Source organism: Dendrobates tinctorius, unplaced genomic scaffold (genome assembly GCF_039654945.1).
Source record: "Dendrobates tinctorius isolate UK_male_01 unplaced genomic scaffold, ASM3965494v1 ptg000030l, whole genome shotgun sequence".
Classification (NCBI taxonomy): domain Eukaryota; kingdom Metazoa; phylum Chordata; class Amphibia; order Anura; family Dendrobatidae; genus Dendrobates; species Dendrobates tinctorius.
The window spans coordinates 18,856,772-19,788,462 of NW_027361698.1; the positions used below are offsets into that span (position 1 = coordinate 18,856,772).

The 931,691-nt window shown below is 44.5% G+C and overlaps 2 protein-coding genes and 1 long non-coding RNA gene across 37 annotated transcripts; 1 reads left to right on the top strand and 2 right to left on the bottom strand.

Annotated features, from left to right (window-relative positions):
* Positions 1–45,645: 45,645 nt before the first annotated feature.
* Positions 45,646–818,513, bottom strand: ANK2 (ankyrin 2). 34 transcript variants are annotated; one of them, XM_073571913.1, is made up of 50 exons: positions 719,690–719,798; positions 632,437–632,494; positions 311,057–311,158; positions 271,979–272,077; positions 271,556–271,654; positions 250,031–250,129; positions 249,201–249,386; positions 243,923–243,946; positions 239,758–239,856; positions 238,549–238,647; positions 227,688–227,786; positions 227,161–227,358; positions 224,515–224,613; positions 224,221–224,319; positions 218,822–218,920; positions 218,047–218,244; positions 206,368–206,466; positions 206,050–206,148; positions 204,717–204,914; positions 197,922–198,020; positions 196,898–196,996; positions 192,459–192,557; positions 191,067–191,165; positions 176,840–176,912; positions 174,250–174,394; positions 159,245–159,347; positions 158,601–158,701; positions 156,297–156,332; positions 143,534–143,758; positions 141,790–141,888; positions 141,072–141,226; positions 140,607–140,818; positions 133,820–134,024; positions 133,364–133,460; positions 131,644–131,872; positions 131,142–131,267; positions 130,791–130,913; positions 126,521–126,553; positions 121,098–121,119; positions 112,900–118,077; positions 105,960–106,034; positions 103,455–103,586; positions 99,520–99,666; positions 94,630–94,876; positions 92,398–92,701; positions 66,766–66,858; positions 66,219–66,302; positions 61,402–61,566; positions 54,098–54,274; positions 49,680–49,871 (listed from the first exon to the last, which is right to left on the bottom strand). In XM_073571913.1, the coding sequence occupies exons 2-50, from the start codon at positions 632,446–632,448 to the stop codon at positions 49,752–49,754; spliced, it is 11,109 nt and encodes a 3,702-aa protein (XP_073428014.1). In that variant the 5' UTR covers positions 632,449–632,494; positions 719,690–719,798; the 3' UTR covers positions 49,680–49,751. The 34 variants fall into 34 exon arrangements, with proteins under 34 accessions (XP_073428008.1, XP_073428015.1, XP_073428014.1 ...); XM_073571900.1 differs by lacking the exons at positions 632,437–632,494; positions 719,690–719,798 and adding exons at positions 160,840–160,854; positions 472,622–473,027 and having other exon boundaries at positions 159,245–159,332; XM_073571907.1 differs by lacking the exons at positions 49,680–49,871; positions 632,437–632,494; positions 719,690–719,798 and adding exons at positions 45,646–45,809; positions 472,622–473,026.
* On the top strand, positions 817,798–842,914 carry LOC141086146 (outer dynein arm-docking complex subunit 3-like). 2 transcript variants are annotated; one of them, XR_012231522.1, is made up of 2 exons: positions 817,798–817,891; positions 842,073–842,202. XR_012231522.1 is itself a non-coding variant. In XM_073571939.1 (2 exons), exons 1-2 carry the CDS (start codon positions 837,315–837,317, stop codon positions 842,694–842,696), a joined length of 1,689 nt encoding a protein of 562 aa, XP_073428040.1. In that variant the 5' UTR covers positions 837,250–837,314; the 3' UTR covers positions 842,697–842,914. The 2 variants fall into 2 exon arrangements, 1 of the variants encoding a protein (XP_073428040.1); XM_073571939.1 differs by lacking the exon at positions 817,798–817,891 and adding an exon at positions 837,250–838,379 and having other exon boundaries at positions 842,073–842,914.
* A 43,359-nt stretch (positions 842,915–886,273) lies between these two features.
* On the bottom strand, positions 886,274–887,175 carry LOC141086044 (uncharacterized). Its single transcript, XR_012231481.1, has 2 exons — positions 887,081–887,175; positions 886,274–886,716 (listed from the first exon to the last, which is right to left on the bottom strand). It is a non-coding gene; the product is annotated as an uncharacterized lncRNA (long non-coding RNA).
* Between the last annotated feature and the right edge of the window lie 44,516 nt (positions 887,176–931,691).

Here is a 931,691-nt window from a genome sequence, read left to right on the forward strand (position 1 = left end):
CCCAGAGAATGACATACTTTAACACATGGCCGTAACAGTTTACAGTGGTTTGCAAAAGTTTCCCCTTCACTCTCCCCTTGGCATTTTTTGTATTTTGCTACCTCAGAACCTGAAGTTTCACTGTTTTTTTAAGGGTTTGCATCTTCATGTAAAGAGCGTGACTACAAATGTGAACCTGTGGTTTTCTTTTTTATTGTGAAGCAAACAACAAATATGACACAATAATTGAAAACTTCAGTTTGCATAACCATTCACCCCTTCTAAAGTCAGTACTTTGTAAAGCCAAGTTTGGCAGGAATTACAGCTGCAAGTTGCTTTGGATAAGTCTTCATGAGCTTTCCACATCTTGCCACTGAGTTTTTTTGCCCATTCCTCAAGGTAAAACTGCAGCTTCTTCATGTTAGGCTAGTTTCACACTAGCGTATGGAGGAGCTGTGGAGGGATGCAGACTTCCTCCGTGAAGCTCTGCCCACTGCCGCGCCTCCTCCGTTCAGCTCCGCCTCAGTCGGCATGCGGCCTGTGGACCCTATCTTTAGCATTGAGTACACAGGCTGTGCCGATGTATACAGATGCCTCTGCATGCGTCTTTTTGACGGTGCGGCGACTGCAACAAAATGCAACACGTTGCGTTCGGCGCAGTCGCCTCACCGTCAAAAAGACGCATGCGGAGGCATCCGCATACATCGGCATGGCCTGTGTACTCAATGCTAAAGATTGGGTACGCAGGCCGCATGCCGACAGGGGCAGAGCTGAACAGAGGAGGCGCGACAGTGGGTGGAGCTTCACAGAGGAAGTCTGCATCCCTCCACAGCTCCTCCATACGCTAGTGTGAAACTAGCCTTAGATGGTTTCCTCTGGTGAACAGCAATCTTCAGCTCTGATCACAGGTTCTCAATTGGTTTAAGGTCTAGGATTTTACTAGGCCACTCCAAAACATTTACATGTTTCCCCTTAAACCACCCGAGTGCTGGTTTAACAGTATGCTTTAAGTCATTGTCTTGTTGGAAGGTAAACCTCTGTCCGAGTCTCAAATCACTGATAGACTGAACCAGGTTTTGCTCAACAATATCCCTGTATTTTGAAGCATCCAACTTCCCCTCTGACCATGTTCCGTGTCCCTGCTGCCAAAAAACATCTCCACAGCATGATGCTGCCACCACGTTTCACTGTGGGGATGGTGATCTTGGAGTGATGAGCTGTGCTGGTTTGGCCCCAGGTAGTGTTTACCTTGGTTGCCAAAAAGTTCAGTTTAGGTCTTATGTGTTCACAGAACCTTCTTCCATACATTTAAACATTTAGGGAGTATCTCACATGTCTTTTGGCAAACTTAAAACGAGCCTTACAACTATGGTAAATAAAGGCTTTTTTCTGCCCACTCTTCCATAAAGGCCACCTCTATGGAGTGTACAGCATATTGTGGTTGTATGGACAGATACTCCAGTCTCTGCTTGGGAACTCTGCAGCTCCTTCAGGGTTACGTTTGATCTCTGTACTGCCTCTCTGAATAATGTCCTCCTTGCCCGAGCTGAGAGTTTTAGTAGCATCCCTCTCTTGGGTAGGTTTGTTGTTGTACCATGTTCTTTCCTTTTGATGATAATGGATTTGATGGTGCTCCAGGGCATCCTCAGAGACTGAGATTTTTTTTTATTACCCAACTCTGACTTCTAGTTCTCAGCAGCTTTGTCCCTGACTTGTTTGTAGATCTCCTTGGTCTTCATGATGCTGTTTGCTTAGTGATGCCTTTTGTTGCAGCCTCTGTGGCCTTTCAGAAAAGGTGTGTATATACTGACAGACTATGTGACACTTAGATTGCACACAGGTGGACTTCCTTTTACTAAGCATGTGACTTATGAAGGGAATTGCTTGCACCTGAAATTTTTAGGGGCTTCATTGCAAAAAGGGTGAAGACATATGAACATGCCAATTTTTAGTTATTGAATCCCATACATTTAATTTATGACTATATTTTTCTCACTTTACCACCTATCAGACTATTTACTTCACGCACAAATCATATTACAAAAATATTTATACACAGCATGTTTTGTAACAAAAATAGGTAAAATGCCAAGCCACTGTATTTCAGTTTAACGCCATGTTCACTCGTTCAGTATTTTACCCCAGTATTTGTAAGCCAAAATCAGGAGTGGGACAATCAGAGGAAAAGTATAATAGAAACACGTCACCACTTCTGTATTTATCAACCACTCCTGGTTTTGGCTTACAAATACTGATGTAAACTACTATGAGATACTGAACGTGTGAATGTGGCCTACTATTAAGAAGTTTAAAGGGACTGACTATTTTTTTTCCTCCACCTAATACGAGAACAGCCTATTGTAGAAACACAGATCCTGATTCCAGCTATGTGTTACATATTGGGCTTATTGCTGTAGTTTTGATAAAAGCCCTGTTATATCATCAGGAGAATATCACTAGTAAACCTGCTACCATGTTGTCCTCAATACTCATGAGCTCCTTATAACCTCACAACTGATTGTTAGCTTTCTGCCTATGCACAGTGTACACAGAAATCTGTCAATCAGTGATGTGAGCGGGATTATAAAGCATTCTGCAGCAGATGAAACACTGATTTTATCAATACTGCAGCAAGCAGCCCAGTGATACATTGCTGCTACATCATTCTGCTCTCAGATGGGGAAGCATAATTTGGTGACAGACTATTTAATTTTTGTTTTATAAGATGCGATGGACGAGATTTTTAGGAAATAAAATGCTATTTGATAGTATAAATTGCAGTACAAAAAAAAAAATCACGGTCTAGGATTTCATGTGCTTTACATCAGCCACAGACGTTGTAAACAGCTTTTGTCTGCACCTTAAATATTTGATTTCAGTGCTGTGCTGCTCAAATCTCTTTTCTGTGACCTTCTGCTCAGGCACCCCGCGATTCCATTATGTGTGGCCAGAAATAGAGATGGTATTCCCTGTTATTCTCCTGCTTCTCATGTGACATTACTCTAGAAGAAAAATCCTCAGTGGAATGTAAAATGTTGTGGAAATGAAGCTGGGTCTGTGCCTAGGAATCCTCAAGGAATAAAGGCAATCAAACAAATAAACAAGCAGAAGCAAAGAATCCAGATCAATAAGACGTGGAGTTAAAGTGATTTGGCTTGTACACAGAACGGGATTGTTGGTTAGATTGGCACTGGTTGCACATAAATATACCACAAATTTTAATTTCCATACACAAACATCATTATAAATCGACTTTTGTACTATGATGGTGGCATTGGCAATGGCAGAGAGTGTACAGGTATATTAGATTACTCTGACCAGGGCCATACACAGAAATCATGGGGTCCCATAGCAGAAATCCTAGTTGGGCCCCCCCCAAAAAAAAAAAAATTTGGTAGGATCACAGAGGAGAATGTCTCACAACTTTTCAGTCCTTACAAAGTAATTATGCTTCTATGGAAGTCCTAGATTCCTCTTTCATTTAACCCATAAAGTATAATGCCAACAAAAGTGCCCCCAAACACAGTATGATACCTCTCAGTGAATTCCTCCACACGCACAGTATGATGGACCCTACTGTATTCCACCTCAAATCTGCCAGCAAAGTATGGTGACCCCCAACAAAGTATAACCCCCCCAACTGTTACCCCGACACAATCCTCAATGCAGCCCTACAACTCACCACACTGTATAATGGCCCCCACTAGCCCTCTAAATAGTAAAATGCCCCTCACACTGCCCTCCACACAGTATTATGGATCCCTCACAAACATTCACACTGTATAATTTCTTGCATACAGTATAAAGCCCTCCAAATATTATAATGGCCCCCACATAGCTCCCCAAATGTTATAGCCCCTTCATAACGCTACATATAGTATAATGGGCCTCATATAGGATTTAGATTTCTGGATCACGGAGTGAATTACCTATACGATGGACTACTTGCTAGAGATGGGGTGCACCTTACGAAGACTGGAAAGCATGTATTTGGAAGTCGCCTTGCTACACTCATCAGGAGCGCTTTAAACTAAAACAATACGGGAAGGGAAGCAAAAAGCCAGAAAAAGCCATACACATGACAAATGCTATTGAGAACTCTGCTATTAGAAGTGGAAAGGAAGAACAAAGACAAAAGAATCTAAATAATAAAAATATTGGAGAAAGAGAAACCAATCACAAACTTAAATGTTTGTATACTAATGCATAAAGCATGGGCAACAAACAAGGAGAATTGGAACTACTAACACAGGAAAAGAAATATGATGTCACTGGCATCACTGAAACTTGGTGGGACAATACACATGATTGGAATACAAGACTAGAAGGATACAACTTATTTGCTAGAAACAGACTTGATAAACGAGGAGGAGGTGTCGCATTGTATGTTAGAAACGCGTATATCTGCACAGAGATTGAAGCTTCAGAGACTGGGAGTTCTGTGGAAACTGTTTGGGTAAGAATACAAGGAGAGAACAATGGAAAGGACACCATTGTAGACATTTACTACAGGCCGTCTGTGCAAGCTGAAGATATGGATGAACTCTTTGTGCATCAAATGACCAAGTTCTCCAAAAAATATGACATAGTGGCCATGGGAGATTTCAACTATCCAGACATTTGTTGGGAATCTCTCTCAGGCAAAACTAACAGGTCAAGGAAATTCTTATCCTCTCTTGCTGACAACTTTATCTTCCAAAAGGTAGGGGAGAAGACAAGGGGATCTGCTACCTTGGATCTAATCCTTATAAACAGGGAGGAAATGGTTGAGGAGGTAAAAGTGGCTGGGACCCTAGGAGGTAGCGACCATGCTATTTTAGAATTTTGGATAACTAGAGGAGGAAGACCTGTGAAGACTCAGATGTCAAGGTTAGATTGCAGAAAAGCAGATTTTATGGGATTCAGAAAGAGAATTGGAGGGATCCAATGGCTGGATATCCTTAAAGACAAAAATTGTCCAGGAAGGATGGGAAATCTTGAAAAATGAAATTCTCAAAGCACAATTGTTAACAATTCCGAAAAGAGGGAAGAATAGGAAGCATTTAAGGAAACCAGGATGGATGAACACAGAACTTAAGCACATGCTAAAAAGGAAGAAAGAAATGTTTATAAAATGGAAAGAGGGAGGCATATCTAAAGAAGAATATAATGCTGTCTGCAGAACCTGCAGGGCACGAATCAGATTAACTAAAGCTGACAATGAATTGAGGCTTGCAAGAGATGTCAAAAGCAATAATAAAGGATTTGGAGTATATGTCAAAAGTAAAAGAAAAGCAAAGATGCTATAGGATTTTTACAGGATGAAAATGATGAAATGGTAAGACAGGATGTTGAGAAGGCCAAACTTTTAAATTCCTATTTTGCATCTGTTTTCTCTCAGAAAGGAAATGTAACATCAACTGTTCTTCACTGTCCTATTAATGGAATAGAAGAATTTAGGATATCTATAAAAAGAAAGATAGTGAGGAAACACTTAGCTCACCTAAATGAATCCAAGTCCAGATGAATTACACCCCAGAGTACTGAAGGAGATAGCAGAATAAATTTTTGAACCCCTCTCCATAATCTTTGAAAATTCTTGGAGAACAGGAGAAGTCCCAGAAGACTGGAGAAGAGCAAATGTTGTTCCTATCTTCAAAAAGGGGAAGAAGGTGGACCCAGGCAAGTATAGGCCTGTGAGTCTGACTTCTATACCAGGAAAGATCTTTGAACAAATTATTAAACAACATGTATGTAAGTACCTGGACAAGAATGAAGTGATTAAACAGAGTCAGCATTGGTTTGTAACTAATAAGTCATGTCAGACTAACTTAATTTCCTTCTATGACAGAATCACTGATTGGGTGGATCAGGGAAATGCTGTAGATATAGTATATCTTGACTTCAGCAAAGCATTTGACAAAGTATCTCACACAATCCTTATTGAAAAAATGGCTAAGTATGGAATGGACAAGGCAACTGTTAGGTGAATTCATAACTGGCTTAGTGATTGGACCCAAAGAGTGGTCGTAAATGGCTGCACATCCAGTTGGAAGAATGTCTCAAGTGGGGTACCACAGGGCTCTGTTCTGGGCCCTGTATTGTTCAACATCTTTATCAATGATTTAGATGAAGGAATTGAGGGTAAACTGACTAAATTTGCTGATGACACAAAGCTAGGAGGGATAGCTAATACTAGAGAAGAGAGAGAGGATTCAAAAAGATACAAATAAACTGGAGCAGTGGGCAGCAACTAACAGAATGGTTTTTAACAGGAAAAAATGCAAAGTACTACATCTGGGCAATAAAAATGAAAAGAGCATATACAGAATGGGAGGAATAGGGCTAAGCAACAGCACATGTGAAAAAGACTTGGGTATACTAATAGATCACAGACTGAATATGAGTCAACAGTGTGATGCAGCAGCAAAAAAGGCAAATGCAATTCTAGGATGTATTAACAGAAGCATACAGTCTAGACCACGTGAAGTCATTATTGCCCTCTACTCCTCTTTGGTCAGACCTCATCTGGAATACTGTGCCAGTTTTGGGCGCCACATTTTAAAAAAGACATCAAAAAACTGGAGCAAGTTCAGAAAAGAGCGACCAGAATGGTGACCAGTCTGCAAACCCTGTCTTATGAGGAAAGGTTGCAGGATTTGGGAATGTTTAGCTTGCAGAAGACTGAGAGGAGACTTAATAGCTGCCTACAAATATCTCAAGGACTATCACATTGTAGAAGGATCATCTTTATTCTCATTTGCACAAGGAAAGACTAGAAGCAATGGGATGAAACTGAATGGGAGGAGACACAGATTAGATATTAGAAAAACTTTTTGACAGTTAGCGTGATCAATGAGTGGAACAGGCTGTCACAAGAGGTGGTGAGTTCTCCTTCAATAGAAGTCTTCAAACAGAGTCTGGACGGACATCTGTCTGGGATGATTTAGCGAATCCTGCTTTGAACAGGGGGTTGGACCAGATGGCCCAGGAGGTCCCTTCCAACTCTACGATTCTATGATTCTATGATTCATAATCCTCCATATTGTATACCACACCTGATAGGCCTCCATATAGTATAATGCACTCCACCCCCTAGTCCTGCATATAGTATAATGCACTCCCTATAGGTATCCATAAAGCATAGTGCACCCCATAGTCCTCCATACAGCAAAATATACTCCCCATAGTCCTCCATATAGTATAATGCTCTCCCCATAGTCCTGCACACAATATAATGTACTCCGCATAGTTCTGCATACTGTATAATGCTCTCCCCATAGTTCTCCATACAGTATAATGCACTCCACATAGATCTTCAAACAGTATAATGCACCCTATAGCCCTCCATATAGCATAATGAACCCATAGTCCTCCATAGAGTACAATGCACCCTCCAGTCTTTCATACAATATAGTGCACCCAAAAGTTCTCCATATATTATAATGCACGCTCCATAGTCATGCATACAGTATAATGCACCCCATAGTCCTCCATATAGTATAATGAACACAGTCTTCCATATAGTACAATGCACACTGTCATGTCCGCCATGTCTGTCATGTCTGCCATGTCTGTCATGCCGCAAGATGCCTGGAGCAGTGTGCACATGTGCCTTACCTCATGGCTGCACATGTTGCTGGGTAACCATCCGTCTCTGTCTGACTCTGCAATACGCTGTATTCCTGGAAACCCCTGATCATGTGACCCTTCCTATGTTCCAGTCCTGCTCTGATTCTGCAATCCGCTGTATTCCTGGAAACCCCTGATCACGAGACCCTTCCTATGTTCCAGTCCTGCGCTGATTCTGCAATCCGCTGTATTCCTGGAAACCCCTGATCATGTGACCTTTCCTATGTTCCAGCCCTGCTCTGATTCTGCAATCTGCTATATTCCTGTAAACCCCTGATCATGTGACCTCCTCTATGGTTCTGAACGCAAAGTCCCTCCCTGGTCCTGACCCGGATGTACTGGTGCTATGGTGCTATATCAGACCGCCCCTCCCTATCGTCAGGGCCTGAGTATCGTGTTGCTTCCCTGCATGGCTGCTTGGTCTGCTCGGTCGCTCTCTGTATTCTGTGCCCTTGCACTCTGCCCTGTCGTGCGTCTCTGCACACGCTCTGTGCTTGTACTCTGCCTCTTGTCTCGTGCCATGTCTTGTGTTGTCTCTCACGCCATGTTTGTCCTTGCCTTGCTTTGCCTTGTAGTACTTCCGCTGATCTCTGCCTTTGCCTATTTCGCCAAGTCTGGTCTTTGCTATTCTGAGCCTTGTAGTGCTTCTCATGTTTCTTGTTTCTGCCTGGTTTTCTGTTCTCTGCCCTATGGTGCTCTCTTGCACATTTCCATGTCTAGTTTCAAGGCTCTGCCTTGACCCGGCTCTGGGCTTCGGCCTATGCTCTGCTGCTAGACTCTGTCCTATCGTGCTCTCTTGCACATTTCTACGCTAGTCTTAAGGTTCTCCCTTGACCCGGCTCTGGGCTTCTGCCTGTGGTCCGCTGCTAGCTCTGTTCTCGCACTGACCTGGCTCTGTGTTTCTGCCTATGAACCGCTCTGTGTTCCGCTCCCTGTTTTGCTCTGCCTTGTTTCTTGTCTTGCCTTGCTTTGTTGCTTCGTGTGCTCTTTGCATGCGCCTGGCCTTCCTAGCCTCCTGCTTGTGCCTCAGCCGAGCCCGCCTGCTTGTGCCTCAGCCGTGCTCGTCGGTCAGTGATAGCTGTGTCGCCTGCTTTGCCCCAGCCGGGTTCGCTTTAGTCTTGCCCGCCTGTTTGTGCTGCAGCCCGTCCAGCTAGCCAGTGCCCCAGCCGTGCTCTCTGTGCTTCCTTGCACCTCATGCTGTTACTGCACTGTGCTCTACGTGCTCTCTAAAGCACGCGCAGGCCCTCGCCTGCTCCTTGGCATACTTCCCCGTGCTTCTGTAAAAGTACGCGCAGGTTTTGCCATGTAACCTGTCGTGCCCTTTTGCACGCACAGGCCCTATCCTTTACCCTGGCGTGTCCCTTGCATACGCAGGTTCTTTCCTTAGTCTGAACCCTGGCGTGTCTCTTAGCACGCGCAGAACTCTGCCTTGAACCTGACCCTGGCATGCCCCTCGGCATGCGCAGGACTCTGCCTTGAACTCTGAACTTGGCGTGTCTCTATACACGCACCTTGATTGTATGTTGAACCTGTCCCTGGCGTGCCTTCTGCACGCGCAGGCCTCTGTCCTTGTACCTGTCCCTGGCGTGTCCCTATACATGCGCAGGCCTCCGTCCTTGTACCTGTCCCTGGCGTGTCCCTCTACACGCGCAGGCCTCCATCCTTGTACCTGTCCCTGGCGTGCCCACTGCACGCGCAGGCCTCCATCCTTGAACCTGACCCTGGCGTGTCTCCTAGCACGCACCCTGCCTCGTATCCTGGTTTGTCTGCCGGATTCCCGAAGCCTGCCGATCGCTGCCAGAGGTCCGGAACCAGATGACTACATCCTGATGCCTGGATCCTGTCAGTCCTTGCCAGTTTTTCGGAGTCCGATGCCTTCGCACCTGCCTTGGACCCTGGCGTGTCTTCTAGCATGCACCCTGCCTTGGACTCTGGCGTGTCTCCTAGCGCGCACCTTGTCTTGGACTCTGGCATGCCCTAGCAGGCATCCTTACTAGGAACTCTGGTGTGACCCCTAACACGTACCATGCCCTGGACCCTGGTATGTTTTCTAGCACGTGTTATCTCTGGATCGTGTTTCACTGTTTGTGCCCTGCACCTGATTCTCTGTTTATGCCTTGCACCTGATTAAAGTGTGAAACCACGTTTGTTGAAGAAACCCTGTGACTTCGCTTTATGTTTCGTATCCTGTTCGTCCTGTTGCCTGACAATAGTGTCTTCCTGAGTGAGCCGGCCGTCTGGTCCAGCTGCCGTGGTGGCTCACCCCCTTGGTCTTGCCCCAACACTCCCTGTACAGGGGGTGGGTTCTCACTAGGTTCGCTCGTCCTAGGTGGGTGGGTGCCACGGCCCAGAGGGTACACTCTAAAAGGAAAAACGACTCAGCATAAGCTGACGCTCGTCACACACTCCCATAGTCTTCCATACAATATAATGCACCCCGTAGTCATCCATATAGTATACCGTATCCCATAGTCTCCATATAGTATAATGCACCTCATAGTTCTCCATATAGTAGCTAACATGGGGAACCCCATGAATTGGATATATAAGATAAAATATAACTTTTACTACAATAAATTAAAAGGACAAAAGACAACAACAAACACCATACACATGAAAACATGCTCTCTAAGTATACTCTATGATAGGCAGGTACTGAGACAAGGGAATCTATCAGCGGATGTTGGCACCCTAGATTTATATACGAGTGATGGCACCCCCGCTCCTTGGCTGTTGTCCCTGAATGTCCTAGAAATCCCTTTTATAGTGAGTCACACACACACTCAAGCTCACCAGGTGTGAAGGGTAGGAATGTCAGGACAACTGGACATAGAATCATAGAATTGTAGAGTTGGAAGGGACCTCCTGGGCCATCTGGTCCAACCCCCTGCTCAAAGCAGGATTCGCTAAATCATCCCAGTCAGATGTCTGTCCAGCCTCTGTTTGAAGACTTCCATTGAAGGAGAATTCACCACTTCTCGTGGCAGCTTGTTCCACTCATTGATCACTCTAACTGTCAAAAAGTTTTTTCTAAAATCTAATCTGTGTCTCCTCCCATTCAGTTTCATCCCATTGCTTCTAATCTTTCCTTGTGCAAATGAGAATAAAGTTGATCCTTCTACAATGTGACAGCCCTTTAGATATTTGTAGACAGCTATTAAGTCTCCTCTCAGTCTTCTCTTTTGCAAACTAAACAATCCCAAATACTGCAACCTTTCCTCATAAGACAGGGTTTGCAGACCGGTCACCATTCTGGTTGCCCTTTTCTGAACTTGCTCCAGTTTGTTGATGTCTTTTTTAAAATGTGGTGCCCAAAACTGGACACAATATTCCAGATGAGGTCTGACCAAAGAGGAGTAGAGGGAAATAATGACTTCACGTGATCTAGACTGTATGCTTCTGTTAATACATCCTAGAATTGCATTTTCCTTTTTTGCTGCTGCATCACACTGTTGACTCATATTCAGTCTGTGATCTATTAGTATACCCAAGTCTTTTTCACATGTGCTGTTGCTTAGGCCTATTCCTCCCATTCTGTATATGCTCTTTTCATTTTTATTGCCCAGATGTAGTACTTTGCATTTTTCCCTGTTAAAAACGATTCTGTTAGTTGCTGCCCACTTCTCCAGTTGATTTATATCTTTTTGAATCCTCTCTCTCTCTTCTCTAGTATTAGCTATCCCTCCTAGCTTTGTGTCATCAGCAAATTTAATCAGTTTACCCTCAATTCCTACATCTAAATCGTTGATAAAGATGTTGAACAATACAGGGCCCAGTACAGAGCCCTGTGGTACCCCACTTGAGACATTCTTCCAACTGGATGTGCAGCCATTTATGACCACTCTTTGGGTCCAATCACTAAGCCAGTTATGAATCCACCTAACAGTTGCCTTGTCCATTCCATACTTAGCCATTTTTTCAATAAGGATTGTGTGAGATACTTTGTCAAATGCTTTGCTGAAGTCAAGATATACTATATCTACAGCATTTCCCTGATCCACCCAATCAGTGATTCTGTCATAGAAGGAAATTAAGTTAGTCTGACATGACTTATTAGTTACAAACCCATGCTGACTCTGTTTAATCACTTCATTCTTGTCCCGGTACTTACATACATGTTGTTTAATAATTTGTTCAAAGATCTTTCCTGGTATAGAAGTCAGACTCACAGGCCTATACTTGCCTGGGTCCACCTTCTTCCCCTTTTTGAAGATAGGAACAACATTTGCTCTTCTCCAGTCTTCTGGGACTTCTCCTGTTCTCCAAGAATTTTCAAAGATTATGGAAAGGGGTTCAAAAATTTCTTCTGCTATCTCCTTCAGTACTCTGGGGTGTAATTCATCTGGACCTGGAGACTTGAATTCATTTAGGTAAGCTAAGTGTTTCCTCACTATCTTTCTGTTTATAGATATTCTGGATTCTTCTATTCCCTTAATAGGACAGTGAAGAACAGTTGATGTTACATTTCCTTTCTGAGAGAAAACAGATGCAAAATAGGAATTTAAAAGTTCGACCTTCTCAACATCCTGTCTTACCATTTCATCATTTTCATCCTGTAAAAATCCTATAGCATCTTTGACTTTTCTTTTACTTTTGACATATCCCCAAAATCCTTTATTATTGCTTTTGACATCTCTTGCAAGCCTCAATTCATTGTCAGCTTTAAATAATCTGATTTGTGCCCTGCAGGTTCTGCAGACAGCATTATATTCTTCTTTAGATATGCCTCCCTCTTTCCATTTTATAAACATTTTTTTCTTCCTTTTTAGCATGTGCTTAAGTTCTGTGTTCATCCATTCTGGCTTCCTTAAATGCTTCCTATTCTTCCCTCTTTTCGGAACTGTTAACAATTGTGCTTGGAGAATTTCATTTTTCAAGATTTCCCATCCTTCCTGGACAATTTTGTCTTTAAGGATATCCAGCCATTGGATCCCTCCAATTCTCTTTCTGAATCCCTTAAAATCTGCCTTTCTGAAATCTAACCTTGACGTCTGAGTCTTCACAGGTCTTCCTCCTCTAGTTATCCAAAATTCTAAAAAAGCATGGTCGCTACCTCCTAGGGTCCCAGCCACTTTTACCTCCTCAACCATTTTCTCCCTGTTTATAAGGATTAGATCCAAGGTAGCAGTTCCCCTTGTTTTCTCCCCTACCTTTTGGAAGATAAAGTTGTCAGCAAGAGAGGATAAGAATTTCCTTGACCTGTTAGTTTTGCCTGAGAGAGATTCCCAACAAATGTCTGGATAGTTGAAATCTCCCATGACCACTCTGTCATATTTTTTGGAGAACTTGGCCATTTGATGCATAAAGAGTTCATCCATATCTTCAGTTTTGCACAGGCGGCCTGTAGTAAATGCCTACAATGGTGTCCTTTCCATTGTTCTGTCCTTGTATTCTTACCCAAACAGTTTCCACAGAACTCCCAGTCTCTGAAGCTTCAATCTCTGTGCAGATATACGCGTTTCTAACATACAATGCGACACCTCCTCCTCATTTATCAAGTCTGTTTCTTGAAAATAAGTTGTATCCTTCTAGCCTTGTATTCCAATCATGTGTATTGTCCCACCAAGTTTCAGTGATTCCAATGACATCATATTTCTTTTCCTGTGTTAGTAGTTCCAATTCTACTTGTTTGTTGCCCATGCTTTGTGCATTAGTATAGAAACATTTTAGTTTGTGATTGGTTTCTCTTTCTCCAATATTTTTATTAATTAGATTCTTTTGTCTTTGTTTTTCCTTTCCACTTCTAATAGCAGAGTTCTCAATAGCATTTGTCAAGTGAATGGCTTTTTCTGGTCTTTTGCTTCCCTTCCCATGTTGTTCTAGTTTAAAGCTCTCCTTACAAGTGTAGCAAGGCGACTTCCAAATACATGTTTTCCAGTCTTCGTAAGGTGCACCCCATCTCTAGCAAGTAGTCCATCGTAAAGGTAATTCACTCCGTGATCCAGAAATCCAAATCGTTGCTGACGGCACCATCGATGTAGCCAGTTGTTCATCTGCAGAATCTTATTCCACCTCCTTGTTCCATGGCCATCCACTGGGAGGATGGAAGAGAAGACCACCTGCGCTCCCAGTTCTTTCACTTTCTTGCCTAAGTCTTCAAAGTCTCTGCAGATGGTTTCCAGGTCGTTTCTTGCGGTGTCATTTGTTCCCACATGTAGTAGCAGGAATGAGTAGTCATCTTTAGGTCTGAACAGTCCTGATATCCTGTCAGACACATCTTTAATTTTTGCACCTGGAAGACAGCACATTTCTCTTGAAGTTATATCCGGTCTGCAGATAATGACTTCTGTTCCTCTCAACAGGGAATCCCCCATGACCACCACTCTCCGTTTCTTCTTCACAACATTTTTCTTTCTCCATCCAGGAGGACTCTGAGGGCGTACAAGGTTGCTGTTTGTGGGCAAAGTCTTATCCTGATGTTTTTATTCATCGTTTTCCTGCCTGAGAGCCTGGTACTGGTTCCTGAGAAGTATGGGTGCTGACTGCCTCCTGCTTCTCTGGGTCACATGTCTTCATTCCTCTGTTTCTTCAGGTGCACTTCGAATTTCTTCTCTTTCTGCAACATGAAGAGATAATTCTGCTCTGTCTAAGAACTCTTCACCTTCCTTAATGATCTTCAACGTAGCTAACCTCTCTTCGAGACTTTGCAACTTTTCCTCCAACAAGGACACAAGCTTGCATTTTTGGCATGTGAAGTTTGGCTTTTCCACTGGTAAGTCTGTGAACATGTAGCAAGAAATGCAGCTCACCAAATGGCTCCTGGCCTCTTCCATATTGAGATTTCTTAAAAACGATTTCCTCTTTTCAGCTGCAACGGCCAAAACCCAGTGATCGTTGAGCTCGCGGAGACTCTTCACTTATCCCAGAAGGCACTGGGAATATGCAAATGATCTCCTCAAGACTCTTCCCCTGGAGATATGGGCAGGCAAGTGGCAGAGAGATAAAGAAGGGCGAGTGAACTGACCGGCATCAATAAGATAAAATTAGATAATTAATAGTATACTGACAGTACCTCACTAAGCTGTTCCCTGACAGTAAAATCCTCTCTGCCAGCAGAGGATAGCACCCTACATTTCAGAGAATATAGCGCCCCCCGCTCCATGGTGGCTGACCCTGGGAGTCCCTAGGATATATGTACATGCGTCCCCCATGATGATGAAAGATAACCATGTAATACATGGTACATAACATGACAACAGCATAAGGGGGTACTTATGATTAGTAGCTTGTAACCTGGCAGTTTCACTGGCATTCCTACCCTTCACACCTAGTGAGCATGAGGGTGTGCATGACTCACTATAATTGGGATTTCTAGTACATTCAGGGACAGCAGCCGAGGAACGGGCTCACAATCACTTGAATATATATCTAGGGTGCCAACCTCTGCTAATAGGCAGGTACTGAGACAAGGGAATCTGTCATAGAGTGTACTTAGAGAGCACGTTTTCATGTGTATGGTGTTTGTTGTTGGTATTTGTTGTTGTCTTTTATCCTTTTAATTAATTGTATCAAAAGTTATATTTTATCTTATATATCCAATTCACGGGGTTCCCCATGTTAGCCACCTTTTGATTTGCAACCCCTATAGGCCAAACTTTTCCTAAATTTCCTCCATATAGTACAATGCACTCCCCAATAGTCCTCCATACAGTATAATGAACCCAAGAGTCTTCTATATAGTTTACTGCACCCTATAGTCTTACTGCGGTATAATGCACCTCATAGTCATACATATAGTATAATGAACTCCCCATAGTCCTCCATTTATTGTAATGCACTCCCTATTGTCCCACATATAGTATAATGCACCCCATATTCCTCCAAAATGCATAATGCACTTCCCATAGTGTTCCATATAGTATTATAGCCTCCACAATCTACTCACTAATTTAAAAAAAAACAACACTCACCTCTCCTCCTCCTTCCCACACTGCTCCGGTTCCTGCAGTGAACGTTCTGATGCAATGAACATCTTAGGGCAGAGGGCAATATGCAGTTATGTCATCGTGCTCGCTGTGCTGACACGCCAGACAGCGAGGGGATGCCAATACAGTTGAATGTGTGATGACAGTCAGGGGGACCGGAGCCGGCGCAGGCACCAGGGTCCCCTGGCTCATGAGACCTATATAGGCTGCATGGCCTGCCACCATTGGCGGTATGCACTGACTATGTGATTTCCATGACTATATAACCGCATATAAGTGGATTACTAGTAATACATAAGATAAAATCTTTTTATTGTTGCTTTAATTTTAGCTCAAAATAATAATACACATGAAAGCAAGCAACTTTGCAATATATCTTATTAGATACTTTTACATATAATCTTATCACTAGTAACAGCCATCTTCTATCTCAGTAATATAAAAATATGTCTTCACTGAATACAGATTTGACCCATGATTTGAGTCCAGGAGGAGAATATATTACATAGTTGCTTATTACAAAGTTGCTTATTTTCAGGAGTATTATTGATTTATGAAATATAAATTAAAATTAATGCCACTATATAAAAATGCCACTATATAAAAAAACAAGTGTTCAAATTTAAAAAAATTCTTGATAATGTGCAAGTAAATTCTGCCTTTGCAGCAGTTGTTGGCAACCGTGTACCTTGAAAGTGCGTTTTAAATTATAAAAAAAACTATCTGTTGACCGTTAGTGTTCTTATTGTTCTTTACATTTATGACATATCCGGAAGATATGCCATTACGGTATGATGGCACAAAAAAAAACTGACCAGCACCTCTCTGAACACAATAAAGCAAGTGTGAACAGGTGCAAGCTGCTATGTCTGCTTAATATACAAATAAAAGCATATGGCAGCACACTGCAAGCACTAAAATGTATGCAAACAATGAGTATATGAAATTTGAACTTCATTACGGCTATTTGGAATATAATTATAACAATTAAGGTACAGTTCTTGGCACATAAATTGGCCAATTCATGAGTCTATCAATCATGGTGAGGTGACCTGTCTTTGAAGGGACCCTAAACTTATTTATCAAACATGACTCTCCCAGGCTAAAAGCCTACACATTTGAAGATCAGGAAGGATCCAGCACTAATTAAAAATGTACCTTAGGCTCATCGGAGGAGTCCTCAGTCAGAAAAGGAGACAGTCAATGCTTCCAATAGTGTACTACAAAAATAACTGGCTAGCACCTCCAAACAGAATAAAGTAAAAATGTGAACAGGTGCAAGCTGCTATGACTGCACAATATGCTGTACAAACAAAATACTACAGCAACACATGTATGTATGATAGGTAGAGGTCCCACTTCTGAGATCCACAAATAACTCAAGAAATTGTGCCAATAAAGATTCCAGTAATGGAACCTGTATATATTATGTGTTTATGGTATATCCTTTGAATTTGCTATAAATGTAAAAGATCAGAAAAACTCTTGAAATCTTTTGAACACCTTTGATAAGGAAAAAAATTATTTTTACATGTTAGTGGTTAATAAAATTGCACAGTGTTTCAGTCTGTAATCTTCATTGTTTTACCCATTCTCAGACCCCGTATATATGCAGTTTTCAGATTGTTCCAAGGTTCTTAAATTATCAATAGCTGATATATCACAGTGCAATTTCCTCATGTGGTTTCTTTCTTTTCAATTGTCTATTCTCTTTGCCCTCCTTGAGTCCCTTCCCTTTTCTCCATGCTGTGGAGATTTGTGTAGAACTTACCTCTCCTGCTAAGTCTAATAATGAGAGAAGGGACATTCATTTTCCTTCTTCTTCTTCCAAGAGCTATAGATTTTTTCTTCCCCGTCAAAATAGCCATGTGAGGACAGGTCTTCTGCAGAACAAGTTGTAGTTTTGAATTACACTGTACATTTCACCATAATAATAATAATCTTTGTTTTTTATATAGCGCTAACATATTCTGCAGCACTTTACAGTTTTCACAGTCCCCTATGGGGCTCACAATCTAAATTCCCTATCAGTATGTCTTTGGAGTGTGGGAAGAAACCGGAGTGCCCGGAGGAAACCCACGCAAACGCGGGGAGAACATACAAACTACTTGCAGGTGTTGTCCTTGGTGGGATTCGAACCCAGGACTCCAGCGCTGCAACGCTAACCACTGAGCAACCGTGCTGAATGTACTAGAAAATGGGGGAAAATGCTATGGAATAGCTACAAAATTCAATTCTGACAATGTTCTTTTTTTTTACGGCATTCATTGTACTAGCAAAACTGACCTAGAAACATGATTCATTGGGTCAGTACAATTATGACAATGCCAAATTACAATGTTGTAAAGTTTTCTTTTTTTAAGTGGTGAAATAAAATTCCTGAAATTTGGAGAGAAAAAAAGGTTTTCTCTTTATGGTATTAATGTATGGGTTAATTATTTTCATTTTGGTATATCAGTTTTTTTTACGGTTAAGGCAATACTGGATATGTTCATTTTTTTATTCTGTATTTTTAAAGGGGAAAAGAGAGGGATTCAAATGTTTGTTTTTAAAAATATATGTTTATTTTTTACTTCACATTTTAATCCTCTTGATGATTTGAACCTATCTGACCACTTGTTCTATTTATTCCAATACTACACTACTGCAGCATATAACTATAACAGGCTGTGGCTGACCTTCACAGGAGTACTGACATGGCAACCCTGTCACCCCGCGATGGAAGAAATGCAAGAATCTACATCTGGGCAAGAAAAACAAAAATTACATCTACAAAATGGGAGGAATAGAACTAAGCAACAGCACATGTGAAAAAGACTTGGGTATACTAATAGATCACAGACTGCATATGAGACAACAGTGTGATGTAGCAGCAAAAAAGGCAAACACACAGTTCTATGATGTATTAAGAGAAGCATAGAGTCTAGATCACATGAAGTAATTATCACCCTCTACTCCTTCTTGGTCAGGCCTAATCCTGAATACTGAGTCCAGTTCTGGGCACCACATTTTAAAAAAGACATTGGAAAACAAGTTCAGAGAAGAGCTACCAGGATGGTGAGCGGAATGCAATGTCCTACAAGGAACAGTTAAAGAGAATCTGTCACACCCCCCAGGCGTTTTTAAGTAAAAGAGCCACCTTGTGCAGCACTAATTCTGTCAAGGTGGCTCTTTTATTTGGCATCCCTTCCACTCCATAAATAAGTGTTTTTTAAATTTGTCTGACATACCACACTCGTCACACCACACTTGGTGTATTGTGTGCAATTTTGGACGCCGGTGCTCAAGAAAGACATTACTGAACTTGAAAGGGTTCAAAGGCGGGCTACTAAAATGATAAATGGAGTTGGTGCACTACAATACCCAGAAAGGTTATCAAAATTAGTTCTATTTACTCTAGAAAAGAGAAGACTTAGGGGAGACTTAATATATATGTACAAGTATATCAGAGGGCAATACAGAGATCTCTCCAATGAACTGTTTGTACCAAGGACTGTGACAAGAACAAGGGGGCATTCTCTTCGTTTGGAGGAAAGACAATTTCTGCACCAGCATAGAAGAGGGTTCTTCACGGTAAGAGCAGTGAGGCTCTGGAATTCTCTTCCTGAGGAAGTGGTGATGGCCAACTCACTGAATGAATTTAAGAAAGGAATGGATGCTTTTCTTGTGAGTAACAGTATAGAAGGTTACAGATAACAGAATATTATAGGTAGATGGTTGACCCAGCTTAGGGGAAGGAATTTTTTTCCCTATGGAGAAAATTGGCTTCTACTCTGTGGGTTTTTTGCCTTCCCCAGGATCAACAATTTAATGTTCTGCACTAAAAACAGGCTGAACTAGATGGACATAAGGTCCTTCCTTCAGCCTTCAAAATTATGTTATACCAGAAGTTTGACCGGGGGGCAGGTCTTTCCCCCTTGGACACAGACGCCTCACATCCATCAGTCATGTCCTGCTTTTGAATATGGCGCCGCCTCCTCGGCGTTCATTTCAATTCCTTGGGCCTGTACTGTAATATCTTTTCTTGGGCATGGGCAGTTAGCGCTGCCCATCCTCTGATATCACATGATGTCTGAGCTATCGCGCCTGCGTGGATGCGTGGCCAGAGATCCTGCCCCGCAGTCTATTCTGATTTATTCACACTGCGGGGCTGGCAATCTTGGGCATGCGCAGTAGTTCTGTGCGGCTCTCCCTCAAATCCCTCCACCTCTTTCCTACTGTGCAGCATCATAGGAGGAATCGTCAATTAGGGATGAACTGACGATTCTTCCTATGACGCTGCACAGTAGGAAAGAGGTGGAGGGATTTGATGGAGAGCCGCAGAGAACTACTGCGCATGCCCAAGATTCCCAGCCCTGCAGTGTGAATAAATCAGAAGAGACTGCGGGGCAGGATCTCTGGCCACGCGTCCACGCAGGCGCGATAGCTCAGACATCATGTGATGTCAGAGGACGGGCAGCGCTAACTGGGCATGCTCAAGAAAAGATATTACAGCGCAGGCCCAAGGAATTGAAATGAACGCTGAGGATGGGGTGCCAAATTCAAAAGGAGGACATGACTGATGGATGTGAGGCGTCTGTGTCCGAGGGGGAAAGACCTGCCCCCCGGTCAAACTTCTGGTATGCTAGACAAATTTTAAAAACGCTTATTTTTGCAGTGGAAGGGACTCCAAATAAAAGAGCCACCTTGACAGAATGCAGCATTAGTGCTGCCCAAGGTGGCTCTTTCACTTAAAAATGCCTGGGGGGTGACAGGTTCCCTTTAAAGGATCTGGGAATGTTTAGCTTGGAAAAAAGAAGGCTAAGAGGAGACTTAATAGCTGTCTACAAATATCTGAAGGGGTGTCACAGTGTAGAAAGATCATCCTTATTCTCATTTGCACATGGAAACACGAGACGCAACGGAATAAAACTGAAAGGGAGAAGATAGAGATTAGATATTAGAAAAAAAAATTAACAGTGAGGGTGATCAATGAGTGGAAAAGGCTGCCATAAGAGGTGGTGAGTTCTCCTTCAATGGAAGTCTTCAAACAGAGGCTGGACAGACATCTGTCTGAGATGGTTTAGTGAATCCTGCTTTGAGCAGGGAGTTGGGCACAGTGACCCTTGAGGTCCCTTACAACTCTAACATTCTATGATTCTATGATTATTTTCAGGGGGGATGTTGTTAGGTGTATGTAATGGGGTGCCTCCAGACCATGCATCTTAAATGCTGCAGTCATTGATGGGCAGTGACATTTAAAGAGTTAACTGCAGCAATGCTAGTTGTGTAACACAGGCACCCAACAATGGGCATACTGGTAAGAAGTTAAATAAAATTATCCTACATATATGTTACAAATACATGTGAATAAGGCTTTACAGATTTATTAAAGGGAATCTGTCACCACATTTCACCTAGCTAAACTATTAATATGGGCATACAGGTTATAGACTGCTGAAAAAAGTCCTACATGTGTGTCTCATCAGATGCCTTGTTGTTGAGAAATCACCTTTTATCACTTTAATAACTCTGCCTCCAGAGCTAATCTTACATGAAGGGGAGTTTCCAGTTAGATAAGTAATTTACACAGAACAGGATAAATTAAATTTGTCTTCTTGCAAGCACATTTTTTGCTTCTGTCTGAGATTTGCTGTATTGTAACAATATTTAAACTCTGTCTATGAGATGAAAGCTGAGAGGAACCTGCAAATGTGTCAGGTATAATTACACACAGCTCTGCAGTGAGATCAGGAAAGCAGAGAGCGGCCATTACACATCACACTGGTAACATTACACATCATACTGGTAAGCATTACACATCACGGTGGTAACTATTACACATCACACTGGTAACTCTCTTTTCATGTAAAACAAGCTCTGGAGGCAGAGTTATCTTCCAGGCAACGTACTCCCCAGTTGAAACTAGAAGTTTACATACACTATATAAAAAGACACATATGCATGTTTTTCTCAATATCTGAAAAGATATCAGAATAAACCTTTCCCATTTTAGGTCAATTAAGATTACCATAACTATTAATATTTGCCAAACGCCAGAATAATGTTAGAGAGAATGTTTTAAGGCATTTTTATTACTTACTGCAAAGTCAAAAGTTTACATACATTTCATTAGTATTTGGTACCATTGTACTAAAACGGAATGATTTGGGTCAAATGTTTGTGATCCTTCCACAAGCTTCTCACAATAGTTGGTCAGAATTTGGGCCCATTCCTCCTGACAAATCTTTTGTAACTGATCCAGGTTTGTAGGTTGCCTTGCTCACACCTGCCTTTATAGTTTTGCCCATAAATTTTCAATAAGATTGAGATCAGGGCTTTGTGATGGTCACTACAAAACATTGACTTTGTTATCCTTAAGCCATTTTGTTACCATTTTGGCAGTAAGCTTCAGGTCATTGTCCATTTGGAAGACGCATTTCCGTCCAAGCTTTAACTTCCTGGCTGATGTCTTGAGATGTTGCTTCAGTATTGCCTCATAATCTTCTTTTCTCACGATGCCATCTATTTTGTGAAGTGCAGGAAAACATCCCCACAACATGATGCTGCCACCCCCATGTTTCACAGTTTGGATTAAGTTCTTAGGTTTCCAAGCTTCACCCTTTTTCCTCCACACGTAAGGATGGTCATTATGCCCAAAAAGTTCAATTTTAGTTTCATCAGACCACAGGATGTCTCCAAAAAATTAAGGTCTTTGTTCCTGTGCGCAATTGCAAACATTAATCTGGCCTTTTTGTTTCTTTTGGAGTAATGGCTTCTTCCTGGTAGAGTGGCCTCTCAGCCCATGTTGATACAGTACTCGTTTCACTGTGGATATTGACACAATCTTACCAGCTTCTGCCATCATCTTCACAAGGACTTTTGCTTTTGGGCTGATATGCACGTGTTGGACCAAAGTACGTTCATCTCTGGGACACAGATTCTTTCTTTTTCCGTAGTGATATGATGGCTGGACTTTCCCATCCGGTTTGTACTTGCGTATAATTGTTTGTACAGATGAACGATGCACCTTCAGATATCTTGAAATTGTACCCAAGGATGAGCCAGACTTGTGAAAGTCCACAATTCTCTTCCTGATATATTGGCTACTTTCTTTACTTTCCCATGATGCTACACAGAGAAGCAGTGTGTTTCAGGTGTGCATTAAAATGCATCCACATTTGTGTCTCTAATTAACTCAGATGTTGCCAAAAAACTGCCAAAAATCAGAAGCTTTCAAAGACATGACATAATCATATGGGCAGTCCAGAATTGTTTAAAGGGAATCTGTCACCCCTTTTTTGAGATATCATATAATGATATCATTCAATTGTGTGTCACATAAGGATTCCCTTAGTACTTTTGCTTCCCCCTGACCCCGCACCTTTCATGCCTAAATACCTTTTTTATATCGGTTCAAATGTATGTAAACTGCCGCTGTCCGGTCCGCTGGGCGGGGCTTATTCAACCTTCCCCCCTCCCTGTCTTGCTCTACACAAGAAGAAATGCGTAGAGCAAGAGAGGGGGGGGAGCAGGTGAATAAGCCCCGCCCAGCGGCCCGGACAGCAGCAGTTTACATACATCTGAACCGATATAAAAAAGGTATTTATGCATGAAAGGTGCGGGGTCAGGGGGAAGCAAAAGAACTAAGAGAATCCTTATGTGACACACAATTGAATGATACATTATATGATATCTCAAAAAAGGGGTGACAGATTCCCTTTAAAGGCATTGTAATCTTAGTGTATGTAAACTTTTGACTTTGCGGTAATAAATTATGCCTTAAAACATTCTCTCATTATTTTGGCATTTGGAAAATATGACTAATTATGGTAATGCTAATTAACCTAAAACGGGAAAATTTTATTCTGATTTCATGTCAGATATTGAGAAAAACATACTATATAAAAAGACACATGTGCATATGTAAACTTCTGGTTTCAACTGTACATAAAGTGATAAAAGATGATTTCACAGCAAGGCATCTGATATGAGGCCATCAGGTAGGATTTTTTCCAGCTGTCTATAACAACCACGAGAGCAAAAAGAATTTGACCCTAAAAATTAACTTTTATTCCAATATTAAAAACCTGGATAGTACCAATATAGGGAGCAGGGTACATAATATTTTGAACATACAAAATGTGCAATATATCAGGGCACTACATTTGTGGTGACCCTGCCTTCCTATCTCAGGGATACTATGGATCTTCTCAACAAAATAGAGGGGATTGTAGTTGACCCGGGTACCATTCTTGCATCTATTGATGTTGAGGCATTGTACAGCAGTATCAGGCATGTGGAGGGCCTGAAGGCGGTCAACTATTTCCTGAGAGGTAGGGGGGTACATTTGGGTGCACACAATAAGTTTTTGTTGCAGTTGTTGGAGTTTGTACTTTGCCATAATTATTTTTTGTTTGATGGCAGGTACTACCACCAGCTCAGGGGCACTGCGATGGGGAGCCCTTGTGCCCCCACGTATGCAAACTTGCTCCTGGGCTGGTGGGAGGACACTGTGGTCTTCAGTGACGAGGATGTCGTCTGGTCCCCGAATATTTTATTTTGGGGACGTTATATTGACGACATCCTCGTCCTGTGGACGGGTAATGGAGAATCGTTTAAATCCTTTGTGGATCATCTGAATACTAACGAGATGGGCCTGTTTTTCACATATGAGATCGGTGGAGAAAGTATTACTTTCTTGGACACTACGATATCAATTGCAAAAGATGGGTCATTGACAACATCTCTGTACCGGAAACCCACTTCTACAAACAGTCTTCTTAGATGGGAGAGTCATCATCCTCTCCCCCTGAGACGTGGTATCCCCAGGGGGCAGTTTCTCAGACTTAGGAGAAACTGCTCCGAGTGGGGTGACTTTCAGGCCCAGTCTAGGGACCTGTGTGATAGGTTTAAGGATAGGGGCTATCCCACCAATGTCATTCAACCTGCCTTGAAATTGGCCAGACAGACTAGGAGATCTTCACTACTAAATCCCAGAGAGAAGAAAGATAAGGAAAATCTGACTAGATTAATAGGTACCTTTGACGATCAGTCAAAGAGAGTAATGGGGATTTTGAGGAAACACTGGGATATACTCAGGACTGACCAAGATATTAGGGGGATAATCTCTCCCAAACCCTCAGTGACCTATAGGAAGGGAAAATCTATAAGAGATCTAGTGGTTAAGAGCCATCTGGAACCACATAAGAAGGAGGAGACTTGGCTACAAAACAGGCAGGTTGGGACGTTTAGATGTGGACACTGTAGTTTTTGCAAGCATGTGGTACCATCAAAAACGTTTAGTAGTGCCCACACGAAAAGAACATATAAAATGAACTCATTTGCTAATTGCAAAACTGCAGGAGTTGTTTATCTGTGCACATGTTCTTGTCCGTTGGATTATGTGGGCAAAACGAAGCGGGAACTGCGGATACGGATTGGGGAACATCTGGGAGACATTAGACATAAAAGAGAGACCCCATTAGCACGTCATGTTAATTTGGTCCATGGCGGTGATGAGAAACAGATTGGATTTTGTGTTATTGAAAGGGTTCAACCCACAGTGAGGCAGGGTGATTGGGATAAGAAGATCCTTCAACGGGAAACACGTTGGATTTTTTGGCTAGAATCACAAAGCCCTAAAGGCCTTAATGAAAATTTGAATTTTACTAGTTTCTTGTAGTTAGTGGACCTGACGGATCCACCATGCTATTTTTTCATGCTTTTTAAGCAAAGAAATTTTTCTTAGATATTTATCATTCTATGTTTGGACCATTTGATTAGCTGGGATACATAGAGCTGTCTCCTGGAGGGGTTAATAATAACACTGTCTTATTATGTGCGAATATATAGTTTGTCTACCCCTGGATAAATGCTGCCTTCGGGCTATGTGCCTCCTCTGCTATAATTCATTTCCTTTGTTAATTACACAGGCTGCGACCTACTGTGGTTTCCTCCCCATTGTGGTTCTGGAGGGATTGGCGGTCACGTGGGGAGATGATGTGATATGCGCCGAGAGGGACACGTGATCGGGGTATGTCACCGGAAGTGACGTTTAGGGTCACATGATGTGGCGGTGGGACTATACTTCAGTGTACTGATCTCTAGTGATGCGCGTAATTAGGATGCGCTACCGGAAGTGATGATTTTGGCCACATGACATGGGGGCGCGTCCCACAATGATCACAAGCACGGCGTCATACCGGAAGTGACGTCGTAGTCTGAACGCGGTAAATATGAGCCGGCGGGAGACAGAAAACACGCCGCACACTGCATTGATCATTCGGCTGGGGTGATGAGACCCCTTGCGCTCTTTTGCCCCTGATGAACCCTCAACATCTAAGAGGGGGAAACGCGTCGGGCTGGGCTCGTTATCATCTGATGGCTGATAAGTATTTTCTGATTTTTTTATGCTGACAGACTGATGGATGGCAATTTGTTTATTGGGTAATTGGGTCATCCCATGAATGAATTTAATGGTGCTTTTTGCCATACTTGTTTAAAAGAGATTATTGTGTCTATTGTGATTTTTGAGGACTATTATGTCCCTTGGACACGCTAGATCAGCAAATATGTTTTCCTGATGAACTCCTGTTGGATTTAATCTATGCATTATTGCTATGTGTAAACGCTTTTTTAGAAAGCTACAGTCTGTCATCTATGCAGCATTTGGCATTTTTTCCTACGAGATAAGGTTCTAATTGAGCTGCAACCATAAGCATTTTTTACTACGAGATATTAGGGTGGATATATACCCTCCACTCTGTGTTAAGATTAGGTGTACTCCTAGAGACAGTACATGGTCTCTCCACTAGGGGTCATTTTTTCGGGATTTGTGTGTGTTTGTGTTTTTTGTGTATCCTCTTCGTTGACTAGGGTTGTACAGGGTGCTATTAGGGTCACCGACGTTGAGCGGGGGCGCCATATCGCATATATTAGGGTGCCAACCTCCGCGGCAAGGAAGGGACGCACTAGGGCCTATCAGGGCGAGTGTAGTGCCCTGATATATTGCACATTTTGTATGTTCAAAATATTATGTACCCTGCTCCCTATATTGGTACTATCCAGGTTTTTAATATTGGAATAAAAGTTAATTTTTAGGGTCAAATTCTTTTTGCTCTCGTGGTTGTTTCAGAATATTTGATCCAATAATCGTTTGAGTTTTTTTCCAGCTGTCTATAGCCTGTATGCCCATATTAATAGTTTAGAAAGGTTGTGTGGTGACAGATTCCCTTTATATCTGTCATGTGCAGATTGTTATAAATTGTAGTGTACTTATTAGGCTTTTTATGTGCTTTATGATATTGTTCCAGATGCACAGTTAGTCACGAGGTGCAGTGGATGTTATAGCAGCAAATATTTGAATTCCTTCTATTTTAATAAGGTATTGGCATATTGTAAAGTAAGTGTAAAAATGATCACAGTGACTAATTTATTATGCCACTAATTCACTCTTTGCTTAGGTATAACCACTCACTTATCCATGATATCATAATCAAGCAGGAGCACAGACCTGGACAAGGTGATGGACTGCGTGTTCCCCCTCACCCCAATGCATGTTTCCGTTTCGCCTCTGGCTTCTTGATGTCCCTATGATCATATCATCATGATATCATGATCATACATATTTAGGATACTGTCTTACTATTTTGGGAGTTTATCCTTTACCACTTAGGGTTTCTGTTAGCAATTGCTAGATAGGGTGTGCATCCCTTTACCCATACATGAGTTGTCGGGCTATACTTATATGCATGGAAGGGATCTCTAGGTTGCTATACCTTACTATATTGATCTAATTATTCTATTGATCTTTTACTTGTGGTCACTGGACCTTAATTATTGCTCTAGATCCTATATATATATATATACATAACTTTTTTACTATTATATTGTAATACATTCTATATACCTTGGACAGGATGTGATTGTGGTTCCCCTACTAGGCACTCTGAGATTTTTTTTACACTGTTTTATAATATTTTAAATTATTGAAATAAATATGTTTTTATCACTTCATGGGTCTCTTCTTTTTTGCAAACTGTAATGTAAACTTGAACTTTGGTTTACAATACCAAAGAACTTTGTATTTATTGTGCAGCAGGATATATCTGCAGATTTCAAGCTGTTAGGTAAACTACAGCAACAGTCCTCAAAGAAAAAAAAATTATGGAGAGTAAGGGAGTAAAATATATGTGGTGTGTGGAAATTAAGCGTTGTCGTCATAGGTCACTTTTTCCTATCACGACCCATTTGTCATATACTAGGACTCATTGCACCAAAGCCATGATAAGTATGTAAAAATCAACATTGACAAACACCAGGGTTTAATCAAGCTGTTACTGCATATTTTTCTGCCTGTATGGTGTCTGCCCTCCCTCCACAATCCAGGAAAAAATGTCAGTTTCACAAGAAGGCAGCCCAAGGCCATTGTATCTGTTTCAATATTGGTATACTGATTTCATACTCTTACCCAAAGTAGACACATAGGAGTATGTATTTGTCCGTGTAGACCTCTTTTCAGGATGGCCTGAGAACTGGCCTTGTGAAAAAGCGACCACATATGGGGTTCCGAAGGTAATATTAAGTGACAGGGGAACACATTTCACAGGAGACTTACTGGGGAAACTGTTTGAGGAATTATAAATACAAATGGCATTGCATACTTCATAACATCCACAAAGCAGTTTAAAAGTTAAAAAACTGATTGTGACACAGGTTAAAAATGAAGAAAATAATTGCACAAACAAGGAAGCCTTACAATGAATGTCTGCCAGAAGCGTCATATTCAGTCAGAACCAGTCCCAGCAGAAAGTCAGGGCTTTCTCCTTATATGATTGTTTCAGAGTCCTGCTAAAACAAGCTATTATTTCCCTCAGAAGTTACAGCATCCACATGTGGACCTGACAGTGTGGCTGTGAAGAAGTATGTGAGGAAAAGTTTGGAAGCTCGATTGGAACGATCAGACTGTGGAGACCAGTGTGTTGTCCTAGTGTTAGGTGTTGGATTTCTGCGTTTACTCCTCAGGGATCCAGACCCTCACATTCTGCAATCTCCTGCTGTTTATCTACTGGCAGAGGAGATTGCCTTGCAGCAAATCTCTCCTGAGGCTAACTCCTTCTGTCCTCCTACTGATCATGCTCATGGGACGATCTCCCATTGGAGATTGGGAGTCATGTGCTCAGGTCTCGCTCCAGATCTCATTGGTCCATCTCAGAGATCTGGAGGCTTGCGGAAGGTCCCAGCTGCTATAAAAGGGGCGCATGGCTGTTCTGCCATGCGCTAGTATAGACTTACTTGTTGCTGTGTGTATGAGGACGGATGTATGATTCTCGTGAATGACTCACTATAAAACCCCTTCCCTATAATATTACGTATGTGGTTAGGGACTGAGTTAGAATCGGCGCCAGCGCTCCTCTGCTGCAACATCCACAGCTGCTAACGTCCGACATTGTGCTTGCGTCATAGCTTTGTCGTTTAGCGGCAGTGTCCACGCCGCGCTGCAGTAGCAGCTCTCCTTAGCGTCCGCACCTAAGCAGTGCCTTCACCCCCCTTCCCACCAATCCCACAAAGAATACACAGCCAGACATGGATGGGTTGAACAGGTTGGTCAGTTTATTAATTACCTAGAGAAGGGAAATTACATTTCGTAACGGGAGGCTCGTGACTGTGATCCTGTCCGCGATCGACAGGCGATTTGGCCAACGAGCGGTCACGAACCTTTGCTCTCCTATACTTCTTCCGCCACAGAGGATCCTGTGTATGACCTACACATGAATCCGACCCCCACCCATTAACATCAGGGCCTGTTCAACTCCATCCTGCAAGCCGGACAAAAATATATCGAGGCCAATGTCCGTGAGGTGAACGCCATCCGATCTTAATAATCCCGTGTTGTTTTCTTCCAGCTGGTGATGACGAGCCACAATACCACATTTTCCCCTCACAAATTTTGCCATCCGCGCGTTGAACTTTTTTCTTACTCGCTCTATGACTTTTTCATTTCTTGCACCCCGCAAGATGGCTCGTGGTATAATTTGTGACCACACCAATACCATATTTGTGAATAAACATGTGAAACGTTCGATGTCTGTTGTCATCCACTTGTAAAGATCAGCGATTTTACGCTTGCCAAGATCATTGCCTCCAACGTGTAACACAATTATCAACGGGCGTTTTGCCTTCCTGGAGATGTCAACCATCTCTTGGAACACTTGGTGCTATTGGATGTCTCTTATCCCTCTCCAGTGGACTTCTAGACCCCGGAAGCCTAGACTCTTTCCACCAGGCCTTAGCTCGGCCCTCTTTGCCGTGCAATAGATGTATGAATGTCCTAAAACCAAAACATCCACTCCTGTAAGAGATAAAATGTGTTATTTCAACAAATCAGGTCTTACAGTATGTATCTAGCGAAGCATGCGGATTTCCATCGACTCATTCTCTGCACCTCAGCCTCCGATACTCCAGACCTAGCTGCTTCTGTGGCTGCCCCAATTCGGAAAGAAGGCGTCCCGTATTCCTTCAGATTAGCGCCGGATTTTTCTAAGCATAACGTGAAAATTGCCTGAAATTGATATTTGGTAAGAGTCTGTATGAGAGAGAAAAAAATCTGTTTTCGTGTCTTATTACCGCATAACCTTTGACTATTTTAAGTGGGCATACTGGGCCAGTTGCTGATTTAACTAGCACCCATGTGTCCCTCCCAGTTAGGTCACACTTGGATTTTCGCACTCTTATGCGCAGAGCGTCGCTGCATATGACTATGTCCTCATTAATTAAACCGCCTTCTGCAGCGCTTTTTGATCGAGGTAACAATTCGCTAATGCACAATGCACCGAAAAAGGCGATGGCGAAGGCTGCTGATATGAGGGTCACCTCATACGTATTGTGATTTGCAGACTGAAATGGGGCGGCGACATTCTTGGCTTGGTTGAAGCCGTTTCCATCCTTTAATGGCTTGTTTGATGAAAAAGAGTTTTGTTACATCGGCCCACCCCATTAGTTAAAAGAAGAAAGCTAATCCCGATAATTTCCACTGCACCATTTTATCCGACGCCCCTCCTTCCTAACCGAAAATTCTGTCGTCACTACACCTCTTGCTCGGTCGCATTTGTCTACTGGCCTACCCTGAATTAATGAGCACCATTCCTCCCAAGCCTGATCATAAACCTGCCATGTAGCTGGCGAAACTGAGGTGTGGATTAAGGGCATCAGTGATTGGCCACTGAGACCCATAGGGATGGCGGACACTGAATGTCCAAAGGTTGCACAATGGGAAGCTGGATTCTGAAGGCCTGCCAATCGGAAGATAAAAGTGGGTTAATGAGTGTTATCGCTGGCGGAACGCACCAAATTATAAAATAGTAGTAGGTGCATTCGCAGCCCGGGGTCCACCGTGCAGAGGTTGTACACTGCTGCTAGATAATGGCGGAAGAAATAAGCGGTGTGAAAACAGTCACACGTGGGTTACGTCACCCAATGTGAACAGGAGCGAACTGTTAATTCACAGAGCCGCACAACCGCTGAACGTAGATGCCGGAGCCTGTTTAGCTCACAGAGCCCGGACAAAAGAACGCACAGTGTGCGGCCACAGAACTCTACCCCAAGGACACGGGGTTAGAGTCCCTCTAGGCCCACTGAGCGCGCGACGTCGCTGCCGCGAGCGCCTCTATAGACGCTGGCTATGGAGTGTGGAGCATGTGCACTGAGGCGTGCCGAGTCACTGGTGAGGACTGATGCCTGACTCAACCTCTGACCTACCTACGCCTAAGCCTGGGCGCTAGCAGGCTAGGCTGTACAACACATGCGTACCGAGGATAGGGGTTTCTTAATGAGTCATTCACCAGAGACATTCATACGTGCATACATCACTCACTCCTCATAGTCTGAAAATACTGTCTATCCTAGCGCATGGCCGAGCGGCCATGCAAACCTTTTATAGCCGCGAGTGTTCGGGACCTTCCTGACTTCTCGGATGGGCCAATCAGAACACAAGCAGGACATGAGCACGTGACCTTCGATCTCCAATGAGAGAGCACTCCACGGGCAAACTCAGTAGCCCGACATGAGGACATAGTCCCTGGAGAATCTCGCTGCTGAGCAGCATGCATTGCCATAGCTGTGCCAGAGGTGGCAGCAGCAAGCAAACCCACGGAGCTGGTCTGGGCAGAGCGCCGGGACCAACGAGTTTGCTGAGCAACCTCCTCTGCAGCTGGAAAGGAATGGGAGACCGCCAGAAGCAAGGCTCGGGATTCTCGCTGTGCAGCGACAGAAATCCGACGCCTAACATTACCCCCCCTCCTAGGGCCCCCTCCTCTCTGAGCCTCACTCCGCTCAAATTCTGCAATGAGAAGAGGAGCATAGATGTTCTCCACCGGCTCCCAGGTCCGAGCCTCTGGACCATGACCCTTCCAATCCACCAAGTAAAACTTTTAGCCCCGCATCACCTTGCATCCCACGATGGCATTGACCTCAAACTCGTCAGACGACAGGTCTGATGTCCCGGCAGATGGCTCAGAAAACCGGGACATGTGAACCGGCTTAAGGAGAGACACATGAAACGTGTCCAAGATAGCCAAGTGTGGTGGAAGGGCCAGACGGTAGACCACAGGGTTAATCTGCTCGAGGACCTTGAAAGGGCCAATATAGCACAGTGCGAACTTAGCGGATTCCACCCGCAGCCTGATGTTTCGAGCGGAGAGCCACACTAAGTCGCCAGGGGCGAAGGTCAGAGCAGGGCGCCGGCGAGCATCAGCGGAGGACCTCATTCTCTCCTTGGAGGCCCAGATAGCATCCTGCGTGCGATCCCAAATGTCACATGCCTCCACCGCCCAGTCTGCCACCCTAGAGTCGGTGGACGTCACGGGCATGGGCACGGGGATGCGCGGATGCTGACCGTAATTTAAGAGGAATGGGGTCTGACCGGTGGAGCTGACCACAGCGTTGTTCAAGGCGAACTCCGCCCACGGCAGCAAGGATGCCCAATCATCCTGCCTGGCCGAGACAAAATGTCGCAGATATGTCACCAGGGTCTGGTTGGCTCTCTCAACCAACCCATTCGTCTCGGGATGATAGGCCGAGGAGAGATTTAGCTCAGTGCTGAGCATAGAACAGTGCTCTCTCCAGAACTGAGATGCAAACTGAGGACCCCGATCGCTGACAATCTTATCCGGCATGCAGTGTAGGCAGAAAACATGTTTAATAAACAACGCTGCCAGGCCCCATGCCGAAGGTAGCTGAGAAAGTGGTACCAGATGCACCATCTTGGAGAAATGATCGGTGACCACCAAAATGACGGTGCTGCCACTGGAATTGGGCAGACCCACCACAAAGTCCATACCGACCATCTCCCAGGGCCTGTCCGCAACCGGCAGAGGATAGAGTAACCCAGCGGGCCGCTGCCGAGAGGACCAATTCTGGGCGCAAGAGACGCGCGCCTGAATACAGTCCCTGACGTCACGGGCCATATGCGGTCACCAGTACGTCCTCGTCAGGAGTTCAGAGGTCCGTTTGATCCCGAAATGGCCACCCACTCTGGACGAATGAGCCCAAGAGAGGACCTCCGGTCGCAGATGGGCAGGGGCAAAAGTCTTGCCTGGAGGTACAGACTCAAGAGCAACCGGAGCCACGGTCCTCAGGCTCTCCGATGGGACTATCAGTCGAGGCTCCTCCTCCGATGACACCACGGAGCGAGAAAGAGCATCGGCCCGGACGTTTTTCTCCCCGGAGAGAAAATGCAGTGTGAAATGGAATCGGGAGAAGAACAAGGACCATCTGGCCTGGCGAGAATTCAGCCGCTGGGCTGTCTGTAAATAGACCAAATTTTTGTGGTCGGTGAACACCGGAAATGGGTGGCGAGCTCCCTCCAGGAGGTGTCTCCACTCTGAGAAGGCCAGCTTCAATGCTAGCAACTCCCTATCCCCGATGGAATAATTCCTCTCCGCCGGTGTGGTCTTAGAGAAGAAGCATGGGTGCTTCCGACCTTGCGAGTCCTTCTGAAAAAGGACCGCTCCAGCACCGACGGAGGAGGCATCCACCTCCAGAATGAAGGGCTTATCTACATCAGGGCGATGTAGAATGGGAGCGCTAGCGAAGTGGGACTTAATGGAGGCGAAGGCCTTGGAGACAGTCTCCGACGACAGTTTGGGATTTGCACCCTTCTTGGTGAGGGCTACCAAGGGCGCTACCAAAGTTGAGAAATGGGGAATGAATTGGCGATAGTAATTTATGAACCCCATAAAGCGCTGCACCGCTTTGAGAGAATGGGGTTCCTGCCAATCCATCACCGCCTGTAGCTTGGCAGGATCCATGGCCAAACCCTGGGCTGAGATGATGTAGCCCAGGAAAGGCAAGGACTCCTGCGCAAACACACATTTCTCCAACTTGGCATAAAGAGAGTTGGCCTGCAGGAGATCGAAAACTTTGCTAATATCTCTCCGGTGGGAGTCAATGTCTGGAGAGTAAATGAGAATATCGCCCAGATAGACTACTACCGAGGTGATAAGCATATCCTGGAAGATATATCGTTCACAAAGTCTTGGAAGATGGCTGGAGCGTTACATAACCCGAAGGGCATCACCAGGTATTCATAATGCCCGTCTCTGGTGTTAAAAGCTGTCTTCCATTTGTCCCCCCCACGGATGTGAATCAAGTTATAGGCTCCCCGCAGATCAAGCTTAGTAAACACTCTCGCTCCCTGTAGCCTATCAAACAGTTCCGATATCAGGGGCAGAGGATACTTGTTCTTAACGGTTATGGCGTTAAGGCCCCTGTAATCGATGCACGGACGTAATTCTCCATTTTTCTTTTGGACAAAGAAGAATCCCGCTCCCGCCGGGGACACTGACTTCCTAATGAATCCTCTTGCCAGATTCTCCCTGATGTACTGAGACATGGCCTCTGTCTCTGGGAGAGATAGGGGATATACTCGACCCCGGGGAGGCTAAGCGCCGGGCAAGAGGTCAATAGGACAGTCGTAAGGGCGGTGCGGCGGAAGGGTCTCTGCCGCCTTCTTGGAGAAAACGTCTGCATACTGCTGATATGGCTTGGGAAGCGAGGAGAGATCCGCAGGAACCTCAGAAGTAGCGAACTGTATGCAGTCCCTCAGACACCTACCCTCGCAGAATTTGCTCCAACCGAGGATTTTTCCCGAAGACCACTCTATGTGGGGAGCGTGGGATCGTAACCAAGGAACCCCTAGGAGGACCTGGTCGATACCTTTGGACATCACAAGGACAGAACAGCATCTCCTGATGAGGAGACAGTGAGAGTCTCAGTGGAGCCGTCTGGTGGGTGATTTGGGACGGGAGTGTCGCCCCATTCACCACCCTGATGGTGACTGGTTGAGGTAGCAAGACCAGGGGATTGCGTGTTGTTGGGCGAAGGCAGATGACATGAAATTGCCCTCCGCCCCAGAGTCCACGCAAACCACCACAATCAGAGTGGAAGCATTAAACTCTAATGCTCCTTTAAACGGGAGCTTGGAGGAGAAAGTCACGGTGTCTAGTAGGCCCCCTCCGATAACCACTAGACGGGAGTGTTTCCCGACCGCTGTGGGCACTGGATAGCAAGGTGTCCAGTCTGCCGACAGCGGAAGTAGACTGGAGGTACTCGCGCGGGCCGAACCCTGGACCCCGTGCGGGACACCTCCATGGCCTCTGGAGGCTTGGGAGACTGACCGGGAGGTTCCAGCGGTTTAGCGAAATTTGGAGCCAACTTATATCGTTGGCGGGACCTGGAGTGCTCCAACCTTCGCTCAGTGAAGCGAATGTCAATTCGGGTGGAAACCGTAATGAGCTCCTTTAAAGTGATGGGCACCTCCCTGGAGGCCAGGGCGTCTTTGACATGAACAGCCAGGCCTCTCGAGAATATAGGCATGAGAACCTTATCTGGCCACTCCAGCTCTGAGGCCAGAGTTCTGAAGAGGATGGCATACTGGCTGACGAACCCTGGGTTAGGGCCAGCAACTGAAGTGCGGTATCGTGCGTGACCCGAGGTCCCAGGAACACCTGCTTCAGAGTGACCAGAAAATGGGTGGCACTCTGTACCAGGGGATCCCTGCGCTCCCACAACGGGGTGGCCCACTCCAAGGCCCCTCCCGACAGGAGGGAGATGATAAATCCCACCTTGGTCCGCTCAGAGGGAAACCGTGTAGCCAGCAACTCCAGGTGAATGGAGCACTGACTCACGAAACCCCTGCATGAAGCACTATCACCCGAGAACTTCTTGGGCAGCGGGAGGCGGGACAAGGTCGGGGCAGGACTGGCCGTGGAGATACGGGCGACAGCCTCTGTAGCTGCTTGAACGGCGACCGAGGTAACATCCGCAGCTGAGGTGGAACGCTCTAGCGCTGCCAACCTACCCTCCAGCTTCTGGATGTACCTATGCAGTCGTTGTTCATACGCCATTACTAGCCAGACCCTGGTGCTAGGATAATGTTAGGGCTGGCGGAACGCACCAAATGATAAAATAGTAGTAGGTGCGTTCGCAGCCCGGGGTCCACCGTGCAGAGGTGGTACACTGCTGCTAGAAAATGGCGGAAGAAATAAGCGGTGTGAAAACAGTCACACGTGGTTTACGTCACCCAATGTGAACAGGAGCGAACTTTGTTAATTCACAGAGCCGCACAACCACCGAACGTAGATGCCAGAGCCTGTTTAGCTCAGAGCCCGGCCAAAAGAGCGCAGTGTACGGCCACAGAACTCTACCCCAAGGACACGGGGTTAGAGTCCCTCTAGGCCCACTGAGCGCGCGGTGTCACTGCCGCGAGCGCCGCTATAGATGCTGGCTATGGAGTGTGGAGCACGTGCACTGAGGCGTGCCGAGTCACTGGTGAGGACTGATGCCTGACTCAACCTCTGACCTACCTATGCCTAAGCCTGGGCGCTAGCAGGCTAGGCTGTACAACACATGCGTACCGAGGGTAGGGGTTTCTTAATGAGTCATTCACCAGAGACATTCATACGTGCATACATCACTCACTCCTCATAGTCTGAAAATACAGTCTATCTAGCGCATGGCCGATCGGCCATGCGAACCTTTTATAGCCGCGAGCGTCAGGGACGTTCCTGGCTTCTCGGATGGGCTAATCCAAACACGAGCAGGACCTGAGCACGTGACCTTCGATCTCCAATGAGAGGGCACTCCACGGGCATGCTCAGTAGCCCGACATGAGGACTTAGTCCCTGGAGAATCTCGCTGCTGAGCAGCATGCATTGCCATAGCTGTGCCAGAGGTGGCAGCAGCAAGCAAACCCATGGAGCTGGTCTGGGCAGAGCGCCGGGACCGACGAGTTTGCTGAGCAACCTCCTCTGCGGCTGGAGAGGAATGGGAGACCGCCGGAAGCAAGGCTCGGGATTCTCGCTGTGCAACGACAGAAAACCGACGCCTAGCAATGAGATTACCATCTATCTCTGCCACTACTGTGGCCCAGCACCAGATATTGTTTTCAAAGCATAGCAGTGCTAAACGGCGTAAAAGAGCGAGTTTGAGCAAAGATGCAGATGTCATATGGTTCAAGCTATTTGCGGTTGTCAAGTTTTTTGTTTGTAAGCGAAGTTCAAGGTTCTCAACTGCTTGGCCCATATCTCGACAGATGCAACTATTGAGAAAATTTCCAACAGGGCTGGATCGCGTCCCCAGCTAGATGTGGTTCATAACTCTGGCCAGTTGCTTTTGCACCATTGGTCATTGTAGATTACTGCAAAACCGTGTTTTTTCATCCACCCTATTTCGAGCCCTATGTCTTTGCTTGATGTTTCGTTAGCCATGACACATGTATGACCATTGTATGATTGCAGGATAGTTTTCCACACAACCAAGTCAGCTTTTAACGAGCAGGTAAGCCTAATTCTATGGCCTGGCTGGGAAATGCCCTTTGTTGCGAAAGATAATCTGCGAGAGAATGCTCTACCGACCGACATTACGCGGCTGGCGAATGTCAGTAGGCCCAGCAAGGCCTGCATCTGCTGGAGGGTGACATTTTTAAATGTACAAAAACCTTCCAGCATCTGTAGAGTTTTCTGAATTTATTCTGTAGGTAACCGAAAGGCCATCGAAATTGGTGTCTATTTCGATGCCCAAGAAAGGCAGCACATTACATGGTTTTTCGGGTGATAGCGGGATGCCGAAATGACGTGCTATAAATATAAACTTAGCTAAAGGAGGGAGCAGAGTTTAGAATTTTTGGGACAAACAAAAAATCGTTGAGGTAGTGAATCAGAGAATTGCTGCCTGTTTCATAACGGACTACCCAATCTAGGAACGTACTGAATAACTCGAAATAGTGACACGAAATGGAGCATCCCATCGGCAGACACATATCAAAATAATAGTACTGGTCCATCTTGCATCCTAATAGGTGGTAACATTCTGGATGCACGGGTAAAAGGCGGAATGACGATTCTGATCGTCTGATTTTGCTAGCAGGGCGCCGGGCCCGGCTGCCCGGACTAATTCTACAGCCCTGTCAAAAGATGCGTATGTGACAGAAGCTTCCTCTGGGGGGATAGCATCGTTAACCAATTCGCCCTTTGGGTGAGACAGATGATGGATTAAACGATATTTACCAGGCTCCTTTTTGGTATAATGCCAAGAGGAGATATTTTGATATTTTTGAAGGGCAGCGACTGAAAGGGGCCTGCCATTCTGCCTAGCTCAACTACCTTTTCTATTTTTTGGTTTAGGATTTCGGGGAATTCTCGAGCTGATTTTAGGTTATTGGCTAGTGTTGGGGTTCTAGTAAACTTTAAGGGGATAAAGAAACCGTCTGTAAAGCCTGAGTGTAATAGCCATGCTGCTTCTTTATTGGGGTAGAGGTCTAGCCAGGGGGCCATCGCGGTTACTCTCACAGGGGTTTTGCCTTGTAGCTCTGCTTGACGAGTACACCTTCCTGCTGGGTCTAAACCTACATAGCGCTTGGAAGCGGCAGCTTCCCTCGTTAAATAGCCAGCAGGCCCCTGGTTTACGTACCACCACTGAGTGTTCACCTGAGGAGTGATCGCAGATGAAAAGGGGGCCTGCTTCTGCGACAGTATCAGTCGCAGCCACACATCTGTTGCTTTCACCCCTCATCCTAGATCTGGCTGTAGGGCCAGCTGCCTACGGAACTCATCATACCGCCGCCAGGCAGAACCGCCATGGTATTTATACGAATTATATATCAGATCCTGATATATAAATAATTCGGAGCAACGTTCCAGATGCTTCTGGCCCATAATACAGCCCAGTACTGCGAACGCTTTTTGCCAATTATTCATGGTTTGTACTACTCTCAATCTATTTCTATCGTATACCCATTCGTTTGTTCTCCTTTCTCTATCCACTGTCTGTTGGTCGACTGACAATAGATACCATATGTTGACGTAGTAATTATTACATATTTTTTGTCTCATCTCTTGGTCTATGTGTGCGCCTAGCAGGCTGATCCCGTAGAAAAGGGCGTCCTTGCATAAACTTGCTGACTGAAATGTTGCGTTGTTTTCAAAACCGCTTGGAAGCGTTAAGTGTTGTATTAGCTCCTTAATCGCTGAGGCTAGCTCATTCTCCCTTGTGATCACCCCGTTCACCATTAATTCATCATTGACCCTAGAACACTCACCACTGTGTGACGCAGGAGTGGCAATAGACTGGTTAATGCAGTGGCTGGAAGGGCTGGGGAATTGAAAGGCGTCTTCCCGACTGAGAGCCACATTTTGAGCGTGTGACTGAATGTCGTGCGCTAGAGCCTGAGTGAAGCCAAGTGATGGCGGAACTCTAGCTCCGTGTTGGGCAGTGATCTGGTGGTCATGATGGCTGTGAGCCCTGGGGGATGGGTATCCCCAGCTGATAGCCCCCAAATTAATCTCCGAATTATGCCGTTCGCTGTGCGTCCGATGTTGCCTATCGGGACTCAGTGACGGCTCAGACCCTTCTGATGTGGATGTAGATTGAGATGTCCAGTATCTACGTCGGCTGGTATGTGACCTCTGCCTGCGATCATAACCGGAAGGGCATCTCTTAGAGGGGTAGTGTGAATTAACGCGGGAATCGTAGGAGGATCGTGACGAGTGGCATCTACGCCTTCGTCCATTGTGGCTATGGGGGGGTATTAGGGGCATGTAATTCCTCGGCAAGGGGTGGGTTACTAGCCATAATCGTTAACGTTGTGCAGCGGTGGAAGGGTTAAATATCTGGGATGAGGGGGCGGGGGTTAATATACATTATTAGTTGTTTGGGCTATTGAGGTTGATGTAACTGTGGCGATTATGTTTGTGTTTGGTGTGACTACAGTAGTATTATACAGTTGCAGAGCGCTTTGATCGGTCATGCCTGACCAAACAGAGCGGTCTGCAGCTCCGTTATGGGGTCTCCCAGTCTCCAGCCATTCCAGTGCAGGTGTTTGATCAGCGCCTGCAGGAGACAGCATGGAGACCGGTCCATGTGGGCTCAGACTGATCTCCTGACATCTCCATGCAGGAACTGTGTGAGCACCTGCAGGGGACAGCGTGGAGATCCCTTCAAGCCTGTCTTGGCATTGTTCTGGCTGAGACAGGAAGTGAAGAGCTGGAGGGGGCGGGGCCACGCTATGCAGAGCAGGAAGCCGGGTAGCAGGAAGCCGGGCAGGGATTTCATGCACCTGTGCCCGGCGTGTTCTGTCCTGCTGCCCGTGACTGCGTCTGGACAGAAGGGGCCTCGTCGATGGCTCCATCTGCAGCCGCTCCAGATGGCGGGTGCCCCGCCAGGACCGGCGGCCTACCCACGCCGGAGCGTCTACATCAGGAGTGGGTGCAGCCAACACCGCAGGCAGAGGACCGGATCCCGAGGCCCCCACGGTACCAGGGGTCTGTGGGGGGCTGGAGGCAGCGCTAGGGGCTGGAGGCGCCGCCGCGGAGACTGCAGGGGGAGACTGCACCAGGGGGCCCTGGGGGAGGAGATGGAGGCCCGGATGCAGGCTCTAATGGTATGTGAAGAGGAGGCCCGGATGCAGGCACTTTCGCGGGGTGAGGAGAGGGCACGACGCGGGCACTAACGGGGAGTCAGGAGAGGAGACAGGGAAATGAGCAAGGAGGGTGCTAATAAAAGTTGGAATCCAGTGCTCACCTTCCTGTGCCGCTCTCAGCTGCAGGGCCTTCAGATCGTCCGACATGGCTACCAGACAAAAGCTTTCAAGTGACCGCCGGAGGGAAAAGGAAGTTCTGACCTGGGTAGCTGGATTTAACCCCTGTAGGTGTGGCCATAGATACCTTCCCCTTTAAGGACCATTGGACAGCAGGGCATCCCAATTAGTACATCACCGAGGGGAGTGGTGTGAGGGGGGGTGAATTGGGCACTGTCCGTATTTTATTAGCTTTGTCCATGGTGCTCCACAGTCAGAGGCACATTCCTTAAGCAGTACTGTGCCTGCCTTTCCAAGTCCAAATAAACACCTCAAGCTCAGATAAACTGGAAGCAAAGAAACCTTGGATACAAGCCTCTCATTGTAAAAAGGTTTCAATAATGATCAATAGTCAGACCACATCATGCATGTGATTAGTATTTTGTATTAGGTCTAATGACAGTTGAGGCTATACACAAGTATATCCAGAATGAGCAGTATAATACATTAATAAAATACCATTGGCTGGCTAATAATAATATAATCCACAAGGAAATATAAACAGAACTTTAGGTGTCAAGTGCTTAAATACATAGATTGGGTACAGAAAGTATTCAGACCCCTTTTAATATTTCACTCTTTGTTTCATTGCAGCCATTTGGTAAATTCAAAAAAGTTCATTTTTTTTCTCATTAATGTATACACTCTGCACCCCATCTTGACTGAAGAAAAAACAAATGTAAAATTTTTTGCAAATTTATTAAAAAAGAAAAACTGAAATATCACACCGCCATAAGTATTCAGACCCTTTTCTCAGACACTCATATTTAAGTCACATGCTGTCCATTTCCTTGTGATCCTACTTGAGATGGTTCCACTCCTTCATTGGAGTCCAGCTGTGTTTATTTAAACTGATAGGACTTGATGTGTAAAGGCACACACCTGTCTATATAAGACCTCACAGCTCACACACAGTGCATGTCAGACCAAATGAGAATCATGAGATCAAAGGAACTGGCCAAGGAGCTCAGAGACAGAATTGTGGCAAGGCATAGATCTGGACAAGGTTACAAAAGAATTTCTGCTGTACTCAAGATTCCCAAGAACAGAGTGGCCTCCATAATCCTTAAATGGAAGAAGTTTGGGACCACCAGAAGCCATCCAACCAAACTGAGCAATCGTGGGAGAAGAGCCTTGGTGAGAGAGGTAAAGAAGAACCCCAACATCACTGTGGCTGAGCTCCAGAGATGCAGTAGGGAGATGGGAGAAAGTTCCACAAAGTCAACTATCACTGCAGCCCTGCACCAGTCAGGTCTTTATGGCAGAGTGGCCCGACGGAAGCCTCTCCTCAGTGCAAGACATGAAAGCCCGCATAGGGTTTGCTAAAAAACACATGAAGGACTCCCACCCTATGAGAAATAAGATTCTCTGGTCTGATAAGACGAAGGTAGAACTTTTTGGTGATAATTCTAAGCGGTATGTGTGAAGAAAACCAGGCACTGCTCATCACCTGCCAAATATATTACCAACATTGAAACCTGGTGGTGGCAGCGTCATTCTATGGGGTTATTTTTCAGCTGCAGGGACAGCAGGGACAGGACGACTGGTTGCAATTGAAGGAAACATGAATGCGGCCAAGTACAGAGATATCCTGGATGAAAACCTCTTCCAGAGTGCTCTGGACCGCAGACATGGCCGAAGGTTCACCTCCCAACAAGACAATGACCCTAAGCACACAGCTAAAATAACAAAGGAGTGGCTTCAGAACAACTCTGTGACCATTTTTGACTGCCCAGCCAGAGCCCTGACCTAAACTCATTTGAGCGTCTCTGGAGAGACCTGAAAATGGCTGTCCACCAACGTTCACCATCCAAACTGACAGAACTGTAGAGGATCTGCAAGGAAGAATGGTAGAGGATCCCCAAATCCAGGTGAAAAACTTGTTGCAGCATTCCCAAGAAGGCTCATGGCTGTACTAGCTCAAAAGGGTGCTTCTACTCAATACTGAGCAAAGGGTCTGAATACTTATCGCCATGTGATATTTCAGTTTTTCTTTTTTAATAAATTTGCAAAAATTCCTACATCTGTTTTTTTTCAGTCAAGATGAGGTGCAGAGTGTACATTAATGAGAAAAAATGAACTTTTTTGAATTTACCAAATGGCTGCAATGAAACAAAGAGTGAAAAATTTTAAGGGGTTTGAATACTTTCTGTTCCAACTGTAGAATACCATACAAAAGATGGAAGAATATACAAGGATATATGTGCGAAATGGTGACTCAGTAATAAATCATTACATATGGATCATGTTTGACCTCAAAACCAGGGCACAAAAGACTCACAGATAGGCAGATAGAGTGTGTAATAATTACCAGATCTGCATATGGTCCATAGTCCCTCATGTGATATTTCAATAAAGATTAATGTCTGACATTGTGGTGTTCCTGATGAAGAAGTCGTGTACTTTGAAATGTATTGAATAAATCCACAATTGAATGGCTACATGTTTTGGACCTTGAATCATTCAGCAGCGCTGATTAAATCCACAATCTACTAATTTTTTCATCTTCGGTTGGTCACTAGTGGACTGGTGGATATGCTGCAGCGGATATCTCTACAAGCCTGTTTTGTGGCTCAATCTGGTGTGTACAATACTATCATTTTAATCATTTGTTTCTCAGATAAGACCCTATTGCGCTATTTTCTCCAGCAGCATACATTGGATTTTGCTATGGTAGTAATATTTATGGGGTTATATATGTCTCCAAGCTTTACATCACCAAGCACATGAGTGGTTTAAATCACACCACCATTGGACTTGAGAGCAGCAGAAACATTCCACTCATTCTCAAATGTACCTATATGTCTAAATAATAATAAGCTAGGTAGTATGGTTAATGAATGATGAGATGCTGCTTTTACAGAGTAAATCAAGTGAATTATGCCTAGTACTATCCATATAGTGGTGTTGGGGGCCCAGATCTGCACAGGGGTCCACCGGGGGATTCCCCTGTTACCCTGTGGGCCAGGCCGAGCCTGCAGCCCAATATATATGTAGCATCCTTATTGAGTGTGGCATTATTGCTTGCATCCTACGTACTGCATGAAATTTCTAAATTTTAAATTGAGAATATTGATGTGGATGCACTTCAGATAACCAGAGAAGAGAGAGTCAGTCATTTGTACATTGAACACTTTATTTAATTAAATCAGCCATTGTACACATTGCAGCTATGTATTGTTAGTGTGATTTATTTTTGCCATTTTTAACTAAGACATGCCCTGATAGATATATTAAATTAGTGTTATCACCATGGGAACAAGATGCTGAATCATCAACTTAAATGCCACTTCTCACAGTAGTAAAACTTGGCTTTATAACAGAGCAGAAATAAAAGGGAACCAGAACCCATAAAAGTGAGGAACAATTTATGATGTTACACAGACTTCATCTGCAATGCAAATAGCACAACCGACTTGTTTCTTTAGACCTTGTCACACAATGGACATGATAGCCCCAAATGACAACAGCTGCAAGACTCCCATCCCAACTTCATGGTAAGTGACCTGACTTTTCCACTGAGAAAGGCATTTAGCAATGTTTTGGACAGAAAGAAATGAAGCTACACAGTAGGTGTTTTAATTAAACAACCTCAAGGACCCTATTGAATTGGTAAGAGATTAAATGAAACCCTAATAATTTACAACTGACATTCGTCTCTCTCGGTGGGTCATTTTCCCGCATAAATTGTGAAGCGCAAAAGCCGAATTTAGTTTATTTTTTTTTTTTACATTTTTTCCTTATATTATTTATAAATTAGCGTGATCATGATTAATGCAATGTTTTGTTCTTTTCGATTCCCAATCTCTACTTACATTAAATAAATTGGGTTTAAAAGGTATAGTGCTTATAAGTATTTTTATATATATATTTGTACGTTAAAAGGCTACATAGTTTAAACCACGAGAAGAATAAGGTACAGAAGACAAAAAATATTTCCATTTTCTTTATAATCCCTTCTTTTAAAAAAAAAAAAGTGCATAAATGCTAGAATCAATTTCAAGGATTATTCTCGACGTAAAAACATAAAAAATAGAAGAACTGAAACCTGCATTGTGTCTTTAGCTTTTGACATAAAAATAAAATACAGAAATAGAAGAGGACACATTTGTGAAATCTGCTTGCTCAGTGCTAAGAGGGTTAACAAGTTCCACACATGATTACAGGAGTTTAATCTTTGTTTAATGCCACATGCATGTGCCATAGGAAATCCTGATAAACAAGGTGACTTATGTATTAGTAGATTTGCTTAACTGGGGAATTATCTCGCCCATCTCATTATTTACAGTGCCACAATCAGCAGCTTTTTTTCTCTAGTTATAGGACTATATGGTATGCTATAGCATTGACGTGAACACACGTGCCAAAGTGTAGGTGTGGACTAGCATGTGCCCACTTTACAATATCAGAATATTTTGAATGCCTGCTTTATTATAAGCAGTAGCTTGATTATGTATTTGATTATTCCATCTCCATAACTGCAGAGAAGAGATCTTAGATCCAGGGATACTAGAATAACTTGGAGCTTTAATGACTTGGAATTCTGATCTAAATGCAGAAATCATCATCAAGTCTTTTGCATTAACTACTTTGCTTTCTTCTACGCAAAGTATAAAAAAGGCCGAACGTAGTATCTGGTATCATCAAAACCATCAAGCACATTCACTCTGTGTAAGTAATATGGTATGGTCCATCCTTCTTAACAACCTGTGCAGGCGCCATGAAGAGGCCTGTGGACGGAGCTGACATGTAGGAGGAAGGGGACTGAGTGAGAAAATATGGATAAACCATCCAAGAGGAAAGGATGCTATCTTTGGTCACAAAATTATCTTTGCATTTACAAACGAAACTGATCATATTCTTTATGACATTTGCAGGACAGGAGTGTCAGTGTTACCCAGTGCGCGTGGTACCCATGGCCCTTGGTGCATGGACTAGAATGTATCTTTTGCATACTGACTACAGATATGTGTTGTAAGTATGAAGCAGCAGCAGCCTCTCATTTGGCCTTTTTCTCCCAGTCCTCTCCACAGAAGCGGTTGAGAAGTTGCTGAAGGTCAGTCTGGAGGTCATCCTTATGTAGCACTTCAGGAACATCCTCCAGCTGCTCAACGAAAACATGTTTCCCATGCTGGTCCTTCACCACAGTCCTCTTCTGTGCGCAGGCTTTATTCATCGTTGTTCTGCAGTGCATAAAACATATAATATGTTACATTTACTTTATATAACATGGGATTTCCTCATTTCCCTGCAGATGTCAGCATGGAATTTCAATGAATGAGTTATCATAAAAAGAATAGCAGTTTTATAGTTAGTCAGCACATTCCAATTCAGTGGTTATCAATCAATGCCGTATTACGGTAACACCCAGAGAATTATTTGATCATAAAAGAAAATAAGTGAGTAAAAAAATATATGTCATTCTCCAATGCCAGCCACATCATGGTTACAATCTCCACTGACCACACTGCTAGGGGAGAATGTGGACCCTAATGGACCATAAGGAGACACACAGCATTTAGAGCTTCTTCATAAAACAAACACTAATTAGCCATGTACAGAAGTCCTTATATCTACCCTATATTCCTTTATCTTATGCACACCTTATGTTAAGAATTTTATGTCAGAAAATTCACTCCAGAACTAATGACAATACTTTTTTAGCTCAGTCTTTTCTGAGTTGTGATTCCTGTGTATAGCGCTCAGCACAGACACATCTATTTAGCTTGTTAATTTATAAACCAATATCTCCACTGTTTACTATGCCGGCCTGAGTGCTTTTCCAGATGGCTGCTATTACGCAGACTTTAGAGATAAATTTTAAGTAGGATTTTACAAAGAATTAATAGTTTAAAAGTTGATGATGATAACTTGGCAATGGGCATTCTGAGTGCTGCCAAATAACATGGGCAATGTATTTTCTCTGCCATTACAGAAGATTTAGTCCTTACTGATAAAGTACGATTTTATGTAGCCATATATCCACTCAGTACATCAGTACATAGTTATACAGCAGGCTTAATGAGTATTTATTTGTACACAATATTCTAATTGGGGCAATAAATACAGTAGTTAATTGATTGAAAAGTATGAGCCAAAAACATGGGAGCTATAGTACAGTATAAAACTGATAAAAATAAAACTATAGACTGTTTCTTCCAAGTATTCCTAATCTGACAGCCATTCTACTGTATATACACCAACAACAGTGGAAGGTAATGAAAAGCATGCAGAACATTTATCGTTTTGTCACAATTTTTCTAGTTCCAGTTTCAAACCCACGTTTTTTTTAGCAATTGCAACTGAACAGGGCTTCCTAAAAGTCAAAAGAAAAACACAAGGACAGATTTACTACTTTCTAAGGATGGATTCACAAGCAATTTGTAGTACTTTTTATTATAAATGTATTTATTTATTAAGGGAAAAAGAAATCCAAACCTTCAGGGCCCTGTGTGGAAAAGTGATTTCCCCCCCTCCCCTCAAAACATAAATTAACTGTGGTTTATTACATCTTTGGGAAGCTGAGTTTAATTTCTATAGCCACACTTAGGCATGATCGTTGCCACATCTGTTATCAATGAATAAATCACTTAAATAGGACCTGCGTAACAAAGTGATGTAGACCAAAAGATCCTCAAAAGCTACACATCATGTCACAATCCAAAGAAATTATGAAACAAATGAGAAACAAATCAATTGAGATCTATCAGTCTGGATAAGGTTATAAAGCAACTTCTGAATCTTTGGGGTTCCAGCAAAACACATTGTGCCATTATCCAGAAATGCCAAAAACATGGAACAGTGGTATCTTTCCTGGGAGTGGCCAGCCGACCAAAATTATCCCAAGGGCGCAGCAATGACTCATCAAAGAGGTCACAAAAGACCCCACAACAACATCCAAAGAACTGTAATCCTCACTTTCCTCAGTTAAGGTCAGTGTTCATGACTCCAATATAGGAAAGAGACTGGGCCAAAATGGCTTGCATGGCAGAGTTCAAAGAAAAACAAAACATTGCTGAGCAATAAGAACATAAAGGCTTGTCTCAGGGTTTCCAGAAAACAGCTTGATGATCCCCAGGACTTTTGGAAGTATACTCTGTGGACTGACAAGACAAAAGTTCAACTTTTTAAAAGGTGTATGTCCCATTACATCTGGCGTAGAAGTAGCACAGCATTTTCAAAAAGGAACTTCATACCAACAGTAAAATATCAATCCTGAAGGAGAATATCAAGTCATCTGTCCATGACCTCAAGATGAAGCGCACTTGGGTTATGCAGCAGGACAATGATACAGAAAACACCAGCAACTCCACCTCTAAATGGCTTAAGAAAAGCAAAATTAAGACTTTGGAGTGGACTAGTCAAAGCCCTGACCCTGAGATGTTGTGTCATGACCTTAAAAAGGCGGTTCATGCTTGGAAACCCTCCAATGTGGCTGAATTACAACAATTCTGCAAAGATTAGTGGACCAAAATTCCTCTAGAACGTTGTAAAAGACTCATTACCAGTTAATGCAAATGCTTGATTGCAGTTGTTGCTGCTAAGGGTGGCCCAACCAGTTATTAGGTTTAAAGGCAATCACTTTTTCACACAGGCCCCTGTAGGATAGGATTTCTTTTTCCCTTAATAATAAAGACCTTCATTTATAAATTACATTTTGAGTTTACTTTATTATCTTTGTCTAATATTTAAATTTGTTTGGTGATCTTAAACATTTAAGTGTGATGAACATGCAAAAGAATAGGAAATCAGGAAGGGGGCAAACACTTTTTCACACCACTGTATGTGACTTCAGCCTAAAGATGAACTACCAAAACTACCGACTAATGTAATATCTAATATTGAGAATACACAGTACAAATGGTCAAGGCATATCAGTGTTGTCCACCTCGTGGAACAATTTTCATTATAAAGCTTGAAAATTGTCTCTTTAGAGAGGAAGAGGACTAGAACTCTAGTGCCACCTGTTGGGAGTAGCAATCCTAATTGCTACTTCCAATAGGTGGCACTAGAGTTCTATTCTTCATCCTCTCGGAAGACAAAATTTGCATATTTGCCAGAGTAGCATTGCAAGGCTTGAAAGTCTCCTCATCTTGGCATGTCACTCTCCATAAAGAGGAACGTTATCCCTTGGATCCCATTATAAATCTTGAAACGGTTTGACTTCTAAAGCCTCTGTTGTGCTGACTGCAGAAAAATTAACTGAGAGTCTGTCAGTGAGCCAGCTATAACTCTTTTATTTATTTTTCTGAGCCCCTCTAAGATGATTTGTGAACATAGACCACATCAAACTTGAATTTACAGAGAATCAGCAGCCTATGGAAGTCAAACACTGCAAACATTAAAATGTAAAAATGATTTAACTAAAATAAAAAATGCCTCTTTAAGTATAAATGTAAGTGGGAAATTAAGACAGATCATTTTGCACAATAAACATACTAGCAGCTAAATTGAATGTGTATTTGTGCCTATATTACTCTGACACCAAGTACCACTACAACTGAAAGCTGTGGACTGATCAGATCATCGGTACCTCTGAAACCACCAGGGATCTGGGTTACATCCGTCACAGGACAAGACACTGCCAAACCCTGTAACAAAGGGGAGCTCAGGGTCCGCAATGAACAGACCAAGGACAATTTCACAATTCTAATATTCATGGTCCAAATATGACCTGCTATGTCTGGCCTGGACACCGGTCTACTGACCCAAACTCAAGTATATGTGAGGCTGATTACGTTGTGTCACAAATCCAGCAGTGGTGGATGCTTTCTTGGACTATAAATGTCGGAAGTGTGAAAACAATCTTTACACTGTGAATTGTACAGCATGAATTTGTCTGTTACATGGAAGGGTGACACGCAATCCAATCTGTCAGCGACACACAGTGGAGGCTGGGGATTTGTCCAGATACCCCTAATGACAAACCTCAGTGAGTCAGCCCATAATGTAGTTTAACTATATTGGAGAGCAGTATGTCATTTTTCTATGTATTTTATACAGATGATCTCTGTATCTCATCAAGGATGGTGCTTCATCCAAAACTGCCCTCCTCTATGTATTTCTGGGTAACAGATAGTCATTGAGTGACGAGTGACCACTGTTGTTAGTTTCACTGCAATCTGTTAATGTTGGCGCCATGCTAGTCCAAACCTTTTAATAACAGATCCATCCTCTTTGGTAATTTCTGATTCCACTAAATTTGGCAGGTGAACTCTTAAATCTCCACCCACATAGCTTAAAGCCTAGAAAATGAGAAAAATCTCAATGCTGAGCGATTTTATGTGTTTTGTTTTTTAAGCAATGAATAATGCAACTAAAGACAGGCAGCAGATATATTCACTTGAGAGAATTTTAGATGTGCACATAACACTTAGACATAAAAAATAACTGTGCAATGTTCTTCTGATCTGCCAACAACAGCAACCGCCTACTCCACTATTATCTACAAGTATACAGTAGATGTGCTCATCAGGATGTAACAGTCAGCCTTAGATACTCTATTATTAAGGGTCTCCTGACATGACATAAGCAACATGCTGTACATCTATCTGTTCTATAATGATTGATCAATTATCCAAGAATCTATTTAAGTTTTCATCTATCTATCTATCTATAGTGTGGAAAATAAGTATTTGATACACTGGCGATTTTGTAAGTTTTCCTACCTGCAAAGAATGAAGAGGTCTATCATTTCTATAGCAGGTACACTTCAACTGCGAGAGACAGATTATTAACAAAATCCAGAAAATTCACATTGTATGTCTTTTACATACAGTATTTTTCCGATTATAAGACACACTTTTGTTCCCCCAAATTTTGGGGGAAAGTGGGGTGTGTGTCTTATAATCAGAATCTGTTTGCAGCTGTGTTATAGAGTAGGGGGGGGCAGCTCTGGCATGGTGTCCGGGGGCTGGGGTGGGCTGGCTGCGGGCTGCAGAGACAGCCGGTGGTCATGTGCTCCTGCTCATTAGGCTCATGTAATATTCACTGCACCCGCTGTCCATCACCTCGTTGCTGAAGCTGCGCCGAGTTGGTAGACAGGGGAGCAGCGCATATTGCATGTGCCTTCACTCTCCCCCCGCCCCGTCACTATACTCACCTTCCGATGATGGCTCCTGCTCCCAGCTCCCCCTGTGTCTGTGCTGACATCCTCCTGCGAGGGCGTGCGGCAGGAGCTGCTCATTCAGGCAGTTCATATTAGCTTCAGGACCTTCCGTCACGTGACCAATAGGACCTGCAGTCACGTGACTCCCAGTGTGCACTGCGAGTCACGTGACCGCAGGTCCTATTGGTCACGTGACGGAAGGTCCTGAAGCTACAATGAAGTGCCTGAATGAGCAGCTGCTGCGGCGCGCCCTCGCAGGAGGATGTCAGCACAGACACAGGAAGAGCCACGGGGATGCTGGAAGCAGGAGCCATCATCGGAAGGTGAGTTAAGTGTTTGTTATTTTATCATGCGCTTGCCAGCAGGGGGGAATATAGGGACGGGGGGGCGTGTGCATGCCAGCAGGGGGGAATATAAGGACGGGGGGGCCATGTTCATGTCAGCAGGGGGGAATACAGGGACGGGGGGCCCGTGTGCATGCCATCAGGGGGGAATATAGGGACGGGGAGGCCCGTGTGCATGACAGCAGGAAGGAATATAGGGACGAGGGGGGGGCTGTGTGAATGCCAGCAGGGGGGAATATAGGGACAGGGGGACCGTGTGCATGCCAGCAGGGGGGCATATAGAGAGAGGGGGGGCATGTGAGTGCCAACCGGGTATTGCATATAGTGACTGGGGAGCCATATCCAGGATGGGATGGGGGGCTATGTGCCAGCACAAAGGGGCAATGTGCCAGGATGGGGTTATATAGATACAAGGATGAGGGACATATAAATGATTTGAAAGACGGGCACTAGCATTATAAGACACACCTCCAGTTAACATTAAAAAAAAAAATTATTTTTCTTTACCAAATTTGGGGATGCATCTTATAATCAGGTGCGTCTTATAAAGCGAAAAATACGGTAACTTGCATTATATTGCATGAAATAAGTATTTGATACAATAGAAAAACAGAACTTAATATTTGGTACAGAAGCCTTTGTTTGCAATTAAAGAAGTCAGATGTGTCCTGTAGTTTGCACACACTGCAGCAGCGATTTTGACACACTCCTTCATACAGATTTTCTCCATATCTTTCAGATTTCGAGGCTGTCGCTGGGAAACAGAGTTTCAGCTCCCTCCAAAGATTTTCTATTGGGTTCAGGTCTGGAGACTGGTAAGACCACTCCCAGACTTTGAAAAGCTTCTTACGGACCCACTCCTTATTTGCCATGGCTGCGTGTTTCAGGGTTTTGTCATGCTGGAACACCCAGCCACAACCCATCTTCAATGCTCTTACTGAGGGAAGGAGTTTGTTGGCCAAAATCTGTCGATAAAGGACGCCATCCATCCTCCCTTCAATACAGTGCAGTCGTCCTGTTCCCTTTGCAGAAAAACACCCCCAAAGTATGATGTTTCTCCATCATGCTTCATGTTTGGGATGGTGTTCTTGGAGTTGTACTCATCCTTCTTCCTTCAAACATGGCGAGAGGAGCTGATACCAAAAAGTTATATTTTGGTCTCACCTGACAACATGACCTTCTCCCATGCCTCCTCTGGATCATCCAGATGGTCACTGGCAAACTTCAAACAGGCCTGGAAATGTGCTGACATGAGCAGGAGGACCTTGTTTGTCCTGTAGGATTTTAATCCTTGACAACCTAGTGTGTTACTAACAGTAATGTTTGAGACTGTGATTCCAGCTCTCTTCAGGTCATTGACCAGGTTCTCCCATGTCATTTTGGGCTGATTCATGACTTTTCTTAGAATCAGCCTTACCCCACGAGGCGAGATCTTGCAGGGAGCCAGGGAACGAGGAAGATTGTGCGTCTTCCATTTTCTAATAATTGTGCCAAGAGTTGTTGCCTTTTCACCAAGCTGCTTGCTAATTGTCCTGTAGCCCATCCAAGCCTTGTGCAGATCTACAATTTTGTCCCTGTTGTCCTTAGACAGCTCTTTAGTCTTGGCCATGGAGGAGAGGTTGGAGTGTGATTGATTAAGTGTGTGGATAGGTGTTGATTTCAAACAGGTGCAATTAATACAAGTAATGAGTGCAGATTAGGAGGGCTTCTTAGAGAAAAACTCCATTCTTTGTAGGTGGGAAAACTTGCAAAATCGGCAGTGTATCAAATACTTATTTTTCTATTTTCCCCACTCTATCTACCATTGTAACTTTGAACTTACATAAATCTATCTATGCCAGTGGCCTCTTGACAGGAATATATTCATGGAATATATTCCCTATTTTTGACCCACTATTTGATAGATGAATGGCCTTTTTTGGATGGTTAGCTTGTCTGGTTCACTGGCGAAAGAATTTTGAATCCTGCACCGCATGAATTGGATTTTGCATTGCCTTCTGTTTTTCTTTTTGTATCTATCTATATATCTTTTCTTTATGATATCTACTTATGGTATATGTCCATCTATAATTCAAGAAAAAAAGGCAGTGAATTCTGGAGGTATGAATCTACGATTCCATAATTCTCTGCGTAATTGTCTTATGGCATGCTCCCACATTGCTTTATACCAATGCTGCTTTAATTCTTATGTGATTATCTATCTACCTATCTATCCATTTCTCAATGACTGTGTTTATGCGCTGTAAAAACAAGCTCCAATAGACTATGCGGCTGACAGGTTTCTGCCTGGATTCCCTAGCTTCCCAATGTTCTTCTCCACATCCCTGGAGGACCATAATTCTGTAATATGATGTTCTAGTTGTGCGCATTAGCTGAGAGATATTTGCATATACTAACATGTTTACAAACAGTGTATCCCACTGGACGTTGTTAGATTAATTAACAGATTATAGACGAGGATTTACCATGTTTTTTCAGCTCTTCAATCATCCATTTTATTGAAGACACTGAATGATTTTGTGAGCGACAATGTTCAAAGGGAATTGAAAGAATTGACGGAATGAAGTACGGGGCACTTAGGCAGTGCACGGGGATCTTTTATATGGTTTGTTAGGCATAGAGCTGAATTTCTCACTTTATAGTTTTTTTGGAGCATTTTGACAAGTTATGTTAAGATAGCTTAGCTGGTTTTCCTGCAGTCCTATGAAAAACACACAGATAAAGTAGTGTGAAATCACATAGGGAGGTTCATTGAAAATGAAGCTACGTACTTCAAATTGTTGTGCCACTGATCAATCAATAGCGACTATCATTGCTACTGTTGTCTTTTATATCAGTTGTAATAAATGTCCCTCAAGAAGTTATGACTTGGCTCTGCGACATGAATAATTGATTTAGTTAAGTGTATAGACTTCAATGTACTAGCTTCTACAGAATTAAAAACAGTAGCAACAAAAGCTATTCTACGAGTACATTATATGGTGACCTCTGGCCAAATCCTCCGCTGCCACCTCGTTACCTGCTCAAAGTCATCCGTGGCTGATGGCAAATCAGATGCTAAACTAGAGTCTCCAATACATTTCTCTGTCCTTTCACCATGGACCATGGTGGTCTTCACAACTTTGCTGACCTTACGTCCTTCCACAGGTTCAACTTCAAAGTCTGATGACATAACTCTTGGCTCAGAGAATGAGATCTGGTGACACAATTGTATTTTTTTTTTAATTCTTAGGGAATTTATTTGTTCTGCCCTGGGCAGATATAAAGTACCTTTAGACTCAGTTCACACTAGGTGTTTTTCAGCTGCGTTTTACAGTACCAGCAAAGCCTATGAGATTTTAAGTGCACAAACATTTTTTTTTATTTTTTGCTTTGCACGTTTTTTGTTTTTTTTTTTAAACATAGCGCATGTTCCTTCTTTCAGCATTTTTTACCCATTCACTTGAAAACATGCTGAAAAAATGCATGTATCATGTTTTGATGTTTGCAAGCGACAAACCTAGCAAGCCAAAACCTGCCGCAAAACGCACAAACACACATAAAAAATTCCACAAAAAGTGCAAGAAAACCCAAGGAAAACATGCTTTTTTCTGCAGTGTCTTTCCTGCCAAGAGATCAGGTTTTGCTGCAGAAAAAAACGCCTAGTGTGAACTTACCCATAACAAGACATACAAACTACAGCATCTCAGAAAAACACAAGAATGACATACGATGCAATAATAAACAATAATGTGATAAGATCTATTACAATTAAACTAAAGGGTTTTATCAGGACTTAGATATAGATGTCATATCCTTTAGGTAGGTAATCAACGTTAGATTGTGGGGGTCGCCACTCCCACTGATTAGCTATTACCATGTAATGTGATCACCAGAAGCCTGAACACCTCCGCTCTATGCACTGTGTAGTGGCCGTTCTCGGGTACTGGGTCTCTGCTCCCATTTTAGCGACACAATAGTTGATCCAATGCCTTTCTATTTTCTCATCCATCATTATCTATACATTTTACTATCCACTTGTTAGGCACTATATCACCTCTGCATCATTATGGCAAATTTTCATGAGGCAATTTTGTTAATTGCTAGAGGAATTTTATTGAGTGCGCAAAGACTAAATGTAACTTAACTGGTTTAATAGGCATTAATAATGCGGGATTCAAGAAAGTGTATTATATGAACTTTACTACTGATTTGCATGCACAGTTATGCTCATTAACATGTATATTTATTAATAAATTACTTTGACATTAATTTCAATTGTCTATAGGTTGATTACAAGATTTAGCACAAATGTTAATATTTACAACATTATTGGGAATTCTGAGTATTAAAGGGAATGGGTTTTAATAAAATGGCCTCTTGTTTAAATCAGGTTCTTGTATTACAAGGTTTTTCAGTAGTTTCATTATCATCATAGGCATTGTTACAATAACAGGTAACACTTCTATACACAATTGATAACACAAGATCCTCAAACACAATAGGTGATTTCACAGCTGACCCTGCTCCCACTCCCTTCACAATGAAATTTGTACAGGCACACTAGATGCGTCAATACAAAAGATAGGGACTGAAGGTCTAATACCTCTCCTTGTGTAGATGCATGTCACTCTTCACAAGGAGAGACATTACCCCTCTTAGTTACCCCCAGTTACCCTCCAGTCAGAGGCCTCTCATACAGCTAAATCAGATCTCAAGCATTGCACTGAAGAGGGGAAACACCCAGAAACTTGAGTCTGCAAATTGAGATTCTGGTTTGGCTTTTATTCAGAGTCATATGGCAAGGCCCATTAAAAGGTCGATGTTGACTTTTAGGTGGCACTAGAGTTTAAGTCCTCCTCCTCTCTTTAGCGACAATTTGCAATACAAAAGATAGTATCACAGTGTGCTCATTGTGGCTAATGTACCTATATCATTTACTGAAACAACAGGAAGTATGGAGTCTACCCCAGTGATCAGTGTGAAAATTGCATGAGCTCATATTTTTTATTTTTACTACAGTTATGATATGGGGAAAAAAAACTATCAACATTTCAAAAAAAAAATTAATTTAACACAAAAAACTATTAAACAATAGGTCTTTTTCCAATCACACTTTTTTAAAAGAATTTTCTCTAGTAAAATTAAAAAAATATTTTTTTACCAATTATTAATGTAAAGAATGTTTGCATATAGTCAGAGTTGCCAAGCAAAGAGCAGAAAACTATTAGACTCCTAAGTCTATAAAAAAAGAGGATTAACAGGGCTTTCCAGTCTCATTATAAATTTCAGTAACCACTCTACCCTACTACAGACTTCTGGAATCCTGGCAGTGTGCAACTTTCACACAGTCAGGATTCCCCTCTAGTGCCAGCTGGAGCAGACGATTTGCATATCGTAATTGTGGTCACATACCAACTACTGTATCTTCTCACAATGTTCTATTGTGCTGAATAGCTTCTCATCTGCTCAATGTTCTATTGTGCTGAATAGCTTCTCATCTGCTTCTCTCGTTGGAATGTGACTGCAAGTTTACAAACCACCCGTTTGAGCTGGAACAGAGGGGGATCCTGACAGTGTGCATATTGCATACAGCAGTTAACTATTGGGAGTAACAGAGTGAATACAGAAATTTATTTTGAGCCCAGAAAAACCCTTATATAAATGAACCTGCATTATACAGCTTATATACACAGTTATAAAAAGAGAGAAGCCAGCGCTGCTGGTGGTCAGAACGCATAACATGAAGTGCAATGCACATATTAACATCTAACTGTATTCAATATGAGACATTTGGCAAAATATTGATCAATAAATTGAGCCACCCCGCCGCGCCAAGGCAATCTCAACCTGAGATGTCTGTGTTCAGACCTGGTTGGCCTTTATCTGCACTTGCTTCATCTGGCTGCACGGGAGCGATCCAGACATGTTTCAGGTACATTTGTAATAGATATGGTCTTGCTTTTAAAATATTCAGGAGGCCGTAATGGCACAGTGAGTAATAAAAAATGTAGAGTAGGACCCCCCACATGAGATTACCTTGGCGCGGTGGGGTGGCTCAATGTATTGATCAATATTTTGCCAAATGTCTCATTTTGATTACAGTTAGATGTCAATATGTGCATTGCACTTCATGTTATGCATTCTGACCATGACTTGCCCGTGCAATAAAATCTACGTCGGACTCACATCTCGGGAGTTAAAAGACCGTGTACGAGAACATGTAAGGGATGTGATGGCGGCCAAAGATATCCAGGATGTCTCTACACTAAAAACTCTTCCAAAGCATTTTAAGTTATTTCATAATGCTAACCCAAAGGGTTTGATGGTCCGTGGAATTGATAGATTTGACTGTGGTGTCCGTGGGGGTAATGTCAAGAAGATCCTCGCGCAACATGAATGTAGATGGATTGTGACATTAGATACTATGGCACCTGCTGGGTTGAATGAAACTAACAGCTTTGTGCCTTTTCTGTAAATAGGGGGTTGAATTGGTGGGACATGTATAGTGTTATGGCAATTTTAGGTGACCCCCTTTGTTTTTTTCCCCCTTCTTGCCCCGTTTCTATACATCTTGGGTTTCATCTTATCTTGTTCTATTGTTCCGTGCGCAATATTTTTGTGCTTGGGTGTTTTGTGCTGTGATTTTAATTTGTCTTTTGTGTTTGTCCTTTGCAGTTATCATACATTTATATTTCTTCTCATACTCATATTTTTATATGAGTTGATTCCTCGGTGCTTTTTATAGCTGGCTGGGATCAGCGCCTGTAGCCTGCTGTGGACGTTAATTTCTATTAAAAAAATGGCGAAAAACCTGGATACCAATATATTGGATGCATTCTGATGGACTAGCGATGCCTTGGATATCTAGAGACATTGATGAGTGGAATATTTCCAATTTTTCTTGTTACATCACCAATTATGGAATGAAGAAAAGCATCATGAGTGGGTGGGAGTGTGGGTTATTTTGCGGGTAAAATGAATGAACATACTAATGATGTATTGCTGTGTAGTGACCACTGTGACCGTTAGGGGGCGCGGTGTTGGTGTCCCAGGACAGGCGTATAAGCATTTCCAGTGTCCTGATAGGAGTAGGATGCTGAATGATCGTAATGTATCTCAAGGTGGGTGGCCTTGAGATGAAGGCTTGCTTATGTGCTGATCAGCAGAGCTGATCTTTCGCTCCAATGTGTCAGGGAGAAGTCTTCAGGTAGCTGGAGAGACGGGCGGAACCAGCTACCTACAAATCCACCCAGGGGTGTGTCTAGAACGCCATACTAAAGAATGTATGAATGCTTGTAGGACCTGTGATGAGGTCATAGCCATGTGACCCGGTGGGCGTGGCTACGGACCATATAAGGTGGCCAGGGTAGGTCACATGAGTGAATGCTGGGACCCGGTTGGTCCGTTATGGAAGGTCCCACTGGGAGATGGGGATTCCTGCCTGACAGCACGTGAATGCTGTGAGTAATGGCTGCAAGCGTCTGACAGTTCCCAGGGAGAGGGAATGAACGTCTGGAGTCTGAAGCAACCATGAGGTAACCCTGACGGGGTGAGATATCTGTGAGGCTGAAGAGCCTGAGTACTGGACATTGCGTAACCTGTGTGACCACAGGGATAACAGAGGGAAGCTCTGTCATGAACGCTATGCTGATTATATGAACTTTATGCTGCTGCTGTGGGTTTATGATGCCTGAATAAACCGCATGGATTGTTATGGTTTTATGGAAAACCCATGCCGGACGTGATTATTTGGCTGCCAAGCGAGTATCCCCTACCTGAATGACAGCGCTACCTTACAGTATTTATAAGCAAAATTATACATTTTAATATGCTTTTTGTCAGATTGTAGATATATTTATTCTCGTTTGGTCATATTTTCCGCTTTCCCTCCCCCTTCCCTTTCCTCTCCTTTTTCTTCCTTTCACCTCTTTTTTCCATCTGATGCACAGCACCTTTAGATCTTAGGACCGTAGCATGAACTAGTTATGCTAATTACATGGAGGTTTATTTATTTATGGTTGCAAATTGTACTGATGCTGCGGGTATACCCTACTGTGTACTCATGTCTTGATTTTTTGAGGTTTTTACTTCTATAATGCGTATTTCAATATGATCTAGTGTGGAATCGCAAGCCGATGGACACCACTATTATGGCTTCCCCCAGCAGGTCTTCACAAAAATGGCGCTGATTCTGTGCGCGTGCGCAGTGTGTCCGGCTTCGGTACGCAATGTTACGGCCATCAAATATGAGTCGCACGCATTCTGAGGACGTCGAACTGGTGTGTTCACCACACATGCGTGCGACCCTATGATGGTGATGTGTTATGATTACCGGCACCGGGGACGCTGCACTTATATATGGGCGGGTGACGCCAGACACTTCCCCTTGAGAAAGCCGTGGCGAAACGCGCGTCGGGGTAGAGCGAGGTGCCCCCCCCTTATTTTGTACTTCCAGCATGGGTAAGTGACAACAGCACTTTAAAGACTATGGGTATTGTCCCAGTATATGACTTGGGTTACTTTGAGCAGCACATTGCCGCAGATTCTGATACTGTTTCTATGTAGCACCTTGGTGTTGTGTGTACGGATACAGCTCGGGCATGTTATAATATATTACACACCAGGGGCGGCTCTGCAGTGATATTTAGGAATGTGGTGCTCTTTTTCCCCATCTGTCCTGCCTCTTATTTACAGGGGAGATTTCTCGCTTTGTTTCTGGAACGCTTCTCCTAATCACCTCATACATATTTATAAATGTTTGATAATTTTTTTAAAATAGCACAATAAAGATTTGTCTTTTATATATTATATATTTTCTCTTTTGTGGTTTATGGCTACTCCAATTTTCCTGTGTTTTGTGTGAAGGAAACATGCTGTCAAAGGAGCTCTCCATGCAGGTGAAACAAGCCATCCTTAAGCTGCAAAAACAGAAAAAACCCATCCGAGAAATTGCTACAACATTAGGAGTGGCAAAATCTACAGTTTGGCACATCCTGAGAAAGAAAGAAAGCACTGGTGAACTCATCAATGCAAAAAGACCTGGACGCCCACGGAAGACAACAGTGGTGGATGATCGCAGAATAGTCTCCATGGTGAAGAGAAACCCCTTCACAACAGCCAACCAAGTGAACAACACTCTCCAGGAGGTAGGCGTATCAATATCCAAATCTACCATAAAGAGAAGACTGCATGAAAGTAAATACAGAGGGTTCACTGCACAGTGCAAGCCACTCATAGGCATCAAGAATCAAAAGGCTAGACTGGACTTTGCTAAAAAACATCTAAAAAAGCCAGCACAGTTCTGGAAGAACATTCTTTGGACAGATGAAACCAAGATCAACCTCTACCAGAATGATGGAAAGAGAAAAGTATGGCGAAGGCGTGGTACAGCTCATGATCCAAAGCATACCACATCATCTGTAAAACACGGCGGAGGCAGTGTGATGACTTGGGCTTGCATGGATGCCAGTGGCACTGGGTCACTACTGTTTATTGATGATGTGACACAGGACAGAAGCAGCCAAAGGAATTCTGAGGTATTCAGAGCCATACTGTGTGCTCAGATCCAGCCAAATGCAGCCAAACTGACTGGTCGTCGTTTCATACTATAGATGGACAATGACCCAAAACATAAAGCCAAAGCAACCCAGGAGTTTATTAAAGCAAAGAAGTGGAATATTCTTGAATGGCCAAGTCAGTCACCTGATCTCAACCCAATTGAGCATGCATTTCACTTGTTAAAGACTAAACTTCAGACAGAAAGGCCCACAAACAAACAGCAACTGAAAATCACAGCAGTGAAGGCCTGCAAAAAGAAGGAAACACAGCGTCTGGTGATGTCCATAAGTTCAAGATTTCAGGCAGTCATTGCCAACAAAGGATTTTCAACCAAGTACTAGAAATGAACATTCTATTTCCAATTATTTAATCTGTGTAATTACTTTTGGTCCCTTTAAAAACAGGGTGGCACATGTTAAGGAGCTGAAACTCCTAAACCCTTCATCCAATTTTAATGTGGATACCCTCAAATGAAAGCTGAAAGTCTGAACTTCAACTGCATCTGAATCGTTTTGTTTAAAATTCATTGTGGTAATGTCTAGAACCAAAATTAGAAAAATGTTGTCTCTGTCCAAATATATATGGACCTAACTGTACATAAAAACACTAGGGATGTCAATGACTAAGATGCAAGTTTTACTGAAATCTTTCAATTTGAGGTGCTCCTCCTGCTCTACAACATCATGCTTGTAGATCAGATAATATTTTCAACATGGTAGGTTCCTTTTAAGTATGCATTATTATTCATTTTCTTTACAACTCATTCTATTTAGTTGAGCTCACCTCGGACTGCTCGCTGTCACTTTTGAGTATGGTGCGTTTCATAACTTTAGATACAGAGTCTCCATCTTCTACAGTCACTGGTTCTTGTGATCCCCCCTGTGCCACAACTTCTTCTTTTTCTGTACCATCAGGCAATACAAATCTTCTAATAATTTTCCTTGTCACCTGGAGTAATAAAACGAAAAGTCATTTTTACTTGCATGCAGTTTTATGTGTTAGATAAGTAGAAACCACACTTAATACACAGAACAGTAAAGATTGGATATGTAAACTCTAGAGCAGAGCTTCTTAAGCTTTTTCTGCTGGGACCTCATCATACAGGCCAAGATAATACATGGGCGTCAATGGATAAACTAAAATGATGTTGGTGACTCACTGCTAGGATCCCAGCACTAGGACAAAAATGTCTAAGAATGGGTCTATGAATCACAGGAATCAAGCTTAGCAGAACTCTGTCCTAATTGGGGCAGAGGTGTATATTCTCAAACTCTGCTCCATGCATTGTCTATAGAACAGACGAAAATAACACAGCGCTGTACTCGCCTTTTTTTGGCAGTCCATAGACAATGAATGGAGATGAGGTCAAGCATGCGTTACTTTCACCCCATTCAAAGAAGGCTCTGCAGAGCCAGTTTGTTGTGATGCAGAGCCCCCCCAGCGATCAGTAAGTTACTTCATATCTTATGAATTATGATTGAATTGTTAGATCTCATTGAACATTTATTCACATAGGTGTATATCACTGGAAAACTGTTGACTAGTGGGAAAACGGTCTTTAAATAAAAAATAACTTTTTTAATAAATTTCTTTAAATATTATATGTTAAAACCATTGAATCCACATACAGCCAATTGAGGATGTATAAGGGCCACAGCTACAGGAGTTGTGATGTAATTATCACAGCTGTGACCTGCTAGGTCCCGATTATAGTGCTAGGATGTACCGATATTTTATGTATATTTAATAGGATTCCTGACCTTTGTCCCTTTTAAATTATTGGTCAGGTTAATTAACATCTGCAGTAATTGTATATTTGGTCAAGGATTTTTAGAACCAAATAGGAGTTATCAAATGACTGCCTGTATCACTACGTAAACTAGGAGTAATAACCTATTAACATCAAGAAGTCTATTAACACTGCTATATGTTGCCAGCCAAAATAAAATTGATATCATCCAATTTAATAAAATGAATGCGTCGTGTCCGATCTATACACGGCTGGTATAGGATGTATGATGTATAATTGATCAAAGGCAGTGTAATCTGCTGCTCCTATAAAAGCAAGCACGCCGCAAAGTTGATCTAACATACAGGTCGCATCCAGTGTATGTGCGGCTAATATAGGAGACCGCATGTAAGTATAAGCAGTGATATAAGGCAATGTAGCTACACCACTGCTCGGATAGCAGACATACCATTGCACTTAATGATCTAACACACAAGCCACATCCAATGTGTGCATCTGGTGTGAATGACCACATGTAAGTATAGCAGGTAGGCACGTTCTCCCTGGGTCAGTGACCACACAGACGTTTAGAAGTAGTCAGCGCACCCTAGTAGACAAACTATCGGTTTGTCTGCAGCTTGTTACACCATGCTCCTGTAGCACCGGACATAGACATCTTAATTGATCATCCCTATCTTGGTTGCTTTATAGCAGACACTATCTATTATCTACTGCCTAGCATAAAGGCCCCGTCACACACAGCGATCTCGCCAGCGAGATCACTGTGTGTGACGGGGATCAGCGACCGACCCCCCCTGCCGGGTATCGCTTATCGTGCTCGATCGTCCTGGGACATTTTTTTTTTATCGCTGGTCTCCCGCTGGCCAGCACGCATCGCTGCGTGTGGCAGCGAGAGACCAGCAATCAGCGACGCTGGTTTCTAATGTAAACAGCGGGTATCCAGGAGCCTCACGGCTCTTAGATACCCGATGTTTACCTTGGAAACCAGCGTGTACGTCAGTTTCCAAGGTAAACAGCGGGTATCCAAGAGCCGCGGCTCCTGGATACCCGATGTTTACATTAGAAACCAGCTTGCTTGCTGGTTCTGATCGCTGGAGGGGCTGTCTATGTGACAGCTCACCAGCGATCCCATCCATGTCGGATCGTTGGTGGGAATGCTGGGACATCATTATGTGTAACGGGGCCTTAAGACCGGGGCATATGTCCCTGATGTGCGTTTAGCCAGGATACCAGCTTTTTCTAAGTAAAACCAAGATAGAGCTAATCAATTAAGATGTCTACATGTGCTGCTACAAATATTTAGTATTAAATATACATAAAATATCTCTACATCCTAGCACTATAATTGGGAAATAGTGCATAACTCCTGTAGCTGTGACCCAATATACATCCTCAAATGAATGTATGTGGATTCAATGGTTTTAACCTATAATAATTAAAGAAATAAAAGTTATTTTTTATTCACACATTCTCTTCCCCTTTCCCAATAGTCTATCTTATAAATTCTAAGAATACCCTTTAAAAGTGTTAGCTTTCAGCTATTTCAATATCCGGTGTGTGGTACTGAGAGTTTTGAGTTGCAGAGCTGTGACGGTACAACCCAGTCATGCCCATTCCTATGCTGGTGACGAAAAGAAGCGGGGGGCTGACTTGCTAAGCTCATTAGCAAAGTCTGCCCCCTTTCCATTACTGCAGACACAGGCAAAAGTTGGTGTGGTCTTCAAGGAGTGGGCATAGTCAACAAGGCATGGCAATTAGAGATTTGATTTTCTGATTATCAGACAGTCCCAAATGGGACAAATTTAATAAATAGTATGCAGCTTTGAATAAATTTGGCAAAAATTACACCAAAACATCAGAACTAAAGCACCACTCCAGTGTTAGATTTTTTGCAGCACTGGAGTGGTGCTGCTAATCTAAGTTCCCTGCTCTTAGTTTCATTCTTACCAGCCACTGTCTTCATCTTCAATTTGCACCTCTCCGGTCGTCTTCAGTAGCTTGTGACCTGTCAGATCACTACAGTTTTTGCTGAAGTGAGCTGGAGGTCACAGATCAAAGTAAGTCTAAGAGAGCCAGAATTAATGAGGGCAGAACTTACATTGATACCTTGCAATTGTTACTTCTGACTTCCTGTCAGTCAGAATTTGCGGTCACAAGATGCCAGTGTGGGACCAAAATGGCGTTATGAAGAGCTGAAGATGTTGGCTGGTGAGTGTAATACTAGGGTTCAATAGCACCAGTCCAGGGCTGAAAAAAAACAGCTGGAGAGGTGCTTTAAATGTGGGCATTAATAGTTTTGAACAAAAATGCATTAGCAATCCAATGGGAAAAGGAGCTTATCTTTACTATACTCAATTGTTCACCCACCTCACGATGAGAAACAATTGAAATTTATGATACAAATGGGAGGAGGAGATGGGATTTGATTTGCCACTAGAGGATCTTGTTGTGATATGTTGTCCAAGGGAAGTCACCAATCATCCATTGTGGAGACTTCACCGAAGGTTCTCCACAGGACATATCTCGTTCCAACTAAACTTCACAGCACAAACCCAAATATCTCAGCTCTGTGTTATCAGGGCTGTGGTCTACCAGGGGATATGAAATACATCTGGTGGACTTGTCTGGCGGTCTTGGACCACTGGCATAGAGTGAAACTCATAGTAGATCAATTGACAGGCCGGAAAATTCCTCTAGAACCTCCGGTTTTTCTTCTTGGGGCAAAGCACCCGTCTCTTCCTAGAGGTCTCCATAGATTGGTAAACTTCCTTTTCAAGGCTACCAAAATTCATATAGCAGCAAAATCGAAAAAATACTAAAGTTACTATAATGTACACTGTGGATTTAATGTTCCTTTTCCCTACTGTTTTATCCTCTTGTAATTGTCTTGTCTTTCCCTCTATAGGTTATATGTTTATCATGATAAGTTAAAAATTCCCCTGTGAGGGAATATGTTTCTAAGTATACTGTTTTCTAAAGTTATAAATTTCAATAAACCATTTTGAAATTAAATATGGGCATTAAAAGCTACAGCGACCAAAAACATTTGGGTAACCTGCTGACAACCTGGTGGCTTTACACAGCTGTGATTTTGCAGTAAAAAGAATAGACAAATTACAGACAAGTCGCATGCAAGTCACAATGCAACTTGCATTAAAGCCTGTGGCAAGTGAGTCACATTTGACTTGCTAGTGACAGAAAGTCAACCACATTTGGAAACATTTGTGACTCTGTATTGCAGCCTCAGTGGGTCGCAGGATGCAATGCAACATTATAGGATATCGCAGTGCGACACTATGATCTCAATATTACACTACGGCCCTGGCCTTAAAGGGAACCTGTCAGCCGATTCAAGCTACCCAAACCATGGACAGCATGAATAAGAGCCTGGCTGCACAACTGAAGCAATGTGTTTCCGAGAAAACATACCGGTAGTTTAAAGATACGTCAAGGACCATAATAAGAGTCTAGTCCGTTGCCGTCCCCGGCTGGCTTCTCTCCACACCGATCTAGTTATGGAAAGGTCTCTCTCATGACAAAGAGAGACACCTGTCAATAACGTGGATCAGTGCAGGTAAAGGCTGGCCGGGTACAGCACCGGACTAGTCTGATATCTCCCTGTGATCCAGTGCGGATCTTCAAACCAAGTTTTCTCCGAAAAGCGACATTTTGTGCCCATGGTTTAGGCAGCATGAATTAACTGGTAGAGTCTGTTCTTAGTTAACTTATTTGCATTTTATTTAAGAAAGGATAATGTACGTATTTTATAGCATTAACAGTACTGATACCAATAGTCCTAACAGCAGAAACTATACAAATGCCTTTATTTCATATTAATGGCACATGATACCTTTTTTACAACAATATGGCCATGCTCATCTGTGTACTGCTCTTCTGTCACTGTTTCAGGTAGGATGTCTGCCATATTGTCGGCCTAAAGAATAAAAAAAGAGCTGACATTCACTAAATTAATCCAGTATTTTTTTAACCACATCCACATTAGTAGGTGCATGAAACTATTTTTTTTTTCTAAAATTAGCAACACAATTCTAAAAACAAATCTGAAAAAAAAAAGTGTTAGGTTCATGCATGGGACCTTGGTCAAAAGTGCAGTAGTCGACCCTGCATTGCAGAAAGCTCTATGATCAGGATTAGGTTGGTCTTCTACCTGAACTTTTGAAGGTGAGGTGAAGAAGCTAACAATCCACTTTCTCTACTGGTATTGGTGGGGGTGCTGCTTACTCACAGAACTGGGCATGCATTAGTTGGGAATCATGCAGACAGCCATGTTAATCAGTACATAATTGCATTGCACGGCCATCAAAGACTCCTTGCAATTGTAACCAGGACTTAGTAACCACTGGCTGAGGGACGTGCAGGAGTTAAACGCTGTGTACCTGGATAATCACACGGCGACGTACGACCCTGGTAGTTACCATCTCGTCCTCATCTGAGTGGGTCTCTAGCTCACCTAGCTCCTCTGCTAGCTCCTGGTGGAGGCATGGAAGCAGTACTCTTTTACAATACTACATCTTAGGCTTCCATAAAGAGGACCTGTTTATCACCAGGTCAAAAGAGTCATTGCTCATATTTTATTCCCATTGCTCCCCTGAGCGTTCCGTTTTTTATGTATTTCTCTAAGTTCACCAGATGCTTCCAGGGATACAGGTCTTTTCATAAAATGTAATTTTTGTGGTATTCACCAAGGGGGTGTATCTCACAGGGTAACTATGCAAATCAACCTAAAGGCACACTCCGGAGATTCCTGTGACAAGGCCTGTTGATAAACACCATAAAATCAGAAATAAAAATAAATAGGCCCATTAAAAAAGGCAAATGTAAAATAAATAAGTAAATGGAATAATCAGGGGAGCAGTAGGAATAAAATAAGAGTAAAAATTTTCCAATTTTGACCAGGTGACAAGTTCTCTTTAAATTCTATGTAAAATTGTAATTTACCAACTTACAGTAAATCAGAGATGAGAAAAATACATTTTTGCCAATAAAAAGGTACGGCAAACAGTTTATACCATTGTAATTACACACATACTGCACTTTTTTTTAATAGAAAAGAGATAGTGTGACCAGGCTAAAAGAAAAGGAAACAAACCGTTTCTTCTGAAAATGTAAAATACTTGCAGAAACTTGTTTCCATAATGCAAAATATGGAATTCAAGTAACATAGTTTTGAACATAGTAACATAGTTTTGAAGGCTGAAGGAAGGACCTTATGTCCATCTAGTTCAGCCTATTTTTAGTGCAGCTGTTCTGCATTGTTGATCCTGGGGAAGGCAAAAAACCCACAGAGTAGAAGCCAATTTTCTCCATAATGAAAAAAAATTCTTTCCCCTAAGCAGGGTCAACCATCTACCTATAATATTCTGTTATTCGTAACCTTCTATACTGTTACTCACAAGAAAAGCATCCATTCCTTTCTTAAATTCATTCAGTGAGTTGGCCATCACCACTTCCTCAGGAGTAGGAAGTAGAGGCTTAAAAACTTATTTCAAGCATCCTTCCAGAGTACTTCATATTCGTTTGGTCATAGGTGGAAATATTACAAGGAATGATTTAGATAAACAAATTATCTTATTGTTAATTACCCCCTTCGCCACTAGCCACTGCTGTATGTGACTGTGCACCCCTACCTCACTCCACATACACTCTACAGAGAAGTTGGGGTCACAATGTTTGAGTAATGTGGGGGAAGTACAGGCTTAGTAGCTATGACCATACTGTTCTTAAAACAAGTGTGAAAAGTTAAAAAAGAAACCTTTTAATTTAAAAGCGTACATATTCTACTAAAAAGATCACTTATGGTCAAAGAAAAATAAAGTATGCCAGATATTTTCAGATATATTGATTACTTGCCGTGAACAGTAGTTATATAACTGAACAGAAAAGAAATGGTGACTTTGTTGTGAAAGCTATATTAGGACCAGGCCTAAGTATATAAATACACATGTGGTTCCAATTGTTGGTACCCCTCGTTTAAATGACAGAAAAACCCACAATGGTCACAGAAATAACTTGAATCTGGCAAAAGTAATAATAAATAAAAAATCTAAGAAAATAAACAAATGAAAGTCAGACATTGCTTTTTAACCACGCTTCCACAGAATTAAAAAATAAAATAAAAAAACTCATGAAATAGGCCTGGACAGAAATGATGGTAACCTTAACTTAATATTTTGTTGCACAACCATTTGAGACAATCACTGCAATCAAACAATTCCTGTAACTGTCAATGAGACTTCTGCACCTCTCGACAGGTATTTTGACCCACTCATCAAGAGCAAACTGCTCGATTTGTCTCATGTTTGAAGGTTGCCTTTTCCAGACGGCATGTTTCAGCTCTTTCCAAAGATGCTCAATAGGATTTAGGTCAGGGATCATAGAAGGCCACTTCAGAATAGTCGAATAGTTTCCTCTTAGCCATTTTTGGGTGTTTTTAGCTGTGTTTTGGATCATTATCCTGTTGCAAGACCCATGACCTGCGACTGAGACTAATCTTTCTGATACTGGGTAGCACATTTCTCTGCACAGATCTGCACAAATTCTAGACACCCTGTGCCAGATGCAGCAAAGCAGCCCCAAAACATAACAGAGCCTCCTCCATGTTTCACAGTAGGGACAGTGTTCTTTTCTTGATATGCTTCATTTTTCCGTGTGTGAACACAGAGCTGATGTGTGTGATACCTATGTGATATGTATGGTGTGTGCATGAAGAAGATAGGTATCCAGATTCCAGATTAGGTGATCACGAGTCTTATTGTTCACTTTTTGCATTTAATTCAGCACAAGTTTAGAAGAGCTGAACTTGACCGATATATGACCTGTTAGGAACACGGTGGTTTCAGTGAAAAACAACCACAATGCGCCTGCGTAACACGAGCTGGCCACGAGCTCAAAGATTAACCACGCAGGCGCCAAGCATGAACGTGTTATATAAGCATTATTTGCAGAAAGTACTGCGCATGGTTGAACTGATATCTGATTATAAACAATATAAAACAAAGGGGACTTTCACTGGTAGGGAGGGACGTTTCCAGAAGGCTTTATGGACGCATAACTTCTGTGATGTTGTGTTAACTGGATGTTGCCTCTTTACCCGTCGAGTCCCCCGAGGGAGGAGTGATGCTACAATATCCGGTAAAAAACGAATTGATGCTTACTTTTCTCTATTTTATAGATGATGATGATGATCAATGTAATGCTAGACTAGTGCTGCTATAATTCATGTGCCTATAACACACATATCAAAGTGTTACCTAAGTCATTACTTGCTTAAATATTTTTTCTGTTATCTCATTATTAATAAAATATAAATTGTTTTACCGAAATAAAGACCTAGCAGTCTTTTTGCCTAATTAGTATATTAGTGAGCGCTACGTAAGTAAGGGGCTTGCCCCTCTCAAAGTGAAAATTCGGTAAGACATAAATTGGCGTAGTCGGCAGGATCTTTTTCAATATGTTTAAGAAACGAAAGGAAAAGCAGGAGGATGTAGTGGATGTGCCCGGTTGGACTGAGGCACCGTATAATATATTGGCACATGAGTTGAGCAGTTCTGGACTGGCGGAACAGTGGTCTAGTAAGCTTAAAGGTAGTGAACCCACTGATGTTGTTAAAGTACTCAGGGGTGATGTAGAGTCTTTAGGACGGCGTATGTGGATTTGTTTTCCCTGCGAAGGCAGGTGATGCAGTTAACCCATGATGTTGTTGGTTTACTCATGGGGATCCCTGCAAAGGCAGGTGATGCAGATAACCTCTCGATGTTGTTTAGTTACTCGAGGTTTTCCCTGCAAAGGCAGGTGATGCAGTCAACCCGGGATGTTGTTAATGTACTCAGGGGTGTCCCCGCCAAGGCGGGTGATGTTGTGTCGCTTGGGCGACGAACTTGGATTCTGCTCAGTGCATATCGCGCGATGCATGAGCGGAATCAACAAATGCAGAGGAAGTGCTCTCAATTGGAACAAAAAGTTGCAGAGCTAGGAGGGCAGAAAGTGGTGCTGGATTGCAATACCCGTCTGCTCAAAGATAAGTTGGAACATTACCAGAGTGTAGCAGAGAAAGCTGCTATCATAGTTGCTCAAAATAAATATCGCAAGAGAAGAGGAAAAATTGATAAAGAAAAAGTATTCCCACAAAATTCAAAGGTCCAAAAATTAAAATTGCTGGAGTAGGAGGACAGGTAATCACCGGAGTACAAACACAAGTTGCTTTGAAAATAGGAAATCTACCGATAAGAAATTACCGTGTTTTAGTAGTACCCATTCCGGAATATATATTGGGAATTGATGTTTTAAAAGGAATGACTTTAAATTTATCGGCTGGCAAATTCTCCTTTGGAGTAAAAAGGGTAGAAATACAAATGAGACCTGTAACGGTAGGAAAAGTAAAAATGCCCCCTGTACATATCCCTCCTTCTACCAAAATGGTGGCAATGAAACAGTATCGAATACCAGGGGGACACAAAGAGATTACTGAAACAATTAAAAATCTGGTGGATGCAGGAGTCATGCGTACCACTACTACTGCGTGGAATAATCCAGTCTGGCCAGTTAAAAAGAGTGATGGCTCCTGGCGTATGACAGTGGATTACAGGGAACTGAACAAATGTACCCCTCCATTAACAGCTGCAGTGCCAGATACTATCACTATAATAGAAAATATACAGAGTCATAATGGAACTTGGTATGCAGTGATTGATTTGGCTAATGCCTTCTTTACAATTCCAATAGAGGAAAAGGCACAGGATCAATTTGCTTTTACCTGGTTAGGTCGACAGTATACCATGACCAGATTGCCTCAAGGATGGCTTCATAGCCCTACTATTTGTCACCGGACGGTGGCAGAACATCTAGATCAGTTCTCCTTGCCCTCAGATATGCAAATTTCACACTATATTGATGATATAATGATACAAGGAAATGAGGAGCAGGCAGTGAAATCACAATTGGAAAAACTTTTGGTGCATATGAGGAGCAAAGGATGGGAAATAAATGAAGCAAAGGTCCAAGGACCGGCTCAAGTTGTAAAATTTCTTGGAATACAATGGAATAAAGGACATAGGGAAATTTTTACCAAAAGTAAAACAGAAGATTATTAATTTCCCTACTCTCAAGTCTAAGCAAGAGACTCAATCTTATATTGGGCTATTTGGATTTTGGAGACAGCATATACCTCATTTAGGACAGATGCTGTCCCCTTTGTATAAAGTTACGAGGAAGAAATATGAATTTCATTGGGGGGAAGATCAACAAACCGCCTTTGAAATGGTAAAAGAGGCCATACAGCAAGCTGTAGATTTATGGCCAATGACAGCGGGGAGTGTAGAATTGCATGTATCAGTACAAAATATGTATGCAAATTGGTCATGGCAAAAACAAGGGGGAAAAAGAGTCCCCTTAGGATTTTGGAATCGAAAACTCCCTGATGCTGGAGAAAAGTATACTCCATTGGAACAACAATTGCTAGCTTGTTATTGGGCATTGGTAGAAACAGAACAGCTAACTTTAGGACATGAAGTCTTATTAAGACCAGCAATACCTATAATGCAATGGGTATTGTCTAACCCTAAAACCAGTAGGGTAGGATATGCATAGGAACAAAGTATCATAAAATGGAAATGGTACATTTCTGAAAGAGCAAAGAAAGGAGAAGGCGGGATCGCCTCCCTCCATGAGAAAATAGCCGAAATAGGGGAAGAAATCAAATCCCCTGTGAAACCAACTGTCCGGGAAGAGTCCCCTGTAAAATGGGGAAAATCTTATGAAGATTTAACAGAACAACAACAGCAACATGCTTGGTTCACTGATGGGTCAGCTCGATATGTCAATGGAAAGCGACACTGGAAGGGTGTGGCTTATAACCCGAAACTAGAAAAACATTTGGTTATGGAAGGTCACGGTAAAAGTAGCCAATATGCAGAATTATATGCTATCTTTCTGGCATTGAGTTTTGAACAAGGGAAGGAGTGTCACCTTTTCACAGACTCGTGGTCTGTGGCTAATGGTCTTGCAACTTGGATGATGGGATGGAAGAAATATGGTTGGTTAATACATGGTAAGGAAGTGTGGGGAAAAGAGGTGTGGGAATTTATAGAAGAAATGGTTCAAATCACACTTACTACTGTTTTTCATGTTGATGCACATATGCCTGCTGACTCACTTGATCGTTTGTTTAATTCTGAAGCAGATAAAGCCGCCGCTATTAGACAGACTTCTGAGGTTGATCAAGAAAAAGAAAAATGGCTGCAAGGTACAGCTGTTTGGGCGCACAACAAGAGTGGACACCTTGGAGAAAAAGCCACTTACAGGTGGGCCCAAGAAAGAGGTGTTCCACTAACCATGGACATTATAAAACAAGTCATTGCACAGTGTCCAGTATGTCAACATTCACAAAGAAGGAAAGTTCCACATACAGTAATGGGACACATAGCTCGAGGGCAATTACCAGCTCAAATTTGGCAAATGGATTTTATTGGTCCACTTACTGAGAGTAGGGGATGTAAATATGTCTGCACAGTGGTAGACACCTACTCAGGACTCATGATAGGATTCCCTTGCAAAGCTGCCACACAATGGAGCACATTACGTACACTGGAGATTATCACACAATACTATGGTGTTCCACTGCAGATACAGACTGACAATGGGTCACACTTCACTGGTCAACAGATAAAGGATTATGCTAATGAGCATAATGTCCAATGGGTATATCATATGCCTTACTTATCCCCAAGTTGCAGGGTTAGTGGAAAGGATCAATGGACTCTTGAAGTCTACTCTGAAAAAGATACACAATATGGAAGGAGGATATGGCCAGTGGAGAGATAATCTAAGTGAGGCTTTACAAATTATCAACAATAGGCCAATTACTGATTCCATGACACCATTGATGAGAATGCTGACACCCAACCTTACCATACACGAAACTCATATTGTACATACAATTACTTGGTGGAAGATGAATCAAGAGGCTAAAATTCCTGAAAGAGCAACTCCCCTATCTGCGGGATTGGATCTCAGTGCAATAGAAGTGACTATTGTACCTCCAGGTAAGACTGTTCCTATACTAACAGGATTGGGATATCAAATGCCTAAAGGACATTATGGTCAGTTGGCAACTCGGTCTAGTTTTGCTTTAAGAGGGGCCATAGTGGTGGGAGGAGTAATTGATGCTGATTATCAAGGAGAAATTAAAGTTATTATGTCCAATCTAAGACAGAGAGCCGCTAGTTATCTCTAAAGGACAGAAGATGGCTCAAATGTTGGTAATACCTATTAGTTTAGATCAAGCCATCGAAGGACAAGCTCCACTAGAACTCTCCTTACGGGGGGATAAAGCATTCGGGTCATCAGATGTGACCAATGTAGGAGCTAGAATTTGGGTACAGAGTCCTCAAGGACCGCCATCGGCGGCTGAAGTCATTGCTGTGGGCAAGGATCGTACTTTGCTAATCATGAGACCAGGAGTGGAGAAATGGGAATATGTTCCCCAGGAAAAAAAAAAATGTTATTTGCGTGAATAAAATCATGCTTTGTTTTTTTTTTTTTTCCCTAACAGATATTTCTGGGAATATGTGGAATTATTGGAATCCTTGGATGCGAGTGTTTGGTGAAAGTTGAAGGATGAACACCGGGTACTCAAATCCAAAGTCAAAACACCAGTCGGATAAGGTGGTTGTGGAAGAAAAGCACAAAAGAACGAAAACAAGAGGATTTTATTTGCCCAGAAGGACAGAACTGTAACATAGCTAATGTAACAGTGGAAGGATATGTATGGATAGGCCCCCGTGGGACCACCTCATTTCAAGTAGCATATATGTTACACAATATGCACGGAACTGTAAATATTACCGCTAAGGTGAACTTAACATGTTGTAACGCCGGTGGGGGTTTTGAGTCTTTGTCTTCAACTCAACAAACACGGATCTATAAGAACTGCACCCCCACCATTGGAAGTGGAACAGAATTAGTATTCAATATTAGTGTCCTACAGACTTTACTTTGTCATAATGCTACTAGTATAACAAATAGAAGTACTTGGGCACAAAGTATAACGTTTGTTAATATGAATTCGTCAACAACGGATCCGGGACATATGAAGAGGATCCCCTCGTCCTGTGTAAAGACTGGAACTCAATCACAAAAGACTGTAGTAACAGCTATAGTGACATTTCCATCTAATGTTCTCTGCCCTATAAGACAAAAAAGGGCATGGTATGATACGTTGCTGGGGGGAGTGGGAACTGTTACTGGGACTTTGAATTCTTTTGATATTGAAACTCTAGCAAATCGCATGAGTAAAGCAGGTGCAGGAATACAAGATGTTTTAACTTTACAAGGTAAATGGATGCCTACAATATGGCACCCACTGACACAAGCTTGGCAAGCAGATAAATTTTTACTATATATGCAGAATATTTCAAATTCTTTTATATTCACGGAAGGATCAAATATTAGTGCGATTCTTAATTGGACTATGTGTACAATGCAGGCTATTTATCAGATGCAGCAGAGGGCAACAATGCAGACTCGTCTTATGACAGGAAATGAATGGGTACGGAGGACTATGTTTAATAACACAATCCCTGGAGTTTCATGGTTTAAAATTGAAGCTCCCAAAATGGTTTTCAATGACACAGTATGTCAAGGGATATTGAATATATATAATGTAACCAACCACCAAGTAATGTGTAGATATGTAGTTTTACCACTATTATTGGGACCCCTAGGGGATCAATGGTTGTGGATGCCTAAAATGAATGGTTTATACATTGATGACAATAATCGCACGCATGATTTAAGCTTATGTGAAGACACATTAGAAGGTAAAATTTGTAGGTTGCATTCTGCTGTATATGAACCATGTTTGCTACAAGAGACTGTGAATATTTGTGAGTTCACCATTCTACCAATATCCTACAAGATGTTGGTGGAGATAGGTTCCCTATTGTTCCTGGGATGAAAGTTCCTTATGTGGGGTGTTTACAGAATGTTTCCGCTTTACAGTGGGAAGACCAAACCGTCCTTCTCACTCATGACTGGGAGGTACAGGAAAAAGTGCAGTGGCAACCGACCAAGTTGCAGGTAAACAACTGGGAATTGAATATGACCCGGCTCAGGAATATTATGGAGACATCTGAAGAAGGGAGTAGAATAATTCAAATGTTGAATAAAACAATACAATATCATGTTGTTAGTACCACCATAGTGGCAGGGAAAATTGTTAAAATGGGTTCGGCAATTGCTGATGCCACTTCTCATCATTGGTATGATATTTTCATGGGTCATTCTCCTTCGGCTCAAAGGAGGTTAAATTGGATCATTCACCCAGTGTTGGTGCTTGTCCTTGTAGTAATACTTCTATCTATATGGAATTGCTACATGGCATACAAAATCTTCTGTAGGCGACCAAAAGTGCTGATGGTGACCTAAAGAAGTGGAAAATAATTCCCGTGATCAAGGACCGATTGTGATACCTATGTGATATGTATGGTGTGTGCATGAAGAAGATAGGTATCCAGATTCCAGATTAGGTGATCACGAGTCTTATTGTTCACTTTTTGCATTTAATTCAGCACAAGTTTAGAAGAGCTGAACTTGACCGATATATGACCTGTTAGGAACACGGTGGTTTCAGTGAAAAACAACCACAATGCGCCTGCGTAACACGAGCTGGCCACGAGCTCAAAGATTAACCACGCAGGCGCCAAGCATGAACGTGTTATATAAGCATTACTTGCAGAAAGTACTGCGCATGGTTGAACTGATATCTGATTATAAACAATATAAAACAAAGGGGACTTTCACTGGTAGGGAGGGACGTTTCCAGAAGGCTTTATGGACACATAACTTCTGTGATGTTGTGTTAACTGGATGTTGCCTCTTTACCCGTCGAGTCCCCCGAGGGAGGAGTGATGCTACAATATCCGGTAAAAAACGAATTGATGCTTACTTTTCTCTATTTTATAGATGATGATGATGATCAATGTAATGCTAGACTAGTGCTGCTATAATTCATGTGCCTATAACACACATATCAAAGTGTTACCTAAGTCATTACTTGCTTAAATATTTTTTCTGTTATCTCATTATTAATAAAATATAAATTGTTTTACCGAAATAAAGACCTAGCAGTCTTTTTGCCTAATTAGTATATTAGTGAGCGCTACGTAAGTAAGGGGCTTGCCCCTCTCAAAGTGTGCCGTGCCAAAAAGTTCAATTTTTATCTCATCTGTCCATAGGACATTCTCCCAGATGCTTTGTGGCTTGTCAACATGTAGTTTGGCAAATTCCAGTCTGGCTTTTTTATGACTTTTTTTTCAAAAATGGTGTCCTCCTTGGTAGTCTCCCATGAAGCTCCATGGGACTGTAGCCAAGCTCCCTGGACATGGCCGCAGGAGGAAAATTTATGACAAATCAAAGAGATGGATCATACGAATGGTAAAAAAAGAACCCAGAAAAGCAAACTTCTAAACAAATTAAAGGTGAACTTCAAGCTCAAGGAACATCAGTGTCAGATCGCACCAACCGTCACTGTATGAGCCAAAGTGGACTTCAAGGGAGACTACCAAGGAGGACACCATTGTTGACAAAAATCATAAAAAAGCCAGACTGTAATTTGCCAAACTGCATATTGACAAGCCACATAGCTTCTGGGAGAATGTCCTATGGACAGATGAGACAAAAATGGAACTTTTTGGCAAGGCACATCAGCTCTATGTTCACAGACGGAAAAATGAAGCATATCAAGAAAAGAACTTTGTCCCTACTGTGAAACATGGAAGAGGCTCTGTTATGTTCTGGAGCTGCTTTGCTGCATCTGGCGCGGTGTCTAGAATCTGTGCAGGGTACAATGAAATCTCAATGCTATCAAGGGATTCTAGAGGGAAAAGTGCAGCCCAGTGTCAGAAAGATTGGTCTCAGTCGCAGGTTATGGGTCTTGCAATAGGATAATGACCTAAAACACACAGCTAAAATCACCCAAGAATGGCTAAGAGGAAAACAATGGACTATTCTGAAGTGGCCTTCTATGAGCCCTGACCTAAATCCTATTGAGCGTCTTTGGAAAGAGCTGAAATATGCCATCTAGAAAAGGGAACCTTCAAACACGAGACAACTGGAGCAGTTTGCTTTGGAGGAGTGGGCCAAAATACCAGTCGAGAGGTGCAGAAGTCTCATTGACAGTTACAGGAATCGTTTGATTGCAGTGATTGCCTCAAAAGATTGTAAAACAAAATATTAGGTTAAGGGTACCATAATTTCTGTCCAGACCTATTTCATGAGTTTTATTTTTTTTAAATTCTGTGGAAGCATGGTTGAAAAGCAAAGTCTGACTTTCATTTGTTCATTTTCAGAGATGTTTTATTTATTATTACTTTTGTCAGATTCAAGATATTTCTGTGACCATTGTGGGTTTTTCTGTCATTAAACGAGGGGTTCCAACAATTTTGAAGTTTCACTTTACAATTTTTCTAGAATTAAGCAAATAAATACTCAAGACCATGGTCCAGCAGCAGTTTGTGGCTGCTGTACCAGAGCCTTGCAAACCTCCTCCTACCTTCTGGCATCCCCATAGACTCTTCTGGAACAACATCATTATTGCGGCGTCACACACACATTACGTCACACGAGGTCTACTAGTTAGAAGAGTCCACAGGGATGCTGGCAGGTAGCAAGGAGGCTATCATCCAGAGGCCACAGACATCAAATATAGCTGCTAGATCTGGGTCCTGAGAATCTTTTTTGATCAACGCTATTACTTTAAATTTCCTCTTTTCTATGGTTGATGTCTTCTATAAGAATTGCTATGAATTATTTATTATAGGGTAGCATAAGGACAAATATTCTTTTTATCTAGCATAACCATTCCATTCTACTGCATACCTGCATACTACTGAACTTAAAGCCCCGTCGGCCTCTTCCTGTTGGCACCGACGAGCGACGCGTGGACGCGGGCGGGAGGACGTCTTCATCGCCGCATCTGACAGGTAAGTAACGACCACCGACCATTGCTACGTCGCTGGTGAGATCTGCCATTGCAACCATTTAGCAATGCACCAGCGATCCTGACCGGGTCGTATTGTTGTCGGGATCGCTGGTGCATCGCTAAATGTGACGGTACCCTTACATTGCCTGTAGTATTGATTACTAGTGATGATTACCTAAGCAACATAATTGCTGAGACTACAGAATATAACAGTTGGACATCCTACACTTCAGAGGACAAGGGAATTGTCAATTTTCAAGGCTGCAACTTCTTCCAAATGAACCAGAACCAATTCCCAGCAAAGCTGATTCTTCTTCTAAAGTGTACAAGAACTGCAATGAATTTTAGAAGAGTTTGCCACATCACATATCTAATAAATGGCCATTAATATGTTACACACTGCAACATTGCCTTGTGACTAGCTGGGATGATATTATGTATTACTATATGATGAACTGAAAATCACTGGATACATTGTAGCTCTTCAGTGTATATATATATATATATATATATATATATTGCTCAAACATAAAGGAAACACTTAAACAACACAATGTAACTCCAAGTCAATCCCTCTTCTGTGAAATCAACCTGTCCAGTTATGAAGCAACATTGTGAATCAATTTCTCCTGCTGTTGTGCAAATGGAAGAGACATCAGTTGGAAATGATAGGTAATTAGCACTCCTATAAAGGAATGGTTCTGCATGTGGTTGCCACAGACCATTTCTCTGTTATCCTTTTTGGCTGTTGTTTTGGTCACTTTTGCATTTCGTCATTGCTCTCGCACCTAGAGGCTCAGTAGCATGTGGCAGTGTCTACAATACAATCCACAGAAGTTGCTCAGGTAGTGCAGCTCATCCAGCTGTGGCAAGAAGGGTAGTTATGTCTGTCAGCACAGTGTCCAGAGCATGGAACACATACCAGGAGACAGGCCAGTACACCAGGAGGAACAGGAGCAGGGCCAGAATCTGCAAAATCACCTCAAGCAGACTACTAACATCCATGTGTCTGCTCAAACCGTGAGAAACAGACTCCATGAGGGTGATATGAGGGCCCGACACCAACAAGTGGGTGTTGTGTTTACAGCCCAACACCATGCAGGGCGATTGGGATTTGCCCGTGAGCAAAAAGATTGGCAGATTCGACATTGGCGCCCAGTGCTCTTCATGGATGAGAGCAGGTTCACACTGAGCACATGAGACAGATGTGACAGAGTCTGGAGACACCGTGGAGAACGTTCTGCTGCCTGCAACATCCTCCAGCATGACTTGTTTGACAGTGGGTCAGTAATGGTGTGGGGAGGCATCTCTTTGGAGGGCCACACAGCCCTCCATGTGCTATCCATAGGTACCCTGACCGCCATTAGGTACCAGGATGAGATCATCAGACCTATTGCGATACTATATGAAGATGCACTGGGCCCTGGGTTCCTTCTGATCATGACAATGCAAAGCCTCATGTGGCCGAAGCGTGACAGCAGTTCCTGTATGATGAAGGCATTGATGCTATGGACTGGTCTGCCCATTCTCCAGACCTGAACCCAATCGAGCACATTTGGGACATGATGTCTCAATACATCCACCAACACCATGTTGAACCACAGACTGTACAGGAGGTGACTGATGCTTTAATCCAGGTCTGGGAGGAGATCCCTCAGGAGAACATCCGCCACCTTATCAGGACCATGCCCAAGTGTTGTAGCGAGGTCATACAGGCACGTGGAGGCCACATACAATTCTGAGCATCATTTCCTTGTCTTGAGGCATTTCGACCGAAGTTGGATTAGCCTGTAGTTTGATTTTCCACTTTGATTTGGAATATCATTCCAAATCCATATTAATATTGATTTACATTGATCATTTTTATGTTTTATTGTTCTCAACACATTCCACTATGCAATGAATAAACATTTGCAACTGGAATATTTCACTCAGTGATATCTATGATGTGGTATTTTAGTGTTCCCTTTATTATTTTGAGCAGTATATATGTATACACACAGAGAGAGAAAGAGAAAGAAAGTGTTAGAGAGAAAGCTATGGCTACAACATATCTGTCTATCTATCTATCTATGTAGATATAGTTATATACATAAGTGTATGTATATATTGATGGCCAAAAGTGTTGGCACCGTTGAAATTGTTCCAGAAAACCACCATGGTTACTTACCGGTAGCCGTTTTTTCCAGAAGACATGACAGCACACCTGAGAGAGGGATCCGCCCCGCCAGGACAGGAACCTACTGAAATATAAGGGGCGGCACCTCTCCCCGGCTTTAGTTGGTTACAGAGCATTGAGAGGACTTCCCGGTTAGTCACATGTTTATCCAACACCACATCACACAAAATACACCCTACTAACGTGCACACCCATACGGTGAAAAGGGGGGGGAATATACAGGCGCTGTCATGGGTTCCGGAAAAACCGGCTACCGGTAAGTAACCATGGTGGTTTTCCCTTCACTCATGACAGCACACCTGAGAGATTTTTGGAGACTTCGAACCACCTTAGGGAGGGACCACCGCTTGCAGCACCCTTCTACCAAAGGTTAAGTCAGCAGAGGAGGATAGATTTTATCTATAGTGCTTAAAAAAGGTTGCCAGTGAGGCCCAGGTAGCGGCCTTACAGATTTGCTCAATTGATACCTCTGCCTTTTCAGCCCAGGAGGTCTCCACAGCTCTGGTGAAATGAGCCTTAATGCCGTCAGGAATCGGAACACCACTAGCTGAGTAGGCTACACTAATGGCCTCCCTAATCCATCTGGCAATAGTCCCTTTTGATACTCCATAGTCCTTCCTGGCACCCTGGAAGGCTACAAATAGGGACTGGGACCTCCTCAACTGGCTAGTCACTGATATATATTCTAACAGGGCCCTTTTAACGTCTAGTTTGTGGAATTTCTCCTCCCCTGGGTTTTTGGGATTCTCACAAAAGGAGGGGAGGACAATCTCCTGGCTACGGTGGAAATCTGATACCACTTTCGGTATATAAGCAGGGTCTGTTTTTAGGACGACCCTGTCCTGGTACACCTGGGTATAAGGTGTATTCACCGAGAGGGCCTGCAAGTCACTTACTCTACGGGCCGATGTAAGGGCCACTAAAATAATGGTCTTCAGGGTAAGATATTTTACCGGCAGTTGTTGAACTGGTTCAAACGGCTCTTTCGTAAGCGCTTCTAACACCAGGTTTAAATCCCACGGGGCTATTCTTGGTAATGGGATCGGTCTAGACCTATGGCAGGATTTAATGAATCTAGCTACCCATCTGTTTGCCGCTATGTTGCAGTTATATACAGCACCCAGTGCGGACCAGGGCCGCCATCAGGGCATTACTGCCCTGACTGGCGTAAGAGGCCCGGTGGGCAGAGGGGGCCCACATCGGGCCCGGTCTCCTCTGCTCACTGGGCCCCTACCGGCAGGTATCCGGGCCCTTGGCGCTGCGGCAGTTAAACGCCACTGACATGCGGGCCCGGCGGCCCGCACGTCAATAGTTAACAGCCGCCAGCCAATCGGAGGCTGGCAGTTGACGTCACCACAGCGCGCACCTCGCCGGCGTCTGACATTAGTGTCAGTCACCGGCTAGAGCATGCTGCAGCGTGGAGGGAGCACGAGCGACGCCCGCCACTGGAATGCGGCCAGGTAAGGCGAAATTGGGGGTTTTTTTGACAGCGGTGATCCGGTGGGCCCGGGGGCAGAATGCTAGAGACTGGGGCAGAATGCTGAACATGGGGCAGAATGCTGGACTGGGGCAGAATGCTGAACATGGGGGCAGAATGCTGAACATGGGGGCAGAATGCTGGACATGGGGGCAGAATGCTGGACATGGGGGCAGAATGCTGGACATGGGGGCAGAATGCTGGACATGGGGGCAGAATGCTGGACATGGGGGCAGAATGCTAGAGACTGGGGCAGAATGCTAGAGACTGGGGCAGAATGCTAGAGACTGGGGCAGAATGCTGGAGACTAGGGGCAGAATGCTGGAGACTAGGGGCAGAATGCTGGAGACTAGGGGCAGAATGCTGAACATGGGGCAGAATGCTGGACTAGGGCAGAATTCTAGACTGGGGCAGAATGCTAGAGACTGGGGCAGAATGCTAGAGGCTAGGGCAGAATGCTAGAGACTAGGGCAGAATGCTAGAGACTAGGGCAGAATACTGAACATGGGGCAGAATGCTAGAGACAGGGGCAGAATGCTAGAGACTGGGGCAGAAAGCTAGAGACTGTGGCAGAATGCTAGAGACTGGGGCAGAATGCTAGAGACTGGGGCAGAATGCTGGACATGGGGGCAGAATGCGAGACACTGGGCAGAATGGAGATTCGGGGCATGATTGGAGACAGATGGGGCAGGGTTGGAGACAGATCGCACAGGATCATGGGGCAGGATGGATACGATGGAGATCATATGGGGCAGAATGGATACTCATGAGGGCGGGATGGGAGAACATATGGCTAAAGCCAGGAATGAGACACATGGGGGCCAGGATGGGGGATATGATTACCATAGGGGCTAATTAAGGGATATTATTACTGCAGTGATGTATTTAATTTTTTGAGTATACTGTTTTAAATGAGAAGGGCGGTCCTGTTACTGTGCAGAGCGACACTATGTCGCCGTTTTTTCTTTATGTGGTATAATGTAGAAGTTGGGAAAAAATAAGTAATGTGTTCTGCAAGCGGAGCTCTAGATAACTGTGTTATTTCCTGCAGAGACGAGCCCTGGCTGGAAGACGTGATGGCGATCTGTGCTGGATGAATGAAAAGCAAGGATGAAGGACTTCACCTAGAGACGTCACTGGTGAGTTAGTGTGTTACCTGTACACTAACACTTTATATTGCATACTATATACAGAGGTCCTGTGTGTATAATGTCACCAGTGATCACTGTGTTATCTGTACATTATATACAGAGCTCCTGTGTATAATGTCCTTCATCACTATATTACCTGTACAGACACTGCATACTAAGTACAGATCTCCTGTGTATAATGCCACTTATGGTGATAGTATTATGTTTTTTATTAATGATCAGTATTGTAGCATTCAGTCACCATGTGGTGGTAATATGTGGTCTGGGCATGGTGTGGCGGTATTTGTCCCTTGTATGTGCAATTATTTGGTCATTTTGTGGTGGTAATATGTGGTCTGGTCATGGTGCGGTGGTATTTGTTCCTTGTATGTGATATTATGCAGTCACTATGGTAGTAATATGTGGTCTGGTCATGGTGTGGCAGTATTTGTTCCTTGTATGTGGTATTATAGGTCACTATGTGGTGGTAATATGTGGTCTAGGCATGGTGTAGTGGTATTTGTTCCTTGTATATGATATTATTGGTCATTTTAAAAATTGAAAAATAAATAAAAATATACCTAAAGTGTATTGCATATTTTAACAAATATTTAATAGGTTACAGTAGAGTAGAGCCTGGCCAAAAGTGTCTACCCTGTTATGATGGTGGTTTGAAAAAATCTTTTGTCCAAAGCAAAAGCTGCCGGCTATATGTGTGATCTGGTGATGGGAACTGTTAATGTGTGATAGGTGAGAAGTGGAGTTTTTCCAAGAGAGAGCGGTGGGACTGTGGACAGTTTGAGGGGTGGAGGCGGGGCTGGGGTGGAGCCTGGGCAGAGTCTCAAGGGGGCCCCGAAAATTTTGCCAGTATGGGGCCCCGAAATTCCTAGTGGCAGCCCTGGTGCGGACACCTGCACTTTAAGGGTATTATCCCGCTAGACCTAGCTGTAATCCTGCCTGTAAGAATTCCAAGATGACCTTAATCGGGGTTTTTGGTCTAACGGCTTCCCCAGGAACTGAAGAAACTTATTCCACGTTCTACCGTATATGTTAGTTATTACTGGCTTCCTACTTTTCATCAGTATAGCCACCAACCCAGGAAAGAACCCTCTATCTCTTAAAAGTGACCTTTCAAACTCCACGCTGTCAGATGGAACCCTTTGACTTGCGTGTGGATTGGACCCTGAGCTAGCAGGTCTGGAATCTCTGGTAGTACCCAAAGATCCAAGAGGGAAATCATTTGCAGTAGCGAGAACCAGGGCCTTTTTGGCCAGAACGGGGCTATTAAGATCACTCTGGCTTGATCTTCTCTTATTTTCTTCACCACTGCTGGGATTAGAGCTACTGGAGGAAATGCGTAACCCAGTTTGAAATTCCACGGAATTTGCAATGCGTCCACCGCCCATGGTTTTTCTTTTGGGTTTAACGAGCAAAATCTCTCTACCTGTCTGTTGCTTTTGTTGGCAAAGAGGTCTACTACCGGTTCCCCCCAGAGTTGTACTATCTTCTGGAACACTAGGTGATTTAGGGTCCATTCTCCTTGCCTCAGTATATTGCGGCTTAGGAAGTCGGCTTGTACATTTTCTGCCCCCCTTACATGTAGTGCCGTTAGGGAGAGTAGCTGTTGTTCTGCTCTGTAAAAAATCCCGTTGGCCGCGTTCATTAAGGAGTGTGACATTGTTCCTCCCTGGTGGTTGATATACGCCACTGTCACTTTGTTGTCCGACATGATCCGGACATTGCGGCCTTCTAGACTGGGAATAAAGATTTTTAAGGCTTTGTTTACTGCTCGTAGTTCTCTTAGGTTGGAGGATGTGTTTTGCTCTTGGGGCCCCCAGGATCCCTGGGCTGCCTGTCCCCTTAGGTGCGCCCCCCACCCCAAGGAACTTTCTTGTTCTTGGAATGTTCTTGCGTCCGTCAGGATTACGTTGGACACTGGTGTGTGCCATAACATTCCTGCTACTAGGTTTGTCCTGTCTAACCACCTTCTGAGAGAGTTTTTGACCTTTAAGGAAAGCTCCAGCCTTCCTTCCAAACACCCTCTTAGCGATTTCTGTGCTGATAGGATTTCTGCCTGAAGTTGATGGGTATGAAATTGTGCCCATCTGACCGCTGGAATACAAGCTGTCAGGGTGCCTAGTAAGGACATCGCGCCTCTCAGGGTCGTGTGAGGCTGGCCTAGGGCTACCAAAGTCATATTCCTCACCTTTTCCACCTTGGCCTCTGGTAACAGAGAAGTTTGTTGTTCCGAGTCCAGGATGAACCCTAGAAATATCTGCCTCTTTAGGGGATGTAGTCTTGATTTCTTGATATTTACCATCCACCCGATTCTCTGTGCAGTGATGTTCCGAGTTGCCCACTATTAGAAAATCGTCCAGGTAGGGTATTATAATTGTGTTGTGAATTTGGAGGAAGGCTGTCATCTCCGCTACGACTTTCGTAAACACTCTGGGGGCTATGGATATGCCGAATGGAAGGGCTCTGAATTGAAAATGCCTGAGATTGCCCTGGATGTAGAGAGCTACTCTTAAGTATTTTTGATACTCTGGATGGATCGGAATGTGATAATAGGCATCCTTTAGATCGACTACGGCCATAAAACAATTGTGGTGTAATACCTTTATGGCCGAAGTTACCGACTCCATTTTGAAGGTCTGGTTTTCTATCCATTGATTGAGGCCTCTGAGGTTTATAATCGTCTTGAATGACTGGTCCGGTTTTTTTATTAGGAAGAGGGGTGAGTAGAACCCCGTTCTCTCCAGTCCGCTTGGGACTTCGGTCAGAACGTGTTTGTCTAGCAGACTGAAGATTTCTGACTCCAGGGCTAATTGTTCCTCTATCCCCTTCCTGACGGGGGTCACCACAAATGATGCTCTCAGCCGCTGAAAAAATGGGATTTTGAGGCCTTTTCTTATAATGTTTAAGATCCAGGCATTGGAAGAGATACCTTCCCAGGCCTGAAAAAAGAGCATCAGTCTCCCCCCTACCCGGATATCGGCGTCATTGTGGGGATTTTTTTGCGGATGAGGTGGCTCCGCCGAACATGAATCCAGACTCCTTCTTCCTTTTGTCCTCCCATTTTTTCCTATCACCCGGAGGACGGCCCCTGTTGAATTTTCCTCTCCGAAAGGACGGCCTTAACTGATCTCCTGGAAATCTGGGGAAGCCCTTCTTTCTATCACTAGCTTTTTCCAGGATGTCATCTAGATTTTTTCCAAATAAAAATTGTCCATCACATGGAAGAGAGCACAACTTGGCTTTAGATTGTAGATCTCCGGGACAACCTTTAAGCCATAATGCGCGCCTTGCGGCGTTTGATAATCCTGCTGCCCTCGCCGTCAGTCTCATGGAATCGGCAGAAGTGTCGGCCAAAAAAGCTGCTGCTCCATGTAGAAGATACATATCCGCCAGAATTTTTTCCCTCGAGACCTTGGATGCGAGTTTCTCTTCCAGCTGCTGTAGCCAAATCATTAAGGATCGTGCTGTGCAGGTGCCGGCTATTGCTGGTTTCAATCCTGCTGCTGCTTCCCACGTATGTCTTAGGTAGGAGTCCGCTTTTTTTTATCTAGCGGGTCTCTCAGTACACCTGAGTCTTCCAGGGGCAGGGCCAATTTTTTGGACGACCTAGACACTGCCGCGTCAATCTTTGGGACCTTGTCCCATATTTCCGCGTCTTTATGCTCAAAAGGGGTATCTCCTTTTAGAGGAGGAAGGAAGGGCTCCTGATCTTTCAGGCTTCTTCCATTCTCTTTCAATGAGTGCTTGGACTTTCTCATTGACTGGAAAGGTGCGCTTTTTCCTTTCCTGTAGCCCCTCGAACATGACGTCTTCTAGAGACTTAGTCGTTTTTTCCTCCTGTAGGCCCATGGTTGTCCTAATGGCTTTGAGGAGAGCATCTGTGTCCTCTACCGGAAAACACGGCTTGCCCCCGTGTCCCTGTCCGAGGAGGAGGAGGACAGGTGTTCGGCCTGATATTCAGCCGAGGAGGAGTCTGATAACGAACTAGGGGAGTCCTTCCTACTCTTTTTCTTTAATAACACTTTAAGTGAGCCTTCCACCTCAGACCTGATGACTGATCTGAGGTTAGTTGCAAAGTACGGTACCCCCTCCACCATGGTTCGCTTGATAAAGCTGGCGCAAAGGTCCTTCTGCCAATCTCTCGCTAGGGGGCTCTCACATATGGCACAATCCCTATTATTTCTATTGCTCACTGCTTCTTGGCTTTTCCTTAAGGAAAAATAATACACAAGAAGGACCCTATTAACATCATTCTAGCATTCACGGAGATCACTCACCACCCATAAAGTCGGGTACCGGACTCGGAGGCTGTGGTGGAGCACGTGGCCTGTGCTCTCTGGACCTCGAGGAATCTCTCGATCTGTGGCTCGGGCGACTGCTGCTTTTGCCACTTGAACGGCTGCCATGCTTACGAGCGGAGGTTTGCGATGGGGGCAGATACAGTGGAGACGGTGAACGTTCCTGCAGTGACCCCATTGTATTATCTGGTCGCACTGCCGCCCTTCCTCCTTTACATAGGTTCGTCCGATGAGCACTTTCTCCTCCCCTCCCCCCCTGTGACCGCCGGCCACCGCCATTCTTCTTAATGCGGCCGGCGTCGCACCAGGTGCCAGCGTGCCATCGCGTCTGTGACATCAGCTGGCGCGCTCCCAGGGTGCCCCGCACCGCTGACGCCGGATGCCGGAAAACGCCCCCGGCTCTCCCTGTCGTGTCCAGAGGGAGATGGGTTGGACGCGCGCGAGGGGAGGGAGGCACGGAGGAGTGCCCCAACTACAGAGGCTGCCTAGCCGCACCCGCACGAACCCAGAGTTTGCAGGAGGACCCCGTGGACTGCGCTTCCAGGAGACTGACGGCCGGCGCTGCAGGTAAGCTGACCTGCTCTTCCCGTGCTGGGACGGCCCTGGGTTCACTTCATCCATGACAGGCACCGCCGCTGTCAGACTGGGATTCCGTTCCAGGACAGGAACCCAACTGAAGCGGGGGAGAGGTGCCGCCCCCTATTTCAGTAGGTTCCAGTCCTGGCGGGGTGGATCCCTCTCTCAGGTGTGCTGTCATGGGTGAAGGGAAAATATAGTATTTCTCCCTGAAAGATATTGCAATGACTTGTTTTGTTATACACAGTTTCCTTTGTGTATTGGAACAACCCAAAAAAAAAATAGGAAAAAAGCAAATTGAACATATTTTCACGCAAAACCCCCAAAATGGGCAAGGCAAAATAGTTGGCATCTTTCCAAAAATGTGGGTAAACAACTTTGTTTCAAGCATGTGATGGTTGTTCAAACGCACTTGTGGCAAGCAACACGATGTGGGCAACATGAAAATCACACTTGAAACTAAATAAAAAGGGGAAAAGTTGACTCAATCTTTGCATTGTCTGTGTGTGTGCCAAATTAAGCATGGAGAACAGAAAGAGGAGAAGAGCTGTCTGAAGACTTGAAAACCAAAATTGTTGATAAATATCAACAATTTCAAGGTTACAAGTCCGTCTCCAGAGATTTTGATGTTCATTTGTCCATGATGTGCTACACAATCAAGAAGATTACAATCCACGGAAATGTAGTCAATCTCCCTGGATGTGGACAGCAGAGACAAATTGATGAAAGCCTGCAACACAGGATAGTGTGGACAGTGGATAAGCACCCCCAATCAAGTTCCAAAGAAATTCAAGCTGTCCTACAGGCTCAAGGTGTCAGTGTCGGAACAAACTATCCGTCGACATTTGAATGAAAGGAGACCCAGGAGGATCCCACTGCTGATATGGAGACATAAGAAAGACTGCAGTTGGCTAAAATGTACATCAGAAAGCCAAAATCCTTCAGGGAAAGTGTCTTGTGGACAGATGAGACCAAGGTAGAGATTTTTAGTAAAGCACATCAGTCTACTGCTTATCGAAAATGGAATGAGGCCCACAAAGAAAAGAACACAGTACCTACAGTCAAATATGGTGGAGGTTCAAAGATATTTTAGGGTTGCTTTGTTGCCTCTGGCACTGGGTGCCTTGACTGTGTAGAAGGCATCATGAAATCTGAAGATTACCAAAGATTTAGGGTCACAATGTTGTACCCAATATCAAAAAGCTGGGTTTGCACCATAGGTCATGGGTCTTCTAGCAGGACAATGACTTAAAACATACTTAAAGAAAAACTCAGAAATGTGTGAAAACAAAGTGCCTGAGAGATCTGAAGTGGCAGCAATGAGTCCGGATCTAAATCCCATTGAACACATGTGGAGAGGTCTTAAAATTGCTGTTAGGAGAAGGCACCCTTCAAATATGAGAGACCTAGGGCAGTTTCAAAAAGTGAGTGAGTGATCCAAAATTCCAGTTGATAGGTGTAAGAAGCTTGTTTATGGGCTAGGATTTTGTACTTACTTAGCTGCTGTTGAGGTAGGCACAAGAAGCGGTTTCATTAAAATGTCCAGTCCGGTTTATGAGAACTTCATAAACCGCTCAACTTAAGCAAACAAAATACAGCCTTTTTGTGGCACAAAGTGAAAAAAAAAACAACAAAAAAGTAAACAGTCCATTTAGTAGTGCAGGTTCGCCCGCTCAGGTCAGTGTCCTTCATCAAACACACTGGAGGCCTCCACACCTCCAGTAACAGACAATGAATAAGACACTTGGTCTCCATTTTATCTACCAAACCATGCCCCCAGGGTGGGGATATGTTATCAAACAGTCCAACCCATCTCTTTGACTGCTCGTAAAACCCGTCCCTGATAATCCCTATTAAATCTCTCAGCACTATACTGTATGTGCTGAAGCTGGCTTTCCCAGGCGTACATCACCGATGCTACCAACCTCGATGATAAATATCTCCCCTCAAGGACCTGTCCAGTGGCCATCTTATAATGGTTATAGGAAGTGATTGATTGCAATTATTTATTCCAAAGGGGTTGTCATGATTCCAGGGCAGGTTTTTGAGCTGCACACCGGGGGTTAATGTCTGGAGCTCTGTGCAGGTTTTGACCTGCACACTTGGGGTTAATGATTGTGGCCTCTTTCTGGTTCTGGGAGAGCTTCATAAACCTCTGGGTAGCTTCAATCCCTGCCAGTTATACTTTTACCTTTGGCCTAGTGTGCTGACCCCCGTGTGCCTGTATATTGCTATAGCTTGTTTATATGGTTCTGACCCGATTCTGTTTCCCGTTGTGAGTTTACCTGTTGATTTTGTACTGCGTTATTATCTGTGTATGACTCATTGCCTGTGATCTGACTACTCTCTGCTCGCCCCTCTTGTACCCTGCAGCTATCTCTGTGTATGACTCATTGGCTACGTCCTGACTATTCTCCCTGTCTATGCCCCTTGGTAACTTTGTCTCGCAGTTACTCTGCTAGGAATTGTCTTGCAGCTCCTAGCTCTGTGGAGTTTAGGCCACGCCTCTAGCAGTCACGTGCTTCAGGTCCTGTGGGTCTGAAGTACACATCTATTCGGTTGCTGCCCGCTCCACAGGTATCTATGAGCACGCTTTCGCTTTACTCAGGGCACGCGCACTGGCTCAGTGAGCAAGTTCAGTGCGGTGTCTCTGACAGGGGTGCAACAAAATATTAAGTGGAGGGTGCCAACAATTTCGTCCTGCCTTTTTGGGGATTTTGTGTGAACCTACGTCCAATTTGCCTTTTTTTCCTTAGTTTTTTTGCGTTGTTCCAAAACACACACATGAAATAAATATGTGTATAACAAAACATAAGTAATTGCAATAATTTTCTGGGAGAAATACTTCATTTTCTAGAACAATTTCAAGGGTGTCAACACTTTCAAGGGTGTGTACAGAATATATGTATATAAATACACTGCAGCTTTAACAACAGCAAGTATACTTGATATGCATTACCATTGTCTGATCGTTTACTAAAATGTTTTGCTAGTAATATCTGATCTAGACCTAAAGGTACGAAGTGACACATGCCTCAACATAATTACTTTCTCAGTGAATAATATACATCCTGGAGCGTAAACAGAGTGTCTCCTGAAGACATGAATGCATATTGTGCAATACATCTTGTTCACAATTTGGATATGTTACTAGCAATACAGCCGTATGCCTGAGTGCAATGTGAGGGTGGCAGCTGTATGTAGAATGTATATTATATATTACATTAATGCTAACAATTTGGGCATTTATACATTTATATTTTCTGAAAAAAATGTGACTAAGAGCAATCATGACATTTTTCAGATGACTATAAATCCTTCCAGGTTAGAGGCAAGCACACAGCTACATTAAGGCTTCATGATATGGCATGTGAAATCTATGGGTCCATATTGGACCTCTGTGTATGTTCCAATGTATTCTAAGCTATGGAGGCTCTCTTTTCCAGAAGCAGTGCCCGTGGCTGCATAACACAGGACTGTGCTATTGTTCAAGTAGAAAACTTATTTATATGTGATGCAATGAAAGTGACTGTTGTAGGGGTAGCTGAAAGAAACTGACATACTGTAAAGACAATGCCACCCCCAATATGCTTCATATTTTAAATATGAAACCTGTTTCAATGAAAAACTATTTGCATTACAAAATGTCTCACCGCTTTTTAAGGAAATAGTAAACCGTGACCAAAAAAAAAGTAAATCATGAAAATTAAAGACCTATTCGCATGTGGCAGATTCATTCTGGAAATTTCTGTGCATGAAATTCAGGTGAATAAGGCTCATTTTTCAGTCGAAAAAAAAAAAATTGCAACAAACCTGCCATATGTGAATATGCCCTAAGAACTTATTCGTAAAAGACATATTTGCAGTGGATTTGCTATCTGGAATATTCAGGCAGCATTTTATAGTACTACCATGGTTGATAGTAGATAGTAGATTTTTATGAAATCTCTTCCAAGCACTGTGGAAAAAAAACACGCATGGCATAAAATGACCAGCTGCAGATTTGATGGCTGAAGAAAGTAAATTTATACTTTGCGTACTTAAAGGATGATGGTGACAAATATCAGCATCATTTTCGTGCTGGTGAGTACATCAACATTGACACAATTTAGTGTCACTGTAGAATTTCGAAAGCAAAAATTCTACAACAAATACTTCACACGTGAACATACCCTAAGTGTATCCAGCGGGTAGGCTTTCCTGCTTTTAGTACCATAAACAAAGCCATTGTTATAAAAGTGTCTAGATCAGTAGTATCAATCAATAGATGTATGGCCTTAGGACACGAAACCAGGAGACCTTGTTGTATAGCCCTCAGTATTTGGATGTCAAACAGATCTTAGTAGAGCTTTACCTTTTCGAATGAGCCGAGTGATCTGTATTCAGAGACTCTATCCAACTTGTCTGCTTGCTCGTCCGATGATTCCACTATGCAGAGGTCATTTTTATTTGCTCCATGCTCATCCTTCTCCAGAAGATCATCTGGTTCTTGAACAATAGGAGAATCACTATGCCGGTCAGACACAAGAGTCTCCAAAGAGGGCCTACCTAAATCTTTAGACACTCCAAGCGGAGACTGTGGAATTTCTTTACAATTCATGGTGTCTTCAGTTTCATCAGTATCTGGCAGCTTTTTCTCTAGATCAGGGGATGCAACACTAGGAGGAATAAGATAACATATAGTGACTTCTTTAATAGACTACAATCTCCTACCCATATCATGGGCTTGGTCCTCCCATCTGCACAGGCAGATGTCTATACAAGTTTGCTTTTTTAAGAATTTATCAGATTTTTTACTGTGTGTGTTTTGGGTGCATGGGGCCTAGTGCAAGTAAAACCTAGATAGTGGTAGTTTGCTTTCCTTTATGATGCTTACTTCCATGGTTCACTGGATTTAGATAAATTATGAACACTTGCTGTCTAACAGATATCGGTTTAGAAGTGTCCAGGTGATCAGATACCAATTAGCCACCTTCAAAATATTCACTATCTAGTTAAAATTTAAAAAAGAACGCGAAAAAGGTAGTCCATTTAGCTTCTATCAGACCAACGTGTCCTCATACATGCAGCCCAGTTTGGGCTGGCTCCATTCATTGTTCCTAATGGATGGTGAGAAATTGTTCAGGACTCCACAAGTTACTGATCAAAAAAGTAGTGGCATTTAGACAAAAAGTAGGAGGCATTTAGTCGCAAAGATGCTGATTCATCAAAGCTTTTACGTCAGAAAACTGGTGTAAACTGCTGTGAAAAATTGCAAAGTTTATGTAACTTTTGATGTTTTTATAACAATTTGGATTAGCTTTGCAAAACTGTCCGGAGCTGGAGAGGAGCCAGGGCAGGATGAGGCATGATTACGAATGCCCATCTTATGACAGAAATGCTACTCCAGTTTCTGGCAAGATGCACGCCATAGAGAAAATGCCCCCAAATTCATTAAGCGGCGTTCATTCTTAATGAATTTGGCACATTTTACTCCAGTGCACCCTTCTTTAAGACTGGGGTATGTAATTCCAGTCTTAATGAATTGGCCCATATATTTTCTTTCGTGACCCACTCTGATTTTGAAACACTTATGTTAGACTACATTTCATTCTGCAGACAATGTTGGATTATGGTACCTTTTTACAAGTTATAAGTTACAAGGACTGTGCAGATGTAATAAAGTGGATACACAACTATCCTTAGGTAGATGGTATTTTCATCTATGGGATCAAATTCAATTTCCCATTTATACTCTGTACTATGTGGCACTTGAGGAAAAAAACAGATTGCTTTACATTCTGTTGATAAATACCCACGCCCCAATACCACCCTTAACGAATGGTGTATAGAGGAAATACACACAAGCAACAAGTTGAATGTACACACCTGTCAACAGTGTGGAAATGGAATTAGAAATTAGGCCAGGTTCACACTTACGAGAAACTTGCACGGGTCTCACGTCTCAATACCCAGCACTGCCGCCAGCACTCGGACTGGCGCTTACAGCTGCATAGAAATACATGCAGCCGCACACTCCAGTCCTGAGTGCCAGCAGCAGTGCTGGGTATTGAGACAGGAGACTCCTGCGAGTTTCTCGCAAGTGCGACCCCGGCCTTAGATGAGAAATGAATGATAAACCATTGTGCTAAAATGCTGTTTAAGCAACACGCTGATACAGGAATAGGAAATAAGACTGTGAATCAAATGAATCTGTAATGACTGTAATTGTACGTACTTGGTGTAATCACTGATAACAGCAATAGTTACAGAAACAAATGTAGGCTGAAAATATTCAGCATAAATAACAAGTAGAAACTTCTTCAAGGCAGGACTACAAAAACCAGGGGTCTGGAGCAAAGAAAAAGCCCAACAATGCAGATGTAAAAATATGAACAATTAAAATAATATAATAATGAATATGTTGCACAGATGCACAAAAAGCTGTGATGAAACGAGCCACCAGACACCCTAAAGAAATCTATATAAATGTCAAATAAAGAATATAAAAGTAACAGCCACGTATAATTGATTAATTAGCTACATTCTTACTAAAATATAAAAACTGTCAGTTTTTTTTCCCATTTTCCAACTGATGAAAACTTACACATATTTTAGTTTAGAAGACAAGGATTCCTCTATTTTCTCTTTCTGTAGTTGACGAATTATTTCTGCAACCGACTTGTCATCGTCAGCCCTGCCAGAGCTTTCATGGAAGGGTGAATAACTGATTGAAACGTCCTCCTCAGACACAAGGGGAGGATGTTCACCCTTCTCAACGCCTCGTGATTCTGAATGATCAATATTGATCTGCTTTTGAGGGCTGGAAAACTCATCCTGAAGAGCTGAAAAGCCTGCGAATATAAATGAAGTATTCACTACAAGCAATTACTACTGAAAGTAGAAGCCACAATACTGTGCAAGGAATACCAACTAACTAGAACATGGATATTTCTATCGCTTTTGGTGCACAAAGATGCCGGTAGATTGACTTTCTATGGAATTGGTAATAGAAGGAAGGAATTTACCTATGCCTGAAACAGAGAGATTACATCAGATAGTGAGTCCCAGTAAGGAAACAAATGAGGTGAGTACTTACATGTAAAAAAATGACAATATTTAAACAGCCAGACAAAAATAAAATACTATTATTTACTAAGGTTTACTATTTTTTTTTATATATGTATAGCAATGACAGCTATATTAGATAATGTGGAAACAATGTGGCAAGAATACACAAATTGAATAATACTTGGATCCATACTGAATCCAAAAGAACAAACCTCGATATGAGCACATGGAAGTATAATAGGACTACATAGACTTCTATGGGCACAGCATTACGGTGCCTTCAAAACTCAGAAGTAGTATACAGTTGTGGTCAAAAGTATTGAGACCGATGGAAATTTTGGTTTTCACAAAGCTTGCCCCTTCAGTATTTTTAGATCTTTTTGAAACATGTCTTTGAGGTAACTGACATACCGTTATCAGAATTTCATGTTTTTAGACTTTTAGTGACAAATATCTAAGTTTATGCAAATACTCAATATTTAGTGCTAAGATTGCTGTAAAAGAGAAATAGCGCATTAGGGCATTATCCCGTGTGCAGATAACAATTGCAAGTAATACACTCACCAAATGGAGTTTTGAAACAGGCAATGGAGGATTCGCTGCTGCAGAACCACAGACCCATGAGGGACCAACATAGAAGATTCAGGATAGGAAAAATGTGGTCAGACAATCCGCGCTGCGCATCACTAAAAACTCGAATTATTAATACAGTGTTATTTATACTACGCGTTTCAGAGTCTCACAGAACTCCTTCCCCAGGTAAAACCACCAGATGTTTTTTTTCTGAGGAAGGAGTTCTGTGAGACTCTGAAACGCGTAGAATAAGGCAAACCTTTACTGTTCCACCACCCCAACTACTCCACATACCAGACCTCTGCCCTTCCCTAATAACCTCCCTCGTTCCACCACCCCAACTACTCCACATACCAGACCTCTGCCCTTCCCTAATAACCTCCCTCTCCAACATCACTGAAGGAGAGCTTACTCATCTCCTTTCCAAATCACACCTCACCACCTGTGCACTTTACACCATCCCTTCCCACCTGCTCCCCAACCTCACTAACATGATCATTCCAGCCTTAACTCATCTCTTCAACCTATCCCTATCTTCTGGTACCTTCCCCTCTGCCTTCAAACATGCCACCATAACACCCATCCTCAAAAAAAAATCAAACCTTGACCCAACTGCTATGCCCAGCTATCGCCCCATATCACTGCTCCCGTTTGATTCCAAACTCCTTGAACAGCATGTCCATGCTCAACTTTCCTCCCACCTCTCATCTAACTCCCTCGTTGACCTCCTCCAATCTGGCTTCTGCCCCCACCATTCCACTGAAACTGCCCTGACCAAAATTACTAATGACTTACTCACAGCCAAAGCTAACAGACAGTTCTCCATCCTCCTCCTTCTCGACCTGTCCTCTGCCTTTGACACAGTCAACCACTGCCTAGTACTACAAATTCTTTCTTCCCTTGGCATCAAAGACCTTGCCCTGTCCTGGATTGCCTCATACCTTTCTGACCGCACATTCAGCGTTTCCCACACCCAAACTCCCTCCTCATCTCGCCCTCTATCTGTTGGAGTCCCCCAAGGCTCTGTCCTGGGGCCCCTACCTCTTTACATCTATACTCTTGGCCTAAGACAACTCAAAGTCCCATGGCTTCTAGTACCACCTGTATGCAGACGAAACTCAGATCTACCTCTCTGGCCCAGATGTCACCTCTCTGCTGTCCAGAATCCCGGAGTGTCTATCAGCCATATCCTCCTTTTTCACCTCTCGCTTCCTAAAACTCAATGTAGACAAAACTGAACTCATTATCTTTCCTCCATCTCACATACCTTCCCTACCCGATCTATCTATTATGGTAAACGGCATCACGCTCTCTCCCGCACCTGAAATCCGCTGTCTCGGAGTAACTCTCAACTCTGCCCTGTCCTTCAAACCACACGTCCAAACTCTTGCCACCTCCTGTCGCCTCCAACTCAAAAATATTTCCAGAATCCGTCCCTTCTTCTGCCCTCAGTCTACTAAAACTCTTGTACATGCCCTCATTATTTCCCGCCTTGACTACTGCAACACTCTCCTCTGTGGCCTCCCTGCTAATTCTCTTGCACCACTCCAGTCTGTCCTCAACTCTGCTGCCCAACTAATCCACCTCTCTCCTCGCGACTCCCCTGTCTCTGCCCTCTGCAAATCCCTCCACTGGCTCCCAATTCACCAACGCATCCAGTTCAAACTACTAACACTGACCTACAAAGCCATCCACAACCTATCCCCTCCCTATATCTCTGAACTAATCTCCCAATATCTTCCCTCACATAATCTTTGATCCTCCCAAGACCTCCTACTCTCCTCCACACTTATTCGTTCCTCACACAACCGCCTCCAAGATTTCTCCCAAATATCCCCTATCCTCTGGAATTCCATGCCTCAACACGTCCGATTATCCACCACCCTCACATCCTTCAAACGGAACCTGAAAACCCATCTTTTCAGGAAAACCACCAGAGCTGCTGCACCCCAACCTTCTGTCTCTTCCCCACTATCCCATAGAATGTAAGTCCGCAAGGACAGGGTCCTCTCCCCTCTCTACCAGCCTATCATTGTAAATTTGTTTACTGTTAACGATATCTATAACTTTGTATAACCCCCCTTCTCATGTACAGCACCATGGAATTAATGGCGTCATATAAATAGATAATAATAATAAAGACCACTGTATTAATAATCCGAGTTTTTAGTGATTTGCAGCGCGGATTATCAGACCACATTTTTCCTATCCTGAATCATCAATATTTAGTGCTGACACTTATTTTTCAAGATTTCTGCAAATCACTTTGCTATGCTGGATATCATCTTCTGGGCCAAATCCTGAGGGATGACAACCCATCCTTGTCTAATCAGATTATTGGAGTTTATTCCAATTTCTGTGTTTTTGTTTGTCCACATGCTTATTGAGAATTGAACACAGGTTCTCAATGAGATGGAGATCTGGGGAGTTTCCTAACCACAGTCCCAAAATTTCAAAGCTTTGCTAATTGAGGCACTTAGTTTACACTTTTACCTTGTGACATGGTCTCTATCATATAGGAAAAAGAACTGTTCATTACCAAATTATTCCTGGATTGTTGTTGAGACGTTGCTCTTGGAGGATATTTAGATGCTAACACCCTCGCACCTCTCCAGTCCATCCTTAAGTCTGCTGCCCGACTAATTCATCTCTCTCCTCGCTACTCCTCCGCTTCTCCCCTCTGCAAATCTCTTCACTGGATTCCATTCCCTCAGCGTATCCAGTTCAAATTACTAATACTGACCTACAAGGCCATCTATAACCTGTCTCCTCCATATATCTCTGAATTAATCTCCCGATATCTTCCCTCACGTAATCTCCGATCCTCCCAAGACCTCTTTCTCTCCTCCACACTTATTCGCTCCTCACCCAACCGCCTCCAAGACTTCTCCCGAATAGCCCCCATCCTCTGGAATTCTTTGCCCCAACACGTCCGGCTATCAACCACACTCGGATCCTTCAGACGGAACCTGAAAACCCATCTCTTCAGGAAAGCCTACAGCCTGCAATGATCCCCGCTTCCCCCTCACCACTACTGGAGCTACCGCCTCACCATCACTGGAGCTGCTGCAAGCCCCCAACCTACTGTCTCCTACCCCACCATCCTGTAGAATGTAAGCCCGAAAGGGCAGGGTCCTCTCTCCCCTCCATATCAGTCTGTGATTGTTAGTTTGTTTACTGTAAGCGAAATCTGTAATTTGTATGTAACCCCTTCTCTTGTACAGCACCATGGAATCAATGGCGCTATATAAATAAACATAAATAACAATAATACAATTCTTTATTCATGACAATGTTCTTAGGCAAAATTATGATTGAGCCTTTGGATGAAAAGCAACATGAATGCTGTCAGGATGCCTTACTGGATCTTTTTACACTGTGCTGTTTTTCCTGTGTCAGTTCTATTATTGAAAACTGAAAATGAATTGATATTTGCATTGATAGATATGAAAATGTTGCGAATGATTCTATTACAAGGATAGGTTTCCATCAGTCAGGATTTGGCCAAGAAGCTGATATCCAGCTGCCAGGGAGCAATTTCAGAACTCTTGAAAAACAACACAAAATTGATGTATTTGTCTATAAAAGTTTAAAACATATGAAATCCTTAAAATTATAACCATAGAAACATCTGACTAACAGATCTAAAAACACAAACAGCAAATTTTTTGAAAACCAAAACTTTGTGTCAGTGTTTTGGACACGACATTGATTACATGGTAGTATCCATCCTCATTCGGATACTCCATACTGAACCGTTTCTTAGAATGCCACCAATGAAAGATCATAACATAACAGCCACCTCTAGATAGGTCCCGTCCCCATTTACTGCAGGTTTGTAGCATTTTACCACCTTCACTATGATCCAGGGTAATTGTCTGCTCTATATCGGCATATGTGCGATTGGCATGGCGTAGCATTGGCTCTTTCATGTACGATTCCATGAGGTGGACAATATCCATTCGGTTGATCTTGGTGAGGCACTGGTTTAGACTGGAATCTAAATTAAAAAAAGGAACATGATGAGCAATGACTGAAATGAGATATAAATATATTTTTATCCGACTACCAGCAGTCTCTGCAAGGTTTGGAGAATGAACGACAATTGAGTTATTCTGTAAGTATATAAGAGCAAAGCAAAGGATGCAGAGCTATCACAGTAAGAGGGAAGCAGAGCTTCAAAAGTAAGAGGGATGCAGAGCTACATCAGTAAGAGGGATGCAAAGCTACATCAGTAAAAGGGATGCAAAGTTACATCAGTAAGAGAGATGCAGATATACATCAGTAAGAGGGATGCAGAGCTATAATAGTAAGAGGGATGCAGAGCTACATCAGTAAGAGGGATGCAGAGCTACATCAGTAAAAGGGATGCAGAGCTACATCAGTAAGAGGGATGCAGAGCTACATCAGTAAGAGGGATGCAGAGCTACAATAGTAAGAGGGATGTAGAACTACATCAGTAAGAGGGATGCAGAGCTACAACAGTAAGAGGGATGCAGAGCTACATCAGTAAGAAGGATGCAGAGCTACAACAGTAAGAGGGATGCAGAGCTACAACAGTAACAGGGATGAAGAGCTATAAAATTAAGAGATGCAGAGCTACAATAAGAGGGATGTGGAGCAATACCAGTAAAAAGAATGAAGAGCTACAACAGTAAGAGGGATGCAGAGCTACAACAGTAAGAATGATGTGGAGCTTCAAAAGTAAGAGGGATGAAGGACTTCAACAGAAAGAGGGATGCAGAGCAATACCAGTAAAAAGGATGAAGAGCTACAACAGTAAGACAGGTACAGAGCTACAACAGTAAGAGGAATGCAGAGCAATACACGTAAAAAGGATGAAGAGCTACAACAGTAAGAGGTGTGCAGAGCTACAACAGTAAGAGGGATGTGGAGCAATACCAGTAAAATAATGAAGGGCTACAACAGTAAGAAGGATGCAGATCTACAACAGTAACATGGATGAAGAGCTACAACAGTAACAGGGATGAAGAGCTACAACAGTAAGAGAGATGTTGAGCAATACCAGTAAAAGGGATGTAGAGCTTCAACAGTAAGTGGGATAAAGAGCTCCAACATTAAGAGGGATGAAGAGCTGCAGCGGTAAGAGGGATGCAGAGCTACAACAGTAAGAGGGATGCAGAGCTACAACAGTAAGAGGGATGCAGCGCTACAACAGTAAAAGGGATGCAGAGCTACAACAGTAAGAGAGATGCAAAGCTACAACACTAAGAGAGATGCAGAGCAACTACAGTAAGAAGGATAAAAAGCTACAATAAATGTTTTAGGAAGTATTGGGGGCATGGTACAGATAAATTCACACTTGGATGTACCATTACTATAATCTTAATACACTTAGAATACTTAGTGAATTAGGGACCCTATACCATGCTACAGTAAGTTTGCATCTACAAAACATTCAAGTCCTTAGACCTTGTTGGCTATTCTGATTTATTTGTTCCCATCATTTTCCACTAAGTGGAAACATATGCAGATCCATGTGGCTTTCATGTACTCTATCTTCTAGTCTGAAGTTTGTGAATGACATCGCTAAGGGTACCGTTACACCTAGCGACTCACCAGCGATCCCGACCAGCGATATGACGCGGTTAGGATCGTTGGTGAATCGCTGGGTGGTCGCTATTGAGCTGCCACACAGGCAGATCTCACTAGCGACATCGCAGGGGACGGGGATCGCTACTTACCTGTCAGACGGGGCGATCCTGCGTCCTCCCGCCCGGCTCCACACGTCGCTCGTCGTCACAGCAGGAAGCGCCGCAGGAAGTGGACGACGAGGAATGGTCCAGCAGCTTCTCGCGCGATCAGCGATAACCAGCGGGGGAGCCGGTCGGAGGTAAGTATCACATGCAGCGATATCGCTAGTAATATCGCTGTAACGTCACAAAATCAGTGACTTTACAGCGATATTGCTAGCGATATCGCAGTGTGTAACGGGGGCTTAATATAATGACATGTAGCTTTCAGACACATTTCCAATAAACAGAAGTTACATAGAGCAATCTTAAAATTTAAAAACTTAAACTATTGTTTAGCATGTATTTTTTTTTAACACTTAAAGGGATTGTCTGGGCATATATCTGCACATGAAAGTGGCTGATATACAGTTTATTTGCTATTGACCATGTCATCTGTAGTGATAAACAGTGTGAGGAGGCTTATTCAAACAATTTTATTGTCAAATCCAATATCAAGACTAATAAAATTATTATATATTTTTAATGTGTGTTTTTTTTAATTGTTTTACAACATGTTACTCCGCAAAAGTATAAAAAAGACCAACAAATATTGTACATAGTATCACTGGAAATGTAACGACCCATATAATAAGAGTTAACACTTTGTAATTGTACATCAATTGGTGTACACTAAGAAATGTAAAAAGTAATATGTACCCCAGAAATAGTTCTATTAAATGACAAGCTTTGCAAAAGACAAAGCCTGAGAAATACTGTAGAATACATACACACAAAAAATGAAAACAACCATGGCTTTTGGAATACTTGGGCTATTGTTGAGCAAAACTATATTGCTGTCAAATTAAACATAACACAAAAACTAAGAATAAGTCATATGTACCCCAACATAGGGCCCTTGAAAAAAAATAAAAATAACTCATTACATAAAAAAAAGACCATGACTACAAAAACAGAAAAATGTGAAATTTAGGAAAAAGGAAGTTGTAACCACTGGGTGGGTTGCAATGTTAAGATATCAATACATTTTGCAACTTAAAGAACACAGTGGTTGCAAATTTCTTTGCCTTGGATCAAATAACACACATTTTTTTGTTTTCTCAATAAACTTTTTTTATTTCAGTTTTTCCCTACATTTTTATATTTGATATTGATTAATACTTTGTTTTGCTTTCTATCTGGATTCAGTTCACAGTTGAAAAGCACCACGTCCCCTCTTCTCAGCACTTCTTGAGAGATGAGCATTACATGGATGTAGGGAAGGTGACCTGACGGACGGACTTGTCAGCAAGTAGGAAGGAGGGTTTGCACATTTTAGGCAGATTTCAGTTATGACAGTGGGGAAACAGCTAGGAAAGTGTAGGTGACGTGCAGTACCTGGGGTTGACCACAAGATGGCAGGAAGGAGTGTGAGTTCAGGACTTAACAGCAGCTTAGGGCTTTAGAAACAGTTGGTCATGGGGGGCGGAGTTACAGGGAACCGGGAAAGTTATAAATTTGACAGGAGGGTTCCAGAAAGTTCCAGTCCCTGGGAGGAGCTCAAGAGGAGAGGAGCCTGTGGCAAAGTGGGTGTTGGGAGGAAAGCTCAACCAGGGGACTGAAGAGAGAAGAAGTCAGGGGGGTGGTCCTGGCACAAAGTACCGCAGTACAGACGAGGTCCCGAGGGAAAGCATACCGAATTTGATGACGACAGCTGACCAGTAAAATTACTGTTGGTGTACAGGCCTAAGGCGGCCACAGTGACCAAACTGGCAGGAACGTCACTAAGCTGAGAAAGGGACGGTGTGTGTATCTACGTCCGAAGTGAAAGTACGGTGTGTGTACCGGGGCCTGGAAATGGAGGGCCGTGAAGAAATTGCGGTGTGTTGTCAGAGCCGTCAGTCGGACAGCGGTAAATAAACTTAGACCTGTTGCACCCGAAAACTGCCTCAATCTTGTGTCTGTACGTTACTGCGCGGTATACAGAGGGACCACCCCCCAGTCCGGCCCACCGACCCTACATGGACATAGTCAATATTACGGGATGTCAGATGTAATGTATGACCCTCTCTTTGGTTATGGGTTCATCACTTACCTGTTGCATGTTTTCCATCTCTATCAAGCCAATATTTAAGCAATGCATGGCTCTGATCCTGTAAGGAATTTGGATTTTCCACTCGTATTTGGTGAATTTGTTCTTCTGTGAAGTCCAGCTCTCTAGCTAGTTCTGAAAAAAATCAGAAAAGCCCTATTGTTAGCAGTCTGCAGACAAAGACAAATCCAGCTGTGTCGAGATTATGCCACCTAGTGGACGATGGAGATATCATTTTAGCACAAATAAATAGGTTCATTTTTATATGTCTTTTTTTTAATTGTACTTTGTAGTCCCCTTAAAGAACAGAAACCTGCGGTTGTCCAATTGCTTGTACTATATACTTCAGCACAAATGAATTGCAGTGTATAGTAAAAATCACGGTCAACACACTGGCCAGCATAGGAGCATAGTCATGGCCGGCACATGGGTCTTCATGGCAGTGCTAAGAATGGTAACTGTTGCAGTTAGAGCAGTGACATATAACAGGCTAACAACAGCGAGCAGCTGCACCCGCGGCTGTTAGAGACAGATGAAGGCGGAGTAACACAGCCACCATAAGCCTGCAATAAAGTCGGCTCAAAAGGCTACTTCAAAAAAGGGAATTTGAGACAAGATCTAATAGTGCATCATATATTAGGAAAGTGTTAAAAGGGTTTTCCCACAAATAACAATCTCGCTTCACTGGGTGCACCGCTGATTGCTAGAAATGGTGTGCTATGTGCCAGACTCCACCATCACTCCATTCGAACTCCTCCTCCTTGTGATCAGCCAGAAAAGAGGAGTCATAGACATCAGGTTTTTACTAAGTAATCTGACAGCACCATAATGTAAAAGCAGAGCCCTGATTTCAGCTACGCTGTGTTTTGATGGCAGTGGCATAGCAACTGTTTGTGGCGCCCGGGGCGGTCGAAGAATTTGCCGCCCCATTGGTCGTTGATAATCCGGAAGCATCCGAAGAGCCCACACTACACTCAAAGATCTAATTTTTTGTCTGCTACTAACTCTGCTGTTACTATTTCAACATTTCTAGACTAGTCTCTACGGCCTGTGTGGCAGAACTGGATGCCGGCACATGCACATCGTGACTGCACCACCGAGTATGGAGCTCTGTGCTGGCTCTGATGGCCCACAACCACGCTCAGGGTCAGCGCATGCACACCACGGCGTGGACCACTGTGGATGTGCCAGCACTTAGCGCTTCCTCAATCAGTAGACCAGTGGCAGCCTGACAGGACAATCAGAAGGGGCACACCCCAGAGACAGCTCACCGCCTCTGGGGTCACTGCTGCTGATGGGAAATTAATCGGGACCCAGTCATTTACAAACCAGTGATCATCATTATCTGGGAGAAAAAGGTCCTCCTGACCTCTATCCTGCACCATCATGTGAGAGGTGCAGATATCAGGAGGAGGGAAGCACTGCATGGTGCAGCAGGTAAATGTGAGTGGAGGAAAGGCCATCTCTAGGGTCAGCGGTATAGCGCGGTCATGTGACCCACCCACGGTGCCACAGCGCACGGGAGTGCAGGGATACGCACCTGTCAGGTAGAAGCTTCTCTCACTCGTCGCTTATTTTGTCTTCCTCCTGGAGACTTTGGACTATTTTTTATTTACGGCCACACCCACTCAGCTGCTCTGTCCGTGATTGGACTCTGTGTCCCGTCACTCCCTGAGAAGCCCCGCCCCAGCAGTAGGTGCCGCCCCTCGACCCTGGGACACACCCAGGTTATCTGTACCGCAGTGTGAGTGAGCATTAACCTCTCCCTTCCCGTGGATGGAGAGGTAGTCGTCACCCAGCAGCGTGTTTCTGGCTCACAGGGCCGGGCTGTCGGGTGATGACACAGCAGTAACTGCCGCTTATGCTCGCATTGTACCTGACCTGTCATGTCATTACAGCTGCTGCACTGTGCCTCCATGGCGCGCTTCTCCCACAGAGGAGAGGAATTGCTGCTGCTGCCGTGCTGCCCCCACACACGTGCCGCCTGGGGCGGACCGCCCCCCCCACGCTACGCCACTGTTTGATGGTTCAATGCAATCAGTGTTTTATCAGCATGAGATTATCAACTACAGGACAACTGGCCTCATACATACTAGTACAGCCACGCACCAAACATTGATTAGCAGCTTTTTGTCACTATACAATGTGCACAGAAGGCTGCGATGTTGGCGAGGTTATACACTGCTAAATATCTCCTAGAACTGCAGCAGAGAAAACTGTCATTTTATCATAACTACTGCACCTAGTAAACTAAGTGATACATCGCTGGAATTAGGGTCTCTGTCCCTGCTTACATAGCAAAACTCTGCTGACAGATTCCCTTTTATACACAAACAGTAAATGTACTTGCATAGATTTTTCTTGTGATTTTGACCATAAAATAAAAACACAAAGCAGTATGCAAATACAAGTATCTGACAGCTTTCCATAGCAGCGATACTGCTGTCAGAGGCATGCACCCATGTGACAATTCAAAATAATAAATGATATTTCGATTTAAAACATTACCGGTCCAGCTAAAGCCCAGATGATCAGCAATATGAGCAAGTCTCTGCTCTGTCCTCTCTTGGTCCTCCTCAAAATCTATAGAATATAAACCAAAACAATGGAATATGTCACCAGTGTGTAATTGTTTTGTGAAAGAGATAAAAAAAATGACTGCAGAAGTTGCAAGTGATGCGATCTCACTTTATCTTGATATGGTAATAATATAATCTGGGAGCGTTTTTAGAGTGAAAAGAAACAGAATAAGAAAAGAGCAAAATTTCTACAAAACAAAAATATAAAAAACCTAATAGATCAAATTATTGTGAGGTCTGCAAAGAGTGATGTTCATTACATATTCATTTATCGAGAAATATAGGACAGCAGCTTAGTTTCATACAGTTCAATAAGATGTGAATGAAGCGCCTGCGCGTGTCCAGCGTATTTCTTAGGGTATGTGCACAGTCACGTTGCGGATTCTACTGCGGATCGATCCGCAGCAGCTGCGTACAGTACCATTAAAGTAAAGCTAAAATGAAAAACGCTGTGCACATGCTGTGGAAAAATCCGCATCATAAACTCTGCGGGTTCATTTCCGCAGGATGTCAATTCTTTGTGTGGATCCACAGCATTTTAACAAATGCTCCATTATAGGAATCTGCAGGTGTCTAAACGCAAAAGAAATCTGCACAAAATCTGTACTAAGGCTGGTTTCACATTTGCGTTTTTTTTCTGCGGTATTTTAGCGCTAAATAGCGCATGCGTTTTTTTTTCCTATACTTTGCATGGGATGCGCTTATGTGCGCATACACATGCGTTTGTACGCGTTTTACCGTGCATGCGTTTTTTTGCGGTATGCGCTCGGGCGCACAAAATGCAACCTGTTGCATTTTTTGAGAGTCCGACTTGCCTCAAAAAAACGCATGCGCGCGCAATGCGTTTTTTTACAGCAAGACACCCATTATAAGTCTATGGTGAGCATATGTGCGCATTGGCATGCTTATGTATGCGTTTTTTTGCACATGCGTTTTTTTTTTTTACCATTAGTTTAGACAATGGAATTTAGGGGTTTGGGTTAGAGTTAGGGTTAGTTAAGGGGGTTTAGGGTTAGGGTCAGGGTTAGGGTTAGGATCAGGGTATGGTTTGGTTAAGGGTTAGGGTCAGGGTTAGGGTTAGGATCAGGGTATGGTTTGGTTAAGGGTTAGGGTTAGGGTCAGGGTTAGTTAGGGTTTAGGGTTTGGGTTAGGGTTAAGTATGGTTTGGTTAAGGGTTAGGGTCAGGGTTAGGGTTAGGGTCAGGGTTAGGGTTAGTAAAGTCATGGTTTGGGTTAGTGTGAGGGGCCACCTAATGTTGGAAAAAAACGCAAACGCGGTAAAAACGCACTAAAAACGCATACAAACGCATAAAAACGCTGCGTTTTTTTCATGCATGCTCATAAAAATGCTTGAAAAAAACCCAGCAGTTGTATGCTTTTGTATGCGTTTTTTCAATGCGTTTTTTTGCGGGAAAAACGCGCTGCAAAAAAAAGCAATTGTGAAACTAGCCTAAATCCGCAGGTAAAACGCAGGTCATTTTGCCTGCAGATTTAGCCAAATCCGCACGGCAATATCCGCAGGGTAATCCGCAACGTGTGCACATACCCTTAGGGTAGACTGATGTACGGCACATGTCATCAGCAAGTCCAAAGCAAAGCTGCACATGCAGATGATTCACCACAGCCAAATCCATTACGGAAAAATGTTCCATTTATGAGTGGCCCTATGGTGCTCTGCACTGGCACTTTATTATGGGGTAAGTTCCAGCAATGATGATGGATATATGCATATGCACTTTGCAAATACTGCATTATCACTGATAACCAATATTATCTGAAAAGCTAGAGGAAGATAATAATCATGATCAACGTATGGGTCCCCTATTTAGAATCATCATTGTTTACACACCGACACGGGTTACTATAAGAGATCTATATAGCGGAGCTACTAGAATTGAAATGTAAATGAAGTATATGGTATATCTTTTTCCCTCTATGAATGCTTCTCAGCAGTTGGTAATTCTTACCCAATATTACTGCTCTCAGGGTGATACTACCGTGTTTCCCCGAAAGTAAGACCCTGTCTTACATTAATTTTACCCCAAAAAGTCCCACCCTGTCTTACTTTCGGGGGAGGTCTTACATTAGCCGAAAAAAAATGACAATTTCTTTTTAACCAATAAATTAACATTTATTAACATGCTGTTATACCCCATAACAGTGCCGTATCCCACTGCACACAGCCCCACACCCCATAACAGTGCCGTATCCCACTGCACACAGCCCCACACCCCATAACAGTGCCGTATCCCACTGCACACAGCCCCACACCCCATAACAGTGCCGTATCCCACTGCACACAGCCCCACACCCCATAACAGTGCCGTATCCCACTGCACACAGCCCCATACCCTATACAGTACATGTTTCCCTACTTGGTTTTTAAATGCTGGACGTTTTCCTCTGCGGTGCGGCTGTGGGTGCGGAAGGCCTGTGTTGCAGGGAACGCTGTGCCAATCAGCAGGGAAACAGCGGTGACGTGGGGCTGGGGCGGCCAATTACAGCCCAAGCTGCTGGACCAATCAGTGCTCGAGCCGGGGGCCGGCGGTGACGTGGGGAACAGGGGCGGCCAATGAGCTGTTGAGCTGGGCGGATTGCGGGGTTAACACGGCGAGTTAACCCCATGAGCGCTGGACCCGCCCAGCTGCACCTGAGGACACCTCTGGAGCCTGGGGACCCAATGGGGGACAGGGGCGGCCCAAAGGTAAGGGCCTTACATTTCACAGCGGCCCCCAACCCTGCCTTACATTCGGGGGAGGCCTTACATTGAAGGACCCCCCCGTAACCCCCACCCTGTCTTACTTTCGGGGGGGTCCTACTTTCGGGGAAACAGGGTATGTCTTCTCTTTGATCACCTCATTGTTTGATTATTTTTGATTTGTATAGGTTTGTAATTGAATTTTTGCATAATTAAATAATTCTTTTCCCTTTATATAAAGTCTTACTGTTTTTTTTTTATTTATATATATCCTCTTTTGTTTTTACTAATAACTGAATTTGTTATTTCTGAAAATTTAGTACTTCGTAAAGTTTTCTCTATGAGTGAACAACATTAAACTACAATCTTTGGTAGCTTCCGCTTTATGAAATAGATCTCTAATTATCTTTAATAATATACATGTTATGTATTGTTTTTAAATGTTTTTTTTACTATCTTATAAAGTGATACCATATCACTAGGATATGCCATTACCTTATAATCAGTTGGACATAACATTTATATAACTTCCTGCTTGCGGTGTATCCATTCAAGACCAAGTCCTGCTCAGCCCTTATTCACATTGACACATGGTAAAGTTTTAATGCTAGAGGTTAAGACCATCCCCACTGTGGTACATCTTGACTCTGGTGGGATGGCTTTCACATTTTTTTTTAATTGGAAATGGTGTTTAGGAAGTACCCAGACTTATTTATATGCGCTATTGCTTTTTACTTACTTACTGCAAGGGTATATGTTCCTATATTCAAGTGTCAACATGCTCCTGTTTTTGCATGTATACCAACGTATACTCCAGTTCATTTTTTTATTTTTTTCACGGTTAGATCATGAAAAAAAAAAGGATTGGAACTACAATTTTAACAGCCTGATCAGTCTCTTCCACAACTTCATCTGTCAAAGAAGATCTAGAAGATTACCATACTTATCAGATGGTCGTCCAGCCTCCCAAAATAGTTGGGGCCAGAAATTTTTCATTGAATGCGTATGGTGACCTAAAAGAGGACCTGTCACAAGATCAAAAGTGGACAACGTTTGATCATATCTTATTCTGGCTGCTTATATATATATATATATATATATATATATATGTGTGTGTGTGTGGGGGGGGGCGTAACTTTAGGATGTTCGCCATTATTACCCCATGAGCGACGCCCTTTTCGTAAAGACTATTAAGAGTTCGCATTAGAAGAAAAGTCCCATATCTCCGGAACAGTTTAGCAGATTTAAGCAGGAATAAAGCAGCAGGAATAAAATATTAGCAAAAAAGTGGTCACTTTTGATTGGCAGAGCACCAGTGTGCGTCGTGTCTGATGAGGTTGAATTCAGCACACGTCCTTTGGTGTTTCAGTAAATCGACAAACTTTATGAATCAAATGCTAAAATTCATTCCATATAGTTAACAGGACACCCTGAATTAAATGTTAACCACTGGCCTTTGTGTTTCTGATCTATTTATATGCAATGTCCTTAATCCAACCATGAGTAAGGACCACGAGTACAAATGGGTCTAAAAACAAGCATACCGGAGGATCCCATGTATTTCAGGATGCCTTGTATTAACTTTATGGAGTAAATGTTAACCTTGGATTTATTAAGTATGGTATGTTGTTTTAAAGACTTGCCAAAGGATGATCAGTTTAAAGGAATGTTAGATGATATTTTCTGGAATCACCCTCATCATGGACCAAATGCACCTAAGGCTGACACAGCTTTTCTCTCCTTGCACCCAGAAAACATTCAGATAATATGGAACTAAAATGACTTAACCCCTTAATGTCCAATGACGGACACAGTCCGTCATCAGACATTTCCCCTGCTTTGATGAGGGCTCCGGCGCTGAGCCCACATCAAAGCCGGGACATGTCAGCTGTTATGAACAGCTGACATGTGCCCGCAATAGGCGCGAGCGGAATCGCCGTCCGCCCGCGCCTATTAACTAGTTAAATGCCGCTGTCAAAGCTGACAGCGGGCATTTAAATAGAATTTCCGGCCGTCGGGCCGGAAATGACATCATCGCCGACCCCCGTCACGTGATCGGGGGTCGGCGTCACGTTGCCTGGACAACCAGAGGTCTCTATGAGACCTCTATGGTTGTTCCAGGCATAAGCCTATGGAGGTTATTGAAGCATGCCAAAAGTAAAAAAAAAAAAATGTTTAAAAATAAAAAAAAATTAAAAAAAACCTAAAAGTTCAAATCACCCCCCTTTCGCCCCAATCAAAATAAAACAGTAAAAAAAAAATCCCACATACACATATTAGGTATCGCCGCGTTCAGAATCGCCCGATCTATCAATAAAAAAAAAAGCATTAACCCGATCGCTAAACGGCGTAGCGAGAAAAAAATTCAAAACGCCAGAATTACGTTTTTTTGGTCACCAAGACATTGCATTAAAATGCAATAACGGGCGATCAAAAGAACTATCTGCACAAAAGTGGTGTCATTAAAAACGTCAGTCCGGCACGGAAAAAATAAGCCCTCACCCGACCCCAGATCATGAAAAATGGAGACGCTACGGGTCTCGGAAAATTGCGCAAATTTTTTTTTTTTTTTTTTTAGCAAACTTTGGAATTTTTGTTCACCACTTAGATAAAAGAGGACATAGACATGTTTGGTGTCTATGAACTCGAAATGACCTGGAGAATCATAATGGTAGGTCAGATTTAGCATCTAGTGAACCTAACAAAAAAGCCAAGCAAAAAACAAGTGTGGGATTGCACTTTTTTTTGCAATTTCACCGCACTTGGAATTTTTTTCCCGTTTTCGAGTACACGATATGGTAAAACCAATGATGTCATTTAAAAGTACAACTCGTCCCGCAAAAAATAAGTCCTCACATGGCCATATAAACGGAAAATTAAAAAAGTTATGGCTCTGGAAAGAAGGGGAGGGAAAAATGAAAATGTAAAACCAAAAATACCCCTGGTCGTTAAGGGGTTAAAAGAGACATGAGTTGAAATGTTTTTTTTCCGTTAGTATTGTCCACTGTTCATTCTCAGGATCTGTGTGGAATAAATATTAAAGCAACTATGGTAACAGCCTTAAATAAAAATATCCTAGTATTTTGTGTGCACAGCTCCTCTGCAAACCGATAAATCGCCATGGTTACAGCCTTCTAACAATCGTAGCGTTGTCTGATTTTGCTCTCCGTCTCTGCCTTTATTTTGCTAACCTATAGCATAAGATCAAGCAGAGCTTCATTGTAGGCTGATAGAGCTATTCAGATCTGAATAGGTACACAGGAACTATTTGCAAAGTGTTTTTTTTTTCAGCTGTAAGTTTAGCTGTATGAATGAAGAATAAGGATTTTGAAGGCCGACACGATCGTCATGATCATTGTTCCCGGGAATCATTCTTGATATTTATATACTTTTATTGATATAATAACTTTTTTTTACTGTAATTCAAACTTTGAATGAAATAGACAACCAAACGGCTTGTGAATATGTCTATATAGCGTATGCAATTTCTGCAACTCCTCGCTCTACTTGTAGATTGTAAGGTCTTTCAGGCAGGGTCGTCATTATCTTTGCTTTAATTATTGTAATATTTTTGACGTTGTTACTTATGACTTTTATATGAACTGTTGAATTGTAAAGCGCTGCTGAATATGTTGGCGCTATATAAATAAAGATTTATTATTATCTACTTATTTTTATTTTTGAAACAGAAAAAAGTCGGACACTATGTCAGATGCAAAGATTGTTATGTTTATATATTAGATAATCTAATGTGTGTTATGTGACATTTCAGTGTAAAATCATAAACCTAGGGCAAAAGCCAAGGGAATTAACAATAGATGAGAAGTGTATAATGAGAACCACCACTGCAGAAAAAGCACCACATAAACTTATTATTTTACTCAAGGAAGTCCATGTTTGTTACAAAAAGATCAGTCTTTGCAAACCTTCACACTGACCTAAATGATCCTTCATATTATGGGTTACTATTATAGCTTTATTAAGCCTTCACAATGTCCAATCTTGAGATTTGTGTCACAAACAGTTATGACTTTTTGCAACATAAAAAACAGACACGACATGCACCAACAAAAACAATCACCACAAAACAAAATGTTCACAAAACACAGAAAATGAATTAAAAATCTATGACATGCATAACAGAGGAAAATCCCAATTTCTTTGGCAAATACCTTGTGCAATGTCATGGCTATGGTCATCTGGAATACGTTCAATTTGAGTTTCTACTGACTCATCCCAAATAGGTCTTGTATCAAAGATGTCTTCTGGAACAGATGGCTGGGTTCCAGACATTGGAAGATTTTCAATGACTGAAATATCAAAGGCACTGCTCTCATCGTCAGATAGTGGCTCTTGTTCCTTTTCAGCCTGGGTAAGCCTGTCCACTAATTTTGATGCCTCATCACTAATCTCTTCAAAGAAATCAATAGAGTTCCTGTACATTTCAAAGAAACGTTCCTGCTCTGTTGTTGCTGATGATGATGTTGATTGGGCAGGTGACAAACTCTTAGCTTTCACTGGAAGTTTGGATGATTTTTGTTTAGTTACCTCAAGACTTTCTCCCTTAACTACCTGGCTAGATCTTTCAGAAATCTCACAATGAGATTCTGTGCAACTTTTGGTTTTAATGGTTGTTTTTATTTTAGAATCTGATGTGCGAGCATCAGACTCCGATTTAGTTCTATTATCTTGTTTCACAGGTATTTTGCTACTAGATCTATCTGGAAATGTGAAGGATTGTTCAGTTTTAGTTAAAGTTGTTTTAACAGGGATCTTGGACTTTGGCTTTTGATCTTCCCCCATTGTAAGGCCATCATTTGTTAAGTAGCTTTCATTATTAGCAGATATAAAACTTTGTGGACTTTCTATGTCTGCAGTTGGGATTTCAATTACAGACTTCTGTTCTTCTGGTGAAGAATCTGGGGATTCATCACGTTCAGAAGCCACAAACTTTGGGATGGTAGCAAAATCTATTTGCATATCTACTGTACAATAATCAGGAGATGGTGACCAAGAGTCTAGTGAACTATCATAGCCCTCCTGAGTATTTGATACATTTGCTAAATTTTCCTCTGCAGAAATCACTTCAGCATCCTTTTTAGATGTTTTTGAAGAAGCAGAAATACCCATTTTAATTCTTAACTTTTGCTCTGTTTTATTAGCATCTATTTCAATATCATCAGCATCCACTTCAGATTCACCAATCGACTGACTATCAAACGGGGATTCTGTTGTATCTTGTAATTCACTTTCTGTTACGTCAGTTTCTACAGCAGAAAATGGATCTGATAAACTTTCATGATTTGGTGACTCTTCTTCTCCACTCTCTTCTTTGATGTCCTCTTGTACACCTTCTGCACACTCCTGTCCTATTTGAAAAAAGTGAAAGCTTTCATCGGCATAGTTTCTTTTGGTCATATCTATAGCTCCACTGCGGGTCATCTCAAAAAGTTTTCCTTCTTGAAACATAAAGGGATTTTGCTCACTGGATGGGGTACCCTCTTCAGTGGGTGTACGTGCTGGAGTAGTGTCAGGTGTAGTTCCCTGTGACTGTTTATCTACCATCAACCCAAATATTTTTTGCTCTTCTTCTTTAACACGTGCTTCAAAAGCTTCATCATCTTCTCTGATGGAACTCCAGGAGTCTGGTTCAGCTTCAGATTTAGTTATAATAATGTGTTCACTTTGATGTTCTGTGGTTTCACTTATTAAGGCATCTCTTTTATCAGTTGAGGAAAACCTGGGTGCACCTTTTTCCTGCTGGAAGGTATGTTCATCTTCACTGTGTGATAGGCTTTGAATCATACTTCTGTCATGTGCAGATTCTTGAGTTAGATCATGACTAGTAAAAAAGTGCTCTATTGGGACATTTTCATAAGGACTTGTGATTTCAGGCACTGAGACAGTATGTTCATGCTCTATAGTGTCATTTTGTGATTGTGAAGATACAGATGTTTGACAGAAATCATTCTGAATCACTAATGATGATGAAGCAAATGATTTACATGCACTGCTATCATCAAAAAGAGATGTATCACTCTGAATTGGATATGTTACATTGTTATACACTGATGTGAGCTCTGAACAATGAGAAACATAGGGCTCCTTGACAGATACATCAAAAGAAGCTATATGATCTTTTTCTACATTGATTATCTCTTTAAATTCAGATGCACTTTCAGGAGCATCTTTAAAATTATCTCTAAGATTATGTGCTATTGACTGATCTGTACTAATATTATCATGTGCATGCGTTTTTAATGATGATGATGAAATACAGGTCTCTTTAATATCAGCTTCAACTGTCGAAACTTTTCCTTCAGTAAAAGTGGTAATTTCATGACGACAGTGTTCTTTTTGTTCTGTTTTTTCGCTGCTAATGTCATCTGCCTGGACCTCCTCTGTCTTGAATGAGTCTTTAATTGGTTGAAAAGCTGTGTCCTCAGGGCTTGAACTAGAATCTAAGCTTGGTGGTAGTGGAGATGGAGGTTGAACTCTTATTACAGGGTCTAGCAATAAACCGGAGTCTGCTCCTTTTTTCAACTGAGTTAATTCTGGTTCACTTTCTGAAGATGAACTACTTTTTCTGCTTTCTACAGACTTGACTACAATCTGAACATCTTCATCCGGCACTAATTTAATACCATTCTCTTCAATGTCATCATCATTTGACGTTTTTGAGTCACTTCCTGATATATATTCTTCTGATTTGGATTCTTTTTTATATTCTCTTTTCTGCTTTGCTTCTTGCTCCAGCTCATCAAACATTTTTATCTTTGCTACCATTTTGAACATTTCTTCTTCAGGTGTAAATCTTTTTTTTGGCTCATTTTCTGAATCTTCTTCTTGCTCTTCAGAAACTTCTGGAATTATACCTGGCTTTGGAAGGGTAGAGAATGCCTGTAAGTCTTGTATTTTGGGTGTAACTTCATAACTTATCTCTTCAGAACTGGGAGTATCAGGGGAAAGTGGACTTTTGCCAGAGCTTTCCATGAGCGAAGTCTGTTCTATGCTATCATCCTCAGCACTTCCATCTGGATCTCTAAGAATTCTAGAACGAAGAGCCAACTCTGATGCCAGGTCCGATTTCAAACTTGCATGAAGAGCTGAGCCTATAAAGATACTAGACTTAATTTTTTGCTCAACTGGGCTGCTCTCAAGTGAGTCATGACATGGTGATTCTTTTGAAGGACTTGGTTCTAATGAATCTGGAGTTTTATGTGAAGAATTGTCTTCTAACACTGGGCTTGCTTCCAATGAATCCTGATGACTAATTGCTACCGAGTCATCAGCCACAGGGCTGCTGACCTCATCATCTTGAACATTTTTAGTAGGGAAAATTAATTCTAGTCCTTGAGGGCTTTTTAAACTTCCATGACGTTCACCTTTAGCTAAAGAATCTTTACAGTCTAATGGACATTCTTCAGTTTCATGAGATTTTTCATCACTGTGAACTTGGTTTATGTGTGGGATATTGTTGTCTACTTCAGTCAATTTGCTATCCTTATTTTTTGTTTTAGTAACAGATTTAGTGTCATGTGCATCCTCTTTTTCTGTTTTAAGTTGATCATCACTCTGTTCTTCGGATTTCTTTGGTGAAACTGATAGGCTTTCAGGGCTTGTTCCTGGAGTCTCTGCTAAACCTTCATGTTTGTAGCTGTCTTCGGAACTCATATGAGGTGTTCCTTCCAATAAGCTACCACTTGGTGAGTCGGCAACCCCTTCATGCTTAAGACTATCTGAGCTATCATCATATGCACCACCTTGTAAATGTAAATCAGGTAGAAAGTCATCTGTTCCATATTCAGAAGGAAAGGTTATATTAAATGGGCTAATGAGTACTTGATCTAAATTTAACTGAACACCTTCAATTTCTGGGAGATGTTTAAATTGTAAATAACTGTCATTATCTTCAAGCTCTTCTTTAATAACGTCTGAAAAGTCAGTGGATGTTTTCCTGTCAGGGCTAATTTGTGGATCAACATCTTGGTCACTGCTGCTAACTCTTAATCTTATAGTTGATGGTTCGTTATAGATTTCCTCATCATTAATTGAATGAACAGGTTCATCTGTTGTATGGATCTGAGTCACTACCTCTTTAATATCAATAGGGGGCAATGTTGGACTTCCCTTGTATTCTTTTTGGTCATCGTAGATTACCTTAAACTTTACATGGTCTTTGAGGGATTTCTGCTCACTTTCACTACAAGCTAAATGTTCTGTCACTGTATCATCTATAAATTTATTACTATCAGAAGTTGGAACTGTACTACCTGCTAATTTGCTTTCTACAGAGCCTTGCTTTTGTACGGATTTTATTGTTTTATACTCAAAAAGTCCAGATCTCTCCTTAGATGGATCATGACCTGACTGAAATGCTTTCATTAATTCGCGAACGGACATAGTTTCTTCCAACTTTTCAGTTTTAGAAGAGGGCGAAACTGGTGGCTTCACCACAGACACTGCACTTGGTTGCTTGGCAGGCTCAGAAACAACCTCCTTTACCTGTACTTTGCTTGAAAGTCCCATTTGTTCTTCTTCAACTCGTTTCTGAAGGGCTTTCACTTTGTCTTTAATTGACCCAATTGGTGTTTCTTCAATCACTGGTGAAACTTCTTTTACAGTTGGAGCAGATGCTATAGTAAGCCCAATTTCATCATCTAATGACTCTTCTGAACTAAATGTTGTTGGGCCTGATGAGTCACTTGTACCATACAGCTCTTCTTGCCTCCTTCTTTCTCTAAGTTTCCTGCGAATTGGTTTCTTAATTTCTAGTGGAAGTTTACGTTGTTCTGTTTTCTGTATTTCAATTCCACTAGAGGTCGTAGAATCAGTTGAGTAAGAATTTAGGTCATTCGTAAGATAATTAACCATGTCATGAATGTCCGCTTTTATTCTAGGTTTCTCCCCTCGGTCTATACGGATTTCTACACATGGTACTTCAGAATCTTGCTGGAGGGCTCTTAGTTTGGCTTCTGCTATTTCTTCAGCTCCTACAACAACCCACTCTTCATCTTTGTTATATGCTCTGGAAGAGTGAGCTTCTTCATGTTTTCCTCTGGAGTAGGTTCCAGTTCTGAGAATTTCATTCACTTTTTCCAAATCTTCTTTTACCTTTCCAACTATTTCAAACGGTTCTCCTGGATCTTCTTCGGTTCTTTCAAGTTCTTTATTTTTAGAGGAAAATGGCTTTTGAGTAGCATCAATAGTTAGAATTGCACTCATTTTTATCAAGTCTTGCTTCATTTCACACACTTCAGACAGCAAATCTGGACTTGCTAAAACTGGCTCATCATTGACAAGATGGCTTTTCAGGATGGAAGTTTCCGTGGATTCCGTTTCTTCGTCATCTTTGAGGTGAATGAGAAATATTAACATAAAATGGCAATAAATAAATAGTGATTGAATAATGTAATCATGAAGGAAATAATCACAGCTCTGGCTGAGGTGGGGGTGTGAATGCAATGAACTGACGTGGTTGGTGGATCCAAGCGGCCTTGAACATCATGCTAAAGGAAAAAGGTAATTGGGAAGGAAAATGGGCAGGAAATAACTTGCTTAGAATGCATACTACGCCACACTCTCACATACAACAGAATGACAACACAAATTCTGAGACAAAACAGCAAATGAATAAATAAATTACAAGAAGAAAACAAAATCACAGTGAATTTGAACAAAGGCATCTCAAGATTGTTTTGATGCTATACAACCAATTGAAAAAAAATAGAAAGAGCTACAATTGTTGACTGTCGATTGCCTCAAAGAGAAAGCCAGTGGTACTTAGCTGCCAGAAAAACAGGTTAGAGGAGCTCGTACAGGAATGTCATATTTAATATGATATCATCACATATAAAGAGAGTAATATATTAGCGTGCCAATCTATTGTAGTGTAACTCTTGCTGCCAGAGAGGTCTGTAGTAATATATATTGATTAATTCAATTTATTATTTGATGTTTTTCAAGTACCTGAGATTTACCGTAGATGATGCAAAACGAATGTCTGAAAAATACTGACCTATTAACTAATTAAATGCCAAATTTAGAATAGCAAAAATGTCTTTAAAATGATAAATTCTACTCAGCAGCATAATCCTTTTTGCTATATCCTCCAGCAAGAAATGAAGGAAATGACAAAGTCGTTCAAAACTTTCTCCATAAAAGATGAAGAAACCATATTTTTTCCACGACGTTCTCTGATTAGCTGCCCCAGAGGTAAAGGGCAGGGACAGATAATCAAAGTCCAGAGTGGTAGGGGTCATTATGGCATTATTTTCATCTCTTGAAGATATAAATAGTAGAGAAATTTGCATCAAAGAAGAGTTTGAAGATTTAAACTTATCTTAGTTTCCTCATTGAGAGTTATTTTATGTAAGGTATATGTAAATTTTCTTGCTAATTTGAGAAAAAATAAAATACAATCATTATTATGTTGGCAAAAGTCTATATTTGACCATGAGTGCATGTTAGCCATATTTTGAAAATTGATCCTCTAGTGTTACAAAAATGTTTTAAAACCCTCTCTTGCAGCAGAAGAGCTGGTAAAAATAGTTATCTGAACCAGCTGCAAACCGGCATTTCATCTAGGAAGAAATCTTGTGAAAGATGATTGTTTAACTCAATGTTATGCAATGTTGAAATAAAGTGAATGTATGATCCTATCATTGGCGTATCCTCATACTGAAGGACACATAAGGTGAGGTCTGAACCACAAAATCATAGGAAAAAAAGGAGTTTTCATGGATCAACGTAAAATGAATTGAAATACAAGATGTTATGCACAGCAAACAAAAGGTAAATACATCCACACAAAACACGCACACGCACTGTATATGTAAGTCAAGTTATTTCCATGCAAAGCAAAGGTGCTACGGGAACAGGCCTGGTTGGCCCTCAAAGTAAAAGGAAGAATCTGCAACATACTGTGGTGAAGTACAGCAACAATTTATTTTTTTCTTACTCTAGTAAGAGGCCAATAATGCAGCAAGTGTTACCTACTCTCATACTGATAATGCCAGTAAAAAAGTCAAAGGAAAGATCCTATCTACTGTATAAGGACCAAGAGGTTCTACCTTTCATAAAGTGTCATATTAGTTTTGTTACAAGTAGAGATTACTGAATGGTAGAGGTTGGCGGTTATAGTATCTACTATGTTACCTGCCTATTCGGCTCATCATAGTGCTGTTCACATGGCTGGAACATACTTCAGGACTGAAAGCTCCTAAATACTGGTGAATAGGTAAGTCAAATATTTAAGATAATATGAATACATGGCCTAAAGCTACTGCTTTTGCAGAATTATACTTTAACATTAAATTGGAATATTTATTTCAAAAATTGTAAAATTGTAATATTTTGCTATGAATTTCATTTTTTAACTATACAAAATTTTACTACTAATAAGTATCACTGACTTTTGTAACGGTTACATAGATTTCAGACTGAAAAGGCACAGGTTGCACCAAAGCTCCACCTGGCCTGCAATAACTTTTGTGGTTGGTTACTTAAAGGAATTTTATCTAATGAAGACAACACCTTTTTGATTCAAGATGTCAAATCATTTTGGCAAGAAAAATTAGCCTTCAGCAGCCATTCAAATTAATGCATTGCATGGGCAACCTGTTTCTGCCAAAGCAGGAGCTACCATTGTACGCTCATAGTAGAAGTCAAGAATGGGATATCTTTGAAATCACTGTGCCTGTAGAGAATATGGATGAGGTTCTCTACATTAGACCCGTCCTTGAGAAGCCTGATTACCCATAACAGAACATTTTTTTTTAATTTTTATCTCAGATCTATATTTGGTATTGTTTTAATATACTGACACTACTAAAAACATAATCTGCTTGTTTAGTGAAGATGAAACTATTGACACTTCACCACAGTAATGTTGGCGGCCATCTAAAGCATTAGGACAGTATCTGTTTGGACCAAGCAACACATTATTTGTACTGCAAGAAGTAAGCTGGTGTTAAGTTTGCAGAAAACCTAATGTGGATATTGCTTGGTGCCCACAAAACTGATACCGTCTTTAGCCAGTTAATGAGATGACAATGTCATGTCAACAGATGCAGGCAAAAAAAACAGAAAATGGAATGGGCTTTGTAGGAGGGTTAAAGGGGAAGGTCACAGGAAAAGTCAGTAGCAGGGAAAAGGGTTAGTTTAGGAGTTTAATCCTTAGGTTGTAGCTTAGATCCCTACCAAATGTTATATGAACAATGCTAGTATAATATGAATGCTAGTATAATATGTGTATTATCTTTATTTAAATCAGTGTTAGTATCAGTTTAGTTGAAATTGTTAGCATGGCTTACATGCTTAGCTCAATTTAATCATTCAAGGCTTAATTTATACATACTAGACCACTTACTTTTTTCAGATGTTAGATTTCCCTGGAAAAAAGGACAAAGAAGCAATTAAAATTAAAATATTTATGAAGATTTTGATATTGTAGTAAGATAAGTGCATAAAGGGACTGTCACCCCCAAAATGCATATTTATCTTCTTAAACATTTATATAGGGGACTTAGCCCCTATAAAAATCGTACCAGTCATATACATTTTTTGAGTTGTAGTTATAGATAAATTTACTTTGAATCTATGTGCAAAAGATTTAGCTTTGGTGCAAAATTGGTGTTGCAAATATCTTAAGGCACTCTTAAGGGCCCGTCACACTAAGCGAGATCGCTAAAGCGTCACCGATTTTGTGACGCAGCAGCGATATTGCTAGCGATATCGCTATGTGTGATACTTACCTCCGACCGGCTCCCCCGCTGGTTATCGCTGATCGCGCGAGAACGTCCTGGGCCGTTTCGAGGACACGGGCGGGAGGACATCTTCATCACCGCTTCTGACAGGTAAGTAATGACCTCCGACCGCTGCTATGTCGCTGGTGAGATCTGCCTGTTTGGAAGCTCACTAGCGACCATTTAGCGATGCACCAGCGATCCTGACATGCACATTAATTTACTTTTTCTGCTCAGACCCAGTTTCTCGGGTTATATCATTGTCGGGATCGCTGGTGCATCGCTAAATGTGATGGTACCTTTACGCCATCACCTCCAATTTGCATCTACCACTGTCCCTAATCTTGATTGACAGGGATGAGTTTCTCACAGAGAGCATTCTCTAGACTAAAATCCCTGGTCTTGCTAGTGTGCACTGACATTGGTGGAGCCCTGCAGCGGGTTTACAGTGTCATGATGGTTAGTGTGGGTGCAGGCACACTCTGTTCTCTGCCACTCACTAAATTTAGCAAACGTGCTGCGTCAGAGAGGAACCAGACATCAAAGTGTGCCCATACCCACACTGTGTGCACACTGCCCTGTTCAAGTGAGTGTGCTGCTGGGCTCCTCCAATGTCAGTGCAAATGTGCAGGAACAGGAATCTACATTTAGGGAGCGTTCATGGTGAGAATCCCAGTGCTGTCAATCAAGATCAGGGACAGTGCTGGAAATATACATAGGAAGGCGAAAGGTGATCAGATATTAGCCACATCAAGGGTGCACCAAAGAGTCCTCATTTGCATATATATTAAAAGTGAATTTATGTGCAACTACAATTCTAAAATATATATTACTGGTATTGATTTGGCTAAGACACCTATATAAGTGCTTTAATAGCTGAATTTGCAATTTAGGGGTAATAGACTTCCTTTAAAGAAAGTGGTTAATGCTTTACTTGTCTGAACTCAAGTTGGCTATATTTACTAAAGTGCATTTATCAACTTATCTTATTAAGTGAAGAAATATGTGACAGGTTTCCATTACATTATTTGCATTTAGTTTATTTACAATGAAAGTGCAGTGTACCATGCATGTTCAGTCTGCAATAACGTCTCCTACTGTTCGTCCATGACGTACTAATTTTCCTTGACTTATCCTAGCAGAAACATGGATAACTCTCTCTGATGCTACTTTCTTGGCAGCACTTCCTCGTAGCATTCTCCAATTTACTTTCATTCCCCATCCTAGCAGCAAACATGACGGAGTCAGCCTTCTCTTATCAGATCTGCTATCTGCTACTACAACATAATTCCACCTCTTCCCTTCTTATCAAATACACTCTGTCTGTATTTGCTCTCCCTGTATAATCCAAGCAGCTGTCATCTATCAACCACTAGGTTACTACATTTCTTCTTAAAAGCCATCCCACCATCATTATGGATGACTTCAAGATACTCCAAGCTCCTGGCACTTTCATTCTCCTTTGATCGCCCACCACAGCCACTCACAAAGTTAGCCCTAATCCTTACCCACATCTGCTCCCTATTTAACCTTTCCAACTCACCTCTTCCTCACTCTGACCACAATTTTACTTTCTCTTCCTTTTTTCTCTATTGCCCTCTCAGTTCAGAAAATACCACAACCTTACAGGAACCTTACACATTTTGATAATTACAGGCTCCTCGACTATCTTCTATCACTTTATACTTTCACATAAAAACATAAAAGCAGCCATTGCTTTCTGTAACATTACAATCACTTTAGCTATAAACTATCACTTGACTCACACACAATCAAACCCGAGAAATCAATAAGCAGTGGTGGTACAGCCAACCATAAAAAAAAGAAGCCAGCTTCCAGGGCTACAGAGGTCCGGTGGAAGGAAAAACACTCCAACGAACACATTATCACTTAGAATCAATCGCCATCGTCAAGTCTAGCCTAATCTCTCACAGACTATTCCTCTAGTGTCATATCTTCTGTGTCCCAAAACAATTAATTATTCAACACTTTTAACTCCACCCTCTTTCCCACAGGGCAGTCTCCGATATCTCCCGATTCAGCTTCCCACTCCTCTCCCACTAACTGTTTTTTCTTTCTCCACCACTTCAGATTAAAAGCTTTCCACCATGTTCTCACCACCTGTCCCACTTAATTATATCCTGTTTTATCTTATCCCTAACCTTTGTACAGTGTTTATCCCAGCCCTGACCCTCTACCTTGTCCTATTAACAACTAGCATTTTCCCTTCATTAAACATGCAGAGATCACACACATAGCTTATGTGGTTGTCCTGCCCAGTGCAAATTTTGGCTCTCTCTTTGAGCGGTCATCTGTTAACGACTTGTATACTTCCAGCTAGTCAGCACATGACTGCAAAAAAGCAAATCACATACTTGCGGTTACAGCTTGACCACTTGCACCAACAAGCATGTTAAACACTGTTAGGCTACGTATTAATGACCAGTGTTAGCTGCGTTTTTGATGCTGTAGAATTTCTGCTCCTTAGTTAGCTTGCTTTTTGTTTCATTGCATTTTTGTGTGTGTTTTTTGATTCTGCATTTTTTTCACGTTTTTGACATTGAATTCTTTGTCTCTGTTGGGTGTGTCATGTTTTAAATAAAGCTGTTTTGTTTTTGAAACTTCCTGGTATTGAGATTCTTAGGTGCAGATAACAAACGTTTATGATGCATTTAGGTCCGTTTTTATCTGCGGATTTTCCGCATCAAATTCAAGTCTATGGGAAAATTCTGCACTTAAAACTCAGCGTTCCGGCAAGAGAAATTGACATGCTGAAATTGGAAAACGCACCGCAGGTGAGTTTATGCAGCGTAAAAAAGAAGCACAGTGGACATGAGTTTTGTATAAAACCCATCCACTTTGCTGGTACTGTAAAACGTGGCATATTTCCCACAACAAAAATACGTGGCATGAAAAATGAGATAAAAACTCATCGTGGGCATGTAGCCATAGGATTCGTCAACCTGCAATTCTTGTTGAAAATTTGCACTAGACTGGACAATCCCTTTACAAAACCATCACTCGGGCCCTCCTCTTTGTTCAGTTATTACTTCATCTCTTTATTCCCATTTTATAAACTCATTAAACATCATGTCCATCTTGAACTTTCTTCCGCCTCGCTATTTGACAAGCTGGCTTACCACCACAAAACGCTACTGAAGTTGCTTACAACCTACTAACTGCCAATGCCAAACAACATTACTCTGTACTCCTCTGCCTTTGACATTGTCAACCACTCCCTCCTACTACAGATCCTCTCCAAAAGCTATGACATCACAGCCCCCTCTCTGTTGTCCAGAATTACAGAGTGTCTATTAGCCATATCCATGCTCTACTCTTCCTACTTTCTTAACCTCAACATAGACAAAACTAAATTAATTATGTTTCCACAAACTAACTTAAATCCCCACTAGACTTAACAATCACTGATAATGGCAACAGGTTTTCCCCAAACTCCCAAGTCTAGTGCTTTTGGGTAACCTTTTGATACTGCTCTGTCCTTCAAATCTCACATTTATACACCTACTACCTCTTGATGCCACCATTTCAAAATATTTCTCAAACAGGATCTTTTCTGAACTTTGAATCATCAAAACTATTAGCATACACTCTTATCATGCCATATCCCGCTGGATCCGTCTTTTTTCCCATAGACTTGAATTGCCGACGGATTGCGAAAGATGGCCATCCGTTTCGTCGTTCGTGTGACGGATCCGTTGGAAAGTCGGTGACCGTCGGCTGGAAAAAACGTCCATAGGAACGTTTTTTGTCTCAGTCGAAAAGTTGGACAGCGACGGATCCGTCTGCCATAATGGTCGCCTATGGGCGACGGATCCATCGCCGTCCGTCACATGACGGAATCCAGCGACAGATTCCGTTTTTTTAAACTGAGCATGCTCCAAATATTATTAAAAGATAGGGCAGTCGGATCCAGCGAAAAAACGGATCCGTCGCATCAGTTTTGTCACAATCTGCGACGGATCCTTTTTTTTTTTAAATGCTGGATTGTGACTGATGCAAAAAGACTGAAGTGTGAAACAGGCCTTACTGTCAATCCTCAGCTGTGGTCACTAGATGGTGGAGCGGGTCTGGAGCAGCTCAAGACAGCAGCTGGTAAGTGTATTAGCATATTTTTCGGACTATAAGACGCACCAGACCATAATATGAACCCCAAATTTTCAGAAGGAAAATAGGGAAAAAAATTAATGTGTCAAATGGGGGGTCTGTTGTTACAGTCCGAATTCAGCTGGTGGAGCATGGTAACAGGGGGTGTTTGGTGGTCCGGCAATATGACTCCCATCCAAGATTGGTGCAGCAGGTTCGGCGGTGCTAAAGGTGCGAGGACTCTGAAGACATTTTCTGAAAGCCCAGAGCCGCCACACATCCATTGCTGTGATGCGGTGGCCTCTGGGATATCCCATCCTTAGGCCGGGGTCAGCCTTGTGAGTGCGATGTGAGAAACTTGCGCGAATCTCTCGCATCAACACCAGGCACTGCAGCCAGCACTTGGGACCGGAGCGCTCAGCTGCATAGTAATACATGCATCCGCACACTCCAGTCCCAAGTTCCGGTGGCAGTGTCGGGTATTGATGCGAGTTTCTCGCATCACACTCGCAAGTCTGACCCCGGCTTTATAGTCTGAAAAATACGGTACGAGGGTCAGGGAACTTACATTACTGGCACCACTTAAGCACTGAAATGAAAAAAAAAAAAACTATGGAGAAGTGCATTAACTGCCTCTTCCTTCTGCAAAATTAATCCACTGGCACCTCACTGCCCAGCAAGTACAGTTCAAAAATAAACCACGGCTTACAAGGCTGAACTATTTTCTGTATAAGGCTTTCTGTGTAAAAAGGTTTAACATGCAGCAACTTTTGAAACTTGAGCCAACAGGCCGACAGGACAGTATGCAATATAATACACTGGATGCCTTACATTTTGCATATTACAGTAAAGGATTTTCCTGGCGCATAAGCTGATTGTACACTAAAAATATACTGAGCTATACTATCAAGTCTTTATTGTACATCTGAATTATTGAAATTACCTCATCTTCATATTCTTGATCCGATTCGGATTCCTTTGAATTTCAGGGTGCCAGACATAAGAAAAAAATAATACAAAGAATACAAATGATTTCATGCTTTTTAAACCTGGCTATTGGTTTAAAAAATAGCATAAAAAAATAACATCAAATCACAGAGTTAATTTATGCCTAAAGACAAAATGAACCAATATGCCACATGAACAGTTCTGGAAGCAGTGGTGCAATTTCTACTGCCAGTTGCAATGAAAAATAAAAGTTAGAATATATTGTGAAATGGTTTTTCTTTTAACCCCTTAGTGACCGGGCCAAATTTTTCAAATCTGACCAGTGTCACTTTAAGTGACAGTAACCCTAGAACACTTCAACAGATCTCAGTGATTTTGAGACTTTTTTCCTGACATATAGTATATTATGTTATTTTAAAAAATATCAGAAATTTGTAAACAAAAATAAAAAATAGCTATTTTCAAACATTAAATGATTATCCCTTTAATCCAGACAATCACACTACATAAAATAGTCATTAAACAACATTTCCCTCATGTCTGCTTTACATCAAAACCATTTTTAAAGTATCCTTTATCTCGTTAGAATGTTAGAAGATTTAAAATTGTAGCAGCAATTTTTCAAGGAAATTAACAAAACTTACCGTACTTTTTTAGAGACCTATTCAGATTTGAAGGGACTTTAGCAGACCTATATGTTGTAAAATCCCCAAAAGTGAGAGCATTTTAAAAACAGCTCCCCTCAACGTATTCAAAACTGTTGTCAGGTAGTTTATTAACCATTCAAGTGCTTTTCTTCAGGAGTTAATGCAAAGTGGCATGACAGGAAGGAAAAAATGTTATTTTTACCACCTAAATGTGATGGAGCCCCCAACACTCTGTTGCCCATTTAGATGCCGTAATCACTATTGACAGCAGCCAAAACCAATCAAGGCTCATACAGCAAGGTATCAGCTATAGTGTACAGTCTACAGCTGCTGCATTTTCATCAGTGGGAGGATGCTATTGTCTGATATCTGTGGTCAGTAAAAAGACGTATTGGTGGTCACTAAAGCGTTATGAGCACATATCACCTCCTGGAAAACCTTGTGAATTAAAAGGAGACTTAAAACTTTTCTTAAATACATACAATGAGATAAGGCTACTTTCACACTTGCGTTTTTTTTGTGCTGCGTTTTTGCGCATAAATGCACATGCATTTTTTTCCCTATACTTAACATGGGTGCGCATTGTCATGCATTTGTATGCGCACGCGTTTTTTTTGTAGTGTGCGCCCGGGCTCACAAAATGCATCCTGTTGCATTTTTTGTGCGTCCGACCTGTCTAAAAAAAAAACCGCATGCACACGCAATGCGCACAAAATTCACCCAAAAACCCATTAAAGTCTATGGGAGCAAACGCATGCTTTTTTTGCAAAAACCATGCGCAAAAAACACGAAAACGCATAAAATACACATCATGTGTTTTTTATGCATGTTCGCACTGCACACGCAGCGCAGCGCAAAAAACGCAAGTGTGAAAGTAGCCTAAGAAAGGGAAACTGGATTAGTCTGGGGCAGGTTCTTTATGCAGTGGTGAAGCCTCATTATTTTGTCAGATTTGTAAGACTTTCTACTTCTGAGCTGGAAGATACCACTGTGAGGGAAGAGACTGTGTACAACATATAGAGGCCAAGGGTGTGCTGATGTCTTACTTCATGTAGTTATATCAGCAATTAAGTATGAATATCTGCATTTTGTGATGTAATGTGGAAGGAGGTTGAGAAGGCTAGAAGCAGCAACTTCGGGGATAAACCATAAAGTCTTCTTCTTATATTTGATTGGTGGTTGCTGGCTATGTATGCATGTAGTGAGGGACTTAAATTAGCCCTATAAGAACATCTATGCCCTCCTTTAATAGATTAACCCTCTAGAAGCTGTTAGGTCCTACTCTAGTAAAATAACCGTTTAGAAGCTGCTATGTCCTTCTCCTTTAGTTTAGTTAAAAAGTGCCAAAAAGCACACAATAGGGCATGACACGGGTAATAAAAATAAAATAGTATGGTATTGCTCACCTGACTGGGTTGCGTCAGGCACAATTCCTATGCAGATATAGATACCAGCTACTGCTTCTCCATATGCTGGAATAAAACCAGCAGTAAATGCAATAGTAGAATGGAATATATGGATAAATCTGCTGTCAAGAAGATATCCAATGTGGATTAGGGTGTTGAACAATGAGCAGTTTCAGAGTTGAACAAACACCTTCATCAGGGAAAAAAAAAACTAAAATGCTCGTTGAATTTTTTTCCTGATGAAGAAGTTTGTTCAACTCTGAAAAAATGAAGATTAATAAAACTTCTTTGTTCAACACCATCATCGCCAATGGATATTTTCCTGACCAGCATCGCAGCAGATTTATCCATATATCTCTTTCTACTATTGCTTCTCCTTTAGTTTGGTTGCATAATAAACATCAATTCTTCCACCATATTCCATGGACTAGTGAGTTAATTAACAGCGAAACAGAAAAATTGATTGGCTCACCCCAAACACTGCTAGATCTGAGGACATAGCTCTATTTATTATTTAGGTGTGGTGTAGAATCATATTCTTTCCCTCCATAGTTAGTTTCTCCAAAAAGAGTAGAGAATTTTACAAGCTTTTGAGCTCATTCTGCTATGGTAAATGTAAAATCTGCTTGGCTGAAATATTGAAGGAAATTGTCTAAATAGCTATTGATATGTATTTATGGAACGTTTTCTAATTTCATCTACTGCTACTTTTTATGTTTTTGTCACAATGAACATGTCCTTCTTAAAGACTCTTAGTTATTTACGGCAGTTATTGATCAGCCTTTGCAAATTTATGAACCTTTGTACCATACTCCACTACATTATTTAGCCATTTTCTCTCTCAAACTCCATGCTGACAATGTTCTTTTTGCTATCTAGCTCATGCTCTTTTACAAGCAGCCTTGAATTGCAGCTTTAGCCTACCAAGAAACCATACTCAAACACTATTTCCAAACACTTTTGTTATTTGAGCTCCTGGGCTCTCCTTCCCTGTGCTTATGCAGTTGAAAGTGTTTGTAAATAGCAGCTGCATATAAATTCTTGCTAGAGTAGCAATTCAAAGTAGATTATAAAAGAGCATGAACTAGACAGTTAAAACAGAACTGCTATAATTCTACAATGCTGTGCAAATTAATTGGGACAAAGCATTTTTTTAAGTAAAATCGTAAGTTGGTTACCAGTCAGTGATTCAAACCAGTTTTAACTGCTTTGAACAGGTGTGAGTGCCTGTTCAAATCAGTTAAAACTGGTTTGAATCACTGACTGGTAACCAACGTACGATTTTATTTAAAAAAATGCTTTGTCCCAATTAATTTGCACAGCATTGTATTTGAGAGAAAAGGAAGCAAAATAAGGTAATGGCTTATATGAAAAATATTTATTACCTTGCAAAGGCTAATAACAAAAAAAAAAGTTTAGATACTCTTTAAAGCCCGTTTGTTTTTGAAGCACCAGCCAAAGTCATTCCTCAGGATCTATTTTACATTTCCATCAGGCAGATCCTTGTACCACTGTTGCTAAGTGAGAATCACAGGCAAGGTAGCAATGTCTTTTGTAATTGTACATGTTGCAAAGGCCTAACAGTAAAACAGAGTTTCCTAGGCATTTAGCTTTTGTCACTGTGCCTACCGTTGCATGCTACAAAACTCTCTACGTCAATACTAAGAATTACGCAAAAGACAAAAAACTCTAGCTATGGTGCTAATCCAAATGCAAAATGCAGAAGGCTTGAAAAGAATATACCCAATAACAAATGTATGCTAGGGTAATAAACAATATTGGGTCAAATATAAACACGATCATTAAAGGTTTCAGTCACTGACTTTCCCACGTCCTCAATATGTTGCACACAGGAAATTGTAATACTGCAGAGTGATGCTTTCCACATAAAATAATAAAGATGTTTTTAGCCTCCATTTTCCTGAACTACTGATTTTTACAGTTTTGCTTATTACTACTGCATGATGAATCCTTCTAGTCTGAACAAATGTATGCTCCATAGTCATCCCCTTCAGGTATGCATCTTCACAAATAAGCCAAGAGCAATAATGAGCCTTCAATAGGAAGACCCACTCCATGATCCTCCAGCCTAACTATCCCTCTACTTCACCGTAATGACCTTTGTGCCTATCACAATCAACTGTGTGACACTAAACTACTCTAGTATTATGTAGTCCGTTACAAAAAATGTATGCCTTAAAATAAATCTTACCTTATTATAAAGTGGTAAAGTGAAATTTAGATTGCAAATGGCTTGATGCACAAGGCCTCTAGAGGATTTTGGCTCCTTCATGAAAGAAAGGCGTCCACAGGGTTCCTGGGTTGTATCTCGCACCTGTTATTGAAACATTATATGTCACATTCCTTTGGTGGTGGTTTAGATAAGAAATTCAAAATATTCAAAATACCATAACAGTGTGATCATTGGTCATAAACCAATGACAGATCAACTGGAAAAATAAGAATTGATTGCATTTTAGCTAATTATGAGAAAATGTATCCAAAAGCTAGAAAGAACCCAGCTGATTACAATCATATGCCTTGAATTTGGTATGAATGTTACCTTGACAAAAAATGGAAGTCTATTTTCTTTAAAGGCGTAGAAACTAAATATGTGATGTTGACCACTCTTTATTAAGGGTATTAAGTTCCCAAAGCAGTCCACATAGATTGGCTTTCCTTCCAGGACCTAAAAGAACATTTCAGATTATTATAATTTATTATTATAGCTCCATTTATTCCATGGCGTTTACATGTGAAAAGGGTTATATATAATAAAAAACAAGTACAGTAATCTTAAACAATACAGACCACGATTGGTACAGGAGGAGAGAGAACCCCGCCCGCGAGGGCTCACAATCTACAGGGGATGGGTGAGGATACAGTAGGTGAGGGTTACTACTCGTGCAGTGGTTTGGTGGATCAGATAAACCTATTACATTACAATACATAATAAAACAAAAATATGATTTTTCTACCAATTTAAATATCTATTTTTTATCCCAGATTAATTACAAATATCTTGCTATGCAAGGTTACTATATTTGTTACAGGGAAACACTAACCTCTACATCTCTACTCCTTGCAACTTCTGCAAAGTTTTCTTGCTGCTCCAGTGTCTTGTCTACTTTGTCATCAGTCATGCAGAAACATCTCAGACGTGCTTCAATGGGGTCATGGGATTTGGCAAACACAACAAATTTGGCCATATAAGGTACACAAATAATTTCTCTGTACACTTGGCTGGCAAAAGTAACAGACTCTTGGATCTGTCGGCAGTCTATTAACCAGAACCTGCAAATTAAAACACATTTTGATTGGCTCAAGGATAGAAAATAAAAAGGCATTAAATATAAAACTGTCTGAAATTTAGAAAAAAGAATGAAATATAAATGAAGGAAATAATAATATACAAGTTTCAATATAAGACTAAGTGCATTTGATTCAGACATGACTTTACCAGCTCACAACCAGTAGTAAATGCTAGTGTAAAAAGGCAGAAAACTAGTCATACAGAAAAAAGGAATAGAAAAGTAGTAAGAACTAAAACCGGTATATATGAAATCACTTAAAAATATTGACTTTTGGTTGCCAAAAAAATGAGGTGTGAAATGTGTTTTAAGGCATGGTTCCTAAAAATGTAGGGGTTGAACAGGTTTGACAAGAAAGTCTTCAATAACTTTATGTGACTGGAGACCTCTGTATCCTCACATTATGCACAGCGTGCATTGTCAGGACTCTGCTGCTGACGGCGTGATTGGACCATTATGCTGACTGCAAGTATGTGATATGCATACTACTGACAACATTCCAACTAGACAAGAGAGGTCTTGCTGAATTCATTGGCATTGAGCGAGGCCATGCAGGTCTAGTCAGAATGTGGCGGGGGTATGCCTATCGCATACTTGCAGTGACATGACCGACCGCTCCCAGAGCTGGAATTGTGGTAGAACGTACTCTAAGGATTCACAAGTCTGCAGTCACACAGAGTGACTGCAGATTTTCGGCCTAAACATGAACAACCCATTTAAAGTAAGGCATGTTCTTTCAAAGTTTAACAGAAAGAAATTAAGAGCATGTACATATTTGATAAAAAAAGGTTTATTGCAGGTACCAAGTCACTTTTTTTTCCGTGTGTTGTTTCAACCCAAATCCTCAGAAATAGCCTCTTCGGATCACTTCTGGGTGGTGCATGTATAAAGAACATGTATTATATCAGAAAAAGTAACAAGGAGAACATGAAAATGGTTACATTGATATTTGCAGAGGTGCAGGTGTTAGGTGAGTTTTTTCATGAGTAGTGAGACCTGCCGGACTACTGCCATTTCACACCTTTTTGGCGCTTCTACGGGTCCATAAAACGTAGAAATGGCTGTAGTCCGGCAGGTCTCACTACTCATGAAAAAACTCCCATGACACTTGCACCTCCACAAATATCAATGTAACCATTTTCATGGATTAAAACCACAGCTTGAAAGAAGGATCGGGTGAGTGCTGTTTTTCTTGTTACTTTATCCGATATGTACAGGTTTGACTTTTGCTTTCAATTCTTGTATATGCGAAAGGGTAGACTTCCAGTTTTGAACATAAGACAATGAGCAATTCACAATGTGTTCTTTAAAAAGTTAACTAAAACCAAATATTTTGGAAGAATGGTAAAGAGATATCAGTAAGCTCTTAAATTAGTTCTAAAGAATATCCCCAAAATATTTGAGCTCCTGGTGGAAAAGAACAAATGTCCCCAAATCTTTAACCAATCATGTATATCCTAATGTGGTACTTTACCTAGCAGATACATTAGTAGTAAAAGAGACACATTCATTAACGAATGTAAGTGGTGTGGTCCCGGTGATGTCTTCCCATTGTGCGGGAGTTGTACCACCTAAAGGCAAGCATATAGTTTATAAATATTCAATATCAAGAATTTAATATTAAGATATATCAACAATTAAATTGAAAGGACATCATTTCATGTGATAAATGATTTTTAAACAGCTCACAAGTCACCAGCGAAGGATTTTAATGAATTGTAGACAACTACTGCTTGATATTTTTTTGTTAACTATTTATAATTTTATTTTTTATTATTTTATTATATTTAGCATTTGACAAAAATGGCTAATAAAAGGTTACTATAAAAAAAATTATACAAAAATGCAAAGATATTCAGGTTCAAGAAATGTCAAATCTATATCAATATAGTGTAATATAGTAAAAATACTGCAATTCCAAAATACTTACCGGTTATACTGCATAGTAAGCGTAGCGTAGGAGTCTCACCACCGTATCCATTCAGCATTGCATCGCTAGAGGCCTTGGGAACTGGGATAGTCATTGTTATAGGCTTGTGGAATTTCCTTCTTCTTGGCTCTAATGTTACAATAGGACTGAATGTTGCCTTATTGCCTAGTATCTTCTTCACTAGTTCTGGGTGCATTGGCTGGGCCTATAGTATGAATAGAAGGACACTGGTCTCAATCTATTTCTGCACACTATACATCTTTATTTAAACAGTTCTACTTTGCTTGTACATGAACGTAGCTCAATTAGTCTTTCTCATCACTCAGTATTATTAATTACTGACAGCAAAAAAACACAGTCTACATAAATCTATACTATGATCAATATGGGTATTATAATGCTACTGAATCGTATACATGTATGGCCCAATCAGACAATAATAATTTATTCTACAGAGACTTTCCTAAAGTCATTAATAGAATACACTTAAAGAGTAATTGTCATTTTAATTTATTATTCATAAATAAATCATACATGTGAAAATAAAGACATCAACTTCTGCTAATCTATTCTCAAAAGTTTTAATTTACAGGTAAAATCTGTATTCAGTGAAGACAGATTTTCCCATTACAGAAAGGGGAGATTGCAGCTTGTGCTCATTAAATTCTGTTTGTTTTTTACTTTTTATGACCACAAAAAAAATGAACACTCTGTTCCCATTTTATGATGTGAGACCAGCAACAGTGATTTTGATTGAGAGCGGCATTTTTATTTATTTACTTATCACCTGCGATTATTTATGTATTTACCGCAATTTATTTTTAATTTTTTCCTTGGCGCCATTTCAATATTTAACCCCTATATTAATGACCAGGCCATTTTATGCAATTCTGACCAGTGTCCCTTTATGAGGTAATAACTCAGGAACGCTTCAACGGATTGTAGCGATTCTTGTTTTTCCGTGACATATTGGGCTTCATGTTAGTGGTAAATTTAGGTCCATAATTTTTGCTTTTATTTGTGAAAAAAACGGAAGTTTGGAGAAAATTTTTAAAATTTTGCAATTTTCAAATTTTGAATTTTTATTCTGTTAAACAAGAGAGTTATGTGACACAAAATAGTTAATACATACCGTAACATTTCCCACATATCTACTTTACATCAGCACAATTTTGTAAACAAATTTTTTTTTGTTAGGAAGTTATAAGGGTTAAAATTTGACCAGCTATTTCTCATTTTTACAACAAAATTTACAAAACCATTTTTTTTAGGGACCACTTCACATTTGAAGTCACGTTGAGGGGTCTATATGGCAGAAAATACCCAAAAGTGACACCATTCTAAAAACTGCACCTCTCAAGCTACTCAAAACTACATTCAAGAAGATTATTAACCCTTCAGGTGCTTCACAGGAACTAAAACAACGTGGAAGGAAAAAATGGACATTTTAATTTTTACAAAAATTTTCTTTTAGCATCAATTTTTTCATTTTCACATGGGTAACAGGATAAAATGGATCCTAAAATTTATTGGGTAATTTCTTCTGAGTACACTGATACCTCATATGTGGTCATAAACCACTGTTTGGGTGCATGGCAGGGCTCAGAAGGGAAGGAGCGCCATGTGACTTTTTGAATGGAAAATATGCTGGAATATTTAGCAGTTGCCATGTCGCGTTTGGAGAGCCCCTCTGTGCCTAAACATTAGAGCTCCCCCACAAGTGACCCCATTTTGGAAACTAGACCCTCCAACGAACTTATCTCGATGCATAGTGAGCATTTTGAACCCCTAGGTGCTTCACAAATTGATCCGTAAAAAAAAGTACTTTTTTCACAAAAATTTTCTTTTAGCCTCAGTTTTTTTCATTTTCACATGGGCAACAGGATAAAATAGACCCTAAAATTTGTTGGGCAATTTCTCCTGAGTACACCAATACCTCATATGTGGTCATAAACCATTGTTTGGGCGCACGGCAGGGCCCGTAAGGGAAGGAGCGCCATTTGACTTTTTGAATGGAAAATTAGCTCCAATCGTTAGCGGACACCATGTCGTGTTTGGAGAGCCCCTGTGTGCCTAAACATTGGAGCTCCCCCACAAGTGACCCCATTTTGGAAACTAGACCCCCCCGAAGGAACTTATCTAGATGTGTGGTGAGCACTTTGAACCCCCAATTGCTTCACAGAAGTTTATAACGCAGAGCAATGAAAATAAAAAAATCATTTTTTTCCTCAAAAAATGATATTTTAGCACGCAATTTTTTATTTTCACAAGGGTAACAGGAGAAATTGGACCCAAAAAGTTGTTGTACAGTTTGTCCCGAGTACGCTGGTACCCCATATGTGGGGGGGACCACTGTTTGGGCACACGTCGGGGCTTGGAAGGGAAGTAGTGACGTTTTGAAATGTCGACTTGATGGAATGGTCTGCGGGCGTCATGTTATGTTTGCAGAGCCCCTGATGTGCCTAAACAGTGGAAATCCCCCACAAGTGACCCCATTTTGGAAACTAGACCGCCCAAGGAACTTATCTAAATGTGTGGTGAGCACTTTGAACCCCCAAGTACTTCACAGAAGTTTATAACGCAGAGACGTGAAAATAAAAAAATCACTTTTTTTCCACAAAAATATTTTTTTTTAGCCCCCAATTTATTATTTTCCCAAGTGTAACATGAGAAATTAGACCCACAAAGTTGTTGTGCAATTTTTCCTGAATACGCTGATACCCCATATGTGGGGGTAAACCACTGTTTGGGCACACGTCAGGGTTCGGAATGGAGGGAGCACTGTTTGACTTTTTGAACGCAAAATTGGCTGCAATAAATGGTGGCATCATGTCGCGTTTGGAGACCCCGTGATGTGCCTAAACAGGGGAGACCCCTCAATTCTAACTCCAACCCTAACCCCAACACACCCCTAACCCTAATCCCAACTCTAACCCTACCACAAGCCTAACCCTAATCCCAACCCACCCCTAACCCTAATCTTAACCCTAATTCCAACCCTAACCCTAATTCCAACCCTAACCCTAATTCCAACCCTAATCCTATTTCTAACCCTAACCCTATTTCTAAACCTAATTCTAACCCTAATGGAAAAATAAAAATATTTTCTTTATTTTATTATTTGTGCCTGCCTATGGGGGTGATAAGGGGGGGCGGTGATTTACTTTTTTTTTTTATTTTGATCACTGTGAGGGTCTATCACAGTGATCAAAATATATGAATGAATCTGCAGCCGGCAGATTCTAGGGGGCGCACTGCGCATGCGCCCGCCATATTCCAAGATGGCGCGCCCATGATCCGGAACGGCGGGACACCGGGACGGCCAGAGGGACGTCGGAGGCACCGTGGAGGGTGAGGGGGGGTGATCAGAAGGCGGGAGGGAATGGAGGGAAGGGGAGGGGGAGCAGATTATGACAGCGGCGGCTGATCGGCGCCGTCAGTCGGTGGCGGATCGGCGCCGTCAGTCAGTGGGGGGGTCGGATCGGTGTCTCCAGCCATGGCAGATGCTATTGCAGCATCGGCCATGGCTGGATTGTAATATTTCACCAAATTTCATTGCAGTCCACTAGCAGCATAGCAAAGCTATCTAGATTTCCTATAACCCAGCTTCTCCTGCTCTCTCCCTATACATATCCATCACATGATCGCCACATATGGAGGAGGAAGCGCCATCAGCATACATAACGCTTCTTAAGCAATGTGTATACAGTCATATAGTAATAAATCGTCTGTGCCTTCACCATGGGGACTCCCTGACTGGGCCGGGACAAGATATTTTGGTGGCCTAGGTAGATGATGCTCATGGTGCCGGTTCCCTTCCCCTATATATGAGGCCTCAGTCCCCAAGTAAAGGAATGTGTCAGAGACTAAAGTAACAGGTCCCCTGACGTCCCCCTCCTCCCGCTCTGATGACTACTTCCACTAGACATGTTACCTTATTTTTGGGGTGAGGCTCAACAATCAGTGTGTATTTAAAGTTAGATATAGAATTATTCATTGTTTGCGGACCATTTACACAATACGAGGGTCATATAGTGATATTCATCGCTTGCGTCCTTTATTTAAAAGTCAGACCCAAGGATGGTCATGGAAACTATTATAGCTTAAATATAATATAATATAATGGGGGCTGCTTGATTCAATTAAGGTGTTCAGCATTTGGTGAATATCCTAATGAAAACTAAACAGACCCCATTATAGATAAAGGGATAAGTCTGATGGTTTTTATGTACGTCATGTGACAAATACAGTTTACAAGTGCAACAAAATTGATGGTTGTTTTGGTGACTTATTCATGTACGGATGGTGGTTCTTTTGAAGTGTTCATGTGGTGATGGTTGTTCTGGTGATGTATTAATCACAAAAACCATCATCAGTAAACGAATACAAAACCAAAATCATCATCACTACATAAATGGAACTTTATATATAGCCAACAATAGTACATACAGTACTAGAACCATCATCAGTAAATAAATAAGTCACTAGAACCATCATCAGTACATAAATACATCTCCAAAAAAACCATCAGTACATGGAAACATCACCAAGCTTAGTTCAGCAGTTGTATTGTCATGTCAGACCCATATACATTTGTATCTCAAGCTGTTGTCATAAGTCATTATCAGACTGCGGACCACACAGGAATCACAGTACTGATGAGAAGTAGTCAGTGTCAACAAGTAAACATTTATATCCAGGTATGTAATAGGTGACATTTTTTCCGATTGAGTTGTTTCTTTCTTTTCGTTTCCATCTTATCCTGATGCCATGATGACTTTTCAAATCCACAGCTCTTCTCTGCAGACTCCCCTCTTCTCTGTTCTTCTGCAGCAAATCCCAACACGGTGCCCTTAAAAAAAAGTGTTATTAAAATGTCCTCTGTATAAAAAATATCTGTCCGTACTACCCCCTAAATAAGCCTTCTATGTATATGACCTCCACACTATCCGCCTTAATGATCTATAATAACCACACTGTCCGTCCTTATGAGCTATAATAACCACCAAACTGTCAGCCATTATCAGCTCTAACTGACAAACCGTCCAGTCCATCCTTATGAATCACGACCTATACAAAGGCTGTCCCCACTCTACTATTTTCCCTTATACTCATTATATCCACCCTGTCCCCTGCCCTGCTAACTTCTCTCCATACTGTGCCCACATTTCATGCTGCCCCCTCTCCATATCCATTCTAAGCCCTTTCAGACACTATGCCCTCATACTGCCCATAACGTTGCATTCTCCAAACTGTATCTGTCCCTCACAGTGTCCCTTTACATGGCATGATGGTCACCACAGCAGCCCAAACAGTATATCCACAACAGCCCCCAAATATACAATACAATGTTCACCACAGCCCCCTATGCAGTATGATGTCCACCACAGCTCCCGATTATGTAGTATGGTCACCACCACAGCCCCTCAAAGTCCACAAATTCAGCCCCTGAATGTCCCCACATTCAGCCCCTCTAATGTCCCCAAAGCCAGCTCTCCCGTATTATATCAACAGCAAGCACTCCATGTCCCCACAGCCAGCTTAAGTATACAGTCCTCACAGTCAGCTCCCCCATATTGTCCCCACAGCCAGCCCCTCAATGTCGCCACAGCCAACTCCACCATATTGTCCCCACAGCCAGCTCCTCAATGTCCCCACAGCAAATTCCCCCATATTGTCCCCACAGCCAGCTCCTCAATGTCCCTATTGCTACATTGTCCCCACATTCAGCCCCCCCTAATGTCCCCATAGTCAACTCCCTCATATTGGCCAGACAGATAACTCCTCAATGTCTTCACATCCAGCCCTTCAATGTCCCCACAGCCAGCTCCCATACTATCCCCACAAACAGCCCCTTTATGTCCCCACAGCCAGCGTACCTATATTGCCCCCACAGCCAGCTCCCCAATATTGTCCCCACATTCAGCCCCCCAATGTCCCCACAGTCAGTCTCTATTGTTATAGCCACTATTCATTGGCAAAGTAAAAACTCGGCTCTCCATCCTCGTCTCCTATGCCATGAAGTACAGCAGTGCAGCAGTGGCGCTGGATGGCGCGATGACGTCACTGTATAGCTCCATCCGACATCCCCTAAGTGTGCTGTCTCAAACAGGGCAGAGGCCGGAAGTGGTCTGCAATCTGAAGGAGCTCCCAGCAGGGCAGGGAGCTGATAACAGCTCCTCTGCTCCAATCCCGGGCGCCGCCGATATCAATTATATGTACGTCTGCCAGACATGAATACAATTGAGTGCAGGGAGTGAGCGACAGCTGAGGCTAAGGCAGAGAGAGGGGTGAGCGGTGTCAGTGACTGACACTGCTCCACTGTGTGTCCGCATCCCGGCCATCACTTTGCTGAATGCCTGCGGCCAGAGAAAGGTGCAGGGCGGCTGCAGGAATTCAGCAGTGGCAGGGTTTTTTTTTGCAACCTCATCGGGGAGGCAGGAGGTAGCACACTAGGCAGGTGCCTACCCTGCATACCACTTGTCCTGGCCATGCCTCCTACTCCCACAGCTACAAGATCACATTTTTCTTCACTACTATGAAGTTACATTTTAGAAGGTAACAGCAGAGTAGGAGCCAGACTGCCGGAACAATAAAATGTGCAAAAAATGGTTCTGACATTTTTTTCATGCTAATGAATTTTCATTTAAAGTTACAGGCCCAAACTCTAAAACTACTCCACTCTGGATAAATATACTGTAGTTGGCAACATGTGCCTTTGGCATTTTTGGTCTGTTTAGTCCTGACCCTGTACAATGACCAATTATTCTTGCTAGTCTGTTGATACCTGAAGGCCAACACGGATTCTCTTTGTAAGTGCACCTTCTGGGAAGACAGCTTGGACTTGAGGGACCACAGTGCTGCTAAGAATTCCTCCCTCGGGTCCAATCAAGTTGTTGTCCTGTTTCACACGAGAAACCACTGCAAAATACTGTGGAAAGTCTCGAGTGATAATACGACAAATGCGCTTTCTTTCCAGTTCTTCTGGTGGGTCCAGAACTACAAAAAAATGAGAAAAATAAAAGCGTGAAATTAAATAAAATCCATAAAACACAATAAAAGATATAAATATGTCTGCCATGGTGCTAACATAGAGGAAGCATGATACCAGTGTGAACAGAGCTTTCTACAAGTAAAAAAAAGTAAGTCAAGTAAAGTAAAATAAATTCTATTCTATTACTACTTAGAAATTCCTTACTATAGAAGATAATAGTCATGGTATCTGGCTGACAAAGATTAATGACAATAATACCTTCATCCATGCCATTAAGTATCTCATTGAGTTCATCCTCTGTGAATTCACAAAAGTGTTCTTTCCAGTTGTCACCAGTCTCACTGCGCAGTATGACCAGCTCCCGCTCTTTTCCACGCAGTGCCGCAAAATGAGGGATCTCCACAATCACTGGCCTGATTAACAATATACCATATTGAGAGATTAGAGGGGAAAAAAAGTGACTTAATGCTGGGACAAAGAAACCTGGGATTTTTAGTTGGCAAGCACACACACAACACAGGGTGAAGGCAACGATTCACTGCATTGGGAACTGGAGTATATAAAGGTCATACTGGACCTTGTACCATCTAGACATCAAGTCTAGAATTTGGATTATTTTTTAATCAAATTTAGTAGTTGCTGAATTTTCAGGAATACTATTGTAAAAGTCAATGAGCATGCTGTTTAAATAAATGATCCAGGTTGCTCTGACGCCAATCACTATGAAAAAAGAAAATCACATGCTCAACCAAAAGAATAAACAGCACTAAACAATAGTACACAGAGGGGAGTAACAACACATACAGTACCACTAAAACCATAAACACACAGATTAAAATGCTTTATCAGACCGCAGTCGATAGTGACATTTTCAAATTAAAGTACACTAACAAAACCACTGACAAAAATTAAATAATACTGAAGAACAACGGGGACGAGGCCGGCATCCATCAACTAGATCTTAAGTCTATCCTACCCAAGGAATTTGGTCCCAGGAGGTCCCAGTTGAAGGATTCGGCTGACCAAGCTTTCTCCCTCATTTAGAGGGGGAGGAGCCGTAGGAAGGTGTAGTTTACTGAGTACATCCAAAGCAGCAGTGGGAGAAAGAACATAGGTAAGAGGAATTTCAGCTTATCTTAGAGGTGAAAAAGGGAATTTGGAAAAAACAACTGTCTGCAAAGGGCTACATGCCAGATAGAATAAGACTTTTCACTTGGGCATTGGTATCAATTCAAATCAGTGTTTCACGTTCTTGAAATGTTTTTGAATATGGAAGGGGTTCAAGTAAATGTGAAAACAGCTTTCATACAACAGATAGATTAGAATAGAAATTCCTTACATTTTCATGTGTATGTTACCGGCAATGTACGAAATGAGAACTGTTTAGGATTATAGAGCTCAAAGTATTTTACAGAATGCCTAAAACTTGTAGACAGTATATAAAATAAATTCATCTGAACACATTTTCTAGTTATTCTATGGTATAAAATAAATGAATCTGTACAAATATGATAACTTAATCTCTGCACATTTCCAAACCTCAATCCCAACCCTAATATTTACACATCTCCTGACCTTAAGACCGCATTACACATTACATGGCTGTTGGTCCAATGGTCCTATGTTTTCTATGTGAGAAACCCCACCAAATGTATGTGATGGTGGCCTATCTCTGGGAGAACAAAAGGACCAGCAGTTGGAAATTGAACATACCGTATCTTTAAACTTCCCTGACAATCAATTGCCCAGCACCCCATACATATTAGACTGTCAGCTGAACATGTCCATGTCGGCGGGTTCAGCCAACATTAGTCTAATGTTAATGTTAATTTTTACACTTCTCCCAACCCTTCAAACCAAATCTGTCCCTCTCCCTAACCCTAAAAGACTGAAATGATGTACTATTACCGTAGATAACAGTTCATTAATAAATAAAAATGTCATCTCTGCATCTCTATTGTTATTCTAGCTGTCCTTAACTAGGTTGTATTGGTTTCAATTTGGCAATAAAGTGTCCTCTTCAGTTGTCTATTATTTTATTAAAAAAGCAACCCATCTTTTCTATAGAATACCTCTATACAATACCATCTTTTCACACAGTGCCCTGTATCATATGAATTTTTAATAACACACCGTACCTCTTTCTGTACAAGTGTCAACCAGCTCAACTTGAGGTTCCTCTGGCCAAAAAGAGTTTTAACATGGCCCCCACCTACCATGTGCATGTGACATCAATAAGACTGGTGTGTTCTTTAGTGGTTCAGGGGTCCCATCAGACACTTTGGTGGGAGTTCAACTGACATCTGTGCGCCCATTTTAGCTACACCCACACTAAAAATAGTGTATGCAATTGAAAACATCTCAATGGGTTTCCATGAGTGCTGTATTCTGGTTCTGTACAACCAAAAATTTTCAAAAATTCTTAATAGGGCCAAGAGATTTTATTCTGTTGAAAAAGGGGTTCTAAATTGTTTATGTGCCTCGTAGTCTGAATGATATTTTTTTACTGAGTTTTTTTTTTTTAAACATGTCTGCTTGTAATCATGAAGAGCATCTTATAGTCCATAAAATCTGGGCGTTTTAGAAGTAGTGAAAATAGAGAGAGATGCAAACAGAGTTCAAATATGTGCACAATTAGCAGGAACTGTCATGCTTCCCATTTAGTTCCAGATAGCTTGATAATCTTAACAGCTGCAGATGTATTATATATTATAACTTACCCAAGGAACTGAGCTCCTGAAGGCCCAACTTCAATAAGCCGACTGGCAAGACCTTCCCCTTCTACCATGGGAGGCATAGTAGCCAACCGATGACGCTTAACTAGGCGGCAGGTCACTCTTGTAGGGGCTGTGCATTTCCGAGGAGGAATGATGATTCTTAATCCATTATGCCTGCAACCTCTCATGGCGCCTCCACGAGCATCCACCATGAAGCTAACTAGGAAGCTAAGGGGAAATAAACATACAAAATAGTCAAAGCATTCACTAGATAAAGACCAAAATTATGAGTGGATACACAGCTCTGAGCAGTTTAGGTGCATATGTGGATACATAAAACGTGAAAATATAATGCGACTGATATGCCTTGTAATAAGAAGGCGGCATTGTATACATCGGAGAGCCTTGATGAGTTATGTCCGTCTTTCCAACATGGATAGGCTACATTACACGCAAAGGCCTCCTGTATAGCAGAATGATGTCATGTGAATTACTATGAGAATGGGGGGAAACTAGAGGAAAAGCTATTTGACTCCTTGGAGCTTTTTATGTGCAAACAGTATTAATCTGTTAAACTGTGTGCCAAACAAACTATTGAAGAAAATGCAAACTGTAGAACAAAACAGTCACATACACACATGTGCAAGGCAAAATAGATCCCACATGCTTCTGATCAGAGTGAGAATAAACAAGTCAGTACACATAGTGGTAGAAAAGCAAAATGCAACTTCTGTCAAAGAAACAGCATGCACCCATAATGCATGTGAATGGTGTAGGAATTTTGAACATGCATATATGTATATATTTACATCTATATACATAGATAGATACACACATACATTATATATACATATCTAAACTTACATAGTCATGGACGTTTTGTAATACACATGTTTATTTCTTTTTATATGTATTGGAATAACACATAAAAACAGAGAAAAAGGCAAATTGGACATAATTTCCAACAAAACCCCAAAAATGGGCCAGATTAAATTATTGGCACCCTCAACTTAATCTTTGATTGCACACCCTTTGGAATAAATAACTGCAATCCTATAAGCATCAACAAGCTTCTCCACCTCTCAACTGGAATTTTGGACCACTCTTCTTCTACAAACAACTCCAGGTCTCTCATATTTGAAGGTGCCTTCTCCCATCAACAATTTTAAGATCTCTCCACAGGTATTCAATGGGATTTAGATCCAGACTCATTGCTGGCCACTTCAGAACTCTTCTGTGCTTTGTTTCCATCCATATCTGTGTGCTTCTTCGAGTGTGTTTAGGTTCACTGTCCTGCTGGAAGACCCATGACCTAGGATGCAAACCTAAAATCTGTTGGTAATCTTCAGATTTAATGATACCTTGCACCTAGTGCCAGAGGCAGCAAAACAACTGTAAAACATCTTCAAATTTCCAACATTTTTGACTATAGATATTGTGTTCTTTTCTTTGTAAGTCTCATTCTATTTTTGGTAAACAGTAGAATGATGTGCTTTACCAAAAAGTTCTATCTTGGTCTCATCTGTCCACAAGTTGCTTTCCCAGAAGGATTTTGGCTTACTTATGTACATTTGGCAAACTGCAGTCTAGCTTTTTTATGTCTCTATATCAGCAGTGGGGTCCTCCTGGATCGCCTGCCAAAGCGTTTCATTTCATTCAAATGTTGACAGATAATTTGTGCTGACACTGATGCACCCTGAGCCTGCAGGACAGCTTGAATTTCATTGGAACTTGATTGATGCTTATCCACTATCCGGACTATCCTGCATTGAAACATTTTAGCAATTTTTCTCTGCTGCCACGTCCAGGGAGATTAGCTACAGTGCCATGGGTTGTAATCTTCTTGATTATGTTGCACTCTGAGGACAAAGGAACATCAAGAACTCTGGAGATACACTTGTAACCTTGAGATTGTTGATATTGCTCAACAATTTTTATTCTCAAATCCTCTGACAGTTCTCTTCTCCTCTTTTTCTTCTCCATGCTTAGTGTGGCACACACAGGCAATGCAAAGATTGAGTCAACTTCTCTTCTTTTTATCTGGTTTCAAGTGTGATTTTCATATTGTCCACAACGGTTATTAGACACAGATGACTTTGGGCTCTTACAGCACGGGGTGTTCAGTGTCTCCCATTCTGGTATGTGTGTAGTTACTCTGGTTTGGACTATTTTGTGTCCTGGGCAGCTGAGCGGTCGGGGATGATACCCTTAACCTCTTATTGACTGGCTGGCTCTCCACTGTGTGTTCTTTATATGTCTGCTAGGACTATTGAAACTTACATATCTTCCAGACATTATCTTTCTCACTACCAGATGTGATGTTTTAGATAAATCTGACTGAGCTTATGTTACGGACACTGTGCACGTTCCGTTTCTGTTATCTTTTATGCCACTTTTGTTGTGCCACTGTGCCTTTTTAACTTGTGTCCCTAATAATGATTTGTGATTTTTCAACCTACCTCTGGACATTTATGCACTGGTTCTCTCTCCTCGGCTTTTTGGATATGTATATCTACAGTGTGTCCCACACTGATTGGCTATGGGCTGATTAAGGCTTCTTTATGATATATATTAAATATAATCTTGATACCTGATGTTATTTAATTTCAGCCCTTTGCCCTGTCATTTATGCTCATTATGCTTGAAACAAAGTTGTTTCGCTGTTGTTTTTTTTAATTGTTCCAATACACACAAAGGAAATAATAATGTGTATAACAAAATGTGAAATTGCAATAATTTTCTGGAGCAATTTCAAGGGTGCAAACACTTTCGGCCATGACCATGAAATATATATATATATACACATAAATATATATGTGTTTGTAAACATAATGCATGGTATATACGTATAGATATTGTATATATCAATCACAGTCCAACACCACAATACATATTTTTTTTAAAAGTTTCTACAATTATAAATGAGGTAGGAAAATTAGGCTAAAGTAAAAATTGGTTGATACTATGTATCATTTTGATTAAAGATTATACATTTGTTCTACAACCCTTATAGCATGCCCTGCTAATTGACAGGAGAAGTAGCAGACTCAGTAAAGCTGTATATCGAACAGATCTCGCTAGACACTAGATAACAGTTAATAATATAGTATAGACCTCAAAGGGCTGTCCACTTCAAGAAATGATTTCCACAAATGTTCTGACCTTCAGTTGTCAGTAGAGCCCTGGATCCTGGCAGTACCACTTCCAGTCCAGTACTTGCACAGCCAGTCAACAATTCTGCACATGAAGTGGGCTGGCTTGCTCACTTCAATCGCTAAGCCAGCCACCTTGTCTCTCTGCTGGTTTATACACAGAGTAGGGGGGTTGCATAGCCAATGATGATATCCCATCACTAGAAACACTCTTCTATGTAGAACAAGTCAGACGTAGACCTGCTATTACTCGGAACACTGATGATGGATGGAGACCAGGACAGTTTTAGAACTTAAAGCAAATTATTAAATCCTAACTTTGAAAGCTATCACCTGTCCACAGGATAAGTAATACATTTCTGATTAAGGGGAGGCGACCAACTGTGGTGACCTTCACTAGTCCTGAAGATGAGGTCCTGAAAGGTGCTTTCTGTGGGGAAGTTTTAGCTGTTATCATACTTATATTGCAATAGAGCTGAGGCCATGCATGTGAGCCAATACTCCATTCGTTCTTTATGGGACTGCCAGTGCATGGTGTATGCTGTACTCGGCAATCTCCAGCAGTCCCAGAAAGAATTAATACACCTTTCATAGCCCTATTCTCAGGATCAGTGGTCCTAGTGGTCAGATCCACACCAATCAGAAAGTGATCACCTATCATATGTGTATGTGATAACTTTCAGTTTTGAGAATAGCCCTTTAAAAGGAGTCTGACAGTATAAAATGACTGTTCAAACCAAGCACATGTGTTTGGCGCACCCTTGGCATGGCTGAGTAAAATATTTAGTGCACCTTCCCACTCACCTGTTTTACTTACATCTCCACCTTCCTCTGTCTCCTGTAAGGTCAGAGCTATGAAAGATGAGGGGGCACAGAAAGACACAAAACAAGTAGATGGAAGGTGCACTGAACTGCTCAATGACACCAAGGGTTCACCTAGTGGCTGTGCTTTGTTTGAATAGTCATCTTGGTCTTACAGATTCTCATTAAAGGTACCGTAATTGTTTTGCAGTGGGACGCACTTTTAAGGGTTACATGAGCCATAAGACACTTATTGTTTCATAAGAAGGTGATCCCATAGTATTATAAGAGCTACTTGTAACAAAATTTCCTTATTTTATCTATAAAATAGCAAAATAGAAATATACAGTAGTAACTGTGACAATTATACAGTGCCTTGCGAAAATATTCGGCTCCCTGGAACTTTTAAACCTTTTTCCACATATCATGCTTCAAACATAAAGATACCAAATGTAAATTTTTGGTGAAGAATCAACAACAAGTGGGACACAATTGTGACGTTGAATTAAATTTATTGGTTATTTTAAATTTTTGTGGAAATTCAAAAACTGAAAAGTGGGGCGTGAAATATTATTCGGCCCCTTTAACTTAATACTTTGTTGCGCCATCTTTTGCTGCGATTACAGCTGCAAGTTGCTTGGGGTATGTCTCTATCAGTTTTGTACATTGAGAGACTGAAATTCTTGCCCATTCTTCCTTGGCAAACAGCTCGAGCTCAATGACGTTTGATGGAGATTGTTTGTGAACAGCAGTTGTCAGCTCTTTCCACAGATTCTCGATTGGATTCAGGTCTGGACTTTGACTTGGCCATTCTAACACCTGGATACATTTATTTGTGAACCATTCCATTGTAGATTTTGCTTTATGTTTGTGATCATTGTATTGTTGGAAGACAAATCTCCGTCCCAGTCTCAGGTCTTTTGCAGACTCCAACAGGTTTTCTTCAAGAATGGTCCTGTATTTGGCTCAATCTATCTTCCCATCAATTTTAACCATCTTCCCTGTCCCTGCTGAAAAAAACAGGCCCAAACCATGATGCTGCCACCACCATGTTTGACAGTGGGAATGGTGTGTTCAGGGTGATGAGCTGTGTTGCCTTTACGCCAAACAAATCGTTTGACATTGTTGCCAAAAAGTTTTATTTTGGTATCATCTGACCAGAGCACCTTCTTGCACGTTTGGTGTGTCTCCCTGGTGGCTTGTTGCAAACTTTAAACGACACTTTTTATGGATATCTTTGAGAAATGGCTTTCTTCTTGCCACTCTTCCATAAAGGTCAGATTTGTGCAGTGTACGACTGATTGTTGTCCTATGGACAGACTGTCCCACCTCAGCTGTAGACCTCTGCAGCTCATCCAGAGTGATCATGGGCCTCTTGGCTGCATCTCTGATCAGTCTTCTCCTTGTTTGAGATGAAAGTTGAGAGGGACAACCGGGTCTTGGTAAATTTGCAGTGGTATGATACTCCTTCCATTTCAATATGATCGCTTGCACAGTGCTCCTTGGGATGTTTAAAGTTTTGGAAATCATTTTGTATCCAATTCCGGCTTTAAACTTCTCCACAACAGTATCACAGACCTGCCTGTTGTGTTCCTTGGTCTTCATGATGCTCTCTGTGCTTCAAACAGAACCCTGACACTATCACAGAGCAGGTGCATTTATAAGGAGACTTGACTACACACAGGTGAATTATATTTATCATCATTAGTCATTTAGGACAACATTGGATCATTCAGAGATCCCCAATGAACTTCTGGAGTGAGTTTGTTGCACTGAAAGTAAAGGGGCCGAATAATATTGCACGCCCCACTTTTCAGTTTTTGCATTTCCACAAAAATTTAAAATAACCAGTAAATTTCGTTCAACTTCACAATTGTGTTCCACTTGTTGTTGATTCTTCACCAAAAAGTCTTAGTTACTCACTGGTTAACGGTATTTTTCGGAGTCCATGACAGCACCACCTGAGAGAGGGGATCCGCCCTTCAGGAACAGGAAACCTACAGATACAAAAGGGCGGCACCTCTCCCACGCATCAGTTGGATTACAGAGCACAGAGGACCACAATGGTTAATAGCATAACTTATATACAATACTATACACAACTATTTAAATTACCCGTGTACGTATAAGAGGAAGAAGTGCACACCCAAACTAAAGGGAGGGAATATACGGGTGCTGTCATGGACTCCGAAAAATACCGTTAACCGGTGAGTAACTAAGACTTTATCGGTCGTCCATGACAGCACCACCTGAGAGAATTACAGAGAGTAATAACTATTTAGGGAGGGACTACAGCCTGCAGTACCCTTATCCCAAAAGAGAGGTCTGTGGAAGCACCCAGGTCTAGTCTATAATGACTATAAAAGGTGCTCGGAGAGGACCAAGTAGCCGCCTTACATATCTGGTCGATGGAGACTTCTGATCTCTCGGCCCACGAGGTCGCCATGGCTCTGGTGGAATGTGCCCTCAGTTTCCCAGGTGGCGACCTGCCTTTTGAAGTGTATGCTACAGAAATTGCTTCTCTAATCCACCTGGCTAGTGTGTTTTTTGACACTCTACAACCTTTCCTAGGGCCTTGGTGGGAAATAATTAGGGTATTATCTTTCTTCCAAGGATCGGTAGCTGCCAGATACTCTATGAGGCATTTCCTAACCTCCAGGGTATGTAGTTTTTCTTCCTTCTCATTAGCTGGATTAGGGAGGAAGGATGGAAGGACTATTTCCTGAGTCCTATGAAAGTTAGAAACCACTTAAGGTAAGTACGCCGGATCAGGTCTGAGTATTACCCTATCGTCCTTAACCTGTATATAAGGAGGACGCCTAGATAATGCCTGGATGTCGCTTACTCTGCGAGCTGAGGTTAGAGCTACCAGGAAGGCTACTTTGAGGGACAGATTTTTAATGGAAGCTGATGAAACAGGTTCGAATGGAGCTTCCGTCATGGCCGTAAGGACTAGATTCAAGTCCCATGGCATGAATCTATCCTTCACTACTGGCCTGGACCTACCTGCTGCCTTAATTAACCTACTGATCCAGTAATTACCTGCGATGTTGCAGCTAAAGAGAGCCCCCAAAGCTGATACTTGTACTTTAAGAGTACTAGTGGAAAGTCCCATATCCAGACCTTTCTGAAGAAACTCTAAGATCTGATTTATTGGAGTTGAACCCCCAGCAACTATTTCAGAGCGCTGCAGGAACTTCTTCCAAATTCTAGCATAGATCTTGGTAGTAATGGCCTTCCTACTCTTAAGTAGGGTGTTAATCAAGTCTGGGGAGAAGCCTTTTTCTTTTAAGAGTGCCCGCACAAACTCCACGCCGTCAGATGTAGGCCAGCCACCCGAGGATGGAAGACTGGGCCCTGGGATAGGAGATCCGGGATGTCCGGAAGAACCCAAGGATCGGACACCGACATGGTCCTGAGGCATGAGAACCATGCCCTCCTGGGCCAAAATGGAGCAATGACTATGACCCTTGCTCTGTCTCTCTTGATTTTCCTCAACACCAAGGGTAGTAGCGATAGGGGAGGGAAGGCGTATGCTAGCCTGAAGTCCCACTTTATCAGGAAGGCATCTACCGCCAGGGGGTTCTCTCTGGGATTTAGGGAGCAGAATAGTCTTAATTTCCTGTTTTCCTTGGTGGCGAAGAGATCTACCTCTGGCTGTCCCCATTTTTGTATAATCAGGTCGAAGATCGAATTGTTTAGGGACCATTCTCCTTGTTTTAGTAGGTTGCGGCTTAAGAAATCTGCCATCATATTTTCTTTCCCTTTTATGTGTAGTGCTGTCAAAGATAGAAAATGCTGCTCTGCTAGTTGGAACAACCGTTCTGCCACATTCATCAGGGGTTGGGAACGAGTACCACCTTGGTGGTTGATATAAGCCACGGTGACCTGATTGTCGGAGAACACTCGCACATTATGGCCCTGCAGATACATAAGTAACTTCTTAGGTGCCTGCTCTACTGCTGTCAGTTCTTTCAAATTAGATGACATTTTTATCTGGTGATGGTCCCATAGGCCCTGGACTAGGACTTCACCCATATGAGCCCCCCAACCGAAAGGGCTAGCATCCGTAGTGACTATGGGGGATATGTCACACTCCCAGGGATCCTCTCTGGACAAATTATCCTTTTCTAGCCACCACTCTAGGGACTCCCTTGTGCTTCGGGACAAGGTTAGCTGGCCCTCCAAGTAACCCCCAAGGATTTTTTGATGCAGTAAGACCTCGCCCTGTAGTATTCTTAAATGAAACTGGGCCCAATGGACCGCCGGGATACAGGAGGAAAGGGAACCCAGAAGGGACATGGCTTTCCTGAGGGACATGGTGGGGTTATTGGCAGCGTTTAGGATCTGATAGTGTAGGCGAACAAGCTTCTCCAGAGGCAGACGGCATTCCTGTTTCTCAGAATCTAGAATCAGGCCTAAAAATTGCTGAATTCTCATCGGCTGTAACCGAGATTTTTTGATATTAAGCAGCCAACCTAACCGCTCTAGGGCCGACATTGCCCTCTGTAGCTGTTCCTTACAATGTTTTGCCGTTTTTCCTATAATCAGGAAGTCATCTAAGTAGGGGACTACTAGAATGTTAGATTCACGTAGATGGCCATAACTTCCGCCACCACTTTAGTAAACACCCGGGGAGTGACTGCCACCCCAAAGGGGAGGGCCGCATATTGGAAATGTTCAACTGACCCATTTAACTGAACCGCCACTCTGAGGAAGCGCTGATGGGCTGTATGAATGGGTATATGGTAGTATGCATCTTTTAAATCTAACACCACCATAAAGCAGTTTTGAAACAACAACTTTATTGTTGAATTGATTGTTTCCATTTTGAACGGCCGTATAACCAAGAAATCGTTGAGGGACTTGAGATTAATTATAGTCCTAAAGGAGCCGTCTGGCTTGCGGACCAGGAACAGAGGGGAGTAGAAACCTTTCCCCCTTTCTCCCTCTGGAACCATAGTCAGGACTTTCTTGTGGCAAAGCTCATGAACCTCGGCCTCCAGGGCAGCTTGTTCTGATGTGGAAGATCTGAGAGGGGTGACCTTAAATCGATCTAGGGGAACCCGGGTGAACTCTAGTCGTAAAACTGCAGCTATCACCCCCAGTATCCAGTTGCTACTAGAGATCAGCCACCAGGCTGGGTAGAAGGCAGCTAGTCTCCCCCCACCGGAGCATCTAGTCATTGGGGCGGTTTTTTAGTGTCACGTGATGGACCTTCCTGGCGCCCCCCTCCTCCGAACATGAAACCTGTACCTCTCCTTCTTTTGTCGTCCCATCTGCCCTGATCTCTGGACGGCCTTCTACGGAAATATCCTTTCCTGGTGAAGGGGCGTCTATAAGAAGGATTCGGGAGGTTGGGGAACTTCTTTTTATCGTCCCCGGCTTTCTCTAAAAGTTCCTCCAGGACGGGGCCAAACAGATTTTCCCCCTCACATGGAATGGAGCAGAGTCGTGACCTGGCCTGGATATCTCCTGGCCAGCATTTTAACCAGAGGGCCCTTCGAGCTGCGTTTGATAACCCAGCTGATCTAGCCGCCATCCTTGCAGAGTCTGCTGAGGCATCAGCCAAGAAAGCCGCAGCACTCTGGATGATCGGTAGAGTTTTCCGAATGGATGCTCTTGGGGCTCCGCCCTTCAGATGGGAATCTAGTTGATCTAGCCAGACCATCACGGATCTGGCTATACAAGTGGCAGCTATCGCTGGTCTTAGGGCGCCTGCTGACATCTCCCATGTTCCCTTTAGAAAGGAATCCGCTTTTTTATCCAGCGGGTCTTTTAAGGAGGCCAAATCATCGAACGGTATGGAGGACTTTTTGGAGGCTTTGGCTACTGCCGCGTCCAGCTTAGGGGCCTTATCCCATCTGTTTACCACTGGGTCATCAAATGGGTACCTCCGTTTGAAGGCAGGTGGTAAGGAGCCCCTTTTTTCGGGTCTCTTCCATTCCCTTTCTATCAGGCTCTGGACATTATCATTTAATGGAAAAACTTTGTGTTTCCTGGGATCTAGACCTCCGAACATTACCTGTGCCGAAAGCTCTGGCTTTGAGTCTGCTACTCCCATGGTGGACCTTATTGCTTTAACTAGCTTGTCCATCTGGTCTAACGGGAAGCAGAATCGGCTTGAGTCTTCATCCGAAGAGGATGAAGTGGAGGCCGGGGAATCCGAGGAGTCATTGTTCCTAGGGGCAGCTGAGGACTCCTGACCCTGAGAAACTAAATTCTCTCCCCCAAGAAGAGTCCCTTTTAGATAGGGCTTTCATCTCTGTCCTGATTATTTCCTGTAAGGACGGGGGAGAGTGTAAGGGCCTGTCAGTCTATCCCTGGGCCCCCGTCCCCTTCCAACCCCTACCGTCTGTCGCACACATGGCTGACATAGTCTTTTGGGGTGGCCTTCTGGTAAGGGGCAACTACAGAGGGCACATTCCCTGTGCTTCTGTTTTACCATAGCTTTCCTCCCCTGCGAAACAAGCATAAGGGAACACTGCATCAGGGTACATTCACGGAGATCTCTTACCCATGCAGATGAGGCAGGTACCGGATCATGGAGGGAGGCAGGGGGAATCCTTTAGACTGGAGGAACTTCTGCGGCTCTGCTCACTCGTCCGCTTTCTCTTCTGCTGGCCACTCGTATGAGGCTTCACCGAGGACTCCTTCTGTGGGCGCTCCTGCACGTCCTGCTGCTCTATGGGGGCTTCTGTCGTATCAATTGCTGGGCCTTCAGAAGCACCCCGGCAGCATCACCTCCTGCCCTTTAAGGCCTCCCAGTATCCGGTCAGCAGGGCTCTGGTGCGGCACCTCCCCCAGGAACTCTCCCGCGACCTTCCCCCACATGCTCCGTCCCCCCCCCCACCGCCTCAGGTACGCGCGTCCCCCCGGATCGCCGCGCACATTAGGAAGCCGTCCGGCACCCGACTTCCGGTTTCGGCGTTCCCGGCCCCACCCCTTCCGCCGCGTCACTTCCGCCGCGCGTCAGAGGCCGCGGGAGCGCGCGGGAAGGAGCCGGCACGGCGCCCCCGGCTCCGGTATGCCCGCCGCCTCCATGCGCGCCAGCCTGCGCTTGCCGACTGGACGCAACCGCCGACCCGGCCGGAGGGGGTTTGAGACCGGACCCCGGGGGGGAGACGCATCAGGAGGGGCCTGCATACATACCTGGTGCCCGCATTCTGGAGACAGCTGTCCACCGGACCCTTTGCTCCGCCTGCTCTAACCACTGCCGTGGCGACCTACCCGGCCCCACCGTGGCGCTTCCAGGTACCCCGAGCTTGACCGAGGTAGGAGATCCCCCCCGCTACCTGAGTCGGTCAGCCGGCCTGGGAATCCCTCGACGACTCCATGATGGACGATCTGAAGGAAGTCCCGTCCTCTAGGAACAGGAAACCAACTGATGCGTAGGAGAGGTGCCGCCCTTTTGTATCTGTAGGTTTCCTGTTCCTGAAGGGCGGATCCCCTCTCTCAGGTGGTGCTGTCATGGACGACCGATAAATTTAAATTTGGTATCTTTATGTTTGAAGCATGATATGTGGGAAAAGGTTGAAAAGTTCCAGGGAGCCGAATACTTTCCCAACGCACTGCACATACTGCAAAACTGAATAAAAAAAGGACAATAGCGTGCCAAAAACACACTTTCCCACAGCAGAGTTGACATGAGTTTTCATGAAATTACATCCATTTTGCCTGAACTGTTAAAAGGAAGCAGATTTTCTTCACAAAAAAAGCAGCAGAGGAAAAAAGCAGCGTTTATGCTAAATGGGAACATGACCTTAAAATCCACACTGCTGATCAATTTACCATGTTTTTTCTCTGCAGCATGTTGATGACATTTAGTAAAATCTTACATTGCAGCTACTGTAATATGTGATTTTTGATCTGAAATCTAGATGAAAAGTCTATAGCATATCTGTCATGTGTGAACTTGGCCTTTTAGTCTAACATCAGGTTCCTTCATATTTAGTGGCAAAATATCTGAACATGTTAATTGAATAACTCCCTTCATGGGCTCACACATTCATTCAGTCTTAGGGTAGGGTCACATGCCCAATGTCTCTATATGGCCAATTTCACACATTCAGTATTTGGTCAGTATTTTACATTAGCATTAGTAAGCCAAAATCTGGCGTGGAACAGAGGAAAAGTATTATAGAAACACATCACTTCTTGATTTTTTACCCACTCCTGGTTTTGGCTTACAAATACTGATGTGAAATACTGACCAAATACTGAATGCGTGAATGTGGCCTATACGTGAAAAACAGACCGATTATTCTGATCTTACGTTGATCAGAGTTTCATCAGAATGGCATCAGATTTTCTCATACGTGGAGAGAGAAAAAAAATTTCTCCACCTTGTCCTTTATGTCATCCAAGTGTAGTCTGATTTTTTCTCACGGACTCATTGACTTAAATTGCCAGTTTTGATCCAATCCCTCCCTCTGAGGAGTTGCTCAAAAATTTTGTTACTCTTCAAATCGATTTTGGCATAACCACTTTGATGAATGGGGGCCATAGTTTCTGAATTGAACCTTCTCATTAAGCTGTAGATTGCTTTCACATTTTAGATCTTCCATATTAAACACTCCTGTAATGGTTGAGCTGAAAAAGCATTCCATGAGTGGCTGGATTGGGTGTTATCTGTGACTAGAAAAGAGGTAACTTTTGGCGGGAATGTTTTTAGAAGAAGCACATTCTGAAAATTTGTCCAATGCATGCAGTCGTGCCAATCATTAGACGTCAAAACACTAAAGCATTCTGATGTGAATTATTGGCACACAAGGTGGAAATAAAGCAATCACATATTGAACACAAAGGATCACCTGCTGTGGTCTCGGTCAAGACAAGGAGACATGCGGCTGCAACAGAACAGATTAGTCATGAGAAATGAAAGGACAGAAAAAGAGACAGCGGTGAGAAAAGTAGCAGAGGTACAGCCATAATCACGTCACTTACAGAGAACTAGCGCATGTGTGAAATCCTAAGGGGAAGAATAGACCAGTTTATTTGGTCTTTAACCACGCAGACTCACAACCTCTTTTCACTCCGTATATTAAACTTGTTACTTCGATAATTCAATTGTCACACAAGAGCGATTGTCAATTGTCAAAGCAAAGTCATCATGAGCATATAAAGACTTCGCTGGATGGTAATACACTTATCAAATCTGGCATACAGCCATACTGATATCGTTCCTGCTCCATTCTATAGCCACGTGTGGAAGTTGATGTGGAAAATCAGTGTACTTTAGTCATAGAGACAAAAAAAAAAGGGCTGCTTCACACGTCCGTGCAAATTGCTCCGAGCTTGTACCCCAATACAAGAACTGGCTATGCTCTCCTGACTCGAGCTTCACAGCCTCATACACATGTAAAAACCCGTCACTTTCGTGTTGGGAGACCTGGGGCCAGTCCGTGCATTGTGGTCCATGCTCGGACCAATTTACAAGCAGCCTTTAGATGACCCCAATTTCTCTGCTACTTAATTAAAGGTAAAGACAATATTAAAAATATATGTGACTTTTTGACCACATAAAACACATGCAGCATTTCCCCAGAAATATCTAATGAAAACTTTATTTCCTATAATAACGTATGCACACAAATGTAGTATATGTATGTAGGATTCGGCATTACTTTATGCCACACCGGACATTGTGATTGATGAGCATGCCCCTTCTTACCTTATTTGTAAAATATACCAATACATGCCATAAAGGTAAGCTCTCAATACTAGAAATACTACACTACTGCGAGTGGGAATATTATAAATGTAGATATGATTATTGCAAGAGTTGGCCATACCATTAGAGCATTTGGGAATCCTAAAGGAAGGTGCACGACTCAATTACGTATAGTAAGGAGTGATTCTCAGAAGTATGACTACCGCTCCAGCAAGCTCGGAATCACCAAATGTTATGTAAGTGACCACTGTGCAATAATCCGCGTCACGTCAGGCAGAGTAGGATTAAGTGTTGGCAGGGCACCAGAGGGCAGCCCACAGCAGGACACTCAGCAAGCCTAGAGGGCAGCTGTACGGGTACTGAAAGAGGATTATGGTGGTAGGGATGCACATACCATTGGTGTTACCTGTGCGGCCACACAAAGGCCCAAGAGGTGGGGGGGCCCATTTCCAACTCAAAAGCAGTAAGCAGCCATTGTCACAGACACAAGGAGAGGACCATATTCTGTTCTTGTGCATGAGCCCTCCTACCCTGACCCCCATTATTTGCTAGAATACTGAATGTTTACTCCATTTGGTTTTATCCTGGCTCCATTTAAAGCCACAGATGGCCTAGATGACAAGGAGGGTGGGCACTGAATATACAGTGTCCAGGAGGTGGTGCACGTGTGTATATTTCAGCCATAAGAATGTATGGCAGTGATGTAGTCTGCACTCCCCGAGGATACCATAAATGTCTAATGTGATGGGAACCTGTTCTTACAATCTTGAAACCTTCCCATGAATAGAGCACCACTTCCAGTCGAACAGGATTTTATGGGTAAGCGGCAGTTGTACCCACAACCCCACATAATCAACAACCTGCATTCATTTAAAAACCATGCTAATTCCCTGTAAAATCACACATCCACTCTGCATGGCCTTGCCCTAATGCTATAGCTGCGGACTGGGGGGACCAATCTATGCCCATGGTGACAGAAAAGCTGGCTACGTCTCTGCAATTTACATTTTAGACTTTTTGTTGTAACATAATTGCTGTAAGATGTAGATTTTGCCATGATTTCCCAGTGAGTTTTCCTAGGCCTACCTCTCCCTTAACAGTAAGAGGCATTTAGTGTGATCCTACAATCCAGTGAAGAAAGCAGAGATAACAACTCCCACTTATGTCACCAAAATAATTCCCCGAACAACATGAACATGATAAAAGCAGCTCTGAATGACAACATAAGATGTTTTCTACACATTAATACTGAGCTTGACTACTGTATCATAAATGTACTGTGATTGTAAAATAGCCGTCATTTTACACATACGTCAGTGCACTGACTCTGCCGGGTACATAGCGGCTTTCTCATCTTTCAATGATGGCCACAAACCCTTTCTTTTTATGTAAGATTCAGACAAGAAATGCTTACAATATTTTTCTGTAGAACATCTTTACTCACCCAGAATGGATGGGGCTGGAGGAGAGTGCCACATTGTCCAGGTTGTCGTTCCCCCAGCTTAGACGATATGAGTTTTGTTCTGACTTTGTTAAATACGAGACCTAGACAGTTAAGCAGAAGTAAGTTACTATGTACAATATAGTACAGCTAAAGACACTGAAGAAGGAATACAGTGGTAGTGTGCTACTGCAGAACCTGTGTGGCCATGTGTGGCCAAAGATGGGCAGTCTGGGTAGACTCTACAGCTGTAATACGTACCGTAGTTCTGTATGAACTGTATGGTGCCTTTCTCCTCCCGAATAGCTTCTAGGTAAGGATAGCTACAAACATGCTGAGTGTCACTCCAAACAGATGCATATGGTAGCCATAGTCCCTGTAGGATGGAGCAGTCCAGGGCAATGTGTGCCACCATTTAGCCTCCATGCCATGTGTATGACACTTACGGAGTTTTGATGGGCAGCTTCACATTTTTTATAGGCTCAATTATTTTTCTAATATCATAACTCTGATAAGTAACCTTATTTCTCCTGGAGGAATTGAGAATGGTTGCTAGAAGTAAAAAATGCCATTTTTGGCACAGCATTTGGGAGACGTATTACATACACATACCGAGCTGCTGTATAGAGAGTACAAGAATCACCCACCTGGTCATGAGGAATGATGACGGAGTCCTCTATGATGGCACTGCCCCTAGGATAGTTGTGGTGGCTCATCGTGTGGGACCTGTCTGAACTGAAGGATCGCAGGCTGGTCGGTTGACACATACAAATCACCAGAAATGTGAGGGTGAAATGGAAAAGGTGAATGGAAAAATTAGCAATTAGCGCCTGGTGCAGCTTCCAGGGGAAAAAGTGAATTTTTGCAAAGACCACATTTTAAATACAAAAAGTTTCATGCTTGCATAAAATGTAAAATATTGTGATGCAGGTTTCCGAAATCTAAGGCTCGGTGCACACTAGAATCTCTTTTAATGTTGTTTGGACATATGTTTATAAGTGCAGTCAAAAGACCCCAAACATTGTGTGATCGCAGCCTTAGTACAAAGTTTACAGAATTGCTTTGTGGTCTATTTGACTCAGTCTCTGTGTCTTAATTGTAACATTACATGTAAATGCCTTTTTAGTAACTGCTTTACTGGGTGGTGAAAAATAAGGAAAATTACATTTATTGGAGATTAGTGCATATCCCCTGGAAGATACTGCTTTTGTGGGTGCACTGAGGAGCTACATGACACTGACACAAACCGACATAGCACAAGCAGCCTGGGACAACAAAAGAGCATTTGATTTGACAACAGGAAACAGACACATAAAAATATAACAACAAATAACACTCCAATAAGTAACAGGACATTTTCGAATTTGGACTCCGTATAGGATCTCACAGATTCGCTGCAGATTCATAATATGGACCTATGAACACTCCAAGTGTCACTTTATGGTAATCCCCTGCAGAACACCTTTATAATCAAGCATGGCACAATTAAATAGTAACCTTCATTTTATTTTATTCATAAATCAGTAATACCCGAGAAAATAAGAAACTTTGTAATATAGCTCATCAGAGACATCTGCTTCTTTCGTCTCCAAGACTGATCATTCATTCTAAAGATTCTCAATTCACAGGTAATAATCTGTTTGTAGTGAAAACAGATGTTCACATTACTAGGATAGGAGATAACAGTTGGTACTCTTAATGTTCTATGGAGTCTTTGTCTGTTTTTAGCTCCCTCTCCTAAGAATACTAAAAGCATCTCTCAGTAATGTGAAAATTGGTCTTCACTACAAACAGATTTTATAGCTATTACGTGTGAATTGAGAATGAAAGATCAATCCAGGAGGAGAAAGAAGCAGATTTCTCTGATAAGATATATTACAAAGTTTCTTATTTTGATGTGTACTATTGATTTACAAAATAAAAATAAAAATTACGGTAGTACGTAAAATGGTAATAAGCAATATGTCTAAATTAAATGGAGAGTATGGGTCCATTGCACTGCACTAAGGATCCATAGTACACAGATTTGTAATATGGTCCTAATTGGTAAAACTTCACAGTCGAATTGCTTACTTTATAGCGGCATACACCGTTACAGCCAGGATGTATAGCGGAGTCACTGATCTTATCTACAGCAGACAAGCAGTTAAGTGGAGAGTACTTGAGACAATCATGGATGAGTATCTGTGGTGGAGGGTTAGCACATGAATGACATAATGGTGCCATGCAATGTAATACCTACCTAGGCATGGTGCTGCTGGTAGCATCCATACAAATGAAAGGGAAAGAAAAAAAATGAAAGGGAAATAGTTATGAAGTAACGCTGGTCTCTGCATTAGTAAGAAATAAAAGGGTATCCAGGAGAAAGATCATGTTGTTAGTCATGTACCACGTGTATACAGTGGGTTCGGAAAGTATTCAGACCCCTTTAAATTTTTCACTCTTTGTTTCATTGCAGCCATTTGGTAAATTCAAAATAGTTCATTTTTTTCTCATTAATGTACACTCTGCACCCCATCTTCACTGAAAAGAAAACAGAAATGTAGGAATATTTGCAAATTTATTAAAAAACAAAAACTGAAATATCAAATGGTCATAAGTATTCAGACCCTTTGCTCAGACACATATTTAAATCACATGCTGTCCATTTCCATGTGATTCTACAAAATCAACTATCACTGCAGCCCTCCACCAGTTGGGCCTTTATGACAGAGTGGCCCAACGGAAGCTTCTTCTCAGTGCAAGACATATGAAAGCCTGCATAGAGTTTCCTAAAAACACATGAAGGACTCCCAGACTATGAGAAATAAGATTCTCTGGTCTAATGAGATGAAGATAGAACTTTTTGGTGATAATTCTAAGTGGTATGTGTGGAGAAAACCAGGCACTGCTCATCACCTGATCAATACAATCCCAACAGTGAAACATGGTGGTGGCAGCATCATGCTATGGGGGTGTTTTTCAGCTGCAGGGACAGGACGACTGGTTGCAATTGAAGGAAACATGAATGCGGCCAAGCACAGAGATATCCTGGATGAAAACCTCTTACAGAGTGCTCGGGACCTCAGACTTGGCCAAAGGTTCACCTTCCAATAAAGACAATGATCCTAAGCACACAGCTAAAATAACAAAGGAGTGGCTTCAGAACACCTCTGTGACCATTCTTGACTGGCCCAGCCACAGCCCTGACCTAAACCCAATTGAGCATCTTTGGAGAAACCTGAAAATGGCTGTCCACCAACGTTCACCATCCAACCTGACGGAACTGGAGAGGATCTGCAAGGAAGAATGGCAGAGGATCCCCAAATCCAGGTGTGAAAAACTTCCCAAGAAGACTCATGGCTGTACTAGCTCAAAAGGGTGCTTCTACTCAATACTGCGCAAAGGGTCGGAATACTTATGACCATGTGATATTTCAGTTTTTCTTTTTTAATAAACTAGCTTGGCCCGTGCAAAATTTTTGCACATTGGTCGTCGGGGGTGCAGGCAATTTCAGCAAAAGCAAGCTGGTCAAATGTAAATGTATTTCATGAGATGATGTACACAGACAGGTATTTATATATGTAGATTGGTAATACAATAAATTGCATTGATAAGTAGAGGCTAAAAAATGTTTTCCGGTTGAGGTGCCACCTGCAGGTCATTCTGTCTTTCTGTAGGTTTACGAAAATGAATGTTTAAACTGTATTTAGTGGCGTGGCCTGGACCTCATGTAGGGAGGACGTGGAGTGAGAGAGCTCCTGCCCGGATCCGACAATAAATCCTGATTACCGGCACTGCTGACGAGTCCCACTGACCTGGAGGGCTGCAATATCTCCCTGGGCGTTTAGACAGCGGAGGATCCTTGGGCCATGTCGAACCGCAGCAGTAAAAAAGATAAGGAGACGCCGGGGCGCGCCTCTGCTACATCCAGGATGGCACCAGCAAACAACAAGTCGGCTGGTAGTGGAGCGATGGGAGCTGCTGGCAGGCTGGAACGATATGCAAGGGTGCCTCCTGCTGCTGCTCGATCGCCCAGTGCACAGACTGAGGCAGACGCTGGATGCAGCGTGGAGCTGGAGGATCATCTCTCCAGGGAGGGAACAGTGAGTAAACTGGGCCCCCCTTCAGCCCAACATGTGCAGACACAGGGGCCTGTGCTGGAGGAGGAAGGAGTGGGGGATGGGGAGCAGCCGGAGTCTGTGACTGCTGAGCCCACACTGGGAGAAATCCTCGCAGCAATTAACTCCTGCAATACCACACTGGCCACTCTAAGTAATCAAATGGAGATTGTCACCAAGGACATGGCCTGTATTAAACAAGAGCTGCGAGGGGTGACTGCCAGGGTGGGGGAACTGGAGGAGCGTGTTGGTGCGACGGAGGATAAATTGCCACCAATAACACGGGAGCTGGGAAAAGCCACGCAAAATATTACAATACTGCTGAACAAGGTGGATGATTTAGAGAACCGCTCCCGTAGAAGTAATCTGCGACTGGTGGGGGTTCCGGAGAGGACGGAGGGGACTGACTCACTTGGCTTTTTTGAAAAATGGCTAATGGACACCTTTGGTAAAGATGTTTTGTCCCCATTCTTTACTATTGAGAGAGCACACAGGGTCCCTACGCGTGCCCCCCCGCCGGGAGCACCCCCGCGTCCCATCTTGCTTAAGCTCCTACACTTTAAAGATAGAGATGCTATCCTGCGCAGATCCAGAGACATTAAGGAACTTGCTATTAATGGGAGGAAAGTCTCCATTTTCCCTGATTTTTCCCTGGAGGTGCAGCGTAAAAGGGCGCAATTTATTGAGATTAAAAAACGCCTACGTGACTTACAGGTGACATATTCCATGATGTACCCTGCTAGACTGCGGATTGATGTGAATGGAGAAACGCACTTTTTTGATACGGCGGGAATGGCGCTGTCCTGGCTGGATATTAATGAGAGGTCCATGAGGAGGAAGAATACTTGAAGTTCTCCCTTTTTTCGCCACCAGGTGTTGTTACTCCTTTTTGTCTAGGACGCTATGCTGGTATAATTACTACTGTTCATTCCATTTCGGATTCAGGGCGGGAGCTGACCGGATTGCTGTGGACACTCGTTACAGTGACAAGCTGTGGACCCTTCTCCCTGCATGGACTCTGGGCGAGTTTTCTAGCCCTGATTCTCTCTATTTGAGAGAAATGTGCAAGTTACACTTGTGTTTGGGGGTAGGGGCGCTGTGCACTGGTGTGCAGTGCTCCCTCTCCCTCCTTTGTTTTTTTCGTTTGTTGTTGTATTCCCTAATTGTTCTGTGGGATGTGATGTGCGTCAGCCGTGTCGCCCAATTCATTGTACTGAGGGATGGTGGAGATTGCCTCTCTCCCTCGGGAGTGGAGTATGTTCCGATTTCTCATTTTTTAGTCTGCTCTTATGGCGATATCACTTAATATTGTAGCGTGGAATGTTAGGGGGCTCGGGGATGCAAATAAGAGATGTGCTATATTTACTAATATGCAGAAATTTCTCCCGGCTATCCTGTGTATGTCTGAGACCCACATGGTGAAAGATAATATTCATTGGCTAAGAAAGGGATGGGTTTCACATGAATATCATTCCACGTACTCGACCCATGCGCGGGGTGTCAGTGTGCTGGTGCACAGGTCCATCCCCTTCTCATGTACTAAATCAGTGGTTGACCCTGGGGGCAGATTTGTATGTTTGCTTTGCACGTTATACGGTATACAATTTATTTTGGTTGCCATATACATCCCCCCGCCCTATTCAGTCGAACCAGTAAAAAGAATCTTGTCTATTTTGTGTTCCTTTCCCCCTGCGCCGACTCTTCTAATAGGAGATTTTAATACATATTTGCATCCCTATTTGGATAAGTTGCATTCGGGAAACATATCAGAGGATGCAGCCTCAACCTCATTTGCTAGAACGTTAGTGGAGCTGGGTATGGTAGATCTTTGGCGTGTCCAAAACCCCACAGCCAGACAGTTTTCCTGCTACTCTAGCTCCCACCACGCTATGTCACGGATAGACCTGGCCATTGGCAATACACTCATGACCCCATATGTACGAGGGGTGGCCTACCTGCCTAGAAGTGTATCTGATCACTCGCCGCTACATGTCACACTTTCATGGGGACACCCCCTCACCCTATCTAGACCTATCTGGAAGCTTAATCCCTTCTGGATCCAGCTTATAGGGGGATCTTTGCATGATGCCATTCTAGAATATTTTCAACTTAATGAGTACTCTGCATCATCACACATAGTCTGGGATTCCATGAAAGCCTATGTCAGGGGCTTATATATTAGAGAAATATGCACACGGAAAAGCCAAAATAGACGCTACACCCAGAGTCTGATCCAGGAGGTGTCTGTTGCGGAGGCTGCGGTGATACTCAACCCGACAGAGGAAACTAAAAAAGCTTTGGAGAAGGCACAGGGGTCGCTCAGGGAAAACCTCATGTCGGCGGCAGCAAATAAACGTTATTTCCTCAAACAAAAATATTTTATAGAGGGGGAGGGAGTAGGACATTTATTGGCCACGGTCATTAGAGCACAGGACGGATCTTCATATATCAATAGGCTAAAAACGGACTCGGGTGGTCCTGTGACAGACAGTGCGGACATAGTGAGTGAGATAAGGAGGTATTATATGCGACTATACACATCAGATTGCAGTCTCACGGAGACTGAGATTGAGCAGTACCTGGATGCTCTCTCTCTCCCCCTGCATTGGCTGATAGCGATAGGGATTCATTGGATCGGGACATCCTGTTGGAGGAGTTGGAGGAGGCGCTTGGTCAGATGCAAAATGAAAAGGCTCCAGGAATGGATGGCCTGCCTGGCGAGTTTTACAAAACCTATGCACCCTTACTGCTACCTAAGCTACTTAAGGTATTTGAAGAGGCTGAAAGGCAGAGGGTCCTCCCGCCATCTATGAGGGAAGCTTTGATAGTTTTAATATTAAAGCCCGGAAAGGATCCAGAGGTTCCGGATTCATATCGCCCGATTTCCCTATTATCAACAGATGTTAAATTATTGGCCAAGGTACTCGCCAATAGGATGTCCCGAGTTATCTCATCTGTTATACAGAAGGATCAGACGGGATTTATCCCAGGCAGAGCCACATCTATGAACCTTAGGAAACTATACTTGGGGATTCAACATAGTTCTGGGGAGTTGGGGGGAAGAGCAATTTTGTCCTTAGACGCCGCTAAGGCGTTCGATAGTTTGGAGTGGGGTTTTTTGTGGGCGGTACTTCGGAAAATGGGCTTTGGACACAGATTTATAAATTGGGTGAGGCTGTTGTATGGCTCGCCGGTGGCGAAGGTTGGGGCTAATGGCAGGGTCTCTGAGTCTTTTCCTCTTGGGAGAGGTACTAGACAGGGGTGCCCGCTCTCGCCCTTGCTATTTGCTACTGCGGTGGAGCCATTGGCAGTTGCAATTCGGAAGTCCAGAGAAATAATGGGATTCAGATGTGGAACTGTGGAGTTGAGGATATCATTGTACGCGGATGATTTACTTCTATATTTAGATAAGGTACATTCCTCGATTTTGCCGGCAATGGAGGTCATTCGAGAATTTGGGCTGAGGTCTGGTCTTCGGATTAATTGGTCCAAATCAGCTTTAATGCCGATAGACCCTCTCCCGGCGGATTTCTCAGATTTGCAGATACCGGTCCCTGTAGTTCGGAGGTTTAGGTATCTGGGTATAATTGTTAGTCCTGCCCCGAAGGATTTTCGGGCTCTGAATCTGGAGCCCCTGTTGCAGCGATTTAGAGCAAAAGTACATACTTGGTGTCAACTGCCGTTGTCGAATATTGGTAGATCTAACTTAATCAAAATGGTAATGATGCCACAATTATTATATTTGATACATAATTCTCCGGTGTGGATCTGTAGGGACTTTTTTGCAAAAATAAATACATTATTCCGGGAATTAATTTGGAAGAAAAAACAGGCTAGGATTCGCTTGGAGATACTGCAGCGAGGGAAGGAGGAGGGAGGATTGGCGGTGCCAAACCCATTCATATACTTTATAGCCTCCCAGATGCAACATCTTAAGGGTTGGGGTAGAGACGGGGCGTGTGACAATGGTGGTGATATTGTGAGGGAAGGATCGGTATGGAAATATCCAGGGTGCCGGTTGGAGGTGGGAAGACGGCAGATAAATGGGGCACGATACCCCACGTTGGCTATGATTTTCAAGGTGTGGGATAGGGGTAAGTCTCTTTTGAAGATAAATGGGCCTACGGAATTGTGGCCATTGTGGCGAAATCCGGATTTGCAAGAGATCAAAAAGCTGGTGGGGTTCGGAAGATGGGAAGATAAAGGGATTTATCTGGTGTCACAAATTTTGCAAAATAATACTCTTAAGAGTTTTGAACAATTGAGAACAGAATTTCACCTCCCGCACGTCTTCTTTTATCAGTACTTACAGCTAAGACATGCATTGGAAAAACAGAGAAGGACAAATCCGGTGATAGTGACACATAATCAAACACTACATATGCTACTTACATCTGAGTCTTCTAGGGGACTTATCTCTGAATTATATAAAAGATTATTACCTGCCCATCTGGAGACATATCCACTGACTGCTGCTAAGAATAAGTGGGAACGGGACGTTGGCCCCCTGACGGAGGACCAGTGGTCCGATATTCTAGAACAGGTCCCTAAAATGGCGGTTTCTGAGTGCCAGCGGCTTTCGCAAATATATCTCATTCACAGGGTATATAAAACACCCAGCTTATTATTTAAAATGGGACTTAGGCCCAATACACAATGTGTTAGGTGTGGGCAGGATGATGCCCACTTGATGCATGTTATGTGGGAGTGCGGGCACATTGGGGATTTCTGGAGGCAGACCCTGGGACTCATAGCCCAAGTATACCATATCACAATACGACCGTCACCTCGTCTATGTTTGTTGAATTTGTGGGAGGAGGGGGTTGACCCGGACTCTGCAGTGGCCCTGGGAATAGCACGCATCCTGTATCAGGCAAGAAAGATACTTGCATATCATTGGTTGGATCCTATGCCACCAACATTGTCAGAGCTTAAAAATAAACTAAATAATGTCATCAGATTGGAAAGGGGGGCTTATTTAAAAAGAAATGCATTAAGAAAGTTTTACAAAATTTGGCAGCCATGGATGGAGTCACCGGGTCTCCCCTCGGGCGCACTGGTACGGGATGCGATGTTGGACCAGTTGCTGTTGTGCTTGCGATGAGGGGATGCTTGGGGGGTGAAAATAAAGTCTAGTGCCCTTTGTGGCGAAGTAGATTTTGAGTGGCGCGGTGGGAGGGAGCTGGGGTGGATTGGACCTGATATCCGTGGGGGGCGGGGGGGGGGGCGAAATATGATGCGGAGTGGCGCGGCTGGCGGGGATGGTTTTCCCGCTGAAATGAGGCACTGATGTATAATTTTGATTTTTGTTTATTTGTGGAGCCATGTTGTTTATAGGCTCAATTTTATGCAAATATCTGTGTTTTGAGATTTCTTCTTTTTATTTATTCTTACACAGGAAGAGTTTTACCCTTTAAATAATATTTGCTCTCAATGTAAATTTTACTAGCTATATAAGATGTCATATTCTTTCTGTATTGATTCCTGAATGTTTAATAAAAAAGATCTGATTAAAAAAAAAAAAAACTGTATTTAGTGATAAAATCGTGAATGTGTGGTTTGTTTGGCTGTTTTCTTGCTGAAGGGAGCAAGTTTACCTTTCAAATAGTGTATCATGTGTGTGTGTGGGGTGAAGTAATGAGCGAAAAAGCAGTGCATGTTTACAAATGTGTTGGTAGGGTGCTTTGGGGTACCGTGGTGCCACCTGCAGGTCATTTTTCCTTACTGCAGGTTTATGAAAATTAATGTTTAAATTGTATTTTGTGATCAAATCGTGGATGTGTGGTTTGTTTGTCTATTTTCTGGCTGAAGGGGGCAAGTTTACCTTTCAAATGTTGCATCATTTGTGTGTGTGGATGCAGTATGAATGGGGATACAAAGGAATCACCGAAAAACAGTGTTTAGAAATAATAGAATAAATTTGCAAAAATTTCTACATTTCTGTTTTTTTTCAGTCAAGATGGGGTGCAGAGTGTACATTAATGAGAAAAAAGTGAACTTTTTTGAATGTACCAAATCGCTGTAATGAAACAAAGAGTGGAAAATTTAAAGGGGTCTGAATACTTTTCAAACTCACTGTATATGGAAGGGATGTTTGCCTGATGTTAGTAATAATGGCAGCTTTTACAAGGTGTTTGTTTTCGGTTACACATCAGTACTAAAATTCGGGCCACTCATGCCTGCAAATTGCAGCCACCACTGAGCGGCTCTGAGTGAAGAACTGGCCACAATGAATGTGGGTGCTCTCCGTGTATAATACACTTGTGTGAACAAGCCCTTGTGGACACATATATGTCCAGATAATTACACTGTATAGAAATAATGGAGTTTTCCTTTTACAATTAAAGGGAACCTGTCAGCTCATTCATGCTGCCCAAACCACAGGCTTCATAAATCAGACACTGGCAGCATGATTGTGTTGTTATCAATCACCTGAGGCGGGTGCCATATCTTATAACTATATACTTGTATAGCCAGGTTCTGATTGTTGCCTGTGGCTTGGCAGCACGAAACTGATGGCAGATTCCCTTTACACAATTGTATCACAAATGGGTACACTGAAGCTTGTGGGAACCATGGTGTACAAAAGCATTAAAGGGACTCTGTCAGCAGGTTTTTGCTATATAATCTTAGAACAGCATGATGTAGGTGCAGAGAGCCTGATTCCAGTGATGTGTCACTTGCTAGGCTATGAGCTGGTGATTGAATAAAATCGGTGTTGTCTCAGCAGGAGATTACCATTACAAGACAAGGTGTCTCTTCCCTCCTAGTTAACTGCTCCTTGTAACCCTGCCCTTACCACTGATTAGCAGCTTTCTGCTTATGCACAGTGCACAGAGAAAGCTGTCAATCAGTGGTGTGGGCAGGGCTATATAGAGCTCAGCATTCACAGATCTGCTATATCCACAGCAAATAAAACACTGATTGCACCAAAATAACAGCATGCAGACAGCAGCAATTGACACATCGCTTGAATTAGGGTGTCTGTCCATATACCATGCTGCTCACAGATTTACGTAGCAAAAGCCTGGTCACAGATTCCCTTCAAAAGGGGCTTTATGGGGTTACAATACCAGGAGCAACCAATGGGCAAGAGTGGCACGATTTCCGGAAAACAATTATTATCCAATCCCTTTTAGTCCCTACCACTGAACATGGCAGAGATGTCATGGTGAATTCCCCACCATATTGCATGTGACATGGCAAACTTCTCAGGAAACTTATATGCCTCCATCTAGCATCTGAAATCTCTGTAGGATGGTTTTCTAAAAAAAAAAACAAAAAAAAAAAACCCTGCTTTGTAGTAAATTAAGTAATTCTAGATGTCTTTGCTGGAACAATCTAGAACGGAAAATCTAATGCAACATCAGACTGGTGAAATAGGGAACGTTATTTTTAGAAGCCACGTAGGATTGTTCAAATTTGCCTCCGTTGTGGGGATAATCATGGTTATCTTCTCTGAATTTGAAGTAGCAATTTTGCTAAACTGGAAGTTAATTGTAGTAAAGCTCTGGGAATGCACCATGCTGGGGAAGCAGAAATGAGCTCATCACGAAGCAAACCTGTGTATGATCCATTTACAGCTCAGCAGTGACAACTCTGCCATTCTATCTGAAATCACTTTTAATCTTTCATCATACATTAATAGATGTGTTTTAAAAGTACAGTATGCCTCACAATCTTATGCTGCTAAATAAGCTTGCTTGCATAATTAACAGATAATTTTGAGAAAATTAGAAGATCTGATTCAAACAACGTAAAGGACACCATTGAATATTATAGAATCATAGAGTTGGAAGGGACCTCCTGGGCCATCTGGTCCAACCCCCTGCTCAAAGCAGGATTCGCTAAATCATCCCAGTCAGACGTCTGTCCAGCCTCTGTTTGAAGACTTCCATTGAAGGAGAACGCACCACTTCTCGTGGCAGCCTGTTCCACTCATTGATCACTCTGTCAAAAAGTTTTTTCTAATATCTAATCTGTGTCTCCTCCCATTCAGTTTCATCCCATTGCTTCTAGTCTTTCCTTGTGCAAATGAGAATAAAGTTGATCCTTCTACAATGTGACAGCCCTTTAGATATTTGTATACAGCTATTAAGTCTCCTCTCAGTCTTCTCTTTTGCAAACTAAACATTCCCAAATCCTGCAACCTTTCCTCATAAGACAGGGTTTGCAGACCGGTCACCATTCTGGTCACTCTTTTCTGAACTTGCTCCAGTTTGTTGATGTCTTTTTTAAAATGTGGTGCCCAAAACTGGACACAATATTCCAGATGAGGTCTGACCAAAGAGGAGTAGAGGGAAATAATGACTTCACGTGATCTAGACTGTATGCTTCTGTTAATACATCCTAGAATTGCATTTGCCTTTTTTGCTGCTGCATCACACTGTTGACTCATATTCAGTCTGTGATCTATTAGTATACCCAAGTCTTTTTCACATGTGCTGTCACTTAGCCCTATTCCTCCCATTCTGTATATGCTTTTTTCATTTTTATTGCCCAGATGTAGTACTTTGCATTTCTCCCTGTTAAAAACCATTCTGTTAGTTGCTGCCCACTGCTCCAGTTTATTTATATCTTTTTGAATCCTCTCTCTCTCTTCTCTAGTATTAGCTATCCAGCTTTGTGTCATCAGCAAATTTAATCAGTTTACCCTCAATTCCTTCATCTAAATCGTTGATAAAGATGTTGAACAATACAGGGCCCAGGACAGAGCCCTGTGGTACCCCACTTGAGACATTCTTCCAACTGGATGTGCAGCCATTTACGACCACTCTTTGGGTCCGATCACTAAGCCAGTTATGAATCCACCTAACTGTTGCCTTGTCCATTCCATACTTAGTCATTTTTTCAATAAGGATTGTATGAGAGACTTTGTCAAATGCTTTGCTGAAGTCAAGATATATATACTATGAAAGTTATAGCATAGAAAAGTCTACATGATGCACTGTCAGGGCTGGTTCACATACACAGTCATGGCCGCAAGTGCTGGAACCCTTGAAATTGTTCCAGAAAATGAAGTAATTCTCAAAGAAAATTATTGCAGTTACACTGTTTTGTGATAGAAATGTTTATTTCCTCTGTGCGGATTGAAAAAAACAAATAAAAAAGCAGACAAAAAAATGCAAATTGGACATAATTTCACACAAAACCCCCAAAATTGGCTGGACAAAATAGCATTTTTCTTAAAAAATTGGGGAAACAACTTTGTTGCAGGCATGTAATGCTCATTCAAACTCACCTGTGGCAAGTAATATGAAAATCACACATGAAACCAGACAAAAAAGGGGAGAAGTTAACTCAATCTTTGCATTGTGTGTCTATGTGTGCTTAGCATGGAGAACAGAAAGAGGAGAAGAGAACTGTCTGAGGACTTGACATCCAAAAATGTTGAAAAATATTACCAATCTCAAAGTTACAAGTCCATCTCCAGAGATCTTGATGTTGCTTTGTCTATGGTGCACAACATTATCAAGAAGTTTACATTGCTAACCAATCTGAACAGCAGAGAAGAATTGATTAAAAGTTGCAGCAACGCAGGATAGTCCGGATGGTGGACAAACAGCCCTAGTAAAGTTCCAAAGAAATTCAAGCTGTCCTGCAGGCTCAGGGTCCATCAGTGTCAGCGCAAATTATCTGTAGACATTTGAATGAAATTAAATGCTATGGTAGGAGACCCAGGATGACCTCACTGCTGACACAGACATAAAAAAGCTAGACTGCAGTTTGCCAAAATCTACATGCGTAAACGAAAATCCTTCTGGGAAAGCGTCTAGTGGACAGATAAGACCAAGATAGAGCTTTTTGGTAAAGCACATAATTCTATTGTTTACCGAAATTGGAATGAGGCCTACAAAGAAAAGAACAAATTACCTACAGTCAAATATGGTGGCGGTTCAAAGATGTTAAGGGGTTGTTTTGCTGATACTGCGACTGGGTGCCTTGACTGTGTGCAAGGCATCATGAAATTTAAGCTTACCAAAGGATTTTGGGTCGCAATGTAGTGCAAAAAATATCAAAAAGCTTGTTTTGCATCATAAGTCATGGGTCTTCCAGCAGGACAATGACCCCAATCATATTTCACGGAGCACCCAGAAATAGATGGAAACAAAGCACTGGAGAGTTCTGAAGTGATCAGCAATGTATCCAGATCTAAATCCCATTGAACACCAGTGGAGAGATCTTAAAATTGCTGTTGGGAGAAGGCACCCTACAAATATGAGAGACCTGGAGCAATCTGCATAAAAATAGTGATCAAAAATTCCAGTGAGAGGTGTAAGAATGTTGTTGATGGTTATACGAAGAGATTGATTGCAGTTATTTATTCCAAAGGGTGTGCAACTAAATATCAAGTTGAGGGTGACAACAATTTTGTTTGAAATGATGTCCAATTTGCCTTTTTTTCCTCTGTTCTTTTGTGTTGTTCCAATACACACAAAGGAAATAAACATGTGTATAATAAAACATGTGTAAAATACTTAATTTTCTGGAACATTTTCATGGGTGCCAACACTTTCGGCCATGACTGTATTTAGCTCTGCAGTCTTTTTTACCCTTTGTTGTAATACAAAAATGCTCAAAAGGAACTGATGACCAAACTGAAGCCACAGTTTTTGATGGGATCACTGATTCAGATGGAAAAGCTCTGTATGCATAGATGGGTGTATGGATTCCAGAAAGTTGCACAAAGTACAAAACTTTGTTATCAATTATGCAAAAAAAAATATCTGGAATTGCCATTTATGAAATCTGCCATCCTGATGTCCAGGTTAATCCAAGGTGAACCAACACTTCAGTAAATTAAAGATCTTTTATTTGGAAGACAAGCTCTTATTTGGACAAGCTCTTCAGTCGTGTCTGCTTTAGTAAATGCGTCCCCATTAGAGGGTTGGTCCACTACTCAGACAACCCCTTCTTAAGTAAGATATTCCTTCTTCAAAAAAATAACACCTTATACTCACCCCTGAACCGGAGCAGTTCCAGTGATGTTGGCTAAGGTTTTCCAGAGGATCGTGTGATGTTGCGTCATGTGAGCCCTGCAACCAAAGGCCACTAATGGGCTGCAGTGCTCAAACCTCCTCTGGATGTCCAAGGGGCGTCCGAAGGAAGCAAGAGCATGGCAGCTCGATAGCACGAGCTGATTGGCTGTAGGGCTCAAGTGGCATAGCAATGCAGGCAAGCCTCAGGAGAACGCAATGGCTCCAGTACAGAAAGTGAGTAATGGATAATTTTATTTTTCAATGGGAAATAAACTATTTAAGACCGGTTGTCCTAGTAGTGGTAAAATCCATAAATAACGCTTCTGGAGCATTTTTTCTTAAAATTCTGCATTGTGTTGATTCTCTGTTATTATTCTGGGAGGTGTATGAAATAGTATATTACTCCATGGAGTATTGACAGATCCAATTAATTTCATGAAACATGAATGGCTAAATAACGGCTCACAAATGACAACATTCTCCTATTATATTAAAGGACTAGTAGCTTCTTGGAAGACGAGATACATGCTTTTCTTGTAGATAAAGTAACTACCTAGGCTACATTGGGCATACCTTTCTGAGCGTCCACCTTCCAAGCTGTACCTCAGGTAACTCATTCCATCCAGAAAATGACTGCTAGGCAGTGAGTCGTCTCCTAGCTCCTTTAAATCTTCAGGTCGCAAGTATTCTCCTCCGTCTCCAGTCATTGTATCATCTCCTTGTAAAAGTCAGTATAGAAGCTTTAGGCGCGTCTCATATCGCACAAACATTACGTATAACGTCGCACAATTACATATAATAAGTGACGATATATAAAGTATCAGACCTGAAGCTTTAGACTACGCTACCGAGAGATTCTTCTTATTCTTCTGACTTATGTCAGGTGCATTGTTACTGAGACTGTATGGATCCAAGGCACCAGTATTCTAATCCCCCAAATACATACACATAAGTCATTATACAGGCTAGATGGGGTGCAGACCTTAGTGAATTTGTCATTTTTACGTGTGATTCTATTGTAACGCAACATAGAAATATTAGTAACAAAGAATACTAGGACTATATGAATATAAAACCTCTTGTGAGAAGCTGTACTATGTTTTTCTGTTTTCACTAGTACATATCAGAAGGGGCCAGGATGAGTAGCAGACTGAAGGAACTGTTCCAGCTCCATGAGTTAAAGGGTAACCGTACTTTCAAGTAAGTTTTCATAGTAAGCTGTCCTTATGTGTACATGGGAAATAATGCTATTTCAGGACACTATTTGACTTGAATACTGTATTTTGACCACTTTTTCCCTTTCAAGGTTCTAACTCTTAAATTGTAGTTGACTCTGAGCTGCGAAGATGAGACTATCTGCAATGATCTCTCCTATAACAGAGTGCAGCATTCCTGCTCTTTTTTTTTCCATTTTTTAGGACAAAAAGATAATTACCACCAGCAGCAGCATGGAGGACATTATACATCAGCAATTAGCTATTTGGAAGTGAATCGAGCTCTGGTTGAAGCAAAAGACTTGTTAGAGAGCTCAGCAAAAGCTTTGGGTCGCCCACCATTGAAGTTTATGAGAAACAGACCATAATGAGAATAGATGATAATCTGTTATGTCGTCCATTATCGCATATGTTTTTTAGCCCTATGCATGCCCATAACACTACAAATGTTCAGAAGAAAAATGCATCCATTACAAACAGAACTAAGCCGGATGCAGAACCAAAACCAAATTGTCAGTTTGTAGTTGTATCCATTTTTTTTTTTAAGACCCGGATCTATGCAAAAATAGAAACTTGGATTGTCATTTTGCATCGGTTTTTGATCCGTTTGTAACAGATCCATTTTTTTTTATACTGGATCCCGCACAAATGGATGAAAACTGGACACGTGAACAGAGGCTTAATCTTAATATTTTCAGAGGGTAAAACAAGCAGTAACAAAGAAAACAATGCAGTATTTGTTTTGTCTGTACTGTAAATTGGGTTTCCACTTGTTTTATTGCTTACAGCATTATTAGATGACAACTTACACTGGCACTTTATTTTCTTGATCAAATTGGTATTTGCAAAACCTCAGGTCATGCAATAAGAACACCAGCTATTTTAGAGTTAAAATAACAGTAATCTAGACAACTCAATAAATAAGGAACTGAAAAGTGGACAAGAAATCTCACTGCAAGTCACACTGAATCCACACCATTCTCCAATATTATGCATACACCAATACCTTGTATACTTAGAAGTTCTTCATCGGACATGAAGTCACCAGCAACTAGTCTAAAAGCTGCATAAAGCACATTTTAGTTTGTAAAGGTAATATAAAAGATTTTCTGATATAGAACTCTGCTGGTATCTAAGCTGCTACCTTATCTTACATAGTCATGTGTACTAGAATGTCTTTAGGCATAAAAAGTTGGAATGTTCCAGTATATAAAATGAATATATTCACCGTGGCTACAGAAAACATTCTTCTACAGGTACCACTAGACCTGTGATCATACATATTGTGGCATATGGATTCATATTGGCAGTTCAGGTTTGTACGATGTATACAATAAAACTCAAAGAGAATCTGTCTTCAGGTTTTTCCTACCTCATCTGAAAGCAGCATGATGTTGGGGCACAGACCCCGATTCCAGTGATGTATCAGTTTTGGGGCTACTTGCGACAGTTTTGATAACATCACTGTTTTATCGGCTTCAGATCTACAGTACTAGTTTTCTGAAAGCTGAGCTCTGTATAACCCCGCTCAGACTACTGATTGACAGCTTTCTGCCTATGCAGAGTAAACAAATAAAGCTGCCAATCAGTGGTGGTTTGTTATACAGAGCTTATAAATATGGAGGACTATATGGCAGCAGGTTTACTCATCATTTAGTGATAATCTTCTGCTGACAAAATATTGATTTTTCTCAAAACTACAGCAAGGAGCCCAGTAAGTGACACATCACTGGAATCAGGATCTCTGTCTCTACATTATGCAGTTCTAAGATTAGGTAGCAAAAACCTGGTGAAATATTCCCTTTAAAATATATTAACAAAAATGAAGTAACTACAGGCTTTAACAAATTAATACCTTTCATAATAGAGAAACTGCAAAAACGTTCTTTCCCTGTATTTTTCACATTGTCAGTCTTATGTCAATTCTAGGACACATATCTGAAACTCACCTTCCTCATCAGAGACATCCAAAACTTCAGTCATAGTCTCGGGCACATTCAGCTTATGCTTCTCTGTTACAGTCTGCAGACACAAGACCAGTTTCAATAAAAAATAACAGACTTCTGTTCATTGTCATTATATTGTACAGCCTCTTATAACAAGGTGAATCATCACATATTTCATTACACCCAACGGCCGAAACACAACCACGTCTGGAAAGAAATCATGTGTTTGCTCTCTTTTCAGAACGTACTACATTCTAGTAGCAAAAAGCAGTCTTCCATATGGTTAAATTACAATAATTATCTAGATAATAATAACATGCTGTGTCTTATTATAAACTACTGTATATTGTGTAAAGAAAACACTAAAGAACAGACATAGGGTCCCATTAAAATTGAAAACTTTATTAGTACAAAAATGTAAAAACGGGTAAGGTACAACGATAGGGGCAAGGAATTTTACACACACCAAGTGGTCACACAAGAAATGGACATCCGGACCGAAAACCTCTGTAGTTAACACATATATACCATTTGTATTACACAATGATGTAGGCTGAATATAAACGGAAGACAAATAGTCATAAGATATAGAAAGACTTGGCTGACATCAAAAACAACCATCTGACAAGGTTATAGTGGGGTCACCTATATAGATAAAGTGTGAGCAAGTGCCCATGTGTATAGATTCATAGTCGAATACATATTACAAGGACTACTGTCCATAATAAAAGGACATACACATGAGGTAACACCCAGCCATACAAGATGCTACAAACAGGTTGCTAACACACAGTAATTACAACTGTAACACAAGGTGACATACTTAGAATGGCCAAACATCATGCAAAATCCATTATTACCTTGATTAGTAGCAGGTGTATTGCAGAGGGACAGGACTGTCAGCCCTCCCCGACGCGCGTTTCGGAGCCAACAAGCTCCTTCCTCACGCTCCCTGAGGAAGGAGTTTGTTGGCTCCGAAACGCGTGTCGGGGAGGGCTGACGGTCCTGTCCCGCTGCAATACACCTCCTACTAATCAAGGTAATAATGGATTTTGCATGATGTTTGGCCATTCTAAGTATTAGTCACCTTGTGTTACAGTTGTAATTACTTTGTGTTAGCAACATGTTTGTTACATCTTGTATGGCTGGGTGTTACCTCATGTGTATGTCCTTTTATTATGGACAGTAGTCCTTGAAATATGTATTCGACTATGAATCTATACACATGGGCACTTGCTCACACTTTATATAGGTGACCCCACTATAACCTTGTCAGATGGTTGTTTTTGATGTCAGCAAAGTCTTTCTATATCTTATGACTATTTGTCTTCAGTTTATATTCAGCCCACATCATTGTGTAATACAAATGGTATATATGTGTTAACTGCAGAAGTTTTCGGTCCGGATGCCCATTTCTTGTGTGACCACTTGGTGTGTGTAAAATTCCCTGCCCCTAACGTTGTACCTTACCCGTTTTTACATTTTTGTACTAATAAAGTTTTCAATTTTAATGGGACCCTATGACTGTTCTTTAGTGTTTTCTTAGCATGCTTTCTGCAGTTGGTCCTAGACCTATCCATTAAATATACACGTTTGAGTGGCAGGTGGCTATCTGCCCTATAATTATTGTTATTATTTCCCTCACACATGTGTGATGTTCACCACTATTTTCTTATAGTATATTGTGTAACTAGCCGTGTTTAGCGATGGTCGCGCAACACAGCTTCTGGCATGCAGAAGAAGAATAAGCGAATATACTAATGCCACAGGCAGGGACTCTTTCAGCTGCTTCTTTGTGTAGGTAATATATTTCCCACCCTGTCTGTTTTATTACAGGAGTGAGTGTATCTGTTGTTTCACTGGTCCGGTGAGCATTTTTTCGACAGAGGCTTTAAAAGGCTCGCTGTGGTAAAAAAGAAGAGGAATCCACTTCAAACTTAACACTATCAAAGTCAAAAGGCTGCAAAACACCATGTGGCAAAAATGCTTAAGTGTACACGACATTATTTAGACATTTAGATGCTGGTGTACCAACATAGTTTTTGAAGCAGAGAACGCTTCAGGATAATGCCGTGTTTCTTTTCTGACATCTTTTTTAGTTGTTTTTAAGGTGGATTCCAGACAGAATTTGCCTGAGAAAGACTTTGTGTGCACATACTATACCCCTAAAACCACTTCAAGGGAATAAAAACATCTATTTATATAATTGCCTTGTAATGTTTTAATTTCCTGTTCTGTCCAGATGTCACCGTGTCACAGAAATCAAAGCGGAGAAAGCTCACCGACTGCCATATTGGGACACCCAAGTGATGGGTGTCTCAATATGGAAACTGCTGCTGGTACCAACCTATTGCGCGATACCACCAGTGGAACACCGTCGCACCACACACACTCTATACGCCGTACGTACCACACACACACATTCCCACACACACTCACACACTCTATACGCCGTACGCACCACACACACACGCAGCCTCTTGCGCGGTTCTACCAGCGGAACACTGTCGCACTGCGCCTGCGCGAATTCTGTGCAGGCGCAGTGAATCATTCGGCTGATCTTGGGGGCAGATGCGTGATGTGTCTACAGGCAGAGGATGCCGGTCACACTAAAGGGGTGTTCCCACGAACAAAAGTTCATTTTAAAAATTGTCTGTGTCTGACCGTGTACGGAGCATACCACATCTCCTGGGCAGGGGAGGAAGCAAAAGACAATACTGACATTACAGCAGGGGATCACAGAGGATTCATTTGTAAGGTAGAATATTTCACTCACTGTTTTTAAACAATATTTTACCTCACAAAATGTATCCTCTGCAATCTCCTGCTGTAATGTCAGTATTGTCTTTTGCTTCCTCCCCTGCCCAGGAGCTGTGGTATGTTGTGTACACGGTCAGACACAGGGGTGAGAGAGACAGAGCACAGGGGGGAGACAGCTCAAACGGGACAGCACATGAGGGGAGAACACAGCACAGAGAGACAGCAGACAAGGGGGATAGCACATGGGGTAGACAGGTCAAAGAAGAGAGCACAGACAGGAGAAGTCAGCATATGAGGAAAGAGAGAGTGGATAGGTGGGTGAGCACATGGGGGGGAGAGATTTTCAACGCTGCAAAGCCTGCCCCCCATCGTTACATTACCACCCTCCAGATGCGATAGCATCAGGCCTCCATCTAGTCTCCAAATAATAACAAAACAAAATTAAAAACAGAGTTGCCTGGAGTGGATTCCTCTTCAAAAACTTGACACATTTTTCCTCCTCAAAAAAAAAAACTCTGTGTGAACATGCCCGTGGGTTATGTTGACACATTGCATTTTTGTCCTATTTGCCGTGTTTTTGCCACAAAAAAACTCATTATATTGTCACAGCAAAGTGAATGAGATTTGCTTATTTTTTCCTTGCAGATTAGAATCTCCAAAGTGTTTTATCAAATCTGCAGCACATCATTTCAGTGTTTCTGCAGCGTTTTTCACCCATTCTAATGAATTGGAAAAAAACATTAAAACAAACATTGCAAACAAGGGCAAAAATGTAAATTTTTGATACAGAGATGCCTGCAGCAAATACTTAACGTGTGCACATACCCTTGGGTTGTTAATGAGTTAAAATGTGTTTATGTCTTTTTCACAAATCTGTGACAGATTTTCATAGACAAAGATAGCAGAGATATAACAGCAGGCAGGTGGGCAGCAATGAAGTTGGTGTAAGGGAGGGGGAAGTAGGGATTCATACATATAGTACCGATTATGTCGTGTATGAAGGCCAAGCATGCCCGGAGAGTGTGCAAGAATGTTTCAAACTTGGGAAAAGTTAGTTTGGAACTCAATCCAGCCACTTATGTAAAGCACAAAGACTAAGATTTTGACAGCCATATAATTATGCAGCTTCTGTGCCAAGATTTCCTTTGAAAGGCATTTTGAAAAGTGACAATTTGCCGACTTCTTTACATTACATTAGACACCCCTTAAAAAGAAATCTTACATAACATATAGATGATATAGTCTGTAAGGAAACATAGTAGTATACAAATATATTCTGCAACATGTTATAACACCCAAAGGCAGTGTCATCATCGGGGCGCAAGTGCCGCGCTCTATACACATCATATGGTACTATAGTCTTCTGTCACTTCAGGGTCACTATAATATACTACTAGGCTGTAAATGTATATTTACAAGGATGGATAGCGAGAAGAAGGTTAAGTCACTAATACCGCATCACTGAGGGTCAATACTGAAGATTAGGGTAATCGGTCAGCAGGTTTATGCTATGTAATCTGAGGGCAGCATAAGGTAGGAAGTGAGACATAGATATCAGGGATGTGTCACTTAATTAGGCTGTGTGCTATTGCTTCAATACAATGAATGTTTTATTACCAGGAGATTATCACTGCCTGGACTACAGCTCCTGTGAGCCCAAAAGACCTGTGGTGTAGGAAAAGATTAGCTTTCTGAGCTCTGCCGCATGCCACATCTAAGCGCTCATTCAGATATTTGTGATTTTTCAACAGTATTTGTATGCCAAAACCAGGAATGGAGCTTACAGAGAAAACCTATAATTGAAAGATTGACACTTGTTCTGTGCTTTGGAGACATTCCTAAATTTGACATACAAATACTGATGAAAAATCACTGATGTCCGAATGAGCTCTACAATCTCTGATACACCACGGCTGCATCCAGTAAACTTAGTGATACAACATTGTAATCAGGGTCTCTTTTCCTACATTATGCTGCTCTTAGTTGAGGTAGCAAAAACAAGCTGCATAGTGTAGAGACAGAGATCCTGTTTCTAGTGATGTGATGTTTCAGCTCCCTACTGTAGTTTTGAGAAAAATCAATATTTTGCCATTAGAAGATTATCACTAAATGACTAGTAAACCTTTTGCCATGTAGTCCTCCATATGTATAAAACTCTGTATAACCAATCCACCACCACTGATTGACAGTTTGTTGTGTGCATTCTGTCAATTAGTAGTTTGGATGGTGTTATACAGAGCTCAGCATTCAGAGAGCTGATAGATCAGCTGCAGATAAAACAACGATTTTATCAAAACTGCTGTAAATCGCCACATAACTGATACAACACTGGAATCAGGGTCTCTTTCCTACATTATCCTACCCTCAGATGATGTAGCAAAAACCTAGTGACAGTCTCCCTTTAAAAGGTGTTGTCTCCCTTTAAAAGGTGTTGTCTCCCTTTGAGGAGAATTTTTCTTTAACTAAAATACTTGTAATTGGAACAAAAATGTTGCACCGTTTGCTTTATATAGCCTCTGTGTTGCACTGTCTATCGATGACTGCAGAATGAATTAACAAAGAATCTGTCAGTGAGCTCGTTATATGGCTATAACCAAACCTAAATCTGGGAATAGTTGACACAACTGGGTCGTAGTATCTTACACAATCAGGATATTGAGAACTGTTGGGGATAACACTAACATATATCGGCAATATTTGAAATGGTTTTAAATCTGGAAAACTCTTCTCATCGCTGTAAGGCTGTGTGCACACGCTGCGGATTATGTGCGGATTCATCCGCGCGGATTTTGTAAAATCCGCAGGTGAAACCGCAGGTCAAAAGACCTGCGGTTTTACCTGCGGATTGCTCTGCGGTTTTGCCCTGCGGTTTTTCATCTCCTCAATGGAGGAGATGGCAAACCGCAGGAGAATCCGCAGAAAGAATTGACATGTCAATTCTTTCTGCGGATTGAAAACCGCAGATAATCCGCGCGGAAAATTCCGCACCGTCTGCACTGCGGTTTTTGATTCCCATAGGGAATCATGGTACTGTACACCGCAGCAAAAACTGCTGCGGGTCCGCAGCGGCCAAAACCGCTGCGGAACTGCAGCAAAATCCGCAGCGTGTGCACACAGCCTAAGTGTGCATTCCCTGCATTTATGTGTATTACTGCTCGTTAATCTGTATGATCTTAAGGCTAAGCGATTAACAATCAGCCAGATAATAAAGCAATGCAGTTGCAATCAAAGAATCAAATTTCCATCAGGCAGATCTGGATGCTGCAGACACATAGGACCTTATTTATCAAAACTACCTTAACCCCCAAGGGTGGTTTGCACGTTCATGACCGGGCCAATTTTTACAATTCTGACCACTGTACCTTTATGAGGTAATAACTCTGAAACACTTCCATGCATCCTGGTGATTCTGACATTGTTTTCTCGTGACATATTGTACTTCATGTTGGTGGTAAAATTTCATTCAAATAACTTGCGTTTATTTGTGAAAAAAACGGAAATTTGGCGAAAATGTTTAAAATTTCGCAATTTTCCAACTTTGAATTTTTATGCCCTTAAATCACAGAGATATGGCACACAAAAAACTTAATAAATAACATTTCCCACATGTTTACTTTACATCAGCACAATTTTGGAACCAAAATTTTTTTTTATTAGGAAGTTATAAGGGTTAAAAGTTGACCAGCGATTTCTCATTTTTGCAACACCATTTTATTTTTATGGACCACATCACATTTGAAGCCACTTTGAGGGGTCTATATGATAGAAAATACCCCAAAGTGACACCATTCAAAAAACTGCACCCCTTAAGGTGCTCAAAACCACATTCAAGAAGTTTATTAACCCTTCAGGTGCGTCACAGGATTTTTTTGAATATTTAAAAAAAATGAACATTTAACTTTCTCACAAAAAAAATACTTCAGGTCCAATTTTTTTTTATTTTACCAAGGGTAACTGGAGAAATTGGACTGCAAAAGTTATTGTGCAGTTTGTCCTGAGTATACTGATACCTGTTATGTGGGGGTATACCACTGTTTTGGCGCATGGCAGAGCTCAGAAGGGAAGGAGCGCCGTTTTACTTTTTCAATGCAAAATTGGCTGGAATTCAGATCGGACGCCATGTCACGTTTGAAGAGCCCCTGATGTACCTAAACAGTGGAAACTCCTCACAAGTGACCCCATTTTGGAAACGAGACCCCCAAGGAACTTATCTAGATATGTGGTGAGAACTTTAAACCCACAAGGGCTTCACAGAAGTTTATAATGTACAGCGGTACAATTAAAAAATCATATTTTTTCCACAAAAATGATCTTTTCACCCCCAATTTGTATTTTTCCAAGGGTAACAGGACCCTAAAAGTTATTGTGCAATTTGTCCTGAGTACGCTGATACCCCACATGTGGGGGTAAACCACTATTTGGGCGCATGCCAGAGCTCGGAAGGGAAGCAGCGCCATTTGACGTTTTTGGCAGGAATTGAGATCGGACACCATGTCGCGTTTGGAAAGCCCTTGATGTACCAAAACAGTGGAAACCCCCAACAAATGACACCATTTTGGAAACTAGACCCCCCAAGGAACTTATCTAGATGTGTGGTGAGCACTTTGAACCCCTACCCCCCGTGCTTCATAGAAGTTTATAACGCCCAGGAGTGAAAATAAAAAAATCGTATTTTTTCCACAGGCATGATCATTTAGTCCCCAATTTTTTTATTTTCCCAAGGGTAACAGGAGAATTTGGACCCCAAAAGTTGTTGTCCAATTTGTCCTGAGTACGCTGATACCTCATATGTGGGAGAAAACTACTGTATGGGCACACGTCGGGGCTCGGATGGGAAGTAGTGACGTTTTGGAATGCAGACTTTGATAGAATGGTCTGCGGGTGTCGAGCGTTTGGAGAGCCCCTGATGTACCTAAACTATTAAAACTCCCCACAAGTGACTCCATTTTGGAATCTAGACCCCCCCACGGAACTTATCTAGATGTGTGGTGAGCACTTTGAGTGCTTCACAGAAGTTTATAACGCGTGAAAATAAAAAAATCATTTTTTTCCACAAAAATGATATTTTTGCCCCCATTTTTTTATTTTCCTAAGGGTAACAGGAGAAATTGGACCCCAAAAGTTGTTTTGCAATTTGTCCTGAGTATGCTGATACCCCATATGTGGGGGTAAAACACTGTTTGGGCGCATGGCAGAGCTTGGAAGGGAAGGAGCACCATTTGACTTTTTCAACACAGAATTGGCTAGAATTGAGATCAGACGCCATGTTGCATTTGGAGAGCACCTGATGTGCCCAAACAGTGGAAACCCCCCAATTATAACTCCAACACACCCCTAACCCTAATCTCAGCCCTAACCCTAATGGGAAAATGGAAATAAATACATTTTCTTTTAATTTTATTATTTTTCCCTAACTAAGGGGGTGATAACGGGGGGTTTGATTTACTATTTATGGCGGTTTTTATGTTTGGCAGCTGTCACACGCTAAAAGACGCTTTTTATTGTAAAAATAATTTTTGCATCACCACATATTGAGAGCTATAATTTTTTCATATTTCGACCCACCGAGTCATGTGAGGTCTTATTTTTTGCGGGACGAGTTGACGTTTTTATTGGTTATCATTTTCGGGCACGTGACATCTTTTGATCGCTTTTTATTCCGATTTTTGGGACGCAGAATGAACAAAAACCAGCATTTCATGAATTTCTTTTGGGGGGTGCGTTTACACCGTTCCTCTTGCGGTAAAATTGATAAAGCCCTTTTATTCTTCGGGTCAGTACGGTTACAGCGATACCTCATTTAGGTCTTTTTTTATGTTTTGGCGCTTTTATGCAATGAAAACAATTTTATATAAAAAATAATTCTTTTTGCATCGCTTTATTCTGTGAGCTATAACTTTTTTTTTTTTTGCTGATGATGCTATATGGCGGCTCGTTTTTTGCGGGACAAGATGACGTTTTCAGCAGTACCATGGATACTTATATGCAACTTTTTGATCGCGCGTTATTGCAATTTTTGTTTGGCAGTATGATAATAAATCATTATTTTTTGCTTAGTTTTTTATTTTTATTTTTAAAGGGGTTCACTAAAGGGGTTAACTAGTGGGACAGTTTTATAGGTCAGGTCGTTACGGACGCGGCGATACCAAATATGTGTACTTTTATTGTTTTTTTTTTATTTCCAAAAAATGAATTAGGGAATTTTTTTTTTTTTTTTTAAACTTATTTAGCGATTTTTTAAAAATTATTTTTACACTTTTAAAAAATTTTTTTTTAACTTTATTACATTGTCCCAGGGGGGACATACCTGTCATGTGACAGATCGCTGATCTGTCACATCACAGATCACTGTGACAGATCAGCGATCTGTCACAGGCACTGCACAGGCTTTCCTCATGCCTGCGCTTTGCAGGCACTGAGGAAGCCAGCTCCCTGCAGGCCCCCGAAAGTGCCGGTCGCCATCCTGGATTCAGGGACCTGCAGGGATGGAGCCCCCCCGCAGCAGCGCTGCACATTGCGCTGCTGTGGGGGGGCTCAGGGAAGCACGGAGGGAGCCCCCACCCTGCCGATGCTTCCCTTTAACCCCCGGTACACCGTGTTTGATCGCGGTAAGCAAGGGGTCAATGTGTCGGGGGGCGGTCCGTGACCGCCCCTGACACATTGTGCCGGGTGTCAGCTGTGATAATCAGCTGACACCCGACCACGATCAGCGGCGCTCACCACGTGGGCGCCGCTGATCGCTGTGACGTACTATCCCGTCCCTGGGAATTAAGTCCCAGGGCACATGGACAGGATAGTATGTCACATGACAGAAAGGGGTTAAAGCCCATCTTTGAGTAGACTCAAGCCTCCTAAGACATCTATATGGACATGCAGGTCATAGCTGAATAAAATGATACCTTGATATCTGTGATGAGATGTCTTCATAGAATCATAGAATCGTAGAGTTGGAAGGGACCTCCTGGGCCATCTGGTCCAACCCCCTGCTCAAAGCAGGATTCGCTAAATCATCCCAGTCAGATGTCTGTCCAGCCTCTGTTTGAAGACTTCCATTGAAGGAGAACTCACCACTTCTCGTGGCAGCCTGTTCCACTCATTGATCACTCTAACTGTCAAAAAGTTTTTTCTAATATCTAATCTGTGTCTCCTCCCATTCAGTTTCATCCCATTGCTTCTAGTCTTTCCTTGTGCAAATGAGAATAAAGTTGATCCTTCTACAATGTGACAGCCCTTTAGATATTTGTAGACAGCTATTAAGTCTCCTCTCAGTCTTCTCTTTTGCAAACTAAACATTCCCAAATCCTGCAACCTTTCCTCATAAGACAGGGTTTGCAGACCGGTCATCATTCTGGTCGCTCTTTTCTGAACTTGCTCCAGTTTGTTGATGTCTTTTTTAAAATGTGGTGCCCAAAACTGGACACAATATTCCAGATGAGGTCTGACCAAAGAGGAGTAGAGGGAAATAATGACTTCACGTGATCTAGACTGTATGCTTCTGTTAATACATCCTAGAATTGCATTTGTCTTTTTTGCTGCTGCATCACACTGTTGACTCATATTCAGTCTGTGATCTGTTAGTATACCCAAGTCTTTTTCACATGTGCTGTCACTTAGCCCTATTCCTCCCATTCTGTATATGCTTTTTTCATTTTTATTGCCCAGATGTAGTACTTTGCATTTCTCCCTGTTAAAAATCATTCTGTTAGTTGCTGCCCACTTCTCCAGTTTATTTATATCTTTTTGAATCCTCTCTCTCTCTTCTCTAGTATTAGCTATCCCTCCTAGCTTTGTGTCATCAGCAAATTTAATCAGTTTACTCTCAATTCCTTCATCTAAATCGTTGATAAAGATGTTGAACAATACAGGGCCCAGGACAGAGCCCTGTGGTACCCCACTTGAGACATTCTTCCAACTGGATGTGCAGCCATTTACGACCACTCTTTGGGTCCGATCACTAAGCCAGTTATGAATCCACCTAACAGTTGCCTTGTCCATTCCATACTTAGTCATTTTTTCAATAAGGATTGTGTGAGAGACTTTGTCAAATGCTTTGCTGAAGTCAAGATATACTATATCTACAGCATTTCCCTGATCCACCCAATCAGTGATTCCGTCATAGAAGGAAATTAAGTTAGTCTGACATGACTTATTAGTTACAAACCCATGCTGACTCTGTTTAATCACTTCATTCTTATCCAGGTACTGACATACATGTTGTTTAATAATTTGTTCAAAGATCTTTCCTGGTATAGAAGTCAGACTCACCGGCCTATAGTTGCCTGGGTCCACCTTCTTCCCCTTTTTGAAGATAGGAACAACATTTGCTCTTCTCCAGTCTTCTGGCACTTCTCCTGTTCTCCAAGAATTTTCAAAGATTATGGAGAGGGGTTCAAAAATTTCTTCTGCTATCTCCTTCAGTACTCTGGGGTGTAATTCATCTGGACCTGGAGACTTGAATTAATTTAGGTTAGCTAAGTGTTTCCTCACTATCTTTCTGTTTATAGATATCCTGGATTCTTCTATTCCCTTAATAGGACAGTGAAGAACAGTTGATGTTACATTTCCTTTCTGAGAGAAAACAGATGCAAAATAGGAATTTAAAAGTTCAGCCTTCTCAACATTCTGTCTTACCATTTCATCATTTTCATCCTGTAAAAATCCTATAGCATCTTTGACTTTTCTTTTACTTTTGACATATCCCCAAAATCCTTTATTATTGCTTTTGACGTCTCTTGCAAGCCTCAATTCATTTTCAGCTTTAGATAATCTGATTTGTGCCCTGCAGGTTCTGCAGACAGCATTACATTCTTCTTTAGATATGCCTCCCTCTTTCCATTTTATAAACATTTTTTTCTTCCTTTTTAGCATGTGCTTAAGTTCTGTGTTCATCCATCCTGGTTTCCTTAAATGCTTCCTATTCTTCCCTCTTTTCGGAATTGTTAACAACTGTGCTTTAAGAATTTCATTTTTCAAGATTTCCCATCCTTCCTGGACATTTTTGTCTTTAAGGATATCCAGCCATTGGATCCCTCCAATTCTCTTTCTGAATCCCTTAAAATCTGCCTTTCTGAAATCTAACCTTGACGTCTGAGTCTTCACAGGTCTTCCTCCTCTAGTTATCCAAAATTCTAAAATAGCATGGTCGCTACCTCCTAGGGTCCCAGCCACTTTTACCTCCTCAACCATTTCCTCCCTGTTTATAAGGATTAGATCCAAGGTAACAGTTCCCCTTGTTTTCTCCCCTACCTTCTGGAAGATAAAGTTGTCAGCAAGAGAGGATAAGAATTTCCTTGACCTGTTAGTTTTGCCTGAGAGAGATTCCCAACAAATGTCTGGATAGTTGAAATCTCCCATGACAACTATGTCATATTTTTTGGCGAGCTTGGCCATTTGATGCATAAAGAGTTCATCCATATCTTCAGCTTGCACAGGCGGCCTGTAGTAAATGCCTACAATGGTGTCCTTTCCATTGTTCTGTCCTTGTATTCTTACCCAAACAGTTTCCACAGAACTCCCAGTCTCTGAAGCTTCAATATCTGTGCAGATATACGCGTTTCTAACATACAATGCGACACCTCCTCCTCGTTTATCAAGTCTGTTTCTTGCAAATAAGTTGTATCCTTCTAGTCTTGTATTCCAATCATGTGTATCGTCCCACCAAGTTTCAGTGATTCCAATGACATCATATTTCTTGTCCTGTGTTAGTAGTTCCAATTCTCCTTGTTTGTTGCCCATGCTTTGTGCATTAGTATAGAAACATTTTAGTTTGTGATTGGTTTCTCTTTCTCCAATATTTTTATTAATTAGATTTTTTTGTCTTTGTTCTTCCTTTTCACTTCTAATAGCAGAGTTCTCAATAGCATTTGTCAGGTGTATGGCTTTTTCTGGTCTTTTGCTTCCCTTCCCATGTTGTCTTAATCCATAGAAATCCACATTTTTCTTAATATGTAAATGAGCTGTTAGGATCTATGGGCTAGACATAGATCTCCTTAAGAATCTACCTTCAGAGCCTTTTAAATAACAGGGGGCATTATCTGTGTGAGACACATATGTAGATCAGGAGAGCAGACAGTCAGCCATTACATGTCTCACACTGGTAACGACCCCTTTCATTGAAAATAAACTCTGGAGGCAGAATCTTGAGGAGATCTATGTTCCGTCCGTAGATCTTAATAGCTCATTTAAATATAAGGAAATGTGTTTCTCTTAAAAAAGACATCTGATCGCAGATATCAAGGTATCATTTTATTCAATTTTCTATGATCTGAAAGCTCATATAGGCGGCTTTGGAGGGTAGATTCTAATGACAGATTCCCTTTAAATAAAAAGTGTGTTTTACTGCCAGTAACAACCAATCAGAGCTGAGCTTTCAATTTTAATCAGCTCTGAAACCTGCAATTTAATTGATTGCTATTAATGACAAGGACAGGGTTTTTTAAAAAACTTATCTTAAATCTGTCCCAAAATTGATAATGCTTTACTTTACCAAATCCATTGTTAACAATTTAACAATATGTAAGGGCACCATAATGGGCTATCCTTATGTACTTTTTTTCCTGGTGAGTAAAGGGAGTATTACATAGCATTCATTCAAATAAATTGCCAGGTTCAGTAGTGAAGGAGACACTTTTTGGAGCTGCTTTCCTCTTCTACTAGTAAAAGGGGTTCCAGAGATGAATATATACCGAGCAAAAGCATACTTATAATGGTTGCCAACAGTAACAAGTGATTCTATAGTGTAGTAAACAGGAGTTATTCCTGTAGCTCTCCAATGCTGCACACTGCTTCCGCGTTAACAGAACATTATGAAAAGTGATTTATTCGTACATGAACCAAACTGACACAAAGGATGAATCACATTGTATAGAAGTCACACGCTATTAATTATTAGTAGGTTTAGAGCCTTTGTGCTGCATTGTTGCTGTTACATCTGATAATATGAGGCTGTCTGTGACAGATCTGGAGAAATTTAACCCATGAAGATATAATAAATGAAGTCAATTACAAAACTCTAGAAAATGTCTATAAGTCAGATACATCCATTGAAGTGGAAAATGTAAAATACTCTAAATCTGGTCAACTTTCTAGAAGTTTTGAGTATAATACATGGTGTCATGTACTTAAATATATCCCTAAGGGAAAGGAGGATGTCAAAGAGTAAGAGACTGTGTGCTTATTCTGTATGGCAGAAGAAGAGAAGAAATACACAACTCTACTCATTGAGACACTGGCTTGTGTCATTGTGATTTTTACATAGGACACAGTCTATCGAGTTATTTTAACCCAGGGAAATGTCCTTACTCACACACAATGCAGCCATAAAAAGTTATGCCACACATTCAGCTCTGCTATACCAGTTATTCCATATGAAGCAATCCAGGAGGACAACTCCTAGCACGTCGTGAAGTCATGATTACGGTCCTGACACAAGCCTTACTGACATATTGGGAAAAGTTGCAGTGATACTCACAGTGGTTGTGGTGATGATCTCCTCTGTGACAACCTTCAGCGTATCCACCACAGAGATGTATCCCAGCCGCCTGGCAATCGCGAGGGCAGTGTTACCATTCTGCAGGGGAAGATGAAATGGTGAAGAGAGCGATACAAAGACAGCCAATGAGATCACACAGCGCACAGCGAGCCAGCCAGCCTTTCCATCCCAAGCAGGCGCCAAACCCAGGAAAAAGCGCTAACAGTAATGTGGAGTTCACTTCTGAAGGCTTCTTCTGCAGCTTCAATCCCCATAGCAACACAACACACTGACATCTGCCAGCTTCCCCGCAGAAAAATCTGCTGTCTGCTGTAAGGCTGTCACGCACCAGCAGAAATTTGCCTTAAATACCAGCTACTTAAAATGCCTTCACATGCAGGATTAGCTGAAGATGCCCCCAAACACTGGACATGGAGTGATGAGAATATTCAGAAACATATTTTCAAAGTGATTCCTTCTCTAGCGCCCATTATGGCACAAGGACCAAGCAGACGCGAACATTTGGATTCATCTGAACTCTGTGCTCCCTTAAAAAAACAACACTCCATAAACACATCTGACAGTCATTTCGGGGCCGTGCTAGTCATTTCCACAGAGGAAAGTCTGAGTCTGCTAGCTAAACAGAGGAAATTATAGGTCAGGACAGCATACAGTGTAATGGCACATGTAAGGCATATAATATCTGCACCACACAACTAATCTGCCCCTATAAGAGATACATTCTCCAGGGGATCTGTATTTCACGACAATAAAAGGAGTCGGTCATTACAAAATGACTGATCAAACCAAGCAGCACAGGCAGTCGGTGCATCCTTGGCAAGGACAAACAGTTAATTTCCCCATTCGTCACCCATCTATCTCCACCCTCCTCTTCCTTGATACACAGCTCTGGCATTACAGGACCCAGAGGAAGGTGGAAATAGATGGAAAACATGTAGGTGAGAAGGTGAAGCGTCCTGCCTGGCCACATAGAGGAGGCGATGACTGCCCGCACTTGGTTTGATTGGTTGCTTTGTGCTGACAGAATCCCTTTCAGTAAATTTTTTGTCATTTAAGCTTTTCAACATTTGGTAATTTTGCCTCTATGAGAACTTCGGAAAGCCTTCCCTGTAGAAGGCTGACAGCGCCGATCCTCCATGATCCTATAAGGGACGCTATAGGGAAAATAAGGCAGGCACCGGTATATTCTGTAAGCACTAATGGCCAGCTCCACTACAGGACATCGCCATAGGCAGTCTATAGGCCATACAGAGTATAGCAGAGTATAGTATCATTAGGGGCACAACATGGCAGGCACCAGGGAAACTTCTGTAGGCACTATGACTTGTACAGCATATAGAGTATTTTCCTACTCTTATTCTGTGAGCTTACCGCCGTAGTAGCATTGGGCTTTGCACCATTTTGCAGCAGAACATTTATAATATGCGTATGGCCTTGCTGAGCAGCTTGATGTAAAGGTGTGTAGCCATTCTGTAATACAAAAAATACAAGAATTTCAACCATTAAACCTAAAATGCATGGCTAAAATAATGAATTAGTCAATTGAGAAGCCTCAGGATGAAATAACACAATATATTCTACTAAAATAAATCTGATGAACAGGCAAAGCTGATCAAATAAGGTGACCTAATACTTAAGGAGTATTTTAGTTTCACCAATTTTCTGCCCACAAGCTTAGTCATGTTAAAATAACGATCTTGAGCCCTACTTAACCTCCCTGGGTCATGTGCTGCCTCTCCACCACTGCCCCAGTCTCTGAAAACAGCTGCAGTGAGGTAATATTGACAGCACTGCAGCCAGTCATTGAGCTCAGTGGCTTGTGCTGTATAGATCAGCCGATTCGCTGAGCCCAGTCAATAGATTAGCAATGTTGATGTAACGTCAGCACTGCAACTGTTCAACACAGACTGGGGCAAAGCCCGAGAAGACCTGGGGATGGTTAGAGAGGATGTCTAGGACTTTTTTTTTTACTATGTGTCTCAAATCTAACAAGCAGGTTGCTAACAGAGTCAACAACCAGCCTGTTGTACCCGGTGGTGGCACAGACCGCTCCAGCCAGCGATTCAGCTGCTGCACATCAACAGAGACACTCTTCTTTTTTCGGGCTGCTCTATCTATGAGGCATGACTGCAGCTGGATACTGGGGAGCCAGCTGTCTATCACCATGACGTTGGGAGTCACACCCCATCAGCAGAGCAGAGAGAAAGAAGCTTCTCTGTAAACGTGACTTTATCGGAAGCCGCTGAATAGTTGGCAGGAGTGGTTTGTAACTGCTCTGTGATGAGAGAGACCGGTGTGAGGCACAACAGCCTGGAAGTTAGCAACTACCTGCCTGATAGTTCCTAGGCATATTGTAAAAAAAAAAATAGTCTCAGACATCCCCTTTAAATTAAGTAAAGCTCAGTTTCTTATTTTATGCATCAATGACCTGTGAGATAAAAATAGGTAAAAGTGGACAATCAATTAAATCAAGATATCATCCATTCACGGGGTCAGGTGATAACTGTAACCACGATATGGGTCCCACTGCTTGTGGCCAAAAGGCATTGAACGGCACAGATAGTCTCATATAAATCCTGCTACTCTATATGAAGTCCATGATACGAAGAGAATCGAATGCTGTGAAGTGTCCAGCTATCTTTGTCAATGCCGTGGATCTGAAATTGTATTGGCCACTATTTTGTAGCCAGTGAATCAGTGTAGACATAGGTCCACTGGATAGGTCTAACCTCGTTTAGACTGGAATACACTGTTAAAGGGTTTTTGAGGATTATAATATTTATTACCTATCCTTAGGACTGCTGGCACCCTGACATCCACTACACGATGTATGAAATGTGCCACTTCCGCTGTGCCACAGCACATTCAGTCAGCTGATCAGATGGGGAGATGGACCCCAACAATCTAATACTGATGACCAATCTCTTTAAACTTAATTACAACCCTGAACATTATGTTGATTTTTTTTAACCCACGCTGACTTATTCTATAATACACAGTTATAGAGGTTGGAGCTTTGTATTTCTAGTACTAAGTTTGAAATCCCCTACATATAGTTATCATGATTAATGGCTGGTTACCTAGACAGAGCTGTCATAAGCTCAATTACAACCTTAATTTTTTGGAGAATATTCTCCTCCCTCGTTTAGAGGCCTATGTGGTAAAGATTTGCATTGTGCATACTTCCAATATTGACCATCTAACTATTTTGTACCGTTGTTTGTGGTTTACTGTTACCTAATTGATAGGCTGCTTACCTAGATCAGTTATGGAGAATTTATATTGATGTTTTTTATTGATGCGTTAGTGATTTTTTTCAGGGTTTATATAATTTGTAAATGGAGTTTCATTGAGGAACTCGCCTAAGATTTTGTTTTCACATGAGATATTCAATGGGTAAATTGTTGTGGGTTGCAAATGTAATAGGGTAACTTGATTTCAACATTTCGCTTGAATATGACTGCTACGTATAGGATTTATGCTTAGTATTAAGAAAGTTATTTTATTTTATTCCAATGCCGGAGTGATATCACTAATGCATATTCCCTGATCCTAGTAATACACTTACCACCAACACTCTTCTTTTATAGGCGCTATTTAGTTAGTTTTCTGCAGTTTGTGACCTGCCAGATCACCACAGTGTTTGCTGGATGAGCCGGAAGTCATTACTCAATGTGTCTATGAGAGCCAGAACAAGGCCAGAACAAGGCTCTCATAGACATACACTGAGAATTTGTGACAGTTAGCCTTGGCTTCTGGTCAGTCAACAGCTGCAGTTACAAGATCAGACCAGGACCAGAGCAGCGCCGGGAAGAGCAGAAGACGGTATATTGCTGGTATATTACTAGGAAGTGGGAGCAAGGATTAGTGATATCACTATGGCACTGAAATTAAAAAATACAGGAGCGGTGATTTAATAAATTTAGTATATAAACAGTATACAATGAGCTCCTAAGCGCCCTCTTGTGGTGGGTGTAGGTACCCAGGTGTAGATCTTGTAAAGGAGTACTCCAGCATTTTTTTATATTGCTGCTTCTGTTAACAATCACGAGTGTGTGTGTAGTAAGTGTATAAACATACTTACCCATCGACCTCTACTGCCATTTCCAACGTAGCTCCAATCCTCTCCAGTATCATGTGACCGCATTTGTGACCTGCCAGCTAACACAGCATCTTCTGTGTACACCAGGGGTCACTTTCTCAATATAATCCTATGAGACTCAAAACCAGGCAGAGTGCTCCTCTACAGGAACTCTGTCATCCCCCAATACTGCATTTAATGAGGACAACTTAATACAGTGACAGACACTCTAATTTCAATATCGTGATAGTTGTATTTCTCTGTGAAATTTCCACTTTGTTAGATACCCCATTGAGCTGTAGGCCAGGACCCCATGGTAATCATACTCCTGGCACTGATTACTAGTCAGCAGATGTTATGTGGATATATTTATGACTAGTAAGTCAACCTAATTGATCCACAGGAAAACCAACAACTTACACAGTTATTTTAAAGCCTAAAGGTCTAATCATAGAGAAATATTATTCAGACCTAGAGTTAAATATTATTATAGAGACTAAAATAATTTAGGAGCTCTATGCAAACATAACAAGGGTACTGCCATGGGCACCCATTTATTATGCAGCAGCACGGTGACTCAATGATTAGCACTGTAGATTAGCAGTTTTGGGGACCTGGGGTCATATCCCACCAAGGACATCTGTATGGAAATTGTATGTTATCCCCATGTTTGTGTGGGTTTCCTCTGGGTTCTTCATTTTCATCCAACACTCCACAGAGATACTGATAGGGAATTTATATAGTGAGCCCCATTGGGGACAGGGATGATGATGACTAGAGAGTGCAATACATTGAGGCTGTTTAAGTAAGCATAGTAAATAAAACATGCTTACAGATTTCACTAATCGCCTCCAGAAACACGATCTACCAGCAGATGTGGGGGTTATCAGAAGGGGGTATAGTGTTTAAGGAACAGCAGCTGCAAGGAGAAAATGGAGTTATGTTCTCCTTACAGCCACTCACCTCCATTCATCTGGCCAATGCAGATGGCTGTTGCAGTCATCACTCACGTCGTTGTAAGCGCACTGTAATCACACCCCTTCACTTTAATTGACAGCCTGCTCTTCCAGAGTGTCTGTGCAGTGTCTGCGTAGTGTGTGTACAGAAAGTAGCTGTTAATCAAAGTGCCCGGAAGTGATTATAATGCACTCACTATGTAGTAAGTGTAATATCGCTGCCTGAACTACCCCGATGACTGGAAACGAGTGACTGAAGAGAGAATATAACTTCATTTTCTCACTGTAGGCCCTGCTAGAAGATGTAAACACTATTACCTGCAGATTACATTTACTATATATCTGCAGGTAAATAGTGTTTTTTAGCGGTGACAGGTTCCCTTTAAGAAAGTTGCAGAACATTCAGTTACTCTACAACTATCTCCTAAAAGTCCATGTACACTGCACCCTGCAGATGAACAACATGCCGTCTTCATTATGGCACATTCCTTTATTCTAGGAGGACGTGCTAAGTGTTACAGACCTCCAACAGTTATAAAATGTGGTATGGGAGCCAATGTTAATTGACTTATCATTTACGGATTATAGAGTATTTCTGCTGAGGACAGCACTACCGCACGCGCTAATGGAAAACACATGTAAGGCTGATAATCAGAAATATCATGATTGACGGATCGTAGCATTCTGGTATAAGAGACGCATGTGTGGACCATCAATGCATGCTCATATCAGACATGTGTGAGATATGGACGAGGGCAAAGACGTGGCGTTACCTTTGTTTTAGCTGTGACGCCTGCTCCATGAGACAGAAGAAAGTTCACCATCTTGATGTTTCCATAATGACAGGCTACAATCAGTGGTGTGTAGCCCAGCTGGAAAAAAGAGATTCATTTACTGAACAGCAGAGCCCCCAACACCAGCTCATGCAGATAATGAAAGGAAAGGCAAGAATATGGCTAGTATCTAGAATAAAGATAATTTCCAAAAATGATAATACAACTCAGCTTTATATACAGACACTATATAAAAAAACCTTGCTATTTACGGACCCAAATATTAACAGAAAACTATATACTAGCAATGAAATTATTGTAAGCGATAAGATACTTTTTATCTGTTCATATAATTACATTTACTGAAAACACAACACATTTTTAATAACAATTGGCTCCCTATTACCTAATTAGTGTCCGCAACTGCTACTATGGAAGTATGCGTAAACAGTTCCTTTATTCTGATAAGGCATTCTACGTGCCGTACTAATGTTGATGTTTTCATTCTGCAGCTCTGCTTCTGCCAATGAGGAAGAGCAAATGCAAAGGGGCATCCCTTCCCCAAGTCTATTCTTGCCTAGATCCTCTAATCAAGACAGACAGCCGCCATTCAATCCTCGTCACGGTCGGACAGTTGGAAATCCTGTGTGACGTGCTGACGGTTCTCCCATAGTGGGGATTGTATATAGAATGTCAGTTATGCCCAGGGAGTGTGTATGACAACGTAGCTCCAACATCTGATCAAATACAGAAGATTAATCTGCATGCATGACATCATGGAGATAAATGTTCCATCTGTCCCTTAGAAATGAATGGCCGCTGGCACGCTACCGCTACATTTAGACAAGGGACTTTGGATCTCATTTTTTTGTCAAACATGAGGTTTCCAGTTGCCCTCCGGCAGTCACACATTTATCACCTAGTTTATGGATAAATGCATTTATTGGGATAAAACCCCAGTGGTCCTATAGTTCCATAAATGCACCCTATGATTGATCAAGCAATAATGTTGGTGCATAGTTACCTTGGTTTGAGCATCCAGATTTGCCCCCTGCTTTGCTAATATTTCAGCTACGTTCACTTTGTCCTCCTGGGCTGCAAGGTGCAATGGAGTCAGTCCATTCTATATGTAATAGAACAAAAATAATACACAGTAATAAGAACATATCGTATGGGCCAATCCCATATACATATCAAATTTAGGAATAAACAAAGGAATATATAAACATACTTAGTGAACATGTATTCCCTTCTACTTCTTTAATAGCATAAATTTTAAAAAAATTTTTTAAAAAAGTCACCTGTTCCCGTGAAAAGGATTAAAAAAAAATTCCCTCAAATATAATTAAATATGGAAGACCATAGAAAAGCTCTACAAAGGAACTACGATAATCCTATCTAAACACCTTCCTTACCGTGGAGGTTGGCACCCTAGAAGAAAACGATTTTTTGGCGCCCCCACTCAGCGTAGACTGACCCTTTCTCCCCAAACTCACTCTAAATGAAAGGTGGGAAAACAATAATTGATAGGAAGGGAATGAAGGAAGAGGAAGGAAGGTATTACCAGCAGTCTTTTGCAGAGAACTATAAATCACAAACAAAAAAAGAGATGCAAATTTTTCACACATGTAAGAAAAAAAGACTTAGCATAATTTCAAGCTAACCAGATAGTCTAGCCTGTAAATGCTCCATAAATAGATAAATAGCAAACATGCATGGATCACATCACACTATAAAAAAAGTTATCATATTGGATAACATTCATAGTACTATTAATGCATGACCAAACAGTGGTATAATATGCATACAGGTGGCCCAAAAGATTTCTGGGTCCACTATGAGGTTGCTGAATAAATAAGTACCAAGAGACGGTTACTTATTAGATATGGAAACCTCTACCAGTGCTATAATAAAGTATAACTATGGACCAAAAAATGAGTCCAATAAAAAATGAATTAAGCAACTGGAAAAAAAAAAATACCACATAGTGGTTACTTATCATATAAGGACGCCTCGACGCGTTTCCCCGGTAATTCGGTTCATCAGGAGGCCTGTATACTTAGTACCGCAGCTAACAGATAAAGTTCATGATGCTGGATACCATGATGAAAAAGGCATAACAGCGGTCTCAAGTGGGCGGACTTAAATAACCCCACAGATAATGCATGCAATCAATATGCCAGAGTGCCCAATCAGCATCTCTAAACACTGAAACAGTCACAGGAAAAATACAGCCTGGCTGCTGCAGGCTGTATACCAAATAGACATGCTCACACATACACTGCACCAAATCTGCTGCTGTGTGAAGACATCAGTGACACAGAGCTGTCTCATTCACACAGCAGAGGCTGTGTCACAGAACAGATTACATCAGTGACTGCCATCCCCTGTGCAGATTAGAAGCTGCAGACCCCCATCACTGGCCATCACACAGTCTGTTCTCACTGCTGCCAGCAGCCGAGCCCCATCACTGCCAGCCCGTGCCCCATCACTGCCAGCAGCCTGGGACAGTGAGGGAAGGAATCACTGATAATTAGTGAGTTATGTATTGTACTCATGGAGTGGCCCAGAATACAGGACGATTTTCCCTCCTCACTAGATTCACTTTCCATAGAACACTGATCTGTTATGAATGAGTCACCGTAGGAGGCAAAAACAGAAATGCTAGCTAAGTCCAGAAAACCAGAGAAGTTGGCAGCTATCGGATTGCAGACCCCTGAACCTATCAACAACAACTAGCAGTAGCCGTGGGGGGTTCCTACGATGCCCTAGACCCCTCGATCACAGCCGGAGAACTGCCTAGCCTAAAGACAGAAAGGGAAATCTAAACTGCCCCAGAGCAGACCCCAAAGCAATAGGCAGCCCCCAACATATAATGACGGTGAAGCAAGAAGAAAAAACACTAACACAGATAGAAAGATAGACTGAGCAAATGATGGGGCCCAAGCTAACTAGATAGGACAGGATAGGAAAGCTGCTGTCTGCAATCCGCGAAAAACCCTATAAAAATAAGAGCCAACAGACTGACAGGGAAAAAGGTCCTGAAGACGCTAGGCTTCAAAAAGACTATGTCAGTACTCAGATATTTTCTGAAGACAGAGCAAACCGACAAAAAAGGAATTCAGCTCACCCCAGCAGGGAATGGCAGAATCCAGAAAAGCAAGGCAAACTAAAATTAAAACACAAATGCAAAAAGGCAAAGCAGAAAACTTAGCTTTTGAGGAGCAGGAATCAGACTGGTCTCCTAGAATTCCACAGAGAAATCACCAGCGAGGCAGAAGGGCGTCGGCTGCCTTATATCCAGTCAGAGATCCCCGTCGCCCAGTCATCCTCTCCCAGCTCAGGTGCTTGGTAATCAGCCTCACTACCTTCCTTCACCAGAAGAGGGAGTTCATCAGACCGCAATGGTGAAGTGGAAAATGAACTCATAACACTGTTCATTGTGTGTCTGGGGGAGGAGCAGCTCTCTGCTCTCTGCACTGAGGCTGCTGGAGGGGAAGAATTCGTTACTGTGTAATGAGGGCTGCTTCATGTGGACGGGGAGGGCCTGTAGCTATGGAGGGTGGGGTTGTTGCTATAGAGGGCATGTTTGGAGTAGAGTAGGAGGTTACGACTAATTCTCCTTTCAATGCCAGAACACCCCCCCCTTGGACGTTCTGATCAGAAGCAAGAGAGTGATATCTAAAAACCCTGCAAACTGGTGACAGAAGGTAAATTACTTATTGTCACCATTCTGCAGCCCAGATATGCACTGAGATTATGTGAAAAGCCCGGACAACCCTTTTAAGCTTTGATACTTAGTCTTTTGGGTTGATTGAGAACTTATTTGTTGTTCACTAATAAGAAGAATCCTCTCAAATACAACTTGCCTAATAATTCTGCACACAGTGTATAATATTATTATTATTATTATTATTATTATTATTATTAAGCATTTATATAGCGCCATTTATTCCATGGCACGTTAAATGTGAAAAAGGGAAATATAGACAAGTATAGTAAACATGTGTAAGACAAGGGACACACAAGTACATAAGGAGAGGGGACCCTGCCCGCGAGGGCTCACAGTCTACAGGGATGGGTGAGGATACAGTAAGAGAGGGTAGAGCAGGTCGTGCTGTGGTTCAGTAGACCGAGGATCATTGCAGGCTGTAGGCTTGTCGGAACAGGTGAGTCTTCAGGTTCTTCTTGAAGGTTTCCGTTGATTGTGAGAGTCTGATGTGTTGCGGCAGGGAGTTCCAGAGTATGGGGGAAGCATGGGAGAAGTCTTGTATGCGGTTGTGGGAAGAAGAGATAAGGGGGGAGTAGAGAAGGAGATCTTGAGATGATTGAAGGTTGCGTGCGGGTAGGTACCTAGAGACCATGTCACAGATGTATGGAGGAGACAGGTTGTGGATGGCTTTGTATGTCATGGTTAGGGTTTTGAATTGGAGCCTCTGGGCGATAGGAAGCCAGTGAAGGGCCTGGCATAGAGGGGAGGCTGGGGAATAGCGGGGAGACAGGTGGATTAGTCGGGCAGCAGAGTGTAGGATGGACTGGAGCGGAGCCAGAGTGCTAGAGGGGAGACCAGAGAGTAGGAGGTTGCAGTAGTCAAGGCGGGAGATAAGAGCATGCACTAGTGTTTTTGTGGTTTCGTGGTTGAGGAATGAGCAGATCCTGGAAATATTTTTAAGTTTGAGGCGGCAGGAGGAGGTGAGGGCTTGGATATGAGGTTTGAAAGAGAGCGCAGAGTCGAGGATCACCCCAAGGCACTGAGCGTACGGGACCAGGGAAAGAGAGCAGCCGTTGACATTGATGGATAGGTCTGGTGGAGGGTTTGAGTGAGATGGGGGAAAGATAATGAATTCTGTTTTGTCCATGTTCAGTTTGAGAAAGCGAGCAGAGAAGAAGGCTGAGATAGCAGACAGACATTGTGGGATTTCATTCAGTAAGGAAGCGAGGTCGGGTCCAGATAGGTAGATCTGTGTGTCATCGGCATAGAGGTGATACTGCAAACCGTGGGATTCTATGAGCTGTCCCAAGCCGAAGGTATAGATGGAGAATAGTAGGGGTCCTAGGACAGAGCCTTGGGGAACACCGACAGACAGGGGGCGAAGTGAGGAGGTGGTGTGTGAGAGGGAGACACTAAATGTTCGGTTTGTTAGGTATGATGAGATCCAGGATAGGGCCAGGTCTGTGATGCCAAGAGATGAGAGAGTCTGTAGCAGGAGGAAATGGTCTACGGTGTCGAAGGCAGAGGACAGGTCCAGGAGAAGGAGGACAGAGTAGTGTCGCTTGCTCTTGGCGGTTAGTAAGTCGTTAGTGACTTTAGTTAGGGCAGTTTCAGTTGAGTGATGCGGTCGGAAGCCAGATTGTAACCGGTCAAAGAGGGAACAGGAGGAGAGGTGGGAGGACAGTTCAAGATATACATGCTGTTCCAGTAGTTTTGAGGCGTAAGGGAGAAGAGATATTGGGCGATAGTTAGACACAGAGGATTGGTCAAGGGAGGGCTTTTTGAGGATGGGTGTGATTGAGGCATGTTTGAAGGATGAGGGAAAGACACCATTTGTAAGTGAAAGGTTGAAAAGGTGTGTTAGAGATGGGATGAGGACTGTGGCCAAGTTAGGGATGAGGTGAGACGGGAGTGGGTCGAGGGCACAAGTGGTGAGGTGTGATCTTGACAGAAGGGTGGAGAGCTGATCTTCTGTCATGGTGGAGAAGCTGGCTTTTTCAGAACAGGACTGAGCGGCTAAGAGGGGCATTGGGGGCTGCGGGCCAAAGTTTTGTCTGATCGTGTCGATCTTCTGCTTAAAGAAGGAGGCAAAGTCTTCGGCAGAAATGAGAGGAAGGGGAGGAGGTGCTGTGGGATGGAGTAGAGAATTGAAAGTGTTGAAGAGTTGTTTAGGGTTGTGAGACGGACGATATGAGAGATGCGAAGTAAGTTTGTTTTGCGGCAGAGAGCTGGCAAGGGACTGCTTGTATGCGTTGAAGTGCTCAGAAGAATGGGTTCTCTTCCATCTCCGCTCAGCGGCCCTGAAAACCCGTCTCAGTTCTTTGGTCAGGCTGGTCAGCCAGGGCTGCCTGTTGATTGTTCGAGTTTTGCTCTGCGTGAGGGGGGCAGCCGAATCAAGCGTATACCGTAAACATTTATTATTCCCAAAAAGCTATTTCTAATAATACTAAACATGTCAAAAGGAAGCTGCAAAAAGGTGATTGGTGAACAGTGCAAACAAAAAGAAATTATTTAATCAATTCCCTCCAATAGTAAATATTAAAGGGGTTGTCCAATCATGTGATATTGATGACTTATGCTTAAGCTACCAATATCACATAAGTGGGTGGCACACTGTACAGCTCCATTTAATGTTTAGTAGTCACTGCCGAATATAGCACATCAGATCCTATTCAAGAGAGCAACAGCTGATCAGTAGGGGTGCTGGGTGTCGGACCCTTGTCTGATAATGACGACCTATCTACATTCTGAATATTATATACATTTAAGCGGAAACTGAAACTTAGGTATACAGTCATTATATACATTTTTTATATATTCTACATTACTCTTTTTATAGCTTTGCATGCCGCTATACATTTAGCTATTGGTTCATCACAATACATATTTGGATACTTGGATATAGCCATAGTTATGCCAGTTTTGGAACCCTGCCTAGAACATAGCTGATGACATGGTGGGGCAGATTTTTTAAAAGTTTTTATTTTTGAGATAGCGTAAACTTAGACTAGACAGTCCAAAATTTATCAGGCAAAATTTATAACAGCGTCTTTAAACTATGTTATATACAGGTGCTTCTTACAAAATTAGAATATCATCAAAAAGTTAATTTATTTCAGTTCTTCAATACAAAAAGTGAAACTCATTATATAAAGTCATTACAAACAGAGTGATCTATGTTTATTTCTGTTAATGTTGATGACTATGGCTTACAGCCAATGAAAACACAAAAGTCATTATCTCAGTAAATTAGAATACTTTATAACACCAGTTTGAAAATTATTTTAAAATCACAAAAATGTTGTCCTACTGAAATGTATGCATCAATTACTGAATCAACGCGGCGTGGCATGGAGGCCATCATCCTGTGACACTGCTTAGGTGTTATGAAGCCAAGGTTGCTTTAATAGCAGCCTTCAGCTCGTCTGCATTGTTAGGTCTGGTGTCTCTCATCTTTCTCTTGACAATAACCCATAGATTCTCTATGGGGTTAAGGTCAGGCGAGTTTGCTGGCCAATCAAGCACAGTGATACTGTTGTTTTTACAGCCCAGATATGCACTGAGATTATGTGAAAAGCCCGAACAACCCCTTTAAGCATATTTTATCTTACACCTAAATGAGGTCAGTAACAATGCAAGTATATGGCAATTGCAGCAAAGATTACACCGCTGTATGACCGATACATATTAACAAGAACATTCTCTTTTGCTTTACACTGCAGCACTGCTTGTCTACATTGGCTGATTGTGTGTCACTGGATGTCAAGTGTATGACAATATGTTTGCATCCCCGGGGCTGTTTGAAAGCCGCAACACAAGCAGGGATTGGCTGTTTGTTAGGCATCCCTGCATGTGTTGCAGCAAGACATGCAAGCGCAGGGATTCAAACATATTTTTCGAGCATTCCGAAGTCACTCGGTTAGCACCTGATTGCTCGGGTAACACCTTATCTCAGCACGTTCACTCATCAGTAATCATTATCCCTTAACCTTAGCAATCTGCTTTAATTTTCAATGATACTTTTCAATTTTCTTCTATTTTCATACATTCATGTCTTGACACTTGACAGCTAAAGTCTTTGATGACTTTATATTAAGCAAATCTTACCTTAGTGCCCACATGAATATTAGCTTCTTTGTTCAGCAAAAGAGTGACCATGTCTGTGTGCCCCTCCTGGGCGGCCAGGTGAAGCGGGGTGACTCCTTGCTTGGTGAGGATGTTGGTCTCTGCTCCGTAGTTTAGTAATGTCGTGGCAATCTGCATTTGATTCTTTTTGGCAGCAATATGAAGGGGTGTATAACCGTTCTACAATAGTAAAAAGATCATATTAAGTAATACACTTTAATGTTCGTATGGCAAGCCTAAACTGATATCACCTACTTCACCATGCTATACCATGAACAGTCATTTTCTAGTATGTGTGTAATACCAGATCCTTTAATGTGCAATGAAAGGCATGCACAAGGCTGGGATGAGCAACATTACCAAGGAATTATGGAGGACCGAGGTCAGGAGAAAAAGGGCTGACTCCTAGTTGAGGCTTAAATAATATACTGTATATGTTGGAAGAATACCCAAAATCTATAATGGGATATGTGCAGGGATGGGGATCTAAAGCCATACCAGGGGAAATTCACTATATATAGGGAGAAGGGTTTACTTCACTATTTGGGAATGGATCCCAAAGGGAAAGTGATCTTTAACTTCACTAACTTGTTGGATGTAATCCCAGTTTCACCCCAAAAGACATATACATATAAACCATACTGCAATATATGCTCTCAAGTATATGTAAATAATAAAGATATTCACTATAAGCAAAACACACTATTAGGCCATGTTCACACACAGCATTTTTGCTCTAAAAGCAGGGACAAATGCTGAATTCAAGACATCCATTTTTCAGCGTTTTTTATGCCTATTTTTGCAGCGTTTTTGGGTGCAGATTACATGTGTGCTTTGTCGATAATACATGTTTAGTGAAGCCAGTTTTATTCAACAAAAAAGCTTGAAAACGCAGCGACAAACGGCGCTACATTTTTTGCAGCTTTTTTCACTTTCCAATTGCTTTCTAGGGGGTGAAAAAATGCTGCAAAAACGCTGAAAGAATGACATGCTGCAAATTTCAAAATCTGAAGATCTCAAATTTTGTCAGGAATAAAAAACAAGCGTGCGCATGAGATTTCTTAAATCTCATAGCTTTTGCTGGTACTGTGAAAAGAAGCTTTAAATTTGAATAAAAAAAGCAGCAAAATATACAGCTGCAAAAAACACCACATGTGAATATAGCCTAAAACAACAAACACCCAAGAAATTGCAATATACACCCCTCACCATATCCCTTTTGTGAATGATACACTAACCAGTATAAATAAATGTATCAAACAGCAGATGCAACTGTCTATAAAAAAAAAAAAAAACTCCGATATAAAACTCTCACCTTGGCTGTGACATGGGGAGAAGCTCCCTTTTCCAGTAGCAACATCGCCACCTTCTGGTTGTCATAGTGAGCAGCAACATGGAGTGGTGTGAGCCCATTCTGCAAAGGGCGTGTTTGTTATGGGGGTTAAACCAGTTAGTGAAGAAGCTCTAGACATATACACTGTAGAAAATACTAACATAAATGGCATATTAAAGTCATTATGTAATTACATGATTGTGATGTAGCAGTGAGAACGTAACATGTGAACACTTAACGTAAAACAGAGAACAAATACATGAGAGTCTAATCATATAACGACTAACCACGATGATTTACCTTGCCGGCAGAATCTGGCGGTGCACGCCGCTGTAGGAGGAGTTTGGCCACATCTAGGCTTCCATACTTAGCAGCTACATGCAATGGTGTAAATCCCTTCTGCAGAAATAAAGACAAAAAATGGATTTAATATAAAAACTATAAATATAGCCGTTTTAGAAGCTAGAGGAACATAAATATTCTGAGACTTTAGGTTAAGATCCCATAATGAGTTTTTGGTTAGTTTTTGATGCTGAGAACTTTCATTGCATAAAAAAATGCAAGGGTTAATACACTGAATTACCTTTCTCAAGCTGGTCAAAGCCAAAACGTTGCTACACCATACAGGCTAATAAAGTCCACTTTCATCATTTATTGAAGCGCTGCTTCCTTTTCTATTATTTATTCAAATGGCCTTTTGTTTGAAGGGCACCCTGAATTCATCTATACAGTGCTGTTCCATTTTTTCTGCTAGATAAATAGATATCCATAAGATATATAATTTGTTGCTTGCATGTGTAGCTTATTGTATAGCTTTCGGGTTAACCTAATAAATAATGAAAAAAATAACGAGATCCCCCCAATTTTGGTAACCAGCAAAGGTAAAGCAGACAGCTGAAAGCTGATATCTGGCTGGGTAGGTCCACGGTTATTGGGCCCTTCCCAGCCTAAAAATACCAGCCCCCAGCTGCCCCAGAAGTGGAGAATCTCATGAGATGCTCCAATTCTGGCCCTTCGCCTCAGCTCTTCCTGATGCCCCGATGCAAATCCAACGAAGTCCAGAGAATCTGCCGTACAAAGCCTATTGCACCTCGTTCTGGCGTGAGCCCTTGCAACTCTGAAGCACGGTAACTTCAGTTACTGTATCGCTCTTCGCGACTGACCAGGAACATCTGAAGGGGGAACATCACTCAGATGTGGTTGCTTGCAGAGCCTATGGAGTGTCAGAACCAGCCTCCATAGTCTTTATACGTTGGATTCGCTGGACTTTGTTGGAATTCCTGGCCTATGTCGGACCTGTGTGGGATTCTTTTTCTTTTTTAATAAAGGGGTGAACCAAGGAAAGTGTGAGGGAGTGTTCATTTCAATAAAGTACTTTTTGTGAGATATCTTTTTTTCTGCATTAATAATGGGGAATTCTGACAGACAACTATCTATTACTAATACCAGGATTTGATGTCAGCTGTGTTTTTGGACACTTCACAGCTGACATCAACCCCAAGCACCATTACCTCGATTGCCAAAGCACCAAAACAATTGGAAACAGCCAAGTAGAAGTGCCGGAACTGGAGCATTTCATGTGATGCTACACTTCTGGGGCAGCTGTGGGTTGGTATTTTTAGGCTGGGAAGGGCCCAATAACCAAGGACCTTTCCAGCCTGATAATATCAGCTCTTAGCTGTCTGCTTCACCTTTGCTGATTACCAAAAATATGGGGACCCTACGTCAATTATTTCATGTATTTATTTTTTAGATTAATAGAAAGCTATACAATAAGCTACACATGCAAGGAACAAATTATGTATCTGACTGATATCTATTATCTTAGCACATCTTTTTTTTTTTTTTTAAATTCGTTTATTGAACTTCAGGACATAAAAAAAAATGTACAACATACAATTGGCCCATGTTAACAAACATTTTCCACAGAGCATACATGTTTCCATCCATTATTAAAATATAAAACCAAGAAATTACACACTATTTTTTAAAAGAACACAGTAGTATTGTACATAACCTTCCCAGTATGCGCAAAGGACAGTTGGTTATATATCATAAAACATGTATAATCGAACAAATCACATAAGCCTTTTAACATATTATTCAGATAAGGAAATCTAATCAGAAATTCCTAAACTAAACTACGACTACCACTACATCAACCTATATCCACTATTTCGCAGCCTAGTATCCTACAGCATACTATCTCGTATGTGATGTCTCAACCTTGCAGAGTAATATGAGAGGAGTTCCACCTCCCCAAATCTTTTCAAATTTACCCGGGCATCCCCTATTTTGATATAATGTGCGCTCGTATGGAACAATCGAGTTCACCAAGTCAATCCAAATTCTAAGAGGGGGGACAAAGTTCCCATCTACCGTAATGCCAGTACCTTCCGTGCCATAAATAACGTCTCACGCAGAAGACCCCATCATATCGATCCCAGATCTCCTCATCCCATACCCCAAACAAGCAGACCAGTGGCTCCAGAGGAACCGGGGCTTTTACTAGGGATGACAGTAATGATGTCACCTCTCTCCAGTAACGCAGGACAGTGGGATATTGCCATACCATATGAATAAAATCTGCGCCTGTAGAGTGGCACCGTAAACATTCTGATGACTGGTATCGGCCCATCCTAAAAAGTCATGTCGGAGTCAAGTACGACTGATTAATTATATATAATTGTATCATTCTGTTGTTAATAGATGGTGATACTCCAATCGGAGATTCCAAAACCTCCTCCCACTCCTCGTCCTGTGTATTAGGGATGAGCCGTTCCCACTTTCTCTTGATAGAACTTATGGCAGATTCTGCTCCCGCTGACAGCATGTATGTGTATAAAGAGGTGATGAGACCCTGAGGGCCCTATGATTTAAGGATACCTATTATAGGTAGAGATGAAATAGTACGGCCTACACCCTTACATCTTACATGCGATTGAAGAGCTGATCTCAGTTGTAAATAGCGGAAAAATTGGGATCTTGGGATATCATGCGCGACCCGTAATTGCTCAAAAGACTTCAAGGTCCCCCGATCATATAAGTCCCCCATCGAAAAAACGTCATGCTGAATCCAAAATTCAGTGGACGGGTGGTTTAGCAATATTGGAAAATAATTATTATTCCACAGGGGCATTTCAGCTATAAAATCTTTAAACCCAGACACTTTCTTGATTTGCCTCCATGTTAATCTTGCCAATCGGAGCAAGGGCAGCAGACGAGGGGCATTAGTTCTTTCTACCTCAAGGAAACCCAGTGGGCAATCAGTCTGTGCAGCATGAAGCAGGTGACTTTCAGAGTTGGGAATGTAGCTACCCGGCATCCAGTTACTTAAAGCTTTAGATTGCCCAGCCAAATAATACAGGAAAAAATTTGGTAGCGCAGCTCCACCTCCCCTTTTTGGTCTTTGTAAGGTGGCCAATTTAAATTTGGGCCTAGTTTTCCCCCATATAAAAGACGTGATCTGGGAGTTAAGACTCACAAAGAAAGATCTGGGCACCATCACAGCACTGTGCTGAAGGGAGTAGCTAAGCTTGGGAAGCAATATCATTTTAATCAAGTTAATGCGCCCGGCTACAGACAACGGAAGTTTGCTCCAGGATGCAAATTTAAATTTAACTAGTTCCAGCAGTGGGTGGACATTAAGTTGTAAATCAAACGCACTATCACGGGATATATAGACACCCAGATATTTAAAATTAGATACAATAGACAGTGAGGAGAGAGCCTCTAGCTGCGGCATCGGGGCATGAGAAAGGGGTAACAGAGCCGACTTCTCCCAATTTATATATAAGCCTGAATATTTGCTAAATCTGTCTATTAGGGCTATCACTTGCGGCAAAGTTTCTTCCGCTTCATCCATGAATACCACCATATCATCAGCATATAGACCTATAGTGTTCACCCGACCCGCTACATCGATTCCCTTAATGTCAGGGGAAGACCTTATACGTATTGCCAGTGCCTCAATTGCAAGAGCGAAGAGGGCAGGGGAGAGAGGGCAGCCCTGACGAGTCCCCCTATGTAATAGAAAAGACTCAGATATAGAGTTATTTACTATGATACGGGCCTTGGGATTCATATATAGTATTTTGATCCATTTTATAAATTTATCACCAAAGCCATATCTTTGCAAGCACGCGGAGAGCACAGGCCACTCAAGAGAGTCAAAAGCCTTAGCGGCATCTAACGACACCAATGCCCATTTGTTGTCGGGTATTAGGGAGCTATATTGGACTATTGACTGAACCCGTCTGATATTAATGGAAGTGCTCTTACCAGGCATGAAACCCGTTTGATCAGGATGTACAAGGTTCAATATAATTGAGTTCAGCCTGGTAGCTAGGATCTTAGTAAAGATTTTATAGTCCACATTCACTAATGAAATAGGACGGTAAGATCCACATTCCAAGGGGTCCTTTCCTTCCTTCCTAAGCATCATGATATTAGCCTCATAAAAAGAATCAGCCATAGACTTCCCTTCCCAAATTCCCCAAAATACCTTCACCAGAAGTGGCACCAGTATATCCCGGTGTTTCCTATACAATTCAATGGGGAACTCATCTTGTCCAGGGGCCCTTCCAGAAGCCATGTCCGCTATAGCATTTTCTATCTCTTCCGCGGTGAATGCAGCGTCCATAAGGGTTCGCTGTTCATGATCTAATGTAGTGAATGCCACATCTGATAAATAGTCCAGGCATCCCAAATTATCAAAGTCACTTTTAGATTCATATAGTGACCTGTAATAGTCGTAAAAACAGCCAAATACAGTTGTGGCCAAAAGTATTGACACCCCTGCAATTCTGTCAGATAATACTCAGTTTCTTCCTGAAAATGATTGCAATCACAAATTCTTTGGTATTATTATCTTCATTTAATTTGTCTTAAATGAAAAAACACAAAAGAGAAAGAAGCAAAAAGCAAAACATTGATCATTTCACACAAAATTCCAAAAATGGGCCAGACAAAAGTATTGGCACCCTCAGCCTAATACTTGGTTGCACAACCTTTAGCCAAAATAACTGCGACCAACCGCTTCCGGTAACCATCAATGAGTTTCTTACAATGCTCTGCTGGAATTTTAGACCATTCTTCTTTGGCAAACTGCTCCAGGTCCCTGATATTTGAAGGGTGCCTTCTCCAAACTGCCATTTTTAGATCTCTCCACAGGTGTTCTATGGGATTCAGGTCTGGACTCATTGCTGGCCACCTTAGAAGTCTCCAGTGCTTTCTCTCAAACTATTTTCTAGTGCTTTTTGAAGTGTGTTTTGGGTCATTGTCCTGATGGAAGACCCATGACCTCTGAGGGAGACCCAGCTTTCTCACACTGGGCCTTACATTATGCTGCAAATTTTGTTGGTAGTCTTCAGACTTCATAAGCCATGCACACGGTCAAGCAGTCCAGTGCCAGAGGCAGCAAAGCAACCCCAAAACATCAGGGAACCTCCGCCATGTTTGACTGTAGGGACCGTGTTCTTTTCTTTGAATGCCTCTTTTTTTCTCCTGTAAACTCTATGTTGATGCCTTTGCCCAAAAAGTTCTACTTTTGTCTCATCTGACCAGAGAACATTCCTCCAAAACGTTTTAGTTTTTTTCAGGTAAGTTTTGGCAAACTCCAGCCTGGCTTTTTTATGTCTCGGGGTAAGAAGTGGGGTCTTCCTGGGTCTCCTACCATGCAGTCCCTTTTCATTCAGACGCCGACGGATAGTACGGGTTGACACTGTCGTACCCTCGGACTGCAGGGCAGCTTGAACTTGTTTGGATGTTAGTCGAGGTTCTTTATCCAACATCCGCACAATCTTGCGTTGAAATCTCTTGTCAATTTTTCTTTTCCGTCCATATCTAGGGAGGTTAGCCACAGTGCCTTGGGCTTTAAACTTTTTGATGACACTGCGCACGGTAGACACAGGAACATTCAGGTCTTTGGAGATGGACTTGTAGCCTTGAAATTGCTCATGCTTCCTCACAATTTGGTTTCTCAAGTCCTCAGACAGTTCTTTGGTCTACTTTCTTTTCTCCATGCTCAATGTGGTACACACAAGGACACAGGACAGAGGTTGAGTCAACTTTAATCCATGTCAACTGGCTGCAAGTGTGATTTAGTTATTGCCAACACCTGTTAGGTGCCACAGGTAAGTTACAGGTGCTGTTATTTACACAAATTAGAGAAGCATCACATGATTTTTCAAACAGTGCCAATACTTTTGTCCACCCTCTTTTTTATGCTTGGTGTGGAATTATATCCAATTTGGCTTTAGGACAATTCTTTTTGTGTTTTTTCATTTAAGACAATTTAAATGAAGATAATAACATAGAATTTGTGTTTGCAATCATTTTCAGGAAGAAACTGAGTATTATCTGACCGAATTGCAGGGTTTCAATACTTTTGGCCACAACTGTATCTCCTCGGTCGAAGACACCAGTAAACTATCCGCCATACGAATCTGCAGTATTGTATTGGAGGTATTGTGTTGGCTCACCAAATAGGCCAAAAACTTACTTGCCTGGTTTCCCAGTTCAAAATAAGATTGACGGGTGAAGAATAGTTTACACTTAGATTTAGTGTCTATGTGCTGGGTGCACAACCTCTGCGCAGCCAACCACTCAATCTTATTGCCACTAGTTTGATTAGATATATACAGTCATATGTAAAAGTTTGGGCACCCCTATTAATGTTAACCTTTTTTCTTTATAACAATTTTGGTTTTTGCAACAGCTATTTCAGTTTCATATATCTAATAACTGATGGACTCAGTTATATTTCTGGATTCAAATCAGGTTTATTGTACTAACAGAAAATGTGCAATCTGCATTTAAACAAAATTTGACCGGTGCAAAAGTATGGGCACCCTTATCATTTTCTTGATTTGAACACTCCTAACTACTTTTTACTGACTTCCTGAAGCACTAAATTGGTTTTGTAACCTCATTGAGCTTTGAACTTCAAAGCCAGGTATATAAAATCATGAGAAAAGGTATTTAAAGTGGCCACTTGCAAGTAGTTCTCCTATTTGATTCTCCTATAGAGTGGCATCATGGGCTCCTCAAATCAACTCTCAAATGATCTGAAAACAAAGATTATTCAACATAGCTTTTCAGGGGAAGGATACAAAAAGTTGTCTCAGTAATTTAACCTGTCAGTTTCCACTGTGAGGAACATAGTTAGGAAATGGAAGAACACAGGTACAGTTCTTGTTAAGCCCAGAAGTGGCAGGCCAAGAAAAATGTCAGAAAGGCAGAGAAGAAGAATGGTGAGAACAGTCAAGGACAATCCACAGACCACCTCCAAAGACCTGCAGCATCATCTTGCTGCAGATGGTGTCACTGTGCATCGGTCAACAATACAGCGCATGCATAACGCCTTTTTGTATGACCAAACAACTCAATCTTTGTTTCATCAGTCCACAGGACCTTCTTCCAAAATGTAACTGGCTTGTCCAAATGTGCTTTTGCATACCTCAGGCGACTCTGTTTGTGGCGTGCTTGCAGAAACGGCTTCTTTCGCATCACTCTCCCATACAGCTTCTCCTTGTGCAAAGTGCGCTGTATTGTTGACCGATGCACAGTGACACCATCTGCAGCAAGATGATGCTGCAGGTCTTTGGAGGTGGTCTGTGGATTGTCCTCGACTGTTCTCACCATTCTTCTTCTCTGCCTTTCTGATATTTTTCTTGGCCTGCCACTTCTGGGCTTAACAAGAACTGTACCTGTGTTCTTCCATTTCCTTACTATGTTCCTCACAGTGGAAACTGACAGGTTAAATCTCTGAGACAACTTTTTGTATCCTTCCCCTGAAAAGCTATGTTGAATAATCTTTGTTTTCAGATCATTTGAGAGTTGTTTTGAGGAGCCCATGATGCCACTCTTCATAGGAGAATCAAATAGGAGAACTACTTGCAAGTGGCCACTTTAAATACCTTTTCTCATGATTTGATACACCTGGCTATGAAGTTCAAAGCTTAATGAGGATACAAAACCAATTTAGTGCTTCAGGAAGTCAGTAAAAAGTAGTTAGGAGTGTTCAAATCAAGAAAATGATAAGGGTGCCCATACTTTTGCACCGGTCAAATTTTGTTTAAATGCAGATTGCACATTTTCTGTTAGTACAATAAACCTGATTTGAATCCAGAAATATAACTGAGTCCATCAGTTATTAGATATATGAAACTGAAATAGCTGTTGCAAAAACCAAAATTGTTATAAAGAAAAAAGGTTAACATTAATAGGGGTGCCCAAACTTTTACATATGACTGTATGTAGCCTCTGAGTCTTTCAATCATCGCTCCATTTCCTCATCCTCCTTTGAGGTTACCCGCTTAATATAAGAGATTGTGGAGGACAGGCAACCCCTCAAGTATGCCTTAATGGCATCCCAAAATAAATTAATGTCTTGAGGTTCCGGATGAGACTCGATGAAACAATGCAATTGACTGATCGTTCTATCGGGGGACACTTAACTTCAACCAGAAAGGATTCAACTTCCAAACTATCCCTTTGTTTAATTGTCCATATTTAAGCTTAAGGATAACCGGGCTATGATCTGAGATCCCCCTAGTGCCATGCTCTTTGTTATCCACCCACATCACCAGACCGCTGGAACCAAATATGTAATCTATGTGCGACAGAGAGCGTTTAGTGGACGAGTGACAGGTATATTCTCTTAACTCAGGGTGACGCATCCTCCACAGATCCAGCCACCCGCCCTTCCCCATAAACAGTGACAGCGAAGTTGTAGTCAGCGAAGAGGCCCCCCCAGTCGTTCCATCATCCAGTCTCAATTTATCAAGGCAGTTGTTCATAACCATACTGAAATCCCCCATACAGATAACATGCGCATCTGGGTAATCCAGGGCAAAACTCATTGCCCTCTGAAGAGACATACTAGCCGGAGGGGGGTTATAGACACATAGGATTACATATTCCCTGGCATTTATCAGTGCATGCACAAAAACAAAAGTAACCCTCAGGATCCCTCCGAGTCTCCCTGGCCTCCCATCTAACGTCTCTATGTACCAACAATGAAACCCCTCTCTAGCTGGTATGGAATGAGTGAACAGACCATTGAACCCAAGGCTTCTGCACACACCGAACAGTATCCCTGGTCAGGTGCGTCTCCACCAAGGCCACAATGTGAGGGTGGTAATGTCTGACCTGCAAGAAGACCTTAATCTTTTTCCGAGGAGTTTTTATACCCCTCATATTCCATGTCATACAGATCAACTCAGACCCCACGGTTTATTCCGCTAAATATGTGGCACATCATTACCCAGGTAAAATTTAGAGACATCTCCTAAAAATGAAAAGTGTCGTTGGCTGCGAATCTTACCTAAAAAACCTATAAAACCACAACAAAGAAAAAACAAAGTAAATAAACAGCAAACAGTATGGGAGCAGAGTTCTGTACTCCCGTCATGAAGCGAACTAGGGGATACCATCACTGAGCACAGTGTCTGGTATGGTTGGTTATTGGATACTGGCGGATAGAACTCCAATCAGACCATTGATGCAAAGGTATTGACTAGCAATATATGCACTAGGATTCCTTTGCAGCAGACCCCCCGTGGGATCGTAGCCACTCAGTCGCCTCCACCGGATCCGTGAAAAACTGAGTGGAACCCTCATAAACCACTCGAAGCCGGGCCAGATAAATCATGGAGTACATAACATTCCTCGCCCGAAGGCTCTTTTTGACCTCCATGAACTGTGCCCGTTGAAGTTCCATGGAGAAGTCTGGGAAAATCGAGATCGTGGCATTGTTGAACTTAATGGGGCCTTTCTGCCATGCCAAACACAGAGCCACATCCCTGTCCCTGCAGTTAAGGAGACGTGCCAGAAAAGGTCTAGGTGGGGCTCCAGGAGGAAGAGGCCTAGTGGAGACTCTGTGGGCCCGCTCCACCGCAAATGTTGGAGAGAATTCGTCTCCCAAAGTAGTTTTGAGCCAGAAATTGCTCCGGGTGTTGACCGTCCGAACGTTCCGGGAGCCCAATAATTCTGATATTATTCCGACGCATTCTGTTCTCCAGGTCGCCTGCTTTTTGCCTCCATGCATTCATAGAGCCTGCTACCCTCGTCAACTTGGCTTCCATGGGCGTGATGGTGTCCTCTACCTGGGATACCCGTGTCTCCACCTCCGTAATGCGGCCCCTCATGGCTTGCATATCTTGTCGGAGGCATCCCACCTCAGTGTGCACGTCCTCGATCTTCTCAGTTAGAGATGTCCTGGTTAAGGAGATGGCCTGCATCAGTTGTTCAGACGCCTGTTTAAGGGTTAACTCCTCTTGCTCACTCTCCTCCTTGCCTCCAGAAGGGCGGCTTTTACGCTGACCCTGTGAGGGGTTATTTTTAAGGGGTCTTGAGACGTCAGAATGATCTATTCTAGCATATTCTTTCAGCTGCTCCTCTCTCCTTAGAGCAGGGCACTCATACAGTGGCAGCAGAGCCCCAAAGGTAACGCAGATCTGTAAGGCCACGCAGGGAAATAATGTCCGGCTCCAAGAAGCAAACGAGGGCCCTTATAACCCGGGGAGGACCACAGCGCCCCACAAGACAGCAGCCAGGAAGGGACCCAGGCCCTTAAAGTAATAGCACCAGCAGGCTAGGTGACGTAGCGAAGAGGAGGAACGCGGGGCCCAATCTTTCAGGGCACTCACCGCTTGTCCTCCACAGTCCATGAAGGATATGTGCTCACCCGACCGTAAGCGCTGCAGCTATGGGGACCACCACCGCGTCTCACAGGAAGCGCGTGAGCTTCAAAAATGGCTGCCGCCTCTGCAGGCTCAGCCGGCTGGCCGGCCCAGCCTACAACCACCGCCAGCACACGGGAGTCCAGCAGCGCTCTCCCACGGGGGGGCCGAAGAGTGCCCGGCACAAACACCAGGGGGGTTGTTAAGACGCCAGTGAGGGAGCACGGGGCTCACGCTCCAGAGCTCTCACCGCGTCTCCCCTTCCCGCGGCTTCCGAGAAAAGATGCGCCGCTCCAGCGGCTCCACGGGGCTAGAAACTGCAAGTCTGTGCCTCCTTTCTGTCGGAGCGCACAGTTAAGATGGCCGCCGTCTCCCACAGGTCCCGCGTCCTCGCCGGCGTTTCCAGAGCTCGGCTCACCGAGGCTGACGATCCCGTCTCCCCGGGCACCGGATGACTCCTGGGCTCCAGGAGAGTAAGTTGTCTGCAGCTAAGTGCCAGTAAGATTGCTGGATTAGCAGGTTAATTACAGGGTACGAGGAGCTCCGTCTCAGCGCGTCTTCCTGGCTCACTACATCGCCACGCCCCCATCTTAGCACATCTTTAACACATAAAAAATCTGTGATTTCTTGAATGCACTTTATTCCTGTACGTATCATACGAATGAAACAGGGATGGCACACGAATGGTATACACGTACACATGGATGACCAACAGAAAACCATACAGATAGTAAAAACAGACTGTCTCAGGCATACTTTGTGAAGGGGGCCTTAGTCTGATCATTTAAGACATTAGAAATGCCCTTGCTTGTGCTGCATGATGGTTAAGAAATTAAGAGATGCACCTGAAAGTTTTGGACAAGAAGCGGACAGTAGCCACAAAGAAAACTTGCTCTGAGGTTGGGAGTTAGGAAAAGCTCAACTTTAAGCAGAACTTCTGCACCAGGGCCTATGACCCTTCAACTCCACCCCTATTTGGCAAATTAAAAGACTAACATTACGGTTCAGTTATTTAGAAACCATATCGGGTTCCAAGAGACTGATCTGCAAGAAAGAACACCCCTCACTATATCAAGCCCATATGACTTACAGTATCTTACTTGATTATCTTGAGGTCAGTATAAGAGCCTGTCCACATAAATGTTGTAAGCCTCCATAAATGAAACTTTGATCATCTCTTCATACAGAATGTTAGATATTTAATGGGTAATAATAATTTGTTGCTTTTAATTATACAATTGTCCATACTAAAACTAGAAATATTAGCAACTACTGAATGTAAACCAGCTCTCACCTTGGTCGGCATGGAGTGGGAAGCCCCAGCTTCAATAAGGACTGATGCCACATCCACCTGTCCCTCCCGGGCTGAGATATGCAGTGGGGTATATCCATTCGTGGTGGCAGCGTCTGGATGAGCCATGTGTTGCAGTAAAAGCTGAACAATTTCCGTTTTGCCCAGACGAGAGGCAATGTGGAGAGGTGTCTGCTCCTCCTGCACAATAGAATAGCGCCTGTAATAAATCTGCATAGATGATAAAGGTGATGCATATTATATAAATACAGTTGTGTGAAAAAGTGTTTGCCCCCTTCCAGATATCCTATTCTTTTGCATGTTTGTCACACTTAAATGTTTCAGATCACCAGACAAAATTAAATATTAAAGATAACAGAATTCAGTTTTTAAATGAAGGTATTTATTATTATTATTATTATTATTATTATTGAAAGAAGAAATCCAAACCTACATGTTCCTGTGTGAAAAATATGAAAAGGTCATTCATAAAATGAATGCAATCTATCTTACTGCTAGGAAGCTACTGACAAGGACAGGGTCTGTTCTCTATATAAATGATACATGGCACAAGAGACTGAGGATAGTTCCAGCATATCCAAATAATGCCAATGTTATTCACAGGATACAACTTACGAAGGAACAGTATATAAGATGCCATTCATTACCTTGTAGTTTTACCATAACATGTAAATTATTCTCTTGTGCGGATCTTATCCTGCAATTTAGTATACTGTATATCACAAATGTGCAGAATACATACATATAATAAACCTACCCTAGCTCTGGCATCCACCAGTGCGCCATTTCGTAGAAGGCAACGGACCACTTCAACCTGCCCTGCGCGAGCAGCCATATGTAATGCTGTCTCTCCTCGCTGAAATTACATAGATAAAAAATAAACGCATTGATTGATTTCAGTGTTAATCCAGTATCTTTGCTGTAAAGGTAATAATTGTTATTTTCATCAATATCTTCTTCCTCTTACCAATGTAGACCACTAGGTAACCAGAGAGAATGTCATGCCTATATGATGATGTCGTGTAACATTGGTAATACATTTAGCTTTTGATTTAATTACTGTTATAAAGATCTTACTTGCAATTAATGTAAGACTCTGATGAGCTTGGTATTAGACATTGGGGAAACCTCTCAATATATACAATGGAGGATTCATGGCGCAACGGACAGATCACTGCTTTATGATGATCTGCCTCCTTTGGCTTAAAACTCAGGCAGGACACGTCATTGTTGGGGCAAGGGATGCAAACCTCAATTTGTCAGCTCAATGACGTAATTCGGAAGTTATTATATGTGCCCGGCGCCGGCAATGAAGGTGCCTGCCAGAGATTTCAGCAAGAGGAAGGTCACCTATTAGTCATAAACCGGAGGTATGTGGGGGTGCAAATAACACTCAGACAGGCAAGAGACAGGCAGTGTCCAGCCCCCTGCACTCGCACCTGATTAGCATAAAACTTCTCACCGATTACAGAAATACAATAAAACAGATATCTCAATAAAAGCATGGTCTTAAACATCTTTACGTGCCCTTAAAGCCAAATCTTTAGTTAAGTGTCCAAACTCTTGCTCTTCTCCTCTACAGGCATGCACACCTTTCTTGGCCAAATATGAATGATTTTTTTTCCACGGGAAAGAGGAAAATAAGGGGGTGTCATACTCCTTAAAGGGGATTTGACAACTTTTTGCTTCCTCATATTAGACCAGTATGATGTAGGGACAGAGACCCTGATTCCAGTGATAAATCTCTTGCAGGGTTGGATGCTGTCATTTTGATAAAATCACTGTTTTATCTGCTGCAGATATACCAGTTTTCTGGATGCTGAGCTCTATATAACGCCGCACACATCACTGATTGACAGCTTGCCATATACACTGTGCATAAGTAGAAAGCAACAGTGGGGCTTGGGTTATAAAGAGCTCTTAAAAATGGAGGAACACATGGCAGCAGGTTTACTAGTCCTCTAGTTATAAATTGCTGATGCTAAAACAGTAATTTTATCCAATTTACAGAAAACAGCCCAGTAAGTGACACGTTGCATGAATCAGGGTCTCTGTCTCTACATGATGCTGCTCTCAGATTTGGTGGCAAAAACCTGGTGACAGATTCCCTTTAAAAGATCAAGTATATCAAAAATAATTTCCCCTGTACTGCCTTTCCCCGCATTTGCCATGAGGGAGAGTGTACCATGACTCCTTTGTACAGATAGGGCAAGGAGGAAAGCTGTGACCATATAAAAATGGCAGAGATCCTGTGTTATCAACAGTATATATAGGTGTAACCTTTCACTAATAAGGCTAGGGTCACACCATCCGACAGAATCAGGTCGATTATGCTGATCACACTCTAATCAGAGTGTGAGCACAATGTGATCCAATTCTCTTGAATGCAAATGGGAAAAATGTCTCCATTTCCTCCATTCTGTCAGTTTGTGAAAATCAGACTGAACTCAGATGTCATCCGAGTGCAGTCTGATGTTTTCCATGGACTTACTGACTTGCATGGCTGAGTGCAAACTGATAATCAGATCGAACTTGGGCATGCTGCAACTGTGCCAGTCCAAGGAAAAGAAAAAAGCACAAGTGCACAGCCCTATAGAATAACATTGATCCGAGTGCAATCTGAGGTTTTGTCGGATCACACTTGGACAAAAAATAAAGTCATGTGCACGAGCCGTAATCCTGATAAAAGCTGCCAAGTGATACCTACATAATTGGGACTACATGTCGGACTACAATGAGGCTTAGCTGCCAGAGAAAAATGCGAAATTTTAGAATTATTTGGAAATATAGTTAGCAATGGGAAAAATGAAAAATAGTTTTTATTGTGGGGATTTTTTTTACATATATCAGGGGAAAAAGGGGAAGACATAATTAACATACATAATGAGCAATACGAATTAACATTAATAACAATGTAAAATGTCATTACATTAATCAAGGGGGGAGGAAAAAAAAGGACAAAAGTCAGGATTAAAGAGGAAGGAAAAAAGGGGAGAGAGAGGAAAAAAAAGAGAGCACGGAAATGGGAAAGGAGGAAGGAAAGGGGAAAGGAAAGAACAAGGAAAAGAAGGGAGGAAGAAAAATAAAATGGAAAAGAGGGAGATGGAAAAGAAAAGGAAAAATAGGGTTAAGATGTATCTGAAAACAACAGTACAAAACATACCTCACATAGAAAGATTGGAATATGTATTTAACAAAAAAATTGATCACACTGTCTACCAAGCAAGTTTTATTAAGAACACGGTAATCCGCATTTGAAGGAAAAGAAAGGTTCCGTGAAGACGATGTGCCCTCATACTGGAAAGAGAGTTATTTTTAAGAGCAAACGCTCACTCAGGAACGGAACAGATGCATAACTGAAGCAAAGTGGGAAGGTGCATAATAATACAGGACTTTTTCTTTCTTTTGTAAGGTCACATGCAGTTTTTTTAGGAGATTTTGGAGCAGAAACTGATTGGATACTCTCGAAATCCTCATAAAAATGCCAAACTCCTTAAAGAACTTGGAGTTTCCGCTGAGCTTTTACTCCGAAAACTCAAAAAAAAGACCCTGAGCACAAGCCTTAAGAAGGGCAAATAATGGAACCCAGGTGGACCTTATAATCCTCAATGGGGTCCTCCGTTTCCATCTGTATCAGTTATGCAATGGATCCGCTTGGATGTTACTTCCATTTATCCGTTCCCAAAAACAGAACAGGAACAGATGAAAGGAATTTACAAACACAAGTGCAATAGTATTTCCAATTCACCATTGGATATGCGTGGGCAAAACCCCCCACTATATTGCCCAGCCAGTAAAGGAGGATGCACAAATGCACAATATTTGCAAAGTTACTCCACATTACATTAAGATTTAAAGTACACGTCCACTTTTGAGGGTACAAATGAGTCAGTCATTACCTGTGGGTAATTTGGTTGGTGGCATTCCCGCACCGCACAATTAGCACACGCATTGTATCAGTGACTCCTCGGAAGCACTCACCAAGGCTCAGCCTGCCACTCTACCTATACCCCATGAGTTTACCCTGCAGAGCCACATGTTCAGCTGGCACAAGCACATCACAAGCTCGCCACGACTGACACATGGACAGCTGCTTTCTACAGCAGCAGCAAAAGAATTATTCTAAACTGCGAGCCGGAACCAAATGGAAAAATAAAAGATTTTCAGACAGCTGTCACATTAATATAGTGAGCGGCAGTAACGGTCAGATTACACGGGCAGATATCTGTCCACTGCAAGTGACATGACCGGTTGATCATTACTGACAACTTACAAGGGCTGATGCTACATGTATATGGATGGCGGATAGATGACATAATTTGGGCCCATTGCAGTTTACATATAGTTAGCAGTACATTGTCCGTTCACACCAGCACATGTGCTGCCGACATCAATTACATTTCAGGTCATTCATTGACTGATCACTGCCATGATTACATGTGACAATGATTCAAGAAGCATCCAAACCCTGATTTATCTGATTATTGGCCCATAGTAGGGCGCTTCAGGCCAATCCTGGGGATCTGCTTTGAAATGGTATTCTCATCTGAAGCATTTGAGGCATGTTGACATGATATTCTATATATGATGAAGTTCCCAAACCTAGAAACTCAAACTTTTGGAAGAATTGGACCTTTAACCTCAATTTATAGTTATAAAGTGGTGGCCAGATGCTGAAGAGGAGACCACACTTGCACATGACATCACCCATGTAAAAATGGTCCTTTACAGCCTCTTTGAGTAGGATGGCGAAAAGGAACATGCGATCATGAATTGAAGCATAACCTTGGATATGCCATATATACTTCATATAGGAATACCAGCTTAGGGTGGTTTCACATTAGCGTTTCAGGGCGCAGCGATGGCCTGCGCACGGCCGCCACTAAGCCCTGCCCCCTGCCGCGCCTCCTCCGGTAGCTCCGCCTACGGGCGCATGACGCTGCATGCATCCTGAGTCCCCTATCTTTGTCACTGGGGACGCAGGCCGTGCGCAGTATGCGTTTGGCGGCGCATGCGTCCTTTTGACGGTGCGCCGAGCGCAACCAAATTGCAACAGGTTGCGTTTGGCGCTGGTCGGCGCACCGTCAAAAGGACGCATGCGCCGCCAAACACATACTGCGCACAGCCTGCGTCCCCAGTGATAAAGATAGGGGACGCAGGACACATGCAGCGTCATGCGCCCATAGGCGGAGCTACCGGAGGAGGTGTGGCAGGGGCGGGGCTTAGCAGCGGCCGTGCGCAGGCCGTCGCTGAGCCCTGAAATGCTAATGTGAAACCACCCTTAGATATTGCGATAATGTCCTGCTATGCTACGAAGACAGAATGTTTCAATGAATTACTGAAAGCACACAAGACAGCAACATGTAACTATCACACATGAGTACACTACTGACTCCTTCAGTGAGTAACAGAGAGATGCGTGCTGTGAGATTATCTGCTTTCTGTGAAGATTTAAGACCATTTATTATATAAGCCAATCTGCAGGTTTATTATTAACTATTATTATCTGTTTTCACTGGGATGCTTCTATGTCACCATTCAACATGACCTATTTGAAAGGAATCTGTCATGAGGTTTTTGCTCCGTCATATGAGATCAGCATGATGTAGGGAGACAGACCCTGATTCCAGCGATGTGTCACTTACTGGGCATTTTACTGCAGTTTTGATAAAATCTGTTTCTTTCTGCTGCAGATCTAGCAGTTCTCTGAATGCTGAGCCCTGTATAACTCCTCCCACATCACTGGTTGGCAGATTTTGTGTACACTGTACATAGGCAGAAAGAAGCCAATCAGTGGTGGGGGTGGGATTACACAAAGCTCATGAATATGGAGGACTTCATGGCAGCAGGTTTACTAGTCCACTAGTAATAAGCTCCTGCTGATATAATAGTGATTTTTACAGCATACAGTCCAGTAGATGACCCATCGCCGGAATCAGGATCTCTGCCTGTACATTAAATGGGTCGCAAAGACCTGGTGACAGATTCCCTAGCACTATTAGCATTTTCTCTGCACACTAGAATAAAGCTAATGACATGCACATCGACAAGTTAGCCAGTTTTATTGCATACACAAACTGAGTGAAATGATAGAATTATCAAACAGGTTGCATAATGTACAGTAAATCCGGTTATTTTATTTCAAGACATACTCACAATGTTAGTGACATCTGGAGAGGCTCCATTCTGCAGCAGAAGGAGGACTATGTTCAAGTGGCCCATGAAAGCAGCCACATGTATTGGAGTGAGACCAGACTGTGAAACAAACCAACAGGCATTTTACTCCCCTGCACGAGACTAATGGGGCGTCCACAGTTACAAGGCAGCAGATGTGGGAGAGGATAGAGAGAGGTGACAGTGAAGATCTCATGGCAGAGGAAACACAGAGACAGGACCAGGGGAAGCAGGAAATGGCTAGATGGATTGGAAAGCTAAGAAAACCTGTTCTACCTCTGTAATAGCCTGGATTGAGGCCCCATATTTCACTAGCAGTTCCATTACTTTGATACGGTTTTTCTTGCAGGCAATGTGCAATGGAGTAAAACCATTCTGTTCAGAGAAACAACTTGTTAGCGAGACTCATGCACGGATCGAAGCCTGCAAATCATGCAACCCATGCACACGACCCAACTGCTGTCACTCATGTCAGAGCTAAGGAATGAGCACACGCTGACCACACAATGGGGCACACAAATCATACAAAATACACCAAAAATAGGCATACTGTCCGTAGGATAAAAAGGGTGATTATGAAAGATGTGCACCATTTCTCATCTTGTACCGTGCCATGTAACAGATTTACACGAGGTGTCACCAATATAAATACTCAATGACAAATGTGTTCATCATCCAAGGTAAAATATTAAGAAGATCGTATGTTTTATTATTTATACTCACTAATGTCAAAATAAATTAAAGAAAATCTGCCACATAAATGACTTAGATTTCCATTCAGAGATGGCCTTTTTTTACCACTTTTGTAATTTTTTACAGTATTTTTCAATCATGATCATGTTATTTTATGTGACCAAGTGTTACTTGCAGGTACATAATGAATTTATTATTAAATACATTACATACTGACTGCTTTTCATGTCCTTTAGGTTGTTACATTTGACTGATTTTATTGTTTTTTACCCATATCGCATTATGTTCCAGGTAATGGTCATTTTCAAAAAAATTTCCTTTGGCTCTTCATATGATGCATGTTTTAAAAAGTTCTAATATAATACTTGCTAAGACACTTTTGGTGAGTGTGAAACATCAGACTGTACTCAGATGTCATCCGAGTGCAGTCTGATTTACACGGACTCACAGAATGGAGAAGATAGAGAAATTAAGTTCTCCATCTTCTCCGCACCTGTGATAAGATTTTCAATGCGAGAGAATCAAATCACATTAAGGGAACACTTGGATCAAACTCTGTCAGGGTTTGATCTGAGTGACTTTAGTAAAATCGAGCCGATACTCTCATATGAGAGAATATAGGCTCATGTGATCCTGGCCTAAGTGTAAAGGCTGGAGCGCCAGAATTAGCTTGTCCAATGACCTTGTGGATGGGATTGAGTGTGAAGTGTAAGGCCATGTGCACACGATGCAGATTTGCAGCGGTTCCGCAGCGGATTTTACCGCGCAGAAACGTTGCATATCCGCATTGTGATGTACAGTAGCTTTAAAATGAATGTAAAAAAAAAACCGCTGTGCAGACGCTGTGGATTTTTCCGCGGTACAAAATTCGCAGCATGTTACTTCTTTTGTGCGGTTTTCCATCTCCCCTGTCACCAAATCCGCAGGGGGAAAACCGCAATGGAAAACCGCACAAAAACCACATGAAAACCGCGTGAAAAATGGAAGAAATCCGCAGGAAAAATGCAGGTCATTTGACCTGCGGTTTTCTTCCATTCTGCACGGAAAAATCCGCAGGGCTCAAAACTCCGTCTGCACTCAGCCTTAGTCTTTGCTGACACCAATCTATGTAGGATACTAAAATCTGACCTTGACAGTACAATACTGGATAAGATGGCTGAATGGGCAAACACTTAGCAAATGAGGTTTAATGAAGAGTAATGCACCTAGGACAGAGTAATCCTATTGCTGCATATACATTAAATGGGACCATACTTGGGACTACAGAACAGGAGAAGAACTTGGGTATTCTGGTTACAAGTAAGCTGAGCAGCAGTACTCAATGTCAAGCAGCAGCTGCAAAAGAAAACAAAATATTAGGGTGTATAAAAAAAAGAAAATCCTGTGATCCCAACGTCTTGTTATCCCTTTATAAATGACTGGTGATCCAGTTTTGGGCTCCACATTTAAAAAAAGGACATTGAGAAATTAAGAGTCAGTTCACAGTTGGGCAACTAGATTATTACAATGGATGGAAGGCCTCTCATATGATGAGAGGTTGGAAAAGTTGGGCTTGTATAGCTTAGAAAAAAGAAGTCTTAGAGATGTAATTTACATGTATAAATATGTGTTGTCAATACAAAGAACTGGTACATGACTTATTCCTTTTAGAGCAGTCTGTGGAATGCCGACCATAAGAGGTAGTATGGCAGATACTATAACAGCTTTTAAAAAAGGACTGGATGATTACCTCAGTACACATAACATTGCGGGTTATAGATAATTTAGTGACAAAATGAACAATTGATGGAGAACGGTTGATCTTGATGGTCCTAGGTGTTTTTTCAACCTCTGTAACTATGTAATTGTTGTAGAGAAGTGAATGGAAGCTTACATAGAAGCCAATCAGCTGTCAATTAGTAGAAGATGCTGCTGAATATTTATTCCACAAGTCAAACAACAATTAATTTTCATAATTTGGAAAGTGTCCTGGAATATGTTGGCACTACAGAAATAAAATTGTTATTTTATTATTATGAGCAGCACATTGATAACATTACACAGATTAAATTTACAAGAGCATTTTGGTGACAGATGTTCTTTAATAAATTGGTTCAAAGATGCAGATATCAAGAATTAAAAAAAAAAAAACAAATCCGAGTCTCTCCAACTTTAGTTTATTTTACTCAACTGGAATATTTGATGTAAACTTTATTTTCTTTGATGTAGAACAAAGTAATGAGATCTTACCAGGGCACGGGCATTAGGGTTGGCCCTCTTGTCAAGAAGAAGTTTAGTTACTTTGTAATGTCCACAATGGGCTGCAACATGTAACGCTGTCAGGTAGTCCAGGGTGACATCGTCTACAGGGGCCTTGTGTTGTAGCAGGTGCTTTACACATTCCACGTGGTCTCCTTGGGCGGCCATGTGAAGTGGAGACAGTCCATTCTACAGCAAATCAACAAAGTGAGCCTTTAATTGTTTAAGAAAAGCCCTCGATGCCAAGAAAAACCTTCATTCTTACAGTTACTCCAACCTAATAATTCTTTATGACAAGATAAACTGTGATCCTAGAATTATTAGGTTTTTACCAAGATACTTTACCAGCCAACATACCTGTGCTGTTCCGTATCACAACAATATACCCAAAATGGGTAATAAGCCAAAAACTAAGGAGCGTCATTTGCCTAATAAACCCGATTCTCTCGGATGACAAAAGCTACAGCCGTCGGCCCCTGCCCTAATAGTCAGACATAGTAAATAAAGTAGTCACTTGCCTTGGTCCTTGCAAGCAGTGGTGCTCCTCTCTCTAGAAGCAGCTCAACCGCAGTGTCATGTCCACTACGTGCTGCACAGTGGAGTGGTGTAAGTCCATCCTGTGACAAAACAACAAGCCAGAACCTTTTAGGCATTTAATAATAAATATTAGCATACCTGACATTTTGAAAACACTAGCTACAATGTGCATAATTTGCAAAAATTAAAAAACAGCTATTTTATCATTATATAAGTTGTCATTAGCTAGGAGGTCATGTTTCACCATTTGGAGATTGGCAGACTGTAGCCAAGGTACAATCCCCTGGGAAAAGGTATGCAAAGAAGCCCAGCCAAGAGGAAGAAAGCTCTTTATCGCCACCTATTGGAGGTACATTAACTACCTAATCTTTCGACCTTCTGGAGAAGAGCTAATTTGCATACATTGGAAGTACAAATTCTATGGTGCTTCAATACCTTTAAATATATTTTATAAGTTTAATAGTAATGTTCCTTTTACACTCAACGATCCAAGATATGAATTGAACGCCAATCATCTAAAAACAAGTGCTCATCTTTTCACAGTGTGGAACACTATATAGTGCCACCTTTATGCTGATGACACTCAGATCTACCTCTCTGGCCCAGACGTCACCTCTTTGCTGTCCAGAATCCCAGAGTGTCTATCAGCCATATCCTCATTCTCCTCTCCCTTCCTCAAACTCAATGTAGACAAATCTGAACTCATCATCTTTCCCTCATCGCACAGATCTTCCTTACATGACCTATCTATCACATTTAACGACATCACGCTTTCCCCCTACCAGAAATCCGCTGCCTCGGAGTAACCCTCGACTTTGCCCTGTCCTTCAAACCGCACATTCAAACTCTCTCAACCTCCTGTCGCCTCCAGCTCAAAAAGATTTCCAGAATCCGTCCTTTCTTCAACCCTCAATCTACTAAAATGCTTGTGCATGCCCTCATCATCTCCCGCCTCGACTACTGCAACATCCTTTACTGTGGCCTCCCTGCTAACACCCTCGCACCTCTCCAGTCCATCCTTAACTCTGCTGCCCGACTAATTCATCTCTCTCCTCGCTACTCCTCTGCTTCTCCCCTCTGCAAATCTCTTCACTGGCTCCCATTCTCTCAGCGTATTCAGTTCAAATTACTAATACTGACCCACAAAGCCATCCATAACCTGCCTCCTCCATATGTCTCTGAACTAATCTCCCGATATCTTCCCTCACGTAATCTACAGTCCTCCCAAGACCTCCTTCTCTCCTCCACACTTATTCACTCCTCACCCAACTGCCTCCAAGATTTCTCCCGAATAGCCCCCATCCTCTGGAATTCTTTGCCCCAACATGCCCGGCTATCAACCACATTCGAATCCTTCAGACGGAACCTGAAAACCCATCTCTTCAGGAAAGCCTACAGCCTGCAATGACCCCGCTGTCTCCTCACCAATATCGGAGCTACCACCTCACCAACACTGGAGTTGATGCAACTCCCCAACCTACTGTCTCCTTCCCCACCATCCTGTAGAATGTAAGCCCGCTAGAGCAGGATCCTCTCCCCTCTGTACCAGTCTGTCATTGTTAGTTTGTTTACTGTAAGTGATATCTGTAATTTGTATGTAACCCTTCTCATGTACAGCACCATGGAATCAATGGTGCTATATAAACAAATAATAATATGTAATTTTCAGTAGTTATTTAGTTATCCACTAATATAATCCTATCATCTTGCAGAACAGGGAAATCACAATGCTAACCAGGACCAGACAAGATACATAATACTTTATCATTTCCTTTCAATGTTAGCAAATATCTTAATTGTCTCCTAAGGCCAAAATTCCCACATCCGTCTGTCACCATCAGTCAAAATCCGCAGTTTTGCAAAAAAAAAACAGATCCGCCATTTTTCTTGGCGGATCCGTTTTTTTTTCCCATTGACTTGCATTATCGGCGGATCTTGACGAATGGTCATCCGTTGGATCCGGTTTTTTACGGATCCGCCAAAATTTTGGCGTACGCACACATTCTCTCTCGGCACGGGTTCCTTTAAATTTCTGCCTTCCCCGGATCCGTCAAAGCAACGGTCCGGTAGCACACGTTGCTTTCAAAACAGTTGCGGATCCATGTCCCGCCATTTTCGCGGATTGCAACTGATGAAAAAGTTGTATGTGTGAAACAGGCCTTAGCTACTGACTTTTATACCGTATTGACTGAAATCACAATATAAGTGTGACATCCATATCCGATCTCGCCCTTCCTACGTATGCAGCTGCGGACGACACAAGCCGATAGTGGAACAGGTGAAAGGGTCCCTGCAGTATATTGTACACTTGCCAAGTTATGGATCAAAGGAAAAAATCTTGGGTTTTGTCTAGTAACATCAATGCTGACAACCATTAGTGATTTACTAATAAACTTGGTCTTAAGGGTCCGGAGGTCCTTTTTAGGAGAGGGAGGGAGGACTGTTATATCCATATCCAAACTAGCTCCTTCTACTTCTGCTGCTAGGTGGTGGTGCACTTTCATTGCGCATGATGTGTGGCGGCACTGGGGCAGTTCCCTTTATAGTTCTTGTCATGCTGTCCAGGAAGGGAGCTTGTGGGTTAATTACTGGACATTGTGGCTTTATTAGCTCCTTGCTGAGATCTGTGGGAGGGGTTTACACACTATTTTAGGCCCTACCAGTCTATTTCCAGTTGGCAGTTATAGATGACTAGATGTGTGCCCGATGCTATCCCATCGGGAGGGCAGTAACATCACGATGGGGGCAGCTTTGTGGCGCTGGGGGTGGCGGCCCACCCACTTCCGTGCAGTGACATCCGGCAGGAAAGATGGTGTTTTGCGGCCTGTGCTGGAGATGGTGTGCGGCGCCACCAGAGGGTGGCCGCACCCAATCTCCAGCACAGGTCTCAAGCCGCGTTCTTTCCTGCGGGCAGTGACTGCACGGAGGTGGGTGGGCAGGCAGCAGCGGGATACGGAGCGTGTAGTCAGGCCGGTGGGTCCTGGCGGGGGTATCCCTCTCATTACACCCTCTCATTATACCCTCTTCATTACACCCCTCTCGTTATACCCCCTCTTTACACGTGTTCGCAGCGGTGGCATGGATCCGAGCGGCGGCTGGGATCCAAGCAGTGACCAGGACCCCAGCGGTGGTCGGGATCGCAGCAGCGTTCGGGATCGCAGCGGCAACCTGGATCCAAGCAGCAGCTGGGATCCCAGCGGCGGTTGGGATCGCAGCGGTGGCCTGGATCCGAGTGGCAACTGGGATCCGAGCAGCGGCTGGGATCGTGGTCGAGATCGCAGTAGCACTTGGGATCGCAGGGGCGGCCTGGATTGAAATCGCAGCAGCGTCCTGGATCCGAGCGGCATCACTTGGATGTTCCAAAATGGTGGTTGGCGTACTTCCTGTGCGGCGCGGTGGATTGTGGGATTCGGGGACATCCAGATGGAAGTGGATGACAGACAATTTAAGGCAATTATATATATATATATATATATATATATATATATATATATATATATATATATATATATATATATATGGATACTTGCTCTGGTTCTCTCTCCTGTTGCACAACTCTGACTGAGCCAATTAATTCTATCCTTGACCTCGGAGATTGCGGTGACATAAGGAGCAGTCATGGAAAGGAATACTAATACTATGCAGAATGTCAAAACGTATTGGATTGACCATGACTGAAAAGCTAGAGCTGCCCCTATGACAAACAGAAGGTATGTGTGGCAACATCAAAGCATAAAAAGTGATTTTTGCGCTAAATACTGGGACGTTTTGCTTGAGACAAACATGTTAGTGATACAATGTGCATCACTAAGATGACATTGGGAGCAGTTTAATAGCACTAAGGGCCGTGACAGATTCTTTTTAAATTAAGCCAGCAATAAGGATTACTATGGCACTTAAAGGAATCTATCACCAGGTTTTGACACCTAATCTGAGAGCAGCATAATGTAGATACCAGAGACCCTGATTCAAGGGAAATGTCCATTACTAGGCTTCCTGCTGTAGTTTTGATAAAATCACTGCTTTATCAGACTGTCACTAGAGGACTAGTAAATCTGTTACCATTTAGTCCTCTATATTTATGAGATCTGTATATCCCTGCACCAATATTTTCAGCTTTCTGCCTATGCACAGTGTACACAGGAAGCTGTCAATCAGTGGTATGTGCGGGGTTATACAGAGCTCAGCATTCAGAGAACTGCTAGATCTGCAGCAGATAAAACTGTGATTTTATTAAAACTGCAACAAACAGCCCAGTAAGTGATACATAACTGTAATCAGGATCTCTTCCCTTACATCAAGCTGCTCTCTGATGGGTTAGCAAAAGCCTGGTGACAGTTTCTCTTTAAAAGGGTTCTCCAGAACCAAAGGTGAATAAAATACTAAATATCTATCTGTTAAATTGAATAATCTAATCACTTTCCTAATATTTTTCATTAACAACTGCCTACCATTCCTTCTATTCTAACTTCCTGTCTGTGTTTTTTTTTTTTTTTTTATTTCCAATAATGTTTAATTTGAGTATTAAGAAATCGATATCACCACCCTGAAACAGGACTTCATCAATGACGTCTGTTTCTGAGACTGGGTCGGTCGCTGATTTCCCAGCTTGACACATTCTCTACTTTTCAATGTGTACTGACAATGCGCTCTCTTGCCAGCTCGTCACTGCTCCTTGGCAAGGGAGAGAAATGTCAGTGTGCATTCAAAGAAAAATAGCACTGTGAACGGCGAGAATGCATACTGAGCATGCATCAAAACTTACAAATTCACAAGTAGCGCATGCTCAGTAGAGCAGGGACTAGCACAGCCCCTGATACAGATGTCACAGCTGATGCTTCGTTTCAGGTGGGGGGGACAACAGCTGCACCAGCCACCAGTGATCGCTGCCCTGACCCCCTGATGACATCCGGTTTGAGAATCCCCAGAGCATGCTGTGATAAACAAACTGTCATCGGACGAAAAAAAAATAAATAAAAAACAGACAAGAAGTGGCAAGAGTATAGATATATAGACATTTAGTATGACATTCACCTTTGGTCATGGACCATCCTTTAACAATTCTACGTCATTAAACAAGAAACACAGATCCAGACATAAAACTAAATTATTTAAAGATTCCTGATTTTCAAAAGAATGGATGCAACGTTATCATTTATAATTAATTGCTCAGCAGATTTATATCTTCATTATGTTCTGAATTATTTAGAGACCTCCAAATCTCTAAATGCTTCGATTATTCATTCACCATTAAGCTAAGAGGCGAAAACTCAGGAGGCATCTAAGGCACTGTATGTACTTCAATGTGTCTAAACCAAAGCTATAAAAAGGAATATGTCAGTGGAATCAACCCTATGCCATCCATATGGGAATGCCGGTCAAAGAAAATTGAATTAAATGATGATGATATCTGTAATCCAATGTCATATTACAGGGTAATCCATGTTTTTCTTAATAGGTAAATGAGGATTTAAGATCTATGGGCTGGACATAGATCTTCCTGAGAATCTGCCTCCAGAGCTTATTTTAAATGATAGTGTGTTTTACCAGTGTGTAGATCAGGAGAGCAGACTGTCAGACATTATATGTCTCACAATGGAACTGCACCATTTCATTCAAATAAGATCTGGAGGCAGATTGTCAGGGAGATCTACACTACCGTTCAAAAGTTTGGGGTCACCCAGACAATTTTGTGTTTTCCAAGAAAACTAATACTTTTATTAATCAAATGAGTTACCAAATGAATTTAAAATCTAGTCCAGACATTGACAAGGTTAAAAAAAAGATTTTTATTTGAATTAATAATTTTCTCCTTCAAACTTTGCTTTTGTCAAAGAATGCCCCCTTTGCAGCAATTATAGCATTGCAGACCTTTGGCATTCTAGCAGTTAATTTGCTGAGGTAATCTGGAGAAATTTCACCCCATGCTTCCAGAAGCCCCTCCCACAAGTTGGTTTGGCTTGATGGGCACTTTTTGCGTACCATACGGTCAAGCTGCTCCCACAGCAGCTCAATGGGGTTGAGATCTGGTGACTGCGCTGGCCACTCCATTACAGATAGATTACCAGCTGCCTGCTTCTTCCCTAAATAGTTCTTGCATAATTTGGAGGTGTCCTTTGCGTCATTGTCCTGTTGTATGATGAAATTGGCTCCAATCAAGCGCTGTCCACAGGGTATGGCACGGCATTGCAAAATGGAGTGATAGCCTTCCTTATTCAAAATCCCTTTTACCTTGTACAAATCTTCCACTTTACCAGCATCAAAGCAACTCCAGACCATCACATTACCTCCACCATGCTTGACAGATGGCGTCAGGCACTCTTCCAGCATCTTTTTAGTTGTTCTGCGTCTCACAAATGTTCGTCTGTGTGATCCAAACACGTCAATCTTTGATTAGTCTGTCCATAAAACTTTTTACCAATCTTCCTCTGTCCAATGTCTGTGTTCTTTTGCCCATATTAATATTTTCCTTTTATTAGCCAGTCTCAGATATGGCTTTTTCTTTGCCACTCTGCCCTGAAGACCAGCATCCCGAAGTCGCCTCTTCCCTGTAGACGTTGACAATGGCGCTTTGCGTGTGCTATTTAATGAAGCTGCCAGTTGAGGACCTGTGAGGCGTCGATTTCTCAAACTACAGACTCTAATGTACTTGTCTTGTTGCTCAGTTGTGCAGCTGGGCCTCCCACTTCTCTTTTCAACAAACTGGAGCAAGTTCAGAAAAGAGCGACCAGAATGGTGACCGGTCTGCAAACCATGTCTTATGAGGAAAGGTTGCAGGATTTGGGAATGTTTAGCTTGCAGAAGAGAAGACTGAGAGGAGACTTAATAGCTGTCTACAAATATCTCAAGGGCTGTCACATTGTAGAAGGATCATCTTTATTCTCATTTGCACAAGGAAAGACTAGAAGCAATGGCATGGAACTGAATGGGAGGAGACACAGATTAGATATTAGAAAAACTTTTTGACAGTTAGACTGATCTATGAGTGGAACAGGCTGCTACGAGAGGTGGTGAGTTCTCCTTCAATAAAAGTCTTCAAACAGAGGCTGGATAGACATCTGTCTGGGATGATTTAGCGAATCTTGCTTTGAACAGGGGGTTGGACCAGATGGCCCAGGAGGTCCCTTCCAACTCTACAATTCGATGATTCTATGATTCTACTCTGGTTAGAGCCTGTTTCTGCTCTCCTCTGAAGGGAGTAGTACACACTGTTGTAGGAAATCTTCAGTTTCTCTGCAATTTCTCGCATGGAAAAGCCTTCATTTCTAAGAACAAGAATAGACTGTCGAGTTTCACATGAAAGTTCTTTTTTCTGGCCATTTTGAGAGTTTAATGGAACAAACAAATGTAATGCTCCAGATTCTCAAATAGCTCAAAGGAAGGGCACGTTTATATCGTCTCTAATCAGCCAAACTGTTTTCAGCTGTGCCAACATACTTGCACAATGGTTTCCAAAGCTATTCTAACCATCCTTTAGCCTTCTTACACAGTTAGCAAACACAAAGTACCATAAGAACACTGGAGTGATGGTTGTTGGAAATGGGCCTCTATACACCTATGATGATATTGCATTACAAACCAGATGTTTGCAGCTAGAACAGTCATTTACCACATTAACAATGTATAGAGTGTATTTCTGAATCATTTAATGCTAGCTTCATTGGAAAAAAACTGTGCTTTTTTTCAAAAATAAGGACATTTCTTAGGCTAGTTTCACACTTGCGTTTTTTTGCGCTGCGTTTTTGCGCAAACATGTGCATGCGTTTTTTCCCCTATATTTAACATGGGTGCACATTGTCATGCGTTTGTACGCGTTTGTATGCGCATGCGTTTTTTTGTGCGTCCGACTGGTCTCAAAAAAACGCATGCGCACGGAATTCACCCCAAAACACATTCAAGTCTATGGGAGCGCTGACGTGCGCATGGTCATGCGCACGTCAGCATTTAAAAACGCATGCGTTTTTAGGTAAAAACCATGCGCAAAAAACAAGAAAACGCATGATGCGTTTTTTATGCGCGTTTGCACAGCGCACGCAGTGCAGTGTAAAAAAACGCAAGGTGAAAGTAGCCTAAGTGACCCTAAACTTTTGAACGGTAGTGTATGTAAAGCCTATAGATCTTAAAAGATCATTTACATATTAAGAAAATAGTGGATTTCTTTTGAATAAGACATTGGATCGCAGATATCAAGATATCATTTTATTCAACCTTCTATGACCTGCATGATCATATAGACGGCTTAGGAGGGTGAAACTACTGACAGATCCCCTTTAAACAGTAATCATTAGGATACACAACTGCAAAAATAAAATGTATACTAATAGATAAATACTTACAAGAGTGAAAGTTTAAAAAGGTTTCCCAACTACCGGGATGAGATCCTCAGATCCATTGTGAGACCACATGAAGGTGCAGAGTGCCCTGGGTTCCTCCTGATGCGTGACAATATTAGGCCTCATGTGGCTGAAGTGTGTAAGCAGTTCTTGCATGATGAAAGCATTGATCCTTTGGACTGGCCTGCCTGTTCCCCAGACCTGAATCCAACCGAGCACACCTGGGACATTATGTCTCGTTCCATCCTGTAGAATGTAAGCCTACAAGGGCAGGGTCCCCTCTGTATCAGTCTGTTATTGTAGTTTATTTACTGTAAGTGATATCTGTAATTTGTATGCAACCCCTTCTCATGTACAGCACCATGGAATCAATGGTGCTATATAAATAAATAATAATAATAATCCACCAACGCCACATTACACCACAGACTGTCCAGGAGTTGACTGATCTTTAATTCAGGTCTGGGAGGAGATCACTCCAGAGAGCATCCACTGCATCATCAGGACCATGCCCACTAACTGTAGGGATGTCATAGAGGCACGTGGAGGCCACACACTACTGAGCATCATTTCCTTGTCTTGAACCATTGAAATTGGATCAGCCTGTAATTTGATTGTCCACTTTGATTTAGAGTATCATTCAAAATCCAGACCTCCATGCGATATTAATTTTGATTTACATTGATAATTTTTATGTTTGATTTTTCTCAACGCATTTCAATATGTAATGAATGAAGATTTGAAACTAGAATATTTCATTCAGTTTTATCTAGGATGTGGTATTTTAGTGTTCCTTTATTTTTTTGAGCAGTAAATATGCAGTGGGTATGGAAAGTATACAGACCCCTTTACATTTTTCTCTTTTTGTTTCATTGCAGCCATTTGGTAAATTCAAAAAAGTTCATTTTTTTCATTAATGTACACTCTGCACCCCATCGACTGGAAAAAAAAAATAGAAATGTGGACATTTTTGCAAATTTATTAAAAAAGAAATACTGAAATATCACATGGTCATAAGTATTCAGACCCTTTGCTCAGTTTTGAGTAGAAGCACCCTTTTGAGCTAGTACAGCCATGAGTCTTCTTGGGAATGATGCAACAAGTTTTTCACACTTGGATTTGTGGATCCTCTGCCATTCTTCCTTGCAGATCCTCTCCAGTTCTGTCAGGTTGGATGGTGAATGTTGGTGGACAACCATTTCATTTTCAGGTCTCTCCAGAGATGCTCAACTGGGTTTAGATCAGGGCTCTGGCTGGGCCAGTCAAGAATGGTCACTGAGTTGTTCTGAAGCCACTCCTTTGTTATTTTAGCTGTGTGCTTAGGGTCAATGTCTTGTTGGAATGTGAACCTTCGGCCAAGTCTGAGGTCCAGAGCACTCTGGAAGAGGTTTTCATAAAGGATATCTCTGTATTTGGCCGCATTCATGTTTCCTTCAATTGCAACCAGTCGTCCTGTCCCTGCAGCTGAAAAACACCCCATAGCACAATGCTACCACCACCATGTTTCACTGTTGGGATTGTATTGGGCAGGTGATGAGCAGTGCCTGGTTTTCTCCACACATACCGCTTAGAATTATCACCAAAAAGTTCTATCTTCATCTCATCAGACTAAAGAATCTTATTTCTCATAGTCTAGGAGTCCTTCATGTGTTTTTTAGCAAACTCTATGAGGTATTTCATATGTCTTGCACTGAGGAGAGGCTTCCATCAGGCCACTCTGCAGTGCTGGTTGACTTTGTGGAACTTTCTCCCATCTCCCTACTGCATCTCTGGAGCTCAGCCACAGTGATATTGGGGTTCTTCTTTACCTCTCTCACTAAGGCTCTTCTCCCAATTTGGCAGGACGGCCAGGTCTAGGAAGACTTCTTCCAAACTTCTTCCGTTTAAGGATTATGGAGGCCACTGTGCTCTTAGGAACCTTGAGTACTGCAGAAATTCTTTTGTAACCTTGGCCAGATCTGTGCCTTGCCACAATTCTGTGTCTGAGCTCCTTGCGAAGTTCCTTTGACCTCATGATTCGCATTTGGTCTGACATGCACTGTGAGCTGTGAGGTTTTATATAGACAGGTGTGTGCCTTTACAAATCAAGTCCTATCAGTTTAATTAAACACAACTAAACTCCAACGAAGGAGCAGAACCATCTCAAGGAGGATCAGAAGGAAATGGACAGCGTGTGACTTTATGAGTGTCTGAGCAAAGAGTCTGAATGCTTATGTGATATTTCAGTTTTTCTTTTTTTAACAAATTTGCAAAAATTTCTACATTTCTGTTTTTTTCTCTCAAGATGGGGTGCAAAGTGTACATTAATGAGAAAAAAATGAACTTTTTTGAATTTACAAAATGGCTGCAATGAAACAAAGAGTGAAAAATTTAAAGGGGTCTGAATACTTTCCGTACCCACTGTATATCATTCCACTCAAATAGTTCAAATAATTTGTCAAAAGGCATTTACAAAGTGAAAAAGTTCAAGCATACATATGCTGCAGACAGGAAGTTGGTTACGTCTTACCCTAGTTTTGGCATCAATTTGTCCTCCTCGGTCAAGCAACAATTTCACCATATTGGTATTTCCTCTTTTGGAAGCCACATGTAATGGGGTAATTCCATTCTGCGTGGTAAAATTAAAAGTATTCAACAATACTGTGGGAATCTGTCTGTGAATCCGTTGGGAAAAGGGACATTATGCTATTCACGCAAATGGGAAAATGTGTTTTTATAAAGTAAACAAAATGTGTTCTTCTATGTGTGAAATTCAAGTGGCTTACATCTGTTCAAGCTGAAATAATTCAATTAATCAAGGCACGAAAAAAAGAACATCATAAAATAAGTTCACCACTGAAGACCATTAGGTAAGATGTAAAGTGAACAAGTATGATATGTCATACGTGCCACTTTTCATTTGGCACAAGCCAAGGCACGGCTCCACAAGCTTGTGGCTCAGAGCACCATGTTTAGATGTGGTGGAAATGTGGTACACACCGAAAATCTGCAGCAGTTTATAGCATTCAACACATGGATGGTTTAAGAGATATGCTGACAAGGGCCCTTTAAACTCAATCTGACACTAATATTAGGAGTTAGCAAATATTAATTTAGATTGTTTTTTCTTTTGTGGCCAGATTCCTTTTATGTGAACAAGCAAAGAACATGCGCGCTCACGAGGGATCAAAAGATAGGACAACGATAGTTAAGAATAGTAATATATTTACACATGTTACATAAGAAATCAGGACAATGTATTCAAGAAAAATTTTGCTGGGACTTCTTCTTTAAGAGGACCACTAATGAATATCCCTTAGCAAGCATTGTGCTAAGATATATAAATAATATTCAAGACGTTACAGTATAAATTAGTGGGAGAAAATCCCGTCCAGAAGTGCAGAATATATTTATCATATAATTATGATGATTGCACGGTATTCATGATTTATCTGTTCCTTCATCACACAGCCAGGGCCAGGAACACCATACTTTTAAGATGTGAAGCTGTACACGAGACTATAGGACACCAGGGGGCGCCATAACAAGAATGTAACAGCAATTTTTGGACGAAAGTGCATTTTGATAATTCTAATTGAAAAAGTATTGTTTTGTGTGATCTAATATAGAACTGAGAGAGTTCAGAGTGGCACACCATTTTAAAAAATTGTTGTAAGTCACTGAAAATAAACACATAAATAAATAGAATTTGGCTTTAAACAATTCTTAATATACTTACCCTTGCTGTGAAGTCTACGGCGGCTCCTCTGTTCAGCAAAAGTGTTGCCACATTGACGTTTCCATAATGAGCAGCGATGTGTAAAGGTGTAAAACCACTCTGCAAAATCCAAGAAAACAAGAAGGTAAAGCATAAGCGACAGCTTTTCCCACTACATTGTGTGAGGAAGCATTAGCCGGCAGTAAGAAACGTCAGGGCGCGGATGGAGGTCCATGAAGGGTCAGTACATAAGAGAAACATGTTAGGCAGCAGGAAGCCAAATTATAACTTTAGCAACAATTGGACTTCATTAGTAGAAGGTATATTCTGGGGTACATCAGGGTAAAAAGGTACATAAAGAAAATACTCAGATTACACACCGCGGGCGAAATAAGTATTGAACACGCCACCAACTTTCTAAGTGCATTAAATTGTAAAGGTGCTATTGACATGAAATTCTCACCAGATGTCGGTAACAACCCATCCAATCTACACAGACAAAAATCAAACTTGGTCACGTGTTCAATACTATTTTCACCTGCTGTAAGGACGCATTGAATGTTTAAAAACGGTGGATATCATGTGCGTGTTGTCTGGCGAATCCTGCACTCATTTGCTGATATGCATGTTTAGAGGGGTCATCCAGGACAAACATTTTGTATAGGCAGTGGTCACCCGGTCCCTGTCATCTGCAGTCTACCTGCACAACCGCTGCAGTCAATCACTGGCCTCTGTGGTCTCAAGCCACACACAGAGGTGTTTGTGAATGGCAGCAGCATTCACATAGTGTTAGGCGTCGGGTTCCGGGCACTGAAAAGCAGGAATCCCGAGCCTTGCCGTCGGCAGTCTCCCATTCCCCTCCAGCCACAGTGGAGCCAGCTCAGCAGACTCCACGATCCCGGCGTTCTGCCCACATCAGCATTGTGGGTTCGGTTGCTGCTGCCACCTCTGTTCCAGTTATGGTAATGCAACCTGTCCAGCAGCAGAAGACTCCAGAGTCTAAGTCCTTCCTTCAGTCCACTGATTATGCTCATGAGACGATCTCCCATTGGGGATCAGGAGTCACATGCTCATGTCCTTCTCCAGTTCTGATTGGTCTATCTGGAGGATGAGGAAGGTCCTGGGAGGGCACGGCTATGAAAGACTTGCATGGAGGCCCCGCCATGCGCTATCATAGACTCTGAGGCTAATGCATTTAGTGTATGTATGATGGTGGATGAATGAGCCTGGTGACTGACGCATTATAATTCCCCCCTTCTTGGATATTACGCATGAGTTAGGGTTAGGAATTAGAGTCAGCACATTAGCTCTAACACTGCATAGCGCCGCAGTGTTGCTCCTTATCTACCGCTAGCGCCTAAGGCGTCGGCCAGTATAGGCCTCCTTGGCCACTGCTACCGCAGCGTCCGCTACAGTAGCGCTGTGCGCTGTGTGTGCGCTTGCCAGCACCATTGTTTGGCTGGTTAGTGGCGTCCGTCAGGGCGGACACTGCACACGTTGCAAGCAGTGGTTCACACCACCGTGACCTGTGACGCTAACAGGTGGTACGTTTTACGTGAAGTAACGGAGCTCGTGCCTGCTAGCACCGGCTCAGTGGTTACCCACTGGTGTCCGGCTTTCCTCCTACACGCCTTTCCCTCATTGTTCAGCAGCAGTTGGTCACCTTTGCACGGTGGGCCCGGGCTGCAAACGCAACTCTTCTATTATTTCATCTTTATTTATTGGGTGCGTTCCGCCAGCCCGTAACACATAGGTGGATGGTATATGGTCTGCACAGAATTAGAGAGAGGTGGGGATCACTATACCATTGGTAAGGAGATTACAAAAGGCAAGTAATAATGGTTTATTTCCTGGACATTGCCTAAAATTATATTAAAAAAAAGTTTAATGTTTAAGGATGAATAAATAGATTATATCCATTGGAAAAAATATCTAACAAGATCATGTTTAATTACTGTATTTTCATAAAGGAATGCCAATAATATGACTGCATAGATTGAGTGATATTTTAATGTCCGGGGGTTACTGCCGGTTTGTCAGCATTGTACTGTTGTAATGTGCAGTTTGATGGCCTGCAAGGGAAGGCTCCCAGCAGAAATGACGGTGTGAGCAGAACTTGTGCTCCTCCACCTCCCTGCAATGCAGCACTAGAAAGTGTTTATTTCAGCAGCCATTAATGGACACAGCATCTGCACTGAATGCTATGGGTTAGTTATGATAAGCAATTACACACTCACTACAGATTGCCGTACGGACATTATATCATAGTGCATATTGTGTTTTGTATGGTATATACTATGTTGCAAATCTGCATTGTGAAAAGCCTCTGAATGTCAGACGATGCTGGTACATGGCATTATGTCTGCCAATGATTACATTGTTCAGAGACAATCAATCTGAATGTATAGGGAGGACGGGGCTTTATTGACATCTGCTGCAGTTTGGTTCCGAAGGTCATGTATGAGGCAATGTGTGGACATGGTTTCTTCATATAGATAAATACCCTCAGAATGGAGATACCCTTTAGAAGCAAATGTCAATTACTAATATCTGCTCTGTAAGAGCATCTAGGCATCATAGAGGGAAGTCTCCATCTTGGTACCTGCCTCCAAGAGCCAGGATGGAGAGCTAGTACATAAGATCAGCTCCGGCTCTGGTGGTCCATACCCATCCATGCATTACAAGGAAAAATGTGTCAAGAACTAAACCAGTGGTGATCAGCTGATTTCAAGGCTTCTAATTGTTGAGCAAGACTTTTAGTCCAGCCTGCAAGCTCTATACTTCTTTAATTTGTACATGGCACTCCACAAACAGTAAAAAAACTCCTGAGGCTCCATGAGTTCTTACTCACGGCAAATGGTGCTGATTACCAAGACGGCTTTCATTAAAAAAAATACTGTACGTAATTGTAATTTTGATTAAAGATTTTTTTTTTGCGGACACACAGTCAGCAAAAAACACAGATGTTTGAAGAAGCACCATAGACTTTAATGTGTGTGTTCTATCCGTGAAAAAAACATGAAGACGATTCCTGAACGTATGAATGAGGTCTTTGTAGGTTGTCTATTGTCATGATTTAGTAATTTAAATATCTTTAGCCTGAGGTCTCACATAGCTGTCAGCACACATGCCGAGGTGCTGTTGTGATGTCTCATAAAAGTCGCTGTCAGATATAATATTAGAAATTCATTGATAGTTTGATCTTAATGGCTGCCCAGTAATGTAGAGACCCGAGCTCTTTAGCAATAAGCAATTTGCACTGAATTTCCAATACTTTACTGAAAACCGCTGCGACTTTCCTTGTATCACAGTTGTACCTAGGCCGTGCAGTAGCTGCATTCTGACCACATTGTGAGACCCCATTGTTCAGTCTGAGAAGAAAGAGCTTTCAGCATTTTCAGATTTCTCATTAGTAGAGAACGCAAAATCTCTGTGTTATACCCTGGCCAACAAAGTTACATTTAGAAGTTCTATAAATGTATGAACTAATAAGGAGCAAGGAAGAAATACAATAGATTTGGGTGGTAAAAGAGCTTTCTGCCAAATCATTAGTTTAGCTTCATTATTATTTTCCATTCTTGAGCGTTGATTTCCGTGACCACAGCTACATCGGGGAGATTATTTATACAGTGTATACTCTATGATAATGGCACTGTATACTACATATATAGACTGACATTTTGCAGGTTTAGAGCAACTAAACCTCATCCACTCTGGATATAATGTTCTCTCACTTCCTGCCGATATCCGAGGTTCGTCCTAAGGAATTGAGAGAACAGCAGCTCGACTGCTGTCATACGAGTCTCAAGATGGCGCTGCTACGGGAGGGGAGTATAGGGTCTTTTTATTTTACCTTGGCTTGTCCTAGTAGTGGACAATTCCTTTAGCATTTAAGAAGGATTACTAATTTAGAGTCACATGTCTGACATCTCGGACTTTCCACTCATACCATGTTTTATAGATTATGCTACCTCTTTCTTTCCTCCTGTGTAATCTCCCACGTTCCCTCTGTCACACATTTACATTCAGGAGAATTACATTGAAAGCTGATACTATTCACTACAGTGGAAAAAAAGTCGTAATCTGTGTACAAATGGGAAAAGGCAGAAAATACAACAATAGCATACTCGATGACAGCGAAGATGCATGCAACATATCAACAAGAAGGAATATATTAGAGATATACCTCTGTCGTCCTATTCACCATCATCTGAAGTTGCATAATTTGGAAAAAGAGCACATATTAGATGCAATGGACAAGTCATCACATTCAACAATTTATTTTTTTATTGCCACTGGCTGTAGGAACTGCCATAAACATTTGTCTGCACTGTAACATACAACTAAGCTAAAAGCAATACTACTATATATGACACTGTTTGCCCCTAGTCTCTTAAAGACTAGATACTATACGCTCTTCTCTATGATCCACTCCTTGGGAAGTTTTAAAAGATCAGCCTAAGACCCCCCAATAGGTGGCACTAGAGAGGCAGCTTTATTTGTTCTGAAGGGGATCTAATTTGCAGATCTTTTTTTCCAGGGAACATTGCCTGGGTTATACTGCTCCCTCCATTAGTTTGGCTAACCCCATCGATGTGGCTAACTGATGTTTTGGGCAGACACAGAAAGTATATTGCCTTGGTTCTTTTGATTGAAAGAAGACAGAAGTCCATTGAGCACAACCTATAATCTGTCGTGTAGATCCAGAAGAGACGCTAGTTTGATTTATATTCTTAGTCACGATGCAACGTTAGTTAAAAACTTGACCAGGGTGGTTACAATATGTAGGTTTTCTTAACAACCTTCCCGACATCTGCTGTACATGTATGGCGCAGCGGACAAGACATTTCCGCAAACCGCTGAAAACATGCAGGGTGATCAAAAACGTTATGTAGTCCAAAATGGTAGCAATAAAAACTTGAATTCATGCCAAAAAAACATGCCCCTACTCAGAACTGTTGCTTGTTAATGTAAAATTAGAGACTTTCCACATTACTAGTAACTCAAAGGCACTGGAATAGCGACATGAAAAACCATCCAGTAAAATTCATGCAGCCAATGTGCCCAAACCGCAGGTAGCCTCATCGTGTATGGCATAGCTGCAGTGGGGAGAACTTAACTTTGAGTTTTACCAATATAAAAATTGTGGGGGCCTCACACCCGACATATCCACCGATCAGCTTCGAATTGCTCGGACACCTATCGGAACAAAGCAATCTACAGACAGAAGACAACAGCCCCGTTCACTGTTTAGTGGCCACTGCCAAGTTCTGTACTTTAGCTACCATGGAAGTGAAGGCACTGCAGTCCTTTGCAGCAGCTACTAAACAACACACGGTTCTGCAGTGTTCCACTCATACACAGCTAAGATCTGGCATCTGCTGGAGGATTTTTCAGCTGATTACTGGGAAGTCGGATCCCCTTAAATCTCATACTGAGGTATGTCATCAATTGTTAAGTCCTGGCCAACTTATGGGTGCAAAAGCTGCTCACTTGTAGTTCCCGAAATGGGGTCATTTAGTGGGTTTTCTGCAGTTTTGGCACCACAGGGCTTTGCAAGTTGCACCTTCAAACTATGTAAGCAGCAAAAAAAAAAATAGTGTTTCTTGCCTTCCAAGCCCAGCCATGTTACACAAACAGAAGTATCTGACCACATATTGGGAATTGCTGCATTCAGGAGACATTGTGTTACAAGGCTTGTAGTCTGTTTTATCCAACAACACCTTAGGAAAATCAAGAATTTGAGGCCAAAACATAATTTTAGGAGAAAAAATGAAATTTTTAATTTTCATGTCACAGCATTATAAAATTCTATGAAGAAGCTATAAGTTCAAAATGCGGTGCAAGAGCAGAAAAGTCCTGATGATGTTGAGAGATTTGGATCAGTGCTTACACTGCCCCATCTGAGGAGATGACCCCAGACAATGAGGGCACTTGCGTGAAATATCGAGCAGGTGAGGCAGGTCTCTGAAGCAAGGGCGACCTGTCAGTCAGAAACCAGAAGCAGGCGGTGAGCGGGCAATAGGAAGAGAAGCAGGAGAGCTACGTGCCTTCTCCCACACACTGCACTGGTAACTCATTAGCATAACATTTAAATGATGAATTTCTCTAAACTGATAAAGTAAAATTCTACAAGCAAAGTAAGGATTTAATCAGCATTAACACACCTTTACACACATGCTATTATTTAGGACTGGGATATACTGATGAGAGGTACCCTTTAGCAGGTTATTTTTATCAACTAACAAAATGCAACGTGAATGAACAAAAGAGAAAAATAAATCAAACTTTGCCTTCAAAGCAGGATAAATTCTTCAAGGCGCACTTGCAAACTGAAGGAACTAAGCAGGGAGGATGTTCCAAACATCTCTGGAGAACCAACCACAGATATTCTGTATTTTGTATTTGCAAAAATTCTTCCACTGAAGTAACCCCAGACAAACACGAAGATGATGAGATTAGAGCTCTGGGAGGCCATAACATCACTTCCAGGACTCCTTGTTTTTCTTTATGGTAAATATAGTACTTAATTAATTAGCTCTGTTTGGGGTTGTTGTCCTGCTGCACTATAAATTTGAAGCCAATCAGATGCCTCCCCGATGGTATTGCATAATGGGGATAAGTATCATCTGGTATTGCTCAGCTTTGTTGGTATCATTACTCCCACCCAAATCACATATTCCATTTGCTGAAATGCAGCCCTAAACCTGCAAAGAGCCTCCACCATGCTTCACTGTTGCCTGCAGACTCCCATTATTTTGCCGCTCTCCAGTCCTTCAGGGAACAAACTGCCTTCATTTACAGCTAAATATTTCAAATTTTGATCAGTCTAAAGCACCTGCTGCCATTTTTCTGCACCCCAGTTCCTATGTTTTAGTGCATAGTTGAGATACTTGGCTTTGATGCCACGATAAAGGTATGGCTTTTTGACTGCAATTCTTCCATGAGGACAACTCCTGGCCAAACTTTTCCAAACGTACGTGTCTTTCATCTGCTGCACTAACTTTTTCCTAGGACGACCAATTCTTCTAAAATTCCTGAAAGTTGCCCATATCTTAATGCTTTGTCAAATGAATTTGAACATAACTTCTTGAATTCCCAGTCTAGAGATTACTGATGCAATATGATTATCTTGCTGCAGTGCTACGTTTTATCGTGGTGTATGACCTGTGATTTCCACAACCTCACCTTTGTAGCAGAGTTTGGTTGTTCCTCACCCAGTTTTAAAGGTACCGTATATACTCGAATATAAGTCGAGATTTTCAGCCCAAAAAATTGGGCTGAAAGTCCCCCTCTCGTCTTATATTCGAGTCATATACAAAGGGGGTCAGAGGGGGAGGGGGGGCGGGGGTGTCAGGTCATACTTACCCGTCCTGACGCTGTGTCTTGAGCCCCCAGCTTCTCCCCGTGCTCTCTCTTCCTGCCTTCAGCGGTCACGTGGTGCCGCTCATTAAAACTCATGAATATGCGCATATTAATGAGCGGTATCACAAGACCGCTGAATGCAGGAAGAGAGAGCGCGGAGAAGCTGGGGACTCAAGCGACAGCGTCAGGACGGGTAAGTATAGCGATACTCACCTGTCCTGCGTCCATGGCTGCTTGCTGCTGTCTGTCATCGGTCAGTGACTTCAGACAGCAGAGGGCGCGGTGACGTGGTTAGTGCGCGCCGCGCCCCCTGCAGTCTGAACGTCACTGACTGATGACGAGCAGATAGCGGTGAGCAGCCATGGACGCAGGACAGGTGAGAATCTGACACCCAGCGACGGAGAGGTGAGTATGTCATTTTTTTTTATTTTTACATGCAGCAGCAGCATGGGGGCAGCATATGGGGGAACAACCTATGGAGCTATTATGGGGGCAGCATATGGGGGAACAACCTATGGAGCTATTTATGGGGGCAGCATATGGGGGAACAACCTATGGAGCTATTTAAGGGGCAGCATATAAGGGAACAATCTATGGAGCTATTTATGGGGGCAGCATATGAGGGAATAATCTATGGAGCTTCTTGTGGGGCAGCATATGGGGGAACAATCTATGGAGCTTCTTCTGAGGACACCATATGGGGGAATAATCTATGGAGCATTTCCCACTCTAGACTTATACTCGAGTCAATAAGTTCTCCCAGTTTTTTGTGGCAAAATTAGGGGGGTCGACTTATACTCGGATCGACTTATACTCGAGTATATACGGTATTCGGGCAGCACGGTGGCTCAGTGGTTAGCGCTGCAGCCTTGCAGCGCTGGGGTCCTGGGTTCGAATCCCATCAAGGACAACATCTGCAAGGAGTTTGTATGTTCTCCCTGTGTTTGCGTGGGTTTCCTCCGGGTACTCCGGTTTCCTCCCACACTCCAAAGACATACTTATAGGGAATTTAGATTGTGAGCAGTGAAAATGTGTGAAAACTGTAAAGCGCTGCGGAATATGTTAGCGCTATATAAAAATAAAGATTATTATTATTATTCTCAAGTTATTAAAATGCTTTAATTAGCTAGACACCATGAACATACGCAAGTTTACATTTGACTTGCTTTTTCTATCTCCTGTCATTCTCCTACAATGAGAGTTTTCATTTTACATCATGCACAGCTGATTTCCATAGAACTTGGCCACCAAAGATTAACTGAGTGTATGCAACAGGTACATTCCAGGGGAGGAGTTAACTCCTAACATGCTAGTCATCTTTCCCCATTCATTTATATACAGCAGTTACCTGCTCACCTTCCTCTGCCTCCCTCTCAGCTCCTAACCACAATCTCCCCGACATGCAGCAGCATCACGGCTCTCACTTTCCTGAGCAGTGTGATTGTTCAAATGCACTTTTATCTCTATATACAAACACAGATATAGTAATGTAGACTTAAGAAAAAAATACTGACAGCAGAATGTGTTTCAGCACAAATTGTGCTGAGGTTTATAGTGCTACTAATAGTAATGCAGTTCTGCTACTTACCAGAACTGTCACTCAAGGAGTGCCTGTCCTGCCAGAAACAAGGAAATAAGGAGAATGCAGAGTTGTGAGCTGCTCAAGAGACAACTTGAGAACACCCCTTTAAGCCTCTTATACACCTGTTTCTGTTTCAGTTGATTCCAGTTTCATCCTACATATGAAAATGATTATTATCCCCGGTTGGGTATAATTGGTTACCAATAAACCTGACTATAATTCTACAAAATCCTTGACTTTGTGCGATTGTACCTAGAAGAAATGATGTTATTTTGTAGGAAAAGGATGGTCGGGTAACACCAACTATTGATTTAATTTACTTTTTTTTTTGTTCATTCACTTTGCATTTTGCATTAATTGATACAAAGACTAATAACCTATATGAAAGCATTCTTTGCAGCATTTTTTGCACACCTGTCTAATACTTTTGTACAGTACTGTACATTAATCCATGGCATCATTTTAATAACACAGGCAACATATAGGTGTCATCTAATGTGCATGTTTGATAACTTACCTTAGACTGTACATCAGCATTATGGTCATTTTGAAGCAAGAGGGCTGCAGACTTAGTGTCATCCTTCCTGGCTGCAATGTGCAAAGCTGGAAGTCTAACCTTCCCCTTTGTATCATTCTCCAAAAGAATAGCAACCACCATGTTGTGTCCTTGCTGCAGAGCAACAGCCAGCGGAGTGAAGCCATCCTGTTGGGAAACACAATTAACACCCACACGTTATAGCTATGATGTATAAAAGCTTTGCAATGTGATATTACAAAGTTAATACTTTCATACTTTATGCATTTTAATAACATTGATAGTAATATGCTTTTTTTGGTTTCAAAATGCAGAAAAACATACAGAAATAAGAAAAAAAAATAGAATATATCACTACCCTAGTTATGTCAAAGCGGCATCAATATAATATATGAGCACACAGTTATTCAGTGCTGTCACACACTACTTCTAATGTTTCTTCACAATTTGTAATTTTTCTCTATATACAGTATCTCTAAGCTGCGATGTTCTCTCACTGTTCAGATTTAGTACAAAGCAGCTACTGCATTCCCTGCCTCAGATTTTATACAGGCTGATAGTCCCTTCCAATTGGCTGTGCTGTGATAACTTCAAGGCATTATGGGTAAGAGTGCTCGGTTGTGCCTGAGATTATATGATATTTCTGCTTTGGAAAATGAAAATCGATTCACTAGTTCAAATTTGCTGGGTCCAGTGAATTTCCAAAAAATGAACACAAATTCAATTTGCATTGAATCGATTTGCTTATCTCTGTTTGTGAATGTAATCAGTAAATGGCAATATTCAGGTGCCAAAGGTGATGTTACACTTACCTCTGTGGCAGTGCTCTGATTGGCCCCATTTTCCAGCAAATATTTCACAACGTCAAGATGGTTCTCTTGGGCAGCCATGTATAGAGGGGTGAATCCATTCTGTAAGTAAAGGCAAATGTAACATTATATTTGTCTTTCTCTAAATATGCTGTTCGTGATACAATGAATTACTAGTTTAACAATTTAGGTTTTATAAAACTTTATTTGTACATGTCAAAATGAAAGTTAGATACGAGCAAACAGACAGTTGTAAGTTAGTTACATGAGATAATTAATAAATGTATTAAGTGTCCATAGGATACAATGGACAAAAAAAGATGAGAATCTGGATGAACAGGTATAAAGAGAAGCTGGAAAGTTATAACACAAAACATTTACCCTATGTGCTAATTCGGACCAACTGCAAATTTTAGCAAGAACATACTAAGCAATACAAAATTGCATTTTTAACATCACCATCTACAAGTGATGTAGAGCAAGTACTCGGTTGTGTTAAAGGCCAAAGAAGCAAAATATATTATTACTCCATATAGGGTTTCCTAATAAAGTACCTGTGGGATTTTTTTTATTCTTTTTACAGTGACAAACTCCATTATGGTATTGGGTATATTGGGGGTTGAAAAGAGGCATTTTTGGTACAAAGTAGGATTGCTTTGTCTATCTCATCATTAAGGAACGTTCTCAATTGTTCATAGAAAGGAAAAACTTCAAAACTAGGTGGGAAAAGGTGAGTCCATTCACTTGGGACATTCGTTCACATAGTCCAGCCAGAACCAATGAAATCTTGGGGCGGTATAGTATATCGAGAGATGAATACATGTCTGGCTAAAGGGCTCGTTTGGTTTAGAGATAATAGGTGTCCCACTCCTTTGCTGCCAGCCAGTCCAAATCTTTGTCCCGTTTTGCGCAAATAGGTAATATTGTTGTTTCTCTAATTTTGTGTGAAAATAAGCCAGAAAGAAAAAAAAAACAGAAATCTTGAAGAGAGATTGTGAATACATTTTGGGGAAAGAATTCTACAAATGAAGCTTCTCTACTACCAAACTGGGTGACCGATGGCACATCTGGTTTAGGTAGTTGAGGATGTGATGTGTAAAGGGATAATTCAGTTTGTGTTAGGCGTCAGATTCCCGGCACTGCACAGCGGGAGTCCAGAGCCAGACATCCTGTGGTCTCCCATTCTTCCTCGATTGCTCCGGGTGTTGCTCAGCAAACACGGCGAGCCAGGCTTGCTGCTCAGACTCGCTCTGACAGCCTGGATGTTGCTGCCACCTCTGGCGCAGCTATAGCAGCGTAACCTGCTCTGCAGGGAACTGCTCCTGAGGCTAAGTCCTCATGCCGTGCTACTGGGCATGCCCGCAACTTGACCTCTCACTGGAGAGCAGGGGTCACATGCTCAGGCCCTACGTCGGATCTGATTGGTCCTTCCCAAGCTAATGGAAGGTCCCGGAAGCGCATCGCTATAAAAAGCCCGCATGGCGGCTCGGCGATGCGCTAGTGTAGCATATTATGCTGTGTGTGTATGGTGACGGATGTGTGGACTGGTGACTGACGCATTATGAAACCCCTTCCCTCGGATATTACAAATGGTGACAGAGAGTTAGATAGTCAGTCTAAGCTTGTGGCAAGCTACACGCCACGTGATCCGCGCCTACACTAGCGTCCGTCGGCGCCCGTGTCTCAGCGCCGACGTCTGCGGCTATACCTGCCGCTGCGCTGCACTAACCGCAGCTACCCTTAGTCGCTGTTGCGACGCCGCACGCAGGTCTCTGTGACATTAACAGAGCCGTGTCTCAGCATCACATTGCCTCTTGCGACTCTGTGCCAGAACAGAGCCGTCCTTAGCGTTCGGGTGACGTTAACCCGATCGCAGTACCTCATTGATTAGGTGCATCTGCCATTGTTCAGCAGCGGTCTTGTCACCTACCGCACGGTGGACTCCGGGCGGCGAACGCACCTCCTGTTATTTTATATTTGGTGCGTTCCGCTGTCCTAACAGTTTGGAGGTCTGAGAAAGCTTTAGTGCCAGTGCCTGCATTAAATTCTTGTACCAAATTCCCTGCTTTCACCAATCCAAATTCCAAACAATGAGTTATTTCATTCAACTAAATATGGTATTAGGCTTATCTTCTCAGAAGTCAAGTTCTATTGCTTTAATTATTTCTTACATTTCATTCATTTCATGGGGTTGTTTTCTGGATAGGATACTCATTTTGAATCAGCAACCATGCCAATTTAGGCATGCCCCAATACCCAATATTGAAAGTGTCTAAAAATGCTGTAATTTACTGAGCTTCCGTATATGTGACAATCGTTAGTAAGTACGGTTGTTGTGCCAGTAGTCTTTGGGGCATGTTGGATTGACCCTATGACTGCATAAAGATATGATTTGCAGTTCTTTGATATATGACTATGATGGGAAGTTTTGGAATATTGCTGTAGTGTCAAATATCTCCTTAATACCGCCATACGCAAAGTGTCTCAAAAATCTTTAGTTTTGCCTAAGCACCTGAATTTGAGACCACAGAAACATGATACCCCAAAGGCAGACAGTTTGAACCTCAGTCCGTTTTAACATTTAAAGGAGGATAGTCTTGCTGCAATCTAAGAACAGAAATATTTATATGCCTCCAGGATCAGATTTTGTCATAAATATCATTCTTGCATCTAAACGCTGTATTATCAAGTATAATAGTGGTTTCATCTTGCTCCAATCCATAAAATAAAATTCCATCCCCCTCATAGTCTCTTTATGAAACATGCCTGACCTTTGTTACTTGCTGAATTCTAATTAATGCTTATCAGTCAGAGCAGAGTTGCTGTATCCTATCATTATTTCTCCCCGACACAGGGTTGCCCATTTGTATGAAGATTTTGTAAAGCAATTCTGCAGTTTTCATAAATTTCATAAGTCACTTTAAATTGTCAGGGATAGTACACTATAAAGACATAGTGGCAGGATAATACGGTCATGCGAATTTCCCTAATAATATGCAGTATGGAAATAACATTCACTTAACAGAAATCTTCAGGTTTTTCCCATCTAAAAGTGGCATAATGTAGAGACAGGGTCACTGATTCCAGCAAAGTGTCACCGGGCTGCTTACTCTAGTTTTGATAAAATCACTTGTTTTATCAGCAGGAGATTATCACTAGAGGACTAATAAACCTGCTACCATCTAGTTCTCTATATTTATGACCTCTGTAGAACCCCCCAATAATGACCGACAGCTTGTATTCACTGTGCATATGCAGAAAGCTGCCAATCAGTGGCGTGGACGGGGTTATATAGAGCTCAACATTCAGAAAAATTGTACATCTGAAACAATGATTTTATTAAAAAAAATACAACATGCAGAGATACATGTCTGGAATCAGGGCCTTTTCCATATTCATCATGCTCTTAGATGGGATAACAAAAACCTGAGGACAGATATATTTTCAACAGCCCCCAGATTATTGCCACATACTTCCACCTAATCAAGTAATTTTTGTTTCATTGCAGCCATTTGGTAAATTCAAATAAGTTCATTTTTTTTCTCATTAATGTACACTCTGCACCCCATCTTGACTGAAAAAAAAAACAAATGTAGAAATTTTTGCAAATTTATTTAAAAATGAAATACTGAAATATCACATGGTCATAAGCATTCAGACCCTTTGCTCAGTATTGAGTAGAAGCACCCTTTTGAGCTAGTACAGCCATGAGTCTTCTTGGGAATGATGCAACAAGTTTTTCACACTTGGATTTGGGGATCCTCTGTCATTCTTCCTTGCAGATCCTCTCCAGTTACGTCAGGTTGGATGGTGAACGTTGGTGGACAGCCATTTTCAGGTCTCTCCAGGTATGCTCAATTGGGTTTAGGTCAGGGCTCTGGCTGGGCCAGTCAAGAATGGTCAGAATTGTTCTGAAGCCAATCATTTGTTATTTTAGCTGTGTGCTTAGGGTCATTGTCTTGTTGGAAGGTGAACCTTGGGCCAAGTCTGAGGTCCAGAGCACTATGGAAGAGGTTTTCATCCAGGATATCTCTGTACTTGGCCGCATTCATGTTTCCTTCAATTGCAACCAGTCGTCCTGTCCCTGCAGCTGAAAAACACCCCCATAGCAATGATGCTGCCACCACCATGTTTCACTGTTGGGATTGTATTGGGCAGGTGATTAGCAGTGGGTGGTTTTCTCCACACATACCGCTTAGAATTATCCCCAAAAAGTTCTATCTTCATCTCTTCAGACCAGAGAATTTTATTTCTCATAGTTTAGGAGTCCTTCATGTGTTTTTTAGCAAACTCTATGAGGTATTTCATATGTCTTGCACTGAGGAGAGGCTTCCATCAGGCCACTCTGCCATAAAGGCCTGACTGGTTGAGAGCTTCAGTGATAGTTGACTCTGTGGAACTTTCTCCCATCTCCCTACTGTATCTGCGGAGCTCAGCCACAGTGATGGGGTTCTTCTTTACCTCTCTCACCAAGGCTCTTCTGCCACGATTGCTCAGTTTGGCAAGATGGCCAGGTCTAGGAAGATTTCTGGTGGTCCCAAACTTCTTCCCTTTAAGGATTATGGAGGCCACTGTGCTCTTAGGAACCTTGAGTACTGCAGAAATTCTTTTGTAACCTTGGCCAGATCTGTGCCTTGCTACAATTCTATTTCTGAGCTCCTTGGCCAGTTCCTTTGACCTCATGATTCTCATTTGGTCTGACATGCACTGTGAGCTGTGAGGTCTTATATAGTCAGGTGTGTGCCTTTACAAATTAAGTCCTATCAGTTTATTTAAACACAGCTGGACTCCAATAAAGGAGTAGAACCATATCAAGGAGGATCACAAGGAAATGGACAGCACGTGACTTAAATATGAGTGTCTGAGCAAAGGGTCTGAATACTTATGACAATGTGGATTTTCAGTTTTTCTTTTTTAATACATTTGCAAAAGTTTCTACATTTCTGTTTTCTTTTCTGTGAAGATGGGGTGCAGAGTGTACATTAATGAGAAAAAAAATGAACTTTTTTGAATTTACCAAATGGCTGCAATGAAACAAAGAGTGAAAAATTTAAAGGGGTCTGAATACTTTCCGTACCCACTGTATGATGGTGCAGAAGGCGATAATATACTGTATGCTGTGTCGTTCTCAAGACAAATACTCTAGCTATTTATCTAACGCAAACTCAATGTTCCCTTAGAATAAGTGTCCTTAGACTGAGAATGCAAGGCGTGTGCAGCTGTGATCAAATGTACTGACCAGACCGCTCTTTTCTGCTATGCGGAGATGGAATTACCAGCCACTAAGTGCTTAGTTACCAGTACACAAACTATTCCTGTGACATGTTGGGTACAATGTTAAAAATGTTTCATGCTAATGTGACATCTAAAGAATGAAATGATAGAGCAGCCGAATATGCATCAAATAATGTATTCTACTTTGCGATCCCCACTGACTGCAATTTACTGAGGAACCACTCAATAACAAAAAATATATATTCTCAGGTAATCTATAACCGTAGAAAGTTAAATGAAATCTTAACAAAACAGTAATTTAGATTATTAATTCTGGTAAATACTCTGTGCAAAACAGAGGTTAGTCTATAGAACTCCTGGAGAAAGCCAATGACAGCTATTTCCAGCAGTCTCACTGACTGACAGCATGGCCGGCTGTCAGTTAGTCCCGGGGGGCACGGTTATAGCCACCGCTCTCTATACACAGAGCGTTGACTGAATCAGCGCCGGTGTCGCTCCCGTGACTGAAACCCAAATGTTACCGGTTGGATTAAAGTTCATTTCCTCCCGGCAGCCCGGGTCTAAGTGAAGGCGGCAGGTAGGTTCACATATTAACCTACGTATTAACCCCATATCTTCAGATTAATAGCATTTTTCACGTGACAGTTTCCCTCTAAGGATATGATATCACTTATTCATTGCTGGAGGTTTGAATGCTAAGACTCCCTTGGTCTGGGAAAAAGGGACACTGCAGGGACCCATCTGAATAAAGCGGAGGCTAAGCATGCACAACTCTGCTCCATTCACTGTCTATTGGACCGAAAAAAAGTTAATTAACACTATAGGCTACTATCCTTGACAGTCCCATATAGAATGAATGAAGTAGAGGTGTGATTACTAGAATCACAGTATCTGATGATCCTGTGCTCACGATTAGTGGAGATCCAAGTATCGAATCCACAGCGATCAGAACGTTATCCTTTATGCTATGGATAGGACATACCATTCAATCTTGGGAAACCCCTTTCAATACAATCACAAAGCAAAATTGTATCGTGAGGTGTCAAGTTTAAGTGGGTTTCACACAAAGCAGCCATGTCCCCAGTATAACAGAATAATCAGCAACCCAACTTTTACAGCTTAATAACTACGTGCCAACTGCAATCATTCAGCAATGAATCACAATGGATGCAAGATCATTGGCCTTAGCTCATAAACAAGTAACTACGAACAATTTATAGCCAAGACAGATTTAGAAATTGTATTTCAGCAGCTCCTTTGCACTGTTGCTAGTGAACAATATTGAAGAGTTCTTACTTTTATAATCTATGAATGTATTTATGTGTAGCATGTCATCTTTTACAGCAGGGATGGCAAACTCAAATAAATACACAGACGGCCAAAATTAAAAGCTTGGACAAACTCTGGGGCCAATCTTCATATTTATATAAAATGTCTACAAATGAGGAAGTTTTATCTTATCAAATACAATGATGAAGTTTTTCACATGCATACAAACTTAAAGGGGTTGTCCCACCAACAATACATTTTAATTAATAGATCTTAGAATAAAATATTGATATAATATTACATGTTCTGTAAAAGCAGTAAAAAGCATATGGCTTAAATTAAACATGTAATAACAAAGAATAAAAAACCTTGAGTAATAAAGATATTAAAGTATGATCCAAACAAAAGTGCCCTCAAACACAGCATAATACTGCCACAGTGCCCTCCACACGCACAGTATGACGACCCTACTGTACCCCCCTCTCTCAAACCCCCCGACAAAGAATGGTGACCCCATCACAGTCGGATACAGCAACTGTACTTCCCAAACAGCCCTCCATACAATATAACTACCACAATAAGTGCTCCATACAGTATAGTGGGCCCCATATAATCCTCAAAACAGTATAATGGTCCCAAATAGTGCTTAGAGTATAAAGGCCCCACATGGTGATCCATAGAGTATAATGGCTGCACATGGTGCTCCATAGAGTATAATGGCCCCACATAATGCTCCATAAAGCATAATGACCCCACATAGTGCTCCATAGAGTATAATGGCCGCACATGGTGCTCCATAGAGTATAATGGCCCCACATAATACTCCACAGAGTATAGTGTCCCCCCACATACTGCTCCATAGAGTACAATGGCCTCATATAGTGCTCCATACAGTATAATGGCCGCACATAATGCTCCATCGAATATAATGGCCTCACATAGTGCCCAATAGAGTATAATGACCACACATGGTGCTCCATAGAGTACAATGGAGATACACAGTGCTCCATAGAGTATAATGGCCGCACATATTGCTCCATAGAATATAATGGCCCCACATGGTGCTCCATAGAGTATAATGGCCCCACATGGTGCTCCATAGAGTATAATGGCCGCACATATTGCTCCATAGAATATAATGGCCCCACATGGTGCTCCATAGAGTATAATGGCCCCACATGGTGCTCCATACAGTATAATGGCCCCACATAGTGCTACATAGCATATAATGACCCCACATAGTGCTCCATAGAGTATAATGGCTGCACATGGTGCTCCAGAGAGTATAATGGCCGCACATAATGCTCCATAGAGTATAATGGCCCCACAAAATACTCCACAGAGTATAATGTCCCCCCACATACTGCTCCATAGAGTACAATGGCCCCATATAGTGCTCCATACAGTATAATGGCTGCACATAATGCTCCATACAATATAATGGACTCACATAGTGCCCCATAGAGTATAACGACCACACATGGTGCTCCATAGAGTACAATGGAGATACACAGTGCTCCATAGAGTATAATGGCCGCACATATTGCTCCATAGAATATAATGGCCCCACATGGTGCTCCATAGAGTATAATGGCCCCACATGGTGCTCCATAGAGTATAATGGCCGCACATATTGCTCCATAGAATATAATGGCCCCACATGGTGCTCCATAGAGTATAATGGCCCCACATGGTGCTCCATAGAGTATAATGGCCGCACATATTGCTCCATAGATTATAATGGCCCCACATGGTGCTCCATAGAGTATAATGGCCCCACATGGTGCTCCATACAGTATAATGGCCCCACATAGTGCTACATAGCATATAATGACCCCACATAGTGCTCCATAGAGTATAATGGCTGCACATGGTGCTCCAGAGAGTATAATGGCCGCACATAATGCTCCATAGAGTATAATGGCCCCACAAAATACTCCACAGAGTATAATGTCCCCCCACATACTGCTCCATAGAGTACAATGGCCCCATATAGTGCTCCATACAGTATAATGGCTGCACATAATGCTCCATCGAATATAATGGCCTCACATAGTGCCCAATAGAGTATAATGACCACACATGGTGCTCCATAGAGTACAATGGAGATACACAGTGCTCCATAGAGTATAATGGCTGCACATATTGCTCCATAGAATATAATGGCCCCACATGGTGCTCCATAGAGTATAATGGCCCCACATGGTGCTCCATAGAGTATAATGGCCGGACATATTGCTCCATAGAATATAATGGCCCCACATGGTGCTCCATAGAGTATAATGGCCCCACATGGTGCTCCATACAGTATAATGGCCCCACATAGTGCTACATAGCATATAATGACCCCACATAGTGCTCCATAGAGTATAATGGCTGCACATGGTGCTCCAGGGAGTATAATGGCCGCACATAATGCTCCATAGAGTATAATGGCCCCACAAAATACTCCACAGAGTATAATGTCCCCCCACATACTGCTCCATAGAGTACAATGGCCCCATATAGTGCTCCATACAGTATAATGGCTGCACATAATGCTCCATACAATATAATGGACTCACATAGTGCCCCATAGAGTATAATGACCACACATGGTGCTCCATAGAATACAATGGAGATAAACAGTGCTCCATACAGTATAATGGCTGCACATAGTGCTCCATAGAATATAATGACCCCACATAGTGCTCTATAGAGTATAATGGCTGCACATGGTGCTCCAGAGAGTATAATGGCCGCACATAATGCTCCAGAGTATAATGTCCCCCACATACTGCTCCATAGAGTGTAATGGCCCCACATAGTGCTCCATACAGTATAATAACCCCACATAGTGCTCCATGAAGTTTAATGGTCCCCACATTAAAAAAAAAAACCTCTGCTTGTTTCCCCATTGCTCTTCATGACTTCGCCAGATCACAGATAACCCCTTTAAGTATCTCTTTTTTTAAGCAATTTATAATTGTGGTTTCTTGCCACGTGTCAGAGAGACTTTAAGTCCCCTCAGACATAAGTGCCATTGCTCCATAGGAATCCCTTATAACAATGCCTCTGTCACTACAGTATCTCTGCACTATCTCTGTATATTTCTGTCTATTTCTCTATCTCTATTTCATGTGTGATCTACCCTTCCACACTTACACAGCATGAATATTTTTTTCCGCTCTATAAGCTCACCCTGCATAACTTTCCTCATTTTTGCACTTCAGTCCATAGATCAGACATGTCCGCATTGCTCACTGTGACCTCATTGGCAGAAGATTGTCCGATGTCCTCTGATAAACTATAAAACATCCCTGGCAGTGTTCCATATTAATCCAATGCAAATCCCCTGTGGCTAGGTTATCCGTCACATTATAAAGAATCCTCCTGCTATATAACCGTGGTCATGATCATGTCGATTCTAAACTGTAAATCCAGCAATGACAATCATTTTAATCCAGCTCATGCTGCAAAGTAAAACTGTAGGAAGCCTTGCCAACGCATGCCTTAGTGACTTACATAATGTCAAGAGCAATTTAGGTGAAAAAAATTGTAGACTCTCATTGCCATGTGATTATTTTGCAGATGACAACAGGACAATTGAGTATAGCAGTCTCCCACAGAGCCCGCATGCAAGGATCCCTGTCTATAAAGCAATGAAAGAATCTCACGTGAAGACGGGTCTCCTGCTGCCAGGTTTTACACGAACATGTTCATAAATTATCAACTCCATACTTTTTATAACTTTCAGAAACTAAAACAGTGCTGAGGGATGATAAAAAGTGTAGAAATTCTAATTCGCCACGTTCGACAATTTTTTAATGAAAATTTGATTATGCAATTCTCAGGTACTAATAGTAGAGGGATGATTCATTATAAGGCTGTGCCTAGAATCGGATCAAATCTAAACCAACCGCTCTATGTCTGGACAGGCTCTTACCCATGATGTAATGCAGAGGATGACGCGCGTCTCGCGTTTAGATTTGATCCGATTCTCAGCACAGCTTTATAATGAAGCATCCTTACTCCCCCACTATCCCTAAGTATGTCTTAGGTTTACACAAGCACAAGCACTATGCACTTTCTTACTGAGGTTAAATAAAACCTTAGATGTAAAGACGGCTGTACATGCCTCACTCTACCTGATCTTTTCTTTGAATTTTCTCTGGAACTGATTTATTTGTTGCCTAGATGTATTGATATACAGGGGTTGTATAAGTAATGGAAACACCTGGAAACATCAACATAAGTTAGTTTAATATGGTGTAGGTCCACCTTTTGCGGCAATTACAGCCTCAATTCTCCGAGGTATGGATTCATACAAGGTGTGAATTGTTTCCAAAGCAATTGTAGCCCATTCTTCAGTTAAAACACTCTCCAGTTCTTTGAGCGACGATGGCGGCGGACATCCACGTCTAACTTGAATCTCTAAAACCGACCATAAATGCTCAATAATGTTGAGGTCTGGGGATTGTGGGGGCCAGATGAGATGCTCAACTTCATTACAATGTTCCTCGTGCCATGCTTTAACGATTCTAGCTGTATGAATTGGTGCATTATCATCCTGAAAGATGGCGTTCCCCTCCGGGAACAGTGCTTGAACCATATGATGCACTTGGTCGCCCAAAATGCCTAAATAATCGCGGCTGTTAATTCTTCCATGAAGGGATATCATTGGCCCGGCGTATCTCCATGAAATAGCACCCCAAATCATCACAGAACCTCCGCCATGTTTTATGGTTGGGAGAAGGCAGTCTGGATGGAATGCTTCTTTCAGCTGTCTCCAAACGTACACTCGGCCGGAGGTCGGAAATAGGGTAAACGATGAATCGTCTGAGAATATCACGTTTCCACTGCTTGAGGGACCAATTCTGGAAGTTTCTACACCACTCTAAACGCTTGGAAACATTTGTCATTGAGAGCAGCGGTTTTCTAATTGCAGCTCTTCCATGGAATCCAGATTTGAGCAGCTCCCGACGAACAGTTTTCGTGGAAACTGGGTTCTGTAGGTGTTCATTGAGCTCAGCAGTGATTTTCGGAGCCGTGGTATTGCGATCCTCTCTCACAATTCGCTTTAGAGTCCGACGGTTTCTCTCAGTCAACTTCGACTTTCGGCCGGACCTGTGCTTTGCTACGGACGTTTTTCCTTCTTTTTCAAACGCAGTCATTACTTTGGAGACAGTACTCTTGACACGCCAAGCATTCGGGCACTTTATTACATTAGCGCCGGCCATACGAGCACCAACAATTTGGCCTCTTTGAAAATCCGAGAGGTCTGCCATTGGTATCAGGTTCTCATCAATGTTCTTACAATTCTGCAAAACAAACAGTTCATTTACATACACATATCACATAACACAAATAATCAACTACAAAACATTACCATATGTCACGGTTTACATGTTTATAACATGTTCGAAGATTATGATGCCAAAACATTAGGTGTTTCCATTATTTTGTCCAACCGCTGTATGTTTTCTGTCATGAAAAATGGATTACGGAAGCATATCGCCATAAAATACTAATTTTATTCAATCAATTACAAAAGACACAAAGATAAAAACATGTATAGAATAAGATAAAAGGAGATGAGTATCCAATATAACAACAGAGTACATATGCACTATATTAATAAAATGCTCAGTGCTAACACTATGTGCATTACCTGTGAACAATTAAGCAGCAAGAATACACAGACTGATAAGTGATACAGTCAAAAAGACCCCAATGTATAGCCCTCTTAGTAAAATATAAAATAATTCCACCAAACAGTAGGTGGACAGAGCTAACAATAGGGTCACAACAACTGAAGCACAAGTGAAATACTTATTACTGCCATGCATAACTGCCTAGATAATGGTTGATCTTAGAGAAGGTCTCTTATCTAATAATTGCACCAATCCACAGACAATGTCCCTAGATGGTGTACAGACACTTCCATGAGGGAACAAAAACCTACTACTATATGAAACTGTCAAATGACAGCTGGGTGTAGAAAGCGTGAATTAAGAGATAAATGGTTGCATGCATATTCAACTAATATCTGCAGAGTAGATTGCACATAAGCGTAACGGTAGAAAACCCAGAGGGGTGAAATAGAGCATATGACCGGTGAGGATGATGGTCCCTGACGCGCGTTTCGTGTGAGCTTCGTCCAAGGGGGTAAGTGTGTTTGGTTGCAGTAGTTGACTATCGCTTAGGCCGCGTTCTGTCTGACAGGTCCAGGTCGCCTCCCCCTCGTGGGGCGCTGGATGGTGGGAGTGGCCGGATGTTGGATGGAGTGGGGCGTGATTGATAATGGGGTCACACGCTGGAAGCCTCGGCCCCGTTTATGCACAGATGTATCGGATGGTGACATTAGGGACCTTATTTAAGGTTAGTCTGTTTCTGCAACCAGACACACTTACCCCCTTGGACGAAGCTCACGTGAAACGCGCGTCGGGGACCATCATCCTCACAGGTCATATGTTCTATTTCATCCCTCTGGGTTTTCTACCGTTACGCTTATGTGCAATCTACTCTGCAGATATTAGTTGAATATGCATGCAGCCATTTATCTCTTAATCCACGCTTTCTACACCCAGCTGTCATTTGACAGTTTAATATAGTAGTAGGTTTTTGTTCCCTCATGGAAGTGTCTGTACACCGTCTAGGGACATTGTCTGTGGATTGGTGCAATTATTAGGTAAGAGACCTTCTCTAAGATCAACCATTATCTAGGCAGTTATGCATGGCAGTAATAAGTAGTATTTCACTTGTGCTTGAGTTGTTGTGACCCTATTGTTAGCTCTGTCCACCTACTGTTTGGTGGAATTATTTTATATTTTACTAAGAGGGCTATACATTGGGGTCTTTTTGACTGTATCATTTATCACTCTGTGTATTCTTGCTGCTTAATTGTTCACAGGTGATGCACATAGTGTTAGCACTGAGCATTTTATTAATATAGTGCATATGTACTCTGTGTATATTGGATACTCATCTCCTTTTATCTTATTCTATACATGTTTTTGTCTTTGTGTCTTTTGTAATTGATTGCATAAAATTAGTATTTTATGGCGATATGCTTCCGTAATCCATTTTTGATGACAGTTATGTTGGAAGAGCCATTTTTCTAGGCCTAATTGTTCTGATTAACCCTGTATGTTTTCTGTTTACTAAATAAATTGATACTTTTTATACATCATACTCTGGAAATATTGCTCCAATTTTTTCACTGTGATGTCTATGCCTTAGCCCCATATCTGTGATGTCTATGCCACAGTCCCATGTCTTCTGTGAGATCTATACCGGAGCCCCATATCTCATGTGATGTCTATGCCCCAGCCCCATCTCTGTGATGTCTGTGCCACAGCCCTATGTCTCCTGTGATGTCTATGCCCCAGCCCCATGTCTCCTTTGATGTCTATGCCCCAGCCGCATGTCTTCTGTGATGTGTATACCACAGCCCCATATCTCTTGTGATGCCTACGTATAACACAGACCCATGTCTACTGTAATGTTTATTCTGCAGCCCCATGTCTCCTGTGATGTATATGTCCCTGAACCATGTTTCCTGTGGTGTATATATCGCAGCCCCATGTCTCCTGTGATGTATATGCCCCAGCACCATCTTCTGTGATGCCTTTACCACAGCCTCATGTCTCCTGTGTTGCCTATGCCGCAACCACATGTCTACTGTGATGTCTATACCGCAACCCCATGTCTCCTGTGACGTCTATTCCGCAGCCCCATGTCTCCTGTGATGTCTATGCCCCAGCACCATGTCTCCTGGTATGTATACATAGCAGCCCCATGTCTCCAATGAAGTCTATACTGCAGCCCCATGTTGCCTGTGATGTCTTTAACACAGCCCCAAGTGTTCTGTGATGTCTATGCCGCTGTCACGGGGTTACAACGACAGTGTGGAGCCAGAAGACTGCAGCGTCTGATTGCTCCTGCTCCAAAGCTGCAAAGAAGCACTTCTCATTCATTTTAATGGTGTCTATTCCTTCTGCAGAACAGGGGTTAATCGGCCATATTGGAAATCTCTGTGCTCACAGCTGAGCTCAGTTAGCCACTCCTTTCCCCTTTATAATCTGGGCTCTATTGCAAATCCTTGTCAGAGCTAGTACTTGCTGCATAGCTTCTGGAGGGAGAGGTGTTCATATGAGGAGAGTTGGAGGAGTTATCTGTGACTGTTGCTTGGTTTGTATGTGTGATAATTCCTTATCCTTCTCTATTTTGGTATTCCCCTACCTCCATGCTCCGATGCATTCCTTTGTTATATGTGAGTGATAATTTTGTAAGCCTGGAGTTTTCTGTTAACCCTTGTTTGTGTTGCCTTGTTTGTCGAGTTGGTGTACTACGGTGCACAGTAGCGCCCTCTTCTCTGGGTGGGAGAAGAGAACAGAGGGAGGGCTGACTCAGGAGATAAGGCAAGGGTGGAGGCCACGGCATCTTCACCTTCAGAAGTATCCCGGGGAATAGGGTGAGCTAGGGCGCTCCCTAGTTTTAGGGACAGGGAAGGAGCCCCTGATCCCGGGTCACCCGACACCTGTGTCGTAACAGCTGCAGTCCCATGTATTCTGTGATGTCTATGCCCCAGCCCCATGTCTCTTGTGATGTTGTCTATGCCTCAGCCCCATGTCTCCTGTGATGCATATACTGCAGCCCCATGTTTCCGGTGATGTCTATACCGCAGCCCTATATCTTTTGTGATATTTATACTGCAGCACCATGTAACCTGTGATGTCTATGGTGCAGCCCCATGTCTCCTGTGCTGTCTATACTGCAGCTCCAAGTCTCCTGTGAGGTCTATGCCGCAGTACCATTGTCACGGTCACGTGTGTAGGGACGCAGATGATTCCGCAAGGCGGACCCATAACACACGTGACCCTGGATACACCGCCTCCAGTGGGGCGCATTTTAATAATAAAACGTGCAGGTGGATACGCCGCCTCCACCTGGCGAATTTAGGTATTACACGTTATACAATAAATCAAATGATAAAGGGGGAACCTGGGAAACTTTAACAATGATGGGCCCTGCGATAGGGAATGTGGACATGGAGACCTCCTAAGCTCCCCTGAGCCAGTGTCCCTGCACTCCTTACATTCCATAAACAGGCTCTGCACCTGTCGCCGCACGCGTACCTTAACGCCCTTGCTCACCCTGACCCTAAACCCTCACTAGGGAATGGGTCGGTGCGGAGACTAATCCCACCACTGCACTAATAACACACATGAGGAAAGAGACAATACAGGGGAAACACCACTTAGCTTTGCTCTGTTGCGTGCGCTCCTAGCAACAGAGCCCACCACCTGCGTGCGTCTTCTCCTCCACCCGGATCCATCACCATAACAGGACCCTTCACCTTAGTGCAGCCTTGGAGCAGAGTCCAAAACCAGTTGCAGCTGCTTAGTACCAGAGTCCCAAGGAAGTGTTCAGCTTCTGCCACGAAGTCAAGCATGCTTGAGTCCAGCTCAGCGGCCAAGTCCCACATGGTGAGTGCCACTCTCCATAGTAGCCACTCCACCAGACCATGCAGACACTTCCCGCTGACTCCATCACTGCGACCCCACCATGCCATGCCAGCCCTTCATCCAGACACCATAGCTGCAACACGTCCCCCCTGGCTAAGCTGCGCAGGACTCCTCACCAGCTCCATCCTTCCTCCAGGCTCTCCAAAAACAGAGTGAACACAAACTCACAATATCACAGGCAGTGATTGCACACCTCTAGCACACCTTTATAGGGTGTCACACCTGATACCTAATTAAGTGCACAAAAACCCAAAGTGCAATACCACAACCACCACCGGGGACAGTCAAAACACCTTTGAACTTAACCAAAGTAAAAAAAGTTCACTTTGTGCTTTTAATACCGCCAGATCCAACACTGGATCATGACAACCATGTCTCCTGTGATGTCTATGCAGCATCTCCATGTCTCCTGTTATGCATATACTACTGTCCAATGTCACCTGTCACGTACAGTTGTGTGAAAAAGTACTTGCCCCCTTCCTGATTTCCTATTATTTTGCATGTTTGTCACATGTCACACTTAAATGTTTCAGATCACCAAACAAATTTCAATATTAGACAAAGATAACATAAGTAAACAAAAAATGCCGGCCGAAATACGCAGCACTCTGTGACCAGCAAGTACCTTTTACAATGAAAGCCTATGGAGTGCCAGAACAAGACCCCATAGGCTTTCATTGAGCTTAGAGTAGAATAGACTTTTGGCTCATGCATACAGCATATAGTAGAACGAGACGGCTACTCAGAATTGCGGTGACGTCACAGAGAAGCAGAGAAGAACGGCGCTGGACACCGGAGAAAGCCGCAGTAGGGGAGTATATTAATACACTCACACTACATTACATGCATGTACACAGACAATTAATAAATAAAAAAGGTAGTGAGAGGGATTCTTAAGGATAGGAAGGAAAATTATATCAGTATTTCCACCATTTTTATCTGTGAAGTCTTATCAATTAAATAAAAACAATAATTTTCTGGTATGTAAAAAATGTCGCTTGAATTAACATCAAGAAGTGATATTATTCTTAAAATGCATTTATTGAGATTGAAAGATGGGCTAAAAACCTATTAGTCTCAAAACCTGCTAAATATACTCTTTCTTACTGCAAGGTGAACGTAACATACACCTTTCCACTGAGTAAACATGCCATCTGCTATGTGCTTACCGAGAAGCAATGAATACATAGCTTGTGCTGAAGGCAAATTCTGTCTCTTAGATACATGTCAGCGGAGTGAGAGCTACCATGCTCTACCTCCAGACATCACAACAGGAGCCACTTGCTAAAGGTCATTTAGTGTAATGCTTGCAGTTTAGATGTTCTCCAACTGGAAAATCCATCCTTTAAGTTGCTCAATCATCTGAGTACAAAATGCCCCATATCTGAGATCTCCCATTTTCAAAACCAATATACCCCCTTAAAAGAGTATCCCTCTATCTACAAGCCATTAAGACTGCTCAGCTGTTGATATTAATACGCTGTAAAATGCAGCCCTAAAAAAATTGCCCAAAATAAGTCATAAGTCATTCAAAACTTATAGTCAATGTCAATACACAACATTTTAGATAAATAAGTAAAATATTATCCTGACAAATGCGACTTATTTGGAAAACTAAAGTCATCATACAAGTAAAGTTTCGGTGAATGTTGACTGTGATGGGTATGTAACCTTTGATTGGATTCTAACATTATCGTCACTGTTCTACAAATACCTATTATGGAGGGTCTGAATCAGACCCAGTGAGAAGAACTTTTGCACTCACCTAAAAGAATATACCTATTGCATCATTGTTCAGTCTCTTGCCATTAATAACATAAAGACCTTCTGCATCAGTAGCCAAGACTTGGTTCGCTTATCATGGTTTCCGAATATAGCAGCAATCACAAAGCATTGTTGGACCCACTGAACAATAACGCTGGTGCCCACCACATCCCCCTGACTTAATGCCCATTGGATTCCATACTTTTGACAGGAAGAATAGAACTAAATACAGTGTTATTCTTTCTACCAAAACTACTTCTATATGAGGCTACAAGAGTGAACATGTCAGTAGTGTCCATAGAGACTAACCTCTTGCTATTTGGAAGTAAAGTGACCATTTGTTAGTTTTTAAGAAGCTGGAAAATGTATCTCAACAAAATAACAAGCACATATAGATTACATGTTCTGTTCACAAGTGCAGTTGTCATCCGTTTGTAAAGGACGCGTCCTTCAGCATTCATATTGATGAGTCCTTTGCTGGATCATTTTATTTCCCAAAAAGAAAAATAACTACCAGACACGTGGACGCAGCCTTATACATTGATTGTACATTGTGGCTTACCATGGGATAAGATTAGGTCATTTATAACTTTATATAATAATTAAGAGCTCCGACCCACTGAAGGGTGGATGTATACAATCTCTTTAAAAGCAAAGCCAAAAGCAATGCAAATCATTGCAGCTATAGAACGTCAATTGTATTAACAAGGAACCTTACAAAAATGTAGATATAGAATATAAAAGCTAAACCTTTATTAAAGCCTTAATTAAAGACAAAACAACCACACAAATACACAAACAACCTTGTCACCTACTGAAACCCTACAAAGGGGTCCTGATATCAAACTGCCTAACAGCAGAGCTTGGCACCCTAAACATGATCGAGATTGGCGCCCCTGCTCAACGACGGCTGTACCCTATAGCTCCTAAATGACCCTGGATAGGTGCAGCATGCGGTCACTCAATTAACCAGGAAAGGAGTGTATAGGGGTTGCCAAAAAGGTAGTTGGGTAGGCAACAAAAGAAAAAGTGCAAAAACAGTGCAATTGACAAAGACATTAAAGTGACATGTGCAAAACAGATGAGTACCTAACTAACTGTTCCCTGTGACTGTATACCTTCCTATAAGCGGAGGTTGGCACCCTACTGGTCAGCGGAATTGCTCCCCCGCTCCACGAAGGCTCACCCTGCATCTAAGTATCTACCTCTTGATGATCCTGTTAGGAGAAACGCGTAGAGGTTCTGCCTATCCATCATCAAAACTTGAGTACCTTTTTCTACTGTTATCAATATGTTTTGAAAATCTTTAATTATATTGTGGATTATGCTATGAATTATGCCTTCCAGAGATATTGATATGTTACCCTAGTGTCTCATCATTAGCCATATCAGGGCTTTGTGAGGGTGAGCCGTCGTGGAGCGGGGGCGCCATTCCGCTGACCAGTAGGGTGCCAACCTCCGCTTATAGGAAGGTATACAGTCACAGGGAACAGTTAGTTAGGTACTCATCTGTTTTGCACATGTCACTTTAATGTCTTTGCCAACCTCCGCTGATAGGAAGGTATACAGTCATAGGGAACAGTTAGTTAGGTACTCGTCTGTTTTGCACATGTCACTTTAATGTCTTTGTCAATTGCACTGTTTTTGCACTTTTTCTATTGTTGCCTACCCAACTACCTTTTTTGCAACCCCTATACACTCCTTTCCTGGTTAATTGAGTGACCGCATGCCGCACCTATCCAGGGTCATTTAGGAGCTATAGGGTACAGCCGGCATTGAGCGGGGGCGCCAATCTCGATCATGTTTAGGGTGCCAAGCTCCGCTGTTAGGCAGTTTGATATCGGGACCCCTTTGTAGGGATTCAGTAGGTGACACGGTTGTTTGTGTATTTGTGTGGTTGTTTTGTCTTTAATTAAGGCTTTAATAAAGGTTTAGCTTTTATATTCTATATCTACATTTTGTAAGGTTCCTTGTTAATACAATGGAAGTTTTTGACCTTACTGGTTTATATACTTTCAAGAATTTCAGCTATAGAACATGAAAGAATGTGATATCCTCAAGTTGGCAGGGATTTAAGATTAAAGGAGTTGTCTCATAATCAACATATATCTGCTAGTTAGGTGCTAAATGTATGGTCTCTGTGAGAGTGGGGATCCCGATGTCCCCTGTGTACTGTATATGAAGCATTAGTGAGCAGGTACAACCACCTCTCCTATTGATAGTTGTTAATGGAGCAGTGGTCATAAATGCTTAATATTGCTTCTTTCACATAGGGGACTTTGGGCTCCCTCTTCTCATGGTCACGAAGGTCACAGCAGCCAGACTACCAGCAATAATACATTTACCTATCCTGTGGACAGGTGAAAAGTGTTACTTATGGGACAATCCTTTAAGCTCTGCTGCCAGTCGCTAAATCCCCCACATTAAAATAATGTTGGCTGAACCAAACACAATCAATGAGATTGGCCAACATTCTAATGTGTATGGGCTCCACAAATAATTGATCTTCAGTGGAGTTAAGGATCTGGCATGTCCAAATTCAGACTGCCAATCCTTTTGTTGTCCCGAGATAAGCCTGTGGCTTTCTTATAGAGTACACAAGAGTGCTCATGTGTGAGATAGTCGGCTGAGAGGACTGTGGCCAAACAACACTATTCTATTGTGTATGGTGGGCGTAAGTCATCCAAATATGTAACTACAGCTACCTGGATGACCAGTTTATCTATATCCATCCTGTGTAAACATCTGTAATGTGCTACTGCTGTCACGGTCCTGTTAGGGTCGGCGTGCAGTCACCGCTGAACCAGGACTCACCCACACTGCATAGGGGCCCGGAGTCAGACACGGCCCGATAGTTCAGGCAAACAGGACCTGGGGACGCTGAAGTCAGTGAGCAGTGAAGGACCTACGGTCATGTGACTGCAAGGGGGTGGGGCTTAGCGTCCTGCTGCCAGAGATAGGTAAAATACTATACAGGAATACTCAAAGTCAGACAAACCGGGTCATACACAGAGATAACAGTAAAGTACCAGGGATGAGACAGAACGGATAGTCGGGGACAGGCAGTGGTCAAAGCCAAACAGACATAGAAGGTACCAAGCAGAATCCAACAAGCAATATCCAGAGAACAGGCAGAGTCGTACACCAAGTTATCAGGCAAACAAGAAAACAGCACAAACACACTCAGGGGTCAACACACTCTGCCAAGGGCAAAAGTATAACTGACGGGGATAGGAGCTTCCTGAGGCCATAAGAAGCCTTCCCAGAACCAGGGAGAGGCCACAATAATGAGCCCCAGGTGTGCAGGTAAGCCTGGGATCATAACCTTTAACTCCGGAAGTGCCAGTCATCAGCACTGGTTCCAGACATTAACCCCACATGTGCGAGTCAAACCCGCACTGAGATCATGACAACTGTATCCTGGAAAGCTATGAAAAAGAAATACACAAATAAGAATGAGGAAAAAAGTGTTATCACTTTACTGTGCAGATGGTCACTACACCACAGGTCAGCACAGGTTCTGGTTGTTCTGTGAGGCTGGCATTCCTGGTGGGTTCACCAAGGAAAACAAAATTGGATTACCTACATAGTAAGCACCATTAAAGTAATGTTTTTCGTAGAGCATTGTCAATGTTTTAGAGACTTGTTTTTACTGATGAAATTGTACGTATTCTGCATCACGATTTTTTAACAAATGCCATACATGCTCAGAATTACACCGGAGTTATTGAATCATATTGCTTTACAATACCTGAGACTGGGCATTAATATTGGCTCCTTGCTTGATGAGAGTCTTGACGACGTCTAACTGCCCAGCGAGTGATGCAATGTGCAGTGCTGTGTTCCCTTTCTGAAAAAGAATACACAAAAACGAAAGCAGCATCACTATTACTCTTTATTACAATATATCTTACTCTCCTCCTTGTATATTTCCTGCACCATCAGCCTATTCTATATCTAGCTACGTTCAACATTAATTCAATCATTTCTACCCATTACTTCCCTTTTCTTACTGTCATCAGTCTTCACAGACGTGGTGCAGGTAGGGCTCTATGACTATATGGTGAAGCTTGTAACTAGTGGTACATTTACACTCCCCTACAAGAAATAACTGAATTCCAACCCCGTCCTTTACAGTAGGATATTAGTGTATTATATACCAGACTGTTCATACCTTGGTTGCAGAGTCCACTGAAGATCCTCTTTCCAGGAGCTCTTGCACAAGATACAGATGACCCTCTTTGGCAGCAAGGTGTAAAGCATTGAGTCCATTCTGTAACAGGATAAAGCACATGACTATACAAAGAAAAATACAGAGTTATGGAAAGATGTGATGGAGATGAAGTCATTAGAGAGACATGATCTATCGCACTGTGCATTGGTGTATTGGATAAAAATATATCTTCATCATGGCATTTTGTCTAGGACATGTCACTTATGGATAAAGAACCACAAAAAAGTTCAGAACTTCTAGGAGTTTGTAAACACAATAAGCTGCAAGCCATAACTACCAACATCTAAAGATTTAGGCTTTGTCAAGGCATGGTTTATCTGATGAGGTATGTTATCGGGCACGGTATATTGGGTAGGACTTCTTTTGAGGCAGAGCTTATCAGGAGATGGTTTGTGTCTGCAAAAAGGAAAGGAAAAAAACAAACAAAGATTTATTAAGAGTGATGTACGCCAGCCAGTAGCTGTTGCAATGTTCCCCAGTTTTTCTAAATCATGATGAATTTGTTGGCATGACCACATCCTGTCTCACCCCACAGCTCCATCAACATTTAAAAAAATTGATAGAGCTGACCGGGAATGGTATAATATGCTAATGACCCGATTAATCAAGGCCAGCGATGATGAGGGGGCGTCTGGGAATCAGATGCTCATGGTTCATGAATAGGTGCATGCCTCCGTACGCCATGCCAGAAATCTTGCTCCAGACCCAGGCGTATGGAGATTTCTGGCGTAGAGAATGCTACAGCTGATCATGAATTAGATGAGCTGTTGCATCAGAACCCCCGCAGTGCATCTGCTTCACAACAGTGCTGCTCACTTTGGCAGAGCTGGGATAAAGTAGCAAACTTTTGCACAGAAATTTTGCAATTTTTCAAAGCAATTTACAGTGGATTGTTGAATTGGGGCATATGTGACTCTACATTTTTGCACAAAAATTTGCACTATTTCAAGCAGTTTTACACTAGAAATCTTGAAGTGCTTGTCATATGTACAGTTGTGATGGCATAGGCTTAGGAGTGGAGCCCACTTGTAGCAGGTGTCAGTTGTGTATTGCAGCTGATACTGTGCGGCAAACGTATGTCCTAAAGCAGTCACTTCACCCCTTAAATGCAGCGATTATGCAGTGATTAGAGCATCTAAGTAAGTGTCATAGAAAGAGGGCTGTGCCTGACTCCCAAGTGCCCCTGAAACACGATCAAGAGGTGCCGATAAGTAGCTATAGCAGACTGGGGACTAACAATAGCAAAGCCAAGCTTAAGTTCCCACAAAGAGTATTTGGTGAGTTTTTGTCATGCCGCATTTCTGCACCAAATCGCTAAATTGCGTTTTTTCCTTGAGTTTTTACATGTGTTTATCACTGGGCAATTCTAGACAGGGAAGAGAAGACCTCAGTGTACAGGCCAGCCGCTGTACACTGCAATCTAATTAGGAGAAAACGTCAAATGCTGATTAAAGAATAAAGCGGATTTCTTCACCAAAGGTATCAATGTAATGAGCATTACAGCACCATTATGCCTTGCACCACCACAGGTAACATCTTTTCACGTTAATTTTGCGCAGTTGGTTTTTTATCACACCCCACAGTGGGGTTATATATTCAAGCACATCGGTCTGGGGTTATTTGGTTAATGAGAATGTGTGTGTGTGTGTGTATATATATATATATATATATATATATATATATATATATATATATATATATATATATATATATATATATATATATATATATATATACACACACACATATATACACACACACACATACACACACACTTTTGGTAGGCGTATTGATGTTTATATTTGCACTTTTTTATTTATATATATCTTATCATATCAAATCATGGTTTAATACATATATATGCATCAGATTTGTTCATTTTATGAATTTAGGGGATTTGATTGTGGAATCATGATTTATTAAAACCATTGTGCTGCTCATAATTTATTCACTTTTTTATTTTATCATCAATGTGTTGTTGGTATAGCATTTACAGATTTATGTCAGATATTTATTTATGCATATATTTTATTATATTGAATTATATTTGATTATCTATATAATTGTGATTTGTTTGGTAGTCCCTATATACATTTGGAACTGATTTTTAATGATTTGGTGTGCTGTATAGGCACTTTTTCCATTTCGTCCCTCCGGACAGCACCATGGAGGTAGTCCTCCCTTGACCTATAGCGGGACAGGATCACAGAGAGGTTAAAAGGCCCCTCCCACCTCCACCCTCCAGTGTTTTTCCTGCCCCAAAGGGGACGGTTGTATGAGAGGTTGCTCCATGAGGAGTGAAGATAGAAGGTGAATGTTTGACGGGGCCCAGGGGGATCGGGCGGCTGGTCCAAACCTTCCCCCTGTCAAGTAGCCCGGGGCTGAAACCCTCCTGGGTGGGGGTCCCTCAACCACAGAGACCAGGGCCAGGGTGATCGGGCGGCTGGTCCAAACCTTCCCCCTGTCAAGTAGCCCGGGGATGAAACCCTCCTGGGTGGGGGTCCCTCAGCCACAGATACCAGGGTGCGGATGAGGCCCCTGGGTAGAGCCGCTTCCTCTCGCAGTGGAGGCTTTCGGCTCCGACGCCGGCCTGCAAGCCACCACTACTTATGGAAATCGTGTGGCAGAGAAGATCGTCGCTCCGCCGGTGATGCCAGAGCAGGTCGACGTGCGTTCCACGGTAGAACACAGAAGTGCAGAACGAGACAGGCAACAGGCTGGTTTCCTGGATCTCGTGGGGCACAGGAGAGGAAATCATTGGTAGTAATGCAGCATTCCTGACGGGACGCCGCTTCCCTCTATGGTGGGCTCTCGGCGTTACCAGCTCCCCCTGGTTTTCTAGGAGGTATGGAGCCAGCACAGGTAAGTGCACGGTGGAATGCTGTGTTGATGGCCTAGGCCTCTGGGCTGATGCTAGTCTCATGCCTTTGTGCCGAAGCTGCTCATGTGTTGAGGTATATTTTCACATATATGCAGCTAAGCCTTGTACCTCTGGGCTGTAATAAGGCCATATGTCCAGGTTACATCCCATGATTCTACTTAACTACTCCATCCATAGGAGGACACATGGAGTTAATGCAGGACAGTGTCTCCATGAAGACGGCCCTCCAGCTGCAGCTCAGTAATTACCTCCTTCGGGTGGGGTCAGTCTGACAAGTGAGATGTTCCATTCAGAGCGAAGGTTTATACAGAACCCTGAGAGATTGCTCTCTTGCATGTAACTGGAGGCCTGGTCTCTTGTTTGGCACCTTCAAGCAGAGCCGTAGTCTGTCTGTGCCTCTGCACTTCATATTGCATCATATTGCTCCTATGCATTATATTGAGTGCCTCTATGCTTCATATTGCATTATAGTGCTGCTATGCTTTATTTTGAGTGCCTCTGTGCATCATATTGCATCATAGTGCCTCTATGCATTACATTGAGTGTCACAGTGCATCAGATAGCTTTTATGCATTATATTGAGTGCCTCTATGCTTCATATTGCATTATAGTGCTGCTATGCTTTATATTGAGTGCCTCTGTGCATCATAGTGCCTCTATGCATTACATTGAGTGTCTCAGTGCATTATATTGCCTCTATGCATTATATTGAGTGCCTCTATGCTTCATATAGCATTATAGTGCTTATATGCTGTATGTTGAGTGCCTTTATGCATCATATTGCTGCTTCATATGGCATTATAGTGCTTCTATGCTTTATGTTGAGTGCCTTTATGCTTCATATTGCTTCATGGTGCCTCTGCATCATATTGCATCATAGTGCTTCTATGCTTTATATTGAGTGCCTCTATGGATCAGATTGCTTCATGGTGCCTCTGCATTATATTGCATCATAGTGCATCATATGGCATCCATAGTGCCTTGGGGCATCATAGGGCAGCATAGTGCCTCTGTACATCATATTGCATCAAAGTGCATCTATGCATTATATTGAGTGCATCACGTTGCATCATATTGCAGCATAGTTCCTCTATGCATCATATTGCATCAAAGGGCTACATAGTGCCTTTGTGCATAATAATGCTTCATGGTGCCTCTCTGCATCATATTGCATCATAGTGCGTCACAGTGCCTCTGCATCATATCGCCTCATAGTACATCATATTGCATCAGAGTGCCTCTAGGCATTATATTGAGTGCATCAGGTTGCACCATATGGCTTCATATCACTATTGCATCATAGTGCCTCTCTGCATCATATTGCATCATAGTGCTTCACAGTGCCTCTGCATCATATTGCATCATAGTACATCAGATTGCATCATAGTGCCTCTAGGCATTATATTGAGTGCATCAGGTTGCACCATATGGCGTCATAGTGCCTCTATGCATCAGATGGCATCATATTGCATCATAGGGCCTCTGCATATTGAATCATAGTACTTCACAGTGCCTCGGCATCATATTGTGTCAGAGTGCTTCACAGTGACGCTGCATCATATCGCATCATATTGCATCATAGTTTCTTTGTGAATCATATTGCACCATAGTGTTTCACAGTGCCTCTGCACCATATTGCATCATAGTGCTTCATAATGCCTCTGTGCATATTTCAATCATAGTGCTTCACAGTGCCTCCGTATCATATTGCATCATAGTGCTTCACAATGCCACTGCATCAGTGCTTCACAGTGCCTCTGCATCATAGTGCTTCACAGTGCCTCTGCATCATATTGCATCATATTGCATCATAGTACCTTCGTGCATCATATTCCATCAGAGTGCTTCATCGAGCCTTTGTGCATCATATTGCATCGGTGTGCTTCCTATTGGTTTTATGCATCATAGCGCTTCATAAGTGCCTTTTTTGCTTCATATGGCATCATAGTGCTTCATAGCGTCTCTATGCATCAGATTGAGTCATAATGCTTCGGTGCATCAGATGGCATCATAGTGCTTTGGTGCCCCTGTGCCTCATGGTGTATCATTAGTGTTTCATAGTGCTTCATAGTACATCATGGTGTCTCATTGCTTCATAGTACTTCGGGCGTTGTGGCTTTGTGCCTCTGGCTGGGGCCTCTGGCTTGGACCATCTGACTTGTGCCTTGTTGCGTGGCCGCACCCTGTATTGTTGGCCTACCACTTTACATTTTGTCTCTGGCCCAGAGTCCTTGAGTTTTGGACCCAGATCCAACTTCTGTTGCTTCATTCTTGGCATCCGGGATAGCCAAAAAAAAAACAACCCACCTATGCTTGAATTGGCCTAGTATAATAGCAATTCTTCCCTCTGGAACAAAGCTACTGCCTTGAGTGCTAAAGGCAAGTCTCTTTCATGATTAGCTTTAAAGGGAGACATACATCTTTGGGTTCATCCTACAAGGAACATACTACTGTCCTGGGAGCAGTAAATCCCAGGAGGGGGAAGGACAGAATCCTTCCCAGCTCCACATACAGCAATCAGAGTAGTTGCCTTGATCAACATCCAGTGGACAGATTCTTGTCACAAGTCTGTTGTATTATGTTTACCAGGGACTGCATCACTGCCTTTGTACCTTGTGGCGAAACAGCAGCACTGCGTCAGGTAGCAGATGATCCCACACCCACTGTTCTTACAGCAGTCAGGGCTCCGGAGAAAAAGAATCGGTAACCAGGACTCTTACAGTCCATAGTCCCATTGCCTCACAGTAGGTAATCACCCTCTGTGATGGGGAGAAAACTACTCTCTCTAGCTATAGGGTATGGTTACTCCCACCATGGCAGTCTGGGTGTATAAATATCACTGAGAAGATTGCCTTTTAGGCTATGCAGGTATATATGTGTGTTGATAGATAGATAGATAGATAGATAGATAGATAGATAAAGTTGACTTATATATAACATCTGGACTAATGACTCGTATAGAGGCAGTTCGAAATAATCTCTCGTATCAGAGGATTTTAACCAACAACCCCCCACCAACACCACTTTCATCGATTCCAGAGTCCAGACTCCCTGTGCCTAACATACTGTAGGTAAAACAGGAGTGATGATTCACGTTTCCCTTTCCGTGCTTCTAATGAGAAGCCCGATGTTGGTAATGGCAGGAGATATTACCTGCCAGCGTATTTCCTTAGTTTCTATAATATATAAAACCCTTACTTGGGGTTTAGACATCAAAGGATTCGGAATAGACGTGATCTCCTGGATGAGTAATGCATGTGCATCCCAATGCTCTGCCATTATCCATGTACTGTTACTGGTTTGATCTTGCCGCAGTCCAGGGTCTGTCTTGCAGGTTTCCTTGTACTATGGAAAGCTGATCTCTAACCAGGGTTTAAACTGAGCCCAGGAGGACCGATGAAGGAACAGTCTTTTGTTGTTAACCACATGCAGCGGATTACTGGTCTGTACAGTCCTCATGGTGTTGTGGCTGTGGCTATCAACATACTTTGCTGGGCAATAAGGTTTTTAAACCTATTCTGTGGTGGCGGTGTTTATAAGTATCTGTCACAACAACTATAATTCACTGCGGTTCATTATTGGTATTGGGATACAAGGGGTGTGTTTCACTCTGTTTCTGCTGCATACCTTGTTTACCATATTCATACTGAAATTGGCCATTATAGACATAGATCAGACACTCACTACGGTGTTTATCTTTGCGGATTTCTTTAGATATCTATATTTCTTTTGATCTTTCAGATCATTTCTATATCTGGCCTGGTTCTTGCCTGGGACTTTGGTCCTTGGGTTTCTGTACCCACCCTGGGATCTTTCCTTTGGTATTCTCCATGGTGCTGTCCGGAGGGATGAAATGGAAAAAGGGAATTAGACCTACCGGTAATTCTGTTTCCAGTAGTCTCTCAGGACAGCACCCTTAATTATCTCCCTTATGTTTGTCTTTAGGCTGTGGGCCCACGTAGCGTTTTAAAACGCTCACTAAAAACCGGACTCCTTCCCAGAAATCGCGCGGTTTTTTCCGCGCGATTTCACCGCTATTTTACCGCGATTATGATCACGATTTTGCCGCGATTTTCGCGTGCGATATTTAAGCACTTTCAAGCACTTTCCAAGCGATTTGAAGCATCGCTTGGAAAGTGATTGACAGGTTGGTCACACTCGTCAAACATATTGTTTGACAAATGTGACCAGGTTTTTACTATTGAGGCCGCCTATGCGGCCTCAATAGTAAAAGATAGGATGTTAAAATGCTAAAAAAAATAAAAAAATCGGGGTATATTTACCTTCCGGCGTCCCGCGCTGCATTCCCGGGCCTCAGCGTTCCCAGTAATGCCTTGCGAGACCTGTGATGACGTAGTCTCGCTAGAGTCACGCGAGACTACGTCATTACAGGGCCTTGCCGCAAGGCATTACTGGGAACGCTAGGCCGGGAATGCAGCGCGGGACATCGGAAGGTAAATATACCCCGATTTTTTATTTTTTTATTCTTTTTTTTTTACAGGGGTATGGTGCCCAGGGCCTGGAGGACAGTCTCCTCTCCTCCACACCGTGTGTACCAACCGCACATGAGACGCTTAACTTCCCGCATGGTGGGCATAGCCACATGCGGGAAGTAAGCGATTCTCATGCATTCCTATGGGTGCGGAATCGCGGCAATTCTTTGCAATTCCGCACAAAAGACTGAGCATGCTGCGATTTTTTCCGCGATGCGATTCCGCCGCGGAAAAAAGCGCAGCATTAGCACAGCATGTGCAGAATGCCATAGGAATGCATGAGGGGCGTTCTGTACACGATTTTTAAGCGTTTTCGCGCCGAAAATCGCGGCAAAAATGCTTAAAAATCGCTATGTGGGCACATAGCCTTAGGCTTGCACGGTATTAATCTTCCGGCAGATGGTTCGTCCGTCATGTCGCCATGGCTCGAGACTAAGATGAAGCTGTTAAATGGTCTCTAATATACGCGTTTGTAAGGGCGTGTGTAGACCATTTCCATCCATCCTCGGTGGTACTTTGAAAAAAACACTGGAGGATGAAGGTGGGAGGGGTCTTTTAACCTCTCTGTGATCCTGTCCCGCTATAGGTCAAGGGAGGACTACCTCCATGGTGCTGTCCTGAGGGACTACTGGAAACAGAATTACCGGTAGGTCTAATTCCCTTTTTCCTTTGCACATTTTTATCAAAAAATTCTTTTGCCACTTGAATTCAATAAAGGCTTTTTATAATACTGAGGCATCCCTGTTTTATTATTTTTTATTTTTTTAATCTGGGTTCCAATATAGTGGTTTGTATAAAGTGTAGCACCATTATAGCCATGGCTTTACTTTACAAAATCGTACTGACAAGTTCTCTTTAATGCAACAGAGAAGGCTGCAAAAGAACATTGGAAGAACTGATGTTTTCTTTATTCCGAATCCATAAAAAGTAAATCAAAAGTTGGAAACATTAAAAAATGTAAGGCTCTCAAAATATGGAAATACAAAGGAACTTTTTAAAAAGTTTTTCATTGGGCAAAAGTAAAAAAAATGACTCGTCCAGCAATACCGGCTATGGTTCTCAGGGAACAGGGATACAAAAAATAAAGGCCAGCCTCAAGTGAATGATAACCTTTTAGACTCATTTTGTGTGAACTGTACAAATACCCAAGGATACATTCAGATGGATGTACTTTTGATCAGTGTGCCAGCGTCCATGTTTACAACAGACAGCATACACTGACCAATGCAAGTCAATGGCACCATGAATGCAGCAAATGGATCCTCTCTGTCCCAATCCTGGACAGATCAGAGCACACAGCTCCATTTCACCATTTAAGGCCTCATTCAAAAACTTGTGTTTGTGCTTGCACGCAAAAAAAAAGTACAAGTGTCATCAGTATTTTAGATCTGAGTTTCAGTGTGTCACTTTTTAGTATCAGTGTTTCCAAGTATAAAACAATAAATTAATAATTTACAAAGCTTCAATCCCAGACAGCACACAGTTGGCACAATAATGCCCATAGACTTGTATAGGTACTTTTCATCCGTGAAAAACAGACATGTCGCTATGATTTTTGCACGGACACACAGGTCTGCAAAAAAAACGGACATGTGAACAGCCCCATAGACTATAATATGCATGAGTCGTATCCGTGAAAAGCAAGCACGTATGTGAAAAATGAAAGTCTGAATGAGGCCTTTAATTATTTATGCTGGAAGTGTTATTTGCAGATTTGTAGCACATTTTGTAAGTTTTGCATGTCTGTCACATGTGCATATAGCCTTAGCGCTCATTCAGACTTCAGTTTTTCTCATTCAAGTGCTATTCCTGTTTTTTTGCGAACAGCACTCATACTTATGATACTCTATGGGGTAGTTCACATGTTCAGTTTGTATCTTGGATGAAGTGATCTGCACAAATGCACGTAGACTTGTCTGATATAGATCTGAGTGTCGGAAAATTTGCCAATGCAAAACAGACAGCACTCAGATGACATCCGCACGAAAATTCACAGTCTGCAAAAACAAGTTTTATTTTCTGACGACCACAGGGTGTATTTAATAATTTTTGTACTGTTCATGTGTCAAAGGCTGACCTGTACAATACAAACACAGCCAGGGAGAGCTGAATGTAGGGAGAAGCAAGGCTTGGATGAGCTTCATCTGCAGACACTACTCTTCTTTCCTGCTCTGACTGCATGCACACACTGCTAGTCATCTTCAGATTCCCTGAGAAGAAGCAGTAGTGGTGGATGAGTGTCTGTGCAGGAGTCACTTCAACTCCTCCAGAGTTTGACAGATAGATTTGAGATATGGTCTCAGGAGGAGCATGGAGGACCATAGTCAGTGGCGTAACTACAAAGTTATGGGCCCTGGAATGAACTTTCAAATGGGGACCCCCCATGCCAAAATATATAGAATCAGAAATGGCAACACGCGCAAACATTATCTGCGTTAGTAATACATGCACCATTACAGAATTAGTTGTAGGCTGGTTTCACAAGAGTGAAGTTCACATTCTGTATATAGACCACAACCTCCAGCCTCGCGGAGGGCATCCCGATCCGAACTCACACCCTCGTGTGTCTTTGGCAATACGCTCCTGTAAACCCAGCCTTACAGGGACGACCCCTTATAAATGGAAGTGTGCCCATCTAACCCCTGCAATCACCTGATGGGGAAAGTCACATCCTGACTAGTGATGAGTGAGTATACTCGTTGCTCGGGTCTCCCTGAGCACACTCGGATGGTCTGCGAGTATTTTGGCTTGCTTGGAGATTTAGTTTTTGTCACCTCAGCTGCATGATTTTCAACTGCTAGACAGCTTGAATACATGTGTGGAATGTCTGTTTGTTAGTGAATTCTCACATGTATTCAGCCTGTCTACAAGTCGCAAATCATGCAGCTGAGACAACGAAAACTAACTCTCCGAGCATGCAAAAATACTCAGAGATCACCCGAGCAACGATGCTACTCGCCATCACTATTCCTGACAAGTAATACTGCCAATTCTCCAACCATAAGTTGTGCATTTCCAGAGCTAGGAAATGGGAGTTCAATACTACAACATGTCAACATGTCAACATCCCGCCTCAAGGAAGTATGGCAGACAGGTGTGATAAGACTATTAGAAAAACTCCAGCCAAACACACTGCTGTACATACTGGCGGAAGAGTGAGGGCATTATTGCCTGTGTATGGACATGTCAGAGGCTAGAGAGAAGAAAGCTTGGTCCCCCTTAGCTTCTGGCAATGTTTTACCTCAGCTCACATTTGGGCCATACCATTGTAAAAGAGGTAGACACATTTGCCCACTGACCTTTCTATTCATAAGGAACTGCTGTCTACAGTTTAGTTGCCCACTGTATATAGTCAGTGTGGGGATGTGGGCTACAGAACAACACAGGGGGATTACACTGCTACCTGAACTCTTCAGCTGCCGTACAATATGCAGGGAGTAAAACCAGTACAAAGTATGGCAGTCTCCCTGCAGAGCTGTCCCACACACCACACATATCCACTCACCAAGCTCTGGCTCACCTCACACAGCGAGCAGGGACTAGGAGAACCCATGTATCGGTTGCCTCACATCTGCCCGCTGTATGCTCCCGCCTGCAGTCACCGGCTCGGCTGCTCGTTATGTTCCGCCCTCAGCTTCCTGTTCCTGCTGCACACAGTGTGCACTGCGCCGCCCCACACCGACCACAACAACACAGGGCCAGACAGCATGGCTTCCTCTTCCTGCTCACTGCTCCAATAACAGCGCCTGCTGACTCAGGACGCCCGTTTCACTACACAGACAGGAGCCGGCTGCTTCTTTGCTCGACTGGGTGGGCCCCAAAGCACTCCGGGCCCCATCGCAGCTGCGATCCCTGCGACCTCGGTAGTTACACCCCTGACCATAGTCTGTCCTCAGTGCTCCAGAGTCATCCATCATAACTATCAAATCAACTATGGCATGTGCAGCCATAATACACACATCATGATCTCGACTACTCTACTACTCAAGAATCAGAGTGTAGTAGTGCGTGTCACTTTCAGATCCTGCTCTTATTCTGTATACTGTATGTGACCACTGCACAATACCACTTCTCCTGTCCTGTCTACTGGGTGCAATTCTCAGTAATTGCTCTTATATTGTATATGTGGACAATGCACAGTACCACTTAAGGTCCATTTAGACAGCTAATATTAGCCCATTAAAATGCCGTTGAATGGCAAGTCAATTGGTGCTCATTTTCCGGCCTGTTCACAGAATCATGGGAGCAGAATGATCAGTAATAGATTGTTCTATCCCCATAGAGTATCATGTTATCGGCCGCACATCTTCAGTTTACAGAAGACTGTGGTGCTGATAACGATAACTTTTATGTCGGCATAAATGAACCAATCATCAGCCTAGCGTTTTGCTTGTTCGACAGAAGACATATTTGCCGATAGACAGGAACAAGAATTATCACACTTGTTGAATTAATGTTGGCTCATCTAGATGTGCCATTACTGTATCCTGTCCTATATGCTGGGTGTAATTCTCTGCTCTTATTCTACACGTAGGGACTTTGCACAATTGGCCTGCCAACGGTGCCTACATTTTCAGACAGTCACTTTTTTTTTTCTTAACCCCTTCACTACCAAGGGTGGATTGCACGTTAACTCCCGGGCCAATTTTTACAATTCTGACCACTGTCCGTTTAAGAGGGAATAACTGAAACGCTTCCATGGATCCCACTGATTCTGACATTGTTTTCTCATGACACATTGTACTTTATGTTAGTGGTAAAATTTCATTCAAATAACTTGCGTTTTTTTGTGAAAAAAATGGAAGTTTGGCAAAAAATTTGAAAATTTCGCAATTTTCCAACTTTGAATTTTTATGCCCTTAAATCACAGAGATACAGCACACATAAAACTTAATAAGTAACATTTCCCACATGTTTACTTTACATCAGCACAATTTTGGAACCAAAATTTTTTTTTTGTTAGGAAGTTATAAGGGTTAAAAATTGACCAGCGATTTCTCATTTTTGCAACACCATTTTATTTTTACGGACCACATCACATTTGAAGCCACTTTGCGTGGTCTATATAATAGAAAATACCCAAAAGTGACACCATTCTAAAAATTGCACCCATTAAGGTGCTCACAACCACATTCAAGAAGTTTATTAACCCTTTAGGTGCGTCACAGGAATTTTTTGAATATTTAAAAAAAAAAAATGAACATTTAACTTTTTTTCACAAAAAAAACCTTCAGGTTCAATTTTTTTTATTTTACCAAGGGTAACAGGAGAAATTGGACTGCAAAAGTTATTGTGCAATTTGTCCTGAGTACGCTGATACCTGATATGGGGGGGAACCACTGTTTCGGCGCATGGCAGAGCTCAGAAGGAAAGGAGCGCCGTTTGACTTTTTCAATGCAAAATTGGCTGGAATTCTGATCGGACGCCATGTCGTGTTTGGAGAGGCCCTGATGTACCTAAACAGTGGAAACCCCCCACAAGTAACCCCATTTTGGAAACTAGACCCCCCAAGGAACTTATCTAGATATGTGGTGAGAACTTTGAACCCACAAGGGCTTCAGAGAAGTTTATAACGTACAGCGGTACAATTTAAAAATCATATTTTTTTCCACAAAAATGATCTTTTCACCCCCAATTTTTATTTTCCAAGGGTAACAGGACCCTAAAAGTTATTGTGCAATTTGTCCTGAGTATGCTGATACCCCACATGTGGGGGTAAATCACTATTTGGGCGCAAGGCAGAGCTCGGAAGGGAAGCAGCGCCATTTGACGTTTTTGGCTGGAATTTAGATCGGACACCATGTCGCGATTGGAAAACCCCTGATGTACCAAAACAGTGGAAACCCCCCACAAATGACACCATTTTGGAAACTAGACCCCCCCCAAGGAACTTATCTAGATGTGTGGTGAAAACTTTGAACCCCCAAGGGCTTCACAGAAGTTTATAATACCTGGGTGTGAAAATAAAAAAATCGTATTTATTCCACAAACATGATCATTTAGTCACCAATTTTTTTTATTTTCCCAATGGTACCAGGAGAAATTGGACCCCAAAAGTTGTTGTCCAATTTGTCCTGAGTACGCGGATACCTCATATGTGGGAGAAAACTACTGTATGGGCACACATCGGGGCTCAGAAGGGAAGTAGTGACGTTTTGGAATGCAGACTTTGATGGAATGGTCTGCGGGTGTCATGTTGCTTTTGGAGAGCCCATGATGTACCTAAAGAGTGGAAACACCCCACAAGTGACCCCATTTTGGAAACTAGATCCCCTAAGGAATTTATCTAGATGTGTGGTGAGCACTTTGAACCCCCAAGTGATTCACAGAAGTTTATAATGCCAGGGCATGAAAATAAAAAAATCCATAAAAATGATATTTTTGCCCCCAATTTTTTATTTTCCTAAGGGTAACAGGAGAAATTGGACCCCAAAAGTTGTTTTGCAATTTGTCCTGAGTAGGCTGATACCCTATATGTGGGGGTAGAACACTGTTTGGACGCATGGCAGAGCTTGGAAGGGAAGGAGCACCATTTGACTTTTTCAACGCAGAATTGGCCGGAATTGAGATCCGACGCCATGTTGCATTTGGAGAGCACCTGATGTGCCCAAACAGTGGCAACCCCCAATTCTAACTCCAACCCTAACCCCAACACACCCCTAACCCTAATCTCAGCCCTAACCCTAGCCCTAACCCTAATGGGAAAATGGAAATAAATACATTTTCTTTTAATTTTATTATTTTTCCCTAACTAAGGGGGTGATAACGGGGGGGGGTTTGATTTACTATTTATGGCGGGTTTTTATGTTTGGCAGCTGTCGCACGCTAAAAGACGCTTTTTATTGTAAAAATAGTTTTTGCATCACCACATATTGAGAGCTATAATTTTTCCGTATTTTGACCCACTGAGTCATGTGAGGTCTTATTTTTTGCGGGACGAGTCGACGTTTTTATTAGTATCATTTTCGGGCACGTAACATTCTTTGATCGCTTTTTATTCCGATTTTTGGAACGCAGAATGAACAAAAACCAGCGTTTCATGAATTTCTTTTGGGGGGTGCGTTTACACCATTCCGCGTGCGGTAAAATTGATAAAGCGGTTTTATTCTTCGGGTCGGGTGGTTACAGCGATACCTTATTTATGTCGTTTTTTTATGTTTTGGCGGTTTTATGCAATGAAAACTATCTTATATAAAAAATTATTATTTGTGCATCGCTTTATTCTGCGAGCTATAACTTTTTTATTTTTTCGCTATTGACGCTGTATGGCGGCTCCTTTTTTGCGGGACAAGATGACGTTTTCAGCGGTAACATGGCTATTTATATGCGTCTTTTTGATCGCGCGTTATTGCACTTTTTGTTCGGCGGTATGATAATAAATCATTATTTTTTGCTTCGTTTTTTATTTTTAATTTTTAAGGGGTTCGCTAAAGGGGTTAACTAATGGGACGGTTTTATAGGGCAGGTCGTTACGGACGCGGAGATACCAAATATGTGTACTTTTATTGTTTTTCTTTTTATTTCCAAAAAATGAATTTATTTGGGAATATTTTTTTTTTCTAATTTATTTAGCGATTTTTTAAAAATTATTTTTACACTTTTTTTTTTTTTTTTTTTTTAACTTTATTAGGTTGTCCCAGGGGGGACATCACTGTCCTGTGACAGATCGCTGATCTGTTGTCACATCACAGATCACTGTGACAGATCAGCAATCTGTCACAGGCATAGACGCAGACTTCCTCATGCCTGCGCTTTGCAGGCACTGAGGAAGTCAGCTCCTACAGGCCCCCGAAGGTCCCCGTCTCCATCTTGGATCCAGGGACCTGTAGGGAAAGAGACCCCCGCAGCAGCACTGCACATTCCGCTGCTGTGGGGGGGCTCAGGGAAGGACGGAGGGAGCCCCCTCCCTGCTGATGCTTCCCTTTAACCCCCGGTACACTGCGATCGTATTTGATCGCGGTGTGCAAGGGGTTAACGTGTCGGGGCGGTCCGTGACCGCCCCTGACACATTGTGCCGGGTGTCAGCTCTGATAATCAGCTGACACCAGGCCGCGATCAGCGGTGCTCACCACGTGGGTGCCGCTAATCGCTGTGACGTAATATTCCGTCCATGGGAATTAGGTCCAGGGTAACATGGACGGAATATTACGTCCAATGTAGGTAAGGGGTTAAAGGGGTTGTCCGGGCTTTTCGCATAATCTCAGTGCATATCTGGGCTGCAGAATGCTAACAATAAGTAATTTACCTTCTGTGGCCAGTTTCCAGGGTTTGCTAGATATCATCTCTTGCTTGTAAGAAAAACGTCCGGGGGGGGTGTTCTGGCATTGAAATGAGAACTGGTCGTTTCCTCCTCACTAGTTTCACTTTCCATAGAACACTGTTCAGCGTGTGTCTGGGGGAGGAGCAACTGGGTGGTTCTGCTCTCTGCACTGAGGCTGCTAGAGGGGAAGGATTTGTTACTGTGTGAGGAGGGATAGGCTTGTTCATGTGGTCGGGGAGGGCCTGTAGCTATGGAGGGTGGGGTTGTTGCTACAGACGGCATGTGGTCGGCGCTCATAGCAAGTGAGCACTTCTGCTACACACAGGCGATCTGATCATCACCTCTGTGCAGCAGAGGCGATCAAAGTATTGCAGCTTCTAGTCTCCCATGGAGACTATTTAAGCATGTAAAAAGGTAAGTCAGCTCAGCGCTCAAAAAATAAGTCCATACCCAGCCCCAGATCATGAAAAATGGAGACGCTACAGGTCTCAGAAAATCATAGAATCGTAGAGTTGGAAGGGACCTCCTGGGCCATCTGGTCCAACCCCCTGCTCAAAGCAGGATTCGCTAAATCATCCCAGACAGATGTCTGTCCAGACTCTGTTTGAAGACTTCCATTGAAGGAGAACTCACCACTTCTCATGGCAGCCTGTTCCACTCATTGATCACTCTGTCAAAAACTTATTTCTAATACCTAATCTGTGTCTCGTCCCATTCAGTTCCATCCCATTGCTTCTAGTCTTTCCTTGTGCAAATGAGAATAAAGATGATCCTTCTACAATATGACAGCCCTTGAGATATTTGTAGACAGCTATTAAGTCTCCCCTCAGTCTTCTCTTTTGCAAGCTAAACATTCCCAAATTATGCAACCTTTCCTCATAAGACAGGGTTTGCAGACCGGTCACCATTCTGGTCGCTCTTTTCTGAACTTGCTCCAATTTGTTGATGTTTTTTTAAAATGTGGCGCCCAAAACTGGACACAGTATTCCAGATAAGGTCTGACCAAAGAGGAGTAGAGGGCAATGATGACTGTATGGTGATCTAGACTGTATGCTTCTGTTAATACATCCTAGAATTGCATTTACCTTTCTTGCTGCTGCATCACACTGTTGACTCATATTCAGTCTGTGATCTATTAGTATACCCAAGTCCTTTTCACATGTGCTGTTGCTTAGCCCTATTCCTCCCATTCTGTATATGCTTTTTTCATTTTTATTGCCCAGATGTAGTACTTTGCATTTTTCCCTGTTAAAAACCATTCTGTTAGTTGCTGCCCACTGCTCCAGTTTATTTATATCTTTTTGAATCCTCTCTCTCTCTTCTCTAGTATTAGCTAGAAAAGAGGGAAGAATAGGAAGCATTTAAGGAAACCAGGATGGATGGCATGGTCGCTACCTCCTAGGGTCCCAGCCACTTTACTTCCTCAACCATTTCCTCCCTGTTTATAAGGATTAGATCCAATGTAGCAGATCCCCTTGTTTTCTCCCCTACCTTATGGAAGATAAAGTTGTCAGCAAGAGAGGATAAGAATTTCCTTCACCTGTTAGCTTGGCCATTTGATGCATAAAGAGTTCATCCATATCGTCAGCTTGCACAGGCGGCCTGTAGTAAATGCCTACAATGGTGTCCTTTCCATTGTTCTGTCCTTGTATTCTTACCCAAACAGTTTCCACAGAACTCCCAGTCTCTGAAGCTTCAATCTCTGTGCAGATATAACATACAGTACAATGCAACACCTCCTCCTCGTTTATCAAGCCTGTTTCTAGAAAATAAGTTGTATCCTTCTAGCCTTGTGTTCCAATCATGTGTATCGTCCCACCAAGTTTCATTGATTCCAATGACATCATATTTCTTTTCCTTGTGTTAGTAGTTCCAGTTCTCCTTGTTTGCTGCCCATGCTTTGTGCATTAGTATAGAAACATTTTAGTTTGTGATTGGTTTCTCTTTCTCCAATATTTTTATTATTTAGATTGTTTTGTCTTTGTTCTTCCTTTCCACTTCTAATAGCAGAGTTTTCAATAGCATTTGTCAGGTGCATGGCTTTTCTGGCCTTTTGCTTTCCTTCCCACATTGTTCTAGTTTAAAGCTCTCCTGATGAGTGTAGCAAGACGACTTCCAAATACATGTTTTCCAGTCTTCATAAGGTGCACCTTTTTTTTTCTTTTTTTTTTTTTTAACTAATTTTGGATTTTTTTTTTCACCACTAAAATAAAAAGAACCTAGACATGTTTGGTGTCTGTGAACTCGTAAGTACATGATATGTTAAAACTAATGATGGTGCTCAAAATTACAAAAAAAACAAGCCCTCACATGGCAATGATGACCAAAAAATACAAAAAATTATGGCCCTGGGAAGAAGGGGAGCACCCTGAAGACCAAGGAGATCTCCAAACAAGTCAGGGACAAAGTTGTTGAGAAGAACAAGTCAGGGTTGGGTTATAAGAAAAAAAAACACTGATGACCCCCCAGAGCACCATCAAATCCATTATCATCAAATGGAAAGAACATGGTACCATAACAAGCCTGTACAGAGAGGGCCGCCCACTAAAACTCTCAGCTTAAGCAAAGAGGGCATTAATAAGAGGCAAAACGGAGACCAAACGTAACCCTGAAGGAGCTGCAGAGTTCCCAAGCAGAGACTGGAGTATCTGTCCATATGACCACAATAAGCCGTACACTCCATACAGGTGGTCTTTACGTAAGAGTGGGAACAATAAAGACTTTACTTACACACAAAAACTGTAAGGCTCGTTTTGAGTTTGCCAAAAGACATGTGAGAAACTCCAAATGCACGGACAAAGGTGTTGTGGTCAGATGAGACCAAACTTTAACTTTTTGGAAACCAAGGTAAACGCTATGTCTGGCGCCAAACCAACACAGCTCATCACCCTAATAACACCAGCCCCACAGTGAAACATGCTTGTGGCAGCATCATGCTGTGAGGATGTGATTCTGCAGCAGGCACAGAGAAAATGGTCTGAGTCAAGGGGAAGATGGATGATGTGAAAAACAGGGATATTCTTGATCAAACCAGCTTCAGTCTGTCAGTGATTTGAGACTGGGATGAGGGTTCACCTTCCAATAAGACAATGACCAAAGCATACTGCTGAAGCAACACTTGAATGGAGTGGTGTAAGGGGAAACATGTAAATGTTTTGGAGTGACTAATCAGAGCCCAGACCTTAATCCAATTGAGAATCTGTGGTGTGGTAGATTGGTTCACTTGGTTGCACATAGAGGTAGACACAGGAATGCTGTCTCTTTAAATCTTCCACTGGTTTGCATAAACCAGCACAGTGACGGCAAATGTGTATTTATCCTCTGGACTTCACCCACTCTACATCTGTTCACTCAATGTAGCCCTAAACATGGCCGATTAACCTTTCTCAGCACTTCGTGTGCTGGCGCATTTTTCTATGTTCATGTAACTGAAGCTAACAACCGCTGTGAAACATATCTTCCCACTAGTACTTTGCCAGTGACTTTGTCGCAGTGGTCAGACATGAAGATTGCTGTTCACCAGAGGAAACCCTCTAACTTGAAGGAGCTGGAGCAGTTTTGCCTTGAGAAATGGACAAAAATCTCAGTGGCAAATTGTGGAAAGCTCAGAGAGTTATACAAAGTGACTTGCAGATGTAATTGCCGCAAAAGGAGGCTCTACAAAGTACTGACTTTAAGGGGTGAATAGATATGCACACTGAAGTTTTCGGTTATTTTGTCCTATTTGTTGTTTGCTTCACAATAAAAACAAAAACAAATATTCACAGTTGTAGGCATGTTCTTCATATGAACTGATGTAAACCCTAAAAATGCCAAGGGGGGGGGGGGGGTTTGGGGTGAATACTTTCATAAACCACTGTACATAGGGACAAAGGGCCCTATTCATCAAGACCTACTTCAATCCCTGCTGGAGTAAAATTTGTGGTGCAACGAAAGTATCTGCTTGTCATTAGTTTGTCAATCGGTGGTCACCACACTTCCACCCACTTTGTTGGAGCTGGGAGAAAATAGGGTGAATTCGCCAAACGTGTACAAAGCTTCTCACACCAAACTGTATAAGCTCTGATGAATCAGGCGCAAATTGTAAGCTTTAAAGATACTCTTTCACCAGTTTGACCATCTTAATCTGGCCACATTCAATAATGGCTGCAAAGTTGAATAAAACTTAATTTTATTTTTTAATAGCTTGTAAAGTTTAGCTTTAAAGTTTAATTTTCACTAAGACCAACGGAGTGTTGCACGTTAGCAGAGATTCGACTCTGGGGACGTTGAGAACCACCACCAGCCCCCCAGAGAACGCTAGATTTCATTTTCTCTGTGTATGACATATAATAACACAGCCCTGTTCTCACTGCCAGCATTTACTGTGATCAGAAGCACCGAATGGGAGGAGAACGGAGCCGTGTCAAAGTCTTCTTACAGTTCTCATTCCACAGGACTACGAGTGTGGTGGGAGAAGGAGTAGAGCAGAGCTGACAGTGCTGTGGGATTAGAGCTGTAAATGTTGTTTGTAATGCTCTACTTCCCCTTCTCCCACACTGACAATGCCATGGGTTGAGAGCTTCAGATACAGAGGTGTTTGCATTGACACATAGCTCTGCTCTCCTCATCTCCTCCCCTTGTAATCACAGTAGATGCCTATTGTGAGATAATGATGAAATAGTGAAATAATAGTGTCTCTGAGGTTGCATTCTTTTTTTTTCCCTTCATTTCATTGTACTGTTCATTTTAATTAGAGGAAATCATTACCTCTTGTTTTCATTATGTTCCTTTTTCATTGGCAATAAATTGCATCATATGTCTAACTTGTATAATCCAAATTGCTCACTGTTATTGCCTACACCTTCATGCATAACAACGTAATAACTAAAAAAAGCTAAAAAGAGCGCTTGTGTTTCAATATTGCTATGATATACATGTGCTTTTCACAAAATTAGAATATCAAAAAGTTACTGTAATTTATTTCAGTTCTTCAATAAAAAAAGTGAAACTCATATTATATGGAATCTTTACAAACAGAGTGATCTATTTCAAGTGTTTATTTCTGTTAATGTTGATTATGGCTTATAGCCAATGAAAACCCAAAAGTCAATATCTCAGTAAATTAGAATACTTTATAACACCAGCTTGAAAAATTATTTTAAAATCCGAAATGTTGGCCTACCGAAAAGTATGTTCAGTTAATGCACTCAAAACTTGGTCAGTGCTCCTTTTGCACCAATTACTGCATCAGTGGGGTGTGGCATGGAGGCGATCAGCCTGTGCCACTGCTGAGGTTTTATGGAAGCCCAGGTTGCTTTGATGGCAGCCTTCAGTTCATCTGCATTGTTGGGTCTGTTGTCTCTCATTTTCCTCTTGACAATACCCCATAGATTCTCTATTTTGTTAAGGTCAGGAGAGAGTGCTGGTTAATCAAGCACAGTACAGGTACTTTTGGCAGTGTGGACAAGTGCCAAGTCCTGCCGGAGAATGAAATTTCCATCTCCTAAAAGCTTGTCGGCAGAGGAAAGCATAAAGTGCTCTAAAAGTTCCTGGTAGATGGCTGCGCTGCTTTTGGTCTTGATTAAACACAGTGGACCTACACCAGCAGATGACATGGCTGCCCAAACCATCACTGATGGTGGAAACTTCACACTAGACCTCAAGCAGCTTGGATTGTGTGCCTCCCCACTCTTGATTTCCAAATGAAATGCAAAATATACTTTCATCTGACAACACCACATTGGACCACTGAGCAACAGTCCAGTTCTTTTTCTCCTAGGCTCAGGTAAGACGCTTCTGGCAGTGTCTATTGGTCATGAGTGGCTTGACACAAGGAATGCGACACTTGGAGCCCATGTCCTGGATATGTCTGTGTGAGGTGGCTTTTGAAGCAATAACTCTAGCAGCAGTTCACTCCTTGTGACTCTCCCCCAAATTTTTGAATGGCCTTTTCTTAACAATCCTTACAAGGCTGTGGTTATCCCGTTGCTTGTGCACCTTTTTCGACCACACTTTTTTCCTTACACTCAACTTTCCATTATATGAGCAAATAGTGGCAAATATAACACATGTATGAGGGAAATAATAACAATACTTATAAGGCAAATTGCCACCTGACACTCAAACATGTGTATATTAATGGATACGTATAGGACCAACTGCAAAAAGCATGCTAAGAAAACACTGAAAAGCAGTCATAAGGTCCCATTAAAATTCAATACTTTATAAAATACAGAAATGTAAAAACGGATACGGTACAACGGTAAGGGTAAATGTAGCCCTCATCACTTTACACTTCAAATGTAACACATGTGTAGTTGCAGAGGTGTCTGGTCCGGATGACCATATTTCTTGTGTGACCACTTGGTATGTGCAATATTCCCTACCCTTACCGTTGTACTGTATCCGTTTTTAAATTTCTGTATTTTATAAAGTATTGAATTTTAATGGGACCTTATGACTGCTTTTCAGTGTTTTCTTAGCATGCTTTTTGCAGTTGGCCCTATACGTATCCATTAATATACACATGTTTGAGTGGCAGGTGGCAATTTGCCGTATAAGTATTGTTATTATTTCCCTCATACATGTGTTATGTTTGCCACTATTTGCTCATATTTTGTGATTTTTACTGTGTTATGCACAGGTTACCCTTCTGTGGTAAAGATGGACTTCCGAGCGAGGGACAAAACCTGGCTCAACCATCTGGACCAGGTCTTCGGAGCTGGGGGGGTACTGCGCAACAAGCGGGTGATCAAAGTTGGGATGAGAAATTCCTACACATTAAAGTCCTTACTTATCAAGCGATCGAAATTATGGTGGAACAGACTGTTTTTGGAAAAGTACATCACCAATAAGATGATTCCTAGGGGACTGAGGGTTAAAGTTATTCCCACGTTCCCGGTGGATGATGAGCAGTTCATCAACAAGTGGGAGGAGGCGTGTAGCATGTGCTTGTCTGTTTTTTTGCAACTTCTCGTTAATATGAATACCACGAATATTGCCGAGTTGGATAAATCTATAGCTATTGCTCAAGCGGAGATACTGTACGTAAAGATTGTCCCGCTGATAAAGTCAAACTTTCGAAACTGAACTGGATAAAGTAATGGACCAGCTGGTCAAAAAAATTCAGAACAATCAGGAGACCAAGTATAAGGGTATGTGCACACGCTGCGGATTCCGCTGCGGTTCCGCAGCGGTTTTGGTCGCTGCGGACCTGCAGCAGTTTTTGCTGCGGTGTACAGTACCATTCAAATGAATGGTAAACAAAAACCGCTGTGTAGACGGTGCGGAAAAATCTGCGCGGATTTCCTGCGGTTTTGAAACCGCAGAAAGAATTGACATGTCAATTCTTTCTGCGGAATCCGCAGCGGGTTCCTATCTCCACCATTGTGGAGATGGTGAATCCGCAGGACCAAACCGCAGATAATCCGCAGGTCTTTTGACCTGCGGTTTATCTGCAGTTTTTGCAAAATCCGTGCGGATTAATCCGCAGCGGATTCCGCAGCGTCTGCACACACCCTAATAGAGATTTACGCGATTATGAGACTAAGAGGGTGTATCTTTGGAGAAGCAAAAATAACACTAATCTACACAGAGCATCTTCTAGTGTCTCTGTTTCTTCCCTAAGCGGTCAGTCGGATGCCTCTTCCGCTTTAGTCATCCGTAACGAAGACGAGTTTAATTCATCGGAAAATAATCGAAGGGACAATAAGGTGATCAACTTGAGCAACCACATACTCACTGATGTGGATCTTTCTTTGTTGGGCAGGGGTCTGTCTTTTTCTCCCACACCGGGGTATGATACCTTCACCGCAGTGAAGGACTTGCATATTTTTGCTAGATCATTATTGTTCAGTAGGCATTTCTTTAATCATGATCTTGCACGTCTTTTCCCCACAGAGGAGGAACAAGAGGCAGTGAGAACCCTGGAGGAGCTGGCACTTGAGCACAACAGTGAAGGAGGTAAGATCCCTTCGTCCATACGTCCGCGCTCGGTTAAGTTCCCCCCTTTTACCACCTGTCCCAGTATCGATTTGTTTGTTCGGGTGGTGACTGAGGAATTTCTAAAGATTCCCAGATTTGGTGGAGGTGACAATTTGACCAAAGAGGAAAGAAATCGTCTTAGATTCCTTCAGAATCTAACCGATGTGGTGTTGAAGCCGGCGGATAAAAGTGGCAATGTCATCATCTGGCCCAAGGTAATGTATGAGAGGGAGGCTTTCTGCCAACTTAACAACTCTACATGCTATAGGAAGCTCACTTAAAATCACCTCTCTGCCTTCAATGCCAAATTAGAATCCATCTTAAAGAGGGCCTTAGATGGCGGCATTGTCACCAAAGAGCTGGCTTCGGCACTAATAGTAAAAGAACCTACCATTTCCACACTATACCTCCTACCAAAAGTCCATAAGGACATAACGTCACGCCCGGCAGACCTATCGTGTCTGGGAGGGGGAACTTCCTCGAGCGTGTGAACAGATGGATTGATCACTATTTACAACCGCTCGTATCCAGTCTTCCTTCTTACCTCAAAGACACTGGGGATTTACTGCGCAGGGTCTATGGACTGTGTTTAGAGAGTGATACGCTATTAGCTTCAGTTGATGTTGAGTCCCTCTATACCAGTATACGACATCAAGATGGTATTAGAGCCGTACAGTTCTTTTTGGATACATCTACCGTACCCATGGGGTTGAGGGACCTCATCCTGGAGCTCTTAGAGTTCACTCTCACTCATAATTTTTTTGTCTTCAAAGGATCCTTCTACCTGCAGCTTCAGGGGACTGCCATGGGGGCGGCCTTCGCACCCTCTATGCCAACCTCTTCCTGGGGCTGTGGGAGAGGGATCTTTTCCTGTCAGACAAACAGGGGTTGATTGATCGCGTTCCTTTTTGGACACGTTATATCTTCTTTGTCTGGCAGGGCACCTCCGTCGACCTTGTGCAATTTGTTTCCGTCCTGAACACTAATGATCTGAATATACGCCTTACCCAGGTGTGGGACCAGGAAAGAATTAATTTCTTGGATGTTACTATCCAAAGGGACAGATTCTGCCTGATTCAGACGGATATTTTTCGCAAGGAGACTGCGACGAATACGTTGCATCATGCCTCCTCCTGCCATCCTCGTCACGTGATTAAGGCCATTCCGGTAGGCCAATTCCTACGCCTGCGCCGCATCTGTTCCACAGAGGAGGACTTTAAGATGCGTGCGGATGAACTTAAATCACGGTTCTTGGCTCGTGGCTACAGTGGACGGTCAATTAAAAAAGCATACCACCGGGCCAAACATTCCACTCGAAATAATCTCTTGTATAAGAGTACAGGTCGCAAGCCTAGAACCGGGAATGCGGTGAGATTTATCACGTCTTACCATCTCCAACATGAAAGGATGCGATCGGCCATCAAGAGCGCTTGTCCCATATTGAGGGACAATCCTATTATTCAAAAATTCCTTCTGGATAATCCGTCTATTACTTTCAGGCGGGCCAGGAACTTGGGTGACCAACTTACTCATAGCCACTATACCGGTCAATCTCCACTAACTTTCCTTGATGAAATCCCAGGCAGGGGTTGTTGTGTGCCGTGCGGCAGATGCGTTGCCTGCCCCAACATTAAGTGGAGTACCACGTTTTCCAATTCGGATGGCTCTGAGTGCTTCCCAATTAAACAACGTATCACTTGCATCACGAGGTACGTGATATACTACGCCACTTGCCCATGTGGCCTAGTTTATGTAGGACTAACTACTAGACAATTTAAAGTCCGTGTTAGAGAGCACGTGTTGGGGATTCAGGCAGCATCTGCCTGCACAGACATTTCCACCCTCAAGACTCTGCCACGACATTTTAGAGAATTCCATCAGTGTGATGGCTCTCTATTAAGGGTACGAGGTATTGACTCCCTGAATATAAACATTAGGGGGGGTGGATTATCTAGGCGCCTGGCCCAGCTCGAAACTAGGTGGATTTGGACACTTAAGACCATCCACCCGAATGGACTTAATGAGAATATGTCCTTCGTCCCGTTCTTGTGATCCCTATTTGTTTGCGCATTGTGCACATTGTGTGAACACACATTGGTTTTATGTGTTTTTAATTATTTTTTATCTTTTCAGTTTGGTTGATAATTGCTCATGTATGTTGATAACCTTGAAGAGTGACATTGGAATACGGAATAGAACATGGAGAAAGTCCTGGATTGTTCAAGTTGTTTACCCCTACAACACTCTCTACTATAATGGGACTCTATTTAAATCACTGCTTTTTTAGCATAGGGACATAGAAGAAAGTATATCATACTTTATACACTTTGTGTATTTAGATATGACTATGTGGATATACTTTTCTCTTAAATATATTTCAATTTGTAGTATATGCCCTATTGTTTTCTAGTCTGGAATGACCAGTTATGTTGTAATTATCTCTTTAATAAGCTTGTGAAATGTACTTAGGTTCTATTATGTATATTTGCACTACAGCCATTTGGGCTTATAAGTACTTGGTGGGGGAATATGAGTATAAAATATGTTGAAAAATGTACATTTACCTATACAGGTTGATTAGTATGGCCGTAATAGGTTTAGCTGTGCAGCCTGTTTGCTTTTCTGTATATTTATCGGTAATTGACTGCCCTTCTTTATGCTCTCTTTCATAATGACTGCTTGTCATTGCAGTTTTTACTGCGCATGCGCCGCTTCTCTCATTGTGGCTGGTGTCACTCCCCCTGCCGTCTGACTACAGGTCACGTGGGGCCCTGCGTGCTTCCTGTGTCAGCGTCTGGGGGAGGTGTTCACGGTGTCACTGTGTGCGGGCTGCGCGGCATTACAAGGGCACTTCCGGTTAGTACCATATGTAGATATGGTGGTCTGCGTCTATCTCCACGCCCCCTGAGGAAGGAGCTTGTTTGCTCCGAAACGCGCGTCGGAGAAGGGCTGACGGTCCCGCTCCTCTGCCAACACCTCCTGTTATATTCGGGTAATAGTATTTCATTGATGATGCTTGGCTGCTTGAAGCGTTAGTAACCTTGCTTGTGTCGCACCTGCAACTGCTGGTAGTCACTATAGCATATATGTACTCTTTCTATGGACGGCTGTCCCTGTAATATAATGCATTTCGTTATATGAGCACTTGCTCTTACTATAGTACAGTTTGCATATGTGTCCTCAACACTATTATGATAGATGGTTGCTTTTGGTGCCAATTAGATCTTTTTGTACCATATGATTATTTATTTGCATGTAAATGTAGCCCGCATCACTTTACACTTCAAATGTAATACATGTGTAGTTGCAGAGGTGTCTGGTCCGGATGCCCATATTTCTTGTGTGACCACTTGGTGTGTGCAATATTCCCTGCCCTTACCGTTGTACCGTATCCGTTTTTACATTTCTGTATTTAATAAAGTATTGAATTTTAATGGGACCTTATGACTGTTTTTCAGTGTTTTCTCAACTTTCCATTAGTATGCTTGGATACAGCACTCTGTGAACAGCTGTCTTCTTTAGCAATGACCGTTTGTGGCTTACCCTCCTTGTGGAGTGTGTCAATGACTGCCTTCTGGACATCTGTCAAGTCAGCAGTCTTCCCCATGATTGTGGATCCTAGTGAAACAGACTAAGGAACCTTTTAAAACACCTAAGAAGCCTTTGCAGGTGTTTTTTTTTTAATTATTCTAACTTACTGAGATAATGACTTTTGGATTTTCATTGGCTATAAGCCATAATCATCAACAATAACAGAAATAAACAATTGAAACAGATCACTATGTAATGACTCTATATAATATATGTTTCATTTTTTGTATTGAAGAACTGAAATAAATTAACTTTTAGATGACATTCTAATTTTGTGAGAAGCACATGTATACTATTTTATACCATTTTCACATAAATTGAGACTTTTGCATAAGCAAAATCCTAAAGTTATGAATTTGTTGATGAAAACATAAGATATTCTGCCAGCTTTGCAAAGCCTGACATAAATGTGCTTAAACAAGCAATTAGAAAAATCCCTAAAACAAGTTAATTAAAGCAAATTAAGTTCATGAACATTTCTGAAGAACATAGAAGTACTATTAATGTCATTACTCAGTGATCTCTTGCCTGCCCCAAAGGATCAAAATAGCACTTAATGAATGAATATTTTTAGCATCTGCAGTAAATTTCACAGGATCATTCATTCTCCCGGAATAAAATAGGATAAGTGAAAAAAAACCAAAACAGCAACACCCCAATGGCTTTGAATGTAGGATTAGGGATCAAATAATAAGAAATAGGCTTATTTCACATCTCATGCCACGTAACAGATCTGGCAATGTAAAAGCATTCTCGTATTCCAAAATATTAATTCACTTTATGTCCAATACCTCTTTCCCTCCTCCATTGCCTCCACATCTTTTCCATAGTTGTTGGGTCAATTTTTTGTTCCTTACCATTGCAGTTTTACTTTAAAGGAGTTGTTTAGGACTTGTACATGTTCCCACTGCCCAATAGTGCTCTTTAAGATACATTTTTCCTGCCTTTTCAAAAAAGGTTTTCAGCTGGCTCTTTATCATCACAGGCAGAATTACAATGATAGGTAACACCTCTATGCACAGCTGATAACACAGATCCACCTTTCACAATAGGCAATGTCACAGCTTACCCTGCTCCCAATCCCTCCATATGACGTTTCCACATGTTTAGTAGATGATTCAATATAAAAGATGGGGTATCTGTTCTTTGCTGCTAAGGTACATTTGGATTTCATGAAACAATAAAAAGTTAGAGTCTAAAAAAAATCCTAAGTGGATAAGTGTGAACATTACAAGATTTTTTATTTTTAACTAGATGGAGGCAGTAATGTCACGATGGGGGCAGGCTTTGCAGCGTTGAGAATCTCTCCCCCCCATGTGCTCACCCACCTATCCACTCTTTCCCCATGTGCTGACTCCTCCCGTCTGTGCTCTCTTCTTTGACCTGACTACCCTATGTGCTATCCCCCTTGTCTGCTGTCTCTCTCCTTCCTGTGCTGTGTTCTCCCCTCATGTGCTGTCCCGTTTGAGCTGTCTCCCCCCTGTGCTCTGTCTCACTCACCCCTGTGTCTGACCGTGTACACAACATACCACAGCTCCTGGGCAGGGGAGGAAGCAAAAGACAATACTGACATTACAGCAGGAGATCACAGAGGATACATTTTGTGAGGTAAAATATTGTATAAAAACAGTCAGTGAAATATTTTACCTCACAAAATGAATCCTCTGTGATCCCCTGCTGTAATGTCACTATTGTCTTTTGCTTCCTCTCCTGCCCAGGAGATGTGGTTTGCTCCGTACACGGTCAGACACAGACAATTTGTAAAATGAACTTTTGTTCGTGGGAAAACCCCTTTAATGTGATCGGCTTCCTCTGCCTGTCGACACGTCGCGCATCTGCCGCCGGGATCAGCCAAATGATTCACTGCGCCAGTGCGAAATTTCCGCAGGCGCAGTGCGACGGTGCTCCGCTGGTGGTACCACGCAAGAGGCTGCATGAGTGTCATGATCCATGCGGGATCATGTCAGATAAGAGCACTGGTAACCTTTTTTTTCCTCTCTCTAAGCTTTGTGCTTAGAGATAATTTTGCCCCCGGTGGCCAGTATGGTCAATGCACTGGTGTTTTTAGAGATAGTTTTGCCCCCGGTGGCGGTTAGTGTAATTGCACGGGAATCACTAACAGGTGTGTTTACTCAAAAAAGGTGTGTCAGTTGTGCTCACTCTCGTTGGTGATATTATTGGTCTTTTCCAACCATCCTGGGTGAAGGAGGGAGCTGGGGAGAGTCCAGGGCAGCTCAGTCGGAGTCCTGGAGTGGCAGCTATGGTGTCAGCGAGGAGTTCGTGTAAAGCATGGTGGAGTGGCAGCTATGGTGTCAGTGAAGAATTCTTGCAAAGCTTGGTGGAGTGGCAGCTATAGTGTAGAGCTGCACTCAGTTGTTGGACTCTGTTGCTGGAAGCTGCACTCAGGTGCTGGTCTCCGTTGCTGGACAGTTGCACTCAGGTGCTGGACACTGTTTCTGGAAAGCTGCACTCAGGTGCTGGACTCCGTTGCTGGACAGTTGCACTCAGGTGCTGGACACTGTTGCTGGACAGCTGCGCTCAGGTGCTGGACTCTGCTGCTCCAAGGCGGCACTCGGGTGCTGGACGCTGTTGCTGTAAAGCTGCACCCAGGTGTTGGACACAGTGGGAGGATGATGCACTCAGGTGTTGGACTCTGTTGCCAGGAGCAAGTGCATCAGAGCAAAGCTAAGTGTTTCCCTGTTTGTCACCTTTCCTCATGTTGGTGTTAGTACACCGGTGGGGTCAGTGCCTGCACCACCCAGCTCCCTAGTAAGGAATAGGTGTAGGGTGTGCTAGGGTGACAAGTATCCTGATCGGCGACAGGTGAGGAGCCTGTATAGGGAACGTTAGGAGTGTTAGGGACACTGACTCAGAGAGTGCAGGAGGTCTCCACGTTCCCCCGATCCCTATCGCAGGGCCCACCGTTGTAAATGTTTCCCTATCCCCTGTGTCTTGTTGTATTAGTTACCGGCCTGCGGGCCGTGTCACACTGGACAATTACACGTGCCATATCATGTTGTATTAGTTACTGGCCTGCTGGCCGTGTAACACAGGACGGGGCACGTGACAGTGAGTGTTTGAGTGTGAGTGTGTGAGTGTATGTGTAGTGCGTACGGCGTATAGAGTGTGTTTCTGTGTATGGTGCGACGGTGTTTCGCTGGTGGTACCGCGCAATAGGTTGGTACCAGCAGGAGATTCCATATTGAGATACCCATCTCTTGGGTGTCCCAATATGGCGGTCGGTGAACTTCGTCAGCTTGGAATTCTGGGATACGGTGACATCTGGACAGAACAGGAAATGAAAACATTACAAGGCAATTATATAAATAAAGTTTTCGATATGGACAAAAAACATTGTCAAAGTAAAAAAAAATACAATAACACAAAAAAATGATTTAAGCAATATGTACTGTATTGATCAGGCTATAAGATGCACTTTTTAGTTAGAAAAACTGCTAAAGAGAGTGTGCATCATATAGCCTGCAGGCAGCTTAATGTGATGGAGGAGAATACTGACACCGTGTCCTCCCCGATCATAGAGAGAGCTGCACTCTACTCCTGTCCGATCTATGGGATCAATGCAGAGCTGAAGAGGAAGCTACCAGGACCTGAACGGAGACTGCCAAAGCTGAGTAGTTGGAGGACCTTCCAGCCAATTAATTCAAAGATCTTTCCGGTCATGTGCAACTCTTGCAGCATCTTTTCAGGTCTCAATCAAGAACTGAAAGATGTGGTAATGTATAGTATGAGTGTGACCAGGGCCGGCTCCAGGTTTTCTTGGGCCCCGTGTGAGAGTCTTAGAGGGCCCCTTTAACACATACCACAATTCATGATGCACAGATACGGCATAGTAATAAAGGTATAATACAATGCCAAAGATTTCACTTACTTCTTATATTACATGAATGATATCAATAGCTCAGAAACCAGATAGTATAGGCCTCCATAGAGTATTATGGGCACCACATAGTGCTCCATACAGTATAATGAGCCCTATATATTGCTCCACACAGTAATATGGACACCACATAGTGCTCTATACAGTATAATGAGCCCTATATATGGCTCCATACAGAATGAGCCCTATATGTTGCTCCATACAGTATAATGAGCCCCATATATTGCTCAATACTGTATAATGGGCCCCATATATTGCTCCATACTGTATAATGGGCCCCATACATTGCACCAAAAAGAATGAGCCCTGTATATTGCTCCATACATAACTGGTCTCATATAATGCTCCATACAGTATATGATGGGCTCCATATAATGCTCAAGTATATGATGGGCCCCATATATTGTTCCATACAGAATGGCCACATATAATGCTCCATACAGAATGGCCACATATAATGCTCCATTCACTATAGGCCCCATGTAATGATCCATATATAATGGGCCTAATATTATGCTCCATATAGTATGGGCCCCATATATGATGCTCCACGGTATGATGGCCTCATATAATGCTCCCTATATAATGAATCCCATATACGATGCTCCAGTGTATAATGGGCCCAATATATGATGCTCCAGTGTATAATGGGCCCCATATATGATGCTCCAGTGTATGATGGGCTCATATCCAGTGCATAATGGGCCCCATACATGATACTCCAGTGCATAATGGGCCCCATGTATGATGCTCCAGTGCATAATGGGCCCATATATGATGCTCCAGTGTATAATGGGCCTCATATATGATGCTCCAGTGCATAATGGGCCCCATGTATGATGCTTCAGTGCATAATGGTCCCATATATGATGTTCCGGAGTATAATGGGCCCATATATGATGCTCTAGTATATAATGGGTCCTATATATCATGCTCGAGTATATGATGGTCCCCATATACTGTATATTGCTCCAAACATAAAAAAATAAATACTCACCTCTGCTCGCTGGCCGCTGCTCTGCTCTGGACTCTTCCAGTTCCACCACGTCGTTGTTTTCCGGCTCTCTGCACTGTGACTGTTCAGGCAGAGGGCGCACAGAGGTGACATCATCGCGCCCTCTGACCTGAATGCCACAACCAGGAGACACGGAAGACGCCACAGCGGTGGAGAGGGGAGAGGTAATTATCGCAAGTGCCGGGACCCTGATCAAGCTGGAGGGTCCACTCGCGGGCGCCGCCACTAGCACAGACACCAGGTCACCATAGCGCGTTGGTGCCCCCCACCTGCTCAGGGCCCCGACACTGGCCCGGGTGCTGACGCCGGCCCTGATTGTGAGTATCTGTGGGAGTGTGTGCATCTCCCTGTAGCAAAGTTGTGTATATGCAAATGTGCATGTAGCACAGTTGCAGAGAGACACTGTGGTTGCTGCAATTTTGCCAAAAAACATAATAGGAATCAATCAAAACATATTGTTTGCTCCAAAATAGTATCAATACAAAAGTCAGCTTGCCATGCATAAAACAAGTTCTCTCAGCTGCATCGAAGCTATATTGAGAATCATGTTGCCAGGTCATTTTTATAGCCAAGTGAATGGTGTAAAATTAAAACCCAAAAACCAGTTGTGGAAATGTGTTTTTTTTTTCCCCAATTTCACTGCATTTATATTTTTTGCCATTTCTCAGTACATTATATGGTAAAATGAACGATGTCTGATATGGTAAAAAAAACTACAAATTGTCTTGCAAAAAATCCTCGTACACCTATGAAGACAGAAAAATAATGTCTCTGATGAAAGGAAGGAAGAAATGAAAGGTGCAAAAATTGAACATTGCCCATTTAGGAAAGGGTTAAGCTGTGTACTGGGTCAATTTTTCGCATACAATGCTGACATCCAGACTGCTGCAGTGCTAATTTCAGTTCATCATTGGGAGTAATGGATGTTGGATCACAAACTATCTCATAATGATGACATATTTCAAGTATACGTCATCAATTGTAAAGTCACAACCAGGGTCGGACTGGCTCACTGTAGAATCGGAGGATTTTCCAATGGGACCAAGCACTGACACCTGCTGGCATATTGGCCAGCAGCTGCCTAGGGCCCCCACTGCTCCAGGGGCCCCAGCCAGTGGCGTGTTGCTAATAGCAGCACACCCAACTGCTATGGGGCCCCTGAGTCAAGGGGGCCCTCCCAGTGCCAGCGGAGCAGCAGCTGGAGATAGGAGCCAGTCCTCGCTGCTAAAAAGAAATGGATATTCACGCTTCCTCACGCCCCCATGGGCGTGGAGAGGAGTGAATACCATTTCACATTAATAGCGGGTAGTGATAGCCACAGGCTGAAGCTAACAATGCCAGCATGAAAGGCCGGTGCTGCTAAAGGGCGGCAAACCCTGATTGCAATCTCTGCAGCTTGGGGCCGAACCCTGATTACCATCCTGCTTCCTGCCCGATACTTTCTATCTGACACAGCGCGGCTGGATGATGTCATAATTCAACGTGTGGTTGTTTCTTGAGGAAGCTCCCTGGGATGTGCTGCGGCTGCAGGGAACGTGCGGAGAGGTGAGTGCTGTGTGTGTGTCTGCCTGCCTGGGTGTGTGTGTTTATGTGGTGCTTTGTGTGTGTGTGTTTGTGGTGCCTTGCTTTGTGTGTGTGTGTGTGTGTGTGTGTGTGTGTGTGTGTGTGTGTGTGTGTGTGTGTGTGTGTGTGTGTGAGAGAGAGAGAGAGAGGTGCGGTGCTGTCTGTGTGTGGTGCTGTGTGTGTGTGATATTGGCGCTGTGTGTGTGTATTGGAGATTGGCAGTGATGTGGTTGATGGAGAGAGCAGTGATGGGGTGGTGCGGGAGAAGGCAATGTTGTTGGTGGTGGAAAGGACGATGGGGTGGTGGGGAGAGGCAATGATGGAGGTGGTGGAATGGGCAATAATGGGGTGGAGGAGGAGAAGGCAATGATGGCTGTGGTGGAAAGGACAATGATGGCGGTGGGGGAGGCAATGATGGAGGTGTTGGAATGGGCAATGATGGGGGTGGTGAGGGAGAAAGCAAAAATGGTTGTGGCGTAAACTACAATGATGGTAGTGGTGGAAAGGACAATGGTGGTGGGGAGGAGGCAGTGATGGAGGTGGTGGGATGGGCAATGATTTAGGTGGTGATGAGGACAATGATGGGGGTGGATGAGGAGAAAAATGATGGAGGTGGAGAGGGGCTGCAATATACCCTATGGGGGGGCTACATTATATTCTGTGGGGAGGCTGCATTATAATCTGTGTGGGGCTGCATTATTCTCTCAGGGGCTACATCATACTGTATGAGGGGAGCTGCATTATGCCCTCTGAGGGGGCTACAGTATATTCTATGGGGGGCTGCCTTATGAGGTGGTTGCATTATACTCTGAGGGGCTACATTATATTCTGTGGAGGGGCTGCATTATACTATATGAGGGGGGGCTGCATTATGCCATATGAGGGTGCTACATTATATTCTATGGGTGGGCTGCATTATACCTTATGAGTGGGTTGCATTATATTTTGTGGGGTTCTGTATTATACCCTATGAGGGGAGCTGCATTATATTCTATGAGGGGGCTGCATTATATTTTATGAGGGGGGCTGTATTATATTACATGAGGGAGGCTACATTATATTCTATGAGGGGGGTTACTTTATATTCTGTGAGGGGGCTACCCCAACCCCTGCTACATAATTAAGACGTGTACTACCTTATATTAAACCCTGATATTAGCGCGTTTTACCACACAATTGGTGGTCTTGTATTTATTTCTATGTAGCTACATAGTGGGCCCCAAGAATGATTTTCTCTGGTGGGCCCAAGGTGCTCCAGACCGACGCTGGTTACAACCAACCCCTTTAAAAGGGATGATCTCTAATCAGGTCAACAATTCTGAGTGGGGCCCTAAACAGAGAACCTCAACAGATGACCGCACTGTTGCCAAAAATAATAATAATAATAATAAACTTTATATAGCGCTAACCTATTCCGCAGCACTTTACAGTTTGCACACATTATCATCACTGTCCCTGATGGGGCTCACAATCTAAATTCCCTATAAGTATGTCTTTTGAATGTGGGAGGAAACCGGAGTACCCGGAGGATATCCACGCAAACACGGGGAGAACATACAAACTCCTTGCAGATTTTGTCCTTTGTGGGATTCGAACCCAGGACTCCAGCGCTGCAAGGCTGCAGTGCTATCCACTGAGCCACCGTGCTGCCCATATTATATATATATATATATATATATATATACACATACATATATATATATATATATATATATATATATATATATATACACACATTCACATACACACACACACACACACACATATATACATATATATATTCCATTATTGCGGCGTCAGCGCGGCCCCCCAGTGCGCCACAATAATGGAAGAGAGAGCATCACATGACGCTCCCTCTCCCATCATTACCCTCTTCCTCTGACACACAGTGGGTGCGCAATGACGTCACTTCATCGCGTCCCCACAGTGTGCCCGTCTGACTGCAGTACAGCTCCTGACATCAGAGCAGAGCCGCCGCAGCCAAAATCAGCGTGGGAGCGAGGAGAAGAGGCGAGTAGAGTTTTTTTTTATTATTATTTATATAGGGAGTCCTGGTTGCATGGTTATGATACCCCGTATGGGGGGGGCGGCAGCATCATACCAGTATGAGGGGGCAGCATGATATACCCCGCATGAGGGGGCAGCATGATACCCCATATAAGGGATTGGCAGCATGATACCCTATGAGGGGGGCTGCATTATATTCTGAAGGAGTTACTGTTATGAATGGGTCACCGAGATGGAGAGCAGGTCCAGGCTAAGCCAAAGAAAACCAGAGAGGTTGGTACCTAAGCGGATTGCAGATCCTTGATCCTATCCACACAACTAGCGGTAGCCGTGGAGCGTACCTACAATGATCCTAGACGCCTCGGCACAGCCAGAGAGCTAACTAAGCCTAAATCAAGAAAGGGGAAATCTAAACTGCCCCAGAGCAGAACCCAAAGGAATAGTTAGCCCCCAAACATATATTGTCGGTGAGACAAGATGAAAACACAAACACAGGCAGGAAAATAGACTGAGCAAATGATGGGGCCCATAATGACTAGACAGGACAGGAAAGGAAAGACACTGATAGCAATCACGCAAAACACCCTGCAAAAAGTCCAACAGGTCTGAAGCAAAAAACACTGAAGTCACACGACTTCGCCCCCCACTATATCAGCACTCTGGTATATTCTGAAAGCAGAGCAAAAAGAGACCAATCTAACAGGGGATAAAACAAACTGGCACAAGCAGTAACATATGGGTGGTGATTCAGCACAGACCCAGCCGGAGCTGGCTGACCCGCACCAAGAAGAGATAGACAAAACCAGATCAAATGCAAACAGAATAGCAAATAAACCACTTAGCTGAACATGCAGGGACAGAGCTGGAGAAATCAGACCTCAGGAGGAATAGGAAGCAAATCAACAGCAGGGATGGAGTGAGTCGGCTGTCTTAAATCCCAATCTGAAACCCCAGATCTCCAATCGTCATCATCATTATCAGGTGGCAAGCCTCTGTCAATCAGATCAGCTCCATTACCTCCAGTAACCACCAGAGGGAGCCCAGAAAGAGAACTCGCAACCCCTCTGTCGATCTGACCAGCTCCACTACCTTCAGTAATAACCAGAGGGAGGCCAGAAAGCGAATTCACAACAGGCTACATTATATTCTTTTGGGGGGCTGTATTATACCATATGAAGGGGGTCTACATTATAGAGAAAGAAAGAACAGAGAGAGAAAGAGAGGAAAGAAAGAACAGAGAGAGAGAGAAAAAAGAAAGAACAGAGAGAAAGAAAGAAAGAAAGAACAGAGAGAAAGAAATAAGAGAGAGAGAAAGAACAGAGAGAGAAAGATTAGAGAGAAAGAGGGGAAAGAAAGAAAGAACAGAGCAAAAGAACAGAGAGAGAGAGAGAAAGGAAAAGGGGAAAGAAAGAAACAGAGAGAAAGAAAGAACAGAGAGAGAAAGAAAAAAAAGATTAGAGAGAGGAAGAAAGAACAGTGAGAGAAAGAAAGAAAGAGAGAGAAAGACTGATTCTATAAAGATACTATAGCAGCCCGGCTCCCATTGTAGTGTGCACCTGAGCCTCCCGGAGCAGGACATATCATGATCCGCTCACATGGCCGACATCCCCGAGTCCAAGGCGATCCAACTGTCCGCGCTGTCGTCGGAGACAGTGATGGATCTGAAGCATTCCTTGAAGTGCCTCCATGGTTCCGTCACAATCTCCTCCCGAAATTACCTAATTTCTGGTCAGCTTCCAGCACGTCACTTCCGGTGGAACGTCACGTGCGAATTTTATAGTGCTCTCCGGGGCTCTGCTGTGTACTCCTGTGTCCGCGGGAAAAGTAAGCTCCCGCCCGGGGCAGACTCTCTCTCAAAATCAAGACGGTTCGGAGGTATGAATGCTCCCCACCATACACCTTGTACACACGCACCTCCGCTCCGTACACCTCTTACACACGCGGCTCGTACACAAGCGGCTCCGCTCCGTACACCTTGTACACACGTGGCTCTGCTCCATACACACGCGGCTCCGCTCCGTACACCTCGTACACACATGGCTCGGCTCCGTACACCTCATACACATGCGGCTCCGCTCCGTACACCTCGTACACAGGCGGCTCCGGTCCGTGCACATCGCACACACGTTGCTCGTACACCTTGTACACAGGCGGCTCCGCTCCGCACAACTCGTACACATGCAGCTCCGCTCCATACACCTCGTACACAGACGGCTCCGCTTCGTACACACGCAGCTCCGCTCCGTACACCTCGAACCCACACAGCTCCACTCCGTACACACACGGCTCCACTCGGTACACGCACGGCTCCGCTCTGTCCACCTCATACACACACGGCTCTGCTACATGCACCTTGTAAACCCATCCTTACCCCACACAAACTTCTCATCCAGCGCACCATGACAACCAGCACACTAGCGCAGCAGAGTCCTGCATACTGCATACAGTCAGTGAGACCCCTGATCATGTGACCTCGACTCCTGTGGCCGAGAAGAGAACATAGCGGCAGAGAGCAGGGAGATGATCGATTCTCCCTGCTCTGCCGCAGATACAGTTTACAGTAGCGTAAATCCGAGTGGGGCCCCTCAGAGTGTGGTGCTCGGGGCCACCGCCCCCTCTGCCCCCCCGGTAGCTATGCTACTGATGGACGCCTTTGCATTGTCATCCCCTAATAGGCTTATAATAACTTGAAGGGGTTTCACAATTAGTGCATTCAATTTACTTCTATTAATTTTTCCACAACTAAACTGATATCTCATACTACTACAATATAAAAGAAGGAAAGAAAGCGCAACATAATATGCTCGATTGAAGAAGGAGCAGAAACTGCTCCGAAAAGCGTAGCAAATAAAGTTTTTAAAATCTACTTTTCTCGGTCGGGACTGGATGTTCGTGGGCAGCGTTGTAAGATCACTTCAAATAGAAACCTCCCTCTTCAACATACTCCTACAGTAGGGAACATGTTTTCTAAGCTACTCCTCCATGTGAGCAGGAATAGCTACAGTATATGTATGCTCATATCCATACTGCCCCAGCGTAGAAGAATTCTGCATCCCTACAGAGTCTCTGCATCCCTACATCCCCTATAGGCCAGACGAAGGGAAGCATGACTTCTCAGCTATCTACAGCAGCAATTCTGTAGCATTCTATCAAGTAACAGTAAAAGCTGCAGCCGTTTATAGGGTTTAGCATTACATAATTGCTATGATCATAGTCGGATTCACATAGGACGACTTGTGGTGTTGACGACAAAGAAGAAACCCAAAGAGTCCCGAGATCCTCCCAGGCATAAATGTAGACAAAACTTGTATGTGAACATGAGAAACATATTATAATTCATTGTACCTGATTACATGTGTTGATGTCTACTCCTCCTTTTAGGTATTCCAGTACCTTGTCCAAATTGCCTGATCGAGCAGCTTTGAGAAAGCTAGTATTGCTGTCCGACTGTTGAAATAAAAAAGTAAATTGGTCACATAGAATATTAGGAGAATTTTCAACCAACAATACCAGCGACAGCATGTATCTACAACACAACAACTACAGCTCTGTGAACTCCTTCACTCCTGCATGTGAATTCATGTGGGGTTGGATTCATTGCATGATAGGTCCAAACGACACCAAAATAATTCTATCGACTTTAATGGGATCTGCCTGGTTTCCATTATGGAGTCTAAATTTTACCAGAAAAGAGTGTAGCACCACAAAAGAAACCATAAGACCCCCATTATAGTCAATATTGTCCTCCCAATGCCACTTGCATCTGTTATCTGCATGAATTCCTAGAAAGGAACAGAAATATGACCCTAAGGCCTCTTTCACACTTCAGTTTTTTTGCATCAGTCTGGAAAAGGAGAGAGAGAGAAAGAGAGAGAAAGAGAGAGAGAAAGAGAGAGAGAGAGAGAAAGAAAGAGAGAGAGAAAGAGAGAGAGAAAGAGAGAGAGAAAGAGAGAGAGAAAGAGAGAGAGAGAAAGAGAGAGAGAAAGAGAGAATTTTTTTTTGTCCGGCAGCCAAAAAGAATTTCGGGTTAAATGAGTGTCTGGAGGATCCGCCAGAGAAAAAAACGTTGCAAGCTCCGTTTTCAAATCTTTGAGGATGGTGACGGACAGCAACTTTTGGCGGATCCTCAAAAAAAACGGATGCAACGGCCGGCAATCCGTCACAATCCGCCACTAATGGAAGTCAATGGGGAAAAAAACGGATCCTCAAAAGAAAATTGAGGATCCGTTTTTATTCAAAACCTGGCGGATTGTGACTGATTGCAAAAAACTGAAGTGTGAAAGAGGCCTAAGGGGTCACACTTCCACCTGCAATGTGAGAAACTTCCGCGAGTCTCTCGCATCAATACCTGACACTGTCGCTGGCACTCGAGACAGGAGCATTCAGCTACATAGAAATACATACAGCCGCACACTCCGGTCCCGAGTACCGGCAGCCGGGTATTGAGTCGCGAGTTTCTCGCATTGCATTTGCAAGTGTGACCCTGGCCTAACAGAGTAACTGTCCTTAATAACCCTCGCTATAAGCATAAAAGCCTGGAAGAGATACCTCAGCTATTCTATACTGCTTCGTCCATATAGCAAAGTGTCCATGATTACCTATATCTACTATATAATCGTCTAATTCTGTCTCTCTGTCTGAAACGGAAATCTCGCGTCGCTGATTGGTTGCACCCGGCCAGCCGCGACCAATCAGCGACAGACCACAGTGCCACATAATTCAGTCACATTTACTGGACAAGTTCTGTCAGTCACAGTGCCACATAGTTCAGGTACGTTTACTGGACAAGTTCTGTTAGCCACAGTGCTACATAGTTCAGTCACGTTTACTGGACAAGTTCTGTTAGCCACAGTGCCACATAGTTCAGTCACGTTTACTAAACAAGTTCTGTGAGCCACAGTGCCACATAGTTCAGTCACGTTTACTGGACAAGTTCTGTCAGTCACAGTGCCACATAGTTCAGTCACGTTTACTGAACAAGTTCTGTTAGCCACAGTGCCACATAGTTCAGTCACGTTTACTGGACAAGTTCTGTCAGTCACAGTGCTACATAGTTCAGTCACGTTTACTGGACAAGTTCTGCTAGCCACAGTGCCACATAGTTCAGTCACGTTTACTAAACAAGTTCTGTGAGCCACAGTGCCACATAGTTCAGTCACGTTTACTGGACAAGTTCTGTTAGCCACAGTGCCACATAATTCAGTCACGTTTACTGAACAAGTTCTGTTAGCCACAGTGCCACATAGTTCAGTCACGTTTACTGGACAAGTTCTGTCAGTCACAGTGCTACATAGTTCAGTCACGTTTACTGGACAAGTTCTGCTAGCCACAGTGCCACATAGTTCAGTCACGTTTACTGGACAAGTTCTGTGAGCCACAGTGCCACATAGTTCAGTCACGTTTACTGGACAAGTTCTGTCAGTCACAGTGCTACATAGTTCAGTCACGTTTACTGGACAAGTTCTGCTAGCCACAGTGCCACATAGTTCAGTCACGTTTACTAAACAAGTTCTGTGAGCCACAGTGCCACATAGTTCAGTCACGTTTACTGGACAAGTTCTGTCAGTCACAGTGCTACATAGTTCAGTCACGTTTACTGGACAAGTTCTGCTAGCCACAGTGCCACATAATTCAGTCACATTTACTGGACAAGTTCTGTCAGTCACAGTGCCACATAGTTCAGTCACGTTTACTGGACAAGTTCTGTGAGCCACAGTGCCACATAGTTCAGTCACGTTTACTGGACAAGTTCTGTCAGTCAGTAAGAGTGCCACATAGTTCAGTCACGTTTACTGGACAAGTTCTGTTAGCCACAGTGCCACATAGTTCAGTCACGTTTACTAAACAAGTTCTGTCAGTCACAGTGCTACATAGTTCAGTCACGTTTACTGGACAAGTTCTGCTAGCCACAGTGCCACATAGTTCAGTCACGTTTACTGGACAAGTTCTGTGAGCCACAGTGCTACATAGTTCAGTCACGTTTACTGGACAAGTTCTGTTAGCCACAGTGCCACATAGTTCAGTCACATTTACTGGACAAGTTCTGTTAGCCACAGTGCCACATAGTTCAGTCACGTTTACTAAACAAGTTCTGTCATAGTGCCACATAGTTCAGTCACGTTTACTGGACAAGTTCTGTTAGCCACAGTGCCACATAGTTCAGTCACGTTTACTGGACAAGTTCTGTTAGCCACAGTGCTACATAGTTCAGTCACGTTTACTGGACAAGTTCTGTTAGCCACAGTGCTACATAGTTCAGTCACGTTTACTGGACAAGTTCTGTGAGCCACAGTGCCACATAGTTCAGTCACGTTTACTAAACAAGTTCTGTGAGCCACAGTGCCACATAGTTCAGTCACGTTTACTGGACAAGTTCTGTCAGTCACAGTGCCACATAGTTCAGTCACATTTACTGAACAAGTTCTGTTAGCCACAGTGCCACATAGTTCAGTCACGTTTACTGGACAAGTTCTGTCAGTCACAGTGCTACATAGTTCAGTCACGTTTACTGGACAAGTTCTGCTAGCCACAGTGCCACATAGTTCAGTCACGTTTACTAAACAAGTTCTGTTAGCCACAGTGCCACATAGTTCAGTCACGTTTACTGGACAAGTTCTGTTAGCCACAGTGCCACATAATTCAGTCACGTTTACTGAACAAGTTCTGTTAGCCACAGTGCCACACAGTTCAGTCACGTTTACTGGACAAGTTCTGTCAGTCACAGTGCTACATAGTTCAGTCACGTTTACTGGACAAGTTCTGCTAGCCACAGTGCCACATAGTTCAGTCACGTTTACTGGACAAGTTCTGTCAGTCACAGTGCTACATAGTTCAGTCACGTTTACTGGACAAGTTCTGCTAGCCACAGTGCCACATAGTTCAGTCACGTTTACTAAACAAGTTCTGTGAGCCACAGTGCCACATAGTTCAGTCACGTTTACTGGACAAGTTCTGCTAGCCACAGTGCCACATAATTCAGTCACATTTACTGGACAAGTTCTGTCAGTCATAGTGCCATGTAGTTCAGTCACGTTTACTGGACAAGTTCTGTCAGTCATAGTGCCACATAGTTCAGTCACATTTACTGGACAAGTTCAGTCAGTAAGAGTGCCACGTAGTTCAGTCACGTTTACTGGACAAGTTCTGTTAGCCACAGTGCTACATAGTTCAGTCACGTTTACTAAACAAGTTCTGTTAGCCACAGTGCCACATAGTTCAGTCACGTTTACTGGACAAGTTCTGTCAGTCATAGTGCCACATAGTTCAGTCACGTTTACTGGACAAGTTCTGTCATAGTGCCACGTAGTTTAGTCACGTTAATTGAACAAGTTCTGTTAGCCACAGTGCCACATAGTTCAGTCACATTTACTGAAGACGTTCTGTCAGTCATAGTGGCACATAGTTCAGTCACGTTAACTGAACAAGTTTTACCTGGAAAATCCTGTGTATTCATTGCATTATTCTTAAATCTTCATAAATAAACTACATATTCTACAATACCCGATGCGTGAGAATCGGGCCACCATCTAGTTATTAATAATCATCAATAATGCAACCAGCCGAAAAAAATCTGAATTTTTTTTGTCTGAAAATACAGATGCGGACTTGAAGAAGCTTGTACAGATAGTTATAATTGACTGTAATTATAATTTTACAGTGAATTCTACAAATGTGTTTACATCAGTATTCTGGTCGCAGACCACAGGCTTACATGTTGCTGTACAATGGTCCATGGGATGGGTGGGACCACCTAGAAAGCTGAGCTGAGCCGCATTGGCCTCTACATGCTGGGTGCCTTTTCACTGGCTGCAGCATACAATACAAAGGAGCAGCTTAGGCCTGTTTCACACATCCGTTTGTGTCCATCAGTCAAAACCGCCGTTTTGCAAAAAAAAACGGATCCGCCATTTTTCTTGGCAGATCCGTTTTTTTCCCCATTGAGTTACATTACCGGCGGATCTTGACGGATGGCCATCCGTTGGATCCGGTTTTTTTTTTGCGGATCCGCCAAAATTTTGACGTCCGCCGACATGCCCGAACGGACCATGCAACGTTTTTTCGGGCGGCCGGATCCGCATTTGTCACTGCGCCTGCCCGAAAGACTTCACTCAGCTGCAAATTTAACCCTAAACTCTGCTCTGGCGGCTGAAAAATATTTTTTTTCTCTCTCCCCCCCCCAGGCAGCGGTTCCTTGGTCAGTACAGGAACGGATCCGTTATCCGACATTTTAGCGGATTTTGACTGACCAAAAAAAACTGATGTGTGAAACAGGCCTTAGGCCTGTTTCACACTTGCTTTTTTTGCAGCGCGTTTTTCCCGCAAAAAAACGCATTGAAAAACGCATACAAAAGCATACAACTGCTGCGTTTTTTTCAAGCATTTTTATGAGCATGCATGAAAAAAACGCAGCGTTTTTATGCGTTTGTATGCGTTTTTAGTGCGTTTTTACAGCGTTTGCGTTTTTTTCCAACATTAGGTGGCCCCTCACACTAACCCAAACCATGACTTTACTAACCCTAACCCTAACCCTGACCCTGACCCTAACCCTTAACCAAACCATACTTAACCCTAACCCTGACCCTAACCCTAACCCTGACCCTAACCCTTAACCAAACCATACTTAACCCTAACCCTGACCCTAACCCTGACCCTAACCCTGACCCTAACCCTTAACCAAACCATACTTAACCCTAACCCTAACCCTGACCCTAACCCTAACCCTGACCCTAACCCTTAACCAAACTTAACCCTAACCCTAACCCTGACCCTAACCCTTAACCAAACCATACTTAACCCTAACCCTGACCCTAACCCTGACCCTAACCCTGACCCTAACCCTTAACCAAACCATACTTAACCCTAACCCTAACCCTTAACCAAACCATACTTAACCCTAACCCTAACCCTGACCCTAACCCTTAACCAAACCATACTTAACCCTAACCCTGACCCTAACCCTAACCCTGACCCTAACCCTTAACCAAACCATACTTAACCCTAACCCTAACCCTGACCCTAACCCTGACCCTAACCCTTAACCAAACCATACTTAACCCTAACCCTGACCCTAACCCTAACCCTGACCCTGACCCTAACCCTTAACCAAACCATACTTAACCCTAACCCTGACCCTAACCCTGACCCTAACCCTAACCCTGACCCTAACAATAACCCTAAACCCCCTTAACTAACCCTAACTCTAACCCAAACCCCTAAATTCCATGGTTAACAAAAAAAAAACGCATGTGCAAAAAAACGCATACATAAGCATGCCAATGCGCACATATGCGCACCCATAGACTTATATTGGGTGTCTTGCTGTAAAAAAACGCATTGCGCGCGCATGCGTTTTTTTGAGGCAAATCGGACGCACAAAAAATGCAACAAGTTGCATTTTGTGCGCCCGAGCGCATACCGCAAAAAAACGCATGCGCGGTAAAACGCGTACAAACGCATGTGTATGCGCACATAAGCGCATCCCATGCAAAGAATAGGAAAAAAAACGCATGCGCTATTTAGCGCTAAATTACCGCGAAAAAAAACGCAAATGTGAAACCAGCCTAAGTCATTACAACAGCCGGAGCTTCCTCTCACTGTTGTAATGCGCCATGTGTAATGTGTGGAAGAGGGAAAAGTGTATATGCATTTGTAACGTGTATGTACTATATATTTGTAATGTGTGCAGATGTAAGCAATGTGTATATGCATATAGATGTATGTAATGTGTTTGAGTAATATGGATGTGTGTAATGTGTATAAATTTGTACGGATTTATGTGTAATATATGAACATTGTGTATAAATGTATAAGTTGTGTACTGTTGCATATGAAATGTGCGTAATATGTGTATGCATGTGTGTATTTTATATGTGTGTAAATATGCGGCGAGGAGAATGACAGAAGGGTCATGACACACATCATGACAAGGAACCTACTGCCAATGTCTGCATTTGCTATAGACATACTCCATATATTAATCATTTGTATGATTTATTATTTTTTATACATTTGTCTAAAATATATTAGCATCTGAGATTTTTTCATCAGTTGCCAGCGAAAAAATAAACCTGATTGGTAAGGCTACTTTCATACATCCGGTGTGTGGGGTCCGGCGGCGTGCGGTGAAAAGCCGGGCCACCAGATCCGGCCTGCAGCGGTGACACCGGATGTGTATGCGGCGAGACATACGGCTCGGACGTGATTTAAAGGAGCCGCAGGAGGAGGTGGACAGAGGCAGCCGCTGAAAGGGAGGTGAGGGGAGGGGAGGAGAGGAGACAGAGGAGAGGGGAGGGGAGAGGAGACAGAGGAGAGGGGAGGGGGGTGGAGAGAGAGACATGGGGGGTTAACACTTAGTGTCCAGGCGAGAGAATCTCTCTCTTGCCGGGCACTTGTGGGGTTAACCCCACAGAGAGATCTCTCTCTCTCACCCAGACACTGTGAGTGTTAACCCCACAAGTGCCCGGCGAGAGAGATCTCTCACAAGTGTCCGGGTGACAGAGAGAGATCTCTCTCTCGCCGGGCACTTGTGGGGTTAACATTCACAGAGTCCGGGCATGCGCTGTGGAAAAAGCCGGTCCGGCGCTGACAAAAAACGTTGCAGAGAACGTTTTTTGCAGATGCCGGACGGCTAAGTTTTGCCGTGTCCGGCAGCAACCGGACACGACGCATAACCATCCGGCACGATGCGGCGACCATGAAAGCTTATGGGACAAAACCGGATCCGGTGCTGGATCCGGTTATGAAAAATTTTGCCGCATCGTGCCGGATTACAAAAACCGGATGTGTGAAAGAGGCCTAACTCTGAATAAGCATGAATGATCTAGTTAATAATCGGCATAAGGTCAGACACAATGACTGACTTTGGTATAGTATACTATTACAATAAGATATTATAATATTATAGTATTAAATATATGCATTATACATACTGCAATAGTCACTTTATTCTTATTGAGCCCCAGAATCATCCCTACTTCAAGAACACTAGGCTACAGATGGACTAAAAATATATTGGGCCCCCAAACTTAAAGAGCATGGACCTGTTAACAATCACTATACCCATGTGAACAATATACTGGTATTCTCTGTGATGACTGTTCAGGGGCAGAGATGGCACACCTAGCCCAGGTTGAAAAAAATAATCCCAAAGTAAACTAATGGAGAGGAGGGGACAATTAATATGCAAAGAGGGGAACTAGAATGAGGAAGATCGATTTAGTCATTGCATCAGAAACTATAATATAGTCTGTAGACAACAAAGCAGATATGTGTCATGGTTCCACCCCTCAGGGTGTCTGGGATGTAGTTACTGCCAGCTCGTAGGGACATGCTGAGCTGTCAGTGTGTTGATTGACAGCTTGACTAGCCAATCTGTGACTGGGAGGCGTTAGCTGTCGCAGGTGTTCACTATACCGGGTAATTGCAATGCCTTCTTAACTGAGCAGCTTCTCCCAGACCACTGCCAGATGTACATTCATATTGTGAGGTTTGTGCTGTGCTTTCCTATGCCTTGAGTTCTATATTCTTGATCTGTTGCCTGACTTTGGACTTTGTTCTGACTATCCGCCTGTTTAACCCCTTCAGCTCTGATCCGTTATCCTACCGGTACTCTGACCTCGGAACGTTACCTGACTACGCTTTTGTCTCTTCCTTCTGTTTATGACCAACCCTCCTGGCTTCTGACCTTGGACTACCTGACCACTCTGTCTCACGGCTTGGCCGTGATAAAAGACTAGCAGCACATTATGCTATTTTATCCCTTAATACAGGGGTGGGGAATCTTTTTTTCTGCCAAGGGCCAATTGGATATTTATACCATCCTTCGGGGGATGTACGAATCACGTGCTACCTCCGCCCACAAAGAACATCCTGACGCTGGCAGGACATAAACTTTCATTGCACGCACCTCAGCATTCAGTAGTGAACACTATGTGCCTGTGCTCACAGAGCAAGAAGAAATTAATGGACAGGCGGCTGTCAAAATACAGCTGTCGGCCCAAGCACTGCGGTCCCTGGGAATTTACCCTTGGACCGGATAACAGGTAATCGAGAGCCTTAAACAGCCCGCAAACCTGAGGTTCTCCACCTGCAAATTATCACTATATCTAAAGGTAAATAGCATTTTTGGAGGTGACAAGTTCCATTTAAAGGTTCAACACTGAAGGTGACAAGTTCCCTTTAAAGGCTCAACACTATACAACCTCAATACATATTACTAGCTTTTTACAGTTTTGCTGGACAGGTCTTTGATCTACTGGTAAAAAAGAAAGTGACAGCATTTAACATAGCAGGCTTTTAAGTTGTAATGAAATATAGAAATAAAATATTAATTATTTTGCTAATGGTTTTTATGAGTGACCTGCTTTCCATGGGGAATGACAAGAAGTGATGGGAGAAAATGAGTAATGGACTAAGAACATACATGATAACAGAACTCTCAGAATGCTAATATCATCATTGCAATGAGGGTCTTCTATTTTGGGTCTATCTATTCCTATACAGTACATGTGAGCACCAGGCTGGTCTGAGTGAACCTATAGGCAAATGTTAGCTCTTTGGCACATTAAGGAGAGGTCACGGGAAGCAGCACGTCTTGTGAACAGCAATCCAGTAATCCGCATTGATGTGTCACCAGTCGCCCTGATGCTTAGCCAATCGTGTAAGCAGATAAAGCACAGCTCAGCTGAGCAGAACTGCAGCGAGGACAAATGCTGCATCCCACCCACAGTGGCTCTGCGCACACAACAACTTAACCAGTGCTTGGCTGGAGGTACTGCCAGATGAAATGTGAAGACACACTACATGCTGAATCCATCACTGAGCCTATATTTATTTGTGCGCCTTGAGCAGAAGTCCTGATGATAAATCTCAGAATGCGTGTCACCCAGTCCTATACTAGTACATACCGTAAACAGCAGAGAGGGCTTCCCAAACAGTGGTGTACTATGTGGACCCGCTAATGCATGTATCACAAAGACCTTTGATTTAAGTCATACACACCTTTGCACAAGTTTAAAAAAGCTGAAAAGGGCCACAAGAAATGACTATAGATACAGCTATTTTACAAAAAAAAAATATCTACTGTATTTATATAATTGCCTTGTAATGTTTTCATTTCCTGTTCTGTCACCGTATCCCAGAATTCCAAGCGGAGGAAGTTCACCAACCGCCATATTGGGACACCCAACATGGCAGGTGTCTCAACATGGAAATTGCTGCTGGTACCAACCTATTGTGCGGTACCACCAGCGGAACACCGTCGCACCACACACACACTCTACACGCCGTACGCACCACACACACACACTCACTCTCACGCAGCCTCTTGCGCGGTACAACCAGCGGAACACCGTCGCACTGCGCCTGCACGAAATCCGCACAGGTGCAGTGAATCATTCAGCAGATCCCAGCGGCAGATGTGCAACGTGTATACAGGCAGAGGAAGCCGGTCACATTCAAAGGGTTTTCCCACGAATGAAAGTTCATTTTAAAAATTGTCTGCGTCTGACCGTGTACGGAGCAAACCACATCTCCTGGGCAGGAGAAGAAGTAAAAGACAATACTGACATTACAGCAGGGGATCACAGAGGATTCATTTTGTGAGGTAAAATATTTCACTGACTGTTATGAATGAGTCACCGTAGGAGGCAAAAACAGAAATACTAGCTAAGTCCAGAAAACCAGGGAAGTTGGCAGCTATCGGATTGCAGACCCCTGAACCTATCAACAACAACTAGCAGTAGCCGTAGGGGGTTCCTACGGTGCCCTAGACCCCTCGATCACAGCCGGAGAACTAAATAGCCTAAAGACAGAAAGGGAAATCTAAACTGCCCCAGAGCAGACCCCAAAGCAATAGGCAGACAGACTGATAGGGAAAAGAGCCCTGAAGACGCTAGGCTTCAAAAAGACTATATCAGTACTCAAGTATTTTCTGAAGACAGAGCAAAAAGGCAAAAAGGAATTCAGCTCACCCCAGCAGGGAATGGCAGAAATCCAGAAAAACAAGGCAAAACAAAACCAAAACACAAATGCAAAAAGCAGAGCAGAAAACTTAGCTTTTGAGGAGCAGGAATCAGACTGGTCTCCTAGAATCCGTCAGAGAAATCAGCAGCAAGGAAGAAGGGCGTCAGCTGCCTTATATCCAGTCAGCAATTCCAGTCACCCAGTCATCGTCCTGCTCAGGTGCTTGGTAATCAGCCTCACTACCTTCCTTCATCAGAAGAGGGAGTTCATCAGACCTCAATGGTGAATGGGAAAATGAACTCACAACAGTACCTCCCCCTTGAGGAGGGGTCACCAAACCCTCATCCACGCCACCAGGGCGATCAGGGTGAGCCCGATGAAAGGCACGCACCAATCTTTTGGCATGAATATCAGAGGCCGAGACCCAGGAATTATCCTCCTGACCATAACCCTTCCACTTAACCAAATACTGGAGTCTCCGTCTAGCCAGACGGGAATCCAGTATCTTCTCTACCTCATATTCCATGTTACCTTCATCCAATACAGGGTCCGGAGGTGCCACCCCAGGAACTACTGGTTCAACAAACCTCTTCAACAAGGACTTATGAAACACATTATGGATTTTAAATGTGACAGGCAGAGCCAACCGAAAAGAGACCGGATTAATAATCTCCAAAATCTTGTAAGGTCCAATAAATCTAGGCTTAAACTTAGCAGAAGCCACCTTCATAGCGATATTTTTTGATGATAACCAAACCATATCACCCACCTTAAACTGGGGACCAATGGTCCTATGGCGGTTGGAAAACCGCTGGGCCTTTTCCTGGGAGAGAGATAACTTATCCACCACTTGGTCCCAGATCTGGTGCATTCTCTCCACCACAGTGTCAACACCTGGGCTGGCAGAAGGCTCCACCTGCCCTGAAGAAAATCGAGGATGAAACCCAAAGTTACAAAAAAAAGGTGACATCAAAGTGGTAGAACTAGCTCTATTATTTAAAGCAAATTCGGCCAAGGGCAAAAATGAAACCCAATCATCCTGATCAGCGGAAATAAAACATCTCAAATACGACTCCAAGGTCTGGATTGTTCTTTCCGTCTGCCCATTGGTCTGAGGGTGAAAAGCAGAGGAGAAGGACAACTGAATTCCCAGCTTGGAACAGAAAGTCCTCCAAAATCTAGACACAAACTGCACTCCTCTGTCAGATACAATGTTCTCAGGAATCCCGTGTAAGCGTACCACCTGTTGCAAAAACAGGGGCACCAACTCAGAGGAAGATGGCAACTTAGGGAGTGATACAAGATGAACCATCTTAGAGAACCTATCACAAATCACCCAAATAACAGTCATTCTCTGACAGACAGGCATATCAGAGATGAAATCCATTGAAATATGGGTCCATGGCCTCCTGGGGACCGGCAAAGGCATCAACAACCCACTAGAGCGAGAACAAGGTTTAGACCGGGAGCAAGTCCCACAGGACTGCACAAAATTCCTGACATCACGAGACAAGGCAGGCCACCAAAAAGACCGACTCCCCAGATCTCTAGTACCAAAAATACCTGGATGACCAGCCAATGCAGAGCAATGAACTTCAGACATCACGCTCTTCTTCCACTGGTCAGGAACATACAACTTTCCACTGGGACAACGCTCAGGTTTGTCCTCCTGGAACTCTTCCAGAGCACGTCTCAAATCGGGCGAGATGGCAGAAAGAACTACCCCTTCGCCCAAGATGGTAGCAGGCTTGGTCACCACAGGAGAATCAGCAAAGAAGCTCCTAGAGAGAGCGTCAGCCTTGACATTCTTAGTGCCAGGAAGAAAAGAGACCACAAAATCAAAATGTGTAAAAAACAAGGCCCACCTAGCCTGTCTAGGGTTCAAGCGTTTGGCCGACTCCAGGTAAATCAAATTCTTGTGGTCAGTGAGGACCACGACTTGATGTTTAGCTCCCTCCAAACAATGTCTCCACTCCTCAAATGCCCATTTCATGGCTAACAGTTCCAGATTCCCCACATCATAGTTACGTTCAGATGGGGAGAACTTTCAGGAAAAGAAAGCGCAGGGATTCATTTTAGATGTTACAGGATCCTTTTGGGACAAAACAGCTCCTGCACCAATCTCAGAAGCGTCCACCTCTACCTGGAACGGAAGTGAGACATCAGGTTGCCACAAAACCGGGGCAGAAGTGAATCTTCGCTTCAGCTCCTGAAAGGAAGAAACAGCCTCCGGAGACCAATTCAACACATCAGCACCCTTCTTAGTCAGATCAGTCAATGGCTTGGCAATACTAGAAAATGTTGCTATAAATTTCCGATAAAAATTAGCAAAACCCAAAAACTTCTGGAGGGCCTTCAAAGAAGTGGGCTGAAGCCAATCATAAATGGCCTGTAACTTGGCTGGGTCCATTTCAATAGTTGACGGAGACAAAATAAATCCCAAAAAAGAAATCCTCTGTACCCCAAAAAGGCATTTCAATCCTTTGACATACAGGGAATTCTCCCTCAAGATCCGGAACACAGTCCGAACATGTTCCACATGAGAATCCCAATCCTTGGAGAAGATCAAAATACTGTATCATCCAGATAGATAATCAAAAATTTATCCACAAAGTCTCGGAAAATGTCGTTCATGAAGCACTGGAAGACAGAAGGGGCATTAGTGAGCCCAAAAGGCATCACCAGGTACTCAAAATGTCCCTCCGGAGTATTAAACGCCGTCTTCCATTCATCCCAATGCTTAATGCAAATAAGATTATACGCCCCCCTGAGGTCAAGCTTGGTAAACCAGCAAGCACCTTTAACTCTGGAGAATAGATCCGAAATCAGAGGTAACGGATACTGATATTTAATAGTAATTTTGTTGAGGGCACGATAATCAATACAAGGCCTTAATGAACCATCCTTTTTGGCCACGAAAACCCAGCACCTAAGGGTGAAGGGGATGGTCTAGTATGACCCTTCTCCAACGCCTCCTTAATATAGGATCACATAGCCTCGTGCTCGGGTACAGATAAATTGAAGAGCCGACCCTTGGGAAATTTACACCCCGGGCTCAGTTCAATTGCACAGTCATAACTCCTATGAGGAGGCAAAGACGTAGACTCATTCTCACTAAATACATCATAAAAGTCCGCCAAATAGTCAGGAACATCATGCGACTGAGGAGAGGTGGAAAAAACCGGAGCCTCACTAAGGGCACACCGACAACCCCAACTCACCACAGACACAGATTTCCAATCCAAAACTGGATTATGAATTTGCAACCAGGGAAACCCCAGAACAATGGTATCATGCAAATTATGCAACACCAAAAATCTGCAATTTTCTTGATGGTCTGGGGCGACCCGCATTACCACCTGGGTCCAAAACTGAGGTTTATTTTTCGCCAAAGGAGGAGCATCAATCCCCCTCAAAGGGATAGGCGTCCGCAGAGGTGTCATCGGAAATCCACAACGTTTAGCAAAATCCAAGTCCATTAGGTTCAGGGCTGCTCCCGAATCCACAAAAGCCTTGGCGGAAAATGTGGACAGGGAGCAGATCAGAGTAATTGCCAGAAGAAACTTAGGTTGAACACCACCCACAGAAACCGTGTGTGCAAAACGTTTCTCTCATTTAGGACAGACAGAAATAATATGCGAGGCATCTCCACAAAAAAAAACACAGCTTATTACGCCTTCTGAACTCCTGACGTTGCTCCCTGGATAAAACTCTATCACATTGCATAGGTTCAGACACTTGTTCAACAGGTGGCAACACCTCTCGTAAACGCCGATCAACCTGAATGGCTAATGACATAGAATCGTCAAGACCAGAGGGAACAGGAAATCCCACCATAGTATCTTTTACGGCTTCTGACAAACCCTTCCGAAAGAGAGCTGCCAAGGCATTATCATTCCAGGTAGTAAGGACCGCCCACTTTCGGAATTTTTGACAGTACAATTCTGCAGAATCTCGACCCTGGCTCAATGCCAACAGGGTCTTTTCAGCCTGATCAATAGCATTAGGTTCGTCATACAACAACCCCAAGGCTTGAAAAAATGCGTTCACATTAGTCAGAATAGGATCATCTGGTTTCAAAGAAAACACCCAATCCTGGGGATCGCCACTCAGCAAAGAGATTACAATTTTAACCTGCTGCGTGGAGCTCCCTGACGAGTTTGGCTTCAAGGCAAAAAATAATTTACAATTATTTTTGAAATTCAAAAATTTAGACCGATCCCCAAAAAACACATCAGGAGTAGGACTCTTTGGTTCAGCAGCATGTGAATGAGCAAGGTAGGCGGAAATTCCCCGCACTTCCGCAGCGAGCTGCTCCACACGATCAGACAATTGCTTTATCTCCATTGAGAGAAAAAAAAAATTCCCCTTACAGCCTCAGAGATATAGAGGAAAAAATATACACACTTTTTTTACAATTCTTTCCTGCTATTGAGTACCCTAGGATCTGCGGTATGGCTGGTGATTCTGTTGTGAATGAGTCACCGTAGGAGGCAAAAACAGAAATACTAGCTAAGTCCAGAAAACCAGAGAAGTTGGCAGCTATCAGATTGCAGACCCCTGAACCTATCAACAACAACTAGCAGTAGCCGTGGGGGGTTCCTACGGTGCCCTAGACCCCTCAATCACAGCCGGAGAACCAAATAGCCTAAAGACAGAAAGGGAAATCTAAACTGCCCCAGAGCAGACCCCAAAGCAATAGGCAGCCCCCAACATATAATGACGGTGAAGCAAGATGAAAAAACACTAACACAGATAGAAAGATAGGCTGAGCAAATGATGGGGCCCAAGCTAACTAAATAGGACAGGATAGAAAAGCTGCTGTCTGCAATCCGCCAAAACCCTATCAAAACATGAGCCAACAGACTGATAGGGAAAAGAGCCCTGAAGACGCTAGGCTTCAAAAAGACTATATCAGTACTCAAGTATTTTCTGAAGACAGAGCAAAAAGGCAAAAAGGAATTCAGCTCACCCCAGCAGGGAATGGCAGAAATCCAGAAAAACAAGGCAAAACAAAACCAAAACACAAATGCAAAAAGCAGAGCAGAAAACTTAGCTTTTGAGGAGCAGGAATCAGACTGGTCTCCTAGAATCCCTCAGAGAAATCACCAGCAAGGCAGAAGGGCGTCGGCTGCCTTATATCCAGTCAGCAATTCCCGTCACCCAGTCATCATCCTCCTGCTCAGGTGCTTGGCAATCAGCCTCACTACCTTCCTTCACCAGAAGAGGGAGTTCATCAGACCTCAATGGTGAAGGGGAAAATGAACTCACAACAACTGACTGTTTTTAAACAATATTTTACCTCACAAAATGTATCCTCTGTGATCTTCTACTGTAATGTCATTATTGTCTTTTGCTTCCTCCCCTGCCCAGAAGCTGTGGTATGTTCTGTACACGGTCAGACACAGGGGTGAGAGACAGAGCACAGGGGTGAGACAGCTCAAACGAGACAGCACATAAGGGGAGAACACAGCACAGGAACGAGAGAGACAGCAGACAAGGGGGATAGCACATAGGGTAGACAGGTCAAAGAAGAGGGCACAGACGGGAGAAGTCAGCACATGGGGAAAGAGAGTGGATAGGTGGGTGAGCACATGGGGAGACATTCTTAACGTTGCAAAGCCTGTTCCCATCGTGACATTACCGCCCTCCCAATGCGATAGCATCGGGCCTCCATCTAGTTAATTTATATAATTGCCTTATAATGTTTTCATTTCCTGTTCTGTCCAGATGTCACCATATCCCAGAATTCCAAGCGGAGGAAGTTCACCGACTGACATATTGGGACACCCAAGTGATGGGTGTCTCAATATGGAAACTGCTGCTGGTACCAACCTATTGCGTGGTACCACCAGCGGAACACCGTCGCACCACACACACACACACAGTCTCACATACACTCACTCACACTCACGCAGCCTCTTGCTCAGAAGACCGTCGCAGGCACAGTGAATCATTCGGCTGATCCCGGCGGCAGATGCGCAACGTGTCGACAGGCAGAGGAAGTCGGGCACATTAAAGAGGTTTTCCCACGAACAAAAGCTCATTTTAAAAATTGTCTGTGTCTGACCGTGTACGGAGCAAACCACATCTCCTGGGCAGGAGAGGAAGCAAAAGACAATACTGACATTACAGCAGGGGATCACAGAGGATTCATTTTGTGAGGTAAAATATTTCACTGACTGTTTTTAAACAATATTTTACAAAATGTATCCTCTGCGATCTCCTGCTGTAATGTAAGTATTGTCTTTTGCTTCCTCTCCTGCCCAGGAGCTGTGGTATGTTCTGTACACGGTCAGACACAGGGATGGGAGAGACAGAGCACAGGGGGGGGAGACAGCTCAAACGGGACAGCACATGAGAGGAGAACACAGAACAGGAAGGAGACAGCAGACGAGGAGGATAGCACATGGGGTAGACAGGTCAAAGAGGAGAGCACAGACGGGAGAAGTCAGCACATGGGGAAAGAGAGAGTGATTAGGTGGGTGAGCACATGGGGGGGGGGGATTCTCAATTCTGCAAAGCCTGCCCCCATCAGGACATTACTGCCCTCCCGAGCGATAGCATTGGGCCTCCATCTAGTATTACATAAAAATTACAGGACACCAAATAATATAAATGTGTTTTCAGGAATCAATTTGCAACCCAGCTCACTGTTAACCAATAAAGTTTTTGTAATTTACTAAATTTCGGTAACCTACCCCCATTCTGAGCTATTACCGGGGTCACATGACTTGTTGTGATCCACTGTGATTACGCCACATCTACCAGTTACATGGACAACAGCCCCCTAAGGGCTGCCCTGCTAGCGGGAACGTCGGCAATGCTATGTCGCTTTAAGGTGTTGTGCTGGGCATTGGGGATGCGCCTGCACACTCCGCTCACACAGATGGATATACCTGCAGAAATGGAGGAGAGCAGGGAGGAAGAACCAGAGAGGACATGTAATAATAGTGCAATGCACACTGGGAGGTATAGCATGAATATATATCTGCTGACACAAAAAGTTGGATCATCTTTTTCAAGAAAAGTGTTTACTACTGATGAGCGAACATGCTCGGGTGCTAACCAAGTGTCTTTTGCATGCTCAAAAAATATGTTCAAGTCCCCGTGACTTCATGTCTCGCGGCTGTTAGGTAGCCGCAACACATGCAGGGATTGTCTGTTTGTTAGGCAATCCCTGCATATGTTGCTGCTGTCTTACAGCCGCGAGACATGCAGATGCAGGGACTCAAACATGTTTTTCCAAGCACGCCAAAGTCACTCGGTTAGCACCCGAGCATGCTCCGATAACAACTTTCCCAGCGCGCTCACTCATCACTAGTGTTTACCACTACTTTTTTTTATTGATGACTAAGGGTATGTGCAGACGATCAGTAAACCCTGCGGGTTTGATGCTGCGTTCTTGTGCGGCCAGATGTTACAGCATACTGGATAGGATTTCAAGAAATACCATGCCCACTATGTGTCCACAGACGTCTGCGGCTCTCCCACAGAGATGAACATGCGGCACGTCTTTCCAGACCGCAGCATATCAATTTCACCCGTACAATGTATTAGATGTGGTAAATCCACACGGCTCAGTCATCACATGCGGATTCACCACGTTCAATACATGGCAGAGCTTTAGAAACAGCGAACATGTTCTGCGTCCAAAATGCTGCCAGTTCCAGATCGCTTGCACATATCCTAAGCCTTAGATTTCGTTCACATGTTCAGTATGTGGTCAGTATTTTACGTCACTATTTGTAAGCCAAAATCAGGAGTGAAACAGTCAGAGGAAAGTATAATAGAAACAAGTCACCACTTCTGTTTTTTGTACCCTCTCCTGGTTTTGGATTACAAATATGATATGAAATACTGACCAAACACTGCTGTGTGAAATTTACCACAGACTAAGTAATTAACATATGATCATGGGGGGGTGACACTATGTTCACGTCTGAAACCGGCCAGGTGTAAACAATGAACGCCCCACCACATCTCTGTGCACTGCCTATTGGCTGCTCTGGGTATTGCAAGTCAGCTCCTATTCTAACCAGACAACCACTTGAAAATGATTCCAGATGACATAACAGAATATCATGTAAGGGAGCCCGTCAGCAGTCTGACCCCTCAAAGTGGAACAGTGGGGTGGGGTTGTTGAACTCTTAAAGGTGTTATCTCCTTTCTGAAAATTCAGGTCACCAGGGACAATATGCTATTTAAAAAAAACCTTCCTGAGTCCACTGCTTAGTCTAAACTGCTTCGCCTGGTGTCAATTATTGTATGCAGCACTGACGTACTGTCAAATGCCTTGCTTAGAGTCACAGAGCTCATTAATTGGGAGCCACACTGTGGACGTCAGCACTGCAGCCAATATCAGACACTGGGAGCAGCTGCGGATACTCCGATCTGGACCTGGGGAGGGTGAGTAAACAACGTTTTGGTTTCTTAAACAAACTGCGCCCAGAGACCACATTTTTTCAAAGTGGCCAATTCGATTACCGGAGAAAGCTTTGGATTACCTTCAGAGCACTGACGGGGGAACCAGATTAAAAACTTTTCCCATTAATGCTGCTGCTAAAACAGTAGAGTAGTTTATGTAAAAGCACTCATTCAATCTGGTAGGAAAGGCTCATTATCGGTATAATACACATACAAAATGTTTTTATAAAGTCATAGAACTTTTTATGTGGATTATTTTTACTATGGACTGGTGATTATGAGTGGCAAATTATAGAGTTAAAAGCAGGGCCTAAATCATGTGCAGATTAACATTATCATCATAAATTATCACTATGCAGAATTGCAAATGGCTTCTAACAACAAATGGATCTGTAACTAATATCAAAAATCCAGCTAAAGATGAAACGTGAAGAAGATGTGAGTCACCGCATTGCTACTCCTACTGGATTCTAAACCGGCACCAGCAAGCATGAGCCGTGCACATGCCAGCTGGGTCTTGAATTGCTGGCAAAGCTTAAGTCTTGCAACAAAGTATTTACCCATTATATTAAATTGTTACCTTAAGGCTTCTTTTACACTTACCGTGTTTTTGCGGGCTGTTTTTTCGGCCCCAATAGATTTCTATGGGGCCGCAAAATCGGCCCACAAAAATTCCATGGTACGTAGTATGGGGTGTGGGCCGTATCTGTGGCCATGAAAAAAGATCGAGCCTGCTCAATCGTTTGCACGGCTTACGGACACGGCCCCCATTAAAAATCAATGGGGCCGCAAAAACCAGGGCTGTGGAGTCGGTAAGCCAAACCTGCGACTCCGACTCCTCAATTTCCCTTACACAGACTCCGACTCCAACTCAGACTCCACGACTCCGACTCCCACATATATTGCTTATATTTAAGTGAAAAATTTATTGTAGTACAATGTGAACACCAGACATTTGATCATTTCTATGATCCAATAATAAAGATATTTAGGTAGAAGATAATATCTATTTATTGGAATACAACTTTAGAACACAAAAAACTGTAATAAATTGTAAATATGTAATACACTGTATAATATCGATTACATATATACAGTACAGACCAAAAGTTTGGACACACCTTCTCATTCAAAAAGTTTTCTTTATTTTCATGACTATGAAAATTGTAGATTCACTCTGAAGTCATCAAAACTATGAATTACATGTGGAATTATATAATTAACAAAAAAGTGTGAAACAACTGAAAATATGTCTTATATTCTAGTTTCTTCAAAGTAGCCACCGTTTGCTTTGATTACTGCTTTGAACACTCTTGGCATTCTCTTGATGAGCTTCAAGAGGTGGTCACCGGAAATGGTCTTCCAACAGTCTTGAAGGAGTTTCCAGAGATGCTTAGCACTTGTTGGCCCTTTTGCCTTCACTCTGCGGGCCAGCTCTCCCCAAACCATCTCGATTGGGTTCAGGTCTGGTGACTGTGGAGGCCAGGTCATCTGGTGTAGCACCCCATCACTCTCCTTCTTGGTCAAATATCCCTTACACAGCCTGGAGGTGTGTTTGGGGTCATTGTTCTGTTGAAAAATAAATGATGGTCCAACTAAACACAAACCGGATGGAATAGCATGCCGCTGCAAGATGCTGTGGTAGCCATGCTGGTTCAGTATGCCTTCAATTTTGAATAAATCCCCAACAGTGTCACCAGCAAAGCACCCCCACACCATCACAGCTCCTCCTCCATGCTTCACGGTGGGAACCAGGCACGTAGAGTCCATCCGTTCACCTTTTCTGCGTCACACAAAGACACGGTGGTTGGAACCAAAGATCTCAAATTTGGACTCATCAGACCAAAGCACAGATTTACACTGGTCTAATGTCCATTCCTTGTGTTCTTTAGCCCAAACAAGTCTCTTCTGCTTGTTGCCTGTCCTTAGCAGTGGTTTAATAGCAGCTATTTTACCATGAAGCCCTGCTGCACAAAGTCTCCTCTTAACAGTTGTTGTAGAGATGTGTCTGCTGCTAGAACTCTGTGTGGCATTGACAAGGTCTCTAATCTGAGCTGCTGTTAACCTGCAATTTCTGAGGCTGGTGACTCGGATGAACTTATCCTCTGCAGCAGAGGTGACTATTGGTCTTCCTTTCCAGGGGAGGTCCTCATGAGAGCCAGTTTCTTTGTAGCGCTTGATGGTTTTTGCCACTGCACTTGGGGACACTTTCAAAGTTTTCCCAATTTTTCGAACTGACTGACCTTCATTTCTTAAAGTAATGATGGCCACTCGTTTTTCTTTACTTAGCTGCTTTTTTCTTGCCATAATACAAATTCTAACAGTCTATTCAGTAGGACTATCAGCTGTGTATCCAACAGACTTCTGCACAACACAACTGATGGTCCCAACCCCATTTATAAGGCAAAAAAACCCACTTATTAAACCTGACAGGGGACACCTGTGAAGTGAAAACCATTTCCAGTGACTACCTCTTGAAGCTCATCAAGAGAATGCCAAGAGTGTGCAAAGCAGTAATCAAAGCAAAAGGTGGCTACTTTGAAGAACCTAGAATATAAGACATATTTTCAGTTGTTTTACACTTTTTTGCTAATTATATAATTCCACATGTGTTAATTCACAGTCTTGATGCCTTCAGAGTGAATCTACAATTTTCATAGTCATGAAAATAAAGAAAACTCTTTGAATGAGAAGGTGTGTCCAAACTTTTGGTCTGTACTGTATATATACACACATACACACACACACACACACACTATGACTTATCTCAGCTAAGACAAAGCCTAGATCCTCAGGCTACATTCACACTATGGGCGTAGCCAGGATCAAACCTGGGGGGGGGGGGGCAGAACCTCATGCTGTTCCGCAGAATTTCATACTGCACACCTCAGCTGCTGCAGATCCTCATACTGCACACCCCTACACTTGAAAATAAAGCCTGCACCTTAAGAAGATGTGGTGATGAATGCAGTCTATTTATTCCAACTATCAATTGATGTTGATGTGTTACTGAAGACGAGCAATGCCTGTCCTGGGCGTCCTTTTGGGCAGCTATGAGGTGTCCCTGACTGGTGCTAAAAAAAAAGGAGTGTTAGTCTGTGTGCTATCCGGCTTTCATTCTTTTTGGTACAGATATGATATGGATACAGATATGAATAAATGGATATATAGATAGAGCAGATTTTTAATCTGCTTTTGCTATTGAAAACATTATCTATGAGCTCAAAAACCTTTCAGGTGATGCGGTTTTTTAAAAAGCTGATCTGCTTTTGCAACTGAAAAACATATCCTCAAAAAACGCAGGAAAAACGCTGTGTGTGAATGTAGCCTTAGATCAGGAATAGAACAGTCATTTACAGGACATATCATAACTTTCCCAAATTCCTATGAAAAAATATTCAGCACATTCTGCACTGAACTACTGTACCCAATTTATTATATATTTTAGGAGTCAGTCCATTTTATACCGACTCCAACTCCGACTCCACCAAAATGAGCCCGACTCCGACTCCACGACTCCGACTCCACAGCCCTGGCAAAAACACCATCACTTCCGGTTTTGAGGAACGTCGTTTTTACCCAATATTATTTCCATAGTATTGGAAACATGAAAAATGGTGATCCGCAAGTTTGAGTTCCGTTATTGCGGCAGACCAAAAAAATTGCGGCGATACGGCCCGTAATAACGTTATTATGGGCCGCAAAAAAAACAGTTAGTGTAAGGCCGGCGTCACACTAGAGAGGAATACAGACGAGTGAGAGGCGTTAAAAAAACGCATTGCACACGGACCAATAATTCTCTATGGGGCAGCTCCCATCAGCCGTATTTTTCTTGCGTATATTTTCCGGTCAGTGCCAATCGCAGCATGCTGCGATTGTCAGCGTACTACAGCCGTAGTACGCCAATGCAAGTCTATGGGTGCACTAAAAATACGCATTACACACGGACCACACGTGTGACTTGCGAGAAATACGCACCCGGTGTCTTTTAGAAAAGCCGGCAATTCAGTGCGCTATACATTAAACTCACACTGACAGGTTTAATAAAGAAACGAAAGAATAGATCTAGACACATAGAATACATTATATATATATATATATATATATATATATATATATATATACACACACACACACACACACACACACACACACACACACACACACACGTCATTGAGGCACATATATATATATATATATATATATATATATATATTTCACAGAGTTCTTCATAGCAGAATAGCCGCTAATTCAATTGCCGGCTTCTGTCAAATCATTCTCCAACCCGACATGAAATGACACATGGTTTACATAAAGTAAACCATTTCATTTCAAGTTTTTTTATATGTCCCTGACTAATAATTAGATGAGGCTTTGTGTGCAAAATGTGGGAGGTGTAGGTGTTAATTTAAGGGGTTAATTCATTGTAAAAAAATGTGTGGGCTCCCGCTGTAATTTGTCAACCAGAGAGGTAAAGCAGGTGAGTGAGGGCAGATTTTAATAGCCATGAGAGGGACCATTGTTTTTGGCCCCCCACTGGCTACAAAAATCTGCCCCAAGACACCCCAGAAAAGGCGCATCTCTAAGATTGGCACTTATCCTCTCTATTCCCATTGCCCTGTAGCAGTGGCGAATGGGTTAATAAAACAAAGGGTTAATGTCACCATTCGATCGTAAGGTGACATTAAGCCGATTAATAATGGAGAGGTGTCATTAAGACACCAATCCATTATTAACCCTATACTAAGAAAGGGTTAAAAACCACACAGACATTAAAAAGTCTTTTAATTAATGAAATAAATACACCAAGTTTTTGACAAATTTTTATTAGTCTGGTAATCCCAAAAAAAACATGACCTGCAACAAAAATAAAATAAAAAATCACCAATATCCTTACAGCTGTGTGCACACGCTGCAGAATTCCTGCGGATCCGCAGTGATTTACAGTACCTTGTAAATCAATGGAAAAAAAAAACGCTGTGCAGACGCTGCGGATTTTTCCGCGCGGTTTTCCTGCGGTACCAAATCCGCAGCATGTCACTTCTTTTGTGCGGTTTTCCACCTCCCCTGTCTCCAAATCCGCAGGGGGAAAACCGCAGTGGAAAACCACACAAAAACCGCATTAAAAAATGGAAGAAATCCGCAGGAAAAATGCAGGTCATTTGACCTGCGGATTTCTTCAATTCTGCGCGAAAAAATCCGCAGGGCAAAAAAGTATGTGTGCACTCAGGCTACCTCTCCACCGTTCAGTCATGTCCCACGCTGCACTCCATCAGAAGGGGTTAAATAGTTTACAATGCGGACCGGTGCTAATGCAACCAGCCTCACTGTAATCTACTACAAAATGAATTGATTCAGCTCTACGCAGCCTCAATGGCTGCCTGTAGATGATCTAATGACCGTGGGAAAGTTTCTGACTTTTTTCCCACCGTCATTAGTTCATTCACAGATCAGCCGGGGACTCCCGCTGATGTCACTGAGGCTGCGAGGAGTCCCCGGCTGATCTGTGAATGAACTAATGACCATGGACCATTTATGCGTATTACGGCCATACAATACGGTCCGTATTTTTCTACATTGTGTGTGACTCCAGCCTAAAAGAAGCCTAAGGCTGAGTGCAGACGTACTTTTTGTCCCTGCGGATTTTTCCGTGCAGAATTGAAGAAATCCGCAGGTCAAATGACCTGCATTTTTCCTGCGGATTTCTTCCATTTTTAATGCGGTTTTCTTGCGGTTTTTGTGCAGTTTTCCTCCTGCGGATTTGGAGACAGGGGAGGTGGAAAACTGCACAAAAGAAGTAACATGCTGCGGATTTTGTACCGCAGGAAAACCGCGCGGTAAAATCTGCAGCATCTGCACAGCGTTTTTTTTTCATTGATTTAAATGCTACTGTACATCACAATGCTGATATGCAACGTTTCTGATCGGTAAAATCCGCTGCGGATCCGCTGGATATCCGCACCGTGTGCACAGCCTTAGGCACAGAAAAAAATAAGCTACACCATACATAAGACCCAATGTCACACTCCTTTCAGAGCCAAACAGCTTGAAAGATGTTTGGCAGCTTCCTCTATCCTCATGGAAATAGTTTTCCATTCGAACATTGATACACCTCCTCTGTCAAAGACGCAGATTTAGGCCTTAGGGCGGGGTCAGACTTGCGAGTGTGATGCGAGAAACTCGCATCAATACCCGGCACTCGGACCGGAGTCTGCGGTCCACACCGCCGACGGCAGTGCCGGGTATTGAGGAGCGAGTTTCTCGCACTGTACTCGCAAGTCCGACCCCGGCCTTACTCAAACGTCTGATTTCCTCACATACAAAAAAAATGGACAGGTTATTTTGACCAGAGTTTGGTCAGACTTTGGTCTGAGTGCCAACAGTTTGTTTTGTAAGGCCGGGATCACACTTGCCATTTAAACGGCCGAGTTTCGCATGGTAATACACGGTGCTGCCGCCGGGACTCAGGAGCGGGGCATGCGGCCGCATAGCAATACATGGAGCTGCACGCCCCGCTCCTGAGTCCCGGCGGCAGCGCCGTGTATTACCATGCAAAACTCGGCCGTTAAAATGGCAAGTGTGATCCCGGCCTAAGTGGAGAAAAAGTAAAAAAAAAAAAAAGTTTCTCCACCTTCTTTTTTCATGAATCCATAGACTTGCATTGGTGATTTTGATCTGATCCTTGGATCAAAATTGGACGACATGTCTCTGTGACTTTCCGTGGACCACTCGGTCTGTGAAAAATTACAGACATGTAAATAGCCCCATACTGTGAAAACCATATACAGCACTCATACGTGAATATTGGTCGTCTGAATGACACATTGGTTTCTCACAGGCACGAGAACCGAGTGATAATGATTTTTGCTATCAACAAGTCCAAAAATATTACTATCAACTCTGACATAAAAATAAGCAAAATCATATATATAGAAGCAGCAGATCCACATGTCTGCAGCAGACACGCAGGGTGGGCGGCTCAACGAAACTTCTGTCTCCAAGGTGGGCTGTGCATCTATAACATACCCTGTAGATATTATAGAAGTGTCTATATTCGGACACCAATAAGAGAAGCGGATGAGAATCTAGTCAGCACGTATCATGTACAATGGCATACCTACAGCCACATGAACCACCGCTCGAGCTGGAAATAAAGGACCATCCTGACAGGGTTCACATTGCACATTGTCAGGATTTAGCAATCTGCACTCACAGACTGACTGCAGGAATTTATGTTGAGGAAAACCTCTTTAGGCCACGTGCACACTTTCTGTATTTGATCATTTTTTTACCTCAGTAGTTGTAAGCTAAAACCAGGAGTGGGTGATAAATGCAGAAGTGGTGACGTGTTTCTATTCTACTTTTCCTCCTGGTTTTGGCTTACAAATATTGAGGTAAAAAACTCAACAAATACTGAACGTGTGAACGTGGCCTGACATAGGTTGTTGTACCTTTTCTAAAGCGATTAATGTACATTCTCCGGGACACGGCTCTGACCGGTGTATAGGACATCATGTTACTGCCTCGGCTCAAGGACAGCAATCTTCAGGGTATGATTATAAACAATGATTATATTAAGAAACAGCAGAGCTTATAGAACTAAAGTATTAACAAGTATCTAAATTCTGAAGGTGACATTACAAGTTGAGACGAGAGTATGGTACAGTGAAAGTCACCTGGGGGTCACCTGGCATGACGCTGGAAATGTTTTCCACTGATTAGGCATGCATAATGCCACTGCAATTACATAGGCCACAGGCTGGAAATAACAAGAGCATACTGATCATTGGGATAAGACTGGTAATACCAGGAGCAGCGCGTGGAAACGCTACGGGGAATGTGCCACAATCACCACAAGCTCCGAATCAGTTCTGCTGCTCTTATTTTTTCCAGTGACAAGTATTTAAAGCTCACCATGCAGAAATGCTGCAGAATCTCCATTGAGATTTGTGAAGGGAACATCCACAGGGAAATACAGTATCAGCAAAGTGGATGGAGTCTGAACAAATTTTATCAACATATTGTCTAAAAAAAAATCTGCGTGGAAAATGACACGGGGTGCGGAATTAATACTAGAGAAGACAAAATTCACAACAAATCCCAATTGTTTTGGGTTTTGCTTCTGATACCCGCAGGATCAGCAAAAAAACAACAGCTTTTACAAGGGTTAAAATTAAAAAAATCTCCTTCCCCCACCATCACCACCTCCAGAAGGCTGGTGTGGCTACCCTGTCTTTCCTACTAGTGGTCACATGGGACAAGACATGATCATGGAACAGCAGGTTATACAAAGACCAACAGGTGACCAGACCAGAGAGCCTGCTATGGTTAACATCGCCTGCTATTTCCCACAGGAAAATTAACAGCAAGATCCACACAGGAATTTATAATACATGGTGTACATTGTTCACTCTGGATTTACTTGTTCATTCTTAAAATATTACTGCAGAAATGGGTTTCAGTAATTCTATTAAGGCTATGTGCAGATGACCGTGTATTCTCCCATCCAAGAGAATAGGGTCAATTATGCAAATGCTCACAGTTGATTAAAGTGACCAGCGGGGTTGTTATCAGAAGGTTCCTGTTCTTATGGAATTGCATGTTATGTTAAGATTAATTAAAGAGAACCTATCAGCAGGATTTTGCTGAGCAAACTACAGACAGTGTCAGGTTGGCGCTGTTATACTGATTACAATGATACCTGGGTTAATTAAATCTGTCTTGTGGTTGCCGTTTTACATAATGCATGTAATATTGTGGGGTTACAAAACGAAAATTCAACTTCATCAAAATGGCACCGGCGGCATCTGGCCAGTAGCATCTACTGAAACTCAATAGATGCTACTGCATAGGCGCTGCCACCGATACCATTTTGATGAAGATAATTTTTTTTTTATACCCCACAATAGTATTGGAATATAGCATAAATGCATATAGGCATATTAGGCATGTATAAGCTACAGCGCAGGAGCCATTTTGCTGAACGTAAATATTTGTTTGTAATCCCACAATAATATACGCAGTATGTAAAATAGGGAGCAGGTCACTGAAGGATCAGTGAACTGTCATAAGCCCAAACAGATGCATATGTAAGCAGACCACATAAAGAACCGCCCACAGGCCACCCGCAGCCTTGCCCACAGGCCGCCTCAGAGCACCAGAATCTCATTAGCTGAAAACTGCAAATAAAGATTAAACAACCACAAGATGGATTTCATCACCCAGGTATCAATTTAAGGCCGGAGTCACACCTGCAAGAAACTTGCACGAGTTTTGCGTCTCAATACCTGGCACTGCCGCCGACACTCGGGACCGGAGTGTGCGGCTCCATGTATTTCTATGCAGCCGAGCGCTACGGTCCGAGTGCTGGTGGCAGTGCCGGGTATTGAGATGCGAGAAGTGTGACCCCAGCCTAATCAGTATAACGGTGCCAATCTTATAGTGTCTGTAGGTTACTAAGCAAAATCTTAATGACAGGATCACTTTAAGTTGCCTATCACAAGTTATGAAGAATTACATTCTGAAGGACATCGATTGCGTCACTAACACAGAACATTATTATTCCTTCCGTTAATATACATTTTATGTTGCTGTTTACATAAATAAATGAAATTGTTTTGAAATTTTAAACACTTTAAACCACAGAAATATGATAAATATTTTATGCAGTTGCTGCAGTCTGCCTTTTTCCTATAAGTTCTTTAAATTAAAGAGTATTTTCTATAATCTATCTATCATCCATCCTGTATGATTGACCTATTTAGCTATCTATCCATCCATCTATCTGTTGAAAAGAAATCACTTACCTAACGTCAGTCTCCCAATATTATCAAGACCTGATGTACTCACCATAGATTCCGGCTCTGATATTTCTTCAATGTTGTACCCATAGTAGTCCAAAATTTTCTCCAAGTCACTTATATTTCCAACATGACCAATTGATTTCCCGGTGTGACATGCCTGGCAGAGTTGTGCATTGCCCATAACTATTTAACCCTAAGCTATGGACTTGCTGGCAGTGTCAGACATCCACATACAATCCAGATAGCCAGTGTTCACTACTTCTCCCAGTTTGTCCCTCTGCTCATTGGAGTCTCTCTGGGGATTCATCTCCAGCAACTGCGGTCACCACTGGGTGACCACTTCCAATTCGGGCACTGTCTGTCTATTTTTACACCTACTAGGCCAGTTATGCGTGTAGATGGCGTTAGGAGGGGGCAGCCTTCTCTGCACATGGAGTCACATTCTGCTAGTGTGAAATGCCTCTCTGTGCATGTGAGCCCTATTGAATTACTCACTGGGGGCCATGTTTTGATTTTTTTTTCCCCTCGCTGTCTTTCTGATTATGTAACGAATGCCAGTAATAGATGACACAAATCTATTTAATTAAACTATTAATCCGAATGGAATTTAGTATAATCGGTACTGAATTCCTACAAACATATTATAAAACTTTCATACTTGAAAATGTGCTGTAGTCCAAGGAATTGTTCAAGAATACGGAAAAATGAGTAGATGTAAAGAGATTGTCCTCGTAAGACATAATCATTTATGTGTTCTTCCTGCACTGAAGCCTATTTTATTGCTCCATAGGCAGTGATTTTGCTACATTAACAATAAAAATAATAATAATAATAACCTCTAAAACCTCTGAAAATCCGTGTTACATACTCACAATACTAAAAAAATTTTTAGAAGTGAATATATTTATCACCCCTGTGTAGAAACAGTTACATATAGTATAAATAACACCAGAGATTTGCAAAATCATGTCTGTTTTTTTTTTTTTTTTTTAAAGACAGGAGCAAAATTAAGAAACATCGGTATGAGGGCAAAGAACCTGAGAAATGGCAGCACAGTCCTAAGTCTGGTAGAGCTCTGCAATAAAAAGCCTTCAGAAAATATAATATATAATATCAGGCTCGGACTGGCCCACAGGATAAAAGGAGAATCCTCGGGTGGGCCACTGTGTAGGAATGTGCCACCACACACTTATATGAGGAGTACTGGGCACAATATACTTGATACACAGGCAAAGGCAACATATTTAATTTAACTATCAATCCAGTTTATTGCTATTAGATTGTGTGAATGAGAATAAAGTCTTATTTGCATGTCACTAATAAATGGAGCCCTGTAGTTGATGTTACTGGTGGGCCCTTAGCACCCCAGTCCGACACTGTATAATATATACACGAGATATACAGGAAGCCGCTACGTCTTGGCAATATATCACCACCAGTGAGGAGGGCAGTGGTTTTACAGCTCAAGTTGAAACTGTTTCACTAACCCCTTCATGTAGTAAAAATGACCTGGCATTGGCAACATAATTTTTCAGGTGGATATGACAAGGTCAGTATCAAACTTATGAGGTTCATTTATAATTTGGGGTAAAATAAATTCAGAACTTTGTAAAAAAAAAAAAAAAATTGGTTTAATTTGCCATTTTCTGAGATCTATAACTTTTGTATTAAATCATCGATGGATCTGAACAAGTGCTTGATTTTTTGCAAGTCGAACTGACATTTTTCATACCATTTTGGAGTTACATACATTGTTTAGATCACATGTTATTGCAATTTTTAGGAGAAATGTGGCGACAAAAAAGCAATTTATTATTTTCAGCGTGTACCACATTTGTTAAAGCGAACCTGTCAGCTGTTTTGGCCACTATAAGAGGCGGCCACTGCCTTTCAGGGCTTATCTACAGCATTCTATAATTATATTATTATACTCACCCTGGGGCGGTCCGGTCTGATGGGTGTCGCAGGTCCGGGTCCGGCGCCTCCCATCTTCTTGCGATGCCGCCCTCCTGCTTGATTCATGGCTCTCCAGCATCGCGCTCCTGCTCAGGCATACTTATCTGCCCTGTTGAGGCAGAGCAAATTCCTTCAGTGCGCAGACGCTGGGTCTCTCTGAGCTTTCCCGGCACCTGCGCACTGCAGGAATTTACTCTGCCCTCAACAGGGCAGATAATTACGCCTGTGCAGGAGCGCGATGCCTGGGAGCGATGAAGCAACAGGAGGGCGGCATCGCAAGAAGATGAGAGGCGCCGAACCTGCAACACCCATCGGACCGGACCATTCCCCGGGTGAGTATAATAAAACTTATTTTTCTTATCTTTCAGGTCAGACCGGGGGCTTATCTACAGCATTATAGAATGCTGTAGATAAGCCCTGAAGGAGGTGGCCGCATCTTATAGCGGCCAAAACAGGTGACAGGTTCCCTTTAAATAGCGTAATATTTTGATAGAATAGGCCTTTTTACAGACATGATGATACCAAATATCCTGGTGTTTTTACTTTACTTTATTTTTAATTGGAAAAAGGGGTGCGAGTTAAACTTTTGTATTTGACATTTTTTAATCTTTTCTAAAATATTGTTTTTTTATTTTTACCTGATTTTTTTGTCTTCTTAGGGAACGTAAAGTCATCTGGTCGATAATACTATACTGCAGTCTATAGTTAAATTGAGAATCCCCTATGAAGCTCAACTGGCCTTCATATGAGAGTGCCAACATGCCAACCATGGTAACCCACAGGCACCCTGCGATTGTATCAGTGATGGACAGTGGCATTCAAATGGCTAAACATCAGCAATCGGAGTTCACGCCCATGCGGAGTACGTTGTGGGGTGAGTTTCTGAGCTTGCTCTAAACACCCCCCTAGGCACACCGGGCAGAAATTTACCTTATATGATTGCAAAAGGGTTAATTTCAATATTAGTATTGGAAAAAATTGACATTCTCCAAATGCAATTTTGACCTGAGACTGATTGCCGCAGTTATTTTGGGAATAATGAATGACCTCTGAATTTTTTCCTTCATGCTCCTGTACTCCAGATTAGAACAGCTGAATTTAATGAAACAGTGATTGACATTCTCCGAGCTCCTGGACCGCACTGTTCAGGTCTCCGCACTCACGGAGGACAGAGCAAGAAGAAGCAAACAGGACCTGTTCATATGAACTTTTACTATGGAAAGCTCAATATATTCAGAAAGGAACAAATGAAATACACTACCGTTCAAAAGTTTAGGGTCACCCAGACAATTTTGTGTTTATTCGGTCGTCTATGACAGCACCACCTGCGAGAGGGGATCCGCCCTTCAGGAACAGGAAACCTACAGATACAAAAGGGCGGCTCCTCTCCCACGCATCAGTTGGTTTCCTGTTCCTAGAGGACAGGACTCCCTACAGATCGTCTGTCATGGATCGTTGAGGATTCCCAGGCTGGATGACCGACCCAGGTAGCGGGAGGGTCTCCTACCTCGGTCAGCGCGGGGTCCCTGGAAGCGCTACGGCGGGACCGGGTAGGTCTCCACGGCAGTGGACGGAGCAGGTGGAGCAAGGGGTCCGGTGGACAGCCGTCTCCAAAGTGCCAGCACCAGGAGGTATGTATGCCCCCGGCCCCTCCTGGTGCGTTCCCCCCGGGGTCCGGTCTTCTCCCCGTCCGGGCCGATGTTGGCGCCCAGTCGGCAGGTGCAGAGGGACGCACGTGGGGGCTGGAGGCATTTCTGAGCCGGGGGCGCCGTGCCGGCTCCTTTCCGCGCGCTCCCGCGGTCTCAGGTGAGCGGCGTAAGTGACGGGATGGGACCAGGAACGCCGAATCCGGAAGTCGGGTGCCGGCCGGCTTTCCGGTGTGCGCCGTGGAAGCGCGGCTGTACTGGGTTGAGTGCGGCGGCCGGGGTGGGAGTGGGGGGACTGGAACACGGGGCGGGCAGGTCGCGGGGGGGTCCCGGGTGAGAGGTGCCTCGGCCAAAACCCTGCTGACCCGGACATCAGGAGGCTTTATAAGGCAGGCGGGGACGCTGCTGGGGTGCTTCTGAAGGCCCAGCAATGGATACGACGGAAGCCCCCATATACCAGCAGGACGAGGTGCAGGAGCGCCCGCAGAAACAGGCCACAGTGAAGCCTCATACGAGTGGCCAGCAAAAGAAGCAGGGACGAACGAGCGGACAGAGCCGCAGAAGTTCCTCCAGACTAAAGGATCTCCCTGCCTCTGTCCGTGTTCCGGTACCTGCTTCAACTGCATGGGTAAGAGATCTCCGTGAATGTACCCTGATGCAGTGTTCCCTTATGTTTTTTCGCAAGGGAGGAAAGCTACGGGAAAACAGAAGCACAGGGAATGTGCCCTCTGTAGTTGCCCATTGCCAGATGGCCACCCTAAAAAGTTAGGTCAGCCATGCGTGCGACAGATGGTAGGGGTTGAAAGGGAACGATAGTCAACGGGTGGATTGACAGGCCCTTACACTCTCCCCCGTTTATACAGGTAGCGGAAGAGACGCCTGACTTCACTACAAGCCTGAGGGAGATAATCAGGACAGAGATGAAAGCCCTATCCCAAGGGGAATCTTCTAGGAGAAGAGAGGCTAGTTTTTCAGGCTCGGAGTCCTCGGTCGCCCCTAGGAAAGACGATGACTCCTCAGATTCCCCTGCCTCCTCTTCATCTTCCTCGGATGAAGACTCTAGCCGATTCTGCTTCCCCTTAGACCAAATGGATAGGCTAGTCAAAGCAATAAGGTCCACCATGGGGGTAGCAGACACAAAGCCGGAACTCTCAGCACAGGACATGATGTTCTGGGGTCTAGATACCAGGAAGCGCAGGGCCTTTCCATTAAATGATAAAGTCCAGAGTCTGATAGATAGAGAATGGAAGAGGCCTGAAAAAAGGGGTACCTTGCCACCAGCCTTCAAGCGGAGGTACCCTTTTGATAACCCAGTGGTAAGCAGATGGGATAAGGCCCCTAAGCTGGACGAGGCAGTAGCCAAAGCCTCCAAAAAATCCTCCATACCTTTTGATGACATGGCCTCCTTAAAAGATCCGCTGGATAAAAAAACGGATTCTTTTCTAAAGGGAACATGGGAGATGTCAACGGGCGCCCTAAGACCAGCGATAGCTGCCACATGTACAGCCATGTAGTGCTGACGAAAACTATGTCAGAGAGTGGACCCTCTGGATCGCGGATCCGGAGCCCCTGGGTCGAGCACGCCAGGTGAAGACCGACCCCTATACAGGGACCGTTTGGGGCAGGACCACAGAGGACGGAGGCGCGACAGCCGGAACCAAGAGGGACGGCTCCACGAACAAAAGGCCTGGGGAGGCAGCGGACAGATATACTAGCAGGGACAGGTGGCTCAGGGAAGGACTCAATACGGAATGGCAAGAGGAAGGATCAAGGCGAACTGGAGACAGGGGACGGCACATGGAATGGAAGAAAAGGAGAGCCTGGACAGACTGGGGAGCGCGGGAAGAACGACACAGAGGAAGGCAGGAAGGATAAGGCAGAGATTGGACTAACTACAGGCGAACTGTAGGGGCCAGATTGCTACACAATTATCAGGCGTCCTCCTAACAGCGAGGACGCCTGAAATATACCAGCCCCCGGAAGTGCGTGCGCCAGGCCAGCCCCTCTGCGCCGCCCATAGCTGGAGAGAGAGGACGGGAGGGGGCGAGCGCGTGACAGAGCGGAAGCCAGGAGCCGCCGTGAGGGAGCGTGGACAACGGGCGCGAGGCCGGACGGGAGCGCGCAGGTAGGGAATCGCTGCGGTGCGCGCTGCTCTAGAAGGGGCATCGGCGGGCATAGCCGCCGATGTCACAGTACCCCTCTCCTTACGTCCTCCCTTACTGAGATTGGCAAAAAACTTTTTCAGAATCCGGGGAGCATTGACATTCTCCCGGGGCTCCCAGGACCGTTCCTCGGGACCAAAACCCACCCAATCGATAAGAAAAAGGGTCTTACCCCGGACTCTTTTCATTGCCAAGATGTCTTTGACCTCGAAGACGTTGTACGAGATAACAGGTGAAGGAGGGACGATGGAAACTGGTTGGAACCGATTCAGGACTACGGGTTTCAAGAGCGAGACATGGAAAGCGTTGGGAACCCGGAGCGAAGCAGGCAACCTCAGTTTGTAAGCCACTTCATTAATGCGTCCAATTACTTCAAACGGCCCAATGTACCGAGGGCTCAGCTTATAAGAGGGAACTCTCAGACGGATATGTCGAGTTGAAAGCCAGACTTTGTCACCTGGATGGTACGGAGGCACGTCCTTCCGTCTTTTGTCTGCATGCTTCTTGATTCGGTTGTTGGCACCCTTGAGCGCGTCCCTGGTCTCTCTCCAAATCTGCGAGAATTCTTTAGCAAGAGAATCGGCTGCGGGTACTCCTGTAGACGTGGAGAAGGGTAACGGAATACCTGGGTTTTGACCGGTTACCACAAAAAAAGGTGACTTGGTGGTAGATTCGCTGGGATGATTGTTGTGCGAGAATTCAGCCCAAGGTAAGAGCGCGACCCAATTGTCCTGATGGGCGTTGGCGAAATGACGTAGGTAGGTGGTTAACACCTGATTAATTCGCTCCACTTGCCCGTTGGTCTGAGGATGGTATGCGGAGGAGAAGTCGAGAGATGTACCCATAAGCCGGCAGAGAGCCCTCCAGAAGCGGGAGGTGAACTGGACCCCCCGATCAGACAGAATCCGCTGAGGAAGACCATGCAGCCTGAAGACCTGGTGGATGAAGATCTCGGCCAACTTCGGGGCGGATGGTAGTCCCGGTAAGGGAATGAAGTGGGCCATTTTGGAAAAACGATCTGCTACGACTAAGATGGTGGTACATCCGGCTGAGCGGGGTAAATCAGTTACAAAATCCATGGCGATTTGCTGCCAGGGGACCTCAGGAACTGGCAATGGGCGAAGAAGACCGGCGGGCAAGGTCCTAGCCACCTTGTTCTGGGCACAGATTGTGCACGAGGCAACATAGTCCATAACATCCTGGCGAAGCGTGGGCCACCAGTAATACCGAGACAGCAGTAGGAGAGTCTTTTTAGTCCCAACGTGTCCTGCAATTTTGGAGGAATGCCCCCAGCCCAACACCTCTGTACGTCTGTTTTGAGGGACGAAAGTCTTACCGGGCGGAGGAATAGCAAAATTCACAGGGGCCACGGTGATCATTTTGGTAGGCTCGATAATATGGGATGGGACTTCATCCTTCTCCGATGACTGTAATGACCTGGAAAGGGCATCGGCCTTGATGTTCCTATTACCAGGACGAAAATGAAGTTGGAAGTCAAAGCGGGAGAAGTACAGGGCCCACCTGGCCTGCCGGGCATTGAGTCTTTGGGCAGACTGCAGGTAAGCCAGGTTCTTGTGGTCAGTGAGGATGGTAAAGGGATGTACAGCCCCCTCGAGTAAATACCGCCATTCAGCCAAGGCCATCTTAATGGCCAGTAATTCTCGGTCTCCAATGGAGTAGTTGCACTCCGCAGGTGAGAAGACTTTAGAAAAGAAGCCGCAAGGAACCAACCGTCCGGATGAAGCCTGCTGGGACAGGACCGCTCCAGCTCCAGTGGAGGAGGCATCCACTTCCAGGACGAAGGGCCTGCTGGTCACAGGCCGATGCAAAATGGGTGCTGACGCAAAGGAACGTTTCAGGGCTTGGAAAGCGTTTTCAGCTTCAGGGGACCAGCTGTTGGGCTTCATTCCCTTGCGGGTCAAGGCCGTGATGGGTTTGGTAACCGTAGAAAAATGAGGCACAAACTGACGGTAATAATTTGCGAACCCAAGAAACCGCTGGATGGCCTTAATCCCCACTGGACGGGGCCACTTGAGGGACCGCACTGAGTTTTTCGGGATCCATCTTTAGGCTGGAATCGGTGACGACATATCCCAAGAAGGGCAGTGACGACTGCTCAAAAAGGCATTTCTCAATCTTGGCGTAGAGTTGGTTCTCTCGAAGGCGGTGCAAGACCAAGCGTACGCTTTTGCGATGGGAGGACAAGTCGGGCGAGAAAACGAGAATGTCGTCAAGATAGATGACCACACAGGAATAGAGTAGATCCCGGAATACCTCGTTGATAAATTCTTGAAATACAGCAGGAGCGTTGCAGAGGCCGAAGGGCATAACTAGGTATTCATAATGCCCGTCACGGGTATTGAAGGCCGTTTTCCACTCATCCCCTGCACGGATCCGGACCAAATTGTAAGCTCCCCGCAGATCTAACTTTGTGAAGATCCGGGCTCCTCTCAGACGGTCAAAGAGCTCAGGAATCAACGGAAGGGGGTAACGATTTTTAACGGTGATATTGTTTAGACCCCGGTAATCAATGCAAGGCCGCAGTGATCTGTCTTTCTTCCGGACGAAGAAGAAACCTGCGCCCGCAGGAGAGGAGGATTTCCGGATAAACCCCTTGGACAGATTTTCTTGGATATATTCCGTCATGGCAGAGGTTTCGGCAGGAGAAAGAGGGTAAGTTCTACCTCTGGGAGGAACCGCTCCAGGAATCAGGTCGATGGGGCAGTCATAGGGCCGGTGCGGAGGCAGGGAATCCGCCTCCTTTTTGCAGAAAACATCAGCGTAGGCGTGGTATGGAGCAGGAAGGCCGGGGAGGTCCGTTGGCCTAAGCTGAGGATGGGAACGAACCAGGGTACGTAAACAGCTAGCATGGCAGGTGTGCCCCCAGCGTAGGATCTCTCCGGAGCGCCAGTCGATGACTGGCTCATGCCGCCTAAGCCAAGGAAGTCCTAAGAGAATGGCATGGGATAATTGAGGCAGGACATAGAAGGCAATCTTCTCAGAATGAAGTGCGCCAATTTGTAGCTTTACTTCAATGGTAACCGTGGTGATGAGCCCAGGAAGAGGTTTGCCATCGACGGAGGTGATTGCTCGAGGGTTACTTAAGACGACCACGGGAATCTGGAGTTTGTCAACCTCCTCCTGGCGGATGAAGTTGCCTGCTGCGCCCGAGTCCACATACGCCTCCACAGAGCCACGCCCCCGACCTGTAATAAGCAGAGCTGAAAGAGTAAGTGGGAGAGAGGGGGTCAGATCACCTAGGGGGCCCTCTCCTACCTGGCCTAGGCGGATGCGTTTCCCGGTCTCTCAGGACAAGTGCGTACGAAGTGATTGGCCCCTCCACAATATAGACAGAGTCCCTTAGTCATCCTCTCCTTACGCCGTTGTTCGGACAGCTTGATGCGATCCACCTGCATAGGCTCGGGGACAGTGTTACTAGGAAGGGCAACGGTGCGCGGAATGGGAGCTTGGTATAACCTAAAGGACCTCCTCTCCCTGGCTGACTCTCTAGCGCGTTCCTGAAAACGCAGGTCAATACGGGTAGCCAGGGAGATGAGATCCTCCAGGGTGGTAGGAAGGTCACGCCCGGCCAACTCGTCTTTGATTTTACAAGAAAGGCCTCTCCAAAAAGCACCAACCAGGGCTTCGTTATTCCACCCCAGCTCCGAGGACAAGGTCCGGAAACGGATGGCGTATTGCCCTACAGTAAGGGACCCCTGGCAGAGGTTAAAAAGGGCCTCTGTAGAGGAAGCAAGGCGTCCGGGTTCATCAAAAACCTTACGGAATGTTTCCAAAAAACTCTGGATGTTAGTCACCACCGGGTCATCCCTCTCCCACAACGGATTCACCCAAGCCAGCGCCTCCCCCTCTAGATGGGAGATTATAAAGGCCACCTTAGCACGGTCCGTGGGGTATTGTTGGGGCAGAAGATCAAAGTGCAATCTGCACTGATTTAAAAATCCCCTACACAATTTTGGGTCCCCACAGTACCTAGGCGGCTTACCAAGACGGGGAGGAGGGAAAGAGACAGCGTCCCGGGCTTGGTTAGAAGCGGCCGCAGAGGACTGCAAAGAAAGCAGCTGATCATCCACGGACGCCATATACCCCAAAATGTGAGATTGCGCATCGCGCTGCTGTGCGAGCTCCTGCTGGAGACTGACTAAGAGAGGTGCATGCGCTGGGTCAGCGGTTTGCAAGGCGGAGAGCCGGGTGTCCATGGACTTCATGAATGACATGATACGGGTCTGATTCTCCCTTAGGAAAAGCAGTTCCTTTTGAGTGGCCGCCGCGGCACCGGCGGGGTCCATGGCCTGATGATACTGTAGTGCTGACGAAAACTATGTCAGAGAGTGGACCCTCTGGATCGCGGATCCGGAGCCCCTGGGTCGAGCACGCCAGGTGAAGACCGACCCCTATACAGGGACCGTTTGGGGCAGGACCACAGAGGACGGAGGCGCGACAGCCGGAACCAAGAGGGACGGCTCCACGAACAAAAGGCCTGGGGAGGCAGCGGACAGATATACTAGCAGGGACAGGTGGCTCAGGGAAGGACTCAAAACGGAATGGCAAGAGGAAGGATCAAGGCGAACTGGAGACAGGGGACGGCACATGGAATGGAAGAAAAGGAGAGCCTGGACAGACTGGGGAGCGCGGGGAAAACGACACAGAGGAAGGCAGGAAGGATAAGGCAGAGATTGGACTAACTACAGGCGAACTGTAGGGGCCAGATTGCTACACAATCATCAGGCGTCCTCCTAACAGCGAGGACGCCTGAAATATACCAGCCCCCGGAAGTGCGTGCGCCAGGCCAGCCCCTCAGCGCCGCCCACAGCTGGAGAGAGAGGACGGGAGGGGGCGAGCGCGTGACAGAGAGCGGAAGCCAGGAGCCGCCGTGAGGGAGCGTGGACGACGGGCGCGAGGCCGGACGGGAGCGCGCAGGTAGGGAATCGCTGCGGTGCGCGCTGCTCTAGAAGGGGCATCGGCGGGCATAGCCGCCGATGTCACAAGCCAGATCCATGATGGTCTGGCTAGATCAACTGGATTCTCAGCTGAAAGACGGAGCCTCGAGAGCATCTATTTATAAAACTCTGCCGATCATCCAAAATGCCGCTGCTTTTTTAGCTGATGCTTCAGCGGACTCTGCAAGGATGGCGGCTAGAACCGCGGGATTGTCTAATGCAGCTCGAAGGGCGCTCTGGTTAAAATGCTTGCCGGGAGATATCCAGGCTAGGTCCTGACTCTGTTCCATTCCATGTGAGGGGGAATATCTTTTTGGCCCCGTCCTGAACGAACCATTAGAAAAAGCCGGGGATGATAAAAAGAAATTCCCCAGTCTGCCGAACCCTTCTTATAGACATCCCTTTACCAGGAAGGGATATTTCCGTAGAAGGCCGTCCAGAGATCAAGGCAGATGGGATGAGAAAAGAAGGAAAGGTACAGGATTTATGTTTGGAGGAGGGGGCAAGAGAAGGATAATTTATCCAGAGGGGTACCCTGGGAGTATAACATAACCCACATAGTCACCACGGATGCTAGCCCTTCCGGTTGGGGGGCTCATATGGGTGAGATTCTGGTCCAAGGCCTATGGGAGCATCATCAGATAGAAATGTCGTCTAACCTGAAAGAACTGACAGCAGAAGAGCAGGCAGCTAAAAAGCTCCTTGTGTATCTACAGGGCCATCACGTACGAGTGTTCTCCGACAATCAGGTCACCGTGGCTTATATCAACCACCAAGGCGGGACTCGTTCCAAACCCCTGATGAATGTAGCAGAGCGGTTGTTCCAACTAGCGGTGCAGCATTTTCTATCTTTAACAGCTCTACATATAAAAGGGAAAGAAAACATCACGGCAGATTTCTTAAGCCGCAATCTGCTACAGAAAGGAGAATGGTCCCTAAAAACCTCCATCTTCAACTTGATTGTACAAAAGTGGGGACAACCAGAGGTAGATCTCTTCGCCACCAAGGAAAACAGGAAATTAAGACAATTCTGCTCCCTATATCCCAGAGAGAATCCTCTGGCGGTAGATGCCATTCTGATAAAGTGGGACATCAGGCTAGCCTATGCCTTCCCTCCCCTATCTCTACTACCCCTGGTGATGAGGAAAATCAGAAAAGACGGAGCAAGGGTTATAGTTATCGCTCCATTTAGGCACAGGAGGGCATGGTTGTCATGCCTCAGGACCATGTCAGTGTCCGATCCTTGGGTTCTTCCGGACACCCGGATCTCCTATCCCAGGGCCCAGTTTTCCATCCTCAGGTGGCTGGCCTACATCTGACAGCGTGGAGTTTGAACGGTCACTGCTAAAAGATAAAGGGTTCTCCCCAGACCTGATTAACACCCTACTTAAAAGTAGAAAAATCATTACTACCAAAAATTACGTCAGAATTTGGAAGTAGTCGCTGGAGATTCAGCGCCTATAATTCAACTCTTAGACTTTCTACAGAAAGGTCTGGACATGGGGTTTTCCACCAGTACCCTTAAAGTACAAGTATCAGCCTTGGGGGCCCTCTTTAGCTGCAACATCGCAGGTAATTACTGGGTCAGTAGATTCATTAAGGCCGCAGGTAGATCCAGACCAGTAGTGAAGGATAGGTTCATGCCATGGGACCTGAATCTAGTACTCACGGCTATGACGGAAGCTCCATTCGAACCTATCTCATCAGCTTCCATAAAAACCTGTCCCTCAAAGTAGCCTTCCTGGTAGCTCTGACGTCAGCTCGTAGAGTAAGCGACATCCAGGCATTATCTAGGCGTCCTGCTTATTTACAGTTTAAAGACAATAGGGTAATACTTAGGCCTGATCCAGCGTACTTACCTAAGGTAGTTTCTAGCTTTCATAGGACACAGGAAATAGTCCGTCCATCCTTCCTCCCTAATTCAGTTAATGAGAAGGAAAAGAAACTACACACCCTGGATGTTAGGAGATGCCTCATAGAATATCTGGCAGTTACCGATCCCTGGATGAAAGATAATGCCCTGTTTGTCTCCCATCAAGGCCCTAGGAAAGGTTTTAGAGCGTCAAAAAATACACTAGCCAGGTGGATTAGAGAGGCGATTTCATTAGCATACACCTCAAAAGGCAGGTCGGCACCTGGGAAGCTGAGGGCGCATTCCACCAGAGCCATGGCGACCTCGTGGGCTGAAAGATCGGAAGTCTCCATTGACCAGATATGTAAGGCGGCTACTTGGTCCTCTCCAAGCACCTTTTATAGTCATTATAGGCTAGATCTGGGTGCTTCTGCAGACCTCTCCTTTGGTGGAAGGGTGCTGCAGGATGTAGTCCCTCCGTAAAGTAGTTATTACTCTCTGTAATTCTCTCAGGTGGTGCTGTCATGGACGACCGAATAAAGTCTTAGCTACTCACTGGTTAACAGTATTTTTCGGAGTCCATGACAGCACCCGTATATTCCCTTCCCTTAGTTAAATTGGGTGTGCACGTCTTCCTCTTGTATACGTCCACTGGTGATAAATAATTAGGTATTGATAGTATTGTACATAAATCATGCCATTAACCTTAGACGTCCTCTTATGCTCTGTAATCCAACTGATGCGTGGGAGAGGAGCCGCCCTTTTGTATCTGTAGGTTTCCTGTTCCAGAAGGGCGGATCCCCTCTCTCAGGTGGTGCTGTCATGGACTCTGAAAAATACCGTTAACCGGTGAGTAACTAAGACTTTTCCATGAAAACTCATACTTTTATTAATCAAATGAGTTGCCAAATGAATTTAAAATCTAGTCTAGACATTGACAAGGTTCGAAAAAAAGATTTTTCTTTGAAATAATAATTTTCTCATTCAAACTTTGCTTTCGTCAAAGAATGCTCCCTTTGCAGCAATTACAGCATTGCAGACCTTTGGCATTCTAGCAGTTAATTTGCTGAGGTAATCTGGAGAAATTTCACCCCATGCTTCCAGAAGCCCCTCCCACAAGTTGGTTTTGGCTTGATGGGCACTTTTTGCTTACCATACGGTCAAGCTGCTCCCACAACAGCTCAATGTGGTTGAGATCTGGTGACTGCGCTGGCCACTCCATTACAGATAGAATACCAGCTGCCTGCTTCTTCCCTAAATAGTTCTTGCATAATTTGGAGGTGTGCTTTGGGTCATTGTCCTGTTGTATGATGAAATTGGCTCCAATCAAGCGCTGTCCACAGGGTATGGCATGGCATTGTAAAATAGAGTGATAGCCTTCCTTATTCAAAATCCCTTTTACCTTGTACAAATCTCCCACTTTACCAGCACCAAAGCAACCCCAGACCATCACATTACCTCCACCATGCTTGACAGATGGCGTCAGGCACTCTTCCAGCATCTTTTCAGTTGTTCTGCGTCTCACAAATGCTCTTCTGTGTGATCCAAACACCTCAAACTTGGATTCATCTGTCCATAACACTTTTTTCCCAATCTTCCTCTATCCAATGTCTGTGTTCTTTTGCCCATATTAATCTTTTCCTTTTATTACCCAGTCTCAGATATGGATTTTTTTTGGCCACTCTGCCCTGATGGCCAGCATCTCAGAGTCGTCTCCTGATTGTAGACGTTGACACTAGCCTTTGAGACTTGTGAGGCGTCGAGTTCTCAAACTACAGACTCTAATGTACTTGTCATGTTGCTCAGTTGTGCAGCGGGGCCTCCCACTTCTCTTTCTACTCTGGTTAGAGCCTGTTTGTGCGCTCCTCTGAAGAGAGTAGTACACACCATTGTAGGAAGTCCTCAGTTTCTTGGCAATTTCTCGCATGGAATAGCCTTAATTTCTAAGAACAAGAATAGACTGTCGAGTTTCACATGAAAGATCTTTTTTTTCTGGCCATTGAGAGTTTAATGGAACCAACAAATGTAATGCTCCAGATTCTCAACTAGCTCAAAGGAAGGTCAGGTTTATTGCTTCTCTAATCAGCCAAAATGTTTTCAGCTGTGCTAACATACTTGCACAAGGGTTTTCAAGGGTATTCTAACCATCCATTAGTCTTCTTACACTGTTAGCAAACACAAAGTACCATAAGAACACTGGAGTGATAGTTGTTGGAAATGGACCTCTATACACCTATGAAGATATTGCATTACAAACCAGACGTTTGCAGCTAGAATAGTCATTTACCACATTAATGTATAAAGTGTATTTCTGAATCATTTAATGTTAGCTTCAACTGTACTTTTCTTTCAAAAATAAGGTAATTTCTAAGTGACCCTAAACTTTTGAAAGGTAGTGTATATTCCTCTAAAATATTCTTTAAATAGATGTCTTTAATGGTGTATGATCCTCCTACATTTGTTCCTTGTAACAATGGATTTTCTAGAATCTTCATTCACAACTATTCATGCACTCAGCATTTGTCTATACGCTGTCCTTGCTCTCACATTACAAAAATATTTTTTGGGCTATGCTCCTATAGACTTCAATGGAATTATTCTGATGGCAAAGCTTGTCGGTCAGCGGCTGTACTATTATTGTACATTTTTTAGATTTCAAAACAAAACAGAGATACAGCATATGATCAGAGCTCTCACTGCACAAGTCTGAGCTATGGCAACATCTCTGCACGGTCCTCAGTATGTGCATAAATTAGACACTAACGACCTCACTAAAGGATGTCCAAAATCTATATTACTAAGCGTGAGGGTGCAAAATGACAGATCTTTAAAGGGCATTTGTCAAAATCTTATTTTACATTTGGAAGCAATGGAATGGTTGCATAGGTGATTGTCCTCCAATAATAGAAAAATGATTCCTCTTTTGGTAGAGAACAAATGTGTTAATCATGTATAACAGAGAAACCACATAAAAATCAGGCTGGAAGTGCATTAGGGCGTGTCAATACAGTTGGAAGAAGCAGCTCACGTACATAGACCCACCCTAAGTGCACTTCCTGCCCGTTTTTTTCATATGAAGCATATTCCAATGGATCAGTCACAGGTCTCATGCAAACGTCCATGACTCTTAGCCCGATCAGTGACTCTCAGCGGGTCTCCCGACCTAGTATCATAGAATCGTAGAGTTGGAAGGGACCTCCTGGGCCATCTGGTCCAACCCCCTGCTCAAAGCAGGATTCGCTAAATCATCCCAGTCAGATGTCTGTCCAGCCTCTGTTTGAAGACTTCCATTGAAGGAGAACTCACCACTTCTTGTGGCAGCTTGTTCCACTCATTGATCACTTTAACTGTCAAAAAGTTTTTTCTAATATCTGGTCTCCCCACTTGAGCATGACAGCCTCATAGAAATATATGAAGCCGTCAAATTCTGGTCAGTAGATCCTCAGCCTGTCTGTGCATTGAGACCTGTGATCACACCGAGAGTCACGGACGTCTGCAAGAGCCCTCAGTATGTTTTTACATTTTTTAAACTTTGCAAATCTTGCAAATATTCTTAATTTACAATTGCACATTTGTTTTCATTATTCATATTTCAGCAAGATTAGAAAAACAGCAAAACACAAGCAAAAGAGGTCGCCATTTTTCAAAAATTACTAGCCCATAGGCTGTGACATGTGTTTTTCTCATTCTCCCAGGGCCTAGGTCCATGTCGCAGTGTGCCTGAGTTTGATCTGCTGTCAACGTGACATCAGAGCTAAAGACAATAACAGGCACCTGAAGTTTTTTTTTTGTTTTTTTTTTAAACAAACCGCAGCCAAGGGAAAGGGGATTTCTGAAAGTGCCTTTAACAGAAACACATAAATGTGAATGTAGTTGTCTTCTAGATTTGATATGAGCAGATTACATATTCAGCAATATCAGACATGTTTTATGCAATGTAGAGCGTTTCCACCATGATTCTCCTACCACAATGATGTGATCCATGCAACTCCCCGCACTGCGCACACACTGTATCCTGGCAACCAAACATTCCTCCACTCATCCAGCAGCCATTGCACAAGAACAGGTAGCCGATATGTATATCCACCCCGTTCCCTCCCCACTTACATCCGTCTTCACATTCTGACTGGGAAGTGCCGAGGAATATGATGACACTAAATCAATAAAGTCCATAATTATTATAAGTGTTCATCTACTATTAAATACATGAGGCAACAGTGCAAAAGCGGCAACGATACAGTACAACATTACTAGTATTATTGGTGTGATTACAGTGCGTCATGGTCTTTGCTGTGATGACTTGTACGATAACGTAATGCAGTCTAGTGTTACCGGTACGGTAAACTCACAGCTTTTGATCAGATTTAGGCCTCGCTCAGATGTCCGTGATTTTACACATACACAAAAATCCATGAGTGTTTTGGTCGGGTTTCTTCCGTGTGTGTCAGTTTTCACCATCAGAGTTTAATCCAAAGGCGCAGGGCAAGCATGGGTTAAATAAATAAAATGGGAAAAGCACTGGCTTTGTGAGGTTAAAAGTTTAAGGGCGTGGTAACAGTTAGAGCAGGCCGGTATATGATGAGAGGGGGTGGGGGCTACTAAACGGCATGCAGGCACCAAGAAAAAAAGGTCCCCTCTTCCTGTTTTTTAATTTGGGGGGGTTAAGTAATGTCAACTCATTGGAAGTAGTGGATGGGGGAGTCATTAGGTAATTTCGGCGAACGGTGGTGAGGGGGTTCCTGGAGTTGGTGGCAAAACTGTGGTGGGGAGTGTACATCGATTGGATAGTAACCTCCCCTTTAGTTTTGGCCTTTGGATAACTGTCTGGTGAATTTTAGGTTTCATCAGGGTGCAGTCCCTGGGAATTGGTGATATGGAAAAGGCTTTAAGGCAACAAAGGTGCCCAGGAGCCTGTGGTTTTGGCTGGGGGTAATGCTGGATGGATCATTATTACTATAGATTGGTTTCCACCAGGTTTTTGAGTTCCATGAACCTCCTCACTTTCAAGTTATTTATTGTTGTAATGTTTGTATAAGAAAAGGCCGATTTGGCCATTTAATCCAAAGAACGATGGTCTGAGTGTTTTATTGGGTCAGGATTCACGGGAGTGGGGTGGTGGTGTGAAATGGTTGGGTGGTAGCCGTGGGACTCCAATACTGTAGTCAAAGTACAATTACAGTTAGGTCCATATATATTTGGACAGAGACAACATTTTTCTAATTTTGCTTCTAGACATTACCACAATGAATTTTAAACGAAACAATTCAGATGCAGTTGAAGTTCAGACTTTCAGCTTTCATTTGAGGGTATCCACATTAAAATTGGATGAAGGGTTTAGGAGTTTCAGCTCCTTAACATGTGCCACCCTGTTTTTAAAGGGACCAAAAGTAATTGGACAATTGACTCCAAGGCTATTTCATGGACACGTGTGGGCAATCCCTTCATTATGTCATTCTCAATTAAGCAGATAAAAGGCCTGGAGTTGATTTGAGGTGTGGTGCTTGCATTTGGAAGGTTTTGCTGTGAAGGAAACATGGCGGTCAAAGGAGCTCTCCATGCAGGTGAAACAAGCCATCCTTAAGCTGCAAAAACAGAAAAAACCCATCCGACAAATTGCTACAACATTAGGAGTTGCATAATCTACAGTTTGGTACATCCTGAGAAAGCACTGGTGAACTCATCAAGACCTGGGCGCCCACTGAAGACAACAGTGGTGAATGATCGCAGAATAATCTCCATGGTGAAGAGAAACCCCTTCACAACAGCCAACCAAGTGAACAACACTCTCCAGGAGGTAGGCGTATCAATATCCAAATCTACCATAAAGAGAAGACTGCATGAAAATAAATACAGAGGGTTCACTGCACGGTGCAAGCCACTCATAAGCATCAAGAATAAAAATGCTAGACTGGACTTTGCTAAAAGCCAGCACAGTTCTGCAAGAACATTCTTTGAACAGATGAAACCAAGATCAACCTCTACCAGAATGATGGATAGAGAAAAGTATGGCGAAGGTGTGGTACAGCTCATGATCCAAAGCATACCACATCATCTGTAAAACACGGCGGAGGCAGTGTGATGGCTTGGGCATGCATGGCTGCCAGTGGCACTGGGTAACTAGTGTTTATTGATGATGTGACACAGGACAGAAGCAGCCGAATGAATTCTGAGATATTCAGAGCCATACTGTGTGCTCAGATCCAGCCAAATGCAGCCAAACTGATTGGTCGTCGTTTCATACTATAGATGGACAATGACCCAAAACATAAAGCCAAAGCAACCCAGGAGTTTATTAAAGCAAAGAACTGGAATATTCTTGAATGGCCAAGTCAGTCACCTGATCTCAACCCAATTGAGCATGCATTTCTCTTGTTAAAGACTAAACTTCAGACAGAAAGGCCCACAAACAAACAGCAACTGAAAACCACCGCAGTGAAGGTCTGGCAGAGCATCAAAAAGGAGGAAACACAGCGTCTGGTGATGTCCATGAGTTTAAGACCTCAGGCAGTCATTGCCAACAAAGGGTTTTCAACCAAGTACTAGAAATGAACATTTTATTTACAATGATTTAATCTGTCCAATTACTTTTGGTCCCTTTAAAAACAGGGTGGCACATGTTAAGGAGCTGAAACTCCTAAACCCTTCATCCAATTTTAATGTGGATACCCTCAAATGAAAGCTGAAAGTCTGAACTTCAACTGCATCTGAATTGTTTTGTTTAAAATTCATTGTGGTAATGTCTAGAACCAAAATTAGAAAAATGTTGTCTCTGTCCAAATATATATGGACCTAACTGTATATCCATCAAAACCACTGTTGGATCACACGAGATTCCTGGATGTCTGAATCAGGCATTAGCCTTTTTATACAGGTTTTGAATCCAAAACCAGAAGTGATTCATAAGAGGATAAAAGAATAAAGGGCAGATTTTACTTCCCTCATACTTGCTCTGGTCTAAGATGCTCCTCACCTTACAGTACAGATAGGTGCTGTGGATGGATTTATCCAATATTCAACATTCATGACAATAAGGAAAATTTATACTATGTACAAAATATATGGCAAGTCCTTTACTTTCAGTCCATTTCTGTTATAGGATAATTCTGACATATTTATCTTGTTAGAGGATCCCAATCATTCTTCCTAGTCCCCTAAAAAAAAACCTGAATTGGCCAGCCTGCTTATTGCACATTGGATGTCATAATCCTGTTCTGTTTCAGTAAATTCTTCCTCTGTTGTATTCTCCAGCTTTCCAGAAGCTTTCATAGGACTACATGTAAGTCCCAGGTATGAAGATCAAATGAATAACCTAGTTGGAAGCATCCGTATCTCACTGGCCATGCTCCCTGGCCCCAACAATTCACACTAGACTTTCTAATTCAACACTTTCCATTTACAACTTGCAGAAGAGGAAGAACAAAACCTTCCCTTCTTTCTACTCCACGATTGCTTTTGAGGATGACTAATGTTCAAAGGAGAAGTTTTGCTGGCCATCCTCTGTGGATATATTCACCAAGGCACTCCAGAGTACTTGCATTGTTCCTAAAAGCTAGAAAAGCTATGCTCACAATCAGTAGCGTAGCTACCAGGGGGACAGAGGGTGCGGACACCCCGGACCCCTTGCTCTGAGGGGGCCCATCCAGAGCTACTGCCACTGGGTTCACCACATGAGTTGTAATCAGGTTTACTGGTTAGGGGCCCACTCAGATCCCCCCCCCCCCCGAGCTTAACCTCTAGCTATGCCTCTGCTCACATTAGTAACCCACTACTTATAGCATAATATATATAGTATTAGGTTGCTGATAGGTGATGCTCCAGGGTATACCATGATTACTGCATCTCATTGTGATGCATTTTTGTAATATTTTAGATGTTGTTTTATTATAATGCAGAGAACAGAGCAAACTGTACCAGTCATAGGAGTCACTGTCAATTAAAGCTAGCAAATTAAATAAAACAAAATACATATAATTATCACATGGAACTGTATATTACTGTAGGCACCTTACAAAGCAAAAGAACAGAGTTGGGATATCATTTTTTAATCGCAATTTCAGTCAGGTTGGTCATAATGAAAGAATAAAACTGGGCATGCTCTCAATGTTAGGATGACAACGGGAACACTGACATACAGATCCATCTGGCATTTGGCTCAGGAGATTAGTGGTCCCTGCATTGTGAGTTAATCCCAGAGGGAAAGGCACGAAGCAAGAATAAGAGGAATAACAATAGGAAAAAAAGCAAAAAACGGCCTGTGTCCATGTAATACATTTAGATAAACACAACTCAATGAAAGAAACTGATGGTAAAAGGTAAAAATTGTGAAATGTATGAAATCTTGTCAGGTCTGTAAAGCCATGATAGATCCAAGATCCTATTGTCTAATATACACATACAATGCGTAAATGATGAAGCTTCACATTATGGGGCCTGTGTGCGCCTTAGGCAGGATTTAATTATATTGAGTGGTCTTTCAATTGTGAATTAAAGATGTGAATCGATTGAAAATGGTTCAAGGCTACCTTGGAATAGACAATGCAGCCGCACTAGAAAGTTCACCCTAAAAATTGTGAACACTTTGGGTTCTTGGGTGGGTGTATAAGCCAAATTCGGGGCTCCAAATAAGATTAGCATCTATTCATTTTTATGAGTGTTGTCCTTGGTATCTGAATTAGCGATAAAGGCTTCATAGAAATTATTGCAATGCAAATACTTTTATTCCACCTTTTTCTGCTTGTAGGAAATATAAAAAGACAGTGGTAAATTATTTCCCTTTCTAAAGGAAGAGAAACAGACGCTAACTCAACTCTAAAGTAGAAATAAAACTTTACAACTAAATAACTACACAGAAAATATCATGGCCGCATAATGCAGAACCAGCGTGTAACTAACGGCTCTCGACAGAAGCTAAAAAATCCCCCAAAATAATGACACTAATTATAATTAATCTTATATATGTCTCATACTCAAAGACTCAATCATAAGTCAACGTCCCCCAATATCTGTATGAACTGTGACTACAGAAATTACATCTGTGTAAATGTATGAGGAGTCACAAGCTGCTACATGAACACAAATGTGAAACACCGAGAAATACTTGATGGGCGGATAGATTAATAAATGAAAGGCAGGAACAAAGGAAGAACCTCAGCTGTTCAGACATAATCACTTGATTGGAGCTCAAGGAAACAAGCTTCGGGCTCTACTGGTAAATGCTGACGTAACCAAAGCCTCCATTGCGCTCAGCACGGATACGTCACCAGTCACAATAGAGGGACAAGAGTAATTTATAATTGTGCTAAATTCAGTTCTAGATTTCTAGTCTTAGGACCCCAAAAAGTAACATCCAAGAGATTTAAAGACTTGTTGTAAAATCCTTAAAAACATAAGTGATTATAGTCTAAGCACAATAGGTGTAGAGCGCCCCTACCCCGTCACCACTAATGCTATGATCTGGGACAGGAGAACGCCTTGCATCCACCTCCTATTTCTTCATCTGCAGGTGGTAATGTTGTGCCTAAACAAAGTCTTACACGTTGCTAGAGAAACATATACTGTACAATGGTCCCCAACTTTCTAACTTCAAGAGCAACATTCAGCTCTAAGAGAGGGTCGTGAGCCACATCCAGAGACCCCTCTCTCACCCGAGTAAAACATCCAGTAGCCACCCACCTCACTGTACTGACACTTAGAGCCCCCATTATGGGTACAATGACAGTCAAAGCTTCCTCACAGAAATGACACCAAGACAGTATGCTTGCACCCATAGGTTCCCACCTTACCCTCATTCGGTTTTGTTGCATCAAGCACTCCCACCATGCTATCACATTCAGCATTACCCACCTCCTCTATCTGGTGGGATCATCCTATGGACGACTTAGCACTTACTGAATTTATCTCTGCAACTGCAAGGCCGGTATATGTACATGCAGCTGCTCACAACGCCACCATATGGAGACCTGCTCTTCATAGCTGTTTGCAAGACCTGGTACTAAAGCACTGACTTGGCAGGCATCCGCGAGCCGCACATCATACTCCTGCGAGCCACATATGGCTCCTGAGCCACAGGTTGGAGATCCCTGCTGTGACATATAAATCAGCTGCCAGTATAGAGGCTGAATATGTAACACTTCAATAATTCCACTCTTTGTCCACAAATATTTCAGACTGTATGTCCAAACCCAAAGCGTTCCTTCTTTTCTTGGTGTTCCAGATTCATATGCTATAACAAATCGGACTTCTGTTAGGAAATGATGTAGAGACTACGGCTATTTTAGTAAAAATCATATCTCCAGTAACCAAAGGATGTGGAATATTTAATATGGAAATTAACATTCCCATCAGACTGATAAGAGACATGAGCCTATGTACTAATATTTAGCCCTCCACTGGGAGAAAAGGAAGTGACTTCCGCACCAGTGCTTTTATGCCTACCGTCAGCTTGTATGGGCTAGAAATAATGTGTTAACAGTAGAACTGCACTTTACACATAGAGATGTAATACGGTTACATCCATTGAAGACAAAAGTTCAATTTCTAGCCCTTAGTCAAGGGATAGTGCCTTGATGGCACCCAAATTTCCAACTAATCCTTCAACACACTGGTGGACTCAGAGAGAAGAGGGCCCCTGTGCCAAAACAGAATCTGGGCCCTCTGGAGTCCAACAACTCATCATGAAGCACAATTTCATCTGCTTAAGGGCATGTGCAAACGTTGGGTATTTGGTGCAGAAATTTCTTCACCATTTCTACATCTTTTGGATGGAAAAATGCAACAGTAAAAACGTGCGTTTTTATTCTGTTTGGGTTTTTTTTACTGCCGCTATTTTGGGCAGATTTTTCCCCACTTATTAGGCAATGTTCACAAGTTTCTTTTTTGCTGCAGCCAAAGCCTGATCTCATGGTAGCAAAAAAAAAAAATCTGTAACCAGAAAGCAGATTTTGCTGGCTTTTTTTGCTGCTATTCTTGCTGCATTTTTCAGAATCCCAAAGTTCAGCTTTGCTCCCACCATACAAGCATGAACAATACAAAGTGTTAGGCTACCAATTTAGGACATGTGAAACCATAAAACATTTTTTGAAAAAGGGGTAATTTGATCAAATTAATAAGTAGAAAAAGATTTTTTATGTCTGAAAAAAATTAAACTATTCTGAACAAAAAAGTTCATGAGTTTCTGAAAAAAAATACACAAATGCAAGTGTAAAAACAGCGGTGGGAGCTGAATTGGTCAGACATGGTTTACCTAAGACATTGGCAGTGCATTGAGTTGGTCAGGCATTGTTTACTTTCACACATTGGTCAGGCTTTGTTTACTTTAACACATTAGTAATTTTAATTAAACTGTACTAATATTAACACAAATGTTCATGTGATGACATCAAGGCATTTTGGTTTAAACTTGGGAAAATCACAAAAATAAATGGGTTTCACATACTGCTGTACTTGCTTTTGTCTCTATGGATGAAAAAATGTTGCAAAAGTGACAAGCTTTCGCCATGCGGTATTTGCTTTTTTTCACTAAAAATGCTGCAAAAACTTATTAGTTTTTGCAGCATATTAGTGAAAAAGGCAGGTAGAGCATTTGAAAGCTTTTTGCAATTTGGCATAAGAGAAAAAAGGAGCAGCATCCAATCCAGGTGAAAAATCGTATCAAAGGTTTATTCTGCCAGTATGAGATACAACGTTTATTGTGGCCTTTTTTCTCTTATGGATATTTTTGTTCATCTGGGTTCATGAACTTTGAGCTTGCATCCACTTTGTCCCTGCTGTGCTGTCGGCTGTCTTTTTGCTGTATTTTGCAATTTGGCAGTGCCCACAGCATTTTGATGTAGGGGGGTCTCGGGCATTTGAGGTGGTTCAAAGACCCTCATTGTGGTGGTTGGGGGGGGGGTCCATGAAGTTGGTTCTAAATTAGGCTAGGAGATCCACTGGGATAGAGATTCCTCAACTGGTAATAAAATATGTTTTTTTGACCTGGTGAATTTTTTTGGGGGGGAGGATTTACGGCAATCGATTTTCGGATCCCCAGGAAGTGTAAGTGGACTATGGACCCTTGGTATTATGGTGCTTCTGAGCCAGTAGGGTAACGGCTGGGAGTAATTTATGGTCTATTTATGTTCACAGTTTATGTTTTGTTATATTATTTGTGTTTTAATATTGTATGTTGTTTAAATAAAGGCTGCTGTGGCCAAAATTATCCAAAATGACGGCGTCATTGTTTTAATTTCGGGGATTGTAATTGGGGGAAGTTATTGGGGGAAATTAATTTGGGGTTAAAAAATATGGGAGCTATCCCACCATAAGCATCGACAATACCAGTGTCATGACCGCTCTCTTTTAGACATTGTCCCCTGCACTTCAAGTCAGTGTTAAGGAAAACAGCACAGATTACAATTTGTAATTAAAATGTGTCTTGACTCACAGCCAAACGTCTGGCAGTGCCTCCATCAAATCCGGCAAGACAACATGAAATAAAAGACAAAAAAAGTGTCTGAACATTTGGTAATCTTGCTCTTCAAATTAATATGTATTAGAGAGGATTTGGCCTATTACAGTACAAGCTGTTCGCCTATCAATTCAGAAATCAAATAGGAGGCCTCCAATAATGATATTGTCTGGCCCTGCGAAAAAATACAGGCCAATCTCATAAGAAACCATGTGCAAGTGCACAGACATTTTAGAGATGAAATGGGCAGAAATGATTTCCTGCCAGAACAGGCTGCTTGAGGGGGCAAAGGTTACAACATTTTATTTCCAGGGATCTTGTATTTATTCTACACATGATACACAACCCTTTCCATTCAGAAATCAACACACACATTATTTCCTAAATAAAATGATGAGAATTTTTTTCTTTGCTATTTGTTGGGGACTTTTTTTTAATTAAAGCGAGTTTTTACTATTATGATATGGATAAACTATCCTAGGAATAAGTCATCAATATCGATTCAGTGAAAGTCTAAGGGCTCGCTCACACGAGAGAATCGGATCGATTATGTGATCCCATGAATCGTATTACAGGTGCGGAGAAGAACGTAAAGGGGTATGCCCATCTCCAAGATCCTATCCCAATATGTAGCAGGTGTAATAATAAAATTAACCAATACCTCCAATTAGAAATGTAGCATAATTCTTCTGACTTGATATGTCTCTTTCCTCATATGCAGGCATTGCAGGACCTTAGGTAATCATGGTTACAACCACTAATATAGTGACAGCTAGTTGCTAGTGGCCGTAACCATGGATACATGAGGTCCTGCACATGAGGAAAGAGACATAGCAAATCAGAAAAACTATACTAAATTTCTAATTGGAGGTATTTGCTAATATTATTATTACTGCACCTACTACATATTGGGATAGGATCTTGACAATCACTATCTTCTCCAATGTCTGTTTCTGAGTAAATCGGACTTCACTCGGATGACAACTGAGTGCAGTCTCATGTTTTACAGATATCCAGAGAATTGTATGGGGGTGCATGATCTGATTTGTGGAGCCACTCTGTGAATGCTGCAATTTTTTTCTTTCATGTCGAATTGGCATGAGAAAAATATTGCAGATTTGCACTGCCCCATTGAATAACATTGGGCAGAGTGCCATCGATAAAACATTAGACAGCACTCGGCCGAGTTGTACGCTTGTGAGAGCGAGCCCCAACACTTGTCAGTCCCACCGACCAGCAGTGACTGTAAATACACAGGGTACGATACAGAATGAGACACTATCATACTATTTAGTGGCTCGGGGATAACAGATCAGCTACTATTGAAATTAGTGTTCGGTGTCATGGGGCCATTATAACTTACTGTCCCGCTACCACAAAAACTGTATATACTGCACCTTTAAACACACACACAAAAAAACGTTTTCCGTTGTAAAGCATCACCCATTAACCCAGTGTTGCTTACTAATGTACTGGCACTTCTATTTTCAGACCACCGCTGCTTATAGGAGTGAGTCAACTAATAGTCCTATATTAGCCTACAACGAGACCATACATTTACAAGAAAACAACTTATTTCTAAAAGATGAATTGAACATTTCACTTTTTTTAATCCAGTATTTTTTTAAAGTTTTAATCAAAAACTAAAAACAAAGCAAAACTTCCTGAAGACCTCAATCTACTCCCATGAACCGGAATCTGGTTTACAGGAAAATATGGCAAATGTTAGGATAAGAAATAAAATACACGAACCATAATGTATGGTCAGTACGATGCATGGGTATAGTATGGTGACACTGCAAATACCATAATGCCAATAATAGATAGACTTTTATTGCATCCACATATTCAGTACTGTACAAAAGTGTTTGGCAGCTGTTATCCGCAATATTGCCCTTTTATTGATGTCCTCAGTGCAGAGAAATACAGGGAGATACTTCAGGCAATATCATCAGGGAGGAGGCCTATTGGTTCAAATATGCAGCCAAGGTCACCGAGGACTATCTCCAATGAAAGATGAGAAATAAGGAGTCCTGGATGTGCCCTGATCTTAAAGGGTTGGTCCAGCACCTAAAATGTCCTTTCTATATATTTATCTTCACACCCTAACCACTTTTGTAATTAGTTTATTATATAATAATACATTAATAATTTAATCCCTAATGTGTTGTTTTTTTTTACTTCACTTCCTGTGATGTTACAAACAGGACATCACAGGAGGCTGGGGCTAGAATCAGAGACCGGCTGCGTGAAATCATGCAATGTGCTTTATTTCTACGTCACCAGTTCCATGGTTGTTCAGTAGGGCAGGCTGAGGCCCATCTGGGCAGATCTCTGGTTCCATTGTGCAGGCGCGAGGCTTCGAGCATTGTGGAGATGGGTAAGAGACGTCATCCACTTCCATCCAAATAGAAGTGGTGGCGTCTGAATGGACTGGGGCAGCGCTAAGCGCGATCTGGATTCGTCCATTGGACTGGACAACACATTTTGAATGCATCACGGGACATGAATAAAGCACTTTATTGGAGGTACGCCGGGTGTAGGAACCCCATTTTCATGCTTTTAAAGGTGATGTGCCTGGTTTATAGGGCAAACAAAACTGGCAACAGGCTCTCTTTAAAGTGTTTTGTTACGTTAGATCCATCTTGTACAGTATATGTTACTCTACTGAGCAGGCTGCAGTGATTCTGAATATTACCCTTGTGACTGCATTACCTGTTAAGGCTTGTTGGATCACACACACCCTTAATTATTTCTGGAAAAATATGGCTAAAGGCAAGAAATCCTATGTATGATTGCCTAGATAATAAATGATATCTTCTGTATGTGTAAGTATTAGAAACCTTATAAATTGCATGTTTGTATGTAATATGACTGCATCTAACCGAGCAGCACAAAAGGAAAAACAGAGGAGCGAAGCATCAATCCAACCCCACCCTCCGTCTCCTGTATCCAGGCCACATGAAGACAGGCGCACAGAATCACCCCTGGGAGAGCATGTGTGCCCAAACCATAATTACAGGAACATGAAAATTTCATTTGGAAGGATTCAAACAAAGCATGGTGAGATTATATTCCTCTCATTGTACGGAACAAGCAGCACAAGTGGAAAATAGCAAATGCCTTATCCTATCTGCAGTGATGGATAGGAGGTTATAAATTAATTGTGGTTTTCCCTGCTGAAACATTACTAACAAATGCGCCACATCTTTCACTGGAGAGAATCTCACTTTCACCCATCTATGGTACAACGACCACGTCACGCCCCGTATGTTGTAACATTGTCAAGCCCCGTATGATGTAGCATCATCACGTCCCGTATGTTGTAGCATGTCCCCGTCATACAAATATAGTAGTGCAGACTGATGCATGAGGCCTATTGTGGGTCCATGGCCAAGCTAGTCCGCACATATCAGGTATACAACCATGTTTGGCATTCTCTTATTACGAGATTACTGCCCTCAATCACTAGGGGTTTGCTGGCCCATGACAGCCATAAGTAACCATAACTGACCAATTCACCTATGACTTCACCACCAGTTATAATTATTTTATAACGAGCTGAAAGATGGAAGGATTAGGTGCCGCTTCTGATCAAGCTGAAAATGGCTGAAATTCTTTAGAATGTACCGTACTCCCATACTAGTAACAGCAGACAAACCAATTTGAGGCAGAGCGTCCCACTTTGGATCTTGAAGGGTTAATAAGATACAACAATGATTAATATAGATGCTGAATATCACACTGTCTAATAAACGAGGGCTATTACTCGGTCCAGCTGCATTGCTAGAGCTAAACTTGCCCGCTAAGATTGGTGGCTAGCTGCCCCCTGACAGCTATTTAAAGAGAGCTGGATCTGGGTCATAGGCCTAGGTGGCATTCATCACATGACCTCCGATGCCAAATAATACTGAGAGGCCTCCCCGTCATATTGAGCTGGCCAGGACAATCAATATCGATCTAAGGGCATGGTGGGGGGAGGTATTTTTTTTGAGAGAGAGGAAAGTGAGCCTGTAGTATTTCCACCGACTGCTGCCAAGCAATGGCCATCATTCTTTACAGTATGACATCAATACTGATGGAGAAGTGTTTATTGGGAAGGGCTGGTTGGATCCATATTCACCAGTTTTCCTACCGTTCATTGCATTTGACCCTAAATGACTCAAGAGTCAAGAGCAGAACTCAGAAGTCACAGGTTTGGCATCATACTACAGACAGAAAGCGTCCGCCCAGATTATTACTGTATTATGTTCTGGCGACATATAACTATACATAGTAATGCACCCCTATGGAAAAGGAAGGAACGGAGGAAAGGGATAACATCGAATACGTATATTATGAGGATGAATGCTTCCATGGATAAGTCGTCTGTTAATAAATCAATTTGACAAAGATAGATTGGCCTAGATATTATGAATCCAGTAGAAAGTATAATTAGATTCAACAGAATCAAGACATAATTTCTGATACTTACTGGCAATGTATATTGTATATAATGTATATTTTGATAGACCAGACATTTTGGGGCACAAGGAAATTATTTTACAGCGCAACTGTTATTAAAATTTCTTTTTCATAAATCAATAGTACCCACAAACATTAGAAACTCTGTAATATATTTTGTTATAGAACTCAGCTTCTTTCTCCTCCAGGACTGATCATTCGTTTTCACAATTCTCAATTCAAGGGTAAAATCTGTATTCAGTGAAGATGGACTTTCCCATTATTGCAATAGAATTTTATCAATAACAACTGTTATCCCCTACATTTAGTAGAGGAGGGGAGGAGCTAGAGGAAGAGCTCCTCCCTTCTCCATCTGCATAGAATCTTACCAGTAACAACTGTCATCCCCTATGTAGACCATCTTACCATTAACAACTGTCATCCCCTATGTAGAGTAGAGGAGGGGGAGGAGCTAGAGGAAGAGCTCCTCCCTTCTGCCATCTGCATAGAATCTTACCAGTAACAACTGTCATCCCCTATGTAGAGGAAGGGGAGGAACTAGAGGAAGAGCTCCTCCCTTCTCCATCTGCATAGAATCTTACCAGTAACAACTGTCATTCCCTATGTAGAGTAGAGGAGGGGGAGGAGCTAGAGGAAGAGCTCCTCCCATCTGCATAGAATTTTTCCAGTAACAACTGTCATCCCCTATGTAGAGTAGAGGAGGGGGAGGAGCTAGAGGAAGAGCTCCTCCCTTCTGCCATCTGCACAGAATCTTACCAGTAACAACTGTCATCCCCTATGTAGAGTAGAGGAAGGGGAGGAACTAGAGGAAGAGCTCCTCTCTTCTCCATCTGCATAGAATCTTACCAGTAACGACTATTATGAATGGGTCACCGAGGAGAAAAAAGCAAAACAAGCTAAGTCACAGAAAACCAGAGAGGTTGGTAACTATGCAGATTGCAGATCCCTGATCTTACCACACAACTAGCAGTAGCCGTGGAGCGTGCCTACGATGTTCCTAGACGCCTCGTCACGGCTGGAGGACTAAATAAGCCTAAAGCAAGAAAAGGGAAAACTAACTGCCCCAGAGCAGACCCCAAAGAAATAGATAGCCCCACACATGTATTGACGGTGAAACAAGATGAAGGCACAAACACAGGCAGGAAAATAGGCTGAGCAAATGATGGGGCCCAAACTAACTAGACAGGAAAGGAAAGGAGAGACACTGTCTGCAACCTGCAAAAAACCCTACAAAAATCATGTCACTAGACTTCTCCCACTATATCAGCACTCTGAAATATTCTGAGACAGAGCAAAAAGAGACGGAACTAGTAAGGGACAAAAAGCCAATTGGCAAAATACTGATAAATAAGAGTGGAAATTCAGCACAGCCCCCAGCAGGGGCTGACTGACCACACCAAAAAACTGAATAGACCAACAAAATCAAGTGTGAACATTAGCAGAAAAACTTAGCTTTAGATGACTGGAACAGAGCTGAAAACCAAGAGCTGACAAGCCAGAAGGAATCACCAGCAACTGAATAGGGCGTCAGCTGTCTTAAATCCAGTCTGAGATTCCTGAGATCCCGTCGTCATCCTCATTCTCAGGTGGCAGATCTCCACCGATCAAATCAGCCTGTCTACCTCCTGTTACCACCAGAGGGAATCTGGAAAGAGAACTCACAACTGGTGAACCAGAGAATGAACTCACAATAAACAACTGTCATTCCCTATGTAGAGTAGAGGAGGGGGAGGAGCTAGAGGAAGAGCTCCTTACTTCTGCCATCTGCATAGAATCTTACCAGTAAAAACTGTCATCCCCTATGAAGAGGAGGGGGAGGAGCTAGAGGAGCTCCTCCCTTCTGCCATCTGCATAGAATCTTACCATTAACAACTGTCATCCCCTATATAGAGTAGAGGAGGGGGAGGAGGTAGAGGAAGAGCTCCTCCCTTCTGCCACCTGCATAGAATCTTACTAGTAACAGCTGTCATCCCCTATGTAGAATAGAGAAGGAGGAGCTAGAGGAAGAGCTCCTCCCTTCTGCCATCTGCATAGAATCTTACCAGTAACAACTGTCATCCCCTATGTAGAGGAGGGGGAGGAACTAGAGGAAGTGATCCTCCCTTCTTCCATCTGCATAGAATCTTACCAGTAACAACTGTCATCCCCTATGTAGAGGGGGAGGAGCTAGAGGAAGAGCTCCTCCCTTCTCCATCTGCATAGAATCTTACCAGTAACAACTGTCATCCCCTATGTAGAATAGAGGAGGAGCTAGAGGAAGAGCTCCTCCCTTCTGCCATCTGCATAGAATCTTACCAGTAACAACTGTCATCCCCTACGTGGAGTAGAGGAAAGGGAGGAACTAGAGGAAGAGCTCCTCCCTTCTTCCATCTGCATAGAATCTTACCAGTAACAACTGTCATCCCCTATGTAGAGGAGGGGGAGGAACTAGAGGAAGTGCTCCTCCCTTCTTCCATCTGCATAGAATCTTACCAGTAACAACAGTCATCCCCTACGTAGAGTAGAGGAAAGGGAGGAACTAGAGGAAGAGCTCCTCCCTTCTGCCATCTGCATAGAATCTTACCAGTAACAACTGTCATCCCCTATGTAGAGGAGGGGGAGGAACTAGAGGAAGTGCTCCTCCCTTCTCCATCTGCATAGAATCTTACCAGTAACAACTGTCATCCCCTATGTAGAATAGAGAGGGAGGAGCTAAAGGAAGAGCTCCTCCCATCTCCATCTGCATAAAAGTTTACCAGTAGTAACTGTCATCTCCTATCTCAGTAGAATAACAATCTGTTTTCGCTGAATACAGATTTTACCTGTGAACTGAGAATTTTGAAAATGAATCATCAGTTCTGGAGGACAAAGAAGCAGATTTCTAAGATATATTACAAAGTTGCCTATTTTCAAGTATACCAGTGATCTATGAAATAAAAATGAAAACAATGGTTACACTTTAAATGGTTGAATTATAGTGACTGTAGAAAGTTATGGCTGCTGTAGTTACAGACAGATGATGGCTATGAAACACAGTCGGCGTTTGCCTGGTATGAAGCAGTTTGAGATCCTGAGCCGGCTTCACACATTCCTTATCAAACTATGACAAAAACGTACATCATGAGTTGTTAAAGGGTATATCCGGGATTTATGAAAAAACAACAAATGTGCCTAGGTACTAACAGACAAGTAATTGCAGCTTACCTGCTTGTTGTGCATGGCGCCGTTCTTCCATGGCACAAAGTGGTCACAGACTGCCTCTGCTGACGTGACGGGGAGGGACTTCTGACATCATTCTAATTGACAGCCGTCTTCCCCAATTACACAGCAGGGATCTGGTTGTCACTCAGAATGACGTTGGAAGTCCCGCCCCATCAGCAGAGCGGAGCAGAAGAAAAGCCTCTGCTCTGTAGATGTGACGTTAGCAGAGGCTTCTGAATCGTCGGCACAGAGCAGTCACAGACGCCAGGGATAACAGGCACGTGAGCTGCAATTACCTTCCTGTTACTGCTTAGGTACATGGTTTTTTTTTTAATCAAGTCCCGGATACCCTCGTTAAGGAGTTAATATGAAATATGAAACTATAAAACTCATACTCCATCAGCAACTTCTCACGCACACATGTTGTGGCTGGTTGTGCATGATAGCACGCTAGTTCATAAATGCAATGTCAGATAATTCGAAGACAACAAATCTGAAGCGAATTACTGGTCCCCCTACGTTTCAGGAATCAGATCAGTGCTGATATCTTTCATTTTTTGTCAACGAAAGATCAATTTACTAGTGTAAGAAAACGAAACAAAAAAGTATGTGTTACCCAAGTCAATAGTCATGACATAAGATGCCATTTGGCGCTCATAAAGTAGGAATTCCTACCTCAAGACCAGACTCTCCTAGAAGAGAGGCGCTAACGTTGAGCACTCGTGGTTTTAGGAGACCAAACTGTACCTTTGTATTACATGATTAGCCATTCATTTGAAAGACCCAATGCAATGAATGGTTAGATCTGACGTCTCTCCATGATAATGGGTAATAACCAATGATTTCTTATGCCAGACCAACTAAGGCAGGTTTCTCTTCATGCCACTATATTTCCTTGTGATGAATGGCTGGACTGCCATTTTCCAATAGTTCTACAGATTGCTCACTAAATTTTTTTCCTTTTGGGGTGAGGGGGCTTAAGTTACTCCTGATTTGCAGGACCCTGATCCAGCAGCGGCATCGGTAGCCAATGGCTGCTTATCTTGAGCACTGCAAACCTTTTACTACCTGCAACACTGCTGTCACCTTTACTGACTAGTAGCCCGCTGTAACGTCACTACGTTGCATCAAGATCCATGTATGACTTTGCGGAGGCCTAGAAATCAAAAGAGGCGCAGGGGATGTTGCAGATAGGAGGTTAGGAGGTTTGGCAGTGCTCTGGCCGGAGGACACAAACCAGGATATTGAAAATATGTTTTAGCTCAATTCAAGTAGTAATATAATTCAACTTAAATCAATGTCCATCAGAAAGGTGTCATTGCATTCCTAGAATTAGGAGAACGTTTTATATTAAAGAAATTACACATCTATAGTATGATACAGAGAGCAGATACAAAGTAATGTCTCTATTTGCCTCATTTCATAGCCTTCCTAAATGGACTCTACATAGATTGTCATGGAACTACAAATCAATAAGTGAGGAAATACCTGCTGAGTAGATGGGACCTTGCCAATATCATCCTTCTTTCTACCAATAACTATTCCCTTGAGGCATCAAATAATCTTAAAGATCTCTGATGAGTAAATTGGACACTAGAAATGTATTACTACTTCTGACCTGAAGACATGACAGCGATCATTCTCCTATATGACAAGGCAGAGAGTTGTAACCTTTGGCCTACTCTATTAAAGAAAAAGGATCCATAAAGGGAAATTCTGCCTAAATTACCTCTGACATGTTATGTAGACATGTAAGTACATTAGTACGGCCATCTACCAACAAACTGGCCGAGTCACACTGCACATCTGCAAAGATATTTCTACAATTTTGTGGAAATTTCTGCCGTTCTCTCTTAGAATAATAATTATAGTATGCTGTCTCTGAAGTAAAGCTATAGAGATTTCCAAGCATCACCAGATTTATTGACGGCTCCGGTGGGCATGTGTCCCTCTCATGTTGGTGCTTTATTGAAGTCTGAGTGCAATCCCATTTTCTGTTTTCCAATCCCCATAGTGATATTATACCTTACACATTCACCAACTCAAGCTCCGGCTCATTCCTTTGGTTTTGCTCAAGTCATATTATACCAAGAAAATCCTTCCAGAGAAGTGACTAGTAAATGCTGTATTTCTTTGTCAGGTTGGCCACCAAATGCTAGGGGTCCATAGACTACATTGCACAAAATGGAATGTTTCATGTCTAAAAAATATCACATTTTAAATCTCAACTCTAAAAATCCCAGTAAGTAAAGTTGGATGCTGCATGGATGGCAGCATCAATAATTGACTGCTGGTGCACCATTCGTCTAGTAAGAGGCTGGCATCTGATCACTGTGTACAGCTGTATGAACCAAAAAGGAAGCCCAACCATTTTACCTCCCTCTGAAGCCACAAATGCTTTCATACGTGCCACCCCGAGGAATCTGATCATGTTACAGGTCGCTTTCTTTTCCATAATCATCAGACTCTCCCTGCAAAGTGTAACGGCAAGCTGAACATCCCCTGCATAACACGCTCTGAAAACCCACCCAGACGTGCCCATCAAAAGCCGCCCATGGATCCGCAGTCCATGTATCGATACAAGGTGTATCCCTACAGCTGCTCTGCAATAGCATGGTGGTCAAACATGAGTAAGGTGGGGTTCTGCACCGAGGAGTCACTGATGCAGGAAAACTCTGCATCTCTACAAGGGAGGTGTGCAGGAGAAATCCACATCCAGCAACAGATTGACATGCTCCATGAATATTAATGTATACGTGACCCTATGAATAAAACAGACCTGTCAGCGTAATAACACAAAGTCCCGATTAGGTGACTGCGGAGATGCGATAACACGGGGACAGGGTCTACTACAGAAAACATGGATATGACAGGGAGAAGGGGGTGACACGGGCACTCCTGGGTGATGGTGACTCAATAGAGGAAGTCTTCATACCTTACGTTTCCGATCTATGCGATCCCTAGTGATCTTACGCCTTCTCCTCTCTTTTTCCTTCTCTTTCTCATCAATGGGAGGCAGTTCCAGATCTCGGACTTTTTTAATAGATGCAGCAGCATGAGCCATTTTGAGGAGGAAAGAACCAGCTCCAAGGACAGGAATAAAAAATCCAGTTTTTTTTTCCTTCCTCTCCCACTAAATCTCTGGCCGTAAACCAGAACTTTCCACTGTAATCCTCCAATCCTCAGATAAATGACAGCTTGTGTCCATATGCTGGGGGACCCATAAAACAAGCGAGCATTTAGGAGGCACACACCTGGCACCTAGCAGGTGTCAATGACAAGACATAGGCAAGATGGGGAGAAGAGTAGTGCAGGATCTGATCGATCACATTGGCTAGGTCCCAGATTGTCAATGAATACATGAATGCGAGATTCAGACCAGCTGACAGTCCATCCTGTAACTCCTCAGCAAACCAAAAAGGTCTTCTGGGACCTTTCAATCCAGCCAGGAAGAGGCCACCTCAGAGAAGTCAGCAGGGGAGGAAGATCTCCTTTAAATTCCACAAGCACCTCATAGCAGAGTGGGAATAAAAATGGTGCAGTCTGACTTAATGGCTTGCTGCTGCTAGGACTGCCTTGCATTGAGCACATGACATGCTGCCTTCCCTCTGTTCTTGCGCTTCTGCTCTCTGCTTAATTCCATTATTGCAGCTGGGAGCTGAAGCAGCACCGTCTGGGTCTGGTCCACCTGCCTCTGACCTCAGACTGTTCAGATACAAGGGTGAACAAGCAATAAGCCGCTCTCTGAATATTCATATGGCTTACAGCAAGCGTGAGTCTGCATACAGTAAGCAGAGAGCACAGACTGCTGGAGATACACATTCGACATTCCGGACCCCACCAGATGATCACCTGCTCTAATCCCCTCCCCGAGAAACAAGCTGATACATGGTGGAACACCAGAGCGTTTAATGTGTTTTCCTTCAAGTAGATCTGTCACAAGCTCAGATCTTTCTAAATTAGGGCATCAATGAAATGTCCTGCTTGGGCACTAAGTGGGCAGCAGGTTTTTGCTATGTAATCTGAGAGCAGCATGATTCCAGAGACATATCCCTGACTGCACACTGTTTGGTGCAGTTTTAATATAATCTGTCTTCTGTGTTGTAAATGAAGCAGTGGTCAGAATGCTGCACTGTGTATAACCCTGCCCACACTCCTGATTGGCAGCTTCCTGTGTACACACTATACACTCTTGGCAAACTGCCAGTCAGGGGTGGGGGCGGAGTTACACAGATTAGCTGGACTGGCTTGCACATGAGACCTAGTCCTCCAGTGTGAATCTCCTGCTGATAAAACACTGATTTTATGGAAACTAAAACACAGCCTAATAAGTGACACATCACTGGAATCAGGCTCTCTTTCCCTATATTATGCAGTTCTCAGATTAAATAGCAAACACCTGCTAACAGATTTTCTTTAATTCCCTTACATTTGATAAGTGGACAGAACCCGACAATCACACCTGGATCAGCTGACCATCTAATATTTATGAGGCCTTTTGACTCTCCCCAACATAATGATGCAGGGGTAGAGAGGGATCTGACCTGCTGAATTTTAATGGCCAATCCTTTTGTTCAGCGTGGAGATAAGCCGCTGCCAAGAGTCTGATGACAGTTCTACTCATAGACAACACTGGAAAACTCAGATGAGCAGTCCTGTGCATGGGGGAGATGGGAGAGATAACGTAGCTGTCAGCCAAACAGGCAGTTCAGTTCGGCCATCAGCTATCTAATGTGTATGGCCAGTTTTACATTATTTTGATTCCACTTGGTCAATTGTGACTCCTTGAGGACAGATTTAAGGTCACAAAAATTATTTTACAATTATTATTAATTTATAAAATACATACAAAGATTTTACTAAAAAATGAAAAATACAGCTATTTATCTTTTATTTTAAAAACTTCTAGGGCAGTGTACATATTAGAAGCACAAACTTCTATCCTTCCGTATCTGTAGAGACAGAGCAGAAGATGGGGACGCCACGACACATACAGTGCCTTATCTGTGTATATACTGTATAGCTTTGCTATCCTCATTCTCCAGGTTTCCAGCAGTACAATAAAACTGTCATTAAAATACTCACCTTCTAATCATAACAAGATAACTCTGCTCAACTTGTCCCAATCTACATACTAAAGTTAACAAGTGAGCTACACAAAATAGAAATTTTTAGATTATTATGAAACCTCTCTCAGGGACTGAATGAAAATGGAAATATCTTAAGACTGACAAAAGAAAAAAGAAAAAAAGAACAAATAGTACCATAGCTGATAAAAACATGACTTTCATGAGCAGAAAAAATCCTGGCCCAAGCTGTGCAATACCCTATTCAATGGTAGGACAGGTTCCTTAACATGGAAAATGTTTTTCGGGCATTCCCTTATGGTAAGACGTTAAGAACCACTGATTTAAAGTGAACCTGTCAACCTCGTTTTGCGGCTATAAGATTCAGCCACTGCCTTTTGGGGCTTATCTACAGCATTCTGAAATCCTGTAGATAAGCCCCCGATCCGACCTGAAAGAGAAGAAAAACAAGTTTTATTATACTCACCCGGGAGGGGCGGTCCGGTCCAGGTGTCGCAGGTCCCGTTTCCGGTGCCTCCCATCTTCATGTGATGTCGTCATCCTGCTTGCTTCGTGCCGCACTCCTGTGCAGGCGTACTGATCTGCCCTGTTGAGGGCAGAGCAAAGTACTGCAGTGCGCAGGTGTTAGGCCTCTCTGACCTTTACCGGCGCCTGCGCACTGCAGGACTTTTGGTGATAATTTTAAGTGGTATGTGTGGAGAAAACCAGGCACTGCTCATCACCTGCCCAATTCAATCCCAACAGTGAAATATGGTGGCAGCAACAGCATGCTATGGGGGTGTTTTTCAGCTGCAGGGACAGGACGACTGGTTGCCATTGAAGGAAACATGAATGCGGCCAAGAACACAGATAACCTGTTTGAAAACCTCTTCCAGAGTGCTCTGGACCTCAGACTTGGCTGAAGGTTCAATTTCCAACAAGACAATGATCCTAAGCACGCAGCTAAATTAACAAAGGAAAGGCTTCAGAACAACTCTGTGACCATTCTTGTCTGGCCCAGCCAGAGCCCTGACCTAAACCCAATTGAGCATCCCTGGAGAGACCTGAAAATGGCTGTCCACCAATATTCACATCCAACCTGACGGAACTGGAGAGGATCTTCAAGGAAGAATGACAGAGGATCCCCAAATCCAGGTGTGAAAAACTTGTTGCATCATTCCCAAGAAGACTCTTGGCTGTACTAGCTCAAAAGGGTGCTTCTACTCAATACTGAGCAAAGGGTCTGAATACTTATGACCACGTGTTATTTCAGCTTTTCTTTTCTAATAAATTTGCAAAAATTCCTACATTTCTGTTTTTTTCAGTCAAGATGGGGTGCAGACTGTACATTAATGAGAAAAAAAATAAACTTTTTTGAATTTACCAAATGGCTGCAATGAAACAAAGAGTGAAAAATTTAAAGGGGTCTGAATACTTCCCGTACGTACTTTCCAAAAGGGCCTTTTTATACTCAAATATATATATTTTTTCAATAAAATAAATATTTTTACTCTACGCATATATCTCTTTTATGAATCTGGGAAAGCCAGAATCTCGGGTTGGGAATAAAGGGTCATGTGACGGTGCACTCACAATGGCAATACTGGGGAATAATGATGACATACCTATCACACACTGTCTCGATTCAGCATTCTGCAGTCACATGGACTCCCTGGAGACTTTTGTCCCAAGCCTGGATACCCCCTTTGCTAAATCATAAACTATATTTCTAAGAAGCAAGATTTTATTTTTGGAAGTAAGGGTACTTTATTTGATATTTAATTGCATATTAATTCTACAGGTGCATCTCACAAAATTAGAATATCATCAAGAAGTTAATTTATTTCAGTTCTTCAATACAAAAAGTGAAACTTATATTATATAGAGTCATTATAACCAGAGTGATCGATTTCAAGTGTTTATTTCTGGTATTGTTGATGATTATGGCTTACAGCCAATGAAAACCCAAAAGTCATTATCTCAGTAAATTAGAATATTTTATAACACCAGCTTGAAAAATGATTTTAAAACCCAAAATGTTGGCCTACTGAAATGTATGTGTCACGCCGCTCTCACCTGGCGCCGGGACCCCGCTCACCTCTCGCACCTAGTCCCATGGCTGCACAACGTTGCTAGTGCGCACTTCCCTGCTCTGACTGCAGCCACACCATCTCTATGGTCCTGGAGGACCTGACCCAGAAGTCCCTGTGCTCAAGCCCTATATCAGGCTACCTCTTCTTATGGGAGGAGCCTGATTATTGTTGTGCTTCCCTGCTAGGCCTCCTTGGTCCCTGCTCGGTTGCTCTCTGTATTCAGGTCCCTTGCCTTGTGTTCTGTCGTGCTCCTTAGCACACGCTCAGCTCCTGCCTTATGTCCTGTCGTGCTTCTCAGCACACTCTCTGTCTTGCCTTGCACTCAGGCGTGCGTCTCTGCACGCACTCTGCCTAACCCAGTACTCTGGTGTGCTTCCAGCAAGTACTCTGTCTAACCTTGTGCTCTTGCGTTCTCCTCTGCACGCGTCCTGCTTTCTCGCACCAGGGTGTGCTTGTCAGTGAGTGCCATACGTGCTCTTGTGTACTCGCCTTGCACTACCCAGTATCTAGCGCACTCCCGTCTACACGCCCTGTATTGTCCTGAACTTTCCGTACTTCCGTATGCTCGCCCTGTACTGTCCTATACCCTGCATGACCCTGTGTCTACGCTTTGCACACTCTTGTGCTCTGCACATTCCCTGTTGCACCTTGCTAGACACACTCACTCGTGCCTCCTGTGAGCCGGCCACCTGGTTCCAGAAGTCGTTGTACCTCACCCCCTTGGGCTTGCCCCTGACACTCCATGTATAGTGAGTGGTCTTCACTAGGTCAGCTCACCCTGGGTGGGTTGGTGCCACGACCCAGAGGGTCCACTGCAGGAGTCATCATAGTATGCTCAGTAAATGCACTCAATACTTGGTCGGGGCTCCTTTTGCATCAATAATGGCATCAATGCGGCGTGGCATGAAGGCGATCAGCCTGTGGCACTGCTGAGGTGAAATGGAAGCCCAGGTTACTTTGATAGCAGCCTTCAGCTTGTCTGCATTACTGGGTCTGGTGTCTCATCATCTTCTTGACAATACCCCATAGAGTCTATATGGGGTTAACGTCAGGCGAGTTTGCTGGCCAATCAAGCACAGTGATACTGTTGTTTTTAAACCAGGTATTGGTACTTTTGGCAGTGTGGACAGGTGCCAAGTCCTGCTGGAGAATGAATTTACATCTTCAAAAAGTTTGTCGGCAGAGGGAAGCATGAAGTGCTCTAAAATTTCGTGGTAGACGGCTGCACTGATTTTGGTCTTGATAAAACACAGTGGAACTACACTAGCAGATGACATGGCTCCCCAAACCATCACTGATTGTGGAAACTTCACACTAGACCTTGGAAATAAAGGACCCAGAGTCTGGAGGAAGAGTGAAGAAGCACACAATCCAAGCTACTTGAGGTTTAGTGTGAATTTTCCACAATTAATGATGGCTGGTTATGCTAATAGCGTAATAAAGTGACTTTTACATTACTAAATTGGGAAGAATCCCCCAAACAACGGGGGGAAACATTGTTGATCCTGCCCCAGTCACCTCTGCTGTCTCATGTAGTGCAGGCTTAAGCACCCAGACCCCACCTATATATAATCCCAACTTTTACCCCCAGGGTATCGGTTTATCACGTTTTTGCATATGTAGCTGAGAAAAATGGCAGCAAATGCTTATTGTGGGAACGTAATCTTAGAGTCCGTTCTTATGGCCTGACCGGCAACACAAGACAACCACCGATTGTCGAGCAAAGGTCATTGAAATGCCTGTTTACACAGACAGACCAAAGCAAACGATGCACATTGTGCAACCTGTAACAGATCTACACTAGATCGCTCAGCGCAAATAGGCAGCTTTTGACGAACTTTTGAGCTGCACAAACAGATAAGTCCTCGTTCATCGGCTGATCGGGAGCCTGTTTACACTAAAAGCACCCTTCTACGACTATCTTTCAGTTTAAATGCATCTTAAAGGCAATCTGTCATATAAAAAATGCAATTAACCTGCAGATATGGGGTTAATCTGCAGGTTAAAAGCGTTCTGTACCTGCCCGATAGCAGCACTGAGAGCACCACTGCTGGGAGGAAATGGACTTTATTCCTAAATACAGCCTCAGGCTTTCAGTCATAGGGGTGTGGCCGGCGCAGCTTCAATTTTATACGGCCCCCGAATGCTATTATAAAATTCCAAATGGCCCTTGGCAGAAAAAAAGGCTCCCCACGCCTGCAAGTCGGCAATTCATGTGCCACGACCAGTAAAATCACACTTACAGGTTGGAATAGAATAGATAGAATAGATATAAACCCATAAAATACATATAGATGTCAGTGACACACACATACAACAGTATATATGTGTATATATTACATCGATACATAGATAGAAGAAAAGCCCGTAATTCAACAACCGTGTTCTGTAATGACAGGTTAGAATAGAATAGATATATAAACATACGATATATATATATATATATATATATATATATATATATATATATATATATATATATATATATATATATACAGTGGGGAAAAAAGTATTTAGTCAGCCACCAGTTGTGCAAGTTCTCCCACTTAAAAAGATGAGAGAGGTCTGTATTTGAAATAATAAGTAGACCACAACTACACAACTATGAGAGTCAAAATGAGAAAACAAATCCAGAAAATCACCTTGCCAGATTTGGCAAAATATATTTTGAAAATTATGGTGGAAGATAAGTATTTTGGCACCTAAAAACAAACTTCTTCTTTAAGAGGCTCCTTTGTCCTCCACTCATTACCTGTAGTAACTGCACCTATGTGAACTTGTTATCAGTATACAGTGCAGGTTTTTGAGATGCACGTCAGGGGTTAATGTCTGGAGCTCAGTGCAGGTTTTGACCTGCACACCTGGGGTTAATGATTGTGGCCTCTTTCTGGTTCTGGGAGAGCTTCTTAAACACCTGGGAAGCTCCAATCCCTGCCAGTTATACTTTTGCCTTTGGCCTACTGTGCTGACCCCCGTGTGCCTGTTCGTTGTTATAGCTTGTTTATATGGTTCTGACCCGGTTCTGTTTCCCGTTGTGAGTTTGCCTGTCGATTCTGTACTGCGCTATCTTCTCTGTGTATGACTCATTGCCTGTGGTCTGACTACTCTCTGCTCTCCCCTTTTGTACCTTGCAGCTATCTCTGTGTATGACTCATTGGCTACGTCCTGACTATCCTCCCTGTGTATGCCCCTTGGTAACTTTGTCTCGCAGTTACCCTGCTAGGAGTCCTCTTGCAGCTCTTAGCTCTCTGGAGTTTAGGCCACGCCCCTAGCAGTCACGTGCTTCAGGTCCTGCGGTTCTGAAGTACGCATCTACTCGGCTGCTGCCCGCTCCACAGGTATCTTTGTGCACAGTTCGCTTTACTCAGGACAAGCGCACTGGCTCAGTGAGCAAGTTCACTGCGGTGTTCCTGACATTCACAACCTCAAACAGTCACACTCCAAACTACACTAGGGTGAATACCAAAGAGCTGTCGAAGGACACCAGAAGCAAAATTGTAGCCCTACACCAGGCTGGGAAGACTGAATCTGCAATAGGCAAGCAGCTTGGTGTGATGAAATCAACTGTGGGAGCAATAATAAGAAAATGGAAGACATACAAGACCACTAATAATCTCCCTCGATCTGGGGCTCCACGCAAGATCTCACCCCGTGGGATCAAAATGATCACAAGAATGGTGAGTAAAAATCCCAGAACCCCAAGGGGTAACTAGTGAATGACCTGCATAGAGCTGGGACCACCATAACAAAGGATACCATCAGTAACACACTACGCCGCCAGGGACTCAGATCCTGCAGTGCCAGAAGTGTCCCCCTGCTTAAACCAGTACATGTTTAGGCTCATCTGACGTTTGCTAGAGAGTATTTGGATTATCCAGAATGTGACGATTCTGGCCAAATACGTCCGAGAGTGGACCCTCTGGGTCGTGGATCAGGAGCCCCTGGGCCGAGCTCACCAGGTGAAGACCGACCCCTGTACAGGGATCGTTAGGGGCAGGACCGCAGGGGGCAGAACCGCGACAGTCGGTACCAAGAGGGACGGCTCGAAGGACAGGCAGGCAGAACAAGAGTACCATGACGGAATAGCGGAGGGCACTGGGCAGAAGTCCACAGGAGGAGAGTCGGAGCGGAGGGGACAGGGCAGAGACAGGCAGACGGGAGCGGAGCAGGACACAAGGCACACAGGGGGAAATAGCCCTAGACAGAAGGACAGGCAGGGTACTCTAGAGCAGATATGCGGCCGGTGAGTGCAGGGAAGTCACACAATCACCAGGCGCCCTCTGAATAGGGCGGACGCCTGATATATCCTGAACCAGGAAGTACGTCCTACAGGCCCGCCCCTCAGCGACGCCCCCCACTAGCGGAAGAGAGCGGGGGAACGCGCGCGCGCGGCCTAAGGCCGGCGCGGGTACCCGCAGCAGGGCGGAGGGCAGAGCGGAAGTGCGCGTGGACAGGAGCGCGCAGGTGAGGGAACGCTGCGGCGGGCACCGCCGCTGAAGGGGCATCGGCGGGCACGGCCGCCGATGTCACACAGAAGAGTATTGGGAGAATGTCATATGGTCTGATGAAACCAAAGTACAACTGTTTGGTAGAAACAAAGCTCATCGTGTTTGGAGGAGGCAGAATACTGAGTTGCATCCAAAGAACACCATACCTACTGTGAAGCATGGGGGTGGCAACATCATGTTTTGGGGCTGTTTCTCTGCAAAGGGACCAGAACAACTGATCCATGTACATGAAAGAATGACTGGGGCCATGTTTTGTGAGATTTTGAGTGCAAACCTCCTACTATCAGCAAGGGCACTGAAGATGAAACATGGATGGGTCTTTCAGCATGAAAATGATCCCAAGCACACAGCCATGGCAACGAAGGAGTGGCTTCGTAAGAAGCATATGAAGGCCTAGCCAGTCTCAACCCCATAGAAAACCTTTGGAGGAAATTCAAAGTCCGTTTTGCCCAGCAACAGGTCCAAAACAACACTGCTCTAGAGGAGATCTGCATGAAGGAATGGGCCAACATACCACCAACAATGTGTGCCAACTTTGTCAAGACTCACAGAAATCGTTTGACCTCTGTCATTGCAAACAAAGGATATATAACAAAATATTGAGATGAACTTTTGTTAATGACCAAATATTTATTTTCCACCACAATTTTCTAAAATAAATCTTGCCAAATCAGATATGGTGATATTTTGGATTTGTTTTCTCATTTTGACTCTCATAATTGTTGTCTACCTATGGTGTCAATTACAGGCCTCTCTAATCTTTTTAAGTGGGAGAATTTGCACAATTGGTGGCTGACTAAATATATATACACACATACATATATACATACAGTATACAGCTCTGGCAAAAATTAAGAGACCACTTTGGTCTAATTTTTTTGTCAAAAATTAAGAAAATCAATATTTTGTAGAATAACAATGATTTTTAATCACAGCTTTCATGCGTCTTGGCATGTTTGTCACCAGTGTTTCACACTGCTTCTAGCATAAAAATTTAAGCCGTTCTTCTTTGTTTGATGGCTTGTGACGATCAATCATTCTCTTGACTACATTCCAGAGGTTTTCAATGGGGTTCAGGTCTTGAGAGTGGGCTTCCCATGACAGGATTTTGATGTGGTGGTCTCTTAATTTTTGCCAGAGCTGTGTATATGTATATATACTGTATTACATACATACTGTAGAAGAAAAGCCAGCAATTAAGCAGCCACGTAGTGTAAAATCACAGCAGGAGCCGGCAGGATAGAAGAGATGGATTACAAACAGTAAATACAAATAGGATAGATATATAGATGTCTGTGACAAATACAATTAGTACAGTGTGTGCGCAAATTACTGTACATGTATTTAATTAATAAAAGATTATTTTTCTGAAAAAATGACGTGGGCTACCACGCAATTTTCTAAACCAGCAGAGGGAAAGCCGACGGTTGGGGGACGATTTTTATCGCCTGGGAAGAGGGTAATACCCATGGATCTTCCCAGGCTTTTAATATCAGCTCACAGCTGGCTGTTTACTTAGCCTTTACTGGCTATTAAAATGGGGGACCCCAAAAATAATGACGTGGGGTCCCCCTATAATTGATTACCAGCAAAGGCTATGGAGACAGCTGCGGGCTGAAATTAATAGCCTAGGAAGTGGCCATGGAAACTGGCCTCCCACCAGGCTAAAAACATCAGCTCTCAGCCGCCCCAGAAAAGGAGCATCTCTAAAGCCCCTGTCACACACAGCGAGATCGCTAGCGAGATCACTGCTGAGTCACAAGTTTTGTGACGCAACAGCGATCTCACCAGCGATATCGCTGTGTCTGACACGTATCAGCGACCGGTCCCCCCGCCGGGTATCGCTGATCGTGCTTGAAAGCCCTGGACATTTTTTTGATCGTTGGTCTCCCGCTGGCCAGCACGCATCGCTGCGTGTGGCAGGCGGGAAACCAGCGATCTGGAGCTGGTATCCAAGGTAAACCGCGGGTAACTAAGGGAGCGCGTCACTTAGTTACCCGCTGTGTACCTTAGATACCAGCGTGCTGGGAGCTGGTATCCAAGGTAAACAGCGGGTTTCTGAGCACCACACGGCGCTTAGAAACCCAGTGTTTACCTTGGATACCAGCTCCCTGCACCAGCACGCTGGTATCTAAGGTACACAGCGGGTAACTAAGCAACGTGTGCGCTTGTTACCTGCACCGTCGCTGTCCTGATCGCTGCTGAGATCTGCCTATTTGGCAGCTCACCAGCGATCATGTAGCGACACACCAGCGATCCTGACAAGGTCATATCAATGTCGGGATCGCTGGTGCGTCGCTATGTGTGACGGGGCCCTAAGATGCGCCAATTCTGGCACTTAGCCTCGCTCTCACCACTTGCCCTGTAGTGGTGGCAAGTGGGGTGATAGTTGGAGGGATTGGTGTCACCTTTGTATTGTCAGGTGACTTCAAGCCCCGAAGTTAGTAACAGAGAGGCCTCAATAAGACGTCCCGATTATTAACCCCATAGTCACATTGTATAAAAACACACACTAATAAAGTCCTTTAATTGAAAGAATGACACAAACTCCTTTAACAATCTTAATTAAACCATACTTACGACTTTGCCTATTTCCACCGGATCCCTCGTTCTCCTGTAATCAACCAAAAATAAAAATCAACAATATCTCTCACCTTTCCTCATTCTGTCCCACACCGTAATCCATGTCTGGGGATAATTAGTTTTCAACATGGACAGTGCCAAGATGCGACCGTCCAGGCTGAGAACCACTGGTGAATGAGCTGCTGGCAATGCAGCGTGAGTGACTAGCGGTGACGTCATTGAGGCTGCGTTCCCAGTCGGGCTGAACTGCGGTGACCTCGGTAAGATCCCCGCTAGCACCGTGATAAAAGTTGCCAGATACAGAGGCGAGTTCAACGTAGTGAAATCCTCCCGGGGAACTTGCCTCGGCACCATGCGACTTTCTCACGGTGCTAGCGGGGATCTCACCAAGGTCACCGCAGTTCAGCCTGGCTGGGAACGCAGCCTCAGTGACGTCACCACTAGTTACTGAGGCTGCGCTCGCCAGACCAGACTGGGCCTTTATGGTAACTCTGGCAGTGACACCTCTCACACTACCAAACTTTACAAGGTATCGCTGTGACATCACAGCATGAAACAAATGTACAGGGTGGCATTGTGACCATATGGCAAGAAGTTCAACAACTTTGAATTTTCTGCAATTTACTTGTCGCAGAATCTCCAGGGTCACGGTGTGACCCCATTCACTTTGGTGTAGTAGCGACACCTTGAGATCTTAGGTTGTACAATAACTGTTGTAGCAAAAAGTCATCGTGTAGTCCTAGCCCTAAGGTCCCGTTACATTTAGTGATGCACCAGCGATCCCGACAACGATACGACTCAGTCAGGATCGCTAAATGGTTGCTAGTGAGCTGCCAACAGGCAGATCTCACCAGCGACGCAGCGATGCTCGGCGGTCATTACTTAGGCCTGTTTCACATTTCAGTTTTTTGACGTCAGTCAAAATCCGCCGTTTTGCAAAAAAAAAAAAGGATCCGCCATTTTTTGGCGGATCCGTTTTTTTCCCATTGACTTGCATTGCGGCGGATTTTGACTTATAGTCATCCGTTGCATCCGTTTTTTGACGGATCCGTCATAATTTTGGCATCCACTGTCTTGAGTGGACGGACAATGAAACGTTTTTTGTGTGCGTTAAAACAGCGGATAGCAACGGATCCATCACTGTCCGCCATGCGTTATAATGGACGCCTATGGGCGGCGGATCCGTTGTCAACCGTTAATTGACAGAATCCGCAAACGGATCCACCTTTTTATACTGAGCATGACCGGAAGAATTTCCTTTCATGGTATTTAACCCCAAATCTCTCTCTCTATTTCTCTTTCTCTCTCATCCGTTTTTTCACACTCTGGCGGATTTTGACTGACACCAGAAAACTGAAGTGTGAAACAGGCCTTACCTGTTAAACGGCAGCGATGATGACGTCTTCCGCCCAGGACATTCTCGCGCGATCAGCGATATCCAGCAGGGGGTCGGTCGGAGGTAAGTGTCACATGTAGCGAGATCGCTAGCGATATCGCTGTTGCGTCACAAAATCGGTGAGGCTTTAGCGATATCACTATGTGTAAAAGGCCCTTTAGACACAGAACTATCTTATGACTCATGACGGCATGCCCAGTGCTTGCTTGGAATTGCAAAAGTCTTAAAAAAACTAAACAATATAATATTGACAAAAATTACAAATGACTGACTGAGGGGGCAACAACGATCCTCTGCCAAACCAAACTCTGGTCTGCAAGTAGAATTTATCCAATGATAAAGCTTACAATTGTGAGAGCATGATTTATATTTATCTATCCTGACTCTATTGTGGATATTCTGCATATATTCTCTCCTGCTTTCCAAGATGGTGTCTATGATCAGATAAAGGGGTCTCAGGAATGTCTTTCTCTAACAGACTTAAGGGCCTTTCACACATAGCGAGATCGCTAGCGATATCACTAAAGCGTCACCGATTTTGTGACGCAACAGCGATATCGCTAGCGATCTCGCTTTGTGTGACACGTACTTGCGACCGGCCCCCCCCGCTGGATATCGCTGATCGTGCTGGAATGGCCTGGGCCATTTTTTCCTCGTTGGCGTCCCACTGACGCCGACTAGCGACGCATGGACGCAGGCGGAAGTCGTCATCATCGCTGCGGTGTGACAAGTAACAGCGACTGCCGACGGATGCTTATCGCTGCTGCGTCGCTGGTGAGATCTGTCTGTTTGGCAGCTCACTAGCGACCATTTAGCGATGTACCAGCAATCCTGACCGGGTCGTATCATTGTCGGGATCGCTGGTGCATCGCTAAATGTAACAGGACCCTTAGAGAAAACATAGGAAAGTGAGAGACACACCTAAACTTTTCAGTTGGGTGTACACACAATTAACTTTAGCCAATACGATGTATGTATGCTAATGCCAGCACATATTTAGAGATAAGATGAGCCAATTAATAGTAATAACCTATATAAGATATGAGGTAATAAGGAGAGATCTGCTTTGATGCTTAATGTTTTAGAGTGGTTCTTCCGTGCATATATTTGAATTTTACAATTTAATTTGGAAAAGGCACGTCGTCTCGGAACGTCCCACATTATGTGGTGACAACACAACTATTTAGGAAATACAGATGTGCATTCCCACCACAACTTATTTTACAATAAATGAGTTTTTATGATTCGACCACAGTAATGCAGGAGATGTTGGAAAATGTTCTCAGACTCAGAAGTAACCCTACCATAAAGGCAGGTCATGCCACAGCTCTTGGACTTGTAAGGGGGGTCCAATTCCAGATCTCAATCAAATGCAAAGTATAAATGTTAAAACATGTGCCAACTGAATCATTCACACCTAAGAATCTGTCCCAAATTATGCTGCTTCAGAGCTATAAGCAGTACTGACAATTTTTCCCTATTGTAACACTATGAGGGCAATTTACTGTGGACTGGCGTTTCATGTGCCAGCCTTAAACAGAAGCATGCTGGAGTAAGATGTCACAATGTATCTCTTAAAAATTGGTGATCCTTGGGCTGTTTGTACTGTGGTAGATCGGCTCACTTGGCTGCTTAACGAGGTGGTCACAGGCATGCTTCTCATTTCAATTTTCAACCGGTTTATTAAAATAGGCTTCATAAACCAGTACAAACAAAAGAAATAGACATATTCAGCCTTCTTGACATAGAACAAACAGCACTCACTATAGTCCTTATAACTGTGGGGTTCACCCGCCCAGGAAACAGGATTCAGCTCTGTTGACCAAGAGCCCAGGTCTGGAGGTCAGCTCCCCTCCAGAGTACACAGAACTATCATTAAGTCCAAAGGCTTCACTTTTACCTCCTGGACTCCTCCATAGGGTAGAGTTATGGTGAACAGTTGTCCCGCCCAATTCTTCAATGTTTATAATAGGTCTGGCCCTGTCATGGATGATTAACGCCTCTCAGCACCAAACATCCTGCAGCAAAACTTTCAGGTTTATATCACTGAAGCTAATAACCTCAGTGAAACATATCTGTACTCCAGCACATTACCAGTGACCCTCTAACAGTATGAAACCAATTAAAATCTAAATTTCAGTATTTGTTTACAGGAATTTCTGACATAGAAATCCTGCCGACTCTGCTATGCTTCACACATGGGGGAGAGTGGGGCGGGTTTCATTTTTATTGTGATTATAAGTCTTTCCTAAGTCACTCCTCATAAGACCTTGTATTATGTGTATAGTTACTCAACATGAATACATGTCCAGGGGTGGACATAGCACTGCTTTGGAGGGCCCACTACCACCTCCAAAGCAAGAGGAATTGAATATTATGATGAGCTATTGGACTGCAAAGGGCCCATATCCTGTTATGGCACAGGGGCCCACTTCTGTTTGTGTCGGCTCCAGCTAATGTCACATACTCTTAAGCTTTTCCACTTACTGTAAGGGTCCCGTCACACAAAGCGACTCACCAGCGATCCCGACAACGATATCAACTTGTCAGGATCGCTGGTGTGTCGTTACATGATTGCTGGTGAGCTGTCACACAGGCAGCTTCACCAGCGATCAGCACCAGCGACGCCGAGCTGGCTCGTCGCTGTGTAGGGAGCTGGTAACCAAGGTACACATCGGGTTTCTAAATGGTGCACGTCACTAAGGCCTGTTTCACACATCCGTTTGTCACCATCAGTCAAAATCCGCCGATTTGCAAAAAAAAAAAACGGATCCGCCATTTTTCTTGGCGGATCCGTTTTTTCCCCCATTGACTTTCATTATCGGCGGATTTTGACTGACGATCGTCCGTTGCATCCGTATTTGTGCGGATCCGCCAAAATTTTGGCGTCAGCTGAGATCACCGAATGGACAATGCAACGTTTTTTTGGTGTCCGGATACGCATTTTTGACTTTTGCTACATGTTTAACCCTGAATCCAGTCTCTCTCTCTCTCCCTCCCTCCCCGGCGATACCTGGGGATTTCCACGATACGCCTGCCTCTTCATCTCGCGATTCCTGGGGATTCCCGAGATAGCCCAGCCTCTTCATCCCGTGATACCTGGGGATTCCCGCGATACGCCGGCCTCTTCATCCCGCGATACCTGGGGATTCCCGCGATACGCCGGCCTCTTCATCCCGCGATTCCTGGGGATTCCCGCGATAGCCCGGCCTCTTCATCCCGTGATACCTGAAGATTCCCGCGATAATCCGGCCTCTTCATCCCGCTACATCGGCGGTATTTTTTTTTTCTGCATGGTTCCTTTAACTTTCCCACATCGGCGGATGCCGGCGCACCAACGGTCCGGTGGCTCCCGTTGGTGTTTCCACGGCTACGGATCCGTTCTCCGCCTTTTTGGCGGATGCCAACGGCCGAGAAAAACGTAAATGTGAAACAGGCCTTAGAAACCTGATGTTTACCTTGGTTACCAGCTCCCTGCATCAGCGCGCTGGTAACTAAGGTACACATCGGGTTTCTAAGCACCGCGCGCTGCTTAGAAACCCGACGTTTACCTTGGTTACCAGCGCGCTGGTCGTTGCTCTCCCGCCTGCCACACGCAGCGATGCGTGCTGGCCAGCGGGAGACCAATGACCCAAAAAAGTCCTGACCTTTCAGGGACGATCAGCAATATCTGGGCAGGGGGGCCGGTCACTGTAAGTGTCACACACAGAGATCTCGCTGGTGAGATCGCTGTTGCGTCACATAACTTGTGACATAGCTATGTTTGACGGGGGCTTAAGACAAGCTTTTTGAGATTGCTGCTTGCTGTCATTCACACTGAAGTTACACGGTTTAGTTCCAGTGGATAGATATCTATCCTGGTCATGTGATAGACACACACATGCGGCGCTCATTATTGTTATCTGTTCTTTCAATAAACTTTGCATAAATCAATAGAACACATGCATGAAACTTTGTAATATATCTTATTCGAGAATGATGCGCCATCATCTCCACTTGTTATCCACTTTTTCTCCATGCTTCGTGAACTCATCATTCACTGAAAATTAAAAAAACAGCCCAAATCCGTCTTTGTCAAGCAAGATAGACTGCTATTTTACGGAATTATCAAGTTACAAAAGCCTAGTAAACTCTATAAAGAAGGTAAAGAGAGACAGAGTCTAGCTAAAGTCTACCTAATTGGAATGGTTCTATACTGTCTCTAGTGTTAGAACCTTACCTGACATCAAAGTAGATAAGGGCAGAGTAGTACATGGGCCCGACTATTCAGACACCTGACCAATGAACGCTATATAGATGAAATGCATTGCTCAATAAGCGGGACCTCACCCACATTTGTACAAATTACAGGAAACTACAGCGGAATGAAAGAAATGAGTCAAAGCACAAGTTGGTATACATTCTATGTGTAAGAGCTCGTTCACACTGTGGCCACTTCATAGACAAAACCAAAGAAAAAACAAACCTGGACAAAAATCTAAATGTCATAACAGAACAATCTGGCCGGATGAGAACAATGGAATCAATGGTATGGAGCAGACATTTATGGCATAACTGCTGTGGGCATAAGTCTGAGTAACAGATAGAATATGGGAGAGAGTCTTGGCACTAAAGTAGGAATTTTTGCTTTTGGCTAGATGATAGGTTGATATATCAAGAAGATGCACTACTCCTGATATTTCAGAAATCATAGCTTTAATACAGAACAAGAACATTGTGTAACAGAGACTCAGCAGTTTGTGGGCGATGTGTAGAAAATGTGGGAAGATGGATAAAGCAATCTGGAGAGAACTTTATTAACATATTGGATACGTTTCTAAGACAGCTAAATAAAAAAAACAATTTACAATGGAGAAAAAGAAGAAAGGTCCACCTCAAGAAAAGATCTTAAAATGAAATCTGCAGTGGCCATGATTTGAAGATTTTCTACATGTTGGAAGAACAAATACAAATTGTGCAAACAATGCAACAAGAAAATGCAACATATAATGCCCCTCTCCAACTTTATTATTTTATTTCAGCCCTGGAAAGGCTTCAGATCTACATTAGCTCTTTAGCCTCATTTGCATATCAACTAAAATGCTGATTTCTCAGTAACGGAGGAACGAACTGGCCATGAAAAGGTATTGCTGCACTTGTCTTCGAAAGAGTTATATGCACATCTAAATAGTTTAGTGAGTGAAATCCTGCTGACAGATTCACTTTAAACCAGTAGCTAAACCCAGTGTGGTTCTGAGCTTGGATATATTAAAATAAAGGCTGTGGAGTCAGTAAGCCAAATCTCCGACTCCTAAATTTCCCTGACTTCTGACTATGACTCCACAGCACTGATCACTACTGAGCATAAACAGTATATAAAGTGCAGCACAGATTAATCTCCACAGCACTGCCTCACTATTGAGCATGTACATAAAGTGCAGCACAGATTCATCTCCACTAAGACTCCTTAGCACTGCCTCACTACTGAGCATGTACATAAAGTGCAGCACAGATTCATCTCCACTACGACTCCACAGCACTGCCTCACTACTGAGAATATGTACATAAAGTGCAGCACAGATACATCCCCACTACGACTCCACAGCACTGCCTCACTACTGAGCATGTACATAAAGTGCAGCACAGATTCATCTCCACTATGACTCCACAGCACGGCCTCACTACTGAGCATGTACATAAAGTGCAGCACAGATTCATCTCCACTACGACTCCACAGCACGGCCTCACTACTGAGCATATACATAAAGTGCAGCACAGAGTCATCTTCACTATGACTCCACAGCACTGCCTCACTACTGAGCATGTACATAAAGTGCAGCACAGATTCATCTCCACTACGACTCCACAGCACGGCCTCACTACTGAGCATGTACATAAAGTGCAGCACAGAGTCATCTCCACTATGACTCCACAGCACTGCCTCACTACTGAGCATGTACAAAAAGTGCATCATAGATTCATCTCCACTACGACTCCACAGCACAGCCTCACTACTGAGCATGTACATAAAGTGCAGCACAGATTCATCTCAACTATGACTCCAGAGCACTGCCTCACTACTGAGCATGTACATAAAGTGCAGCACAGATTCATTTTCACAGCACTGCCTCACTACTGAGCATGTACATAAAGTGCAGCACAGATTCATCTCCACTATGACTCCACAGCACGGTCTCACTACTGAGCATGTACATAAAGCGCAGCACAGATTCAACTCCACTACGACTCCACAGCACGGCCTCACTACTGAGCATGTACATAAAGTGCAGCACAGATTCATCTCCACTACGACTCCACAGCACTGCCTCACTACTGAGCATGTACATAAAGTGCAGCACAGATTCATCTCAACTATGACTCCAGAGCACTGCCTCACTACTGAGCATGTACATAAAGTGCAGCACAGATTCATCTCCACTATGACTCCACAGCACGGTCTCACTACTGAGCATGTACATAAAGCGCAGCACAGATTCATCTCCACTACGACTCCACAGCACTGCCTCACTCCTGATCATGTACTGTACATAAATTGCAGCACAGATTAATCTCCACAGCACTGCCTCACTACTGAGCATGTACTGTACATAAATTGCAGCACAGATTAATCTCCACAGCACTGCCTCAGTACTGAGCATGTACATAAAGTGCAGCACAGATTCATCTCCACTATGATTCCACATCACAGCCTCACTACTGAGCATGTACATAAAGTGCAAAATAGATTCATCTCCACTACGACCCCACAGCACTGCCTCACTACTGAGCATGTACATAAAGTGCAGCACAGATTCATCTCCACTACGACTCCACAGCACAGCCTCACTACTGAGCATGTACATAAAGTGCACCACAGATTCATCTCTACTACGACTCCACAGCACAGCCTCACTACTGAGCATGTACATAAAGTGCAGCACAGATTCATCTCCACTACGACTACACAGCACTGCCTCACTACTGAGCATGTACATAAAGTGCAGCACAGATTCATCTCCACTACGACTCCACAGCACTGCCTCACTACTGAGCATGTACATAAAGTGCAGCACAGATTCATCTCCACTACGACCCCACAGCACGGCCTCACTACTGAGCATGACCATAAAGTGCAGCACAGATTCATCTCTACTACGACCCCACAGCACGGCCTCACTACTGAGCATGACCATAAAGTGCAGCACAGATTCATCTCTACTACGACTCCACAGCACTGCCTCACAACTGAGCATGACCATAAAGTGCAGCACAGATTTATCTCAACTCAAAGCCAAGATTCTTAGATCAGGAACAGAACAGACAGTTATCGGACATTTCATAACCAAATTCTTAAGAAAAAAATTACAGCACATCCTGCACTGTACTACTGTACCCAAATTATATACGGTATTTTAGGAGTTGGAGTCTGTCCATTTTATACTGTATCCAACTCCACCAAAATGGATACTGACTCCATGACTCCGACTCCACAGTCTTGGTTTAACCTTCCTCTAGTGTTAGGGTCGTGACCGACCCGTTTTAGGTTTTAAATGCATACAAATTCTACATACATTTGTTTATTGCATCAAGACTTTTTGACTTTTTCAGGAACTTATTTTTAAACAAAATACAATAAAATAAAACTATTTTACTAAATTGTAAAATGCTCTTATTAAAATGATAACATTTGTGTTGTTGGGGTCAATTTCGACCCAGGTCTAATATAAGAGTAAAAAAACAATAATAAGTCCCAAAACTGAACTCATAAACACAATATAAACCAACAGCCCACAGCCAGCTCTACCTCCAACAACTTGAGTTAGGGACATGTCCAGGCATGTAAGGCCAAATCAGCTTAGAGTTGGTACTTTGCAGAGTATACATCTCCAGTTTGCACATGCAACAATGAGGAGAAGATTTGATGTAAGCCAAATTCTGGATTATATCTTAGATGATAATGAATCAGAGGACACACAGCAGCAAACTGATACAGATGAACAGGTTTCTGAGGAGGAAGATGTTGTGGAGTATCAACCGGAAGACACAGACAGTTCTGATCAGTCTGATGAGGAGGTCACTGGTGCTGAAGCTACTCCCGCTGAAAGATTCAAATCCAAAAGTGGCAAGATCAGTTGTAGCTCAATACCTCCAGATGTACATGGCAGGGCAGATGCTGCAAATGTCATAAAAATGACCCCTGGGATCACAAGGTTTGCTGTGACAAGAGTAAGTGACATCAAGACATGTTTTGATCTGTTTATGCCATTGTCAATAAAAAAAAGTCATTATTGCTATGACAAACCTTGAAGGAAAAAAAAGTCCACGGCAACATGTGGAATGACCTTCATGATGATGTCCTGGATGCCTACATTGGTGTTCTCCTTGCTGGAGTGTACAAATCCTGCAATGAGGCCACTGATAGTCTCTGGGACGCATCGACAGGCAGGAATATTTTCCGGGCAACAATGTCACTTCAAAAGTTTCAAATGATATCAAGAGTCCTCAGATTTGACAACAGAGACAACAGAACAAAATCTGACAAATTTGCTCCCATCAGGGATGTTTGGGAGAAATGGGTGCAGCTCCTTCCACTGATGTTCAACCCAGGGCCAGAGGTGACAGTAGACGAATGTTTTCTCCCTTTCCGCGGAAAATGCCCCTTCCGGCAATACATGCCAAGTAAGCCAGGCAAATACGGCATAAAAATCTGGGCAGCCTGTGATGCAAAAACTAGCTATGCATGGAATCTACAGATTTACACAGGCATGTCTGCAAGCGGCATCCCTGAAAAAAAAAACAAGGAAAACGTGTAGTCCTCGATATGACTACTGGACTGCAAGGTCACAACATTACTTGTAACAATTTTTTTTACCAGCTATGACCTTGGACAAGAACTTCTCAGGAGGAAAATCACCATGGTGGGCACAGTGAAAAAAAACAAACCTGAGCTGCCCGCTGAATTGTTGCAGATGAAGGACAGGGCTCCACTTTCCTCAAAGTTTGTTTTTACAGACACCACCACTGCTGTTTCATACTGCCCCAAAAAACGACGGAATGTGGTACTGATGTCCACACTTCACAAAGATGCAGCTGTGTCATCAGGAAGTGACAAAAAGCCCAGAATCATCCTGGACTATAACAAAAACAAAGGAGGAGTGGACAACCTGGACAAGCTGACTGCTACCTACACTTGCCAGCGAATGACTAGGAGATGGCCAATGGTTGTATTTAACAACATCTTTGACGTGTCAGCATGCAATTCATTTGTGTTGTGGACCCACATTCACCAAGGATGGAATTCAAAGAAAAAAAAACAAGCGGAGGATGTTTCTTGAGGAACTAGGAAGATCCCTTGTCAAGGCGCACATTGACCAAAGGGAACGAGTTCCCCGAGACCCAGCCGCTGCAGCCTTGGTCCGACAACTCCAGAGCTCAACAAGTGCTTCGTCCACACCCACAGCAACACAAAGAGCATCATCACCAGCATCCTCCTCAACCAGGCCTGCCTCAACATCAACAACAGCCACAACCCCAGTGAGACCACCTGATTCTAAAAGAAAGAGGTGTCAGGTCTGCCCTAGCAATAAGGACAGAAAGACAAACACATCGTGCTTCGCCTGCAAAAAATACCTCTGCAAAGAACACACAAAAAGTGTCACTTTTTGCCACACATGCATCTAAATACTAATGCATCTAAAAACTAGTACTTGATTTCTGTTAATTTGATTTGCTTGATTGATTGTTGTTTGTTTGACCTAGAAAACCTACTTTTTATTATTATCGCTATTAATGTTAATATAATTTTCATCTTTTATTTGTATTAAAGTTCTATAAAAAAAAAAATCTGTTTTTTTGCCTTTTTCATAAAGTAGTTAGATATGGGTCAAAATTGACCCGTAACACCATAGATGTTACTAGAGTTAATAATATAAAATATATATGTATGGGGCGTGGCATGGCGGGGGCGAGGAGTGAGGACGCAGCCTGGAGAGCTCCCGCTCCTATACTGGGAACCAACCCAACAAGCGACTCACCCCGATGTCCAGAACCCCAATGTCCACAAGGAGAAGCCGAGGGAGTGCGCCTGCAGGCTCCGCGGCATCAGAAAAGGTCCCCCATACTATTTCCCGCTACTTCACAGGAGCGAGGAAGAAGGTGACAGGTGCAGGCGCCATGATGAAAGCGGCACACAGGAGACAATCAGCCCCGCCATCGGCGGGAAACAAGGTACCGGAGGTGGGGGAGCGACATGGAGGGAGAGAGGTGGACGGGGAGATCTCCCCAGGATCCAGCAGGGAGAGTGTGGCGGCTGTGGCGGCTGTGGCGGAAGCACCGCTAGGCCCCTGGCACCATGCGGCTTGCAGGGAGACCCCGCAGCCGGGCAGAAGAGACATAGCAGCGCAGCAACCAGCGCGGTCCTGAGAAGTGCCACCCTGAAACACCCAGCGCCACAGTCCCAGAGAAACGGCACTAATCCCCGAGACAGTAACAGTGCCACTATGAGGGACGATACACCTCAGGGAGAAACAGACCCCAAGATGAGAGGGCAGCTTGACCACCCCATAAGAAGTGCCCCTCAGGAAAACCTATTGCATGGCACAACTCCCCCACCTACCACTCAATTAACCACGTCTACAGCACCACAAGGTGGACCTGTGACCCCTATCCCAGTGGGACTATCTGAGGCACACGCAGGAGTTGATTTAGCATTATTATACAATAAGATAAAGGACATCCCGACGAAACAAGATATGGAACAATATATTGCTCGCCTGGAATCTTCTTATAAAGCGGAACTGTCCATACTTAAGGATGACATCCAACAATCTGGAGAGAAAGTTGAATCCCATGACCAGCTTCTGACCTCCCTGAATGCCAGGGTAGAGGCTCAAGAGGCCATCACGGCTACCCAGGTTAGGCTAGTTTCACACTTGCTTTTTTTTGCAGCGCGTTTTTCCCGCAAAAAAACGCATTGAAAAAACGCATACAAAAGCATACAACTGCTGCGTTTTTTTCAAGCATTTTTATGAGCATGCATGAAAAAAACGCAGCGTTTTTATGCGTTTGTATGCGTTTTTAGTGCGTTTTTACCGCGTTTGCGTTTTTTTCCAACATTAGGTGGCCCCTCACACTAACCCAAACCATGACTTTACTAACCCTAACCCTGACCCTAACCCTAACCCTAACCCTGACCCTAACCCTTAACCAAATCATACTTAACCCTAACCCTAACCCTGACCCTAACCCTAACCCTGACCCTAACCCTTAACCAAACCATACTTAACCCTAACCCTGACCCTAACCCTTAACCAAACCATACTTAACCCTAACCCTGACCCTAACCCTAACCCTGACCCTAACCCTAACCCTAACCCTGACCCTAACCCTTAACCAAACCATACTTAACCCTAACCCTGACCCTAACCCTAACCCTGACCCTAACCCTAACCCTGACCCTAACCCTTAACCAAACCATACTTAACCCTAACCCTGACCCTAACCCTTAACCAAACCATACTTAACCCTAACCCTGACCCTAACCCTGACCCTAACCCTAACCCTGACCCTAACCCTTAACCAAACCATACTTAACCCTAACCCTGACCCTAACCCTGACCCTAACCCTTAACCAAACCATACTTAACCCTAACCCTGACCCTAACCCTAACCCTGACCCTAACCCTTAACCAAACCATACTTAACCCTAACCCTGACCCTAACCCTGACCCAAACCATACTTAACCCTAACCCTGACCCTGACCCTGACCCTAACCCTAAACCCCCTTAACTAACCCTAACTCTAACCCAAACCCCTAAATTCCATGGTTATCAAAAAAAAACGCATGTGCAAAAAAACGCATACATGAGCATGCCAGTGCGCACATATGCGCATCCATAGGCTATAATGGCCATTTTTAGCGCAAAACGTGAGCATATGTGCGCATGCGCTTTTTTGCAGGGCCAAAAAATGCAACATGCTGCGTCTGGAAAATACAAACGCACACCCCAAAAAAACGCAGCGCATGAAAATCGCATACATGCGCTTACCAGCGCGCAGGTATGCGCAGTCATGTTAAATATAGGGGAAAAAACGCATGCGCACATATGCGTTTTTTTCCAGCGCTAAAAAACGCAAATGTGAAACCAGCCTTAGACAGCTACAGACCCTGGCGGAGATGCTGGATGACTCTGAAAACAGAGGACACAGGAATAATATACGAATACGGGGTCTACCCGAATCTATCCCTCCTCAGGAGCTGAATGCCACTTTAAGAAGCATCTTCAACTCGGTCTTGGATAGACCCCAAGATACCCCACTGGAGTTAGATCGCGCTCACAGGGCTCTGGGCCCACGTCCTGGCGAACAAGACCCACCGAGAGATGTGATATGTCGGGTCCATAAATGCCAACTTAAGGACGCAGTCATGGGAGCGGCCAGGAGAGCAGGACCCATCAAACACCTGGATACCCGTATACAGCTCCTACCAGACCTCTCCAGATGGACATTGCAGAGACGTAGAGCCCTTCGCCCTCTTTTAGTGGAGCTGCGGCAACAAGATCTTTCTTATACCTGGGGATTCCCGTTCTGCCTCCGGGTGCAGAGGAGGGGCAGAGTACATCGTCTGAGCCACCCCAGCGGAATTCCAGCATTTTCGGCCGCCCTAGACCTACATGAGGTGGACATCCATGATTGGCCACCTCTACCATTCTTCTACAGAATGGATGATGCTCGAGGGGGGCAATTCCCTCAACGACAGCGCCGACCCGGAAGGCAGCCCCATGGACGTGGACAGATGCATCCGGAGGAGGAAGGAGATAATAACTGACGGGGAAGCCTGAAGACTCGGGGGGAGGGAACTTTGGAGGGGTGGGTGGGAGGTGGAGTTGAGGGTTTGACTTCATCGGTCACGCAGAGGGGAGGGTTAACTCAGATGACGTGATTGGACGGTGTTTGCTCTTTTGCCTCTTCCCTCCTTTCTTCCTTCTTCTCCCCCCACCCCTTGCTCCTCCGATTTGCTCTTGGATGGATGCATTTGCATGCTGAGCATTTATTGATATGTGAAGGTCTTGCCGAGCACTGGGCTCTACTCACTGGGATAAAGGATTTACAGTAGTTTATGGCACTCTAGATATGTTGGTTACATGGTCCTTAATGTTATTGGACCTGAACACGAAACATGATGTGTCCCAGTTTCAAGGGTTCGTCAAAAACGATACCTATAATCTCAAGGGGTTGATATCCTTGTTCAAGGGCCAGTGAATGTTATTTCACTATGGGGTTGGTGACCAGGGGGGACGGGTCTCCATTTCTTTTCCCGCCGTACACTTACCCCCCTTGGAGGCGCTGTTTGCCAGCGAGGCAGACAGTAATTAGTGTATACCTCCAACCGGTTCTACGTTGTTTTGGGTGTGAGTGTATTCACACCCGCACTGTTAATTCTACTATTACCTTTTGCTCTTTCTAACTTCTGACTTTGTTACTCTATGTGTTCAACCTAGCCCTGCCCTACCAGCCTCTCCCCCCCCCCTTCCCTACAGCGGGCGCTGAATCCCAGAGCGGACCCATCCGATTGGAAGAGACCTACTATCTCGAACTTAGATTGCAAACGCGATGCCTGGTAAGACTGTCACACAAAAGATTACATTGGGCTCCTTAAATGTCAGGGGCTTTAATACACCACAGAAGCGGTCAAATATTCTGTATGGTATGCATAAGAAAAAAGTAAATGTATTGATAGTACAAGAGACACACTTTAAGATCGGACATATTCCTAATATACCCAATCGATACTACACGTCGTGGTTCCACAGCGCCAACCCGGATTCACGATCCCGAGGTGTTTCCATTTCACTCCACAAGTCCCTCCAACATACTATACTAGACACACTGATTGACACAGAGGGAAGATATGTGATCTTGAAGATCCAGATTTTTTCAACAACTTACACTATAGCGGGTTGGTACGCTCCCGGCCGGGATCAAATTCGAGCTGTCAGGTCCTTTTTGAAGACTGTGGCTGACTTCGCTGAAGGGGTTGTTATTTTAGGGGGAGATTTTAACCTGACTCTTAACCCGACATTGGACTCAACAGCGGAAAGGTCTTACCTTTCTCTTAGACAAATGGCCTCTCTGAAGAGAGACCTTCATGACCTGCACCTCACCGATGTCTGGCGGCTTCTTAATCCCAATGTGAAAGATTATACGTTCTTCTCCACGCCACATAACTCGTACAGCAGAATAGACTCTTTTCTTCTTAGCCACTGCGCGTTGGCTTTGAACCCGAAACCGTCTATCGGAAGCTTCTTATGGTCAGATCATGTCCCAGTCTTTCTGGACATTAGCCCCCCTGATTCAGGGAGGCGACAGTGGACGTGGAGACTGAACGATAATCTTCTCAAAGACCCCAACTGTGTGGCTGACGTTAAAACCACCATATCGACATTCCTACAAGACCACGCACATGACGACACCGCCATGCCTATCAAATGGGAAACTCTTAAATGTGTCCTTAGAGGGATATTTATTAAGCACGGTTCTCGTCTGAAGCACATAAAAAGCAAGGAAATTAGGGATCTTACCGAAAAAATATTACGTCTGGAAACGAATCATAAGAATGAATTAAGAGCAGAGACACAGATTGCCTTGATCAAATGTAGAGACGACCTGAAGTCCCTGTTAAACGAAAAGTCCCGTATTCATAGAAAGCGGTTTAAAAGCCTTTTATACGGTCAAGCTAATAAATGTGGACGTCTGCTGGCTAGATTTCTACATCCGTGCGGTCAGACTACATACATACCATCTCTTCAGAAGCATCGCGGTCAAGCGACGTCGAACCCAACCGAAATTCTAGACATCATGCGGCGCTATTACCACTCACTGTACAATATAAACGGGGGGGGGATCCCTATCGACCGCCTCTGGACCCCCAACCACAAATTGAGTCCTATATAAATGAAACCGCCCTTCCGATATTGAATACAGACCTGACAGAACCACTAGAAACTGACTTCACAGCGGAAGAGATTGATGAGGCTATTTGGAATATCCCGGCGGGCAAGAGCCCGGGACCAGACGGTTTCTCCCCTCACTTTTATAAGATATTTCGAGAGCAACTTAGTCCCATTATGACACAAGTTTTTAACTCCATTACAGGCGATGTTTCATTTGTACCACAATCCCTGGAGGCTTTTATCACAGTAATCCCGAAGCCGGGAAAAGATCCTACGGTAGTGACCAACTACCGTCCGATATCACTCATTAATGTAGACGTAAACCTTTACGCAAAAATTTTGGCAAACCGGTTGGCTCCTCTTCTGCCTTTGGTTGTACACTCAGACCTGGTGGGGTTTGTACGGGGAAGGGAGGCGAGGGACGGGATAAACAAGACTCTCATTCTGACTGCACATGCAAAATCAGAACATAAACCGATGGTACTGTTGTCGATTGACGCGGAGAAAGCCTTTGACCGGGTACATTGGGGATTCATGTTTTCAGCCTTACGACAGATGGGCCTGGGGAATCGCTTTATACAAAAGATCGCGGCCCTGTATTCCAGCCTCTCGGCGAGAATTAGGATCAATGGCGTTTTGTCAGACCCTATAGCTATCGGGAACGGTACACGACAGGGATGCCCTCTCTCGCCCCTTCTATATACAGTGGTTATGGAACACTTAGCGATAGCAATTGGGAAGAACCCCAGTGTGCACGGCCTATGGGTGGACCGGGTTCATTATAAGGTCTCTCTTTATGCGGATGACCTCCTACTGTACGTATCTCAGCCGCACATTTCCCTCCCGTCGTTGATGGAGGAGTTTAAGAGGTACGGTGCAGTCAGTAATTTTAAAATTAATTTTCAGAAAACTGAAGCTCTTAATATATCCTTGGGACAAACAGAACTTACGAGAATAATGTAGAATTTCCCCTTTCGGTGGAAAAACAGAGCTATTCAATATTTGTGCGTACAAATTCCTACCGACATGACCGACCTTTATAAACGTAACTACTTGCCCCTTCTAGACTCGACATTGAAGCGATTAAGAGAATATGGAAGAAAGAACATCTCATGGTTTGGTAGGATTAACCCTTCAAGATGGATGTTCTTCCTAGATTTTTATACTTATTTCAGGCGATCCCGATCATACCGCCAAGGACATTCTTCCAAACCATCAGATCTGCGCTGATCCGCTTTATTTGGCAGGCTTCTAAGCCTCGTTTAAAATACACCAGTCTGACAAATCCAAAGTCCAGAGGTGGGGCAGGTCTCCCTGACTTAGAACTCTACCATAGGGCTTCCATACTGATACGACTGTTTGACTGGCAGTATAGCTATAGCTCTAAACAATGGGTGTAAGTGGAACAGACATCCTTTGATGTTCCCTTGAGACACCTGCCTTGGATCCGATGTTGTGATCCTATTACGGGCAGTTCCGTGGGTTCAACTGGATTTTTGGCACAAGAGACATTACGACTTTGGAATCGTATAAAGATTAAGAAAAAATTGATTAGCGCCCTGAATCCGTTGGCACCACTATTCGGTAACCCGGACTTCCCCCCAGGGCGTTACAGGGATCGTTTCTTAGGCTGGCATATTAGCTCAGACTTACGTATGGGACAGATACTGGTGGGAGGAAATATTCCGTCCTTGGGGACTCTACATGAACAGTTTCCCAATGAGGAGCTCTCCTGGATGGAATATAATCAGCTGATAAGTCGTTTATCCAGAGACATATGGCGGACCGCGATTCCCGCCCTCCCATGACAGGATTGGAAAACTTATTGCAGCAACAAGACCCTCCTTCTCACTTGATCTCTCGTTTATATAGGGAGCTCCAGGTTGAGAACTCGGAGGTGACTCCAAGTTATATCCGGGCATGGGAGGAGGAGATGGGATGTAAATTCTCGGAAGAGGACCTCAGCAAAGCCTACCTATTTACATTTAAAAAGTCCCCGGCTGGGAGTGCACAGGAGAAAAATTTTAAGATACTGACCAGATGGTATCTGTCCCCCGTTAGATTAAAGTCTATTCTCCCGACAGTGGAGGATACGTGTTGGCGATGTGGAACCAAGAGGGGCACACTATACCATATATGGTGGCAGTGCGCTGTGATCCAACCTTTCTGGAAGGAAGTGTTCTTGGCTTATCAAAAAATTACCGGAGATGTTGTACCCCCTTCTCCGCAGGCTGCTGTCCTCTCGATCCTTCAAGGTTCCATATCAGCTCAGAAACGGAGCCTTTTAAGATTTTGTATTACTGCAGCACGTATGGTAATTCCACGCCACTGGAGAGTGGCAACGCCGCCAACTATGGTGGAATGGGTGGCGGAATTTGCAGATATCTTTCGGATGGAGGAGCTGGTGGCTGAGTTGGAGGGGGACAACACCCGCCTGACCCGAGTCTGGCATCCCTGGATCTTGTTTAAAGAAACTGCCGGGTTATCGCAGTTGGTTGAGGTGGCTTCTTAGGGTCTGGTTCGGGATTTGGGAACCGCTAATCCCTCCCCCCCCCTTTTCTCTCCCTTCCCCTCCCTACTACTCCTAAAAGTTCTATTCTAAATTTTCTTATGTTTTCTTTCTTCTCTCTCTACATTCTCTTTTCCTACATATTACACCCCTACTGAAATATGTAAAACATATTCTGAAAAAGTACGAACAACGTTTAATGAACCTACCCACGCGTGATAATAAGAATTAAGGAGCAAATATTTGGTATGTTCTATGCAGATGGGTGAACCAATACCTAATGTTAGTCACTCAGTCAGAGTGGGTCAGGAACAGGGGGTATGCAAACCATTAATACACATTTTACTGAGAAATTACAAGATTTCATCTTGAATAGATGTGATAGATGTATAAGTAACTTTATGATGTAACAATGTTCAGAAAGGTGTATAACTTGCATATTTTCTTCATTTTGTATGTTTCCTCTGCTTATTTGTTCTTTCAATAAAATAGATTCAACAATAAAATACAGTATATATATGTATATTTTTTTTACATTTAAGAAATGTGTTCTAAAACCCTTCAGTAATAGTCAGGTAATATAACAAACTTTTTTAAGTTTATATTATTCTCTTGAGGTTCATTTGACAATATTTTTATATTGAAAATGAAGGGTATGGTCTCAAATGAAAGGCCCAGGGGGCCACAACAAAAATATTAAAATCAATCCTTCCATGGATGAGAAACCCTAACAAGGTAACTAAGAGGTAAGAAACAAATTGGATCATAAGTAACTGTTTTTAGGGTATCCTAGGGGTGATTTAAGACACGGGTCAAAACCGACCCGTTAACATAAGAAAGAGTAACAGAAAGCTAACACTAGAGGAAGGTTAAGTCATGCATTAGAGCAATGTGTATAAGAAATTATGCAATAAGTCACCCAATGTTAGTAATCAATAGCAAGAATTATTACAAGTTGCATAAATTCTCACTATAAGGCCAGGATCACACATGCGAGAAACTCGGATGAGTCTCGCATGTTAATACCCGGCACTGCCGCCGGCACTCAGGAGCGTAGCGTGCGGCTCCATGTATTTCTGTGCAGCTGATCCGAGTGCCGGTTATTAACATGTGAGATTCGTCCAAGTTTCTCGCATGTGTGATCCTGGCCTAAAGCTTGTTTCTGCGGACTGGGCAGAGGGGTTGTCCATAGTAGATGTCCTCTTTAATAATTGTTACATAATTAATTAACATAAAATGTATTACGACATCTAAAGTATAGCTGTGGTCTTGCCATAAATAGACATCACTGTAGTAATGCGGTATCCGGTACATTTTCGGAGTGAGCATGCATTTTACGTACGGTGTATGTTAGAAATAGAATAAAGAGTATAAAATTGTATTTCCTGAACACAAACATCAAAATATGTATTATATCTCTAAACAGATAACTCTGCAATGTGTTTCTATGACAACCAGCTCTTTTATTACAGTAAAGGAGTGATCATCCAGTGTAATGGTAGATTCCATGTACGTGTTCACAGAGAAAGGCTGGAAAGAATCTGAAATTCTCATAGGAAAGCAATACAAGAGTGGACTCGTCTACGGGTTTTATATATCAATACTATAAATTAACTATAAGTCCTCAGCCAATCTTTTTACAGCCCTGCTCAGAAATATGTGTGTCTTTAGACCGGCTGACAGACATCGTTAAACGATATATAGCAGGTGCTTAGCGGTCATTTAATAGCCTGTTTAGAAAGGCGAACCATTCTTCAGACTCACAGAGCGATCGGTAATGTGATCATTCCGTGTGCACTGTTCGGCAGCATGTCATGTTTATACAGAATGATAATTTCACAAGACGAACGAGCATTTTGCTGACAGGCAGTATGTTTACACTGACCAATTATCCTAGTTACGCTACTAATAATCGACAATTGTGCAAATGCACCCTTACTATTTATTTTTATCCTGACAATAGACTGAGATTGTATAGAAATGATCAATGATGTTTTTAGCTGAAATTCATATACAGGGACTTGTGAAAGTATTCACCCCCTTGGATTTCTACCTATTTTGTTACAATACAACCTGTGCTTAAATATTTTTGTAATCGGATTTGTGCGTGATGCATCATCACAAAAAGTTGGTGAAGTGAGAAAAATATAGGCATACATTAAATTTATGGGATCAAATAACTAACAATTGTCACGTGCATACATATTCCCACATTTTGTGATGAAACCCCTAAAAATTTCTGGTGCAAACAAGTACTTTCATAAGGCACATGCTTAATGAAAGGAAGTCCACCTGTGTGCAATCTAAGTGTCATATCATCTGTCAATATATACACACCTTTTCTGAAAGGCCACAGAGGCCGCAGCACCATTAAGCAAGAGGCACTACTAACCCAAGAACACCATAAAGACCAAGGAGATTTCCAAACAAGTCAGGAACAAAGTTATTGAGAAGTACAAGCCAGAGATGGGTTTAAAACTAAATATCCCGATCTCTGATGATCTCCCAGAGCCCCGTCAAATCTATTATCATCAAATAAGAACATAGTACTACAATAAACGTGCCAAGCATGGTATGCCCACCAAAACTTTTAGCCTGGACGAGGATGGCATTAATCAGAGATTGAGGGCTGGGAGGACTCCGGGGGCCATCAGAGGGTGAGTATATCTATTTTTTATTTTAATTCTATTTTTAACAGGAATATGGTACCCAGGGCATGGAGGACAGTCTCCTCTCCTCCAGACCCTGGGTACCATCCGCACACGAAGCGCTCACTTTACGCATGGTGGGCATAGCCACATGCGTAAAGTGAGCGTTTCAATGCAATCCTATGGCGGCGGAATCACAGCGATTCCGCAGAAATAATGGACATGCTGCGGATTTTACCGCTATGCGATTCCGCAGCAGAAAAATCTGCAGCATTGGCACAGCAACTGCGGAATTCCATAGGATTGCATGGGAATGCATTTTTTAAGTGTTTCTGTAGCGGCCAAAACGCGGTGGAAATGCATAAAGGACGCAACATGGGCACATAGCCTAAGATTGCTGTTCACCAGAGGATATCATCTAACTTTAAGGAGTTGGAACTGTTTTCTCTTGAGGAATGGGCAAAAATCCCAGGTGCAAGTTGTGGAAAGCTCCTAGAGAGTTGTCCAAAGCGACTTGAAGCTGTAATTGTTGGAAAAGGAGGCTCTACAAAGTACTGAATTTAGGGGATGAATAGTTATGCACACTGAGGTTTTCAGTTATTTTGTCCTATTTGTTGTTTACTTCACAATGAAAAGAAAATCAAATGTTCACAGTTGTAGGCCTGTTCTTTACATGAACTGATGCAAAAAAATTAAAGTTTGGGAATCATACCTATTCCAATTCTTCACTATTTCTGTACTAAAGGTTTACCAGAACTTTGTATCCAGTACTCATGTAATGATCTTTCAAAGAGGATATTTAACCACTGCAGCCAATCCCTGACTGTGGCAGCCCCCAGGTAATCATTGCAGCAACTTAGTGGCTGCAGTGGTCACATACCTTTCTTGAAACATCATCACAGGAAAATGCTGTGACGCAGAAACAATGAGAGACTAAGTATTTCTGTTTATATTCATTTTTTAGAGAAGAAAAAACACAATACCGTAATACAGAATATGATGTATTAAACAGCAAACTACGGTAGCTGAGGAAAAGGATACAAAATAACTACGGTAATTGCAGTTTAACTGACCAAAATACAGAATAGAAACCAAGAACGCAAACATGATAACATCGATTTTAGTAGGTCAGACATGAACAAAACATATTTGAATTAAGAATATAAAATATTATAATATAATAAAGAATTACTTTATTTTTCGGAGGGGAGATATAAAAAGAAAGTAAGAAAAAGGGAAAAAAGTGAGAAGGGAGGAGAAAGAGGGGGAGAGAGACACACATGGACTTCTTAAAAAGAGAGTAGATCAGAAGAAGAATTTTGTTAATGATGTACCAGAAGAAATAGTTTTTAACCTCAGTAAAAAAAAAAGCAAATAAGGCTGTTTCCAAGCCTTGGTGATCACTTATTTAGTAGCTAATATAATAACTGAGCATCCAAGCTTTACAGGGCACTCCACTTAGATTTTTTAATTGTAAAACTTCCCAGGAGTCCCTTCTCATTATAAAGCCTGGGACTGTCCTGATAATTTGGTAGACTCTGATATATGCTGCACTCTTGGTGGTGTCCCCAAAAGCAGAAAGGTTGGTGCATAGTTATTGGGTGGGCAATAATATGACTGGGTAGCAAGTGCCGCCACATGAGTACCTTGCATGAGATCTCAATAATAAGTTTATTGCAGGAGCTTTTAATTCCTACGTCCCAACTGAACCGTCAGTCCCAACCAATCAGGCGAGAACCCGGGTGTGATTCCCATTACAGAAACATTGTTAAGTGAGGCATAGTAAGGCGATGAAAGCAGGCAGGTGCATATGCGGAATATCGTCCCGGGGGGTGATGGGATAGGCATCAGTGTTCAAATAATAGTCAAAAGAAAGTGGTTGACTCTTGTTCTTAAGAAATAAAGTAGTGTAATTGTAAGTATCAAAAGGGCTCCTCTGCAGCAAGTCTTACTGGAGCAGCAGCTACAGGGATAAAATTAGGTTATATAGTCCCTACAGCCGCTCAATTCAGTAACAATCATCGCTCACTGTACAATAAAGTACATAGGAGAACCATGACTTCCCACTATACTGCACTAATGTGCATTGCAGTACACAATATACGCAATCAAACAATCTCAAAGTAGAAAAAAAAGTTAAAAAAAACAGATAAATAAAAATGCTAAAAATTTCTTCATGGAAAAAAAAAAAGAAAAGTTAAACATATTTTCTATTGTGTCCAAAAAGTCCAATCTATCAAAATATAAAATTATTGAAATCATATATTTATACATAAAAATACTGTAAATATGTGTGGTCAGTACAAAGGACTGGCACATGGACCAGGGGGCACTCATTACAAGGTGGAAGAAAGGCGTTTCCAGCAGATAAATAGGAAAGGGTTCTTTACAGTTAGAGCAGTCTTAATGTGGAATGCCGACCACATGAGGTATTAATGGCAGCCACTATGACAACTTTTAGAAAGGGCTGGACGATTTCCTCAATACACAGAACATTGCGGGTTATAGTTAATTTAGTGACAAAAAAAACAATTGATGGAAAAGTTTGAACTTGATGGAGCTAGGGCTTTTTTCAACCTCGGTAACTATACACTAAACGTCAAACAGAAAGACATCAAAATGCCAGATTTGCCACTTTTCAGTAGAAGCAGTTTTCACCAAAAATACACTAAAAAGTGAATAAAACATCATATATGCCCAAAAATGTTATGAATAAAAATGTTAGCTCAGAGTGCAAAAACCAAGGCCTCGCCCAGCTTTATGGATAGAAAAATAAAAATGTTACGGGTCTTGGAAAATGTCAGCACTAAAAAAATTTTTATTAAAAATTTCAGAATTTTTTTCACCACTAAGATAACATACAATCTAGGCAAGTTCGGTATTGCTGTAGTCATACTGGCCTGTAGACTCATATTACCAGGTCATTACTAACGCTGTTAAAACACAAAGCCCAAAAATCAATGGCGGAATTGTATCACTTGGATTTTTCCCCTAATTTTCTAGAATATTATGTGTTAAAATGAATGGTGTCATTCAAAGCTACAACTATTACCACGAAAAAATCTTGTCATGTCGACAAAAAAAGTAATGGCTCTTGGAACAAGTGGAGAAAAGCACTCCAGCAATATTTTTATCCTCAATCATATTATATAGCACTGTGTACTTAGAATTGCTCATTTTGCCTTTGTATCCAGTTAATTCTTCTGCTTTCCATTAGGTCTATGACATCACATGATTAAAAAAGTCTAGCTGACTCCTTCCAAGCTCTATGTCTATGACTCTGGCACTGGTTTCATGACTTAATCTTTCATTGCATGCCCTTCAATGTTCAGTAGTGAACACTGCGTGTGTGTGCTAACAGAGCAAGAAGAAATTAATGAGATTGTGGCAATCAAAGTACAGCTCCCTGCCCAAGAATGCGGTCCCTGAGAATCTGTCCGGGGGCCTGATAAAACGTCATCGAGGGCCGTAAATGTCCCTGGGGCCTGAGGTTCCCCACCCCTGCTCTATGTGGAAACAGGAGGTCAATTTCCCTGCATGAATCATAAGTCCCTGCAAAAGTCCCTGGCAGGTGGAGGAGGGAAGTTGGGTTACGATATGAAGAGGGGAATGATGAATGCAGGGAGAAGAGACTTCCTGTTTCTACATAGAGCAGACAAAAGAGAAGAATTAGCTGGGTAGAAAGGCAAAATGAGCAATTGTAAGTACACAGCGCTATATAATAAGACAATATATTAAGAGGATAAAAACTTTAAGATTTTACATCTTTGATGGGAGTGCTTTTTTGGGGTTAAGCTGAATTGAATATTATTCTGTCTTACTAAATGCATAAAAAATAAAAAAAAAAACTTTAAAGGGAACCTGTCAGCTCATTTTTCCACAATAAGGTGAGGCCACTGCCTTTCGGGGCTTATCTATAGCATTCTGTAATGCTATAGATAAGCCCCAGATCTAACCTGAAAGAGAAGAAAAACAAGTTTATTATACTCACCCGGGGGCGGTCCAGTCCGATAGGTGTTGCAGGTCTGGGTCTGGTGCCTCCACGGGGGCACATAGCTGGGGGGGCACATAACCCTCCTGTGATCTCTGTGCCCCCCAGCTATGTGCCCCCTGTGATCTCACAGTGCGGGCATGCACTGGTAAGAGCTCTGGCAGGAGCTGGACATTAAATGTAATAATTTTAGTTTTGAGAGAGGTGGGGATGGGGGTCTGCTTTATTCAGAGGGTGTGTGTGTGTATCTGTGTGTGTGTTTGTATTTGTTTTGCAGGGAGGTAGTGTGTGTGAGTATATACTTTGAAGAGAGGTTGTGTGTGTGTAAGGTATTCTGTGATATGATGTTAAATTACAGTATTGGCACTTTGTGATAGATAAGTGGGTTTTGGGTTTCCGTTTCGGCACTCGGTCTCTAAAAGGTTCGCTATCACTGATTTAGAGCTTTAGGCAGAAAAAATCCTCCTTTATTTACCAGTGCTACCTGTTACTCACTGTCACAGATGCAGCAGAAGCAAATAATTTACTAGCTATATCTAAAGACCTAAGTTAAAGGAGAAGGGAAAACAGAACACACATCATTGTCCTGACTGAGCGACGTGCCTTGTGACTGGGCCTTCCTCTCCTAAGGGCCCTGTGCAGCGTATGCCTGCCCCTGCAGCAAGGTATCCCACTATGTATGTATAAAGCAGTAATGTGCTACTCTATATTTTCCTATCGTAAATCTACAAATAGTGTAGACTAATACACTATGAGATTGTGCAAAAAAAAAAAGGTATACAGTTGTGGCCAAAAGTATTGACACCCCTGCAATTCTGTTAGATAATACTCAGTTTCTTCCTTAAAATGATTGCAAACACAAATTCTTTGGTATTATTATCTTCATTTAATTTGTCTTAAATGAAAAAACACAAAAAGAATTGTCCTAAAGCCAAATTGGATATAATTCCACACCAAACATAAAAAAAGAGGGTGGACAAAAGTATTGGCACTGTTCGAAAAATCATGTGATGCTTCTCTAATTTGTGTAATTAACAGCACCTGTAACTTACCTGTGGCACCTAACAGGTGTTGGCAATAACTAAATCACACTTGCAGCCAGTTGACATGGATTAAAGTTGACTCAACCTCTGTCCTGTGTCCTTGTGTGTGCCACATTGAGCATGGAGAAAAGAAAGAAGACCAAAGAACTGTCTGAGGACTTGAGATACCAAATTGTGAGGAAGCATGAGCAATCTCAAGGCTACAAGTCCATCTCCAAAGACCTGAATGTTCCTGTGTCTACCGTGCGCAGTGTCATCAAGAAGTTTAAAGCCCATGGCACTGTGGCTAACCTCCCTAGATGTGGACGGAAAAGAAAAATTGACAAGAGATTTCAACGTAAGATTGTGCGGATGTTGGATAAAGAACCTCTACTAACATCCAAACAAGTTCAAGCTGCCCTGCAGTCCGAGGGTACAACAGTGTCAACCCGTACTATCCGTCGGTGTCTGAATGAAAAGGGACTGTATGGTAGGAGACCCAGGAAGACCCCACTTCTTACCCCGAGACATTAAAAAGCTAGGCTGGAGTTTGCCAAAACTTACCTGAAAAAGCCTAAAACGTTATGGAAGAATGTTCTCTGGTCAGATGAGACAAAAGCAGAGCTTTTTGGGCAAAGGCATCAACATAGAGTTTACAGGAGAAGAAAAAGAGGCATTCAAAGAAAAGAACATGGTCCCTACAGTCAAACATGGCGGAGGTTCCCTGATGTTTTGGAGTTGCTTTGCTGCCTCTGGCACTGGACTGCTTGACGGTGTGCATGGCATTATGAAGTCTGAAGACTACCAACAAATTTTGCAGCATAATGTAGGGCCCAGTGTGAGAAAGCTGGGTCTCCCTCAGAGGTCATGGGTCTTCCAGCAGGACAATGACCCAAAACACACTTCAAAAAGCACTAGAAAATGGTTTGAGAGAAAGCACTGGAGACTTCTAAGGTGGCCAGCAATGAGTCCAGACCTGAATCCCATAGAACAACTGTGGAGAGATCTAAAAATGGCAGTTTGGAGAAGGCACCTTTCAAATATCAGGGACCTGGAGCAGTTTGCCAAAGAAGAATGGTCTAAAATTCCAGCAGAGCATTGTAAGAAACTCATTGATGGTTACCGGAAGCGGTTGGTCGCAGTTATTTTGGCTAAAGGTTGTGCAACCAAGTATTAGGCTGAGGGTGCCAATACTTTTGTCTGGCCCATTTTTGGAGTTTTGTGTGAAATGATCAATGTTTTGCTTTTTGCTTCATTCTCTTTTGTGTTTTTTCATTTAAGACAAATTAAATGAAGATAATAATACCAAAGAATTTGTGTTTGCAATCATTTTCAGGAAGAAACTGAGTATTATCTGACAGAATTGCAGGGGTGTCAATACTTTTGGCCACAACTGTACTGGCACAATAGAGACAATAGTAAACTGTTTGAACCTCTATCGGGTGAAGAAAGATCAATAAATACAATCGACATACACACCAAAAGCTTTTCTCAGTGTATTTGTCAAATGTAGGGCTGAACATGATGATAACTGTGCCTTCGAGGATTTGGCGCAAATGTAGCTTGAGCTTACATAAGCAGCAGAGCGCAGCGGCAGCCTGACATCTAGTGGCTCCATACGGACCAATCTCATATATATAGGGACGAGCTCATCATCATGTACAGTCACAAATGTGCACTGTGTACGGCCTATGCAATTTTAGGGCAATGGGCTTCAATGAAATCAAATGTCACCTAAGCTTTAAAGAAAGCAACAGACTTGTTAGCGACATCCCAAAATCATACTTTAAAACAACTTTTGGACAAAAAAGTAACCAGTAACAATTGGATCCATCAACTAAGGCAACTTTCAAACTAGCGTTCGGAGGCGCAGCACAGGGCCGCCGCTAAACTTCGCCCCGGGCCGCGCCTCCTCCGGTCAGCTCCTCCTATGATCACATGACGCTGCATGCGATCAGCGTACCCTATATTTAATGTTGGGTACGCTGGCCGTGCGCTGGTATGATTTTGCCGGCGCTTGCGCCCTTTTGGCGCTGCGCCGAGCGCACAAAAATGCAACAGAGTGCGTTTTTGTGCGCTCGGCGCAGCACCAAAAGGACGCAAGCGCCGTCAAAATCATACCAGCACACGGCCAGCGTACCCAACGCTAAATATAGGGTACGCTGATGACATGCAGCATCATGCGAACATAGGAGAAGCTGACCAGAGGAGGCGCGGCCGGGGGCAGAGCTTAGGGGCGGCCCTGCCCTGCGCCTCAGAACGCTAGTCTAAAAGTAGCCTAAGACACAAAAGAAAGAAAAACATAAGAAGGTGGTGAGGAAAAAGCCTGGGGTTAAGCTAACAAATAAAGCAGAGTATGCACAAATTTGCATTCTGGTATTGGGTTTGTATTGGTACCAAATATGCCCTTATGTAATGCCCAAATTATCCTTCCACCAAGTAGCACCTGCAGTGGGACACAAAGTGGAATTTGGAGTAACTTGTGAAGTGTAATATATCGATGAAATGATGCATTGGTGAATACTCCAACATATTGGCAATTTTGGCAAAGACCTCCTGAATTGCCCAGACTAAATCATCTGAGAGACCCTGAGGGTGATAATACCATATATTTGTACACGCATCAACAATATAGCCAGAGAGTAGGGAATGCAGGGGGAATACTTGGATGCAGAGCTAGAGATATAGGCAGTTAGAAGATGAAGCAGTAGTGTAGCTAGTGAAGAGGCAGTGGGTGGGGTGGCCCCGGCCCTGCGCTCTAAGGGGCCCACCCGGAACACACACAGATATAGTTAAATTCTCCAGCAGAGAAGGGAGACACAATCTCCCTGCACTGTCACACAGACACTATGGGGCCCGTGACCAGCCCTTCATTGCAAGTTCAACTGTATCGGCATCCACCATGCTGATACAGGTGAGAGCAATGATGAAGGAGGGAGCATCAACTGACGCTTCCACCCCCATCATTCTTCCTCGGCGTCTGATGTCTCTGCACAGCGGGAGAGATGACATCACTACATGAGATCTACAGCCCTTCAGAACGCTGCAGACACTGGAGCAGAGGGGCAAAGAGGAGGAGAGGCGAGTTTTGCATTTTTTGTTGTTATGGGGAGTTCATTATATTCTATAGAGGCCTAGGGGGATTGCATTACACTGTATGGAGGACTATGGGGAGTGCATTATACTGTAGGGGGGACTATGTGGAGTGCATTATACTGTATGGAGGCCTATGGGGAGTGCATTATATTGTATGGAGGACTATGGGGAGTGTATCATACTATATGGAGAGCTTTGGGGTGCATTATACTATATGGAGGCTATTTAGGAGGTCATCATACAGTGTGAAGATTACAGTAAGAGGGCCATCGTACAGTGAGGGGGCCATCATTACAGTGAGGGAGCCAATTTGGGGCCTTTATACAGTGTTGGGGCCCATCAAACAATTTGGGGTCTACTAAGGGGTCAGTATACAGAGTAGGGCCATTTTACTGTGTATAGGAGAGCATAATACTGGGTAGAGGAGAGCAGTGCAGGGGGGAGACTCGGGACATTATTAAAAGCTAAGTGGGTGCTTATTGTTATAGGGGAACTCAGTTTATTGTGACTGTCAAAGGGGCACACAGGGAAATATTTTTTTTCTAGCGGGGCAAAATGTGGGTACTGTTTTAGAGGGCACTTGGACAAGGCATTAATATATTTTAGAGGTTTGTTTTACCATCTGTAGGACACACAGTACCACAAAGCAGGTGCAGTAATAGGGAAACCTATGGCAGCAGCTCAGTATTGGGGTATCGGCAGGATAATGAGTTTGTGCAGGTGGGGACGGTGCTCGAAATGTGAGAAGTCATGTGTCTTTGTTGTAATCTTTGCAGCTGAATCCTGGCTGGAGAAGTCATGTCGGTTTGGGCCAGATGAAAAAGACGTGAAAAGTGAATGATTCCATCAGAAGAACGTCAGCGGTAAGTCACTCTCTGTAACTGTGCTGTAAACTATTACATGTTCTGCAGGACTGATACTTACCACTACCTGGTCACCATATGGCAGTAATATCAGTGTTGGTCTTTGCATAGAGATTTTTTTTTTGTTCTCCTACATCCACTATTAGGATGAGCCACCATAGTTGTAATCGGGGTTACCTGGTTAGGGGTCCACCCAGAAGTTTCACCCCCCCCCCCCCAAACCAAAACCCTAGGTACGCTTCTGAGATGAAGATAATGATCCTAATAAATAGCGTCTATTGACTCATTTCTGGAGACCTCACCTAAAAAAAATAAACTAATAAGACAAAACACGTCCAAAGACTATCTACAAAAATGATGTAAGGTCTTAAAGGTTTACATCCCAGATTCATTTCTGAACTGTGCATGTTCCAGAAGCCGCTGATGTTCAAAAATTCCTGCTTTGAGCGCACATCGCTCCCTCCGCTACCAGGTAAGTGGCGCTGGATGCACCCAAATTGTGGCCACACTGTGTCTGCCTGTATAGCCATTGCAACACATCCGGTGGTACCATGAGATGTGTCTCTGGCCCCTCCAGTCACTGACTGCCAGCTTTCTTTATATTAGGCCGCATTCAGACATCTGTGAAAGTCCATGTGCTGCCTGCCTAAGGTCTCCCGACCAAAACTCAGTTTTACTGATCAAGCAGAGAAAATGGTCAATCAGCAGCTGGCCTGCATATCATTGGCCCCTTGGTGCAGTACGAGCCAAAAACTGCGCAATTTACCTGTACGGCCAGAGAACTAGAGTAAAAAGCTTTGAAAAGATTCAAAAAATTTTTCACAATGTGAGGCTGTGCAAAAATGTTGCAACTTTTGGCGTCTTCACGCTATTTTCACCTGACAGGGGCGTGGTGATCCCAGCTTATCAAATTCTTGACAAGCGATGATAAGCCTTCGGCCGGGGTCACGCTTGCGACTGCAATGTGAGAAACTCACGCCAGTCTCTCGCATCAATACCCGGCACTGACGCCAGCACTCGGGACCGAAGTGTGCGGCTGCATGTATTTCTATGCAGCTGAACGCTCGGGTCCCGAGTGCCGGAGGCAGTGCCGGGTGCTGATGAGAGTTTCTCGCATTGCACTCGCAAGTGTGACCCCGGCCTTACACCAGAAATCTTACTCCAGTCCTTTTCTTAATGAGCACGCAGACACACGCTACTTCGTGCCTTGCCTCTTAAGAGATTCAGGCACCTGGCATTTTATCTTGCCCTCTTACCCACCTCAAACATACTGTTCTTGATGGATTGGGGACAGAGTTTCACTGATACATACTGTACATCCATTTTAAAGATGAATCTGTGTATCCCATTTGTGAGACTCGGAGTGTGTTCAGTTCTAATCCATTTTGCAGCAGAGACTCGGCCATTAAAGTCTATAAGGATCCATTAAAGACAAATGAAAAACACAAGACATTTCAGTGTTTGTCCTTCAATTTACAATTTTAACTTATCCATTGTTATAGGGAATCTGTCAGCAGGTTTTTGCAAAGTAATCTGACAGGAGCATGGAGTAGGGACAGATATCGATTCCAGTGATGTATCACTTAGATTACTGGGTGCACCAGTTATGATAGAGTCACAGTTTTCTCTGCTGCAGATCTAGCAGAGCTCAGTTGTTGAGCTGTGTATAACCCTGACCCACATTACAGCTTTCTGAGTATAGTATAGTGACAGAGAGCTGCTAATCAGTGCTGAGGGCATGGATGGACTAGGATGCACGAGGCAGTTTGTCATTTAGTGATAATCTCCTGCTGATAAAACACTGATTGTATTGAAACAGCAAAACACCATTCAGTTAGTGACACATCACTGGAATCCAGCTATCTTCACCTACATCATGGTTCTCTCTGATTACATAGAAAAAACCTGCTGACAGATTCCTTTTCAGAGTCAACAGAAGAAAATAGCTCAAACAGTTTATTACCTTTAGTTTTTTAAAAAAAAAAGGATTAGAAAAAATGGATGCAACACTGATGGAAACTAAAGCAATAAGGATGACACGTGAGAGAAAAACAAAATCATTTTTGATGAATGTAAAAAAAACAGAAAAAGAAGTGTGAATGAAGTTTAAGAGTGAGGCTGTGTCATCAGGTTTTGCTCAAGTTTTCAGGAAAATTCTTACCAGGTTTTGCTACCATATCTGAAAGCAGCATATTGTAGGGGCAGAAACCCTGGTTCTGGTGACTTACTGAGCTACTTGCTGCAGTTTTGATTAAAAACTGTATTATCTGCAGCAGATCTAGCAGTTCTCTGGATGATGAGCTCTGTATAACCCCGCCCACACCACTGATTGGCAGCTTTCTGTGTATACTGTGCATAGGCAGAAAGCTGCCGATCAGTGGTCATTGTGTGGCTGGACCAATTGGCAGCAGGCCAACTAGTATTCTAGCGATAATCTCCTGCTGATAAAACACTGAATTTATAAAAAGTACAGCAAGCAGCCCAGTAAGTGACACATCGCTGGAATCAGGGTCTCTGTCTTATCATTATGCTTCTCTCAGATTAGGTTGCAAAAACCTGGTGACATATGCCCTTTATTGCAGGTGTTGGTAGAAAAAACCTGGAGTGGATTGAAAAATAAAAAAGAGAAGAGGCGCGTGACATCTGTCCTTTATACTTACTTTCCTTTTTTGAATCACACTTGGTTTGGCTCTAAAATAACCTCAACGAAAATGTAAGAGTAAAACTCAGGTGCTACATAGATGTGATCCAATTTTTCTTTTTTTGCATAGCCATAGACTTGAATGGGCAGGTCTCATCCGGGAAACGGAAGAGAATAGTTTATTCTGTGATTTTGTATCACAGACACCCGGTCATCTGAACAGCCCTATGGAATAACATTGCTCAGTGTCCTGTCCAACTTTTACTAAGACACCAACATCCATATAATTTGCTTTAAAATCTACATAAAAACGTGTGAACATACTGTAACCTCTCAACAACTACTTCTCCTAATTTACTGCTACCTGACAGACTACTAACATCAGCATCTGTCACACACTGCTCCCAAAGCGGCGGCGTACAGGACCTAACAGGATCCCCAGTCATTTTCACTTACTAACAGAAGGGGGCAGCAGATCTGCACAGATCACACTAGTGCTCTGGTGTCTTCTTTCCAGGAATAACAAGCAGATGCAAAATATTCCTTTTTTCTGGTTTCAATACATTTCAGATGATTTTTTTTAATTGAAATTGTCTAGCGCTTACTTTTATTATGTATGAGAACATTCTGCCTGTGTGATCCTCCTTAAGTGATTTTGATGTAAGCTTCACATTAAACCTGACTGTTTTCTAACCCTGCCATCCTTGTGTCCTTCTATATTGGATACTGTATAGTCAGTTTATAGGTGGGCATAAACATACTCCAACGATGGGCCGGATCTGTCCCCCTGTCGACCATCTAATGTTTGTAGAACATGTGACTGAGATATGTTCAGCAGAGGTCAGGTAGAAAAGGACTGGGCATGTTGATTTTTCACATGTCGGATCCTTTGCTCTCAAAGGAAAATTTTGTCAGCTAATTATTCCCCTCTGCTCATAAAGAACGCATGCACACTCAACTGAACAGAGTGTGCTAGTGTGTTGTGGAGTCAGAAGGAACAACTTTCAACTTAGGGCTAGTGCATACGGCCATAGCAATTGGACAAGTGCTAGCCGTCATTTTGACGGATAGCACTCACTTGTCTCCATGTTCTTCAGTGAGGCACGTACTTGTCCTTGGACCGACTTACAGCATCGCAGAGTTAGACAGATCATGTCTTTGGGTCTGCAGAAAAAAAAAATCCGGACTGCACTTGGATGACATCCGAGTGCAGTCAGATTTTCATGGACTGACAGAATATAGAAGATGGAGAAATGTTTTTTTTCTTCTTCACATCTGAGAAAATTGGATTACACTATGATCAATCTCTGATGAGAGTGTGGTCAGAGTGTGATTTGCATAGTCGGACTGATTTTCTGGGAAGAAATAAAAACAATAGTGTGACAACGACAGTATATTTAACAAGTGATATTTATTCTCAGACGCATCACGGAAGAGATTTCATTTCACCTTCCAATCTCATAGATGTCAGTTTCCTGCATCTCGGGCAGCAGGTGTGCCAGTCTTTTCTGTCGCTGCAGCTGTAATTCCCTATGAAGCCCAGAAAAGTCAGCACTTAACAGTGAATAATTCATCAAGGGTTATGATGTGCCAGCTCCGATCTTCTGGGTCATTGCATACATGTACACTCATCTCGGATGAAAGCGTGCATGTGCCTTCGCTGGTGGATTGGTGGAAATGTAATGGAAGTGCCATCTGTGAGCAATTATACAAGAGCCGGAAAGAGTCTCAATTAGTACATTCAGCGCCCCCCACCTCCTCAGTCACACTGCATGCATAGGTTATGCCAAACCTCAAGATAAAAGGGGATTCTGCACAAGGAAAGATATTCTATAGAACGTGTTGTTCTGTGGGGGCCGTACTCTATCCTGTCTTGAAAGAAGCCTCCCTTGAAAATGTGTATTCTCTTATTATACTGCAGTCATCACATTATACAGCACCGTGTACTTACAATTGCTCACTTTCTACCCAGTTAATTCTTCTCTTTTCCAATAGGTCTAGAACATCACGTGATTAACACAGACTAGCTGAATCCTACTAAGCTCTATGTAGAAAATGTAGAAACAGGAGGTCTTTTAACTATATGAGTCATCACTGCAAAAGTCCATAGCAGGGAAAAGAGGGGGATCACTCATGCAGGGAAAAGAGAAAAAATAAAAGGGAATCTGTCAGCAGGTCTTTTTTATTGCATCTGAGAGCAGAAAAGAGACCCTAAACCCAATGATGTATCACTTAGATTACTGGGTGCAGAAGATGAGACAGAGTTTTTAAATGTAGAATGTGAAAGGTAACCCCGCCCACACCAGTCTCTATGTATATTGACAGTAAGCTGCTTATCACAGGAGGGGCGGAGTCAGACTAAAAGCGCCTGCAAGCTAGTCTAAGCAATGGTAATGTTCTGTATTCTTTTATATGTTATTTATGGTGAAATCACCCGTGGACCTGCAGCAGCCATACAACCCTGGATCAGGTCAGCTTACATTGATACCGATACTAATAGCAAAATGGGTAACTATTTGATGGAACTGTTTGCCATAGACTGCAATGTAAAAAAAAAAAAAAAAAACGGATCAAGCTGAAATCAATTTTTAAAAACAGACAATAATGTTATGTCTGCACAACTTTTGCCATCGGATTGCTGCTGAATCCGTTCTAGCGGGTGACTACTGGACATGTGTACATAGCGTACGCCTTCCCTGACATATACCTTTGGTGTACACCGCAAGCCCAGTGTGAACACCTACGAGACTAAACTACCGTACTAACTTCTGGTGTCACTGAGAAGCATAGCCCAAACCCTAGCAGCATGTATAGTACCATAGAGGCACATGGATAGGAGAGTCTAGATCTCCGTCTCCCATCAGAAAAGTAGTGTGGACCTTGATCAGACTCCTATTCTCCATAATTACTACAATGGAAGTAGAGGAGGAAGCCCTCCATAGAGAAAACCCCTCTGGCCAAGAAGACTCCACACCTAGGCTATAAGGCTATGTTCACATGCGGCGTTTTTTGTTGCGTTTCTTTTTCCTTCTGCCGAAAAGGAGTTGTGTTTTAAAGTACCAGCAAAAGCGATGTGATTCCAGAAATCTCAGGCACACGCTTGTTTTCTCTTACCTGACCAAAACTGAACATTGCCGCGTTCTTATCAATCCTTCCAGCATTACTGCAGCGCTTTTTCACAGATAGAAAGCAGCGGGACATAAAAACACTGCAAAAAACCCCCACAACAGACAGGTTTTTTTCTGCCCTTTTACGGTTCAATTTTTGGCATGTTTTTGATGAATAAAACTAAATTCTATTAGACATGTACTTTAGACAAATCACACATCTAATCTGCACCAAAAAACCCGACAGCAAATACCGTAACTGCATTTTATATGCACCCAAAAAAACCGCTGCAAGAGCCGCGTGTGAACAGTGCTTCCAGCACAGGAAGGGACGGAACGTGCTTCTACATCACATCTATACATAATTACAGCGTATTATTATTAAACACATGCAGATAGGATTACTATAGGGGTTTTCTAAGCTGCTTTTGGCGTGTTCTCACAGTTGGGCCTGGGATAAATGCGATTAGCTATTTCACCAAGAGAAAGGTTCTAATAGAAGCCGAGTCACACAGACCCGGTGACAAGACTCATGCTTAACCCCTTGGACAGAGAAAAACAGGCTGATTCCAATGTCTATGGGGCAGAGGCCGGATTGCGTGACGTCCATTAGCGCAGCCGTCAGTTATTGTATCCCAGGAAAGCAGGTAAACACTCAGGTGCCGATCTGTATACATAGGCCAGGCTATCAGTCATATACATATTACCCACCATCTGCGTGTAACGTACGATTCCAGATAACATTCAGTTACTAACCCAATACGGAGCCTTCAGATTGTCACTGGTAACAGTCAGAAGATCCATGGATGCATTACAGAGCTATTAACATGACATGATACTTATCCCTGATTAGTTGTTTGAAAATGGGGACTGAAAATGTAACTCTTTGCCCTAATTAGCTAAAAAAAAAAAAGGCTTTTAAAGGAGCACTCTGGTGAATCATTTTTTAAATCTGTTCACTGGTTAGCAATCGTGTATGTAGACGGAGTGCAGAAATATAATGACTGGTCGCCATCTTCTGCTGCTTTCAGCGGTGCTCTAGTCCACTCCAGCACCATGTGGCCATACTTGTGACCTGCCGAATCTCATGGTCATCGGTGTGGAGCATAGGTCACTTTTAAGTTAATATACAGTGTGTCTGTAAGGTCATGGTGCACTTTTGACCAATCACTGGAAAGCAACAAAAGACGATAGAAATGTGTAATCTGCTCCAAATAAATGTAACACTCTCCCAGTTTCACACCTATTCAGTGCAGTTCGATGTGCGCTCCATTTGTTGCCCGACACACATCCAAACGATAGTGAAGTTCTTGCCACACACGGGTAAGGACGTCTGGTGTAACAGTGAATAACAACTGTGATTCTCTGAATTAAGTGATTAATGTCGTTGATACGTTCAATGTACACATGTTGCTTCACATAACCCCAAAAGTAAACGTCTAAGGGCGTCAGATCCGGGGATCGTGGTGGCCATGGCTTGACAGAACCCCTGCCTATCCACGGCTGGGGGAATGTTCTATCCAGAATCTCACAAACAATGGTGGCGTAATGTGGAGGAGCGCCGTCCTGTTGAAAGATGACACCTTCTGGAAATTGTGGCACTGTATACAATTCCAACATGTCAAGATACTTGTTTGCCGTCACAGACTGCTCTTATCATGCATCAGGCCACACCACACGTGCACTTTAGGGGTGTTACATTCGCACTCACCGTAGGCATGAGGATGTTCAGCAGCCCACATTCGGACGATATGGCAATGAACATGTCCACAGATATGGAAGGTCGCCTCATCGCTAAACACAATCTTCTGCAAAAATCTTGCATCATTGTCGATCTCATTAAGCATATGTGTAGCAAAGGCCCATTGTTTGGGTGTATCCGCCGGTTTGATAGCGTGCAACAGCCGCAATTCTTTAACACCTTATGAACTGTAGTCTTGCTCAGGTGTAATTGTTGAGCACACGCACAGATTTTTTTAGGGCTCCTTAGGTAGCTATCCCGTATAGCCTCTACAGACTCGTCACTGACTGATGGCCTACCAGAACGGGGTTTCTCCACCAAACTGCTGGTTTCCTTCAACTGCTTATCCCACCGAGTAATGTTATTCCTATGTGGTGGCGCTTCGTTATAAACGCGCCGATATTCACGTAGCACTTTGGTCACGGATTCGAATTTAGCGAGCCACAGAACACACTGAACTTTCCTCTGTACCGTCCACATCTCGACTGGCATGGGCTACTCGCTGTATACACGGTGTTACGTCATCATTTGCACATGTGCACATGCAGCCACATCATCCTACAGAAACTGGGAGAGTTTTCCTTTTATTTGGAGCAGATTTCACATTTCTATCGTGTTTTGTTGCTTTCCTGTGACTGGTCAAAAGTGCACCATGACTTTACGGACACACTGTAAATCTATGATACTTAGAATGAAGCTAAAGAGCCTTGTTCTGAGTCTCCCAGACTAAGGGCTCATGCAGACCAGCGTATAAATCGGACATGTGCTGTCAGATTTTTAATTGGATAACACACGGACAGCACACCGATCCATGTTAGGACCCTTTTACACTGCACTTTGTCACACATTCGTTGGGGCTTGTCTTCTCCCCCGCAAAATGGGATTCGGCCGTATGAACCAACAGGGCCATAGACTACAATGTTGCCGACTGAGTCAAAGTGTGCTCTGATATACACAATTCTCAGCTGTATATTATGCCTGCTGGAGGCGGACACGCAGACAGTCTTCTACTGCCAAATCAAGTTTGATATATTTTTTTTTACCAATAAGGGAACTTATAAGAAAATCTTTTCTGACTGGGGACAACCCCTTTAATTCTAGCTCAAATCTTCCTCATTGTTACTGACGTGAGTAATATGTTCGCACCATCTGATTGGGGCTGGTATTAGAGGCTAAAGCGGGAGCTCTGGAGAACAGGGGGAAATGTTTTATAATTAATTTGTGCCTCCCATAGATACACGTATTGTGGAAGTTTATTTTTATCACAATCTCCGTTCTTGTGCGCAATATTTTTAGCCATAATGAATGCACTGACGAAAGAAATAATGTGTGGTCAATGGTTTGTTTTATAAAGATTTGAAAAAAGCTTTCAGCAATCAGAGGAAATCAAAACATCATGTTCTTAGAAAATGGAAAATAAAGCTGTAAGGCTGGTTTCACACTTGCGTTTTTTTTTCGCGGTATTTTAGCGCTAAATAGCGCATGTGTTTTTTTTCCTATACTTTGCATGGTGCGCATACACATGCGTTTGTACGCGTTTTTCCGCGCATGCGTTTTTTTGCGGTATGCGCTCAGGCGCACAAAATGCATCCTGTTGCATTTTTTGGGCGTCCGACTTGCCTCAAAAAAACGCATGCGCGCGCAATGCGTTTTTTTTACAGCAAGACACCCATTATAAGTCTATGGGTACGCATATGTGCGCATTGGCATGCTTATGTATGCGTTTTTTTGCACATGCGGTTTTTTTTGTTAACCATGGAATTTAGGGGTTTGGGTTAGAGTTAGGGTTAGTTAAGGGGGTTTAGGGTCAGTGTTAGGGTTAGGGTCAGGGTTAGTTAGGGTTTAGGGTTTGGGTTAGGGTTAAGTATGGTTTGGTTAAGGGTTAGGGTCAGGGTTAGGGTTAGGGTCAGGGTTAGGGTTAGGGTTGGGGTTAGGGTCAGGGTTAGGGTTAGTAAAGTCATGGTTTGGGTTAGTGTGAGGGGCCACCTAATGTTTGGAAAAAACGCAAACGCGGTAAAAACGCACTAAAAACGCATACAAACGCATAAAAACGCTGCGTTTTTTTCATGCATGCTCATAAAAATGCTTGAAAAAAACGCAGCAGTTGTATGCTTTTGTATGCGTTTTTTCAATGCGTTTTTTTGCGGGAAAAACGCGCTGCAAAAAAAAGCAAGTGTGAAATTAGCCTAATAGCTGTAATCAGGAAGGTCCACTATTAGAAGGAGCTGCTGTGCTGCATCCCTACCTGCGGCTCTGACGCTAGTGCCCTGCAGACAAGCTGTGCAACGAGCCAGCGCTGATAAAGTAACACTGCTGCTACAGCAAAAGAAACCATTTCACACCAGAAAGATGAATCTGTCACTGCTCTTTTACTGAAACCAAGATGCTAGACCCCAAACACTCCAAAACAATAATTAAGAGTATTTAAAGTGTTGGCACTCACACACTAACAAGCAACAATGCTAATTGACAGATGTAAAAGCTTCTAATACAGGAGAGGCAGAAAAAGAAATTCTAGCCTATTCATCTGTAAAGTAGATTATGCAAATGACTGAGTTCATAGGAATACAGGATCCGCATTAGGTTCTGACTGCATGAACTGCATTGTGTAGATGTCCCTGGTAGATTATGGTAAAATGCACATATAAAATTCACAAATTATTTATTTACAGCAAAGGTTACTGTAACATAAGGACTAGCAACTGTCATGGCAGCATCTTCTCCATGGTGGATTAAATCTGGGCAAAACTCCTACATTCAATGGCAAAGTAACTCCAGCAAACGCTTATATTAGGCGTCCTTGTGTCTACTAAAGGGCGTCTCTGCTGCCTTTCACCACCGGCCAACTTCCGCCACTGACACGTGAAAACTGAACATTTTTCTAAATACATTTATTCACTTCCATTGCCCCGTTCCTGCCATATAGGTAGCAGTCACGTGGTCCTTCATGTCTTCTAGTGAACTTCTGCCTTGGATGAAATTATTTCCAAGAGCCTGTTTCAGTCAGGCTGTGGAAGATCACATACAACTAAGTGCCCCCATCAAGGAAGCCCCTCGCCTGAGAGGAGGCCAGAAGGAGAAACCATTGGATGGGACGTCTCAGGAAATAAAGGCCAAGCCGACAGGCAGGATCAGTTCACTACTAGCTGCACAACGAAAATAGGACAAGGTAAGCAAATAAATGGATTTACAAATTGTTACCTTTTCGAGTGTCAGTTTAAGGCTATGTGCACACGTTGTGGAATTGCCGCAGAAATTTCCGCAGGAATTCCGCAACTCCCTGCTGCGGGAAATATGCTAGAATTCTGCATGTGTAATTCCCGCGTATTTCCCGCGTTTTAACTAGCGTTTTGCAAGCGTAATTAACTTGCAGAATGCTAGCGTTTTCCAAGCAATGCTACACATCACTTGGAAAACTGATTGACAGGTTGGTCACACTCGTCAAACTATGAGGCTGCCTATGCGGCATCACTATCAAAAAGATATAAAGTTAAAAATAATTTTTTAAAAATGGTGTTTTTCTCACCTTCCGGAGTCCCACGCAGCGTCCCCAATTATAGCGATGCTCCCGGCAAGTCCCGCTCCCAGCGATGCCTTGCGACAATGACCTTTGAAGACGTAGCAGTCTTGCGAGACCGCTACATCATCAAAGGTTATTGTCGCAAGGCATCGTTGGGAACGGGACTTGCTGGGAGCATCGCTGAGGCCTGGGAAGGGAACACTGCGGGGGGACGCCGGAAGGTGAGAATATCACGATATTTTATTTGATTTCTATTTTTTACAGGGATATGGTACCCAGAGCCTGGAGGAGAATCTCCTCTCCTCCAGACCCTGGGTACCATCCACACATTTTCCGCTTACTTTGCGAATGGTGGGCATAGCCACATGCGGAAAGTAAATGGAACAATGCTTTCCTATGGGTGCGGAATTCCCGCGATTCCGCACAAAGAATGAGCATGCTGCGTATTTTTCCACGATACAATTTTGACGCGGAAAAATACGCAGCATTAGCACAGCATGTGCGGAATGCCATTGAATACAATGGCTTCCTTATTTTATGCATTTTTGCAGCATTTTCGAGGTGAAAAAACGCGGCAAAAACGCATAAAATCCGCGGGAATTCCGGACGTGTGCACACAGCCTTAAAGAGCAGAAGAGGAGAAATGGTGAAAAGTAGTCAACCCTCTTTACTTGTGTGTAAGGGACGGTCACCGCAATTACTAGCACCTTGGAGTAAGGTAATGTGAACCAGCGTTAAGGGCCCGCTCTTCTGTAGGAAGTGCTATATAGCGTTATAGGCCAAACTGCAACTGGTTCAAGTAAATATGATTAATCCTAGTTTTAACAGAACGCGATCAGAAATGTTGCCTGCACAAAATGCATTTTCTTGGGCATAAAGTTACTGTACTTCTACACAAAATTTAGTTTTTAGAGAACATTTAGAAACCTGCTAACAAATACTGTAGAAATGCAAAAAAAAACCCTTCCACAAAATAAATATAAGAGACTTGTGTTGGAGTCATTATGTATTGTCCATAAGGTGAAAAATTGCATGTTTCAGCTTCAGCAAAACTAAGCATGAGCCAAGATAAGTAAAGAAATGCCCCTACTATACTTACTGTAATTACTGTTCTTTACCATACTTTCTACATTTACTATAATTTACATTAGTGACTATATTTAATATACTTTGCTTCTTATATTTACTTAAAATGTTACTGTACTTTCCACACTTACTAAACTTTACTATGCTTACTATATTTACTATACTTACTACATTTAGCACTAGATTTGATATATCTGATTCTAGCAAATAACCTCAGGTGATAAATGCTGACACAAAGTGCTACCTCAAACAAAAGATTATCTAAAGCTAAAGTGGTCTGGATCATGCACATCTTGTTTGTGAGTAAACTGCAGTATAAATCTATAACCTAAACAAGTTTGAGGTGAAATGACAGTGCTGAGTCTTTCGGGACCTGCATTTTTATCAATGTACAGAAAAGTTGTGCCCACCACGACAGTCTGAATGTTCTGCTAACGGATCCGCAGTCGAGAGAGAGAGAGAGAACTTTTACCGTCCGCCAGAAATGATTTCAGGGTTAAATTTCCGGCTGAGATCATTCCTGCAGGCATGCGCAGTACAGAAATGCGGATCCTTCAGCCAAAAAAAGTTACAAGCTCCGTCCGGGCATGTCGGCGGACACAAAAAAATTGGCGGATCCGCAAAAAAAACGATCCGACGGATGGGCATCCGTCAAAATCCGCCAGTAATGCAAGTCAATGAGAAAAAAAAAGGATCCGCCAAACAAAATGGCGGATCCGTTTTTTTTAGGAAAACGGCGGATCTTGACTGATGGAAAAAAACTGAAGTGTGAAACAGACCTAAGTCTCATCAGTACTGTGGGTCCTGCATGGTCCATGTTCTGATGATGGTTGTTAACAGCAACACCCATGACGCCCGGAGAGGTCGATTACCCGTGACCCCATTCCCCATAAAAAAACGACAGACCACATTTCTATTGGATGTTAAGGACCACAGCAGCAACCAATTTATTAATATATTTTAACTCAAAGACGCTTGGTGGGGTCCTCAAAATTCTAAAGTTGTAGGGTCTGGTGATTCACTCCCGCCCAGGCATTGCCGCTCCCCCCCCCCCCCCCGCTTTACTCCTGGCCGTGTTTTCTTTTAGCTCAGGCGCACCGTGAGTCCAGGGGAAGATGTTGCCTCCACCGTTAACGGTATAACCAAATCACAACCATGTAACCCCGACATACCATCGCCGGGTGTCACCCATTTCCACATTAATGTGACCCCGACATTCCATTGCCGGGTGTCACCCAGCCATCACCAGACCACCATCACATAACTGTCCAATGAAGGGGATTCATGCCTTTTAACAGATCCCCACCCCCAAATTTTTACCAACTTCGAGGACCCATCAACGTCACAGATACTCATAACTCATTGTTACATGACCCTTCGACTCACAAAGAGCCATCGGCCACCAGTCAGGAGCGGAAAAACCCCCTGTGGGGGAAACCTCCAGGGAACCATGGCTCGCGGATTTCCCTTCCCCTGGGCCTAGAAGGTACCATGCCAAACTACCACTTCGCTTTCGTTTTTTAGCTATGTTGATGTCCATTCCTTGCCGCCGTGACCTGAACTTCTTCCTTCTCCCAGGGAGGGCGGGCAGGTCTTGTTCCCTGCGTGTCTGTGGAGAAAGAGAACCCCCCCAGCCCCGTCCCTTCCATTTAACCCCTTCCTACAATCCCTAATCCCCTTGCCCTGTGTCAGTTCCTCCTTGTCTATCATCCAATCCCCTTTTTCCTATTTCCCTCTGCACCCCCTCCCCCCCTCCTTTCCCCTGGTCACTTACTCCCTTCCAGCATCATGCCCGTGTCTCCCCCTATACTGACGTTCGTGTCCGCCGGGTACTGTATGTCTTACCATTGTTAAGGACATGTGGGTTGAAGATTCATGCAATACCATTGTATATGCGGCTGACCTGACAGAAATAGATGGGAGTATTAAGCTTGTTGATGGATTCATATACTGATGGTGATTCTGGTGATGCATTCATCTACTGATGGTGCTTCTGAAAATGTATCATAGCTGAAGTTTTAGGCGTGAGGAAGGCCAGAAATGGCTGAACCATTGCCTTGTCTTCTCATTCTTATGGCTCTTTTAATATTATGGAATAATATGGTGCCTTGGAATTTTTGGATATTCAACCATTTTTGGGCTTAGTGGGGGGTCCTACCAAGCAAGCACAGAATCTAATAATGGTGCAAGGAATTTCAACACTGCTACTGGGGATGTATTCAAGTACTTATAATGATTTTCGCAATGAATTTATGTACTAATGATGATTCTGGTGCTGTATTCGTGTACTGATGCTGGCTCTGTTGTTGTGTTTATGTGCTGCTCATGGTTCTGGTGTATTATTCATGTACTTCTGGTGATGTATTCATGTATTATTCATGCCTTTGGCGCTGCATTCACATACTGATGGTGGTTCTGGTAATCTTAATTGTGGTGTGCATTTCAATACCAATCATGGGTACATGGCTAAATATTCATGTATTGATTATTAATCTGGTGATGTATTTCTGCATTGATGGTGTTTTTGGTGCTGTATTTCAATACTGTTATTGGTTTTGCTCAGGTGCACATGCAGCAATCTACTGGATGGGCCAGTTATATGGATAGACATAAACAAAAAGGGAATGGTTGTTGATATCAACTTCCTGTTTGTGGCACATTAGTATATGGGTCGGGAGAAACTTCTCAAGATGGGTGGTGACCATGGCGGCCATTTTGAAGTCAGCCATTTTGGATCCAACTTTATTTTTTCCAATGGGAAGAGGGTCATGTGACACATTAAACTTATTGAGAATTTCACAAGAAAATCAATGGTATGCATGGTTTTAACGTAACTTTATTCTTTCATGACTTATTTATAAGTTTATTACCACATAAAATGTGTTCCAAGTGCTGCCCATTGTGTTGGATTGTCAATGCAACCCTCTTCTCCCACTTTTGACACACTGATAGCAACACCGCAGAAGAAATGCTAGCACAGGCTTCCAGTATCCGTTGTTTCAGATCCTGCACATCTCATATCTTCAGAGCATAGACAATTGCCTTCAGATGACCGCAAAAATAAAAGTCTAAGGGGGTCAGATCGGGAGACCTTGGTGGCCATTCAACTGGCCCATGACGACCAATCCACTTTCCAGGAAACTTCATGTAGGAATGCTTGGACCTGACACCCATAATTGATGGTATGGTGTGGTATATGGGGTACAAAGATAATGGGGCCATTCTTCATCAATGGAAACCTCAGTGCCACTGGATGTCTGAAATTGCTACATGATGATGTGTTGCCCTCTTTATGCACTGAAGATGGCATGTTCCCTGAGTTTTTCCTGCAAGATGGTGCACCACCAAATTATGGGTGTCAGGTCCGAGCATTCCTACAAGGAATCTGGCACACTTAGACTAGCATTTCTTCTGCGGTGTTGCTATCAGTGTGTCAAGAGTGGGAGAAGAGGGTTGCATTGACAATCCAACACAATGGGCAGCACTTTGAACACATTTTAGAAGTGGTCATAAACTTGTAAATAACTCAGGAAGGAAAAAAGTTACATTAAAACCAAGCAAACCATTGTTTTTCTTTTGAAATTCTCAATAAGTTTGATGTGTCACATGACCCTCTAACCATTGGAAAAAATAAAGTTGGATCCAAAATGGCCGACTTCAAAATGGCCACCATGGTCACCATCCATTTATAAATATAAAGCAAAAAAAAAGAAAAGCAGCACAAAAAACATGATAAACGTGCACTTTTATCTGTTTGAGAAAGGATAATACGCCTGAAACATCGCCACGCCATGGGGCAATAAAGTCCAATTTTTTTAATGTTTTTCGTGCAGCTTTTTTTTTATTGCTTTATGATAGGGGGTTGGTTGGAATTGTTGGTTGGAAAAGCTCTGCATGCATATAAAGTTTATGCTTGATGCTGTTACAATTTTTTCATTACACACACACATATATATATATATATATATATATATATATATATATATATATATATATATATATATACACATACACGCTGCTCAAAAAAATAAAAGGAACACTTAAACAACGGAATATAACTCAATGTAGATCAAAACTTCTGTGAAATCAAACTATCCACTTAGGCCTGTTTCACACTTCCGTTTTTTTACGTCAGTCAAAATCCGCCAATTTTCAAAAAAAATGGATTCGCCAAAAGAGGCGGATCCGTTTTTTCCCCCCATAGACTTACATTAGCGCAGATCTTGACTGACGGTCGTCCGTCCCACCCGGTTTTTGACGGATCCGTCAAACTTTTAGCGTCTCCCGGGCGGATGAGACGGACTCTGCAACGTTTTTTCCGAGCGACGGTCCGCTAATTTATATTGCGCATGCCCGGCAGATTCGCTGGGGCAGGGCTTTTAACCTGGGTAGCGTTCCGGAACAGCCGTGCAAAGAAGAATAAAAAATCTCTCTCTCTCTCCTTTCCAGGCCGCGGTTCCTTTAATTTTTCCCCTCCAGCGGATCCGTACACAACACGGATCCTGTAGCATCCGTTTAGCCCATGACGGAGGCGGATCCGTTTTTAACCGCTCTGGCGGATTTGCCTCCTGTCAAAATAACGGAAATGTGAAACAGGCCTAGGGCTGGAGTCACACTAACCTGCGCAAAATACGGTCAGTATTTTACATGCGTAATACGGATGACAGACCCCTAAACAGTGCTCCGTATTTCATCCGTAATCAAGGTGTGGTCGCGTATTTTGCGCATGTCGGCATCCGTATGGTGAGATTTTCTCGCAGGCTTGCAAAATGGACATATAATGGAGTCCTATGACAGTTTTAATAAAGAAATGAAAGAATAGATATAGACACATAGAGTGCGTGTATATATATATATATATATATATATATATATATATATATATGTATTCTATGTGTATATATCTATTCTTTCTATCTTTATTAAACCTGTCAGTGTGAGTTTACTGTATCGCGCACTGAATTGCCGGCTTTGCTCAAAGACACCTGGTGCGTATTTCTCGCAAGTCACACGTGTGGTCCGTGTGTAATCCGTATTTTTTGCGCACCCATAGACTTGCATTGGCGTATTACGGGCGTAGTACGCTGACAATCGCAGCATGCTGCGAGTGGCACGGAGCGTAGAATACGGATGAGAAATATACGGCTGGTGCGAGGGACCCCATAGAGAATCATTGGTCCGTGTCTAATGCGTGCTTTTTGCGCCTCTCACTCTCCCGTATTCCTCGCCAGTGTGACCCTGGCCTTAGGAAGCAACACTGTTTGACAACCAATTTCACATGCTGCTGTGCGAATGGAATAGACAACAGATGGAAATTATTGGCAATTATCAAGACACACTCAATAAAGGAGTGGTTCTGCAGGTGAGGACCACAGACCACATCTCAGTACCAATGCTTTGTGGCTGATGTTTTGGTCACTTGAATGTTGGTTGTGCCTTCACACTCGTGGTAGCATGAGACGGACTCTACAACCCACACAAGTGACTTAGGCTATGTGCACACGGTGCAGAATCACCTGCGGGTTTTTCCGCGCGGAACTGCAGGTAAAACCGCAGGTAAAGTGACCTGCGGTTTTCCTGCGGTTTGGTCTGCGGTTTTGCCCTGCGGTTTCACACCTCTACTATGTTAAAGGTGTGAAACCGCGGCGGAAACCACCCAAACAATTAACATGCTGCGGTTTGTAAACCGCAGCAAAACCGCGCGGAAAAAACCGTACCGTGAGCACAGCGTTTTTTAAAACCCATAGGGTTTCATTGTACTGTACTTGGTCTGCGGAACTGCTGTGTTTCCGCAGGGCCAAAACCGCTGCGGAAACGCAGCAGAATCCGCAACGTGTGCACACAGCCTTAGGTAGTGCAGCTGATCCAGGATGGCACATCAATGCGAGCTGTGGCAAGAAGGTTTGCTGTGTCTGTCAGCGTAGTGTCCAGAGGCTGGAGGCGCTACTAGGAGACAGGCCAGTACACCAGGAGACGTGGAGGGGGCCATAGGAGGGCAACAACCCAGCAGCAGGACCGCTACCTCAGTCTTTGTGCAAGGAGGAACAGGAGGAGCACTGCAAAATGACCTCCAGCAGGCCACAAATGTGCATGTGTCTGCACAAACGGTTGGAAACCGACGACATTGGGATGCTCTGAGTGCCCAACGTCCACTCACATATCTCCATCTCAGTAAAAAATAAATATTTATATTTTTTAAAGGTGTGGGGAGGCCCAAATAGAACTTTTTCTATGGGTTCCTATGATTTCTATGTATGCCCCTGGCTTGTTGCTCGTAGCGTGAGGCTCCAGGGGTCCCATAACCAGATTGCCCTCATCATAAACAGCAGGGGAAGGGGGGGACAGACATATTTCTTGTACAGTGGCCCCAAGCTGTCAGTGTACACCCCTTGTCCAACCCCAACGTAGAATGCCTCAACCTGACCTGATGAGTGCAATCTTCCATCTATGGTTATATATTGACATCAGACAGGCTTTAAAAGTCCTCTCCAGCGTGTGCATTGTCTTAGCCCCGTGTGTCTTAATGAAGCAACAATACAGATTAAACATATTAGGGGGGCTATGTGTGACATTTAAAAAAAAATAGAGTTGCAGTTTTGTTGATATATTAATTTGGACTGACACCCCGCAGGCGCACCCCAGTGAAATATATCAGTCCTGTAAATGAGAAGATGATAAAGAAGAGCCATTATTGTACATTAAAACACTTGATTTCTTGGTCACTTTAATAAAGGCTACATTTTAATTACTATATTAGCGTGCTGCTTTAACAGCGTGGACGCAATGGGATGGGGTAATGTGGAAGTCTCTAAAAACCACGTCATGCTTATGCTAATACCTGGATTTTATACTGTATAAGAACTAAATCCAGCAGATGGCGATGTTGTACACATTCAGACTTTTCATTGTTTCCTTCATGGACAGAAGGTAAAGTCTGAATGATTCTATCATTAATCTAAGCCAGTATGACAATAAAGGAATAGATTACTTCTTGGTATAAGACAAAATAACTAGTCCACATGTATAAATTGTGTAGTGCAAATTGCAATATGAAATCAGATGTGCTTACATGGTGATATAAGCCCATCATAGCAGGGTTAAAAAAAACCACAAATTAATTAAAAACAACCCGAAAGCTGGATTTATCGCTCGAAGGTATTAATAACACTTTATCAGCCTCCCAATGCAATTTTTAGTGATCCCTGCATGATCACCGTTTATAAAAATCTATCAATTTAACTGTTTATCGACCAATCCACTTATTTTTTTTTATTCATAATGCATCTTATAGAGAAACAGTCAGCAGGTTTTCTATGTAATCTGAGATCAGCATGATGCAGGGGCAGAGATGTGTCACTTACTAAGTTCAGTAAAATAGGAATTTTATCAGCAGATTTTCACCAGAAGACTACTTGGCTTGTGCCATGTACTTCTGCTCTGTATAACCCTGCCCCCACACTGATAAGCATCTTGCTTTTAACATACAGTGTTCACAGAAGCAGCCAATCAGTGCTGTGGGCGGGGTTATACAGAGCTCAGCATTCAGAGAACTGTTAGGTCTGCAGCCTAAAGACAGTGATTTTATCAAAACTACAGAAGAAGAGCGGAAGAAGTGGGCAGCACGGTGGCTCAGTGGTTAGCATTGCAGCGCTGGAGTCCTGGGTTCGAATCGCACCAAGGACAACATCTGCAAGTAGTTTGTATGTTCTCCCCGAGTTTGCGTGGGTTTCCTCTGTGTACTCTGGTTTCCTCCCACATTCAAAAGACATACTGATAGGGAATTTAGATTGTGAGCCCCATTGGGGACAGTGATGATAATGTGTGCAAACTGTAAAGCGCTGCGGAATATGTTAGCGCTATATAAAGATTATTATTATTTATTAAGAAGGGCAGTAGGTGACAAATCGCTGTAATGAAGCTCTCTGCCCCAACATCAAGCTGCTCCCAGATTACATAGTAAAAACATGGTGACAGACTCTCATTAAAGGTAATCTGTCATCAATTTTTTTGCCTATCAGCTGTGGTCACCGGCATCAGGGGCTTATCTATAGCATTCTGTAATGCTGTAGATAAGCCCCCGATGTTACCTGAAAGAGAAGAAAAACACGTTAGATTATACTCACCCAGGGGCGTTCCGGGTCCGGAGGGAGTCGCGGTCCGATCCGGCGCCTCCCATCTTGTAGCAATGACATCCTCTTCATTCCTGGCTGTCACGGCTCAGGCGCACTGCTCTGCCCTGTTGAGGGCAGAGAAGAGTCCTGCAGTGCGCAGGCGCAGGAACTCTTCCAGCGCCTGCGCACTGCAGTAATCTGTTCTGCCCTCAAGAGGGCAGAGCAGTGGCCTGCACATGAGCCACGACGGCCAGGAATGAAGAGGATGTCATTGCTACAAGATGGGAGGCGCCGGATCGGACCGCGACTCCCTCCGGACCCGGAACGCCCCTGGGTGAGTATAATCTAACGTGTTTTTCTTCTCTTTCAGGTAACATCGGGGGCTTATCTACAGCATTACAGAATGCTATAGATAAGCCCCTGATGCCAGTGACCACAGGCATAAAAAAGGGTGACAGATTCCCTTTAAAGGAAACTTCAAAGCAGGATTTACTCTTAGAAGGTATTAGTGCCTCTGCTCCTCCTATCAGTGTGACTGGACACAGTGAATGACAGTTCTGCCATCCAATCTTGGACAGGGGCATGCTGAGCTGTCAGTATGGTGATATAGTGCTCAAGGCTTCATCCGGGTGTCTCCTGTTTGGAGTAATTACCTATTAAGCCTGCTCTCTGCCTTAGCTTACTGCCAATTGTAGCTCTGCTCTGGAGCAGTAGCGTAGCTACCAGGGGGGCAGAGGGGACCCACCGGAGCTACGCTACTGTAACTGTATCTGTGGCAGAGCAGGAGAATAGATCATTCCCTACTCTGCTATGTTCTCTTCTGTGAACACAGGACCTGTGAAGATGTCACAGGAAGGGAGGAGTCAGGGGTCACATGATCAGGGGCCTCTGTGTGCTGGTTATCATCATGCTGGATGAGGGGAAGTTTATGTGTGGGGTCAGGAGGGGTTTACAGGGTGCATGCAGCAGAGCTGTGTCTGTACAAGGTGTACGGAGCGGAGAGGTGTACGAGGTGTGCGGAGCCATGTGTGTACGAAGTGTACGGAGCTGAACTGATTGCGTACGAGCGAGGTGTACAGAGCGGAGCTGTGTGTGTACGAAGTGTACAGAGCGAAGCTGTGTGTGTACGAGCGAGGTGTACAGAGTGGAGCCGTGTGTGTACGAAATGTACGGAGCGGAGCCGTGTGTTTATGAGCGAGGTGTACAGAGCGTAGCCATGTGTGTATGAAGTGTACGGAGCGGAGCCATGTGTGTACGAGCGAGGTGTTTAGCTGAGCCTTGTATGTGTACGGAGCGGAGCCATGCGTGTACGAGGTGTACGGAGCGGAATTGCATGTGTAGAGCGGAGCGGAGTAGAGCATGTGTGTATGGAACGGAGCCGCATGTGTACGAGGTGTACAGAGCGGAACTGCGTGCGTACGAGGTGTATGGAGCAAAGCCACATGGGTACAAGGTTTACAGAGTGGAGCTATGTGTGTACAAGGTGTACAGAGCGTGGCCATGTTTGTACAAGGTGTACGGAGCAGAGCCGCATGTGTACGAGGTTTACGGAGTGAAACCATGTGTGTACTGAGTGGAGCCGTGTGTGCGAGGTGTACTGAGTGGAGCCGTGTGTGTATAAGGCATAGAAAATGTGTTGTATGAGGTGTGCGGCGCCATGCGTGTACAAGGTGCATGGTGGGGAGCATTCATACCTCCCAACCGTCCCGGATCCAGCGGGACAGTCCTGATTTTGAGAGAGTCTGCCCCGGCCGGGAGCTTACTTATCCCGCGGACAGAGGAGTACACGGTGGAGCCCCGAGGAGCACTTTAAAATTCGCACGTGACGTTCCACCGGAAGTAACGTGCTAGAAGCTGACCGGAATGGAGGTAATTTCGGGAGGAGATTGTGACGGAACCATGGAGCACTTCAGGGAATGCTTCAGGTCCATCACCATGTCCTCCTCCTCCAGCGCAGACAGCGGGGTCGCCTTGGACTCCGGGATGTCGGCCATGTGACCGGATCATGATATGTCCTGCACCGGGAGGCTCAGGTGGGCACTACAATGGGAGCCAGGCTGCTATAGTATCTTTATAGAATCTTTCTTTCTCTCTGTTTCTTTCTCTCTGTTCTTTCTTTCTTTCCTCTCTTCCTTTCTCTCTCTCTGTTCTTTTTTTCGCTGTTCTTTCTTTCCAATCTTTCTTTTTCGCTCTAATCTTTCTTTCTCTAATCTTTCTTTCTCTATTCTTTCTTTCCCCTCTTTCTTTGTCTCTCTCTCTGTTCTTTCTCTCTCTCTGTTCTTTCTTTCTCTATAATGTAGCCCCCTTCATATGGTTTAATACAGCCCCCCAAAGAATATAATGTAGCCCCTTAAGAATATAATGCAGCCCCCCTTCATAGGGTATCATGCTGCCCTCCCTTATATGGGGTATCATGCTGTCCTCCCTTATATGGGGTATCATGCTGCCTTCCCCTCATGTGGGGTACCATACTACCCCCCTCATACGGGGTATCATGCTACCCCCCATCATATGGGGTATCATGCTGCCCCCTCATATGGGTATCATGCTGTCGCCCTCCCCCCCATACAGGGTATCATAATCATGCAACCAGGACTCACTACCTAGCTCCCACACTGATTTCGGCGGTGACTCTGCTCCGATGTCAGGAGCTGCGCAGCAATCAGACCGGCACACAGCGGGGACGTAATATCAATATTGGTCTTTTTATATATAGATTATTTTTGGCAACAGCACGGTCATCTGCTTAGGTTCTCTGGTTAGGGGTCCACTCAGAAGTTTCGCCCCCCCCCCCGAACCAAAACCCTAGCTACGCCTCTGCTCAGGAGGTAAGTGTGTGCTCTGTGCTCCTAGTCTTGTATTCTGATCTTTGTTGCTCGACCTTGGATGTGCCTAGCCCTTTTGCTGTGATCCGCTACTTTCTTTGAATTCTGACCCCAGACTGTGACCTGTTACACCTTTGTCTCACACCTCTATATATGATGTACCTTCCTGGCTTTTGACGTCAGACCTCTTGACTACCCAGCCTTGCGGCTTGTCCGTGAGTAGTGACAAGCACCACATGTATGTGCTTTTTTATCAGCCTCTTAATATCATTTTTATTGATTTCTGCATAATCACCAAATGTTGGTGCTGTATGTATAAAAATGATGTTTAATGCTGGCAGGAGGGTAACAAAAATAGTCTGGGACCACTGTCACTCGCTGGTATTATGCACTATTGGATTAACTCTAATAAGGCTGGTTTTACACTTACCGCAGTTTTTGCGGTCCGTTATTGCAGCCCATTTTTGCGGGCCGTATCGCCGCATTTTTTGTGGTGTATCGCAATAACGAGCCGCAAAAAAGCTTGCGGATCAACGTTTTTTTTTCCCCAATACCATGGAAATAGTATTGGAAAAAAAAGGCGTTCTGCAAAACCAGAAGTGATGGCGCGCCATAAAAACAAACTTCTGTTTTTGAAGCCCCATTGCTTACAATGGGGGTCGTGTCCGTACGCCGCATAAAAGATCGAGCAAGCTCGATCTTTTATCACGTCTGCAAAAACGGCCCTCAAGGCCGTACGGAATGTAATTTTTGCGACCCCATAGAAATCTATTGGGACCGCAAAATCGGCCCGCAAAAATACGGTAAGTGTAAAACCAGCCTAAACGGAAGAGTTTTTGTAGATTATAAATTCATTTAAAATTCACTTAATGGGAAAGATGCTCTGGGAAATATTTCAGGTAACGTATAGTTTCTTTGTATCTCCTATACTGGCATATTTAATTGGCAAACAACACACATTACATACTCATTTATGGAGGACGCTGTTAGAGAAAGCAAGATCCTGTGCTCCATATGTGAATTATTCGCTGTCATTACCTGTGTAAAATAGCCTCTTCAGACAAAGATCTAGTCCCAGACGGCACAAAAGCCTTTTTGAGGCTGTCAGATGAAATGTGTCGGGTTCAGTGCACGTCACGGTATGTTGGTTCTTCTTAATATTGAATGAGTTGTGTCTGCTCTGCCATTTATTACGCGTGCAGTCTAGCCGAAGGCCTCAAAATATGCTAATCCATCTCATGGCGGACAGTGATGGATTGGTTGATGAGAAATAAATGGGATGCTTGAGGTGTGTATAAAATTAAAAAATTATCATTTCATTCAAAATCTCAATTTATGTGCCTGTATTTATTTGTGAATTTCTAGAGACAATAGAAGCCTGATGAGTAAATGAGTAAAATTCAAGTAAACCCATTCCCCTAGAGGATCACAGACATTTCTAAAAATGAATTGATACCATATAATGCACTACAATTTGCACCCATCCTATATTAACAGCTTATCACTGAGTTCTCAAATATAAGACCATCAGCACTCAGCTAGTATTAGGAGTCTGAGCTCAACTACCCATCATTGCGAGGAACAATTCTCTGCAGCAATCCAATTAAGTCTTCAATATGATATTGAGAAATGTGATATTTTATAGAACGAATATCTGATGCATCTCTTACTAAATTACGAGAAATTCTCAATGTAACCTAAAAATATAGATTTTAGTCAACTATATGAGACCAGAGGTCACAGTAGTCACAGCTGAGACTAGGACCAGAGGGACCATAACCCATGTGCACTGCTGAAATTGCAAAGAACTAGACCTATCACCTCTTTCAATTTCTGTCAGTGATACTGAAAATGTGGGGGCCTCTGGGATAGCTATATAGTATTGTAATAGGTGATAAGTCAGAAGAATGTGGATTAGGATTTCCATTGTGAGAAATGAGCATCCGTTGTGGTTAAATAATGTATTGTGGTGCGCCTCTTCTAAGATCCAAGTTGTACATATTGACCCTTACAATTGGCTCAACATACTTTATTGGGGCATATGAGAAAATACATCCCCACATTATAGTGTTATATAATATATGACAAATATACTATGCAAAATCCATATATAGAGAGAAAAAATACATATTATACAAAACAATATGTAAAAAATATATACGGTATATTACACAAAATCCCTTTATTTGAATAGGCACACTGCACTGGAAAAGGGTTAATCCAAATGTTTTAACTTATAACCAAAACTTATAAGCAATCCACAGGATAGGTGATCACTTTCTGATTGGTGGGAGTATGAAATGCCGATTGTGTTTGGGCCTGCCATAGATAATGAAAAACAGTTGTAATTTACCGGCAGTTCCAATGGCCGAAGTGATGGCAACCATGTGTGACCAATGCTTAGGACATGAAAGACAATGGGCAGCTATCTGTTCTCCGTGGCAGCCAAGAACAGAAGAGCCATGGAACATTTAATAAATAGCATTGCTGGATCTTCACAAAATCGTGGAGACCCAGAGGTGCCTCCAACTCCGTGCAACATTCAGGATGCTGCTTAACAACCACTATGACGATAAACTTCATCAATGAGTCTGGAAGCCTCCTTAATGGCTGACTAAAATGGGAATCTATTCCATTTACTGGCACCAACACGCCTAAGTTTTTGTCTCCAAACTGAAGAGTCACATAGGCCATAAATGTCAGAGAACAGTAAATGTAGTTACACGATGGGTGATTGTAGCTTGATGCTGCGCTGAGAATACAATGTGGACCCGCTGTGTAAATTGTTACTACGTTGCTTCTGACAGTACAATGAACGCTGCCGTGGCCGGCCTTGTACCCTGACATACAGCAGCTATCATCTACTGCCCCAGGAAAGTGCTGTGAGGCTGGCAGCCGGCAGGTGATGGATGTCTGAAGCAGCGGAGTATAGGAAAAACCACCGAGAGCAAGTCATTGTGGAGGGGGTTAATGGAATAGTTAATGGCAGCACTGTAATGGTTAAGACACTGATTACTTCTCAGAGCCAGTCAGGTAGTCTTCTAGATGCTTGAAAAAAAAAAAAATACACTTCCCTTGTCAAACTGTCCCCCTTATAGCAAAACTCAGATTCTGCATTTACACTATATCATCATATCCCATTATCATATTCCGCTAAGGGACACTGCCCCATTCTAATAAAATATAATACACATTGTGAATTTCTATTTTTGAGCTTTCCGGGTCTTTTGTCTGATTACTTAGGTTGCTTCACACAGATAATCCATGTGGATTTGTACGGTTTATGTGGATTTATACGGCTTCTCTTTGTTTTGTTTCATTCACTTTGCAGAACTTTGGGTTTATATAGCGGAGACTAAGGCTATGTGCACACGCTGCGGATTTTTCCGTGCTGATCTGCAGGTAAAACCACAGGTAAATTGACCTGTGGTTTTACCTGCGGATTGGCCCGCGGTTTGACACCTGGACAATGGAACAGGTGGCAAACCGCAGCGGAATCCGCAGAAAGAATTGACATGTCATTTATTTCTGCGGATTCAAAACCGCAGCTTTTCTGCAGTGTAAAAACTGCAGCATGTGCACAGCGGATTGTAAGTCCTATAGACTTACATGTACTGTACACTGTGCGTTTCCGCAGAGGCCAAATCTGCAGCAGAATCTGCAGCGTGTACACATACCCTAAGGGTGAGTGCACACGCTGCGGATTCTGCTGCGGGTTTTTTCCCGCGGAAACGCAGGTAAAACCGCAGGTAAAGTGACCTGCGGTTTTGCTGCGGTTTTGCCCTGCGGTTTCACACCTCTACTATGTTAAAGGTGTGAAACTGCAGCAGAACTGCTGCAGTTCTGCAGGGCCAAAACCGCAGCAGAACCGCAGCAAAACCGCAGCGTGTGCACATACCCTAAATGAGCAATCAATGGAGCCAGTAATCACTTCTACTTCTATTAAAGGGACTTTCTAGATAATCTGAAAATCACTCCATGCCTTGTTCCTTATCTGCATACTATTTCCAAATATTACATACGCTAATCGCTTATGGTTATTTAAAAGGGTTTGTCCAGGTCAAAAATCCTCCCGGCTACAATGAGGGTTTTCCACAGCAGGGTGACCTGTCCTATATTACATAAAATCTCTTTATTTGAATAGACACACTACACTGGTAAAGGGTTAATCCCAATGTTCTAATTTCTAACCAATCCACAGGAGAGGTGGTAACTTTCTGATTTTTCAGAGATAAGAAATGCCGATAGGCTTTGGGACTGCCGAAGATAACCAAACCCAGTGCTTGGTATTCCCTGGCACAGCCACTTAGAATGATGGAAGTGTGTTATGAATGAGTCACCGTAGGAGGCAAAAGCAGAAATACAAGCTAAGTCCAGAAAACCAGAGAAGTTGGCAACTATCAGATTGCAGACCCCTGAACCTAACAACACAACTAGCAGTAGCCGTGGGGGGTTCCTACGATGCCCTAGACCCCTCGATCACAGCCGGAGAATTACATAGGCCTAAAGAAAGGGGAAATCTAAACTGCCCCAGAGCAGACCCCAAAGAAATAGGCAGCCCCCAACATATAATGACGGTGAAGCAAGATGAAAATACTAACACAGACAGAAAGATAGACTGAGCAAAGACGGGGCCCAAAACTACCTAGATAGGAAAAGACAGGAAGGCTGCTGTCTGCAATTTGCCAAAACCCTATCAAAGACATAAGCCAACAAGCTGATATGAAAAAGGCCCTGAAGCAGCTAGGCTTCAAAAACTAAATCAGCACTCAGGTATTTTCAGAAGACAGAGCTAAATGAATTCAGCACACCCCAGCAGGGAATGGCAGAAATCCAGAAAAACAAAGCAAAACAAAGTCAAAGCACAAAAGCAAAAGGCCGAGCAGCAAACTTAGCTTTAGAGGAGCAGGAATTCAGACTGGTCTCCAAGGATCCCACAGAGAAATCACCCGCAGGGCAGAAGGGCGTCGGCAGCCTTATATCCAGTCAGTAACTCCACTCAGCCAGTCATCATCATCAGCCTCAGGTGTTTGATAATCAGGCTCACTACCTTTCTTTACCAGAAGAGGGAGTTCCTCGGGCCTCAGTAATGAAGGGGAAAATGAACTCACAACAGAAGTGGTGGCAATCATGTGTGGCCAATGCTCCATTACGACATTTCAGAAATATCCTGTGGATAGGTCACACCTTTTATTGTTGGGAATAACCCTTTGGGATTACAGCTGATTACGGAGGATCCCGGCACTTCCTATAGAGGACGTCAAGTACAATATAATATCTTGGGCATCATCTATAAAGGCAGAAAAGGAGGTTCCTGCACAATTGTATTAATAAAGGGTCAGCAATTTCCCTCCATATGGTAATCTGGCACTGGTGCAGCCCAAGACAAATTCTCCTTTGAGGATGGAGCAAAAGCTGACCTGGACTTTACAAAGCCTGTGCAAATACTATGTCATTTGCTTAACACTATACCATTATGTTATATAACTTCAACGCGCCCTTACAGAAATCGCACTTGTGGAAGTATAATTTCTAACCTAGGGTCTTTGCAAAATATCTGATGGTCACATGCAATTATATCCCACCATCATCAACCTGGAACGTCCACTGCCTTAACTTGTCAAGAACAGATAAAAAATAAGATGTTCTATAACCCGACCCTCACTACATATCATAATGAGCCTGGATTGTGCAAAGTCCTGCCACAAAAACACTACATAAATAATGTACAGCTCCGTGTCTGTGGATTCCGAGCCCCAGGGTAAAGGGTCTTCACTCCTTATATATCAGTCTGTCATTTATTTATTAGGCTCCTCTTTATTGTTCTTGCTGGTTTTATTGTCTTATGATCTATATTGAAAGTCCTTTTTCACATGTACTGTTCTGCAAATAATGAAGCTACAAAATTATTATTAATAGTAGTAGTATTATCAATACTAATAGTAAGAATCATCATTTTTCTACTATTATTATTTATTTATTATTGATATACTCTATTGTTTGGGGCGCTGTACTTGTTAAAAAAAGCATTTCAATATATAACATGAGAATTGTTCTAAAAGATTATTATTAATATTGATAATTTCAATGGAATAGACAGCTATCTTTGCATTACATCAAAATATCAAAAGATTGGATGACTTGTATGTGTGAGTGGTGCAGAGTTTATACCAAGTATAATAATGCATCAGTGTAGACATAAAGTGGTCTCATTTAAATGAAGAATTAGAACGAGCTTATTAATAATACAGCCACTGTAGTTTAAGTGTAGATGTGCGCTATGCTGAAAGAATCAATGCGAGAGCTTATGTGCTCCCAGTAGTATTTGCCTAAACTCCATTCCACATTAATAATTTAGGAAGCCATGCACATCACTGGCTGTGAATGTGCAGTGTACCCTAGTGGCATTCTCAATGTGTGGGAACGCATGGAAATCTTCAGTTTATTTACTGCCTCCTTTATTGCTATTGATATCAATGGTCTATTACTGATAATAGGTTGAGGGATACCGGAGCATAAACTGTGGTCTACCAGCACTCCGGACAAATAGACAAACCACAAGGGGCAAATAGAGGTCTATGCTGATAAAGACATGGAAGAATCATTATTGACTGGACAGAACAAAATATATTTTGGACCATAAAATGAGATTATTGTTAGCTAGAAGGCAAAAATCCATTGAATTTTCCACATATTTAAGCAAACCCCCCCCGCCACAATTTAACCAGATTGAAATATTGCAAGTATATATCACAGGAGAACAAACAAGGAATGTAGTTCCATTTGTTTACAAGTCCAAATCCATTTTCCCCTTAAAATAGTATTCAGCTAATCGAGTTTTACGGCATGTCAATGAAACATTAAGGGACTAGCTAAGAGAGCTACTACAAGAATAAGGAGGTCCCCAGATTTGCTAAGGACTCTATCATTTCAATTGACATGTGTCACGATCCCGCCACCTGCTGTGTTGTAGGGACACTGAGTGACAGCTCAGCTACCCTATTGATAGCAGGGGCGTGTTGGGCTGTCAGTTTTGTGAGTGATCTTTTGTTGCCAGACCTTAGATTTGCTTTTTGACTACCAATTTGTAGTTTTTGCGTTGGATGTATTCTGACCTTAGTACCAGACCCTGGATTTTCCTACTGACTGTCTGACTGTCCGTTTGTCCTATTCCTTTGTCTTGGACGTACATTTCTGGCTTTTGACCCTGCACCATTGACCACTTTGCCTCACAGCTAGTCCATGAATAGTTCCGATCATCACATGCCTTTAAACAGCCTTTGTCTGCATGACCATATGCAGAATACAGGCTGTCAATCAACAGAAGTCTGCCTTCTGCCGAACAGCTCCCACGGTCGTGGCAGGGAATTTCTATTTCTCATTACTGCTCTTCTCTATTATTAGACCGATCGTAAGTTCTATATTAATTGCCTAGTACATGAGTAGGTTTTTAAAATGTGAACCAGGATTAAAAATAAAGTGACATTTTCCAGGATCAAACTGCTGAATGTTAATAAAATGACAAGATTTACATTGCATCGAGAGAATTAACATATGCCACACCTTGAGTAACACTTTTGACCATTGCTAGTAATGACACAGGTATTAAGGCAGTTTTTCCTCTGATATCAGTAGGAAACTTATTAATATCAGCTTTCATCACCAGAAAACAAGCCGTCCAACATCAACAAAATATTATGCATCTCAGTTATATACAACAGATAAATATACCGCTATGTGGGCTTACTTAATTTGCAGTTGTTTCTTTCCTAAGGGCTTCTGACATTTTCTATATTATAAAACCAACACAGTCATACGTTAATGGTAAAAGTTGATGGGGCAAAACAATTGAATTTATAAATGTTGTTCCTCATCAGACATCTCATATTAACTTCACCACAAATACACTGTATAGTACAAAGAACACTGACAATTTGATGGAAACCAAGTTGGAAATACAGAAAATGTAAACAAAAAAAAGAGCATGGCCGACATTAAGGCACTCTACAACTTTCAAAATGTTGTTTCCAAAATTGTTTATTTACTGTATGACTTTTTGAGTGGCCCCTGCAATTTTACATACAGGATGGAGACATAAAGTAGATGCCTTGGTAAAAAAGTGACAGCCAAGGAACCTTGGTTACGTAGCAGCCTTAAAATCAAGAGCCCACCCTTATAAAAACCCAGGAGATTCACCACCTCTCTCAAACCAGCTATGTTAGCCACACGGACCTCCTTCATCAGATTGTCCTATTAGAAACTCGGAATGGTGGCAACCAACCACTGGAAGCTCACTGTATCTAGTACTCTACACTGAGCAAGCCAAATGTCAGAAGATACAGTGGGGAAAAAAAGTATTTAGTCAGTCAGCAATAGTGCAAGTTCCACCACTTAAAAAGATGAGAGGCGTCTGTAATTTACATCATAGGTAGACCTCAACTATGGGAGACAAACTGAGAAAAAAAATCCAGAAAATCACATTGTCTGTTTTTTTTTCATTTTATTTGCATATTATGGTGGAAAATAAGTATTTGGTCAGAAACAAAATTTCATCTCAATACTTTGTGATATATCCTTTGTTGGCAATGACAGAGGTAAAACGTTTTCTGTAAGTCTTCACAAGGTTGCCACACACTGTTGTTGGTATGTTGGCCCATTCCTCCATGCAGATCTCCTCTAGAGCAGTGATGTTTTTGGCTTTTCGCTTGGCAACACGGACTTTCAACTCCCTCCAAAGGTTTTCTATAGGGTTGAGATCTGGAGACTGGCTAGGCCACTCCAGGACCTTGAAATGCTTCTTACGAAGCCACTCCTTCGTTGCCCTGGCGGTGTGCTTTGGATCATTGTCATGTTGAAAGACCCAGCCACGTTTCATCTTCCATGCCCTTGCTGATGGAAGGAGGTTTGCACTCAAAATCTCACGATACATGGCCCCATTCATTCTTTCATGTACCCGGATCAGTCGTCCTGGCCCCTTTGCAGAGAAACAGCCCCAAAGCATGATGTTTCCACCACCATGCTTTACAGTAGGTATGGTGTTTGATGGATGCAACTCAGTATTCTTTTTCCTCCAAACACGACAAGTTGTGTTTCTACCAAACAGTTCCAGTTTGGTTTCATCAGACCATAGGACATTCTCCCAAAACTCCTCTGGATCATCCAAATGCTCTCTAGCAAACTTCAGATGGGCCCGGACATGTACAGGCTTAAGCAGTGGGACACGTCTGGCACTGCAGGATCTGAGTCCATGGTGGCGTAGTGTGTTACTTATGGTAGGCCTTGTTACATTGGTCCCAGCTCTCTGCAGTTCATTCACTAGGTCCCCCCGCGTGGTTCTGGGATTTTTGCTCACCGTTCTTGTGATCATTCTGACCCCACGGGGTGGGATTTTGCGTGGAGCACCAGATCGAGGGAGATTATCAGTGGTCTTGTATGTCCTCCATTTTCTAATTATTGCTCCCACAGTTGATTTCTTCACTCCAAGCTGGTTGGCTATTGCAGATTCAGTCTTCCCAGCCTGGTGCAGGGCTACAATTTTGTTTCTGGTGTCCTTTGACAGCTCTTTGGTCTTCACCATAGTGGAGTTTGGAGTCAGACTGTTTGAGGGTGTGCACAGGTGTCTTTTTATACTGATAACAAATTTAAACTGGTGCCATTACTACAGGTAATGAGTGGAGGAAAGAGGAGACTCTTAAAGAAGAAGTTACAGGTCTGTGAGAGCCAGAAATCTTGATTGCTTGTTTCTGACCAAATACTTATTTTCCACCATAATATGCAAATAAAATGAAAAAAAAACAGACAATGTGATTTTCCTTGAAGATTGTGAGCCCTCGCGGGCAGGGTCCTCTCTCCTCCTGTACCAGTTATGACTTGTATTGTTTAAGATTATTGTACTTGTTTTTATGTATACCCCCCTCACATGTAAAGCGCCATGGAATAAATGGCGCTATAACAATAAATAATAATAATAATAATAATTTTCTGGATTTTTTTTTCTCAGTTTGTCTCCCATAGTTGAGGTCTACCTATGATGTAAATTACAGACGCCTCTCATCTTTTTAAGTGGTGGAACTTGCACTATTGCTGACTGACTAAATACTTTTTTTCCCCACTGTATGTAATTATTTGCTAAAGTTTAGTTATTTTTAATTCAGCCAATCTTACATTTAGTCACATATTAAAGTTGAAATTTTTGTATCTTTAGATTTTGGCAGTAAATTACGTGCATTAAACATATAAAAAAATGGCTGCACAGGATTGCAACATGCTTCCTTTTTTCTTATGCACAGATTACCCTTGGTGTTCCAGCTCAGCTCCATTTAATTCAATGTATGACACACATGGTGCCCACGGTGTGGAGCTGTTTGTAGGCAAAAGAAGCCTTGTTTATCTAATGCCAAAAAACTTCTTTAAACATGTACATCGTACACTATGAACACATTGTACAGTATGCGTCATATAGACTAACCACTAGAGATGATCGGATCGATATGCAGGGCGCTCCACAGGGCAGGTCAGTAGTTTTTGGTTGCTTACCTTTCATCTCTTACCTTCTAGGATTCCCAGCGTGGCTTTTGATTAGCCAAGCAGGCTTTACAACCTCATTGCAGAGTGCAGCACAGATGACATTGTGCCAGCTCGGATTTGCGGAGTTCCCATCCAGCAGTCACAGGGCACTGACCAGGCCAATGGACTGGAGTCCTGCGAATTGATCCACCCAACTCTACTAATTTCTAAGTAGGAAAAACATCTATCTTTCATTAATCCATGTAAAATTCAATATCAAAATAAATCTACACTTATTGTAAAGAGTTCAGCAAAAAGAATTGGAGTACCCTGGTCCTGTGTCCCGAAGTTGCGTAAGGCCAAGTGACTAGCCTACTTGAGACTAGATATGATGTTGTGAGGGCCTAGTAATCACAAGAGATGCCCAAGATGCTGGCATTCAAGTGCCAGTTGAGAAAGTTCACATATAACAGGTCTGGATGCCATGGAGTCCCAAAATGGACACCAGACCAGGGTCCTATAAATCTTTTTGGTCAGCTCTAAAACTGGACAGTGACCTCAGTGGAAGGATTATCAACAAGTTACACTGCCTTGCTCAGGGCATGCAGATAAAAAGCTAAGGAGGTGAAGGAAAACCAAAAGTGATTCCTTCATAGTTCATGACCCATATATTTTTAAAATGCAGATTAGAAAAAGAAAGTTGAACAATGATGGAGGTGTTACCAACCAATCGATCAGAATAATTATTAACCTTTTAGGCTCACTGTAGAGTTCGCAAACTAAACGATCATGGTAATCCTATGAGGTTTTGAAGAGCACGGAAACCCCCGGATTAGATACACTGCATGCAACAATACGAGATAACTCATCCATTAATGACAATGGAAGGGCAGCTAAAATGAATTGTCAAGGAATATTACAGCGTGTGACCATACCAGACCAGAATACCACAGTGACTGAATACTTCACATATCAATAACCATAAAAACAAGACGTTACATCACTGGCATTGGATGTGAGCTGGATGGCTCCATTGTGATCAGAGGAACCACCATATGAATATTAAAGAGAACAGGGTCAGACACACTTCAGCTGCAGCAAAACCGGACACTATTATAAGTACAGAAAATTCCTCATATCTAGCATCGGATAGTGCAGCACTGATAATCCGGAGAAGAGATAAACAAGGAATATAATGACTTCATGTAATCCAAACCTCCTTATGCATAGTTACTAGTTTGCCATTGAGCTTGTCCATTTATTTAAAATTACATTTCTGCTGGCATCAGCACAAGAGATAAGTGGACCCAAATTCGGGTTCATACCGGACAGTTAGCGTCTGGGGCTAAACACCAAACACAGACTTGTTTGAGAAGTCCGTTACAAAGTTCGGAGGTCCGGAGGAAGTCCATTGCAGAGAGAGAGAGAATTTTCCAGCTCAAAAGTTCGAGTCACCATTGTTTTCAATGGGGTTTGGGATCTGGTTCAAGTTCTGGTACCCAAACCAAACTTTGGAAAAAAGTTCGGCTCGGGTACCAGAACCCGGACTTCCACGAGTATGCTCATTCCTAATCAGCGCCCCGCACGTGTCATTTTTCTTCCCAGGACTGCAGTTGCAGAGTGAGTCAGTAGATCCAGCTCCATGCTGAAACTACACTTCCCTACATGCACTGCTCTATTCTGTGATCTGGTACAGCATTCCACCATCCTCTCACTTCCTTCTCTAGTTCATCTCGCTATAACATGCCGCCCAAAAGTAGTATGCTCCTGATGAGTTCTCCTGTAAATTTGGCCTGTAGATAGGATATCATTAGAGCTGGATCACTGCCGATCACATAGTGTAACCAGAGTGAAGTACAGGAACAGGGTACATGTTATCATTTAAGTCAACTACAAAGATGGTATTCTGGGACCGTGGGTTCATTGGCACATAAAAGTTTGATCTGAAGACCAGAGTAGAGCAAAAAGATAACCAGGACTCTGGCACAACAGCCACGTGGCCCATCCATGGTGCCCAGAGCCCTGTGAATCTCCTACTTTCCGGCAACACCAATGCCTCTTCTGGTTAGTACACAGGGTGCGTCGTAGGATGAGGTTCACAGGGTGCTGGTCTCCCAGCCATGGACTAGCATGCTGGGCCAGGATCCTGTAACTCTACCACAATATAAAATGACTTGTGAATATGATATTTCACTCCTGTAGGTTACATAATGACAATATACAGTGACCATACAGTATGACCACCTGGAGCTGTCTGATATACATACCATTTTACAGGTGAACATTTTGCCAATAAGATATTCTTTCGATTGTTTTTGAAATACCAGTGGCACTCGATATGCCATCATGGTGAGTGTTTTACATAGCAAAATGGAGCAAGATGCAGAAAAAGGAACATTCATACAGGCTTGCTAGGCTGGATAATGTGTTTTCAAGCGTACTAATATGCTTTCTGACTAATTCTCCCACTTTAAACACAATTACACATAGTTTTCTTTCTTCTATCTTAATCCCTGCCATCTGGACCCCATAAAATGTGAGTGGAGAGCAGAGGCTAACCTATTCTGTACTAAACAGCAAAACATATCTATCTATCTCATAACTAGAATATATAAATATGTATGTAAAAGAATACTATAAGCTAATATAGCATGTGTTCAGATTTAGCATACATTTATCAGGGTAATACAATTTACAATGATAAACCCTTTTAATACTCAGTTCTATTAATATGGAAAACAAAGTAGTGCATAATCACTAAAATTGTCTTAAAAGTAGTGATCATAAAATTAGTTGCACCAAGTGTACACAGTGGCCCATACTGGGCAATCTATTTAGATTGTCGTGGGGGAAAGTCATCTACTTACCTCCTGTATCTAATCTACCTTTACTTCACCTCCTGGTTGGCTTAGAAGTTACTTTAGACCATTTTATTTACTTAGAACTCAAAAAGGAGTATCAAAATATATGTTATTCTATCGTAGAATATGAGATTGATGACGTCCATTCTTCCATATTATGCTTTTAATGGCCATCAATCACTGGGCTTCCTATATGTTTGTTCTGTGTAAAGACAGCTGAGGAATTATTTGGTGACGTAAAACAACCAAGAAGTTTTGCAAAACACAATAAATAGAAACATTCAGTAACATTCAGGTTGGGTCTCTGGCCAAAGCACATTTTCCGTATTCTGAGTGGGCTGAAGATAAAAACACTGACCTTTGTAAAAAAAAAAAAAAAATGCACTGGTGTATTTATAAACCACAGATCAAGGATTCTGGAAAGAGAGCCATATTTGAATAACAAACTCAAAAAAATGCAAGTTACATATAAGCCTACAGAAAAAATAAAAAAGGAACGGATCTAATAAAAATCAATAGTTTCATTCATTGTGCATATTAAATGCTTATTAACCAGTACATGAATACACTTGGAGAACACGGGAGGGGGGTATCACTTCCAGCTTTTTTTCTGGTCTGATTCAGATAATACTCTAATATTTGACAATATGAGAATACTGTAAATCAGTGTTGTCCACCTTCCTGATTCGTGTCCACTAATGACAGGTTTTACACAGCACGATCCTGGCTGTCACACGATCATGTAAGCTGCTCAGCGGTCATTTTATTGCCACAATTCACGCAGAACAGAACAATCATTACATACAATCGTTCTGTGCCCATACAATATCGCTTTATCAGCAGCACATCACATATTTACACGGGATGATGTGCTGCCGAGAATCAAGACTTTTAAGCCAGCCACCTTTGCTTTCCAACTATATCCGCCCTCGGATTCCTTGATTGACAGTTCTGGTGTTAGGGTGTGTGCACACGTTGCGGATTCTGCTGCGGTGTACAGTACCATTATAATCAATGAATGATGAAAAACGCTGTGCACATGCTGTGTATTTTTCCACGCGGATTAGCTGCGGATTTAAATCCGCAGCATGTCAATTCTTTGTTGTGAGGATTTCGCAGCGGTTTGACACCTGCTCCATTATAGGAATCCGCAGGTGTCAAAACGCAGGGGAGATCCGCACAAAATCTACACAAAATACACAGTTAAATCCGCAAGTAATACACAGGTCATTTTACCTGCAGATTCAGCCAAATTCGCGTGGAAAAATCCGCACCATGTGCACATACCCTTAGAGGGGCGCAAGGAGGATAGCAATAGATGGAAACCAAGAACGTGGGAAGGTGCACTGAACTGTTTGGCCATGCCAAGGGTGCACAGAGCCGCTGTGCTTGGTTTGAACAGTCAGGACTCCCTTTAATATTTCTATCTGCTTCTGCTTTGTAACAAACAAAAGTAATTTTTTACAAAAAAATTCAGGCACAGGGTTACCGTACATTATTTTTCCATATCATCAGTATTTGTATACTTGTCCAATATTGTTACATAGTCTTTATAAGAACAATATTATATGATGTCTTGGTTCCTCTGTAAACACAAATATCACGCATAGGACAAAAAAATTACCATCCTGAATACATTTTATCATAAGTAAATCTATAGTCTTCAACTGTTTGGATGCAGTCTCTCCCACTGACATTTAACTGAGAACATAAGAATGTTTCTGAAGTGGAACGATGATTCATAGTTGGGGGAATATGACAATGACATGATGCTTCAGATTCTGAAAACTGTGTGAATAGCTGTCATTCAACCAATGCTTGCCAACAAGTGGCCACATTCTGGCTGAGGATCAATTAATGGCCAAGTGTTTACCAGAAAGACTTAGCTGCCGCGCTTGTCACAGATTCACAGGAGGGTCAGCAGTAAATGCTTCTATTATGATCAGAACAAACTGTCCTAACAGAGCCGGCCCCGCTTCTATGCTTGTAACCCGAGGGTAAAAGAAAACAGAATACAAAGAACAGCTGATATAGTCAGTCTCTGGGGTGCAAGGCAGTTCACAATGATATAATACATGGAAAAAGACAGCTTTGTCCCTAGGAACGGTATCTTTGAGAACATACATAGAAACGAGGAACAGATTCGGATGCCAAGATTTGTCCGCTGATAAAATGTAATCTTATGTTTTACGCATTGATAAGTGTGTATAGAATAGTGCTATATTGTGCCTCATGTAATGAGCCAGACCTCAATGAACAGATTTTTCCGACCTCTGAATGGAGTGTGGTTTTGAATGGAGGTTGAGGTCTCTCCCCCATCCTATTTTTTGTAATAGTCCCATTGATTAGGACCTTTTATATAGTACAGGTATCTACTGTACAACTTATGTACAGTTTAGTACTGTCAATATCACAGTATCTGAGCTGCTTAAGTCCCATGCCAAGAACACACATTGTGTTTAGCAAAAATCTGTTTCTCGGAGAGATTAAAGGAATCTGTCATCAGGATTTTGCCAAGTCATCAGAGAGCAGCATAATGTAGGAAAAGAGACCCTGATCCCAACGGTGTATCACTTAGTTTACTGGGTGCAGCAGTTGTGATACAATCAGAGTTTTGAGATGTAGCATGTAGCAGAGCTGAAATAGCTAACCCCACCCACATCCAAGCTTTCTGAGTACATTATCTATTGACAACAAGCTGCTAATCAGAGGAGGGGGCGTGGTCGGACCAGTGCACACATGAGCTGTAGTCCAGGCAGGGATGATCTTCTGCTGATAAAATACTGTCAGTAACACATTGCTGAAATCAGTGTCTCAGTCCCTACCTCATGCTGCCGTCAGATTCCATAGCAAAAATCTGCTGACGGATTCTATTTAATGGGACTATTTTTGCATCACTGTACACATTCGAACAAATATTGCCAATCAGGTCATCCAGGGGCAAATGACCAGTGCAACAGATTAGAAAGCAGAGGACACCCGTCCCTATTACAGGAGCACGAGTACTGCTAGGTTTAGCATCAAGACATAACATAGAAGACATAGCAAATCTAGTACAACATGATGCTTGCGCTTGGTTTTGTGATGTCTGAGCGTATTGCCATGGTTACTGTATAATACAGTAGACATCCGCTCTTTACAAATATGGTTTCTGATTATTAATGACCACCCAGTCTCACAGACACTGCTGTAATAGTTACCGCTGTACAGTCTGCACTGGAGCCTGCTTTATCTGCTCCGTTCACTACAAGTCTGATTCAGCCTGATGCTTTTATCCATGAAGATGCTGCTTTGCCCTTGGTCGGTGACCGAATCTCCTCAGCGCTTTCTCTCACATCATACTGTTATTTCGCTGTGGCCCTTTTATCACCTTTTTCTAGTGTTTTTTCCTCACATCATTTCTCAGCCATTACATATTTGACTCATTGTAGCATATAATCAAGGACGACCTTGATGGAGGTTTCCTTTAGGACCTTCCGCACCATAATTATATTCTGTAATACTCATTTATTAGTGAATGCCTGAACTCTAAAACTATATGAAATAGAGTGAGACAGATATATGGAGCGCCAGGCTGACAGGTCTCAGGGCGCTGGTACTAGTAATCCGATGCTGCTCCTGTCAGGTGCCTCTAGAGAGGATATAAACGTGGGAGCAGGGTAACCCGATCGATCGCAGGGGAGCGCAAAGGAAAGGGAGAAGCTTGAAAGGTTTTCTTCTTTATTAAATTCCACTACGCGTTTCAAGTTGCTACCTGATGAAGATGGAGGTAATCCGTTGGAACGCGTAGTGGAACTTAATAAAGAAGAAAACCTTTCAAGCTTCTCCCTTTCCTTTGCGCTCCCCTGCGATTGGGTTACCCTGCTCCCATGAACTCTAAAACTGGCCTTACTCCTCAGATAGCTTTTGTTCAACTTCTCTGTGACTCAGGGAGCTATGTGTGAGCTCATACCGTATATTGGGAGTTACGCGCGGGCTCATACTGTATATAGGGAGCTATGGCTGGGCTCATACTGTATATAGGGAGCTATGTGTGGGCTCATACTGTATATAGGGAGCTATGTGAGCTCAAACCGTATATTGGGAGTTACGCACGGGCTCATACTGTATATAGGGAGCTATGTGCAGGCTCATACTGTATATAGGGAGCTATGTGTGGGCTCATACCGTATATAGGGAGCTATGTGAGCTCAAACCGTATATTGGGAGTTACGCGCGGGCTCATACTGTATATAGGGAGCTATGTGTGGGCTCATACTTTGTGTAGGGAGCAATGTGTGGGCTCATACCGTATATTGGGAGTTACGCACGGGCTCATACTATATATAGGGAGCTATGTCTGGGCTCCTACTTTGTGTAGGGAGCAATGTGTGGGCTCATACCGTATACTGGGAGTTACGCACGGGCTCATACTGTATATAGGGAGCCATGTGTGGGCTCATACTTTGTGTAGGGAGCTATGTGTGAGCTCATACCGTATATTGGGAGTTACGCACGGGCTCATACTGTATATAGGGAGCTATGTGTGGGCTCATACTTTGTGTAGGGAGTAATGTGTGGGCTCATACCGTATATTGGGAGTTACGCGCGGGCTCATACTGTATATAGGGAGCTATGTGTGGGCTCATACTTTGTGTAGAGAGTAATGTGTGGGCTCATACCGTATATTGGGAGTTACGCGCAGTCTCATACTGTATATAGGGAGCTATGTGTGGGCTCATACTTTGTGTAGAGAGTAATGTGTGGGCTCATACCGTATATTGGGAGTTACGCGCGGGCTCATACTGTATATAGGGAGCCATGTGTGGGCTCATACTGTATATAGGGAGCTATGTGTGAGCTCAAACCGTATATTGGGAGTTACGCACGGGCTCATACTGTATATAGGGAGCTATGTGTGGGCTCATACTTTGTGTAGGGAGCAATGTGTGGGCTCATACCTTATATTGGGAGTTACGCACGGGCTCATACTGTATATAGGGAGCCATGTGTGGGCTCATACTTTGTGTAGGGAGTAATGTGTGGGCTCATACCGTATATTGGGAGTTACGCGCGGGCTCATACTGTATATAGGGAGCTATGTGTGGGCTCCTACTTTGTGTAGGGAGTAATGTGTGGGCTCATACCGTATATTGGGAGTTACGCGCAGTCTCATACTGTATATAGGGAGCTATGTGTGGGCTCATACTTTGTGTAGAGAGTAATGTGTGGGCTCATACCGTATATTGGGAGTTACGCGCGGGCTCATACTGTATATAGGGAGCTATGTGTGGGCTCATACTTTGTGTAGGGAGTAATTTGTGGGCTCATACCGTATATTGGGAGTTACGCACGGGCTCATAATGTATATAGGGAGCTATGTGAGGGTTCATACTTTGTGTAGGGAGTAATGAGTGAGCTCATACTGTATATAGGGAGCTATGTGCAGGCTCATACTGTATATAGGGAGCTATATGTGGGCTCATATGGTATATAGGGAGCTATGTGTGGGCTCATACTGTATATAGGGAGCTATGTGCGGGCTAATTTTGTATATAGGTAGCTATGTGCGGGCTCATATTGTATATAGGGAGCTATGTGCGGGCTCATATTGTATATAGGGAGCTATGTGCGGGCTCATATTGCATATAGGGGAGCTATATGTGGGCTCATATGGTATATAGGGAGCTATGTGTGGGCTCATACTGTATATAGGGAGCTATGTGCGGGCTAATTTTGTATATAGGGAGCTATGTGCGGGCTCATATTGTATATAGGGAGCTATGTGCGGGCTAATATTGCATATAGGGGAGCTATGTGCGGGCTCAAACCGTATATATGGAGCTATATGCGGGCTCATACGGTATATAGGGAGCTATGTGCGGGCTCATACTGTATATAGGGAGGTAAGTGCAGGCTCATTGTATATAGGGAGCTATGTGCGAGCTCATATTGTATATAGGGAGCTATGTGGGAGCTCATATTGTATATCGGGAGCTATGTGCGGGCTCATACGGTATATAGGGGGCTATGTGCAGGCTCAAACTTTATATAGGGAGCTACGTGCGGACTTACTGTATGTAGGGGGCTGTGTGTGGGCTCATACTGTATGTACGGGACTATGTGGGGGCTCATACTGTATACAGGGGGCTATGTGCAGACTCATACTGTATGTAGGGGCCATGTGTGGGCTCATACTGTATATAGGGAGCTATGTGTGGGCTCATACTGTATATAGGGAGCTATGTGAGCTCAAACCGTATATTGGGAGTTACGCACGGGCTCATACTGTATATAGGGAGCTATGTGCAGGCTCATACTGTATATAGGGAGCTATGTGTGGGCTCATACCGTATATAGGGAGCTATGTGAGCTCAAACCGTATATTGGGAGTTACGCGCGGGCTCATACTGTATATAGGGAGCTATGTGTGGGCTCATACTTTGTGTAGGGAGCAATGTGTGGGCTCATACCGTATATTGGGAGTTACGCACGGGCTCATACTATATATAGGGAGCTATGTCTGGGCTCCTACTTTGTGTAGGGAGCAATGTGTGGGCTCATACCGTATACTGGGAGTTACGCACGGGCTCATACTGTATATAGGGAGCCATGTGTGGGCTCATACTTTGTGTAGGGAGCTATGTGTGAGCTCATACCGTATATTGGGAGTTACGCACGGGCTCATACTGTATATAGGGAGCTATGTGTGGGCTCATACTTTGTGTAGGGAGTAATGTGTGGGCTCATACCGTATATTGGGAGTTACGCGCGGGCTCATACTGTATATAGGGAGCTATGTGTGGGCTCATACTTTGTGTAGAGAGTAATGTGTGGGCTCATACCGTATATTGGGAGTTACGCGCAGTCTCATACTGTATATAGGGAGCTATGTGTGGGCTCATACTTTGTGTAGAGAGTAATGTGTGGGCTCATACCGTATATTGGGAGTTACGCGCGGGCTCATACTGTATATAGGGAGCCATGTGTGGGCTCATACTGTATATAGGGAGCTATGTGTGAGCTCAAACCGTATATTGGGAGTTACGCACGGGCTCATACTGTATATAGGGAGCTATGTGTGGGCTCATACTTTGTGTAGGGAGCAATGTGTGGGCTCATACCTTATATTGGGAGTTACGCACGGGCTCATACTGTATATAGGGAGCCATGTGTGGGCTCATACTTTGTGTAGGGAGTAATGTGTGGGCTCATACCGTATATTGGGAGTTACGCGCGGGCTCATACTGTATATAGGGAGCTATGTGTGGGCTCCTACTTTGTGTAGGGAGTAATGTGTGGGCTCATACCGTATATTGGGAGTTACGCGCAGTCTCATACTGTATATAGGGAGCTATGTGTGGGCTCATACTTTGTGTAGAGAGTAATGTGTGGGCTCATACCGTATATTGGGAGTTACGCGCGGGCTCATACTGTATATAGGGAGCTATGTGTGGGCTCATACTTTGTGTAGGGAGTAATTTGTGGGCTCATACCGTATATTGGGAGTTACGCACGGGCTCATAATGTATATAGGGAGCTATGTGAGGGTTCATACTTTGTGTAGGGAGTAATGAGTGAGCTCATACTGTATATAGGGAGCTATGTGCAGGCTCATACTGTATATAGGGAGCTATATGTGGGCTCATATGGTATATAGGGAGCTATGTGTGGGCTCATACTGTATATAGGGAGCTATGTGCGGGCTAATTTTGTATATAGGTAGCTATGTGCGGGCTCATATTGTATATAGGGAGCTATGTGCGGGCTCATATTGTATATAGGGAGCTATGTGCGGGCTCATATTGCATATAGGGGAGCTATATGTGGGCTCATATGGTATATAGGGAGCTATGTGTGGGCTCATACTGTATATAGGGAGCTATGTGCGGGCTAATTTTGTATATAGGGAGCTATGTGCGGGCTCATATTGTATATAGGGAGCTATGTGCGGGCTAATATTGCATATAGGGGAGCTATGTGCGGGCTCAAACCGTATATATGGAGCTATATGCGGGCTCATACGGTATATAGGGAGCTATGTGCGGGCTCATACTGTATATAGGGAGGTAAGTGCAGGCTCATTGTATATAGGGAGCTATGTGCGAGCTCATATTGTATATAGGGAGCTCATATTGTATATCGGGAGCTATGTGCGGGCTCATACGGTATATAGGGGGCTATGTGCAGGCTCAAACTTTATATAGGGAGCTACGTGCGGACTTACTGTATGTAGGGGGCTGTGTGTGGGCTCATACTGTATGTACGGGACTATGTGGGGGCTCATACTGTATACAGGGGGCTATGTGCAGACTCATACTGTATGTAGGGGCCATGTGTGGGCTCATACTGTATTTGAGGGGCTATGCAAACCCATACTGTATGTATGGGGCTGTACGGAGGCTCATACTGTAAATAGGGTCTTTGTGGGGGCATATTGCCTGGGCGCTGTTATCCTTACTGTAGTATGGCTTATGGTCTCCTTTTCTTGTCCAGATTGGAGGAATTCCCTGATGAACCCCTGAATGACCAAAAGATGGGGGAAACGTGTGGGAAAAAGATGCCATTAAGCTAAGTACACAACTGTTCAGGCCATATAGGGTGTGCAATTGTGCAAGTTCTCCCACTTAAAAAGATGAGAGAGGCCTGTAATTGACATCATAAGTATTAATGGATTCCCAGTTCTGAGGCTCAGCAATGGAGAGATGCATCCTAGCCCAGCTAGTGGAACTAATGTCATATATTCAGGCTCCCTATTGAGGCGCTGGGAAGTAGAAGACAAACTGCTGAGACCATGTGAGCAGGCGGGAGTGTTGACAAGGGGCTGTCAGAAGGAAATATTACACTCATGGAGTGTGACGGATGATTAACCACTTCCTGCTGGCCTAAATTATCGCCCGATTTGTACTGAGCAGTAGCTGTAAAAGTCCGTCTGGGGCTAGGTGCAAACTACGCTTGGTCTGAAAACTTGACAGTATAAGCTTGAGACAAATAGATTCTGTCTGTCAAATCAAGTCTTCAATTTCAGTTTTAAGGGGGAGTTAAATATTGTTTTGCCTTTTTTTTTATCTAGAAAAAGATCTAAATCTACTATGGATGCTAGAGATAGATAGATAGATAGATAGATAGATAGATAGATAGATAGATAGATAGATAGATAGATAGATAGATAGATAGATATGTAGTTAACTTACATTAAAATAAGCATCACTTAAAGGGAATCTGTCACCCCTTTTTTTCGAATATGAGCTGCCGGCACCGCCATCAGGGGCTTATCTACAGCATTCTGTAATGCTGTAGATAAGCCTCCGATATAACCTGAAAGAGGAAAATAAAGAGTTAGGCTGTGTGCACACGCTGCGGATTATGTGCGGATTCATCCGCGCGGATTTTGTAAAATCCGCAGGTGAAACCGCAGGTCAAAAGACCTGCGGTTTTACCTGCGGATTGCTCTGCGGTTTTGCCCTGCGGTTTTTCATCTCCTCAATGGAGGAGATGGCAAACCGCAGGAGAATCCGCAGAAAGAATTGACATGTCAATTCTTTCTGCGGATTGAAAACCGCAGATAATCCGCGCGGAAAATTCCGCACCGTCTGCACTGCGGTTTTTGATTCCCATAGGGAATCATGGTACTGTACACCGCAGCAAAAACTGCTGCGGGTCCGCAGCGGCCGGAACCGCAGCAAAATCCGCAGCGTGTGCACACAGCCTTAGATTATACTCACAGGGGGGGCGTTAAGGTCCGACGGGTGTCGCGGTCCAGTCCGGCACCTCCCATCTTCATACGATGCCGTCCTCTTCTGTTGAGGGCAGAGCAGAATCTTGCAGTGCACAGGCGCCGGACCTCTCTGACCTCTCCCGGCGCCTGCGCACTGCAGGACTCTGCTCTGCCCTCAACAAGGCAGAGCAGTGCGCCTGCGCCGGAGCCACAACAGGAAGGAAAGAAGAGGACGGCATCGTATGAAGATGGGAGGTGCCGGACCGCAACACCCATTGGACCCGGAACGGACGTCGGGGTGAGTATAATCTAACTCATTGTTCTTCTCTTTCAGGTTACATGTAGATAAGCCCCGATGTCGGAGCCGGCAGCTCATATTCCAAAAAAGGGGTGACAGAATGTTAGGCATCGGATTTCTGTCGCTGCACAACGAGAATCCCGAGCCTTACTTCCGGCGGTCTCCCATTCCTCTCTAGCTGCAGAGGAGCTTGCTCAGCAAACTCGTCGGTCCCGGCGCTCTGCCCAGACCAGCTCCATGGGTTTGCTTGCTGCTGCCACCTCTGGCACAGCAATGGCAATGCATGCTGCTCAGCAGCGAGATTCTCCAGGGACTAAGTCCTCATGTCGGGCCACTGAGCATGCCCGTGGAGTGATCTCCCATTGGAGATCGAAGGTCACGTGCTCAGGCCTGCTCGTGTTCGGATTGGCCCATCCGAGAAGCCAGGAATGTCCCGGACGCTCGCGGCTATAAAAGGTTTGCATGGCCACTCGGCCATGCGCTAGGGTAGCCAGTATTTTCTGACTGTAAGGAGTGAGTGATGGATGCACGTATGAATGTCTCAGGTGACTAACTCATTATGAAACCCCAACCCTCGGTATGCATATGCTGTGCAGCCTAGCCTGCTAGCACCCAGGCTTAGGCGTAGGTAGGACAGAGTTGAGTCAGATATTAGTCACTATAAGTGACTCGGCATGCCACAGAGCAAGTGCTCCGCACTCCTTAGCCAGCGTCTATAGCGGCGTTCGTGGCAACGCTGCCGCGCGCTCAGTGGCCTAGAAGGACTCTAACCCCGTGCCTTGGGGTGGAGTTCTGTGGCTGTTTGCTGTGCGCTCTGTGGCCGGGCTCTGGCATTCACTTTCAAGCGGCTGTGCGGTTATGTGAAGTAACAGAATCCGCTCCTGTTCACACTGGGTGACGTAACCCACGCGTGACTGTTTTCACGCCGCTCTTCTCATCCGCCATTACCTAGCAGCAGTGTACCACCTCTGCACGGTGGACCCCGGGCTGCGAACGCACTCTCTACTATTTTATAATCTGGTGCGTTCCGCCAGCCCTAACACAGATTCCCTTTAAAGGAATTATCTAAACGTAATATGCAGAAAATAATAAAAGAAAAACGTATTACTCTCCTGGTAAAGGGAATCTGTCACCTGGTTCTGGCCGCCTAATCTGGGAGCAGCATAATGTACAGACAAGGATTATGACTCCAGTGATGTTTCACTTATTGGGTTGCTTGATGTAGTTTTGTTAAAATCACAGGAGATTATCACTAGAGGACAAATAAAACTGCTGCCATGTAGTAGTCCTTCATATTCATGAGCTCTGTATACCCTGCCCCCACCACTGACTGGCAGCTTTCTGCTTATGCACAGTGTACACAGGAAGCTGCCAATCAGTGATGTGGGTGGGCCTATACAGAGCTCAGCATTCAGAGAACTGGAGAGAAAACTGTAGCAAGCAGCCCAGTAAGCGACACATTGCTTGATTTAGGGTCTCTCCACATATTGGATGCCACCAATATGTGGCTGAAAAGGTGATGCCAGTAAGTATGGAATGTAAATGGAGATGCTCATTAACAGTTTAGATTTAAGATGTGAAAAATGTGTTTTTCTTCTGTTTTATAGCATATTTTGCTGAAAATTTACGGTACAATTACCATACACAAAAATAAAGCTTTGCAAGTAATCTTACTAGACTATGTATTAGATATATAATATACACTAGTGAGGAATCGTTACCAACATTTCGCTTGTACGGCACTGATGGCTGACATCAGAACTTATTGATATATAGCATGGCATACTGTTACTGTTGCCAGGACACAATACTGGGGTATCTGTACTATTTCCCTACAGAAGAGGGACTTTCATGAATAACTCTCTGTTCACAAATACAAACAGAATGAATATATGCTGTAGTGCTTGGAACACTACTGTCTACAAAGTAGTCCTTGAGAGGAAAGGAAAAAGGGCAAATCAAGAGGGTTCACCTGTTTTTCTTGCCCTACACTGGAAATTTTGAGTCAATAGAACATAATCTGACCTTCAGATCAAGTACTGGGAATGCATTTTGCTTCGGCGGACCACTCATGTACGTTCATTATAGGGCATGCCCATTGATTTCATTGGCTTCGTCCATGGATTTCATTATTATAAATAACTAGCTGAAAAGCCCGGTGCTGCCCGGGCAGAGTAACTAATAAATATAACAAATTATAATGATTATATCTATATATATAAACCTGAGTGTATAGCCCCGCCCACTCCACATAGCCACATTATTATTATTATGCATTTATATAGCGCCATTTATTCCATGGTGCTGTCATGATCCCAGTGCAGGTTTTTGAGCGGCACACCAGGGGTTAATGTCTGGAGCTCTGTGCAGGTTTTGACCTGCACACTTGGGGTTAATGATTGTGGCCTCTTTCTGGTTCTGGGAGAGCTTCATAAACCCATGGGTAGCTTCAATCCCTGCCAGTTATACTTTTGCCTTTGGCCTAGTGTGCTGACCCCTGTGTGCCTGTTTGTTGCTATAGCTTGTTTATATGGTTCTGACCCGGCTCTGTTTCCCGTTGTGAGTTTGCCTGTTGATTTTGTACTGCGTTATTATCTGTGTATGACTCATTGCCTGTGACCTGACTACTCTCTGCTCGCCCCTTTGGTACCTTGCAGCTCTCTCTGTGTATGACTCATTGGCTACGTCCTGACTATTCTCCCTGTCTATGCCCCTTGGTAACTTTGTCTCGCAGTTACTCTGCTAGGAATTATCTTGCAGCTCCTAGCTCTGTGGAGTTTAGGCCACGCCCCTAGCAGTCACGTGCTTCAGGTCCTGCGGCTCTGAAGTACGCATCTATTCGGTTGCTGCCCACTCCACAGGTAGCTTTGAGCACGCTTTCGCTTACTCGGGGCACGCGCACTGGCTCAGTGAGCAAGTTCAGTGCGGTGTCTCTGACAGGCGCTTTACATGTGAAAAGGGGAAATATAGACAAGTATAATAAACATGTGTAAGACAAGGGACACACAAGTAGAGGGGACCCTGTGCGTGAGGGCTCACAGTCTACAGGGATGGGTGTGGATACAGTAGGAGAGGGTAGAGCAGGTCGTGCGGTGGTTCAGTAGACCGAGGATGATTGCAGGCTGTAGGCTTGTCGGAACAGGTGGGTCTTCAGGTTCTTCTTGAAAGTTTCTGTTGATGGTGAGAATCTGATGTGTTGCGGCAGAGTTCCACAGTATGGGGGAAGCACGGGAGAAGTCTTGTATGCGGTTGTGGGAAGAAGAGATATCCCACATCATACCGTCAGCCAGAGCTACTGGACTACTACCCCTAATATCCCACATCGTCCCGTCAGTCAGAGTCACCGGACTACTACCTATAATATCCCACATCATCCCATCAGCCAGAGACACCGGACTACTACCCCTAATATCCCACATCATCCCATCAGCCTGGGGTCAGAACCAGAGCGCTGAGTGGAACGGTCCTAACTTCCATACCGGGGATCCCTTTAAGAGAGCCTGGGGTCAGAACCAAAGCGTTGGATGGATTTGCCCTGACTTCCATAGTGGGGATCCCTTTAATAGAAGCCTGGGGTCAGAATCAGAGCGCTGAGGGATTTTCCCTAACTTCCATACCGGAGATCTCTTTAAGAGGGAAGATGTGCCTAATGGATGGAGGATGTGTGATAGGTATATGGGCAGAGAGGGGGGATTCATTTCTGTCATGTGCTCTCTGCTCCTTTCTGGGGGACAGACAATGGCTGGGAGTTTATGTTCCCAGGGATGCTAGATTTCTCCCACCATGTCCGTGCCTGCTGAGGTGTTGTCGAGTAGGAAAACTGTTGCGGATAGCAACCAATCATAGCTCAGTTTCTTTTAAACAGCTCTGGTGAAATGAAAGATGCTTCGCGATTGGCTGGTGATACACAAGCACATACATTCAAATATATATATATATATATATATATATATATATATATATATATATATATATATCTGATATGTTTCAGATTCTAATTGTTATCCTAAATGACAGGGCAGGGCAAACCTCTATAAACATTTAGCCACATAGAAGAAAAGACAGGATGTGATAAAGGGGGCTTGGATACTGTAATATAGGAAAAAAGAGGGAGGGGATGATTTGGTGGACAGGGCTCTGCTACCCCAGTAGGGTCTACTCATAGTGCAAACCCTAAAACAGAGACTACATTCATACCATTAATGTCAATCATAGGCACAATGCCAAAGAGCATCATAAAGAGTGACGGTGGGAGTGTAACAGCTCTAAAGACCTTCACAGTAGATGTACAGTACATGTGGATAAATATTTAATCAGGATTTACCATTGTCTATATACAATGTATGGATGTAAAAGTAAGAGAATGTGGTTAACGTAAGAAGGGTCTAGTACTTTATTACCATTTCCAAAAGCGCTTGGTCACATTGCTTAGTGCTTGCTATCAGAAAGGAAGCTTCAGATCACTCTCTTGCCAGGTTCTAAGCCAAGGGCTAAAGCACTAATACTACATACATTTCTGTCTGCCAAATGTTCAGCCGAAAGCTACACATCTCCTGACTTATCCATACACAGGAGCACTCGCCTCGCCCGAGCGCTCATGTTCTCTAGGAGAGACCTACTGCCAGGCTCCTATGGCGACGAAAACAAAAAGCATCAGGCATTGGAAACAAGTATTTAGGATCCTTCTCTCCCTTGATATCATATGACAGGGAAGAGATTTAAAGGTCCGATACCAGTGTCGGACTGGGGAACCAAAGGCCCACCAGTAACATTGATTTTGGGTGGCCCACTTTTCACCTGCGTACAAATATCACACTACCCTCAGTCACAAATTTACCTATATCTCTATATGATAATATACTGGGTAGACTGGTTAATGAATGATCAGACACTGATTTTTTTCTGTATAGAGTGAATCAAGTGAATTATGCCAAGTACTGTCCATACAGTGGGGTTGGTGGCCCCGATGTGCACAGGGGTCCACCGGGGGATTCCCCGGTTCCTCTATGGGCCAGTCCGAGCTTTCCTCATACACAACAGACTGTCAGTCAATATCAGAATGTGTACTTGTGGGATGAGCCCTTTAAAAACACTCTTTTTAGATCGAAATACAGAGACTTCAATGTCAATTACAACTATTTTTTAGTTAAAGCATTGGGTCATCATCCCACACTATAGAAACATTCAGGAGAAACTATCTTCGCAGAAAAATGATTATTCACTGCCAATGACAGCAACAGTGACTCCAACTATAAAATACATAATTCACATATATAATCTAGGTGTTGGACTACAGGTATATGGGATGTCTATATAGGTAGAGATTTTCATGTATTCTGTTTCCCCAATATCTTCTGACCATGTATGAAATTATATATACATCTGTATAATCCTCCGCCATATGCTAATAGGCTTGGTCCAGTCCGAGGGGTGTCACTCGTCTGTGTTCGGAACGTCTTCTGTCATCGCAATTGCTTGCCCTCCTGCCTTGATTGACATGGCTGTCATCGTCTGCGTCATCCAAGCTGTTCAACACTTGCGCCTGCACAGTAGAAAAGAGGAGCTGCGCAGGCACAACAGAGTCTGTGTGGGTCATAAGAAATGCCAATCAAGGCACGAGGGCGAGCGATTGCAGGGACAGAGGAAGAGCACAGAAAGATACACTCATCTAACCAGACCACACCGATCAGTATATGGCAGGGGACGATTATATAAGGTGTTTTCTTAGATCTGCTGGGGATTAGCATATGGCTTGGTCCAGTCCAATGGGTGGTGGTCATCGTTTCTTTGACCCCGCAATTAATGGCTCTCCGTCATTGGTTGATAATTCTACTATCGTGCCTGCACAGTATAGAACAAGGGCTGCGCAGGCGCCACAGACTCTGGGGATGTCAATCATGTCAAGGGAGCCAGGAGGACCAGAAATGTGGAGACAGAGGAAGTGCTGAGCACAGAACTGTCACATGCATGAGACTGACCACACCAATTACCATACAGCGGAAGGATTATAAAAGGTACTTTCTTAGATATGCGGGCGAGTGGGGCACTTATGGACAGGTTGCTGGAGTGCAGTTCAAGATGACTTTAAGGTGGCGGATTTAGGTTATATATGGAAAATTTGGTGACAGGGTCCCTTTAAGGCTGGATAGTATATTATGAAGTAGGGTGTACAAAATTGGTTTTAGGGAAAAACTAAATACAAAATCTCACCATATTTTATATGATGGTGTGACTGCCCACAAAAAAAAGCCAAAAAAAAGTATTTACAGGGAACTTGTCACAAAACAACGCTAATAACCTACAGATATGGGGTTAATCTGCAGGTTAAGAGCCTCCCTGGCATCATTCGGTTTCAGTCACGGGGGCCTTGCCAGCGCTGGTACAGTCACTGCTCTGAGTATACAGAGCGACGGCTGTAACTGCACCCTCGACCCTCACTGACAACCGGCCCTAATCCAGAGTCAGTGTCGGTCATATTATCCCCAGTCACATTTATTCTGGCGACAGGTTCCCTTTAAAATGCATGTGATGCAAATCCCAAATACAATTCTATGAACGTATGAAAACATAGAATCCCCCCCGCAAAGCAGGATTTGATTGTATGTGCCGATGAGGCCATTGACTATAATGATGCCGACAGAGTCAATGTGAACGCTGCTGTGCACCATTTTTGGGCGTATATGCCTACTGGAGGAGGCCAATAGGAGAATATGGCCACAAATTATGCACATCAGAGCACCCGCTGACTGTCAGCACCATTATAGTCAATGCCCCCATTGGAGCATACCATTTTGCGGGGGGGTTGGATGCAAGCCCTGACTGGACCACTGAACGTGGGACAAAGTGCAGTCTGAAAGCACCCCACGTGGCTCAGACATTTCCCTGCTCCTCTTCCTCACTGGCTGCAGCAGGAGCCTCTCCCTCTGCCCTGACTACAGTAGGACAAGACTGGTAACCCCCTGCCCTGCCTAACACCCCTAAACCATTCCCAGGCAGAAAATGGAATAGATCAGCAGAAGATTAACCCATGTGTTCCTTGCAGGATTTCACAAATACTGTCTGTTTTAGAAAACGCAGAAGACCCTTCAGACTGAAAAGCAGCAAGGCTCGGGGGGGATCAAGCCTACCTAGTGCTTACTTTTATCACAAAATTTTATGGTTAGAGATCTTTTGAGTGATGTCTAAATGATTACCGTATTCTTTTAAGGATACATCATCAATTACATGAGGCCAGCGCAGTCTTACGAGGCCTAACACAGAATTGTTCCATCAGTCATTGGCACACATTATTAAGTCCCCGGTGATCATCTAATTAGGAGGAAAGTGTGCTTCTCAACAGCGTCCCGCTGGCAGCAAAGAAAGAGAAAGCATTCATCACAAGTGCAACTAAAGTATGACGACAAGCCAACCACTGTTCCTTATGAGGACGACAATATTTGGTCTGACAGTAAAATAAAGTCAAAACACATCTCACAATCATCAGGATAAAAAAGAAATGATAATAGCATTATACATTATCTAGATAAAATATGCCGTGAGATAAATGGATGCAATGAATATTACAACCATGCCAGCACCAATATACATCTACCACCTGATGGTAAAAAGCAAACATCCACCATCCAAATAGGTGCCATTTCACATTTTGTTAATTTTTCAAAAAAATTTAGAGATGATTAAAATATCTTACATAAAATCCTCAATACTAATCTAAATGTACAGTGATAACAGAAGCAACATCACGTCCGGAACAACAACCATCGACAAAGCCGTATGTGTGTGGCAGTAATCCAAGCAAGAGCAATCAATGGGGCCCATAATAACGGAGAAAAACATGGAAACCCAACATGTCAATTATCATTAAATATTGACATAATGATGTTAGGAAGTTAATAATAATTAAATGATTTTATTTGAGCATTTACAGCGATCTCTTCACTCTACAGATACGGTTTTATTTACGGAGCACTCGCTGGAGGGGAAACGATCACGTGCGGGGCGCAACATGGGATGGGTTGTGGTGTTTGGCTGAACGGCACATCAGGGGGAAAAACACTTTATCCCCAAGTTCGCCTAGAAGAAGGGAATAAAAGCTGCCCGCATTGCCACTGAAAAATGCCCTACTGATTGGCAGCGTGCGAGCTGGTGTCACTCACAGGAACCTTCACAAGCTTCTCCTAATAGTCGAGGGATTACTGTGCTCCACGCCATGGGCTTTGGGTTTGTGTCATTTTTGTATTTCTCCCTTCCCCCCTCCATCATGTCTGCAGAAAAGTCTGGCCGGAATCTTACCTCCGTCACAGGAGAAAGGACAGAAAGGAGATGCTATACCTGGGCCAACACGTACCCAATTCTGTTTATATATATATATATATATATATATATATATATATATATATATATATATATATATATATATATAGTGGCTGGACAGTGTATGCTGCGATCTGTAGACTCCTCAGTGCCCGGGTGTGGCCATAGTACAGCATACTACATTGTGCACCTTCCCAAAGAAATGGCTACAGTGAATTCTCCATGGCTATGGGCTCAGTCCTTATTCGTATTGCGCACAATGTGACATGTCGGTGATCGCGTCCCATTTTCCAGCCTGTGGTCACACCTGGAGACAGGTGACAGGTGCAGGAGCCATTGAGGCTTGTGTTTATGTATGTGATCACTATATCACATCACTCTTCTAGTTGTACCATATTCTGCAAGGCGACAAACCCAACACAAAGTCAGCTCTGCTACATCATCTTTCCAGTCACAGCAGAGGTTAATAATACACAAAGATTTATGCTTTCCTGCTGAACCAAAGCATGAAAACGCAAACCCAGACTGGAGTTGAACCCACAGGCTGAACTTGTGCTCAGTGACCAGGGCTCAGTGGGGCAGCAGAGAGCTCTGCTCCTGACACAGACCCGCCCGGTGATGCCCGCTTCCAGCACCCCGTTACCTTTCTGGGTCTTTTCCTCCGGGAGTTGGCGCCGTTCTGTTTCTCCGCTCCGTCCGTCCTCGCATTACTTTCCTCGTTCATCATTGTGCACCAGTCTCCACACCGTGGCCATGAAAGCCTCTCCTCAGCGCGGACCACTGTGTCGCTGACTAGGAAGGAGGCTGGGAGGGGGAGAGGAGGAGAAGCAGTGTCACGTCGCCATGGCAACGGCTGCCACAAATGTTTATCTGCTCGCATTGTTACATCTGATTCCACCAATTACCATCAGGATCCGCTCCCTCCACAATGCAGGCAGGCTCCGAGCTGGAGAGGACGCCACAGCTACAGATGCCGCCATTGTATTCCCCCAGAGCACAAAGGAGAAGCTCCAGGAACCTGCTACTAAGTCCTTCCAATTTACCAGCACGGCTTCTTAATCTCACACGTCCATCAAATGTTCAAAAATGTCCAAAAAAAAAAAAAAGGTAAAAAACTTAAGTCAGCTGCAGCTCCTACAGCAACACTCCTCAGCCTGTTCTGTACATTAGACGGAATGAGATTCAGGAGACCACAAGCTGTATATAATATATAGCATGTGGGGAGAGGGACTGTCCGGGGATTGTGTTTGCCATCAGGAGGTCACAGTCTACACACCGACTACATGGATGGATGGATGGATGGATGGATGGATGGATGGGGAGAGATAGATAGATGATAGATAGAGGCTCTGGTTAAAAATCTTCGACTATCATTGCCCCAATCCTCCTGTATGGCAGCAAAGTCTGGGGTCCTCACACCTACCCAGACTGATCAAGGTGGGATTCCAGCCCAACAGAAATATTCCACCTGGAATTCTGCAAGCACTTTCTCCAAGTCCATCGGAGCACCTCCAACAGTGCTTGCCGGGCCGAGCTGGGCAGATTCCTTCTACACATAACGGTTATAAAGAGGGCACTGTCATTCCGGTCTCACCTACGTAGGAGCAATCCAAGCTCCCATCACCATAAAGCCCTGACACATGTAGGTGAAACAGAAAAACCAGGACCCTCGGAACAGCTCACCCAAACCCATCCTGACCAGAACACCAATCACAACAACCTGACAAAAGCCAGAATCAAAAAGATGGTAGACGAAGGCCAGGAGAGGTATGTAAATGACTGGAAGGACGACATCATCAGCTCACAGAAACTGACCATGTACCGGAGTCTACAGAGAGACTACAGACTGGCCCCATATCTGGAGAAACTCCCGGACCCCAGAGACCGCAAGATCCTGAGCCGATATAGACTCAGTGCCCACAGTCTGGCCATCGAGGTCGGCCGACACAGGCAGAGCTACAAGCCCAGGGAGGAAAGACTGTGCCAACACTGTGACCAGGAGGCCCTGGAGGATGAGACCCACTTCATGCTACACTGCTCCAAATACTCAGCAGTGAGGGACACTCACTTCAGGAGACTCTCACATCTCTTCCCGGATTTCATCACCATGAAGGAGGAAGAGAAAACATATATTCTGCTGGGGGAAGAAGAGAGAGCAGTGGAGATAGCAGCGCAATATGTGAGCGAATGTCATAGACTGCGATAAAGAGAACTATGATATGCCATGGACTTCTATGGCCCCCACCCTGGATCTGCCTCATGCCCCCCATTCACCCTCCCTATGCCATGGACTTCTATAGCCCCACCCTGGATCTGCCCCATCCCCCCCATCCACCTTCCCTATGCCATGGACTTCTGTAGCCCCATCCTGGATCTGCCCCCATCTCCTCATCCACCTTCCCTATGCCATGGACTTCTATAGCCCCATCCTGGATCTGCCCCCATCTCCTCATCCACCTTCCCTATGCCATGGACTTCTATAGTCCCCACCCTGGATCTGCCCCCATCTCCTCATCCACCTTCCCTATGCCATGGACTTCTATAGCCCCATCCTGGATCTGCCCCCATCTCCTCATCCACCTTCCCTATGCCATGGACTTCTATAGCCCGACGCTGGATCTGCCCCATCTCCCCATCCACCTTCCCTATGCCATGGACTTCTATAGCCCCATCCTGGATCTGCCCCCATCCACCTTTCCTACAGCCCCTACCCAACATCCCTACAGTCCCTATTCCCTTTTGTACACTTGCTTTGGCAAAACTAATGTGTATTTAGTCCTGCCAATAAAGCTTCTTTGAATTTGATAGATAGAAAAAAAGATATGCGATAGATAGCTATAGATACATAGATAAGATAGATAGATATGGGATACTGTAGATAGATATGGGATAGATAGATATTGTTAGGAACGGCCGAACGCACTAAATAAATTAATAAAGTGCATTCGCCGCTCGGGGTCCACCGTGCAGTAGGTGTTAAAACCGCTGCTAAACAATGGCAGACGCGCTATATGGCGGTATAATGCGCTCGGGTTCAACGTCACCCGATGAGCGCGGAGCGGACTCTGTTAAACTCACAGAGGCGCTGTAACAAAAACATACAAGTATACACTGAGACAGTTAGACTTCACCGGACTCAGTGAAATTGCACACATGGTATCTGGTCACAGGACACGGTTCCAAGACCGGGGACGGTGTCCGTCTAGACCTACCATGCGTGCGGCGTCGCTGCTGCGGACACCGGTAAGTGCTGCTACGTGCAGCGCGGCGGCAGACACAGCCGCTAAGCGATGGTGCCTTGAGAGACGTGACACCACCGGACTAGAGGTGCGGTGTGCACAGTGGCCTATGGCTTGCCACTGACTGGCGCGGACTCTAACTATAGTTCCCTATCCACATGCGTGCTCAGTAGAGCGGCGGAGGGACTTAGCCTCAGGAGCGATTTGCTGCTGAGCAGTCTGCATTGCTATTGCTGACCCAAAGGTGGCAGCAACAGCCAGTCCCATAGAGCAGGTCTGGGCAGAGCGTCTGTGACGCTGGGATTGCTGAGCAATCTCCTCTGCAGTCGATAAACAACGGGAGACTGCAGAATGTGGGGCTCTGGATTCCTGCTGTGTAGCCGCAGGAATCTGATGCCTAACAAAAATGACATAGATAGATATGGGATAGATACATAGATATGGGATATATAGATAGATGTGAGATAGAAATGGAACCGCACAATACTTATCTTCGGGTGTATAGCCCCCAGGCAACCAGTCCACTCATTGCCCAAAGTATACAAATTTCAAAAAATGAAGGCAGCACTCCATAATCTTGATAGAAAAAATGTGCAAAATTTATTCAACCCACATGTCTGGGCTGGGCGACGTTTCAGCTCTAACGGAGCCTTTCTCAAGCAGTGGGTGTTACCAACAAGTGTGTTTTTATACACAAATTCAACAATCATTAAATACCTACAATCATAAAGTGCATTTACAAGCAATATTCCATATAACATATTAATCCATTCATATTTATGTGATATCATATACTTCCCCAGTAAAGTTCATTTGTGCTAAAGTGCCATACATCTATACTTGGAATAATTCCATCCATTCATTGATCACATTATTACACTCAGTACCATCGTGTATTGTATATATCTTAATTATCTTATTGTGCTCAAGACAGCTGTGTATCAAACAATGTTTCATGTCTTACCCCCGTGGGATCATGTATTTCCACATGGAGGACACCATACACGCTGTTTCCAGCGTTCTCTTTTGTCCACTGCGCATGTTTCAGTGCGTCATTACCCTGTCATAAGCTGTTGGCCAATCCTACAGACTGTGTGACATCTTTGGCTTGTGCATGCGCACTCTCACAACACGCACATCTCAGCGCCATCTTGGTGAGGGCAAAATGCAAAGTCCAGACTTCTACCATGAAACAGAGCATCTATGTCTATCTACTCTTTTTCAACACAAAGAACAAGGAGTGCTGCCTTCATTTTTTATTGCTAGATATCTATTATATACATCTATTAGATAGATAGATAGATAGATAAATAGATAGATGTATGTAATAGACTGATAGAAAGATAATAGATGATATTAAGTAGATAGATAGATGTATTTAATAAATATATATTAGATAGATGGATAGTTAGATACATATACAGATAGATGTAAATAATAGATATTAGATAGATACATAGATATATATGGGATAGAGAGATGTACACTGCTCAAAAAAATAAAGGGAACACTTAAACAACAGAATATAACTCCAAGTAAATCAAACTTCTGTGAAATCAAACTGTCCACTTAGGAAGCAACACTGATTGACAATCAATTTCACATGCTGTTGTGCAAATGGAATAGACAACAGATGGAAATTATTGGCAATTATCAAGACACCCTCAATAAAGGAGTGGTTCTGCAGGTGGGGACCACAGACCACATCTCAGTACCAATGCTTCCTGGCTGATGTTTTGGTCACTTTTGAATGTTGGTTGTGCTTTCACACTCGTGGTAGCATGAGACGGACCCTACAACCCACACAAGTGGCTCAGGTAGTGCAGCTCATCCAGGATGGCACATCAAGGCGAGCTGTGGCAAGGTTTGCTGTGTCTGTCAGCAGAGTGTCCAGAGGCTGGAGGCGCTACCAGGAGACAGGCCAGTACACCAGGAGACGTGGCGGGGGCCGTAGGAGGGCAACATCCCAGCAGCAGGACCGCTACATCAGTCTTTGTGCAAGGAGGAACACTGCCAGAGCCAGGGCTGTGGAGTCGGTAAGCCACAGTTGCGACTCCGACTCCTGGATTTTATCAGGCTCCGACTCCGGCTCCGACTCCTTCATAAATGGCCAATTCATAACAACAAATTTACTGTTGTAAAATATTAAACATCGTGCTTATTCAGTTTCTCACCATCATATAAGTAATCAGACCACTTAGAGCAAAAACTACATTAGAATACAATTAGAATATAGCAAATAACTTTTATAAACTTTTCTAAACTGTAAGTAAATATGCAATAAACACTTTTATGCAGTTAATAAGAAGAAATCTATCAATTTGTCCTCAGAAAAAGTATTGCCTCTGTCAGATCCTCCTTCATGGATGCCCTCAAATCTGATCTAATTATTTTGAGAGCAGAGAACAACCTCTCTACACTAATTTGTGTTGGTGGCAAAGCAGTAACCACTCGGGCAACATCTCTGACAATGTCAGGATACAGAGGAATCGCTTGTTGCACTGTTATTTTTGATGAACGGTCAAATTTCTCAATTTCTTTTAGTGCACATGAAAAATTCTGCTGAAATGTACTGGCTGTGTTCCTTGATGGGGATGACTCTTCTTCTATGCGGGAACGCTTTGCACGGTCCTTGTGATCCAAATATTTTTCAAAATTAAATTCTTCATCAGTTGATGAGGGTGAAGATGTGGCAGGACGACCAAATTCTTCTTGTTCCTCCTGACTGTTCTGCAACCCTTTCATCCTTACTGCTATTTCAAACAGAGCTTCTTTTCCTTTACTTAGCTGTTGATGATCTAGAAGAATCCGATGCATTGGGTCTACATAAACAGCTGCCAAAAGAATGTTATTTTGTAATAGTAGCTCCTCTCTCCGTTTCATTGATGTAGCAATGCCACTTGCAATTAACCCTCCTCTTTGGGACAGGCGAAACATCAGGTTCTTCCACTCCTTTAAGAAAATACCTGGAGTTAAGTCCTCTGCTTGTAATTTTTTAGTCACTGTAAATGGGTGCTCTAGCAATTTTTCCAGCTCAGTCACCTGATTCCACTGACTTTCATTTAGCGTCAGTTGAGGGTCAGCCATGTCTACAAGAAAGGTTTTCAGTTCAACCAAGCGCTGAATCATTAAGTAAGTACTGCCCCATCGTGTGGCTTGATCAATAATTGCCCCTTTTCCAGCACGTCTCTTCAAAATTGAGTCAACTTTAGGGGTTCTGGCAACAGTAGCCAATTTTCTCACCTTGCCAATCAGTGCAGCAGCATGTCCTTCTTGCAGACTGTCTCTTATAGCCAGCTGTAGCGTATGCACAACACAGCGCATGTGATGAATGAAAGAACATATTGACACAGTTTCAACAAGATCATCTAAACTATCATGTTGCTGTTCATCTGAAGCAACTTCAGTTTGCTCCTCAGTTACAATACTGTGTTCCTCTATTTCAAACATTTCTGTGTCTGTGGACCCAGAATGTTCTTCTAGCTGCTGGTCACCATCATTACTCTCATTCATTAGCTTAATAGTACTTATATTTGAAGCATTGTCAGTTACGACAGAAAGAACTTGCTCTTTGTTAAGTTCATAGTCTTGCAGAACCATTTCCACCAAGATCTGGAGAAACTCACTGGTGTGATGAGCTTTGGTGTCTTTTACTGCCAATGTCTTGGTAACTATTTCATTTTTGTCACAAACAAATCGGATATCGATGGCAAAATAGTTCACTCTGTGACGTGTGCAGGCATCCATTTTAAGAAACAGAAAGCGTCCCTTGAGAGTTTTTTTAAGTTCTTCCTTTTGTTTAAAAGCTTCTTCGATTGCTAATTTTCTAATACTCTCTCTCTCCAGAGAAACACCAAGCTTGCGGGCCATTTCCCCATTCAGACACATAAAAGCTGGTCGTGAAAATAATGAAATAGGCACACTATCCTTTACAACAAGCTCTATGATCTGTTTTTTAAATGTATCTACTGTCATTGTCACAGTAACTTTGTCACTGACAAAATATCTTGCAACTGATAGCTGCAAAGTTCTCTGCTCCTTTGTTTGGCTGGAAGAGCTGGGCACTGGTTCATTGGTTTGGATGCAGTCTTTCTCATCCACTGCTTTCTGTACTTCTGGATAAAAGCGCTGTAAATATCTCTTTAGATTAGAAGCTCTGGTAGGAGCATTTTTATCTTTGCCTGAATATGCACTCATCTTGGCTTCACAGCATTTGTTTTCGTCTGGATCATTTGTCATACACTGACAGACATAATGTTTTCTATCTTGAGTGATGGTGAAATGTTCAAATACAGCTGATTTAATGTGATGCTTCTTTGACATTCTCAGGTTTTTAATTCTGCATTCACAATCTAAATGACAATTGTTTTTCCTAAAAACAATTGTACAAAATTATTGCCAGGTCGTACAACTGATATAGTGGTCAGTAATACTGTTATTATTCCTCATGTACTCACAGTTAACTGATGCAAAGTTTGTTGAAAGGATAATACTTCTTAGGCCGGAGTCACACTGGCGAGGAATACGGGAGAGTGAGAGGCGCAAAAAGCACGCATTAGACACGGACCAATGATTTTCTATGGGGTCCCTCGCACCAGCCGTATATTTCTCCTCAGTATCCTACGCTCCGTGCCACTCGCAGCATGCTGCGATTGTCAGCGTACTACGCCCGTAGTACGCCAATGCAAGTCTATGGGTGCGCAAAAAATACGGATTGCACACGGACCACACATGTGACTTGCGAGAAATACGCACCAGGTGTCTTTAGAAACCCTGTCATAGGGCTCTATTATTTGTCCATTTTGCAAGCCTGCGAGAAAATCTCGCCATACGGATGCCATACGGATTGCATACGGATGCTTACATGCGCAAAATACGCGACCACACCTTGATTACGGATGACATACGGAGCACTATTTAGGGGTCTGTCATCCGTATTACGCATGTAAAATACTGACCGTATTTTGCGCAGGTTAGTGTGACTCCAGCCTTACAGTCTTCCTCTTCTGAGTAGCAGGCAGCTGTGAGATGCTTGGAAGACGCACACCTAGTATGATCTAGTCTAGAGGAGGAGCTTTACTACTAAGAATTTGCAACACATTTTCACTTTCAGTTTCATACATTGTAAGTAGGGGGGTTGGGGCAGCATGAGGTTAACCAAGTATAAGATTAGATAAGGGCAGTGGAGAACAGTGACACACAAGAAGTAAGAAATGTCTCTATCTCCAGCAGAACTGCTTATCACTGTTGTTCATAGTTTGATAGAACATATATATTTGAGTAACATTTATAAAATTCAGATGAAAGTTCAATTAAGAAATATTAATACATTTTTTTTAAAGCTGGAGTCGGAGTCGGTACATTTCTACCGACTCCGACTCCAACCAAAACTAACTCCGACTCCACGACTCCGACTCCACAGCCCTGGCCAGAGCCCTGCAAAATGACCTCCAGCAGGCCACAAATGTGCATGTGTCTGCACAAACGGTTAGAAACCAACTCCATGAGGATGGTCTGAGTGCCCAACGTCCACAGATGGGGGCTGTGCTCACAGCCCAACACCGTGCAGGACGCTTGGCATTTGCCATAGAACACCAAGATTGGCAAATTCGCCACTGGCGACCTGTGCTCTTCACAGATGAAAACAGGTTCACACTGAGCACATGTGACAGACGTGACAGAGTCTGGAGAATCCGTGGAGAGCGATCTGCTGCCTGCAACATCCTTCAGCATAACCGGTTTGGCAGTGGGTCAGTAATGGTGTGGGGTGGAATTTCTTTTGAGGGCCTCACAGCCCTCCATGTGCTCGCCAGAGGTAGCTTGACTGCCATTAGGTATCGAGATGAGATCCTCAGACCCCTTGTGACACCATATGCTGGTGTGGTTGGCCCTGGGTTCCTCCTAATGCAAGACAATGCCAGACCTCATGTGGCTGGAGTGTGTTAGCAGTTCCTGCAAGATGAAGGCATTGAAGCTATGGACTGGCCCGACCGTTCCCCAGACCTAAATCTGATGGAGCACATTTGGGACATCATGTCTCGCACCGTCCACCAACGTCACGTTGCACCAGACTGTCCAGGAGTTAGCGCCTCATCAGGAACATGCCCAGGCATTGTAGGGAGGTCATACAGGCACGTGGAGGCAGTGTCAGACTGTGGTGCCAAGGGCCCACCAGTAACATTGACTTTGGGGGCCCACTTTTCACCTGCATACAAATATTACACAACTCTGGTTCACAAATTTACCTATATCTCTATATAATAATAAACTGGGTAGTTTGGTTAATGATTGAGATGCTACTTTTTTCTGTACAGAGTGAATCAAGTGAATTATGACAAGTACTGCCCATACAGTAAGGTTGGGGGCCCAGGGGCCCACCGGGGGATTCCCCTGTACCCCTATGGGCCAGTCCAAGCCTGCGTGGAGGCCATACACAATACTGAGCATCATTTTGACTTATTTTAAGAACATTACATTTCACTTTTGTGTGTGATTTTTATTTTAATTTGATTTCCATTGATGATTTGTGTGTGATTTTGTTGTCAGCACATTCAACTTTGTACAGCACAAAGTATTCAATGAGAATATTTCATTCATTCAGATCTAGGATGTGTTATTTGAGTGTTCCCTTTATTTTTTTGAGCAGTGTATATGATAGATAGCTAGCTAGATAGATAGATAGATGTATATAATAGATATTAGATAGATGTATATGATAGATATGGGATAGATAGATATGCGATAGATAATAGGTAGATAGATATTAAATAGATGTATATAATAAATAGATATTAGATAGATGGATGGATCGATAGATACATAGATAGATGTATATAATAAATAGATATTAGATAGATGGATAGATAGATACATAGGTAGATGTATATAATAAATAGATATTAGATAGATGGATAGATACATATGTAGATGTATATAATAAATAGATATTAGATAGATGGATAGATAGATGATAGATAAAAATGGGATAGACAGATAGATGTATAAAATAGATATTAGACACAATAGATAGATACAGGGACGGACATACCGCATATGCAGTCGCTGCGACTGCAACGGGGCCAGGAGGTGAAGGGGGGCCCCTGCATGATGGCTACTAATGAGGGCAATATGACCTGTTTATCCGGCCCTGAGGCTCCTGTGGGCCCCTGGCCAGATTGCTTCATGTGCAGCAGGCATGGAGAGATCCCTGCAGCTCTGCTGCCTTCAAGAGAGAATGGCAGCGTCCTGCTCCCTGCCAACACTTCCTGTCTCTCACACACTCAACAGCGCGGCTGGATGACATCATTCAGCGCCACGGCGGTGCCTGAGAGAGGAAGCCGCTGGCAACAATGATGCTGCAGGAGAGCGTGAGGAGAGGTGAGATGTGCTGTGTGTGTCGCTGTGGGGGAACGTGCAGAGTAGTGAATGGTGCTGTGTGTGTATGTGGAGGAGAGGGCAGTGATGGGGGAAAAGGCAATGATGGGGTGGCGGAGAAAGCAATGATGGTGGCAGTTGACAGGACAATGATGGGGTGGTGGGGAGCAGGAAATGATGGAGCTGGTGGAATGGGCAATGATGGGGGTGATGGAGAAGCAATGATGGTGGCAGTGGAAAGGACGATGGGGGTGGTGGGGAAGGAGGCAATGATGGAGGTGGTGAAGGAGAAGGCAATGATGGAGGTGGGGGAGAAAGCAATGATGGAGATGGTGGAAAGGACAATGATGGGGTGGTGCGGGAGAACTTTTGATCAGGGTCATTTGTATGCATTGGGTTGTCATTATGATTTAAAAAGAGAAAACACAGTAATTTGACAATGAATGGATTCACCCAACCACTAACCATAAGTGGAGAAAAGGTTTTGGTGTTATCATTCATATTCTCTGAAGAAAAAAAAAGGCCAAGAAAGCAAAAATTCTGCCGGGGTATGTAAACTTTTGAGCACAACTGTACATTCCAGCTTATGAGCTCTGTTCAAAGTCTTTCTATCCATCCATCTTCGAAGCAAAAAACAGTGGACTGATGGAGGTGCCAAGTTTCCAAATCCACTGATCTGATACTGATATCTGATATTGATAACCTATCTATGAATTGATCAACAATATGGTATGATCGGACAACCCTGTTATGTGAATGAGTGGACTGCAGAATTTCACACAGGTTATCAGTTGGGGTTATTCAGTCTGGAAAACCAAAGGCTTAGGGGCGATCTTATTACAATGTATAAATATATGAAGGGACAATATAGAGACCCTTCTAATGATCTTTACAGCTTGGCTTACAACGGTGACAAAGAGGCATCTTCAACGTCTAGAGGATAAAAGGTTTATTCACAATCACATACAGTAATTCTTTACTGTATGAGCAGTGAGGCTATGCAACTCTTTGCCATAAGCTGTAATGGTTGATCACTAAATGAGTTTAAGGAGGGCCTGTATGCCTTTCTTGAAAAATGTAATGTTATAGGTTATGGATAGAAGATTCTGTGATGGGACATGTTAGGTTCTAGGCTGAACTTGATGGACTTATGTCTTCTTTGAACCTTAAAACTTGTGAAACGGTGACATGTGTGTCCCTCTGGAGGAAGGTTAGAAGAAAGACAAATAATATAACCTTTGAGCACACTTTTAGCTTCATACATTGCAGTTTCTCTTGTGTCATGGGAGGCAGCCAACAGACGAATGTGAAGACCTCTACTGGACCTATTACAGACTCTTATTACAGGACCATCTGTACTGCCCAATGGCACCACGATTCCTTAGGTGGTTTAGCAATGAAGGCCTGCAGGGACATATACCTCATTTAACTCTTGTCAAGGTAAAGTAGCTATGAATTCTGGCACTTCTTTTTACATTACATGTCTGCTATATTCTTGCTTCATTTGCTAACGTGCCTACAATGTTAGTCATTTATACATTCAGGTCCAGTTCAGAGTCTTAATGTTTTTTCTTAGATATGTATAAGCCGACTCAGTAAGCAGCGAACTGTGGGTGTTAAGAGATTTAACAAGTAAGTTGTACACAGCAAGTGTTCCTTACACATTATCAGCACCACGGCGAGAATTCCTTGTAGCTCGAGGTGGGTTGATTGTGAACGGTCACAGCCCACATGCCACCAAAGTATAGGTTTCTATGACAGATCATGATAATTAAAGCTCTTTGGTTACATGTAAATGAGAATAAAACCGTTATACTTAATGAGCCATTAAAGCATGGGACAAATATCTGAAAAGCAAAAAATATATCTACTTAAAGGAGTTTTCCAATTTCAGAAAACCTGTGTCCCAGGCGGTTTTCTTAAAAAATAAAAAATCCTAGCTCAACCTCCCAAGGTCCAGCACTGAATCTTCACTACTGTGTCTAGTGTTTCTTATTGTCTGCAGCGCTGACATCACAAACAATGCTGCAGCCAATCAGCAGGAACAAGGATATCACATTGCGGCAGATGTACTGATTGTACCAGAATTCTAGAGGGAAAGAACTGGTTACTCTACATCATGCCAATATTTTGGTCTGGGGTAAGTTAGCCAAGCAGTGGTGTAGAGTTAGGTAAAAGTGTCCAAAGATGCACCAAATGTGGAATAAGCCATCTTTACTTACAGGCGATAAAATCCGTCCTATTCATGTAACGGATAAGCACAGGACTCATTCCACAACATTCATCTGACAACTACTGTAAGCCCATGATTACAACTACCGTGTGTGATGCGAGAAACTCGCACAAGTCTCTCACATCAACACCCGGCGCTGCCACCAGCACTCAGGACCGGAGCTACGGCTGCATGTATTTCTATGTACAGTATGTATTTCTATGCAGCTGCAGCTCCGGTCCTGAGTGCCGGCGGCAGTGTCGGGTGTAGATGCGAGTTTCTCGCATCACACACGGTAGTTGTGATCCCGGCCTTAAGGTGAAATTACACAGCACAATTATCGGGAACTGCAGGATTATCCTAGGAACATTCATTCCTTATAATTATGCACTGTAAACAGGCTGTCACTCACCTGATCAATGAGAAAATGCTTGTTTGTTGGGGGAAATGATCTTTTGGTTTTAAAAAAAAAAAAAGAACATCACTCTCAGCAGCACGTCGCCCTGTGTAAACAGGAACTGCGCTGCCGAGAACAATGGCAGCCAATGTGCACAAAATGATCTAATACTGATTGCTCTGTCTCCAGGCTAAATAGGTTAATCATTTACTGGCAACCAACAATGTTTTTTTGCCAACTGACAGTTGTTTAAAGCCACGCATTGGGAGGTATAAATGCACCTTTAGGATGTGTGCCCACGTTGCGTTTTTTTTAAGCGTTTTTGATGCGTTTTTCGGGGTCAAACCGCATCAAAAACGCTTAAAAGAAGCATCCCATTCATTTTAATGCATTTTGGCCTTTTTGGGCCAATGGATGCGTTTTTTACCGCTAAGGAAACACTTAGCGGTAAAAAACGCAGCATGTTCATTAATTTCCCCTTAGGTCCGCATTTTTGGCTATTTCTTATAGTCCAAAAGACATGCGGAAAAAAAAATCAAAAACGCGTGGTTTTTGCGCAAAAATCCCGGCAAAAAAAGCGCGTTTTCTGGGAAGGAGACCCGTTTTCTGGGAAGGAGACCCGTTTCCTGAGTGTTTAAAAACACTAACCTGGGCACATAGCCTAAGTGTAACATATCATTAGAAGTCTGTTTGTCCCGTGATCAGGACATCCGACGTTTAGCCTCTCGATCAATGAAGGTTCCTACTGACAGACTGCAAGCAAAGGTTTTCAACACTGGGGGAGGGATACAATGGAAAATTCTATACATTTTCATTATACAGTACAAAGGAAAATATGCATTTAACCCTATTCATGGGAAAGGTGATACATGCATGATTGCTATGGATCTAACTGTTGGGATGTCCCAAAAACGAGACCCCAAAATCTTTTTTTTTTAATGGAGTGGCGGTGTGCATGTGTGACTACTGCTCCACTCCTATGAGACTGATAAAGTAGCTATACAATTCCCATACAAAAGGAATACAGAAGTGGATCAACATTTGCTCGTACCCTAGCAAGCGCCTATCCTTTCTGGACCAGCAACTAATCTTCAGTTTTGTAATTTAATTATTCTTCGAAGATTCATAACTTTTTAGAAATTTCTAATTGTAATTAAAATGACCTAGCAATAATTCTTCAGCTAAGAATGGCTGCAGAAATACAAGACTTTTTTTTATGTATTTAGCACTTTTAGTTGAGAAGAAATAAACTAGAGCTTAGTAAAGAAAAGAAACTGGTTTGGGTTAAAAAATAAATCAAAACTTGTAACCTGTAATTTTTTGTTTTTTTTCATTCGATAGGGCTGTGTGAGGACTCGTTCTTTCGCGCACCAAGCTGCCATTTTAATTGATGCCAAACAATGTTTTAATTACATTTTTTGGGGGAACGGACAGAGACTGAAAAATGACACTTCTGGTATTCCAATTTTTTTTTCTTCATAGCATTTAACTCACAAATTAATTCAATTTACGGTATATTTTGTTCGATAGGACATACAGACACGATGCTACCAAATATGTATTTTTTTCTCTATTTTTGAAAAGTGATTTTAACTTCTAGATTTATTTTTCATATGTTCTTTATTTTTGCTTTATTATTTAGTCTTCATAGTGGGTTTGAACCTGTGATCATCTCATCGCTCATATTGTACACTGTAACACTGCAGTCTTCATTTAAACTGATGTTCTTTTATGAAATCCAGTTATAGGTTCAGTCACGTTGCAGCGGATACAGACGGGTGCCGGGGCACACGCAAACTGCCAACCCGGACATTGAAATGTTGCTGTCGGTAATTGACAGTGGCATCTAAATGGTTAAACAGCAGCAATCAGTGCTAGCTCCGGTCGCTGTTGTTTATGGGCAGATGCTGGCTGTATTACACAGTCGGCCTCTGGCCAGTATTGTGTGAGCTCAGCCGGACATCACAGTCAGTGCGTGCACAGGGGTTAAGGTCAACTTCACATGTTGACATTCTTGCGGTCTATGAGCATGCAGTTGATAAAAAAGGAATACTCTTAGTTTTATTCTTCAAAAGGGACATCAGAGAACAACTGTGACCTTAGCAGAAATACAGGGCTGCTGCTATCGCCACACAACCATGCCAGTGATTCCTAGTCTTCGCGTTTTCACTAACAGGGGCGACTTCCTTGGAAATAAAGGGGAAATGAATGAATGTGGCCTGAATCCGCTATCAGCCATCATAGCATTTGATAAGGCATGCGAACACTCAATCTTATTAAAGCATGGCAAGCACATTAATTTCACTTAATATTCCCTTAATTGCACGAGTTCTGGCTCCTTGAAGATAATATGCCACTAAGAAATTGGAATTATGCTTATCTTATCAGCTGCTGGAAAGCCTGCTCCCTATATGCACCATCTGGTTTATTGCTTTATACGGGCTACAAAGTACATATACTTATCCATGTACTCCATTTGTGTCATCTGTGAATCTCCATTACACATCTGGGGAAAGTACATTTTAAAGTAATTAGCATGAATTTTACACTAAGCAAATTAACACTGTAATAATAATAATAATAATAATATAATACTAGTAAATAAATCTTAATAGAAAAACACAATTCATGTTGTTTTTTTTTATACAGTGAGTGATTAGTTTTACTGCTAAAAGCTTTATAAAATCACAAGAGGAAAAATCCTCCTATAGGAACAGAAATATAAAAGCAACAGCAATGATGGCACCAACACATGTAGGATAACTATAATGGGGTCTATTGGGTTGCCATCACGGTAACCTTCATTTTAGCAGACAATATCAGTTCAGCATTTTTGGTAGAATCTGAAATGGGGCCTAATACAAAGCAAATGTGAACGGAGCCCACAGGGATTCTCTTGCCAAGACTACCCCATTCCATTTGCTCTAAAAGCCATTATACTATTTCCCTGCTTTGAGACTTTTTTTTTCCATTCTGGACAGCCTATCTCGCATATTTCTTTTTTTTTTTTCTTACTAATTTTAAATATAAATCCTGTGTAGTTTAGAAAAAAAAAAATCTCCAGTTGCTACCTTATTCACAGTCAACAATCTGATGCTCACTGACCTGTTATTTTTATGGTCCACGCACACGGCAGAATACAGTGTGTAGAGTGATCAGACCTCATCCTGTTAGATCCGGGAAGCCCCTCCATAAGGAAGCTTCGAGAAAGGCATTCAATATCGGGCACGAGATCTGATGCCACCCTGAATTTACGGCTCCTCACAGACCTGTCATAAAGCCATATTCGAGGACCCTTCCTTTTTTGTGTGCTGCAATGCACACATTGCAATCTGCAGGGTGTACAGGCACAATGACCAGAATATAACATCAGCGGCCATATCAGTTAGCCTTCTTCCTCTAGATAAAACAGATTTTTTAATCTAGATCAAGTAATCAAAATTTTAATAAATAACCAGAGAGTGAGTACAAACAGAAGGTAGACATAGAAATATTATCCCAAAGAGCACTGTGTAGACATTACAGAGATAGATGAAAAGGATTTAGCGAACATAAAAAATGAAATGTAAACTGATCCCAGATCCCACTAAAGCTGTTTTCTGGGACTATTTTATTTTTTTACTACGGGCCTAAGAACAGGCAGGTAGTTACTAAGTACCTGCCTGTCCTACCCAGCGCCGGCTCAGAGCGGTCGTGGGTGGGTGACTCTGGTGCTTATGTCGCAGACCAATTTTCTCTTCCGGGCTACTCTGTTGATGTGGCGTGACTACCGGTGTCATGCTGATTGACAGCCTGTTTCCTGCAGTTAGGCACGGGTGAGCCGACTGTCAGTCAGCATTACATCCGGGTCAACAGAGCAGAGTGGAAGAGAAGCAGCTGCTCTGTCGACATGAACTTAGCAGAAGCTGTCAGAGAATGATGGCGGCCAGTACAGGCAGGTACTTAGCAAGTACTTTCCTGCTAGTTCTTAGGACCATAGTGAAAAAAAAAATAAAACAATCCCAGATAACCCCTTTAAATATAGCTTTACATTACTCAAAATTTAACCAATTTATGCTTGGCAAAGAAGTACTGTATGTGGAGGTTGTTTTCCTGCAGATGATCAAGATTCCATTGGCTCAAAATAGAAGAAAAATCAAACCGCTTTTCAAGTAGACCTTGTTGGCTGAATGAAAAGCATAAAGTATTCTGGCTCACAAACTGTAAACTATATGACAAAGCTACTATGTAGTACATGCTCTCCTTTCAGAAGAGGCAACAATTTTGTCAGAGACCATCTGTATTGCCAGGCTTATTCACTAGTAAGAATAGTAAAGGGGTCTCCCCCGAACAAAGTTCATTTTAATGAACATCGTTATTCAATAGATCTTTGAATAATAATAGGTTCCACAATTGGATGTGTTCAGGGCCGGCTTCATCACCCAACAAACGCAGGCAAGTGCCAAGGCTCTTGACAAATGGGTGGCTCACTTGCCGTTGGGGACACGGGCACAATATGGGGCCCTTTAGTCGGGGGGCCCCATAGACTAGTTTGCCTGCCCCTAAAACCGGCCCTGACTACCAGCAGGTTTACTAGTCCTTTAGTGATAATCCCCTGCTGATAAAGCAGTGATGTTTACCAATACTAGACTAAGCAGCCCAGTAAGTGACATCGCTGGAATCAGGGTCTCTGTCTCTACATTATGCTCATCTCAGACTGAGTGGAAAATTATGCTGCCATACTACCTTTAAGAGGCCTCTTAATGAATTTCAACCATTTTTCAACTGCCTGGTATCATGCCAAAAAAGGTACTTCAGTCCGGGACTGGAGGGCATTTCTAGCAGGAATTACACCACTTTAGTGGCATTAATCATAAGAAATGAGTCAGACTGCTTGTTCTCACCTTGTCCCTCCTCAAATCTGGCCGCTACTTCGAGTTTTACAATAAATTTGCAATAATTTTCCGAATTTTGCAGAAAATAACTTGATTAATCAGGCCCCAAGGGAATGCAGGCTGCAAACTCCATCTCCACCCGACTAGCTTGATTGACAGCTCTTGTCCCCGTCCTCCTTTCTGCTTTTGCTGCGGAAATCCTGCATGAGTTGTCCTCAAGTCTCACTTTCAGTGTATAATAACAATTTCCAACACAATCTGCCGCAAGAACCCAAGTTCACCAAGGGACACTTTGCATGTGTACATTGTATTTTTGGAAAAATATGGTAGACGTGCCCAGGTTCAGGAAGGTCTTGGTTGTCAATCACAGAGCTGGGGGCAGGAGGGAGGAGATGAAGCTGAATATTGATGAAGCACAAGCCCACTGAACCACCCCAATAACTTGATTTGCATATTTGCCAGAAAAACAGGAATATACATTTTTGGAAAGGACAGAGGCGTCTAGAGACATGTGAGCAGCGTTTGATCAGCCGGACACTGTGGTGGCATTAGTTGGGCATGGTTGTAGGGACAGATCCGCTCTAAGAGCAGTTACTCTCTTCTATGTATTTTCTGCCATCCATGACATCTTATTTTGAAACCAACTTTGGGAATAATACATTTACTGTCTTTAGGTGCTACCCCAGCATATTGTGTATTACATCGGAGTGATCTTCCAATTAGTTGGCCAGAATAACTATCCTCCATCACTAAACATCTCTCTATCACATTTCACAAACGGATGCACCATTGGATGCTGCAATCTCGGCAGCAGGAAACGTTACTGCCAAGCCCGAAAAAGCTTTAGTGGAGCATCATTATTAATTAACAAGGGCGAGGCATCACTCATTGCAGAAAAGCTCCCATCTTCTCTCTTAATACAAAGAGCCATTTTATGTGCTGGTCTGACTCATCAGCATTGTACATATATAATCAACATCACTTACATCATTGGGAAGTGAAAAATTAACATACACTAATGTGGCGCCCCTGAGGGTTCAGTTGCCACAGAGGTACTGCACCTCCTCCTGAGGTGTGGTGCCCCACCATCCAGGTGAGTTGTAGGGTCCTAACCACGCTCCAACACTCGCATCCCACACTACACGGTAGTTCAGCAAAGCCACATTGCGGCTCCCTGCTTGGAGTGTAGCAGAGCACCTTTGGTGGCTCCCTGCTTGGAACACAAAACGTGCTGGGAGGCGGGTGGAGTTTAGAGTACATAAAAGAGCGGGAAGGGTTAGGATTTGAGGTCAGTCAGTCGGAGAGTCACTCAGAGAGGAGTGAGGGAAGGAGATCCCTGAGAGAGGGATGGAGGAAAGAGGTGCTGCAGCAGATCTCAGTGACCTGGGTCTGCTGGCACGGGAAAGGAAAGAAGGAGAAAGACATTGAACTGAAACCTGATCTTCCATAAGAAGGAAAGACTAGTACGGAACGTAGGAGAAAAAGGGAACAGAGGACGTGGGTTAGAGGAAGAACCCTGCCTAGAAGTTCTAAGCGCAAGGCCGGGGCCCGGTCCCCGAGGTTGTATGGATACTAATGGTCCTACAGCAGACACTGGTGGAGTAGTGGGCTGTAAATGCACAACAGCAACCTTGATAGTGAGCCGGGACTCAGGAGTAAGGAGTCCCCGAAGCAGGCTACAGCTGTCTGCCGTACAAGTAGAGTTCTTGGGAACATCTGTCAGGAGGCACTCCAGTGTAACTCAGTACTGCGAGTACTTTGCACTTAAAGGCGCTATAAGAGGAGACATTCAGAATGGCACATGTTGGCGGAGTGTTGGAAGGGAGCATTCCATCTGGCCTGGAGGTTGATTGAGTCCCTGACCCGGAGGACACGGCACGGAGGCAGGCACCTGTGTGTGTGCTACAGACTGAGTAAAGCTTTGGAACTACAAGCCTGGTGTCCTCCATTGATTCTTGCGCCAACACACCCAGCACTGCTACATCAGGGTACCAGTTTCTACACCGCTTGTGCCTCTCCTCTACCCCTACATCTACACTGCCCTGGGGCTACAGCTCCACCTGTGAGGAGCTTCACCATCTTGGCTGCGCCACACCACCAGCCCCAGAGGATCTGCACGCAGCGTCGGCTCAACATCTCACTTGCCGAACACCACAGGTGGCGTCACGAAGTATTCATCAATTCTATTTCATTGTTCTTTCACCCCCCTTTTGCCATGGAGCGCCCAGGCCACGGACCGGGTCACAGCTTCCGTGACAACTCCCATTGAGATCAACGGGCCCGGTGCCGAGTAGCCCGATAGCCCTGGCCGGGCGCCCCACTAATTCATGCCACATTTCCATGGAAGGGGCGTTTTCATTTTTAGGGCTCGCTCACACTGCCATATAACATGGCAGAGTGCTGTGTGATGTTTTATCGGATTGCACACAGCCCAATGTTATACTATGGGGCAGTGCAGATCTGCTACTTTTTTTTCTCCTGTCGATTCGGCATTAGAAAACAATCACAGAATGCTGCGGGCGCATTGGATCGCACTCACCCATACAAATCTATGGGTACATGTGAAAGATTAGGCTGCATTTTGATGCCAACTGAGTGCAGTCTCTGCAGACTCAGACAATGGAGAAGATAGAGAAATAAAGTTCTCAGTCTTCTTGGCACCTGTGCTCCGATTCTCTCATGTGGGAGAAGCATATCACACTAAGATGACACATTTTGAGTGAGTCATACATTTAAAGGACCCTCTTACCGATACCCTGAACCCCCATCCTTGCTTCCTGCTGCTGGATTCCATTTATTCTCATTAAAACTCTATATAATTGCACATAGCGATGAATCTAAATAATTATCTATGTAAAGGACTTCATTTTATCACTAAGGAAACTGGTGAGTATTGCCATTCATTCAATCTTACTTGGATAAAATGCTATATGTTATTTTATTACTTTGATAGATCTTATGCATCCCATCCCATTGTACACACAAACAGTCCTGCTTTCACAGCAATTATGCATTTATTATTTAGACTAATTGCTCTACTGACTCCACTTTCCTTTCCATAACACAACGAGGGCGATTTACACTGGGTAGTGTCAATTTCAATCAGCTGCTTATTCATATGTCCCCTGTTTTTTAAGATGAAATATGATACAGAAAAAGTTAGGCGCAATGCATGATTGCTGAGGACCGAATGCCAGCGAACGCCATACTGGCAATAATAAGCCGCGCTGTAGATAATACACTGTTTCTTACTGTATATCTATGGCTACAAGGAAAATGTTCGATTTCAAGATAATTGCTGATGACATTTTCTGTACTACCACATCATGCAATTGTCTTTAATGACTTAGTAATGGATCATGTCCATTACCTTTCTCATTTGGCTTCAAAGTATATCTGTGATTTTAAGTAATTTTTCAGAATAAGCTGCTATGTGTGTAGAGATGAGGCGTAACACAATTTCTGGCCATCATGTGACTTGTATCCTGCATTTATTACCAGTTTCCCCCTTTTCAGGCTCTCTCTTATTTTCAGTTCTCGCTGAGTTAGTGGGTGTCGACTAGATGCTACGTGATCCCACATACACAAGACAGAAGAAATTGAGAGACTCCTGCTTTCCTTTCTCTATAGCACACAGACAGAAGCATGGAACACAATATACAGCACTACTGAGCTGTGTAGCTGTGATTTCATCTATTGGGGGAGCTAAGTTACATTCAGGACACTTTGTTCCTTCCTGTGTCAGTGCCTCTCCCTGCTCCTCTCTTCTCCAATCACCAATGAGTATAATATGCTGTGTAACCAGATACATTAGTGTGTGGCAATTTCTCTTCTTTGGCCTAAATGAAATTACCGTAAGCTGTTTCTCAGAAATAATAAGCAGTTCAGGTGGAAAAAGTGAGAAGTGGCTTATAGGGGGATAAAAAAACGAATAAATCTGTGATAAATAATATTACAATATTTCTTATATGCGCTTGTACTGTTAATTTCTACACAATTTGTTCAAATGACAAGGCCCATCTAGATGCATCTACAACTTATTTTAGGAGACACAATCCGAAATATTACAGGTAGGAGCCATCTGGTACATCAGAGCCGAATTGCAATGCCAGACTCAGTCCAGTGATAGCTGGAACACTGTTTCTGAAAGAAGGCATCCGCTTTCTATTATCAGTAAGATCTTAACAGCTGTCAATGGCTATAGAATGCAACCGTTCACTTGTACCAGTGTATGACGTGATGGAATCACTGGGATCCGGAGGGAGAGAGTGGAATTGACGACTGCCCACAGGAGAAGGGACCTATAGGTACAAATGCAGTGGATATAGAGAAATGCAGTCTGGCGGTCCAATAGCAGCTCTAAAATAGTCACATCATTGCAAGTCATAAAAGAGTTGCAAAAATATTTTTTTCCTAATATTCCAAACACAGACAAACTAATGCAAATTTGGGATTTTGTGTTAAAAAAAATACAATACAGATCAGGGAAGAATGGAGAACCATAGTGCAGTAGACAAAAACTAATCAGTGTTTCTAGTTGGAAATATGGCTCCTGCCACAGGTGGTCACCTCACTGCAGAAGGGTCGGCGGGGTTCAGACATGGGTAATCTGACTCACGATGGGATTGATGGAGTGTAGATTATATAGCAGTCATCTGTCAGTCATTCTGGTTACTGTTTAGTCTAAACCACCATTAATATAACTGCTTGCAAAATAAAGACAAGACTCAGCATGAAGGGTTGCCAGTAAACCCACAAGCTGGAGGATGCTGTGGAGACATACTGCAGGTGGTTCTTCTGCCCATTTAGCCGAATCCCAGGCTCCGTGTATAATAAGTGATTAGTGAGGATAGATGGGAAACAAACCATTAGGCTGTTATGTTTGTGTGCCATGAATCACATCTAGAACCCACCACAGCGCAATGAATCATCATTAGGACCTGCGATCTGGAGACGTGATAGTCTTACATATCCAGACATAAGGTGCTGCCCTATTTCAGGAACATTGCTAATTATCATCTTGATCACATGCCATATGGCTATTACTATGGCAACCAGCCTCCCTTGGCGTGGACACTGTGGCTTGGCATATTCCCTCTGCTTTGCGATTTGTCTATAGAGGAATAGAATAAATGAAAGGTCATATGACAGCTAAGAGCTCATATAATAGATGTGCAGGCGAGAAGAAATATGGCTTCCAACCAATAAAATGCAACATACCTATTTCCCATGCAGTTAGTATAAAGGCTCAAAAAAGTTAGAAGTGCCAAACTGAGGTAAAATTATGGACACAATCACGGAAACCCAATGCACCCCATTAGAGGAAAATAGCTTGCTTTGGGCACCATTTGTGTTTGTCACGTGAAGAACCCAGGACAGCCATGATTCTCATTGTCATGGTCCTATGACAACAAACAATGGAGATTAACAATGCAGATGCCATCATACACATAAGACTAATGTTAGCCAAACTTGCCGATAGCTAGTGGTTTGGTAGATGGCCTAATGTGCATGGGGACCGCCCGAGTGTCTCACGGCAGATGATATGGCGGGAGGTAAGGATTTGGCATGCCTGATTTCAGACTGCTGATCCTTTTGCTCTCTAAATGATAACCCGCCAGCTCGAGATGTCTGGCAGCGGCTCTCATGGGGAACAAAGGAGTTCTCGCCAGCCAAATACTCCTGTGACTGGGAGAGTTGACATAGATAGCTGTCAGCCAAACGATTGGCCCAACCATCATTTGGCTGACATCTATCTAAAGTGTATAGTGGGCTTTCCTGGTGGACTTTTGCCTTCTGTTCTATAAAGGTATTTGTACTTTGTTTCATAGTTGTGTTATAGCTGTGTTGAAAATGGTATCTAGGAAAAGTGATGCCATTGTGCGTAAAAAAACCTGTGATATCATACATGGTGAGCACCAGCTACAGCTTACAGTTTGAGGCCTTCCTGCTCAGATGTCCTCTGGGAACATGGCGCACAGGGCTATTGCTTGTACCGATAGCCATGATTATCCTTTCCTCTTTCTTGTAGAACAATAAACTGCAAAGTGTCTGCCATCAAACCACTCTCCATCTCCGTACACAGCTGGCATCATGACCATAATCCATGGGTTTCTCTTCTACACACAACTGAATTCTACAAACTGCCTACTTCAACGAGCACCTTCCATCCCCACTTTCTGCATGACATGAATACCTTTTGTCCTGGTCTAATAATTATATACGCATATACACATAGGCAATCTACATAGTCAATTAAATCAAAATATCATTTTTTTAAGACAAGATTCCAAAACCTTCTATATTCCAGAGTAAGATACTCCAGCCACGATGACACCACACTGGGCTAAATGAGCGACGGTGACCCTAAATGAACCACAAAAGAAGAATTACAATTCAGGCTCCATACTGTGAGCAGGCTTCAGGAAAAGCCTTTGTGTTTCAGACAGAAGACCAACCATTTCCATTGTCAAGCACAATTATCATAGCATGTAGAATAAGATTCAGTATAATGTAATTTATTATACATGATAAATATAATTTTTAGATATTTTACTAAATTCGATTGCCTGGTCTTAGACAGCACCAGGTTCACTACCTTCCTGTAGCCCTCAAAATTAGAAATAATTAGGCCCCATGGGACCGTGAAATACCCCACAGTAGGTCTCATCCAATTAAGGGATAACACAAAAAAGGTATTATAATAAGCCCCAGCATCGAATTAATATAGCACCCATGAAACCCTGTGGTGATACATGTCGTACATTTTAGTTGTAGACTTCATAACCACATACAGAAAAAGCTATTGTGAAGCTCCCATGAAACTGCTCCAGGCTGGCTTCAGTCCATGCTGGTCAGTGTAGTCCGTGCAAGCTGACAGGTACTTCAATAATGAACTGTTCATATATTCTGTTTGATCCAGAAATACAAAGCTCTTTCTCCATGGGACATAGCCAGGATAAGCATAATAATGATTAAAAAAAATAGTGGAGTCGACACCTTTTGCTTAGGGCATGGCTGAAAAATGAGATCCACTGTTCCTCCCTTGGGTCAAGCAAAACATAGAAGGCAACCCAAATTAGCATGACAATGAAAACTTTGCCACTATATATGATGATGTGCGTACAGGGCACTGTATATGCAAGTAAAATAAATCATTTATATAAATGTTTTCAAAGGAAGCTCCCAACTGGCTCTGATATACTGTAGTTACATTCTAGATTTCCATGCAGTATTCTTCCAAATGCAGTTCTTTTACTGGACCTTGGGAGTGGCAACATAGAGTGTTGTGTGTGTGTCATTCTTTGTCGTAGGTACACTGCAAATGTGAGAGACAGAATCTAAAAGAATAAAAAAAAACAAAAAACAGAAAATCACATTATGGATAGCACTGGGCAGCCCACCTAATCTAATAGTATGGGCGTCCCCAATAGGCTGTAAGCCAGGATGCTCTGCATCGCCTGTGTGTGAACAGTGCCACATACAGACCTTTTTTGTGCATTAATATGCCAAACAACCACCCCCACCATGGATTGGCAGGTTGTGAGTGGTTGTCTCATCGGCATTTTTGCACCTGTTGTTAAATGGGTCCACTGCATCCTGTTAGTGCATTTGTTTGGAGGCCTGGGCAGGTAAGCATCTCTGCCTTTTTTCTATTGATGCATTTACTAGCAAGATTAATTAATAAAAAATTAAATGAGTATTGGATAACTTTTTTAAATTGCATTTTATTGCATGAAATAAGTATCTGATCACCTGCCAACCAGCAAGAATTCTGTCTCTCACAGACCTGTTAGTTTTTCTTTAAGAAAGCCCTCCGACTCTGCCCTCATTACCTGGAATAATTGCACTTGTTTGAACTCGTTTCCTGTATAAAAGACACCTGTCCACATACTCAAGTAAACCACACTCCAACCTCTCTACCATAGCCAAGACCAAAGAGCTGTCTAAGGATACCAGGTACAAAATTGTAGACCTGTACAAGGCTGTAATGGGCTACAGGACAATAGGCAAGCAGCTACGTGAGAAGGCAACTATTGGCACAATTATTAGAAAATGGAAGCAACACAAGATGACTGTCAGTCTTAGTCTGGGGCTTCATGCGAGATCTCGCCTCCTGGGGTAAGGATGATTCTGAGAAAGGTCAGGAATCAGCCCAGAACTACATGGGAGGACCTGGTGAATGACCTGAAGAGAACTGAGACCACAGTCAAACATTAGTAACACATTACGCCAGCATGGATTAAAATCCTGCAGGGCACACACGGTCCGAATGTCCAGGCCCGTTTGAGGTTCGCCAAAGACCATCTGGATGATCCACAGGAGGCATGGGAGAAGGTCATGTGGTCAGATGAGACCAAAATAGAACTTTTTGGTATTAACTCCACTCGCCGTGTTTGGAGGAAGAAGAAAGAGGAGTGCAACCCCAAGAACACCATCCGAACCGTGAAGCATGGTGGGGGAAACATCATACTTTGGGGATGCTTTTCTGCAAAGTGGACAGGATGACTGCACCGTATTGAAGGGAGGTTAGGTAGAGTCATGTATTGTGAGGTTTTGGCCAACAACCTCCTTCCTACAGTAACAGCATTGAAGACGGGATGTGGCTGGGTCTTCCAGCATGACAATGCTGGAAGACAAAACACACAGCTAAAGCTAATTTTACATTAGCGTTTTTTGCGCAGCACATCGTGCGCAATAGAAACGCATGCAAAAAACGCATCATGTGTTTTTGCATGCGTTTGCGTTTTTTATGCGTATTCGTTCTCTAGGGGTCAAAACCAGTGTCTACACATTTTTACGCCAAAAATGCATGCTAACGAAAATGCAGACGACCGCATGTCCATGCGCATGCTTGCGTTCCCATAGACTGTAATGCGTTATTTTGTAGCATGCCGTGCGCAAGCGCATGCGTTTTTTTACACCTTTCGGCAAACCCAAAAATGCAGCAGGTTGCGTCTGGCGCGCCTAGGTGCACATCTTGAAAAAACGCATGCGCACGAAAACGCATACGAACGCGTGCAAATGCAAGACTATCGCACGCCATGTTAAAAATAGGTACGCATGCGCATGGACGCGCACAATGCGCTGCGCAAAAAAAACGCTAATGTGAAACCAGCCTAAGGTAACTAAGGAGTGGCTCCGTAAGAAGCATTTCAAGATCCTGTAGTGGCCTATCCAGTCTATAGAAAATCTTTATTAACGATGAAACTCAATGTTTCTTAGCGACTGACCAAAAATCTGAAAGATCTGCAGATCTGTATGGAGGAGTGGGCCAAAATCCTTACTGCAGTGTGTGCAAACTTGATCAAGAAGTACAGGAAACATATGACCTCTGTAATTGCAAACAAAGGTTTATGCACCAAATATTAAGTTCTGTTTTTCTATTGTATCAAATACTTATTTCATGCAATAAAATGCAAATTAATTATGTAAAAATCATATACAATGTGATTATGTTTTTCTTTTTTTTTTTAGATTCTGTCTCTCACAGTTGAAGTGTATCTGCAATAAAAATTACAGATCTCTCCATTCTTTGTACGTGGGAAAAATTGCAAAATTTGCAGTGTAATAATAATCTTTATATAGCGCTAACATATTCCACAGCGTTTTACAGTTTGCATACATTATCATCACTGTCCCTGATGAGGCTCACAATCTAAATTCCCTATAAGTATGTCTTTGGAATGTGGGAGGAAACCAGAGTACCCAGAGAAAACCCACAAACACAGGGAGAACATACAAACTCCTTGCAGATGTTGTCCTTGGTGGGATTCAAACCCAGGACTCCAGCGCTGCAAGGCTGCAGTGCTAACCACTGAACCACCGTGCTGCCATTGTATCAAATACTTACGAAGTAATCTTGATTAAGTTCCTAATTCAAAGAACAAATATAAGACCCCACAATGTTAGGAGAGTGAGTTTCCAAATACATATTTTGAAGTATACCTTACACCACATCACTTTAGCGAAATCCAATGATGTGCAAGTGTAAGGAGGAAGACCGGGCTGCGGGTACCTGCATTGAGCTGGGTCCGTACTGTTAGGGCTGCGTGCGTCCCATGTTGCCCAAGGGAAGGAATAGGGGACTGGACAAACCCCATGACACGGAAAGAGGGGGCGTGTTAAGAGGCAGGACAAAGCAGAAAGTTTGCGAAGCAGCCGGCAGTTTCCTGCCGTCAGGGAGAGTGCAGGGCAGGGAGAAGCGTGATCTCCACTCAGAGCAGCAGCGCCGCAAAGTACTGCGGCCGAGATCTCCTGAGCGATCCAGCGCAGGGGCAGACATTTCATTGGTGCAATCTGTGCAGCCGCACAGGGGCCTAAGAGGTGAGGGGGCCCATTTATACCTCAAAAGCAGGTGCAATTTTGCATTTTTAGGAGAACTTGGGCTGCAAAGGGCACATGTATTGTTCTTGCACAGGCGCCCTTTTCTGTCTGTGTCCGTCAGTGATACAGCGGGACAGTGAGTGTGGGAAGCATCGTGTGCCCTAAGCATAAGATCGCACGCGTGCAGATAAGCGCGGGCTGGTTACAGGGCACTGAAGTGCGGTTCCTTTGGCCGGCTAGCATGCATCACCCCACGGTCAGTACAGAGACTTCTGCAGCTTTTCCCGCTTTGATTGCGCGAGATTATGGACTAGGGGCTCAGCGGTAAAACCGGAGACCGCCCGCTACACCGGCCGTTGTCGGTACTACTACCCTCATCGGACTGTGGACTAAGGACCCCATCAGGACCTACGATAAGTTTTGCTTGAAACGCATTATTATTATTTATTTATAAAGCACCATTGGTTCCATGGTGCTGTACATGAGAAGGGGTTACATACAAATTACAGAAATCACTTACAGTAAACAAACTAACAATCACAGACTGATATAGAGGGGAGAGAGGACCCTGCCCTTTCGGGCTTACATGCTACAGGATGGTGGGGAAGGAGACAGTAGGTTGGGGAGTTGCAGAAGGTCCAGTGATGGTGAGGCGGTAGCTCCAGTAGTGGTGAGGAGGCAGCGGGGATCATTGCAGGCTGTAGGCTTTCCTGAAGAGGTGGGTTTCAGGTTCCATCTGAAGGATCCGAGTGTGGTTGATAGTCGGACATGTTGGGGCAAAGAATTCCAGAGGATGGGGGCTATTCGGGAGAAGTCTTGGAGGCGGTTGGGTGAGGAGCGAATAAGTGTGGAGGAGAGAAGGAGGTCTTGGGAGGACCGGAGAATACGTGAGGGAAGGTATCGGGAGATTAGTTCAGAGATGTATGGAGAAGACAGGTTGTAGATGGCCTTGTAGGTCAGTATTAGTAATTTGAATTGGATACGCTGAGGGAGTGGGAGCCAGTGAAGAGATTTGCAGAGGGGAGAAGCGGAGGAGTAGCGAGGAGACGAATTAGTCGGGCGGCAGAGTTGAGGATGGACTGGAGAGGTGCGAGGGTGTAAGCAGGGAGGCCACAGAAAAGGATGTTGCAATAGTCGACTGTCGCACTCATTTTGCTTATATCATTTAACCCTGTTGTTCCAATAACTCTTTGCCACTGCTTATTTACTCTCAGCGAGGAGATTACTTTAACCTTAAGGCTAAGTGCCCACGTTGCAGAAATGCTGCGGAAATGTCCGCAGCATTTCCGCAACTCCCTGCCGCGGGTAAAACGCATGCGGAATTCGCATGCTTTTTCCCGCAAAACACAAGAGTTTTGCAAGCGTTTGACAGGTTGGTCTCACTTGTCAAGCATAGTGCTTGACAAGTGTGACCAACTTTTTACTATTGATGCTGCCAATGCAGCATCAGTAGTAAAAGATAGGATGTTAAAAATAAATAAAAAATAGGGATATACTCACCTTCTGGGGGTCTCCGGAATCCTCCCACCTCTCAGCGACGATGCTGGCAACTTCCGTTCCCAGGGATGCATTGCGCGAATGACCTCTGATGACGTAGCATCACGCGAGACCGCTACGTCATCAGAGGTCATTCACGCAATACACGCCTGGGAATGGAAGATGCCGGCAGCGTGGCTGAGAGGCGGGAAGGACTCCGGGGGCAGCCAGAAGGTGAGTATATCCCTATTTTTTTAGTTTACTTCTATTTTTTACAGGGATATGGTACCCAGGACATGGAGGAGAGTCTCATCTCCTCCAGACCCTGGGTACCATCCGCACATGAAGCACTCACTTTACGCATGGTGGGCATAGCCACATGCGTAAAGTGAGCGTTTCAATGCAATCCTATGGCGGCGGAATTGACGTGATTCCGCAGAATAAAGGCACATGCTGCGGATTTTACCGCTATGTGATTCCGCAGCGGTAAAATCCGCAGCATTAGCACAGCATTGCGGAATCCCATAGGATTGCATGGGGGTGCATTTTATTAGCGTTTTTTAAGCGTTTCCGCTGCGGCAAAAATGTGGCGGAAACGCATAAAAAACGCAATGTGGGCACATAGCCTTACTGTTAAAAGAATAAATAGTATTGTTATACCATACTGCTCTGCAATCCCAGGGTACCGCATCTCAGCTCCTGCTTACACTTGCATGAAAGACTTGATACAATCTTCAAATCAATTCACTTTAGCCCATATTTTAGTGTCGCACCCCTGACAAGGTTCTTCTCTTTCTTTCTACTGGTATTTTTCTTTTTAGTCTCCGTTCTTTCATTGCCTTAGACTGTCTGCCTTTAGCTATGTTTTTCGGCAACAGATGAAGGAACAGATTGTTAATTATAAGAGGTAAGTCTGTGAATTTTCCCTCTGGACATCTGATGTCACTTTGTTTTGATAAGGATCGGAGACTGGAAAAAAACAAAATCATGTGAAATAGATGATGTATCCTGGAATGGAAAGTGTAAGGCTATGTGCACATGATGAGTATTTGCAGCAGATTTTTCTGCAGCAATACCCAGTGTTGACAGGAAAAATGCTGTGTAAAATAAAAGCGTTATTTACATGATTTCACATAAATTTTTACCATTAGAAAAATGCTGAAATGATTGACGTGCTGCAGAATTAAAAAAAAAAAAAAATTAGTTATTCAAATCCGAAAGGAATAAATAAGCAGTATGTGCATGAGATTTCAGAAATCTCATTCTCTTTACTGATAGTGTAAAATGCTACATTTTTTCCACAGCAAAAACACACAGATAAAAAAAGAGACAAAAACACAAGCAAGACCTAAAGGAACAGAAAATGAATATTGATGAGCGAGTGTGCTAGAGTTTCCTGAGCATGCTCGGGTGTCCTCCGAGTATTTTGGTGTGCTCGTAGATTATGTTTGTGTCACCGCAGCTGCATGATTTGCGGCTGCTCGACAGCCTGAATACATGTGGGGATTGCTTAACAAACAGGCATTCCCTGCACGTATTCAGACTGTCCAGCAGCCGCAAATGATGCAGCTACGTTGACAGAAACTAAACCTCCGAGCACATCCAAATACTCAGAGATCACCCGAGCATGCTCGGAAAACTCGAGTAAAGAGCACATTCGATCATCACTAATAATGAAACATCCAGTGGGGAAGATAAGTATTTGATACACTGCCAATTTTGCAAGTTTTTCCCACCTACAAACAATGGAGAGGTCTGTAATTTTTATCATAGGTACACTTCAACTATGAGAGACAGAATCTAAAAATATAAACCAGAAAATCACATTGTATTTTTACTTAATTAAATTGCATGTTATTGCATGATATACGTATTTGATACAATAAAAAAAAAATTAATTTGGTACAGAAACCTTTGTTTGCAATTAGAGGTCAGACGAATCCTGTAGTGTTTGCACACACTGCAGCAAGGAGGTTGTTGACCAAAATCTCACACTACATGAGATTTTACAGAGCAATTGTCCTGTCCCCTTTGCAGCAAAGCACCCCCAAAATATGTTTCCCCCATCATGCTTCACAGTTGGCACAGTGTTCTTGGGGTTGTACTCATCCTTTCTGTCCAAACTTGGCGTGCAGAGTTGATACCAAAAAGTTCTATTATGGTCTCATCTGACCACATGACCTTCTCCCATGTCTCCTCTGGATCATCCAGATGGTCATTGACAAACATCAAACAGGCCTGGACATATGCTGGTCTGAGCAGGGGGACCTTGAATTCCCTGCAGGATTTTCAAGATTTTTATCCATGACTGCGTAGTGTGTTACTAACGGTAATGATTGAGACTGTGGTCCCAGCTCTTTTTAGGTCATTAACCACGCCTTCCCATGTAATTCTGGGCTGATTCCTGACCTTTCAGAATTTTTACCCCACAAGGCAAGATCTTGCATAGAGCCCCAGACCGAAGAAGATTGAGAGTCATGTGTTTTTTCCATTTTCTAATAATTGTGCCAACAGTTGTTACCTTCTCACCAAGCTGCTTGCCTTTTGTCCTTTAGCCCATCCCAGCTTTGTGCAGGTCTACAATTTTGTCCCTGGTGTCTTTAAACAGCTCTTTGGTCTGGACCATAGTGGAGAGGTTGGAGTGTGATATGAGTGTGTGGATAGGTGTCTTTTATACAGGTAAAGAGGTGCAATTAATACAGGTAATAAGTGCAGAGTAGGAGGGCTTCTTAAAGAAAAACGAACAAGTCTGTGAGAGGCCGAATTCTTGCTGGTTGATAGGTGATCAAATACTTATGCAATAAAATGCAAATTAATTATGTAAAAATCATACAATGTGATTTTCTGATTTTTTTTTTTTTGATTTTTTTTTTACTTTTAGATTCTCTCACAGTTGAAGTGCACCTACAATAAAAGTTACAGACCTCTCCATTCTTTGTAGGTGGGAAAACTTGCAAAATCAGCTGTGTATCAAATACTTACTTTCACCACTGAATAGGAACATAGTTTTTAAGGTAGAGGATTATACATAGAAAATCACTGACAGACAGTATATTCCGGTGCTTCCATAGTCACTGGTTGGCTATTTTAGCCTGTAATGTTGTTTTCCCTCTCAGCTCTTGCAGTTACCCTCGTTACAGAATAGATAAAAGGGTCTTTTAAGGGTATTGTTACTTTAAAATGTTAAGATGTAACAATAATATTTCCTAAACGTAGAAAAATTCACATGTTCCTTTTTAGAATGCAATTCTGACTAGTGTACAATAATCAGATATGTCAGAAAGGCATATTAAACTAAACAATAAACATAATGGGTCATGCACCCGGACCTGGATCTCCTAAAGAGGTCAAAATCATAGAAAATATGCCTAAATCATTCTGGTACTGGCTGGAGATTGCCGTAACTGAGAATCTCTAATGTTCCAATGTCTGAGGGAAAGTGGCTGGTAGTGTTGGATAGTTTGGTCACTGTCAAATGCAGTCGTTGGCACTACTTGGAGAGATGTCCATGCCAAATGATCTCATCAGTACAAGTCCAGGTCACACAAAACAACGCCGAAGTCCAGCCCAGGTGACAAAAAACAATGCAGAAGTCCAGCCCAGGTCACACAGAACAGCACAGAAGTCCAGCCCAGGTCACACCGAACAACGCAGAAGTCCAGCCCAGGTCACACCGAACAACGCAGAAGTCCAGCCCAGGTCACACCGAACAACGCAGAAGTCCAGCCCAGGTCACACAGAACAATGCAGAAGTCCAGCCCAGGTCACACAGAACAACGCAGAAGTCCAGCCCAGGTCACACAGAACAACGCAGAAGTCCAGCCCCCGGGTGACACAGAACAACGCAGAAGTCCAGCCCAGGTGACAAAAAAAAAAATGCAGAAGTCCAGCCCAGGTGACACAGAACAATGCAGAATTCCAGCCCAGGTCACACAGAACAACGCAGAAGTCCAGCCCAGGTGACACAGAACAACGCAGAAGTTCAGCCCCCGGGTGACACAGAACAACGCAGAAGTCCAGCCCAGGTGACAAAAAAACAATGCAGAAGTCCATCCCAGGTGACACAGAACAACGCAGAATTCCAGCCCAGGTCACACAGAACAACGCAGAAGTCCAGCCCAGGTGACACAGAACAACGCAGAAGTCCAGCCCCCGGGTGACACAGAACAACGCAGAAGTCCATCCCAGGTGACAAAAAAAAAATGCAGAAGTCCATCCCAGGTGACACAGAACAACGCAGAATTCCAGCCCAGGTCACACAGAACAACGCAAAAGTCCAACCCAGGTCACAGATTGAAGCAGAAGCCAATTAGTCATTATAACTGATGGTGTTGTAGTCCAGAACAACAAACGTCAAAAGCCAATCACACACAACAAGTTGTTCAGAAAAAGGGCAAATGAGAATGTTAGGTTATGGTCAGCTTACGGTCCAACATTATTAAAGAACTTAAACATTTCACTGGATTTTTTTATTTAAAGGAAACTTGACATGTCTCCAAATGTTATTACCTTACAGATATGGCCACGGCACCGAAAATCCGGATGTCAGGAGGAAATTAACTTCATTCCTCCCAGCAGCCTCCGACTTTCAGTCCATAGAGGCACAGCCAGCACACAACTGAGCCGGCTGTCAGTCAATGAGCCGCCACTATTGTACTGACTATGAAAGCCGTTGGCACCCTTAAGGAATAAAGCTAATTTCTTCCCTGTAAACAGGCTTTCAGTAGCATAAGAATGCTATTATCCTGCGGATTAACCCTATATCTGCAAGTTAATACAGTTTTTTTTACATGACAAGTTCCATTTAAACTGGGAATCTCCTCCAAGTGATACTGTTCCACTGATTCAAACAGTTTTTCTTTGTTTTCTTTTTACTGTGCCTCTCTGTTCCAAAGTTATTTAGTAAAGATACTAATTTTTTCTTTAAGCAACTTGGCATATACCACAGTACTTTTAGTGGCATACGCCTCCGTGCCTTTGTGACCACAAATGATACACAGGTCAGGGACTGGAGGATATTTTGTTGCTTATAGTAGTATGCCATAGCTCCTCATGAATTTGACGAGCAGGCATCAACATGTCCGATCTTGCCCAATCTATCTATTAAGGCAGAGGATGCCGAAAGTGACGTGAAAAAAAACATGTGACGCCTCTGGCAATACGTCCAAGAGTGGACCCCCTGGATCGCGGATCCGGAGCCCCTGGGCCGAGCGCACCTGGTGAAGACCGACCCCTGTACAGGGATCGTTAGGGGCAGGACCACAGGGGGCGGAACCGCGACAGCCGGAGCCAGCAGGGACGACTCGGAGGACTGGCAGACAGAGCAGGAGTAGCGGGGAGGAAGGCAGAAGGTGATGGCAGGAAGACTACAGGAAAGGTACAGGGAGGACCACGGAAGGAGACAGGCTGACGGACAAGGACCAGGAACAGGGCAGACAACGGAGCAACAAGGATAGGCAGGGAACACTGAAAAAGGTGAGGCCGATGGGTGCTGCGAGTCACAAACAATCATCAGGCGCCCTCAGAATGGAGCGGGCGCCTGATATATGCGGAGACCGGAAGTGCGCCCTACAGACCCTCCCCTAGCGACGCCCCCTGCCAACAGAGGCCGGAGGAACGCGCGCGCGCGGCCTAAGGCCGGCGCGGTTACCCGCAGCAGAGCGGCAAGCAGCGCGGAAGGACGCGCGAGCAGGGGGAGGCAGGTGAGAGGAAGCTGCGGCGGGCACCGCCGCTAAAGGGGCATCGGCGGGTACGGCCGCCGATGTCACAGTACCCCCTCCCATATGCCCTCTCCTTCTGAGGCTGGTCAGAAATCTTTTCATGATAAGGGGGGCATCGACATTTTCTCGGGGCTCCCAGGACCTCTCCTCTGGGCCAAAACCCTTCCAGTCGATAAGAAAAAGAGTTTTACCCTTGACCCTTTTCATAGCCAGGATGTCCTTTACTTCAAAGACATTGTTAGAACAAATGGGCGAGGGAGAAGACATGGAGGTTGGTTGGAACCGATTCAAGACCACAGGTTTGAGGAGCGAGATATGGAAGGCGTTAGGGACCCGGAGTGACGCCGGCAACCTCAATTTGTAGGCTACCTTGTTAATGCGCCCAAGTATTTCAAAAGGCCCGATGTACCGAGGACTTAATTTGTAAGCAGGGGCCTTCAGGCGGATATGTTTGGTAGAAAGCCAGACTTTGTCCCCGGGCTGGTACGGGGGTAGATCCCTTCGTCTTTTGTCCGCGTGTCTCTTAATTCGGACGTTGGCCAGCTCGAGCGCCTCTCTGGTCTCCTTCCAAATTTGTGAAAACTCCTTGGCGAGAGTGTCTGCTGCAGGAACTCCGGATGATGCGGAAAAGGGCAATGGAACCCCAGGATTTAGCCCAGTTACCACAAAGAACGGTGTCTTGGACGTTGATTCGCTGGAATGATTATTATGAGCGAATTCCGCCCAAGGAAGAAGAGAGACCCAATTATCTTGATGGGCGTTAGAAAAGTGGCGTAGGTAGGTGGTCAGAATTTGGTTAATCCGTTCCACTTGGCCGTTGGTTTGAGGATGATACGCTGAGGAGAAGTCGAGAGACGTGCCCAGGAGCCGACAGAGGGCCCTCCAGAATCGGGAAGTAAACTGGACCCCACGATCGGTCACGATTCGCAGAGGGAGACCATGTAGCCGGAACACGTGGTGGATAAAGATTTCGGCCAACTTTGGAGCAGATGGCAGTCCGACCAGGGGAATAAAATGGGCCATTTTGGAAAAGCGGTCAGCGACGACCAAGATGGTAGTGCATCCTGCAGAGCGGGGCAGATCAGTCACGAAGTCCATGGCGATTTGCTGCCAAGGAGCCTCTGGCACAGGCAACGGATGAAGGAGGCCGGAGGGCAGAGTCCTTGGAATCTTGTTCTGAGCACAAGTCCTGCAGGAGGCTACAAAGTCCTTTGCATCCTGGTGGAGAGAGGACCACCAGTAATACCGGGACAGAAGCAAAAGAGTCTTCTTAATCCCAACGTGCCCAGCAACCTTGGAAGAATGACCCCAGCGCAGTACTTCCAGACGTTTGTTTGGAGGAACGAAGGTCTTGCCAGGCGGAGGGTCAGAGAACCTCACGGGAGCCACGGAGATAACTTTAGCCGGCTCGATGATATAAGATGGGTCCTCCTCCTTCTCTGGTGGCTGCAAAGACCTGGAAAGCGCGTCAGCTTTGATGTTCTTACTGCCGGGCCGGAAATGGAGCTTAAACTCAAAACGGGAAAAATACAGAGCCCACCTGGCTTGTCTGGAGTTGAGTCTCTGGGCAGATTGCAAGTAGGCCAGGTTTTTGTGGTCCGTGAAGATAGTAAAGGGGTGCACTGCCCCCTCGAGCAGATATCGCCATTCCTCCAGCGCCATCTTAATGGCCAATAATTCCCGGTCCCCAATGGAGTAGTTGCACTCCGCGGGAGAAAAGGATTTGGAGAAGAACCCGCAGGGGACAAGACGTCCAGATGGAGCCTGTTGGGAGAGAACTGCCCCAGCTCCAGTGGAGGAGGCGTCGACTTCCAGGATGAAGGGCCTACTAGCCACTGGACGGTGTAAGATCGGAGCAGAGGCAAACGAGCGCTTCAGGGTCAGAAAGGCGTCCTCGGCTTCAGAAGGCCAGACGTTAGGCTTCGTCCCCTTACGGGTCAGGATCGTAATGGGCTTGGTGACTGTAGAGAAGTGGGGTACAAACTGCCGGTAATAATTAGCGAAGCCGAGGAAACGCTGGATGGCCTTTATGCCAACTGGACGAGGCCACTGGAGTACCGCGGACAGCTTCTCCGGATCCATCCTAAGACCGGACTCCGTGATGATATACCCCAAGAAGGGTAAGGCTGTTTGCTCAAAAAGGCACTTCTCGATCTTGGCGTAAAGACGATTTTCTCGAAGGCGCTGCAGGACCATGCGTACACTTCTCCGATGGGAGGAGAGGTCGGTCGAGAAAACGAGGATATCGTCCAAATACACCACCACGCAGGAATAGAGTAGGTCTCGGAACACCTCATTTACGAATTCCTGAAATACCGCTGGAGCATTGCAGAGACCGAACGGCATGACCAAGTATTCATAATGGCCGTCCCGGGTATTGAAGGCCGTCTTCCACTCGTCCCCCGCTCGGATTCGGACTAAGTTGTAAGCTCCCCGCAGATCCAACTTCGTGAAGATTCTGGCCCCCCTCAGCCGGTCGAAGAGTTCAGGAATCAGCGGGAGCGGGTACCGGTTTTTAACCGTGATGTTGTTCAGGCCCCGGTAATCAATACAAGGTCGCAGGGACCCATCTTTCTTCCGGACGAAGAAGAAGCCTGCGCCCGCAGGGGACGAGGACTTCCGGATGAACCCCTTGGCCAGATTTTCCTGTATATATTCCGACATAGCCGAGGTCTCTGCTGGGGACAAAGGATAAGTTCTCCCTCTGGGAGGAGTGGCACCAGGAACTAGGTCGATAGGGCAGTCATAGGAGCGATGAGGGGGTAAGGAATCCGCCTCCTTCTTGCTAAACACGTCGGCAAACGTGTGATAGGGTGCGGGTAGACCCGGGAGGTCGGCAGGCTTCAAGCATGGACGGGGACGCGTGAGAGCCCGTAGGCAGTGCTCCTGGCAGGAGTGCCCCCAACGGAGAACTTCCCCAGAGCGCCAGTCAATCACAGGCTCGTGCCGTCTGAGCCAGGGAAGCCCTAGGAGAACAGCATGGGCTAGTTGTGGCAAGACATAGAAGGCAATCTTCTCGAGGTGGAGAGCTCCGATTTGAAGGTCTACTTCGGCGGTAACCATGGTGATGAGTCCGGGTAAAGGTTTACCGTCAACGGAGGAAATAGCGCGAGGGTTCTTCAATACCAACACCGGAATCTGGAGTTTATCAACCTCCTCCTGGCGGATGAAATTACCGGCAGCACCCGAGTCCACATACGCCTCCACAGATCCACGCCCCCGACCTGTAATTAGCAAAGCAGAAAGGGTAAGGGGAAGAGAGGAATTTTGATCACCTAGGGGGTCCTCTCTTACCTGACCTAGGTGGAGGCATTTCCCGATCTCTCTGGCTTCTCCGGACAAGTACGCACAAAATGGTTGGCACCCCCACAGTACAGGCAGAGACCCTTGGTCATCCTCTCCCTGCGGCGTTGCTCGGACAGCCTGACACGATCGACCTGCATAGGCTCAGGAGCGGTGCTAACGGGAGATACCGGGAAACGGGGGACAGGGGCCTGATACAGCCTAAAGGACCTCCTCTCTCCGACTGCCTCTCGAGCGCGCTCCTGAAAGCGGAGGTCTATGCGAGTGGCTAGCGAAATAAGGTCCTCCAGAGTGGTGGGAGTGTCACGCCCGGCAAGCTCATCCTTGATCTTACTGGAGAGGCCTCTCCAAAAGGCTCCTACCAGAGCCTCATTGTTCCACCCCAACTCAGAAGCGAGGGTCCGGAAGCGGATGGCATATTGCCCCACTGTGAGGGAACCCTGGCGGAGGTTAAAAAGGGCCTCAGTGGAGGACGCTAAGCGACCCGGTTCATCGAATACCTTGCGAAAGGTTTCTAAGAAGGTCTGTATGCTTAACACGACGGGATCATCTCTCTCCCATAAGGGGTTTACCCAGGACAGGGCCTCACCCTCGAGATGGGACACAACGAACGCCACCTTGGCGCGGTCAGTGGGGTACTGAAGGGGGGCAAGCTCAAAATGTAGCCTGCATTGATTTAAAAAGCCCCGGCATAATTTGGGATCTCCACTGTACCTGGGGGGTTTGCCCAGACGGGGAGCCGGGGTAGAGGCTACATCCGGGGAGGAAGTTGCAGCGGCAGCAGAGGATTGCAGGGCCTGTAATCGGTCATCCACGGATGCCATGTAACCCAAGATGTGGGATTGGGCGTCGCGCTGCTGCGCGAGCTCCTGCTGAAGGCTGACTAAGAGGGGAGCGTGTCCGGGGTCAGAGGTCTGCAGGGCGGACAACCGGGTGTCCATAGACTTCATAAAGGACATTATCCGGCTCTGATTTTCACGAAGGAAAAGTAATTCCTTTTGTGTGGTGGCAGCGGCACCGGCGGGATCCATGGCCTGATGATACTGTGACGCCTCTGGCAATACGTCCAAGAGTGGACCCCCTGGATCGCGGATCCGGAGCCCCTGGGCCGAGCGCACCTGGTGAAGACCGACCCCTGTACAGGGATCGTTAGGGGCAGGACCACAGGGGGCGGAACCGCGACAGCCGGAGCCAGCAGGGACGACTCGGAGGACTGGCAGACAGAGCAGGAGTAGCGGGGAGGAAGGCAGAAGGTGATGGCAGGAAGACTACAGGAAAGGTACAGGGAGGACCACGGAAGGAGACAGGCTGACGGACAAGGACCAGGAACAGGGCAGACAACGGAGCAACAAGGATAGGCAGGGAACACTGAAAAAGGTGAGGCCGATGGGTGCTGCGAGTCACAAACAATCATCAGGCGCCCTCAGAATGGAGCGGGCGCCTGATATATGCGGAGACCGGAAGTGCGCCCTACAGACCCTCCCCTAGCGACGCCCCCTGCCAACAGAGGCCGGAGGAACGCGCGCGCGCGGCCTAAGGCCGGCGCGGTTACCCGCAGCAGAGCGGCAAGCAGCGCGGAAGGACGCGCGAGCAGGGGGAGGCAGGTGAGAGGAAGCTGCGGCGGGCACCGCCGCTAAAGGGGCATCGGCGGGTACGGCCGCCGATGTCACAAAACATTTTTGCAACTTTTCAAAGCCAGATTTCTGCAGTAGTCATTTTGAAGAATCGGAGCCTTTAAGCGCAAAAACAAAAATACTGTCCTCTACGTTTCTTCCATGAAGAGTAGTCACATGATCTTACATTGGGTCTCTTGATGTCTATAAGGTATGTATAATTTGCTCAGGTATCAAGGTTTCTTGACAAGAGATCCATTTTACGTATTTCAGTAATACTTTGCACTATTCAGATAAGTTACATCACAAATGCAAAAAAGAAAAATGGAGTACTTGCAGAAGTCTGGGATCCCTTTCATCAGGCGCAGGAACGATGCAGCACAGTGGAAACTTATCTCTCTGACTTGCTCTAAATATAGGTTTGGTTTCAGAGTGTGCGGCCAAGTGAACCTTTGATGCTTTTAACCTTCAAGGCACTAGTCAAAGACACGGTTGTCAGATTATAGGCATGGTTATGCCATGTTTTCTTTCTTGAAGCGTAGATAATTGGATAGAATCGGGAATAGGGATTTAGACTGCACACACTTTTGCTGTATCATTGGCGATACTTGATATGGCTAAGTAATGCTGATTAAATGCACGCATTCCAAAAACTACAAAGGTTCAACATTATAAAAGAAATTTATAACATTTAGGCTATGTGCCCACGTAGCGATTTTTAAGCGTTTTTGCCACGATTTTCGTCGCAAAAACGTTTAAAAATCGTGTACAGAACGCACCCCATGCATTCCTATGGCATTCCGCACATGCTCTGCTAATGCTGCGCTTTTTTCCGCGGCGGAATCGCATCGCGGAAAAAAATCGCAGCATGCTCATTCTTTTGTGCGGAATCGCAAAGAATTGCCGCGATTCCGCACCCGTAGGAATGCATGAGAATCGCTTACTTCCCGCATGTGGCTATGCCCACCATGCGCGAAGTTAAGCGTCTCATGTGCGGTTGGTACCCACGGTGTGGAGGAGAGGAGACTGTCCTCCAGGCCCTGGGTACCATACCCCTGTAAAAAAAAAAAAAGAATAAAAAAAAAAAAAAAAAAAAAAAAAAAAAAAAATCGGGGTATATTTACCTTCCGGCGTCCCGCGCTGCATTCCCGGCCTAAGCGTTCCCAGTAATGCCTTGCGGCAAGGCCCTGTGATGACGTGGTCTCGCGAGATCGCTATAGCAACGCGAGACTACGTCATCACAGGTCTCGCAAGGCATTACTGGGAACGCTGAGGCCCGGGAATGCAGCGCGGGACGCCGGAAGGTAAATATACCCTGATTTTTTTATTTTTTTTAGCATTTTAACATTCTATCTTTTACTATTGATGCCGCATAGTCGGCCTCAATAGTAAAAACCTGGTCACACTTGTCAAACACTATGTTTGACGAGTGTGACCAACCTGTCAATCACTTTCCAAGCGATGCTTCAAGTCGCTTGGAAAGTGCTTGAATATCGCACACGAAAATCGCGGCAAAATCGCGATAAAATCGCGGTGAAATCGCGCGGCAAAACCGCGCGATTTCTGGGAAGGAGTCCGGTTTTTGGTGTGCGTTTTAACACGCACCGTGGGCACATAGCCTTATTGTATTGGGCTAAAGGGTTTGTCAGAGTTAGGAAAAATATTGTCTCAAAGTAGGGAATGTTACAAAGTATCAGTAGTTATACTCACCAGCCCTAACCTCAATGCTCCAGCACTGGCTACTCAAAGAGGTCTCCGCAGGGGCTGGAAATAACGATGTCCTGTTCTTTCATCACCTGTGATTGGATGCAATAGTCAGCTGAACATCCAGTCATGTCCCATTCCAGTCACCTGATCACTGCAGCTAATCACAAGCCTCAAATATCAAGTAATGACGGAACGAGGTGTCATTGTTTCCTGACTGGAAAATATCATCATGTCCTAACCCGGCAGAGACGTTCACAGCGGTCTGTGCTGAGTGGAGATTACTTAAATGTGTATTAATGCATTATAAAAATAATGTTTATGCCCATTAGTATATTGTAGAACCTCCCTCTTGTTCTCTCTATGTCTTTAACCCCTTCACTACCAAGGGTGGTTTGCACGTTAACTACCGGGCCAATTTTTACAATTCTGACCACTGTACCTTTATGAGGTCATAACTCTGGAACGCTTTCATGGATCCTGGTGATTCTGACATTGTTTTCTCGTGACATATTGTACTTCATGTTCGTGGTAAAATTGCATTCAAATAACTTGCGTTTATTTGTGAAAAAAACGGAAATTTGCCGAAAATTTTGAAAATTTCGCAATTTTCCAACTTTGAATTTTTATGCCCTTAAATCACAGCGATACGGCACACAAAAAAACTTAATACATAACATTTCCCACATGTTTACTTTACATCAGCACAATTTTGCAACCAAAATTTTTTTTTTGCTAGGAAGTTATAAGGGTTAAAATTTGACCAGCGATTTCTCATTTTTGCAACACCATTTTATTTTTAGGGACCACTTCACATTTGAAGCCACTTTGAGGGGTCTATATGATAGAAAATACCCAAAAGTGACACCATTCTAAAAACTGCACCCCTCAAGGTGCTTAAAACCACATTCAAGAAGTTTATTAACCCTTTAGGTGCGTCACAGGAATTTTTTGAATATTAAAAAAAAATGAACATTTAACTTTTTTTCACAAAAAAAATACTTCAGGTTCAATTTTCTTTATTTTACCAAGGGTAACAGGAGAAATTGGACTGCAAAAGTTATTGTGCAATTTGTCCTGACTACGCTGATACCTGATATGTGGGGGGAACCACTGTTTCGGCGCATGGCAGAGCTCAGAATGGAAGGAGCGCCGTTTGACTTTTTCAATGCAAAATTGGCTGGAATTCAGATCGGACGCCATGTCACGTTTGGCGAGCCCCTGATGTACCTAAACAGTGGAAACCCCCCCAAGTGACCCCATTTTGGAAACTAGACCCCCCAAGGAACTTATCTAGATATGTGGTGAGAACTTTGAACCCACAAGGGCTTCACAGAAGTTTATAACGTACAGCGGTACAATTAAAAAATCATATTTTTTCCACAAAAATGATCTTTTCACCCACAATTTTTATTTTTCCAAGGGTAACAGGACCCTAAAAGTTTTTGTGCAATTTGTCCTGAGTACGCTGATACCCCATATGTGGGTGTAAATGACTATTTGGGCGCATAGCAGAGCTCGGAAGGGAAGCAGCGCCATTTGACGTTTTTGGCTAGAATTGAGATCGGACACCATGTCGCGATTGGAAAACCCCTGATGTACCAAAACAGTGGAAACCCCCCACAAATGACACCATTTTGGAATCTAGACCCCCCAAGGAACTTATCTAGATGTGTGGTGAGAACTTTGAACCCCCAAGGGCTTCACAGAAGTTTATAACGTACAGCAGTACAATTAAAAAATCATATTTTTTCCACAAAAATGATCTTTTCACCCTCAATTCTTATTTTTCCAAAAGTAACAGGACCCTAAAAGATATTGTGCAATTTATCCTGAGTACGCAGATACCCCACATGTGGGTGTAAACCACTATTTGGGCGTATGGCAGAGCTCGGAAGGGAAGCAGCGCCATTTGACGTTTTTGGCTGGAATTGAGATCGGACACCATGTCGCATTAGGAAAGCCCCTGATGTACCAAAACAGTAGAAACCCCCCACAAATGACACCATTTTGGAAACTAGACCCCCCAAGGAACTTATCTAGATGTGTGGTGAGCACTTTGAACCCCCCAGTGCTTCACTGAAGTTTATAACGTCCGGGCGTGAAAATAAAAAAATCGTATTTTTTCCACAAACATGATCTTTTAGTCCCCATTTTTTTATTTTCCCAAGGGTAACAGGAGAAATTGGACCCCAAAAGTTGTTGTCCAATTTGTCCTGAGTACGCTGATACCTCATATGTGGGAGAAAACTACTGTATGGGCACACGTCGGGGCTCGGAAGGGAAGTAGTGACGTTTTGGAATGCAGACTTTGATGGAATGGTCTGCGGGTGTCATGTTGCGTTTGGAGAGCCCCTGATGTACCTAAACAGTGGAAACCCCCCACAAGTGACCCCATTTTGGAAACTAGACCCCCTAATGAACTTATCTAGATGTGTGGTGAGCACTTTGAACCCCCCCAGTGCTTCACAGAAGTTTATAACGACCGGGCGTGAAAATAAAAAAATCGTATTTTTTCCACAAACATGATCTTTTAGTCCCCATTTTTTTATTTTCCCAAGGGTAACAGGAGAAATTGGACCCCAAAAGTTGTTGTCCAATTTGTCCTGAGTACGCTGATACCTCATATGTGGGAGAAAACTACTGTATGGGCACACGTCGGGGCTCGGAAGGGAAGTAGTGACGTTTTGGAATGCAGACTTTGATGGAATGGTCTGCGGGTGTCATGTTGCGTTTGGAGAGCCCCTGATGTACCTAAACAGTGGAAACCCCCCACAAGTGACCCCATTTTGGAAACTAGACCCCCTAATGAACTTATCTAGATGTGTGGTGAGCACTTTGAACCCCCCCAGTGCTTCACAGAAGTTTATAACGACCGGGCGTGAAAATAAAAAAATCGTATTTTTTCCACAAACATGATCTTTTAGTCCCCATTTTTTTATTTTCCCAAGGGTAACAGGAGAAATTGGACCCCAAAAGTTGTTGTCCAATTTGTCCTGAGTACGCTGATACCTCATATGTGGGAGAAAACTACTGTATGGGCACACGTCGGGGCTCGGAAGGGAAGTAGTGACGTTTTGGAATGCAGACTTTGATGGAATGGTCTGCGGGTGTCATGTTGCGTTTGGAGAGCCCCTGATGTACCTAAACAGTGGAAACCCCCCACAAGTGACCCCATTTTGGAAACTAGACCCCCTAATGAACTTATCTAGATGTGTGGTGAGCACTTTGAACCCCCCAGTGCTTCACAGAAGTTTATAACGACCGGGCGTGAAAATAAAAATATCGTATTTTTTCAACAAACATCATCTTTTAGTCCCCATTTTTTTTATTTTCCCAAGGGTAACAGGAGAAATTGGACCCCAAAAGTTGTTGTCCAATTTGTCCTGAGTACGCTGATATCTCATATGTGGGAGAAAACTACTGTATGGGCACACGTCGGGGCTCGGAAGGGAAGTAGTGACGTTTTGGAATGCAGACTTTGATGGATTGGTATGCGGGTGTCATGTGCGTTTGGAGAGCCCCTGATGTACCTAAACTATTGAAACTCCCCACAAGTGACCCCATTTTGGAAACTAGACCCCCCACGGAGCTTATCTAGATGTGTGGAGAGCACTTTGAACCCCCAAGTGCTTCACAGAAGTTTATAACGCCTGGGCGTGAAAATAAAAAAAACATTTTTTTCCGCAAAATTATATTTTTGCCCCCAGTTTTTTATTTTCCTAAGGGTAACAGGAGAAATTGGACCCCAAAAGTTGTTTTGTAATTTGTCCTGAGTAGGCTGATACCCTACATGTGGGAGTAAAACACTGTTTGGGCACATGGCAGAGCTTGGAAGGGAAGGAGCACCATTTGACTTTTTCAACGCAGAATTGGCTGGAATTGAGATCAGACGCCATGTTGCCTTTGGAGAGCACCTGATGTGCCCAAACAGTGGAAACCCCCAATTATAACTCCAACCCTAACCTCAACACACCCCTAACCCTAATCTGAGCCCTAGCCCTAACCCTATCCCTAACCCTAACCCTAGCCCTAACCCTAGCCCTAACCCTAGCCCTAACCCTAGCCCTAACCCTAGCCTTAACCCTAGCCCTAGCCCTAACCCTAGCCCTAACCCTAGCCCTAACCCTAGCCCTAACCCTAGCCCTAACCCTAACCCTAGCGGGAAAATGGAAATAAATACATTTTCTTTTAGTTTTATTATTTTTCTCTAACTAAGGGGGTGATAACGGGGGGTTTGATTTACGATTTATGGCGGTTTTTATGTTTGGCGGCTGTCGCACGCTAAAAGACGCTTTTTATTGTAAAAATAGTTTTTGCATCACCACATATTGTGAGCTATAATTTTTCCATATTTTGACCCACCGAGTCATGTGAGGTCTTATTTTTTGCGGGACGAGTTGACGTTTTTATTGGTACCATTTTCGGGCACGTGACATTTTTTGATCGCTTTTTATTCCGATTTTTGGGATGCAGAATGAACAAAAACCAGCTTTTCATGAATTTCTTTTGGGGGGGTGCGTTTACACCGTTCCGCGTGCGGTAAAATTGATAACGCGTTTTTATTCTTCGGGTCAGTACGGTTACAGCGATACCTCATTTAGGTCGTTTTTTTATGTTTTGTCGGTTTTTTGCAATGAAAACAATTTTATATAAAAAATAATTATTTTTGTATCGCTTTATTCTGCGAGCTATAACTTTTTTATTTTTTTGCGGATGATGCTGTATGGTGGCTCGTTTTTTGCGGGACAAGATGACGTTTTCAGCGGTACCATGGATATTTATATGCGTCTTTTTGATCGCGCGTTATTGCACTTTTTGTTCGGTGGTATGATAATAAATCATTATTTTTTGCTTCGTTTTTTATTTTTATTTTTTAAGGGGTTCGCTAAAGGGGTTAACTAATGGGACAGTTTTATAGGGCAGGTCATTACGGACGCGGCGATACCAAATATGTGTACTTTTATTGTTTTGTTTTTTTTGTATTTTCAAAAAATGGATTTATTGGGGAATATTTTTTTTTTTTTAACTAATTTATTTAGCGATTTTTTTTAAATTATTTTTAACACTTTTTTTTTTTTTTTTTTTACTTTATTACCTTGTCCCAGGTGGGACATCACTGTCCTGTGACAGATCGCTGATCTGTCACATCACAGATCACTGTGACAGATCAGCGATCTGTCACAGGCACTGCTGCAGACTTCCTCATGCCTGCGCTTTGCAGGCACTGAGGAAGCCAGCTTCCTCAGGCCCCCGAAGGCCCCCGTCGCCATCTTGGATTCGGGGGCCTGGAGGAAGGGAGTCCCCCGCAGCAGCGCTGCACATTGCGCTGCCGTGGGGGGCTCAGGGAAGCACGGAGGGAGCCCCCTCCCTGCCGATGCTTCCCTTTAACCCCCGGTACACCGCGATCGCGTTTGATCGCGGTGTGCAAGGGGTTAACGTGTCGGGGGCGGTCCGTGACCGCCCCTGACACATTGTGCCGGGTGTCAGCTATGATAATTAGCTGACACTCGGCCGCGATCAGCGGCGCTCACCACGTGGGCGCCGCTGATCGCGATGACGTAATATTCCGTCCATGGTAATTAGGTCCATGGTCACATGGACGGAATATTACGTCAATTGTAGGTAAGGGGTTAAAGAGTAACCGTCATTTTAGTTTTTATTTCATAAATCAGTGGTAGACATAGGGTCCTGTCACATTTAGCGATGTACCAGCGATCCCGACCACGATACGACCCGGTCAGGATCACTGGTGCATCACTAAATGGTCGCTAGTGAGCTGCCACACAGGCAGATCTCACCAGCGATGCAGCAGCGGTCGGGGGTCATTACTTACCTGTCAGATGCGGAGATGAAGACGTCCTCCCGCCCACGTCCAAGCGACGCTCGTCGGAGCCAGCACGAAGCCGCCGAGAAACGGCCCAGGACATTCTCGCGCGATCAGCGGTAGACAGCGGGGGAGCCGGTCGGAGGTAAGTGTCACATATAGCGACATCGCTAGCAATATCGCTGCTGCGTCACAAAATCGGTGATGCTTAAGCGAGATCGCTAGCGATCTCGCTTAGTGTGACGGGGCCTATAGAAAACATGAAACCTTGATTTCATATCTTATCAGAGATAGCTCATCCTTTCTCCACCAGAACTGATCTACTGTCTGTAGCGTTGATGTTGCGTTGGCAGAGCCACTGAGCTCACCAATTGGTGGCAACTTTGTAGACGTGGATGTGATATCAGCGCAGCAGATTATACAGACACTAGGAGTAGCAGTGGAACGCTGCACTGGACCCAGGGAGGGTGAGTAAAGCACATTGTTGTTTTGTTAAACTACAGCCGTGGGCAAGTTTTTTTCTGAACTGTAAAACTCCATTAAAGTTATCGCGCAGTCTCTGGAAAAGGTATGTTGTCATATTGGGTAACCCCTTTAAATTGTAGAACCAGTCATTTCTTATAATATACAGCTGAAACATTGGATAGTATGTAATCACGTCTACAAGACACATATAACCTAATAAAGAAGACTGTGACTTTTTATCCCCATGCTTTAATTTCTTTGATGTTTGAAATACACAAAAACATTCTTGGTGTTTTGAAGGGAATCAATGAAGTGATATTGCTCTCACTAAACTGATCAACATGGCCAAATGCAACCTGCCTATATTCAGAAAGAAGGCCCTGTACCTCACCGAGCCATTGTGGCAAGCCTAAAGGATTAAGAAGACTCGTGTTTCCCAGAACCTATACTGGAGTACACTCTCAGAAACTACTGTTTGTTTAGCTTCGTAAAAAACATCTTTTTGCTGTGACGCTTCAGCACCATAGGGCCAATTCATTAGGGTGTATACACCAGAATTCAACCTGATAGATGTGCTAAAATATTGTGACTCTTAGGCTGGAGTCACACACAGCCATTAAAAAAATCGGTCCCATTTTAACGGTATGAAATCGCACAAAGAATTCTTGGCCAGATATCCGTCTGTCATCCCATTTTACGGCAAGGAACCAATTTTAATTGCATCTAAGCATCAAATTGCCAATGCCAATGCCTGATGCCCTATCCTGTAGACCTGGAGAAGTTGTGCGATTTAATCGCAAGTCACACGTTTGGTGCGTTTTCCATGCATTTTTTTATCGCATCCATAGACTTGCATTGGGGAATCCGATCCGAAAATCGGTGACAATCGCAGCATGCTGCAATTGTCTCGGTCCGAGGATCGGATACGATAAAAAAAAATCGCATGATGTGAGCTGCCTCATAGAATAACATGGGTTCGAATGCAATGCGATTTTTTATCGCATTGCATTCGACCGTTTTAATCGCTAGTGTGACCCCGGCCATAAAGCCAATTTTTGTCACAGAGTTTCTGCTATATCAGGCAGGACTGATAGTCAAATTCATGAAAAGTTAGGCCATTAGGTGGCACACTCCCAATACTGATTGTGTCAGATCTCTACCTATGCACAATGTACACAGAAATCGGCCAGTGTGGTGGGCGGGGTTATTCAGAGCTAATAATTGGTTTTATGCAAAAATATAAAACGACATACCGATGCTTAAAATTGCAATGTAAAGAAAATGATAATACTAAGGCCTGCTAATATCACAAAGTATGGAGCATAAATGACTAGGTAAAAAAATGATGTACTAGTTTACTGCCTATACCTGCAACATTCCCAGCAAGAGCTCTGCAGACTGTGCTCGGAATCAGTGATTTGCTCCGTTTTACTTAAAGAAGTTGTCCTACTCCTTAGGGTAGGTCATCAATGTCTGATCAGCCGGGGTCCGACACCCGGCACCCCCGCCAATCAGCTGTTATCGGTGTTGGCAGAGAAAAAACAGGTATGGTGGATGGTCCATAGAATTAAGAATTTGCTGTTCGCTAGTAATACCTTGAACATTCAATTACAGCTACAAAGAAATATAATGTAGTTAGATGTAACTATGGAAACCTTCAATCTCTTCGCTAAATACTGTAGATGCTTCACACTTATCTTTCTAAATGCTTTTCATGACAATGGCAGAGAATCGGGGACAGTCTGCGTGGCTGCAAACAATGGAAATTGTTCTAACAAATTGGAAATGTTCTGTGCTGGGTCAAGGAAAGGGCGCGTCGCTGCCCGGGAAAGCATTCTGGTACGGTATGTAATTTACAAAGGATGGGTTTACAGCGTGAAGAGCCAGGCGCGACAGAGGAATTCTCTATTCAGAGAATTATTTCGTGAAAGTTTGTGAAATTTATCAACTATTTTGTTTTTACACTATAAAAGGCATTAAATATTTGCTATTGCAACTCATAAATGCTACGTATTGACCCAGAAACGGGGGACGGCTAACGAAACAGTGATGCCAAACAAGGAGATACAAGAAACATCTTCTAAAGAGGTTGGGCAATGTAACAAAATCTGTTTTAAATGGATAAGGCATGGCTGCAGCGCTCACACCTCCCTTGGTTGCCCTAATTTTGTAAGAGGGTAGTGTGTGCAAAGCAGCCCAACAGCGACCAGTGACTGGCTGCAGCGCTGACATGAACATCACAGGAATGGTGCCAGTGGGGGAGTATAAGCCTTTTTCATTTTACTCATGGGACTAAAGGACAACCCCTATAAATAATCGTGATTATTAACTGTGCAGATCGAAAAATAAGGCAGAGTTCTGGTTATGAGTCTACTGTACTCATGGGAGTGCATCCCACCACCCTACTCACAGTGACTGACAGCTGGCAGCCATGCATGCAGATAAACAGTAGCACTGTCTGTTCTATGGGGAATAATGGGACATCAGGAAATGGCTAAAATGTCAGGTACACCAAACTCAGGTTTCCTATTCATGTATTAGTCTCAAATGGTGGAAAGATTGTTTGTTATCAGGACATATGTGAATTTCGCCCACACTAGCTTGTTAGCTCATTAGTCGATCTATCAGTCAGCATCGATTTCAGAAAACAAGAGGACATGAGCCTAAGGGTATGTGCACACGTTGCGGAATCTGCTGCGGATTTTTCCACGCTGATTTGGCTAAATCCACAGGTCAAATGACCTGCGTTTTACCTGGGGATTAGCCTGCGGTTTTCCCCTGTGTTTTGATACCTGGTGATGGAGCAGGTGTCAAACCGCTGCGGATTCCGCACAAAGAAGTGACATGCTGCGGATTTAAAGAAGTGACATGCTGCGGATTTAAAGAAGTGACATGCTGCGGATTTAAAACCGCAGCTAATCCGAGCGGAAAAATCTGCAGCATGTGCACAGCGTTTTTCAAATTCCATAGACTATAAAGGTACTGTACAACGCAGCAGAAACTGCTGCGGATCTGCAGGGCCAAATCCGCTGTGGATCCGCAACGTGTGCACACACCCTTAGGGTATGTGCACACGGTGCAGATTCTGGTGCAGTTCTGCAGCAGATTTGGCCCTGCAGAACTGCAAGTGATGTACAGAACCATTTAAGGCTATGTAAAACAAAAAATGCTGTGCACATGCTGCAGATTTGGTGCAGATTTAAAACTGCAGCATGTCACTTCTTTTGTGCAGTTCTGCAGCAGTTTTTCATCTGCTCCAGAAATCTGCAGGTGAAAACTGCAGGGGAAATCCGCACAAAAAATGCACTAAATCTGCACTAACACTGCAGGTAAAACGCAGGTCATTTTACCTGTAGATTTAGCAAAATCTGCACGGAAAATTCCACAGCAGAATCCGCACCGTGTGCACACAGCCTTATTTGTGAACAGGGTGTGGTCTACAGCAAACTATGGGGCCTGTGATTTAATTTTGTAATCTGTCCATTAGGAATAACAGCAGGAATCTTATTTTTTAATTTTTGTCTCTGTTTTGTTGCATTCTTGCATATGTGACTTTTATAAATCAAGCATATAAGGCCTGTTTCACACTTGCGTAGTTGGCGGACAGCTGACATCCACCTAAAACGAAAATTACGGATCCGCCTCTGGGATGTGACATATGGATGTCAGCGGACGCTAATTTGGTCGGATTCGCCGAAGATGAAAAGAGCAGCAAATGTAAAGCGAACGCGGCCTGGAAGGAGAGAGAGATAGAGTTTTTTTCTCGCCGGTCCCGGAACGGAATTTCATGGTTAAAATGCTTCCCGGAGTAAAGCTTCCGGGCATGCGCACTTAAAAATAGCGGACCGTCAAGGAAAAAAAAAGTTGCAGGGTCCGTCTCATCCGCCCGGGAGATGCTAAATTCTTGGCGGATCCGTCAAAAAACGGGTGGGACGGCCGACCGTCAGTCATGATCCGCCACTAGTAAGTCTATGGGGGAAAAAAACGGATCCGCCCCTTTTTTGGTGGATCCGTTTTTTTCTAAAATTGGCAGACTTTGACTGACATCAAAAAACCGAAGTGTGAAACAGGCCTTAGCGTTCACTAGGCCTAGAAATACAGCTTATTAAAAGAAATCTGTTAGCAAGTTTTTGCTATGTAATCTGAGAGCAGCATGAGGGAGGGGCAAGAAAGCCTGATTCCCGTAATATATTATTCACATCATTGCCTTGTGCAATTTTGATAGAATCCCAGCTTTCTCTGTTGTAGATGTAACAGAGGTCGGGAGGCTGAGCTCTTGTAACCCTGCCCATACTACTGATTGGTAGCTTTTTGCATACACTGTGCATAGGTAGAAATCTGCAAATCGGTAGTGATGGCAGAACTACAAAGATTAGCCTGACGGGCTTGCACAAAACACTTAGGCTATGTGCACACGCTGCGGATTCACCAGCAGATTTTTCCGTACGGATCCGCAGGTAAAACCGCAGATAAATTGACCTGCGGTTTTACCTGTAGATTGGCCTGCGGTTTGACACCTGGATAATGGAATAGGTGTCAAACCGCAACGGAATCCGCAGAAAGAATTGACATGTCAATTCTTTCTGCGGATTTAAAACCGCAGCTTTTCCGCAGTGAAAAAACCGCAGCATGTGTACTGCGGATTGTAAATCCCATAGACTTACATGGTACTGTACACTGTCTGTGGAACTGCTACGGATCCGCAGAGACCAAATCCACTGCGGATCCACAGCAGAATCTGCAGCGTGTGCACACACCCTATGCGGATTTTGCTGCAGTTCCGCAGCGGTTTTTGCTGCGGTGTACAGTACCATGATTCCCTATGGGAATCAAAAACCGCAGTGCAGACGGTGCGGAATTTTCCGCGCGGATTATCTGCGGTTTTCAATCCACAGAAAGAATTGACATGTCAATTCTTTCTGCGGATTCTCCTGCGGTTTGCCATCTCCTCCATTGAGGAGATGAAAAACCGCAGGGCAAAACCGCAGAGCAATCCGCAGGTAAAACCGCAGGTATTTTGACCTGCGGTTTCACCTGCGGATTTTACAGAATCCGCACCTAAATCCGCAGCGTGTGCACACAGCCTTAGGCTGCAAGTGACTCTCCTGTTGTTAAAACACTGAGTCTGATTATATTCAAACTACAGCAAGCTGATGAGCAAGTGATGCATCCCTGGAATCAGGTTCTCTGTCACTACATTATGCTGACAAATTAAAACACATATCAATTCATCAAACTTTTTATGCTAGAACTCCGGTGCCAAAAAACTTTAAAAAGTCACAACATTTTGTCGCAACTCAAAGCTGCACCAAAATTTCAGGATTTTTGGTGGTCTCAGCTGGGTAAAAATTGTATGAGAGTGCAGATCTGGGTGAAAATCATATGAGAAAGTGGGCAAAGTTTTTTGGGGGGGCTTCATGTCCACCGCTCGTGAAATTCAGGATTGATGAGATTGAGAGTAAAGTGTCAGTCTTTGCTGACAAGTGACGACACCAAACTATGTAGGATACAGAAATCTGACCTTGACAATACAATATGACAAAACGATCTGGATAAGATGTCTGAATGGGCAAACACTTGGCAAATGAGATTTAATGTATAAATCCTATTGCTACATAAACATTTAATGGGACCATACTTGGGACTACAGAACAGGACAAGGACTTGGGTACTCTGGTTACAAGTAAGCTGAGCTGCAGTACTCAATGTCAAGAAGCAGCCGCAAAAGCACTAGATTTTAGGGTGCATAAAAAGAGAAAATCCCGCGATCCCAATGTATTATTTATTACCTCTCTATAAATCACATGTAAGGCCACGTTCAATGTTGGACTCCAGATTTTAAAAAGGATATTCGGAAGTTAGAATCAGTTCAAAGCCGGGCAACTATATTATTACAAGGGATGGAAGGCCTCTTACATGAGGAGAGAAAAAATAGTGACTATTCTGAACAAAAAAAGTACATAAACACATTTAACTCTTGGGGGTCTGGAAGTAGTCCATGAGCTTCCATCACAGTTACACAACGTGTCAACATAGCCTTAATATATAAAGTGCTCTCAGTGAGAGAAACAAAATAGGAATCTTGTGGGTATGATACCTTTTAATGGCTAACAAATAATAGTGAATGTTGTTACAAAGCAAGCTTTCGGGACTGCTTATGAGATCAGCCTGATGAAGGGACAAAAGCAGTCCCGAAAGCTTGCTTCGTAACAACATTCACTATTATTTGTTAGCCATTAAAAGGTATCATACCCACAAGATTCCCATTTTGTTTCTCTCACTGAGAGCACTTTATATATTTTTTTCTACTGGCTAACACGGTACCAAACCACTTTTTTCATAGCCTTAATGTCACACAATCTGTACAAATCCACTGAGAAACAAGCTGAAATCATTTTGGGAGGGCAAGGGGGAATAAAAATATAAAGAAAAAAAGTGTCAGGAGAGACTGGGGAGCAAAGAAAGTGCAAATAGGGTCTTATACGATATTAATATTCATAAAAAAAGCAAGGACTTGCTCACCTGATGGTGTTGAAATTGCAAGAATCTATAGGTACATACCAGCTGCTTGCAAATTAAGCATCATCAGGCCAGAAGATAAGCTGTGTGGAAATAAAATCCCCTGGTAAACTCCCACTAATGCACTCAGAAGATGGAGTAGATGAAGTGCGTTTTTATTAGGTGGTATAATATCTACATGTTTCAAAGTTATTCAACTTCTTCATCTGGACACAGACTCAGAAAGAGAGACTGGCCATGCCTCCCATGCTGTCACGGTAAGGAAGGGGGGCCTCAAACTGTCCCTGGAACTGGGACCCTAACTGTCCATGTCCCGGAGGTACTCTTGATGGTAGAGAGGCCAGAGTCACCAAACTTACTATGCCTCTGATTTGCCCAATGCTGTCCCCTCCCCTTCCCACAGCAGGCCTGGGACAGATATGTTAGTGTATAAGCACGTAAGACAAACAGGGATAACAAAACACTCATCAAGGGTAGGGAGGAATATAGGGAAGGATAGGCATGTACTAAGCAAATGGGAATAGGATAATGAAGAAAACATACACCCAAAAACAGCAAGCAGCAATCACCAGCAGCAACTACGAACTGCAACGTCAGTACACCAACTCCAGCATGCCAGGAAGTAAACGTTCACAGGCTGGAGATGAAAAGGTCTGGCCAGGTTTTATAGAGGGAGAAAATGAGCAAGTGAGAAGCAACTGTGAGATGGGGCTGCATGTTTCCATTCAGCACACAAAGAATCATAGAATTGTAGAGTTGGAAGGTACCTCCTGGGCCATCTGGTCCAACCCCCTGCTCAAAGCAGGAGTCGCTAAATCATCCCAGACAGATATCTGTCCAGTCTCTGTTTGAAGACTTCTATTGATGGAGAACTCACCACCTCTCGTGGCACCCTGTTCCACTCATTGATCACTCTGCCAAAAAGTTTTTTCTAATATCTAATCTGTGTCTCCTCCCATTCAGTTTCATCCCATTGCTTCTAGTCTTTCCTTGTGCAAATGAGAATAAAGTTGATCCTTCTACAATGTGACAGCCCTTGTGATATTTGTAGACAGCTATTAAGTCTCCTCTCAGTCTTCTCTTTTGCAAGCTAAACATTCCCAAATCCTGCAACCTTTCCTCATAAGACAGGGTTTGCAGACCGGTCACCATTCTGGTCGCTCTTTTCTGAACTTGCTCCAGTTTGTTGATGTCTTTTAAAATGTGGCGCCCAAAACTGGACACAGTATTCCAGATGAGGTCTGACCAAAGAGGAGTAGAGGGCAATAATGACTTCACGTGATCTAGACTGTATGCTTCTGTTAATACATCCTAGAGTTGCATTTGCCTTTTGCTGCTGCATCACACTGTTGACTCATATTCATTCTGTGATCTATTAGTATACCCAAGTCTTTTTCACTTGTGCTATTGCTTAGCCCTATTCCTTCCATTCTGTATATGCTTTTTTCATTTTTATTGCCCAGATGTAGTACTTTGCATTTTTCCCTGTTAAAAACCATTCTGTTAGTTGATGCCCACTTCTCCAGTTTATTTATATCTTTTTGAATCTTCTCTCTCTCTTCTCTAGTATTAGCTATCCCTCCTAGCTTTGTGTCATCAGCAAATTTAATCAGTTTACCCTCAATTCCTTCATCTAAATCGTTGATAAAGATTTTGAACAATACAGGGCCCAGACAGAGCCCTGTGGTACCCCACTTGAGACATTCTTCCAACTGGATGTGCAGCCATTTACGACCACTCTTTGGGTCCGATCACTAAGCCAGTTATGAATCCACCTAACAGTTGCCTTGTCCATTCCATACATTTTTTCAATAAGGATTGTGTGAGATACTTTGTCAAATGCTTTGCTGAAGTCAAGATATACTATATCAACAGCATTTCCCTGATCCACCCAATCAGTGATTCCGTCATAGAAGGAAATTAAGTTAGTCTGACATGACTTATTAGTTACAAACCCATGCTGACTCTGTTTAATCACTTCATTCTTATCCAGGTACTGACATACATGTTGTTTAATAATTTGTTCAAAGATCTTTCCTGGTATAGAAGTCAGACTCACCGGCCTATAGTTGCCTGGGTCCACCTTCTTCCCCTTTTTGAAGATAGGAACAACATTTGCTCTTCTCCAGTCTTCTGGGACTTCTCCTGTTCTCCACGAATTTTCAAAGATTATGGAGAGCGGTTCAAAAATTTCTTCTGCTATCTCCTTCAGTACTCTGGGGTGTAATTCATCTGGACCAGGAGACTTGAATTCATTTAGGGTAGCTAAGTGTTTCCTCACTATATTTCTGTTTATAGATATCCTGGATTCTTCTATTCCCTTAATAGGACAGTGAAGAATAGTTGATGTTAAATTTCCTTTCTGAGAGAAAACAGATGCAAAATAGGAATTTAAAAGTTCGGCCTTCTCAACATCCTGTCTTACCATTTCATCATTTTCATCCTGTAAAAATGCTATAGCATCTTTGACTTTTCTTTTACTTTTGACATATCCCCAAAATCCTTTATTATTGCTTTTGACGTCTCTTGCAAGCCTCAATTCATTGTCAGCTTTAGGTAATCTGATTTGTGCCCTGCAGGTTCTGCAGATAGCATTATATTCTTCTTTAGATATACCTCCCTCTTTCCATTTTATAAACCTTTCTTCCTTTTTAGCTTGTGCTTAAGTTCTGTGTTCATCCATCCTGGTTTCCTTAAATGCTTCCTATTCTTCCCTGTTTTCGGAATTGTTAACAATTGTGCTTTGAGAATTTCATTTTTCAAGATTTCCCATCCTTCCTTGACATTTTTTTCCTTAAGGATATACAGCCATTGGATCCCTCCAATTCTCTTTCTGAATCCCTTAAAATCTGCCTTTCTGAAATCTAACCTTGACGTCTGAGTCTTCACAGGTCTTCCTCCTCTGGTTATCCAAAATTCTAAAATAGCATGGTCGCTGCCTCCTAGGGTCCCAGCAACTTTTACCTCCGCAACCATTTCCTCCCTGTTTATAAGGATTAGATCCAAGGTAGCAGTTCCCCTTGTTTTCTCCCCTACCTTTTGGAAGATAAAGTTGTCAGCAAGAGAGGATAAGAATTTCCTTGACCTGTAAGTTTTGCCTGAGAGAGATTTCCAACAAATGTCTGGATAGTTGAAATCTCCCATGACAACTATGTCATATTTTTCGGAGAACTTGGCCATTTGATGTATAAAGAGTTCATCCATATCTTCAGCTTGCACAGGCGGCCTGTAGTAAATGCCTACAATGGTGTCCTTTCCATTGTTCTGTCCTTGTATTCTTACCCAAATAGTTTTCACAGAATTCCCAGTCTCTGAAGCTTCAATCTCTGTGCAGATATACGCGTTTCTAACATACAATGCGACACCTCCTCCTCGTTTATCAAGTCTGTTTCTTGCAAATAAGTTGTATCCTTCTATCCTTGTATTCCAATCATGTGTATCGTCCCACCAAGTTTCAGTGATTCCAATGACGTCATATTTCTTTTCCTGCGTTAGTAGTTCCAATTCTCCTTGTTTGTTGCCCATGCTTTGTGCATTAGTATACAAACATTTTAGTTTGTGATTGGTTTCTCTTTCTCCAATATTTTTATTATTTAGATTCCTTTCCACTTCTAATAGCAGAGTTCTCAATAGCATTTGTCAGGTGTATGGCTTTTTCTGGCCTATTGCTTCCCTTCCCGCATTGTTCTAGTTTAAAGCTCTCCTGATGAGTGTAGCAAGGCGACTTCCAAATACATGCTTTCCAGTCTTCGTAAGGTGCACCCCATCTCTAGCAAGTAGTCCATCGTATAGGTAATTCACTCCGTGATCCAGAAATCCAAATCCTTGCTGACGGCACCATCGACGTAGCCAGTTGTTCACCTGCAGAATCTTACGTGAATCTCCTTGTTCCATGGCCATCCACTGGGAGGATGGAAGAGAAGACCACCTGCGCTCCCAGTTCTTTCACTTTCTTACCCAAGTTTTCAAAGTCATTGCAGATGGTTTCCAGGTCGTTTCTTGCTGTGTCATTTGTCCCCACATGTATTAGCAGGAATGGGTAGTCATCTGTAGGTCTGAAGAGTCCTGATATCCTGTCAGACACATCTTTAATTTTTGCACCTGGAAGACAGCACATTTCTCTTGAAGTTATATCCGGTCTGCAGATAGCGGCCTCTGTTCCTCTCAACAGGGAATCCCCCATGACCACCACTCTCTGTTTTTTCTTCACAACATTTTTCTTTCTCCATCCAGGAGGATTCTGTAGGTGTACAAGGTTGCTGTTTGTGGGCAAAGTCTTAACCTGATGTATTTCTTCATCGTTCTCCTGCGTAAGAGCCTGGTACTGGTTGCTGAGCAGTATGGGCGCAGACTGCCTCCCGATCCTCCTGCTACTCTGAGTCACATGTTTCCATTCCTCTGTTTCTTCAGGCGCACTTCGAATTTCGTCTCTTTCTGTAACATGAAGAGATAATTCTGCTGTGTCTAAGAACTCTTCACCTTCCATAATGATCTTCAATGTAGCTAACCTCTCTTCGAGATTTTGCAACTTTTCCTCCAACAGGGTCACAAGCTTGCATTTGTGGCATGTGAAGTTTGTTTTTTCTACTGGTAAGTCTGTGAACATGTAGCAAGAAATGCAGCTCACCAAATGACTCCTGGCCTCTTCCATATTGTTATTATTAAAGAGATTTCAAAGCGATGAAAAATGAGCCAAATGTACCGATTTCCTCTTTTCAGCTGCAACGGCCAAAATCCAGTGATAGTTGAGCTCGGAGACTCTTCACTTATCCCAGAAGGCACTGCGAATATGTAAATGATCTCCTCAGGACTCTTCCCCTGGTTCGCTCAGTGCCAAAAGAAACTAAGTCCATTTAATATGAGGAAAAAAACCACATAGGATAAATACAAGACCTGCGATTCCAATACGTAATGATCACCTAACCCCAGATCTCACAGGAGGCCGTGACACACTCGTAACACTACATGGAGACAGCAGGAATATGCAGCAGTGCTGGAGAGTGCTGCAAGAGGCAAACTCATGGAGACAGACTGATACGAAGGGAGTCAGAGTGGTGACCGCAGTGAGTGTGAAGGCACAGAGGGCGTGCGAGTTAACAGCGTGACAGTTTCCTTTCTAAATTAACCAATCCAGCTTTTACTCAGCCTATTTATAATTTACAGTAATTGATGCATAATTACTACACATTACTGTATGCGTAATGAAGCAAGGTATAATGTATATAGGGTCATATTTTAAGTAATAAAGCAAAAGCAGTAGATTGTTTCTACGTTACTAACTATGCATATATTTTACAAGAATATTTGGTTAAGTGGTGCTTAAAATAAGATATGTTAATCCTTTTTTTTAGCATCCCATCATGTCAATCATTGCTGTGTTCTGGGTGTGAATACTGTACTAATAGCGGACTTCCCTGAATAGCTGAAGCTGTGCCATTAATCCTCTTCCTACATAGTATATTTAAAACAGGTTTATTATGACATATTTTGTGTGCGCAGACATATTTCTGTTTATGCAAAACTTCTGATCCCATCTGTGCTTTATCATTTCATTCTATGTCACATTACAAGTGTCTGATAAAGTGAGGCACAGAAATCATGTACACTGTAACTCCTAATTTAATTTACCAACATGAAACCAATTCTGCAAAGTTTTTATGCAAGCATTTTGCAATTTTAAGTATTAATGTTTTTGAGAAAACCCATTTAATGGTAGGTTAAAATTATTCATCATTGTGTCTACGGCTAAAGTAAGTTTAGGTCACTGAAGAAAACGCTGTAAAGTTATGTATGAATTAATATGCTGTTGTCACTGGGTTACCGCAACAGAGAGGAGCCAGAAGACCGCAGCGTCTGATTGCTCCTACTCCTGCGCTGAATAGAAGCTCTTTACCATCTTTTTAAACGGTGTAAATTTCTTTTGGCAGTACAGGTGTTAATCGGACATGTTGACAGCTCCGGGAGCTGAGGCTCTCAGCTGAGAACGGTTATCCTCTCCTATCCCCTATACAGTCATGGCCAAAAGTTTTGAGAAGGACACAAATATTATATTTTCACATGATCTGCTGCCCTCTGGTTTTTATGTGTGTTTGTCATATGGTTTTATCACATACAGAAATATAATTGCAACAATATTAGGAGTAACAAAAGGTTATATTGACAGTTAGAATGAGTTAATGCAGCAAGTCAATATTTGCAGTGTTGACCCTTCTTCTTCAGGACCTCAGCAATTCTCCCTGGCATGCTCTCAATCAACTTCTGGATCAAATCCTGACTGATAGCAGTCCATTCTTGCAAAATCAATGCTTTTATTTTGTCTGAATTTGAAGGTTTTTGTTTGTCCACCCGTCTCTTGATGATTGACCACAAGTTCTCAATGGGATTAAGATCTGGGGGAGTTTCCAGGCCATGGTCCCAAAATCTCTATGTTTTGTTCCCTGAGCCATTTAGTTATCACCTTTGCTTTATGGCAAGGTGCTCCATCATGTTGAAAAAGGCATTGTTGATCGCCAAACTGCTCTTGGACGGTTGGGAGAAGTTGCTCTTGGAGGACATTCTGGTACCATTCTTTATTCATGGCTGTGTTTTTAGGCAATACTGAGAGAGAGCCAATTCCCTTGGCTGAGAAGCAACCCCACAGATGAATGGTTTCAGGATGCTTGACAGTTGGCATGAGACAAGACCGGTGGTAGCGCTCACCAGGTCTTCTCCAAATAAGCCGTTTTCCAGATGTCCCAAACAATCGAAAAGGGGATTCATCAGAGAAAATGACTTTACCCCAGTCCTCAGCAGTCCACTCCCTGTACCTCTTGCAGAATATCAGTCTGTCCATGATGTTTTTTCTGGAGAGAAGTGGCTTCTTTGCTGCCCTCCTTGAGACCAGGCCTTGCTCCAAGAGTCTCCGCCTCACAGTGCGTGCAGATGCACTCACACCTGCCTGCTGCCATTCCTGAGCAAGCTCTGCACTGCTGGTAGCCCGATCCCGCAGCTGAAACACTTTTAAGAGACGGTCCTGGCGCTTGCTGGTCTTTCTTGGGCGCCCTGGAGCCTTTTTGGCAACAAGGGAACCTCTCTCCTTGAAGTTCTTGATGATGCGATAGATTGTTGACTGAGGTGCAATCTTTCTAGCTGCGATACTCTTCCCTGTTAGGCCATTTTTGTGCAGTGCAATGATGACTGCACGTGTTTCTTTAGAGATAACCATGGTTAACAGAAGAGAAACAATGATGCCAAGCACCAGCCTCCTTTTAATGTGTCCAGTGGTGTCATTCTTACTTAATCATGACAGACTGATCTCCAGCCCTGTCCTCATCAACAACCACACCTGTATTAATGGAGCAATCACTGAAATGATGTTAGCTGGTCCTTTTATGGCAGGGCTGCAATGATGTTGAAATGTGTTTTGGGGGATAAAGTTCATTTTCTAGGCAAATATTGACTTTGCAAGTAATTGCTGTTAAGCTGATCACTCTTTATAACATTCTGGAGTATGTGCAAATTGCCATTAGAAAAAATGAAGCAGTAGACTTTGTAAAAATTAATATTTGTGTCATTCTCAAAACTTTTGGCCATGACTGTATAATCTGGGTCCTGACTGACACATCGTCAGAGCTAGCTTATGCTGCATGGCTAGGAAGATAGGTGTTCGCGGTTATAACAGTAAGCAGTTTAGTGGATTTATCTGTAACTGTTGCTTGGATTTGAGAGTGTGATAATTCTCTTTCTTCTCCTACTTTGCTTTTACCCCATCCTCCACTCCCTGTTGCATTCGTCTGTTGTGACTGTTTGTATGCCTGGTATTTCCCTGTTTGTTTTACCTTGTTCGTCTGGTTGCTGTAATACAGTGCACTGCTATTCCCCTCTTTGGTGGGAGGTGGAAGGGTACAGATGGAGGGCAGATTCAGGAGATAAGGCAAAGTACATGGCCCCGGCATCTTCACCTTCAGAAGTAACCCGGGGACCAGGGCGAGCTAGGGCGCCCCCTAGCATTAGGGACAAGGAAGGAGTCCCAGGTCACCTGACAGAGTTGTAACAGCTGTGCATTTGAGGACAAGCAGAGTCTATTTAATTGGTTGTCTAAAAAAAAAAAAAAAAAAAAAAAACACATTAATTATCTACTTACAGGGCAGAAAGTAAATGTATCATCCCGCGCTCCCATTCAGTATGACATTGGGCAGGGTTCTTATTATACCAGTTTATATTTTTATTATTTGGGTCTATTGTACCTGTTGTTTTTTAAACTTATGGTATGTTCATGTACTATACTGTTTAATATTAACCGTGCCCTGTAACTAAGATCCCTTTAAATTAATTAAAACTAATACTACTACAGCAAATCATTAAATCTTCCTGGAATGGGGGACTGGGACCCCAGTTATCAGTGGGACCCAAAGCAATCATGACAATTGGAACTAAGCTCTGTATATATACAGCCTACATGACAATCTTCGATATCAAAATTCATCTATTAACTTCTGCTTCAATGCCATGTTATGTACTATATAGCAAATGATTGTTGTTGTTTTTTTCTGCCTATTAATAATTGAGCTTTTTTTTTTCCGCTCCTTAGATCTTGACAGTAATCTGTAATTGCTTAATGGGAATATACTGATAGTATTATAAAAATAAATACTGCATTTCATAAGCACAATAGCAGTAGCTTCCGATATGTCTATATATCATTCAATCTGTTGTGAACGGATAAAGAGAAAAGAAAAACCCGAAGAACTGCATAAGGAGCCAGATGTGCCAAAGAAGAATGTATCATCCATCAAAGGCAGTGGTCATTACAAAATGCTAAACCTCATTAGGTCATTGGGTGGAAGCACTAATCAGTGAAAGAGACAACACTCATCTCTCCCTCATAGGATATTATAACCATGCATAATAAGCAGCAAAGGTGAGAGGGCACGTGGAGAGGATTCAGCAAATGTGTGCACAGGGCAAAATTGCAGATCAGAGTCATGAATTTGAAAATGGCTATTCACTGTACTAACTGTATGCAAGAGGCAAACCCCAAGTATGTATGTGGAGCAGCTCATACTGTGACATGTGCCAACACTCCCAGCAAACTCCCTTTACTAGTCAATGTACTAATAGGTATAGCAGCATTGCCATACATAATAGCAAACCACATGTCATGTAGCTGTTAGAAGTGTCATTTCTGCCGGAGGTGTAAAGGACTGGAAGTTCCCTGTGCTACATTGCATAGTCCTGGCACTGTGATAAGTAAATACACGGCTTATTAACACAAACCAGGTGTTAAGAAACCAGCGATTGCACTGAAGGGGTTAAGTGACATCTGTCTTTCTGTGACATACTGTAGCCTGCCAGCCTTCATTTAACAAAGCAGAAGGAGGCATTGAGCTGAACAAAAAGCAAGGTACACAGACGTGCCCATGCCCCCAAAGCAAGCTATTTATGCTTATTACACCACTGCAGCTATGGGACTCATTAAAAATAGCATAAGAGCCGTATGTGGGGGCATGTTAAATTAACTAGCGCTTTCACGTACAGTAGGTAGCCATTTCCATTCATTGTCTACTTCTAGGCTCCAGGGATTTGGCATGCTGGGAAAAGATAAGGGAAGACGTACCCACAGAACACCTGATCAGGGCTGCTCTGTGCCATGGAGACTCCCTACAAAGGTCCTGCATTGTAAAATACTGTACACTATACCTATGCCAGACACCCTGATGGCCTCAACACAAAGGATACCCGACAATGGAATACAGTGCAACACTGCATCTATGATCTCTTTATACTAGAGGATTTACAACCCACAGAAGCTTTCTAATGGAAGAAATAAATTGCTGAATTTTAAAGAGCATCTGTCACCATTTTAATTCAGAATCAATGTTGGTTATAGCATTATCTCTTGGGATGGCCCCATTAAATGAATGAAGTGATGTCTTTTGCTTGTTCAGTTGAGACATATTTATAGGAAAATATGGTTCTCACAACAATGTCTACCTACCTTTATTGGACATATGAATGTCATTAGGAGGGTCACCTGCTTAGATCCCCTGTAAGAGCATGCTCAGATGAATATATTTTCGGTTTGTGTGATGTCCATGTATATAACAGACTCCGCATAAACCCAATATTAGGCTATGACATGTCAGTTCATATCAGCAATGGGCTGGTCCACCAGGGAATCCTCCCAGGCATTGGTACTGCAACACTACTACTGAAGCCAATATAATAAAGGCAATCTGAGATACCTCCCGGAGCCCGAAGCAGTACCATTTTACCACCATTGGAGGTGCGTATTGCTGCCATTCTTGGCTTCCTGTCCGGTACTTTATGACTCGTCCCACGTTCCCAACCAGAAGAAGCCAATGCCACTGAAAGAAGCTGTGCCACGGGGAATCATCTCGAGAGGCGATTCATTTTTTTTTTTTTTTTTTTTAACTCAGTGGAGTAGAGCACAATGTTTGTAGGGTGGAGGTAGGATATGTAATTGTAATGAATTGGGGTGGTGAGTGGGAGAGAGGACATAGATATGTAATGAAATGGAGGGTGAGAGAGAAAAAATTTAATTTTAATGAAAAGTGGGGAAAAAGGATAAGTGATTGTGATATTATGTGGAGGGAAAGAGAACATGGAATTGTAGTGAACTGGAGGAAGGATAAAGGACAGGGACTTGAATTGAACTGGGAAGTGGTGGGGGGCAGGGGGAGGGCGAGAAGAGCACGGTGAAGACACCAGAGGCTGGTAATGAGTTGGAGGCATAGTGGCTAATTAATTTAAATTTTTATTGGGCAGGGGGAAAAGTGACCGATCACAGTTAATAGGGGCATAGGATTATTAATTTATGTTTTGAATGATGGGTTAAATATGGACATATATGAAGTACCCTGCCGCGGCCATTATACATATCCAGCAGCTGCTGGCACCAAGAACAGGCATGGTGCCAAATGTCTCTCCCCCAGTATAACAGCCCTTCATGGATCATGGCCAATTCTTCAGAGTTGATCCTCCAAGCAGGTGAAGCACCTCTGTGGATATACTTCATGTATTTGCATAGTGAGTGTTTATACAGGGTGGGCCATATATAAGGATACACCTAAATAAAATGGGAATGGCTGGTAATATCAACTTCCTGTTTGTGGCACATTAGTATATGGGAATGGAGAAACTGTTCAAGATGGGTGGTGACCATGGTGGCCATTTTGAAGTTGGCCATTTTGGATCCAACTTTATTTTTTCCAATGGGAGGAGGGTCATGTGACACATCAAACTTATTGAGAATTTCATAAGAAAAACAATGGTGTGCTTGGTTTTAACGTAACTTTATTCTTTTGTGAGTTATTTACAAGTTTATGACAACTTATAAAATGTGTTCAAAGTGCTGCTTATTGTGTTGGATTGTCAATGCAACCCTCTTCTCCCACTATTGATGGTCATCCTTAGCAGTTCCAAGGGAATGGAAGTCACAATTGTCTGTGTAGGAGCGCTCTGTTCTGGAGGTTTAGCCAATTCACAGTTTCAACATTGTTGACAGGCCTCTTCCACTGCAGTCTTAACCGGGGATGAGAGACCAGCTTCTGCAACCACCGAAACATCTTCTCCAGACCAAAGTGAGCCCCTCTTACATGAGATTCCTTGGCCACCTTATTGATCACTTTTTTAGGGAGCACCACCTGCCAGGGGATGCCCAATTCTCGGACCAACTGCAACTTCCGATACTGCAAACCATCATCCAGATGGAGCCTCTCCCTTTGTCGGACAATCTGCAGCATCCCCGAGGACAGGGCATCTCGTTCACTCTGGTTGGGGAGTTGTTTTAGGACCACCCAATGTCTCAACCAAGCGAGTTTCCTGTCTTCCTACGGCAACTGCTCCCAGTCATCTCGATGTTGTCCCAACAGGCGCTTTCCCGACACCTCTTCGACCTGTTCCCGCATCATCGCCAACGTCCTGGCAAGGTTCTGGAACCCAGGGATCTCCTCTGCCTCCAACTCTTCATCTCAGTCTCGGCCAGGTCGCTCATGAGTCACGCTGGACAGGGCGTCGGCATGTGTATTCTCAGCTCCTTTTCTGTATGCGATTTTGTATCGGTATTTTGATATAGGGGCCACCCATCTCTGCTCCAAGGCCCCCAGTTTCACATTTCTAGGTGGGCTAGAGGATTGTTGTCAGTGCGTACCAAGACTTCGGACCCCAACAGATACTCGGCAAACTTCTCTGTCATCGCCCACACTAATGTCAGCAACTCCAGCTTAAAGGAACTATAGTTGTCTGGGTTTCATTCTGCGTCGTGGAGAGATCGGCTCGCGTAGGCAATCACTTATTCCTTTCCGTCCTGTACCTGGGACAATACAGCCCCAAATCCCTGGAGACTTCCATCGGTGTGAAGGATTTAAGGTTGAGAGAAGTGTGCTTAGGCCAGTATGGGTGCTTCAGTCAGGGTCATCTACAGAGCTCGAAAGGTTTCTTCCTGGCTATTCCCCCACTGGATGGTCCGATTCTTCGCACCAGACGGCACTCATTCAATAGCTCCAGCAGTGGATTGACGATGCGAGTGAAGTCTTTCACAAACCGTTGATAGTACCCCATAATCCCCAGAAAGGCCCGCACGTCCTTCACTATTTTCAGAGTGGGCCAATCTTGTACTGCTGCTATCTTCTCACGTGCGGTTCTTACTCCTTCAGTAGATACAACATGTCCGAGGTATTCGATTTGCTGGCGGAAAAGATGGCACTTCTGAGGCTTCAATTTCAGGCCATGGTTCTGTAGCCGAATCAACACCTGCTCCAGCCGCCGAAGATGTTCATCAAAAGTGGATGCGTAGACAATGAGGTCATCCAGATAAATGAGGGCAGCTTCAAAGTTCAGGTCTCCCAGACACCGTTCCATCAGCTGCTGAAAAGTTTTAGGCGCGTTGGTAAGACCGAAGGGAATCCGGTTGAATTCAAACCCATGGGCAGTATGAATGCTGTCTTCGGCTGGTCTTGTTCAGCCATGAGCACTTGCCAATATCCACTGGCCAGATCTAATGATGAGAAGTACTTAGCTTTTCCCAGGGCAGACGACTCCTCAATTGTCGGTAGGGGGTAAGAGTCCCGAACTGTACAGGCATTTAGTCACTGATAGTCACCACATAAAAACAGGTATCCATCCTTTTTCCGAACTAGAATGATAGGGGCGGCCCACGGGCTCGGACTCTCCCGCATGACCCTACTCTGCAGCATGTGTGCCAACATTTCTTTCACCTCCTGGTACATTTGTGGTGGGATCTGTCGATAGCGCTCCCGAATCGATGCGGCATTTTCAGTGGGAAACTCATGAGTTATTGCTGTAGTGCACCCGAATTGTAATGGCGCGCAAAGACATATTGGTACCGCCCCAGCAGAGATTCCATTAGTTGAACCTGTTGCGACGAGAGTCCTATCAGTTCAGCCCACATTTGTTCCAGGGTCCGGCGTCCCTCTCTCATGATACTCGACAAAGGCTCCAAAGACATGGTGAGAGCTACAATCCAGGGATCTCCTTGTTTCACCGCTAACTGAACGACCTCTGGTGGTGTCAGTTCCTCTGGCATACCCAGTACTTGGGCCACTTCACTCTTGGTTGAGAGTGTGAGATCATCCTCCTCTAAGTTAAAACATCGCACCACTACATTACCGCTGTGGACGGTAGATAATGTCCGAGCAATGAGGAGTCCTGAAGGCAGTTGCTCTAGCAGGGCAGGCTCTATCTGGACTTCCACTCCTTCGAGGGGTGTACAGGCTTGCAAGGGTAGCGTGAGCACAATCTGGCCAGGTGGTAAAACAAGTGTTACGGGGGTTGTGACGTCTCGTGGCGAGACAAGACGTAACTCTTGGAGTGGACCCTCTGGGTCGTGGCATTCACCCACCTAGGATGAGCTGGCCTAGTGAGGACCACCCCCTATACAGGGTGTGTCAGGGGCAAGCCCAAGGGAGTGAGCCACCACGACTGCTGAGACCAGATGGCCGGCTCCCAAAAGACACGACTAAGTCGGGTGCGTGCGGAGGGCACGCCAGGCACATGACAAGGGTGCATGCAGGGCACGCCAGGTACAAGACAGGGTTCTAGGATGTGCAAAGCGTGGTCACAGGGTATCATCAGGTGTAAGACGTAATCACGAAGACACAGAGGTGATAATGTGCCGCTGGGCACGCCAAGGTTCAAGGTTCAAGGCATGGTTCATGTTTAGGGAAACACCAGGGCTCATGGTACTAGACATGGTGCGTGTTTAGGGGACACGCCAAGGTTCGCGGTTAAAAAGCAAGGTCCTAGGCGTGCTAGAGGGCACGCCAGGGTTCAAGGTACTAGGCATGGTCCTGCGCATCCTAGAAAGGCACGCCAGGGTCGGGGTTCAAGAAAAGGTCCGGCACGTGCTAGGGGCACAGACAGAGAGCGGAACTTAGGCACTAGCACAGAGCCGGGTGCAGGAAAGAGAAGCGGAACGTATGCTAGAGCCCCGAGTCGGGTACAAACAAAGTACTCAGGACAAGACAGAGACAAGGCTCAGGACAGCGCAAACATAGCAAAAGACATGTGCCAAAGAAGCACGAAACGTACAGTGCGAGAAACAGCGTGTGCGCAAGGGAGCCCGGAAAATACAACTGAAGCACCGGCAGTCGGTACCAGCTGAGGTACAGGCAGGCAGACACCACTAGGGCACTGGCCGGCAAGCACAGCTGAGGCACAGGCAGGCGGGCACGACAAAGGTGGCACGGCTGAGGCACAGACAGGCAGGCACGGGTACGACCAGGCGCATGCTAGGGGCATGCAAGCCACAAGGCAGGGCTAGGCAAAGGTACAGAACTAAGACGCGTGCAAGACGGCACGGTGAAGCCTGGAGAATGTGCAAGTGCGCACGAAGAAAGAAGAAAGTCAGCTAGGAGCACAGACAAAGTACAAGGCCAGAAAGCGGAACATAGGCCGTAGCACAGAGCCGGGTACAAGAGAGAAAACGGAACGTAAGCTAGAGCCCAGAGCCGGGTACAGACAGAGTATAGAATAGACACAGAACCTAGAGAGAACTACAAGGCCAAGAATAGCTAAGACAAAACATGGCACTAAAGACAACACAAGACATGGCACATGACAAAAGACAAAGTACAAGCACGGAACGTGTGCAGAGAAGCACAACAGGGCAGGGTGCAGGGTCACTGAATACCGAGAGCGACCGAGCAGGGACCATGCAGCCCTAGCAGGGAAGCAAGCACGATAATCAGGCCCCGACCATAGGAAAGGGCAGTCTGATATAGGGCATTAGCACCTGGACTAGCATAGAGGCTTGCTGGAACAGGTCCTCCTTGATCATAGAGAGGATAGCTGGATCAGGTCCTCCTGGACCATAGCGAGGATGACTGTCGGGTCCTCCAGGACCATAGAGAGGATCACTGTGTCGGGTCCTCCTGGACCATAGAGAGGATCACTGTGTCGGGTCCTCCTGGACCATAGAGAGGATCACTGTGTCGAGGCCTCCAGGACCATAGAGAGGATCACTGTATTGGGTCCTCTAGGACCATAGAGAGGATTGCTGAGTCTGGTCCTCCAGGACCATAGAGAAGATTGCTAGATTCAGTTCTCCAGGACCATAGAGAGGGTTACTAGGTCACGTCCTACAGGACCATAGAGAGGATCACTGAGTCTGGTCCTCCAGGACGAGAGGATTGCTGAATTCGGTCCTCCAGGACCTGAGAGGAACCGTTGCAGGCAGCATGGAGATGAGCGCGCACACGGGCGCCGAGCACAGGCGTCTAGCTGGAGGATCCAGCACTGGAGATGCGCATGCGCACCAGCAACGGTGCGCAACAGTAAGGTGTAAGGTGAGGCACACATGCGCACAGCAATGGCATGCAGCCATGTTGAGGTACGCGTGCACACTAGCGATGGTGCACAGCCATGAGATGAAGCACATGTGCGCACAAGCAATGGTGTATAGCCATGAGTTTAAGCACGAGTGCGCACCAGCAACAGCAGGCAGCCATGAGATAAGGTGCGTGTGTACACTGCTCCAGGGGTCATGCAGCATAACAGACACGACAGGCATGACAACGATCTTGGCAGTGGCCGGAACAACCACCTTCCCCAGGACTTTTCCTTCTCTCGACATTTATTGAGCCTGGGCTACCCATATCAGTTGCTGAAACACCTTTCTTTGGGGGGCGTGGGGGCTCCATCGATTGAGGAAAGCATCTGGCGACTCATTAACTAGTCTAGTCCCAGGTTCCTTCAGCAAATTCATCCCTAGCGTCACTGTAGGGCCATTGCCAGGATCTCCAGCGGTCAACACTACTACTTTTCAGCCCACATCTTTGTCACACACGGTAATTTGCATCCAGACCACCCCTGTGACTGGGATGGGTAATTGGTTGGCCACTGTCAACTTGATCACTGGGCCCCATCCAGGCCGCATTGCCCTGGAAAAATGACATCTGAAATACCTTTCTGGCATGGCAGTCACTTGGGAACCGGTATCAACTAAGCAATAGAGGGCTCGGCCATCCATTATAGCCCCTACAAGAGAGCACAGGGAAACTAAACTTGCGGGACTTCCTTCTCTCCTTCTTGGCCGTGCGCATCCTCGAGCAACATGTCCAGTATCTCCGCACCTAAAACAAGTCGGCTGTCTCTCTGCGCAAGATTGTCCCCTTTCCTCATGCGGCTCAGGGTCGGTTCTGCCTCTGGAGGGGCTCGGGATCACTAGGGTTTTTTTCCTTAAGTCGGACCACTTTTCCCGCATGTCCTGAATTTCCTTCCAGATTTCTCTCACACAACTTGGTTCAGCTGTGGGCGAAGCGGATACCTCCCCACTCTGGACCTTCCCTGCCGAGGCTGCAATCCCCTACTCTTGCTCGCATGCACGCGCTTCAGTCCCAACTTCTAGAAAAGACATATATTCGGATTGAAGCACAAGCACTCCCGCACAGCTTGCTTGAGCAGCGCATCCCTGAGGCCTGTCACTAGTTGGTCCCTCAAGATTACATCAGGGGGCCCCACACCCACATCATCCCGCTTAGCGATCACGGCGTGGATATCCTGTAGCGTGTTCATAGACTCCCCCTCCCTTTGGACGAGGCTGAACAAACGCATGCACAATTCGCCGATATCTGTGGGGTCCCCATGCGTCTCCTCCAAGATCTGTAACACTTTGGTGAAAGTATCCCGCTCATGTGGGGGCCAGAACATGACAAAACGTCTGGCTTCCCCGTCGGCCATCACAGCAATCTTCGCCTGCATAGCGGGTGGGTCGTGGGGTGCATCCTTATGCCTTTAACCTGCTCGGACCAGATCCCATAAAAGTGAATTGCTCCCTGTAAACTTTAGGAGATTGCTGAGCATGGCCCCCAGCGGGAAGCTGGACCTTGGGATCCACACGGCTGCTTGGTGTGCCAACTCTGTGCTTGTAGACTGCATCCTGCCGACTACGCCAAGTGCAAGCAGGTTGCAGGATGCAGTGACAGACAGGAGGCAGAGCAAGGGATAACAAAATGTAACAATTTAATGGAACAAGGTACTCACTCCTCGCAGGGAGGTTAATGGTTACAGGAGGGATAATAGGGATAACAAATGTAAGCAATAACAGTCCAATGAAGGAACTTATTGTATCCTGGTTGCTCCTCTGCAGCAGATGGTCCCACAGGGGAATTGTAGAACCAGCAGCGGCTGTCCTAAGATGGGGTCTTTAAAACAATGATCTGTCTTCTGGCGGCAGCGGTCGGTTTCCGGTACCTTGCACTGAGCCCCTAGTCCATAAACAAGTGCGGCCGAAGCAAACAGGGCTGCAGCACTCCCAGAGGCAAACAATAACAGACGTGGAGCAAGTGGCAGGGAAGGCCACTGGAGTCTTTCTGGTACCCGGCTCTCCCTCCTTTGCACGTGTGAGTTACTCACAGTCATTGAGCGCACCGCTCCTCTCTGTCCAGCAATTACAGGGTGCATGGCACCTCTCTCTTCAGCAATTACAGGGTGCACGGCACCTCTCTGCGTGGCGGTTCCACTGCGAACGGTGGGAACCAAACAATGCGGCCCGTTGCAGCAACGGCACTAGGGGGACGGAGTGCACTGCTCTCCTGGCTGTGTGCTGCTGCTGGTTGGCGTCAAACTCCCTGCTGATTTTCTCACCCCGCCTCCACGGGTCATGAGTTCGGTTCGGTTCCTCATTTCTTCCCCCATGCAACAGGGGAGGCAGCCTCAACATTTCCGGACACGGCTCGGTACAGGTACCCGCCCAGTCCTCTTCCCTACACAACGATCATGCTGTACACCCAGAGACTCGCATATCTAGGACTTGCAGTCTAGCAGACATAGCGGTGATCCACCGCTAGGGCCACAGTAACGACCAGAGGTGTGTTCAGAGATTACGATGGGGGACAGGTCTAGTACTGAGTGACACTCATTAAGTTGGGAGATAAAGGCATTAACAGTTGTTTAACTGCTAGATAACAAGAACAGTATGTATAACAGAACATTGCATAGACACTGCATGTAATACAATGTAATGTACTGTATATACTCATGTATAAGCTGAGATTTTCAGCACCTCGGCTTATATATGAGTCATTGCGGCGGGGGAGGGGGAGCCAGCGATTGTGGCACAGTGACAGTTGCAGCCGCCAGCTAACAGAAGACATGATACTCACCCTCCTGATGCCGTCACTGGATTGGATCTCAATCACTGCATCTCCCTCTGGGTGCCGGCAGCTTCTTCCTGTGTTGAGCGGTCACGTGGTACCACTCATTAAAGTAATGAATATGCATGCGTCTCCACTCCCATAGACCTTAATAAGCGGTATCACATGACCGCTCTGCACAGTAAGAAGATGGGCGCTACCATCGGAGATGCAGGGACCAGGTGCCGCGCGAGGAGGGTGAGTAGGACGACAACGTGTGTGTGTGTGTGTGTGTGTGTGTGTGTGTGCGCGCCAGGGGCTGCCAGCCACACCAGGACAGGGGCTGCCAGCCAGCCATACCAGGACAGAGATAGCTTCTGACAGCCAGACATTCCAGGACAGGGGGTGCGAGCCAGCCATACCAGGACGACAGGGGGTGCCAGCCAGCCATACCAGGACAGGGGGTGCCAGCTAGCCATACCAAGACAGGGACAGAGGGTGCCAGCCAGCCATACCAGGACAGGGACAGGGGGTGCCAGCCAGCCACACAAGGACAGGAACAGGGGGTGCCAGCCAGCCATACCAGGACAGGGGACAATGCATACCCGGCTTATACTCCTGATAATAAGCTTACCCAGTTTTCCGTGGCAAAATTAGGTGCCTCGGCTTATACTCGGGTCAGCTTATACTCGAGTATATATGGTAATTACAATGCATGTAATGCTATATTATTTGGCTTCCCCCTTACTTGACTTTCCCCTCTCCAGTCCATCCTTAATGCAGCAGCCAGGGTCATCCATGTGGCTAATCAGAACTCGGACGCACCCTCCCTTTGCCACTCATTGCACTGGCTTCCCATTCATTTTAGGATCCAATTCAAACTTCTTGCTCTTTCCCACAAAGCTCTCCACAGTGCGGCACCCCACTACATCTCCTCCCTTATTTCTTTTTATTGGCCTATCCGCTTATTACGCTGTCACACTGTGATACACAGGGCAGGCGGGCACGGCTGAGACACAGGGCAGGCGGGCACGGCTGAGACACAGGGCAGGCGGGCACGGCTGAGACACAGGGCAGGCGGGCACGGCTGAGACACAGGGCAGGCGGGCACGGCAGAGACACAGGGCAGGCGGGCACGGCAGAGACACAGGGCAGGCGGGCACGGCAGAGACACAGGGCAGGCGGGCACGGCAGAGACACAGGGCAGGCGGGCACGGCAGAGACACAGGGCAGGCGGGCACGGCAGAGACACAGGGCAGGCGGGCACGGCAGAGACACAGGGCAGGCGGGCACGGCAGAGACACAGGGCAGGCGGGCACGGCAGAGACACAGGGCAGGCGGGCACGGCAGAGACACAGGGCAGGCGGGCACGGCAGAGACACAGGGCAGGCGGGCACGGCAGAGACACAGGGCAGGCGGGCACAGCTGAGACACAGGGCAGGCAGGAGTGGTATATGAAGGAACAGGTAGAGACCTGTTTACACAGCGGGTGCAGGTACTGGTACACGCAGTAAGGAACGGTGTATGAAGGGACAGGCAGAGACCTGTTCACACAGCAGGTGCAGGTACTGGAACAGGCAGAAAGGAGTGGAGTATGACGGAACAGGTTTGGACCTGTTCACACAGGAGATGCAGGCACGGACACAGGCAGGAAGAAGTGGAGTATGAAGAAACAGGTTTGGACCTGTTCACACAGGAGGTGCAGGTACAGATACAGGCAGGAAGGAGTGAAGTATGAAGAAACAAGTTTGGACCTGTTCACACTTGGAGGAGAACTGCAAGGCTGCGGAGAAGAGCTGAAGAGCAGCAAGAAGTTCTGCAGCAGCAGAAGCAGAACAGAGCAGAACCGCTAGAGTATGGAGCACAAGCAGACAGAGAGGACACCAGGAAAGACACAGCAGGGAAAGGAACCACAGACAAGGAGACTGACAAACAGAGGTAGGACAGAGTTCAGACAAGGTAACTGGGTGAGAGAAGATATAGGACCAAGGACACAGGGACCAGGATATACTGCCTTCTGGTGGGCAGGAGGGACATGTACAAGACAAGGCTAGAACAAAGACACAGAGACCAGGATAAGACAAGGCAAGGAGTAATAGCACAGGGACCAGGATATTCTGCCTCCTTGAAGGTGGACAGAGAAGTACTAGGCAAGGTACAGAGACACAGAATATAGGAATAAAGCCTCCAGAGAAGGCGAGACCTAGGACAGGGCCTGGATTACTCAGCAGCAAGAAACTAATGGAGTTAACACATTGTACAGGCAAGGTTCACTGGGCGAGGCAGCCCTAAATACTAGAGGGCTCTTGGTAACTGGTCAGGGACACATTAGACAGGTGCACCCTGATTCCATAAGAACCAGAGAGTTCTGGCGCCGCCCCCCTATGCACACAGCCAGGAAACATGCATAGAGCAGATAGGAGACAAGAGGCACAGAACATGGAGCTGGCAGCAGACATAAATCACAGCATGACCTGGAGCAGTGAGTAAGTTGGTGTGCGGGGGATGGGAGGCCATGCAGTGATGCCAGCAGGGTTGTTACGTATGCTCTGCAAGCGACTTTCGACTAACCTCTACACTAATCCGTACCTCGTACTCCCGGGTCCAAGACTTCTCCCGCATTGCACCAATCCTCTGGAATGCTCTACCCCAAGAAATTAGGACTATCCACAACTTACACAATTTTAGGTGCTCCCTCAAAACACACCTATTCAGAGCGGCCTGTCACGTTCCCTAATCAAAGTCCTTTTGTGTGTGTAAGTGAGCTTCTCACAAAATTAGAATTTCATCAAAAAGTTAATTTATTTCACTTCTTCAATACAAAAAGTGAAACCCATATATTACATAGAGTCATTACAGAGTGATCTATTTCAAGTGTTCATTTCTGTTAATGTTGATGATTGAAAACTGATTTTAAAATCCGAAATGTTGGCTTACTGAAATGTATATTCAGTAAATGCACTCAATACTTGGTCGTGGTTCCTTTTGCACCAATTACCCAATTACTGCATCAAAGTGACGTGGCATAGAGGCAATCAGCCTGTGGCACTGCTGAGGTGTTATGGAAGCCCAGGTTGCTTTGATAGCAGCCTTCAGATCGTCTGCACTGTTGGGTCTGGTGTCTCTCATCTTCATCTTGACAATACTATGCGGTTAAGGTCAGGCGAGTTTTCTGGCCAATCAAGCACAGTGATACTGTTGCATTTAAACCAGTTATTAGTACTTTTGGCAGTGTGGACAGGTGCCGAATCCTGCTGGAGAATTAAATTTCCATCTCCAAAAAGACTGTCGGCAGAGGGAAGCATGAAGTGTTCTAAAATTTCCTGGTAGATGGCTGTGCTGACTTTGGTCTTGATAAAACACAGTGGACATACACCAGGAGATGAAATGGCTCCCCAAACCATCACTGATTGTGGAAACTTCCCACTAAACCTCAAGCAGTTTGGATTGTGTGCCTCTCCACTCTTCCTCCAGACTCTGGGACCTTGATTTCCAAATGAAATGCAAAATTTACTTTCATCTGAAAACAACACCTTGGACCACTGAGCAACAGTCCAGTTCTTTTTCTCCTTGGCCCAGGTAATATGCTTCTGGCGTTGTCTATTGGTCATGAGTGGCTTTGACACAAGGATTTCAACACTTGTAGCCCATGTCCTGGATACGTCTGTGTGTGGTGGCTTTTGAAGCAATGACTCCAGCAGCAGTCTACTCCTTGTGAATCTCCCCCAAATTTTTGAATGGTCTTTTCTTAACAATCCTTTCAAGACTGTGATTGTCCCGGTTGCTTGTGCACCCTTTTCTACCACACTTTTTCCTTCCACTCAACTTTCCATTAATATGCTTGGATACAGCACTCTGTGAACAGCCAGCTTCTTTAGCAATGACCTTTTGCGGCTTACCCTCCTTGTGGAGTGTGTCAATGACTGCCTTCTGGAAATTTGTCAAGTCAGCAGTCTTCCCCATGATTGTGGAGCCTACTGAAACAGAATAAGGGACCTTTATAAATGCTTAGGAAGCCTTTGCAGGTGGTTTTTGTTAATCATTCTAATTTACTAAGATATTGACTTTTGGGTTTTCACTGACTGTAAACCATAATCATCAACATTAACAGAAATAAACATTTGAAATAGAACACTCTGTTTGTAATGACTATATATTATATGAGTTTCACTTTTTGTATTGAAGAACTGAAATAAATTAACTTTTTGATGATATTCTAATTTTGTGAGAAGCACCTGTAGTTGGCCAGACAAAAAGAGATCCATTTATAAAACTTAATATTTTATTAACTATTCCATACAACTAAAATAGAGAATGTTAAAAGATACAAATCAATCCTACACAAAATACCCTGTAGGGGGAACTCCAGCACTATCCAACAGATGTAATAGTAAAAATAAATAAATATAAAACCCACACTGGAACCCTGTGGTGAAGTACCAGTCCTGAAAAGCATAATGAAAAATAATAAGTACAAATATTAGAACAAATAATACATCAATAAAATCTTGAAAAACAAAAATAAACCGTACAGGGACAAGGGCACTGTAATATCAAGTGTGGGATAAAAGTGTGGCCGAGAGAACAAAGTATAGGGGGTAGTTAAGGTGAATGGGTGCCTGCAGCATCCCTAAGCAAATCTATACCAAAAAAATACACATGGAGGCTAGAATCAGCCCCGCCGACAGCATAAATGTGATGCGGAATACACAGCAGAAAACCGTAATACCTTAAGCACTTGGACCAAACTGGAGGTAATGGTGAATAGTCCTGGTGTTCGCCCTCACCCCGACGCGTGTTTCGCCCTGAGCTTCTTCCGGAAAAAGGTTTTGGTGTATAGCCTTCACCATATATATCCCATAGGATACACTGGGGTTGGGGCATATACATCACAGGAGACGCAGGGGCATATGCATCACAGGAGACACTTGGGCATATACATCACAGGACACATGGGGCATATATATCACAGGAGATGCTGGGGAATATGCATCACAGGAAACAATGGTGCATATACATCACAGGAAACAATGGGGCATATACATCACAGGAGACACTGGGGCATAAACATCTCAGGAGATGCCGGGGCATATACGTCTCAGGAGACGCCGCAGCATATACATCACAGGAGGGCGAGAGGGCAAATGCATCTAAGGAAACACTGGGGCATATGCCTCACAGGAGACGCTGGGTCATATGCATCACAGGAGACGCTGGGGCATATGCATCACAAGAGGGGCTTGGGCATATGCATCACAGGAGGGGCTGGAGCATATGCATCACAAGAGGGGCTGGAGCATATGCATCACAGGAGGGGCTGGAGCATATGCATCACAGGAGATGCTGGGGCATATACATCACAAGAGAGGCTGGGGCATATACATCACAGGAAGGGCTGGGGCATATACATCACAAGAGGGGATGTGGCTGCCGTGGCTGTCGTCTTGGGTGGGAATGCAGAGAACAGTGCACTGACTCCGCCCACATAGTACATCAGTACGTAACCCTTCATTGCATGCGCCACAGAATTTGGCAGTGAACCCTGGATGTGCATGCTCACAGTGTCAGAATCAATTAAAAGAGCCAGAGGCCGTCCTCTTGCCATCTGCCGACTCAAGCACTGTGACACTTGGCCCTTGCGCTCTGGTTCCTGGTCTGAGCACTGTGGTACCCAGGAATCTGCTCTTGGGTCAGAGAAAGGGACATCCCCACCCCTGCTGTAGCACAATCTCCATAGTACTTAATTAGTAGGAGCTATTAGGAAATATTGAAAAAAAAAGAAAATAGAAAATAACTGTAGTATGGTTATATGTTTGTGTACGTTAATAACAATTAGTGTCTGTATTACTGCGGCATGAACTATAGTGTATGCATGTATGTGACATTAGAGTGAGCATGACAATGAATGAGTGAACAGTAAGTGACAAATAGTTAAATGTGTGGCGGGGACTGGCAATATAGAGAAGACAATTGTGTATAATACTTATGACTACCACTAATATACCATTTCTTTTTTATTTCTTCTTATTTACAGTCCAAAGAAAAATGCATATTATAGCGTGTAAGAAATATAATACAAGAAGCATGTGTAACATAGCTGAAAATACTTACAATTTTTTTGTGCAGCTGTCATCTCAAATCTTTTTCACACCATCATGGATACAATCAAAGCATAAAATCACAAAAGTGCAATCTGAAGCAATTACCCCAGAGCAGAATCAAAGGTTATGTTGCTTGAATGATAGATCGTATAATGAATCTGGATGCCAGGTGCACACAGTCAGGTTCCTTGTATATAAGCCCCCTTTAAAAATACTGAACCAACAAATTACAGAATCACTGCGGCACATTTGATATTCAGTAGTTTTGATCCATTGTCAAAAGTACAACGCAGGCTAAAGCCCATAAACCCAGACGCCCAGTTTTCACCCTACTGCTCTATATGTAAAAACATACAAGGAAAAGAGTGTGCTATATTCTTCTTCATAACATTTTACTTTGGAAAGCTATGCTTCTCACATCATCATTTGACTGTGATGACAGAACTATGTTTCTAAAAAACTATACAGACAAACAAAATATTAATATACTGTAGATATATACGGTATCTAATGTATCACACTAGCTTAAAAAGAAATATTCTCATATAAACAATTACAAGGGAAAGATGAAGGAAAAATAATAAAGAGGGTTCAATACCAAAATGGACAATATGCACTTACGAATGTCTTCTCATATGGTGATGTTCCTAGAAGTTTTGCATAACCATTGAATAAATAGTAAAACGTGTGATTATGGGATCAGTTTGGCTGGATTTGCATGTAGATGCAGAAATATATTTAACAGCTGGCTCAAAAGGGGCTGTTCCCATTCACCTCTTTTCTAAGTCTGTGAACTTAAATAACAAAAAGAGCTTTACTTACCCTCCCTGGATCCAGCACTGTCTCTCCACCTCCGTCTCCATTGATCAGCTGCAGCGGTAACATCATGTTGACAGTGTTGAAGATAATCAATGAGCTCAGAGGCTCAGGCAAAACTGCTGAGCTCAGTGATTGGCCACAGCGTTGTCCAGATAACATCGCCGCTGCAGTAGATCAACAGAGACCAGTGCAGTAGGGGAGAAGGAGAGTTGGATCCAGGAGAGTAAGTAAAGCTCAGTTTGTTACTTTAAACATAACTAAGACTATGAGCTAAAAAAAAAAAAAGAAGAAGAAAGGAGACAACCCCTTGAAGGGGTAATTTTGTTTAGAATACTTAAAGAGAATCTGTCATCCCATGAACGATTTTATCTATTACTATGGGCATACAGGTAATTGAATGGTTAAACCAGTCTTATCTGTATGCCTCATAGCTGTGGTGTAGACATTGAGAAATTGATTTATAATCTTTTATGTAAATTTTTTCTTCCAGGCTCCGGGGAGTGTAGTGCTTGGAACAAATCACAGCCTCTTCACTTCATTATACTATCAATCCCCTCCTATCAGCGTCACACTGACCTGGTTAGCACTGTAATCCTGCGCATGCACTGTGCGATCGCGGTGTTACATGAACACTGTCCACCCTTGCATAACATAATCCCTCTATCACACAAAAGTACCAACCAACAGGGAGGAGGATAGGGACAGGGAGGAATAAAAAAAAAACAGGAGCAGGGACCGGTTTACAATTTTTATTTGGAATGGTGGGTTGCATAATAACTAATTATATATTAATGGTTGGTGCATGTCTGTATTCAGCTGTGCAGTGTAGAAGTTGGGGAAAAATTGGGAAACGTGATCTTGATGTTGTGCTCCAAGTAACTACATGTTATTTTATTCAGAGATGATTCCTGGCTGGAGGAAGTAATGGCGCTCTCAGGTGGATGAAGAAGAAAAGCAAAGATCAAAAACTTCAACTAGAAGCATCACCAGTGACTCAGGCTGTGTGCACACGGTGCGGTTTCTGCTGCGTTTCCGCAGCGGTTTTGCCGCTGCGGAAACGCAGCAGTTCCGCTGACCAAGTACAGTACAATGAAACCCTATGGGGTTTCAAAAACGCTGTGCTGACGGTGCGGTTTTTTCCGCACGGTTTTGCTGCGGTTTACAAACCGCAGCATGTCAATTGTTTGTGCGGTTTCCGCAGCGGTTTCATACCTCTACCATAGTAGAGGTGTGAAACCGCAGGGCAAAACCGCAGACCAAACCGCAGGAAAACCGCAGGTCACTTTACCTGCGGTTTTACCTGCGTTTCCGCGCGGAAAAAAACGCAGCGGAATCCGCAACGTGTGCACATAGCCTTAGTGTGTTAGGGTGGTTTCACATTTGCGTTTCCAGCAGCAGCGTCGGCCTGAGCACGGCAGCCGCTAAGCCCCGCCCCCTGCTGAGCCTCCTCCGGTAGCTCCGCCTAGGGGCGCATGACGCTGCATGTGACCTGCGTCCCCTATCCTTAGCACTGGGGACGCAGGCCATGCGCAGGTATGCGTCCTTTTGACGGTGCGCCGAGCGAACCAAATTGCAACAGGTTGCATTTGGCGCCGGTCGGCGCACCGTCAAAAGGGCGCATGCGCCGCCAAACGCATACCTTCGCACAGCCTGCGTCCCCAGTGCTAAAGATAGGGGACGCAGGTCGCATGCAGCGTCATGCGCCCCTAGGCGGAGCTACCTGAGGAGGCGCAGCAGGGGGCGGGGCTTAGTGGCGGCCGGGCGCAGGCCAACGCTGCGGCCTGAAACGCTAATGTGAAACCACTCTTACCTGTACACTCAGGGATGCAGCTATAATGAAGCGAGTTGAGCCAGCTGCTCAAGCGGCAGGCAGCAGGGGGCGGCAATATGTGCTCCTCTACCCACAGCACCTACAATTTAGCCTCTACACGCTGGTGCTGCGGTCGTGCAAGAGGCTTAACTGATGAGGTCACAGGAGGGAAGGAGTCAGGGCCCCCGATCATTTGACCCCTGACTCCTCCCCTCCTGTGACCTCTCACAGGTCCTGTGCGCAGTCGCACAGCCCTTGGTTTATGCAGGACTCTGCTGCCTGTGCTGGTTGTCATCGTGCTGGATGAGGGAAGTTTATGTTTGGGGTCAGGGGAGGCTTACAGGGTGCAGGGAGTAGAGCCGTGCGTGTGCGAGGTGTACGGAGTGAAGCCGTGTGTGTACGAGGGAAAACAGAGCAGAGTCATGAGTGTGTGAGGTGTACGGAGCGGAGCTGCGTGTGTACGAAGTGTAAGGAGCGGAGCTGCGTGTGTACGAAGTGTAAGGAGCGGAGCTGCGTGTGTACGAAGTGTAAGGAGCGGAGCTGCGTGTGTACGAAGTGTAAGGAGCGGAGCTGCGTGTGTACGAAGTGTAAGGAGCGGAGCTGCGTGTGTACGAAGTGTAAGGAGCGGAGCCGCGTGTGTACGAAGTGTAAGGAGCGGAGCCGCGTGTGTACGAGGTGTAAGGAGCAGAGCCACGTGTGTACGAGGTGTAAGGAGCAGAGCCACGTGTGTACGAGGTGTAAGGAGCAGAGCCACGTGTGTACGAGGTGTAAGGAGCAGAGCCGTGTGTGTGTACAAGTTGTACTGAGCGGACCCGCGTGTGTACGAGGTGTAAGGAGCAGAACCATGTGTGCATGTATGGTGTATGAGGTGTACGGAACAGAGACGTGTGTGTGTACGAGGTGCACGTAGCGGAGCCGCACGTATACGAGGTGCACGGAGCAGAGCTGCGTGTGTACGAGGTGTACGGAGCAGAGATGTGTACGGAGTGGAGCTGTGTGTGTACGGAGCGGAGCCGTGTGTGTACACGGAGTGGAGCCACGCGTGTGCAAGGTGTACAGAGCGGAGCAGCGCATATGTGAGGTGTACAGAGCGGAGCCGCATGTGTATGGAGCGGAGCCGCACGTGTACGAGGTATACGGAGCAGAGCCACATGTGTACGAGGTGTACGGAGCGGAGCCACACGTTTACGAGGTGTACGGAGCAGAGATGTGTACGGAGCGGAGCCGTGTGTGTGCGGAGCGGAGACATGTGTGCGAGGTGTGCGGAGCAGAGATGTGTGTGTAGCCGTGTGTGTGTACGGATGTGCGAGGTGTACAGAGCTGAGCCGCGCATGTGCGAGGTGTACGGAGTGGAGCCGTGTGTGTGCATGGTGTACAGAGCAGAGCCGTGTGTGTACGAGGCATAAAAAGCGGAACCGTGTGTGTATGATGTGTGCGGAGCCATACGTGTACAAGGTGTATGGTGGGGAGCATTCATACTTCCCAGTGGAACAGTCCCGATTTTGAGAGAGATTCTGCCCCACTGCCCCAGCTGGGAGCTTACTTTTCCCGCGGACGCAGGAGTAGACGTCGGAGCCCCGAGGAGCAGTTTAAAATTCGCACGTGATGTTCCACCGCATGTGACGTACTAGAAGCTGACCGGAAATGAGGTAATTTCGGGAGGAGATTGTGACGGAACCATGGAGGCACTTCAGGGAATGCTTCAGGTCCATCACCGTGTCCTCCTCCAACAGCGCGGACAGCAGGATCGCCTTGGTCTCGGGGATGCCGGCCATGTGAGCAGATCATGATATGTCCTGCATCGGGAGGCTCAGGTGGGCTGCTATAGTATCTTTATAGAATCTTTCTTTCTCTCTCTGTTTCTTTATCTCTCCTGGGGGCTGCCCTGACTGCATACAGTGCTTTACACTATTCACTAAACACTGAGCGGTGACTGAAGCCACGCCAGCTCACCCTTACGCCTAAAAGCCCAAGGCTACCGGGAAAAAAAAAAAAAAAAAAATATTACATATATCTGAATGTATGTATGCGTGCATCACCAACCAATCACGAAGCATCTTTCATTTCACCAGAGCTGTTCAAAAGAAGCTGAGCTGTGATTGGATGCTATGAGCAATAGTTTTCCTTGCAACCAATCACTAAGCATTTCTCATTTCACCAGAGTTGGTTAAAAGAAGCTTAGCTGTGCTTCGTTACTATGAGCAAAATGTCCCACTTGACAACACCTCAGGAGACACTTCCATGGTGGGAAAAATCTAGCATCCCTGGGAACATAAGCTCCCAGCCATTGTCTGCCCCCTGAAAGGAGCAGAGAGCACATGACAGAAATGAATCCCCCCCTCCCTGCCCATATCCCCATCACACATCCTCCATCCATAGGCACATCTTTCCTCTTAAAGGGATTATTGGTATAGAAGTCAGAGCAAATCCATCCAGCGCTGTGGTTTTGACCTCAAGCCTTTCTTAAAGGGATCTCCGGTATGGAAGTTAGGACTGTTCCACTCAGCTCTGTGGTTCTGACCCCAGGGTCTCTTAAAGGGATCATTGGTATGGAAGTTAGAGCAAACCCACTCAGCGCTTTGGTACTGACCCCAGGCTCTCTTAAAGGGATCTCCAGTATGGAAGTTAGGGCAAATCCACTCTGCGCTTTGGTACTGACCCCAGGCTCTCTTAAAGGGATTTCCGGTATGAAAGATAGGGCAAATCCCTCAGCGCTTTGATTCTGACCCCAAGGTTCTATTAAAGGGATCATTGGTATGGAAATCAGGGAAAATCCACTCAGCGCTCTGGTTCTGACCCCAGGACTCTCTTAAAGGGATCTCCGGTATGGAAGTTAGGGCAAATCCACTCTGTGCTTTGGTACTGACCCCAGGCTCTCTTAAAGGGATCTCCTGCATGGAAGTTAGGGCAAATCCCTCAGCGCTCTGATTCTCACCCCAGGCTTCTATTAAAGGGATCATTGGTATGGAAGTCAGGGCAAATCTACTCAGCAATCTGGTTCTGACCCCAGGCCCCTCTTAAAGGGATCCCCGGTATGGAAGTGAGGGCAAATTCACTCAGCGATCAGGTTCTGACGCCAGGCCTCTCTTAAAGGTATCCCCGGTATGGAAGTTAGGACCGTTCCACTCAGCGCTCTAGTTCTGACCCCAGGCTGACGGGATGATGTGGGATATTAGGGTTAGCAGTCCGGTCGCTCTGGCTGACGGGATGATGTGGGATATTAGGATTAGTAGTCCGGTGGCTATGTCTGATGGGATGATGTGGTATATTAGGGGTAGTAATCCGGTGGCTCTGGCTGACGGGATGATGTGGGATATTAGGGGGAGTAGTCCGGTAGCTCTGGCTGACGGGATGATGTGGGATATTATAGTGAATGTGGCTATGCAGAGTGGGGGGGCTCTACACTCAGTATATATATATATATATATATATATATATATATATATATATATATATATATATATATATAATCATTATAATTTGTTATAACTAACCGTAGTTAGTTACTATGCCCGGGCAGCGCCGGGCTCTTCAGCTAGTATATTTATAATTTCCTCCCACCATCAGGATGCTATTAACCTGCAGATTATACCTACATCTGCAGGTTGATAGTGTTTTTTACATGTCAGGTTCCCTTTGCGAGACCTTAGGCAAAGCATCTAAAGAATAATATGCCAGATTTACTAGCATTTTAGTTGCTATCTCTAAGGAGTCTTCTGATGAAGAAAATTTAACATGAATGAAACATCCTTGATAGGACCAAAATTGCGAAAAAAGTATAGGTGGTCTTCACTAAGAAGATGGGCAGTAAACTGTACATACAGTAGTACGGTGCTTTGAAAAAGTATTCATACTCCAGAACTTTTTCACATTTTCCACATTTTTACAAACGCAGTTATATATATATATATATATATATATATATATATATACACATAAAAAATATATATATATATATATTTTTTTTTTTTTTTTTTTTTTTTTTTTTGTGGTCAGGGTTGAATTTTATGTGATACACTAACACAAAGTAGAAGTATTTGTGTAGTGTAAAGGGAATGATACATGGTTTTCTAATTATTTTAAAAATATAAATCTGAACATTGTGATGTGCATTTGTATTCAATTCCTGTAGTCTGATACCACTAAATAAAATTATCAGTGACTAATTGCCCCCACATAATTAGTAAATTGAGTCCACAGTTATGTAGCGCATCGTTCGGACTATAAGACGTACTGGGCCATAAGATGCACTGCAAATTTTCAGAAGTAAAATAGGGAAAAAATTAATGCGTCAAAAGGGGGTTTTGTCTTACAGTCTGAATTCAGCTTACGGGGGGGGGGGGGTCGGCAGCGCTGGTGGAGCATGGTCACAGGAGGTGTTCGGTGTTCCAGCGATGTAATGACTCATTCCAGGCTGGTGCGGCATGTTCGATGGTGTGGGGACGATATTTAGTGAAAGTCCAGAAGAGCCCCCGCACATCTATTGGTGCAATGCGGTGACCTTCGGGAAAATGCCACGCATGCGCAGATTGAAATCTCGGCACCGAGATCTCCCGAGTGTGGGTGCTCCGGGCTTTCACAAAAGGTCGGTAGAGCCCCCGCACCACTGAACCTGCCGCATCAGCTTGGAATGGGAGTCAGATCATCGCCCTGCAGTGTCAGACCACTACCTGCAGTGTCAGACCACTGAACACCCCCTCTTCTGAGCCCAGTGCCGGCAGAACTGCCCAACTCTTGCTGCCGGTAATTTATTCACAGTATAACTACAGCTGTTCTGTGAAGGCCTCAGTGTTGTTGTTTTTCAGAACATTAGGGATCAAGCAGCATCATGAAAACCAAGGAACAGACCAGACATGTCAGGGATAAAGTTGTGCAAAAGAGTAAAGTAGGGTTAAGTTATTAAAAAAAAACAGCCCAAACTCTGAACATCTCACAAAGCACTCCTGAGAAAAAAAACCTGTTAAAGGCTGCAAAAGATGTGCGACTGGGGTGTAGGTTAACCTTCTAGCAGGACAAGGACAATCTGCGACAAGACTTGAAAATTGATGTTCAAAGACGCTCTCCATCCAATCTCACTGAGCTAGAGCTAGTTTGCAAAGTGGAATGGGCAAAAAATCAGTCTAAATGTGCAAAGCTGGTAGAGACACCCCAAAAGGTTTGCAGCAGTTATTGCAGCAAAAGGTGGTCCTACAAAGTATTTACTCAGGAGGCCTGAATACAAATGCATGGCAAAACTTTCAGATTTATATTTTTAAAATATTTAGAAAACCACGTATCATTTTCTTTACACTTCACAATACTTGCTACTTTGCTGGTATATCACTTAAATTCCAAATAAAATACATTTCACTTTGCGGATGTAGCGTGTAAAATTGTTGAAAAGTTCATGGGGGTATAGTTTTTCAAGGCACTGTAATATAGTGAAATTGAAAATTTGTCACAGGAAATCAAGTCTAGTTAAGAGGGCTTCTCAAAAAAATGGCATTTTGGAGAGGGTCCAGATATTTGATACACTATAATTTCCAAAGTCAGCCTAAATGATTAACTGAACCTAATGGTAGAAAATAATAGAGAGAACCAGTTGATAAGGAATTGCGTAAAAGTAAAATGACTTCCTTACAAGGTTAGATGGGCATAACAAATTACCGCAGTAAATAGATCATGTTGGGGTAATAAAAACGCACAAATTAAACAAACAGAATTGTGACAGGTTGGGGAAAATATTGACATGGCTCCATTTAACTGAGTTATAGTAAGTGGATTACCAAGCAGTTTAGTCACTACTTAAAGGTCACAAGACGTCCACTGGAATTGACTGCGCCTGTGACATATTACAAAATAGATATTACCATACATTTTACTATTTACATAGCCTTCAAGAAGGGTAATACTGATTCTAATGGGATTGTTAATCCATTACATGCTCACATAACAGAAGCATCAATCTGGCTAATTTACGGAACTGTCTTTCTTCTATATACACTGCTACATGAATGGATATACTTGCTGAAAGACAGCATGTACAAAATGTATCAGTATAAATTATATATATATCAACTTTGTAATCAGTGTTGCACTACTGAAAGATCAGTGTGCATTGTACTTTGTTAAAGGCTATGAGCATCAATAGTTTATGTTGTTCATTTGCTTCCTAAATGAAAAATAAGTGGCTTTCTCTTGTAAACTCTGTGCAGATCCTTCATATAGCTGGCTGTTCAGCAGATTCTAACATAGGTTTTACACCATACTGCTCTGACGTGAGCACTCTGCTGTCCCTCTTTACTTGCTCAGTGTTTGGGTATGTTCCCATGGTCAGTAATCAGCAGCGCTTTGGACACAGCACATATCCGCTGCATCTAAAGCGCTGCCGGCTATTGAACGCAGGTGATTCCGCGTGTGTTCATTGAACTGTGAGGAATCACCATGTCCAATATATTGTACCGGTGAAATTTATCTTGTGGAGACTCATGTCTCCACAAGATAAATTGGCATGCTGCGGTCTGAAAAGACGCACCGCATGTCCGTCTCCGAGGGTGATCTGCTGGCGTCGATGCATGCATAATGGACATGGGATTTCTTGAAATCTCATCCACTATGCTGTAACATCTGGACGCTGCAGATGTATGCAGCGTCCAACTCACAGAGTTTACTGACCTTGGGAACATACCTCTAGGGGCCCTATATAGAATGGATAACTGTTGGTTGAACGATGGCTTGGCCAACTGTTGGGCCGAGGGCGATCTTTGCAGACTCCTCCATATACAGGAGAGCTTGCTCTGCAAAGTGCGAGCTGCTGCAAGATTCCTCTTGCGGCACATTATCTGGCTGAGAACAAAATGATAACCAGTCTGAAATCAGACATACTGCATCCTTATCTTTCTAACATCATCTGTTTGGGAGAGTCTAGAGGCACCCATACACATTAGGCTGTAGGTTGCGCCCACAGATATTGGTGGGTTCAGTCAACATTAGTCTAATGTGTATGGGGGCAGGGGGCATTTAGTGTGAAGAAAAAGGAAAGTATCAAGGTTTTTAGATAAGGAAAAATATATACATAGGGAATTAAAGTACCCACACATCAGTGAGCAGGACACAGGTGACTGAATATGAGAGTACAACAAAATGGGTGACCCTCAAAGGACTTTGCAGGTGGTTGGAGGGAAAAATTACACACTACTCAGCAAAAATGTCTGCCTGAATAAATCAGGAGAGCCCCCATAGTCCATAGAAGAGGTGAGTCTGGGATTGAAGCTGTGTTACTATAAGGCTGGCTTCACATTTGCGTTAAAACAACGCTGCGCCCTGCATCGTTAAGCCCCGCCCCGAGCCGGCTCCCTGCCCACCCCATCCGGGATCACCGCCTACTTTTGCATTTGCACGCATGCGATCGGCGCACCCTATCTTTAGCATAGGGTGCGCAGATCATGCGCTGCCAGTGTGAAAGTAGCGTGCTGCGCACTTTTGACGGTGCGCCGAAATGCAGCATGTTGCATTTCGGCGCGCACGGCGCACCGTCAAAAGTGCGCAGCACGCTACTTTCACACTGGCAGCGCATGATCTGTGCACCCTATGCTAAAGATAGGGTGCGCCGATCGCATGCGTGCAAATGCGAAAGTAGGCGGCGATCCCGGATGGGGCGGGCAGGGAGCCGGCTCGGGGCGGGGCTTAACGACGCAGGGCGCAGCGTTGTTTTAACGCAAATGTGAAACCAGCCTTAGTAGCATCATTCTGGACATACAGACTTTACATTGCACATGTATTAAAGGTAATCTGTCACCGGAAGTTGGCGGCCTATGTAAATGGCCTGTGTCCGGTCCAATGGGGGGTGTTTCTTCTTTTTTTCTCCACCCCATCCATTGCCCCCATCCGCGATCTTTTCCAAAATTCTAGTAGCTCTACTCCATAGTTCGCATGTGCACAAAGCGATCTTGCTTCACGCGCGTGCAGTATGCTTTGCCCAACTCATTAAGGGAATCTGTCATTGGAAGTTGTCAGCCTATGTAAATGGCCTGTGTACGGTCCGATGGGCGGTGTTTCTTTTTTTCTCCACCCCACCCATTGCCCCCGTCCGCGATCTTTTCCGAAATTCTAGTAGCTCTACTCCATAGTTCGCGCGTGCGCAAAGCAATCTTGCTTCGCGCACTTGCAGTATGCTTTGAAAACTGCCGGCAAAGCCAAAAATCATTGCTGCGCATGCGCCGGTGCACTATGTCCCAGAAGTATTTAGCTGTGTTTCAGGACATAGTGTACCGGCGCATACTGCGAAGCAAGATTGCTTTGCACACGCGCGAACTATGGAGAACTACTAGAGTTCTGGAAAAGATTGCGGACGGGGGCCACGGATGGGGTGGAGAAAAAAAGAAGAAACACCGCCCATCGGACCGTACATAGGCCATTTACATAGGCTGCCAACTTCCGGTGACAGATTCCCTTTAATGAGAGAAACACAACGGCACGGCCATCTTATCAAAGGATTTGAGTTTTGCAAATTCCTCATTTAGATTATGGAACACCACTAGGACCAATCCTAACAGGCACGTGACAAAAAATGTTATAGTACAGTAAGTGTGCCACCATCACTGAGGGCCCCCTGGGGGCTTACTATGGACTTTTACACGCTGAACGCGATAATAAAACTGCATGCATTAAGCCGCCAAAATCCCTCAAGTGACAACTACCAACAGCCACAATGTTATCATATACGTACAGACTACGCAGAGGATTTAAAGGCCTGCATTAGAAGGACAGAGCTTTATTGCATATACAGATCTATTATCAGCACTGTATTTAAGACCTAACATAATGCTGGTCAATAGTCAGATTGACTTTAAGTCAATATATCAGAAAGTGGAGCAGTGCACCATAAAAGATGAAGCAAGCTGTCCGTTACTGTGTGCTGTCTGCCCTCATAAGTGCTGTATCACCTGTCACTATAATACGCACAAACACCAGGTAAAGGCAGCAAAAAATGCAAATACAATTTACTTACTGATGACGCTATGGCGTGCTGATTATATGCACAGAATAGGGAATTGTTTAACATTTACTCTTCATGCATTGATGCAAACCAGCTAAACAGAATGAGTGGATTTCCCAAGTAATAGGTTTTACCTCCCCATAATGCCATACTTCTGAAGCAATTACAGGGCATAAATAAAGGACAAACCCCATCTGCTACGTTTACTATGTTTTTACTGAAATCCTTTAGAATGGTAAGATAAGTATAGTTTTCCTTCAAATAACATACCTTATGTTCTACCTCATCTGGCGATCTGCATGTCATTTAAAGTAACCGTCATTTAATTTTTAATTAATCACTAGCTCTCGCGGAAATAAGAAACTTTGTAATATAGCTAATCAGAAAAATCTGCTTGTTTCTCCTCCTGGACTGATCAGTCATTCTCAAGATTCTCAACTCCAGGGTGAAAGCTTTCCTCACTGATGACGGATTTGTCCATTACGGAGACAGGATATGACAGCTGTTACTGATAAGCTTCTATGTCCATGGGGGGAGGGGGGAGCGCTGTCTTTAGTTTCTCCCTTATCCTCTCCCTTCCATTTACATAGAATCTAATGAGCACCAAGTGCCATCTCCTCTCTCAGTAATGTAATAATCTGTATTCACAGGTTTTACCCTGATTTGAGAATTTATTTCTCTGATAAGATATTTTACAAAGTTACTTATTTTCATGTGCAGTGATTTATGAAAAAAATGTAAACGATTATTCTTTAAGGCCAGGTTCATATTGCGTTAACCCAGCGTTGACGGGCTGTGTTAATGTATAATGGTATAGCATAACGCGATCGCGTTATGCTATACCCGCTAGGGCAGATGCTTCATCTATGCTAGCGGTGACTGAGCATCAGATGCTGCAGCCCGTGTCCGAGGCTCCGTCACTGAATGATGGGCACATCGTGAGCGCATGCTGCTTTACGGCATGCGTCGCGATGCGCCCAATAATGGGGGTCAATGGCAGCGTTAAGGGAATGCGTTACACCACGTTATGCCGCGGTGTAACGCAGTCCGTCTAACGGACTGCCATAACGCAATGTGACCCTGGCCTTACATTCTGACAATCTCTCCATCGTCCCACCTTAGTTCTTTTGTAAGGCTTGGCTCATACTAAATTTGGGCAATCTAAGGCTGGTTTCACATTAGCGCTTTTTAAGCGCACGCACGGCCGGGGGTAGCTCCGCCCCCGAGCCGGCTCTCTGCCCGGCGTGCCCGCCCCTTGCTTGTAGCGCCGCCTCCTAGCGCACAGCGGCGCCTGCGATCGGCGCACCCTATCTTTAGCATAGGGTGCGCAGATCGTGCGCAGGCCGTGCGCTAGTTGCGCTTTGACCTGCGCTGCGCACTTTTGACGGTGCGCCGTGCGCGCCAAAATCCGAAAAGTTTGATTTTGGCGCGCACGGCGCACCGTCAAAAGTGCGCAGCGCAGGTCAAAGCGCAACTAGCGCACGGCCTGCGCACGATCTGCGCACCCTATGCTAAAGATAGGGTGCACCGATCGCAGGCGCCGCTGTGCGCTAGGAGGCGGCGCTACAAGCAAGGGGCGGGCACTCCGGGCAGAGAGCCGGCTCGGGGGCGGAGCTACCCCCGGCCGTGCGCTTAAAAAGCGCTAATGTGAAACCAGCCTAACACATACATCCCTTATAAACATCTAATGTGCCAATAGGCTATCAAAAGTTAAAGGGGTTGTCTCATCTACTTTTGTCAGGAGCCAAACACTCCGCACCCACCACCGCTTTCTGCTTGCTGAGTGGCGATGCGCTACTACCTGATTGACAGTTCAGACCCTCAGTATTATTGCACTGCTGACCACACTGTGTATGTTCTTATACTGCATGCAGAGCATCGGAGGCACACAGCATTGAAGAATGCTCTAACCTGCTTCACAGCAGTGCTTACAAGCTCTACAGCAAAGAGCCTGTAAGCACTGCACTACTTGCCTAGGAGACCAGCCACTGTTGCCTAGTTTAACCTCATCGATATGAAAACAGGAGAACCATAGGAGTTTTAACATAAAATTATAAAAGTTACTTTATTAATATAACAAAGTTAAAAGACAAACATGAATAAAGAGATGTGTTACACCAGACACCAAAAAAGACCATGTGGCACTCAATACAACATATATACACCATTGCAATATATGTCAGATAATAATATATCCTGGGAGTAATCCCCTAACACATACCTAACCTAAACGTCTCAGTCCCCCATGAAGTAAGTTAAACTACCACAAAAGCTACCAATTGGGACCATGCAAAACAGCTTAAAGGTCCTTCTCCTTTATACCACAGCACAGTAAACACGATTTCATATCATTTCCACATCAAAAAGGTAATTTGTGGAAAGGAGAAAGGGGAAAAGTTCTCACCCTGTACTGAAGAGCCGGTCCAAATGCACCCTGAAGCGTGTTTCGCTGCTGTCAGCCTTGCTTTCTCAAGGGGAGGTGTGGCTTTACTGACAAACAGGACCTTAAATCTCTGTGGAGACCAATCACGTGAGCATCACCTGCTCTAATCTCATAGTGCTGTGTGGAAGATAAGATCAGGTGATGCTCACGTGTATGTACGAGTCTGGTTATTGGTATTTTAACCGCATCGAGTAGTAAAATATAAAATTATTATTCTCTTTGTATTTGAGAATGGAAAGGATTTTCAATAACGAAGAGCAAGTTTGCAATGTTAACCTTTTAATATAATGAGAATGCCTTTTTAAACATATGCCAATCAGTTGCATATGTGTGGTATACAGAGCCAAAAAAATTATGATCAACTAATCTTAGTGGTTTCTCAAATTCAAACGCTAATTTTTAAGGCATCTTTAAAGGGCCACACAGGAAGGAGGCCCATTATGTGATGTCACATAGTGCTTTGAGCTATTGGCAGAAGATAAAGAGCAATGACACCACTGATATTATCTGCTACAGCCAACTGTACTCAACATCAGAGAGTTCTGTGCCCGCTGACAGCGGTGCCTCCCCGTGTTTGGGCATTATTTTTTAGAGTGGGGACAGTGGATTTGGTCTCCACAAACGTCCAGTAAAGGGAATCTGTCAGCAGGATTTTGCTGTGGAATCTGAGATCAGCATGATGTATGGGCAGAGGACCTGGTTCCAGCAATGTATCACTTACTTGCCTGCTTGGTGCAGTTTTTATAGAATCCTTGTTTTCTCTGCTGCAGATCTAGCAGTGCTCTGAATGCTGAGCTCTGCATAACCCCGCCCACACCACTAATTGGCAGGTTCCTTGGTACAGTTTGGGTTACACAAATTAGCTGGACTGCCTGGAAGGAGTCTCCTAGTCTTGCAATAAATAAGGAGAGGACAATCGACTGCTCATTGTATTGAAACTACAGCAAGGTGGTGAGCAAATGACATCCCTGGAATCAGGCTCTCTGCCCCTACAGAACGCTGCTTTCTGATTAAATAGCAAAAACTCGTGGACAGATTTCCTGGAAAAGCAAAATAGTTTAGGAACATGGACAAAGTCTTAATTCAGGACATTTGTAAGGATTTGTCAGCAATATGTTGTTACCACTACTCATAGGACCCTGCATAATGCAACGCACATCATCCTGAAAGAAGGGTCATAAAAGATGACTCTTCTGGGTGGGAACTGTGTTCCTTCAACTCTCGCTCTTGGTATTATTGCCCACTGTCCCTCTACTTACACCACCATATAGCCTCCTTCCCAATCTATTCAGTTCCCATTAATATAATGAAACTCTCTGAAAGTCACATATGATGTAGATGCATGACCTCTTATTCAGACATCAGTATAGGAAAGGATCAAGTATAAGTAGAGTAATCACACAGTGGATTACCCGGCCCCAAGATGTAATAATGGGAAACACAATATCTGCATTTGAAAAAACAAAAAACAAAATGAGGATTATATAATAACGTACAGCACTGAAGATTATACATAACATAGTGATGACTGATGCATCAACTTAAAGGGGTTGTCCAACTAAAACAAGTTAGCACCTATCCACAGGATAGGTGATAACTTACTTGATTGGTGGCGGACTGACTGCTGGAATCCACACCATTCAGTAAGATGGTCTTTCTACATCAATTAAGGAATTTCATTCTCAGACCTTGTGGGGGCATCACAACACAGAACCAGACCTCAATCACAGGACAATAAAACTTTCACACTCCTTATCTATGAACTGCTCTAATATTTATGGCCACCACTGTTTCTCCCTCTCCCACAGTGACAGTTCTGTGTCACGTCACTTGTCTTATCTATTACATTATCCTGTGTCCTGTTGTGTATAAATATGTGACTCCAGAGTTTGTGTTAAGCCCCCGTCACACACAGCGCTCTCGCTAGCGAGATTGCTGCTGAGTCACAAGTTTTGTGACGCAACAGCGATCTCACCAGCGAGATCGCTGTCTGTGACACTTACCAGCGACCGCCCCCCCTGCCGGGTATCACTGATCGTCCTGGAATGGCCAGGACATATTTTTGATCGCTGGTCTCCCGCTGGCCAGCACGCATCGCTGCGTGTGGCAGGCGGGAGACCAGCGATCAGCGAGCTGGCGCTGGTAACCAAGGTAAACATCGGGTTTCCAAGTGCCGCGTGGCGCTTAGAAACCCGATGTGTACCTTAATTACCAGCGTGCTGGTGCAGGGAGCTGGTAACCAAGGTACACAGTGGGTAACTAAGCGACGCGCGTCGCTTGTTACCCGCGTGTCGCTGGTGCTGATCGCTGGTGAAGCTGCCTGTTTGACAGCTCACCAGCGATCATGTAGGGACACACCAGCGATCCTGACAAGTTGATATCGTTGTCGGGATCGCTGGTGAGTCGCTATGTGTGACGGGGCCCTTACTCTATGCCTGATGATGAGACCTGAGCTGAGCAATTTGTTACCATCTTTTCAGTTTGCCATTAAAAAGTTATCAAGTTACCACTGAGGACTTTCAAACTGTAATATTTTCATATCACTCATGGAGCACTTTTATCCCCATTTGCAAAATCGAGTGGAAGGGCGAAAACCCAACCACTGCACCACTCGTACTCTATATGGGGCTACTGAAAAAATCCAAGGACATTGCCCTGCAGTTCCATAGGAGACAAATAAAACAACTTTCGATCATGTGTAGCGCCTCTCCACTCTATCGGTGCTAAAAGTGCCCCCTTCTGACGATCGGGGCAGGTCCCGGCATTCGGACTCACACCGATCAGTAAGTCGTCACTTATTCTCTGCACTGCACATGATGTCGTGTAAAGAAGCAAATGGGAAAAAATAACAGAAATGTAAATGGCATTTCCTAGGTCCCAACAAGACTGAATCTTTAACTATCAAGACTATAAATCTTGCAGTACTTGATAAGTATTTTCCATTTGTATTTGTAAGTCAAACTCTGCACGGCAGCATAATGGAGATATTTGCACTTCTGCATTATTACACAACCCTGGTTTTGACTGGTGGATTATAGTGTGAATATGGCCCTAACACAACTGTACTAACAGCTAATTCCCACTAGACGGGAGGAGGCCTAACAATGTTCTCTGTAGAGATCATTACAATGAATCACACTAAAAGCCTTTTTTCCTTTTATAAAGGAAAGCATAGGTGTCGGCACTAGACATCCCTATTACTTCTCCATATCTCAGCATCTTCTCCTGTACGTACATTTTACATTTGGGACAGCAGTGCGAGTGGCGCAGTACACAGTGCCGCCATTGAGCTGGACAACTTTACCAACAGTGACACCAACAGGACAAAGAGCAGAAGGCAGGAGGGTTACAGCAGGATTATGTGACCACAGGAATCTTTTGCTTCTCAGTTTCTCCCTGTTTTCCAATAATCACAATATTTTATTTTTACACAACATATTTTCCCACAATAACAACATGTTCTAACCACCAATAAAAGAGGATTGACTCCTTAACATGTTATATACACTACAATATGAACCATGCATAAAATATAAATTATATCAATATACAGAAATAAAATGATGGATATTCCTTCAGTAGCTTAATTCTAAGGATGTGTGTTCATTAATGCGCCCACCTCCCCGTGAAACATACACCGTGTGCACAATTATTAGGTAAGTGAGTATTTTGGCCATATTATCATATTTATGCAGATTTTCCAAATCCACACCATATAAAACTGAATATTTATTTATCAAGGTATCAAAGTGTGCAAAATTATTAGGCAGCCTGTTTTGCTCAGCAAAATGGGCCAGAAAAAGAGATTTAAAGCAGTATTCCCATCTCCAAGATTCTATCCCAATATGTAGTAGGTGTAATAATAATATTAGCAAATGCCTTCAATTAGAAAGGTGGTATAGTTCTTTTGATTCGCAATGTCACTTACATGATGTACAGGGCATTGCAGTAGCTTAAGTATCCATGATTGCGACCACTAACAGTTAACTGTCACTATATGAGTGGCTGTAACCATGGACACCATGGACATAGCGAATCGGAAGAACTATACTGCATTTCTAAGCCTTGGAGGTATTTGCTAATATTATTAGTACTATTACATATTGGGATTTGATCTTGGAGATGGTAATATCCTCTTTAAGAAACTCTGAAAAGTCCAAAAATTTCAAAGTCTTACAGAGGGATGCAGCACTCTTGAAACTGCTAAGATATTGGGGCGTGATCACAGCCATAAAAAATGTTGTTGCAAATAGTCAACAAGAACGCAAAAAATGAGTTGGAAAAAAAAGCGCACATTAACTGTTAAACATTTGAGAAGAATGAAATGTAAGGCGACAAGGAACCCATCGTCCTCCCGTGCTGTCATATTCCAGAACTGTAACCTCCCTGGAGGACCAGAAGTACAAGGTGTTCAGTGCTCAGAGACACGGCCAAGGTAAGGAAACCCGATCATTACTGAACAAGACACAGAGATTGAAACGGCAAGACTCGGCGAAGAGATATCTGAAGACAGATTTTTCAAAGGTTTTATGGACTGACTAGATGGTGGCCCGATTCTAACGTATCGGGTATTCTAGAATATGTATGTAGTTTATTTATGAAGTTTTAATAATAATACAATAATGCACCCCCCAGTCCTGATATGCATGGTCCTCTCACCCCCCAATCCTGATATGCATGGTACCCCTCCCCCCCATCCTGGTATGCATGGTCCCCTCACCCCCCAATCCTGATATGCAAGGTCCCCTCACCCCCAATCCTGGTAAGCATGGTCCCCCTCACCCCCCAATCCTGGTATGCATGGTCCCCCTCACCCCCCAATCCTGGTAAGCATGGTCCCCCTCACCCCCCTTTCCTGGTATGCATGGTCCCCCTCACCCACCTTTCCTGGTATGCATGGTCCCGTCACCCCCCTTTCGTGGTATGCATGGTCCCCTCACGCCCCAATCCTGATATGCATGGTCCCCTCACGCCCCAATCCTGATATGCATGGTCCCCTCACACCCCAATCCTGATATGCATGGTCCTCTCATCCCCCAATCCTGATATGCATGGTCCTCTCATCCCCCAATCCTGATATGCATGGTCCTCTCATCCCCCAATCCTGATTTGCATGGTACCCCTCACCCCCCAATCCTGGTAAGCATGGTCCCCTCACCCTCCAATCCTGGAATGCATGGTCCTCTCATCCCCCAATCCTGGTATGCATGGTCCCATCACCCTCCTTTCCTGGCATGCATGGTCCCCTCACGTCTCTTTCCTGGTATGCATGGTCCCGTCACCCCCTTTTCCTGGTATGCATGGTCCCCTCACGCCCCAATCCTGATATGCATGGTACCCCTCACCCCCCAATCCTGGTAAGCATGGTCCCCTCACCCTCCAATCCTGGAATGCATAGTCCTCTCACCCCCCCAATCCTGGTATGCATGGTCCCATCACCCCCCTTTCCTGGTATGCATGGTCCCCTCACCCCCCTTTCCTGGTATGCATGGTCCCCTCACGTCCCTTTCCTGGTATGCATGGTCCCATCACCCCCCTTTCCTGGTATGCATGGTCCCCTCACCTCCCTTTCCTGGTAAGCATGGTCCCCTCACCCCCGTTTCCTGGTATGTATGGTCCCCCTCACCCCCGTTTCCTGGTATGCATGGCCCCCTCACCCCCGTTTCCTGGTATGCATGGTCACCCTCACCCCCCTTTGCTGGAATGCATGGTCACCCTCACCCCCCTTTGCTGGAATGCATGGTCCCCCTCCCACCCCCCCATTGCTGGTATGCATGGTCCCCCTCCCACCCCCCATTGCTGGTATGTATGATCACCCTCACCCCCCTTTTCTGGTATGTATGGTCACCCTCACCCCCCTTTGCTGATATGTATGGTCACCCTCACCCCCCTTTCCTGGTATGCATGGTCCCCCTCCCCCCATCCTGGTATGCATGGTCCCCTCACCCCCAATCCTGGTGTGCATGGTCCCCTCACCCCCCAATCCTGGTATGCATGGTCCCCCTCCCCCCATCCTGGTATGCATGGTCCCCCTCACCCCCCTTTCCTGTATGCATGGTCCACCACACCCACCTTTCCTGGTATGCGTGGTCTCTGTTAAAAAAAAATAATTTATATACTCACCTTCTGATGGCCCGCGATCTCCACTCCATGCGCCCAGCCTCGGGTCCCAGTAATGCATTGTGCGGAACACCGCTGATGACGTTGCGCTCTCGCGAGAGTGACGTCATCTCCGATCTAAGGCGCAAGGCATTACTGGGACCGCGAGGCCGGGCGCGTGGAAAGAAGATCGGAGTCCGTCGGAAGGCGAGAATAACTTTTTTTATTTTAATTCTCTTTTTTACAGATTAAGGCCTGTGCCCGATTGAGCGCTGCGCCCGACTGCGCTATCAGCGGCAGGCACAGCTTACCGTTAAAAACAGCTGCCCCTGTTGCTGACTGGTCGCGGCCGCTAGGCCGCGACCATCCAGCGACCCGCGATTTCGGTTACAAACAGACAGACATGATAAGACGATTATATATATAGATGAGATGAGTGTGACTCTTGACGCACAAGATGGGTGCGTCAAGTAACCAACACAAACCTCCACTGACTGGATCATGAACAAACACAGACCTCCACTTTGACTCAGATACCAGCAAGGTGGAGATGGGGTACTGCTATGGACTGGTATTATTAACCCCTTCATGACCGGAGGTATGTCCAGTTTTGCATTTTCGTTTTTCGCTCCCTTTCTTCCCAGAGCCATAACTCTGTGTTTTGTTTTGTTTTTTTACCATGTTCACCAAATGCTAAAACCAACCTGTCATTATGATTCTCCAGGTCATTTCGAGTTCATAGATAAAAAAGAACCTAGACATGTTTGGTGTCTAAGTGGTGAAAAAAAATTCCAAACTTTGTTAAAAAAAAAAAAGGTAATCAGTAATTTGGAAAGAACCCATGATGTAATGCTAGGAGACAGCTCGATTTTTGCTATAAAATGTTGTACACTTTTGGAAATAAATCAGAAATCATTTGAGAGACAATTGCTTGCATTTGTCCCAATTTCTCCGGCCATAAGACCCCACATTCAATTTGAAAGCAGACAATTAAGATGACAACACACGCAATAAAGGTCTCCAGGAGACCTCTGGTTGTCATGCCAACCCATCGGTGACCCGCGATCATGTGACAGGGGTCACCGATGGGCGATTTCCAGAGGCATATGTTAAATGCCTCTGTCAGCATTTGACAGCAGCGGCATTTAATGGGTTAATAGTCGCAGGTGGATCGTAATTTCTCCCGCAGCTGTAGAAGTACTTAGTCACTTATTAGAGGCAATGTTCACTTTCTCTATAGCTCCAGCCACTGTAGCATTGTGCCATATTGTGATGGGGTAAGCATTAGTATGCATTAGTAAAGTGCTAAGTGCATAAGGTATAAACAAATGCTGGGTGACACTGGAAACTCTCCCAATCATGCACTGCAAATCAGAGGATTCAGATGTAGTAGCATAAATCTGAACTCACCGTCCGCAGACCGATCGGGGGAAATTAGGAGTTGGGATTGCAAAACGAACCATAATGATCAGAACTTTAACACTGGATGCTGATAGAAGTGCTGACTGTGGGTAAATATATCTAACAGTGTTTGCATTTATTTATTCTTTGTATACCCAGCATTTATTTATATGCTTTATGCACTTAGAACTTTACTAATGTAGTTTCTATTATGCATACTAATGCAGACCCCTGGTATATTACAATATATACTGTATTTGTTTAATAATAAAATTAATCATCAAAAATACAAATTGTCGAATAATACTGCACAGTGTAGAAGCCAGGGCCTACTGGAGGCCACATTTCCACTAGTTTGGGACACTTATGAATCCCCTTTTTCAATCTGAAAAAAATAAATAAAAAATATTTAAATAGAAATCAAAATGTATGTGGTACAAAATGGTACCATTTAAAACTATACCTGGCTCCTCCAAAAAACAATAAAAAATTGGAGAGTTGGGGTGAATTTATAAAAAACTATATACGGTACTTTTTGTTTGTATTAGTAATCATATTGACCTGGAGAATTATGTTGCTAAATCTATATTACAGATTGACAGAGCAACATCAAACAATGCACAGTTTGGGCCAGCGGCACAATGCCACTAGTCAGAACTGTCAATCAAGTGGGAAGGGAGCACCCCCTAGCAAGCGGAAGCCCAGAGATTGGGGAGGTGTGTGCTTCTGCAGAAGATGACATGACCCTTTTAAACTAAAAAGCATAATAACCATATTGTTTTTCTAGCTAATCCTTGGCTTGACCAGCTCATACATCAATAATATTGTTTTGTACTTAAGATCTGACAAGCACTTCTTTATTAATAGAAAAGGGTGGTGTCTCCACTCCTGCTACAATTAGTCTGTTCCATTTACAACAGAAGTGCTGCAGTATGTAAAAAGCCATTTACTGTACATGAACAAGGGAAAAACAGAGTACATTTTACCAGATTATCATTAATCAGTGCTGAAAGATAATGTCATGGGAAAATAACTATTGTTTACATCAAGACTTAGGCTGTGTTCACACACACAGCGTTTTTTTAGCGGTTTTTACCGCGGTTTTCACTATAAAACCGCTAAAAATAAGCTTCCCAGTCATTTCTAGGCATTTAAAAATTTTTGTGCACATTGATGCGTTTTTTTTACCGCGAAAAAACCGCATCGTGGTAAAAACCGCAGCATGCTCATTATTTATGCGGTTTGAAACCACTGCGGAAAAAACACATCAAAACCGCGCAAAAACCGCCACGGAAAACTAGGTGCGGTTTCGGGGAAGGGATTCAGGTTTTTGAGCAGAAATTTTCTGCAACGTGTGCACTTAGCCTTAAACATATTCCATTTTACATGTTGATCATATTTTGTAAGTTTCCATACAGCTCTGATCTCCTGGTCTAAACGCCTGCATGAGTCAGTGCGATGAGAAGGGCAGCTCAGTTTAGTTGTGTCACATTACACCTTGGGTTACCTTTGTTGTACTGCCCCTCACCCACAATTCCTATCCAGACATGTGTGAGTAATCATGAGAGACAAAAGCAAGAAGTCATTATATATCATACAGGAGTAGCCCAGAACAGGCAGGTTACTCCTGTGTGAGATATGACAACCCTGAGCACACTGCAGAATGAGTACAAGTTGCCTCAGCACAGCAGACCTAAGGGTAATACTGACACATCTTTGGGCAGACAGTATAGGTGAGGTGAAGTACAGTGCTATGAGAGGAGAACTGATACAATTGTTTGTAATATGGCACAGTTAACACTCATCTGTACTCCCTCCTACACTTTTTCCTGATGGAGGTTAGACCTGGAGATCATCTGCTTATGATAGATAAGCATCACACAGGGAGAAGTGCACACCCCGAGTGAAAACTGTCTGACAATATCCACTTGGACTTAATGAAGATTAACTCATTAGGGGCCAAACACTTTGATTGAGAATATCTCCAAAATGGAGGGGCAAACTAAGTTAAAAAGAAACATATTACGCTATGCTGCCACTGATACATGTGTGTCCAGGTCAACATGAAAAATTAGGTGAAAAGTCCTTTTTTAACAATGCAATGGTGGACAATAATTGTAATGGAAAGAATAGCATAAGTGCAGAGCTCTCAGTAGAGAGTGAAGCCTTTTGTAATATGTGCTGTAAGGCCCCATGATCTCAGTTTACAACCCTGCTCAAAAACCAGAAGCCCGATGTACCCCACAGGTTTTCTCTAGTCTGCTTTATTGAGGTCATCTACATATTACATCTCTGATTAATTGAGGTTGAGTGGTAAGGGAATAATTTCTGAGGATGCAAAAGTGTAGAATAAGCATATTGTGAGCAACTGCAACTCCCAACTGACCTTCAGCTATGTACACAGAGACTCACACTGAATATTCTAGAATGAAACTTGCATGTGCGGACATGAACCGTATGACACCTACATAGGTTTCTATGGCACGTAGGTATTATGTCTAAACTTTTTGTAATCCCAAGATACACGTTTATTCATTTTTCTATAGTGAAAGGAGAAAATAATTCAGGAAGTTCCGTTATTATGTGAGCATAAAAATATCAACAGACTAGGGAGTATGGATCAAATCACTCCAAACATAGGACCAGAAATATTCTATACAGTGACTCTTTACTTTTAGAGACACTTCGAAATGTGACACCAGTGGGGCTCCCAGCTTATAATGGCCATAGCAAAGTGGGTCCCCAGACTTATTTCCAGCCTGTAAGCTTTTACTTCAAACATCTCTGGAGATTTCATTGACAGTACAGTACAGTAGTGGCCAAAAGTTTTGAGACTGACACAAATGTTGGTTTTCACACAGTTATCTGTGTGAACAGTTTCTTACTGACCTGTTCATTTTTGTGCATGTTCCATGTGCTCTTAATCCATTTATGTCTTGCTTATGCAAGCTTTGGGAGATCCCCGCCTCCATCTTGTGGGACATGCACATAAAAAGCCATTTTGCCCAGCGTGCCCATACCGTGCAGCGCCTTTCTGAATCCTGCTCAAGTAGGTATTATTCACATAATCCGGTTTCAAATACATTAGATAGGACTGCTCCGAGAAGGGTAAACCGTGACGTGAAGGAGTGGCTTGGTATACATTTTTTGCAAAAAACGTATCAACTAAATACGCTGTTTTTGTTATCATCTCTTGCACTTACTGTTACATATATTTTACAACAGAGTATTCATGCATGTTTGTCATACTGTGTTTTTTCTGTGTCTCAGTCTTCAGGTGGTGTGAACAGTTTCTTACTGACCTGTTCATTTTTGTGCATGTTCCATGTGTTCTTAATCCAGTTATCTGCTTTAGTAGTTTTAGATCTTTTAGTCAGATATTTCTATGATTACTGAAGTATAATTATAAGCATGTTATGGGTTTTTATACTCAACATACAAATTGTCTCTTCAGAGAGGAAGAGGACTAGAACTCTAGTGCCACCTATTGGAAGAAGCAATCCTAAAAGTCAGTGTCAACCCTTTAACGAGCCTTGTCACATTACTTAGGATAAAGCCAAACCAGAATCTCAATTTGCAGACACGTTTCGGGGTACTGCCCCTTGTCAGTGCAAAGTGTGAGATCTGGTTTGGCTGTGTGAGATCTGGTTTGGCTGTGTGAGAGGCATCTGACCGATATCCAAGAAGTATCATTTCTCCTTGCGGAGATTGACAAGCTAAGCATGCTGAGATGAGGAGACTTAAAGCCGCAATGCTCCTCTGGGAAATAGCACGCTTAGCATGTCAATCTCCGCAAGGAGAAACAATACTTCTTGGATATACTCAATATAAAACTACATCAAGTTTATACAAAGTCTCAATATTTACAGTGTGTCCCTTAATTTTCAAAGCTTCTGAAAATCACCCTAACAGCTGGAAATCAGCTTCTGGGCCAAATCCTGACTGGTGACAACCCAATCTTGACAATCAGTGACTGGAGTTCATCACAATTTCTGTGTTTTTATTTGTCTACCCATTTGAGGATTGACTTCAGGTTCTCAATGGGATGAAGATCTGAGGAGCTTCTTGGCTATGGACCACAAATTTCAATGTTTTGTTCACCGCGCAACTCAGTTATCACTTTTGCTTTGTGACATGGCGCTCCATCACGCTGGGAGAAAAGGAACCACACACATGACTGGTCTAAGGATGCCTTACTGTTGGCATGACATAGCGCTCAATTTTTCTTCTCCAGACAATCACTATTCCAGATGTCCCAGTCTGAAGGTGGCTCATCAGAGAACATGACTCTATCCCAGTCATCTGCAGTCTACTACTTGCAAAGATATTTTCTCTAAGTCTCCTTCAACCTTTATAAAAACCAACATTTTTGTTAGTCTCAAAACTTTTGGCAAATGACTGTAGACAGAATTATATTGAGTCCAATGCCACTTTATTTTAGTAATATTGAGTGAGGCTCACAGCTCATGAACCCAAGGTTATTATGTATCTCTATGACATATGAAAAGGTACGTCTACTTAGCAGCAAGCAAACACACTCAAGTATGAGTCTTTTCATCCCTATAATTTTCTTATGCCTATTTGAGCCAGGAAGACATACAAATATAGAGTAAGTTTTTGTATTTGAAAAACTGTACTACACCCATTAAAGGGGCATTTCTCAAGTTTAGATGCTATCCTCTATCTATAGGATAGGGAAAACATCCTGCTTGATGGGGTCCCAGCAATCGGAGATTAAAAGGCCCATGTGAATGGAGAAGTGGTCAATCATGCCCACAGCCACTACAATAATTTTTATGGGAGTGCTAAAGACAATCCAAGCACAGCACTTGGTTATCTCCAGGGGTCCCATTAAGAATTAATGGAGCGGCAGTGCGCATGATTGACCACCGCTCCCCACTCACATGGGGCTATTCAGTGTCTCAGCTCTTGGAATCAGTGGGGATCCCAGGTGTGGGCCCACAGAATTGTGGAAGTTATCCTTTATTCAATAGATAGGGGATGACTTCAAAACTTGAGAACACCCCTTAATAAATATTGTATGTCGATCAGAATGGCAGAACATTCAGCTGACAACCGTTAATAACCTAATTGATAGCAGTCAAGGTGTGTAAGTGTCTGTATTTCTGTGTGTGACGTTTATACTTAATACTGAATAAATCGAGATGTTTTTAAAATTCTGTTTCCATTTTTTCACCTTTTACATATCAATAACACGTCTATCTATTCTGAGACTTCCATTACTTTTCCTTCTTGGTGTTGTAATTTCAATGGTATGGAGTGTATGTGAACAAAGCAATAATGACAGAAATGTTTGATCCAGGGAAAACAAGATTTCAATAAATCACCCATGTAAAGAAAATGGAAAAAAGCACAACTGCCTTATACATTCAGTAATGTGACTTCCACCGGACGACAGAGGAGACAGACAAAATCAATGGAGGCCTACCTCTAGGGAGAAACTGCGATTCAAAGATTAGTGTCTCTATCTCAGAAGTGCCAGAGACCTTAAATAAGACGGCTTTCTATGTAATTCTTTTGGAGGCTCAAAAGGAAAAAAAACGGTAAAGAGATAACTATGTTTGAACTTCTGGGGATGAATATTAATGCATTCAGCTATTTTGAGGTTAATAATTGAGCAACACATGCTATTTCTACCTTGACATTAAAAAGTCTCTGAAAAGTATAAACATAAAACATGGAAAACCGTAATTTTTTTTTTGTGCGATAAGCGCCACACAAGCCATGATACCAGCAATAGTTCCATGACGTTATCAACAGTTAGGATATTAGCGCACACAGTTTTATGAGTGTTTTTGGAATAGGTCCCACTACAAATAGAGCCTGAAAAAGTATTTAAAAAAAGTTGATAGACTATATCAATTTTTATTGTAAAACCACTTTGCTAACTAGGCATTGTCGTATCGAATGGTTGTGGAAAAAAAGCTCATCAAAAAACTACGCAAAGAAGGAGCTTTTCCTGAAATGCTTTTTCCTTGAGATTTTCTAAAAGCTTTTTATTTCCTAAAGAATTTTTTTCCTATACAAAACTCTTTGTTTATGACCGCATCAAAAAAAATCAGTTTCAACAAACCCTACTGATGATAACATAAAACAAATTGTAAAAAAACAAATGTAACTATTAACTAGAACTACCAAATTAAACCTTATAATTGATTTAGGGGACTCTGTAGATACATTAAACACTGTTCCCCATTGCTATTATTCACTTAAATTATCCTATTTTATCCTGCAGTATCATACCAGTAATTTTTAAACTCATAGCAGTTAGACTGTGCACATCAGTTTTCATTTCAGCTTTTATGATCTGTTTTTGGAGCATAAAAAAGACATAAAACATTCAGTTACAGGAACCAATGGATGCAGTTTACATCCAATCCATCTAGATGCAGCAAAAAAAAGTGTAGTCTGAATGAAAAAAAAATGATAAAGACTAGAGTCACACGAGCATATTTTGTTTCATTTGAGAAAATCGGTCGTTATGCTAATCACAGAGTGTGATCATAGTGTGATCCAATTTTCTCAGATGTAGAGAAGGAAAAAAAAGTCTCCATCTTCTCCATTCTGTCAGTCCATGAAAAACCCGCTCCACCCATAGCCCCGCCCCCTTTTGTCCGCGCGGTGATTCCGGATGAGCTCATTGAACACATCCCGAGGTAGCCATAGAGTAGGCTGTTTACCTTGCGGAGACTGAGCGTCTCCGCAAGGTAAACCGCGACATGCTGCGGTCTAAAAAGACGTGCCATATGTCCAGTTTAGCAGGTGTTTCACCCGCGGAATCGGACGCAGAGTTGAGACGGGATTTCATAAAATCCCCTCTACCTTGCAGGAACATCTGGCCGCTGCGGATTAAACTCTGCGGTAGGACGCAGCGTTCAATCCGCAGCAAATACTGATGCAATCCGCCATGTGGAAACTCACCCTAACATTGATGCAAGTGCAATCTGATTTATTATCGGATTGCACTCAGACAGAAAATACGGTCGTCTGCACCTGCCCTAATGGATAGTCTTCCATTATATACTGCTCAAAAAAATAAAGTGTTTAAGTGTTCCCTTTATTTTTTCAGCAGTATATTATCTATTTAATTGAACTGTACATAACAAGAACACTAGAGACAGCCAGGAAAGCTCGTGTTTCGATAATCTTTCAGTGTAAACAGGCTGCCGATCACCCAATAAAAGAACAAAATACTCACTCAGCAGAGCAAACGATTATTGTACTCAGCAGCACATCATCCATTGGTGCTGCTGAGAAGCTTATTTGTGCTATGTGATCAATCACCGATCGTTCAGTGTGTTGTCTACACCGGCTATTAAATGACCGCTGATCTGAAAATATTTACCGATCGCTAATGCTGCAAATTTAGACCTACCTCATCACCGCGCTCAACTAACAGACCACAAAAGCCTGTCATTCGCTGACAGATTTGGAGGAACCCTTTTTCTGGTTACTTTTTTTGCACTCTCCTTCTATTATTCCATAAAAATGTCTCCATATGTGAAGTGAAAAATGAGCTGAAGCGTTATCAGAATATCCACTACCACACAAAAAATGAAATGTCATTTGCATCTGTAAATGGTCAGAGAAGCAAAATACTTGGCTCGTTCATGTTTGCCCAGAAATGAAATCTAATTAAACCATCAAACCTGGCAAAGATGGCTGCTACAGATGCTGAGCCCTGTACACCTCACGCCATGAGATCATTAATTAGCCTGAGTCCAAGAAGCAGATAAACATCGAAAGTTGATTTTTTTATACCCAAGGTTTTGCCAAGTCAGAAAATTGTATTTTTTTTTGTCCCATCCTTGCTGAATTTGCTTATATTAAACATATTTTTCAAGTAGTGCAAAAACTCTATCACAGATATGAACTTCAGTGTAAGGCTATTTTCACACATCTGTGGGCCACACCCATGTATTGTCTGGTTTTTTTTGTCGTACAGCACATGGACCTATAAATTCCATTGATCAAAAATGGATCAGTGAGTCTGATCTGTGAGACTCAGAACACGTCGTATTCTAATCCGATTTGTGGATCAGACGTGGCCATTAAAATCTATGGGGATCCATATAAAACAGATGAAACAGGGAAGATATCCTTTGTACAGTTTTTAAAAAAGATCCACCCCCTGAAGAAGCTATAGAAAAACGCATGCTGATAGAAGTGGGTCAGTGGTCTGGTAGATATCATCTTACCATGCTCAAGTGCATTATGTTCTGTGCAGATCAGGGTTGTACAACCTGAGCTTGGGGGCTACATGTGACCCGCAACACCCAACTGTGTGTACCTCAATCATCTGCACAGTGTTTGGTCACATGTATTTTCCATGTCATGGAGAAGATCAATGGTGCATAGAACGGTAACGATGAGTAATTATGAATAACTAGATGGTGGCCCGATTCTAACGCATCAGGTATTCTAGAATATGGCCAGCGGGAGACTAACGTTCAAAAGATGGTCCAGGACGATCCACCACGATCGGCGATCTCGCAGCGGGGGCCTGGTCGCTGCTGTGTGTCCCACTGATGCTAAGTACCCACGTTGCAGAATTGCTGCGGAAAATTCTGCAGCATTTCCGCAATTCCCACCGTGGGAAAAAGGCATGCGAATTCGAATGCGTTTTCCCGTGCAAAACATGCGCTTTTCACGCGATTTTCGCGTGCGGAATTCAAGCGCATTCCAAACAATTTGAAGCATCGCTTGGATTGTGATTGACAGGTTGGTCACACTTGTCAAGCATAGTGTTTGACAATTGTGATCAACTTTTTACAACTGATGCTGCCTATGCAACATCAATAGTAAAAGATAGAATGTAAAAAATAATTAAAAAAAAGTTATTCTCACCTTCCGACGGCCCCCCGATCTCCTGTCCACGCTCCCGGCATCTTCCAGTCCCAGTAATGCTTAGCGCGAAGGACCGGAGATGACGTCACTCTCGCTAGATCGTGACGTCATCAGCGGTCTTTCGCGCCAAGAATTACTGTGACAGGAAGATGCCGGGCGCGTGGTGAGAGGAGGGAAAGAGTCCGGGGGCCGTTGAAAGGTGAGCATATCACTATTTTTTATTTTAATTCTATTTTTTACAGGTTTATGGTACCCAGGGCCTGGAGGAGAGTCTCCTCTCCTCCGGACCCTGGGTACCATCCGCATATTGAGCGCTGCGCCGGTTATCTCCCGGCTGCGTCGCCACTGACCTCCGTGCGGCAGGAGATGACCCGTGGCAACCGTCGGGAGATCAGTGGCTAGCGCTGCAGATCTCCCAACGGTAGCTGTGGCGTGCATCGTTCGAATTCCACGCCAATTCGCGGCCGGACTGCACCTGTCGCTGATTGGTTGCGGCCGGCCGAGAGCGACCAATCAACGACGCGGGATTTTCGTTACAGACAGACAGACAGAATTAGACGATTATATAGTAGATGTGTTACGGGCTTATTTCCAGGTCAGCCATACTTTGGCAGAATGGGCGAGTCCTGACTCCTGTAGCACAAAAATGAGAAGATGAGATGAAGAAGTTTCCATACATGAGTTATGTCATATTGACTGTGGTTTATGGGAAAAAGGAAACCTCTCGACTGTTTTAGGGTCTATCAATGTAGAGAGGTGAATGCATGTTGAGATGGGCACATCTATCTTTCTGATAAAGTGGGAGCTCTAGAAATGGAACGAGCACCTAGTGTGATGCTGGCTATCGTCACCTTTTCAACAGTATTTACACAAGAAAATCCCATAAGGGATAATATGATCAGTGATAAAAAAAATTCTCCTTTAAATGTCACCTGCTTAACCCAGCAGGAAGTACGGCGGTGTCTAAAAATCACTCAAATTGACAAATCCCCGGGCCCGAATACACCCCCCCCCCGAGTACTGCATGAATTAAGTACAGTCATAGATAGACCATTATTTTTAATCTTTAAAGATTCTATAATAACAGGGTCTGTACCACAGGACTGGCGTATAGCAAATGTGGTGCCCATATTCAAAAAGGGGACAAAAACTGAACTTGGAAATTATACGCCAGTGAGCTCAACCTCAACTGTGGGTAAAATCCCGGAGGGTTTTCTAAGACATACTATACTGGAGTATCTGAAGAAGAATAACCTCATGACCCAACATCAACATGGGTTTACGAGGGACCGTTCCGGTCAGACTAATCTGATAAGCTTTTATGAAGAGGTAAGTTCTGGACTGGACCAAGGAAATGCAGTGGACGAGGTGTACATGGACTTTTCAAAAGCTTTGGTTACGGTGCCACACAAAAGGTTGATACATAAAATGAGAACAATGGGGATAGGGGAAAATATGTGTAAGTGGGTTAAGAGCTGGCTCAGGGATAGGAAACAAAGGGTGGTTATTAATGGAGCACACTCGGACTGGGTCACGGTTAGTAGTGGGCGTACCACAGGGGTCAGTATTGGGCCCGCTTCTTTTTAACATTTATTAATGATCTTGTAGGGGGCATAGAGAGTACAATGTCAATATTTGCAGATAACACTAATCTCTGCAGGGTAATCAATACTGAGGAGGACAATTTTATATTACAGGAGGATTTATGTAAACTAGAAGCTTGGGCTGATAAATGGCAAATGAGCTTTAATGGGGATAAATGTAAGGTCATGCACTTGGGTAGAACAAACAAAATGTAGAATTATGTGCTTAATTGTAAAACACTGAGCAAAACTGTCACTGAAAAAGACCTGGGTGTATGGGTGGACGATAAACTCACATTTAGTGGCCAGTGTCAGGCAGCTGCGTCAAAGGCAAATAAAATAATGGGATGCATTAAAAGAGGCATAGGAGAACATAATTTTACCTCTATATAAGTCACTAGTGCGACCACACTTAGAATACTGTGTACAGTTCTGGTCTCCGGTGTGTAAGAAAGACATAGCTGAACTGGAGCGGGTGCAGAGAAGAGCGAGCAAGGTTATTAGGGAACTGGGGGGTCTATAATACCAAGACAGGTTATTACACCTGGAGTTATTTAGTTTGGAAAATCGAAGGCTTAGGGGTAATCTTATTACAATGTATAAATATATGCGGGAACAGTACAAAGACCTTTCTAATGATCTTTTTACTCTTAGACCTGTGACGGAACAAGGGGGCATCCTCTACGTCTGGAGGAAAGAAGGTTTAAGCATACTCACAGACGCGGATTCTTTACTGTAAGAGCAGTGAGACTATGGAACTCTCTGCCATATGATGTTGTAATGAGTGATTCCCTACTAAAATTTAAGAAGGGACCGGATGCCTTTCTTGAAAAGTATAATATTACAGGGTATATACTCTAGTCTCCTTGATATTGCGTTGATCCAGGGAGCTAGTCTGATTGCCGTATGTGGAGTCGGGAAGGAATTATTTTCCCCAATGTGAAGCTTACTGTTTGCCACATGGGTTTTATTTGCCTTCCTCTGGATCAACATGTTAGGGCAAGTTAGGATAGGATATGGGTTGAAGTAGATGGACTTAAAGAGTATGTGCACACGTACTTTTGAGAGCTGCGGATTTGTCCCCGCAGATTTGTAAAAAAAAACGCAGGTAAATCCGCAGGTCAAAAGTCCTGTAGTTTACCTGCGGTTTAGCCCTGCGGTTTCACACCTCATAATGGACGAGGTGTGAAACCGCAGCGGATTCCGCACAAAGAATTGACATGCTGCGGATTGTAAACCGCAGCAAATCCGCGCGGAAAAATCTGCAGCATGTGCACAGCGTTTTTTGTTTTACCATTGAAAACAATGGTACTGTACAACGCAGCAGAAACTGCTGCGGACCTGCAAGGCCAGAAACGCTGCGGATCCGCATCAGAATCCGCACCGTGTGACATACCCAAAGTCTTCCTTCAGCCTTAATAACTATGTTACTATGTTACTTCTCACAGACAAGCTGTGAGGCAGCGGAGGCAAGGTTGTGCACCCAGTCTTTAGATAAGCCTTACACTGTCGTCTGACTTGCACCTTAGAAAGATGAGTTTATTTCTAATATAATAACAAGGCGCCGTGTGATAGCCGTGGGTGACGCAGTTGTCTTCAGCTCCCGGCACGTTACATGAAAATTTTGGGTCTGGCTGGGTGTGTGGACTTGTGCTGTGACAGCCTTACGCCTGTGCAGGCAGCAAGTAGCCGGTGGTATGAGCTGGCCAGGATCATGGCGCAGCCCCATTAGGCCTGTGTTTTATTGGCCATCTCTGTTGTTAAATTTATGGTGTCATTCATATTATTCTCTTTTCTTCTATTATTTCTGTTCTCTTCATAATGGCTACTGGTTTAGGTGTTTTTACTTTCCTCGGTTGTGCTGGTAACTGGGCAGATTTCAGAACCCTGTTTCATTGGTGGCTCAGAGGGTCAGCTGTGCATAAGCACAAACATGCACTAATTTTAGCCCTTGGTAGCTGGGCAGATGTTTTTCTTACAGATGTTTCTGACTGGACAGTGAAAATCGGCGGGAAGGAGTGTTCCTGATAACTACCTGGTGCTGAAGGTCTTCTCTGCCAGTCTGAAGAATGAAGAGGAAGATCAATGGCCGCCTCCCCTTCCCCTAATTTTTTAAAACAATGTTTGTAGAAGGGGGGGTTATATGTCACCCATATTTACAGGGTGGACTTGGTGATTGTTTCGTGGTTTGGTTATTTTAACTATTTATAGATTAAAGTTTTATTGATATTTATTCATGTCAGTTATTTATTGGGTAACCTCATCAATAAACATTGTGGCCCATTGAATTCAAAATTCTGCTATCTGTCTTTCTATATTGAAAGGAGTTATGGCCATTTGGGACTGGGGCTTGTCATACCATGTGCTTCACATTTCAAAATAGACCACCTTTCCAAGATAAACTCTTTACTAAACGGTAACTTGGTAAGGGTTCTATACAAGGGACAGAGGTTCCAAAGTCTTATGGATGGTTCCTTTATAGTATGAAGCATTGTTCCACACAGCATCCATTCTCTGTAGTATAGTCCAGGGCTTTCCGGACACACTTTCTCCCTACGCCACCACAACCCAGCTTCAATGGTACAGTCCTGGTTAACAAGTCTCTTTAGCTGCTCAGCAGTTCCATGTCCTATTTCTTCCATTACTGGCGCCCTGAATCTCCCGCTCAGGACCCTTCAATAGTCCCAGACTCTAAGTCCTGCTGAAGCCAGTTACCTTCTGCATTACAAGCTCAAGGTCTCATAGCTAGGCATTCTCTCCTAGAAGCCACCTCCAGAAGGCCACTCTGTCTCTTTTGTCACTTTTCCTCAGGATCAGGCTATCCATCCTTCTGTAAGCTCCTTTCACACAGAATCACCCCCGAAGCAGTACGTCTCACTCTGCACTCCAAAACCTAACTCCTCTTCCAGCAGAAAATCATCACTCTCCCTACAGGAAAGATATATATCTTTGTACCGTGTTAGCCACTATGCTGTGATCCAAAGAAATTATGGAACAAATGAGAAACAAAGTAATTGAGATCTAGTAGTCTGGAAAAGGTTATAAAGCCATTTCTAAAGCTTTGGGACTCCAGTGAACCACAGTGAGAGCCATTATCCACAAATGGCAAAAACATGGAACAGTGGTGAACCTTTCCAGGAGTGGCCGGCCGACCGAAACTACCCCAAGAGAGCTGCGATAACTCATCCAAGAGGTCGCAAAAGACCCTATAACAACATCCCAAGAACTGAAGGTCTCACTTGCCTCAGATAAAGCGAACCTGTCAGCACTTTTGGTCGATATAAGATATGGCCACTGCCTTTCAGGGCTTATCTACAGCATTCTATAATGCTTTAGATAAGCCCCCGATCTGACCTGAAAGATAAGTTTTATTATACTCACCCAGTAGGCGGCCCGGTCCCATGGGTGTCACAGGTCCTGGTTCGGCACCTCCCATCTTCTTGCGATGCCGCCCTCTTGCTTGCTTCACAGCCTCCCCGGCATTGCACTCCTGCACAGGTGTACTTTTTGCCCTGTTGAGGGCAGAGCAAAGTACTGCAGTGCGCAGGTGTCGGGAAAGGTCAAAGAGGCCCAGTGCCTGTGCATTGCAGTACTTTGCTCTGGCCTCAAAAGGGAAGATAAGTACGCCTGCGCAGGAGCACAATGCAGGGGAGCCATGAAGCAAGAAGGAGGGCGGCATCACAAGAAGATTGGACTTATTTTTCTTATCTTTCAGGTCAGATCCGGGGCTTATCTACAGCATTATAGAATGCTGTAGATAAGCCCTGAAAGGCGGTGGCCGCATCTTATATCGGCCAAAGCTGCTGACAAGTTTGCTTTAAGGTCAGTGTTCAAGACTTCACCATAAGAAAGCGACTGGGCAAGAATTACTGCGTTACAAGACGAAAACCACTGTTAAGCAATAAGAATATAAAGGCTCGTTTCAGTTTTTCCAGAAAACATCTTGATGATCCTCAAGACTTTTGGGATTGTGATTAATTACTCCGGAAAATAAATATATATAAAGTTGAGTGTATGCATGAAGCCACGGCCACTCCACATAGCCCTGCCCACTGGCAGGTGGAGAGCGGGGTTATATGTTAGACGTCGGATTCCGGGCACTGCACAGCGGGAATCCAGAGCCAGACATCGTGCGTTCTCCCATTCTCCTCCGACCGCTCGGACTCCTGCTCAGCAATCACAGCGAGCCAGGCATTCTCCTCAGACTCGTTCTGTGAGCTTGGATGTTGCTGCCACCTCCGATGCAGCAATGGTAGCGCAACCTGCTTTGCAGGGAACCGCTCCAGAGGCTAAGTCCTCGTGCCGTGCTACTGGGCATGCCCGCAACGTGCCCTCTCAGTGGAGGGCAGGGGTCACATGTGCAGGTCCTGTGTCGGATCTGATTGGTCCTTCCTAAAGTATTGGAAGGTTCCGGAAGCACATGGCTATAAAAGCCCCGCATGGCGGCTCGGCCATGCGCTAGTGTAGCATATTATTCTGTGTGTATGGTGATGGATGCATGGACTGGTGTCTGACTCATTATGAAACCCCTACCCTCTGATATCACGAGTGGTGACTGAGTGTGTATAGTCAGCTCCAGGGTTGTGGCAAGCTACACGCCACTTGCTCCACGCCTACACTAGCGTCCGTCGGCGCCCGGTTCTCGGCACCGACGCTTGCGGCTTTAGCTGCCGCTGCACTGCAATACCAGCAGCTATTGGTGTTCGCGGTTGCGACGCCACATGCCGGCTCCTGTGACGTTAACAGGGCCAGCGCCTTTGCATATATTTTTGCCAAGCGACTCTGTGTCTGAACAGAGCCGCTCCTAGCATTCGGGTGACGTTAACCCGTGCGCACTACGGCACCTTCTGGTGCATCTGCCATTGTCCAGCAGCGGTCTAGTCACCTACCGCAGGGTGGACCCCGGGCGGCGAACGCACCTCCTATTATTTATATTTGGTGCGTTCCGCCGTCCCTAACATTACAGAGGGAAAGTGCCGGACACGGGTGGAGAGCGGAATTGCGAGGAAGAGAGCGGGACACGGAGAGCAGCGCTGCGGAGGGATAGAGCGAGACGGCACGCGGAGAGCGGGGCTGAGGAGGGAGAGAGCGGAGCTGTGGAGAGAGCGGTACTGTGGAGGGAGAGTGGGACACGGATGGAGAGCAGGGCAGGGGAGGGATAGAACGGGATGGTGCATGGAGAGCGGGGCTGCAGAGGGAGAGAGCGGGAAGGCGGGTGGAGAGCGGGGCTGTGGAAGGAGTGAGCGTGATGGCGAGTGGAGAGCGGGGTTGTTAAGGGAAAGAGCGGGACACGGGTGGAGAGCTGGCTGCTGAGGGAGAGCGGGATGGCCTGTGGAGACCGGGGCTGCAGGGAGAGAGAGCGGGACGGCGAGTGGAGAGCAGGACGGCGAGAGGGGCTGCGGAGGGAGAGAACGGGACAGCCAGTGGAGAGGGGGCTGGGAGGGAGAGAGCGAGACGGCCAGTGGAGACAGGGGCTGCTGAAGGAAAGAGCAAGGCTGTGGAGAGAGAATACGGGACGGCGATTGGAGAGTGGGGCTACGGAAGGAGAGAGTGTGACGGTGGATGGAGAGCTGGGCTGCAGAGGGAGACAGAGGGGCTGCAGAGCAAAAGTGAGGCTGCCGAGGGAGAGAACGGGACAGCCAGTGGAGACAGGGGCTGCGGAAGGAGAGAGCAGGACGGTGGATGGAGAACGGGGCTGCTGAGGGAGAATGCGGGACGGCGGGTGGAGAGCTGGGCTTCGGAGGGAGAGAGCGGGACGGTATATATTCCCTGTGGCTTATACTACTATACTATATATACACTATATATTCCCTGTGGCTGATACTACTATACTATATATATCCCCTATGGCTGATACTAAACTGAGGAGTGTGAGGTGCAGGAGGAGGCTGTGTAAAAAGCAGAAGCATGAGGTGTATCAATACTTGGGTAATCATTTAGTTAATTTGTGTTGCAAATCTGTAGTGTTGAATATATGATGTGAAATGTTTTTATGTGCAATATAATCATTATAATTTGTTATAACTAACCAATGTTAGCTACTATGCCCTGGCAACGCCAGACTCTTCAGCTAGTATATAATGTACATAAAATGTAAACCAATATGGCCAATAATATATATTCTGCCCTCTACTGTCATTCATTTTTGTCTTAACATATGAAGGAAAAGTGTGGAGTAGTAAAAGCAACACGTTGTGCAGCTTAAAAAGTCTTAACCTTAAGCACAATTTTTTTTTTTAATCTCCTGCTATTATCATATTACACTAATCCCCTAATTATGACATGCATGTATCTGGTGTTAGCAACAATTGTCCACTAGATGTCACTGCTGATTTCAAGAAAAAGAAATGCCACATTACAAAATACAGAACTAAGCAGTTTTACCCGGAGAGCACTGATCCGGTAGATGATGTTTTGAGCAGAACAGATCAGACCCAATCCTCTAACCTGCAGCTGTAATTTTTCATACAATAAGAGATAAAACTACTTTACATGAACTGACCAGACCAAAGTCTCCTTGGGTTTGGGATTACTGCAACCTGAATAAAGGTGAATAACATCTGCAGAATTGAGCTTTGTTAATGACAATTTTCTATGGTAAAACTCAAAACATGCAGCACAAAATGATTCTAAAACATTTGCATATACTCAGTGCTCTGTCTGTCCTCTACAGTCGTGCCCTACTACTCAGTGATAATCCCTGCTTTGACCCATGCTTGACTCAGTCAATGGAGAGGATTACTTTCTGCTCTCACAGTTCACACTGAGTGATGTCACAGCACAACACCCATCACAGTGATGTCACAGCACAACACCCATCACAGTGATGTCACAGCACAACACCCATCACAGTGATGTCACAGCACAACACCCATCACAGTGATGTCACAGCACAACACCCAACACAGTGATGTCACCACCCAGCACTCATCATAGTGATGCCACATCACAGCAATCAACCCAGTGATGTCACAGCACAGCACCCATCAGTAGTGGTGAACATTCAGGGAAATGACATTGAGATAGTCGACACCTATAAGTACCTTGGTGTGATCCTCAATAATAAGCTTGACTGGGCCCATCACTTGGATGCAGTGTACAGGAAGGGCCAAAGCAGGCTTTATCTGCTCAGAAGGCTGAGAGCCTTCGGAGTTAGGGGGGCACTCCTTGCACCTTCTTCAACTCTGTTGTGGCATCAGTCATCTTCTTTGGTGTGGCGTGCTGGGGTAGTGGCATATCAACCAGGGACAGGAATAGGCTGGACAAACTGATTAGAAGGGCCAGCTCTGTCCTGGGATGCCCCCTTGACCCAGTTCAGGAAGTAGGCGACAGTAGGATACTGGCCAAGGTGAGCTACATGGTGCAGAATGATTCCCATCCCACGCATGAGACCATGACAAAGATGTGCAGTACTGTCAGTGACCGGCTACTTCATCCTAAATGTGAGAGGGAGCGCTATTGAAAGTCCTTCCTTCCTGCTGCAGTTAGGCTGTATAACCAGCACTGTCCAAAACGGAGAACGACCCAAACAGTGAACTGATAGATCCAAAGTTGTGATAGTCTGGTTATATCTTTTTTTTTCGTATATGTACCTACCTACTGTCAATGTAATGCCTTTATGCATCTGTATCTGTACTTGTTCCTGCCTTGCTGCTGTAATGCTCTGAATTTCCCCATGGTGAGACGATTAAAGGATTATCTTATCTTATCTTATCTTATCTTATCACAGTGATGTCACAGCACAACACCCATCACAGTGATGTTACAGCACAGCACTCATTATATTGATGTCACAGCACAGCAGCCACAGTGATGTCACTTCACAGCACTAGTCCCAGTGATGTCACAGCGCAGCACCCAACACAGTGATGTCACCAACCAGCACTCATCATACCGTAGTTGATATCACAGCACAGCACCCATCACAGTGATGTCACAGCACAGCACTAATCACAGTGATGTCACAGAACTCATCACAGTGATGTCACAGCACAGCACTAATCACAGTGATGCCACAGCACCCATCACAGGGATGTCACAGCTCAGCACCCATCATAGTTGATGTCACAGCACAGCACCCATCACAGTGATGTCACAGAACTCATCACAGTGATGTCACAGCACAGCACTCATCACAGTGATGCCACAGCACCCATCACAGTGATGTCACAGCACAGCACTCATCACAGTGATGTCACAGCACAGCACCCATCACAGGGATGTCACAGCTCAGCACCCATCACAGTGATGTCACAGCTCAGCACTCATCACAGTGATGTCACAGCACAGCACTCATCACAGTGATGTCACAGAACTCATCACAGAGATGTCACAGCTCAGCACCCATCATAGTTGATGTCACAGCACAGCACTCATCACAGTGATGCCACAGCACTCATCACAGGGATGTCACAGTTCAGCACCCATCACTTTGTCTGAAGCTGAAAACTTAAAACACAACAAATCCTATGATCCTATGATCTTAGAAGCAATGAAAAACTTATATTTTCATGTGTCTGCACTTATTAGAAATTCAAAGCACTTTCAATCTCTTTGACACTTGTGTCATTGCCCTATTCTGCCAATTCTCAGTTGTACCTAATGGGCAGAATAACATGGTCTGCTGCCCTGCTGTAACCATGATGCCAGTTTGATGAGAGCTTAGGATTCTCATGGCAGGTATCTGGGCATTTGTGAACTTCTAATGTTAAATGCTCACAAAGATTTCTTTTCAGGTGGTCAAAACTTCAGTTTTTCAAGCAGAAGACGCATTAGGATTTGTTTCTATTCTCTAGAGATTTGGAAAACCAAAACATCTTTTTAGTGCCTTTTTGTTCATTTCCGGAGTGCTTTACTCACATACTTTTAATAATAATCTTTATTTTTATATAGCGCTAACATATTCCGCAGCGCTTTACAGTTTGCACACATTATCATCACTGTCCCCGATGGGGCTCACAATCTAAATTCCCTATCAGTATGTCTTTGGAGTGTAGGAGGAAACCGGAGTGCCCGGAGGAAACCCACGCAAACACGGGGAGAACATACAAACTCCTTGCAGATGTTGTCTTTGGTGGGATTCGAACTTTTCTGCTAGCATTTTTTCTGCCATTTTTGATCTTTTTACTGGCATTTTCAGGACCTTACTTTAAATGCATTAGACAATGAAAAAACATTTTTTAATGCAAAAATGCAAATAAAGATCAATGAGACAGCAGGGCATCTTTTTGGCATTCCCACTGACTTTTACTTTGACTTTTCCAAACAAAAAATGCCTAAAGATTGGTCAGCTCAATTTTTTTAAAACCACTTCATATTTGGAAACTTGACCCTGAAGTGGTTAAATAAAAGCTCAAAGGCCCAATATGTATGAACAGCAAGTCTTTTTTTTTTTTTACATAAAAATTATTAAGATTCTTTTGACCGTTTCGTGAGAGCTTTTCAGGTGGTTTGTGCAGTGCACAAGTTTGAACATACCCTAAGGATGCAACTGTGACCACTAGCTGGGCTTTATCAGGGGATCTAGTATAGGTCATAATTTAAAGAGATTTTGTGCCGTACTTTAAAAATCTAATTGTAATGTCATTGATAGAGATATGACAATGTTAGCTGCAACTTGGGTGACTGATTCACTCTTTTCTGCCATCAGATGGGGGGCAATTTGGCTTTGAGCTGAAGTCATAAGTAAGGAAAAAACGAAAGGTATACCACCTGCCAACCTGCAGAAAAGGTTTATCGGCGATTCTTCTAATGTCTCAAGTGATTAATCTGTTCAACTCAAAGCCAACCTAGCAGTGAGCGGACAGCGGAGAGGTGGAAGACTGGCTTGGCAGAAGTCAAACCCTGCCAGTCCCCATCTCGGTCTGTGTTATCAGGTTATCTTATGGGAAATCTTTGTGTGAGGGTCTGATCTTTACATAACATTATTATTAGTGTTCTGTCAATATAACGTAGTAATGATTCACAATAGATTGGCGCTCTGAACGCCTGCTCTTATATTTAGAACACATCTCCATTATGTCACTCATAACGGCAGGAACACAAAGGATGTGAATTTCTGAGGTCATAAATTAATCATAACTGCTGACATGTAAATCTTTTCTTGGCATCCTTTTAAAAAAAGTATGAGCCTTTAAGACAAATCAATAACTTCTAGCAGTCAAAACTGAGATGGTGAGACGGTTTTATCTAAAAAGGTTTGCAGCATCAACTAATGCACGGGATTCAGAAGGTAAACAGTACGTCTATCATTGAGTCAGGGACTTAAAAGCTTTTAGGCTAATTGCACAGCAAGGATATTGGAAGAAGTGCCGCTAATATATGATGTATGCGTTCACGGTTTCCTATATGTAGTGCATGGAACTACAAAAACTGCCACGGAAATATCCCATGCATATTCTACCTGCAATTCAAAGGGAATGCGTCACCTAAAACACTAGCTCCAGATATAGGGGTATTCTGCGGGTAAATAGCGTTTACATCACGTCTAAGGCTGGTTTCACATTAGCGGGTTTTTTGCGCAGCGCATCGTGCGCATCCGTGCGTATGTGTCATGCGTAATTATGTTTAACATGGCGTACGCATGGTCTTGCGTTTGCATGTGTTCGTCTGCGTTTTCGTGCGCATGCGTTTTTTCAAGGTGTGCGTCTAGATGCGTCAGACGCAACCTGTTGCATTTTTGGGTCCGTCCAAAGGCGTCAAAAAACGCATGCGTTTGCTTGCGCACGGAATGCATCATAACAACGAATTACAGTCTATGCGAACGCAGGCGTGCGCATGGACATGCATCCGTTTTAAGAGTAAACATGGCTAGAAACTGGTTAAAACGCATGCGCATAAAAAACGCAAAACCATGCAAAAACGCATGTTTTGCGCTGCGCACAAAGACGCAAGTGTGAAACTAGCCTAATCTTCATACTGGAGCAGCGGATACTGAGAGAATATGAACTTACAGTTATGTGAAAAAGTGTTTGCCCCCTTCCTGATTTCCTATTCTTTTGCATGTGTGTCACACTTAAATGTTTCATATCACCAAACACATTTAAATATTACACAAAGATAACGCAAGTAAACACAAAATGCAGTTTTTAAATGAAGATCTTTATTATTAAGGGAAAAAGAAATCCACACCTACAGGGCCCTGTGTGAAAAAGTGACCCACATAAATTAACTGTGGTTTATCACATCTTTGAGAAGTGGAGTTCAAATTCCTTAGCCACACACAGGCCTAATTACTGCCACACCTGATCTCAATCAAGAAATCACTTAAATAGGACCTGCCTATTACTACTATGCAATATTGTCCTCCCTTTATTCCTCTCTTTCTTCTCTTTTGCATTGTCTGTACAGTATTAAATATTGTGGGGCCGATGTTTGAGCAGCCATCCTCAAAATTGAGATTACACTTAACACAACCTCTTATTTTCTTGTGATAGCTATATTAGGGAATGAGAGACCTTTACCTAACTATTTTTAGCATTTTAACTGTCTGACTTTGTTTGTTAATTGAATTGTCTTTTAACCATTATGTAATTTAATAAAGAATATTTTTTCTATTAACGTTGAACCTTGCATATGGTCCCTGAAATAACTTGAAACTGATAAAAATAATTTTCAATTTAAAATTTATAGAACATCTTCTAATGACAAATGACAATCAGACATTGGTTTTGAATTTTGGTTCAACAGAAAAATAAAAAATAAATGAAAATAGTCTGATCTCTGATACTTTTTTTGCAGGTATTCTGTCAAGTGTGCCTGTAAAGATTCAATTTTAATTTTAGCATGGACTTGGACTGATGGTGAAGCCCTAGCAGAGATAGTGCTACATTCTTTAAAAGGGAAGATGCCTCCTAAAATAATGCTATTAACCTGCAGATATGGGATTAATCTGCAGCTAAATAGCGCTCTGACACACTGCGGCACTGAGAGCCTCGCTGCCAGAAGGAAATGAACTTTACTCCCTCTGGCAGTGTTCAGCTTCCAATCATGGTGTGGCACCAAACTGGTTTCAGTCACCGCACTCTGTATAGAGAGCAGAGGTTGTAACAGCGCCCCTAGAACTGACTGACAGCATGATCAGCATTAGGGCCGGCTGTCAGTCACTGCAGGGGGTGAGCTTACTGACACAGATCTCTATATACAGAGGGTGACTGAAACCGCGCCGACACCACCCCTATGAATGGAAGCTGAACGCTGCCGGGGAGAATAAAGTTAATTTCCGCCTGGCAGCAGGGCTCTCGGTGCTGGTGAAGACAAATGTCAGAACACTATTAACTTGCAGATTAACCCTATACCTGCAGGTTAGTAGCATTCTTTTACATGACAGGTTCTCTCTAAAGAGGATTTCTCAGCTCACCTTGCTCATTTGCCATATAATTCTATTTCCAATTCAATCATATCAATATAACAATTATGGAACATTTTCTTATAGCTCTATGTTCTGCAGTTTCTTTGTTAGCCCATCAAGAATTTTATGAATAAACTGACACCAGATGGGGGAGGGGGTGTCCCTATACACTCTGAATTTTTCCTATCAGTACTGACCGTGTTAGACTGTACCGGGGCACAACCTGTTCGTAAACTGAATGGTAACACCGAGTTGCCAACTTATTTCTAAATTTCTGGGGGAAATAAGAGAGGAAGGGCACAACACACAACCTAGAATTATGGGAAAAGATGCTTCTGGATTATTATTTAACGGTGAATCCAAGTATAAAAACAAGTATGGAGAGATGAGAGTTTCTTTAATAGAAATAATGCACTGTAGAGGTGAAACAGCGCCAAGCCATTATTTTTGCTGGATTAGTATCATTGCCAGCTAAACATTTTTATATAGACATTGTCAGAACTTTGTGTTGTATATGAATTCAAAAACATTTTACAATCATCATTGTTCTTATTTACTTTTTCAGCCTGACTTATAAAAGTTCTTCACATGTCTAAGAGTATGGACTGCATTAGTTTATTGGCTTTTATTAACCCCTAAAGGACCGGGGTTATTTTCGTTTTTGCATTTTTGTTTTTCGCTCCCTTTCTTCCCAGAGACAATAACTTTTTTATTTTTCTGTCAATATGGCCATGTGATGGCTTATTGTTTGCGGGACGAGTTGTACTTTTGAACAACACCATTGATTTTACCATGTCGTGTACTACAAAACGGGAAAAAATTCCAAGTGCGGTGAAATTGCAAAAAAAGTGTAATCCCACACTTGTTTTTTGCTTGGCTTTTTTGCTAGGTTCACTAAATGCTAAAACTGACCCACCATTATGATTCGCCAGGTCATTACGAGTTCATAGACACCAAACATGTCTAGGTTCTTTTTTATCTAAGTGGTGAAAAAAATTCCAAAGTTTGCTAAAAAAAAAAAAACAAAAACAAAAAAAACAACACCATTTTCCGAGACCCGTAGCGTCTCCATTTCTCATGATCTGGGTCGGGTGAGGGTTTATTTTTTGCGTGCCGAGCTTATATTTTTAATGATACCACTTTTATGCAGACACGTTCTTTTGATCGCCCGTTATTGCATTTTAATGCATTGTCACAGAGATCAGAAAAACGTAATTCTGGGGTTTTGACTTTTTTCTCGCTACGCCGTTTAGCGATCGGGTTAATGTTTTTTTTTTATTGATAGATCGGGCGATTCTGAACGTGGCGATACCTAATATGTGCATGCGTGATTTTTATTTTACTGTTTTATTTTGATTGGGGCGAAAGGGGGGTGATTTGAACTTTTAGGGTTTTTTTATTTTTAAACATTTTTTTTTTTTTTTTTTTTTACTTTTGGCATGCTTCAATAGCCTCCATAGGAGGCTAAACAGCTGACATGTCCCGGCTTTGATGCGGGCTCAGCGCCGGAGCCCTCATCAAAGCAGGGGAGAGGTCTGATGACGGACTGTGACCGTCATTGGACATTAAGGGGTTAAAGGGTTTTAGGTTGCACCATTGTTTAGTACACCAACTGCTGGCAAGTCATTACTCATTTTACCTAGAAAAATAATACTTTTTCTAATAAATACTTTTACAGAAATTGTGTGAGTTGCACTTTATCCACATTTGCTTTTCTTACAAAAAAACCTATCTATTGTCTATGTGAATTTTAAGCAGCCGCGAAAGAATGTATTTACTGACTATAAAAGACATTGTCCTTTCCTTGGATGTAAAATGCATACAAAACAAAAAATAATTATAAACCGAATATGAAACAATAGAATGTTCTTGTAACAATATATGGCTCCAATCTGCCTAATCTTCATTGTACATAGATAGATAGCAGTCTATCTATCCATCTATCTATCCCATATCTATCCAGCTATCACTCTACTTGTCTATCTAAAGGGTGGGGTGGGCCTTTTATATGGATACACCTAAATAAAATGCAAATGGTTGGTGATATCAACTTCCTGTTTGTGGCACATTAGTATATGGGAGTGGGGAAACTTTTCAAGATGGCTGGTGACCTTGGAGGCCATTTTGAAGTCAGCCATTTTGGATTTTATTTTTTTCAATGGGTCAGGTGACACATCAAACTTATTGAGAATTTCACAAGAAAAACAATGGTGTGCTTGGTTTTAACGTAACCTTATTCTTTCATGAGTTATTTACAAGTTTATGACCACTTATAAAATGTGTTCAAAGTGCTTCCCATTGCGTTGGATTGTCACTGCAACCTTTTTCTCCCACTCTTGACACACTGATAGCAACACCACAGGCTTCCAGAATCCATTTGGATTCCAGAATCAGATGCTTCACATCTCGTATCTTCACAGCATCGACAAATACCTTCAGATGACGCCAAAGAGGGGATGACGTCTAAGATGACGTCTAAGATGACAGATGACGTCTAAGGGGGTCAGATCGGGAGACCTTGGTGGCCATATAACTGGCCCACGATGACAAATCCACTTTCCAGGAAACTGTTCATGTAGAAATGCTTGGACCTGACACCCATAATTGATGGTATGGTGTGGTATATGGGGTATAAAGATAGTGGGGCCATTCTTCATCAATGGAAACCTCAATGCCACTGGATACCTGAAATTGCTACATGATGATGTGTTGCCCTCTTTATGCACTGAAGATGGCACGTTCCCTGAGTTTTTCCAGCAAGATGGTGCACCACCACATTATGGGTGTCAGGTCTGAGCATTCCTACAAGGAAACTGACCTCCTTAGACTAGCATTTCATCTGCGGGTGAAAAGTTTCCCCCCTCCCATATACTAATGTGCCACAAACAGGAAGTTGATATCACCAACCATTCCCATTTTATTTAGGTGTATCCATATAAATGGTCCACCCTGGACAGGTGTGTGGAGGAAAGACCGGTTCCTCCCACGTCACCAATGTGGCATAACTACACAGGCACAGCTCTCTGGCACCCCCTTTGTCTCTCAGGTCAGTAAGGGAACTGCACCTAGAGCAAATGGCCGCCGGGGAGGATGTCCTGTTACCCGCTGGGTATTCTAAGATCCATAATCAGAGTAAAAGCACCAGCCCAAGATTAATTTTATGGTTTAATTGCCTTAAGGGCGTGCTAGATAATTACAGAAATATACAGTAAGCTATACAACGGAACTACAGTGGATTTGCAGTCAAGAGTAAAATATAACAATAATGGTACAAGACTTAGATATAAAGCTGGAGGTCAATTAACCGGGTTGTAGGTTGCATGTGGATGCCGGGAGCTCTGCAGTCCACAGGTACAAGAATCTTAGTTGCCGGACAGACCCCAAAGCGCGGGCCGCTGCTCCCTTGGCAGGTCTGTCCCCAGTTCCTTCTTAGATCATCATCTGGTTCTTCTGTGTGAGAGAGACTGTCTGCCATGTGTTCCCAGTTCTTAAGCATGCTGGTTTCCTCCCCCCTGTGTCAGAGGGTGGGCTAATAATCTCCACCCTTTAGCTCCCTGCAGAACTTATTCCCAATATCTAAGAAAGGGGGTAACTTCCTCCAGGATGATCGGATCAGGACACGAGAGGTACCAGTGAATGCGGTTTGTTTTGCCTGTCGTGTGGAGAGCAAACATGGCCCCATTGGGTCGCTGTGGAGGGCCAATCTCTATATCTCAGGTCCCAGAGCCCTCACCGACTCAGGAGCCGCTCTGCTAGATGCGCAATTTCCTCAGGGTCACGCGGATATTTTTTATGAGTCTATAACTCGAAAGGTGTGCTCATAATCCATGATCCTAGGATGGAGTCGAAGTGGCTAGGATAGACAATGGATGTGTATTTCTGTGTCCAGCTGACAGGTATATTCTAATTGAAGCCCCCAGGCACCTTCATGCCCCATGCTGGCATGGCTCCTACTCAAGCTTTGAAGTTCTGTTTTGGCCTTATCTCATTATCATACTAAAAGACCTTGCTATTCAACATTGGAGCACTAAATCTTGCTTTCTTCAATATGCTTACAGGCCATGGGGGGGTAGGAGCAGTTAGCTGCCAGTAATTCTTGTGAACTCAGACCAAAATGGTGTCACTGGGACAGGCCAAGCTCAGACATGAGGCAAGCATTAGGCCCCATATCCAAGATGGCGGTTGCTCCTTCATCACAAGGTGCTTCTCATAGAATTAGAATATCATCAAAAAGTTAATTTATTTCATTTCTTCAATAGAAAATGTGAAGCTCATATGTTGTATAGAGTCATTACAAACAGTGATCTATTTCAAGTGTTTATTTCTGTTAATGTTGATGATAATGGGTTACAGCCAAAGAAAACCCAAAAGTCAATATGTCAGTAATTTAGAATAATTATCAAAAAACACCTGCAAAGGCTTCCTAAGTGTTTAAAAAGGTCCCTTTGTCTGTTTCAGTAGGCTCCACAATCATGGGAAAGACTGCTGACTTGACAGATGTCCAGAAGGCGATCATTGACACACTCCACAAGGATAAGCCACAAAAGGTCATTGCTAAAGAAGCTGACTCTTCACAGTCAGTGCTGTATCCAAATATCTTAAAATTGCTCATTGACAAGATAGATGACAGGTCATGAATAATCAGTGAGCCTTCAGTGATCACATTCTGAGCATTTGTGTGGCCTGTCATCTTAAGGTTGACCCTTTGTTCCTCTAACCGGTTTTTGGAATGGTGGTATTCTTTGTTCTATGTTCCATTATCCATCAAGGTTGCGTGACTGAATTTAGTAAATAACATCGTGTCAGACTGAAACGTCTGAAAACGCCAATTAGAAGGGATTGCACACCTAACTTTAAGCTTGTGGAATCCCAATGCAAAATTTCCATCAGGGCCCCCAACTATCTCGTTTCATTAATAGTATTGGTCTTCACAAAAATGGACAAAGGGACATTTTGGATGCCCTAGACTTCAGGGCTGGAGTGGCATTGCAATTCTTGCACCCACTATAGTTACGCCCCTTGTTGTGAACACTCTTAGCCTGACTTCTGAATTTGGGCTCCCTCTGGTGGTGGCTGCGGGTAGTGGAGCTGGTCGGGTTGACAGAAATCCATCACCTGAAGATTATGAGTGGAAGTCAGGTGTTACAGACTGGGAAGATTTAAATGAGCAACCTTCCCTCAGTTGCTGCTGGTGATTTGTTTTTCTTCCTGTGCATCTTGAAGTCCGCTTGTCCCCTGCTTGGTCCTGCATCGTTCAGATAAGTTATTTGATTGCTGGAATCTTTTTGCATTTCATCCAGTTTTGCCTTTCTCTTCTTTCTGCTTTGCTGTGTGGGTTCAGCATTGTTCCCTTCTGGAACCGGTGCTGGACAACCGCTCCATATGCCACAGCTTATGTCAGTCTGTTCAGTATTGCTAATCCCCTGTTATAGCAGTGTTTTTGGTTTTGCTTCCAGTTCACACCAGAATGCTGATCTAGTGGGGGAGAGGTTGTGTGGCCTCAGTATTTTTGCATATCAGACGTGTTGGATTTTTTTAGGGTTTTTGCTTGATTGCAGACAGTTTCTTTTCTGTGCTATCTAGACAGTTTGGGTCCCATCATTTGCTTACTCTATTTTCTGCCTGCGTTTGTGCCTCATCTTGTCTCACTGGCAATATATGTTTGGGGGCTATCTATTCCTTTGGGGTTCTGCTCGGGGGCAGTTTAGCTTTCCCCTTTCTTGCTTTAGGCGTAGTTAACTCTTTGGCTGTGCCGAGGCATCTAGGGCATTGTAGGTACGTCCCACTGCTAATTCTAGTTGAGTGTTAGGTTTAGGGGTCTGCAATCCGCTAAGTTGCCAACCTTTCTGGTGTTCTGGTTGCCTAGCTTATTTCCCGGTTATCCTCCTCGGTGACCCAATCATAACAGCCCCTGTTTCCATGTCCTGTTTACTTATCAACAGCAGCCATTGGCAGACAATGCAAGTGAAATATTTTTGATGGGCAGGGGTGTCAATATAACCATAAGAAAAAATGTGTTCAGTTCATGTCATACGCATTGCCCTACTGGGATATTAGATCCACAAGCAATGCGAGGACATGGAAATCCGGGTAGAAATTGAATGCACACAGAAATGTTTCAAGGGGAGAAATGGGGAGTCCAGTACTCGATATTCCAAGTTTCCATTAAAAAAGTGTTATTTTATTGAATCCATTAAAAATTACATAATTACAAACAGTACATCCTGGGAAAAAGATAATATAAACTCCCAACACGTTTCGAATCATCATGTGGAAATCGTGTGTAAACAGGGGCACTGTTTTTTTTATGGAAACTTAGAAATTCAAGGGCTGGGCTCCCCTTCCCCCTATTCTCTCTTGGAACCATTTTTGGGAGTGTCAATGTGCATTTCACATATGAACGTCTCATCCTACAGCAATATTATGGTGAACTCACAGCTTCGATATACTGTACAGTACATGGATATTTTATACCTAGAAAAGTAATTCTCGTCTCTGGCTTAGGACATCTGCAATAAAGCAGGTAGCTATCACGCATACTGATTAATGTGTGACAATGACGAGAGGATCGGCTTGGCTTAGTGGTCATAGCAACTACCAGATAAATGACTTCTGTGCTGTTGATTTACAACTTGTTTAGTGATCATGGGGGAAAAAGGATGATGTGACATTGTCTTTTTTTCCTTTTACTCTTCTGATGCTAGATTTTTAGTATTCTATTTATGATACATGATTATGGGGACAGCCACCATGTTTATGTTCAGTATACAGCATTAAAAGGTACAGTATGCTTTACAGCAGCCACATACACATAGCTCGGAGAAGTCTCATCCACTACTATGGGAGAGTGTTTTAAGCAAGTTCTGTGATCTCTGCAGAGATCTATATTCAATGCTGAACCCTGTAGTTTCTGTCTCCAATGTTATAACACAGGTGTTACTTTTTATTGCTCTCCTTGTGATACAGTGGGGAAAAAAGTATTTAGTCAGCCACCAATTGTGCAAGTTCTCCCACTTAAGAAGGTGAAAGAGGTCTGTAATTGACATCATAGGTAGACCACAACTATGAGTCAAAATGAGAAAACAAATCCAGAAAATCAAGATTTATTTTGCAAATTATGGTGAAAAATAAGTATTTGGTCACCTAAAAACATGCAAGATTTCTGGCTCTCACAGACTTGTAACTCTCATAGTTGTGGTCTACCTATGATGGCAATTACAGGCCTCTCTCACCTTCTTAAGTGGAAGAACTTGCACAATTGGTGGCTGACTAAATACTTTTTTCCCCAATGTAATAAGACGATGGCTGAGAAGCAATCTGAAGAACAGAATGTGTCAGCCAATAATATTTAAAATTAAAATAAAATTGAACGATCTGGGCATTTTTTTAAAATATAGATAGCAACATAGAAAATTAGGAAAAAAAACACCAATTTACATAAAACATGAGGTTTGGGGCATGTCCAACTATTAAGAAGCTCAGTATTTAGTTTAACTATTCTTTTCATTTATTTATTTATCCTTCAAGTAACTTTTGCAACATACTTCAATATCTTAACAATTTGCTTCATTCATACTATACTGCTAAAATTTCCGATTTACTAATTTATCGCTATTTTTGGGGGGTGAAAATTCTTTAATTGAGACATCTTACAGGTGATTGGATTGACGTCTTTTCAGATGACTGCATTTTACCCAGCAAGATATTAGTTATTTATTTAGGACCGACCACTGTTGTAAAGCATTTAAGGTTATTTCGTATTAGGCCAACCTTGTTTGGAGCATAATTGGATAAAATATGAGTCATGCTCATTCCTAGATTACCTTCATTTCTAGATAACAGACATACCGTGTGTCCGCCATATAAAAAGGACACTCACTCTGAAGGTTAAAACCAAAGAACAAAATGAAGGGAAGTGCCAACTATATCCCACTCTGGTATCACTTGCTATATATAAGCCACAGATGGAATGAGTGCACACACAGGACAGTAAAGGAACAGAATACAACTACAATGGGTCTTTATGCTTGTTGGAGACCTATTTAGGGTATGGTGGTTAAACATTGCATTGTCTTTTGCAAAATATGATTAAGGAATGTCTTTCTTTTATAAAGATTTGTAATAAAACAGACAATTTGGCACCTACAGCCTTCTTTAGATTTGTGACTTGCTTGTAGGACTTCTTTTCCTGACTCTTGTAAGACACACCCTACAAATAGTCAACTGGAAGATCTAGATCTATCAGCTAGCATCACAGAAAGTACTACACCAGATTCATCATCAAACAATAACTGCTCAGGTTATGGTGCACTAAAGGGGTTGTGGTCCACTACTCAGACAACTTCTTCTGAATCCCTATATTTCCCCTAGAAAAATAACAATCAGAAATGTCGGCCCTGGCTCTCCTAGGGATCACGTGACAATATATCCATGCGGCCAATCAGCCCTGGCTTCACTGACGAATCACATACATCTGGAGGAAGTGAGAGCAGCAGCAGTGGGGATAGTGAAACCAGTGCTAATTGGCCACAGGGATTGCGTGACATAATGTTACATGATCCCCGGGAGTGTCATCAGAAATTCTAAATGTGTTTAAATCAGCTTTTTATGTTAAATTATATTTTTTCACATTTGATTTTTTCTTAATTTTCCATTTGATTATCTACATAAAATAATAAAGAAAAAAAATCATGCAAAATTCACACAGGGATTGCGTGACATAATGTTACATGATCCCCGGGAGTGTCATCAGAAATTCTAAATGTGTTTAAATCAGCTTTTTATGTTAAATTATATTTTTTCACATTTGATTTTTTCTTAATTTTCCATTTGATTATCTACATAAAATAATAAAGAAAAAAAATCATGCAAAATTCACACTGGAAATTAAGTCTAATACTTGAATACCAGAAGACTTTTCTGCAGTGTCATTATCATCACAGACAGAATGAGAATAAAAGGTAATACCTCAATACAAAGCAGAAAGAATGATCTTTTCCCAGTTCAAAGAATGAGCAGAAAAACTTCTATATAATTAAATAGGGCTTGAGTCAGGCTATCATCTAGTATCATTTACTCAAATCATTGAAACATGGCAGCAAGGAGTGGGACGGCATCATCTCCTGCTCAGACCCGTGGAAGCGTACTCAGACACGAAATAACAGTCATCTGTACAGCCGCACCCGCCACCCCTCTGCTCGCTGTTTTCAGGATTTGAATAAAAAAGACTTGTTTAATCTGTACCAGTGAATGCCGCCAAAAAAAGATATAAAACATGTTCAATAACTACTTACTGTAAAGGGTGAACCGGGGAGCGTCCCTGACGGAGAACACTACAATCACACATGTATACAATCACACTTTGGGGACAAAGCATTGCAGATTTTTGGCAAATGGTTATTTTAGTGAGAAACCCAGAACCACTTCCTGTGTAAGAGGAGAATCAGGAACAGGGTGTGAATTGCTTTTGATATTCTACTTGCTTTCCCCGTTTTACACTTCTAGCTGAGTTCCACTGGATTGTTGGCTTAGACAGATTAGACCACAGTGTTCAGTCCCCCACCCCATTTTAATGAGAGAGTTCTTTTCTTTCTTGGGTGGTCTTCCAGGCTATTGCCATCTATGTCAATTTGGCTTCTGAAAAGAGCAGGAAGTATCAGTCTAATGTGAGGCTTGGTGAATAGTTGAAAAATTGCAAGATTTGTGACTTTTTTTAGACCACTAGTGATATGAAATAATGAAAAATAAAACATTACAAATGCAAAAAATACGTAAAAATCCTGATTTAAACAATAAGGAAATGACACAATCCCTTTAAAGTTAGGGCTCCTCTGCTTAACCAGTGAGTCACAATAGAGGTATGGTAGCCATGCAGCCCTAGCCTTATCGACAACAATTGTAAAGATTTCTCTACTAAGCAATAGGCTTTACTTATGGCTACTTAGAGAGTAATAAACTTGTATTTACTTTTAAAGCAGAAATGTAGTTTGACTACCTTTAGTAATTGGGTTCATTATCCTATTTTTCTGACTCCATGGAGAAGACAGGTGCTAAAGTGCTTTACCAAGAGCATAGATCTGTACGCCATATCTGGAGCGTGGATCTCCCAGCTATGAGGGCTTCATAGCGTGAATGGAGCCTCTTTGAACATAGCAGCCACAGTGATGGGAGTGCAGTATCTAGGTCTGCACAGCGCTTTCACTAGAGTCAGTGACAATGTAATGGTGAAGAGGGTCCCAGAGAACGATGGGGAAAGCAGACAGGCGGTCTGTGACACCGGGGACGAACACAACTGTAGCTTATTCTTTTCTACACAAGGTCAGACGTCAGTGAATTTTCTGGAACTCAAAAATAATGGTCCGAATTAAATCAGTGTTCTTAATATCAGAATTTGGTCAGAGTTTCATCAGCTTTTCTTGGATGAAAAAAAAAAATCATGGAAGTTTCTCAGGCTTTTCCGATCAAACAGTTCGTGAAAAATGGATTGCACGCAGATGGCTGTCCAATCTTATTCAAGGGCTCACAGACTTGCAATGGTGAGATTGATCCGAGACTGAGATCAAAATCAGACTCATTTTGTGTATATTACTCAGTCTGAAAGAATTCATAGGTAATGTGAACAACTCCATAGACTATAATGAGTAGGAGTTCTACCCATGAATACCACAGATAGAACTCAGACGTGAAAAACTGGCGTCTCAATGAGCCCTAGCAGAGAATATGCTGCAGACACGGTGAGGGTGCTATGACTAGCCACTTGGTAGCACTATGACTAATTTTTATACAGGTACACGGACAACACACCAACCCATGTTATACAATGGGCTGTTCAGATGAACATTTTTTCTTGGTCTGACTGTCCATAAGAAAAAAACTGCAATGTGCTCTACTTTCTACCGAGACTCAGAAGAGACTCACAGATTGAAGTCTAAGGGTGGGAGAAAAAAAAAAAAAAAAAAAAAAAAATCGGACTCCACAAGGAGCATCAAAGTGGCATCCAATTTTTATGGGTAGATTTTTATTATAAACCCAACAAACTGATCATGTTCATGTTTTAAGTTAAGGAGGAGATCCAGGGAGCTGCAACCATAGTCTGAAGATGCATGAGGTAGTTTGGTGATCAGCGGAGGGTGCCGATCCAGCTGGTGAAGGCAGACACGGTAGGAAAAGGGAAGGATTGAATCTCCCATGAGAGTGCCAGATTAAAACCTTCCTTTTTCGTACCATGTTTTAATGTACTTGTATGAAAACAAATCTTGCACTGATTTCACACGAATGTAAAAAAAGACACACAGATGGCATAGATGAAAATCTGATGAAAATAAGAAAGAGAGAAACTTAGGCCATTTTACACATGTTTTGTCTGCAGGCACCCTAAGGGTCTCGATTTGTTCAATTAATGAACGTAGTGTAGTTGTTCGCAGAGTATTACACTTACAGTAAGGTGGTCATACATATAGGAACGTCAGCTAAATGAGGAGAGACCAGTGTATGGTGGTGAACAAACTTTCACCCGACATCAGATGTTGGAAAGAAAGATCAAATATAGGGATTTCAATGTGAACAATCCCTAAAATAGTCTGACAGTGGCTTACTCGCCTCGCCTTCTTGAGAACATATGTATATATGGATGTATAAGTGGAGTCAGACTTTGACCTACAGCTATCCAAGATATATGGCCATATCTACAGGCAATAACAAGACCAGATACCACCCATTTTTCCAAACCAAAGGCTTTACCTAAACCAATGATGTTTTTGTCACTGAGCCATAATATAGTCAGGTACATGAGCCTTCAGTCAATGTGAAACCAGGACTTTGGAGTCAAATGTAAATACTAATATACATATGTAATTTCTTTTTTAATTATTTTAATGGAATATTCATTTTAAAATATCAAATCTTAAAAAACAACATTATTTGGTGAATCTAGACATCTGAAGCCCAATGCTGTATAGTCAGATATACAGTGGGTACAAGATGTTGTTGACTCTAATGGGCCCTTTACACATAGCGATATCGCTAGCAAAATCGCTAAAGCGTCACTGATTTTGTGACGCAGCACTGATATCGCTAGCGATATCGCTACATGTGATACTCACCTCCGACCGGCTCCCCCGCTGGTTATCGCTGTTCGCGCAAGATCGGCCTGGTCCATCTCTCGTCGTCGGCTTCCTGCTGGCGCCGACGAGCGAGCCATGGACGCAGGCGGAAGAAGACATCATCGCTGCGTCTGACGGTAAGTATCATACCGCCGAACAAAAAGTGCAATAACGCGAGATCAAAAAGACGGATATAAATAACCATGGTACCGCTGAAAACGTCATCTTGTCCTGCAAAAAATTAGCCACCACACAGCGTTATCAGCGAAAAACTAAAAACGTTATAGCTCACAGAATAAAGCGATGCAAAAATTATTATTCTTTATATAAAATTGTTTTCATTGCATAAAAGCGCAAAAACATAAAAAAAAACATAAATAGGTATCGCTGTAACCGAACTGACCCGAAGAATAAAACTGCTTTATCAATTTTACCGCACGTGGAACAGTGTAAACGCACCACCCAAAAGAAATTCATGAAATTCTGGTTTTTGTTCATTCTGCGTCCCAAAAATCGGAATAGAAAACGATCAAAAAATGTCACGTGCCCGAAAATGGTACCAATAAAAACGTCAACTTGTCCCGCAAAAAATAAGACCTCACATGACTCGGTGGGTCAAAATATGGAAAAATTATAGCTCTCAAAATGTGGTGATGCATAAACTATTTTTACAATAAAAAGCGTCTTTTAGCGTGCGACAGCTGCCAAAAATAAAAACCCGCCTTAACCCCTTCCCGACCTTGGACACAGCGTATGTGTCATGAAAGTCGGTGCCAATCCGACCTATGACGCATACCCTGTGTCATGAATTCAAAGCCCCCCTGCGGGTCGGGTGACCGGGGTCAATGAAAGGTCACCCGACCCGCAGATACAGGGGGCTTTGTAATTCACCACAGGGGGTGTGGCTTCGCCCCCACGTGGCTACGATCGCTCTGATTGGCTGTTAAAAGTGAAACAGCCAATCAGAGCGATAGTAATATTTCATCAATGAAAATTGATGAAATATTACAATCCAGCCATGGCCGATGCTGCAGTAGCATCGGACATGGCTGGAGACACCGATTTGACCCCCCCCACCGGCGATCGCCCCCCCTGCCACTGAATGACAGCGGCGATCTGCCGCCGCTGTCATTATCTGCCCCCCCTCCCATTCCCTTCGCTCCCCGCCAGCTTCCGATCCCCCCCCTCACCCACTCTCACCGCCCCCGGCACCTTCCAAGTCCCCCCGTCGCTCCCGGTGTCCGGCGGGTCCGGTTCATGGGCGCCGCCATCTTAGAAAATGGCGGGCGCATGCGCAGTGCGCCCGCCCGAATCTGCCGGCTGCAGATTCCATTATTTCATTTTGATCACTCTCAGAGTGATCAAAATGAAATAAAAAGTAAATGAACCCCCCGATTATCACCCCCATAGGTTGGAAGAACTAATAAAATAAAGAAAATATTTTTATTTTTCCATCAGGGTTAGGGTTAGGGTTGGAAAGAGGGTTAGGGTTAGAAAGAGGGTTAGGGTTAGGGTTGGAAAGAGGGTTAGGGTTGGAAAGAGGGTTAGGGTTGGAAAGAGGGTTAGGGTTAGGGTTGGAAAGAGGGTTAGGGTTGAAAAGAGGGTTAGGGTTGGAAAGAGGGTTAGGGTTGGAATTAGGGTTAGGGTTGGAATTGGTTAGGGTTGGAAAGAGGGTTAGGGTTGGAAAGAGGGTTAGGGTTGGAAAGAGGGTTAGGGTTGAAAAGAGGGATAGGGTTGAAAAGAGGGTTAGGGTTAGAATTAGGGTTAGGCTTGTGGTTAGTGTTATGGTTAGTGTTGGGTTTAGGGGTGTGTTGGGGTTAGGGTTAGTGTTGGGATTAGGGTTAGGGATGTGTTGGGGTTAGGGTTGTGGTTAGGGGTGTGTTGGGGTTAGGGTTGGAGTTAGAATTGAGGGGTTTCCACTGTTTAGCCACATCAGGGGGTCTCCAAACGCGACATGGTGCAACCTTTGATTCCAGCCAATTTTGCGTTCAAAAAGTCAAATGGTGCTCACTCCCTTCCAAGCCCCGACGTGTGCCCAAACAGTGGTTTACCCCCACATATGGGGTATCAGCGTACTCAGGAAAAATTGCACAACAACTTTTGGGGTCTAATTTCTCCTGTTACCCTTGGGAAAATAAAAAATTGGGGGCTAGAAAATTATTTTTGTGGAAAAAAAATGTTTTTTTCATGTCTCTGCATTATAAACTTCTGTGAAGCACTTGGGGGTTGAAAGTGCTCACCATACATCTACATAAGTTCCTTGGAAGGTCTAGTTTCCAAAATGGGGTCACTTGTGGGGGGTTTCCACTGTTTAGGCACATCAGGGGCTCTGCAAACGTAATGACGACTGCAGACTATTCCATCAAAGTCTGCATTTCAAAACGTCACTACTTCCATTCCGAGCCCTGACGTGTGCCCAAACAATGGTTCCCCCACACATATGGGGTATCAGCGTACTCAGGACAAACTGGACAACAACTTTTGGGGTCCAATTTATCCTGTTACCCTTGTGAAAAAAAAAATTGCGGGCTAAAAATCATTTTTTTTGAGGGAAAAAAATGATTTTTTATTTTCACGGCTCTGCGTTATAAACTTCTGTGAAGCACTTGGGGGTTCAAGGTGCTCACCATACATCTAGATAAGTTCCCTGGGGGGTCTAGTTTCCAAAATGGGGTCACTTGTGGGAGGTTTCTACTGTTTAGGCACACAGGGGCTCAGCAAATGTAACATGACGCCCGCAGACCATTCCATCAAAGTCAGCATTTCAAAATGTCACTACTTCCCTGCTGAGACCCAACGTGTGCCCAAACAGTGGTTTCCCCCCACATATGGGGTACCAGCGTACTCAGGACAAACTGGACAACAACTTTTGGGGTCCAATTTCTCCTGTGACCCTTGTGAAAATAAAAAATTGCGAGCTAAAATTTCATTTTTTGAGGAAAAAAAAAGATTTTTTATTTTCATGGCTCTGCGTTACAATCTTCTGTGAAGCACTTCGGGGTTCAAGGTGCTCACCACACATCTAGGCAAGTTCCTTATGGGGTCTAGTTTCCAAAATGGGGTCACTTGTGGGGGGTTTCCACAGTTTAGGAACATCAAGGGCTCTGCAAATGTAACATGATGCCCGCAGACCATTCCATCAAAGTCTGCATACCAAAACGTCACTACTTCCCTTCCGAGCCCCGACGTGTGCCCAAACAGTGGTCTCCCCCCACGTATGGGGTACTATCGTACTCAGGACAAACTGGACAACAACTTTTGTGGTCCAATTTATCCTGGTACCCTTGTGAAAATAAAAAATTGCAGACTAAAAAATTTTTTTTTAGGAAAAAAAAAAAATTTTTTAATTTCACTGCTCTGCATTATAAACTTCTGTGAATCACCTGGGGGTTCAAAGTGCTCACTATGCATCTAGATAAGTTCCTTAGGGGGTCTAGTTTCCAAAATGGGGTCATTTGTGGGGGAGCTCCAAAGTTTAGGCACACAGGGGATCTCCAAACACGACATGGTGTCCGCTAACGATTGGAGCCAATTTTCATTTCAAAAAGTCAAATGGCGCTCATTCCCTTCTGCGCCCTGCCGTGCACCCAAACAGTGCCCCCCCCCCCCACATATGGGGTACCAGCGTACTCAGGACAATCTGGACAACAACTTTTGTGATCCAATTTCTCCTGTTACCCTTGTGAAAATAAAAAATAGCGTGCTAAAAAATCATTTTTGAGGAAAAAAAATGATTTTTTATTTTCACTGCTCTATGTTATAAACTTTTGTGAGGCACTTGGAGGTTCAAAGTGCTCACTACACATCTAGATAAGTTCCTTAAGGGGTCTAGTTACCAAAATGGTGTCACTTGTGGGGGAGCTCCAATGTTTAGGCACACAGGGGATCTCCAAACGCGACATGGTGTCCGATAACGATTGGAGCTAATTTTCCATTCAAAAAGTCAAATGGCGCGCCTTCCCTTCCGGGCCCTGCCCTGCACCCAAACAGTGGTTTATGACCACATATGAGGTATTGGTGTGCTCAGGAGAAATTGCCCAACAAATTTTAGGATCCATTTTATCCTGTTGCCCATGTGAAAATGAAAAAACTGAGGCTGAAAGGAAATTTGTGTTGGAAAAATTAAAATGTCCATTTTTTCCTTCCACATTGCCTTAGCCGTTGTGAAACACCTGAAGGGTTAATAATCTTCTTGAATGTGGTTTTGAGTATCTTGAGGGGTGCAGTTTTTAGAATGGTGTCACTTTTGGGTATTTTCTGCCATATAGACCCCTCAAAGTGACTTCAAATGTGAGGTGGTCCATAAAAAAAATGGTTTTGTAAATTTTGTTGTAAAAATGAGAAATCGCTGGTCAACTTTTAACCCTTATAACTTCCTAACAAAAAAATATTTTGCTTCCAAAATTGTGCTGATGTAAAGTAGACATGTGGGAAATGTTATTTAGTAACTATTTTGTGTCACATAACTCTCTAGTTTAACAGAATAAAAATTCAAAATTTGAAAATTGCGAAATTTTCAAAATTTTCGCCAAATTTCTGATTTTTTCACAAATAAACGCAAAAATTATCGACCTAAATTTACCACTAACATGAAGCCCAATATGTCACGAAAAAACAATCTCAGAATTGCTAGGATGCGTTGAAGCATTCCAGAGTTATTACCTCATAAAGGGACACTGGTCAGAATTGCAAAAAATGGCCAGGTCATTAAGGTCAAAATAGGCTGGGTCATGAAGGGGTTAAATAGTAAATCAAACCCCCCGTTATCACCCCCTTCGTTAGGGAAAAATAATAAAATTTAAAAAAAAATGTATTTATTTCCATTTTCCCATTAGGGCTAGGGTTAGGGGTGTGTTGGGGTTAGGGTTGGAGTTAGAATTGGGGGGGTTTCCACTGTTTTGGCACATCAGGGGCTTTCCAAACGCGACACGGCGTCCGATCTCAATTCCAGCCAAAAAAGTCAAATGGTGCTGCATCCCTTCCGAGCTCTGCCATGCGCCCAAATAGTGGTTTACCCCCACATAAGGGGTATCAGCGTACTCAGGACAAATTGCACAATAACTTTTGGGGTCCTGGTACTCTTGGGAAAATAACAATTGGGGGTGAAAAGATAATTTTTGTGGAAAAAATATGATTTTTTAATTGTACGCCTGTATGTTATAAACTTCTGTGAGGCCCTTGGGGGTTCAAAGTGCTCACCACATATCTAGATAAGTTCCTTGGGGGGGTCTAGTTTCCAAAATGGGGTCACTTGTGGGGGGTTTCCACTGTTTAGGCACATCAGGAGCTCTCCAAACTTGACATGGCATCCGATCTGAATTCCAGCCAATTTTGCAGTGAAAAAGTCAAACGGCGCTCCTTCCCTTCCGAGCTCTGCCATGCGCCCAAACAGTGGTCCCCCCCACATATCAGCTATCGGCGTACTCAAGACAAATTGCACAATAACTATTCCAGTCCAATTTCTCCTGTTACCCTTGGTAAAATAAAAAAAATTGAACTTGAAGTAATTTTTGTACTTTTTTTCAAATATTCAAATAATTCCTGTGAAGCACCTGAAGGGTTAATTAACTTCTTGAATCTGGTTTTGAGCACCTTGAGGGGTGCAGTTTTTAGAATGGTGTCACTTTTGTTTATTTTCTATCATATAGAAGAAGGAATCACGAAACGTGCGTTGGGGTGGGAAAAGACGCCATTAGCACTACAGCACTTTACTGGGCTCCCGTGTGCCACTGTATACCTGACCCAAATTGAGGTAATGTTCAACACAATCTATTTTTGGGAGCCTTATGTATCTGATGGGTAGTCACATGGGATTTTAAGTTATTTTTCCTCTTTATCTGTGTATATGTCGTATTGGATCATGGAGTTTTATCATTTTATATGACTGCACTAGCTGTTATTTTGTATTGCTGTCAGTGGATTTAAAAGGGATATCTTCCTAAATTGTCAATGTATTTTTAGTGCTTTGGTGGTCCTTTTTTCCAATTATTTGAGGCACCTTGTAGATAAGTGTATGATATTGGTTCATTTATTTAAAAAAAATGATTTTTTAACGGACCTTTTCGCTGGTTTGGTTCTTTGGTTGTGAACTGGACATTGTTGTACGTCCATGTTCACACATGTGGTTTTGAATATATTGTAATTGAACCTAAGATTTTGTGGACTTTGCTCAGGTTGATATTCACTGATACCATCTTGTAGGATCCTTTATCTAGTGCTTAGCCATTTATAAATATCACAGCAGGAAATGGGATGAATGTTCACGTCAGCATACCATCTAGGTATTATTCATGAATTACCATCTGAGCACACATTATTAGGAACATTAGATGCGCCAACCACCAAATGTATTAGGGAATTGGACAACCCAACTTAAAAAAAGAATCAATGCTACTCTACAGTGGTAGAGATGTAGCAGCACTGAATTTTTTATTTTAATTACCACAATGGCAGGGGGACATAGCACTAAATACAGATTTTATGTCCTCCTTTTTATTTTTTAAATGTGGGTAATATTTGGAAACAGCAGGGAATTTCTCTCCTTGGAGTACTTCCCATATTAGATAATGATGGGAAAACCTCCAACTAGTGCAAAATATTATTTTACATTTTTTTCCAACACTGCGCCTTTCCAATATAAACTACATAGCTGACCCTTTATACGTTTATAAGCTGACTCAGGGGCGGGACTACCGTGGTCGGAGCAGTCGCAGCTGCGACGGGGCCCGGAGTCCTCAGGGGCCCGATCGCGGAGCTGCAGCCGCTCATTGGCTGTGCAGCTCCGTTCTTTGATTGGCTGCAACTGGCTGTTATGTGTGCACAGGACCTGAGAAGAGGACACAGGAGGGGAGGAGTCAGGGGTCACATGATCAGGGGCCTCTGTCTGAGGCCCCTGATCATGTGACCACCTGACTCCTCCCCTCCTGTGACCTCATCACAGGTCCTGTGCGCACAGCCCTCTGACAGTGTAATGCAGGATTCTGCTGTGCTGTTTGTCATGGTGCACTGCTGGATGAGGGTAAGTTTATGTGTGGGGTGAGGGGTTTACAGGGTGGATGTAGCAGAGCCGTGTATGTATGAGGTGTGGGGAGCCGTATGTGTACGAAGTGTATGGAGCGGAGCCGTGTGTGTGCAAGGTGTACGGAGCAGAGCCATGTGTGTACGAGGTGTACGAGCGGAGCCGTGTGTGTACGAGGTGTTCGGAGCAGAGCCATGTGTGCGAAGTGTATGGAGCGCAGCCGTGTGTGTATGACGTGTACGAAGCAGAGCCGTGTGTGTACGGAACGCAGCCGTGTGTGTACGAGGTGTATGACGTGGAGCCGTGTGTGTATGGAGCTCAGCCGTGTGTGTACGAGGTGTATGACGCGGAGCCGTGTGTGTATGGAGCTCAGCCGTGTGTGTACGAGGAGTACAGAGCGGAGCCGTGTGTGTACGGAGCACAGCCGTGTGTGTACGAGGTGTACAAAGCGGAGCAGTGTTTGCACGAGGTGAACGGAGCCGTGTGTGTACAAGGTGTACGGAGCGGAGCCGTGTGTGTACGAGGTGTACGGAGCAGAGCAGTGTGTACGAAGTGCATAGAGCGCAGCCGTGTGTGTACGAGGTGTACGGAGCGGAGCCATGTGTGTACGGAGCGGAGCCGTGTGTGTACGAGGTGTACGGAGCGGAGCTGTATGTGTACGAGGTGTACGGAGCAGAGCAGTGTGTGTATGGAGCGCAGCCGTGTATGTACGAGGTGTATGGAGCGGAGCGGTGTGTGTACGAGGTGAGCGGAGCCGTGTGTGTATGGAGCAAAGCCGTGTGTGTACGAGGTGTACGGAGCGCAGCCATGTGTGTACGAGGTGTGCGGAGCCTTGTGTGTACGAAGTGTACGGAGCAGAGCCATGTGTGTACGAGATGAGCGGAGCGTGTTCAAGATGAGCGGAGCGTGTACGAGGTGTACAGAGTGGAGTCGCATTTGTGTATGAGGTGAATGGAACCGCGCGTGTACGAGGTGTACGGAGCGGAGATGTGCGTGTATTTTGGCATGGGGGGGGGCCATTTGAAAGTTTGCACCGGGGCCCATAACTTTGTAGTTACGCCATCAAGCTGACCCCCTTTGCTTTAGTTATTGTGGGGTTCCCTGTAGTTGGAGATCCACTGGTCAATGAGGGCATATCCTAGCAATATGTTATCATCGGCTGCAGTGGTAAAACGCATTTAAATATCAACGCACAAATGGAGACCTACCAACGAGTTAAAGGGAACTTGTCAGGTCCTGCAGAACCACCACTATTATCCTTCAGAGCCATCTAGCAGCACGTAATGAAGGTCATCACTCAAATGGAAGGTGGAGAAGCCTAAGGTCTCCAACATCTACCAGCTCCATGATGTCGTCATGGAGGAGTGGAAGAGGATTCCAGTGGCAACCTGTGAAGCTCTAAAGACCTCCATGCTCAAGAGAGTTAAGGCAGTGCTTGAAAATAATGGTGGCCACACAAAATGACACGTTGGACACAATGTGGCCATTTTCACTTGGGGTGTACTCATTTTTGTTAGGAGTTACAACATTAATGGCTGTGTGTTGGGTTATTTAGAGGACACTCCAAATTTACACTGTTCCACAAGCTGCACACTGACTACTTTACATTGTATCAGAGTGTCAGATCTCCAGTGTTGTCCCATGAAAAGATATAATATAATAAGAAAAAGGGAGGGGGTGTACTCACTTTTGTGATATGCTGTATTATTGCGTAATCTGCAGCTTTCTCTCCCTAAATGTAGAGGGGCACTGACAGCACAAGGGCTCCATATCAGTGGCCACCCCTGACTCTGACGAATACTTGCAGAAGATCGGAGACATCTCCACTAAACATGAATTTGTGGAGGATACTTTATAAATGTAGGTTTTATGCACTACTGATAATTACCACTGACCTATAATTTAGGAGCTATGCCCCAAACCACATCACAAACATCACCTATCTACTGTGTACACAATAGCTACTATAACTATTTATTACACGCCACCATCAGCTGAAGTGTGGTACAGAACAAGATTATCTGTGATTAAATAGTGTGTGGCGCCATTATCTGGGCCACTTTTCTATGGCATTATCCCAATATTATTGCAGGAACAGAAGTCAGAGTGACAGCACAACTCATCCTGGCATTTCCAGGAGCAGACAGCAATGTGGGGGCGTTTGGCAGGAGTGCCGTGGGTGCTGTTGTAGAAGCCTGGATTTAAACAGTGGAATTTCTTTACAAACTCTGCACAGCTTTCCACCCGGATATTTCCTACCAAACAGACAACCTACATGGAAGGGAAATAAATTATCTTATAGAAATGACTGCAGTAGTAGTATTTATTATATTCATTACACAAATTAAACAGGGAAATGCATACATTATGTACACAATGGAACTGCAACATTTAGAGAAATGGAATTATGGAAATTACAGGATCTACAGATATGTAAATAATATGGAAATGATCAACAAATATTTTGTATGAGTGCCACACGCAGGAACACACACAATCCTTGAGATGCTATCAGTGAGGTTATTAATGGTTGTCTCAGGTATGTACTGCCATGCTGAATGCCTCTGGGCATGCAAATCATCAAGATCCGCTGCTGGCAGCTCCCCCAGCAATTGCCGACCAATGACGTCTCCGATGGCTTGATGGGAATTAAGTCCTGAGACGCTATTTAGGCCATACACAACTATGCCAGGCCACATGTTGCATAAGCTATTGGAAGCAGCCTACATGTCCTAATTATGCCATCAAGACCCGCAGTGTGTCCGGATTCTTTCCCATTGAGCAATCTTGGGATGTAATTGATCGTCAACTGCAAAAGGAGTAACTAGCAGTGAATTTTGATGAGCATAGCTCAACATTTCTCAGACAGTTATTAAAGAAGTACTCCAATCAAAGTTTTTATTGTCTTATTATATTGCAATCATGATATCATATAGCACTGTGTATTTACAATTGCTCATTCTGCCCTTCTAACCAGTAAATTATTCTCTTTTCTCTGCTCTATTTAGAAACAGGAAGCTTCTTGTCCCTCCAGAGATCATTGCCCTCAACTACTGACCCCGCTACTCCGCCTCTCCCCCTGCCAGCTCGTCCCCCAACACTGACTTTTGCAGTGACTGATGACTCGTACAGAGAAAATTGACCTCCCGTTTCTCTGTAGAGCTTAGAAGGTTTTGGCTAGTCAGTTTTTAATCATAAAAAGTCATAGACCTAATGGAAAACAGAAGAATTAGGTGGGTAGAAGGGCAAAATGAGCAATTGTAAGCAGGGTGGATAAAAATCTTGATTTTTTTAAAAAAATCAAAAAAATCAGATTTTTTTGATTTAAATCAGATTTTTTTGATTTAAATCATTTGATTTAAATCAGATTTTTTAATCAAGTTGTACACAAGCAAAACTTTGTCTTTTTGCAAATCTAATTGTTTTACACAAATAAAAATATTAAAACAGTTGATTATGAAACCTAATAATTTTTATTTGCACTATTAAACACTCAGAATTGAACTACAGAGAGTAAGTACATGTGCACCTTTATTTTTTAAGGTGCAGCCAGTCACAGTGTGCACATGTCCTCCCCCCGCAGCTCTCTTACCTCCGATGTCAGCGCTGCGGGGATCCGTGGCTTCGTTCTGCCCGTCCGCGAGCGCGCCTCCATTCATTTCAATGGAGCGTGCGGCCCGCTGACGTCACGCCGCTGGATCACTGCGAGTAGGCCGCAACCGGAGGACGGGAGGCGGACGGTCAAAACGAAGCCACGGATCTCAGCGCTGCGGGGATCGGAGGTAAGAGCGCTGCGGGGGGAGGACATGTGCACCTTAAAAAAATAAAGGTGCACATGTCCTTTAGCGTTAATTTTCTGTGAAATATTGCCTTAACATAAATTTAAATTCTATACTCCAGAACTACCAGTGCTAGAAATTTTTCTTTTCATAGACTTTAACCATCCCAGTAAAATGTCTGTTAAAAAAATAGGTTGTAAATTAATTGCCAGACTTACCACTAGTACTAGGCTCCTGGTGCATAAGAAGCTGTGGGGGTTCATTGACATTAGTTGTATCACTATCAACATCTTCATTTCCCTTCTGGTTGCAGTTTTCATAATGTGATTTCAAACGGCAAACAAGTCCTTGGATATCCTTTTGACAGTATTTGCACTTTGCTCTTGCACCTTTCTTTCCAAGATCTGCTGCTGGCATCTCAACAAAATGAACCCAAATAGGGTCTCTCTTACGACCTGCTGCCATGGCAGGCTCACACAGATCACTTATGAAGTTTGATTGTTACTACAGCCTGAGCCAAGCACTGCTGATGTTACTACAGCCTGAGCCAAGTACTGCTGACTATCCAACAAGTTTGGGCATGTCAACTGAATGCAGGGAAAAAGAAACTAAACCAAAACTGAAACCAAGCTAGAAGTGTGGAATTAAAGGGGCAGTATGAACAAAATGTGGAGGCTATTAATAGTTTATACAATTAAGACATGCTGCTTTTAAACACCTACCTATTGCCATATAGTAAAACAAAAAAGATTTTTACTTACTTTGGGGTCCCCCCCTCACCCTGGCGTTAGATCGTTGCCCCTAGTTTCGTCCGTGTAACTATGGGCGCACATGCACACTGCTCTCACTTCTCATTTTAATCGTGATTTATATTAAAAAAAAACCTTTTGATTTAAATCAGTGATTTAAATCATGATTAAAATCATGATTTAAATCGATCCGATTTAAATAGAAAAAAATCTTTTGATTTAAATCGTGATTTAAATCATGATTTAAATCGGCGTGATTTAAATCAATCCACCCTGATTGTAAGTACACAGTGCTATATAATAGAATGACTGTAATATATTACAAGGATTACAAATATGATAGGAGTGCTTCTTTAATAATGTCACATATCTCTTGGGTATCCCAGGCTCTGCTTCCTTTACCTTGGTCCACTTTCCTGTGTTGCCGCCCCAACACCTGGGATCCATGTGCCCACCCAGACCTGAGAGAGGATCTACCTCACATGGTGAGCCTAAACTAATAATCTCAATGGTAATATGACATGGCTGTATTTCTGCACGTGCTGCTTATATTTGATACTGACTAAATTGAGATGTTTTGAAAAATGTATTCCCCTTTTTCAATATTTGCTTGTTATTAACATGTTCATTATCCTGTGATTTTCATAATTCCATGACTTTTCCTTCTTGGTGTTGCAATTCCAATGTTGAGGTGTATGTATATTACTGAAGTAGTATTGCAGGTTGCGAGATTTTTGTCTTTCTCACCCTTTCTTCATAATGGACTAGTTTTATTTAGGGGGGACTTTACATCAGGTTCCTTTACTGAAGGCAATGTACCAAATCATCAAAACGAGTCTGGAGTAAGATCTGCCATATTCATTAAGAGGCGTGTGCTTCTTCATGAATTTGCCGCATCTTTCAGTTGCCATGGGCCACAGCAATAAATGTACTGGTACTTAAGTCAGCGACTGAAGTACAATTCTGTTGAAAATTACACCTTTTTTGTAGCGTAAATTATGATGAACTTGTTGGCCAAACCTGGCAAAGATCTGGGAGGTGGAAAAGTCTGCCAACTTTTTGAAAAGTTCTGCAATTAAAAAAAAAAATAGAAAAAAAAAATATTACTCCAGAATTCTGTTGAAAACTGATGAATCGGCCTCAATGACTGCGTATATGGTATATTAAGGCTTAATGTTATGCCTAAAAAGTTACACTAAGAGAAGCAGACTGTAATAGACAAAATCTTCAATACTTTATTTCATATTAGTTAAAATGTAACAAAATGTCCATAATGGTCAATGAAAATTTACTCAATGCGTTTTTGGCGTTACCGCCCTGTACTTTTTGACTAAGGGTGGCTACGCCAAAAACTCATTGAGTAAATTTTCTTTCATTATCATGGGCATTTTAACTAGTATGGAGTAAAGCACTGACAATTTTATTCAGCTTTATTGTAATATGGGATTTTTCCTTGCAATATCAAGCAAAATGACAAACATGTCTTCTAAGGGCATGCCAAATTAAGAGATTTCTATGTTTTAAAGGGTCATTTGCCAAGTAATCCGACTACGGGGATGCAGAGGGATACCATAAAAGGGGCTCTGAAATCCCAAGAATGGACTCTGCAGAGCTCCTTCCTAGATGGAGCATAGGTGCACATATTTTCCAGTAGTCCCATAGACAAAATGAAACAGAGTTTGAGCATATGCCCCTTAACGCTACGACACAGGTCTGCAGAGCCCATTTTCAGGACTGGCCCAACAGGTCGGATCCTCACGCTCAGTAAGTTATCCACTTACTTGTTAAAAAGTTAATTTGGGAAGAACTCTTTAATGTGCAATTTGCAGTACGTGATGACTCCTAGGTTGGAATCTCATGGATGATCCCTATTAGACATCTACTGTCTCCGATAAGTAGCGGTTTCTGTAATTTCTCAGTGCATATTCCATATCAGTATTCTAAAAGTTATTGGTGGTGTATGATTTCTGTAGTGAAACCTCCACCAGGGAGAGCTGGTGAGGGAAGAGAGGTTACACACTAAGAGTAGCAAACACTGAGCAATAGCACAGGTGTGTCAGGTAATGAGAGAGAATGGTCAAACGAACCGAGTCAGAAACTAGCAGGAGCAGACGTACCAGAAGGAGCAGCAATACACGTAGTCAAAATACCAAGCCGAGGGTCAGAAAGCCAAAACATGAGCACAGGGTCCAGAAACATGAGAAGAAATACATGGTCGGGGTACAAGCCGGGAAGTCAAATGCCAGAGAGGAAACGTAGGAGCAGAGACGAATACCAAGAGACGGGGTCAGAGATCAGTCCGGGTCATACACGTGGATACTAGTCAGAGGCAGGAGGATCACCAAGGTACAAGGGTCAGAGGCTCTAAACTGGAAGCTTGAGCTATCACTAACACTGGTCAGCAGGCTGTGAGAGACTGAAATAGCCCAGCTAGCTCCAGAACGAGGCTGAGGAGCTTAACCCCTGCATGACCAGTCCAGAGTGAAGACAGCAGAAAATAAACTCCGGACTGGACCATGACAATTTCCAATTACAATAATTTTTGGATATCTTTATGGATAAATAAGTGTGATGAGACTTCAAGGTAGTATGATAATGGTTTTAATATACCATAATGCAGATTATGAACCAGCAGAGAATATCTAAAAGTGGTTTTCACTAAATTAGAATATCTTCAAAAAGTAAATTTATTTCAGTTCTTCAATATAAAAAGTGAAATTTACTTTCATATGAAAACAACACCTTGGACCACAGAGCAACAGTCCAGTTCTTTTTCTCCTTGGCCCAGATAAGACGCTTCTGGCGATGTCTATTGGTCATGAGTGGCTTGACACAAGGATTGAGAGACTTGTAGCCCATGTCCTGGATACGTCTGGGTGTGGTGGCTCTTGAAGCAATGACTCCAGCAGCAGGCCACTCCTTGTGAATCTCTCCCAAATTTTTGAATGGCCTTTTCTTAACAATCCATTCAAGGCTGCGGTTATCCCTGTTGCTTGTGCACCTTTTTCTACCACACTTTTTCCTTCCACTCAACTTTCCATTAATATGCTTGGATACAGCGCTCTATGAACAGCCAGCTGTCAGGAGCCCCGCACTGCACTTGCTCACTGAGCCAGTGCGGGTGTCCTGAGTACAAAAACAGTGCTCAAAGATACCTGTGGAGCAGGGCAGCAGCAGTGACGATGCGTGCGTCAGAGTATCAGGACCTGAAGCACATGACTGCTGGGGGCGTGGCCTAAGCTCCACAGAGCTAGGAGCTGCAGGGAAACTCCTAGAAAGGTAACTACAGGACAATGTTACCAAGGGGCATAGACAGACACAGAAACCAGATAAAGCCATGGTCAAAGCACAAGATAGCAATACAGTACCAAAGGGTTAGACAGAATGGATAGTCAGGACGTAGCAATAGATCAGAAAACCAGAACAGGCAATAGACGGTACAATAGGGACAAACTGTAACGGAGTAACGATAGCCAAGCCAGGAGGTCAGAACCGAAGAAGACAATAGTACCAAAGCGAGAGAGGGAGAACAGAGTGAGGGAACAGACCGGGTCATACACGGGAAGCAAACAAGCAACGCAGAATACACGCACACCAGGGGTCAGACACACCAGAACAACATTATAGCTGACAGAGAACCCTGGTAAAGAGTGAGTATAAATACCCCTCCCAGATCCAGAAAGAGGCCACGAACACTTAACCGTGTGAGTGCAGGGCATGAACCCTGTTCAAACCATGACACCAGCTTCTTTAGCAATGACCTTTTGTGGCTTACCCTCCTTATGGAGTGTGTCAATGACTGCCTTCTGGACATCTATCAGGTCAGCAGTCTTCCCCATGATTGTGGAGCCTACTGAAACAGACTAAGGGACCTTTTTGAACGCTTACGAAGCCTTTGTAGGTGTTTTTTTGTTAATTATTCTAATTTACTGAGATAGTAACTTTTGGATTTTCCTTGGCTGTAAACCATAATCATCAACAATAACAGAAATAAACACTTGAAATAAATTACTCAGTTTGTAATGACTATATATGAGTTTCACTTTTTGTACTGAAGAACTGAAATAAATTCACTTTTGCATGATATTCTAATTTAGCGAGAAGCACTTGTAAATGTACAGCAACTACAGTCACCATTTTAGAGATAGCAAATTCCTCGCCCTAGGGTTACTAACTTTTTCTATGCATTAAGTGTGATGTCTCACCCTGATTTACCTGTTTCTAATTAACATAAAAGCACTGTACATGCTAATGAGACATAATCAAGATTCATTATTGTCTGCAGCATGCCGCCTTATGGCACTGCTGAAATGTGACAAGACGGTAGTTCTCACATTTCTTTGGAGATGCTTGTGTACATCACTGATGTGACCTTTATAGACATTATTTCCTCCTGAGCAAATTCTCTGACATTTGTAGAGAACACAATAAAATAAGAAATTACAATGTACCATCATCTGACATCTGAGAGTGGAAAAACATGATAAAGTTATTGGTCATGTGACTCGGTAATTATGATCATTACCAGTTTAAATGTATGAATGAGCAATTTAAACTAATTAAGGGATACAATACGTCTATGCAAGCATTGGAAGAAGAGCAGAAATGTGATTATATCACATGTGAAGGAAGACAGGATTAAATCATTTTTCCATTTCAGCCGAAACCACAATGATCTTGACTCTGCCAGAATATATGGCAGTTATCAGACTGGCGGACTATTTCTCTAATGTAATGAGCTGGGTAGACAATGCTCTTTTGCAGATTTACAGCGGAATGATATGCAAAGTATTCATACTTCTCCATCAGCAATAATACTTTTATATCGCAAATCAAAACTACCCTTATAGAAATATCCTTAACTTTCTGACTGTTGGGGATACAACCATTGGGTGCCCCAACAACCCCAAAAACAGGGTCTCTGTAGAGCCCTGGCTGAATGGAGTGGAGATCCATCATGCACACTTCCGCTCCATATACTCTGATGGGAGCTCCGAAGACCAGTCGAGCACAGAAGTTGGTTATCTCTGTCGCTTCCATTAAGAGTGAATGTATGATTGACCTCTGCTCCATTCACAGGGGGCTACTTAGAGCCCTGGTTATAAGTATCGCTGGTAGCCCCAGCAGTCAAGTCCCTAGCATTTGAACCCCAGTGATAAGAAAGTTATCCCCTATTCTATGAATATGTGACAACTTTCAAACCAGAGAATACTCCATTAAGTTTTTACTTTCAAGAACTGTTGACCACAAATCAGGTCAGGTGGCAGAATTTGTATTATACGATTCATCCACCTTAAATCACTACTGTTTCAATTAAAGTATATGTGAGTATAAGAAACTATGTAATATGTCTTATAAGAGAAATCTGCTTCTTTCTCCACATATGAGCCATTTTTTTTTTACTCTGCCTGCCTTCTGAACTCACCATCAACTTTGTAAAACAGCTCAAATGAATTAACGAGAGTCAGATGACTGTTAGAACAGTGTCAGGTAACACTTGCAATTATACCTAATGGAAAGCGGAGACAGGAGTAGTGACGAGCAGAGCGAGAGATCAAGAACAGGGAGAGACAGGAAGATCATCCTGCAGTTTAGCATATCCCAGAGCTGGATTTACAGCTACAATACTCCATTCTGCTGTATAATGTCCAACATGCTGAAAATTCTGATCATGCACTACAAGGAAAAAGAAGATCAGGAATCCCTCTATTTGTATGTACAGTGTATGGGAGATATCATGGCAGCATCTTCTCTCACAAGCTCAGAGAGAACTGGAAATTAGACACGGAAACGGCAGAGGGGAAAACTGGAAAATTCTGGATATGGGTCATATAATGACCAGAAACAGTGGTATTGCTCATGTACACACAAAAGACAGCTACACGTAATGACAGGTAATAGCTTTGTGATTATTTGGTCAATCATATAGATGCTAGCAATGTATAGAGAGAGCCTTATGAAGGCGCCTCATTTTGGGTCATTTAGTAATAAAGACAGATGACGTAATTACTGGCTAGACACTGATCCAGGCCCAGTGCAGGACAAGGTAGGGTTCACACAGCATTTTTACAATATGTCAGTCCCTTTTGATAGACCAGTCAGTTATTTCGACTCCTTCTTTCCTTATATGCATAATATCAAAACAAAAACTCATACATTAAGATTAATTCCCCACTGACTATTGTAAAGAAAAAAAGTTATGTTCACTTGGATTGTGTTTCCTAACTAGATAGAATATAGGTTTCAAGAGCCATCACGTCCGCACTGCCAGATCTCACTAGCGCTGGGTACAACCGTCCAGGAGGAGTTTCTGCAGATGGCACAGTGCAGGAGACGCCCGATGTAGTACTGTTTATGCAGGACACAGTGCAACACGATTCCCCAGATCAGAACAATTACCATATTTTGTGTCCCCAAATTTTCATATTTCCTTCGATGGCGCTAAGTAAGGGTTTGTTTTTGCTGGGCAAGTTGCATTTTTTTGTTGGTACACTTTTGGAGTACTTGACATTTTATTGTATTTCTAGGGGAGAAGGTGAGGTGAAAAAATAAATGACAATTCTATTAATTTGAGTTTCTATTTTGCTAAGTCATTTACTGTATTTATTAAATAATGTTATGTTTTGATAGAGTGGACTTTTACGGATGTGGCAATATCAAATACATATTTTTTATTTAATTTATAAAAAAGGATAACATTTACATTATATATACATTAGCTTGGCCTGTGTGAAATTTTTGCACATTGGTCATCGGGGGCGCAGGCAATTTCAGAAAAAGCAAGCTGGTCAAATGTAAATGTATTTCATCAGCTGAAGAACACAGACAGGTATTTATATATGTAGATTGGTAATACAATAAATTGGTTTGATAAGTAGAGGCCAAAAAATGTCTTCTGGTTGAGGTGCCACCTGCAGGTTATTGTATCAAAATGAATGTTTAAACTGTATTTAGTGCTAAAATCGTGAATGTGTGGTTTGTTTGGTTCTTTTCTTGCTGAAGGGAGCAAGTTTACCTTTCAAATGGTGTATCGTGTGTTTGGGGCGAAGTAATCAGCGAAAAAGCAGTGCATGTACACAAATGTGTTTGCATATGTGACTCACCTGCAGTGAAGTGTGCAATCCTCCAATGTGCCTGAAATAGGCTGGGCAAGCACTTGAGCAAGCTGGAAAGACCCAAAGGCAAATGTTTGGATTTGTTTGTGATGTCTGTAAGCAGCTTTGTGGTAGTGTGCTGCCACCTGCAGTTAATTTGACCTTTCAAATGGTGTATCATTTGTTTGTGTGGGTGGAGTATGAACGGAGCAAGTGTGCAATTCAATAAGCAGTGCATATTTACAAATATGTTTGCATATGTGCCTCACCTGCAGTGAAGTGTGCAATCCTCCAATTTGGCTAAAATAGGCTGGGCAAGCAGTCCGGCAAGATGGAAAGACCCCAAGGCAAATGTTTGGATTTGTTTGTGATGTCTGTAGGCAGCTTTGTGGTAGTGTGCTTTGGGGTACTGTGGTGCCACCTGCAGGTCATTTTTTCTTACTGCTGGTTTATGAAAATTAATTGATGTTTAAACTGTATTTTGTGATCAAATTGTTGATGTCTGATTTGTTTGGCTATTTTCTTGCTGAAAGGGGCAAGTTTACCTTTCAAATGGTGTATCATTTGTGTGTGTGGGTGCAGTATGAACGGAGATACAAAGTAATCACCGAAAAACAGTGTTTAGAAATAAAATATATATATGATGTGTGTGTGTTAACTTTTTTACAATTTTGTGCACATTTAAGTCACCCTACGGAACTTGTGTGCGCAATACACTAGAGTATTGCAGTATATGAGCAAATTAACAATTTCCTACGATTTCCAGCCACAAGCAGGCTTTCAAAGGAGTACAAAAATGGTGGCTCTGTGGGCAACACATTGTAACCCAGTTGCACCCTGGAAATGAACCATGCAGTAGAGAGGGGTAGGGGCCTATGGGCGATTCAAGGTAACCGCCAAACTTCAACCGCTTAAATGCTATCAACAAATTACAGCGACATCTGAGTGGTTGAACCGCAGTGGTCAAACCTTACTACCATCTTTGCTGTTACAGGCAGATGCTGGCTGCATAACAATAGCACACTCTGGAATCTGCTCCATGGACGTCACAGGAACACATTACAACTACCTATGGCCCAGCAGGGTTTCACACATTTTATTAAATTCTTTATTCAACATTTCCAAGATGGAAAAGGAAATTAAGGTCACTATGGGTGTGGGCTATTTTAAGAGACAAGGGAAAGAATGGAGGGGGGTTGAGTAAGCAATCTTGGACATACAGACTCAACAACACTATGCAGGTACAAATAAAAATAAGTAGCCATAAGGTAGATCACAATAGTGAGGGACAAATTATAAAAAGAGACTGAAAAATTCGAGGGGGAGGGTAAGAACTGGGGATGGACAAGGGGAACAAAATGACCATAGAATGCCCTCAATGGACCAAGAAACGCTATTGTTAGCTTGCCACGACTACTTCATATTCAACCGAGTCTTGATATGTAAACCAAGGCGTTCCACTGTGAGTCTATTCTTGCTACATTTTACTTGTCTCATGTAAAATGGAGTCCATATCTTGTAATTAACTATGGTATTTAGACCATGTATCCCTTCCTAAAAAGTCCTGACAGCTCCCTTATACTCCAGGGAACTTGGCAGAAGTAAGTCAGGGGAACATTTGCGGCAAAATTTGCCTCTGCAGCTTTTTTCCTGTAGGAACTTAAAAAATTAATTACAAAAGTCAACGGTTTAAAATTGGCACCTGCATATTTGGCTGCAAACGCTATAACACCGGGAACTAATGGTGGGATTTAACGTCCATATTGAAGTCAATGGGAAGTTATCTGCAACAAACCCATGCTCAATCCGCAAGTTATTGACATACTACGAAAATATTCTTTTGTGTCTATGCCAACAGACAGAAGTCTGCCATTTCCAGAAGTTGCTGTTTTCTGCTCAACATCAATGCATCATATTGATTTAATAAAATGTCTCATCAATGTGATTTGAACATGAAGATCAGTGAGTGGAATATAGAAAAAGTCAGTGGGAGGAAATGCTGACTGTGTGTCTCAAACCTACTTAGTGTGTCATCTTGTAGTTGGGCCCCCATGAGCAGCACGTTAATTAGCACTCTACATAACAAGTCTATTGTTATCTCACCACACAAAACCCAGAAATAGCAGCCAACATTCTCCTAACCAAGCTCCGACTCCGCTCTCGCTTCATCAGCCACACATACACAAGCGGTTTCTGGAACTCTCCCGGTCACTAACTGGGACATGTAACATTTTGATGCAAGATGGCTCAGAAAAGCTTAATAAGAACCAATTTACAACTTATAAACAAACTGGACACACGGTCATGAGAAAAAGAAAATAATACTGTTTCATGGCACTGAAGTAAAAGCTATAAAAAACAAGAAAACATTTATTGCCAATAAAATAATCTGAAATTTGCTAGTAAATATGTATATTTTTTTCTGTCTGCACAAATTATGATCATCATTACGCCACAGGTGATGGTTCTTTTATAGCAGGGTTCAATAGTAGGACATTTTGAAAGCTTTGGAGAAGAGTCTTTGGTCAGTTGGTCACCAGCTTGTACATCAACATAAATGAACATAATCCTAGCACTCCAATCAATAGTCTGTGGTTGTCAGTCTTGTGTAGTTTAATCAAACATACATACGCCATGCACAATCACAAGAAAGCCTGTAATCATCCTGGGAATACCAAGGGAAAAATCTGCTGCAAAATCTACATGGAATATCCAAAACCAGACTCATAATTAACTGCACCGGGTGTACCCACACCCAATAAGTGCACTCAGCCACTCCACTGAAGGATAATGGAAAACAAGAGGACAACAGGAGTTTTCAATAAAAACATGCACAATCTTTATTACTGTATACAAATATAAAACGGCATTACAAAAAATAGACAATGTATAAAAATCGATACCAAAAGATCCGGAATATATAGCGCCAAACTGTCAGGTAAACCAAAAAACCTCTCCCTGGATTTCTCGAGAAAGCTACCTGAGAGTAGCGAAACGCGCGTCGGGTTGTCCAGGGCAGGCGCCGCTGTGCCATCATGTGAGTATTCACTCGCTCTCTTTCTTCCTGCATGTGGGGTTTATCATTACGGTCCTGTGTGACCATGGATGAGACATATGGTATACAGTAAGTTTGGCCGAGTCCCAGTTTACTGTTATGGGACTTTGTACTAGTAATGAATGAGATTTAACCCCTTTCTCGACATGGGACGTGTAATATCCAGGGAGAGGTTTTTGGGCATTACCTGACAGTTTGGCGCTATATATTCTGGATCTTCTGGTGTCGATTTTTATACATTGTCTATTTTTTGTAATGTCGTTTTATATTTGTATACGGTAATAAAGATTGTGCATGTTTTTAAAATCTACATGGAACAGGTTTGCCCCACTAACAGAAGTGCTGTTTAAAGCGAACCTGTCACCAGGTTTGGCCGATACGAGTTACGGCCACCGCCTTTCAGGGCATATCTACAGCTTCATATAAAAGTAGAAGAGTTTTTAGCCATACCCTAGAAAAGATATGAAGGTACACAGATGTCCAATAAGACCTCTGTAAATAACATAATTGGAACAATGCAGAATTCTAATAAAAAAATACCTATAATCATTATTTAATGGAAAATACATGGATTTATTTAAGCAAACATGTGCGGAGAGCTGGGAGTCCTGGTTACCGATATCTGACGCCTCCCCTGTACATTTTCTAGTTGACAGTAACAGGCTTCTTATTTACGGTAATATTCCATGTTTTCTCACTAGCCTCTGCTAATATGTGGCTGTTCTCATTGCTAAGTGTTCTGTGAATGAATTAGAGAATCTGCAGCGTGACTCACACGGCGGAGCGACACGGAGGCAGAACTTACAGCATTCTGCAAGGATGGACGTACAGCGTTCACATACAAGTGTCTACAAGCACACTAGTCCAGCCTGAAGAAGAGACCTGAGTAGTCTGGAAAGCTTGCAATGTGTTACCATCTTTTCAGTTAGCCATTAAAAGGTATCAACCACTGAGGACTCTCAATCCTGAATATTTTTCTACAAGCACATAGAGATTATATGTGGGGTAGCTGGAGATTAGGTCATAGGGGGATGGAGGGGACAGGTTGTGAATAGTACCTCGCTCTTATTGCATGCAAGTCATTGTGATTACAGTAAGCCATAGGTTTGCAGCTCGGCGAAAGTATTCTGAGATCATCATCATTATCATTCAGTATCATTTTCCAATGTATTTATGATGGCTATGATTTACGGAAAAAAATAAAATCCATGTTGGAGACTCTGGATATAAGACACACCATTATTGCCTGTTTGTTTAACCATTGCAGGGAAATTTATACTGTGTATTAAAACAATGACTTTTACTTTATGGTGAATGCTACATTGCCTGCAATGTAACATAAAATACACACAGCTCAGTATATATTTAGATATTTACCAAATAGAGCACAAAGCTAAACCTCCTATACTAGATTAGTAAATTGGTGTAAGAAAAAGGGGGCTGTCTGGCATTTTTGGAACATCCCTATGAGGTCCGCACGGCTAACCTGCAACACCAGACACAGCACCAGGCCATACTCACAGGACTGATCAAACCAAATGCACAACTTCTGAAGCTGGCTGCACAGGGGCCCAATGGGTTAGAGCAGGGTTCCCCAACTCCAGTCCTCAAGGCCCACTAACAAATCATGTTTTCAGGATTTCCTTAGTATTTGCTCAGGTGATAATTGCTTCACCTGTGCAATACAAAGGAAATGCTGAAAACATGACCTGTTGGTGGGCCTTGAGGACTGGAGTTGGGGAACCCTGGGTTAGAGGGCCCAATGGCACCTAAAAAGCAGTTAATTGTTTCCACCTTTTAGTATACTGCATCTAAGGGCCGTACCATTATTTATTAAAGGGAATCTGTCAGCAGGTTTTTGCTATATAATCAGAAGACAGTATGAGGTAGGGCTGAGACCCAGATTTAAGGGAAGTGTAACTTATTAGGCTGCGTACTGTTGTTTCCATACAATGAATGTTTTATCACCAGGAGATTATCACTGTCTGGACTAGGCTGTGAGCTCTGGTCCAACTACGCCCCCTCCTCTGATCAACAGCTGTCAATAGAAAATGTACACAGCGAGCCAGGTGTGGGTGGGGCTAGCTGTGCTGTGGGCGGGGTTAGCTTTCTGAGCTCTGCTACATCTAAAAACTCTGATTGTGTCACAACGGCTGTACCCAGTAAACTAAGAGATACATCGTTGGAATCGGGGTCTCTATTACAACATTATGCTGCTCTCCAATGGGTTAGCAAAAACGTGGTGACAGATTCCTTTTAATTGTTAGAAAGGCATTATGGGGCTAGAAGAAAAGGCCCATAAACAATTCATGCACAGTGACCCTGTACTGTGTCCCCACTGCATACGCTTCTAACAGATGTCAGCCAAACGCTTGTTTAGATGTCAGCTGAAGTCTGCGGCATGATTATTCTGGTGTGGAATCCTCAAGGACATTCACCACAAATTTCCCATTTTTCAAAATAACACATGCAGATCTTGCTGTAAATTAGCGGCAGAAGCTATCCGCCACTTCTGGACTTAAGCCTAATGTTTCCTCATTTTCCCACTTAAATGAAATTTGCTGAAATACCTTGTGCAGCATTGTGATCGTACACACTATATCTTCATATCTCTTAGCAGCTACTTACCTGAAAAAGGGAAAAAAACAGTATTAATAACACAGTAACATACTGGCCTGTCACACCTCAGTGTGTTACACTATGGAAACAAAGCTTAGTTATTGTATAGTTGTACAAGTTTACAATTTACTTTATATTTCACTTCTTTCAGATTTGTTTGCTCTCAGTGAAAGGAAGACTGGTCGGAAGGGAGGGTCCCCGGCAACTTCTCCCCGTCTGCTCCTTTTGACTGACAGGTCTCTCCCTATGTGCGTTTAGGGGCGGGGAGAAGCCACCGGGGACCCACCAGTCTGACTACTCTCCCCTGTGACTCAGTCGATGGCGGCTTTTAAAGTATGCTTTTCTCTGAAGAGCTGCAGTGTTTCATAGTGAAACATTCATGGCGGAGTCAGTGTCCAATAAATACTTCCCGTGGTTCGGCCAGCATACATCAGCGGTCAGGTTCCCTTAAAGTTCACAGAGGATATGACATAGGAGAACAGAAGCTGCTGATACTTGGTGGTCCTACTATAGGGCACTTCCCTACATGATGAACATATTTCCTAATAGGGCAAATGGAAGGGGTTGCCTCAAAGAGACAAAGCATTTAGGCTCTGCTCACATGTGCATGGGAGGCTCCATTGGAGACAAACTAGTACTACATGGCAATAAAACATTTTGGAAATGTTATCTCCTTGCGATGTCCACCCTTGTGTTATGCAGGAGCATACTTTTTGAACGTAACTATTACATTTACCACATAATATGCTGAAAAATGGGGGGAAAAATTTTGCAGAGTGAAAGAAAAAAGTTTGGTTATGTGCACCCGACATTGGACATCCAGGTAAGTCAAATGTACACCCACTTTTGTGATTATTTTATGTAATGCTTTAGTGCTAAAATTAAAAAAATAAACACATAAAAATTGAGTATCTTGATTTTACAGGCAGAATCTCTTATAACTAGTAGCAAGAAGTCAGGAAGAGATGACAGAGTATGGATTGCTGGATTACACATCACATAGGGTTGGTTTGCTGTCTGTTGCCTATAAGATACATGGTGTCTTGAAAAAGTATTCATACTCTGTAAATGTTTTTATAAGAATTTGGGAAAGTTATGAAATGTCCTATAGATGTCTGTACTGTTCCTGATCCAAGGATCTCAGCTTTTAGTGGAGATGACTCTGTGCTGCACTTTATGTACTTGCTCAGTAGTGAGGCTGTGCTGTGGAGTCGTAGTGGAGATGAATCTGTGCTGCACTTTATGTACATGCTCAGTAGTGAGGCTGTGCTCTGGAGATTAATCTGTGCTGCACTTTATGTACATGCTCAGTAGTGAGGCAGTGCTGTGGAGTCGTAGTGGAGATGAATCTGTGCTGCACTTTATGTACATGCTCAGTAGTGAGGCTGTGCTCTGGAGATTAATCTGTGCTGCACTTTATGTACATGCTCAGTAGTGAGGCAGTGCTCTGGAGTCGTAGTGGAGATGACTCTGTGCTGCACTTTATCTACATGCTCAGTAGTGAGGCTGTGCTGTGGGGTCGTAGTGGAGATGTATCTGTGCTGCACTTTATGTACATGCTCAGTAGTGAGGCCGTGCTGTGGAGTCGTAGTGGAGATGTATCTGTGCTGCACTTTATGTACATGCTCAGTAGTGAAGCAGTGCTGTGGAGTCGTAGTGGAGATGTATGTGCTGCACTTTATGTACTTGCTCAGTAGTGAGGCAGTGCTGTGGAGTCGTAGTGGAGATGAATCTGTGCTGCACTTTATGTACATGCTCAGTAGTGAGGCTGTGCTGTGGAGTCGTAGTGGAGATGAATCTGTGCTGCACTTTATGTACATGCTCAGTAGTGAGGCAGTGCTCTGGAGATGAATCTGTGCTGCACTTTATGTACATGCTCAGTAGTTAGGCAGTGCTAAGGAGTCGTAGTGGAGATGACTCTGTGCTGCACTTTATCTACATGCTCAGTAGTGAGGCCGTGCTGTGGAGTCGTAGTGGAGATGTATCTGTGCTGCACTTTATGTACATGCTCAGTAGTGAAGCAGTGCTGTGGAGTCGTAGTGGAGATTAATCTGTGCTGCACTTTATGTACATGCTCAGTAGTGACCAGTGCTGTGGAGTCGTAGTGGAGATGAATGTGCTGCACTTTATGTACATGCTCAGCAGTGAGGCAGTACTGTGGGGTCATAGTGAAGATGTATCTGTGCTGCACTTTATGTACATGCTCAGTAGTGACCAGTGTTGTGGGCTCGTAGTTGAGATGACTCTGTGCTGCACTTTATGTACATGCTCATTAGTGAGGCTGTGCTGTGGGTTCATAGTGGAGATGAATCCGTGCTGCACTTTATGCACATGCTCAGTAGTGAGGCTGTGCTGTGGGGTCATAGTGGAGATGAATCTGTGCTGCACTTTATGCATATGCTCAGTAGTGAGGCAGTGCTGTGGAGTCGTAGTGGAGAGGACTCTGTGCTGCACTTTAGGCACATGCTCAGTAGTTAGGCAGTGCTAAGGAGTCGTAGTGGAGATGACTCTGTGCTGCACTTTATCTACATGCTCAGTAGTGAGGCCGTGCTGTGGAGTCGTAGTGGAGATGTATCTGTGCTGCACTTTATGTACATGCTAAGTAGTGAAGCAGTGCTGTGGAGCCGTAGTGGAGATGAATCTGTGCTGCACTTTATGTACATGCTCAGTAGTGACCAGTGCTGTGGAGTCGTAGTGGAGATGAATGTGCTGCACTTTATGTACATGCTCAGCAGTGAGGCAGTACTGTGGGGTCATAGTGGAGATGAATCTGTGCTGCACTTTATGTACATGCTCAGTAGTGAGGCAGTGCTGTGGAGTCGTAGTGGAGATGTATCTGTGCTGCACTTTATGTACATGCTCAGTAGTGACCAGTGTTGCGGAGTCGTAGTTGAGATGACTCTGTGCTGCACTTTATGTACATGCTCAGTAGTGACCAGTGTTGTGGAGTCGTAGTTGAGATGACTCTGTGCTGCACTTTATGTACATGCTCATTAGTGAGGCTGTGCTGTGGGTTCATAGTGGAGATGAATCCGTGCTGCACTTTATGTACATGCTCAGTAGTGAGGCTGTACTGTGGGGTCATAGTGGAGATGAATCTGTGCTGCACTTTATGTACATGCTCAGTAGTGAGGCTGTGCTGTGGAGTCGTAGTGGTGATGAATCTGTGCTGCACTTTATGCATATGCTCAGTAGCGAGGCTGTGCTGTGGAGTCCGAAGTCAGGGAAATTAAGGAGCCGGAGTTGGAGATTTGGCTTACGGATGCCACGGCCTTGGTGCGGTGGTTTATTTCTACCTTGTAAGGAATCTGTTTTTACTTTACCTGCATTTTGGCAATTAATGACATTTGATTGTGAAGGGGTGCAAAGCCTGGGTTTCATGTGTGTGCCAAACTGGCCGAAAAATCCACAAAAGGGTAGGCTATTTTTTTGTTGGTAAGAGCTCATTTATTAGAATATTTTTATCATTCAGAGAATGACCTTTACAATCTTGGCGTATTGCTTGGATTAGGAACACAAAAATGACCCAATCTGCCAAGCTTAGAAAGAGATCTGGGAATGTGAATTGCTTCCTGATGGTGTTTTGAGCACCACAAGAAACATTTAAAATAGACAGAAGGAGGTCACTGCTCGGGAATGCAAAATCTGACTATTACACGAGATATGCAGAGAGTGAAGATCAAGGACGGGCCATGAGCAATGTAAGCATAATACATGCAGAAATGGAAATGTAGTTCAAGAGAAAAGTGCACATACATAATAACATGATCTACTCATTTGGGGAATACTATGTAGTATAATATCAAAGGGTAAGATAGTAGTAGGAGATCGTAAAAAAACATATTATGGTATATTGCAGCACAGTAGTTAGCACTGCAGCCTTGTAGTGCTTGGGTATATGGTTCAAATCCCACCAAGAACATCTGCAGAGTTTGTATGTTCTCCCTGTGTTTGTGTGGGTTTCCTTTGGGTTCTCCGGTTTCCTCCCACACTCCAAAGACATACTGATAGGGAATCTAGATTGTGAACCCCAATGGGGACAGGGATGATGTATGTAAAGTGATCTGGATTAATGGCATTGGCAAAATAAATATTACATGTGCTACATCACAGATCGCCCTTTTTTTCATTCTATAAAGCAACTGCCCAGTTCACACTAAATACTTAAAGGGTTTGTTTGAAAACTGTAAATTATTTTTTTTAGGCATGGATTGATTATATATAGTAAACAGGCTGCTCCAGATGTCTCTGCCAACTCCAGAAGCGGTGTCTGCCCATTTTGGAAGTCACAGCACCATTATAGCTTGTAATTGGCTACAGCAGTTAGGTGACCAGAAGCTTGCATCATCGGAGAGTCCAGAAGTATTCCAGGATGACACGCGTTTAGACACCTAACCTTCGAAGCAGCCAGTGTTAGATCTGTGGGGTGAGTATGCCGCCAGTCCTGTTCACCTAATCATCTGCAAAGACTTTCAGCCATTACAGAGACTATTGTCTAATGCTAAATGACTTAGTTCATTCATTATCATATATAGATATGATGGTTACTGTATTTGTTGTACTTTTCTCCCATCTACTGGCCATTGTTATGTTATTCATGTATTATATCTGTGATTTCCCATAATACCTCTCTCTTTATATCTCCTCCTATCTTGTTTACCTCACATCCTTTCTTGTGGTCAGTGTCATCTTGGCAGCCCGTGCATCAAGACTGAAGAGAGGATTCTCCTTTTACCTCTACCCTCCACCCTCCATGTTCTACCTCATCTTCATCCCTTTATCTTCTCTGACAACTTACCTTATCTCACCAAGGAACTGTGAATAAAAGTGGTTAAAGTTCATCACTGCATCATCCTTCCCGGATCAACCACATGCAGCTGGTCAAGAATAGGAGGGAAGGGTAGCGAGTAACATTATCTTCCATTGCTTGAATAGAGATCCATACTCACATCCCTAACACACATCTCACATACCGACATCGGTGGCAGACTACCACCATTTCTTATTTTTAATCAATCCATGACTAAAATAAAATGTTTTCCGCAGGACACTCCCTTTAACAATAATATAAAAAATTCTTGTAATATGTCTTGCATTTTTCTGCATCCTTTAAAAATACCATATACTACCACACTCTGCATCCGGTGCCTTATGGTCCTTGAATACAATTTCAGATAAAACTGTACATGTTCCCTACAAACAGGGTCACCTCTCACTGAATTTGGCATATCTTACTCCAGTGCACTATTCATCAGGACTGGCATATAAAACTTAAGTCTTGCTGAATCAAGGCCTATATTGTTTATAAAAGTCAATCCCAAATGTTAGTACAATGCAGGTACTATAGTATGGTTCTAATCAGGGCTGTGGAGTCGGTAAGCCACAGTTGCGACTCCGACTCCGACTCCTGGATTTTATCAGGCTCCGACTCCGACTCCGGCTCCTTCATAAATGGCCAATTCATAACAACAAATTTACTGTTGTAAAATATTAAACATCGTGCTTATTCAGTTTCTCACCATCATATAAGTAATCAGACCACTTAGAGCAAAAACTACATTTATTAGAATACAATTAGTATATAGCAAATAACTTTTATAAACTTTTATAAACTGTAAGTAAATATGCAATAAACACTTATGCAGTTAATAAGAAGAAATCTATAAATTTGTCCTCAGAAAAAGTATTGCCTCTGTCAGATCCTCCTTCATGGATGCCCTCAAATCTGATCTAATTATTTTGAGAGCAGAGTCTCTACACTAACTTGTGTTGGTGGCAAAGCAGTAACCACTCGGGCAACATCTCTGACGATGTCAGGATACAGAGGAATCGCTTGTTGCACTGTTATTTTTGATGAACGGTCAAATTTCTCAATTTCTTTTAGTGCACATGAAAAATTCTGCTGAAATGTACTGGCTGTGTTCCTTGATGGGGATGACTCTTCTTCTATGCGGGAACGCTTTGCACGGTCCTTGTGATCTAAATATTTTTCGAAATTAAATTCTTCATCAGTTGATGATGAGGGTGAAGATGTGGCAGGACGGCCAAATTCTTCTTGTTCCTCCTGACTGTTCTGCAACCCTTTCATCCTTACTGCTATTTCAAACAGAGCTTCTTTTCCTTTACTTAGCTGTTGATCATCTAGAAGAATCCGATGCATTGGGTCTACATAAACAGCTGCCAAAAGAATGTTATTTTGTAATAGTAGCTCCTCTCTCCGTTTCATTGATGTAGCAATGCCACTTGCAATTAACCCTCCTCTTTGGGACAGGCGAAACATCAGGTTCTTCCACTCCTTTAAGAAAATACCTGGAGTTAAGTCCTCTGCTTGTAATTTTTTAGTCACTGTAAATGGGTGCGCTAGCAATTTTTCCAGCTCAGTCACCTGATTCCACTGACTTTCATTTAGCGTCAGTTGAGGGTTAGCCATGTCTACAAGAAAGGTTTTCAGTTCAACCAAGTGCTGAATCATTAAGGCTGGTTTCACATTAGCGCTTTTTAAGCGCACGCACGGCCGGGGGTAGCTCCGCCCCCGAGCCGGCTCTCTGCCCGGCGTGCCCGCCCCTTGCTTGTAGCGCCGCCTCCTAGCGCACAGCGGCGCCTGCGATCGGCGCACCCTATCTTTAGCATAGGGTGCGCAGATCGTGCGCAGGCCGTGCGCTAGTTGCGCTTTGACCTGCGCTGCGCACTTTTGACGGTGCGCCGTGCGCGCCAAAATCAAACTTTTCAGATTTTGGCGCGCACGGCGCACCGTCAAAAGTGCGCAGCGCAGGTCAAAGCGCAACTAGCGCACGGCCTGCGCACGATCTGCGCACCCTATGCTAAAGATAGGGTGCGCCGATCGCAGGCGCCGCTGTGCGCTAGGAGGCGGCGCTACAAGCAAGGGGCGGGCACGCCGGGCAGAGAGCCGGCTCGGGGGGGGAGCTACCCCCGGCCGTGCGTGCGCTTAAAAAGCGCTAATGTGAAACCAGCCTAAGTAAGTACTGCCCCATCGTGTGGCTTAATCAATAATTGCCCCTTTTCCAGCACGTCTCTTCAAAATTGAGTCAACTTTAGGGGTTCTGGCAACAGTAGCCAATTTTCTCACCTTGCCAATCAGTGCAGCAGCATGTCCTTCTTGCAGACTGTCTCTTATAGCCAGCTGTAGCGTATGCACAACACAGCGCATGTGATGAATGAAAGAACATATTGACACAGTTTCAACAAGATTATCTAAACCAGGGTTTCCCAACTCCAGTCCTCAAGGCACACCAACAGATCATGTTTTCAGGATTTCCTTAGTATTGCTCAGGTGATAATTGCTTCACCTGTGCAATACAAAGGAAATCCTGAAAACATGATCTGTTGGTGTGCCTTGAGGACTGGAGTTGGGAAACCCTGATCTAAACTATCATGTTGATGTTCATCTGAAGCAACTTCAGTTTGCTCCTCAGTTACAATACTGTGTTCCTCTATTTCAAACATTTCTGTGTCTGTGGACCCAGAATGTTCTTCTAGCTGCTGGTCACCATCATTACTCTCATTCATTAGCTTAATAGTACTTATCATATTTGAAGCATTGTCAGTTACGACAGAAAGAACTTGCTCTTTTTTAAGTTCATAGTCTTGCAGAACCTTTTCCACCAAGACCTGGAGAAACTCACTGGTGTGATGAGCTTTGGTGTCTTTTACTGCCAATGTCTTGGTAACTATTTCATTTTTGTCACAAACAAATCGGACATTGAAGGCAAAATAGTTCACTCTGTGACGTGTGCAGGCATCCATTTTAAGAAACAGAAAGCGTCCCTTGAGAGTTTTTTTTAAGTTCTTCCTTTTGTTTAAAAGCTTCTCCGATTACTAATTTTCTAATACTCTCTCTCTCCAGATAAACACCAAGCTTGCGGGCCATTTCCCCATTCAGACACATAAAAGCTGGTCGTGAAAATAATGAAATAGGCACACTATCCTTTACAACAAGCTCTATGATCTGTTTTTTAAATGTATCTACTGTCATTGTCACAGTAACTTTGTCACTGACAAAATATCTTGCAACTGATGGCTGCAAAGTTCTCTGCTCCTTTTGTTTGGCTGGAAGAGCTGGGCACTGGTTCATTGGTTTGGACGCAGTCTCTCATCCACTGCTTTCAGTACTTCTGGATGAAAGCGCTGTAAATGTCTCTTTAGATTAGAATCTTTGGTAGGAGCATTTTTATCTTTGCCTGAATATGCACTCATCTTGGCTTCACAGCATTTGTTTTCGTCTGGATCATTTGTCATACACTGACAGACATAATGTTTTCTATCTTGAGTGATGGTGAAATGTTCAAATACAGCTGATTTAATGTGATGCTTCTTTGACATTCTCAGGTTTTTAATTCTGCATTCACAATCCAAATGACAATTGTTTTTCCTAAAAACAATTGTACAAAATTATTGCCAGGTCGTACAACTGATATAGTGGTCAGTAATACTGTTATTATTCCTCATGTACTCACAGTTAACTGATGCAAAGTTTGTTGAAAGGATAATACTTCTTACAGTCTTCCTCTTCTGAGTAGCAGGCAGCTGTGAGATGCTTGGAAGACGCACACCTAGTATGATCTAGTCTAGAGGAGGAGCTTTACTACTAAGAATTTGCAACACATTTTCACTTTCAGTTTCATACATTGTAAGTAGGGGGGTTGGGGCAGCATGAGGTTAACCAAGTATAAGATTAGATAAGGGCAGTGGAGAACAGTGACACACAAGAAGTAAGAAATGTCTCTATCTCCAGCAAAACTGCTTATCACTGTTATAAATAATAATAATAAATGTTATTTCTATAGCGCCGACATATTCCGCAGCACTTTACATTTCAGAGGGGACTTGTACAGACGATAGACATTACAGCATAACAATAATCACATAGATTATAACAGATACCAAGAGGAATGAGGGCCCTGCTCGCAAGCTTACAATCTATGAGGAAAAAAGGGAGACACGAAAGGTTGTTCATAGTTTGATAGAACATATATATTTGAGTAACATTTATAAAATTCATATGAAAGTTCAATTATGAAATATTAATACATTTTTTTTTAAAGCTGGAGTCGGAGTCGGTACATTTCTACCGACTCCGACTCCAGCCAAAACTAACTCCGACTCCGACTCCACGACTCCGACTCCACAGCCCTGGTTCTAATCACATTGACATTAGTTGTTTTTTTTTAAAGCGCTATTCTTCCCAGGAAAATGACTGACACCACAGGGGAATCCTGATGAACCCAACTGTAAGTCAATAGGGTCCAAGATCTATCCTATGACAGACTAGCAAGGTCTCACAGCATCATGACAAAGTTGCGGACAAAGAATGTATTCACCTATCAGATTATGCTAATTTACTTCCGGAATTAATGTGAATATAAAGCTGAGTAACATTATAAATATATGGCATGATTTATATTGCTGTAATTTTGAGTTACAGCCTTGCATTATAGCCCAGAGCTACCCTCACAATTCAGCTGGCTGAATGCCTGCACAGAGCTGTATGTGGTTATTTGCTTTCTGGGAAATCTAATCTTTATACTAGATATCCAGTAATCAGCACAAAAAAAACAGCCCCACAAATTTATAGGCGCTAAGGTGATTGGTCTATGGATTTATTGCCTCTAATTTCCAATCAGATTCCTATCTCTCTATATAAAAATGAATGTGTGTGTGTGTGTGTATATATATATATATATATCACGAACCAATCACGAAGCATTTTTCATTTCACCAGAGCTGGTTAAAAGAAGCTGAGCTGTGATTGGTTGCCATAACAGTTTTCCCTCTTGACACCTCAGCAGACACTGACATGGTGGGAGAAATATAGCATCCCTGGGAACATAAGCTCCCAGCCATTGTCTGCCCCCCTGAAAGGAGCAGAGAGCACATGACAGAAATGAATCCCCCCTCCCGTGCCCATATACCCATCACACATCCTCCATTCCCTCTTAAAGGGATCATTGGTATTGAAGTCAGAGCAAATCCATCCAGCGCTTTGGTTTTGACCCCAGGCCTCTCTTAAAGGGATTCCCGGTATGGAAGATAGGACAGTTCCACTCAGCTCTGTAGTTCTGACCCCAGGGCCTCTTAAAGGGATCATTGGTATGGAATTTAGGGCAAATCTACTCTGTGCTTTGATACTGACCCCAGGCCCTTCTTAAAGGGATCCCCGGGATGGAAGTCAGGGCAATTGCCTTCAAATGCTCTGGTACTGACCCCAATCTCTCTTAAAGGGATCTCCTGTATGGAAGTTAGGGCAAATCCCTCAGCGCTCTGATTCTGACCCCAAAGTTCTATTAAAGGGATCATTGGTATGCAAGTCAGGGCAAATCCACTCAGCACTCTGGTTCTGATCCCCGGTATGGAAGTTAGGGCAAATCCACTCAACGCTCTGGTTCTGACCCAAGTCCCCTCTTGAAGGGATCCTCGGTACGGAAGTGAGGGCAAATCCACTCTGCGCTTTGGTAATGACCCCAGGCCTCTCTTAAAGGGATCTCCAGTATGGAAGTTAGGGTAAATCCCTCAGCGCTCTGATTCTCACCCCAGGCTTTTATTAAAGGGATCATTGGTATGGAAGTCAGGGCAAATCCACTCAGCGCTCTGGTTCTGATGCCAGGCCTCTCTTAAAGGAATCCCCAGTATGGAAGTTAGGACCGTTCCACTCAGCGCTCTGGTTCTGACTCCAGGCTGATGGGATGATGTGGGATATTAGTGGTAGTTGTCCGGTGGCTCTGGCTGATGGGATGATGTGGGATATTAGGAGTAGTAGTCCAGTGGCTCTGGCTGACGGAATGATGTAGGATATTATGGGTAGTAGTCCGGTGGCTCTGGCTGATGGGATGATGTGGGATATTAGGGGTAGTAGTCCAGTGGCTCTGGCTGACGGGATGACGTAGGATATTATGGGTAGTAGTCCGGTGGCTCTGGCTGATGGGATGATGTGGGATATTAGGAGTAGTAGTCCAGTGGCTCTGGCTGATGGAATGATGTAGGATATTATGGGTAGTAGTCCGGTGGCTCTGGCTGATGGGATGATGTGGGATATTAGGGCTAGTAGTCCAGTGGCTCTAGCTGACGGGATGATGTGGGATATTATGGGTAGTAGTCCGGTAGCTCTGGCTGACCGGATGATGTGGGATATTATAGTAATGTGGCTATGCGGAATGGGTGGGGCTCTACACTCAGATATATATATATATATATCATTATAATTTGTTATAACTTACCGTAGTTAGTTACTATGCCTGGGCAGCGCCGGGCTCTTCAGCTAGTTATTTATAAAATTCATATATTGGTAAATATGAATTTATGTGACTATGGATTAGAAACAATGAAGGCTACCTGCCAGGCAATGTTGCCCAAACCATGGGACCATAAAATAGAGACAGACTCCATCAATACAAGTATCCATATAGTCTGCAGTATGTCAGAAAACACATACTGAACAGGAGCCAGGAATGAGGTCACTAATAGGACTAGTCATGGAGGGTGGGTCCTGCCAACTTCTCCACACCCGACAAGAACTGCTGGACAGACAAATCTTGTTTTGTACAAACTTAGGAAAACGCATTCAAGCAGAGCCGTTGTGGATTTGCTGTACTGTCCAACATTTGGACGGCAAGAATGGTCTAGTACATAAGTGAAGAGAGTGTTAAAAAAGACCTGATTTTTTTTTGTTGTTGTAATAAATCCAATATTGACACAGGATTTGAATCAGGATGCAAAAATTCCTACACAATTGTACATCTATAATGACTGTGAGGGGTTGATTCACTCGGCTGCTTCCAGAAGACACAGGAACGCTTCTTGTGGTAAATCACCTGCTGGTTTAATATGGAACAGTATAAACCATAGCAAGGTTCAGCAAAGTAAACAAGGCCTTTCTGGCATAATGGCAAAACAAAAAGGATAACGTATAGCAAAGTTCATAAATCTGAGGGGTTCGCCCGCTCTGACCACCATTTGTCTTCAGCTCCACCTGGAGCCACGCGTCTGGAGTCTTGTCTCTCCAAACCACAACACAGAGAAAAAAAAATAGTGACTGTACATTTAACATCCCAGCCACACCCGTGAGGTGGAGATATGGTGAGTAGTCGCCCATCTCTTACCTACTCGCCTACAAACCCGTCCCATAACATGGCTGATTAACTCCTTCAGCACATAACATGCTGGAGAGAAACTTATGGGTTTCTAGATCTATCCCCCCATATATACCGTGCCAGTGACCGTTTCACACCACTTAAATGTTGGCAATCTCTGGCATATACCAATTGTTTTTGTTTGTTTTTTTTTTTGGGGGGGGGGGTTGTGTAAAAGAAGCCGACTGTTGGACAATTTACCTTCATTTTATCAAATGTGTTGGAAACACAAATTTGTTTCATTTCCTAATATTTAAGTATTACAGTTTTCAGAACTTACTGAAGCCCGTTCCAGCTTTCCTGAAACAATGCACAGCTCCCCTGTTCCCAAAGGGGCCATACATGAGGGAGCATGCAACCAGACCTGTCCGGCAGTCTTCTCCACCTAAATACCAGGTTTCCCATACAGGAGTTGATTGGCAGGAGATTGGTGCTGAACCTTTACCGTTACAGTATATATTGATAAGTGCCACAAGATCATGTCGCCAACACATCTGTTAAAGGTAATGTTTCACTCCAGAAACACTATTTAAACTAACCACATTGTCAAAGTGTCAAAGTGGAGTTAGTCGCTAGAAAAGGTTACACCGCACACTCTCATTTGCAGATTTCAAAAACTGTTATGCACAAAAGGCATTGTTTATTACACCAAATGTATAACTTTTATATGGGCTAATTCCTCTATTGACCATGTGCTAACTTTAAATAGTGTTTCTGGGGTTACATACTCCATTTAACTAAAGTCATGTATTAACTATAGTCAGACATTTTGGAAGCTATAGAAAACTCTCTTTGCTTGTCAGGTCACACATTGAGTACATGCAAGCAATCACTCCATGCTATCTCCTTCCTTGTTACCATACCTGTTCTTAGTGCACCTATTCATATTCACCACAGATTGTCGTACCCATTAGTTTTAGTATACATACATGCATACTACTTTTCAACAGGTTCAGTTTTGCCAGGATTGTCCAGCGAAACTGGGCCATGAAAGAATGAGGCTGAAGAAAACCACACTCATAAGTGGGCATTGTTGGGGGTGCTCCTTATTTGTCCCACATTTTGGATTGTGAATATTCAAAAGTATATATGCATTCATGACAGTCAAAATGCTTCCTATAAGGCCCCTTTCACACATCAGTGTCTCTGGTACATGTGGTGACAGTTTTCACACATACCGGAGACACGTACTCACGTAGACCCATTCAAACGAATGGGTCTTTACACGTCAGTGTGTCTCCACGGACCGTGTCCGTGAGCAAAACTCGCTGACATGTCCGTTTTTTGCCGTCATCACAGACGGCAAAACATCCCGCAAAAGTGCACACGGAGAACACACACTGATGTCCTCCGTGTGCATGGATGGTCACCGGGGAAGAAGCACTACAGTAAGTGCTGTTCCCCAGCGGCTGGTGCTGAAGCCGGCTGTCATCATTCTCCCTTGCTCTGCCAGCGAGCAGAGGAGAATGATGAGCTTTATATTAAAGTCCGAACAACAGCAGGTGGTGGCTTTTGGGACTATTACCCCCCATCATCCGACACCTGCTGTCGCTAATAACAGTGACAGTAGGTGCGGAGGATAGGGGTAACAGTCCCAAAAGCCACCCCCTGCTGTCGTTTGGACTTTAACATAACGCTCATCATTCTCCTCTGCTCGCCAGCAGAGCAAGGAAGAAAGATGACAGCCAGTTTCAGCACCAGACGCCGAGGAACAGCGCTTACTGTAGTGCTTCTTCCCCGGCGGCTGTCCGCATAGTACTGATGTGGCACTCGGTTGCAACACGTGTGCCACATGTAGTACACACATGGACATCTCCGCTATCGGTTTTTCCGTACTTTCCCAGATTGATATTTATTCTGGTATATCCACATATATCTACAGATTGTAAATTATTTTGGATTTGGACCCATACTAAGACATATTTCTGTGGATTTTATATGCCTATTTATTGGATGTGAATGTTGTGGACATTTTGATTTTAAATGAATTAACTTTATACTTAATAAAATCTAGTACACAGAGGTGCTTATTGTTATTGCATGCTCTTTTCTTTTGTTGTTGTACCTTATATTAATTACTGATATAGCACCTTCCCAGATTGTGGCTCTGCATCCACATGTCTATTTGTATCTGATTTTATTGGACTGACAATGGAGAAGGTGGAGACATTTTTTTCCCTCTCCATGTTCAAGAAAAATTGATGCTACTCTGATCACATGCTGATTGAAGTCTGATCAGAAATAATCGGACCATTTTTATCAGATGTGGCGAAAGCGGTGGTGTGACCCCACCCTATGGTGGACAGAGAATATTGTAATGCAATAAACCTGCAGGTTAACACTATAGCTGCAGGCCAATAGTGTTTGCGGATATGGCAGGTTCCCTTTAACCCCTTAACGTCCATCAATGCGCGTTAAAACAGCGGCCTTATTCACTCATCAGCGATCGGGAATAAAAATATAGTGCCGCCTGGATAAAATTCTTGAGGGGTGTAGTGTCCAAAATAGGGTCACTTGTGATGAGATTCCACTGTTTAGGCACATGAGGGGCTGTCCAAACATGACATGACGCCCATAGACCATTCCATCAAAGTCTGTATTCCAAACTATCACTCCTTCCTTTCTAAGCCCTGCCATTTGCCCAAACAGTAGTTTTCCCTCACATATTGAGTATCAGCATAATCAGGAGAAATTTCACAACACATTTTGGGTTCCATTTTCTCCTGTTACCCTTGTGAAAATAAAAAATTTGGGGCTAAAAGTAAATTTTTTGTGGGAAAAATTAGATTTTTTATTTTCACTGCTTTACGTTATAAATTTTTGTGAAGCCCCTGGGAGTTCAAGGTGCTCACCACACATATTGATACATCGTTTAAGGGGTCTAATTTCCAAAATGTGGTTACTTGTGGGGGTTTCCACTGTTTAGGCACATCAGGGCCTCTTCAAATGATTCCAGCCATTTTTGCATTCAAAATGTCAAAGAGTGCTCCTTCCAATCCCTGCCATGTGCCCAAACAGTAGTTTTCCCCCCATATATATGGTATGGGCGTACTCAGGAGAAATTGCTCAACAAATTTGGGGGTCCACTTACTCTTGTTACCCTTGTGAAAATAAAATTGGGACTAAAGTAAACATTTTTTCAAAAAAAAGTAAAATGTTCATTTTTTTCCTTCCACATTGCTTTAGTTGCTATGAAGCACCTGCAGGGTTAATAAACTTCACATGCATGGGTCCAGTTAATTAACATATTGTTTCCATTTTTCTACTTCTCTGGTAGATTAGAATAACAGAAATAAAGTTGCAAGTGTGAACATAGCCTAACTACTTATGTCCATCAATCCCATCACCCAACAGGCCACATACAGTACTCTGCATAGCAATTTGTGGGTATTAAATCTTCAGGCTTTTTGTGAAGTAATAGTAGTACATGTCATATTAAATCAATGGCCTGAATGTATGTCAGGATGACTTTTCATTACAGACAGTTCTCAAATACAATTTAAACATTTACATATTTCATGTCTCTTATTTAAAAATAAAAGCTTTAGGCAAATCTGGAAAATAAAGTGTTAGCACAATGTGTTCAGCAAAAGCTCAGAAGAAAGCATCACTCTGACATTTGGAGAATTGCCATTTAGTGCTAAAATGACAAATACAAATTCAATTTCTTTCTCGTTCCTTTGAAGTTACCTTTATTTCTAAATATATATATTTATAAAACACATTCAATTTATGGGAACTAAAAAGTGCTATAAATGTAGCATAGTGATACAAAGGTAACCATTACATGCTTTCTTCTCTTGGCTATATCTTCTGCCTTAATACATATTTATAAAAAAAAAAAAAAAAACAGCCGACAGCACACAGATGCATGAGATGCACGTTCCAAAGGTTCCGGGGCCCGTCGAGTCCAGCAATGTATACAAATATAAGAAAGAGGAACTGCATCCGTCTCCAGGTGAAAAATTCTGTAACTTTATTCTGCCATCATCAGATACAACGTTTCGACCCCTATGAGGCCTTTATCAAGTACTTGATAAAACCTCACTACTACCAGACACTACTTCACAATAGCGCTTAACACCTCACTACTACATCACAATAGCTCTTAACACCTCACTACTACCAGACACTACTCCACAATAGCTCTTAACACCTCACTACTTCACAATAGCTCTTAACACCTCACTACTACCAGACACTACCTCAAAATAGCTCTTAACACCTCACTACTACCAGACACTACTTCACAATAGCTCTTAACACCTCACTACTACCAGACACTACCTCAAAATAGCTCTTAACACCTCACTACTATCTGACACTACCTCACAATAGCTCTTAACACCTCACTACTACCAGACACTACCTCACAATAGCTTTTAACACCTCACTACTACCAGACACTACCTCACAATAAGCTCTTAACACCTCACTACCTCACAATAGCTCTTAACAACTCACTACTACCAGACACTACCTCACAATAGCTCTTAACACCTCACTACTACCACACACTACTTCACAATAGCTCTTAACACCTCACTACTACCACACACTACCTCACAATAGCTCTTAACACCTCGCTACTTCACAATAGCTCTTAACACCTCACTACTACCAGACACTACCTCACAATAGCTCTTAACACCTCACTACTACCAGACACTACATCACAATAGCTCTTAACACCTCACTACCTCACAATAGCTCTTAACACCTCACTACTACCAGACACTACCTCACAATAGCTCTTAACACCTCACTACTACCAGACACTACCTCAAAATAGCTCTTAACACCTCACTACTACTAGACACTACTTCACAATAGCTTTTAACACCTCACTACTACCAGACACTACCTCACAATAGCTCTTAACACCTCACTACTACATCACAATAGCTCTCAACACCTCACTACTACCAGACACTACCTCACAATAGCTCTTAACACCTCACTACTACATCACAATAGCTCTCAACACCTCACTACTACCAGACACTACCTCACAATAGCTCTTAACACCTCACTACTACCAGACACTACTCCACAATAGCTCTTAACACCTCACTACTACCAGACACTACTTCACAATAGCTCTTAACACCTCACTACTACCACACACTACTTCACAATAGCTCTTAACACCTCACTACTACCACACACTACCTCACAATAGCTCTTAACACCTCGCTACTTCACAATAGCTCTTAACACCTCACTACTACCAGACACAACCTCACAATAGCTCTTAACACCTCACTACTACCAGACACTACATCACAATAGCTCTTAACACCTCACTACCTCACAATAGCTCTTAACACCTCACTACTACCAGACACTACCTCACAATAGCTCTTAACACCTCACTACTACCAGACACTACCTCAAAATAGCTCTTAACACCTCACTCTACCAGACACTACATCACAATAGCTCTTAACACCTCACTACCTCACAATAGCTCTTAACACCTCACTACTACCAGACACTACCTCACAATAGCTCTTAACACCTCACTACTACCAGACACTACCTCAAAATAGCTCTTAACACCTCACTACTACCAGACACTACTTCACAATAGCTTTTAACACCTCACTACTACCAGACACTACCTCACAATAGCTCTTAACACCTCACTACTACCAGACACTACCTCAAAATAGCTCTTAACACCTCACTCTACCAGACACTACATCACAATAGCTCTTAACACCTCACTACCTCACAATAGCTCTTAACACCTCACTACTACCAGACACTACCTCACAATAGCCTTAACACCTCACTACTACCAGACACTACCTCAAAATAGCTCTTAACACCTCACTACTACTAGACACTACTTCACAATAGCTTTTAACACCTCACTACTACCAGACACTACCTCACAATAGCTCTTAACACCTCACTACTACATCACAATAGCTCTCAACACCTCACTACTACCAGGCACTACCTCACAATAGCTCTTAACACCTCACTACTACATCACAATAGCTCTCAACACCTCACTACTACCAGACACTACCTCAAAATAGCTCTTAACACCTCACTACTACCAGACACTACCTCACAATAGTTTTTAACACCTCACTACTACCAGACACTACCTCAATAAGTCACTGTCACTATGGACACCTAACTAACCACATCCCAAGCTCTTGGCTGTGAGGTCACTTCCTGCTGGCCATGACTTTTCTGCAGAAAAAAAAGCAGCAAGTAATGATACCTGAAAATGAAAGATTTTCACACTGGCGCTGATCAGATTACACCTTTGTTTAGAGCAGCTGGCAAACTAGCAGGTAATGTGCTTCCCTGCCACACAGACATAGCAATGAATGTATATAAATAGTTGCCGCGCTAGTAACAATAGCTAGCGTGGAACGCTGTGGGACACACGCACAGTCTGTCAAAGAACCAGATAACAGGGTACTTACTGATAAGTAGTCTCTGCACTCTCTGTAATCTGTCTGTGAATGTCGGATGGTAATGACAATAGAAAGCTGTGCTCAATGCAGGGAGTGTCCTCCCATTTGCATGTGAAAACCCCCTGTGTGGTGGGCTACAATATGCGGCGGTCAGCCTCGGCTGATGGCGCTGCCGTGTAGTAGCGTGGTGAAGCGGTGACGTCATCGGTCCGCAAATGACGGACATGTGCAGGGGCCAATCCCGACACGTTTCGGGGGAATCGTCCCCCTTTCTCAAGGTCTGGTCTCTGCACTACCACTGTCTCCTTTTAACCCCCCGTGTCAATGTCTTTTGTTCATAACAATAAGCAGTTGCATTTTGTTATGAACAAAAGACAGACCAGACCTTGAGAAAGGGGGACGATTCCCCCGAAACGCTTAACCATGCCCCCCGCTCACCACGCTACTACACGGCGGCACCATAGGCCGAGGCTGACCGCCGCATATTGTAGCCCACCACACAGGGGGTTTTCACATGCAAATGGGAGGACACTCCCTGCATTGAGCACAGCTTTCTATTGTCATTATCATCCGACATTCACGGACAGATTACAGAGAGTGCACAGACTACTTATCAGTAAGTACCCTGTTATCTGGTTCTTTAACAGACTGTGCATGTGTCCCACAGCGTTCCACGCTATCTATTGTTACTAGCGCAGCAACTAACTATATACATTCAAGTAATGATACCTGCGTTTTTGCAGCATTTTTTTCAACACCCATTCAAGCCAATGGGTGAAAAAACGCAGCAAAAACGCTGAAAGAAGTGACATGCTCTATGTCCAAAAACGCAGCAAAGCACAAAATCCTGATGACACAAAAAGACAATGTGTGTGCATGAGATTTCTGAAATCCAAGTAGCGCAATACTGGCATTTCTACATGCAACTGAGGAACGGAGTTCTATAGAGGCTGGAAATCTTTAGTCACTTTTTATTTATTTATTTTTTTTAAACTCCTTTCCAGACCAGGACACATTTTTCAATACTGACCAGTGTCACTCACTTTAAACAATAAAGGTAATCACTCTGGAACGCTTCAATGTATCTTAGTGATTCTGAGAATGTTTCTTCGGAACATATTGTACTTCATGATAGTGGTAAAATCTGTTGGATACAACTTGCGTTTATTTGTAAAAATATCAGAAATTTGGAGAAAATTTTTTAAAATGTTGCAATTTTCAAACTTCTAGTTTATTAATGCCCTTAAATAAGAGAGTTATGTTACACACAATAGTTACTAAATAACATTTCCCACATGTCTACTTCACATCAGCACAATTTTTGAAATATAATTTTTTTTTGTTAGGAAGTTATATGGGTTAAAAGTTAACCATCAATTTCTCATTTTTCAAACAAAATTTACAAAACCATTATTTTTAAGGACCACATTACATTTAAAGTGACTTTGAGGGGTCTATATGACAGAAAATACCCATAAGTGACAACATTCAAAAAACTGCACCCCTCAAGGTGCTCAAAAACACAGTCAAGAAGTTTAATAACTCCTCAGGTGCTTCACGGGAACTGAGGCAATGTAGAAGGAAAAAAATGAACATTTAACTTTTTTTTTTTTTTTTTTCACAAAAATTTTATATAGACTCATTTTTTTTAATTTTCACAAGTTTAAAGGGAGAAAAATGGAACCCAAAAAAATGGAAACCACCTATGCCAAAACATGGTATCCATCCACAGACAGCTGTTTCGGGGTATTGCCCCTCATCAGTGTGCAGTAGGAAACTGGCCAGTAGGAGCAATGCATAGGTGGTTTCCTTCATTGGAGACTGCCCTTCCCGTGGTTGTTCCTTCCCGGGGAAAGACCTGGCTAGTCATTGCTTGCGTTGAGAAACATGTGATGGTGTCTCCGCGGCTTGTGTTTTGCATATTTTTACATATTTCCCATAAGGGCCCATCCCTGCTCTAGAATCACTGCGTTGAGAAACATGTGATGGTGTCTCCGCAGTCTTGGCTGTTGATCTCCATGAGTTCATTCATCCTCATTTTTCACTCACTATAATGAGGCAGCAGAGTTACTCTGGGCTCCATCTGGCCTCTGGTATTTTCTGTAGTGCACAAAGTGAACAAAATGTGGTGGACAGCGTTTTTATGCCAGATCACAGGTCAGACAGTGTCCACGGTACCTCCATATATGCCTTATTATAAGGAATCTTCTGCCGGGGGATCTGTCTGAATCACTTATTTCAGAGAATTACATGGAAACCCTATTGTAAACGCTCAACGCAGAGTGCAGGATAAATGTGAACAGAGCCTTACCGCGATCTTTGGGAGGCAGAATGAACAAATCAATAGCAGGTGATGAATTGTTTTTTTGTTTTTTTTTTTACATCGTTCTTTGCGTGGTATAAGTGATGAGTCAACTTTATTCTTCGGGTTGGTGCGATTACGATACCAGATTTATATCGGGTTTTTATGTTTGGCTGCAGTCACACACAGGGGCGTATCTAGGGGGGACAGCCGAGGGCAGTTGCCCCGGGCGCAGCCGGCAGGGGGCGCAGTTGGGCCGCCTAATGCAGCAGTCTGCAGTGTCCTCCCTGGCGGCTGCGTTCTGCCGCCCCCCCAACCTGAGAGTCGGCGGTTCTCTGTGTCAGCTGTCAAGCTGACAGCTGGCGCAGAGAAGGTGCGCATGCCGGCTCCCAGAGAACAATTGTACTGACGTCTATATAGACGCCAGTACAACTGAAGCTCTGACCGCTGGGCCAGATCGACGTCAGCAGCGTGATCAGGTCATGTGATCACGCTGCTGACGTCACTCCCTGGCGCCCAGAGCGAATGCTGGTGGTAAGTGCTCCACTGTGGAGCTGAAGACACCGAAGATAGGGGGGGTTAATGTGGGGAAGGGGGTTAATGAGTGGGGATGGGGTTAATGTTTGGAGGGGGTTAATGTGTGGGGGGGTTGTGTGTGGGGGGTTAATGAGTGGGGATGGGGGTTAATGTGTGGGGGGTTAATGAGTGGGGATGGGGCTTAATGAGTGGGGGGTTAATGAGTGGGGATGGGGGATACTTAATGTGTGAGGGGATTTGGAGTGGGGATGGGGTTAATGTGTGGGGGGATTTGGGAGTAGGGATGGGGAGTTATTGAGTGGGGATGGGGGGTTATTTAATGTGTGGGGGGATTTGGAGTGGGGATTGGGGAGTTATTTTATGTGTGTGGGGGATTTGGAGTGGGATTGGGGGGTTATTTAATGTGTGGGGGGATTTGGAGTGGGGATGGGGGGTTATTTAATGTGTGTGAGGGATGGGGGATTTAATGTGTGTGGGGAGATTTGAGGACACAAAATGAAGAGTATGTATGAGGAAACAGTATGGGGGATGGGTGCAGACAGTATGGGGAGCGAACGGGTTAATGTATGTGGACACAGTATGGGGAGTGAGGGTGATGGGATGTGTGCAGACACAGTATGGAGAGTTGGGGGTATGTGTGAGCAGACAGTATAGAGAGTGAGGGGGTAAATATATGAGGAGACAGTATGGTGAACAGAGGGGATGTTAGAGGAGACAGTATGAGGAGGGAGAGGAATAGTGTGAGGCGACAGTATATTGCAGACATTTTTATTTAGGAGCATTATAATGACACTTCTATCTTTAAGGGGATCGTGTGGAGATTTGCTGCAGAAGACCGAAGAAGATGGACATCTACAGAGACAGCTGTGAATGAGAAAACTCATCATGGGGTCTGGACAAGAAGAAGAAAAGGAGACCGACTGCAGAGACGACGTCATCTATAAGGTACCTGGATGTAAATATTATTTGTGATACTGACTAATTCTCATGTTTTTATTTGTTAGGAACATTAAAGGGGTTGTCCAGGTTTGTCCTGAGTCTGCAGTCATTCTATGTGACTGCACACTTCTGAATTCTCACAGTGCTCACTGAACGCTGTCAGTATTCTCTCGTGCCGGTAATTTACATACATGCGGTCACATGCTGACTAGACGTGTGTGGCCTCACTCAATGAAAATGAACAGAGCGAGGCCGGGCACGTCTAGTTGGAATGTGGCCAGAAGTATACAAATCACACACTTGTGCTGACATGACTGTATATAGGCAAGGGATAATCCTAAAAGTGTGCAGTGCATTAGTTGTGAGAATTCAGAAGCCTGCAATGTCAGGATTCAGCTCTGCAGGTTCCAGTGGTCATCACATGGACACTTCACTCATATGCAATTTTCATAGTTATGGTCCTGTGACAACGAGCTTCTCTTCCTGCTTTCAGTTTTTTACTGAACATTGAGAGGATTAGGGAGAGCAGCTCGTGGGTACATGACTAACTGTGCAAGTCGCATATGTACTTGGGGGGGGCGCGCCGAACCAAATTCTTGCCCCGGGTGCCAGAAAGCCTAGATACGCCTCTGGTCACACATTAAAAGACGATTTTTAGTGCAAAGTCTTGTTTTTGCATCGCCATATTTAGATAGCCAAATTATTGAAAAATTATAACTGACAGTCACGTGAAAGCTTGTTTTTTTTCAGAACGAGTTGACGTTTTTATTGGTACCATTTTCGGGCACATTACTTTTTTTATGGCTTTCTATTCTGTTTTTAGGAGGCAGAATGAAGACCAGCAATTCAGGAATATTTTTTTTTTTTGTTTGTTTGTTTTTTAATGCTGTACCATGTGTGGTAAAATTGATAAGGCAGCTTTATTCTTTGTGTCAGTATGAGTACAGCGATTCCCCATTGATACAGTTTTTTTATTTTATTTTTTTTTTTTTTACACAATAAAAACTATTTTCTAGAAAAAAAATAATTATTTTTGCATTTTTTTTATTCTGAGAGTTATACCTTTTTGTATTTTTCCACTGATTGAGCAGTATAACGTTTTTTGTTTTTTTGCGGGGCAAGATGACGTTTTCAGAGATACCATATTTATTTACATCTGTCTTTTTTATTGCGTTTTAGTCCACTTTTTGTTTGGCGGTATGATGAGAAAGCATATTTTTTGCCTCATTTTTTATTTTTTTTAAGGTGTTCACGGAAGGGGTTAACTAGTAGGATAGTTTTATAGGTTGGGTCGCTCCAGACGCGGCAATAACAAATGTGTACTTTTTTGTTTATTTTTGTTTTTAGATTGTAAATGTATTTATTGGAATAATATTTTTTCTTTTTTTTGTGATTTTTTTTTAATATTTTCAAAATTTAAGAACTTTTTTTTTACTTTTTACATTGTCCCAGGATGGGACATCAACTTTCCGTATCCTAATCGCTGATCTAATACTCTGCAATGCTTTAGGGCATTCAAAAAGTGCATATCAGGCAGGAAGGAGGCATGTCAACTCCTCTGAGCAGGAGCTTACAGGCCACAATCCCTGAGTGACCCTGCACCCATCTTTTGGCCCAGTATCATCATGGTGACCATCAGCACAATGAGATCGCAATTGCGTTGTGCCGATGGGAGCAGGGAAGGCGCTCTCCCTCTGCGATGCCCATCGATGTCGCTGTCACTATTGACGCTAGCACCGATCGCGGGCATTGCTGCAGGGTGTCAGCTCTCATATAGAACTGACACTTGCATTTAAATCGAGGCTGCTCTCATTGTGAGCGCGCACAAACGTCAAGCAGTATATATACGGTGGTGTGCGGGAACGCAGCTCCTGCAGTGCCGTATATAGACGGTGCATATCATGGTGGGGTTAAAGTAAATGGTGAATAGGACATAACAGGCTAGAGAAGATATAAGAGAATATATAACAGAATTGCATATGAAATGAAGGTTATCCTTTTGAAAATCCCTTAATGGGGATGTCCAAGCAAAGTGGAAAATTCCCCAGGAGCTTGGAGCTGTAAAAAATAAAATAACTAATACTCACTTATCGGACCCGCTTGGATCCAATGCAGGCTCCTCCATGGTTGATGACATAGCGAGAGGAGATGCCACCATTCTGTCAGCAGCCAGACCACTATGGTCTGTGACTGACTGCAGCGTTCAGGTAACTTGAGTAGTGTCATCAGAAAAACATCTTCATAGGAGACCAAAACTTATATTATATACTGTTACACCGCTCTGTCATACTCACCCGACCTCCGCTCCCACGCCGCAGCCGGCCTCCGCTCCCACTCCGCAGCCTCTTTCCACCCGACGGCCACGGCGGTCACTTCTGACGGGCTTGCGGCCGACGCCATCGCTGCATGCAATGCGCATGCGCCATAGGCTGCGGCCGCGCCTCCCTTCTGCTTCTTGTGCTCTGGCTGTGACCTGACCCAGAAGCACCTTCGGGCCAATGGCAGACCAGACGGGGCCATATCAGGCCGCTTGACCCTGAGGGAGGCGCCTGATCGTTGTGTTACCTTGCACACTGGGCCCTGCTTCCTTCTGTGCTCCCTGCAGCCTCTCGGTTCCGTCCGCGGTGTTTCCTGCAGCAGCCTCGCAGCCCTGTCTCCTGTGTTCCAGTTCCATTATACTCCGGTCTTGCTTCAGCATTCCTGTTCCTTCCTACTCCAGTCCTGTTCCTGCGTTCCTGTTCCATCCTACTCCAGTCCTGTTCCTGTTCCATCCTACTTCAGTCCTGTTCCTGCGTTCCTGTTCCATCCTACTCCAGTCCTGTTCCTGTGTTCCAGTTCCATCCTACTCCAGTCCTGCACCAGCGTTCTTGTTCCAACCTACTCCAGACCTGTTCCTGTGTTCCAGTTCCATCCTACTCCAGTCCTGCACCAGCATTCCTGTTCCATCCTACTCCAGTCCTGCCTCCAGGTGTTCCTGCTCCATCCAGTTATCCATACTCCTACAGTCCTACTTCAGTCCTGTCTTCTGTGTTTCGCTCCAGCCATCTCTCCATATTCCAGCCTTACAGTCTACGCTTCAGTCCCGCACTCCTACTCCAGTCCATTCTGAGCCGCCCCTCTCGGTACCGACTACCGTGGTACTTGAACCCCTGGGCCTGCTCCTAACGGTCCCTGTATAGGGGTCGGTTCCACCTGGCATCTCACCCGGGGCCTCTCGGTGCCACGGTCCAGAGGGTCCACTCCTGGAGAGTCCGGCTCCTGACCACCCACGCTAACATATACTACAATGCTTTTGTAATGACACACATAAAAAAAAAAATCAAAAGATCACAATTTCAAGTTCCTTAAAGAGGGACAAGACAAATAATTAAGAAAAGTGAAAAAAAAAATAAACAAAATTAAAAAAAAATATAGAAAAATGAGATTCACCACCTTTCCCAGTTTAAAAATAAAAAAATATAAAATAATAAATATATCTGGAATTCCCACATCTGTAAAAGTCTGATCTATCAAAATATAAAAGTAATTAATCCATACGATAAATGCTATCAAAAGAAAAAAATCAAAAACACTAGGATTGGAGTTTTTCAATCACCACATCTCTCACAACAAATGAAAAAGTGGTCAAAATATCATATTTACCTCCAATTATGGTATAAATAAAAATAGCAACCAAACAAAATAAGCCCTAACACAGCTCCACTGCTGGAAAAATAAAAAAAAACTACAGGTTGGGTATTTTTTTTTTTTTTTTTTACAAAATTCAAAAAAAAAAAATTTTAACCACTAAAATGCTGAAAAAAAATATGTAAGTTTGGTACCACCATAATTATACGAATCATGATGCCATATATTTTTTACCATACAATAAATGCCATAAAAGACCCCAAAAAACAATTACCGCATATACTCGTGTATAAGCCGACCCGTGTATAAGCCGACCCCCCAAATTTTGCCACAAAAAACTGGGAAAACGTATTGACTCGCGTATAAACCCAAGGTTAAATGGTGGTCCAAGAAGATGCTCCATAGATAAAACCCCCCAATATGCTGCTGCACAAGGGTTAATGCTGGCCCAAGAAGATGCTCCATAAATACCCCCCATATGCTGCTGCACAAGGGTTTATGCTGCCCCATAAAATGCTACATAAATACCCCTCATAATATGCTGCTGCACAAGGATTAATGCTGCCCCATAAATACCCCCCATATGCTGCTCCACAAGGGTTAATGCTGCCCCATAAGATGCTCCATAAATACCCCCCATAATATGCTGCTGCGCAAGGGTTAATGCTGCCCCATAAGATGCTCCATAAATACCCCTTATTTGCTGCTGCTGCAATAAAAAAACAAAAAACGACATACTCACCTTTCCGTCGCTGGGGGCCAGGTGCTGGTGTCCTGAGCCCCTGGCAGTGGCGATATTCACCTGTCCCCGTTCCAAGCCGTGCACCGCTGTGTCTCCCGGATCTCTGCACTGACAGCAGAGGGCGCGCATTGACTACGTCATTGCGCCCTCTGCCGTCACAGCAGGAGGACCCGGAGACACAGCGGTGCACGGCTTGGAACGGGGACAGGTGAATATCTTCTCTGCAGTGCCAGCCCCGGCTTCTCCCGTCTGCTTCCTGCATTCAGCTGGTCACGTGGTAATGCTCATTAAACTCATAAATATGCGCATGTTCACGAGTTTAATGAGCGGTACCACGTGACCTCTGAATGCAGGAAGCAGACGGCAGAGGGAGAAACAGGGGCTGCAGAGAAGTGCCAGAAGAGGTGATTATGGTCTCTGACCCCCCCGCTCCCCCTCCCCTGCCCACCCCCGATATATGACTCGCGTATAAGCCAAGAGGCGGACTTTCAGCTCCAAAAATGGGTTGAAAATCTCGGCTTATATACGGTAATTGCATTTTTTGGCTTTTCATTACCGTTGGAATGTGTTTCCCTGTTTTCTTGTACATAATAAGGTAAAATGGTGTCATTCAAAACTACAACATGTCACACAAAACAAAAGAACAAAAATAAACTAGATGTGTATTTCCTGAAGGAAGTACAGATAGTGGTTTGAAATCGTACCCGGCTGCCCCTTTAAGAGAGACTTGGCTGCTGCCCCTGCAAGACTTTCAACTCAGGATCTGTTTTAAATGTGGGTGCCTCTCAGGGGCCACTTTGGCCTCAGGGTCTGATTTGGTGGGTGGGGCCTCTCAGGATCCGATTCGGTGGCCTGGGCTCCTCAGGATTTGAATTAGTGGCCGGGATTCCTCAGGGTCCAATTTTGTGGGTGGGGCCCCTCAGGGTCTGATTTTGTGGGTGTGGCCTCTCAGGGTCTGATTTTGTGGGTGTGGCCCCTCAGGGTCCGATTTTGTGGGTGTGGCCCCTCAGGGTCCGATTTTGTGGGTGGGTCCCCTCAGGGTCCGATTTTATGGGTGGGGCCCCTCAGGGTCCGATTTTGTGGGTGGGGCCCCTCATGGTCTGATTTTGTGGGTGGGGCCCCTCAGGGTCCGATTTTGAGGGCAGGGCCCCTCAGGGTCCGATTTGGTGGGCGGGGCCCCTCAGGGTCCGATTTTGAGGGCAGGGCCCCTCGGGGTCCGATTTTGTGACCGGGGCCCCTCAGGGTCTGATTTTGTGGCCGGGGCCCCTCAGGGTCCGATTTTGTGGCCGGGGCCCCTCAGGGTCCGGATTTGTGGGTGGGGCCCCTCAGGGTCCAATTTTGTGAGTGGGGCCCCTCAGGGTCCAATTTTGTGGCTGGGGCCCCTCAGGGTCTGATTTTGTGGCTGGGGCCCCTCAGGGTCTGATTTTGTGGCTGGGGACCCTCAGGGTCCGATTTTGAGGGTGGGGCCCCTCAGGGTCCGATTTGGTGAGCGGGGCCCCTCAGGGTCCGATTTGGTGAGCGGGGCCCCTCAGGATCCGATTTGGTGGGCGGGGCCCCTCAGGGTCCGATTTGGCGGGCGGGGTCCCTCAGGGTCCGATTTGGTGGGCGGGGCCCCTCGGGGTCTGATTTGGTGGGCGGGGCCCCTCGAGGTCCGATTTGGTGGGCGGGATCCCTCAGGGTCCGATTTGGTGGGCAGGGCCCCTCAGGGTCCGATTTGGTGGGCGGGGCCCATCAGGGTCTGATTTGGTGGGCGGGGCCACTCAGGGTCCGTTTTTTTGGGTGGGGCTACTCAGGGTCCGATTTGGTGGGCGGGCCCCTCAGGGTCGGATTTGGTGGTTGGGGCCTTTCAGAATCCGTTTTGGTGGGCGGGGCCCCTCAGGGTCCGATTTGGTGGGGCCTTTCAGAATCCGTTTTGGTGGGCAGGGCCCCTCAGGGTCCGATTTGGTGGGCGGGGCCACTCTGGATCCGATTTGGTGGGCGGGGCCCTGAGGCGCACTGGGCTTCTATAGTCACTTTGGCGCACATTCTCTCTCAGCGGCATGCGTCATGCGATGAAGCTAGATTTGCATTTGTGCTTTGGGTTTTGCTTGAAGAGGTGGTATCATCTGGCAGAAACTGTCCTGGAGGGGTCATGTAAAGTTTGTAGGCGTTGGCATAGTAACTGGGTGTGCCTGCGCATATCAATGAGCTTAACTGCCACCTCACGACTGCCCCATGTTTTCCCTATGGCAAAATTATCAAATTGAGATGCATTGAGATAATGCAATCCAATGACGGGAAAAAAAATTTTCAAGCGCAAAAACTGCAAATCCAATCGAAACGAAAAATACTTAGCACACCTCTCGTGGACACTGGCTTCGAAACGACACCTCAACGGAGTCTGTGCACTTAGCCGTTCGGGCCGCATTAATTGCGGAAAATTAACTGAATAGTAATAATAATACTAGATGTGTATTTCCTGAAGGAAGTACAGATAGTGGTTTGAAAAGGTGCCCGGGCTGCCCCTTAAGAGAGACTTGCCTGCTGCCCCTGCAAGACTTTCAACTCAGGATCCGTTTTAACTGTGGGTGCCTCTCAGGGGCCACTTTGGCCTCAGGGTCCGATTTTGTGGGTAGGGCCCCTCTGGGTCCGATTTTGTGGCCCGGGCCCCTCAGGGTCCGATTTGGTGGGCGGGGCCCCAGAGGGTCCGATTTGGTGGGCGGGGCCCCTCAGGGTCCGATTTGGTGGGCGGGGCCCCTCAGGGTCTGATTTGGTGGGCGGGGCCCCTCAGGGTCCGATTTGGTGGGCGGGGCCACTCTGGGTCCAATTTGGTGGGCGGGGACACTGAGTCTGATTTTGTGGGTTGGGCCCCTCAGGGTCCGATTTTGTGGCCGGGGCCCCTCAGGGTCCGATTTTGTGTCTGGGGCCCCTCAGGGTCCGATTTTGTGGCCGGTGCCTCTCAGGGTCTGATTTTGTGGTTGGGGCCCCTCAGGGTCCAATTTTGTGTCCGGAGCCTCTCAGGGTCCGATTTTGTGGTTGGGGCCCCTCAGGATCTGATTTTGTGCCCGGGGCCCCTCAGGGTCCGATTTTGTGGCCGGGGCCCCTCAGGGTCCAATTTTGTGGGTGGGGCCCCTCAGGGTCCAATTTTGTGGGTGGGGCCCTCGGTCCGATTTTGTGGTTGGGGCCCCTCAGGGTTCGATTTTGTGGTTGGGGCCCCTCAGGATGCAATTTTGTGACCGGGGCCCTCAGTGTCTGATTTTGTGGGTGGGGCCCCTCAGGGTCCGATATTGTGGTTGGGGCCCCTCAGGATCCGATTTTGTGGGTGGGGCCCCTCAGGATCCGATTTTGTGGTTGGGGCCCCTCGGGGATCAATTTTGTAGGCGGGGCCCCTCAGGGTCCGATTTTGTGGCCGGGGCCCCTCAGGGTCCGATTTTGTGGCCGGGGCCCCTCAGGGTCCGATTTTGTGGCCGGGGCCCCTCAGGGTCCGATTTTGTGGCCGGATCCCCTCAGGGTCCGATTTTGTGGGTGGGGCCCCTCAGGGTCCGATTTTGTGGTTGGGGCCTTTCAGAATCCGATTTAGTGGGCGGGCCCCTCAGGGTCCGAATTGGTGGGCGGGGCCCCTCAGGGTCCGATTTGATGGGCGAGGCCCCTCAGGGTCCGATTTGGTGGGCGGGGCCCCTCAGGGTCCGATTTGGTGGGCAGGGCCACTCTGGGTCTGATTTGGTGGGCGGGGCACTTCAGGGTCCAATTTGGTGGGCGGGGACACTGAGTCTGATTTTGTGGGTTGGTCCCCTCAGGGTCCGATTTTGTGGCCGGGGCCCCTCAGGGTTCGATTTTGTGGTTGGGCCCCTCAGGATGCAATTTTGTGACCGGGGCCCTCAGTGTCTGATTTTGTGGGTGGGGCCCCTCAGGGTCCGATATTGTGGTTGGGCCCCTCAGGATGCAATTTTGTGACCGGGGCCCTCAGTGTCCGATGTTGTGGCCGGGTCCCCTCAGGGTCTGATTTTGTGGCCGGATCCCCTCAGGGTCCGATTTTGTGGGTGGGGCCCCTCAGGGTCCGATTTTGTGGCCGGGGCCCCTCAGGGTCCGATTTTGTGGGTGGGGCCCCTCAGGGTCCGATTTGGTGGGTGGGGCCACTCTGGGTCCGATTTGGTGGGTGGGGCCACTCTGGGTCCGATTTTGTGGGTGGGGCCCCTCAGGGTCCGATTTTGTGGGTGGGGCCCCTCAGGGTCCAATTTGGTGAGTGGGGCCCCTCAGGGTCCAATTTGGTGAGTGGGGCCCCTCAGGGTCCGATTTGGTGAGTGGGGACACTCTGGGTCCGATTTGGTGGGCGGGGCCACTCTGGGTCCGATTTGGTGGGCGGGGCCACTCTGGGTCCGATTTGATGGGCGGGGCCACTCTGGGTCCGATTTGATGGGCGGGGCCCCTCAGGGTCCGATTTGGTGGGCGGGGCCCCTCAGGGTCCCATTTGGTGGGTGGGGCTACTCTGGGTCTGATTTGGTGGGCGGGGCCACTCTGGGTCCGATTTGGTGTGCGGGGCCACTCTGGGTCCGATTTGGATGCCAGGGTGGCTCAGCCTCCTTTTTGTAGGCCGGGTCTATCAGCCTCCGATTTGGAGCCTTGGGTCACTCAGCTTTCGATTTGGCGCGCCGGCCCTTTAAGACTCATTTTGGTGCGCCGGCTCTTTAAGAATCACTTTGGCACGTCGGCCCTTTAAGAGCCAGGGTGGCTCACTGGGCTTCTAAATCCACTTTGGCACACATTCTCTCTCAGGGGCATACGTCATGTGATGAAGCTAGATTTGCATTTGTGCTGTGGGTTTTGCTTTAAGAGCTGATATTATGTGGCAGAAGTTCTGTCATGGAGAGGTCATGTGACGTTCGTAGGCGTTGGCATAGTAACTGGGTCTGCCTGCGCATATCAATGAGATTAACTGCCATTTCAATCGCCTCAGGGCATGTTTTGTCTACAGTCATGGCCAAAAGTTTTGAGAATGACACAAATATTATATTTTCACATGATCTGCTGGCCTCTGGTTTTTATGTGTGTTTGTCAGATGTTTTTATCACATACAGAAATATAATTGCAATCATATTATGAGTAGCAAAAGGTTATATTGACAGTTACAATGAATTAATGCAGCAAGTCAATATTTGCAGTGTTGACCCTTCTTCAGGACCTCAGCAATTCTCCCTGGCATGCTCTCAATCAACTTCTGGATCAAATCCTGACTGATAGCAGTCCATTCTTGCAAAATCAATGCTTTTATTTTGTCTGAATTTGAAGGTTTTTGTTTGTCCACCCGTCTCTTGATGATTGACCACAAGTTCTCAATGGGATTAAGATCTGGGGAGTTTCCAGGCCATGGTCCCAAAATCTCTATGTTTTGTTCCCTGAGCCATTTAGTTATCACCTTTGCTTTATGGCAAGGTGCTCCATCATGTTGAAAAAGGCATTGTTGATCGCCAAACTGCTCTTGGACGGTTGGGAGAAGTTGCTCTTGGAGGACATTCTGGTACCATTCTTTATTCATGGCTGTGTTTTTAGGCAAGACTGAGAGAGAGCCCATTCCCTTGGCTGAGAAGCAACCCCACACATGAATGGTTTCAGGATGCTTGACAGTTGGCATGACACAAGACTGGTGGTAGCGCTCACCTGGTCTTCTCCGAATAAGCCGTTTTCCAGATGTCCCAAACAATTGAAAAGGGGATTCATCAGAGAAAATGACTTTACCCCAGTCCTCAGCAGTCCACTCCCTGTACCTCTTGCAGAATATTAGTCTGTCCATGATGTTTTTCCTGGAGAGAAGTGGCTTCTTTGCTGCCCTCCATGAGACTAGGCCTTGCTCCAAGAGTCTCCGCCTCACAGTGCATGCAGATGCACTCACACCTGCCTGCTGCCATTCCTGAGCAAGCTCTGCACTGCTGGTAGCCCGATCCCACAGCTAAAACACTTTTAAGAGACAGTCCTGGCGCTTGCTGGTCTTTCTTGGGCGCCCTGGAGCCTTTTTGGCAACAAGGGAACCTCTCTCCTTGAAGTTCTTGATGATGCGATAGATTGTTGACTGAGGTGCAATCTTTCTAGCTGCGATACTCTTCCCTGTTAGGCCATTTTTGTGCAGTGCAATGGTGACTGCACGTGTTTCTTTAGAGATAACCATGGTTAACAGAAGAGAAACAATGATGCCAAGCACCAGCCTCCTTTTAAAGTGTCCAGTGGTGTCATTCTTACTTAATCATGACAGATTGATCTCCAACCCTGTCCTCATCAACACCCACACCTGTGTTAATGGAGCAATCACTGAAACGATGTTAGCTGGTCCTTTTAAGGCAGGGCTGCAATGATGTTGAAATGTGTTTTGGGGGATAGTTCATTTTTTAGGCAAATATTGACTTTGCAAGTAATTGCTGTTAAGCTGATCACTCTTTATAACATTCTGGAGTATATGCAAATTGCCATTAGAAAAAATGAAGCAGTAGACTTTGTAAAAATTAATATTTGTGTCATTCTCAAAACTTTTGGCCATGACTGTATAGCAAAATTTCCCCATTCAAATGCATTGAGACAGTGCATTCCAATGACGGGGAAAAAAATTTTCAAACGCAAATTGCGCAAAAACTACAAATCCGATCGACACGAAAAATACTTAGCACACCTCTCATAGACGCTGGCTTCGAAACGACACCTCAACGGAGTCTGTGCGTGTAGCGGTTCGGGCCGCATTAATTGCGGAAATCAACTGGAAAATAATAATAAGAAGAATAAGTTAGCAGCGTTCGGATTACAATATAGTGGTTTTTTCAAACCACTATAACTAGATATGTATTTCCTGAAGGAAGTACTGATAGTGGTTTGAAATGGTGCTCGGGCTGCCCCTTTAAAAGAGACTTGCCTGCTGCTCCTGCAAGACTTTCAACTCAGGATCCGTTTTAACTGTGGGTGCCTCTCAGGGGCCACTTTGGCCTCATTGTCCGATTTTGTGGGTGGGGCCCCTCAGGGCCCGATTTTGTGGATGTGGCCTCTCAGGGTCCGATTTTGTTGCCGGGGCCCCTTAGGGTCCGATTTGGTGGGTGGGACCCCTCAGGGTGCGATTTGGTGGCCGGGGCCCATCAGGGTCCGATTTTGTGGCCGGAACCCCTCAGGGTCCGATTTTGTGGCCGGGGCCCCTCAGGGTCCGATTTGGTGGGTGGGGCCGCTCAGGGTCCGATTTGGTGTGCGGGGCCCCTCAGGTTCCGATTTGGTAGGTGGGGCCCCATGGGTCTGATTTGGTGGGCGGGGCCACTCTGAGTCCAATTTGATGGGGGGCCCCTCAGGGTCCAATTTGGTGGGCGGGGCCCCTCAGGGTCCAATTTGGTGGGTGGGGCTCCTCAGGGTCCGACTTTGTGGTTGGGGCCATTCAGAATCCGATTTGGTGGGCGGGGCCCCTCAGGGTCCTATTTGGTGGCCGGGGCCCCTCAGGGTTTGATTTGGTGGGTGGGGCCCCCCAGGGTCCGATTTTGTGGCCGGGGCCCCTCAGGGTCCGATTTGGTGATTGGGGCCCCTCAGGGTCCGATTTTGAGGGTGGGGCCCCTCAGGGTCCGATTTTGTGGCCGGGGCCCATCAGGGTCCGATTTTGTGGCCGGAACCCCTCAGGGTCCGATTTTGTGGCCGGAACCCCTCAGGGTCCGATTTTGTGGCCGGAACCCCTCAGGGTCCGATTTTGTGGCCGGAACCCCTCAGGGTCCGATTTTGTGGGTGGGGTCCCTCAGGGTCCCATTTCGTGGCCGGGGCCCCTCAGGGTCCGATTTTGTGGCCGGGGCCCCTCAGGGTCCGATTTGGTGGGTGGGGCCCCTCAGGGTATGATTTGGTGGCTGGAGCCCCCTGGGTCTGATTTGGTGGGCGGGGCCACTCTGAGTCCAATTTGGTGGTGGGCCCCTCAGGGTCCGATTTGGTGGGCGGGGCCACTCAGGGTCCAATTTGGTGGGAGGGGCCCCTCAGGGTCCGATTTGGTGGGTGGGGCTCCTCAAGGTCCGACTTGGTGGTTGGGGCCCCTCAGGGTCTGATTTTGTGGGTGGGGCCCCTCAGGGTCTAATTTTGTGTCCGGGGCCCCTCTGGGTCCGATTTTGTGGTTGGGGCCCTTCAGAATCCGATTTGGTGGGCGGGGCCCCTCAGAGTATGATTTGGTGGGCAGGGCCACTCAGGGTCCGATTTGGTGGGCGGGGCCCCTCAGATTTCAATTTGGTGTGCGGGGCCCTCAGGGTCCGATTTGGTCAGTGGGGCCCCTCAGGGTCCGATTTGGTGGGCGTGGGCCATTCTGGGTCCGATTTGGTAAGCGGGGCCCGTCAGGGTCCGATTTGGTGGGAAGGGCCCCTCAGTGTTCGATTTGGTGAGCGGCGCCCCTCAGGGTCCGATTTGGTGAGCGGTGCCCCTCAGGGTCTGATTTGGTGGGCGGGATCTCTCAGTACGATTTGGTGGGCGGGGCCCCTCAGGGTCCGATTTGGAGGGCGTGGCCCCTCAAGGTTCAATTTGGTGGGCGAGGCACCTCAGGGTCTGATTTGATGGGCGGGGCCCCTCGGGGTCCGATTTGGTGGGCGGGATCCCTCAGGGTCCGATTTGGTGGGCGGGGCCCCTCAGGGTCCGATTTGGTGGCAGGGCCCCTCAGGGTCCGATTTGGTGAGCGGGGACCCCTCAGGATCCGATTTGGTGGGTTGGGCCCATCATGGTCCAATTTGGTGGGCGGGGCCCATCAGGGTCCAATTTGGTGGGCGGGGCCCCACAGGGTCCGATTTGTTGGGCGGGGCCTCTCAGGGTCCGATTTGGTGGGCGAGGTCCCTCATGGTCCGATTTGGTGGGCGAGGCCCCTCAGGGTCCGATTTGGTGGGCGGGGGCGCACTTTGGCGCATATTCTCTCTCAGGGGCATGCTTCATGTGATGAAGCTAGATTTGCATTTGTGCTGTGGGTTTCGCTTTAAGAGCTGATATTATGTGGCAGAAACTCTGTCCTGGGGGCGTCATGTGACGTTCGTAGGCGTTGGCATAGTAATAGGGTGTGCCTGCGAATATCAATGAGCTTTACTGCCATTTCAATCGCCTCAGGGCACGTTTTAAGTTTCCCATTGAAAAGCATTGAGACAGTGCATTCCAATGAAGGGAAAAAAAATTTTCAAACGCAAATTGCACAGAAACTACAAATCCGATCGACACGAAAAATACTTAGCACACCTCTCGTGGAAGCTGGCTTCGAAACGACACCTCAACGGAGTCTGTGCGTGTAGCGGTTCGGGCCGCATTAATTGGGGAAATCAACTGAATAACTTGTGATTGGCGCATTATAATTGTAATACTAGATGTGTATTTCCTGAAGGAAGTACAGATAGTGGTTTGAAATGTAGCCCGGGCTGCCCCTTTAAGAGAGACTTGCCTGCTGCCCCTGCAACTCAGGATCCGTTTTAACTGTGGGTGCCTCTCAGGGGCCACTTTGGCCTCAGGTTCTGATTTGTGGGTGGGGCCCCTCAGGGCCTGATTTTGTGGGTGGGGCCCCTCAGGGTCCGATTTTGTGGCCGGGGCCCCTCAGGGTCCGATCTGGTGGCCGGGGCCACTCAGGGTCCGATTTTGTGGTTGGGGCCCCTCAGGGTCTGATTTGGTGGGTGGGGACCCTCAGGGTCCGATTTTGTGGTTGGGGCCCCTCAGGGTCCGATTTTGTGGCCGGGGCACCTCAGGGTCCGATTTTTGTGGCCGGAACCCCTTAGGATCCGATTTTGTGGGTGGGGCCCCTCAGGGTCCGATTTTGTGGCCGGGGCCCCTCAGGGTCCGATTTTGTGGGTGGGACCCCTCAGGGTCCGATTTGGTGGGTGGGGCCTCTCAGGGTCCGATGTGGTGGGTGGGGACCTTCAGGGTCCGATTTGGTGGCTGTGGCCCCTCAGGGTCCGATTTTGTGGATTGGGCCCCTCAGGGTCTAATTTGGTGGCCGGGGCCCCTCAGGGTCCAATTTGGTGGGTGGGGCCACCTGGGTCTGATTTGGTGGGCGGGGCCACTCTGGGTCCGATTTGGTGGGCGGGGACACTCTTGATCCGATTTAGTGGGCGTTGCCCCTCAGGGTCTGATTTGGTGGGCGGTGCCCCTCAGGGTCTGATATGGTGGGCGGGATCCCTCAGGGTCCGATTTGGTGGGCGGGTCCCCTCAGGGGTCCATTTGGTGGGCGGGGCCCCTCAGGGTCTGATTTAGTGGGCGAGGCCCCTCAGGGTCTGATTTGGTGGAACGGGGCCCCTCAGGGTCTGATATGGTGGGCGGGGCCCCTCAGGGTCCGATTTGGTGGGCGGGGCCCCTCAGGGTCCGATTTGGTGGGCGGGGCCCCTCAGGGTCCGATTTGGTGGGCGGGGCCCCTCAGGGTCCGATTTGGTGGGCAGGGCCCCTCAGAGTCCGTTTTGGTGGGTGGGGCCCCTCAGGGTCCGATTTGGTGGGCGGGGGCGCACATTCTCTCTCAGGGGCATGCGTCATGTGATGAAGGTAGATTTGCATTTGTGCTGTGGGTTTCGCTTTAATAGCTGATATTATGTGGCAGAAGCTCTGTCCTGGGGGAGTCATGTGACGTTCGTAGGCGTTGGCATAGTAACTGGGTGTGCCTGCGCATATCAATGAGCTTTACTGCCATTTCAATCGCCTCAGGGCACGTTTTAAGTTTCCCATTGAAAAGCATTGAGACAGTGCATTCCAATGAAGGGAAAAAAAATTTTCAAACGCAAATTGCACAGAAACTACAAATCCGATCGACACGAAAAATACTTAGCACACCTCTCGTGGATGCTGGCTTCGAAACGACACCTCAACGGAGTCTGTGCGTGTAGCGGTTCGGGCCGCATTAATTGCGGAATTCAACTGAATAACTTGTGATTGGCGCATTATAATTGTAATACTAGATGTGTATTTCCTGAAGGAAGTACAGATAGTGGTTTGAAATGGTGCCCGGGCTGCCCCTTTAAGAGAGACTTGCCTGCTGCCCCTGCAAGACTTTCAAGTCAGGGTCCGTTTTAACTGTGGGTGCCTCTCAGGGGCCACTTTGGCCTGTGGGGCCCTTCAGGGTCTAATTTGGTGGGTGGGGCCCCTCAGGATCCGAATTGGCGGTCGGAGCCACTCTGGGTCCAATTTGGAGGGCGGGGCCACTCTGGGTCCGATTTGGAGGCTGGGGTGGCTCAGCCTCCGATTTGGAGCCTGGGGTCACTCAGCTTTGTATTTTGCGCGCCGGCCCTTTAAGACTCATTTTGGTGCGCCAGCCCTTTAAGAATCTCTTAGGCGCGTCGGCCCTTTAAGAGCCAGTTTGGCGCACTGGGCTTCTAAATCCACTTTGGTGCACATTATCTTTCAGGGGCATGCGTCATGTGATGAAGCTAGATTTGCATTTATGCTGTGGGTTTCGCTTTAAGAGCTGATATTATCTGGCAGAAACTGTGTCCTGCTGGGGTCATGTGAAGTTCGTAGGCATTGGCATAGTAACTGGGTGTGCCTGCGCATATCAATGAGCTTAACTGCCACCTTATGACTGCCCCATGTTTTCCCTATGGCAACATTTTTCCATTGAAATGCATTGAGACAGTGCATTCCAATGAGAGGAAAATGTTTTTTCAAACGCAAATTGCGCAAAAACTACAAATCCGATCGACACGAAAAATACTTAGCACACCACTCATGGACGCTGGCTTCGAAACAACGCCTCAACGGAGTCTGTGCATGTAGCGGTTTAGGCCGCATTAATTGCGGAAATCAACTGAATAGTAATAATAATACTAGATGTGTATTTCCTGAAGGAAGTACAGATAGTGGTTTGAAATGGTACCCGGGCTGCCCGTTTTAAGAGAGACTTGCCTGCTACCCCTGCAAGACTTTCAACTCAGGATCCGTTTTAACTATGGGTGCCTCTCAGGGTCCACTTTGGCCTGTGGGGCCCCTCAGCATCTGATTTGGTGGGCGGGGCCCCTCAGGGTCCAATTTTGTGGGTGGGGCCCCTCTGGGTCCGATTTTGTGGCCGGGGTCTCTCAGGGTCCGATTTTGTGGACGGGGCACCTCAGGTTCCAATTTTGTGGCCGGGGCCCCTCAGGTTCCAATTTTGTGGGTGGGGCCCCGCAGGGTCCAATTTGGTGGGCGGGGCCCCGCAGGGTCTTATTTGTTGGGCGGGGCCCCTCAGGGTCCGATTTGGTGGGCGGGGCCCCTCTGGGTCTGATTTGGTGGGCGGGGCCCCTCAGAGTTCGATTTGGTGAGAGGGGCCCCTCAGAGTCTGATTCGGTGTGTGGGGCCCCTCATGGTCTTATTTGGTTGGTGGGGCCCTTAGGGTCCGATTTGGTGGGCGGGGTCCCTCTGGGTCTGATTTGGTGGACTGGGTCCCTTGGGGTCCAATTTGGTGGATGGGGCCACTCTGGGTCCGATTTGGTGGGCTGGGCCCCTCAGGGTCTGATTTCGTGGGTGGGGCCACACTGGGTCCGATTTGGTGGGCGGGGCCCCTCACGGTCCGATTTAGTGGGCGTGGCCCCTCATGGTCCAATTTGGTGGATGGGGCCACTCTGGGTCCGATTTGGTGGGCGGGGCCACTCTGGGTCCGATTTGGTGGGTGGGGCCACTCTGGGTCCGATTTGGTGGGTGGGGCCACTCTGGGTCCGATTTGGAGGCCAGGGTGGCTCAGCCTCCGATTTGTAGGCATGGGTGGCTCAGCCTCCGATTTGGAGCCTGGAGTCACTCAGCTTTCGATTTGGTGCGCCGGCCCTTTAAGACTCATTTTGGTGCGCCAGCCCTTTAAGAATCACTTTGGCACATCAGCCCGTTAAGAACCAGTTTGGCTCACTGGGCTTCTAAATCCACTTTGGCGCACATTCTCTCTCAGGGGCATGCGTCATGTGATGAAGCTAGATTTGCATTAGTGCTGTGGGTTTCGCTTTAAGAGCAGAAATTATCTGCCAGAAACTCTGTCCTCGGGGGAGTTATGTGAAGTTCATAGGCGTTGGCATAGTAACTGGGTGTGCCTGCGCATATCAATGAGCTTAACTGCTATTTGAACCGCCTCAGGGCATGTTTTCCCTGTGGCAACATTTTCCCATTGAAATGCATTGAGGAAAATGTTTTTACAAATGCAAATTGCGCAAAAACTACAAATCCGATTGACACGAAAAATACTTAGCACACGTCTCGTGGACGCTAGCTTCGAAACAACACCTCAACGGAGTCTGTCCGTGTAGCGGTTCGGGCCACATTAATTGCGGAAAATCAACTGAATAATAATAATAATACTAGATGTGTATTTCCTGAAGGAAGTACAGATAGTGGTTTGAAATGGTGCCCGGGCTGCCCCTTTAAGAGAGACTTGCCTGCTGCCCCTGCAAGACTTTCAACTCAGGATCCGTTTTAACTGTGGGTGCTTCTCAGGGGCCAATTTGGCCTCAGGGTCCGATTTTGTGGGTGGGGCCCCTCAGGGTCCGATTTTGTGGGTGGGACCCCTCAGGGTCCGGTTTTGTGGGTGGGGCCCCTCTGGGTCCGATTTTCTGGCCGGGGCCCCTCAGGGTCTGATTTGGTGGGTGGGGCCCCTCAGGGTCCGATTTGGTGGCCGGAGCCCTTCAGGGTCCGATTTAGTGGGTGGGGCCCCTCAGGGTCTGATTTGGTGGGGGGGCACTCTGGGTTACATCTGGTGGGCGGGGCCCCTCGGGGTCTGATTTGTTGGGCGGGGCTTCTCAGGGTCCGATTTGGAGGGCGGGGCCACTCTCGGTATGATTTAGTGGGCGGTGCCCCTCAGGGTCCGATTTGGTGGGCGGGGCCCCTCAGGGTCCGATTTGGTGGGCGGGGCCCCTCAGGGTCCCATTTGGTGGGCGGGGTCACTATGGGTCCAATTTGGTGGGCAGTGCTCTTCAGGGTCCGATTTGGTGGGTGGGGCTACTCTGGGTCTGATTTGTTGGGCGGGGCCCTTCAGGGTCTAATTTGGTGGGCGGGGACACTGAGTCTGATTTGGTGGGCGGGTCCCCTCAGGGTCCAGTTTGGTGGGCTGTGCCACTGTGGGTCCGTTTTGGTGGGCGGGGCTACTCTGTGTCCGATTTTTTGAGCGGGGCCACGCTGGGTCTGATTTGGAGGCCAGGGTGGCTCAGCCTCCGATTTAGAACCTAGGGTCACTCAGCTTTCGATTTGGCGCGCCGGCCCTTTAAGACTCATTTTGGTGCGCCGGCCCTTTAAGAATCACTTAGGCGCGTCGGCCCTTTAAGAGCCAGTTTGGCGCACTGGGCTTCTAAATCCACTTTGGCTCACATTATCTTTTAGGGGCATGCATCATGTGATGAAGCTAGATTTGCATTGAGACAATGCATTCCAATGACAGGAAAATGTTTTTTCAAACGCAAATTGCGCAAAAACTGCAAATCCGATCAACACGAAAAATACTTAGCACACCACTCGTGGACGCTGGCTTCGAAACGACGCCTCAACGGAGTCTGTGCGTGTAGCGGTTCGGGCCGCATTAATTGCGGAAATCAACTGAATAGTAATAATAACACTAGATGTGTATTTCCTGAAGGAAGTACAGATAGTGGTTTGAAATGGTGCCCGGGCTGCCCCTTTAAGAGAGACTTGCCTGCTGCCCCTGCAAGACTTTCAACTCAGGATCCGTTTTAACTGTGAGTGCCTCTCAGAGGCCACTTTGGCCTCAGGGTCTGATTTGGTGGGTGGGGCCCCTCAGGATCCGATTCCTTGGCCTGGGCGCCTCAGGGCTTGAATTGTTGGCGGGGATCTCTCAGGCTCCGATTTTGTGGGTGTGGCCCCTCAGGGTCCGATTTTGTGGGTGGGGCCCCTCAGGTTCCGATTTTGTGAGTGGGGCCCCTCAGGGTCCGATTTTGTGGCCGGGGCCCCTCAGGGTCTGATTTTGTGGCCGGATCCCCACAGGGTCCGATTTTCTGGCCGTGGCCCCTCAGGGTCCGATTATGTGGGTTGGGCCCCTCAGGGTCTGATTTTGTGGCCGGGGCCCCTCAGGGTCCGATTTTGTGACCGGGGCCCCTCAGGGTCCGATTTTGTGGCCAGGGCCCCTCAGGGTCTGATTTTGTGGTTGGGACCAATCAGGGTCTGATTTTGTGGTTGGGGCCCCTCAGGGTCAGATTTTGTGGGTTGGGCCCCTCAGGGTCTGATTTGGTGGGCGGGGCCCCTCAGGGTCCGATTTGGTGGGCGGGGCCCCTCAGGGTCCAATTTGGTGGGCGGGGCCCCTCAGGGTCCAATTTGGTGGGCGGGGCCCCTCAGGGTCTGATTTGGTGGGCGGGGCCCCTCAGGGTCCGATTTGGTGGGCAGGGCACTTCAGGGTCCGATTTGGTGGGCGGGGACACTGAGTCTGATTTTGTGGCCGGGGCCCCTCAGGGTCCGATTTTGTGTCCGGGGCCCCTCAGAGTCCGATTTTGTGGCCGGTGCCTCTCAGGGTCCGATTTTGTGGTTGGGGCCCCTCAGGGTCCAATTTTGTGTCCGGAGCCTCTCACGGTCCGATTTTGTGGTTGGGGCCCCTCAGGATCCGATTTTGTGGGTGGGGCCCCTCAGGATCCGATTTTGTGGGTGGGGCCCCTCAGGATCCGATTTTGTGGTTGGGGCCCCTCAGGATCCGATTTTGTGGGTGGGGCCCCTCAGGATCCGATTTTGTGGTTGGGGCCCCTCAGGATCCGATTTTGTAGGCGGGGACCCTCAGGGTCCGATTTTGTGGCCGAGGCCCCTCAGGGTCCGATTTTGTGGCCGGGGCCCGTGAGGGTCCGATTTTGTGGCCGGGGCCCCTCAGGGTCCGATTTTGTGGTTCGGGCCCCTCAGGGTCCGATTTTGTGGGTGGGGCCCCTCAGGGTCCGATTTTGTGGGTGGGGCCCCTCAGGGTCCGTTGTTGTGGCCGGGGCCCCTCAGGGTCTGATTTTGTGGCCGGATCCCATCAGGGTCCAATTTTCTGGGTGGGGCCCCTCAGGGTCCGATTTGGTGGGTGGGGCCACTCTGGGTCTGATTTGGTGGGCGGGGCCACTCTGGGTCCGATTTGGTGGGCGGGGCCACTCTGGGTCCGATTTGGAGGCCGGGGTGGCTCAGCCTCCGATTTGGAGCCTTGGGTCACTCAGCTTTCGATTTGGCGCGCCGACCCTTTAAGACTCATTTTGGTGCGCCGGCTCTTTAAGAATCACTTTGGCGCGTCGGCCCTTTAAGAGCCAGTGTGGCTCACTGGGCTTCTAAATCCACTTTGGCGCACATTCTCTCTCAGGGGCATGTGTCATGTGATGAAGCTATACACTCACTGGCCACTTTATTAGGTACACCATGCTAGTAACGGGTTGGACCCCCTTTTGCCTTCAGAACTGCCTCAATTCTTCGTGGCAGAGATTCAACAAGGTGCTGGAAGCATTCCTCAGAGATTTTGGACCATATTGACATGATGGCATCACACAGTTGGCGCAGATTTGTCGGCTGCACATCCCTGATGCGAATCTCCCGTTCCACCACATCCCAAAGATGCTCTATTGGATTGAGATCTGGTGACTGAGGAGGCCATTTGAGTACAGTGAACTCATTGTCATGTTCAAGAAACCAATCTGAGATGATTCGAGCTTTATGACATGGCGCATTATCCTGCTGAAAGTAGCCATCAGATGCCTGTTCTTAGCTGAGAGGAGTGGTACCCAGTGTGGTCTTCTGCTGCTGTAGCCCATCTGCCTCAAAGTTCGACGCACTGTGCGTTCAGAGATGCTCTTCTGCCTACCTTGGTTGTAACGGGTGGCAATTTGAGTCACTGTTGCCTTTCTATCAGCTCGAACCAGTCTGCCCATTCTCCTCTGACCTCTGGCATCAACAAGGCATTTCCGGCCACAGAACTGCCGCTCACTGGATTTTTTTTCTTTTTCGGACCATTCTCTGTAAACCCTAGAGATGGTTGTGCGTGAAAATCCCAGTAGATCAGCAGTTTCTGAAATACTCAGACCAGCCCTTCTGGCACCAACAATCATGCCACGTTCAAAGGCACTCAAATCACCTTTCTTCCCCATACTGATGCTCGGTTTGAACTGCAGGAGATTGTCTTGACCATGTCTACATGCCTAAATGCACTGAGTTGCCGCCATGTGATTGGCTGATTAGAAATTAAGTCTTAACACACAGTTGGACAGGTGTACCTAATAAAGTGGCCAGTGAGTGTATTTGCATTTGTGCTGTGGGTTTCGCTTTAAGAGCTGATATTATGTGGCTGAAGCTCTCTCCTGGGGTTGTCATGTGACGTTCGTAGGCGTTGGCATAGTAACTGGGTCTGCCTGCGCATAATAATGAGCTCAACTGCCATTTCAATCGCCTCAGGGCACGTTTTGCCATTTCCTATTGAAAAGCATTGGAGACAGTGCTTTCCAATGACAGGGAAAAAAAATTTCAAACGCAAATTGCGCAAAAACTACAAATCCGATCGACACGAAAAATACTTAGCACACCTCTCGTGGACGCTGGCTTCGAAACGACACCTCAACGGAGTCTGTGCGTGTAGCGGTTCGGGCCGCATTAATTGCGGAAATCAACTTAATAATAATAATAAGAAGAAGAAGAATAAGTTAGCAGCGTTCGGATTACAATATAGTGGTTTTTTCAAACCACTATAACTAGATGTGTATTTCCTGAAGGAAGTACAGATAGTGGTTTGAAATGGTGCCCGGGCTGCCCCTTTAAGAGAGACTTGCCTGCTGCTCCTGCAAGACTTTCAACTCAGGATCCGTTTTAACTGTGAGTGCCTCTCAGAGGCCACTTTGGCCTCAGGGTCTGATTTGGTGGGTGGGGCCCCTCAGGATCCGATTCCTTGGCCTGGGCTCCTCAGGGCTTGAATAGTTGGCGGGGATCTCTCAGGCTCCGATTTTGTGGGTGTGGCCCCTCAGGGTCCGATTTTGTGGGTGGGGCCCCTCAGGTTCCGATTTTGAGTGGGGCCCCTCAGGGTCCGATTTTGTGGCCGGGGCCCCTCAGGGTCTGATTTTGTGGCCGGATCCCCTCAGGGTCCGATTTTCTGGCCGTGGCCCCTCAGGGTCCGATTATGTGGGTTGGGCCCCTCAGGGTCCGATTTTGTGGCCAGGGCCCCTCAGGGTCCGATTTTGTGGCCAGGGCCCCTCAGGGTCCGATTTTGTGGTTGGGACCAATCAGGGTCCGATTTTGTGGTTGGGGCCCCTCAGGGTCAGATTTGGTGGGTTGGGCCCCTTAGGGTCTGATTTTGTGGGCGGAGACCCTCTGGGTCCGATTTGGTCGGCGGGGCCACTCTGGGTCCGATTTGGTTGGCGGGACCACTCTGGGTCCGATATAGTGGGCGGGGCCCCACAGGGTCCGATTTGGTGGGCGGGGCCCCTCAGGGTCCGGTTTGGTGGGCGGGGCCTCTCTGGGTCCGGTTTGGTGGGCGGGGCCACTCGGTAAGATTTGGTGGGCGGGGCCACTCTGGGTAAGATTTGGAGGCCGGGGTCGATGAGCTTCCGATTTGGAGGCCGAGGTCAAAGAGCCTCCGATTTGGAGGCCGGGGTGGCTCAGCCTCCCATTTGGAGGCCGGGGTGGCTCAGCCTCCCATTTTGAGGCCGGGGTGGCTCAGCCTCCCATTTTGAGGCCGGGGTGGCTCAGCCTCCCATTTTGAGGCCGGGGTGGCTCAGCCTCCCATTTGGAGGCCGGGGTGGCTCAGCCTCCCATTTGGAGGCCGGGGTGGCTCAGCCTCCCATTTGGAGGCCGGGGTGGCTCAGCCTCCCATTTGGAGGCCGGGGTGGATCAGCCTCCCATTTGGAGGCCGGGGTCGATCAGCCTCCCATTTGGAGGCCGGGGTCGATCAGCCTCCCATTTGGAGGCCGGGGTCGATCAGCCTCCCATTTGGAGGCCGGGGTCGATCAGCCTCCCATTTGGAGGCCGGGGTGGCTCAGCCTCCCATTTGGAGGCCGGGGTGGATCAGCCTCCGATTTGGAGGCCGGGGTGGATCAGCCTCCGATTTAGAGGCCGGGGTGGATCAGCCTCCGATTTGGAGGCCGGGGTGGATCAGCCTCCGATTTGGAGGCCGGGGTGGATCAGCCTCCGATTTGGAGGCCGGGGTGGATCAGCCTCCGATTTGGAGGCCGGGGTCGCTCAGCATCCGATTTGAAGGACGGGGTGGCTCAGCCTCCGATTTGGAGGTCGGGGTGGCTCAGCCTCCGATTTGGAGGCCGGGGTGGCTCAGCCTCCGATTTGGAGTCCGGGGTGGCTCAGCCTCCGATTTGGAGGCCGGGGTGGCTCAGCCTCCGATTTGGAGGCCGGGGTGGCTCAGCCTCCGATTTGGAGGCCGGGGTCGATCAGCCTCCGATTTGGAGGCCGGCGTCGATCAGCCTCCGATTTGGAGGCCGGCGTCGATCAGCCTCCGATTTGGAGGCCGGGGTGGCTCAGCCTCCCATTTGGAGGCCGGGGTGGCTCAGCCTCCCATTTGGAGGCCGGGGTGGCTCAGCCTCCCATTTGGAGGCCGGGGTGGCTCAGCCTCCCATTTGGAGGCCGGGGTCGATCAGCCTCCCATTTGGAGGCCGGGGTCGATCAGCCTCCCATTTGGAGGCCGGGGTCGATCAGCCTCCCATTTGGAGGCCGGGGTCGATCAGCCTCCCATTTGGAGGCCGGGGTCGATCAGCCTCCCATTTGGAGGCCGGGGTGGATCAGCCTCCGATTTGGAGGCCGGGGTGGATCAGCCTCCGATTTGGAGGCCGGGGTGGATCAGCCTCCGATTTGGAGGCCGGGGTCGCTCAGCATCTGATTTGAAGGACGGGGTGGCTCAGCCTCCGATTTGGAGGCCGGGGTGGCTCAGCCTCCGATTTGGAGGCCGGGGTGGCTCAGCCTCCGATTTGGAGTCCGGGGTGGCTCAGCCTCCGATTTGGAGGCCGGGGTGGCTCAGCCTCCGATTTGGAGGCCGGGGTCGATCAGCCTCCGATTTGGAGGCCGGGGTCGATCAGCCTCCGATTTGGAGGCCGGCGTCGATCAGCCTCCGATTTGGAGGCCGGGGTGGCTCAGCCTCCCATTTGGAGGCCGGGGTGGCTCAGCCTCCCATTTGGAGGCCGGGGTGGCTCAGCCTCCCATTTGGAGGCCGGGGTCGCTCAGCATCCGATTTGAAGGCCGGGGTGGCTCAGCCTCCGATTTGAAGGCCGGGGTGGCTCAGCCTCCGATTTGGAGGCCGGGGTGGCTCAGCCTCCGATTTGGAGGCCGGGGTCAATCACCCTCCGATTTGGAGGCCGGGGTGGCTCAGCCTCCGATTTGGAGGCCGGGGCGTCGATCAGCCTCCCATTTGGAGCCTGTAGTCACTCAGCTTTCGATTTGGCGTGTTGGCCCTTTAAGACTCATTTCGGTGCACCGGCCCTTTAACAGTCACTTTTGCACTTCGGCCCTTTAAGAGCCAGTTTGGCTCACTGGGCTTCTAAATACACTTTGGCGCACATTCTCTCTCAGGGGCATGCGTCATGTGTTGAAGCTAGATTTGCATTTGTGCTGTGGGTTTCGCTTTAAGAGCTGATATTATGTGGCAGAAGCTCTGTTCTGGAGATGTCATGTGACGTTCGTAGGCGTTGGCATAGTAACTGGTTCAGCCTGCGCATATCAATGAGCTCAACTGCCATTTCAATCGCCTCAGGGCACGTTTTGCCATTTCCCCATTCAAATGCATTGGAGACAGTGCATTCCAATGACGGGAAAAAAAAATTTCGAACGCAAATTGCGCAAAAACTACAAATCTGATCGACACGAAAAATACTTAGCACACCTCTCATGGGCGCTGGCTTCGAAACGACACCTCAACGGAGTCTGTGCGTGTAGCGGTTCGGGCTGTATTAATTGCGGAAATCAACTTAATAATAATAAGAAGAAGAAGAATAAGTTAGCAGCGTTCGGATTACAATATAGTGTTTTTTTCAAACCACTATAACTAGATGTGTATTTCCTGAAGGAAGTACAGATAGTGGTTTGAAATGGTGCCCGGGCTGCCCCTTTAAGAGAGACTTGCCTGCTACCCCTGCAAGACTTTCAACTCAGGATACGATTTAACTGTGGGTGCCTCTCAGGGGCCACTTTGGCCTCATGGTCTGATTTTGTGGGTGGGGCCCCTCAGGGTCCGATTTTGTGGGTGGGGCCCCTCAGGGTCCGATTTTGTGGGTGGGGCCCCTCAGGGTCCGATTTTGTGGGTGGGGCCCCTCAGGGTCCGATTTTGTGGGTGGGGCCCCTCAGGGTCCGATTTGGTGGCCGGGGCCCCTCAGGGTCTGATTTGGTGGGTGGGGCCCCTCAAGGTCCGATTTTGTGGCTGGGGCCCCTCAGGGTCCGATTTTGTGGCCGGGGCCAATCAGGATCCGATTTTTGTGGCCGGAACCCCTCAGGGTCCAATTTTGCAGGTGGGGCCCCTCAGGGTCCGATTTTGTGGCCGGGGCCCGTCAGGGTCCGATTTTGTGGGTGGGACCTCTCAGGGTCCGATTTGGTGGGCGGGGCCCCTCAGGGTCCAATTTGGTGGGCAGGGCCCCTCAGGGTCCGATTTTGTGGGTTGGGCCCATCAGGGTCCGATTTTGTGGCCGGGGCCCCTCAGGGTCCGATTTTGTGTCAGGGGCCCCTCAGGGTCCGATTTTGTGGTTGGGTCCCCTCAGGGTCCGATTTTGTGGTTGGGGCCCCTCAGGGTCCGATTTTGTGGTTGGGGCCCCTCAGGGTCCGATTTTGTGGCAGGGGCCCCTCAGGGTCCGATTTTGTGGGTGGGGCCCCTCAGGGTCCGATTTTGTGGGCGGGGCCCCTCTGGGTCCAATTTGGTGGGCGGGGCCTCTCAGGGTCCGATTTTGTGGTTGGGGCCCCTCAGGGTCCGATTTTGTGGCCGGGGCCTATCAGGGTCCAATTTTGTGACTGGGGCCCATCAGGGTCCGATTTTGTGGCCGCGGCCCCTCAGGGTCTGATTTGGTGGGCGGGGCCACTCTGGGTCAGATTTGGTGAGCGGGGCCCCTCACGGTCCGATTTGGTGGGCAGGACCACTCTGGGTCCAATTTGGTGGGCGGGACCACTCTGGGTCCGATTTGGAGGCCGGGGTGGCTCAGCCTCCGATTTGAAGGCCTGGGTGGATCAGCCTCCGATTTGGAGGCCGGGGTGGATCAGCCTCCGATTTGGAGGCCGGGGTGGATCAGACTCCGATTTGGAGGGCGGGGTGGATCAGACTCCGATTTGGAGGCCGGGGTGGATCAGACTCCGATTTGGAGGCCGGGGTGGATCAGCCTCCGATTTGGAGGCCGGGGTGGATCAGGCTCCGATTTGGAGGCCGGGGTGGATCTGGCTCCGATTTGGAGGCCGGGGTGGCTCATTGTCCGATTTGGAGGCCGGGGTGGCTCAGTCTCCGATTTGGTGTGTCGGCCCTTTAAGACTCATTTGGGTGCTCTGGCCCTTTAACAATCACTTTGGCGCATTGGCCCTTTAAGAGCTAGTTTGGCTGACTGGGCTTCTTTTAAATCCACTTTGGTGCACACATTCTCTCTCAGGGGCATGTGTCATGTGATGAAGCTAGATTTGCATTTGTGCTGTGGGTTTCGCTTTAAGAGCTGATATTATGTGGCAGAGGCTCTGTGCTGGGGTTCAAGTGAAGTTCGTAGGCGTTGGCATAGTAACTAGGTCTGCCTGCGCATATCAATGAGCTCAACTGTCATTTCAATCTCCTCAGGGCACGTTTTGCCATTTCCTATTGAAAAGCATTGGAGACAGTGCATTCCAATGACGGGAAAAAAAAAATTTCAAACGCAAATTGTGCAAAAACTACAAATCCGATCGACACGAAAAATACTTAGCACACCTCTCATGGACGCTGGCTTCGAAACAACACCTCAACGGAGTCTGTGCGTGTAGCGGTTCGGGCCGCATTCATTGCGGAAATCAACTTAATAATAATAATAAGAAGAATAAGTTAGCAGCGTTCGGATTACAATATAGTGGTTTTTTCAAACCACTATAACTAGATGTGTATTTCCTGAAGGAACTACAGATAGTGGTTTGAAATGCTGCCCAGGCTGCCCCTTTAAGAGTGACTTGCCTGCTGCCCCTGCAAGACTTTCAACTCAGGATCCGTTTTAACTGTGGGTGCCTCTCAGGGGCCACTTTGGCCTCAGGGTCTGATTTTGTGGGTGGGGCCCTCAGGGCCCGATTTTGTGGGTGGGGCACCTCAGGGTCCGATTTGGTGGGTGGGGCCCCTAAGGGTCCGATTTTGTGGCCGGGGCCCCTCAGGGTCTGATTTGGTGGTTGGGGCCCCTCAGGGTCCAATCTTGTGGCCGGGGCCCCTCAGGGTCCGATTTTATGAGTGGGGCCCCTCAGGGTCCGATTTTGTGGCCTGGGCCCTTCAGGGTCCGATTTGGTGAGCGGGGCCCCTCAGGGTCTGATTTGGTGGGCGGGATCTATCAGAGTCCGATTTGGTGGCCGGGGCCCCTGAGGGTCCAATTTTGTGGGTGGGGCCCCTCAGGGTCCGATTTTGTGGGTGGGGCCCATCAGGGGACAATTTGGTGGGCGGGGACACTCTGGGTCTGATTTGGTGGGCGAGGCCACTCTGGGTCCGATTTGGTGGGCGGGGCCACTCTGGGTCCGATTTGGTGGGCGGGGCCCCACAGGGTCTGATTTGGTGGGCGGGGCCCCACAGGGTCCGATTTGGTTGGCGGGGACCCTCGGGATCCGATTTGGTGGGCGGGGCCACTCTGGGTCCAATTTGGTGGGCGGGGCCACTCTGGGTCCAATTTGGTGGGCGGGGCCACTCTGGGTCCAATTTGGTGGGCGGGGCCACTCTGGGTCCAATTTGGTGGGCGGGGCCACTCTGGGTCTGATTTTGTGGGTTGGGCCCCTCAGGGTCTGATTTTGTGGGTTGGGCCCCTCAGGGTCCGATTTTGTGGCCGGGGCCCCTCAGGGTCCGATTTTGTGTCCGGGGCCCCTCAGGGTCCGATTTTGTAGCCGGTGCCTCTCAGGGTCCGATTTTGAGGTTGGGGCCCCTCAGGGTCCGATTTTTGGGGCCGGGGCCCCTCAGGGTCCGATTTTGCGGGTGGAGCCCCTCAGGGTCCGATTTTGCGGGTGGAGCCCCTCAGGGTCCGATTTTGTGGCCGGGGCCCCTCAGGGTCCGATTTTGTGGCCGGGGCCCCTCAGGGTCCGATTTTGCGGGTGGGGCCTCTCAGGGTCCGATTTTGTGGCCGGGGCCCTCAGGGTCCGATTTTGCGGGTGGGTCCCCTCAGGGACCGATTTTGAGGGTGGGGCACCTCAGGGTCTAATTTGGTGGGCGGGGCCCCTCAGGGTCCGATTTTGTGGGCGGGGCCCCTCAGGGTCCGATTTTGTGGGTGGGGCCCCTCAGGGTCCAATTTGGTGGGCGGGGCCCCTCATGGTCCAATTTGGTGGGCGGGGCCCCTCATGGTCCGATTTGGTGGGCGGGGCCCCTCTGGGTCCGATTTGGTGGGCGGGGCCCCTCTGGGTCCGATTAGGTGGGCGGGGTCCTTCAGGGTCCGATTAGGTGGGCGGGGCACCTCTGGGTCCGATTTGGTGGGCGGGGTCAATCTGGGTCCGATTTGGTGGGCGGGGCTCCTCGGGGTGCGATTTGGTGGGCGGGGTCAATCTGGGTCCGATTTGGTGGGCGGGGCCCCTCTGGGTCCGATTTGGTGGGCGGGGCCCCTCTGGGTCCGATTTGGTGGGCGGGGCCCCTCTGGGTCCGATTTGGTGGGCGGCGTCAATCTGGGTCCGATTTGGTGGGCGGGGCTCCTAAGGTTTCGATTTGGTGGGCGGGGCCCCTCAGGGTCCGATTTGGTGGGCGGGGCCACTCTGGGTCCGATTTGGTGGGCGGGGCTCCTCGGGGTGCGATTTGGTGGGCGGGGTCAATCTGGGTCCGATTTGGTGGGCGGGGCTCCTAAGGTTTCGATTTGGTGGGCGGGGCCCCTCAGGGTCCGATTTGATGGGCGGGGCCCCCTGGGTCCGATTTGGTGGGCGGGGCCCCTCTGGGTCCGATTAGGTGGGCAGGGTCCTTCAGGGTCCGATTTGGTGGGCGGGGCACCTCTGGGTCCGATTTGGTGGGCGGGGTCAATCTGGGTCCGATTTGGTGGGCGGGGCTCCTCGGGGTGCGATTTGGTGGGCGGGGTCAATCTGGGTCCGATTTGGTGGGCGGGGCTCCTAAGGTTTCGATTTGGTGGGCGGGGCCCCTCAGGGTCCGATTTGATGGGCGGGGTCCCTCTGGGTCCGATTTGATGGGCGGGGCCCTTCAGGGTCCGATTTGGTGGGCGGGGTCACTCTGGGTCCGATTTGGTGGGCGGGGCTTCTCAGGGTCCGATTTGGTGGACGGGGCCCTTCAGGGTCCGATTTGGTGGACGGGGCCCTTCAGGGTCCGATTTGGTGGGCGGGGCCCCTCAGGATCCGATTTGGTGGGCTGTGCTACTCTGGGTCTGATTTTTTGAGCGGGGCCACACTGGGTCCGATTTGAAGGCCAGGGTGGCTCAGCCTCCGATTTGGAGGCCGGGGTGGTTCAGCCTCCGATTTGGAGGCCGGGGTGGCTCAGCCTCCGATTTGGAGGCCGGGGTCACTCAGCTTTCGATTTGGCGCGCCGGCCCTTTAAGACTCATTTCGGTGCGCTGGCCCTTTAAGAATCACTGTGGCACGTCGGCCCTTTAAGAGCCAGGGTGGCTCACTGGGCTTCTAAATCCACTTTGTCGCACATTCTATCTCAGGGGCATGTGTCATGTGATGAAGCTAGATTTGCATTTGTGCTGTGGGTTTCACTTTAAGAACTGATATTATGTGGCAGAAGATCTGTCCTTGGGATGTCATGTGACGTTCGTAGGCGTTGGCATAGTAACTGGGTCTGCCTGCGCATATCAATGAGCTCAACTGCCATTTCAATCGCCTCAGGGCACGTTTTGCCATTACCCATTGAAAAGCATTGGAGACAGTGCATTCCAATGACGGGAAAAAAAAATTTCAAACGCAAATTGCGCAAAAACTACAAATCCGATCGACACGAAAAATACTTAGCACACCTCTCGTGGACGCTGGCTTCGAAACGACACCTCAACGGCGTCTGTGCGTGTAGCGGTTCGGGCTGTATTAATTGCGGAAATCAACTTAATAATAATAATAACTAGATGTGTATTTCCTGAAGGAAGTACAGATAGTGGTTTGAAATGGTGCCCGGGCTGCCCCTTTAAGAGAGACTTGCCTGCTGCACCTGCAAGACTTTCAACTCAGGATCCGTTTTAACTGTGGGTGCCTCTCAGGGGCCACTTTGGCCCCAGGGTCCGATTTTGTGGGTGGGGCCCCTCAAGGCCCGATTTTGTGGGTGGGGCCCCTCAGGGTCCGATTTTGTGGCCGGGGCCCCTCAGGGTCCGATTTGGTGGGTGGGGCCTCTCAGGGTCCGATGTGGTGGCCGGGTCCCCTCAGGGTCCGATTTGGTGGGTGGGGCCCCTTAGGGTCCGATTTTGTGTCCGGGGCCCCTCAGGGTCCGATTTTGTGGTTGGGGCCTTTCAGAATCCGATTTGGTGGGCGGGGCCGCTCAGGGTCCGATTTGGTGAGCGGGGCCCCTCAGGGTCCGATTGGTGAGCGGGGCCCCTCAGGGTCTGAATTGGTGGGCGGGGACCCTCGGGGTGCGATTTGGTGGGCGGGGCCCCTCAAGGTCCGATTTGGTGAGCTGGTCCCCTCAGAGTTCAATTTAGTGAGCAGGGCCCCTCAGGGTCCAATTTGGTGGGCGGTGCCCCTCAGGGTCTGAATTGGGCGGGGACCCTCAGGGTGCGATTTGGTGAGCGGGGCCCCTCAGAGTTCAATTTGGTGAGCAGGGCCCCTCAGGGTCCAATTTTGTGGGTGGGGCCCCTCAGGGTCCAATTTTGTGGGTGGGGCCCCTCAGGGTCCAATTATGTGGGTGGGGCCCCTCAGGGTCCAATTTTGTGGTTGGGGCCCCTCAGGATCCGATTTTGTGGTTGGGGCCCCCTCAGGATCCGATTTTGTGGTTGGGGCCCCCTCAGGATCCGATTTTGTGGTTGGGGCGCCTCAGGGTCCGATTTTGTGGCCGGGGCCCGTGAGGGTCCGATGTTGTGGCCGGGGCCCCTCGGTCTGATTTTTGTGGCCGCATCCCCTCAGGGTCCGATTTTGTGGGTGGGGCCCCTCAGGGTCCGATTTTGTGGCTGGGGCCCCTCAGGGTCCGATTTTGTGGGTGGGGCCCCTCAGGGTCCGATTTTGTGGGTGGGGCCCCTCAGGGTCCGATTTTGTGGGTGGGGCCACTCTGAGTGATTTGGTGGGCGGGGCCACTCTGAGTCTGATTTGGTGGGCGGGGCCACTCTGGGTCCGATTTGGTGGGCGGGGCCACTCTGGGTCCGATTTGGTGGGCGGGGCCACTCTGGGTCCGATTTGGTGGGCGGGGCCACTCTGGGTCCGATTTGGTGGGCGGGGCCACTCTGGGTCCGATTTGGTGGGCGGGGCCACTCTGGGTCCGATTTGGATGCCAGGGTGGCTCAGCCTCCTTTTTGTAGGCTAGGGTCTATCAGCCTCCGATTTGGAGCCTTGGGTCACTCAGCTTTCGATTTGGCGCGCCGGCCCTTTAAGACTCATTTTGGTGCGTCGGCCCTTTAAGAGCCAGGGTGGCTCACTGGGCTTCTAAATCCACTTTGGCGCACATTCTCTCTCAGGGGCATGCGTCATGTGATGAAGCTAGATTTGCATTTGTGCTGTGGGTTTTGCTTTAAGAGCTGATATTACGTGGCAGAAGCTCTGTCTTGGAGAGGTCATGTGACATTCGTAGGCGTTGGCATAGTAACTGGGTCTGCCTGCGCATATCAATGAGCTTAACTGCCATTTCAATCGCCTCAGGGCATGTTTTGTCTATAGCAAAATTTCCCCATTCAAATGCATTGGAGACAGTGCATTCCAATGACGGGAAAAAAAATTTCGAACGCAAATTGCGCAAAAACTACAAATCTGATCGACACGAAAAATACTTAGCACACCTCTCATGGACGCTGGCTTCGAAACGACACCTCAATGGCGTCTGTGCGTGTAGCGGTTCGGGCTGTATTAATTGCGGAAATCAACTTAATAATAATAATAAGAAGAATAAGTTAGCAGCGTTCGGATTACAATATAGTGGTTTTTTCAAACCACTATAATAAGAAGAATAAGTTAGCAGCGTTCGGATTACAATATAGTGGTTTTTTCAAACCACTATAACTAGATGTGTATTTCCTGAAGGAAGTACAGATAGTGGTTTGAAATGGTGCCTGGGCTGCCCCTTTAAGAGAGACTTGCCTGCTGCCCCTGCAAGACTTTCAACTCAGGATCCGTTTTAAATGTGGGTGCCTCTCAGTGGCCACTTTGGCCTCAGGGTCTGATTTGGTGGGTGGGGCCCCTCAGGATCCGATTCGGTGGCCTGGGCTCCTCAGGATTTGAATTAGTGGCCGGGATTCCTCAGGGTCCGATTTTGTGGGTGGGGTCCCTCAGGGTCCGATTTTGTGGGTGGGGCCCCTCAGGGTCCGATTTTGTGGGTGGGGCCTCTCAGGGTCCGATTTTGTGGGTGGGGCCCCTCAGGGTCCGATTTTGGGGGTGGGTCCCCTCAGGGTCCGATTTTGTGGGTGGGGCCCCTCAGGGTCTCATTTTGTGGGTGGGGCCCCTCATGGCTGATTTTGTGGGTGGGGCCTCGGTACGATTTTGTGGCCGGGGCCCCTCAGGGTCCGATTTTATGGCCGGGGCCCCTCAGGGTCCGATTTTGTGGGTGGGGACCCTCAGTGTCTGATTTTGAGGGCGGGGACCCTCAGGGTCCGATTTTGTGGGCGGGGCCTCTCAGGGTCCGATTTTGAGGGCGGGGCCCCTCAGGGTCCGATTTTGTGGGCGGGGCCCCTGAGGGACCGATTTGGTGGGCGGGGCCCCTCAGGGTCCAATTTTGTGGGTGGGGCCCCTCTGGGTTCGATTTTGTGGCCGGGGTCTCTCAGGGTCCGATTTTGTGGCCGGGGCCCCTCAGGGTCCGATTTTGTGGTTGGGGCCCCTCAGGGTCCGATTTTGTGGTTGGGGCCCTCAGGGTCCGATTTTGTGGCCAGGGCCCCTCAGGGTCTGATTTTGTGGTTGGGGCCCCGCAGGGTCCGATTTTGTGGCCAGCGCCCCTCAGTGTCCGATTTCGTGGCCGGGGCCCCTCAGGGTCCGATTTTGTGACCGGGGCCCCTCAGGGTCCGATTTTGTGGCTGGGGCCCCTCAGGGTCCGATTTTGTGGATGGGCCGCTCAGGGTCCGATTTTGTGGCCGGGGCCCTTCAGGTTCCGATTTTGTGGCCGGGGCCCCTCAGGGTCCGATTTTGTGGCCGGGGCCCCTCAGGGTCCGATTTTGTGGCCGGGGCCCCTCAGGGTCCGATTTTGTGGCCGGGGCCCCTCAAGGGTCCGATTTTGTGGCCGGGGCCCCTCAAGGGTCCAATTTTGTGGGTGGGGGCCCTCAGGGTCCAATTTTGTGGGTGGGGCCCCTCAGAGTCCGATTTGGTTGGCGGGGCACCTCAGGGTTCGATTTGGTGGGCGAGGCCTCTCAGGGTCTGATTTTGAGGGCGGGGCCCCTCAGGGTCCAATTTTGTGGGCGGGGCCCCTCAGGGTCCGATTTTGTGGGTGGGGCCCCTCAGGGTCCGATTTTGTGGGTGGGGCCCCTCAGGGTCCGATTTTGTGGCCGGGGCCCCTCAGGGTCCGATTTTGTGGTTGGAGCCCCTCAGTGTCCGATTTGGTGGGCTGTGCCACTCTGGGTGCATTTTTGGTGGGCGGGGCCACTCTGGGTCCGATTTGGAGGCCAGGGTGGCTCAGCCTACGATTTTAAGGCCGGGGTGGCTCAGCCTCCGATTTGGAGCCTGGGGTCACTCAGCTTTCGATTTGGCGCGTCGGGCCTTTAAGACTCATTTCGGTGCGGCGGCCCTTTAAGAATCACTTTTGCACTTCGGCCCTTTAAGAGCCAGTTTGGCTCACTGGGCTTCTAAATACACTTTGGCGCACATTCTCTCTCAGGGGCATGTGTCATGTGATGAAGCTAGATTTGCATTTGTGCTGTGGGTTTCGCTTTAAGAGCTGATATTATGTGGCAGAAGCTCTGTTCTGGAGATGTCATGTGACGTTCGTAGGCGTTGGCATAGTAACTGGTTCTGCTTGCGCATATCAATGAGCTCAACTGCCATTTCAATCGCCTCAGGGCACGTTTTGCCATTTCCCCATTCAAATGCATTGGAGACAGTGCATTCCAATGACGGGAAAAAAAAATTTCTAACGCAAATTGCGCAAAAACTACAAATCTGATCGACACGAAAAATACTTAGCACACCTCTCATGGACGCTGGCTTCGAAACCACACCTCAACGGAGTCTGTGCGTGTAGCGGTTCGGACTGTATTAATTGCGGAAATCAACTTAATAATAACTAGATGTGTATTTCCTGAAGGAAGTACAGATAGTGGTTTGAAATGGTGCCCGGGCTGCCCCTTAAGATAGACTTGCCTGCTGCCCCTGCAAGACTTTCAAGTCAGGATCCGTTGTAACTGTGGGTGCCTCTCAGGGGCCACTTTGGCCTCAGGGTCTGATTTGGTGGCTGGGGCCCCTAAGGATCCGATTCGGTGGTCTGGGCTCCTCAGGGTCTGATTTTGTGGGTGTGGGCCCTCAGGGTCCGATTTTGTGGGTGGGGCCCCTCAGGGTCTGATTTTGTGGGTGGGGCCCCTCAGGGTCCGATTTTGTGGGTGGGGCCCCTCAGGGTCAGATTTTGTGGGTGGGGCCCCTCAGGGTCAGATTTTGTGGTCGGGGCTCCTCAGGGTCAGATTTTGTGGCCGGGGCCCCTCAGGGTCCGATTTTGTGGCCGGGGCCCCTCAGGGTCCGATTTTGTGGCCGGGGCCCCTCAGGGTCCGATTTGGTGGTTGGGGCCCCTCAGGGTCCGATTTTGTGGCCGGGGCCCCTCAGGGTCCGATTTTTTGGCCGGAACCCCTCAGGGTCAGATTTTGTGGGTGGGGCCCCTCAAGGTCCGATTTTGTGGCCGGGGCCCCTCAGGGTCTGATTTTGTGGCCGGGGCCCCTCAGGGTCTGATTTTGTGGCCGGGGCCCCTCAGGGTCCAATTTTGTAGTCGGGGCCCCTCAGGGTCCGATTTGGTGGCTGGGGCCCCTCAGGGTCTGATTTTGAGGCTGGGGCCCTTCAGGGTCTGATTTGGTGGGCGGGGCCACTCTTGGTCCGATTTGGTGGGGGGCCCCTCAGGGTCCTATTTGGTGGGCGGGGCCCCTCAGGGTCCAATTTGGTGGGTGGGGCTCCTCAGGGTCTGACTTTGTGGTTGGGGCCTCTCAGGGTCTGATTTTATGGTTGGGGCCCTTCAAAATTCGATTTGGTGGGCGGGGCCCCTCAGGGTCCGATTTGGTGGGCGGGGCCACTCAGGTTCCGATTTGGTGGGCGGGGCCCCAAAGGGTCCGATTTGGTGGGCGGGGCCCCTAAGAGTCCGATTTGGTGGGCGGGGCCCCTAAGAGTCCGATTTGGTGGGCGGGGCCCCTCAGGGTCTGATTTTGAGGCTGGGGCCCTTCAGGGTCTGATTTGGTGGGCGGGGCCACTCAGGGTCCGATTTGGTCAGCTGGGCCCCTCAGGGTCAGATTTGGTGGGTGGGGCCCCTCAGGGTCCGATTTTGTGGTTGGGGCCCCCTGGGGTCCGATTTTGTGGGTGGAGCTCCTCAGGGTCTGATTTTGTGTCCGGGCCCCCTCAGGGTCCGATTTTGTGCTTGGGGCCCTTCAGAATCTGATTTGGTGGGTGGGGCCCCTCAGGGTCCGATTTGGTGAGCGGGGCCCCTCAGGGTCCGATTTGGTGAGCGGGATCTCTCAGAGTCCGATTTGGTGGGCGGGGCCCCTCAGGATCTGATTCGGTGGGCGGGGCCCCTCAGGGTCCGATTTCGTGAGCGGGGCCCCTCAGAGTTCAATTTGGTGAGTGGGGCCCCTCAGGGTCCGATTTGGTGAGCGGGGCCCCTCAGGGTCCGATTTGGTGGGCGGGATCTCTGAGTCCCGATTTGGTGGGCGGGGCCCCTCAGGATCTGATTTGGTGGGCGTGGCCCCTCAGGATCTGATTTGGTGGGCGTGGCCCCTCAGGATCTGATTTGGTGGGCGGGGCCCCTCAGGATCTGATTTGGTGGGCGGGGCCCCTCAGGATCTGATTTGGTGGGCGGGGCCCCTCAAGATCTGATTTGGTGGGCGGGGCCCCTCAGGGTCCGATTTTGTGGTTGGGGCCCCTCAGGATCCGATTTTGTGGTTGGGGCCCCCTCAGGATCCGATTTTGTGGTTGGGGCCCCCTCAGGATCCGATTTTGTGGCCGGGGCCCGTGAGGGTCCGATGTTGTGGCCGGGGGCCCTCGGTCTGATTTTGTGGCCGCATCCCCTCAGGGTCCGATTTTGTGGGTGGGGCCCCTCAGGGTCCGATTTTGTGGCTGGGGCCCCTCAGGGTCTGATTTTGTGGGTGGGGCCCCTCAGGGTCCGATTTTGTGGGTGGGGCCACTCTGAGTGATTTGGTGGGCGGGGCCACTCTGAGTCTGATTTGGTGGGCGGGGCCACTCTGGGTCCGATTTGGTGGGCGGGGCCACTCTGGGTCCGATTTGGTGGGCGGGGCCACTCTGGGTCCGATTTGGATGCCAGGGTGGCTCAGCCTCCTTTTTGTAGGCCAGGGTCTATCAGCCTCCGATTTGGAGCCTTGGGTCACTCAGCTTTCGATTTGGCGCGCCGGCCCTTTAAGACTCATTTTGGTGCGTCGGCCCTTTAAGAGCCAGGGTGGCTCACTGGGCTTCTAAATCCACTTTGGCGCACATTCTCTCTCAGGGGCATGCGTCATGTGATGAAGCTAGATTTGCATTTGTGCTGTGGGTTTTGCTTTAAGAGCTGATATTACGTGGCAGAAGCTCTGTCTTGGAGAGGTCATGTGACATTCGTAGGCGTTGGCATAGTAACTGGGTCTGCCTGCGCATATCAATGAGCTTAACTGCCATTTCAATCGCCTCAGGGCATGTTTTGTCTATAGCAAAATTTCCCCATTCAAATGCATTGGAGACAGTGCATTCCAATGACGGGAAAAAAATTTTCGAACGCAAATTGCGCAAAAACTACAAATCTGATCGACACGAAAAATACTTAGCACACCTCTCATGGACGCTGGCTTCGAAACGACACCTCAATGGCGTCTGTGCGTGTAGCGGTTCGGGCTGTATTAATTGCGGAAATCAACTTAATAATAATAAGAAGAAGAATAAGTTAGCAGCGTTCGGATTACAATATAGTGGTTTTTTCAAACCACTATAATAAGAAGAATAAGTTAGCAGCGTTCGGATTACAATATAGTGGTTTTTTCAAACCACTATAACTAGATGTGTATTTCCTGAAGGAAGTACAGATAGTGGTTTGAAATGGTGCCTGGGCTGCCCCTTTAAGAGAGACTTGCCTGCTGCCCCTGCAAGACTTTCAACTCAGGATCCGTTTTAAATGTGGGTGCCTCTCAGTGGCCACTTTGGCCTCAGGGTCTGATTTGGTGGGTGGGGCCCCTCAGGATCCGATTCGGTGGCCTGGGCTCCTCAGGATTTGAATTAGTGGCCGGGATTCCTCAGGGTCCGATTTTGTGGGTGGGGTCCCTCAGGGTCCGATTTTGTGGGTGGGGCCCCTCAGGGTCCGATTTTGTGGGTGGGGCCTCTCAGGGTCCGATTTTGTGGGTGGGGCCCCTCAGGGTCCGATTTTGGGGGTGGGTCCCCTCAGGGTCCGATTTTGTGGGTGGGGCCCCTCAGGGTCTGATTTTGTGGGTGGGGCCCCTCATGGCTGATTTTGTGGGTGGGGCCTCGGTACGATTTTGTGGCCGGGGCCCCTCAGGGTCCGATTTTATGGCCGGGGCCCCTCAGGGTCCGATTTTGTGGGTGGGGACCCTCAGTGTCCGATTTTGTGGGTGGGGACCCTCAGTGTCCGATTTTGAGGGCGGGGACCCTCAGGGTCCGATTTTGTGGGCGGGGCCTCTCAGGGTCCGATTTTGAGGGCGGGGCCCCTCAGGGTCCGATTTTGTGGGCGGGGCCCCTCAGGGTCCAATTTTGTGGGTGGGGCCCCTCTGGGTTCGATTTTGTGGCCGGGGTCTCTCAGGGTCCGATTTTGTGGCCGGGGCCCCTCAGGGTCCGATTTTGTGGTTGGGGCCCCTCAGGGTCCGATTTTGTGGTTGGGGCCCCTCAGGGTCCGATTTTGTGGCCAGGGCCCCTCAGGGTCTGATTTTGTGGTTGGGCCCCCGCAGGGTCCGATTTTGTGGCCAGCGCCCCTCAGTGTCCGATTTCGTGGCCGGGGCCCCTCAGGGTCCGATTTTGTGACCGGGGCCCCTCAGGGTCCGATTTTGTGGCTGGGGCCCCTCAGGGTCCGATTTTGTGGATGGGCCGCTCAGGGTCCGATTTTGTGGCCGGGGCCCCTCAGGGTCCGATTTTGTGGCCGGGGCCCCTCAGGGTCCGATTTTGTGGCTGGGGCCCCTCAAGGGTCCGATTTTGTGGCCGGGGCCACTCAAGGGTCCGATTTTGTGGTTGGGGGCCCTCAGGGTCCAATTTTGTGGGTGGGGCCCCTCAGAGTCCGATTTGGTTGGCGGGGCACCTCAGGGTTCGATTTGGTGGGCGGGGCCTCTCAGGGTCTGATTTTGAGGGCGGGGCCCCTCAGAGTCCGATTTTGTGGGCGGGGCCCCTCAGAGTCCGATTTTGTGGGTGGGGCCCCTCAGGGTCCGATTTTGTGGGTGGGGCCCCTCAGGGTTTGATTTTGTGGCCGGGGTCTCTCAGGGTCCGATTTTGTGGCCGGGGCCCCTCAGGGTCCGATTTTGTGGTTGGAGCCCCTCAGTGTCCGATTTGGTGGGCTGTGCCACTCTGGGTGCATTTTTGGTGGGCGGGGCCACTCTGGGTCCGATTTGGAGGCCAGGGTGGCTCAGCCTACGATTTTAAGGCCGGGGTGGCTCAGCCTCCGATTTGGAGCCTGGGGTCACTCAGCTTTCGATTTGGCGCGTCGGGCCTTTAAGACTCATTTCGGTGCGGCGGCCCTTTAAGAATCACTTTTGCACTTCTGCCCTTTAAGAGCCAGTTTGGCTCACTGGGCTTCTAAATACACTTTGGCGCACATTCTCTCTCAGGGGCATGTGTCATGTGATGAAGCTAGATTTGCATTTGTGCTGTGGGTTTCGCTTTAAGAGCTGATATTATGTGGCAGAAGCTCTGTTCTGGAGATGTCATGTGACGTTCTTAGGCGTTGGCATAGTAACTGGTTCTGCTTGCGCATATCAATGAGCTCAACTGCCATTTCAATCGCCTCAGGGCACGTTTTGCCATTTCCCCATTCAAATGCATTGGAGACAGTGCATTCCAATGACGGGAAAAAAAATTTTCTAGCGCAAAAACTACAAATCTGATCGACACGAAAAATACTTAGCACACCTCTCATGGACGCTGGCTTCGAAACCACACCTCAACGGAGTCTGTGCGTGTAGCGGTTCGGACTGTATTAATTGCGGAAATCAACTTAATAATAATAACTAGATGTGTATTTCCTGAAGGAAGTACAGATAGTGGTTTGAAATGGTGCCCGGGCTGCCCCTTAAGATAGACTTGCCTGCTGCCCCTGCAAGACTTTCAAGTCAGGATCCGTTGTAACTGTGGGTGCCTCTCAGGGGCCACTTTGGCCTCAGGGTCTGATTTGGTGGCTGGGGCCCCTAAGGATCCGATTCGGTGGTCTGGGCTCCTCAGGGTCTGATTTTGTGGGTGTGGGCCCTCAGGGTCCGATTTTGTGGGTGGGGCCCCTCAGGGTCTGATTTTGTGGGTGGGGCCCCTCAGGGTCCGATTTTGTGGGTGGGGCCCCTCAGGGTCCGATTTTGTGGGTGGGGCCCCTCAGGGTCAGATTTTGTGGTCGGGGCCCCTCAGGGTCAGATTTTGTGGCCGGGGCCCCTCAGGGTCTGATTTTGTGGCCGGGGCCCCTCAGGGTCCGATTTTGTGGCCGGGGCCCCTCAGGGTCCGATTTGGTGGTTGGGGCCCCTCAGGGTCTGATTTTGTGGCCGGGGCCCCTCAGGGTCCGATTTTGTGGCCGGGGCCCCTCAGGGTCCGATTTGGTGGTTGGGGCCCCTCAGGGTCCGATTTTTTGGCCGGAACCCCTCAGGGTCAGATTTTGTGGGTGGGGCCCCTCAAGGTCCGATTTTGTGGGTGGGGCCCCTCAGGGTCTGATTTTGTGGCCGGGGCCCCTCAGGGTCTGATTTTGTGGCCGGGGCCCCTCAGGGTCCGATTTTGTAGTCGGGGCCCCTCAGGGTCCGATTTGGTGGCTGGGGCCCCTCAGGGTCTGATTTTGAGGCTGGGGCCCTTCAGGGTCTGATTTGGTGGGCGGGGCCACTCTTGGTCCGATTTGGTGGGGGGCCCCTCAGGGTCCTATTTGGTGGGCGGGGCCCCTCAGGGTCCAATTTGGTGGGTGGGGCTCCTCAGGGTCCGACTTTGTGGTTGGGGCCTCTCAGGGTCTGATTTTATGGTTGGGGCCCTTCAAAATTCGATTTGGTGGGCGGGGCCCCTCAGGGTCCGATTTGGTGGGCGGGGCCACTCAGGTTCCGATTTGGTGGGCGGGGCCCCAAAGGGTCCGATTTGGTGGGCGGGGCCCCTAAGAGTCCGATTTGGTGGGCGGGGCCCCTAAGAGTCCGATTTGGTGGCTGGGGCCCCTCAGGGTCTGATTTTGAGGCTGGGGCCCTTCAGGGTCTGATTTGGTGGGCGGGGCCACTCAGGGTCCGATTTGGTCAGCGGGGCCCCTCAGGGTCAGATTTGGTGGGTGGGGCCCCTCAGGGTCCGATTTTGTGGTTGGGGCCCCCTGGGGTCCGATTTTGTGGGTGGAGCTCCTCAGGGTCTGATTTTGTGTCCGGGCCCCCTCAGGGTCCGATTTTGTGCTTGGGGCCCTTCAGAATCTGATTTGGTGGGCGGGGCCCCTCAGGGTCCGATTTGGTGAGCGGGGCCCCTCAGGGTCCGATTTGGTGAGCGGGATCTCTGAGTCCGATTTGGTGGGCGGGGCCCCTCAGGATCTGATTTGGTGGGCGTGGCCCCTCAGGATCTGATTTGGTGGGCGGGGCCCCTCAGAGTTCAATTTGGTGAGTGGGGCCCCTCAGGGTCCGATTTGGTGAGCGGGGCCCCTCAGGGTCCGATTTGGTGGGCGGGATCTCTGAGTCCGATTTGGTGGGCGGGGCCCCTCAGGATCTGATTTGGTGGGTGTGGCCCCTCAGGATCTGATTTAGTGGGCGGGGCCCCTCAGGATCTGATTTGGTGGGCGGGGCCCCTCAGGATCCGATTTGGTGGGCGGGGCCCCTCAGGATCCGATTTGGTGGGCGGGGCCCCTCAGGATCCGATTTGGTGGGCGGGGCCCCTCAGGGTCCGATTTGGTGAGCGGGGCCCCTCAGGGTCCGATTTGGTGAGCGGGGCCCCTCAGGGTCCGATTTGGTGGGCGGGGCCCCTCAGGGTCCGATTTGGTGAGCGGGGCCCCTCAGGGTCCGATTTGGTGAGCGGGGCCCCTCAGGGTCCGATTTGGTGAGCGGGGTCCCTCAGGGTCCGATTTGGTGGGCGGGGCTCCTCACGGTCCGATTTGGTGGGCGAGGGCGCACTTTGGCGCCCATTCTCTCTTAGGGGCATGCGTCATGTGATGAAGCTAGATTTGCATTTTGTGCTGTGGGTTTCGCTTTAAGAGCTGACATTATGTGGCAGAAGCTCTGTCCTGGGGGCGTCATGTGACGTTCGTAGGCGTTGGCATAGTAACTGGATGTGCCTGCGCATATCAATGAGCTTTACTGCCATTTCAATCGCCTCAGGGCACGTTTTAAGTTTCCCATTCAAATGCATTAAGACAGTGCATTCCAATGACGGTAAAAAAAATTTCAAACGCAAATTGAGCAAAAACTACAAATCCGATCGACACGAAAAATACTTAGCACACCTCTCATGGACGCTGGCTTCGAAACGACACCTCAACGGAGTCTGTGCGTGTAGCGGTTCGGGCAGTATTAATTGCGGAAATCAACTGAATAGTAATAATAATATTACAATATAGTGGTTTTTTCAAACCACTATAACTAGATGTGTATTTCCTGAAGGAAGTACAGATAGTGGTTTGAAATGGTGCCCGGGCTGCCCCTTTAAGAGAGACTTGCCTGCTGCCCCTGCAAGACTTTCAACTCAGGATCCGTTTTAACTGTGGGTGCCTCTCAGAGGTCACTTTGGCCTGTGGGGCCCCTCAGGATCCGATTCGGTGGCCTGGGCTCCTCAGGGCTTGAATTGGTGGACAGGGGCCTCTCTGGGTCAGATTTGATGGCGCGGGGCCCCTCAGAGTCAGATTTGGTGGGTGGGGCCACTCTGGGTCCGATTTGGATGGCGGGGCCACTCTGAGTCCAATTTGGTGGGTGGGGCCACTCAGGGTCCGATTTGGTGGGCGGGGCCCCACAGAGTCTGATTTTGGTGGGCGGGGCCACTCTAGGTCTGTTTTGTAGGTCGGGGTCAATCAGCCTCCGATTTAGAGCCTGTGGTCAATCAGCTTTCGATTTGGCGCACCGGCCCTTTAAGACTCATTTTGTTGCACCGGCCCTGTTGGGGTCATGTAAAGTTCGTAGGCATTGGCATAGTAACTGGGTCTGCCTGCACATATCAATGAGCTTAACTGCCATTTGAATCACCTCACGACTGCCCCTATGGCAAAATTTTCCCATTGAAATGCATTGAGACAATGCATTCCAATGATGGGGAAAATATTTTTCAAACGGAAATTGTGCAAAAACTACAAATCCGATCGACACGAAAAATACTTAGCACATCACTCGTAGGCGACGGCTTCGAAACGACGCCTCAATGGATTCTGTGCGTGTAGCAGTTCGGGCCTCATTAATTGCAGAAATCAACTGAATAATAAGAAGTTAGCAATGTTCAGATTACAATATAAATACTAGATGTGTATTTCCTGAAGTAAGTACAGATAGTGGTTTGAAATGGTGCCTGGGCTGCCCGTTTAAGAGAGACTTGGCTGCTGCCCGTGCAAGATTTTCAACTCAGGATCCGTTTTAAATGTGGGTGCCTCTCAGGGGCCACTTTGGCCTCAGGGTCTGATTTAATGGGTGGGGCCCCTCAGGATCCGATTCGGTGGCCTGGTCTCCTCAGGATTTGAATTAGTGGCCGGGATTCCTCAGGGTCTGATTTTGTGGGTGGGGTCCCTCAGGGTCTGATTTTGTGGGTGGGGCCCCTCAAGGTCCGATTTTGTGGCTGGGGCCCCTCAAGGTCCGATTTTGTGGCTGGGGCCCCTCAGGGTCCGATTTTGTTGGTTGGTCCCCTCAGGATCCGATTTTGAGGGTGGGACCCCTCAGGATCCGATTTTGTGGCCGGGGCCCCTCAGGGTCAGATTTGGTGGGTTGGGCCCCTTAGGGTCTGATTTTGTGGGCGGAGACCCTCTGGGTCCGATTTGGTCGGCGGGGCCACTCTAGGTCCGATTTGGTCGGCGGGACCACTCTGGGTCCGATTTAGTGGGCGGGGCCCCACAGGGTCCGATTTGGTGGGCGGGGCCCCACAGGGTCCGGTTTGGTGGGCGGGGCCTCTCTGGGTCCGATTTGGTGGGCGGGGCCACTCGGTAAGATTTGGTGGGCGAGGCCACTCTGGGTAAGATTTGGAGGCCGGGGTCGATGAGCTTCCGATTTGGTGGCCGAGGTCAAAGAGCCTCCGATTTGGAGGCCGGGGTGGCTCAGCCTCCGATTTGGAGGCCGGGGTGGCTCAGCCTCCGATTTGGAGGCCGGGGTCGATCAGCCTCCGATTTGGAGGCCGGGGTCGATCAGCCTCCGATTTGGAGGTCGGGGTCGATCAGCCTCCCATTTGGAGGCCGGGGTCGATCAGCCTCCCATTTGGAGGCCGGGGTCGATCAGCCTCCCATTTGGAGGCCGGGGTCGATCAGCCTCCCATTTGGAGGCCGGGGTCGATCAGCCTCCCATTTGGAGGCTGGGGTCGATCAGCCTCCCATTTGGAGGCCGGGGTCGATCAGCCTCCCATTTGGAGGCCGGGGTGGCTCAGCCTCCCATTTGGAGGCCGGGGTGGCTCAGCCTCCCATTTGGAGGCCGGGGTGGCTCGGCCTCCGATTTGGAGGCCGGGGTGGCTCGGCCTCCGATTTGGAGGCCGGGGTGGCTCGGCCTCCGATTTGGAGGCCGGGGTGGCTCGGCCTCCGATTTGGAGGCCGGGGTCGATCAGCCTCCGATTTGGAGGCCGGGGTCGATCAGCCTCCGATTTGGAGGCCGGGGTCGATCAGCCTCCGATTTGGAGGCCGGGGTCGATCAGCCTCCGATTTGGAGGCCGGGGTCGATCAGCCTCCGATTTGGAGGCCGGGGTCGATCAGCCTCCGATTTGGAGGCCGGGGTCGATCAGCCTCCGATTTGGAGGCCGGGGTCGATCAGCCTCCGATTTGGAGGCCGGGGTCGATCAGCCTCCGATTTGGAGGCCGGGGTCGATCAGCCTCCGATTTGGAGGCCGGGGTCGATCAGCATCCGATTTGAAAGCCGGGGTGGCTCAGCCTCCCATTTGGAGGCCGGGGTCGATCAGCCTCCCATTTGGAGGCCGGGGTCGATCAGCCTCCCATTTGGAGGCCGGGGTCGATCAGCCTCCCATTTGGAGGCCGGGGTCGATCAGCCTCCCATTTGGAGGCCGGGGTCGATCAGCCTCCCATTTGGAGGCCGGGGTCGATCAGCCTCTCATTTGGAGGCCGGGGTCGATCAGCCTCCCATTTGGAGGCCGGGGTCGATCAGCCTCCCATTTGGAGGCCGGGGTCGATCAGCCTCCCATTTGGAGGCCGGGGTGGCTCAGCCTCCCATTTGGAGGCCGGGGTCGATCAGCCTCCCATTTGGAGGCCGGGGTCGATCAGCCTCCCATTTGGAGGCCGGGGTCGATCAGCCTCCCATTTGGAGGCCGGGGTCGATCAGCCTCCCATTTGGAGGCCGGGGTCGATCAGCCTCCCATTTGGAGGCCGGGGTCGATCAGCCTCCGATTTGGAGGCCGGGGTCGATCAGCCTCCGATTTGGAGGCCGGGGTCGATCAGCCTCCGATTTGGAGGCCGGGGTCGATCAGCCTCCGATTTGGAGGCCGGGGTCGCTCAGCCTCCGATTTGGAGGCCGGGGTCGCTCAGCATCCGATTTGGAGGCCGGGGTCGCTCAGCATCCGATTTGGAGGCCGGGGTGGCTCAGCATCCGATTTGGAGGCCGGGGTGGCTCAGCCTCCGATTTGGAGGCCGGGGTGGCTCAGCCTCCGATTTGGAGGCCGGGGTGGCTCAGCCTCCGATTTGGAGGCCGGGGGGTCGATCAGCCTCCCATTTGGAGCCTGTGGTCACTCAGCTTTCGATTTGGCGTGTTGGCCCTTTAAGACTCATTTCGGTGCGCCGGCCCTTTAACAGTCACTTTTGCACTTCGGCCCTTTAAGAGCCAGTTTGGCTCATTGGGCTTCTAAATACACTTTGGCGCACATTCTCTCTCAGGGGCATGTGTCATGTGATGAAGCTAGATTTGCATTTGTGCTGTGGGTTTCGCTTTAAGAGCTGATATTATGTGGCAGAGGCTCTGTGCTGGGGTTCAGGTGAAGTTCGTAGGCGTTGGCATAGTAACTGGGTCTGCCTGCGCATATCAATGAGCTCAACTGCCATTTCAATCGCCTCAGGGCACGTTTTGCCATTTCCCCATTCAAATGCATTGGAGACAGTGCATTCCAATGACGGGAAAAAAATTTTCGAACGCAAATTGCGCAAAAACTACAAATCTGATCGACACGAAAAATACTTAGCACACCTCTCATGGGCGCTGGCTTCGAAACGACACCTCAACGGAGTCTGTGCGTGTAGCGGTTCGGGCTGTATTAATTGCGGAAATCAACTTAATAAGAAGAAGAAGAAGAAGAAGCAGAAGAAGAAGTTAGCAGCGTTCGGATTACAATATAGTGGTTTTTTCAAACCACTATAATAAGAAGAAGAAGAATAAGTTAGCAGCGTTCGGATTACAATATAGTGGTTTTTTCAAACCACTATAAAAATCAACAGGTCCTTTAAGTGAACCTGACAACTGATTCATGCTGCCAAAACATGTTTTCAGAGAAAACATATTTGAAAAGCCGTCGGCGGACAACGTGTCTCGTCTGACTAGTCTGGGGCCGGCTAGTCCTCCACCTGACTGAGAAATTTGCCTGTCAGTCTAGGAGAGAGAGGTAAAAAAAAAAGCTGCTAGGGACCTGCCTTGGACCAAGTTCCCATTCCTATTGCTTACAAGATGTTATAGTCATAGAACTTCCATAGACTGCAGTCACACATGGTGCTCACAATCTAATTTCTCGCACACTGCAGAATATTTCATAGGAATTTAATTTATCGCAATGTATTCAGAGTGTGGCCTGGCTGGAAGAAATCCCTGCCTCCTGTCCTCATTACAATACTACTCTCCTCCCATCAGCGTAAGCTACAGCCCTGGAATCCCGCGCCTGCGCCCTGCACCCCATCAGAAATACATACTTCATCCTCCCTTCTGTGGGCACTGCATTCAGGGATCTTCTGTGCAGGTTCTAGCGAATCACTGTTGGTAAGGTGCTTCCCAAACTTCCACCCTGCATAGTCATCGCTATGTACACATGGTTCCTAGCGATGACTATGCAGGAAGTGGGGAGAACATATTATCGCACACCGGAGGTCACAGTGACTTGCCGGCGCCTGCACAGAAGATCCATGAATGTAGTGCCCACAGAAGGGAGGATGACGTATGTATTTCTGAGGGAGTGCAGGGCGTAGGATTCCGGAGCCGTAACTGACGTGTATGGGAGAAGGGTAGTATTATAATGAGGAGAGGAGGCAGGGATTTCTTACAGCACCGCCTGCCCCGGTGCCTGGAAGAAATCATTAATATAAAGACAGAATATAACATTTCTCAGCAACAAGACCATTAATATGAGACAGACAGGTAGGACTAGTGTAACATTTCTATTACCTGTATGCCCATAGTAATAGGTCATATACGTCCCGGATGGTGACAGAATCCCTTTAACAATCAAAATAAAAAAGTTTTTGTCAAACATGTTTTAAGGTGTAAAGAGTATTTTGCTTTTACAATTCTAATGTATTTGCCTTGGCAAACTGAAAATGAAGCTACTTTAATAGTAGGGTGTACTCATGTTATGCCATGCTGAAACAACTCATTTTCACCACATGTGTAATATGAAGCCTGTAATCATTTTTCTACTTTACTCCTTCAAAAAATAGGATTCTCTAAATTATAGAGAATATTATAAGAAATTAGGAATGTAATCAAATCACATTATAGGGAATCTGTTGCTAGCTTTTTGCTACCCCATATGAGTGAAGCATAACGTAGGGGCAGAGACTGATCACAGTGTCACTTACTAGGCTGCATGCTGTCATTAATAAAATCAGTGTTTTATCTGTTGCAAATCTGGCAGATCACTGAATAATGAGCCCTATATAACCCCACCCACGTTACTACCTTCTGCACCAGGGGCGTACATAGAAATCATGGGGCCCCACCCATAGCAGAAGTTCTAATTGACCCCCCCCCCCCCACAAAAAAAATAATTATAAATAAATAAATGCTGTGGTCACAGAACATATCTCACATCTTCCCACCCTTTACATAGTCATTTTCCTCCTGCTGAAGTCCTAGATTCCTCTCTCATTACCCTAATAAGGTATGATGCCAACAAAATTGCCCCCCCCAAACACAGTATGATACCCCCATGGTGAAGTCATACACATTAACCTCTGCATGCACAGTATAATGACCCTACTGCATTCTCAATGCAAAGTATGGTGACCCCAACAGAGTATGATCCCCCAACTATGATCCCACACAGCCCTCCATGAAGTATAATGGGCTTACATACAGTATAATAGCTCCACACTGTATGATGGCCCGCACTAGCTCTCCACACTGTATGATGGACCCTGCACAGTATGATGGACCCCTCACAAACCTTCACACTGTATAATTGCTTGCATACAGTATAATAGCCTCCCACATAGCCCTTCAAATATTGTAATGGCCCCACATAACCTTCCATGTAGTATAATGTGCCTCCCATAATCCTCCATATAGTACAATGCGCCCCACATAATCCTCCACATAGTATAATGCTCCCTCCATAATCCTCCATATAGTATAATGCGCCCCACATAATCCTCTGTATAGTATATTGCACGCCCCATGATCATCCATAGAATCTAATGCACTCTCCAAGGTTCTCCCTATAATATAATACACCCCCCATGGTCCTCCATAGAATATAATGCACCCCACATGGTCCTCCATAGAATATAATGCACTCCCTATGGTCCTCCATGCAATATCATGCACTTCCCATGGTTCTCCATAGGATGTAATGCACTCCCTATGGGCCTCCATAAAATATAATGCACCCACATGGTCCTCCATACAATATAATGCACCCCCCATGGTCCTCCATAGAATATAATGCACCCACATGGTCTTCCATACAATATAATGCACCCCCCATGGTCCTCCATAGAATATAATGCACCCCCATGGTCCTCCATACAATATAATGAACCTCCATTGTCCTCCATACAATATAATGAACCCCCCCATGGTCCTCCATACAATATAATGCACTCCCAATGGTTCTCAATAGAATATAATACATTCCCCAGGGTCCTCCATACAATATAATGCACTCCCCGCGATGTTCCATACAATATAATGCACTCCCCATGATCTTCCACACAATATAATGCTCTCCCCATGGTCCTCCATACAATATAATGCTCTCCCAATGGTTCTCCATAGAATATAATACACTCCCCATGGTCCTCCATACAATATAATGCACCCCTATGGTTCTTCATACAATAAGATGAACCCCCATGGTCCCCCATACTCTATTATGGAAACCAGTAACTGCTTTAAAAAAAAAAAAAAAAAAAATACAATACTCACCTCTCTTCGTTCCACCGGATGCTCCGGTCTGCTGAACCTGTGGTGTGAAGTGCTAGACATGTCAAAACAGCTGTAATGACGTCATCGTGCCCGCTCCTCTGACACATCAGACGCCGAGGAAGAATGATGGGGGTGGAAGCATCTGCTGACGCTTCATCCTGCTGACGGAAGGGTCCCCCCTCCGGCTGTCAGCGTGAGCAATGATGATGGAGGAGTGAGCATCAGCAGACACTTCCACCCTCACCATTCCATGAGGGAGAGCAGTGCGGGCGCTGACAGGCGGAGGGGGGCCCAGTTGTGTGGCCTGCCACCAATGGCGGTACACCACTGTTCGGCACATGTACAGTACACACAGTGACCGATCGGAAGTGGGGTTATACAGTGCACATGTTTATGGAGGACTACCTGGGGAAGAGTTACTTGTATTCTAATGATACTGGAGATTATCAAAACTACAGCAAGCAGCCCATTAAGTGACAAATCCCTGGAATTAGGGTCTCTGTTTCTACATTATGCTCTCAGATAAAGTGGCAAAAACCTGGAGACAGATCACCTTAAGCTTATTTACACACTTACGATATTCGAGGTCTAAGCATGGACCGCAATATATGCCGTATTTGGACTGTGAATGTCACCTGCTGAATTTCCAGAAACAAACAAATTACCAATAACCAAAAGGAATGCATAGTAATAAAATAATTCATACTTACATAAACCTAAAAGGTGCAAACGCTTTACACAATATATAACATTAACACAATACTATTTATTGATACAATTCAGAATGCCTTTGCTATTCGCAGGAGTTGGAAGAAGGAGCAGCAACCTTTATAAAGCCTTAGTGCACATCACAAACGTTCAGGAGTTTTTCCCAGCTCTGCATTGACAACTTGGCTGTTAGTACAGGTTTTAGTACAGAAATTACTATAGAATTTAATACTCAATTTTACCCTATTAAATGAAATGCTGCAGGAACAGAGCTCAGGGCCATGTGTGTTAGATAAAGAGATCATGTGTTTGTATGAGCACCAATTTGTTTTTTTAACTGCTTGAAGACCTTGTGGTTTTACAATTTTGCGCTTTTGTTTCTTTCCTTCCCTTATTCCAAGAGCCAGAACGTTTTAATTTTTCTGTTCCCATAGCCGTATTTTTTTCCGGAAGAGTTGTACTTTTGAATGACACCATTCATTTTATCACTTATGCACTTGAAAGCGGAAAAAAAGTTCCACATTTTTTTTTTTTTTTTTTTATTTACCATGTGCACTATTATTATTATTATTATTATTTATTGTTATAGCGCCATTTATTCCATGGCGCTTTACATGTGAGGGGGGTATACATAAAAACAAGTACAATAATCTTAAACAATACAAGTCATAACTGGTACAGGAGGAGAGAGGACCCTGCCCGCGAGGGCTCACAATCTTCAAGGGATGGGTGATAATACAGTAGGCGAGGGTAGAGCTGGTCGTGCAGCGGTTTGGTCGATCGGTGGTTACTGCAGGTTATAGGCTTGTCGGAAGAGGTGGGTCTTCAGGCTCTTTTTGAAGGTTTCGATGGTAGGTGAGAGTCTGATATGTTGTGGTAGAGAGTTCCAGAGTAGGGGTGATGCGCGAGAGAAATCTTGTATGCGATTGTGGGAAGAGGAGATAAGAGGGGAGTAGAGAAGGAGATCTTGTGAGGATCGGAGGCTGCGTGCAGGAAAGTACCGGGAGACGAGGTCACAGATGTATGGAGGAGACAAGTTGTGGATGGCTTTGTATGTCATGGTTAGGGTTTTGTAATGGAGTCTCTGGGCAATTGGGAGCCAGTGAAGGGATTGACAGAGGGGAGAAGCTGGGGAATAGCGGGGGGACAGGTGGATTAGTCGGGCAGCAGAGTTTAGAATAGATTGGAGGGGTGCGAGAGTGTTTGAGGGGAGGCCGCAGAGCATGAGGTTGCAGTAGTCAAGGCGAGAGATGATGAGGGCATGGACTAGGGTTTTTGCAGATTCTTGGGTGAGGAATGAACGGATGCGTGAAATATTTTTGAGTTGAAGTCGGCAGGAAGTGGAAAGGGTTTGGATATGTGGTTTGAAGGAGAGATCAGCATCAAGGATTACGCCGAGGCAGCGAGCTTGTGGGACTGGGGAGAGTGGGCAGTCATTTACTGTAATTGATAGGTTCGTAGGGGGGGTCACGTGGGATGGGGGAAAGATGATGAATTCTGTTTTGTCCATGTTGAGTTTCAGATATCTAGTGGAGAAGAAGGATGAAATAGTGGACAGACATTGAGGGATTCTGGTTAGTAGGGAGGTGATATCTGGTCCAGAGATGTAGATCTGTGTGTCATCAGCATAAAGATGATACTGAAAGCCATGAGATTCTATGAGCTGTCCCAGGCCAAAGGTGTAAATAGAGAACAGCAGGGGCCCTAGGACTGAACCTTGTGGGACTCCGACAGATAGGGGGCGAGGTGAGGAGGTGGTGTGTGAGTGGGAGACGCTGAATGTCCGGTCTGTTAGGTATGATGAGATCCAGGAGAGGGCCAAGTCTGTGATGCCGAGGGATGAGAGGGTCTGTAATAATAGGGAATGGTCCACTGTGTCAAAGGCAGCCGACAGGTCCAGGAGGAGGAGGACAGAGTAGTGTCGCTTGCTCTTGGCAGTTAAGAGGTCATTGGTGACCTTAGTAAGGGCAGTTTCAGTGGAGTGGTGTGACCGGAAGCCAGATTGTAAGCGGTCGAAGAGGGAGCAAGAAGAGAGATGGGAGGACAGTTCAAGGTAGACGTGTTGTTCCAGTAGCTTGGAGGCGTATGGGAGAAGTGATATAGGGCGATAGCTAGATACAGAGGATGGGTCAAGAGAGGGCTTTTTGAGGATAGGTGTGATGGAGGCATGTTTAAAGCTTGAGGGGAAAACACCAGTTGTTAGTGATAGGTTGAAGAGATGGGTTAGGGTTGGGATGAAGACTGTGGTGAGGGCACTATACTATAAAACTAACTTGACATTATGTTTCATGATTCACGGGTCATTACGAGTATGCAGATACCAAACTTGTATAGTTTTTTTTTTTATTTAAGTGGTGAAAAAAAAAAATCTGAAATTTGTAAGAAAATATTTTTTTTCTGCTTCGGTCACCATTTTCCGAGACCTGTAACAATTTCATTTTTTGTGACTTAGGGCTTGACTGAGGGCTTATTTTTTGAGCTGGAGTTTTTATTGATACCTTTTTGGGGTAGATAAGATGTTTTGTTCGCCTCTTATTGCATTTTATTGCAATGTTGCCAAGGCCAGAAAAACATAATTCTAGCGCTTTGAATTTTTTTCTCGCTATGCCGTTTACTGATTGGATTCATTTATTTAATATTTGGTGGCTTTGGCCGCCATTGGTCTAATGTGTGTGGGGGCCTGTGTCTTCCCAGCATCTCCCTACCTTATGTGCTGCATGCATTATAGGCTTTTCTTCATAGTTTCAATAAAATAGTACCCCTAATTAATGGTAATTTTTTTCACTGGTGTGGATTCCCTCCACAGGGAGAATAGGGCTTGCCATAGATGACAAGGGCAACCACATTGCTCACACTCACCTGCTGACAATACTACAGGTTGAAGTGTCCAGTGGGAACAATGGATCAACAATCAATTGCTGGGGCTATTTTCAAGGGACAGCGGTGGTTTAAGAACATATTAAAAACACTGAATTTGTTTTTGTATTTGCACAATTAAATTATTTAATCTATGCAACTGAGCCGTCAAGTCACCAACAGAAGTTTAAGAATACCCCATAAAATGCTTAAAGGGTACCTGTCATGAGGATCTCAAATTCCCCCGATTTGTTATCCAGGATATTAGCAGCATATATATTCTGGACAATTCTGCATAACACAGAAAATAAACTTTGAGTCATTCAAATGCCATGTCTGACGTCAAGAGGAGAGTCAGGTCCCTCAACAAGTACAATAGCCAGTCCCCCTTCTGGCTTGGTCCTCTGTTGCAAAATCAGCCACAAAATAGAATCCCCTAATCATCAAGCAGTTACCATCCTGGATGTCACACGTGGATCACGGACCCAAGGTACCACGATCCAGGCTTACCCAGAAGGGGCGTGGCTAAGCAGCTACCTGATGTTTCACTAGATCCTGATGGTGGAGTTACACTTGCGCTGCAGGTAGCGGCATTATACCACTCCTGGGCAGTCCCCGATAGTGCAGCAGCTGACCCCAAGAGTCAGAACAGCAATCACGGACACGAACTCTGAGTCACTGGCAGAACAGGTTTCGGATACTTGTTCTGATTAAGACAGTACGGATTTTGGAACACAAGACAGGACAAACACTGGTACTGATTCAGGTACCGCAGAGGAGGCCTCAGGTTCAGGTATGGAAGGGGAGGGTTCAGGTAATTTTCAAGTGTATGGCTAGTGATCCCATCTAGACATTTCTTGAGTGGTGCCCTCAGTCTGCTTTCTTGAATTAGGTACCACCAGAGCGGCTTCAGGTTCAGGTACTGCTGGAGCGGCTTCAAGGTTCAGATATCGCTGGAGCAGCTCCAGGTTCAGATACAGCCGGAACAGCTTCAAGCTCAGGTACCACTGGAGCGGTTTCAGATTCAGACAACACGGGTCTTAGGAACAGAATCTGGTTTGACAACAAGGGTAAAGGGAGGAGGCTCTGCATTAGACAACACAGGTTTCAGGGACAGGAATTGGTTCAGACAACACGGGTTTCAGAAACAGGTTCTGGGACAGTCAACACAGGGGACCTGTCACAACACTGACTAACTAAAGGAAACCGTTGCCCAGGTGCTTCCCTACTGGGGTGCGTGCCTTATGTGTTTTAAGAATCGGGGAGCGTGTGCACACACTAGGTGTGTTCGTGGGATACTTGCGCAGAGTGCGCAGAACAGGAAGAGAACAGCAAGCAAGGAATGGGGATGCCGGGGCAGTATGTCGCCGTCCCTCTTGGGAGGAAGGAGAGGGACTACGCAAGGACGCCGGCGTTACACTAGATAACAGGTTAGTGGCAATCATGGAGCCCAAATCCTCATGACAGGTTCCATAATGCATTGCAAAAATATCCATGTTACTCTGAACTGGAATGTGTTTAGGATTTTTTTTCATGTAGCTATTCTGACCACAGGTTGGGCAAATTTTAAAACTGAATACAGCTCTAGACTGTGAGGCCACACAAGTGTGGCTGGCCACGCGGACAAAGATCAATCCTTGCAAGGCGAGAAACAAAGCGTGGTCTTAACCAAATATAGGCTGTATCTCAGGATGAAGGCAAGACAAGTGACATAAAAAGCATAGTGTAAATGTACACTTAGCTATTTAAGTAGGACCTGTCAATAGATAGGCTAAAAAATAGATGTGCCTTTTTAAAATAAATCAAATAACCCAATTAAGAAATTCTGACTTCTGAGAGAATTGGAGCTGGAATGAGAAGCCGGAAAGTGCATTACAGTGACATTCTATTGATCTCAATGACAATCGTGTGATGCTTTATTTTCCCTATTATGGCACTGCCGGGGAATGGAACAGGGTTCCCAGCAGCCGGACATCTGGTCACAAGCCATTAGAGACCTTTCTAATAAAATAAAATTGTCCAAAGTAAACAACCTTTTGTTGGTGGACATACTAATAGAGATTTCATAAAATTGTCAAGGTTTTAAAGGGGTTGTCTCATCAAAGACATTCACATGCTTTAGCCACTGAGATCTTCTTGCTCAAAGCACAAAGGAAAAGAATATTTAACTATGCCAGAAGTCTACTGTAAAATGCATCACAAAATTATAGTGCATGATTTATCCCAAAATATTTGTTTTATGGCTTGTTCACATCACCTTATTTTCTAGATCGGAGGTATACGTTGGGAGGACTAAATATATCCCCTACAGTAGATTCCCAATGAATATCACTGTGTAGGCCCACAATACGACTTTCCTGGGGACTACTATGCAATAAGGACTGTGCGTCCAGAAGATACAGGCCAGTGGGTTACACACTGACGAGCAAAAGAGTAACAATGTTTTGAACTTTTTACCTTCAGGTCCCATATCTCACCATCCACTGCTGTTTTGAATGTTGTCTTGCAATTTTTAGCATATGATTAGTTATGTACTGTAGATTCTTGTCATGTCACTGCGTTGTTACTGTTTTGCTCCTGGTGGTGGAAAAATCTTTTTCTTTCTGTATACTACAAATTACAACCTGTTCTCACATTCCCTATTAGCTCAGTGAGTTATTAGGTTGATTTTCAAGTGAAAGGCGTTACACCGCTCCGACATACTCACCCGGCCTCCGCTCCCACGCCGCAGCCTCTCGCCACCCGACGGCCACGGCGGTCACCTCTGACAGGCTCGCGGACGACGCCATCTCTGCATGGAATGCGCATGCGCCATAGGCCGCGGCCGTGCCTCCCTTCTGCTTTTTGTGCTCCGGCTGTGCCCTGACCCGGAAGCCCCTTCGGACCAATGGCAGACCAGACGGGGCCATATCAGGCCGCTTCCCCCTGAGGGAGGTGCCTGATCGTTGTGTTACCTTGCACACTGGGCCCTGCTTCCTCCTGTGCTCTCTGCAGTCTCTCGGTGCCGTCCTCAGTGTTTCCTGCAGCAGCCTCGCAGCCTGTCTTCCGTGTTCGCTAACAGTTATTCTCAGTCCTGCTCCAGTGTTCCTGTTTCCTCCGTCTCCTACCTCCGGTGTTCCTGTTCCATCCTGCTCCAGTCCTGCCGTCCTACTCCAGTCCTGCCTCCGGTGTTCCTGTTCCATCCTGTTCCAGTCCTGCCGTCCTACTCCAGTCCTGCCTCCGGTGTTCCAGTTCCATCCTGCTCCAGTCCTTCCGTCCTCCTTTATTCCTGTCTCCTGTGTTCCAACTCTGTCCTGTCATCTACACTTCAGTTCCTCCACGTTCCAGTCTATAGTCTTACTCCATTCCTGTCTCCTGTGTTCCAGCCCTGTTCTGTCATCTACACTTCAGTCCCACTGTCCTACTCCAGTCCATCCTGAGCAGCCCCTCTCGGTACTGGCTACCGTGGTACTCGAACCCCTGGGCCTGCTCCTAACGGTCCCTGTATAGGGGTCAGTTCCACCTGGCAGCTCGCCCGGGGCCCCTCGGTGCCACGGTCCAGAGGATCCACTCCTGGAGATTCCGGCTCCTGCCACTCACGCTAACAAAAGGTCACTGGTTTGAATCGAGGAGCAGCCATGAAGATTTCATAAGAAAAGAGAAACACCATCATCCAACTCATTGATAGCGGTCTCTTGGACAAGAAGATTGGAAAACTGCAGCATGTGAGCGCCATGACAATTGGAAGAATACAAAATGAAGTCGGTCTAACCATTCAAAAGCCGAGGTGGACATCCAAGCAAAATATCGGAGTCAAGAAGTAGGCTCATCCTAAGGTCTATCAGTTCTGGAGATACAAAGTGGAGGTGACTTGTGTGTTTCGTAATAGCGAGATCAGACATCCATGTAATCACCGTGCGACGCATGTTACACAAGACTGGATTTGTGGCCTGAAAAAAGTTGAAGAAGCCTCGACTTCAATATTGTCAAAAACAGTTTGCAAAAAAGTAGGAGAAGTGGATTGTAGAAGATTGGAAACGAGTGAATTGGAGCGATGAGACGAAAGTCAATAGACTAGGCTCTGATGGGTGCAAATGGATCTTGAAGAAACAAGGGAAAAAGGGGCTAACGGATTGAGAAATCAAAGGAACTGTGAAGCTCAGTGGAGGAAGCCTGATGATATGGGGTTGTTACTTCATACACTTGAGTATTATAGGTATGAAAAGGACGTCATAGTGTTCCAGCAGGACAAGAACCCAAAGCATGCATTGAGATTGGCGAAGAAATGGTTCAATGACAATAAAGTAAAGTTGCTGGTTTCGACCTTACAGTACAAAGATCTCAACCCAATCGATGTGGAGCAGAGAGAGGCCACCAGGGACCAGTCTCTTCTACTAGTTAGCTGAGCAGAATGGTCCCTGGTCAGATTCTAAATGTATGTTTTACGTCGCAACGTTTCAGAGTGAAATCTGCCTGCCTGTAAAGATGGAGACGGCATTGATTGATTGATGATTCATGTAGTTTGGGCAGCATGAATCTGCTGACAGGTTCTCTATAAAGCTCTTTATATAGTAATACATGTTTATTTCATGTGTTCAATTTAATTCTGTCTTTGGACAATAAAAAGCAGATTTTAGTCTTTAAACACCAAATACACATAAGTTTTCAGTATTGATGAGAATATCAGCTATATTAGGAATATCACATATGACAAATCAAATTAAGTGACAACTGTAAACAACTGTGCGGACATCTTCCTTTTTCCAAACCCCCCACTACTATGCTTTAGGCAGCCCCCAAATCTAAGAAGCATCATTGTCAGAAGCTCCCTGTCCTCTCCAACAGCTGCAGGAACGTTTCCTTGCAACCAGAAAAAATGTAAAACCTGTCCATTTATAATGACCACGGACAAGATAAAGATACCCAACTCACATCAAGACTACAAGATCCCTAATACTTTCAGCTGCATCACATCTAATGTGGTGTACTTAATTATTTGTACTAAATGTCCAACTGGGGTGTGGGGGAGACAGGGCAAAAGCTTAGAACAAGGATGAATTCTCATCGTCACACAATAAGAGAAAAAAGAATGGATCTACCTGTGGCAAAACATTTTTGTATGCCTGATCATAACACCATGGATATGAAGTTACTGGTATTGAAAAGTAACTTCACATCTCAGAGAGAGAGAGAAGAGTCTGAGTACAAGCTCATGATGACCTTTGACACTCTCAATGCTGGAATGAATGTGTCTCATGGATTTATGTCTTTTTACATCAATTAAGGAATTTGCTCCTAAGACCTTGTGGGAGCATCACAACACATTAGGAGACCCCAATCAGAGGACAATAAAACAGCCAGACTCCTTATCTATGAACTGGTCCAATATTTATGTTTCTCCCTCTCCCATATTGATAGTTCTGCTTCACGTCACTTGTCTTATCTATTGCATTTTTTCTGTGCTGTGTTGTGCATAAATATGTGACTCTTCAGATTTTGTATTAGGCAATGCCTGATGAAGAGACCCGAGTAGTCTCGAAAGCTTGCAATGTGTTACCATCTTTTCAGTTAGCCAAAAAAAAGGTATCAACCACTGAGGACTTTCAATTCTTTTTCGGACATCTTCCTGAAATTCAGATGCTTTCTGGAACCATCTGGCATCAATGTGAATAGTGAAAGTAGATGAAAATCCAAACTGGATTGCGGATATCTCTTTATTCGCATGCTACTCATTGCTGGGTACTTGCAGCGCAGACACCACCCAGATGTGATCCATTTACTATAATGGATTTATGACCATTGCAGACGCTCATATTTGTCAGCACTATACACAGGGGTTACTATAAATTGCAATGTTCCCAGACACAATCAGAGCGTCCCAGAATCAGCGAACATCTCAGCTAAACAAGATGGTCCCTGGACAATTCCTGGAGAATACCACTAACACAGTTTAACATGGAGAGAAGAGTTTGTAATTTAATATGTAACTTAATCCACTAATGGAGATCACACTAAGTACTTGGTGAGTCACTAATATGGTTATTTCCTGGGGATGGTATATTATTTCCTATACAAATGAAAAATGTACTTTCTGCTGCTAGTAGTGATCTGCTGTCACTTATCCGTTAAAGAGGACCCGCCACCAGGTCAACAGATTTTGTTCTAGTTTTATTCCCACTGCCCTTTTGATTAATTAGGGTTTTTTTATTCTATTTTTTTAAATCCGCTATACAGTTCAAACCCAGAAAAATCTGTGAGCCACACCCTTTTGGTAAAAAAAAAAAAAAAGAAAACATAGCACTGAATATAAAGGCCCATATCCCTGGAACTATATGGAGAAATAAAAGGAAAAAAAAAAAAAAAAAACACAGAATATTTAAATACATTAAAAAAAATGCTTATCTTTTGCCATATTCTGATAAAATCAATCCCAAAATAAAAAGTTATTTGTTGCTCCTGCAAAAATAATCATGGACATCATCAAGAAGATTAAATACGGAGAAGACTACAAATAGTAATATTTCCTACATAGAAAGGGAGTACCGTAATTAATCTACAAAGCTTTATAACGTTTTACAAATTTTCTTCCTACGAAAATTAAAACACAAACCCTAATATGGAGTGGTAAGTAGATAAGACGGATTATGATACAATATAGAAATAGTAACAAATGTACAGTGAAGATCCCAAAAAGACAATAAGGAGGAAGGACAAAAAGACACCAGGATATGCACAACAGTGTATATAACAATTCAACAAGAAGATGGTATAATAACAAGTATCAAAAGGATACATGCATGGTAAATATGCAGACATAACAGATAGATTTACCCAAAATAACACAAAGCAAGTAGTATATACTACCAATGAAGACCTGAAATATAAGACCTGCAGCAATCGTAAAAAGGATTGTTTACCTATAATGTAACACAACACGATCAATATTCCTGAAGGGTCAAAAGGACAGTGACGATTAAAAAAAAATAAAGAGCTGTTATCCATAGTACATGTGTAGAGATGAGGATCGCCTGCACCCCAACGTGTGTTTCGCGTCGGCTTCCTCAGGGGGGTGTATGGGTAGTGTGTCCTCATGTCGTTTAAATTTGGCATCTAATAGGCTGAACAGAAGGAATTGGGAGTTATCAAGCATATATTACAGCAGTGTATTAGCTGCAATATACCTGCCGATATTGCAGGCTCACCTCCTGAGCCCAAACCATCATTCTGCCATAAAATTATGGCGGATTGCGGGAATTATCTGCCAATGTCAGGAAGAGGTCTAATAAAACTCAATCTTTTCTCAGATATCTATTGTGTCGCTTCTCTGTTATTCCACTTGCAACTATTAAAAAATTTACAATTCGGTGTCTCCTTTCTAATGGGACATATCCATGCACTGACACTGGCAGCCTTGAATGGACTGTGTCCAAAGGAAAAGAAAATGGTCTCACCCAGTTGTCAATTCATTCTTAACTGTCCAGGGGGACACCGGTGTTAGAGCAAAACAGAGATTTATGACCAAAGTCTTCAGATTTGTTATTTTATGGGGACTACAGATAACAGCGTCAGGATAGAGCGTTCTTAATCGTGCAATATATATTGACACACAAGACTCATTTATGTACTAAATCAGAGGTCCCCCGATCTGTGTCTTGCAGGAACGTGATGGGTGGCTCGTGATTGTCTTCTAAGGGCAGGGATCACACAATTGAGAAACCGCACAATACCCTGCACTGCCGCTGGCACTCGGACCGGAGCGCTGAGCTGCATAGAAATACATGGAGCCGCACACTCTGGTCCGAGTGCCGGCGGCAGTGCCGGGTATTAAGACATGAGACTCGTGCGAGTTTCTTGCAAGTGTGACCCCGGCCTAACTTGGTGCAGTAGCACCAGCCCTAACAAACAGCTATGAAAAGCAGGTGTCCAGATGGTGACTCTTGTGATCAGCCCCCCACACAAGAAAAGACCTGGGGAGGTGAAAGGGGCAAAAAATATGGTAGGCTGCCAGGTAGGACTTGTGCACATGACCATATTTTTGGTCTGAGTGCTATCCGTTAAAAAAATATTATTCAACGAAGCAGTGCAGATGAATGATTTTTTCACTAACCGAATTGGCGTGCAAAAAAAAATTGCAGCATGCACAATTCTCCTCCGTAAATTGGATGACACTCACCCACTCAAGTCTATGGATGCGAGAAAAAAAATCATATGCCATTCGTAGCTACAGTAAGACATTCGATACATTGGTGCTCTTGTAAAAAACAGATTGCACACGGATGACAAGTTAGAAAAAAATGATTCCACTTTTCTGGATGAAACTCAGAATGATTTTCTATAGGTTCCAGTGAGATGCTGGGTGCAGTAGTGTGGTCGGAGTGCCTGATGTGAGGTGGGAGCCTCTGGATGTAAGTATAATGCCTAGGGGGCACCCTCAGAGTGCTGTGTGGGAAGCTTGGGTGGTCATTTCACTGGTAATGAGGGGCTCAGAGTCTTACTACTTTGTCTATGGGGGTCCGCGGCTGGATGTGGCTTGCAACAATTTCTCGGCTAAATAATGTACCATAATCCCAGTAAGACCAAAACTAACAAGCTAAAAATCCTGAAAGCACAGTAAGTACCACTTGTCAATATTCATGCGAAAAAATGGAAGTCGGATCGTTATTTCTTGATTCCTGGTTATAATGGAAAACCAGATGCTGAACTTGCACTTTCCAGTATTGAAGGAATGCTGAAGAATACCAGGAAATGTTATTTTCTCAGAGACAGCATGCTGTGCCTCTAAGCCTTCCATAAACAGGCCACTCTGTGCGATACCCACATACAATCCTAAATATGCTTTCTTTTCTCCCCCCGCCTCCCAGATCTGATCAGCAGTAGCATCTGGCCATTAGATGACTCCATCTGTAGTAAGTGTGGCCTCCTCAGACATTGCTGTGGATGGGCCATATGCCCAGCTGGAAGAATAACCCCGAAGAGCGCCTGCCCGACACATTATTATATATCTTATGCTTTATTTATGACTTGTAAGAGAATGGGACTCCATCTAAGTCGGTTTCCAGTAAACGGATTAACACATATAAAGAATAGGTCCCAATATCTTCCAGGGAGGTTTCCGGTCTTATAGAAATAAAACTGAATTGCTGGACAAGTTCTACAACTTTCATATACAGATCTTATTTCAATTCCTAGCAAGTTTGAAGATTATTGTCAGTGACTTAGGACATTCTTGGTCATAACTGATCTAAGGGTTTTGCAAATTGAGACAAATGTAGAGAATTCCCAATGACAAACCCACACTGAACCGTCCGTTTTTATGCTGATCTTGCAGTGGTTAGCATCACTGGGGGGGACCAACATCAGCAGGTGATCTGCAGAAAAGTCCAGTACATCCGGACCTGATTTCAGATGTCTTTTTGCGCCTGAATGTAGAAATTGACATGCTGGTTAAAAGTACCGTCTTTTTTCAGCTCTTTGCTGAAGAGCTTACAAGTGCTGCTTTACCAGATCGCTGGACCCGAGCAGCTTCTGCGCCCCTGTGCCTGTTTGCGGAAGGGGAGGGCAGGCACACAGTTTGTCAGCCATCATTCATTAGAAGCAGAGTGCCCCCCAGAAAGCAGGGGAGCAGTGTGCTCCTGAGGATCTACGTGGAGATCCCTTAGTTCCTTTCCCTATGACTGAAGTTTTAATTCAGCAGACAAATTAAAGGGGTTGTCTGGTCTCAAACTGCAAGTCTGCAGTCACTCTGTGTGACTGCAGACTTGTGAATCTTCACACTGTGCGCACTGTGAATATTCTCCGGCACATGTGACAGCATGTATGCGATATGCATACTCCCGGCCACATTCCAACTAGTGAGGTGGGGCCTAGCTCGATGCAAACGTATTGAAAGAGGCCGGAAACAGTCTAGTTGGAATGTGACAAGGAACATGCATACCCAAACATGCCGTCACATGACCGCCGCTCCCAGTTACCTGCTAGTCTGCAGTCACACAGAGTTTAACACCGGACAAGCCCTTTAGTTTAGGAATTCTGTATGGTAAGTGAAATCACACATATGATAAATCAATAAGACCAGAGTGGGGCACTACACTACGTAACAGTGATTTTTACACTGTGAAGATGCTGTATTAATGCAAAAAAACAAAGTTGAACAGCCCGACCAAGCAGCTTTATTACCCACAGCCCAGTAGGATAAGCAGATTGCTGCCAGCTAATCAGTAATCCCGCACTCCCCTCTGCATGCTTCCCTGTGATGCTGCTTATACAAATAGAAGTCCCTGGGGCCATCAAGAGCTAATAATCGTTCATTGCAGGAGGAAACTTTATAGTCAACAGATTAAGGGAAATGATCATACAGAAATGAGAAGTGTCCAATCTAATGGTCCAAAGCGATAGGTAAGGGTGGGTGTAGGAACAACATTGCGACATATGTACATTAAAGTCACCCAATCCTTGATTTTAATGGGATTCCTCTAATGTGACGAGGGGCAGCCCGGCAATCATCTGCTGTGCATCAAAGGGGATAGTCACATGTCCAATCCAAAAGTATCTTGCAGCGGCTTATTCTAATAAGCATGCTTATAGAGAAGTAGGGCGTGAACGCTGCCACCACGACAATGCAATAAGTACCACCAGCCTTAGGCCACACACAGCCATTGTTCAACGGGACACTTGCAGATGCAGGATGGGAATAATCTGCAAGAGGATAAAACTTCACATACAAGGTGCATGGCTGCTGGTAGTCACTAATAATGCTCCAGCATGACCTCAGGTCCTTGCTGCTGCACTTCTAGCATTGTGCTTGGTACAGTGGGGAGTATCCGGTGCGGTGCGGGTGCATCATCAGTGCTGTGTGAGAAGTCAACCTGACCCTTCTCTGTCTATGGGTTAGTTATGACACAGGAGCCCGGCTTAGTTACTGATAAGACCCAGTAAGTAAGCCCTCTTCACACATAGTACTGTTTATGCGCTGACACATAAGCTCTTCAACTGAGCTGCCACGATCAGGGAGCTGAAGATTATGGGACTTTTCAGACAGAAAAAAAGTTCAATATATTTATATTACAAAGGTGTTTTTGCAGAAGTGGACATGCCATTTAATATTTATTCTCCCCTAGGGGGAGCTCTGGGGCTCACTGCATACTGTTTATAAAGCAGGAAGCAGAGGGCTCCCCCTAGTGGTAGCTGCAGGCAGCTAGGATGGTATTATACAGCTATATTATGTATGAAGAAAAACTGTGACTCCACATTACATGATGTTTAAAGGTGGGCACTCACTTTAATTTTTAAGATTTTAACTTTTATGATATTTTTTATATATATTATACCTCTCTAAGTAAAGAGATGGATTTTATCTGGTGTCTTAGTAATGGTTCGTGCCTGTGCAGAAAAGGAAGCTAAATGAACAAAAACAAGAACCTCTCAAAAGTAGCAAAACATATCTGATGTTACCTGTATTTTATCTTACAGTGCATCTAAAATTAAATACTAATTCCATCTATGATGAATAATTGTACAGCACCGCTGTGCTCCACAGACATCACAACAGCCACTCCCAAGAATGAAGAACTTCCAGAACATTGCTGTGCTCTCCGTTTCCATTAATATGTGACCGGTATTTGATAAAACATCAGTCTCACCCCACGATACAGCCTCAGCTGCTGCAGATCTAAGACTCCCCTGTGGCATTATGGCACAGTATATTATAGCAGCTGGCAGCCCAGGTGAGCCGTGCCCACTGCAGCCCTGGACTGACCCATCCCAGTCACAGATGCTGGTGCTCAGTGTGTGGCGCACAGAGATGTCTCCCACATTGCTCATGGCTCTGAAAAGTCAGTGATGAGAGTGACCCTATGAATCCCGGCCCTGACATCACACAGGTGACACGTGCAGATCACAGGCACTCTCCTCCTGCAGCAGGTGGCTGGGACCTGCAGGCGAGCAGGGTGCGGCAGCCGGAGAGCCACCACCTCACATAGATGGCATCTGCGGAGGATGGCACTGAGCCATCACACGTCCTTCTGGACCCCTGCTGTGCGCCGCCCTCCTCCCTCAGCCCCTCACTTACTAGGCACAGGCTGTGCGGTCAGTCAGACCCAGCAGCGATCCTCTCCATGTGCTGCCGCCGAGGATGCCGCTCACACACTGGCCGCACCGCCGCTGTCACTCGCACGGTGACGTCACGGCCCGGGGAGCCGACCAATCACGGCACGCGGCTCCGCCCGCTCCTGCCAGGTGCAGCATCCCCCGCCATCGTCTTCCCGTGGTCCCACTCCTGGTGTCCGGTTTCCTCGGAGGGGAGGTCAGGGATTACCGATGTGTGGGGGCAATATGCACTGCTGGCCTGAGGGGCGGAGGTCGGGGCGAGGCCAAATGGATGTGCAGATTGTCAGGGGACAGGAAGCCAAGAACGGCAATAGATGTGGTGTACTGTGTATACTGATGGAGGGAAGGGGGCCAGCACAGCCAGAGCTGGGGAGTGCTCCACTCGTGATTCCGGACTGATAGAGTGCCCTGAGAGGGGACCTCCACCACCACCACACGGACTGCTCCGGCTCTACTGCATCAGCTCACGTTATTACCTGCCAAGCTGCTGCAGAACCTCTTCCATAGAGCATGAGCTTCCTGCTAGACTGAGTGAACGTAACACCTTCTTAAAAAACATTGTGCACTGGGCAAGAAAGCGATTTTTCAGCAACAGTTCTCATACGTGTCCTCATACGCGTAATACATGTCCTCATACATGTAATATGTGTCCTCATACATGTAACATGTGTCCTCATACATGTAATATGTGTCCTCATACATGTAACATGTGTCCTCATACATGTAATACGTGTCCTCATACATGTAATACGTGTCCTCATACATGTAATACGTGTCCTCATACATGTAACACGTGTCCTCATACATGTAATATGTGTCCTCATACATGTAATACGTGTCCTCATACATGTAATACGTGTCCTCATACATGTAACACGTGTCCTCATACATGTAACATGTGTCCTCATACATGTAATACGTGTCCTCATACATGTAATACGTGTCCTCATACATGTAATACGTGTCCTCATACATGTAATACATGTCCTCATACATGTAACATGTGTCCTCATACATGCAACATGTGTCCTCATACATGTAATACGTGTCCTCATACATGTAATACGTGTCCTCATACATGTAATACGTGTCCTCATACATGTAACATGTGTCCTCATACATGTAATATGTGTCCTCATACATGCAACATGTGTCCTCATACATGTAATACGTGTCCTCATACATGTAACATGTGTCCTCATACATGTAATACGTGTCCTCATACATGTAATACGTGTCCTCATACATGTAACACGTGTCCTCATACATGTAACACGTGTCCTCATACATGTAATACGTGTCCTCATACATGTAATACGTGTCCTCATACATGTAATATGTGTCCTCATACATGCAACATGTGTCCTCATACATGTAATATGTGTCCTCATACATGTAATACGTGTCCTCATACATGTAATACGTGTCCTCATACATGTAATACGTGTCCTCATACATGTAACACGTGTCCTCATACATGTAATACGTGTCCTCATACATGTAACACGTGTCCTCATACATGTAACACGTGTCCTCATACATGTAACACGTGTCCTCATACATGTAATACGTGTCCTCATACATGTAATACGTGTCCTCATACATGTAATACGTGTCCTCATACATGTAATATGTGTCCTCATACATGCAACATGTGTCCTCATACATGTAATACGTGTCCTCATACATGTAATACGTGTCCTCATACATGTAATACGTGTCCTCATACATGTAATATGTGTCCTCATACATGTAACACGTGTCCTCATACATGTAATACGTGTCCTCATACATGTAATACGTGTCCTCATACATGTAACACGTGTCCTCATACATGTAATACGTGTCCTCATACATGTAACACGTGTCCTCATACATGTAATACGTGTCCTCATACATGTAATACGTGTCCTCATACATGTAATACGTGTCCTCATACATGTAACACGTGTCCTCATACATGTAACACGTGTCCTCATACATGTAATACGTGTCCTCATACATGTAACACGTGTCCTCATACATGTAATACGTGTCCTCATACATGTAATACGTGTCCTCATACATGTAATACGTGTCCTCATACATGTAATACGTGTCCTCATACATGTAACACGTGTCCTCATACATGTAATACGTGTCCTCATACATGTAACACGTGTCCTCATACATGTAACACGTGTCCTCATACATGTAACACGTGTCCTCATACATGTAACACGTGTCCTCATACATGTAATACGTGTCCTCATACATGTAATACGTGTCCTCATACATGTAATATGTGTCCTCATACATGTCCTCCATTGGATGAGACGTGGAAGCGCCCATAACAATGCCCCTTCATCACTGTCATCTCCCATTGTGGTGTATGTGCCACTATCTAAATTCTGGAGGCCACATTCTAGTACTTGTCTCACAGAAGATGTCTTCACTCTAATGATGGCAGAAAGGCTCTACTCATTATTCGCCCAGACCTGGTGACTCCTCCAAAATGTGGAGGGTGTGCGGCATATTTTTCAGCTGGGCCTCTAATAGATCTCCAAAGTACCAGATTCAGACATAGTACCAGCACTCCATAGCCACAGTGCCAGCGTACCACAGTCACAGAGTCACAGCACCAGCGTACCACAGTCACAGAGTTACAGCACCAGCGTACCACAGTCACAGAGTTACAGCACCAGCGTACCACAGTCACAGTGCCAGCATTCTACAGTCACAGTGCCAGCCTGCCAGTCACAGTTCCAGCGTACCACAGTCATAGTGCCAGCGTTCCACACCCACAGTGCCAGAGTTCCACACCCACAGTGCCAGTGTACCACAGTCATAGTGCTAGCGTTCCACACCCACAGTGCCAGAGTTCCACACCCACAGTGCCAGTGTACCACAGTCATAGTGCCAGCGTTCCACACCCACAGTGCCAGAGTTCCACACCCACAGTGCCAGCGTACCACAGTCTCAGTGCCAGCCTGCCAGTCACAGTTCCAGCGTACCACAGTCATAGTGCCAGCGTTCCACACCCACAGTGCCAGAGTTCCACACCCACAGTGCCAGTGTACCACAGTCATAGTGCCAGCGTTCCACACCCACAGTGCCAGAGTTCCACACCCACAGTGCCAGCGTACCACAGTCTCAGTGCCAGCGTACCACAGTCTCAGTGCCAGCCTGCCAGTCACAGTTCCAGCGTACCACAGTCATAGTGCCAGCGTTCCACACCCACAGTGCCAGCGTACCACAGTCATAGTGCCAGCGTTCCACACCCACAGTGCCAGAGTTCCACACCCACAGTGCCAGCGTACCACAGTCATAGTGCCAGCGTTCCACACCCACAGTGCCAGCGTACCACAGTCTCAGTGCCAGCATTCTACAGTCACAGTGCCAGCCTGCCAGTCACAGTACCAGCGTACCACAGTCATAGTACCAGCGTTCCACACCCACAGTGCCAGCGTACCACAATTGCAGTGCCAGCGTACCACAGTCGCAGTGCCAGCCTGCCACAGTCACAGTTCCAGTGTACCACAGTCACAGTGCCAGCGTTTTACAGTCACAGCATTCCACAGTCACAGTACCAACTGGACATGCCCCTGATGAAACAACAAATGGTGTCCAATTGGATCTCCTCCCATACCTAGATCTGCACATCAATGAGTTCCTGGACAGCCTCAGTGTTAGAGGCACTAATACATAACATGCCAGAGAGTGCCAAGGATAATCAGTCAGTGGCATCAATGGTTTCCACATTCTGGATCTACCTACACACTCTGGCCATAAGACTGGCTACTGTCCTGCACAAGGTGGACCCGCGGCACACTGCACCCGCGTAAGATCTGACAACGGCTCTAAGGATTTCATTTGCCCACAGGATTATTGACTATGGTTAATGGATGTGCCATTTTGGAAGAGCCGGAGTATTCGTACAACCCAAATAGGCTGCCGGTACTGCGTTATGCTACCAGTAGTAACAGGGGCACCAGCAAAACACAAAACCAGAGAAGGATCAGACTGGAAAAATAAGAAGTTAGCCAGCAGGGAGCGAAGATAGCGTTCAGAGGTTGCAAAAGTAATAAATACTTTTACACCTCCATACATGTGGAAAAGACACCAACGTCTGGACCGTCAAAGTCGTTGTCAAGCGCATATATTAAATTGAAAAAACAGACTTTTATAGGTAGAAAACACAGCAATCACAAACGTTGTACGCGCCCCTAGAAAAATTATATACAGTACGGTGCTTAAAGCGAATCTGTCCCCCAAACTGTTTATATGGTTATGTTGCTCTCTGAAAAATAATGCCATCCGCATCTCTACTTATGAAATCTGTTTCTCCCTGATTGTAAAAATGTAAGTTTAATTTATATGTACATTATACTTAAGTGCTCTGGGTGCATCGAAGCACTTCCCAAGCCTCTAGTCCCCTCCCAGCCATACCTTCCTCTGCTTGATTGACAGTGCCTGACTGCCATCAGAGGAGGGTGGGGATAAATGGAGTGTTAGAGTCGGGAAGGCAGAGGCTTGCAAAGTGCTTTGACACTCCCAGAGCACTTAAAGGGAATCTGTCACCTACCCTTTGGCGGGCGATGAAAACGAGGTCGGTCCGTTCCGATGGGCGGTGTTCCCGATGTGTGCCGCCTCCCCCATCCTTGCCCGCCGTCCGCAGGTTATTGCTGAATTGGAGTAGGTGTACGCCATTTTCTGCGCGTGCGCTAAGCATTCATAGCTAGCGTACGCGCAGTATGCTTTGTCCAATTGCGGGCGAAGCCAAAAAGCCGGACTGCGCATGCGCCGGTTAACTAATCCCCAGAACACAGCAAAATACTTCCGGGGCTTAGTTAACCGGCGCATGTGCAGTCCGGCTTTTCAGCTTCGCCCCCAGTTGGGCAAAGCATACTGCGCGTGCGCTAGCTATGAATGCTTAGCGCACGCGCAAAAAATGACGTACACCTACTCCAATTCAGCACTAACCTGCGGATGGCGGGCAAGGATGGGGAGGCGACACACATCGGGAACACCGCCCATCGGACCGGACCGACCTCGTTTTCATCTCCCACCAAAGGGTAGGTGACAGATTCCCTTTAAGCCTTATTTGCATATGAAGTAAAACAGCGTGTTTTTTTGTCAATCAAGGAGCAAAAGATTGCATTAGGCTGGTTTTACAAGTCCTAATGCACCCGTGTGCCGCATCAGGACCAAACGGACAGTCGCCGGGGAAGAAACGCTACTGAAAGCCGCTGTCCCCCGGCGGCTGGTGCTGAAGCCGGCTGTCATTCTCCCCTGATCTTTGATGGATGTACTATTTACAATGGTATTACTTTTAGTTTTGGGGGTTTTCCCAGTATATAGCACCCTCTAAGTCATCTAATAAGTGAATAGGTCCCAAAAAAAACAGGTTTTGTAAATTACGTTGACAAAATGTAAAAGGTACTGACAAAATTTGAGCCTTTAAAAATCTTACAAAAATAAATGGATAAGTAATAAGTATTGTAAGGCACTAGTGTGGAGGGTAGCAGCAGCAAACAGGACAACACCACACAGTTGTCAATAAAAAACATACATGAATAAATAAATGTTTGCGCTAAAAATCCCTTCTTAAATGGTAAATTTTAAAAATGATGCACTTAAATAATTGACCGGCAGGAGTACGCGGCCCAGGAATTGGTCCCCGCTGTGCCTCGTACTTCAGCCGGTCACGTGACCACAAACGTCACACAGATACTGTCGGCTTTCTGCTATGCTGCAGGTCTTCACCGTGCGGTAACCACGCTCTCACACTGCTGAAGAAGAGGTTTGGGGAGGGCATGTCACCGGCCGGGATAGCGCTCCTGAAGATTCTCATTGCCATAGTTGCCGCCAGTCTAGAATTAGGCCGAATATTTATTGGAGTTCCCACATCAAATACGGAACAGTCTCACAAAGCCTGTATCAAGTGGGCGAGAGATAACCAACTCCCGCCAAGCGTTGATTAGGTTTCCTGTGGACTTATTACCGATTTTGTATTCCTGCATTTGACAAGCGACACATTTCATTGTAGGATACATTTTATTAATCTATGCTATCCTGGCTTAGTTGTAGAGATTATCCCCTTTTATGATATCAGTGCTTCTCAATATCTACTATCATTGAGCTTATTTAAGTGCATCATTTTTAAAATTTACCATATTGGAAGGGATTTTTAGCAAAAACATTATTTATTCAAAAATAAATGGATGTTTGAAAAGTGATGCTGATGTATTTAATATCCTATTTACGTGAAGTGACTTTCTGGTTTAGGGGTATAAATATTATAAGTTTGAACAACATTGATGAAAATGTATAAAAAAATCAACAAATTTCAGATATATTGAAAATACAAAAATATCAATCTAAACTTACAACTAACATAAAGTACAGTGTGCAATAAGAAAAAAAAACAATCTCAGAATCACTGTGACAGGTTGAGACAGCATTTCAATTTTGTTGAGGTCTAGACTTTGACATTGCACCACATTGATTCTTTTCTTTTTGAGCGATTATGAATAGGTCTGTGGCTGTGCTTGTGGTCATTGTCCTGGTGCGTGACCCCGTTTCAGGTAAGCTTTCAATTTTGGAAAAAGGGAATTACATTGACTTTAAAATATTTGGGTATATAGAGTACAGAGGAATTCATGATCAACACAATGACTGCAAAGCGTCCATATCCTCTGGCTGCAAAACAAACCCAAATCGTCCCCCATCCACCCATCCAGAGGTGTTTGTGCTGATATGCTGTATTAGTTTTTCAACAAAAATGGTGCAGGGAATTACGGCCAAACATTTCCCCTTTGCTTTTGTCTGTTCAAAAGGCATTGTTACAGAAGTCTAGTTGTTTGTTAAGATGTACAGTAAACCTTAGCTGTGCTATTACGCTCTTTTTAGAAACAAAAGGTTTTCTCCTGGCAATCCTTCCAGACAAGCAATACTCGCTCAATTGTTTTCTAATTGTACTTTCATGAACGTGAACATTTAAAATTTTGAGTCCTTTAGAGTATGAGCTTTAGCTCTTGAGTTTTTTTTTTTTTTCAATTTCTATCACATTGCACAATGTGATATTGGTGTGAATTTACTGAGCCATCCATTTCTGGGAAGAACACCTTCTTTTAGCTCTTTTCTCGCTTTTGAATAATCTTTCTCATTCTAGAATGATGGAGTCCAAATATTTTGTAAATGGCCCTATAACTCTTCAAAGATTGAGCGTCTGCAACAATTCCTTTTCTAAGATCCTTGCCGATGTCTATCCTCCTTGCCACTGTGTCCAGACTAGCAAACTGACAAAATTTCTACTTGGTCACATTTGTTGGTGAATAATTAATCAAGGGCATTTGATTAGAAGCACCTGGCTGCTATTTTCTCTCTTAATTCATATAAAGGAAGGAAGTAAGGGTGTCCTTAATTTTTCACACAATGCTTCTGCATTTTGGCCTCGTTTTTGTAAACAAAATAATGACACGGCGTAAACTGTCATGTTGTGTTCAGCTGAGGTTGTATTTATCTAATGTATTATGCGGCACTGCAGTTGACAGTTATATATGCACATATACTGTACTTCTACTGACATTATAAGGCTATTTTCACACATTGCGTTTTTTCAGCGTTTTTTTTTTTGGCAGGCAAAATCGGCTCACTTGACAGTAAAGAAGCAACATCAAAAAAAGCAGATTTTGCTGAGTGTGTGCCACATTTTTGCGTTTTTTTTTATGTCAAAGTACATTTGTCTCTTGTGCATGAGGATAAAGTTTAGTGCATAAAAAATCTGATTCAACTTCATCAAGCTGAGACCTGTTGTTTTTTTGCAGTGTTTTTAGCACTACCCATTGCTTTTAATAGGTGAAAAAAACTGCAAAAATGCTAAGACTATGTGCACACGCTGCAGATTGGTCTGCGGATTTGCATCTGCGGAACCGCAGGTAAAACCGCATGTAAAATGACCTGCGGTTTTACCTGCGGAGTGGCCTGCAGTTTATCACCTCTACAATGGAGGAGATGGTAAACCGCAGCAGAATCCGCAGAAAATAAGTGACGTCATTTATTTCTGCGGATTCAAAACCGCAGCTTTTCCGCAGTTAAAAATCCGCAGCATGTGCACAGCGGATTGTAAGTCACATAGATTTACATGCTACTGTACACTGCAGAACTGCTGCAGATCCGCAGTGGCCAAAATCGCAGCGGATCCGCAGCAAAAACTGCAGTGTGTGCACATAGCCTAAAAGAAGTGACATGCTGCATTTTGCAAAAAAACAGCTTTTTGACCAAATAGTCTGTAAAGAAAATCCAAGTTTGGGTGCAAGAGATTTTGGAAATCTCATAGACTTTGCTGGTACTGTGAAACACAGCTGAAAATTTGCAAAAAACCTCTGCCAAAACGCAACGTGTGAACATAGCGTAATACTGACTTCACACCCAGCATTTCTTTGCTTTTTTTTGGTCGTTTTATTTTTTTTCAGACAAAGTCAGAAATGGAACCAGAAAGAAGTGTAAGTTCTTCATCTACATTTCCTACTTTTAATACACTTTTGCATCTAGGAAAGGTGCTTTGGGTTTAGAAAATGTAAAAATGTGCCACATTTATTGTTGTTGGTGAGCGCCATTTTTCTGTCCAGAAATATTTGGACAGTGACACAAGTTTTGGCATTTTAGCTGTTTTCCAAAACATATTCAAGACATAGTTATATAATCAATATGGGCTTAAAGTGCAGACTCTCAAATTTAATTTGAGGGTATTAACATCCTAATTGGAGTAAGGGCATAGGAATTACTGCTCTTTAAAATATATCTGCCTCTTTTTAAAGGGATCAAAAGTAATTGGACAATTATCTTAAAAGATCTTTAATGGGTTGCATGGGCTATTTCCTTATTAATCCATCATCAATTTAGCAAGTAAAAGGTCTAGAGATTATTCCAGTTGTGGCATTTGCATTTGGAAGCTGTTACTCTGAACCTTCAACATTCAGTCAAGGTGCTCTCAAGAGAAACAGACCATAATTAGGCAAAAAAAAAAGAGAAAGAAGAAATCCAGTTAGAGAGATAAAAGAAATGTTAGGAACAGACAAATCGACAGTTTGGTACATTCTGCAAAAAAAGAAGACAACAGCGGGGAATAATAGCAGAATCTTTTCCATGATGAAGTAAAACCACTTAGCAACATCCACCCAACTGAAGAACACTCTCCAGGTAGGTGTTTCAGTATCTAAATCTACCATAAAGAGAAGACTTTATGAGAGCAAATACAGAGGGTTCACAGCAAGGTGCAAACCATTACTCAGTCTTAAAAATAGAAAGGACAAATTATCCTTTGCCAAAAAAAATCTCAAGAAGCCAGCCCAGTTCTGGGAAAGCATTCTTTGTTCAGAAGAAACTAAGATCAACCTGTATAAAAATGATGGGAAAAAGAAAGTATGCAGCAAATGACTCAAAGCCCACCACATGGTGGAGGCAGGGTAATGGCATGGGAATGTATGGCTTCCAATGACACTGGATCACTTGTGTTTATTGATGACGTGACTAAAGACAGAAGAAATTGGATGAATTCTGAAGTGTACATGGAGATACTTTCTGCTCAGATTCAATAAAATGCAGCAAGATTGATAGATGGTGTGTCACAGTACAGACGGACAATGACCCAAAACATACTGCAAAAATAACCCAGAAGATTAAGGTAAAGGAGTGAAATATTCCTTAATAGCCGAGTTAATCACCAGATCTCAACTCGATTGAGCAGCATTTCACATGCTTAAAGGGAACCTGTGAAGTCCTCCATGCCCTCCAATCCAGCAGCATTGAGCTATGTGTGATTAAACTACCTCCCTAACCTGCCTTGCATAACATAATTCAGTTAAATGCTTTAAAAAAGCGTTTATAACCTCTGCTTTTCCTACGCTAATGAGGACTTAGTTGATGGGGTGTTAGTTTCCCCAGACTAGTCAACCCTCTTTCCAGGTTATCACGACCCAGTGACCATGATAACATAATTTGCACGAGCCAGCGACATCACCAGCTCATGCAAATCTGAACATGCGTGCCGCTAATTCCAGCAATGTCACTGCGTCTCTGAAGCCGGGTGTATGCTTCCCGACTTTAGAGATGCACACTGCGCATGTCCGGAAGTTCAGAAGATTACTGCGGCACCCAGAGTGGCGTGAAAACATGGAAAGAAAGCTGACTAGTCTCAGGCAACTAATACCCCATCAACTAGTCAAAGCCCTGATTAACAGGAAAAGTGAAGGTTATAAATGCTTTTTTAAAGCATTTATTTAACTGAATTAAGTTATACAGGGCTGGTTAGGGAGGAAGTTTAATCACACATAGCTCAATACTGCTGGATTGGAGGGCAGTGTCACGGGTTTACTGAGACAGAGAGGAGCCAGAAGACCACAGCGTCTGATTTCGCCTACTCCCGCACTGGTTAGAAGCACTTCACCTTCGTATTAAACGGTGTAAATTTATTTGGGCAGTGCAGACGTTAATCTGCTCAGCTGAGAACGCCTGGAGTGTTTAGGCCCTCAGCTGTGCAATGTTATCCTAACCACTCCTATCTCCTATATAATCTGGGTCCTTGCTAGCACTCATTGTTAGAGCAGGCTGATGGTGCATGGCTGGAGGTAGTTGCTGGTGGTTATTAGAGTAGGCGGTTGGTGGATTTATCTGTGACTGTTGCTAGATTTTGAGTGTGTGATAATTCCCTTTATTCTCCTACTTTGATTTAACCAGATCCTCTATTCCCTGGTGTATTCTTCTGTTACATGTGTGTATATTTGTATGTTTGGTATTTTTCGTTACCCTTGTTCGTATTACCTTGTTAGTCTGGTTAGTGTATTACGGTACACTACTACTCTCCTCTTCCCTGGGTGGGGGAAGGTTACATACTGAGGGCGGGTTCAGGAGCTAAGGCAGGGTTCGTGACCCCGGCATCTTCATTAGAAGTAATCCAGGGAACAGAGCGAGCTAGGGTGCCCCTAGCGCTAGGGACAGGGAAGGAGTCACTGGTGCCGGGACACCCGACAACAGGGTCGTGACAGCATAACCTGACAGGTTCCCTTTAAGACAAGTCAGAAAGACCCCAAAACAAGCAACAACTGAAGTCAGTCAGCCACAGTAAATGCCTGGCAAAGCATCACAAAGGAGGAAACGTTCATGACGTTTATGGCTTCTAGACTTCAGGCAGTCATTGCCTACAAAGGATTCTGTAGAAAGTATTAAAAATCTTTAAATTTTATTTATGGTAAAGTTAATTTGTACAATTAATTTTGAGCCCCTGAAATGAGGAGACTTTGTAGAAAAGTGATTGTAATTCATATATGTTTCACAGGATTTTTTTGTTCAACTCCTTGAATTAAACCAGAAATTCTACACCACAATTGCATTTCAGTTTGACTTTAAATCTAAAGTAGAGGTATGCAGAGCCCAATTCACAAAGATTCCTTCATGGAATATTTTTGGACCTAACTGTATACAGTTAGTACAGTTAGGTCCATATATATTTGGACAGAGACAACATTTTTCTAATTTTGGTTCTAGACATTACCACAATGAATTTTAAACAAAACAATTCAGATGCAGTTGAAGTTCAGACTTTCAGCTTTAATTTGAGGGTATCCACATTAAAATTGGATGAAGGGTTTAGGAGTTTCAGCTCCTTAACATGTGCCACCCTGTTTTTAAAGGGACCAAAAGTAATTGGACAGATTAAATAATTGTAAATAAAATGTTCATTTCTAGTACTTGGTTGAAAACCCTTTGTTGGCAATGACTGCCTGAAGTCTTGAACTCATGGACATCACCAGACGCTGTGTTTCCTCCTTTTTGATGCTCTGCCAGGCCTTCACCGCGGTGGTTTTCAGTTGCTGTTTGTTTGTGGGCCTTTCTGTCTGAAGTTTAGTCTTTAACGAGTGAAATGCATGCTCAATTGGGTTGAAATCAGGTGACTAACTTGGCCATTCAAGAATATTCCACTTCTTTGCTTTAATAAACTCCTGGGCTGCTTTGGCTTTATGTTTTGGGTCATTGTCCATCTGTAGTAGGAAACGACGACCAATCAGTTTGGCTGCATTTGACTGGATCTGAGCACACAGTATGGCTCTGAATACTTCAGAATTCATTCGGCTGCTTCTGTCCTGTGTCACATCATCAATAAACACTAGTGACCCAGTGCCACTGGCAGCCATGCATGCCCAAGTCATCACACTGCCTCCGCCGTGTTTTACAGATGATGTGGTATGCTTTGGATCATGAGCTGTACCACGCCTTCGCCATACTTTTCTCTTTCCATCATTCTGGTAGAGGTTGATCTTGGTTTCATCTGTCCAAAGAATGTTCTTCCAGAACTGTGCTGGCTTTTTTAGATTTTTTTTAGCAAAGTCCAGTCTAGCCTTTTGATTCTTGATGCCTATGAGTGGCTTGCACCGTACAGTGAACCCTCTGTATTTACTTTCATGCAGTCTTCTGTTTATGGTAGATTTGGATATTGATATGCCTACCTCCTGGAAAGTGTTGTTCACTTGGTTGGCTGTTGTGAAGGGGTTTCTCTTCACCATGGAGAATATTCTGCCATCATCCACCACTGTTGTCTTCCGTGGGCGCCCAGGTCTTTTTGCATTGATGAGTTCACCAGTGCTTTCTTTCTTTCTCAGGATGTACCAAACTGTAGATTTTGCCACTCCTAATGTTGTAGCAATTTCTCGGATGGGTTTTTCTGTTTTTGCAGCTTAAGGATGGCTTGTTTCACCTGCATGGAGAGCTCCTTTGACAGCATGTTTCCTTCACAGCAAAACCTTCCAAATGCAAGCACCACACCTCAAATCAACTCCAGGCCTTTTATCTGCTTAATTGAGAATGACATAATGAAGGGATTGCCTACACCTGTCCATGAAATAGCCTTGGAGTCAATTGTCCAATTACTTTTGGTCCCTTTAAAAACAGGGTGGCACATGTTAAGGAGCTGAAACTCCTAAACCCTTCATCCAATTTTAATGTGGATACCCTCAAATGAAAGCTGAAAGTCTGAACTTCAACTGCATCTGAATTGATTTGTTTAAAATTCATTGTGGTAATGTCTAGAACCAAAATTAGAAAAATGTCTCTGTCCAAATATATATGGACCTAACTGTATGTGGCACAAGCAGCCTTTGTCAATGAGGACAGTGTAACTGCTGTTTGAGCAAATCTTGATAAAAAAATGTGTAGTGTAAGTATGAACACAACTTGACTTGCTGTCTCCATACAAAGTGTCAGGTTCTGCTTTTTGATGTGAAATGTGATGTCCCTTTGTCCTGCTGAGCTGTATTGTGATTTACCGTATTACTGACTCGTCACGCTGTGGATATTCATATTTTATATGGTCACTAATGCACCTCACTAACTCTCATATAACAAGAACACTAAGCTCTAGATGCAAGCACTTTTTGAAGGAAGGAAGTCAATAACTTTCATTATATAATGATCCATTCATCAAAGAGGGACAAAGCGAAAACAAGAGGACAGTTCTGTATCCTGATTCTCACTAGAGTAAAAGCATTTTAGTATTTATAAAACCGTAGAAATATAATCAGCGGTGCATATCGATTACTTGTCTCCTTTTTTATTGTGCTGGACAGCTACCTGGATGATAGGGGCAACGCTATTCACCTTAGTTTTCATAGATCCACGGTATTTTACATAGCGCCACTTCCAACTCTACAAAGAAAGAAACTAAAGGCAGTATAATGGCGTCACACAGGAATAAAAGAATTCTTCTATGGGAATCTTTTCAATATAGAGTAACTGGGAAAAAAATGTATTTTCGTGTGTCTCCTGTGACATCTATTATGGACATGTAAAATAGTACAATATTAAAAAATAGCATATACAGCCATCTATAACAACCAGGTGACAGGCTTTAGTGCTGCAGTGTCTCTCCGGTGGTAATAGATGGTGTTTCAATTAATAAAACTAAATATTGTTATGATACTCCATCACTTTATGAGCAGTGGGGATTCAAGCTCTGGGAACCTTATTAATCCTGAGAATTAAGAAACGGGCACACTGGTTCAATTTCGGGTATGGGCACAATTCATCTGTAAGATGCCGGTGAAACTGGCAAATTTTCCAAGGTGAAAATTCTTTAAGTAAATGCCAACAGTCAATTTCTCTTTTTTTTTGCAGTTGTTTTTGGGCTTTAAAGTATATTTCAAGTATACAGAGTAACAGAACAGACCAACCACCCAAAGAATGAACATGTGATTTATTTTAACAAGATTTCTGAACCCTTAAGTGATTAAATGAAGTGACATAAAACAAAGTATGTAAAGAGCAATGCTGTTTTTACATTGCGCTGCATTATGTTCATTATTTACGCCACTTTTTCATGCAAATTCCACTTATTAACAGTACATCCACCCATACTAATCAGATTTAACATGAACAATCATTTGCGAAAAAGCACTCTCTACATTTGCAAGCTGTAAATATTAATAAATGACCACCATTTAATATGTTATATCATAGATCCGACTATTTATCTGCCCGTGGATAAGGACCTATACAAATCAGTCTGTAACTTAGTCCAGGCCTGCTTTAAAGCTAAAATCTCACAGCATGCAGATTCAGTATCTCAGTGCTTGTTGATTGTTTCCAATTACATTCATCTTAATTTTAATTAGGACATAATAAATAGACCTAATGAAGTTAGACCTGATGAAGCTGGCATGCTCACTTTAAAAATCCATTTCATAATGGCTGTACAATCCTGATATTAATATGTACATTTTATAAGTGCATCTAAAGAGTTATAGAGCCACTCCCTGCCACAGCCTGATAAGACAGCTGCAGCTTGTACTGACAGTGTGAGATCTCAGCAGCAGGAGGGACACTGAGCTGTCAATCAAACTAAGGTGAGTGTAGTTTAAATAAATGTCACCAGGTCAAGAAGGGTCAGTTTTTGTTCTTTTATTCCCACTGCTCCCCTGAGTATTTTATTTTTTTTAAAGCTGCCATACGGTTCCAAAGATATGGACCTTTTTGCTTAGTGCAAACTGTCATGGTCTTCACCAAGGGGGCGTGGCTCCATGATTCCCTGGGGGCGTGTCTTTCGGCTGCTCTGTAATATTACCCTGAGAGCACTGCACCCTTGGAAAAGACCATAGGAAATGGCTCAAAAAAAAAAGTGCCCATATCTCTACTGTAGAACAATAGGGCGAATTGAAAAAAAAAAAACAACAACTAGAATACTCAAGGAGGCAGTAGGAATAATATAAGAGCAAAAACTGGACACTTTATTCCGGTGACAGATCTTTAACCCTTCAAGAACTATTATACTGTCATTTTTAGGGGTTCTAAAAGTTAGTACACTTGTCTCATCAGGTCTAAGATATCTATGTACAGTTTGTAGTTGGAAATATAGTGACAAATACTGTGGGTCACTGAATATAATCTGTAAAACCATGTAGAAATGGAAACATAGTCTATAAAGGCCCTATGGCTTAATTTCTTCTAATATTACCCATATCCAGAAAATGTGGTGAAATGTCATCCCAGACCGAGCTCCTATCCACTGAAACAAATGTGCTGCAGGCAGCATTAAAATATTTGTAAAAATAACAGTAACACATGGGATACCGACATGGGAAGAAGCTTGCTTAATGACTAATTTCACTTAGTTTTGACTCATATTTAACCCTGCAAGTAATAATAATTATACATTCCAGTTCTTAGTGAATCTGTTCTTCCTGCATTCAATAAAATGAGATCCTACCTCTCACCTTTACCACCCAGTGTGAATCGACCCTAAATAACTGACCACAGTGAAGAAAAGACAGCTGCCGCTATACCAAATCCTTAAGGTAGAACACAGTCAGGCTATGTGCACACGGTGCGGATTCTGCTGCGGATCCGCAGTGTTTCTGCAGTTGCAGGTCCGCAGCAGATTTAGCTGCGTTGTACAGTACCATTGTTTTCAATGGTAAACTGGAAAACGCTGTGCACATGCTGCGGATTTTTCCGCGCGGTTTTGCTGCGGGTTACAATCCGCAGCATGTTAATTCTTTTTTGCAGAACCGCTGCGGTTTCACACCTCATCCATAATGAGGTGTGAAACCGCAGGGCATAACCGCAGATAAACCGCAGGACTTTAGTCCTGTGGATTTATCTGCGGATTTCACTACAAAATCCACAGAGCCAAAAAACTCTGTGTGCACATAGCCTCAGCCGCAGTAAAGTTTTACCTACCCAGTCCCTCCTGGCTTTAGGTTTCCCCAGCCAGCCCCGCGGTAGTCACAGTAGGGTTGCTTCTTAGGCTTACTTAGGATGGATAAATTTAGATGAAGTCACTAAAAATGTTCCCCAATTGACATCACAAATTCTAGTGACGTCATTAACTATAAATTCCTCTATACAAACCACGATTTACTTTTCCATTGGATAGCACCAACAGAGTCCAAGTGACTTATATCCCCCATCTGATGAAAAAATGGAAATATGACGATTGTCGTGGGACAATCATTGGAAGGAATTAGTGTCAATATCAAATCCTCCTTTACATGATGCTAACAGTGAATGTTAAAATCAAATTTAGGTGTACTATTCTTTGATGACTATTTGGTAATACATCTGAGGGTGCACTTCTCTTGTATGAGAAAAACAGTCTGAGTCACATCAGTGATTTTGATCAGAGTTTCATCAGTTTTGCTCTGATGAGAAAAAAAAATGTTTCTCCACTACTTTTATTTATCGGTCCGTGAAAAAACGGACAGCACTCGCATGGCATCCGAGTGTTGTCCAGTTTTGTTCACGCACCCATAGACTTTCATTTTGGAGGTTGATTGGACATCTAGATCAACATTGGACATGTCTCGGCACTGTCTCATGGACCACTTGGTCTGTAAAAAACAGGAGTCATATGACCAGCCCTATAGAATATCACAGGTATGAGTGCTATCCGTGAAAAACCCTTGTATGCAAAAAACTGACATGTGAGTGAGCACTTAAAGGGAATCTATTAGTAGTATTAACCCTCCTAAGCCATCTATATGGGCATGTAGGTCATAGGAAGCTGAATAAAATGATACCTTGATATCTGTGATTTGATATCTTATTCCAGAGAAATCCATGTTTTTCTTATAAATAAATGAGCTTTTAAGACCTCTGGGCCGGACACTGATCTGCATGAGAACCTGCCTTCTGAGATTATTTTAACCCCTTCACAACCTTTCACAAAAGTTTACGTCATGGTCGGTAAGGCCTCTTTCACATTTCCGTTTTTGACCATCAGTCAAAATCCGCCAGTTTTTTAAAAAAAACGGATCCGCCATTTTTTTTGGCGGATCCGTTTTTTTCCCCATTGAGTTGCATTACTGGCGGATGGCCATCCGTTGGATCCGTTTTTTTGCGGATCCACCACATTTTTTGCGTCCGCCAGCATGCCTGGACGGACCCTGCAACGTTTTTTTTGTTGTTGGATCCGCATTTTCCAGAGCGCATGCCCGGAGAAAGGAAGTCAGGGAGAAAATTAACCCTGAAATCCTTTCTGGCGGCCGAAATAAAATTCTCTCTCTCAGGCCGGGGTCACACTGGCGAGGAATACGGCCGAGTGAGAGGCGCTAAAAGCACGCATTAGACACGGACCAATGATTCTCTATGGGGTCCCTCGCACCAGCAGTATATTTCTCATCCGTATTCTAGGCTCTGTGCCACTCGCAGCATGCTGCGATTGTCAGCGTACTACGGCCGTAATACGCCAATGCAAGTCTATGGGTGCGCAAAAAATACGGATTACACATGGACCACACATGTGACTTGCGAGAAATACGCACCAGGTGTCTTTTAGCAAAGCCGGCAATTCAGTGCGCTATACAGTAAACTCACACTGACAGGTTTAATAAAGATAGAAAGAATAGATATATACACATATATAGATATATATATATGCATTCTATGTGTCTATATCTATTCTTTCATTTCTTTATTAAACCTGTCATAGGGCTCCATTATATGTCCATTTTGCAAGCCTGCGAGAAAATCCTCACCATACGGATGCCATACGGATTACATACGGATGCTTACATGCGCAAAATACGCGACCACACCTTGATTACGGATGACATACGGAGCACTGTTTAGGAGCCATTCATCCGTATTACGCATGTAAAATACTGACCGTATTTTACATTGGTTAGTGTGACCCCGGCCTTACTCTCTCTCTCGGCCAGCGGTTCCTTTAAAATTCCTCATTCTGCGGATCCGTCAAAAAACGGATCCTGTGCCATCCGTTCACATCAGTTAGGAACGGATCCGCTTTTCCGCATTTTTGGCAGATTTTAACTGACACAAAAAACTGAAGTGTGAAAGAGGCCTAAGGGGTTCACAATCTATGACTTAAACTTACATCATGGCAATAGCGCGGGCACAGGTGGTGTGTCTGCAGGATCACTGCCGGGAACTCAACGTAAGTTATAGCCAAGATCCCGCTGTCACAGCCAGGAGTGGTGCCCACACAGCCTGGGCTGTTTAACTCCCTAAATGCAGCAATCAATATCGATTGTAAATTTTAATAGGTTAGGAGAGAGAGAGCAACCCCTCCCTTCCAATCAGTGCCCCTGCGATGTCATTTCGAGGGTCCAATGGTCATCATGTCAACCCAGGGTCGTCATGACCTCTGAGCCTGCCAGCTGCGGCAAGCCTGTTAGACCATCCTGAGAGCATGGTCTAAGAGACTTCTTTCAGTACAGCACTGACAGGTATAAAGCATTACCAGCAATCAGAGTAATAAAAGTTAAAGCCCCTTAGAGAGACTAAGTAAAAAAGAGTAAATTTAATAAAATATATATTTAAAAAAATTACAAAATAAAAGAAAAAAACAATATACTAATAAATACGTATATTTATGTAATAACTAAAATAAACAAAAATGTATACATATTTGGTATTGCGGTATTGCCCCATCCATAACAACCCATAGTTTTTCTTGTGTAAAAGTGGCAAAACATTAAAAAAAATTATATAAGTGTGTTATCACTGTAATTGCACTGACCCGAAGAATAAATCTGTCTTATCACTTTTACCACATAGAGAATGGCATAAAAAACAACAGCAAAACAATTTGTGAATTGCTGGGTTTTGTTCATTATGGCTCCCAAAAAATCTGAATAAAAAGGGATCAAAAAATTGTGCCCGAATATGATACAAATAAAAACGTCCTCTCGTCCCAAAAAAAAACAAGCCCTCCCATGAAAATTATAGGTGTCAGAATATGGCGATGCAAAAACTTTATTTTGCAAAAAAGTCTTTTAGTGTGTGATAGCGGCCAAATGTAAAGAAACGGTGTAAATCAGGTATGGCTGTAATCGCACCGACCTGAAGAATAAAGTCATCTAATCAATTATACAGCACGAGGAACGGCATAAAAAACAATTCTTCATCTGCTGTTGATTTGATCATTCTGCTTCTCAAAGATCATAAAGAAAAAAATCAAAATTCAAAGAGATTTGAATAAGAGGTAGGTGAACATGCAAATCCCATTAAAAAATACAATTTAATTCAATATTTTGTTAAAAAACACCTTCCCAGTGCAAAAAAGACCTGACAAATGCCAAAAATGGAAAAAAGACCTTGTCTAAAGTGCTGCACAGCCCTATATTAGGCCTCGCTGATACCTTCCTAGCCGTGGAGGTTGGCACCCTAAACAGTACGATATTGGCGCCCCCACTCAACGAGGACTGTCCCTCACTTCCCTAAGAGTCCCTGATATCACAGGAAGGAAAACAATATATCAAATAGTGCAGAGATGAAGACAACAAAATGCCCTAGAGCTAATGCAGACAAAAATATAATAGTAAAAATTCCATATCATGATACTAAATGACATAAATACCCTAACATGGCAAGATACATTGTTCTTCCCACTAAAGGGGATACAGGCAATAGATTACAAAGATTGGTCACTTCTCATGTCTATAAAGACCCCTCATAATAAAGGTGCATATATCAATGTGACACAAAAAATCTTCACATGGTAAGGTACATAATAACCTCCACTCAGTGAGATATAAATAATCAGATACACTACTATTGTTTTCCTTCCTGTGATATCAGGGACTGTTAGGGAAGTGAGGGACAGTCCTCGAGTGGGGGTGCCAATATTGTACTGTTTAGGGTGCCAACCTCCATGGCTAGGAAGGTATCAGCGAGGCCTAATATAGGGCTGTGCAGCACTTTAGACAACGTCTTTTTTCCATTTTTGGCATTTGCCAGGTCTTTTTTGCACTGGGAAGGTGTTTTTTTAACAAAATATTGAATTAAATTGTATTTTTTAATGGGATTTGCATGTTCACCTGCCTCTCAAAGATCGCAGTAAGGTTCGGCCCACATTTATCCTGTGCTCTACGCTGAGCGCTTACTCCGGGGATTCCATGTAAATCTATGAAACGTGATTACCAATAACACCCGGTGGAAGATTCTCTAGAATGAGACAAATGGAAACACTGTGGACGCTGTCTGGTGTAGAATCCGGCGGTGTCCATTTTTTTAGATACACCCAAAAGAGCAGTCGACCACAATTTTGTGTACATCTGAAAAGAAGGCCCTGCTGAACAGAGACCAGACGGAGTACAGAGTAACTGCTTAACAGAGACCAGACGGAGTACAAAGTAACTATGCTGCCTCATTATAGTGATTGGATCCATTGGGGGTTTCATCTCAATCACATCATGAGGAGATTTACATGGAAACCTCGATGCTCAACATAGAGCATTTCCAATAAAAGCTTCAACTCAATCCACAAAAAAAAACAAGTCCCCTCTCAGGTCCGTCATCTGTCAGTGGCAATATATGGGGCATCCACATTACTGGTATCACAAAAGCTCTGGAAAAGCAAAATGGCTCCTCAATCCACAAAAGAAATCCAGCGAATTCTGCGCTCCCAAATCCTAATGCTTCCCTCCCTTCTGAGCCTGATAGTGTGCCTAAACCGCAGTTATCATCCAAATGTTTGGAATTTTTGTAGCGATAGGAGGCTGTTTAATTTATGGAGTTCAAGTCTCCGGAAACACGAGCTTGGTATAATGTATGGGCACTACAATGAATGGGCACTATACCCTTGGAGGCAAAATTGTCACTACACCTGTAGATAAATTCCCAGAGGGCTGTAATTTCCAAAATGTGGTCACTTAAGGGTGGGATTCTGCTATTCTGGCACTTAGGAACTGTGTATATGGAGCCCACAAATTATTCTATGAAAATTTGTTCGCCAAGGGTCAAATAGTGCTCGAACCCTCCCGAGTCCCACCATGTGGCTAAGCAGTACTGTACAGCCACATGTGGGGTATTGCAACGTTCCGAAGCAATTGTGTGACAAACTTTGGTGCCATTTTTCCCCATGTGAAAATGTAAAATCTGGGGCTAAAACAAAAATGTTGTGGTAAAATTGTAATTATTTTTCTTCATCGCCTAATGGTATAAAATTCTGTGACATACCCATGGTGTCAATATGATCGATGAACCCTTAGATGAATTCATTAAGAGGTATAATTTGTAAAATGGGGTCACTTATGGGAGGGTTCTGCTGTTCTGGCACCTCAGAGGCCCTGCCAATGTGACATGGCACCATAAACCATAACACCAAAATCTGCACTACAAATGTCAAGGTGTGACGGCGGGAAAGAAAATGTGCTCCTATACTGACCCTCAGGCTAAGGGGTCCCTTACTATCCCTGTCCCCAGGATTACCTCTGAAGGTGGAGATACCTGGGCCTCGTACATTAGTATGCTCCTAAGCGGCATTAGTCAGTAAAGTGTATGGGGAAAATACAGGCAAGGCAAACCAGAAACACATTCACTCTGCACGCTCTCAGGGAAAAACAAACGAGTTAAAGTGTACAGCCCATGAGGCTACAAAACGACAAAGATACGAAGGGAAAAAGTAAAGGGTTAAGCAAACACTGCTCCCAACAAATTTGTACACTTGTAACCCAGATGTGTCTACCTCTCCAGACCAGTACAGAGAGCTATGGCTGGCATTACCTGTATAACAGAGACAGCTTAACTAGAGAAAGAGCAGACATGACTGGTTCACCCGCAGCATGTGACCAAATACAATCAACCACTTCAGCCCAGCAAAGACTAACTATTGCTAATCTGCCAATGAACTGCAGCTCTAAGAGTCGATGCCCGAGTCACCCTGTGCTGATCATAGCTATCCATGGAGTCACAAGGAGGAGTGTATGAATCTGTGGGTTCCACACACCCTGACGCAGCTATGACAGTTGGTAATGCTTGAAAAAACTTCCTTGTGAATTCCTTCCTTTTCTGAGTTTTCCTATGTGCCTCAAAAGTAGCTTTCGACCACATATGGAGTATTGGGGTGCTTAACAGGAGTTTCTTAACAAATTTTGGGATCCATTTTTCCTGCTGGCCTTGTGAAAGTAAAAATTTGAGTCTAACGCAACATTTTTGTGGGAAAAATGTGATTCTTTATTTTCACGGCTCTACGTTATAAAATTCTGTGAAGCGTCTGCAGGTTCAAGGTGCTCACCACACAGCTAGATACATTTCTTGAGGGGTCTAGTTTCCAAAATGGAGTCACTCGTTGTGGGTTTCCACTGTTTAGACACATCAGGGGCTCTGCAAACATAACACGGCATCTACTATCCATTCCAGATAATTTTGCGCTCCAAAAGTTAATTGGCCCACCTTCCCTTCCGAGTTCTACCATTTGCCCTAACAGTAGTTTTCCACCACATATGGGGTATTGGCATACTTAGGAGCAATTGCTCAACTTGTAAGGTCCATTTACTCCTGTTACCCTTGTGCAAATGCAAAATTTTTGTGAGAAAAAGTACAATTTTCATTTTTTTCCTTCCAAATTGCTTTAATTCCTGTGAAGTACTTGAAAGGTTAATAAACGTATTGCATGTGGTTTCGAGCACTAAATATCTGGTTTAAAAGCATAAATATTCAAAAATATTTGAAAATTGTGAGAATTTTTAACATTTTCGCCAAAATTTTGATTATTTTTTTTTTAAACAAATAAACACTGTCTTAGAATTACTGGGTTACGTCGAAGTGTTTCAGAGTTATTACCACATAGAGTCAGAATTGTAAAATTTGGCCTTGTCATGAAGGTAAAAACAGGCTTCGGGCATAAAGTGGTCAAATATAAGGGGGCGTTAACAGTGTTATGTGCAATGGATGCTCTCTCCTCTCTAAGTCATGTGACAAGGCTCGTTAGAGAGTCGATATTTACTTGCAGGATTGCTATTTCCTATAGGTGTCACTAGAGTTCTAGCCTTCTTCCAATTTGCATATTTCCCAGAGGAGCACTGTGACATAAAAGTCTCCTCATCATGACATGTCAGGCTTGACATGTCACTCTCCTCAATGAGAAACGTTACCCCTTGGATTCCGGTCAGACGCCTCTCACCCAGCCAAATCAGATCTCACACTTTGCACTGACGAGTGGCAGTACCCCCAAACACAGTGTCTGCAAACTGAGATTTTGGTTTTGGCTTTTATCAAAAGTCATGTGACAATTCTGGTTAGAGTCAATATTTACTTCTACGATTTCTACTACCTATCAGTGGCACTAGAGTTCTAGTTTTCTTCCTCTCTGAAGAGACAATTTGATTAAAACTGAAACACGTACAGGTTCCTCTCAGCTTCAGCTTCCATCTCATAGGCCAACAGTGTTGCAATATTGTTACAATACAGCAGAGCTGTGAAAGCTGCAGCAGCTAACTTGTTTTGAAGAAGACAAAGTTTTGTTCTACAGTTTTGTGTTAGTTACACGACTCAGTAGGCAGATATTTTTGTAGATCACTGTCCAGGCCATAGCCTTCAATAGCTCATATACATAAAAATGTTGATTTCTGACATAATTTTATTCAGCTCCTATGATCTGCATGCCATATAGATGGCTTAGGAGGGTTGATCCTATTGACAGGTTCCCTTTAATAAGAGCTGAAGCTCTATTTTTAAGATTCAAAACTTGGAAATTCCATGTCTAGAACTATAAAGTTCAGGCTGTGAGGCTTAAACATTTATACCAAGCTTAAGTGGGCTAGATACATAGGTGATATCTTGAGGATCAGGGAGGCCAGGTCTTAAGCCCCCGTCTCACATACCGAGATCGCTAGCGAGATTTTGTGACGCAACACCGATCTCGCCTGCGATCTTGCTACGTGTGACAGCGGCGATCGGGCCACTGCTGCGATGTCGCTGATTGTGCTCGAATGTCCTGGGCTATTTTTTGATCTCTGGTGTCGCGCTGGACAGCATGCATCGCTGTGTTTGACAGGGACAATGACAAATGACCTCAATACTACAGGTCTGAGAGACAGGGTCCCAACGACCGTCGTATAGTTCCGTATCGTTGCTGCGTCGCTGTTTGATATCTCACCAACGAACTCGTAGCGACGCACCAGCGATCCCTACCAGGTCGCATCGTTGTCGGGATTGCTGGTGCGTCGCCAAGTATGACGGTACCGTTACAGCTGGGATCCACACACAACCAGGGAACTGGGCTCTAAAATGCCTCATGAGGATCAAACAGTGGCCGTGCATGTTGAAGCTTCACTCCATTCATTGTCTATGGGACTGCTGGAGATAGCGAAGAATAGCTATGTGAAATAATGCTTGTGAAAGAGTTAAGTCTGATAAATATGTACAATGGAGGTCAGAGCTGCCATAATAGAACCTGTATACTGTATATTGTTTCATCAAATACAGGAAGCACAAAGCTTTTGGATTACGGTATATAGGAACACGTAAATGATTCTCAATAGCAGATTTTCTTTTTGTTTTACTGGAGTATTCATTTAATGTTTCTAATAATATGTTAATACCATTTCTATCTTTTCTGTGTCAATGGGAGGATCTTAATATCATTTTTCATATTTTTGCAATGCATTTGGCCTTTGAAAAATAAAAAAAAGATCTTTAGCATCCTTTCTCATATAAAACATCAGCATCCATTGCAAAATCACAGTAATAGGAATCAGCAGGATAAAACACTAGGGGGAGGAGAACAAAACAAAATGAGATGCAAGGGCTGGAGGCAGCAAATACTACATGGCTGTACACATGGTTGCTGAGACTTACAGAGGGGGCTGACAACACAGATTCACATCAAATTCTGCAGGATGATATCATAGCGGTGCTTGGATTCACTGATTCCATTCTAGCCTTCTTCTGATGGAGTCTGCAACCTGTCCAGATTTTGTATCATATAAAACATTATTTAAAAAGGTTTTCCTATTATATACTGTATGCGCTGAGATATGTCATAGCTTTGTGATCTGTGAGGATCCAGTCACTGATTCTGGTAATGAGGGGGATGCCGTTCTGGATAAGTGTGGAGTCCCTACATAACATTTCTCTGTACAGCAGTGCTCCCAACCAACTAGCTGTGCACCGTCCGACCACACGCTGGAATGATGCGGTGCTCCCAACCAACCAGCTGTGCACCGTCCGACCACACGGAATGATGCGGTGCTCCCAACCAACCAACTGTGCACCGTCCGACCACACGGAATCATGCGGTGCTCCCAACCAACCAACTTTGCACTGTCCGACCACATGGAATGATGCGGTGCTCCCAACCAACTAGCTGTGCACCGTCCGACCACACGCTGGAATGATGCGGTGCTCCCAACCAACCAGCTGTGCACCATCCGACCACACGCTGGAATGATGCGGTGCTCCCAACCAACCAGCTGTGCACCGTTCGACCACACGGAATGATGCGGTGCTCCCAACTAACCAGCTGTGCACCGTCCAACCACACGCTGGAATGATATTGTGCTCCCAACCAACTAGCTGTGGACCGTCTGACCACACGCTGGAATGATATTGTGCTCCTAACCAACCAGCTGTGCACCATCCGCCCACACGCTGGAATGATGCGGTGCTCCCAACCAACCAGCTGTGCACCGTCCGACCACACGGAATGATGCGGTGCTCCCAACCAACCAGCTGTGCACCGTCCAACCACACGCTGGAATGATATTGTGCTCCCAACCAACTAGCTGTGGACCGTCTGACCACACGCTGGCATGATATTGTGCTCCTAACCAACCAGCTGTGCAAAGTCCGACCACACGCTGGAATGATGCGGTGCTGCCAATCAACCAGCAGTGCACCGTACGACCACACGGAATGATGCGGTGCTCCCAACCAACCAGCTGTGCACCGTCCGACCACACGCTGGAATGATGCGGTGCTCCCAACCAACCAGCTGTGCACCGTCCGACCACACGGAATGATGCGGTGCTCCCAACCAACCAACTGTGCACCGTCCGACCACACGGAATCATGCGGTGCTCCCAACCAACCAGCTGTGCACCATCCGACCACACGCTGGAATGATGCGGTGCTCCCAACCAACCATCTGTGCACCGTCCGACCACACGGAATGATGCGGTGCTCCCAACCAACCAACTGTGCACCGTCCGACCACACGGAATCATGCGGTGCTCCCAACCAACCAGCTGTGCACCATCCGACCACACGCTGGAATGATGCGGTGCTCCCAACCAACCATCTGTGCACCGTTCGACCACACGGAATGATGCGGTGCTCCCAACTAACCAGCTGTGCACCGTCCAACCACACGCTGGAATGATATTGTACTCCCAACCAACTAGCTGTGGACCGTCCGACCACACGTTGGAATGATGCGTTGCTGCACAGATGGGTGCGTTAGTGTAGGGAAAAAACACATGTTCTACACTACTGCTACAATCCCTTCATTCTCAGGATCGGTGGAAGTAGCCGAGATCAAACCCCTGATTATCATATACAAGTGCTTCTCACAAAATTAGAATATCATCAAAAAGTTTAAATATTTCAGTTCTTCAATACAAAAAGTGAAACTCATATACAGTATTATATAGAGTCATTATAAATCGAGTCATCTATTTCAGGCCCCTTTACAATGTCCTTGATCTAACTCAGAAACCCCTGACCTCTGGTGGGTGTGGAGCAGTGAAGAGGAGCAAATGGCAGTATAACCGTATTAATAGGTCAGATTCTCAAATGTGGTGACAGATTCCCTTTAAGCCTGTAGTCTACAGAACTGGGGTTAACACTCATGTCCTGTATCGTGGATTAGGTGGGCATATGATATTTCTTATTTTGTTCAAAACTTATAGTGTAACTGTGGAGGCATCACAGAGTATGGGGGTCCCTCATACATTGTAGGGACTACTGTGGGTACACCCTTTGACATTGTGGCAGCAATCATACAGTATGGCAGCTAATGATAGGACCATTATACAGAGTATGAGCAAATATGGGGGCCATTCTACAGCGTTGGAGCTACAATGGGGCCATGATACAGAGTGAGAGCAAATGTGGTACCATTATACAGAGTGGGAGCTCATGTGGGGCCATTATACAGAGTGGGAGCTAATGTGAGGCCATTATACAGAGTGGGAGCTAATGTGGGGCCATTATACAGCATGGGAGCTAATGTGTGGCCATGATACAGAGTGAGAGCTAATGTGGGGCCATTATACAGTGTGGGAGCTAATGTGAGGCCATTATACAGAGTGGGAGCTAATGTGGGGCCATTATGCAGCATGGGAGCTAATGTATGGCTATTATACAGAAGGGGAGCTTACATGAGGCCATTATACAGAGTGGAAGATAATGTAGGGCCATTAAACAGACAGGAAGCTAATGGGAGCCATTATACAGAGTGGGAGCTAATGTGGGGCCATTATACAGAGTGGGAGGTAATGTGGGGCCATTATACAGAGTGGGAGGTAATGTAGGGCCATTAAACAGACTGGAAGCTAATGGGGGCTATTATACAGAGTGGGAGCTAATGTGGGGCCATTATACAGAAGGGGAGCTTACATGAGGCCATTATACAGAGTGGGAGCTAATGTGCACCTGTTATGCAGAGTGGGAGCTAATGTGGTACCATTATACAGAGGGGGAGCTTATTTGATGCTGTTATACAGAGTGAGAGCTAATGTGGGGCCATTATACAGCGTGGGAGCTAATGTGCGACCATTATACTACGTGGGAGTTAATGTGAGGCCATTATACAGAGTGGGAGCTAATGTGAGGACATTATACTGAAGGGGAGCTTATATGAGGCCATTATACAGAGTGGGAGCTAGTGTGCACCTGTTATACAGAGTGGGAGCTAATGTGGTACCAGAGGGGGAGCTTATATGAGGCTATTATACAGAGTGAGAGCTAATGTGCACCTGTTATACAGAGTGGGAGCTAATGTGGTACCATTATACAGAGGGGGAGCTTATATGAGGCTATTATACAGAGTGGGAGCTAATGTGCACCTGTTATACAGAGTGGGAGCTAATGTGGTACCATTATACAGAGGGGGAGCTTATATGAGGCTAATATACAGAGTGGGAGCTAATGTGCACCTGTTATACAGAGTGGGAGCTAATGTGGTACCATTTTACAGAGGGGGAGCTTATATGAGGCTATTATACAGAGTGAGAGCTAATGTGGGGCCATTATACAGCGTGGGAGTTAATGTGAGGCCATTATACAGAGTGGGAGCTAATGTGAGGACATTATACAGCGTGGAAGCTAATGTGCTGCCATTTTATAGCGTAGGAGCTAATGAGGGGCCATTATACAGTGTGGGAGATAATGTGGGGCCATTATACAGTGTGGGAGATAATGTTGGGACATTATACCACATTGGGAGCTAATAAGGTAAGGGGCAGAGCGGTGGGTATTATTATGTGTGGCAGTAAAAGGAGCACCTTTATTGTGCTAAACAGCAGGTGCAGTAATAGGGACACATACTGTATGGTGGCACGGCCTCAGCATTGAGATGACAGCAGGATGACGAGTTCATTGCAAGTTGGAAATAGATGGGGACGGTGCGGAAGATGGGAGAAGTCAAATGTGTCTTTGTTGTAATCTCTGTAGACGAGTTCTCGCTGGAGAAGTTGTCATGCTCGTTTGGGCTATATGGAAAATATGAGAAAAGTGAAAAAGGTGAACGACTCCATCAGAAAGAACATCAGCTGTAAGTCACTATCTATAACTGGACTGTAATCTCTTATATGCTCTACCACTATATTGTCACCATATGACAGTAATATCAGTGTTATTCTTTGCATAGTGAGGAATTTTCAGTAGCTGCATTATCATCTGCTGAGATTCCCCTCTACCCACAGTTAGAGTGCACCACCATATTTTAAATCAAGCTTTCCTGATTAGGGGCCCACTCAGATTATTCACCCCTCCACACACACACACTCTCCTGAGCCGAACCCCTATCTACGTTCCCAGTGAGGCAGACAGCATGCAGCTTCATACCCCTCCTTCCTGACCCTAGATTTTACTATAGAAAACTGGATAGGTGTTTCTTGAAACTGAGGGAGTTTCTAGGCTGTGTACCCACGTTGCGGATTGTATGCGTTTTTGCCACGTTTTTTGCTGCGAAAACGCATACAGAACGCCCCCATGCATTCCTATGGCATTCCGCACATCCTGTGCTAATGCTGCTTTTTTTTCCGTGGCGGAATCGCATAGTGGAAAATAAAGCAGCAGGCTCATTATTTTTGCAGAATCGCAGCGATTCCGCAAAGAATCGCCGCAATTCCACACACATAGTAATGCATGAGATCCACTTACTTTCCGCATGTGGCTATGCCCACTGTGCGCAAAGTGAGCGGATCATGTGCGGATGGTACCCACAGTCTAGAGGAGAGAAAACTGTCCTCCAGGCCCTGGGTTATTCCTGTAAAAAAAAAGAATAAAAAAATCGGGTTATACTCACCTTCCAGCATCACGAGCAGCCTTACCGATGCTTCCGCCAACTCCCGTTCCCAGTAATGCCTTGCGGCAAGGACCTGTGATGACGTAGCGGTCTCACGAGACCCCTACAGTATCGCAAGGCCGTTACGTCATCAAAGGTCATTGTCGCAAGGCATAGCTAAGAACGGTAGCATCGCTGAGGCCAGGGGACGCTGCGCGAGACGCCAATTTTTTATTTTTTTTATTATTTTTTAACATTCTATCTTTTACTATTGATGCTGCAGAGGCAGCCTCAATAGTAAAAAGTTGGTCACACTAGTCAAGCACTATGTTTGACGAGTGTGACCAACCTGTCAATCTCATTCCAAGCGATGCTTCAAATCGCTTGGAATGCGCTTGAAATCGCATGAAAAATGCTTGTTTTCCACGGGAAAGACGCATGCGAATTCCATGCGTTTTTCCCACGGCGGAAGTTGCGGAAATGCTGCTGAAATTTCTGCAGCATCTCTGCAACGTGGGTACATAGCCTTAAGGTGGGGCAGACACTGATGGCAATCATGAAGGTGTTGATGCTTCACCAATGTCTGTTCCAGTACTCCAAAGGAAAATGTGTCACAATACTACATATAATGGATAGGGCGGATTCTGCTTTTAGCAAATAGAAGTTGCTTTTTGTGTAAAGAAAAGTTGGAAGTATTTTCTCATGGTTTAAGGTGTCTGCTTGCTGTCATTAAGTAGTAATCTCCACAGACTACTTTCAGTGAGTGATCTTGGACATTTGATGGACACACAGTGCTGCTCATTACAAGACTCAGCTCTGATAACTGTACTGTAAGTGTACCGTACCCTGCATCTGTGTGTCCACCACATCACATGACCAGGACAGATTTATATCCACCGGAAGGGCCCTGCTGACACCATAAATACCTCTTCAAAGTAAAAAGAAACCACTGGAGCCATAGGCGGAGGAGGACATGACTTGGGGATGGGTGGACCTTTACTCCTGCAGCTTTTTTGGTATAGTGGTGTAGATTTTTAAGCACGAGGGATGTTGCTTTCAGAGTAAGAAGCCCAGTATGTCTGTGCCTGGGGGTTACTGTGAGGAGGGTGGGCTTATATAGAGCAGGAAATCTGTGTCTCTCCCTCTTTCTTGCACAGGATGAACAGGAGGAAGCATGGCTGCAGTTTCAGGGAGTATAATACTGGGGTTATCACCTCACATTACAGATGATAGGAGCACATTCACCTCAGACATCATGTACCAGTGTAGTATCAGCTCCTACATTATGTATGGGACCAATATTACCTCAGCAATTCATGCAGCTGCCATGTCCCTCATGTGCATGCTACATTTTCCTCACAGACTGTGAGACAACTTCTGTGTGACCTCCCTGCAGACATGTTTGATATACTACTCTGCATTCACCTCAGACATCATGTACTAGTGCAGTATCAGCTCCTACATCATATCTGGGATTAATATTACCTCAGCAATTCATGCAGCTGCCATGTCCCTCATGTGCATGCTACATTTTCCTCACAGACTGTGAGCTTCCGTGTGACCTCCCTGCAGACATGTTTCATATACTACTCTGCATTCACCTCAGACATTGTGTAGTGTGTACTAGGGTAGTATCAGCTCCTACATCATATCTGGGATCAAGATTACCTCAGAAATTCATGTAGCTGCCATGTTCCCTCACTTATTGCAGAGGCAGCTTTTGTGTGTCCTCCCTGCAGACATTTCTGATATACCACATTACTGCTGTATTATACAGAGTCTTCATGAGTTCTGGGTTTATGTATGATAGGACAGGGCAGGGACACAGACAGTGTCTGCCATTACTATGGTGGAGCTGGGCAGTCACATGTATTAGAGACACCGGTGAGAGGGGCAGTCGGGGGATGGTATATGTATGATGATGAGAGGCTGCACTTCATGTCAGTGCACTGTATACTGACCCTGCTGTGTGCGGATTATACCCCTTCCCAGTTATGGCGTCTGATGATCTGTATGTGACTTCATCTCTGTTACATACTGTGAGGCTGGGTGTACAGATCCAGTGTAACCAGGTTACTCACTATATGAGGTATATGTGTAAATGCTCTATTCCTGTGCTGTATACTTAACCTGTACCACAGGCCTGTATACATGCTATCACTCCTCCCTCTGCTATATACGGATCATGCTGGGTATAGACATCCTGTGTCTCCAGGTTATTTTCTTGGCTGTACATATAACCTGGACAAGACTTCCAGCTTAGTGCTTGATTTCTGTAGCTATTGCTGCCTTTAGTCCTCTTATGTTACATGCTGTCCTGCCGGATATATCCATCCTGTTTATATTGTCCCCCTCGTATGTTGCATGATCAGAGTATACCCACCAAGAGCTTATTTTATATTACCTAAGATGGTGGATAGCACATGCCTGAATGGTTTATGTTTTATCATGTGTAAAATAAATAATCGGGGAGTAACTCTGCACATTTGAGTGGGCAGTAATAACTCAGCACATGGCGGGCAGTGAGTGGGTACTAATAACTCAGCACATGGCGCGCAGTGAGTGGGCACTAATAACTCAGCACATGGCGGGCAGTGAGTGGGCACTCCTAGTGTGAGGCTGCACATTGCTCTGGAAAACACATCATGGGCCCAGTTTTCAGCCCTTGCTCTCGTCTATTGTAACTGTATGTAGTAGAGTGACTGACTGGGATACAGAACTTGCAGTTTTCTGCTCACACACCTATGGCTGCAGGCAGCTTATATTAGACCTACATATTTCTTACCATTTATGTGCAGCTGGTGATTAGAGTCTGTAACTGCTGTAGAGGAGCAGGCGGCTTCTCATTTATTGTTACAGCATATAACACAGCATTGCCCATCTCTGTCTATTCCTGGACCTTACGATGGGATATTTTCCATTATTAACCTGTTGTATACCTTGGTTGTAAACCTGCATGATTTTCACTCTCACTTATCCCACATTTTGTGCGGTTGGAGGGGGTCCTTGAAGTTGGTTAAATATGGTCTGGGGGATCCATTGGGATATGGTTTCCTCCTTTTGGAATTCAATATGGTTCTGATCTGGTGAAAGGTGGAGGGGAGTTTCGGCAAGGGTTTGTCGGATCCCCAGGAAATTCAAGTGAACATTGGAACCCTTGTGGTTATGGTGCTCCCCAGCTGGTGGGGTAACGGCTGGGAGTAACTGTTGGTACATTTTTATGTTCACTTTATGTTTGGTAATCACCAGATTTTTGGGAGCTTCAAGGACTCCTACCAGCGTGTTAATATTATTTATGCTTTGATGTTTTATGGTATGTTTGTTTTAATAAAGGTGTGAATAATAATTATATTAAAAAAAAAAAAAGGATCGGTGTATACCCACCAAGTGCTTATTTTATATTACTTAAGATGGCAGATAGCGCAGGCCTGAGTGGATTACCTGGAGCCTGGTGGTTGGGGGGGTCCTTGAAGTTGGTTAGAAATTGGTCTGGGGGATCCATTGGGATATGGATTCCTCTTTTTGGAAGTTAATATGGTTCTGGACCTGGTGAAAGGTGGAGGGGAGTTTCGGCAAGGGTTTGTCGGATCCCCAGGAAATTCAAGTGAACATTGGAACTCTTGTGGTTATGGTGCTCCCGAGCCAGTGGGGTAACGGCTGGGAGTAATTGTTGGTACATTTTATGTTTGGTAATCACCAGATTTGGGAGCTTCAAGGACACCCCCAGCGTGTTAACGTTATTTATGCTTTGATGTTTATTTTATGTTTATTTTAATAAGGACATGAGTTTAAAATTAAAAAAAAAAACAAAACAAACAAACAGTTATTTGTTTTCCTTTTAGTGGGTCCTTGGAAGTTATTTATAAATTTGTCAGTAGGGGTAACCATATTAAGTATGGACCTTTGGGGTGGGGTTCTTGGAGTTGACGTTGAATCAGCGAAAAGGAATTGGTAGTTAAAATTCTGGATCTGGCTTTTGGTTACGGCTCTGGACGGGTAACACTGGACGGGGTGTTACCCAGGAGCCTTTGGTGGTTGGACTTCCCGGAACGGGATGTTTGGTGCCCTCGAGCTGGTGGTTTACGGCTGAGGGTAACGTGGATTTTTAAGTTCTTGTGTTTTTGCCAAATATTTAGCCAGAATTTTTGGGGCTCCAAGAACCCTTCCCTCATGTCGTATAAGATTGTGTATTTAATACTTATTGTAAATGTTTATGTTATTTGTTAATAAACTGGCCGCTGACCCCCCCCGGGTTTGGAAGGGTAACCATTTCAGGTATGGCACCCTGTTTTTGAGGGGTAATCATCTCAGGTATGGTGTGGAGGGGGTAACCATCTCGTGTATGGCCCCCTGGTGTGGAGGGGGTAACCATCTCGGGTATGGCCCCCTGGTTTCAAGAAGCATTTATATTTTATAGGACCCTGTTAGGGTAAAGTCCCTGGGGTCATGGCAATCATATTTTGCATGCCTACAGAAGAAATTGCCTCCTCTGAGCCAGGAACAGCGGCTGGAGGGGAGAAGAGAACAAGGTTGTCGTCTGGACAATGCAGTTATCTAGTGCATGAAACTGAAGAGCAATGTACCTAATCTATGTGCCCTTGAGCCAGTGGGAGCGGCTAAGGGTAAAGTAATCAAGTGCATTAACACGAAGGGCAATATGCCTATTCCCAATGCCTTTGACCCAGTTGGAGAGGTCAACAGTAAATGTTATCAAGCGCATGAAAAACAACAATGGCGTGGCAGGGTTATTAATAATGCCTTTGTAGACTTTTTCTGCTTTAGGTTTATTTAAATTACTACTTCCAGATATTCTGAACGTTATTTTATGGTCCGTTATAATGTTGTTATATTGTGTATAGTTTTTAATTACTCCCTATTTATAATATCTTTCTATTGATGTGTTCATCACTTTTCGGGTAGTGATAGTAAGTGGGTTTAAGAAATTTTACTGCGCAGCTACTGTAAATAATGGTGGTTTCTAGAACTAAAATCTGTGATTTGGTGAATTATTAGAGCTGGCTACAATACGTGCGGTATAATAGTTTTTTGAGGCATGACAGATGTCATTATACAGGTATTCAGATTGTGGCTACGACCTTAATTATGGTTTACTTTCCACATTCCCCATTATGGGATCCTCATTGCAGGATGTTTAGCAACTGCTATTTTGCTGTAGTTACCGTATTATCGATCATAACTTGGTAGCATGGCACTGATAAAATTAATCTGTCGGAGCTCTGGAATTTTAAGTTTATTACTTGTGTGCACAGACTTTCCATAGCATGTAGAAATGGTTGATGGGGGTCGAGTCCATTTAAGGTGTCAAATGGCCTCTATGGTGGCGGTTTAGGAGTCAGGTGGAAGTTGCAGGCAAGTTAAGGTGGACTCATTTTAACTAATAGAGGATGTAAAACCTCATGGTGGTGAACAGGCTCGGCTTTGGTGGCCAGCCTCAAGGACGTTGTAATGGTAACGTCAATCAGGGGAGGGCACAGTGGTTAAGCACAGGAGTGAGGATAATAGGGTCATTGGTGCCCTGAAAGTTTACTGGCTCTGCTTGAATGGCAAGCAAGTGCGTGCCGCCCCCCTTTATGGCTGTCTGGCCTGGTTCTGTATGTCAGACAGCTGGGGATATCACAGTACTTGTGAATCCCAATGTACTAGCACTTCACCTGACTCCTACTGTGATTGTTTTTAATCCTGTGATTTAAATAAAGCTGTGGCCATTTTGACAACCAAAATAATGTGTTGTGTATTTATTCTAGTGCCTAGGTTTACTGTAGTTATGGTGGTTTTAAGATGGAGTGGGGGTCCGTCCCATATCCATAAGTCAAGAAACCACTGGAGCCATAGGCGGAGGAGGACATGACTTGGGGATGGGTGGACCTTTACTCCTGCAGCTTTTTTGGTGTAGTGGTGTAGATTTTTAAGCATGAGGGATGTTGCTTTCAGAGTAAGAAGCCCAGTATGTCTGTGCCTGGGGGTTACTGTGAGGAGGGTGGGGCTTATATAGAGCAGGAAATCTGTGTCTCTCTCTCTCTTTCATGCACAGGATGAACAGGAGGAAGCATTACCCGCCCTGTTTATAATCATTGTCCTAAAACGTTTTAATTATTGCTTGTATGATGAATGCTTTATTGTATTTTTGAACTTACCATTGTATATTTTGTTCCAGGTTCAATTTTATCATGGCTATAAAGAGTTAACAGCATTAACCTTCTAAGCCCAAGGGGAGGGCAATCCTTCAGCCATGGTTCCCTAGAGGTTTCCTCCACAGGGGGTTTTTCCTCTCCTGAGTGCTGTAGGATGACTCTTTGTGAGTCGGAGGTTTGCCAAGTTAGTCCCCTTAATGCTTTTGCAGGGACTTCTAGTTTATAAGTTTACTAAAGTGATTTATAAAAAAAAAAAAAATGGTGTCAAATGTGAATTTATAACCCGTCACAGCTTTGCGGTTTAGGAGTCAGGTGGAAGTTGCAGGCAAGTTAAGGTGGACTCATTTAAACTAATAGAGGATGTAAAAAGTCATGGTGGTGAACAGGCTCGGCTTTGGTGGCCAGCCTCAAGGACGTTGTAATGGTAACGTCAATCAGGGGCGGGCACAGTGGTTAAGCACAGGAGTGAGGATAATAGGGTCATTGGTGCCCTGAAAGTTTACTGGCTCTGCTTGAATGGCAAGCCAGTGCGTGCCGCCCCCCTTTATGGCTGTCTGGCCTGGTTCTGTATGTCAGACAGCTGGGGATATCACAGTACTTGTGAATCCCAATGTACTAGCACTTCACCTGACTCCTACTGTGATTGTTTTTAATCCTGTGATTTAAATAAAGCTGTGGCCATTTTGACAACCAAAATAATGTGTTGTGTATTTATTCTAGTGCCTAGGTTTACTGTAGTTATGGTGGTTTTAAGATGGAGTGGGGGTCCGTCCCATATCCATAAGTCAAGAAACCACTGGAGCCATAGGCGGAGGAGGACATGACTTGGGGATGGGTGGACCTTTACTCCTGCAGCTTTTTTGGTGTAGTGGTGTAGATTTTTAAGCACGAGGGATGTTGCTTTCAGAGTAAGAAGCCCAGTATGTCTGTGCCTGGGGGTTACTGTGAGGAGGGTGGGGCTTATATAGAGCAGGAAATCTGTGTCTCTCTCTCTCTTTCATGCACAGGATGAACAGGAGGAAGCATTACCCGCCCTGTTTATAATCATTGTCCTAAAACGTTTTAATTATTGCTTGTATGATGAATGCTTTATTGTATTTTTGAACTTACCATTGTATATTTTATTCCAGGTTCAATTTTATCATGGCTATAAAGAGTTAACAGCATTAACCTTCTAAGCCCAAGGGGAGGGCAATCCTTCAGCCATGGTTCCCTAGAGGTTTCCTCCACAGGGGGTTTTTCCTCTCCTGAGTGCTGTAGGATGACTCTTTGTGAGTCGGAGGTTTGCCAAGTTAGTCCCCTTAATGCTTTTGCAGGGACTTCTAGTTTATAAGTTTACTAAAGTGATTTATAAAAAAAAAAAAAAAAATGGTGTCAAATGTGAATTTATAACCCGTCACAGCTTTGCGGTTTAGGAGTCAGGTGGAAGTTGCAGGCAAGTTAAGGTGGACTCATTTTAACTAATAGAGGATGTAAAACCTCATGGTGGTGAACAGGCTCGGCTTTGGTGGCCAGCCTCAAGGACGTTGTAATGGTAACGTCAATCAGGGGAGGGCACAGTGGTTAAGCACAGGAGTGAGGATAATAGGGTCATTGGTGCCCTGAAAGTTTACTTGCTCTGCTTGAATGGCAAGCCAGTGCGTGCCGCCCCCCTTTATGGCTGTCTGGCCTGGTTCTGTATGTCAGACAGCTGGGGATATCACAGTACTCGTGAATCCCAATGTACTAGCACTTCACCTGACTCCTACTGTGATTGTTTTTAATCCTGTGATTTAAATAAAGCTGTGGCCATTTTGACAACCAAAATAATGTGTTGTGTATTTATTCTAGTGCCTAGGTTTACTGTAATTATGGTGGTTTTAAGATGGAGTGGGGGTCCGTCCCATATCCATAAGTCATGAGGAACCTTTAGGGAGACAATAATATAATAATTGTTATCTATAATTCTGTATGTGCTTTGAAGGAATAATGGCTGACAGTGTACCATTTGACGAGCGCAAGATGGGATACCCCATATAGAGGGTTTCACACCATATTTATGTATGATCTGTGCTTGGATAGTTGATAAATATGATTGCTTTGTGCTTCACCACTGCATCTGTCAAGTAACTTCTCACCCGCACAATGTTTAGCATTTTCCATCAGTCCCACATACAGTGATTTTAATGGAGTACTTAGGGGAATTCTACTCTACAGATTGTGAGGGTCCCAGCAGGTGGTCTTTAGTAATCAACTATTTATCCTGTAAACAAGTGATAAATGTCTTTGGACAAAAAAACCCTTTTTAACACCATGCTCACACTCTGCAATTGCAAGGTGCAGCAAAAAATTGAATGAGATAGCATTATGGAAACATGGCCTAAATAGTAGTAACCATAATCGCTCCAAAAAGCGAAACTTTGATAAATTGAAACTCTTCACGCTGGCTGCTCACAGTAGTACAAGGCTAAGTTCACACGTAGCGGAATTCCCGCGGAAATTACCGCGAGAATTCCGGAATTCCATTCCGCTGGGAAAATCGCATTTTAAATTCCCGTGATTTTCCCGCAGAAAAACTAGCGATTTGCATGCGTAATTAACTTGCAGAATGCTAGCGTTTTCCAAGCGATCTGTAGCACCGCTTGGAGAACTGATTGACAGGTTGTTCACACTCGTCAAACATAGTGTTTGACTAGTGAGACCAACTTTTTACTATTGAGACTGCCTATGCAGCATCAGTAGTAAAAAGATCTAATGTTAAAAATAATTAAAAAAATAAAAAATCGGGTTATATTCACCTTCCGATGTCCCTCGCAGCGTCCCCAGGCCTCCGCGAAGCTAGGGCAGGTCCCGTTCGCAATGCATTACTGGGAATGGGAGCTGCCGCGTGTATCGCTGAGGCCTGGGGACGCTGCGCGGGACATCGGAAGGTGAATATAACCTGAATTTTTTATTTTAATTCTATTTTTTACATGGTTATGGTACCCAGAGCCCGGAGGACAGTCTCCTCTCCTCCGGACCGTGGGTACCATCCGCAAATGTTCAGCTTACTTTTTGCATGGTGGACACAGCCACATGCGGAAAGTAAGCAGAACAATGCATTCCTATGTGGGCGTAATTAATGAGCATGCTGCGGATTTTTCCGCGATGCGATTCCGCCGCGGTAAAATCCGCAGCATTACCACAGCATTTCGGAATGCCATAGGACTGCATGGGATGCTGTTATTTTGCGTTTTCACGGCAAAAATGCGTGGTAAAAACCGCAGCGAAAACGCTAAAAAAACCTGAACATGTGAACGCAGCCTTAGAAACATACGACCTGGCAGTGTGGTGTTGAAAAATAGTTCCTGGACCACTTGGGGAACATGGCCATACCAATGGTCCCACCATCAAATCAATGTAACACTAAGCTGGTAGTGTGCCTGAAATGAAGAGTAAGGAGACCAGCTACCATACATTATGCCATCATCCCGTGGAATAAAGAGTAGGGATCCAGGTACCGCACATTATGCCATCCACCCCCAGGAATAAAGAGTAGGGAGTCCAGCTAAAAATAGCATGTGGATAAAACATAACCTTTAATAAGAATTGTTAAAAAGGACTCACAACAAAAATAAATAGAAACTGAAGTGTCAAAAGGGGACCCTAAACCACATAAAGAGACAGTGTCACAAGTAACACAAAACATATAATATACCCAAGGTACTTAGACCTAGAGATAGGGTAAAGTAGCCTCTTAAAAAACACTGAATTGCTATGGTCAAACAAAGGATGCACTGTTATGCCCCTTTCTTAAACAATCTGTATCCATCCCACTGTGTTAGTATATGCAAATTGAATTGCTACCTTGAAATATCTATGGTGATTCTATACCACAAAGAAATACGGCCAGTATTAAGTGTCAGCTTCACTCAAAATCACTGACATTAAACTCAGATAAATTCTGACACTAATTAGCCGGCTTTATGTTAGGCCTGTTTCACACTTCCGTTTGTGACCATCAGTCAAGATCTGCCAATTTGGAAAAAAAACGGATCCGCCATTTTTCTTGGCGGATCCGTTTTTTTCCTCATAGACTTGCATTATCGGCGGATCTTGACGGATGGTCGTCCTTTTGATCCGTTTTTGTACGGATCCGCCAAGATTTTGGCGTCCGCTCAGCGGCCCGGACGGAACATGTAATGTTTTTTTCGTGTCCGGATCCGCTATTTGCCGATTTAACCCACGTTTCTCTCTGGCTGCTGGACAAAATTCTCTCTTTTCCTCTCTCTCTCCTTTTCCCCAGGCGCGGTTCCTTTAAAATTTTACCTTCGGCGGATCCGTACATCCGCCGATCCGCTGACCCCCGTTTCTGTCAGTCCGCCTGCGGATCCGTTTTCCGCTATTTTGGCGGATTTTAACTTACAGAAAAAACTGAAGTGTGAAACAGGCCTTAGTCTTAACAAGGATAGCAGAAAAACATAATAATACAAAGAGGCTCATAATAGTGCTGTACACAGCAATGCAAGAAGGCAACAAATTCTGTATATGCAATTCATCACTTATGAAATAAGCACAGATTAGGAATCAAGCTACCTCATCTACTGATGAGCATTCCCTGTGGAAAAAGTGATGTGGAAAAATGCTTATTTGGCTGCTATATGTATAAACCATTCACATGAGTGTTATGACATAGAACAATCTCACCCAGGTCAAGACGGGAACTCATGTGTACATATCATGGCAAAATTGCTCCGGGCCCGAGTGCCATAAAGTTGCCTTAGACAGCTGATGCGTCTCCCAACGCGTTTCGTCATTAAAGAGTCATCAGGGGAGTTCTTTTGCACCAAAAGAGGAGTCCAGCTACCGTACATTATGCCATCCCCCCCTGGAATAAAGAATAGGGAGTTAGGCTAACGTACATTATGCCATCCACCCCTGGAATAAAGAATAGGGAGTCTAGTTACCATACATTATGCCATCCTCCCCTGGAATAAAGAGTAGGGAGTCCAGGTACCGTACATTATGCCATCCTCCCCTGGAATAAAGAGTAGGGAGTCCATGTACCGTACATTATGCCATCCTCCCCTGGAATAAAGAGTAGGGAGTCCAGGTACCGTACATTATGCCATCCCCCCCTGGAATAAAGAGTAGGGAGTCCAGGTACCGTACATTATGCCATCCCCTCCTGGAATAAAGAGTACGGAGTCCAGCTACTGTACATTATGCCACCCCCCTGGAATAGGGAGTCAGGCTAACGTACATTATGCCATCCCCTCCTGGAATAAAGAATAGGGAGTCTAGTTACCATACATTATGACATCCTCCCCTGGAATAAAGTGTAGGGAGTCCAGGTACCATACATTATGCCATCCTCCCCTGGAATGAAGAGTAGGGACTCCAGGTACCGTACATTATGCCATCCCCTCCTGGAATAAAGAGTAGGGAGTCCAGGTATCGTACATTATGCCATCCCCTCCTGGAATAAAGAGTAGGGAGTCCAGGTACCGTACATTATGCCATCCTCCCCTGGAATAAAGAGTAGGGAGTCCAGGTACCGTACATTATGCCATCCTCCCCTGGAATAAAGAGTAGGGAGTCCAGGTACCGTACATTATGCCATCCTTCCCTGGAATAAAGAGTAGGGAGTCCAAGTACCGTACATTATGCCATCCTCCTCTGGAATAAAGAGTAGGGAGTCCAGGTACCGTTCATTATGCCATCCTCCCCTGGAATAAAGAGTAGGGAGTCCAGGTACCGTACATTATGCCATCCTCCCCTGGAATAAAGAGTAGGGAGTCCAGGTACCGTACATTATGCCATCCTCCCCTGGAATAAAGAGTAGGGAGTCCAGGTACCGTACATTATGCCATCCTTCCCTGGAATAAAGAGTAGGGAGTCCAGGTACCGTACATTATGCCATCCTCCTCTGGAATAAAGAGTAGGGAGTCCAGGTACCGTTCATTATGCCATCCTCCCCTGGAATAAAGAGTAGGGAGTCCAGGTACCGTACATTATGCCATCCTCCCCTGGAATAAAGAGTAGGGAGTCCAGGTACCGTACATTATGCCATCCTCCCCTGGAATAAAGAGTAGGGAGTCCAGGTACCGTACATTATGCCATCCTCCCCTGGAATGAAGAGTAGGGAGTCCAGGTACCGTACATTATGCCATCCCCTCCTGGAATAAAGAGTAGGGAGTCCAGGTACCGTACATTATGCCATCCCCTCCTGGAATAAAGAGTAGGGAGTCCAGGTACCGTACATTATGCCATCCTCCCCTGGAATAAAGAGTAGGGAGTCCAGGTACCGTACATTATGCCATCCTCCCCTGGAATAAAGAGTAGTGAGTCCAGGTACCGTACATTATGCCACCCCCCCCCTGTACATTTTGGACATCATTGGTGAGAAATTAAAAAAGGAGCTTGGTGAATGAGTGCCCAAATGCTGAACTTTCCTCAGACAGCCATTAATAACCTCTCTGATAACACAATAAGGTGTATAAGTGTATGTATTTCTATGTGTGGCACTCATACTTTACACTGAATAAACTGAAAATTGTATTTCCATTTTGTTATAATTTCCATATCATTAACATGTTTATCCATCCTGTGATTTTCATAACTCCATGACTTTTCCTGCTTTGTAGAGAAATTTTAATGTTGAGGATGTATATTTTACTTGAGTTAGAAACAATAAGCATTTTGGACTTGAAATAATTAGATTCACATGTAGCCGGCGCCAAGTCGTTTCATTCTGACATTTAACAAAAATGCCAGATGGAAACTGATGGAGGAAGTGCACATAGTAAAATGCTCCCAGCCAATATCTGGGGGGTATTTCGTATCACAGTACACCTACAAGGTGGCTCTCAGCCAATAGCTCGGAGGCATCTTGTATAAAATACTCCCTCCCCTTTAGGGAGTCACTGAAGCAACAATATTCATTAGTGTGTAGTTTCTCCTACTAGTGAGTTTTGAGGTCCCCTGGTCTTGGTGTGGCTAGTGTCCTGAATGCCTGATACATGAGCGGTCAGTGTCCTGAACCTGCTCCCTGGTCCATGTGCGGACAGTATCCTGAACCCGCTCCTCTGGTCTGTGTCTGGCCAGCGCCTGCACTTGCCCCCCTGGTCCATGTGAGGACAGAGCTTGAACCTGTGCAGCCAGCGCCTAAAACCTCATGTTCAGGTCCGTTTCTACCCAGCCTGCCAGAACCAGTATCCGAATCAGCCAAGTATAAACGTAGCCCGAATCCATGCCAGTAACCATTCTGTAGATGTGCCAGGACTTACCAGTCTGAAGGGAGCCCTAGCCCTAGTCAGTGTCAGTAAACCTGACCCCTGGGGTCAGGAGCTGCAGTACCGGGTTCTGCCTAAGAGTGGCATTTGGCGGCTACCTGCAGCCCAGCCTGTCTCCACCATCAGGAGCTCCAGTAAACACCAGGTAGCCACAGCTACGCCCCTTCCAAGGCCAGTTGGTCCACAAATTCACTTGCACCACCTTTGGGTGTAACAAAATGATATCAATCCTACCTGTATGGAACATCAGCTTTTGCACCTGATAGTTGCAGGCTCCTTTAGTGTGGCTTTATCACAGTGTTTCATGTAACAATGGGATTCGGTAATGGACTACGGCATTGGGGCAAATGGTAAGACAACCTGATAGCAACTGTTGTATTTTTGCATCCCTTTTATTGTCAATACTGATCCATTAAATTGCATCAAGCTGAACAAAAAAAATAGCTGGTGTAAGGCAAATATCCTCTTTAGAGAGGAAGAGAAGTAGAACTCTAGTGCCACATATTGGGGGGAGCAATCCTAAAAGTCAATATTGACTCTCAACCCCTTAAAGACAAAGGGTTTTTCCATTTTTGCGTTTCCATTTTTGCTCCCCTTCTCAGAGCCATAACTTTTTTTATTTTTCCGTCAGGCTGTGTGCCCACGTAAGCGTTTTTCTCGCGTTTTTACAGGCAAAAACGCTTAAAAATCGCTCAAAAGAAGCATCCCATTTATTTTAATGTAGTTTGCACTTTTTGTGCATATTGATGCGCTTTTTCTGCAAAAAAACCGCTTTGCGGTAAAAAACGTAGCATGTTCATTAATTGTGCGTAAATGTCCGCGTTTTTAGCTATTTTCTATGTGTCTGGGGACGCGCGGAAAAACGCATCAAAAAGGTGCAGAAAAAACGCGCGTTTTCAGGGAAGGAGTCCGGTTTTCATGCAGAAATTTTCTCCATTTTTCAGGATCTGGGTCTGGGTGAGGGCTCATTTTTTGTGCGCTGAGCTGACGTTTTTAAATATTTCTAAAAACTTGCTTTACTTTACTTGCGTCAATAGTTTCCATGGGAGACTAGAAGCTGCGATCATCTGATCACTGGTGTTACACATAGCAGCTTCAGCCCTACTATGTGTAACAAAAATGCTCACAGCAGTAAGACAATGACAACCACAGGAGACTCCTGCAGATCCCAGGTTGTCAACCAATCGGAGCTCCGGATTCATGTGACAGGGACGCCGATAGGAGCTAAGACGCACATCCAATTTGCACAAGTTAACAGCCGTGGCTGGATCGCGATTCCACCCGCGGTTGCTAGGGGCACATGACAGCTGTCATATCCTGGAAAAGAGGGGGAGACAATCTATGATGGATATATACGTCATAGGTTATTAAGGGGTTAAATGAGTCTTGCCACACTGACTTAAGATAAAATCTGATAAGAAGCAAACAACCGGAAATGTGTATGCAAATGGGGTGTCTGGTTTGTCCTTTTAGCCTAAGACTGGGTTCACATTGCGTTGAAGGGGTGCGCTTAACACATCCGTTACATAGCGGCATGAACACTATGTAACGGATGTGTTAACGCACCCATAGACTGCTATAGACGGGTGCATTGCTAACGCATGTCATAATCTACATGCGTTAGTGATGTGCCGTCATTCTGTGACGGACCCTCGGACAGCCACCGCAGCCTGCAATGACGTCCTAGGCTGTTCTGTGGCTGTGCGGACAGGACCTGTGATTAGGTCACAGAAGGGGAGGAGTCAGGGGTCACATGATCAGGGGCCTCCTGTCTGCAGGACTCTGCTGTGCTGGTTATCATGGTGCTGGATGAGGTAAAGTTTCTGTGGGGTCAGGAGGGGTTTACAGTGTGGATGTAGCAGAGATGTGTGTATGATGTGTAGAGAGCAGAGAAGTCTGTGTACAAGGTGTACGGAGCGGAGCCGTGTGTGTACGTGGTGTACGGAGCGGAGCCGTGTGTGTACGAGGTGTACGGAGTGGAGCCGGGTGTGTATGAGGTGTACGGAGAGGAGCCACGTGTGTAGTGTATGAGGTGTACGGAGCGGAGCCTTGTGTGTACGAGGTGTACAGAGCAGAGCTGTGTGTGTAGGAGGTATACGGAGCGGAGCCATGGGTGTACGAGGTGTACGGAGCGGAGCCGCGCATGTACGAGGTGTAAGGAGCCGTCTGTGTACGAGGTGTACGGAGCAGAGCCGTTTGTGTACGGAGCCGTGTGTATGAGGTGTACGGAGCGGAGCTGTGCCGCGCATGTACAAAGTGTACGGAGCAGAGCCGTGTGTGTACGAGGTGTCCATAGCGGAGCAGTGTGTGTACGAGGTGTACGGAGCGGAGCGTGTACGAGGTGTACGGAGCCGTGTGTGTACGAGGTGTACGGAGCGGAGCCGTGTGTGTACCAAGTGTATGGAGCCACGTGTGTACGAGGTATGCGGAGCAGAGCCGTGTGTGTACGAGGTGTACGGAGCCACGTGTGTACAAGGTGTACAGAGCAGAACCGTGTGTGTACGAAGTGTGCGGAGCAGTGTGTGTATGAGGTGTACGGAGCGGAGCCAAGTGTGTACGAGGTGTATGGAGCAGAGCCGTGTGTGTATGAGGTGTACGGAGCTGTGTGTGTACGAGGTGTACGGAGAGGAGCCGCGTGTGTTTGGGGTATGCAAAGCGGAGCCGTGTGTGTATGGGATGTGTAGGGCGGAGCCATGTGTGTATGGGATGTACGTAGTGGAGCCAAGTGTGGAGCACTTTAAGGCTGTGTGCACACGCTGCAGATTAGGGGCGGATTCATCCGCGCGGATTTTGTAAAATCCGCAGGTGAAACCGCAGGTCAAAATACCTGCGGTTTTAAGTGCGGATTGCTCTGCGGTTTTGCCCTGCGGTTTTTCATCTCAATGGAGATGGCAAACCGCAGCAGAATCCGCAGAAAGAATTGACATGTCAATTCTTTCTGCGGATTGAAAACCGCAGATAATCCGCGCGGAAAATTCCGCACCGGCTGTACTGCAGTTTTTGATTCCCATAGGGAATCATGGTACTGTACACCGCAGCAAAAACTGCTGCGGGTCCGCAGCAAAATCCGCAGCGTGTGCACACAGCCTTAAACTCGCACATTACGTTCCACTGGAAGTGATGTGCTGGAAGCTGACCGGAAATGAGGCAATTTCATGAGGAGATTGTGACGGAACCATGGAGGCACTTCAGGGAATGCTTCAGATCCTTCACCATGTCCTCCTCCAACAGCGCGGACAGCGGGATCGCCTTGAAATCGGGGATGCCAGCCATGTGAGCGGATCATGATATGTCCTGCATCGGGAGGCTCAGGTGGGCATTACAATGGGAGCCGGGCTGCTATAGTATCTTGATAGAATCTTTATTTCCTTCTTTCTCTCTCTGTTTCTTTCTCTGTTCTTTCCTTCTCTTTCTTTCTCTGTTCTTTCTCTCTCTGTTCTTTCTTTCCCTCTCTTTTTCTCTCTCTCTGTTCTTTCTTTTTCTCTCTAATCTTTCTTTTTTCTTTCTCTCTCTCTGTTCTTTCTTTCCCCTCTCTTTCGTTCTCTGTTCTTTTTCTTTCTTTACTTCTTTCTTTCTTACTCTGTTCTTTCTTTCTTTCTTTCTCTATTGCTCTGTTCTTTCTTTCTCTCTGTTCTTTCTTTCTCTCTCTGTTCTTACTTCCCCTCTTTCTTCCTCTCTATCGCTCTGTTCTTTCTTTCCCCTTTTTTCTTTCTCTCTGTTCTTTCCTTTTTTTCTTTCTTTCCCCTCTTTCTGTTCTTTATTTCCTCTCTTTTGCTCTCCCTCTGTTCCTTTTTTCTGTCCACGCTTTCATTCTCTCTCTGTTCGTTGTTTCTATCTGTTCTCTCTCTGTTCTTTCTTCCCTTCTTTTTTCTCTCTTTTTCTTTCCCCTCTTTCTCTCTCTGTTCTATCTTTCCCCTCTTTCTTTCTGTTGTTCTTTCTTTCCCTCTTTCTCTCTCTGTTTTTTTTTCTCTCTAATCTTTCTTTTTTTTCATTCTCTCTGTTTTTCTTTCCCCTCTTTCTATTTCTCTCTGTTCTCTTTCTTTACTTCTTTCTTTCTTACTCTCTCTGTTCTTTTTCTTTCTCTCTATCGCTCTGTTCTTTCTCTGTTCTTTCTTTATCGCTCTGTTCTTTCTCTGTTCTTTCTTTCTCTCTCTGTTCTTTCTTTCCCCTCTTTCTTCCTCTCTATCGCTGTTTTCTTTCTCTGTTCTTTCTTTCCTTTTTTCTCTTTCGTTCTCTCACTCTCGCTCTATTCTCTTTCCCCTTTCTCTCTCTGTTCTTTCTTTCCCCTCTTTCTTTTGCTCTCCCTCTGTTCTTTTTTCTGTCCCCTCTTTCATTCTCTCTCTGTTCTTTTTTTCCTCTTTCTTTCTATCTGTTCTCTCTCTGTTCTTTCTTTCCCCTCTTTCTTTCCCCTCTTTCTTTCCCCTCTTTCTTTCTCTGTTCTTCCCTCTTCCTGTTCTCTCTCTCTAATCTTTCTTTTTTTCATTCTCTCTGTTTTCTTTCTCTGTTTTTTCTTTCCCCTTTCTATTTCTTTCCCCTCTTTCTATTTCTCTCTGTTCTCTTTCTTTACTTCTTTCTTTCTCTCCTTCTTTCTTTCCCCTCTTTCTTTCTCTCTTTATTCTTTCTTTCCCCTCTTTCTTTCGCTCTGCATTATGCATTATATTGTATGGAGGACCATGGGGAGTGAATTATATTTTATGGACCATGGGGAGTGCTTTATACTGTATGCAGGACCATAGAGAGTGAATTATATTGTATGGAGGACCATGGGCAATGCATTATATTGTATGGAGGACCATGGGAAATGCATTATATTGTATGGAGGACCTTGAGGAGTGCATTATATTGTATGCATTATATTTTATGGAGGACCATGAGGAGTGCATTATTTTGTATGGAGGACCATGGGAGGCTATGTGGGGTCATTATACTGTATGCAAACACTTATACAGTAAGGTGTTTGTGTGGGGTCACATCATAATGTGTGGAGGGCTGTGTGGGGACCATTATTCTGTATGCAAACATTATACAGTATGAAGGTTTGTGTGGGATGCTGTGTGAGGGCCATTAGATTGTTTGGATGGCTAGTGGGGGCCATTATATAGTGTGGTGAGGTGTGGGGGCTATTTCACTGTATGTAGGCCCTGTCATGATCACGTGTGTCTTGACGCAGCGAGTACCGCAAGGCGAACCCATATGACACACGTGACCCTGGATACACCGCCTCCAGTGGGGCGAATTTAAATAATAAGACGTGCAGCTGGATAAACCGCCTCCAACTGGCGAATTTAGATATTACACGTATATATGTCTGGAAACCCCGCCTCCAGTAAGGCGAATTTAAACAATAAGGGAAACCTGGGTAACAGTAACAATGGTGGGCCCTGCGATAGAGAATAGGGACGTGGAGACCTCCTGTACTCCTCTGAGCCAGTGTCCCTGCACACCTAACGTTCCCTATGCAGGTTTTGCTCCGGGCGACGCACAGGAACCTTAAAACCCTGACTCGCCCTGCACCTAAACCCTCATTAGGGAATTGGTCGGTGCGGAAACTAATCCCACCACTGCACTAAACACACATGAGGAAAAATGACAATACAGTGGAAACACCACTTAGCTTTGCTCTGTTGCGTACGCTTCTAGCAACAGAGCCCACCACCTGCGTGCATCTTCTCCACCCCGATCCATCACCATAACCGGATCCATCACCATAGTGCAGCCTTGGAGCAGAGTCCACCACCAGTTGTAGCTGCCCAGTAAACAGAGTCCCAAAGATGAATCCAGCTTCTGCCAACAAGTCCAGCATGCTTGAGTCCAGTTTTCAGCAACCAAGTCCAGCATGCTGAGTGCAACTATCACCATAGTTGTCACTCCACCAAGCCATGCAAGCACTTCCAGCCGACACCATAAACTGCGACTCCACCACGCTATGCCAGCCCTTCTTCCAGACACCATTGTTGAACTCCACCAATCCATGCCAGCACTCCTTGCAGACTCCATAGCTGATTCAACCCCTCTGGCTGGGCTGCCCAGGACTCTTGTTCTGCTCCTTCATCACCCAGGCTTGCTTCCCAAATGACGAACTCACAATATCACCAACAGTGTTCCAATACACCTGACACTCATTTATAGAGCCTCACACCTGATTTGTAATTACTTGCCCTTAACCAAAGAAACTAAAGTGCACTACCGCTCACCACCACCGGGGCAACTTAGAACAAACTACACCACGTGTAATAATTCTAACGGCCACTGGGGGGCAATCACACCACTTTGGCACTCAGCCAATGGAAAAAAGTTCACTTGTGTATTTAAACTGTCAGATCCAGCTTGGATCATGACAGGCCCATTATACTTCATGGAGGGCTGTGTGGGGGTCACAGTTGGGGGATCATACTGTGCTCGAGTCAACATACTTTGCCTTGGGAGCTGAGGTGGGATACAGTGCATGTGGAGGCTAATGTTGAGGAATTCACCATAGGAGTATCATACTGTGTTTTGGGATCACTTTTGTTGACATCATAGTTTATGGGGGCAATGAAAGAGGAATATGGGACTTCAACAGGAGGAAAATTACTATGTAGAGACAGGAAAGTTGTAAGATATGCTCTTCTGTGACCCCAACAATTTTTTTTTGGGGGGGAGCAATTAAGAGTTTCTGATATGGGGCCCCATGCTTTCTATGTACGCCCTGTTAGGCGCCGAGGTTCTCCCACTGCACAGGGGGAATCTCAAGCCATGTCCTCTTCGGTCTCCCATTCCTCTACGGCCGCAGAGGTTCCTGCTCAGCAGAGACATCGGTCCCAGCGTCTTGCCCAGGATAATGTTAGGCGTCTGGTTGCTATTCTAGGCTCGACTATTGTACCATGCATGAGTCAGCGGCGAGCACACGCTCCTGGGACTAAGTCCTGAGCATGCCTGTGGGACGACCTCTCATTGGAGGTCACATGCTCAGATCCTATTGCAGTTCGGATTGGGCCATCTGGAAGGTCCTGTAAGGCTGCGTCTATAAAAGGATCGCTAATATAGACAAAGATTAGACCATGTGGAGTGAGTGTTGTATGCATGTATGAATGTCTCTGGTGAATGACTCATTATGAAACCCCTACCCTTGGTACGCATGTAGGGTTGGTGGACGCAGGGGGCAGGAGGCAGACGGGAGGCAATTAGGTGATGCTGAGGTGATATTGATGCTGATAGGCGGGGAAGGTGTGCTGATCCCACAGAACTGGGGGGTGACCCACTCCTTAGCGCAAACAGACTAGAGACTGAGACAGAAAAAGTGCATTCAACAGGTCGGTGTTTATTCACCTTCAATGACTTCCAGGACTTTGTTATAGGATTTTCACATTTCCTTAATACACAGACCCGGGGTACTTTCTTTTCCTATTTCCACCGTCGTGGTGTCCTCTGTGGTTCTCCTCACTGTGGCTGCCCTAGGCACTTCCACCACAGCGCTTCCCCGTTCAGAGTACACCGGTGTACGTAACCCTCAGGCCGTCTCTCAGTCTGTCGCTACTGTGTTCTGGGCCACCCCCCGTGACCGTCTCTACTGTCTGGTGCTTTCTGAGGGCTCTCCACTGCGCAGCAGACCCTCCTTTCTAGTGAGCTCCCCTGGCTGACTGAAGCTTTTAGAAGCTTACCTCAGTCTTTATACTCACAGCCTAAGTAGCCCCGCCCACTGTCACCTGACAGTCACCTCTGACCAATGAGACTGACCTCGACCTCTGGCAGTTACATAACATCTCTCATGGCAGTCATTTAACTACCTTTTACAAGCTCCCCACTTCCCTCTAATGGTCACTTTCAATATGGCACCCTCTTTCTTGATCTGAGTGCCTCTGTTAGGTCAACCTCCCCACACGCATGTGTTGTGTAGCCTAGCCTGCTAGCACCCAGGCTGAGGTCCAGGTAGAGGCAAAGTCAGAGACTGGCATCAGCATCCACCGGTGGCTTTGTCTGTACGCCACGGTGCACATAGTCTGCACTCCTCCGTGGTCAGCATTCATTAGAGGCGTCCGCAGGTGCGACGCCGCACGCTCAGTAGGTCTAGAGGGACAGACCTCGTGTCTTTGGGGCTGAGTTCTGTGGTGACCATATACTGAGCGCGCTCTTGCCGAGTGCTGTGTGTTTTAACAGGCTCCGGCATTTATGTTCCGCGGTACTGCGGCTCTGTGAGGTAAGAGAGCCGCTCCTGTTCACACCGGGTGACGTTAACCCGCATGGGACCTTTTGTATACCGCTATACAGTATACATCCGCCATTACTAAGCAGCAGTTTACCACCTCTGCACAGTGGACCCCGGGCTGCGAATGCACCTTACTATTATTTTATTATTTGGTGCGTTCCACAAGCCCTAACACGCCCCTGCCTCTGTTCATATGAACTTTGCCATATGAACTGGCCTGAGCACATTTTTGCCAAGAACTGATGCATGCCAAATTCTAATTGTGTGTAGCATATTCACTGTCAGGATTCGGCACTGCTGGCAGCGTCCAGCGATCAATAAGTGATGACTCATAATGACGGCCATGTGCCAAGATAACTTCTCTTTCAGATTATCTCTGAACATTGAGAGAATCAGGAAGAGCATCTAGTCAGCACATGCCATACTTCTTTCCACTCAATTTTTGAAAAGGCTCACCAATACCTTGGCCATTTTTTGTCACAATTTCATAAAATTTTTTGCTAAAGCACTGTATGACAGTTTGAGTGAACCGAGCTACAGAACTGGTCCTACTACAGCTTCTGCTTATAGTTGTTGACAGAAAAGAAAAACGTAATTATGTATTGGCAACTTTATACTTAATCCAAAACAAATCATGTTTTAGAGTATAAAGAAGTGCTGTCACAGACCTGTTTTAGTTGCCATGTGCTGTTGTCTCTTCCATGGGACTTCACATGTGTTAATGATTCAAACCAAACTCACTGGATGACAGCAGTTGTATGAACTATGAAGCGGGAAGTGATCGCAAAAGAAAATGACACTTTGTTTAACTCAGGTTTATGTGTTAAGTGTACTGTATTTGTTTTTTGTTTTTTTATTTTGGAAATGTTTCGTTTATTTCCATGCAACAATCTGTATTAAAAATTTAAAAAAAAACTAATTTTGAAATTTTCTCACTGGCTACTGTTTTTTTTATAGACTAACTTCCTGCTGTTTCAGGATACAACATTATACATTAGTCACAATGAACAAACTCCAACCCTTTCTTTTGTAGCAAAGCATCTAATGAGCGTGTACAAAAGTCAGTGTGAATGAAAGAGGAGCAGTGTCAGCTGTGACATCAGCGATTGGTGGATCCTGTGTTATCTGCTGTGCAGAGAGATGTTACCTGTCTGCGTAATGCTTACTCTGCTGATAAGGAGCCTGCTGAAAACTCTTCAAGATAGCACAGGAAATCTAAAATATATATTTTTTTCTATTAAAGATTGTGATATGAAAATAGGTAATTTTTCTAATGATAACTTCTGTTTAACTCCTTATATTTGAACAGGCTATTACAACAGATTATTACTTATTTTTTTAAGTGGATAGGTGATAACTTTTTTTTGCTGCAACATCCCTTTAAGTAAAAAAACGGATCTAATAAGAATGTATAGAGAAAATACTGCACATAAGGAGAACACTTCATGTACCTGTAATGCATGACAATCGGTGCGAAAAAAGTAGGTTGCAATTTAGAGTAGACAGCTGTTAATAAAGTCTTAAACCCCAGCAGCAGAATGCCCTCACGTCACAGCGCACAATGTAATGCTTATATTAATTTGGTTGTACAGATAACACATAAGTAACAACATCTCTTTTTTTTAAATACATGTTTAAGCTGAAATGCACTTTCCTTTATCTTCTAGTTTAGTTTTTCCTTAGTTAGTATAGTTGTTTCTTGGCATGTTTTTTCTTTTACTATTTTACGTTTCCCTAGTGTAGTACAGTCATTCCACTTTACATTGTGCTACGCAGAGCGTCAATAACTTCACTCATCTCACAGATACACCATCTTGTACTTATGTCATGAAGCTTCACAGACATAAATGTTCTCATTTACGTTTTGTAAATGTTTTTTGCTACCTCATTTGTATAGCCTTTCCTCTGTTCCCTAACCTGACATAATTAAACAACCAAGCCCTTTATAAAATATGCAGCTAAAAATTTTAGGATAAAAATAATGGTATATTTTTTCATAGAATGTGAGAGTTGGAAGGGATCTCCAGAGTCATCGTGTCCAATCCCCTTCTCAATGCAGCGCATGTATAATGATTCAAATAAGATTCCCCGTGTTTCGCTGGGGAAGGTGGATTTGGACTGTGTTAGCATATTTGTGTCCTCTATATGTAAAAATCTCATCTAAGTTTCATTACAAAATGATATTTAAGGCTGACAATGTTAGTAAACAGTAGTTTATTTTTTAATGCATACCTGGATTTCATAATTTCTCAGTATTTGATAATAGTTAACAGTTTAACGGATATTTAACATTTAAAACCTTGTACTCTAAATGAATAACCTAATATTCTGTCCTCATTTATGATATCCTTTCCTCTGGCCCCCGGGCAGATTCCCAGGGAATGCAGTGATCAGGCTGGTGGCTTTATTTTTCCCAACCACCAGCACTCTAATTCCTTCTTACACTGTGAGCATGAGCATGCAGCATTCAGATCTGAATACTAGACAGTGACAGTGTCAGATAGTTCTTTGTAGGTGGAGTTAGCATGCTCTGTGCTTCTATCCTTCTGCTGAACACAGTAGTCAGTGTTTCCTATGTGATGTATATGCACCAGCCCCAGTGTTTATTATGTGATGGATATGCTCCAGCCTGTGCCTTGAATATGATATATGTGCACCAGCCCCAGTGTTTCCTATGTTATGTATATACACCAGCCCGTGTCTCCTATGTGATGTATATGCACCAGCACGAGTGTCTTCTATGTGATGTATATGCACCAGCCCTAGTGTCTCCTACAAGGCCGCCATCAGCCAGTGAAATACTACAAAGTGGGCCGCCGGCCCTTTACAATGCCTTACTAGAGGCCCTGTGTGTGCACGCTGTGTCGCTTGCACGACAAGGACCGCGGCTGCATTTGTCAGTACGTCTGTTTTACCACTTCAAAGTAACAGGGCGGGTACGCCCTTACTTACGTAACGCTCACTAATATACTAATTAGGCACATTGAATACAGTTTTATGGTAAAACAATAATGTAACAATTTATTAAGATTACATCAGGATAATGATAAATTATGGAATGGCAAATATAATATTACCCTGTTTTGTGTTAATTAATTTCATGTGAATCATACAATTAATATGAATTATAGTACACAGAGAAATAAGCATCAATACTATACAATACCAAGTATTGTAACATCACTTCGCCACTGGAGGGACCACAGTGTCAGCGAGAAGGAAATACTCTGGTCTTATCACAGAAACCGTGCATCCACGATACCTTCTGGAAATGTCCCTACCTCACTGACACAGGGTCCACCTTTTTATACACAACTCCCACATCCTCCCCTATTACATCTGCTGAATCATCAGTATCAACTCCCACATCCTCCCCTAATACATCTGCTGAATCATCTATTGCACAGTTGTTTGTTGTCTTGATAACAGCACAAGACTTCAAGGTCTGTTTGTTATAGACTACTACAATCTTAAAGTTTGTTTGCACAAACCCAAGATTTATTTGCCACTGGTATGTCTCTTAACAATAGCACAATGCTTGAAGGTTGTCTGCTACTGATTACAACCCAAGATCTGTTTGCCATTGGCATGTCCTCTAACAATCAAGGTTGTCTTGTCACTGTTCAAAGTTCAACATATGTTGCTTGTTACAAAGTTAACTCTTCATGATCATAGCATAACGCTCTAAGATGGTAGCTATATGGGCAGCATGACTTCCATAATCACCTGTTCTGAAAACTGGATACCTATCGTAACCCAGGCACACACTCATACTTGTTTCATTTGTATCACAATCAGTTCTCGATTATTGATGTCATGCATGACCATTGCTACATGAGACCATCCAAACCTTTTTTGTCTCTCTTTTCTTCGAGCATTATACTATTATTGAACACAAGACTTCCTTGTTCAAGCAACATAAATATTCATTAAAGATATTACACCATAGTATATTGCAATATATAGTGTTTGGATTCAAACAACCATATTTCATATTTGCAATACTTTCCACCCTTGGTCTAGTGACCACACTATATCAAAGCATATAAACAATATATTACAATATGTAGGCTATAAGATATCCATATTTTTATTAGCACCACAATACGTCCTCGCTGCTGCGGCCTCTGTCAGTGTGTGCAAGCATGAGAGTGCGCGCACACAGGGCTCTTCTGTCTCACGCTTGCCAGTACCAGCGTCAGAACATCTGTTTATTTTTTCTGCGCTACTTACCACCAGTCCCAGCCAGAGATCCTCTCCTCTGCATGGCCGATGATGGACCCATATCATCTCTTCATCCTCCACCCATCTCATGGACCTGGGTGAGTTCCAATATGGAAACTTTGTTTTATGTACAGCACTTGCAGTACAACTTGAATATTGTATATAAACTGCTGCATATAGTGCAATATAAAAGTGATACTGCAACTCTTCTGTATATACAAATTATAGGTGATACTGTGACTCTGGTGTACATACATATTATATAGGTGATACTGTAACTGGTGTGTATAGTCACAGTATCACCTACTGTATGTAATATATACAGCAGTTTCACATATATATTGCATTTATAGCAGTCACAGTATCCCCTGTTATGATTGGGTCACCGAGGAGGGAAACAAGACCAAGCTAAGCCACAGAAAACCAGAGGTTGGTAACTAAGTGGATTGTAGACCCCTGATCCTATCCACACAACTAGCAGTAGCTGGGGAGCGTACCTACGATGATTCTAGACGCCTCGACACAGCCAGAGAACTAAATAAGCCTAAAGCAAGAAAAGGGGAAATCTAAACTGCCCCAGAGCAGACCCCAAAGGAATAGATAGCCCCTAAACATAAATTGTCGGTGAGACAAGATGAAAACACAAACACAGGTAGGAAAATAGGCTGAGCAAATGATGGGGCCCACACTAACTGGAAAGGACAGGAAAGGAAAGACACTGTCTGCAATCACGCAAAAAAACCCTGCAAAAATGTCCAACACTTCTGATAGCAAAAAACTCTGAAGTTACTAGACTTCTCCCACTATATCAGCACTCTGGCATATTCTGAAAGCAGAGCAAAAAGAGGCCAATCTAATAAGGGACAAAAAACAAACTGGCACAAACAGTAACATAAGGATGGAAATTCAGCACAGCCCCAGCCGGGGCTGGCTGATCACACAAAACTGAATAGACAAAACCAAATCAAATGTGAACAATAGCAAAGAACACTTAGCTTGAGCATGCAGGGACTGAACTGAAAACTAAGACCTCAGGAGGCAGGAAAAATCACCAGCAAGGATAGAGGGAGTCGGCTGTCTTAAATCCAGTCAGAGACTCCAGATGTCCAATCGTCATCCTCATTATCAGGTGGCAGGCCTCTGTCAATTAGATCAGCTCCATTACCTCCTGTAACCAGGAACTCGTGACTCCTCTGTCAATACAACCAGCTCCACTACCTTCACTAGCAACCAGAGGTAGGCCAGAAAGTGAATTCACAACAGTACCCCCCCTTGAGGAGGGGTCACCGAACCCTCATCCACGCCACCAGGCCGATCAGGATGGGCCCGGTCAAAAGCACAAACCAATCTATCGGCATGAATGTCAGAAGCAGAGATCTAAGAATTATCCTCCTGGCCATAACCCTTCCATTTGACCAAGTACTGGAGTCTCCATCTAGCCAAACGAGAATCCAATATTTTCTCTACCTCATATTCCACATTGCCTTTAACCAATACAGGGTCAGGAGGTGCTGCCATAGGAACTACTGGCTCAACAAACCTCTTCAACAGAGATTTATGAAACACGTTATGGATCTAAAACGTAACTAAGAGCCAATCGAAAAGAAACAGGATTAAGAATCTCCAAAATCTTATAAGGTCCAATAAATTTTGGCTTGAACTTTGGAGATGCAACCTTCATAGAAATATTCTTTGATGACAACCAAACCATATCACCCACTTTAAACCGGGGACCAATGGTCCTATGCCGGTTGGAAAACCGCTGGGCTTTTTCCTGAGAGAGGGACAACTTATCCACCACTTGGTCCCAAATCTGCTGCATTCTCTCTACCACAGTGTCCACACTTGGGCAGGTCGAAGATTCCACTTGCCCTGAAGAAAATCAAGGATGAAAACTAAAGTTACAGAAAAAGGACGACATCAAAGTGGCAGAACTAGCTCTATTGTTTAGCGCGAATTCGGCCTAGGGCAAAAATGAGACCCAGTCATCCTGATCAGCAGATATAAAACATCTCAAATAGGACTCCAAAGTCTGGTTTGTTCTCTCAGTCTGCCCATTGGTCTGAGGATGAAACGCAGAGGAGAAAGATAATTGAATTCCCAGATTGGAACAAAAAGTTTTCCAAAATCTGGAAACAAACTGGATTCCTCTGTCCGACACAATGTTCTCAGGAATCCTATGCAACCGAACCACCTGTTGTAAAAACAAGGGTACCAACTCTGAAGAAGATGGCAACTTTGGGAGTGGTACAAGATGGACCATCTTAGAAAATCTATCACAAATCACTCAGATAACAGTCATTCTCTGAGAGACAGGAAGATCAGAAATAAAATCCATTGAGATATGGGTCCATGGCCTCTTGGGCACCAGCAGGGGCATCAACAACCCACTAGAACGAGAACAGGGTTTAGGCCGAGAACAAGTCCCACAGGACTGCACAAAATTCCTGACATCGCGAAATAAGGCAGGCCACCAAAAAGACCGACTCACCAAATCTCTGGTACCAAAAATACCTGGATAACCAGCCAACGCGGAGCAATGAATTTCAGACATCACTCTCTTCCTCCACTGGTCAGGAACATACAATTTTCCCATAGGACAATGCTCAGCTTTGTCCTCCTGAAATTCCTCCAGGGCACGTCTCAAATCGGGCGAGATGGCAGAAAGAACTACCCCCTCACCTAGGATGGCAGTAGGCTCGGTCACAACAAGAGAATCCACAAAGAAACTCCTAGAAAGGGCGTCCGCCTTAACATTCTTAGTGCCCAGAAGAAAAGAGACCACAAAATTAAAACGCGTGAAAAACAAGGCCCACCTAGCCTGTCTAGGATTCAAGCATTTGGCTGATTCAAGATAAATCAAATTCTTGTGGTCGGTGAGGACCACAACTTGATGTCTAGCTCCCTCCAACCAATGTCTCCACTCTTCAAATGCCCATTTCATGGCCAACAATTCCTGATTCCCCACGTCATAGTTACGTTCAGATGGGAAGAATTTTCGAGAAAAGAAGGCACAGGGATTCATTTTAGTAGTCACAGGATCTTTTTGGGACAAAACAGCTCCTTCACCAATCTCAGAAGCATCTACCTCCACCTGAAATGGAAGTGAGACATTAGGTTGCCATAGAACCGGAGCAGAAGTGAATCTCCGCTTAAGCTCCTGAATTGCCGAGACAGCCTCTAGAGACCAATTCAGCACATCAGCGACCTTCTTGGTCAGATCAGTCAGTGGTTTGACAATACCAGAAAAATTACCTATAAATTTACGATAGAAATTAGCAAAACCCAAAAACTTCTGGAGAGCCTTCAAAGAAGTGGGCTGAACCCAATCATAAATGGCCTGTACCTTGGCCGGGTCCATTTCAATATCCGACGGAGACAAAATAAATCCCAAAAATGAAATCCTCTGTACACCAAAGAGGCATTTCGATCCCTTAACATACAGGGAATTTTCCCTCAAAATCCGTAACACAGTCCGGACATGTTCCACATGAGAATCCCAATCACTGGAAAAGATCAAAATATCATCCAGATAGATGATCAAAAACTTATCCACAAAGTCCCAGAAAATATCATTCATAAAGGATTGGAAGACAGAAGGGGCATTAGTGAGCCCAAAAGGCATCACCAGGTACTCAAAATGTCCCTCCTACTCCATTCCAAACGCCGTCTTCCTTCATCCCCATGCTTGATGCGAATAAGATTATACTCCCCCCTGAGGTCAAGCTTGGTAAACCAGCAGGCACTTTTAACTCTGGAAAATACATCAGAAATCAGGGGCCAACGGGTACTGATATTTAACCATGATTTTGTTAAGGGAACGATAGTCAATACAAGACCTTAATGAACCATTTTTCGTGGTCACAAAAAAAAAACAGCACCTAAGGGTGAAGAAGGATGGTCTAATATGACCCTTCTCCAACGACTCCTTGATATAAGATCGGATAGCATCATGTTCGGGTACCGATAAGTTGAAAAGCTGACCCTTGGGAAATTTACACCCGGGCAACAACTCAATTGCACAGTCATAACTCCTATGAGGAGGCAAAGACGCAGACTTACTCTCACTAAATACATCAGAAAAATCAGCCAAATAATCAGGAATATCATGAGACTGGGGAGAGGTGGAGAAAACAGGAGCATCACTAAGAACACACTGACAACCCCAACTCACCACAGACACAGATTTCCAATCCAAAACAGGATTATGAGTTTGCAACCAGGGAAAACCCAGAACAATAGTATCATGCAAATTGTGCAGCACCAAAAATTTACAATTTTCTTGGTGGTCCGGGGCGACCCGCATTATCACCTGGGTCCAAAACTGGGGTTTATTCTCCGCCAAAGGAGTAGCATCAATACCCCTCAAAGGAATAGGCGTCCGCAGGGGTATCATGGGAAAACCACAACGTTTAGCAAAGTCCAGATTCAAAGCTGCTCCTGAATCCACAAAAGCCTTGGCGGAAAATGTGGATAAGGAGCAGATCAGAGTAATTGCCAAAAGGAACTTAGGTTGTACACTGCCCACAGCAAATGTGTGTGCAAAACGTTTCTCTCGTTTAGGGAAGACAGAAATAGTATGAGAGGCATCTCCACAGAAAAAACACAGCTTGTTACGCCTTCTAAACTCCTGACGTTGCGCCCTAGACAAAACCCTATCACATTGCATGGGTTCAGACGTTTGTTCAAAAGGTGGCAACGCCTCTCATGTAGTTTTACGTTCACGTAAACGCCGATCAACTTGAATGGCTAATGACATAGAATCATCAAGACCAGAGGGAACAGGAAATCCCACCACAACATCTTTTACGGTCTCTGATAAACCCTTCCGAAAGAGAGCTGCTAAGGCACCGTCATTCCATGTAGTAAAAACCGCCCATGTTTTCCTCTTCTGGTTTTGAAGCATTAAAATCCAGGCTGAGGATGTTACTTATAGCCATTAGTTACTGTAAAAACCAGAACATAATAATGAGACAGTAACACAGGAAAAAGGAGAATTTGCTGAGGAATCTGAAGGCGCCGGCTGCAAGCCCTGAGACTAGAGCTTGTGGTCATATATAATAACACTTCACATATCCAGTTCACAGGCTTTGACATACAGTTTTAGCTGCTTCCTTTGAAAGTAAATGAGCATATTGTACAGTAAAACTACCTATCAGTAAAACTGCTAATGCATAAGCAGAACATCACCTCTCTTCCCAGACATGGCTATACCTGCTAAACATACAGATCTAATTGAGTATATTGGTTTTGGTTTTACAGTAAATGTGCAGTAATGGGGAAAACATTGAATTATATTGTAGGTCTTTAAGTCTCTTCTAACAAAACTGAATGTGTTTTTAATGGAACCTGAAGAATATCCATTTATGCCAGAGCAATCACATTCTACTAATATGAGGGTATGTTCACAACGCATCTTTTGTCAGCATTTTTAGAGCAAGAGACACTGGAAAAAGCCGTTCAGAAAAATGCTCAAAAGAATGGCCCTATAATGCAAAAGCGTCTTGCTGCTCATATTTTCCAGATTTTGAGCACCTCTTAAAAGTTTCAGTCTCTCAAAGATGACAAAAGTTTAAATAAAGTGACATCTCAATTGTTCTTGTGTTTTCTGCTAAGAAGATGCTCAATATATTACCATACAGTCAATGGAAAAGCTAGAGAGTCAGCCTAGAGATGCACATGCATTTTTTTTGCCTGTTTTATAAGCATATCCTTGTCAAAAATGTTAGCATTATCTCTATTGCCTAATTGGATTTTAAATTTCTTTTAAAAATGTAAAAAAAAACTCCCAAAAAATGTTGGCAGAAAAAAAACACTGAAAAAATACTTAGGAAACTAGTATAAAAACACTAAAACAAAGACACTTCAGATTTACAAAACTCCTGAGAAAAGGAGAGAAGAAGAGTTTTCTGCTTCTAAATGGACCAAAGGAAAAAAAACCACTGTGAACATACAATAATAAGCTAAAAAAGGCATGTGGATTGAGTGTTTAGAAGAAGCTGTAAACATTTGAAGTTCATATGCACAGGTATAATCTGGAACGCCGCATACAGGCAGGTCCCCGGCAGCTTCTCCCCACCCGCTGACACTGACTGACAATCCTCTGCCTATATGAGCATATATGGGCAGAGGCTGATACATGCTACCCAAACTGTGGGCAGCATGTATCAGCTGACATGGTCTCTTTAATCTCTTAACGACCGGAGGTATTTTCGTTTTTACGTTTGGGGCTGGGTGAGGGCTTATTTTTTGTGCACCCAGCTGACATTTTTATTGATAACATTTTGGTGTAGATACGATGTTTTGATCCCCCGTTATTGCATTTTATTGCAATTTAGCAGCAACTAAAAAAACGTAATTCTGGGATTTTGAATAATTTTCTCATTTCGTCCCTTTACCGCTCGGGTAAAAAATTTTTTATAGTGACAGATCGGGAGATTCTGAAAGTGGCGATACCAAATATGTGCATGATTGATTTTTTTTATTTTGAATGGGGTGAAAGGGGGGTGATTTGAACTTTTATATTTTTTTATTTTTTAATATTTTTAAACTTTTTTTTACTTTTTGCATGCTTCAATAGTCTCCATTGGAGACTAGAAGCTGCAGTTGTCTGATCAGCTCTGCTACATACAGGCAATGATCAGATTGCCTGAATGTAGCAGAATTGCTCACTTGCTATGAGCACCTGCCACCGGGCGGTGTTAACAGCAATCTGGCTATGACAACCATAGTGGTCTCTTGGAGACCTCAGGTTGCCATCCCAACCCATCGGTGACCCACAATCACGTGAGAGGGTCACCAATGGGCAGGATTTCCGGCGCGCTTACCGGAAGCGTGAGTTAAATGCCGTTGTCAGAGATTAAAAGGTTAAAAGCCCTGGGTGGATCGCGATTCCACCTGCGGCTGTTAGAGGCCCATGTCAGCTGTTCAAAACAGCTGACATGTGCCGGGAAAGATGTGGGTTCAGTGCCGGAGCCCACATCAAAGGGAGGGATTCCAACGTGGGCTTACTGTTACGCACAACATTGGAAAGGGGTTAATAGAGTAATAAGTAAGCTGCAGCGAATATCCCACAACAATATACACTGCGTGCAGAATTATTAGGCAAATGAGTATTTTGATCACATCATCCTTTTTATACATGTTGTCCTACTCCAAGCTGTATAGGCTTAAAAGCCAACTGCCAATTATGTAAATCAGGTGATTTGCATCTCTTTAATGAGGAGGGGTGTGGTCTAATGACATCAACACCCTATATAAGGTGTGCTTAATTAGGCAACTTCCTTTCCTTTGGCAAAATGGGTCAGAAGAGAGATTTGATGGACTCTGAAAAGTCAAAAATTGTGAGATGTCTTGCAGAGGGATGCAGCAGTCTTGAAATTGCCAAACTTTTGAAGCATGATCACCGAACAATCAAGCATTTCATGGCAAATATCCAACAGGGTCGCAAGAAGCGTGTTGATAAAAAAAGGCGCAAAATAACTACCCATGAATTGAGGAAAATCAAGTGTGAAGCTACCAAGATGCCATTTGCCACCAGTTTTGCCATATTTCAGAGCTGCAACCTTACTGGAGTATCAAAAAGCACAAGGTGTGCCATACTCAGGGACATGGCCAAGGTAAGGAAGGCTGGAAAACGACCATCTTTGAGCAAGAAACATAAGATAAAACGTCAAGACTAGTCCAAGAAATAGCTTAAGACTGATTTTTCTAAGGTTTTATGGACTGATGAAATGAGAGTGACTCTTGATGGGCCAGATGGATGGGCCCGAGGCTGGATCAGTAAAGGGCAGAGAGCTCCACTCCGACTCAGACGCCAGCAAGGTGGAGTTGGGGTACTGGGGTACTGGTATGGGCTGGTATCATCAAAGATGAACTTGTGAGACCTTTTCAGGTTGAGGATGGAGTGACGTTCAACTCCCAGACCTACTGCCAGTTTCTGGAAGACACCTTCTTCAAACAGTGGTACAGGAAGAAGTCTGTATCCTTCAAGAAAAACAAGATTTTCATGCAGAACAGTGCTCCATCACATGCATGCAAATACTCCACAGCGTGGCTGGCCAGTAAAGGTCTAAAAGAAGAAAAAATAATGACATGGCACCCTTGTTCACCTGATCTGAACCCCATAGAGAACCTGTGGTCCCTCCTAAAATGTGAGATCTACAGGGAGGGAAAACAGTACACCTCTCGGAACAGTGTCATGGAGGCTGTGGTGGCTGCTGCACGCAATGTTGATCGTAAACAGATCAAGCAACTGACAGAATCTATGGATGGAAGGCTTTTGAGTGTCATCGTAAAGAAATGTGGCTATATTGGTCACTGATTTTTTTTGGGGGGGGTTTGAATGTCAGAAATGTTTATTTCTACATTTTGTGTTGTTATATTGGTTTACCTGGTGAAAATAAACAAGTGAGATGGGTATATATTTGTTTTTTATTAAGTTGCCTAATAAATCTGCACAGTAATAGTTACCTGCACAAACAGATATCCTCCTAAGATAGCTAAATCTAAAAAAAGCCCACTCCAACTTCCAAAAATATTAAAGGGGTTGTCCGGGCTTTTCACATAATCTCAGTGCATATCTGGGCTGCAGAATGCTGACAATAAGTAATATATCTTCTGTGGCCAGTTTGCAGCGTTTGCTAGATCTCATCTCTTGCTTGTAAGAAAAACGTCCGGGGGGGTGTTCTGGTATTGAAATGAGAACTGGTCGTTTCCTCCTCACTAGTTTCACTTTCCATAGATCACTGTTCAGCGTGTGTTTGGGGGAGGAGCAGCTGGGTGGTTCTGCTCTCTGCACTGAGGCTGCTAGAGGGGGAGGATTTGTTACCGTGTGAGGAGGGATAGGCTTGTTCATGTGGTCGGGGAGGGCCTGTTGCTATGGAGGGTGGGGTTGTTGCTATAGAGGCCATGTTTTTAGTAGAGTAGGAGGAAACGACCAATTCTCATTTCAATGCCAGAACACACCCCCCCTGGACGTTTTTCTTACAAGCAAGAGATTATATCTTGGAAACCGTGCAGACTGGCCACAGAAGGTAAATTACTTATTGTCAGCATTCTGCAGCCCAGATATGCACTGAGATTATGTGAAAAGCCCGGATAAACCCTTTAAGCTTTGATATTTATGAGTCTTTTGGGTTGATTGAGGACATATTTGTTGTTCACTAATAAGAATCCTGTCAAATACAACTTGCCTAATAATTCTGCACACAGTGTATACCGTAAACATTTATTATTCCCAAAAAGCTATTTCTAATAATACTAAACATGTCAAAAGGAAGCTGCAAAAAGGTGATTGGTGAACAGTGCAAACAAAAAGAAATTATTTCATCAATTCCCTCCAATAGTAAATATTAAAGGGGTTGTCCAATCATGTGATATTGATGACTTATCCTTAAGTTACCAATTTCACATAAGTGGGTGGCGCACTGTACAGCTCCATTTAATGTTTAGTAGTCACTGCCAAGTATAGCACATCAGATCCTATTCAAGAGAGCAACAGCTGATCGGTAGGGGTGCTGGGTGTCGGACCCTTGTCTGATATTGACGACCTATCTACATTCTGAATATTATATACATTTAAGCAGAAACTGAGACTTAGGTATACAGTCATTATATACATTTTTTGATATATTCTACATTACTCTTTTTATAGCTTTCCATGCCGCTATACATTTAGTTATTGGTTCATCACAATACATATTTGGATACTTGGATATAGCCATAGTTATGCCAGTTTTGGAACCCTGCCTAGAACATAGCTGATGACATGGTGGGGCAGATTTTTTAAAAGTTTTTATTTTTGAAATAGCGTAAACTTAGACTAGACAGCCCAAAATTTATCAGGCAAAATTTATAACAGCGTCTTTAAACTATCTTATATACAGGTGCTTCTCACAAAATTAGAATATCATCAAAAAGTTAATTTATTTCAGTTCTTCAATACAAAAAGTGAAACTCATTATATAAAGTCATTACAAACAGAGTGATCTATGTTTATTTCTGTTAATGTTGATGACTATGGCTTACAGCCAATGAAAACCCAAAAGTCATTATCTCAATAAATTAGAATACTTTATAACATCAGCTTGAAAATTATTTTAAAATCACAAAAATGTTGTCCTACTGAAATGTATGCATCAATTACTGCATCAATGCGGCATGGCATGGAGGCCATCATCCTGTGACACTGCTTAGGTGTTATGAAGCCAAGGTTGCTTTGATAGCAGCCTTCAGCTCGTCTGCATTGTTAGGTCTGGTGTCTCTCATCTTTCTCTTGACAATACCCCATAGATTCTCTATGGGGTTAAGGTCAAGCGCAGTGATACTGTTGTTTTTACCCAGGTATTAGTACTTTCGGCAGTGTGGACAGGTGCCAAGTCCTGCTGGAGAATGAAATTTCCATCTCCAAAAAGCTTGTCGGCATAGGGAAGCATGAAGTGCTTGAAAATTTCCTGGTAGACGGCTGTGCTGACTTTGGACTTGATAAAACATATTGGACATACACCAGCAGATGACATGACATGGCTACCGAAACCATCACTGATTGTGGAGACTTCACACCAGACCTCAAGAAGCTTGGATTGTGTGCCTCCCCACTCTTGATTTCCAAATGAAATGCAAAATTAACTTTCATCTGAAAACAACACCTTGGACTACTGAGCAACAGTCCAGTTCTTTTTCTCCTTGGCCCAGGTAAGACGCTTCTGGCGTTGTCTATTGGTCATGAGTTTCTTGACACAAGGAATGCAACACTTGGAGCCCATGTCCTGGATACGTCTGTGTGTGGTGGCTCTTGAAATAATGACTCCAGCAGCAGTCTACTCCTTGTGAATATCTTCTAAATTTTTGAATGGCCTTTTAAGGCTGTAGTTATCCCGGTTGCTTGTGCACCTTTTTCCTTCCACTCAGCTTTCCATTAATATGCTTGGATAAAGCACTCTGTGAACAGCCAGCTTCTTTAGCAATAACCTTTTGTGGCTTACCCTCCTTGTGGAGTGTGTCAATGACTGCCTTCTGGACATCTTTCAGGTCAACAGTCTTCCCTTTCATTGTGGAGCCTACTGAAACAAACTGAGGGATCTTTTTAAACACTTAGGAAGCCTTTGAAGGTGTATTTTGTTAACTATTCTAATTTACTGAGATAATTACTTTTGGGTTTTCATTGGCTGTAAGCCATAATTATCAACATTAACAGAAATAAACCCTTGAAATAGATCACTCTGTTTATAATGACTCTATATAATATATGAGATTCACTTTTTGTGTTGAAGAACTGAAATAAATTAACTTTTTGATGATATTCTAATTATGTGAGAAGCACCTGTACGTTTATAAATTTTGCTGCAATTTGTGGGACACAGTATTATATGTTAATCCACAAACTTTTTACAAAAATACACATCATCCTTTTTCATGAGGCCAGACCCCTTTTTTTTTTTACACGCCTCTAAAAGTGTCTAAAACACATATCGTAAGTGTGAGTGCACACAGTGCGGATTCACCTGCGGATTTTTCCACGTGGATTTGAAGGTAAAACCGCAGGTAAAGTGACCTGCAGTTTTCCTGCGGATTTGCCAGTGGTTTTCCCCTCCGATTTGACACCTGGACAATGGAACAGGTGTCAAACCGCTGCGGAATCCGCAGAAAGAATCGACATGCTGCGGATTTAAAACCGAGGAAAAATCCGCAGCATGTGCACTGCGGTTTTGAAATCCCAGTGGCTGACATGGTACTGTACATTGCTTGCGGATCCGCAGGGTCAAATCCGCTGAGGATCCGCAGCAGTTTCGCAGCGTGTGCACATACCCTAATAAGCATGAAGATAATTTTTTGTGAAATTCAGCTTCACATATACCAGTGATATGTATACATCAATCTTCACATACAGTGATATGTTTACATACATCTTCACATATACTAGTGATATGTACGGGGGCGATCCAAAAGTAATGATAATCAATAATAAACACAATGAAGAAGTTGTGTTGGCAGATTGAAGAGTGACTATCAGACATGTAGCTGAGGTCACAGGGATCTCATATGGCAGTATTCAAAGAATCCTTGCAAAAGAATTGCATATGAGAAAGGTCTCCGCGCATTGGGTGCCAAAAATGTTAACCGACGAGCAAAAGAAGAAACGGGTTGACGTTTCAATAGCAAATCTCGAAAAGTTCCAAGCAGACAAGGAGAATTTTTTGTCACGTTTTTTGACCATGGATAAGACCTGGATCCACCACTTTGATCCCGAAACTAAACAACAATCGATGACATGGAAACGAGCCGACGAACCGACGCCGAAGAAATTCAAAGTGTCAAGCTCAGCAGGGAAGGTTATGGCGTCCGTTTTTTGGGACGCTAAAGGAATTATTATGGTGTACTATTTGGAGAAGGGAGCCACTAATACGGACTCCTACTACGCAGAACAAATAAGAAGATTGCGGGAGCTATCAAGGAGAAAAGGCGCGGCAAACTGCGGGCTGGAGTGCTGTTTCACCAAGATAACGCACCGGCTCACAAAGCTGCAGTTGCCATGGCTACCATTCAAGAAGCGGGCTTTGAACTGGTGGAACACCCCCCCCATTCGCCAGATCTAGCCCCCAGTGACTTCTTTCTCTTTCCTCGGCTCAAGGAACACCTCCGGGGCAAGAAATTTGATGACAATAGCAACGTGATAACCGCTGTTGGGGAGTTTTTTGAGGGTCAAGATCAAGAATTTTTTTGAAGGGAATTCTAAGTTTAGAAAAGAGATGGACTAAATGTATAGACTTGTTAGGAGACTATGTAGAAAAATAATTTTTTTTTTTGACTATATTCATTGTGTTTATTATTGATTATCATTACTTTTGGATCGCCCCTCGTACATATCGCTAGTATATGTGAAGATGTATGTAAACATATCACTGTATGTGAAGATTGATGTATACATATCACTGGTATATGTGAAGCTGTAGTTTTATGTTCGTATATTGCGTAGAAGTGTGGAGACTGAGACCAGCACAAGTACCTATATCATACTTGTCAACAATCCTGTAATATGCAGGAGTTACTGGAAGAAAGCGAGACCTCCCAGACTTCCGGAAGAGTTGCTAATCTTTCTGGTGCCACAGAAACCTCTTGGAAGGCAGCGCTCAGTAAAAGTTTCCTTTGTGATGTTATTAGATTTCTGCATCGCCAGATTACCCAGTATTGTAGTGCAACAGGAATAGTTTTCAGCAAGTATGTCCCATTTTATTTCATACTTATCACATGTGCTGCATGTTAACCTGCTTTAATCTGTGAAGAAAACTGTGCATCACTGGCGGTGTTCTAGCTCCTTAGTGACCGGGCCAATTTTTACAATTCTGACCACTGTCACTTTGAGGTTGTAACGTTGGAACAACAAAAAGCAAGGAGGGTTCAGCGAGGAAACTGATATATAATTTAAAACATAGCTTTTATTTTAGTCATATAAAAGTGTTCCATACAGGACTGGCTGGCAATATAGTAGTGCAAAGAAAGAGGTCTGGGACCACAAAATAGTTAATAAATACCATTTCCCACATGTCAACTTTACATCAGCACAATTTTGGAAACATCATTTTTTTTTGTTAGGAAGTTATAAGGGTTAAAAGTTGACCAGCGCTTTCTCATTTTTCCAGCACAATTTACAAAACCATTTTTTTCAGGGACACCATTCTAAAAATTGCACCCCTCAAGGTGCTCAAAACCACATTCAAGAAGTTTATTAACCCTTCAAGTGCTTCACGAGAACTAAAGCAATATGCAAGGAAAAAATTAACACTTAACTTTTTTCACAAAAAATTTATTTTAGTCCCAAACTTTTTTTTTTCCCAAGGGAAACCACACCCCTCATGGACTTTATCCAGAGGTATAGTGAGCATTTTGAACTAAGGTACGTCACAGAATTTGATAATATTAGGTCATCATACTGAATATGTCATCATTAGTGTTGAGCGCAAGTGCTCACTACTCCAGTTTGCAACAGGGTGCTTGGCTAGGCACCGAATATCGCAGATGCTTGAGTGACATGTTCGAGTCCCTGCCTCACATGTTTCACGGCTGTTAGACACACAAAAAAACATGCAGGGTTCATGATACTCTGTGCATATCTGAGCACCCGATGCAAACTCGAGTAGCGAGCATTTGTGCTGAACACTAGTTGTCTTATCGTCATCACTTTTTTTACTTTTGAAAAACCCCCAACTCCAACACACCCCTAATGCCAACACACCCCTAAGGCTATGCGTACACGCTGCAGTTTTTGCTGCGGTTCTGCTGCGGTTTTGGCCGCAGCAGAACTACAGCAGTTCTGCAGAAAGTGTACAGTAACATGTTATCCTATGGGATTAACATTCTGCTGTGCACATGCTGCGGATTTTTAACTGCGGAAAAGCTGCGGTTTTGAATCCGCAGAAACAATTGACATGTCAATTGTTTCTGCGGATTCTGCTGCGGTTTGCCACCTATTCCATTGTCCAGGTGGCAAACTGCAGGGCAAAACCACAGGCCAAACCGCAGGTAAAACCGCAGGTATTTTACCTGCGGTTCCACAGATAAAAATCCGCAGACCAATCCGCAGTGTGTGCACATAGCCTTACTCAAACCCTAAACCCCAACCCTAACACAATCCCAACACAACCCTAACCCCAACACAACCCTAGCACTAAACACAACCCCAATCCTAACCCTACAAGAAGATAATACACAGCCATGATATATTATATATAGCATATAGCAGAGGGTTGATCATAAAACAGTAGTTCAGCTTTAAATCTATGTCCATATGTATGGCCACATTCAAGCTTCAATTGGTTATTACTAAGGTTATAGGGGACTCTGTGTAGATCAACCAAACAATAAACATCAGTGTCCATATCAGAACTGTCACTATTGGCCATGTTCACACCTGATTTCTGTTGTTCTATCTATGGGTCCACTGAGGTTTTAATTACTTTCCAACAGCAAGAATGACACATGTAGTACTGTTCTTACCATCATAACAACAGAAATGATGGATGGAATATTTAAGGATTCAGGGGCATAACGAGAATGTTCGTGGGTGAGGGGTTCGCTGATGCCAGTGCAAACTTGAACTGGACCCTGGTCCATGATCTGTAATACTTGCTGCCGGCCTATGAGAAGCCAGCAGCTGACATCAGCGTGCACGTCACTTGCACGTTAAAGTCTGCTACCGGCTTCAGAAAAGGACGCCGTGTGGCAGGAAGGTGAGTAATTTTTTTAATGTTTTGAAAAACAGCGTCAGAATGGGGGACATATACCAGGTGTTAGGGCTGGCGGAACACACCAAATTATAAAGTAGTACTAGGTGCGTTCGCAGCCCGGGGTCCACCGTGCAGAGGTGGTACACTGCTGCTAGACAATGGCGGAAGAATAGAGCGGCGTGTAAACAGTCACACGTGGGTTACGTCACCTAGTGTGAGCAGGAGCGGACTCTGTTAATTCACAGAGCCGCAGAACCACTGAACGTGGATGCCGGAGCCTGTTTAGTTAACAGAGCCCGGCCAAAGAGCACACAGCAAACGGCCACAGAACTCTACCCCAAGGACACAGGGTTAGAGTCCCTCTAGGCACACTGAGTGCGCGGCGTCGCTACCACGAACGCCGCTATAGACGCTGGCTATGGAGAGTGGAGCACTTGCACTGAGGCGTGCCGAGTCACTGATGAATAGTAAAGCCTGACTCAAACTCTGGCATACCTACGCCTAAGCCTGGGCACTAGCAGGCTAGCCTGCACAACACATGCGTACCAAGGGTAGGGGTTTCATAATGAGTCAGTCACCAGAGACATTCATACGTGCATACATCACTCACTCCATATAGTCTGAAAATACAGTCTATCCTAGCGCATGGCCGAGCGGCCATGCAAACCTTTTATAGCCGCGAGTGTCCGGGACCTTCCTGGCTTCTCGGATAGGCCAATCCGAACAGGAGCAGGACCTGAGCACGTGACCTTCAATCTCCAATGGGAGATCACTCCACAGGCATGCTCAGTGGCCCGACATGGGGACTTAGTCCCTGGAGAATCTTGCTGCTGTGCTATGCCATAGCTGTGCTAGAGGTGGCAGCAGCCAGCAAACCCACGGAGCTGGTCTGGGCAGGGCGCCAGGACTGACAAGTTTGCTGAGCAACCTCCTCTGCAGCCGGAGAGGAATGGGAGACCGCTGGAAGCAAGGCTCGGGATTCCCGCTGTGCAGCGACAGGAACCCAACGCCTAACACCAGGATGTGGCCCAGGAGAAGAGATGTATATACCAGGATGGGGGATATATATATATATATCAGGTGTCACACAGTGGCAAGGACCTGTGGGCACCTACCCGATCCTTCAAACTAGGGGCACCCTAGGCTATCCCTATCCCCTGTATGGTGGAGATGCTGGGGCCTCATAACTTGCTATATGCTTATCTTACCCTTATCTGTTCCCTCCTCCACCCAAGGAGGTGTGAGGCCAAAGTGTATAGGCTACCACTTACCAGACAAACAGGGATAAAAGAAAACTACAATCATACAAATACACTCACAAAACAACAGAGTGGGAAACGGGAGTAAGAGGAAGGAAGAAACCAAATGGGAGAGGATAAGGATAAACATGCAAACCAACTCAACGCAGGAATCTCCTGAAAAACTCTGCAATCGCCTACTACAAACACTGAACTCTCTTCTTCAACTCCAAACCAAGTAGGGCTAACTATCACTGGCACGGTCAGCAGCACAGAGGAGGGTTCGTATTCCTGCTGGGAGTAACAAACTCAGAACAGCTGATACAACCCAAGACAGAACTCCAGAAGTCGGACTAAGCAGTTTAACCCTTGCAGCACCAGAGCAACGAAAGCCAGAACAGCTAATAGGACGGTGAAGCAGTTCTAACTACTGCAGGTGTATGTTTCACAAGATGCTGAGATCGTCTAACCCCACTCTGTCGTGGTATCCCCCATAACACCAGGATAGGCAACAAATATACACCATACTCCAGGATGGAGGTTATATATACCAGAATGGGGCTGGGATGAGGGACCTATATATACCAGAATGGGGGACATATATACTACGCCATATATACTAGGTAGGAGCCATGGATTGGGGACATTACTAAATAAGGGGGAAGGGGAGTCAACTTTCAGGATTTAGAATGCTACAAAAGCCCATACATCTGACCGACAAGCGGGTGGGTGGGCAGTCCGAATTTTGCACCGGGGCACTTCGGACTATAGTTGCACCACTGGAAGGATCCCGTTACAACAATTGTACCAATTCGGTGACTTGAATGGTTCGTCATCGAGTATTTTTCTGATAACTAGTAGCACCGAGTATCGCAGATGCTCGAGTGACATGTTAGAGTCCCCGCAGCTGCATGTTTTGCAGCTGTTAGCTTACAGACACGGGCAATCTCCAAATGTTTTGTGGTTGTTTAACAATCGCAAAACATGAGGGCGCGGGGACTTGAACATGTCACTCGAGCACCCGTGATACTCGGTGCACTCTCTAGGCAAACTCGAGTAATGAGTACCTGCGCTCAACACTACTGATAATGTGACATTCTAGTCAACTGACCAAATCAGCTAATTACAGACCTCAGCAGTCCTGTGACAAGAATAACAGTGATGCTTTGCTACCAGTGGCACTGCACATCACAGGAGAGGTCTAGGGGTGCCAGCAGATGGGTATGTCCATGTGCCCATGTTGCATTTATAATTAGGCCAGAAAAGCCCTTCAATAATTGCACAATTTGAAAAGTACATGAAATGTGCTCTTATATACCTCAACTGGAAGTTCTTTAAAACAGCTCATGGTGGTACTTTCTGCTTGGGTTGCTTGAAGAAATAACCTTGTGGAAATTCCTGCATACTTATTTCTTTAGAAAACAGAACTACAAAAAAGTAAATGCTGTTTTGGTGAATGGATGATCAATAGAGTGAGGCGCATTTCCTTGCCCCCAATAAACCTAGTACAAAGCCCAGCCAGGCATCCAGCAGATATACTTTTAAACTTGACAAAAGGAAAGACAGGCAGATATATGAATGGAGTCTCTTTACTTCAGCCACACAGAACTTCATGCTCTCTACAATAGTTACTTGTTTTGCTCCTACAGAGGAATAACGCTGTTGAGCCAGCACATCACACCAGATCTTAACTGTCCCGAGTCAGCTATCAGAAACCTTTACTTAAAGGGGTTGTCTGCTTAGAACAACTTATTACTTATCCACAGGATAGATGATAACTTATTGATCTGTGTGGGTCCAATCGCAGGGACCCCCGCACCAATCGGCAGAACAGGGAACTTTTATCCCCGTTTGAATAGAGTAGTAGTGCACGTGCTCGACTCCTGCTCCATTCATTCCCTATGGAGCAGCGGAGCAATGCAATCAGTTTTTCCGATAAGCCCCACACGGAATGAATGGTCCGTTATCTGACTTGGTACACCATTTTGTAGAAGGGATAAAAATTCTTAGCTGGGAATTAAAATTTTCCCCATCTGCCGATTGGTGCCGGTCCCAGTTGTCAAACTCTCACCGATCAGCAAGTTATCACCTATCCTGTGAATAGGAGATAAATTGGTTTAAGTGGACAACCTCTGGTGTTGTCTCGCTTGCAATCTTCAGGGGAGCGACACTACTCTGCCTCCAAGCTTCCTGATTGCGGATGGTATGAATGAGCCTCCAGCCAGAACCGTGAGTTACTTGGTGCTGGCCAGTTTCCTAGGCAAAGAGCACATGAGAATGTGTCATCTGTATTTTATCTGGTTTATATGTATTTAAATTAGGTGCTAATGAAAATCAACAGGTCTGTTCATATCGAGGTTTTTTCAAGTCCATTTTTCAAAAAAGCAGCATGTGCTATTTTGACGCATTTTTCTGATGGCATACATCCATCAAAGTCTACAGGGATATATCTCCCTTGGATATTGAATAATTTGTGATTTTGGGAAAATCCCTTTAAAAGGGATCTTCACTACTGGACCACCCTAGCGTAATAAATTCAAGATCCTAATTGAAAGAAAAACTGTGTAAACTCATCTATGGTAGCAGCAACATGCCAAAGATGTTGGCATCACTGTTGCAAACGAGTGATATGACTTGTTTGGCTGCAGCCAATCTGCGGTCTCTCGTCAGCTGGAGCATTTACTATTGTCCACCCTGGCAGAATATTAATGAGCTGCAGCTAACGAGCGTCTGGTCTTTGGCTGCAGCCTGCGCTTGTCACAAGTCATGTCACCAGGAACCGCATCAGAAGGTGAGTATCGATTGTTTTTATTTTAATTAGGATCCGGAATTGATTTGGTTGTGGTTGTCTGGTAGTGGACATCCAGGAACTGTATGACGGACTTTAAAAAAGAAAAGAAAAAAAAAAGCATGCTCAAGGGGGATGACAGGAACAAAATAAGAGCTACTTTTGAAATGGTCACAAGTCCTCTTTAATTCTATGCAGGAGATTTGGCGTTCTTTATCGGAAGAACAAAGCTTTAACCATTATAAGGGTACAACAAAGTATTTTATTACAAAAAGGACACCTTACAATATAACATCTATTCACATGTAGATGAAGAATACACGATTATGTAAAGTTATACATATGGTAGAGGACAATCGTTTACGTCTTTTTCTTCTTCTTCTTTTACTCAGTCACAGTTGTAGACATCATGGAGGGCGCTGCGCACCAGTATATTTGTATTCCGCACACAGCGGTGCCTACTTGTCAGACACTGCCTTCTCTCCTCGCACGGCCGTATGTGCATGTGACTCTACAGCCGTCTATCTTGGCACTCGTACTGGCGGAATTGTTACAACCTGTACTTTACATTGCGAAATCCATGTATCAGCACAATATAATCACAAGTGTGATTTGCATTTTACTTTCTTTCCCTCGCTTATAAAAGCATATATGTAGACACCAGACATAATACAAAGAATAGTGTGCACATCTAAAAATACCAAAAAAAGAATGATTTTATTAAGTATGAGAAATGTCACAGTAAAGACGATTAAAGACAGCAGTCCTACCAGTCACATCACAATATAATGGACCGGAACGACGTCATGAAAATCACAAAAGGGATAGCTCACAATAAGAGCATATAACAACGACTTATATACTGAGCCAATAGACTTGAAACCAAGACACAAAAACATGACCAGTGGATGTGATGTCAAGCCCATAAAAGAGAAGATGTAAGTTACCAGAAAGAACAATAACAATGTGGTTTCCAAGTCAGGAAAAAAGGAGTAAGCAAACACAAAAGTAGAAAGGTCTTGATACGTCAGTATGACGCCATGAAGCGGGTCTACGTGCCCAATAACTGCCTTGCCATTCATTTAAAGGGGGTTGTCTAGTGAAAAGAAGTTATCACCTATCCAATGGATGATCGGCAGCACAACACACGTATATCCCCATTAGAATAGAGCAGCAGGTCACAAGCCCAACCACTGCCCTATTCATTTCCTATGGGGACTGCCGGAAAAGCCAAGCATGGCAATCAGTAGTTCCATAGAGAATTAATGGCGCAGTGGTTGAGCATGCGCACTGCAGCTCTGTTCTAACTGGAATAAAAGTGCCCCTTTCTGCTAATCGGTTGTCACCAGCAGACAACCCCTTTAACCTTTTTGGGCATTATGCACCTTTGCAGCCTGGTATTTTGCCCATCAGCTTATCTTACTGATAAAGATTGCCATCCTAGTACACGGCCTGGCAGCTGCTGTGGCAGACACCTCACCCACCTGCTGTTGGCCAACAGTGATTGGCTAAATAGGTGTGGGGTGTAATTTTATTTTTTCGTCTTATTCCGATGTTCACAAAAACATGGTCTGCTTAGTTTTTGTGATTGTCTGAAAAAGGCAAACACTGCTGGGATGGAGGCCACAGAGGATGGAGTGAGCCTACAGCTGCCCCAGAATAGTGAATGGCTCTGTTCAGACTCCAGTCAACATCCAGTTTTTCAAGGATCCTGATGGATACCCCCTTGCGGTGCTCCGTGGAGAGCACTGTATGTCTGTGAATCTAGCTAAAGCGTGGTGCTTGCAAATAATACACAATATGCACTTTAGGTTAGGGCTACACAGAGACATTGTCACATTGCACCAAAATCACATTGCCGCATTGTCGCCACTTGGCTAGGCTGTCGCAATGTAGCCCTAGGCTTATAGACATTCTGTCACCTGATTTTTGCTATGTAATCCGAGAGCAGCACGGTATATAAACAGAAATTCCAGTGATGTGTTACTTAATGAGCTGCTGTTTGTAGTTTTGATAAAATCCAGTGGTTTATCAGCAGGAGATTATCACTAGAGGACCAGTAAACCTGCTGCCATGTAGTCCTCTATATTCGTGAGCTCTGTATAACCCTGCCCCCACCACTTATTGGCTTTTTTTCTGCCTATGCACAGTGTACACAGAAAGCTGACAATCACTGGTGTGAACGGAGTTATACAGGGCTCAGCATTCAGAGAACTGATATATCTGAAGACGATATAACTGAGATTTTATTGAAACTACAGCAAGACTTTCAGTATAGGTATGTTCAGCGCTTAAATAGAATGTCCACTAAAAAGATCATGAGTTGTGTTTAACGGCTTAAACACTCCGCAAATTAAGGAAAGAACAGCAGGCTCTATAAGTGTAAAAAAAAAAAATCACAATCACCCTACCGATCCACCAATGCTCCTCTTCTAATGCTCCGTCTCTGTGCTCCATGCTCTTCTGGTAAAGATGACCATGCGACCACTGCAGACAATCATCGTCTGCAGCAATGACCAATGTGTCACCACTGTGCGCAATGATTGGCTCCAGTGGTCTCATACCTATATGACTGTAGCAGGTATCACTACATCCTGTTTAGGCTATAGGGACACGTGGCAGCTGCAGACAATCACCAGTTGTAGAAGTGACGACACTAGGCCAATGCTGGTCCTAGACAGCAGAAAGCGTTGAAACTGGTTGGGAACAGTTAAAGAAGGAGAGCTGGTGGATTGGTAAGCTATGATTTTTTTCCTAGAGTCTTCAGCATTTTTTTAAAACATGTCATGGAATGGAAAATACCCTTTAAAAAACATGCCTTGATTCCTAGATATCAGCGCCAGTCCTGGGCGTTGGCACCTCACTTCTGATTGTGCTGGCCTATCTGAGGACAACATAAAGTACTGACAGATAGTCTCACAGTATCACTTACTGGGTTACTTTCTGGTTTTCATGAAGTTTTAGCCACAGATACGCTGGAGTACTCGTCAGTAGTGATGAGCGAGTATACTCGTTGCTCGGGTGTCCTCCGAGTATTTTGGCGTGCTCAGAGATTTAGTTTTCGTCGCCTTATCTGCATGATTTGTGACTGCTAGACAGCTTGAATACATGTGAGGAATGCCTGTTTGTTAAGGAATTCCCACATATATTCAGCCTGTCTACAAATCGCAAATCATGCAGATAAGGGGAGGAAAACTAAATCTCCGAGCACGCCCAAATACTCGGAGGACAGCCGAGCATGCTCGGGAAAACCCGAGCAACGAGTATACTCGCTCATCACTACTTGCCAGCAGGGTTGTGGAGTCAAAGTCACGGAGTCAGAGGCAGTGTCCATTTTGTGGTGGAGTCGGAGTTGGCATAAAATGGAAAGACTCTGACTCCTAAAATATATAATTGGGTACAGTATTACAATGCAGGAGTTTTCATAATAATTGGGGAAAGTTATGAAATGTCCTATAAATGTTTGTTCTGTTCCTGATCTAAGAATCTTGGCTTTTAGTTGAGATGAATCTGTGCTGCACTTTATGTACATGCTCAGTAGTGACCAGTGCTGTGGGGTCATAGTGGGGATGAATCTGTGCTGCACTTTATGTACATGCTCAGTAGTGACCAGTGCTGTGGAGATGAATCTGTGCTGCACTTTATGTACATGCTTAGTAGTGACCAGTGCTGTGGAGATGAATCTGTGCTGCACTTTATGTACATGCTCAGTAGTGACCAGTGCTGTGGGGTCATAGTGGGGATGAATCTGTGCTGCACTTTATGTACATGTTCAGTAGTGATCAGTGCTGTGGAGTCGTAGTGAAGAAGACTCTGTGCTGCACTTGATGTACATGCTCAGTAGTGAGGCAGTGCTGTGGGGTCGTAGTGGAGATGAATCTGTGCTGCACTTTATGTACATGCTCAGTAGTGAGGCAGTGCTGTGGGGTCATAGTGAAGATGACTGTGCTGCACTTTATGTACATGCTCAGTAGTGAGGCTGTGCTGTGGAGTCGTAGTGAAGATGACTCTGTGCTGCACTTTATCTACATGCTCAGTAGTGACCAGTGCTGTGGAGTCGTAGTGGAGATGAATCTGTGCTGCACTTTATGTACATGCTCAGTAGTGAGGCTGTGCTGTGGAGTCGTAGTGAAGATGACTCTGTGCTGCACTTTATGTACATGCTCAGTAGTGACCAGTGCTGTGGGGTCATAGTGAAGATGAATCTGTGCTGCACTTTATGTACATGCTCAGTAGTGACCAGTGCTGTGGAGTCGTAGTGAAGATGAATCTGTGCTGCACTTTATGTACATGCTCAGTAGTGAGGCTGTGCTGTGGAGTCGTAGTGAAGATGACTCTGTGCTGCACTTTATGTACATGCTCAGTAGTGAGGCCGTGCTGTGGAGTCGTAGTGGAGATGAATCTGTGCTGCACTTTATGTATATGCTCAGTAGTGAGGCAGTGCTGTGGAGTCATAGTGGAGATGAATCTGTGCTGCACTTTATGTACATGCTCAGTAGTGAGGAAGTGCTGTGGAATCATAGTGGAGATGAATATGTGCTGCACTTTATGTACATGCTCAGTAGTGAGGCTGTGAGGTGGAGTCGTAGTGAAGATGACTCTGTGCTGCACTTTATGTACATGCTCAGTAGTGACCAGTGCTGTGGAGTCGTAGTGGAGATGAATCTGTGCTGCACTTTATGTACATGCTCAGTAGTGAGGCAGTGCTGTGGAGTCGTAGTGAAGATGACTCTGTGCTACACTTTATGTACATGCTCAGTAGTGAGGCAGTGCTGTGGAGTCGTAGTGGAGATGAATCTGTGCTGCACTTTATGCACATGCTCAGTAGTGAGGCAGTGCTGTGGAGTCGTAGTGAAGATGACTCTGTGCTGCACTTTATGTACATGCTCAGTAGTGACCAGTGCTGTGGAGTCGTAGTGAAGATGACTCTGTGCTGCACTTTTTGTACTTACTCAGTAGTGAGGCCGTGCTGTGGAGTCGTAGTGGAGATGAATCTGTGCTGCACTTTATGTACATGCTCAGTAGTGAGGCCGTGCTGTGGAGTCGCAGTGGAGATGAATCTGTGCTACACTTTATGTACATGCTCAGTAGTGACCAGTGCTGTGGAGTCGTAGTGAAGATGACTCTGTGCTGCACTTGATGTACATGCTCAGTAGTGAGGCCGTGCTGTGGAGTCGTAGTGGAGATGAATCTGTGCTGCACTTTATGTACATGCTCAGTAGTGAGGCCGTGCTGTGGGGGCGTAGTGGAGATGAATCTGTGCTGCACTTTATGTACATGCTCAGTAGTGAGGCTGTGCTGTGGAGTCGTAGTAGAGATGAATCTGTGCTGCACTTTATGCACATGCTCAGTAGTGAGGCTGTGCTGTGGAGTCGTAGTAGAGATGAATCTGTGCTGCACTTTATGCACATACTCAGTAGTGAGGCTGTGCTGTGAAGTCGTAGCGGAGATGAATCTGTGCTGCACTTTATGTTCATGCTCAGTAGTGAGGCTGTGCTGTGGGGTTGTAGTGGAGATGAATCTGTGCTGCACTTTATGTACATGCTCAGTAGTGAGGCAGTGCTGTGGAGTCGTAGTGGAGATGAATCTGTGCTGCACTTTATGTACATGCTCAGTAGTGAGGCAATGCTGTGGAGTCGTAATGGAGATGAATCTGTGCTGCACTTTATGTACATGCTCAGTAGTGAGGCAGTGCTGTGGAGTCGTAATGGAGATGAATCTGTGCTGCACTTTATGTACATGCTCAGTAGTGAGGAAGTGCTGTGGAGTCGTAGCGGAGATTAATCTGTGCTGCACTTTATGTACATGCTCAGTAGTGAGGCAGTGCTGTGGAGTCGTAATGGAGATGAATCTGTGCTGCACTTTATGTACATGCTCAGTAGTGAGGCAGTGATGTGGAGTCGTAGTGGAGATGAATCTGTGCTGCACTTTATGTACATGCTCAGTAGTGACCAGTGCTGTGGAGTCGTAGTGAAGATGACTCTGTGCTGCACTTGATGTACATGCTCAGTAGTGAGGCCGTGCTGTGGAGTCGTAGTGGAGATGAATCTGTGCTGCACTTTATGTACATGCTCAGTAGTGAGGCCGTGCTGTGGGGGCGTAGTGGAGATGAATCTGTGCTGCACTTTATGTACATGCTCAGTAGTGAGGCTGTGCTGTGGAGTCGTAGTAGAGATGAATCTGTGCTGCACTTTATGCACATGCTCAGTAGTGAGGCTGTGCTGTGGAGTCGTAGTAGAGATGAATCTGTGCTGCACTTTATGCACATACTCAGTAGTGAGGCTGTGCTGTGAAGTCGTAGCGGAGATGAATCTGTGCTGCACTTTATGTTCATGCTCAGTAGTGAGGCTGTGCTGTGGGGTTGTAGTGGAGATGAATCTGTGCTGCACTTTATGTACATGCTCAGTAGTGAGGCAGTGCTGTGGAGTCGTAGTGGAGATGAATCTGTGCTGCACTTTATGTACATGCTCAGTAGTGAGGCAATGCTGTGGAGTCGTAATGGAGATGAATCTGTGCTGCACTTTATGTACATGCTCAGTAGTGAGGCAGTGCTGTGGAGTCGTAATGGAGATGAATCTGTGCTGCACTTTATGTACATGCTCAGTAGTGAGGAAGTGCTGTGGAGTCGTAGCGGAGATTAATCTGTGCTGCACTTTATGTACATGCTCAGTAGTGAGGCAGTGCTGTGGAGTCGTAATGGAGATGAATCTGTGCTGCACTTTATGTACATGCTCAGTAGTGAGGCAGTGATGTGGAGTCGTAGTGGAGATGAATCTGTGCTGCACTTTATGTACATGCTCAGTAGTGAGGCCGTGATGTGGGGGCGTAGTGGAGATGAATCTGTGCTGCACTTTATGTACATGCTCAGTAGTGAGGCTGTGCTGTGGAGTCGTAGTAGAGATGAATCTGTGCTGCACTTTATGCACATGCTCAGTAGTGAGGCTGTGCTGTGGAGTCGTAGTAGAGATGAATCTGTGCTGCACTTTATGCACATACTCAGTAGTGAGGCTGTGCTGTGGAGTCGTAGCGGAGATGAATCTGTGCTGCACTTTATGTACATGCTCAGTAGTGACAAGTGCTGTGGAGTCGTAGTGAAGATGACTCTGTGCTGCACTTTATGTACATGCTCAGTAGTGAGGCCGTGCTGTGGAGTCGTAGTGGAGATGAATCTGTGCTGCACTTTATGTACATGCTCAGTAGTGAGGAAGTGCTGTGGAGTCGTAGCGGAGATGAATCTGTGCTGCACTTTATGTACATGCTCAGTAGTGAGGCAGTGCTGTGGAGTCGTAATGGAGATGAATCTGTGCTGCACTTTATGTACATGCTCAGTAGTGAGGCAGTGCTGTGGAGTCGTAGTGGAGATGAATCTGTGCTGCACTTGATGTACATGCTCAGTAGTGAGGCTGTGCTGTGGAGTCGTAGTGGAGATGAATCTGTGCTGCACTTTATGTACATGCTCAGTAGTGAGGCCGTGCTGTGGGGGTGTAGTGGAGATGAATCTGTGCTGCACTTTATGTACATGCTCAGTAGTGAGGCTGTGCTGTGGAGTCGTAGTAGAGATGAATCTGTGCTGCACTTTATGCACATGCTCAGTAGTGAGGCTGTGCTGTGGAGTCGTAGTAGAGATGAATCTGTGCTGCACTTTATGCACATACTCAGTAGTGAGGCTGTGCTGTGGAGTCGTAGCGGAGATGAATCTGTGCTGCGCTTTATGTACATGCTCAGTAGTGAGGCTGTGCTGTGGGGTCGTAGTGGAGATGAATCTGCTGCACTTTATGTACATGCTCAGTAGTGAGGAAGTGCTGTGGAGTCGTAGCGGAGATGAATCTGTGCTGCACTTTATGTACATGCTCAGTAGTGAGGCTGTGCTGTGGGGTCGTAGTGGAGATGAATCTGTGCTGCACTTTATGTACATGCTCAGTAGTGAGGCAGTGCTGTGGGGTCATAGTGTAGATGAATCTGTGCTGCACTTTATGCACATGCTCAGCAGTGAGGCCGTGCTGTGGAGTCGTAGTGGAGATGAATCTGTGCTGCACTTTATGTACATGCTCAGTAGTGACCAGTGCTGTGGAGTCGTAGTGGAGATGAATCTGTGCTGCACTTTATGTACATGCTCAGTAGTGAGGCTGTGCTGTGGGGTCATAGTGAAGATGAATCTGTGCTGCACTTTATGTACATGCTCAGTAGTGACCAGTGCTGTGGAGTCGTAGTGAAGATGAATCTGTGCTGCACTTTATGTACATGCTCAGTAGTGAGGCTGTGCTGTGGAGTCGTAGTGAAGATGACTCTGTGCTACACTTTATGTACATGCTCAGTAGTGAGGCCGTGCTGTGGAGTCGTAGTGGAGATGAATCTGTGCTGCACTTTATGTATATGCTCAGTAGTGAGGCAGTGCTGTGGAGTCGTAGTGGAGATGAATCTGTGCTGCACTTTATGTACATGCTCAGTAGTGAGGAAGTGGTGTGGAATCATAGTGGAGATGAAAATGTGCTGCACTTTATGTACATGCTCAGTAGTGAGGCTGTGCTGTGGAGTCGTAGTGAAAATGACTCTGTGCTGCACTTTATGTACATGCTCAGTAGTGACCAGTGCTGTGGAGTCATAGTGGAGATGAATCTGTGCTGCACTTTTTGTACATGCTCAGTAGTGAGGCAGTGCTGTGGGGTCATAGTGAAGATGACTTTGTGCTGCACTTTATGTACATGCTCAGTAGTGAGGCTGTGCTGTGGAGTCGTAGTGAAGATGACTCTGTGCTGCACTTTATGTACATGCTCAGTAGTGACCAGTGCTGTGGAGTCGTAGTGGAGATGAATCTGTGCTGCACTTTATGTACATGCTCAGTAGTGAGGCCGTGCTGTGGGGTCGTAGTGGAGATGAATCTGTGCTGCACTTTATGTACATGCTCAGTAGTGAGGCAGTGCAGTGGAGTCGTAGTGGAGATGAATCTGTGCTGCACTTTATGTACATGCTCAGTAGTGACCAGTGCTGTGGAGTCGTAGTGAAGATGACTCTGTGCTGCACTTTATGTACATGCTCAGTAGTGAGGCCGTGCTGTGGAGTCGTAGTGGAGATGAATCTGTGCTGCACTTTATATACATGCTAAGTAGTGAGGCCGTGCTGTGGAGTCGTAGTGGAGATGGATCTGTGCTGCACTTTATGTACATGCTCAGTAGTGAGGCAGTGCTGTGGGGTCATAGTGAAGATGACTCTGTGCTGCACTTTATGTACATGCTCAGTAGTGAGGCCGTGCTGTGGAGTCATAGTGAAGATGACTCTGTGCTGCACTTTATGTACATGCTCAGTAGTGAGGCTGTGCTGTGGAGTCGTAGTGAAGATGACTCTGTGCTGCACTTTATGTACATACTCAGTAGTGAGGCTGTGCTGTGGAGTCGTAGTGGAGATGAATCTGTGCTGCACTTTATGTACATGCTCAGTAGTGAGGAAGTGCTGTGGAGTCGTAGCGGAGATGAATCTGTGCTGCACTTTTTGTACATGCTCAGTAGTGAGGAAGTGCTGTGGAGTCGTAGCGGAGATTAATCTGTGCTGCACTTTATGTACATGCTCAGTAGTGAGGCAGTCCTGTGGAGTCGTAATGGAGATGAATCTGTGCTGCACTTTATGTACATGCTCAGTAGTGAGGCAGTGCTGTGGAGTCGTAGTGGAGATGAATCTGTGCTGCGCTTTATGTACATGCTCAGTAGTGACCAGTGCTGTGGAGTCGTAGTGAAGATGACTCTGTGCTGCACTTGATGTACATGCTCAGTAGTGAGGCCGTGCTGTGGAGTCGTAGTGGAGATGAATCTGTGCTGCACTTTATGTACATGCTCAGTAGTGAGGCCGTGCTGTGGGGGTGTAGTGGAGATGAATCTGTGCTGCACTTTATGTACATGCTAAGTAGTGAGGCTGTGCTGTGGAGTCGTAGTAGAGATGAATCTGTGCTGCACTTTATGCACATGCTCAGTAGTGAGGCTGTGCTGTGGAGTCGTAGTAGAGATGAATCTGTGCTGCACTTTATGCACATACTCAGTAGTGAGGCTGTGCTGTGGAGTCGTAGCGGAGATGAATCTGTGCTGCAATTTATGTACATGCTCAGTAGTGAGGCTGTGCTGTGGGGTCGTAGTGGAGATGAATCTGTGCTGCACTTTATGTACATGCTCAGTAGTGAGGAAGTGCTGTGGGGTCATAGTGTTGATGAATCTGTGCTGCACTTTATGCACATGCTCAGCAGTGAGGCAGTGCTGTGGCGTCGTAATGGAGATGAATCTGTACTGCACTTTATGTACATGCTCAGTAGTGAGGAAGTGCTGTGGAGTCGTAGCGGAGATGAATCTGTGCTGCACTTTATGTACATGCTCAGTAGTGAGGCTGTGCTGTGGAGTTGTAGTGGGGATCAATCTGTGCTGCACTTTATGTACATGCTCAGTAGTGAGGCAGTGCTGTGGGGTCGTAGTGGAGATGAATCTGTGCTGCACTTTATGTACATGCTCAGTAGTGAGGCAGTGCTGTGGGGTCATAGTGAAGATGACTGTGCTGCACTTTATGTACATGCTCAGTAGTGAGGCTGTGCTGTGGAGTCGTAGTGAAGATGACTCTGTGCTGCACTTTATGTACATGCTCAGTAGTGACCAGTGCTGTGGAGTCATAGTGGAGATGAATCTCTGCTGCACTTTATGTACATGCTCAGTAGTGAGGCTGTGCTGTGGGGTCATAGTGAAGATGAATCTGTGCTGCACTTTATGTACATGCTCAGTAGTGACCAGTGCTGTGGAGTCGTAGTGAAGATGAATCTGTGCTGCACTTTATGTACATGCTCAGTAGTGAGGCTGTGCTGTGGAGTCGTAGTGAAGATGACTCTGTGCTGCACTTTATGTACATGCTCAGTAGTGAGGCCGTGCTGTGGAGTCGTAGTGGAGATGAATCTGTGCTGCACTTTATGTATATGCTCAGTAGTGAGGCAGTGCTGTGGAGTCGTAGTGGAGATGAATCTGTGCTGCACTTTATGTACATGCTCAGTAGTGAGGAAGTGCTGTGGAATCATAGTGGAGATGAATATGTGCTGCACTTTATGTACATGCTCAGTAGTGAGGCTGTGCTGTGGAGTCGTAGTGAAAATGACTCTGTGCTGCACTTTATGTACATGCTCAGTAGTGACCAGTGCTGTGGAGTCATAGTGGAGATGAATCTGTGCTGCACTTTTTGCACATGCTCAGTAGTGAGGCAGTGCTGTGGGGTCATAGTGAAGATGACTTTGTGCTGTACTTTATGTACATGCTCAGTAGTGAGGCTGTGCTGTGGAGTCGTAGTGAAGATGACTCTGTGCTGCACTTTATGTACATGCTCAGTAGTGACCAGTGCTGTGGAGTCGTAGTGGAGATGAATCTGTGCTGCACTTTATGTACATGCTCAGTAGTGAGGCAGTGCTGTGGAGTCGTAGTGAAGATGAATCTGTGCTGCACTTTATGTACATGCTCAGTAGTGAGGCCGTGCTGTGGGGTCGTAGTGGAGATGAATCTGTGCTGCACTTTATGTACATGCTCAGTAGTGAGGCAGTGCTGTGGAGTCGTAGTGAAGATGACTCTGTGCTGCACTTTATGTACATGCTCAGTAGTGACCAGTGCTGTGGAGTCGTAGTGGAGATGAATCTGTACTGCACTTTATGTACATGCTCAGTAGTGAGGCAGTGCTGTGGGGTCATAGTGAAGATGACTGTGCTGCACTTTATGTACATGCTCAGTAGTGAGGCAGTGCTGTGGAGTCGTAGTGGAGATGAATCTGTGCTGCACTTTATGTACATGCTCAGTAGTGAGGCCGTGCTGTGGAGTCGCAGTGGAGATGAATCTGTGCTGCACTTTATGTACATGCTCAGTAGTGACCAGTGCTGTGGGGTCATAGTGGAGATGAATCTGTGCTGCACTTTATATACATGCTAAGTAGTGAGGCCGTGCTGTGGAGTCGTAGTGGAGATGGATCTGTGCTGCACTTTATGTACATGCTCAGTAGTGAGGCAGTGCTGTGGGGTCATAGTGAAGATGACTCTGTGCTGCACTTTATGTACATGCTCAGTAGTGAGGCTGTGCTGTGGAGTCGTAGTGAAGATGACTCTGTGCTGCACTTTATGTACATGCTCAGTAGTGAGGCCGTGCTGTGGAGTCATAGTGGAGATGAATCTGTGCTGCACTTTATGTACATGCTCAGTAGTGAGGCAGTGCTGTGGAGTCGTAGTAGAGATGAATCTGTGCTGCACTTTATGTACATGCTCAGTAGTGACCAGTGCTGTGGAGTCGTAGTGAAGATGACTCTGTGCTGCACTTGATGTACATGCTCAGTAGTGAGGCCGTGCTGTGGAGTCGTAGTGGAGATGAATCTGTGCTGCACTTTATGTACATGCTCAGTAGTGAGGCCGTGCTGTGGGGGCGTAGTGGAGATGAATCTGTGCTGCACTTTATGTACATGCTCAGTAGTGAGGCTGTGCTGTGGAGTCGTAGTAGAGATGAGTCTGTGCTGCACTTTATGCACATGCTCAGTAGTGAGGCTGTGCTGTGGAGTCGTAGTAGAGATGAATCTGTGCTGCACTTTATGCACATACTCAGTAGTGAGGCTGTGCTGTGGAGTCGTAGCGGAGATGAATCTGTGCTGCACGTTATGTACATGCTCAGTAGTGAGGCTGTGCTGTGGGGTTGTAGTGGAGATGAATCTGTGCTGCACTTTATGTACATGCTCAGTAGTGAGGCAGTGCTGTGGAGTCGTAGTGGAGATGAATCTGTGCTGCACTTTATGTACATGCTCAGTAGTGAGGCTGTGCTGTGGAGTCGTAATGGAGATGAATCTGTGCTGCACTTTTTGTACATGCTCAGTAGTGAGGAAGTTCTGTGGAGTCATAGTGGAGATGAATCTGTGCTGCACTTTATGTACATGCTCAGTAGTGAGGAAGTGCTGTGGAGTCGTAGCGGAGATGAATCTGTGCTGCACTTTATGTACATGCTCAGTAGTGAGGCCGTGTTGTGGGGGCGTAGTGGAGATGAATCTGTGCTGCACTTTATGTACATGCTCAGTAGTGAGGCTGTGCTGTGGAGTCGTAGTAGAGATGAATCTGTGCTGCACTTTATGCACATGCTCAGTAGTGAGGCTGTGCTGTGGAGTCGTAGTAGAGATGAATCTGTGCTGCACTTTATGCACATACTCAGTAGTGAGGCTGTGCTGTGGAGTCGTAGCGGAGATGAATCTGTGCTGCACTTTATGTACATGCTCAGTAGTGAGGAAGTGCTGTGGGGTCATAGTGTTGATGAATCTGTGCTGCACTTTATGCACATGCTCAGCAGTGAGGCAGTGCTGTGGCGTCGTAATGGAGATGAATCTGTACTGCACTTTATGTACATGCTCAGTAGTGAGGAAGTGCTGTGGAGTCGTAGCGGAGATGAATCTGTGCTGCACTTTATGTACATTCTCAGTAGTGAGGCTGTGCTGTGGAGTTGTAGTGGGGATCAATCTGTGCTGCACTTTATGTACATGCTCAGTAGTGAGGCAGTGCTGTGGGGTCGTAGTGGAGATGAATCTGTGCTGCACTTTATGTACATGCTCAGTAGTGAGGCAGTGCTGTGGGGTCATAGTGAAGATGACTGTGCTGCACTTTATGTACATGCTCAGTAGTGAGGCTGTGCTGTGGAGTCGTAGTGAAGATGACTCTGTGCTGCACTTTATGTACATGCTCAGTAGTGACCAGTGCTGTGGAGTCATAGTGGAGATGAATCTCTGCTGCACTTTATGTACATGCTCAGTAGTGAGGCTGTGCTGTGGAGTCCTAGTGAAGATGAATCTGTGCTGCACTTTATGTACATGCTCAGTAGTGACCAGTGCTGTGGAGTCGTAGTGAAGATGAATCTGTGCTGCACTTTATGTACATGCTCAGTAGTGAGGCTGTGCTGTGGAGTCGTAGTGAAGATGACTCTGTGCTGCACTTTATGTACATGCTCAGTAGTGAGGCCGTGCTGTGGAGTCGTAGTGGAGATGAATCTGTGCTGCACTTTATGTATATGCTCAGTAGTGAGGCAGTGCTGTGGAGTCGTAGTGGAGATGAATCTGTGCTGCACTTTATGTACATGCTCAGTAGTGAGGAAGTGCTGTGGAATCATAGTGGAGATGAATATGTGCTGCACTTTATGTACATGCTCAGTAGTGAGGCTGTGCTGTGGAGTCGTAGTGAAAATGACTCTGTGCTGCACTTTATGTACCTGCTCAGTAGTGACCAGTGCTGTGGAGTCATAGTGGAGATGAATCTGTGCTGCACTTTTTGCACATGCTCAGTAGTGAGGCAGTGCTGTGGGGTCATAGTGAAGATGACTTTGTGCTGCACTTTATGTACATGCTCAGTAGTGAGGCTGTGCTGTGGAGTCGTAGTGAAGATGACTCTGTGCTGCACTTTATGTACATGCTCAGTAGTGACCAGTGCTGTGGAGTCGTAGTGGAGATGAATCTGTGCTGCACTTTATGTACATGCTCAGTAGTGAGGCCGTGCTGTGGGGTCGTAGTGGAGATGAATCTGTGCTGCACTTTATGTACATGCTCAGTAGTGAGGCAGTGCTGTGGAGTCGTAGTGAAGATGACTCTGTACTGCACTTTATGTACATGCTCAGTAGTGACCAGTGCTGTGGAGTCGTAGTGGAGATGAATCTGTGCTGCACTTTATGTACATGCTCAGTAGTGAGGCAGTGCTGTGGGGTCATAGTGAAGATGACTGTGCTGCACTTTATGTACATGCTCAGTAGTGAGGCAGTGCTGTGGAGTCGTAGTGGAGATGAATCTGTGCTGCACTTTATGTACATGCTCAGTAGTGAGGCAGTGCTGTGGAGTCGTAGTGGAGATGAATCTGTGCTGCACTTTATGTACATGCTCAGTAGTGACCAGTGCTGTGGAGTCGTAGTGAAGATGACTCTGTGCTGCACTTTATGTACATGCTCAGTAGTGAGGCCGTGCTGTGGAGTCGTAGTGGAGATGAATCTGTGCTGCACTTTATGTACATGCTCAGTAGTGAGGCCGTGCTGTGGAGTCGCAGTGGAGATGAATCTGTGCTGCACTTTATGTACATGCTCAGTAGTGACCAGTGCTGTGGGGTCATAGTGGAGATGAATCTGTGCTGCACTTTATATACATGCTAAGTAGTGAGGCCGTGCTGTGGAGTCGTAGTGGAGATGGATCTGTGCTGCACTTTATGTACATGCTCAGTAGTGAGGCAGTGCTGTGGGGTCATAGTGAAGATGACTCTGTGCTGCACTTTATGTACATGCTCAGTAGTGAGGCTGTGCTGTGGAGTCGTAGTGAAGATGAATCTGTGCTGCACTTTATGTACATGCTCAGTAGTGAGGCCGTGCTGTGGAGTCATAGTGGAGATGAATCTGTGCTGCACTTTATGTACATGCTCAGTAGTGAGGCAGTGCTGTGGAGTCGTAGTAGAGATGAATCTGTGCTGCACTTTATGTACATGCTCAGTAGTGACCAGTGCTGTGGAGTCGTAGTGAAGATGACTCTGTGCTGCACTTGATGTACATGCTCAGTAGTGAGGCCGTGCTGTGGAGTCGTAGTGGAGATGAATCTGTGCTGCACTTTATGTACATGCTCAGTAGTGAGGCCGTGCTGTGGGGGCGCAGTGGAGATGAATCTGTGCTGCACTTTATGTACATGCTCAGTAGTGAGGCTGTGCTGTGGAGTCGTAGTAGAGATGAGTCTGTGCTGCACTTTATGCACATGCTCAGTAGTGAGGCTGTGCTGTGGAGTCGTAGTAGAGATGAATCTGTGCTGCACTTTATGCACATACTCAGTAGTGAGGCTGTGCTGTGGAGTCGTAGCGGAGATGAATCTGTGCTGCACGTTATGTACATGCTCAGTAGTGAGGCTGTGCTGTGGGGTTGTAGTGGAGATGAATCTGTGCTGCACTTTATGTACATGCTCAGTAGTGAGGCAGTGCTGTGGAGTCGTAGTGGAGATGAATCTGTGCTGCACTTTATTACATGCTCAGTAGTGAGGCTGTGCTGTGGAGTCGTAATGGAGATGAATCTGTGCTGCACTTTTTGTACATGCTCAGTAGTGAGGAAGTTCTGTGGAGTCATAGTGGAGATGAATCTGTGCTGCACTTTATGTACATGCTCAGTAGTGAGGAAGTGCTGTGGAGTCGTAGCGGAGATGAATCTGTGCTGCACTTTATGTACATGCTCAGTAGTGAGGCCGTGCTGTGGGGGCGTAGTGGAGATGAATCTGTGCTGCACTTTATGTACATGCTCAGTAGTGAGGCTGCGCTGTGGAGTCGTAGTAGAGATGAATCTGTGCTGCACTTTATGCACATGCTCAGTAGTGAGGCTGTGCTGTGGAGTCGTAGTAGAGATGAATCTGTGCTGCACTTTATGCACATACTCAGTAGTGAGGCTGTGCTGTGGAGTCGTAGCGGAGATGAATCTGTGCTGCACTTTATGTACATGCTCAGTAGTGAGGAAGTGCTGTGGAGTCGTAGCGGAGATTAATCTGCGCTGCACTTTATGTACATGCTCAGTAGTGAGGCAGTGCTGTGGAGTCGTAATGGAGATGAATCTGTGCTGCACTTTATGTACATGCTCAGTAGTGAGGCAGTGCTGTGGAGTCGTAGTGGAGATGAATCTGTGCTGCACTTTATGTACATGCTCAGTAGTGAGGCCGTGCTGTGGGGTCGTAGTGGAGATGAATCTGTGCTGCACTTTATGTACATGCTCAGTAGTGAGGCAGTGCTGTGGAGTCGTAGTGAAGATGACTCTGTGCTGCACTTTATGTACATGCTCAGTAGTGACCAGTGCTGTGGAGTCGTAGTGGAGATGAATCTGTGCTGCACTTTATGTACATGCTCAGTAGTGACCAGTGCTGTGGAGTCGTAGTGAAGATGACCCTGTGCTGCACTTTATGTACATGCTCAGTAGTGAGGCCGTGCTGTGGAGTCGTAGTGGAGATGAATCTGTGCTGCACTTTATGTACATGCTCAGTAGTGAGGCCGTGCTGTGGAGTCGCAGTGGAGATGAATCTGTGCTGCACTTTATGTACATGCTCAGTAGTGACCAGTGCTGTGGGGTCATAGTGGAGATGAATCTGTGCTGCACTTTATATACATGCTAAGTAGTGAGGCCGTGCTGTGGAGTCGTAGTGGAGATGGATCTGTGCTGCACTTTATGTACATGCTCAGTAGTGAGGCAGTGCTGTGGGGTCATAGTGAAGATGACTCTGTGCTGCACTTTATGTACATGCTCAGTAGTGAGGCTGTGCTGTGGAGTCGTAGTGAAGATGACTCTGTGCTGCACTTTATGTACATGCTCAGTAGTGAGGCCGTGCTGTGGAGTCATAGTGGAGATGAATCTGTGCTGCACTTTATGTACATGCTCAGTAGTGAGGCAGTGCTGTGGAGTCGTAGTAGAGATGAATCTTTGCTGCACTTTATGTACATGCTCAGTAGTGACCAGTGCTGTGGAGTCGTAGTGAAGATGACTCTGTGCTGCACTTGATGTACATGCTCAGTAGTGAGGCCGTGCTGTGGAGTCGTAGTGGAGATGAATCTGTGCTGCACTTTATGTACATGCTCAGTAGTGAGGCCGTGCTGTGGGGGCATAGTGGAGATGAATCTGTGCTGCACTTTATGTACATGCTCAGTAGTGAGGCTGTGCTGTGGAGTCGTAGTAGAGATGAGTCTGTGCTGCACTTTATGCACATGCTCAGTAGTGAGGCTGTGCTGTGGAGTCGTAGTAGAGATGAATCTGTGCTGCACTTTATACACATACTCAGTAGTGAGGCTGTGCTGTGGAGTCGTAGCGGAGATGAATCTGTGCTGCACTTTATGTACATGCTCAGTAGTGAGGCTGTGCTGTGGGGTTGTAGTGGAGATGAATCTGTGCTGCACTTTATGTACATGCTCAGTAGTGAGGCAGTGCTGTGGAGTCGTAGTGGAGATGAATCTGTGCTGCACTTTATGTACATGCTCAGTAGTGAGGCTGTGCTGTGGAGTCGTAATGGAGATGAATCTGTGCTGCACTTTTTGTACATGCTCAGTAGTGAGGAAGTGCTGTGGAGTCATAGTGGAGATGAATCTGTGCTGCACTTTATGTACATGCTCAGTAGTGAGGAAGTGCTGTGGAGTCGTAGCGGAGATGAATCTGTGCTGCACTTTATGTACATGCTCAGTAGTGAGGCCGTGCTGTGGGGGCGTAGTGGAGATGAATCTGTGCTGCACTTTATGTACATGCTCAGTAGTGAGGCTGTGCTGTGGAGTCGTAGTAGAGATGAATTTGTGCTGCACTTTATGCACATGCTCAGTAGTGAGGCTGTGCTGTGGAGTCGTAGTAGAGATGAATCTGTGCTGCACTTTATGCACATACTCAGTAGTGAGGCTGTGCTGTGGGGTTGTAGTGGAGATGAATCTGTGCTGCACTTTATGTACATGCTCAGTAGTGAGGCAGTGCTGTGGAGTCGTAGTGGAGATGAATCTGTGCTGCACTTTATGTACATGCTCAGTAGTGAGGCTGTGCTGTGGAGTCGTAATGGAGATGAATCTGTGCTGCACTTTTTGTACATACTCAGTAGTGAGGAAGTGCTGTGGAGTCATAGTGGAGATGAATCTGTGCTGCACTTTATGTACATGCTCAGTAGTGAGGAAGTGCTGTGGAGTCGTAGCGGAGATTAATCTTTGCTGCACTTTATGTACATGCTCAGTAGTGAGGCAGTGCTGTGGAGTCGTAATGGAGATGAATCTGTGCTGCACTTTATGTACATGCTCAGTAGTGAGGCAGTGCTGTGGAGTCGTAGTGGAGATGAATCTGTGCTGCACTTTATGTACATGCTCAGTAGTGACCAGTGCTGTGGAATCGTAGTGAAGATGACTCTGTGCTGCACTTTATGTACAAGCTCAGTAGTGAGGCCATGCTGTGGGGGCGTAGTGGAGATGAATCTGTGCTGCACTTTATGTACATGCTCAGTAGTGAGGCCATGCTGTGGAATCGTAGTGGAGATGAATCTGTGCTGCACTTTATGTACATGCTCAGTAGTGAGGCTGTGCTGTGGAGTCGTAGTAGAGATGAATCTGTGCTGCACTTTATGCACATGCTCAGTAGTGAGGCTGTGCTGTGGAGTCGTAGTAGAGATGAATCTGTGCTGCACTTTATGCACATACTCAGTAGTGAGGCTGTGCTGTGGAGTCGTAGCGGAGATGAATCTGTGCTGCACTTTATGTACATGCTCAGTAGTGAGGCTGTGCTGTGGGGTCGTAGTGGAGATGAATCTGTGCTGCACTTTATGTACATGCTCAGTAGTGAGGAAGTGCTGTGGAGTCGTAGCGGAGATGAATCTGTGCTGCACTTTTTGTACATGCTCAGTAGTGAGGAAGTGCTGTGGAGTCATAGTGGAGATGAATCTGTGCTGCACTTTATGTACATGCTCAGTAGTGAGGAAGTGCTGTGGAGTCGTAGCGGAGATTAATCTGTGCTGCACTTTATGTACATGCTCAGTAGTGAGGCAGTGCTGTGGAGTCGTAATGGAGATGAATCTGTGCTGCACTTGATGTACATGCTCAGTAGTGAGGCCGTGCTGTGGAGTCGTAGTGGAGATGAATCTGTGCTGCACTTTATGTACATGCTCAGTAGTGAGGCCGTGTTGTGGGGGCGTAGTGGAGATGAATCTGTGCTGCACTTTATGTACATGCTCAGTAGTGAGGCTGTGCTGTGGAGTCGTAGTAGATATGAATCTGTGCTGCACTTTATGCACATGCTCAATAGTGAGGCTGTGCTGTGGAGTCGTAGTAGAGATGAATCTGTGCTGCACTTTATGCACATACTCAGTAGTGAGGCTGTGCTGTGGAGTCGTAGCGGAGATGAATCTGTGCTGCACTTTATGTACATGCTCAGTAGTGAGGCTGTGCTGTGGGGTCGTAGTGGAGATGAATCTGTGCTGCACTTTATGTACATGCTCAGTAGTGAGGAAGTGCTGTGGGGTCATAGTGTAGATGAATCTGTGCTGCACTTTATGCACATGCTCAGTAGTGAGGCAGTGCTGTGGCGTCGTAATGGAGATGAATCTGTACTGCACTTTATGTACATGCTCAGTAGTGAGGAAGTGCTGTGGAGTCGTAGCGGAGATGAATCTGTGCTGCACTTTATGTACATGCTCAGTAGTGAGGCAGTGCTGTGGAGTCGTAGTGGAGATGAATCTGTGCTGCACTTTATGTACATGCTCAGTAGTGACCAGTGCTGTGGAGTCGTAGTGGAGATGAATCTATGCTGCACTTTATGTACATGCTCAGTAGTGAGGCCGTGCTGTGGAGTGGTAGTGGAGATGAATCTGTGCTGCACTTTATGTATATGCTCAGTAGTGAGGCAGTGCTGTGGAGTCGTAGTGGAGATGTATCTGTGCTGCACTTTATGTACATGCTCAGTAGTGAGGCCGTGCTGTGGAGTTGTAGTGGAGATGAATCTGTGCTGCACTTTATGTACATGCTCAGTAGTGAGGCCGTGCTGTGGAGTGGTAGTGGAGATGAATCTGTACTGCACTTTATGTACATGCTCAGTAGTGAGGAAGTGCTGTGGAGTCGTAGTGGAGATGAATCTGTGCTGCACTTTATGTACATGCTCAGTAGTGAGGCAGTGCTGTGGAGTCGTAGTGGAGATGAATCTGTGCTGCACTTTATGTACATGCTCAGTAGTGGGGCAGTGCTGTGGAGTAAAAGTCGGGAGTCTGGGAAATTGAGTCAGAGTTGGATTTGGTGGTTTGGCTTACCGACTCCACAGCCCTGCTCCCAGAGTTTAGATTGTGAGTCCCAATGGGGTGGGTGACAAAAAAGTCTGTAAAGAGCTGTGAAATAAATGGAGCTATACAAGTAACTAGAATAAATATTTTCATGAGTGACCGGCTCCCCTGCCTACCCACAGCTGACTGACAGATTCCCCTTATGCAAAGTATAGAGAGAATGCTGTCTACCAGTTATTGGAGGGTCACTGCCGCCCCGTGCTGCACCTAATAACGTGTGATACATGATAATACATGCTTTTGTTACCAGGACGTAATGTATTAATACAGATTATCAGCAAATTTGTGTTGTTTGCTTGTGTTTCCAGAACATGATTATGATTATTTGTATATTCAGTCTGTTAGGCCGGGGTCACACTGGCGAGGAATACGGGAGAGTGAGAGGCGCAAAAAGCACGCATTAGACACGGACCAATGATTCTCTTTGGGGTCACTCGCACCAGCCGTATATTTCTCCTCAGTATCCTACGCTCCGTGCCACTCGCAGCATGCTGCGATTGTCAGCGTACTACGGCCGTAGTACGCCAATGCAAGTCTATGGGTGCGCAAAAAATACGGATTACACACGGAGCACACATGTGACTTGCGAGAAATACGCACCAGGTGTCTTTTAGCAAAGCCGGCAATTCAGTGCGCGATACAGTAAACTCACACTGACAATTTTAATAAAGAAATGAAAGAATAGATATAGACACATAGAATACATATATATATATATATATATAAATAAATATATATATATATATATATGTATTCTATGTGTCTATATCTATTCTTTCATTTCTTTATTAAAACTGTCATAGGGCTCCATTATATGTCCATTTTGCAAGCCTGCGAGAAAATCTCACCATACGGATGCCATACGGATTACATACGGATGCTGACATGCGCAAAATACGTGACCACACCTTGATTACGGATGAAATACGGAGCACTGTTTAGGGGTCTGTCATCCGTATTACGCATGTAAAATACTGACTGTATTTTGCGCAGGTTAGTGTGACTCCAGCTTTATGGCTAAACTAGATAATAGTATCTCACTGTACCATCACTATGTTGTCTTAGGACATCATAATATATGGGGATGACATCACAATTCTATGATGGGATACAGTACAGCTTCCACTAAGGCGTTTCAAGAGTGACAAACCAGTCCACAAACTACAGGTAAGCCCAGAAGAATACAGAACGAGGATCGCGGCTGAATAATGTCAGACCACAGCTTGAGCTGCTCTGTCATGGCTGGTGACATCACCTGCAGCTTTTCGGAATGGCTGTGTTGTGAAAGCCAAGCCTAAACGTCAGCATTTTACAGTAAATTTGCCAGTCGTCGGGTAGCTGTGCCCCCAGTAAAGTATGCATCGATAAGTGCCAGAACGTCCAGACCACTCTCATCATAATCTGTACTGCATATTAGTAGGGCGATGGGTGTGGTATATTGATTTACAGACATTATTTCCTTCAGGACACTGCAGTGCTTGCTTTCCAATATATATATGTATGTATATATATATATACACATACACACAATGTTATACATCTAGAATTTTAAATTGTGCATATATATATATACACACACATACAACTATATCTTGTATACAGGTATACATATGTATACATTGTCAGACTTGGTGCCAAGGGCCCACCGTTAACATTGACTTTGGGGGCCCACTTTTCACCTGCATGTAAATATTACACTTTCCTCGTTCACTTAGGCTGTGTGCACACGCTGCGGATTCTGCTGCAGTTCCGCAGCGGATTTGGCCGCGGCGGATGCGCATCAGTTTTTGCTGCGGTGTACAGTACCATAATATCCTATGGATATTAAAAACCGCAGTGCAGACGGTGCAGATTTTTCCGTGCGGTTTTCCTGTGGTTTCTAAACCGTAGAAAGAATTGACATGTTAATTCTTTCTGCGGATTCCGCTGCGGTTTGCCATCTCCTCCATTTTGGAGATGAAAAACCGCAGGTAAAACCGCAGGCCCTTTGACCTGCGGATTTACCTGCGGAATTTACAAAATCCGTGCGGCCAAATCCGCACCCCAATCCGCAGCGTGTGCACATACCCTTATGTACCTATGCTTCTATATAAACTAGGTAGTTTGGTTAATGAATGATGATATGCTATTTTTTTGTACAGAGTATATTTAGTGAATTATGCCGAGTACTGCCCATACAGTGGGGGCCCATCGGTGGATTCCCCGGTTCTCCTATGGGCCAGTCCGAGCCTGTATGTATATGATGGAAGTTCTACAATCACCCAGCGTGCCAATGTGGGCATCTCAGTGAATGCTACAGCGCCAGGTGGCAATAATCTCATATACCTATTACCTGTTGAGTGGCCATTATGATATATACTGTATTTTGGACATTTGTGGCACACATGGTACATTATAAAATGGCATAGGTATCCATGTAAATATTGCCACCGAATCACAGCAATTATTATGCATTTCTACTATTAGCGCCACAATTGGGTTCTCTGAAAGGCGTGGCACAGCGACATATTTATCATAAGCCAACATTGTAGGTGGCACATACGTGTGCGGTGCTGGCGCATGTGACATCCCAGGGAGATCAGGTAAAAAACATTACCAGCCAGCCATGGCAAGCTCCTGCCTGCACCATACATACATGTGACTGGCCATTGTGGGGATGCAGGGAGTGTCCGGGGGAAGAAAAGTCAGTGCCCTGGTCTAGGAGGGGACCAGTGAGGGGGGCTGGCTCCCATACAGGTGCCACAGGGCACAGCACATATACAGGGTACAGTCACCCACCTGGCGGATCCTGGGTGGCATGGGGGGAGACACACCACCCCCTGGTGTAGAGGCGGGAGAGGCCATGTCCCTGCAGCCTCCCTCCTTCTCCAGCTGTCCCTTCTGTGGCACGCTCCTGACTGACAATCCCGTCAGACAGCTTCCTCCTAGGCATGCAGTGTGGGTAGGAGCCGGGCAGCAATGACCTTCCTGTCTTCGTCCAGTAGTGATCTGCAGAGCAGCGCCTGGCAGTCTGCAGTGTATGGGGGGAGAGCGCTGCTGCTGGGATGATCATTACAGCAGGAGAACTGACAGGAGCTGGAGGCTGGGCTGCTGCTGATGAGCTCACCCACAGCCCTGGAGTCTGGCATGGATGCCAACCTGCAGATATCTGTGTGGAGACCTGCTACACCACCATGAGGGAGCAGTCAGGGTTCTCTGCAGAGGATTCCTGCTTTCCCTCCCAGTAGATGGAGCTGCAGCCTCACTCCAACTGACTATAATTTATATAAGTAGGAGCTGGGAACCCCACCAGTCCCCTGAATCCATGGGGCTGGGGCATCAGTAATGACAGGAGCCTGAGGTGTGCCAAATCCCCTTGTGTCCTGGATTAGGCCAGGTAATCCGGAACTAGCAGCGCTTGGACGCAGCACATATTCACGCTTCCAAAGCACTGCCGTCAGAGGCGTAGCTAGGGTTTTGGTTCAGGGGGGCGAAACTTCTGAGTGGGCCCCTAACCAGAGAACCTCAACAGATGATAATCTATATCTAAAAAGACCAACATTGATATTACCGCCATGTGGTCAGTGGTAGATCTCAGTCCTACAGAACATATAAGAGATTACAGCAGAGTTACAGATAATGACTTACCGCTGACGTTCTTTCTGATGGAATCGTTCACTTTTCACGTCTTTTCCATCTGGCCCAGACCGACATGACAACTTCTTCCAGACAGGACTCGGCTGCAGAGAATACAACAACAACACATTTCACTTCTCACATTTTCAGCACTGTCACCAATTGGACCATTCTCATCCTGCACAAACTGCTCATCCTGCTGATACCCCAATACTGAGCCACTGCTGCCATATCTGTCCTTATTACTGCACCTGATACCCCAATACTGAGCCGCTGCTGCCATATCTGTCCTTATTACTGCACCTGATACCCCAATACTGAGCCGCTGCTGCCATATCTGTCCTTATTACTGCACCTGATACCCCAATACTGAGCCGCTGCTGCCATATCTGTCCTTATTACTGCACCTGATACCCCAATACTGAGCCGCTGCTGCCATATCTGTCCTTATTACTGCACCTGATACCCCAATACTGAGCCGCTGCTGCCATATCTGTCCTTATTACTGCACCTGATACCCCAATACTGAGCCGCTGCTGCCATATCTGTCCTTATTACTGCACCTGATACCCCAATACTGAGCCGCTGCTGCCGTATGTGTCCCTATTACTGCACCTGATACCCCAATACTGAACCGCTGCTGCCGTATGTGTCCCTATTACTGCACCTGATACCCCAATACTGAACCGCTGCTGCCATATCTGTCCTTATTACTGCACCTGATACCCCAATACTGAGCCGCTGCTGCCATATCTGTCCTTATTACTGCACCTGATACCCCAATACTGAGCCGCTGCTGCCATATCTGTCCTTATTACTGCACCTGATACCCCAATACTGAACCGCTGCTGCCGTATGTGTCCCTATTACTGCACCTGATACCCCAATACTGAACCGCTGCTGCCATATCTGTCCTTATTACTGCACCTGATACCCCAATACTGAGCCACTGCTGCCATATCTGTCCTTATTACTGCACCTGATACCCCAATACTGAGCCGCTGCTGCCATATCTGTCCTTATTACTGCACCTGATACCCCAATACTGAGCCACTGCTGCCATATCTGTCCTTATTACTGCACCTGATACCCCAATACTGAGCTGCTGCTGCCATATCTGTCCTTATTACTGCACCTGATACCCCAATACTGAGCCGCTGCTGCCATACCTGTCCTTATTACTTCACCTGATACCCCAATACTGAACCGCTGCTGCCATATCTGTCCTTATTACTGCACCTGATACCCCAATACTGAGCCGCTGCTGCCATATCTGTCCTTATTACTGCACCTGATACCCCAATACTGAACCGCTGCTGCCGTATGTGTCCCTATTACTGCACCTGATACCCCAATACTGAACCACTGCTGCCATATCTGTCCTTATTACTGCACCTGATACCCCAATACTGAGCCACTGCTGCCATATCTGTCCTTATTACTGCACCTGATACCCCAATACTGAGCCGCTGCTGCCATATCTGTCCTTATTACTGCACCTGATACCCCAATACTGAGCCGCTGCTGCCATACCTGTCCTTATTACTGCACCTGATACCCCAATACTGAACCGCTGCTGCCATATCTGTCCTTATTACTGCACCTGATACCCCAATACTGAGCCGCTGCTGCCATATCTGTCCTTATTACTGCACCTGATACCCCAATACTGAGCCGCTGCTGCCATACCTGTCCTTATTACTGCACCTGATACCCCAATACTGAACCGCTGCTGCCATATCTGTCCTTATTACTGCACCTGATACCCCAATACTGAGCCACTGCTGCCATATCTGTCCTTATTACTGCACCTGATACCCCAATACTGAGCCGCTGCTGCCGTATGTGTCCCTATTACTGCACCTGATACCCCAATACTGAGCCGCTGCTGCCGTATGTGTCCCTATTACTGCACCTGATACCCCAATACTGAGCCACTGCTGCCATATCTGTCCTTATTACTGCACCTGATACCCCAATACTGAGCCACTGCTGCCGTATGTGTCCCTATTACTGCACCTGATACCCCAATACTGAGCCGCTGCTGCCGTATGTGTACCTATAACTGCACCTGATACCCCAATACTGAGCCACTGCTGCCATATCTGTCCTTATTACTGCACCTGATACCCCAATACTGAGCCACTGCTGCCGTATGTGTCCCTATTACTGCACCTGATACCCCAATACTGAACCGCTGCTGCCATATCTGTCCTTATTACTTCACCTGATACCCCAATACTGAGCCGCTGCTGCCATACCTGTCCTTATTACTGCACCTGATACCCCAATACTGAACCGCTGCTGCCATATCTGTCCTTATTACTGCACCTGACACCCCAATACTGAGCCGCTGCTGCCATATCTGTCCTTATTACTGCACCTGGTACCCCAATACTGAGCCGCTGCTGCCGTATGTGTCCCTATTACTGCACCTAATACCCCAATACTGAGCCGCTGCTGCCGTATGTGTCCCTATTACTGCACCTGATACCCCAATACTGAGCCACTGCTGCCATATCTGTCCTTATTACTGCACCTGATACCCCAATACTGAGCCGCTGCTGCCGTATGTGTCCCTATTACTGCACCTGATACCCCAATACTGAGCCACTGCTGCCATATCTGTCCTTATTACTGCACCTGATACCCCAATACTGAGCCACTGCTGCCATATCTGTCCTTATTACTGCACCTGATACCCCAATACTGAGCCGCTGCTGCCATATCTGTCCTTATTACTGCACCTGATACCCCAATACTGAGCCGCTGCTGCCATATCTGTCCTTATTACTGCACCTGATACCCCAATACTGAGCCGCTGCTGCCATATCTGTCCTTATTACTGCACCTGATACCCCAATACTGAGCCGCTGCTGCCATATCTGTCCTTATTACTGCACCTGATACCCCAATACTGAGCCGCTGCTGCCATATCTGTCCTTATTACTGCACCTGATACCCCAATACTGAGCCACTGCTGCCGTATGTGTCCCTATTACTGCACCTGATACCCCAATACTGAGCCACTGCTGCCATATCTGTCCTTATTACTGCACCTGATAGCCCAATACTGAGCCGCTGCTGCCGTATGTGTCCCTATTACTGCACCTAATACCCCAATACTGAGCCGCTGCTGCCGTATGTGTCCCTATTACTGCACCTGATACCCCAATACTGAGCCACTGCTGCCATATCTGTCCTTATTACTGCACCTGATACCCCAATACTGAGCCGCTGCTGCCGTATGTGTCCCTATTACTGCACCTGATACCCCAACACTGAGCCACTGCTGCCATATCTGTCCTTATTACTTCACCTGATACCCCAATACTGAGCCACTGCTGCCATATCTGTCCTTATTACTGCACCTGATACCCCAATACTGAGCCGCTGCTGCCGTATGTGTCCCTATTACTGCACCTGATACCCCAATACTGAGCCGCTGCTGCCGTATGTGTACCTATAACTGCACCTGATACCCCAATACTGAGCCACTGCTGCCATATCTGTCCTTATTACTGCACCTGATACCCCAATACTGAGCCGCTGCTGCCATATCTGTCCTTATTACTGCACCTGATACCCCAATACTGAGCCGCTGCTGCCGTATGTGTCCCTATTACTGCACCTGATACCCCAATACTGAGCCGCTGCTGCCGTATGTGTCCCTATTACTGCACCTGATACCCCAATACTGAGCCACTGCTGCCATATCTGTCCTTATTACTTCACCTGATACCCCAATACTGAGCCACTGCTGCCATATCTGTCCTTATTACTGCACCTGATACCCCAATACTGAGCCGCTGCTGCCGTATGTGTCCCTATTACTGCACCTGATACCCCAATACTGAGCCACTGCTGCCGTATGTGTCCCTATTACTGCACCTGATACCCCAATACTGAGCCACTGCTGCCATATCTGTCCTTATTACTGCACCTGATAGCCCAATACTGAGCCGCTGCTGCCGTATGTGTCCCTATTACTGCACCTGATACCCCAATACTGAGCCGCTGCTGCCGTATGTGTCCCTATTACTGCACCTGATACCCCAGTACTGAGCCACTGCTGCCATATCTGTCCTTATTACTGCATCTGATACCCCAATACTGAGCCGCTGCTGTGGTATGTGTCCCTATTACTGCACCTGATACCCCAATACTGAGCCGCTGCTGCCGTATGTGTACCTATTACTGCACCTGATACCCCAATACTGAGCCACTGCTGCCATATCTGTCCTTATTACTGCACCTGATACCCCAATACTGAGCCGCTGCTGCCATATATGTCCCTATTACTGCACCTGATACCCCAATACTGAGCCGCTGCTGCCATATGTGTCCCTATTACTGCACCTGATACCCCAATACTGAGCCACTGCTGCCATATCTGTCCTTATTACTGCACCTGATACCCCAATACTGAGCCGCTGCTGCCGTATGTGTCCCTATTACTGCACCTGATACCCCAATACTGAGCCGCTGCTGCCGTATGTGTCCCTATTACTGCACCTGATACCCCAATACTGAGCCGCTGCTGCCATATCTGTCCTTATTACTGCACCTGATACCCCAATACTGAGCCACTGCTGCCGTATGTGTCCCTATTACTGCACCTGATACCCCAATACTGAGCCGCTGCTGCCGTATGTGTACCTATAACTGCACCTGATACCCCAATACTGAGCCACTGCTGCCATATCTGTCCTTATTACTGCACCTGATACCCCAATACTGAGCCGCTGCTGCCGTATGTGTCCCTATTACTGCACCTGATACCCCAATACTGAACCGCTGCTGCCATATCTGTCCTTATTACTTCACCTGATACCCCAATACTGAGCCGCTGCTGCCATACCTGTCCTTATTACTGCACCTGATACCCCAATACTGAACCGCTGCTGCCATATCTGTCCTTATTACTGCACCTGACACCCCAATACTGAGCCGCTGCTGCCATATCTGTCCTTATTACTGCACCTGGTACCCCAATACTGAGCCGCTGCTGCCGTATGTGTCCCTATTACTGCACCTAATACCCCAATACTGAGCCGCTGCTGCCGTATGTGTCCCTATTACTGCACCTGATACCCCAATACTGAGCCACTGCTGCCATATCTGTCCTTATTACTGCACCTGATACCCCAATACTGAGCCGCTGCTGCCGTATGTGTCCCTATTACTGCACCTGATACCCCAATACTGAGCCACTGCTGCCATATCTGTCCTTATTACTTCACCTGATACCCCAATACTGAGCCACTGCTGCCATATCTGTCCTTATTACTGCACCTGATACCCCAATACTGAGCCGCTGCTGCCGTATGTGTCCCTATTACTGCACCTGATACCCCAATACTGAGCCGCTGCTGCCGTATGTGTACCTATAACTGCACCTGATACCCCAATACTGAGCCACTGCTGCCATATCTGTCCTTATTACTGCACCTGATACCCCAATACTGAGCCACTGCTGCCATATCTGTCCTTATTACTGCACCTGATACCCCAATACTGAGCCGCTGCTGCCGTATGTGTCCCTATTACTGCACCTGATACCCCAATACTGAGCCGCTGCTGCCGTATGTGTCCCTATTACTGCACCTGATACCCCAATACTGAGCCACTGCTGCCATATCTGTCCTTATTACTTCACCTGATACCCCAATACTGAGCCACTGCTGCCATATCTGTCCTTATTACTGCACCTGATACCCCAATACTGAGCCGCTGCTGCCGTATGTGTCCCTATTACTGCACCTGATACCCCAATACTGAGCCACTGCTGCCGTATGTGTCCCTATTACTGCACCTGATACCCCAATACTGAGCCACTGCTGCCATATCTGTCCTTATTACTGCACCTGATAGCCCAATACTGAGCCGCTGCTGCCGTATGTGTCCCTATTACTGCACCTAATACCCCAATACTGAGCCGCTGCTGCCGTATGTGTCCCTATTACTGCACCTGATACCCCAATACTGAGCCACTGCTGCCATATCTGTCCTTATTACTGCACCTGATACCCCAATACTGAGCCGCTGCTGCCGTATGTGTCCCTATTACTGCACCTGATACCCCAACACTGAGCCACTGCTGCCATATCTGTCCTTATTACTTCACCTGATACCCCAATACTGAGCCACTGCTGCCATATCTGTCCTTATTACTGCACCTGATACCCCAATACTGAGCCGCTGCTGCCGTATGTGTCCCTATTACTGCACCTGATACCCCAATACTGAGCCGCTGCTGCCGTATGTGTACCTATAACTGCACCTGATACCCCAATACTGAGCCACTGCTGCCATATCTGTCCTTATTACTGCACCTGATACCCCAATACTGAGCCGCTGCTGCCATATCTGTCCTTATTACTGCACCTGATACCCCAATACTGAGCCGCTGCTGCCGTATGTGTCCCTATTACTGCACCTGATACCCCAATACTGAGCCGCTGCTGCCGTATGTGTCCCTATTACTGCACCTGATACCCCAATACTGAGCCACTGCTGCCATATCTGTCCTTATTACTTCACCTGATACCCCAATACTGAGCCACTGCTGCCATATCTGTCCTTATTACTGCACCTGATACCCCAATACTGAGCCGCTGCTGCCGTATGTGTCCCTATTACTGCACCTGATACCCCAATACTGAGCCACTGCTGCCGTATGTGTCCCTATTACTGCACCTGATACCCCAATACTGAGCCACTGCTGCCATATCTGTCCTTATTACTGCACCTGATAGCCCAATACTGAGCCGCTGCTGCCGTATGTGTCCCTATTACTGCACCTGATACCCCAATACTGAGCCGCTGCTGCCGTATGTGTCCCTATTACTGCACCTGATACCCCAGTACTGAGCCACTGCTGCCATATCTGTCCTTATTACTGCATCTGATACCCCAATACTGAGCCGCTGCTGTGGTATGTGTCCCTATTACTGCACCTGATACCCCAATACTGAGCCGCTGCTGCCGTATGTGTACCTATTACTGCACCTGATACCCCAATACTGAGCCACTGCTGCCATATCTGTCCTTATTACTGCACCTGATACCCCAATACTGAGCCGCTGCTGCCGTATATGTCCCTATTACTGCACCTGATACCCCAATACTGAGCCGCTGCTGCCATATGTGTCCCTATTACTGCACCTGATACCCCAATACTGAGCCACTGCTGCCATATCTGTCCTTATTACTGCACCTGATACCCCAATACTGAGCCGCTGCTGCCGTATGTGTCCCTATTACTGCACCTGATACCCCAATACTGAGCCGCTGCTGCCGTATGTGTCCCTATTACTGCACCTGATACCCCAATACTGAGCCACTGCTGCCATATCTGTCCTTATTACTGCACCTGATACCCCAATACTGAGCCGCTGCTGTGGTATGTGTCCCTATTACTGCACCTGATACCCCAATACTGATCCGCTACCGCCGTATGTGTCCATATTACTGCACCTGATACCCCAATACTGAGCCGCTACCACCATATGTGTCCATATTACTGCACCTGATACCCCAATACTGAGCCGCTGCTGCCGTATGTGTCCCTATTACTGCACCTGGTACCCCAATACTGAGCCTACTACCGCCGTATGTGTCCATATTACTGCACCTGATACCCCAATACTGAGCCGCTGCTGCCATATGTGTCCCTATTACTGCACCTGATACTCAATACTGTGCCGCTGCTGCTGTATGTGTCCCTATTACTGCACCTGATAGCCCAATACTGAGCCGCTACCGCCGTATGTGTCCATATTACTGCACCTGATACCCCAATACTGAGCCGCTGCTGCCGTATGTGTCCCTATTACTGCACCTGATACCCCAATACTGAGCCACTGCTGCCATATCTGTCCTTATTACTGCACCTGATACCCCAATACTGAGCCGCTGCTGTGGTATGTGTCCCTATTACTGCACCTGATACCCCAATACTGATCCGCTACCGCCGTATGTGTCCATATTACTGCACCTGATACCCCAATACTGAGCCGCTACCACCATATGTGTCCATATTACTGCACCTGATACCCCAATACTGAGCCGCTGCTGCCGTATGTGTCCCTATTACTGCACCTGATACCCTAATACTGAGCCGCTACTGCCGTATGTGTCCATATTACTGCACCTGATACCCCAATGCTAAGCCGCTGCTGCCGTATGTGTCCCTATTACTGCACCTGATACCCCAATACTGAGCTGCTGCCGTATGTGACCCTATTACTGCACCTGATGCCCCAATACGGAGCCACTGCTTCCGTATGTGTCCCTATTACTACACCTGATACCCCAATACTGAGCTGCTGCCGTATGTGACCCTATTACTGCACCTGATGCCCCAATACGGAGCTACTGCTGCTGTATGTGTCCCTATTACTGCACCTGATACCCCAATATTGAGCCGCTACCACCGTATGTGTCCCTATTACTGCACCTGATACCCCAATACTGAGCCGTTGCTGCCGTATGTGCCCCTATTACTGCACCTGCTGTGTGGTTCTGTGTGACCTCTACATTTTAAAGCAACCCTCTACAATATAGTGATGCTGGGTGCAAGTGCCCTAGAAAACAGTGCCCACATTTTGTCCCCTAGAATGTAATAGTGCCCTGTGTGCCCCTTTGACAGTCACAGTAACCCAAGTTCCCCTATAATAAGTGCTCACTTTACATTTAGTAATGTCCCAAGTCTCCCCCGTGTACAGCTCCTCTATACACAGTATGATGCTCTCTTACACAGTATAATGCCCCCACACTGTATGATGGCCCCGTCACTATAATCACTGTATGATGGCCCCCTAGATAGCATCCATATAGCACAGTGGTCCCCAACCTATCTGACCTTGAGAGCCACATTCACCTTAGACAGAGGGTCGCGAGCCACATTCAGCTCCCACCCCCTTCAAAGTAGTGTCACTCAATACCCCCATTACAGGTATAATGATAACCAATGCTTTTCCACATAAATCATTCCAAAGCATCACACTGAGATACAGGGGTTCCCACAATACCCCCATTCAGTATTCTCCCAACACACTGTCACATCCAGCTTTGAGCATCTCCTCTAACATGTAGTACCATCCTCCAGCGTACCATACCTAAAACATCTCTAAACCTCTAAGACCCAGATCTGCTCTTCTGTGCAGGGCTACTCACGTAAATCACTATTTTGTGATGTACTCTTCATACCTCTTTGCTAGACCTGGAGCTAATGCACCATGCTGGCAGACAGTCGCAAGCCACAATTCATGGGACCACGAGTAACATGTGGCTCCCGAGCTACAAGTTGGGGACCCCTGATATAGTATAATACACCAGATAGTCCTCAATATAGTATAATGCACCCCCATAGGCAGAGTCTATAGTATGATGCACCCCCATAGGCAGCCTCTATATTATAATGCACCCCCATAGGCAGCCTCTATATTATAATGCATCCCTATAGGCAGCCTCAGTATTATAATGCACTCCCCATAGGCAGCCTCTGTATTATAATGCATCCCTATAGGCAGCCTCTTTATTATAATGCACTCCCCATAGGCAGCCTCTATATTATAATGCATCCCTATAGGCAGCCTCTATATTATCATGCACTCCCCATAGGCAGCCTCTGTATTATAATGCATCCCTATAGGCAGCCTCTTTATTATAATGCACTCCCCATAGGCAGCCTCTATATTATAATGCATCCCTATAGGCAGCCTCTATATTATCATGCACTCCCCATAGGCAGCCTCTGTATTATAATGCATCCCCATAGGCAGCCTCTGTATTATAATGCACTCCCCATAGGCAGCTTCTGTATTATAATGCATCCCTATAGGCAGCCTCTGTATTATAATGCACCCCATAGGCAGCCTCTATATTATAATGCATCCCTATAGGCAGTCTCTGTATGATAATGCACTCCCCATAGGCAGCCTCTGTATTATAATGCACCCCCATAGGCAGCCTCTGTATTATAATGCACTCCCCATAGGCAGCCTCTTTATTATAATGCACCCCCATAGTCAGCCTCTGTAGCCCCATAGGCAGTCTCTGTACCCCCATAGACAGCCTCCGTATTATAATGTACCCTCATAGGCAGCCTCTGTACCCCCATATTCAGCCTCTGTATTATAATTTACCCCCATAGGCAGCCTCTGTACCCCCATAGGCAGCCTCTGTATTATAATGTACCCCCATAGTCAGCCTCTGTACCCCCATAGACAGCCTCTGTATTATAATGTACCCACATAGGCAGCCTCTGTAACCCCATAGGCAGCCTCTGTACCCCCATATGCAGCCTCTGTACCCCTATAGGCAGCCTCTGTACCCCTATAGGCAGCCTCTGTAAGCCCATAGACAGCCTCTGTAACCCCATAGGCAGCCTCTGTAACTCCATAGACAGCCTCTGTACCCCTATAGGCAGCCTCTGTAACTCCATAGACAGCCTCTGTACCCCTATAGGCAGCCTCTGTAACTCCATAGACAGCCTCTGTACCCCTATAGGCAGCCTCTGTAACCGAACAAATAGAAGAAAAAAAATGGGCTAAAAAAGCCCTAGCCAGCTCACCAACCACAGCCACAGCACGGAACCTTGTCTGGACCCAGCGATAGTTGATAGTAGACAAAAACACGAGGGGTGTTCCAGCTGATAAAATTTCTTGCTTTATTGAAAAAATTAAAATAGTACAGCGGCTTACTCCTCAAGAGTAGATGGATGTGCTATGAGGCACTGAAACACCAGCTGGAACGGCCCTCATTGTTTTGTCTAGCCTCTGTAACCCCATAGTTAGCCTCTGTACCCCTATAGGCAGCCTCTGTACCCCTATGGCAGCCTCTGTATCCCTATAGGCAGCCTCTGTAACCCCATAGGCAGCCTCTGTACCCCTATGGCAGCCTCTGTACCCCTATAGGCAGCCTCTGTACCCCCATAGGCAGCCTCTGTAGCCCTATGGTAGCCTCTGTACCCCCATAGGCAGCCTCTGTAACCCCATAGACAGCCTCTGTAGCCCTATGGCAGCCTCTGTACCCCCATAGGCAGCCTCTGTACCCCCATAGGCAGCCTCTGTAACCCCATAGGCAGCCTCTGTAACCCCATAGGCAGCCTCTGTAGCCCTATGGCAGCCTCTGTACCCCTATAGGCAGCCTCTGTACCCCCATAGGCAGCCTCTGTAGCCCTATGGTAGCCTCTGTACCCCTATAGGCAGCCTCTGTACCCCTATGGCAGCCTCTGTATCCCTATAGGCAGCCTCTGTAACCCCATAGGCAGCCTCTGTACCCCTATGGCAGCCTCTGTACCCCTATAGGCAGCCTCTGTACCCCCATAGGCAGCCTCTGTAGCCCTATGGTAGCCTCTGTACCCCCATAGGCAGCCTCTGTAACCCCATAGACAGCCTCTGTAGCCCTATGGCAGCCTCTGTACCCCCATAGGCAGCCTCTGTAACCCCATAGGCAGCCTCTGTAGCCCTATGGCAGCCTCTGTACCCCTATAGGCAGCCTCTGTACCCCCATAGGCAGCCTCTGTAGCCCTATGGTAGCCTCTGTACCCCTATAGGCAGCCTCTGTAACCCCATAGGCAGCCTCTGTAGCCCTATGGCAGCCTCTGTACCCCTATAGGCAGCCTCTGTAACCCCATAGGCAGCCTCTGAACCCTTATGGCAGCCTCTGTAACCCTATAGGCAGCCTCTGTAACCCCATAGGCAGCCTCTGTAACCCCATAGGCAGCCTCTGTACCCCTATGGCAGCCTCTGTACCCCTATAGGCAGCCTCTGTAACCCCATAGGCAGCCTCTGTACCCCTATGGCAGCCTCTGTACCCCTATGGCAGCCTCTGTACCCCTATAGGCAGCCTCTGTACCCCCATAGGCAGCCTCTGTAGCCCTATGGTAGCCTCTGTACCCCCATAGGCAGCCTCTGTAACCCCATAGGCAGCCTCTGAACCCTTATGGCAGCCTCTGTACCCCTATAGGCAGCCTCTGTAACCCCATAGGCAGCCTCTGTAACCCCATAGGCAGCCTCTGTAACCCCATAGGCAGCCTCTGTACCCCTATGGCAGCCTCTGTACCCCTATAGGCAGCCTCTGTAACCCCATAGGCATCCTCTGTACCCCTATGGCAGCCTCTGTACCCCTATGGCAGCCTCTGTACCCCTATAGGCAGCCTCTGTACCCCTATAGGCAGCCTCTGTACCCCCATAGGCAGCCTCTGTACCCCCATAGGCAGCCTCTGTAACCCCATAGGCAGCCTCTGTAACCCCATAGGCAGCCTCTGTACCCCTATAGGCAGCCTCTGTACCCCTATGGCTGCCTCTGTACCCCTATAGACAGCCTCTGTACCCCTATGGCAGCCTCTGTACCCCTATGGCAGCCTCTGTACCCCCATAGACAGTCTCTGTATCCCCATAGACAGCCTCTGTAACCCCATAGGCAGCCTCTGTACCCCATAGGCAGCCTCTGTAACCCCATAGGCAGCCTCTGTAACCCCATAGGCTGCCACTGTACCCCTATAGGCAGCCTCTGTACCCCTATAGGCAGCCTCTGTACCCCTATGGCAGCCTCTGTACCCTCATAGACAGCCTCTGTACCCCCATAGACAGCCTCTGTAACCCCATAGGCAGCCTCTGCACCCCTATAGGCAGCCTCTGTATTATAATGCACCTCGTTACAAAAATAAATAAATCTAATACTCACCTCTCTTCCTCCCGGCTCCTGCACTGCTCCCTGCTCTCGCTCATCTCCTGGCAGCGGGCGCCGGGCAGTGACGTCATCACGCCCGCTGTCAGGGAGAGGGGGATGATGGGAGAAGGAGCGCTCGCTCCCTCTCTCAGCACTGCGGTCAGCTGTATGGGCTAGATGCCGATACAGCTGACCCTGCAATGACGGGCGGGGGGCCCACTGCTGGCACAGGGCCCCCCACCGCCTGCTCAGGGGCCCATAGCGGCAGAGCCGGGAGATCGATTCTCCCTGCTCTGCCGCAGAATGTAATTGTATCGGCGCGCTGCGCACGCCGATACAGTTACAGTAGTGTAGCTCGGGGTGGGCCCCCTCAGACCGCGGGGCCTGGGGCGACCGCCCCCTCTGCCCCTCCCCGGTAGCTATGCTACTGACTGCTGTTTATTGAACACTGGGGAATCCGCATGTGTTCACTGAACCGTGCGGATTTACCGCATCCAATACATTGTATGGGTGAAATTTCTCCGCAAAAGAAATTGACATGCTGCAGTCTGGAAAGACATGCCGCATGGCCGTCTTTGCTGGTGATCCGCGGATATCTGTGCATGCATAGTGGACATGGGATTTCTTGAAATCCCATCCACTATGCTGTAACATCTGGACGCTGAGCGTCAAACCCACAGCAATTCTGGATCGTGGGCATATACCCTAAGACTTTAGGTATTGTCAGGGGTGGGCTGGGCCGGTTGGCAGAGAGGCGATTGCCCTCCGGTCCAATCCCCCAGCCGCTGTACAGGGCCCGCTGCACAACAAATTGTGCGCGGCCATGCCCGCCATACTGTGACGCGGCCGGAAGCAGATACAGTCGCCCGTATCACAGTCCTATCACGCCGGGAGCTGTGCACGGCCGTCTCCATGTTCTCTCCTCTGTACTTCCGGGTCATGTACTGGACGCTGGAAGCAGAGAGGCGCTGCTGGGGAGCGACTGTGAGGTAAGTATTAAATACTTTTTTTTTCTTTATAAAATGAATTCAATAAGTGAGGGTAAATGCAAGTGATGAAGTGGGGGGTGTAAGGGGGACTGCATATGATGGAGTTTGGGGGATAAAGAAGACTGCACATAGAATCATAGAATCGTAGAGTTGGAAGGGACCTCCTGGGCCATCAGGTCCAACCCCCTGCTCAAAGCAGGATTCGCTAAATCATCCCAGACAGATGTCTGTCCAGCCTCTGTTTGAAGACTTCCATTGAAGGAGAACTCACCACTTCTCTTGGCAGCCTGTTCCACTCATTGATCACTCTGTCAAAAAGTTTTTTCTAATATCTAATCTGTGTCTCCTCCCATTCAGTTCCATGCCATTGCTTCTAGTCTTTCCTTGTGCAAATGAGAATAAAGATGATCCTTCTACAATGTGACAGCCCTTGAGATATTTGTAGACAGCTATTAAGTCTCCTCTCAGTCTTCTCTTTTGCAAGCTAAACATTCCCAGATCCTGCAAACTTTACTCATAAGACAGGGTTTGCAGACCGGTCACCATTCTGGTCACTCTTTTCTGAACTTGCTCGTTTGTTGATGACTTTTTTAATATGCGGCACCCAAAACTGGACACAATATACCAGATGAGGTCTGACCAAAGAGGAGTAGAGGGCAATAATGACTTCACATGACCTAGACTGTATGCTTCTGTTAATACATCCTAGAATTGCATTTGCCTTTTTTGCTGCTGCATCACATGATGGAGTGGGGGGATAAGTGAGGCTGCACATGATGGAGGGGGGGAGTGGGGATGCACATGATGGAGTCGTGGGGGGAGTGGGGCTGTATATGATGGAGTGGGGCTGCACATGATTAAATGGGGGGGCTGCACATGATGGAGTGGGGCTGCACATGATGAAGTGGGGGGAGTGGGACTGCACATGATTGAATGGGGCTGCACATAATGGGGGACGGCCAGAGGGACAGCAGGTATCGGGGAGGGTGAGGGGGTGATCGGAAGGCTGGGGGGAGCGGAGGGAAGGGGGAGGGGAGCTGATGATGACTGCAGCTGTCGATCGCTGTCGTCAGTCGGTGGCGGCAGCCGATCGGCGCTGACAGTCGGTGGGGGGGCTGATCAGTGTCTCCAGCCATGTCCGATGCCACTGCAGCATCGGCCATGGTTGGATTGTAATATTTCATCAAATTTCATTGATGAAATATTACTATCGCTCTGATTGGCTGTTTCACTTTCAACAGCCAATCAGAGCGATCATAGCCACGTGGGGGCTAAGCCACCCCCCCGTGGTGAAGCACAAAGAGTCCTGTGTGTGCGGGTCAGGTGACCTTTCATTGACCCCAGTCACCCGACCCGCAGGAGGGTGATTTATAGCATGACGCATGCGGGGGCATCATGGGTCGTTTGGGCATGACTTTCATGATGCCTACGTAGGCGTCATGGGTCGGGAAGGGGTTAAAGGGAATCTGTCACCCATTATTTGTGATATGATGTAAAGATATTCAATTTAGTGTCACATAAGAATTATAGCAGTACTTTAGATACTCCCTGACTCCCTACCTTTGATGCATAAATACCGTTTTTAGCTCTCCTGCGGTGTATGTAAATCTCTGCGGTCCGGTTGGAACGGTAGGGCTAAAGGTACATGCACACGCTGCGGAATCTGATGCAGATTCATCCGTGCGGATTTTGCAAAATCCGCAGATCTGCAGGTCAAAAGACCTTCGGTTTAACTGCAGATTGGCCTGCGGTTTATCATCTCCACAATGGAGGAGATGGCAAATTGCTGCGGAATCCGCAGAAAGAATTGACATGCAATTCTTTCTGCGGATTTGAAACCGCAGCACAATTCGTGCGAAAAATTCCACACCGTCTGCACAGCGGTTATTTATTCCCAAAGGGAATAATGGTACTGTACAGGGCCAAATCCGCTGCGGATCCGGAGCAGAATCCGCAGCGTGTTAACACACCCTTATTCTCCTTCTCTCCCCCTCTCCTCGGCTTGCTGTACGTATTGTGATCTGTGAATATCACAGATCCCGTAGAGTTGCCGAGCGTGCACATTGAAATTTCCTCCCGCGCATGCGCAGTATGCTTTGCCCAGCTGTGGGCAAATCATAAATCATTATTGTGTATGCGCCGTCATACGCTGTTACTCTCTATGGCCTGGAAGTATCGCAAATGCTGTTTGTTGATGTGATGACAGTGCTGATTGTTGCATTTCTGCGTGTATTTGTCATACATTTATGGTAGGTGACTATTGTCCTGATGAGAGGGACATATAATTTAAGCTAGGTCACTATGCTCCATGTACTTGGCTGACATGTTGAAAAGCATTTTACATAGACACATGCTAAGGTTTATTTGATAAAACCATTTAAGTTGCATAATGCATAAGTAAACAGTGACTAGCAATATTAGTCTCTACCAATAAGCACAGCTAACCCTGTCAGTAATCATGATTTTGGATGTTGATTTATCTGATGTACTGCTTTCTTGATAAGATACCAAGTGATACTAAATTGTGTCCCTGAATTTAGTGTTAGGCCTTATTGATTGACTTGATAGTCACATTGATAAATGGACAAAAGTTGATATGCAGGTCCATGTGAGTGGTTTAAGGCCATAATAGGTTACTGCGCAATAGTGGGTTTTCTCTGTGGGCAATTTTGTGTGTTTCTGTTTTTCTGCACGTGCACTTTTATTGAGTTTATTAAACATATGAGAATAAAGGTTACATTTTATTATCATCCCCAAAATCTATTCCAATGCGCTATACCTAATCTAGACTTTATTGGATTACCATCTGCTATACTGATTATATTGCTTAAAGGGGGTTTTACACTAAGCGATATCGCTAGCAATATCGCTAAAACGTCACTGGTTTTGTGACGTTATAGCGATATTGCTAGTGATATCGCTATGTGTGATACTTACCAGCGACCGGCTCCCCCGCTGCTCATCGCTGATCGCGCGAGAATGTCCGGCTCCATTTCTCGTCGTCTGCTTCCTGCTGAGACTTCCTGCTGTGACGTCCAGCGACGCGTGGAGGCGGGCCGGAGGACGCAGGATCGCTGTGTGTGAATGGTAAGTATCGTGCGCTGCGTCGCTGCTGCATCGCTGTGAGATCTTTCTGTATGAAAGCTCACTAGCGATCATTTAGCGATGCACCAGCGATCCTGACCGGGTCGGATCGCTGGTTGGATCGCTGGTGCATCGCTAAATGTAAAAGGGCCTTAAGTGACACTAAATTGAGTGATATCTTTATATCATATCACAAAAAATGGGTGACAGATTCCCTTTAACTCATCACACGCTACATATCCTGGGGGCTCTGGATGTTGAGACCTACAGCAACATTAAGAATAAATGATTCCTTTGTTCTCATCATAACGTAAGTAATAGTTGGTCAATTGAATGAATCGGTGTTCAGAAAACTGGCAACCAGTCTCAGTGCAATGAAATCTTGGACAGCAAACACGCATTTTGAACAATGGTTTGCTCTCAACTGTTTAAGAGACTTTTCGCATACCGTTTTCTTCACTCCGTTGGTCAGTGCTGTGCAAAAGGTATAAAATCAGCTGGTCCTCACTCTCCAGAGCCTGCTCCGGTTTCTGAAAATTGGCCGGTGTGGTGTTATCAGCGTTACAGCCAATCAGCCGCTCTGCTGATATAGACAGCACAAGCTGCTGAGCTCAGTGATAGGCTGCAGTGTGAATGTGCCCTGGTCATGTGACGTTACCTCTAGAATGTAAAGTGCTGCGGAATATATTGGCGCTAGAGAAATAAAGTTATTATTATTATTATTATTATTATTATTATTAATAATTGTTTGCCTATGTTTTGATACTTAGGCTATGGTCACCCATTGCATTCTTGCATTACTTTTTTGCTGCTTTTTTTCTGTAGAAAAGAAGCAGTTTTACAGTAGCACCAATGGCTATGATATTTCAGAAATCGCATGCGCTCAGCTTTTTTTCCTGACTGAACATGAGAACTGCATTGGTTTTGAAAATCTGCAGCATGTCAATTCTTTCGGTGTTTTTGTAACATTTATTTCAACCTTTTAGAAACAATGAGAAAATGCAAAAATGCTGCAAAAAATGCAACATAACATTTGTGCTGCGTTTTTGGTGAAAAAAAACCTTTAATAACATATACTGTAGACAAATCACATCTGCCTAAAAAACACAGCAAAAATGCAGTAAAAACATGGCTAGTTGCTGCGTTTTATAAACAATGTTTTTAAAGCCAAGAGTAAAGGCTTTGGCCACGGAAAAAAACTCTGCAAAATCGCCATGTGTGAACATAGCCTTATACTGATACTTTTATATAGGCATGTAAGTGATAGCATTTGTAAACAGTTAAATGCTTCTCTGCGGCCGACAGATAATTTTCTACAACACTGCAATTACATCATGTCGTTATTGCCAGGTTCTATGCTGGCATTACTCTTCTGTTAAGGTTCTGTCTGTGATGTCATAGTGTGGATGGTTCTACTTCTGTCATCAGTGTAGACATTGAGCGGAATCTTTGCATCATAATTAGATGTAGAACGGAACTACATGTGATGTAAGTCCGTGACTGTGCAGTGTCTTTGAAGTCATAAGCAGTATAAACACCAGCTTCTTCCTAATACTGTTATTAGGAACAAAGCTAGAGCCTGTCTTCATGAGAAGGTGCTATAAAGTGACTAACCACAAGAACACAAAGAAGTAAAATGGACAACTCTTTTAACACTCGTACCAAGAAGCTTGGAACTTGGCAAGAGAGGGGCAAGATGGCAGGCAGGGGCCTGAGATCTTGGGCCGATACTACGATAGTCATGCCCAGGAGTCCATCGCTTTCTGAAATAAAGTCATCAATTCAAGTATTGCAGCAAAAGATACAGCTGATAGAATATGACCGCATGGCATACCAGGAGAGAACAAGTCACACCATCAAGGAAAATGAGGAGACCTTAAGGCTGCTTCATGAAGAGATTAAGAAATTGAACCAGGAATTAGTTCAGGAGAAGCAGATACAATCAGACAGAGAGGCTAAGGCTAAAAAGGACGTCCTTAAGTTACATGAGAACAAGCTCCATGACACCGTCAAGCACCTAAATGCCCTGCATCACCAGGCACAAGTCCGCAGGAAATGCTTAGAGGAGATGGAGCTAATGCTCAAGCAGAATGCTGGTGTTAAGCAGAAGAATAGAAACATCCAAGAAGAACAGATCCAGCACTTCCTAGAGAATAAGCTGGAAGAGGCAAAAATGAAATTACAGGATGTGAAACACATTCGCAGCGTATACAGGAAAATCACTACCCTTTTGCAGGATGAAATGCCAACATTCCAACCCCAGATTGAGCAACTAAAGACTGTAATTTTACTGTTTAAAAAGGAGTTAAAAGATCTCAAATTAATGCTTCATAATGTGGCAATATCACGTGATCATGCATGGGCAGAATATCAGCACCTGAGGAAGGAATATCATAGCAAATGCATCCACAAAGAACAGATCCTGCGCAATTTGAACCACCAGGCCAATGAGAGGCGTCAGATTAAGAAGACCAAGACCAAATCTGGGGAAATAATTGTTGAAGACCAAGCTCCTACTGACTATGAGGTCTCTCTTGTAGAAGGAATAGAAAAAAGAGTCCGTACATATAAAGAAGCCACAGAAAAGATCAAGGAGGCTACTGGTGCAGTTAATGAATGTGAAGTGCTGCAGCGCTTCCTTAATCAAGAGGAGAAGCTGAAATATCTGGAGAAGGAGAAGTTAAAGGCTGAAACAACTCTGGTAAGTTTTGAGAAAGTTTCCTATTATTTTGGTTTTCTTCTTTAACCATGGCTCCTTCAGGACCATAATAATTTTTGGTTTGTTTTTTTATCAGTTCAATCCAAGAATGATAACCTTATTCTTTTTCTTCACCGTTTAACTACATAAGGGCTTGTTTTTTGAGGGCCGAGTTATACATTGTAGTGGCACTATTTGGAGTTATATATGTATAATTTAATCAATAACTTGCACTGTGGGCGATAATTTACATACTTACATTGTAGATCCATGACGTTCAACTTTTCTCAACCAATTATAGATTTTCCTCTTCACTGTTAGTTTATTTATTAGAAAAATATCCAGACATTTCTTAAATGCTGACAGAGTGTCCATCATTACTGCCTCTTGTGATCGGGCATTCCACAGTCTGACTACTGTTACGGTAAAGACCCCTTTCCTGTTTAGCTGCTGGAATCGTCTTTATTTCACACATACAGTGGGGCAAAAAAGTATTTAGTCAGTCAGCAATAGTGCAAGTTCCACCACTTAAAAAGATGAGAGGCGTCTGTAATTTACATCATAGGTAGACCTCAACTATGGGAGACAAACTGAGAAAAAAAAATCCAGAAAATCACATTGTCTGTTTTTTTTCCATTTTATTTGCATATTATGGTGGAAAATAAGTATTTGGTCAGAAACAAAATTTCATCTCAATACTTTGTGATATATCCTTTGTTGGCAATGACAGAGGTCAAACGTTTTCTGTAAGTCTTCACAAGGTTGCCACACACTGTTGTTGTTATGTTGGCCCATTCCTCCATGCAGATCTCCTCTAGAGCAGTGATGTTTTTGGCTTTTCGCTTGGCAACACGGACTTTCAACTCCCTCCAAAGGTTTTCTATAGGGTTGAGATCTGGAGACTGGCTAGGCCACTCCATGACCTTGAAATGCTTCTTACGAAGCCACTCCTTCGTTGCCCTGGCGGTGTGCTTTGGATCATTGTCATGTTGAAAGACCCAGCCACGTTTCATCTTCAATGCCCTTGCTGATGGAAGGAGGTTTGCACTCAAAATCTCACGATACATGGCCCCATTCATTCTTTCATGTACCCGGATCAGTTGTCCTGGCCCCTTTGCAGAGAAACAGCCCCAAAGCATGATGTTTCCACCACCATGCTTTACAGTAGGTATGGTGTTTGATGGATGCAACTCAGTATTCTTTTTTCTCCAAACACGACAAGTTGTGTTTCTACCAAACAGTTCCAGTTTGGTTTCATCAGACCATAGGACATTCTCCCAAAACTCCTCTGGATCATCCAAATGCTCTCTAGCAAACTTCAGACAGGCCCGGACATGTACAGGCTTAAGCAGTGGGACACGTCTGGCACTGCAGGATCTGAGTCCATGGTGGCGTAGTGTGTTACTTATGGTAGGCCTTGATACATTGGTCCCAGCTCTCTGCAGTTCATTCACTAGGTCCCCCCGCGTGGTTCTGGGATTTTTGCTCACCATTCTTGTGATCATTCTGACCCCACGGGGTGGGATTTTGCGTGGAGCACCAGATCGAGGGAGATTATCAGTGGTCTTGTATGTCCTCCATTTTCTAATTATTGCTCCCACAGTTGATTTCTTCACTCCAAGCTGGTTGGCTATTGCAGATTCAGTCTTCCCAGCCTGGTGCAGGGCTACAATTTTGTTTCTGGTGTCCTTTGACAGCTCTTTGGTCTTCACCATAGTGGAGTTTGGAGTCAGACTGTTTGAGGGTGTGCACAGGTGTCTTTTTATACTGATAACAAGTTTAAACAGGTGCCATTACTACAGGTAATGAGTGGAGGAAAGAGGAGACTCTTAAAGAAGAAGTTACAGGTCTGTGAGAGCCAGAAATCTTGATTGCTTGTTTCTGACCAAATACTTATTTTCCACCATAATATGCAAATAAAATGAAAAAAAAAACAGACAATGTGATTTTCTGGATTTCTTTTTCTCAGTTTGTCTCCCATAGTTGAGGTCTACCTATGATGTAAATTACAGACGCCTCTCATCTTTTTAAGTGGTGGAACTTGCACTATTGCTGACTGACTAAATACTTTTTTGCCCCACTGTAATTCATGTTTCTTGGCCCTTTGTGAGGTCCTTAGAAGGAATAAATCATGTGCCAGTCCGTTGTATTGACGACACACGTATCTGTACATGGAAATGGGAATCTATTCTTTTTAGCATCCAAAACTTGATCTGATATTCAAGGTGTGGCTTTACAAGGGTTGTTATAAAAGGGGAATATTACACTGAGATTACTGGTTTTATCTCCCTTTTCACAAACCCTAAAAAATGTTGTTTTGCAGCTTGATATTGATTATTGCTGCTTAGCTTTCTTATACCAGAGTAAACACTGTGAGCTGTGAGGATCTGCCATTGTCGGGAATGGAGGTCTAGTACGCAATATGCAGACTCCCAGGAAGAAGTGTGGCCTTGCCCAATATTAAGCGATTCTGCACCCACTAGATGGCTGCACCCAGCAGCCAGCCGCGAACATTAGACTCACAATTTTGGAATTTTTATATGTTTACGTGGTTTGCCAATCAGGTTAATTTCATATTCTTTTATGGACTTTGGCAATACCACATATGCTAATGTGTTGGAGGTGGTTTTTATGTTGTAATTTTGTTTTAATGCCTTTAGGGTACTTGAACCTGCAGTTAGTTGTCTAATTGCATATACTATATACAGAAATTCCCAACAATTCTGTTGGTAAAAATATCAGTTACCTATGAACACCAGCCACAGGCACGTTTTCAAAAAAGCTCTGTGATGGCAAGAAATGGGGTCTTCAGCACACTCTGGCTGCCATATTAATCCATCTGTGCCCTGAAATCATATTACAGGGGACATAGAACAAATCACCCCTGTTCTAATGTAACAAGCGACAGTATACCCCGAGTCCAGACTATACCTGGGGTTAAAGCGGCTTAGGTGTATACTGGGTATTTTATGGCCTAGGCCAATTTATATTCCAAGGTATAAATTGACCTAGGCCATGTCACACCCCCTCACGACAGATTATACGCCCCTTAACATCAGCTTAGGTAAAAGCCCTTATCTTATCGGACAACAGTATAATCTCAGATGTAATAACTGTTGTCACATTGTATTGTAAGATCAATCTTCATCATGAGATTAACAACACACATACTTTCCCACTATATGTAAGTCAGTATTAAGTTATTAAAAATGGCATCTAAAATCTATCTAATTTACAAGGGCTCATAAAATAAAGGGGTATATTGTAGCCTCGAGGGGGTATAGTTTGGCCTAGGACAGTTAATCCCCTGGGGTGTACTCTGACCTTGGACAAACTATACTCGGGTTTAATCTGGCCAGAGGTTAATTTGGCCTGTTATAGCAATACGCCATTAATACCACTGTCAGAAATTGACAGAGGCATTTAACAAACGTAGGCAGAACTCTGCTATGCTTATGACTGTTAGAGGAAGATCCTGGCTATATGTCACCCAGTGACCGCTTATGTAATTACAAAGAGAGCATAAGATCTCCTTGCAGATGTTGTCATTGGTGGGATTTGAACCCAGGTCCCCAGCACTGCAAGGATAGAGTGCTACCCACTGAGCCAGCAATCTGCTTAATACAAAACATAATCCATATGTTTATATTTTATGTTACATAGATATATTACATTCAAATTTTATTTCCATGACAGAGTGACGTGAAAAACACAAAAGAAAAAACAGTTAATCTCCTCAAGGAAATAAAGTTCTCAAAACAAGAGAAGCTGCAAGCTGAGCTATCTGACAATCAAAAGATCTTAGAAGATCTCCAAGAAAGACTGCAACTGGAATCAAAAAATCTAAGCGATTATAAGAAGAAGTTAGAGAAAACTCACGAAGTCCTAGCTAAAGCAACATCTGAAGTAAAGCGCTTAGAAATAAAACTGCAGCACAATAAAATATCCTGGGCCAAATTTCCACTAAAGGATCTTTCTCTAAATACCCCTGTCCTGGATCTCCTAGCCGTCATTGGCCAGAAAATGCAGAACCTACAGAAGCAGTTAGAAGGAGAAGATGCTGCAGAAATCTTCAGGGAGATGGAGGAAGAAGAGGAATTTGTAGATACCATCGAGCGCAATCTCCCAGCAAGCAACTTGCGTATTTCGTTGCTGTCACCAACTAAACTGGATGAGTCCGATGATGAAGCTGGAGGAGAAGATCGCTTTCTGATAACAAGAGAAACGATAAAGAAGATTTCAGAGCAAAGCACCATATCCAAAAGAAAGGCCAATATCTGGTGCGAGAAATGGGGGCTAAGCGGTGTTACATACGCCTGAGCTACTTTTGGATTCTTTAATTGTCCCATATTAAAATTACATCTAGAATCCTCCTTTAGTACTCCACATTATCTCCAAAAGAACATCAGGAAACATTTAGCTCTGATGACAACTGATACTCATAAGAAAACATTGTAATCGCTACTTTCAGAGTAGTTTGATTAATAAAAAATACTTGTTAAAACCATCATACATTTTCTCTGTGCAGGTTTCACTCTTGGTTTTACCTACAAATACTAATGCAAAATATTGCTGTGTGAAAGTGGTCTCAAAGCTACACCAAATCATAAAAACGGAATTCAGCAAGCTGTAAAGGGAGCGCTTTCCTCCCATTTCAACAATGTGTATTAGCATGACATGGCTACTCAAACCAGTAGTTTGGGCAAAGGGGCACCGGTTTATACTACATCAACATTGATTGAGTTAAATAGCTATACTATGCTGTGCTTTGATGACCTGAAATAGGTAATTGGTGAATCTCCAAGTCAAGGATTACACCTAGAATACGTCAGTTATCTGCATGATTGTCTCTTTTTATTTGCTTTATGATAAAGTCCATAACACTATTGACCTGCAGATACAGGATTCTTCTGCAGGTTAATGGCATTCTGAAGGTGTTCACTTGAACTATTAGTACACAGCCGCCACTCTCGTTGTTAACCAGTGTTCCACAACTCCGGTCCTGAAGAGCCACCAGCGGGTCATGTTTTCAGGATTTCCTTAGTATTGCCAGGTGATGATTTCATTCTGGACGGGCAAGAACTCCATCACCTGGGCAATCTTAAGGAAATCCTGAAAACATGACCCATTGGTGGCTCCTGAGGAACGGAGTTGGGGAACACTGCTGTTAACAGTGATAATTGCTTTGGGAATGCCAGCATAACTGAAAGTCTGCGGCTCCCAGGAGAAATACAGTTTTCTCCCTGGTGCCGCACGTTCAGTGCAATGGTCAGCCATCTCTATAGTGCTATTAATCTGCTGATTTATAGTATATCTGCAGGTTTAACCCCTTTCTGACATATGACGTACTATCTTGTCCATGTGCTCTGGGCCTTAATTCCCAAAGATGGGATAGGACGTCATAGCGATCAGCGGCGCCCCCTCGGGGGAGCGCCGCTGATCGCGGCCGGGTGTCAGTTGATGTGTTATCAGACCAAACAGGTTCTCTTTAAGTGTGCATGAAAGTAAATTCATATGTGCTATTTACAGAGTTTTTTGCTGTAACCCAGAACTTCACTCTTGGCAGTAAAAATGCTGTGTATAAAATGCAGCCAAAACTTGCCGCCTTTTTTGCTGTGTTTTTCTGGTGGGTTACATGTGTGATTTGTCTACAGTGCTTGTAAATACAGATAGTTTTCTTCACAAAAAAACACTGCAAAAACTCACCCAAAAAATGGTTTATGCTGCCTATTTTGCTGCATTTTTGCATGTTCTGATTGTTTCCTATGGGTGAAAAAACACGGCAAAATTATGAACAAATTAACATGCTGCAGATTTTTAAAAGACACTAGAATGTTAAGGCTGAAGCGTATAAAAAAATCAGTCCGATGTTGATCCAGAAAGGTAGGAGGAGTGTCATGCAAGTACAATGTGATTTTTCTCACCTAGCATCTGTATGACATCCTAATGACATGCGTGTGCAATCTGTATTCAATTCGTTTCTAACATCATCTTTTACATAATGTAAATCTCTATGTAATTTAAAGCTAGTTTCAAACTAATAAATCAATCTTAGATACAGATGTAGATATGATAGATATGATAGATGTATGAATATATATATATATAATCTGCAAGGAGTTAGTATTTTCTCCCCGTGTTTGCGTGAGTTTCCTCCGGGGTCTCCTGTTTCCTCCCACATTCCATTTTCCAAATAACTTTATTAAATTTTTAGAATAACAGTAATATTTTTACATTGACGTTTAAATGTAGTTGTTACAATGAAACAGAGGGAAGGGAAGGATAAGGGGTTCGGAATAGGTTTTAAGTTGCTTTATTAAGACATACAAAGGGTAATACAAGAGGAAGGGAAGGAGGGGAAATATTAACTAAACTAACAGTGTCATGTCTCTTCGATATATTGGGGATTGAATAACCCCATAAGGAAAAGACAAGACGAAAACTAACAGTATTATTTCTCTGTAATATTTTTAGGAGTAAAACCCCTATGGTATAAAGACAAGCATACATATTTTAGTACAACCTGCAAAAAAAGAGTATAAGTATAAAATCCTCAAAGTAAATATATGTAAACTTGTCGCGGTTGGTCCGAGTATCTAACCCAAAGACCAAAATGGAGGAAAGTTCAGCTTCTTTCTCAAATTATATTAGTGGAGCACGTAACCACAAACAAAGTCACTGCTAAATATAATCCAAAGATAAGGAATAATAAACTCTGACAGTTCACGATAGTAAAGATCCGAGGGAGTCCAAAATTCACGTATGGTGAAGACGGAGGTCTTGTGCCGATGGATGAAGAGTATTAGGAGGAGAGAGATTAGTGATCAGTCCGGCATTTTTAAGAAAGTCCATACCCTCCTCCGGAGAACATATGGGAATTATCTTGGAGGCAAAGTTGACAAGTAGTGTAGACGTTTGGGACCAATTATAATTAATGCCAGCACGTCGAAGCCCAATTGCTGTCTGGAAAAATGATCTACGTTTATGTATGGTATTCCTAGATAAGTCTTTGAAGAAAATTAAATTTTTATAAGGTGACGAGAGGAAATTTGTATCCTTAGACATACCAAGGAGGGTATTTCTCACCCAATTAGGGTAAAACGAGACAATGACATCACTGGTTAAGTCAGACGGCAAGGAAGAAGGTCTTCGAATTCTGAATATTTTCTCAATGAGATTTTCTCCTTTAGTTTCCGGAATTAGATAGCACATCATTGAGGAGACGTACTCTCTGAGTCGGGATGGATGGATTGCCTCAGGAATGTCTCTGATTTTCACATTATTCTTTCTCTTTAAATCTTCATAATTGGACAAACAGCTTTTGAAAGAGGCAATATCTTTCTGGATGTTTCTCAGAGAGTCCGAGAGCTCATGAAGGTCTGAAACTTCTTTAGAAGACGAGAATTCAAATTTTTTAAACATAGATTTTGCATTTTGAAGAGAGATATCTGGTATGGTATTAGGTTTTACTACACTATCCTTGACTATTATTGACAATATGTGTTTCACAAGTTGCTTAATCAAGTTTCCCAAAGCTTTGACTTTATCTGTTCCCGAGCCACCCCTACTGCTGACTCCCAAGTCATTCAACGATGCCAAGAAAGCTTTACATAGCTTAACCAGGAAATCATCAGTAGGGCAACCCTCAGAAACTAAGACATTGTCAAGCGATAATGAGATAATAAATGTCTCCTCAGTAGCAACATAAGTTTTCTTTTGAATCATAGTAGGCTTATCGTCATGAGATATCTGTTTGACTTTGAGATCCTCATAGCTGGCAGAACTCTCCGAAAGAAAAGAGCATATCGAAGAGGCCTCATCCGTATCACTTCTGTCAGTCAAGTCAATCAAGTCACTTTCTGAATTTATAGCAGAGATCACCCCTCAGAAGACTTCTCTGAATATACATTTTCTGCCTCCTCCTCGCCGTCAGACGAAATGTATGATTCATTATGATTTAAGCCTGACTGGTCCTTAATATGAAGCTCCTTGATAGTATATGTATAAGAAGGGTCTTGAATACCAGAATTATTAAGTCGACATCTATTTTTCCAAGTATAGCAGAAAAACAATCAATAGATTTCTTACAAGTGTCTTCAATAAGCTTATAACAACTTTCACCCAAAGATTGTTTAGAGGACGCATCTGAAGACTCCTTTTCTGAGAAAACATAAACTGAATCCCCCCGCCCCATATTCAATGAGATTTTAGATCCATTCTTTTGTAGTTCCTTTTTAATATCAGATTCTACTAATAATTTGCCCCTTTCATTATTTTGACGTTTCGTATAAATATTTAGCTCAGAAGAGGATAGGGCCCCCCCCCCCGCAAATTAGTGGTGATTTTATACTTCTCTCCCCATTGAATAGCTGGTTAGACATATTTGCTGTTGATATTCCCTCCATAAAACGAGTATCAATGAGGACCCCCTTCCCACAACCGGTCAGAATCTTAGGCTTTATTACCTCCTTGATATTAAGAAAAGCCCCCATAGTATCCTGCTCCGGGGAGGGTTCTCTCCACATCACCGTTCCCACCGCCAACAACCTTGCCTTGCTTATGCCCACAGCACCCGGTATAAACTCTGCTGCATCGTGCCGCAGAGCACTGCTGATATACCTGATGGAGGGTGGGATAATGGTGCATGTGGTGTAGATAGCGTCGGACCATCGGTAGGCTTGTGTAGCGACGAAGCAGGAAACTCAGCTCTGCTGTTCCCCTTCAGCCGCACAGCCGCGGCTCTCCCTGTGATCTCCCGACTTCTCTTCTGACTTTCCTCATCTGAAGCCAGGACCGCGCTCAGCTCCAGGGACCCCACCGCCGATGCCCGACTTACTGATTGGACTCCTGGTGAATCTATGTGCTGGCTGCAGGAAGACAATCCGGCCGGTTCAGAAAGCAGCGACGCAGGAGCTCTGTCCATGTTGTTTCTCTGCAGCCGCGCGACCGCGGCTCTCACCGCAGTCTCCCTGCTTTCATCTACTGAAGCAGGGGCCGCACTAGGCGTAGAGGAGCTCACAGCCGATGCTCTTCCTGTTGATTGGACTCCATGAAGGCTCCTTTTCTTCCTCCCTCCCTGTGGATCAATTGCTTGTAGCGGCGGCTTGTTCTGTTTACCTCCAGCAGGAGGAAGGTCTAGGCCGGAGATCCTCCCAGAGCTTCTTAGAGCTGCCACATGTTCTTTCTCCAACGGAGCTGCTTGTTTCTTCCTTAATCTTCGTCCAGGCATGTTCACCTTGGCTCGTAGCTCAAATACTCCACAATTTAGTACTCTTCTATAAGCTTAAGTTAGGGAAGAGCTGGAGCTCCCGAGAAGCACGACCCCTCAACTCCCCTGCAAGCCCCCTCCCCCATTCCAAAGACATACTGATAGGGAATTTAGATTGTGAGCCCCATCGACCGTGCCAAAAATGTCTGTAACGCGCTGTGGAATTAATGGCGCTATATAAATGAGTGGAATAAATAAATAAATATATCTATATAGTGGGTATGGAAAGTATTCAGACCCCTTTAAATTTTTCACTCTATTTCATTGTAGCCATTTGGTAAATTCAAAAAAGTTAATTTTTGTTCTTATTAATGTGTACACTCTGCACCCCATCTTGACTGAAAAAAAACAGAAATGTAGAAATATTTGCAAATTTATTAAAAAAGAAAAACTGAAATTTCACATGGTCATAAGTATTCAGACCCTTTGCTCAGAATTGAGTAGAAGCACACTTTTAGGGTCATTGTCTTGTTGGAAGGTGAACCTTCGGCTAAGTCTGAGGTCCAGAGTACCCTGGAAGAGGTTTTCATCCAGAATATCTCTGTACTGCATTCATATTTCCTTCAATTGCAACCAGTCGTCCTGTCCCGGCAGCTGAAAAACACCCCAAAGCATGATGCTGCCACCACCATGTTTCACTGCTGGGATTATATTGGGCAGGTGAAGAGCAGTGCTTGGTTTTCTCCAGACATACTGCTTAGAATTGTCAACAAAAAGGCTTATCTTCATCTCATCACACCAGAGAATCTTATTTCTCATAGACTGGGAGTCCTTCATGTGTTTTTTAGCTAACTCTATGCGAGCTTTCATATGTCTGGCACTGAGGAGACACCCTGCCATAAAGGCCGGACTGGTGGAGGGCAGCAGTGATAATTGACTTTGAGGAACTTTCGCCCATCGCCCAACTGCATCTGTGTAGCTCAGCCACAGAGATCTTGGGGTTCTTCTTTACCTCTCTCACCAAGGCTCTTCTCCCACGGATTGCTCAGTTTGGCTGGACAGCCAGGCCTAGGAAGACTTCTGGTGGTCCCAATCTTCTTCCATTTAAGGATTATGGAGGCCGCCGTGCTCTTAGGTACCTTGAGTACTGCAGAGGTTATTTTGTAACATTGGCCAGATATGTGCCTTGCCACAGTTCTGTCTCTGATCTCCTTGGCAGTTCCTTTGACCTCATGGGTCTCATTTGGTCTGACATGCACTGTGAGCTGTGAGGTCTTACATAGACAGGTGTGTACCTTTACAAATCAAGTCCTATCAGTTTAATTAAACACAGCTGTCTGAGCAAAGGGTCTGACTCTGAATACTTATGATTATGTGATTTTTCAGTTTTTCTTTTTTAATAAATTTCTAAAAATTTCTAAATTTATGTTTTTTCAGTCAAGATGGGGTGCAGAATGCACTTTAATGAGAAAAAAATGACCTTTTTTGAATTTACAAAATGGCGGCAATGAAACAAATAGTGAAAAATGTAAAGGGGTTTGAATACTTTCCGTACCCACTGTACAGTGGTGGCCAAAAGTATTGGCACCCCTGCAATTCTGTCAGATAATACTCATTTTCTTCCTGAAAATGATTGCAATCACAAATTCTTTGGTATTACATCTTCATTTAATTTGTCTTCAATGAAAAAATAAAAAAAGAATTGTCTTAAAAACAAATCTAATATATAAAGCTCAAAGTGTGTATGTATGTATGTGTGTATGTCCGGGATAAGCATCCACACCGTCGCAGCTACAGCCACAAAATTTGGCACAGTCGCACGTCTGGACCCCGGTTAGTTATAACAAATTATAATTATCCTCCATCCCATAGACCCATGCACATATACCCATCATACATATCCGCCATCCCATAGACCCGTGCCCATATACCCATCATACATATCCTCCATCCCATAGTCCAGTCCCATATACCCATCACACATCCTCCATCCCATAGTCCCATGCCCAAATACATATCCGCCATCCCATAGTCCCGTGCCCATATACCCATCACACATCCTCCATCCCATAGTCCCGTGCCCATATACATATCCTCCATCCCATAGTCCCATGCCCATATACCCATCATGCATAGCAGTCAATATCACACATGACATGAGGGTTATCGTGATTCATGTGAGCTCGGACACCCACAACTACCCCTGGACGAACACCACCCACCACTTCTTTAAAAAAAAAAAGAAAAGGAAACACAATCCCCATTAAATACACCAGTCAAGTAATGGATTTAATGGCCACAGCAGCCTTTTATTAACAAGAATTACAAACATTTATTTAACATTTCCAAGCCAAACAAATTTCCCATAGGAGGTGGTCCTCGAATCCCCAAAGTCTTAAAGCCACCAGTTCCCATAAAGTTCCAGCTTGGCCCCAGGTTGAGTCTTACCCCCAGCCGTTCAACACCAGCTCGGTGGCATACCGTAGTCAACCCTGCCAAACCGAACCCATGACGGGTTCCCTGTTTATCCATCCAATCCACGGGATTAATTCACCCCGTCCACATAAATTCCCCCACAGGGAGTCCAGGACCTGTTAAGATCCCCCCCACCAATTCACCATTCCACCGATCCACCGACTTCGAGGACCTCCCCCCACGCCACCAACATAAATGTTCTGACCCCTTAAACATTTATGTCCCCCCACACTTTTAAACCGATTTCAATACCCTCCTGAATGTTAAGGCACCACAAATCAGTCCCCACCGCATTCAGATGCACCCCATCTGATCTCCAAAAACCACCTTCACCCGATTCCAGAGCTGAATGGCGAACCACCACGGCCCCATTCCTCGCCATGAAACGAGATATGGCCTTATTCACCTTTATCCTTGCTCTGTTTACCCCTTCCACTGACTGAGCTCCCCTCCAAACTTTACGAAACACAACGTCAGACCAAATAACCACCACCTCCGGAAATTCAGCCCACAGCCTTAACATGTCAAATTTTATATCCTTAATCAACTCCCTACATGGCCTCGAACCCAGGTCATTACCACCCAAATGAATGACAACAACATTAGGAGCACGGTCCAGACCGGCAAAACGATGAAATTCCGGAAGAAACTGCCTCCACACCATCCCCCTCTTTCCGATCCAATGCAGAACCACTGTCTCACGAGGGAAGCCTAATTGACGCCCATCCGGCCGAACCGCTGCTCGAATAGCCACCCAGAACACATACGAATGGCTCATTATCCAAGCGAGAGGCTGACCAAGCCCTGCAATAAAGCAGAAAAAACACCAACAAATTTAAACCCAATCTAACAAGATGACGACAGCCCACATTAAACCAAATTCGGGCGAACATAAGACCGAAATCTAGCCGATTCCCACCGTCCGATCCTTTTAACCACTTCGTCACCGAGGCCCAGTCTAGCTGCCTCCGTGGCTGCCACGATTAGAAAAGAATGACCACTATAATCCATTGCCGATAAACCTTCCAACTCCAAACAGCGACGAAATATTGCCACGAACTGAAACCAAGGCAACAACGAACCATCGGCATGTACCAACAGCGGATCCTGCGGGATTCCTCCCCTACCCATAGGACACAAAGGTGAACCAGGGACTGCGAACAAAACCACCTTGCATCCCCTCCCTGTAACGTCTGTTTTTGAAGAACGTAAAAATACCACCACTATATCCTCAAACACATCCACTTCTTCCCTCAGCACTCCCCCCTTTTTGTACCTAGACAGACTTACCAGTTCTCCCAGGCGAAAGACCCCGAAAAAAGCTAGAGCAAAAGCCGCCTTAAATAATTCCACTTCCCAACTCGAATAACACACTTGTGTCAAATGTTGACCAATACTCAGCAGAATCTTGTACGAAACTGGTCTCCTACTGTCTGCCGATCTCCAACCCTTCCTCCAACCCCTTAACACCTGAAGCACCAAAAAAGATTTAGTCAAATCCTTTAGGCCCTTTGACTTAAAAACAAAAGCTAGGCCCGCCACGAACTTATTTACCATAGACACCGACCAACCCAACTCCCAACAATGACCCAATAACAAAACTATTTTACTCTCGTCATCCATAAAATCCCCTAATGATGAACCCCAACTGTCCCACATGCTCCATGCCTTTTCGTATTGATTCCATGACCTGTCTGACAATGAACTGGAAAGCAAATCCCTCACTGCCCGCAAGGAAGATTCCATAAGTCCATTGGGCATTCCCGGCTCACCGGTTCCTTGTGTAGAGCCAGCTCCCGAAATCGATCCCACTGTGAAAGAGAAAGAGCATCAATGATAGGATTACGCGGACTTGCCTTGACCTCGGATACGATCCATAGATTAAACGATAAACCCACAAAAGCCAAATGCTGCAACACTTTTACCACTGCTGGGGTATCAGCAGATAAAGCATTTCTCGCCGCCGCCACTCCCGATTGCTCGCATGAGAAACGAATCTTCGAATTTTTAACTTCCTCTCCCCACAAAGCCAAAGCCGCTACAATTGGGAATAGGTGCACCAAATCTGGTTCGCCAGTAAACCAAGTTCAATCCACGCATTCGGCCAACTCGCCACCATCTATTTTCTGCGAAAGTACAAACTAAAACCTTGCCTCAAATCGCTGTCAATGAGAAAACCGAGCACTTCAGCATCTGTCACCGGTTGAATCCAAATAGATCTGCCATTGTACTCCTCGAGAAAATGAGACCATACTTTCAAATCATTTTTCAATTCTCTTTCGAGTCTGACAAAATGGACTCGAGTGGAATATTTGCAAATTTATTAAAAAAGAAAATATAGTCCAGTCCCATATACCCATCACACATCCTCCATCGGCATTATTCTACATGCAAAATTCAGCTTGCCCAGCAACGATTGTAAATTTCGTAGCATAATTTTTTGAGAACCTTGGGCCCTCGAGACATCCTCCCGCAATGCAATCAATTTATCAGAGGGCAATCTGCATTCCATAGCCATGGTATCGATTTCAATGCCCAGGAAACTCAACACTGACAATGGCCCAACGGTTTTCTCAGCCGCCAACAGAACCCCAAACCTTTTAGACACACTTTCCATAGTATGCAACAACAGTGAACAATCTGACGCGTTAGCAGGGCCAACAAACAAAAAGTCGTCAAGATAATGAATGCAAGAGTTCAAGCCTGAGACGTCTTTAACAACCCATTCCTAAAACGTACTGAAAGTTTCAAAGTATGCACACGAAAGCAAACAACCCATTGGAAGACAACGGTCCACGAAAAAGCCGCCATCCCAGAAACAACCTATTAGGTGCAAACTATCACGATGAACAGGCAACAAACGAAACGCGGCCTCGATGTCCGTCTTTGCCAATAACGCTCCGTTGCCACACAACCGAACCCAATCCATGGCCGCATCAAAGGACGTGTACAGTACCGAGCACAACTGTGGATCAATCTCGTCATTAACCGATGACCCTTTAGGAAAAGATAAGTGATGAATAAGCCTGAACTTGTTGGGCTCTTTTTTAGGGACCACACCAAGTGGTGAAACCCTCAAATTATTAAGCGGTACTTCAGCAAACAGGCCCGCCATCCTGCCCAAACTAACTTCTTTTCCTAAATTATCAGACACCACCTCCGGATATTGTAAAGCCGACTTCAAATTTTTTGTACTCAAACGAATTTCTTGGTCAACAAAAGGGATCTTAAAACCATCCCTAAAACCTTCATACAACAAGCAGCAGCATCCGAGTACCTACTTAGGAAACCTGCCATCGCGTCCAGCCGCACTGGTGTCTCCCCTCTTTTCAACATTGTCACCGCCCTTTGCTCTGGTATTCCTAAAACATTTAACTGCGCCTTGAGAGCCCCCACAGGCTGCACATTCATGCTTAAACTTGCATTTACTCCCGAATTTACATGTCGCTTCGTTAAATGCAAAGCACAGCCTTTTCTGCATAGCAACCGAGTGTCCTGACTGCCCGAAGCCCCCGGTGCCCCCCTGAAAGGGCTGACTACCCGACCCCAGCCTAGACCGAACCAATACCTTCATCCAAAGAGCGATGTCCTTATGATCCCACCGTATATTGGGACGAACTGCTTGCCGTTGACGAAATTGCTCGTCATGACGCAGCCAGCCCTGACCCTCATAAACTCGATACGCCTCCCCTATCGCGTCCGTATAACAAAATAGGTCTGCACAATTCTCCGGGGTCTTTTCCCCAATAATGCTGGCTAAAATAGAAAATGCTTGCAACCAATTGGGGAAGGTCCTGGGTATTAAGCGATACCTCCTCCTTTCTTCCTCATCTTTTTTAAAATCATCTTTCCTCTGCCTGTCCAAATTGAAACGTTCCAGTGGTAATAATGAAAATATCTCAACATACTCCCCTTTCCATATTTTTTCCCTCATCCCCTGCTTCAAGTGAGCCCCCAATGGACCCTCAAAGCATACATACACCTCCCCTTTTGCAGCGTCATCCAAGCGCACCTCTGACTCCTTATCTTTTTCGCTGACAGTCTCCGCCACCACCGATGGCTCCTCAGTCCGAAGACTACTCCCTGCCGCTTCACTGCCATCACATGAAGCCGCATGAGTTCCCGCACGCGCATCCCCTAAACTACCTGACTCAACTGACATATCCGTATGACCCACCGGTGTATTGGGACCCCCTACCGACACTGCCGAAGGTGAGTTAGCTGTATACCGCCCCCCTGACCCCCACATCAAGGACAATTCCCTCAAGCCATGCAAAACTAAACCAGCTACCCCAGCACCACCCCCACAATAGCCCTCTTGCCCTCTAGATTCAGGGGAAGCTAAATAGGAATTAAAAGGATAAAGATTAGCACTCTCACCTAGCTGCCTGGGTGCTGTGAGCCCAGCAGCCGAAGGTCCTGAATCCAGGGATGAAGGGCCTTGTGCAGGTCCGCTCCTGAGCTGATCCAGAGATGATCCTGCAGCTCCTGAGACTCCCCGACCCAGCAGCAGCCGGCCATCCCCCATAGCCGCATCCACTACCGAGCCAGGGACCCCCGAAGCCGCTGATGAAGGTGTAGGTGGCTGTAGCAGGCCAGCATCCGGCTGTCCATATCGGTAAATGCCTGTGCTCTCTGCTGACAGACTGGAATGAGCGCAGACTGAGGCAGCTGCCGGCTGCCCGCCTCCTCCTGACTGTATCCCGGGCTCCCCAGCCCCCAAACCGCCACCGAGCTGACTCCCAAACTCCTGCACCGCTGGGGGCAGAGCGTCGCTGCCTGAGCCAGCCACAGACTGTGACTGGCCGCCGCTCTCCATGCGCTGAGGGACCACCCGTTGAGGCCCCCGCTGTCTCACCTCCCTGCCTCTTCCACGCCGAGCAGGCTCCGCTCACACACAGGAGTCCGCCGCTCCAGCTCCAGAGAACCCCCGGCGTCTTGCAGATGCTGTGAGGGAGGCTGACTCCTGCCCCCGCTGTAGGCCCCGCCGACCAGAAGGATTCCTCCCGGCATTCTGAGGTGGAACCGCAGGCCTGCGTCCAGCGCTCGTTACCGGAGGGTCCCTGGAGGGGCTCCTAACACTCTCAGGAACCAGGGAAGCTCCGGTCACCGACCCTTACAGCAGGCTGTCCACCGAAGCCTGCAGCCAGCCTGTCCCATGGGAGCCCGCCACCTCACGCAGCCGTTGCAGCAACGACTCCACATCCATAATGTCAGGTACCACAAATAGCTTCTTCCTCTCAGCCGGGGTACCTAAAATGGTTCCCAATCTAAAATGGCCGGATCCTATATACTGGTCCTCCACCCCCCTTCCATAAGTCCACTCCCTTTTCCAATTTAACCCCTCCTCATTCCTTCAACCAGGCTAAAACAAAAAACTCCCAACTCCACAAACCCGCCTCCTAAGTAGATTAACCCTTTTGCTAGCTCAGGTCCTGTACGCTTCCTTATTCCCACTATACCCTGTCATGTCAGCCTCCCAGTGAGGCTAAGGGCCCCGTACGGCTTCTCTGGATAGGATTAGATACACAGCTCAGCAGTCAGTATCACACAGGATAGGATTAGATACACGGCTCTGCAGACAGTATCACACAGGATAGGATTAGATACACGGCTCAGCAGTCAGTATCACACAGGATAGGATTAGATACACGGCTCAGCAGTCAGTATCACACAGGAGAGGATTAGACACATGGCTCAGCAGGCAGTATCACACAGGATAGGATTAGATACACGGCTCAGAAGTCAGTATCAGACAGGGTAGTAATAGATACACGGCTCAGCAGACAGTATCACACAGAATAGGATTAGATACATGGCTCAGCAGTCAGTATCACACAGGATAGGATTAGATGCACGGTTTTTATGTGCAGAACCTTTTGGTGGGGCAGTCCAAGAAAGGCAAGCAGAAGAATTCCACATTTGAATGGACTGAAGAGTTGGAGAGGTCTTTCACCAGATTGAAGATGGCTCTCGCAGGTGACGAAGTTCTGGCCTACCCAGATTATGACAAACCCTTTGCGCTGTACACGGATGCCAGCAACATGGGATTAGGAGCAGTACTGTCGCAGGTACAGAATGGAAAAGAGAGAGTGATCTCCTACGCCAGCAGGAAGCTGCGTCCCACTGAGAGGAAACCTGATAATTACAGTTCTTTTAAGCTGGAGTTCCTTGCCATAGTCTGGGCTGTCACCGAAAGGTTCAAGCATTACCTAGCTTCGGCCAAATTTACAATCTTCATGGACAACAACCCGTTGACCAACTTGGACACTGCCAAGCTAGGAGCACTGGAGCAGCGATGGATGGCTCGGTTATCCAATTATGAGTTTACCATCAAGTACCGGGCAGGGCACAAGAATGCCAATGCTGATGCGCTATCCAGGATGCCTAATCTGCCAGATGCAGGAGAAGACCCTGAGGCTCTGGAAGAGGAAGAATTGCCTCCCTTCCACCGGCCACTGGCGGCCCAACGTGCTCAAGGAGTGAGAAACAGGCGGCCTGGCTTGAAGGAAGTCACTCTGAATCCGTTGCCCCATCATGATTGGGCAGAAGCGCAAGATAATGACCCTGCAGTCCGCCTGGTGAAAGAGCTGCTGACACAAGGTGACTCACGCCCAGAGTTGAATGCTCCTGAAGAAATTCATCAGTTGTGGAAGGAAAGAGGTCGGCTGTTCATTTATGAAGGGAAGCTGTGTGGGAGGAGTATCAATGCCCGCACATATGAGCTGGTCTGGCAGGTGGTGGTCCCAAAGAGAGATGCATCAATGGTCCTAGGAGCATGCCACAATGGAGCTGGACATTTTGGTTGGAAGAAGTTGGAAACATTGCTCCGAGAGAGCTTCTACTGGACTGGCATGCGGAAGGCCATTGAGAGGTGGTGCTGGGAGTGTGGACAGTGTAACCTGCGCAGAAAGGATCGAGACAGCCAGAGAGCTCCCTTACAGCCAATCATCACCAAACAGCCCCTGGAGTTGGTAGCCCTGGACCATGTGAAGCTGGTTCCAAGCCGGTCAGGCTACCTCTATGCCCTCACCATTGTGGACCACTATTCAAGATTCCTGTTGGTTGTGCCCGTCAAAGATCTAACAGCCAGGACTGCGGCCAGAGCCTTCCAACAGCACTTCTGTAGGCCACATGGGTATCCTGAAAGAGTACTCACAGATCAAGGTCCAGCTTTCAAGGCAGAAGTGTTCCATGAGTTCTGCAACTTGTATGGTTGTAAGAAGATCCGGACAACACCTTATCACCCACAGACCAACGACATGTGCGAGAAGATGAACCAGGTAGTGATTGATTTACTCAAGACATTGCCCTTGGAGGAGAGAAATCTGTGGCCAGAAAAGTTACCCGATCTGTTAGATCTCTACAGCCATATCCCAGTGAACTCTACCAACTGAACTCCAGCGTACCTGATGAGAGCAAGGCCTGGTAAGCTGCCTATTGACTTGGACACGGGAGTCCTGATGCCTGAAGTAACGTCACCAGATGCTGACTGGGACAAGGAGAGGCAGCAGCAGTACAGAAGGGTACAGGAGTGTGAGGAGAAGAGTCTGGCTCAGGCAAGGCAGAAGCAGGAGAGACTTTATAACTAAAATGCACCTGCTGTTCCGTTTTCGCCGGGAGAACAAGTTCTCAAGAGAAAAAGAAGACTGCATAAGCTGGATGATCAATGGGAAGAGGAGCCCTATACAATTCTGCCCTCGAACTTTGATAATGCCAAAGTATGCCTTGTTAGCAAAGATGGAGGAGAGACCTCAGCAGCGGTATCCAGGGATCACTTGAAGTTATGCCCTGACCAGTTGAAAGAAAAAGAGGGAGGATCGGATAACATCCCACCTACAGAGGAAGAAAAGACAGTCAGTACCGTGCTGGGAGAGTTCCCTGCGAATTGGACTAGAGTTAATGATGCAATCGTGGTGCCGGTGTTGTTATTTCCCCAAGTAAAAGCACAGGAGAATAGGGCTCAAGAAGACCTTGAAGATCGAGAAAATCAGGCAGCAGAGGCTACACCAGCAGTGGAGCCAGAGAACCCTCGCCCTGCCAGTGGTGAACCTGTTATGCCCATGGTGAGTCCAAGAGTTACTAGACAATCTAGAATTCCTGTACCATGTGGAACACCCAGTAGTGTATCCAGTACATTACCCACTGCACCCGTCTTACGCAGATCTACCCGCACCACACAAGGCATACTACCAGTTAGATATCGTATATAAAGTAATGTAATTGTTGAAATTGTGTAAATATGTAACTGTTTTTCAAGTTTTGTACCTACAGGTGACCTGTAAGAGCTCTCTTTGGTTTGTTTTATGGACACTGAACCACAGGACTTGTGTGTGGTCAAAAACTTTTACCATTTGCCCAGGGATGGACCATGGACATTGATGCTGGACTTATCATCATAGGACCATTTTTGAGCTCTTGGTTTTTCTACATTTTTCTCTTTTTCAAATCTTGTACAATTATTGTTGTTTCAATGTTTATATGTTGTTTTTCATGTTTTTGTTCATCCCAGGAGTGCTGACTTTCACTAGGGGGGGATGTGGTGCCCCCAGGAGTATGGTCGCCACACTGGCTTTGCCTTCCTCCAGGGGAGGGTAATGCCAGGCTTGGAAGCAGTGATGGGTCTCTCCTGCAGTTAACCTAATGCATGCAACACAGTTCCACTCTGGGCCAGCAGGGGGAACTCTGAACCTGGATTCTGGAAAGGGGTGTCCTCTGAGGGCCAGGAGGAAAAAGTGTCAGATAGTCTGCGGAGGGTGAAGTGTGCAGACGGGAGGTGCGAAGCTGAGAGGTTGAGCTGCAGAAGGCGAGCTCCCTCAGCTTGAGAGCGCACAGAACTGGAGCCTGGTCTCCACGGTGGTACGGATACTGACGGTCCTACCACAGATACCAGAGGAGTAGGAGGCTGTAAATGCCCTGCTCCCAGCAAAGACTTGGGACACAACAGCAATTGAATAGAGAGCCAGGACTCAGGAGAGGAGTCCCCGAGAGAGGCTACAGCTGTCTGTCATACAAGTATAGTTCTAGGAACATCTGAAGAGAGGCATTTCAGAGTAACTAAGTACTGGAGTGCTTCACACTATAAAGCGCTAGGAAGGAGACTGCACAGCCCTTCTGCTGAGAGAGAATCCTGATCTGCTTCCAGGCTAACCTGCTCCAATACCATCTGTAATCAGGACTCTGAACTGCATATACTCAGTAAAGGTACAGAAACTACAACCGCTGTGTCTTGCCTGTTCCCTACGCTTTCGGCACAGCTACATCCCCATGCCAGCTACATCTACACTGCCCTGGGACTACAGCTCCACCTGTGGGGAGCTTTACCATCTAAGCTGCACATAACATCAGTCCCAGCGGACCTGTATGCAGCGTTGGCTTAACACCATATTTGCCAAACATCACGGGTGGCGTCACGAACTATCCTACCATTAACTACATCTTCCCATTGCTTGGGCGCCCAGGGCCACGGACCGGGTGACCGCTGCTGTGACACATCCCCCTGACACCGGCCCGGTACCGAGTACCCCACAGCCCTGGGAGGGCGACCCAAGTCTGTGAAAATGTAGCAAGAAATTCAGCCTACCAAATGGATCCTGGCCTCTTCCATGTTCTTACTGTTAAAGAGATATCAAAGCGGTGAAAAAAATGGCAAAATTCGCGTGTCGGGAATAAGCAAACCCTCTCCTCAGCAAGCCTGAAATGTCCTGGACAGGACCAATTGTAGATGTAGGCAACAGCCGTCCAGGGCTATGAACGGATTCAGCTTGGAAAGGAGTGGATCGGGGATCTTGTGTTGGTGTATGAGGCAGGGAGCAGTCCTGGCACGGTCTCAAAGCTCCTTCTGCATCTGCCATGACAGCACGAGCAGGGTTTTTAGGGGATGATGCTGAGTCAGAAAAAAACTTCTGTGTGGCCTGGGTGGAACCCATTGGAGCCTGAGAGCGTAGCCCAGATTTCCCGGCATTAGGACAATTAGGACCGCAAGTACACGCTGGTATAGTGCAGGAAAATGGCTGAGGCAGTAGAGCTCTCACAACGTACGTCTGAAAAGCGCCATAGCCAGGCCACGTCCAACATGTGTGCTTTTTTATGCATTTTTATTTGCATTTTTTCCCATTCGTTTTATTTAGTTGGCATGCTACAGATTTGAGTGCAACAATGCAACAAAGTACTTCTATGTCTTAAATCAACAAGAAAAAATAAGCAGCATATGTATAAGATTTCAGAAATTTAATTCACTATTCACTTTGCTGATACTCTAAATTGCTGTGTTTTGTACTCTAGAAAAACTTGCATCAAAAACGATGTTTCATCAATATAGCTACATATATAATCTTTCATTAGCTGGAATTTCTTCTAATCTTTGATAATGGGTATTAATGAGCAGAATATATTTGATGTGAAGCGTTTAACTAAGCTTTCTCACTTAAAGTGTTAACACTGACTTCCCTTCCAGCACAACTGAGACAAAATAATTAGTATGCGTGACTATGGCCAAACTGCTCAAACACTGATTTCATGAAAAGAAAGCTTGGTCAGAAAAATGTGGACACATTACACATGCTGGCTCCAGATAAAGACACAATGGCCAAAATCAAACCTTCAATTACATTTACCCATCTTATTTATACATGTCAGCTACTTAGCCTAACAGACTGTGAAAAAATCACTGCTAGGACAGGCACATACATCCAAGCATTTGTCTAACGAGGAAGATGGGTAAGTATTAATTAGTAATGCTGAATTAAACACATTGCCAGTTTAACCAAAAGATTCTAAAGTGGCACAAAGAAGTTTACTAACCGAATTAGTTCAGTGAGAAACACTTGCCTGTTACCATGTCTGCTTCACTGGGCTTGAAAAAAAGGATTGTTTAGGGGCATTAATCTGGGCACAAAGTAAAATTTTTTTCTATTTCAGAATAAAATTACCGTACTTTTTTATTTTATTTTTTCTGATGCTAACTTAGACCAGACACAGAATTTAAACAATAGCTCCTGCCTATGTTTTCTACCCCAGACATTTTTGTATAGCTAAAGGTATGTGTGTGATGTATTTTTCAAGCGGATGCCACAGGCCTGAAAAATCGCTAAACGTTAATAACTAATGAACAAATGCACTGAAATGTAAAAAAAGAACTTGTGCAAATGTTCTGTCTTTACCCTCTTTCAACCTTGCAAGCTGTGAAGCAACTAAAAGAAGTGACCTGACCATTTTGCATGTAGCTTCCAAAAGTGACAACTATCTTATATATAAAATAAAAAAAAGATGGTAGCAGCAGCAAACACGACATTGAAGACGCTTCAGAAAAACACTACTGGCATTTTCTGTTAAAAAGACTCTGTGTGCGCTTATCCTAATCATGTTTTAGTGTCTTTTGATTTGTAATTGGATTGCAGCATGTTCTTGTAGATTATAGAATATACATAATAATATAATGTCAATCTGCTGCCAATAAAGACAGCAATATAATGTTAGCTATTAGGCTGTGTTTACACTAGCACTTTGCCATTCTGTTCCTTTTATGCCCTGTGACAATGCAACATTTATTCTTAATTATGCCACACGTATTTTCCAGTAGGTCAAGCTACATAGGCTATTATTCATATGAGCCTGAATGTTGACTCTTGAATTGATGTTTGTTGCAGCTTATTGTTCTGGTATCCCTGGAGGACAGGGTTGCAGGGTCATTGAACAATTGATGTTTGTTAATATGTTGATTACCCATTCTATCAGTCAATGCAGCTTGACATGAACAATTACCTGGACCCATGGAGATGTTTGCAGAGGCCAGGTTGGGACAATGAGGTCACCTGGCCAAGTACCTCAATGGACTGTCAGTTTCCTAATCTTGCTGCTCCCCCCCTCTCTGTGGGTGCCCGCCCAAAGTGGACAGCCACTGGTTGGGGTAATTGGCCCTGAAAGTCCCAAAGTCGCAGCTCCTTTTAATTTGCACCATCTTGCTAGGACTTTTCTAGATGTTGTTAACTATTGTTGATACAATAAATTATTACTGTAGTGTGTTATCCTTAACTTGTGCTGTCTGGGTAGTATTCTACCTACGGGGAAGGAGTGCAGGCGTTCAGTGGGATGAGCCCTGGTCCATGCGGTTTTCTAAAGACAGCCAGACCAGTGGACGAGAGCGCCCACTGACCCTCGTGTCTCCACACGCCCCTTCACATGTTCGTGTTTTCGGTACGTGTGGAGTCATTTTACACATGTACTGGAGACACACACGCACACCCATTATAATCTATGAAGCTGTGCACATGTCTGTGTTTTCACATGGGCCCTGTGCCTGTGTGACCCACACGTAGACTTGTCCGTTTTTCTCCTGCAGCACATATGACAATATGTACCGCACACGTGCATACGGATGACATCAGTGTGATGTCCATGTGACATATACCCAGGGATGTGACAAAGTATTTTGATGCCCTAGGCAGATGAAGCCAGATGAAGCCAATGGTGCCCCCTCTCCAACCCAAAGCAAAGGAATGGGTCAGAGACTAAGGTAACAAAACCCCTATTGCATATGCCCCCTTGCCCTCCGATGGGTTAGGTAACAAGCTTTGATGACCACTTCCACTAGAATTGTAACCTTTTTCACAAAAATAAGTAATGAAAAAAGTAAAAAAAAAAAAAAACCTGGTGTACTTTAGGGTGTGACTAAATAAGGAGAGCAATTTCAAAGTTAGACACAGAATTAATCATTTTTTGCTGACCATTTACACAATACAGGGGAAAAATAGCGATACTTTTCCCTGACGTCCTATTTTTTAAATGTATAACCCAAGGAAAGTTATGGAACTAATAAAGCGCAACTATAATTGTGGCCGTTTGGTTTCGCTTAAGGTGTCCAGCATTTGGCAAATACCCTAATGGAAAATAAACATCCAGTAATGTGTGCCAACCGGTAATCCGGGCACACATGCTGGATTAAAGGATTGTTTTATCTGCACATGGTGAGTACTACTTTTCTTTGTTCTCTACACGTTTTTTGCTTCTGTATCCCTCATGCACAAATACAGGTTGCACAAAACTGATGGTGGCTCTGGTCATGTATTCCAGATACATATTCATGTAGTGATTGTTGTTCAGGTGCTGTATTCATGTAATGATGATGATTCAGGTGATATATTCATCACCAGAACCATCAGCAGTAAATGAATATGAAGCCAAAATCATTATCAGTACATAATTAGAGCACCAGAGTCATCAATAGTACAGGAACATGGCACCAGAAACATCATCAGTAAATAAATGAATCACCATCAGTGCATGACTGTTACCAGAACCACCATAAATACATGGGTACGTCACCAGAATCACCATCAGTCCGTGAATATGTCGCCAGAACCACCATTAGTGCATGAGTACATCAACAGACTCACCATGAGTACTTGACTATGTCACCAGAACCTCCATCAATACATGAATGCTTCACCAGAACTATAATAAGTAAATTAATACATGACCAGAACCAAGAGTACTTAATTACAAGAACCAACCTTAATACAACAATCAATTGTAATATCAAGTCAGCCCCATAAACAATTGTATCGCATGAATCTACAAACCTACAACTCCCAGTATGTCCTTAACAATGGTAAGGAGATACTGGGAGTTGTTATTAACAGCCATCATCAGACTGTGGACCATACGAGAAGCACAGCACTGATGAGAATTAGTATCACAAATAAACATTTACATCTAGGTACCTTATAGGTTACATCTTCTCTGGAGTTGTCTCTTTCTTTTTATCTTGTCTAGATTCCATGATTACTTTTCACATCCTCAGCTGTTCTCTGCAGACCTCCCTCTTCTCCGGTCTTTCCAGCACATCTCCACACAGTGCCCTTAAAAATAACAGTGTCATTAAAATGCCCTGTACATATTATAACCTAAATAAGCCTCCTATGGTATATGACCTCCAAATTGTCTACCATTATCAGCTATAACCGCCACACCATCCGCCATTATGAACTACGACCTATACCATGGCTGCCCCTCTCTAATTTTCCCTTACACTATATCTCCACACTGCCCCCCACCATGCTAACCCCTCTCCATACTGTGCCTCTGTGGCGCCCCTGAGGCTTCAGTCGCCACAGAGGTACTGCACCTTCTCCTAAGGTGTAGTGTCCCACCATCCAGGTAAGGTGGGAACTCCTGACCACACTCCACACCTGCATTCCACACACAGGATAGTTCAGTGGGGCCACCTAACAGCTTCAGGCTGGGGGTTAGCAGAGCACCCCCTGTGGAACCCTGCTTCGTAACACGAGATGTGCTGGGAGGCGGGTGGAGTGAGATGATACAAAAGAGTGGGAAGAGTGAGAGTTAGTTGGTTAGTTAGAGAGGAGAGAGAAGAGTGAAGATGGGTGTCTGAAGGATGTGCTGCAGCAGGTCCCAGTGATCTGGGCTGCTGGCACGAGAAAGACAGAGAAAGAGACTGATAAGATTGATTACCTAACCTTCCATAAGAGAGATAGAACAGATCGGATCGAAGGAGAATAGAAGGACGGTGGGAAGCTGGTTGAAGAAAGATAGAGAACCCTTCCAGTCCAGAAAGCGCAAAGGACGGGGCCCGGTCCCCGAGGTTGATTGGATCTTTATGTCCGGCAACAGACACCGGAGGAGTAGTGAGCCACTAACGCCTTGCTCCCATCATAGACTTGGGACACAACAGCGACTGAATAGAGAGCCGGGACGCAGAGTGGAGTCCCCGAAGCAGGCTACAGCTGTCATACAAGTAAAGACTAGGAACACCTAGAGAGAGGCATTCCAGGGTAACTAAGTACTGGAGAGCTTCGCACCTAAAGGCGCATTGGAGGAGTCGTTCAGTAAGGTACATGTTGGCGGAGTGTGGAAGAGAGTATCCTATCCTGCCTGGAGGTTGGCTGGAGCCCTGACCTGGAGAACACAGTACGGAGGCAGGCAGTTGTGTGAACTGCAAACAGTGAGTAAAGCTTTGGAACCGCATGCTCTGGTGTCCTCCAGTTATTCCCGCACCACTACACCTGGGTACCAGCATCCATACCATTCTGCGCCTCTCCTCACCCATTGCACCTACACTGCCCTGGGACTACAGTTCTACCTGTGGGGAGCTAACCATCTCTGCTGCACCACACCATCAGTCCCAGCGGATCTGTATGCAGCTTTGGCTTACCATCTCCCTTGCCAAACACCACGGGTGGCGTCACAAACTATTCATATAAACTTTAACACCATTAACATTACCGCCATTGATATTGGGCGTCCAGGGCCACGGACCGGGTCATCGCTGCTGTGACACCTCCCCCTGACACCGGCCCGTTACCGAGTACCCCACAGCCCTGGGAGGGCGACCCAATTTTGGCGTCACGAACAGGATGACGAGACCCGATGCCATCGGGTTCTGTGTGCCTTGGATTTACAACTTTTGAAAATGTGCAAAAGACCAAATTTAATAGACTGTGACATGAATCTCAAAAATGGCCGCTGGCACGGAGAAGAAGGGCGTGAAGAGATGGGAGGTCCTAAGAAAAGACCGCGAAGAGTACTGGGCCTTCCCTGCCTGAATTACTATGTGACAGATGCATGGCCCACCCCCCGAGGGGTTCGTATACTGGCTTGGTATGGAGGCGCGGGAAGAAGACGCCGCCCCCAGTAGGAGGGGGAGAGGAAGCCAGTGGCGAGCAGAAGGGCGGAGCAAAAGAAGAATGCCAGAACGCCATTTTGGAGAGTGAGGGAAGGAGGCCTGCGGAGCGCGGGGAACCGGATCTCCCTGGCGCCATGGCTGACGGCTCCAACCCGAACTCCGGAATGAACCGCCAGCAACTGGAAGCCGAGATTGCTGAATTGACAGCCAGTCTGCAGCTGAGGAAGGAAGCCTTAGAGAGGCTGAGACGACAGCGTGCCCCGGGGCGGGGCCTACACCAGCGGTACCACCCTCTCCGTCGGTACCCGCCGCTACCGCATTGGACTGTCCCCGGGCAGCGCTGACCTACACATCTACTTTGACCGTGCGGTTGAGCACCACCGGCCCGGAGAGGTTACCGGAGGACCCGGGAGTGGAAGCAGAGCTCTCGCCTGGACCGGGCGCAGCTGCGCCGGTCCCCACAGAGACCCCTGCGGATCCAGAACCCGCAACTGCTCCTTCATCATCTGCACCGGAGCCGAGGCTGCACCGCCGGGAGACCTCAGGTATGTCCGGCGCCCCTTCACCCGAGAAGACCCGGGGTTGCCCCACCGTTGCAGCGGCCGGCCAGTTTGTACTAGACCTGGTCTGGGACCGGGAAGCCAGTCCCCGGGGGGAGACACCGGAACCCACAATAGTGGTGCCGCAGGCCCCCGTAGGCAAAAGCAGGTCCCGGGAGGAGGAAGAGCAGAATGAGGCCTGTCGCCGAGCCACCATTAAAAAGCTGGCAGCTGAGTACCGGGAGAGGGAGCAGAGGAGATTGGCTGTACTGGGCCCGGATCTGAAAAGAAAAGAGAGGACCCGTGCTGGGCATTACAGTTCCCAGGATGCCATAGGATGGGGGCAGGTCCTTAACGTCAATCAAGAACGTGGGTTCGGATTTATTGCAGACCCCAAGAGGATAAGTGACTTATTCTTTAATCGGAGGGACGTTGAACCCCACTTGCCCAAAAGACACCCTAAAAGAGACCTGCAGCCTGGGGAATATGTGACCTTTACCCGGCATGAGGGACTCAGGGGATGGTACGCCCTGAATGTACGCCGTATCCCTGCAGAGTTCATCGAGAGGTACCTGCCATCAAAACCCGTCAATGCTCCATCCAACGGGACCCCACAGACTGCTCAGGTACCTGTTTCCAAGAACCAGGCTGCTATTGCATCATCTCCAGTTCGGCAGCCCAAACCAAAGATCCCTGGCTTGACACAGTGGGAAGAGGAGTACCTGCGGATTGCCAACGACTACTTTGAATCTGGTAACAGTTCCATTTCAGCTACCAGAACCCCAGGAGGGGACCACAGTTAAAATAATTTACAAAATCTCGTTACCCAGGAGGGTTTTGTTTGCACCAGTTGTGCCTTAGTTTGCTATCATGTTTTTCCGGTAGCACTTTTGTTGCCTGCTTCTGATTGGCAGTGTTTTTCTACAAATGGAACTGTGGAGATCATGAACGCTGTGTGATCCAAAGCTTTTATTGTAAATAGTTTGCACCCCTTTGGGTGCTCTCTCTTGGTTTTACATATAAAGACTCTGTTTTTGAATGGACACTTTTCGAAGAATGATGTCTACCTCAAGGGACACTGCAAGAAATCCCGGCTGGGAGCAGTGTTCAGCACTTTGCAAGAATTTTGAATGTTTTATGATAACGTATTTGATAATGTTGTGTCTTATGACAAGTAAATGTCTTTTATAGCATGTTTGATACAGAGAATTTGAAAATTTTTGAGATAGAATGTGAGAATTGAATAAAGACTGAAGAAATGAAAGTGACAGGCCAAGCGTAGATGGTCAGTGTCTTGCGTCCAGTAGAGAGAGAAAAAGAAAAAGAGAATAATTGATAGAAAATGTAATAAAGAAAATGTGTTGAGTATAGCACTTTGAATTGAGAATTGCACTTAAGCAAATATTGATACTAAGATAGGAAGTTAGCCGGTTTGTAACATTTAAGAAATGTGCCTCCTACATTAGGAAGATTAGATAAGTATTGTTAAACAGCATTTAAAAATTTTTGTGTGTTCCTGTATTGTACTTTGTTGTCTTGCAGCCTGCGGACGTGCTGTGTTTAACGGGGGGGTATGTGGCGCCCCTGAGGCTTCAGTCGCCACAGAGGTACTGCACCTTCTCCTAAGGTGTAGTGCCCCACCATCCAGGTAAGGTGGGAACTCCTGACCACACTCCACACCTGCATTCCACACACAGGATAGTTCAGTGGGGCCACCTAACAGCTTCAGGCTGGGGGTTAGCAGAGCACCCTCGTGGAACCCTGCTTCGCAACACGAGATGTGCTGGGAGGCGGGTGGAGTGAGATGATACAAAAGAGTGGGAAGAGTGAGAGTTAGTTGGTTAGTTGGAGAGGAGAGAGAAGAGTGAAGATGGGTGTCTGAAGGATGTGCTGCAGCAGGTCCCAGTGATCTGGGCTGCTGGCACGAGAAAGACAGAGAAAGAGACTGATAAGATTGATTACCTAACCTTCCATAAGAGAGATAGAACAGATCGGAACGAAGGAGAATAGAAGGACGGTGGGAAGCTGGTTGAAGAAAGATAGAGAACCCTTCCAGTCCAAAAAGCGCAAAGGTCCGGGCCCGGTCCCCGAGATTGATTGGATCTTTATGTCCGGCAACAGACACCGGAGGAGTAGTGAGCCACTAACGCCTTGCTCCCATCATAGACTTGAGACACAACAGCGACTGAATAGAGAGCTGGGACGCAGAGTGGAGTCCCCGAAGCAGGCTACAGCTGTCTGTCATACAAGTAAAGACTAGGAACACCTAGAGAGAGGCATTCCAGGGTAACTAAGTACTGGAGTGCTTCGCACCTAAAGGCGCACTGGAGGAGTCGTTCAGTAAGGTACATGTTGGCGGAGTGAGGAAGGGAGAATCCTATCCTGCCTGGAGGCTGGCTGGAGCCCTGACCTGGAGAACACAGTACGGAGGCAGGCAGTTGTGTGAACTGCAAACAGTGAGTAAATGTCATGTCGGACGCTGTTCACACCACAGCGTCCGGCAGGCAGAGGTAGTTCCACCTCCAGCCACTATAGCCTCAGTGGCGCCGGCTTGATCTTCAGGCTCTCGGGGGTTAATCCTGCTGGAGACCAGGTTGGAAGGTTAGTCACGCCCACGGTCTTTAAATAGTCATACTGGCATATGGGCGTCGCCGATTATAGCTTGTGTTTCATACCAAGTGGTTCCGGTCTGGAGTGGAGGTGTTGCAGAGAGAGAGATTCGTATCTGGTGGCGTATGATCCGTCGTTATCCTTTCTCCTTCCCATATTTGTGTTTAGTTGTGCCCTGTTCACATTACTGTATATTCCTGTGTGTGTGCGGCGCAGTACAGTTTAAGTTCTCCCTGTCTGTCATTATTTGTGTGGGAGCTTTGGTGGTGTGTCTCCTCACTGGGTGGAGGGTGGAGGGTTAAGTGCAGGGCTGAGCAGGAGATAAGGAAAGGTCAGAGGCTCAGGCATTTGCACCTTCAGCAAAAACCCTGGGTTGAGGGTCAGACAGGGTTTTCCCTAGTTATAGGGACATCACAGGGGCCCGGGAATTACAGCCTTAGTTGAACTAAGCCCTCGTGACATTATAATCGACCACATTTTTTCAGGAGTCCATGGATCCATTAGATTCCATAACCCGCCAGTTGGCGGCGCTGTCCTTACAGGTCTCCGAGTTGAAAGGGGCAGTTCAGCAGCAGGGCCTGGTAGTAGCAAAGGTGCAAACGGCATCTGCAGGTATCGGTGCAGAGCCGAAGTTTCCGCTGCCAGAACGATTTTCAGGCGATCGCAGCAAATTTGTCGTATTTCGGGAGGCCTGCAAATTATACTTCCGCATGCGGCCAATATCCTCAGGTAATGAGGCCCAGCGAGTAGGGCTGGTGTTGTCATTACTGAGTGGTGATCCCCAAGCATGGGCATTTTCCTTACCAGCTGACTCTGCTACATTTCATTCGGTCGATGATGTTTTTTCTGCCCTCGGGCTCATTTACGATGACCCTGACCGACTGGCTCTAGCGGAATCTAAAATCCGCGCCCTCCGCCAGGGGGAGCGCTTGGCAGAAGACTATTGTTCGGAATTTCGCCGCTGGGCTGTAGACACACAGTGGAATGACCCAGCACTGCGGAGCCAGTTTATTCATGGGGTATCAGGGAGGGTGAAACAAGCCCTCCTGATGTATGAGACTCCGGCATCATTGGAGTCTGCCATGAGTTTGGTGATACGTATTGATCGCCGTTTTCGTCAGGGGGCACAGGAGACGCTACCTCTGGGGGAAAACAGAGGTGCAGGTGTGGTTGAAGTAGATGAGTCCCCTGAACCTATGCAGATTGCTGGCGTGGCACAGGTTCAGCCTCGCGCTCCGGGATTCCAGAAGCCCGGAGCATGTTTCTACTGTGGTAAAGGAGGTCATTATGTTAACGTTTGCCCGGTACTACCCAAGAGGGTCACACCGGCGGAAAACTGTTAAGCTCAGAGGGTATGGAGGAGACCCAACTGAGCGTATGCATATCCTCCATGATGGTATCTCAATGTATGCTCCCTGCCAAGGTTATTATCGCCGGCAGAGAGCTACCTATATCAGTGTTTGTGGATAGCGGTTCCGCCACCAATCTCATAGATGAGGAGTTTGCACACACCGCCGGGTTTAAGATTGAAAAACTTCCTCACCCCATACAGGTGGTGACCATTAATGCTGTTCCCCTCCCTCAAGGGGAGATTACTGAGTTTGTGGCAGAGGTGAAACTCCACATTGGGGTCCTACATTCTGAGTCGGTTACATGTAGGGTCCTCCGTAATCTCCCAGCTCAAATGGTCCTGGGTTTTCCATGGCTGTCCAGGCACAACCCGGTAATTGATTGGAAAACTCAGGACATAGTACAATGGAGTGGTTTCTGCCAAGACAATTGCTTGGCCACATGTGTGTCCGCCGTGACGCCCAGCCTGCCGGAGGCCTTGCAGGATTTCGCTGATGTTTTCTCTGAGAAGGGTTCCTCAGAACTGCCTCCACATAAAGCCTATGACTGTGCGATTAGGTTAAAACCCGGGGCCAAATTACCTAAGGCCAGGATGTTTAATATTTCTGGTCCTGAGAGACAAGCTCTGAAAGACTACATCGCGGAGAGTCTGAGCAAAGGTCACATCCGGCCTTCATCCTCGCCTGTAGCCGCGGGGTTTTTCTTCATTAAGAAGAAAGATGGGGGGTTACGCCCGTGTCTGGATTTCCGAGAGTTAAACCAGATTACTATCCGTGATCCCTACCCAATGCCGTTGATCCCGGATTTGTTCAACCAGGTAGCGGGGGCGAAATGGTTTTCCAAGCTGGACCTCAGGGGGGCGTATAACCTCATAAGGGTCCGTCAGGGGGATGAGTGGAAGACGGCGTTTAACACTCCTGAGGGTCATTTTGAGAGTCTGGTTATGCCGTTTGGGTTGACCACCGCGCCTGCCGTTTTCCAACATTTTATTAATGATGTATTTGCTCATGTCCTGGGGAGATTTGTGATTGTATACCTGGATGATATCCTCATTTATTCTAGCGATCGGGACACTCATTTGGAGCATGTTAGGCAGGTGTTACAGTTGCTCCGGGAGAACCAGCTCTATGCTAAGCTGGAAAAATGTTTATTTTTTGTCCAGGAGTTGCCCTTTTTGGGATATATTGTGTCCGCAGCCGGTTTTAAAATGGACACCGCTAAGGTGCAAGCGGTGCTGCAATGGGAGAGCCCGGAGAGTCTGAAAGCACTCCAGCGGTTCCTTGGGTTTGCGAATTATTATAGGAAATTTATAAAACACTTTTCGACTGTCGCCAAACCGCTCACGGACATGACAAAAAAGGGTGCCGATCTGGCGAACTGGCCTGAGGTGGCTATACGTGCATTTGAGCGTCTGAAGAATAGTTTTGCTTCAGCCCCCATTCTGGTGCAACCAGACGTGTCTAAACCTTTTGTGGTAGAGGTTGATGCGTCGGAGGTGGGAGTGGGGGCAGTACTGTCTCAAGGCTCGTCCTTGAGCGAGATGCATCCATGCGCCTACTTCTCCAAGAAGCTGTCGCCGGCCGAACGGAATTATGATATCGGCAACAGGGAGTTGTTGGCCATCAAACTGGCTTTTGAGGAATGGCGACACTTCTTGGAGGGGGCGGCTCACCAGGTCACAGTTATCACCGACCATAAGAATCTGCTCTACCTGGAGTCGGCCAAGCGTCTGTCTCCTAGGCAGGCTCGCTGGGCATTGTTTTTTACTCGTTTCAATTTTCTTGTGACGTACCGTCCCGGGGCTAAAAACACCAAAGCGGATGCTTTGTCTAGGTGTTTTCCGGAGGGAGAACCTCGGGAAGAGCCGGTACCCATCCTCCAGAAAGGGGTAGTGGTCTCGGCTCTCACGACTGAGGTAGAGGCGGAGATTGCCGAGGCCCAAGAGGAGGTACCACCAGGTCTTCCCGCCAACAAATCATTTGTACCCCTGCATCTTCGGCTTAAGGTGTTGAAGGAACACCACGATTCGGTACTGGCTGGTCACCCAGGGGTGAAGGGCACCTTAGAGCTGGTATCGCGTCGTTTCTGGTGGCCCAAAATCCGGCAGGACGTGGTCTCGTACGTGGCAGCTTGCATCACGTGCGCTAGGGCTAAGTCACCCCGAACCCGTCCTGCTGGCACGCTACAGCCTCTGGGGGTACCCAATAGGCCATGGACAGAAATCTCCATGGATTTTATCACTGACTTGCCAGCCTCGGCAGGGAACACGGTCATCCTGGTGGTGGTTGACCGTTTTTCAAAGATGGCGCATTTTGTGGCGTTGTCTTCTTTGCCCAATGCTAAGACGTTGGCTCAGGTATTTGTGAAGGAGGTGGTCAGACTCCACGGAGTACCGTCTGACATAGTATCTGATAGGGGTACGCAATTTGTGGCGAGGTTTTGGAAAGCTTTTTGCTCAAGGTTGGGGATCAAGTTGTCACATTCATCGGCGTTTCATCCACAGTCTAATGGACAAACTGAGCACATGAACCAAAATCTAGAACAGTATTTACGATGCTTTGTGTCCGAAAACCAGGAGGAGTGGTCTACTTTCCTTCCTCTGGCCGAATTCGCATTAAATAATCACCGCCAAGAGTCATCAGGAGAGTCTCCATTCTTTTGTGTGTACGGTCAACATCCTCAGTTTTGTACCTTACGTCAGGGTGACTCCGGGGGTGTCCCGGAGGAGGATCAGCTAGGAGCCCAATTGTCATCAGTCTGGAGGCAGGTGAAACAGCGTTTGTTGAGCATGAGTGCCAGGTACAAACGGGTGGCTGACAGTAGACGCGTGCCAGGTCCGGACCTGTGTGTGGGTGAATGGGTGTGGTTAGCTACGAAGAACATAAAACTCAAAATCCCATCTTTAAAACTGGGTCCAAGGTTTATTGGGCCTTTTAGGATTTCTGCCATCATTAACCCAGTGGCTTATCGGTTGGAACTTCCTGCGGTGTACAGAATACATAACGTTTTTCACAGGGCTTTATTGAAAAAGGTGGTAGGCTTGGTGGACACGACGCCGATGCCACCTCCAGTCATGGTGGATGGCGATTTAGAGTTCGAGGTCGCCAAGGTAGTGGACTCTCGAGTAGTACGCCGTACTCTTCAGTATTTGGTGCACTGGCGGGGGTATGGTCCGGAGGAGAGGTCTTGGGTTCCAGCCTCAGACATACATGCGGATCGGCTGGTCAGTTCTTTTCACCGTCGTCATCCGGACAAGCCGGGTCCTATGAGTCTTGAGGGCCCTGGGGTCCCTCGTAGAAGACGGGGTACTGTCATGTCGGACGCTGTTCACACCACAGCGTCCGGCAGGCAGAGGTAGTTCCACCTCCAGCCACTATAGCCTCAGTGGCGCCGGCTTGATCTTCAGGCTCTCGGGGGTTAATCCTGCTGGAGACCAGGTTGGAAGGTTAGTCACGCCCACGGTCTTTAAATAGTCATACTGGCATATGGGCGTCGCCGATTATAGCTTGTGTTTCATACCAAGTGGTTCCGGTCTGGAGTGGAGGTGTTGCAGAGAGAGAGATTCGTATCTGGTGGCGTATGATCCGTCGTTATCCTTTCTCCTTCCCATATTTGTGTTTAGTTGTGCCCTGTTCACATTACTGTATATTCCTGTGTGTGTGCGGCGCAGTACAGTTTAAGTTCTCCCTGTCTGTCATTATTTGTGTGGGAGCTTTGGTGGTGTGTCTCCTCACTGGGTGGAGGGTGGAGGGTTAAGTGCAGGGCTGAGCAGGAGATAAGGAAAGGTCGGAGGCTCAGGCATTTGCACCTTCAGCAAAAACCCTGGGTTGAGGGTCAGACAGGGTTTTCCCTAGTTATAGGGACATCACAGGGGCCCGGGAATTACAGCCTTAGTTGAACTAAGCCCTCGTGACAGTAAAGCTTTGGAACCGCATGCTCTGGTGTCCTCCAGTTATTCCCGCCCGCACCACTACACCAGGGTACCAGCATCCATACCATTCTGCACCTCTCCTCACCCATTGCAACTACACTGCCCTGGGACTACAGCTCCACCTGTGGGGAGCTATACCATCTCTGCTGCACCACACCATCAGTCCCAGCGGATCTGTATGCAGCGTTGGCTTACCATCTCCCTTGCCAAACACCACGGGTGGCGTCACAAACTATTCATATAAACTTTAACACCATTAACATCACCGCCATTGATATTGGGCGCCCAGGGCCACGGACCGGGTCATCGCTGCTGTGACACCTTCCCCTGACACCGGCCTGGTACCGAGTACCCCACAGCCCTGGGAGGGCGACCTATCTCCATTTCACGCTATTTCCTCTCTATATATATTCTGTGCCCCTTTTCATACTATGCCCTCATACTGCCCACCATGCTGCCCTCTTCAAACTGTATCCACTCCTCACACCGTCCCCTTACACAGTATGATGGTCACAACAGCCTATACATGATCGCAGTGTACCGGGGGATTAGAGAAGCATCGGCAAGGAGGGGGCTCCCTCCGTGCTTCCCTGAGACCACCGGAGCAGGGCGATGTGCTACGCTGTTCCAACAGTCTCCTTCCCTGCAGGCCCCCGGATCCAAGATGGCCGCAGGGGCCTTCGGGGGCCTGCAGGGAGGTGGCTTCCTCAGTGCCTGCAGAGAGGAGGCACGAGGAAGCCTGCAGCAGCACCTGTCAGATCGCTAATCTGACAGAGTGCTGTCCAAACTGTCAGATCAGCGATCTGACACATTACAGTGATGACACATTACAGTGATGTCCCCCCCAGGACAATAAAATAAAGTAAAAGTGTAAAAAAAAAAAAAAAAAAAAAAAAAAAAAAAGTGTAAGGCTATGTGCCCATATAGCGTTTTAAACCGGACACTCAAAACTGGACTCCTTCCCAGAAAACGCACGTTTTTTTACACGCGATTTTACCGCGATTATGTTCTCGTTTTTCGCGTGCGGAATTCAAGCACTTTCCAAGTGATTTGAAGCATCGCTTGGAAAGTGACTGACAAATTGGTCACACTTGTCAAACATAGTGTTTGACAAGTGTGACCAGCTTTTTGCTATTGAGGCTGCCTATGCGACATCAATAGAAAAAGATAGAATGTTAAAAATGATAAAAAAATAAAAAATCGGGGGATATTTACCTTCCGACGTCCCGCACAGCCTCAGCGACGCTCCCGTTCCCAGCGATACCTTGCGAGACCTGTGATGACATTGGTCTCGCGTTGCTATAGCGATCTCACGAGACCGCTAGAGTAACGCAAAACTACGTCATCACAGGTCCTTGCCGCAAGGCATTACTGAGAATGCTGAGGCCCAGGAAGGCTGCGCGTGACGCCGGAAGGTAAATATACCCCGATTTTTTATTTTTTATTCTTTTTTTTTACAGGGGTATGGTACCAAGGGCCTGGAGGACAGTCTCCTCTCCTCCACACCGTGGGTACCATCCGCACATGAGACACTTAACTTTGCGCATGCTGGGCATAGCCACATGCGGGAAGTAAGCGGTTCTCATGCATTCCTATGGGTGCGGAATCGCGGCAATTCTTTGCGATTCCGCAAAAAAGAATGAGCATGCTGCGTTTTTTTCCGCAATGCGATTCCGCCGCGGAAAAAAACTCAGCATTAGCACAGCATGTGCGGAATGCCATAGGAATGCATGGGGTGCGTTCTGTACGAGTTTTTTAAACGTTTTCGCAGCGTTTTCGCGCCGAAAATCGAGGCAAAAACGCTTAAAAATCGCATCGTGGGCACACAGCCTAAAAATAATTTATAAAAAATCCCTAAATAAAAAGTACCGCTGAAAACATCATCTTGTCCCGTAAAAAACGAGCCACCACACATTGTCATCAGCGAAAAAATAAAAAAGTTATAGCTCGCAGAATAAACCGATGCAAACATAATTATTTTTTATATAAAATTGTTTTCATTGCATAAAAGCACCAAAACATAAAAAGACATAAATGAGGTATCGCTGTAATCATGCTGACCCGAAGAATAAAACCGCTTTATCAATTTTACCAGATTCGGAACGGTGTAATCTCCCCCCCCCCAAAAAGAAATTAATGAAATGCTGGTTTTTGTTCATTCTGTCAAAAAATCAGAATAAAAAGCGATCAAAAAATGTCACGTGCCCTAAAATGGCACCATTAAAAATGTCAACTCGTCCCGCAAAAAATAAGACCTCACATGACTCTGTGGGTTAAAATATGTTAAAATTATAGCTCTCAAAATGTGGTGATGCAAAAACTATTTTTTACAATAAAAAGCGTCTTTTAGCGTATGACAGCTGCCAAACATAAAAACCCGCTGTAAATAGTAAATCAAACCCCCCTTTATCACCCCCTTAGTTAGGTAACAATAATAAAATTAAAAAAAAATGTATTTATTTCCATTTTCCCATTAGGGTTAGGGTTAGTGTTAGGGCTAGAGTTCGTGCTAGGGTTGGGGCTAAGGTTAGGGCTGAGATTAGGGTTAGGGGTGTCTTGGGGTTAGGGTTGGAATTAGAATTGAGAGATTTACACTGTTTAGATACATCAGGTGCTCTCTAAACGCAACATGGCATCAGATCTCAATTCCAGCCAATTCTGCGTTGAAAAAGTCAAACGGTGCTCCTTCTCTTACAACCTCTGCCATGCGCCCAAAGAGTGGTTTACCCTCACATATGGGGTATCGGCCTACTCAGGACAAATTGCACAACAACTTTTGGGGTCCAATTTCTCCTGGTACCCTTGGGAAAATAAAAAATTGGGGGCAAAAATATCATTTTTGTGGAAAAAAATATGATTTTTTATTTTTATGGCTCTACGTTATAAACTTCTGTGAAGCACTTGGGGGTTCGAAGTGCTCACCACACATCTAGATAAGTTCCTTGGGAAGTCTAGTTTCCAAAATGAGGTCACTTGTGGGGGGTTTCCACAGTTTAGGTACATCAGGGACTCTCCAAAGGCAACATGACACCCGCACACCATTCCATCAAAGTCTGCATTCCAAAACGTCACTACTTCCCTTCCGAGCCCCGACGTGTGCCCATACAGTAGTTCTCTGCGGCTCTCATGCCCAAGATTCCAAGCTCCGCAGTGTGAATAAATCAAAAGCGACTGCGGGGCGGGATCTCTGGCCGCACGTCCACGCAGGCGCGATAGGAAGGCCAGGATGTGATGTGACAGCACGGGCAGCACTAACTGCGCATGCCCAAGAAAATATAGCACAGCGCAGGCGCCAGGATTTCAAATGAACGCTGAGGAGGCGAAGCAAAGACTCAAGGAAGAAATGAGTGATGGATGTGAGGTGTATATGTCAGAGGGGGAAAGACCTGCCCCCTGGTCAAACTTCAGGTATTTGTGACCAATTTTAAAAACGATTATTTCTGCGGTGGAATGGACGCTAAATAAAAAAGCCACCTAAACAGAATGCAGCATTAGTGCTGTCCAAGGTGGCTCTTTTACGTAAAAACGCCTGGGGGGTGACAGGTTCCCTTTAGGCTCCCTTTAACAATGTATGCCAACACATTCCAGCCCGATATAGGCCACAAAGACCACACTTTTGGTCTTTGTTGGGTGAATGGTATTCCTGGTAAGGTTCTTCTTAGCTAGACCATTCCACTTGCCTTAATTGACTGACAGATAATCTATATAAATATTTACCTGCTGTAAATGTCTGTATCACTTTAAAAGACCTGCAAACTGCAGCAAAGGACTTTTTTAAAAACATTTCTTTTGATGGCCGTACATTCACAAGCAAATGCACTTCCTCATTGTCAGGATGTAATTAGATAGATCTCTTTAAAAGGCATTAAAACACGTTACAGAATGCAATTTGTATCTGAATCCACTTGTTCATTACAGAGCATAATGGTAAAACGTTCCTTGCTGTTGTTGGCGGAGGAGCGGATGTGATAAATAATGCACTCTGTTTATATTTTTGTATTGTACTGAGTGGTGACAGGGAGTAGATGTTCTCTGATAGCAGACGACCCTGGAATTAAAGTGTACCTGATACGTACGTGCAGGGGAAGCAGCCAACATGTTCTGACCCGGTATGTATTCTAGATATAGATTATACCTCCTTCAGAACAAATATCCTTGAACAACCTTTTACTTTCCTTTTAACCCCATAATTATTTTGAGTATAATTTTATAAGAAAAATACAACTATATACCTATAGCTTATGTTGATAAAATGATAATAAAAAAAAGCTAATTTGTATGTTTGAGTGTTCTCACTCTTAGGCCAGCGTCAAACTAAACTTTTGGAAAATTGGTCCGAGTCTCCCTGCCGAGAATCGTGTAAAGGGGTATATTATGTCCCTGCTTTCTTACTCATCCCAGTACCGTACATTCTGATTGACGCAATGTTTTATTGCTGATTTGTGCTATTATAAAATGATCCATGTTATAAAAATTTACTGTTGCTGCTATATGTGCATTCACTATTGTAAGTGTCTAGTAAATAGGGAAAGCGTAGTGCCCTGTTTGGCCACTAGATAGGGGGCATTCTAGTATACATAGTAGGATAGTATAGAGACAGGTACATAGGGTTAGGAACTAGTTAATCTAGGAGGGGTCAACTGCATCTAAGATAAGGAGGACCTCCTGATAGGAGTCAGATGGGCCATGGTGCCCAAACCGCCTGCAAGGCCTTAAGTCCCCAGAATTACTGCACGGGCTTTAGTGTCCAGAATTGTAGCAGTGACCATGCAACATTTAAGGGAGAAGCCCAGCCATCCATAGCTACAGGCCAGAACAATGAAGGATTACAGCAGGCCTGGAACAGAAGCTTAAGGCAAAAATAGTGGCACCATGGGAACCGAGGTGGCTCTATGATGTGGCAACTTATAGCATGGGTTAATGCCCTCAGAACTGGGGCAAAATGGCTGGGGTAACTTTCAAATGCAGTAAGTGTGGACCAGGAGAATGCTGTGTCACCACAGTAGACAGTACAGAAGGGCAGGTCACTCGCTATGTGGAAACTGACTTCGGGAACAGATGATCTTGCGTCTGGGGCGAAACAGGCAGAAGAGTGTCTAAACGTGGCAGAGTTGAACAAGGAGGACGCTGAGGAACTGTATGAGGTGGTCTGACCCGGGAGCGTGCTGTGTGACAGTGAGAGAAGTACAGGGAAAGAGGAAGAGATGTGTAATGTGGAACATGTGATTAATGCTGTGAAATTCTTGGATGTGCCTGGAAATGAATACAGTAAAGTTGTCCTTTTGAAAGTTGAAATAGACTGTGACTCAATTCATGCGAAAACGTTTGCAGACAGCCTTCAGTAGCACAGAAGGGATCTGGGTAATGCTGGACCTGAAGTCACAGGTATGCTGACTAATGGACATTGTTATCATGTGATGGGAGGCCAGGGCACAGATGCCCCGGTGTCTTCGGCCATGACTATGGCCCTGGCCCTCCCTCACAATTGCACGAGTGTTCTCTGTATGGTCATCCGTATGTAATGTGTTTGCAATGCAATGATGACATTTTCTCCCACCCATGTATCTGTATGGCATCCGTATGACATCCATATGACATGCGTATGGCTTTACATTTCTCACTGACTTTCCACATTAAATTAAATGGCTCAATGGCTTAAAATGAATAAAAACTTAATCAAGGTGCCTATATATTGGCTCCCCAACAAGTTCCCTCCTCCAATCTTTCAAATAGAGGCCCTGCTGGTGTATTGGTTTCGATGGTTTGTGTCAAACATGTGTGACAGTCTAACCTTCTACAGAACTGAGCGGGTTCTTTTCCATTGGGTCTTGTCTCAACATTTTGGGGAACCTTACCCAGTGATTGTTGACCCGGGGAGGCGGAGACAAATGTGGGTACATCCACTTTTGAGGTGACAGGTGATTAAAGGACATTTCCACCGACTTTATGGTTCTCTATGCAACCATCCAGACAAGTTCTATTGGTACTGTCGATATTGGGGCCTATTTAAGAACTGGAGACTCCAAAGTCTCGAATTCTTCCATAATGGGTCGGCGGTTGCGAAGTAATGATTTGGACATCCCACATCCACATCTCCTACCGGGGTCAAGTTTGGAAGCGGTTCCTTATGTCATGGTTGCTGACGAGGCATTTCAAATTCAACCGCAATGTCATGAGGCCATATCCACAGAGAGCCCTGGACCACCCGTACCGAATATTTAATTATCGGCTATCCAGCGCACGATGATTGGTAGGGTGTGCCTTTAGAATCCTCTGTGCAAAATGGCGATCCTGATGTCAGCCATACAACTAAGTGAAGCAAATGTAAATGGTATAATTAAAGCCTGTGTCATCCTTCACAACTTCACGAGGATCCATGACTGTCCATCAAATGATGCTGATGATGGAGTCTATGGAAATAATGGCATGGCTACAACACGTGTTCGTTCATAATCCACATCATCAGCCCTCTGGCCCTAAAGTGCGGGACATGTTTAGTGTTTACCAATTATTTAATTATTTTGTTTCATCAGAAGGATATCCTCCATGACAAGACAATTATTTTAATTAAACATCTGTTAGTGAATGAACTGTCTGTTGTTATTTTTTTACAATAAAAAAATGGAAAATCATACACATCAACTATATATTGTTAAAAACATAAAGCACACATTGAAATAACAGTTTTATTTAGTTCCAGTGGTTTTGGCACAAAAAAAACATATTCAAAACATATGGCAACTTAGGATACTATTCCAGGGCAACATGAAACTTGAAAACAACAACTTTAGCCATTAAGAGACACTTTTTTATAAAATCTGGTATGAAGGTGGAGGTGATGGCAGGAGGCCAGCATGAGTAGTTTGTGTATTTTGAGGTCCTACCTGATTGGGCCCCTGAGAGGTGGATGAGGCTGGATTCCGGACCAAGGTAGGGACCTGTTGTGGTACATGGTACTGGCCAATTGGGTAATGATATTCATACTCATGTGGATTTGTGTTTGCCATTTGTGTAAACCCCCCAGAATGGCCAAGTCGAACATACCCATGTTGTGACCACTCTCCTTCTGTGGGTATGTTCAAGTGGCCATATTGGGCAGGTGCAGCTGGATTTGAGAAGTGCGCATGTTGTTGGCGGTGTTGGTATGGGGTTTGATGTGGCTGAGGTGATCCGTGTTGGAGGTGGTTCTGGGAGTGCTATTGTCTGCTCATCCTGGCTTCCAGGCATGTGTAGGTGGTTGTCGGTGGACATCTGCAATCTTTCAAGGAAGTTGAAAAACAGACTTGGATTGTTAGATTCGGTGCATGAATCTACCACAATTTGTAGGGCACCTCTGGCATGCAGACTCACCTCACTGGGAATTGTGCGCATATACCATGCAAGACTCCAACCATATGCCTCCTCACCATCATCATTAACCCCTTAGCGACAGAGCCAGTTTGCAGCTTAATGACCAGGCCAATTTTTACAATTCTGACCACTGTCCCTTTATGAGGTTATAACTCTGGAACGCATTAATGAATCCTGCTGATTCTGAGACTGTTTTTTCGTGACATATTGTACTTCATGTTAGTGGTAAAATTTCTTCGATAAGTCTTGTGTTTATTTATGAAAAAAACAGAAATATGGCAAAAAATTTTAAAATTTTGCAATTTTAAAACTTTAAATTTTTATGCCCTTAAATCAGAGAGATGTGTCACATAAATTTCTTAATAAATAACATTTCCCACATGTCTACTTTACATCAGCACAATTTTGGATGCAAAATTTTTTTTTGTTAGGAAGTTATAAGGGTTAAAAGTTGACCAGCGATTTCTCATTTTTACAACAAAATTTACAAAGCCATTTTTTTTAGGGACCACATCATATTTAAAGTCATTTTGAGGGGTGTACATGACAGAAAATACCCAAAAGTGGCACCATTCTAAAAACTAGACCCCTCAAGGTGCTCAAAACCACATTCAAGAAGTTTATTAACCCTTTAAGTGCTTCACAGGAACGAAAGCAATGTGGATGGAAAAAATTAACATTTAACTTTTTTTTGGAAAAAAATTACTTCAGAACCAATTTTTTTTATTTTCACAAGTGTTAAAAGAGAAAATCAACCACAAAATTTGTTGTACAATTTCTCCTGAATACGCTGATACCCCATATGTGGGGGTAAACCCCTTTTTCAGCACACGGCAGAGCTCGCAAGGGATGGAGCATCGTTTGACTTTTTCAACGCAGAATTGGCTGGAATTAAGATCGGATGCCATGTTGCGTTCGGAGAGCCCTTAATGTGCCTAAACAGTGGAAAACTCCAACAAGTGACCCCATTTTGGAAACTAGACCCATTAAGGAACTTATCTAGATGTGTGGTGAGCACTTTCAACCTTCAAGTGCTTCACAGAAGTTTATAACGTAGAGCCGTGAAAATAAGAAATCCATTTTTTTTTCCAGAAAAATGATCTTTTCACCCCAAAATTTTTATTTTTACAAGGGTAACAGGAGAAATCATACCCCCACAGTTATTATGCAATTTGTCCTGAGTACGCTGATACCCCATATGTGGGGAGGAACCACTGTTTGGGTGCATGGGAGAGCTTGGAAGGGAAGGAGTGCCATTTTGGAATGCAGACTTTGATGGAATGGTCTGCGGGCATCATGTTGCGTTTGCAGAGCCCCTGATGGGCCTAAACAGTGGAAACCCCCAACAAGTGACTCCATTTTGGAAACTAGACCCATGAAGGAACTTATCTAGATGTGTGGTGAGCACTTTGAACCTTAAAGTGCTTCACAGAAGTTTATAACGTAGAGCCGTGAAAATAAGAAATCCATTTTTTTTTCCACAAAAATGATCTTTTCACCCCCAAATTTTTATTTTTACAAGGGTATCAGGAGAAATCATACCCCCACAGTTATTATGCGATTTGTCCTGAGTACGCTGATACCCCATATGTGGGGAGGAACCACTGTTTGGGCGCATGGGAGAGCTCGGAAGGGAAGGAGTGCCATTTTGGAATGCAGACTTTGATGGAATGGTCTGCGGGCATCATGTTGCGTTTGCAGAGCCCCTGATGGGCCTAAACAGTGGAAACTCCCAACAAGTGACTCCATTTTGGAAACTAGACCCATGAAGGAACTTATCTAGATGTGTGGTGAGCACTTTGAACCTTCAAGTGCTTCACAGAAGTTTATAACGTAGAGCCGTGAAAATAAGAAATCCATTTTTTTTTCCACAAAAATGATCTTTTCACCCCCAAATTTTTATTTTTACAAGGGTATCAGGAGAAATCATACCCCCACAGTTATTATGCGATTTGTCCTGAGTACGCTGATACCCCATATGTGGGGAGGAACCACTGTTTGGGCGCATGGGAGAGCTCGGAAGGGAAGGAGTGCCATTTTGGAATGCAGACTTTGATGGAATGGTCTGCGGGCATCATGTTGCGTTTGCAGAGCCCCTGATGGGCCTAAACAGTGGAAACTCCCAACAAGTGACTCCATTTTGGAAACTAGACCCATGAAGGAACTTATCTAGATGTGTGGTGAGCACTTTGAACCTTCAAGTGCTTCACAGAAGTTTATAAACGCAGAGCCGTGAAAATAAGAAATCCATTTTTTTTCCACAAAAATGATCTTTTCGCGCCCAAATTTTTATTTTTACAAGGGTAACAGGAGAAATCATACCCCCACAGTTATTATGCAATTTGTCCTGAGTACACTGATACCCCATATGTGGGGGGGAACCACTGTTTGGGCGCATGGGAGAGCTCGGAAGGGAAGGAGTGTCATTTTGGAATGCAGACTTTGATGGAATGGTCTGCGGGCATCATGTTGCGTTTGCAGAGCCCCTGATGGGCCTAAACAGTGGAAACCCCCCACAAGTGACCCCATTTTGGAAATTAGACCCCCTAAGGAACTTATCTAGATGTGTGGTGAGCACTTTGAACCCCCAAGCGCGTCACAGAAGTTTATAAACGCAGAGCCGTGAAAATAAAAAGTCTTTTTTATTTCCACAAAAGTGTTTTTTTAGACCCCAATCTTTAGACCCCCAAAGTTGGTAAATAGTGGAAACCCCTCAATTCTTGCTCCAACCCTAACCCCAACACACCCCTAACCCTAATCCCAACCCTAATCCCTAATCCTAACCCTAATCCTAGTTCGCCCTAACCCTAGCCCAACCCTAGCCCAACCCTAACCCTTAACCCTAGCCCAACCCTAACCCTTAACCCAAGCCCAACCCTAACCCTTAACCCAAGCCCAACCCTAACCCTAGCCCAACCCTAACCCTTAACCCTAGCCCAACCCTAACCCTAGCCTAGCCCTAACCCTAGCCTAACCCTAGCCTAACCCTAACCCTAGCCTAACCCTAACCCTAGCCTAACCCTCACCCTAGCCTAACCCTAACCCTAGCCTAACCCTAGCCTAACCCTAACCCTAGCCTAACCCTAACCCTAGCCTAACCCTAGCCTAACCCTAACCCTAGCCTAACCCTAACCCTAGCCTAACCCTAACCCTAGCCTAACCCTAACCCTAGCCTAACCCTAACCCTAGCCTAACCCTAGCCTAACCCTAACCCTAGCCTAACCCTAACCCTAACCTTAGCCTAACCCTAACCCTAGCCTAACCCTAACCCTAGCCTAACCCTAACTCTAGCCTAACCCTAACCCTAACCCTACCCCTAGCCTAACCCTAACCCTAACCCTTATGGAAAACTGAAAAAAAAAATATTTTTTTTATTTCATTATGTGTGCCAGAATAAGGGGGTGATAAAAGGGGGGGTTATGTACTATTTTATTATTTTGATCACTATGATCGTTTATCATAGTGATCAAAATAATGAATGGAATCTGCCAGCCGGAGCCAGCAGATTCCCGGCGGGCGCACTGCGCATGCGCCCGCCATTTTCAAGATGGGCGCGGGACCACCGGGAGGGGACGGAGGACAAGGGAGAGGTACCGGGAGGGGACCGGGGGGATCGGGGACCCTATTTCTCTATCCTCTGATGTGCGATCACATCAGAGGAAAGAGAAATTAAATGTAAAATCGCGGCTTTTTTTTTTTTTTTGCGGTCGCCATTATAGGGTTAATAACGGCGATCGCAAAAGCGGGGGTCGGTAAAAACCGACCAATTCATGCTCTCTGGGGTCTCGGCTGCCAGGCAGCCGAGACCCTGGAGAAAATCCGACACTGGGGGGCGCTATTCACTTAAATCACAGCGCCGTGAATTAACCACTGTCTGCTTGGCGCCTGTTACTGGTGCTGGGAAGCACCCTCCTACGCCGGCTCTGACGTGGGATGGTCGCTGCCTGTGGTGAGGTATCCAGGGGTAGTGTAGGACTACTGCTACGTGGTGTAGAAGAAGGTCCAGCCACATCTTCAACTTCGCCAACAGGGTCCAAGTTGACATCAGAACCCAATGCTATTTCTCATTCAGTAATGTTTGATTCAGTTCTGTTATTTGTCAAAATTAAAAATACAAATTAATTGATGTACCTTAAGGCCAAGTATCAAATTTTCTGTGAAGCATGCACTTACGTAGATCCAGAATGGGAGCAAGGAAATTCAATCAGTCATAATATATATATATTTGCATTTTTTACTGGCTGCAGCACCACTCCTGGCCCGCTGCTGGCGCTCACGGCGGTACTGATCACGACAGCTGCGCCACCATCTTGTGACATCAGAGTCACAATAGTAACACAATAAACTCTTCGAAGTATGATCACCTTGTTTGCGTATTGAAAGATAGGTTACAATGTAAACTTGAATTCAACTTGCCAAGTTTAAAGGGAAAAACAGGCCGTATATTCCAAAGAACATCACGTAGCGTAATGTTATCTTATTTTGTTGAGCTTTTTTACTAAATTACTATTGTGAAATTTTCACTTTACTTACTAATTTCCTGCTGGACCTCACATGTACTTTCCTCATAATTGGGGAACATCTGGCAGCATATGCGTCTCCAAGCTGTATGCTTTCTATTTCGGTCCGTATAATGGGCGTCACATTGCTCTAATATTTCAAGCCTGTCCTGCATGAGAACAATCAGCATTTCCACATTAATATGTGTTCTGCCTTCTTCCACGTATGACGCTATGTGGATTCCAACATACGGCTTATCCTTTCATCCACTCCCAGAAACAAGACTGTATGGGTGCTTAAGTCTATATTTATTGGGATGATATATGGACAACAATGGGAGACGATAACAGATAGTATAGTAGAACACAGTAGTGGATGAGATCAGGGGTTGTTGTACAAAGTTGTAGATGATATCAGAGATTGTTGAACACAGTTATGGATGAATCCTGTTCATTTAGATACTGTTCATATGTTCAGGTTTTAAATACATTAGATGGGGACTGCTTCAATAAGGGTTACCTTGACGAGGTGGAGCAGTTTGGTATACATTTTTTTGCAAAAAAACGTATTGACTAAATACCCTCTATTTGTTGTCATCTTTTTATCAGCACTTGCTGACTACTGTCATATGTCATCCTGCAAGGTATTTCTGCACATTTGTCATTCTGTGCCTTCTGTTTGTGTTTCATGATTCAGTAGATTGTTGTACAAAATGTGGATGATTCAGGTAAAAACTATAAGAAACAGATAATGCAGCATGTCAGTACTGGTAGATAATATACAATATACAAATACTGGCAGGTAATCACAGTAATAAAAGGTACTATCACAACAGTAGCAAAGATACAGGATGCTGTTATATCGGTAGCATGCATTATAGAAGCTGAGCAATACAACATACACAGCAGTAAAAGAGAAATATATCTAAAACAACTAATGGCTGTCAGCTTTGCACTCACTGAACAGAGGATGCATAACTATCATGCAGTGTACTAGCATTACAGGAGCTGAACATGCATTGCAAACATCATGAGGCATGCATTATCGCCAGCTAACACAGATGCAAAGCATAGTTTAGACAAATGCATTGAACCTTACCGGAATCCACTTGTTATAGGCAGTGGTTTTGCATGGAGCTGAGCACATGTGGGCTACTCAGGAGTTTGGCAGGAATGGTTACATGCTGCAAAACCTGGGCAGGAAGAAGGAGCGATTCTGAACAGTTAACCATTTGGGGGAATAGAAGATTCCAAACACATGAATAAAAAAGAGAAAGGGCAACTATGACACCTAATGGCCATTGCTGGAACAGCACTTAAAATATCTTGCTGCACAGATTGGACAGAACAATATGTCTGGCCATGGTGTTGGTATCCGTGGAGGAGTGTTCCTGGGTTTTTTATAGGTTGCCAGAAAAATTTGCATGCTAAGCTTCCTGTTCTTGGTTGATGCAATTTCCTGTCAGCTGGAAAATGTGTGCATATTTGTCGCAAGCTACACGGATGGTCTGTGTGGCGTATGAGTTTTTCTCACACCCATAGGCTTGCATTGGCGAGCCTCATCCAAGTCTCAGTGCCAATCTCAGCATGCTGCGATTTTACACGCCCGTCGAATACTCCTGAGAAAAAATATGGTGATGTGAGCGGCACTTATCCGTATTCTATGGTAGTGTGACGCCGGCCTTAAGCTTGTGCTTCAGAGCTGCTGTTCTAGTAAATTGACATAGGAAATTTTCATTATTTTCTGCCATTTTAGACTGTTACTTTTGGTCACTCGGTCATCAAACTTTATGTTCCTATACAAAGATATTTCCCTGCTTTACGCTCCCCTGCTATTTTTACAAGTCCTCTAATTTTGTGTCTGTCAAATCAATTACTACCACTGAGCACCAGTCTAAGGGCTCACTCACACAAGGATATAAATTGGACGAGTGCAATACGAGAAAACATAGCATTGCACTCTGACCAATGTTACTAAATGAGTCAGTGCACATCTGCAAGTTTTTCCTCAGCTCTAATTGGACTGACTAAAAAAATCACAGCATGCTGCTAGTGGATGTGAGAATTAGATCGCACTTGCCAATGCAAGTCAACAGACACAAGAAAAAAATCATGTACCATGTGTGTGCCGTTAGTTTTCTTTTGCACATATCTCAAAAGGAAACCCAACATTTCATCAGCCAAATACTGTAAATACACAGCCTGAATCATCAGATGCTATGGAGCATCTTATAGGGGCAGCATATAGGGGCATAATCTATGGAGCATCTTATAAGGGCAGAATATGGGGGAATAATCTATGGAGCATCTTATGGGGGCAGCATATGGGGCCTATTCTATGGAGCATCTTATGGGGCCTATTCTATGGAACACTTTATGGGGCAGAATATGGGGCATAATCTATGGAACATCTTATGGGGCCATAACCTTTATGGAGCATCATATGGGGCATATTATTCTACGGATCATCTTATGGGGCTATCATGAACTGTATGGAGCATTACGTGGGGGTCCTGATTCAATATGGATATTCAAAAACATTTAATCTACTGATGTCTCAATTAATTTTACTTTTATTGGTATCTATTTTTATTTTTTAAATTTACCAGTAGCTGCTGCATTTTCCACCCTAGGCTTATACTCGAGTCAATAAGTTTTCCCAGTTTTTTGTGGCAAAATTAGGGAGGTCGGCTTATACTTGGAACAGCTTATACTCGAGTATATACGGTACATTCAAAAAATGACATGGGGCCTACTTTTAATAACTACCTGAGGGAAAGCAGACAGCTACGGGCTTATATTATCAGGCTGGGAAGGGCTAGATAACCATGGACCTTCCCAGCCTCTTAACATCAGCTCACAGCTGTCTGCTTTGCTAGTTATAAAAAAATGGCGGGACCCAAAAATGAAAATGACATGGCGGTCCCCCCCATTTTTGATAACTAGTAAATGCTGGACAGTCCATGGTTATCTGGCTATTCCTAGCCTCAAAATAACAGCCCACAGCTGCCCCAAAATTGGCACATCCACTAAATGCGCCAATTCTGGAGCTTAGCCTCAGCTCTTCCCGATTGCCCTGGTGTGGTGGCAAACGGGGTAATGGTTTATGGCATTAATGTCAGCTTTGTAATGTTCGCTGGCGTGATGTGATGGAAGGTCCTAAAGCTACAATGAACTGTCTGAATGAGCAGCTGCTGCCGCGTGCCCTCGCAGGAGGAGGATGTCAGCAAAGACACAGGAAGAGCCACGGGGCTGCTGGAAGCAGGATCCATCATCGGAAGGTGAGTTAAGTGTTTGTTATTTTATCATGTGCTTGCCAGCAGGTGGGAATATAGGGACGGGGGGCCGTGTGCATGGCATCAGGGGGGAATATAGGGACAGGGAACCTGTGTGCATGTGTGCTGCCCCAAGGAGTATGGTCGCCACAGTGGCATTGCCTTCCTCCTAGGGAGGGTGATGTCATGCTTGGAAGCAATAAAGGATCTCTCTAGCAGTTAATCACAACACACAACACAGTTTCCATTCCAGGTAAGCAGAGGGAGCTCTGAACCAAAACTGGGGGAGGAGCTACTCTCTGGGGGCCAGGAGGGAAAAATTAGAGGAGTTCGTGTGAGGAGGGTAAGGTGTGTGGACGTGGAGGAGAAGAGCTGGGATATTGAGCAGAGAGTTCAGGCTCATTCCCAGCTATAGTGCATGATTTGGAGCCCGGTCTCCAAGGCTGTACAGACACTGACGGTCCTGCAACAGAAACCAGAGGAGTAGGAAGCTGTAAATGCTCTTTTCCCACATAAGACTTGGAGGCACAACAGCGACGTGTGAGCCAGAAGAGGAAGGCTACAGCTGTCTGCCATGCAAGGGAGTTCTAAAGACAATAAGCAAGTGGAACTTCAGTGTAATACAGTACTGCAAGTACCTAAAAATTAGCGCTAGGAAGGAGACTACACAACCCATCTGCATAAAGAGATTCCTAAGTCCCAGAGGATCTGTCTGCAGCGTCGGCTTAACATCTTCATTGCCGAACACCATAGGTGGCATCACGAATCATTCACTCATAAACTTTATTCCATCACTTAACCCCTTTTACATGGGCGCCCAGGGCCACGGAATGGGTCACCGCTGCTGTGACATTCCCCTTTGAGAGACCGGCCCGGTACCGAGTACCCAACAGCCCTGGGAGGGCGACCCATTTTGGCATCACAAACAGGATTAACGGAGCCCGGTGTCCCCGGGTCCTGTGTGCCAGAGACAGTATTGTGTGCCACAGACTGTCGGCGCCATCGCCGCCATTACCCCGCTGCTTGGCGCGTGCGGGAAACCAAAGGGGTGGGCCGTCGTGGGCGGAGCCAGCCGAAGAGCGCGAAAAAGTGAAGCGCTGCGCGGGAAGAGGCCAGCGCGCGAGAAGTGAGAGGCCGAGGCCTGCAGCCCTGGCGTCCCCCGATCGTCCAGCCGGTGGAGCGGTAACCGGTAAGCCAGCGCAACCCATCAAGAAGCAGCATCTTTCCCTCTCAGCCCTGTGAAGGCTGATGCACAGACTCTGGACAAAGACCTATCTGCAGAACTGCGTCTTCAGGTCCAGGAGTTGACCAAGAATATGGCTGCACTTGCCAATATTGTGCAGTCCATGCAGGAGTCATCAAAGGAGAAGATCCAGCTGGCCTCCAGTCCAGAGGATGTCCCATAGCTACGGAAGAAGAGGATCCCGCCACGCCGAAGGAGAGACAACGATCGCTATAACCTGTCGTCGCTGCTGCAACGCAGTCCACATCGCAAGATTCTGTTATTTAAACGAGCAACCCCTGGGGCAGAGGGCCAACCCCCAGGAGTAGGACCACAAGGCCCAAAGAATTGGGAGCCAAGTATGTTGGAGGGCGACCGATCCTCCCAGTGGTGATTGACGGCATCCCCATGAACGCTTTGCTGGACACTGGCTCTCAGGTGACAACTATGCCATATATCCTTTACAAGCGGTATTGGGCTGACTCGGAACTTACTCGTGGCCCAAGCGATGAACTGACAGTAGTTGCCAGAAATGGTCAGTCCTTGCCGCAAGTAGGATGTAAAGAGATTACTATTAAAGTGGGGAGAGTAGAGTTAAAATCTCAAGGTCTGATAGTTGTAGACATTGATCGACGAGAATGTAACCCAATTATGACCCTAGGTACTAATGTGATTGAAAATTGTCTTGCCGAGGTTATTGTTTTGTTGCATCAGGTAGCAGAGACAGCTGGTTCCAGTGTACGAGTCCTGCAGAAGGAGATCAAGGCCCTGATGCAAAGACAGCAGGTAGAACTGTCTGGCGGAGAAATTGGCAGCGTCAGAGTGAGTGATTCTTTCCCCATTGCAATACCCCCCAGATGTGAAATGTTGATTTGGTGTTGGGCAGCCATAGGCCTCAGAGGAAAAGATTACCAAGCATTGGTAGAGCCAGTGTACTCTGAAAGCTGGCTCACTGTCCTGACAGCCAGAGAGGTAGTTGATGTTCGCAAAGGGAGAGTACCTGTACGTCTCTTGAATTGTGGGGAAGAAGAGGCCATAATACCTCGGTATGCCACAGTTGCTAAGCTGCTTACTGTCAGCAACAACGCCATACAGGCAGCAGAGCCCTTGGTCTCATCCGACCAGGTGGAGGACAATGGCTCTGTAAAGCAGCTGGAGGAGTGGTGTCAGCAGCTGCATGTGGGAACTGACTCCACCCCTTCATACCAAAAGAGTGGGGTTTACCGAGTGACTCAGGAGTACGAGCGGGTATTCAGTAAACACCCCCTAGACTTTGGGAAGGCAAAAGGGGTTCAACACCATATCCCCACTGGAGGTCATCCCCCCATTAAAGAAAGGTACCGGCCTATACCCCCAACACAATACCAATGTGCCAAAAGTATGTTGCGGGAAATGAAGGAGGCTGGGGTGATCAGAGACAGTTGTAGCCCCTGGGCAGCTCCAATAGTCTTTGTGAAAAAGAAAGATGGTACCATGAGAATGTGTGTTGATAACCGAAAAATTAACATTACACATAAGGATACCTACTCATTACCCAGAATTGAGGAGTCATTAGACGCACTTAAAACTCCTAACTATTTTTCCACCTTAGATCTCACTAGTGGGTATTGGCAGGTTCCCGTGACAGAGGCAGACAAGGAGAAAACAGCGTTTACCACCCCATTAGGTCTCTACGAGTTCAACTACATGCCATTGGGGCCCTGCACCGCCCCAGGAACATTTCAACGGCTAATGGAGTGCTGTCTTGGACACAAGAACTTTGAGACAGTCCTGTTATACCTTGACGATGTCATTGTTTTCTCCAAGACTTATGAAGACCATCTGAAGCACCTGGCTGAGGTGTTTGAAGTCTTGTCCAACTTTGGCCTGAAAGTGAAGCCATCCAAATGCCACCCCCTGAAGCCCAAGGTACAGTACCTCGGTCATGTAGTGAGTGCAGAAGGTGTGGCACCGGATCCTGACAAAGTCTCTGTCATCCAGGACTGGCAGAAGCCCAGCAACCTCCATGAAGTACTTCAATTCCTCGGGTTGGTAGGCTACTACTGAAGGTTCATCAAAGACTTCACTGAGATAGCCATGCCTATGCAAAATCTTCTGGTGGGCCAGCCCAAGAAAGCCCGGAAGAAGAGTACTACATTTGAATGGAATGAGGAACTGGAGAGGTCCTTCACTCGACTGAAGGTGGCTCTCCCAGGAGATGAAGTTCTGGCCTACCCAGATTATGACCAACCATTTGTGTTGTATACTGATGCCAGCAACGTGGGACTGGGAGCAGTACTGTCACAGGTACAGAATGGCAAAGAAAGAGTGATCTCCTACGCCAGCAGGAAGCTTCGTCCCACTGAAAGGAACCCTGACAACTACAGTTCCTTCAAACTGGAGTTCCTCGCCATAGTCTGGGCTGTGACTGAACGATTCAAGCATTACCTAGCTTCCGCCAAGTTTACCATCTTCACGGACAATAACCCGTTGACTCACTTGGAAACTGCAAAACTAGGTGCACTGGAGCAGCGATGGATGGCCTGGCTGTCTAACTATGAATTCACCATCAAGTACCGAGCGGGGCACAAGAATGCCAATGCTGATACGCTGTCCAGAATGCCTAATCTGCTTAGATGCAGGAGAAGACCCTGAGGCACTCGAAGAAATAGAGTTACCTGCTTTCCACCGGCCAATTGCGGCCCAATGTGCCCAAGGAGTAAGAAACAGACGGTCTATCATGAAAGAGACCACCCTAAATCCATTGCCTCATCATGACTGGGCTGAAACGCAGGATAGCGATCCCGCAGTCCACCTGGTAAAGGAGCTACTGTCACAAGCTGACTCACGCCCGGATCCAGATGCTCCTGAAGAAACCCAGCAGTTGTGGAAGGAAAGAGGCCGGCTGTTCCTCTATAAGGGAAAGCTGTGTCAGAGGAGTATCAATGCCCGCACTCATGAGTTGGTCTGGCAAGTGGTAGTCCCAAAGAGGGAGACATCAATGGTCTTGGAAGCCTATCACAATGGAGCTGGACACTTTGGATGGAAGAAGTTGGAAGCCTTGCTCCGGGAGAGATTCTACTGGCCTGGTATGAGGAAGGCTATTGAAAATTGGTGCCGGGAGTGTGGACAATGCAATCTGCGCAGAAAGGACCGTAACAGCCAGCGAGCTCCTTTGCAGCCAATAATAACCAAACAGCCACTCGAGTTGGTAGCCTTGGACCATGTGAAGCTGGTCCCAAGACGTTCAGGCTACATTTATGCTCTTACCATTGTTGACCACTACTCGAGATTCCTGGAAGTCGTGCCTGTCAAGGATCAAACAGCCAGGACAGCAGCCAGAGCATTCCAACAGCACTTTTGTAGACCACACGGATATCCCGAGCGAGTGCTTACAGATCAAGGTCCAGCCTTTTACGGCAGAAGTGTTCCAGGAATTCTGTAACTTGTACGGTTGCAAGAAGATCAGGACAACACCGTACCATCCACAGACCAATGGCATGTGTGAAAAGATGAATCAGGTGGTAATCGACCTACTGAAGACCTTGCCTTTGGAAGAGAGGAATCTGTGGCCAGAGAAGTTGCCAGATCTGGTTGACCTCTACAATCACATACCTGTGAATTCCACCAACTGCACTCCAGCCTACCTAATGAGAGTGAGGCCTGGAAAGTTGCCTCTTGATTTGGATATGGGAGTCCTGACACCTGAAGTCAACAAATATATCGTGGCACTGCTGCATTGGTGCACAAAAGAAGGTTCCCACACCTATACTGACACCTATACTGACACCTGAAGTGACATCACCAGATGCTGACTGGGATACAGAGCGGCAGCAGCAATACCAAAGAGTACAAGAGTGTGTAGAAAAGAGTCTAGCTCAGGCGAGACAAAAACAGGAAAAGACCTACAATCAACATGCACCTGCAGTTCCCTTGTCACCATGAGAACAAGTCCTAAAGAGGAAAAGAAGGATGCATAAATTGGATAACCAATGGGAGGCTGATCCCTACACCGTCTTACCATCAAACGTCGACAACACCAAAGTGTGCCTTATCAGTAAGGATGGAGGAGAAACCTCATCAGCAGTATCGAGGGATCATCTGAAACTGTGCCCTGACCAGCTAAACGAAAGGATGGGAGAACAAAACAACCCTCAACCCACAGAAGAAGAAGAAAGGGTCAGCACTGTACTCAGAGAATTTCCTGCAAACTGGACAAGAATGGATCAAGCCATCGTAGTTCCTGTCCTAATCTTTCCCCAGCCTACTGCAACTGAAGTAGCAGAGACTCAAGACAACTCTGAAAATCAGGAAGTTCAGGCAGCGGATGCCACACCAGCAGTGAAGTCAGAGAATCTTCGCCCTGCCATTGGTGAATCTGTCATGCCCACAGTGAGTCTAAGAGTTTGCAGACGGCTACTACCCAGTTTACCCATACCAGTGCTACGTAGGTCTGTCCATAGTACCCAAGGTATTCCACCCCTAAGGTTCCGCATATAGATAAGTTTTGTAAACGTTAACCTGTAAATATGCAACGTTTCAAGTTTTGTGCCTACAGAGACTCTGTAAGACTTTTTGGATATTTTATTTTGTTTCGATGGAAAATTGGACCACAGGACTATGTGTGGTCAAAACTCTACTTGTAAATAGTTTACCAACTTGCTCAGGAGTTTTTTTGTTTTTGTATTTTTCACTTTTGGAAATCTTGTTATATTTATAATTGTTTATATGTTTTCATGTTTTTCTTCAGTCTGGGAGTACTGAATTGCACTAGGGGGGAATGTGGCGCCCCCAGGAGTATGGTCGCCACAGTGGCATTGCCTTCCTCCTAGGGAGGGTGATGTCATGCTTGGAAGCAATAAAGGATCTCTCTAGCAGTTAATCACAGCACACAATCCATTCCAGGTCAGCAGAGGGAGCTCTGAACCAAAACTGGGGGAGGAGCTACTCTCTGGGGGCCAGGAGGGAAAAATTAGAGGCGTTCGTGTGAGGAGGGCAACGTGTGTGGACGTAGAGGAGAAGAGCTGGGAGATTGAGCAGAGAGTTCAGGCTCATTCCCAGCTATAGCGCATGATCTGGAGCCCGGTTTCCAAGGCTGTACAGACACTGATGGTCCTGCAACAGAAACCGGAGGAGTAGGAAGCTGTAAATGCTCTATTCCCACATAAGACTCGGAGGCACAAAAGCGACGTGTGAGCCAGAAGAGGAAGGTTACAGCTGTTTGCCATACGAGGGAGTTCTAAAGAGAATAAACAAGTGGAACTTTAGTGTAATACAGTACTGTAAGTACCTAAAAATAAGCGCTAGGAAGGAGACTACACAACCCATCTGCATAGCGAGATTCCTAAGTTGCTTCCAGGCTAGCCAGCTCCTGTGCCATCTGTAATCTGAACCCTGGACTGCATTTGCCAAGCAAAGTAAAGGTAAAGAAACTGCACCCTGTTGTGTCCTTGCCTTCTTCTGCCAACACCCTCAGCACTGTTACATCTCTGTGCCTGACACTGCACCATCTACATCTCTCCCCTATCTCTTCATCTACACTGCCCTGGGACTACTGCCCTACCTGTGGAGGGCCACAACATCATTGCTGCACCACACCATCTGTCTGCAGCGTCGGCTTAACATTTTCATTGCCAAACACCACAGGTGGCGTCACGAATAATTCACTCATAAACTTTATTCCATCACTTAGCCCCTTTTACATGGGCGCCCAGGGCCATGGACCGGGTCACCGCTGCTGTGACATTATAAGACACACCTCCATTTAACATAAAAAAAAATTTCTCTTTTTCTTCACCAAATTTGGGGGTGCGTCTTATAATCAGGTGCGTCTTATAATCAGGTGCGTCTTATAAAGCGAAAAATATGGGGGTATCTTCGGCGCTCCCACGACCTTCACCGATTCTGTACTGCAACCTATGGAGCGTCGTTTTAATAATCAAGCTTCATTGGTCACTCCTGGTCATGTCTCATGCTCTACAGGACATCTATCTATCTAGCTAGATTTGATTTATCTATATCTATCTGTATCTCGAGCATTTTTTTTTGAGCATGCCGAAAATACTCGATTAGGACCTGTGCGTGCCAGGATATCACATTATCCGAGCACGCCCGTTCATCACTATTTAACGTATGTATAAAAGGCAAAATAATTTCCCATCTAGTTTTCACGCAGGCAACGGGATGGGAAAGAAAAAAATATTGACAAGGTATAAAATTTAAAAATAGTTTAGGTCTTATGGCCAAAAACAAGAACATGCACTTTACAAATACTTGGCAAAATTTCTAATTCCCCCTAAAGTGAAATGTTATTTGTAGCTCAGAATTCGACTGGGAAAATAACGACCATGACACCCTTTCTTTTCCCGAAAAAACACCCTAGGGGTATTTACATATGTTGCATTTTTGAGGCAAAAAACCCCCCACTGTGTTTTACAGTACCAACAAAGTGAAAGATTCCTGAATTCTCATGCACATGTTGCTTATTTTTTCCCTGCAGATTTGAAGTAGTGTCAATTCTTTTAGCTTTTTTCACCCATTCAAATGAAGGGGTGAAAAATGCATATTTTACGCAACAAAGAAGGAGAAGGCTCAACTGAGACATCACCTACTGTGAATGGTGGATTCTGTGCTATCTGCTGTGCATAGAGGTAGAAGGGTGTGTGCAAATATTTTTTTCTGGCGGATTCTACATGGAACCCACCTGAAAAAGCACTAAAAAAGTGTCAAAAAGAATGAACATATGAGTGGCAATATAAAAATGATTTGCTGTGCATATATTACATCTTTTTGAACCAAGCTTCAGGCAGTTTGCACTCGCTAATAACGTATACAATTAAAAAAATATATATATGTTGGAAAACTTGCCATGAATGATGTCAGTAAGGACCCCATGTGCACAAATCCTTAATGGTCATTATAATCCTGCCTTTGATTATAAGGAGCCTGCTGAAAATGTTTCTGAGAAGGAATGGATGTATGAGTCTTAAAAAAAAAACCTTTGAGGCCATTATGAGAATTGCAAGATTACTAATTTCTGATTCTGACGTTTCCCGAATGATAGTAACTTTAAGTCCAGATTGCATGTAATTTCCTGCAATTGGGCTTACAGTTATGTCTGATGGACAGTGTGGACCCTGCCACCTGCAGCCTTAGCTGGCTGTAATACCCAGCCAAACTCCTGTAGCATGTGCTGGTACCATAGCACTGATCTTAGAAATTTAACCCAACCACTCAGATGCTGTTAGTCATTTGTCAGTAGTGACAGCAGCATTTCAGTAGTCTGACAAAGGGAGATCGCTCTGTGTTATTAACCCCTTTACCCCCAAGGGTGGTTTGCACATTCATGACTGGGCCAATTTTTACAATTCTGACCACTGTCCCTGTATGAGGTACAGTAATAACTCTGGAACGCTTCCATGGATCCCGGTGATTCTGACATTGTTTTCTCGTGACATATTGGCCTTCATGTTAGTCGTAAAATTTAATTCATATAACGCGTTTGAAAAGAAAAACGGAAATTTGGCGAAAATTTCGCAATTTTATGCCCTTAAATCACAGAGATATGGCACACAACAAAACTTAATAAGTAACATTTCCCACATATTTACTTTACATCAGCACAATTTTGGAACCAACTTTTTTTTTTTCAGGAAGTTATAAGGGTTAAAAGTTGACCAGTGATTTCTCATTTTTAAACCATTTTCTTTTAGGGACCACATCACATTTGAAGTCACTTTGAGGGGTCTATATGATAGAAAATACCTAAAAGTGACACCATTCTAAAAACTGCACCCCTCAACGTGCTCAAAACCACATTCAAGAAGTTTATTAACCCTTCAGGTGCTTCACAGGAATTTTTTGAATGTTTAAAAAAAAAAAATGAACTTTTAATTAACTTTTTTCACAAAAAAATTACTTCACGTCCAATTCTTTTTATTTTACCAAGGGTAACAGGAGAAATTGGACTGCAAAAGTAATTGTGCAATTTGTCCTGAGTACGCCGATACCAGATATGTGGGGGGGGGGAACCACTGTTTCGGCGCACGGCAGAGGTCAGAAGGGAAGAAGCGCTGCTTGACTTTTTCAATGCAAAATTGGCTGGAATTCAGATCAGACGCCATGTCACATTTGGAGAGCTCCTGATGTGCCTAAACAGTGGAAACCCCCACAAGTGACCCCATTTTGGAAGCTAGACCCCCCCCAAGGAACTTATCTAGATATGTGGTGAGAACTTTGAACCCCCAGGGGCTTCACAGATGTTTATAACGTACAGCCGTAAAATTAAAAAATCATATTTTTTCTACAAAAATGATCTTTTCACCCCCAATTTTTATTTTCCCAAGGGAAACAGGACCCCAAAAGTTATTGTGCTATTTGTCCTGAGTACGCTGATACCCCATATGTGGGGGTAAACCACTGTTTGGGCGCATGGCAGAGCTCGGAAGGGAATGAGCGCCGTTTGACTTTTTCAACGCAGAATTGGCTTGACGCCATATCGCATTTGGAGAGCCTCTGATGTGGCCAAACAGTGAAAACACCCCCACAAATGAGACCATTTTGGAAACTAGACCCCCCAAGGAACATATCTAGATATGTGTTGAGAACTTTGAACCCCCAAGGGCTTCACAGAAGTTTATAACGTACAGCCATACAATTAAAAAATCATATTTTTTAGCAGGCGTTTGTATGACAGCATGAAGGGACTCTCATCCCCTTTTGCTCATAGACGGGTCTCTAAGGTGATGAGAGCGGATTTATTTATCTGGCTTCAATTTTTACGAGACTGTAAAGGGAAATGCTGTATAAAAGACCCATTCATTTTCTCACCGGATTTGGGCCTTATTTTGGATTTAGTTACAGACACAGGCTTCTGCCTCCGGTTCGGTCAGCTTTGGGTGGCGAAGTTATTTCTGGTTCGTACAGTCGGCAAAGGTGACAGAAGTTGCCTGGTTTTGAACAAGGTTTCTGCGATCTTAGTTGCCGTGACTCTTTGGGGTCTGAGTTTGTCTAATAAAATAATAACCTTGTTGTCGGACAGCCCAGGTCTTATGGATGCCATTAATATGCTGTCGTCAAAGTGTCGGGATATTTGAATTTTAATATTTGGCTGAAGGCATCTTGGGGAAGTGAGCTGACTGTTAAGGCAAACGACTTTCTTTCCTCAGAATTGGGCGGAGTCAGATTACGCCCCTCCGGGCACCGAACGAGAAGACGCTCCTTGCTCGGCACATCTGTGGCAAACCTATCCGAGGTAGCCTATGAGTACATTTGTCGGTCACTGGCTCCTGTAACATGGGCTGCATATTCAGCCGCATGGACGGAGTGGTTGCACTTTTGTGCCTTGAAAAGGGTTTCACCCCTGTCAGCTCAGGTTTCGATGACCCTTCGCTTTTTGGAAGGACTGGTGGCCAAGGGGTACAGCCATTCCAGCATTTACAAAGTGGCATCTGTAGTATTATTTTGTCTGAGGTTGCATGGTACTTCTATTTTGCTTTTGTTTCCAGTTAAACAATTCTTAAAGGGTTTGAAGACACAGACTTACTGTCTCGAACATGGGCGGTTTTAAATTCTCTTTGTTTTCATAAATTCAAAGGTATTCTGTTTAAATCTTGTTTCTTTTTGGAGGTTTTTGGAGCGTTCCGCATAGGGGAGTTGATTTGTTACAGCAGATATTGTCCCTCGGGGTTGACTGTCAAGGATGTTGCTATAATGGCAAACAAGGTGGTCATCAGGGTTCGCAGGTCCAAAACGGACCAGGTCGGGAAAGGTGTATCGGTACACCTCCTGTCTATACCAGGATCGGAACTCTGCCACCATGCTAATATAACCAATTCGTTATCGGTTCGCCCCAGGATTGACGGCCCATTGTTTATCCATGAGAACGGGTTTCCATTGACTCGGTTCCAGTTTAATTCGGTATTACGACTTTGCTTGGCTAAGCTGGGGTTGGAGAATTTTCAATTTTCCTCCCACTTGTTTTGCATTGGCGCAGCGACGGAGGTGGCTAGGATGGGTTTAGCAGAAACCAAGAATAAGAAGATTGAGAGATGGGCTTCTGGGAGGGTTAAATTGTACATTCGGCTTGATAGTATCATCTAACATTTGCTGTTTCATCTACAGGTAGAAAGTATGTCTAGATTGTGGGACATTCATTCATCCACTGGGCGCGGAAGAGGTCCCAAGGACGAAACTATACAGACAATCTTTGTTTCAATAGTGATGCAGTTTGTATTTGATGGTACAGGCGCAGAGACATGAAATGGGAAGCTCTCTGCGTTACATTGAATAGTTTGTCTCACCAGTTGCCCAAAACTGATTTGATTATTGTGCACTTAGCTGGTAATGATCTTGGAAGAATACGCACACTTGATTAGTTGTGGCAAGTGCGACACGATTTAAAAGTGGTACACTCTATGTTTCCTTTTCTAGAATCCATTCGCAAAAGATTCAATAAAGCATTAGAACATTTTATGCCGGTGGTAGGTGGGATTCCCATAGACACATTGACCCAGAAGGTTTTATACCAGGGCTCTATAGGAAAGACTGGGTCCACGTAGATGTTATTGGGTTGAATATTTTCAATATGAGTCTGCAAACCGCGATTGAGAAATCGCTGAGGGGTTTGGGGGTGGCCACTCCGTATCCGATGTGTCCGGGTGGGAAAAGATAGTCGTTTTAAAGTTGGCCCTTGAGTTAATTGGTCTTTTTAAAGTGGACTTTGAAAATCTTTTATGCTATTTATTAAATAATTTATTATATAAATTGGATTAATTATTTAAGTAACCCTATTAAAAGCCTCTCAGACATTTCATGTCAGCCTTGGTCTCACATATTCTTATCGCCTGTTTAGTAAGTAAGGGGATTGATAGGGCCTACGATCCCATGGAAAGCCCCAACATCAATTAGAGCAGGAGCTGCATGGGCTCGTGGCACTTAGGGTTGAATGTATGGTATGTAGGGATATTGTTAGGAATATGCTGTCTCTAACCATTTTGTTTTATTGTAGGTTGCCTTAAGTGTCTCATGAGGTATCCTCATGATTGATCTAGTGAAGGGTTAGTAGTCCCTGTTGTCATGTAACAGAAGCAGGTGATCTCCCTAATTGGCTGGCCTGGCTGTCTGTCAGCTGTCATTTGGATTGGTTGGAAAAAGTGTGGGAAGGTGCTCTATTTACACCCCCTCCCTCAGGAATTCTCCTCAATTCCTTCTGAAGAGACGAAGCAACTGTCACCCACCCACCTGGCCCCTTTGTTAGTCTTTATTACAGGAAGGAGCGTTGTTGAGAGGCTTTTCTTCAGGGGAAAGGTAGTCGTTTTAAAGTTGATCCTTGAGTTTATTGGTCTTTTTAAAGTGAACTTTGAAATTCTTTGATGTTATTTATTAAACTAGATGGTGGACCGATGCTATCGCATCGGGAAGGTGGTAATGTCACAATGGGGGCAGGCTTTGCAGCGTTGAGAATCTCCCCCCCCATGTGCTCACTCACCTATCCACTCTCTCTTTCCCCATGTGCTGACTTCTCCCGTCTGTGCTCTGTTCTTTGACCTGTCTACCCCATGTGATATCCCCCTTGTCTGCTGTCTCTCTCCTTCCTGTACTGTGTTCTCCCCTCATGTGCTCTTCAAGAGTCCTGTGCTGTGTTCTCCCCTCATGTGCTCTTCAAGAGTCTCATTTGCCCGTTGTTGTCTTCAACGTTGTGCCTTTGCTGCTTTCCTTTTATTGTCATTGGCTTACTTTTTAGGATGAGCCATGTTGGCGTTGATATTTGCTTTTTAAAGGGGTTTTCCCACAAACGAAAGTTCATTTTAAAAATTGTCTCTGTCTGACCGTGTACAGAACATACCACATCTCCTGAGCAAGGGAGGAAGCAAAAGACAATACTGACGTTACAGCAGCAGATCGCAGATGATACATTTTGTGAGGTAAAATATTGTTTAAAAACGGTCAGTGAAATATTTTACCTCACAAAATGAATCCTCTGTGATCCCCTGCTGTAATGTCAGTGTTTTCTTTTGCTTCCTCCCCTGCCCAGAAGATGTGGTATGCTCCGTACACGGTCAGACACAGACAGTTTTTTAAAATGAACTTTCGTTCGTGGGAAAACCCCTTTAATGTGACCGGCTTCCTCTGCCTGGAGACAAGTCATGCATCTGCCGCCGGGATCAGCCGAATGATTCAATGCGCCCGCACGGAATTCGCGCAGGCGCAGTAAATCAGACTGCCGCCATCTTTGTGCAGACAGATAGCAGGGGTCACATTAAAACTGCGCATGCACTCCTTCTGTCCAAAGATGGCGGCGGTCAGTGAATCATTTGGCTGATCCCGGCGGCGTGTTCGCGACGGTGTTCTGCTGGTGGTACCGCGGAAAAGGCTGCGTACGGCGTATACTGTGTGTGTGTAGTGCGTACGGCATATACAGAGTCTGTGTGTGTTTGTGGTGCGTACGGCGTACACAGTGTGTGTGTGTGTGTGTTTGTGTGTGTGGTGCATACGGCATATACAGTGTGAACTTCCACCACTTGGAATTCTGGGATCCGGACACATCTGGATGGAACAGGATGTGAAGACCTTATAAGGTAATTATATATTACAAAATTTATTATATAACTTGGATTACCGTATTTTTTGGATTGTAAGACGCACTTTTTTCCTCACAATTTTTTGGGGAAAATGGGGGTGCATCTTATAATGCGGATATACCTTACTCGTACCGCTGCTGCAGGCCACAGGCTGGGATGAGGGGGTGTACGGCGGTGCTGCGGGTGCCTGGCGGTGCTGCAGGTGTCTCGGGTGTTGCGGGGGCTCTGCCTATATTGATGAAAGGCCAGAGCCCCCCGCAGTTCCTTGGTTTCCTATGCAGTGGACTCCGGGAAAATGGCGCATGCACAGATGGAGATCTCAGTGCTGAGATCTCATCTCACGAGACCTTGGTGCTGAGATCTCCATCTGCGCAGGCACTGCCCCCGGCAGCCATTTTCCTGGAGTCCACCGCACAGGAAACCATGGAACTGCGGGGGCTCTGGCCTTTCACAAAATGTTGGCAGAGCCCCCCCAGCACCGGAGACACCCGCAGCACCGCTGGACACCCCTGCAGCGCTGGACACTACCGCAGCACCGGACACCCGCACATTGGAACACCCCCTCATCCCAGCCTGCGGCCTGCAGCATCACCCCTCTCCTGCCTCCTCCAGCAGCAACCCTGGGACTCTGCTTCATCGCAGCCACACCCCAGGTAAGCAATAAGACGCATGGATTATAAGAAGCACCACCATTTTATTAAAAAAAAAAATTTTCTCCTCAAAATTTGGGGTGTGTCTTATAATCCGGAGAGTCTTATAATGGTAATTATTTAAGTAACCGTATTAAAAGCCTCTTGGCCATTTCATGCCAGCCTTGTTCTTGCGTATTCTTATCGCCTGTTTAGTAAGTTAGGGGATTGCTAGGGCCTACGATCCCATGTAATTGAAACGGGCACTAAAATGCATAGCCATACTTTGTGCTAAACATACGACTATTATAAAGGCATTTTTTCCAGAGCCTACCCAAGAACGCATAGCAGTATGTGGTGCCATGAGTTTCTCACTTACTATATACAGTACGTACTAGGTATGAAGAAGCCAAATCTTCATTTAAACCCAAAAGCAGATGTTAGTGTCCAGTTTTGATGAACTGAAGTCATTTCAGAGAAACTATAGCAACAGCTTTTTCATGAGACAATTGTTTCATAGCCTAAGGCCTCCTTCACACGTCCATATAATACTGGTACCAGAAAAACTGGTATTGTGTCATTCGTGTTTTGGATCACTGAATCATCTGTGTACCTGAAAGGAAGAAGACCAGGCTGCAGGTGCCTGCATCATGCTGGGTCCGGAACTGCTGAGGCTGTGCCCCATGTTGCCTGGTGGAAAGAATAGGGGACAGGACAGGCCCCATGACCCAGGAAGAGGGGGTGTGGCTAAGCCAGGCAGTGAGGAGAAAGCGCACGAAGAAAGGGTCAGTGCCCTACTGGCAGTGAGAGCAGATGCAGGTGTGTGGTGCGCTCTGCAGCGAGTGAGGCAATGTGGAGCCGTGCTCCAGCAGAACTTCATCGGGCGTTCCGGTGAGACAGTGTGTGTGCAGAGGGCCTTGTGCCTGGCTGTGCAGAGTGTGGTGCTCGCGCTGAGGAGCGGGGCTGGGTGCAAGATCCTGAGGTGTGTTCCCTAAGACTGATAGACGCATGGAGCGCCCCCAGGGCCGTGGGGTTACTCGATACCGGGCCAGTGTCTTAAAGGGATGTGTCACGGCAGCAGTGACCCGGTCCGTGGCCCTGGGTGTCCATGTAAAATAAGAACTGATGAGGAATAAAAATCAGTGTGTAGGTAAGTTCGTCACGCCACCTGTGGTATCTGGTCAGAGGTGACCAGAGCTGCAGTGCAGATCCTCTGCTACTGATGGTGTGATGCAGCAGAGTTGGAATAGCTCTCCACAGGCAGAGCTTTTGTCCCAGGGCAGATGTATGTTGTAGAAGATAGTGGTGGTGTAGTATTTGGCAAGAGATATAGCAGTGCTGAATAGGTGTTGCAGAAAGAATTCAGAGGACACAGCTAAATGCAGTTCCAAAGCTTTACTCACAGTTCTTGTGTACATGGATGCCTGCTTGGTGCTGCATCCTCCAGGAGAGGGGTCCAGCAAACTTCCAGGCAGGTGGTGAACACCTTTCCAGAACTCCCTTCAGTGTGTTCCTTTCCTGGCCGTCACCCTGTGCTGATTTCATCCTTCCTGTCCAGCACAATCACAAACAGTGTCCCAAGCCAGCAGACTCGGATCTTGTCGGGAATAACCTCTAGGTCCCTGGATCCTATGTGTCTGCCTTTTCAGCGAATAATTGTGGATTTGGCTGCAGCACTTGCAATGCTCAGAGCCTCTGGTTTATCTAGCTGAGTCCGTCCACTACACTAGTTTTAGAGCCAGTCCCTATACTGCGACCGATCCCTCCACCCGACGTCAGCCGGCGTGGAACGAGCCCCATGGACAGTACGGTCACTGTAGGATCCCTTCCCTCTTCAGAGAGCTTCCTTCAGTCTCTCCCTCCAAGCAGCTCCTCCTGACAGGGAGCTGCTTCAGTACATGTCTGCTTAGTTTCACTTTCTCCTCACCTTCTCCTCTCATCCTACTAGCTCCATCCCCCACCCAACACCCTTTAACACTCAGACGGGGTCGAGATCATCCTCCGGAAAGGTCCATCCAGATGCCCTGCTGCTATAGGGTGTGTGTTGGGTGCAGGTGTTAGAGTACTGTCAGGTGCCTCCACCTTACCTGGGAAGTGAGATACCACACCTCTGGTTGAGGTGCAGTACCTCTCTGGCGACTGAACCCTCCGGCGGGCCACACGCGCAGCAGCACCCATGTTGGTCAGAGCACGCCAAGTGAGAGGGTTGGGAAAAGCTCCCGGCCGCAGAGCACAGATCTGGGACAGCTGTGTGAGAGACTAACTGTGTGAGAGATTTACTGGTATCGGTGGACACACAGAGCAGCGCAAACCGAGCAGAGCTGTGCAGAGCAGCCATTCAGGTGACTGCAGCTGCTCAGAGAGAGACATGGCCGCTCCGTGACTGAGTACAGCGCACGTGCCGCATAGAGAAAGCAGAGTACTGGACAGACATTTGTGGCCTACCTACCTACTAGTGCTGCGACCCTGTTTGCTTTGGCCGCACCAACTTATGGACTAGGGGCTCAGCAGAAGGTGTCGGAGACCGACTGCTGCCGCCAGAAGACGGAAAGCTGTTTGCAGAACCCCACTGAAACGGCACCGCGCCAGCTGTTGTTGGCGCCACTGCCTTAAAAGCTTCAGTTGTGGACTGGGAAGCCTCTGACACGATAAGTGATTTAAAGAACTGCCGTTATTTTGTTTATTGCTCATTAAAGGGAATCTGTCACCCCTTTTTTGAGATATCCTATAATGATGTCATTCAATTGTGTGTCACATAAGGATTCTCTTAGTACTTTTGCTTCCCCCTGACCCCGCACCTTTCATGCATAAATACCTTTTTTATATCGGTTCAGATGTATGTAAACTGCCATGGTCCGGTCCGCTGGGCGGGGCTTATTCAACTGCTCCCCCCTCCCTGTCTTGCTCTACACAAGAAGAAATGCGTAGAGCAAGACAGGGAGGGGGGAGCAGTTGAATAAGCCCCGCCCAGCGGACCGGACTGCGGCAGTTTACATACATCTGAACCGATATAAAAAAGGTATTTATGCATGAAAGGTGCGGGGTCAGGGGGAAGCAAAAGTACTAAGAGAATCCTTATGTGACACACAATTGAATGATATTATTATATGATATCTCAAAAAAGGGGTGACAGATTGCCTTTAAGTTTGCCTATTGCTTGCCATTGAACTGTTTAACCCTCATTTAACCATTTATCTCCCTGCAAGGAGTTAACCCCCTGTTAAATTAAAAATGATAAATTTGTTAACCCTTGCTCTGTCTTCTGTCTGTCACTGCATCCCGCACCTGCTTGCATAACCATCCAGGTTTTTCTGGTATGGCTTAAGAAAAATCAGTTTCACAGCTTCTCCCATACTCTGCAATGTTAAACACGTACAGCATACGGACGCCATCCGAGAGCTATACATAATTTACACGGAGCCATAGACTTGTATTGGCCCTTGTTCTCTGTCACTGTGTGGTTTACATGGGACACATGGTTCGGGCAAACACACAGACTTGTGTGTGCACTATAGATTATAATGGGTATGTGTGGTATTTGGAAAAGAAGAGGATGAAACATGTACCTGAATCACAGACATGTAAAAGAGGCCTAAAACCAATCTATTGCTTTGTAAGCGCATATAATAGGACTCAGAGTATTTAGATCTATGTCACCTTAGACTGTATGCTTCCCAATTTAATCAGAATACCAATAATGGGCTACAACGCTACGCTACTGCTTCATCTTGTGGTGAGCTGAAGAAATGCTGACAGGACTTGGATCACATAAATGGCACTGGTCATCTCTTTAAATGGCCCTATACAACTGCAAAAGAAATTTTAGGGTGATATGCACTCACTTGAAGTCCTCACAATACTGTGATCACAGAGTGATAAAACCTTTTTTCTCTGCACTATATGCATATTTAGGCCTCCTATGATAATTATACCTACCCATAATTTTTTTTTTTTTTAAACTCCATGACAGGAAATGAGATTACCCCTAGTCCTTATCCTAATAGTCCCTAGTCCTAATAGGAACAGAAAATAAACCCACATAGATTAAAATACCTTAGGCTATGTGCACACGGTGCGGATTCTGCTGCGGATCCGCAGCGTTTCAGGCTCTGCGGGTCCACAGCAGATTTAGGTGCGTTGTACAGTAAAATTGTTTTCAACGGTAAACTGAAAAAATGCTGTGTACATGCTGCGGATTTTTCCGCGGGTTCAAATCCGCAGCATGTCAATTCTTTGTGTGGAATCCGCAGCGGTTTCACACCTTCTCCATTGTAGAGGTGTGAAACCACAGGGATAAACCGCAGGCTAATCCGCAGGTAAACCACAGATCTTTTGACCTGAGATTTTACCTGCGGATTTTTCCAAATCCGCGTGGAAAAATCCGCATGACCTAAATCTGTGTGTGCACATAGCCTAACTCCTGTTTCCTTTCCAAGTGTTATTCTGAGTAAGGGCTTATTCAGACGTCAGTGATTTTTCTTATGCGCAAAAAATGCTACGTGTTTCATAAATATTTTTGATCAGACTTTCATCATAGTTTGGTCAGAGTGTTGGTAAAAACTATCACTTTCATCAGTTTTACTCATGACAAAAGTGATGGAGGTTTTTCCAATCAAATAGTGATAAACTCAGATGGCATCCAAAGGCAGTCCGATGTTTTTTTTACGGATCCATAGACATTCATTAGCTAGATTATGAGGATGTAAGCTCTCAAATGGACCAAGGAGAATCATTGGATGTCATTTATCTCGACTTCTCTAAAGCATTTGATACTGTCCCACATAAAAGATTGGTAAGCAAGATGAGAAAGCTTGGGCTAGGGTAAAATGTGTGTAGATGGGTAGGTAGCTGGCTTAGTGATAGAAAACAAAGAGTGGTTATTAATGGGGCATACTCAGATTGGGCCAGGGTTACTAGTGGGGTACCACAGGGTTCTGTATTGGGCCCCCTACTATTTAATATATTTATTAATGATGTAGTGGATGGCTTACACAGTAAAATATCAGTATTTGCAGATGATACAAAACTATGTAAGGTAGTTAACACAAAGGAGGACAGTTTGCAACTACAGACAGATTTGAGTAAATTGGAGAATTGGGCTGAAAAATGGCAAATGAGGTTTAACACAGATAAGTGTAAGGTTATGCACATGGGAAGGAGAAACAGATGCTACAATTACTTACTAAATGGGAAACTGCTGGGGAAATCAGACAAGGAAAAAGACTTAGGCATCTTAGTCAATAAGAAGCTAAATTGGAGTGTCCAGTGTCAGGCAGCTGCCACCAAAGCAAATAGGGTCATGGGATGCATTAGAAGAGGTCTGGGGACACGAGATGAAAACATAATTCTCCCTCTGTACAAATCACTCGTCAGACCACACTTGGAGAATTATATGCAATTTTGGACGACGGTGCTCAAGAAAGACATTACTGAACTTGAAAGGGTTCAAAGGCGGGCTACTAAAATGATAAATGGAGTTGGTTCACTACAATACCCAGAAAGGTTATCAAAATTCGGTTATTTACTCTAGAAAAGAGAAGACTTAGGGGAGACCTAATATATATGTACAAGTATATCAGAGGGCAATACAGAGATCTATCCAATGAACTGTTTGTACCAAGGACTGTGACAAGAACAAGGGGGCATTCTCTTCATTTGGAGGAAAGACAATTTCTGCATCGGCATAGAAGAGGGTTCTTCACGGTAAGAGCAGTGAGGCTCTGGAATTCTCTTCCTGAGGAAGTGGTGATGGCCAACTCACTGAATGAATTTAAGAAAGGAATGGATGCTTTTCTTGTGAGTAACAGTACAGAAGGTTACGAATAACAGAATATTATAGGTAGATGGTTGACCCAGCTTAGGGGAAGGAATTTTTTTCCCTATGGAGAAAATTGGCTTCTACTCTGTGGGTTTTTTGCCTTCCCCAGGATCAACAATGCAGAACAGCTGCACTAAAAATAGGCTGAACTAGATGGACATAAGGTCTTCCTTCAGCTTTCAAAACTATGTTACTATGTTAGATTGATCTGAGACTTGGATGACAAACCGACATGTCTCCGTATTTTTGCAGAGTGGTGCACACAAAATCACAAACGTGAACAGCTCCATTGACTATAATAGGTATGAGTTTTATCCGTGAAAGACATGTACAGTTGTGGCCAAAAGTATTGACACCCCTGAAATTCTGTCAGATACAGTCATATGTAAAAGTTTGGGCACCCCTATTAATGTTAACCTTTTTTCTTTATAACAATTTTGGTTTTTGCAACAGGTATTTCAGTTTCATATATCTAATAACTGATGGACTCAGTTATATTTCTGGATTCAAATGAGGTTTATTGTACTAACAGAAAATGTGCAATCTGCATTTAAACAAAATTTGACCGGTGCAAAAGTATGGGCACCCTTATCATTTTCTTGATTTGAACACTCCTAACTACTTTTTACTGACTTCCTGAAGCACTAAATTGGTTTTGTAACCTCATTGAGCTTTGAACTTCATAGCCAGGTGTATCAAATCATGAGAAAAGGTATTTAAAGTGGCCACTTGCAAGCAGTTCTCCTATTTGATTCTCCTATGAAGAGTGGCATCATGGGCTCCTCAAAACAACTCTCAAATGATCTGAAAACAAAGATTATTCAACATAGCTTTTCAGGGGAAGGATACAAAAAGTTGTCTCAGAGATTTAACCAGTCAGTTTCCACTGTGAGGAACATAGTAAGGAAATGGAAGAACACAGGTACAGTTCTTGTTAAGCCCAGAAGTGGCAGGCCAAGAAAAATATCAGAAAGGCAGAGAAGAAGAATGGTGAGAACAGTCAAGGACAATCCACAGACTACCTCCAAAGACCTGCAGCATCATCTTGCTGCAGATGGTGTCACTGTGCATCGGTCAACAATACAGCGCATGCATAACGCCTTTTTGTATGACCAAACAACTCAATCTTTGTTTCATCAGTCCACAGGACCTTCTTCCAAAATGTAACTGGCTTGTCCAAATGTGCTTTTGCATACCTCAGGCGACTGTTTGTGGCGTGCTTGCAGAAACGGCTTCTTTCGCATCACTCTCCCATACAGCGTCTCCTTGTGCAAAGTGCGCTGTATTGTTGACCGATGCACAGTGACACCATCTGCAGCAAGATGATGCTGCAGGTCTTTGGAGGTGGTCTGTGGATTGTCCTTAACTGTTCTCACCATTCTTCTTCTCTGCCTTTCTGATATTTTTCTTGGCCTGCCACTTCTGGGCTTAACAAGAACTGTACCTGTGTTCTTCCATTTCCTTACTATGTTCCTCACAGTGGAAACTGACAGGTTAAATCTCTGAGACAACTTTTTGTATCCTTCCCCTGAAAAGCTATGTTGAATAATCTTTGTTTTCAGATCATTTGAGAGTTGTTTTGAGGAGCCCATGATGCCACTCTTCATAGGAGAATCAAATAGGAGAACTGCTTGCAAGTGGCCACCTTAAATATCTTTTCTCATGATTTGATACACCTGGCTATGAAGTTCAAAGCTCAATGAGGTTACAAAACCAATTTAGTGCTTCAGGAAGTCAGTAAAAAGTAGTTAGGAGTGTTCAAATCAAGAAAATGATAAGGGTGCCCATACTTTTGCACCGGTCAAATTTTGTTTAAATGCAGATTGCACATTTTCTGTTAGTACAATAAACCTCATTTGAATCCAGAAATATAACTGAGTCCATCAGTTATTAGATATATGAAACTGAAATACCTGTTGCAAAAACCAAAATTGTTATAAAGAAAAAAGTCTTAGTTACTCACCGGTTAACGGTATTTTTCGGAGTCCATGACAGCACCACCTGAGAGAGGGGATCCGCCCTTTAGGAACAGGAAACCTACAGATACAAAAGGGTGGCACCTCTCCCACGCATCAGTTGGATTACAGAGCACAAGAGGACTTCCAAGGTTAATGCATGATTTATGTACAGTATTCTTTACAATTATAACTTTTATCACCAGTGGGTATATACAAGAAAAAAGACGTGCACACCCCAATTAAACTATAAGGGAGGGAATATACGGGTGCTGTCATGGACTCCGAAAAATACCGTTAACCGGTGAGTAACTAAGACTTTATTCGGTCGTCCATGACAGCACCACCTGAGAGATTTACAGAGAGTAATATCAGTTTTAGGGAGGGACTACAGCCTGCAGCACCCTTATACCAAAAGAGAGGTCTGTGGAAGCACCTAGGTCTAGCCTATAATGACTATAAAAGGTGCTCGGAGAGGACCAAGTAGCAGCCTTACATATCTGGTCGATGGAGACTTCTGATCTTTCGGCCCAGGAGGTTGCCATTGCCCTGGTGGAATGCGCCCTCAGCTTTCCGGGTGGCGACCTGCCCATTGATGTGTATGCTATTGCAATCGCCTCTCTAATCCATCTGGCTAGTGTATTTTTTGATGCTCTACAACCTTTTCTGGGGCCTTGATGAGAGATAAATAGGGCATTATCTTTCTTCCAGGGATCAGTGACTGACAGATATTCTATGAGGCCTCTCCTGACATCCAGGGTGTGTAGTTTCCTTTCCTTCTCATTAGTTGGATTAGGGAGGAAGGATGGCAGAACTATCTCCTGCGTCCTATGGAAACTAGAAACTACCTTTGGCAAGTACGCTGGATCAGGTCTGAGTATTACCCTATCCTCTTTAAACTGTAAATAAGGAGGACACCTAGATAAGGCCTGAATATCGCTTATTCTGCGAGCTGATGTCAGAGCTACCAGGAAGGCTACCTTGAGGGACAGGATTTTTAGGGAAGCCGACGAGATAGGTTCGAATGGAGTCTCTGTCATAGCAGTGAGGACTAGGTTCAAGTCCCACGGCATAAACCTATCCTTCATTATTGGCCTGGATCTACCTGCTGCCTTAATGAATCTGCTTATCCAATAATTACCAGCAATGTTGCAGCTAAACAGAGCCCCCAAGGCTGACACTTGTACTTTAAGGGTACTGGTAGAGAGTCCCATGTCTAGACCTTTTTGTAGGAACTCTAATATCTGCATTATAGGTGCTGAATCCCCAGCGATTACTTCTGAGTTTTGAAGGAATTTTTTCCAAATCCTGACATAAATTTTTGTGGTAATGATTTTCCTACTTTTAAGAAGGGTGTTAATTAGGTCTGTGGAGAAACCCTTTTCTTCTAATAATGACCGTTCAAACTCCACGCCGTCAGATGAAGGCCAGCCACCTGAGGATGGAAGACTGGGCCCTGGGACAGGAGATCCGGGATGTCCGGCAGAACCCAAGGATCGGACACCGACATGGTCCTGAGGCATGAGAACCATGCTCTCCTGGGCCAAAACGGAGCGATAACTATCACCCTTGCTCTGTCTTTCCTGATTTTCCTCATCACTAGGGGTAGAAGAGATAGGGGAGGGAAGGCGTAGGCTAGTTTGAAGTCCCAGTTTATCAGGAAGGCATCTACCGCCAGAGGATTTTCTCTGGGATTCAGGGAGCAGAATTGTTCCAATTGAGTGTTGTCTCTGGTGGCGAATAGGTCTACCTCTGGATATCCCCACTTTTGAACAATCAGTTTGAATATGGAGGTGTTTAATGACCATTCCCCTTGCTTTAGCCGATTGCGGCTTAAAAAGTCTGCCGTGATGTTGTCTTTTCCTTTTATATGCAATGCTGTTAAAGATAGGAAGTATTGTTCTGCTAGATGGAACAACCGTTCTGCTACCAACATCAGGGGTCTGGAACGAGTCCCGCCTTGGTGATTGATGTATGCCACGGTGACCTGATTGTCGGAGAACACTCGTACATGATGGCCCTGTAGATACACAAGGAGCTTTTTAGCCGCCTGTTCTACTGCCGTTAATTCTTTTAGGTTAGATGACATTCCTAACTGATGATGTTGCCATCGGTCCTGGACCAAAATTTCACCCATATGAGCTCCCCAACCGTAAGGACTAGCATCCGTGGTGACTATGCGGGTTACGTTATACTCCCAGGGCACCCCTTTTAATAAGTTATCCTTGTGTAACCACCACTCTAGGGACTCCCTTGTGTTACGGGATAAGGTTAGCTGACCCTCCAAGTAACCTCCAAGGACTTTTTGATGTAATAAGACCTCGCTCTGTAGTTTCCTTGCATGAAACTGGGCCCACTGGACTGCCGGGATACAGGCCGAGAGAGAGCCTAGAAGGGACATGGCTTTTCTGAGGGACATGGTGGGGTTATTGGAGGCGTTCAGGATCTGATAATGGAGGCGAACGAGCTTGTCCGGAGGCAGACGGCATTCCTGTTTTTCAGAATCCAGGGTTAGGCCCAAAAATTGTTGGACTTTCATTGGCTGCAACCGGGACTTTTTGACGTTCAGCAACCATCCTAACCGTTCTAGGGCAGACATTGCCTTTTGTAGCTGTTGTAAACAATGGTTTGCCGTTTTACCTACAATGAGAAAATCGTCCAGGTAGGGGATCACCAGAATGTTTGATTCACGTAGATGGGCCATGACCTCCGCTATCACCTTAGTAAACACTCGGGGAGCGACTGCCACTCCAAAAGGGAGGGCCGCATATTGGAAATGTCGAATTGACCCATCCAAATGAACCGCCACTCTGAGGAACCGCTGATGGCCTGCATGGATGGGTATATGGTAGTATGCGTCTTTTAAATCTAACACCACCATGAAGCAATTTTTGAACAGCAATTTTATTGCAGATTTAATCGTTTCCATCTTAAAGGGACGTATGACCAAAAATTTGTTGAGGGCTTTAAGGTTAATTATTGTCCTAAAGGAGCTGTCCGGTTTGCGGACCAGGAACAGAGGGGAGTAGAATCCCTTCTCCCATTCTTCCACCGGAACCTCTATCAGGACTTTTTTAGCGCACAGGATATGAACCTCGGCTTCCAGGGCAGCTTGTTCTGCCGCAGATGACCTGAGAGGGGTGATTTTAAATTGATCAAGGGGAACCCTAGAAAACTCTAGTCGTAGTCCCACGGCTATTATCCCCAATATCCAGCTGCTATTGGAGATCAGAGACCAGGATGGGTAGAAGGCAGCTAGTCTCCCTCCTACCGGGGCAACTAGTCATTGGGGAGGCTTTTTCGTATCCCGAGCTGGACCTTCCTGGCGCCCTCCCCCAAACATGAATCCTGTACCTTTCCTTTTTTTATCATCCCATCTGCCCTGATCTCTGGACGGCCTTCTCCGGAAAACCCCTTTCCTGGCGAAGGGACGTCTGTACGAGGGGTTCGGGAGACTGGGAAATTTCTTTTTGTCATCTCCAGCTTTCTCCAACAATTCGTCCAAGACGGGACCGAATAGGTACTCCCCTTCGCAGGGAATGGAACAGAGACGGGACCGGGTTTGAATATCTCCTGGCCAGCATTTTAACCAGAGCGCTCTTCGCGCTGCATTAGACAGACCTGCGGCTTTTGCCGCCATTCTTGCAGAGTCTGCAGAAGCATCGGCTAAAAACGCTGCGGCATTCTGAATGATGGGTAAATTTTTCCGAATAGATGATCTTGATGCTCCATCTCTTAGTTCGGAATCTAGCTGATCTAGCCAGACCATCATGGATCTGGCTGTACAGGTGGCAGCTACCGCTGGTCTTAACGCGCCTGCTGACATCTCCCATGTCCCTTTAAGGAAAGAATCCGCTTTCTTATCTAACGGATCTTTCAGGGAGGCCATATCGTCAAATGGTATGGCGGATTTTTTAGATGCTTTGGCTACTGCAGCATCTAGTTTCGGGGCTTTATCCCATCTATTTACTACCGGGTCCTCGAAGGGGTATCTCCGCTTAAAGGCTGGTGGCATGGAGCCCCTTTTTTCCGGTCTCTTCCATTCTCTATCAATTAGGCTCTGAACCTTTTCGTTTAATGGAAAGGCTTTACGTTTTTTGGGGTCCAACCCCCCGAACATAATGTCCTGTGCTGAGAGTTCCTGTTTTTTGTCCGCTACCCCCATGGTGGACCGTATAGCTTTCACTAATTTGTCCATCTGGTCTAAGGGGAAGCAGAACCGGCTAGAGTCTTCATCCGAGGAAGACGACGAGGAGGCCGAGGAGTCCGAGGAATTGTCCCCCTTCCCAGGGGCGACTGAGGCCTCCGAGCCTGAACCACTAGCCTCTCTTCTCCTAGAAGGTTCTCTTTGAGGTAAAGCTTTCATTTCTGCCCTGATCATGTCTCTCAGGTTTGAAGTGAAGTCAGGTGTCTCTTCCGCTACCTGCATAAACGGGGGAGAGTATAAGGGCCTGACAATCTACCCCTGGACTCCCTGTCCTTAATAACTCCTACCGTCTGCCGTATGCATGGCTGGCATAATTTTTTAGGGTGGCCATCTGGAAGGGGGGAGCTACAGAGGGCACATTCCCTGTGTTTCTGTTTTCCCGTAACCTTCTTCCCCTGAAAAAAAGCATAAAGGAACACTGCATCAGGGTACATTCACGGAGATCTCTTACCCATGCAGATGAGGCAGGTACCGGATCACGGAGGGAGGCAGGGGGGTCCTTTCTGGAGGAACTTTCGCGGCTCTGGTCGCTGGTTCGTTTCTGTCTCTTCTGCTGGCCACTCGCCTGTTTCTGCGGGTGTTCCTGCGTCTCGTCCTGCTGGACTAAGGGGGCTTCCGACGTCTCCATTGCTGGGGCCTTCAGAAGCACCCCAGCGGCGTCCCCATCTGCCTTATATGGCCTCCTGTCCGGGTTAGCAGGCATACTGTCCTAGCACCACCCCCCGGCATTTGCGTTCCCTCCCCCATGCTCTGGCCCCCCTCGCCTTCGCCGGGTCGCCGCGCGACCCCCGGACCGGCATGCACCCGCGGCGCGCGCCGGAGGCCGCCGGCACCCGACTTCCGGTATCGGCGCCCCTTCCGCCGCGTCACTTCCGCCGCTCACAGAGCCCTGCGGGAGCGCGCGCGCGAAGGAGCCGCGCAGGCCCGCCCGGAGTGCCAGCACCCCCCGCGCCCGCCGCCATGATCCCGGCCAGGAGACAGCACTGACCCGGAGGACCGGGCCTGGGGAAGCGCACCGGGGCATACCTACCAGGTGCTGGCTCTGGAGACGGCATCCACCGGACCCTTGCTCCACCTGCTTCGTCCACTGCCGTGGTGACCTACCCGGCCCCACCGTGGCGCTTCCAGGGACCCCGCACTGACCGAGGTAGGAGACCCCCTCGCTACCTGGGTCGGTCAGCCGGCCTGGGTATTCCATGATGATTCTGACGGACGATCTGTAGAGAGTCCTGTCCTCTAGGAACAGGAAACCAACTGATGCGTGGGAGAGGTGCCACCCTTTTGTATCTGTAGGTTTCCTGTTCCTAAAGGGCGGATCCCCTCTCTCAGGTGGTGCTGTCATGGACGACCGAATAAAGGTTAACATTAATAGGGGTGCCCAAACTTTTACATATGACTGTAATACTCAGTTTCTTCCTGAAAATGATTGCAAACACAAATTCTTTGGTATTATTATCTTAATTTGTCTTAAAAGAAGAAACACAAAAGAGAATGAAGCAAAAAGCAAAACATTGATCATTTCACACAAAACTCCAAAAATGGGCCAGACAAAAGTATTGGCACCCTCAGCCTAATACTTGGTTGCACAACCTTTAGCCAAAATAACTGCGACCAACCGCTTCCGGTAACCATCAATGAGTTTCTTACAATGCTCTGATGGAATTTTAGACCATTCTTCTTTGGCAAACTGCTCCAGGTCCCTGATATTTGAAGGGTGCCTTCTCCAAACTGCCATTTTTAGATCTCTCCACAGGTGTTCTATGGGATTCAGGTCTGGACTCATTGCTGGCCACCTTAGAAGTCTCCAGTGCTTTCTCTCAAACCATTTTCTAGTGCTTTTTGAAGTGTGTTTTGGGTCATTGTCCTGCTGGAAGACCCATGACCTCTGAGGGAGACCCAGCTTTCTGACACTGGGCCCTACATTATGCTGCAAAATTTGTTGGTAGTCTTCAGGCTTCATAATGCACACAGTCAAGCAGTCCAGTGCCAGAGGCAGCAAAGCAACCCCAAAACATCAGGGAACCTCCGCCATGTTTGACTGTAGGGACCGTGTTCTTTTCTTTGAATGCCTCTTTTTTTCTCCTGTAAACTCTGTGTTGATGCCTTTGCCCCAAAAGCTCTACTTTTGTCTCATCTGACCAGAGAACATTCTTCCAAAACGTTTTAGGCTTTTTCAGGTAAGTTTTGGCAAACTTCAGCCTGGCTTTTTTATGTCTCGGGGTAAGAAGTGGGGTCTTCCTGGGTCTCCTACCATACAGTCGCTTTTCATTCAGATGCCGACGGATAGTACGGGTTGACACTGTTGTACCCTCGGACTGCAGGGCAGCTTGAACTTGTTTGGATGTTAGTCGAGGTTCTTTATCCAACATCCACACAATCTTGCGTTGAAATCTCTTGTCAATTTTTCTTTTCCGTCCACATCTAGGGAGGTTAGCCACAGTGCCATGGGCTTTAAACTTCTTGATGACACTGCGCACGGTAGACTGTTATGAATGAGTCACCGTAGGAGGCAAAAACAGAAATGCTAGCTAAGTCCAGAAAACCAGAGAAGTTGGCAGCTATCGGATTGCAGACCCCTGAACCTATCAACAACAACTAGCAGTAGCCGTGGGGGGTTCCTACGATGCCCTAGACCCCTCGGTCACAGCCGGAGAACTGCCTAGCCTAAAGACAGAAAGGGAAATCTAAACTGCCCCAGAGCAGATCCCAAAGCAATAGGCAGCCCCCAACATATAATGACGGTGAAGCAAGAAGAAAAAACACTAACACAGATAGAAAGATAGACTGAGCAAATGATGGGGCCCAAGCTAACTAGATAGGACAGGATAGGAAGGATGCTGTCTGCAATCCGCGAAAAACCCTATCAAAATAAGAGCCAACAGACTGACAGGGAAAAAGGCCCTGAAGACGCTAGACTTCAAAAAGACTATGTCAGTACTCAGGTATTTTCTGAAGACAGAGCAAACCGACAAAAAGGAATTCAGCTCACCCCAGCAGTGAATGGCACAATCCAGAAAAGCAAGGCAAACTAAAACCAAAATACAAATGCAAAAAGGCAAAGCAGAAAACTTAGCTTTTGAGGAGGAGGAATCAGACTGGTCTCCTAGAATTCCACAGAGAAATCACCAGCAAGGCAGAAGGGCGTCGGCTGCCTTATATCCAGTCAGAGATCCCCGTCGCCCAGTCATCCTCTCCCAGCTCAGGTGCTTGGTAATCAGCCTCACTACCTTCCTTCACCAGAAGAGGGAGTTCATCAGACCTCAATGGTGAAGGGGAAAATGAACTCATAACAGTAGACACAGGAACATTCAGGTCTTTGGAGATGGACTTGTAGCCTTGAGATTGCTCATGCCTCCTCACAATTTGGTTTCTCAAGTCCTCAGAAAGTTCTTTGGTCTTCTTTATTTTCTCCATGCTCAATGTGGCACACACAAGGACACAGGACAGAGGTTGAGTCAACTTTAATCCATGTCAACTGGCTGCAAGTGTGATTTAGTTATTGCCAACACCTGTTAGGTGCCACAGGTAAGTTACAGGTGCTGTTAATTACACAAATTAGATAAGCATCACATGATTTTTCGAACAGTGCCAATACTTTTGTCCACCCTCTTTTTTATGTTTGGTGTGGAATTATATCCAATTTGGCTTTAGGACAATTCTTTTTGTGTTTTTTCATTTAAGGCAAATTAAATTAAGATAATAATACCAAAGAATTTGTGTTTGCAATCATTTTCAGGAAGAAACTGAGTATTATCTGACAGAATTGCAGGGGTGTCAATACTTTTGGCCACAACTGTATAGAACTGCTAGGCAAAACACTGACATCTGAATGAGCCCTAATTCTGAGACACCACAGAATAATTCAACCAAAATATATTTTAGTAGTTAACATGCAGGCAAGAAAAAAAAGAAAAAAGGAAGGAATAATAATGGTGCTGTCACAGTGGACTCATGAAAACACAGGATTTTGGTTGCTTACTATAAAATCTGTTTCTCAGAGTCTTCATTGGGGACACAGAAACCGTGGGTGTGTGCTGCTGCCTCTAGGAGGTTGACACTATGCCATGAAATTTTTTTTTAACTCCGCCTCCGCAGTATAAACCCTTCCGACCGACTGTAGGACAATCAGTTAGTGAAAAAGCAGTAGGAGACATTGTCATGTAAGCCAATTATATAGTCATTGTAAGTAACAATCATGGGAAGGTGCTGTGTCCCCCAATGAAGACTCTGAGAAACAGATTTTACGGTAAGCAACCAAAATCCTGTTTTCTCTTTCATCTCATTGGGGGACACAGAAACTGTGGGACGCCCAAAAGCAGTCCCTGGGGAGGGAGAAGACAGAAACTTCCTTCAGGTTGGAGAACTCACCACTGCCGCCTGAAAAATTCTACTGCCTAGGCTGGCGTCCGCTGAAGCATAGGTATGGACCTTATGGAATCTTGAAAAGGTATGAACGGACGACCAGGTAGCTGCCTTCAACAATTGCATGGCTGATGCCCTATGGTGTACCGCCCAGGAGGCACCCACCGCCCTGGTTGAATGAACCTTGACCCTAGTGGGGACACCCTGTTCTTCACCCAGTAGGCTTCCAGAATTGACATTCTGATCCAGCGGGCGATTGTCGCCTTAGAGGCCAGCCGGACTCTTCTCACACCATTAGAAATGACAAAGAGAGAGTCTGTCTTCCTGAAAGGAGCAGTCCTAGCCAGGTAGACCCTTACCGCCCTGACCAGGTCCAGTTTATTGAAAGAACGCTCCAGAAGATGAGTTGAGGCGGAACAAAATGACTGAAGGATTATATTCACATTCAGGTGGAAGGCAGATACCGCCTTGGGAAGGAAGGAAGGGGGAGGCCGCAAAACAACCTTGTCTTGGTGCATAATCAAAAAATGGAGGGCGACAGGACAGGACCGCCAACTCTGCAACCCGCCTAATAGAGGTGATGGCTACAAGAAATGCCACCTTCCAGGACACAAAGGACATGGGAGCTTCCCGGAGGGGTTCAAAAGGGTGAATCTGTCAAAGCTTCCAAGACCACGTTAAGATCCCATGGAGCCACTGGGGATCTGTAAGGAGGAGCTGCATGTGCCACCCCTTGAAGAAAGGTTTTAACCTGCAGGCGAGAGGCCAAATTCCTTTGGAAAAGAATAGATAGAGCAGATACTTGGCCTTTCAAGGAACTTAGGGCAAGACTGGCCGCTAATCCTGCCTGGAGGAAGGCTAGGACAGATGGTAGGAAACAGGGTATAGGTGTGATGTGATTAGATTCACACGCCCCAAAAATAAGCCTTCTAAGCTCGATAATACACCCTGGAAGAAGATGGCTTCCTAGCCTGGATCATTGTATTAATGACTCAGTCTGAAAATCCCACTGCTCTCAGTATTGTGGTTTCAATGGCCAAGCCGTCATATTGAGCAACCGAGAATTCGGGTGGTAAAACGGCCCCTGAGCCAGGAGATCTGGTCTGTCAGGGAGTCCCCAGGGGGTGCTTGCGGGAAGATTAGTAATTTCTGTGAACCAGGCCCTCCTGGGCCAGTACGGGTCGATCAATATGACCGGTACCACTTCCACCTTGATCTTCTTTAGCAACCTCGGCAGGAGTGGTGGGGAGGGAACAGGTAAGGGAGTCTGAACAGTGTTCAGGGAATGACCAGCGTGTCAACCCCTATTGCCAGAGGTCACGGCACCTGGAGACAAACTGTTGGACCCTTCTGTTCTATCAAGATGCCTGAAGGTCCACATCCGGAGTCCCCCATAGCCGGCAGACTTGATGGAAACACGTCCTGATGTAAGGACTATTCTCCTGCTGTGAGCCCCTCCCGACTGAGTAAGTCGGCGGCCGTGTTGTATGTGCCGGGGATGTAAACCCCCTGGTGATTGATGTATGCCACGGTTGTGGCATTGTACGTCTGAATCCAGACTGGCTGATTCTTGAGGCATCCTTCCCAATGTAGGAGTGCTAGAAAGATGGCCCTCAGTTCTAGAATGTTGATCGACTGAGGATTCTTGCCTCAACCATCGCCCCTGGACCGTCAGGTGACGGAATACCACACCCCAGCCCAGGAGGCTGGCATCCGTAGATATCACCTGCCAGTGGAAAGGGGGAAAGGACCGTACCAGATGAACAAGGGTCAGCCACCACTTGAGGGACTGCCTGGCCTGACTGGAAGGGAGGAAGGGGCGATCCAGTGAGGAGATGGACCTGTTCCATTGAAGGAGGATGTCTCTCTGAAGTATCCTGGAACGGAACGGGGCAAAGGATATCGCCTCTGAGGCTGCCACCATCCTCCCCAAGACACTCATGGCAGCGCGAAAAGATAGGAGTCGGGATTCTAGCAGAGAGCAAATTTCCTGCCGGAGAGTAATCCACTTCCTTTCGGGAAGAAAGACCCTCGAGCGGCGGGTGTCGATTAGCATCCCTAAGAACTCTAGGCGTTATGTTGGCGTAAGGCGGGATTTTTCCTTGTTGATGAGCCAACCAAACCGGGACAGCGTGTTTAGAACCACAGATAGGTTTTCCAGAGCCTGATCGAAGGAGGGTGCTTTGACGAGAATATCGTCGAGATATGGGGCTAATACTATGCCTCTGACCATTAATATAGCTACCATAATCTTCGTAAAAATTCTGGTGGCTGTTGCCAGCCCAAATGGCAGGGCCACAAACTGGAAATGCTGCTGCTGGACAGCAAGGCACAAAAATCTTTGCTGTCCCTGAAAAAATGGGGACGTGCAGGTAGGCGTCCCGAATGTCTATGGAGCATAGGAATTCCTGATCCTCCATAGAGGCAAACACCGACCGGATCGACTCCATCCTGAAGAGGAGTAGACGGACCCATTTGTTTAACCTCTTGAGGTCTAGTATGGGACGAACCGAGCCCTCCTCTTTTTGGTATCACAAACAGGTTTGAATAAAAGCCTGTAAAACACTCCTGCTCGGGAATGGGGATGATTACTCCTGCGCTGAGGAGTCGATTGCCGCAAAAAAACTGAGGCCATGGCAGCATCTCTTGGTGGTTGGGATAGAAAAACCGGTCTCGTGGAAACGCGTTGAAGTCTATCTTGCATCCTGTGGATACCACCTCCCCTTCCCAGGTATCCTGTGCATACCACCTCTACTGAACTCCGCCAGACATCTCTGAAGAAGAGAAGGCGGCCTCCTAGTCTGGGAGAGGGACTGGGAAAGAAGCTGGAATCCCTGTAGCGTCCAGTGTCCTCCGGGTCAGGAGCTCAGCCAACTTACAGGCAAGATGAAGTACTCCTTTCCAACACTCCGCCAACATATGTGCCTTTTCTGAACGTCTCCTCTTATAGTGCCTTTGAATGAAGTACTCCTAGTACTGAGTTACACTGGAGTTCCTCCTGTCCGATGTTCCTATGAACTCTACTTGTACGGCAGACAGCTGTAGCCTGCTTCGGGGACTCATTGCTACTAAGTCCCGGCTCACTATTATGTTGCTGTTGTGCCCCCAAGTCTTGTGTGGGAATAAAGTGGTCACTACTTCTATTCCTCCGGTGTCTGCTGCAGGACCATTAGTATCCGTACCACCTCGGGGACCGGGCCCCCGCCTTGCGCTGTGAACTTGGGAAGCATTTTCTCTTCCAACCCTGTTCCTTAGTCCTCCTATTCTCCTTACGCTCCGTGCTAATCCTTCTTCCCAATGGAGAATCAAGCTTCCTTTCTCTGTCTCTTTCCTGTGCCAGCAGACCCAGATCACTGTGGCCTGCTGTAGCACTTCCTTCTTCCATCCCTCTCCCGGGGATCTTCTCTATCTCACTCTCTGTCCTTCTACATCTTCACTCAGTGACTGAATGAATGACTGACTCAACTCTTCCCGCTCTTTTATGTAAACTAAACTCCACCCACCTCCCAGCACGTTTCGTGTTCCAAGCAGTGAGCCACCAAGGGTGCTATGCTATACTCCAAGCAGGGAGCCGCCGAAGGTGCTTTGCTACACTACTTTGTGGTGTGGGGTGCAGGTGTTGGAGTGTGGTCAGGTGTCACCACCTTACCTGGATGGTGGGGTACCACACCTCAGGAGGAGGTGCAGTACCTCGGTGGCGACTGAACCCTCAGGAGCGTCACATTAACATCAGGTCATTACCAGAACAGGGGGCACGGGTAGGGTGGTAGACTGAGACGAGGGAGGAGATATAGGGTGGTGCTGAACCATGGAGCACTTTGTGGATGAGAGTGATTAAGTTTATATTGATTTCTGGAGTGGATGGGTAACCACTGCAATGACTGGCACAAGGTAGAGGCATCGGTGTAACGGTTGGTGAGGAATATGATCCTGGCTGCAGCATTCAAGACAAATTGGAGAGGGGAGAGTTTGGTAAGAGGGAGGCCGATTTGTAGAGCATTACAGTAGTCCAGACGAGAATGAATAAGGGCAACAGTAAGAGTTTTTGCAGAATCGAAAGTAAGAAAAGGTTGAATTCTACAAATGTTTTTGAGGTGCAGATAACATGAGAATACAGTGATCGGATGTGGGGGGGTGAATGGAAGCTCTGAATCTAGTTTAACCCCAAGACAGCCGGCATGTTGCTGGGGAGTAATGGTAGAACCACACACGGAAATGGCAACGGGCATAGGTAGGTTAGTAGAGGGAGGAAACACAATGAGTTCAGTTTTTGAAAGGTTCAGTTTCAGAGCGAGGACATGATGTTGGAGACAGCAGTAAGATAATCACTGGTGTTTTGTAATAATGCAAGCATGATGTCAGGAGAGGACTGAAACTCCAGCTCTTTCACAGTTTTTGGATTATTACAAAATTAAGGCAAAATAATATCTCAAGACATGAAAGTTCTATACAACTTTGGGTAGGAAAGATGTAATTAATTTCAAAGATAAGCTTTCAGGATAGGGGCACTAAATTTCTCCCACGCTTTGAGCTGATGTGATAGCCATGAAGAGGACTACTTTAATATTAGGAATCCAATAACAGCCAGGTCAATTAATTCAAAGGCATTTTTGGCAAAACCAAAAGAACCAGGTTCACATCTCATGGAGGAATAAGATTCCTAATTTTTGGCTTCACTCTATCCAGAGTTTCGCCTCCTGGCTTTTTCCTTGATTTTGGACCTCCCTGTTCTAGAAATTAGCACAATATAATTTTTATTGATACACAAATAAAAGTGTATATTAGTGCATTTGTGTATCAAAAAAAAAAATCTTTGGTGCATAATTTCTATAGCCTATTTTGGGTTCTAAATTATTATTATTGAGGTCTGGTGCCTATTACACACCTTCTTTCCGCTTTCTAACTTATTGCATTTCCGGAGTATGTACATAGCCTTTGTACATATTTTTTTATAGTGCTGGTTCATTATACTTTATATAATCATGAAAATTTTCATAACATATGATTATACAAAGCTTCAATTTCTGCATGTATAAAAACACTTTTTAAAAGTATAAAATTCCCTAACGGTACCTATTAAATCATTTATATTATGGGCAAAGAAGGTTTAAGTTACACACACCTTATGTGCTCAATTGTTATCATGGCTACCAATCATACGTGTACTAGTTACTCCTTCTACACCAAAAGCCATTAATGATAAAACATTTAATTATTAATTATTATTATTGTTATGAATATATCGAGCCAAACATGTATTGTCACATAGGCACACAAGATGTCCATTTCACGGACTTATGATATTAGTGATAATAATGTAATGGGATTTATAAAAGGATGCTAAAATTCCCTATTTCAATGTGTTTTCATGTAATTGAGAAATATATATATATCTATATATTGTAGCGGTGTAAATTTTCAGGTTATACAAATTTTTATGATTACGGAATATAAAGAGGAAGCAGGAGGTCCAATGTAATGCCCTAGAAAGGAGCTGAGGGGCTAAACACAAAGTTGGGCAGATGAACTGGAAACTATTTCTGTAATTTTAAAGGAATGTTTTTGTAAGTAAAATTAAAAGAGAAACTGTCACCAGGAAAGCACAGTCCAATCTGCAGGCACCACGTTATAGAGCGGGGGGAGCTGAGCAGATTGATACATAGTTTTGTGAGAAAAAAACCTGTGATCTATTCATTTACACCTTTGCTGTTTCTGGGGTTTTCGGACCGGTGGGCGGTCCTATCAGTGACTGACAGCTAACTCTGTATGCACTCTTATATAAAAAAAAGCTGTCAATCGCTCTTCGGACCACCTACTGGACCCAAAATCCCAGAAAGAGCAGAGGATTAAATCAAGAAAACACAGATTATACTTTAACTCAGTTTTGTGGAATAAGTTTTGTCCACACATCAATACTATAAGTATTTTCTGTTTTAAGACTGGGAAAGAAGAATGATGTAGTGATCCATGCACTGGCCTCAAGGATTTTAAAGAACTACTAGATTTGCTGGCACTCAGTTTTAAGTCTGAAATATCAATATTGTTCATGTTTCTAGACTGGAAAACCAGCTAAATTCTCACAGTGCACACTCCTATCGATAATTGTGACTGTTTTCTACCAGCTCTTAAAGTGAACCTGTCATCAAGATTGTGCTCAGTGAACCATATGTACACTGTCAGGTCAGCGCTGTTATACTGATTAAAATGATACCCTAGTTGATTAAATCCGTCTTGTGGTTGTTGTTTAATCTTTATTCTCAGTTTCAGGTAATGAGATTCTTGTGCTGCGGGGTGGCATTATGTGGTGCTCTGCTTACATATTTATATGTATGGGCTCCTGACTGGTCACTGATCCCTCACTGACTTGCCCCCTATTTTACATGTTGCATAGAATTATGGTTTGAAAAAATATATATAAAAATTCACATTTATCAGGCAGGAACCTGCGCTGTAGCACGATAAGGTGGATAATATCCGGTTTCATGTTATTTAGACATATAGTTTTATTGTAAAAAAAAAAACAAACCAAAAAATAAAATTTTGCTTAATCAAACTGGCGCAGGAGCCTGCGCAGTAGCATCTATTGCGTTAAGATAGATGCTGCTGCACATGCTGCACAGGCACTGCCATTTTGTAAGAAGAAACAAAATTAGGCTCCATCAAGAAGCATCTATCGGAAACGACACTACTGCGCAGTCTCGATAGAGACTAATTTTTTTTCCTCTACCCAAATAGCGCCAGCGCCTGAGCAGTAGCATCTACCATGTTCCGATATACGCTACTGTGCAGGTGCCACCATCTTGAGGGAGCCTAATTTAATTTTTTCTATCAAAATAGCGCTGATGCCATTTTGACTAAGTTTTTCTTTTATTTTTACAACAAAACTGTATGTCTAAATACCGTATATACTCGTGTATAAGTTGACCCTACTAAAAGCCGAGGCTCCTAATTTTGCTACGAAAAACTGGGAAGACGTATTGACTTGAGAATAAGCCGGGTATGCATTGTCCCCTCATCCCTATCCTGGTATGCATGGCTCCTCATTCCTGTCCTTGTATGCAAGTCCCCCCATGAGAAAAGCATTTAAAAAAAACAAAAAAACCCCTCCTACTTACATTCCCCTGTGCGCGCGCCCTGCAAGCATCTTGTTCCAGCTTCCAGTAGCTCCTGCTGCTAAGCGATCACATGTCCCCGCTCATTAAGGTAATGAATATTCACCTCTCTGCACTCAGCGGGGACACGTGATCGCTCGGTAGCAGGAGCTGCTGGAAGCAGCAACGAGATGCTGCGAGGGCGCGCAGGGGAGGTAAGTAGGAGGGTTTTGTTTGTTTTTTTTACAGCTGCTGGAAGCTGGCAGCTGCAGCTGTAACTGTGCATGCTATAAGAGAAATGAATATTCATTGCCAATGCAATGAATATTCATTTCTCTTTAGCAGCAGGCACAGTTACAGCCGCCGGTCCCTGCCTCCTGAGACCCGCTGCTCCCTCAACCGGCTTCTGGGACAATGACTTGTGTATAAGCCGAGGGGGGCGATTTCAACACAAAAAAATTGCAGATATGGGGATAATCTGACTGACCCTGACTTTGTATTATGGCTTACCTTACAGCCACCGTTCTGTATACTCAGAGGGGTGACTAAACCAGCAGCTGGCCCTGTGGCTGAAATAAAATGCTGCCAGGGAAAATAAAGTTAATTTTTTCCCCTCGGCATTCGGCTACGTGCAGACGCCGGGCAAGTTGGTAACTGATTTAACCCTTTATCTGCAGGTGTATATTGTTTTTTTCTTTTTTTTTAGTGACAAGTTTCTGGTTCCCTTTAAGTGTTTTCAGTAGAGGACTTTACTGTGAAAAGTGGTTGATTGAGTAGCAGAATTTGGGTTTTGTCTGTATTTACTACTTGTACCGATATTTTTAGGCAAAAAAGATTTATTCCAAATGTACTACACAAGAGTCTCTGTCAGATGGTCACCATATTAACCCCTTAACGACCGCCGATACGCCTTTTAACGGCGATAGTTAAGGGTAGTTAAACCACAGCTCCGTTAATTAACGGAAAAGTGTATAGCGCCCCCCAGAGTTCAATTTTCTCTGGGGTATCGGCTGCCGGGGGTAGCCGAGACCACAGAGAACATAATTCGGGTCAGTTTTTACTGACCCTGCTTTTGCGATTGCCGTTATCAACCGTATAATGGCGCTCTCCTGCATCCTCTGGTGAGCGCCGCCATCTTGGTCCGGGAAGAAAATGGTGGGCGCATGCGCAGTGCGCCCTCTGAATCTGCTGGCCCGCAGATTCCATTCATTCAATGTACATTTTGATCACTGTGATAAACCCTATCACAGTGGTCAAAATAAAAAAAATAATAAATAATCCACCCCTTTATCACACCCTTAGTTAGGGAAATATAATGAAATAAAGAAAATATATTTATTTTCATTTTCCCGTTAGGGTTGGAATTAGGGTTAGGATTAGGGGTGTGTTGGGGTTAGGGTTGGAGCTAGAATTGAGGGGTTTCCACTATTTAGGCACATCAGGGGGACTCCAAATGCGATATGGCGCCACCATTGATTCCAGACAATTTTGCGTTCAAAAAGTCTAATGGTGCTCCCTCCCTTTCGAGCCTCGACATGTGCACAAACAGTGGTTTATCCCAACATATGGGGTATCAGCGTACTCAGGACAAATTGCACAACAACTTTTGTGGTCCAATTTCTTCTGTTACCATTGTGAAAATAAAAAATAATGGGCTAAAAAATAATTTTTGAGGAAAAAAAATTATTTTTTATTTTCACGGCTCTGCATTATAAACTTCTGTGAAGTACTTGGGGGCTCAAAGTGCTCACCACACATCTAGATAAGGTCCATGGGGGGTCTTGTGGTCCAATTTCTCCTGTTACCCTTGTGAAAATAAAAAATAGTGGGCTAAAAAATAATTTTTGCGGAAAATGCTTAGCTACTTACCGGTAGCGGTGTTTTTCAGGAGCACACGACAGCAACACGAGAGAGGGGATCCGCCCTTCGGGGACAGGAAACCTACAGACACAAAAAGGGCGGCCCTCTCCCTCGCTTCAATTGGATTACAGAGCATGAGAGGACCTCCCTGGTTAGTAGCAATTTATATACATATACATCCAACTAAATACTCTTCACACCTGTGCCTAAGGTCTAACTCTCGAGAAAAGGTGCTGATCCATACGTGAGAAAGCGAAGAAAGGGAGGGAATGGAAAGGTGCTGTCGTGTGCTCCTGAAAAACACAGCTACCGGTAAGTAGCTAAGCATTTATTCAGTCGCCACGACAGCACCACGAGAGAATTACAGAGATGTAAAGAGCCTAGGGAGGGACAGCTGCCCCAAGCACCTTTCTCCCAAACATGAGATCGGAGGAGTCACCCAAATCCAACCTATAGTGTTTAAAGAACGTAGATGGAGAGGACCACGTAGCTGCCTTACAAATGTCCTTGATGGATACCTTCGAGCATTCTGCCCATGATGTCGCCACAGCTCGAATGGAGTGTGCTCTTACGCCTTCTGGAGCTTCTGCGCCACCTGCTGTATAAGTCAGAGAAATTGCCTCCCTAATCCACCTGACTAAAGTGTTTTTGGACACCCTAAGACCTTTCCTAACTCCCTGAAAGGAAACGAATAGGGATTTGTCCCTCTTCCAAGAGTCTGTGGCCCTAATATAAGTAAGGAGACATCTTCTTACGTCTAGTGAGTGAAGTTTTTCCTCTGACTGGTTAACAGGGTTCGGGCAGAAGGAGGGAAGGACTATCTCTTATAATCTCTGAAACTTTGAAGCAACCTTGGGCAGATACAAGGGGTCTGGTTTTAGTATGACTCTATCTTCCCTAAACTGCGAATACGGAGGAAGTCTAGAGAGAGCCTGCAGATCGCTAACCCTCCTGGCAGATGTCAGTGCGACCAGTAGGGCAGTTTTGAAGGATAGGATCCTAATAGGGGCAGAATCAATAGGCTCAAGTTCAGATCCTAGGGAACTAGTTTCTTTTTAATGATAGGCCTGGACCTAGCCACTGCTTTTATGAATCTGGATACCCAGTAGTTGCTCGCTAGGTTACAGTTGTATAATGCTCCTAGAGCTGAGACCTGGACTCTGAGTGTTTGTGGCTAGGCCCATCTTTAACCCCTTCTGCAGGAACTCCAAAACCTGGTTAATACAGATTTTCTGACCAACCTCCGCCCGCGAGGCTGACAAGAATTTTTTCCAAATTCTGACATAGATGTTTGTCGTGGAAAGTTTTCTGCTTTTCAGTAGAGTGTTGACTAACCCCCGGGAGAAGCCCTTCCCACTCAGTAGTGCCTCTTCAAATTCCACGCCGCTAGATGTAGATTGGAGACACGCGGATGGAATACTGGACCCTGGGAGAGGAGATCCGGGAGCTCCGGGAGAATCCATGGCTGGGTAACAGACATCTTCCTCAGCCAAGGAAACCACGGTCTTCTGGGCCAGAATTGAGCAATCAGGATTATGCGGGCCTTGTCTTCTCAAATCTTCCTCAGCACTATCGGTATTAGATTCAGTGGGGGGGGGGGGGGGGAGGCGTAAGCCAGGCCGAAGTTCCACGGGATCAGGAGAGCGTCCACCGCGTGCAGGTCTTCTATGGGGTCCAACGAACAAAACTGATGTAGCTGCTTGTTCTTTCTGTTGACGAACGGGTCTATTTCTGGGGACCCCCACATGCTCCTGATCTGTGTTCGAAGACGGCCCTGTTTAGTACCCACTCTCATTGTTTGAGCATGTTGCGGCTTAGGAAATCGGCTGTAATATTGTGTTTCCCTTTTATATGGAGAGCTGTAAGGGATAGAAGATGAACCTCGGCTATCTGAAAGATACGATTTGCCACCTCCATTAATGCCCTGGAGTGCGCTCCCGCCTTGATGGTTAACGTAGGCTACGGTTACCTGATTGTCTGAGAGAAGTCTGACGTGTCAGCCCTGTAGGGACATAAGGAAACCACTTAAGGCCCGCTCTACCGCTCGTAATTCCTTTATATTAGATGAGTAGTCTTGCTCCAGGGGTGACCATACCCCCTGGACCCACATCTCCCCCCCAACCCTTGGGGCTAGCATCTGTGGTTATGACTCAGGAGATATGATTTGCTCAGGGAACCTGTCCACGCAGGTTTGGTATGTGAGTCCACCACCGTAGAGAATCTACCGATTCGTGGAACAGCGTAAATTGTGTAAATTTTTTCTCTAGGTGACCTTCTAGCCGACAAGTGTTGTGTAACACATCCCACTGCAGGGACCTGGTATGGTATTGGGCCCAAAGAACCGCGGTATACATGAAGTGAGCCCAGTAGTGACATTGCCCCCCTTAGAGTGACCGAAGGGTTCTGTATTGCTCTGTATCGCTGAATACTGTCCACTTTTGTTTCTGGTAACCAACATTTCTGTAAGCTGGAATCTATTAGAAGACTGAGGAACTGCTGTGTTTCCAGGGGTTGCAACCGCGATTTTTTGAAATTAATAATCCATCCCAACTCTTGAAGGCTGGATACTAGCTTCCATAGTTGTGCGGTGCAATGTGACCGAGTGTCCCACAATTAGCAGGTCATCTAAATAAGGGATCACAAGAATATCCTGTTCATGTAAATGAGCCATAACTTCCGCCATTATTTTAGTGAAAACTCGTGGTGCAACAGCAACCCCGAATGGAAGTGC

Coding starts and splice junctions, on each gene's coding strand:
- ANK2 (XM_073571898.1), bottom strand. CDS start 472,858: ATGCGAGCAGATAAACATTTGTGGCAGCCGTTGCCATGGCGACGTGAC. Junction 143,759..156,296: donor CTTGACCGAGACCACAGCAG/GTGATCCTTTGT, acceptor ATTTCCCCTTAG/CTTCCTAGTTAGCTTCATGG. Junction 54,275..61,401: donor GTGACAGCGAGCAGTCCGAG/GTGAGCTCAACT, acceptor TTGTGTCACCAG/ATCTCATTCTCTGAGCCAAG.
- LOC141086146 (XM_073571939.1), top strand. CDS start 837,315: ATGGACAACTCTTTTAACACTCGTACCAAGAAGCTTGGAACTTGGCAA. Junction 838,380..842,072: donor TAAAGGCTGAAACAACTCTG/GTAAGTTTTGAG, acceptor TTTCCATGACAG/AGTGACGTGAAAAACACAAA.